At 37.4% G+C, this 1,137,340-nt stretch overlaps 38 protein-coding genes and 1 non-coding gene across 66 annotated transcripts; 21 read left to right on the forward strand and 18 right to left on the reverse strand.

Annotated features, from left to right (window-relative positions):
- Nucleotides 1-18,138: 18,138 nt before the first annotated feature.
- On the reverse strand, nt 18,139-698,527 carry LOC122402895 (semaphorin-2A). Of its 2 annotated transcripts, XM_043406053.1 has the most exons (14): nt 698,432-698,527; nt 626,896-626,956; nt 571,685-571,894; nt 376,910-377,036; nt 109,006-109,093; nt 87,865-87,916; nt 35,667-35,729; nt 35,012-35,119; nt 32,301-32,571; nt 24,271-24,501; nt 23,409-23,822; nt 21,925-22,201; nt 20,971-21,418; nt 18,139-20,167 (listed from the first exon to the last, which is right to left on the reverse strand). In XM_043406053.1, the coding sequence occupies exons 4-14, from the start codon at nt 377,016-377,018 to the stop codon at nt 20,093-20,095; spliced, it is 2,136 nt and encodes a 711-aa protein (XP_043261988.1). In that variant the 5' UTR covers nt 377,019-377,036; nt 571,685-571,894; nt 626,896-626,956; nt 698,432-698,527; the 3' UTR covers nt 18,139-20,092. The 2 variants fall into 2 exon arrangements, with proteins under 2 accessions (XP_043261988.1, XP_043261989.1); XM_043406054.1 differs by lacking the exons at nt 626,896-626,956; nt 698,432-698,527 and adding an exon at nt 592,115-592,406.
- A 72,263-nt stretch (nt 698,528-770,790) lies between these two features.
- LOC122402872 (NAD kinase 2, mitochondrial-like) lies at nt 770,791-774,792 on the forward strand. Its single transcript, XM_043406029.1, has 5 exons — nt 770,791-771,017; nt 771,678-772,106; nt 773,710-773,794; nt 774,162-774,420; nt 774,569-774,792. Exons 1-5 carry the CDS (start codon nt 770,791-770,793, stop codon nt 774,790-774,792), a joined length of 1,224 nt encoding a protein of 407 aa, XP_043261964.1.
- Nucleotides 774,793-777,513: 2,721 nt separating this feature from the next.
- LOC122402873 lies at nt 777,514-781,253 on the forward strand. Its single transcript, XM_043406030.1, has 4 exons — nt 777,514-777,645; nt 778,534-778,853; nt 779,506-779,727; nt 780,722-781,253. Exons 1-4 carry the CDS (start codon nt 777,514-777,516, stop codon nt 781,251-781,253), a joined length of 1,206 nt encoding a protein of 401 aa, XP_043261965.1.
- A 799-nt stretch (nt 781,254-782,052) lies between these two features.
- On the reverse strand, nt 782,053-784,797 carry LOC122402896 (glutamic acid-rich protein-like). Its single transcript, XM_043406055.1, has 3 exons — nt 783,301-784,797; nt 782,954-783,010; nt 782,053-782,395 (listed from the first exon to the last, which is right to left on the reverse strand). The coding sequence occupies exons 1-3, from the start codon at nt 783,518-783,520 to the stop codon at nt 782,154-782,156; spliced, it is 519 nt and encodes a 172-aa protein (XP_043261990.1). The 5' UTR covers nt 783,521-784,797; the 3' UTR covers nt 782,053-782,153.
- Nucleotides 784,798-785,006: 209 nt separating this feature from the next.
- On the reverse strand, nt 785,007-786,468 carry LOC122402916 (sperm surface protein Sp17-like). The gene is made up of 5 exons (XM_043406106.1): nt 786,280-786,468; nt 786,065-786,149; nt 785,868-785,980; nt 785,720-785,777; nt 785,007-785,289 (listed from the first exon to the last, which is right to left on the reverse strand). Exons 1-5 carry the CDS (start codon nt 786,367-786,369, stop codon nt 785,066-785,068), a joined length of 570 nt encoding a protein of 189 aa, XP_043262041.1. The 5' UTR covers nt 786,370-786,468; the 3' UTR covers nt 785,007-785,065.
- Nucleotides 786,469-795,201: 8,733 nt separating this feature from the next.
- Nucleotides 795,202-804,946, reverse strand: LOC122402930 (extensin-like). Of its 5 annotated transcripts, none has more exons than XM_043406130.1 (16): nt 804,720-804,946; nt 804,538-804,660; nt 804,335-804,467; nt 804,007-804,120; nt 803,814-803,935; nt 803,527-803,723; nt 803,297-803,445; nt 803,152-803,217; nt 802,917-803,074; nt 801,858-802,793; nt 801,559-801,780; nt 801,359-801,411; nt 798,563-798,666; nt 797,056-797,100; nt 796,749-796,964; nt 795,202-796,550 (listed from the first exon to the last, which is right to left on the reverse strand). In XM_043406130.1, the coding sequence occupies exons 2-16, from the start codon at nt 804,577-804,579 to the stop codon at nt 796,282-796,284; spliced, it is 2,826 nt and encodes a 941-aa protein (XP_043262065.1). In that variant the 5' UTR covers nt 804,580-804,660; nt 804,720-804,946; the 3' UTR covers nt 795,202-796,281. The 5 variants fall into 5 exon arrangements, with proteins under 5 accessions (XP_043262065.1, XP_043262063.1, XP_043262067.1 ...); XM_043406128.1 differs by having other exon boundaries at nt 801,559-801,786; XM_043406132.1 differs by lacking the exon at nt 803,152-803,217 and having other exon boundaries at nt 801,559-801,786.
- Nucleotides 804,947-805,651: 705 nt separating this feature from the next.
- Nucleotides 805,652-808,258, reverse strand: LOC122402868 (BTB/POZ domain-containing protein 1-like). Its single transcript, XM_043406025.1, is given in 7 exon segments — nt 805,652-806,435; nt 806,505-806,739; nt 806,809-806,972; nt 807,037-807,196; nt 807,260-807,946; nt 808,049-808,222; nt 808,224-808,258. Coding segments are annotated over 7 exon segments (1,617 nt in total). The 3' UTR covers nt 805,652-806,273.
- A 1,235-nt stretch (nt 808,259-809,493) lies between these two features.
- LOC122402886 (prefoldin subunit 2) lies at nt 809,494-810,498 on the forward strand. The gene is made up of 3 exons (XM_043406044.1): nt 809,494-809,714; nt 809,903-810,026; nt 810,085-810,498. The coding sequence occupies exons 1-3, from the start codon at nt 809,569-809,571 to the stop codon at nt 810,268-810,270; spliced, it is 456 nt and encodes a 151-aa protein (XP_043261979.1). The 5' UTR covers nt 809,494-809,568; the 3' UTR covers nt 810,271-810,498.
- Nucleotides 810,499-811,142: 644 nt separating this feature from the next.
- Nucleotides 811,143-813,420, reverse strand: LOC122402858 (polycomb protein EED-like). The gene is made up of 3 exons (XM_043406002.1): nt 813,220-813,420; nt 812,878-813,020; nt 811,143-812,679 (listed from the first exon to the last, which is right to left on the reverse strand). The coding sequence occupies exon 3, from the start codon at nt 812,548-812,550 to the stop codon at nt 811,267-811,269; it is 1,284 nt and encodes a 427-aa protein (XP_043261937.1). The 5' UTR covers nt 812,551-812,679; nt 812,878-813,020; nt 813,220-813,420; the 3' UTR covers nt 811,143-811,266.
- A 1,447-nt stretch (nt 813,421-814,867) lies between these two features.
- Nucleotides 814,868-822,770, reverse strand: LOC122402859 (retinal homeobox protein Rx1-like). Its single transcript, XM_043406003.1, has 4 exons — nt 822,687-822,770; nt 820,205-820,339; nt 816,760-817,061; nt 814,868-815,166 (listed from the first exon to the last, which is right to left on the reverse strand). The coding sequence occupies exons 1-4, from the start codon at nt 822,768-822,770 to the stop codon at nt 814,896-814,898; spliced, it is 792 nt and encodes a 263-aa protein (XP_043261938.1). The 3' UTR covers nt 814,868-814,895.
- A 25,602-nt stretch (nt 822,771-848,372) lies between these two features.
- LOC122402885 (thiamin pyrophosphokinase 1-like) lies at nt 848,373-850,446 on the reverse strand. Of its 3 annotated transcripts, XR_006259558.1 has the most exons (7): nt 850,296-850,446; nt 850,056-850,222; nt 849,467-849,729; nt 849,291-849,395; nt 849,054-849,216; nt 848,633-848,963; nt 848,373-848,495 (listed from the first exon to the last, which is right to left on the reverse strand). XR_006259558.1 is itself a non-coding variant. In XM_043406043.1 (6 exons), the coding sequence occupies exons 2-6, from the start codon at nt 850,198-850,200 to the stop codon at nt 848,800-848,802; spliced, it is 840 nt and encodes a 279-aa protein (XP_043261978.1). In that variant the 5' UTR covers nt 850,201-850,222; nt 850,296-850,446; the 3' UTR covers nt 848,506-848,799. The 3 variants fall into 3 exon arrangements, 1 of the variants encoding a protein (XP_043261978.1); XR_006259559.1 differs by lacking the exon at nt 850,296-850,446 and having other exon boundaries at nt 849,467-849,724; nt 850,056-850,183; XM_043406043.1 differs by lacking the exon at nt 848,373-848,495 and having other exon boundaries at nt 848,506-848,963.
- Nucleotides 850,447-850,806: 360 nt separating this feature from the next.
- Nucleotides 850,807-852,643, forward strand: LOC122402889 (charged multivesicular body protein 7). Its single transcript, XM_043406046.1, has 4 exons — nt 850,807-851,195; nt 851,291-852,062; nt 852,129-852,324; nt 852,398-852,643. Exons 1-4 carry the CDS (start codon nt 850,906-850,908, stop codon nt 852,484-852,486), a joined length of 1,347 nt encoding a protein of 448 aa, XP_043261981.1. The 5' UTR covers nt 850,807-850,905; the 3' UTR covers nt 852,487-852,643.
- LOC122402887 (modular serine protease-like) lies at nt 852,597-856,441 on the reverse strand. Its single transcript, XM_043406045.1, has 8 exons — nt 856,305-856,441; nt 855,629-855,668; nt 855,152-855,535; nt 854,618-855,021; nt 854,327-854,542; nt 853,445-853,743; nt 853,039-853,366; nt 852,597-852,968 (listed from the first exon to the last, which is right to left on the reverse strand). The coding sequence occupies exons 1-8, from the start codon at nt 856,342-856,344 to the stop codon at nt 852,727-852,729; spliced, it is 1,953 nt and encodes a 650-aa protein (XP_043261980.1). The 5' UTR covers nt 856,345-856,441; the 3' UTR covers nt 852,597-852,726.
- Nucleotides 856,442-856,761: 320 nt separating this feature from the next.
- LOC122402890 (tRNA pseudouridine synthase A) lies at nt 856,762-859,211 on the reverse strand. The gene is made up of 7 exons (XM_043406047.1): nt 859,088-859,211; nt 858,833-858,983; nt 858,032-858,415; nt 857,561-857,903; nt 857,230-857,485; nt 857,013-857,158; nt 856,762-856,938 (listed from the first exon to the last, which is right to left on the reverse strand). The coding sequence occupies exons 2-7, from the start codon at nt 858,900-858,902 to the stop codon at nt 856,872-856,874; spliced, it is 1,266 nt and encodes a 421-aa protein (XP_043261982.1). The 5' UTR covers nt 858,903-858,983; nt 859,088-859,211; the 3' UTR covers nt 856,762-856,871.
- Nucleotides 859,212-859,725: 514 nt separating this feature from the next.
- LOC122402928 (ATPase family AAA domain-containing protein 2-like) lies at nt 859,726-868,129 on the forward strand. Its single transcript, XM_043406125.1, has 16 exons — nt 859,726-860,028; nt 861,337-861,565; nt 861,759-862,116; nt 862,186-862,357; nt 862,433-862,514; nt 862,598-862,847; nt 862,911-863,125; nt 863,236-863,528; nt 863,599-863,916; nt 863,983-864,164; nt 864,302-864,488; nt 864,561-865,039; nt 865,122-865,307; nt 865,628-865,663; nt 865,868-866,741; nt 866,868-868,129. Exons 1-16 carry the CDS (start codon nt 860,023-860,025, stop codon nt 866,955-866,957), a joined length of 3,957 nt encoding a protein of 1,318 aa, XP_043262060.1. The 5' UTR covers nt 859,726-860,022; the 3' UTR covers nt 866,958-868,129.
- Nucleotides 868,130-871,809: 3,680 nt separating this feature from the next.
- LOC122402874 (ATPase family AAA domain-containing protein 2-like) lies at nt 871,810-878,426 on the forward strand. Its single transcript, XM_043406032.1, has 10 exons — nt 871,810-871,963; nt 872,672-872,820; nt 873,492-873,761; nt 873,831-874,022; nt 874,699-874,880; nt 875,513-875,699; nt 876,724-876,909; nt 877,193-877,328; nt 877,775-877,876; nt 878,113-878,426. Exons 1-10 carry the CDS (start codon nt 871,810-871,812, stop codon nt 878,424-878,426), a joined length of 1,872 nt encoding a protein of 623 aa, XP_043261967.1.
- A 3,639-nt stretch (nt 878,427-882,065) lies between these two features.
- LOC122402875 lies at nt 882,066-883,787 on the reverse strand. The gene has a single exon (XM_043406033.1). It carries the CDS (start codon nt 883,785-883,787, stop codon nt 882,066-882,068), a length of 1,722 nt encoding a protein of 573 aa, XP_043261968.1.
- A 1,883-nt stretch (nt 883,788-885,670) lies between these two features.
- Nucleotides 885,671-885,743, forward strand: Trnar-acg. The gene has a single exon. It is a non-coding gene; the product is annotated as a tRNA-Arg (tRNA).
- An 843-nt stretch (nt 885,744-886,586) lies between these two features.
- LOC122402891 (collagen alpha-1(IV) chain-like) lies at nt 886,587-900,594 on the forward strand. The gene is made up of 19 exons (XM_043406048.1): nt 886,587-886,723; nt 887,241-887,460; nt 887,554-887,770; nt 890,707-890,877; nt 893,296-893,367; nt 893,439-893,528; nt 894,067-894,174; nt 895,341-895,448; nt 895,872-896,085; nt 897,699-897,914; nt 897,971-898,149; nt 898,222-898,392; nt 898,488-898,685; nt 898,799-899,000; nt 899,216-899,317; nt 899,723-899,824; nt 900,039-900,206; nt 900,265-900,333; nt 900,405-900,594. Exons 1-19 carry the CDS (start codon nt 886,621-886,623, stop codon nt 900,521-900,523), a joined length of 2,829 nt encoding a protein of 942 aa, XP_043261983.1. The 5' UTR covers nt 886,587-886,620; the 3' UTR covers nt 900,524-900,594.
- Nucleotides 900,595-901,757: 1,163 nt separating this feature from the next.
- LOC122402860 (dystrobrevin beta-like) lies at nt 901,758-920,538 on the forward strand. Of its 9 annotated transcripts, XM_043406007.1 has the most exons (19): nt 903,229-903,361; nt 903,434-903,604; nt 903,737-903,821; nt 908,196-908,360; nt 911,328-911,544; nt 912,103-912,185; nt 912,256-912,407; nt 912,853-912,961; nt 913,980-914,146; nt 914,230-914,357; nt 914,431-914,529; nt 914,645-914,726; nt 915,092-915,130; nt 915,218-915,336; nt 915,896-916,061; nt 916,155-916,450; nt 917,987-918,132; nt 919,477-919,536; nt 920,047-920,538. In XM_043406007.1, exons 4-19 carry the CDS (start codon nt 908,201-908,203, stop codon nt 920,307-920,309), a joined length of 2,286 nt encoding a protein of 761 aa, XP_043261942.1. In that variant the 5' UTR covers nt 903,229-903,361; nt 903,434-903,604; nt 903,737-903,821; nt 908,196-908,200; the 3' UTR covers nt 920,310-920,538. The 9 variants fall into 9 exon arrangements, with proteins under 9 accessions (XP_043261941.1, XP_043261939.1, XP_043261943.1 ...); XM_043406006.1 differs by lacking the exons at nt 903,229-903,361; nt 903,434-903,604; nt 903,737-903,821 and adding exons at nt 901,758-901,884; nt 901,974-902,161; XM_043406004.1 differs by lacking the exons at nt 903,229-903,361; nt 903,434-903,604; nt 903,737-903,821 and adding an exon at nt 901,762-902,161.
- Nucleotides 920,539-922,456: 1,918 nt separating this feature from the next.
- LOC122402863 (protein phosphatase 1 regulatory subunit 42-like) lies at nt 922,457-925,245 on the forward strand. Its single transcript, XM_043406017.1, has 8 exons — nt 922,457-922,602; nt 922,661-922,854; nt 922,915-923,055; nt 923,608-923,742; nt 924,292-924,411; nt 924,489-924,628; nt 924,708-924,915; nt 924,988-925,245. Exons 1-8 carry the CDS (start codon nt 922,578-922,580, stop codon nt 925,150-925,152), a joined length of 1,128 nt encoding a protein of 375 aa, XP_043261952.1. The 5' UTR covers nt 922,457-922,577; the 3' UTR covers nt 925,153-925,245.
- A 1,311-nt stretch (nt 925,246-926,556) lies between these two features.
- Nucleotides 926,557-929,826, forward strand: LOC122402861 (serine/threonine-protein phosphatase 2A regulatory subunit B'' subunit gamma-like). 3 transcript variants are annotated; one of them, XM_043406014.1, is made up of 10 exons: nt 926,557-926,753; nt 926,813-927,107; nt 927,186-927,379; nt 927,444-927,994; nt 928,076-928,206; nt 928,279-928,665; nt 928,747-929,072; nt 929,138-929,351; nt 929,426-929,553; nt 929,631-929,826. In XM_043406014.1, exons 4-10 carry the CDS (start codon nt 927,949-927,951, stop codon nt 929,740-929,742), a joined length of 1,344 nt encoding a protein of 447 aa, XP_043261949.1. In that variant the 5' UTR covers nt 926,557-926,753; nt 926,813-927,107; nt 927,186-927,379; nt 927,444-927,948; the 3' UTR covers nt 929,743-929,826. The 3 variants fall into 3 exon arrangements, with proteins under 3 accessions (XP_043261949.1, XP_043261951.1, XP_043261950.1); XM_043406016.1 differs by having other exon boundaries at nt 926,557-926,722; XM_043406015.1 differs by having other exon boundaries at nt 926,557-927,107.
- A 392-nt stretch (nt 929,827-930,218) lies between these two features.
- On the forward strand, nt 930,219-936,767 carry LOC122402866 (anillin-like). The gene is made up of 20 exons (XM_043406023.1): nt 930,219-930,336; nt 930,553-930,664; nt 930,944-931,070; nt 931,146-931,337; nt 931,625-931,797; nt 931,863-932,057; nt 932,314-932,785; nt 932,860-933,137; nt 933,215-933,317; nt 933,384-933,616; nt 933,688-933,795; nt 933,855-934,051; nt 934,124-934,256; nt 934,336-934,588; nt 934,795-934,959; nt 935,199-935,455; nt 935,522-935,692; nt 935,946-936,168; nt 936,244-936,388; nt 936,460-936,767. Exons 2-20 carry the CDS (start codon nt 930,647-930,649, stop codon nt 936,557-936,559), a joined length of 3,543 nt encoding a protein of 1,180 aa, XP_043261958.1. The 5' UTR covers nt 930,219-930,336; nt 930,553-930,646; the 3' UTR covers nt 936,560-936,767.
- Nucleotides 936,768-938,129: 1,362 nt separating this feature from the next.
- On the reverse strand, nt 938,130-940,983 carry LOC122402927 (endocuticle structural glycoprotein SgAbd-5-like). Its single transcript, XM_043406124.1, has 3 exons — nt 940,874-940,983; nt 940,149-940,396; nt 938,130-938,742 (listed from the first exon to the last, which is right to left on the reverse strand). The coding sequence occupies exons 1-3, from the start codon at nt 940,880-940,882 to the stop codon at nt 938,682-938,684; spliced, it is 318 nt and encodes a 105-aa protein (XP_043262059.1). The 5' UTR covers nt 940,883-940,983; the 3' UTR covers nt 938,130-938,681.
- A 17,506-nt stretch (nt 940,984-958,489) lies between these two features.
- Nucleotides 958,490-960,552, forward strand: LOC122402876 (flexible cuticle protein 12-like). Its single transcript, XM_043406034.1, is given in 2 exon segments — nt 958,490-958,574; nt 960,223-960,552. Coding segments are annotated over 2 exon segments (339 nt in total). The 5' UTR covers nt 958,490-958,565.
- Nucleotides 960,553-965,387: 4,835 nt separating this feature from the next.
- Nucleotides 965,388-966,084, forward strand: LOC122402877 (flexible cuticle protein 12-like). The gene is made up of 2 exons (XM_043406035.1): nt 965,388-965,396; nt 965,767-966,084. The coding sequence occupies exons 1-2, from the start codon at nt 965,388-965,390 to the stop codon at nt 966,082-966,084; spliced, it is 327 nt and encodes a 108-aa protein (XP_043261970.1).
- Nucleotides 966,085-968,539: 2,455 nt separating this feature from the next.
- Nucleotides 968,540-971,074, forward strand: LOC122402871 (sodium-dependent phosphate transport protein 1, chloroplastic-like). The gene is made up of 8 exons (XM_043406028.1): nt 968,540-968,984; nt 969,150-969,309; nt 969,378-969,490; nt 969,577-969,708; nt 969,790-969,997; nt 970,066-970,210; nt 970,285-970,399; nt 970,488-971,074. Exons 1-8 carry the CDS (start codon nt 968,793-968,795, stop codon nt 970,641-970,643), a joined length of 1,221 nt encoding a protein of 406 aa, XP_043261963.1. The 5' UTR covers nt 968,540-968,792; the 3' UTR covers nt 970,644-971,074.
- A 4,326-nt stretch (nt 971,075-975,400) lies between these two features.
- Nucleotides 975,401-983,013, forward strand: LOC122402878. Its single transcript, XM_043406036.1, has 7 exons — nt 975,401-975,755; nt 977,101-978,394; nt 978,516-978,646; nt 978,713-978,774; nt 979,030-979,220; nt 979,640-980,092; nt 980,259-983,013. Exons 1-7 carry the CDS (start codon nt 975,401-975,403, stop codon nt 983,011-983,013), a joined length of 5,241 nt encoding a protein of 1,746 aa, XP_043261971.1.
- A 512-nt stretch (nt 983,014-983,525) lies between these two features.
- LOC122402867 (hemocyte protein-glutamine gamma-glutamyltransferase-like) lies at nt 983,526-992,087 on the reverse strand. Its single transcript, XM_043406024.1, has 8 exons — nt 992,037-992,087; nt 987,819-988,303; nt 987,273-987,499; nt 986,025-986,626; nt 985,354-985,451; nt 984,639-984,929; nt 984,401-984,561; nt 983,526-984,321 (listed from the first exon to the last, which is right to left on the reverse strand). The coding sequence occupies exons 2-8, from the start codon at nt 988,291-988,293 to the stop codon at nt 984,034-984,036; spliced, it is 2,142 nt and encodes a 713-aa protein (XP_043261959.1). The 5' UTR covers nt 988,294-988,303; nt 992,037-992,087; the 3' UTR covers nt 983,526-984,033.
- A 10,195-nt stretch (nt 992,088-1,002,282) lies between these two features.
- LOC122402921 (GRAM domain-containing protein 2B-like) lies at nt 1,002,283-1,053,951 on the reverse strand. 4 transcript variants are annotated; one of them, XM_043406115.1, is made up of 9 exons: nt 1,053,599-1,053,951; nt 1,050,209-1,050,473; nt 1,042,444-1,042,629; nt 1,010,834-1,011,007; nt 1,006,431-1,006,584; nt 1,004,965-1,004,982; nt 1,004,422-1,004,933; nt 1,003,370-1,003,640; nt 1,002,283-1,002,681 (listed from the first exon to the last, which is right to left on the reverse strand). In XM_043406115.1, exons 1-9 carry the CDS (start codon nt 1,053,825-1,053,827, stop codon nt 1,002,568-1,002,570), a joined length of 1,923 nt encoding a protein of 640 aa, XP_043262050.1. In that variant the 5' UTR covers nt 1,053,828-1,053,951; the 3' UTR covers nt 1,002,283-1,002,567. The 4 variants fall into 4 exon arrangements, with proteins under 4 accessions (XP_043262050.1, XP_043262049.1, XP_043262051.1 ...); XM_043406114.1 differs by lacking the exon at nt 1,004,965-1,004,982 and having other exon boundaries at nt 1,004,410-1,004,933; XM_043406116.1 differs by lacking the exons at nt 1,004,965-1,004,982; nt 1,053,599-1,053,951 and adding an exon at nt 1,051,386-1,051,601 and having other exon boundaries at nt 1,004,410-1,004,933.
- Nucleotides 1,053,952-1,055,252: 1,301 nt separating this feature from the next.
- LOC122402922 (protein prenyltransferase alpha subunit repeat-containing protein 1) lies at nt 1,055,253-1,058,014 on the reverse strand. Of its 2 annotated transcripts, XM_043406118.1 has the most exons (3): nt 1,057,908-1,058,014; nt 1,057,098-1,057,338; nt 1,055,253-1,056,462 (listed from the first exon to the last, which is right to left on the reverse strand). In XM_043406118.1, exons 2-3 carry the CDS (start codon nt 1,057,172-1,057,174, stop codon nt 1,055,253-1,055,255), a joined length of 1,287 nt encoding a protein of 428 aa, XP_043262053.1. In that variant the 5' UTR covers nt 1,057,175-1,057,338; nt 1,057,908-1,058,014. The 2 variants fall into 2 exon arrangements, with proteins under 2 accessions (XP_043262053.1, XP_043262055.1); XM_043406120.1 differs by lacking the exon at nt 1,057,908-1,058,014 and having other exon boundaries at nt 1,056,977-1,057,101.
- Nucleotides 1,057,843-1,058,716, forward strand: LOC122402924 (tubulin-specific chaperone A). Its single transcript, XM_043406122.1, has 2 exons — nt 1,057,843-1,058,112; nt 1,058,348-1,058,716. Exons 1-2 carry the CDS (start codon nt 1,057,983-1,057,985, stop codon nt 1,058,572-1,058,574), a joined length of 357 nt encoding a protein of 118 aa, XP_043262057.1. The 5' UTR covers nt 1,057,843-1,057,982; the 3' UTR covers nt 1,058,575-1,058,716.
- On the forward strand, nt 1,058,599-1,060,276 carry LOC122402923 (programmed cell death protein 7). The gene is made up of 3 exons (XM_043406121.1): nt 1,058,599-1,059,579; nt 1,059,754-1,059,961; nt 1,060,043-1,060,276. The coding sequence occupies exons 1-3, from the start codon at nt 1,058,745-1,058,747 to the stop codon at nt 1,060,164-1,060,166; spliced, it is 1,167 nt and encodes a 388-aa protein (XP_043262056.1). The 5' UTR covers nt 1,058,599-1,058,744; the 3' UTR covers nt 1,060,167-1,060,276.
- Nucleotides 1,060,277-1,060,462: 186 nt separating this feature from the next.
- LOC122402898 (U3 small nucleolar RNA-associated protein 15 homolog) lies at nt 1,060,463-1,062,541 on the reverse strand. The gene is made up of 5 exons (XM_043406058.1): nt 1,062,367-1,062,541; nt 1,061,591-1,062,173; nt 1,061,295-1,061,515; nt 1,060,787-1,061,222; nt 1,060,463-1,060,698 (listed from the first exon to the last, which is right to left on the reverse strand). Exons 1-5 carry the CDS (start codon nt 1,062,454-1,062,456, stop codon nt 1,060,463-1,060,465), a joined length of 1,566 nt encoding a protein of 521 aa, XP_043261993.1. The 5' UTR covers nt 1,062,457-1,062,541.
- A 93-nt stretch (nt 1,062,542-1,062,634) lies between these two features.
- LOC122402899 (DDB1- and CUL4-associated factor 12) lies at nt 1,062,635-1,067,149 on the forward strand. Of its 2 annotated transcripts, none has more exons than XM_043406060.1 (7): nt 1,062,635-1,062,928; nt 1,063,524-1,063,621; nt 1,063,690-1,064,145; nt 1,064,232-1,064,462; nt 1,064,664-1,064,948; nt 1,065,023-1,065,188; nt 1,065,266-1,067,149. In XM_043406060.1, the coding sequence occupies exons 2-7, from the start codon at nt 1,063,536-1,063,538 to the stop codon at nt 1,065,419-1,065,421; spliced, it is 1,380 nt and encodes a 459-aa protein (XP_043261995.1). In that variant the 5' UTR covers nt 1,062,635-1,062,928; nt 1,063,524-1,063,535; the 3' UTR covers nt 1,065,422-1,067,149. The 2 variants fall into 2 exon arrangements, with proteins under 2 accessions (XP_043261995.1, XP_043261994.1); XM_043406059.1 differs by having other exon boundaries at nt 1,062,637-1,062,928; nt 1,063,065-1,063,621.
- A 1,490-nt stretch (nt 1,067,150-1,068,639) lies between these two features.
- LOC122402901 (tumor necrosis factor alpha-induced protein 8-like protein) lies at nt 1,068,640-1,077,719 on the reverse strand. Of its 2 annotated transcripts, XM_043406063.1 has the most exons (5): nt 1,077,444-1,077,719; nt 1,072,889-1,072,967; nt 1,072,634-1,072,741; nt 1,071,587-1,071,858; nt 1,068,640-1,070,518 (listed from the first exon to the last, which is right to left on the reverse strand). In XM_043406063.1, exons 3-5 carry the CDS (start codon nt 1,072,641-1,072,643, stop codon nt 1,070,165-1,070,167), a joined length of 636 nt encoding a protein of 211 aa, XP_043261998.1. In that variant the 5' UTR covers nt 1,072,644-1,072,741; nt 1,072,889-1,072,967; nt 1,077,444-1,077,719; the 3' UTR covers nt 1,068,640-1,070,164. The 2 variants fall into 2 exon arrangements, with proteins under 2 accessions (XP_043261998.1, XP_043261997.1); XM_043406062.1 differs by lacking the exons at nt 1,072,634-1,072,741; nt 1,077,444-1,077,719 and adding an exon at nt 1,075,351-1,075,377 and having other exon boundaries at nt 1,068,990-1,070,518.
- Nucleotides 1,077,720-1,078,324: 605 nt separating this feature from the next.
- On the reverse strand, nt 1,078,325-1,080,685 carry LOC122402900 (geranylgeranyl transferase type-1 subunit beta). The gene is made up of 3 exons (XM_043406061.1): nt 1,080,005-1,080,685; nt 1,079,544-1,079,904; nt 1,078,325-1,079,464 (listed from the first exon to the last, which is right to left on the reverse strand). Exons 1-3 carry the CDS (start codon nt 1,080,551-1,080,553, stop codon nt 1,079,364-1,079,366), a joined length of 1,011 nt encoding a protein of 336 aa, XP_043261996.1. The 5' UTR covers nt 1,080,554-1,080,685; the 3' UTR covers nt 1,078,325-1,079,363.
- Nucleotides 1,080,686-1,081,372: 687 nt separating this feature from the next.
- On the forward strand, nt 1,081,373-1,091,309 carry LOC122402902 (zinc finger RNA-binding protein). Of its 4 annotated transcripts, none has more exons than XR_006259561.1 (12): nt 1,081,373-1,081,557; nt 1,081,836-1,081,999; nt 1,082,116-1,082,457; nt 1,082,864-1,083,430; nt 1,083,573-1,084,286; nt 1,084,356-1,084,647; nt 1,084,728-1,084,915; nt 1,085,907-1,086,055; nt 1,087,261-1,087,356; nt 1,087,524-1,087,644; nt 1,087,910-1,090,082; nt 1,091,173-1,091,309. XR_006259561.1 is itself a non-coding variant. In XM_043406064.1 (11 exons), the coding sequence occupies exons 1-11, from the start codon at nt 1,081,508-1,081,510 to the stop codon at nt 1,088,191-1,088,193; spliced, it is 2,967 nt and encodes a 988-aa protein (XP_043261999.1). In that variant the 5' UTR covers nt 1,081,373-1,081,507; the 3' UTR covers nt 1,088,194-1,090,282. The 4 variants fall into 4 exon arrangements, 1 of the variants encoding a protein (XP_043261999.1); XR_006259563.1 differs by having other exon boundaries at nt 1,082,975-1,083,430; XR_006259562.1 differs by lacking the exon at nt 1,091,173-1,091,309 and having other exon boundaries at nt 1,087,910-1,089,312; nt 1,089,939-1,090,280.
- Nucleotides 1,091,310-1,091,447: 138 nt separating this feature from the next.
- Nucleotides 1,091,448-1,094,142, forward strand: LOC122402904 (polyubiquitin). 2 transcript variants are annotated; one of them, XM_043406066.1, is made up of 3 exons: nt 1,091,448-1,091,589; nt 1,092,230-1,093,403; nt 1,093,633-1,094,142. In XM_043406066.1, exons 2-3 carry the CDS (start codon nt 1,092,236-1,092,238, stop codon nt 1,093,710-1,093,712), a joined length of 1,248 nt encoding a protein of 415 aa, XP_043262001.1. In that variant the 5' UTR covers nt 1,091,448-1,091,589; nt 1,092,230-1,092,235; the 3' UTR covers nt 1,093,713-1,094,142. The 2 variants fall into 2 exon arrangements, with proteins under 2 accessions (XP_043262001.1, XP_043262000.1); XM_043406065.1 differs by having other exon boundaries at nt 1,092,230-1,094,142.
- The last annotated feature ends 43,198 nt before the right edge of the window (nt 1,094,143-1,137,340 follow it).

Genomic DNA, 1,137,340 nt, shown 5'->3' on the forward strand with positions numbered 1-1,137,340 from the left:
TTTGGTTATCTATTTCGGTGGCGTTGATTAATTTCTGGTGTTCGACGTGTCAAGGTCGTGGACAGAGTTAACATTGCTGGAATCTTCTAAAAAAGTTCCTAAAACTGATCAGTATTAGTTTAACACTTTGACTGTGACGTCAGCCAAATATGGACGACAGAACTATCAACAGTGGGAACTTAAACAATGAATTCTCAAGTCGTAATGTCAAAGAAAATCAATTTTAATAGGTTTGGTACATTTTAATGAGGTTAAAACTGTAACTATTACGACAACTTTTGAGTTGTGTAGTTTATGATTGCCTGAAATCAGAGTTTTGGCCTCGTGAACAATTTTAGGATTTTTGGCGATTCTGTTTAATAAAGCTAGCTTGCTGGTTGCTTTAAAAAAGCATAGTTTATACCCAGAAGATTCATATCGATCGATAGTTCGATTTTCTTTGGATCGAATGAACCAAAAGTCCCTAGATTTCAAATATTTCCGAATGACTCGAACGTGACTCGTAATAAACATTTTCCCGCGAGCCAGGAAGCAAACAAACGAGATAGATTTAACGCAGTTAGTTTATTTAAGAACAACAGCTCGCGATGCTTTCGCTTTAAACTCGATTAACAAGTTCTTGCAAATTGGAAGGGTTGAAACAAAGAACCCGACGACATGGAGAGAGAAAGGTTGGATTAGTAATCTGAGCGAGGAAAGAGAAACAGTGAAGTTAAAGTGAGTTAAGAAGGCTCTGGAACAAGCTATAAAATATAGGACAGACTACGAAGAAGAATCGCCATTGTTTTATAATTTAGTTGTACAAAATCTCGACCAATCATTGAACAGTGAATTTTATTTAAAGATATAGTAGGATTTGATTAAACGAATCTCGATTATCTGTGGTCTCAATTAAGTCTCAACTAAAACACGGCTATTTAGGCTCTTTTTAGGTTATCAACCCTAAATTTAACGATTCTTCATGGTATATCTAGACCTAACCTAACCTAGTCAAATGGCAAATCTTTCTTTTTCTCTTTTAGAAGGGATGGTATTTCTAATTTTTGTGTTATATGTATGAAATGTTGTGTTTTGAGATTTATTAGCAAGATAAAAGCGTCCATTTTAGAAATATTCAATCATTTTAGTCTAAATTTTCATACTTAGTTAGCTTCGTACAGATAATTTAGAAAGTATATTAAAATTTTTTAATTTCCATCAGATGGGAGATAAAATGCCCTTCAAAAGGAATTTTGTTCCAATTTCGTGCCATAGTTAATTCCAGGGGAAGCAATTATTTACGGAAAAATGCTAGTACGCAAACATACTGCATAGAAATTTCATTCCATTTTTAATTAAATAAACAGTTCCATCACACACGTGTAAACAGAAGTTCTTGAAACTTTGGGTGCATAGAGTCACAAAGCAAACTTGAAAATAAACATAGAAGACAGCAAAAATTCTAATAGTTATTATATTCAAAGCATAGAAGACAAAAAACTCTTTAAAATGAGTGGTCGTTTGAGTCATTAGCCTGATTAGTTCCTGAGATATAACGATTTTAGTTTCAAGCGTTTGTTTACGTTTCGTTGTTTACGTCGCGAGGTCAATGACCTTTCCTATTATGGTCTCGACGAGGCACAGAGTAAAATGGACACAAAAATAGTGGAAATTAATAAGTAAACTCTTTATTGAAATTACAATATTTCTAAAACAGAAAGTTGGATCCACAAAAATTAAAAATCATTTTAAAGGGGAAGCTTTATCGTTCAAAAGTGGCTTTAACAGTGCCCCAATTAGGCAGAGAACATGACTGGTTTCTCTGCCTAATTTCTCTGTATTTTGAATACGAGTTGATAGACTTTTGGACTTAAAAAAAAAGTTTAAAATATTTCCAAAATAGAAAGGGGGATCGACGTAAAACAAAAACCAGTTTGAAGGGGAAGCTTTATCGTTTCTAACAGGGGGGTCAATTAGGCAGAAAATACTGGTAATTTCGAAACTGTAAAGTTTGTAAAGTTTAACTATTTTTGATATGCATTGTTAGACTGTTCTGAGACAGTCAAAATTGAAGATTCTCTCCTTTCATATATTTCCTATTTACATCGAAAGTTAACCAAAATTTGATACGAAAGTGGGATTTGGAAGTGAGAAATGGAGAATTTCAAAGAATTTATTTCACACACACTTCTTACAATTTTTGAAAACATTACATGGTGCATTGTAAACAATATAAAGAAGGCATGAAAGCGAAATTATCATTATACATCTGACTGATTCGAAAAAGGGGTACCTAAGTGGTCCCAAATTACCGAAGAATCGTATTTCAGTGATTGTCACATAGTTTAAGTAAAATTTTCAAAGAAAATGGAACATTTGCCTCTCCAGCGCGTTCGACAAAGCACATAAGTAAGGGGAATATCCGCAATATTTTATGGAACAGCCGATCCCGGCCATAAGATTTCGCGATTCTCATCGAGCGGAAACGACACGAGGTGTACATCATACGATAAAGCCGGCTTAAGCGTCGTAGCTTCGAAATATCTCGTAGAATTGATTACCCCTCCCGTATGCACGCGCTCCTGCGGTGAACCGTTTGTCTTACACCGGTCTTGTTACAGGGGGGGCGTTTCTTTTTATTGACGGTACTTACCTAAACGTTGTTGGGAGGGGGGGGATGAACCGCCCGGGGGCTTTTTCTCTGAGTAATAGCCTTTTCGAGCGGTTGGGCTCTCTCTTTACGACTCCGTGGCTCGACTTCGACGATCGTGCGATTCTCTCACGGTGAACGTAGTCCCCGATCGCGAGTTATGTCATCCCAATTTTATCGCGTTTCCCGCGAATTTCTCGTTCCTGTTCATATTTCAACTTTAATGATGTAATTATGTGTGTTTGGTCGGCAGTACAGAAATATGGAACAGCGTTTCTTTGCACGCGGAACACATGTATCATTAAACTGCATTTGAGGATATTAATTCTATACAGAGTGTTCGACAATCCTGGGAAAAATTTTAATGGGGGATTCTAGAGGCCAAAATAATACGAAAATCAAGAATAACAATTTCTCGAACGAGGCTTCGTTAAAAAGTTATTAACGTTTAAAGTTGTGGCTGTCGAACGCCAATTTGTCCACCTACTCGATTTTTTTTCTCGAAAATGGTTAGGATTTCGGGGGTATCTCTGTTCACGAGAAATGATCCTAATTGCCTCCAGAATCGAAAATAATTTTTCCAGAACGATTCGAAGCTTTTCAATTTTCAGGGAAACAGACAGATGATATGGTCAGACATGTTTTCAGTAATGAATTTTTTTCTCGAAAATGCGCAAAATTTCGAAGGTATATCTAATCACCAAAAATGATTCTAATTGCCTCTACAATCGAACATAATTTTTCCAGAATGATTCGAAGCTTTTTAATTTTCAGGGAAACAGATACAATTATAGTCAGACATTGTATTTTCAGTAATGAATTTTTTTCGCGAAAACGGTTAGGATTTCGGGGGTATGTCTATCCACCAAAAATGATTGTAATCGACCCCTGAAATCAGAAATAATTTTTCCAGAACGATTCGAAATTTTTGAATTTTTAATTGTTAATAACTTTTTAACGAAGCCTCATTCGAGAAATTGTTATTCTTGATTTTCGTCTTGTTTTGGCCTCTAGAATCCCCCATTATAATTTTTCCCAGGGTATTTTTCTTTCATCAAAAACACTTTAGACATTAAGTCTTCGAGACATGTTTACTTGATAAATTAGGATACTGTCATTAAGGAATCTAGGTAGCTAGCAAGGAGTGAGCTAGGTAGCTAGATAGCAAGGTAGCTAGCACTAGATAGGCCAGTTAGCAAGGATTCTTTTAAAAAATTCCTTACCGAAAATCTAAATTCTTCGACGACAAAAAAAAATTTCAAATCGTTCTGGAAAAATTATTTTCGGTCGCGGGGGTCAATTACAATCATTTTTGGTGAATACACATACCCCTGAATTCCTACCCACTTTCTAGAAAAAAATTCGAGAAGGTGTGAAATTTCTCGACGGGGGAAAAAATTTCAAATCGTTCTGAAAAAATTATTTTCGGCCGTGGGAGTCGATCACGATCATTTTTGGCGAATAGACATACCCACGAAATCCTGCGCATTTTCGAGAAAAAAATTCGAGTAGGTGGTCAAATTGTCGTTCGACAGCCACAACTTTAAACGTTAATAACTTTTTAACGAAGCCTCATTCGAGAAATTGTTATTCTTGATTCTCGTCTTATTTTGGCCTCTAGAATCCCCCATTACAATTTTTCCTAATTTCTTACTAATCAGAAATAGTTTCTGAAATGACACACTAATACAATAATTAACACCTCGTTAGAACTGTCCTTTGAAGAATTATATGTCACCGATATAGTTTACAAATTCTCCTACATCCAAATTAAACATATTGTGACCCTAAACTTATTCCTCAGCCTTAAATATTTTTAAAGAAAGATCAGACACTATTGACCCAAAAGCTAAAATATGTTCCAACAAATCTAATTTTTTAAAATCTGAATAACTTGAAGACCCTTAATATAAAATTACACTTTATCTATCGTAATTTGAACGAGGAATTTTGGCCATCAAACGTGAAGTATGCACAACGATTACGTAATAATTGCATTTTGAACGAGTTCTGTGTTTCGTTAACTGATTCCTGATGTTTGCCTAATGAGGTGTGATTAAAGCTTTATAACGAACGTGTCCAGTTGATAAATGGAGTTTTTTTTTTTCGGTACTTTCTTGTTTTTCTATTTGAAACGTAAATAATTCCAATTATTTTATCTTCTTGATCGAATTACTCTGTATACACAGTTTCATTTTCATTTCTCTCAACTTAACACGACTTCTCACCAAGGAGTTAAAGAAATTAATTCTCAAGATTACATGTGAAAGAAAATAAAGCTTGAATTTTAACGAGTTTGTGAAAATAAATTCCATGACAAATTCTTGGCTAGTTTACAATTGTCTGAAAACAAAATTTAATTTTCCTTTTAATTTTAATTTTAATTTTAATTTTAGGGGTGTGGTCTTGCAGTCAACGTGTTAAAATAGAAACCAAATCATTGAACGACACTTGGCAAGATATAAATTAATATATTAAATGAAACCAATATGTCCAACAGTTTCTTCAACCAAAAATATTAATTCTAATAATTCTAATAATTTTTCGTCACTTTTATTAATATATTAAATGAAACCAACATGTCCAACAGTTTCTTCAACCAAAAATATTAATACTAATAATTTTAATAATTTTTCGTGACTGTTCGACGAATCTACTTCCATAATCTTCAATGGACACGAAAACTTTGGATTCGATTACGTTTTTACACTCGATCGTTATATTCATCTCGATCAAAGCAGCCCGAAACTCCATTTTGTCGCCGTTATATTTCGATCCAGGGTGTTGAAATAAAAATTTTTTCCGACACAAACGCGTTCGGTAATGCTTCAATTAAATTCAGACGGGCGAAATCATTTATCTTAATGGACCGGCTCGATAAGTTCATCGCTCGGCGCGTCGAAAAATCGAACGCAAACGCAGAGCACCGCGTCATTAAAATTTGATCACGCCGAACGACCGAAACCGGGTCCAATCCACCGTGAATCGCCGTGGATCGTTAATAAAAATCGACAGCGTGCCTCGCTGAATTAATTAAGAGCGGCAATTTTCCGCGCCAGATTATCGCATCAGAGCACTCGATAACTCACGCAAACTTACGCAACAATACTTTCTGCAGAAAATATTGCCCATTCGCTATCACCTCCACGACTCGAAAATGCCGCAAAAACTGCCATAACTTTTCCATCTCCGTTCTGGAGAGCATCGATCCCAAATCATCCCCAAACGTTCGTCAAAGAATAATTCAAATACTAATTTTTTTCTTTTAACTCGGTTGATATTTGCTATTATTTAAAGCAACGATTTTTCACTATTTTTTTGACGCAAGTCTCTGTAGCAAAATTTAAAAATTCTTGTTGCATCTACGTTCACTGTCTGCGGCCCATATATGGGTCACAGCCCCATGCTATTGGTTACGACACTGAAAAATCGAACAGTGAACGCATGTTAAAGATACAAAACTAACACAAGTCCTTTCAAGGAAGTAGAAAATTTTAAAGCTACGAATTTATTTCGATTTTCGATGGGGAATGTACTCTTTCATCCCCCCCCCTGACTCCACTCCCATAAGTAGAAATTAACAATGAAATCCATTTCAGCAGAATATTTCGATTCAGAATTCTTGTTGCATTGCGTTCACTGTCTATGGCCCATATATGGGTCACATCCCCATGCTATTGGATACGCCACTGAAAAATCGGACAGTGAACGCATGTTAAAGATACAAAACAAGTTCTTTCAATGATTGACATACAATTGTCCAACTAGTAATTTTAAAAGGAACACGTTTGTTTGATCAAAATGTTCCACTGTCTATGGCCCGTATACGGGTCACATCCCCATGCTATTGGATACGACTCTGAAAAATCGGACAGTGAACGCATGCCCAAGATCTTTGAGTCGATAGAAAGATAGTTTCTCGAGAGAAAAGTATAATTGACTAGCTAGAAACAGCTTCATGACGCATTTGCAAATAAGTATGACACCACGAGCATCGAATTGACCGATGCTATAGTATAATAGTGACATAAGGAGTGTGATCGCATCACCTTTCCGCTCGTTCTCATCACCGAGTGAGTTCACATTGTTTCCCGCGGACGTTGCATATTTTATCGCCCGGGGAAAGGAACATCAGATGCGTTTTCTCACGACCTTTCCGCCAGGTGGATATCTCTTCGTTCAGAGACACGCGAGACGTTCCAAAGAGCTGGATGATCGATACGTGGTGACGCTACGATCGTGCGTCAAAGGTCTCCACGATGACGTCATGACTGAAATAGCTCTTGACCCGTGGCAACCACGATGACGTGTGGCGACGGTGGATCGCTATGACGTAAGTTCAACAGCGGGGCTAGAGGAGATCCGTCTATAGACTGGACGCATAACTCCCCTAAAGTTAGTGGTTGCACATAATTATTCAAACTCGAGGGATAGCCTGAAGTTCAGGCTGCTCTATCGATCGGGGCAATGGTCGAACAGAACAACGGAGAAGGATGAGACGTGTACGTACACCTATCGAGTGCATTGCTCCGGCTGACTTTCTCTCCCAGCTATAGTTCCCATCTTGTTATCGGGAATCGAATCATATGTGGCTTTTGAGAGCAAATTAATTCGATACGGATGCACAGAGGTGCCAGAAAAGCGTCGACGGGTGCTCTATTTGCACATGCCAGTTCTGAGTTCGCGCGTACATACGTGACCTCGTGGAGTTTTGGAGAGTCGACAGAGACAAACTGACGCGTGCACTCTTTCTCGATTCTGCCCGCAGTAACTTCGGACCGCCTCGTGGGAGTCGAGAGAGAAAGGCTTACATTGCCTTCTCACTCTTGTACAGCTGCAATTCGACCTCGCGTCAACGCGGAATACGATTCTAAGTTTCGACTGCTAAGATATCTTTTACTTTTCGACGTATATAGGTGCACATAAGCAAGGCACTATATGGTAAATAAATTTTGTGGAATTTTTCTTACGGAAATACACGTTTTAAGACCTCCTGATAGAAATTCTTATTTACTATTCCTATGTATCATTTCAGATATCACTTCTGATATATCTGGCCAGGTCTAACCATTGCTACTGGCTACTGCTGGCTTCTCACAGCCTCTGCTGGTCTCTGCCTGCCTCTGTTAGCCCCTGCTGACCACTGCTGTTACTTCTGACGACGTAAAACGATTGCAACTTGCTACTGCTAGCCTCTCCCAGCCTCTGCTAGCCTCTGCTGACCACCACTTATATTTCTGACAACGTATGACGATTACAACTGGATACTGCTAGCTTCTATCAGCCTCTGCTGGCCTCTGATGACCACCCCTTATACTTCTGACAACGTACAACGATTACAACTTGCTACTGCTTGCCTCTGCTGGCCTCTGCTGGCCTCTGCTGACCACTGCTTATATTTCTGACAACGTATAACTATTACTACTGACTTCTGCCAACCTCCATTGGACTCTGCTGACCATTGCTGATCTCTACATGCCTTTACTGGTGGCCAACTCGAGTTTGCAGGTAATTTCATAGAATTGTTTCACCTAGTTATACCCCTTTTCACCTGAAGCACAAGATACGACTAAATGGTACTTTTGAATTTGCTTACAGTCCTCCTCTGGGCCTCTGCTGACTACTGCTGGACCACTCCTGATGCTTCTGACAATGTATGACGATTACTATGGGATACTGGCAACGTCTTTCGGCCTTTACCAGCTTCTGCTGGCCTCCGATGACCACCCCTTATACTTCTGACAACGTACAACGATTACAACTTGCTACTGCTTGCCCCTGCTGGTCTCTGCATGCCTCTGCATCCCTCTGCTGACCCCTGCTGTCCCCTACTGACCCCTACTGACCCCTACTGACCACTGCTGACCACCCCTGATGCTTCCGACAATGTACAACGATTACAACATGTTACTGCGTGCCCCTGCTGGTCCCTACTGTCCCTTGCTGGCCCCTCTGACCCCCCTGGCCCCTACTGACCACTGCTGACCCTTGTTAATAACTTCTACCATGATATATATGTATTAAAGCCTTGTATAATGTAAATCTATGACAATAAATGATATAATTTCAAAGAATTCTATGTCTTCTCGTCATTTTTACCTACCTTTACCCTCTCCAAAGCATTCCCATAGTTATAAGATACCTGCCACCTCTTCCCACATCATGTCCTCCCGATAACAAAGTCTAAAACGATAAAATTAACTTTCAAATTCTCAAGTTCTCTTAAAAATTCTCGCCCGAAAAATTTCTATGTTCCTCGAGAAGATTTCAGCGGGGTCCCGTTTAAATTTTTGAAAGTCCTGAAACAATTCGAAGTCCTGGAAAAGCTGGAAAGTTCTGAAACAGCTGAAAAAGCCTGAAACAGCTAGAAAAAGCCTGAAACGCAGAAAAAGGCCTGAAACAACGAAAAATTCCATTCCTGAAACACCTGGAAAGTCCTGAAACAGCTAGAAAAAGCCTGAACCTCCGAAAAAGGCCTGAAACAGCGAAAAATTCCATTCCTGGAACACCTGGAAAGTCCTGAAACAGCTGGGAAAGCCTGAAACACCGAAAAAGGCCTGAAACAACGAAAAATTCAATTCCTGAAACAGCTGGAAAGTCCTGAAACAACGAAAAAAGGCCTGAAACAGCTGGGAAGTCCCGGAATTTCTTGGAAACGCGGAATTTTTAGCAAAGTTCTGAGTTTCACGTCTTCCGCGGTGTTTCAGGACGTCTTATAACTAAGGCAATGATCTGGAGAGGAAAAGGAAGGTAAAAATGATGAGTACTGATAGAATTCTTTGAAATTATATCATTTATTGCATTATACAAAGTTTTAATACATATATATCAAGGGAGAAGTTATTAACAAGGGTCAGTAGTGGTCAGTAGGGGTCAGCAGGGGTCAGGGGGGCTAGCAAGGGACAGTAGAGACCAGCAGGGGCAAGTAGTAGCAAGTTGTAATCGTTGTACGTTGTTGGAAGCATCAGGGGTGGTCAGCAGTGGTCAGTAGGGGTCAGTAGGGGTCTGTAGGGGTCAGTAGGGGCCAGCAGGGGACAGCAGAGGGATGCAGAGGGATGCAGAGACCAGCAGGGGCAAGCAGTAGCAAGTTGTAATCGTTGTACGTTGTCAGAAGTATAAGGGGTGGTCAGCAGTGGTCAGCAGAGGCCAGCAGTGGCAAGCAGTGGCAAGCAGTGGCAAGCAGAGACCAGCAGGGGACAGCAGAGGGATGCAGAGGGATGCAGAGATCAGCAGGGGCAAGCAATAGCAAGTTGTAATCGTTGTACGTTGTCAGAAGTATAAGGGGTGGTCAGCAGTGGTCAGCAGAGGACAGCATTGGCAAGCAGTGGCAAGCAGAGACCAGCAGGGGACAGCAGAAGGATGCAGAGGCATGCAGAGACCAGTAGGGGCAAGCAGTAGCAAGTTGTAATCGTTGTACGTTGTCAGAAGTATAAGGGGTGGTCAGCAGTGGTCAGCAGAGGCCAGCAGTGGCAAGCAGTGGCAAGCAGAGACCAGCAGGGGACAGCAGAGGGATGCAGAGGGATGCAGAGACCAGCAGAGGCAAGCAGTTGGAAGTTGTAATCGTTGTACGTTGTCAGAAGTATAAGGGGTGGTCAGCAGTGGTCAGCAGAGACCAGCAGTGGCAAGCAGTGGCAAGCAGAGACCAGCAGGGGACAGCAGAGGGATGCAGAGGCAAGCAGAGACCAGCAGGGGGCAGCAGAAGGATGCAGAGGCATGCAGAGGTTAGCAGAGGCCAGCAGAGGGCAGCAGAAGCTAGTAGTAATGGTTATTCGTCGCCAGGAGTAACAGGAGTGGTCAGCAGTGGTCAGCAGTGGTCAGCAGAGGCTAGTAGAGACAGGCAGAGGCCAGCAGAGGGCAGCAGAAGCTAGTAGTAATGGTCATTCATTGCCAGATACATCAGAAATGATATACATATGTACTTGCATGCATAGAAATAATAAAAAAGAATTGCTTTCTTTTCAATAATTAAAATATCACACCAGGGGGTCTCAAAACCCCCCATTTTTCCATAAGAAAAATTTCCAGAAAATTTTTGTTCATTATAAAGTACTTTGCTTATGGCAACGAGAAAATATTTCGATCACTTCTAATCATTTTATTCGAGAGCTTAATTCTTTATTTGATATAGAAATTGAAAATTCCAAAAATGATATGAAAAATACTTACTTGACTTTTGAGTCGATGACATCTAGTAATTCGATGTATTTCGTGGAAAAGAACATTTTTAGGGAATTTAGGTATACGAATGAATAACACATACGAATCCATCGTTTATTAAAGCAAAACTTTATTATAGCAATAGTGAACAATGGATAACTATTAAAGATTTTTAACATGTTTTTTTTTTTGTTGATAAAAATAGCGATTGGATGTTTAGGTTTAGGTGTTAGGTGAATATCTAAAGGGTCTCTTACCGTACGAAGTTGTTCGAACGAAAAACAATTCTCTACAGTCGTGTGTTCAACGATGATAATCGCGCGTACGCATAGATACGTGTCAATTTTTAATCGACGGAGCAAGTGCAGCGTGAATCCTGGGGAAATCATCACCGATTAAATTCTCTGATAATTCTTTACCTGTCGATCGACCGTTCAGATCCAGAGAATCGATATTTTTGGATCAACGATGTCGATAAATTATTGCCATTGGGAATATTGATAAACGTAGCCTTCCAAAACGGAAGCAAATTTAATTAAACTCTATCACTTATAGAAAAATTCACTATTTTAACTAGTCGACTAAAAAACTAAATTCAAAACGTTAACACTTTACCGACCGATAGCCTATTAATCGACTGTTTTACCGGCCAACGCTTACCGACCGATAGCCGATTGATCAACCGCTACCGGTCGGTAAAAGTGTTAAAATCCTAAGTAAAAGTAAAAACTAAAAGTAAAAACGAGAAGTTCGGATTCACGGTGTACTCTCATCCGACCCTAATTTCTATCCTTGATCGCTGCAGTCGAAAGGGACGAGCACAATGCAAACGAGACGCACAAAAGTGAAGGAAACGAAAAAGGGGGGAAGAATACTCCAAAAACGATAACGACGACAACGAGAAATAATATCTGAGATAACGAGAAATTAATTCCGCGTGTAAGAAAGATCTCTCACGCTCCCTTGCTCTCGATTGTCGTCGAAACGATACACTTTACCGACCGATAGCCTATTAATCGACTGTTTTACCGACCAACGTTTACCGGCTGAGAGCCTATCAATCAACTGTTTTACCGGCCAACGCTTACCGACCGATAGCCGATTAATCAACCGCTACCGGTCGGTAAAGTGTTTTAAAGGGGGAAACGACGCGTCAGAAGTAGAAGAAGGCATTGTGAAATTAAAAACGATCAACTGTGAACCGTGTTGCAAATACTTTCGCGAGAAATGGACACAGAGAGGTGTGATAAGAAGCACGTATGTATGTGTAAAGTCGGTAGATCACCCCATCCCCCACCCACGATTACCAAAGGAAATAAAAACCGATTTTGTACAGAAATCTAGAGAACCTAAAGACAGTCGTCGGCTAGTCCTAATGATATATGTTTGAATTAGTCGTTATCGGTTACCTTACACTTCTCCACGCCATCCGTAGTAATAAGTCATCGTAGTTTAAGTGCTTTTATTCAGGGGCTCGCTGTTTTCTCGCCCTTTCCTCTCATTACCTTAATTAAACCGTCGCGAAGACGTCCTTTCCGTACAGCGTACACTAAATCGAGCTATAACCTATTCTCGCTGGCACGATCGTCGCCTACGGGGATGGCGTCCATCTTGGTTTCCATCATGGCGTTCGATTTTCGAGTGCAAATCGACTCTTCTCTGGTTTCTAGCGCCCCGGTTGCAACGATCGTGCCAGCGTAATGTACACAATACTCCGAATAATCTTACAAATAATATATCTAACAACGTTAGGGTCATCTTAGATTGCTTTCCGTGATCACGCCGACTCCGTCATCGAGAGGCTGAGTGTGCATTCGTCGAGGGCGCGGAATCATGCTCGCTGGTAACCCCTGGGGGAGGATTAATTTTCCTTATTTGATTAGTTTCGAAATTATTTGATACTCCTGGTGCCCGCCGTCGACGTTTACACCGTAAGATTCCTGATTCCTGATCGAAGATCATCGTTACCTCAATGTTCCTCCGGTGTCTTTGTCCTTTTTCTTAATAACTTTCTTCAGACGTATGGATAGATAGGCTACTTGCTATTACGTTCATTCCTCATTCCTCATTTCTCATTCTCTCATCGTTGCTCCGCTATTTAACACTTTACCGACCGATAGCCTATTGATCGACTGTTTTACCGACCAACACTTACCGACCGATAGCCTATTAATCGACTGTTTTACCGACCAACGCTTACCGACCGATAGCGTATTAATCAACTTCTTTACCGACCAACGCTTACCGACCGATAGCATATTAATCAACTGTTTTATCGGTCGGTAAAGTGTTAACATACTTATTCCCCTTTCTACACACGCTCATCTCGCGTCCATTGCTTTGGAATATTCCGTGAACGATGGATCGAGATTCTTTCCCCACTGCACAAGAGGAAAGCACGAAAATCAACCTCCGGAGTCGTCGAACGCTCTGTCCTCTTCTTGCAGCTTGAAAATCAAGTCTTAACTTAACTCTTACGACGTAATTGTTATTCAATACTTGTTGAAGCTCATAATAAGTACATATTTGAGGATTAAGTTACCGATTATTGTGTTTAACCTTACGCACCCTACCGGTCTCATATATGTTCTCATTCTTCGTGTATCATTCGTGGTACCAATCACTCGTTCTTTTGCACATGTTCTTTTTTTATTACTATATGACAGTGTGCCTTTATGGGCCGGCGACGCGATAGATACAGAACAGAAAATCGTCGAGCCAGGCGTTCCAAAACCTCTGTACAACAACGAATCGCGTACGCGTCCATTTTGTTGGGTCGGCAAGAGATCTCGGTTTTTGCACCTTTTGTCGATGTTGTGAATTTGTTTCTTTTTAGATTTGGTTGTTGTTATAGTAATTTTGTTTACGGTCAGTTTTAATATGGACTTTTTCAATTTTACAATTTTACTTTTTTATTTTTTTAAAGGCTAGTATATGTGTGAAGATTATGGCAAATTCCGTGTAATTTTGTTTACAATTGTTAGTTTACGGTTTTAATATGAAGAGCAAAAATAAACATTTTCGACACAATTTTACTTTTTTATTTTTTTATAAAGGCAACTATATGTGTGAAGCTTATGGTGTTGATTGTTTAACAGAACACACGTGTCCAGAATTGGTTAAAAAAATTTGTGAAAGATTACCAACGATCTGGTCGGCCTTCTGAAGTTAACGATGACAAAATGGAAGCCATGTGTGAGAGATTGCAAAATAGTTAAATGTATCACATATAACAATTGAAAATCATATGAGACTTGGACTTTTTAACCCCTTGATTGCTAAAGGCGTATATATACGCTTTCAAAAGACTATTAATATATACGAAAAGCGTAAATTTGCGCCCTCTGCATTTTTTTTACATTTAAAATTGGATATTTGAATTTATTTGCATTCATTATTAATTTAAACCGTAAGAATGGTCTCTTTTTTGGTCACCAGTCGCAGCGACACGTGACGGTGGCGCCATCTATGTCGATGGATTCTTCCTAGGAGGCGCCACAGTCAAAAGGCCAAAAGTTAACCTCGAAATCTTATAGAAATCTGACCAATTCAAGACTTCATACAAGAATCTCTACATCTAAATTAACCTCACCAGATTATAATTTGATAAATCACAAATTTTAAGTAAGAATCATTCTAAAAAATGAATTATCATTTTATTTCGAAGTTTACAAAACTTCTTAACACTTTGACCACCACTATGTCGACTGATCTATGACGATGGATTCTTCCTAGGAGGCGCCACAGTCAAAAAGTAAAAAGTTAACCTCGAAATTTTATAGAAATCTGACCAATTCGAGACTTTGTACATGAATCTCTACATCTAAATTAACCTCATCAGATTACAATTTGATAAATCACAAATTTTAAATAAGAATCATAGTAAAATCATTTATTTCGAAATTTACGAAACTTCTTAACACTTTGACCGCCACGTGACCCATATATGGGTCACAGTATTTACCAATAATGATAATAGAAAAATTAATTCTCGAGTTAAGACGTCGAAAGTAAGAAATTTGAACAGAATTTATCAATTTTAACACCAAGATTACGAAAACAAGTGTCGAAACAAATTTTAGGTTATGTAGCTTACAATGAAATCAAAATTCAAAATCAAAATTCTACTTTTCCGGAATATTATTTAATTTAGCAGTGGACGTGTGTTAAATGGTAAAAATTTCAGTAATAATGACCTCAAATCTTGGTCTCGAGTTTTAAGGACCAGAAATTCCACGAGAATTCTAACCATCAAGATGGCGGAAGGATTCACCATTATGATACTAGAAAAATTCTCGAGTTAAGACATCGAAAGAAAGAAATTTGAATAGAATTTGTGAATTTTAACAACAAGATTACGAAAATAAGTGTCGAAACAAATTTTAGGTTATGTAGCTTACAATGAAATCAAAATTCAAAATCAAAATTCTACTTTTCCAGAATATTTTATTTGATTTGACACTGAACGTGGTTAAATGGTAAAAATTTCAGTAATAATGACCTCAAATCTTGGTCTCGAATTATAAGGACCACAAATTCGACGAGAATTCTTCCTAGCAAGATGGCGGAAGGTCATCGAACAAAATGGAAGCTACACGACCGATCAAAGTTCATTTTTAGAATAAATTGAGTTTTATTTCACACTAAAACCCCGAAATTACTTTCTTGCCAACCCAGCAGCTCGATTTAAACGCGACGCGAACGTCCCAACAATAAAAAAACGTTTTATTTACAAATTGAGGGGTCAAAAGCGAGCCAGTCACGCCGACATGGCGTCGTAGATAACTGAAATCCTCTCACACGCACACACACACGCGCACAGAAAGGTGTCATGACCTCCCTACGATCTATATTTTATAAGCTACTCGTATGTATACTAATCGTGGCGAACTGTATCCTCGGGAAACAGCGACCGTTCCTCGGATCGTTTAATACAGCACCGGTAAGCATCCATATCTCCGACAATAGAACCTATCGCGACCGCCAGAATCCTCTCAGCGACGCGTGCTCTACTCTTTTTTTAACAGTAGAAATAAACTAACGCTACTACGCGTGTACCATATACGTTATATAAATGATTAAAACTATCCGTAGGTGAAAAGAAACGAATCGAAAGCAGAGAATAAAGGACGAACGAAAACATGGACGAAACGAAAAGTCGCGGGAGAACGCTATCGTTAATCCCTCTACGATTGAGTCAAGAGAGAATTTTTTATAAAAATACCATACGCTATCAGCGAATCCTATGTACACACAGACGTTCCCGGAACCGGAAGAGAAAATGATTCTAACGGGGAAACGCGTTAGCGCGTTCTCGATGCTGCCGTGGGGACTCCCCGAGATCTCGGAATGTTCTTTTCTTAGAAGAACTTCGTTTCGAACCGATCGTCTGCTGTAGATCGTCGGTTTGATCGACGATCTCCTTCGATCGAGACCTGAAACGATCCAGCAAACGAGGACTACTCTAATTCTAGGCTCAGAGGTACCCATTTGAAAAAGGATATCCGAGTCGAAGAGAGAACGAATTCGCTAGAAAATGGACTTCAGGATTGCAGGCTTTACCGATTCACCTGCGTGTTATCTACAGGGTGGTTAATCTGTATCTAGTTGTGACGTTTCGCGAATTAGAGCTCGATCGCAGCGATACGCGTGGTAACGCCTTCGAAGGAAATCGCGACTTGAGAAGAGCAATTAATGGAACGCAGGTTGGAACGATTCGAATTGAGATTTTCAAATTACATGATTTTCTAAATTGTAATTAGAATCTTGACCCACGTGGTCCTTCGATATGAATTCTCCAAGTGTAATATTATTAAAAATGGCTGTTGTGGTCAGGTCTCTTAATGCACAAAAAAGTTGGAATTAAAAATAAATTGGACATCTTTCTATTTTAATTGTAATTAGAATCTTGACCTATGTGGTCCTTCGATATGAATTCTCCAAGTGTAATATTTTAAAAAATGGCTGTTATGGGCAGGTCTCTTAATGCAGAAAAAAGTTGGAATTAAAAATAAATTGGACATTTTTCGAGGTTGAGTGGCTTCTCGCTAAAGAGAAGTTATCTATGCATATTATTTTTTATATATTTAATTCTTTCTTTGCTTTCAAGTTATTAAACGAGAATGGCAGAAATTTAATTTCAAATAACTCAACAAATATTTGTTGCACGAGAAAATGTTAACAATGTTAAAAATGGCTGTTGTGGTCAGGTCTCTTAATGCAGAAAAAAGTTGGAATTAAAAATAAATTGGACATCTTTCCATTCTAATTGTAATTAGAATCTTGACCTAAGTGTGAATGAATTTTCTAAGTGTGATATTTTTAAAAATGGCTGATGTAGGTCTGGGTTAGGTCTGGGTTAGTGTGATATTTTTAAAAATGGCTGTTGTAGGTCATAGGAGTGCAAAGGGTTAAGATAATTTGGATTATTAACTAATCCAGACCTAACCCAGATCTAACTCAGATCTAACTCAGGCCCTAGATCTGGGTTAGGTCTGGATTAGATCTGAGTTAGATCTGAGTTAGGTCTGGGTTAGGTCTGGATTAGATCTGAGTTAGATCTGGGTTAGGTCTGGATTAGATCTGAGTTAGGTCTGGGTTAGGTCTGGATTAGATATAAGTTAGGTCTGGGTTAGGTCTGGGTTGGGTCTGGGTTAGGTCTGGATTAGATCTGAGTTAGATCTGGGTTAGGTCTGGATTAGATCTGAGTTAGGTCTGGGTTAGGTCTGGATTAGAACCCAGACCTAACCCAAAGTTAACCCAGACCTAACCCAGACCTAACCCAGACCTAACTCAGATCTAATCCAGACCTAACCCAGACCTAACCCAGACCTAACCCAGACCTAACTTATATCTAATCCAGACCTAACCCAGACCTAACTCAGATCTAATCCAGACCTAACCCAGACCTAACTCAGATCTAATCCAGACCTAACCCAGATCTAACTCAGATCTAAACCAGACCTAACCCAGATCTAACTTATATCTAATCCAGACCTAACCCAGATCTAACTCAGATCTAATCCAGACCTAACCCAGATCTAACTTATATCTAATCCAGACCTAACCCAGATCTAACTCAGATCTAATCCAGTCCTAACCCAGACCTAACCCAGATCTAAGTTCTGGGTTAGGTCTGGGTTAGGTCTGGATTAGGACTGAATTAGGTATGGGTTAGGTCTGGGTTAGGTCTGGATTAGATCTGAGTTAGGTCTGGGTTAGGTCTGGATTAGGGCTGAATTAGGTATGGGTTAGGTCTGGATTAGATCTGAGTTAGGTATGGGTTAGGTCTGGGTTAGGTCTAAAAATAAATTGGATGTCTCTTCTCAAACCTTTCAAAGTTAAGTAGCCACTCAAAAAAGAGAAGTTATCTATGCATATTATTTTTTATATATTTAATTCTTTGTTTCAAGTTAATAAACGAAAATGCTAAAAATTTAATTATGTCAACGTATGAAATCAAATAACTCAACAATTATTTGTTGCATAATGGCCATTGTAGACCAAAGTGAGATACACAAAGATGCTCAACAAACGTAATAAATTGAATATATAATAAAAATGGTGACTGATACAGTAAATCACACACTGAAAACACTGAAAATGGCCCTCAAATCTCGATAAAAGAACAAAATACCACAAAACAGATTAATATTGTCATATTACGGTGACTTACCCTGTATAGTAGAAGCAAGACATGCTGTTAGTATCTGTTATCTTCATACAGCTGCACAGCTACAGTTTGGTCCAAGCAAAAAGAACGTAACATTCGCTAAAATTCTCAAGTACCATATTAAAACTAAACACGAAGAAGAAACAGGGAGAATCTCACTCACGACCACGAAATCTACCATATTTGAATCTTCATCTATTAGATACAATCACTGATCCCCCAAAAACACACAGCTACCACCCACAATGCAAAATGGTACCACAGTTTGGTCTCCATAAACCGAGTCTACAAATCGAAGCTAATTCGCGAAGTTCAGCGTATTATGGCACTTCGAAGACGTTCCAACGTAACATCGCGATCCTCTAACCCTAATTGTGAGGAACAGAAGCGTCGATCCGTGTGTCTACGCGTAAAAAGAATAATTGGGTTGAAAACGAACGAAAGGAATCGCGCGAGTCGAGAAGACAAACGGTGGTGCATGAAACTGGCGACGTGATTAAGAAAAAGCTAAGAAAGCCAAAGAGTCGCGAGGAGGTCGCGACCATAGCCGATAATAATCTCATGTGTAACCTGCGTGACGTTCGCGAGAACAGCATTCTCATCCGCCCGGCGAATCAATATTACCATACACACACAGTCTTCCAATTAAGTCGTTCTCCGGGCTCGTTAAAACTACGCTTGAAGCTCGACCGTACATGTATATTTCCCCTCCCACTTTAGTCTTCTTTGCTCCTTGTTGCCTGGGACGCTCGATCGAGCGGCCAACCGAGAACACGTTCGCTCGAGAGTCTCGTCTCGTCGTTCGTATCACAGATCTAAGAAAAGAAAAAACAACAAACGGGAGAATTCATTTCCGGTTTCTAAATGCATCCGCCAGCCCCCTGGAGCGGCGTTTCGAACAAGTCCTTGGAACAGACTCAGCCGTCGATATGCTTATTGTTCGGCGAGTGAAAGAATCAAGTTGGCTAGGGGGATGGAGGGATCTCAGGAACAAGATACCCCACTGTCTCGAATCTCGTCGCTACTTTCATCGAACGCTGACACAGAAGCGCTCGAACACCTCGATAGAGGCAAGGTCGGAGGGTGGAAGAGTTCCCCGCGAATCTTCGAAACTGATCGTTGCGTTTGCCGGACGTTAAATACGGAACTGTGGGTTCGTCGAGTCGTTTTAAGCGCACTTTTCCATCGGACGTGGTCACGAACGCGTCGCGCGTCTATTTACAGGAGTAAAAAGCGCCGGAAACGAGACCAGATCCGCGCGAGTCCTCGACTTTACGCGCACTGTCACGCGGAATAGAAGAATACCGTCGCTAGGTGGCGGCCGTTTCTATGCAATGATTATGTGTGTTGGCCAGGATCGTCGTTTGATTGGTTCCGGCACACGCGAGATCGAATGTTCATTCAAGATTCAACCGATCAAGGACGGTTTGTCGGTTACTGGCGCGGACGTGTTTCGCGTATCGATCTCACTTGGTCGAGAGCCCGTCGAGGTGGATGAAGGCAGTGGTGTAACCGGTCAGAAGGAGAGTGAGGCTCCTACAACTGATCGTGGATGGACCTCGATTCTTCGCCAGGACGCTTCTACGCGGTGTGTCGGGGTCTCGACTCGACGAGGGCTCCAACGATCGGCTCCATCAGACTAAAGGTGTACCGTACACCTCGTTCATATGCAGGTTCTGGTTGCTGTCGTTTTGCCTCGAGGCGCATTGCTAAAACAGAGACAAACGACGGGGATCCTCAAGCAAGACCATAGACTCAATTCCACGTGAACAGAACGTTTCAGGACTTGGACAGTACGTTTTAGACTTGGACAGAACGTTTCAGGACTTGGGTGGCGTCAGGTAGACGTTTGCTTTACGGTTTATGGGGCTACTATGGTCATTCTTGAGCAGAGAATTTTAATAACACGTTGACTGTCGCGTCCATTTTACGTGGTTTCAACATGGTGATGTGTATTTTTACTGTTGGTTGCGTCGACGGTCACCGGTGACCCCCACGACGTTGCAGCTAAGTCGAGTGTCGGTCACCGGTGACCTCCATGGCATTGTATGTAACAAAGTCGAGTGTCGGTCACCGGTGACCTCCAAAGCCTTGTAGCTAAGTCTAGTGACGGTCACCGGTGACCTCCATGGCATTGTATGTAACAAAGTCGAGTGTCGGTCACCGGTGACCCCCAAGGCGTTGTAGCTAAGACGAGTGTAGGTCACCGGTGACCCCCACGACGTAGTAATCAAATTGGAGTGTCGGTCACCGGTGACCCCCACGACGTAGTAATCAAATTGGAGTGTCGGTCACCGGTGACCCCCACGGCCTTGAAGCTCTTAATCGACATGCCGGTCACCGGTGACCCCCAAGGCGTTGCAGCCAAATCGAGTTGCCGGTCACCGGTGACCCCCACGACAGTCAACGTGTCAAACATAAACGAATCATCATGCGATAAATTTTCCTGGAGTAAAGTGTCCGCCATTATCGAATGGTCGCCTATAATAAATAATAATTATTTATAACTCACCGCTTGCTTTCTCTCCCAGCTCTTCATGGCGGACTTGTATTTCTCGAATTCGTGGCACCAGTCCGAGTATATCTTCTGATAGTCGTTCGACTTGGCGGGCGCGGAGCATCTGTGCGCGTCGACGGTGATGTTGTAGGAGCACAGAAGGGAACCACCTAGCCAGCAATCGTACCTCCCAGCATCTTGCTCGTTCACTCCCACGATGACAAGACCCTTCTCGGACGTCTCGATGAACTTGTCCCCTCCGGCTCCGTACTTGTAAGCTATCTGATACCTGCCCTTCTCTTTGCTGTAGTGGTACCACCTGACTTCCTGGTTCGCCAACACCTCGGGCATCTTCACGAAACAGCCCAGATGCACCGACTGGCCCCAAGTGACGACCAGCTTCCGTTTACCCACGCTGCTGTCGCAAACGTCGGCTGTGCTGTTCGATACGTCCTGGAGAAGCCTGGAAAAATGAACAAATACCACCACCAGGGTCTAAATATCCATTAACCACTGGACTACTGGGTTTCTGGAAGAGGGGATGGCTAGACCAAGCAGACCAGGTCATGGAACAACGAGCCTCATGGCCAGATAGCAAAAATACAGCAAAGACTTTGATGAGGATTGTCTCACCTACTAGTGTACTCAGTTTATTTAAATATATCGCAGTTATTAAGAGTGAGAAGTGGTTTATTTTCGGATTCCTGACAACATCCTCTTCCCTCTATATCCTCACACAGTAACGAATACAAATTTCACTATTAACCCCTTCCTGTACAATGATAACTCTTGAGTAGTCATAAGTTCTTGGTGCCTAGCTTTCCAATAAGGAGACTACTCTCATCTTTGAGTCTCATGCATTAAAATTGTGGCTCTGCTATGCTTTGCTATGGCTAGGAACTAGGAGATTTTCATAAAAGGAGAGAAAAGGGAAAGAGGGGGTGCTAAAAATATTATTTGTGTGCTTACCCAGGCTCGTAAGGCTTGCAAGTGTTGGTGTCCTTGTCCCATCCACAATAAGGATCGTGAACACAGCGGAGGCAGTTGTCGTATCTACGAGTGCACATCACTAGATCGATCTGCTTTATTCGATGATCGGACGCGACGTAAAGAGCCTTGTGCTCCTTGGAGATTTCCATCGCTTGGATCGGTTCGCCAGGCGTCACGTCAAACACGTCCAAGAGGATGGACTGGGAATCCCCGTTGTTGTCCGTCCATTGAACGATCTTGTGTACGCGTCCGTCGCCTGTAACACGGAGAAACGTTGCTTTTGCAAACTATCGTTCCAGACAATTCACGTGACAGCGATATAGTCATCGCTGGTCATTTTGTCTACTCGATCATGAACGAATAAAGAAACAATATTCATGTATAAATCGTCTTTTGCACTCTTCAGAGTCTTTATTAATACGAACAAAAGCAATACCAATTACAATTTTGCGATGTGACTTCTAAAAATAAAATATTCTTTTTCCCATCAAAATATATGAATTCCTATAATTTAGATTTTATTTGTATGTATTCTAGAGGCCAAAATAAGACGAAAATCAAGAATACCAATTTGTTGGTTGAGGCTTTGTTAAAAAGTTATTAACGTTCAAAGTTGTGGCTGTCGAACTGCAATTTGTCCACCTACTCGATTTTTTTTCTCGAAAATGGTTAGGAATTCGGGGGTATGTCTATTCACGAAAAATGATTCTAATAGCCCCTAGAATCGAAAATAATTTTTCCAGAATTATTTGAAGCTTTTCAATTTTCAGGGAAACAGACAGATGATATGGTCAGACATGTTTTCAGTAATGAATTTTTTACTCGAAAATGGTTAGGATTTCGGGGGTATGTCTGTTAACAAAAAATGATTCTGATTGACCCCCCAATCTAAACTAATTTTGTCAGAATGATTTGAAAATTTTTAATTTAAAATTTAATGAAAATTGAAAAGCTTCAAATCATTCTGGAAAAATTAGTGTTGATTGGGGGATGAATTACGATCATTTTTTGTTATTAGACATACCCCCAAAATCCTAACCATTTTCGAGAAAAAAATTCGAATAGGTGGACAAATTGCAGTTCGACAGCCACAACTTTGAACGTTAATAACTTTTTAACGAAGCCTTAGTCGAGAAATCAATATTCTTGATTTTCGTCTTATTTTGGCCTCTAGAATCCCCCATTAAAATTTCTAAACCTAAATTCAATTTGTGCTATCATCCGACTGTGAATTATTATGCAAATTCATATTTTAATAACAGAATTAAAGAAATGGGAGCTTTTTGGAGGATTATCTGAACCTCTAAATATAATAATTTATATCTCACTTTAAGTTTTAACTTTGAGAATTATAATTTCCCCATAAATGCTGAACATCCACAGTCCATTTGCAATGAATGAAACTTGAATTGTGGGCTAATATTGTCACTTTAGAAACGTTTTTTAAGGTTATGTGTACTTACTGGAGCCAGCGTAGTAGACCGTGTAGTCCAAGTCGAGGCCAACGAAATCGATGCGCAGTTTATCGACGACCAATCGTGTGAGCATTACGTCCCGCTTGTAGAATACTGGTTTCTCGTTTTCGTGAGATATGGCGGAGTCCATTAGGGGGTGGGACCGAATGAAGTTCAGAACGGTGTCCGGGAAAGTCTCTGTGTCGTTCACGCACTGGCCAGGACGCGGATCAGGAACTTTGTTCGAGAGTGCCGGAAGCCAGGCGCTGCTGCTCGTCGCTTGTTCTTTGAATTTTCCACGGAACGCTTCCTGGATCGCGTCGATGTGGAACGAGCAGATCGCCGAGCCCATTAGCCCGTTTGTCGATGTGGTGAACGTTCCGTAAAAGTGAGTGTCGTCACCTGGCACCTTGTAAATGCTCTCTGGAAAACAACGTAAATTCGATCGTTGTTACTTTAACACATTACCGACCGATAGCCTATTAATCGACTGTTTTACCGGCCAACAACTTACCGACCGATAGCGTATTAATCGACTGTTTTACCGACCAACGCTTACCGACCGATAGCCGATTAATCAACCGCTACCGGTCGGTAAAGTGTTAACATTGCATTATAGGAATACTTGCAACAATATTTGTTAGTGTAATGACACTGATAGTCATATTGATATTCAGTGTCATTATTTAAATTGGAATTATTTTTTTTTTTTGAAAGTCGAAATCTCGTTTGGGGAGTCTATGAATGCCCTGTTGCAATTTATAAAATATGATTTAATATACAGGGTGCCCCAGAATCGACAGTACAATTGAGAAGAGGTATTCTGTATAATTTTAAGCAGAAATTATTAAAGGGATTGAGCGTTGCTTACGTATTTCGTTGAAGTAGAAGGGAAATTCGCCAGGTATAGAGCAGTTCAACCTAGCTTTCAGATAAGTCGACCAATTTTGAGACAGAATGTTCTTGCCGCCGGTGTCCCTTTTGCAAACTCTGGCCACGCGGGAATACACGCTTTTGCCACAGTTTATGTATTCCACCGCGGTCTCGCGGAAGAAGAAGAAAACGTGGATGCCGATGTCGTAAGATCCCACGAAATTCGGCTCTGAAACAGACAAAAAGAAAAATCAGCTTCAAATAATTCTTAAATTTAATAAAGTCTTAATCGTATATATAAATAAAATAGTAACTTTTTAAGTAGCATTTGCTCACAATTGGGTGTACAGTTTGTTTATAAGACATCTGTACCGAATTACACACTTTTTATCTGTATTTTCGTTTTGGGTTAACTCAAAATCTACTAAATCAATAATAGTGAATATATTTCAATGAAATTCTGGGGGGAAGTAGAATTTATGGGCACCTACAATAAAGTATTAAACAACACTTCCGTAGAACGTCAAACAAATTTATTAAAAATGAAAAACTAATATTTAAGAAAAATCGACAGGTGCCTAAATTTTTCGGGGAAAAAAAAAATTCGAATCATACTGAAAAAATTATTTTTGATTGGGGGTGTCAATTACCATCATTTTTGGTGAATAGACATACCCCCGTAATCCTATCCACTTTCGAGAAAAAAATTCGAGTAGGTACTGAAACTTTTAGGTGAAATCAAAAAATTTCAAATCATACTAAAAAAATTAAATTTAGTTGTAGGGATCAATTATAAGCATTTTTGGTGAATAAGCATACCCCCGAAATCCTAACCATTTTCGAGAAAAAAATTCAAAAAGGTGGACAACTTGTCGGCGAAAATAAAAAATTTCAAATCGTTCTAAAAAAATTATTTTTAGCTGCGAGAATCAATACTAATCATTTTTGGTGATTAGACATACCCCCGAAATCCTAACCATTTTCGAGAAAAAAATTCAAGAAGGAGGACAAATTGCAGTTCGACAGCCACAAACTTTGACCGTTAATAACTTTTCAACGAAGCCTCAATCAAAAAATTACTATCCTTTATTTTCGCCTTATTTTGGCCCCTAGAATCTCCCACTATAATTTTTTCCCAAGATTGACCGAACCAGAATATTCAAATTGTTAATAAATTATTGTATCGCCAAATAAGTGTTGTTTTCTTTCTATTTTTCCCATGGGTGTCTGAAGAGCATGTACAAGTAATGATTCTTAAAATGAACGAACCACCATTCGTACAATTCCTCCTCAAAGGGATTAAAACAATATTTCTCTCCGGAAATCCATAAATAGCCGGGTAAGATTTATGGAAATATCAAGTCGCGAGTAAAAATAAAATTAAACTCCGTGTCGTATCCAGGGAAAACAGCAATTTTAATGGGAAACTACGGTAAGATTCCACGCCGAGAGAAATTCCGCGCGAAGATTTCCCGCGTACCGATTTGCTCTTTAAACACAATCAAGCAAATTAAGATGCAAATCCCTCGGCCAAGGCTCCCCGCGGTCTTTTAGCTCGGCTAAAAATCAACACCGTGTCGACGAAAGCATTCCCCTAGCTGACGAAAACAGAGAAAAAGATCGGTTGGGTCCCGGGGGATTCTGTAATTTTGGATTTCCCATCGAAAGAAATAGCGCGGAGCAAACCGGAGAGTTTAATCAGCGAATTTCCCTTGATCGTTATTGCATTTTTTTTCGCGAGGAAATATCATTTGAATATTGTTTCCGGATGGAATAACATTTTCCTCGTCGAGATTTAATCGTATTCGATACACGGCGGAAAATTCGCGGAAAACGTGGATGCAATTACGAAATATAAATCGTGGAAAGTTGATAAAAGTGATCTCTGTAGACTTTGTAGTTTCAACAAATAAACTGTGATAAACATAGAAAAGCGAATGCTTGAAATAGAGAAAAATTATTTTGGAAGTCTGAGCTTTATTGTCGCGTTCAAATTAAATGAATAAATAGAATTCAGATGGGGTTAAAATGGAGGCAGAAGCGGAATTTAACACTTTGATGGCCGCTGTCACGTATACGTGACTTCGAAAGCTGACTTTGGCCATTTTCATCATACTACCGTGTCATCAAACAAAGCAAGGTGACTTTTCAATTCAAACTTCACTTTTTAATGTATTTTAAGTGAAAATAAAGAGGGGGGCGTATTATAATTATAGAAACTGATGAACTCTGAATTCTTCTTTCCACGTGTCAGTTTGATATTCGTTCAACAATTCTTCGTTCACGAAATTCTGAAAATCTGAATAATCTGAACAATTTAAACAAATACAAAAGAGCTTGTTCATGGGAATGATTATTTTACACACGAAAGAATTAACAAGATCCATTTTAATCGTATTTGTTTTCGAATAAAACATTTAATATGGCGGCAGATAAAAATGGACGACCAACGAAATTACAGTAATAGAAATTCAGTGAACGTTCTTGAGATGTTTTGTACTTTGTAGCGAGGAAAGTTTGTCTTCCGTAACATCGACGCTTCGATATGCCAGGAAGCTTTTCGCAACGCCGCGGGGGGGCGCTCGTTAGGAAAACAAAAGTCGAACTCGAAGAAATAACGCGGAAGGGTTACGAGTCGGTAGAACGATCGTCGGAACTCCCGAAAAACTTCCGAGATTCGAAGGATCCCCGGAACAATGGAGAAAAACTATAAAACAGACGTTCCGGGGAACCCCCCCACGCGTTAGGAAAGTAAGTTTCGCGCTCGATGGAAGAGAAACGACTTTTCTAGTTTTCATTTAGCAGCGGCGAAGCGTCGAAGTTCGAACGCATACTTAACGAGCATCCCACTTGACGTTTTTACGATCCGTGATCGTAAAACCGCTTAACGGTTCGCTCGTTATGATCGCCGGGGCATCGATAATTCATGAGTTTCGATGGCTGCGGGAAACCAAAATTTTACCGCGCGATTACTCGTTTCTGGATCGAAGAAATGTCGTTACATTTCTTTTTTGGTACAACTAGCGACAATTATAGTGTATTTAGTTGTATCCATCGAAATTGAAACGATATACAGGGTGTTCCATAACCCCTGAGAAAAATTTTAATGGGAGATAAATTCATAAATTTCAAATCATACTAAAAAAAATATATTTAGTTAGAGGGGTTAATTACAATCATTTTTGGTCATTACACATACCCCTCAAATCCTACCCATTTTCGAGAAAAAAAATCGGATAGGTGCTGAAATTTTTTAGCGAAAAAGAAAAATTTCAAATCATATTAAAAAAATTATGTTCGGTCGTGGGGGTCAATTACAATCATTTTTGGTCATTACACATACCCCTGAAATCCTACCCATTTTCGAGAAAAAAAATCGAGTATGTACTGAAATTTATAGACGAAATTAAAAAATTTCAAATCATACTAAAAAAATTATATTTAGTTGTGGGGGTTAGTTACAATCATTTTTGGTGAACAGAGACATCCCCGAAATACTACGCATTTTCGAGGAAAAAATTCCTTACCGAAAATATAATTTCTGACCAGAAATTCGTCAAAATTTCATGCAAATGTTTAAAATATCATAACTTCTGAACACATTGGAGAATTTTAATGTTTCAGAAGGCAAGCAACGCGTATTTTAGCGAAGAATATGTAGAAATTCCAAGAATATGTTTAAAGTTATTCCTTAACACTGTAAAGTTCGAAGGGCTCAATCTTCAAATGTCCGTAACTTCTACTATAGTGAACGTATCTCAATGAAATTTAGTATGAAACTAGAACTCATGGATACCTACAAAAAAGTACTGAACGAAATTTCCGTAGGACGTCAAGCAAATTTATTAAAAATCAAAAACGAATTTCCAAGGAACATCAACAGGGGGTAGTAGATCGCTGAAATTTTTCGACGAAAAATAAAAATATCAAATCGTTCTAAAAAAATTATTCTCAGTTGCAGGGGTCAATTACAATCATTTTTGGTCATTAGACATATCCACGAAATCCTACCCATTTTCCAGAAAAAAAATTCGAGAAGTCGTGAAATTTTTCGACCGAAAAAAAAAATTTCTAATCGTTCTGGAAAAATTATGTCCGCTTATGGGGGTTAATTACAATCATTTTTGGTCATTACATATACCCCCGAAATCCTACCCACTTTCGAGAAAAAAATTCGAGTAGGTACTGAAATTTATAGACGAAATTAAAAAATTTCAAATCACACTAAAAAAATTATATTTAGTTGCAGGGGTCAATTACAATCACTTTTGGTGAATAGACATACCCCCGAAATCCTATCCACTTTCGAGAAAAAAATTCCTAATCAAAAATGTAATTTATGTTGCCTGAAAATTTCATGCAAATATTTAAAATACCATAACCTCTGAACGGATTGGCCGATTTTAATGTTTCAAGCGGCAAACAACGCGTATTTTGGAGAAGAATATGTAGGAATTCTAATAATACTGAAAAAGTTGTTCCTTGACCCCGTAAAGTTAGAAAAACCCCATAAAAATGGTCCAATTTTCAAACAGCCATAACTCCTACAATAGTGAATATATTTCAATGAAACTTTTTTCCGAAGTAGAGCTCATGGGTACCTACAAAAATGTATTAAACAACTTTTTTATAGGGCGTCAAACAAAATGACTAAAAATGAAAAACGAATTCTTAAGAAAAATCGAGGTGCCTAAATTCGGCGAAAAATAAAAATTTCAAATCGTTCTAAAAAAATTATTTTTAGCTGCGAGAATCAATACTAATCATTTTTGGTGATTAGACATACCCCCGAAATCCTAACCATTTTCGAGAAAAAAAATCGAGAATGTGGACAAATTGCAGTTCGACAGCCACAACTTTGAACGTTAATAACTTTTCAACGAAGCCTCAATCAACAAATTACTATCCTTGATTTTCGCCTTATTTTGGCCCCTAGAATCTATCGTTAAAATTTTTCCAGGAATGATCAAACATCCTGAATATTCAAATTGTTAATAAATTATTTTCTTGGTAAATAAGTGTTGTTTTCTCTTTATTTGCTAAATAATCGAGTTCACGAACTCTATGGGAGCCAACCACGACTTCTGATTGTCGGCGTGACCATGTTTATCGATGCGTCGCGAGAAGAACAACGACGCGATGAGGCGACGCCGACCCGGAAATCGAATTTCGTCCGCGTTTAAAACGCGCCGTCGGTACAGACTGTCGATTTCACATTATGCGGAGGCCCGCAATCTCTTTCACAGTTCACCGATTAAATCGATCGTCCGACGCTCCCGCCGTTGGAAGTTTGATATATCGATGCGCAACGCGGAGGGGGTTGGAAACGTCACGGGGGAGGACAAGAAAAGGAAATGTCTCGATTCCGGGAGAGAGAAACACCGGGCGAACGACGAGTTTTGATTGGGCGGTCGGTCTCGTCGGGGGCGAAACACTGCTCCCAAACGAACTCTCGATTTCGCGCGGAAGAGGAATAATGAAATCACCCTTGGGGCTAGTTTCATAAAGTTTACAAGTCAGCGTGCCCCGGGATAGGAAATTCTATTTTCCGGCGTGTCCCTCGCGTTTAGAGACAACACATTAATAAATACGCCGAATTACTGACTGGTTAATATTCGTCCCCCGAAACTTCCCAAACGACGTCTCCGCGGGATCCGTAAATTGACCCTGTCAATCTTTTTCCGTGGAAAACTGAGAGACAGTCGAGTATAGCGTATACTCAATTAGACTTGTCGCCTAGTCTTCGCTTTTGACGCTATATGTGCCTGGGGACTGAGGAAGAACATGGAGAAACTGTGGCTGAGGGTAGAATCTCGTAAGAATTTCGTGAAAGGACAGAAAAGGAGAGGTTTTAGACGACTGGGGGTATTGGGAAGCCATTTGAGCAACGAACGCAATAGAGGTGGAGCGCTTGTGAGAACGCTAGCCCTCTAGCGGCGAGTATGAGAGGTAATGTTTTAATAAACGGGCTGGGAAATGGTTCTATGGATTAAAATAACTGTGAGTCGAGGAGTTGACTAGATTCCACGCATTCTCCAGGAAAAAGGAGAGACGACGGAGCTTTCAGAACGCTCGGGGAAGGAAACAAATGAGCGAGGAACGCCTGAGCGTCATTTGACAGGCGCAAGGATCCGTGAAAGTGGACGGTCGTCAGTGGGTTATTCAAGCGCTTGTTAAGCTTCATCCACCAGCCGTTTCCCCCCTCCATCTTGCCCCCCCCCCCGTGTGCCTAGTCCTCTCTTCTCGGGATCCTTTATCCCGCAAATCTCATCGATCTTCATTGCACCATACTTTGCTCACTAAAAAAAGAGACAGAGAGTGATAGAGAGGGCAGCACGTGGACCTATTCGTCTCTGGGAGGTCTCTGGGTGCATTTAATCAACGCCCTCTGTTAATAGACAAACTCGATGGGTGCCCTGAAACTTGATGGTAACGTCCCGAGTTGGGAAGCGCAGGCAATGGAGGAGTTGGGACGGAGGAAAGGGTGGAGAGGGCGCCGCCTTCGAATTAAACGACGAAACAAACGGCTAATCATGCATCCAGCGAGTTAGGGGGAAGATACTAAGCAGAGGGTCGACGTACCTCCCTCGGTTTCACTCTTTTCGCTTTCGTGACGTGCAATTAGTTTGTTAGTTTGTTAGTTTCTTAGGTTCTTAGTTTGTTAGTTTGTTAGTTTGTTAGTTAACTAATTGCACGCCAACGCGAAAAACTTCGACTTTCCCGACCCTTTTCCCTTTTCGCCATGGACGGAGCATTTAGTCGGGCGAAATCGTGGCCCCGGTGTTATTTTATTACTCCTCGGTTCTTAGACCACCCTCTCCGAAGCTCGACTACGCGTTGCCCTTCCGAGAACCGCTTTCTATCTTCCCCCCCACACCACGAACAGGCTTCTTTGCGCGGAACGTTCCGCGTTTTCTGTGGAAAACCCCTCCGACACGCTCAATGACGGAACTGTCAGTCCTTTGCCCCCCCCTCGAGCGGGGGGAAAACAGGCTTTATACGCAACTATTTAAGCGAGGTACGTGTTTCTTGCAATGTTCGAGCTCAAAGAGCCTCGCCGTGTAACGAGAAGGCCTTTTCCCCTTCGCTCTTTCGAAATCCCCAGTCGGATTCTAATGAAAATTTCTTTGTCGGGCACACCTTAACGAGAACCTTTCGAAAGCTGACGCAGCTTTTCGCGAATTGATGACGAATCTCCCTTAACATACTATCTGGGAATTACTGTGTTGCTTTTCAGGCTGTCAAACGAGGAACTGAGAAAAGACAACGTGAAAGACAAGTGTTACAAAAACTGATAATTACAGTGCTCCGTGTAATTATAAACTTAACCTTCTAGATTTCCACGAAATTACGAAAATAATTGGACAGAACCATTGTGTGTATTTTCATTTCAAGAAACAGCCAAATATGAGGAAAGAAACTGTGGGCGGAGCTTCATATACTCGCCGCCAGAGGGATCCACGCTCTCACAAGCGCTCGATGAACTCACCTCTAGGTTGCTATATATACATTAATTTTAAGTTATTCAGAGTTTTGATATTGTTCATTTTTCAAGTTCCACGATATTGTAAATTGTTAGTCTCTTTCTCATTATAAAATTTATTGTATAATAAAACGAAATAAAATTTGTTCCAACTATAAACGTTCTTTCTCTCTGTCTCGCCTAATAAATGATGAATAATCGCTAAAAATATTTACCATGCCTATCAGAAATCCCAGACACGATTTTCATCCCTTAATTATCTACATATTTAGTGGCTCAAGTCAACAAAATAACGAATTTTATTTATGTTACTTTTGTACCACAATAAGTGGCATTTTTAACTCTTTTTTCTTGACCCTGAAGAGTCGTATTTGTGTCAATAAATTTTCTATTGCTTTTGCATCCAAGATTTTTCTTGAGGACAATTTGTATCTCGAAATGGGGATAGTTAGTGGTTTCGAATTTAAAGTATTATTGACGATGATTCGAGGATATTGGCTCGAGACTGAGAGGAAGAAATTACTGGATTGGAAGTAGGTACTCACTGTCCAGCCATTTCGAGTCGTACTTGAGCGTCCTCTTGAAACTGAACTCCTTGTGACCGGTAGTTAGATTGTAGAGATCCGTGCGGAAGATCACGGTATCGGCCTTGGTGAATTCGGCATTGGTGCCGGAATAAAGCGCTGGCAGGTTACCAGGATTGCCCTTTTCCACCCAGACCGCCGTAGAATTGTCCGCGGGGTCGTAGGGACACTTTGCTATGCCCTGGCCGACGCCTGGGACGAACTCATGGCGTGGCAAATGAGTCAGGTTGCTCTGGAAAACAGAAAACATGCAACGTTAGTCCAAACTTAGGTGGTTGATACTTTAAACGTTTAACAATGACAATATTTCTATTGCAAAAAGAAAGAAAGAGCTGAAAGAAAGACCCTTGGAAAAGCTACAAATTATCCAAGTTGCATAATTTTGAGGAACGTTCTTTAAAGGCAACTATTTTCACAAAAATAATGCAATTCTTAGATCTCAAGGAACAAGTGTCTGAACCAGTCATGTCATAAACGATTGTGAGACAATAATTCAATTTATATTGTAGCTTGTCAGAGAAATTTACAAAATATACACCCCTGGGAAAGATTTTAATGGGAGATTCTAGAGGCTTCATTAAAAAATTTTAAATCGTTCTGGAAAAATTATTTTTAGTTGCAGGGGTCAATTGCAAGCATTTTTGGTGAATAGACCTACCCCCGAAATCCTACGCATTTTAGAGAAAAAAATTCATTACTGAAAATATGTCTGACTATAATTGTGTTTGTTTCCCTGAAAATTGAAAAGTTTCAAATCATACTAGAAAAATTATATTTAGTTGTAGGGGTCTATTACAAGCATTTTTGGTGAGTAGACCTACCCCCGAAATCCTACGCATTTTAGAGTAAAAAATTCATTACTGAAACTATGTCTGACCATATCACCTGTCTCTTTCCCTGAAAATTGAGAAGTTTCAAATAATTCTGAAAAAAATTATTTTCGGATGCAGAGGTCAATTACAATCATTTTTGGTAATTACACCTATCCCTGAAATCCTACGCAATTTCGAGAAAAAAATTAGAATAAGTAGGCATATTTTTCGGCGAAATTAAAATATTTCAAATCATCGTGGATAAATTGTTCTCGGATGCGGAGGTTAATTGGAATTATTTTTGGTCATTACGTCTACCCCTGAAATCCTACGCAATTTCGAGAAAAAAATTCGAATATGTAGACATATTTTTCGGCGAAATTAAAATATTTCAAATCATTCTAAAAAAAATATTTTCGACTGCGGGAGTCAGTTACAATAACTTTTGGTGAATAGACCTAACCCTGAAATCTTATCCACTTTCGAGAAAAAAATTCGAGAAGATATGAAACTTGGCGAAAACAAAAAAATTCAAATCGTTCTAAAAAAATTATTTTTAGCTGCGAGAATCAATACTAATCATTTTTGGTGAATAGACCCATCCCCGAAATCCTAACCATTTTCGAGAAAAAAATTCGAGAAGGTGGGCAAATTGCCGTTCAACAGCCACAACTTTTGAACGTTAATAACTTTTTAAGGAAGCCTCCATCAACAAATTGATATTCTTGACTTTCGTCTTATTTTGGCCTCTAGAATCTCCCACTAAAATTTTTCCTAGGGTTGGTAATGAATATAATCATTTCATGTAACTAAAAACACTCTTAAAAAAGATAATGATTATTCTATAATTTTTCTTTATTTTAACGATAACAATTGGTATCAAAACTAACACAATAGGTCTTTCTTTCACCTTAAAATACTTTCTTTCGCTGTACAGAAGCTCGAAACGAAAAACACACGTATTAGTTTCCCTTTAATCATGGTTAAAGCTTCATTTTTAATTGTAAATATAGACAAATGCATGTATTATTCCCTTAATATGAAATTACACGTTCATTTAGCCTGTTTCGATTAACCTTTTATAGGAAATTTAGGGCTAGAACATGGCGTCTCTACGCAAAAGCTTCACGCTACTGTTCGAAACTCTATTACACGCACGGGAGTCGTAATCTTCGACAAAGCGAGACCAATATATTCTTTGACTTCATTACACGGGTGCTTGAACGCACGATTCATTTGCCCCGCTGCGTAACTACTACGCGCCATTGCATTCGCGACAGATCCCGCGTGAAAAATTAATGCTTCGACTAAACCGATAAAACACTAAAGGTCGCGTGAAAAAATCGAAATAACTAAATATTTCGAGAAATAAAGGTTGGCGAGTATTCGAAATGCAAAAATAATTATTTCTATTATCAGTTTTGTATAATCTTTTAACGTGTTATAGTGTAAAAAATCATAGTAGAATCAAAAGAAAAAAGAAGGTAAAATTAGAAAGTTGTTAATAGAAATTTGTTATACGAGGCTTTGTTTTCAAAAATATCAATTTTTTTATTTTCTGGACTATATCGAATGTTGTTACGTTTATTTGCACGAAGACTCAGATTGATTGATATAATAAAATGTAAGGTTATAATGCAAATTATGAGTGTTATATTACTACTATATTCGAGGGTCTGTTATGCAACAGAATATTAATTAATTCATTTTAATCACTGTAGCTCTCGTTCGAAACAATGTAGCACCACAAAAAAACTGAAGCAATTGCTTTTCCACTTTTTCCTAAACTTCTCGCGACTCAAGGTTTCCCATTATTTCCCATTATTTTGAAAATGAAGAGCAAATATACGTTATACTTACATAGATCACCCAATCCTTGGGTGCATGAGCGTTGGTGCCGCAGATGTAAAGCCGATTGCCGTCCCTCATTGGCTGGATCACTCTTATGTGATTCCGGCAGTCGAAGTGCTGCGAACAGAATGGAGGAGAATTGAATTCGTAAAACGAAGAATAACAAGAGCAACGAAGGCTCCGCAGTACCGGTACTTTCAAATTAACTCAAATTACTTTGATTTCGCGCAGTGCAAAGTAAATATGCGCGTACCTCGGTTAAGTTTTATTATTTCAAATATTAGAGACAGTTTCGAGCGAACTTTCTTTATTAAATCCACCAAATTTCACTCTTAGCTTGTGTTCTGTTACGAAATTTAATGCACCAGTTGCTTTCGATTCGAAAAAAATCCATTGTAATCGTCGAAAATCGAACTAAAATACTTGCTTTCGTTTTTTAACAGTTTTAATATGCGTAGAAGTTTTTCTATTTTTATTAATGGTTTTCCTCGACTCATTTTCGCGACGTCTCCATTTTAGATTCGCCTCTATGCTTCCGTTTCCAGCGGCGTTAATCAGAACGACGCTCGAATGAAATTAATAAAATAACCTCGATATTAAAATTCCCTCGAGAGAACAAAACATGGGCGATAAATACGATAATGAAATAGAAAAGTTGAATCACCTCCGACTTCCCTTTGGACACGCAATTTGCCACGTTGTTTGGCTCCAGATTAAGGGCGTCTCTCTGCAACAGAAAAGAAACAAGGTTAGATCATCGCGATATCATTTCTTTGAACCTATTCGTTCAGTGTATTCGTGTAAAATTAATTAAATTTATGATATTCACTCTCTTTTCAGAGAATTGATCTTGAAATTTATGATATCATTGACTTTCTTGCTTTTCAGGTATATAATACGAATTTTTGAGTCCTGAAAAAATTTCCCCGCCATCTTAGTTTTGTTGATTTTATTCGTCTTTATAGTGATTCGATTGTATTTAATACAGGGTGTTTGGTAAATGAGGGTACAAGAGAAAAGGGGGTGATTTTACGTGAAAAAATAAGGGTATAATATGGAATAACAATTTTTCTTATTATTATTGCAAATTAAGTTTAAGTTTGTGTTAATAAATAATTCCAAGAGAAAGGGGGTTGATTCTATATGAAAAAATAAGGGTAAAATGTGGAATAACAATTTTTCATTTGAGGCTCTGTTTTCGAGAAAATCGACTCTGAATTTTGAGTATGCATGCACCTAACCATGTCTTCTTATTATTGCAAATTAAGTTTAAGTTTGAGTTAATAAATAATTCCAAGAGAAAGGGGGGGTGATTTTACATGAAAAACAAAGGGTAAAATATAGAATAACAATTTTTCTTATTATTATTGCAAATTAAGTTTACGTTTGAGTTAATAAATAATTCCAAGAGAAAGGGGGATGATTCTATATGAAAAAATAAGGGTAAAATGTGGAGTAACAATTTTTCATTTGAGGCTCTGTTTTCGAGAAAATCGACTCTGAATTTTGAGTATGCATGCACCTAACCATGTCTTCTTATTATTGCAAATTAAGTTTAAGTTTGAGTTAATAAATAATTCCAAGAGAAAGGGGGGTGATTTTACATGAAAAACAAAGGGTAAAATATAGAATAACAATTTTTCTTATTATTATTGCAAATTAAGTTTACGTTTGAGTTAATAAATAATTCCAAGAGAAAGGGGGATGATTCTATATGAAAAAATAAGGGTAAAATGTGGAATAACAATTTTTCATTTGAGGCTCTGTTTTCGAGAAAATCGACTCTGAATTTTGAGTATGCATGCACCTAACCATGTCTTCTTATTATTGCAAATTAAGTTTAAGTTTGAGTTAATAAATAATTCCAAGAGAAAGGGGGGTGATTTTACATGAAAAACAAAGGGTAAAATATAGAATAACAATTTTTCTTATTATTATTGCAAATTAAGTTTACGTTTGAGTTAATAAATAATTCCAAGAGAAAGGGGGATGATTCTATATGAAAAAATAAGGGTAAAATGTGGAGTAACAATTTTTCATTTGAGGCTCTGTTTTCGAGAAAATCGACTCTGAATTTTGAGTATGCATGCACCTAACCATGTCTTCTTATTATTGCAAATTAAGTTTAAGTTTGAGTTAATAAATAATTCCAAGAGAAAGGGGGGTGATTTTACATGAAAAACAAAGGGTAAAATATAGAATAACAATTTTTCTTATTATTATTGCAAATTAAGTTTACGTTTGAGTTAATAAATAATTCCAAGAGAAAGGGGGATGATTCTATATGAAAAAATAAGGGTAAAATGTGGAGTAACAATTTTTCATTTGAGGCTCTGTTTTCGAGAAAATCGACTCTGAATTTTGAGTATGCATGCACCTAACCATGTCTTATTATTATTGCAAATTAAATTAATAAACAATTCCATGACACTGGAAGTGTTCATAAAAATAAACTTCAATCGAGACAATGATCAATAATAATTTCTATTCCATATTTCAGACTTAATTTCCCCATGTAAAATCACCCCCCTTTCGTTTGTTGCACTTAAATCAATTAAACACACTGTATATATTTCCCTACTTTCAAAAAAAAGCAAATTGTTACGACACTTCATCACTTCAGGGTGGATTTAACATACAAGGGGCCCCCATTAAGCAGGGAAAACGGGAGGTCAAATATTCCGTGACATTCGTCCCCGTTGAAACGATTAAAGACGCGCGGCGCGAAAATAGGACGATCATTAAGAACACAAACGTCAAACGAGCCCCCGGGGAACTCAATTACAACGCACACTCGTCGCAATATAGTTTTAAACTTCGTTAGTCCCCCCCCCCCGGGTTCGTTATACGGTGCCTTCCGCGAGAGACGACTACGAATGGCGGAATGGGGGGATGGTCGATAAGAAATTCACTCCTGGAGATGTCACCGTGGAGAAAATGAATCTTTCTCCGTTGGAATGGCCCGTTGAATGACCCAGACGCGAGACGAAACCTGGAAAATTCTATTTCGGGGTACGCGCCATAATTACGAGTTATTCGGGGGAAAGGCGAGAGAAATGGAGATCTTCGACGTTCAACCGTGCTTGGCAGCTGTCCCTGCTCTCTTCTCTCTGCTCTTTCTTCGCGACGACTGCTCGACACGAGCGACCTTAGCGCGAAGAGGTGTCAGGAGTGCATGCTTCACGTTTTGCAAGCAGAAGAGGGCCCCCGGCACTCGTGTCATTGTGCGGATCCGCGACGCCGCGCCAGACGCCCTCGCCTTTCGAAACCTGCTGCGAATGGCGCCCCTCCGGAATAAGGTCAACAGACACAGCTATGGAATAGGAGGCTCGAGGAGGTATCAAGTCGGGCAACGTGTCTTCGCGACGAGCAGGTCTTTGATGTCTTGGGGACATTTTGAAACAGATTTTTAATATCTTGGGTCAATGACTACATGTGTGCAATCCTTCGTATATGGCACGTCAGCCATATTTGGATGACAGGATTTATCACTATGATACTAGAAAAATGAATTCTAGGGTTAAAATGTTGAAATTTTAATGTGGAAATTTTGGAGAGAATTTGTGAATTTTATCAAGATTACAGAAATAAGTGTGGAGACAAGGTTTAGGTTATGTAGCTTAGAATGAAAAGAGGAGGAAAATCAAGAATATCAATTTGTTGATTTAGGCTTCGTTGAAAAGTTATTAAAAAATTTCAAATCATTCACGGAAAAATTATTTTCGATCGCGGGGGTTAATAACAATCATTTTTGGTGATCAGACATACCCCCGAAATCCTAACCATTTTCGCGAAAAAAATTCATTACTGAAAATACAATGTCTGACTGTAATCGTATATGTTCCCCTGAAAATTGAAAAGCTTCGAATCATTCTGGAAAAATTATTCTCGATTGTAGGGGCTATTAGAATCATTTTTCGTGAATAGACATACCCCCGAAATCCTAACGATTTTCGAGAAAAAAATTCGAGTAGCTACTGAAATTTTTAGACGAAATTACAAAATTTCAAAACATAATAAAAAAATTATATTTAATTACAGGGGGTAATAACAAACATTCTTTATTATCAGGCGTACCTTCGAAATCCTACTCAGTATCGAGAAAAAAATTCGAGAAGATACTGAAATTTTCAGTCGAAATTAAAAAATATCAAATCGTACTAGAAAAATTATATTTAATTGTAGGGGCCAATTACAAGTATTTTTGGTGAATAGACATACCCCAGAATTCTTACCCACTTTCGAGAAAAAAATTCGAGAAGATACTGAAATTTTCAGTCGAAATTAAAAAATATCAAATCGTACTAGAAAAATTATATTTAATTGTAGGGGTCAATTACAAGTATTTTTGGTGAATAGACATACCCCCGAAATCCTAACCGTTTTCGCGAAAAAAATTCATTACTGAAAATACAATGTCTGACTATAACTGTATGTTCCACTGAAAATTGAAAAGTTTCAGATCATTCTGGGATTTGATGTTAATAATTGTCCCCGTGGCGTGAAATATCAGTGAAAGATCCGCGTTGTCGCGAGAACCGGAAGTCTGGTGGAGCCTGGGGGATGCCCAAGTACAGTTTCGACGTTCGAGTGTCCCTGTTTGCTGTCTTCCGCATCGCTCGAATAACAAATGTCGCGTGCACGGAGCAAAAACAATTCTTTCGTTAATTTATTAGCCGTAGATCACCGCCAACGGGCGCTGTTTCGGGGTCGTTTTGGGTTTCCTCCCCCCGGCGGGGTCAGGCTGGGACAATTTCGAGGATCAACGCCCGTTTCTGGCCGTGACATCGCTTGGGGAGCGGCACGCGACGTCCGCAGGAGATCGATCGTTAAGGCCAACGCGTTTCGGACGATTGACCGTGCAAACGAACCACTTCCTTTTCCGGATCGCGTCCACGGAACGCTCGGGAGGGGCTCCATCGAGGCGTCGAGACGCGTGGAACCGAAGAAGGGTCCGGCGAACACGCGGTTTCCGTTTTTCTAAATTATGTTAGGACGCTACCGGTACGCCCCAGGGTGCATGTTTGCTCTTCGCGCGTGAACGCGACCTTGTTTCGAGAGATTGCATCCCTCGTGCTTGAAGTTACTGGTGTTTTTCCAAAAATGGAAATATTGAATCTTTTAATTTTTTATTTCTCTCTTTAATATGTAAACAAAGGAAAAACTGGTAAGAATAACACAATGTGAAACTTATTTATTTTTTATTTCTTTTTTTTTAATGGAACCTTTACTAATATACTTGTGAGGCTTTTCTGAATAAAATGACACCAAACAGTGTATAATTTCGATCGAATTTGCGTATTTAACTCTTCGAGTACTGTGCCAGAGTCATTTTTGACTCGTCACTTTTCTCAAGACAAGCACACAGTACTAACGATAAGTCTCCCTATATATATATATCGTAGAGATATAGACAAGCATTCTTGCATTTTGATTAGAAAAATAGTTGCCATTCATCGAGTGTTTAACAATGTTTACCACCTGACGGACAATCTTGTTGCGTTTGATTTTGTAATTGATTTTTCCACGAAAATTATTTACTCGATCCGAGACGATAAAATGAATTGCTCTCTCGGAGCGAATCGAATCGAATCGAATCGAGGCTCGGGGCGGCGGCGAGTGCAAGCATAAAATGGAATTCCTGCGAGGAATTCTATTCTACGGGCTTCCATTGCTAGAAGTTCGCGGATTCCACGAATCCGGGGCAGACTTACGGCGTGGCCGATTTACGCGCTTCGATCCGTACGAACGTTTCAATATTCACTGCAATTGTGATCGTTAAGTGCTTCGTGCACCGCTGGGGAAAAATTTTGGGTTGGGGACAGAATTCGTAGCGCCAGGGCGAAGGAAAATCGACTGGAATTCGATTTATTCACAAAGCAATTACTTTTTTATAAATATACGATTATAAAATGTTTATATCTCAGAAACGGTTGACCTTTCGACCTATGTTTAATGAAGCTTTTTTACACAGAACAATGTACCCTATATACTCGATAAATATTGAATGGTTTTTTATTTGGACACCCTGTATATAGATTTTAATATCAAATTACGAAACTTTTTGACAAATTTGGGGTTCCATTCTTCAAGTTACAGAAATTATGAACATTATATGTTAGCAATTTATGTTAAATTTAATTTCTATAATGATTTGAAAACCCAGATTTTAACAAAACCCTCAAAATAATAGATTTTAATAAAAATATATAGAGTGTTAAGGCTACCCCTGGGAAAAATTTTAATGGAAGATTCTGGAGGCCAAAATAAGACGAAAATGAAGAATACCAATTTGTTAATAGAGGCTTTGTTAAAAAGTTATTAACAATTAAAAATTCAAAAATTTCGAATCGTTCTGGAAAAAATATTTCTGATTTCAGGGGTCGATTACAATCATTTTTGGTGGATAGACATACCCCCGAAATCCTCACCGTTTTCGCGAAAAAAATTCGAGTAGATACTGAAATTTTTAGACGAAAATAAAAAATTTCAAATCATACTAAAAAAATTATATTTAGTTACAGGCATCGATTATAATCATTTTTAGTCAATAGACATACCCTCGAAATCCTTCACACTTTTGAGAAAATAATTCGGGAAAGTATGAAATTTTTCAACAGAAAAAAAAATTTCAGATCGTTCTGAAAAAATTATTGACGGCTGCGGGGGACAATTAGAATCATTTTTGGTGAATAGAGATACCCCCGAAATCCTACCCATTTTCGAGAAAAAAAATCGAGAAGGTGGGCAAATTGGCGTTCGACAGCCACAACTTTGAACGTTAATAACTTTTCAACGAAGCCTCATTCGAGAAATTGTTATTCTTGATTTTCGTCTTATTTTGACCTCCAGAATTCCCCACTAAAATTTTTTCTAGGGTTGTCGAACACTCTGTATAGAATTAATGTCCTCAAATGCAGTTTAATGATTCAAGACAGCTTTTGAAATATTTTTACCAGAAATAAAATAATTATACGTCCCTTGGAATTACATTAATTTCACACGTTTGTCCCATAACAGATCCACTATGTAAATGTGCTTCCGTTTCGAATGAAAATAAATCGTTAGCTAAATTTTTAAGGGTGGATCATAATTCCTAGCCTAAACCATCCGCCAGAGAACCGTTCGATCCCTACGCGACAGCGAATACGCAAACATTCGCAACGTGTGCGTGTACGTCTGGGCGCGAATACGTAATCATCCACAAACACGCGCGCGCGAGGGCCACAGGTGGATGTCCACGCACACGAATACGTAATCACCTGCAAACCCACGGTGTCTAAACAGACCGCGTCCACGATTGTTCGATTACACGCGCGTACACGTCTTGGTCTCGGTTGTTCTCGGTCCTGTCGCCGCCATTTTCACCCGTCGAGCGCTAGTTGGAATCCCAATACATTGTATGAGTTGTAGGATATGTAATTTATTTTCAATGTTAGTTAGATTGCTTGAATGCACAGAATTTGGTCATCTGGCAAGTGTACACCTCTACTATCCGAACAACCATTTTATATTGTAGGATAAGTCATGTAAATTCAATATTAATTGAATTGCTTGGATGTATATAATTTGGTATCATCTGGCAAGTGTACCTCTACTATCTGAACAAATATTTTATATTGTAGGATGAGTCATTTATTTTCAATGTTAGTTAGATTGCTCGAATGCATATAATTTGGTCATCTGACAAGTGTACGCCTCTATTACCTGAACAGACATTTTATATTGTAGGCTGTCATTTGATTTCAATGTTGGTTAGATTACTTGAATGCACAGAATTTGGTCATCTGGCAACCTGGTATCTCTATCACCTAAACAAACATTTTATATTGTAGGATAAGTCATTTATTGTCAATATTAATTGAATTACTTGAATGCATAGAATTTGGTCATCTGACAAGTCCAACTCTACTATCTAAGCAAACATTTTATATTGTAGGATAAGTCATTTATTTTCAATGTTAGTTAGATTGCTTGAATGCACAGAATTTGGTCATCTGGCAAGTGTACACCTCTACTATCTGAACAACCATTTTATATTGTAGGATAAGTCATGTAAATTCAATATTAATTGAATTGCTTGGATGTATATAATTTGGTATCATCTGGCAAGTGTACCTCTACTATCTGAACAAATATTTTATATTGTAGGATAAGTCATTTATTTTCAATGTTAGTTAGATTGCTCGAATGCATATAATTTGGTCATCTGACAAGTGTACGCCTCTATTATCTGAACAGACATTTTATATTGTAGGCTAAGTCATTTGATTTCAATGTTAGTTAGATTACTTGAATGCACAGAATTTGGTCATCTGGCAACCTGGTATCTCTACCACCTAAACAAACATTTTATATTGTAGGATAAGTCATTTATTGTCAATATTAATTGAATTACTTGAATGCATAGAATTTGGTCATCTGACAAGTCCAACTCTACTATCTAAGCAAACATTTTATATTGTAGGATAAGTCATTTATTTTCAATGTTAGTTAGATTGCTTGAATGCACAGAATTTGGTCATCTGGCAAGTGTACACCTCTACTATCTGAACAACCATTTTATATTGTAGGATAAGTCATGTAAATTCAATATTAATTGAATTGCTTGGATGTATATAATTTGGTATCATCTGGCAAGTGTACCTCTACTATCTGAACAAATATTTTATATTGTAGGATGAGTCATTTATTTTCAATGTTAGTTAGATTGCTCGAATGCATATAATTTGGTCATCTGACAAGTGTACACCTCTATTACCTGAACAGACATTTTATATTGTAGGCTAAGTCATTTGATGTCAATGTTGGTTAGATTACTTGAATGCACAGAATTTGGTCATCTGGCAACCTGGTATCTCTATCACCTAAACAAACATTTTATATTGTAGGATAAGTCATTTATTGTCAATATTAATTGAATTACTTGAATGCATAGAATTTGGTCATCTGACAAGTCCAACTCTACTATCTAAGCAAACATTTTATATTGTAGGATAAGTCATTTATTTTCAATGTTAGTTAGATTGCTTGAATGCACAGAATTTGGTCATCTGGTAAGTCTACTACCTCTATCACCTAGTTGACAATAGGAATTGCTGTACATTAAAGCCATTAAACCAGAGCATAGTTAGTTTCAAGGGGATATTGTAATTTGGGGCCCATCCACCTGCTCCTTGGGACAACTACCCTCGTAGAAACCCTCAGGCGGTGGGATTTGTAGCTTTAGGGAGGACTGACCCCCTATGAGGGATGTGGAAAACTCTGATTTGTGAATAGAATCATCCCCCATTTTTAAACACTGTATTTAATCGAAGAATTAACAGAATCGACTGAACTCAGTAACAAGTTACAAGTTACAGATACATGGACCACAAAATATAGCTATAATACAAAGAAACACTTACAAGTCACAAGTTACATCAGTCACAAAGAACACTATACAAGAGTGCAATAGAACACAATTTGAACAGATTAGAAAAACTGAGTGACAAGTTACAAGTTACAAGTTACAAATTACAAGTTACATGGACCACAAAATATAGCTATAATACAAAGGAACACTTACAAGTCACAAGTTACATCAGTCACAAAGAACACTATACAAGAGTGCAATAGAACACAATTTGAACAGATATTAGATTTCAAGAACCCTACAAACTTTGTGTCACCAATATGAAATTTAGTTTAGAACTCATGTGTTTGTAAAAATAGTTATTATAACTATCCCTTTGCAACATAAATTCCCAACACTTGGAACAGTAAATATTCTAACTATTCTTATTTTTTTTTTTTTTTTTTTTATCGACAAGGTAATTGATTTGCTAGATAATTCTTCAAGCTTCTCGAACTGTATATATACGAAGTCGACGCCCTTCGATTATTCCGCTCACGGTGTAACGGGCGAATGTTCCCGCGATCGAAACGAACTAGGTGAGATTCCGGTATCGTTCTTGCCGGGCCTAACGAACTGTTTGCGACGCTCGACCGGCGACAGGGACCCGTAATGTGGGCTGATTTCACCGGTTTGGCTTTGATCGCGCCCGCTGACTCGAATGTTAATCGCATCTCGACGGAGGGAAGAGCCGCGAATGGCTTATAGGAAATAATCATTTGCGTAGCACGGGGTGTCGATGATCGAAATTCTCGGACGTGGATCGCGATCTAAATCCCATTGGACAACGCTTTGAACTACTGTATTATACTATCTTGGGATATTAAACACTAACATCTCTGCGCTTTCATTTATACTGGGCTACGTGCTGGACAATTTATGCCAAATTTCTACCATTCTCCGCCAACGTGACAAATATAGTAATTGATACGAGCTCAACGATACCTTGGAAACCAGTCGAGATATACTCTGTTTTTTGTAGAGAGTTTTGGTGACGAATTTAAAAAAAAAAAATTGTTATTAAAAGGGTTCAGCTTTCGACGTTGTACTTGAGATTTCTGTTGTGTAGATATGAGGTATGATCCTTGAAAGATCCTCTGCCTTGTACATTCAGTATTATTCGAAGTTCCAGATTTATACCATTTATTTAACATGTTTTTACAAATGGCGCGATGAAAGAAAAATACCCTGGGAAAAATTGTAATGGGGGATTCTAGGGGCCAAAATAAGACGAAAATCAAGAATAACAATTTCTCGAATGAGACTTCGTTAAAAAGTTATTAACGTTTAAAGTTGTGGCTGTCGAACGACAATTTGACCACCTTCTCGAATTTTTTTCTCGAAAATGCGTAGGATTTCGAGGGTATGTCTATTCACCAAAAATGATCGTGATTGACTCCCACGACCGAAAATAATTTTTCCAGAACGATTTGAAATATTTTTTTCCGATCGAAGAATTTCAAACTTTTTCGAATTTTTTTCTCAGCTTCCGCCGGAAAAATAAATATTCCTGGGAGTTTATTTCAAGTAAACGGTACAATTGAAGCGTTCCAGATTTTTACCATTTATTTAACGTGTTTTTATAAAATTATATCGATCAGTATTTCGTGAAAAACTAGCAAATGCTTGGAAACTGTCTCTCCATTTCTCTAGAAAATGCAAACTAAAATAAAATCGTAAACAAGAGATTCTAAAAAATGTTTCTAAAGAAAACTAAAATGGTTGAAATACCTATCTTTGTACATATTTCTGGAATCGATTTTAATTTGTCACCATAATGCACAATAAAAGAATGTACCATTTTCTTCCACATAATGATCCTAAAAATTTACTTTCTGACTCGTTTAATCGAAACAAAAAAGGAAAAATGAAGTGGTTATCGTCAGTGGTACATTCTGGAGTATATTTTAGGGACTTAGGCCGACTATTACTCTTAATATTTCCGGTTCTAGCGGTCCTCGCGACTCGCTTAATCTTCAATACTTCGGTTCTAGTCTCGACTGGATCAGTTCCGCGGCGAAACCATCCACAGTGCACTTTCATCAATCCCTATTCACACAAGTTCTCTCCAACCATCGATCTATTTCTCTAAATCCTTCGTTCTAATGTCGAATGTTCTCGCGTCTAATGCACTCGCGTGCTATATACCGCTGACGAGTACAGTATAGTCGGATCGATCTCAATTTGCCCGTTCAAAGCCATTTCTCCGGCGGTGAATCACTCTCGACTCTTTCGACTAGTAATTCTCTTCACTCGAACGACTCAAATGTGACGATTACACCGATTGGGGGTAATTATGAGACTATAATAAACTACAAACGTAATGCAAATTCACCTCGTGAGCTTTTTTCGACGGAAAAAAAATTTCAAATCGTAATAAAAAAATTATTTTTAGCTACGAGGGTTAATTACAATTATTTTTGGTCATTAGACAGATCCACGAAATCCTAGCCACTTTCGAGAAAAAAATTCGAGAAGGTGTGAAATTTTTCGACTGACAAAAAAATTTCAAATCGTAATAAAAAAATTATTTTTAGCTACGAGGGTTAATTACAATTATTTTTGGTCATTAGACAGATCCACGAATTCCTAGCCACTTTCGAGGAAAAAATTCCTAATGAAAAATGTAATTTATGTTGCCTGAAAATTTCATGCAAATCTTTAAAATACCATAACTTCTGAACGGATCGAAGGATTTTAATGTTTGAAGCGGCAAACGACGCGTATTTTGATGGAGAATATGTAGAAATTCCAAAAATATTGGAAAAGTTATTTCTTAACCCCGTAAATTGAGAAAAACCCCATAAAAATGGTCCAATTTTCAAACCGCCATAACTTCTACAATAGTGAACATATTTCAATGAAACTTTTTTCTGAAGTAGAGCTTATGGTTACCTACAAAAAAGTATTAAACAATTTTTCCATAGGGCGTCAAACAAACTTACTAAAAATCGAAAACGAATTCTTAAGAAAAATTGACAGGGTGTAGATGCCTAAATTTTTCGGCGCAAAAAAAAAATTTCAAATCGTACTAAAAAAATTATTACTAGCTAGGGGGGTTAATGACAATCATTTTTGGTCATTAGACATACCACCGAAATCCTACCCATTTTTGCGAAAAAAATTCATTACTGAAAGTATAATGCCTGACTATAGCTGTATCTGTTCCCCTGAATATTGTGAAGCTTCAAATCATTCTGGAAAAATTATTTTCGGTTGTGGGGATCGATTATAATCATTTTTGGTGATTAGATATACCCCCGAAATCTTGCGCATTTTCGAGAAAAAAATTCATTACTGAAACTATGTCTGACCATATTATCTGTCTGTTCCCCTTGAAAATTGAAAAGCGTCAAATAATTCTGGAAAAATTATTTTCGATTCTAGGGGCAATTAGAATCATTTTTGGTGAATAGGCATACCTTCGAGTTCCTACCCACTTTCGAGAAAAAAAATCGAGAAGTTGGCTAAATTGCTGTTCAACAGCCACAACTTTGAACGTTAATAACTTTTTAACAAAGCCTCAATCAACAAATTAGTATTCTTGATTTTCGTCTTATTTTGGTCTCTAGAATCCCCCATTACAATTTTTCTTAGAGTTAAGCGAACACCTTGCATAAAAATCCTCAAAATTACGTATAACGCCCAAAAAAACGCAGATTTATTCAGTCGAATAGTTTAAATCCCCCCTCAATGGTCCCTATAACTGCAAAAAAGAATTTTTACCATAAAATTTACAGTCTATACAGTGTGTGAGAGACCCAAGCAACTTCGAGTTGATTCGACATCTGGGATTACCCGTCCCAAGAGCATGGCGTCTCGCGAGCACCTCAACACCATGGATGTTTTAAACATCGTAGCGAGAATGGTTGCGATTGCCTCGTGTAAATTCTGCTTGGCGTCCCGTTAAAATCATTTAACGATCCCGCCGTGCCCCCTGTACAGCTGCGCTGGCCGTTGATAACGATGTATTACTCGTTAAGCAGCCCGGTGCATTAAGGCCGCGATGTACACACCGGCTCGACGGTAATTAAAAGCGAAGCCATTCCCGGTATCCGCACTTAACCGTAAGCTGGGCGAGGATCTTCTCGTTACACTAATCATTACTATCCGGCGGTGAACGCGAGTTAGAAATAGCCGTGGTGCAACGGGGGGTCGGCGAGAAACGGGCGCTGGAATATCTTTGAAAGGAAGATCGGGTCGAAGACCGCGTGTTCTTCCCCCCTTTTCTTTTTTTATACCGAGTCTGAAGGGTCGGGTGAAATGAAACATGTTAATGGTATTGGCCACGGAGGAAAGGGTGACGTTCGTACTCGGGTCATTGATCAACCAAGGGACATATTTTATAGTTTATTGCATTCTCATTTCGGTCAACGAGCTCACAAAGAATCTTACTCGGGTAAGGAAACTGAGATTCCACGTGGGGGTGATCTTCACTGCGATGGGAATGACGATGCTCTTGATAGAAAGAGGTTTCCACGTTTTTGGGGGGGAAGATTCCTCTTATGAGGAGTTGTGCAACGGGAGAAATGAGTATTGTCAAAGTTCTAGCGAGCAACAGCTGAGGAGTCGATTGGGAAATTATTGTGGAAACCTATTAGGCATTAATATGGTCCAAAGTGGATTATTGTTCAACAGTTCATAGCTTGGGGAAGCCAGGTACACTAAAGATGATGGATCCTAAGAGTAGCCTCTGGAAGAAACAGAATTAGACTAGTGATAGGATCCAAACTAGACTATTGTTCAACAGTTTATAACTTGGGGAAGTTAAGAACACTAGGAGTGATAGATCTGATCCAAAATGGCGCCCTAAGAGTAGCCTCTGGAAGCTAGAGAATGAGCCTAGTGATAGGATCCAAACTAGACTATTATCCGACAGTTCAAAACTCGACGAAGCAAGCAACAACTGAGAAGTCGATTGGGAAATTATCGTAGAAACCTATCAGGCATTAGTACGGTCCAAAGTAGACTATTGTTCAACAGTTCATAGCTTGGGGAAGCCAGGTACACTAAAGATGATGGATCCTAAGAGTAGCCTCTGGAAGAAACAGAATTAGACTAGTGATAGGATCCAAACTAGACTATTGCTCAACAGTTTATAACTTGGGGAAGCTAAGAACACTAGGAATGATAGATCTGATACAAAATGGCGCCCTAAGAGTAGCCTCTGGAAGCTAGAGAATGAGCCTAGTGATAGGATCCAAACTAGACTATTATCCGACAGTTCAAAACTCGACGAAGCAAGCAACAACTGAGGAGTCGATTGGGAAATTATCGTAGAAACCTATTAGGCATTAATATGGTCCAAAGTGGATTATTGTTCAACAGTTCATAGCTTGGGGAAGCCAGGTACACTAAAGATGATGGATCCTAAGAGTAGCCTCTGGAAGAAACAGAATTAGACTAGTGATAGGATCCAAACTAGACTATTGCTCAACAGTTTATAACTTGGGGAAGCTAAGAACACTAGGAATGATAGATCTGATACAAAATGGCGCCCTAAGAGTAGCCTCTGGAAGCTAGAGAATGAGCCTAGTGATAGGATCCAAACTAGACTATTATTCGACAGTTCAAAACTCGACGAAGCAAGCAACAACTGAGAAGTCGATTGGGAAATTATCGTAGAAACCTATCAGGCATTAGTACGGTCCAAAGTAGACTATTGTTCAACAGTTCATAGCTTGGGGAAGCCAGGTACACTAAAGATGATGGATCCTAAGAGTAGCCTCTGGAAGAAACAGAATTAGACTAGTGATAGGATCCAAACTAGACTATTGCTCAACAGTTTATAACTTGGGGAAGCTAAGAACACTAGGAATGATAGATCTGATACAAAATGGCGCCCTAAGAGTAGCCTCTGGAAGCTAGAGAATGAGCCTAGTGATAGGATCCAAACTAGACTATTATTCGACAGTTCAAAACTCGACGAAGCAAGCAACAACTGAGAAGTCGATTGGGAAATTATCGTAGAAACCTATCAGGCATTAGTACGGTCCAAAGTAGACTATTGTTCAACAGTTCATAGCTTGGAGAAGCCAGGTACACTAAAGATGATGGATCCTAAGAGTAGCCTCTGGAAGAAACAGAATTAGACTAGTGATAGGATCCAAACTAGACTATTGCTCAACAGTTTATAACTTGGGGAAGCTAAGAACACTAGGAATGATAGATCTGATCCAAAATGGCGCCTTAAGAGTAGCCTCTGGAAGCTAGAGAATGAGCCTAGTGATAGGATCCAAACTAGACTATTATCCGACAGTTCAAAACTCGACGAAGCAAGCAACAACTGAGAAGTCGATTGTGAAATTATCGTAGAAACCTATCAGGCATTAATATGGTCCAAAGTAGACTATTGTTCAACAGTTAACAGCTTGGGGAAGCCAGGTACACTAAAGATGATGGATCCTAAGAGTAGCCTCTGGAAGAAACAGAATTAGACTAGTGATAGGATCCAAACTAGACTATTGCTCAACAGTTTATAACTTGGGGAAGCTAAGAACACTAGGAATGATAGATCTGATCCAAAATGGCGCCTTAAGAGTAGCCTCTGGAAGCTAGAGAATGAGCCTAGTGATAGGATCCAAACTAGACTATTATCCGACAGTTCAAAACTCGACGAAGCAAGCAACAACTGAGAAGTCGATTGGGAAATTATCGTAGAAACCTATCAGGCATTAATATGGTCCAAAGTAGACTATTGTTCAACAGTTAACAGCTTGGGGAAGCCAGGTACACTAAAGATGATGGATCCTAAGAGTAGCCTCTGGAAGAAACAGAATTAGCCTAGTGATACGATCCAAAGTAGACTATTGCTCAACAGTTTATAACTTGGGGAAGTTAAGAACACTAGGAATGATAGATCTGATCCAAAATGGCGCCTTAAGAGTAGCCTCTGGAAGCTAGAGAATGAGCCTAGTGATAGGATCCAAACTAGACTATTATCCGACAGTTCAAAACTCGACGAAGCAAGCAACAACTGAGAAGTCGATTGGGAAATTATCGTAGAAACCTATCAGGCATTAATACGGTCCAAAGTAGACTATTGTTCAACAGTTCATAGCTTGGAGAAGCCAGGTACACTAAAGATGATGGATCCTAAGAGTAGCCTCTGGAAGAAACAGAATTAGACTAGTGATAGGATCCAAACTAGACTATTGCTCAACAGTTTATAACTTGGGGAAGCTAAGAACACTAGGAATGATAGATCTGATACAAAATGGCGCCCTAAGAGTAGCCTCTGGAAGCTAGAGAATGAGCCTAGTGATAGGATCCAAACTAGACTATTATTCGACAGTTCAAAACTCGACGAAGCAAGCAACAACTGAGAAGTCGATTGGGAAATTATCGTAGAAACCTATCAGGCATTAATACGGTCCAAAGTAGACTATTGTTCAACAGTTCATAGCTTGGAGAAGCCAGGTACACTAAAGATGATGGATCCTAAGAGTAGCCTCTGGAAGAAACAGAATTAGACTAGTGATAGGATCCAAACTAGACTATTGCTCAACAGTTTATAACTTGGGGAAGTTAAGAACACTAGGAATGATAGATCTGATACAAAATGGCGCCCTAAGAGTAGCCTCTGGAAGCTAGAGAATGAGCCTAGTGATAGGATCCAAACTAGACTATTATTCGACAGTTCAAAACTCGACGAAGCAAGCAACAACTGAGAAGTCGATTGGGAAATTATCGTAGAAACCTATCAGGCATTAGTACGGTCCAAAGTAGACTATTGTTCAACAGTTCATAGCTTGGGGAAGCCAGGTACACTAAAGATGATGGATCCTAAGAGTAGCCTCTGGAAGAAACAGAATTAGACTAGTGATAGGATCCAAACTAGACTATTGCTCAACAGTTTATAACTTGGGGAAGCTAAGAACACTAGGAATGATAGATCTGATACAAAATGGCGCCCTAAGAGTAGCCTCTGGAAGCTAGAGAATGAGCCTAGTGATAGGATCCAAACTAGACTATTATTCGACAGTTCAAAACTCGACGAAGCAAGCAACAACTGAGAAGTCGATTGGGAAATTATCGTAGAAACCTATCAGGCATTAATACGGTCCAAAGTAGACTATTGTTCAACAGTTCATAGCTTGGAGAAGCCAGGTACACTAAAGATGATGGATCCTAAGAGTAGCCTCTGGAAGAAACAGAATTAGACTAGTGATAGGATCCAAACTAGACTATTGCTCAACAGTTTATAACTTGGGGAAGTTAAGAACACTAGGAGTGATAGATCTGATCCAAAATGGCGCCCTAAGACTAGCTAGTGGAAGCTAGAGAATCAGCCTAGGAATACGATCCAAACTAGACTATTGTTGAACAGTTCACAACTTGGGGAAGTCAAGAACACTAGGAGTGATAGATCTGATCCAAAATGGCGCCCTAAGAGTAGCTAGTGGAAGCTACAGAATGAGCCCAGTAGGCAGTAGACTGTTCGAATCCAAGGAAACATCACACAAAGAAGGAAATTCCTCAATTTTAACAACATATTTACAAGTAGATGCATGCATTTCATAAGGAAAACATCTAAATCACCAATTCCTTTCTATTTTAGAACAACCAAGCTCAGTAGCCTAGCTCTGATCACATCGTCACCAAACACTGTACGTAGTCACAAGAAAACAGTTCCATGGATCTTAAAAATTCCTAAAATAAATGAATTTTGTTAATTATTATGTAAAACAATTGAATTTTAATAAATGTAATTTTTAACAATTATGCAAGCAACACCTGAACTACCAAAAAATGCACACTAATGCATCCAAAACAGACCAGGAGATGGAATTTGAAAAGAATCTTCCAATAGCCATATTAATCATTATAGCAGAAGCTTACGTCATAGATCTTGAAGCCCTTCATCATACAATGAATGATCGACCGAGTGCTTGTGAGAGAGCGTAGCCCTCTGCTGGCAAACACGGGAAGTGTCGCTAAATTTTTAAAAATTGTGCAAATTTAAATTAAATACCGCGAGAGCAGTTTCTAATCACAAAAATATATATATTTAAGCTACTCATTGTGGATTGGCCAACATGGAACCAATGAATGATCGAGTACTTGTGAGAGAGCGTAGCCCTCTGTTATCAAACACGGGAAGTATCGCTAAATTTTTAAAAATTGTGCAAATTTAAATTAAATATCGCGAGAGCAGTTTCTAATCACAAAAAAATATATATTTAAGCTACTCATTGTGGATTGGCCACTATGGAACTAATGAATGATCGAGTACTTGTGAGAGAGCGTAGCCCTCTGTTATCAAACACGGCAAGTGTCGTTAAATTTTTAAAAATCGTGCAAATTTAAATTAAATATCGCGAGAGCAGTTTCTAATCACAAAAAAATATATATTCAAGCTACTCATTGTTGATTAACCACCATGGAACGATCGTTAAGGTGATCGATAGCGGACGAACGTCTCTATTAATTGTATTTTTAATTAGGTGTGAATTTAATCCACTACTATCACGTTTCTAATAAAAGGAAAGATTCATAATTTGCCCTCCCGTAGGAATGCACATCCACCCAGCATGTAATACCCGACAGTCCATGAATTTCCAGTTTATGGCGTTTTGTTGGTAATAAAGTGGGTGGTCCGAGCCGCGAAGCTTTTCATGGCTCCCGCAGGATTAATTTGCACCCGTAACTGAAGCGAAAAATAATTACGTAAGAAGTGAACGAAGGCGAAGAAGACGAAGATTGAATGAAACGAACGCGAAGGAGCGACGTCACAACGAAACTTCGCGTCGAAATTCGTGCACAAGGGCTTCTGTATCTCCCGTAAAACTGCGATCGTAAAATATTACGAAACTCCACGCTGTTAATTATGTTAGTTCCATTTTTGAGTTATGGTAACGTTGGGATTGTTTTAGGGGGAAATGACTCGCGGTATCTGTGTTCTAATGCTGCGTGTACCACTCGACCTTTTTCTCATTACTACTGCACGGCCACGTAAAAGTTTATAACTCGTAAAATTTTGTGTTTAGTTATGTGAGAATATTAGCAACGCGCTGGTTACACTCTCCTTGGAAATAGAATGTGTAATGACCGCGGTGTATTCCACAAACTTTGCTTTTATTTTGCTGTTTCTCACGATTAAACGAAATTTCATTTCGTTCCACGACTTGATGCTCTTTAAACACTTTCTACGCTCTAAGTCTCCATTTTTCAGAAACTTGTTTACCTTTGTATTGTTACACACTCGTTGAAGGAACACACTATGCATTTATGCATTTCGTAGCTTCAACAACGAAAAAACTAGAGCCACGTGTAAAAAGAATCGACGACACAGTCGATAATTCGATTATTTCAATTTTTTATCGCGATGTTGTTTTTCTAACGAACCTCTCTCTCTCTCGTGTGACTCTCAGTGACTGGTTAACGATCAGGATGGAAACGCGCCTTAATCTCGGCTGGGTTTTTAATTAAAGGCTGTTGTTCTCCAGTCTTTAATTCGCTAAAGAGCAGCGGGGAAGTTCTTGAGCAAGTAGACGGAGATCAAGAGACGCGACAAACTAGACACGATGGGGAAACCGAGGGGGAGGAGAACAGGTGAGAGTTACCAGGACGGTACACAATGTATGTCCAGCTCAAACGTGTAGTTATGTGTTTAGTTTGGACCGTGGAAACGCGATAGTGAAATTAACTTTGTTTCGAAACAACGCAGAAAGCACAGAAACTATCGTCGTCCACGTTTTCCATTTTTAATGCAATTTTATGTGTTTGTGGCGTTCATGAAACATTTCCACGACTGTTGATTAATTCTGATGGGTCAAAATTCGTAAAATAAAGGAATATTAGAAGAATTATTAAATTTCTAAATTAAACTGAGGTTTGAAAATCAGAGATTGTCCCATGCTCGAAGGAATTATACTATTTGAGGTGTCTATCGTGTATATTTGACATTATTTGAAGTGTCTGCTTTGGACATTTCATACTACTCGAGGTGCTTGCTCTGTACATTTGGCACACTATTGAAGGGTCCAGCTTTCGATATAAGGTTCTACTTGAGATTTCTGTTGTGTGTGTACATATGAGGTCTGATCCTTGAAGGATCATCTGCCTTGTACATTCAGTATTATTCGAAGTTCAACATTTATACCATTTATTTAACATGTTTTTATAAATGGCGAAAGGGATGCGCGATGAAAGGAAAATACCCCGGGAAAAATTGTAATGGGGGATTCTAGAGGCCAAAATAAGACGAAAATAAAGAATAACAATTTCTCGAATGAGGCTTCGTTAAAAAGTTATTAACGTTTAAAGTTGTGGCTGTCGAACGACAATTTGACCACCTTCTCGAATTTTTTTCTCGAAAATGCGCAGGATTTCGTGGGTATCTCTGTTCACCAAAAATGATTGCGATTGACTCCCACAGCTAAAAATAATTTTTTTAGAACGATTTGAAATTTTTCGTTTTCGCCGATATAGTTGTCCTTCTCGAATTTTTTTCTCGAAAGTGGGTAGGATTTCGGGGGTGGGTCTATTCACCAAAAATAATTGTAACTGACCCCCGCAGTCGAAAATAATTTTTTCAGAATTATTTGAAACTTTTCAATTTTCAGGGAAAGAGACACAATTATAGTCAGACATATTTTCAGTAATTAATTTTTTTCTCGAAACTGAGTAGGATTTCGAAGGTATGCCTAATAACAAAAAATGATTGTAATTGCCCCCTGTAACTAAATATAATTTTTTTAGTATGATTTGAAATTGTTTAATTTCGTCTAAAAGTTTCAGTACCTACTCGAATTTTTTTCTCGAAACTGAGTAGGATTTCGAAGGTATTCCTAATAATAAAAAATGATCGTAATTGCCCCCTGTAACTAAATATAATTTTTTCAGTATGATTTGAAATTTTTTAATTTCGTCTAAAAAAATTCCCTAACAATGGGGGTTTCCCAATCAAGAATTGCCTAAAACTAGCCTAAAATCAAGGATAGTCCGAGTGTTTCTCTCGTCAGAGCAGGTGCACCGTGCATCCCACGGTTGAATCAGGTTCCAGATCTCACGGGACACGCACAAATGGATGCTCCCGGCAATAATATTGTCACCGGACCGCGGTGCATCATTTTATCCTGTTGCCTACAACGCCATTAACTTTACCGTCATGCCTCCTGGCACGCAAACGCCTCCGTCTTCCATTACCAGGGACGGTACGTCGACTATTAAACAGAAATATCTGCCGTTGGTCTGAGCCCTGAACCCTACCAGAACCCAGTTTCCGTGGATTCGCCGGAGGAAAGCGGAATCAACGGATTGTGGAGGGGGGGGGGGGGAGGCTGAGGGGGATCTCCGAGTCGCGTTTACACGCTCTGTAAGCAGTCTACGGGAAACGTCTAACCGTCTTACAGACGACGAAAGTCGTTGACGCTTGCATTTTGAGATGTTGCACACCCCCCTCCGCCACCCGTGGCCTTGCAACCATATGAAACGTTCCGCCAGACAACATGCAAAGGCGCGTCTCCAGCCTGGAATTGCGCGAGCTGATATTTCGAAGGATGTATTCCGGGGATGAGCCCGGGGGATTTCATTAAGGAACGCGCGTGGATTATTATTTTCCTCTCCTTTTGGAACTTCTTGTCGAAATTCCAAGATTTATTCCAAGGCAGAAGCCATCTGTGAGCTTCACGACGCGGAATCGAACATCTTATGTCCATTTAATGGCGTAAAAGTAACTCGATTTGAATTTAACCCTTTCAATTCCTATGTCGAGTGTGATTCGACGCCAATTTTTATCTCAGGAACTCCTTTGTCGAGTCCAAACCAAAGAGATATCTTGAAAGTTAGAAAATGCAACGACAGTGTAAATAAAACAGATATTTTAACAGGCAAATTTCGAATAAAACACTTAAAGGTGTTGGGAGCTGCTGGTAACAAGATTGAAATATAATTCCGGAGTGAAAAGGGTTAAATGACCGAACTGAAATTGAATTACAGTGAAAGTTGGATGTATGCCCCGGAAATTGAGAGTGGATGGATCGATTCTGATTAGAGAAACGCAGTGGACTGAGAGTAAAAGGGAGAAAGGTCTTTCTTGGCTTGGTAATGGGGATATTTATGCCAGTAGATCAGTTTTGGGCATCCAATGTTCACTGAACACGATACACAATGCAACTGAATTAATACGACGTAGATGAGAATCATCCCTCGATGGTTATTGTTTACTTTTTTTTATGCAAAATGTAGTGGAAGTCATTCGTTGATGTTATACTCTTTCACTAGTTCATTCAAGTTTGGGATTGGACAAATATTTCGAGGGAATTTTAGCGGTGCTGTCTTCAGGTTTTGACTTCTAATTAATTGTATATTATCATGAGAAAGTTGGGTTAGGTCTGGGTTAGGCTGGGTTAGGTCTAGCTTAGGTCTTGGTTAGGTCTGGGTTAGGTCTGGGTTAGGTCTGGGTTAGGTCTGGATTAGATCCGAGTTAGGTATGGGTTAGGTCTGGATTAGATCTGGATTAGGTCTGGGTTAGGTCTGGGTTAGGTCTGGATTAGATCTGAGTTAGGTCTGGGTTAGGTCTGGATTAGATCTGAGTTAGGTCTGGGTTAGGTCTGGGTTAGATCTGAGTTAGGTCTGGGTTAGGTCTGGATTAGATCTGGATTAGGTCTGGGTTAGGTCTGGGTTAGGTCTAGCTTAGGGCTGGGTTAGGTCTGGGTTAGGTCTAGCTTAGGTCTGGGTTAGGTCTGGGTTAGGTCTGGGTTAACTTTTGGTTAGGTCTGGATTAGAACCCAGACCTAATCCAGACCTAACCCAAACCTAATCCAGATCTAATCCAGACCTAACCCAGACCTAACTCAGATCTAACCCAGACCTAACCCAGACCTAACTCAGATCTAATCCAGACCTAACCCAGACCTAACCCAGACCTAACGCAGATCTAATCCAGACCTAACCCAGACCTAACTCAGATCTAATCCAGACCTAACCCAGACCTAACTCAGATCTAATCCAGACCTAACCCAGACCTAACTCTGATCTAATCCAGACCTAACCCAGACCTAACTCAGATCTAATCCAGACCTAACCCAGATCTAGGGTCAAAACGAAGCAATTTAGTGGTACAGAAGCGCCAGTAGAAAATAACACATCTCTCCAACGAGTATCGCGAGTCCTAATTTTTCCGAGATTCTCGAAATCAGGTTCCCCGCTAAACGACACACGGTGGATGTAATCACGGCCAAGCAAATGGAATCCTTTCGACGAGTGAATCGAGGCGAAAAGGCCCTGGCCTGAGAAGGTGGCAACCGGGGCGCAAGAAAGGCGGCCTGATTACGTAGCAATGGCGCAGGGAGCTTTGAAACACCGAAAACATCGTGTCCACGTGTAATCACTGCTCCAAGCAGTGTCCCACTTCGAACGAACTCGATGCTTTATGCTCCTCGTCTCCGGATCAGTCGCGGTTCCCTCCCCCTCCCGTCTCCTCTTCCTCCATTCAAGAGGTTTACAAGCCACTGGTGGGCACACCAGAGGGTGGCTTTAGACTTTCGCCATCCGGGCTTGATTAAGCTCCTGGGCGAGGTGATGATGTCGCGAACTGAACAGCACAGAGGTTGTCATCCGCTCAACTCTCGGCGAACTCGTTTCCCTCCTTCGTTACAGGTTCGTACTCGACGTGCTCGTTGTTTAGGCGGTTTAATCATCAGCGTCCTTGCCCAGGCTGTCTCGAGATTCCTCAGCCAATCTCCCAATCGCCAGGCAAGAAATTGAAAGTCGAATTGAAGGAGATCTCAGGGCGCGTTGATTTTCCATTTATGACAATCGATCCGAAGTGTTCGGGGCTCTTTACTGGCTCTGATTAACAAATCATTCCCCTTCTTTGACACGTTACCAAAGGGCAAAATATTTGCCTGTATAGAGTCTGAATTTTCTAGACAAAATAGCTCAAAACTCTTGGAATAGTTCGCTCTTATTGAAAGTGACTAAAAAGGGGTGGTAATTCAATTCCACTCGCTTAAATGGAAATCGTAGACGTAAAGGTTGTGTTTTGGTAATCCTGATGAATCATTCAACAGGGAAGCAAATTTCCTCACACCCCCCCCCCACGAGAGACACTATTCGATAAAAGTGAAATTGAACTACATTCTCGGACACCATCTCGGTCACCTTGAAATATTAACGAAACCATCGCTTTTTACGAATAACCTTTTGAACGGAAGTAAAAGAAGGCGGTACATCAGTCTATACGGGCGGGCTGGTACAATTTACCGTGCTGAATTATTTAACCACGAAGACTACCGGGCTTCCCAGGGGTATCGACACCCCCTAACCTACGAAATTCGAGGCCCGTAATGGTACCTGGGAGGCGAGGTTAAAAATTCATCGAGCCGAGCCACCGCGGCGCTTTTTATCTCATCAAATAGTAACGCCGCTGCACTGAACCGTTAGAAGATAGAATCGTTTTCTACCCCACGTGTGCTATACGTTAATAATCCTCCACGGGGAACTGTGGCTAACAAAAGAACACTGTCACTTCCTCGAAAAAACTACCCTATTCAATAGAAATTCTCATCATTTCCATGGAATCTACCTTTATAACATTTTACATCAATAATTGGTAGAAATTGTCTCTTCGAGAATTATTTATTTAGTTTTTCTAACATAAATTACTTATTTCCACACTTTAATACACAAATTCAACGTTAATGACTTCGAGTTTCGTGAATATAACGACCTACTCCAATATTTTATCGGTTAACAATGAATTTCACAAAATTGTCTGTAAATAGTTTAATCAGTTCAAATAGTTAACCTCGAAATCTTATAGAAAAGTGAAAAATTCGAGACTTCCTAATCTAAATTAACCTCACCAGATTAGAATTCGATAAACCACAAAGTGAGTAATTTTACCAATTGATTCGACACGGAATTGGATAAAAATAGGATATTTCAATTAACTTGCATTTATTTTTGGTCACTACTCGCGCCATCTATGTGGATGGATTCTTCCCAGGGGGCGCCAACAGTCAAAGCCTCGAAATCTCATAGAAACACCACTTCGAGACTTCGTACACGAATCTCTACATCCACGTTAACCCCACCAGATTAAAATTTGATAAATCACAAATTTTGAATATGAATCATGATAAAAATGCAATTTACACTAACTCTGAACCCTTTCAAATTTCAAGAGACCTGATAGAATCGCTGTGGATGCTCGTTGGGGGCGAAAGAAAGTGAATAGACCCAAGTTAATTCCAGATCTGAGGTAACAATCTAATTTTCGAAGCTTTCGTGCAAAACAGAAGATTCTTCAAGCCCCAAAAACCGAATTTACATACTCGAGTCTCGGAGTTGGGCAACGAGGATACGTATAAAATATCCGCGAGCCGTTCTAACGGCATGAAAAGTGCCTTTCGCTGTCGATCGCCGCCGTAAGTCACTTTTTCTTAATGGAACCCGTCACTCTTCGCGCCCTTCGACGATCCAGCGCCGAAGATAGGGAAAGGAAGCGCCGGGAACAACGGAAAATGGAGAAACAGAGTGGATACGCAGGTTCGCGTGTGTGCATATATACAAGGGGGGGGTAGAAACTGGATAAGGGTGGGTGGAAGGAACGAAAACCCGTGATTCAATCTGCATTCAATATTGATTTCAATCCGATATCGGGGATTCCAATTTTTGTGATTTACTTCTTACTCCGAATGGCGCAAAAACTATCTGGGCGGCGAAAAAGACTGGTCAGACTGGCCGAAAGTCATCCCCAATGCATACTAATGGCGCGACGTCATCCATTGGATCCTGATCCCTGAATTATTTTGAATATTGTCCTATCATGAAGGACCACAATAAAATTGGGCAACGAACATCTACGGATAAAACCTTGTCACGAAATAGTTAAATTAATAGTTTTCACCAAACATTTCTATACTTTCGAGTGATAGGATTCCTTGAATTTTAGTCATCATTTTTTAATTTTACATGAAACTTTAACCGTGAAATTAGTATAATACATCCTAGACAGCGTTGTTTTTAGCGTTGTTTTAGATTAGCTTTTAAATGGTGCAATTATAGATAACTATAGCGATGTTTTCTATAGAATAATCTAATTTCTGTTAGATTTACGATTTGAAAATCTCCAATTTATTCGACGTGATTCTTTAAATTGTTCATATATATTTGCAATGAAAATAACGACACTTCAACGAATTTTAAAGCAAATGGAAACAGAAATGCAATTAATTCGAACGAAAGATACAACGTTAGTCAAATAACTCCATATTCAGATGAAATAACAATGTTGAATCCTGCTCGAAGGATCAATCGTTAGAAAAATTGTACATTTTAGAATTTCGATTCAATTTTGCATAGTAAATCACCTTATTTTTCGATATTTCGTAACTGTAATTGCAATATTCCTTTTCTGTATCAACTGGTCCTATTCACAGACTGAAAGTTTCACGAATGGAGGACTCAGGAGACGAAAGAATCTTCCAAGTTATTCGTATCAATTACAGAGAGTCAATGAGGCAGAAGAGGTCCCTAACGACCAGAGTTCCAGGACATTAGTATAATAAATTATCGACCAGATTTCGCGTATGACGAACTTATTCTTGCAATGCATTTCGATAGATTAAACGTAACTTTGTTTTGTCGATGAACCGTGGATGAATCGCGATGTGAATCATTAACGACGAACGAAATTGAAACAGAACTGCGCAGAAATTATTCGATATTGAGTTTGACTCGAGAAGAGAGCGTTATAAAGAAAATTTACGGAGCTGAAAGGGAATTTTCCTTGGCGCGCTGGGAAATCGAGGAAAGAAATGACGTAAATGTTTTATTCCCGAGCAGTTGACCTTTTTACCATGGATGGGGAATGATTTCTTTTGTTGGAAAGAAAAAGCACTTTTCTGGGAAAAAGCGAGATATTAATCGTAATTATTGAAGCAATCTAGAAAATTCGCGATTTTTTGCAATTGTTAACTAATAAACGATTTTATATTTGTTTCGATACGAAAGTTCGTTTGTTCGAAGTAGGTAAATTCCAAAGAGGACTTGAGAACCTCCAAATCAGTTAATTGCACTTTAATTGAATCTTGAAGAAACTTATTTATTTTTTTATCGATGGAATCTTTACTAATATATTTGTGAGGCTTTTCTGATTAAAATGAGACCAAACGCTGTATAATTTCCATCATTTTTGCGTGTTTAAGCCTCCGAGTACTGTGCCAGAGTCATTTTTGACTCATCATTTTTCTTATAGTACTAAGTCTCGCTATAGTGACAGAGATAATTCTATATATCTGTATTAGTGTACATGATCTTATACTCTATCAAATTGGTACTTTGCAAGTAAAATCAAAACGTCAAATAGAATTAACCTCTTCCCGTGTTATTTACCTCGACAAAATCCGAAATCCAAACTGTAGGCGTCGACGCGCAATAAATAGACCTAGACTGATACTAAACTGCTTCCCAACAGAGATTGTAGGAATCGTGACCGTCTCTTGTGGCCTTCTGATAGCAACTGACACTCAATGACAATCGTGTTTTGCTGTCCTCGCTGAGCCTGGCTCGCGATGTTTACGTTTGCGGTGACTTTCAGCTCGCGAGTTTGCCTTGTAATATTCAAAATATTCGTAATATTCATCACGAGTTTGGCTCGTTGAAGCAAGAGTCTATAATTACAATGGTCAACAATTGAAATTTCAGTGTTGCAGAATCCTGATTTTACAGAATATTGGAATACTGTAGTTTTGAACGTCCATTTCGACCAGTTTGGACTTTCCAGCGTTCGAAATAGCATTATTCAATAGGAAAATAGTTGCAATAGTTTGTAACTTGCCCGGAAAATAAAAAGAAGAATTGAAAAATAAACTCGAGGGATCAAACGATTCCATCTTCTTCCATCTTCTTTCTTTCATCCCTTATTCCGTTCCCAGCGCGGTCCCTGAAATAAATCGAGGCACAACGAACGCGAAGAACGCAGAAACGCGGGGGAAGTTTCGATTTATAACGAAAAGGAGATTATTGCTGGAGTTTCCGGCGATAGCAAAGTCGGGTTGTAAGATCCCACCACCCCCCGAACACGGCTGGAACGAAAAATCAGCGAAATAGGAACTGTAAACAAGTTCGGTGGGGGGGGAAAAAAAGGAACGAAAGCCGTGATAAGGATTCCCGCGGAAAGGCACTGCGAGAATTTTTCATCGCAACTTCCGGGTGGGGGGAGTTTTGTTTGCCTTTTCTCTGTCGCTGTACACGACCCGTTGCTTCCAGCTTCGGCGTGATTATTCCGGGGAAACGGATTTAAAACTGCGTTGAGAATTCGCCATCGTAATCCATTTATTTACTAGTTCGCGTGAACAGTGTGCCCAAATACGCGAAAAGAAAGGAAGAAAAAGGAGGTTCGTGAAAATCTTGTGAAATATTATTTTTGCGTCTTTATCGCGAATGTAATGATAGTTAAATTAACTATCATTAATTTAGTATATGTTTAACGTGTATAAAGATAACATAAAGATAATTCTTCGCTGTTTAATGTGCGCTCGAAGTAGGGTCTGTAGGGTGGTGGAAAGATAAAAAATTTCGATGCTTATTTTACGCTGGCGTAAAGTGTAGAAAAGTATTGTAAGTTTTAATTAATTGCTTCGTCGAGTTTCAGTTTGCTTTAGCTCTCTAGTCTCAATTTTATTACATTGCGTTTTTATTACACGCTTACGGAGTATTGAAATACTGGAAATAAGAGTGAATAGGAAATATGGAGATTAATAATATTGCAAATAATATTGCAAGATTTAGGTATAAAAGGAAATAAAGATATGTTTCTTCCGATAAATCGACAAAGGTTTCAAATTCAGTATAACTCTTTTAATCAACAATCTATAAATGTGCTAGAAATTATTATGATATTTCTTCAATAGAAAATCTTGACTTATTAAGAAAATTATTAGTATTTTGTAATTTTCAAGTGTACGATATCTATTTGTTTATGGTTTGAATTCGACAAAATGGCGAGTCACACTCGACATACAAGTGCAAAGAGTTAAAAGCGTTGGAAGCTTCTGGTAGCAAAAATCAAGCATAATTCAGAGTGCAAAGGGTTAAACTGATGTATGAACACTATCTTAGCTAACTGTAGGATACATCATCTCATCTTGCAACACATTACAACGCTCTGAATCAATGAATCTGTAACAAACCAGTTAAAAGCAAACGACTCTTAATCTCTCAGATTCTCTAATAATAATTCAGAGTGCAAAGGGTTAAACTGACCATGTTGCAATGTATAAACACTATCTTAGCTAACTGTAGGATACATCATCTCATCTTGCAACACATTACAACGCTCTGAATCAATGAATCTGTAACAAACCAGTTAAAAGCAAACGACTCTTAATCTCTCAGATTCTCTAATAATAATTCAGAGTGCAGAGGGTTAAACTGACCATATTGCAATGTATAAACACTTTCTTAGCTAACTGTAGGATACATCATCTCATCTTGCAACACATTACAACGCTCTGAATCAATGAATCTGTAACAAACCAGTTAAAGCAAACGACTCTTAATCTCTCAGATTCTCTAATAATAATTCAGAGTGCAAAGGGTTAAACTGACCATGTTGCAATGTATAAACACTATCTTAGCTAACTGTAGGATACATCATCTCATCTTGCAACACATTACAACGCTCTGAATCAATGAATCTGTAACAAACCAGTTAAAAGCAAACGACTCTTAATCTCTCAGATTCTCTAATAATAATTCAGAGTGCAGAGGGTTAAACTGACCATATTGCAATGTATAAACACTTTCTTAGCTAACTGTAGGATACATCATCTCATCTTGCAACACATTACAACGCTCTGAATCAATGAATCTGTAACAAACCAGTTAAAAGCAAACGACTCTTAATCTCTCAGATTCTCTAATAATAATTCAGAGTGCAGAGGGTTAAACTGACCATATTGCAATGTATAAACACTTTCTTAGCTAACTGTAGGATACATCATCTCATCTTGCAACACATTACAACGCTCTGAATCAATGAATCTGTAACAAACCAGTTAAAAGCAAACGACTCTTAATCTCTCAGATTCTCTAATAATAATTCAGAGTGCAAAGGGTTAAACTGACCATGTTGCAATGTATAAACACTATCTTAGCTAACTGTAGGATACATCATCTCATCTTGCAACACATTACAACGCTCTGAATCAATGAATCTGTAACAAACCAGTTAAAAGCAAACGACTCTTAATCTCTCAGATTCTCTAATAATAATTCAGAGTGCAGAGGTTTAAACTGACCATGTTGCAATGTATAAACACTATCTTAGCTAACTGTAGGATACATCATCTCATCTTGCAACACATTACAACGCTCTGAATCAATGAATCTGTAACAAACCAGTTAAAAGCAAACGACTCTTAATCTCTCAGATTCTCTAATAATAATTCAGAGTGCAGAGGGTTAAACTGACCATGTTGCAATGTATAAACACTATCTTAGCTAACTGTAGGATACATCATCTCATCTTGCAACACATTACAACGCTCTGAATCAATGAATCTGTAACAAACCAGTTAAAAGCAAACGACTCTTAATCTCTCAGATACTCTAATAATAATTCAGAGTGCAGAGGGTTAAACTGACCATACTGCAATGTATAAACACTATCTTAGCTAACTGTAGGATACATCATCTCATCTTGCAACACATTAAAACGCTCTGAATCAATGAATCTGTAACAAACCAGTTAAAAGCAAACGACTCTTAATCTCTCAGATTCTCTAATAATAATTCAGAGTGCAGAGGTTTAAACTGACCATGTTGCAATGTATAAACACTATCTTAGCTAACTGTAGGATACATCATCTCATCTTGCAACACATTACAACGCTCTGAATCAATGAATCAATGATTATAATTTATTCCTGATTCCTGATTCCTGATTCCTGATTCCTGAACGAAAGACGTCGATATTATCAGCAGTTTGGGGCCCAAGATTGTCACCAAAGTTAACAGAAAGCCTGTTCTCGTACGTAACGGCTGCGTTCGCAGAGAAGGAACCACATCAAACTGAAATTTCCGCCCCGTTCTTATCCCGAATTCATCGTTGCAATAAACTCCGGCGTTACAGCTTGTACACGACTAGCCTGCCCACCCCTGGGCGGAGGGATGCTGGTCCAGGGAGGCGAAAGAAGACGAGAGGGTGTGTTAGGGGTAGAAATTCCGAAGGCAAAGCGTTTGGAGCCTCGAAGTTCCACGGAGTGGCGCGAAATGTATATTTAATGCCATCATTCTCGAAAGCAACAGAGACCCCCCATCCCCCCGGTTTATATTTCAGTGCTCGCGGCAGAGAATTGTTCGCCACTTTTTTGAAACGTAAAAAAATTTTGACAGAAGCTTTTAGAATATTTTTTTTTTCTTTTCAATTCGTTACGTATGTAGCTGTGAAACCTCCCTTTTCGAGGGGGATCGTGAAAGCTTTGATTGCAGAAACTTTACTGTGTACAGCTTCTTCAATTTCTTATTTTTTTTTTTTTTGTTTTCTCTGGTGAGAAATATGAAGACGGAGAAGCAGAAGGTTCCAACACGTTCGAGATCTCTTTATTTCACGTGCGGGGGATAACGCTTGGCCCCACATCGTAATAAGGGCACGGGAGAAATAGAGGAACTCGAATGAGGGGTTTTTAATCATCCCCCGTATATTCCCCAGTCGTTTCTCTCTTTGAACGTATTTCTGGGTCACCGCGATACACACGGAAGGGGAAGAGTTATTTCTCCAAACTGCCATTACTTTTCTTAGGAGTGCTCGGGGGAATGCATTAAAACGTAGTGCAGCTTCCACCGATGATTCCTGAAAATTTTAGCTTTTTTGCTGCGCGAAAAATATGTTTTTTTTTATTGTTTGAGTTTTACCATATTAGTACACTTTCACAGAATATATGTAAATAAAAGTGCAATTTTCACTCCCAAAAATATACAATTTTTTGGTTTATTTAATATGTATTTAGAGAATGATTATTAGAGGTTATAAAAGCAAAGTTATCAAGTCTCATATTAATCATTACAAGATTTGCTATTTTTATATAATTTATCCTAATATTATTTAGTGTTCACTTAATTCCAGGTATAACATACTTTTCTTATTAATTCTTTAATTACAGTTTTTAACACTAAGTAATATTAGGATAAATTATATAAAAATAACAAATCTCATGTTTAATCATTTCAAGATTTCCTACTTTTATATCATTTTGATCGTTTTAAAATAATTATTAACAGTTGTGGGGATCCATTATAATCATTTTTGGTGAATAGATATACCCCTGAAATCCTACGCATTTTCGAAAAAAAAATTGGGAAAGCTGGACTTTTCCGACAAAAATAAAAAATTTCGAATCGTTTTAAAATAATTATTTTCAGTTGCGGGGATTCATTATAATCATTTTTGGTGAACAGATATACCCCCGTAATTCTACGCATTTTCGAGATAAAAAATCGAGACGGTGCTGACATTTTTCGAGAAAATTAAAAAATTTCAAATCATTCTGGAAAAATTATTCTCGATTCTAGGGGCGATTAGAATCATTTTTCGTGAATAGACATACCCCGGAAATCCTACGCGTTTTCGAGTAAAAAATTCATTACTGAAAATGTAGTGTCTGACCATATCATTGATATGTTTCCCTGAAATTTCAGGCAAATGTTTGAAATATCATAACTTCTGAACGGATTGGAGAATGTTGATGTTTCAAGCGGCAAACAACGCGTATTTCAGTGAAGAATATGTAGAAATTCCAGAAATATTGGAAAAGTTATTCCTTAACCCTGTAAATTGAGAAAAACCCCATAAAAATGGTCCAATTTTCAAACAACCATAACTCCTACAATAGTGACTATATTTCATTGAAATTTTGGGGGGAACTAGAGTTCGTGGAAACCTACAAAAAAGTACTAAACAAAATTTCAATTATTTCAAAATACAACATTTTAATTATCAATGCGGATATATACACGGTTCAATTCGTGCAAATTCTTGAAAAGCTGAATCTAATCCCTTAAATCTTGCATTTCTACTGTCAAGTGAGGCAATAAAACGATAAAATTACAAATTCCTTAAATTTTAATAACTCTAGGAAATTCTGTGATATTAACACTAAAACTACCCACAATTATAGTGTGTTTAAAAAATAAATTGAGGATTAAAAATAGAAGAAATGTATAATTCAATGGAAATAAGTGTTTATATATTCTCTTACAGAAAATTACGATAAATTTTCAAAAATTCAGTCGAATAAATTTAATAAATAAAGAAATAAATTTAATAAATAAATTTTTTACAAGTTTCATTAGAAATTACGATTGGTTTGGTAGTTCTAGTGTTAAGTAATTTGGAGGATCTCAAGTCCCCATACTAATAATATTAAAAAAAAATAAAAAAACACATCCTAAGCTGTTCTACAATAATAATGAAAGTCCAGTTTGAAAGTTCAAAGAAATATGTATATAAAGCATAAAACCCATAATGTTCAACAATCAAATATCAAATAAATTTCTCTCTGTGGCCATATCGGCTGAACTAACTTGCCTAACTGCAAAATGCAAAGTGCAAAGCGCGTTACGATAAACCGAACGATTCGAAAAAGTCAGCCGTTGAAATAAATCCGTGGTGACTCATTATACTTGCGTTCCGTTGGCACGAAAGTCGCATAAATTCCCCCGGACAAGCCCCCAATACGAATCCAGAGAGCCGACTGGCGGAACGTCTCCCAAGCCGCAGCATCAGCAAACTGAAACCAGGCGATGCGGTATCTCATCCGCGGGCTTTACAGCCGTGTAAATCCCGCGGAAGGTGTTTCTTAATACTTTACCGCCGTCGTGTAAACGTAAAACCGCCTCCGCGGTCAATCTCGCAGCGTTGCAGTCGCTGGAGTTCAGTCTGATGGCTGATGCGGTTGCTCGAAGGCGCAGGTACCATCCGCCATCGCGGATCTTGATCTCGTTTCGAATTGGACGTTGTTTTATTGGGCTCGCCAGGTGTTTTATAGATTCCGATTTTCTCTAGCTCCGCTAAAACCATTTCAATCTCTCTCTCTCTCTCTCTGTGTGTGATTCGACCTTTGCCCTATTCCCTGGAAAAACCTTTCTCCCATCCTTGTACTTCGCTCCGATTCACCGTGATCCAGCATCGACAATCGCTGGCTCCGTTTTCAGATCAACGACTTTTCTTCATCTAGCTTTTATTTATCGTCCATCTGAAATCCTCCCTCATTTGGGTCCCAACTTTCTTGCTGTATCACGGAAAGGTCAATGTTGGATGAAGGGTTGGATCGATGCACGGTAATCGAGTCGGGAATGGGAGATAGAAGGATTTCGAACTTCCAAGCCACGATTCTGGCATAAAATGTTAGCAATTTTTACTATTTTCATCTTGGAAAACAGCAATGGCACCTCACATGACGATTACGATTGAATGCTGAAGAATTACATCTGTCTTTCGTTGCAATGAGATGATGAGAGCAATTGCAAGAGCCATAACAATCGTTGACCACCTGGTTCTGGTCCTCGATGCGTCGCCATTTTTGTTTTTCCAAGGAAGAAGAAGGTTAACACTCCTAACAGAGACTGCAATTATTCCCCCCAACCGCTATTTATCACCATTCTTTGGTCCCTAGTTGCGTCAGTATCAAATCTCCGCTGCAAGGAAGGCTAAGAGCGCAACTAGAAGCAAGACTATTCACGAAATATCGAAGCAGGAACCTATCAATCTCTCTTTCGTTGCAATGAGACGATGAGAGCTATTGCAAGAGCCATAACAATCGTTGACCACCTGGTTCTCGTCCTCGATGCGTCGCCATTTTTGTTTTTCCAAGGAAGAAGAAGGTTAACACTCCTAACAGAGACTGCAATTATTCCTCCCCAACCGCTATTTATCACCGTTCTTTGGTAACTAGTTGCGTTAGTATAAAATCTCCGCTGCAACGAAGGCTAAGAGCGCAACTAGAAGCAAGACTATTCACGAAATATCGAAGCAGGAACCTATCAATCTCTCTTTCGTTGCAAAGAGACGATGAGAGCTATTGCAAGAACCATAACAATCGTTGACCACCTGGTTCTCGTCCTCCATGCGTCGCCATTTTTGTTTTTCCAAGGAAGAAGAAGGTTAACACTCCTAACAGAGACTGCAATTATTCCTCCCCAACCGCTATTTATCACCGTTCTTTGGTAACTAGTTGCGTTAGTATAAAATCTCCGCTGCAAGGAAGGCTAAGAGCGCAACTAAAAGCAAGACTATTTACGAAACATCGAAGCAGGAACCTATCAATCTCTCTTTCGTTGCAATGAGACGATTGAGAGCTATTGCAAGAGCCATAACAATCGTTGACCACCTGGTTCTGGTCCTCGATGCGTCGCCATTTTTGTTTTTCCAAGGAAGAAGAAGGTTAACACTCCTAACAGAGACTGCAATTATTCCCCCCAACTGCTATTTATCACCGTTCTTTGGTAACTAGTTGCGTTAGTATAAAATCTCCGCTGCAACGAAGGCTAAGAGCGCAACTAGAAGCAAGGCTATTCACGAAATATCGAAGCAGGAACCTATCAATCTCTCTTTCATTGCAATGAGACGATTGAGAGCTATTGCAAGAGCCATAACAATCGTTGACCACCTGGTTCTGGTCCTCGATGCGTCGCCATTTTTGTTTTTCCAAGGAAGAAGAAGGTTAACACTCCTAACAGAGACTGCAATTATTCCCCCCAACCGCTATTTATCACCGTTCTTTGGTCCCTAGTTGCGTTAGTATCAAATCTCCGCTGCAACGAAGGCTAAGAGCGCAACTAAAAGCAAGACTATTCACGAAACATCGAAGCAGGAACCTATCAATCTCTCTTTCGTTGCAATGAGACGATTGAGAGCTATTGCAAGAGCCATAACAATCGTTGACCACCTGGTTCTGGTCCTCGATGCGTCGCCATTTTTGTTTTTCCAAGGAAGAAGAAGGTTAACACTCCGGAACAGAGACTGCAATTATTCCCCCCAACCGCTATTTATCACCGTTCTTTGGTAACTAGTTGCGTTAGTATCAAATCTCCGCTGCAACGAAGGCTAAGAGCGCAACTAAAAGCAAGACTATTCACGAAGTATCGAAGCAGGAACCTATCAATCTCTCTTTCGTTGCAATGAGACGATGAGAGGTATTGCAAGAGCCATAACAATCGTTGACCACCTGGTTCTGGTCCTCGATGCGTCGCCATTTTTGTTTTTCCAAGGAAGAAGAAGGTTAACACTCCGGAACAGAGACTGCAATTATTCCCCCCAACCGCTATTTATCACCGTTCTTTGGTAACTAGTTGCGTTAGTATAAAATCTCCGCTGCAACGAAGGCTAAGAGCGCAACTAGAAGCAAGGCTATTCACGAAATATCGAAGCAGGAACCTATCAATCTCTCTTTCGTTGCAATGAGACGATTGAGAGCTATTGCAAGAGCCATAACAATCGTTGACCACCTGGTTCTGGTCCTCGATGCGTCGCCATTTTTGTTTTTCCAAGGAAGAAGAAGGTTAACACTCCTAACAGAGACTGCAATTATTCCTCCCCAACCGCTATTTATCACCGTTCTTTGGTAACTAGTTGCGTTAGTATAAAATCTCCGCTGCAAGGAAGGCTAAGAGCGCAACTAAAAGCAAGACTATTTACGAAACATCGAAGCAGGAACCTATCAATCTCTCTTTCGTTGCAATGAGACGATGAGAGGTATTGCAAGAGCCATAACAATCGTTGACCACCTGGTTCTGGTCCTCGATGCGTCGCCATTTTTGTTTTTCCAAGGAAGAAGAAGGTTAACACTCCGGAACAGAGACTGCAATTATTCCTCCCCAACCGCTATTTATCACCATTCATTGGTCCCTAGTTGCGTCAGTATCAAATCTCCGCTGCAAGGAAGGCTAAGAGCGCAACTAAAAGCAAGACTATTCACGAAGTATCGAAGCAGGAACCTATCAATCTCTCTTTCGTTGCAATGAGACGATGAGAGGTATTGCAAGAGCCATAACAATCGTTGACCACCTGGTTCTGGTCCTCGATGCGTCGCCATTTTTGTTTTTCCAAGGAAGAAGAAGGTTAACACTCCGGAACAGAGACTGCAATTATTCCCCCCCAACCGCTATTTATCACCGTTCTTTGGTAACTAGTTGCGTTAGTATAAAATCTCCGCTGCAAGGAAGGCTAAGAGCGCAACTAAAAGCAAGACTATTCACGAAGTATCGAAGCAGGAACCTATCAATCTCTCTTTCGTTGCAATGAGACGATTGAGAGCTATTGCAAGAGCCATAACAATCGTTGACCACCTGGTTCTGGTCCTCGATGCGTCGCCATTTTTGTTTTTCCAAGGAAGAAGAAGGTTAACACTCCGGAACAGAGACTGCAATTATTCCCCCCAACCGCTATTTATCACCGTTCTTTGGTAACTAGTTGCGTTAGTATAAAATCTCCGCTGCAAGGAAGGCTAAGAGCGCAACTAAAAGCAAGACTATTCACGAAATATCGAAGCAGGAACCTATCAATCTCTCTTTCGTTGCAATGAGACGATGAGAACTATTGCAAGAGCCATAACAATCGTTGACCACCTGGTTCTGGTCCTCGATGCGTCGCCATTTTTGTTTTTCCAAGGAAGAAGAAGGTTAACACTCCGGAACAGAGACTGCAATTATTCCCCCCAACCGCTATTTATCACCGTTCTTTGGTAACTAGTTGCGTTAGTATAAAATCTCCGCTGCAAGGAAGGCTAAGAGCGCAACTAAAAGCAAGACTATTCACGAAATATCGAAGCAGGAACCTATCAATCTCTCTTTCGTTGCAATGAGACGATTGAGAGCTATTGCAAGAGCCATAACAATTGTTGACCACCTGGTTCTGGTCCTCGATGCGTCGCCATTTTTGTTTTTCCAAGGAAGAAGAAGGTTAACACTCCTAACAGAGACTGCAATTATTCCTCCCCAACCGCTATTTATCACCGTTCTTTGGTAACTAGTTGCGTTAGTATAAAATCTCCGCTGCAACGAAGGCTAAGAGCGCAACTAAAAGCAAGACTATTCACGAAATATCGAAGCAGGAACCTATCAATCTCTCTTTCGTTGCAATGAGACGATGAGAGCTATTGCAAGAGCCATAACAATCGTTGACCACCTGGTTCTGGTCCTCGATGCGTCGCCATTTTTGTTTTTCCAAGGAAGAAGAAGGTTAACACTCCGGAACAGAGACTGCAATTATTCCTCCCCAACCGCTATTTATCACCATTCATTGGTCCCTAGTTGCGTCAGTATCAAATCTCCGCTGCAAGGAAGGCTAAGAGCGCAACTAAAAGCAAGACTATTCACGAAATATCGAAGCAGGAACCTATCAATCTCTCTTTCGTTGCAATGAGACGATGAGAGCTATTGCAAGAGCCATAACAATCGTTGACCACCTGGTTCTGGTCCTCGATGCGTCGCCATTTTTGTTTTTCCAAGGAAGAAGAAGGTTAACACTCCGGAACAGAGACTGCAATTATTCCCCCCAACCGCTATTTATCACCGTTCTTTGGTAACTAGTTGCGTTAGTATAAAATCTCCGCTGCAAGGAAGGCTAAGAGCGCAACTAAAAGCAAGACTATTCACGAAATATCGAAGCAGGAACGCTCCGAGCAATCTTCGACTCGCTAATTCGATTTGGAAGTTACGGGATAAAATTCTCGAGGCAAGGATGATTTGGTTCGGGTGTCGAGGCTTCTGCATCATGCAGGAACTTTGTGGACCATCCCCCAAAGTCTATTCGAACCACGTACTATAACTCGCGCGGGGTTCCTCAGGGCTCGAAACTTTTCTACCCCTTATGAAATTGTAACATGGACCCGGATTAGCATTGGGGGCCATTGTCTCCGACCGGGGGGGGGGAGGAGAAATGCACACCGTTGCGTGACGCGTTGCGGGACACTGCGATGCTATCAAATCGATCCGCGAGAAAGATGGATGGAACATGGTTATACAGGGTGTCTCGCTGCTAACCCCGCTACGAAACGTTACTTTTAGTTCTTTTTACATTTAGCACAGGTTTAAAAGCAAATGTGCTGTAAATGGAAGCTTTTTAATTAAAATCTCCGTGTGCAATGAGGTAGTGTCTTTTAAGTCTGTCTGTTTGTGGTCTGTTGAGGATTTGAATTTTTAATTTCTCCTTTCGTGGGTTTATATTTGTCGGTGTCGAGGTTAGGTACTTCGTTTGTCGCGTAATTGTTATTAATTATACGAGAAAATTCCTGAGGAATCGATTGTGTTTGGTCGAAGGGATACACGAGACTTCGAGGTCATCGATATTTCTTTAACACTAGAACTATCGACAATTATAGTGTGTTTATTTGTACCAAGGAAATTGAAACGAAATAAGTATTTATAGAAAATTACGAAACTTGTAAAAATTGTTTGAAGAAATCGATTAAAAAATAAAATTAATTCGAAAATACTTTTGTAGTAGACAGTAGATAATTGAGAATTGAACTTTGACTAAAAATATATCTAGAAAACTCATTCTGAAGAAATCTATAAAGCTTCTGTGTATACTATAATTTCCACAAGGTTGATTTCCATCGTGAATGATAATTGCAAATTGACTGAATATTAAAATTGCTGTAATTTCTCGTTTTCTATCCATCGAACCCGACAACGAAGAAAGGAACCAGAAGCTTTCGAAATTGAAGCGTAGAAGTGCCTTTGAGAGTATCAATTTCCTGTGGACTACTCAGTGCCGGAAGGCCGTGCCTCTTTGCGGTCTGGTCCCAGGCCGCAATCACTATGCATGTATGTAAAACGCGAAATCGCATCAGGCCACGTCGGTGCCCGTCTTCTTAAATGACAAAGAAACGTGGAATATTAAATGGCGTAGAAATGTGTAGAATATTTTTAAATTTGCAATCCACGGCGTCCCTTCTACAATCTCTATTCTTTGTCACGCTAAAAACGCAACAAAATGTAACAAATTTTGGTAAATGTTTGTTTGGAACTTCCAAACATCATTGTTCTTTATTTCTTTCAAATATTAATTTTTTAAGTTATTTAAATTTGAGGAATTTGTAATTTTATCATCTTACTGCCTCATTTGATAATAAGAATGCAAGATTTAGAGGATTAGATTCAGCTTTTCATGAATTTGTGCGAATTGAACCGTTTATATATCCGCATTGATAATTGAAATTTTGTATATTGAAATAATTGAAATTTTGTTTACTACTTTTTTGTAGGTTTCCATGAGCTCTAGTTTCCCCAAAAATTTCAATGAAATATAGTCACTATTGTAGAAGTTATGGCTGTTTGAAATTTGGCCCATTTTTATGGAATTTTTCTCACTTTACGGGGTCAAAGAGCAACTTTTTCAATATTGTTAGAATTTCTACATATTCTTCACTAAAATACGCGTTGATTGCCGCTCGATACATTAAAATCCTCCAATCCGTTCAGAAGTTATGATATTTTAAACATTTCCCTGAAATTTCAGGGAAACAGACAGATGATATGGTCAGACATATTATCAGTAATTAATTTTTTTCTCCTAAATGCGTTGGATTTTGAGGGTATGTCTATCCACCAAAAGTGATTACAATGGGCCCCTGCAATTGAAAATAATTATTTTAAAACGATTTGAAATTTTTTAGTTTTGTCGAGAAATTTCACACCTTCTCGAATTTTTATCTCGAAAATGCGTAGGAATTTCGGGGGTATATCTATCCACCAAAAATGATTATAATGGATCCCCACAACTGAAAATAATTATTTTAAAAATGCATTTGTTTTTTATGTTACTGGCAATGATTATTTTATGAAATTTCATTTGCTTTGATGGCTTGTTACCCTCTATTTAACAAGACTAACGCGATTTCAATTAAGCCGGTTAAATGAGCTGTCGAAATTTGGATGTACAGTCAAAGAGAGCTTATAGGCTTTGTAAATGCGGACTGAGCATATAATACGATCGATAGGAATCTAGGTGTTTCGTGTTTCAACTTGTCAGAGCTATAGTAAGTTAGAGTTACAAAAAAAAAAAAACGAACAATCTATCATCAACGATTGACAGAATGTATCGCGACAGGTCACAAATGGTAGAAGAGTGTATTGTCAAGAGACATTTTCATGTCGATAGAAATTGTAATTTCATAAAACAGAGTTACATCATGCAGTATTGCGAATAATATTTTATTTCTAATTTCAAATTTATATCTATTTGTTTTATCATGTATTTAAGTTCTTTAAATTTTCAAGATATATTCAAGATTCTTGACATTCTCGAATAAGGAGATACTTCGAGGTCTGACCTGGATCTTCGATCAATTTATTCTACCATTATTTATTAACCAAATGATTGCCCTATTTTTTGTACGAAATTGAACTTTCTGCTTCAAATGCTCGCCAATGGCACAAAAATTAACGTTTAAAAAGTCCAAAAAACGCTTCATTTCGGTTTTTACAGTGACCTTTACCCCTCAAAGGGAATCTCGACCGATTTCTCAGTGCAGTATTAACACTTTACGATAGCCGATTTATCAACCGTTACCGGTCGGTAAGCGTTGGCCGGTAAAACAGTTGATTGATAGGCTCTCAGCCGGTAAGCGTTGGTCGGTAAAACAGTTGATTGATATTCTCTCAGCCGGTAAGCGTTGGTCGGTAAAACAGTCGATTAATAGGCTATCGGTCGGTAATGTGTTAAGGTAGCCAAGGTGGATGTTGCGTTTAGTATCGCGTTGGTTAAGAATCACTGGTACTTTCCACAGGTACTTTGCTATGCAAGAAGCAACGCTCGAGTGCTGTCCCTTTCCACGTTGCTATGAAAAGTTCGCGAAAGTTGGCTCGGCCCGTCAGCCGGGCGCAGTTACAATGAAATCCCATCGCGCGGCTGGTGTTGCTACCGCAGAGTTCGATTCCATGGAGAATTAACGGGAATGGGATTTCGATTTTGCTCGTAGCGGCGCGGAAACGTAGCCCCGTAAAACGTTAGCGCGGACTCAGCCAGGCCGCAGAACGGTCCGCCACCCTCTGACAAACCCCCCAGGGGTGTTCCGTGGAAAAGGGGGAGGGGAGCTCTGTTAAGGCGGGATTTCCTGTACGCGTCAGACGCGTGCGACTGCGTTTTCCGTCCGACTGCCACCCGGAACAATGGAAAGTACTACTCTGCTTTCCCACAAAACGATTTTCCTGCCTCGGTGCATTGCCCTAGACAGTGCAAATGCACTCTTAAAATTTAAGAAAGAAATTTAGTAGTAAACTAGAGCTCATAGATACGTACAAAAATGTGTTGGACAAGATTTTTGTACATCGTCAGACAAATTTATTAAAAATCAAAAACTAATTATTAAGAAAAATCGACAGGGGGTAGGTGACTAAATTTGTAACGGAGCCTTAATTAACAAATTTCTTGATTCTCGTCCTATTTTGGTCTGTAGAATCTTGAGAAGTATTTTAGAAACATAAAATAAACCACTCGTTATTTATTTATAAAGACAATTTGAAATATTAAATTAGAAACCAGAGAATTTGTAACTGTTAAACATTCCGATCTCGTACAATATAACGTCCATCACGTTTCAGATAGATATTGTAATAGTAACAGAAATATTTTTGACAATGGTCTGCTAGAAAATGGAAAATTTCTCGCACGAAGATTTTAACACGTTTACTGTCGTGGGGGTCACCGGTGACCGGCACTCAACTCGACTACAGCGCCATGGTGGCCGCTGGTAACTATGGCCAAACCGCGTACGTAAAATGTTAACGTGTTAATATAAATATGAACTACTTTTCGTATTCTAAAAACATGGCGAAAATTCTCATTTCTCATTTCACATTTCTTCAGAAATTATAATATGTGTCCTATACATATACGTTTTATCAATATATAGTGTAATGTACTAGCGAGGTGAGAGCGCTGCAAGCAGAGACGCCAGCGCCACGTAGTTCCACCGTTTCCCGTATCACAGCTCGAAATAAAGCAGTTTTAAGGTTAACCACGTGTTATTTATCATTTCATCGATCTTCTTCATCCCTGACCACCTACTACAAATGGAAAAACTCAAATCTAAACAATACTTACATTTCAATCAATGACATATTGATATCCTTTTGGTACAAAAATTAATTTGAAGTCTCTTGATGAGCTCAGTATACAAAATAATAAACCTCGACACGATTAACGAACAAAATAGAAATCTATCAAATTAAATATGAATATACAGAAGCAATGAAGTTATCGAACAATCTAACAAGCTCGATAGGCGATAATCATTTGAACAGTGACTAACAAAGATGACTAGGAACATTAAAAAAATGATAACCAAATATATTCGAATGTTTCTCAGCCAGAAAAATCCTAAAAATCGCCTCCTTTCGATCAATCTATCCATTAAACATATTCCAACGAACATAACCTCTTTCGCGGGTACACCGCGCCAAATAATATTCTTGACAACGCGGAAGAAACTCGATATGCAAATTTTTCGCGTTGCCTCGATTCACGAACCGTGATAATAATCAAAGAAAAAAAAAAGGCTCGTTGGAAACTGGATCCATTTTGCGCGGAAAGAACGAAACTCGAGCACCCTTCCCCTCGTCCAGCGAACGTGTGTTGTTCTGCGCTTTTAAATTATGTTTCGTCACAATCGTCGCATCTGGCCGTAGTTTCACCCGAGAACAGGGCTGACTGCTCTCTCTCTCTCTCTCTCTTTTCCCTCCGTTTGGGGTGGTTTTCGGTTTCGCGACAGGTGGCACCCGCCAACGATACGCCGTCCGAATAATTGCATTTTCGAATCGTCGTTTCCTCCCCCCCCCCAATGGCGTCGTTTCACCGTTCTTTGTGAGAAAGACCTTTTTTTCCTTCGAAACTTTCCCTCCTCCGGGGAACCCCAGTGGAATTCAATGGCCGATTTCAATGGACCGTGGAAGGCAAAGATACGTGAAAAGCTACTCGTTCGATGCACCCGGGGGGCCCCCGATACTTGGAAAATTGTTTCCCCCTCTCCACTCTCCTTGTGTTCCATTCATTACAGCGTCGACCGGTTTCGAGAACCGGGGCACACGGTTTGGAAATGCCCGCCACGGCCAGTGGTTCACGCGTAACACGCCATTCAATTTATTGCCTGCAATCCACTCGAAATTTAATAACGTCCCGCGCTGCTGCTCGTTATCCCCCCGCTTGTCATCAATAACTGTGGCCTCTTCTTGTTTCGTACACAAATACTTCCCCGAGCGAGCATTGTCCCCTAACTCCGGGCATACTTGCAACAGCTACGCCCTCTGCAATCATTTTTTTCCTCGGCGTTTTTCCATCAACCTGACGAGAATCGTCGATCATTTAGAAAAAGGTCATTCTCGTGTTTCGAAATCGACGAGATTTAATACTGGAATATTTTGGTACGAAACGACTGGAACAAATCAACTACAGAGTCGCACAAAAAACGCGTAAAATGGCGACTAATCGTTCGTGCTCTAGCTGCTGGGAACAATAGCAACGATTGTGGCGTTGAAAAATTGGTTTCCTGGAAACTAGGGAAAAATGTATCTTTCCATTATTAAAAAATTTCAAATCGTTCTAAAAAAAAATATCTTCGGTTGCAGGGGTCAATTACAACAATTTTTGGTGAATAGACCTATCCCCGAAATCCTAACCATTTTCGCGAAAAAAATTCATTACTGAAAATATAATGTCTGACTATAATTGTGTCTCTTTCCCTGAAAATTGATAAGCTTCAAATCATTCTGGAAAAATTATTTTCGGTTGTGGGGATCGATTATAATCATTTTTGGTGATTAGATATACCTTCGAAATCCTACGCATTTTCGAGAAAAAAATTCATTACTGAAACTATGCCTGACCATATCATCTGTCTGTTTCCCTGAAAATTGAAAAGCTTCAAATCATAATAAAAAAATTATTTCTAGCTAGGGGAGTTAATTTCAATCATTTCTGGTGAATAGACATATCCTCAAATTCTTACGCACTTTTGAGAAAAAAATTCGAGAAGGTGTGAAATTTTTCGACGGGAAAAAAAAATTTCAAATCCTACTAAAAAAATTATTTCTAGCTAGGAGGGTTAATTACAATCATTCTTGGTGATTACACATACCCCCGAATTCTTGCCCAATTTCTAGAAAAAAATTCGAGAAGGTGGACAAATTTATCGACAAAATTTAAAAATTTCAAATCGTTCTGGAAAAATTATTTTCAAATGCAGAGGCCAATTGCAATCATTTTTGGTCATGACATCTAACCCTGAAATCTTACGCACTTTCGAGAAAAAAATTCGAATAAGTAGACAAATTTTTCGACGGGAAAAAAAAATTTCAAATCATTCTAAAAAAATGATTTTTAGCTAGGGGGGTTAATTACAATCATTGTTGGTGAATAGACATATCTTCAGATTCTTACGCACTTTCGAGAAAAAAATTCTTTACCGAAATTATGATGTCTGACCATTGATATATTCCCTAAAATTTCAGGCAAATGTTTAAAATATCATAACTTCTGAACGGATTGGAGGATTTTAATGTTTCAAGCGGCAAACAACGCGTATTTTAATGAAGAATACGTAGGAATTGCAAAACTGTTCAGAAATTTGACCCTTAACCCCTTAAAATTACAAAAACCCCCATGAAAGTGGTCCAATTTTCAAACGACCATAACTCCTACAATAGTGAATATATTCCAATGAAATTTAGTAGTAAACTAGAGCTCATAGATATGTTCAAAAAAGTATTAGACAAGACTTTCGTACAGCGTCAAAAAAATTTATTAAAAATCGAAAACTAATTATTAAGAAAAATCGACAGGGGGTAGGTGACTAAATTTGTAACGAAGCCTTAATTAACAAATTAATATTCTCGATTTTCGTCCTATTTTGGTCTGTAGAATCTTGAGAAGTATTTTAGAAACATAAAATAAACCACTCGTCATTTATTCATAAAAACAATTTAACTGTGATCATGAAAGTCTCCAAGTGTGCCATTTCGAGATTAACCAAAGCAACAATACAAAAAAATAATGTTTTTTAAGTTGTATCAATCCCAAATCTCTCTAACTATAGAGTCCCACAAGTATTTCTAACACAATTACCTGAAAATCTATTCCGTTTATCGCTCGAATGGAAACCCATAGAAGGTTCTTAATAAAGCTATTTTTAATAATCGAGTATGAAGGTAGAATGGCCCCTTAAAGCTACAAAAATATAAATGCTGAAAATCAATTCCGTCTATTCCTCGAATGGAACCCCATAGAAGGTTTTCAATAAAGCTATTTTTAATAATCGAAGAGTATAAAGGTAAAATGGCCCCTCAAAAGCTACAAAAATATAAATGCTGGACACTTACTGGAACGAAGTCAGGGACAGAAGACACTTCTTCGAACGATAATACAAATCGAAAGTCAGGCACGTTTGGTCGTTCGAGATAACCCATTATCGAGCCCCGTCCCGATCGCGGACAAAAGGAGCAGCGGAAACGAAGACGGGGCGGAAGAAGTGGCGGAATGAAGGTTAATAGCGATTCCGATCGAGGCGTTTCGAGTAACGGGAGAACGAAGACAAAAGGACGAGCACGCGGGACGGTCCAGAGATCGGATTTCGGTCTTCGTAAAAACCATCGCAGAGGACCGGGAGGAAGTGGCGTTCGTTCGGCCATCTCGAGCCACGCCGCGATCGTTTCGAGAGGGTTAAAAAGCAATTTTCCTTTCCCCGACGGTCCCAACAATCAGACTGTAGTTGACCACCGGCACGCTGACGTCGACGTCGGCTTCGACAAAGCAATTCCAATTCAATCTCAACGAACGAACCCGCCCGTATTTCGGCGAAAACGAACGTTCGACTCTGCTTTGCGCACCTGCGAGCGCGAAAAATTTAACGAGATGCAGTTCTAGGAGACACTACACGTGGAAAGAAGAGGGGAGAGGAGAGGAGAATTTTATTATTAGCGTCGGGTTGATAGAACTACTTTTGGCAGTGCTTCGTGATGGATCGTTAGCGTCCAGATCGATTATTTTGACAATTTTTTATAGTATTATTCGAGAAAAAATTCGAGAAGGTGTGAAACTTTTCAACGGGAAAAAAGAATTTCAAAACGTGCTAAAAAAATTATTTCTAGCTAGGAGGGTCAATTATAATCCTTTTTGGTGAATAGACATACCCCCGAATTCCTGTCCAATTTCTATAAAAAAATTCGAGAAGATGTGAAATTTTTCGACGCAAAAAAAATTTCAAATCGATTTGGAAAAATTATTGTCGGTTGCGGGGGTCAATTACAATAATTTTTGGTTAATAGACAAACCCCCGAAATCCTACCCATTTTCAAGAAAAAAATTCCTAATCAAAAATGTAATTTATGTTGCCTGAAAATTTCATGCGAATCTTTAAAATGTCATAACTTCTGAACCCATTGGAGGATGTTAATGTTTGAAGCGGCAAACAATGCGTATTTTAGCGAAGAATATGTAGAAATTCCAAAACTGTTGCAAAAAATGACCCTTAACCCCTTAAAATTACAAAAACCCCCATGAAAGTGATTCAATTTTCAAACGACCATAACTCCTACAATAGCGAGAATATTTCAATGAAACTTTTTTCTGGAGTATAGTTCATGGATACCTACAAAACAGTACTAGACAACTTTTCTATAGGGCGTCAAACAAAATTACTAAAAATGAAAAACAAATTCTTAAGAAAAATCGTTCTTAAATCTTTCGACGGGAAAAAAATAATTTCAGTTCGTACTAAAAAAATTATTTCTAACTAGAAGGGTTAATTACAATCATTTTTGGTGATTACACAAAGCCTCGAAATCCTACCCATTTTCTAGAAAAAAATTCGAGAAGATGCTGAAATTTTTCGGTGAAAAAAAAATTTCAAATCGTACTAAAAAAATTATTACTAGCTAGGGGGGTTAGTTACAATCATTTTTGGTGAATAGACATATCCCCGAAATCCTATCCATTTCCGGGAAAAAAATTATTTATTGAAAATATAATATAATGGTCCCCCGAAATTTCATGCAAATCTTTAAAATACCATAACTTCCGAACGGATTGAAGGATTTTAATGTTTGAAGCGGCAAACAACGTGTATTTTATTGGAGAATATGTAAAAATTCCAAAAATATTGAAAAAGTTGTTCCTTGTCCCCGTAAATTGAGAAAAACCCCATAAAAATGGCCCAATTTTCAAACGACCATAACTCCTACAATAGCGAGAATATTTCAATGAAACTTTTTTCTGGAGTATAGCTCATGGATACCTACAAAACAGTACTAGACAACTTTTCTATAGGGCGTCAAACAAAATGACTAAAAATGAAATACGAATTCTTAAGAAAAATCGTGCTTAAATCTTTCGACGGAAAAAAAAAATTTCAGATCGTACTAAAAAAATTATTTCTAGCTGGGGGGGTTAATTACAATCATTTTTGGTGATTACACAAAGCGTCGAAATCCTACCCATTTTCTAGAAAAAAATTCGAGAAGATGCTGAAATTTTTCGGTGAAAAAAAAATTTCAAATCGTACTAAAAAAATTATTACTAGCTAGGGGGGTTAGTTACAATCATTTTTGGTGAATAGACATATCCCCGAAATCCTATCCATTTCCGGGAAAAAAATTATTTATTGAAAATATAATATAATGGTCCCCCGAAATTTCATGCAAATCTTTAAAATACCATAACTTCCGAACGGATTGAAGGATTTTAATGTTTGAAGCGGCAAACAACGCGTATTTTATTGGAGAATATGTAAAAATTCCAAAAATATTGAAAAAGTTGTTCCTTGTCCCCGTAAATTGAGAAAAACCCCATAAAAATGGCCCAATTTTCAAACGACCATAACTCCTACAATAGCGAGAATATTTCAATGAAACTTTTTTCTGGAGTATAGCTCATGGATACCTACAAAACAGTACTAGACAACTTTTCTATAGGGCGTCAAACAAAATTACTAAAAATGAAAAACTGAATTCTTAAGAAAAATCGTGCTTAAATCTTTCGATGGAAAAAAAAAATTTCAGATCGTACTAAAAAAATTATTTCTAGCTAGGGGGGTTAGTTACAATCACTTTTGGTGAATAGACATACCCCCGAAATCCTAACCATTTTCGAGGAAAAAAATCGAGTAGGTGGACAAATTGACGTTCGACAGCCACAACTTTTGAATGTTAATAACTTTTCAACGAAGCCTCCATCAACAAATTAGTATTCTTGATTTTCGCCTTATTTTGCCCCCTAGAATCTATCATTAAATTTGTTGATGGAGGCTTCGTTAAAAAGTTATTAACAATTAAATTCCAAAATTTCAAATCGCACTAAAAAAATTATTTCTAGCTAGGAGGGTTAATTACAATCACTTTTGGTGAACAGACATACCCCCGAAATCTTGCTCATTTTGGAGAAAAAAATTCAGTAAGGACGGAACTTTAAATTTGACTATTTTCAAAACGCGTTATTAAACTGTTCTAAGCGAATAAAAACTGAAAATTCTCTCCTCTAATTTTTGCTACATATTCCCCATTTACATGGATAGCTAATTAGAATTTGATACCAAATCTTAGCTTGTTTTTTTATACAAAAGAATACTACGATTATTTGGATTTCTAAAAGTGCATTTGAAAGAGTTCAAATTATGTTCGAAATATTTTTAGAAGTAAAAAGAAAATAAGAAAACAGTTAGTTCTAGTTCTAATATACAATTTTATACCATACAGAACATAGAAAATAGACATTCCAGGGGGCACCCGTACTTTAATATCACATGTAACAGCATCTTCCAAACGAGCAGAATTAAATTGAAGAACCTCGGGAAAAATTCTCCAGAGGAATGTGCTGCACAGTGCAATCTAGTCATTGTTAGCAAAGACAAAATGAAATTGCATCTTCTCCTACACTGACATTTCTCGGTCTCGCAATAATTCCAAAAGAACAGCGTACAACATAAAAAGATTTCTTCAAAAACCCCGAAACCTCATACTTACATAACGCTTACAAAACTATTGAACAGGATGCCGAAATTATGCGAAGCAATAATAAAAGCTCACGGTGGAAATATCGACGAATGTCAAACATAGATATAATTGTGACAATTTTTGTAACAAAATTGAAAAAAAAAAACTGTTCTTAGAGACAATAAAAAATAAATTAAAAAAAATTGATTTTTGATTAATATTTCCTATGTTTTTCTGTTATTTTGAGGGTGGGCAAACACTTATGGTCGATAGTGTATATCCAAGAAAAAAATAGATAAACTTTCTATCTGTTAGAGAATCGATGATGGCCGCTATCGATACGAACATATTGTTTTGTTTTTCTGTTGTTCAGTCCAAATATGTCTCCCATAGAGTACCTCTAAATATACGTTTATATTGAACAGTTATATCGAATGTGTCAGCTCATTACAAAACCCCAACACTATCCAATTTATTCTCACTCTAAAAGTCTGAAAAAAATGGTCGAAAGCAACAAAGACAGGCCCCCGCCATTTTCCCGTGGATCGTGCGGGAATTAAAACGCGTACGTCAAAAATATCAGTGCTCTCTTCTCGTCTCGCGGGTATAAAAACCGCGCTCTTAAAAAACAAAGCTCCGGGGAAACGTAACGTCGCGACGCGAGTCTGTTTTTTACCGTCGTGCATTAAACTCGACGTCGATTGTTCGATACGGTTGCGCGCGGAGACACGGCGTATCCAGCCGGAATTGGAAGAAAAGCCGTGTGTGAAAGAGTGCGTGGAAAAATCGGTCCACGCACCGCGCCGCCGCCGTGTTCCTCTACAATGGATCGCTTAGCAGTGGAGAGTCGTCAGCTGTCGCGATGATGCAGGCGACGTACCGGCCCCCGAAGTGATTGACAGTTTTATGGGGAACGGGCGAAGACCGTTTTTGGATTTACGACCCGGGGCCGCGTTTCATCGTCGAACGAGGGGGGAGGGGTCGAGCGTTACGCGACGTTTGATGCTAATCGAACCGTGATGCTGCGACAGAAGGTGGTTTCCGACCATTTCTATTACGATCTCGTCCCTGTTGGGGCTAGAAATATTCTCAAAGATACTGAAAAATTAACTAGAAACGTCTGTATGTCGCTAGTCTTCTTTCTAAATGAAGATCTGAGGATAAATGATACCTCTTTGAGGGTTATTGTTAATGGGATAGCAATAGGAGATGCACTGTGTAACAATAACTAAGAGAAAAGTTTGTTATAGATGGCGAAATGCATAACGATCTGCAACAGTCGACGAATGTGTGAAATTTTTCCGAGATAATTAAAAAATTTCAAATCGTTCTAAAAAAATTACTGACGGTTGCACGGGTAAATTGCGATCATTTTTGGTGGATAGACATACCCTCGAAATCCTAGCCACTTTCGAGAAAAAAAATCGAGAAGGTGCTGACATTTTTGGACAAAATTAAAAAATTTTAAAATCGTTCTAAAAAAAAATATCTTTGGTTGCAGGAGTCAATTATAATCATTTTTGGTGAATAGACATACCCCCGAAATCCTAACCATTTCCGCGAAAAAAATTCATTACTGATAATATGTCTGACCATATCACCTGTCTGTTTCCCTGAAAATTGAAAAGCTTCAAATCGCTCTAAAAAAATTATTTTTAGCTATGGGGGTTAATTACAATCATTGTTGGTGAATAGAGACACCCCCGATATCCTGCGCATTTGCGAGAAAAAAATTCCTTGCCGAAAATATAATTTCTGACCAGAAATACGTGAAAATTTCATGCAAATGTTTAAAACATCATAACTTCTGAACGCAATGGAAGATTTTAATGTTTCAGAAGGCAAACAACGCGTATTTTAGCGAAGAATATGTAGAAATTCCAAGAATATGTGAAAAGTTATTCCTTAACCACGTGAAGTGAGAAGGGCTCAATCTTCAAATGTCCGTAACTTCTACTATAGCGAACGTATCTCAATGAAATTTAGTATGATACTAGAACTCATGGATACCTACAAAAAAGTACTGAACGAAATTTCCGTAGGACGTCAAGCAAATTTATTAAAAATAAAAAACTAATTTCCAAGGAAAATCAACAAGGGGGTAGGTCGCTGAAAAAATAAAAATTTCCAATCGTTCTGGAAAAATTATTTTTAGCTATGGGGGTTAATTACAATCACTTTTGGTGAATAGGGATATCCACGAAATCCTACCCACTTTCGAGGAAAAAAATCGAGTAGGTGGAGAAATTGTCATTCGACAGCCGCAACTTTGAACGTTAATAACTTTTCAACGAAGCCTCAACCAACAAATTGGTATCCTTGATTTTCGTCTTATTTTGGCCCCTAGAATCTCCCAGTACAATTTTTTCTGGGGGTAGTCGAACACCCTGTATAGTTATTTACTGTTATTAAAGCTTTAAATCATAATAAAAAAATTATTTCTAGCTAAGAGGGTTAATTACAATCATTCTTGATGATTACACGATATTTGAAACGCTGGTCTCGATTAATGCACGGTTTTAAAGACACTCACCTCACAGTTGGAGTGACTGATGTTGCTCAGATTCAGCCTGAACACCTTGTCCCTGGAACAGTAAAAGCACGAGAATGGTTAAAGGTCGCTGGAACAATTCACATCGAACTAAAAGTAAATTTTCACTCCATAAAAGGAGATACATTGCTCTACCATGCCTTATCTGGCCACGATTGTGTAATAGTTGTGTACGAGAACCTGTAACTTTGCTTCTGAGGTAAAAAATTCCTTAAAAAATTTTCAAATTTACTTCTCTTTCAACACTTTGACTGCCGCGTGACCCATATATGGGTCACAGGATTTATCACTAGAAAAATATGATATTAGAAAAATTCATTCTCGAGCTAAGATGTTGAGGGCAATAAATTTGAATAGAATTTGTGAATTTTAACTGAATTACGAAAGTAAATACTGAAACAAAAATTTTAGAATGACCTGAAATCAAAAATTTTAGTTTTCCAGAATATTACACGGTTTTGATTTGCCAGTGAATGTGTTAAAAATGAAACTGCGTTTTTCCAAGCAAATATACGGCAAAATAAGAATCTTCGTGGAGTTTTTTTGCATCCAAACGAGTGCGTTTCGCGAAATTTCAGGGGCGACCATACATTTTCGTGATTCGAACGATGCATTTCCGAACGACTTCTCGCCATAGTGGAGGAATCCAGGACAATCGAACGTCGAATGGGTTCAATTGCACAGCGCTCCCAGGTATCTTTAATTTCCCGCTGCCCCGGTGGATCCCCGTTCGCGCAGATTCCGCGAATTTTTCGAAAGCAATCCACCCCCTCGACGGCTGACCCAGAAACTGGGAAAGCGCCGAGATTTTCCGAGGTCCCTACGTGATACGCGAGGAACGTGCTATTGTTCCTAACCCAGGGTAAAAATGATTAGACAGATCACATCCGGCGCTCGAGCTAATTGGCAAGAACCTCGAGCAACCGATCCTCCTGGACGGATCATCTCCAGTTCTTCGCTAATGATGCCAGAGCACGTTACAGGCAGATTCGAATTCTAATCAGATCCCAGAAATAAAACCACCAAAGAGAATCCTACTTAAATTCCCTATATTTCGAAAGCCACGATCAACAACGCCTCTCAACGCGTTGACACATCAAAATCGTACAATTTTCTACGAGATCAAAACTTAAAATCTACTGCATAACTTAAAATCTGTCTTTTGGTACTTATCTTCGTAGCCACGTTGATAATTCTCTTGACAAATTTATTTAACACTAGAATGCCCCGTGACGGGTTCGCCCTGACATATATATACGCGGTAATGCAATTCTCTCGCGAGAAGCTTCGCCGCCTGGCGGTAACATCGCAGCACTGCTACGGGCGAGGTATCAATTTTCAGTTCAAGCTGTATATCTTTCGTTGTATCGTATCAAAGATTTTGAAAAAAATTGGGGCTATTTTCCTCTACGGCGTACGTGTTTGTGAATTTTTTCAGAATTTTTCACCGCAAAATGGAGTTTTAAAAAATTCGAAAAGTATAAAAATATTTTTTTTCAATAGAAATTATTAAATGACCACGTTTATATTTTTACAGTGTTAGTGTCTCGTTATGATTGTTAATCTGTAATTTTTTCAGATTTTTAGAAGTGGGGGAATTATGTCAGAAAAATCAAAAACTGATATTTACTTGTATTTTTACCTGAATTTTTGTTGCGACCATGCTCGTATTGTTACAATTTTAATTGCTTGTTACTGTTATAAATATACAACTTTTTGAGATTTTTTGTGGAGGTGTATCACATACAAAATAATTATAAATCGTTTTATAAATAATATAAAACTTAAAACCTTAGGAATGTCGAAAAAGACATTAATGAATACTTAATCTTTTATGAGTCATATTCTGAGAAATTCTAATAAAACAGTAGCTGCGATTCTCCTAATTCATACATGTAAAACTATTTTGAGCATGTGTATAATGATCATTCGATGAAGTAAAAATATCAATTACCCGAATATATTACTCCTCTGCGAACGAAAACTTAGGGAATATCGATTTATAATTATTGTTCGTCGAAACGTTTCGTCGAATGGAAAAGAAAAGCGGGAAACGAACGAAACCTCACGCGTAACGCGCGAGTCATGGCGTCCCGTAAATCGAATTCACCCAGTTCCGAAGCGTTTCGCAACATTAGCGCCAACGCGGCGCATAACTTTATTCCAATAACCATTCATCATTGGCCTCTGGATAGAAATACGCAGTCGAACGGAATGCGGGAGGAGCGTGAAAATGGAAAAAGGGGGGACCTTTTCCACCCTTCGCCCTTCGAGCTTTTCTTCCGTGAAAAAGTAAATAGCGACGCCGGAAAAACAAATCCGTACTTTGGAATCCAGTCGAGTTGCTTCTGGAGAACTTTTCCACGGGGCTGAGCAGGTGGGTGGGGGGAGGGGGGGGGGTGGGAGAGACTCATACGTGCGAAAGCTCGACGCCAGGGAAGAAAAAATTTTGTACGAAAGCAATTTGTAGGGGTGATCGATGGTTGCAGGGAGCACGAGCGTGTAAAGTCATCTTGTTTTCCAATTTAAAAAAAACGCCCAGTCAGCTTTCGAATAGCTCATATAGGGAGAGGGGGGGATGATCTTTTTCTACGATTCGAGCAAGATTTGTTTCACTTTCTCCTTTCTCTTTTCTCCTTTCTCCGTCAATTTCTGCTAGCTTTTCATAAGAATTTTGTGTTACAAAGAATTTTTCAACGTCTGCAACTGTTTGGAATTACAAATATTGTTATTTTTGAACAGTTTGGGACGTGTTTTTTATTTCTTTTCAAATATTAATAGTATAGAGGGTTTGAGACCCTTCAATTATTTGATAGCAGAGAATTATTTAGTGGACGAATAGTTCACCCCGGGGGGGATGATCTTTTTCTACGATTCGAGCACACAATTTATATTTGTTTCATTTTCTCTTTTCTCCAACAATTTCTGCTAGCTTTTCATAAGAATTGTGTGTTACAAAGAATTTTTCAAGAGTATATAAATATATATTTAAGCAAATGACAAAGAAGAAATTGATTTTTTTCGACTCGAAAGGACCAAATAGCACTTTCACGTTTTTGAGTGTCGATAAATTGGCAATTTTGTTGTAAATACCGAGTTTTTCGTGTAATTTGATAGTACCTCGAGCGTAAAGTTCAGAAGCCCTTCGAATCAACGAGTGTGAAACGTAATTTACAACTCATATAACGCGGGTCGAATACAATCGATTATCCTTCCCTTAATTATGAATAAAATATACCGCGTTTTCAATCATATTCCAGGGATTATCGAATGGGATCTCGGCGTTTATCACGCATGATCGCACTCGAGGCTCGACGGAATCAATTTTCGATAATTAATCCGTTACCGGGCCGAAAGTTTTTCACTCCGCCAGGCAAAAATGATTAACTTTTTTTCCCAACGCTCCAAAATTTCATAACAAAATTTATACGATTTTTATTTAGTTCTCGCGACCGAATCTGTCTGGGGAAATTGCAAATTGCATCCTCGCCGATTTTTATCAAATTGAAACATCGTTTTATAATTTTTCCCTTTTCGGAAACTGGGGTGATCAATTTTAGTTTTCGAATTTATAACAAAAAGTAGGTCTAAAACGTGCTTTGTAGGATGAGATCTAATCCAGACCTAATCCAGACCTAACCCAGATCTAGGGTATGGGTTAGGTCTGGGTTAGGTCTGAATTAGGTCTGGGTTAGGTCTGGGTTAGGTCTGATTTACGTCTAGGTTAGGACTGGGTTAGGTCTGGGTTAGGTCTGGGTTAGGTCTGGATTAGATCTGAGTTAGATCTGAGTTAGGTCTGGGTTAGGTCTGATTTACGTCTGGGTTAGGTCTGGGTTAGGTCTGGATTAGGTCTGGGTTAGGTCTGGATTAGATCTGAGTTAGATCTGAGTTAGGTCTGGGTTAGGTCTGATTTACGTCTGGGTTAGGTCTGGGTTAGGTCTGGATTAACTTTAGATTAGGTCTGGGTTCTAATCCAGATCTAACCCAGACCTAACCCAGACCTAACTCAGATCTAATCCAGACCTAACCCAGACCTAACTCAGATCTAATCCAGACCTAACCCAGACCTAACCCAGATCTAACCCAGACCTAACCCAGACCTAACTCAGATCTAACCCAGACCTAACCCAGACCTAACTCAGATCTAATCCAGACCTAACCCAGACCTAACCCAGACCTAACCCAGACCTAACTCAGATCTAATCCAGACCTAACCCAGACCTAACTCAGATCTAATCCAGACCTAACCCAGACCTAACCCAGACCTAACTCAGATCTAATCCAGACCTAACCCAAACCTAACCCAAATCTAGGGTCTGGGTTAGGTCTGGATTATATCTAGATTAGGTCTGGGTTAGGTTTGGGTTAGGTCTAGATTAGGTATGGGTTAGGTCTGGATTAGCTCTAGATTAGGTATGGGTTAGGTCTGGGTTAGGTCTGGATTAGATCTAGATTAGGTATGGGTTAGGTCTAGCTTAGGCCTAGCTTAGGTCTAGCTTAGGTCTAACTTAGGTCTGGGTTAGAAAAAGAACAAATAGAAAAAAACAAATTTCGAAAGAGAAATATATGATAATATCCCGATGAAACGATTATCATGAGGTTCATTCCAGCATAACAATACGCGCTTATCGATTTCAAACGCCCACGCTGCATTATGCCGTATCAATTGCTAAAACGGTCAACTTTGGCCATGCGTGAAATCTAATCACATCCGGCGGATTCCGATTGATTCGCTAAATGCGTTTACCGTGTTTCCGGGATCGCGCCACACCGCCCCGTTTAATTATGTAAAATATAATGGTGCCTCGCTTATCGTTATATTTCAACAATGTAAATTTTCTACCGCCAATTTGTGAAGTTCAGTCTCTACCCAGTGTACTGCAAAATAATCATTATTTTGCATTCGAAACCACTGCGTTCGGGTCACGAAGTATTTAGAACACCGAATATTGTGGCCACGGTCGCGAGAAGCAAGTAATTTTTCTATTTCTTTTAGAAATTCACAAAAGAAGAAAGTATTCCATTAAAAATACTCGAATTTAAAGCAACTTCTTGGAACACGAAATAGAAAACAATTTGTGAAAACAAAACAATTCACAGAAATTAAAAGTGTGCATGTGCACACCTATGCGCCATACAAAGTATCATTTTCAAAGTGTTTGACTTTTCCAGGGTTGTGGAAAAACAATTAACCACCAGACTGTGGGAGTTTTATCAAAATTTTTGTTCGAATAATAGAAACAATACCCAAAGCATCGATCGAACTTCCAGGAATTATTTTCCCCGTTAAACTGCAGTTTGTTTGCACAATATTTCAATTTATACTCGGTGGTCGAAACGTCGATAACGTGCATTCAATTTGTAAACGCAGAACAAATTGCAAAAGACTTTTCTGTCGACTTTTCTTAATGGAAATAAAATTTAACTTAGAATTTAAATGGCAAAGGAGATTTAAAACTACTCGAGAGGAACAATGTAAATTTACTAATAATTATGAAGACGTTGTGAAGATTCATAATCAACGTGAAAGGAATTTGCTGCCAAGTGGTGGGGGAATAAACTAATCTACGCGATGCATAGGGTGCATTAACACCGCTCTACACCCACATTCTATACCCACGACGTTCGTGTTTATTACCAAGATCAGCTTAATCGATGCAGTCCTTTTACAGCACTCTGCTATCGGCAGGAGCTGATAGCATGTTTCCGTGACGTATCGCGGTAATTCCGCGCACTTTTCATCCGGGAATTACAAGCACCTCTCCGCCGCTTTCATGAATTCTTATCTCGCGTCGATCGATATGCAGAAACGAACGCCGAACGGAATAGAATCCGTTGGGTTGAAAAGGCGGAGGAAAAACGCACGCGTACAAGGGGGGAAAGTAACGATTCCACGCGGAGGGGTATAGAAAATGGGGTGGAAAAGGTCTCGTGGAAGATATTAGATGGTACCACACGAAAGTGTTGATATTTGAGCAATTAAAAATTGACAGTATATAATCAATATACTTTTCGAACAACGACTATTTAAAATACTATTTTATTTAAGAAATTATTTCGAAAATAAAGATTGCACATTTGAAATAATGTTATTAGCAAACGTGCTGAATCGTGCTGCTATAACGAAAGGATTAAGTTAATGTAATGTGATTCGTGTATCATCGTCCGTGCGTGTAAACGAGCCTCACAACCTCGCGAAATTCGTTGGAATTGTGGTACAGTAAATCCTCCACTTACGCAGTTAATTCGTTCCAAAGCTTTACGTGCAAGTCGAACTGTATGAATGTATTGCAGAGAGATCTAGGATTAAGAAATATGGAATATCGCGAGTAAAAGGCATTTGGACAATGCTGATTAATCTTGGTTCAGTTGGTAGCCTTACGTGGGCCTCTTTAAACGCTTGTATAACCCTTTGATATTAATAAAAAAAGTATTCAAGGCCAAAATTAAAATCCATTTACTATTGAGTCTTTAGTCATTGTTTATTGAATTATATCAGTTGCAAACACGCTCTTATTCCTCTTTCACAAGCATAAGGGAGTTGTATGAAGGTCTACAGAAGACTATGGAAAAGGCTCAAAACCGTAATGAATAAATATAGTTGTTTTATTTATATAAACACTATTTATCATAAATATATATACAGGGTGTTCGACTACCCCTAGAAAAAATTGTATTGGGAGATTCTAGAGGTCGAAATAAGACGAAAATCAAGAATACCAATTTGTTGATTAAGGCTTCGTTAAAAAGTTATTAACGTCCAAAGTTGTGGCTGTCGAACGACAATTTCTCCACCTACTCGATTTTTTTTCTCGAAAATGCGCTGAATTTCGAGGGTATGTCTGTTCACGAAAAATGATTCTAATCGCCCCTAGAATCGAAGATAATTTTTCCAGAATTATTTGAAGCTTTTCAATTTTCAAGGGAAACAAACAAATAATATGGTCAGACATAGTTTCAGTAATGAATTTTTTACTCGAAAATGCGCAGGATTTCGGGGGTATATCTAATCACCAAAAATGATTATAATCACCCCTAGAATCGAACATAATTTTTCCAGAATGATTTGAAGCTTTTCAATTTTCAGGGGATAAACACAATTATAGTCAGACATTACATTTTCAGTAATGAATTTTTTTCTCGAAAATGGTTAGGATTTCGGGGGTATGTCTATTCACCAAAAATGATTACAATTGACTCCTGCGACCAAAGATATTTTTTTTGGAACGATTTTGAAATTTTTTAATTTTGTCGAAAAATGTCAGCACCTTCTCGATTTTTTTTCTGGAAAGTGGCTAGGATTTCGAGGGTATGTCTATTCACCAAAAATGATTGCAATTGACCCCCGCAACTGAAAATAATTTTTTCAGAATGATTTAAAATTTTTTAATTAAGTCAAGAAATTTATATTCTTGATTTCTTATTTTGATATAGAATCCTCCATTAAAATTTGTACCAGAGGTGGTTAAACACCCTATATAAAGCTGTTAACTACTTCTTTTGTATGGTAATTAATTTATCCAGATGTGAACAATATTTTCGTAATAAATTATTGAAATGGCACCATATATCACTGGATATGTAACTTTCTTTAATGACACTTTTAAAACTATCACGTAACCACAGCTAATATTTCATAAATATTGTTAGAATTCTATTATCCTGCAAAAGATCATTAAAATCGAAGCTATACCCTGTTTTTGGAATCTGTCCCTTGTCAATCGATTTTTTTTATTTCTCCAGTTTTTACAAGTAACTCCAGCTTCTTATTTTTACACGTAACTCCCGCGAACAGTTGATTCTTTAATTTCCGTGCCTTTGACGCGCCTCAAAGGTATCGTATATTCTAGATTGCTCGAGCTGCGTGTGACAGCTATCTGAAATATCAAATCGACTGCCTCGATGTGGCTCATTTGATAAAACAGTCGTACGTTGAACGTATGGGGCTTTGAGTCCATTTCTAACGATTCGATCGTGCCCCTTTCTCCCATCAAACAAAAATCAGAACGCTTTGAAGACAACGAGCGCGTGTAGCCATGGAACTCGAGTCGAAGATACGCGAAATTTCTCGCGAGGGGGATCCAGGGGAACGAGATCACGGGAATAGTAAATCAGATAAGATCGACAGGGAAGCAAGAAACGAGACGCTTCTGCTTTTGAAGCCACGTTCGTTTCCTGTAACGAGATGAGCACGCAGTGGGGGGAATGGCGGTATGTAAAAGGCGACTTAAGCTGCATTTCGCCCAACGACGGAGTGTAGTTCGATTTCAGCGTTGCTTGTTTTCTGGCTTCGCTCCAATGGCCCCGTTTTCGTGGTTCCCCCGTCCCCGTCCACCGGCACAAGCCTCCGCAATATCGGATTCCGATAAGAATCCCGCGGAAAAAGGAAAACGATCACGACATTCCTCTTTCGGGCGACGCGAAACGATTAAGCCCTATGATCTTCGAACGAACGGGGTTTAATGACGTGACTCTCGATTTCAGAAGGACGAAAAGGGCGCAATTTAATTAAAGGGTGGGATAAAACGAGTTATTCGCGTGCTCGGGCCAAACCTTCGGCCCTTCGAAGCAAATCGCGCGTGTCCGCGTCGATCGATCGAATTTTTGATACTTCGAGGCGAAATACGCGACCAGAAATTACAACGGAATGCTTTTCTTCACTTTTTTAAAAGTCTCAGTGCCCTTAGGAAACGCGAGAACGTCATTTTTTAACAAAATGTTAGGAAATAAAAATTGTTATTTTCTATTTGTCGTATTTGTCTTTACTTTTTCTATTGTTAACACTAGATTATATATATTTATTAAAATACGATTGTTCTATTAATTAGAATATGTATTCATGCCATTTCATGAATCAAATTCAATGTGAGTTGTTAAAAAGTAATATTTACGTGTTCTGCAATTTTAAATGTGTATTTAAATATTAAATATTATGTAAATATGTAAATCTAGTGTTAAATGAAGCAATTATCCGGGGAAACATTTTTGTACAATCAATTTCATAATATATTTTGTAATAGTTAAATACAAAAAATAAAACAAATTATAGAATTATCTACAAAAATTAAGAGATATATGTGCCTGGTTAAAAATAATATTTTCGTCTGCATTTGAGTGTAATTTAGTGGAGAAATGAAAAGTTACTTCAATTAATATTTCCATAATTTTAAATTTGAGAGTTTTTTGTGCAATGAATTTAATATGTACGTTTACAGTTTATTGCAATTGACTTATTCATTTATATTTAATAGATCTTTGTATGTATTTAGAAAAAATCGATTTTTTTCGCATTCTCGTAAAGAATATAGTTTAGAAAATATATCTAGAATACCTCATATCTGTATTATTACGAAATAATGATTAATTATATTGAAAAGAATGGTTAGTTATCAAAAATTTATTTAGTAATTTGATTTGTCAAATATGTGAGTATATATCTAATAAAACAGTAAAGCGTACTATAAGTGTTGTTGATGAAAGTATAATACTATTCCTAATCCATCAACAAAGCTACAAAAAAGCAGATAAAACCTTCAAATTATCATTTTTGTTCAATAAAGAGACATGTCTTTCAAATTTGCTAAAAGTGTAATAAAAATGTAAAGCATACTATAAGTGTTGTTGAAGAAAGTATAATACTATTCCTAATCCATCAACAATGCTACAAAAAAGCAGACAAAACGTTCAAATTTTGTCATTTTTGTTCAATAAAGAGACATGTCTTTCAAATTTGCTAAAAGTGTAATAAAAATGTAAAGCATACCATAAGTGTTGTTGATGAAAGTATAATACTATTCCTAATCCATCAACAAAGCTACAAAAAAGCAGACAAAACGTTCAAATTTTGTCATTTTTGTTCAATAAAGAGACCTGTCTTTCAAACTTGCTAAAAGTGTAATAAAAATGTAAAGCATACTATAAGTGTTGTTGATGAAAGTATAATACTATTCCTAATCCATCAACAAAGCTACAAAAAAGCAGATAAAACGTTCAAATTTTGTCATTTTTGTTCAATAAAGAGACATGTCTTTCAAATTTGCTAAAAGTGTAATAAAAATGTAAAGCATACCATAAGTGTTGTTGATGAAAGTATAATACTATTCCTAATCCATCAACAAAGCTACAAAAAAGCAGATAAAACGTTTAAATTTTGTCATTTGTGTTCAATAAAGAGACATGTCTTTCAAATTTGCTAAAAGTGTAATAAAAATGTAAAGCATACCATAAGTGTTGTTGATGAAAGTGTAATACTATTCCTAATCCATCAACAAAGCTACAAAAAAGCAGATAAAACGTTTAAATTTTGTCATTTTTGTTCAATAAAGAGACATGTCTTTCAAATTTGCTAAAAGTGTAATAAAAATGTAAAGCATACTATAAGTGTTGTTGAAGAAAGTATAATACTATTCCTAATCCATCAACAATGCTACAAAAAAGCAGACAAAACGTTCAAATTTTGTCATTTTTGTTCAATAAAGAGACATGTCTTTCAAATTTGCTAAAAGTGTAATAAAAATGTAAAGCATACCATAAGTGTTGTTGATGAAAGTATAATACTATTCCTAATCAATCAACAAAGCTACAAAAAAGCAGACAAAACGTTTAAATTTTGTCATTTTTGTTCAATAAAGAGACATGTCTTTCAAACTTGCTAAAAGTGTAATAAAAATGTAAAGCATACTATTAGTGTTGTTGATGAAAGTATAATACTATTCCTAATCCATCAACAAAACTACAAAAAAGCAGATAAAACGTTCAAATTTTGTCATTTTTATTCAATAAAGAGACATGTCTTTCAAATTTGCTAAAAGTGTAATAAAAATGTAAAGCATACTATAAGTGTTGTTGATGAAAGTGTAATACTATTCCTAATCCATCAACAAAGCTACAAAAAAGCAGACAAAACGTTCAAATTTTGTCATTTTTGTTCAATAAAGAGACATGTCTTTCAAATTTGCTAAAAGTGTAATAAAAATGTAAAGCATACCATAAGTGTTGTTGAAGAAAGTATAATACTATTCCTAATCCATCAACAAAGCTACAAAAAAGCAGATAAAACGTTTAAATTTTGTCATTTGTGTTCAATAAAGAGACATGTCTTTCAAATTTGCTAAAAGTGTAATAAAAATGTAAAGCATACTATTAGTGTTGTTGATGAAAGTATAATACTATTCCTAATCCATCAACAAAGCTACAAAAAAGCAGATAAAACGTTCAAATTTTGTCATTTTTGTTCAATAAAGAGACATGTCTTTCAAATTTGCTAAAAGTGTAATAAAAATGTAAAGCATACTATAAGTGTTGTTGATGAAAGTATAATACTATTCCTAATCCATCAACAAAGCTACAAAAAAGCAGATAAAACGTTCAAATTTTGTCATTTTTGTTCAATAAAGAGACATGTCTTTCAAATTTGCTAAAAGTGTAATAAAAATGTAAAGCATACTATTAGTGTTGTTGATGAAAGTATAATACTATTCCTAATCCATCAACAATGCTACAAAAAAGCAGATAAAACGTTCAAATTTTGTCATTTTTGTTCAATAAAGAGACGAGTCTTTCAAATTTGCTAAAAGTGTAATAAAAAGTGCATTAAAAAACATTTAAAAATAATTTGCAGCGACTGTTTAAAACAAAGAAGCATTGTATACTCTTTATTTGACATTAGTTATAAAATAATCTTAGCTACTTTAGTTTTCAAATTGTTAGTATCTTCATGTGTTTCTAAATTTATTGCACTATAAAACAATTGGCATTTTGATGAATCTTTTTTACATGATAAGTTGAAGAGAAAAATGACTAAACTAAGATTGAGAGTCCACTCGAGGGTTAAATATAATTTCTAGACAAAGACGATGGATTTTTTGTATTTATTTTCGCCAGTTCGCGAAACCGTGTCCGAAAAAAAAGATCGAAAAATATCGATTCCGCCGACAAACTTGCTATCTTCCGGGAACACCAATTCCGTTCTATGGTTTTCCACGCGAAATTATCACGGGATCCGCCTTTCCCCGCGTAACGGCCGAGAACAAAGAAAAATAACATCCCTTTGCGCGGTCGAAATATTCGCAAAAACAACGTGCCCGGTTATAATACCGGTGTCGATCGAATGAAAAATAAAAGGGATAAACGTATCCGCGCGGAATAATGGACAAAGGGGCGGCCCGCCGCGATGGAGTCAAAACGATACGTCAAAACAAATTGCTCGATAATACCTCGACCTCTCGCCCTCGAGCACACCCGATAATAAATTCTCGTCCTCGCGTAAGAACCGTCAGGACTTTGGACAAAGTCCGCTCTGCGCGACAAATATCGGCCACTCGCCATGCTTGTTTAGCCATTCCACTTCCACCAACCAGAAACGCGCTGCAATACTAGCTCGGAACAACCCTTAGTGTCATCCCCAACACGCAATCGAGGCGACGACGTCTGAACTTACTAACTTACGCCACTGGACATAGGTACAAGACACTTTCTGTGTTTCTATACTTTGAATATTGAATATAGAAGTTTGTTAGTTAGTTAGTTAGTTAGTTAGTTTGTCAGTTAACCTAGAAGTCAGAGAAAAAGGGTACGAGGTCTACAGATTGAGGGGTATTCTGTAAAACGCGTATTTTTAGGTCCGTTTTACACATGAGTTCTTTGTCATCTGATGTTGTTGATATCTCCGAAATATGTGGAAATTTTTATAAATAAAAATAGTAATAATTGACCACTCTAAATAGACCAGAACATAGTCGAAGAAGAAAAACGTCATCTTACAGTTTTCATGGTTTCTTAATTAAGATGAGTTTTACTACACCGGGTATTAAAAGTGTTGCTTCCCGTGCTCGCCGCCAGAGGGCTCGGCGCTCTCACAAGCGCTCGACTGATTTGACGAGTCGAGTGCTTTGATTCACAATATTTTGTCGACGAATAACAACGAAGTATTGAAACTAAGGCAAGAATCTATCATTCCAGCCACACGTGTCTATTTGTCGATGAACTTTTGGGTATTTGGCGAGTGGTGCAGTGTGTGGGCGGTAGCTTAAGACGCGAAACGTAAAAAGAAGAAAATAGAACGGAAGCAAAACGGTGTGTAATCGACGCACGTTTTAGGTGGTCGTTGATGGTGATAAGTGGTGGGCGATCACGCTTTCATATCCGCACGAATTGCTCGGGTCGCACGGTGTGTGCTAGGTATACGTGTTTCTAACCATATCCCCGTCTCGATTCACACACCCCCTCTCCTCATCTCTCGTCCTTTATGATCCCTTTTTACTCCGGGTATCAACGCCACCGATCGATATCTACTACGTGCGAGCATCGTTCCTCGTTAATTAGAAAGGTGATACCCATTAATTGTAGTTCGAGTATCGCCGGCAACGTTTCGATTCGCGCTACAATTAAGGCATGTTAATTGAACGGTTCCAATTATCAGACTAGAGGTCATTGATGACTTGCTGGGGGGGAAAGAGAACTAGATCTATAGACTCTCCTCTTCGAGAAGTAGCTGAAATCTTTCGAGAACATGTTCGTTTTGCTGTTTTGACTGTTTCATGCTTGGAATCATTATAACACTATTTCTATCGCAATTTTATATATAGGATGTTCGACCACCCATGGGAACAATTTTAATGGGAGATTCTAGTGGCCGAAATAAGACGAGAAACAAGAATACCAATTTGTCATTAACGTGTTATTAACAATAAAATTCAAAAATTTCAAATCCTGCTAAAAAAATTATATTTAGTTACAGGGGTCGATTATAATCATTTTTGGTGAATAGACATACCCTCGAAATTCTTCACACTTTCGAGAAAAAAAATCGTGAAGGTTTATTATAATCGACAAAATTAAAAAATTTCAAATCATTCTGAAAAAATTATGTTTGATTCTAGAGGCCATTAGAATCATTTTTCGTGAACAGACATACCCTCGAATTCCTACCCACTTTCGAGAAAAAAAATCGAGTAGGTGGAGAAATTGCAGTTCGACAGCCACAACTTTGAACGTTAATAACTTTTGAACGAAGCCTCAACCAACAAATTGGTATTCTTGATTTTCGTCTTATTTTGGTCTCTAGAATCTCCCAATACAATTTTTTCTAGGGGTAGTCGAACACCCTTTATAGTTATTTTCCACTGTTTTAAGATAAAACATTTCCACGTTGAATTTCTTTTATAAAAATTATATATGTAATCGATAGAGAAGATAACAATAATAGTGACAATATTTTGTTTATTACAGCTCAGTTTGCGAAGTAAATATCAACCCTTTTTCATCGAATATACAAACCAGTAACAAAGACGTTTCCCGCGTTGCATTTTTTGCTCTGTATTTACACCCTTCCAAGTCACAACATGTAAATCGCGAGCTAACACGGCGTGAAACGTGTTAATAAATATGTATTAAGGGAGCGCGACGAGCGCAAAGATCGAATCGTAAGAAAAATAAATTAGGTAGAAACGACGTTTATAATTTCTCATGCACACTGCCCGGCAACTCCGCAACGCCACAAATTCAACGGTCTGTTTAGCGACTCTGGAATTCAATATCTATCGCTTAACCCCGTAATTACCAATTACATTAGCATAATACTATTTTATTGAAAGCCATCGGGGGATTAAACCTTCATTATCACGATTATTTAGCGAACGGAATTCACGAGCATCGGACAAACTCGATAAATATGAATGGGAATGGACCGTTCTTATAGATGTCAACTGCACAATTCGATAGAGTGCTACTTCGAAGATTAAACATAGCGCTTACGAAACAGTTTCGATAATTATAAAACCACTGTATACACGGTTTTGGCAGTTCAGAATAAAGTTACAAGCAGATATTTCGAGCAAACAAGTGCAGAGCATGATACAACACATATTTATGTCATTGAAACATCATTGTTCCCTGAGAAACGTTAAATTGTGGCATTTTTCCATCTTTTCATTGACCTTTTAAATGTTATTTCAATGTTTCTCTCCATGACTCCGCGATTTATGCTGTTTCTTTCGAAATTGACGAAGGATATGATCAGAGAAATAATTTCTACTGTCACGATAGATATATTAGATGACTGTTGTTGGCCTCCTCGCGCGAGAGGCTCTCTGGTTTGTGTATCCAGTGGCTTTCAGACGCCATTGCCGGGGCCGCGTAGCATTTTGCTGGCATTTACCAAATTAAGAAGGGAGCCTCACAAAAGAAAACAAAAGAAAGACTTGATCTTTCTACTATATTTTCTATTTCTATTTCTATTCTATATTTTTTGGGTACGATACTAGTTACTAATTACAAAAATTAAATGACGATTACCATTTATCGTTCGATTACAGGTATAATCAGGGAATTATAAATTAAAAGAAATTTCTTTTATTGTAATAATTATAAATAGATTGATTAATTTTTTTTAATTCTAATGACGATGTTTCTACCAGACCCTAGATCTGGGTTAGGTCTGGGTTAGGTCTGGATTAGATCTAGATTAGATCTGGCTTAGGTTTGGGTTAGGTCTGGGTTAGATCTGGGTTAGGTCTGGGTTAGGTCTGGATTAGATCTGGCTTAGGTTTGGGTTAGGTCTGGATTAGATCTGGCTTAGGTTTGGGTTAGGTCTGGGTTAGATCTGGGTTAGGTCTGGGTTAGGTCTGGATTAGATCTGGCTTAGGTTTGGGTTAGGTCTGGGTTAGGTCTGGTTTAGATCTGGGTTAGGTCTGGATTAGATCTGCCTTAGGTTTGGGTTAGGTCTGGGTTAGGTCTGGGTTAGGTCTGGGTTAGGTCTGGATTAGATCTGGCTTAGGTTTGGGTTAGGTCTGGTTTAGATCTGGGTTAGATCTGGGTTAGGTCTGGATTAGATCTGGCTTAGGTTTGGTCTGGATTAGAACCCAGACCTAACCCAGACCTAACTCAGATCTAATCCAGACCTAACCCAGATCTAACTCAGATCTAACCCAGACCTAACCCAGATCTAAACCAGACCTAACCCAGACCTAACCCAAACCTAAGCCAGATCTAATCCAGACCTAACCCAGACCTAACCCAGATCTAACCCAGACCTAACCCAAACCTAAGCCAGATCTAATCCAGACCTAACCCAGACCTAACTCAGATCTAATCCAGACCTAACCCAGATCTAACTCAGATCTAACCCAGACCTAACCCAGATCTAATTCAGACCTAACCCAGACCTAACCCAGACCTAACTCAGATCTAATCCAGACCTAACCCAGACCTAACTCAGATCTAGGGTCTGGGTTAGGTCTGGGTGATGTCTGGGTTAGAAAAAAAACAAATTTCGAAAGAGAAATATATGATAATATCCCGATGAAACGATTATCATGAGGTCCGTTCCAGCATAGCAATACGCGCTTATCGACTTCAACTTCTGCTACTTCAAAGATTAACACAGCGCTTACGAAACAGTTTCGATTATTATAAAACCACTGGATACACGGTTTTGGCAGTTCAGAACAAAGTTACAAGCAGATATTTCGAGCAAACAAGTGCAGAGCATGATACAACACATATTTATGTCATTGAAACATCATTGTTCCCTGAGAAACGTTAAATTGTGGCATTTTTCCATCTTCTCATGGAACTTTTAAATACTATTTCAAAGTTTCTCTCCATGACTCCGCGATTTATGCTGTTTCTTTCGAAATTGACAAAGGATATGATCTGAGAAATAATTTCTACTGTCACGATAGATATATTAGATGACTGTTGTTGGCCTCCTCGCGCGAGAGGCTCTCTGGTTTGTGTATCCAGTGGCTTTCAGACGCCATTGCCGGGGCCGCGTAGCATTTTGCTGGCATTTACCAAATTAAGAAGGGAGCCTCACAAAAGAAAACGCTAGTGAATGGCCGGCAGGATAGTAACGAGGACTGGCAGGGGGTGGGAAAGGTTGGAACCGAATCAAGAAATAATACTTCTGTAGTAATGATGCAACGTTCCCCCGTTACAATCTCTATCCACCCTTAAGGAAGCCCCTTTTTGCTCTCTCGACCTCCGTTTCTTCTTCGAAACGATACTCGAGCATTGTGTTAAAAGTGAGTTTTATAGAAGAAAAACCATCGTCCCTCTATCCCATGAATTTCATTCCATCTCGAAATTATTCCTTCGAATTATTCACGAATTAATCGATATCGCATTTAAACAATAAGTGATTCAATTTTTTCTGTGTAAATAAATTTTGCAGAAATTATTTTAATGATTTTTTTTAAGGAAACCAAATATTTTCATCCCTTAAACGATCAGATCAAAGATATATCGTCTTTCAAAGCAGTCAGACTCGGGCATGAACGTTAAGGGGTTAATTGATAACGTTTGTTGCAATAAATGGAAAAAAAATAAAGAAACGACAGAATTATGTCAGCGATGAAGTTTCACACCGCGTGTATTATTAATGAATTTTTTAGAAACCTGATCTAATCTTTGGGAGAACGTTCGTTGAGTCGAGTGCCGGTTCGTTTGAACGTTTTTGTATAAATTGAAGACAGGGTTGGATATTGGTTTTCAACCACTATGCTTTGCTTTTTAGAACGACTGTCTGGCCGTATTCGCGCAGACTCGTCGGGAACGATGCTCGAGTGCGTCTGTACTCCTTTTCGTAATCGGCCCCCTCCGCGGTATTTGCGCGCACTCTTAGCTCGGATACTGAAATATATACCGCGTTTATGTACCGGATCGTTCTCCTCTGTACACGAGGGGATGACCAGGTTTCGTTTGCTAAACGTTTCAATTTGCAGAAAGGTAATTTACTGAAACCTTCGGGGCACGAAGCCGACGGGGACGAGGCAAACGTACGCGAAACAAGTACACGCGAATTAAACCAGCTGAACTTTTACGATTAATCTTTGCCAATGGAAAAAATGTCCACGGTTACAACTAATCGAGACGTGAAATTGCTTTTTTAACACTTTAATGGCCACATGTATCGCACGAAAACCGTTGTTCATCACCGTTAATATTGTAGACCAAAGTGAGATACACGAAATGTGAGAAATATTATGTGAAATGGTAACCGATCACGTAGATTCACGCACACGTGACTTTGGCCAACATCTGCTGGCTCGCGAAGTCACACATACGTGACAGCGGCCGTAAAGTGTTAATCGTTACTACGACAGTTGCGATTTTCATTGGAGCAAGTAAACATTTTGACAATTGTAATTTATTGTATTAAATAAATTTATTTATTGGTAATTGAATATGCATTTAATAGAGTATAGAAAAATAAATCGATGAGAGTTACAAATAGTATGACTTGCAATGAGGCTGAATTTGAGAAAGAAAGTCTAATATAGTCGAGAAAGAATTTGTTATGCATATTTATAGAATCGAAATTTATAGAAGTTGTCACACCTGGGAAAAATTTTAATGGGAGATTCTGGAGACCAAAATAAGTCGAAAATCAAGAACAGCAATTTGTTGATGAAGGCTTCGTTAAAAAGTTATTAGCGTTTAAAGTTGTGGCTGTCGAACTGCAATTTGGCCACCTACTCGAATTTTTTTCTCGAAAATGCGTAGGATTTCGAGGGTATGTCTATTCACCAAAAATGATTGTGATTGACCCCTTCAATCGAAAATAATTTTTTCGGAACGATTTGACAATTTCTTTTTCGTCGTAAAATTTAAGCACATTCTCGAATTTTTTTCTCCAAAATGCGCAAGATTTTGGGGGTATGTCTATTCACCAAAAGTGATTGTAATTGACCCTCGCAGTTGAAAATAATTTTTTCAAAATGATTTGATATATTTTAATTTCGCCGAAAAATTAAGGCACCTACACACTGTCGATTTTTCTAAAAATCAGTTTTTCATTTTTAGTAATTTTGTTTGACGCCCTATGGAAAAGTTGTCTAGTACTTTTTTGTAGGTATCCATGAGCTCTACCCCAGAAAAAAGTTTCATTGAAATATTGTCGCTATTGTAGGAGTTATGGTCGTTTGAAAATTGGGTCATTTTTAGGGGGTTTTTCTCAATTTACGGGGTCAAGGAACAACTTTTTCAATATTGTTTGAATTTTTACATATTCTTCGTCAAAATACGCGTTGTTTGCCGCTTCAAACATTAAAATCCTTCGATCCGTTCAGAAGTTATGACATATTAAAGATTCGCATGAAATTTTCGAGCAACATTTCCGGCCATAAATGACATTTTCGATTAGGAATTTTTTTTCTCAAAACTGCGTAGGATTTCGTGGGTATGTCTATTGACCAAAAATGATTGTAATTGACCCCTGCAACCAAAGATATTTTTTTTAGAACGATTTGAAATTTTTCAATTTTGTCGAAAAAGTTCACACCTTCTCGAATTTTTTTCTAGAAAATTGATAGGATTTCGAGGGTATGTCTATTGACCAAAAATGATTCTAATTGACTCCTGCAACCAAAGATATTTTTTCTAGAATGATTTGAAATTTTTCAATAACCTTTTAACGAAACTCTTTATCGTCTTATTTTCTTATTTAAAAAAATTTTAAATCATTCTGAAAAAATTATTGACGGTTGCGAGGGTCAATTACAATCATTTTTGGTGATTAGACATACCCCCGAAATCCTGCGCATTTTCGATAAAAAAATTCATTACTGAAAATATAATGGCTGACTATAACTGTGTATGTTCCCCTGAAAATTGAAAGCTTCAAATCATTCTGGAAAAATTATTTTCGGTTGTGGGGATCGATTATAATCATTTTTGGTGATTAGATATACCTCCGAAATCGTACGCATTTTTAAAAAAAAATAAATTCATTACTGAAAATATGTCTGACCATATCATCTGTCTGTTTCCCTGAAAATTGAAAAGCTTCAAATCATTCTGGAAAAATTATGTTCGATTGTAGGGGCTATTAGAATCATTTTTCGTGAATAGATATACCCCCGAAATCCTGCGCATTTTCGAGAAAAAAAATCGAGTAGTTGGACAAATTGTCGTTCGACAGCCACAACTTTGAACGTTAATAACTTTTTAACGAAGCCTCAATTAACAAATTTGTATTCTTGATTTTCGTCTTATTTTGGCCTCCAGAATCTCCCATTACAATTTTTCCCAGGCTGAACATCCTGTATAATCATTTTTTTGAATTTCCATTATAGTACTATTTTGCTTTTACTTTTATTGCTATTTCTCATCTAGTTTATATTGCAATCATAAAAAGTATATAAGTATGAGAGTAAATACGACCTTGTTTGGTATCATTTTCACTAGCAAAAGCTCAGCAATGTGATTAAAATAATTTCACATAAAAGTTTCATTTTCATTTATAGTTCTAGGATATTGTGGTGATGATTTCGCGAACAATATCGAAATAAAAATAGAAACCACTAACAAGAGACCACTGTACACATTGTTTTGCACGCAGAATACTAAATTTTTTGCCGCGAAAAATATGTGAAATTGATACGAGCGACAGGACGAGGGTTGCCATAATCCCCAAAAGTTTCACGCATCGTAGAAAACAATCGCGGCCCGGCGTAGCGGCTCGCTATAAGCAAATTATTAAATTTAAATAACAATGGCCGGGAACAATAACCGGGAGAGAACATTTTATTCGCTTCTCGATGGAACGTCGAAAGCTCGCTTCGAAAGGCGGAATATATATTCGAAACGTTTCACGCGCGACCCAGTTGCGCCGTCGAACGGAACGTTACTTTTCATTTCAATCTCGAACGCGGGATAAATAACGACGAAATTGCACGTCGATTCGGCTCACGCACGACGATATAAGGTTTCGAATAAAAACGGGGGGGAAAACGGGGAGGGGAAACGGGGAGAAGAGGGTGGCAATTCAGCGCAATCAGCCCAACGATAATTATCATCGCGAAAGCCCCGGCTCTGTGTCGACGCCCGCTGTAATACAGAGACTGTTTCAAAACATGGATTATCCGATGTTCGATGTCATCGTGAAATTTAATCAATCGGAACACGCTCGTAGAATTTTAATCACGGGAATCGGAAAAATCCGTTCCCCGGCACGTACACGCGTGTGTGAACGCGAGCCTTGTGCGCGTGTGTGCGATCCACGGGCGCTTTGACGACGAGCGGAGCGTAACTTTTATCGAGGAAAGGGAGGATTTTCCATCGCGCGACATTTTATTACGTGAAATAAAAAAGGACGATATAGAAAAAAGAACGGGTGCTTACATGGCGCCGACGTACAGGGCGTCCCTCTTACTGTCCAAGTAGAGCGTCCTGTAGTACAGCATCCCGCAGCTGAACTCCCTCACGTGTTCTGAAAGCAAACGTAAACAAAGAGGTTAAAACGAGGAACAGAGACACACTCGCCAACCATTCATTTCTCGAGGCGTTCTTTCTTTGCTTGACGGATCGTTAGATTTTCATTACGACTTTTATAATAACGCGTCCCGGTGCCTTTTCCCTGGTCTTGTTTCGTTCGGTTGTCGTTTATAGCACGTCGAGTGACGGTAAGCCGGGCAAAGTTAACCAGGAACTTATGTCGTTGCTTCGGAAACTCGTTGAAATTACACGGCACGTAACGCCCGCCATCGATGGCGAGATGTTTTTATTGTGGGACGCGTAAAATTGCGAGGTAGCGAATAAATGGGGAATTGATAGAGATTCGGGAGGAAAACTTGCAACCGCGATATAAGAATTTCTGTTTTCTAACTTTGAGACACACATGTCGCGAATTTCTACTTTAAGAGACCTTTCTACTCTGTGGGGTTTAAAAAATTCAATTTTTTTTGCGTTTTCCTTTAGTATGTAGTCTCGAAAATATATCTACCAAATATTAAATTGAAATTTGAGAAACTAACGAAGTTATAGCCTGCTGAAATGTACAGCGCAGGTGTAAAACGACTGGACGTGGAACTTTCGAGCTGTTTTTCTCGAAATTACATTTTTGTGGTACGAACTATACAATTTCCACAAGAACATTGAAAAGTTCACAAGTTACAGAGCAGAACATTGAAAGGTTACACAAGAACACTTAAGTGTATAGTACGGGCCATGATATAGCGAGGTCGTAAACTAATCTCTTGAGCAGGTAAATTAAGATATTCTGGGTTAGGTCTGGGTTAGGTCTGGGTTAGGTCTGGATTAGATGTGGCTTAGGTTTGGGTTAGGTCTGGCTTAGGTTTGGGTTAGGTCTGGGTTAGATCTGGCTTAGGTTTGGGTTAGGTCTGGATTAGATCTGGGTTAGGTCTGGGTTAGGTCTGGATTAGATCTGAGTTAGGTCTGGGTTAGGTCTGGATTAGATCTGGGTTAGATCTGGGTTAGGTCTGGGTTGGGTCTGGATTAGATCTGAGTTAGGTCTGGGTTAGGTCTGGGTTAGGTCTGGATTAGATCTGGCTTAGGTTTGGGTTAGGTCTGGGTTAGGTCTGGTTTAGATCTGGGTTAGGTCTGGATTAGATCTGGCTTAGGTTTGGTCTGGATTAGAACCCAGACCTAACCCAGACCTAACCCAGATCTAACCCAGATCTAATCCAGACCTAACCCAGACCTAACCCAAACCTAATTCAGATCTAATCCAGACCTAACCCAGACTTAACCCAGATCTAATTCAGATCTAATCCAGACCTAACCCAGACCTAACCCAGATCTAACTCAGATCTAACCCAGACCTAACCCAGACCTAACTCAGATCTAATCCAGACCTAACCCAGACCTAACCCAGATCTAACCCAGATCTAATTCAGACCTAACCCAGACCTAACCCAGATCTAATCCAGACCTAACCCAGACCTAACTCAGATCTAACCCAGACCTAACCCAGACCTAACCCAGATCTAATCCAGACCTAACCCAGACCTAACTCAGATCTAATCCAGACCTAACCCAGACCTAACCCAGATCTAGGGTCTGGGTTAGGTCTGGATTAGATCTGGCTTAGGTTTTGGTTAGATCTAGCTTAGGTCTAGCTTAGGTCTGGGTTTTCTGGTTTAGGTTCTGGAATATTCATTTAGTAATATACTTTACCAAGATCGATCGAAAATAAAAAAATTGCATAACCTTGAATTCGAAAAATACACATCTGCAAACAGTTTTGAATCGACAAACTTGTGAAGACTCGAAACTGGAGTTTGACAACACGTAAATACAACTTTCCTTTCAACCTCCAGGAAAGTTTAAAAATGCATCGTTCACTCGGAAGTATATATGATGTTTCTCGAGAACTTTTGGTTTTCGAGCAGCTCGTTATAAGATGAGAAGTTTATTATTTGCACATACTTTATGTCGAGCGAGTGACACTATAAAATGTCGAGAAAAGTGGCAGAATTTAAGTATCGTAGATCCAGTTTGCAACGACGCGTGGAAGGAACTCGTATTTTCAGGCTACCATTCTCCTTAGAAGAGTAATACATTTCGCGACACTTGATCGTCCCGTTCTCCGGACCATAAATTCCAGGCAGCTTTAATTTACGAGCATCCGCGAACAAGCGTTGCTAAATAAAAGTTTAACCGTGTCACATGTAGAGAACTACTCGCCTCGGATCGTGGACGAAATTCTCTGCAATTTTATATTTCGGTGACTTTCTGAGAGATTTCGTAGATTAAACATCCATGTATGTGATATGATTGGACTTAAAAGCAGTGATAAATGTACTAGAAGATATATTAAACAGAACGTTCTAAGCAAATACCAAATTCTGATTCCTGTATCACCAAAATAATTTATTCTTATTACTAATCGATATAGGTCTGGGTTAGGTCTAGCTTAGGTCTAGCTTAGGTCTGGGTTAGGTCTGGATTAGATCCGAGTTAGGTATGGGTTAGGTTTGGATTAGATCTGGATTAGGTCTGGGTTAGGTCTAGCTTAGGTCTAGCTTAGATCTAGCTTAGGTCTGTGTTAATACATACATGTTTCCTATCACTCACTTCAATTCTCAGACACACTCGCCTAAAACAGTCAATTTTTCTTCCAACCTTCGTCAAAAGTTGAAAGCAAAATTAACAAAAATATCTGTTAACCGCAAACTGTTAGCAAAAACTAAATAAAAGAATATAAATCGTCGAAATAACACTATGGACCGCCCCCGGGGGTGAAAGCTTGGGATAATACGATGCTAAAAAATTGGTCCCCCATCTCTGCTCCTCATAATAAAGAAAAATATCGGAAGGACGCTGAGAGCACACGGCTATTTTTCACAACATTAAGTCAAGTCGGCAATCATTTAAGAGTGCACGTTGCAGAGTTCTCTTTGGGGGGGTTTTGGGAGGTGATGGAAGTCGAAGGGGTGGTTCCTACACCGGGTACAGTTCTCTGTCTCATCCCCCTCTCTACCCCACTCTATCTCGTCGACACTGATCTGCTTAACATATGAAAGAAAGCCGACCCTCCCCTAAATATACTCGTTCTCCACTTTGGACTAACAGAGCGCGAACAATACTATATTTTATACGGTATCAGGAGGGGCTGACGTCGAATGAAAGGGGTTCCTCGCCGTCGTGGCACAGACAGAGTCCCTTTTCTCTTTTTCTCTTTTTTCTCTCTCACTCCCGCGTGTTTACACATCGCGATTCGAGCCAGCTCCATCCACCCCCCCTTTTTTCTGCCCCCCCCCCACGAACCCATGAATGAATGCAAAAACCTGATCTCTCGCTCTGTCTCTCGACCAAGTGACGTATCTACGGCCCCTCTTAATGTTGGGACTTACTACCCCTTTTTATGGGAACCCAGACTCGTTGCTGCCCCCCCCCCTGTGTGAACATAGCGAACTGCAAGTGATATAATCGCGCTATTGTTGCCTCGACTTAATGAGGCGGACACTCGTGGTTGGTAGATTACGCTGAACGATCAGTTTGGATTTTATGAAGAGTGTGGGGAACTCCATTGTAAGGAGAATCTACTTGCCAAGTTGCATCGTATCAAATACGATCTATTTTCAATAATTTATCAATTATATTTTCAATAATAGCGATTTATTTTCCAATAAAAATAGACTCTGCACCAAATGGATACAAAATTCATGCATGGAATGCTTAATCTCAACAATCATAAGATAAAGATTCTTGGAGTTTACAAACCTGACCAGAATCCTATTATCGCAACCTTCGAGGAAGAGAAACTTATTGCTCTGATTGTTCCAAGCTGGTATTAAGGCAAAGAATGATAGTGAAGTACAGTGAGAGAGAAATAGGAAACAGTAAAAAGTGAAACATAGTTATTCGTTGATCCTCAGAACACAGTTCATCGCGACTCATAAATAACGCGGCTGACAGCCCCACAAACTGGGTGGAAATGACTCTGTTCAAACCTGAGCAGGCTTCTGTGAAAAAACCTCGATCGTCGACAATTCCGCGATATACACACGGGGGGAAACACTTTAAGTGATAAAATTACACGCAACACGAACGTTACCATTACTGTTACGCTATCTACGTGAACTTGAGGACAAAAACTCCGGCTAGATCGCCACGGATAGATCCAGGAACACCCTCGATCCTCAGTAGGGGGCGAGATTTATACTCGCGAGCACAGTGGCTCGTTTTTCCAGCTTGTCAGTTAGGCCATGTGTTATTTTTATTTTATTGCCCTAAGAAAATCGTATCGCGTGCATGGAAGATGATGCCCACACTTGCTATTCGTTTGGCCAGTATAACTGTTGGGACTCTGGTTCGTTCGTTGGATAAATCGTTGGATCTTCACGCGTTTTGCAACGATTTAGCTTGAGGGTGCAAGGTGCAGGGGTGCAAGACTATTGAAACGACAATAATTTGAATAAATCGTTAATTTCAATGGACGTTACACTTGCAATCAGTTGACAAAAGAAATGACATGTATTTAAAAGGCAAGTCATAAAATAAAAATTCTGAGAGCATCTTGTAAATAGGGAATCACTATAGTAATGGTACTTATCTTCTGGGTTAGGACTGGGTTAGATCTGGGTTAGGTCTGGATTAGATCTGGCTTAGGTTTGGGTTAGGTCTGGTTTAGATCTGGCTTAGGTTTGGGTTAGGTCTGGGTTAGATCTGGGTTAGATCTGGGTTAGGTCTGGATTAGATCTCGCTTAGGTTTGGGTTAGGTCTGGGTTAGGTCTGGGTTAGATCTGGGTTAGATCTGGGTTAGGTCTGGATTAGATCTGGCTTAGGTTTGGGTTAGGTCTGGGTTAGGTCTGGGATAGATCTGGGTTAGGTCTGGATTAGATCTCGCTTAGGTTTGGGTTAGGTCTGGGTTAGGTCTTGTTTAGATCTGGGTTAGGTCTGGATTAGATCTGGCTTAGGTTTGGTCTGGATTAGAACCCAGACCTAACCCAGACCTAACTGAGATCTAATCCAGACCTAACCCAGACCTAACTCAGATCTAACCCAGACCTAACCCAGACCTAACTCAGATCTAACCCAGACCTAACCCAGACCTAACTGAGATCTAATCCAGACCTAACCCAGACCTAACTCAGATCTAATCCAGACCTAACCCAGACCTAACTCAGATCTAACTCAGATCTAATCCAGACCTAACCCAGATTTAGGGTCTGGGTTAGGTCTGGGTTAGGTCTGGCTTAGGTCTGGGTTAGTACATTTATGTACTATATGTACCAACATATAGTACTTATGAAACAATTTTTGATGTATTTGAAATTCTGTTTCAAAATTTTCGAACGAAACATAACATATCTCGTTCTGTGTTACATTTTGTTTATTTCTATATTTATAGTCTCCACTAGAAATATCACATAGAACTTCCCTAATCTGTATTTCACTAATTGATGACTTAATTTCTCATATTTAATACTCCTGATTCGTTTATATTCAATATTATAAAAATATCTAAAAAACAGTAACTAAAAGAATTTACAAGATTGAAACAGTATATTAGTCAAAACTTCCCACATTTAACATACGAAAATTTAATTTTATAAACCCTGAAAACGACCACTAACGCGAGAGACCCAAGTTTTATTTTAAATTGCTGACTACTATAATGAACACAAATTGTATAGAATAGTTCGAACACAAAGAGTAGAATTTATTAATAGTAAACCATTTTTATTTCACTAAAATTCCATTTGTGGTTCGAGAGCGTGTATTTACTAAACATGTTAATAGAAAAGGTATTTATAAAATTATTTACGCGTCGTCCGTGGAAACATAGGCTGTCGATGTTCTCTCTTTGCGGGTAATACGCGAGCGGCGCTCTGTTTGCGTACTTATCGAGACGATAATGCACTAAACGCGAAATGTAAATCACTAATTGCCAAATATTTGCGAATCGCAAGTACGTTTGCTCGTCAAACCCGCCGCGAACGTTTAGAACGCTTATCGTCCATGCATCTCCTAATAGTGTCTCAATCAATCACGGACTCGAACACGCTCATAACTCACATGACCAATCAAAAAACACTAAATACTACCATGAATTTTCGTGACATGTTCGAGTAAACACAATGATAAATCGTAGGAATTTTATTTTCTTAAAATTAATCAAAAATTGATAACATCAAATATGAGAATAGCAAGAAGCACTGAGAGAGTAAAATTCTAGATAATAATTCTGTATTTGAGTTAACAGCGATTACACAAATTTCTAAATAGAAATATCGTATAAATTGCATCATTTCAAGCAGAATTGTCAAAGATTAACAGCGATTAGAAATTAGTAAATAGAAATAATCGATCGCATCTTTTCTAACAGAATTGTCGAAGATTCAGATTGTATAAAGACGTATCTTTATTTAAATAAAGCGCTATGCAAATTATCCATTAACGACGTAGGTTGATCAAGATCGCGCTAAACATGATTATTTACCGTAAATTGCTTTCGTTGAAAAAGTTTCTTGGGTATCGTGCTTAGATAAGATCGACTCTCGGGGGGTTGTTAAAGCAGCGAGATAGCCCTTAACGACTTCGGGACAGGAAGCTATTTATTTGAATTCGGTGGTGCCCCGCTAGCGAGTTAATTCGTTCAAACAGGATTTTTCAATTAACCGTGCCCAATTGTCACCGTTTCTCTGCATTCTCCATTGCTATCGTTGGCCTTTGCAAGCAATAATACTCGTCAAACTCGATAAAAAAGCCAAGAATTGCAGGAGAAGAGTGCATCATCAAGTTTGCTCGCTAGGATAAAAATAGCGTAGAAATATGAACATTTTATCGTTTCTTTCGACCCAAAAAAGGGGCCCAAAAGGAATTTTTCACCCCCCCTCCCCAAGAAGCCACTGAAGTTGTTGCATTATTCATCAGCCTCTGAAGCAATGAACGACCAATTCTCGAGCTTGTAATTAATTATACACATTTCAACCCTTAACGCTTCGACTTTCATTTCGACTTGCAAGTTTTCAAGTTTCAAATGTTACAATCACGTGTAAATAATAATTTTGAATTAAAAACAGTCTCTATTCTCCTCAGAAGTAATATAATTCTGATTAGAATATTTATGTTAATTATAATTGAATAATGTGAGGAATTTTTTCCAATATTCATTTGGGGGTGCAAATTGGGGTTGTATTCAAAGGTCTGACGACAGAAAACTGTTTCATTTTTTATTATATTACTGCTTTTTGATGAATAAACAAGACATTTATTTTTTACTTCTAAACAATTACCAATAACAACTCAAAAATAAATTTGAAATAGAGATTTCAATTTAAATTTAAAATTGAAACAGAATTTATGTCTGTAGTCGTGTCTATTGAATAAATTTTATTTTGTCTATCAAAAAATAAATTTATTTTTGATTATTTTGATATCTATAAATTAGCTAATATTCAATTTAAATAATAAATGACTGAATTTGCAGGATTATTATATCTCTAAGTAAAAATTCTTCGAGAAATGTTACAAAAATTACTTTAATTAAGTATCAAAGCGAATTATAACCTGTTGTTTATAATTATTTAGTGCAAGTATCATCGTTTGATTGTTTTCAAGCAGAAACTTATTTTTTATTTCAAACATGTATTCTGTAATTTTTATAACTGCATTTGACAATTTAAATTCGATGTTATCGAATAAAATTCACAGCTCAATTCCTCTAAACGAACAAAAAAATTTATGTAACATTTTATTTTTGCTAAAGTGACGATTATATTATCAATATTTTAACGTAAATATCGATAAACAGAGAATGAGAATTACATGGTCCGGTTCATGTTAACATTTTTAATTCATTAATCCGGTTGTCGTGCAGAATATTTCCCCAAGCCTTGTAATTTTACCGAGCATTTTTATTACTTCCCTTCTGTCGGCGACTGTTGTTTCAATAAAAGTGAAAAAGTAATAATTGTTATTTACGCCCCGCGGCCACGTAAAACCAGTTACAATATTCTGCAGAGTCCAATTTCGAACGGGAAAACAAATTTTTCAATTTTAATAACAGCGTTTAACAAAAGCAACTTTCAGCATGCAAGATGGACTGCAATTATTAAAGTTACTCGAACGTGGAAAAAATTGTTTCATTTTAAAATACAGCCAGCTACAATCTCTTCCAAAACTGTCTTTTCAGCTATAAAAAAAACTATTAAAGAAAATATAGAAAGTCCAAAGAAAGGTTTTTAATTATTTAAGTTTAAAGAATTTTACTTCGATCGTTGTTGGTCGAAATTCATCGAACGAGTTTTACTACCAAAACTGTCTTTTCGCCTATAAACTATTAAAATGCTACGAAAGTTTCTCATTTTTAAATTTTAAAAAATTTGACTTCGATCGTTGTTGGTCGAAATTCATCGAACGAGTTTTACTACCAAAACTGTCATTTCGCCTATAAACTATTAACACTTTACCCACCGGTAGCCTATTAATCGACTGTTTTACCGGCCAACGCTTACCGACCGGTAGCCTATTAATCAACTGTTTTATCGGTCGGTAAGCGTTGGCCGGTAAAACAGTCGATTAATAGGCTTATCGGTCGGTAATGTGTTAAAATGCTACGAAAGTTTCTCATTTTCAAATTTTAAAAAATTTCGATCGTTGATTGTCTGGACGAAATTCATTGAACGAGTTTTACTTTTACCTTCGTTAACGAACAAGTGCTCGTTGCATATATTGGATATGACGAAAATCTCACGTACCTGTTGTACACACGTGCTGTGTGAAACACTTTATGAAAAGAGGTCGGTCATTACTCGTTACCGCGGAGAAATTCGAGTACTTTCCGCTCTAATTACGCGACCCTCACCCCCATTACGCCTGTCCACCGTTCGAATGATTTTCCTGGCTTCCTTTGCTCGTCGCTTTACAAACGAATGCGATTAATTCGACCGTAAGCTTCCATCGATCCCCGCAAAATCGACAATTATCCATTGTTGCGTGTAAATTCCTGTGTTTTTTTAGTTGTTTCTCTGATTTTTGCAACTTTACGCGATACAGTACCACGATTTCTGTTTTCTTTACTTAAAATGCAATTTTAAGAGCAAAATTACATTTTTGCCAGATTTGCAATGAAAATTCCATATTTTCTGTTATAACATTTTTCTTTTGTGTCACTAAAATTTTGAAACATGATACAATACACATTTTGTGCCATTAATATTTAAATAAACCTAAGAATCTTCTGCTTTCTTTACAGCTTATAATGCAATATTAAGAAAAAATTATATTTTTCTCGGATTTGCAAAGAAAATTCTTATTTTCTCTGGCCACATTTATGTGTTACTAAAATTTTGAAATACCATCGAGTTTAAAATTATTCGATTAAGCTCGATAAATTTGATCAGAAATAAACATAAGAATTTTCTATATTCTTTGCAGCTTGAAACACAATTCTAAAAAAAAAATATTTTTCCCGGATTTGCAATGAAAATTCCTATTTTCTCTGGCCACATTTTTGTATCCCTAAAATTTTGAAATAGGTTCGACTTTAAAATTAATCAACCAAGCCTCAAAGATCAAATAACAAATAAACAAGACCATTGGATGATTTAAGTGTAGAAATTTTTGTGCTTTTCGAGGATATTTTCCCTTGGAGGGTTAAAGTGGGCCACCTTGGGCGGCCCCGAAAGGATTAAAATAATAACACAGTTGGAAATTGGATACGATCGTAGTGGTACCCTCGTAATCTATGGTGGCCATATGGCGGTGCCGGCTGGAACGAAGCCAGGCGAACGCACCAAAGAAGAAAAAAAAAAGAAAAAAAGAAATGATCGCATACCTAATCTGGCATTGTGCGAGCGGGTTAGGGAGCCCCAACTTTATTCAATCGCGACTGCGCTTCGCTATGGTCTCGCATTTCGAAGGAAGACGAATGGGGTGGAAAGATCGAATGGGGGTTATTCTTCCCGCACGTGTCGCGAAATCCGCTTGCACCCCGATAAGATGACGCTGATAACTGAGGGGGGAGGGGGTGGGGGGAGGGGGGGGGGCTGTCGGGTGGATCACGCGCGATGCATAAAATTGTCTGCCGTCGCGAATATCACTGGATTTATTTTCAATTATGGGATCCCGTGAATTCTCTATTCTTTGGCCAAGTGAACTGCAAGGGTAGGTTAATAATAATATTTATAATCATCGTTTTTTTACTATACCTGTTACCTATAACCTACTACCCTTATAATTTGATATTAACTTAGAAGTTTACAATAAATTACATCTCTGTTATCCCACTATATATCCAATAAAAACTTTCGAAATAAAATGAAAATCTGTTTCAAGAAACTAACCTATACATTCCAAGTATTTTCGAATGATTTTAAGAATTTATATATTAAAATTGAAATGAACGAAAATGAAATCTACAGGTTGCAAATGATAACAAAGGGGGTAAATTTACATCCTCTTTGTCCGCCATTTTTCTCGTCATCCGATCGTCGAAATTCGATTCTGGCGCGCATTCTTCCGCGAATCATAACCTCACATTACGTTCTCGCGATTTCCATTGGTCGATCGCCCGCGGTATTTTTCGCCCTTTTCGTCGGTGGGCTCGATTTCGGATTAATGTGTAACCGTGGTATTAAATTGGTCGGCTCGATATTCGCGATTTTCGCGGTAGCTGTTCATTTCGGGGTTACGCGAGAAAGGACTCACCGGGGGCGTTTATTTATTGTTTTATTATCTGATTTGTTTACACGCCGATGGAAAGTGAAACTGGCCAACTGAGCTTAATCGTCCATTTTCTACTGATTCTCAACTCGCGATCCAGGGAACCAATTTTTATTTCGTGATTTAATAATTCCCTTCTCTTTTATTTTTGTATATTCAATAACAATTAATCAGGATAAAAATTTTAGTATCTTGGTTATCCAAAATTCAGTTTAGAAGAATAAAACCTTAGTACTGAAATTTTTTTAAAAATTCTTGTCAAGGAATGTGGAGAACTTTTCCTTAAAATGATTTCTAACGCCAAAAATTACATAGAAATACAATGTTTCACTTTCGAAGGAGAAACTAACAAAAATAGAATATTTTGGAGCAAACAAAATTAAGGAAAACAGTTTTTAAACTTATCTAACAGTTTTTAAATTGATTACGTAATTATAGTTGGTTTTGTGGCGTTGCTTCCCATGCTCGCCACCAGAGGGCTCACGTTTCTCACAAGCGCTCTTTTCGAATCACCACAGTTTCCATTTCCCCCCCAAAAACATTTATATTACTCTTAATTTGCGACAAATGTCAAACTTTTGAAACACATTTTCTAAACCACCACTTTCAACAATTTTTCGTAAATTAAAAAAAGCTTGTAATTTTGTAATATACATGAATTCTGTCGAAAACAGATTTCTTGATGACCCATCAAAGAATTTTTTACACCAGAAAAATTAATTTTAGCTTCACTACTAAGAATGTTACGCAAGAAAAAATTGGAGATCGATTTTAATCACTTCTTTCGTCCATTAGAGAGATTTAAAGTTATTTTACAGACGAATCTATAATTTTATGAAAATTTGATAGTGTCATTGCACACTGGAGCGATGTTTTCTGATTCCTTTTGTTCTATTGTTTCGAATGGCATAAGGGAAGGTGATTCGCGACATTTTGAATCAACTAAAATCGATCTGTAATACGATAAAAGATAAGACAGAAACTTAGGGGCTTCCCGGCTATCTGGAATCTCTATGGCTCTGAAACACTTCCTTCCACGACGTGTGTCGAGATCGTATCCGGGTGTAAATTATTCCCCAGGTCGATTAAAAGGTGCCGATTGAAAGTCCGCTGAAAGCTTTCGGCGTTACTTCGTTGTAATTAATCCACTTTCGGATCAAATTCCAACGCTAATTTTGTGTAAAATACGCCTGGAATTTCATTACCCCTCCATTAATTACCTTTTAACAAAATTATCGATCCCGTTATTTCGCGAAAGATTCATAATGCGTAATATCTGCCTTTCGCGCGAGAAATAAAATTATACGCGATGAGTAATTTAGAAATTTTCATTTATAAGATATTTATTATCGTAATATCTCTGTTCTTCGTGCATAGAAATAAAGGTATACGCGATGAGTAATTTAGAAATTTTCATCTGTCTACGAAATGCAAATCATTTGGAAGATATTTGTCATCGTAATGAGAATATGTCAAGCTATGCATTATTCTAAACAAATGGAAGCTTAGGTACTTACATAATTACTTCCTCAAACGATAATAGAAATACACTAATTAAATGCATCAAATTAAATGCACCAAACAATATTAAATACTCAATAAAAATAATTTCATAAGTTCTACTAAAATTGAACAGTTTTGTTTATTAATTATAATCGTTTCACCTGGAATAACAAAGAGTAATTAAACGAATACGAAAATGTAGGAATTAGGCTACTTTATTAGGCTATTTTAGAAAAATTATTGACGATTTTGTCAAATTTATGACTACTTTGCAATTGTTGACTGATACAAATATATGAGCCTGTCTGATTACGTTCCAATAATATCGACAAAGTTAAATATTAAATGAAAATAATTTTCTACAATACTAGACATAACTTTTCTTTACAATTTAATCACAGGAAATATAAGATTCACTAAATTTCTATGCATTTGAAAGATCTTTTCGTTTTACACGTATTTTTATGCCATCGATTTACACTTCTAAATATACAAAATGTTCCCTCAGACCTGGGAAAAATTTTAAGGGGGGATTCAGGAGGCCAAAATAAGACGAAAATCAAGAATACCAATTTGTTGATTGAGGCTTCGTTAAAAAGTTATTAACGTTCAAAGTTGTGGCTGTCGAACGACAATTTGTCCACCTACTCGATTTTTTTTCTCGAAAATGCGCAGGATTTCGGGGGTATATCTATTCACGAAAAATGATTCTAATAGCCCCTACAATCGAACATAATTTTTCCAGAATGATTTGAAGCTTTTCAATTTTCAGGGAAACAGACAGATGATATGGTCAGACATATTTTCAGTAATGAATTTTTTTCTCAAAAATGCGTAGGATTTCGGAGGTATATCTAATCACCAAAAATGATTACAATGGATCCCCACAACCGAAAATAATTTTTCCAGAATGATTTGAAGCTCTCAATTTTCAGGGGAACATACACAGTTATAGTCAGACATTATATTTTCAGTAATGAATTTTTTTCTCGAAAATGCACAGGATTTCGGGGGTATGTCTATTCACCAAAAATGATTGTAATTGACCCTCGCAACCGTCAATAATTTTTTCAGAACGATTTGACATTTTTTTAAATAAGAAAATAAGACGATAAAGAGTTTCGTTAAAAGGTTATTAAAAAATTTCAAATCATTCTAGAAAAATTATTTTCGGTTGCAGGAGTCAATTACAATCATTTTTGGTCAATAGACATAACCTCGAAATCCTATCAACTTTCTAGAAAAAAATTCGAGAAGGTGTGAAATTTTTCGACAAAATTAAAAAATTTTAAATCGTTCTAAAAAAAATATCTTTGTTTGCAGGGGTCGATTACAATCATTTTTGGTCAATAGACATACCCACGAAATCCTACGCAGTTTTGAGAAAAAAAATTCCTAATCGAAAATGTCATTTATGGCCGGAAATGTTGCTCGAAAATTTCATGCGAATCTTTAAAATGTCATAACTTCTGAACGGATCGAAGGATTTTAATGTTTGAAGCGGCAAACAACGCGTATTTTGACGATGAATATGTAAAAATTCAAACAATATTGAAAAAGTTGTTCCTTGACCCCGTAAATTGAGAAAAACCCCATAAAAATGGCCCAATTTTCAAACGTCCATAACTCCTACAATAGCGACAATATTTCAATGAAACTTTTTTCTGGAGTAGAGCTCATGGATACCTACAAAAAAGTACTAGACAACTTTTGTATAGGGCATCAAACAAAATTACTAAAAATGAAAAACGAATTCTTAAGAAAAATTGACAAGGGTAGGTGCCTAAATTTTCCGGCGAAATTAAAATATTTCAAATCATTTTGAAAAAATTATTTTCAGCTGCGAGGGTCAATTACAATCACTTTTGGTGAATAGACATACCCCCAAAATCTTGCGCATTTTGGAGAAAAAAATTCGAGAATGTGCTTAAATTTTACGACGAAAAAGAAATTGTCAAATCGTTCCGAAAAAATTATTTTCGATTGAAGGGGTCAATCACAATCATTTTTGGTGAATAGACATACCCTCGAAATCCTACGCATTTTCGAGAAAAAAATTCGAGTAGGTGGCCAAATTGCAGTTCGACAGCCACAACTTTAAACGTTAATAACTTTTTAACGAAGCCTTCATCAACAAATTGCTGTTCTTGATTTTCGACTTATTTTGGTCTCCAGAATCACTCATTAAAATTTTTCCCAGGTGTGACACCTTCTATAAATTTCGATTCTATAAATATGCATAACAAATTCTTTCTCCACTATATTAGACTTTCTTTCTCAAATTCATCCTCATTGCAAGCCATACTATTTGTAACTCTCATCGATTTATTTTTCTGTACTGTATTAAATGCATATTCAATTACCAATAAATAAATTTATTTAATACAATAAATTATCATCGTCAAAATGTTTACTTGCTGCAATAAAAATGGCGACTGTCATAGTAACGATTAACACTTTACGGCCGCTGTCACGTATGTGTGACTTTGAGAGCCTGCAGATGTTGGCCAAAGTCACGTGCACGTGATCTACCATATCCAATTCAACTTAATACGTTTAGTTGAGGTTACATTCATAATTCCTAGCATCTTCGAGTATCTAACATTGGTCTACAATATCAGTGGTGATGAACAACGGTTTTCACGTGATAGCAATCGCCTCAAATTGTCCAGGGAAACGAAACATTGTTGTCGAACGCCTGGAAACTAGAACACCCATCATTTGTCATTGAATTTACTTTCTTCAATATCTAATCTCGAGAATTGTTTCAGCTGATTAGTGAGAAATCATGTCACCCACATATGGCTGACGTGTTAAAGTGTTAAGTTGACACAGGACGACAGAGTCTGTTAACGATCAACCTCAGAAGCGACTAGGTTCCATATAAGCGGATTTAAATGGAACATCGAATCACTTTTTGATCAGTATAGTTCGTGCTCGTGGGAGTGGGGCCTGCTGACGCTTCCAGGAGCTTTTATCCGGTCTGAAATGGCTCTCCTTCGTGTCCGTCAGGAGTTCGCGATCGAGGGTCGTGGCCAGATGTGAATGCGTACACCCTCGGCGATCCTAGTTCACGCCTCTTCACGGAATTGACATGTTTCCAACTCGTCCGCGTTGATTGCAGATCGGGACGAACCTCGACACGACAATACACTCTTCTCGAAAGTCCGACGCCGACGGATATCGCCGTGAACTTTCAAGTGCTCCCGGGGAATCCGTAATTTCGAGGGTGGAAAAGAGCTTAATTCTCATAGAATATTCGTTAATACGGCCATTAGAAAACGTTTGATGCGTTAAAACAACGTGATCGATAGAGGGTACACGCCTATCCTACGAAAATCATCCCCCTTTCGCTCTGTGACTCTTTTCGGGGAACGCTGAGCATCGTTTTGGAATCGAGTATCTCTAAAAGGGGGGCGAAAATTACTTGTTACGAATGTCTGAATCACTAGAAACAGAGGGAGTAGCGAAATTAAAAGAGAAAATATCGATCGTTGACCTAACTGTGCCCCCTATGTTGAGTTCATTCGATTTGTAGAGAATTTCGTCGCATTTGTTGCCAGAATAGTTTCGTGGAAATAAATATGCAGCGATTTCTACTGTTTTAATGATTTCTATCTTATAAACAGAATTGTATCAACAAATATAATATTTCAGAAATTATTTATAATGAAAATTCAAAGCTAAGATCGAAGTTTCTAGGAGAGAAATTAGGGTACACAGGATCGATGTGAAGGATCGAGAGGATCGAGAATTCTGTCAAAACAGATTTTTTTGACGACACATCGAAGAATTTTTTACACTTGAAAAATTAATTTTAGCTTTATTATTAAGAATGTTATATGAAAATTGGGGGTCGATTTTAATCACTTTCTTCTTCCATCAGAGAAATTTAAAGTTATTTTATACAAAAACAGATTTCCAATTGAAGAACAAAACTGTCGAATTTCTCAGTAAAAATGAATCAATTTAATTCATTTCTGGGGATAAATAACATTTCCAACGAAGATCCTCACTCACAAACTTAACACATTACCGACCGATATTAATCGACTTTTTTACCGGCCAACACTTACCGACCGATAGCGTATTAATAAACTGTTTTACCGACCAACGCTTACCGACCGATAGCCGATTAATCAACCGCTATCGGTCGGTAAAGTGTTAATACCAGCAATGGTCGGTAAAACAGATAAATAACCAGCATTATCGCAGCCTGTAACTTAAGTTAACATTATTATTTAACGTAAATGTCAAATGAAACACTTAAAAGCATTGGGGGACCAGCTGTGGTAACAAGATTCGGTCGGTAAAGTGTTAATAACACGCAAAGTAAAATGATCAAAGACGCTAAAAAATTGAACTATATATCTATCTATATAGCTGTATACTATCAGAGAAAAACAAGACGACGTCACGATCTGCTGAGTAGGGCTAAACAAAGGGATCACGAAGTTAAGGGAAAGAATACCGGAAACCACGCCAGATAGGACGAATTTGAACAAAGAAAAGGGAAGAAAAGTGAAAGGTAGGGGACGGAGGGTGGGTGGCGAAGCAGAAGGAGAGAGAGAGGGGGGTGGGCAGAGATGAAATGGGGTGAAGCGTGGCTGGTGCGCGGCGTACCGCCACGTCACTCCCTTCTCATTAATCAACCCCCCCCTTTAACCCCCCCGCGCGTCAGCTAGTCGATACCCCCCCACCCTTTCTGCCCTCACTTTCTCCAACGCTCTTGTTTTTTCGACGCTCGGTTACCCCTGTCGTTATCTCACTCGGACGAATTCGATTATTGGATATTTTAATCAAGGTAATAGGCTTGCAACTTCCGGTACACGCTTCGAGTAATGGGGAAACACTTCTTTCGCGGGTGCATAACGCTACAGTTACTTGGGAACTATCGAAGTTTCATAGAAAACTTGAATCTCTGATGCATCGTGTTTTTCATTAAAATTACTCTCTTTTTTTTTAAGGTTTCACAAACTAATTATAATAACTGTTTTGGGGGGGGGGGTCCAAACATTTTATATTGCAGGACGTGTTATGTATTTTCGATATTAGTTAACACTGGAACTACCAAACCAGTCGAAATAATTCATAATTTCAACAAATTATGGAGTAACAAATTTACTCGACTGAATTTTTGGAAATTTACTGTAAAATCCCTAGAAATTGAAACCAGAAATAAAAATTCTAAAATCCCTAGAAATTGAAACCAGGAATAAAAATTCTAAAATCCCTAGAAATTGAAACCAGGTATAAAAATTCTAAAATCCCTAGAAATTGAAACCAGAGATCAAAATTCTAAAATCCCTAGAAATTGAACCTAGAAATAAAAATTCTAAAATTCTGATGATTGCTCGAAATTTAACAAGTAAAGAAATCGATCAAAGCAATTAAAATTCAGACAATAAGTTCTTTTGGCGAATGGGGGGACTCGAACCCCAAAATCTCGTGGCCAAATCTCCAAATTTCCCAAAACTCCCTTATACTTTCGACTGAATGTTTGTTAATGCTGCTAAGCTAACTGCGTTTCGTTTACCGAGCCTCGACTGTGCCCCATTTCCAACTCCCGTCGAATTTTAATTATATCGAGAACTCGTTAAGCTAATGACGAAGCTGGATATACGTCTTAAATGAAACTCCATCGGCAAATAAGACGTGAAACTTCGCCGATGTGGTATTCGGCTGCAACCACCCGGTTGGCTTTAAACAAGGACATCCTAATCATTTTCAGCGACGAACTATGGGTTCACGACTGCCAATTACACACATATAGTTCTCGAAGGCCTGGAGGCCGAAACGTACAATGGGAATTCGTTCAGCTCGGATTCTGTCAAGTTGGAAAGGGCTTAATTAGTAATGCGATAGTCCCTTTCCAATAATTAGCTGACGTACGCCCCCCAAAACGAGAGCCATTACCAGATACAATGCAACATGCTTCGGAAACGAGGTCACGGATGTACAATTAATGGCAGGTAGCTACAGTCGAGCATATACTTGGTGAATTACGGCGTCAAACGAAACAAGACGATACTTGACCAAATGTTATATCATTTCAAAACGACAGTGTTCAACGTTAGGCGAAATTTAAAACGATGTTTGGCGAATTTATTTCCTCGCCTGCGATTTTGTGTTCCATTTTCAAGCAATATATTTTACCTTGCTTGATTACAAGATTATTACCACACGCAAACCCCATTTTCGAACGCCATTTTACGAGAATTTATTGATGATAATTTATTGGAAAAAGAAATTTATCAAATGGTTCTAAAAAAATTATTTTTAGCTAAGAGGGTTAATTACAATCATTTTTGGTGAATAGACATACCCCCGAATTCCTGCGCGTTTTCGAGAAAAAAATTCGAGAAAAAGTGAAATTTTTCGACCGGGGGGAAAAAATGTCAAATCGTTTTGGAAAAATTATTTTTAGCTAAGAGGGTTAATTGCAATCATTTTTTCTGAATAGACATACCCCCGAATTCCTGCGCGTTTTCGAGAAAAAAATTCGAGAAAAAGTGAAATTTTTCGACCGGGGGGAAAAAATGTCAAATCGTTTTGGAAAAATTATTTTTAGCTAAGAGGGTTAATTGCAATCATTTTTTCTGAATAGACATACCCTCGAAATCCTGCGCGTTTTCGAGTAAAAAATTCAAAACTGGCGGAGCTTTAAATGTTAATAACTTTTTAATAAAGACTCCATCAAGAAATTAATATTCTTGATTTTAATTTTATTTTGGCCTCTAGAATCTCCCATTAAAATTTTTCCCCGGTTGAACAGCCCGTTGTATAGATATCGCGTGATCCCTCGAGCAGTCGAACAATTATTAACGATTACAACAGAAGGAAATTTAATTTTCCAAGAAGCAGAACTCGAAAGAGAAGCATACGATACACGTGGGTGATCGTAAACCGCAGAAACTTGGATACGCGCGAGTCTTCGAGGGAGGCAGTCGAGCCCGATGACCTAAATCACCGCGGTTGATGCATGCGCATCCCGAGGTTGAACAGTTGTGTAACTCAGACAGTTGATCCAAATAATGACGCAAGTTCTGGTATGTTAATCGTATCGCGGTGGGCGCTCACCCTCTTGGAAAACTGAGAAGCATAACGATGAATCGCGTGCACCGCGACGGGGAATTCCAGGCAGCCGGAAATGAGATGCGTGTGAATTTGGATTAAACGCGATCGAGTTTGGATTAGTCGGCGCGGATTTCAGCCGGCGTTGAACAAATTTAGTCCCTGGTCGTATTCGCAGACAACGAACTCGGGTCTGTGCTTGCAATTTCCGGAAATTCATCTCAACGATATACAGGGTGTTCAGACAACCCTGAGAAAAATTTTAATGGGGGATTCTGGAGGCCAAAATAAGACGAAAATCAAGAATACCAATTTGTTGATTGAGGCTTCATTAAAAAGTTATTAACGTTCGAAGTTGTGGCTGTAGAACGACAATTTTTCCACTTTCTCGAATTTTTTTCTCGATAATGGGTAGGATTTCGTGGATATGCGTAATGACAAAAAATGATTGTATTTGACCCATGCAACCAAAAATATTTTTTTTAGAACGATTTGAAAGTTTTTAATTTTGTCGACTTTGTCCACCTATTCGAATTTTTTTCTCCGAAACGCGTAGGAATTCGGGGGTTTGTTTATTCACGAAAAATGATTGTAATTGACTCCTGTAACCGAAAATAATTTTTCTAGAATGATTTGAAATATTTTAATAACCTCCTAATCAAATTTTTTTAATTAACACCCTATATAGAGTATCAGCGTAATTCCACTAAAAATTCTAATCATGCAACGATTGTAAACAGAAGTCAGGAGGCGTCCCCCGTGTTTACAGCGCGATGGATGAACCCATAATTCGAAAAAGAGGATAACCTTGGATAACCAGGTCTTGAAACCCCCGCCCCCCGGCCCCCCTAAACGGCTTAAGATGAAATTGTGATTTTATCGTGACGAAGCCGTACGGCTGGTGTAAAGTGGACGTATTTAAATCCAGTACGGGGGATAATAACGGCGAGGAGTGGCGGAGGAGTATGAAGAGTGGGCAAATCGGATGAGGACCGGAGCTAAATAAAAAAGAGACGGAGGGGATGAAACGAAATTACAAAAAAGTGTTCCGCGACGCAGCAGGGGGATCGTACACAGGGAGAGAGGATGAATAAAGCCTGAAATAAATTGTGTTATCTTTTCGTTCCACGCGTATGCCTTCCGCCCGGGTGTATCTGGCGCAGTTACAGCGGCTCCAGAGGCCTCTCTGCCTACCATCGACTCGCTAATACCTTTCTTGCGTGTGCCGCCGCGAAAGGTGCAGTCATTTTTAGAGTGCACTCGAAATCTTTTCTATGGGGGCATTCTCGTCGCAGACATGCCAATGGTATATATGAAAAGATCCGCTCAGGGGATGCTCCCGCTCTCTTTCTCTCTCTGGCTCGTCCTTAAGGACCCTCTTCTCTCTTATTGACCCTTGGCATCTCCTTTTTTCGTTTTCTATTTTTAAATCCGACGTCTCTTTCTCTCTTCGACCTATTCAACATCCAACGTTCCCTTTTCCTAACGTTTCCTTCGCCGCCAATTTCCGTGCCTCCGTGACCCCGGGGGTTTTCTTTCATCCACGATCCTTCAGCGCAGAAGTACCATTCTTCCATCAGAAGAAGGCACAGCGTGTTTACATCTCCTGGTCCAGTCAACTCACTCATAGATATTGGTCAAAATCGGTGACAGCCAATCAATGTTCTGGGTGTTCGACCATTCCCGGAAAAAATTGTAATGTGAGATTCTAGAGGCCAAAATAAGACGAAAATCAATAATACCAATTTCTCGAATGAGGCTTCGTTAAAAAGTTATTAACGTTGAAAGTTGTGGCTGTTGAACAGCAATTTGTCCACTTTCTCGATTTTTTTACTCGAAAATGCGTAGAAATTCGAAGGTATCTCTATTCACAAAAAATGATCCTAATTGTCCCTAGGATCGAACATAATTTTTCCGGAATTATTTGAAGATTTTCAATTTTCTAGGGAAACAGACAGATTATATGGTCAGACATATGTTCAGTAATGAATTTTTTTCTCGAAAATGCGTAGGATTTCGGGGATATATCTAATCACCAAGAATGATTATAATCGAGCCCCACAGCCGAAAATAATTTTTCCAAAACGGTTTGAAGCTTTTCAATTTTCAGGGGAACAAACACAATTATAGTCAGACATTGTATTTTCAGTAATGAATTTTTTTATCGAAAATGCACAGGATTTCGTGGATATGCGTAATGACCAAAAATGATTGTAATTGACCCCTGCAACCGAAAATAATTTTTCCAAAACGATTCGTAATTTTTTTTTCCGTCGAAAAATTTCGCAAACACTCTCGAATTTTTTTCTCGAAAATGAGTAGGATTTCGAGGGTATGTCTAATGACCAAAAATGATTGTAATTGACCCCCGCAACTGAAAATAATTTTTCCGGAACGATTTGAAATTTTTTAATTTAATTGTTACAAAACAGTCAGTTCTTATAAAATTTGAACAATATACCGAATGTAACAACTTCTACAGGGGTTATAATGGAACTCAAATGGAATAAAAAAAATTCTACTGTATCATTTCGTAGTAACAACTTCTCAAAGCTAGAAATTTGTGTTCATTATACTGATAGTCTGAGATTTTAACTATTTCAACTATTATAAATAATAACTTACGAACACAGATGTACAATTACAGCACTACGTGGTTACATTGAATCCATATTTTATCGACTCGGAAGTTCTTACGACGAAACTTTAACCGCAGTTTTGCTGGTCAAGCCCCCGATTTGGCGAGGCGTGCAAACTCCAACAAATTCCAACAAATTTAAAATTCAATCACGGTCGATATCGTTATCCTCCCAGTAACAGAAACCGTCGAGGACTATAATAGAGTGCTCCGTTTCCCTCCATGCCCTCTAAAACGTTTCAGAGCAGTTTTGGCCTTATCGAGCCATCGCTGAAAGAGACTTCCGGGCGAGAGGGTGGTAAACGAAAGCTGGACGCTGGTCTCTCGAAACTTTTACAAACACAGATCGATAATCAAGACGCTGCTATGTTTCCTTCCGCCGATAGGGGAAGGGATGAAGATCCACAACAGGGACGGAAACGTGGAAACTCGGGGAGGAAGGGTGAAGAGAGGAGAGAGGGCTCACGATCGGATCCCGCAGACCGGCGTTTATCATCGTTGGGGAATCTACTTCGAGGCTGTAATCACCTGCCCCTCCGCCGTTCCTGTTCCTTTCGCTAATAACGAGTTACAACCCTTCCCCGCGATCGAAGCAGGCCAGTGGGTGGGGAGTAATTGCCAACGTAATCACACACGTTGCACAAACCAACGATTCACCCTTTCCTAGGTCCAACGAGGGTCCGTTTTCCAGGATGGACCAAGGGAGCCCCCGTGACTTCTGATCCACCCCCTCATGGAAGCTAGCAACTACCCCAAAACCCCGTCGATGGAGACCATTCGTCACGAGGGCCAAGGATATCAGCGGAGATATTCGCACTTTGCTGCACAGCAATTTTTAATGGTCCCCAGGAATCGTGTGGGGTGTGTTTTTATAAATGTATGCTACGTCGCGCCCGTAAATTCACGACTTTCTCCCTGGCTGGGGCGAAACTCTCGAGCATAAATTACCAGAGCGTTGTGTGTAGCAATGAGAACATTCTAAATACTTGCCTATACCCAAAACCCATAAATCAGTAACTTTGGTATCTATTTTGGTGTAACATTGCTATTGAAGCTCCTGTTACAAAGCGAGCTGGGGAATTTTGGGGGTAAAAGTTCGTAAATCATGGACATTGTTTCTAGTCTGCTCTTTGTTAGCCAAGTTGTGAAAGGAATTCAAGAAAAGGAAGGTTATCAAAAGATTAGCTAGATCCAAAGTGTTTTGAGACTTTCGCGAAGAGGAAAATGAGTGTTTGACACCTGGTAACCAGGGTAACCAGGGCTCTGTGACCTATTAACGCTTGATCAGAAGCTCACGAAAGTCATCTACACCTTGGATGATCCTTCACCAAGGGGTTTAGATTCAGAATTGCTCGAAAGATTGTTATCAAAAGACCAGCTAGATCCAAAGTGTTTTGAGACTTTCGCGAAGAGGAAAATGAGTGTTTGACACCTGGTAACCAGGGTAACCAGGGCTCTGTGACCTATTAACGCTTGATCAGAAGCTCACGAAAGTCATCTACACCTTGGATGATCCTTCACCAAGGGGTTTAGATTCAGAATTGCTCGAAAGATTGTTATCAAAAGACCAGCTAGATCCAAAGTGTTTTGAGACTTTCGCGAAGATGGAAATGAGTGTTTGACACCTGGTAACCAGGGTAACCAGGGCTCTGTGACCTATTAACGCTTGATCAGAAGCTCACGAAAGTCATCTACACCTTGGATGACCCATCACCAAGTGGTTTAGATTCAGAATTGCTCAATGAAGGATACTTAAATGACATCTTTTTAACTTTGAGCACTATTGCAAGGAATGACCTTTTCAGCACTAACTGAGGAGCAAGACTCAGGAGCAACAATGTTCCTTCAAGTTTCGACGCATTGTCTATTGTGTCTTGCTCAAATGATACTCAATGAAGGATACTTAAATGGCATCTTCTTAACTTTGAGTACTATTCCAAGGAATGACCTTTTCAGCACTAACTCAGGAGCAAGACTCAGGCGCAACAATGTTCCTTCACGTTTCGACGTATTGTCTATTGTGTCTTGCTCAAATGATACTCAATGAAGGATACTTAAATGACATCTTCTTAACTTTGAGTACTATTCCAAGGAATGACCTTTTCAGCACTAACTCAGGAGCAAGACTCAGGAGCAACAATGGTCCTCCACGTTTCGACGTATTGTCTACTGAGTCTAGACTACCATAATCCAGAGATCACAAGTGTGTTAATCTAGCTATTGGCTGCTCCACACCAAGGGGTGGTACCAAAGACTTAGGATTAGAATTACTAACTGAGGAGCAGGACTCAGGAGCAACAATGGTCCTCCACGTTTCGACGTATTGTCTACTGAGTCTAGACTACCATAATCCAGAGATCACAAGTGTGTTAATCTAGCTATTGGCTGCTCCACACCAAGGGGTCGTACCAAAGACTTAGGATTAGAATTACTAACTGAGGAGCAGGACTCAGGAGCAACAATGGTCCTCCACGTTTCGACGTATTGTCTACTGAGTCTAGACTACCATAATCCAGAGATCACAAGTGTGTTAATCTAGCTATTGGCTGCTCCACACCAAGGGGTGGTACCAAAGACTTAGGATTAGGATTACTAACTGAGGAGCAGGACTCAGGAGCAACAATGGTCCTCCACGTTTCGACGTATTGTCTACTGAGTCTAGACTACCATAATCCAGAGATCACAAGTGTGTTAATCTAGCTATTGGCTGCTCCACACCAAGGGGTGGTACCAAAGACTTAGGATTAGAATTACTAACTGAGGAGCAGGACTCAGGAGCAACAATGGTCCTCCACGTTTCGACGTATTGTCTACTGAGTCTAGACTACCATAATCCAGAGATCACAAGTGTGTTAATCTAGCTATTGGCTGCTCCACACCAAGGGGTGGTACCAAAGACTTAGGATTAGAATTACTAACTGAGGAGCAGGACTCAGGAGCAACAATGGTCCTCCACGTTTCGACGTATTGTCTATTGAGTCTAGACTACCATAATCCAGAGATCACAAGTGTGTTAATCTAGCTATTGGCTGCTCCACACCAAGGGGTGGTACCAAAGACTTAACATTAGGATTACTAACCTTCTCTTAACATTCTCCATATCACAGAGACAAGGTGCTCAAACGACCCAATCTTGACACCAATACTAGTGTAAGGACACTTTCTTTTGGGTCTTTCTGTGTCTATGGACCTGGTCACGTGTCGACAGCGATGACCTGAATCTGAGTGTCCAAGGAGATGATGTACCAGTGGCTAACGCAATGATCGTCAGTTATCGTCACGCTAGTTGGGGGCAATGCTGCTCCACGCCAAGGGGTGGTACCAAAGACTTAACATTAGGATTACTAACCTTCTCTTAACATTCTCCATATCACAGAGACAGAGTGCTCAAACGACTCAATCTTGACACCAATACTAGTGTAAGGACACTTTCTTTTGGGTCTTTCTGTGTCTATGGACCTGGTCACGTGTCGACAGCGATGACCTGAATCTGAGTGTCCAAGGAGATGATGTACCAGTGGCTAACGCAATGATCGTCAGTTATCGTCACGCTAGTCGGGGGCAATTGTGATATTAAATTACGCGAGTAGTTGCGGCGAGTCCGGGGGAAGTTTGTGAGATCGTGTCGTGAAATTGGCCCCATCGACGGTTAATAGCTTTCGCTGTAAACCGTATCGCGATATGATTGCCTATGGCTGGTGGGAACGCGGCTCGTCCCGGGACGATGTTAACATGCGAACGGACCGGGGCTAACTAACTCGCACACGCGGAAAGGTAATCAAACAGTGGATGATTGTAACCCCCTTATAAAGCGAACGGTGAAAGCGATTCGAGCCGACTGATGAGAACAAGTCGATCGGTTTTGCGGGGAGGCCCTCCGGACAAACATCGTGATTGATAGTGTAATGAAACATTCACGGGGATAATACGCCGTGCAAGGCAGACGTACTCGTCACCTACGCTGCAGTTGACAAAAGCAACGCGTTGTGAAACGCTACCGTGCTGCTTTAGGTTTCCTTTTCCTGTTTTCATGGCGATGGGATATTGCTTTCTGCTTCGAAACGTTTCTTTCGACGACTCAAACTGGGGTTCTGATAACACGCTCAGGTACTCTTTTGAACAGTAAAAACAATTCTTTGAGTTTAATCCTTGGAAAAGGTACTCAGTCTGAAGAATAGGGAACCAAGGTAAACCCAGTTTTGTCATAGAGATGGCTATTAATTAAGTATCTTTTTGTTACTAAGTTTGGTTTGAAGATTCCATGGATTAGAAAATGATTCTAACTTGTAAGCATATTTTCAGAAAATCTTTCTTCTTTACTAAGCTTTACTGAAGAGTTCATTCTCAATGAACAGACTCAAGATGATGGAACGTCGTAATTATTGCTTTAACAATTAAAATAATTAATTTGCCCTTAAATTGCATTGAAATTGATCAATTTTCAATAAATATTCATTCTTTGAAGTCGTCTTCTCTGAGTCGTCTAACCTCCTGAAAGTAACTTTTTAATTCAAATGTAGTTTTCAGAATATAAATAATGATTGATTAAACAATCTTGTAGATGAGATCAGTGATCGTGAGAGAAATCCTACCATTATTTGATCATTTTAATAAATACCTGTGATGAACAACTTTCTGGGGAAATAAACTGTCGATGATTCGTCTGTGTTCAACTCTCGTCACTCACCTAAAACAGAAAGAAACCATGAAATTAGTAACAAAGAACAATTTTAGCCTCAATCGAAACAGAATTAGGGATATTTTTACTGTAGTAGGTGGCCAAGGACGAAGGAGATCGGTAAAATCACAGGAGACACGTAGTTAACCTCAAAACTGCTTTGTTCTGGTCTGTGACACGAGAGACGACTGAACTGCGTGTCGCTGTGCGTCTGCTCGCAGCGCCACCACCTCGATCAACCGAAACTACGCTACCTTTCTCTGGTTAAATATCCGATTCGACTTGAACGTCTGCAAGGAAACGATTTACGATTCTAGATCGATCGAAAAAGAGATGGAACGGAATTGCACACTGTGCTAATGAATGGTACGCGTTGTTACCAGTTTTAATATCTATTTACTATAAATACCTAATGCAGTAGGTGGCCAGGGACGAAGGAGATCGGTGAAGACACAAGCAACACGTGGTTAACCTTAGAACTGTTTATTTCTGACTGCGACGCGGGAGACGAGCGAACTGCGTGGCGCTGGGCGTCCGCTCGCAGCGCCACCATCTTGATTTAACGAAACTACGCCTTGATTCCGCTGCTACGCTAATTATACACTATATTACAATAAGAAATTAGAATAAAAATTGTATTCAGAGGGTTTAATAATGATAACAGTAGCTTTAAACGCGTTTTTCTCGACTATACTTTAACTATATTTTCAAAAAACTGCATCGATATCGCAAGTTCTAATTGATTCAAATTTATAAAAGTCACTTGGAACTTATAATGAATCTTCACGAGTCTGGCGCGTTATTTTACTATTTTTAAATCTCAAAAACGGAAAAAAACGAAGAAAAATTGATACTTTAAGTTTACAACGTTACAAATTTAAAAGAAAATGGAGGCATTCTTTTTAGTTCGAACTATAATTTATAGAACTATATCCTCACTAAATAGAGTCCATTTTAGGCTATATATATATATATCATTATCGAACTCCTGCATTTTTAACTATTTTATACCAAACATGTTCAAAAACTGAATAAAAAAATGTGCAAAAGTCTCAATTTTTTCGTTCAATCTACCAAAAAACACTCTTAATTTTACCTCTTTACCCACTTTATTTAATTGCAATAATGTTTATTTCTACAATAAAGACGTTGAATAAAATAAATTCAAATATGAAATATTTTTGTGTTTCGCTTCCAACGAACTAGTGGACGTTTTACATATTCCATTCTCGTTTCAGAATCAGCAAGGCGGAAACGTGAACGTATCGCAGAACAAACTCTTCGGTCGCTTGTGATAACGAACGCGACCGCGACCGACCATTCATCCGCGAATGTGGAAACATACCGAAATAATCGTAAGTGTAACCAGCGCGTAATTGCTCGAAACTTATATAATCTGGGGAAATTAAACGCGTATAACAATCGCGCCGGTCCATCGACACCGCTAACAATCGACCATCGCATCGGCCACAGTTGCGGTTCGAGTTTGCATTGCAGTTCATCACCAGCCGCGTAACATAACTCCGGGAGTGGAAATTCGAAAGGGAGGATCAGCCGCAGAGATAATTGTGATCCTCTTATAAATTGATTTCGGCCGCAATTCCCGCGCGCGCTGAGAGAAAGATTACCTTCGACGTAGAAAAGACACGAAATAACCCAATTCCGCGCGATTTATATCCGTTGGGATACGTACGTGTGATCGTTAATTGCATCGCAACCACGCGATAATTACACGACAATTAAATAGTTATTATATATATATGTGCGCTTCCAAAGATTTACGATTATGGCTACACCCCGCAATTAGACAGTAATTACCGTTGGGGACCAGTGTTAATTGCTGCGCGATTACATGCAATTGTATCGTTGGATAATCGGATTCTATTGCTCCCAACTCGTTCTCTCTCGTAATTGAAAAACTTTTACATGTGACACGGGGGACTTAAAAATGCGAAATTGTTTCCTGTTGTCCCGAAACAGTGGATTACCAATCACTTTGAAGATTTAGAATGTTACTGGCTATTAAATGATTCGATTTGAAATTAAATGGCGACTCGAGGTCGTTGAGGAACCACCACATCATATTCCATATCATAAACCCTGCGAAAAATTTTAATAGGAGATTCTAGAGGGCCAAATAAGAGGAAAGTAAAGAATATCAATTTCTTGACTGAGGCCTCGTTAAAAAGTTATTAACAATTGAATTAAACAATTTCAAATCGTTCTGGAAAAATTATTTTCGGTTAAGGGGGCCAATTGCAATCATTTTTGGTGAATAGACATACCCTCGAATTCCTACGCGTTTTCGAGAAAAAAATTCATTACTGAAAATACAATGTCTGACTATAATTGTGTTTGTTCCCCTGAAAATTGAAAAGCTTCAAATCATTCTGGAAAAATTATTTTCGATTCTAGGGGCAATTAGAATCATTTTCCGTGAGTAGACATACCCCCGAAATCCTGTGCATTTTCGAGAAAAAAATTCATTACTGAAACTATGTCTGACCATATAATCTGTCCGTTTCCCTGAAAATTGAAAATCTTCAAATAATTCTGGAAAAATTATGTTCGATTCTAGGGGCAATTAGAATCATTTTTGGTGGATAGACATACCCCCGAAATCCTACCCAATTTCGAGTAAAAAAATCGAGTAGGTGGACAAATTGTCGTTCGACAGCCACACACTTTGAACGTTAATAACTTTTCAACGAAGCCTCCATCTGGAAATTGGTATTCTTGATTTTCGTCTTATTTTGGCCTCTAGAATCCTTCAGAATTTATTCAGAGTTCAATTTGCCAAAAATGTCCCAAGGAATTGAACATTGATTATTTTCCAAGTATTAAAGGAATTTTCTTTGTTTTAAAATATTTACTGTGTATTGAAGATCGATTTAATCTTCACAAAAATTGAGAAGCAAGCTAGTGAATGCCCAGAGTTTCATTTAGATTTATTTAGATTTCAATTTTTTCAAAAATGTCCCCGAAATTGAACATTGATTACTTTCCAAGTATTAACACGTTGATTGATTTGACAAATCCCTCAAATTGTCTACAAAAAGGATACTTTTTTTTTGGATAACTGGAAACTAGCATATCCACAATATATCATAGAACTTATTTTTCACAGCCTCGTTAAAATTGAAGTGCCCTATCAAGATTTATTTAACATGTAATCTTGAGAAATAATTTTTCTAGCTGATCGATGAAAATTCATGTCACCCATACATGCTGGTGTAGAAAACCCCATGTCAACCGGTTGTTTACTTTCTTTGCACCTATGTGCATAAAGTGATACACTCTATTGTCCCATAATTGCAGCCTAAATCCTCAGAACGACCATACCATCCGTAAAAATCACAGCGATCGCGTTAAACGAACGTTCTTTTATCACGATCGAGGGAACAAACGCGTGACGATCGAGCTAGCGCATCAGGGGGATCCAGAGGCACGCAGGTAACATAGGTAAACGCGTCTAAACAGATCGTAACCGCGGAAGGGGTAATCAAACATCGGATAATTGTAATCCCCTTATAAAGCGATCGTAGCAGACCGATACTGCGGGTTCAGGATGGACGTCTGGGCGAAACTGAGGAGCCAAAGCCGCAGGCTGGAGGACTTGATTGACGGAAAGGGAGAAGCATGAACAGTCGGCTAATGAAACATCAGTATGCGCACACAATACCGAGGCGGACTGGATCGCTGGTCGCTATTACGGGTGGCGTGTTTACACGTTCCAGACCCGTAGTCCCCGGTTTCCCAGCGAGGGGGAGGGGTTTGCGCGGGTGTGACGAATAGCGACGGGCGTAGCCCGACTCGGACAGGTTGCAGTCGTTTCGTGGGAACGCGAAACGGGCCATCATCGGGATCAACGTGCCCCAGTCATCTAAACGAAATTCCATATTCCTGTTTTAATGCATTCTGGAAATTATATATTCTATTGAGACTTTCTTTTTTATATTCACCTCGAAATATTGAAAATATTTTTTTTGTTTCTCGAAAACGGGCACGACGACCAACGATTCTAACGACGGCATCGTGATCCCTGAATTTTTTGCCACAGGATAGCGTGTCGATTTTTTGCCCTGGGACGATATTTACCGCCGGACCGATCGCTCTTGGCCGTTTTTCGCCATTAACTCGAAAACGAGCACGTCAACGCGTATTTCTGGTTATACGAAACTTGTGCAGTTTTACGTCCTCTACGCGGTGGAATGGTTGTTTTTTTTTCCCTCGAATTTTGAGAATTTTTTTTCTGTTTCTCGGAAACGAGCTCGGTGACCTGTTAATTTAACGACGGCATCGTGATCCCCGAATCAAGAGCCATCCCCTCGAACTGGTTTTCGTGTTGTTCCCCGTATAAAACGTGGAGAACTCTGAATTATATTAGCCTGGCTTCGAGCAACGACCGCGGAAGGGCGTTTCGCAGCCTGGAAATTGGTCTTTTGTCGGCTGGGACTGCAAGTGGTCCCGCCGAAGGAATGCTTTGACTTCGAACGGTACACGATTATAATTCCAGGGAGGAAACTTCGAGTTTTCGATGCATCGGGCCTCTGCGGTCTGTCTGTAATTGGATTCTCGGTGTGTAATAAGACGAGCTATACGCAACGCTCGCCTTGTTTTGACTGTTTCCATTCGTACTATCGAGTACAATGAATCGTATAAGTATATGTACCCCCCCATGTTGCTTACGGGGGAAATTTGTAATTAAGTTTTTGATATCAATGAACACGTATGTGAAGTTTATTTGTACCATAATTGGTTGCACTGTGTGTATGTACACATGGGTTTCGTAGGTTTTGTACCTTTGTTTTCTGTTTGAAATATAGTGTTCGATGGTTTTTGGGTTTGCAACTGTGTATTGATAATTGAGTAGATTCAATATCGTTTCTTGATAAAAACCTGAGAAAAATGGAACACTAGGCATAGCTGTGGAATTAATTTCTTGGAAATGATTGCACTGAGACGGGAGTATATTTGGTCATAGGGTTTTGTGTGTATTTATTAATGAATAATTAAAAATAATGATAAAATACTGTTAATAGATACTGTTAATATGTACTGTTAGGCTCATGCATGGATACCCAGTGTAGTATGAACAGACATAAGGACACGAATAAGGAATTTCTTAAAAATGTCGAAGGCAATTTTTCGTAGAATATTTTCGATCGATATAGGTGTATCAATGATAATTGTAAAACGTGAGGGGGTAGCTACGTAACTTATCATAGGATGTGATCGTGGTAGACTGCCATGTTGCCATAAAATTTGGCGTACGGGCCATTCCACGCGAAATCGATCATTTTTACGGTTCGATGTAGGGATATCGGTGAAATTGAAATATGATGTGCTTCGCGTAAAATTAGGGCGTGGAAATCAAGTTACCGCTCTGCTGGGCGTTTCGAAATTGTTTTTGAAAAATTTGGAACCTCGAATTTTGGTATTTTAATCTACTTGAGTGAAATTGTACAGATTAATAGGACCTAACCCAGACCTAAGCTAGATCTAAGATAGACCTAACCTAGACCTAACCCATACCTAATCTAGATCTGGGTTAGGTCTGGTTTAGATCTGAGTTAGATCTGGGTTAGGTCTGGATTAGATCTGAGTTAGATCTGGGTTAGGTCTGGTTTAGATCTGAGTTAGATCTGGGTTAGGTCTGGGTTAGGTCTGGATTAGTTAATAATCCAAATTATACCTAATCTAGATCAAATCCAGACCTAACCCATACCTAATCTAGATCTAATCCAGACCTAACCCATACCTAATCTAGATCTAATCCAGACCTAACCCAGACCTAACCCATACCTAATCTAGATCTAATCCAGACCTAACCCAGACCTAACCCATACCTAATCTAGATCTAATCCAGACCTAACCCATACCTAATCTAGATCTAATCCAGACCTAACCCAGACTTAACTCAGATCTAATCCAGACCTAACCCAGACCTAACCCAGATCTAATCCAGACCTAACCCAGACCTAACCCAGATCTAATCCAGGCCTAACCCAGACCTAACCGAGACATAACCCAGACCTAACCGAGACATAACCCAGACCTAACCCAGACATAACCCAGACCTAACCCAGACATAACCCAGACCTAACCGAGACATAACCCAGACCTAACCCAGACCTAACCCAGACCATATATCTGGGTTAGGTCTGGATTAGATCTAGATTAGGTATAGGTTAGGTCTGGATTAGATCTAGATTAGGTATGGGTTAGGTCTGGATTAGATCTAGATTAGGTCTGGGTTAGGTCTGGGTTAGGTCTGGATTAGATCTGAGTTAAGTCTGGGTTAGGTCTGGTTTAGGTCTGGGTTAGGTCTGGGTTAGGTCTGGGTTAGGTCTGGATTAGATCTGAGTTAAGTCTGGGTTAGGTCTGGATTAGATCTGGGTTAGGTCTCATTTACACTGTTGTTGTATTTTGTAATTTCCAAGTGTACGATTTGGTTTGGACTCGAAGAAACACAGTATAATCAAAAACTGAAGATGTTACGCAAGTTTAGGTGTTTTCAAATAATTCCCTAAACCTTGGATGTGACAAACTTGCTATACAGACATACACTGTGTTTCCCCGATTACCAGAAGACGATCGTGTTGAACAGAACCGACGTTTCATCCTCTGGTCGCCCATTTCCCCCGTACGAGCTCATCACCGTTGTAGAAATTGGTCGCCCGGAAGTGGTCGGTTCCGGAATTATTATCACCATTATCATATATATTGGCCGTAGCGTAGCTGGCGTAAAGCCGCGCGGTGCTAACGCATTTGATTTAGCGCTAATAAATAACCATTATTGTACGAGCCAGAGTCCCGGAGCCCTCCCCCCCCCCTCCCCCCCACCCCTACACGTATGCCGGGGCGGTTGCCAGGTTCCCGAGGGAGAGAAAATAGAATCGACGACGTAGTTTCCATTATTGCGACCGATAAGGGGTTGGGCGCGCGAGGGGCGGTAAGCGTGTGTCGCGCGTACGTGTGGATAGGGTTGATTGCACCGCCATAATAACCCGCTAGACGAGCACCAGATGGCCCAAGACCACCCCCCGGGAGTTTCGAAACTTGTGGCTCAGTTTTTGCATTCGAAGAAGACACCGTGCCCTTGTCGCGTGACAAACGGCGATTCGAGGACCTCGAAGGAAAAACGCCTGACGCCATGAAACTCTGAACCACCGCTTTCCAAAGTTAGCCCCGCCATTTTGGTGCATATTGTGGCTAGGGAGTTCGTGTTGTTCAAATCACAGGACACAGATTTTGATGTCTGTGTGTTTGATCCAGGGTCGAGGGAGGCTCGTTTGGATATTGAAAATTTGCACGTGATGTGAGGACTATAAAGTAGGTTTGAAGGACCACCCCTTTTGAGGGGGGAAATAACTGGGTTTTGTATGTTTATTTGAACTGAACAGAAGCAATAGACGTGACTGAGTGTATGAGCTAGCGTTTGTTACTAATGATCAAGTGTTGTTCTGAGCTGAAGATGAAGTGCTCTATTTCTGAATGGGAAGTGTTCGAGTACTAATGATGGAGTGTTCCATGTCTAAAGACCAAGTGTTCTATACTAATAGACTAAGTGCTCTATTTCTGAATGCAAAGTGTTCGAGTACTAATGACGGAGTGTTCTATGCCTAAAGACCAAGTGTTTGGATGCTAAGAACCAAGTGTTCAGTGTTAGGTCTGGGTTAAGCGTTGTTTTCTAAGGCGTTGGCCTGTTGCTATCAAGAGTTTTCATGGCAGGGGTGCAACAATGCCAATGTAACTTGGTGCCCAAGGTGGAGGCAACTCTGGGGACTTTTCACCGAGTGTGTTGGTCCCTGGGCCTAGCTAGGAGAACAATGGAGGCCCAGGTATGCGAATCCAAGCACACGTGAGCCATCTGACAGTGCACTAGGCTCGAAAGACCACCCCTTTTTGGGGGGAACTAACGAAACGAATTGGATTTTCTATGTTTATTTAAACTGACCATAAAGAATAGACGTGGCTGAGTCTATGAGATAGTTAGGAACTCGACACGTTTCGCGGTTCCATCGTAGCCGCAAGATGTGACGCTTGATAATCACTGACCGAGAATCTGGCGCTCGAACCGACAGGTAGCCCGTCTCGACCTTGTCAAAACCACGAATAGCCAAGCCCCGGCGGTTTCCTATATACTATTGGCGCGGAGTGTGCGGCTTTCGGGCACATCTGGGGAACCCCAAAGGGCACCGTCGCGACGGAGAATCCGGTATCAACTGCTGATGCGATACAACCGCATCTGTCCTTCCGTTCCGCGGAATGTTTGCGGCGGATACGTTCCGAACGCCGAGAGTTCGGAGCTGCCCTTTGACCCCGTTGTACGATGAGGACCTCCACGAGCCATCTCCATTACGCGTCAAAGCAGCCCGCCACGGTCAGTTCCACGCTACGATGGAGTCCGAGTATTCCACAGCGACGAACCAAGATCGATCCACACTTCGATTTAGTAAGCAATAAGCGTTTAGACATTTTTCTCGAACGCAACAACACTTGCTGCTAAAATTGGCTGGAAGTTACATGTTATTTTTTTGGTAAGCTTGTTAAAATTCACGAATTCTATTCAAATTTATTTCCCTCGACGTCTTAATAACTTGAGAATTCATTTTTCTGGTATAATAACGGTAAACCCTGTGACCCATATATGGGTCACGTGGCGATCAAAGTGTTGAAAAGAATTCTCGTTATTGAAAGAACTATGTTACATGGACTAGGATAAGCGTTTTTGAGTGTTCAGTTTTGGGTCTAAAATACCTACAAATATGGTAATTCATTACTGAACATATGTCTGACCATATCGTCTGTCTGTTTCCTTGAAAATTGAAAAGCTTCAAATCGTTCTGGAAAAATTATTTTCGGTTGCAGGAGTCAATTACAATCATTTTTGGTGGGCACGCACGCCCCCGAATTCCTACGCGTTTTGTAGAAAAAAATTCGAATAGATGGACAAATTTGTCGACAAAATTCAAAAATTTCAAATCGTTCTGGAAAAAATATTTTTGATTTCAGAGGTCAATTACAATCATTTTTGGTGAATAGACATACCCTCGAAATCCTGTGCATTTTCGAGAAAAAAATTCATTACTGAAAATATGATGTCTGACCATACCATTGATTTATTCCCCTGAAATTTCAGGCAAATCTTTAAAATACCATAACCTCTGAACGGATTGGAGGATTTTAATGTTTGAAGCGGCAAACGACGCGTATTTTGACGAAGAATATGTGGGGATTCTAATAATAGTGAAAAAGTTGCTCCTTGACCACGTAAAGTTAGAAAAAACCCCCATAAAAATGGTCCAATTTTCAAACAGCCATAATTCCAACAATAGCGAATATATTTCAATGAAACTTTTTTCTGGGGTAGAGCTCGTGGATATCTATAAAAAAATATTAGACAACTTTTCTGTAGAGCGTCAAACAAAATTACTAAAAATCAAAAACGAATTCATAAGAAACATCGACAGGCGCAAAAAAAAAAAATTTCAAATCGTTCTAAAAAAATTATTTTTATTTGCGAGGGTAAATTGCAATCATTTTTGGTGAATAGACATACCCCCGAAATCCTACCCACTTTCTAGAAAAAAATTCGAGTAGGTGGTCAAATTGCAGTTCGACAGCCACAACTTTAAACGTTAATAACTTTTTAATGAAGACTCAGTCAAGAAATTGATATTCTTGATTTTCGTCTTATTTTGGCCTCCAGAATCCCCCGTTACAATTTTTCCCAGGGTTGTCCGAACACCCTATATATCTAGTAACTTAAATCGTTCCAACACACAGCATCCAGCACAACCAACCTCAAAATTGTTAACAGAAGTCTTGCAAAAGTTCTAGACGCCTGCTAGGGGTCACCAGAAATGATTTAAGAGAATGCATTCGGTCAACGACCATCCTAAACAGTTGTTTTGTTCGTCCACGTGGCAATATCTCTCGATCCTCCGTCCTAACCGAGTTTTCCTCCTTATATTTCAAGGGAGTATATGATTAGTGGCCACTAGGTTCTCTCTGACTTCCTACCATCGCGATAGCCGAGGTCGAACCCCCTCCTGATGGCAGATAATTCAATCCCAGGACCTTCCTGTGGGTCGAGGGACCCCTATGACCGGCAACCCTATAATCCTGGGGTAGTCGTGTCGACGTGTCCCCGTTTCTGCTCCCCCCCGTACCACACATCCTTTGTCTCTCTTTCCCTAGGCCGTCGAACAACCGGCTACAGCCCCCGAACGAGGTTATCGAAGGTAGCCATACAGACTGGAGGCAACAGGACGCGATCAGCCCGGGCAGATTTAGCATCAGATGCAATAACGTGCCAAGGGCTGGCTCGCTAGACGCACAATGCGACCAGGTAATGGCGGATGCCTGTCGACAAGATTGCCCCGCGGGATGCTGGACACTACCTGTCCGGAACACACGCTCGTGGTCCGAAGACGCCCAGAATTCACTGCTGGTTCGAACGATCGCCAGATAATCGACCAAAGATCCACTCATGCTCCAGTTCCGCGAGAAGCAGTGTTTTTACAGAGAATCTAGGGGAATCTATCGAAATTACATGCGAACTGCACCTGGTAGGTCGAAGTTCTTGGACCACCAGGTTCGTTGGAGGGGGGGCAGAGCTAATTTAACTCGAAATAAAATTGGGGATCGTCCAGGTAATGGCGGATGCCTGTCGACAAGATCGCCCCGCGGGATGCTGGACACTACCTGTCCGGAACACACGCTCGTGGTTCGAAGACGCCCAGAATTCACTGCTGGTTCAAACGATCGCCAGATAATCGACCAAAGATCCACTCATGCTCCAGTTCCGCGAGAAGCAGTGTTTTTACAGAGAATCTAGGGGAATCTATCGAAATTACATGCGAACTGCACCTGGTAGGTCGAAGTTCTTGGACCACCAGGTTCGTTGGAGGGGGGGAGAGCTAATTTAACTCGAAATAAAATTGGGGATCGTCCAGGTAATGGCGGATGCCTGTCGACAAGATCGTCCCGCGGGATGCTGGACACTACCTGTCTGGAACACACGCTCGTGGTCCGAAGACGCCCAGAATTCACTGTTGGTTCGAACGATCGCCAGATAATCGACCAAAGATCCACTCATGCTCCAGTTCCGCGAGAAGCAGTGTTTTTACAGAGAATCTAGGGGAATCTATCGAAATTACATGCGAACTGCACCTGGTAGGTCGAAGTTCTTGGACCACCAGGTTCGTTGGAGGGGGGGCAGAGCTAATTTAACTCGAAATAAAATTGGGGATCGTCCAGGTAATGGCGGATGCCTGTCGACAAGATCGCCCCGCGGGATGCTGGACACTACCTGTCCGGAACACACGCTCGTGGTTCGAAGACGCCCAGAATTCACTGCTGGTTCGAACGATCGCCAGATAATCGACCAAAGATCCACTCATGCTCCAGTTCCGCGAGAAGCAGTGTTTTTACAGAGAATCTAGGGGAATTTATCGAAATTACATGCGAACTGCACCTGGTAGGTCGAAGTTCTTGGACCACCAGGTTCGTTGGAGGGGGGGAGAGCTAATTTAACTCGAAATAAAATTGGGGATCGTCCAGGTAATGGCGGATGCCTGTCGACAAGATCGCCCCGCGGGATGCTGGACACTACCTGTCCGGAACACACGCTCGTGGTCCGAAGACGCCCAGAATTCACTGCTGGTTCGAACGATCGCCAGATAATCGACCAAAGATCCACTCATGCTCCAGTTCCGCGAGAAGCAGTGTTTTTACAGAGAATCTAGGGGAATCTATCGAAATTACATGCGAACTGCACCTGGTAGGTCGAAGTTCTTGGACCACCAGGTTCGTTGGAGGGGGGCAGAGCTAATTTAACTCGAAATAAAATTGGGGATCGTCCAGGTGGGCGTCGTCGATATCACCGCGAAGCCGGGAATTTACGAGCGGCGATTTCATTTTAAAAGACGTATTTCACCCCCATGCATCGGGGCATTAAACAAGGAATAAAAGTAAATCTGCTTCGAACGTAACCAGCGTCTCGGTGGCTACCGTTTTTGCGATCTTTTATCGTCCGCCTGCGTCTCTGCCAAACCTTTCGGCGTCCATTTTGGATCGTTGTTGAATTAAACATGAACGATAAGTTCCCCGAAACCGAATTACCGTTGGCGCAGTTCGCGTAACCCCTTTAACCGACGAACATTAAGCAGGATCTTCGCGTTACGACTGAATCAAACATGGCCGACGTTGTTCGAATTAGAATCGGTCTCTTAGAAAGCGTTCGCGTTGTGTGCGTACGATTCGAGCTGAACTGCGGTTCGAATCGATTATCCCGTATCAGCGCGGTCACTGGGAGCTGTCGGTTTCAGACTAGGACCGGATATCCAGTCGGCGGGAATCGCGACTGTCTGATGTGAGTCAAACGCGGTCAAACCCATGGAATTACGAGCCAATACCACGCTTTGCTACGCCGATTCTGGGGAACTACAGGCTGGCCAAGGATACTGTGCAAAACTATTGGGCACTGCATTGGTTGTTATGGTACAAAAGTGTTTTGATTTAAGGAAAATGATTGTTTATGTATTTATTTACTATCTGTCCTAGTATTTTACGTAATGGAAACGAAATAATATAAAATAAATTGATACAGAAAAATGTACTATTTAAGGATTTTATAGCTAAGCAAAAGTGTTGACTTATAATTAGACTGCGGATATTTATGCAATTATGGGAAATTTTAGTCCTCAAAAAGCAACAGAATGCATTTAATATGCAAAAATATAGGAAATACGTAAGATACGAATTATTATATTTAGGGGTTGAGACAGAGCTCTAGATAGTTCTGATTTCTCGCTGATTTCTTTTAAATTATGACTCGCTGGACAACGATTCGCTCAAATCTTCCGAAATCTTCCTTTTCAGATGGCTTAAAAAAGCTGAGAAATCGCTTGGAAAATAGCTAAAAGGAGACTAGGTTGAAAACTAAAAAAATTCTAGCTAAAATAATTCATTCATCCATACATTCACCATATTCCCTAGATTTGGTCCCCCTAGTGTCTTATTTTTATTTCCAAACTTAAAAAAATGACTCCGTGGACAACGATTCACGTTTAAAGAGGGGGTCACCGCTCAAATCTTCCGAAATCTTATTTTTTAGATGGCTTAAAAAAGCTGAAGAAACTCTAAAAAAAGAGCTAAAAAGAGACTACGTTGAAAACCAAAGAAAATCAACCTAAAATAATAAAAACAGAGTTTTTCTCTCTTTTTCCAAGGACTAATCGACCAAGACCCTCGTAACCCCGAAACTTACATTTCAATTTTCCTTTAAAATCTCTCAATTCCATAAAAAACGCCACCAACTAATAGCGCGAACACCCAGTATGAAAAAGAGAAGAGATTGTAGCGTTGTTTCGCTCTCGACTCGGCCGTTTGATGGCCAATCCTCCGGGCACTGGTGCGTGGAAAATAAATTCTAGAACGCAATCGCCGAAACGATAGATCGGTAGAACGACTGAGTGCTGTTAGGGGGGTTGGTCGCCGTCGAAAGAGGGGAAAAGAGTCGAACAGAGTATTGGAGATAGGTTGTGGGGGGTGGAGATATAAAGGTTATTCGCGTCGTTACAGATGTATAGAAAACATTTGGCCCCGGCAAAAGGCTCCACGCTTCCGCGGATAGGATTTGTGGTAGAGGGCGACAGTGTGCGTGCGCTAGGGAAGCCCCCGGAGCTTTGCAAATAATATATTGCGCCGCGAATTGAAATAAAAATCCACCGGTTGCTCGCGGGGCCTCTCAAAAGACACACGACATCCTATATTCCGATTTTCGCGGCGGAAGGGGGGGGGGTGAGAGGGGTGTAAGCCAGACTGCTTCTTTTCTTTATTTTTCTCCCCCTTTCCTTCGTTATCCGTGGTTTCCCGTATCCGGGATACGTGGAAAGTTCGTTGGTACTTCCTGAGACGCGTAAAAAGGCTCTGTGCACGTTAAAAAGTGAACAGAAACGAGATTTGAATTTAATAATTACTGTCATTGATGAAAAATCGAAGACCAAAGACCAACTGTTGGTTTTTTGTTTTGTGTGATAGAAAAAAACACTCGTGAAGTATCGAATTTCTATAATAATTACTTGATAACGCTAGATAGTCCATATTTAGAAATTTAATTTTCAGATTAAAGTGAAATTAGCCTATTTAAAATACGAGGGAGGGGTAGTTAAATGTACTTTAAAATTGATTTAATGCTACTTTTTTCTTTGTGAAATAGGATAAAGTTATCAAAAGGTAGTATAGTATATTTGGAATATCAAAATATCGAGAAAACTATTATCGTTATTTGTCTTGTAACATATAGTAAATATCCAAATAAAAATATAATTTTTTTTAGTTTCTCAGCTTATGTATTTTGTCCTAATCACTTTAAAATGATAATATCGTTGTGTTCCCTTGGAGGATACATTTAAATTCTTTGGAAATCTCTTCGAAGGGGACAGTCGAGTGCAAAAAGGGTTAAAATTGAGGGCACAACGTCTCAATATTAAAATTATATTAAAAAATCACCTCACTGGCATCATAACTTAACCACAATTATTCTAGACCAAAGTGAGATACATGAGAAAGCTAGAAATTATAAATAAAACCTCAACAAAACGTAATAAATTGAATGTACGATGAAATGGTGACTGATAGATCACGCATACGTGACAATGGCCATCAAAGGGTTAAATAGTGAAAATAGTGATCTTTCAACCATTCTACCACCAACTTTCACGTCTCCCTTGCACTTTAGAAAAGAAGAATCTAAGTTACTTCTTTTCGTTTGAGAATTATTAATTTTTGTTACCCAATCAGCACACTGAATGGCGACTGATAGATCACGTACACGTGACAATGGCCATCAAAGGGTTAAATAGTGAAGATAGTGATCTTTCAACCATTCTACCACCAACTTTCACGTCTCCTTTGCACTTTAGAAAAGAAGAATCTAAGTTACTTCTTTTCGTTTGAGAATTATTAATTTTTGTTACCCAATCAGCACACTGAATGGCGACTGATAGATCACGTACACGTGACAATGGCCATCAAAGGGTTAAATAGTGAAAATAGTGATCTTTCAACCATTCTACCGCCAACTTTCACGTCCCCTTTGCACTTTAGAAAAGAAGAATCTAAGTTACTTCTTTTCGTTTGAGAATTATTAATTTTTGTTACCCAATCAGCACACTGAATGGCGACTGATAGATCACGTACACGTGACAATGGCCATCAAAGGGTTAAATAGTGAAGATAGTGATCTTTCAACCATTCTACCACCAACTTTCACGTCCCCTTTGCACTTTAGAAAAGAAGAATCTAAGTTACTTCTTTTCGTTTGAGAATTATTAATTTTTGTTACCCAATCAGCACACTGAATGGCGACTGATAGATCACGTACACGTGACAATGGCCATCAAAGGGTTTAAATAGTGAAAATAGTGATCTTTCAACCATTCTACCACCAACTTTCACGTCTCCTTTGCACTTTAGAAAAGAAGAATCTAAGTTACTTCTTTTCGTTTGAGAATTATTAATTTTTGTTACCCAATCAGCACACTGAATGGCGACTGATAGATCACGTACACGTGACAATGGCCATCAAAGGGTTAAATAGTGAAGATAGTGATCTTTCAACCATTCTACCACCAACTTTCACGTCCCCTTTGCACTTTAGAAAAGAAGAATCTAAGTTACTTCTTTTCGTTTGAGAATTATTAATTTTTGTTACCCAATCAGCACACTGAATGGCGACTGATAGATCACGTACACGTGACAATGGCCATCAAAGGGTTAAATAGTGAAAATAGTGATCTTTCAACCATTCTACCACCAACTTTCACGTCTCCTTTGCACTTTAGAAAAGAAGAATCTAAGTTACTTCTTTTCGTTTGAGAATTATTAATTTTTGTTACCCAATCAGCACACTGAATGGCGACTGATAGATCACGTACACGTGACAATGGCCATCAAAGGGTTAAATAGTGAAGATAGTGATCTTTCAACCATTCTACCACCAACTTTCACGTCTCCCTTGCACTTTAGAAAAGAAGAATCTAAGTTACTTCTTTTCGTTTGAGAATTATTAATTTTTGTTACCCAAGCAGCACACTGAATGGCGACTGATAGATCACGTACACGTGACAATGGCCATCAAAGGGTTAAATAGTGAAGATAGTGATCTTTCAACCATTCTACCACCAACTTTCACGTCCCCTTTGCACTTTAGAAAAGAAGAATCTAAGTTACTTCTTTTCGTTTGAGAATTATTAATTTTTGTTACCCAATCAGCACACTGAATGGCGACTGATAGATCACGTACACGTGACAATGGCCATCAAAGGGTTAAATAGTGAAAATAGTGATCTTTCAACCATTCTACCACCAACTTTCACGTCCCCTTTGCACTTTAGAAAAGAAGAATCTAAGTTACTTCTTTTCGTTTGAGAATTATTAATTTTTGTTACCCAATCAGCACACTGAATGGCGACTGATAGATCACGTACACGTGACAATGGCCATCAAAGGGTTAAATAGTGAAGATAGTGATCTTTCAACCATTCTACCACCAACTTTCACGTCTCCCTTGCACTTTAGAAAAGAAGAATCTAAGTTACTTCTTTTCGTTTGAGAATTATTAATTTTTGTTACCCAATCAGCACCCTCCAAGGGCCACCTTGAACTTGAAGCGTCAATTTGATATTCTTGCGACCATTTTCTGCTATTTCAGGTATTTCCCGGTATTTCTGGTATTTCTGGGCTCCGTTCACCCTAGAATTCTCGCAGAAGGGATCCACAAACTAAAATTCCACGACCGCAATGCATTTTTATGGGAACAGGGCCACAAATTTATTAGGGAGCAGGCACCGTTGCGTCGTTTGTTGCTCTCCCTAATATATCCGCGAGTCAACGTGAAAAAAAAGCGAGGGAAAATGACGGGCGAGAATATCAAAACGCGTATAAATTGTCGGGTCTCATGGCGTCCAGAAGAGTATGATGAATGCGTATACGTGCGCGAACCGAGAAACACACGATCCGTGGTTACGAAAACGGAAACGTAAATCAGTTCTACGTTTTTCTTCCCTTGCATTCTTATCGTTGGACCGTGTCTCTTTTGACGCGAGACCAGTAAATATAACCGCGAATATCCGTTGAATAAATATAGAGGTTTACGGGGAGGGCCAGTGCAGTCGTTTGTTTCGTAGCTTTATGGGATTTATTTCTTATCGCGAAAACACACATGCTCGGAAATAAGGACGGAGGGCACACGGTGGACCATCGAACGAGAAGATATAGTTTCCTTTTCCCTTTTCTCTATATTTTCTCACGTATGTGGCGAAAAACCATCGTTGCTCCGCCATGAAAGCTCAAGGAACATTGCATTTTGTATTTATGAGCCTCGAGTTCTCAAATTTTGACCGATTAAACTGATTAAAATGTAGTCCATTTTGTTTGTTAATTGAAATCTCTCAACGATGAAATTAAACGTGGACAGAGTAAATTGAATCACTCGAGAAACGTAATTAGTATGGAAAATATAAAAAGAACGAACTGAAATGTTCGATATAATATCTAGTAAACAGAACGATTGAAAAGCTTAATTTAAACTTTATGTACAATTGGTAGCTTGTTACAATTATAATTATTATAATTTTCTAATTCTGTTTATCAATTGAAATTTTATGTAAATCTTTAAAATGTCATAACTCCTGAACGGATTGGAGGATTTTAATTTTTCAAAATTCAAACAACGCGAATTTTAGTGGAGAATAGGTAGAAATACTGACAATATTGAAAAAGTTGTTTCTTGATACCGTAAAATGAGGAAAAACCCCATAAAACTGGTCCAATTTTCAAACGGCCATAACTCCTACAATAGTGAATATATTTCAATGAAACTTTTTTCTGAAGCAGATCCCATGGGTATCTACAAAAAAGTATTAAACAACTTTTCCGTAGAACGTCATACAAATTTATTAAAAATGAAAAACAAATTCGTAAGAAAAATTGACAGAGGGTAAATACTAAACTTTTCGGTGAAATTAAAATATTTCGAATCATTTTGGAAAAATTATTTCCGAATACAGGGGTCAATTGCAATAAATTTTTGTCATTAAACAAACCCTCGTATTCCTATCCACTTTCGAGAAAAAAATTCGAGAAGATGTGAAATTTTAAGACGAAAAAAAAATTTGTCAAATCGTTCTAAAAAAATTATTTTCGGTTGCCGGGGTCCATTACAATAATTTTTGGTTATTAAACGGACCCTCGAAATCCTATCCACTTTCGAGAAAAAAATTCGAGAAGATGTGAAATTTTTAGACGAAATTAAAAAATTTCAAATCCTACAAAAAAAATTATAGTTAGTTACAGGGGTCGATTACAAGCATTTTTGGTCATTAAACATACCCTCGAAATCCTACCCACTTTCGAGAAAAAAATTCCTTACCGAAAATATGTCTGACCATACCGCTGATATATTCCCTGAAATTTCATGCAAATCTTTAAAATACCATAACTTCTGAACGGATTGAAGGATTTTAATGTTTGACGCGGCAAACAACGCGTATTTTAGCGAAGAATATGTAGGAATTCTAATAATAGTGAAAAAGTTGCTCCGTGACCCCGTAAAGTTAGACAAAACCCCCATAAAAATGGTCCAATTTTCAAACGCCCATAACTCCTACAATAGGGAATATATTTCAATGAAACTTTTTTCTGCAGTAGAGCTCATGGGTACCTATACAAAAGTATTAGATAACTTTTCTCATAGTTTTTCCAAAAATTCTCTAAATTTTTCGGCGCAAAAAAAAATTTCAAATCGTTCTAGAAAAATTATTTTCAGTAGCGAGGTTCAGTTACAATCATTTTTGGTCATTAGACATACCCTCGAAATCCCACCCACTTTCGAGAAAAAAATTCCTTACCGAAAATATGTCTGACCATACCGCTGATATATTCCCTGAAATTTCATGCAAATCTTTAAAATACCATAACTTCTGAACGGATTGAAGGATTTTAATGTTTGACGCGGCAAACAACGCGTATTTTAGCGAGGAATATGTACAATCTCAACTTAAATGGGACACTTATTTAACAGTTGCTCTAAACACCCCTATAAATTCTTCGATTTTGTTCCCCAGATTGCCCCAAATATTTCGTCTTTAATCATTTCTGCCTCGATACCGTTGCAATACCCTAAAAATTGCGTTAACCAGCGACGCCATAAATACATTCCCGCGTCATTTCTAGAAGTTTTCTAATAACCCTCGCGAATACATCACTTCGAGGGGCTGAACAGGGCCGGAAAAATTTGGCAACTTCCAATATTGTTTCGCATAATTCACGAGAAATCCTTCGAGGGGTCGCGTAGAAATCGGGCACCGGCGACGTATTCCTCCGTAAACGGGGTCCCGCGGTTGGCGAACAAATGGCGTCTTGCTCGAGAGAGAGAGAGGTGCGCGAAATCGTCCCCGCCGCGGCGTAGACGATAATAAATCCCAGAAAACGATTAATTAAGTACAAGCCGAAGCCCTTGCACGTCGCGCCGGTTAAAGTATGCCGTCCCACTTTTCGTAATGCCGGGAATAATTCACGGAAACGGTTTGGGATTTAGCCGGGGGTGGCTTTCCCCCGTGCATCGACGAACGCCCGTAATACCGTATGCGGCTGGCCTGGCCAGGTCGTCTGTCCTTTGCCCAGGCCTCTCCCCCCCTCGACTGCCTCTATTTATTCGCTTTTTAGCCTCCTACGGCCGCTCTGGAACTGACGCTCGCGGGAGACTGCGGCTTGCAACTGCTGCGGATGCAGCTGCAACGTCGCCCCCACCCCTCTCTCGTATATTTCAGGCTGATTCGCGGACGACCGGGAACGCAGCTATTTCCCGGAGTACGAAACACAATGCCCAACGACGTGACCCGGCCTAATATTTCGCTAGGAGAGACTCCGGAAGCTGCTCTCTCGCTTTCCACGTTTATTTCCACCCCCCCCTTCCGATACGCGAAACAGAAAAACGAATTTAGGAGGCTTCGTGAGCGTAATGGATGCTCAGATGTTTTCCAGTGATTCTCAAAATCCCCCGTTTCACCCCTCTGGAAGATCTTTGACCCTTTGCACTCCGAATTCTGTGCTTTTGAGTGTTTCATTTGAAATTTACGTTAAATAATAATGTTAACTTAAGTTACAGGCTGCAATAATGCTGGTTATTTATCTGTTTTACCGACCATTGCTGATATCAACACTTTACCGACCGATAGCGGTCGATTAATCGGCTATCGGTCGGTAAGCGTCGGTAAAACAGTCGATTAATTGGCTATCGGTCGGTAAAGTGTTACCATACAATTAACGCATCAATGTCTCATCTTTTCACACATATTTTAACACTAGAACTACCAACAATTACAGTGTGTTTATTTATACCAAAGAAATTAAAAAGTTTAGTAAATTTTTGACAAGTTTCATTAGAAATTACGAATGTATCATAGTGTTGAGACAATTTTAAATGATCACCAGTGTGGGAACTTGGCCTATCAACGAAAATATTAGCCGATCGCGGTACACCACACGCTTGTCACCCGTAATTCATTTATGAAATTCATTATTCCCCGCGATGCTGCGATATAAACGATACCTGGTCGCAATTGCTTCCTTCCTGGCAATGTACAGCTATCAGCGGATCGAGTATTCGACCGTGTCCCTTGGAAATATCTCTGTACCGTCCCGACGCCAGGGTGTACAAAGCTCGTACGGATAAACAGTAACTTAACCCCTCGTTAAATTCAAATTAGAACGACGTCCGGGGTAAAATGTAACGCCGTGTGGGTGGTACGGTTTCTACGAAGGCAAACCTCTTTTCTCACCGGCAATCCATCAACATCTGGCAGGTTTACATCGCGCGTCAAGATTCCCTGGCCGCGGCGACTGCCAGCGTCGATCAGATAAAACGTAAACCGTCCGCCTCTGAATATGCATGCTCTTTTCGGCTTTTAATATCGTTAACCGATATATCACAAGATTGCCCGGGTTATCTGACCCATACTCGAAATCTCGCCCGTCGAAAGATCATCGATCAACCCGCTAAATCCCGCTAGGCGAGCGACGCCTCCAAATCCGAGCTATAAATCTCATTTTTGGTAATGAAAATACACGGGACCGCTTCCCCGCCACACGTTCTCCGCGTCGCGTTACACAGATCATGCTTTCATCCTCCAACTTAGACCATTTTAGATTCTAGGATTCCAGGATTCCAGGATTCTAGGAATCGTTATATTTGGAAACTTTGAAAAAAAGAAAAAAGTGAGTGTTTTCCACGAAATGAACCACTAATTATTTGCAATACCTAACAGAGGAACGCATAATTATTTATACATACATCTTTTTACTCTTTGGACTCTTTGGAATCTTTGGAATATCTGAGGAGGGGCTGAAAATATCATGAAAATATTTTAACAAAAGTTTTAAAAACTTTACCGACCGATAGCCTATTAATCGACTGTTTTACCGGCCAACGCTTACCGACCGACAGCCTATTAATCAACTGTTTTACCGGCCGACGTTTACCGACCGATAGCCTATTAATCAACTGTTTTATCGGTCGGTAAAGTGTTAAGATTCAGGTTGCACAGCGGCGAGGAAGTGCAACTGTTTTGTACGTGCAACGAGATTTAATAAAACGGCCAGCAACTTTGTGCAAATATTCGGTTATTGCGCACGTGTTGCTCTTACGATCGCCCACAACTTTCGTCGAACCTTCTTTCATTTCGTTCTGCACAGTTTCTTGGGAATTGCGACCCTGGTCTGTGCTTTACGACATTTTTCATTTTCTCGGAACGCTGATGAATTTTTAAACGATCGAACAGGCCGTACAGTTTCAAAAATTGAAATTTGTTGGATTTTTTCTTGATTAGAAAGCCTAGTATATTAAGTAATTCTTATAAATATAAATATATTTCAAGAAATTTGATTAATTTTATTTTATTCATGCAGTTCAAAAAGATCGATTCTACAGGGTGTTCCCAGGATTAAATACTCGAATTTAACACGTGAATAATAAAAGAAACTTTTAACTTCCAAAGTCAGAGGAATAAATTCGAAATAATTTAGTCTTGCCTATCGGCGAAGAAAAATAGTGTTAGAGAATGAAAATTTTCGATAAAACGCGTTAAGTGGAGGCGAAAGATACGTCGAAAGCAAGGGAGATAATACCGAGGGTATGTAAATTGAGGCGACTGTCAGCGCCGCTTAAGCCAATTTCATAATCGCGAGGTACGTAGCATTTTCTCGCAGGTGTAATTATCTCCAGGTATTTTCTTTCACGGTGCCCGGAATTTACATCTCGTCAGGTCCGTCGTGCCACCAACGAGAGAAAAAAAAACACTAACCCCCGGTTCCTCCCTACGTGGATACACGCCAGGCACACATACACTGCGTACCCTAGCTCGCAATCCCATGAGGATAACCCCCGTGGATGCTCCTGCACAACCCCTCGGCCATCTTTATTCTAGGACGGACAGGTCGAGAGGGTAGGCATCGGACCGTGGTAACTGGCAGCTCTAGAGGGAGCCGTTAAACCTCGTCCCTGGCCGGTGTACCACCGTTCTCCTTCTGATATACAACCCTGCAGCTCGACCAGACCGCTCCGCTGATTCCGACACGAAGTTCGCCGCGGCGTAGCGCTTGTTTCCCCCCGTAACAACGAAAACTCCAATGAGAAGTAAAGGTCGCCGCGGGGAAGGGGGGAGAGAACTTTTACCACCTGTCTTCCGGTGAAATACGCCCGGAGAATCTGCTACTTTTCTAGCACGATGCCCTAACCTCGCGCTATCGGGAGGCTGGGACCTGCAAACTTCTCGAACAACGGCCATTACTTTCATTAAACGGCTCATGGTATCGTATCGTTCGAATAAACGGAACTATCTCACCCCTGGAATAACTGAACTCCATTGTTTACATTTCTTTGGGTTGTTCAAAAGGCTTTCTAGCTGAAGACTCTGCCTTGGAAGATTGGGATATTGGGAAACTGGTCGAGCACTTGTGAGAACGCGTAGCCCTCTAGCGGCGAGTACAAGAGCTGACGCCATCAAAACTAGAGACATTTGGCCTAGAGTTCTTTTAAGCTGAGCTTTGGAGGCTATCTTTTAGTCAAGAATGATCTAACTATTGGTCAGACCCAAGAAACACTGTTCTTCGTGCATGATACCCTAACTTCTCGAGTATTGTCAATCAGAATAGCCCTCTGGCGGGGAGCACAAGAGGTGACGCCATCGAAACTAGAGACAATTAGCCTAGAGTTCTTTTAAGTTGAGCTTTGGAGGCTATCTTTTAGTCAAGAATGATCTAACTATTGGTCAGACGCAAGAAACACTGTTCTTCGTCTATGATACCCTAACTTCTCGAGTATTGTCAATCAGAATAGCCCTCTGGCGGCGAGCACAAGAGGTGACGCCATCAAAACTAGAGACATTTGGTCTAGAGTTCTTTTAAGTTGAGCTTTGGAGGCTATCTTTTAGTCAAGAATGATCTAACTATTGGTCAGACGCAAGAAACACTGTTCTTCGTCTATGATAGCCTAACTTCTCGAGTATTGTCAATCAAAATAGCCCTCTGGCGGCGAGCACAAGAGGTGACGCCATCGAAACTAGAGACATTTAGCCTAGAGTTCTTTTAAGTTGAGCTTTGGAGGCTATCTTTTAGTCAAGAATGATCTAACTATTGGTCAGACGCAAGAAACACTGTTCTTCGTCTATGATACCCTAACTTCTCGAGTATTGTCAATCAGAATAGCCCTCTGGCAGCGAGCACAAGAGGTGACGCCATCAAAACTAGAGACATTTAGCCTAGAGTTCTTTTAAGCTGAGCTTTGGAGGCTATCTTTTAGTCAAGAATGATCTAACTATTGGTCAGACGCAAGAAACACTGTTCTTCGTCTATGATAGCCTAACTTCTCGAGTATTGTCAATCAAAATAGCCCTCTGGCGGCGAGCACAAGAGGTGACGCCATCAAAACTAGAGATATTTAGCCTAGAGTTCTTTTAAGTTGAGCTTTGGAGGCTATCTTTTAGTCAAGAATGATCTAACTATTGGTCAGACGCAAGAAACACTGTTCTTCGTCTATGATAGCCTAACTTCTCGAGTATTGTCAATCAAAATAGCCCTCTGGCGGGGAGCACAAGAGGTGACGCCATCAAAACTAGAGACATTTAGCCTAGAGTTCTTTTAAGTTGAGCTTTGGAGGCTATCTTTTAGTCAAGAATGATCTAACTATTGGTCAGACGCAAGAAACACTGTTCTTCGTCTATGATAGCCTAACTTCTCGAGTATTGTCAATCAGAATAGCCCTCTGGCGGCGAGCACAAGAGGTGACGCCATCAAAACTAGAGATATTTAGCCTAGAGTTCTTTTAAGTTGAGCTTTGGAGGCTATCTTTTAGTCAAGAATGATCTAACTATTGGTCAGACCCAAGAAACACTGTTCTTCGTCTATGATACCCTAACTTCTCGAGTATCATCAATCTAAATAACATTTTCGACCAGTTTTTAGTGTTCTGTTCGCTCAAATGGTTCTCAATGTTAAGAATAATCGAAAATCGACCTACATTAATGTCTACAAAATGAACACACACGTGATATCTACTATTCTGAGACAAATGCATCCACCATGTGTGTATGTATGTATGTAAATATATGGACCACGTTGTGAGGAGTGTTTTAGAAGAAAAGTCTACTGTCCTACACAGCAAATGTAGGCTTTCTATGAGAAAAGTGTGCCAATCTAAAATTACCACTCGATGAGCAAGTAATCTCGACGAAGTTCAAATGAAATTGATGAACCTAGCTTGAGCTAATCGTCCGTGGGGCGACCAAAAGCCGTAACAAGTTCTCTAAACCCTAGAAAATTAAGAATGCGCCTTAATTATGATTAAGCCGAGTCTAATCTAGCATCGAAATTCCCAACGAGCCCCTAAAGTTGAGTAATCCGGTGCACCTAGACGAAGCACGGGAGATAAACAGCAATGCATAGGCGAGTGGACAGATAAACGAACGGACAGCTCCCGGAGAGTCTTATCTATCGAGTTGGGGATGATCTCCGGGGGTAGTCTTCTGGATGAAACGGAAGTTCGGTTCTCTTCCTGCCAGGGTCCTCTCTTCCCCCAGCCTTCCACTCGCTGCTAGGAAGAATCAGAGCTTGCTCGCGATATATCAAGCCCAGTTATCACCGGAATGAGATCATTTATTGCATTAAGACGACGCGTAGGCGTCGAAGGCGTCGCGTGAACGGAAAACTGGAGGGGTGGCTCCGGGTATATTGGAACTCGCAGATAAGAAGAGAAAGTCCTCCTTGGCTCCTACGGTTCTTCCTCGTCCTTTTACGTTTCCATGCTCTTCCAGCGCCCTGGAGATCCTCTAACGCCTGCGCCAGCATCGTCATCCTCCCCTTCTCTCGCCTTCTCGCTCCTTCCAGCTTCTTCTTTCGCCTTTCTGTCCCTCTGTTGCGCGACCTTTCTCGTTCCACCCCCTCTTTAAGGTTAATTGCCGGTATTTATCAAACGACGAAATAAATAAGCTGCTTATATTTCTTTGACGCCCGAAGAGTGCTCAGCAGCCGCTTATTTAGAGAGGGCGTTAAGTACATTAGACTTTCGTCGTTTATTAAGGATGAAGAGGCGGGAGGTCGGGGCTATGGGAAGAGGAGGCCGTTTAATCCGCTTGAACACCTCCCGACAGCCGTATGTGAGACCCCTTGGAACACTACACAACGCAGGGTTCGAGTTCTTCTACTTTCGAGGGCTGTATGCTCTGCCACGTGTTACTAAATATCGAACGATTCGAAATCACCTGTTTAAACTGCTCTTGGAGTAGTCAAGTTTCGTTACAATGGCCAAAAAAGTCCTTTGTAAGTCGAATAACGATGTAATGTCTATCTATTCAAAGAGTGATGAGCTAAGAGATAGAGAAGGATGACTCCAGAGTCCTCCAGAGGTGTTGTGCTAGGCTTTAATGAGAATTCTGGCCCAAAAGAACCTTTTCTGAGAAGACTAGAGCCTACACAGGACACCTCGACTCGAATAACGATGTAATGTCTATGTATTCAAAGAGTGATGAGCTGAGAGATAGAGCAGGGTGACTCCAGAGTCCTCCAGAGGTGTTGTGCTAGGCTTTAATGAGAATTCTGGCCCAAAAGAACCTTTTCTGAGAAGACTAGAGCCTACAGGACACCTCGACTCGAATAACGATGTAATGTCTATGTGTTCAAAGAGTGACGCGCTGAGAGATAGAGCAGGGTGACTCCAGAGTCCTCCAGAGGTGTTGTGCTAGGCTTTAATGAGAATTCTGGCCCAAAAGAACCTTTTCTGAGAAGACTAGAGCCTACAGGACACCTCGACTCGAATAACGATGTAATGTCTATGTGTTCAAAGAGTGACGCGCTGAGAGATAGAGCAGGGTGACTCCAGAGTCCTCCAGAGGTGTTGTGCTAGGCTTTAATGAGAATTCTGGCCCAAAAGAACCTTTTCTGAGAAGACTAGAGCCTACAGGACACCTCGACTCGAATAACGATGTAATGTCTATGTGTTCAAAGAGTGATGAGCTGAGAGATAGAGCAGGGTGACTCCAGAGTCCTCCAGAGGTGTTGTGCTAGGCTTTAATGAGAATTCTGGCCCAAAAGAACCTTTTCTGAGAAGACTAGAGCCTACAGGACACCTCGACTCGAATAACGATGTAATGTCTATGTGTTCAAAGAGTGACGCGCTGAGAGATAGAGCAGGGTGACTCCAGAGTCCTCCAGAGGTGTTGTGCTAGGCTTTAATAAGAATTCTGGCCCAAAAGAACCTTTTCTGAGAAGACTAGAGCCTACACAGGACACCTCGACTCGAATAACGATGTAATGTCTATGTATTCAAAGAGTGATGAGCTGAGAGATAGAGCAGGGTGACTCCAGAGTCCTCCAGAGGTGTTGTGCTAGGCTTTAATGAGAATTCTGGCCCAAAAGAACCTTTTCTGAGAAGACTAGAGCCTACAGGACACCTCGACTCGAATAACGATGTAATGTCTATGTGTTCAAAGAGTGACGCGCTGAGAGATAGAGCAGGGTGACTCCAGAGTCCTCCAGAGGTGTTGTGCTAGGCTTTAATAAGAATTCTGGCCCAAAAGAACCTTTTCTGAGAAGACTAGAGCCTACAGGACACCTCGACTCGAATAACGATGTAATGTCTATGTGTTCAAAGAGTGACGCGCTGAGAGATAGAGCAGGGTGACTCCAGAGTCCTCCAGAGGTGTTGTGCTAGGCTTTAATAAGAATTCTGGCCCAGAAGAACCTTTTCTGAGAAGACTAGAGCCTACAGGACACCTCGACTCGAATAACGATGTAATGTCTATGTGTTCAAAGAGTGACGCGCTGAGAGATAGAGCAGGGTGACTCCAGAGTCCTCCAGAGGTGTTGTGCTAGGCTTTAATAAGAATTCTGGCCCAAAAGAACCTTTTCTGAGAAGACTAGAGCCTACAGGACACCTCGACTCGAATAACGATGTAATGTCTATGTGTTCAAAGAGTGACGCGCTGAGAGATAGAGCAGGGTGACTCCAGAGTCCTCCAGAGGTGTTGTGCTAGGCTTTAATAAGAATTCTGGCCCAAAAGAACCTTTTCTGAGAAGACTAGAGCCTGCAGGACACCTGGACCCATCTCCTTCACGATTTGGATAACAATAAAAGAACTAATCATTACGAATTTAATCCTGGGTAGTTCAATTACTCTGAATCAAGAAGTATCAAAGCTAGGTGTTTTTAAACTTTGTATCGCGAAAGGACAGTAAATAAATAAATATTGCCTTAACACTTTACCGACCGGTAGCGGTTGATTAATCGCCTATCGGTCGGTAAGCGTCGGCCGGTAAAACAGTTGATTAATAGGCTATCGGTCGGTAAGCGTTGGCCGGTAAAACAGTCGATTAATAGGCTATCGGTCGGTAAAGTGTTAATTAGCAATAAGATTAGTGATTTTTACCTCTTTTTGCTCAAATTTCTTGTACAAAAAATAACGATTTCATTAAAAAATTGTGCAATTTTATAGTATGAAAGATCATAACGTGTCTTGGGGCCTATTGTAAAGATGGTTTGCGACACAGAGTGACCCGGTGGCCATGTTTCTTCAGGGCGAGTAGCCCGGCAGCTATGTAATTAAAAACCCATTTGAGCGTTCGAGTTCGAGTTCGTACAACTATGGGAACAAAGTATGGTCGAAACCTCTACCTATGAAATCTGACGAAATGCAACGTGTGTTTCACGTGTGTGGTACACAAAGGCGAGGCGAGTGTAACTGGGACTATACGAAGTGTTTAATTGTTCCACGTGTACCGCATTGTTTCGAAATTTGTTATGCCGCGCCAGTTTCGCGAAGTATTTTGATGTGTGCTAATTTCGTTCGAATTTATTTGAGTTGATCGTGCAATGGCGTCGATGAATTTCCCAACGCGAGTGGTTGATTGAATTAGTTCTAAACATTCTTGGAATAGAAGACACGGAATGTGTGTTTTCGATCTGAGTTTTGGTTTTGGAAATAGGCTGGTTTGTTTATTGGTCACGATTGTGAGCGTGAATATCACTCGAATGTGTAGAAAATCGATCCTTTTTCAAAGCTTCGAAATACTTTGATTTTGTCTCTTAGAATGGTAATTAATATTCTAATTTTTATTTTCTTGAAAACACGGATTATTGTCTGTTTGATACTCGTAAATTTATCAATTTATTTGGAGGAATTTTTCTGCTTAATTGTGCACCCTATATTTTTGTTGAATTAAAACCACCACGATTTATATTTCGGACACTAAAAAGTGAACGTGTTACGAGCTGGAAAATTCCAGGATCGAGTCGACAGACCACAGGATCGTGCAGGGAAAAATCTATTTAATGGTTTGAGCCCAACAAGGGTGGGTTAACTGTCACACGAAACCGACTTAACCCTTTCACCGGTTCCCTACAACGACTATGATAATGTATTTAGACGGTAATCTCTTGGAAAAACTCTAATGAAAGATTCCAGAGCCCAAAATAACACGAAAATCAAGAATATCAATTTCTTCACTGAGGCTTCGTTGAAGAGTTATTAAAAAATTAAATTGAAAAATATCAAATCGTCTTGGAAAAATTATTTTCGGTTGCGGGGGTCAATTATAATCATTTTTGGTCATTAGACATACCCTCGAAATCCTATCCATTTTCGAGAAAAAAATTCATTACTGTAAATATGTCCGACTATGGCTGTGTATGTTCCCGTGAAAATTGAAAAGCTTCAAATCATTCTGGAAAAATTATTTTCGGTTGTGGGGATCGATTGCAATCATTTTTGGTGATTAGATATACCTCCGAAATCCTACGCATTTTCGAGAAAAAAATTCATTACTGAAAATATGTCTGACCATACCATTGATATTGTTCCCTGAAATTTCATGTAAATCATTAAAATGTCATAACTTTTGAACGGATTGAAGGATTTTAATGTTTGACGTGGCAAACAACGCGTATTTTAGTGGGGAATATGCAGGAATTCTAATAATAGTGAAAAAGTTGTTCCTTGACCCCGTAAAGTTAGAAAACCCCCATAAAAATGGTCCAATTTTCAAAAGACCATAACTCTTACAATAGTGAACATATTTCAATGAAACTTTTTTCTGAAGTAGAGCTCATGGGTACCTACAAAAAAGTATTAGACAACTTTTCTGTAGAACGTCAGACAAATGTATTAAAAATGAAAAACAAATTTCTAAGAAAAATTGACAGGGGATAGGTGCTGAAATTATTTGATGACATTGAAAAGTTTCAAATCATTCTGGAAAAATTATTTTCAGTTAAGGGGGTCAATTGCAATCAATTTTGGTGAACAGACATAACCCCGAAATCCCACGCATTTTCGAGAAAAAAATTCGAGAAGGTGTGAAATTTTTAGACGGGAAAAAAAATTTCAAATCGTTTTGGAAAAATTATTTTCAGTTGCGGGGGTCGATTACAATCATTTTTGGTCGTTACACATACCCTCGAATTCCTATCCACTTTCGAGAAAAAAATTCGAGTAGGTGGACAAATTGTCGTTCTACAGCCACAACTTTAAACGTTAATAACTTTTTAACGAAGCTTCCATCAACAAATTGGTATTCTTGATTTTTGTCTTATTTTGGCCTCTAGAATCCGTCATTAAAATTTTTCCCAGCCACTACGCTCCAACACATTCAGTAGCTTTCCAAAAATTTAAATTCCCCATAAACGCATAAATATCCCACAGTCTACCTGTGTTATTCGCGTCTGCAAGTCCACAGATCGAACTTTTAACCTGTTATCGCGCGTGGAACGAAGGTTGTCGAGAGGTTCCAGGTTCTCTGGCAGCCCTGTCGCACCCACACGAGTAAGATCCCAAGCATTGTACCCCAGTAAAAGAGCAAGATCCTGCGTCCCGTTCGACCCCGGAGCGAAACGTGGCTCGTAGCAGGCGGCCCGTGAACGAACTGCAATGGTGTAAATCTGAAAGTTGGCTAAACTGTCTACTCTCCCGGGTCGAGCTGGGTTTTGCACCCTCGTCTGCCTTCTTCCTGGGCTCTATTCAGCGCCGTTTGGCCCCGGAGGCGTCACCACGATGTTTCCACGTCCCCTTCCTCGCCGCGTCCCTCGGTGGAACCGACAGAGCTGTACGCAACCGGGCGGCGAAGTAAGAGAAACGACGGAGAAATTGGAACTTTTTATTACCGCTTCGTTTCCAATTTTACACCGGAATCACGTCTGCCACGGGGTAGCGGCCATTCATCGTTCCCTAACGCGATTCGCGGCGACGCTAGGCGTTGTGCATCGATGCCCCGGATGTCGGTCGAGCGAAATAAGCCGGGGGAGTGTCGAGGAAAGATTGCCAGCGATCGGTTTCAGAGACGACGGGGGAACGAACCTTTTCTCAGCAATAATTTTCGCATTTCTGATAAGGAGGGAGTATTTAGACGCTTTGAGTCTCTAGGCGGAGGAGGGTGGTAATGATTGACTTTGAGATCGCGTTTTTGGGGGGCTTCTGTGCTCTTTAAACGCGAAAAACAGCAATTCGGATGTGTTAGTTCGCACGAGATCAATTTATTAACATACGATTTAATTTTAAATCATTTTTCAAACGTATACTATTTAATTTGGGTTGAGTTCGTACAAGGAATGGCCACGAAAAAGAATAGATTTGATTTACGATTACACTTTCGAAACGAAAATTCGTATAGGTGCTGAAATTTTTCAAATCGTTTCTAAAAAATTATTTTTGGTTGTAGGGGTCAATTATAATCATTTTTGGTTATTACACATATCCTCGAAATCCTATCAACTTTCGAGAAAAAAATTCGAGAAGATGTGAAATTTTTCGACAAAATTAAAAAATTTCAAATCGTTCTAAAAAAAATATTTTTGGTTGCAGGGGTCAATTATAATCATTTTTGGTTATTACACATATCCCCGAAATCCTACCTACTTTCGAGGAAAAAATTACTTAGTGAAAATCTGATGTAAGGTCAAGAGAAGCTTCCCTGAAATTTCATGCGAATCTTTAAATTGTCATAACTTCTGAACGGATTGAGGGATTTTAATGTTTAAAAAAGCAAACGACGCGTATTTTGGTGGAGAATATGTAGAAATTTTGACAATATTGAAAAAGTTGTTCTTTGACCCCGTAAAGTTAGAAAAACTCCATAAAAATGGTCAAATTTTCAAATGATCATAATTCCTATAATAGTAAAGGTATCCTATTGAAATTTTTTTCTGAAACAGAGCCCATGAATACCTATAAAAAAGTACTAGACTACTTTTCTATAGAGCGATAAACAAAATTACTAAAAATCGAAAACGAATTTTTAATCAAAATCGATGCTGAAAATTTTCGGTGAAATTGAAAGGTTTCAAATCATTCTGGAAAAATTATTTTCAACTGCGAGGGTCAGTTACAATCATTTTTGGTTATTAGACGTACCCTCGAAATCCTACCCACTTTCTAGAAAAAAATTCGAAAATGTGTGAAATTTTACGACGAAATTAAAAAATTTCAAATCCTACTAAAAAAATTATAGTTAGTTACAGGGGTCAATTACAAGCATTTTTTGTGAATAAACATAACCCCGAAATCCCACGTATTTTCGAGAAAAAAATTGGAGAATGTATGAAATTTTACGACGAAATTAAAAAATTTCAAATCCTACTAAAAAAATTATAGTTAGTTACAGGGGTCAATTACAAGCATTTTTTGTGAATAAACATAACCCCGAAATCCCACGTATTTTCGACAAAAAAAATTGGAGAATGTATGAAATTTTACGACGAAATTAAAAAATTTCAAATCCTACTAAAAAAATTATAGTTAGTTACAGGGGTCAATTACAAGCATTTTTTGTGAATAAACATACCCCTGAAATCCTACTCATTTTCGAGAAAAAAATTCGAGAAGATATGAAATTTTTCGACAAAATTCAAAAATTTCAAATCGTTCTGGAAAAATTATTGTTAGTTGCAATGGTCAATTAGAATCATTTTTGGTGAATACACATATCCCCGAAATCCTACCCATTTTCGCGAAAAAAATTTATTACTGAAAATATGATGTCTGACCATACCATCGATATTGTTCCCTGAAATTTCATGTAAAATCTTTAAAATACCATAACTTCTGAACGGATTGAAGGATTTTAATGTTTCAAAAGGCAGACGACGCGTATTTTGGTGGAGAATATGTAGAAATTCTAAAAATATTGGAAAAGTTGTTCCTTGACCCCGTAAAGTTAGAAAATCCCCATAAAAATGATCGAAAAATTCAAACGGCCATAACTTCTACAATAGTGAACGTATTTCAATGAAACTTTTTTCTGAAGTAGAGCATATGGATATCTACAAAAAAGTACTAGACATCTTTTCTGTAGGGCGTCAATCAAAATTACTAAAAATCAAAAACAAACTCTTAAGAAAAATCCAGTGTGGCTAAATTTTTTGGCGAAAAAAAAATTCAAATCTTTCTCGAAAAATTATTTTCCGTTGAGGGGGATAATTACAATCACTTTTGGTGATTAGACATACCCCAAAAATCCTGCTGATTTACGAGAAAAAAATTCGAAAAGGCGTGAAATTTTTCGACGGAAAAAAAAAATTTCAAATCGATCTGGAAAAATTATTTTCAGTAGCGGGGGTCAATTACTATAATTTTTGGTCATTACTCATACCCCAAAAATCCTTCTCATTTTCGAGAAAAAAATTCAGTTCTGACGGAACTTTAAACTTTAATAACTTCTTAACGAAACCTCCATGAACAAATTGGTATTCTTGACTTTCGTCTTATTTTGGTCTCCAGAATCTGCCATTAATTTTTTTTCTTAAATTTTTGCCATTAAATATCAAACAGACTAACAAAAGAAACAAAAAATGGAAGATACATGCTTTTGAATCCTTATAGTAGGAAACGAGGTCACGAACAATGGATTTAAAGTTGAAATCTCTGTGAATTTTACTTGTTGGCCAGCCACTTTAACCGTCGTACCAATGTCGACACTGGTTATCTCGGTTTTCCTCCTTTTCTTGGTCCAGAGCCCTCAATCCCGCGAATGTTATTTAATCGGAGGTCTGGCGTGATAAACCAGTATACATTACCGCCTACGTGAAACCGAGCCTACATAGTTCCGAATATGTAACCTCTCGAGAATCCAATTTATGTTCTCCAAACACTTCACGACTCGCCAACGGCTTCCGGGAACCAAATCCTCTCGAAAAGTCCGCCCTGAGCGTAGTCGAAATTCTGAAGGACCGGTTAATCCCAAAAATAACGCCTACAATTTGTTCCACAATACTTGTACTCGCTAAAACGAACGATAGTACACGTTTAAAAGTAAAATTAGCGGAAAACATTAAAAAAATTTACGAATTGGAATCCGTCGCCTTGTGAAAAAAGAGCGAAGCTTTTACATATCGTTGAATGACATTTTACAGATTGCGTGCGCAATAACACCGTATTGTTTACTCGACAGAGAAGTAAAGGTTTTGTTTGCTTCGAAAACATAACGTATAAACTTCTGGCGAATCTGCAGTTTTTTAATAGTTCTGTCACAGCGGGCTGATGGGAAATTTGTTTTCGATTCGAGAGTCCATTGTGCTATCAAATACAGTGTGCCAAAAGGTCGGAAAGTGTATGGAAAAAGGGGATCAGAAATGGGGGCAACCTAACTGAGAGAAATGTATCATTCAGGGAACTGAGTAAAATTCGTACATCTGCATTTAACACGGAATCTCTGTCTGCTAACTATAAAAAGAGGAGAAATTTTTCCAATCAGTCTGCACGAAAAGAATGAATCTTTGATACTTATCCAATTTTTGCGTGAGATTCGATAAAAGCTAAACGTTATTCACATTTTCTCTGGTTTAATTAATATCTCGTAATATTAGTCGAACCGGAAATGGCGATTAAATCCGTAAATCGTGTTTTACGCGACGACACTGCGAGAGAACAAGTTTTCTGGTGTTTGCGAACGTGCAAGCCGATTATCAATCGATGTAATATTACAGAAATGACAATAATATTTGCGGACAATCGCGATCCCCATATTTTCTACGGTATTACAGAACGAATATTATCACGAACGACATTATTAAAAACCCGTATATGCGGAATACAATATTCACGGTGGATTCATTATAACGGAGAAGAGATTATGGCGGCTGGAATCGAACTTTTTGTTTGTTCTCGAGCGTTTATTACAATTTTATTCTTTTGTGCGTTGAAAATGATAAATAAAGCAATGAAATAGTAATTATTTTGTACGTGTTGTAAGATTATAGACTGCGGATCTTTATGCAAATTCATATTTTTATTAATAGAAGTAATGAAATCAGGTGGAAAATTCACGACTACGACGATGTCCATGACTGTGAGAAAAAATAGAGGTGGTGGAAAATTCACGACGACGTCCACGACTATGACTACGACGCTAGGCCCTCGTGATCGAAAACAGGGGAAAATACAGAAGTGAAAAAGGAGAAAAGACTAGAGGAGGTGGAAAATTCACGTCCACGTCCACGACTACGACCGCGACGCTAGCCCTCGTGATCGAAAACAGGCGAAAATACACTAGTAAAAAAGGAGAAAAGACTAGAGGAGGTGGAAAATTCACGGACTACGACGATGTCCATGACTGTGAGAAAAAATAGAGGTGGTGGAAAATTCACGACGACGTCCACGACTATGACTACGACGCTAGGCCCTCGTGATCGAAAACAGGGGAAAATACAGAAGTGAAAAAGGAGAAAAGACTAGAGGAGGTGGAAAATTCACGTCCACGTCCACGACTACGACCGCGACGCTAGCCCTCGTGATCGAAATCAGGCGAAAATACACTAGTAAAAAAGGAGAAAAGACTAGAGCAGGTGGAAAATTCACGACTACGACGATGTCCATGACTATGAGAAAAAATAGAGGTGGTGGAAAATTCACGACGACGTCCACGACTATGACTACGACGCTAGCACTCGTGATCGAAAACAGGCGAAAATACACTAGTAAAGAAGGAGAAAAGACTAGAGCAGGTGGAAAATTCACGACTACGACGATGTCCATGACTATGAGAAAAAATAGAGGTGGTGGAAAATTCACGACGACGTCCACGACTATGACTACGACGCTAGCACTCGTGATCGAAAACCGGGGAAAATACAGAAGTGAAAAAGGAGAAAAGACTAGAGGAGGTGGAAAATTCACGGACTACGACGATGTCCATGACTGTGAGAAAAAATAGAGGTGGTGGAAAATTCACGACGACGTCCACGACTATGACTACGACGCTAGCCCTCGTGATCGGAAACAGGGGAAAATACAGAAGTGAAAAAGGAGAAAAACTAGAGTAGGTGGAAAATTCACGACCACGTCCACGACGCTAGCCCTCGCGATCGAAAACAGGGGAAAATACACAAGTGAAAAAGGAAAAAAACTAGAGTAGGTGGAAAATTCACGACCACGTCCACGACTACGACGATGTCCATGACTATGAGACAAAATAGAGGTGGAAAATTCACGACTTTGACGACGTCCACGACTATGACCGCGACGCTAGCCCTCGTGATCGGAAACAGGGGAAAATACAGTAGTGAAAAAGGAAAAAAACTAGAGTAGGTGGAAAATTCACGACCACGTCCACGACGCTAGCCCTCGCGATCGAAAACAGGGGAAAATACACAAGTGAAAAAGGAAAAAAACTAGAGTAGGTGGAAAATTCACGACCACGTCCACGACTACGACGATGTCCATGACTATGAGACAAAATAGAGGTGGAAAATTCACGACTTTGACGACGTCCACGATTATGACCGCGACGCTAGCCCTCGTGATCGGAAACAGGGGAAAATACACAAGTGAAAAAGGAAAAAAACTAGAGTAGGTGGAAAATTCACGACCACGTCCACGACTACGACGATGTCCATGACTATGAGACAAAATAGAGGTGGAAAATTCACGACTTTGACGACGTCCACGACTATGACCGCGACGCTAGCCCTCGTGATCGGAAACAGGGGAAAATACAGAAGTGAAAAAGGAGAAAAACTAGAGTAGGTGGAAAATTCACGACCACGTCCACGACGCTAGCCCTCGCGATCGAAAACAGGGGAAAATACACAAGTGAAAAAGGAAAAAAACTAGAGTAGGTGGAAAATTCACGACCACGTCCACGACTACGACGATGTCCATGACTATGAGACAAAATAGAGGTGGAAAATTCACGACTTTGACGACGTCCACGATTATGACCGCGACGCTAGCCCTCGTGATCGGAAACAGGGGAAAATACAGTAGTGAAAAAAGGAAAAAACTAGAGTAGGTGGAAAATTCACGACCACGTCCACGACGCTAGCCCTCGCGATCGAAAACAGGGGAAAATACACAAGTGAAAAAGGAAAAAAAACTAGAGTAGGTGGAAAATTCACGACCACGTCCACGACTACGACGATGTCCATGACTATGAGACAAAATAGAGGTGGAAAGTTCACGACTTTGACGACGTCCACGACTATGACCGCGACGCTAGCCCTCGTGATCGGAAACAGGGGAAAATACAGAAGTGAAAAAGGAGAAAAACTAGAGTAGGTGGAAAATTCACGACCACGTCCACGACGCTAGCCCTCGCGATCGAAAACAGGGGAAAATACACAAGTGAAAAAGGAAAAAAACTAGAGTAGGTGGAAAATTCACGACCACGTCCACGACTACGACGATGTCCATGACTATGAGACAAAATAGAGGTGGAAAGTTCACGACTTTGACGACGTCCACGACTATGACCGCGACGCTAGCCCTCGTGATCGGAAACAGGGGAAAATACAGTAGTGAAAAGGAAAAAAACTAGAGTAGGTGGAAAATTCACGACCACGTCCACGACGCTAGCCCTCGCGATCGAAAACAGGGGAAAATACACAAGTGAAAAAGGAAAAAAACTAGAGTAGGTGGAAAATTCACGACCACGTCCACGACTACGACGATGTCCATGACTATGAGACAAAATAGAGGTGGAAAATTCACGACTTTGACGACGTCCACGACTATGACCGCGACGCTAGCCCTCGTGATCGGAAACAGGGGAAAATACAGTAGTGAAAAAGGAAAAAAACTAGAGTAGGTGGAAAATTCACGACCACGTCCACGACGCTAGCCCTCGCGATCGAAAACAGGGGAAAATACACAAGTGAAAAAGGAAAAAAACTAGAGTAGGTGGAAAATTCACGACCACGTCCACGACTACGACGATGTCCATGACTATGAGACAAAATAGAGGTGGAAAATTCACGACTTTGACGACGTCCACGACTATGACCGCGACGCTAGCCCTCGTGATCGGAAACAGGGGAAAATACAGAAGTGAAAAAGGAGAAAAACTAGAGTAGGTGGAAAATTCACGACCACGTCCACGACGCTAGCCCTCGCGGTCGAAAACAGGGGAAAATACACAAGTGAAAAAGGAAAAAAACTAGAGTAGGTGGAAAATTCACGACCACGTCCACGACTACGACGATGTCCATGACTATGAGACAAAATAGAGGTGGAAAATTCACGACTTTGACGACGTCCACGACTATGACCGCGACGCTAGCCCTCGTGATCGGAAACAGGGGAAAATACAGTAGTGAAAAAGGAAAAAAACTAGAGTAGGTGGAAAATTCACGACCACGTCCACGACGCTAGCCCTCGCGATCGAAAACAGGGGAAAATACACAAGTGAAAAAGGAAAAAAACTAGAGTAGGTGGAAAATTCACGACCACGTCCACGACTACGACGATGCCCATGACTATGAGAAAAAATAGAGGTGGAAAGTTCACGACTTTGACGACGTCCACGACTATGACCGCGACGCTAGCCCTCGTGATCGGAAACAGGGGAAAATACAGTAGTGAAAAAGGAAAAAAACTAGAGTAGGTGGAAAATTCACGACCACGTCCACGACGCTAGCCCTCGCGATCGAAAACAGGGGAAAATACACAAGTGAAAAAGGAAAAAAACTAGAGTAGGTGGAAAATTCACGACCACGTCCACGACTACGACGATGTCCATGACTATGAGACAAAATAGAGGTGGAAAATTCACGACTTTGACGACGTCCACGACTATGACCGCGACGCTAGCCCTCGTGATCGGAAACAGGGGAAAATACAGTAGTGAAAAAGGAAAAAAACTAGAGTAGGTGGAAAATTCACGACCACGTCCACGACGCTAGCCCTCGCGATCGAAAACAGGGGAAAATACACAAGTGAAAAAGGAAAAAAACTAGAGTAGGTGGAAAATTCACGACCACGTCCACGACTACGACGATGCCCATGACTATGAGACAAAATAGAGGTGGAAAATTCACGACTTTGACGACGTCCACGACTATGACCGCGACGCTAGCCCTCGTGATCGAAAACAGGGGAAAATACAGTAGTGAAAAAGGAAAAAAACTAGAGTAGGTGGAAAATTCACGACCACGTCCACGACTACGACGATGTCCATGACTATGAGAAAAAATAGAGGGTGTGGAAAATTCACGACTACGACGGCGACGCTGGCCCTCGTGATCGAAAACAGGGTAAAATACACAGGAAAAAAAGGAGAAAACTAGAGGGGGTGGAAAATTGAGGAACGCGAAATTTGGCGTTTCGAGCGTATCGGCAGTGTGCGGCTGGTTGCGGCGTTGGAGGTGGCGGAACCGGTACCGGCGGTGGCCTGTTATTTGCATACGTGGGCCGGCGGCGGGGGTGGCGGATGGCAGGCTTTAATGCCCATGCATCATGCATATTCAAACCCCACGGCACGGTACAGCTGTACACGGAAGCGAAATCCCAACGCGCGTCTCCCTTCGCCTCTCCGTCTCGTTCCCTCCACCCTCGCGAGCGCGATCATCGTTCGTTTCCACGTGTTCTCTCTTATTGAAAATCAAAATTCAAGCGCTGGGCGGAGGACCCACGGTGCAGAGACGGTTTCGTCGCGACGTCGAGTCGCCGTGAGGTTCTCTCTCCGTCGATTTTCACGACGACGCTCGTGTTCGTGAATACACACGTACGTACGTGCGGGGAAATATAATTGCTCGATCGTAACCTGGTTCCTGGCCAGTGATGTAAGTGGATCCCGCGGTACCCTCACCTGCGGCTCGGGGTAATTAAACTTCGCAGACGCCGCGGCGCTTTCTGAAAATCGCTATTCCCGGGATCGAAAGGAATCGCTTGTGGCCGGAGGAGTTCGCGAAATACAGTTATTTCATCTCTCAGCTTCATTTTTTCCTTTTTTTCAAGGGGTTACGGGAAGCACTCATTTCTGATTCAGTTCTAATTATCGAAGTCTCCTCTCGGATGGGTCGGGGGCAATTGTGTTCCTGGAGTTTCTGATTGCGCTAGAATAAGAATGACGGTGATAATTATATCGTTTTTAGTGACGAATGAAATGTTCTTTGTCCTTTCTCTTTTATTACGAAGTGTATTTAAAAAAGAATTTCGCCTATCTCCGGTACAGGTACATCTTTGATACTATCAACACTAGATTTGCAGACATTATTGACAGATTACATTGTTTAAAAATTGGAATACGTAACATTCACCCTGAATTATACCGAAACGATAATACTGCGATAATACACCACGATACTGTGCATTTCGCAGTTACGTGCCCCGTTTTTTCGAAAACACTTTTTCACCCTCTATCGTTGCCCGCAGGTATTATATCGTATTTCACAAAATGGAACACGCGACCGCGTAATTTTATTTTTCCGGGCACAGCTCGAGCGTTTACCAAACAACGAGGGGGAGGGAAATTTATTTCAACGCGTACCAATAATAATTTCGCGGCATTCGCGTTATTACCTGCCTTAACCAGAATTTCGCGCTAATAGATCTCCGTTAAACCGACGCCCAAGCTGTATTGTTCGCGGTGTTCGATCGCGTTCAAAACACTCGTTCACGGGCATTACGATATTTCCCGGGATTATCTTTGGCGGCGGTGGAGCGTTTAAGTCGTGGCTGTCGACGACGTTATATTTCCGCGTCCACTTCGAGTTTCGCGTTTATAAATCTGCTATAAATTGGGTTATAAACGGGACCAATATTGCTGGCCGTTCTCACGACCTCGAGGAACTAAACTATTGTTAGAAACGACTAGAGTGGCGGATATCGGTCTGAAAATATTTGGTTTTACGATGCGTGCTTAAACTATTCTAGATATCGTGAGACATTCGTAATACTTTTATATTTAGGATCGGAAAAATGAAGTAAAATATACTGAGAAATGGGGGAAAAATTAGGCAAACTGACATGATTTCGATTGATACGCATCATCTGGTGTATGTATGAGTTCACGTATGAAATACTTTTTTATTTATCGAAGAATATATACTTTGGAATTGCTACTGTTTAGTGAAATTAAAATAAAATTCAAAAATTGTCTTTACAATTGAAATTATAAAATATTTCTATTATAATTCTATTTAAATTTCTAATATCTATTACAGTATAAAGGGAACTCACATCGTATACCATGAATTTTACCAAAATGTTAGCAAACAATTTAAAATTTTCTATCATTAATTGTAGAATTCTATCAACAGTTGTTTTTTACTATTTTTTTCATTGACACCAATTTAAATTTTCTGTAATTTTGTCCACGAGTTCTTCTTTGACTTTAAATGCATTTATCTTCAATATTTGCTTCCTTGTACAATATTATTTATTGCATATTTACTTTAATTTCATAGAAGACTTAGAAAATTTATAGTAAAGTTAAAATGACTGATTGTAAGAAAGGAAATTAATAAAGATGCTTCTAGAAACCCAGACCTAACCCAGACCTAACCCAGATCTAACCCAGACCTAACCCAGACCTAACCCATACCTAATCTAGATCTAATCCAGACCTAACCCAGACCTAACCCATACCTAATCTAGATCTAATCCAGACCTAACCCATACCTAATCTAGACCTAATCCAGACCTAACCCAGACCCTAAATATGGGTTAGGTCTGGGTTAGGTCTGGATTAGATTTGAGTTAGGTCTGGGTTAGGTCTGGGTTAGGTCTGAGTTAGGTCTGGGTTAGGTCTGGGTTAGGTCTGGATTAGATCTGGGTTAGGTCTGGGTTAGGTCTGGATTAGATCTGGGTTAGGTCTGGGTTAGGTCTGGATTAGATCTGGCTTACGTTTGGGTTAGGTCTGGGTTAGGTCTGGTTTAGATCTGGGTTAGGTCTGGGTTAGATCTGAGTTAGGTCTGGGTTAGGTCTGGATTAGATCTGGCTTACGTTTGGGTTAGGTCTGGGTTAGGTCTGGTTTAGATCTGGGTTAGGTCTGGATTAGATCCGAGTTAGGTATGGGTTAGGTCTGGATTAGATCTTATTAACTAATCCAGACCTAACCCAGACCTAACCCAGACCTAACCCAGACCTAAACCAGACCTAACCCAGATCTAATTCAGATCTAAACCAGACCTAACCCAGATCTAATCCAGACCTAACCCAGACCTAACCCAGATCTAATCCAGACCTAACCCAGACCTAACCCATACCTAACCCAGACCTAACCCATACCTAATCTAGATCTAATCCAGACCTAACCCATACCTAATCTAGACCTAATCCAGACCTAACCCATACCTAATCTAGATCTAATCCAGACCTAACCCAGACCTAACCCATACCTAATCTAGATCTAATCTAGACCTGTAACTTTTTGTAATTTTGTCCGCCCTTCTGATATTTACTTCAATTTCATACGAGCTTTATAAAGTTTATAGTAAAATTAAAGTGACTAATTTTATAAAGCATAATAAAGATGCTTGAGAAAATGGTACCTGATCTACAACAAATTAATCGCTATTAAATCAAGAAAGAGCTCTAAGAATTCCAAGAATTCCAAGTCTCGTGTTTAGAGTTTAGAGTTTCCTTAATGATCATATCCTAATTTATCAAGTAAAAAATGTCTCGAAGGCCTAAATCTCAAAACTAGCGAACAAGTCACGTCCGGTATCATAGACTCCCGTGATTCGTGAAGGTTCTTTAAGGATCCTTAATACCGAGTTAAAGGATTAAGAGCAGGACGTCATGGACGACGGTGCCAGTTGGATCGAAGAGGCGAGTCGCCGCGCAATTTACGGTTAATTTCGAGCAAAAGCAAATAATTGGGCCGGGGGGTGGAAAGGGCCACGTAAGAAACTGTGTAATTGCCAACGATCACGCCAACTGGCCTGAGGAATTCGAATCAGGCTGCGGGTATACTCGACGGATGGAGGAACGGTTCGAGAACAGAAAGAGTATTCCGTCTCTTGCTCGTGCAATTATCTCATTTGCCGGGAGGTAATTGAACGGGAAGAAAATGGTGATCGACGCACCGGTACGTGCTTCCTGAAATTAATTGACGATCCTCTATGCCCGCCGATCGAAGCGATAATATAACGCGCTGAGGTATAATTGGACCAGAATACCCAATTATTAACCTTTTGCGGTCCTCTGCAATGTCTGGGGCACAGCATTTTGTTCCATCGAAGTAGTGTGTTTCCTCAGAAAGACTCTAACGCGATAGAAAACACTATGTTTCGGAGCTATGCAAGCTTTTATAATAAATTTATATATTTTATAGAATTTACGCCTCCCCCAAACGAGAGATAAAACCAACGATGATGTAATCTCGTATTTATTGAGAATTTTAATCTGTTTATTTATAGTTTACAAGCTACTAGATGATTCAGTAATATTTTTTCCCCCAAATAAATGTATCATAGTTACTATAAAACTTCATTATGCAATTTTGTTCTTCTCAAATCGAATAAAATGAAGAAACTAGTCAGATTATTTACAATTTATAATATCTTAATATTTATAATAGCTTCGTGCTCTCACAAGCGCTCGATCGACCCCTCAGTTGCTATACTATATGCATTCATCGAACAACTTTCCTATATTTTTAGGAATCTGATTTGATGCAAAATTAAATGAGTCCTCCTTTCTCCGATCACGAGATGATTCACTGTGTTCAGAAATAATATTGTAAACTAACCTCGAAGTAGCATTTACATTGCAATTTTTTACAAAATTTATAAAGATGTAGGAGATTATAGGAGAATATTTTACCAGGACAGAGAAATTTCTGTTTAATTGTGCTCAGCAATAATAAAGAAGGAAAACATTGGTATGCAATTCTCCAATACTCTTAATAAAGATATTTTTGATAACTATCAAATGAAACAAAAGAAAAAACGCGGGTCTAATGGCCTGATTTCTATGATTTTGTGGCGTTGCTTCTCATGCTCGCCGCTAGAGGGCTTCGCGCTCTCACAAGCGCTCGATCGACCCCTCAGTTGCTATACTATATGCATTCATCGAACAACTTTCCAATATTTTTAGGAATCTGATTTGATGCAAAATTAAATGAGTCCTCCTTTCTCCGATCACGAGATGATTCACTGTGTTCAGAAATAATATTGTAAACTAACCTCGAAGTAGCATTTACATTGCAATTTTTTACAAAATTAATAAAGATGTAGGAGATTATAGGAGAATATTTTACCAGGACAGAGAAATTTCTGTTTAATTGTGCTCAGCAATAATAAAGAAGGAAAACATTGGTATGCAATTCTCCAATACTCTTAATAAAGATATTTTTGATAACTATCAAATGAAACAAAAGAAAAAACGCAGGTCTAATGGCCTGATTTCTATGATTTTGTCGCGTTGCTTGTCATGCTCGCCGCTAGAGGGCTTCGCGCTCTCACAAGCGCTCGATCGACCCCTCAGTTGCTACACATTCCTCGAAAACTTCCCAATATCTTTAGGAATCTGATTTGATGCAAAACTTTTGAGCTTGCAAAGGTATCCAGAGTCCTCTTTTCTCTATTTCCTGACTTCCACCAGGTGTCTAATTACCAACACGAATAATTGAAGCATAAAGGGGGCATTGTAGTCACTTTTTTCAGGGGAAAATGGCCTGAAAAGTGAGTTAACTGCCACTGCTTTGGCCTTAACAGCCACTCGCGTATACCGAACAATCGTTTCCCGTACTTTTCCAAAAGACAATCGTCCACCATTGGTCCCCGCTATCGTGCAACAGAAATCGTAGCTCTGCTGGTCGCGTTACATATTCTAATTACACAGCGTGCACGGAGACACAAAGTCTGGCAACGAGGGTCATAAAAACGGCAATTTCAGGCACGCCAGTCCGCCGATTGCAAGAAACAAAAGTACACAGGTACGACCGTGCTCTCCGCACGTAGCTCCGCGATAATCCCGTGGCCCCCGTGTACCGCTCATTGTTCTTCCCGTGCTGATACAACCGGCCATAAGTGGGTACACGTCCGGCGCGTGTACGACCAGCACGTGTGTATAGGATATCAGACGCACGTGTTTACCGAGAGGGCGTTTGTAATTACGTTTCGGTTACACGTACCGGGCGCGCTGATTTTGCGCTGACGCCGGAACAGGCATCAACATAATTCGACGAAACGAATATTGATATCGTGGCTCGTCGGCTACGGACAAATGGCCGAATTCGCGGTGGACGGACGCGAGATAAATTCCGAATTACACCCTCACCCCTCTGTGCTCGCGCGGTTAAACGCGTACGACTAAACACGCGCGATCAACGCATTCCACTCGACGATGGGGGATGCTCGATTATTGTAAAAAAAACTCTGTGAACGAGATTTTGTATCGTAAAATAACTACTATCGATCTGATGAAGAATCGCAGGCTACAAAATCGAGTTGGAAAACTGTTTTTGTAGTTGATAACTGTTGGTTACGTGGACAGTGAATTATGGGTAATTATGAGAAGCTCTGGATCGAAGTCTTAGAATGATAAAAGTATGATTAATTCTTTATTGAACAATGACTAGTTCCAAGTTCTTGATGTTAAATTTTATAATTATGAAGTTACTCAGTTATCATCGAGATTTATACAGGGGGTTCTAGAGGACAAAATAAGACGAAATTTAAGAATATTAATTTGTTGATTGAGGCTTCGATAAAAAGTTATTAAAATTTATTATTAAAATTGAGTAATGAATTTTTTTCTCGAAACTACGCAGGAATTCGAGGGTATGTGTATTGACCAAGAATTATTGTAATTGACCCCTGAAACTAAAAATAATTTTTCCAGATCGATTTGAAAATTTTTTTTTCTGTCGAAAAGTTTCATACCTTCTCGAATTTTTTTCTCAAAAGGGGATAGGATTTCGGAGATATGTGTATTCACCAAAAATAATTGTAATTGACCCTCGCAACCGAAAATAATTTTTTTAGAACGATTTGACAAATTTTTTTTTCGTCGTAAAATTTCACACATTCTCGAATTTTTGTCTCGAAACTGCATTGGAATTTGAGGGTATGTCTATTGACCAAAACTGATTGTAATTAACTCTCCCAGCTGTGAATAATTTTTTTAGAACGATTTGAAAAATTTTTTTTTCGTCGGAAAATTAAGGCACCTACCCCCTGTCGATTTGTCTTAAAAATTAGTTTTTCATTTTTAATAAATTTGTTTGACGCTCTACAGAAAAGTTGTCTAATACTTTTTGGTAGGTACCCATGGGCTTTACTTCAGAAAAAAGTTTCATTGAAATATGTTCACTATTGTAAGAGCTATGATGTTTTGAAAATTGGACCATTTTTATGGGGTTTTTCTAACTTTACGGGGTCAAGGAACAACTTTTTCACTATTATCAGAATTCCTACATATTCTTCGCCAAAATACGCGTTGTTTGCCGCTTCAAACATTAAAATCCTTCAATCCGTTCAGAAGTTATGGTATTTTAAAGATTTACATGAAATTTCAGGGGAATATATCAATGGTATGGTCAGACCTATTTTCGGTAATGAATTTTTTTCTCGAAAGTGAGCAGGATTTCGGGGGTATGTCTATTCACCAAAAATGATTGTAATTGACCCCTGAAAGCAAAAATAATTTTTCCAGGCCGATTTGAAATTTTTTAATTTTGAGATTAAATTTTATTTTTCAGAGAACTATAATACAAATAAGAAATACTGAAAATTGTGTTGTTTTATTGCTAGTAAGGTCTTCAGTATGCAAGCATAATTTTCGTTACTCAACCCTTACTGACCTAATTGTTAAATAAAATCGATACTGCTGAAAAGATTAGATTAATCATAGTTTGCATCGATGTTAAAGGTCAACACAAAGTTAAGAAGGACGTGTGACGTACTAGTGTGGCACAGATGACCCAAATGGGTTAACAAAGGATAAACAATTTCATGCATTTTGTAACTGTGATTATAACATCGAACAATACACATTAAAATGTGCACTAATGTCGTGAAATTGGAAACGACTGTCCAGGAAATTAGAATAATTCCCAAAGGAATAGAACAATACCGAGACTCGTAACTCTGAGAGAAGTTGCGTTTATATCGTAGGAGACAAACTCGCGAATAAACTTCGACCACAGCGAAACTTAGACCAACGAGAGATCACAAAGCACTCGGTGGGTGAAGCAAATTACAGACGTCGCGAGGGTTAAGACGGTGGGAATATTACCCTGATTAAAGACCAACGGATCGATTTAAAAAATAATCGATTCGAGGCAATTATCCGGGTGCTCCCCATCGAGGTCACGTCTCATTTAATGGAACGTAACCCCGTCTAGCATTTCGAAAACAAAGCGTACAAAATATGAGTAACAGGAGAGAGGTAAACGAAGGGGTGATTTAGTATTAGGATTTATTAGGGCCACTCACCCCCCGCGGGGCGCTACGAAGGGCGAGGGTAAGACCTTATGATTTCTCTTGGGGGCCCATACACACGACTTCGACTAATGCACCTGCTATCTGTACTTCTTCAGTTCTTTTCTCCCTCGTGGGTAAAAAAAACTTCGTATATTTATATTTTGGCTGGCTCTGAAATGAACATTTTTTAACAGTAATATACATACATTGAAATATAGTGCCTCGATCGCGTGAAATTGAATAGAATTCTCAGTTCTATACTTCATTTCACATTCGCACTGTTGAACTGTATAAAAGCTAGCTTTCTTCTTTTTGGACGAAATATTCGTTTAAATCTTGAAAGTTAATATGCATTAAAATTCGTAATTTTAATTTCAACGTTCATGAAAAAAGAAATATAGTAAATTGGATCTTTTCTTTCTGCCATTTTCACGGGTAACTAAACTCACTGTTGAAACTCATGCAGTAATTTAATATTCACTCTGATATGTATAGTACACGCAGTGTAACGAATGTAACTTTAATTTTGTCAGATTAAACGAAGATTGAAGAATTTAAATACGTAATAATTACCCAAATTTTACGGAACAGTGGAACACAGAGGGCTTGAAGTTCGTGCTCACCTGAAACAGAAAAAGTGGGTTGGTGGATTAGTAAGAAATTCGTGTCGAACGACGATATAAGATAAGGGTGTTTGTTATCATCTGTGGGAGATCGTAAACAGGCGTGTTTGCTGAAGGCTCTGATCGAAAGTGATACGTGACACGCATATCAGCGAGGAGCAAAGGCTGAATTCACGGACGGGCTTAAATTTCCATTAGTTACACGACAATGGTTACTCCGGGATACATAAATGGGAGGGTTTAATGCGAGATTACCAAAAATATGTAATCCAGCTTATGTGCGCAAATTTTGTAGGGATGGTGTTTTCCACATTCGGGCAAATAAAAAGGAAAATTCTATTTAAATTAGGAAAATGATATTTAAGTTAGGAAAATTCTATTTAAATTAGGAAAATTCTATTTAAGTTAGGAAAATTCTATTTAAATTGGGAAAATTATATTTAAGTTAGGAAAATTCTATTTAAATAAGAAAAATTCTATTTAAATCAGGAAAATTCTATTTAAATTGGGAAAATTCTATTTAAATTAGAAAAATTCTATTTAAATTAGGAAACTTCTATTTAAATTAGAAAAATTCTATTTAAATTAGGAAAATTGTATTTGAATTAGGAAAATTCTATTTAAATTAGAAATATTCAATTTAAATTGGGGAAATTCTATTTAAATCAGGAAAATTCTATTCAAATTAGAAAAATTCTATTTAAATCAGAAAAATTCTATTTAAATTAGGAATGTAGAAAGTTCTCGATATATGGTTACGTGACGCGACGCGTGCTATATGCCCTATGGCGACACTTCCTGTCCCAGTCGAATAAGAACAATGAATAAGTTTAGTTCACGTGTGCGAGATTATCTTGTATTTAGTCTACAACATTATATATTATACTAGAATGTAAGTGATTGATAATAAATATAATATTGATTTACAACAAGGAAAATTCTATTTAAATTAGGAAAATTCTATTTAAATTAGGAAGATTCTATTTAAATTAGGAAAATTCTATTTAAATTAGGAAAATTCTATTTAAATTAGGAAAATTCTATTTAAATTAGGAAAATTCTATTTAAATCAGAAAAATTCTATTTAATTTAGAAAAATTCTATTTAAATAAGAAAAATTCTATTTAAATTAGGAAAATTCTATTTAAATTGGGAAAATTATATTTAAGTTAGGAAAATTCTATTTAAATAAGAAAAATTCTATTTAAATTAGAAAAATTCTATTTAAATCAGAAAAATTCTATTTAAATTAGGAAAATTCTATTTAAATTAGGAAAATTCTATTTAACACTAGATTTACGGGCATTGATCACACGTATATATATTGATACCTTTCATGTTGACGATTACCTTACAATACGATTTTTCTTTTAATTAGAATATGTATTCAAGCCAGTGCATCAATCAAATTCAACATAAGTTGTTAAAAAATAATATTTACGCGTTCTGCAATTTTAAATATGGAATCAGACACCCGGCAAATTGACTGCTCCGGTAAATCTAGTGTTAAATTAGAAAAATTCTATTTAAATTAGGAAAATTCTATTTGAATTAGGAAAATTCTATTTAAATTAGGAAAATTCAATTTAAATTGGGAAAATTATATTTAAGTTAGGAAAATTCTATTTAAATTAGGAAAATTGTATTTGAATTAGGAAAATTCTATTTAAATTGGGAAAATTATATTTAAGTTAGGAAAATTCTATTTAAATTAGGAAAATTCTATTTAAATTAGGAAAATTCTATTTAAATCAGGAAAATTCTATTTAAATTAGAAAAATTCTATTTAAATCAGAAAAATTCTATTTTAATTAGGAAAATTCTATTTAAATTAGGAAAATTCTATTTAACACTAGATTTACGGGCATTGATCACACGTATATATATTGATACCTTTCATGTTGACGATTACCTTACAATACGATTTTTCTTTTAATTAGAATATGTATTCAAGCCAGTGCATCAATCAAATTCAACATATGTTGTTAAAAAATAATATTTACGCGTTCTGCAATTTTAAATATGGAATCAGACACCTGGCAAATTGACTGCTCCCGTAAATCTAGTGTTAAATTAGCAAAATTATATTTAAATTAGGAAAATTCAATTTAAATGAGGAAAATTCTATTTAAATTAGAAAAATTCTATTTAAATCAGGAAAATTCTATTTAAATTAGAAAAATTCTATTTAAATCAGAAAAATTCTATTTAAATTAGGAAAATTCTATTTAAATTAGGAAAATTCTATTTAACACTAGATTTACGGGCATTGATCACACGTATATATATTGATACCTTTCATGTTGACGATTACCTTACAATACGATTTTTCTTTTAATTAGAATATGTATTCAAGCCAGTGCATCAATCAAATTCAACATAAGTTGTTAAAAAATAATATTTACGCGTTCTGCAATTTTAAATATGGAATCAGACACCCGGCAAATTGACTGCTCCGGTAAATCTAGTGTTAAATTAGAAAAATTCTATTTAAATTAGGAAAATTCTATTTAAATTAGGAAAATTCTATTTAAATTAGAAAAATTCTATTTAAATCAGAAAAATTCTATTTAATTTAGAAAAATTCTATTTAAATTAGAAAAATTCTATTTAAATTAGGAAAATTCTATTTAAATTAGGAAAATTCTATTTAACACTAGATTTACGGGCATTGATCACACGTATATATATTGATACCTTTCATGTTGACGATTACCTTACAATACGATTTTTCTTTTAATTAGAATATGTATTCAGGCCAGTGCATCAATCAAATTCAACATATGTTGTTAAAAAATAATATTTACGCGTTCTGCAATTTTAAATATGGAATCAGACACCTGGCAAATTGACTGCTCCCGTAAATCTAGTGTTAAATTAGCAAAATTCTATTTAAATTAGGAAAATTCTATTTAAATGAGGAAAATTCTATTTAAATTAGAAAAATTCTATTTAAATCAGGAAAATTCTATTTAAATTAGAAAAATTCTATTTAAATTAGAAAAATTCTATTTAAATTAGGAAAATTCTATTTAAATTAGGAAAATTCTAAATTTTAGTCCTTGATATGTATATATTTCAAAAAACATACACTGAATAAATTTATTTTTATTCTCAACTATTTTAAAAGTTCAACCTTTATGTTCAATATTTTTATCAACAGATTTAACTAATATTACAGTATTTATTATTATTATTAGTATATTATTTTCAATAATTATAGTTACAATTAGTACTAATTCCATAAAAAAATTATTAATTTATTCTTCGATTATACATACATCAGTGATATTGTTTCAATAGTTTCTGCAAAATTATTTGTTTTATATTTTAGTATATTTAGCAAGATACTCATTTAATTTTTTATTCATTTTATTTCTGAATTTTTCGAAATTTGTGCAGCGATAAAATCCTTTTACATAACAAAATTATTAATTCATTCTTCGATTGTACATACATCAGTGATATTGTTTTAATAGTTTCTGCAAAATTATTTGTTTTATATTTTAGTATATTTAGCAAGATACTCATTTAATTTTTTATTCATTTTATTTCTGAATTTTTCGAAATTTGTGCAGCGATAAAATCCTTTTACATAACAAAATTATTAATTCATTCTTCGATTGTACATACATCAATGATATTGTTTTAATAGTTTCTGCAAAATTATTTATTTTATATTTTGCAAGATACTCATTTAATTTTTTATTTATCTTATTTCTGAATTTTTCGAAAACTTGGCGAAATTTGTAAAAATCCTTTTACGTAATCATTAATTCTTCTTCGAAGTAGAAATTGCCAGCTTATCAAATCGAATGGCGGATTTTAATCGCGCGTTAAAATCCCATTTGCGTCAGCGGCTGTAAATACGCTTGAAGATGGCGAATAACTTTCGACCGAGGAATGTTCGAACAAGGAGTCATTAAATTTAATTAAAAAGAGAAATAGAAGGTGACGCTGGGGGGATGGGGCGTCGCGACGGTTTACGAGGTGGTCGTAGCTTCGAGGTTTCATCGGTGAACGGTGGACTTTTGCGGTGTCGACGACGTTCTCAGAACTCGTCAGTCATACCGTACGTCCGCGATAACCGAGCTGACATTAATTTCGTGTGTACTTTGGCGCACTGCTCGCTTCGAAACTTTACGTCCGGGTGTTATAGTTACTGGCTGTCAGCAAAACAACACGCTTGGCGCGGTCAGTTTCTGATAATCGATCAGGTAAAAGTGGGAATCGGTACGACGAACGTCTCTGGAATCGCTTACTGGCGAACGAAAGCTCGACGAAAGCTCGTTAAACTCCCAATTAACCATACACGAACGCGAAAAACCATGTAGAATGCGCGATCAGGCTCTGTTTATTTATTCATGTAGGCTTGATCCAACGAACGAACGTTTCAGAAAATTGGAGAAAAAAAATTGAGATTTTTCAGGCTCTCTTAACACTTTACCGACCGGTAGCGGTTGATTAATCGGTCGGTAAGCGTTGGTCGGTAAAAAAGTTGATTAATACGCTATCGGTCGGTAAGCGTTGGTCGGTAAAAAAGTCGATTAATAGGCTATCGGTCGGTAATGTGTTAACACTGAAATTTGCACAATTTTGGTACGTAATTAAGCAATTCATAACTGGTTGTTTATCACAGAGCAGGACTGTAGTGTGTGTAAATTTCAGTGTTAGGTGTTCATTTTAGATCATGAATCATGTCTGGAATTCATTTGAAGAATCATTACTGCAGACTTCTAAAATTAACGAAATTACAACTGTTTAATGAATGTAATAATGTTTAATAATGGTTAACGTTATTTTATAGGGAAAGAACACCTTTGAAAGTGTTTTTCTCGAAGCTATGTTTACCAAACCTAACCTATACCTATATCTGTACCTAATATTTCAAGATTTACTTGACTAATTTGCTTAGAATTTTAGATACACATTCAGTATATGTGTGACTATAGCTCGTATCATAATGAACTCAAAATTGATATTTTTAGACCTCTAAAATTAAAAAAAAGAAACGTAAAAATCGATAATCAAATTTTAAAGTGTTACTGTTTCTCTACCTATCGATTTTTTTCTTTTATTTTGCTATTAAACTCATATCAATTATGAATCATTCATGTTGTTTCATTTCAAACAATCAGAATGGCCGATTGTTTAGAATTTGTTTAGAATCCAGAATTTTTTAAACGCGACTGTGTTTGAGAGTATGCAGTGCCACCATTTTTAACTTTCTGTCGCCCAAAAAATTTTAAAATATCACTGAAATATGTGGAAATGAACCTTGTAAATTTGGCTGCAAAAGGTATTATAGTTCACTTGCAAAAAATTCTCCAAGAATCACTAAAAAAATGCATATAACACAAGAAGACTCTTTTAATCTTCAATTTCTACAAATAATCTACTATATGTTAAATTAAAATAAGAATTTTATCGTTATATCAATAATTTTACTGAACTTCACTTAGATATCCAAGAAAAGAAACAAAAAAAGAATTTAAAAACTGTCCCAAATTATAAAAAAAGAATTTTACTTAATAAAAAACCTCAAAGACATTATAATCGAGAAGAAGATGATTCTAAAAATTCGTAAAAGAGTAAATCGAAAATATAGAATACGTTTTCGTGATAATTGAATTTGAAAAATTGTTAGATATGCATGCAATTGAATACGATTTGTCTCGACGTGTCTAATCACTACCTAATCACCGTTTTAGTCGATGAATATTTAAAAATTGTATTTCCTATTTTCTACTTGTTCATTCACGTAGTTTTCGTGATAATTGAATTTGAAAAATTGTTAAATATGCATGCAATTGAATACGATTTGTCTCGACGTGTCTAATCACTACCTAATCACTGTTTTAGTCGATGAATATTTAAAAATTGTATTTCCTATTTTCTACTTGTTCATTCACGTAGTTTTCGTGATAATTGAATTTGAAAAATTGTTAAATATGCATGCAATTGAATACGATTTGTCTCGACGTGTCTAATCACTACCTAATCACTGTTTTAGTCGATGAATATTTAAAAATTGTATTTCCTATTTTCTACTTGTTCATTCACGTAGTTTTCGTGATAATTGAATTTGAAAAATTGTTAAATATGCATGCAATTGAATACGATATGTCTCGACGTGTCTAATCACTACCTAATCACTGTTTTAGTCGATGAATATTTAAAAATTGTATTTCCTATTTTCTACTTGTTCATTCACGTAGTTTTCGTGATAGTTGAATTTGAAAAATTGTTAGATATGCATGCAATTGAATACGATTTGTCTCGACGTGTCTAATCACTACCTAATCACTGTTTTAGTCGATGAATATTTAAGCAATGAAATTATTTTACCTCGACGAAGTCCAAAATCCAAACTATAAGCGTCAACGTGCGATAAACAGACCAGACTGATGCCAAACTGCTTCGAAACAGAGATTATAAGAATCACGATCGACCCTAAGAAACTAACACTCAATGACAAACGTGTTTTGCTGTCCTGGCTGAGCCTCGTGTTGTTTACATTTGGCTCGACTTTATGTTCGCGAGTCTAGTTGCTGATATTCATGTTTGGGCCAGAATCTCGAATCGAAATATTCAAGAAAATAAATTTTAAACGAGCTTCGTAAATTTCAATTTACAAAAGTAACTGAATTTTAATTTATCGAATTGCAATTATGATACAATCATGGTGTCAATATAAGATTTTTATATTTTTATGTTATAAATTTTAGTAAATACAAAGACACTTTAATTGAACGACAATGAGATTACAAAAGTAACTGAATTTTAATTTATCGAATTGCAATTATGATACAATCATGGCGTCAATATAAGATTTTTATAATTTTATGTTATAAATTTTAATAAATACAAAGATACTTTAATTGAACGACAATGAGATTACAAAAGTAACTGAATTTTAATTTATCGAATTGCAATTATGATACAATCATGGTGTCAATATAAGATTTTTATAATTTTATGTTATAAATTTTAATAAATACAAAGACACTTTAATTGACAAAGTTTGAAGTTGTATAGTGAACAATTGAAAGTTCTGGTCTCGTAAACAATTTTACAGTTATTAACAATTGTTCGTAATAAAAGATCCGGTTACTTTTTCAAACCTTTCGCAATTTTTGCAATTTTGAAAATTCTAACAAAAAAAGAACGTCACGCTGAGCGTTTTCGCATAAACTAACTATTCTATTTCGATTTTTTTTGCATTGCACGCTGCACGGCGGATTTACAGTACGCCATTTTCAATTCACCATTGCACCACTGTTATTAACAATAAAAATCTATAAAAAATATTCTTCGTTACGTTATAACGTTGATAAATGATACTTCAAATTTTAAACGAATCTGTGCATTGGATTTTCCAAAAAAAATTCTCGAAAAACAGGCCATTCTTAAAGAGAGAAAGTTCGAACTTACCATCGATTTTTGGACAGGAAAACTTGTATAATTCATGGAGAACAGGCCATAACGTATTGTCCCCCTTTTCGCAAAACTTCAAACGCCCATCGGAAGAATTCGTTAGCGTCCAGAGCGCGTTTGGTCGAGCATGGAGACTGCAAATGGCAGTAAATATCGTTCGGGAAATATTGTACGCAGGAATCGTCCGTGTTTGCCACGATATCGCCAGCACGTGTCACACGCGCATTAACGCTTAAAGACGCGAGTACACGCTGGTGTGCGTAAACGACACAAAGAGAGAAAGTCTTTGGTATATTCCCTGGCAAACAGAATATCGGGCGAGCACGTGCCCGGGCACGCAACAAATAGCCTCGAAAGCACGCATCCCTTGATACGAGCTATGCCTCGAGTGTGTACTCTGCCCCCCCCCCAACCCTCAAAGAGTCACCCTCCGTGTCTCTGCTACGGACCCAAAGTCTGCAAGTAGCTAGTTTCTCCATAAAGAGAACGCTTTATTTAAACTTGTGTCTATGGTTTATCGTTTGCACAGCGTATCGATCCATTTGTCGAAGGAACAGGAACAGGAACAGGAATTCCTGCCCCCGACTGTATCCTCCTTTTCTTTCTGATTCCTATTGGCGGAACGAAGTCGGTAACCAGTAGACGGACGTTGTTCTTTGATTGTAGGTTTGCTTTTCCGCCGCTGATTCGATTTAACGTACACACAAAGGGAATTTTCTCCTGGCTTCTTTTTCTTGCTTTACTTTGGTAATTCTTCGCGTAAGATACAGGGTTGATTTGTCATTTAGAGGACGATCTACAACGACGAAATAAATTGACGGATTTAAGGGAATCGGCTGAAACAGCAGCAAAACGCAAAGCACATATGGTGCCATAGAAAAGGAAGGGTTGATTAAAGGCGTTAATTATTTCAGACACTACCACGATCGTAAATTAAAACCGTGGTACAGTAATAAACGTCTCACAGTGTACATGTACTAATCGCGAGTACGATTTCCCGTATTTCTGTGCCCGGTTATGCGTGGACAGGGCTCGAAACCTGGCTGTTCATGCGTCACCTTTATCTCGGTCGTTGGCCTAATTTTCACGGTTTAAAATAAAGGGGAAAACGGGGGGGGGGAGAAAGAGGGTGGCTTACGTGTACCTGCACAACGTCCACGTGGGCTCTTTTCAGCCTCCACAAAGGCGACTTTTCAGGGAAAAAAACAGTTCCAATATCTGGCACAAAAGAATTTTTTTTTCACCCCCCCCCCCTGGAAATATCGATTCTTGAATATGTATCAGACCCCCCCCGCCGGAGTCGAATGGGAATAAATTGACGGACGCTGTCCGCGGTGGAGGACAATTTTTATGGAACATCGACCCGTAATTTTCCATTTAACGATATATACAGTCGTGTGGTTTCGTGTCAACCATTTTCTAAAAGAAATACGAAGTCATTTCCGTTCTTTTAAAATTGAAATTCAATGATATACCCCAGGGGGATTTTTAGGAAGAAATAGAAATAAATTTGGTGATATTATAATTTTGCAAAATGAGCTTCGGCTCTGAGATTTTGTTAAAACATCGTTTCCTACTTTATCGATAATAAAAAAGCGAAATAAGCCAAAAAAAATCTAATTTTCCTTTTAAATTGACACCAATAGAACACAATTGCATAGAAACCTACAAAATTATTTACAAAGAAGCCTCGAAGTCTCAGCTGTGAAAATATATAATGAAAATACGAAAATAATGAAATTAGAATAAAATTGGCTAAAAATACAATTAGAAAACGAAACTAATTTCTAAACAACCCCCAATACTATCGCCTGTAATTACAGAACTATCTGAATCAGTGAGATTTAAAACATTAATTTTGTAAATTAAAAATAATAAATATTGTTATTTAATTTTCAAAAAAAAATAACAAAGTTTATCTTTAATTACCAAAATTAATAACTATTTTTTGATTTTATATTTTCAACCTGAAATTAACTCACATTAAACACACAGTTTAGAATTTATTATTTTCTGTTTTGGTTTTCCTCGAATATTATGTTTATAAGCAACTGCTTTCATACTGTTGTACTTTTTATATTTTATTTAAATATTAATTTATATCCCCCGGGAAGAACAAGTTACGAATTCGTTAAATTTAGATTTCATTAAAGTCGAGCCGCGCGAAAATTGAATTATAATAATTTAATGATTAATTTCGATTTTCCGTACGCCGCCAGGAAAAGTTATTTTCTCGAACACCGTGCAGAAAAATAAAAAGAAAAACGTCTGGCTTAAATGACGAGCACAAAAGTAACCGGGAGACAAAGTTTTAGAGCGAGGTCTTTCCTCCGCAGTGAAGTTTGCTAGTAAGATAAAGCTTATTGTCGGAAAAATTAGGATTTAGATGCTAGTTTCAGTTTCTCCAAGTTATGTTTTACTTGCGGAACTAATAAAACTGAAGTTATAAGCCCATAATGGAAAAAGTTTCGTCCTAAAACCTGAAATCGTCAATTTCCTCGGGTAAAGGCGAAATATTTTTTTACCCCTAGCCGGGATTCACGAATCACAATATTCCTTTCGTAAGAAACAAGTTTTTCGATATACTTTTCGAGATCCTTCGTAACTTTGATTATCTGCTTTCGAAAGTAATCTAAAATAAATTAGAACGCTATTATTGCTCGGGGAGCGTAAAAAAGCTCGAGAATTCTGACGAAGGAAAATGAAATTTCGCAAATTACCTAATTTCCGGTATTCCATCAGCTTCGAGCTTTTATATAATAGATAACTCGACAACTTTCGATCTCTATTTTGGCGTAAATTTAATTTTGTTTCTGTTATTAATTTGAAAGATATGATATTCTTATTTTAAATCAACGTCTTAATATATTGAGAGCAAAAGAAAAATTTAAAATTGAATGGAAAGAGAATTTCTGTTTAATATTAGCGATTTATCTGGTTTCACGCTCCGTTCGACGTCTTAGGGTCATTCTGACGTTAAAAGGTCACTTTTCAGAGAAGGGATTGCCAAGATCGAGGCGATCGAGAAATCAGCGATAACAAGGGCTCCCTTTGCGAGCGGAGCGTGGGCTGCTATCGACTGCTTTTCGATTTGCCTTTCCGGTTCAGCGGTTACGGAAGGACCATCGTGACTGAAAAAGGCTCAAAGTGACGTTTTTCGACTTTTCCGTGCCTTTGAAGATATCCCCCCGGCGACGTAATTACCAGACTGCTGCTAGTGACTCGACTTCCGAGTGCTTTCGTCTACGAGCAAGGCGACATTTAATTGGGCTCGTATTCATTTGGTCAGTTGGTCGAATCTGGTCGATTAAAGGATAAAAATCTCCTTTCTTTCTCATCAAAACATCTACATAGACACATTCAAGCAACGTTCTGTTGCTCAAATTTATCTGCTTCTTTGCACTTCATTCCATGTTTATGTTAACGTGAATGACCGAAATTGGAGAATGTAAACTTTCACCGGTGAATGTCAACAGATACCAAATACGTCGGTGAAAGATCGAATATTTCATTACATTGTTGTACATTCGGACCCTCTCCGGTGTGTGTCGACAATCACAGATATGCTCTGGTGGAGGACCAAAATAGAAGAGTCAAAAAACAAGCGACTGGCTCTCTCCTGCCAAATCCTTTGTTCTGCTAGGAGTCGATCAGCTTTGTCAGTCTTATGCAAGCTTTGATAACGCGAGCAACGTTTTCTTAATTTTTTTTTCCGATACCCCAATTTATACTAAATGGATACTCCAGTAAATCGTGATCTTTTTCTAACCCAGACCTAACCCAGACTTAATTCAGACTTATTCCAGACCTAACCCCCGATATCAGCGATGAATTGGTCTGGGTTAGGTCTGGTATAAGTCTGAATTAAGTCTGGGTTAGGTCTGGGTTAGGTCTGAATTAAGTCTGGGTTAGGTCTGGGTTAGGTCTGGGTTAGGTCTGAATTAAGTCTGGGTTAGGTCTGGGTTAGGTCTGGGTTAGGTCTGAATTAAGTCTGGGTTAGGTCTGGGTTAGGTCTGGGTTAGGTCTGAATGAAGTCTGGGTTAGGTCTGGGTTAGGTCTGGGTTAGGTCTGAATGAAGTCTGGGTTAGGTCTGGGTTAGGTCTGGGTTAGGTCTGAATTAAGTCTGGGTTAGGTCTGGGTTAGGTCTGAATTAAGTCTGGGTTAGGTCTGGGTTAGGTCTGGAAGAAAAATTAGATTTTCTAATTAGCAAACTCGTCTTTTTAAGAGTAAATTAAGACCTAACCCAGACCTAACACAGACATAATTCAGACTTATTCCAGACCTAACCCAGACCTAACCCAGACCTAAACCAGACCTAAACCAGACCTAACCCAGACTTAATTCAGACCTAACCCAGACCTAACCCAGATTTCATTCAGACCTAACCCAGACCTAACCCAGACCTAACCCAGACCTAACCCAGACTTAATTCAGACCTAACCCAGACCTAACCCAGACCTAACCCAGACTTAATTCAGACCTAACCCAGACCTAACCCAGACCTAACCCAGACCTAACCCAGACCTAACCCAGACTTATTCCAGACCTAACCCAGACCTAACCCAGACCTAATTCAGACCTAACCCAGACCTAACCCAGACCTAACCCAGACCTAACCCAGACTTAATTCAGACCTAACCTAGACCTAACCCAGACTTAATTCAGACTTATTCCAGACCTAACCCATACCAATTCATCGCTGATAACGGGGGTTAGGTCTGAGTTAGATGTGGGTTAGATCTGGGTTAGGTCTGGGTTAGGTCTGGGTTAGATCCTTTCAGAAGGAGATTCGAAAAAGTTACGTCACCCTTGTGACGTTTTATAGCGACTGAATTACGGAGAAGAAAATATAATTCTCCAACATGTTCAACACTCACCATTAGTGCATGGTGAATGTCAACATTTACCGGTGTAAGTCAGTAATAAGGGTGTTTAGCAAATATTTCGGACATACACTAAACGACTATGTGACTGTTGACATTCACCTGTGAAAGTCGACATTCTCCAGATTTCGGTGTTTCACTGTAACATTTACATAAAATACATTTTTTTGTAGTGAAAGCAATAAATAAGATGTTTATGGAGCATATCAAATTCGCTGTATTCAATCAAAATGATTCTTACGTGTTATGTAAACACTATATGTATCTTTTTTTAATTTTATTCAAAACTCTATTAGATAAAATACTGTTTTTGTAATGAAAGCAATAAATAACTCAAGAAGATGTTTATGAAGCATTCTTTTATGTCATGTAAACACTGTATGTATCTTTTTTTAATTTTCGTCTAATTTTCCCCCAAATATAGCACAATGCAATAAATAATAACGTTTCAACGAACCTTCTTTTCCTTCATTTGTGTCATTATTGATCACGAGTTCACATAATCGTCTCTTCAAAGCATTTCTACGAATTGTTTGCAATGACATCGCGAACAATATATCGGGGGGCCCACTGTGAACGCAGAAACGTTTAATTCCGCACAAACCAGCACCGATTATATGTACATTGTTACACGCTATCGATATTCCTAAAGTGGCAAGAACGTTAATTGCTATTACCAACGATATTATGTAAACAATAGCTGTCATTTACAACATTACAACACAACGGACCGTGAAATGCTAAATACGACGTAATTCACGCACGAATTACGGTGCCAATTGTTTAATCAAGCACTTTCGAGCAGTATTTTAATACCCAAACTTTAACTTTGTTCTGTAACTTTGGCCACTCGCGTCGATCATTAACACGGATCAATGGGGCATGGATCGCGTCTTTATGAAACCTTTAATTAAACGTTTCATAAATCACGCAGACCGCGAGAGGGTCGACTCGGGGACAAATTAATAAGATTAATTGGTCGACAGTTTTGGGAAACACTTTCAGCCTTCCTTCTCGCTTATTTCGACGTAGGTTGAAATCGTTCGAGAGAGGGTGAAGGTACATAGCGCAGAATATTAATTTTTAGCCCGGGGCCCTTTGGAAAATATGTTTTCTTTGAAGCTCGAACCTTGGGGACCCTCGAACCTCGGGGATAAGCGTCACTGCCAGGAGATATACCCTCAGATTGATGGATTTGACCGATTTTAACGACCGTAACGACAACTAAGCCGGCCCCCGGTGCTTTGGAACATTATTGGATATTTGCATAGAGAGGAGACCGAGCACTGGACTAATTAAGATCGAGCTTATGCAAAGAACCATAGTGTTTGCTACGTACTCGTCGTATTAAGTTCAAAGGATTCGTCGTACTATGAATTTTCAATAAAATTCGCTAAACGAAAAACACATTACGAAAATTAGTGATTAATCATTTCTTATATGAAATCATCGTATGTAAAGTAACCATTTTTTATAGTGTGAAAAAATAAGAACAAAAGAATAAAATTTTTTCATTTGAAGATTAGTTTTCGAGAAAATCGAGTTTGAAAATCAAATTAAAAACGAAGCTTAAAAAATGTGGAAAGAGAAATGCACGAAGGTGTTGAACGCTTTAAAAAATGCAAAGTAATTAGAAATGAATGAATTGAAAAGGTGTGACGCTATTAACAAATCGATCTTTCTATTTTAAACTTGAATTATGAGACGAAGATCATGGAAATTTGAATTAAAAAACTTCATAAAATCTCCAATTTCACGCATCCTCAATGCTTCCCACTTTCGTCTGCATTGCTATTGAGCTTAACAGAGATAACACAATCGACAATTCAATACTACCTTCCTCGATAATGTTCGTGTCATGAAATCGAGTCAACGATCATTATAGCGAGAGATTACTGTGTTTTTTTTTTAATTCGATGACTGATTCACTAAACATCCTCTTGATTTTATATTGATCGATGTAATCAGAGTTTATATTGATTATACTAGGACCAACTGACCGCTGGAGGTTGTTGATTAGTCCAGCAAGAAATTGAAAAAAAGCTAAATTAATGTTACGATCTGATGTTTTGGGAAGATGTGGTTTTTTTGTGTTGTTTCTTGTACTAGGATTGTTGGAAGGTTGGATAGCCCGGGGGTGTCGTGTCTTGTACAGTTAACCGGCATCGTCTTATCGATCAACGACCCCTATAGCAAACTGGCATCGCTCTGTCACGTTGCTGGCTCCTGAGATAACGTCCGACTATTACGACGGGTGTCATTCTAAGCGTTAAACGAGTGCAGACGATTAGTAATGCGAGACAAATGATCGTCATCCCTGCTTTGGGGTGACTAGATACCAATCTAGGGTAGAAGCTGACCGAACTAACGAATTTCCTTTTTTTTCTCTCAATTCCAACGGAAACTTTAACAGCTCAAAATATAACACAAAATGGAACATTATTCATTCGAGATTAAATCATTCTTTCTTGACAAATAAAAAATACGTTATCTAGAATGTATGGCTGTGTGTCTATTTTCTTAATTTTATCAAAATTCCTGAGTCTTAGAAAATTAATATTTTAAAAAAAAAAAAAAGGGATTCTTCACATAATTATAAAAATTATAAATTAGAAATTTTATTCTAACTTTTTCACATCACAGTGCATTGCATTGCATATAATTAAAAATTTTGATATTCTCAACTTTCTCAAAGAAAATTATGTAAAACTATATATATATATATATATTCTCCTGACAATAATGGATAATTCAGGTTCGAATTTTCTTTAAATTTCGCGAAGATACATACTTTGTTATAACTGAACCTATTTTCTTAATTTTATCAAAATTTCTGAGCCTTCGAAAATTAATTCTTTTTCAAAAAAAAATTGATTCTTCAGGTAATCATTATATGAGCTTGATATAAGGATAATATTAGTGGAATTATATTCTAACTTTTTCACATCACAGTGCATTGCATTGCATATAATTTCAAATTTTGATATTCTCAACTTCCTCAAAGATAATTATGTAAAACTATATATATATATTCTCCTGGCAATAATGGATAATTCAGGGTTCGAATTTTCTTCAAATTTCGCGAAGATACTTTCTTAAAATTGAAACAAAACTGAATTATTCAATTTTATATTGGTCGAAAGCTTTATGGCACGTGGAATGCACAACGCAGCTGTCATTTGACACGTTCAAAATCTTATGGCCCCGTTTTATAGCTAATATTTCCGCAAATTAAGTTGCCCATGCGCCGGAGCGTAAAGAACAACTGAACATAATATTCTCAATTTATCGGGCACTCATTCATGGACCATTTGCAATTTATCGGGGACCGTTTGCAAACATAATTGGTCTTTTCCTCTGGGTAATAGTGATAATATTCCCAGCTCAGAAAATAATCTTTCGCTAAATGTTTGTACTGCAGAAATAGCGAGATATAATACTACAAAATAATAGAGATTATTATTAATACTGGCAGGTATCAATACTGGTATTGGAAAGCTTTGTTTAAATCAACAAATCGAACATTTGAAAACTGTATTTTCACTTGCAAGAAAATAAAGAGGCAACAATATATATAAATATGTATATATAATTGGTGTAATTCATACTATTTAATAGTCTAAATAGCAATTTTTAACCTTTTGTCTATCACGAATAAGTTATAAATAATTTCTTGTTGTTGCATTCCTTCAAGACTCAACTCAAAATTCAAAGTGAATTATATGATAAAAATAAAAAAAAAAAATCATTCATTTTTAGTTAATAATAGATTTGTGAGGTTTCAAAATAAGACCAAACACGATATAGCTTACCAGACGGTACGTTTCATTACCCGTATTTAACATGATTTTCTACTATATTAGTAGTAGGTTAAAAGCAAACTATATCTTGTTTGGTCTCATTTTAATCAGAAAACTATCACAAACACATTGGTAAAGGTTTCGTTCAAAAAGGATGAAAAATAAAAAAGTTTCATTTCTGCATTACGTTCTATTCTATCAGCCATGTTGGAAGCCTGATCACGTTACACTGGGAGGTCCATTTGACGTTGAATTTCACTACTGCGTTAGGGGAAGTGTCCTCTCAGTATTGGGGATGATTTCAGTTATGCAATCGAAGAAAACTTGCAGTTATCCAATCATTATTGTATTAATATAATTCCAAATATCCAAACACCCTTTCTTAACTAATAACAAACGCAAAGGAACTACAAAAAGACGCCCACCGTGATCTATAAGTGACTTCACGTAGTTTCTAACGTTGCCAAAATAATTAGAAATGTTTAGAGACCCAAAGGGCAATAACCGCGACCGAGCATGACGCAAATATCATTTGTTTGTAGTTCTTTGGACTCCCTGGATCCCCCCTTTCGCTATCCTTTTTATTGGTTTTCGAAATCCGCGAAAACTTTTGTCGCTCAATGTACCTTTTTAACAGGGCCGTGCGACAATGCGACGCGCTTGGCCCGATACGTTCCGAACAATCTATTTGCCGAGCATTGTAATCCAAGCGTCATTGTTCATTGCAAACAGTGTTTTTCTGCTCGTGCAAACGAGCACGCTCGAAGGCGAGGCGCAGGGATATCGGGGATTTACAGCGACCATTGCACCCCCCCCCCTCCGTGGCTGAAGTGGACGCAATATTTCCGGTTTGTATTTCCGCCCTGACCTGACACATCACGGATCAACCGCATCTTTCTCTCTCTCTCTCTCTCTGGTGTCGACGTAAAAGGCCGTCAAAGTCAAAACACAATTACGCCGGGAATTGAATAAAGCTTACTTAAACACGCGATACAATTGACCGTTCTAATTCGCGTTATTGGATCGATAATTGCATATCGAGCGCGAAAAATCGTTCCAGGCTGCAATTATTCGTGTTGTCTTGTTACGTGTTACGGATTCTGCATCGATTGATAGAATTTTATAACAACTTACACCGTTTCAAAGTTCGTGGGAAAAATTTCTTCTGTTTAGTATCATTTTTAGTCGATGATCGATCACTGGACGAACCGGACATTTTGTGTGGAGATTTCTGTGCCTTTAAATCAATTTTTGCTTCGGTGAAATCCCTTAATAAATATTGTAGCTTTAATTTAATATATTGAACATATACAGGGTGTTCGGCCACCTCTAGCAAAAATTTTAATGAGCGATAGTAGAGGCCAAAATAAGACGAAAATCAAGAATACCAATTTGTTGATGGAAGCTTCGTTAAAAAGTTATTAACAATTAAATTCAAAAATTTCAAATCGTTCTGGAAAAATTATTATCGGTTTCGGGGGTCAATTACAATCATTTTTTATCATTACACATACCTCCGAAATCGTACGCACTTTCGAGAAAAAAAATAGAGAAGGTGGTGAAATTATTCGAGAAAATTAAAAAATTTGCAAATCGTTGTGGAAAAAATTATTTTCGGTTGTAGGGTTCGATTACAGTCATTTCTGGTGAATAGACATACCCCCGAAATCTTGCGCATTTTCGAGAAAAAAATTCGAGAATGGGTGAAGTTTTTCAACGGGAAAAAAATTTTCAAATTGTTCTAAAAAAATTATTCTCGATTGCGGGGGTTGATTGCAATCAATTTTTGTGAATAGACGTACCCCTGAAATCCTAACCATTTTCGAGAAAAAAATTCGAGAAGGTGGATAAATTGTCGTTCGACAGCCACAACTTTGAACGTTAATAACTTTTTAACGAAGCTTCCATCAACAAATTGGTATTCTTGATTTTCGTCTTATTTTGGCCTCTAGAGTCCGCCATTAAAATTTTTCCCAGGGGTGGCCGAACACCCTGTATATAGAGATTTTTCCAACATTTTTTGGAGGTATTTTTCATGTGAAAATATATTAATTATTTGATGGTATTTTTAATGGAATAAAGAAGCTACTTTTGTTACTATTTCTGTACCCCAAAATATTGTTAATCTTTTTTAATTCAATTATCAAGAATTGAGTCTTCTTTTTTAAATAATATTACCATTTTTATAAGAATCTGAAGTATTACTTTTATTATAACATGGAACCTTTTTAATTTAGTTGTAACATAATAACAATACGTCCTTATCATATTAATGGTAATAAATAACTAATAAATGGTCACAAAACACTTGTATTTTGGCCTAAAACTAATCATAAATAATAGTATTACTCTGTTTAATACGAACTAAAACCAAAGTATATTCTTTTTTTTTAAAAGAACGAATTATTTTGTCTAATTCGTTGGTTCATCGAGATCCCAAAATGAACGTAGAAAATCTTTCCCTTTCTCACACGCAGTTTCCAACCAGCGAGAGTCCATTTTGAGATTCAGCGGCGTGCATTTATCCTTTTTTTATCCGGGCGCGTTGAAAGTCAAAGGTAACGCGATTACACGTCGTCGACGAAAAAAACTAGAAAGAAGTGGAAAAAAATTGCTCTTTTGATCCAGCACTTGACGGGATTACCGAAGGCGGAAAAGATCAAAGACGTAATGGGATTCGTTGTGTAAATTATCCCGCATAAATGTTCTCATTACGCTCAGCATCGGGCAATAATCGTGAGATTTAAATTGCAAAAGTGATACTCGGTGAAATTTAATTTCAAGTTGGACCCCGACGCTTTATGGAGGGCTCGAAGTGTACGGGGGGGGGGAGGGGGGGGGGGGGGGGGGGCCCTCTCGCGCTGAAGAAACGTTCCTTTTCCTTTTTCCGCGTTTAATATAACGGCTCGAAACGCGTTAAACTTTCACGACTTCTTTTTGTTCTTTACGTTATTGCGAACGTTACGCGATTTAATGAGAACTTCGGTGAAATTTTCGTACGATTGGGAACGGTTATGTATATGCACGTATTCGAACTCGTGCTCCACATACGCGGCGTATATTTAGTTCGTTAACATTAGCAGTAGGTTATAGACTCTACTTTACGGTTCGAAGACAGCAACAACTTGGCAGCCACTCAAATTGGCACGTCGTCAAAATTAGATTAATCTACCGTTTATGTATAATTTTGAATTATTCGCTGAAATATTGTCTCGAAAAGTACGGTCAGTATTTTGGAATTTTAGGAATAATTCGTTGATGTAACTTTGGTATTGTAAAAACTGTGGATCATGTATCATTTATATAAAATTTAATAGGATTTGTTTTACGTTATTTTTGCATTGCAATGAATATGAAAACTTATATAAATTTCAGGTTATTACACATTCTAAGTTTGAAGTGTTATTACTGCAAAATAATAGTCATAACTACCCCTACAAAGGATGAAACATATATAACTGTTACACCCTGTATAGTAGAGACATTTTACGTAAGTACATTATATCTTATTAATAAATATATTTTATAACGTAATAAAGTATAAAATCTCGATGATCCAAAGTTACGTTCCAGTAGAATTACGATTAAACCCCATTGAACGTTTAATATTTGTAATCTTGATATTATATTATTATTTATAATAAAGCATTGAATTTTTCTATTAACCTGACAAGTTATCACTGACCTAGGTATGTAATATTGCAATATCTGCAGCGAGTTCACTGGAAACTGGATAACAAAGCCAAGGAAAGTGTTGCATAAGTTTTCTAAAGAAACGGTAAAGCTACATCTAAAAAGTTTTCAAAGCACAACGTTCCAACTTCACAGAGCTCGCATAATCGCCTCTCGGATATATAATTCTATAGTTGCGTCATAGTTTTATCCGGGGAACGATCAGAACTACTAGATTATTCAATTTCTACGTAGATAGCCATGTTCCGAGTGTACTTGGACAATACACATGTTACTAATCATTTTCATAATCCCAGTGGAACTCCATTTTACGTAAAAAGGATTATATTCTTATGGTGGGCTGAATTTAGTTTTGTTTTGCAAATAAAATAGATGTTATACAATATTTCATGAATATGGTGGACGAATAGAAGATAAAATTCTGTAAATACAATAAATATATGCAAAATAAACTGTTTAATACACTCGTAAGGGGAGGAGTAATGTAATAAGTAGACTGCGGATATTTATTAATAAAATTAGTAAAATAAGAGATTCTTAGAGGGTTCTTTCAGCCCCCAAATACAATAATTCTAATCTCACTCGAGTTTTTGTTACATTTTTGCATGTTAAATGCATTCTATGGTTTTTTGACCATCTAAATTTCCCATAAATGCAAAAATATCCGCAGTCTAGTAATAAGTTTGTGTCAGAAATATCATTTCATGGGATACAGACAAGTAGTAGCAATTTCAATCTTTGTTCAATAATTGCAGTGGAATATTTTTTATAAAGAACGTAAAAATTAACAAATTTTGAATATTTACTTACTCTTGAAACTTGTGAACTGTCTGAAACTACTAAATTTTAATAAAATTAATGACCAACGTTGCCCCTAATGACAAATGCTGCTAATTATGTATTTCTATCTGCAAATCTCAAGTAGACTGCGGATTTTTATGCAAATTCGTATATTTCTTAATAAAATTGATAAAATAAGAGCTTCGTAGAGGGTTCTTTCAGCCCCCAAATACAATAATTCGTATCTTACTCGAATTTTTGTTATATTTTTGCATATTAACACTAAACCTACCGACACTTCGTGTATACCTATTCCTACCATGACCGGTCGAATGATTTCTAATCGCCTAATTTTTGCATTATATCGTATAATATGCAGTCGTACGATCAATAGGAATTGCTGAAGCTTCTTTAGGTATGTAGCGTCAAAGTAAATGTGAAAATAAACATAGAAGATAGCATAAATTGTAATAGTTGTTATAGTCATCGGATAGGGGATGAAATGCCCTTTAAAACGAGCGTTTGTACGAGTCGATAGCTTTATTAGTTCCGGAGATATAGCGATTTTAGTTTCAAGTCGACGCGGTGGCTAGTTTCGGAGATAAGACGGTCCCGGAGCCTTTGTTTACATTCATTGTTTATCAATGAACTCGCGCGCGTGAACATAGTAAACAGTGCGTCACGTGACTGTCTCGACTCACGTGCGACAAGGAGGTCCAACGCGACGCGACAGACGAAGACAGCGATAGTCAAATTAAGAAAAATACCCCTTTACATAAATTACGATATCTCGAAAACGGTAAGTCCGATCGTCAAAAACCAAAAACCGTTTTAAAGGGGAGGCCCTGCCGCCTCTAACAATACCTTAATAATTAATATATCCCTAGTAGTTTCGGAACTGCACGCGTCTAAAGTTTTAGTATTTTTAATACGCGTTATTGGACTGTCCTGAGACAATGGAAACTGAATACTGGACTATAATACAGGGTGTTCGGCCCACTCCTGGGACAAATTTTAATGGGAGATTCTAGAGGCCAAAATAAAACGCCCGATCGTTATGGACAAAAGAGACTACATATTTTTCTCAGAAAACAATAAGAAAACAATAAGAATAGAAGTGAATATTGAAAAATTCATTGTACGTATGCTGTATGAAAAATCGCGAAGCTAAATGTGCGCTAAAGTAACATTGTGCGTTAGAAATTCTAAACAAAATTTAAAAAACGGTCGTTTGACCGGTTCGTGGTAGGTTTAGTGCTTTCTATAGTCTTTTGAGGATTAAAATTTCCCATAAATGCATGCATTCTTCTCTTCTATTAATTGTGATATTAATTTTTCTAAAACTCTTCGAGCACTACGTAACTGACTACATATTTAACAAACTAGTGAAACAATCATTCGATATTATTACACTTTAGAAATTAAAATGCATAAATATTGCATTAGATATCGATCTACAAAGAATCAGCGTTTTTCCAGCCCTCATTAGAAAGAAAACCGAGAAAATATTGCAGCTATAGGGGTGTACGTAATCTTCGATAGGTCAGAGTACCGGACTTACGTCGACAGGAACCTGTACGAGGCATCCAGGTACGAAACTGGATTAATAATTCAAGGAAGCCGCGGTTAATACCTACATGACGTCACTTGGAAATCGACCGTATGAAACATGCATTGCTCCTGGGGGGGAGTGACGTCTGTTCGAACTTATGGTAGGCCAGACGCGGCGCATACGGGGGAGCATTCGTTAAACTGTCGCTTGGATCGAAATCACGACCTAAAATAAAACTTTCACGAATGAACGGTTCTCGGAATTCTGCTGGTAACGAATCGCTGAGCGCGGGAATACACCGACCCGATACTCGATGAAATATTCAGACCCGTTACGGGGTTACGCGTCCCCTCGACCCGACCAATCGCGTTTAACTTGATTTCGAGCAATTGAAAATGTTAGCGTCCTGTATCGCGAAACGTAGAAAGATTCGCGAAAGACTGGTTTCATTCTTTCGAATATATTCAGGGTAAGATTGTATTTCAGTAAGTAACAGAGAAAATACTCGAGGTGGGTCTTTCTCGACCTATGGGCTTCCCCAGTTATCTCAAAACTGATGCAACAATTGTTATGTTTCAAACTTACTCGATTAATATTTTATCCAATCTTCAACCATCGAAAGAAGTAGGATCAAATCGAGTAGAATATTTTACGCCCTATATACTGTACAAAGAGCTTGAGGTACCCCAATTTTGGACCCCCAGGTAGCACTATTTACTATAACACAAATGCTTGAAATAAAATAAGTTCGCGAGACAGATCAAGTGATTTTCAAATCTTCATTTAGAAGTCTGAAATCTCCAAAGTTTAATAGAATTGTTACGTCGACGATCGCGATCCAATAATAGAGAATAATGAGAATAAATATGAAACGCCATGAGAATAAATATGAAACGATAACATAACATGTACTATCGAATTTACTTATTTCTGCCTCTCGTGCGAATTAACGAGAACGAAACGCACGTTCGATTAAACGCTAAAACTGTGTACAAGTATAATCGCCCCTAAAATTGGATCCTCAATGGCGTTAAAATAGTCATCGGGCTGTGTATCCCGTGCGAGTTTCGGGTTTATAGCGCATTAAATTGGAAATTATCTCATCAAACTTGAGCCTGAATGTCAACGAAGTCAAAAGTTCCGTGCACCGCGCATTAAATAACATAATATTCGAAACGGGGGGAAAAGACGAGAGGCTAATTAATATGCACTGCTATTATCCAGCCGGTTATGGCTCCGAACGTTCATCTTTGGGTTCGTAGATAAACACTGAAACGCGATTATAACGACTGGAAACGTGGAATTATTGACAACAATAAAAAGTAGCAATTATGAGTTGATGAAAGTGTTTTAAACTGCAATATAATGAACTTTGCTGGAAGATGGAAGATCAAAACCTTTTGGTACTATTTAACAATGTTTTCTTTATATTTTTGATTAAAATTATGTTTATCTTTCACTATGGTGAATGTGTTTTGGAATTATGTTAATTGATACAAAAATACAATTGTGTTTCAAAGTAGAATTAAGTTGCAATATCAAGAATCAGGCTCGTCTGTTTGAGACTTTCGATCCATAGATTTTAAGTAAAAATGATTGTTCGATACAAAAATTTCTATTGGTTAACCTAACCCAGACCTAACTCAGATCTAACCCAGACCTAACCCAGATCTAGGGTCTGGGTTAGGTCTGGATTAGATCTAGATTAGGTCTGAGTTAGGTCTGGGTTAGGTCTGGGTTAGGTCTGGGTTAGGTCTGGATTAGATCTGAGTTAGGTCTGGGTTAGGTCTGGATTAGATCTAGGTTAGGTCTGGGTTAGGTCTGGGTTAGGTCTGGGTTAGGTCTGGGTTAGGTCTGTATTAGATCTGAGTTAGGTCTGGGTTAGGTCTGGATTAGATCTAGGTTAGGTCTGGGTTAGGTCTGGGTTAGGTCTGGATTAGATCTAGGTTAGGTTTGGGTTAGGTCTGGATTAGATCTGAGTTAGGTCTGGGTTAGGTCTGGATTAGATCTGAGTTAGGTCTGGGTTCTAATTCAGACCTAACCCAGACCTAACCCAGACCTAATCTAGATCTAATCCAGACCTAACCCAGACCTAACCTAGATCTAATCCAGACCTAACCCAGACCTAACTCAGATCTAACCCAGACCTAACCCAGACCTAACTCAGATCTAATCCAGACCTAACCCAGACCTAACCTAGATCTAATCCAGACCTAACCCAGACCTAACCCAGATCTAATCCAGACCTAACCCAGACCTAACCCAGATCTAATTCAGATCTAATCCAGACCTAACCCAGACCTAACCCAGACCTAACTCAGACCTAACCCAAATCTAACCTAGACTTTTTCTTTTTATTAGGCATTCAAGAATAATAACCGTAAAAATATATTTTTTTGTTGTATTTTAAATTACTTTATTTTATTTTCTCCTTGTTTAATTATGCGCTTAAAATAATTATATTTCATCAAAATTATAATTTTTTCAGTTCCATAGATGACCCAAATTTACAGTTTTTACAGCTAAATTATTTGTGATTTTTTTCTTTTTGGTTTTGTAATTATTAGATATAAAAACTGGGAAATATATTTTTGTTAAAATGAAGGGGTTCTTGAATTGAATAAAAAGCGTGAAAATCAGCAGCCAATATTTGCAATATTACAATAACATGCTCAAAACAATTAAACGAACATAAATAAATTACATTAGTTTCTGTTTATTACCATAGTTTTTCAGAATACTTTTTGTTGAATTTTTGAATTGCTCTATGTATCGATACATTTCAACAATTCTGAAATATATTATAGCTCATAACTTCGTTTCATTAATTAATATTCCGCGCGTTTGATCGTTTGGTAAAATGATGGATTCAAAATGATCCGTGTAATGCACAATATCACGAGAAGAGAATTCTCGATAAACGATACGTATTTGCATTTATATCGTTAACCCGTTTCTGCTCATTGAATAAATATGCATGTTTACCGATATATTAAGATATTTCCCAACATTTCGCCATTCCTTTGGGGCGTCGAAACATAGAACGAAATATACTTCGTCCGGTACAACGGTTACGATCGATATATTTTTTTTTTGCATTTGAAGCGATCGCAAACAAACCAACACCATAGGATGTATCAATAATGTATAAAGCATAGTTAGAGCAACGCACTGTCCCCCGTGGACCCCCCGACGTCGAACCGGAACACGTCGGCGGCGCCATCGGCTGGACGGCGCGCCATTATTTTCGCATTTAAGCGTATTATAGCGGATTCGATAGCATCGCGATGGTCGAGCTAGCAGAACGTGGATTAAAAAAAAAAAAAAACAGAAAAAAAAATGCCCGCTGACTGCGTGGGCTAACCCGACGAGCATGAATCCGTAATATGCACAATTATTTACGCATTACTCATGCCTTTTTCGCGATCGAGGTTTCTCCGAGAAACGCGGAAACGCTTCTCGAATCGTTCTCGTTCAACGGAACAACTCACTCGATCTGTTTTATAGGCATTATTATTGATTGTATTCTTCTTGGAAATGATTATGTTTCAGCTGAAAATAATTGCATTCGTAGCTTTGCATTTCTATTTGTGAATCGAAGAGAACTTCTCATAGAAATAAATCAAACTTAAATTCAAATTATGTATATTTCACATGTTTCTAAATTTATCTTATTAATTGGTCGATGAACACTACTTAATGTCTTCCACAATTGTTATTCTTCTTATTTATTTTTATTTTTATTAATTATTATTTATTTATTTTTCTTGTTTATTTATATTTATTATTATTTATTTATATTTATTATTTTTCTTAATTTTATTTTCGAAGATACGTTTGAGTCTCGATGTTTTTGTTATTCTGAATATTAAAACCGAGTATTCGACTATTTCTATCATTTACAGAAGCACAAATTTACTCTTGTATTTGAAAAAAATGTGCACCGAGTCGAAAAATTGTTTAAATATTTAAAACAAAAATTCTTCGTTCAGTAACATTTTTTTACCATCCACGTTTGATAAACGATATTTCGATGACTTCCATTTAATTAGTAGCGAATGACTTATATTTAATTAGTAGTATTCGGGGATTTATTCAGCTGTGTTTCCCCAAGGACGATGGCCACGGAATCCAGGAGATAAGGGTGGCGATATTATTTTCGTTTAAAGAGTCAGACTCGCGAGGGGGGGGGTATCTCGTTAAACGAGGGACAGCCAGCCCCTCGTTCCGGGGAAGAATTTCAGACCGGGCACTCGAAACGGCCGACTGTCTGAGACCGAAATTATCGATGCCCGGCGATTATTTGAAACGCATCCCGCGTAATACAAGGGGCACACAATGAACATGAAAATATGAATCCCTCGAACGAAACTTCCCGTAATCCCCCTTTCCCGATTCCGTCACACACCGTTATATTATTTTTACTCTGTGCAACGCACCAAGAACATTGTTTTCTTTTTTTTCTATTTTCATTGTTGGCCGATAGCACGAACACGAACGATAATACCACGCATTGGGTACTACGTTCTCGAAACATCGATGTTAATCTGGAGCGCGCGATAGACTCGGGGGGGGTGAGAGAGATATAGAGAGAAAGGGGGGGGGGCGAAGGCGCGCCTGGTGCGCCGTGGGGGATGAAATTCGCATACCTGCACAAATATTTCGTGCACGTGCGTGGAAAATATCGAACCAACTTTCTCCTCGTCTCCCTACGCGATTGCTGAAATACCCTGAACGCAGCTTTCTCCCCCGATACGGCAAGGAATACATTCTTTCGCTGGATTTATGCCAGTAATTAGAGAAATGCTGTATCCATTTACCTCGGTTTACCCTCGGTTTACCCCCCCCCCGTATTACACAAATTATATTTACGCTATGAGAGGTGGAGATTACGGTCCAAATAAATTGTTAAAAAACACGCTGGTAATTAGGGAAAGAGACAAAATGTGTAAAGTGTCGCTATTACTATATCACGGAGCAAAATCTGCTGTTGAGGTGTTCGATTCAGTTATGATCTTTTCATCGAGTTAAAGGAAAACTATTCTTCTTTATCCTTCTTTATTCTGTTCAGTATAGGAAGGGGGCATATTTATTTTGGACGATAAAAATTACGAGATCGTGTCATTCTCGTTAGCAGATCGAAGGCTAATCGTGTACAGAATTTATTATTATTCATTCATTTCATGTATTTCATCGAGTTAAAAGAATAGTTATTCATCTTTATTCTGTTCAGTATAAAAAGGGGGCATATCTTATAAATAATACATTCTTAACACTTTACCGACCGGTAGCCTATTAATCGACTGTTTTACCGGCCAACGCTTACCGACCGATAGCCTATTAATCAACTGTTTTATCGGTCGGTAAGCGTTGGCCGGTAAAACAGTCGATTAATAGGCTATCGGTCGGTAATGTGTTAAACAGCATTTATTTTGGACGATAAAAATTACGAAATCGTGTCATTCTCGTTAACAGTCCAAAGGCTAATCGTGTACAGAATTTATTATTATTCATTTATTAAATAATAAAGGAAAAAATTCTGGAAACTTGAAATTTCAGTTCCAACGAAAAAATGGACGCGTTGCACTGCATTTCGCACACGAATTTGCACTCGTGCAGTTAGGGGAGCGTTAAAATTGAAAATTTTAGCAGCAAAAAACTGCGGTTCTAAGGTTTTTGAACTAATATCGTGAAAAAATTTTGACACGCTGTTACATCGAACACGCTTCGAACCCCAGCGAAATGAAAAGAGAAAAAGAACGCGAAACGTAGAAAAAAGTCGTTGAGTCGCAAACCAGGTTTGAAATTTTCAAGCTCCTATATTTAGTTCACGGCGTTGCCAACTGACAATTACGTGTTTTTGTGAACGATTTACAACACAAGAACAATTAAAATTGGACTTTTAACGAGCGTTGATTTTATTTTCTTTCTTTGATGTTTGCAATCGCGTAACTAGAAAATCGGGGCTAATTTCCCACTGAAACTTGTATTGTCTTGGATTTAACTTGCGGAAGAACACATAGGAATACACCAAAGAGGTTTCCAACGGTAATCGATGGAACAGTGTCAGTTTAACGGAACCTAAACTAAAGTACATGGTAGTACGTCAAAGGATTAGAACTTTGTCCGTTAGGAAGACGTACTGCGTAGCTATTCCCAACTTTTACGAACTAAAGTGCACGGTACTACATACGTCAACGGTTCCTAATTATTACAAACTAGAGAGATTACGGTGGATAGAACTTTTACAAAGTTTGAATCATTGTTAGAAACTCAAAGGAATTGTCGACGTGTTGAATACTACAATTTAGCAAATAAATTATGGCTCTTCTAGCTTCTCGTGAGAATCGTAGAAGAACAGAACAGAAAAGGAAAGGAAAGGAGCGCTTGTGAGAGCGTTGAGCCCTCTAGCGGTGAGCATAGGAAGCAACGCCATAAAATCAAAACCAAACCAAAGGATTTTCATCGCGTATTAGAACTTTCTTTAACAATTAAGTCTCAAACGTTCACCAAAATGCTAAATAATTTTCATAAATTGATAATTTCAAGTGAAAATAATTTCAATAATTTTCATATCTCGCGTGTTTCTTTACCATTTCGATCTTTCGATTGGATGTGTGTGGAATTAGGGTCGTTAACGTGACAACCTGAGACGCGTTGGAGATAGTCGTCGAGCAGAATCCGCCATAAAAATCCGGCGTTTCGCTAGGAATAAATTGGCCCGTATATCAAAGCAAATTAACGCCGTCGTCCACGCGGACAATTAACGATTTTCTATAGGCCACGAACCCGCAGAGAGAGAGGGAGAGAGAGAGAGAGGAGCGCCGTTCGTTTTGCGGCTATAAATTTCGTCAGCCTCGGCGCCGGGCGTTTTGCACGTTCTACAGCTGCCGCCAATTTTATGTTTCGCCTGTTATGCTGGCTCCGGTTCTGGGCCTACGGTTACCACTTACCTGTTGGCTACCTTATATCTTGATAACGACGTCGGTTGGCTCGATTTCGGCGATATTTCAAGCTTCCCCAGTTGGTCTCCTTTATTATTGAAACACGGTCGCGGAATGGATTATTGGAAGATCGTATATCGCCTCATCAAATCCATCTAAGACTCTCTAATCAGCAGTGTGTTTTACAAGTTAAATTAAGGCTAAAAAAAATACATGAATGCTTTGTTAACCCTTTGCACTCCCATGTCGAGTCTGACTGATATTTAATTGAATTTGTTTGCTATTCTATTTGCTTCAATTACCCTATTTTCTACGTGAATTTCAAATAAAACACTTAGAAGCTTGGGAGCTACTAGCAACAAAATTGAAATATAATTCGGAGTGCAAAGGGTTAAGGAGTTGTAACAAAACTATGAACTGTGAGAAAGATATGATATAGATCTAGGGTCTGGGTTAGGTCTGGGTTAGGTCTGGGTTAGGTCTGGGTTAGGTCTGGATTAGATCTGGGTTAGGTCTGGGTTAGGTCTGGATTAGATCTGGGTTAGGTCTGGGTTAGGTCTGGATTAGGTCTAGAATAGGTATGGGTTAGGTCTGGGTTAGGTCTGGATTAGATCTGGGTTAGGTCTGGGTTAGGTCTGGATTAGATCTGGGTTAGGTCTGGGTTAGGTCTGGATTAGATCTGGGTTAGGTCTGGGTTAGGTCTGGATTAGGTCTAGATTAGATATGGGTTAGGTCTGGGTTAGATCTGGGTTAGGTATGGGTTCTAATCCAGACCTAACCCAGACCTAACTCAGATCTAATCCAGACCTAACCCAGACCTAACCCAGATCTAATCCAGACCTAACCCAGACCTAACTCAGATCTAATCCAGACCTAACCCAGACCTAACCCAGATCTAACTCAGATCTAAACCAGACCTAACCCAGATCTAACTTAGATCTAATCCAGACCTAACCCAGACCTAACCCAGATCTAATCCAGACCTAACCCAGACCTAACCCAGACCTAATCTAGATCTAATCCAGACCTAACCCAGACCTAACCCAGACCCTAGATCTGGGTTAGGTCAGGGTTAGGTCAGGGTTAGGTCTGGATTAGATTTGAGTTAGATCTCGGGACTGGGTTAGGTCTGGGTTAGGTCTGGATTAGATCTAGATTAGGTCTGGGTTAGGTCTGGGTTATGTCTGGATTAGGTCTAGATTAGGTATGGGTTAGGTCTGCATTAGATCTAGATTAGGTCTGGGTTAGGTCTGGGTTAGGTAGAATAGTTTCTTTCTCTACCTATTTTTTCACGTTTCATTTAAAATTGTAAGACATCCTCCCGTTTAAAAAAATACTAATTCAGAGGCTTAAAGTGAACAAACATAAATGGAAAAAGAAACGTCTTAATACGCGTGAATATACACGACGTGAAACGACGCCCGTGCACCCATTGCCAGCAGCGCCATTGTGGTATAAACTGCATTTGCACACGAAGAGATTCAACTGTTCCCCGAGATATCCTGGAAACTGGGTTATGGGACAAGCTCATTTCTGCCCGCATAATTAGACCCGCTACTACCCCAAAATGATCATGAGGCGATTTAGCTAGAAGCGGTATAAGCGGTGGAAGATAGAGAGAGCAGAAGGTGGATGTTTACATTCTATCTCGAGATTAAATCTACGCGTCGATATCTTGAAATACGATTACCCAGAGAAACGTAAATTACACGCCAAACAGAATTTTTACAGAACACGACTTTCGTGGAGATATTAAACATTGTAAAATTTATCTCATCAATAATAATTAAAAAAGCATCGTTTTTATAACTGAAAAAGATGTACATATATGTTTTCTTAATAATCGAAGGATTTCTCAGTCAGATTTGGCTAAAATTTTATTCGAATAATAAGTGACTAATAAAACAAACTCCTAGCGATTTATTCTTGATATCCATTCGATCAAAAAGTGAAATATTTCTTACTGTAACTGAAATTTCTTTTTTTATTTAACGAATAATAAATATATAAATTTAACGAATAATAAATATATAAATTTTGATCTATTCGTTGTGAAATATTTCTTACTGTAACTGAAATTTCTTTTTTTATTTAACAAATAATAAACATATGAATAGATAAACACTTGTTTAAGTTTTATTCTTCATTTGAAAAATTTATTTCAGATAAGAATTTTTCTAAATCCATTAGCTCGAGACTTTTGAACAGTACAGTATATTCACTTACAAATCTGATAGATCGTTTACACATTCAAGCGTGAGCCGCGCGGTTAGGCGAGTGAGAAGCATGCGGCGGGTGAACCCGATCCCGGAAACGCAAACGGAGGATGAAACCGGTATAGAAGTCATGCGTGCAACCATTACCCAGGTCTCGCGCCGCAGTCATTTTGTTGTTCCGCGTTCCGTTCCGTTTGTCTAGCGAATTGTAGACGACGACCCAGAAAACGACGTGTAATATCGACCGTCAAAACGCGAACACGAGCTTGCAGACAATTTTCAGCTTTTAACTGGTTGGCAATATATGGCCTCACACGAATAGTTAAATTATTTATCTCCAATTTAAATTTATTTTTCTCACGATTATATATTACATAATTTAAATTATACCATAATACCTTGCATTATAAATATCAATATTTGTCGCCATTTTTCATCTCTGTTTGAATTAGTTCGTTTTACCGAGAAATATAAAAATACTCGACATCGTGGTAATGAATGTTTATTTATTGCAAACATACGTGTTGCCGTTTTACTTCTTCCGCGAAAGCAAAATGGTCGACGTTGAAATATATTTCTCGGGGCGAATTTAATTTTCCAGCGTACCTAGTTATTGCAGTTAGAAATGAATCCTCTTGAAAAAGAAAAAGTACACAGTGCACGAGATTTGAATTTGCAAACTCGGTCACATATATGAAGCTACTTCGACAAAAGGAACGTGGATAGAAAAGAAAACGTTTTAAACATTTTCCGTGAGGGCGAACTCGATAAAAAAATTTTTGAAATTATTAAGAATTATTGAGAATTAATAGCAAGTATAGGACGAAGATGATTAGACACAATCCAATCTCTAAATGAGCTCGAAAATGTAGTTTAAACTATTCAATAATTGAATTTTCATTTATTACGTATTCTTATCTGTTTAAATTGTTAATATTACAATGTTAAGTTACACGTAATTGCATGTTAGTCATTCTCTGACAATGTTTACATTTATTTCATTAATAACATTGAAAAGAACCAAAAAAGATCGAAAGCACTTTGGAAATGAATATACAGGGTGTTCGGCTACCTCTGGGAAAAATTTTAATGGGGGATTCTAGAGGCCAAAATAAGACGAAAACCAAGAATACCAATTTGTTGATGGAGGCTTCGTTAAAAAGTTATTAACGTTCAAAGTTGTGGCTGTTGAACGACAATTTGTCCACCTACTCGATTTTTTTACTCGAAAATGCGTAAGATTTCGAGGGTATGTCTATTCACCATAAATGATTGTAATCGACCATCGCAACCGAAAATAATTTTTCCAGAACGATTTGAAATTTTTTTTTTCGTCGAAAAATTTAGGCACCTTTCTGAATTTTTTTCTCGAAAATACGTAAGATTTCGAGGGCATGTCTATTCACCATAAATGATTGTAATCGACCTCCGCAACTAAAAATAATTTTTCCAGAATGATTTGAAATTTTTTTTTTTTGCACAAAAATTTAAGCATGTCGATTTTTCTTAAATATTCGTTTTCCATTTTTAATAGATTTGGTTGGCACTGTACAGAAAAGTTGTTCAATACTTTTTTATAGGTATCCATGAGCTCTCTTTCAGAAAAAGATTTCAATCAAATTCATTTACTATTGTAGGAGTTATGGCCGTTTGAATATTGGGCCATTTTTATGTGGTTTTTGTCACTTTACGGGGGTTAAGAAACAACTTTTCGAATATTTTTACAATTTCTACATATTCTTCATCAAAATTTCTCTACAGAAATCCATGCATATTTTATCATTTATAACCCTGTATCGAAACTTATTTTATATTAAATTTATGTGAATTATTTAAATTGTACAAGAAAGTATTTTATAAGTTTAAAATTTATATAATCGACTGAAAATGTCTTTTTCCCCGCCAACAGAGTGATTAACATATAAATTCAAATTATCAACAATTAGTATCGTAATATTAATGCGTCGAAATTAAAATCTGCCATACTTGGAATTCTCAATGCATCGAAATTGTAAAATAATCAAACACACAGTGTGTATAATACGGATAACGAAGGCGTAATTTTAAAATCGAGAGCAGGCGCGGGAATTTCGCGCCGTGTTCGGAAAAATTAAATTACCGTCTGTGTTTGTCTACGTTTCGTTCGATGTCCCGTAAAAACACGACGCCATTCGTACCGTGGATACGTTAATCACGATCATAGATAAATCAGATTGATTCCGGGGGGCTCTTTCCGTGCATTTCACACGGCTTCGATGTGATTTCATTAATTACTCGAACGATTTTCAATTCAGAACGCAATGTCGCGTTAATGAGGTTAAATACTTCGAAAATACCGTGGGCTCGCTGTCCGTCAAGTTTTCACACTGCATTCGCGGGCCGAAAATTGAGCCAAAAACAATCGAACGAAATCCAACAGAAAATATCATTTTTAAATTTTCTATTAGAGTATCTAAAAAAACATTGCACATTGTGCAATATATAATTTTCCAAGCGTATAATATTCAATTTTATTTAAAATTTGTCCCCACACACAGATTGGCCATGAAAAAGAGTACATTTCTCTTACAAATACCTTATAAATATAAAAATCTACTGATTTTAATACATGTAGGGTGGAAAAAATTTTAATGGCGGATTCTACAGACCAAAATAAGACGAAAATGAAGAATAACAATTTGTTGATCGAGGCTTCGTTAAAAAGTTATTAACGTTCAAAGTTTAAGTTTCGCGCCCACGCAGCTGTTCGCAGATCGCCACTCCACAGGTCGAACTTTAAACGTTAATAACTTTTCAACGAAGCGTTAATCAAGAAATTTGTATTCTTGACTTTCGTCTTATTTTGGCCTCCAGAATCTTACATTAAAATTTTTTAAAAGGAAAACAACAATATGTGTAAGTTAGGTCAATTCCACGTGAGATTTCATCGAAACAGGATGTGTTGCTGCATCATAAAATGGAGTTTTTTTAATATAAAAAACTATAGTGGAAGATGCAAATAAAATTAGAAACTAATGATTATTTTATTCATTTCATTCATTTTCTAAAAATGGAATTATATATGGGTTATTACTATAATCTGTGTAACAAAGTATTAACCTACTTATGTGAAGAGCTAGTTTAGACATTTTATTAATTTTGCCGTTTCGTAGACACTTTATAAGAAAGAAAACATAGGGGGCCCCCCAAATTGGAATTTCACGCCACTTTTTCAATAATTCTCCGATGTGGGAACAATTTTGAAGATATCAAAGTTTCAGAAAATGTGTAAAAGAACAATCGATATTTTTTCTGGTTGAAAAATCGTAAAAACCTCTTACCAGCCCCAGTTGGAATGGAGAAGAGATTGCAGATGGAACAATGGTGGGACACTGGGTGCACGTGAAGTCTGGTGAAAAATTGCAACGCGAATCCCGATTTACCGATGCCATTACTCACGGATCGACATCAAAGGGAAATCCGCGAAAGGGTGGGGGTGGCCAAGATTTCTGCGGATAGCCGCTCCCCGCGATACGACTGCGCCGCAAAATTACATAATGCTGAGGGGCGGTGATTGTGCGGATCCATTGGCGCATATATCAGCCATTGTGCATAGCTGCCCTCACCTCAGTTATCTTAATTACATCTGTAATGCGCACCGCAGTGCCGCCAACGCAGGTTCTCCGCTCTCTATGCGTGTTCGTGTGCTTATTTACCAACACGCGTTCATTTTGCCCGCTTGCTTGCGGAACTAGCGCGATTTAGACGTCCTGTACACTCGTGACCGTGAAAACCATGATCACCACCGTCGATCGAAACACTATGAACGAGTGAATCTGATGGGGAACAGGAAACGTGCAGAAATGAGGATAGATCAATTTCAAAAGAACTTTTCTTCTATGAATTTTTTGTATTTTCGTTAAAAAATTCTGGAATCAACCTGTATGCGGCTAATGTGAAACACTATGAACGAGTAAATCTGATGGTAGATAAGGAAAGATCAAAATTTCAATGAGATACCTTTACTATTACAGGGGTTATGGCTGTTTGAATATTGGGACCAGTTTTGTAGGGTTTTTCTAATTTTACGGGGTCAAGGAACAACTTTTCGAATATTTTTGCAATTTCTACATATTCTCAGCTAAAATACGCGCTGTTTGCCTTTTGAAAAATGAAAATCGACCAATCCGTTCGGGAGTTATGATATTTTGAAGATTCGCATGAAATTTCAGGGAAAAATATCAATGGTACGGTCAGGCATTATATTAAGGAATTTTTTTCTCGAAAATGGTTAGGATTTCAAGGGTATGTCTGTTCACCAAAAATGATTGTAATTATCCCCAGCAACCAAAAATAATTTTTCCAAAACGATTTGAAGTTTTTGAATTTTGTCTACCAATTTCACACCTTCTCGAATTTTTTTCTCGAAAGTGGGTAGGATTTCGAGGGTATGTCTAATGACCAAAAATTATTGTAATCCATCCCTGCAACTGAACATAATTTTTTTAGAACGATTTGAAATTTTTTAATTTTGTCGAAAAATTAAGCACTTCGATTTTTCTTAAGAATTAGTTTTTTATTTTTAGCAATTTTGTTTGACGCTCTACAGAAAAGTTGTCTAATACCTTTTTGTAGGTATATATGAGCTCTACTCCAGAAAAAAGTTTCATTGAAATATATTCACTATTGTTGGAATTATGACTGTTTGAAAACTGGACCAGTTTTATGGGGTTTTGTCTCACTTTACGGTGTCAAGGAACAACTTTTTCAATATTGTCAGAATTTCTACATATTCTCCACTAAAATACGCGTTGTTTGCCTTTTGAAAAATGAAAATCGTCCAATCCGTTCAGGAGTTATGATATTTTAAAGATTCGCATGAAATTTCAGGGAAAAATATCAATGGTACGGTCAGACATTATATTAAGGAATTTTTTTCTCGAAAATGGTTAGGATTTCGAGGGTATGTCTAATGACCAAAAATGATTGTAATTGACTCCTGCAATCGAAAATAATTTTTTTAGAAGGATTTAAAATTTTTTACAACTTTTCTTCTTTGGATTTTTTGTCTTTTCGTTAAAAAATTCTAGAATCGATCTGTATATAGCTAATGTATCATAGAGAGATGGCTAGACACCCACCAACTGTACAACACAAGGGCAAGGAGAGTAGATCTTCGAAACATTAATGTACGATTTAATTATAAATAATTTTTCAAACTTATACTATTTAATTTCATTTAAAATTGCTGGTACAAGTAATGGCCACGAATAAGAATAGATTTGCTTTACGAATATCTCGTCAATGTAAAGATATGTTGATTTTAATATACATAAGACTTGATGTACCACCTTATAGTCATATTTGTAATAATAATGTTATTTGATTCGAGCACAAAATGAGGGAATATTGTTTTTAAGATTGATATTTCGACTCTCCTTTTGAGGTCTTATTAGGGTGATTACAGATAGCAGAAAACAATTGTTTTTAAGATTGATATTTCGACTCTTCTTTTAAGTTCTTATTATAGTGATTATAATAGATAGAAGACAACTAAGCTGCTTTTGAAGAAAACGTTATTTGAGGGAGCTCAGCAACGTTACAGATGGAATTAGTGGTTATTGTCTATGTTTAGTCCATCTAAGGAGTGGTTATGAAATTGAGGGATGCTATAATTTAGCAAATGCACTTTCCCTGGTCTTCCCTACGCACGTCTACCGCTCATTTATAATGCCCGCGTAAAGACTGTAATTTACGCGCCTTTCAAGATTCTCAGAAAAATGAACAAAATCGATATAATGGCGTCTGTTGAGGAAGAATTTACACTGTTCAGGTTCCCCTTGTCGTCTTTACTAACTTCAAAGGTACAGAAGTAATAAGGGGGCGTATTGTGCAAAAACTATATTTCTAAATTTACAGAAAGAATGAATGAATTTTTAGTAAGTTACGAAACAATTACAAAATTATGCATTTTCTGTAATTTTAATTCGAAATTAACTTTGACAATCGTTGAACTCTATATATACAAGTTAGCATTTCAAGATTGCAATTGATATGCAAATGAGTGCATAGAAAAATGCAAATATTAAGTTCCACCATGACTCGATTTTAATTCGACGAAGAATTCAGAGAAATTTCATTTTCCACGCAACTTTGAAATAATGATTCTCTGAAAATATGAAGTACGTTGTACCTGGCAGCGATCACTATGCTTCCCACATTGCCAAACGTGCCAGTTGTCTTCCCAACGAACGAAACAGAGTTTCATAAACAAGGGAACAGCCACCGAAACTTATTTTCCATGCCACGTTTCGAGGAACGTCGGCCGGATGCCAAGAAAAGTTAACAAACGATTTTCCGCCGCGACGCGCGTCGATCGACTCGTTTTTTTCGGAACGGTTGAAAACCGCCGCTGATAGTAACGTGAGATAAAAAAAAGGAGAGTGCGTAAAGGGTGGTGCACCTCGCTCGTTACACGCTACACTTGCTCGTTTTTGTCCGAACGTCGTCGCGACTCGTTGGAGGGAGAGTAACGGTGCAAAAAAAAAATAGAAAAAAAAAAAAGGATTTCGATGGCCAAAACAAGTCGTGGCCATAGTTGAATTGGACTCGTCCCCCTTTTTTGCACCCTTTCTCGCGCGGATGCGTGAAATAGGAACGCCGTTCGTGGTGCCCGGTTTTGTTTACGCCCGAAATATCGCTCCTCGTTAACCTGGCCGACCCCCCGTTTCCTTTTTCAGCTTTCTGGTTTATTAAATGAAAAATGAGCGATGAAATTTCACTCGTTTCGAACAAAAGGACTCTCGTCAAACGTTGCAAGGCAGTATAAGGCACTACAAAGCCCCGAATTCGCGACACGCGTGATTCTGCGGCCGACGGTCACCGGTGACCCCCGCGACGCTGAAAACCAACTCGAGCGCCGGTCACCGGTGACCCCCACGGCAGTCAACGTGTCAGCTACCCGAATGATCGATTTTTGAGACTTGAAACAACACATATATCTATAGAAGACTTGTTTAAACGAACTATAGCGAGCTAAAACACTATTGGAGCGCTCGTGGGTTGACCCAAGAGCATTTCTCCAACTTTCTAACCACCAAAAATTGTACTATCATACGTTTGAATTAATTTTTCAAGCGTATAATATTCAATTTTATTTTAATTTGTCCCCACACACAGATTGGCCACGAAAAAGAGTACATTTCTTTTACAAATACCTTATAAATATAAAAATCTACTGATTTTAATATATGTAGGGTGGGAAAAATTTTAATGGGGGATTCTAGAGACCAAAATAAGTCGAAAATGAGGAATAGCAATTTGTTGATCGAGGCTTCGTTAAAAAGTTATTAACGTTCAAAGTTTAAGTTTCGCGCCCACACAGGTGTTCGCAGATCGCCACTCTACAGGTCGAGCTTTAAACTTGTAAAATTATATTTAGTTACAGGGGTCAATTACAATCATTTTTAGTCATTACACATATCCTCGAAATCCTACCCAGTTTTGAGAAAAAAATTCGAGAAGGTGTGAAATTTTCAGACGAAATTAAAAATTTTCAAATCATTCTAAAAAAATTATAGTTAATTACAGGGGTCAATTACAAGCAGTTTTGGTGAATAGGTCTACCCCCGAAATCCGACCCACTTTCGAGAAAAAAATTCGAGAAGGTGTGAAATTTTCAGACGAAATTAAAAAACTTCAAATCATTCTGAAAAAATTATATTTAGTTAAAGGGGTCAATTACAATCATTTTTTATCATTACAAATACCCCCGAAATCCTACGCATTTTCGAGAAAAAAATTCGAGAATGTACTGAACTTTTTAGATGAAATTAAAAAATTTCAAATCATTCTGAAAAAATTATAATTAGTTAAAGGGGTCAATTACAATCATTTTTTATCATTACAAATACCCCCGAAATCCTACGCATTTTCGAGAAAAAAATTCGAGAATGTACTGAACTTTTTAGATGAAATTAAAAAATTTCAAATCATTCTGAAAAAATTATAATTAGTTAAAGGGGTCAATTACAATCATTTTTTATCATTACAAATACCCCCGAAATCCTACGCATTTTCGAGAAAAAAATTCGAGAATGTACTGAACTTTTTAGATGAAATTAAAAAATTTCAAATCATTCTGAAAAAATTATAATTAGTTAAAGGGGTCAATTACAATCATTTTTTATCATTACACATACCCCCGAAATCCTACTCACTTTCTAGAAAAAAATTCGAGAAGGTTTATTATAATCGACAAAATTAAAAAATTTCAAATAATTCTGGAAAAATTATGTTCGATTCTAGGGGCAATTAGAATCATTTTTGGTGAACAGACATACCCCCGAAATCCTACCCACTTTCGAGTAAAAAATTCGAGAAGGTGGACAAATTGTCGTTCAACAGCCACAACTTTGAACGTTAATAACTTCTTAACAAAGCCTCCATCAAGAAATTTGTATTCTTGATTTTCGTCTTATTTTGGCCTCAAGAATCCCCCAGTAAAATTTTTTATAAGGAAAATAGCAATACGTGTAAGTTAGGTCAATTACAAGTGAGATTTCATCGAAACAGAATGTGTTGCTGTATCATAAAATGGAGATCGTAGAAAGCTCGATCATTTGTTATCGATATAATTTCTTGCAGTGGCTGACACAATGCATTCGCTTCTGTAAATGTACGAAACGCACTGTTTAAAACGAATACCTGTAGGCTCTCCGTTAGTATTGTTTTATACGGAGTTCGATTTTCTCTCGCGGCGAAGGGCTTTTTAAATCGATTCCCTTCGATTCGGTAGAAAACAAATTCCCCGCGATAGCCTAATCGCTTCGCGCGCGAATCTTCCGCGCCGAATGAACGAATTGCGCGGAAAAACACGGACCAATCAAGCTCCAATTAAGATCGTTCCGATAGTCAATTTCCGTTACGGTGTAATTTGACAGGGGGGTGAAAAAAAAATGAAAAATAACCGAGTATATTGGAAACTGTTGCCAACTGACATTTCACATTTACGAATCGACGCAATAAACAAAAAGATACAACGAAAAAGCAGATAGAAAGTTTTTCGTTTCTTATTTTACACGATGAAGTCTCTCTGTGCAATTTTTTTTTTTTAAACTTCATCGAGCTTGTAATACATTTGATTTTCGAGAATGTAACACAGATAACAACGGGCACTCGAACAGAGAGCAAAGGCGTGAATTATTTGGCGGTGTATTGCATTCCAATAGCACGGAACAAACGGAAATTACCCGTTCGTTTTTGGGGCGAATAATTCGACCGGCGATATCGGCTCAATTAACCGAGCCGGTCATTGTGGTCGGGAATTAACGATAAAGAGACACCGAAAACACTCGTTCGAGCTATCGAGTGAAAATTGTAACGCGTACGGCGCGTAAAACTGCCGGAATTGCACAAAGACTTTGATTTCAGCCTCTTTGTTGATTTTTCGTCTTATACGCGACACGCTAATGGCCCGTTGAACTAGATTTCACCCCCGAAATCCAAATGATTCCAGTTTGCGCGAAGTGCAGCCGGACCGTGAAATCGGCCGATTTTGTTTCCGAGCGTAAAGTAGGCGAGCGCGTTAATTGCGTCGATGGATTGAATTCTACGCGGCTCATTCGATAATGACGACAATGTCAATGTTGGTTGAAATTTTCGAACGCTTGGAGACCGCTTTGTACGCGCGATTGTCGGGGACGATCGCGCGCAACGCTAAACGAAATTGCATCGGTCGCCGCTATTTTTTCGCTCTCCGCGGGGCGAAATTGCGGAGGAATCAGAAGTACGTCCGCGGAGGCAAATGATATGCAAATAGAGAGAGAGAGAGAGAGGAAGAAAAAAGAGTGTATCGTAACTCTGAATATTTTACGTTTTCGTTATCCCCGTACTCACTTTACACGTTGTCAGGAATGGATCTCCACCGCGCGGGATAACTTACCTGCGGGAAAAAGAGAAAAAGGTATTTTAATTTCTTCCCTGTTTTGGAATGTTCTTGTCTAAAGCATGCTAAACTATTCTGCGGTGAATAGTCGGTACAGGTTAGTGTAATTTCTATTGAAAATGGTAATATTCAGTTTTGGAGGTTGTGTTAATTATGGTTACTTTTAGAGACATCTGTTGTCTTGAGACAAATGTATCTAGTATGTATGTATGTAATTTTTTGACTGAGGCTTCATTGAAAAGTTATTAAAAAATTTCAAATCGTTCTGAAAAAATTATTTTTGGTTAAGGGGCTCCATTACAATTATTTTTGATCATTAGACATACCCTCGAAATCCTAACCATTTTCGAGGAAAAAATTCCTTAACGAAAATATGTCTGACCATACCATTGATATTGTTCCCTGAAATTTCATGAGAATCTTTAAAATGTCATAACTCCTAAACGGATTGGAGGATTTTAATGTTTGAAGCGGCAAACAACGCGTATTTTAGTGGAGAATATGTAGAAATTCTGACAATATTGAAAAAGTTGTTTCTTGACACCGTAAAGTGAGAAAAAACCCCATAAAACTGGTCCAATTTTCAAACAGCCATTATTCCAACAATAGTGAATATATTTCAATGAAACTTTTTTCTGAAGTAGAGCCCATGGGTACCTACAAAAAAGTATTAGACAACTTTTCTGTACAACGTCAAACAAATGTATTAAAAATGAAAAACTAATTTTTAAGAAAAATTGACAGGGGGTAGGTGCCTAAATTCTTCGGTGCAAAAAAAAATTTTATATCGTTCTAGAAAAATTATTTTCATTTGCAGGGGTCCATTACAATAATTTTTGGTCATTAGACATACCTTCGATATCCTACCCACTTTCGAGAAAAAAATTCCTAATCAAAAATGTAATTTATATTGCCCGAAAATTTCATGCAAATCTTTAAAAAACCATAACTTCTGAACGGATCGAAGGATTTTATTGTTTGAAGCGGCAAACAACGCGTAATTTAGTGGAGAATATGTAGAAATTCTGACAATATTGAAAAAGTTGTTTCTTGACACCGTAAAATTAGAAAAAACCCCATAAAACTGGCCCAAACTTCAAACAGCCATAATTCCAACAATAGTGAATATATTTCAATGAAACTTTTTTCTGAAGCAGAGCTCATAGGTACATACAAAAAGGTATTACACAACTTTTCTATAGGGCATCAAACAAAATTGCTAAAAATAAAAAACTAAAATCTAGGAAAAATCGAGGTGCTAAATTTTTCGTAAAAAAAAAAATTTCGAATCGTTCAAAAAAAATTATATTTAGTTACAGGGGTCAATTACAAACATTTTTGGTCATTAGACATACCCTCGAAATCCTATCCACTTTCGAGAAAAAAATTCGAGAAGGTGTGAGTTTTTTCGACAAAATTCAAAAATTTCAAATCATACTAAAAAAATTATAGTTAGTTACAGGGATCAATTACAAGCATTTTTGGTGAATAGGCATACCCTCGAAATCCTACCCAGTTTCGAGAAAAAAATTCGTGAAGGTGTGAAATTTTTAGACGAAATTCAAAAATTTCAAATCATTTTGGAAAAATTATTTTTCGTTGCAGGGGTCCATTACAATAATTTTTGGTCATTAGACATACCCCCAAAATCCTGTCCACTTTCGAGAAAAAAATTCGAGAAGGTGTGAAATTTTTAGGTAAAATTAAAAAATTTCAAATCCTACTAAAAAAATTATATTTAGTTAAGAGGGTTAATTACAATTATTTTTGGTCAATAGACATACCCCTGAAATCCTACCCATTTTCGAGAAAAAAATTCCTAATCAAAAATGTAATTTATATTGCCCGAAAATTTCATGCAAATCTTTAAAAAACCATAACTTCTGAACGGATCGAAGGATTTTAATGTTTGAAGCGGCAAACGACGCGTATTTTAGTGGAGAATATGTAGAAATTTTAACAATATTGAAAAAGTTGTTCCTTGACACCGTAAAATGAGAAAAAACCCCATAAAACTGGTCCAATTTTCAAACGACCATAACTCCTATAATAGCAAAGCTATCTCACTGAAATTTTTTTCTGAAACAGAGCCCCTGGGTACCTACAAAAAAGTATTAGACAACTTTTCTATAGGGCATCAAACAAAATTGCTAAAAAATAAAAAACGAATTTTTAAGAAAAATCGAGTTCATAACGTGGTAATTAGTATCAACGGAATCGCGAGGAATCTCCATTTGCTATTTCGAGGGTGAATTGAAGCTTCACTAAGCACGTTCGATATCGTTTATTCCATTGAAAGTTCCCCCATCAAAGTTGTTCCGTTATGCACATCCGATTATAAAATAATTACGTGGAAAATTTGAAATAATAACGCTCGCGCGGAGTACACACTTTTTTTTTATGCGAACGAGCCAATGAGAATGGTATTCACTGGCAATGCAAGATTCGATCCGCGATAATTGCGGCGAAACAACGTTTTCGAGTCCCGTGATTTTTGGCGATTACCGTTTCGTTCCATCAACGAAGAAAATTGAGGTATTGTGATTAACATTTTATAACGTCGCGTTTGGTTCTTTTTTTAATCTCTGTTCGTTCGTCGGTTCGTTCGTTTCGTCGACCACAATTTCGTTTTTGTTTCACTTTTGTCGTTTCAGCCATTTTTTTTTTTTTTATTCCTTTTCTATCCTGCTCGCCGCGTGTATTTCTCTCCTTGGCGCTGTCATAGAAACAACCTATATAGAGCGATAATTAAAAATTTTGATGGATCGCGTGATAGCAGTAAAAAGTAATTTGAAGATGTAATCGGAATCCTGAATACGGGTCACCGCGGGCATAATCGAAGGGGAAATAGCCGCACGATGACCGTGTATACCGTGTTTATTACGGATAGATAGATTTTATCGTTTGTTTCATTTTAATGGCGTTCCGCCGCGATGGAAATGGAATAATTACGAAAGACCCACGGGCCACTTGGGACACGACGATATGCGCACTCGTATCGTCGACTCCTGCTACGTATAATTAATCATATCTTAAATATAGGTTGTCCCACGCAGGACACGAAAAGGGGGTCCTTCGACGCGCAACGAATACGCTGGCCTGCTTTTCGGTAATTATCCCGCCACATGCCTCGAACAATTCCAGAACCATTGATCCGTTTCTGCTGCACGATCTGACAATAGCAACTCCCGGTAATGACCATGATTTCATTGCCAGAGAATGATTTACAATATTACGATTTTGGTTATCGCGCGAGAACCCTTCACTTGGAAAAGTGTGTTTGGCACTCGTTAGGTGAACTCTCCGGGTCAATTTGGATCCATCGAAACTATTTATTTCAGAGTTGTGAAGTTTTGGTTTTTAATAATAAATCAAATTTGGAAGATAGGTTTCTCGAATTTTTTTCTGGAAAGTGGGTAGGATTTCGAGGGTATGTCTAATGATCAAAAATTATTGTAATCGACTCCTGTAACTAACTATAATTTTTTCAGAACGATTTGATATTTTTTTTTTTAACGAAAAATTTAAGCTCTTCGATTTTTCTTAAAAATTAGTTTTTTATTTTTATCAATTTTGTTTGAAGCCCTATAAAGAAGTTGTCTAATACCTTTTTGTAGGTACCAATGGGCTCTACTTCAGAAAAAAGTTTCATTGAAATATAGTCGCTATTGTTGGAATAATGGCTGTTTGAAAATTGGACCAGTTTTATGGGGTTTTTTCTCACTTTACGGTGTCAAGAAACAACTTTTTCAATATTGTCAGAATTTCTACATATTCTCCACTAAAATACGCGTTGTTTGCCTTTTGAAAAATGAAAATCGTCCAATCCGTTCAGGAGTTATGACATTTTATAGATTCGCATGAAATTTCAGGGAAACATATCAATGGTATGGTCAGACATATTTTCGGAAAGGAATTTTTTTCTCGAAAATGGGTAGGATTTCGAGGATATGTCTAATGATCAAAAATTATTGTAATCGACTCCTGTAACTAACTATAATTTTTTCAGAACGATTTGATATTTTTTTTTTTAACGAAAAATTTAAGCTCTTCGATTTTTCTTAAAAATTAGTTTTTTATTTTTATCAATTTTGTTTGAAGCCCTATAAAGAAGTTGTCTAATACCTTTTTGTAGGTACCAATGGGCTCTACTTCAGAAAAAAGTTTCATTGAAATATAGTCGCTATTGTTGGAATTATGGTTGTTTGAATATTGGGCCAGTTTTATGGGGTTTTTTCTCACTTTACGGTGTCAAGAAACAACTTTTTCAATATTGTCAGAATTTCTACATATTCTCCACTAAAATACGCGTTGTTTGCCTTTTGAAAAATGAAAATCGTCCAATCCGTTCAGGAGTTATGACATTTTATAGATTCGCATGAAATTTCAGGGAAACATATCAATGGTATGGTCAGACATATTTTCGGAAAGGAATTTTTTTCTCGAAAATGGGTAGGATTTCGGGGGTATGTTTAATGACCAAAAATTATTGCAACAGACCCCCACAATCAAAAATAATTTTTTTAGAACGATCTGAAATTTTTAAATTTTTTAGTAACTTTTTAATGAAGCCTCAATTAGGAAATATTCTTGATTTTCGTTTTATTTTTGCCTCTAGAGTATCTTGATGACTTGATGACAATTAGCCCCATGATTCTGAAAGCTTGTCATCAAGATTTTGTAACAAGTCAGACTCATGTATGGCAAGGGGTTGATACATCTTTCGAAGTATTTTGTTGATGACCACGGTAAAGTTAGGCACTCTGGTATCATACACGCGAAATATCGGAGAATCTCGAGCGACATTCTCTTCGATGTATGGTCGTGCGTAGCTAGAAACGTCGGACTTCACCCTTCAGGCCCGATCCTGACAGAATGGGGACGTTTCTACGTGGAATGTAAACTGGTCCCTCGAGGTTTCCGTAGATCGCGTGGCATTCGGCAAGATCCACCTCTGCTACGTTTCAACTGTCCATAAATCGTCTGAATGCTCTAGGTTGGGTCTCCTACGAGGTGTTTCTCACGTTAAACTGTTTTTTCTCCCTCAGAACATGTTATTTGGGCAATTCTGATAGTTCTTTTCCCCTTCGATGTAACAGTCACTGCAACAATGATTCTCCTCCAAAATATCTTCCGTCTCCGATCATAGATCTTCTGTAGACTTCAGAGATCTCGATACATAAATTTAACGAGTAATTTATGGTACTTTGATTCGCGTTATGACCTGGAAGATATTCTGGACTCAAGAGTGTGAAATTTCTATCGAAAAGAATCACATGGGTTTATTTTAATCTCAATACTAGGTGAAGACACGTTTAAATATGAACTTGCAATTGATATTTTTAGAAACAGCTGATAAAGGGGGCTCTCAAGCTTCTCGATAAGAATATTGCAAGGTATAGTGTTGCTAACTGTTACAGGTTCCGCTTCGTTAGCGATGTCATCCCCATCGCTTAATCATATCTCGCTTGTTAACTCTATCGCACTTCCTTTCTCTATTTTTCACTCTACGGGGGCTGTATATCATTCGCTTCCAGTGTTTTTTCATTTTTCAACTGCCTCAGACTATCATGTTCTTGTATCCTTGTTGTTTTTCAATTTTACCGTATTCCAAGATAAATGGCAACGCTTCATTCTTGAAACTTATCCTCCCTCGTGCTATGACTCGATCAATGTATTAATATTAAAAAATTATACGGAAGAATCCTCTCTGGCTGACTATTTACCCTTCTTTGGTCTATTGATTGTCGATTTTTAAGGGTGACCTCCTTGTTAACTGTCCAAACTTTCATACAGAAAGAGTCCCTCCTACGTTAATCACTTTTTAAATACATTTTTGTAAGCCTTGTCGAAGTTTAAATTCCTACGACGAGTCAAAAAATTAATTCAATAATGAATTCAAGTGGTCACATTTATAAACTTCAGTCTTAATTCCATATTTCTGTCCTTAGAACACTGTCTCTGTCTATATTTTGGCTCATATTAACATTTTGGTTCGAAACATTTTAATGGAACATTTTAATGGATTTAATAGATTCTAGATACCAAAATAACACTAAAATCAAGAATACCAATTCGTCGATTGAGGCTTCGTTAAAAAGTTATTAACGTTTAAAGTTGAAGTATCGCGCGCACCCCAGCGTCGTTCTACAGCCACAACTTTGAACGTTAATAACTCTTTAACGAAGCCCCAATCAACAAATTGCTATTCTTCATTTTCGCCTTATTTTGGCCTCCAAAATCTTCTATCAAAATTTTTCTCTGATATTTCAGCTCAGATTAGGTTACATCGCGCAGCCCGCTCCCCGCATAGCAAATTCGTCGGTTGGCTCGAAAGTTTGGGGCACAGACGAGCAAGAAGGACGTAAATTTGAGAGGAAAGCCTCAAAGAATGTAATCGCGTTGTCTCAAAAGTAATCGCGTGGCGCTAACAACCATAACGCCATGTCAGGTTCACCGGGGGGGGGGCGTCTTTGTTCGACGCTGTGTTTGATAACCGGACTGCACGAGGAGAAATTCGCGGCGACGACTTTACAAGGAATTTCTGGGAAGCACTTGGGGGTGTCGTAGATCGCGTGGCATTCACCGTCTGCTTCGAACGGGCTATTCTTCCATCGGCAGTCCTGCGGGCACCTGAATCACTCGAATTCCAAGACCACCGTGGCCCATGGCACTTGTAGGCGCGGGTTTCCACGCTAAGCAACTCCGTGGTATGGCGAGTCTCGTTCTCAAAAGCAGCTCGCCTTTACGAGATGCCTGAAAATTTCTTCGTTGTGTTCGCCAAGCTCTTCGAACGACGATAGAGCAACTTTATCTCCCCAAGATTTGTCGTAGACCGAACAGCGTGTACTCTATTGACCTCATCGACCAGAGCCCCTCGACTCACTGGCATAACTGGCCACCCTAATAGCTCTTGATTGAAATCTCCCTGATTCTTGACCTTCCTGCACCGTGGACATTATTGTTTCGTCATATTTTATCCTCTTCCCTTTTTCTGGGAGGAATATTGCGTCTTCCGCCATTCAAGCAATAACTTTAGCAAAAGAATAATGGAAAAAAATGGTTCTTTTCTCATTTCTGTACATATAGGACACATGTGACTCTCAATTTGATGGAAAAATATTAAACATTAAATACTTCTTACGTATTCGACCGGAAATAGTGCTTTCAATGGTAGATTCTTTTAGTATCTAGTTAATTGAAAAATTAAAAAATATTAAAGAATATTAAAGAATTTTTTAAATCGTGTTTTATGTAATAATGGTACGTCTGTTGAAGGTTAAATTTGTAATATGTTCGTTAAATAAATTTACTAAAAATGTGAAGATTTAGATTGGAAAAAATATAATATAATATAATATACAAAAACAATATAATTGAATATTTATAACAATATTATAGATTACCAGAATACTCACTTAAAATGGCAACAATCATGTTTAATGCATTTATTAAAATTAGGGGATATAAATAGAATTGATATCTTCCTATTAAAAAAAAATTATTTTAATTGACAAGTACTCAAGATTTCTCCTGGAATTATTGCTAATTGAAGAGCAAGCAGTATTGAAATTTATATAATCTTTTAATATTCACTCATTTTAGCAATAAATCACTAAATCACTTTTCGTCAAATTATTACGTTTCAGACTACATACTTAAACTAGTAGAAGTGAAATATTATTTGTTAGTTTATTGAATTTGTTTTAATTTTAATTTTATTGAATTTGTTTTAATTTTAATTTTATTGAATTTGTTTTAATTTTAATTTTATTGTATTTGTTTTAATTTTAATTTTATTGTATTTGTTTTAATTTTAATTTTATTGAATTTGTTTTAATTTTAATTTTATTGTATTTGTTTTAATTTTAATTTTATTGTATTTGTTTTAATTTTAATTTTATTGTATTTGTTTTAATTTAAATTTTATTGAATTTGTTTTAATTTTAATTTTATTGAATTTGTTTTAATTTAAATTTTATTGAATTTGTTTTAATTTTAATTTTAATTTCATTAGAATAACGTAAATAAAATCCAATTGGGAAGAATTTAACAAAAATCCATGCAATCAACATCACGCAATAATAAATAATAATTAAATCACACATATAAAACTCATGAATACCATCAAACACAATTGTTCGATTGATCGAATAGGTAGCTAGTTCGATGAAATTAAACCTGATCGTTTCAGTGATTGGTCATATAACGTAAACGCCCACGTAATGCTTGGAAACGTACCCCTAAAGTTTGTCGTCACGTTAACGCCTCCCCAGAAGGATTTATCACCCCTCCGACGCAACCGTCCACTGTCCAAGCTCGAATCTTTTGTGCCACAGACACAGAGAAATCGACTTCACGGAGATTGCAACCTAGAAACAAGATTTTCCTCGCCTAAATTTACTTGTCGCCTAACTGGTCACCGAATCTTTTCGGTTTTTTCTCTCTGGAAGGCTTGGAAAATTCGCCGTCCGACAAAGAGACCCTCTCCGCGCCGTTGAAATTGAACTTTGTCCACCCTTTCGAGCAACCATCGGAAATTGAACACGCGGACACGCACCGACCGCCAGAAAATTACGGGAACCCCCGGTGCAAGTTTGCTCTCGCCGCCAGCGACCGGAAATGCAATTCTCCCGCGTAGAGTCCGAATTCAGGGCCGATCGAGACGCTTTCGAGAAATCAATAAACGCTTTAAATCGTCGCGATTCTAATCTTAGCTCCCCCCTTCAACGTGTACGTGCATTTTTTCGTTGATTGACTATCAAGATTCATACTTTAAACGTGACAGTATTGCAGTCGAGGTATAGAGAGAGTAACACACAGCTTTTCTACGTTTTCCAACGACAAGAAAACGTCTTTCAGGATGTTTTCTTCAGACCAAAGCGAGAGACCAAAGAAGCGGTTAAATTTTATTAGAATTATTGGAATTGTAGAGCTATTTGTTAGATGATCGAATTAAACAACAATATTTTATATCAGTTTGCGGAAGAAAAGCAAAAGAGCTCTGATAATTTTAACGAAGACCACGTTTTTAGACCCCACGACCAAAACAGAAAAGAAATTTGAAACACATGCAGTCGTTACCTATCAGAGTCTGTGTTTTACTTTCGTTTTAAATGTGAATTCTGATTTCATCGATCGTATGAAATATCCTGGGACACGTGTGAACCGACAGGGGTAGCATTGTGACGTGCCAAAATTGAAATTCGTTACGTACAGCGGGGAAAAATACGGACGAACCAGATTCGACGTTCGGGGGCGGACCGATGTGCCAAGCCGTAGAAACAACTCGTCGAATACCAAAGCAGCCCCGGAATTTTAACGGTTCCACGATGTTAGAACGAATGTGACCGGATTGCATCGGTTTTGTAGCCATGAATCGAAATCACTGATAAAATCGCGAAACCGTGGCGGTAATCGATAAAGTATAAACGGGAACTCGATCAGATCGGGGGTTGGAATTATCTAGAGAGCAGCTAGAATTCCGGTTAACTCGTGTAAGTAACCCCCCGCTAGTTATTTGACTTCATAAACGTGCTCAAAGGATAACCTAGGGTGGTGGGTCGATGATCGGAGCAAATGCTCCCGGGCAAGGGGCTAGAAATGATCGGGTCTCGCGGATATGTACGCCCTCGCAGGCGATCCTGAAGCCTCGAGAGGGCCCTGACGCGCAATCCTCGATACGCGCTTATCGTACAGAGACGGATGCTCCATTATGTCCACATGCTCGACATGCCGGGGCCGCTTCAATTGAATCGTTCGCCAGATTACCCAATGACGCATAATGCTCACCACGCGTGTGCTGCCCTCTACGTCCACGTAGCACACACACTCTCGCGCTCGGTAGCGTCCTCGTTTTGTTCCATTCCGTGCAGTTACTCTCTGCGTACCCTTTCGCCCCGGCCAGCGGCCGTAGGTATGCGGATCCGCGAACTATTGTGACCCTCTGAGCAATTCCAGACACGTAAAAGCAATTCCCGGAATCCTCCTCATTGTTATGCAATCACGGCTGGGGGGCCACCGGCAAACCGAACGGGATCATAATTTTGTCGAGAAGCCGGTAATGCCGCCGGCGGTGACGCGCCAAGTGTCCTGTTTCCTTTGACGTACGTAACGTATGCGACGGCACTTCGCCTCGGTGCGTACGTTATCGCTGGGAATCTCCTATCGCCCACGCACGAAAGGGTCAGCAAAGGGCCGACAACCATCAACCATATTCCGCTCTAATGTTTCTCGTTTCAATTCAAACGGCCGTTGAAATTATAGACTTCTGTCTTGGACGTCTCGACAGAGCCGGTTCCACTCGTAACCCACCCTTACCTTTGGAATTTTACGTTAACCCTTTTAGTGCCTGTGCGAAGAATACGTGGGTGTACAAATAACAATAAAACAACACTTATTTGCCGACGAAATAATTTATTAACAATTTGAATATTCTGGGTGTTCGGTCATTCCTGGGAAAAATTTTAATGGGGGATTCTAGAGGCCAAAATAAGACGAAAATCAAGAATACCGATTTGTTGATGGAGGCTTCGTTGAAAAGTTATTAACGTTCAAAGTTGTGGCTGTCGAACGACAATTTGTCCACCTTCTCGAATTTTTTACTCGAAAGTGGGTAGGAATTCGGGGATATGCGTAATGACCAAAAATTATTGTAATGGACCCCTGCAATCGAAAATAATTTTTCTAGAACGATTTGAAATTTTTTAATTTTTTCGAAAACTTTCACACCTACTCGAATTTTTTTCTCGAAAATGCGTAGGATTTCGGGGGTATGTGTAATGATAAGAAGTGATTGTAATTAATCCCTGTAACTAAATATAATTTTTTTTAGTGTGATTTTAAATATTTGAATTCCATCTAAAAAGTTCAGTACCTACTCGAATTTTTTCCTCGAAAATGCGTAGGATTTCGGGGGTATATGTAATGATAAAAAATGATTGTAATCGACCCCTGTAACTAAGTATAATTTTTTTAGCGTGATTTTGAATATTTTAATTTCGTTTAAAAAGTTCAGTGCCTAATCGGTGAAATGGGTCACGCAGGTTAGGCTGTACCCTGCATGTCGGAACGATTATGGCACCGCTGGCACTGTGGCGTGCTGGCTACATGGATAGAGGAACCGTGGAGGTCGCGTAGGGCAACTTTCCACGAAGCAGGCTGCCAGGTTCACACTCGAGCCACATTGTTTTGCCACGGGAAACTTGCGAGCTATTTAACGCCTTGCTTAAACCGCTCAGTTCTGCCGCAAGAACCCGAACCCCGCGGCATACAGCCCCCCCCCCTTCTAGCCCTCTTTCGACTCTGTTCCCCCCCTCGTCTCTTCCTTCACCCTTTAACCACCGCCATCGTCCAACCGGGGGGGAGGGGGAAACTTTGCGCCAACTTCGCCTACATATTGTTCGCGAGCGCGAAAGGAAACGGCCCGCCACCGAGCTTCCGGTAGCGAGGGAGGACTCGACGCGTGCAACGTTCGAAATTTCAAGGTACAGTTTCCGATGTGCCCTGGGGTATTAAAGGTTCTCACTTCCAGGCGTGCCACAGTCTTTCCTGCGACTTTCTTACCCCCTCACGATCGAAATCTCTGAACGATTTTGGTAATATGGTAGCAATTAGGGCTCTCCTTGCGTTGGATACTGGCTGAATTGATTTTTCAAAAGAGTATGTTACCTTGATGCATAGAAAAGCGTTTTCAGTAGCATATTTTATTATTTATTTATTTAAGCGATAAAAGTCATCGACTAACCGTTGAAAATATTAAAAAAATACTCCAAACAGATTGTAATTTAAATCATAACTGATAATTATTACGTTTAAATAATAAAATCGCTTGAATATATTTTGATTATATTTTGCACATTCGTGTTTATTTTGGCATATTATTTGACACATGTCACTTACATATTTCGACATATTTTATTGACATAAACATCCACAATCAACAAATAACAAACATCAGATTTTCCTCGAATACATTTTAATTCTACAAAGTCTATTCTTCGAACCCTGTCGTATCGTATATCTGTGGGCACAATTCTGAGTATAAAAGTCTGTATCAATTATACGTTTCATTACCGTTGGCATATAGACAGAGCTCCCAGAAATAATTCCCTACGCGAGTGCATTTCAATTTCTATTAATGGTCCCCTATTTCCAGGACGCATCAACTTAATATCCCCGTGTCCCGGGCATTAAATATATCATTGTCACGTGGCGTTCGCCGGCCACGAAATTAAACTTTTCCTTTAGAGGGAAGTGGGGCGCGATAATGACCGTATCCACGCCCAAGAATACGTAATTGCGCCGCGATGACTGTGCCCAGGGGGCACGGCAGCCATCAGCTAACTGCTGCCACTTTTCGTTTAATGCTCGATCGGGAAATTGTTGTGACTCATAGATAAACAAAGTAAAAAAATTCATATTCAGTTATCGAGAAATTCTTTTCGAAATAGCTGCCCCTGAATGATCAATTCTGTTTAATTTGATCTTAGAAGACAACAGTTGGATCTTCTTCGGGCAGTTCATAAAACCATGAAATTTTCAACTTTACAGACAGTCAGAATCAGAATCGGTATCATTCGAATATTTTGTTTAATATGTATATCATCCCTTCGTCTATGCATTAATCAATTAATATAATATGTATAAAACTCTCTAAACTGAAATTACACAAAAGACAGATTAGAAAATTGGTGTGTGTTTTAGGACGATTAAACGATCTCTGGTTTTATTGAACTGTTTAACCTATAAAAATAATTCTTTTTTTTTTTTTTCACATTCTACGCTTCAGTTTCTCCATTGTTAAAAATGAATGATACGTAAGATAATATGAAAAACAAATGCAATGAAGAAGATTAATCATATCTTAAATAATGTAAGTGTTAAGGGGTTAATTATTGATTATGAATAATATAATCAGCGATAGATTTGATGTAGTTTGCTTGGAAGTTGTATATGAATAATTACCACTTATCGTCTTTATCGCGTTCGGAAAACTGGACATTTTCCCAATATTTAATGCTACCTGCACCGAAAACATAAAAGCCGCATAGTATTTATAATCAACCTTGTATATCGGCTCCTCTGTTCTTCGCGCTTTGTCGTAGCCGGACAATGAAACGAGCATAAAGGAAGTTAAAATCGGCGGGAACGCTGCAATTGAAGTGAATGCATAGCGCGTGAGATATGCGCGGCTGCGCAAGGCACAGTTGGAAATATATCGAGAATTGCGTCAAACAATATTGTTATAACGAATTACCCGCCTACCGTTCGTTTTATTACGTACGACCGTTCATCTTTAAAATCGAATTTACTCGTATTTCATCATCGAAAAACAGTGGTATATTTTAATATCATTTAAATCGCTAAATTCCATATTTATAAAATATTGTTGCTTTTGATAAAAAAGAAAACAATGTTAAGAAAAACTGCTACGTATTGATTTGTACATTTCTTCTGTTACACAGGGTGTTCAGCCACCCCTGGGATAAATTTTAATGGGAGATTCTAGAGGCAAAAATAATATCAATTTGTTGATCGAGGATTCGCTAAAAAGTTATTAAAAAATTTCAAATTGTTCTAAAAAAATTATTTTCGATTGGAGGGGTATATTGCAATCATTTTTGGTGAATAGACATACCCTCGAAATCCTAACCATTTTCGAGGAAAAAATTCCTTTCCGAAAATATGTCTGACCATACCATTGATATATTCCCTGAAATTTCATGCGAATCTTTAAAATGTCATAACTCCTGAACGGATTGGAGGATTTTCATTTTTCAAACGGCAAACAACGCGTATTTTAGTGGAGAATATGTGGGAATTCTAACAATATTGAAAAAGTTGTTTCTTGACACCGTAAAATGAAAAAAAAACCCATAAAACTGGTCCAATTTTCAAACAGCCATAATTCCAACAATAGAGAATATATTTCAATGAAACTTTTTTCTGAAGTGGAGCTCATAGGTACCTACAAAAAAGTATTAAACAACTTTTCTGTAGAGCGTCAAACAAATGTATGAAAAATGAAAAACTAATTTCTAAGAAAAATCGACAAGGGAGTAGGTGCCTAAATTCTTCGGTGCAAAAAAAAATTTTAAATCGCTCTAGAAAAATTATTTTCAGTTGCAGGGGTCCGTTACAATAATTTTTGGTCATTAGACATACCTTCGAATTCCTACCCACTTTCGAGAAAAAAATTCGAGAAAGTGTGAAATTTTTCGACGAAATTAAAAAATTTCAAATCCTACTAAAAAAATTATAGTTAGTTACAGGGGTCAGTTACAAGTATTTTTGGTGAATAGACCTACATCCGAATTCATACGCATTTTCGAGAAAAAAATTCAAGAAGCTGTGAAATTTTTGGACGGGGGGAAAAAATGTTAAATCGTTTTGGAAAAATTATTTTCGGTTGCAAGGGTCGATTGCAATAATTTTTGGTCATTAGACATATCCTCGAAATCCTACCCAGTTTCGAGAAAAAAATTCGAGAAATAGCTAAAATTTTTCGACGAAATAAGAAATTTCGAATCGTTTTGAAAAAATTATTTTCGATTGCAAGGGTCGATTGCAATAATTTTTGGTCATTAGACATATCCTCGAAATCCTACCCAGTTTCGAGAAAAAAATTCGAGAAATAGCTAAAATTTTTCGACGAAATAAGAAATTTCGAATCGTTTTGAAAAAATTATTTTCGATTGCAAGGGTCGATTGCAATAATTTTTGGTCATTAGACATATCCTCGAAATCCTACCCAGTTTCGAGAAAAAAATTCGAGAAATAGCTAAAATTTTTCGACGAAATTAACAAATTCCAAATCATTCTGAAAAAATTATTTTTGATTGTGGGGGTTAATTGCAATCAATTTTGGTGAATACACGTACCCCCGAATTCCTATGCATTTTCGAGAAAAAAATTCTTTACTGTGCAGACTTTGAATGTACACAAACTCTATGCCAATGAACTTTATGGAAGAAATATTACACATATAGGAATCTAAAACGAGTGTCCTACATTTTTATCGCGAATTTAATAACTTCCAATCACCAGGAGCGAGAAGAAAGCGTAATTTCAAGCTACGACGAGAACAATTTCATTTTACACAGCTACGGTGTATAAAAGTCTCGTGAAGGAATGTCGTTCGCTAGAAATATTACAGTACACTAAGTTTACAGGGATGCGAGGACGTTGGATTCACGACACTCGCTTCATAATACTTGATCCAACGCCCCCGTGACGGTAAAAGCGAGTAAAGCGTCAGTTCTATCGAGGAAACTTAAAACGAACCCCTCCTCTATCGAAGAAAAGAAAAACACTCGACAACAAGGGGGCACGATGTTCCTCCAGCCAACCAGAAGAAGAATTCAATATCGTGTCCGAACTGGTCGTCGCGGTGAATGAAATTACATTTCCATTGTGTGTCGTACAATTCGCCATGCGAGTCACACGCGACTTCCCTAACCCTGCGGGCTGGTAGCAAGGGGTGCACCGACGTATACATCCCCTATCGCCGCCAGGAGATCCCAGGGAACAGAGAGACGTCGGCGATAAGTCATCCGCCTTCGATATTAGCGAGAGATCCCACGAAGGCGTAACCTTTCGAGACCCATCTCGGTCCCTAACGTCCAGTTTCCTATATTGATATCGACTGACCTGCCTCCGGTCAACACACACGCTCACACGCGATGGGGACACGCGGAACAGGAGAAACGAGAGTGTCAGCCGAGTATTAGCGTCGCTGAGACACCCCCTGGAGAACCATTTATCCGGCATTTGCGAGGGACAACAACGCGAGAAGAACTCCCATTGACTTTTATGGATAGAACGTTCACCAGATATACCATAGACTCTCCCTGGGACACCGTGGATCTGTTTAGGTGTTGACCGACAGGCGTATCCCAAAATTGCGAGCTTCTCTTTGTTTACCCCCGCGACGATTTGCACCTCGTTGCTTACGGGGGCCCTGGGGCCAGTATATCAGACATTTCGAGCTGATTTTCACATTGAGTTCGTGTTCTCAGGAGGACAGATAACACACAGTGAGCCAAACATTTGTAGTTTTCATGTTTGACGATAATTTATGTGTTTTTTGTTTGTTTATAGAGTCGATAGAACCTTTTTTAACACTTTACCGACCGGTAGCCTATTAATCGACTGTTTTACCGGCCAACGCTTACCGACCGATAGCCTATTAATCGACTGTTTTACCGGCCAACGCTTACCGACCGATAGCCTATTAATCAACTGTTTTACCGACCAACGCTTACCGACCGATAAAACAGTTATTAAAAACGATAATAATACAATTGTTCTGCGTTTATGCACCGGTTGACACTGTCCAATAACTTTTGCACTATGCGTGAGAGAGATTCACGGCAGGTTATTGAACGTGCACCAAATAAAGAGCCTTATAACTGATTTATTATAAGAACCAAGGAACAGATCAGACAGACAAAAGAAATGAAGATGCGCCCGACACCGGGTGACGCGTTTGAAGCCCGTGTATCGTTTATTCTAACACTATGTATAGTGTCCCCCAGGTAGATAATCTCATTTACCCCCGTGAACAGTATGCGAGTAAGGGAGAATGATCGATAAATCCTGATAAATCGTTCCCATGTAACTTGTAGTTCTTCGTAAAAAGAAACGTATCAAAGGAGAATTCCGGGAGGAAAACTGGCATGTGCTATCCAGTCAACAAGTCCGCGTGTGTGACGTAGCTCACTCATTGTACCGTAATAAGCTGACGGATTACAACGAGGTTTCCTTGGCACGATACCATGCCAGTTCTCGATCCCATTAATTTCACTTCGCATTAATTCCTACGGGGTAATGGTCTATCCGTGCCTATCGAGATCTCTCCGCGATGGGTGATTAACTTTTGAGATAACGAGCAGAGACGTCTACGCGATGGATGATCGCTGGGGTGATCGATTCCTATTGAGACAAGAATCTCAACGAATTTCACCAACATTCGAGTAGAAAGAGACTTTTACTGATCTCTTCAAAAAAGGAAACGTGGGAAATATTTACTATAATTACATCCGTCTGTAATATCTGGTCACAAATGAGAATATCAATTTTTATTCAAATTAAGGAATTAGTCTAGAAATTAGAAGGTTTTGTGAAACAAGGAAGCATAAGGTTAAGGATTGGGAATCATTGCAATAAATTATTTGTAATCGAGTGGTTAATAAACGAGAGTAGAGGTAACACACTCATAGCAGACAGTCTTAACACTTTACCGACCGGTAGCGGTTGATTAATCGGTCGGTAAGCGTTGGCCGGTAAAACAGTTGATTGATAGGCTCCCAGCCGGTAAGCGTTGGTCGGTAAAACAGTCGATTAATAGGCTATCGGTCGGTAATGTGTTAAATATATAATTGAAAATTGTCAGAATACTGTAAATTTCTCGAAGTGCAATGGATTAAATAAAGAAAATAGGGAATCGTGATTCTGAGATGAGTCCAGTGAATAATGCCTTGAAAATTGTAAGTAATTCGGGCCCCCTAAACTCCCCGGCATGTTTGAAAAGGAGTACCGTGCAGCCAGTAACGACGTGGCGAACAAATTAGAGTACCGGGTTGGCAGAGAGCCTATTACCGGAGACTGAAATCGCACACCGAGGGCGTAATGTGACGTAAATTAATGGTTTCTATATCTCGGTATTAAGGGGGCGTGCTCCATCTTTACGCGTCCGCCGCACACTCTTTCCCCCCCCTGGCCTTTCCGCGAGTATCTACCTTAATTATTGCATCCGTTCGCGGAGAGGTACGTTCCTGTTCCGAGCAAAGCGAGACGAGTTCTTTCCTTTCAGCCTCTCTCCTCTCCTCTCCGCCTTTATCGGGGATCAGAGCCGAACGGATGAAAACGGATTGCCTTTCGTCCGAGTACACTCCCACTTGCTAAAGTTATATTAATGGACCGTAAACGGAGCCTTCTTTGCCGCGTATACACCGACTGTTACTAAAGGGGCCATCTCATCACGAATCTTACACTTTTTCTAGCAATATTTCCATCTTACCAAAAGTCTGGACACGCTTTAATCTTTAACCCCTTAACGTTCATGCCCGAGTCTGACTGCTTTGAAAGACGATATTTCTTTGATCTAATTGTTTAAGGGATGATAATATTTCTTTTCCTTCAAATTATATGTTAGATACAACATTGTAATTAACGAAAATCGTATTTTTAGAAACAAATCCAATAAACAAAACTGATCAGTGTTGGTTAACCCGAAGAATATGATCGTTAAGGGGTTAATGGCATTTAACCTTGCGATATCAAATCCTTTTCTGGGTACCTCAACTATCAGAAGGGTCATTCCTGGTGGGAGTGCAGAAGGCGATAGGTTGCTATAAATTATATTCAATAACTCGTCGAGAGATAACGTATGGCCAACGAAGAAAAAAATACTTCCATTCGGTATCGTCATTCGAATAAAAAGTAGATTATCTCAACTACAAATCCTCCTTTTCTGAACCTAGATCTGGGTTAGGTCTGGATTAGATCTGGGTTAGGTCTGGATTAGATCTGAGTTAGGTCTGGGTTAGGTCTGGATTAGATCTGAGTTAGGTCTGGGTTAGGTCTGGGTTAGATCTGAGTTAGGTCTGGGTTAGGTCTGGATTAGATCTGAGTTAGGTCTGGGTTAGGTCTGGGTTAGATCTGAGTTAGGTCTGGGTTAGGTCTGGGTTAGGTCTGGATTACATCTGAGTTAGGTCTGGGTTAGGTCTGGATTAGATCTGAGTTAGGTCTGGGTTAGGTCTGGGTTAGATCTGAGTTAGGTCTGGGTTAGGTCTGGGTTCTAATCCAGATCTAATCCAGACCTAACCCAGACCTAACTCAGATCTAATCCAGACCTAACCCAGACCTAACTCAGATCTAATCCAGACCTAACCCAGAGCTAACTCAGATCTAATCCAGACCTAACCCAGACCTAACCCAGATCTAATCCAGACCTAACCCAGACCTAACCCAGAGCTAACTCAGATCTAATCCAGACCTAACCCAGACCTAACCCAGACCTAACCTAGACCTAACCCAGATCTAATCCAGACCTAACTCAGACCTAACCCAGAGCTAACTCAGATCTAATCCAGACCTAACCCAGACCTAACCCAGAGCTAACTCAGATCTAATCCAGACCTAACCCAGACCTAACCCAGATCTAATCTAGATCTAATCCAGACCTAACCCAAACCAAACCCAGACCAAACCCAGACCTAACCTAAACAATTGTTCAAGTTTATGTACCCTAAACTGCAAAGAATCCCAAATGCTCGCAAAAGATAGATTCTATTTCTCATTTTAATGTCCTGAATCAGAGCATTTATAAATTTTTTGTTAGTTTTACTTGTAGAAGACACTGTTGAAGCGTCTCAGATAGCATAATGGAGGAAATAACTTTCCGAAAAGGCGAAAGTAAACTTAAAATTGTAATTAAATGTTCCTGTTCGCGTACGATTCCTTGCATCGACTCTTCCCAAAGTTTAACCAGCAACTTTCGAAACATCCCCGTGTAAGTACGCGCACGTGACTCGATTCTGGTATCGGGGCACGTGTAGAAACGAGGGCTGCAAAGTGACACGAAACTGTACAAGCCGTATAACGAACAGGAACCGGTATTTCGTCGTTCTCGCGAGAACCGTCGCGATAACGTTTCTATGATTTCTATTTCCCCTGCCCCCTCTTCGTTGTTCATATAACGTATACATCTACACGCTTTTGCACATAACCGAACACGCTCTATCGTCTCTGGGACTCGTTTACGGGGTGCATCGAGCCTTGGGAGCAATATCTAGCTGAATCGAAGTTTCGTAATCGCGTAACTGCGAGTCCATTGATTCTTTTTTGCATGGCAAGTTTAGGGGTTGAAAAGGACACGAGTTACGAGCAAGGGAGGGTGAACGAGTGTGTCGCGAAGCGTCAAGTTTACGAGTCTTTGATCTGCACGCGTTAAACGATATTAGATGCAATTCAAAGTGCGTTCAAAGGTAATTGACTAACTCGACTTGTTTAATATTTATCACTGGAAAATCGTGTTTCACGAAGTTTTAAATATCGTGAACGATGATAGTGGAGGGAAAATGGAAATTTGGAACCCTCGAATCTCTTTTCGCGAGGCAAAGAACACGAAAACTGATTTTTTATTATCTTTTTGCACAATTTTTATGCTTTAATCCAATTTCAGAAATCTATCGTTTTTTTTGTAGTTTAAGGCGTTAGTTATATGCATGCATCGTTGCATAAAATGAAAAAATTATGTCATTCAACCTTTTTCTCTAATTTCTATAACTAGTTAGCACGACTTATCGAAGTTCTTTCCTTTAGAAATAGTTCTTTCTAATTTTTTACATGAATTTTAATCAATTTTTACAAATTTTTAATTCTCTTATGGCGCTTTCCATGCTAAAACAGGCTACTAACGCGCATCGAATTTACTAAAACTTTAATTACGTGTAGTTTCGAAATTATTAGTATTTCCCCCATGTTTGAGCAATCGTTAGCAGCGGTGAACCTTCCTCTTTGAAATGGCTTTTGGTTTTTGTCGATCCGACTTTCCGTTTCGGAGATATCGTAATTTATGTAAAAGGTAATTTTTAAAAAATTCTCTTATGGAGCTTTCCATGCTAAAACGCGCATTGAATTTACTAAAACTTTAATTACGTGTAGTTTCGAAATTATCAGTATTTCCCCCATGTTTGAGCACTCGTTAGCAGCGGTGAACCTTCCTCTTTGAAATGGCTTTTGGTTTTTGACGATCGGACTTACCGTTTTCGAGATATCGTAATTTATGTAAAGGGGTATTTTTCTTAATTTGACTATCGCTGTCTTCGTCTGACGCGTTGCGTTTGGACCTCCTTGTCGCACGTGAGTCGAGACAGTCACGTGACGCACTGTTTACTATTTTCACGCGCGCGAGTTCATTGATAAACAATGAATGTAAACAAAGGCTCCGGGACCGTCGTATCTCCGAAACTAGCCATCCGATCGACGCGAAACTAAAATCGCCATATCTCCGGAACTAATTGAGCTATCCACTTGTACAAACGCTCATTTTAAAGGGCATTTCATCCCCCATCCGATGACTATAATAACAATTATAATTTATGCTGTCTTCTATGTTTATTTTGTCATTTACTTTGACTCTACATACCCAAAGGCGTTTTATACAACTGGTGTGCGATACAACTGGATTATAAATTATTTATTTAATTGGAAATGAATTTAAATTTGTGTACAGGGTGTTTGCATTATTACTGTGCCATTTTTTCGTGAATAACTGCTTGCTTCGGAATTAATTACGGTATTTAGAGAAAAAGGGAAAAATAATAAACTTCGGGTTTTCGAAAAAATCGAATAAAACTCGATTTAAACATCATTGCAAGTACTAATAATGGAGTAATGGATAGGCTTGAGAGGCAAATCGTATTCAATCGCATGCATAATCGATAAATTTTCGAATATCATCCCAAAAACAGAGAATTATATGAATAATTTTTATTCTTGATATTTTCACGATGAATCCATTCCTCTGACCAATTGTACCACGAATAAGTGTCACTATCTAGGGGGGGGGAGGGGGTAAAAAAGTAATCGAAGGTCGAAAACTAAGGACCACCCTCCTTCACAAACCGCCACTGATCATTATTATTATTTATGTAACGAAAGAGACTATTTGCTGTTTTCCCGCGTTCCCATTTCCCCATTCGGGAATAAGGAATCGCGTCTCCGTGGCCGTCCATAAAAATGCTCTCCGCGAATCCATATTCACGCCTCTTTTCCCCGACGCTCTAGCGAGTCTCTATTGTCATCGCGGCGGTCGGCGTACAAAAGTCAGGATCGATCGACGCCCGAACCCGAACACGAACACGAACACGAACACGTCCACGCACACCGACGAAACGCAGGAGACACAAAAGTGGGACAATATTGGCAAATGAGACGGTACATTTGCCAGGCATTGTCGACAGGCGTCGGGGGCGACCGTCCACGCATTCGGCGCACCGTAATTGCGCGCATTGTTTGACGCGCGTCGGCCGATTCGAATCGAATCGACGGTCATCGTCTTCTTCGTGGTTCGCTGACCAACCCAACCCTACGATCATTCGCGAGAGGAAACGATTCTATGCTGCATCCTCCGCGACGAATGACTCACTCCTGCTAATGGACTGTGAACGACGATTATTATGAGCCAATGTCCCTTCGATCATAGTCTCCACGACTCTCAGAAGCCCTTTTTCTCCGTGTTATGGGCCTTCTCTAGCACGCTGGAGCACGTAGCGATGATTCGACCAGCGGAAAGAGGAACCAAGGAATTAATCTTGCTCGAATTACGATTATTAAGAGCCAATGCCCTTCGATCACAATTTTCGCGACTTTCAAAGGTTCTTTTTCTCCGCGTTAGGTAGCAGTAGTTTTTAAATGATGTGTATTTAAATTTTATATTTACATTTATATTAGAAGTTTAATTTGTGGCACAACTTGATATCATTTAAATCTCTTAAAAGTACAGAACTTTGTATATTCGAAGATCCATCAAGTGTAATAATAATAGTAATAGCTTCGAATAAAACGTTCCAATATAGCAATAGTTTTTAAATGCTGTGTATCGATCAAATGACTGCTTTCTCGACGAATCGATACTTCCGTATGAATGGGGGGGGGGGTATTGATTCTGTTTAATACCTACATATTTGATAGTGCACGATAGGAGATTATAGTTTAGGGGACTGGTGTCGATAATATCGATTTGGTATCACTCTGATCGCGAGATTTCGAATTGGAACGTAGAACGAAAGAGCAACAGGAAAAGCACACCGAAATTCGCTGGATTCCGGGGCGCAGAATGCTCACGAAACAATGGAAACGGGCGTACCTGATGAGTGGAATAGTATCAAATTGGCCATTTCGCCTGTAAAAGTTTTGTTGTCCTGTTTCTAGCTCGACGGGACTGGCCGAGTTTCTACCTGCCCGGAGCAAACGCAGGTAGCCATTGTTCGCCGACTTCAACCCGCTCCTTTTCCCCCGGAATAGCAGCCCGTGATTAACTCGAACCGTTCCTCCGGCCGGCGTGATATAAACGGTGACGATATCGCCCCCGGAGAAATGGAATTCCACGCCCGGTAACCCTTTTCGACGTCATACAGGGGGGTTGATTTACTCGCGTGGTCCGCGGTTATCAGTTTTACCTTATGCCATCGGAGGCCGCATTCGAGAGATTTACACCGGTCAGCCAAGATCCGCGCGGCACACGTCCTTGTCTGCTAGTGCATTCTAGATAACCCGCCACGATTGGTCGAGCTGGTCGCGTGACACCGCGATCTAAATTCCCTAGGACGAAGGTCCGTGGGCAAAAGATCGTGCGCTGATCTATCATAAACTGAAACTATTGGCGTAGAAATAAGTTCTTAAGATTGTTTGGTAAAGTGAATATTTAGAAGAAAGTATAGAAATCGTCAGAATATTCCCCATTGTTTTCTGTGACCTTTCGCCAGTTTTTGGGGTAAATTACCAATTCCCTTGAGATAAAAACTAGGTGGCTTTGAGGCAATGGTCCTCAGGTATCGTCCAGGTGTTTTTGAATGTCTTCGAGAGTTTTGGTATCTGTTAGATGATGCTGTAACGAGAGAAACAGGTGGTAGTTTGAAGGTACCATGTGAGGAGAGTACGCCACATGTGGAAGGAGTGCCCAATCTGGTGAAAAAATCACCTCTTTTGTCCCTGATAGTGTTGCTGTCCAAGATGATGGCCTTTTTCTTTCGATCGCGTCATTAAATTTCAGAAGTCGCTGTCGATAGCTCTGTCTCACCTGGATCAAGCATTTCATAATACAGAATTCCCTTCGTGTCCCCCCATATTGCAGACTAACACCTCTTTTTGCATGAATATCAGGCTTTGATGTTGCTTTGCCCAGGGTCTATCCACGATCTTTTCCATTTAGGATCCATTTTTCATCACCTGTAATGATCTGATACAGGAAATCTTTTATCGAAGCGACTTAGTATCGATGAATTTCGTTTTCTCCGGATAACTGATGCTTTCGAATTTCTGTATTTTTCCAATTTAGTGTGAACGTATAGACACTGCTTTTCGTGTGATGTTAAGGTGGCCTGTTGTTTTTTGGTTTCTGTTGAATCTTGGTCGAAAAGTTGCAACTTTCCATTAAAATTTGGGGGTCAAAAAAATTCTGAGCTCTGTAACTAGGGCCCACCTTAATAAAAATTCACGGATATAACGGGTGAGAGTATAATATCGCTGTCTTCTTGTCATTTCAAACGAATATAATCATCTGAGCAAAACTTAGCACACTTACATTAGTTTGACAGTATTGGAGATCACAATGCTATTATTTTACACTGAAGGAATCATATAATTTCACCAAAAAATATCGAATGAGACTATAGAAGCACCTATATTCGACCCCAAATTCGAAATCGTTATAATTTCAAACCTTCCATTAAAATTTGGGGGAAAAAAAAATTGTGATCTCTGTAACTAGGGCCTACCTTAATAAAAATTCACGGATATAACGGGTGAGAGTATAATATCGCTGTCTTCTTGTCATTTCAAACGAATATAATCATCTGAGCAAAACTTAGCACACTTACATTAGTTTGACAGTATTGGAGATCACAATGCTATTATTTTACACTGAAGGAATCATATAATTTCACCAAAAAATATCGAATGAGACTATAGAAGCACCTATATTCGACCCCAAATTCGAAATCGTTATAATTTCGAACCTTCCATTAAAATTTGGGGGGAAAAAAAATTGTGACCTCTGTAACTAGGGCCCACCTTAATAAAAATTCACGGATATAACGGGTGAGAGTATAATATCGGTATCTTCTTGTCATTTCAAACGAATATAATCATCTGAGCAAAACTTAGCACACTTACATTAGTTTGACAGTATTGGAGATCACAATGCTATTATTTTACACTGAAGGAATCATATAATTTCACCAAAAAATATCGAATGAGACTATAGAAGCACCTATATTCGACCCCAAATTCGAAATCGTTATAATTTCGAACCTTCCATTAAAATTTGGGGGGAAAAAAAATTGTGACCTCTGTAACTAGGGCCCACCTTAATAAAAATTCACGGATATAACGGGTGAGAGTATAATATCGCTGTCTTCTTGTCATTTCAAACGAATATAATCATCTGAGCAAAACTTAGCACACTTACATTAGTTTGACAGTATTGGAGATCACAATGCTATTATTTTACACTGAAGGAATCATATAATTTCACCAAAAAATATCGAATGAGACTATAGAAGCACCTATATTCGACCCCAAATTCGAAATCGTTATAATTTCAAACCTTCCATTAAAATTTGGGGGGGAAAAAATTGTGACCTCTGTAACTAGGGCCCACCTTAATAAAAATTCACGGATATAACGGGTGAGAGTATAATATCGCTGTCTTCTTGTCATTTCAAACGAATATAATCATCTGAGCAAAACATAGCACACTTACATTAGTTTGACAGTATTGGAGATCACAATGCTATTATTTTACACTGAAGGAATCATATAATTTCACCAAAAAATATCGAATGAGACTATAGAAGCACCTATATTCGACCCCAAATTCGAAATCGTTATAATTTCAAACCTTCCATTAAAATTTGGGGGGAAAAAAAAATTGTGATCTCTGTAACTAGGGCCTACCTTAATAAAAATTCACGGATATAACGGGTGAGAGTATAATATCGCTGTCTTCTTGTCATTTCAAACGAATATAATCATCTGAGCAAAACATAGCACACTTACATTAGTTTGACAGTATTGGAGATCACAATGCTATTATTTTACACTGAAGGAATCATATAATTTCACCAAAAAATATCGAATGAGACTATAGAAGCACCTATATTCGACCCCAAATTCGAAATCGTTATAATTTCAAACCTTCCATTAAAATTTGGCGGGGAAAAAAAATTGTGATCTCTGTAACTAGGGCCCACCTTAATAAAAATTCACGGATATAACGGGTGAGAGTATAATATCGCTGTCTTCTTGTCATTTCAAACGAATATAATCATCTGAGCAAAACTTAGCACACTTACATTAGTTTGACAGTATTGGAGATCACAATGCTATTATTTTACACTGAAGGAATCATATAATTTCACCAAAAAATATCGAATGAGACTATAGAAGCACCTATATTCGACCCCAAATTCGAAATCGTTATAATTTCGAACCTTCCATTAAAATTTGGGGGGGAAAAAAATTGTGACCTCTGTAACTAGGGCCCACCTTAATAAAAATTCACGGATATAACGGGTGAGAGTATAATATCGCTGTCTTCTTGTCATTTCAAACGAATATAATCATCTGAGCAAAACTTAGCACACTTACATTAGTTTGACAGTATTGGAGATCACAATGCTATTATTTTACACTGAAGGAATCATATAATTTCACCAAAAAATATCGAATGAGACTATAGAAGCACCTATATTCGACCCCAAATTCGAAATCGTTATAATTTCGAACCTTCCATTAAAATTTGGGGGGAAAAAAAAATTGTGATCTCTGTAACTAGGGCCTACCTTAATATAAATTCACGGATATAACGGGTGAGAGTATAATATCGCTATCTTCTTGTCATTTCAAACGAATATAATCATCTGAGCAAAACTTAGCACACTTACATTAGTTTGACAGTATTGGAGATCACAATGCTATTATTTTACACTGAAGGAATCATATAATTTCACCAAAAAATATCGAATGAGACTATAGAAGCACCTATATTCGACCCCAAATTCGAAATCGTTATAATTTCAAACCTTCCATTAAAATTTGGGGGGGAAAAAAATTGTGACCTCTGTAACTAGGGCCCACCTTAATAAAAATTCACGGATATAACGGGTGAGAGTATAATATCGCTGTCTTCTTGTCATTTCAAACGAATATAATCATCTGAGCAAAACTTAGCACACTTACATTAGTTTGACAGTATTGGAGATCACAATGCTATTATTTTACACTGAAGGAATCATATAATTTCACCAAAAAATATCGAATGAGACTATAGAAGCACCTATATTCGACCCCAAATTCGAAATCGTTATAATTTCAAACCTTCCATTAAAATTTGGGGGGGAAAAAAATTGTGACCTCTGTAACTAGGGCCCACCTTAATAAAAATTCACGGATATAACGGGTGAGAGTATAATATCGCTGTCTTCTTGTCATTTCAAACGAATATAATCATCTGAGCAAAACTTAGCACACTTACATTAGTTTGACAGTATTGGAGATCACAATGCTATTATTTTACACTGAAGGAATCATATAATTTCACCAAAAAATATCGAATGAGACTATAGAAGCACCTATATTCGACCCCAAATTCGAAATCGTTATAATTTCGAACCTTCCATTAAAATTTGGGGGGGAAAAAAATTGTGACCTCTGTAACTAGGGCCCACCTTAATAAAAATTCACGGATATAACGGGTGAGAGTATAATATCGCTATCTTCTTGTCATTTCAAACACTTACATTAGTTTGACAGTATTGGAGATCACAATGCTATTATTTTACACTGAAGGAATCATAATTTCACCAAATAATATTGAATAAGACAAGTACCTATATTCAACTCTAAATCGAAATCGTTATAATTTCTAAACTTCAATGAAAATTTGCCAAAAAAAAATTGTGACCTCTAACTAAGGACTACCCTACTCTAAACTCACGATATAACGGGTGAGTATCGCGAAATCTAGTGAAGCTTCAATGAACATTTGCCAAAAAAAAATTCTGACCTCTGTAACTAAGGACTACCCTAGTCCAAACTCACGATATAACGGGTGAGTATCGCGAAATCTAGTGGAGCTTCACGCCTGTGGTGTGATTCCTGGTTTCAACGCTCCGAAATCTTCGTCCAGTTTAAAATCGTCCAAAACGAGCGACACTCCAGGGGGATCGTCCCGATAATTCCCCACAGCCCCAGGTTTGGTTCTCAGAGAATTTCGCCGCTAACGATAGAAACGGAGCACACACAGTGTCCTACTTTCTGCACAGAATCGGAAGCTCTCTTAGGAGCTGGCGAATGGAATTGCCGGTGTAAGAGGAATTCCGCGATTAGACATTTACAGTCCCCGTCGAAGCTTCGATCGGATATCGATTTGCCAGCCGATCTTTTTACTGCTGACGACGCCCGGAGGCGTGAGCCGAGCTTAAGGGACCCGGCGATCTCTTTGTTCTGCTTCCCATCGCGTGAACGTAGCCGAAGGCGACCAGGGAAAATAAAAGAGTAACGAAGAGGGTCTTCTCCTTGCAGGAGACCTCCCGTAAGCGGTACCAGAGCCGGTCTGACCGGTACTCGACCATCGTTGGGCCACAGCTACAACCGCGATCGTCTTTGGGAATCGTGAATTGTTCTTACGAGTGCATAACGTGCTCGTTAGCTCCGATTTTTTGCGTTACTTCGGCATCGAACACGTTGACTACCTCGTTTACTATTCAGACACAATTTTCTGGACACTGGGTGCATTTACGAAACGAAACTGTATGTGATTATACTATCCAAGGTGTGTATTAACGCTTGAGAGTCTAATTTCAATCACTTTTAATGCAATCTGTAGACTTTGTTACACTTATTCGATATTATGACGTATCGAGCGAATTATCTGGAGCAATATGAAGCATTCATTGTCTTGTTCGATAGTTGTTAATGAATTATATCATTTTATAGCTAGTGTTAACTATTAACTCTTTATTTGAATCGAATTGAAACGATATTATATTCATTTTTGTCTGAATTTTCAATTTAATACATTTTTCCAATAATTAATTCATTGGGCACATAGTCTCTACCATAATGTGTCTAATTAGATTCGATTTTGGTCTAATTTTGACCTGAAAAATCACCCCTTAAAATGATTATTCTTAGTAAATCGAAGATTCTGTATAATTTGATTTGCCTGAAAAGCTCCAAAACGCATCAACATGGGGGACTTAGCGTGCTCATTTCATAAACTCAACGAATGACAAGGATTCTCGACTGGAAGACACAACTTCGTCAATTATGCGACATAAATTCTCCGCATAGTCTGTTCGTGACACGCCGCATTCATTAACGATGAACTTTCTACACACACACTAGGATCGTGAACATTTTATAAATACTAACAGAAGTTATGGCACCTTCGCTGTTAATAAGCGACCCTCATTTACATTTTACTGGCTGACTAGAAGTTCCACGATCACCATAATGAGAAATATGTGTTTCATAAAGCACGCCTACGGATTGAGACATTCGTTTGGAAATTGGTCCTTCGTGGAATAAGCAACTTGTAAGTGGGATAACCAGTCTTCTCACTGTGCTAGATCTTGTCACACATGTGTTATATTGCAAACGTGTTACTTCAAATAAACCGGTTGTTTGCTATCTCGATAATAATCGTGGTTTTTACGCAATCGCGAATTTTGAAGAACGCCATTTAAAATGCAGCTACAAGATTAAATCAACGAATAAACTACTTTGTGAATGGATCGATATGATTTGAAGAACGCCATTTAAAATGAAGCTACAAGATTAAATCAATTTATCAAAAAACTGCTTTGTGAATGGATCGAAATGATAAATCAATGGGTGATAAATATCGTGTTAGGTGCATTAAATATTCTCAGTTTGTTCATCGACTACTTTTAGATGACTTTTTGGCTTTACAAACGAATTCTAAGCACTGTAGAAGCTTTAATTTATATTTCAATTAGAGAATGGATCTTCGTAGATTTTAGGAAGAAAAAAACAATTTTAGAGACTTAAATCTTTGACTTGAAGCTTCTCGAAAAATTACATTCATTTGTCGAAACAAATGCTACGAATTTTCATATATAAAATAGACACTTTTTCTTTTAAATTGTTTCTTTTATTTTGCTAATAAAAATACCAAAAAAATGGACACTTGGAGTCTTCTATGTCCACTTTGATTTGATTGACCTTTTCTTTTAAATCACTTCTTTTATTATACTAATAAAAATGCCAAAAAAATGGACACTTGGAGTCTTCCATGTCCACTTTGATTTGAACTTTTAATTATTCAGAATCTAGCTTGTATTTCGTTATCTTTACATAGTAGTTTCACAGAAATGATGACAATCTTATATAAAGTAAATCACGTTTTGTTTATTCGGGAAGAAAATTTTGCAGGGCCCTTGAAAGACCCCCAGTGTGTAATTCCCAGGGTTAAAGATCCTACTGAACTAAATTATGTGGAAAGTTCTTATCGAATCATAGCCCCGTGATGCAGTTCAAAACCATAAACAGTCCCAAGGTGGGGAACTCTAGCCAGCGTTTAAACAACTGCTAAACTATTAACAAACTTGTATCTTAGAAACGCAGTGATCCCTGACCTATCAAATGCAAATGTGGAAATCGTATAAATTGGAACCAAGAAACTCGGTATAGAATCTTTCTAAATTTATATATATATAGAATGTGTCAAATTTTAGTATAGAAATTATTTAGTGCATAAATAATAGTATAGAATGTCCTAAATTTTAGTATAAAAATAATAGTATAGAATGTGTCGAATTTGTTTGCTTTTTAAAATTTTAAATTGATTTTTAATTTCTGAGCAATGATAACTTTCTAAATTTATATATACATATATATAGAATGTCCTAAATTTTAGTATAGAAATTATTTAGTGTATAAATAATAGTATAGAATGTGTAAAATTTGAAATTGATTTTTAATTTCTGAACAATGATACCTTTCTAAATATATATATGTATAGAATGTCCTAAATTTTAATATAGAAATTATTTAGTATATAAATAATAGTATAGAATGTCCTAAATTTTAGTATAGAATGTCCTAAATTTTAGTATAGAAATAATAGTATGGAATGTGTCAAATTAGTTTGCTTTTTAAAATTAAAAATTGATTTTTAATTTGATAAATCTGATCTACCCCAAAGACTCAAATATTTGTTTCCATAAAGGACAACATTCCAAAAAATTTGATGGTCTAAAATTGAGGTCCACCCTCAAGAGTACACACAAATTTATTTTTTTTATTTTGAAATTCATTTTTGCTTTGGAAATATGAAATATCAAATAGTTCAAATTGGATTTTAAATAGCCTCAAACGTCATTGTTTGTTGTACAGATAAGGAAATGGTGTGGAAGTTGTTGCAAGATAATTTAGGGTACCAGTAGCAAGTGACCGATATCAGAAGCTGCAAACTGTAATGGGAAATATGGAAACATTATCAATTTCGGTCCTTGGAGGGCAACGGTGTTGGCATCGCTGCTAACACAAAGGAACACCAAGTAAAATGCATTAACGAACTTGGTGTGAGTCGACGTTAGTGTACTCAAACGTACCTAACCTAATAATGCTAGCAAGCCAAGCCGGGGAGCACTAAACTTGACTTTGTCGTGGCGATCCTCTCCCACGAAAATCGTATCAAAATGATAAACGATAAGTCCAGATTATAACAAATATTCCATTCAGATTAGTGTATAATTATTATTTTAAACGATTATGGTTGAACTGTTGGAGTCTCAATCGCGGTTTCCAAGCTTTTAAATCGCGCGCGCGTTCTCAAGATGGCGCTGAGCCCCAAAGAGAAGAGTTTTTGCTATAAATATGTTATAAAACTGCAATATTCCATTATTATCTCAAAATTCCATCCAGATTAGTGTATACTTATTATTTTAAACGATTATGGTTGAACTGTTGGAGTCTCAAACGCGGTTTCCTGCTTTTAAATCGCGCGCGCGTTCTCAAGATGGCGCTGAGGCTCAAAGAGAAGAGTTTTTGCTATAAATATGCTATAAAAATGCAATATTCCATTATAATCTCAAAATTCCATCGAAATTAGTGTATACTTATTATTTTAAACGATTATAGTTGAACTGTTGGAGTCTCAAACGCGGTTTCCTGCTTTTAAATCGAGCGCTCACAAAATGGCGCTGAGCGTGCCCCAAAGAGAACAGAGTTTCTGCTTTAAATATGCTATAAAAATGCAATATTCCATTATTATCTCAAAATTCCATCCAGATTAGTGTATACTTATTATATCAAACGATTATGGTTGATCTCTTGGAGTCTCAATCGCGGTTTCCAAGCTTTTAAATCGCGCGCGCGTTCTCAAGATGGCGCTGAGGCTCAAAGAGAAGAGTTTTTGCTATAAATATGCTATAAAAATGCAATATTCCATTATTATCTCAAAATTCCATCCAGATTAGTGTATACTTATTATTTTAAACGATTATGGTTGATGTGTTGGAGTCTCAATCGCGGTTTCCAAGCTTTTAAATCGCGCGCGTGTTATCCCCTGCGTGCTTACAAGATGGCGCTGAGCCACAAAGAGAACAAGAGAGTTTTTGATGCAATTTTATGTTTCAAATGCTATCAAAATGCAATATTCTATTATTATTCCAAAATTCCTGTGCAACAATAAATATTTATACTTATATTAAACTTCTATTGTGAACTGTTTTTAACAACATACCACCTAACCTCTACTGTATATTTCTATTAATCTTAAACGATCTAATATTAAAAAAAAAACAGCATTTCCATTCCTATAAGAAGCAAAACTGAGCAATCAAAACTCAAAATATAAGAAATCTATCAACAAATCATCGACTCCAGAAGTTTCGAAGCAACAGTTGAAGTTTCCATAGTTAAATCCCTCGTAGACACCAATTAACGTCGCTCAGGGACTCGATCAAAGGCAAATTGTCCTCCCAACTCCTCCCTGTATCTTATCCTGGCCTTTTTACAAGATTTCGAACACTGTCAGGGTAGACTCGATGTAAATTCCCATCGACTGACCGTTTGAATATTCAAGCGACCCAGTTAATCGTCCCCGCCCGCTTCCCGACAAAGAAGCTATCATTATCAAAAGCTAACCAGCCGCCGGGTTTTTATCGTGCAGTGTAATCTGAAATCGTTGTTAACTCGATCGGTGGCTATCGATTCCGAGTCCGCGTTTACCATGAAGAGTCATGAATTTCAAATGCACACGTTCCCATCCGTGTAACCGTATCTGAAGCTTCGGGTATCCGTTTCTTTGGTTATCGATCGACATCGTAGCCAAGAAGGCGGACATCAGCGTCGTCAAATGACAGTTACCTGTGTGTACTATCCATCCACTACCTGTTCGATCGAAGATTCCCTGGAAAACCGTCGAACATCACCTGAATAATTAACCATCCGCCGCCGCTGTCCGTGTCTTCTCAACAATTTCTCTTCCTCCAACAACGCGAATTGATAGTCCTCGATAATGCACGAGAGAATCAGCTATCCGGTTGTGACGGTTCTTTTATAATCCGGCTACCAATGGGGAGCACGTCCAAACGCTAACCAAGATGGATGATCCTGCTGGTTTATTTAGCAGACGGGAAGCGATCTCCATCAGATGGACAGGAACGAACAAGGATATGCAAGAGGAGCTTCGTGCAATCGAGAGGACACTCCAGGATGCACTTTTCCAGATGTCCCAGAGGTTTCCATCCTTTCAGAAGATCAACTTGTTTCGGAGGAAAAATACTATCGATGATGATGCAGTGATAGAAGCATTATCACCGTGGATGAGAGTGAATCGTCATTTTCTAGGGGCTAGGTTGAGGATAGTCCTTCACCATTCATGAGAAAATCGATAGCCGTGCCGGATGTTGGGTTTCGAATCTTCAGAAGCTTCTTTTTTAAACGTAAATGGTGTAAACTGGAATTGTGGGAGGAATGGGTATAGATGAAGTCTCGATAGTTTGGTGTTGAAGACGTCATCTATGAAATAAGCCTAGATTCAAGCTTGGAGAGTCGACAAATGATAGAACAGACGTTCTTAGACTCTCAACCCTTTATATGAAGTCACATCTCTAGTGTGACAGAACTATTCATCCCTGAAACTCTAAAGTCATCTTTGTGACCTCTTAGGCACTTGGTAGGGTGATTTTTTGAAATTTCTGGGCACCAAAGTGGAAGAAGAAAGTAACAATTACAGCAATATTGAGGGATAAGCTAGCAATTGCTTCGTACCTGACATGTGATATCAAAACCACCGAAGTCAAACCACTAGTTGACTGAGAACAAAGTAGAGTACAAAGGGTTAACAGCCCCAGACTCGATCCAAAGCTATAATTGCACGAAAAATGGGTTTCACAGGTAAAGTGGCTCGATGTCTCCTGGACCTGTACCTCAAGTTTGACTATTTACCCCGAGTGTGCTGTGTATAATTGTTGAATGAACGCATGGTGGTCGAGCAAAGAAACGAAAGACGAAAGACGAGAGGTGGGCAATTTCGCGACGTAAGAACGCAATTACGGATGAACGTGGAGCAATCGGGGATTGCGGCGTACCCGGTAGCCAGGTCGTGCCAATTTTAAGTGCACGTCTCTTTTCGTCGGGTCGCAGACGCCGGCGCGAGGATTTAATTAAGGCGTTAATTGGAAAATGGCGAGGCTTAATCGGCCCCCGTTTCCTCCCCGTGGAAAGCTACGACGATAACGACCAACTTTCCACCCGCAACTTCTGACCCTTCCCGCGTCTTTCCGGTCTGCTATCTTCGCGACGTTGCGTCTCCTCGGGGAGGATTGGATTAGAACCCAGACCTAACCCAAAGTTAACACAGACCTAACCCATACATAATCTAGATCTAATCCAGACCTAACCCATACCTAATCTAGATCTAATCCAGACCTAACCCAGACCTAACCCATACCTAATCTAGATCTAATCCAGACCTAACCCAGACCTAACCCAAAGTTAACACAGACCTAACCCAGACCTAACCCATACCTAATCTAGATCTAATCCAGACCTAACCCAGACCTAACCCATACCTAATCTAGATCTAATCCAGACCTAACCCAGACCTAACCCAAAGTTAACATAGACCTAACCCAGACCTAACCCATACCTAATCTAGATCTAATCCAGACCTAACCCAGACCTAACCCAAAGTTAACACAGACCTAACCCAGACCTAACCCATACCTAATCTAGATCTAATCCAGACCTAACCCAGACCTAACCCATACCTAATCTAGACCTAACCCAGACCTAACCCAGATCTAATCCAGACCTAACCCAGACCTAACCCAGATCTAGGGTCTGGGTTAGGTCTGGGTTAGGTCTAGATTAGGTATGGGTTAGGTCTGGGTTAGGTCTGGGTTAGGTCTGGGTTAGGTCTGGGTTAGGTCTGGGTTAGGTCTGGGTTAGGTCTGGATTAGATCTAGATTAGGTATGGGTTAGGTCTGAGTTAGGTCTGGGTTAGGTCTGGGTTAGGTCTGGGTTAGGTCTGGATTAGATCTAGATTAGGTATGGGTTAGGTCTGAGTTAGGTCTGGGTTAGGTCTGGGTTAGGTCTGGGTTAGGTCTGGATTAGATCTAGATTAGGTATGGGTTAGGTCTGGGTTAGGTCTGGATTAGATCTAGATTAGGTCTGGGTTAGGTCTGGATTAGATCTACATTAGGTATGGGTTAGGTCTGGGTTAGGTCTGGGTTAGGTCTGGGTTAGGTCTGGGTTAGGTCTGGGTTAGGTCTGGGTTAGGTCTGGATTAGATCTAGATTAGGTATGGGTTAGGTCTGAGTTAGGTCTGGGTTAGGTCTGGGTTAGGTCTGGGTTAGGTCTGGATTAGATCTAGATTAGGTATGGGTTAGGTCTGGGTTAGGTCTGGATTAGATCTAGATTAGGTCTGGGTTAGGTCTGGATTTGATCTACATTAGGTATGGGTTAGGTCTGGGTTCAAAATTTCACTTATTCAGATATATTAGTAACCTTGTTTTGAATAAGAAAATATTTTCAAAAAAATAGAACTACTAAATCTACTATATGAATGCAGAAGATGCAACGTTCAAAGACAGAAATACGTCTCCTCGGGGAGGATTGGTTGCTCGAATACGTTCCCAAATTGGGTTCCGTACGAAGCTCCGGAATAAGACACCCGTGACCTTTGTAAAACGTGGACTGTGAAGCTCGGGAAACTTCTCTTTTTTCGGACGGGGGCGAAAAGTTTGCGAACTTTCGCGTCGCGAAGGAAACACTGTTTGCACGGACATTCGAGTTTTATGCAAATGTGGTAACTTGGGTTGGGAATTTGGGAAATATCGCCTGGACAGGCTTAAGAATTGTTCAAATGGGAAATGTGCAGGAGACAAAAGACACAGTGGACAGTGTATTTACACGTAACAAACGATCTTAACTGTGTACAAAAGGTGAAAGTTCAGGAAAATAGTAAGAGGAAGAGGAAATAACCAAATATCGTAATGATATTAAATAAAATGGGAGTTTTATATGTTAGTCTCTCGAATACATATTTTCTGGTCTAATTGTACAGTATTGTATCTTATTTAAATATAGTCAAAGTTTCAAAGGAATGGAAAATTTTTTAGTATAATGAAAAACTCAATTTCCAAACACTACTATATAACATACTATAAATTATGATGGTACAAAAATAACAAAAAAAAAGAAATGAATAAATATACAATAATTATATGTGATGGCAATGAAGATTAATGAAAATTCTACAAAATATAATGTAGTATTTTATTACTTATGTAGTGTACAAATGATGGTTTATGATGGTACAAAAATAAAAATAAAAGAAAAGAAATGAATAAACATACAATAATTATATGAAATCCCTCAAAAATCCTAAAAAAAAATTGAACTTTGGACTAAACTGCCCCTCAATATATGCAACATGTAGAAATTAAGAAAACATCCCCTTTTTCGTAAAGAAATCCCTCAACAAATACAAAAAAATGAAACTCTGGACTAAACTACCCCTAAAATCGATAACCAGGTAAACTCATTCCACATCTACCATTCAACATCAAATTTCCTATCCACAAAACAGAAAGTTCGAAGGGAGAATCAATTCGATCCCCGCGCATTTTCCCCCGAAAAGCGTCACGTTTCCTGTTCACCGCGACCGAAATTCGGACCACCCCTTTACAACGCCGCCCTCGCGATATTTACAACAGATTGCGTCACCGTCAGAACAAGATATCATATTTCGTACACGTCACGATCAACGAGCAGATTGGATATTCTATTTCTACGCTCGACGACCACCGACGCGGGGGGTGGTGGTCCCTTCTTATCTTTCGATTGATACGGATTTTCCCGGGGAAAAAGCGATACAGTGGGGGTCGCGCGAATAACGCGACTGCCGGATAGCGTCGGTTCGGTGATTGATACACGTGTGTTGAACACGCTTGGGCCGTGATTGATGCTACCAATCGACGTCAATACGCTGTCGAGTTATCTCTCTTCGGCGTCGTGCATCAAACGCTGATCTACTTAGGTGGGCTCTGCTATGCACGCCCGTGACTTCACACCGGGATCGCCAAACCGTGCAGTACGGCCATCGTTTAATTTACCGTGAAAATTCCGTACTTACGAAACTCTGATTGTGATGCATGGCTTCGCGAAGAAACTCGGAATGCGAAAGACGGATGTTCGATCGCAAGTGTTTGCAACGTTGATCGAGTAGCTCGGTGCAACGTTATCAATTTATGCGAACTAATTTCGGTTTTTTAACGAATGCTAGAGAAAAGTGATATCTCGCTTTTAGGCTGTACAGCAGAGTTCATTTTATCTGCAAATAAGTGTCGAACTATCAAATTAATCGCGGAAGGCGAGCGTCGTGATTAGTGTGTTTTTCGTTGATGATTCAAAAACGAAGCCTCATCCGACATTTTTGCGAAGGGAATTGTTGTTCAGAATTGTCTCTGCTACCCCATTTCCGGGACACCCTGTATATGCAAGTAGTGAATAAACTGGAAGTCATTTGAAAACTACGATTTAAGTTTGAGACAATTTTTGGACAATTTTTTAAAATAAACTGGGTTGCAGAGAAGAAAATGAATTATTAAATTTGTTATTAATACTCTGCCTTAAAATCATGGATGCAGTATGGAAAGGATAAAAGAATTATTTCTCTCCAATACTTCTATATCCACGTCTCCTCTTGCGTAAAGACATATTCCTTCAGCCGGAGTTTATTAATATTTTAGCGCAGTGAGCTCGCTCGTGTATGCTTTGACTTTTACTTCGATATCTGAGAAACGAACGATGCAAATTTAATCGAGTTTCTTCTGTCTTATGGGGAAAGGAAACAGTCCTTAAATGACATGTCACGTGTCTCGATAAAATCGATTCTTCGTAATATTCTCTACCTTTGAAATTCTCAGTCTCAAATAATATTTTAGAGTCACGTTGAAAAATGTCTATTCAATTTTCATTTTTTTCTATTCTGTTAACTTTGATGGAAATTACATACGAATATAAAGTGCAATAAAATAATTATGTAAATGATTATTATGCAAATTAAAGATAAAGATCGTCACTGAGTCTGATAATAATTAACATCATTGTTAACAGTTAAGACATTGTTTTGCTTTAGAATCTTGTTTTCTAGAAAATTGTGATAACTATAGAATTATTTTCATTTCTATATTCGATAACTGTCATGTATAGGAATGTTTCATAATGAACACAATAGATTTTACATTTACATTTTTGTAATAAATTGTAATAATTTGTGAAAAATAAAAATATAATTAGAAATTTGACCATTTTGTATTTTATCCTGAAAACAAAATTTTAATAATATATTTACACTTCGTAATACATAATTCCTGATTACCTCCATTTTGTCACACGAAAGATTTTTAATTTTTCAAAGCTGCTTTGGAAGACCTAAATCTATTTGAATCTAATATAGATTATATAGTAAAGACATTGAAAACTATAAAAAATAAAAGTTCCTTGTATTTCTCTAAATTATTTCATTTACCTATTTTTCTTTTTTCTCACCAAAATATATAATTAACAAATATATAGTAAATATATAGTTAGGTCTGGATTAGATCTGGGTTAGGTATGGGTTAGGTCTGGATTAGATCTGGCTTAGATCTGGGTTAGGTCTGGGTTAGGTCTGGGTTAGATCTGAGTTTGGTCTGGGTTAGGTCTGGGTTAGATCTAAGTTAGATCTGGGTTAGGTCTGGATTAGGTCTGGGTTAGGTCTGGGTTAGGTCTGGGTTAGATCTAAGTTAGATCTGGGTTAGGTCTGGATTAGGTCTGGGTTAGGTCTGGGTTAGGTCTGGATTAGGTCTGGGTTAGGTCTGGGTTAGGTCTGGGTTAGGTCTGAGTTTGGTCTGAGTTAGATCTAACCCAGACCTAATCCAGACCTAACCCAGACCAGACTCAGATCTAACCCAGACCTAACCCAGATCTAACTCAGATCTAATCCAGACCTAACCCAGACCTAACTCAGATCTAACCCAGACCTAACCCAGACCTAACTCAGATCTAATCCAGACCTAACCCAGACCTAACTCAGATCTAACCCAGACCTAACCCAGACCTAACCCAGACCTAACTCAGATCTAATCCAGACCTAACCCAGACCTAACTCAGATCTAATCCAGACCTAACCCAGACCTAACTCAGATCTAACTCAGATCTAATCCAGACCTAACCCAGACCTAACTCAGATCTAATCCAGACCTAACCCAGACCTAACCCAGACCCTAGATCTGGGTTAGGTCTGTATTAGATCTAGCTTAGGTCTGGGTTAGGTCTGGGTTCAAAATTTCACTTATTCAGATTTATTAGTAACCTTGTTATAAGAAAATATTTTCAAAAAAATAAAACGACTAAATCTACTATATGAATGCAGAAGATGCAACGTTCAAATACAGAAATACAAGATAACATCATCACCTATAGCCTTCATATCAAAGAAACATATAAAAAATACCCTGATCTACCAAAAAATATAACCAAAAGAAGAAAACCCATCACCAAGTCGTCTCTAATGACCCTAAAATCAATGTTCGTTGAAACTATACCAAGAAAAACAATTTTAAACGCCATAAAAAATTGTTTAATTTCGACCTCCAAATGTCTCTGCTCTCAAGCGATAAAATAATCCCAGAGAATGCGTATTTATGGCAGTTTCGTGACTCGACAGTCGCTCTAACGCGAATAATAACACCGTCAGGTAGCTGTCGGTGTTTCGCAAGAACGATCGTCGCAATCGCCCCCTTAATTACACGTTTCAATTCGTTAATTCTTTCTCACCTTTCCCAATTTACATATCCCCTTTCTTGCTCGCTGCTCGTGAACGATGGCTCTTTCCATCGAACGAACGACGCAACCCGGAAGGAATAAACGAGGCATCGACAAAACACTGCGAAGAAAATCCCCGCTTTTCATCAAAAATAAATTATTCGAAGCCATCAACGGGGGGTGGATCGAACATTTGTGCGGTGTTTTTTTTTTTTTTTTATTTTATATTATTTATTTACGCGTCCCAGTTCCCGCGAACGACTAAAGGCGTCGAACAAAAGCAAAGAAGCTTTTCTGCTCCGTTAAATATATATTCGATGCTTAAACCGACGTATAACCCCCCGCTACGCCCCGTGAAACCGACGGAAAAGCGAATTCTCCGTCGCGGCGAAATTACCCTGAATATCGAAATTAATACGTCTACGTCGAAATGAGAAGAGAGTTACGTTTCTACGTTTCATCCGCCGTTCCGCATAATGAATAAAATTTAAGCGCGTACGTCGATCCTCGCGATGAATATTAACGCTGTAAAGCGACGAGAAAATTCCCAGCGATAACAGCGAATTGAAAGCCACTTCAAAAAATAAATCGCGATTTTGTGCACCGACTACGGGAGAAATAACGTGCCGTTGCATCGGTTGCGTTCTAATGAGATTCATTATCGCGGTTATGGTACCATTCAACTGCTCATAAACCTCCAGGCTTCAAAAACAGACCCATTCCTCATTTTTGCAAGGAAAATTGTTGTTCAGAATCGTCTCAGCTGCATTTCCAGCTCTTACACTATTTAAGGGACACTCTGTATAGCAACTGAGGGTTCGATCGAGCGCTTGTGAGAACGCTAGCCCTCTGGTGGCGAGTTCTTTGTACGAATTAATGATATAAGAGAACGGACGTTTAGCTCTCAATTTTATTTAATAATCAGGATAAAGTGAATACAGATTGTTCAAAATCAAAAAGAAACATTGAGAAAAAACTGAGAAGGCCAAATTCTACGCGTTTGATCCTTCCAATGCGTGTTTATCGTCGATCGAGAGCAGAGACAAAATAGAACACTATCAATTCTGGTATCAAGCGGCGCGATCGGCGATGACTGCAAATATTTAATTACACGCCGAGCCGGAGCCAACGCCTCCGTCAGTTCGGTTGCAAATAACCGGCCATTCATCTCCTCGTTGGCCCGCGTACGCTCGTCCCGTCCCCGTAGATGCGTATAATCGCGTATCGAATATGCGAGTTTGCCCGATACGCAGTTGCCAGACTGAAATCTGATGAATCCCGCGGCCCTCCAATCGAACGAGATCATCCAAACGAACGCTGAACCGATCTAATGACTGGACGCGTTCCATGAAACAAAACGCACCGTAAGGAAGAACGAAAAAGGAATCATTACGATATATGCAACAATTTTGGGTTTGTTTACTATTTGAATGCGTAAAAATTGTATTTAAATAGCTTTAAACACTGAAATATTGAATCAATCGAAGGATCAGTCGAGTGCTTGCGAGAGAGCTGTCCCTCTAGTGGCGAAAACGAGAAGTAACGCTATAGAAATGTACAAAGTGTTCCATTTAAGTCTATCTAGCTGAATATCTCTGAAACTATTGATGATAAGGAATGATACTAAAAATTTTGGGGTTTTATACAACTTGAATGCGTATAAATTGCATTTAAATAGCTCTAAACACTGAAATTCTGGGCCAATCGAAGGATCAGTCGAGTGCTTCCGAGAGAGCTGTCCCTCTAGCGGTGAGAACATGAAGTGACGCTATAGAAATGTACAAAGTGTTCCATTTAAGTCTATCTAGCTGAATATCTCTGAAACTATTGATGATAAGGAATGATGCTAAAAATTTTGGGTTTTTTATACAACTTGAATGCGTATAAATTGCATTTAAATAGCTCTAAACACTGAAATATTGGGTCAATCGAAGGATCAGTCGAGTGCTAGCGAGAGAGCTGTCCCTCTAGCGGTGAGAACATGAAGTGACGCTATAGAAATGTACAAAGTGTTCCATTTAAGTCTATCTAGCTGAATATCTCTGAAACTATTGATGATAAGGAATGATGCTAAAAATTTTGGGTTTTTTATACAACTTGAATGCGTATAAATTGCATTTAAATAGCTCTAAACACTGAAATTCTGGGCCAATCGAAGGATCAGTCGAGTGCTAGCGAGAGAGCTGTCCCTCTAGCGGTGAGAACATGAAGTGACGCTATAGAAATGTACAAAGTGTTCCATTTAAGTCTATCTAGCTGAATATCTCTGAAACTATTGATGGTAATAAATAATGCTAAAAATTTGATGCTTTGAGAAGATATATAATTTGATAAAATTAGGTTTTTCTTGGATAAACACGTAAAAAACGTACGAAATTCGCGAAAATCATCGTTCTTTTTGTTCCAGCTAACGGAGAAGCGTGACTAAAATGATTTTGTTCTTCCAATTTCATGATTTTCGTGATCGTCAACGCGACAGAGGGTGATCGATAACGAAATCGCGACGATTTTGTGGCCGCTGACAACTTCGTATGAAAATACACGTGACAGGAGAACGAAACATGCTATCTGCATTCCTTGAATGGTATGAATATTTATATTTACACCTGGATGCGTTCATTGAAACGCCATAAATATTCAAGTCCCCGGATGCCATCGAATGCGCGAAATCTGTCGAATCCCTGAAAGCGACTGAATGACGGCTGAAATGAATGATCGATACGCGAGTTTAAATTGCTGTATGTCTCATTTACTTAATTACTGCCATAATTTTGCTTTTAAAGTGGTAAAAGCTTCGTTGATGGAATTAGATCAATAGAATTTAAAGATTCATCGCTTTCTTAATCAATTTTTCTATCAATTGAACAATTCAAATCGTCGAATTTCTCTGATAATAATTATTGAAAACAACAAATTGTTCATTTATCAATGTTTCCAAACGAAAGAATTTTGGATTATTTATAAATTAAATAAGTGTTTTGGGGACGATATATTAGTTATATCGAATAAAAACTGTAAAATTAATTTATTTTTTTATCGACAATGTTTTTATCATTCAAGTGTAATGGAATAAAAATGTGAAACAATTAATTATTTGAATAATTTGAAAAGAGTATAGACATTTAATACAAATATCAATAATAAATTAATTATATTAATTTGTTGTTTTTGTATTGAGAAGAAATAATGCAATTTTTGCAGGTCACTATTTCTATGAAATAATGAATTTGAAAATGTTATTAATTAAGTGATCCTAAGCTGATGACAAATTTTGTTTTTATCATTCAGGTGTAATGGAATAAAAATGTGAAACAATTATTTGAATAATTTGAGAAGAGTATAGATGATGAATTAGAGTTAAATATTATAAACAAAATCTGTGTGCTATAGAGAAACTAAAATTCTGCACATTTAATACAAATATCAATAACCAAATAAATTTATCTTAAATTTATCTTATTAATATATAAATAAATAATGCAATTTGACACAAATGACACACTACAATGATCTAAGCGGATGACAAATTTTTTTTTTTTTATTTTAGATTTTTTGTTGATAAATAATTATTATCGAATTTGTGAGATTTTTACATTTAAAATGAAACTAAACACGATATAATTTGGGTCATATTTGCTTAATTAATAAGTGGAAGTTGATGAGTTATTATCACATGATTGGATAAGTAAATTACCCCAAATTAAGTGCCTTTAATTTACAAATATGATAGTAAAAGTTTCATATAGAAATTAAAAAGAGGATTTGTTAAATTAATCGTAAAAACACACTATAATTGCAAAGATTGATCCCGAGATTTTTGTATTTATCTATAGTTCGATCAGAATATAAAATAATATAAAAATTTAGAATAAAATAATATAATAATATAAAAGTTTAGAATAAAATAATATAATAATATAAAAGTTTAGAATAAAATAATATAATAATATAAAAGTTTAGAATAAAATAATATAATAATATAAAAATTTAGAATAAAATAATATAATAATATAAAAATTTAGAATAAAATAATATAATAATACAAAAATTTAGAATAAAATAATATAATAATATAAAAATTTAGAATAAAATAATATAATAATATAAAAATTTAGAATAAAATAATATAATAATATAAAAATTTAGAATAAAATAATATAATAATATAAAAATTTAGAATAAAATAATATAATAATATAGAAATTTTTTAGCGAAATATGAGAAATAGTATCGTGGTGCTTAGTTATTGATATAAGAGTTAAAGGTCGTGAAAGGGGTATTAAAAACATGAAAAATAATCTGTCGAACAACACGGCGGGGCTCTCATGAAGGCAACATTTGCGAGAGATTATGACGAATTGTCGGAATTTCATCGTTGGCTCGCTCGACGAACGATAACTAATAGGTTGTTGCCTGCACGGCCGAACGGAATTGAAATTAATGATTTAATAATGCCAGGCCGATGTAATTATTTATATGAATGCACTTTGATGGAGTGCTTGTCAGCCGGAGCTGAATAATTCGCGATTGAAATGTGGTCGGGCCGCACGGTCGTATAAATTGTCGCGGAATCAACAATATATTCATCGGGCTCTGTGCACCCGTGCTGTTTGCACGATAACGTCAATATGTGCACGCCAGTGAGAACTCCGTGTGTACAGGATTGCGCAGAAAAAAAAACGCGTAGAAGAACAGCTAGAGATTGCGTACAACGAAGGTTGGCAGTAAACTTATATTTACTCCCCGGACTAGTCAAATGAGAAACTTTCTCCGATACTTTGTTCCCGTATTGTTAATTATTGCCCCAACTTTGCTCTGATATTTCTTCCCCCCTTTCTAGCGTTTTTATTCCGTAATTTCTACAACACTTCGCCCCGGGTAACCAGTTCCAAACATTATTCGTTTTAACGGATATACAGTGGGTCAGGAGAGTTTTCCAACGTTAGGAAGCTGGGGATATTTGAAAATATTGTTACGAGTATGGTGAGACAAGATTGGATAACGTACGAAACTGTTATGAAAAGTGTACTTTATATTTGCAGATAAAATTATGGAAAGTTACTTGCGTTGGAACAAACTGTGTACATGTAATGTTGATATAAAAATCGTTATTTATTGTTATTGTAATTACACTATCTGAATGTATTCATTTTGAGAGCACAGGCATGTAATGATAAGAAAACATTACTATTATTTTGAAATATGTGAATATCAGAGTGGTCTGAATAAATTCAAAATAAGACACACTATTTATTATTATTAAAGAAGGAGGTAATAATCAAAATTTTATATTGTTTATATGTGCAAATGCTATATCAGGTGGCCCAATTATTAATAGAATTAATCAATCTCCGAATCCACCAATTAAGAAAGGTATAACCATAAAAGAAATTATAATAAAAGCATCAGCTTTAATTTGATCATTATTAATTCATATTCCTGGAGATCTTAATTCTATACGAATAATTGTTCTTAATGATGAACCAACTATTCCTGTTCATATAGCAAATATAAAATATAATATATTAATATTTTTATGATTTGTTGAATAAAATCATTTAATTAAATTATAGTCTATTAAAACTTGTAATTTATTTATATTTTTAAAATCGAAATTTAATAGTTTATCTATGAACTTAAAATTGTAATTATTATATTTAAATATAATATAACTCTTGGGATTCAGAGTCTCTTCTGGGTTAGGTCTGGGTTATGTCTGGGTTAGGTCTGGATTAGATCTGAGTTAGGTCTGGGTTAGATCTGAGTTAGGTCTGGGTTAGGTCTGGATTAGATCTGCATTAGATCTGGGTTAGGTCTGGGTTAGGTCTGGATTAGATCTGGGTTAGGTCTGGGTTAGGTCTGGATTAGATCTGGGTTAGGTCTGGGTTAGGTCTGGATTAGATCTGGGTTAGGTCTGGGTTAGGTCTGGGTTAGGTCTGGATTAGATCTGGGTTAGGTCTGGGTTAGGTCTGGGTTAGGTCTGGGTTAACTTTGGGTTAGGTCTGGGTTCTAATCCAGACCTAACCCAGACCTAACTCAGACCTAACCCAGACCTAACTCAGATTTAATCCAGACCTAACCCAGACCTAACCCAGATCTAATCCAGACCTAACCCAGACCTAACCCAGATCTAATCCAGACCTAACCCAGACCTAACCCAGACCTAACTCGGATCTAATCCAGACCTAACCCAAACCTAACCCAAACCTAACCCAGACCTAACCCAGACCTAACCCAAACCTAACCCAAACCTAACCCAGACCTAACCCAGATAATGGGGGTTAGGTCTGGGTTAAGTCTGGGTTAGATCTGGATTAGATCTGGGTTAGGTACGCCCAAATCGACAATTTATCATGTACTTGTATGTTATCATGTGTTGGTAATCGAAAAAAAGTGAAAACTGTTATTTCAATACAGAGTCGAACTGGTCATATAAGAAATTTACTCAATTCAATAATAAGAGTCATTTGATTATTTAAAATTTCCCAATCAGTCAAAATGACTGCTTTTGACCAATATAGGTATAACACATATACCGGAAATGAAGGAGGGGGTAACTACAATTATTAATAAACGCATTTATATGTTGTGCAAAATGTCAGAAAATTCTAAGAAATTGTGTCATTATATACATAATTGTTTTTCTAATTGAAATTAAAAAGCAGTCAAAATGACTTCCTTGGGCAATCTAGTGTTAAAGGCAACCTTTTCACGATAAACTCAATTTCAAATACAGAATGAAGAGAGCAATAACTTTCGAGCGTTTCGAATCAATCCTTGCATAGATGGCCGCAAAAGGAATATTCCATAAAAAGAGGGGACAGTAAGCTTCGAATCACACGACGGAATATTCTCAACGATATCGAGATTCGTGCATTTCTCCCAGAACGAAATACTTGTTGACAGCGACAGGTTGACCAACAGACAGGGAGAGACCGCAGTTCCGCAGTAACCTGGATTTGCGAAAAGATTGCACGGGCCAACGACCCGGAAAGAACAAACGGTGTTCGGTGAACTGTGTTCGGTCCACGAATTTCTCCTCCATGGACCCTCTTTTTTTACTTATTCTCTTCCTATCGACTGCATCTCACCCCTCTGGAGCCTATATATCGCTATTTTTCTACTTCCTCGTTGCCTTTTATCCGTCTTTTTTGGCGCTCTGATTTTGCTTCACCTTGGCAGACACTCCTGGACCAATCCTCGATTTTAACAACCGAAAAAAGACTGGAATATAGCTTGTTCAAACTTGTGTGTGCGTGTGTATGTTTTGCCAAGAAGCTAAAGCGTCTTGCTTCGTCAATATTGATGGAGCAACATGAATCTTTGAAATCGTAAACATTTGATAGATGTAATTGATGACTGAAGCTCTTACTCACCAGAAATTGTCACAATTATTGTACAAATAAATATATGAAATTATTGGTTAGATAATTTTCATAATATATTCGTGCATAATTACGAATTCCCTAGGCAATGAATTGGTTATTGCTATTAAATTCATCCTACATGCAGTAAAATTTCGTATATTATTTAAATTTTATTTTTGCTACAAAAGCTTGGCAAAATAATTCTTTAAAAATTGAATTTACAGTGACAGAAGTGGTAAATACTATTTTTTAATAACCTACATTGAAAAAAGAATTGATACAGCTGACTTTAATAAAAATAGATCAATATTGAATCAATATTCCCAAAGAACGAATTGTATTTTGTAATCCACCTATTTTTATTCTGCACTGTTAATATTTTCTGACGCTGACAAATTTAAACAAATTGAAATGTTCAAAATTTCTTATAAAAATTCTGTCAACTTTCAGTCGATCGATAAAAAGAGATTAAATGTTCTAGAGCACGAAAAATTCAGTATCTTACTATACACTCACATTATTTGAAATTAAATTATAAGACAAGAGGTTAAACTACTATATCGAAGTATAGTAATTGTTTGAAATCAAGAACTAGTGGTTGAAATTTGCCAAATATGACCAAGTCAAAGAATTATGAATCAATCGAAACGTAGCTCGTCAAAAAGCCTTGAATAGAGATTTCCAAGATGATTGTCAATAAGGAAGTAATGTTTTCGAGCATGATTCGTCGATATCAGCTTATAGTCGCGAAGCGAAAAGTTGCAAACGTTAGAAATAGAACAGGAAACCGAAGGAGACTGTGGGAATCTCTAGGACAGCGTCGATACAATTATCAGGACTGTACCTCGACGTTCCCAGCAAATACGTACTAATGACGCAATGGTAATGCAAATCTCCCGAGATACGTGTGTACGCACAGAGGCCATTGGAATTTGGTTCGTTAATGCACTAATATGCTCGTTCACGTTAATGTGACTCGATAATCACATCAAGTTATATCGTTAAAGGCGTTTACGCTCTTGATTCAACCCGGAAGACGCTACATTCACCCTACTTCCTTCAGACTTCGAATAAACCGTTTTATTATAAAAAAAACGAAATACTTTCTTCGTTTTCAGAGAGACATTTGCTTTTGAAATCAGTAACGTTGATCAATCCTCATTCTTTAGCCTGTTGCATGGTTATTTTAATGCCTTTACAACTATTTTATTAAAAAAATATTGAGAAATCGTTAACGTCGTTGTGAAGTAACCTTGTAATAGTCTCGGATTAATTAGTGAAATTTAAGTCGCTAAAAAGTAAATATTTAATATTACATAGTATATTCTGCATTTAACATATATCCACTTGGAAAATTAATGATGATGAATAATCAAAATAAAAAGAAATTTAATCGTCCATAGTAAATATTTACAATCAGAATAATTAAAAATTGATAATTTTTTAGAATCTTAAAAACTGTTACGTGCATAAAGATCCTTAGTCTAGTCGTCAGCCATTCAAAAAAAAAAAACACATTTGCTCACGTTCTCTTCGAATCCTGGACAGCCACGTGGTCCTTGTTTACATGATAATCTCAAGTACTCTGTCCCAAAACACACTGCGTTCGCTCCGCAATAGATTCGAAGCATTCCTCAGCCACAACAGCAATCAATAAACATTCACCCTACACATCCACACAGTAGCTAATAACACACTATCGAAATGCATATATCCGTTACAAACTAAACTATCCGAGGTGCGAAATGCACGATCCGCTAAATCGTAAATGATACACCTACGTTTCATAATATTGTGTTCACGATCGAAATGGAAATTAGTGCATCTGATGCGATGAATTTTACGAGCTGAGCAGTGATATTGCACGAATGCACCTGAAGCTCGTAATAGACGCGTTTGTGATAACGGGTGACCAAAAAGCAACGCAGTTCGCGATTCTTGCACGGATGATGGGTACGACCGTGTACATGTGTCCCCAGCCTGAACCTTTTTTTTTTCTCACGCGGAGGGAACGCGGAGACCCGGTTAACCCGGTGCATGGGCATGAATGTCGATGGGTCGAGAATCGCTCGAACAGAATTTATCGAGATTGGCCCCGGGCGTTTGAACAACTCGCCTAACCCGGCGGCAAGCTGGTAAATGCTACCGGGATTTTTTAAATCTCGAAAAGCTCGCCAAGCATACGATCGGGTAGTGCGATAAATATAACCACTCGTGCGTATAACGTATGCGTGGATTGCGATTTTGTATTCGAAGCGCGGCCCGCCCCGGGATCGGCTCTCTTCGCCATTTTCAACGTATTTCGATTGTATTACCTTTTCCGCGCCATTGGCCTCCTCTGTTTGCCGGGGAAAATTCGCGAACGGCCGACACGCTTTCCACGAATCGTGTTCTATTTATGGGAGTCCCTTATTTGCCTACATTTTTACTCCCCCAGGAGCGTTTCCTTTCTGCCTTCGTCTAATCAATTAACCTCGATCGAACAAAATAACAAATCATTAGTTTAAAAAGGGGAAACTGCAAATTTACACGCGAATGTTAAGTATGTGAAAAAGACTCTAAATATGGGTATCAAATTTCTTTTTAAAATCGCGTCTAGACTTGTATTTTTCATATCAAATTGATCGTCAACTTACTTTCCACAGATAGTGATTATTTTTTTTTTTTTAGAAACGTGTCTTCAAATGTAAAAATATATTTCTATAAAATCTTGGAAAATTGTGTTTTATCGTATAATAAGAGTATCTTTAACCCTTTGACTGCTAATGGCGTATATATACGCTTTCACAAGCCTATCAATACATACGAAAAGCGTAAATTTTTTTTACTATAACACCTTTTACTGTTTTACCAATTGGATAAAAATTGGATATTTTAATTTATTTGCATTTATTGTTTTTCTTAAACCGTAAGAATGGTCTCTTAAATCATCGGGTAGTTTTTTGGTCACTAGTCGCAGCGACATGCGACGGCCGCGCCATCTATGTTGATGGATTCTTCCTAGGGCGCGCTGCAGTCAAGGGGTTAAGAGAATATTTATTACCGTGAACTATTTTATATTGTTTTGAGCAACTTCAGCTTCCTTTATTGCCAGTATCTCTAATTTTGATTTAACAAACGTGTTATCATTCCGCGGTGAATTATTTTTGGGGTCGCGGATGAACTTTTCGCGGTGTTCTTTTCTTTTCCTTGGCGACGATCCAAAATATTTACCCGCCCTAAGCTGTTCTCCAGCTTTGAGGCTCGCGATGGGTCGAGCACGACTTCCTTTCTTCGAGGAGCTAGGGGGAAAAAAGAGGAAACAAGGCCAAATCTGAGATTCGTTTGGCAACACGAGTCGGTCCTCTCGTCGAGAAGGAAAATTCTGCCCCTGAGCATATCGGACGAACGAGAGGACAGAAAAAGTATTCCGCTGCTCGATTCAGAGAGCCCACGCGATACCGGTTCCACTCTAATCAGGATTTATTCGCAAATGAGGGCAAACACAATACGGCTACGGTGCTGGAAGACCCGGTTTTCTAGTCGAGGGTGCATTACTACGGATAGAAAAGAAAAAACATTGCGTTGGGCCTCGTGAAACGAATGTACTTACATTAGACATGTGGAAATATCAATTTCTCGAATGATCCTCGTTTCAACCAATCTGTGTCGTGATTAATTATTTATTGCTGTTTTATCGTTGGGAATTTGCACTAACTGATTTCAATGTTATTCAACGAAATTTCATTTGCTCTGTTAGGGTCTATAAATTGTAGATATATTGTAGAATTATTGGCTTGTTCTAATCATTGATTATTTGATGACGAGAAGATGTGTCTAAAATCTATTAGATTAATTTAATATCTATTATATATCTACTATCTATTTAATATCTAATAAAATCTATTAGATTATATTAACAGATTCTGTCTTGGATGCTTTATACTATACTTATGTAATAATTAGACTGTGAATTTATATACAAATTCATATTTTTGTTAATAAAATTAATGGAAGCTTTGTGGAGGGTTGTCTCAATCCCTAAATATAATAATTCATATTCTGTTTTAAATATTGTCTTTTATTTTTGTATATTGAGTGAATTCTGTAGTTTTTTTTTTGAGAATTTAAATTTCGAGAATTAAATTTAACGTTGTTTCTTTGCTCTTTTTTTTTTGCTCCATTTTGCATTGGTACTTTATTGAAAAATTTATCTTCAATTTTTAAAATATTAATAATGATAATACGTTGATATATATGCTGTTATTATTGTAATCTCGAGAATAATATAATATAAATATAATTAACTAATATAATATAATGATAACAGGAGAGAAAAAAATAAGAAAAATTCAGGAACAAAAGCCACAGCAAAAATACATAAAAAATATGAAAATTAACGAGAGAATTATCTATATCTATATTATATAGAAATAATTATATCTTTCTTCTTTATATTACTTTTATATTGTATATATGCTGTTATTATTGCAACCTCGAGAATAATATAATATAAATATAATTAACTAATATAATATAATGATAACAGGAGAGAAAAAAATATCTGTTTCAATAATAAGGAAATTCAGGACCTAAACAACAGAAAAAATACATAAAAAATATGAAAATTAACGAGAGAATTATCTGTATCTATATTATATAGAAATAATTATATTTTTATTCTTTATATTACTTTTATACTGTATATATGCTGTTATTATTGCAAACTTGAGAATAATATAATATAAATATAATTAACTAATATAATATAATGATATCAGGAGAGAAATAAATATCTGTTTCAATAATAAGGAAATTCAGGAACAAAAATACATAAAAAATATGAAAATTAACGAGAGAATTATCTGTATCTATATTATATAGAAATAATTATATCTTTCTGCTTTATATTACTTTTATATTGTATATATGCTGTTATTATTGTAATCTCGAGAATAATATAATATAATTATAATTAACTAATATAATATAATGATAACAGGAAAGAAAAAAATAAGGAAATTCAGGGACAAAAGGAACAGAAAAAATACATAAAAAATATGAAAATTAACGAGAGAATTATCTATATCTATATTATATAGAAATAATTATATTTTTCAATTTGTTATAGCAATTATTAAGGTTTATGAATGTGCTTGTTTGAATATTCATGGTAGATGATATTAAAAATGAAATATTCTTTCCTATATTACACACAATTTGACTAAAAACCTTGAAAATTCGTAAAGAATCATCTATATCTATATTATACAGAAATAATTATATTTTTCTATTTGTTATAGCAATTATTAAGGTTTATGAATGTGCTTGTTTGAATATTCATGGTAAATGATATTAAAAATGAAATATTCTTTCCTATATTATACATAATTTGACTAAAAAGATCGAAAATTAGCAAACTAACCCAATTATTTAAATCACAGAATCTGAAATAATTGCACAGTCCATTTTTACACAATTTTATAATTCATCATTAATTGCAATAACTATTTTCAATCTTATAGAATAATCTTTCACTATATCTTCATATATAAGGTGACTTCTAATCTCTTTATAATCTACATTGTTGATTACTTCGATCTCGAAGCGTAAGCTTAATAATAACGCATTAATTTTGTTATAGTTATCGTTGAGAGTAAATCTTGATCGGAATATCAGCTGAAAATCTACTCTGTAACATTCAGCTTTCAACAAGTTTCACGCTCTTCGGTATTGTTTGAGGAAAGTGCGCGAAACAGTGAAAGAAATGGCGCCTGGTTCTTTCACGGCGTGATTACAACCGGCAAAAAGTGCAAGAAAACCTTGCACCAACTACGAACATCGTACTGGCTAAAAAGAAGTTTTATTCCCGGCGCCATGAAAGAACGATACCGGTCGAACTGCCATAATAACTTTTACAAATTGCAAGTTTAGTCCAGTGTGGGATTTGAAATTGATTTTTTACAGCTTCGAGCGCTGTAGACAACTTGACAAGGTGGAAACCCCCTTTTTTTTTTTATTATTATTATATCTCCAACGCGTGGTGTTCATTAAGCGACATGATTGGATAAGGAAATCACTTGCGTCTTGGGGCTGTAACACTTATTTCGATAACATCGGACCGGAAGACGGGAGCTCGCGTGCCGTTCGCCACTTCGATCGCGCAGTTTGCAAATACGTAGGAGCACGGAACTTTTTGCTAACGAGAGCAGACTGCTATTTCTGCGCTCGTAAAATGTTTCGGGAGTGGTTGCGAATTATGAGGCGAATTACGGGGTTAGCGCGGCCATGCTGATTACCGGGAGTACGATCGTTCCGTAGGAAAGAGTCTAAAAAAAAAAAAAAAAAAAATAGATTGAAAAGGTAGGGGACAGATACCTGTTATTATCGTGCAATTGATACTTGGAACATTTTCGTGGGAATTTTTGGCGAACTGACGATTATATTATACCTAGTGTTCCTAAACTGTGATTAAAGCCCAAACTTTCCCCTGGTCAGTTTGGAAATCTCGTCATAGTCATCTCCTTCGATATATCAGTTGCATCAACGGATCAAAGTCTGCCATCAGGAAACGTAAACTCGAAATACGCCGAGGACTCTTTGGCTGCAGTCGTGTTCCTATATCTATTAGGATGGCTTTTAACTTTTTCGCGATTCGGCCGGTTCGAGAGTCGCCAGGACGTGAATTCTCACGGCGATCGATCACGCTTAGTCCCGATCCCCAGTGAAATGTGATCTGTGAACCGAGCAGAGACTACGTCGGCACGCCGCGAAAGAGGAAAGTCCTGACGAAGGACTCCTCGGGGAATGTTCGTTCGCCTCGACGCGATTATGGGATCCCTTGCATCTTTCCGTTCGTTTCCAATGTTCTACCGTTTGGCCAATTCTCTCTCTCACGATCGAGACACCCGAGTTACCGATTTTCGGGATCGAAAACAAGGATTTACAACGATGTTCACGATTTCTCAATATTTTTTAAAAGAATTTTCCAAAATGCCCACGACAATATTTTCCATAAAAATCTTGAATATTTTAAGCAGACGTCCAACGTAACGGTTTTTAAGATTCTCAAAAATTAGCAATTTTCAATTATTCTCGTTGTAAATATTCACTATGGACGATTAAATTTCTTTTTATTTTGATTATTCATAATCATCGTTCATTTGCCAAGTGAAAACACTTGTTTGTTAAATTAAATGCACGTAACAGTTTTCTCGCAATTTTTAAGATTCCCAAAAATTACTAATTTTCAATTATTGTAAATATTCATGATTATTATTATTCATAATTATTGTAAATATTATTATTCATAATTTTCAAGATTGTAAATATTCTCTATAGACGATTAAATTTCATTTTCGAGTTTTATTTCGATTATTCATAACCATCGTTCATTTTCCAAGTGAAAACACTTGTTTGTTAAATTAAATGCACGTAACAGTTTTCTCGCAATTTTTAAGATTCCCAAAAATTACTAATTTTCAATTATTCTGATTATTAAATTTCTTTTTCGAGTTTTATTTTAATTATTCATAAACATCGTCCAATTTATTTTTCAAGTGGAAACACGTAAAATTAAATGCATATAACAGTTTTTTCGCAAAATACAAAGGCCTACCACAATTCTACGATCTCACAACGTCGCTAAATTAATCGTTTTCAGTGGTCAAGGGCACAGATAAACTGACCTACTCTACGAATTACTGTTCTCAAACAGCTGATTAATACGCTATCGGTCGGTAAGTGTTGGTCGGTAATGAAGCTGATTAATACGCTATCGGTCGGTAAGCGTTGGTCGGTAAAGAAGTCGATTAATAGGCTATCGGTCGGTAATGTGTTAAGAGGGGGAGGCGCGCTAAGGAGAAGCACATGGCCTGCTTCAGGCATTCCTTGATTTCTACGTTTCTAACACTGGTGATGATTTTTGTAACAACGTGAGACGGTTAGGAAATCCAACAGAGAAGAACTAAAATAATATTTCCTTGGGACAATCTCGATGCAACGAAGCTGTTTTTAAAAATTCATCGTTCGTGCAACCCGCGAGACCTTTGAGACTTTTGAGACTATATCAGCCACCCCGATGGCCTTGTAATTTCGCTCCCGATCGACCACCAGATTCGTTCGTGTCGGTTACAAAGCGCTGTAGAGCTCGATCGATGGCCAGTGCCTTCTAGGTGGAAAAGAAACCTGAAAAAACCCCCCGCGAGACGGTATCAAAGAACCCAGTCGTTATCGGGGAGACCCCCGTTAACGAGTTAAGGAAACTTTACCCGGAAAATCAGGAAATTTCCGCGAGAAAGGAGGAAAGGAGGTAGACGTATCGATGGTCACGTTTGCTTACAGTTGTCCAGTGTAATCTATCCCCCATTACGATATCTAATACTGGACCGGTAGCAGCCAACGATATCTCGTTTCCTTTTGCATACAGGACAGCCTATATCGGCCAGCGGGAGCACGAAGGTGTCGATAACGCTGCACCAAATCAGACACGACGAAAAGGACGCTTATACAGGAAAAAGACATCGTCGGGGCGCGAATGACACGGAGAAAGCTCCCATTGGTAGGGTGCGTCTATCAATAAACGTCCAAGATATTTTGGGACGTTCCTCGACGCGTCTTCATCGACTCTATTCGAAGCTACTTCGAGCTCAACTGGTGGATTATGCACGAAGACACGCGTAACAGCGTTTTACTGGTCCAAAATTCATTTATGATTTACTCAAAAGCTATTTAAAGGACCAAGTCTCATGCATGTACGTTGCAAAATTGAATTTTATTAATTTCTAACGCTGGTAATTATTTTCGTAATTTACTTATTGTTAGTTATCTTTTGGGAATACAAAATAAATTTTTCCACAGAAAACTTGTGTCTAAACACTGGCTTATATTTTTACATATTGTATGCATAAAAAATCTCTTTTGTTACGAGAAGCAAAACTTGACAATTCTCTACGCTAGATCAGCCAATAACCCATGATTATTATTGTATTATTATTCATAGTATAGATCATATACAGGGTGTTCGGCCACCCCTGGGAAAAATTTTAATGGCGGATTCTAGAGGCCAAAATAAGACAAAAATCAAGAATACCAATTTGTTGATGGAGGCTTCGTTAAAAAGTTATTAACGTTCAAAGTTGTGGCTGTCGAACGACAATTTGTCCACCTTCTCGAATTTTTTTCTCGAAAGTGGGTAGGAATTTGGGGGTATGTCTATTCACGAAAAATGATTCTAATTGTCTCTAGAATCGAAAATAATTTTTCCAGAATTATTTGCAATTTTTCAATTTTCTCGAATAATTTCACACCTTCTCTATTTTTTTTCTCGAAAGTGGGTAGGATTTCGAGGGCATGTCTATTCACCATAAATGATTGTAATCGACCTCCGCAACTAAAAATAATTTTTCCAGAACGATTTGAAATTTTTTTTTTTTTTTTTGCACAAAAATTTAAGCACTCCCTGTCGATTTTTCTTAAATATTCGTTTTCCATTTTTAATAGATTTGGTTGGCACTGTGCAGAAAAGTTGTTCAATACTTTTTTATAGGTATCCATGAGCTCTCTTACAGAAAAAAATTTCAATCAAATTCATTTACTATTGTAGGAGTTATGGTCGTTTGAATATTGGGCCATTTTTATGGGGGTTTTGTCACTTTACGGGGTTAAGAAACAACATTTCGAATATTTTTACAATTTCTACATATTCTTCATCAAAATACGCGTTGTTTGCCTCCTGAAACATTAAAATCCTCCAATCCGTTCAGAAGTTATTACATTTTAAATGTTCGCATGAGATTTCGGGGATACATTTCTGGGGCCTCGCATTAGACTTTCGCTCAGGAATTTCTTTCTCGAAAACGCGTAGGATTTCGGGGGCATGTGTAATAATAAAAAATGATTGTAATTGACCCCTTTAACTAAATACAATTTTTTCAGAATGATTTGAAAATTTTTAATTTTGTCGAAAAATTTCATACCTTGTCGAATTTTTTTCTGGAAATTGGGTAGGATTTCGAGGATATGTGTAATGATAAAAAATGATTGCAATCGAGTCCTGTAACTAAATATAATTTTTTCAGTGTGATTTTAAATATTCTAATTTCATCTAAAAAGTTCAGTACCTAATCGGATTTTTTTCTCGAAAACGCGTAGGATTTCGGGGGCATGTGTAATAATAAAAAATGATTGTAATTGACCCCTTTAACTAAATATAATTTTTTCAGAATGATTTGAAAATTTTTAATTTTGTCGAAAAATTTCATACCTTGTCGAATTTTTTTCTGGAAATTGGGTAGGATTTCGAGGATATGTGTAATGATAAAAAATGATTGCAATCGAGTCCTGTAACTAAATATAATTTTTTTAGTGTGATTTTAAATATTCTAATTTCATCGAAAATGTTCAGCACCTAATCGGATTTTTTTCTCGAAAACGCGTAGGATTTCGGGGGCATGTGTAATAATAAAAAATGATTGTAATTGACCCCATTAACTAAATATAATTTTTTCAGAATGATTTGAAAATTTTTAATTTTGTCGAAAAATTTCATACCTTCTCGAATTTTTTTCTGGAAATTGGGTAGGATTTCGAGGATATGTGTAATGATAAAAAATGATTGCAATCGAGTCCTGTAACTAAATATAATTTTTTCAGTGTGATTTTAAATATTCTAATTTCATCTAAAAAGTTCAGTACCTAATCGGATTTTTTTCTCGAAAACGCGTAGGATTTCGGGGGCATGTGTAATAATAAAAAATGATTGTAATTGACCCCTTTAACTAAATATAATTTTTTCAGAATGATTTGAAAATTTTTAATTTTGTCGAAAAATTTCATACCTTGTCGAATTTTTTTCTGGAAATTGGGTAGGATTTCGAGGATATGTGTAATGATAAAAAATGATTGCAATCGAGTCCTGTAACTAAATATAATTTTTTTAGTGTGATTTTAAATATTCTAATTTCATCGAAAATGTTCAGCACCTAATCGGATTTTTTTCTCGAAAACGCGTAGGATTTCGGGGGCATGTGTAATAATAAAAAATGATTGTAATTGACCCCATTAACTAAATATAATTTTTTCAGAATGATTTGAAAATTTTTAATTTTGTCGAAAAATTTCATACCTTGTCGAATTTTTTTCTGGAAATTGGGTAGGATTTCGAGGATATGTGTAATGATAAAAAATGATTGCAATCGAGTCCTGTAACTAAATATAATTTTTTCAGTGTGATTTTAAATATTCTAATTTCATCTAAAATGTTCAGTACATAATCGGATTTTTTTCTCGAAAACGCGTAGGATTTCGGGGGCATGTGTAATAATAAAAAATGATTGCAATCGATCTTTGCAACCGAAAATAATTTTTCCAGAACGATATGAAATTTTTGAATTTAATTCTTAATAACTTTTTAACAAAGCCTCTATCGAGAAATTGATATTCTTGATTTTCGTCTTATTTTGGCATCTAGAATCCGCCAATAAAATTTTTACCAGGGATGGCCGAACACCCTGTATAGCAGCCTCGTCTTTGAATGTTTACCGAGCGAGCGATTAATTCTGGTATTCCGTTACAAATGTCTGGAAAATATTTCATTAAGAGGAATTCCTTTCCCCCGCGGAGAATTGTTTAATAGGATTGTTGGGAATCGAGAGAAGAATGCTCGGTGGAGAAAAGTTGTTCCGAAGAAGACTGGTCTTTCTTTCGCCGGTGAATCGCGCTTCCGGCTGACGCAAAGAACAAGCGGAATAGCTAAGAGCCCCGAAACCGTTCGATGGCAAATTCATAAGTTCTTGCCCTCTTCGCCGGCAAAAACGAATCTTCGTTGCGAGGATCGTGATAGAACAGGAAGCAAGAGACACCGTCGAGTTGCACAATGAAGAAAGTCGTTGGGAGGAAGCTTTTTACACAAACGTCTCGTTATTACGCCGCTGGAGGTCTCCGTGCAACTTTGTTCCCCTCGTAATATACAATTATACAATAATTTGAAAGCAAAGGCCTCTGTCCCATCCAGACACATCGTTCTTCCTTTCTTCCGCTTTCTTTCTTCGTGATCCACCGCGCAGTGAAGAACAGCGTTCCGAAGAAACTTCTTCAAAATAAAAAAAAACACATCTTCGTGTTCTTTTATTACCACCGGCCGCGATTCTGCGCCGTTTTCGGTGCTGTTTCCTCGCTCATTGCGCTTCTTAACGGCGGTAATTAGCGATATCGTTTTTGTGCTCGTCTCGCGCTCCCTTTTCTGGGCCGCTTCCTTGTCCAAGGCTTCTCGGAACGTTGTTTCAAACAACGATGAAAATTAATACAGCAGAATCCAATGAAAATCTTTGAATTTGCAACACACATAAAGAAAAGTAATTCTAAATGTACATAGATATGAAATCATAACCTGCCGGATTTCGCAATTGATGCTTCGAGGGTTGCTACAGATTGTCTCGAAATCACAATTCTCCTTTTACACATACAGGGAATATTGGACAAAAGAATTAGCCACGATCGAGGGATTAATACACTGTATTTACCGTTACTGAGAAAACTATCGATCGCGAAGCTTGGCCCCCCCTTCAATTGGCGTTCCATCGACATCTCTCGAAGTGTTCTATGGGGCCCCTAGCGATGCACACGAGCCCCCATTTTGCGCCATAGAAACGCAGATTAAGAGTCTTCGATAAGAGGACGAGGGTTAAACTCGATCCAGTGTACTTTGGGGACTCTGTACATAAATGTTCTCTCGATATGTGATTTTAGAAACTCAATGCTGCTTCTATTTTTGATATTACTCTTTACAAAATGAATTATGCTCTCAATTTCTGTAAAATTTCTTCTGTAGAGGTGGTCATGTGTTTGCAAATACGAGGGTTGTTCGATGAGTCCTTGGAAAAAGGTGGAAAAACGAATTATTTTAGGAAAATTATTCGACATAATCTTCTGGTAGCTCTTTAGCACTTTTCCAAGCGTTTCTCCAATTTTTTTAAGCCATCTGAGGAATTTTTTCAAGTTTGGAAATAAAAAATAGTCACTAGGGGGCCAAATCTAGGGAATATGGTGGATTTTGTAATGATTCGAACTTTAATTCCACGATTTTGACCATAAAAACTTGCAAAAAATTTGCTCGACTAAACTTTTAAAAATTGATCGTAATTTTCTATAAAAGAATACAAAAACACTTATTTCCATTGCATCTATCTTTTCAATTACTTTTGGTACAAATAAACACACTAAAATTGTCGATAGTTCTAGTGTTAAAGTATCGAATTTTAGAAATATTGCAAATAGTCAAATATCGATTTTGACGAGTTTTCCCCAAAATCATTATTTTAGTCGCTTTTTTGTGGAATAAAAAATGCTTCTCACTTGTAATTATTAACTTGGATTCTGACAAAGTTAGCCTTTGAATAGCTAATATTCGAATATTTTTAATAATAAACAATGTTGGAAGAAATATATAACTATTAACTCGAAGAAATAACAGAGTTTGAAAAATGTTTATAATTAAGAATTTCTATCCATGTATTATTAGAAAAATTATAGTTTATTAAATTTAATAATTGTGTAAACTATCCTATTTCGTCGCAAGCAATATAACTATTTTTACACGCTATTTCGAGAACGCGTCCACCGTGTAAAAAAAGAATTTTATATTCGAAAACAATTTTCCAATATAACGTGACTGCTCTACTTTTTTTTTTCTATTTTCGGAGAGCTCGAACTACAATTTTATTAAAAACACTTTTTGCCTGTTTTGTGTCGCGAAGATGGCGCGGCAGATCGTATATTGTATCAATAATCAGTAGATTGCGAATGTTTATGTGTTTAGGGGAAATTTGAATTCTCAAAAAACTACAAAATGCAAAAATATGCAAAAATATAAGAGATACTTAGAGTAAGATACGAATTATTATATTTAGGGGTTGAGATAACCCTCTAGAAAGCTCTGATTTCATTAATTCTAAAGTAAAATACGAATTATTACATTTAGAGGTTGAGATAACCCTCTAGAAAGCTCTGATTTCATTAATTCTAAAGCAAGATACGAATTATTACATTTAGGGGTTGAGATAACCCTCTAGAAAGCTCTGATTTCATTAATTCTAAAGTAAAATACGAATTATTATATTTAGGGGTTGAGATAACCCTCTAGAAAGCTCTGATTTCATTAATTCTAAAGTAAGATACGAATTATTACATTTAGAGGTTGAGATAACCCTCTAGAAAGCTCTGATTTCATTAATTCTAAAGTAAGATACGAATTATTACATTTAGAGGTTGAGATAACCCTCTATAAAGCTCTGATTTCATTAATTCTAAAGTAAGATACGAATTATTACATTTAGAGGTTGAGATAACCCTCTAGAAAGCTCTGATTTCATTAATTCTAAAGTAAGATACGAATTATTACATTTAGAGGTTGAGATAACCCTCTAGAAAGCTCTGATTTCATTAATTCTAAAGTAAGATACGAATTATTACATTTAGAGGTTGAGATAACCCTCTAGAAAGCTCTGATTTCATTAATTCTAAAGTAAGATACGAATTATTACATTTAGAGGTTGAGATAACCCTCTAGAAAGCTCTGATTTCATTAATTCTAAAGTAAGATACGAATTATTATATTTAGAGGTTGAGATAACCCTCTAGAAAGCTCTGATTTCATTAATTCTAAAGTAAGATACGAATTATTACATTTAGAGGTTGAGATAACCCTCTAGAAAGCTCTGATTTCATTAATTCTAAAGTAAGATACGAATTATTATATTTAGAGGTTGAGATAACCCTCTAGAAAGCTCTGATTTCATTAATTCTAAAGCAAGATACGAATTATTACATTTAGAGGTTGAGATAACCCTCTAGAAAGCTCTGATTTCATTAATTCTAAAGTAAGATACGAATTATTACATTTAGAGGTTGAGATAACCCTCTAGAAAGCTCTGATTTCATTAATTCTAAAGTAAAATACGAATTATTACATTTAGAGGTTGAGATAACCCTCTAGAAAGCTCTGATTTCATTAATTCTAAAGCAAGATACGAATTATTACATTTAGGGGTTGAGATAACCCTCTAGAAAGCTCTGATTTCATTAATTCTAAAGTAAAATACGAATTATTATATTTAGGGGTTGAGATAACCCTCTAGAAAGCTCTGATTGCATTAATTCTAAAGTAAGATACGAATTATTACATTTAGAGGTTGAGATAACCCTCTAGAAAGCTCTGATTTCATTAATTCTAAAGTAAGATACGAATTATTACATTTAGAGGTTGAGATAACCCTCTAGAAAGCTCTGATTTCATTAATTCTAAAGTAAGATACGAATTATTATATTTAGGGGTTGAGATAACCCTCTAGAAAGCTCTGATTTCATTAATTCTAAAGTAAGATACGAATTATTACATTTAGAGGTTGAGATAACCCTCTAGAAAGCTCTGATTTCATTAATTCTAAAGTAAGATACGAATTATTACATTTAGAGGTTGAGATAACCCTCTAGAAAGCTCTGATTTCATTAATTCTAAAGTAAAATACGAATTATTACATTTAGAGGTTGAGATAACCCTCTAGAAAGCTCTGATTTCATTAATTCTAAAGTAAGATACGAATTATTACATTTAGAGGTTGAGATAACCCTCTAGAAAGCTCTGATTTCATTAATTCTAAAGTAAGATACGAATTATTACATTTAGAGGTTGAGATAACCCTCTAGAAAGCTCTGATTTCATTAATTCTAAAGTAAGATACGAATTATTACATTTAGAGGTTGAGATAACCCTCTAGAAAGCTCTGATTTCATTAATTCTAAAGTAAGATACGAATTATTACATTTAGAGGTTGAGATAACCCTCTAGAAAGCTCTGATTTCATTAATTCTAAAGTAAGATACGAATTATTATATTTAGAGGTTGAGATAACCCTCTAGAAAGCTCTGATTTCATTAATTCTAAAGTAAGATACGAATTATTACATTTAGAGGTTGAGATAACCCTCTAGAAAGCTCTGATTTCATTAATTCTAAAGTAAGATACGAATTATTATATTTAGAGGTTGAGATAACCCTCTAGAAAGCTCTGATTTCATTAATTCTAAAGCAAGATACGAATTATTACATTTAGAGGTTGAGATAACCCTCTTGAAAGCTCTGATTTCATTAATTCTGTTAATAATATTGTGAATTTAAAGATTCACAGTCTAATAATCAGGTTTCTGTACTTCTATATTTTAATTAAAAAAAAAAAATAGAAAGCTTAAAAAACTACCCTTAAATTCCATTCAATGGTCGCTATAAGTTTTTCTCACACAAATTATTTTCTCAAGATTTGAACCAATTTTCAGCAAATTCATTAGCAAAACTTCGATCGTTCGAAGGTAAGGACCTTGGTGAGCATTTCGATTATCGATATGGGGGTTAATCGATTCTCGACACCATTATCGATAACCAAGAGGCCCCCCTTGGGCGATGGAGGTCGAAAACAACGACCACGACAAACTATTCGCTTTTAACTATGAAAACAAACCAAAATTCGTACGAACGATCGAGCTAAATGATACACCGTTCGATGATTGGCTGTCCATCGATTTGAGAAAGCAGTCCTAGGAAAAGGAAAGAAAATAAAGGGGAAAGGAGGGCCCGAATGGTTGGAGGCAAGGAGTACAAGGGATCGTTAACTGGCGTGTAATCGTTAGCTTTGAGCCGGTTGGGAGATCCAAGGGTGGGTTAAAAAAGAGATTGCAACGGTCTCCTTCGAGCTAGTACAAAGCAACGAGACACACGAGTGTGTATCGATGCACCGGTGAAGAAAAAAATGCAATAAAGCGAACACCAGCCACGACAATGGGGAACGATCGAAAAGGGCGAGAGAATGACCGCAGAGACGATCTTGCACAGAGGACCGCTTTGCTACCTCGGGTTTTGCAAAACTGGACGAAGTTAATCACTTGGGGGGGGGGGATAAAATCATTCACTCTTTCGTCTGTCGCGAATCTGGCCCACTTAGCAAATTTATGTTTTTGTTGCTAGAATTAATGAAATGGGAGCTTTGTAGAAATTGGGGGCTGTTTCAACCCCCCAAAATATAATAACTTGTGTCTTTGAGTATTTCTTATAGTTTTGTGTATCAAGTGTATATTTTGTAGCTTTTTTCTAATGTTGTCTAATGACGAAACAAATTTGTCAAATGATTTATTAAGAAACGAAGGAAAATTTGAGCATTCTATCAGAATATTATACATTTAATTCAAGCACATTACCGACCGATAGCCTATTAATCGACTGTTTTACCGGCCAACGCTTACCGACCGATAAAACAGTTGATTAATAGGCTATCGGTCGGTAAGCGTTGGTCGGTAAAACAGTCGATTAATAGGCGACCGGTCGGTAATGTGTTAATATCGTTTCTTTCGCTGATAATTCGTGGATTTTCTTGCTTGGCACTGAATGACGGAATATCAGTGGGAACCACGGGACGTTAGGATGTCGCGTGTCTACCCCGCAGCGGTGATAATTGGCTGGGATTGATCAGAAAAACGACGCACCGAGTCAGCCCCTCCTTTGACGTGGACATATGGTTTCAGGATTAGGAACAACAGACCGGGTAGCAATTAACGTTATTACTGACGCTCTGGAACGTGCACTGCCCTTTTTCCCCCGTCAGATTCCTTGTGATTACACCGCGTTTATACTTCGATTCTCTGATGATAGACGAGAGTTCCCAGTGTTTCTCAATCTACAGTGAATGACTGCCTTAACTATTTCATTTAAGGGATGATTCTTGTATAACAATGTTAAAATTAAAGTTTAACCTTCTATTGTACTTTAGAAATATGAATAGAGACTCTTAAATTATAAGAAAATATTTTTTTAGTCCATTTTTTACTATCTTTTATAGTCGATGTACAGCGTAGCATCCATCATAAAAATCAGAACGCAATAAATGAAACATTTTCTTAAAACTGGGTGGTTTTCACAATTTTACACAACAAATATAGAAAATTTAAAAAAACTACAGCATTTTGAAGAAAAAATTTGAAGAAAAAACAACTATTATATATATAAAACCATATTTTATTCTGTTTATATCTCTTATCTTGTTGTTGCATTACAAGTTTGTGGAATTGTACCAAAAAGTGTCTAACTTTCGGAATAGTTGTATGTACAATAATATGTTTCATAGAAATATTTATAAAAACAATTAGAGAAGGGTTATTTCTTAGTTTCTTAGTGGTTTTGGTACGATTCCACAACTTGTAATGCAACAACAAGATAGGAAATGCTAATTTTGTTGTAATTGAGATACAAACACAATAAAATATGATATAGTAACTATATCAAATTTTTAAAGCAGATGTTTTTGAGAATTATTCACTTCAATTTTAATGAGCGATAGTAGAGGCCAAAATAAGACAAAAATCAAGAATACCAATTTGTTGACGGAAGCTTCGTTAAAAAGTTATTAACGTTCAAAGTTGTGGCTGTCGAACGACAATTTGTCCACCTTCTCGAATTTTTTTCTCGAAAATGGTTAGGATTTCGGGGGTATGTCTATTCACCAAAATTGATCGCAATTAACCCCCGCAATCGAGAATAATTTTTTTAGAACAATTTGAAAATTTTTTTTCCGTTGAAAAATTTCACCCATTCTCGAATTTTTTTTCTCGAAAATGCGCAAGATTTCGGGGGTATGTCTGTTCACCAAAAATGACTGTAATTGAACCCTACAACCGAAAATAATTTTTCCACAACGATTTGCAATTTTTTAATTTTCTCGAATAATTTCACACCTTCTCTATTTGAATTAAAAAATGGCAAAAGATCGAAGAAATAAATATACACGTGTTTAGATTAAAAGAAGAAAATAAAGCAATATGTTTTGTCATGATTTGAATTAAAAAATGGCAAAAGATCGTAGAATATCTAATAGTTTATGGCGATAATGTTTGGATTTTTAAAGGAACATCTTGAATTGCGACTCGACGCGCGCCGAGTCCATCTAGAAACCATAAATAGTCCCATTTACCAGATCAAAGAACGTTCCCAATGCTCGTAACGCGAAACACGTGGCCGCCGAGTTAACGAAGTTCCGGCAAATTGCTCGTTATTCTTTCGATTAAAGAAACTCGGTTAAAAATATGAGCGAAACACTGCGGGTGGACAGAGGGCACGGAACAGTCGAAAATTGAATGTAAGTTTTAATTTCACGGTGAACGGTTCTCGCGTGACACGTGGTTCTAAAAATTTCCATAAATGCTTTCCATTTTAATCCCGTAATTTTCGTCGAATCGAAATCCCCACTGGCCCGTGTAATGAAATTTTTTACGGTGAATGGTACTTACGGTCACAATTCGAAATATGAAATATGTTATTTTAACACATTACCGACCGATATTAATCGACTTTTTTACCGGCCAACGCTTACCGACCGATAGCGTATTAATAAACTGTTTTACCGACCAACGCTTACCGACCGATAGCCGATTAATCAACCGCTACCGGTCGGTAAAGTGTTAACTCTGAACTCCTATAATTAAAATCTGCTTCGATTTGCAGCGAGAATTTTTATTTTGACGAATCTGCCGGACTCGCGCGTACGATTAATAAATTTCTGGGTTTCTTGGCTTCGTTTATCGGTTCGTTAGAGCGCGACGAACGAACGGGATGAAAATTAGTATGCGTCCCGACGTCATAAACGATAAGTCAAACAGACCCCGCCGCCTCTGATGAGCGGAAATGTCGATATGCATGAACGACCAATGTTGTCCCGTGGCAGAATGCCGCCGCTCGCCGGATGATCGAGCAACGTAATTAAGGATTAATTGGAGTTCTTCGATATGCGATTAGCCCGCGTCTTCTTGATCCCCGACATGCACGTCGACCCCGTGGACGCGTCTGGAAATTTCAACGTCGATCGGTTTTCAAGAACTTTCAGGAACTTCTCGATTATACGCGGCAATTGGGCGTCTGCTATTTAAACGGTCGCGAGAATTCACTATCCGCCATTGAAATTCTGCAATCACACGGACGTCGAGAATTTTCGAATGCGTTTATCTCTAAATCTTGATTTTCATATTACAGCAAATCACGAATGTCTCACACTTATGAAAGCATGGTTATTTCTCTTTTGTATGGAATGTGATGTGTGGTTATTTTTACTGGGCAGTTGGTAGCGTTGAAACGGGGAATATTAAGGGGAATCCCATGGTAAAATGGCTGGTAGTGTGTAATGCCTATGTACGTTCATTGTTAAAATAGAAATAAATGCGTTGAAATAATAATGAGTTGTTTAACATAGGAAACCTCACGAATGTAGGTAAAATTTCCAAAATTTACTAAAAGAAGCTTTTAATGGTAGGGAAAATGAATTCTGATTCATTCATAGCAATAAATCATTCTACGAATCCATTTAATCATAGACAAATAATAATCTATGACCTCGTTAAGCTTTCAATTAAAAATAAAAAAAGTAGTGTTAATTTTTAGCTTTGAATCTTGAACGTAGAAAAGGACAGCGAATGAAACTTGTCTATTTTCTAGTTTTTGTTAATAGGACCTTTACTAACATATTTGTGAGGCTTTTCTGATTAAAACGAGACCAAACACGATAACTTCGATCATATTTACATATTTAAGGACGTTTTGTGCTCTATTAGATATAAATTAAAAATAAAGTGTATCGTGTTTGGTCTCATTTTAATCAGGAAACTCTCACAAATACATCAGTAAAAGTTTCATTTAAAAAAACACAAAAATAAAGAAATTTCATCTTCGCTCTATATATTCGATATTCGAGCCCAGATAAGGTTATACTACTCGATCCACTAAACATTGAGCTTCTTTGGCTTCCCAAGGAGAGTACTATTCATTTACCCAATCGAAAACCAAGAATTACTATATTTCGAGCCATAGAATTCCCTATACTGTGTTTGTACTAATTTTGAGATCTAAAATTTCATCGATGGATGATGTATATTAGGTTAAAAGATTCTAGATCTAAAGAAATGACCAAAAGCAGTTAATCGTCCTCCTCCAATCGATCACCGAAAGAAAAATGGCGTTTCCACGACCTATTTCGGGGGCCAAAGTTTGAATCGTGTCGCCTCTAGGTAAAATCGAAGAGATTGCGGGGAAACGATTCGTCGTATCCGCGGGGGGGGATCAGGCGTGACAATTTTCGTGTACGCGCGACGAAAGGGCTGCCAATAAATAAACGCTGGCTCCGATAAATTAGCCCGCCGTCGTCGAATTGCCTTTCTCACCCGGCCTGGCCTACAGCTTCGAGAGAATTCCGGGGCTCTAACACGCCCTTCTCACTTTCACGCGGGCCCGATTGCACGCAATATTTATAGCACGCGCGTAATCGACCGTCTCTCGCACTAAACCGCCGCTCCGTTGGCCTTATATCGCCACGACCGCTGATTTGTGACAGTCACGATCCTTCCAATCCAGTCTGGACGGGGCAATATTCGACCAGAAACCCTTAAATCAGTGAAACTTCCAAGATATTTCAAGAGCTCTAATTATCTCGAGCCCCACCCACGCTGGCAACCCCTAACCTAGGGGAGTTCGATTGTTTCCTGTCGAGAAACTCCCCCTACCAATGGAAATTTGAACAATTCTCTCATTATCAATGCAAAACGTATCTTTGTTTGCTGAGGAACGGCGTAAACAGTTTGGTATCATCTTTAATATTTTCTATGGAAGATACACTCGAGGCTACTTGCGTTGTGAATCACGCCAGACACGATTCCCTGCTTTGACGCCATGTTGCTCTTCTGTTTGAGAGTCAGGCGAAGAGGAGAATGAAAGAGCAGTGAGGGGGTAACAAATCAATGGCCACATAGCTCACTCCTTGCTAGCTAGCTACCTAGCTCACTCCTTGCTAGCTAGCTACCTAGCTCACTCCTTGCTAGCTAGCTACCTAGCTCACTCCTTGCTAGCTAGCTACCTAGCTCACTCCTTGCTAGCTAGCTACCTAGCTCACTCCTTGCTAGCTAGCTACCTAGCTCACTCCTTGCTAGCTAGCTACCTAGCTCACTCCTTGCTAGCTAGCTACCTAGCTCACTCCTTGCTAGCTAGCTACCTAGCTCACTCCTTGCTAGCTAGCTACCTAGCTCACTCCTTGCTAGCTAGCTACCTAGCTCACTCCTTGCTAGCTAGCTACCTAGCTCACTCCTTGCTAGCTAGCTACCTAGCTCACTCCTTGCTAGCTAGCTACCTAGCTCACTCAATGCTAGCTAGCTACCTAGCTCACTCCTTGCTAGCTAGCTACCTAGCTCACTCCTTGCTAGCTAGCTACCTAGCTCACTCCTTGCTAGCTAGCTACCTAGCTCACTCCTTGCTAGCTAGCTACCTAGCTCACTCCTTGCTAGCTAGCTACCTAGCTCACTCCTTGCTAGCTAGCTACCTAGCTCACTCCTTGCTAGCTAGCTACCTAGCTCACTCCTTGAGTGATTAGTGTCTAATCGTGGTGTCTAATGACGTCTAATTACGATAGACCTGATAGTCCCTGATGTCAAAGTTATTCAATAATTCTATCTCCAGTCTTCAAAAGAATCACCCCTTTAGTAAATTCCATGGGTGTTCATAAATTTCCTAGGTGCCCAAAAGCAAGCAAGAAGCATTTTGGAGTCCCATGGTCCGTCGTTCGAGTGTTAATTGCGAGCGTAAATAAACTATATCAGAGACGCACCCTCCTAGTTAACAAAAATGCCAGTTGCCAAGCGGGGACCGAAAGAACCGCGTTAAACGAACCCTACAACGCGTGTATACACGAAGCTGGAAGAGATCTGGGCGCGGGGGATAAAAGGGTGTATCCTCGTTACAGAAAAAACCCCGGTGCACCCTCGAAAATTCGTCCCCCAAGGGGGGTGTGTTGGCTAGTAATTATGCGTGCGTCGATACGCGCTGTTTACTCACCGAAAATGCGAACGAGTACACGATTCGCTTTGAAACACTGTCCAGAGGGGGTGGGTGGGGGAGGCTTACCTGAAAACAAAAGAAGAAGTTTGTTAGTCAAACAGCATAATTACTAATCGAGTTCGGTGCTGAATAAAGAAGTGAACCTTCCGGGACACGCAAATGTTCTTTTCGCGAGAGTCTCCCTGAAAGCTGGCCGATTTAATTTAGAGCCGAATGGGGGAGGCCCGCGAGTTCGTTAACAGGTGTGCGTGGTGCGTATGCCTGGCGTGCCCACTTTTTCATCAACAGGTTTTATTCAACCCTTCCGCTCTCGCTTTTCTACCATCTTTTGTTTGCGTTCCCTTCGCTCGCCGCGACGGTGAATTGCACTTTGATCTCGCTAATCAATGCACGCGAGTTAAATTGTAAATAAAATTATGGCAAGAAATTGAATTTTCAATATTTTTTTAACACACTGGTAACCAATACTGGACAAATTTCCTTCTTTGTGCTTAAGAGTACTTGAGAGGGCAGTCCCGTGTGTACGTTGCAAGATTTAACAATGTTTATTTTTTTTAACTAATCTTTTGGGAATACTAAATCAATTTTTCAATCATTTTCATTGATTTTTCATGGTTTTATTACACCAAGTGACTTGACTGAGATATCAGGAAGAGAGACAAGGAAAGAAGAAGAGGGGAGTGTTTTGTCTTGGGCCTATTATAATGTTCTTTTCAGTATAGCAATCCTAGCAGGCCTTATTTGAGACGTGGAGATATTGGATAGTTAGTTGAGGAGCATATATATATAGAAATGGAAGAGTTAGTTGAGTGCTTGTGAGAGAGTGGGCCATCTAGCGGCGAGTACGGGAGATATAACGCCATAGAACTAACTCTAACCCCTACTTCGACCTTCTTAGCCTATATTAAACTCTGTGCTCCTTTTCTTTCACTTTTCTCCGCGAACTTAAGAAATATTAAAGAGTTAGTGGAGGGCTTGTGAGAAAGTGAGCCCTCTGGCAATGAATACGGGAGATATAACGCCATAGAACCAACTCTGATCCCTATTTCGACCTTCTTAGCCTATATTAAACTCTGTGCTCCTTTTCTTTCACTTTTCTCGGTGTATTATTAAAGTTACTAGTGATTTTATGGTGACTCCAAGAATTTAAAAAATATTAAAGGAGTTAGTGGAGGGCTTGTGAGAACGTGAGCCATCTGGCGGTGAATAGGGGAGATATAACGCCATAGAACCAACTCTGATCCCTACTTTGATCTTCTTAGCCAATATTAAACTCTGTGCTCCTTTTCTTTCACTTTCTTCCGCGTATTATTAAAGTTACTAGTGATTTTATGGTGACTCCAAGAACTTAAAAAATATTAAAGGAGTTAGTCGAGTGCTTGTGAGAAAGTGAGCCCTCTGGCGGTGAATAGGGAATGTGTCGCGCCATAGAACCAACTCTAAGTGTGATTTACATTGAAAACACATAATAATATATATATTCTGTGCCTATATGGACAATAAAGACGTCTAACAGTAATAGACAATTACTATATCATTATTTGTGCCAATTAAAATAAGATCACAGATCAAAATAAATTGTAAACAACTGTTTCAGGTGATCACGAAGCTCCTTTTCTCCTTTATTATTAAAGTTACTGATGATTTTATGGTGACTCAAAGAACTTAAAAAAATATCAAAGGAGTTAGTCGAGTGCTTGTGAGAAAGTGAGCCCTCTAGCGGCGAGTAGGGGAGATATAACGCCATAGGACCAACTCTACGTGTGATTTACTTTGGAAACACATTCATAAATTATTTTTATATAATAATGTATATGTTCCTACATATATGAACAATAAAGACGTTTAATAGTAATAGACAATTAATGTATAATTATTTGCACCAATTACAATAGGATCACAGATCAAAATAAATTGTTTCTATTTATTGTATTCTATTAATTGTAAATAAACTGTTTCAGGTGATCACGAAGTTGCTACTAATTCTAATCAAACATCAATACCAATATTCCAATATTTCTTGAATGTATAAAGGAACGATAATTCTATTAAATATTAAATATTCTATTAACTGTAAACACCTGTTTCAGGTGATCACGAAGTTGCTACTAATTCTAATCAAACATCTATACGAATATTCCAATATTCCTCGAATGTACGAAGGAAGGATAATCGTCGTAGGCTTGGAAAGAGACTATATTTGATACGTAGAAAGTGAATGCTGGCTGATTATAATACGCTACACAGTTCAGTTATTCGGGAACGTTGGGAACCGCCTGGATTCCGCACGGTTCCCGCGTTCTATCGTCCGTGTACGGGCAATTATCTTCATATAAATTTTAAATCAGATGCGTAACGCTAGGGGGAGGGCCAGCGATGGCGGTTATTAGGAGTAAATTTTCATGGACGCGCATAAATCCTGTAACGAACGGAAGCATTCGCGATAAAACCAAATGGAAACGGCGAATCGATTCCCTTTTCGCCGTGTCCGTGTGCTTTTTTCGTTCCATTTTCACGCTGACACCACCCCCCTCCCCTCCCCCCCCCCTGGACGAAATGTAAAACGTCCCCGCTACGAACGACGTTAAATCACATTCGGTTACAACTGAAAAGCGAAAATTAGCCGATGCACGCAACGCACAACCTTGGCGATGAATTTTAAATACGAACACAATGAAAAATACCCGTCGATCATGCAAATATTCCATTTACTATATATAGTGTAAGAGCAGGTTCGAGAAAACTGGTAAAAATTCGGTTATTTACGTTATTTCTTTGGCAATGTTATTTTGGTCCCTTTTTACAGTCTTCTTTGGGCATAGTTATTAGAAAAAAGAGAATAAAGCAATTTATGGTGGGGAACTCGAAGTCGTACTTTTCTCATTGTTATTTCTACAAATTTATTTATATCATTATTAGGTTATCAAAGAAATAATGTGTCATTTGAAAACCAATTTATGGGGGGAACTCAAAGTCGTACTTTTCTCATAGTTATTTCTACAAATTGATCAAATTTTATTGCTTAATTTCCACGCATATCGTCCCGAAGATTTACAAACATTTCGTAAAAATTCCTTATTAATTTCTGAATATCAATTTGATACCTTAATGGATATGTAAATTACGTAAATGTGCAGTGGAAGAATGGAGGACTACCCTAAAAGTTTCAACGTAAATTGCAAAAATTAATAGCAGAACAGTGATTCGGCTTCGTCTATACTATTTTGATTCCATAAATTTATAAATTTTCTTGATTTCCTTCGCTCGGTGTTGGTTGAAACATTATTTTTCCCTCTCAGATAAATTAAAAAATGCTTCCACATCGAATGCACGGAATTTTTTCAATTTCGATTGAAGAGGTGCTCGGTTGATCGCGCTGCGAACGAGCATAATTCCACGTCATACCGAGAGGGGGTATTAGATGGAACAATCACGGTTGAATCGAGAGATCCTCCTTTCGTTCGTGTCCTCATCGTCGTCGGGCATTAACCGCGTTCGCGAAAAGAAGCCAGCACTTGTTCTGCCATCGACAGCCGCCATTCGTTTTAATTTTCTTTCTTAAGCAAGCGAGGAGAACGCCAGACGAACGATTCCTACGGCCGTGCTTTCGAAGCTTCAATTATGGTATCAATTTGTCGCCAAGTGGTTTTTCAGAATCACCGCCGCGGGGAACATTTTCAACGATCTATTTCTCATGGAGCATTTTTTTACGTCTATTTCCCTCGTTACTTGAAACTAATCTCCACATTTCTGTGTGATAATTACCAAGAAAAGTCTTGTTAATACAACGCAATGTTTTACAGAGGGGGGGGGAAAAACAGACAGAAATATGCACACAATGTGAAGAAAAAAAATTGTCGATAGCTGCAAACAAAAGAGATGAAGAGTAGATGTACCAAAAGCAACGAAAGATAGCACAGATCTCACGGTGAATATGGATCATAATGGAGCTGCGCTTAGTAATTAGGTTAATGCACACGGTACAAAAAAAAAATGTATCGAAATAAACCAAAACTCTCGTAAACGAACTAATTTTATTAAAATCTGTGATCCACTTTTGTCGTTTCTGGAACACGCGTTATTTTCCTGATTAAATAGTGAAGCTATTAGCAAGTACTGTTAGCAAGTGCCTCCTTGAAAGAGTCTACTCCCTCCAAAATGAACACAGATCGATTGAAACATAGCAAGTATCGAAATATTCCCGAGTTTCTTGCACAGCGGTGAAGATCGATTCTCGTGCGTCGAAACTCGCGATGTGTGTCACTGTTTCGACAACGTGGAACTAGTTAACAGGAACGCCACGAGTATAAACATAAACCCTGGTTAGAGCTCGAGCATAAGCTCTGGTTAAGCCACGGGTTAATCGTTTGTTTAGCCACACGCGGTCTATATTTAACGCTTTGCCCTGGCTTGTCGTTCGTACTAAAACAACTTGACATAATCAAAATATCGAGCTACCCCAGGCCCTTGCCCTATATCTGCTTTGCGTCTCGCGTTGGATCGACCAAGACGTAACCTGCCATAACTCGTATTCACGTTTTAATTCAGCTGGAATAATTGGAAGTTTGCTTCAGCTTAGTCTGTTGAAAATCTCTTCTTTTTCTATTAGTGTAGTGTTCTGTTCAGTGTTCCACAAAACTCTGATCTGGGTTTCATTCTTTTTTTAGCTTGTTTATCAATGATTTATCGAGCAAACTCATTTGCAAATGATTTCAAAGTCTTTAAAACTATATTCAGCTTGAACGTTTTTAGAAAATTACAGACTGATCATTCGAAATATCGAACATTAGTATAGTATAAGTGGAATGTTTCTCAATTTCTCTAAATGTAATATTATGAGATTTCATCAAATATATCTTTGTTATTTTTAAAGATACATCAAATGATTTGAGGAGAAAATTAAATGATACAATGGAGATCACACGTAGCAAACAATATTTTTTTTTTTTTTTTTTTGAAGAAATTAAGGCCACCTTCATCTTTTTAAATAGAATCAACCTTCTTCAAACACCTAAAATTCTTTTATATAGTTATAAAATCACAAAAGTCTGAGGTTTCTACTATGATAATTACTATTTTTATTCCTTTGTCGGAGAAATATTAATTCCAAATAGATGGTTCAAGTTGCAACGCCTCAGAAATTCGGGAATTTTTATAATTATCTTGAAAGTGGCCAACCGTCCCCATTATTAACCATTTCCTCTAGCATTGGTTCGTTCATGCATGAAACTCTGATGAACCCCAGCTACTCGACTACAAATATCGAGGGTTAACGTTGCACTATTTTCGTCTACATCGCCGACGGATGCACGGCCAACCTGATAAATACAGACACGAACGACCTAATCGGATACGTCGTTAGCCTGATCTCTCCTTAACGAACTCTACTCGACGCGAAAGAAACCGCCTAACTAGCCGGGGGGAACAGGAAATAAACGTATCAGAACATAGCACAAAACAAACTTCGAAACGCTGCAATTCTTTCGTGTTTGAGACAATTCACAGTCGAAACGATTAAAATCCAACAAACGTGTTATTCGGTGACTTAACACTAAACCTACCGATACTTCGTGTACACCAATTCCTACCATGACCGGTCAAATGATTTCTAATCGCCTAATTTTTGCATTATATCGTATAATATGCAGTCGTACGATCAATAGGAATTGCTGAAACTTCTTTAGGTATGTAGCGTCAAAGTAAATGTGAAAATAAACATAGAAGATAGCATAAATTATAATAGTTGTTACAGTCATCGGATAGAGGATGAAATGCCCTTTAAAACGAGCGTTTGTACGAGTCGATAGCTTTATTAGTTCCGGAGATATAGCGATTTTAGTTTCAAGTCGATGCGGTGGCTGGTTTCGGAGATACGACGGTCCCGGAGCCTTTGTTTACATTCATTGTTTATAAATGAACTCGCGCGCGTGAAAATAGTAAACAGTGCGTCACGTGACTGTCTCGACTCACGTGCGACAAGGAGGTCCAAACGCAACGCGTCAGACGAAGACAGCGATAGTCAAATTAAGAAAAATACCCCTTTACATAAATTACGATATCTCGAAAACGGTAAGTCCGATCGTCAAAAACCAAAAACCGTTTTAAAGGGGAGGCCTTGCCGCTTCTAACGATACCTTAATAATTAATATATCCCTAGTAGTTTCGGAATTGCACGCGTCTAAAGTTTTAGTATTTTTAATACGCGTTATTGGACTGCCCTGAGACAATGGAAACTGAATACTGGACTATAATACACGGTGTTCGGCCCACTCCTGGGACAAATTTTAATGGGAGATTCTAGAGGCCAAAATAAAACGCCCGATTCGTTATGGACAAAAGAGACTACATATTTTTCTCAGAAAACAATAAGAAAACAATAAGAATAGAAGTGAATATTGAAAAATTCATTGTACGTATGCTGTATGAAAAATCGCGGAGCTAAATGTGTGTTACAATAACTTTTACAATACTTTTTGTATGTACCACGTGTCTAAGCATCCAAATTTTATTGTCAGCAACGTAGAATGAATTTTATGGTTACGATTTTTGTTCCTACAATTGCATCCTAGAAAATTGCAAGAAAAACCCGTAACGCGTGTGTGGCTTCTGCAGTTTTCACGCGAGGAGACGAGAAATCATCGATGAAAATGGGGTAAATAGCTTAAAACGTGTCAAAGGGTATCGATAACCGAGCACGTTTGTGAAAATTTGTACGCGTAAACGCGAAATGGCGACCGAGGACGACTCCTCTCGATAAGTAGACCCCGAATATCGTCGCATGAACATTGTTAGATGGCCTGTGAGCCGTCGAGATACATACGAGAACGTATACACGTACTATCGGTTCACTCCAGCACCGTTCGCCGTGCATGCAAGCCCTCCATAAATATCCTGTTAAACGGCCTCGAGTTACTGCCCCAATAATGGTCGAATGCCGGGCGTCTGTATGCTGGTTGATAGTCGCGCTATTATGCGTGTGAACCGAATACCCGGGGCCCATATAAGAAGGATCTCATTGTCGAGTGCTGATAGCGAACCGTTACTTTACGAGAGTCGTTTCGTGACAACGAAAATTGACCATCGCGACGAGCAAGAAACGGGACCTCCCACGCTTAGGAGCCTACCATAATGCAGAATGTATCCGTTTCTTACCGCTACGACGAGATTATCGCGAGTTGACACGAGTATCGAAAGCGTTGCACGTGTGTGACTTAATTAATATGAGGTGTTATGACCATTTCCTGGGAATTATGATTTCAGAGTAGTCTCTAAATCAGAGTTAGCGAATTTATGACCATTTGCTGTCCCCTTTTTGCTTTGTTTGCTCCATTGAGAGACCCCCCATCATTTGATTCTTACATTTCACACTGTAAACACAATGCAACTGAGACATAGGGGCCCAAAAATTGGGAGATATTTATGACCCGTTTTTAGCTAATTCGCGACTTTAAGTTACGTGCGAATTTCTTTCATTTTTATTCGTTATTTAGAAATAAAAATTTTCCCTATTCCAAGCTTCTATTACTTCAAGTACATTAGTATGGAGGGAATAAAGAGAATTTCTTTAATGGAAACGAGCTACATAGCAATTTCCGGGATTTATCTAACATCCACGTCACTCACGCGACTCGATTTCCGTCGAGAAGTTCGGCGAAAGTCGACTCTCGAAGCGAGGGACAACATACATCGCAGGTGTTCCCAAAAGTTGAATTTTCCGCAAACTGCGTCTCGCCCGAAAACCGAAACTCACCCCTATTGCGTGGTTGTGAACAGAATTTCGCGTAAATAGTACATATTTCATCCTGATGAAAAGTCTCTGGCATGCTGGATGGACAATGCACGTGTTTCACCGGTGCTACGATAACCGCAACGATTTGTCTTAGCATTTTGCAGAGTAATCAGAATCGCATTTATCTCAGTCAAATATACAGGGCGTTCGACCATCCCTCAGAACAATTTTAATGGGAGATTTTAGAGATCAATATTAAAAAGTTATTAAAAAATTAAATTACAAAGTTTCAAATTATTCACGGGAAAAAATTATTTTCGGCTGCGGGGGTCTATTGAGATAATTTTTGGTGATTAGACATATTCCAGAAATCCTACGCACTTTCGAGAAAAAAATTCAAGAAAGTATGAAATTTTTCGATGGAAAAACAAAATGTCAAATCGTTTTGGAAAAATTATTTTCGGTTGCAATTGTCGATTACAATCATTTTCGGTCATTACACCTATCCCTGAATTCCTACGCACTTTCGAGAAAAAAATTCGAGAAAGTATGAAATTTTTCGATGGGGGAAAAAAATTCAAATCATTCTGAAAAAATTATTGACGGCTGCGTGGGTCAATTACAATAATTTTTGGTGAATAGACATACCCCCGAAATCTTACCCACTTTCGAGAAAAAAATTCGAGAAAGTATGAAATTTTTCGATGGAAAAACAAAATGTCAAATCGTTTTGGAAAAATTATTTTCGGTTGCAAGAGTCGATTACAATCATTTTCGGTCATTACACCTATCCCTGAATTCCTACGCACTTTCGAGAAAAAAATTCGAGATCGAAAATGTAATTTATGTTGCCCGAAAATTTCATGCAAATCTTTAAAATACCATAACTTCTGAACGGATTGACGGATTTTGACGTTTGAAGCGGCAAACAACGCGTATTTTGGCAACGAATATGCAGGAATTCTAATAATAGTGAAAAAGTTGTTCCTTGACACGGTAAAGTTAGGAAAACCCCATAGAAATGGTCGAATTTTCAAACCATTTTCCAATTTCCATAACACCTACAATAGTGAACATATTTCAATGAAACTTTTTTCCGAAGTAGAGCTCATGGATACCTATAAAAAAGTATTAAACAACTTTTCTGTGGAGCGTCGAACAAATGCATGAAAAATGAAAAACTAATTTCTAAGAAAAATCGTCAGAGACAGGATGCTGAAATTTCTCGGTGAAAAAAAATTTTTCAAATCGTTCTGAAAAAATTATGTTTATCTAGGGGGGTCAATTACAATTATTTTTGGTGAATAGACATACCCCCGAAATCCTGCGCACTTTCGATAAAAAAATTCGAGAATGTATGAAATTTTACGACGAAAAAAAAATTTGTCAAATCGTTTTGAAAAAATTATTTTTACCTCGTGGGGTTAATTACAATTATTTTTGGTGAATAGACATACCCTCGAAATCCTACTCAGTTTCGCGAAAAAAATTCGAGAACATGTGAAATTTTTCGTCAAAATTAAAAAATTTCAAATCGTTCTGGAAAAATTACTATCAGTTGCAGGGGTCGATTACAATCATTTTTTATTATTAGACATACCCTCGAATTCCTGCCCACTTTCAAGAAAAAAATTCGTTTAGGTACTGCAATTTTTAGACGAAATTGAAAAATTTTAAATCATACTAAAAAAATTATATTTAATTGCAGGGGTCCATTGCAATCATTTTTGGTCAATACACATATCCTCGAAATCCTACCAATTTTCGAGAAAAAAATTCTTTACTGAAAATATAATATGGAGCCAGAAAAATTACCCTGAAATTTCATGTGTATGTTTAAAACAACATAACTTCTGAACCGATTGGACGATTTTAATGTTTAAAAATGCAAACAACGCGTATTTTAGTGAGGAATACATAGAAACTCCAAAAATTCCCACCGTAGCCAAAAATTTCGAAGAAACCATTAAAAAACTGCAATCTATAAGGGAATGCTCCTTTGAAATAAAGGAGTTTTGTTAATAAAATGACGTTAAAATTCGCGTAGCTCTCCGTCCATCTCAATTTCGCCAATTTGCAACGCGTATTATTGCCAGCCAAATTATCCTACAATATCATCAACCGAAATTATGATTCTGATATATTATTCTATCACGATAATTGAATAGAGCACTGATAACTGAGTCTATGCCAGACACATCAAAATCTCATAAAAAATATTCTGCATATAATGCAGACGATGAATTTTCTAATGGAGGAGAAATGGACATAGAACGAAGGTGTTTACCAAATGATGATGAAGAAGAAAGAAAACAATTATCTGCTCCTGATGATGCCAGAATTAGTTGTAACTACTGAGTCTATGCCAGAATAGAGCACTGATAGGCAATGAAATTTCTATGAAAAGTACGAACGATGCAGAAACTGCGATGGCCGCGTCACCCGGCGCAGAACGTGTGCCCTGGCCTAACTACCGCAAATAAACCCTGAGCGACGCATCCTTCATGACGACGTTTCGCGCCAACGAGGCCAAGTAAATAAGACATCAAACAATTTAGTCGGTTCGTACTGTTCGGGGTTATAGTAGTCAACAACGACCTCCACGGTCCACCGCAACAAGGTTGACGAGGTTGACGAGGTGAACGGAAGCTGCAGGCTGACCAACCCCACAGAGAAAGAGAATGCAACGAGAGGGGACAAGGGGGGGAGGTTGGAAAATCTGTACAAGGCGGGAAGAGACCCTGCAAGAGGAAGTGAACAACGTCGAGGCTCGGCCCAAAGCCACCGCAGCTCGCCTTGTTTTCCAAGAAGACAACAACTTCATTAGGCCGATCCTCTCCGCCCGTTTCGACTCTATTCCCCGGCTTCATGAATATGCATGTCGACCGACGTCTCGATATGTTTGGCTGCCTTTCGTTCACGAAGATCTTCCCGCGATATCGTCAAACGCGAATACGTGGCTGGCTGCAAAGGAGCTACCTGGAACGCCATTGGAAGATCCTTGGGATCTCTCAGTATCGATGTTGGTTACTGCTAAATTCTTTGATCAATAGGAGAAACACCTACGCGATAACTAGGGAAATTTCATCCTCAGATAGTAATTTTCAGCCACTGTTAGGGACATCCTTGGAATGGAGCAATTGAGGGGCAATCTTATGTAGACGTTGCAAAATTTTTGTTTACTAAATATAACATCTAACAGACCATAATTTATTTATCCTTTGGGAATACAAAATCAATTTTCCAATCATTTTTATTGACTTTTTCTCAAGTTCACTCACGTCTCTTACGAATACATCCATTTTCTTTGACTTTGTTTCGTTGATCCTAGACACAGTCATCAGTAGACCGAGGATGTTTGTGCATTTATGGGAAATTATAATCCTCAGAAAACTACAGAATGCATTTAATATGCAAAAATATAAGAAATATTGACTTTTTCTCAAGTTCACTCACGTTTCTTACGAATACATCCATTTTCTTTGACTTTGTTTCGTTGATCCTAGACACAGTCATCAGTAGACCGAGGATGTTTGTGCATTTATGGGAAATTTTAATCCTCAGAAAACTACAGAATGCATTTAATATGCAAAAATATAAGAAATATTGACTTTTTCTCAAGTTCACTCACGTTTCTTACGAATACATCCATTTTCTTTGACTTTGTTTCGTTGATCCTAGACACAGTCATCAGTAGACCGAGGATGTTTGTGCATTTATGGGAAATTTTAATCCTCAGAAAACTACAGAATGCATTTAGTATGCATAAATATAAGAAATATTGACTTTTTCTCAAGTTCACTCACGTTTCTTACGGATACATCCATTTTCTTTGACTTTGTTTCGTTGATCCTAGACACAGTCATCAGTAGACCGAGGATGTTTGTGCATTTATGGGAAATTATAATCCTCAGAAAACTACAGAATGCATTTAGTATGCATAAATATAAGAAATATTGACTCTTTCTCAAGTTCACTCACGTTTCTTACGAATACATCCATTTTCTTTGACTTTGTTTCGTTGATCCTAGACACAGTCATCAGTAGACCGAGGATGTTTGTGCATTTATGGGAAATTTTAATCCTCAGAAAACTACAGAATGCATTTAATATGCAAAAATATAAGAAATATTGACTCTTTCTCAAGTTCACTCACGTTTCTTACGAATACATCCATTCTCTTTGACTTTGTTTCGTTGATCCTAGACACAGTCATCAGTAGACCGAGGATGTTTGTGCATTTATGGGAAAGTTTAATCCTCAGAAAACTACAGAATGCATTTAATTATGCAAAAAAAAAAAAAAATACTTAAAGATACGAATTATTGTAGGATTTAACGAAAAAGAATTGTATTTGGAAGAAATGTACAAATAATATAACTAAACGAATTTGAAACACAACAAGCACACAATCTTTTTACACAAATCAAAATCTCATTAATTATCCACAGAAATTCAAATCACTCGTTACTCTCTCCCTGGTAACCCCTTCTTTTTTAACAAAACACTCTCAACCCTTTTGCACATAAGTTAACATTACTCCAAACTACAGCGTGACACAAACATTCAACACAATTATCATTATTATATTTAGGGGTTGAGACAGCCCTCTGCGAAGCTTCCGTTTCATTAATTTTATTAATAAAAATATGAATTTGCATGAAAATCTGCAGTATAACACATTTTCGTTCAAACTTGGGAAATCGAATGTTCTCCAGGAAGCGTATAACAAAATGAAAGTCTGTTCGATAGATTTGTACAGAAAAAAAGAAGATGAAACTAGGTTTCCCGTGAAATCTGTAGTTCGACGAGTCCGGAGAAAATTATGTTTCGAAACGTGGGAAACTTTCCCACTTGATCGATAAGTTACAATGCCGTTTCTCGAAGGAATGCGAAATGTACTGGCTCGTTTCCCGGGCCGTGTCCCGCGGGAAACGGTAGTGGAGTTTCCCCCGAATCGTTTTCGAGATCTCGTAGCTAATCGCACGGCGATCCGTTCGCGTCAGGGCTGTCTTCTTCGGTACGATAAGAAACTCCGATAAAGAGCTCCTGGGGCGAGATCTATCAATATCGGGTGACAGGTTTCGATCGACCTACATTCCGCGCGGAGGAAAAACGCGATATAAACGCCAGCTGTTGCCGTCGTGTCCCTTCAGGATGCGTGCACATATTACGCCAACGTCCTGATTTCAAACGAAGGAAAATTCTTAGCCGGAGAGAAATTTCGAATAACCAATAAAAGGTGAACAACCGTTTAAAACGTTACTCGCTGCATATGAAATGTCGAATTTTCCTTATTTTTCTAGAGAAAGGATCCACGCAGAAGCTAGAGATCCAGGAAAAATAAAATTAGTGGAATAGGAAATTAATGGCTTTACTTTTGTTATTATTTAGCTTCGTGAAACTCTTATGGGAGTTATATAGCTTTGCGTGAATATAACAGTTTACAAAAGTGATCAAAAATTACTATAATATAGTAGTATTCTAGTGTGAATTTTAAAAATTATTTTCAGTTGCAGAGGTTGATTACAATCATTTTTGGTCATTACATATGTCCACGAAATCCTACCCATTTTCGAGAAAAAAATTCGAGTAGGTGGTGAAAATCGGCGAAATTAAAAAATTTTAAATCGTTCCAAAAAAATTATTTTTAGTTGCAGGGGTCAATTACAATGATTTTTGGTCATTAGACATATCATCGAATTCCTATCCAGTTTCGAGAAAAAAAATTCGAAGTGTGAAATTTTTCGACAAAATTAAAAAATTTCAAATCGTTCTGGAAAAATTATTTTTAGTTGCGAGGGGCAATTAGAATCATTTTTGGTCATTAGACATACCCTCGAAATCCTACCCATTTTCTAGAAAAAAATTCGAGAAGTAATTTTTCACCTAGATATCAGTCATTTTTTATTTGTCACATAGTGTGTTCAACTTTTATTTCACCGTTCTGGTTAGGTCTGGGTTGGATCGGGGTTAGATCTGGGTTAGGTCTGGGTTTTTTTTTTGTAGAAATAATACTAGTGAAAAATAACTCTTTCCATATCTTACAAAGTATCTTGTAACTCTGTTATCTTAGCAAATTCGATCTCAAAATTTTGGTAGCTTAATCTTTAAGCTTAGTTCTTTAAAAAAAAAAACCATAAAACCAATGTCTTGAAGCTGTTATACGAGAGAATCCTCCCTCATGTGGTGATCCCGTATACAAGAGGGCGTAAATCGAGAACTGGTTGTGTTTGTTGTTTTCCACAAACCGAATTACCATTTTCTATCGTTTGGGTTTGGTCGAGAGCGCAGCTGTTTCGATGACTATTCCGGCGCGTTTCAAAGTTATGCATGCGTGCGTTCTGCGAAACGAGCAAGCACTCAGGCGCGACAGGTCAGCGGCCCAGGTCGACACGAATCGCGTTTTATCGGGTCTGCAACTAGTGCCCTTGCTAGGTGTCCGATTATCCTCCGGACCGGGCACGCTCGTGGGAATAATTCCACGCCCGTGCAGCTGGCATTCTTGGGGGGAGCGAAGTGGTTATTTTGATCGACCGACATTATAAGCCTGGAACCGCTGCCGTTGCTTCCGGAACCGTGAAACGAGCTCTCAAGTATTAAGACGGCGATATTCGTAGACAACGGCCCCATGGTTCGCCGTACCGGAACCACGGTTCAGAGACACGTATGGATTACAGCCCCACCGAACTATAACGAGAATTATAGAGGAATTATTGTGGCCTGGGGATGGGCAAAATTTTACCCCAATAACAGATACCCAAACCAACTAATAGCAATTTGTATAATAACAATTTCATTACTTCTTTTGGAATTGTTTGGAAGAGAAGCTTCTTATAGAGTTTCTAAGTTAAAGATGGTATTATTCTATTGTTATGTGGATAGCTTTTAGCTTTCGATCCATTATAAAGTTATCAAAACCAGGCTACTCTCTATCGCGAGAGTAATGACCTCGTCTAGGCGGGAGCATTTCCGGCCATTCGAGCGGCCCGAAGGTATCGAGAAGGGAAGAATTCCCGTACGTAACAAACCCAATACCTATCTCGTTGTTTGCGACAAAAGCAGATCCCGCAATTGGTGGTATTTAAGAGAAGTAGAACGGAGAAAAAAGGTATTTTTTCCCGCCAGCAGAACTTCCCTCATTGTGCAAACTATTCCAGCTGCGATCGAAACCGGAGCAGCTTTTCATTCGTTATGGACAGCGAGGCGTTCTTTCAGACGTGCAGGCTTCACCGACTAATTATTCATTATCTCGAAATCAAATGCCGAATCGTTTTTTAACGGCGATAGAATGTCAGACACGGGGCGGCCTATTCACGATGAATGCTTTCCTTTCGTTCCTCCAGTTATTATAAAATCCCTCGTTTCATCGGGATCGACGGTGGTTAGGACTGGGTTAGGTCTGGATTAGATCTGAGTTAGCTCTGGGTTAGGTCTGGATTAGCTCTGGGTTAGGTCTGAATTAGGTCTGGGTTAGGTCTGGGTTAGGTCTGGGTTAGGTCTGGGTTAGGTCTAGATTAGGTATGGGTTAGGTCTGGGTTAGGTCTGGATTAGATCTAGATTAGGTATGGGTTAGGTCTTGGTTAGGTCTGGATTAGATCTAGATTAGGTATGGGTTAGGTCTGGGTTAGGTCTGGATTAGATCTATATTAGGTATGGGTTAGGTCTGGGTTAACTTTGGGTTAGGTCTGGGTTCTAATCCAGACCTAACCCAGACCTAACTCACATCTAATCCAGACCTAACCCAGACCTAACTTAGATCTAATCCAGACCTAACCCAGACCTAACCCAGACCTAACTCAGATCTAATCCAGACCTAACCCAGACCTAACTCAGATCTAATCCAGACCTAACCCAGACCTAACTCAGATCTAATCCAGACCTAACCCAGACCTAACTCAGATCTAATCCAGACCTAACCCAGACCTAACTCAGATCTAATCCAGACCTAACCCAGACCTAACTCAGATCTAATCCAGACCTAACCCAGACCTAACTCAGATCTAATCCAGACCTAACCCAGACCTAACTCAGATCTAATCCAGACCTAACCCAGACCTAACTCAGATCTAACTCAGATCTAATCCAGACCTAACCCAGACCTAACCCAGACCTAACCCATACCTAATCTAGACCTAACCCAGACCTAACCCAGACCTAATCCAGATCTAGATTAGGTATGGGTTAGGTCTGGGTTAGGTCTAGATTAGGTATGGGTTAGGTCTGGATTAGATCTAGATTAGGTATGGGTTAGGTCTGGGTTAGGTCTGGATTAGGTATGGGTTAGGTCTGGGTTAGGTCTGGATTAGATCTAGATTAGGTATGGGTTAGGTCTGGGTTAGGTATGGGTTAGGTCTGGGTTAGGTCTGGATTAGATCTAGATTAGGTATGGGTTAGGTCTGGGTTAGGTCTAGATTAGGTATGGGTTAGGTCTGGATTAGATCTAGATTAGGTATGGGTTAGGTCTGGGTTAGGTCTGGATTAGATCTAGATTAGGTATGGGTTAGGTCTGGGTTAGGTATGGGTTAGGTCTGGGTTAGGTCTGGATTAGATCTAGATTAGGTATGGGTTAGGTCTGCGTTAGGTCTGTATTAGATCTATATTATTTATGGGTTAGGTCTGGGTTCTAATCCAGACCTAACCCAGAGCTACACTCCCTCTTACTTTTTAGCAAAATTTGTATATCTAGAACAATAATAAATAGTTTCAGAAGCCTAATAAATGCTCGATTGAATAACAGTGAACCTTTGAAGTTAATAAAAGAAAGATTTATAACTTTTAGAACAGATAATACTCGCCAAATAGCAGCAGAAAAGACCTAATAAGTATTTCGAATTCGAATTCGAGTACTTTACAACCATATTCTACGTGAAAAATGAATTTCTTTGAAGCCTCAAGAGTAGAGGGGCTTCCCAAGCACCGAAAGGGTTGAATTTCTGGGGACGTTTCGGGGCGAGAGGTCGCGTGGAAGTTATCGATCGTTCGTGTCGGTATTAATTTTTGTCGACGCGAGGAATTGGCCGACTCGATAAGGAAACGATGCAAACTGCAGGTCTACGATTAAGAGGGAAATTGTGAACGCGGCGGTTTCAAGTTTTCCCGATGCAATTGCGTTTCGCGAACGTCCCGTTTTCGTTTCGTTGTCGCGAAACGGCGAACGGCGGGGGGGGATAATTAGCTGCCAGGCATAAATTTCGATCATAAGTAACCATGAAGTCGACATTTAATTGTACGGCGCCTTGGTAATCGCGACAAAACGCACCTTGTGTTTCGTTCTTTCGTATTCTCTTCGTTCTCGTCTAAAACTTCAAGCTAAACGCCAAATGTTCAGTTCAATATCATGTTATTTCTTCACAATTTATTTTGTCAAGATTATATGTTTTTTTTTTTTGAAATTTAATTTTCGACAAATCGTCCACGATCTTTTGCTCTTGAAACATTTCGCGGAACTTAGAATTTATAGCGTGGAACGTTCGTTTCGTGCAACATGTGTACACGTTTATTCGCGGTGATAATTAATCTGATTCTATTAATCTGTTAACTACTCCAACGTGCTCGAATTACATGGAAATGCTAATACTCGTGCAAACGGCGCGCTAAATTATCATAAATAAACGAATCCATATTGTTCACACCGAATTGGTAATAATTTATTGCCAACGAATGCACATAAAAATTTCGCGTATTCGGTGTCGTCGAGGTATTAAAATAAATCTTTATCGATCCCTTTCGCGCTAAACCCTCGACAAACGTGTGAATATACTTTCCGCCGAGCAGAGAAGAATCCCCAAAAACCATAATTCTTCTTTTCCACAGTTGTTTACCGGTTGCAGAACGATTTTCGCCCGGACAGTGTTCCAACAGCGAAAAAGAAACTTCCCATCGCATCTGTTTCAGTTTCCGACATTGCTCCTCGTCCCTTACACCGTGGCGAGTAAATAGCGGTTTTAATTAAATTTCAAATCATTCTCGCAGGTGTGCCTCAGATTCCGCAAACGCTCGATAGAGAAATATCTGTCACGTTTCCCGGGGGAATGTGCGCAAAGCAAAGTTTCGTCACGGAAGGGTTGGAAAAATTGTAATAACGGTTCCCAGAGTTTCACGGACACGCGTGTAAATATTTTCTTGAAGGGACGCGAACGTTTCACGAAGATCAGGCTAATCGCAGATAGGATATTTATTGATTTAAAACGTACGTGATATTTATTTTTAAAGTTGCAATAAAATCATTTCAATCGAGTAAAATCGTATTTCATGCGGTTTAATTAACTCATTTTATTATGATTCTTTCATTATTTTTTTTCATTTATTTGTTTAAAGTCACGGAGAATACATTGTTAGAGCTTGTTGTACAATTTAGTCATTTTTTAGGCAATGTAGTAGATTTTGGATCGATGTGTTGCCCTTTAGGGTTGGTTTTATGTTGATTCTTCTTAGCAATAAAACAGGAAATATTTCCTTTACTAACAATCGTTATAACATTAAAAAAAATTAGTAATTTTATAAAAATTTTGAGTCATAAACTTTGGATGGGATTCGACTTGTTAGCAATAAAACAGGAAATATTTCCTTTATTAATAATCGTTATAACTTTTAAAAAAATTAGTAATTTTATAAAAATTTTGGGTCATAAACATTGAATGGTATTCGACTTGTTAACAATAAAACAGGAAATATTTCCTTTACTAACAATCGTTATAACATTAAAAAAAATTAGTAATTTTATAAAAATTTTGAGTCATAAACTTTGGATGGGATTCGACTTGTTAGCAATAAAACAGGAAATATTTCCTTTATTAATAATCGTTATAACTTTTAAAAAAATTAGTAATTTTATAAAAATTTTGGGTCATAAACATTGAATGGTATTCGACTTGTTAACAATAAAACAGGAAATATTTCCTTTACTAACAATCGTTATAACATTAAAAAAAATTAGTAATTTTATAAAAATTTTGAGTCATAAACTTTGGATGGGATTCGACTTGTTAGCAATAAAACAGGAAATATTTCCTTTATTAATAATCGTTATAACTTTTAAAAAAATTAGTAATTTTATAAAAATTTTGGGTCGTAAACTTTGAATGGTATTCGACTTGTTTATGTAACAATTTCACGAAAGAAAGAACATAGAAAATACACAAGAACGGAAACGTTTTTATTTAAAAATACCGATCGACGGCGGTCGCTTTGTTTGAATTGTAAGTTTGTACGAGAGAGGCCGAGAAAAAGTAAAATTCCGATGCAGTTCGCTAGCATGAAAACGAAGGGAGCAATTGCTCGTTAAACTTTCGTCTTGTTCTCGTCGAGGATAACTTCCTTTCAACGTCGGTGATTATCGGAACCCGGGAAAAGAGAATTCCCGGCTCGATTATTTAAAACTGACTGCGATTCTTCCGAAAGAGATCGATTTCTCCGCTTCGAAAGACTTCCAACTTTATATTCACACTGTTTCGTGCTTTTCTCCTTGTCTTTTTCAAACAATTTTCATTACAATTGGTGAAAAACTAGTTTTTAAATGTTTAGTATCGATTTCCCCGCTTCGAAAGACTTCCAACTTAATATTCATGTTACCGTGAATGACCGAAATTGGAGAATGTCAACTTTCACCGGTGAATGTCAACAGATACCAAATACGTCGGTGAAAGATCGAATATTTCATTACATTGTTGTACATTCGGACCCTCTCCGGTGTGTGTCGACAATCACAGATATGCTCTGGTGGAGGTCCAAAACAGAAGAGTCAAAAAACAAGCGACTGGCTCTCTCCTGCCAAATCCTTTGTTCTGCTCGGAGTCAATCAGCTTTGTCAGTCTTATGCAAGCTTTGATAACGCGAGCAACGTTTTCTTAATTTTTTTTCCGATACCCTAATTTATACTAAATGGATACTGCAGTAAATCGTGATCTTTTTCTAACCCAGACCTAACCCAGACCTAACCCAGACCTAACCCAGACCTAATCCAGACCTAACCCAGACTTAATTCAGACTTATTCCAGACCTAACCCAGACCTAACCCAGACCTAACCCAGACCTAACCCAGACCTAACTCAGATCTAATCCAGACCTAACCCAGACCTAACTCAAATCTAATCCAGACCTAACCCAGACCTAACCCAGACCTAACTCAGATCTAACCCAGACCTAACCGAAATCTAATCCAGACCTAACCCAGACCTAACCCAAATCTAGGGTCTGGGTCAGGTCTGGGTTAGGTCTGGATTAGATTTCGGTTAGGTCTGGGTTAGGTCTGGATTAGATTTCGGTTAGGTCTGGGTTAGGTCTCCGTTAGGTCTGGGTTAGGTCTGGGTTAGATCTGGATTAGATCTCGGTTAGGTCTGGGTTAGATTTGGGTTAGGTCTCGGTTAGGTCTGGGTTAGGTCTGGGTTAGGTCTGGGTTAGGTCTGGGTTAGGTCTGGGTTAGATCCTTTCAGAAAGAGAGGCGAAAAAGTTACGTCGCCCTTGTGACGTTTTATAGCGACTGAATTACGGAGAAGAAAATATAAATCTCCAACATGTTCAACACTCACCATTAGTGCATGGTGAATGTCAACATTTACCGGTGTAAGTCAGAAATGAGGGTGTTTAGCAAATATTCCGGTCATACACTAAGCGACTATGTGAATGTTGACATTCACCGGTGAAAGTCGACATTCTCCAGATTTCGGTGTTTCACTGTAACATTCACACTGTTTCGTGCTTTTCTCCTTGTCTTTTCGAAACAATTTTCATTACAACCGATTAATAGGCTACCGGTCGGTAAAGCGTTGATCGGTAAAACAGTCGATTAATAGGCTACCGGTCGGTAAAGTGTTAACACCTTGACGTACCATTTAATATTACAAGCAATTTATAGAGGACAGATTTGTTTTATGGATGTCTGGTGAATGTGAAAATGTGTTTTTATTAATGTGATTTAGTATTAAATGTGATTTTAATATACGAGATTTGATAACGAGTCTAGATGTGGTCCAATAGTAAGTATAAGCGTACCATACTAGTTTTGTTATTGTAAAATGGAGGCAAGGAATTAATTTTTTTATCCACACATGCTAATAAATTTTATTGTTTAATTAAAAATTGATGTAGGATATAAAATTGATAAAATAGAAATATCACAGATGCATATAGAAATACATACTAAGATTCATGAACTGTTGAAAATAATTAAGTTATTGAAAAGTTGAGCCATTTAACAACATATTTCTAGTTTTATCTTAAAATTTGAGGCCATACAGAGTATATTTTAGAGCACATTTACCTTAAAACTGTGATTTTTGAATTGGTTGTCGAAATGTTTAGAAATCTAATAAACATATTTGCCATTTAATTTACAATAATGTGCTCTCAGATGTGCTGGTGATCTAATAATTTTAATTGAATAAATTAACACCTAAAAAGGTAGGAAAATGCAGCAAAACAGCTCTGAATTTTTTTTAAACTAAACTAAAAATTCTAAAAAATTCTTTGTTTAAATAAGCTCGAAAGCAATGGATTGGATTTGAAAGTAATGTGCAAATAATTACAAGTAGTTTTCATGTATCACGTTTAAAGCAGAAGAAAAAAGATGAGAAACGAAATGCGTGGAAAGTTGAAACAAAGTATTCCGGGAATATTAAAACGCACGACGGTGGCGCAGAAATTAGCAAATAAACTTCTCGGGATTAAACCTTCGAGGGTTTTCGACGCAGACTTGCAAAGGGAATCCAAACCGGAGTCGCGAATCGCGTAAGCGTGGCCCAGATCGTCGGAAAGGGTCGTTCAAAGTAGCTGACATTAAAATTCCATTAAATAGACGTATTTAACACTGCGCAGGGCGACCAGAAAGGGAACGGGGCACGTATCGAGGTTGTGTGTGAGAGAGAGATTCTCTGTTGTCGCTTGTAACCGTGTGTGCGTTGACAAAAACGCGAAAATTCACGTTTCAAGCAGTTCGTTTCGCGAGCTTCCGGGCGGAGCGATTCTTTTCGCCCCATTTCGGTAGCACTTTAATCCCGCAGGACCAGTTTCTCTTGTTCGCGTTGCTCCGTGGCCATGGAAAAACTGGGGGAATCGAGTAACAACGGGCTAAAAAGCGTTAAACGCGATCCGTGCACTTGAAATAGCGTGTATGGAGTATCCACTGGAAACCCATTTTTTGGATTACTTAACTCTCGCGCGTTTCACATCCGAAAAATCATCGAGCTCGCTAATCTCGAAACGCGAGTCGTGTTCAATGACGTTGCGTGCAATTTACCGGGGAATGAATGCGTCCCGTAAACACACGGGAGCGTTCCTTCGCGTCTTTTTGCCGCGAAATAGCCCAGAAACGCTATTTAATGCGTAGCTGGGAATATTTAGGGAATCGGGACCAACGATCGCGTGGTTTCGTTGCTGGGAGGGTCGCTGGTGCGAGGAATTCATTATCCGGATGGTCGACTAGCGCAAATTTTGATAACGGTACACGGATAGATGGCTAAATTATTAGTTAGGGAAGAAACTAGTTCCGCAATCTGTATTACATACTTTAGGAATTTTTTTCTGGAAAATGGGAAGGATCTCGATGATATGTCTAATGACGAAAAATTATTGCAATGGATCCCTGCAACTAAAAATAATTTTTTTATAACGGTTTAAAATTTTTTAATTTCGCCGATTTTCACCACCTACTCGAATTTTTTTCTCGAAAATGGGTAGGATTTCGTGGATATATGTAATGACCTAAAATTATTGTAATCGACCCCCGCAACCGCAAATAATTTTTTTTATAACGATTTCAAATTTTTTAATTTCGCCGATTTTCAGCATCTACTCGAATTTTTTTCTCGAAAGTGCGCGGGATTTCGGGGGTATGTCTATTCACCAAAAATAATTGTAATTGATCCCCCTGGGTAAACATAATTTTTTCAGAACGATTTGAAAAATTTTTTTCCCCCGAGAAATTTCAGCATCCTGTCTCTGTCGATTTTTCTTAGAAATTCAGGAGATTAAAATGAGAAAAAGAATTTATAAGAAGAAGAAACTAGTTCCGCAATAGGTAATCTGTATTACTTACTTTATGATTCAACAGTGTACTGTACAAATAAAAGACTAAACAATGTACAATATAAGACTAAAGCGTTATATAACAACAAATCCATAAATGCTTTGTATTAGGAAGTTGTGAGAAAAATATGAGATGTGAAATTCAGGAGATTAAAATGAGAAAAAGAATTTATAAGAAGAAGAAACTAGTTCGCAATAGGTAATCTGTATTATATACTTTAGGAATTTTTTTCTGGAAAATGGGAAGGATCTCGATGATATGTCTAATGACGAAAAATTATTGCAATGGATCCCTGCAACTAAAAATAATTTTTTTAGAACGGTTTAAAATTTTTTAATTTCGCCGATTTTCACCACCTACTCGAATTTTTTTCTCGAAAATGGGTAGGATTTCGTGGATATATGTAATGACCTAAAATTATTGTAATCGACCCCCGCAACCGCAAATAATTTTTTTTATAACGATTTCAAATTTTTTAATTTCGCCGATTTTCAGCATCTACTCGAATTTTTTTCTCGAAAGTGCGCGGGATTTCGGGGGTATGTCTATTCACCAAAAATAATTGTAATTGATCCCCCTGGGTAAACATAATTTTTTCAGAACGATTTGAAAAATTTTTTTCCCCCGAGAAATTTAAGCATCCTGTCTCTGTCGATTTTTCTTAGAAATTCAGGAGATTAAAATGAGAAAAAGAATTTATAAGAAGAAGAAACTAGTTCCGCAATAGGTAATCTGTATTACTTACTTTATGATTCAACAGTGTACTGTTCAAATAAAAGGCTAAACAATGTACAATATAAGACTAAAGCGTTATATAACAACAAATCCATAAATGCTTTGTATTAGGAAGTTGCGACAAAAATATGAGATGTGAAATTCAGGAGATTAAAATGAGAAAAAGAATTTATAAGAAGAAGAAACTAGTTCGCAATAGGTAATCTGTATTACATACTTTAGGAATTTTTTTCTGGAAAATGGGAAGGATCTCGATGATATGTCTAATGACGAAAAATTATTGCAATGGATCCCTGCAACTAAAAATAATTTTTTTATAACGGTTTAAAATTTTTTAATTTCGCCGATTTTCAGCATCTACTCGAATTTTTTTCTCGAAAATGGGTAGGATTTCGTGGATATATGTAATTACCTAAAATGATTGTAATCGACCCCCGCAACCGCAAATAATTTTTTTTATAACGATTTCAAATTTTTTAATTTCGCCGATTTTCAGCATCTACTCGAATTTTTTTCTCGAAAATGGATAGGATTTCGTGGATATATGTAATGACCTAAAATTATTGTAATCGACCCCCGCAACCGCAAATAATTTTTTTTATAACGATTTCAAATTTTTTAATTTCGCCGATTTTCAGCATCTACTCGAATTTTTTTCTCGAAAATGGGTAGGATTTCGTGGATATATGTAATTACCTAAAATTATTGTAATCGACCCCCGCAACCGCAAATAATTTTTTTTATAACGATTTCAAATTTTTTAATTTCGCCGATTTTCACCACCTACTCGAATTTTTTTCTGAAAAATGGGTAGGATTTCGATGATATGTCTAATGACGAAAAATTATTGCAATGGATGCCTGCAACTAAAAATAATTTTTTTAGAACGATTTAAAACCGAAAAATTCGCGCCCTGGTCTCAGTCATATTCTTGCACTTTGCCCTCATTTTTCGCAACTTTCCCCTCACTTCTCGGAAAAATGGCCAATGCATTTTATGTTCATTGGAAGGTATAGAATCGATATGTCAAAGAATTATTCTTTGGTCGCCAAAATTGACCTATTTTTAACATTGTCCTTTGACACACTCGATGCAATGGACCACGTATGTTGGAAACACACATTTAACTTGAAATATCTGTTAAAATTCCATGAGAGTATCACAAAAAAAAACCGAGTAAATCAGATCAGATCACAGGCAGAAACTTCGTTGTTTTCTGTTTTCGTCGAATCGACGCCGCGAAATCGCGGAATCGCGAAAATTAGCGGCGATCCTCGGCGCCCGATATAGCTGGCAATAATTTATGGAACTTAATACACCGTGGCGGATATAAAAGAAGCAGAAGCCAAAAGCTCGATCGAGCGTTGCACGTTTCCTTTTGTTCCCCGTTCGATCCCTTCTCTCTGTTAAACGCGACACACGGTTTCGTCCGGTTTTAGAGCAATACCGTGTGCCATGTGTGCGAGAATTGGACGACGTTTCGCTCTTGGGGAGTACCAGATACCCTCCTCCTCCAGAAATAACCCACCTCGCGCCGGATAGATCGTAACACGCTCCTTTTAATAACTTCTCTGCTATCCCCCGCTCGAAAACGTGCTGGTTTTTTGTCAGTTGCCTCGGCAGGGGAAAGAAATATCGACTGTAAATCGTTCTAGATTTGTTTAACTGGTCGTTTTCTAAGAAAATCGTTCCTCTTTTCGACGAATTCCGCGATTCGAATATGTAATTGCGTTATTCCATAAAAACCGACTAAAATAATGATTTTAGAGAAAAGTTAAACTCCTCAAAATCGATATTTGACAATTTGAAATATTTCTAAAATTCAATACTTTAACACTGGAACTAACCGACATATATAGTGTATTTATCTGTACCAAAGAAATTAAATTAAATTTTTTAGAGTTTAGTCGAATAAATTTTTTACAAGTTTTATTAGGAATTTCGAATACACTTTGCCTGCTTTGTTCTAATATTCTAACATGGCACGTTTAAGTCATAAGTTATTAAGCGCACACGTTGTTCAAAGCGGGCATATTGACCTGTATCGATGCGGATATCCTGTCCACGGATCCAATTTTAGATGCTAACAGAGTCCTGTTAAACCCCCAAGCGATAAATACTGCTAATGTCTAAATCAACCATTCGAGTCGACAGCTTTCCGAGTGCATAATACTGAAAATTATAGTTAGAACAGATACGCAAAGTGAAATATAATTGGAAAAAGTCGGTTTCCATTTCTATTTACAGTCGTGCCTTGTTCGGATCAAATTAAATTCAGAATTGCAACGTGTACATCCGACGTCGGGCACAATACCGGAAATATCCAGCTACGCAACACTTCCTACAGAAAGTGTCCAGATTCCGAAACGAATTTGATTATAATAATAATGGGAACCAATAGGAAACGAATCTTTTAGAAAACGTATTATATTTTAATTTTATCAACACATTAAGTGTATTATTCTCGTTTGATCGTGCTTTTGTTTTTTGAAACTGTTGAGGGGAAGTCTGTTAGCTCGAGAGCCTTTTTCTCTTTTTCTTCTTTCTCGCGTCTATTTCTGAAAGTTTCTGCTCCGAGCAGTGAAATTCTGAGAACGCGACTTACATCGTTCTGGCTTTAATCGGCTCATATAATTTTCTCGATAATAGCCCCCCCGGGTCATAATTCTCCGTGACTCTCGATAAGACCTCGCAGTTTTCACGCTGGAACAAAAATGCCCTCGTCGAAAACTCCATTCCTGAATAATGGACTTCATATGCGCGCGATCTATCATCCCCTCGCCATCCCTAACGGGCGTAAGCCGTTAAACGTAGTCATGAGGATCCGATATTCAACGGGATATGGGTTACTCGTTCAACGCGTGTCACGATCGAAGAAGTCTCACGACACGTACACTCGCGTTTCCTACACTCTGAAACATCGAACACAACCCCGATGCATTTTATACGCCTCACAGATCCTTCGAACTCTTTTACATTCATCCCAACACCTGAAATCGGCAGAAGATTCTTTAAAGTTCGTGATCACATCACCGTGTACTAATTTCTCTCATCTCATGTCTCTTTGAATGCCTTTTGAGACTCGTATTTGCTGTTTTTATTACGATTCTGGCAAACTTCGATTGTTGTTGAATTTTATTTTTTACTTGTGCAAGTAAATAAAAAAAATTCAAAAAAAATATTTATCAAATAGGCCTTGTAAATTTTACTTTAAAATGTACTAATTTTAATAAAGTGTACTAATTTCATGGTAATTTTCCTGGCCACATATTATATTTTCAGTAAAGAATTTTTTTCTCGAAAATGGGTAGAATTTCAAGGATATGTGTATTGACCAAAAATGATTGCAATTAACCCCCTCAACCGAAAATAATTTTTCCAGGGCGATTTGAAATTCGTTAATTTTGTCGAAAAATTTCACACCTCGAATTTTTTTTCTCGAAAGTGGGTAGGAATTCGAGGGTATGTCTAATGACCAAAAATGATTGCAATGGACCCCACCAACCGCAAATAATTTTTCCAGAACGATTTGAAATTTTTTAATTTTGACGAAAAATTTCACATCTTGTCGAATTTTTTTCTCGAAAGTGGGTAGGAATTCGTGGGTATGTCTAATGACCAAAAATGATTGCAATTAACCCCCTCAACCGAAAATAATTTTTCCAGGGCGATTTGAAATTTGTTAATTTTGTCGAAAAATTTCACACCTCGAATTTTTTTTCTCGAAAGTGGGTAGGATTTCGTGGGTATGTCTAATGACCAAAAATAATTGCAATCGACCCTTGCAACTGAAAATAATTTTTTTAGAAAGATTTGAAATTTTTTTTTTGCACCGAAAAATTTAGGCACTTACTCCCTTGTCGATTTTTCTTAGAAATTAGTTTTTCATTTTTCATACATTTGTTCGACGCTCTACAGAAAAGTTGTGCAACACTTTTTTGTAGGTATCTATGTACTCTAATTCCCTCCAAAATTTCAATGAAATATATTCATTATTGTAGGAATTATGGCTGTTTGAAAATTGTACTCTTTTGATGGGGTTTTTCATTTTTAGTAATTTTGTTTCACGCTCTACAGAAAAGTTGTGTAACAGTTTTTTGTAGATATCCACAAACTCTAGATCTCCCCAAAATTTTAATAAAATATATTCATTATTGTAGGAGTTATAGCCATTTGAAATATTCGACCATTTTTATGGGGTTTTTCTCAATTTACGGGGTCAAGGAACAACTTTTTCACTATTTCTAGAATTCCTACATATTCTTCGCGAAAATACGCGTTGTTTGCCGCTTCAAACAATGAAATCCTTCAATCCGTTCAGAAGTTATGGCATTTTAAAGATTCGCATGAAATTTTCGGGCAACATAAATTACATATTCGATTAGGAATTTTTTTCTCGAAAGTGCGTAGGAATTCGATGATATGTCTAATGACCAAAAATTATTGTAATAGACCCCTGCAACCAAAAATAATTTTTCCAGAACGATATGAAATTTTTTAATTTTGTCGAAAAATTTCATATCTTCCCGAATTTTTTTCTAGAAAATGCGCAGGATTTCGGGGGTATGATTATTCACCAAAAATGCTTGTAATTGACACCTGTAACTAACTATAATTTTTTTAGTAGGATTTGAAATTTTTTAATTTTGCCTAAAAATTTCATATCTTCTCCAATTTTTTTCTCGAAACTGGGTAGGATATCGAGGGTATATCTAATGACCAAAAATTATTGTAATTGTCTCCTGCAACCGAAAATAATTCTTCCAAAACGATTTGAAATTTTTCTGATTCGTCGAAAAATTTCATATCTTCTCGAATTTTTTTCTAGAAAATGCGCAGGATTTCGGGGGTATATGTAATGATAAGAAATGATTCTAATTGCCCCCTGAAACCGACAATATTTTTTCCAGAACGATTTGACAGTTTTTAATTTTGTCGAAAAATTTCATATCTTCCCGAATTTTTTTCTAGAAAATGCGCAGGATTTCGGGGGTATGATTATTCACCAAAAATGCTTGTAATTGACACCTGTAACTAACTATAATTTTTTTAGTAGGATTTGAAATATTTTAATTTTGCCTAAAAATTTCATATCTTCTCGAATTTTTTTCTAGAAAATGGGTAGGATTTCGAGGGTATGTCTAATGACCAAAAATGATTGTAATCGACCCCTGCAACCGAAAATAATTTTTCCAGAACGATTTGAACGATCCAAGCGTTATCGCGCGCGCGAACTTTTCGAAATGAATTTTTCTATAAAAGAAGACAGCGAGTTTTGAAGAAAAATACACTTTATCGCGGATACGAAGCTACCAGCGGATGATGTAAAAAAAGCAGAAGACGGGAATGTAAATTTCAGAGTCGGGAGGATGTTCAAAGGGAAAAAGTACAAGTTACGAGCACATGTGCACGGAATATGCCACGTAGCTCGATCCCATTGAAAAATTAATTCCCGTTGAACTGAAATAATGGAACAGAGGGAATGTGAGACTCGCGGTTCCCGACTACCAGAGGCTGAATCACACGGAAAGAGGAACACGAGATGATGTACATCTGGTAACACGTATCGACTGCTCAAATTTTATATGCTATATCACAGTATAACAACTCCAAAGTGTATAATAATGCATGAAAATAGCGGGGGAGACGAGAATGGAACTCGAAATGCAATAACATTTGTATCAAATCGTTTCAGAGCATGTATCGTGGCTCTTAAGATCGCCATTTTGAATATTTATTAGAACTACGAATGTGAAAATGCAAATTTCAGAATTATTACGTTTGCTTCATAGAAAACAAGCAAAAAAAAAGGTTATTTTGTTCATATTACAAGGCTCTACGAGAAAATAAATAACAAAATATATAGTTCCATTTGAAAAGAACATTATTGTCTTTGAAAAGCACAAATAAAATAATTTTTATCTTTACAAATAAATGAAACAGAAAAATTGAAATTTGCACAGTATAATCTAATTGTCATTCTCGAATCAGGACATTTCGAAACGGTGCAGTGCATAAATAACTAAATTCAATTAATAATAAATGTTATCAAACGAACACAATTATTATTACTTCCAAAAATAGAGCACCGAACCAATTAAATCGCGGCGTGGAGCAATTAATACGCGAACTGATCGTTCGAATCATTTATATTCGGTCACCTCAACTTTGAATCATTTATACGGGACTGCCCGTCGGCTGTACAACGTGTACACAATATGTTTGTATAAATAACACGGGGTGAATATAGAATTAATTTATAATAAACCGCTGTATAGCTGCAGGTCAACATTTTAACGTTAACACTTGTAAATTTTTGTTGGCTCGTGAAATTCATCATTACGTTCATAAAGTTCTCGTGTAAGTTTCATATAACGATCTTTTTATAGGAGCAGAATTTAGAAAAAATTTAAATTAGTTTTAAATTAGAATTAGTTAAAAATTCGGTCTTTGTGAAAATTAGGTTTAAGGTTTTTTATATATCGTTAAGGCCGGCGCTAGTGATGCGCGTTCCCGCGACTTCCGGTTAGTTCGATTAATACGGATGTGTAGCATGCAGCATGTAGAAAGATTATTCATATATTTACTTTTGTTCCATTATCATATCATTTTATAGTTTAATAAATGATCCATATATGTATATGTGCGAAGTGGTGTTATAGTGGTAATGAATAACCCTACACAATGTGTAGCTAAGAATTTCCCAAAGATGAAGAAGAAGAACCGCGAAGTCCAGCCTGGAACATTAGCGACACACCGCAGAGAGAGGAAGTATTACTCGACTAATCACTTTGTAACACGTTCGTGGGAGGTAAGGGGAGGGACGAAAGGATAGAAGCAGGTACACTTTCGTTGTTGGCCAAGGCGAGGAGGATCTGGTGGCTGTTTCGTGGGAGTGGGTCGAGGGGCCCTGGAAGGAGGTGAGACGGGCCAACAAACGGTGCCAAGTACCAACTCTTCTTGTTAGGGAACAATTAAGAAATGCAGCGCGCCGTAACGATGAGTCGACGCCGAGTTTTCACGCACGTTCCCCCCGTTTTCTACGAGTTTCCGGCAATTACAACTATTCGTACGGAGATAACGACGGTCTTTTTTATTTTTATTAACTTCATAGGTTCACTGTTATTCAATGAAGCATTTATTAGGCTTCTGAAACTTTATTATTGTTCTGGATATACAAATTTTGCCAAAAAGAAAGAGGGAGGGTCTGGGTTAGGTCTGGATTAGATCTAGATTAGGTCTGGGTTAGGTCTGGGTTCTAATCCCAGTTAAAGTTAACCCAGACCTAACCTATACCTAATCTAGATCTAATCCAGACCTAACCCAGACCTAACCCATACCTAATCTAGATCTAATCCAGACCTAACCCAGACCTAACCCATACCTAATCTAGATCTAATCCAGACCTAACCCAGACCTAACCCATACCTAATCTAGATCTAATCCAGACCTAACCCAGACCTAACCCATACCTAATCTAGATCTAATCCAGACCTAACCCAGACCTAACCCATACCTAATCTAGATCTAATCCAGACCTAACCCAGACCTAACCTAGACCTAACCCAGACCTAACCCAGACCTAACTCAAATCTAATCCAGACCTAACCCAGACCTAACTCAGATCTAATCCAGACCTAACCCAGACCTAACTCAGATCTAACTCAGATCTAATCCAGACCTAACCCAGACCTAACCCAGATCTAGGGTTAGGTCTGGATTAGATCTGAGTTAGGTCTGGGTTAGGTCTGGGTTAGGCCTGGATTAGATCTGAGTTAGGTATGGGTTAGGTCTGGATTAGATCTGAGTTAGGTCTGGGTTAGGTCTGGATTAGATCTGAGTTAGGTCTGGGTTAGGTCTGGATTAGATCTGAATTAGGTCTGGGTTAGGTCTGGATTAGATCTAGCTTAGGTCTGGGTTAGGTCTGGGTTAGGTCTGGATTAGATCTGAGTTAGGTCTGGGTTAGGTCTGGATTAGATCTAGCTTAGGTCTGGGTTAGGTCTGGGTTAGGTCTGGATTAGATCTAGGTTAGGTCTGGGTTAGGTCTGGATTAGATCTAGCTTAGGTCTGGGTTAGGTCTGGGTTAGGTCTGGGTTATACAAGGGTTTAGTCTGGCTATACAAACTCTACGAGTTTCCGGCAATTACAACTATTAGTACGGAGATAACGACGGTCTGGTTATTTCGTAAAAATCGAGAGACGCAAACGTGAGAAATTAAATAGTGTCAACAGATAATCGCTAATGGGGGGGAGATTGGATTCATTACTAAACGAAAGTGTGTATAGACTTTTAAATGTACACGATTTTTCCACGAAGAAGATTGTTCTTTTCTTATTTATCGCGTCCACGTTCTTACCAAGCAAAGTGTATGAAACCTGTGGAGAAATCGGTAGCGTCTGAGGCTCTCGAAAGGTTCATACGACGTTGTTTTCGTCCCGTTGCAATTAGTAAGGTAGAAATGATCGACACCGCTTCACCCTTGAGCACAAGGTGCGATGCCTCTAAAGTTTCGCAGGAAGCCCGTCTCCCAAATGTAGTACACATTTTTTATGAGTATCCAAAGCAGGGATCCGGGGGTCTCTGGCGCGACAACATGCTTCTGGTACACCGGTATCAGATTTGATGGGGCCATGCGGTCGTGTTACGCTGGTACAGGTCGTTACGAGGGGCGATCGTGGCCCCTTTCGTTCCAACCATTACGAGGCATTAACTGGCCCTGTCGACTATTACCCCCGTGGCAACGGTTATAATACTTCTTTTAACCCGACGATACCGCGGTTTCCAGGCGAGGCCAGTTTCCAATTGCCCTTTGTTGCTACGATTTTCGCCACCCTCTACTTCCCATCGTTTCCCAACGATTCTTTACCCCCGTAACACCCTAACCGTCCACCAGCACGAAGGTACGACTCCCGGCCAGGTAAAATTTCAAGCAATCGTTGGTTGCTGTTCCCGAAAACGAAGCAACGACACAAGATCGACCTCGTTCGACGCTCTCGAAACTACGGTCACTGTTGCGTAGCGCGTTTTCATTCATTAACTATTGTTTAAGGAACTTTTAATATGAAACTATTTTTTCTGCAAGAATGGTCAAAGTGATTTATTTCGAAAGGTATTATACTTTTTAAATTAAATGGACGGTGGAAGAAACGCGAAGGAACTAAAGTCTCACTGTCCACTGAAATATCCTGATTATTTCAAACAATGGAAATGTTATTTATAAAAGTAGTATAAATGATATTCTTGCAAGTCGAGGCATAACGAAGAGACTTTGTTTTTTTTAAATGGAATGTCCAATTTTGTATGCTCGATTTCGGACAAATTCACGTATTTTTAGTGTAAAAGTACTAAGGTACGTTTGTTCTAAAACTTAGCATTCCCAATTCTAAATAACTAAATCTAATTATTGAAATTTGAATCAGAAATGACTCTGGCACAGGCTTCGAAGTTTACTAATTACATTTTACTTTCTTATTTATTATTCTAGTGATTATTATCAATGAATTGAGCTCAAGTTGGGCTATGCAAACTGTAAAAATGTCCACTTAAAAACAAAGTGCAATTCTAACCTTTCTATTGCAGTCTTTTTTACAAATATCTTGGAAAATAAAGTAAATCGAAAGCTATATCTACAGGCAAAAGTTATTCAAAATATTATCCCTAACAATATACTTTAAGTAGAAGACTCTATTTCAATAATTACCGAATACTTTTCTTCGAGATTCTAATAATTTCTGACTGTTGTTTACGACTTCTTTAAAGTGCAACAGAGTTCATTCACCTATGAATATGTAATAATTTCATCCTGACTCGATTTTAAGTCATTTCGATTGTACTTTTGCTATTACGAGATACTTCCCTGATCCAACGACGAGTTCTAAATAAGAAATAGCGAATACCAGGCGAAACAAAGAGCAGGAATGGAAATTCTGGACGCACATGCAGGGAAAGACGTACCTGGAATCGGGGTTACGGAGTAATTAACCTACCAGGTCGGCCCTGTTCGTGTTGAAGAAGCAAGACTGGCTTTCAACGACTTCATTCCACCTCGCGTTTCCAAGTAATAATAAACTCGAAAGCCCGTTAAGTTATATCGAGGTCCAATTACGGTGTAATAAAGCAAAATTACATTCCTTCGCGCTCTTGACGTAACTTCATCTTTCGCCAAACCGGGAGTTAATAATCCCTCGCGATAGAAAAACGCGCGGACCGCGATCGTCTATTATTCCCCCGTTCGTCCTTTCAAAATCGTTAAACTACCCTGAACAATCCTAAAGTACAGCGAAAATGAAAGAAAGCGGTTCTGAATTAATTTTCATAATCTTACTTCCACCGCAATCCACTTCAATCATATAAATTTCAAGTTTTGTGTATAAAAGTGTGGAAAATTTAGGGGAAAATACTCGATTTACACGAATATGTTTATCGATTTTTTATTCTAGAGAACTATGCAAGACGTAATCTGATTCTTAGTGATTGAAATTTATTTTATAGAAGAATAAGACAAATTCTATTATATTTTACTGTTCAGGGTGAATTAGTATAAATTAGGAACGAATTTTTCTATTTTCATCCAACAGGCATGATTTGAATGAATGTTAACTGAACCAAGGGGCTTGTGAATGTATAATTAGGTAGATTCACCCTTAAATACAAATTTACATTATATCGATTAGAACTGAAATGTACAATAAAATAAAGCTTGTAATATTAATTGAAGTTAGAACAGTTATCAACAACAAAATACAAGAAATAAAAAAATTTCAGAAATCTTGGAAGAAAATACTTTCAAAAGCTAGTAGTAATGCTATATCAAATGATTGATTTTGTAATATTGAGTGGATAATTGTAACTGTTTACGTACAAAATACATCATCTAATTATAATTTACAAATTTAAATTTGTTTATCGTAAATTTGAAAAGAAGGTATGAGTGAATAATTATTCCCGGGGTCGTGGATGGGGAGAAAGGGTCTTTCGTGGAACTTCTGCCATAAAACACGATTAGTTCGTCGATCATAGTGGGTGCAATTTGAGCCACGAGTCCAGCTGCGTATAACGAGCATGGAATCATCCGCGGTCGAACGCACGCAATTCCTAGATAAACGAGCACGCGATTACTTACGCGGTTTAATACGCGAATCGACGAATCGCTGGTCGGTTGAACCGAAGGGTGGCTTCTCTGTCTGGCGAATACGCGATACCTGACCCTTAGGATCTCGGTGGTAATTGCGTGCGAATTCCGCGACGTCGCCGGGCGACGGCTGGCTTTTTATTGCCGGTTCGTTAGTGTAATTAGGTCCCCGCGACTCACGAAACCCGGGGTCACAAGCTTAACGTAATCACGGGACAGATGTATATGCGAAACGGAAGCACGTCGCCCGCGACGAACAGGAACGCAGGCCGTTCGTTACCTGAAGTTAATTTATACGCGTGCCTGGGCCGCGTGTGCTTCAATTTTTCCGATAAGAGGCCCGGCCAGACTGCTCTATTTTAATTGCTTTCATTTCGTTCGCCGCGATCAGGCTCCTAGAAACACGAAATCATCGAAAATTCCACGGATAAGAGAAGCTTCCACATATGAAATTAATTTGGATAAAAATTGACGTCAAAGACGGTTTTAATCAGCCTCGAATGGAAACATAAATGACACTTTTTATCAATTTTCTTTACATTTTAGATTCTTCTAGACATGTGTAATGTAACTGAAATAAGTGTTGATCAATTATTATGCTCCCACATGGACATTTAGATTCTCACACATGTTTCTGTGCCACACATGTCTCTGATGTCAACAGATCCAGGTTTGTTTTATTTATTTATTTATTTTGATATGTCATTTTTATACAACTTGATTTGAAGTTTATTATGCTCCCAAAATGGATATTTAGATCCTCCAGGTTTGAGGATAATTTCATTGCAAAACACTTCAAATTTAAATGAATTTGAAAATTGTTATTAACTTTTGCTAATTTTCATCGATGCAGCAAAAAAAAAAATTCCTGAAAGTAGCACTATTCTTCCTCTTTTATTACTCTAATTACTCTCTATATATAACATGACGATATTAAAAATTCTAAATCAATTTCGATCTGAATATTCTTTACAATAATTCTTTCTCATAATCGACGTTTTTTTTTTATCATATAAGCGACTATTTTGTATTTGAAACATGTGCAATCCCAACATTACATATTGCAAAATCACAAACTGCCCTCAAAGTGAGAAAATTCACAAAATTTTTGATTCGAGAATGGAGAAATCACGAGTTCCCAAGGTGAGGGTGATAAAAAAAATTTAACATCGCCACAGTGTGTCGGGCATGGCGAACGAGAGCTGACGACCGCAACGAACCTATGGCACATCGAGGCTGAAATTTCAATGGCGTCAGAGGCGATCGAACGAGAGAAAGAGTATCGCGGAGCTGTTGATAGCGGTTGTAACAATTTAGAGGGGGAGGGAACCCCCTGATCCCTGCTAAAAGACTCCAAGCATCCTCCTTCTTCCTAATATCGTCGTTCGAGATAAACTAAGATTCAATTTAGCGCGCGACAGAATTGCACGAACCGATCTGAGATTTCTCTGACCAACTGATATCGAAGAAAAGTGGTTCTTTGGAGGCTCGAAGATTCGAAAACAGGTGCATCGACACTATCATCGAGGAATTTCGATATTAATAGGATCGATGATTCGATTGTAGAGAGATCTATGCAACGATAAACTACAATTCAGTGTTTGTTGGCTAATAATGGTATTTGATCGAATTTTGCACGATATTTTAATCGTTCACTTCCGGATTTCAATGGCGATAGAGACACTCACAAATGAGCACTAATATTTACCAATAATAACACAGAATAATCGTAGCAATTCTACAAAATTCGAAATTTCAAGAATCATAACGCAGAAAGAGGGTTATTAATTAAAAGATAAACTATTAAAAATAGACATATTGTAGGTACGATTCCTTGGTTTATGTCTGCTAAACTATAACGATTTTACCTTTTTCTGGCCCAAAGAGTAGAAATAAATTTTGTAAATTTTACTACAAAAGGTGCTACAATTTATTCACAAAAGAATTCTCTAAATAAGCCTAAAAAAACGTGCTTCACGCAAGACAATACACACGTTATTTGCTATGAGAGTCTACATCTATTCGATAAAAAGAATTACCTCAAATTCGATACGACATATTGCATCGTCGATTAGAGGCTAACCGCTTCAGTCGTTAATACACACCAGGCAATTACTTAGTATTTACTACTCCAGCAATTTCTCCAAATCGCAACCGTTCATCGCATTAAATCACACGCCTAAGCTGCTGCGCGAATCACGTCACCTATAAATCATACGCGAGATCGAATCGGAGTACGTTTTGTGCGGTTTCCCGGGAATCAAGCTCCCTGGAAAATTTTCCAGTCGAGAATTTCATTAACAAAATAATTCACATAAACTAAAATTAATTGCCTCTTATATTTTTTAAAAAACACTTAAAAACACATCGAAAGAATGATGAAAGCGAGAACCTCGTCCGTTTCACGAGAATTTCGTTAAACAATAATTTGGATATAATCTAAAATTAATTACCTCTTATATTTAAAAAAAAAAATCTTAAAAACTCGTCGAAAGAATGATGGCGTGAATCGAAAAATTGAGACGAAAAATCAAGACTCTGTGCCAAGAATTAATGGGTCTGTCTATCCAGTTTTTTGTTTACATTTTTCTAGAGCCTTTTCGAAGTGTTATGGAATTTCGAATTAAACACTATATGGGTGTTTCAGAAAATTCGTAGGCCTAAACAGGTGAATTTAGAGTACACCCGAGCCACGACTCTGGAATGACTCTGAAAAATAAATATTGATTTCGACGAGAGCTTTCAAATAAAAAAATAAATTAGCTGGCTTTTGTTGATTTCGAGGAAATTCGGCGCTGTTGGAGCAAAATTTCATCAAAATTCCATCCTGTCGCGGGGAGAGCCTAGCTCGATACACGGATTTCCCTTTGTAAACCGGTTGTGCAATCTGACGCTTCTTTTTTAAAATGCACGCTCATTACGCGGGAAGTTTAACTAGCTGGACGCGATAACACGCGTTTTCGCCTAAACATCCGAAACACCGCGCGCCACATTATATCCTCATTATCCTTTTTATCGTCGACTGGGAGTACCAGCGTTCACCGCCGCTTCTCCGTGAATCGTTTCCCCGCGTTGAAGCTGCCGGGCACTTTCGCACGTTTACACGCCCGGCTACAAAGTGTTTTCCAGCGGAATAAAGAGAACACAGAGAGCGAGGAGGAGAGGCCACGGAGAGGGGGATAGAAAAGAAAAGGAATGCTCTCTCGAGGGTGACTGTAATCCTGTCGTTGGAATATCCGACAAGCACCCTGCGCGCTGGCTGCCTTCAACCACCCTCCTCCTGCTTCTACGTTGTCGTTGTCGAGCGTTCGCTATTCCGGAGATTTTGTTTCGCGTTTCGTACACCCAACACTGGCCAAGCTTACATCGCGAGCGGATTTCGCTTAAAATAAAGAAAAGATGCAAGCTAATGCAAGCAAAGCTCTCTTTTTGACTCCGGTCGCGTAAGCTGTCTGCATTAGTACGACTTTTGACAAAATCGTGTTTTATTTAACGCGACAGTTTTACCTTGTTAATTAAAACTTATACTGTCAAAACACCACATTTAAATCCAACAGACATTTTCATATTTAGCAACTTTCCACAATATTTCTGCCAATTTGAAAGAATGAAAAAATTTGAAAAAATTTAGGGTTATTCCTCAAAGTCTTTGTAACATTATCCAATAGGTTTTAAAGTCAAATATTGAAACGTTTTCTGAATAAAAATCGAAGTTCGAGCACAAATCACCTTTACTATATTCCATAATAATTTCGACAATATTTCTGCCAATTTAAAACAATGCTACCGTTGAAAAAAATTTGAATAAATTTAGGGTTATTCCTCAAAGTCTTTGTAACATTATCCAATAGGTTTTAAAGTCAAATGTTGAAATGTTTTCTGAATAAAAATCGAAGTTCGAGCAGAAGTCACCGTTTACTAAGTCCAACAGACATTTTCATATTTAGCAACTTTCCACAATATTTCTGTCAATTTGAAAGAATGAAAAAATTTGAAAAAATTTAGGGTTATTCCTCAAAGTCTTTGTAACATTATCCAATAGGTTTTAAAGTCAAATATTGAAACGTTTTCTGAATAAAAATCGAAGTTCGAGCACAAATCACCTTTACTATATTCCATAATAATTTCGACAATATTTCTGCCAATTTAAAAAAATTTTACGTTGAAAAAAATTTGAATAAATTTAGGGTTATTCCTCAAAGTCTTTGTAACATTATCCAATAGGTTTTAAAGTCAAATATTGAAACGTATTCTGAATAAAAATCGAAGTTCGAGCAGAAGTCACCGTTTACTAAGTCCAACAGACATTTTCATATTTAGCAACTTTCCACAATATTTCTGCCAATTTAAAAGAATGAAAAAATTTGAAAAAATTTAGGGTTATTCCTCAAAGTCTTTGTAACATTATCCAATAGGTTTTAAAGCCAAATATTAACAAGTTTTGTGAATAAAAATCGAAGTTCGAGCACAAATCACCTTTACTATATTCCATAATAATTTCGACAATATTTCTGCCAATTTAAAACAATGCTACCGTTGAAAAAAATTTGAATAAATTTAGGGTTATTCCTCAAAGTCTTTGTAACATTATCCAATAGGTTTTAAAGTCAAATGTTGAAACGTTTTCTGAATAAAAATCGAAGTTCGAGCAGAAGTCACCGTTTACTAAGTCCAACAGACATTTTCATATTTAGCAACTTTCCACAATATTTCTGCCAATTTGAAAGAATGAAAAAATTTGAAAAAATTTAGGGTTATTCCTCAAAGTCTTTGTAACATTATCCAATAGGTTTTAAAGTCAAATATTGAAACGTTTTCTGAATAAAAATCGAAGTTCGAGCACAAATCACCTTTACTATATTCCATAATAATTTCGACAATATTTCTGCCAATTTAAAACAATGCTACCGTTGAAAAAAATTTGAATAAATTTAGGGTTATTCCTCAAAGTCTTTGTAACATTATCCAATAGGTTTTAAAGTCAAATGTTGAAATGTTTTCTGAATAAAAATCGAAGTTCGAGCAGAAGTCACCGTTTACTAAGTCCAACAGACATTTTCATATTTAGCAACTTTCCACAATATTTCTGCCAATTTGAAAGAATGAAAAAATTTGAAAAAATTTAGGGTTATTCCTCAAAGTCTTTGTAACATTATCCAATAGGTTTTAAAGTCAAATATTGAAACGTTTTCTGAATAAAAATCGAAGTTCGAGCACAAATCACCTTTACTATATTCCATAATAATTTCGACAATATTTCTGCCAATTTAAAACAATGCTACCGTTGAAAAAAATTTGAATAAATTTAGGGTTATTCCTCAAAGTCTTTGTAACATTATCCAATAGGTTTTAAAGTCAAATGTTGAAATGTTTTCTGAATAAAAATCGAAGTTCGAGCAGAAGTCACCGTTTACTAAGTCCAACAGACATTTTCATATTTAGCAACTTTCCACAATATTTCTGTCAATTTGAAAGAATGAAAAAATTTGAAAAAATTTAGGGTTATTCCTCAAAGTCTTTGTAACATTATCCAATAGGTTTTAAAGTCAAATATTGAAACGTTTTCTGAATAAAAATCGAAGTTCGAGCACAAATCACCTTTACTATATTCCATAATAATTTCGACAATATTTCTGCCAATTTAAAACAATGCTACCGTTGAAAAAAATTTGAATAAATTTAGGGTTATTCCTCAAAGTCTTTGTAACATTATCCAATAGGTTTTAAAGTCAAATGTTGAAATGTTTTCTGAATAAAAATCGAAGTTCGAGCAGAAGTCACCGTTTACTAAGTCCAACAGACATTTTCATATTTAGCAACTTTCCACAATATTTCTGTCAATTTGAAAGAATGAAAAAATTTGAAAAAATTTAGGGTTATTCCTCAAAGTCTTTGTAACATTATCCAATAGGTTTTAAAGTCAAATATTGAAACGTTTTCTGAATAAAAATCGAAGTTCGAGCACAAATCACCTTTACTATATTCCATAATAATTTCGACAATATTTCTGCCAATTTAAAACAATGCTACCGTTGAAAAAAATTTGAATAAATTTAGGGTTATTCCTCAAAGTCTTTGTAACATTATCCAATAGGTTTTAAAGTCAAATGTTGAAATGTTTTCTGAATAAAAATCGAAGTTCGAGCAGAAGTCACCGTTTACTAAGTCCAACAGACATTTTCATATTTAGCAACTTTCCACAATATTTCTGTCAATTTGAAAGAATGAAAAAATTTGAAAAAATTTAGGGTTATTCCTCAAAGTCTTTGTAACATTATCCAATAGGTTTTAAAGTCAAATATTGAAACGTTTTCTGAATAAAAATCGAAGTTCGAGCACAAATCACCTTTACTATATTCCATAATAATTTCGACAATATTTCTGCCAATTTAAAACAATGCTACCGTTGAAAAAAATTTGAATAAATTTAGGGTTATTCCTCAAAGTCTTTGTAACATTATCCAATAGGTTTTAAAGTCAAATGTTGAAATGTTTTCTGAATAAAAATCGAAGTTCGAGCAGAAGTCACCGTTTACTAAGTCCAACAGACATTTTCATATTTAGCAACTTTCCACAATATTTCTGTCAATTTGAAAGAATGAAAAAATTTGAAAAAATTTAGGGTTATTCCTCAAAGTCTTTGTAACATTATCCAATAGGTTTTAAAGTCAAATATTGAAACGTTTTCTGAATAAAAATCGAAGTTCGAGCACAAATCACCTTTACTATATTCCATAATAATTTCGACAATATTTCTGCCAATTTAAAACAATGCTACCGTTGAAAAAAATTTGAATAAATTTAGGGTTATTCCTCAAAGTCTTTGTAACATTATCCAATAGGTTTTAAAGTCAAATATTGAAACGTTTTCTGAATAAAAATCGAAGTTCGAGTAAAAGTCACCGTTTACTAAGTCCAACAGACATTTTCATATTTAGCAACTTTCCACAATATTTCTGCCAATTTGAAAGAATGAAAAAATTTGAAAAAATTTAGGGTTATTCCTCAAAGTCTTTGTAACATTATCCAATAGGTTTTAAAGTCAAATATTAACAAGTTTTCTGAATAAAAATCGAAGTTCGAGCACAAATCACCTTTACTATATTCCATAATAATTTCGACAATATTTCTGCCAATTTAAAAAAATGCTACCGTTGAAAAAAATTTGAATAAATTTAGGGTTATTCCTCAAAGTCTTTGTAACATTATCCAATTTTCATGCATCTTTTTATATCCAGAAACATAAAAGGAACATTTTCATAGTATTTTCGAAAACAATAATGTTCTAAATCATTTTAAATTTCAAGCGTATGGTACTATTTTTAAACCAGCGAATACACGTTTTGCAACGATCTTCTTGTGCACGGTTCATAAATTTCTGTATAATTCATGAGGCTTGTAAATATCCAAGATAGCAATATCCATTTTCTTTTTGAATAACGTAAATTCTTCTATCAGGGATCGTTGAAAATTTCTTTCGAGGAAGAAAGCGCAAGCTTACCGGCGCTACAATTTGTTTCATAGATGTCTAGCTTTATGCGAGTATCATTTGTAATATTTCATGAGCAGCGTAACAATGAAGAAAATGTTATGCAGTCGTGTCTGACAGGTTTGCATTTGTGACTTTACATTTCGAAGCTAAGAATGAATTTCCACGAAAAATACTTCGTTGCAAAATCGCGATAAAAGTACATAAAAACTACATAAAAAAAAAGGGATTCAATTATCAAGTGAAACGCAATATTTTTGTGGTGAAATTATATTTTTGACAATGTTTTTATTGGACCTTGTTTATTATCTGAAATTTGGGTATTATTTTGATATTTCTATCGAACGACTTGGAAATGTTTGTAATTAAATTATATTTGAGAAAATAAGAAAGTGATTCTTGAAATTGGAATAGTTGGCGGATTCTAGAGGCCAAAATAAGACAAAAATCAAGAATACCAATTTGTTGATGGAAGCTTCGTTAAGAAGTTATTAACGTTCAAAGTGTGCGGCTGTCGAACGACAATTTGTCCACCTACTCGATTTTTTTACTCGAAAGTGGATAGGAATTTGGGGGTATGTCTATTCACGAAAAATGATTCTAATTGTCTATAGAATCGAAAATAATTTTTCCAGAATGATTTGCAATTTTTCAATTTTCTCGAATAATTTCACACCTTCTCTATTTTTTTTCTCGAAAGTGGGCAGGATTCCGTGGTTATGTCTAATGACGAAAACTGATTGTAATTGACCCCCGCAACCGAAAATAATTTTTCCACAACCGATCTGCAATTTTTTTTTCTCCGTTGAAAAATTTTATTAAGTTTTTACCAGATTTAATGTTATAGAACACGTTGAACATAATTTGTAAAGAACGTTTCAATCTTTCCAAAATATTCGAATATAGCGAAAAAACACATCTCGATTTTCCCGTTCTTCGTCCACCAAACAGCGCTTTAATTTAATCCGCACTTGCGGCTGCGACTGTACGGCCGCGATACGATCGTAAGCTCGTGGTATCGAATCTCTGGTAACTAACAGAACGGATATTAATTTCGACGAGCTTCTCAAACTGATTCATTGATTCAATTTGCACGCACGTTTCACGTGTAATGTATTCTCCTCGTGTGTGAACATAAGTGTAATGAAATTTACGCGAAATGGTACGCGGCAACTTGCGTCTAATTGGTTCGTTCCATCAAAGACACCATTCCCAACCAAATTGTTTCAAAGGAATTTAAAAATTCTTGCGTAAATATAAAATAAAATTCTTATGAAATAATTTTATATGGCTCAAAAATCCTATTTAATAATAGAGCAAATTCAATTTTTCATACTTGGACGAATGAAATGGAACGTTGGTTCTTTCAGGTATCTCAAAGAATTTTTATTTTATTTTTATTTTTTATACATGGTCACTCAGAAAATAAATATATCGCTGGAAAGAATTTAGAAAATTATATATCTAGAGGATCGTAATGTAAAAAAATATAATCACAGTTTGAAAATTAGTAATATTCATTAATTTCTGTCTCATTCGTTGTACAATATGCATTGCAAACGTGTCTTCTGAACATCGCTCGAAAAAACTTTGCATTTACTTTGAAAATTCCATAACGAAAGCGAACGTTCAAATTAGCGTAATTCTTAGCAGCACACGTAGAAAGGTGAAACAAACAGCCTTGAATAACTTATCGAGCCCCCTCGCGCTTTGTTTGGAAGCAACACGAAAAACGAAAGACGAAAGACCCGTGAAGAAGAAAACGAATGTCCGAAAACAACCACGTCTTCGAGTTCCTTTGAGAGGTCTGAAAACGCTCGTATTCCGATTCCATTTAACGAACCGTGTCGCGAACTTTTCTGTTCCGAAATTTTCCAAACGAAAGCTGACCCCGAGTTCGATAATTGCCCCGTCTTTTCGCTCTCTTTTCGTCCGCCATCGCGCAAGATTTGCCCGGGCCGCTGAATTAACCCGCGTAAATCCTTAATTCGACCGTAAACTCGAGCAGCTCGCCCGGAATACTTTCTTTGCTCTGGCTAGAAATCTACGAATGATGTTTGCGTAAGTAGCCAGGCGGAGAAAGAGAGACAGATCGAGAACAGGTCTAAGACTGAGAGAGAGAGAGAGAGGGGGACTCGACGAGTTTCCTTTTGGTCGCCAAACGCACCTAAAGATTCTCAAGATTAAAAGCTAGCACACTGTCCTTTCTCTCTCGCTTGGGTCCGACCCTCTCGAACACTTGCAGCGAAGACTGACTGGCTAATGAAGGATGATAGGAAGGGACTCGTCCGCCATGCGGTGCCCAAAGCCGCGCATTCCTGCGGTCTCGACCTCCCCCCTCCCCCCCTCCCCCCTCCCCCCTCCCCCCTTTGAATACCGAGACATTGACTTTGCTCGGTGAGTTTCCGAACTTGGACCTTAAACTCCTCGAAGCTCTTGGCCGCGGTCGAATTATCCCCTTTGAAGCCCCCTCCGGAACCTCGAAGATAGCGAAAGAGTTACCGCATTCATCTCAGAAATCATTAGCCAACTTTTCCTGGTTAATTTAGCTCCGCGATCGAGGGCGAGGAAGTCGTTTATTCTATGTATCTGTCGCGTGCCGCTTCGACCACTGTGTTTTTTTTATCTCGAAACGATGCAAGCCCCTCTTGGGAAGTTGTCGAGACCCGCGTTGAAAGGGATAACCGAGGGGAAAAAGCGAGGAGATGGAAGAGAGGGGGCTGAAGAGCGCGAAAGGCGCAACAAAACGGCGTCTCTCAGTACTGGAGCCCGTAGATCGTACAGGAAAGTCCCGTAAGTCTGTTTTTAAGATGGCGACGCCAGTCTGCAGAGATTACCGCGTCGATGGACGGACCAGCGATAAAACTTAATTAATAGTCACTTTATTCTTAACGTTGGTAAACGGGGATTCGGGATAAACAGATTCTTTAACAGAGACTTAACATTGAGATTGTTTTACAGCGATGCGCGTTTAAATTTCATGGATTTTTATACGCGTGATTTTGTATTGCTTCAACTAACACAACATTTCGAGAGTGCAAGTTGATACCAAACAAACCAAACACTTAATTCTTAACGTTGGTAAACGTTAGAAAGATTCTTAAGCACTAGATTGCCCAAGGGAGTCATTTTGACTGCTTTTTAATTTCAATTAGAAAAACAATTATGTATATAATTACAGAATTTCTTAGAATTTTGTTACTTTTTGTACAACATATAAATGCGTTTATTAATAATTGTACTTATAATAAAGACGAAATTCTACGGTTAAATATTGTCATTTAATCGAATCATGCAACCCGTAACCTTATGATTCCAATAATTGCCAACGTAAGGGATAATAAGAAATATTTTCGAGACAGTTTACGTTCCGAGAACGGATATAATCGCTAGTCGAATTATGGGAACTGATTTCGCAACGAAAATCAGCACACAACGAACCCATATCGCGTATCTCGCGTTACAATAACGCACGTGCAATACTCTTCCACGGTATTTACATATCTTCGGTTACGCCAATGCGCAACGTACAGGATGTAATGCCGTACTGCAAACAGAGTTCGCCAGCAGATTAAACCTCTCAACGACGGACCAAGATTCAGTTCCCTTGACCATCGACGAAACAAATCCTTCTCTATTCGCTAGACACAACTAAACAACTACAATAGGGGCGAACGAAACGGAGCAGAATTTTCGTTCCCCAGGACCAAACGGAGCACCCAAGGGGGTCGAGTGAGAAATGGGCGGAAACTCCCGGAGGCCAGCGAAAATTCCCCGTAATTTCAAACGAAACGAAAAAGTGGCTCGCAAATTCGTGTAACAAGGCGGACAACCGCGCAATTAAAATTACGGGGAAAAAGCGAGACAAACTCGTGAAAAAAACGAGGAAAGAAATAACAACGGAAAAACTAAACGAGAGAGGCGTGCGTGGGGGGGGGGAAAAAATGTCTCGTCCGAGGAGTGTTGCACGCGACAGTCGTTTTCGTAAACGCACGGGAAACGGGTGACACGCGGTCTATGGGGTCTATGGTGCACCCTGTCACGAAACACACGCCGACTCGAAACACGCACTTTCACACAGAGAGCTCAGTTGGCTGGCAGAGAGGCAGCCGTGGCTGCTCGACCGACCATTCCACATTCCATTCGACGGTTCTCTCCTCTCCTCTCCCATTCCTCTCTCTCTTCTTCGAACACATAATGAAGTCAGTCCCGGGCGTTCTAAGCCCCGGTAATATCGTGTGGCAGGGCCCTCCCCGAGATAATATTGGTGATGTATGCTAACGGGCTTTTCGGTTACCGGGGCTGCGTCGTTTTTACGTCCACCTAAATGATTTACCGCGAAAAAGAGAGAACGCCCGCGCGAGGGGGTCGGTCAGTATCTCCGCCGCTGTCCCCGCCCCCTTCAACCCCCGACGGCGAGAAAAAAACGCCTTTTAATCCCGCCCCCGGGTGTATACCCGTGGCGAAAAGTGTTTTTTCGCGCGTGCACCGAAAATTCCGACGGTAAACCAGCCCCGGAGACTTCGTTAACCTTTATCCACCGCGCCCAGTGGGTGTCTGCGAGGGGCGGCCGGACGACGTGAAATGTTTGAAAGTTCGCGATTTATACGGCGCGCGGGGCCATATTGTTCCGCGAACGCCATCGTCGTTGGTATTTGGAACGTTGCTATAAGAGAAACTCATAATATTAATTAACGAAAGGGTATTAACGACACATTGCCCGCGAAGATCGCTAAACATAATTATTATCACCGCGAAATTAACGAAGAATGCATTCCTGGGCCGAATTTCGCGAATTTAACACTAGATTTACCGGAAGTCGTAAATTTGACGGATGTCTCGTTCCATATTTAAAATTGCAGACGGCGTAAATATTATTTTTGAACAATTTATGTTGAATTTGATGCAATGGCATGAATACATATTCTAATTGAATGAAAAATTGTATTGCAAGGTATTCGTCAATAAAATCTAGTGTTAAAGAAGCTTTCGATCGTTTATTGTGCTTCGTTTATCTTGTTTGGGGTTTGTTTTCTTTATTGGGTGTTTTGTTTTCTTTATTGGGTGGTTTTTTTTTCTTATATTTTGTCAATTAATTTTGTTTCTTTGACGAATTACAAGTAGGTTGTGTAGCTTTCTGTTGGGTGAGGTTTTCTTTGAGGTTCCAGCTTGCGTTTACGACGAAGAATATTGCATTTTGGGCAGCCAAGGACTAGGTGGTCCGTTGTAATTGTTCCTTTGATAATAAGCATGAGTGGGAGATTTTGGAGTGTCCAATTCTTAATCGGGATTATAGCAGTTTGCTCCTTTCTAGTTAAAGCAGTTGTGTTTTCTGCAACAAAAGCGTTATCTATGTTTTTAATGCGTGATGGAGCTTTCTCCACTCAGATTTGGCATTTTAAATTGTTTCTGATTTCTTTAATTAAATCCTTTTTGGTACAATTTTACAACTATTCATCGATCGACTGTTTAAAAGTTCAGCTTTTCTCGTAGGTGATTTATTCAACAAGTTATGGCGCTCCAAATTAACACTAAAACTATCGAAATGGTCAATATGGCCCATTCGTGAATTCTAATAGAAGTTGGTACAAATTTACTCGAATTTCTTCAAATTTACCAGAATTTTCTACGAGAGAATGAATAAACAGTTATTTCTATTATACTACACATTTTTTCAAATATCTACAATTTTAATTCCTTTCGAAACATGAAAAAGTTACTACAGAAATGTTAGACAATACATTCATCTATATATTGAATACATTGAGCTATTTATAGTTCATTTAAATGAATGAAACTGAGGAAGAAATTAACTGAACAAAAGTTTAACGATACTTGAATTGAAATTTTTGTTTCATAGTTTCTATTTTTATAGAAAAATGCAGCTTTTATTTTATGAATTATTTTCCCAAGCTTCTACCAAATTTGATTAATTAAAATTCATTTCAATTAATGAAACTGAGGAAGAAATTAACTGAACAAAAGTTTCATGATACTTGAATTGAAATTTTTGTTTCATAGTTTCTATTTTTATAGAAAAATACAGTTTTTATTTTATGAATTATTATCTCAAGCTTCTACCAAATTTGATTAATTAAAATTCATTTAAATGAATGAAACTGAGGAAGAAATTAACTGAACAAAAGTTTAACGATACTTGAATTGAAATTTTTGTTTCATAGTTTCTATTTTTATAGAAGAATGCAGTTTTTATTTTATGAATTATTATCTCAAGCTTCTACCAAATTTGATTAATTAAAATTCATTTCAATTAATGAAACTGAGGAAGAAATTAACTGAACAAAAGTTTAACGATACTTGAATTGAAATTTTTGTTTCATAGTTTCTATTTTTATAGAAGAATGCAGTTTTTATTTTGTGAATTATTATCTCGAGCTTCTACCAAATTTGATTAATTAAAATTCATTTAAATGAATGAAACTGAGGAAGAAATTAACTGAACAAAAGTTTAACGATACTTGAATTGAAATTTTTGTTTCATAGTTTCTATTTTTATAGAAAAATACAGTTTTTATTTTATGAATTATTATCTCAAGCTTCTACCAAATTTGATTAATTAAAATTCATTTAAATGAATGAAACTGAGGAAGAAATTAACTGAACAAAAGTTTAACGATACTTGAATTGAAATTTTTGTTTCATAGTTTCTATTTTTATAGAAAAATGCAGCTTTTATTTTATGAATTATTTTCCCAAGCTTCTACCAAATTTGATTAATTAAAATTCATTTGAATGAATGAAACTGAGGAAGAAATTAACTGAGCAAAAGTTTAACGATACTTGAATTGAATTTTTTGTTTCATAGTTTCTATTTTTATAGAAGAATGCAGTTTTTATTTTATGAATTATTTTCTCGAGCTTCAACCAAATTTGATTAATTAAAATTCATTTAAATGAATGAAACTGAGGAAGAAATTAACTGAACAAAAGTTTAACGATACTTGAATTGAAATTTTTGTTTCATAGTTTCTATTTTTATAGAAAAATACAGTTTTTATTTTATGAATTATTATCTCAAGCTTCTACCAAATTTGATTAATTAAAATTCATTTAAATGAATGAAACTGAGGAAGAAATTAACTGAACAAAAGTTTCATGATACTTGAATTGAAATTTTTGTTTCATAGTTTCTATTTTTATAGAAAAATGCAGCTTTTATTTTATGAATTATTTTCTCAAGCTTCTACCAAATTTGATTAATTAAAATTCATTTAAATGAATGAAACTGAGGAAGAAATTAACTGAACAAAAGTTTAACGATACTTGAATTGAAATTTTTGTTTCATAGTTTCTATTTTTATAGAAGAATGCAGTTTTTATTTTATGAATTATTATCTCAAGCTTCTACCAAATTTGATTAATTAAAATTCATTTCAATTAATGAAACTGAGGAAGAAATTAACTGAACAAAAGTTTAACGATACTTGAATTGAAATTTTTGTTTCATAGTTTCTATTTTTATAGAAGAATGCAGTTTTTATTTTGTGAATTATTATCTCGAGCTTCTACCAAATTTGATTAATTAAAATTCATTTAAATGAATGAAACTGAGGAAGAAATTAACTGAACAAAAGTTTAACGATACTTGAATTGAAATTTTTGTTTCATAGTTTCTATTTTTATAGAAAAATGCAGTTTTTATTTTATGAATTATTATCTCGAGCTTCTACCAAATTTGATTAATTAAAATTCATTTGAATGAATGAAACTGAGGAAGAAATTAACTGAATCATTTAATCAAATTAACATTATTTAAACAGTGTTATAAAATAACAAACTAAACACAAGCTCGATTCAACTAGAATTCTCGATATTCAGAAATATTTACCTTTAAATTGCAAAATTAAATTGCAATCATTTGTTAATAAATTAGAATTCGAATCTCCAATTGAATCGCAGATAAACGAGTTAGTTTTAAGAATTTTATTACGACACGTTTTGTCCAGGTTTTGAGGGCTTTGTTTATCTGGTATTTCGTTGAAAATGTCGGAGATTGGAGCGTAGTATTCGAGTAAATTTACGGACAAAGGTAACAAACTGTTTACCTTTGTAATGAATGTCGAAGACGAGTCGGTAAACGGAAGCGAGGCGACGGGTTCTGATATTCTGGGTCAACTGGGGAAAACTGGAGAATTTTCCAAAATTGCAAAGAGCGACAGGTATTGAATTTTATGGACTGTCAGTCGGTGCAATCTATTTTGCAGGATTCTATTTCGAGTATACGAACGCCACTCCAAAATACTCGCACGTGATGTGACCTTTTTCTCGCATCACGTGTGTAACTTGGAATAGTAATTATAAAGATGAACCGTGAATAATTGAACATTACTTTCCAAGCGATATCAATCAAATCTAATTTAAGTTTACAGCAATTAAGAAGATCGCACATTACATTATCGATCATTTCTGATGTATACAACGAGAATAGGATTACAAACATTGAAAAATAAATACAAAGAAACGACGAGGACGTATACTATCGTAGTTGAAAATAATTCACGGAGCCAGGATACGAGATAATAACAGGATATTAATTGTGACAGCGAAAATCAATTTCCTCCCAATCGAGGATATTTATTATTTAATTCGGCAAATCTGCGTTGAAAGGAAACCGAAAACGTTTGCAAGGAAACGTGAAATATTGACTATTCTCTGATAACTCTGTTAACTCTGACTGTATTCTGATGCAGAAAGAGGAATCTGCAACTTCTAATGCAAATACGTCGTTAATAATGAAAACAAAAATATATATATTCTGTTAAAAAGAAATCTTTCTGTGGCAAATAAAATTTATTTTAGAAAAATAGAGATCAAGTTAGTCGGAGAAAAACCTCCGGGGGGAAAAAGAGTAAATTGTCTAAATTTTATCTCTGCATTCGTGTACATATATTCAACATTCTATCTAAGCAGTATGTATAATTCTATTTCTAATAAAAGTGTATCTTCATAACTGTTCCCTAAAATAGTTATCCAATATTCGAAGAAAAATTTACCAATTTCTATATCAGAGTCTTTGATTAAACACAGTTCGTTCTAACATTCTATCGAAGATTCTATTTAGGAGTGAACTATTACTCAGCCTATGTGACACGACCAATTATCCAGAAAACCCTCGTCTATCGGAAACTCGTGAGCTGTAGAAGAGACCTTTGGAACTTATCGAAAACGTTCCCGTTATTTTTCACCTTATCGTTGGTCACATTCGACCAATGGGGGAACATTCCGAGTAAACACATCGTCGCGTACTTCGAACGGATATTTGCTAGCGTTATCTACGTTACACAAAACTCCATTCCCTTCGTGAGGAATTACGAAAACGGACAGACCTTTGTGATGCCTGAGATGCGAGCGTCCGCAGCACGGTTGCTCGAAATAAGCGTGTCCAGGATGCGCTCCAGCGGGCCTGTTGGCCAAGCTGGGTCCCAAGATCTGTCCCAAGACAGCTGCCAGGACAGCTGCCTTCATCAGCAGCATGGCATCTGGTAATCTTTGTCGCTGCATCCTCGAACCACCGTAAACAACACACGGAACCAGCTAAATATTCCACACACAACCGATAGAAACTCGATGGACGCTAATCTCGGAGCATAACGCGGCCCGGAAATCGAACAAGTATAGCGATCAAACGACCAAGGATGTTTTGGAACGGTGGGACTGGCCTTGGCTTAACAGCCAGTTTCTGTCCACTGTGGTTGTTGCCCTTTGCCGTTAGCAACACGCTGACGGACGTTCACCGATGCTACAAGGCTCCGTTTCTCTCTCTTTCGCTTATCCAGGTACCCCACACAACCGACCAGGTAGAAACTCGACCGCGTGCTGTGCTTCCTTTCCTCCCTACTCCTCGACGCTTCGAGGACAAAGGAATTCTTCCTTCGTCTCTCTTTCCTGCGTACCTGGTGTCCTAACAGTGCACCGAAGAGGATCGACCCAAGAACCGGACTGATATCGATAAATACAATTCACTTTGTTTCCCTTTCGGAACGCTAGCTTGTAACAAACGGTATTTCCAGTTTGAAGCGTGCTCGCTGCACCGGGACACAGATCGCTATTCAAGGCTCTTCGCGTCCTTACAAACGTTTAAACATTCAACAATCGACGCGCGGCTTTACGTCACTGACGTACGCGGTGCACTTTCGTTCGCGTCATATTACGTCACTGCTTTACGTAGAAGTACACACCGATCGTTGAACCGACGCGGACGCGTGCAACGGAGATATAATCAGCAATTAAACGCAATGGAACGACGCATCTGTTGCTTGGGCCCACGATACGAGAAATGTTCGTTTATTTTCGTAACGTCGACGATATTCTTCGCGACAGGGTCACAACATGATTTCGTATCACCGGATCAGTCGAAGCTGTGCACGCGTCTCGCGATAAAACGGAGCATCACCGACGACACGAGCTGCGTGAACCTCCCTCTGCGAAGGCCGCGGCACGACTGTACTCTCGTTCCCGAATTGCCGCGTTCAGAGCGGCTCGGCCTTCCTCGGCGGTCCTCGGGCTTCCTCGGCCGGCACTGCTCGTGCTTCGCGACTCTATAATCCGCGCCAGTTCCTTCCAATCCCGAGTCACTCGTCGACCATCGCGTACGAATGCCCGTGAAACCATCACCCCTGATATTTCTCTTAACCCTCGCTGGGGGCCGCTTTTTATGGCTCGTATGAAAAATTTTCGACCACGCAGGACCAATACGGACAACGAACGGCTGCTCCAAGCCGAACCGCGTCGTAGTTCCGCAACAAAGGCTTGAATTATGGACTGCTTTCCCGAATTACCATACAACCCCCCCTGATCCACTGTCTATTAAAGATTTTTTCCCTCCTATCGAGTGTTTAGTTTCTTCCACTGGTATATCCACTTTCCCTGCTTTTTGGGTTTCACTTGTTCATGGCGATATTATAATTTTTTTGATTTGCATTTCTTAAAAAAGGGGAATTGTTCATCTCTAAGGGTTTACGAGATTTAAAACGAGAAGAAGCATATATAGAAGCATTATACCGTGAAATAAGAAAGATATTTATAATATTTTGTTATTGCTATGGGAGTATTCGACCTTGGAACATTAAACAATTTATTCATTTTTTGTTAAATTTGCCTACGCTTCAAAAATATTTCTTGAAGAAATATATCAATGGATTTCGATTATAAAAAAAATTCTTCATATTTTAAGTTATATTAAGCACTTCACATATGACTCAAGACAATATTAATGAAATTTTAATTTAAAATGGCTCTTGATGGGCTAATATAGGGTTCTTTTGTACATTTTTATATTTCATACACTATCTATAATGAAATTTGTATTAACTACCACCAAAATAACATTTCCCTTGTATTATTATCTTCGCAATATCTTGATCGATTTTTTCCAAAATTGAATAGCATCTATATACAGGGTGTTCGGCCACCTCTAGCAAAAATTTTAATGAGCGATAGTAGAGGCCAAAATAAGACGAAAATCAAGAATACCAATTTGTTGATGGAAGCTTCGTTAAAAAGTTATTAACAATTAAATTCAAAAATTTCAAATCGTTCTGGAAAAATTATTTTCGGTTGCGGGGGTCAACTACAATCATTTTTGGTGAGTACACATACCTTCGAAATCCTATCTACTTTCGAGAAAAAAAATCGAGTAGGTGCTGAAATTTTTCGGCGAAAAAAAATTTTTCAAATCGTTCTAAAAAAATTATTTTCGGTTGCGGGGATCAATTACAATCATTTTTTATCATTACACATACCTCCAAAATCGTACGCACTTTCGAGAAAAAAATTCCTTACTGAAAATCCAATTAGGTGCCTTTTTTCAACGGAGAAAAAAAATTGCAAATCGTTGTGGAAAAATTATTTTCGGTTGCGGAGGTCAATTACAATCAGTTTTTGTCATTAGACATACCCACGAAATCCTGCCCACTTTCGAGAAAAAAAATAGAGAAGGTGTGAAATTATTCGAGAAAATTAAAAAATTGCAAATCATTCTGGAAAAATTATTTTCGATTCTAGAGACAATTAGAATCATTTTTCGTGAATAGACATACCCCCAAATTCCTATCCACTTTCGAGAAAAAAATTCGAGAAGGTGGATAAATTGTCGTTCGACAGCCACAACTTTGAACGTTAATAACTTTTTAACGAAGCTTCCAACAACAAATTGGTATTCTTGATTTTCGTCTTATTTTGGCCTCTACTATCGCTCTTTAAAATTTTTGCTAGAGGTGGCCGAACACCCTGTATATAAAAGCCATCTTACTAAATTTCATAATTTTTTAACAAACCACTCCACATATAATTCAAGACAAAATTAATGAAATTTTGTACATTTTTGTATTTTCTTTAACTAATTTTGCAGTATTTTTTTGTGATTACATCCTACTGTGTATACTTTTAATGAAGTAATATGGATTACTGTTATCTGAACTGTGAATGATCGAAATCGGTATACAGGGTGTCCTAGGCATTAATTTTCAAATTTTGTCACTATATTTTATGGCACTAAATATTTTAACAACATTTATAATCAAAGCTTTATTAAAACAGTCATAACATAACAAATGAATAATGTATTCAATGAAATCAAACAGAATAAAAAGGAAATTCGACACAGTTATGAATTCGATCTTTGATCTATCTGTCTGTCGATCACGTATTGTCAAGAACGATAAACATTTTTAAATAGAATGTTATTTAACTCTGAAAGTGACGATATCAGATAGTAACAGCATGTTGTTTATAAGTCCACTTGTATTTCGTATTTCTGTTATAACTATTCAATAAAGCTTCAAATTATCATAGTATTACACCATGAAATAAGACAGATATTTATAATATTTTGTTATTGCTATGGGAGTATTCGACCTTGGAAAATTAAACAATTTATTCATTCTTTGTTAAATTTGTCTACGCTTCAAAAATATTTCTTGAAGAAATATATCAACGAAAAATACGTTTTATTAGTATTGATTATTGTTAAAATTGCCAATGGATGACAGTTGATCGTCTTTTGCTATATTCGACCGCACAAACTGAACAGTCGTACGTTCCAGTCATGATTTCCAGGCTCAAAGGGCATAGGGTCTCATCGAAAGAAACTTTTTCACGAAAGTTGTTGTTTCTCAGACATGGGGGGCCGCGATTTGCACGCGAGAATCGAGTCTGTTCGTGTCGTGTCGCTGATAGTTTATATTTCCTCGCGAACGTTCGAAGTGATTTACGGTTTTTCCAGCAATTTGCTGGTCTTTTCGAGAAAAGCAAAGATCCCAGGCGACGCTTAGAATCCGAGCGAGAGCTGGCCCCTGCAAGAAACGACAAAGGAACCGGGGTTTCTGGTGGGGGAAGGCTCATGCAATTCTAAACTATTTCAATGAAATGGGATAGCGGCCGGTGGATTTGTTGGTCGCGGCAACCGACTGGCTCCTCGTTCGTAGAGAGAAGACCGGGTAGAGAGAGAGTTAAGAAAAGCCACGCTTCTGTAAGGACTTCGTTTGCTCGGTCTCCCTTTGTTCTAAAATTCTTACGACTTCCCTTACGTCTTGCTAGTTCCCCAGTCTTTAGTTCTCCCTTCCTTTCCTAGCGAACAACAAAGGAAGTGGGCTTGCATCAGCATGGTGGTAATGGCGGTACAGCGGCGGGCAGGATGATACAAAATTGTTTCTTCTTTCGCGTCAGGTCGGTGGATACTTTGTAGATAGCGAAGCGATCCGGATATGCGTCGCGCAACTTTCTTTGCCCATCGGCTCAGCCTTGGCTCAGCTAACTTGGAGGAGGTTTTTGCATTAGCATATCGACTTATTCATACAATCCACCTAGGTTCGTGTTCCATGGACGAACCGGGAGTTCTCCTCGGGGCTATACGAAGCGGGACTGCCGTCGATGATGATGCCCGTGCTGATGGCGTGCCACGCTGCGTTTTCAGGGGCTCTAAACTTCGCCTTCGACCCTCCGGGGAATACGTTACGACGTGTTTCGATACATTGATTTCGTTAAACTCGAGTGCTGACTGCCGGGGCGTCCTCGAAACGGCTTCGATTATGCCATAACGCTCTTCACGCGGAATACAGATTCCTCTCCGACCATCCTGGCCCGGGAAAATTTGTCCACGAATAAACCAGTCGCGTTTTATATACTGTGTTACAGGTTTTAATGTACAAATTTTGGCAGGATATTCTATGGTACTAAATAAGAAAACTATGTTTCTAAATATATAGGTAATTTGAAGCTTTATTGAATAGTTACTGATGACAAGTGGACTGATAACCAACATGCTGTTACTATCTGATATCGTCACTTCCAGAGTTAAATAACACTCTATTTCAAAATGTTTATCGTTCTTGACAATACGTGATCGACAGTGATCAAATCTATGGTACTAAATAAGTTTATAAATACTATTTTTATAGTCCTTTGGAAAAAAGAAAGAATTCTGTTCCCGTTAATAAAAAAAATATGTATAGAAAAGTTAATTCCAGAGAAGTTGCATTCGAAATTGCAGTGCAATTGCATCGAAGACACGAGTGCATAACTATCAACAGTGATTTCGGCGATGTAATCGAATGCCTGAAAGCAGCGTTCAAGCACAGGAGCAATGCAGGGGCTCGGAGCACGTACAATACAGCCTGTCATGTTTATGTGAATGACATATCCGAGAGAAACGCATTCTAACTCGAGAACTTCTTAGAACGGTTCGGTTTGAATAAGAAAGAAGGTATTATTATGTTGGCTGGCTGTCTGCCGGCATTCATTGCCGGACAGTGTTTCGTGACGCGGTTGATGGGCGTTTCGTAAATTTCAACATGCTTGCACAAAGTTCCCATAGAGGCTCTGACTTATGGAATGCCGGGGGCTTGAATAGATCTACGTAGAATGCAGAAACATGCGATTGGAAGGGACTGATAAGCTCCAACGGAGTCAAGCCTCCACAAAACGTTTCATATTTAATTTACGGAGCCCTCAATTAACTAAAATAATAAATAGGGCTATTAATTAGTAGTTAAAGACCAATATTGCAATCCTTAGCTATAGAGACCAAAATCTTGAGTAAATTCTGTTATGTTGCACCCCTATAAATTGTGACCTTGGCTGAGACTGATTCCTACCAAATTTTAGATTAATTACATAAAAAAACCCCATGGTGCATTAAACAATTCACCACAATTGGGTTAGGTCTGGATTAAATCTGAGTTAGGTCTGGGTTAGGTCTGGATTAGATCTGAGTTAGATCTGGGTTAGGTCTGAGTTAGATCTGGGTTAGGTCTGGATTAGATCTGAGTTAGATCTGGGTTAGGTCTGGTTTAGATCTGAGTTTGGTCTGGGTTAGGTCTGGTTTAGATCTGAGCTAAATGTGGGTTAGGTCTGGATTAGATCTGAATTAGATCTGGGTTAGGTCTGGATTAGATCTAAGTTAGGTCTGGGTTAGGTCTGGTTTAGGTCTGGGTTAGATCTGGGTTAGGTCTGGTTTAGATCTGAGTTAGATCTGGGTTAGGTCTGGTTTAGATCTGAGTTAAATGTGGGTTAGGTCTGGATTAGATCTGAATTAGATCTGGGTTAGGTCTGGATTAGATCTAAGTTAGGTCTGGGTTAGGTCTGGTTTAGGTCTGGGTTAGATCTGGGTTAGGTCTGGTTTAGATCTGAGTTTGGTCTGAGTTAGATCTAACCCAGACCTAATCCAGACCTAACCCAGACCTAATCCAGACCTAACCCAGACCTAACCCAGACCTAACCCAGATCTAATCCAGACCTAACCCAGACCTAACCCAGATCTAATCCAGACCTAACCCAGACCTAACCCAGATCTAATCCAGACCTAACCCAGACCTAACCCAGATCTAATCCAGACCTAACCCAGACCTAACCCAGATCTAACTCAGATCTAATCCAGACCTAACCCAGACCTAACTCAGATCTAATCCAGACCTAACCCAGACCTAACCCAGACCTAACCCAGATCTAATCCAGACCTAACTCAGATCTAATCCAGACCTAACCCAGACCTAACTCAGATTTAACTCAGATCTAATCCAGACCTAACCCTAGATGGAATCACGAATGTTATTCAGGTTTCGTTTGGCCTCGAAGTAAGATTAAAGATACAAATTTCAAGGGAGCATGACCGAAAAGATAGCCGCGTATTCGTACAATCGCGGTTAAATAAAACATCTGGTTCCCGTTGGAGGGCGTGTTTCCCGTGAAAATATTTTTACGTAATTTCCATACCCTCTTTCCCGCGGTTCCAATTCTTTGAAAACCGCGAGACCATAAAATCCAACGGTATTAAACGATTTCTTTGGGCGACGAGATCAATCGGGGGATGATCAGTCATGCGTCCTCGATGTTACTTCAGGCACAACCTGATCCTTCGTTAGTTCCGCTTCAATAGGGGCGAATGTCTGGCCCGTCGTAAAAAGCGCGAGCGATGAGAAGGCTTTCGCGAGATATTAAATATTCAAGGGCGTCAAATCGAGTCCACATTATCCTCTTATTCCGCGACGGTACTCCGGCGTACCTTGGAAGATCCCACGCCTCCAGGCGCGGAATCGACGAATCAAAAACATTTGTCACCGGGAAGATCAACAAAATCCCACCGACACTCTTCTCCTGTTTCTTTCTCTTTCGGATTATTCTAAAATCCATTTTCGTTGCGATAAAAACCCTCCGTGGCGCTTTAATTTCACTCCTCTTTCCTCTCTCGTGTAACATTTTCCAAACGAAAATGAAAATGATTTACCCGGCCAGAGAACAAACATCGACCAAGACGAGGCCACTTGGAAATTCATACAATTACGCCGACCCAATTTCTTCGCCCTTTTTAATCGCGGGGATGAAATATTAACCGTGTTTTCACGCCACTCTTTCGACGTCCATTGTTAAAGAACAGCTACCAGGGATCATTAGATCGTCATTAGAGGTTCTAATTGCGACAAAGTAACCGTCCCAATTGCTCCTTAACATCGATCCACGCCTTGAAACGTTCGTCCAAGCTCTGCACGCGAGCTCGCGACTGCCAAGTTGATTGCACCCCTAGTTTTTATTATTCCGACCTAATCCCACTCGTCGAAGGAACACTGGATTTATCCTGGAATAATCGAGACTCGTACTTCACACGATTTCCAGTCTCTTTCTTCTCGTTCTTTTATCGAGACCCGCTAAATTATACCTAATATCCACGCGATGTAACCCTCACTTATCTCTCCTCGGGAACATATGGTACACGACAGCATCGGGATCTCATCATCTCGTTCGAACCTGAAGATTCCTCGCCACGGGCTCCGGATAATGTCTCACTTCGCCACGCGAGCTTAAAACCGCTCTTTTATTCGACCAAATCCATTTATCCCCCCTTCGAATTAGAACATCAAAGAGAACGACGCAATTTCCGAAAGGCACACTCGAAAGGATCGTCTCGTTTCGTTTCCCTTGTGATATTTCTTAACACTTTACCGACCGGTAAGCGTTGGTCGGTAAAACAGTTGATTAATACGCTATCGGTCGGTAAGCGTTGGTCGGTAAAAAAAGTCGATTAATAGGCTATCGGTCGGTAATGTGTTAATAGTGAAACTATTCGATCGACGATGTCACAGATTCTTCGTACATAAATCGAAAAATCCTATCTACGACTGTGTTCACAATTAGAACAATTTTTGTGGAAAACTATCAGCGACTGTTAGGGCAAGATACTTCTCACATATGATTCAAAATGATTAGAAACGTAGTAATTCTAAAAAAATCACTAATTTCTGTATTTTATCAGCCACAGTATGTTCGATGAATAACAATCTCAGTTATCGAAAAATCCACACGTGATGAAACAATTATTTAATCCACACGTGACGAAAGAGTTACAAACGTGCTTAAAGTTCAAAATGCCATAATCAGTGCAACTTATTGTCCTCTGATTAATGCGTGCCATCCTCGTGTTTTTCACACACCGATTTGTCTTCGAAGTAATTAGAAGTTCAAGAAGTTCACGAAAGGTCTAGCAAAACGAACAAATGGCACACCTGTTATCATAAGGGTGCAATCACTATACAGGATGTCTCGTCTAACTTAAACGCCCTAAGTATCTTGTTTATCTTTACTCACGAATCACGCATTTACCATACAAATTATACAAAAATATATAACTCGAATGAAACGTGAAAATGCAATGTTTATTATGAAAATAAATTCTATCAATTCTCTAGATGCAATTTCTAAAACTATTGGATAAAAACAAACATATTCGTATCGATATGTTTGTACAGTTTTTTACTGCTGTAATTCGAGTTATCTTTGTCGAGTTATATGAAGTAATCCTGTAATTAATGCCGTGTATTTCTCTGTTCTCAAAGTGAAATAAAACAAGTTACTTTCGATCATCGATCATCGATACATTTCCCTCTGAAATTTTTCGGCGAAAAAAAATTATTTTCGGTTGCGGGGATCAATTGCAATCATTTTTTATCATTAGACATACCCACGAAATCCTGCCCACTTTCGAGAAAAAAAATAGGGAAGGTGTGAAATTATTCGAGAAAATTGAAAAATTGCAAATAATTCTGGAAAAATTATTTTCGATTCTAGAGACAATTAGAATCATTTTTCGTGAATAGACATACCCCCAAATTCCTACCCACTTTCGAGTAAAAAAATCGAGTAGGTGGACAAATTGTCGTTCTACAGCCGCACACTTTGAACGTTAATAACTTTTTAACGAAGCTTCCATCAACAAATTGTTATTCTTGATTTTTGTCTTATTTTCGCCTCTAGAATCCGCCATTAAAATTTTTCCCAGGGGTGGCCGAACACCCTGCATATGCTTCTGCCACTTCTTGCATTTGTACCACCACAACCATGCTATGGCAATGCTTAGGATTAGCACTGCGGATGTGTAAAATCTTTCCTGTTTCACGGTGAAAATATCAGTTTTCTAATGCTGACATGTTTGGAGGCAGGAAAATATTGAAAAATCTCGAATGATCGATTGGTTCCGGGAAATTACTTTCCAATAGAGAGGACCGCTAAACGAATCACGATCAAAGGGAGCCCCGATAGAGTCGCGCGAAATTGTGCCAAGGTTCGCTGGTCGTCATTCGATAACGACAAAAGGATCCAGTATCCAGCGTGGAGAGTCCTCGTGGATCGTATCTTATTACGGCCTACTCCTGGGGACTTGGACAGTTAAGACGTTTGGAGGTGCCAAGGCTCTTCCGGGGGTATGGCCAAGAAACTGGGAGAGATTTCGTCACGTGTTAGGAGAGTCCCCCCAAGGTGGAGAAGGAAGGGAACACCGAGAGGGAAAGGGACGCGGTCTGTACGGGGTGTAATCATCAAAGTGACCCACACCCCGTTAAACGGCTCACGCCTCGATCACAGGCAAGCAAGCCCGAGTGATACCAAGGCTGCCGGCGGTCTAGGGTGTCACGGTGGATTTAATTAATGCAATTTAGCATCCATCCATCATCTCTCGCGTTTTTGCGTTAACGAGGGCCGTCAGTCGTCGGCGGTGTCGGCGTTGTTGGTGCCACCGTCGCCGTTTGGAGAACCACGGGGACACTTTGATGACGAGCAAGCCTCTCGATTATAACGACACCCAGGACCGCCCCCCTCGACCGGCGAAATCGGGGCTTTATGGTCACCAGCCCGTACTAAACTCCGCCATGGAAGGCGAACGTTCAACGGAGTCCCTTTGCGCGACGGCAGCTGCCGATACATCCTCCCTATCGACGCCATAGACGTCCAGGGGATAATAATAACGATATTAGAAAACAGTCGACGCAAGCTTCGCGCAAGAATCTCTCCACAACGCGTCAGTCACGTCCACAAATCGCAAAGGCTTGAAAGAGACGGATCACCCACCCTCTTCGATAAAATGGAGACCGTACGACGATCGGTTCTCATTTTTGTACATTGTTTCGTGAAGCCTCAGAGCGAAAGTTCACCGATGAATTTACACCGGGACGAGTGTCTCGAACGCGAGATCTGATTTATGAACGACTTTGCTCGGGAATATAATCGACGCCCGGGGATGAGAAATCGTTTGACGTCTATTTTTCCCGCTCTCGTAAATGAAACATCGACCTGCCGAGATTGTTTATCGGTGAAAGGTACCAAAACGGAACGAAAACTATTTTTATTATTCTCATTTCGAATACGTCGAGTCCTTAACTTTTCCAAGTCATAAGAATTAGAAATTAGAAATTTCAATCTATCGAAACGTGTTTTGTTGCCTTGTATTTTTCAAAATAATTTAAATCTATTTTACGCGATAAAAAATGCAGATCAATAGCGAAGTGACCATTTCCATCGATTCTAAACGCTGATCGTATTTTTCAATATACAGTAATCCCCCCTATAACACGGTAGATTGGTTCTTACAATTAAAAAATTAAAAACACAAATTTAATTTAATTTTATAAGAACACAATCGACAGAATGTGCAAACTATGAATTTCACAGTACATAAATATAAAACACGTGTTATACGAGGTACACGAAATCGCGTTAGAAGGAGGATTGCTATAAAGTGAAAATTGCATAACAGAGTGTTCGTGTCTATGAGAAAAATACACAGCAGGTTCGATCGCAAGGAACAAACGTACTTTCTCTTTGGGGAACGCCAGTCGGCGAGATGAAACATCAGAATCGTTCAGCGTGATCGCGGTCGTTTTGTAACAACGTCAAGAAGGAATCCGGCCGGCTGCACGGAGCAAAGATCGATTGCATCGAAATTGGGGCGCGCAGCCACGAATCCCCGATCCCGCGACGCGTGTTTGTTCTTTACAGAATCGAAAGAGAGAAATTGGAATCGGGATGGATGGTGTAATCGCGCTGAGGCGGGGACCAGCTCGTTCTCGATAAGGCGAGAGAGAATCTTCCTCGACGCTGAAATGACCGCGATCTCAGCCAACCGCGTTGAGGATAAGTGCTTTCGAGCTCGTGAACAGGATTACCGGATGAGCTGTGGTTACGGGGGGAGGTTTAAAGTAACGCCGACGGTGGACACATATCCGTTAATGTCGCACGTTTCCTCAAATTTTTAGATAATAAAACAAACACACTTTCCCCTAAACGGATTCCTTTTATCGTTCCATTCACCGGCTCCTTTCTACTTCGTACAACGAGTTATAAAATCAAGGGATGAAAATAACAGCAATTAACACGAATTTTTTGGGGGGGGCTAACTTTGAAACCTTTTCTAACAAATGTTTAATGTTTTCGAAAGTGGGTGTAAGGGTCAATTAACTCTCCATAACACGGAATACAATTACATTACTCAGGAATTCGACACTCAGTTATTTTTCGCGAATTTTTGGGGGGCTAACTTTGAAACCTTTTCTAACAAATGTTCAATGTGTTCGAAAGTGCATCTTTTGAACTACTTCTTGTAAAAACTTCATATAAAAATTATTTACTACTACCTATTATTTACAGCTCTTAGCCTGAATTCATTATAATTTTTTTTTAGCTTCAACGATGTAAGGGTTAATTCTGCTAATTCTGATATAAGGGTCAACGCATTGAATGATGCTCTAGATTTAACTCTCCATAACATGGAAAACAATTATAGTGCTTTCCTTTGCCTCCCGAATACTCGATCTAATTACTTATCGGACAAAGTGTTACCGTAGTTTCTGGGTTAGGTCTGGGTTAGATCTGAGTTTGGTGTGAGTTAGATCTAACCCAGACCTAACCCAGATCTAACTCACATCTAATCCAGACCTAACCCAGACCTAACTCAGATCTAATCCAGACCTAACCCAGACCTAACTCAGATCTAATCCAGACCTAACCCAGATCTAACTCAGATCTAATCCAGACCTAACCCAGACCTAACTCAGTTCTATTCTAGACCTAACCCAGACCTAACTCAGATCTAATCCAGACCTAACTCAGATCTAATCCAGACCTAACCCAGACCTAACTCAGATCTAATCCACACCTAACCCAGACCTAACTCAGATCTAATCCAGACCTAACCCAGACCTAACTCAGATCTAATCCAGACCTAACCCAGATCTAACTCAGATCTAATCCAGACCTAACTCAGATCTAATCCAGACCTAACCCAGACCTAACTCAGATCTAATCCACACCTAACCCAGATCTAACTCAGATCTAATCCAGACCTAACCCAGACCTAACTCAGATCTAATCCACACCTAACCCAGATCTAACTCAGATCTAATCCAGACCTAACCCTAATTCTGGGTTAGGTCTGGGTTAGGTCTGGATTAGATCTGAGTTAGATCTGAGTTAGGTCTGGGTTAGGTCTGGATTAGATCTGAGTTAGGTCTGGGTTAGGTCTGGATTAGATCTGAGTTAGGTCTGGGTTAGGTCTGGATTAGATCTGAGTTAGATCTGAGTTAGGTCTGGGTTAGGTCTGGATTAGATCTGAGTTAAGTCTGGGTTAGGTCTGGGTTAGGTCTGGATTAGATCTGAGTTAGGTCTGGGTTAGGTCTGGATTAGATCTGGGTTAGGTCTGGGTTATGTCTGGATCAGATCTGAGTTAGGTCTGGATTAGATCTGAGTCAGATCTGAGTTAGGTCTGGGTTAGGTCTGGATTAGATCTGAGTTAGGTCTGGGTTAGATCTGAGTTAGATCTGGGTTAGGTCTGGTTTAGATCTGAGTTAGATCTGGTTTAGGTCTGGTTTAGATCTGAGTTAGGTCTGGGTTAGGTCTGGATTAGATCTGTGTTAGGTCTCATTTACACTGTTGTTGTATTTTGTAATTTCCAAGTGTATGATTTGGTTTGGACTCGAAAAAATGTCGAATGTGACTCGACGACCAATGCAAATTGGAACTTGGAGATCGGCACTTTATTTTTCAGTGGACCTCGATGGATCAACGATCGCGACTAGGAACATGTTGAGCAACGTTTAGCGGGCAACGTGTACATTTTTCACGGCAATATGCTTACCGTTGGTATAACGATCGCGTCCAATGAATGCTGGTTAATTGGTGGTCGGGGTCTCTAATTATATACCTGATTGTCGATGCGTCCGTCGGCGAACGACCGCCATCTGCATTAACAGTGATTACAGTGATGTCCGTCCGAAACGATCGAGCTGTCCCCCATCGCATATTCCTGCCCTCGATCGCCTGATTATACATTCCGTTTCGGGGGATTCGGCCAGTAGTGCATTTTTCACGAGCAGTTAACCGAAGTAATTAGCCGCCGGACGGCAAGCAACCGGAATAAACGACCTATCCTGTAAAACATTCCGCGGCCTCAACTTGGATCGACGCGAAACCTTTCAACTTTCAACCCTCGAGACGTCAATTACCGTTGTCAAACGATGGAACGAAAAATCTCGTCGCGAGATAATAAACTCCGAAGAATGGAGCGATCCTGATTTCTCATTCGACGCAAAAAGGGAGAACAGTGAGTCCAAACTCAAATTGAATTGAACATACAGGGAGAGGGGATGATTCTACAAGAAGAAACAAATCGAATATTCACTATGGCTCAAATAAATCTCTCCATTTTTAATAACATTTGATGATATAAAGTTATCAAGTGGAATGGTAATGCACACATATCGTTAGGTATTTACTTCTTAAAAAATTATTATAACAGCATCCAGGGAACTCGATTAATCGAAATCCTTATCGACGAGAAATAAAAATGAACGTTCGTGGATATAGTGGTCATTGAAAACCGCGATCCGTTCGTTCTAATGCAGAAACATTAATTCTCAGTAGCGATGGTTCACGCACACACGTGCACACACTCGTAACAATTGCTTTTAATTGCATCGACCGTCCGGTTAATTGTCCAGACAACGGAGCTTGATTGAAGGCGCTACAGTAAAACGAACAGAGTCGGTAATGATTCTCAAACTTTACTTCGCTCTCTGCGCGTCCTTTGTGACATCGTTAAGGACACCGATATTGAATAATTTATGGTGCAATACGCGTGGAAAAAAATGGGTTTTCTTTTGCTTCAATTAACGCTACATCGGGATAGTTTCGTCTCGTAATTTCGTTTAATACGTGTTTGAAAAGGACGGATCGCGTCGTGTGAATATTCAGGACGAAAAATTACCACGAACAGGAAAGTATTTCCGCACGGAATTCTTTCACGGTGGTAATTACTATTTAAATAATTTTCTTTGAGTTCGGAATAATTCAACATTTTGTCGCAATCAGCTTGGACGAGATACTCGATCGGATTCAATTCCGCAACAATAACTCGACATTATACAAATCAAACGAACGTTGGTATTCATGAGCGGCAAGTCAGAGGGTGACGATATAATTGCGTTAGCCGTACGTACCAGACTACACCGAAGTTGTCTCTTACGAATCCCTTCGTTGTTTCGATTCCTGCCGAATAATCAGTCGCGTTATACGCGCTTCCGCTTCGGTAGCTGGCGAAATTGCGTTAAATCCTGGTAAAAACTCAACCGCGCTACCCTTTCTAGCAATACTAAGAATCTTTATTTATCGAGAATATCATATCTCGATTGTTATTTCTTTAAACATCAAACTTTATAAGCGTCAACAACTCGAACAGCTTTTTAAAGATACCTTCATTCGTTGAGATAGTTTGTTGAACTATTTCTGGTGGACAGTAGGTATTGGATGAGGATAAGAAATTTTAACTGAGAGTATTTTGATATGTAACACTTGTCTTTGAACGATTGCTCATTACAACTAGTTACGTAAGACATAATTGAAGATGGTAGATCATACGTACACAGAGATGCTGCGATTAGTATACAGGGTGTTCGACAACCCCTGAGAAAAATTGTAATGTGAGATTCTAGAGGCCAAAATAGGACGAAAATCAAGAATACTAATTTCTTGATGGAGACTTCGTTAAAAAGTTATTAACGTTCAAAGTTGTGGCTGTAGAACGACAATTCGTCCACCTTCTCGAATTTTTTTCTCGAAACTGGATAGAATTTCGTGGATATGTCTAATGACCAAAAATGATTATAATTGACCCCCGAAACCAAAAATAATTTTTCCAGAACGATTTGAATTTTTAAAATTTGTCGAAAAATTTCACACCTTCTCGAATTTTTCTCTCGAAACTAGGTAGGATTTCGAGGGTATGTCTATTCACCAAAAATAATTGTAATTGACCCCACTAGGTAAAAATAATTTTTTCAGAACGATTTGAAAAATTTTTTTTGCGCCGACAAATTTAGGCACCAACCTCCTATCGATTTTTCTTAAGAATTCGTTTTTCATTTTTAATACATTTGTTGGACACTCTATAGAAAAGTTGTTTAATACTTTTTTATAGGTATCCATGAGCTCTACTTCGGAAAAAAGTTTCATTGAAATATGTTCACTATTGTAGGAGTTATGGAAATTGGAAAATGGTTTGAAAATTGGACCATTTTTATGGGGTTTTTCTAACTTTACCGTATCAAGGAACAACTTTTTCACTATTATTAGAATTCCTACATATTCTTCGCTAAAATACGCGTTGTTTGCCGCTTCGAACATTAAAATCCTTCAATCCGTTCAGAAGTTATGGCATTTTGAAGATTCGCATTAAATTTTCGGGCAACATAAATTACATTTTCGATTAGGAATTTTTTTCTCGAAAATGGGTAGGATTTCGTGGATATGTCTAATGACCAAAAATGATTATAATTGACCCCCGAAACCAAAAATAATTTTTCCAGAACGATTTGAAATTTTTAAATTTTGTCGAAAAATTTCACACCCTCTCGAATTTTTCTCTAGAAAATGGGTAGGATTTCGTGGACATGTGTAATGACCAAAAATGATTGTAATCGAACCCTGCAACTGAAAATAATTTTTCTAGAACGATTTGAAATTTTGTAATTTTGACGAAAAATTTCACACCTTCTCGAATTTTTGTCTCGAAACTGAGTAGGATTTCAGAAGTATGTCTATTCACCAAAAATAATTGTAATTGACCCCTGCAACTAAAAATATTTTTTCCAGAATGATTTGAAATTTTTTAATAACTTTTTAAGGAAGCCTCAATCAAGAAATTAATATTCTTTGATTTTCGTTTTATTTTGGCCTATTTTAAAATTTTTTCCACGGTCCAAACACTAATAGGTTATGATAGAGGTACAAGTTCAGCATATCCCTCTGCTGCCAAAACAATAACTGTAAATAAACAGGAATACGTAATGTGTATATTGAATAATTCTAGTCGAAACGACGAAGAACAAATTGGCCAAGTTTTCTGGATCGATTTTCCGCGATTTTATCGTTTCCCCTCGATCAGATATTGACTGATGGCACGTGGGGTTAGGAGGCCAGCTAACTTTCGAATTTCTCTGCGCCGCGATACCCGGTCATTGGCATAACGAGACGAAAAGTTGGCGGAAAGAAAATCAAGCGTCGGGGCAGAGTAAAGAATGAAAAAAGAAAAGAATTCTCGGAAACTTTTTGGTGGTTCGTGATGGAAACCGCCCGGAGACGGTGAAGAATAGCGAGCATCGAACAGAAAGACGGCGAAAAGTTCGAAAATTCGTTGAAGCGACGCCAAGTCCGACATAGTATACAGAGGGCACAAAATGGCGGACAGAGTCACGTTTGTCTTACAGTTCTTGCGGGATTCATCCGCTCCCCAACCCCTCCCCCGTTGCTACCGTTTGTTCTTTTGATTCTTTCCAGTCACTTCACCAGCCACCCCGTAGTCCACCCACGGTTGCCTTCCAAAGTAAGCCGTGGAATCTTTCTGCGAAAAGTTTGGTTATTTAATTTCCTAGCCGCGGCGTGCCAGTGGAATCTCTCTCTGTCTTCCTTCACCTTGTCACTTTCTTCTACTACTCGCGTTAAAAGTACGTCCATTTCCCTCTGGACCGAACGTCGTTTCTCGTCGACCCTCTTATCGGAGCGCTGAAGATGGCTGTCGATTATTTATCGCCCCTGATTAACGGTAGATCTTTCTTCGAACCACTATTTTTCGATTTGACCGTACCATTCTCATATTAGGATGTCTCAGAAAATGTGTATTTTAAAACTTCATGAATTGGCATCGTTCGATTCTCTGTTATCGTTCTCAAAGTGGTTGCGTTACATAAATAGAAGCTAACAGTCTTGAAACTATAAGTTAGGATATGTAGATCTCGTAGATCTTCCAACTTAACCAATCTACCAATAAACTAGACTTTACAATGTGTTTTGGAGGTCCTCTAACACCTGTGATTCTTCGTCTCACTTCTTGAAGACCCCAAAGACAACAAAGCCAGTCATCTTTGGATGGAAACGATGACACAGCTACTCTAAAATATTCCACGAAGAAACGATCGTCGATATCGAAGGGCAACCACCACCATAGAAGGCGATACGCCGTAGAGAAGTAACGCATGGTCGCGCACAGTTTCTCGCGATTACGCGAAAACACGCGTTCCTAGCGATAGTTTTCCCAGTGCCTTCCCCTCGCCACATCGATTCTTTTGAATGCTCGTTATCATGCAAACGGCGTCGCGACGCGATACTGCGAGAGCCTCTTCCGGTAAAAGGGAGCCTCGCGTGAATCTCCGAGCGTCGGGCATCAGGTTGAACAGCTTCTTCTTCGCGACTCCTCCGGATAAGGATCTCCCTCTGCCCACTTTACGAAACTGCTCCATCGTTTCGGGCTTTCCCCATTGAATAGTCGCTATCCAAACGTATCTTGGCGCGCGGGGGTGGACCGTTCCAGCCGGATGTTCGTTGTATACACAACGGCCACCGTGGTTGGCGGCCTCGCCTGCAACTACGTACATCGCCCAGCCGTGGACATACCAGCGCCCGTATAATTCAGTTTTACCCTGAAACGACTCATTTATATGCGTTCGTTTGATTGAATCTTTCCCGCGTTGCTCCGGCTCCCTTTCTCTCCCTTCTGGTTCCAGACTCCCATCCCTTCTTCCCGCTTTTTGTCCCTCCGGGCACCCTCGTCGACACCGACGCGGTTAGCTGTTTCAATTTCCCCTCAGCCGCACAAAACTGAAAGGCGTCATCCGCGTTTTCCACTTCGAGTTCGAACGGCGACGTCTATCCCGCGTGTCACGGATATTATTATAGCCTCCGTGGACGGCCAAGCTGACGGGCGGTTAGGCCATTCGTGTATACCTGCGTCTAGCCGATCGACAACGTTTCCACCCCGGAACTGCCAAGTATTCGACTCCTTCTGTCCTGTTTATCGGTGGCCGTTGCTCGAGGCTAATTCGGCACGGAAGCTTGTGAAACGCGAGCGATCGTCTGCCCGTGGGAGTAATGGCCTCTCCTTACGGCGAAACTCGCCCCGTGGATTGATTCGACCCTGTTAGAAATTTCTTACGTCGGGTTGCGTTTCAAAGTCGTTCCCGTAGTTGTTTCCATAAAGAGGGCATAGTTGAAACGATGTGATAATTTATTGAAAAGATTATTTGTTTCTAAGACCCAAATCGTACCGTAAAAATTGTTACGAAATTTTTTCTGGATAATAACATGTACTAACAATATTACAGATAGAAATCAATTTAGATACGTTAGAAAAATTAGTAAAATACCAAAACGGGTGTCAGAAGTAATATGACAAATGCCTAAATTTTTCGGCGAAATTGTAAAGTTTCAAATCGTTCTGAAAAAATTATTTTTACCTAGGGGAGTCAATTACAATTATTTTTGGTCATTAGACATACCCTTGATATCCTACCCAGTTTCTAGAGAAAAATTCGAGAAGATGTGCAATTTTTCGTCAAAATTCAAAAATTTCAAATCGTTGTGGAAAAATTATTTTTGGTTGTGGGAGTTAATTATAATCATTTTTGGTCATTAGAAATATCCACGAAATCCTACCCATTTTCGAGAAAAAAATTCCTAATCGAAAATGTAATTTATGTTGGCCGAAAATTTAATGTAAATCTTCAAAATGCCATAACTTCTGAACGGATTGAAGGATTTTAATGTTCGAAGCGGCAAACAACGCGTATTTTAGCGAAGAATATGTAGGAATTCTAATAATAGTGAAAAAGTTGTTCCTTGATACGGTAAAGTTAGAAAAACCCCATAAAAATGGTCCAATTTTCAAACCATTTTCCAATTTCCATAACTCCTACAATAGTGAACATATTTCAATGAAACTTTTTTCCGAAGTAGAGCTCATGGATACCTATAAAAAAGTATTAAACAACTTTTCTATAGAGTGTCCAACAAATGTATTAAAAATGAAAAACGAATTCTTAAGAAAAATCGATAGGGGGTTGGTGCCTAAATTTGTCGGCGCAAAAAAAATTTTTCAAATCGTTCTGAAAAAATTATTTTTACCTAGTGGGGTCAATTACAATTATTTTTGGTGAATAGACATACCCTCGAAATCCTACCCAGTTTCGAGAGAAAAATTCGAGAAGGTGTGAAATTTTTCGACAAAATTCAAAAATTTCAAATCGTTCTGGAAAAATTATTTTCGATTGCAGGGGTCAATTAGAATAATTTTTGGTCATTAGAGATTCCCTCGATATCCTACCCAGTTTCGAGAAAAAAATTCGAGAAGGTGTGAAATTTTTCGACAAAATTCAAAAATTTCAAATCGTTCTGGAAAAATTATTTTTACCTAGGGGGGTCAATTACAATTATTTTTGGTGAATAGACATACCCACGAAATCCTACCCATTTTCTAGAGAAAAATTCGAGAAGATGTGAAATTTTTCGACAAAATTCAAAAATTTCAAATCATACTAAAAAAATTATATTTAGTTTCAAGGGTCCATTAGAAGCATTTTTGGTCATTAGACATACCTTCGACATCCTACGCACTTTGGAGAAAAAAAATTCTTTACCAAAAATATAATTTCTGACCAGAAATGTCGCTCCAAAATTTCGTGCGTATCTTTAAAACGTTATAACTTTTGAACGGATCGAAGGATTTTAATGTTTCAAGAGGCAAATGACGCGAATTTTAGTAAAGAATATGTAGAAATCGCAAAAATATTCAAAAAATGGATCCTTGACCCCGAAAAATGAGAAAAACCCCATCAAAAGGGTACAATTTTCAAACCGTCATAACACCTACAATAGTGAATATATTTCATTGAAAATTTGGGGGAAAGTAGAGTTCATGGGTACCTACAAAAAAGTGTTACACAACTTTTCTGTAGAGCGTGAAAGAAAATTACTAAAAATTGAAAACCCCGTAAAAATGGTCCAATTTTCAAACGGCCATAACTCCTATAATAGTGAATATATTTCATTGAAATTTTGGGAGAAAGTAGAGTTCATAGATAGCTACAAAAAAAGTGTTACACAGCTTTTCTGTAGAGTATCAAACAAAATTACTAAAAATAAAAAACTCATTCTTAAGAAAAATCGACAAGTGGTAGGTGCCGGACGAAATTGAAAAGTTTCAAATCACTCTGGAAAAATTATTTTCAGTTGCAGGGGTCAATTGCAATCATTTTTGGTGAATAGACATACCTCTGAAATCCTACGCACTTTCGAGAAAAAAAATATTTTACCGAAAATATACTGTGTTTAGAAAATCGTAACTTCTGTGGAGATTGAAGGTTTGTTTTGATATCGTTGGACTGTATATCATTGGAATAGTGCGTGACCAGGTCCTACAACCTTAGGAGACTCGGAATAGCGATATACGGGTAGAACCTTGGAGGGTGTCGTCAGCAATCAGTAAATACAATAAAGGAGCGTCTGCTTTGAGCCCTGTAGACGCTGATAATTGGACGAGGCTTTCACAATACAGGCTTTAACCGATCCCTTCTTGTTCATTCCCGTGTTGACCGGGTCCGAGGTATCCAGAATAGCTCGAGGTAACGAAGCAATCTAGAAATGCGATTTGGCTTAACGACAAAAGCGATTTCCAATCACCGGGGACAACAGAGACCAAGCAACTTGCATAACCCCACCGGGTACGTTTTAACGAATGAAGAAAACACGCGAGACTGCTAATTCGGCGGGCTTGAAACACGAGTAAATTGATTTCTTTATGCGGTGAATGGGGGACCCTCGAATCGCGTAAATCCGTATAAATCTGATTGGAATGCCCTCTTCTTAAAGGGAAAAATTTACACAATATGCTCGACTTTCATTTCTTTTAAGCTTCGAGTGATTTCTTATCTAGATAAGACGTCGAACACTCAAATTTTATAACGAACAAGAACGAAACAGCGTAAGAGACGAAATGCAGTTAAAATGTTGTTGTTAAATCCCAATCTCGAAACGTGAACTCTTCCTACTTGAATGGAACGATCTTGGTCTTGAATCTGGGTAAAAATATTGCCATAAATTCGAGACAATTATCTAATGCCTTTGTTCCAGTAAGTAGGTACTCCTTTTTAACATGAAAGTTCCTTAACGATAGCTGTTATCGCAGTACGCAACTTTCTTTGGCGTCGACATTCCTCACATATACGAGTTATTCTCGTAATTTAAGATTCGCCTACTACGATCAGAAGCGAATGCACTTTACGGCTGAGCGATAAGAAAGACAACATTGGCAAGAGAATACCACGGTTGTTGGCTCGGTTCGCGAACGCTTGCAAAAACGACGAGGATATGCACTTTGCATTGCCGTACAGTTTGCAGTTACTTTCATGGTGCAACGTGTTTCATCAAATTTGTTCGATTTTCGCCCCAGAAATTGCATTTTCTCTTCCCGTTAACGCGATGGTAATTTTCTCATTCTTAAGTTTAATTTCTTTGTAATGGTAACCTCAATTTCGTCGTTTTCAAAGCTACGTTTGGAATTTAGTTAAAGAGAAGATCATTTTTAATGTGAAACAAGTTGCTTGGAAGTTTTAACTTTCCAATTTAAACTCCACCTTTGAATCGTATTTTGCACGAGGGGCAGGAGTGATTTATATAAAAAATTGTAAAGTGTGAATATATGGACAGTTTAATCAAAATTAGCCATTTAATTATTTTTAAAATTATGGTGGACCCAGACCTAACCCAGACCTAACTCAGATCTAATCCAGACCTAACCCAGATCTAACTCAGATCTAATCCAGACCTAACCCAGATCTAACTCAGATCTAATCCAGACCTAAACCAGACCTAACCCATACCTAATTCAGTCCTAATCCAGACCTAACCCAGACCTAACTCAGATCTAAACCAGACCTAACCTAGATCTAATCCAGACCTAACCCAGACCTAACTCAGATCTAATCCAGACCTAACCCTAATATCCCTGCTTTCACAGAGAATGATACCAGAAAGTGGGACAACTTATAATTCGATACAGAATGGAGTTTAATTCCGTATCGAGAAGGTTATTTTCGTTGGAACAATCTCTAGCAAGTGTCAGAAGGAAATACACGGAGATTCGGGTGTTCTCGAATGATGGATGTCGACGTTTCCTCGAAAGGGTGAAACGTTGGGGGAAAAAGACGGATGCAAAGACGAAGACGAAGCTGCGCCCGACGAGGACGCCGGAAGTCGCGATCACGTGTTCGAAGGGAGGGAGGGGAGGATAGGCGGAGGACCGCGGAGACTCGGAAATGGAACAGAGGGCCGAAAAGAAACGAGATTTCATCGCAAGTTGCGTCATCAGGCGCGGTGCAACGCTTCAGCGAGTCTAGGAAAGTCGGACGAAAGCAATTTTTCACGGACGCCGTCGAGGCGGAAATCTACCGGAAACCGGAAGCGGGATCGGCGAACGCGCGCGAAAGAGAAACAAAGCGTCGACCGGACGCGCGTCTAGTGCTAGAGCGCATGCGCGCGCAAAAACGCTCGGCCTTATCACGGTACGCGACAGAAAGAGATTAACGTCGTTTGATGCATCGCGATGTTTCTCGTTATTCCATATAATTGTGGCCATTTTTCATTTCTGATACGAGTAATATCTGAGCCACCACGCGACACAATAGGCATACGTTGCCTACGGTTTATAATGGAACCACTGCTTTCGAATAACATCGCTGTCAACCGTTAAATCGAGTCTATTTGATCCTAATCTTGCCGGAGGATTTAAACGATCTGCACCGTTTTATTGTTTCGCGTGAGCCCCAGAACCTCGAAATACCGGTTTAATCACGAGCTGGAGCGATTGTACAGTGATGTATATAAATACAGAAACGGAACATTTTTGTTTAAATAAAGTCTGTATAGAGAAGTGTGCAAGGAATTACTGAAAACAGAAGTTAGGAAAGTGAATCGATTTTTTAAAAATTTTGTATATTCGATACAGTATATTGCCCTGTTATACTCATACTGTATTAATAACAAGCATCGATAGAATTTCTTAAAATATTTCTCTTAGCAACAAATCTGTAAGCTCTTTAAAACTGCTCCCGTTGATATGGAAACTAGCAATGATAACAATCCAACAGTTCAAAGAGAATAAATGGAAATGATTGTGAAAGAAGTTCCAAAGACTCGAGTTTCAAACACCACGGATGGTCGACAAAGCGTCAAGCGATTCAGTGTTTATATTTATGCATCCAATGGGACCAAAGTTGGGACTGAAGGCGCTGCTTAAACAAAGCGACCGACTGAAAAACTCGATTGAGAAATATTGAAACAGGGAAATAAACAGTTATAGATTCAAGTGCAGCCGTGTCGAGTAAAATGTTGGACACACAGAGGAAGAAGAGAAAGCGGGAATATCAAAGAGCAAGCAGCCACGGTGCAAAAGCAGCGGAGGCCAAGAGAGAGAGAAACAAGGGGCACAGAAAGCGACGTACGTATTACGTCAAAGGCTACATCGTCGGAAACGGAAGTGAGGTGATGCTTATTCAGTCGGAAGTTGCAACGGAGCTTGCTGGCTTTCACAGAGAGGGGGCGAGCTCTTCTTCGACACAGAGAGGAGTAAAGAGACAGGAAGGAAGAGAGAGAAGGGGATAGCAGAGGACCTATCGGCCGGAAGGCGTAGATACTCTATCTACCGCGACCGCGATAGATAATTCTCTGGAAAACTCGATAAAACCGTTTCCCTTTCGTGTGTCGATCGGTTGGACCACCAAAACCACCTTTACCTATCACACGATCAATTTTAACGAATACTGCTAATTACGATCGGCACACCTGATACAACGATCCGATTCTAAAAGCTGGAAATTATCCTCCGGTTCCTTCGCGCGTCGAAGGCTGCAAGATCCTATCTAGCAATCGTACGTGCACGGATAAGTTGGTTAGGTGAAGTTGGTTGGGTCTGGGTTAGATCTGGATTAGATCTGAGTTAGGTCTGGGTTAGGTCTGGATTAGATCTGAGTTAGGTCTGGGTTAGGTCTGGGTTAGGTCTGGTTTAGATCTGAGTTAGGTCTGGGTTAGGTCTGGATTAGATCTGAGTTAGATCTGGGTTAGGTCTGGATTAGATCTGAGTTAGATCTGGGTTAGGTCTGGATTAGATCTGAGTTAGATCTGGGTTAGGTCTGGGTTAGATCTGAGTTTGGTCTGGGTTAGGTCTGGATTAGGTCTGGGTTAGATCTAACTCAGACCAAACTCAGATCTAATCCAGACCTAACCCATACTTAATTCAGACCTAACCCAGACCTAACCCATACTTAATTCAGACCTAACCCAGACCTAACCCAGACCTAACTCAGATCTAATCCAGACCTAACCCAGACCTAACTCAGATCTAATCCAGACCTAACCCAGACCTAACCCATACTTAATTCAGACCTAACCCAGACCTAACCCAGACCTAACTCAGATCTAACCCAGACCTAACCCAGACCTAACCCATACCTAATTCAGTCCTAATCCAGACCTAACCCAGACTTAACTCAGATCTAATCCAGACCTAACCCTAATATCACTGCTTTCACAGAGAATGATACCAGAAAGTGGAACAAGTTATAATTCGATACCGGGGAAAAGTCGAAAGGTGAATAGGATTTTTAGAAGTTATACAGAATATCTTCAAGCAACATCAAAAATGTCTAAATTCTATTATCCAAGAAAATAATTCTTAAAATACACCAACTATTGTACTCAATTTTAAAAACTATTTTCAGACTTTTCCGTACTTCTTTAGTGACTTTATCTTGTAACACTACAAACGAAATAAAATCATTACCATTCCTGATATTAAATTATGTGAAAATAAGTATGTTATTTTAGAAGCAAAAGCAAATATATTACTCGACGTTGTACCTTAATATATGTAATAAACCGTAGGAGTATTAATTGAGCTTAACCTTTCAAGTAAGGATTTAAATTTGATGTGGGGACTTAAATAACAAAAATTATAACTAAACAATAGTCATAGTATATCATAATAGTCATCTCACGGGCTTGAAAGGTTAGTGAACCATGTTAAGAATACCTCAATTCCATCTTTCTCGCGTCCAATTACTTTTGACAGTTTATTTTGAATACCGAACTTTTAAATATTGAACCAGCAAATATATTCTCGGAACTATCGATTATAATTTATTTTATGAAAGGATGAAATAATTTATCACAACTTTTCAGACGCCCAAAAGGCCAAGCATTATTCTAAAAGATATTTCTATAAAATAACTGTATTTTGAATAAAATAAAATATTCCCCTAAAATTGACTACGTTTCATTATTTTTAAGATGTTTGATTATTTTCGTAACAAGACACTATACTTCTACAGCACTGGATAACATGATTTTTGCTCAACATACTTAAAAACTAAATTATCTCAAATAATGAACTATAGAGGCTTAACATGAAAAAATATAAAATTATAATTTATTAAATTAAAATAACATTTTTTGTACTGGCTCTGGGGTCTCATATAACACGACATTTTCTAGGAAGCTATCTACCGTGTTATAGGAGGGTTACCTGTACAATTGAACGTTTCAGAATGGCGATGGACGAGTGGAAGTGAAGTTAGGCTAAAACCCAGCGGGCAGTATGGACCCTGAAGACCAAACCGCGCGGAAGAGACGCATCAGACGCTGACAAGCTTGCGTGAAACATAGAACGCGCGAACGGCGAAGGAAAACGGAGGTTCGTCGAAGGGGAAGACACACCTAGACTCGTCGTTCCGAACGGTGTGACGATGCATGATTAATATCGAAATACGAATGACTTTATTCATGAGGGACCCGTCGCCTTGTTATGCAGATCGAATTTACGGTTAAATCATATGGTGCTCACCGCGCGATCCTGTTCACGTTAACGCTCTCCCGCGTCAAAATCAGGATAACGAGAACGAAACAAACGCGGAAGCAAGACGGATGCGGTCGCTTTGCGAACGCGCCTTAAACTGACTCCAACGCCTCGCTCGCGTGGCTTCTTTTATCATTATCTACGCTTGTTTCGCGATATGTAAATTCACATCGCTATTTGCGAATCTCTTTTCTGCCTAAAAAAACTATTCTCTAAAGTGGGAGTCTCTAAAATGGAGGATTAAATATCCAGAAGGGGCGCAAGGTTCATTTTTATCGTTCGAGTGTTACTTGTGTAAACAAAATATACAAAATAGAAAATATAATTAATATATATAATATAATTTTTATAACAAAGAAACCATCTTTTTTTGTAGAAAATACAAGCCTCTAATTTGATATAAAATTCTAATAAAGACTAATTATGAATGAATTAAAATAGAAAATATTACAAACATGGAACAATTTTCATGAAACTGTAATATTTCTATAATATTCTTTTATAAGAAACCATCTTTTTTGCATCAAATACTTTGCTAGCCTCTAATTTGATATAAAATTCTAATAAAGACTAATTATGAATCAATTAAAATAGAAAATATTACAAACATGGAACAATTTTCATGAAACTAATATTTCTATAATATTCTTTTATAAGAAACCATCTTTTTTGCATCAAATACTTTGCAAGCCCTTAATTTGACAAAAAATTCTAATAAAGACTAATTATGAATGAATTAAAATAGAAAATATTACAAACATGGAACAATTTTCATGAAACTGTAATATTTCTATAATATTCTTTTATAAGAAACCATCTTTTTTGCATCAAATACTTTGCAAGCCTCTAATTTGACCAAAAATTCTAATAAAGACTAATTATGAATGATTTAAAATAGAAAATATTACAAACATGGAACAATTTTCATGAAACTGTAATATTTCTATAATATTCTATTATAAGAAACCATCTTTTTTGCATCAAATACTTAGCAAGCCCTTAATTTGACAAAAAATTCTAATAAAGACTAATTATGAATGAATTAAAATAGAAAATATTACAAACATGGAACAATTTTCATGAAACTGTAATATTTCTATAATATTCTTTTATAAGAAACCATCTTTTTTGCATCAAATACTTTGCAGGACTCTAATTTGACCAAAAATTCTAATAAAGACTAATTATGAATGAATTAAAATAGAAAATATTACACATGGTGACATTTTCATGTGACTGTAATATTTCTATAATATTATTTTATAAGAAACCATCTTTTTTGCATCAAATACTTTGCAAGCCTCTAATTCGACCAAAAATTCTAATAAAGACTAATTATGAATGAATTAAAATAGAAAATATTACACATGGTCACATTTTCATGAAACTGTAATATTTCTATAATATTCTTTTATAAGAAACCATCTTTTTTGCATCAAATACTTAGCAAGCCCTTAATTTGACAAAAAATTCTAATAAAGACTAATTATGAATGAATTAAAATAGAAAATATTACAAACATGGAACAATTTTCATGAAACTGTAATATTTCTATAATATTCTTTTATAAGAAACCATCTTTTTGCATCAAATACTTTGCAAGCCCTTAATTTGACAAAAAATTCTAATAAAGACTAATTATGAATGAATTAAAATAGAAAATATTACAAACATGGAACAATTTTCATGAAACTGTAATATTTCTATAATATTCTTTTATAAGAAACCATCTTTTTTGCATCAAATACTTTGCTAGCCTCTAATTTGATATAAAATTCTAATAAAGACTAATTATGAATCAATTAAAATAGAAAATATTACAAACATGGAACAATTTTCATGAAACTAATATTTCTATAATATTCTTTTATAAGAAACCATCTTTTTTGCATCAAATACTTTGCAAGCCCTTAATTTGACAAAAAATTCTAATAAAGACTAATTATGAATGAATTAAAATAGAAAATATTACAAACATGGAACAATTTTCATGAAACTGTAATATTTCTATAATATTCTTTTATAAGAAACCATCTTTTTTGCATCAAATACTTTGCAGGACTCTAATTTGACCAATAATTCTAATAAAGACTAATTATGAATGAATTAAAATAGAAAATATTACAAACATGGAACAATTTTCATGAAACTGTAATATTTCTATAATATTCTTTTATAAGAAACCATCTTTTTTGCATCAAATACTTTGCAAGCCCTTAATTTGACAAAAAATTCTAATAAAGACTAATTATGAATGAATTAAAATAGAAAATATTACAAACATGGAACAATTTTCATGAAACTGTAATATTTCTATAATATTATTATATAAGAAACCATCTTTTTTGCATCAAATACTTTGCAGGACTCTAATTTGACCAATAATTCTAATAAAGACTAATTATGAATGAATTAAAATAGAAAATATTACACATGGAACAATTTTCATGAAACTGTAATATTTCTATAATATTCTTTTATAAGAAACCATCTTTTTTGCATCAAATACTTAGCAAGCCCTTAATTTGACAAAAAATTCTAATAAAGACTAATTATGAATGAATTAAAATAGAAAATATTACACATGGAACAATTTTCATGAAACTGTAATATTTCTATAATATTCTTTTATAAGAAACCATCTTTTTTGCATCAAATACTTTGCAAGCCTCTAATTTGACCAAAAATTCTAATAAAGACTAATTATGAATGAATTAAAATAGAAAATATTACAAACATGGAACAATTTTCATGAAACTGTAATATTTCTATAATATTCTTTTATAAGAAACCATCTTTTTTGCATCAAATACTTAGCAAGCCCTTAATTTGACAAAAAATTCTAATAAAGACTAATTATGAATGAATTAAAATAGAAAATATTACAAACATGGAACAATTTTCATGAAACTGTAATATTTCTATAATATTCTTTTATAAGAAACCATCTTTTTTGCATCAAATACTTTGCAAGCCCTTAATTTGACAAAAAATTCTAATAAAGACTAATTATGAATGAATTAAAATAGAAAATATTACAAACATGGAACAATTTTCATGAAACTGTAATATTTCTATAATATTCTTTTATAAGAAACCATCTGTTTTGCATCAAATACTTTGCAGGACTCTAATTTGACCAAAAATTCTAACAAAGACTAATTATGAATGAATTAAATGCAAAGTTTGTCTATGTTTCGAGGACTATAAAGAAATTATTTTGCTTTCGAAGTTTCAATGAAGTTTTTGTGATCGTTGAAACGATTTTCTATCAAGTGTTATTTCCTATCAAAGTGTTATAACCTATCGTATTTGCGGATGGCGTTACGCGTGGACGATTTTAACGACGCGTTACCCATAGCCGGGAGCCCGATTTTCCGCCATTGTAGACGTAATAAATCTCGCGGGGTGTTTCAATACATTAAACAGAAATTTATCATCGTCACTCGAGCGGTGTCGGTGACGCCGTGTAAAGGTACGTCAGGGACAGAAATGATAATGACTTTTCGTTCTATATTTTTCATCTTCGATCGTCGAAGAGAGATTAATGTCGCGCGTGCGCATTGTATCGTCTACCGTGATGAGACGCACCGAAGCGATTTTAATTTTTATTACACGTTCGATAAGATTGATCTGCTCGAGAAAATTCGTCGACGTATCGTCCCGGAGTTGGACGATAAAAAGTATGTTTGGATAATGATAAAGGAGAAACTCACCTTCGTGTAGTTTCTCCAATGTTCCCGCTGAAACGCCGACGAATAGGAAGACGAGCCATAGCAGACCGATCATTCTTCTCAGCCGCGTTCGATTTCTTGACGTATCCATCGTGCTGACACTTAAACACTGCAACAAAAATAGAGTATTTCATGTATTCTGCAAAGGATGTACATATTAATCTTATGCAATTGCAATTTTTTCTTTGATTTAATAATTAAAATCATGTTCCCTATTAAAACGGTTTCGAACATTCATTCGCTCAATATTAATTCAAGACTCCACGAAATATTTTAATTATTTACCAAATTTAATGAATACGTGGTAATTAATTACTACATGTATGTGCACTGTATTAATCAAAATTTTAAATTAAAAGAATATTTACATTGAAATTTTACCAATGAGATATTAAAGCTTGGTCTCTCTTTAATTAAGTCTCGTTTCGATTATTGAACCAACGCAAATAAGAAAAACAGTATTTATTTGTTGTTGGAAACAATCAAAGGCGTTAAAGGCAATAAATGAGTTTTATTATATGAATATTTGGGAGAAAGAGATGCAATAAAATAAGACAATGCACCAAGAATATAAATACACATTTTAATATTAATTGGACTATTATTCTTCGAACACAGTTCATAATTACGAAATGTGTACATTCTTCGAAAGACACTAAGGTAAACAAGTTCGAGTTAAAATTGCTATGAAATCTTAATATAAAAAACCTCCTACATCACGAAGTTAGTTAACGTGGGAATATAAAGACAAAACTTCAGTCTAGACAACAACTCCCTTAGGTATATTATAGCTAGAATGATGTCTGCTAAGTTAGACTCCCGAGACCTCTAAACTAAGACCATTTGTAGTAAATGAAACTAAAAAATCGGGATACTAATGTGTTTACTTGCAAAGTGAGAGAAATTTTTCTGCATAATACTTTTTCATATTTTTCCAGTAATAAACAAGACCAAAAAACAGGATTCAACCTATATGTATGGATGTTACAGTGAAACACCGAAATCTGGAGAATGTCGACTTTCACCGGTGAATGTCAACATTCACATAGTCGGTTAGTGTATGTCCGAAATATTTGCTAAACACCCTTATTTCTGACTTACACCGGTAAATGTTGACATTCACCATGCACTAACGGTGAGTGTTGAACATGTTGGAGATTTATATTTTCTTCTCCGTAATTCAGTCGCTATAAAACGTCACAAGGGTGACGTAACTTTTTCGCCCCTCTTTCTGAAAGGATCTAACCCAGACCTAACCCAGACCTAACCCAGACCTAACCCAGACCTAACCCAGATCTAACTCAGATCTAATCCAGACCTAACCCAGATCTAATTCAGATCTAACCCAGACCTAACCCAAACCTAAGCTAGACCTAACCCAGACCTAACCCAGACCTAACCGAGACATAATCCAGACCTAACCCAGACCTAACCCAGACCCTAGATCTGGGTTAGGTCTGGATTAGATCTGAGTTAGCTCTGGGTTAGGTCTGGATTAGATCTGAGTTAGCTCTGGGTTAGGTCTGGATTAGATCTGAGTTAGGTCTGGGTTAGGTCTGGGTTAGGTCTGGATTAGATCTGAGTTAGGTCTGGGTTAGGTCTGGATTAGATCTGAGTTAGGTCTGGGTTAGGTCTGGATTAGATCTGAGTTAGCTCTGGGTTAGGTCTGGATTAGATCTGAGTTAGGTCTGGGTTAGGTCTGGGTTAGGTCTGGATTAGATCTGAGTTAGGTCTGGGTTAGGTCTGGATTAGATCTGAGTTAGGTCTGGGCTAGGTCTGGATTAGATCTGAGTTAGCTCTGGGTTAGGTCTGGATTAGATCTGAGTTAGGTCTGGGTTAGGTCTGGATTAGATCTGAGTTAGCTCTGGGTTAGGTCTGGATTAGATCTGAGTTAGGTCTGGTTTAGGTCTGGGTTAGGTCTGGATTAGTTAATAATCCAAATTATCTTAACCCTTTGCACTCCTATGTCGAGTGTGATTCGACATCAATTTTGATCTCAGGAGCACTGTAACATATATACAGCCTGTTGGTTCTTTATTAATCTCGCTATAGAACACCTTCCAAAAACAAAGATATTAATCGTAAGAATGGAACAGATTGCTAACGTTGTCTTCGTCGTCATAGTGTCTCAGATTCGAGTGTTTGGAGACTTTTGTGACTGACTGTAGGTGGAACCGCAAGTCGTCCAACACACTGATTGCAATCCACCGGTGAATGTAACGTCTTAGTCAATAATTGGTTACCGGTGAATTACACAAAGGACGAACTCGCCGGTAGGCTGGTTCCTGATGCTTAAGTCGCATTCTCGCAATTGTGCTAACGAGCCTCACATTGCATCGTGAAGAATTAAACGGAATTTGAACACGAGATAATCAAAATTAAAATACCCCAAAAAATAAACAAATATTTCTTTTTAGCATCCCGGTGAAAATTCAGTCAAGTTAATTACAATTAAAATATTTATTTTACATTTAATTCAAACACGTTGATAGAGTTTTAATATTACAGTTTAACCTTCAGTAATAGACTGATGAACGGTTTTTTAAAAAAGACGAATCATTTGTTTTCGTAATAATATTTGTGCAGTGCCCGATACATAGTATTAAACGTGGGGAAACAAGCGACGGTGAATCTCGTTTGACAGTTTCAGACACAGATCCTGCGGACCCTTGGCCGTCTAGAATCGAGATTATAAATATTGATCCTGAGCGTCCTTCAACTTTGAGTGCACTCGAGGAGTCCCTCTTGTCCCGCATTTCTATACCCCGGCCGTCGAGGGGGATTCTTCGTGGCGAAATTGAAATCCGAGAGGTTCCTCTTGCTCGTTCCGGTAGAAAAAGAGTCAAAGTCGCCCGGGCAAATTAAAATTGTGGGGCACAGGCAATGGACAACTGCCCTTTGATGGCCGCGCCAACGGTCACGGATCATCTAGTCTCCGGAAATAAGGGAGAACGATGACGGATAGGGCGACGTTTCGTTATAGCGTTCACAGAAAAGGCCAACGATACTTGTGTGGCCGATTGAAACCGAGGAATGCCCCAATTTTATAAATTGAAACGATGGAAACCAAATTGCCTTTCCCTTTTTTTGGTAATTCCAATCTCTATCTCTATTGAAAGTATATAGAAAAGTAATATACAATTAATTACGTGTAAACAATATGAAGGAAGCCCAAACAATAATAATAAATGTACGAGTATAACAAAAAATTCCATATTGGAATTACCAGCAGTGTAAAAATGAAACATGAACCAATTTTTGTAATACAAAAACAGATATAATTTAGTTTGTGAAAATACTGTCAGAAAGGAGGGAACGTAAGGGTAAAAGGGAGCCAGTAGTGACCTAACTGGAGGGAGCCAGACGTCAGTCGAAGATCAGCCACGGGTGTCAGGCCGTTCGGTCCCTCTATCTCGTCTTGCCGTCTAAATCGGTTTAACCGAGCTCTCGTTAACTTCGTTATCGTTAATGCTCGTTGCAATGTAGCTAAGTGGCTGTTGCTGCCTCGAGCTGCACTGCCCTCGAGCCTCGCATCCTTCGCCAATTACTTTACTACCGTCGAACTCCTTACTCGATTAATTAATTAACGTAAGTTAATTTCAAAAGCAGCGTGTCTTCGATCTGTCCAGTCTGGCCACTGTCCCCCTACCGTCATGGCTCCGATTTTCTTCTAAACTTCCGAAATATACTTTCCGTTACTTTGGCTGAAAGTACTATCCGAAAGATTTTACTTTTTTAAATACTGTCAAATACTGTAAATCTGCAATTAAAAGTCTCCCGTAACTTTGAAAAGGTATATAACTAGCGTAGTAGCGAAAGCTGGCGTAAATCGAGGTGGTGGCGCTGCGAGCAGACGCCAGCGATACGCAGTTTTAAGGTTAACCCACGTGATACTTAATATTTCGCCTACTACAAAGGTTCAAGAACCCTGACGTATTGTTTCTAACATTTCCTTTGATAAATTCTATGCCAACGTAGTTTTTGAAAATTCCAAACACCCCGAGTATATCTTGAGATGCACTTATAAACGACGAGTGCACTTTACATGTGAATTTGTCAGCAGACCCTTCTTATGCGCGCGACGAGGGCGTGTTTTGAAGTTGAGGTAAACGCTACTCGCCTGTAAAGCGAATTTCTGATGAATCAAACCTGATGAACCACCAAAAACGAGCCACATTGTCGCTGGAAGTTCTCACTCGTAATCCCGTGATACTTGTATCGCTGGAAAGCTTAAACTCCCAAAGAGAAAACAACGTATCGTTTGAAAAATAAATAAAAAATAAATTTGAACCAATAATAAGAAAAAAAAAGATCGATATCTTTTTTCTCTTGTTTCTTTTAAAAATCGAACATCTTAAAAATACTGTTTTAAAATATTACATCAAGGTGAAATTTGTAACACCGATGAAGGTATAAAGTTTTTCGTAGAACGTATCCCAGCGATAAGTAATCGATCCTCGAACTTTAAACGCGTCTTTCTCGAAATTGGATTTTTCAAACTGGCGAGCAACTTTCCCCGGAAACTACTTATCCGATTAACATAAAACTTGAACTATACATTCGCAATAGCATTCTTCAGAAGGTACGATTTTATCTTCTAATAACTAAAAAACTAAAAAAAAAAAATTTTGTTATGTAAAATTTACGATGATTTGTTTCTTAAAAATCTCGCTGTTTTTAAAGAAATTAGTATATTTGGTTATTTAATTTAAAAAAATTCTATTCAATTCTAAAGAAATAGGATTTTCAAATGGTAAGTTGCTTTTTTTAAATGGGACCTGGTGTTTTTTATTGCATATTCAAATTGTACGTAATCGTTAGCATAACATTTAAAGTACTACATTTGTTTATGTATTTCCAGTAGTTGAGTTTTATAATTCAGCTGGAAGAGCTGGAAGTTATTTCATTAATTCACGACACTCTGCCAGGAAACGCACAACAGGAAAAACGGTCGTAATCTAGGCACACGTTTTCTGCATTCGACGAGTACGAATAATCCTCCGGTTGGCCCCGGCGCGGCTCTTAGGTGAGAAAGTTTTGATTTACGAGGCTCGTTCGATACCAATGGGCGCTTGCAACGGTACACTGGAAAAGTTTTCCGTGCGACCAAGAACGCTCTATTAGTACCATTCGTTATTTTCTTTCCTCTTACGCGCTCACGTGCAAGAACGACGAAGAAACATCCGCGAACTGGCTCGCAAGAAAGGGCCGAATCCCCCGAAAGGATATCCGTTCGCGGTTCAAGTGACTCGGATGGTTTTTCGTCATGGAAAACTGGTTATTGATACTGCACCAGAAACTCCCTGGAAACTTTCTACCGTTGCTTCCGGCCTCGAAGCTTCCACCGATAAAAACATATTTCGGGGACCGATGTTAACAACCCCCTCGCTCGTATCGTTTGTCATTATTGCCTGAACGATCTTCGAGGCCCTGTGGGAAACTTTCCCCGAGAACTTTCACGCCGTTACAGATCTCGATTCCATCATAGTGTTGTGGCGCTGCTTCGCCGCGGGTAGAGGATCTCGTGAGAATTCCGTAGGAGGGCAGAAAAGGAAAGGAGGGGGCGCGTTTCGTCCGGGCCTGCCAGTGGACTCATCAGTAAGGCTTTCTAGCAGGCCCTGCCTTAGACGACTGGGATATTGGGAAGTCGTTCGAGGAGTGTATATGTTTCACTGTAACATACACATATGTGTTCCACGTGGGTGTCGCGTCGTGGAGATCGTAAAAGGACGGCGGTTGAGTGACTCTTTGAAGTTTTTCAAAGCTACACGATTACGCTCGACATTCCCGGACTTTCATGGGGTGCAAAGTGAAAGCTGCATAAAAAGCAAAGTGGAAAAGCACCTCTATAGAATGGATATTTTGCTATCCCGTACGCGTTGCAAGGTCCATAAAATTGATATTAAAAAGTTCGAATTATTTTTATATGGATACCTTTATTCACGATTAATTTATTTTTTTCTTCATTTATGAGTACAATTCATTTGCTCGATACGATTCGACACTTTTGCTACCCTTAAAATGTATCTAACATATTTAATTTTTCTTCAACCCTTAACGGGTACAATACTGTTACATTAATGGTACTAGGGGCGAAATTTCATCCATATATTATAATTATAGTATTGGAAACTATATTCCCTTTGAAACACAAGTTTATCAGTAAAAATATAAAACACCAGAGAGCATTGTTTTAACATTTTTCACCCGGAATATTAACCTATCTGTCTTTCTCTTAAATGCATTAGTATCTTGAAAATAAAATGAAATATCAATATTCTACCCCAAGCGGCGCGCTGCGTCGCGTCATTATCGTGTCCCTTTATAAGGGTTTCCTTGCTGTAAGACCACCTAAGGAAGGTATAGGATTTCCAGCAAACAAAAACTTCGTTGTAAGGATTGCGAAGAGCATGGTGTCATTAAACGACATCGTCTCTGTGATCGAAAGGGAGGGTCGTCTTTCTTTGGAATCGCGGCGCCGTAGCTTTTCAACTAATGATTCGAGGGTATGGTTGAATCTCGATAAGGGTTCTTCTTTTAATGCGAGCATTGAAATGCAAATCGTCGACAGTGTATGTTTCGATAACCATTCTTTTCAACGTGCGATGATAGAAATTTTAACAAAAGTGTCCTTGAAAATGAAAATCTCGCTCTGGGGGCAGTTTGTTACGAAATCGATGTCGAGTAACTTTTGTCCGCGGTGCTCGAGGGGAATCGATTAGAAGACGCGGCGGCGGAAACGCATCGGTGAGCCCCGCGGTAAGGCTGTTAGCGAAATTTTCACGGCGCGGCTAATACCGTTCGTCGGAGGTGCTCTTACACTGTCAAAGGCCCACGGCATTTTCAGTTTTCAGCCACGCGCGACGACGTGATAATCGAGTGTGCTACGCTTTTAGCTATAATGGGCAGGTGCATGCGCCGCCAGGAGCGTTGCAAAGAGACCGAAGGGAAGGGTGAAGTAGCGCGATGAGCAAAGACAGCAAACTGAACAGAGAATGCACGGGAAAGAGAGAGAGAGATGGGGGAACCACCGGGGGGTTGGTGAACAAGTGCGCGGTAACCGAGTTAGTTACTTGGTAGACTGCGTTCACCGGTTTTGGTGACGGGATTTTATGACGATCCAACGTGGCAAACGCGATTTCAGTTTTGAGCACGTTATCGCCTCCAATCGCCACCCGGGAATTCCCATATCGGGGCAAATCGAAAATTTATTTTTTCACGAGCAAATAACTCGTACAAAACAGTCTTCGTTCCTTCTCCAAAGAATAAATGCTAATAGCCTTTATTTTTGTGCAAAACAATAGCAAAAGGAAGTGGTATTAACACTTTACCGACCGGTAGCGGTTGATTAATCGGCTATCGGTCGGTAAACGTCGATAAAACAGTTGATTAATAGGCTATCGGTCGGTAAAGTGTTAAATTCCACGTAATTAAACAATCGTTAACAGAAACGTAACCACTGCTTTGGAATAGCTAGTCTATTCGTCGAAATGCAGTAAAATCTGATAGATAATACAGATAATAATACAACATAACGTGATTTACGTAGAAAGATACGTTAATCCGTTCAGGGAAAATTGCATCGTTCCGTATATTCATTTACGATTATGCGACATCATGGTCGATATTAAATGTGGCTGTCATGTTGCCGTTAACGATCGCGCTAATCCAGAAAATTAGGAAACACGAGGTCATTTTGGAACAGCAAGAAATCCATATTTAGCAACGGTTTACAATTCATAACGAATATTCTTGATCCGATGGGGCCATCGTGTTAAATGATAGCACGCTGATAAACTGTTAGTTTCAATTACTCAAAGTTACGAAGCCATTTGTTTTGGGAACATCTGTCCCAGCCTTCGCTTTCGAAAATACTAATTCGCGGTTAAACGCCCTCGAAACACCTGCTACGGGATTCGAAATAGACTATCCTGACTATTGAAAACAGCGTGCAAGTTGCAATCGTTAATTTCTACTCCATCATACAGGCAATTACGACTGTTATAAACTATGGTCAGTCGGTTGTTGGGAGTTATTAAACGTATCACGTCATTTCATAGTTTGTTAACCAACTGTTTCCAACCTGGAGGATACCATGTGAAAGAGGAAAAAGCTTGCTTGATAATTTTGCTTCTATCAATATTATATTCCATATTACAATATAAAGATGTAGCAAACAACGATATAGGTGTACTTTTCAATTTATCAAGGAAACAATAATTCTCCAAAAATAATAATGTTTAAGTACACGTTTACAACTTTAATCAACACACTTCTAAAAATATTCTTTTGTTGTAATAATTATTTTTATAAGCTTCATGAGCTTTTATAGAATAGACAACGAGATAAAAAATGACGAAGTACGGATAAATCGTTTGCGCATCCTTTTCGCTGGATCCGCGGAAGAAGTTCGAGAAGATTGCAGCAAGGAAAATAATTGCAGTTCCAATCTTTCTGTTCTCCGGACGATTTCTGCACGGTCGAGGGGAAAGGAGAACGGCTGAGATAGCAGAGAAGCGTTCTTTATTAATGAATAATTAAAGAGTTTAATGCGAAGTATCGTCAGTGACTGATAAAAGGCCGTAAGTGAGTTTCCATCGTTCGAGTGCTTCTTATTACCAGAGAAATGAGCAATAACGTTAACAATACACAAGCAGTTACGCGTAATTGACAATTTTTCATTACGGTCTCGCAAATGGAAAAGAAATATTACAATATACTTTCGTAATCAAATCGTCCGACAGATGGAAACTTACTAATGATTGGAAAATACATTCCAAGAGCGGAATTAAATTTGTAATTAAATGGAGACTCGTATAATTTAGTAATGTTACTACCACAGACGAGGTATCTGCCATACCGACATGAAAATTCGGAGGTGATTTTAGCGACCTCTCGTGGACAGCGGTCAGTCGAGTAACTCGCTCAATTAGTGTCACAGACAGCAGCTAGTGCGTGTCAATGCATACCAGTTAAAAAGTAAGTATTATTCGCGATTCGTTGACTAGGTAAAGTTGTAAATAATTTGCTAAAAACCAGTCTATCCGCGGTATCTATCTCAGGCATATCTCGTATTCGTAATAGAAGCTTCGCGAGACACCGGAGCTCCCCCCACCCCGCCGCCTAATTCGCGAGCATTACCGAACACAGCGGTCGGCCATCATTCGTCCTTTGACGTCAACACGTATCGGCGTTCCGTGACCTAGGTACGTATTTCTAACCTGTTGATCTTTCCACTATTACTACTCGCGTTTTAATTATAATAATCCTTCATGCACCTTAATACATCGTTATTTCGTTTCTGTTACAGCCTCCCATTGGAATTCGAAATCAACAAGACCTGTTGAAACCTGTCAAGACGTGTCGACGTTTCGCGACCAACGAAGTATGTATTTCTAACCTTTTCCTATTTCCTCCTTACAATCAATCATGCTTTAATTACGATTTAATTTCTATATTAGTTCTGTTGCAGTCTCTGATGAAAATTCAACGCCATGGGAAGTTTTATTGCCGCGTAAAGGACGCCTTAGCAGTAAGAACTCTAGTAAGAAGAAAAAAGAAAATCGATAGGCAAAGCACTGGTGTGCTTGTTGTTGTTTCTTATCTCCTGTCCCTTTCTTTTCAGCTCGTTTCTTTCCAGGAAATTTGTTGGCCGCGCGCAATGCGGCCGGTAGAGTCAGTGATCGTGCGTAGCAACATGTTTGTTTCTCGGGGCAAAGTGACCCCGAGTACGTTGTCGTTCACGGTGTTAGGCAAACGCGATAATAGAAGCAGTGTTTCTTACGCGGTATTAAATTACTTCCAGAGCATCGTGGCTCTTTCTGTTTTCTGAATCGCGATAGTAGAATCATTTGTTCGCCGATTTCAATCTTCGGTCGCGGTAATCTAATTTAATACTTTCGAATAGAATTAATTATTTTTTCAATTTGAAATTTAAACTCCTCGTTACCGGAATTAGAGTCAGTGCATCACCGAAGAGGATTATTTCGCGATGCTCCACGAGCAAACAATGTAGGTATAAATTTATACTTTGGAATTTTTAATTAAAAATCTTTACAGTTTTAACAATAGATTCTAATTGTTTTCTTACAGTTTTCTTACAGTTTCTGAACATGGTCCTGGGAACGAGCAGCAGTACTCGGGGAGTATCGGGCGGTGGACCACGAGCGAACAACGTAAGTATAAATTTATACTTTGAAATTTGTTAATTAAAAATCTCTATAATTTTAACAATCGATTCTAATTGTTTTCTTGCATTTTTGTTACAGTCTCTGGACCTGAATCTAACCAGCAGGACAATGCTGACTGATGGATGATTTCGAGGACTTGAAGTCATCACTGGTAAGTCGCATGCTATTTTGTTTCCTCTGGTCCCCAACCATGTTGTAGGATGAAAGATCCGAATCAACACGGGTGACCAGTTGTATACTTAGTATTTTTGACGAGTTAAGTGAATAGTAACATCATCTGTTATATTTTTTAGAGCAGGTTTTAGGGTCTTCTTGCACTCGCGTTTCTTAATATTACAAATGAATATAATACAGTTATATGATTGAATAGAAAATGAATAAATATAATGTGAAAACATTATATTTATCATACGATCGCGTAGAATATCAATGATAATTAATATGACACTGTACAACAATATTTACAGCATTAATATAAATTCATAACTATTGATCGTTTACTTAATTAATACATCGTACGATGTATTTAAAGTGCAAGAAGGCATTTCGCGACAGGTCGATTTTTGAGTCAAAGTAACATGTATTTTATACTAGTTTCATCTTTTAAAAAGTTTACTTTGACGACAGAATCGATCAAGGATAATTGAATATTTTGATTAACAATTTAATGAATTCATTTCAATTTTTAAAGTAAATTCTTTTATCATGAAATCTCAAGTAGAGTCTTTCATTTTAAATAATTCAATTTCAATTATAATAGTTTTATCGAATAGTAGTATTTTTCAATGTTAACGTTTTTTATTATTGATATATTACATATAACAAGTCGAATCATTTGAACTAAAAATTAGATACGAAATACCGTTTAGCTATTAACCAGTTTTTCTAGTCAGGATTTTCAGAGTAATTTTTCCGTGTTCGTTGCCTAAGTTCATGCACATGCCCAGGTGCTATTTGCATGAGCGAAGGCAACGGGGCACGATGAATTTATTTATAACAATTCAACGACATATTGACGACTGACATTGGCTAGTGAATCGTGCGCGACGTACTGTCCACATGTGTGTGTGTGGTTAGGTTGTGGAAGTGCGTCGTTTCAGATGTTTTATGATTGCAATTTACATGCAGAATTTTATAACATTAGATTTTTATCAATAATAATAACAAATTTCAATTTATCATTTATTTGAAAACTGTTGATCTTAATGGATTTAAATCTTAATATTTTTCAATCTTCAATGATACATTTATGTAATAGATTTTATTAAAGACTATATTCCATATATTGAAACGTTCTATACAAACGTTTATCTATATAATATAAGTACGCAAAGATCACTAGCCCTTGTCAGTCTCAGAAACTAGTAAGTGCACAATTAGAGTGTGAATGTTTGCAATATTCGGGTGTCGGAGGAACCCCGGGGAATCCTCTCTAGTTTAGGTCGCGCCCGAATATTATGCGTGAGAACCGTGGAGTGTTTGTTTGCGAGAATGAGTTTTGCAATTTTTTAAATATAGGTTTAGGTAGGTAGGTAACTTCCTTTCTGGTATGTGTGCTAAATCTAAGTAGGTAGGGTCAGGGCAGGACTGTCCACATTAGTAATTCGGGTAGATGCGTTTTCGCGTGGCAGTTCTGTTCCTGTAGTTACGATTTCGAGAGTAGAAATCTTGCTGATTCAAACGGTGTACATGTGCTGTTTGTTTCGGCTTTATTTTCGACTCCTCGAATCGCGCGACTCTTAAAGTCGCTCCCTCGCGCTCGCGGTCGTGATTAGGTCCCTTTCGAAACGTTCGTCCCGCTCGAGATTCACCACGTATGTTCTTGCAACAATTCGTATATTGTTGGAAGACTACGTATTGCACAAAATCTCGAGCCCTGTCTTAAGTAAGTTTCAGGCATCGGCAGGACCGCCGAAGAAAGAAAAGGCTCTCGATGAGCTGAAGAGGCCCTGACAAATTGTTTCAAGAGTGGGCTGCAACAAATGGCTTTGCATCTTCATCTTCGGATGAGAATGGAAAGCCATTCCTGTTACTACTTTGTCACTTAACTCGTCTGTAGTTGTAGTTAGTTTATTTTTCTGGCTGGCTCACGTATGCATGTACTTCGTACACGATTGCACCATACATGCCAGCCATCTCTCCCCATAACTCGCGGTTATGATATACATAGAGTTGCGAACATGCAATAATCGCGTTTGCTTTTAGAGTTGCGAACTCTTATTTTTCGCGTTGACTTTTCAGGGTAGCGTTGCGACTAAACACGATACGCGATTGCTTTTTTGCTTCAGTACTTAAGTACTGAATGTTTGCTTAAAAATAGCGTTGCGAATGATTGATAAACGCGATTGCTCGTAGAGTTGCGAATCACTATTTTTCGCGTTTGCTTTTCAGGGTAGCGTTGCGAATAATCACCATTCGCGGTTGCTTTTATTGTTATGAATCGCGTTTAGAATTTTTATATTATAAATTAGCGTTGCGATCTTGACTTGTCGCGTTTTTTATTAATTAGAGTTGCGATTCAATGCCCAAAACGCTGGCTGCTGCACCAGGATCATCAAAAAGCAAGGTGGTATTCTGCAAAGCCTCGAATGGCTCAATATCATTATTAAAATTAGTGTTGCGTATGCTTGAATTTAGGTGCACGCGATTTAATTGATAAAGGAACCCCGTGTGGTTCATTTTACGAATAACAAGCACCATTCGCGTATAGTTTTTTATTTCATAATTTAGCGTTGCGAAAGAAAGAATGGTCCAATCACGGGTTGTTTGAATTTAACACGAGTGGACGTTTATTCCAACTATCGCAAATACATTTATATATTTGCCAAAGGAAATGCTGCTTGAAAGCACTGTTGTAAATAGACCAATTGTTTTATTCTTCACAACGTGTTAAAATCTGCAATTTATGTGAATGTATTTGAAATACGACTGAGTAATTGGCGTCCTTCAATTTTCACGAGATATGTGCGAAAAGGTGCCCGAGAACGAACGAACTGGAAGAGGTACAAGTGCACGAGGAGTGTAAACGGCTAACAGTAATTGCAAAAACTAAAAAAAAAAGAATGCAGTAAAATCCAGAGTTAATTTAAATTCAGTTTCTGCCGCCTTTGCCACCGTACACATATTTGGTAAATATTGTAGCAATCGCTCGACTGCTCTCTTTTGTTAAAACGTAGTATAGCGCAACATTTACCGCGTATGTTGGATTTACAAACCGATAAATTCATTCAACGCTGAAACGTTACGGGGCACGATAGTCGATTCAGAAGAGGCATACACACTTCCACACACATCCGAATCCTTCGTTTCCATACCGTTCACTTTTATTTTTTTCGATTCTATCGATGATTGGTCGTGTCCCTTCCTCGAAGCTGATTGTGCTGGGAATACAATTTGATTGCTCGGGCGCACGGTCTCAGCCGACGCGGTAATTCTAGCTCGCAGGCTTAATGAAAAAGTATTAGCGACTATTTTTCTTCGAATGGCCGTGCTAATCCCGCGAGCGGCCAAAATTGTGCGTTTACGTTATGAGAGAAAAAGACATAATAGAAGGGACAGTCCATACGATGGGTCGCTTAATATTCACCTGGTCTTTACTCGCGTCTAAATTGGAGAGAATCTTTTTTTAATTTTATCGCGAGCTCTACGCTTCAAACCTTGATTCTATTCAACAGATTATTCATCAAGTGAGTTTTATTTTTACTGTCTAGTTTAAAATCATTCAAATACGTTTGCGATTGGTAAGATTGTTATATTGTAACGAAGGTAGCCTTGCAATAATAAGAACATGGCGAGGATAACTTTGTAATAGATTGTGGAATAAAATTTGTAACAATTTAAAGAATATTATGGTACTTTCAATGATGTTTCACGATTGCTTTAAACACGTCATCATTTAAAAACAAATTTCTCAATTTCTACACGTTGCAAACCCGCGCGATAAGGACAAACTTCATCTCAATAACTCGCTCAAGGGAACGGACAGCGACGTTATTAAAAGTTCGGACGAGTTGGACGAAAGTCGCGAATGAAAATGGCCGCCACCGAGCTCACAATCAGATGTATTCAGAAGCTTGTCATAGTGCGACATCGCTGTTGAAGTGAATTCGAGGTTAGGCTATCCTTTATACAGGGTGTTCGGCCACCTCTAGCAAAAATTTTAATGAGCGATAGTAGAGGCCAAAATAAGACGAAAATCAAGAATACCAATTTGTTGATGGAAGCTTCGTTAAAAAGTTATTAACAATTAAATTCAAAAATTTCAAATCGTTCTGGAAAAATGATTTTCGGTTGCGGGGGTCAACTACAATCATTTTTGGTGAGTACGCATATCCCTGAATTCCCACGCACTTTCGAGAAAAAAAATTCCTAACTCGAAAATGTAATTTATGTTGCCCGAAAATTTCATGCGAATCTTTAAAATGTCATAACTTCTGAACGAATTGAAGGATTTTAATGTTTCAAACGGCAAACAACGCGTATTTTGGTGAAGAATATGTAAAAATTTTAACAATATTGAAAAAGTTGTTCCTTGATCCCGTAAATTGAGAAAACCCCCATAAAACTGGTCCAATTTTCAAACAGCCATAATTCCAACAATAGCGAATATATTTCAATGAAACTTTTTTCTGAAGTGGAGCTCATAGGTACCTACAAAAAAGTATTAAACAACTTTTCTGTAGAGCGTCAAACAAATGTATGAAAAATGAAAAACTAATTTCTAAGAATAATCGACAAGGGAGTGCCTAAATACTTCGGTGCAAAAAAAAATTTAAATCGTTCTAGAAAAATTATTTTCATTTGCAGGGGTCCATTACAATAATTTTTGGTCATTAGACATACCTTCGAAATCCTACCCACTTTCGAGAAAAAAATTCGAGAAGTTGTGAAATTTTTAGACGAAATTAAAAAATTTCAAATCCTACTAAAAAAATTATAGTTAGTTACAGGGGTCAATTACAAGCATTTTTGGTGAATAGACATAACCCCGAATTCCTACTCATTATCGAGAAAAAAATTCGAGAAGGTGGATAAATTGTCGTTCGACAGCCACAACTTTGAACGTTAATAACTTTTTAACGAAGCTTCCATCAACAAATTGGTATTCTTGATTTTCGTCTTATTTTGGTCTCTAGAATCTCCCAATACAATTTTTTCTAGAGGTGGCCGAACACCCTGTATACAAAATGGAAGAGAAGTCTATGGTCTTCCATATGGTGTGAATTAATACAAATATCGCGATTATTCGAGATTTTTAAAGGAAAACACGTTGCTATTGTAAAATATTTTTTTTAAAGAATTTATAGGTACATAGCTGTTTGTTTCTATTCATTTTTTAAAGAATTTATAGGTACATACTTATTTCAAATTGATATTGCTATCATTGAGTGTCGATTTTATCTAAAACAGTAAATTTTTCAAAAGTTTCTTAACAAATAAATTTTCCCCTCAAGCCAGTGAGATATATTATATCAAGATTTCAAAAATTATTTAAGTAATTCCAATAATTTGTATAATCAGTCGTGAATGATTTCTTCGTTGAATGAGAAAATAAAATCCCTTGAAGGATGAGGTCCAGCCCGTTTCTCTTTAAGTCCGTGATATTATTTTTCCCCCCAGACTTCTGCGCATCTCGTTACGAATTCTCGATAATCCGTATCGAGTGAGACGAAGAAAGTGTTTCGAACGAATCGTCTTTCCTCAAAGCGTGCCCCCCCCCCCAGATAATAGAACAACGTAATAAAGGTGTATGTCGAAGCAGAGGGAACTCGTTGTAGCCTACGATGCATTTGCAGCCGACTTCGTTGTCAGACGGTGCATTAACGCGATTAATTTGCACGACTACGGCAAACCTTTGTTTCCGTCTTCGGCTCGATAACTTTGCTCCCGATTTCTTTTCGCTTCCCTTACGGATGCCTTTTTCCAACGGCAGCGATCCACCGCCCCCTCCTGAAGACATTCTCCTTCCCGTCTACTTACTTCTCCCTCCCACGATACCCCCTTCGTCCCTCCTCCTGTTCATTGCAACCCCTTCCATTTTCCGGCTCGTCGCTTCGATTCTGCTTCGTTAGCGGAAGACCCTTCATAGAGGATCGGACGTACTTTAAAAATATTAAAGTGCACGCGCGCTACTCGAACGAGCCTGTCCTTTGTTACATGCCGGTAAGCAGCTCTTCCAGTTTTCCTTTTAACCCTCTGCTCTCTCTCGTACCCACAATTCCAACGAATTTTCCCCGCGATCGTTCTTCGGGGAGACGAAAGAAAATTTTGGTATTGTCGTTGGAGGGCACACGCTCGTAGGCTACTGATTATCGCGGACAATCGAGCACCCGCGGCAGGGCGAATTAGCTTCTTCGACCTCAGCTTTGGGGGAACGCTTTAGCCTCCGTCTGATGGAGGGCTTTCGTTTATCATTCATGGAAGGTCTTCCGACCCGTGTACATATTTGATCGACTCGGGAGTCAAAATTGCCGTCTAATTTCCACCAGTTAGCTAATTGATGTTTAAGCATTCACGCGCGGATTTTTATGCAAACCCCCTCTTGATTATTAACACTCGTGATTGACGTTATCTCAAAGCTTAAATAGTATTAATACTATACTATGCCCTCAGGAAGAGATATAGCATTTTTTTTGTGCTGTTGAATTTCCTAAAAATCATCTCCAGTGACAACATATACAGGGTGTTCGGCCACCCCTGGGAAAAATTTTAACGGCGGATTCTAGAGGCCAAAATAAGACAAAAATCAAGAATAACAATTTGTTGATGGAAGCTTCGTTAAAAAGTTATTAACGTTCAAAGTTGTGGCTGTCGAACGACAATTTATCCACCTTCTCGAATTTTTTTCTCGAAAATGGTTAGGATTTCAGGGGTATGTCTATTCACCAAAATTGATCGCAATTAACCCCCGCAATCGAGAATAATTTTTTTAGAACAATTTGAAAATTTTTTTTCCGATGAAAAATTTGACCCATTCTCGAATTTTTTTCTCGAAAATGCGCAAGATTTCGGGGGCATGTCTATTCACAAAAAATTACTGTAATCGAACCCTACAACCGGAAATAATTTTTCCACAACGATTTGCAATTTTTTAATTTTCTCGAATAATGTCACACCTTCTCGAATTTTTTCCTCGATAATGGTTAGAAATTCGAGGGTATGTCTATTGATCAAAATTGATTACAACTGACTCCTGTAACTAAAAATATTTTTTCCCAGACCCAGTACATTTTTATTTAAAAACCTGTATTTTCTTTTATAAACGAGGGTGATAGAGAAATTCGTATTTGGGGGTGAGAAATTTTACCTGAATCACTTTTAATGTAATTTTTGTTTGAACAATAGGGGAATAGAATCACGCGTCGCGATAGAGGTAAATGACGAATGAAATTATTAAAGGGGAACTCGAAGTCGGTGAAATTTTCAGGGAAATAATTTCCGGTCTGGTCGGCTTCGCGGTTATCTATCATGGCGTGCGTTTATGGGTGAAACACGCGAGCACGGGGGCGCAAAAACTCCCGGAGAAGTACTCCGTCAAATTAAGCCTCCGCTCGGGCGTAAATTGATAGATACTCCCCGATAGTTGCCTCTACATTCATAAACAAGACATTATACCTACGAATATCGCGGGGTAATGCGTTCCATCTATTCCCGGTATCCGCCAGTCGAAAAGAAATTCCCCCGGATGGGATGGAGCGATGAAGTTTGGTAATGCGAAAATAACAAGTCGAGGGATGAATCATGGTCGGATCTGACTGCTGCTGGACACGTGAGGGGTGGCTATCGAAGTAGGCGACTGCCTTCAGTCGATCGCTACCTAATGGACGATGGATATTTTATAAAAGCTACGCTCGACGACGATCGACCATACATAGTCCATAGAGTTACAAAACGATCGTGTTTCCTTTAACCCTTCTAGTATCTTCTGGTATCTAGATATATCGTTGCGTATGCGATGGTGCCTTATTCTTCGCATTGGGAGAAAGCTGTGTCTCAAAAAAAATTTATAAAACATTATAACGGGTCTAGTTTCATTTCAAAAGCATTTAAACAACAAAATAAACAGAGATCTTGAATCGGTATACAGAATGTTCGGTAACCCCTGGGAAAAATTATAATAGAGGATTCTAGAGGCCAAAATAAGAGGAAAATAAAGAATATCAATTTCTTGACTGGGGCCTCGTTAAAAAGTTATTAACGATTAAAAATTCAAAAATTTCAAATCGTTCTGGAAAAAATATTTCTGATTTCAGGGGTCGATTACAATCATTTTTGGTGAATAGACATACCCCCGAATTCCTAACCATTTTCGAGAAAAAAATTCATTACTGAAAATATGTCTGACCATATCATCTGTCTGTTCTCCTTGAAAATTGAAAAGCTTCAAATCATTCTGGAAAAATTATTGTCGATTCTAGGGGCAATTAGAATCATTTTTCGTGAATAGACATACCACCGAAATCCTACCCACTTTCGAGAAAAAAATTCGAGTAGGTACTAGAATTTTTAGACGAAATTAAAAAATTTCAAATCATACTAAAAAAATTATATTTAGTTGTAGGGGTCAATTGTAAGTATTTTTGGTGAATAGACATACCCCTGAAATCTTACCCACTTTCGAGAAAAAAATTCGAGCAGGTACTAGAATTTTTAGACGAAATTAAAAAATTTCAAATCATACTAAAAAAATTATATTTAGTTGTAGGGGTCAATTATAAGTATTTTTGGTGAATAGACATACCCCTGAAATGTTACTCACTTTCGAGAAAAAAATTCGAGCAGGTACTAGAATTTTTAGATGAAATTAAAAAATTTCAAATCATACTAAAAAAATTATATTTAGTTGTAGGGGTCAATTATAAGTATTTTTGGTGAATAGATATACCCCCGAAATCCTAACCATTTTCGAGAAAAAAATTCATTACTGAAAATATGTCTGACCATATCATCTATCTGTTTCCCTGAAAATTGAAAATCTTCCAATCATTCTGGAAAAATTATTGTCGATTCTAGAGACAATTAGAATCATTTTTCGTGAATAGAGATACCTTCGAATTCCTACCCATTTTCGAGTAAAAAAATCGAGTAGGTGGACAAATTGGCGTTCAACAGCCACACACTTTGAACGTTAATAACTTTTCAACGAAGCCTCCATCGACAAATTGGTATTCTTGATTTTCGTCTTATTTTGGCCTCTAGAATCCTTCTAGCAAGGAGAAAATCGCTTTTCACATCAAAGATTATGGATTTTCTATTTACCATGAAGATAGAATTTTTCCCAATCAGTATTCGTTCTTTATTGATTTACAAAATGTTAAATGTTAGTTCTCAGATAATTCATAGTGTCGATTATAACAAATTTAATTTATTAACAATAATAGCTAAAAGACGTAATTTTTAAATACGATACAGAAGGTACAGAGGGTTCCAACAAGGAGAAAATCGCTTTCTGGACTATTTCGAGATTCAAATATCGAACACGATGAATCAAAATCGATCCTAGAATAGTTAGAGACCAGACGTTTCTATAAAAATTTAGCACTAAGCGTCAGAATTTTGAGAAACCATACAATTTTTATCCGACAATGGTCCAAGCAAAATTCATATCCAAGTGCAAAATGATCACGTTTATAAATTCCTAGTCTTCATTTTCGTTCGTGTTCCAAATACAGAGAACTGTCATACGTAAACAAAGCCATGTTTTCACGCAGATTCCAGCAACGTCGAGGTTCGATTCGACCAAGAAATCCTGAGAAATGGCGACACTGCTGTAAATCGACAGATGTTTACGATGTAAATTGCAATTTGCCCGTGATCGCGTAACATTGTCGTTCTCAGGGCATTTCTTGGTCCATATTGCACCCTTCAGGAACCCCCCAGCTTCGAAGAAACTCGTAGCAACGACATATTCACGGGCAACAAACCGGATATAACTCGAGCAATCGACATATCGAAAACACTCGAGCGTCGAACGACAGTTAGGGATACGAGTGGTTGGCAGTTACTCCATATAAATTCACTGCATCATTAACGTGTTATACGAGGCAACGATAAACGTGAAATAAAGCTGGCCGCATAAAGAGATTTATGTGGTTCGCGTATTACGAGGCGCGGATGTGAGGGAAATCGTGTTTTGAAGGAAAAGGGGAGACCATAACGCATAAGTTGACCGGTTCCCTCGAACTTAGACGCGTCACTGATAAGTTCATGGCCCTATCGTGTCATTTAAAATCGAGGGAATCTTTTTATCCTTTAATTATTAATAATACAATTACAACACAGACTATACAGACTGACGAGGAGCTAATTTTGCACTTTCAAGGGGAAGTTTCAAAACGGATGTTTCTTGAATCAAACCAAACTTAAACGTATTGCAGATAGATTTTAGAATATTAACCGTTTTTATAGAAACTAACGTAAAAATATGGAACAGAAATGATTATTTACGAAGTTTCTTTCCATTTATAACTATTCGAGAATCCACTAAATCGATGTTACATATATTCGTAGGAGATTTATGTCGAATATTTGTGCCACGTTTGGTTCGATGTTAATTTACGTGCAAAAGGGTTGAAAGTGTTTTGTTAAAAGAAGAATAAAAAATTTAATTATATCATTTGTACATTTGTTCCAAATACAATTCTCTTTTTTTCAATCCTACATATGGACAAAAGTTCTATTTTCAATTATCGTACCTGCCCCAAGCATTGGAAGAAAAGTTATTTTTTTGACTCGCGAGTGCTTAAAGGCGTCTTAGATTACATCTAAAAACGAATCCTACCCCTCGAATGGTACACGCAGCGTGTATAATGGATCCACAGAAAATTGTCTCTAAGGGGGTTAAAGGTAAAAAACTGCAGCGGGCCCTTTGTAAGCCGGGGATCATCGTTTTCCACGGAGAAATTGAAACGATTAAAAGAGGAAGAACGGGCAAAGTATACAAGACAGTCCTTTTACCTCGAGGAGCTTTGAAACGAAAAGTAAGCCAAACGAGGTCTTCCGAAAGCTTTTTTTTCCCTCCATACATCTCGTTCCCTTGATCCTTCTTTCAAAAACTTTCGCACACGTTGCGCTAATTGCACTGTATCCCTCGTTAAAATTACCTTCCGCTAAATAGACGGGGCACAGAAAAAAAAAAGAGAGGAATACATTTTTAATTAGCCGTAGAGACTCCGTCACGTCGACAGAATAATTCGTTAAGACGCGTCCCATGAATCAGGAACGCTTCCTGCGCCGAAAAGTTCGGGAAAAGACGGAGAACCAGGACAGTTCTAAAATGTAGTTCAAAGACCTTTACGCGAACGGGAACATGGAACAAGAACTTCTTCTTTTCGCGAGTTCTCGTTTTGTCTTCGGGAATACGTTAGTTCTCTCGTTTCGGGCCTCCGAAGTTGCTCGAGTTTCCGTGCACACCCGGTTTAATGTCTGCCCGGAGCTTTTTCCCCAAAAACGATCACTGCACTTGCATGCACGCCGATAAGAACCGTGTTAGACCGTAATGGGCGCGAAATCGCTATGCAAACGCGGCCAAATGCGAGAAATAGAATAACGATCGTGCATAGGGCATTTCGCTATCGCGAGTTAGGTTTATATTTGGAAATAATCACGAAGAAATATTGATTTCCTAGATCTCCATTACGCTGTCGAAAACGATGATTAATTTTGCAATTATTGGATTGACAAATATTGATTAATAAGTATATTATATTATCTATATAAATTTATTAATTTAATATCTATAGCTATTTATAAATATATATCTAGAGTTTGATAAACTGAGTGATTGCGGATTTTGTCAATAGATGGCGTTAGCACAGTCTTTTGTTTTTTCAACGTGTTCAAAGCACCTAATCTATATTGTTTTCTTGTCGTTTGGACTTCCATCTTTGATTTGGTTATTTAGTTTCGTTTTTATCCCAATTTAAAAATGGAAGAAAAAAAGCACCTAAGCTAGTATATTGTTTTCTTGTTGTTTGGACTTCCATCTTTGATTTGGTTATTTAGTTTCGTTTTTATCCCAATTTAATAATGGAAGAACGAGATAAGTATTTCAGACATATTGTATTATTTAAAGCACAAGTTATGTAAATTACGTATGATTGAGTATGATTTTTCCAAAAGAAAAGTAATTTGTCAATATAGATTTCCAGATCCGATAGAATTACAGTTCGTAAAACGTACATATTTGCTATAATAGTAAATTTTAATAGCTTTCATATAGTTTGAGAAATTCCAATCTAACTTGCACGCCAAGTTTGAAATTTCATCTAGCACGCATAGTTTACCGCAGGGATTAGTTACTCGCGATGTAAAAGTGAGCAAATTTGAAGAAGAAAAATAGTACAGTGGATGTAAACTTCGAGCACAGTTTCATACTGCGGAAATTCAATATTTTTTCCTCGACAAAATTATAACACAAATAAGAATGATTCAAACTCGGTAAATAGCTGTGTTTAAAAATTTCTTTTGCATCTTTATTCCAGTTTTGTGTTCAATTTTATACTTAAATGGACTACTTTGTAAAATAATTCAATTTTTATGTCAATTGTACATATTAATTTTATGGTCAACGAAGGTGTCGAAATTAACAAATGTTTTTGTTATAAATGTGTTTGTTCAAAGTTAGGGGTTCACTATAATGAGAAAGTTTTGATTGATATAGTTGTATAAAAGCTTCTTACTTCATATACGTAGTAAGTGTTTTCATCATAAATGTATTTGTACAAAATTATCCTTATTTTATAGTAAATCAGAAAAAAATGAATATTAAAATTCATTTCGTTCGTTCTCCATCTTCTTTCCTCTTGTAAAATAATTGCAAACAGAAAGAATGAATAAATCTAAAGGAGAGGAAACAAACTACTCTAAATTTTCGAAAGAAAAATTTAAAAAATACGTATTTTTATATCATTTTTACACTGAATTCGAGTACTCGTATCTAAAAAATTGTCAGAAAATGTAGGTTTCCAACTTTTCCTTAGCAAAGTACTTTAATTAGTATTTGAATGTTTTCGTCTCTTTCATATTAACAGCTTATAGCTAAGAAAACTTGCAATTTCTCTGTATAAGACACAGTGACAAGCTCATTATAATTATTTGGAATTCCCAAATGTTAGAACGAAAGGTCCTTTTGTCGTTCTGTATTAAAGAAAACTCCCTACGCTGCCCCCCCCCCTTCAAGCACACCCTTGCAACGATGCCCTTGGAAGGGGGTGCGTTGGAGGAAGTTGGTGCTTTTGGTCGACGAGCAGATCAATTTTCTCCAAATTTTTAGCTAGGAATGCTCATAATAAGGCTGTGTACTGACTTGCAAATGTGAGAATCGAAGAAAGAATTGTTTTTTACCATGAAACTCGCCTTGAACACGATTTGAGGGAGTGGTCGATTCCATGCTCAACATTGTCCCTGTTAATCACACGTACCACGACTATATTCGTGTTGGCAATGCATAACATCCTGTCAAACACGAGTATAGCGAATGGGTCAAGGCATAATAGAGAGTTGACTTGTTTGCTAGGCTCCTAGAAACCAAACAAGGCAAGAGCAAGGAGAAGAGGTCTTCATATCACCTTATTCCCTCTAGTGAGGCCTGCTCTGTCTCCATAATCACGAGAGATACACTTTTGTTCCATTCATGGCTACTATTTTGAGCGTACAGTTGCACCAATGCCTCTCAAGTCTTGCTCCATCCTTCATCACGCGATGGAATCATAGTTATGACCACCTCAGCCACTAGACAATACATCTGAGAGCAAGCGTTGCTATCAAGCTACCACCAATCGTCCTACCTAGCCATCAAGTCATCCCTCTGACATCACTTTGCATAGTAGTAGGGTCCCCTTAACCACAAAAGATACACTTTTCTTCTATTCATAGCTATTTTGAGCGTACAGTTGCACCAATGCCTCTCAAGTCTTGCTCTATCCTTCATCACGCGATGGAATCATAGTTATGACCACCTCAGCCAATAGACAATACATCTGAGAGCAAGTATCGCTATTACACTACCACCAATCGTCCTACCTAGCCATCAAGTCATCCCTCTGACATCACTTTGCATAGTAGTAGGGTCCCCATAACCACAAAAGATACACTTTTCTTCTATTCATAGCTATTTTGAGCGTACAGTTGCACCAATGCCTCTCAAGTCTTGCTCTATCCTTCATCACGCGATGGAATCATAGTTATGACCACCTCAGCCACTAGACAATACATCTGAGAGCAAGCGTTGCTATCAAGCTACCACCAATCGTCCTACCTAGCCATCAAGTCATCCCTCTGACATCACTTTGCATAGTAGTAGGGTCCCCATAACCACAAAAGATACACTTTTCTTCTATTCATAGCTATTTTGAGCGTACAGTTGCACCAATGCCTCTCAAGTCTTGCTCTATCCTTCATCATGCGATGGAATCATAGTTATGACCACCTCAGCCACTAGACAATACATCTGAGAGCAAGTGTTGCTATCAAGCTACCACCAATCGTCCTACCTAGCCATCAAGTCATCCCTCTGACATCACTTTGCATAGTAGTAGGGTCCCCATAACCACAAAAGATACACTTTTCTTCTATTCATAGCTATTTTGAGCGTACAGTTGCACCAATGCCTCTCAAGTCTTGCTCCATCCTTCATCACGCGATGGAATCATAGTTATGACCACCTCAGCCACTAGACAATACATCTGAGAGCAAGCGTTGCTATCAAGCTACCACCAATCGTCCTACCTAGCCATCAAGTCATCCCTCTGACATCACTTTGCATAGTAGTAGGGTCCCCATAACCACAAAAGATACACTTTTCTTCTATTCATAGCTATTTTGAGCGTACAGTTGCACCAATGCCTCTCAAGTCTTGCTCTATCCTTCATCATGCGATGGAATCATAGTTATGACCACCTCAGCCACTAGACAATACATCTGAGAGCAAGTGTTGGTATCAAGCTACCACCAATCGTCCTACCTAGCCATCAAGTCATCCCTCTGACATCACTTTGCATAGTAGTAGGGTCCCCATAACCACAAAAGATACACTTTTCTTCTATTCATAGCTATTTTGAGCGTACAGTTGCACCAATGCCTCTCAAGTCTTGCTCTATCCTTCATCACGCGATGGAATCATAGTTATGACCACCTCAGCCACTAGACAATACATCTGAGAGCAAGTGTTGCTATCAAGCTACCACCAATCGTCCTACCTAGCCATCAAGTCATCCCTCTACACTACATCTATCCTAACTTTGAGAGATTTCCATCCTTTTCCCGTTAAATCGACACTCGAAAGGGCCAAGCGAAGTTAAGCACCCTCGACAGCGAGTCCTAGCCTAGCCCTGTAACGAAGATCGCGAGTGCGTTATCGATTCCAGGCGTCGAAAGGTTTCATACTCTTCCAAGTCAGTCATGCGACTATATGGGATTTCCGGGAACGCAATCTCGTCTTATTTCCACGGGCAAAGAGACGCAAGAGACCAAGGGGGTAGATGGGTGTGTACGGTAAGACGGATCGGCGTCGGGGGCGACGGTGAATGCGCGTCGACGTCGGCCCCCGCAGTTACTCGCTCGAGGGGCCAATAAAGCGACCGTTCGCCGTGCAATGCGCGTAATTCAGAATAATTGAAATACGCGCGCGCTGCCCTGATCCCGAAGCTGTTTGGACCCGATCGTTCCGAAGGCAATCCGTCGCGCAAATTCGCTAGAGTCCTCATTTCCGCTTTATTGGCATACAATAAGGGAACGAGAGGACTGGCCCGTCAGCCCGGCCTATATGACCGCTGATCGAGTAATGGATTTCGATTCCATTTCCAACTACGTAATCGCAGCTGCAAACACCATTCCTCCTCGCGGGTGCAGATAATGTGTCACTCTCGTACGGACCGTGATCCCGATTCGCGTAACATGTGTGCTTACGCGAATAAGAGAAGAGCTGGCCCGTACACGTAACGCGATGTTTCATCGTTCCGCGTTCAGGTGTTTGGTAGACTCGTTTCGCTCCTGATGGATATCGTTGCTAACTCATATCGTGATGCATGCACCATCGTTACTCAAATTGCGATCACCGTGTGGGAGTTTTCTAAGCCCTCGCAAGGGAAATCCCCCAGATTTCAGTTTTCGCTAAATTTTGATTGGATATTATAGTACTTCACCTGTTTGGAAATTTTGATGCTCGTTGGAAAACTAATTTGGGTATACATTGCATTTCTTCGTTTATTTTCTTTGCATTTTGGGTCTTTCTTCTTGAAGCTTTTACTATTTACTATTTTATTATCTTAATTATATAGAAATTATTATAGAAAACAATTACCTGTACGAAGAGGGATCTGTAATCGATAAGGTGGCGATCGATTACCTGCTCTACTTTATCGACACAAGTAATATGACCCCGTGTAAAAAAAAGAATATAAAAAATATTCAATCAGTAGTTATGTAGATTAGAAACACCATTATGTACCTAAATATTCTGTTAAAAATGATTCATAAGTATAAAAAATTTAATATCAGATGCGAGATGAAAATTCTGACGAACAAATTTCGACTTCAATGACCGAGGTTAATACGCTGGCATTTGATGAGGGAACTTGGTTCGTGTTTATGAAAAAAAGAAACTTTTTTGCCAATAACTCTGAAACCCGTAGACACACTTAACTATTCCATCAACTTATATGCAACATCGTGCATTAATCTTTTCATTACTTTTTTTACGGTTCAATCGTGGAGAAGTTTTACCCGAGTCTAAGTCGTTTAATACAGTCGTTTCGGGATTAAGAATCCACCGGGCGTAGTGAAAAATCTGTAAAAAGTTACGACGACAAAGGAGATGGCGTTAAAATAATAAATCGACATTAGTCCGCGGCCATTCGTTACGAGTATCATTCCAGTAGGAAAGATTTCCGGTTCCTGACGCTGGCAATTTATGTGTCTCATCCGGGCCGGCGACTTTTCTTAATAACTGCTCTGTTATACAGAACGAACCACATAACTTGTCCACCTTCATTACTTTTATCGTTTACGGAAAGATTACGAGTCTTACTTTCCCACTTATCAGAGAAGAAAGTATTATTGTCGTGAAAAATATGATTTGAAACTCATAGATCATGTTTTAACTATTTAGAACACTTTTGGGCGTGTAATTATTAACACATTACCGACCGATAGCGTATTAATCAACTGTTTTACCGACCAACGCTTACCGACCGATAGCCGATTAATCAACTGTTTTATCGGTCGGTAAAGTGTCAACACAATTGTGTGTAAAATTTCTAAATTTCCTCATTTATTTTTCAACGCTATCCTTTATTAAAAAAATTAAGTATTTTTAATCGAGTCACTTTTTGTTATTCCACATTAATAAACTGGGTTAATTAAACAAAAAATTGGAAAACAAAATTTTTATTACTTTTCGCAAGACTATTCTTTATTAAAAAATTTATGTAATATTTTTAATCGAGTCATTTTTTATTATTCCACATTAATAAACTGGGTTAATTGAACAAAAAGTTGGAAAACAAAATTTTTATTACTTTTCGCAAGGCTATTCTTTATTAAAAAATTTATGTAAAATTTTTAATCGAGTCATTTTTTGTTATTCCACATTAATAAACTGGGTTAATTGAACAAAAAGTTGGAAAATAAAATTTTTGTTATTTTTCGCAAGACTAAATAACGAATTAGTCTTCTATTATTTACGATGATAATTTAAGATTAAACTGAGACATGTCAAGATATTTGCAGCCGAAACGACCTCTTCTTTTCGGTTTCCGGCGGGTATTTATAGCGGTAATTTTCAATTACCGGGTAAACTTTCACGGAGATAGTAATTTCCCTTTTTTGCGGCTCGGATGGCAATCGTGTCGTTACATGCTGCAAGATTTCCGTTCCTTGGTCCTGGAAAAAAAAAAACTCCCGGGACGATCGCGGTGTGCTAATCAGGAAGCAGAAGGGTGGGAAGGTGGAGAGAATTTCTCGCTTAGATACGCTCCTGAAATCCCAACGGGGCGTAAAGTAAGCCAGAGCTGTACGCAAGTTCCCAAGATCTCACCTAGAAATGTTTCTACGACACTGAGCTCGGCGGTTAGTAATTGTAATTAAATTCAGAGTGCTGATTTGGGTTAATTCGCCTTTCGCTTTCATGCGATCACCGTCACTCTTCGTTGCAAAATTATTGGCCTGCACGCTTTTCGCGAATCGGAAAATAATCTCTGTTCGATGGACGAATGTATACAAATTATACAATCTTTCTAAATTGTGTGTTTTGGATTTTTAACACATTACCGACCGATATTAATCGACTGTTTTACCGGCCAACACTTACCGACCGATAGCGTATTAATCAACTGTTTTATCGGCGTTTACCGACCGATAGCCGATTAATCAACCGCTACCGGTCGGTAAAATGTTGTCTAAAATCCTAAAATTGTTCACGAGACTGAAACTTCGATTTTAGGCAATTGTAAACTACACAACTTAAAAGTTGTACCAGTCACTTTTGTAATTTCATTGAAATTTACGAAGCCTATTAAAATTGATTTTCTTTAAAAATTTAGATTTAGAATTCATTATTAAAGTTCTACTGTTAAAAGTTCCTGTGACCCATATATGGGTCACGCGGCAGTCAAAGTGACAAAGAGGCGTGAAGCTAGCAATCTTAATCTACTGTTGCACATATTGCAATATACAGAGTGTTAAATAAGTCTTTGTATAGTTTAACCAGATATTACGGGTTGAAGAACGCGAGTTTGGAAAGTGAGAGACGAGATTTCGTTTTCTCTGGTTTTGAGGGACGTAAATTTCATTGTGTCCAACGATAGGTAGCCTAAACCCATCCAAAACAAACGGCAATCATGATCGCGGTTAATAATTCGATGCCGCAAACCGTGCGTGAGAGAGAAATATAGAGGAAATACCGAGGCAGAGTGCGGTTGCGACGCAAAGCCGCGAGCCCACGGCAAAATCCGACACTGCAACGCTCGAAATATTGCTCGGTCTTCCCGCGCTGACGTGAAAATAAGTTTCGACGAATTAATCGCGTACAGACCCACGGGACCGCGTGTTTTAACGCGCAGCTTGAACACTGTGGTCGCTCGTACGTGGCATATAATAACACCGCACATGAATCATACCGAACGACGTTCCTCATTATTTCCTACACATGTACAGACACGATCCAGATTTAATAATAACAAATAAATACACATTTAACGTCGATTACAGTACATCGAACAGACGATCGATATTATATAATAATTAAATTAAAACGACTTTCATAGATACTCAGTTCGTATCATTTTCTTTTGCATTGTTGAAGAATCAATTTTGAGTTGATTAAATTTGGTTTTTCAATGGTGAATATTAATTTTAGATTTATGGAATTTGTACAGTAGCTTTTTATTATGTTTTAATCGTTCTATCAGTGAATTAGAATAAATACAGATTTAACGTAGATTATAGTTTGCTTTTCTCTCATCGTCCTTTGACTAGATGATCGATATAATATAATAATAAAATTAAACTTTCATAGGTACCCAATTCGTATCATTATCTTTTGCATTGTTGAAGAATAATATTAATGATTAATAATTTAAGAATCTAGAGGCCAAAATAAGACGAAAATCAAGAATACCAATTTGTTAATTGAGGCTTTGTTGAAAAGTTATTAACGTTCAAAGTGTGCGGCTGTAGAACGACAATTTGTCCACCTACTCGATTTTTTTACTCGAAAGTGGGTAGGAATTCGGGGGTATGTGTAATGACCAAAAATGATTGTGATTGACCCCCGCAGCTGAAAATAATTTTTCCAAAACGATTTGAAATTTTTTTTCCCGTCGAAAAATTTCACATCTTCTCGAATTTTTCTCTAGAAACTGGGTAGGATATCGAGGGTGTGTCTATTCACGTAAAATGATTCTAATTGTCCCTACAATCGGAAATAATTTTTCCAGAACGATTTGAAGCTTTTCAATTTTCAAGGGAAACAGACATATTTTCATTTAAAGTTCCACCTGTAAACAGGCAATAAATTTGAACTTTTTAGAAAAAGTAGTTTAAAAATTTCGTTTAATAAAAATTCGTGCCAATACCATTAGGCATACAGGAATATTCGTTGCTGAAATAATGCGTTTATCTCGCAGCTTCGTTGCCTATCTTTTCTTCCTGTAATATTTCGCGAACTACTGAGCGTTCAGTCAATAATCGATAATTCATTTCCACTCTATACCGAGGCGAGTGCCATATTTGGAAATGCATGGAATGCTGCGAAGCTTTCAAGAATTTTTTGATTCCAGGAATGATGATTACGCATATCGAGTTCCAAAGAATAAAATTTCACATTCCCCTATAATACGATGCTTAATTACTTTAATTCCGGCGCCGAGGGAAACGAGATGAAAAATGAGGAGCAAAAGTCTCAGGCATTTTCGAACGAGTTAAACAATTATAAAAATTGGAACACATCGAACGAATTTAACAATGAAAAAATACCTAAAAAGAAGCTTTATTATGAATAAAAATTTCCTTTTATGTATTTCTGTGGAAATATTTATTTTCTTTTAAGCATTCCATGCCTTCATTCGTGATATACTAGCAGAATGATATATAGAGTGTTTCTTTTTAACTCGAATTCTTTGGAATATTTGAGAAGGGACTGAAAATATCAAAAAAATATTGTTAGGTATGATAATATCAATATAATAATTTTCAGTCCCTCTTGAGATGTTCCAAAGACGTCCAGTTAAAAAAAGGACACCCTGTACATATTTCTGACGTTAACTAAAAAATTTTAAAATATTTTTGACTTTGCCTAATATCGTACGCTCATAGAGTGAACATAGGATTTTCTGTTCGATTGTAATTCCATTTTCTAAACGATAAAACAGTTTTCGCGATATTTAAGCATACTTATTCGATCGGGTTTTATCATTAAAGCAATCAACAGCCCCGCTCCGCGTTCAATTTCCCGGAGTTTGGCTCCGTAACAAGAAAGCACCGAGCTCGAGGCGTGTTCCGTAAGTTTCCCGGCGTACTTCCTCGGAGACAAAACCTGCGGGCGGGAACGACAATCTCGAATTTTCATAAAGCGTCCGTGTGTCTGGTGCATTACTCACGATAATCCCGACAGCGGTTCCACGGGCCCCCGGAGCATGAAACCGCAAACCAAAGCCGCGGGACGAAGGCGACGGAAAGGGCGGTTGTCGACCAGTCTCGCGTCGGCTTACTGTACCCCGCAAACTTCCAAGTTTTAATTCAAACTTTTATTTATACGAATCGTGTATTATCGTAAGCTCCAGGTCTTCCACTTCCTAGCTCAACGTACACAAACCCTGGTTTTATTAACACTTCCCCCACCATCTTGATCGCATATCACCCTGGGGACTTTCAAGAAAAGAAGCGCAACATGCAAGGATTCCTTAACCCTCGGCACTCCTGATGAATGTGACTCGACATCAGTTTTTATCTCGGGAACCAAAGAGATATACACTTGAAAGCATTGGGGAGCAGCTGGTAACAAGATTGAAGTCTAATTCGAAGTGCAAAGGGTTAAAGCAGTGCTAAGATGCCTCACTGATGAGCACTACTAGCAGGTCCCTCTGCTCTTCTTTTCTTCAAATTCCCCGCAATCTTGCTCACCATTCCTCTGTCTGCCACGCCACACACTGTTTTACTCAATTAAACGACACTCAGGCTACCTAAATGAGACCAAACTCTAGACACGTCCATATTCAAACGAGAAGAAAGGAATTACCGCTCGACATCAGTTTTTATCTCAGGAACCAAAGAGATATACACTTGAAAGCATTGGGGAGCACCTGGTAACAAGATTGAAGTCTAATTCGGAGTGCAAAGGGTTAAAGCAGAGCTTGCTAAGATGCCTCACTGTTGAGCACCACTAGCAGGTCCCTCTGCTCTTCTTTTCTTCAAATTCCCTGCTATCTTGCTCACCATTCCTCTGTCTGCCACGCCACACACTGTTTTACTCAATTAAACGACACTCAGGCTACCTAAATGAACCCAAACTCTAGACACGTCCATATTCAAACGAGAAGAAAGGAATTACCGCTCGACATCAGTTTTTATCTCGGGAACCAAAGAGATATACACTTGAAAGCATTGGAGAGCAGCTGGTAACAAGATTGAAGTCTAATTCGAAGTGCAAAGGGTTAAAGCAGTGCTAAGATGCCTCACTGATGAGCACTACTAGCAGGTCCCTCTGCTCTTCTTTTCTTCAAATTCCCCGCAATCTTGCTCACCATTCCTCTGTCTGCCACGCCACACACTGTTTTACTCAATTAAACGACACTCAGGCTACCTAAATGAGACCAAACTCTAGACACGTCCATATTCAAACGAGAAGAAAGGAATTACCGCTCGACATCAGTTTTTATCTCGGGAACCAAAGAGATATACACTTGAAAGCATTGGGGAGCAGCTGGTAACAAGATTGAAGTCTAATTCGAAGTGCAAAGGGTTAAAGCAGTGCTAAGATGCCTCACTGATGAGCACTACTAGCAGGTCCCTCTGCTCTTCTTTTCTTCAAATTCCCCGCAATCTTGCTCACCATTCCTCTGTCTGCCACGCCACACACTGTTTTACTCAATTAAACGACACTCAGGCTACCTAAATGAGACCAAACTCTAGACACGTCCATATTCAAACGAGAAGAAAGGAATTACCGCTCGACATCAGTTTTTATCTCGGGAACCAAAGAGATATACACTTGAAAGCATTGGGGAGCAGCTGGTAACAAGATTGAAGTCTAATTCAGAGTGCAAAGGGTTAAAGCAGAGCTTGCTAAGATGCCTCACTGTTGAGCACCACTAGCAGGTCCCTCTGCTCTTCTTTTCTTCAAATTCCCTGCAATCTTGCTCACCATTCCTCTGTCTGCCACGCCACACACTGTTTTACTCAATTAAACGACACTCAGGCTACCTAAATGAGACCAAACTCTAGACACGTCCATATTCAAACGAGAAGAAAGGAATTACCGCTTCGACGGTGTTCCATTATCGTTGACGTCGTCGCGTTAGAAACGCGGCTTAAAAACATTTGATGTGCCTCTTGTCGCCGATAAGAAGCACGTCAAATGCCGGGCAGGAAAATCGGATTTGAGATTCGCTTAGTGCCCGGTGTTCAAAATCATTGAACATAATTAACCGACCAGGGAGGAGCGTCGTTCCCTGAGTGGTACCGGGATTCTATGCTCTGCCGGTCGCTCCGTTGCTCTGTCTGCTTCTCTCAATGGGGTGGCAGAAAGGTTAATGCAGTTAGCGAGCCTCCCTTTCGGTGGCCCTTGGTTTCGCGCGGCAGGACGTTAGCGCTCTTCCCGGGCGAGACAGGCGCTAGGGCCGAGCGTTTTAGTAAAATGGCCTGAAAATGCAATTATCGGCTATAGGTGTACGCTAATGAATTGCCGACGTTATCCGCGCAGACGCCTCCAAACCATCCACCGTCAACGCGATCGAGCTTGAGGAATATGTTATAACATGGATAGTTTTCTAGAAATCGTGTTTTTGCCAAGTTTAGTCGACGCAAGCATGAGCAACACTTAGAGTCTCGTCAAAGGAACAGGATTGCAACCCTAGAGGACTGTCAAATGGCCCACAGGTGCTTGGATTTGCATACCTAGGCCTTGTTCTCATAGCTAGTGGGCTCAAGGACCAACACACGTGGTAGAAAGTCCCTAAAATTGCTAAGCATAGCACCTTCTAACTTGGACATCAGGCTACGTTGGTATTGTTGCGCCTCTAAACCGTCCACCGTCAACGCGATCGAGCTTGAGGAATATGTTATAACATGGACAGTTTTCTAGAAATCGTGTTTTTGTCAAGTTTAGTCGACGCAAGCATGAGCAACAGTTCGAGTCTCGTCAAAGGAACAGGATTGCAACCCGAGAAGACTGTCAAAGGCCCACAGGTGCTTGGATTCGCATACCTGGGCCTTGTTCTCATAGCTAGTGGGCTCAAGGACCATCACACGTGGTAGAAAGTCCCTAAAATTGCTAAACATAGCACCTTCTAACTTGGACATCAAGCTACGTTGATATTGTTGCACCCCCGCCACTGAAACTCTTGGTAGAAGGGGGTGCAAAAGGCCAACGCCTTGGAAAAACAGTAGAATGCTGTCACTTCGTTTCTGACATCCAAACACTTGGGTTTTAGCATAGAACCAAGCATCAGACAGTGCTTTCTAGCCTCCCATAGTCTGTATAACCACGTCACGTGTCTATTTTTGTTAATCATCCTCAGTTCACAGCCTCGGTTCACTAGGAAGTTCGTTTCTTCACCAAAATAGCTCAATTCGCATCAAAGACAGTGAACAAAGTGCTATTCCAGCCTCCCATAGTCTGTATAACCACGTCACGTGTCTATTTTTGTTAATCATCCTCAGTTCACAGCCTCGGTTCACTAGGAAGTTCGTTTCTTCACCAAAATAGCTCAATTCACTTCAAAGACAGTGAACAAAGTGCTATTCCAGCCTCCCATAGTCTGTATAACCACGTCACGTGTTTATTTTTGTTAATCATCCTCAGTTCACAGCCTCGGTTCACTAGGAAGTTCGTTTCTTCACCAAAATAGTTCAATTCGCATCAAAGACAGTGAACAAAGTGCTGTTCCAGCCTGAATTAGCTCGCAACTATCAGCCCAATGTGAATTCTCTTTGACGTTCGGTCCAACCAAACAGTAAAACTCGAACGAGAAATTTAGGGGGTTGGAAAATTGTAGGAGCTTAATCAGCAAAAGTATAAAATCGGGAGAGGGTACTGCGAGCGACGTGCAAGTGGCCAAGATGCTCTGTAGTTTCGGGGGAATTAATTTACGGATTAATAAGGGACTCCGGAAGACCTGAGGCATTTACGTTGATAATTTGGGTAGCATCTGGCTCCAACAACTCCAAGAATTCTGGACCTGCCCCCCTCTCGAGGCCTCTGATACTTTCGGATTAAGAAGACCTCTTCCCGTTTTCTCTTTACTGGTAATCGGACTGTCTGAATTATTTAATCCGCGTTAAGTGTTCGCAATTAGCTCCTCCCTCGCTCCACCGAGTCACGCGTCTCCCTTCAACCGATCAAACGGAATTACAAATTATTCAAAATTATTACGTAATATTTCAAATTAAAATTTACTCTCAAATCACCTGCAAAATTGTGAATTTAACACTTTGACTGCCACGTGTCATCCATATATGGGTGACTAAAATCAAAGTTTTGGTCCTGCAAAGAATTGTATAGTTTTGCCAATGTGTTAATGTATATATCTTGTAAAGTTACGTGGTCTTTCACAATCAGGGGTTGCCAACCGAAGAATGGGAATCCCTAAATAGCAAGAAACCCACCCAGCAGTGTATATCATTACGCGTGACATTGTGTACGTTTCTTCGATGCACAAAAGACTTGCGAAAGAAAGCTCGTGCATAGAATCGTGCTCAATTGGTAGCACTGTTCAGGCACAGCGTTTGTAGAAGGGGACTCTGTTCTTGCAGGATACAATGGACGGAAACTCTTTAAAGTTCGATACGCGATTAACGCTTCCATCCCCCTTTTTGCTACTGCAAACACTCGCCGCGGGGCCAACGAGAGCTTTCATCGCCCCGGGAACGAAGATGCGCGATGAAAACGAGCACTTGGCCCCGACAATGGACAAGTCAGGCCGGAAGTAACAGTGGAGTTAACGAAATCAGGTCAACAATGCCTCCGATTCTTTCGATCCTCAATGACCTGTGGATGGAAGAAGCGAAGAGGAGCAAGGAGGGACGTCGAAACAGAAACTCGAGTCCGACTCTCGTTCCGTGGTTTCTAATGGAACAGATCTCGGTCAACGATGGAGCAAGTTCGCTGAATGCGTGTCCGGTCCTGTCCGCAACTTCCGCCCGTGTAAATGGATAGCTCTGTTTACGTTTCGACATATAATAATCATACATCATACAACGCCTTAACGAACTAACGAGAGAACAAAGGCGGGACGGTAGCCGACCTCGTTTTCCTAGATTTGTTGCTTTAATTCCTCGCAGACATCGCCGCGAGAAGCCTTTGGTGAATAGGATGGCTGGATGAAAAGCCACCAGGGAGATTTGAATCTCGGTCAGGCTGCCATTAAAATGTCCGACGAGAGTTCTTGCGGCCTCGAATCCACTCTATTGCTTCTTGGTAAAAAGTGTACGCGAGATATGCGATTCAAATCAGATTAGAAACGTGGAGGTCACTCGTTCGTGGACAAGTTTTGAGCCTGAAGGTTCTCGTCAAATATATATAGCCGAATAAGGGGGTGAAATGTGCCCTTGAACCAAATGTGACATACGATGGATCCATCGATAGAGCATCAGGAAAAAACGTTCTGTGCCAAATTTTAACCCTCTATCTTGTTTGGAAGGGTAGTTATTGAGAAAATTCGGATCAACGAATTTCTGCCTATTTCCCCTATTTAATCGAGTAGAAAAATTATGAAAAAAATCTGGTGCATTGTGGTTATTGAGATACGTGTTTGAGAATTTTGTCCGATTTTTCGATTCCAAATCCTAGGTGTGAAAAATTGAAAACGCAAAAATACACAGAAAAATACGGATTTCGTATTGAAGCTTTCGAGACACTAGATTTCTATAATTACTGTAAATGCGTATTGTCATCGGTTATCTCCCTGAATTTTTTCCGATTTTTCGATTCCAAATCCTAGGCGTGAAAAATTGAAAACGCAAAAATACACAGAAAAATACGGATTTCGTATTGAAGCCTTCGAGACACTAGATTTCTATAATTACTGTAAATGCGTATTGTCATCGGTTATCTCCCTGAATTTTTTCCGATTTTTCGATTCCAAATCCTAGGCGTGAAAAATTGAAAACGCAAAAATACACAGAAAAATACGGATTTCGTATTGAAGCTTTCGAGACACTAGATTTCTATAATTACTGTAAATGCGTATTGTCATCGGTTATCTCCCTGAATTTTTTCCGATTTTTCGATTCCAAATCCTAGGCGTGAAAAATTGAAAACGCAAAAATACACAGAAAAATACGGATTTCGTATTGAAGCTTTCGAGACACTAGATTTCTATAATTACTGTAAATGCGTATTGTCATCGGTTATCTCCCTGAATTTTTTCCGATTTTTCGATTCCAAATCCTAGGCGTGAAAAATTGAAAACGCAAAAATACACAGAAAAATACGGATTTCGTATTGAAGCTTTCGAGACACTAGATTTCTATAATTACTGTAAATGCGTATTGTCATCGGTTATCTCCCTGAATTTTTTCCGATTTTTCGATTCCAAATCCTAGGCGTGAAAAATTGAAAACGCAAAAATACACAGAAAAATACGGATTTCGTATTGAAGCTTTCGAGACACTAGATTTCTATAATTACTGTAAATGCGTATTGTCATCGGTTATCTCCCTGAATTTTTTCCGATTTTTCGATTCCAAATCCTAGGCGTGAAAAATTGAAAACGCAAAAATACACAGAAAAATACGGATTTCGTATTGAAGCTTTCGAGACACTAGATTTCTATAATTACTGTAAATGCGTATTGTCATCGGTTATCTCCCTGAATTTTTTCCGATTTTTCGATTCCAAATCCTAGGCGTGAAAAATTGAAAACGCAAAAATACACAGAAAAATACGGATTTCGTATTGAAGCTTTCGAGACACTAGATTTCTATAATTACTGTAAATGCGTATTGTCATCGGTTATCTCCCTGAATTTTTTCCGATTTTTCGATTCCAAATCCTAGGCGTGAAAAATTGAAAACGCAAAAATACACAGAAAAATACGGATTTCGTATTGAAGCCTTCGAGACACTAGATTTCTATAATTACTGTAAATGCGTATTGTCATTGGTTATCGTCCTGAATTTTTTCAGATTTTTTGGTAGGGTGCGCCGTAGTAGCAAAAATCGAAAACCGATTTTTTCGACGTTTTTCGCGTGAAAAAGCATCTTATACTTTGAATTTAATTACTAATATACAATTCTAATTACGTTCTCGATGTAACAATCGAGAATTATCATGTACAGTGAAGTAACATACAAATTGCAATGTTCAGTGACAGGAAAATCTACAATTCTAAGTGACTTTTTAATCATTACCAAAGAAGGCTATCATGTTAAGAGAAAACATTGAAATAACTTACATCAGAGATTACTTGAACAACCAGGGGGTTTATATATTCCCGAAGTATTATAAACAGTATCATGAATGTTTCCTCTTTGCCTTCAGTACAACGACTCAACCATTATCACGAACGATTCCTGTTCTACATATACGGTCACGATAAACCAACGCTAATCGCCATGTTGAAATTTCCATATTCGATCTATCTTAAACATCATGCAATAAGTAGGTTCTTTTTTATTTTTCCTTTCCTTAAAATTTAATTATTGGAGGTATTTTGCAACTAATTTTTGGTATGCTTTTTATTAATATTATTTGAATTCTATGTGTATTTTATTAATTTTTTAATTTTACCTCAATAAACATCATGCAATAAGTAGGTTTTTTTTCATTTTTTTTTCCTTCAAATTTAATTATTAGAGCTATTTTACATCTAATTTTTATTATGCTTTTTATTAATATTATTTGAATTTTACGTGTATTTTATTAATTCTTTAATTCTACCTCCTTAAATATCATGCAAAAAGTAGGTTTTTTTTCCATTTTTTTTCCCCCTTAAAATTTAATTATTAGAGCTATTTTCCATCCAATTTTCGTTGTTCTTTTTATTAATATTATTTGAATTCTACGTGTATTATTTCGCGAAAAGGGGATTGCAACATATATGTCCAAAACGTAAATATAAAGTACATAATTTAATTCATTACATATGATTAAGAACTCCATTAATCATTCAAAATTAGAATAATTTTCATACATATTCTACACTTTAATAAAGAAAGGTGCAAAAATAAAATTTTCTAACACTATTAACATCACATATGTGTGACAGCAGTAATCTGTATGAACGTACGAAGTACGGACTGGTAGATTAACGCGACATAATATTTAAAATATATTTCGTTGGTCCATTTAATACACAGCTAAAAAAATATGCACTGCATTAAATACAAGCATTACGTATGCAACGTGTGTTTCGCGGCGAATGGTCCTCCGACTAAATTGGCGACGGCAAACATATTAATTACAATCGATAAATTAAATTCTGTTTGCCTCGTGAGGCGAGCTAGATTACAGGTGAACGCTAGGTGGCAAATATGATTAGCGCCACTGGTTTTTATGCTTTCCGAGTTATCGTGAACCCTCGCTCGATTTACGTCCAAATTCTGTAACCTATACCCACGTCTCTGGTAGCTTCGCCATATCATCTCTCATTTACCCTTATTACCAAAGACGCAACGTGCTATTGGTCCACGGAGCATTTCGCCGTTCCCCTGACTCATAACCGCTCCCACGGAAGACGACGTCCTTAATTAAGCCGGCTCCGAAAGCTTCGTGTGCTCGTACCTAGCTCGAGCTTAGACATCGATGCACGGAGCCCCTTTAATAGTTCTTTCCTCGAGTTTGGTCGTCAAAAATCGTCCGTCGAACCGACGTTCGTACATCGAGCAACACTACGGATAAGACGCGAATTTATTCGATGCTAATAACGTCCGATTTACGGGACAGAAGTTCATCGATAACTTGTACGAATAAATTCTCGCGTATTCGAGGTCCGAACTTTCGACGCGATTAACTTTTTTAATATATGGATATTGCCGGCAGATTTCCTCGAAACTTCGCGAAAGTATCTGCTAAAAAATAATCGCGTTGCACGGGAATTATACATCGTGATAATTAACTGCGTCTCCACGTCGATACGTAACAAGTTTATTATCTCTGCAAATAGGAGAACACGATTTTACGTTTGAATTAGGGATCAATTTTTAATTATCTCTCGTAACACTGTCAAGTGATTTTTGAAATCATTAATTCTACCTTTACAGAAGATAATTTTAAACAAAAGTATTACAGCTAATATATTCCAAATAAACGAAACTTTCCCGACACATTTTAAGACGCAATCGTTCTGAAAAAATTATTTTCGGTTGAGGGGGTCAATTACAATCATTTTTTGTCAATAGACATACCCTTGAATTCCTATCCATTTTCGAGAAAAAAATTCGAAAAGGTGTAAAATTTCTCGACGAAATTAGAAAATTTCGAATCATATTGAAAAAATTATATTTAGTTGCAGGGGACTATTGGAAGTATTTTTGGTCAATAGACATACCCCCGAAATCCTACCCACTTTCTAGAAAAAAATTCGAGAAGGAGTAAAATTTTTCGACGAGATTAGAAAATTTCGAATCATACTAAGAAAATTATATTTAGTTGCAGGGGACTATTACAATCATTTTTTATGATTAAATGTATCCACGAAATCCTACCCATTTTCGAGAAAAAAATTCGAGTAGATGCTGAAAATCGGCGAAATTAAAAAATTTTATATCGTTCTAGAAAAATTATTTTTAGTTGCAGGGGTCCATTACAATAATTTTTGGTCATTAGACATATCATCGAGATCCTACCCAATTTCTAGAAAAAAATTGGAGAATGTGTAAAATTTTTCGACGAGATTAGAAAATTTCAAATCATATTAAAAAAATTATATTTAGCTGCAGGGAACAATTAGAAGCATTTTTGGTGAATATACATACCCCCGTAATCCTACGCATTTTCGAGAAAAAAATTCGAGTAGGTGGTCAAATTGTCGTTCGACAGCCACAACTTTAAACGTTAATAACTTTTTAACGAAGCTTCCATCAACAAATTGGTATTCTTGATTTTCGTCTTATTTTGGCCTCTACTATCGCTCATTAAAATTTTGCTAGAGGTCGCCGAACACCCTGTATAAAGGTCGAAACGTTTCGAATGTGATTTTTAGGGGAAACCACGAGTAGCTAGGACATTGTTTTTTCGCGATTAAATTCAGGGAAGGTGAAACAGCGGGACACAGATTTCCCGGAAGTCACATAGCGGCCTAACGAGGCGCGATTCACGCAACGTTGAATCGCTTAGCAAGGTTTTATATTATAATGGCGGAATAACGGTCGGTCGTATAGTTGCGCGACAACCGGCCGGGGGATTAGAACAGCGTGATATTCCCGCGGAAATCAACAAGCTGTCGGGTACAGGTGGCAATACGAGTGGCTCGTTCATTGTTCCGGGACACGGTGGAAAAATGCGCCGGCAAAAATACGCGGCGAGCAGCGCGACCGTTGCCGAAACAATAGCACGAAAATCCAGCTTGTCCGCGTAATAAACCCAGTTACAATCCCGCGCGAACCCGACGTTTCTCGCCAACGCGACCGCTGGCACACCGAGTGTCGCGCAATCATTTTTATACGAGTCGAAAATACATTTTTTATTTGCTCATAAAAGGACACACGACCGGAGCCCGCGTGTTTCATAATATAGATACAGCAGGGGATTTACGAACTGAAAATTTCAATTGTCTCGCGAAACAAATCCTTGTTGACCTATGACCGATAGAAACTCATGTTTCATTCCGTGACTATTTTTCCCCGGCAACTGTTTCCTAGGGAATTCGAGCCAATATTGGAATAGTTAAAGTTCACTCTTTAAAAAAAACATATATTTGTTGGCGTACTGTAAACAACTGTTATTTGTTAAAATATTATCTACCTTAACAGATGTTTTGATGCACATATACATAACTAAGGTAGCCATTTTCCTAGTTATGAAAACAACAAAATAGAGATCTTGAATCGGTATTTAGAATGTTCGGTGACCCCTAGGGAAAATTATAGTGGAGGATTCTAGAGGTCAAAATAGGACGAAAATCAAGAATACCAATTTGTTGATGGGGCTTCGTTGAAAAGTTATTAACAATTAAACTCAAAAATTTCAAATCGTTCTGAAAAAATTATTTTCGGTTTCAGGGGTTGATTTTAATCATTTTTTGTGAATACACATACCTTCGAAATCCTATCCATTTTCTAGAAAAAAATTCGAGAAGGTGTGAAATTTTTCGACGAAAAAAAAAATTTCAAATCGTATTAGAAAAATTATTTTCGGTTTCAGGGGTTGATTTTAATCATTTTTTGTGAATACACATACCTTCGAAATCCTATCCATTTTCTAGAAAAAAATTCGAGAAGGTGTGAAATTTTTCGACGAAAAAAAAAATTTCAAATCGTATTAGAAAAATTATTTTCGGATTCAGGGGTTGATTTTAATCACTTTTGGTGAATAGACATACCTTCGAAATCCTATCCATTTTCTAGAAAAAAATTCGAGAAGGTGTGAAATTTTTCGACGAAAAAAGAAAATTTCAAATCATTTTGGAAAAATTATTTTCGGTTTCAGGGGTCGATTTCAATCATTTTTGGTGAATACACATACCTTCGAAATCCTACCCATTTTCGAGAAAAAAATTCCTAATCGAAAATGTAATTTATATTGCCCGAAAATTTCATGCGAATCTTCAAAATGCCATAACTTCTGAACGGATTGGAGGATTTTAATGTTCGAAGCGGCAAACAACGCGTATTTTAGGGAAGAATATGTACGAATCGCAAAAATATTCGAAAAGTTGTTCCTTGACCCCGTAAAGTTAGAAAAACCCCATAAAAATGGTCCAATTTTCAAACCATTTTCCAATTTCCATAACTCCTACAATAGTGAATATATTTCAATGAAACTTTTTTCCGAAGTAGAGCTCACGGATACCTATAAAAAAGTATTAAACAACTTTTCTATAGAGTGTCAAACAAATGTATTAAAAATGAAAAACGAATTCTTAAGAAAAATCGACAGGGGGTAGGTGCCTAAATTTTTCGGCGCAAAAAAAATTGTTCAAATCGTTCTGAAAAAATTATTTTTACCTAGTGGGGTCAATTACAATTATTTTTGGTGAATAGACATACCCTCGAAATCTTACCCATTTTCTAGAAAAAAATTCGAGAAGGTGTGAAATTTTTCGACGAAAAAAGAAAATTTCAAATCGTTTCAGAAAAATTATTTTCGGTTGCAGGGGTTGATTTCAATCACTTTTAGTGAACAGACATACCCCCGAATTCCTACCCATTTTCTAAAAAAAAATTCGAGAAGGTGTGAAATTTTTCGACGAAAAAAAAAGATTTCAAATCGTTTTAGAAAAATTATTTTCCGACTATCTAATTTTTCAATAGTTTATTTTCTATCTATAGTATCGAAATCCATAAATGCATTTTTCTTCGTAAAAAAGAAATACAACTTTCCATAATAAGAATCTATTTTTAGTATATTAAACGTTTTAAAAATAACAATTTACACAATTTCTAGAATCTAATGGAAACGCAAACGTGAAATAGTTCAGTTCCTTGGCGATTGACCGAAAGCAAAAGCATTGTTCGATGGAATATATTGTTCCTCCGCGACAGGACCAAAGTATAGCGGTAAATTATTCCCCATCGTATGAAACTCGTTAGGTCCGAATAAAAGAACTTGGAAAATAAAAATAATTACTTTGAAAATGCTTGGCACATCCAGGACACTGTTATTTCGCTGCGAGCGTATCTGCATAAATGCATAATGATTCTATTATTTTATAATTTCCCCGGTTCGGTCCACTGCGCAGCGAGAAACTCAATTTGTAGAATTATATGTAAATTGCGTATGAAGTTATATTGTTCGCGCATTCGCGAGTCAAAGCGCGATTACTTTTAGCTCCGTCATGCCTTGGAGCTTGGAAAATGCTGGACCACAAAATGTTTAACCGCCGAACGATTATATTTGCCTGTTTTTTAATATTCTCCAGCGGACCAAGTCGTTTACCCAAATAACTCGTCGCTCTAAAAACGAAAGAAAAAAGTCAGAGTTGAGTGGGAAAAAATGTTAAAAAAAAATCAAATTTTGTATCACTCAGGAACTTAAAGTAAACTCACCACTGTACACCGCAAATATAATGAGAATGTTATTAAAAAAGTGATTTTAGTATAAAGTGGGAAATTGTTTATTTTAGATGTTCTTAATTTTAAAAAATTGTGTTCCACGCGATAATTATCACATCATAGATTCGTAGTCACACTTTTGGAGAATTCTGACTCCGTTTTGTGAGAATTTGTGGCCAATATTCGCAACTTTGGCGCTCTACACGCTGTCACGCCTCTACTGGCGAACAAGTGAACTACTTTCACACTATGCATCCATATTTGTACCACAGAAAGTCCCTAGACCCGTAGTTCTAGGGAAAAATCGTAATATATGTTCTCTCTTATCTAAAAAATGTGTAAAAATTGTTTCTACGTAGACAAATAAGCGTAAAAGAAGCTTAATACACTTCAACAGTAATTATATATTGGGAAAAATTTGAAACAAAAAAAAAAGGAATATTAAAATTTAATTTCATACTAGTCAAAGAATTTATAATATAATATTATTCGAATATTTCTTGTATTTGTATAATTGAAATAGCAAAAAAAAAAAGCTCCTGGCAGGAATGGTGGTTATTTTTTGACGGAACAATCGAGGCTGAAAATATCGAAAAATCCCGAGCAAACGTGACGCGAAGGTACACAAATAAATCTGCGCACCTTGTCCCATATTTCGCACCTGTGCAAACGGCCATTCTTCCCGTGTCTCCGTTCCAAAGAATCCTGACTATGGAGCAAACACAGACAGCCATTCAACACTTTCTATTATCGTCGACGAATGTGCAGCCGCGGTCAAGTCAGTCATTCGTTCGTTTTCCACACCCTCGAGCTGTCGACTGTCTCCATCTATCTCTCGCGTGCACGCGTCTACGCGCCATTGTACACCGTTCCCTTCCTCCCGTCTTAATTTTCTCCCATTTCGTCGGAGCATTTCAATTTACTCCACTCCGTAACGCTTTTCACCGAATTCGTGCATCTCCGGAGCTGCTCCCGCGGCATTCAAAGAACGCGAAATTCGAATTTCCATTCTTAAATCCAATTCGCGACTCAAACAGGTTACGAACGAAAGTAACAATTTTCGCGAATGCATCCACAATGATACTTCAAAATTCTAGAGTAATGGAACGAACTCGAAAATAATAATGAATTTATTCGAAGTAATAGAATAGTAATTGAATTTATTCAAACATAGAAGAACATGTCTCATTCTTAGTCAAAATTATGTCTAAATAACTATAAATCATCAGTGCACAATACTTTTTCGACGATCAGAGTAATGTTCTCTTTATCGACCATTATTAGGCTAATATTGATTATATAGAAGAGTTCAGTATGAATATTTACGGTTTAAACCTAGTTAGAATAATGAAGACTACTTTCTCAGGCTAATTCACTATTCTAAATTTCCCTAAAATTTGTCGGCGAAAAAAACTTTCAAATCGTTTTGGAAAAATTATTTTCGGTTGAGGGGGTTAATTACAATCATTTCTTGTCAATAGACATACCCTTGAATTCCTATCGATTTTCGAGAAAAAAATTCGAGAAGGAGTAAAATTTTTCGACGAAATTAATAAATTACAAATCATATTAAAAAAATTATATTTAGATGCAGGGGACTATTACAATTATTTTTTATCATTACATATATCAACGAAATCCTACCCATTTTCGAGAAAAAAATTGGAGTAGATGCTGAAAATCGGCGAAATTAAAAAATTTTAAATCGTTCTAGAAAAATTATTTTTAGTTGCAGGGGTCCATTACAATAATTTTTGGTCATTAGACATATCATCGAAATCCTACCCAATTTCTAGAAAAAAATTCGAGAATGTGTAGAATTTTTCGACGAAATTAGAAAATTTCAAATCATGTTAAAAAAATTATATTTAGTTGCAGGGGACAATTAGAAGCATTTTTGGTGAATATACATACCCCCGTAATCCTACGCATTTTCGAGAAAAAAATTCGAGTAGGTGGTCAAATTGTCGTTCGACAGCCACAACTTTAAACGTTAATAACTTTTTAACGAAGCCTCCATCAACAAATTGATATTCTTGATTTTCGTCCTATTTTGATCTCTAGAATCTCCCATTACAATCAGTATGAATATTTACGGTTTAAACCTTGTTAGAATAATGAAGACTGCTTTCTCAGACTAATTAACTATTCTAATCCTAATAATATACAGAAAATTACTATGTTAAATAGTCCAACTTGAGCTAGAAATATAAAAATCCTCCAAAAAAGAAAATCGTTCTCTGAAAATATCTCCAATTCAATGGAAATTCATAAATATCGATACACTTATTTATATTTATCGATAATGTGTTCAGTTTTCTAATCACATTACAATTTCGAAGACATTTCTCAAGCGGGGGTTGAAAAACTGATAGAATTATGTTTTAATCGTTATTTCGACGCTTTTATAACTTTCAATAATTCCTCTCACTTTTACTCAAACGAATTAGTATCATTCCACGCGAAATCAGACACCTTTTGGAGTAAGTTTCCAAATTATGTTCAACTTTGAATTCATTTTAGTCTTCGAATTTCGTATCGTTCTGAAAAAATTATTATCGGTTGCGGGGGTCAATTATAATCATTTTTGGTGAATAGACATACTACCGAATTCCTAACCATTTTCGAGAAAAAAATTCCTTAAGAAAATGTAATGTCTGATCATACATTGACATGTTTCCCTGAAATTTTGTCGGCGAAAAAAACTTTCAAATCGTTCTGAAAAAATTATTTTCGGTTGAGGGGGTTAATTACAATCATTTTTTGTCAATAGACATACCCTTGAATTACTATCCATTTTCGAGAAAAAAATTCGAAAAGGAGTAACATTTTTCGACGAAATTAAAAAATTTCAAATCATACTAAGAAAATTATATTTAGTTGCAGGGGATTATTGGAAGTAGTTTTGGTCAATAGACATACCCCCGAAATCCTACCCACTTTCTAGAAAAAAATTCGAGAAGGAGTAAAATTTTTCGACGAAATGAAAAAATTTCAAATCATACTAAGAAAATTATATTTAGTTGCAGGGGACTATTAGAAGTATTTTTGGTCAATAGACATACCCCCGAAATCCTACCCACTTTCTAGAGAAAAATTCGAGAAGATGTGAAATTTTTCGACAAAATTCAAAAATTTCAAATCGTTCTGGAAAAATTATTTTTACCTAGGGGGGCCAATTACAATTATTTTTGGTGAATAGACATACCTCTGAAATCCTACCCAGTTTCGAGAAAAAAATTCGAGAAGGAGTAAAATTTTTCGACAAAATTCAAAAATTTCAAATCGTTTTGGAAAAATTATTTTCGGTTGAGGGGGTTAATTACAATCATTTCTTGTCAATAGACATACCCTTGAATTCCTATCCATTTTCGAGAAAAAAATTCGAAAATGTGTAAAATTTATCACGCGAAATCAGGCACCTTTTGGAGTAAGTTTTCAAATTCTATTCAACTTTGAATTCATTTTAGTCTTCAACGATATTTAAACGCATTTTGAAGCATTTTCAAAAATTCAGTCGAGTAAATTTGTCATCAGTTTTATTAGAAGTTACGTATTTCGACTGCTTTGGTAGTTCCCAAGTGTCAAGATAAAATATCAAGTTTAATTATCGCTGGAAAATAAAAATCGTATCGGTATTGAATGCTAGTCCGCCATTTTGTCGCGTGGCGTGGACCCTTTCGCTGCGATCGAGTTAGCCAGCGTAGTTGCTGCAGCGCAGATTCCATCGGGATCTTTATCGCCCCTTTTGTCTTTCGTCCCCCCGAGAAGTTGCAGCTCGACGTTACTGCTCTCTTCGTAAATTCCGCGCTAATGGCCGCACGTTTCTGCCTCGCGGAACTATTCGCGAGAACGCGAGACGCGGCCGTGCCTCAACGGAACACAAAAGCTCGATCATTAGAGTTCTAAAATTGTCAAAGTATAAGCTAATAGGATTCCTTAATGCGTTCCACCTAATCCCGTTGCTAGATGAGGCAGCAATCGTAGAAATTAGTTTCACAGCAGTTACTCTCGTTACTCACTACATCTTCAAGGAAGTTCGAACAAACGAACTGCGACGTTTTCTGCAAAAAACAAATCAAATAGTGCTGGTTTTAAGAAGATTTTATTGTACAACGTTTCGACTGCTTTTGCATGAGATAAAGAGTCATTATAAAAATTAAAAAAGTGTCCATTTTAAAAGGTTAAAATGACGATAACTTCTAAATGAGAATATATGAAAAGGGATCAAAAGAATTAATATAAGTACCATAGTAAAATTCGATATTTTGTTCGAAAAAATCACAAAACAAAAAGGTAGCTAGCTTTCTATAAGAATATATATATTTAATTTACAACCAGTGACTAATAATTAATTAAATCGATTTACTCCCTGAAAAATAATAATTTTTTTTTTTCACGAGTATTATAATTTCTACTAAAAAGAAGCTTCGTGTGTTATCTCGAATTTGGCAAGAAACAGTCACTCCCAAGGGATCCATTTTACATCCACCATGTTTAAAACCTTTTGCGCCTGTTTCGAAACACCTAAATCCTCTTGGATCTGTTCCAATCCTCCTCGACCTCTCCAAACTAGCTCCACTCCGCGTAGCCTCCTTTCCAATTCGCGCGAAATTAATAAAACATCGATAAACGCTCGCTTTGGGAAAACTTTGGGTTTTTTTCCCAGCGGAAATCCTTATGGTTTATTAAATGGTCAAAGCCCCGAGAAAAGGAAATTAAATTGCGTAAAGAGCGACAAACGCAACGGAACGTTTAATTGCAATTGTTAAATTCCCTCGACCGTTCTGGCCGCCCTTTAGTTTGCTAGGAATTATCGAGTTCTCCTCCGTTGAACGGTAGTTCGTGATTTAATTCGAAACCATCTATACTCGCTACTTCAATGAAACCGATGCCACTCGATAATAATTGATGACTAGGAGTATCTTGAAGCGGTATCCTTCAATTTACTTGCTTTACGTTGGTTCACTCGAGGCTTTTGAAATTTCTTTCCCCATCCGTAACTTAATTGTTTGGCGGAGATGCTCCGTCCGTTGGATTTCATCCGTTTACGACGTACTTCCGTGCGGAACGAAAAAATTGGTCAAGAAGCAACGTTTACCAACAATGATGTTTAGTCTGGGGGAAACCGATACACCGGGGAAAAGAAAGCTAATCAGACGTTGGAAAACAAACCAATTTAAAAGCTCACGATGCACCTGCTATTATGTGGTGGTCAGTTATGATAAACAGGATGCTCAAAGATCTTCCACGAAATTGAAAAGATGGACAAAAGAACGATATTGAAATTCTTGTTAAGGAGGAAGGTAATGAGTTTTATTTATTTACTCGATTTTATTTAGAGTTATTACGGTCTTCTAAACTTATTGGAGTGGATAAAGAATGTACAGGGTGTGCAACCACCCCTGGGGAAAATTTTAATGGGAAATTCGAGGCGTGAAATTTTCCGGCAGAAAAAAAAAATTTCAAATCATTCTGGAAAAATTATTTCCGGTTGCAGGGGTCAATTATAATCATCTTTGGTGAGTAGACATACCCCCGAAATCGTAACCACTTTCGAGAAAAAAATTCCTTAAGAAAATGTAATGTCTGACCATACATTGATATGTTTCCCTGAAATTTATCGGCGAAAAAAAATGTCGAATCTTTCTGAAAAAATTATTTTCGGTTGAGGGGGCTAATTACAATCATTTTATGTCAATAGACATACCCTTGAATTCCTCTCCATTTTCTAGAAAAAAATTCGAGAAGGTATAACATTTTTCGACGAAATTAAAAAATTTCAAATCATACTAAAAAAATTATATTTAGTTCCAGGGGACAATTAGAAGCATTTTTGGTGAATATACATACCCCCGTAATCCTACGCACTTTTGAAAAAAAAATTCCCTAACGAAAATCCTCGTGTAAATCATTTTCCTCTGAAAACTAGCATTGTATTGCAAAAAAATGCAATAGCCACGGAATATTCATACATAAAAAGTATTTCTACCTTGCGTTTGACTCCCGATAATTCCTGGTTGCTATTTAAAACGTTTCGTTAAGTAGAATTTCGTGTACGGGGTGGTTTATTAAGAACTTCCGATAGGTGAAATGTAAAAATTAGGGGTTGATAGTTTCGCAGCGGGAATCAGGAAATCCATTTACAGAATTTGCACGTCGCATCGTTCCCGATATTCGCGTGACGGAAATGTACGCCACGGGACTGTTTAAGACAATCCGCGCGCGGCGCGAAGTTCATCGCGACTGGCGCTAATTGGCATAATTCAGCGCCGCGGCGCTCGACGTCGATGAATTATCCTGCGTCGGTGCCGACGACAACGACGATGACACTCGTGAGACGGTAATGCTCGAACTTCTGTTTCCGATATAGCGAACGGCCGTCGTCTCGGTTCGATTGTCTGCTACGCTGCTCGTGGTAGTCGACAAGTCGCCGCCAGACTGAATGACATATTTACTCGCCATTCTATGTGCACAGATTCATGCACGAACGAGCTCCGATGCAACCCCATCTGGAATATTGGCGACGGGTTCACGGATGCATGTACCTTTCACCGTTCGAGTACGCTCCTGGAAACTGTACACGCGTACATACAGTGTACACGACTTACGCAGTTAATTTGTTCCGCAGCTTTACGCGCAAATCGAAAACCGCGAACGTTGAATTGTATAAATATAGTCATCCAAACACGTACACAGGGTGTTCCAACCCGGGGAAAAATTTTACTGCGAGATTCTAGGAGCCAAAATAAGACGAAAATCAAGAATAGCAATTTCTTGATCGAGGCTTCGTGAGAAAGTTATTAACATTCAAGGTTGCGGCTGTAGAACGACAATTTGTCCACCTACTCGATTTTTTTACTCGAAACTGGGTAGGATTTCGGGGGTATGTCTGTTCACCAAAAATAATTGTAATTGACCCCCCTAGGTAGAAATAATTTTTTCAGAACGATTTGAAAAATTTTTTTTCGCCGAAAAATTTAGGCACCTACCTTGACGATTTTTCTTAAGAATTCGTTTTCGATTTTTAATAATTTTGTTTAACGCTGTACAGCAAAGTTTTTTAATACTTTTTTATAGGTACACATGGGCTCTACTTCGGGGAAAAATTTCAATGCGATACCTTTACTGTTGTAGGAGTTATGGCCGTTTGAAAATTGGACCATTTTCGTAGGGTTTTTCTAATTTTACGGGGTTAAGGAACAACTTTTCGAGTATTTTTGCAATTTGTACATATTCTTTACTAAAATACGCGTAGTTTGCCTTTTGAAACATTAAAATCGTCCAATCCGTTCAGGAGTTATGACATTTTAAAGATTCGCATGGGAACCATTTCTTGGCCACTCATTATATTTCCGGTAAGGAATTTTTTTCTCGAAAACGCGTAGGATTTCGTGGATATGTGTAATGATAAAAAATGATTGTAATCGACCCCTGCAACCGAAAATAATTTTTTTAGAACGCTTTGAAATTTTTTTTTTCGCCGAAAAATTCACCACATACTCGAATTTTTTTCTCGAAAATGGTTAGGATTTCGGGGGTATGTCTGGTCACCAAAAATAATTGTAATTAACCCCCCTAAGTAAAAATAATTTTTTCACAACGATTCGAAATTTTTTTTCACAAATTTCAGGGAAACATATCAACGTATGGTCAGACATTAGATTTTCTTAAGGAATTTTTTTCTCGAAAATGGTTAGGATTTCAAGGGTATGTCTATTGACAAAAAATGATTGTAATTAACTCTCCCAGCTCTGAATAATTTTTTTAGAACGATTTGATATTAATGAGAAGATACGAGAATCACAGTCGAGGCAATAAGACGCGATTTAATGTAATTAGCACAAATGTGCTAACGTAAGTATTGTATTATACCGGGTATACTCCAGTCACTGCTCTGAGATGTACTTAATTTCGGGACATTCCCATCCGCTGTAACAATACATTCTAAGCTTCGACATCGCTCGTCTAAAACAAAGCAGTTTCAACCATCTCTGGCGATATTAATTTATCAGAAAAGCAGTAGCAATTCGCGATAAGGACCGTCTGCTATTCAACTCGAATCCCTGCCACAACAATTAGCGAATCTAACGCAAATACAATCACGATTGTTTCATGGAATTTACCATTCGCGTTGTTGCATACATACTTGCTCTCTACAACACGAAACGTTTATTTTAATTGGTCAAAAGAAGCGTTACATAAAAACTGCAATCTAACATAATATTTGAAATAATTAATTTGAAAATCTGAGACTCTCTTAGACTTTAAACTTTCGAGATTTTTGGTACCTTTGTGATCCATAGTGATTGTCAAACTCCATGAGTTTTATTAATTTGTAACTGTTTGCATACGTTTTGCAGTTGCATTTGTTTCGTGTTTGTTTTAATTGCCCCAAAATTCGACCTGTAAATTTGTACTACCTTTTTGAATTTCGAAATATTCAGGCAGCACCGTAGGAACAAATATTCGGGCAGGATATTTCGTTGTATAATGTGCAGCGACAATCTCCTACGAATATCTCGATATTTTATCGTCGAGAACGCCGAAAGTAGGCGATCCTGTACGCCGCCAGAGTCTCCCATTTCCGCGTTCGATATGGATAGCTTGCCCTCGGGGATGTGACAACTTCAGCGATGACGTGTTTGCTTTCTTTCGGAGTTTAAGACTTCTCCGTTCGGTGGGAAAACTGGGCCAATAACTTTTGGTGATTGGTAACTTTGAAAATAGAACCGTTGACAGGGAAGAAGTGCAAACAGATGTCGAAGATCGAATGGAAAGCTATTGGGGGGATCTGTCGTTACGACTGATGGAACTCGATCTCGCTTACACGCAGTAGAAATGAATAGTTTATTGAAGAAGTATAAAACAAAGACGTGGAGGACTTTCTCTGCGATCAGGGTTGTCACCAAATGGTCAGCAGACCCATGGTTTTTCGAGAAAAACATATCTATTCTCAAGAAAAGTCAACAGTTGTACTCAGATCCACTGTGTGTGTCTGTTTTAGCGAGAATGCTCATCGACAGGCAAAACCGATAAAAATACAATTTTTCATGCACAATTTAAATCGTGGTGATGAATAATTCATGAAATCGATACTCTGAATAATGAAGAGAGGATTTATACTCTCGAATGCTTCTAAGTCGGATCTGCTACGAGAACTATGAACAATCGAACCATAACGTGGCTCGAGACGAGTATTGTTCTAGTATAGTTACTTTGGGTATTTCAGATTTAAGTATTTAAATCATTTTTCGATGTAAAAGGGGTAATTTCTCAATCAAAATACAAACGTTGGATCTAAAAAAAAGGATCTAACCCAGACCTAACCCAGACCTAACCCAGACCTAACCCAGACCTAACCCAGATCTAATTCAGATCTAACCCAGACCTAACCCAAACCTAAGCTAGACCTAACCCAGACCTAACCCAGACCTAACCGAGACATACTCCAGACCTAACCCAGACCTAACCCAGACCCTAGATCTGGGTTAGGTCTGGGTTAGGTCTGGATTAGATCTGAGTTAGGTCTGGGTTAGGTCTGGGTTAGGTCTGGATTAGATCTGAGTTAGGTCTGGGTTAGGTCTGGATTAGATCTGAGTTAGGTCTGGGTTAGGTCTGGATTAGATCTGAGTTAGGTCTGGGTTAGGTCTGGGTTAGGTCTGGAATAAGTCTGAATTATGTCTGGGTTAGGTCTGGGTTAGGTCTTAATTTACTCTTAAAAAGACGAGTTTGCTAATTAGAAAATCTAATTTTTCTTCCAGACCTTACCCAGACCTAACCCAGACCTAACCCAGACCTAACCCAGACCTAACCCAGACCTAACCCAGACTTAATTCAGACCTAACCCAGACCTAACCCAGACCTATTCCTTATAATTCCTTATAATTTTAGGGAGAAATAACAACTTTTGTACCAATCTACTCGAGAAGTTGTCGCAGTAGAAGTTGTAAAAAGAATGTTACTCCGAATTATTAATTTGCTCCGGCGTAAAAATCGCCCCAGTGGTGGTGCAATTTCTGGGGCGCCCTCTTTATTAATTGAAAATTTAACATCCGCGTCATATAGGAGGCTTCTCGTATTCGAGGCAAATAAGATTACACGCCGTCGGGGGAGGCAATTTAAAATTAAATGTCACGAATTTATGGACTCGTAAACGAGAAGACGGGGATCCCCTCTCGGATTTCTACACCTCGAGGCCGATTCGCTGACATTGGGGCAAAGGAACGAGAAGACCGCGCCTCCGGAGTACGCAAATGCCGAAATTCACTTCGTATGGGGGAGAGAGGGGGGGGGGGGGCATAATAACCGGAATTTCGGAATTAGCACTGCCGTCGCCCGCCACCGTACAATGGAATACATTAAACGGCGCGTTCCGAAAGCTAATAAAGTCTGTTCGCTTGTTACACCTACGGATACGCGTTTAGATCGATACACAATGCTTGTACAATTACCGATTCTTCGATACCTCTCGTCTATTTTACCCTTTCGTAAAAATATTGATCCAAAATTTATAATATAACCCAGATAAACACGGTTTCGTTGCTGGTCGATTGTAAACAAGCTTATGTTACAGTTGAAAACAGAAACTTACTATTTAAAATTTTTAAATGCTTCTATTTTTTAATATAATCCCCAATTTCAATGTATCTCATGCCATTTTAGAAATCTGTTTCTCGATGGATTTCAAAATTTATTTATTGTATCCATCGATGACGAGTAAGAAATTTTTTAAATTTTGGGAACAAATACGAGTCTGACGATGCTAAATCTGACGAACAAGTAGGCAAGCATTTATATTTCTACTCTTAATTAGCTAGAATATTAACCACAAATCGAAAAACTCAAGGGAATATTGATGTCTAGAATGCCATTTTACAGGCCTTTTTTCGTGATTTTTTTTTGTAATGATAGGTACGTTGTTTTGTTCTGAGATTTTGCAGATATATTGATACATCTTGTAAGTATGTACCGTATTTTTTTCACTGAGAAATATTAAAAACTGTGGGAGTTATAGCTTCAGACAGCAATATCCCCTTAATGTCAAATAACAGCAGGCTTTACGAGTATTGTTATCGAATACTGATATTGACATGACAGAATGCTTAAGATTGAGCATAGAACTAACCCCCAGAGTAGCTAGGACTTTGAAACGAATGAAATCCAACTACAAAATGGCCATTGGTGGTAGAAATCCTGTGTTTCTGGGTTGACTGCGTGTCGATTGTGGAAACACCATTAACGCTGACAGATTATCAGTCAACTCTCGTCTACCAGCCTTGGTCCTGTACAATATCACGGGATTGATGGGCCTTAAACCGTTGATGCAGGTTGCAGCACCAACCATAAACAGTAACTTCGTCATGGCACCCTTCCGACCGCGAATCGGCATGGATATAACGCAGCTCAGAATTGCGTTACACGATGATACAAGCCCCCGGTTAGGTGGTCGTGATTTAACGATAACGCGTCAACGGGAAATGTAACAGTGATGTACAAATGGTTCGTAAAAGTTCTTCAAAATCTAATCCATTGAGCTTAGACTCGCCTTTCGTTCGGTTCTGTTCTTCTTAAACACGAAATTTAATCGTGGGGGGTTGTTTTAATACTCAAATCTGAGTTTATTCGTCCCTAGTGGGCCTACAAATCCCACCCACTGAGGGTGGTGGTCAAGGGGCAGGTAGCTAGGCCCAAATTAACATGAAATTTGCATGAAGATCAAGTGACTTAAATAATATTGAAAAATAAACACGCGTCCTAAACAATCTTCCAATAAACCATGTTTGGAATTCCCCCCCTCCCTCTGTTCTTCGTCCACAAGAAGGTATTTCCGATAAAGCTTTCTCATCCTCAGTTTCTAGTTCTCTTCGTCGTTAGCTGGCCCACGTACACGTACACGTGTCGCGGCTAAAAAAGGAAAAGACGGACGAAAGAGACGGGCAGAATCGTCGTTTCTGTAGATAGAAGAGGATGGAGAAGGGAGAAGCAACTGCGAGACGGAGGGTTGGTTCTCGGTGAGAGCAAATCTTTGTCGTAGGAAATCGACCGTCATGGTCGAGAAGGCTTCCGAGGGCAAAGCACGTCGCTACCGGCTGATTCCGGTCGATCGTGTCAAACACTAAGTGCCGGTCTCTCGTGAAAACGATTCAAGGTTATCGTCCTTTCGTGACGAACAGCTCGGCTGAAAGGACCTTTCATTCTTTAAAATGGTCAAAACCATTTTTATCTCTGAATTTTTCTGGTAAGACAAACTCATCATGCAGCTTTTAGTTTTTTTTATAGCTAGCAAGTAAACGAAGAGATCGAAGTGTTTTGAAAAAGTGCGAGAAATGAATTTTTGTTGTCTACTGAGTGTATTGAATATCAAAGAAATATAAGCAGCTAAAATGATTAAAATCAATGATGGATGAAAAGGGAATTTGAGATTTAAAGTTGTGTATGGGATGAGAAGCTCGTTGGTGGCCTGGCCTCCTATGTGTAATCGAAATGGCGGAAGTTTACGCGAGATTTGAGCGCTTTCAGTCGAGTTTCCTCAATTGTTTGTCTTGAATTAACTTAGTGCTTTATAACATCGAGTCAGACTCGTGTTTCATAGGCTAATTTTGATTGAGATGACTGGAATTTTATATTTAGTAAATATAATCAAATTTTACGCTGTTTGTTATTGACCAAAGTCTGATTCTGATATGAGTTTCATTTTCATCGATGTTAACTGTGGTTTATTTGGACCAATTGTATCGAAAATAAAGAGTTTTGGAAAAAGAATTCATCAATATTTATAAAATAAACGAATGTTTGCGGAATAATAAAAAAACTGAATATTCACATCAAAATTTATGCAATGTTGCGTACCGAGAATTTGTTTGAAAAGTGCAAAGAAGAGTTTTGTAATGTTAGTCAAACAATGAGAATTCCAATGAATGAGATTTAGCCTGTTCTTACATTATAAAGTCATAATTTATTGTGTTATTTCTAGCTTTAGATTGTACCTGTCGCTTCGAAGTTTAATCCAGTTTATTTTCAAATGGATCTCAATCTTTCGGATGTTTTCATGTAGAATTTAGCTAATCCCGTCTAAACGAGACAGGGAACAAGCAAAATAACGCTCGGGAGATTAATTTGCTCGATGTAATTAAAATTCGTTGTTGGGAATAGTATTGGAATGAGAAAGCTTCGATAAATGTGTCTACTATGCCAGTTTACGCATAAACTATTCTATTTCGATTTAAAAATAGATTAAACTATTCTATTTCGATCTAAAAACAAATCAAACTATTTGACATTTTGAAACATTTAGTTCTCCAACATAGTAATCTGATCAATTTATATATGTAGAAGATGTTCAGCTTCCAAATTTGGTAAATACGAGTCTATTTTAGGTTCCAAACAAGATTTTCAATTAATAGATATGAGATCGTAGCTATAGGAATAAGATTCACTAACAACTTAACACTAAAGCTACCACGATCCGGTCAAATGACCGTTTTTAAAATTTTGTTTAGAATTTCTAACGCACAATGTTACTTTAGCGTACATTTAACTTCACGATTTTTCATATAGCATACGTACAATGAATTTTTCAATATTCACTTCTATTCTTATTGTTTTCTTATTGTTTTCTGAGAAAAATATGTAGTCTCTTTTGTCTGTAACGAATCGGGCGTTTTATTTTGGCCTCTAGAATCCCCCATTAAAATTTGTCCCAGGAGTGGCCGAACACCGTGTATTATAGTCCAGTATTCAGTTTCCATTGTCTCAGGACAGTCCAATAACGCGTATTAAAAATACTAAAACTTTAGACGCGTGCAGTTCCGAAACTACTAGGGATATATTAATTATTAAGGTATCGTTAGAGGCGGCAAGGCCTCCCCTTTAAAACGGTTTTTGGTTTTTGACGATCGGACTTACCGTTTTCGAGATATCGTAATTTATGTAAAGGGGTATTTTTCTTAATTTGATTATCGCTGTCTTCGTCTGACGCGTCGCGTTGGACCTCCTTGTCGCACGTGAGTCGAGACAGTCACGTGACGCACTGTTTACTATCTTCACGCGCGCGAGTTCATTGATAAACAATGAATGTAAACAAAGGCTTCGGACCGTCGTATCTCCGAAACTAGCCACCGCATCGACTTGAAACTAAAATCGCTATATCTCCGGAACTAATAAAGCTATCGGCTCGTACAAACGCTCGTTTTAAAGGGTATTTCATCCTCTATCCGATGACTATAACAACTATTATAATTTATGCTATCTTCTATGTTTATTTTCACATTTACTTTGACGCTACACACCTAAAGAAGTTTCAACAATTCCTACCGATCGTACGACTGTATATTATACGATATAATGCAAAAATTAGGCGATTAGAAATCATTTGACCGGTCATGGTAGGAATAGGTATACACGAAGTGTCGGTAGGTTTAGTGTTAAGACCCGAGTAACGAATTTAAACTGTAAAGGGGATTTAAATTACTTATTTAAATTAGTGAGAAAAGAAAGAGGAATTGTTAAAGGAATACAAGAATATGCGAAACCTTTTACGCTATCCCGTGTTTACGAGGGGATGCATAACGAGCTATCCTTCTTAATCCTTTCGTAAAGAGGATTCTCTTGTATCCTGGCTCGAAAACAGAGTAATCTTCACGATTTTTTAAAAGTATGCCACGCACTAAGTGAAATAACGCCAGGAAGATTAAAACTGTTCAAGAGTTAAACCTTTTTTCTTTATTAACGTAATTTTCTCCAATAAAATGCAAGTTATAATAGAAACCAAATGATCATAGAAACATAATACATACGCGAAATGGTTAGGATTGTGGTTAACAATAGGATGTAGCGATTAAATAAGAGTGTTAGACATTATCTTCCTTACAATTAGCTGAATAAATACTATATGAAAATTATAAATAAAGTGTAAAGAAATATAGTATATTGTAGGAAATACCAGCTCACTACGAGCAATTCTTCTTAAATTATTTTCTACGTTTAAAACCGCGAAAAAACTATTATTTAGACATTAAGCACGTCGTGAATTTCGAACCTTTGAGTGTAGGAATAAAAATTGTCAAATCTGACGATTCTTTGTCAAAGTTTGCGCCATCGATCGGTCGTTTCGCATGTCCAGTGACTCGAGACGTCAAATATTTGCACCTTTCGAGCTCGTTTCTCTTTTTCTCGGCGTGTTCCACGACTCCCCGGGCGAAAGAGAAAAAGATTACGCGGTCGAGACGCGAGCAAACAAATCGCGTGTGTGTCAGGGACGATGTGCCGCGTCCAACACCCCGGAATTAACGCACCGAGTGCTTTTACAAATCCCGACAAAGAGGGCTGCGGTAACAATAAGCCGCGGGATAAGTGCTTACAAACACCGAAGGGAGCGGCCGAGCTTCCCACACCTCCGTTTTGCCCTCTCTTTCTCAGTTACTCCCTCCGGAACTCTGTTTTCCCTTGCTCGAGCTTTCCTTCTGTTGTCTCTATGCCCTCCACCTGACTCCGTAACGGAAACTCCATACCTTCCCAAGCTGCTTTCTTCCCTTGACCTTTTAACCAGAAGTGCGCACTTCCGCTTGGAATTGCTCGCCATTGTATGCATCACGTGTCGAACTTATAACGATTCAACAGATGTGGTATCATGCATAAATTCGTACACAAGACCGTAAACAAGAGTTTGACGTTCCCAAAAGCCGTGTCAATCTTCACATCAGAAGCTCAGACAGTTCTTGGAAGCCCTTCGTCATACACTAAACAATAACCATCAAAGCTGCATCATTTTTACAGATTCCATGAGCTTAATCAATGGATCAAACACGTAGGCCTTTAAATTTTTTTTAGACTCAGCAGTGCATGTGCAATTAACAATTGCATCATTTCTTTAAATAGAAACGCATATTTTCTTTTACACAGATCGACTCTTCTGTTAATTCTACGTATAAAATGATTGGGGTACCATGGCGATACAATTATTAGATCTCGAGATATTTTCAAAAAATGTATTGGGCATCTGTGTTCCTGACCTGAAATTAAAAAAAAGCACGAATTCGATACGACAACTTGGAAATTTTGAACTTTAAAGTCATTTAGACATCAGGCCCTACAATTCTGCCAAATTTGGTTCAAATCCCAGGTTTAAAAGCGTCGAAAAGAAGCTAGGACTATCTATCATCCCTCTTAATGCGAATACTTGTTCAATGAATTTCTCGATAAGTGACAAACGATCTTATCTGTCCGACTGCATTTCCCGAGCACAGTTCCCCGACTGTATCGCGTTCGTGTTGATGCATCGACCGCCCACGAACACTTAAATGCTCCCATACACGCTATTATCGCGCACAGTAAACAGCGAGCAGGCAATCGACGTGCTGGCATTATGTTCGCGAAAGGATACACGATGTTCTTGGAGCCCCCGGTATCGGCTGGAACGCACTCGCGAGACAATATGTCGGCCTAAAACAAAAGGAGCGGGCGTGTTAGTACGCGAGTGCGGTCTCGACAGATAAGTAGTATCCACCGCAGGAGCATTTAGGGGGGTTGAGGTCGACTGAAAGGAAATTTATGCTTCGCCACGTCGGTACCAACCAGATTTACAGGAGTCATCCACCTACCCCCCGGGTTGTCTACCAGTATATAATGCGATGTTCTCCAATCCCCCCTTTCCCCCCTCGTCTTTTATCGTCCTTCCAGCCGTGGCACCGCGAACTGCGATTCGTATCTCCGATTACACAACTTCGAATCACGCCGGGCACAATGGTTCTGTCAAGTCGACAGAGACTGTGAGAAGGGCACGACAAGTGTTGGTAAATTTCATTATACCGCGGAAATGAGACGACTGCCTCCCTCCTGGCGCCTTAAAAAAAGTCTGGACGGAACAAGTTTTGGTTTCGTTCGTCCCCTATGTACCAGGATGGTCCCTCAACCCTCAGTAAATATCGTTTAGTCCGCACATCAGAGGCAAACATTCCACAATTCGATCGATTCTTTAAGGGAACACATGTGTACCTCATGTGTACGTTGCAAAATCATCTTTGTTAATTTTTTTTTAACTGAATGTTAAATCTAAGGCTGTGATTTATTTGTGCAATTTACTTAACCATCCTTTGGGAATACAAAATAAATTTTTCAATAATTTTTATTGATTTTTCATGGTTTTATTACGCTCAAAGTGAACACGTGTTTAAACACTGGCGCAGGTCAGCTCTCAAGGTTGACTAAATCAAAAAGACTTTTATTCGGTATTTATCTTAAAAAATTGATTTTTTTTAGGTCCGACAGGTGACTGAACTTATCACAATGATACTAGAAAAATGAATTTTCATTTAAAGACGTCGAGGGAAATAAATTTGAATAGAGTTTGTGGTCTAAAGTAAAAGTTTTGCTTTTGTAGAATATTATACGACTTTGATCCGCTGACAGTGGATGCGTTGAGCAATTTAACGAAATATGTTCATCGAATATTCCTAGAAACTATATTTTTTCTATCTTCCGCCCCAGAAACGGCGCCGAGAACGAGTCAAAGCAATAAATTCTGATTAATCTCGGCGTCTGGTTGGCATTCCCTCGTCTCGAAAAATCTTCGTTCGAATCGTTTCTACGTTTTTTTTCTCGCGTCGAGTCACGTCGCGCCGATAATTATGCCCTTAACGACGATCTAACCGTGACGAGAAGCTCTCTCTCTCTCTCCGATTTTCCTCGATTCTCGGCCCCGCGAAGAATTAATTTAGTGCACGTTGGCGGGTTTAAAAAGGCAAGTCTCGCGAAGCAATGCCTGGGCGGAGGTAACGCGAGCAAACTGCGCCAAAGGAGACAGGAATATGCACTCCGAAATGACGCTTTGCGGGCACCGCAGCACTCGCGAACCGCCGCATTATGAATCCCCCCGTATGCATTAAAGGGTAACCTAATTTCGGGGAATTATTACGATGCACCGTTTCAGCCCCGCGTGAACCACTGACGATATTCGTGGTACTACTGCCCGGAGGAAAACTCGGAACTCATCGATCCAAGTTCTATGCAAATATCGCTCGTAAAGAGGATCTATGCCAACTTGAACACGTTTAGAAGCTACTTCTTCGATCTAACTGATTTTTAGATGTGTTTTGATGGTCACGAAACAGTACAGATTTGTCTTATAAACCTCGAAATTTGGAGTTAACCCTTTGCACTCCTATGTCATCAATTTTTATCTCAAGTCAAGTCCCATTCGACATTTTTTCAAGTCCAAACCAAACAGATATCATACACTTGAAAATTACAAAATACAACAATGTAAATAAAACACTTAAAAGCATTGGGAGTCGCTGGTAACAAAATTGGAATATTATTTGGAGTTCAAAGGGTTAACATTTAAAGGTTATATAGCAGAGCACCAGATTTCAAACGAAAAATCAACCATTCTTTTGAGAATCCTTCGAATCACTTTGACATATAGTTATGGACTACATTTTAGTTGAATTCAAAACTGTAAAAAGAGTTCGAATTGCTCCCCTCTCGAATGTAGATGTTTTCCTTTATTTGTGAGACATGTGTTCACAGCAATAAATTCCCCTTTTACTTGCTCGTCCTGGAAATACGACCTACTTCATTCGCAAGAAGAATGTAAAATAGGAATTCATATGCGTGCCTCGTTCGCCAGCACGGTGTCAGCTTGTAGATCTCTCCGGCGCGAATATGCTTAAGAAATTGTTTCTATAAAGTTGGCCTCGTAAGATACGATCAACGACAGGATTGAAACATGTTTCATAAATCTGTGGCGGAGGGAGCTTAAAATATCAATTTATTTGAGACCACAAGCTATCAATAACTTCGATATAAACTTGAGGCGAACAGTCGCCATTTTCTATCATTATAAAATTGTTTCAGATGTTGTTAGACTTTTATTTAATGCATATAGAGATCAAATTCGTTTATAACGAAACAAGAAGCGGAGGAATAAGAATAGTTCCTGTTTGGAGGCATAAATGAAACTAATACTCTTTTAATTAACATTTGAAATAGTTTTCGAAAGGAAAACATTCCATTGCTTTGTATTATCATTCAAACTTACTCTGAACATCTTTAATATTGCAAGTTTGATACCCATAAACCACTGATGTAATCAAAAGTAATAGGTTTTGCATAACTATAGTTGTTCCCTTCGTGTGAATGTCGTTATCTTTTGTCGAGAAATGTAGTCGTTTGATCGAATTTGATTTTCGTTGCTCGTAGCTTCGCAGGATCAACTTATCATCCCACGATGAAAACATTCTTCTCCGATAGACAATTAGGAAGAGTATCCTCATGATTTCGAGCGGAACACTGTAACGATACTCGGAGGCAGACTCGACGGGTGTCATTAATCCCCAGGCCAGCTCGTCCGTCTTAATTAGCACAGCGAATGCCGACACACCGTGCACGGAGGAGATTCAAACGACACGCGAACACCGGTTTTCCGCGCGTTACCTGCAGCTACCACGTGCAGCCACTGCAATTACCACGTTCTCAACAACAAGGGGGAAAAAATAAATGTTTCTTTTCTGTCGAACACACCCGCCATCAGATTAATAACCAGCCTCGTTGTGCCAATAAACTCCTTTCGATGTTACTTCTCTGTAACCATCAAATCCTGGATCGAATTATAACTGTTTCTGAATTTTCGATTTGTAGAACAGTCCTTTCTCGTGACTATTTTTACTCTTCATGGTTGTTATTCTCAGCTAAATCTCGTCAACTTTTCAATGCAATTAGAGTGTGTTTCTCGAAAAGTTCCTTTCTTGATGCAATAAATGCTTCAAAATGGGAAGGTTCATCTTCGTCGTTGATTTCGTTCCAATTCTGATCAACTTTAGAATATAAGATAATGTGAATAATAACTGTGGTGAACAGACCCTAGATCTGGGTTAGGTCTGGGTTAGGTCTGGATTAGATCTGAGTTAGATCTGAGTTAGGTCTGGGTTAGATCTGAGTTAGGTCTGGGTTAGGTCTGGGTTAGGTCTGGATTAGATCTGAATTAGATCTGGGTTAGGTCTGGGTTAGGTCTAGATTAGGTATGGGTTAGGTCTGGGTTAGGTCTGGATTAGATCTAGATTAGGTATGGGTTAGGTCTGGGCTAGGTCTGGGTTAGGTCTGGATTAGGTCTGGGTTAGATCTAACTCAGACCAAACTCAGATCTAAACCAGACCTAACCCAGATCTAACCCAGACCTAAACCAGACCTAACCCAGATCTAATTCAGATCTAATCCAGACCTAACCCAGACCTAACTCAGATCTAATCCAGACCTAACCCAGATCTAATTCAGATCTAATCCAGACCTAACCCAGACCTAACTCAGATCTAATCCAGACCTAACCCAGATCTAATCCAGATCTAATCCAGACCTAACCGAGACCTAACTCAGATCTAATCCAGACCTAACCCAGACCTAACCCAGACCTAACCCAGACCTAAACCAGACCTAACCCAGATCTAATTCAGACCTAAACCAGACCTAACCCAGATCTAATCCAGACCTAACCCAGATCTAACCCAGACCTAATCCAGACCTATTGATAAATTACAGTTTCTCAATAAGCTAAAGTACTACTTGTTAGTCGAATCTTTATGCAGTGATACTTGTTCTAACAAGTTGTTTATTTTATTTCTTTTGCGCCCTAAATTCATAATATTAAAACCTAATATTAAAAATTAATTTTAAGCAAATTTCTTTACACATTAGTTATTCTTTCACAATACAGTAATTTTGACTGCTTTTGGGCAATATAGGTATATACTAAGTTTCAGTCTTTCTATTGTTAAGTGCATTCTGTAGTTTCTTGAGAATTAAAGTTCCCCATAAATGCATAAACATCCGCAGTCTAGTGATTAATGTCGAAAGGATCGGTAAATTTTTTGGCTGATCGAATTTATATATTTATCGCGTGTACGGATAATTTTATCGCGAATCTGCACAGTGGAAAGCCCCTTGAAGCGCGATCGGTGAAGCCCTGCAATGGCGTCGATTCACGCGACCGGAAACCCAGTCGAGCCTTTCAAATTGCACGCGCGTATTATGCTTGTATTTTGATCCTCTCCAAAGAATGCTCTCTCTGTGCACGCTGGTTGTCTCGAAAAGCTGTCGCGCGAACTGGGCCGGGTCAGCAAATTAAAGCGGTATGTAGCGTTCGAACGTAGCCGCGCGTGAAAACGCAGCCCCGGAGCTTCAATCGAACCGCGTTTTCAATTGCGTGCGTTTATTAAACGCGCGTTCAATTAGTTTCATGGACATTGTCGAAGATGGAGATTATTAAATTGTACAAATTTTGTTCGTTCCGCCGAATTCCAAGCGTGTTTGCCGCGTGGTGCATTGTAAAAGCGTTCTTAAATGAGAAATCGAGCCTTCTACGTTAATTAGAATCGCTCGTGAACTGTTTGTGTTTTCTAGTGAAAATTGTGTTTCCATAAACCGTCGTTATATGCCTCTTCATTTAGATATACTGGTTCCATTAGAAATGATACACTGGCTACTAATTTTAGTTAAACTTCTCGATTTAATGTACCACTACGTAAATTAATTGTTTCAATTTCGATACCTTTGCGTTATTTCTTACGTGTCTATACGGTCATTTCCCCTTTACTGATTTAAAATAAATTCATTTTGTAGTATATAATTGATTCTCTGTTGGTCCATTGGTCAGCAACGATTAATAAATCGCTTATCATCACTTGTATTTACGAAACTTTCTTAACCAGACAGAAGTCAATTATATTTAGCTATGATCTATGCATTTTCTATTACTTCTATGATATTCATAGCAAGAGGAAATGTTTCTAAACAGATCCTCGAGGATCCCTGCGCGACACAATACGTGATTTAGGGTGGTCGACGTGTTCAAGGCTAAGAGAACTTCGATCTTTGCGAGACGAGGTAAACGAACCACTTGCAAGTCCCCTCACCAACCTCCCCCTTATTAACCCTCTTTTAACGTATTCTCAAAGCCAGATTAGTCTATTGAACACCTGATCTCACGATTCATGATCTTCGTGCGTTGCTAAACTCTTCCAGTTCTTTTTCCTTGAACTGTTCGAAGAGTTCCACCGGCACGCACGACCCTAGAAAGGTCTGTAATGGTCGAGGGGGTCGACATCCGATACAGAGTAATTTTTATCTGTCGGTCGTTTAATTAAAAGACTGCCCGGGAGCCGCCCCTGGAAGCCAATTCCGAATGATGGATCGATTTCCAAGAAGCGGTGCACTCTGCACGCGAGCCGCCATACGCAGACGTGGCGTGACGACTGTCCGGGAGTCGGGAGTCGCGAGATGGCCGACAATCTGAAAACTATCGCGGAACAGAGCCGCCTCTCGAGGACTTCGATCAAAAATTCCGGACGCCTAACGGTTTTAATGGGGGGAGGGGAGGTTGATAAAAAGCGAACAGCCCCCGGGAAATACGAGTCACGCGACTGTCTGATCGCGGGTTGAGCTATTTCTGTCCGCGTTAGAGAAGCAACGAGAAATCGATGGACAGGGAAAAGAGGAGAAGGAACAAACGTGTTCCCAGAGTTCTTCCCTAGCGTTGCAAAAAACGTGAATTTTTATAATAAAAGGAAAGGGAATTGAAACGAAAAATCAGCGAAGATTACGTTTTCGCGAGTCGACGAACGCCAGTCGCGAAATGAGTAATTAACGGGGCGGCAACGTTCGGCGGAAATGAACTTTATTAGGGAATTTTAGCTGGGACGCGTTTACATTCTTGTTGGCCGGCGTTAAACTTTCATCGGTTGAACTTCCAGGACACGAGTACCGTGATGAATGCACAACACGCCCGAACATTGATTTATCGATTGGCTGCATTACCAACAACTTCGAATTTTCTGGAAAACACGGGAGGAGAAAGTTCAATCAAGCTATTATGACGCATGAAATGTAGATCTAATCCAGACCTAACCCAGATCTAATCCAGACCTAACCCAGACCTAACTCAGATCTAATCCAGACCTAACCCAGACCTAACTCAGATCTAACCCATATCTAATCCAGACCTAACCCAGATCTAACTCAGATCTATTCCAGACCTAACCCAGACCTAACTCAGATCTAATCCAGACCTAACCCAGATCTAACCCAGACCTAATCCAGACCTATTGATAAATTACAGTTTCTCAATAAGCTAAAGTACTACTTGTTAGTCGAATCTTTATGCAGTGATACTTGTTCTAACAAGTTGTTTATTTTATTTCTTTTGCGCCCTAAATTCATAATATTAAAACCTAATATTAAAAATTAATTTTAAGCAAATTTCTTTACACATTAGTTATTCTTTCACAATACAGTAATTTTGACTGCTTTTGGGCAATATAGGTATATACTAAGTTTCAGTCTTTCTAGTGTTAAGTGCATTCTGTAGTTTCTTGAGGGTTAGGTCTGGATTAGATCTGAGTTAGGTCTGGGTTAGGTCTGGATTAGATCTGAGTTAAATCTGGGTTAGGTCTGGGTTAGGTCTGGGTTAGGTCTGGGTTAGGTCTGGGTTAGGTCTGGGTTAGGTCTGGGTTAGGTCTGGGTTAGGTCTGGGTTAGGTCTGGGTTAGGTCTGGGTTAGGTCTGGGTTAGGTCTGGGTTAGGTCTGGGTTAGGTCTGGGTTAGATCTGAGTTTGGTCTGGGTTAGGTCTGGGTTAGATCTAGGTTAGATCTAACTCAGACCAAACTCAGATCTAATCCAGACCTAACCCAGACCTAACCCAAATCTAACTCAGATCTAATCCAGACCTAACCCAGATCTAACTCAGATCTAATCCAGACCTAACTCAGATCTAATCCAGATCTAATCCAGACCTAACCCAGACCTAACCCAGACCTAACCCAAACCTAAGCTAGACCTAAGCTAGACCTAACCCAGACCTAATTAAAATATATCATTAAATTGATATTTAATTGACTTCCTATGGAAGTTTTTATAGAAGTAACAATTAAGAATTGTTACAATTTTGTTTGATATAGCTTTGTTTTTCAGGAAATCATCCTGGGATAAATAGAAGAAAGAAGAATGTATTTCATGTATTTTGTTTCAGATTGCCTAGTTTATGTTTTAATAATTTAGATTTATAGTTAGAATGTAACAGTATGTTTCAGGAAATCTTCGTCGAAGGATCAACAAGGAAGAATACATTTTCCATGTATTTTGTTAGATGATTAGATAGATAGGATGTAAATTAAGACTTACAGTTAGGCAGGAGTTTTGTTCTCTGTATTAATCATTGTATCAAATATGTAAAATACTCATAGACCACTAGAAACACAATAAAACATACTTAGATATTCACAGGACATAAATTTAAGCAAAATAAAAATTTGTTCAATTGATAGGAAGCAGCATGTTTGGAAAAAATAAATTAATTCGCGTCTAAGAGTTAGGTTGAGGAACGTCTGTTGCTGGACCCTCGTCTCGACGAGATTTTGACGAGCACCGGATCGAGCTGCCGGCCGCAGGATCCATCGATCGCGTCAGGACCCCGTTCACGGGAAAACTAATAACGCGTCCAAGATATAACGTAATTATCGCAAAGGTCGGATAAGGGTCTGGTATTCCATAATCGATAACAATCAGAGGCACGGGCAGGACGTAAGGATGGCGTTTAATTTCCGAGGGCGGGCATTGCACATCGACGACGAGAATTAATATAGATGGATATGAGTTATCCGCGAAACTGACGGAGGCCCCCGTGTGTGCCGCTGACATGTATGACTCTCATGATGGGGATCACAAAGTCCTGACAGGACATTCGGCTGTGCAGGACGATAGATATCAAGCCGTTTTAACGTAACTGTCGAGTGGACGCTTTCAGATCTCTGAAACTGACACTGATGGCTTATCCGTCCTCGTCGAACCCCGGCTGATACGCATCGTCGGAGACCCAAACGTGTTCGGAACGAGTCCCGATCGACGTCTAATTTATTTTCAAACCACTTCGTAACCCGTTACGAGATCGAAATTTGCAACTAGTCGCGGAGAAAAGAGATGCTGCGTGAATTTTTTGGGGGGCTTAAACATAGAACTGGGGTCAATTATTCGCGATCATGCACTTGCAGACAAATTATGATTTCTAAACGTCTTGCATCGCTGTTTAATATTAGTCAGTAAAAAACAGCAAAATAGTTGTGACATCTTCGATAATAAACAATTGGAATCATAGTTTAGGTGATAGATGAAATATTGATAGATTAGAATTTCTAATCATTTGCAAATAGAATATTACTAGACAGAAATTGTAGCTTCTGTAGTAGCAACGATGATAGCAATATAATCTGTAACAATTAGAGAATTCGGAATCTTCCTTCTCCTAACATCTTCATACATCTCATTCATTGGTCTTCGTACAAGCTTTGCTCCCCATTCTTCGTGTTCCAGGAACGTTGTACCGTTGTAAGAGGATTCGTTAGCGTGTATATTTACGTACGTACTTGATACACGCAGGCATGAATTGTTATACGGTTCAGAGAATGCAATATTTCTCGAAAGAAAGTTCAGGCAGCTACCGGGTTTAGATACGTACATTTGACATGTCGCGAAAGTTCAAGCTACCCTCTATACTCGCTAAGTGTTTACAAGTAGAAGATACCGTGCGGAGTTTCGACCAAGTTTGAAATTGATATTTTCCAAAGAAACTCGAGATGCTCGAATATCTGTATACAGTAAGCTCGTAATTAGTAACGTTAGAATGCAAAACTTTATTAATGGAGCATCCTATATTCAACGTCAAACACAACCGTTTGCATCGCAAATTCGAACAGCACACACGTTATTTATTTTCTATTTATCAACAAAATAAAGTAGTTTCAAGGCCAAATTTTCTTATGATTGCAATTATACACTTCATACACCTTTAACGAAAACGAAAACATCAAGTGTCCTGTCGAGTTTCAAGTACTAGAATCATTAAAATTACACTGTTCATTTGTTAACTATGTTTTTAATGTAAACATTGTAAATAGTTAATGAAATTTTTATAACACAAGTGACAATCAACGCGGATCGAACCAGCTCGAGTTCCACCTTTCTGATTAGAAAATAGAAACAGAGGAACAGAGACTGTTTTTCTAATTGTTCGTCGATCATTCCGCGGGAACTAAGACGAAGCGTTGATTCTAAGCTCGACTCGGGGCAATCTGCTTCCCGACTTTCAATAAACTTCCCTCCACTGTTAGTATTCATATATGCGACCGACGTGAGTGCGCAGACCTTAGATTGCTTCGCATCTTCGCTGATCCGTTACGAGTACACGGATCGCAATATCGTCAGGGTCAATCTGCGGACCTCCGTCAAACGGAAAGCAAATCAAATTCCCCAGCAAAGCACGCGCGCGCCAATTAGAGTATTTCACCGGGAATCCCGCTTTGATCAACGGTACCGACCACCTGATTAATCTTACCCGTAACCGATCTATGCAACCTCTGATCATTATCAATCGACACCGCCACGGAAAAATTGCAAAAGTTTAGAAGTAGACTGGCGAATCTTCGTGCAAATTCATATTTTTGTTAATAGAAATGAATGAAATTCAAGCTTTCTAGAGGGTTGTCTCAAGATATAGCCCTAGATATAATAATTCGTATCTTAGTTTAAGTATTTCTTATATTTTTGCATATTAACTGAATTCTGTAGCTTTTTGAAAATTAAAATTCACTGTTCGATTCAAAAGAAGAGTGCAAGGCCTTCATGTCATCGATTTAGGTCAAATTTCGCGCGTTCATAGATTTTGTTCTTGTGTTGATTACAGGGGCAAAGACTGGATAGTTTTTTAAATATTTTTTTGGGGATTCTATGCTCGTTACTTCTTGCATTAATTTCTGTTTATATCGGTTATCGATGGTGGTACACTGTACATTGGGGTTCGATTAAAAATAAATCGATAAATTTTCTTTCATTTTCCCTAACTTTGTATTTTTTGTGTCTATTAGACGTAAAAATGCATGATAGATAGTGAATAAATTCTCTACACTTACTGGGAATCTAAGGAAAGTTTTACATCCAAGTATACTAACTTATTGCAAAATTATGAAAACGTTACGTAAAAAGAGAGAAGAAAAGCTCAAGTTTCTGGTCTGTGTTTGGAGGATTTTATTTTGAAATATAAAACAGTGGTCACAAGGGAGTCAATAATTGAGGCAATAATTAATAATGAGAGTTGTGAATTGAGTTTCTAATGGAAATGCCGATAAACTCAGACCTAACCCAGACCTAAGCTAGACCTAAGCTAGCCCTAAGCTAGACCTAAGCTAGACCTAAGCTAGACCTAACCCAGACCTAAGCTAGACCTAACCCAGACCTAACCCAGATCTAGGGTCTGGGTTAGGTCTGGGTTAGGTATGGATTAGGTCTGGGTTAGGTCTGGGTTAGGTCTAGATTAGGTATGGGTTAGGTCTGGGTTAGGTCTAGATTAGGTATGGGTTAGGTCTGGGTTAGGTCTAGCTTAGGTCTAGCTTAGGTCTGGGTTAGGTCTGGGTTAGGTCTGGATTAGATCTGGGTTAGGTCTGGGTTAGGTCTGGATTAGATCTAGATTAGATCTGGGTTAGGTCTGGGTTAGGTCTGGATTAGATCTAGATTAGGTGTGGGTTAGGTCTGGGTTAGGTCTGGATTAGATCTAGATTAGGTATGGGTTAGGTCTGGATTAGATCTAGATTAGGTCTGGGTTAGGTCTGGATTAGAACCCAGACCTAACCCAAAGTTAACCCAGACCTAACCCAGACCTAACCCAAACCTAACCCAGACCTAACCCAGACCTAACCCATACCTAATCTAGATCTAATCCAGACCTAACCCAAACCTAACCCAGACCTAACCCAGACCTAACCCATACCTAATCTAGATCTAATCCAGACCTAACCCAGACCTAACCCATACCTAATCTAGATCTAATCCAGACCTAACCCAGACCTAACCCATACCTAATCTAGACCTAACCCAGACCTAACCCAGACCTAACCAGACCTAACAATTGACCACCATTTCCAGAAAACTTATTGCAATATATTAAATTCGAGCTGAAAATTCTAGAATATAATAAATTCAATAAATTTCGGCACGAAAGAAGTAACTACATCATTTTCTAGTAATTTTTTAAGTTTCCTCAAAATCGAAACTTATTCCCCTAGTCTCCCCTATTTATAGTAAATCAAAAGACTTGCTAATATCTTTAAAATGAAAATCGTAGCTATGTATAGTTCAGATTTAATTGCAATAGGAAGTATTCATTTATAAACTATTTTCATCAGTTAATTATTAGTGCTGTCAATTCAGTGTAGTTATCAGTGCTGTCAATTCAGTGTAGTTATCAGTGCTGTCAATTCAGTGTAGTTATCAGATAATTTTGAATTCGTTAAATTAATTAAACAATCAAATACCATCGCATACAAAATCCACGAGTGATATTATTAATGCCATGACCCGGCTAGTCAAACTGATCAACTTTCATTTATTCATTAGCATAGCGCGATTATCAGTTCTTCTACTAATGTATTTATAGAGGACGATGTTTAGTAATTATCAAAGGTTGCAACTGGCACGAACACGTGCATTATCCTGGTCAGAGTAGGTATCGTGTTACGGTGGTCATTAGGCGCATTGAGTTATGTTGATCAGATAGCAGAGGGAAACGTAATACCATTTATTACTCAACGCGTATCTGATCAAATTTATTTCTACGTTCGATATTTGAAGAATGAACGTTTGGCAAAAAACTAGGGTAACTCTTTATAAATAGAAGAATTAACCAATAAATCAATGGATCACATTTATCTCAATGCAATAAGTACTTTCTTTTAACTGACTGCACAATTGTGTATTTCATTTCTTTTTTAGACAAATAAAAATTTCTACATGTCTTTATTTTAAGCCTCTCATTTTCTTGAAATTTTAAATTCTTCTAATAAATTGTGTTTCAGCATAACACTCATAAAAAATAACGTTTTTTTCATTTAATTGTACCATGTAAGGCACTCGACATATTTGCAAAAACTGCTTGAAAAAGTCGTCGTCCACAAAGGGTTAAGACATTGATTCTTACGATGAAGAAGTTACATTTAAACGTAAAAATGTTTCTAGTATTGTTAAAAGTGATGATAGTAACTGCAATTAATTTGATTTTTATCATCTCGACCACGTCTATGTCAAAGAAACAGTTTAATCTCGCTGGATAAGTTTAGGGGATGTGAAGGACCATAAAAATCATTAAATATTGAAATATTAGTAGGTTCGATGTGAATTCTAATAAATACAATGACTTAGGCCTCGATAGAGTTTCGATTCAGGAAGTGCACGGGGACTGTGGCTGAGAATAAGTTAAGAAAACGCTTGAAACTTCGTCATTGGTAAATTTCTGTTCCCCATCTAGCAGCTAGACGCCCCAGAGAGCCTCGCAAGTAGAATCCCGAACTTTGATGGAAGATAAAATTCAATTCGAAGACGGAATAAACTTAGTTTGGCAACAAGCCACATCAAAACAAATCAACCAACAATAGCAACGCCATAAACAGATTCGTTTTTAACGCCGTGTACAACCTAGCACGTTCACTTGTCACCGTGCTTCTTAAACTATAACTTCATTTAAACGTCGAGTGAAAATAAATTGTCTATTATTTGTTAACACCTGAGAGAAATGGTCTTTGGAGAAGTAACGTACAATTAGTCAGCAAGTCACGTTCAAATTCTTTAGAATAAACAAAGTTTTGTCAGGGTTATAGATTGATTTCAAATAAACGAATTTTCCTACGATTTTCATGTCGCGTTGACAAAAGAAAATGGTTCACGTTGTGTTGAGTACTGGCTAGATTCTTTTTAGTTCTTTTGGGGGTTGTGAGGCCCAATTAACCTTCGTAAAATAGTTTCAAACGTTATTCAAATGTAATATTAAATACACAAATGCAGTACGTTCAATTCATCCACCAACACAGATAATCTAAATGTAGATATGTATTGCTAATGATCCTGTAAAGGGTTACACAGCATCGAATAAAAAAAAAAGAGCTATATTGACACTGTCCATACTTTGAAATTTGTATTCATCTTGCACATATTAAACATAAACATAGAATTGAAATTATAATATGAGTAATAAAAGAAAAACAGTGTTGGAATTGAAAAAGAAGATTTAGAGATAGTTTCTAGTTTAGACGTAGATAATGTTAAAAAGTTCCCAATAGTCGACATTAAAATAATTAAAAATTAGAACTAGAATTAGAATTAGAATTAGGATTAGGATTAGGATTAGAATTAGAATTAGAATTTCGATACAAGATGAGTGATCAAACAATAACCATCCACAAAAAGTGTAAAAATTAGAATTAGAATTAGAATTTCGAAACTAGATGAGTGATCAAACAATAACCATCCACAAAAAGTGTAAAAATTAGAATAAGATTTAGAATTTCGAAACTAGATGAGTGATCAAACAATAACCATCCACAAAAAGTGTAAAAATTAGAATTAGAATTAGAATTTCGAAACTAGATGAGTGATCAAACAATAACCATCCACAAAAAGTGTAAAAATTAGAATTAGAATTAGAATTTCGAAACTAGATGAGTGATCAAACAATAACCATCCACAAAAAGTGTAAAAATTAGAATTAGAATTAGAATTTCGAAACTAGATGAGTGATCAAACAATAACCATCCACAAAAAGTGTAAAAATTAGAATTAGAATTAGAATTTCGAAACTAGATGAGTGATCAAACAATAACCATCCACAAAGAGTGTAAAAGCAGAGAAAAAAAACGACCATTTAGAAGTCACTTTATTAAAAAATACAAAACATAACAAAATTCAAGAATTACAGATTTTCTTTTTACATTACATTTACGATATATAGTGTTGGAATTGAAAAAGAAGATTTAGAGACATTTCCTAGTTTAGACGTAGATAATGTTAAAAAGTTCCCAATAGTCGATATTAAAATAATTAAAAATTAGAATTAGAATTAGAATTAGAATTAGAATTTCGAAACTAGATGAGTGATCAAACAATAACCATCCAAATGACCATTTAGATCAGACGATGCAGAAATGTATATTGCAAAAATAAATATTGACTTTATTAAACAGTAAAAAACATAACAAAATCCAAGAATTACAGATTTTCTTCTTATATCACATTCACGATATGTCTTTCGTACAATAAACATGCATCTTTCAAAACTATTTAATTATACAATTATTCTGGTATTCTAGGATCGATTATCAGAGCGAATTTGTCTCCATTATATCGAATAATTGACTTCTACCCTATTGTTGCATGAGGAAAAGCGTTTCACCTAACAGTGTCAGCTTTCTACCACGTGTATCTCGTCTATCTATAGAAAATTCGAGTTTTTCGAATCGTAAAACACGTCTCGCTCGGGGAAACGTGAACAGGCGCTAATTGGTCCAAGCACCGGAAGTCCTCCGCCGAAACGAGCAATCGACGACTATCGCGGTGGATCTCTGGCACGATTTCCAGCCGGAAACATAAGCAGAGCCTTGGTTGTCCGAAGTTAATATCGCGGCGCCAGAAAAGGCCGAGAAGGCCAGCGGCGGAAAACAGAGGGGTCGAGGGGGATGACAGGGGGGGGGGCAGACGCAGCGGGAGACGCGTTCTAATAGAGACAGAAAGCCAATTTACCCTTCTGGAGCCGAAATACATGTACCGCGGCCGGCTCTAATCTACCGGAGAACCCTTTCAGGTTTTTAGGGGGGGTTGAAGGGCGCGAACATCGTCCCCCCGCGGAAGTCTGCTAGCAGACGACGGTGGCCCCCCCCGATGCTTTCGAAAAGTTTCGCCCTGTAGCCGAAATTAAACGAGGATGCAGCCCCTTCGAGGCTTTAACGACGAGTGAAAGCGGTGTACTCGCGCGGCTGGAATTTTCACGCGGACGGAAAACCCAGAAAACACCACGTTGCACCTCCTTGGTTCGTTACATCCTGTTATTATGCTTATAGAGCCTTTTACAACACGTTATATCCACTTCGATGGTATTAGATTGTTCCACATATGTTCGTGACAAGTTTTGTACTGCAACTTGAAGCAATATTTTAAATATATAGGGTGTAGGCTCCCAAGTATGTTAGTGGAGCCCTTTATTTAGTAAATAAAAGTTCGATACTGTTTACAAATACTTGCATTTATTTACAATTATATACGTATGTGTTAACAGTTTAATTTTCAATGTTCTCAGTTCGATTCTTATGGAGTTCTCAACACTTTACCGACCGATATTAATCGACTGTTTTACCGGCTAACGCTTACCGACTGATAGCCTATTAATCAACTGTTTTATCGGTCGGTAAGCGTTGGTCGGTAAAAAAGTTGATTAATAGGCTATCGGTCGGTAATGTGTTAAGATGTTACACGCGATATCTACTTCGATGGTACTAGATTGTCCCATATATGGTCGTGACAAGTTTTGTACTGCAACTTGAAGCAATATTTTAAATATATAGGGTGTAGGCTCCCAAGTATGTTAGTGGAGCCCTTTATTTAGTAAATAGAAGTTCGATACTGTTTACAAATACTTGCATTTATTTACTAATATGTGCATATGTGTTAACAGTTTAATTTTCAATGTTCTCAGTTCGATTCTTATGGAGTTCTCAACACTTTACCGACCGATATTAATCGACTGTTTTACCGGCTAACGCTTACCGACTGATAGCCTATTAATCAACTGTTTTATCGGTCGGTAAGCGTTGGTCGGTAAAACAGTCGATTAATAGGCTATCGGTCGGTAATGTGTTAAGATGTTACACGCGATATCTACTTCGATGGTACTAGATTGTCCCATATATGGTCGTGACAAGTTTTGTACTGCAACTTGAAGCAATATTTAAAATATATAGGGTGTAGGCTCCCAAGTATGTTAGTGGAGCCCTTTATTTAGTAAATAGAAGTTCGATACTGTTTACAAATACTTGCATTTATTTACAATTATATACGTATGTGTTAACAGTTTAATTTTCAATGTTCTCAGTTCGATTCTTATGGAGTTCTCAACACTTTACCGACCGATATTAATCGACTGTTTTACCGGCTAACGCTTACCGACTGATAGCCTATTAATCAACTGTTTTATCGGTCGGTAAGCGTTGGTCGGTAAAACAGTCGATTAATAGGCTATCGGTCGGTAATGTGTTAAGATGTTACACGCGATATCTACTTCGATGGTATTAGATTGTCCCACATATGTTCGTGTCAAGTTTTGTACTGCAACTTGAAGCAATTTTTTAAATATATAGGGTGTAGGCTCCCAAGTATGTTAGTGGAGCCCTTTATTTAGTAAATAGAAGTTCGATACTATTTACAAATACTTGCATTTATTTACTAATATGTGCATATGTGTTAACAGTTTAATTTTCAATGTTCTCAGTTCGATTCTTATGGAGTTCTCAACACTTTACCGACCGATATTAATCGACTGTTTTACCGGCTAACGCTTACCGACTGATAGCCTATTAATCAACTGTTTTATCGGTCGGTAAGCGTTGGTCGGTAAAACAGTCGATTAATAGGCTATCGGTCGGTAATGTGTTAAGATGTTACACGCGATATCTACTTCGATGGTACTAGATTGTCCCATATATGGTCGTGACAAGTTTTGTACTGCAACTTGAAGCAATATTTTAAATATATAGGGTGTAGGCTCCCAAGTATGTTAGTGGAGCCCTTTATTTAGTAAATAGAAGTTCGATACTATTTACAAATACTTGCATTTATTTACTAATATGTGCATATGTGTTAACAGTTTAATTTTCAATGTTCTCAGTTCGATTCTTATGGAGTTCTCAACACTTTACCGACCGATATTAATCGACTGTTTTACCGGCTAACGCTTACCGACTGATAGCCTATTAATCAACTGTTTTATCGGTCGGTAAGCGTTGGTCGGTAAAAAAGTTGATTAATAGGCTATCGGTCGGTAATGTGTTAAGATGTTACACGCGATATCTACTTCGATGGTACTAGATTGTCCCATATATGGTCGTGACAAGTTTTGTACTGCAACTTGAAGCAATATTTTAAATATATAGGGTGTAGGCTCCCAAGTATGTTAGTGGAGCCCTTTATTTAGTAAATAGAAGTTCGATACTATTTACAAATACTTGCATTTATTTACTAATATGTGCATATGTGTTAACAGTTTAATTTTCAATGTTCTCAGTTCGATTCTTATGGAGTTCTCAACACTTTACCGACCGATATTAATCGACTGTTTTACCGGCTAACGCTTACCGACTGATAGCCTATTAATCAACTGTTTTATCGGTCGGTAAGCGTTGGTCGGTAAAACAGTCGATTAATAGGCTATCGGTCGGTAATGTGTTAAGATGTTACACGCGATATCTACTTCGATGGTATTAGATTGTCCCATATATGGTCGTGACAAGTTTTGTACTGCAACTTGAAGCAATATTTTAAATATATAGGGTGTAGGCTCCCAGTATGTTAGTGGAGCCCTTTATTTAGTAAATAGAAGTTTAATACTTGAATTTAATACACCTGAATTTATTTACAGATATGTGCATATGTTAACACTTTCTATGGTCTCTAACACATCTTGAGCAGTTATAATCAAGTATCAAAACGTCAGGATTCCTCATTTCACGTTTTATCGAACATTCTAATTGATAGCCTGAGTAATAAACTTCGTCCCAATTGCCAATCATCTCCAAGTTAATTTCATTTGTTTGTTTTCATGTTTGAAACAAATCTTCTAAAGATTATAAATATGCACTTGTGTAGTAGATAGGAAGATGTGTCGTTAAAAGATCATTCTAACACTTTCTATGGTCTCTAACACATCTTGAGCAGTTATAATCAAGTATCAAAACGTCAGGATTCCTCATTTCACGTTTTATCGAACATTCTTATCGATATCCTGAGCCTAACTTCGTCCCAATTGCCAAATCACCCCTTTCTCCATCATTTCCGGGGTGTTTAGAGCTTTAAACTAGAAAATCAAGTAGTTTCTAACTAAACAGGAGTCGATGGAGGTTCGAACGCAACGAAAGAGCAATATTCGCGTAATCGTTTCAGGGTCGTAACAAGCGGCGCGAAATGTTTTTTTGGCCCCCCGGAACGCTCTTACCGTTATTACGTCGTTTGATGGCCACAATGCCACCCGGAGAGCATTGGCTCTGTCGAGAAAAAGTGAAAAAGCGACACAGATGAGACTCGGTAAGGGGGCAAGGAACAACTGCATTCGGGTTGAATGGGGAGCATAACGGGGAGTAAGTGCACGGAGAGAACGGGTCCTTTTCGCAGTTTATTCTTCGGTGAAGTCGAACGGAGGACGAAGGGGTGGAGGGGGCGCTGTCGCGAGTACCATCGTCAATAGAGGACCTCGTCGTTACTCGTCGACGAGCATGCTCTCGAAGGGCGAGGCGTGGCATAAAGGCAACGATGAATAATTATCACGAGTGCTTAAAGCAAAACAAACAACTAACCGCTCTCGACTTGACGGCTAAGTGGCGTATTTAACAAACAACCGAATAGGTACAGCCGGGGCACGTGGAAACGACGAGACGCGGGGGACGTCCCCCGTCGCGTGTACCCACCTGATTAAAGACTGTCCGTGGGGAGACGAAATAAAGGAACACTTTGAATTCGTTAGCCACGCATTGTTCGCGATTCGGTTTCAAAACATACACACGATGGAAACTGCTTCACTGTTGGGTGCTGCAACGAGCTATAGATGTTAAAACTTCAACGTTCAAACACGGTGAAGATTATAATAACAAACGATCCCAAAAAAACGATTTTTATAAGCGTCCAAAGAATTCAAGTTCTTTTCGTTAAAAAGTGTTTTCAAGCGTGGTAATCGAAAGGTGCTAACTCGTGCGAATAGAGTGGGTGAGGCAGGGACATTCCAATGAAACTGCACTAATTTCTGAGAGGTCTGTAAAAAGACACGAGGTTGTTGTTCTGTTGGGGAAACAGCACCCTTTCGATTAACCATTTCCAGTCGTTTCTCATCGATTTTGCTGACTTTAATCAGTTACATGCAATATTTGTGATGTCAATTGGTGCATCGTACTCTTGTGGAAGGAATTATGGAACTGGATATAGCAAAATTATAAAGCAAGCTTCTCCATAGATCGATTCACAACTTCTACGAGAGTACAATAAACCCCAAATTCAATAGAAAATTATCACATTCACACCTCTTGAACTAGTAGTCCTTCCATGCAACACACACCTAATCATCGACTGCATCATCATCGAATTCTGTTATAAATCTAATCCTGATAACAGTAAAAAATATTGAATAATTATCTGGCACACTGGAAAGTATCAGAATGTGTGCAAAGCGTAGGCAGACAAACTTTTAAGATTATCAAATTTAAACAAATGTTGTTATTAATGTGCATTATTTTACAGTAGAAAGTGATACCAAGCAATTCTTATTAAAATGTGAAAATAATTCAGAAAGATCTAAAAATTGCTTATCTTTTTGACAAAAGTTCAGAAAACAGATCGACCGCCACGAAAAGGTTAGAAGTCCTAATCCTCCGGTCCACTCTGACCTCGATTTGAAAATACACTTCGTAGCATCGCGAATGTAAATGGCCAAGAATAAAACGTACCTCTCGAACTGCCGACTCGTACAAATAGAAGTTACAGAAAATATCGTAGTTCGATATAACCGGCGAAAATTTCACCGTCTCCATTGAATATAAATCACGCGTTGCCTTTTCCACCCTCTCACCCTCGATTTTTGTATTCTACCCTCGGATATTCCAATTTCTATCGGGGGATGCGCCTCTCCATTTACATCTCGACCTATATGCATGCTTAACCGGTGGCCAACCGGGTCAATAAGGGCTACAAGAACCGATCTTCGACCGTTGTAGGAAAATCGAAAAGAAACGGGTGCAATGCTCCTGATAGGCAAAAGAAAAATTCACCAAATATCGCGAAATTTCACCAACAATAAGGCTAGATCGATAACGATCGTAACATTGTTAATACCTCGAAAATAATCATTCAATATTTATAGGGTGTATAGGATACATTGTACAGAGTAAAAAAGCTTTATTAAACCTAGGTCAAAAGGTCGATCGTTTCTGAAATATTAACATTTTTCTTATAATTCTTCTTTTTACGGAAAATTCTTGAAAATTCCATGTTTCTGTCGCAATTGTTTGATGAGAATGTTGAATTCATTTATGTAATTCTTCCAAGTCGATTAATGATCCTTAGTCCCTATTTTTGCAAATAATACTATAAGTGGATTGCATCTGTATTTAACCCATCAAATATATTTTAATATTTTAAGAGTCTGTTATAAGATGTCTACTGGCTCAGACTGTGATCCCAGCATTTAACATTTTGTTCGTCAATTGAGTCATTATTATTATTATTATTATTATTATTATTATTATTGTTATTATTATTATTATGTACTTTGTAACCAGATCTATGAGCTCGAATTAAGAGCCTAATATTAACTACACTATTCTGGCCACCCTTCGTAAATACGAACATGAGCCTATAAAGAAATACCTGGTTAAAATTGTTCGATGTTTTATTTATTTGCAAAGTTATATAAAAAATTAGTAACTGTCCAATTGATCGACCGAGGGAAAAAGAAGAGATATGGCTGTAAAATTTTAGGATCCCCCGTACACCATATTTCCATTAGGGGTGTCTTTTCCGCGGCAAGCTTTCACCTGTCCCCTCGACACAATTCCTGAAACAGGAATGGAGGGCGACAACGGTGGTTTTTAAACGTAAAGGTATACCTTAACCGTAAGGGCTGGTACCGGGTTTCCACGGGTTTCGAAATGTACGAAGAGGAAAGGAGGAGAGGGTGGAGAGGACAGGGAGAAGATGAGAACGAAGGAATGGGCGAGGAGATAGAAAGGGTCTGGGGGGCATTAAGGGCGCGACCCGACTCCAAACGGTGGCTACTCTTTGACGTCATTTAGATAAAGTACGGAGGCTCTGCTAGGCTCCGGTGCCCGTCATCGAGCCATTCAGCCCAGCTTCGTGAAAGTAATTTGTTTATTAGTTTTAGAGGCCCGTATCTTTCTCGCTGCTATGTCCGGTACACGTTGTTAAGTACACACTATATAACGTTGCACAGGCTACCTCTAAAATAAGCGAATATTGCTTATGCTTTCATTTCATTTTTTATTCAACCTTTGTTTGGGATTTGTGAAAAAAGTTTCCATAAAAATCAACCGATAGGAAAATTAAATAACTGAGAATCAAACGTTTTCATTTCTCTCTTCGAAGTAAAATTCGCCAAGAAGACCATATTGAGACACATGAGCACTTTGTATGTCATATATGGAAATATCTTCTCTGAAATTTGGAGTGTAATGAAAATTCCTCCATCGTCTTAGTGTCGCTGGAATAGCTAATTTTTCCCCATACCTTTTGCATGGTGGTACTCGATATGAAAGGAGGGTTTGCACGTGGACGAAAATGGATGCAATTGCATCGTTTAGCAAACGTCAGTAAATTTCCCTTCGCTAAGCTCCCGTTACTTAATTTCTCAGCGTTCTCATTACGACTCATTAAAATTTCATTCCCGACGAAGCGACATTTGGCCCAGGCCCCGTATATTCGCGCTCGAAACGCGAGAATCCGCCTTTATCCGAAGTTCCCGCGAACTTTTCCAGCTACAAATTAGGCGGTAAATGGCGCGAAACGGGTTGTCGCAGTGTTCCAGGGGATATTGCAGCGATGTATCGCATTACCGTAACGCGAACCAACCGGGGGGTACGCTTGTATCGTTGGCAACGGGCGACGACAACGACGAAGAGGGGGTGGGAACAAGAGGTGACACAGGGTGGTTTGGGAGAAGAAGAAGAAGTCTGAAGAGTAGACGGGAGTCCAGGATCGCAAGAAACTACGCTTGTCGGCCGAGTTTCGTTCGCGCCGCGTTAACGGCTAACTCGAAGCTACGTTAAATTAAACAGAGGGGAGATAAGTTTGGACGTGTCGCTAACTTTCCGCCCCCTTCTCGCGACCTGACCGTCCTCTTCCGGTAATCTTCACTCCCCGCCACTTTTCGGACACTTCGGCAATACGAAGACAGAGACTGCTTGAAAGCTTTCGCGAATGGAAAACTCCGGAACGTGAGACGTTATCGACACACGCGATATTTGGATGATCTAGATAGGCATTAACACTAGAAAGACTGAAACTTAGTATATACTTATATTGCCCAAAAGCAGTCAAAATGACTGCATTGTGAAAGACTAACTAATGTGTAAAGAAATTTTTAATATTATGTTATAATATTATGAATTTAGGGCGCAGAGATAAAATAAACAACTTGTTAGATCAAGTATCACTGCATAAAGATTCGAATAACAAGTACTACTTTAGCTTATTGAGAAACTGCAATTTATCAATAGGTCTGGGTTAGGTCTGGGTTAGGTCTGGATTAGATCTGAGTTAGGTCTGGGTTAGGTCTGGATTAGATCTGAGTTAGGTCTGGGTTAGGTCTGGATTAGATCTGGGTTAGGTCTGGGTTAGGTCTGGGTTAGGTCTGGGTTAGATCTGGGTTAGGTCTGGGTTAGGTCTGGATTAGATCTGGGTTAGGTCTGGGTTAGGTCTGGGTTTAGGTCTGGGTTAGGTCTTGATTAGTTAATAATCCAAATTATCTCTTTGCAACAGTGTAAATGAGACCTAACCCAGACCTAACCCAGACCTAACCCAGATCTAATCCAGACCTAACCCAGATCTAATTCAGATCTAATCCAGACCTAACCCAGAGCTAACTCAGATCTAATCCAGACCTAACCCAGACCTAACCCAGACCTAAACCAGACCTAACCCAGATCTAATTCAGATCTAATCCAGACCTAACCCAGAGCTAACTCAGATCTAACCCAGACCTAACCCAGACCTAACTCAGATCTTACTCAGATCTAATCCAGACCTAACCCAGACCTAACCCAGATCTAGTCTGGGTTAGGTCTGGGTTAGGTCTGGGTTATTTCTCGGTTAGGTCTGGGTTAGGTCTGGATTAGATCTGTGTTAGGTCTGGGTTAGGTCTGGATTAGATCTGGGTTAGGTCTGGGTTAGGTCTGGATTAGATCTGGGTTAGGTCTGGGTTAGGTCTGGGTTAGGTCTCATTTACACTGATGCAAAGGGTTAAGATAATTTGGATTATTAACAAATCCAGACCTAACCCAGACCTAACCCAGACCTAAACCAGACCTAACCCAGACCTAACCCAGACCTAACCCAGACCTAAACCAGACCTAACCCAGATCTAATTCAGATCTAATCCAGACCTAACCCAGACCTAACTCAGATCTAATCCAGACCTAACCCAGACCTAACCCAGATCTAGGGTCTGGGTTAGGTCTGAGTTAAGTGGTCTGAGTCATTTGACCGGTTCGTGGTAGGTTTAGTGTTAAATGTTTCTTTCGCGTGAAAAATAATTACAAAGAATCCTGAATTTTCGGATTAAAATTAATAGATCGTCCTTTCAATGGATCCAATAAATTTCTTAGGCTTTTCTAGTAATTGGAAATACAGTATAATCGAGACTTCCCCGTCGAGACGGATGAAATTAACGTTCGAACCCCGCCTAGATAGGTGCAGGGATCTTCTTTAATCAGACACTTGGTCCTTGATGGCCGGGATTTCACTCTGAATCGACGTTCCCGAGCGCAACGAAGCTCGAAAAGTTCTTTTTCCCATCGGTTCGCGTTCGGGGAGCGCGTTTGAAGCCAGAGGGGCCCCCGCGACGCTTGGTAAAGTAAAGTAAATAATGATTAGGGCGATTTGTATTTTTACGTCGTGCCTGATTTCCGTTGGGTAAATATTGCGAGTTTTCTTAAGACCCTGCTTCCACTTTCCACGACCTCTCGTCGGATCGTTCTGTCTCTCCAGCGACTTTTCACCCTTCGCGATGCAACGACGTTGGAACTTTCCGGTGGATACAGGTCTTAGGACGTTCCAGAGTTTACACACGAGCGTTTAAAATGTTAGTCGAGCGCTACTTCGTCTTACGGTTGTTTAGGAGTCATTTTTCTTTCGCGATACTGGCCCTTCCTCCTCTTTTCAGAAACGAATAAACTTACTCTGATGTCAACTTTATCAAAGATTATAATATTCCAAATATAAATAAATAAATTCGTGGTGTTCGATATTCTAAAATTGACGAGGATAGAATTTGTCAGTTCAGGGGATTTCTCAAATTTTAATACCCTTAAATGGTACCAAAACGTGTGTTTACAATATGTACCAAATGGTATAAAACATGGTTTTACTATGGGTACAACAACAGTTGCAAACACTTGTTAAAACGATCGTTGCATCGCACATCGAGACAATTGCAATTGAATCGTAAAGAACGATCGAACGCATCGTTCGTTTCCCCCCCGGAATGAAACGGTCTGCTAATTTAATTATGCGTCATTACGAACGTATAAATCGGTTATGAAAACCATCGGCGTTGAGCAGCGCGATTCCTCCCCGACAATAAGTTAAATCTCCCGCAAAAGCGTCCGGCCAAAAAGAGGGGGGAAAAAAACTAAATATCGAACGCGTTCGCCGGAGCGATCGGTGCACGATATTCGATAGACACCGCGGATTGGTCGGCATGGATGCACACACCTGTCTTTTTCCTCGTTTTTTTTTTTGTGTGTTTCATCGAACCTTGTTCCGTTCCAGCGATTCTGGTTTACACGTTTGTAGAATCACAGGGCTAAATGACGTACAGACACGGTGTTCCGTCAGTTGTTCAAGTGGAATCGGTTGTAGCTGGCTGAGGAGCCGTGTTTTCCTACTCCATGCGGAAAACCAGTGAAACGCTGGCCCATGATGTGCTCGTGTGCCTTCAGAATGTTATATAATAGTATTTAACGCAAGGCAAATTTTGTCGTTCTTTCGCGAGTTGATATCTCGCGATCTAATTGAAAGCTAAAGAACGTGGAAACATTGGACAAATAGGTTTCGTGCAAGATTTAATGTTTCACTCCTATCGCGTAGCAAGTTAATCTTGACTAGTAGCCTATACTTTATTTGTAACGCGATAGAACTATCGACCACAAAAAAATAATTAACTGAGCGTGTTCTGAATATATTCATTAATTCTGTTTGAGGGTTGCTAAGAAGCCGATGGTTTAGTTTTCAACACTGGAGGACGATTTATAGCGATGGGAGAGTCGAAAGCAGAGAGAAAGGGTATTTCAGAAAGGGTAGAGTCTCTGAATACCACCATGGATGTTCACGATACCAATTAACTTGACAAACTAAGTTTCCAGGAAGAAATAATGCAAACCATTGCCTAGAAACACCAACACCATAACCATTCTCTAGCACAAATCTACCAAATAGGTACTTTCACGTGACCTATCCTTTTATGAATATCTCAAACCCATTGCCCAGTTTATGTTTTAATAATTTAGATTTATATTTAGAATGTAACGGTATGTTTCAGGAAATCTTCGTCGAAGGATCAACAAGGAAGAATATATTTTCCATGTATTTTGTTAGATGATTAGATAGGTAGGATGTAAATTTAGCATACGTACAATGAATTTTTCAATATTCACTTCTATTCTTATTGTTTGTTTTCCGAGAAAAATATGTAGTCTCTTTTGTCCATAACGATCGGGCGTTTTATTTTGGCCTCTAGAATCCCCCATTAAAATTTGTCGCAGGAGTGGCCGAACACCCTGTATTATAGTCCAGTATTCAGTTTCCATTGTCTTAGGACAGTCCAATAACGCGTATTAAAAATACTAAAACTTTAGACGCGCGCAGTTCCGAAACTACTAGGGATATATTAATTATTAAGGTATTGTTAGAAGCTGCAAGGCCTCCCCTTTAAAACGGTTTTTGGTTTTTGACGATCGGACTTACCGTTTTCGAGATATCGTAATTTATGTAAAGGGCTATTTTTCTTAATTTGACTATCTCTGTCTTCGTCTGACGCGTCGCGTTGGACCTCCTTGTCGCACGTGAGTCGAGACAGTCACGTGACGCACTGTTTACTATTTTCACGCGCGCGAGTTCATTTATAAACAATGAATGTAAACAAAGGCTCCGGGACCGTCGTATCTCCGAAACTAGCCATCGCATCGACTTGAAACTAAAATCGCCATATCTCCGGAACTAATAAAGCTATCGACTCGTACAAACGCTCGTTTTAAAGGGCATTTCATCCTCTATCCGATGACTATAACAACTATTATAATTTATGCTATCTTCTATGTTTATTTTCACATTTACTTTGACGCTACACACCTAAAGAAGTTTCAACAATTCCTACGGATCGTACGACTGTATATTATACGATATAATGCAAAAATTAGCCGATTAGAAATCATTTGACCGGTCATGGTAGGAATAGGTATACACGAAGTGTCGGTAGGTTTAAAATAAAAATTTTGATCGCTTAAATTTGATTAGTAGTTTCCCTGAAAGCACCTAGTAGTTCATATAAGCAACAAAGCTTCTACATTCGGTAATTTTCAAATAGACGATCAACACAATTCTCTGATTTTTCTTTTTTGAACTTCTTAGTCACCTATTTCACGTTTTCGTGTAAATTGAAACAAAATTCACTTTCGATAGAGGCGGTTAATGGAACGAACTTTTATTAAAAATATTTCTCTCCAACGAGGGATATTCCTTTTGAGAGTAAAATTCAATTAGGTTCGCAGAGTGCGTTTTCTTTTTCTCTCGCTGGTAATCTCGAGTTCTGATTCGATCTACCACTTAATCTGAGATAATCGGAAAGGGGAGAAAATCTCGTCGGTAGCCGAACTCGGGTTTCGAGGAAGGAAAAGTAGCGAATCGACCAGGAGCATCGAAGAAACCAGGACAAAGGGAAGTTTTTCGTCTTTAGGTTTAATTAGTCAATTTATCAGGTACATTTCATTTATTTTACATGGTGAATACCATCGACAAACTGAGTAGGAGAAAGAAAATGTGTTGACTTCAATTGGACAAAATTTTAACGAGCTAGTAGTACGTATTGTTAAAAATTGGAATATGTTACAACGAAAACGAATAACAAATTGTACGAAACAATCTGGAAACGGTTGTTAGGTGATAAACAGCTAAAGAAAATCTCGCAAAAATATTAATGTGACATTTTATCAAGCATTTTTATATAAGAAATGTCAACTGTTTTATTATTTTATAATGTTATCCAAACAAAGTCAACTTACGTTAATGTTTTGAATACTCAGTTGTAAATTGTTAATGTACAGAGAGAAATTCCTCTGAGAATGAAAAATGAAGAACAAAATGGCTCATTGGCGTCGCGTTCGCCTAACCCTGTTAGCGGCGCCGTGTCATTTCTTCTCGAGCAGCAGAAAGTAGAATTGCGAGTCGAATAGGAAGAACGAAGCAGAAAAAGGAATTTTTGGAAGAAAAAAAAGATGGGGTGAAAGAAATATTCGAGGGTCCCTTAGCCGCGGGCGCGGGAAATTGAATAGTGCCCGCGAGATTGAAAAAGGAAATTCGACGCGTTTCGTAGCTGCTTTGTTGGCCCCGTAGGTCCGAATTTTATTTCATCTGACTTCGTTCGCGATGCCGAGGATCGTTATGGAAACAATGCGAGGAAAGAATTGACCCCGGGGAACCCAATAAACCTTGATAGGATTGACGTATCGGTGCTCTTTCATTCCTACTTCACACAGTCACGTTTCACTTCAGCATGTGTTGGAAGTGGGGCTCAAAATAATGTTAACTCGACGACCACACCTAAGGGGTAGTTTCTTAACTGTACAGAACATTGCAGATTCTTGCTTGAGACTACTACAATTTCTTAAACATATAAACATAGTTTAATTTAACTTAATCTCTGTGTATAGCGTACCTTATATTTCTATAATATGTTAAACGTTTAAAATTTATTCGTTTTCTATAACCTGATGCTAATATCAAACGTTTGTAAGGTATTGTGGTTGCTAATGACACTAATGGGTTGAAAATGGTGTCAAAATTAAATAAAAAAAAAAAGAAAAAAGAAAGAAAAATAACTATTTCGACTGTTAGAATAGTCGATAACTCAGGAAACTGTAATTTTTTTGAGTGTATAAAGCAACATTGACTAGCATCTGATTATGTAATTGATATATTTATAATAACTATACAGAAGAACTGAAATAACTATTTCGACTGTTGGAATAGTCGATAAGTCAGGGATCTGTAATTCTCTTAACAATGTAAAACCAAAACATCGCCTAAAATCTGATTATTTAATTTATATATTTATATAGGGAGCCATTGTCTAGTAAAATGGAGCTCCACGTGCTGAGTCACTGTTTCAATTTTGTATAATATTAAAATTATTAGTAAAATCTCTTTAGTAAAGGCTCTGCCAATAGTCCTTAACATTGACTAACACGCTATATCAGATTTCACTGAATTAATTGGGGATGTTAGATATGATTCTGATTTGCAAATCAGTCGCTAGATCCTTTGAGAATCTAGAAGCATAGATAACCTATTCAAAGGAGAGACTATTAAGTTCTCTTCTCAGGTTAGTTGATTTGTTAGACTCCATGGAGTGTGTTTGGTCCGTTTGAAAATATCTACATCGTCGAAAGCTATTCTGGAAAGGTCGTCTGTCAATGCGATGTGTGCTACTCGATGTACTGGAAGTCAAACAGAAATAAAAATAGACTCGAAAATTGGAGTACCTGTCACGGTTGTGAAAGCAATGCTGCAGTATTATTTTGGAAAAGGTCATAGGAGTATTCATTGGTAATTGGTACACAAGCAATGACCTCTTCAATTATCAGTATTGTAAGAAAAAATAGTCGAGAGCTTCCAAAATTTATTTTGATGACATTCCAACGTGGTCACATAAATTGTTTTTCATTATAAAAATATTAGGGACAAAGTAACAATATATAAACACGGAATAATAAATAAAAATAGACGAGAGCTTCCAAAATTTCTTTTAGAGACATTCCAACGTGGTCACATAAATTGTTTTTCATTATAAAAATATTAGGGACAAAGTAACAATATATAAACACGGAATAATAAATAAAAATAGACGAGAGCTTTGAAAATTTATTTTGATGACATTCCAACGTGATTACATGAATTTTGTTTCATTATAAAAATATTAGGGACAAAGTAACAATATATAAACACAGAATAGTAAATAAAAATAGACGAGAGCTTTCAAAATTTCTTTTGATGACATTCCAACGTGGTTACATGAATTTTGTTTAATTCTAGAAAATATTAGGGACAAAGTAACAATATATAAACACAGAATAGTAAATAAAAATAGACGAGAGCTTCCAAAATTTCTTTTGATGACATTCCAACGTGGTCACATAAATTGTTTTTCATTATAAAAATATTAGGGACAAAGTAACAATATATAAACACGGAATAATAAATAAAAATAGACGAGAGCTTCCAAAATTTCTTTTGATGACATTCCAACGTGGTCACATAAATTGTTTTTCATTATAAAAATATTAGGGACAAAGTAACAATATATAAACACGGAATAATAAATAAAAATAGACGAGAGCTTCCAAAATTTATTTTGATGACATTCCAACGTGGTCACATAAATTGTTTTTCATTATAAAAATATTAGGGACAAAGTAACAATATATAAACACGGAATAATAAATAAAAATAGACGAGAGCTTCCAAAATTTCTTTTAGAGACATTCCAACGTGGTCACATAAATTGTTTTTCATTATAAAAATATTAGGGACAAAGTAACAATATATAAACACAGAATAGTAAATAAAAATAGACGAGAGCTTCCAAAATTTCTTTTGATGACATTCCAACGTGGTCACATAAATTGTTTTTCATTATAAAAATATTAGGGACAAAGTAACAATATATAAACACGGAATAATAAATAAAAATAGACGAGAGCTTTGAAAATTTATTTTGATGACATTCCAACGTGATTACATGAATTTTGTTTCATTATAAAAATATTAGGGACAAAGTAACAATATATAAACACAGAATAGTAAATAAAAATAGACGAGAGCTTTCAAAATTTCTTTTGATGACATTCCAACGTGGTTACATGAATTTTGTTTAATTCTAGAAAATATTAGGGACAAAGTAACAATATATAAACACAGAATAGTAAATAAAAATAGACGAGAGCTTTCAAAATTTCTTTTGATGACATTCCAACGTGGTTACATGAATTTTGTTTAATTCTAGAAAATATTAGGGACAAAGTAACAATATATAAACACAGAATAGTAAATAAAAATAGACGAGAGCTTCCAAAATTTCTTTTGATGACATTCCAACGTGGTCACATAAATTGTTTTTCATTATAAAAATATTAGGGACAAAGTAACAATATATAAACACAGAATAGTAAATAAAAATAGACGAGAGCTTCCAAAATTTCTTTTGATGACATTCCAACGTGGTCACATAAATTGTTTTTCATTATAAAAATATTAGGGACAAAGTAACAATATATAAACACGGAATAATAAATAAAAATAGACGAGAGCTTTGAAAATTTATTTTGATGACATTCCAACGTGATTACATGAATTTTGTTTCATTATAAAAATATTAGGGACAAAGTAACAATATATAAACACAGAATAGTAAATAAAAATAGACGAGAGCTTTCAAAATTTCTTTTGATGACATTCCAACGTGGTCACATAAATTGTTTTTCATTATAAAAATATTAGGGACAAAGTAACAATATATAAACACGGAATAATAAATAAAAATAGACGAGAGCTTTGAAAATTTATTTTGATGACATTCCAACGTGATTACATGAATTTTGTTTCATTATAAAAATATTAGGGACAAAGTAACAATATATAAACACAGAATAGTAAATAAAAATAGACGAGAGCATTCAAAATTTCTTTTGATGACATTCCAACGTGGTTACATGAATTTTGTTTAATTCTAGAAAATATTAGGGACAAAGTAACAATATATAAACACAGAATAGTAAATAAAAATAGACGAGAGCTTCCAAAATTTCTTTTGATGACATTCCAACGTGGTCACATAAATTGTTTTTCATTATAAAAATATTAGGGACAAAGTAACAATATATAAACACGGAATAATAAATAAAAATAGACGAGAGCTTTGAAAATTTATTTTGATGACATTCCAACGTGATTACATGAATTTTGTTTCATTATAAAAATATTAGGGACAAAGTAACAATATATAAACACAGAATAGTAAATAAAAATAGACGAGAGCATTCAAAATTTCTTTTGATGACATTCCAACGTGGTTACATGAATTTTGTTTAATTCTAGAAAATATTAGGGACAAAGTAACAATATATAAACACAGAATAGTAAATAAAAATAGACGAGAGCTTCCAAAATTTCTTTTGATGACATTCCAACGTGGTCACATAAATTGTTTTTCATTATAAAAATATTAGGGACAAAGTAACAATATATAAACACGGAATAATAAATAAAAATAGACGAGAGCTTTGAAAATTTATTTTGATGACATTCCAACGTGATTACATGAATTTTGTTTCATTATAAAAATATTAGGGACAAAGTAACAATATATAAACACAGAATAGTAAATAAAAATAGACGAGAGCTTTCAAAATTTCTTTTGATGACATTCCAACGTGGTTACATGAATTTTGTTTAATTCTAGAAAATATTAGGGACAAAGTAACAATATATAAACACAGAATAGTAAATAAAAATAGACGAGAGCTTCCAAAATTTCTTTTGATGACATTCCAACGTGGTCACATAAATTGTTTTTCATTATAAAAATATTAGGGACAAAGTAACAATATATAAACACAGAATAGTAAATAAAAATAGACGAGAGCATTCAAAATTTCTTTTGATGACATTCCAACGTGGTTACATGAATTTTGTTTAATTCTAGAAAATATTAGGGACAAAGTAACAATATATAAACACAGAATAGTAAATAAAAATAGACGAGAGCTTCCAAAATTTCTTTTGATGACATTCCAACGTGGTCACATAAATTGTTTTTCATTATAAAAATATTAGGGACAAAGTAACAATATATAAACACGGAATAATAAATAAAAATAGACGAGAGCTTTGAAAATTTATTTTGATGACATTCCAACGTGATTACATGAATTTTGTTTCATTATAAAAATATTAGGGACAAAGTAACAATATATAAACACAGAATAGTAAATAAAAATAGACGAGAGCATTCAAAATTTCTTTTGATGACATTCCAACGTGGTTACATGAATTTTGTTTAATTCTAGAAAATATTAGGGACAAAGTAACAATATATAAACACGGAATAATAAATAAAAATAGACGAGAGCTTCCAAAATTTCTTTTGATGACATTCCAACGTGGTCACATAAATTGTTTTTCATTATAAAAATATTAGGGACAAAGTAACAATATATAAACACGGAATAGTAAATAAAAATAGATGAGAGCTTCCAAAATTTCTTTTAGAGACATTCCAACGTGGTCACATAAATTGTTTTTCATTATAAAAATATTAGGGACAAAGTAACAATATATAAACACAGAATAATAAATAATAATACAAACCTCTACAAAATGGGACATGATAATTAATTTTATATTTCAGTTGTTCGTCCAAGGCAGATGGATTAAATTCAACGGCAGCCATTAGTAAACTGCCTCTGAATTTTCCATATTTCTCATTCCATCAACAACTCCTTGTTGCGCCCCAATATCTTGCTCGAAATTCACTTGATTGTTAATTAATTTTATGTATTGTTCGAGAAAGAAATTTTCTTCCAAGTAGATATTGTTACACTAAGTATATCGTGCAAAAAAAAACTGGAGAAAATGACGAATTTCAGCCTAAATAATCGGACGTGTTTCTGTATTTTGAAAATACGGTTTCGTAGTTGGGTTCGAAACTTTTCTCGTATTGTAACATAAAAAATTGTGGAAATGTTTCTTTCTTTCTGAACACGATGTTGCGTAATCCTTAAGTTGACGATTATTGGTTCGTTTGCCATGTTTGATAGGATTGTTGCGTTCAGCCGCAGACAGGTCGGCCGATTATTTCCGGGCCCTTGGAGCTTTATATCCTTTCCCCCCCCCGGGGCAGCAGGATGATAATAGAGAGCTGCCGGATGACGCGCCACTGTTTTTGGCGCGGGAATTATTGCCGGTTCCGCGGCCGCCTGATTTACATTTATTGCGCCGCTTGCGTAATGGTGTCGCTATATCTTCGGTTATTCCAACTAATTATACTTCCATTCCGATGAAATATGAGTCAAGAACTCAAGAATCACTCGCAGTTTATCTCGCGTCCTACGTTCCCGAACAATATCAACAAACCAACACCAACGCGTTATTATTTAGTCGAAAAGGCATCTAGGATTCAATTTTGTTACCAGCAGCTCCCAACAAACAAAAAAATTATATATAATCTTTAGTATTATAATAAAAATTGACTACAGCGATATCTTATAACGAAACACAATGAAATTCTTATGGTACGAAAAAAAGTTATTTAATAATAAGAAAAGTTAATTTTTAGCTTAATAATAAAAATTGATTACAGTGATATTTTAAAATGAAACGGCTCGATCGAGTTAAGTGTTTTATTTGAAATTTACCTGTTGAAATATCTGTTTTATTTGCACTGTTGTTGCACTTGTTGCGTTTTGAAAATCCAGATTTCTTAATAATACACGACAATGGAAATGTGAAAACTCATCTATTTAAAATCGTTTCTTCCGCCCTGTGGAACACAGAAATTTGGTATCGAAAAAATACCTAAATTTCCCAATAATAATTTCTCAATGAAAGGATTATTAAACCTACCGAAAGTGTTAAATTAAAACGATAAAACTCTTCTATTTAAAATCGTTTCTTCTGCCCTGTGGAACACAGAAATTTGGTATCGAAAAAATACCGAAATTTCCATCATTTCTCAATGAAAGATTTCTCAATGATTAATAAACCTATCGAAAGTGTTGGATAATATTTTGTTCCAGAATTTACATATGTAGATTTCGAGCAGAAGGTGCTCACATGTCGCGATTACGGACTTGGAGATAATTTCCGTGGTCGACAGCTAATTACATTTAGGCCAGGGAACGGACGGAAGACTTCTTGGGGCGGGGAGCTACGTAATCAGAACTCCCGAATAATCCTGTTCTCGATAACTGCGTTGCAGTTTCCTTCGGTGGCGGTTGGCCGCGTTTCCGCCGTTCTCGGATCATCCGCTGCCTCAGCAACCCCCTGTCGTTAATTGCCCCCGTTCGTTACGATTACTCGAACGATACATTCCTTTTATTGTTGCTGCGCGACGGTTCGATTCGTTTCTCATCGCGTTGCGTCGATTTGTTCCGCGAATTCCTTGTTTAATACTCGATAAAGGAAGATCTCTGTGGTCGAGTGGCTCGTCTTCAGCCATTGCGAAATGATGTACACTCTGCATTTTCCATGAGAATACTGGGGACGATCGATGGAGGCTTCATCGTGCATAGTTCGGTAATTTCAACCGAAATGAGCAGCGCGTGAGTGGTTGCACGATAATTCGTGGCCAGAGAAAGCACTTGGAACTTACGATTATTTAATTCTCGTACTAAATGCACACAGTTGAGAGGCAATTTGTAAAAGAAGCTTAACACATTACCGACCGATAGCCTATCAATCGACTTTTTTACCGGCCAACGCTTACCGACCGATAAAACAGTTGATTAATAGGCTATCGGTCGGTAAGCGTTGGCCGGTAAAACAGTCGATTAATAGGCTACCGGTCGGTAAAGTGTTAACTTGGTGATCCACAGGTCCTCAAAATGGTACTTTATTTTTAACAATATTATTTACTAAATTGACACAAAAAGAGAATTTTGACCTTTGTACCTAATTATGACTCTGTCTAATTGCATTTGTGTAAACTTATGCTAAATATGAATATAATAAGTTGACAGAATAGCCATTCAGAAAAGCATTGGTCAATTTCAATATAATTTACGATATTTCTCATTAAGAAATGGGATCTCTTGTATCGATTGATTCATGAAAATAGACACTTTGACGTTTCTGCTGATTCTGACTCTGTCTAATTGCAGTTGCGTAAACTTATGCTAAGTATGAATATAATAAGTTGACAGAATAGCCAAAAAAGGTCAATTTCAATATAACTTGCGATATTTCTCATCATCAAATGGGATCTCTTGTTTCCAACCATTGATTGTTTCATGAAAATAGACACTTTGACATTTTTGCTGATTTTCTTTACAATGTTGAGTGACTGTATCCATCAGTTAATGACAATCGAAGGTCCCAAATTTCGACCAATTTGCAAGAAAGTACAGTGATTGATAAAATAGCCAAAACCCAGAGACCACAGAGGCAACCTTCCACAGAGTTCCCTTCGATTGCACTTGGAGGCGTCATAGACGATGGAGTCAATCGGTTGGTGGTCCGTTATCTTCCCTCAGGGTCGCATTTTCGTTTGAAAGGCCCTCAGGAACTATTGCCGCGATTTCCTCCGCAGACGTGTTCGTCTTGGACCGCGAACGGAGGATCATTTGCGTTCCAAGCGGTGACATTCGTTTCTTTTGTCGTCTGGGCGCATTATGAGAGGAACGAGATGACACGGGGGGAAAGAAGGAAGGCCACGGGTGCCAGGGCCCCGAGGTTTGGTCGACTGCTTTATACAGAGCACAATGCAATGGGCGTCGTTATGGCCGAGCAGCGTCGTAAAGACCAGCGGCACTCGCGACACAAAGAGCACTATTTTGCCACCCCCTCACCTCCTCGTGTGCCTATTTTTTCACCCCCCCCCATGCGTTGTATACGACAGTAACAGCCCCTTCTCGCGGAGGAGAAGCTCCTGGAGCATCCCTTTTGCTCTCTTTGCCAACTTGCTTCTCTCATCGTAGGCCTGAATCTTCCTCTTCATCCTCTGTCTCGTGTTCCTAGGTTATCGCTGCTACCATGTGTCCAGGAGAAGAAGGCACAGTGTGTTTACATCCCCCACTCCTGGTGCTGTTCGCTGGACTCACATGCATTGGTCGAAAACGGTGACAACCAATCAATGGACTGCAACAAGAGGATGCAAAGAGGATAACACTGTGACTTCTTCTCGTGGGCACATGGGTACTATTTGCTTTCTACTCTGACCAGAATCCTCCTCGTTTTCGTTTGAAAGAACAAACTCGGTTTGTTTGAACTTGGTCTCATCTTCGTTCGCTCCTCCATTTCGAATCCTTTTTATATACAGTCACTTTGTTTCGGGTTTATGGGCCGTCGGTGAGTCAATTAATGCCACGGTGAAGCAGACTCCACATATTGGACTATTGGGCAAATATTCGAGCATGACAAATATCGAATGCGTGCGTAGGATGCTCGTGCCACGGTTTCCGTATAGTTCGTTGACAATAATCGTCTACGCATCCAAGCACAAGTGTTGAATAAAAACTAGTGGCTATCCACACATTTGACAAGTGTCATCCCTCAATACTTGTAAATTTTGTCCAATTTGCAGTCAAGGTTTTTCAGTTATTTGTCAAAATATCGATAAGATGAACAAAGAGGGTTTCGAGGTCCTCAAATGGCGTTTTCTGATTTAGTAAAAGTATTTTATTAACGCTACATATTAAAAATGCAACGTAAAATTACCATTGTTACTGTTCCCCATCCTTTGAGAATCAGGAGATCATTCTATTAGCGAGTGAGGATCCATTAATAGCACTCTTGTTCTCGCCAGCGTGGGTGAGACGTTCTCCAAGCCAAATACAAGGGAAGGAAGAACCGAAGAGGGTGGAAAACGTAGCCATTGTCGACGTATAAACTTCCTGGCTGGGTGCTTTTATGGGCCTAATATAAAGAAACGATCTCTGTCAACTGGCTGCCAACAGCTAGGCGATGCTTCATGAACTTCTATCGCGACAACATAAAATAATCCCGCTTTTCCACGCTTCCTTCGTTGCTCAGGGATGGAGCGAACGTATGTATTTCACGTAGCAGTCAAATTGCAAACACTTCGCTAGTTTGTATACTCTCTAATAAAAGTAAAATACTCATTATATTATGCTTGACTGTCGAAAATAGAATACACAAGCATTTTGTAACTGGTCAATGAATCTTAATAAATGTAGGATATTGGTAAAGATGCAATTCTTCACCCTACGTGTCGCTGTCTCTCTTACGTTCACTTGTATACAACCTTTAATAGCAACCCTTTATTGTTAAAAGCAAAAACACGCTAAATACTTTTCCCTTTGTCACGTTAAATATTAACACGTTTTAGATGTTCAAAAATAAATGAAATATATCATTATGGCCAGCTGGCTATTACTGTGTAAACACTTTCTTGACTTCAAGATGTTCATTTCTTTTGTATTATTTTTCTAGGGTAAGTTTCTAAGCGAATGTTGTTCTTATATACGATGACATATTACAAAATATATAATACATTACATTAACGTGTTACTTTTTTTGAGTCACTGTAGGTCAGACCTAACCCAGATCTAATTCAGATCTAACCCAGACCTAACCCAGACCTAAGCTAGAGCTAAGCCAGACCTAACCCAGACCTAAGCTAGAGCTAAGCCAGACCTAACCCAGACCTAAGCTAGAGCTAAGCTAGACCTAACCCAGACCTAACCCAGACCCAAGCTAGAGCTAAGCTAGACCTAACCCAGACCTAACCCAGACCTAAGCTAGAGCTAAGCTAGACCTAACCCAGACCTAACCCAGACCTAAGCTAGACCTAACCCAGACCTAACCCAGACCTAAGCTAGAGCTAAGCTAGACCTAACCCAGACCTAAGCTAGAGCTAAGCTAGACCTAACCCAGACCTAAGCTAGACCTAACCCAGACTTAACCCAGACCTAAGCTAGAGCTAAGCTAGAGCTAAGCTAGACCTAACCCAGACCTAAGCTAGAGCTAAGCTAGACCTAACCCAGACCTAACCCAGACGTAAGCTAGACCTAACCCAGACCTAACCCAGACCCAAGCTAGAGCTAAGCTAGACCTAACCCAGACCTAAGCTAGACCTAAGCCAGACCTAACCCAAACCTAAGCTAGAGCTAAGCTAGACCTAACCCAGACCTAACCCAGACCTAAGCTAGACCTAACCCAGACCTAAGCTAGAGCTAAGCTAGACCTAACCCAGACCTAACCGAGACATAATCCAGACCTAACCCAGACCTAACCCAGACCTAACCCAGATCTAGGGTTAGGTCTGGATTAGATCTGAGTTAGATCTGAGTTAGGTCTGGGTTAGGTCTGGATTAGATCTGAGTTAGGTCTGGGTTAGGTCTGGGTTAGGTCTGGATTAGATCTGAGTTAGGTCTGGGTTAGGTCTGGATTAGATCTGAGTTAGTTCTGGGTTAGGTCTGGGTTAGGTCTGGATTAGATCTGAGTTAGGTCTGGGTTAGGTCTGGATTAGATCTGAGTTAGGTCTGGGTTAGGTCTGGATTAGATCTGAGTTAGCTTTGGGTTAGGTCTGGATTAGATCTGAATTAGATCTGGGTTAGGTCTGGTTTAGGTCTGGGTTAGGTCTGGGTTAGGTCTGGATTAGTTAATAATCCAAATTATCTTAACCCTTTGCACTCCTATGTCGAGTGTGATTCGACATCATTTACGATGTAAAAATTACGATTTCCAAGCAAAATAAGTTAAATACAACATGGCGGTTAATAAAATCACGCACATTTTAGAAATCAATTTATTCTTGAAAAGCTAACATGCGTGAATGAAACCAGTTTGAATCAATTTCAAATAACCCAGACCTAACACAGACCTAACACAGATCTAACCCAGACCTAACTTAGACTGACGGATAATGGAATATTTCCATTTCTATTATCCATCGAATCTCGTCTCCTTTGCAGTCATTAATTTGTTTGAAGCTTCCAGGGTACGTGAACTTGGTAAAAAATGAAATTTCTCGGGAAAAGTGACCGCCGCTACACCGCGTTCCAATCAACGTCCCGCCGCGGACGAGACAAGGGAATGTAACGTGTGATATACACACACGAAATACGATATTCAGGCAGTTTCGGCGCGAACCCATTCGACTGCAGGGGGATATCTCGCGTAAGCTGTGTGTCGCGGTGAGATTTCGCGTAACAGCGCGGAAATATAACACCTTCATCGCCCGGTGACGCGGTAATACTTGCAGCGTAACGTTTACCCATATTTCAGGCTCGAGCGCATTGAATGCAGTTACAGGCACGTGAACGTGAGTTTATTCAACGGTGTAAATCTTGGGGAATCCTCCAAGAATATGGGAGTTTCTTCTCCACTCATTTCGAGGGCTACCAGAGACGTTGACACATTTTTCTGCGCAGCGTACACCAAACAGTGTAGTTAAAGAACTTGTCAATATTCAATATTCATCTTGTCGAAAGAAAATTGTCCTTCTCAAAACTCATTACGAAGTCCTGAATCAACACACTTAAAATTGAAAACGAAACTGAGCAATGCAATTAACAAAATACACTTTCATAAAGTGCACTTGAAATAAAAGTTCGACATCTTTCTTCGCTCGAATTGACGATTGCTGCGACTAGAGACACGATCGATGTTTCACTGATCCAATTTCACTGAAACAGAAACTAATAATTTAACTATTTACCGATGGATTCGTCGTTTCGTCGCGAAATTAATTCGACTATCATCACTCTTTCTCGAAAGTGAATCTGAAGCAAAATGAAGATCGTCGCTCACCGAGGAGGAAGGAGACGCAAAAAGTGGGAAGCCTAATCGTAAAAAGAGCCCAAGGACCTCCGTTGCAAGAATCTCCGAAACGAGGCGAAGAAATCAGAAATATATTTCCAGCCCTTGGACAAAGTTTCGCGCGGCGCAATAATGGCGTCGTTTTATCACGATCATCCAGCCGCGATTCTGCATGCGACAAGCAGTCGTTACTTCCCTTCCACCCCTCGTAGCGAAAGCTGCCCCACCGCAGGGCTCGCCCATCCCTTTTGCCCCGACAATCACCGTTTCCCCTTCTTCCGTGGCATCGAGAATCCCTCGGTTCTCTGCTGCCACTTGACACTAGACGGTCTCTTCTGTCTAGTGGGGTGACTGCATCCGCAACGTTCAAAAACCTTGCAACCACCACGTGTGCACGCGTTCGTACGTGTAACGTGCGTTTACATGCAAGTCGTTGCATCCCGGATGCACCCAGACGACGCTTCAGACACCTTTGACCCTGGACGAGCACATTGTACGCTCCACGGTGAATTTTAAAGCAGCTCTTCCACTACAACCTCCTCCAAAAATCGATCATTCCCTTTCATTTTTACGTAGATCCAAGAATTATAAACATTTTCGTGTAATTCTTATACAGTTATACGTAATTATATTTACAGTGTGAACATAGACTACGTAGCATTATTCTACAAATCAAGTCTGAACTTTTTTTAACACTTTACCGACCGATAGCCTATTAATCGACTGTTTTACCGACCAACGCTTACCGACTGATAGCCTATTAATCAACTGTTTTACCGACCAACGCTTACCGACCGATTAATCAACCGCTACCGGTCGGTAAAGTGTTAAGAATGACGACAAGTGTAACTACAATAATCGGCCATAATAATAAAGTGTAAAAGTAATGTTATAAACTCGTCTTTGTTTTAACCAAATTATCTTCTGTGTGGAATAATAAAATTGGAATTCCATTAAAAGTTTTATATATAAATTATTATTTAACTTTCCTTGGTTAAATTCATATGTGAGACTAATGCCTTCTAAAAGAATCCTCTAATGTCAGATTATCCCTGAAACATCGCTCTGTTCGATGGCGTCCAAATTCAATTTGAAGCTTTGTTATGTATTATATTGCTAGTAAGAAGTTAATTTCGATAATAAATATTCCATTTGTTTCCAACTCCTCAACAGATCTTTCATAATTAAATAGAACAAAGCTAGACTAATCTGCAGATCTCTGAGACTTGTCGTAATTTAAGATTCAAGTCCCGGAGCAGCGTTTTCTGAGATTCACCGTGAAACGTTGGCATGCCACAGGTTTTCCTCGCGTATCGAGAGAGGAAATTCGATTTCCATCCATCCAGAATATACTCGGGGCCTTTCATCCGCACTTTCCACAGCGCGCGGAGCTTTGATTTGTCGCCCCGATGCGAATAGCAAGCTCAAAAACATGTTCCTAACTTTGGCGGACCGGGCAGACACACAACTTCTGTCTCAGCGCCGTACGTGACTTGGCTGGCGAGAAATTATTAAACTGTCTCGTAATTGAATCTGACCGGATTTCGACCACGTAGATGCATACTTTGGACTACAGTGAATAGTACAGTGTCGTTACTGTCGCCGCCATTGCTCCTCCTGCACTTAAACTACCCGTACCGTGCAATATTCTCCGCAGAAATTCCAGACGACTCAAAACATTATTCGCCATTTTTATTCAGCGACGAGACAAGTTACTGATACATCGACTGCTGCTTCAATTTTACACAATTTTTACTTAGACATCAGTTCAAGTTTTAATTCAATTCTATTTTTAACATTCATAATAATAGTTACATTATTTAACCATTAGCTACTGGGCCCTAACTAGCTAAAGAATATTAATACTGCTATACTGTAATTTAAAATAAACTATTTTGTATTGATTTTGTATTGAGTAAGTCTTTTTCCAAGAAAAGGATAAAACATCTCACTCGAAACGATGATGTACCATAAACTTTGAGGATAAATATATTTCTATCGTATCTAACCATTAACTGGACTCTATCTAACTAAAGAATATTATAATTAACACTCTACCGACCGACAGCCTATTAATCGACTGTTTTACCGGCCAACGCTTACCGACCGACAGCCTATTAATCAACTGTTTTATCGGTCGACGTTTACCGACCGATTAGCCGATTAATCAACCGCTGCCGGTCGGTAAAGTGTTAATACTGCTATACCGTAATTTAAAATAAACTATTTCGTATTGATTTTGACTGTAAATAATTGCACATTCTAATACTCGAAAAGAGTAAGTCTCACTCGAGTCTTTCTTCCCATGGAAACGATGACCATAGACTTTGAGGATAGATGTATTTATATCGTATCTGACCATTAGCTGCTGGACCCTATCTGACAAAAGGAAACAGAAATAATAGGAAGTTGTCATCGGGGCATGAAACTCGAGCATAAAGGCGGCAGTAGGCGAATATTAGGTTCATCGTTTTCGCGTGGCGAGCAATCGAAACCCCTGGAGCGACGAGGGACAAGAACGCAAGAGGGTTGGCAAAGAAGAAAAGGCGAAAGAGGGAGGGAGAGGGGAAAGTAAAAGGCGACGCTTTTCCATCGATGGAAGATTGAATAATTCAAAAGCGTCTTGCCCAGCGATTTTCAAACGCTCCCACTTTTGCTCGCGGCCGCAATCCCTGGTCTAATTCCGCGTCTCCGAATAAATGCATACTATTAATGGGGGAGGGTGGTGGGGGGGCGCTTTTACGTCTCGAATATCCACCTCTCGCCTTAGCCCGAAGTACGGACCGGGAATAGGGAATTTTCTCGATTTGATCTCGATATTCAAGAACCACGTTCGTCTATGCCGCAGAAAAATCGAAGGTAAGAGCTACGAACACGTTCTCCTATCAACTATGCGTGCACGCTTCGATATTCCACGCTCCGATATTCCGCTGGAAGATTTCGAGCACCTAGAATCGATGTTTTCGGGGATATTACGGGGTTAGGTGTTGCTGAAATTCAAATATGGAACATTCGATTCTTCTTCTTCATCTTCCTTTTTAATATTCCACCGGTTAAAGGTGATTAAGGTACTTTCAGACGAATGTTTAATATATTCGTTGACTCTGTATGTGAAAATAACATCGAAATTTTCTCTAATTTTGATGTAGAAAATAGAAACACTTCGACAGAAGTCAGAATTTGGGGGGAGTAGCGTATACGAATGAGTAAAAGTTTCTTATGTGTCAGCTTCCCTGAAAATCTCGTCAATAGTCCCTTTGCGCTCCGAAAAAGTTTGCGTGGAATGGTTCTGGGAGCTCGATTAGCCGCCATGGGACTTTATGAATCCGCGGGGAATCCCATAGAGAGTTGCAGTCGGTGTCTGTGCCCGCAAAGGGACCGAACGATTATCCGTAGGCGAGCACTTTTTCGCGAAGGGCACGTTCATGATTTTTCCAGTCGCCGTCGGTTCCGCTCGAAGAATTTTGTGATGCAACGCTGCCTACTGAAGGCGGAGGGATGATTAATCACGCCAGTCTGATACATCGCTATCATTTTTCACGCAATAGATCGGGGAGCCTTTGATAGCCCCTTTGGCTATGCACGCGTTAGTCCCCGGATACGTGCACGCTTGCGTTAAGCATTCAGGAAGACGCATAAAGACGCGAAAACTGTGAGAAAACGATCTATGATTCGAACTGGCCATCGAGACGCGCGTTATTCGCATCGTTGAGACATTTTTGCTTATGTTCAATAGCTAACGTGTGCTTGTTGATATTTATGTATTGTCTATTGTGTTAAATTTAAAGAAATACTGTCAAAAACTAAGAATTTTAATATTATAGAATTCTGTCGAAAACTAAGAATTTTAATATTATATAATTCTGTCACTAAGAATTTTAATATTATATTATTCTGTCAAAAACTAAGAATTTTAATATTATAGAATTCTGTCAAAAACTAAGAATTTTAATACTATATAATTCTGTCACTAAGAATTTTAATATTATATAATTCTCTCAAAAACTAAGAATTTTAATATTATATAATTCTGTCAGAAACTAAGAATTTTAATATTATAGAATTCCGTCAAAAACTAAGAATTTTAGTATTATAGAATTCTGTCAAAAACTAAGAATTTTAATACTATATAATTCTGTCAAAAACTAAGAATTTTAATATTATAGAATTCTGTCCAAAACTAAGAATTTTAATATTATAGAATTCTGTCAAAAACTAAGAATTTTAATATTATATAATTCTGTCAGAAACTAAGAATTTTAATATTATATAATTCTCTCAAAAACTAAGAATTTTAATATTATATAATTCTCTCAAAAACTAAGAATTTTAATATTATATAATTCTGTCAGAAACTAAGAATTTTAATATCATATAATTCTCTCAAAAACTAAGAATTTTAATATTATATAATTCTGTCACTAAGAATTTTAATATTATATAATTCTCTCAAAAACTAAGAATTTTAATATTATATAATTCTGTCCAAAACTAAGAATTTTAATATTATAGAATTCTGTCAAAAACTAAGAATTTTAGTATTATTTAATTCTGTCAAACACTAAGAATTTTAATATTATATAATTCTGTCACTAAGAATTTTAATATTATATAATTCTCTCGAAAACTAAGAATTTTAATATTATATAATTCTCTCAAAAACTAAGAATTTTAGTATTATTTAATTCTCTCAAAAACTAAGAATTTTAATATTATAGAATTCTGTCAAAAACTAAGAATTTTAATATTATAGAATTCTCTCAAAAACTAAGAATTTTAATATTATAGAATTCTGTCAAAAACTAAGAATTTTAATATCATATAATTCTGTCAGAAACTAAGAATTTTAATATTATAGAATTCTGTCAAAAACTAAGAATTTTAGTATTATAGAATTCTGTCCAAAACTAAGAATTTTAATATTATAGAATTCTGTCAAAAACTAAGAATTTTAATATTATATAATTCTGTCAAAAACTAAGAATTTTAATATTATATAATTCTGTCAAAAACTAAGAATTTTAATATTATATAATTCTGTCAAAAACTAAGAATTTTAATATTATATAATTCTGTCAGAAACTAAGAATTTTAATATTATATAATTCTCTCAAAAGCTAAGAATTTTAATATTATATAATTCTGTCAAAAACTAAGAATTTTAATATTATAGAATTCTGTCAAAAACTAAGAAAATAGTATTATTTAATTCTGTCAAAAACTAAGAATTTTAGTATTATATAATTCTGTCAAAAACTAAGAATTTTAGTATTATATAATTCTCTCGAAAACTAAGAATTTTAATATTATATAATTCTCTCAAAAACTAAGAATTTTAATATCATATAATTCTCTCAAAAACTAAGAATTTTAATATTATAGAATTCTGTCAAAAACTAAGAATTTTAATATTATAGAATTCTCTCAAAAACTAAGAATTTTAATACTATATAATTCTGTCACTAAGAATTTTAATATTATATAATTCTCTCAAAAACTAAGAATTTTAATATTATATAATTCTGTCAGAAACTAAGAATTTTAATATTATAGAATTCTGTCAAAAACTAAGAATTTTAGTATTATATAATTCTGTCAAAAACTAAGAATTTTAATATTATATAATTCTGTCACTAAGAATTTTAATATTATATAATTCTCTCAAAAACTAAGAATTTTAATATTATATAATTCTGTCAGAAACTAAGAATTTTAATATCATATAATTCTCTCAAAAACTAAGAATTTTAATATTATAGAATTCTGTCAAAAACTAAGAATTTTAATATTATATAATTCTCTCAAAAACTAAGAATTTTAATATTATAGAATTCTGTCAAAAACTAAGAATTTCAGTATTATTTAATTCTGTCAAAAACTAAGAATTTTAATATTATATAATTCTCTCAAAAACTAAGAATTTTAATATTATATAATTCTGTCAGAAACTAAGAATTTTAATATTATATAATTCTCTCAAAAACTAAGAATTTTAGTATTATTTAATTCTCTCAAAAACTAAGAATTTTAATATTATAGAATTCTGTCAAAAACTAAGAATTTTAGTATTATTTAATTCTGTCAAAAACTAAGAATTTTAATATTATATAATTCTGTCACTAAGAATTTTAATATTATATAATTCTCTCAAAAACTAAGAATTTTAATATTATTTAATTCTGTCAGAAACTAAGAATTTTAATATCATATAATTCTCTCAAAAACTAAGAATTTTAATATTATATAATTCTGTCACTAAGAATTTTAATATTATATAATTCTCTCAAAAACTAAGAATTTTAATATTATATAATTCTGTCAGAAACTAAGAATTTTAATATCATATAATTCTCTCAAAAACTAAGAATTTTAATATTATATAATTCTGTCACTAAGAATTTTAATATTATAGAATTCTGTCAAAAACTAAGAATTTTAATATTATATAATTCTCTCAAAAACTAAGAATTTTGATATTATATAATTCTGTCAAAAACTAAGAATTTTAATATTATAGAATTCTCTCAAAAACTAAGAATTTTAATATTATAGAATTCTGTCAAAAACTAAGAATTTTAGTATTATTTAATTCTGTCAAAAACTAAGAATTTTAATATTATATAATTCTGTCACTAAGAATTTTAATATTATATAATTCTCTCAAAAACTAAGAATTTTAATATTATTTAATTCTGTCAGAAACTAAGAATTTTAATATTATATAATTCTGTCACTAAGAATTTTAATATTATATTATTCTGTCAAAAACGAAGAATTATATAATCTGTCAAAAACTAAGAATTTTAATATTATATAATTCTCTCAAAAACTAAGAATTTTGATATTATATAATTCTGTCCAAAACTAAGAATTTTAATATTACATTAGGTCGACCCATATGTTTGAGTCGAGTTTTGCACTACAAGCTTGAAGCAATATTTTAACCCTTTGCACTCCGGAGACTTTTCTTCGACCACCTACTACTAATTCAACGCACATTTTAAGTATTCCTAAAATCCTAAAAATGGACGTTAACTCGTGAACTCTCTGTATTCGCCTAAATCGAAGAAGAAGCATCCCAAGCGAAGAATCGCGCTATTTTGGGCGTTTCAGTATTATCGGGGATGACTTTTCATCAGGTTCTGCAACGATACTCGTGATTTATACCCGCGATGTCGTGTGGGGGGGGGTGGATGGTGAAGCACTTATCGCGGCAGTCACCGTGAAAAATGTTATTGGGACGTCTTTCTCGGCGAGGAAGCGTAATATCGCGTATGCAGTGTGTCGTTCTGTAATTTACACGGCGCGTATATCCTCCTGACGTGTCTGCACGCGAGAATCGATGGGAATCTCGTACCTCGTCGGCTTAGCAGGAAGGGATTGCTTTTTATGAGGTTTCTACAGGTGCGCGTTTCCCGCGAGAAAGGAAAAGTTCAATCCATTTTACAAAAAAAAAGAACTCATACTCAGTTTTCAAGCCTATAAAAATTTTCAACGTCGACTCTTTCCTTTTTTATTGTGAATACCTTTGTTTCTAGTTAGGTTTAGTAGTTTTAGAAACATACGATTTATACAGATATTAGTTCGTTAGGATATTGTTTATCCGTGCATATGTTTGTACATGAGAAATTGAAGAAGTAATTGCTTCTTCTATACTTTCACATTGCATGTATAGAGCTTTAGTAAATATTATAAACTTAGTTGCTATTTGTTAACACCTCGATGAGGGTCCTCTTCACAAGCAGTCGATACTTCATTTTCGTATTAATACTTCTCATTTATTCTTATCAAACCTTTATATGGGTAGAAACATTCTTAAATATTTTATTATTAGATGTTAGGTGTATTTGTACATCGTACGAGTCTGTAATATAAATGGAGAAAACTCATTTTTCGTATAAACACTTTTCCTTTATTCCTATCAAACATTTACATAAATAGAAACATTCTTAAATATTTTTTTATTAGACGTAATTTTCATTTATTCTTATCCAAGCATTTATATGGGTAGAAACGTTCTTAAATGTTTTATTATTAGATGTATATTCGTGCACCAGCGTGTAGTATAAATGGAGAAAACTCATTTTTCGTATTAATACTTTCTTAAATTATTCTTATTACTTTCAGAAATAGGTAATATTTTATTATCGACTATTTCGTGAATCTACCAATTGGCAATTTGCTAATTGCTCAGAGCGTGGAACGTACGGTGCATATGTTCGATAAATATTTCTGTGCTCCCATTGTTTATTGCTTTAACGAGAAGAATCAATTTGGCGATATTATTTCAGGTTTTTATTAATATTCCAAACATACAGGGGAGATACCGGGAATATCAGCCGGCCATATAATGGAGAAATATTCTATTAATTTTTCTATCGACCGAAACAATTCCGTTTCCAATTCGAGCTCGGAAAAGTGGAGTTCCCGCGGCGTTTTTCTCGTTACGAACGCATATTCTCGACGATTAATAATTATTTGAAGAGGGTGGGGGGCGAAAGGTATAAATACAAATCGATTTAATGAATAAACGATATTTGGTCGCGCTGCAATAATGATAAACAATTACGCGAAACATTTATAATGCTTCGGAATTTCGAACGAATTTCATCGAAATCTTCTTATTAACGTTTGTTAAATCCTGTCAACGGAGGGCCGGGTTTCATCGTTAAATGACACGGGACACGTTCAATGGAATCGTCGAACAACAATCGAGCTAGACTGTATATTTGATTAACCGCAACGCATCGCAATTAATGCGCGACGCTCAACTATTAATGAGGTGCTTTTGAGTATCGATACAAATTACGTGAAACAATTTTCCCATCAACGAACTGTCGCTACGCGGGACACGCGAATTCGACGAATGATCAGTTTGACGGGATAATTTGTCTCTTCTGAAGCTCGTTGAAATTTCCGTCGAAACTCTGCACTTCTTCGACGCGATCATAAGCGCGTATGAGCAGCAAAGTACTTGTAATGGAAATAAAAACTCTGTGAAATTTCTTAAGACACGTTTTAGGACACCATGACAATATATATGAATTATTGAAATGCAAGAAATTCTTTTTTGTTGTCTCTATGTGTGACCGTGCATATGTTTATCATTTCAGATGTGACTTTTGATATATTTGGAGACGTATAACCATTTCTACTGGCTTCTGATGGCTGCTGTTGGCCTCTGTTGGCTTCTGATGGCCTCTGCTGACCATTCCTCATACTTCTGACAACGTGTGACGATTACAACTGGATACTGCTAGCTTCTATCAGCCTCTGCTGGCCTCTGCTTATATTTCTGACAACGTGTAACAATTACGACTGACTTCTGCCAACCTCCATTGGACTCTGCTGACCATTGCTGATCTCTACATGCCTTAACTGGTGGCCAACTCGAGTTTGCAGGTAATTTCATAAAATTGTTTCACCTAGTTATACCCCTTCTCACCTGGAGTACAAGATACGACTAAATGGTACTTTTGAATTTGCTTACAGTCCTCCACTGGGCCTCTGCTGACTGCTGCTGACCACTCCTGATACTTCTGACAATGTATAATGATTACTATGGGCTACTGTCAATGTCTCCTGGCCTCTACTAGCTTCTGATGGCCTCTGATGACCATAGCTTATATTTCTGACAACGTGGAACGATTACTACTGACTTCTGCCAACCTCCATTGGACTCTGCTGACCATTCCTCATACTTCTGACAACGTATGACGATTACAACTGGATACTGCTAGCTTCTATCAGCCTCTGCTGGCCTCTGCTTATATTTCTGACAACGTGTAACAATTACGACTGACTTCTGCCAACCTCCATTGGACTCTGCTGACCATTGCTGATCTCTACATGCCTTTACTGGTGGCCAACTCGAGTTTGCAGGTAATTTCATAAAATTGTTTCACCTAGTTATACCCCTTCTCACCTGGAGTACAAGATACGACTAAATGGTACTTTTGAATTTGCTTACAGTCCTCCACTGGGCCTCTGCTGACTGCTGCTGACCACTCCTGATACTTCTGACAATGTATAATGATTACTATGGGCTACTGTCAATGTCTCCTGGCCTCTACTAGCTTCTGATGGCCTCTGATGACCATAGCTTATATTTCTGACAACGTGGAACGATTACTACTGACTTCTGCCAACCTCCATTGGACTCTGCTGACCATTCCTCATACTTCTGACAACGTGTGACGATTACAACTGGATACTGCTAGCTTCTATCAGCCTCTGCTGGCCTCTGCTTATATTTCTGACAACGTGTAACAATTACGACTGACTTCTGCCAACCTCCATTGGACTCTGCTGACCATTGCTGATCTCTACATGCCTTTACTGGTGGCCAACTCGAGTTTGCAGGTAATTTCATAAAATTGTTTCACCTAGTTATACCCCTTCTCACCTGGAGTACAAGATACGACTAAATGGTACTTTTGAATTTGCTTACAGTCCTCCACTGGGCCTCTGCTGACTGCTGATGACCACTCCTGATACTTCTGACAATGTATAATGATTACTATGGGCTACTGTCAATGTCTCCTGGCCTCTACTAGCTTCTGATGGCCTCTGATGACCATAGCTTATATTTCTGACAACATGGAACGATTACTACGGACTTCTGCCAACCTCCACTAGCCTCTGCTGACCATTCCTCATACTTCTGACAACGTATAACGATGACAACTTGCTATTGCCTGCCCCTGCTGGTCTCTACTTGCCTCTGCATCCCTCTGCTGTCCCCTGCTGTCCCCTACTGACCCCTACTGACCACTGCTAATGCTACCAACAACGTACAACGATTACAACTTGCTACTGCTTGCCCCTGCTGGTCTCTGGATGACTCTACATCCCTCTGCGTGCCCCTGCTGGTCCCTACTGTCCCTTGCTGGCCCCTCTGACCCCCCTGGCCCCTGCTGACCACAGCTGACCCTTGTTAATAACTTCTCCCTTGATATACATGTATTAAAACATTGTACAATGTAAATCTATGACAATAAATGATATAATTTCAAAGAATTCTATATCTTCTCGTCATTTTTACCTTCCTTTACCTTCTCCGAAGCATTCCCATAGTTATAAGATACCTGCCACCTCTTCCCACATCATGTCCTCCCGATAACAAAGTCTAAAACGAAAAATTAACTCTCAAATTCTCAAGTTCTCTTAAAAATTCTCACGCGAAAAATTTCTAAGTTCCTCGAGAAGATTTCAGCGGGGTCCCGTTTAAATTTTTGAAAGTCCTGAAACAATTCAAAGCCCTGAAACAGCTGGAAAAGCCTGAAACAGCGAAAAATTCCCCGCAGCTGGAAATTCCTGAAACACCTGGAACTTCCTGGGCCCGCTAGAAAAGCCTGGAACACCGAAAAAGGCCTGAAACAACGAAAAATTCCATTCCTGAAACAGCTGGAAAGCCCTGAAACAACGAAAAAAGCCCTGAAACACCGAAAAAGTCCTGAAACCGCTGGGAAGTCCCGGAATTTCTTGGAAACGCGGAATTTTTAGCAAAGTTCTGAGTTTCACGTCTTCCGCGGTGTTTCAGGACGTCTTATAACTAAGGCAATGAGCTGGAGAGGAAAAGGAAGGTAAAAATGATGAGTACTCATAGAATTTTTTGAAATTATATCATTTATTGCCTTAGATTTACATTGTACAAAGTTTTAATACATATATATCAAGGGAGAAGTTATTGAGAAGGGTCAGCAGTGGTCAGTAGTGGTCAGTAGGGGTCAGGGGGGCCAGCAAGGGACAGTAGAGACCAGCAGGGGCAAGTAGTAGCAAGTTGTAATCGTTGTACGTTGTTGGAAGCATCAGGGGTGGTCAGCAGTGGTCAGTAGGGGTCAGCAGTGGTCAGTAGTGGTCAGTAGGGGTCAGTAGGGGACAGCAGAGGCATGCAGAGACCAGTAGGGGCAAGCAGTAGCATGTTGTAATCGTTGTACGTTGTCAGAAGTATCAGAAGTGGTCAGCAGAAGCTTTGAGACGTTGTCAGTAGCCCATAGTAATCGTTATACGTTGTCAGAAGTATCAGAAGTGGTCATCAGAGGCCAGCAAAAGACTGTAGAAATATCCAAAAGTACATATAACCATACTTCTCACCTTATACTCCACGTAAAAAGGCGTATAACTGGCTGAAACAGTTTTGTGACATTACCTGCTACCTCAAGACACTGTTCTGAAATAAAACACTATGTTTGCACCTGTAGAAATATTCTTCTATATCCTTTTAGAATTTATAATACCTTTGTACTAAAATGGCATGTAGTCATAATAAACTGATACGATTATCTCAAAAGATATCGTGGGGAATCATTATTAATTAAAACCAGTCTTCTCCTTTTTCCTTTTCTGTCCTCCTACGAGATTCTCACGAGCTCCAAGGACACGATGTTTCTTGTTCGCCATTCTGCACCATTTTTACCATTTTTACGCGTCAATATTCGCATTTACGCGCAAACACGCAACGAAATGCGTGTGAATGTACCCCGTCCAACGTTCCTCTGCACAGAGAAGAAAAGGAGAACCGGAAGAGTGAGAACGAAGGAGAAAAGAGTGAAAAGGGAGGCGTGAAACAGAGAACCGTGGAGTGACAAAGGTGCAGAGTATCCCAGAGGGTGAAAGAAGAGAAGGTAGACGCGTTGGACGAATCTCTACTGAATTTGTTTGATATCTCCGCCACGTACCATCGACAAACTTCCGAAAACCAACTCGCTTCTCATCTTCCCACGCGCCGTTTTGTCATCGTAATAAATTTACCCAGATTACTCCGTAGGAAATCCAATAAAAGAAGTAAATGGCGCGTCTCCACGGTTAGAACCCTCCTCCTTGGTAAATTAGAGCCTGGTCCGTGAATGGAGGCTTAAGTGCCATCGAGAGTAAAAATCCCCCACTTAAAAATCGTGATTCGCACATTCGACCCTCGACAAGCAAACTTTGCGATCTCTTCCTTCCTACTGTCACCGGTTCCGCGATATTTAAGCGTAACACACGCTATACAGCATCGTTGCACATGGGAATATCGTCCTCTCAAAAGAATAATTAGTTTCCCAAAGAATTAGTCATTCTCTGACGAGAGGATTCTGCAAGCTCAGTGGATACTCCTTAATTTTTGTAACTGCATTAAGAGTGTGCCTATGGCCTGTGTCTATAGCTCGATTTTAATTGCAATATTTTATGGAGAACGTGGCCTTGAGTTTTGCTCCTTCGAACCAAATACTTCCCTTCATTTTTAAGTGCTCGAATTGAGCGTAATAGCATGTATGCTCTATCTAATGACGAATGATACAACCCAGTACGCGTCACCGAGCAGATAATAACAGCGACAGGAGTGCAGTGACTGACAGATTACACACCGGCGAGCCGCAAATCCCACGAAGATGTAACGAAACTCTCTAGCCCCGCGGTGTGTGTGTGTGTGTAAACCCGGAAACGCCGTCGAGACGTCAGCTATTCGCGTTCTCGTCGTGATGAACGTGGGCGTAGGGAGTAGGGCGCTTCCGTGTCGAGTCAGTAGTCACGAATTAAACGCAATAATTATGGCAATCTCAGGCTGACGGTGGACAAAATCGTTTCGCGGAAAGTCGAAAACCGACGAACGATTAAAAGACAACGATCGTTCGGGGGGATGAAGGGGGGAAGGGAAAGCAACGATAGCGAGCCAGTTGGCCGAGGGAGGGAAATAGATGACAAAACACGCGACGTGCACAAGGAGAAGCGTATCGATTGGGATCCCTGTTGCACGTAGGCGAAATGACGGCGTATTATTCCCCACTTACCCCCAACTGTTACGTTGGTAAAGAATACGGGAACACGACGTGAAATCGCTCGCGTGCCGCATGAATCATCATTCATTTCGTGTTACGCGACCTGACGTACGTGTAGGTGTGTTCCTGTGCCTGTACGACGCCGGGCTGGTGGACGCCGTACTTTTATCTCTGGAATCGGTTTACATGACCGGCATCTGATAAGCCACGGGACCGAACATAGTGGGATACCCCTCATTTACTCCGTTTTTACACCCCCTACATCGTTACACTTCTCTCTGTTTCTCCCTTTCCCGTCTCAAACCTCCAACCCTTCGCTTCGTTGGCCCTCGTCAAGGATACGTCAAGGGGAAGCTACGTAGAGATCGTTATCACCAAACGTTGTCTTCGATATACCCCAGTTTGCCAAATTGTACTTACAATGGCTCAAGAAAGTATTCCAACGCTCACATATGCAAGCTCGAATTACCAAAATAATGTAAATTAAAGTAATTTGCTGAAATAAATAGATGTCGATGGGAAGATGGAAGTCTTAGAATCATTCCACCAAAATTTGGAGAAGATTCACCTGTAGAAATAGCGAATAAAAATGTCGAATTCTCTTGAAACGGAATAAAAACGATAAATTCAATTGTAATTCCAACAGTGTGTCTCGAGCTATTCGAAGCTATTGCAGAGAAACGGAGTTGAAGATTCGATTTTTTAAATACCTATTCTATAATAGAACGTACTATGATCCTCGATACGATAAATTGAAAAGAAGTAATGTAGTTTTTAACATCCAGTGAGATAGTACTGTCAAACCTTCGCGTCACAGATGTGATATTACGAAATTAATAATTCTACATTTCGGAGATCCCGAGTGTCGTATGCTTAATTTAAGATCGTAGTTGTAGATCATTCTAGCGACCTAGTTTCAAACGGAGACACTTGCATGATTGCTGCCGCGAGCCACTCGTGAATAACTTATGCACTCTTATCGATATATTATTAACGAACATCGAGATATCTCGAGACGAGAAGCGACGTCATAGAGAACAGAGAAATATAGACTCTGATTATACAGAGTAATATACAGTAGCCTAATATACAGTCGTACGATCAGTAGGAATTGTTGAAACTTCTTCAGGTATGTAGCGTCAAAGTAAATGTGAAAATAAACATAGAAGATAGCATAAATTATAATAGTTGTTATAGTCATCGGATAGGGGATGAAATGGCCTTTAAAACGAGCGTTTGTACGAGTCGATAGCTTTATTAGTTCCGGAGATATGGCGATTTTAGTTTCAAGTCGATGCGGTGGCTAGTTTCGGAGATACGGCGGTCCGAAGCCTTTGTTTACATTCATTGTTTATAAATGAACTCGCGCGCGTGAAAATAGTAAACAGTGCGTCACGTGACTGTCTCGACTCACGTGCGACAAGGAGGTCCAACGCAACGCGTCAGACGGAGACAGAGATAGTCAAATTAAGAAAAATACCCCTTTACATAAATTACGATATCTCGAAAACGGTAAGTCCGATCGACAAAAACCAAAAACCGTTTTAAAGGGGAGGCCTTGCCGCTTCTAACGATACCTTAATAATTAATATATCCCTGGTAGTTTCGGAACTGCACGCGTCTAAAGTTTTAGTATTTTTAATAAGCGTTATTAGACTGTCCTGAGACAATGGAAACTGAATACTGGACTATAATACAGGGGTGTTCGGCCACTCAAATTTTAATGGGGGATTCTAGAGGCCAAAATAAAACGCCCGATTCGTTATAGACAAAAGAGACTACATATTTTTCTCAGAAAACAATATGAAAACAATAAGAATAGAAGTGAATATTGAAAAATTCATTGTACGTATGCTATATGAAAAATCGCGAAGTTAAATGTGCCCTAAAGTAATATTGTGCGTTAGAAATTCTAAACAAAATTTTAAAAACGGTCGTTTGACCGGTTCGTGGTAGGTTTAGTGTTAAAAAATACAGAAGTTATGAGACTCGTTTTACAAACATATACCATTGTATACCGTCGCGACAAATGAAAAATTAAATGCGAGGGAACGCGCTAACGCACTGAATTATCGCTGCCAAAAGTCACCGCGCGATATTAGCGGAAATATCAAAATGGTTCGGTGGTGCGACACGTGTGCATTAACGTTCGAAAAATAACACATTCAGGTTTCACGGAACGTTCATTAAAACGTCGAAACGACTGCGCGTCACGTTATACCGGAAGTCAATTACGTCGCGACGGGTGGTAATATGTCCGCAAAGCTCTTGGAAAATTTAGCGGACTTTTCGAACGCCGCAACACAGCAACATTCAAGAAGGGAACGTGTATTTCGTTCGAGTTAATACCTGTAATTAAGATGCCATCTGTTAACACCTGACTACGATAATCAATTATGGTCGTTTGTTACACTCTTATCTTTTGTTGGAGAACGCCGGAGCGGTTGAAACGTTAATTCGTTTCGAAATGAAACATTAGCCATTGAATTTCAGCACGCATTCACATAAATTTCCATAACTCGCATAAATATTAGTATGGTCGCGGTTAGTAGATGTTACTACGTATCACGTTGCTTTATGTTTCAAAGATTATGACATATTTAACAATAAAGACCGTGGTGTTAAGTTAAGATTACAAGTCATAGAGTGATAAATAAGGGTGCATAGATTTAGAGTGTACTTTCTAAATTAAATATTTAATGTGCATAACCATTTTCATCGTACTAAAACAACTGGAAAAATACGAATTTATTCAACGGATGTATACAGTTCGATTCTATTTGTTTTATTAATAGTGGTAAATGAATTTCAATTGACTGAAACAGTCTTAAGTTCAATCTCTAATTTAGAAGGCTTTCGAAACGTGAAGCCAACTCAAAAAATAAAGAAAACACAGGACAAAGGGTGCTACTTGAATATGACAGTAGATCAATTACTATAAAACAACTTAAAAATGCATAGCAAGGATTTATTACCAAACGAATTGCAACCAGATTTCAGTTAACGATTGCAGTAAATTGCAAGAACCAATTTTATTTGATTTAACCAAAGATCTGAAGCTTTAAACTTGAAGATTAGTTTGAAATATTGATAGTAAAGTGTACAAGCAAACTGATGAAGAGTAAGAAAAGAAATATGTGTAGTTGCACGTGGAGAAGCGTGCTCTTGTTTCTATTAACAGCGAAGATCAAAAGAGACGCGGATCGTTTGATGTTAATATCGGATAAGGGATCAAAAGGATATGCTCGCGACCCTCCAGCGACGCTTAATTACTATCCGAAATTATTACTGCAACAATTAGGCGCAAATGAGGGGCGTTCTTTAAGTATGTACCCAGCAATACTTTGGAGAAAAAGACCCTTGGATAATTACATCGACCTGAATATTTTCTCCAGAGTCATACACAATCGATAACAATTTGCGCTCAATGTTCACGGAGAATAATAAAGCGTTTTATTATTAAAGTCACTATTTTGCTGATATATTACCAAATGGTGAAAGCTCGAAGCAAAAATTGCAAAATTTCGTCGTTTCTTCTGCAACTTTTTAATAAAAAAGACGTGATGAACTCATAATAACTCCAACCAACATACGAGAGACAAACACGTTCAGATTTTACTCACATTTGGGGACATTTTCAATTTGAGATCTCATTCAACTCGAAATTTAAAAAATAAAGAGTTGTTAATAACTTTCAATCTAAACCAATATTCCTACTGAAAGTATTAATAGTTTTCCAGATAAAAACATTTAGTTTGCGCAACACAGTTTCATTGAAACGAATAAAATTCGTAAAATTGAGTTCCCTATATATTATACCAAATTTAAAAATCGATAAAATGACTAAACCACATTACGTTTCAATTTCCCTGAAATTTCCAGCATCCAGGACAAAATACGGTCGATTTGGCGTGGAATGGCCCTCGAAATATGCACAAGTTATAAGGGAACGAGAAGAGGGGGTGAAGATTCCAAGTAATCGACAAGAAATATAAATCGTTGGCCCTGGTGAAGTAAGTTTCTTTCGCGGCACGTCCCGAAAAAGTTTCCACGAATACCAGAAAAGTGTCCTCTGTTGGATCGTCCAAGGCGCGAGGGTGGTCCGCGTTAAATAATAATTGGCCCGCTGTCAGTCGGCTCACGTGCTAAACTTTATTGGAATTGGATCCGTAATCTCGGCACATTTCCCCAGATGCAGAGTGTGGGTCCTCTGGACCCTGGTTCCTCCTCGTTCTACTCGGATCTTCTTTGCGCGACTCCATTTGATCGACAAACGCACGCCAGCTGGGGGGTTTGGATCCTAATCTGACGGCCTATCTGCCCGTGATACTTTCGGCGAATGAACGGTTACTGTACAAGTGCGGGAGATTCGAGTTGCTCGACTTCGGCTAAACGTCACGTTACCTGTCGCATTAACGTGCCTCTGTTACGAGAATTGCCCGGATATCGATTGTTTAGATTCGGTTTCGCCCCTCTCTGCAACATCTCGCGCCGAATTTAATGCGGTTCCAATGCATTCTGTAGGGTGGGTTGCTTATTTTAGGGTAAAAAAGGTTAAAATAACACTTACACCACGTGTAACTAACAAAAGTAGCAGTAAAATGGAGTGTACTCCTGAAAAACACCCTTTCTCGATCTGATTGCAAGCTTTTGCGAAGCTGAAAGGACTGTTGGTGTCTAGCCATCGAATTTTTATGGAAAAAGGTAGAGTATACACTTACCAGTGAAATAGAACAAAATATTAAAACTGAGAATAGTGGTATTAACACTTTACCGACCGATAGCCTATTAATCGACTGTTTTACCGGCTAACACTTACCGGCTGAGAGCCTATCAATCAACTGTTTTACCGGCCAACGCTTACCGACCGATAGCCGATTTATCAACCGTTACCGGTCGGTAAAGTGTTAAAACATATTATTGCGTTACATGTATCTAAAGTTGACAACAAAATTAAGATTTTCTTTTTCCTTCAAGTATATAAATTTAATACGACCGCAAAGGGGTAAGATAACTTGAAAACTGAATGAACACATATTTGTCAGTATCCTCGAAGAGATAAAGGGTCATCACGGCATGACAATTCTTTCCAATTACGAGCCAAAGGGAACACGAAAGGCAGCGACGTTTAAAACGCGGTTCGTTTTGCTTGTAATCGGGCTTCGTTGGCGTAGTTTCATCATTTTGACGAAGTCGTGCTATGCATTACTCGCGTGGGCTAGCATTGCGTGAAGGAACACGTCCGACAAGTTCGTCGGTTCACTTAATGGGGATTTGCCCGAGTAAATTGCTAGCAGCAATTACCGAATACCGACTCCGGATAATCCCTTCCTAGTGCGCCTTGGGTTGACCCCTCGATACCCGCCTACGCTGCTTGGTTTACAGGGAAAACCACCCTCCTTGATTCCGTCCCTCACGTGTCACGTGCATGCACTCGCATGACGCACGTGTGAGACCCTGCACGCGCTTCTGTTGCCAGAAGAACGCTCTCGACTGGTTCGCGAACCAGAAAGAAGCTATCTGGGAATGTCCTCATCGATTGGCTGTTTAAAATTGTAGAGGATTATGGACGTTTTGCGATACAAGAGGGTGCTAGTTCTATCATGAGCAAGGGAGCTTTCGATTTGAGAAGAAACGAGATACAGCAGACGTTAACGTTCATCAAACTGTTTAAGATCGACGATGTTAAAAGATTCTAGGGTAATTACGAGTGTTCGATGTTGATGCTTCACGAGACAAATGACAAGTGACCTGTCAATAGTGCAGACGTTGTTGTCTGTTTCTGAGACTGCAGAAAAGAGAGGAGAGCATATAAGATCGACGATGTTAAAAGATTCTAGGATAATTACGAGTGTTCGATGTTGATGCTTCATGAGACAAATGACAAGTGACCTGTCAGTAGTGCAGACGTTGTTGTCTGTTTCTGAGACTGCAGAAAAGAGAGGAGAGCATATAAGATCGACGATGTTAAAAGATTCTAGGATAATTACGAGTGTTCGATGTTGATGCTTCACGAGACAAATGACAAGTGACCTGTCAGTAGTGCAGACGTTGTTGTCTGTTTGTAAGACTGCAGAAAAGAGAGGAAAGCATATAAGATCGACGATGGTAAAAGATTCTAGGATAATTACGAGTGTTCGATGTTGATGCTTCATGAGACAAATGACAAGTGACCTGTCAGTAGTGCAGACGTTGTTGTCTGTTTCTGAGACTGCAGAAAAGAGAGGAGAGCATATAAGATCGACGATGTTAAAAGATTCTAGGATAATTACGAGTGTTCGATGTTGAAGCTTCATGAGACAAATGACAAGTGACCTGTCAGTAGTGCAGACGTTGTTGTCTGTTTGTAAGACTGCAGAAAAGAGAGGAAAGCATATAAGATCGACGATGTTAAAAGATTCTAGGATAATTACGAGTGTTCGATGTTGAAGCTTCATGAGACAAATGACAAGTGACCTGTCAGTAGTGCAGACGTTGTTGTCTGTTTCTGAGACTGCAGAAAAGAGAGGAGAGCATATAAGATCGACGATGTTAAAAGATTCTAGGATAATTACGAGTGTTCGATGTTGATGCTTCACGAGACAAATGACAAGTGACCTGTCAGTAGTGCAGACGTTGTTGTCTGTTTCTGAGACTGCAGAAAAGAGAGGAGAGCATATAAGATCGACGATGTTAAAAGATTCTAGGATAATTACGAGTGTTCGATGTTGATGCTTCACGAGACAAATGACAAGTGACCTGTCAGTAGTGCAGACGTTGTTGTCTGTTTCTGAGACTGCAGAAAAGAGAGGAGAGCATATAAGATCGACGATGTTAAAAGATTCTAGGATAATTACGAGTGTTCGATGTTGATGCTTCACGAGACAAATGACAAGTGACCTGTCAGTAGTGCAGACGTTGTTGTCTGTTTCTGAGACTGCAGAAAAGAGAGGAGAGCATATAAGATCGACGATGGTAAAAGATTCTAGGATAATTACGAGTGTTCGATGTTGATGCTTCATGAGACAAATGACAAGTGACCTGTCAGTAGTGCAGACGTTGTTGTCTGTTTCTGAGACTGCAGAAAAGAGAGGAGAGCATATAAGATCGACGATGTTAAAAGATTCTAGGATAATTACGAGTGTTCGATGTTGATGCTTCACGAGACAAATGACAAGTGACCTGTCAGTAGTGCAGACGTTGTTGTCTGTTTCTGAGACTGCAGAAAAGAGAGGAGAGCATATAAGATCGACGATGTTAAAAGATTCTAGGATAATTACGAGTGTTCGATGTTGATGCTTCATGAGACAAATGACAAGTGACCTGTCAGTAGTGCAGACGTTGTTGTCTGTTTCTGAGACTGCAGAAAAGGGAGGAAAGCATATGAGATCGACGATGTTAAAAGATTCTAGGATAATTACGAATGTTCGATGTTGATGCTTCACGAGACAAATGACAAGTGACCTGTCAGTAGTGCAGACGTTGTTGTCTGTTTGTAAGACTGCAGAAAAGAGAGGAAAGCATATAAGATCGACGATGGTAAAAGATTCTAGGATAATTACGAGTGTTCGATGTTGAAGCTTCACGAGACAAATGACAAGTGACCTGTCAGTAGTGCAGACGTTGTTGTCTGTTTCTGAGACTGCAGAAAAGAGAGGAAAGCATATGAGATCGACGATGTTAAATGATTCTAGGATAATTACGAGTGTTCGATGTTGAAGCTTCATGAGACAATTGACAAGTGGCCTGTCAGTAGTGCAGACGTTGTTGTCTGTTTCTGAGACTGCAGAAAAGAGAGGAAAGCATATAAGATCGACGATGTTAATAGATTCTAGGATAATTACGAGTGTTCGATGTTGATGCTTCATGAGACAAATGACAAGTGACCTGTCAGTAGTGCAGACGTTGTTGTCTGTTTCTGAGACTGCAGAAAAGAGAGGAAAGCATATAAGATCGACGATGTTAATAGATTCTAGGATAATTACGAGTGTTCGATGTTGATGCTTCATGAGACAAATGACAAGTGACCTGTCAGTAGTGCAGACGTTGTTGTCTGTTTCTGAGACTGCAGAAAAGAGAGGAGAGCATATAAGATCGACGATGTTAAAAGATTCTAGGATAATTACGAGTGTTCGATGTTGATGCTTCATGAGACAAATGACAAGTGACCTGTCAGTAGTGCAGAAAAGAGAGGAAAGCCTAAGTACTGCATAGTGAAACGTATCATTGCAACTATCATCATCAGAAGAATATAAATAGATATAAATATGGTTCGAAAAGGGTGTTGAAGGGACACAAATTTTTTGAAACACCCAAATTTTGTGAAATAATGCATGGAAAACACTATAACCATAGTGAAATATTTCGTTTCTTCTCAGTTTTATCGAGCTTTTACCAAATAATGTGACTATGTTTTCGAATGAAAATGTCAAGCGTGTAACATGTTCTGCACTCGTGAGCTTTATTGTATTATATTTGTTCACGTAACGAGCACGGTATAAACTATGTGTCATTACTGGTGTAAACGCAGCCAAACTTAAACGCTGGCTATGAAATATGTATTTTGGTTCACGTAACAGAGATGGATACGGCGAACACTGTGGTATTCTGGGTCATTATAAGTTTGTTGCGTCCCCTGCCCCAGTTAGTATCGCAAACAATACAAATTGTAGCTTTGGAAGTAAAAATAAACTCTGCAACTCTCGAAGATTGAAACTAATAAAAAGTTACATAAATTAAAGTTTTCTTTGCTTCTTGGCGTAACTGCTAGTAAAATTTTTAGTAAATTGTTAGTTTCGAACGCTGTTTTGCAATAGTATCCTGAATAATTGAAATTTCTTTAAACATTACTTACTTTATCAGCCACACGCAACACAGTCATTCCTGCTTGGAAGTTGAAACTTACCTGCAACAAACAAAATAAACACAATTAATATATTTTAGTGTTAGAGACATATAGAAATGGTGAAAAATAGAAATTCATTCGCGAGATTAACCTTTTAACACTTTACCGACCGGTAACGGTTGATAAATCGGCTATCGGTCGGTAAGCGTTGGCCGGTAAAACAGTTGATTGATAGGCTCTCAGCCGGTAAGCGTTGGTCGGTAAAACAGTCGATTAATAGGCTATCGGTCGGTAATGTGTTACTGTCTAAAATCCTAAAATTGTTCACGAGACTGAAACTTCGATTTCAGGCAATTGTAAATTACACAACGTCAAAGTTGTTGTAATAGTTACTTTTGTAATCTCATTAAAATTCACGAAGCCTATTAAAATTGATTTTGTTTAAAAATTTAGATTTGAGAATTCATTATTAAAATTCTACTGTTAAAAGTTCCTGTGAGCGGCAGTCAAAGTGTTAGGCATAGGCAAGAATAAAGGCATAAAAAGAGCTATTTGACCACGTACGAATGTACAGAGAAGCGTGTCTGAAAGGTTCGCCGCGTAAAAAGGGAAGACTCGTAAGGGAAAAGATTCGTAGAAAGAAAATGGAATCAAGAAAAGGGAGAGTGACGCGAAGTAGATTGTACCCGACTGGCACGAATCGCTGGAAGAAACAAAATGTATTCCGTGAGCCATTAAACTTTCCTTTCGGAAGGGATCACGCGAGGATAAGAAGAACACGACGGACGACAAAGGGGGGAAGCTTTTGGATGAAATTTGGATAGCTTGATCCATCGACCCGCGCAGTTCACGATGTTCTTGCGTTTGGTATCTCCCCAGGAAACGACGAGAAAGGTACCACGTGGTTCTCGAACGACTAGCAGACATCGTCTGGCTAAACGGGGCTTCCAAGTTTGCTCAAAGCCCACGGAACCGCGATTCTCCGAGTCCGTAATTTGAACGTGGACGACTTTCAATTTTCGCAAAAGCGGTTGGGCGTTATTCTCGGAAGATCGGCCTTGATACCTAATAACGGGGCCCGGTACCAGTGTATTTCCTGGTTGTGCAAAGCCTCCACGGAGAACCTGGTAATAAACGATGCACTGTGCACAGCTTAAACGGAGCTTTATGAAATCCCAGCCATGATTAATAATTTTCTCCGCGCTCAGTCCCTCCCGCCCTCTCTCTGCCGCCACTGTACCTCGTTAGGCACATATCTCTCATCCTTAAACCTCTGCGTTGGCTTATGCATCGAGGTCTCCTTGGTGGTTGGCTACCTTTCTCCTTTCTCCATCCATCTTTGTTCTCTATCTTGTTGCACTTCTCTCGGAGCGCCTTGGATTATTAATTTCTATCCCTGGGCCCCCCGTACTCTTTCTCACCTTTTTCTGCTCCGAGACACAAAACGACAGATCCTCGAAGAGATTTCACCAAATTACTTCAACGAACTGCTGGTGCACGGTATCATTTCGATTTGTTCAGAAATGTATTAAATGTATAACTGTATTAACACTTTACCGACCGGTAGCGGTTGATTAATCGGCTATCGGTCGGTAAGCGTTGGTCGGTAAAAAAGTTGATTAATACGCTATCGGTCGGTAAGTGTTGGCCGGTAAAACAGTCGATTAATGGGCTATCGGTCGGTAATGTGTTAAAATATAGAACTAATTAATTAAATAATTTAGCTGTATTAAAATATTGCAACTATTCTGTGTATATTATGTGTATCACTTGAATTTTGCATATTTCCTGCATCGACTGTTATTTTAACATATTTTTAATTCTACCAGGATTAAGAAAACAAGCTATTATTGCTAATATTAATGCAAAACTAGAGATTTATGCCCATTATATGAAACTATAAGAGCTCGAAGTTCCCAGTAACTTGGGTGCTAGAACGAACTTCATGGTCGTGGTATTATTTCGGTGGATTATTGAGAAAAATTAAGACTAATTAGTTTGATATTAGCGTCGCCAGCAAAAGGACGAAACTTACAGGAAGATATTTGAATTTTCGAAGATTACAGCCTCGGATTATAAGTTTAATTAAATATAAACACGGGTTTCCCGAGCGAAGTAATTATCCCTCCCATGGCGGAGGGAAATCCCGTAATAAATGCCGTAAAGTAGATTTTTTAGTACGAATTAAGAATGTCTATGGCACGCTGTTATCTGTCTTCGAAGTTTCACAGCGCGAATACGGTGAAATAAATCTTTGATAAATCTTTTAACAAGAAAATAATCCTTCAAACTCGCAAGTCCGATTGGCGACATTTTTGCAAGCAGAAATTATGTTAAATAACATTATTAATGTCTAAACATAGCTTCAAACTTTTATGTATAAAATTACCATTATTCTCGCCATCCAAAAATTTTACAATTGAAAATATAAAACGATCTGTTCCTTTGAGACCAGAGACAGTTCGAGGCCTTTATTTTTTAAATAATAATAATCTTTTGGATTGGATAGGGTAGAGATTACGAATAAATATTGAGTTTGGTGAGTAACGTTCGGTAAGAAGATGACAAACGCGACAAAGAACAACTAACATCATTACTACAACCCTTCCGCGCGTAAAACGGGATTATTCTCGTTTGTGAGCCCATTAGGGCGACGTTCCAGAGCCACGACGCATTAAGTGGATGATACGACCGTCGGTTTGCACGCGCACGTCCCGCCCTAATAAATGTAATAACAATATAACAGCCCGTCGACATGTAACTGCGACCAACTACGTCATATTTTCGTAGTTTCATTCCTCTGCACGAGAAACACTGCTTCTTTCGTCTCGAATCGATAATACTGTTTTAAACGTGCATGCATGCTAATGTTTTCTGTGTCAACGCAGGAATATTGAAGCGATCGAATAATTAACCCTGCAATTTACGTTGCGATACCTTCGTCGCTTGTCACTCATGCTTCTCACCTTTGACTTATATTTTGAACATTAGACAGTGTTACACACCACATCAGAAGACACTGCTCATTATTCAGGCTCAAAATACTTGCAATCGTAACAGTGCAACGCTAATTTCCCATACTACGTACTTTGTGGCGGTTTTCTATAGCAAAATTGTGAAGATAAAAAGGAAAAGAAGAACTGAGTGTTTCGATTTGGGTTTGGTAATGGATTTCATCGATAAAGTATCCTAACAGACCACCTAAATATCTCCTCTAATTCAGAGGCTACAAAAATCATTTTTTGTATGCTATTTGGATGATTTGAAACAATGATTGTATTGCAAAAAATATTTTTTTCGAAGCTTACAATGTTGTCGATGTTATTTTGCATATAATTGTATAATTTTTTTTTTTTATGCACATTTTAGAAACGAAGATGTTGAGTGGGAGTCTGTAAATATGGAAGAACACGTCCGCCATTGCTGTGCACCTTTGAAAGAAGATTTTGAGGATAGCAATACTTAAAAAAAATATAAATAACAATATATGTATACTATGCAGAGTAAAATCAACATATTTTTGTTATTGGTTGATCAATTCTGTTACAATTTGTTGTAAATAAATTATTGCAAAAGTTTGAATGCACCCTTTGATTTCAAGAAATTTCCTCTACCAAATGCAAACAAAATACATGTAAGATGTGTCATTCTTTTGCTTGTGTATTAGTCGAGAATTTACGTTCCACCCTTAACAATAACATCCCCTCTGACGCCATTTCAATCCGAATTCCGTTTTCGAACACGTTCCAACCGCGCAGCACGATTTAATCTCGCTGGACATGGTATCCCCCGGCACACCAAAAACTACGTGAACTTCCTCTAAATCCTTCTAACTGCCAGCTACTAATTTCCAACTAGTTCGAACACGCGCGGTACCGCCGCGAAAAAACGGTTGTCGTTCGTATCGAGAGGGTCATCTGCATCTGCGTCTGACTGGCGTAAAAAAAAAATAGAAATGCGATTGCAGCTCCCTCTTTCTCTCTTTCTGTTTCGATCCCGGATGGGTTTCGGTGAAGTTAGCGTTGCGCTGAGGGGTGAATGAATGTCTGCCAATGGCAGACGACACCGGTGGCAGCGGTAGCAGCAACAGCGGTTCCTGCTGATGGATTGTCTCTCCTCCACGCCCCCCTGATTACCCTCGAATCTCCTCTCTCGTTTCCCTTACTCACCGTGTCGCCCCGTTATATGCACGAGTGCAAAAAAAATACAGCGGAGAGAAACCGGGTAAAATTTCCGCCGTGTCGAAAATCCGCGGAACGAGAGATTTCGTGTCGTAAGGTGCGCTCGCTCGATCGCGGAATAGGAGACACGAATCCCGTCGTTCGATCTCTCCAATTTACCTCTCGTTTTTCGGTGGAAGGAATCGAATGAGAGACAGAGAGAGAGCGGAGAGATACTGCTGGATGCTGGAACCCCAGGCGAATCTCGAGAATTGAAACAGAATTCGTCGCCGCGACGATGAAATACGCGGTTCCCTCCTATAAATGGAACCTCGTAACTTTCGCTGGGGGTTTTGGTTTCGTGGCAAGGCAATAAGAGTCGCCAAAACGTTACAAACAATGAAACTCATTAAATTTGATCCTTAGATTCACCCTTTTATATGTATAAACATAAAAATTGCCTGTCGTCGCAAAAAAGGGGCAAAGTAGTATACTAACACTGAATGGAAGAAGCAAATGATGCCCCTAACACGTTGATGCGCGTATTTTTATAATTGATCGCGACGCCGGTCACCGGTGACCCCCACGACGCTGTAGGCGACTCGAGTGCCGGTCACCGGTGACCCCCAAGGCAGTCAACGCGTTAACAACATATTTCAAGCCTGTTTAAATCACAAGTTCACCCTATTAACAATGCCCTGCAATAGTTGCAACAATTTTTTGCAAATATCTCGAAAACTAGGATCGACCAACTCCGAATGGAAGAGAAAGTTATTAAAAATGTTGATTTCTACGACGTGTTAATTGAAAATTGAGACAATTCATCGCCAAATGTTACAAACAATATCTCCTGTTCCTCTAACGCGATAGAAACTAATTAAATTTGATCGTCAGATTCACCCTTTTATATGTATAAACATAAAAATTGCCTGTCGTCGCAAAAAAGGGACAAAGTAGTATACTAACACTGAATGGAAGAAGCAAATGATGCCCCTAACACGTTGATGCGCGTATTTTTATAATTGATCGCGACGCCGGTCACCGGTGACCCCCACGACGCTGTAGGCGACTCGAGTGCCGGTCACCGGTGACCCCCAAGGCAGTCAACGCGTTAACAACATATTTCAAGCCTGTTTAAATCACAAGTTCACCCTATTAACAATGCCCTGCAATAGTTGCAACAGTTTTTTGCAAATATCTCGAAAACTAAGATCGACCAACTCCGAATGGAAGAGAAAGTTATTAAAAATGTTGATTTCTACGACGTGTTAATTGAAAATTGAGACAATTCATCGCCAAATGTTACAAACAATATCTCCTGTTCCTCTAAAGCGATAGAAACTAATTAAATTTGATCGTCAGATTCACCCTTTTATATGTATAAACATAAAAATTGCCTGTCGTCGCAAAAAAGGGACAAAGTAGTATACTAACACTGAATGGAAGAAGCAAATGATGCCCCTAACACGTTGATGCGCGTATTTTTATAATTGATCGCGACGCCGGTCACCGGTGACCCCCACGACGCTGTAGGCGACTCGAGTGCCGGTCACCGGTGACCCCCAAGACAGTCAACGCGTTAACAACATATTTCAAGCCTGTTTAAATCACAAGTTCACCCTATTAACAATGCCCTGCAATAGTTAAAACAGATTTTTGCAAATATCTCGAAAACTAAGATCGACCAACTCCGAATGGAAGAGGAGAAAGTTGTTAAAAATGGTGATTTCTACAACCGAATCAAAATGCAACAATCTTCAGTAACTATTGGTGGATTGCATTCGAAAGGTAAACACGAAAGCTGCAGCATAAATGTAAAAAATAGTATAATTTCAAGTAGACCATCTAATCTTCTTACTGCAAATGGTAAATTCCAACAATTGACGACGACTGTTGCAAGCATTCCACGATTTATGTAATTATTTAACTAACGAAGCCTAGATCACGATGAATCGTCCTTGCTACCTGTCGTTTACCTAATTCTTGAACTGAACAAGCGCATCGATTGTTAAAAATATCAGGAATAATTTCGAAACGGGGGGAAAAAACGAGCAGCGCGGTTTTAAGGGGGTCGATAAATTATCCACAAGCAAATTGGATAGCAGGTAATCTTTTCAACAGTATCAAACGCGGGATCAACTTTTAATTAAAGCCGGGATCAAGGCGGATTTAAGATATTTATTTTATATTTCAACCTGTCGAGCCCTTCCTGTAGCCCAATTTCGACCAAGCCCTGTGTTTCCCCGTTTCTTTCTAACTCCCACACTCGTCTATCTCTCCGTCTCTGTGCACCCTTTCGTGCTTTATCCGCGCGGATTCAGCCCTTTACAACCTGATTCTTCAATCTCGCAGGGCAGTAAAAGCTACAGATTTTACGACACGCTACAAACACAGCCCCTGATTTTACTCCCCCCCACGGTGTGTGCAGTCGCACGCGCGATTACACACACGACGCGTCGCGACGCCTCAAACGAGAACACCGGGAGTTCTTGTCCCAGCAATATTCGACGAGAAAAGTTTCCCACTTCGATCTTACGAGAATGCACGTCCGCGCCACGGATATTTGTCGCTCGTTTCTACGATACCCGTTTCGATTTAGATTTTTTTGTTCGACTTCGATGAAAACGAGGCCAGTGTTGTTAATTTTGCAAAATGGAACCTATGCAAACTGTTGTCATCGGAAATTAACACTTTATATTGGGATATTGGGAAGTTGTTCGAGCGCTTGTGAGAGCGCGGAGCCCTCTGGCGGCGAGCATAGGAAGCAACACCACAGAATACAAGATTTAAAAGACTAGATTAGAGTTTCACGAACTTTGTACAAAATTGAACTGTTCATATATCATTTTCACATTTTTTATTAACACGTTACATCTTTATGTATTCAAATTGTAAATAAGTGCATTGTAAATAATTGCATATAGGTGTTGTTATATATTCTATTTGCTAAATAAATCGACTCCACGAACTTTGTAAGACCCAAAAATAACTTAAAAAAATGAAGCCACTAAACTAAACATTTACTAGTAATTTAGGGAAATTTGCATTGATTCGATGAATGAAACGAGTTTGTCCATTGGTTGATTCAACCTTCCATCTTCAAACTTCCATCTTAAATAAACTTTTATCTCGAATGGAGTAAACTGGTGGACCAAGAAATCCCCAATCCTCGAATTTGGCCAAGAGAAACTCTAAAATTTCTTTATCGAACTCAACAATTTTTCCGATTCTCTGCAGGAGAAATACACACAGAGTATCAAATATTGCGCCGGACGTGATAACCAAGGCTTTCTTCAACAGGTATCCAGGTTCGAATCTCGAGAGCTGGTGGACCAGAAGCAAGGGCGGCAAGGTTCTCTCCGAAGAACGGTTTCCAATCCGACTTGACGCGAAAGGGAAAGAGTTAGGCGAGCGAAGAGAAAAAGGAGTCCTTATATAACGCGACCAGATTGAAGGAACGGAACAGCCGGGACGAACGTAATGGCAGAATAGGGAATACGATTGTCGGGCCAGCGTTCCGGAAGAAAAGTGCTTCGCAAGAATGGGGAGGGGAAGAGAAAAAGGGAAAAAGAGAGAGAGAGGTGAGCTTCCAGGTCGTGAGTCCCGGCAAGACGATCACCACACCGAGAAGAACTGTACCAGGAACGTGTATCGCAGAGGGACTTTGTCCATGATGACGAGGGACAGAAGGTAGAACGAAGCAACCATCCTCTCTGTTCTTTTTTCTCGATTTTTCCTCACGCTTCCTTTCCCCTTTCTTTCCTACGTCGTATCGAGAGGATCGCAAACGAATGGAAAATACATGTAGATGTCTGGACGCGATCTCGTCCCTCCGTCGATCCTTTTTTCGTCGAGCAAACACGTTCCTCTCCGTTTCCCTATTCCCCTCGACCCTCCAGCCGCCGCTGGAGACCCTTTTGTATTCCTGGCACATATCACTTAAGGGTCAGGCACCCTCAAAATAGATCTGTTTCACGAAATAACACGCGTTGCCACGGACACCCTTCAACGGTTCCGCATACCAAATGCGATCCTCTCGTTTGCCCGATCAGAAACCATTGACCAGCGCGGTGTTGCTCCAATAATGCTCTCGCTTTAGAAATATCCGATCAGGAAATCGCTTGCTAGCACAACCTTTTTCCGAAAAGGCAGTTGCTGTGGCGCGAACCGTGCCCAGCCTGTTGAAGCTTTTCCATTAGGCGGGGAATCGGTAGAACGTTTGAGCCATAAAAGTTCCCTTTTCTTACGGTAATTCAGCGCTCCTTTTTGATCACTGCGCGGAATACTGAATTTCGTACGCCTGGTTCACCTTGAGAGCTTTTCGAGAATTGAAACGATTCTTCAGATCTAAATTTCACTCGTTGGAATAGGAAACAACAATTCTACTGAATTTTATACGAAGTTTCATAGAAAAATTAAACCGTAGAAGTATAAATTCTGACTTAATCACTGATTCCTAGGAATCTAGTGTTTAGTAGGTGACTTAGATAAGGGTTGGTTGCATTTTAAATAGTTAGTGAAGAGATCTCGAAGAGATATGCCTTCAAGTATAGAAAGTGTTCGGCTAACCCTGGGGAAAATTGTAATGCGAGATTCTAGAGGCAAAAATAGCACGAAAATCAAGAATACCAATTTGTTGATGGAGGCTTCGTTAAAAAGTTATTAACATTTAAAGTTCCACCCTTACGGAATTTTTTTCTCGAAAATGGGTAGGAATTCGAGGGTATGTCTATTCACCAAAAATGATTGTAATTGACCCCCGCAACCGAAAATAATTTTTCTAAAAATTTCAGTGGAACATGTCAATGAATGGTCAGACATTACATTTTCTTAAGGAATTTTTTTCTCGAAAATGGTTAGGATTTTAAGGGTATGTCTATTGACAAAAAATGATTGTAATTGACCCCCGCAACCGAAAATAATTTTTCTAAAAATTTCAGTGAAACATGTCAATGTATGGTCAGACATTACATTTTCTTAGGGAATTTTTTTTCTCGAAAATGGTTAGGATTTCGAGGGTATGTCTATTCACCAAAAATAATTGTAATTGACCCCCCTAGGTAGAAATAATTTTTTCGGAACGATTTGAAATGTTTTTTCGCCGACAAATTTCAGGGAAACATATCAACGTATGATCAGACATTACATTTTCTTAGGGAATTTTTTTCTCGAAAATGGTTAGGATTTCGAGGGTATGTCTATTCACCAAAAATAATTGTAATTGACCCCCCCTAGGTAGAAATAATTTTTTCAGAACGATTTGAAATTTCAGGGAAGCATATCAATGTATGGTCAGAAATTACATTTTCTTGAGGAATTTTTTTCTCGAAAATGGTTAGGAATTCGGGGGTATCTCTATTCACCAAAAATAATTGTAGTAGACCCCCCTAGGTAAAAATAATTTTTCCAGAACGATTTGAAAAATTTTTTTTGCGCCGAAAAATTTAGGCACCTACCCCCTCTCGATTTTTCTTAAGAATTCGTTTTTCATTTTTAATACATTTGTTTGACACTCTATAGAAAAGTTGTTTAATACTTTTTTATAGGTATCCATGAGCTCTACTTCGGAAAAAAGTTTCATTGAAATATGTTCACTATTGTAGGAGTTATGGAAATTGGAAAATGGTTTGAAAATTGGACCATTTTTATGAGGTTTTTCTAACTTTACGGTGTCAAGGAACAACTTTTTTACTATTATTAAAATTCCTACATATTCTTCGCTAAAATACGCGTTGTTTGCCGCTTCGAACATTAAAATCCTTCAATCCGTTCAGAAGTTATGGCATTTTGAAGATTCGCATGAAATTTTCGGGCAATATAAATTACATTTTCGATTAGGAATTTTTTTCTCGAAAATGGGTAGGATTTCGAGGGTATGTCTATTCACCAAGAATGATTCTAATTAACCCCCGCAACCAAAAATAATTTTTTTATAATGATTTGAAATCTTTTAATTTAATTGTTAATAACTTTTTAAGGATGCCTCCATCAACAAAATGGTATTCTTGATTTTCGTCTTATTTTGGCCTCTAGAATCTTGCATTAAAATTTGAGGTATTATGGCAACGATTTGGGAAAATTTAATTTCGAATAAAGTTTCATATATGAATACTTTAATTAATACTTTAATATTTTAATTAGACGCTATAATTTTGTTAATTTTGGGAATTCTACATCGATAGAAATATTGTCAAGAGACTCTCAGATAATGTGTGAAGGAATATAGTTTGTAACTCGCAAGAAATTAAAGAAATTTGGCGCTAAGAAAACGCCTTTGTTTGTTTAATGACTCAAAGTGTCCGAAGAATTTTTTAGCTATTAAAATCGTTGCACAAAACTTCACCTTGAAGGTGTTACGCGTTAACGAGGATACCTCTGTCTTTTTCCACGATTGTAGGCTAGAACACCCCCTTAAATCGTTGATTCGTCCAATAATCGCTGTAAACATAAGTGGAGGGCGACAGGTCGTTCGTGGGCAGCCACAGTAGACACAGTCGACCGGCAGTCAGCCCAACGAACGAGATTCTAGCGTTAATCCGACGCAAAGTTCGTTGAAAATGGGAAAAAAAGAAGAGGAGCAGACGCTCATGACAAATAAGCTGTGATTTAATTTTCACTCGACCCGGTTACCGGCTGGAGCGGTCGTCGCCTCCGAACCCTGCGGATTAGCCTTAATGTCGCTGCAGGAAGCGGAAAAAAGTAGCGAAAGAGCGCAGGGGAGAACGGGAGAAACGAAAGAAGAGGAACGGAGATCCAAAAAGATAAGTAAAAAGAGCGACAGAAATGGAAACAGAGCGGAAAGAAGAGTAAAAAGACAAGAAGAGGAAAGGAACGGGTTTGGGGGGGGGGGTGGGGCATAGTTATTAATTAATCCCAACCCTCCTCTAAATGCCCGGCACGGCAGCCGCAAAATAAGGCTCCCGGCATAAAGAGCTTTACTTCCTGCGGGCATGAAACAATTATCGCCATCCGCCCTGAGCACAAAGAAGAAGCTGAAGAAGAAGGGATGCCGGGGTGGAAGCAGCGTGATTATACGCGGGGGTCCGGCTTCGCGACGATCAAAGGGATCCCGCCTGGTGTGGTCGCCGCTAATCGTAAGCTTTTACGTAATAGCCGCCCCCACCGCTGGGCGGAAACCGCCGTCGATCGGTCCTACCTAGTTTTTACAGGGGTGACGACCACCGCTGGGCGACAAGATAAATTTCACCACTTTTCTGAAACAATTCTCTCCACATCCGCGGCGGTGATTAAGGATTCTTCAATTACCACGTAAACGATCTGTATTATGTAGCTTTTTCCAATCGATTACGCGAGTCCTCCCCAAACGAGAAATTTCTTTGATTAATGATAACCCCCTCAGTTCTTGTGAAAACTATCGCGGTAATGGGACAATTAACGAAAATTAAAATGTGTCGCCTAGAAATTAATTAAAACAGCCCTTTTTAACTTCTTTTGCAAACTACAGAAAGATACCGAAGATCTGTATTTTTGTTTTGTTTTTATAGAGACTATAAAAATTATATTTGACACGATTTTGAAGCCAGACTTGGAATAGAAGTGAAGATTTAATTTCTTATTGCTTTAGAAGTCTTGTTAATCTGAAATAACCACGTTTTATTGACTGTCATGGTTGACGGTCACCGGTGACCGGCGTTTCAAGCTTTTAAGTTTAACCCCCTCAGTTCTTATAACTATCGCAGTAATGGGACAATTAACGAAAATTAAAATGTGTCGCCTAGAAATTAATTAAAACAGCCCTTTTTAACTTCTTTTGCAAACTACAGAAAGATACCGAAGATCTGTATTTTTGTTTTGTTTTTATAGAGACTATAAAAATTATATTTGACACGATTTTGAAGCCAGACTTGGAATAGAAGTGAAGATTTAATTTCTTATTGCTTTAGAAGTCTTGTTAATCTGAAATAACCACGTTTTATTGACTGTTATAGTGACGGTCACTGGTGACCGGCGTTTCAAGCTTTTAAGTTTAACCCCCTCAGTTCTTATAACTATCGCAGTAATGGGACAATTAACGAAAATTAAAATGTGTCGCCTAGAAATTAATTAAAACAGCCCTTTTTAACTTCTTTTGCAAACTACAGAAAGATACCGAAGATGTGTATTTTTGTTTTGTTTTTATAGAGACTATAAAAATTATATTTGACACGATTTTGAAGCCAGACTTGGAATAGAAGTGAAGATTTAATTTCTTATTGCTTTAGAAGTCTTGTTAATCTGAAATAACCACGTTTTATTGACTTTCATAGTGACGGTCACCGGTGACCGGCGTTTCAAGCTTTTAAGTTTAACCCCCTCAGTTCTTATAACTATCGCAGTAATGGGACAATTAACGAAAATTAAAATGTGTCGCCTAGAAATTAATTAAAACAGCCCTTTTTAACTTCTTTTGCAAACTACAGAAAGATACCGAAGATCTGTATTTTTGTTTTGTTTTTATAGAGACTATAAAAATTATATTTGACACGATTTTGAAGCCAGACTTGGAATAGAAGTGAAGATTTAATTTCTTATTGCTTTAGAAGTCTTGTTAATCTGAAATAACCACGTTTTATTGACTGTTATAGTGACGGTCACCGGTGACCGGCGTTTCAAGCTTTTAAGTTTAACCCCCTCAGTTCTTATAACTATCGCAGTAATGGGACAATTAACGAAAATTAAAATGTGTCGCCTAGAAATTAATTAAAACAGCCCTTTTTAACTTCTTTTGCAAACTACAGAAAGATACCGAAGATCTGTATTTTTGTTTTGTTTTTATAGAGACTATAAAAATTATATTTGACACGATTTTGAAGCCAGACTTGGAATAGAAGTGAAGATTTAATTTCTTATTGCTTTAGAAGTCTTGTTAATCTGAAATAACCACGTTTTATTGACTGTTATAGTGACGGTCACCGGTGACCGGCGTTTCAAGCTTTTAAGTTTAACCCCCTCAGTTCTTATAACTATCGCAGTAATGGGACAATTAACGAAAATTAAAATGTGTCGCCTAGAAATTAATTAAAACAGCCCTTTTTAACTTCTTTTGCAAACTACAAAAAGATACCGAAGATCTGTATTTTTGTTTTGTTTTTATAGAGACTATAAAAATTATATTTAACACGATTTTGAAGCCAGACTTGGAATAGAAGTGAAGATTTAATTTCTTATTGCTTTAGAAGTCTTGTTAATCTGAAATAACCACGTTTTATTAACTGTTATAGTGACGGTCACCGGTGACCGGCGTTTCAAGCTTTTAAGTTTAACCCCCTCAGTTCTTATAACTATCGCAGTAATGGGACAATTAACGAAAATTAAAATGTGTCGCCTAGAAATTAATTAAAACAGCCCTTTTTAACTTCTTTTGCAAACTACAGAAAGATACCGAAGATCTGTATTTTTTTTTTGTTTTTATAGAGACTATAAAAATTATATTTAACACGATTTTGAAGCCAGACTTGGAATAGAAGTGAAGATTTAATTTCTTATTGCTTTAGAAGTCTTGTTAATCTGAAATAACCACGTTTTATTGACTGTCATGGTTGACGGTCACCGGTGACCGGCGTTTCAAGCTTTTAAGTTTAACCCCCTCAGTTCTTATAACTATCGCAGTAATGGGACAATTAACGAAAATTAAAATGTGTCGCCTAGAAATTAATTAAAACAGCCCTTTTTAACTTCTTTTGCAAACTACAGAAAGATACCGAAGATCTGTATTTTTGTTTTGTTTTTATAGAGACTATAAAAATTATATTTGACACGATTTTGAAGCCAGACTTGGAATAGAAGTGAAGATTTAATTTCTTATTGCTTTAGAAGTCTTGTTAATCTGAAATAACCACGTTTTATTGACTGTTATAGTGACGGTCACCGGTGACCGGCGTTTCAAGATTTTAAGTTTGAATAATGAATGAACCCCAACACTTCTAAATTTTTAAATAATATCACTGTCATGAGAATCACTATAAATTGACAAGTAGACACCATTGACTAATCGAATATTTCTCAAAAAAAAAACAAATATAGCAGTTAATGGCACCCAGACGCCATCTCAGAATAAATAATGCATAATCGACGTTCGAAAGCAAAATAAAAAATCAGACTATATTTAAAACGTAAAATAATTATCGTGGAAAAGTAAAATAATTAATAAGTTCTCTTATTATAGAGCGGAGTCTGAAATCATTTCGTATAAAAACGTGTTAAACCAATTCCAACCAGAATTTCAGGAGCAAAATTTAAATTAAAATTCCACTTTCATTCCGGGAAGTTCGGAAGTGGAATTTTAAATAAAAATTTTTATTTCAAATTCCACTTATATGTATGAAGTGGAGTTTTTAAATAAAAATTTCAACTCGTTACGAATAATTGCTTCTGTGAGGGAAATTAATTACAATTTAGCGCTTTTTCTGTAATTGTTTCAACTACTATAGCCCTCATGTGATATTAATTACAATCTTCTTGAATACCCAAACTTATAATTTCAGATTTTATTATTCAACATCGTCAGTTATTATTTATGTTCAAAATATGAGGTCTCACTAGCGTTTCTAATAACTAAAGCAAGTTAAATTATTATAATATTAATGTTAGTACTAAAATAAGAAAACGAATCTTCCAAAATTAGTGTAAAATATTTTTAACGATGGTATTAATCAAACTATAAGTAAATTAATAAAGTAGAATATAATACCAATAAAAAAATAACATATATTCCATAAATGGAAGAATCATTTTTCACCAGAAATTTTCCCAATATGAAACTTAATAATTCTTGTTAAAGAAACAATTTCCAAACATAATTGCACAATTATTAGACACCAAACGATGTTTGAACGCAACACGTTGAACAGAAATGTTCTTATAAATCATAAATGAACCAGTGTTAACAAAAGATAAATTATTTTGAGTTTTCAGACGACTTGTATTCGAAAGATTTGAAATGTGTTCCGTAATAGAGCGTGTTAGGCCATATGTCTTGGCGCCATCTGGACACACAGCGGTGTATTTTTCTCAACTACCCCCGAATCGATTAATCTTCCTTGCCCACGGATAGCGCTGTTAAATGCGAGTTTGAGGGCGCCAGTGTACGGGGTGGAATTGTGAATAGTGACCGACTGCAAGCGATTTTACCGACGTTCCAACCCCCCGTAGTTTCTCAAAGATGTTTAAGTGTACAGATTTATAAAATGTGAAATTTAAAAAATGAAATTTTTATGGCATATTAAAAGCATTTTCTGCGTATCCTATTATTCTTCCATTAAGCTGCAAAGCGTTGTCCTTGTAATTTATGAAATATTATTACTATGAAGCAATATATGTAATTCCATTTTACAGAAAACGAACACTTTATTTTAGCAAAATTAATACGATACGTTAACCGACCACTTGTAGGATAAATTTGATATTAAGGGATGATGTTAAGAGATTCGTTTGATATTTTACAGTTAAATGTGTCTATTTCTATGTTACGAAGTCAGATAACCAGAATTTCGATGTTCGAGGTAAATTCGAAATAGGGGACGCGAAACGTCATATCTTTGAAACCCGAAATAGGATACGTGTCCAACAAATCATCCCTTGAGACAGCTACCCCGGCAATCTGCGACGTGACCCTTTAAAAACGACATTTCCTAGGCACGCTTTAATACGTCCACCTCCCAGTGTACTTTCTGGCTTTAAAATATACGCCTGTTCCCTCGTATTACCCCTGAGAATACTAAATACGGGATAAAAAATAGAATCAAATTCCGTTTCGTTATCGAACCCCTAGAAACCACGTGGATCATGGATTATCGAATATATTTATTAATGTAAATCTAAATATAGTAACGTGTGGTCGAAAGCGAAGCTTCAAATATTTTAAAAAATTGCACACATGAAAAACAGTCAAATATTAATTAAAAAATGTGTTCCACAGTTTTCAATATAAGTCCTCTTTATATCAAATTAATTTCTGTCATCCATATTCAATTTCTGCATTGATAATTTCTTCTACACTCCTTTTCTATATTTCTATGTTTATTTAGAGTAAAAAATCAATGTCTTTCATTTTCAATTTTTTTTTTTTAAATATTTCTGTTTATCGTAGAAAGCTTGAAGCTCGAATGAAATAAATTATGCAACGAATTCTTAAGTTTATATTTATTCCAAGAGAATTCGTCTGGACGTTGATTTTAAAAACTGAATTTCATAATTAATTTCATCGTTGCCGGGGATTTCGTACGAAAACAGTGACAAATCGTTTTCCAATAAGCGTTTCCCTTCGAAAAAACGCGAATAATCGTTGTTTGATTCCTCTGGTACAATTTCAGTTTCAGCTGTCGCGCGAGACCAGGAAAACAATTAAGGCTATTTATATTCGCGAAACGGAAACGATACGGGCAAAGAATGGCGATTGAATCGAGCTCGAACAGGAGATACATCCCCGTATATAGTCAGACATAGTTTACAGCTCGGTAGTGTTAGAGTAACAACGTTAATCAGGCCGAGCAAACACCTGCCGCTGATTGTGCTACGTACATATATAGGAAATACGCGGTGGCATACAAAGCGTCAGGAATCTACGAGGGTGGGGCATCGATCGTTCGAATCCTGGCATTATTCGGCCAAGAGGAAAGAGCTCGCGCAAGACCACCAATCCTAGGCCCTCCTACGATCACCAAATCACATACTCAAACGCTACGAGTTACCTGACAATACCTCCTTTCGTTTCGTTTCAATTTTTAACACTTTGAATCGTTTTAACCCCCACAATAAGTCAACAGATAGTCAAATGCTCGAATCCACCGATCCTAGGCCCTTCTGCGATCACCAAATCACATACTCAAACGCTGTGAGTTACCTGACAATACCACCTTTCGTTTCGTTTCAATTTTTAACACTTTGAATCGCTTTAACCCCCACGATAAGTCAACAGATAGTCAAATGCTCGAATCCACCGATCCTAGGCCCTTCTGCGATCACCAAATCACATACTCAAACGCTACGAGTTACCTGACAATACCTCCTTTCGTTTCGTTTCAATTTTTAACACTTTGAATCGTTTTAACCCCCACAATAAGTCAACAGATAGTCAAATGCTCGAATCCACCGATCCTAGGCCCTTCTGCGATCACCAAATCACATACTCAAACGCTACGAGTTACCTGACAATACCTCCTTTCGTTTCGTTTCAATTTTTAACACTTTGAATCGTTTTAACCCCCACAATAAGTCAACAGATAGTCAAATGGTCGAATCCACCGATCCTAGGCCCTTCTGCGATCACCAAATCACATACTCAAACGCTAAGAGTTACCTGACAATACCTCCTTTCGTTTCGTTTCAATTTTTAACACTTTGAATCGTTTTAACCCCCACAATAAGTCAACAGATAGTCAAATGCTCGAATCCACCAATCCTAGGCCCTTCTGCGATCACCAAATCACATACTCAAACGCTGTGAGTTACCTGACAATACCACCTTTCGTTTCATTTCAATTTTTAACACTTTGAATCGTTTTAACCCCCACAATAAGTCAACAGATAGTCAAATGCTCGAATCCACCGATCCTAGGCCCTTCTGCGATCACCAAATCACATACTCAAACGCTACGAGTTACCTGACAATACCTCCTTTCGTTTCGTTTCAATTTTTAACACTTTGAATCGTTTTAACCCCCACAATAAGTCAACAGATAGTCAAATGCTCGAATCCACCGATCCTAGGCCCTTCTGCGATCACCAAATCACATACTCAAACGCTAAGAGTTACCTGACAATACCTCCTTTCGTTTCGTTTCAATTTTTAACACTTTGAATCGTTTTAACCCCCACAATAAGTCAACAGATAGTCAAATGCTCGAATCCACCAATCCTAGGCCCTTCTGCGATCACCAAATCACATACTCAAACGCTGTGAGTTACCTGACAATACCACCTTTCGTTTCATTTCAATTTTTAACACTTTGAATCGTTTTAACCCCCACAATAAGTCAACAGATAGTCAAATGCTCGAATCCACCGATCCTAGGCCCTTCTGCGATCACAAAATCACATACTCAAACGCTGTGAGTTACCTGACAATACCACCTTTCGTTTCGTTTCAATTTTTAACACTTTGAATCGTTTTAACCCCCACAATAAGTCAACAGATAGTCAAATGCTCGAATCCACCGATCCTAGGCCCTTCTGCGATCACCAAATCACATACTCAAACGCTACGAGTTACCTGACAATACCTCCTTTCGTTTCGTTTCAATTTTTAACACTTTGAATCGTTTTAACCCCCACAATAAGTCAACAGATAGTCAAATGCTCGAATCCACCGATCCTAGGCCCTTCTGCGATCACAAAATCACATACTCAAACGCTGTGAGTTACCTGACAATACCACCTTTCGTTTCGTTTCAATTTTTAACACTTTGAATCGTTTTAACCCCCACAATAAGTCAACAGATAGTCAAATGCTCGAATCCACCAATCCTAGGCCCTTCTGCGATCACCAAATCACATACTCAAACGCTGCGAGTTACCTGACAATACCACCTTTCGTTTCGTTTCAATTTTTAACACTTTGAATCGTTTTAATCCCCACAATAAGTCAACAGATAGTCAAATGCTCGAATCCACCAATCCTAGGCCCTTCTGCGATCACCAAATCACATACTCAAACGCTGCGAGTTACCTGACAATACCACCTTTCGTTTCGTTTCAATTTTTAACACTTTGAATCGTTTTAATCCCCACGATAAGTCAACAGATAGTCAAATGCTCGAATGATACTCGTTTATGCGTTCATTACGATGCATTTTAAGTGTTTTTGCATGAGAAATAGTTGTGATTTGGCTCACAAAGACTGACCATCGCGCCCAGTGGCTCAAAGCTGCGCGTAACACCGAAACTGGGCATCTGCGCACGAGTGACATGCGCGCGCATTGATCACGGGCCTCCAGATCGATGCATCATGGAGGCCAAGTTCACGACCATCTTTTCTGAGTGTTCTAACCCTATCAAGAGTGAAAACTACGAAGTAGGGGTTGGAAATTTGTTTATCTGATATTTATTAAACTACTGAATGCAATAAATAAGTACAAACTCTATGAAATTGTATTTTTTATTAATGAATCCACCTACTCAAACAAACTCTAAAGTTATCTATTTACAAAATATACCAAACAATGAAATTTTTGTAATTTTATTCCACAAATTAACAGTGTAATTATTTTTCTTTAAAAGTTACTTTGAAATTGCATTTTTATGAGAAATATCTATTTTATTATAACAGATAACAAGTACTCAAGAGCAAGAGTCTTGATCTTCATAAAATTCATCAAAATTGATTAATTTATTCCTAGATTTCCTCAAGTTTAATCCGAAACCTTTAATTTAATCCCCACTTAATCATTGAGATGTATTCGAAGAATTCGTGTGTTTGCGCGACTTCGGTAGATTGTAAAGTCTTCCCCAGTAGTATTTACTTTCCCACTAATCCCTCGAAGGTTGTCACTCCTTAAGGGATTCGGGGGGAATCTCTTAAATGCTTTAAACGACTGCAAAAGGCTCAAGAATAAGGAAGTTATCGGCTTAAGGCGAAATGCGAGTTAACGACTACAACCAAAGGACGAATAAAACCGATAAAATTAGACTCCGAACGTTGGAAATGACAAACGACCATGTTATATGCTTCTTTGCGCATTCCAATGGTGATTTTTCGTGGACAAGCTTTATAGGACGCCATTATCGTTACGATGTAGCCATAGAAAACTTTCGAAAGAATTTCCAACCAAATACATTGTAAATTCGTGTGAAAATCGAAACTTTGTTTATTTCTCGCCAAAGTCGAATGAAACAAGCCGAAGGAAGCTTACATCTCCCCCTTCAAATGTAGATTTCTTCATCTTCGGAAGCAATACGCCAGTTATTACGCAATTCTACACAAAAAGCGAGGGCACACAAAGCACTTTCAGTAATTCCGTTGCCTTTGAACGCACGCAAAAGTAAATATTAACAAAAATTTAATTTAAAAAGGACCCCACTGTAGGAGAACAAACTTCATTTTCATGAAAATGAATTTTAAAAATTCATTGCCCACGCAAGCGTTCAAATACTACTTGTAAAAATTTTTTTAAATATCGAGGGTAATATTGTATAATTGGTACCAATTTTGCTATGTTTTAATTGGCATTTAACCGGAAGTGTTAATTGGACACCTCAATCAGGACTCATTTAAAATTTCAACGTGATTTTATTTTTATTTTATTTTACTTTCATTTCAAATATAATTCTCATTGTTTATGAATGAACTGAATACACAATGGTTAATTATTTATATTAAATGAATGTGATTCAGCTTCATTTGCAATTGCAAGTAAGACATATCTATAGACAACATGATTGAAATTAATTTCACAACGAACTTCCTTGGAATTGTAATTAATTTTAATTTCGTCCTTCATGAACGAAATGTACGAATTGTTTGAGTAACGAATAAACTTCTACAATGATTTCTAAACGACAGCAAAGAACGTACACGCGACGAATCTCGAGCATGTTCCTTTTCATGCCGTGTTTGAGCAAAATTGTTTCCGTATCGTCGAATTTTCACCGAACAAGAGCTCCTTGTCAAATAATGCGGTTGTTCCGAGGTTTGAGTTTCAAGAGACTCGCACAACAAGTGAAAAAGAAAGAAAGAGGCGGCCCAGGTACCGTTAAGGGTTTTGGTTGTTTTTCAGTTTCCCCATTTCCATACTGTCTGCAGGAGGCTGTATGGAAATTCGACGCGACGGGAACGCCTTCCGCGTACCAATATTGAGTTCGAACGAATACTGATGGCCGCATGCATTATCCTTCGAGAATAGATAAACGCGATACAAGGAACAACGAGGGGACGCGTGGGAGAGCTCTACTAACGCGAGTGTCTGCATGCGATCTACAATGAATTGAAATTAGCATGGGCTGTTGAAATTCCTGGATGCGCGGCGCCCACGTTATTTCGATCAAACGCATGAAAGAATGATCGCCGAAGGAATAGTTCCAAAGCTATCTCATTGAAATTTTTCCCCCAAACAGAGCCCATTGGTAGCTACGAAAAAGCATTAGACAACTTTTCTGTAGAGCGTCGAACAAATGAAATAGAAATTTTTAAGAAAAATCGACGACGGGGAAGTACCTAAATTTCTCGGCGTAAAAAAAATTTCAAATCGATCTGGAAAAATTATTTTCGGATTCGGGGGATAGGTAGAATAATTTTTGGTGAATAGATGTACCCCCGAAATCCTACTCAGTTTCGAGAAAAAAATTCGAGAAGGTGTGAAATTTTTCGGTGAAATTAAAAAATTTCAAATCGATCTGGAAAAATTATTCTCGATTGCGGGGGTCGATTGCAATAATTTTTGGTCATTACACATATCCACGAAATCCTACTCAATTTCGAGAAAAAAATTCGAGAAGGTGTCATATTTATAGACAAAATTCAAAAATTTCTAATCGTTCTGAAAAAAATACTTTCGTCCGCAGGAGTCAATTGCAATCATTTTTGGTCATGACACATACCCTCGAAATCCTACTCAGTTTCGAGAAAAAAATTCGAGAAGGTGTGAAATTTTTCGACAAAATTCAAAAAGTTCTAATCGTTTTGGAAAAAATATTTTCGCCCGCAGGGGTCCATTAGAATCATTTTTGGTCATGACACATACCCTCGAAATTCTACGCAGTTTCGAGAAAAAAATTCATTACTGAAAATATGTCTGACTATAACTGTGTCTCTTTCCCTGCAAATTGAAAAGCTTCAAATCATTTTGGAAAAATTATTTTCGGTTGTGGGGGTCAATTACCATCATTTTTCGTGAATACACATACCCCCGAAATCTTGCGCATTTTCGAGAAAAAAATTCATTACTGAAAATATGTCTGACCATATCATCTGTCTGTTTCCCTGAAAATTGAAAAGCTTCAAATCATTCTGGAAAAATTATTTTCGATTCTAGAGGCAATTAGGATCATTTTTGGTGAACAGACATACCTTCGAATTCCTACGCACTTTCGAGAAAAAAATTCGAGAAGATGGTCAAATTGGCGTTCAACAGCCACAACTTTAAACGTTAAATAACTTTTTAACGAAGCCTCAATCGAGAAATTTGTATTCTTGATTTTCGTCTTAGTTTGGCCTCCAGAATCTCCCATTAAAATTGTAAATATTAATTTTCGTTGTATACACTATATCTAAAAATATCAAGACATTATATTAGTTATTAGACTAAAATAAATATTCCTCAATTCACACTTATGTCTTTCACAGAGTAATTACAAGCTTTAGAATTAAAATCTAAAATTCTCCAACAATATTTCTCTAAAAAATGCATTTTCAAATACCTGGAAAAGCTACAGAATTCATTCAACAATTACAAAAACCTTTTTTATCCAATATAAATTCCATCCAATGCAGACCTATTGGAAGATAAATTAGTCGAACTCAAAGCCAAAACTTTGCTAGAATTGAAACTGAAAATTTTGGTGTTCCCTTGTGAGCTTATTTTTCTGTAATTGTTTAATTTCGTTTGAAGCAATGCTTGGAATCTAGTAGTACTTTAATACCAATAAAACATTTGATATTACGGTAGCTTCGAAAGCAGTTTTCAATTAGCGTTCTGGCTGTCTATGTTGTTTAATGGGCATTTCCAGTAGCGAGAAACGGCAGTCGACTTACACGCGCAATACACCGGAACAAACTGCAGCCGCGTCGTTAATTAAAATCACAGTTCCACATCCAACGAAAGGGAGTATCGTCGAGGAGGTCATATTCACCAGTTCGTTGTGTATTTCTGTATTTGATGTGTATTTACCAGGCGTTCTTTGTCATTCCGTCGGCCAAGTGGCAACCTTTTACGTTACATATTTCCAACGAGCCAGCAATAAATGTCTGAGCGCTGCAAGACTGCAAGAATGCGGTTGTTTTAATCGATTACAAAGTGTTCCCACAAAAATAAACGGTTATACGCTACTCTTTAAAAAGGAAATTCATCGACACGCTCGTGAAACGCTTATTACGTTTCCTAGGCGAACGAAAAATCACCGAAAACAGAAATTTTGCTCGTTGAATTGCGATCGACGTCCAACCGCTACTATTTACATATGTATGCGCGGTGTCTCTCTCGTTTATGTTTTTATTTTCGTAACAGAAAATCACGGCGAGCTCTAAACAACGAGGGGGATTAATTTCTCATTTGTTCGGGAGGAAAAAAATAACAACGGAAATACGAACTGTCATTTCCATTTATCGCGAATTGTTATGACTCCGCAAAAAAAAAAAAAAAAAACTGAATATCGCTGGCCATTAATCGTAACGCGAGAAACAAACTACCGTTTTTTCGCTGTTGGTCGTTTTTACGCCGAACAAACACAATTTCCGTCGTTGCAACACCTGTGTTAATTCAATTATGTTTCATTTTGTGCGTACAACAAACTGGTAAACACTGGTCAATTAGCTAACTAACTGTTGTTTTTATAAACAAATGTTGTTTTTATGAACAAGAAAAAATAAAAAAAATATCGAAATGGGTTGATTAAATTGTTTTTCGTAAAATATGTCAAATGTGCCACTAATTTAGTGAAATACAATGTGAGAAATGAGCACTGAGTCTCTATTATGAGACCACCCCGGTTATCTGAACTGTCTTGTCCTCCAATGTGTTCAGATAAACGGGATTCTTCTGTATTATGTTTTCGTAATGTATTATTTCTTCTATTCTACATATTTCTATAATTTCAAGGGTTTTCCAATGATTTTGTGACTGTATTTACCATGTAGAATCTCAGTGGGTTCACGAAATTGCAACAACGAGTCGTTAGCAGAGAGATGCTCGTACGTTATCGCGGTAAAAGGACGAAAGCTCGCACAATGTGACCGAGGAATATCTAAAAAGCGGACTGTTGGTCAAAGGGACTTCAGCGGGCGGAAAAGGGTTGGTCTCGAGGACGCTTTCACCGGTCCGACGACGCATTGGCACGCCGACAAAAGTCGAAAAGGTGAGTGGAAGATTCCCTTCGCTCGTTTCGCCCCCCCTCTTTTTCTTGCGACCGGGGGGGGGATTCTTCCGTTGCTCTCTTCCCGGGGATTTCCCTCGCGAAGAATCTCGCTCAACCGAACTGCAATGGAATTTACTCAAGAGCTAAAGAGTGAAACCAGCGAGCGGAGGAGGGTCGAAGGCAAAAACGAGGAACGCGAGGCCAAAGGACAAAGATTGAGAACGGAAGGATTAAGAGGGAAAATAGGCGTTACGATTATGAAACAGAAGAGATATCTAAATGTAAAGATGGCGAGTCCAGAGCGGAGTCGTTAAGTGGAATAATAAGCGTTGGATAACAAAGGAAGATTAATGAGAAACGTAGCAAATGGGCGTGGGCCTTTGGAAGAGCCTATATAAGAGAGAAAGACTTGACGAGACAGTGCGGTTGCACGAAACTGAATGTGTGCTCCCCCCGCAGCGAGACGAGAGCAAACGGAAGGGCGTAAATGTAAATCGGTACGTTTCCATTTCCACCGTCTTCTTAATTAACTTTTTTGTAATTATCATGACAGCGTTTCCCGGGCGAGAATGCCCTGGCAGTTCGTTCGTTCCGGAGGAGTAGAAAAAAAAGGAGGAAAACTGTAGACTCTTCCTTGTTCGAGGCAGCAACTTCCACAAGAGAATTCCCTCAAAGGCGTGCCTCTTCCGGGTTCTCTCTTTCTCTACGCCCCCTCTCTTGCACTTACACGCGCGCGTGCCCTTTACCAGAGGGGGTGTTTAAAAACCGCGTGTACTTTGTACGGAAGAATTGCATTCATTCGGCACTTCTCAAACGCTACCTGACTGCGGATACGCGGTGAAGTGGGAAACGCGACTCTTAATGCAAATTTTCGACAGCGTTTGTTGCCCCGACTTTGAACGGTCCACGCACGACTGCGTGCCCCTTCGTGTTCCTCCAGTTACCAGAACGCCCACTCCACGAACCGGGTAACTTGATTTTATTCGCGAGTGTGCGTAAAACAAACTGGCAATCGAGATCGGGGGGGAAAAATTGCACGGAGGACAAATGTTTCTCGAATTTTCCCGATTTAAACTCACTTTGTCGTTGTTTTTTTGCTTTTACTTTCTTCAAATAATATATTATTTACATTATCAATAGAATTAGAACCCAGACCCACATGTGGTTCACGCCGCATCGATGGAAAAGTCGACTGTGACCCACATGTGGTTCACACCACCCAATGGGTAATTCGATCGTGACCCACATGTGGTTCACGCCGTTCGATGGAAAAGTCGACGGTGACCCACATGTGGTTCACGCCGTTCGATGGAAAAGTCGACGGTGACCCACATGTGGTTCACGCCGTTCGATGGAAAAGTCGACTGTGACCCACATGTGGTTCACGCCGATCGATGGAAAAGTCGACGGTGACCCACATGTGGTTCACACCACCCAATGGGCAATTCGATCGTGACCCACATGTGGTTCACGCCGTTCGATGGAAAAGTCGACGGTGACCCACATGTGGTTCACACCACCCAATGGGCAATTCGATCGTGACCCACATGTGGTTCACGCCGTTCGATGGAAAAGTCGACGGTGACCCACATGTGGTTCACGCCGTTCGATGGAAAAGTCGACGGTGACCCACATGTGGTTCACGCCGTTCGATGGAAAAGTCGACTGTGACCCACATGTGGTTCACGCCGCATCGATGGAAAAGCAGCAAGTTTTGCTTGTATTAAGTAACACAAAGTGAACAGTAATTATCGAAACATCTACCTTGTTATAAATTTTTAATTTTGAAAAAATAAATGCATCTGTAAATGAAGAACAAATAAGGTTATCCATGCATCATTGAATTTTTCACTTTATAGTTGTTTTTTTATTATCAAAATCGAGATAGAAGACAGTGAAAATTTTCTATAGCAATTGACGATATATCTGTTCTTGGCATGCCAAAGTTTAACAACGTCTTCCCTTCGCCGAATTATCGCCACTCAGGTTGACATGAAATTCGGAACAACGTTCCACGCGCGCACACACTTCTCAGTGCTAACACGCAATGTGCATTAGTACGAGAGCATCATGCTCTTGACATGTTCATTTGGGAGTGGTGTGTACGTACGTGTGCCCCCTATAGCGATGGGAATGGTGAATGCATAAACAAGAGGAAATTTAGGGTATTATTTGCACTTCAAAGCAATACACGCGCGGTAATACGTTGCATTTAGCAGGCGGTAATTACAGCCATGATTACGCGAGTCATTACTAACAATTAAAATCTCCTTCGAGCTGTGTCGAATTCATCGATGGCGACGTGTGCATTCCCGTCGAAACGAGAATGTGACGATCGCACGAATATTTGGGATCGTTCTTGCCAGGAACTGTATCGGATGTCGATGATGCGTTCGATTCGTGTCAGTCGGATAACAAAATATTTACTTACGATTGTTCAAGGTCCAATACATTTTCCAATTAAAATCTGCAGAAATACGTGCATATTTCGGGGTGACTTAATCCTACAGGATTCTCCTGGAACGAGGTTCGTTCTCGCCGCTATCGGAACATATTTGTGCTGAAAGTTAATTACGGGAACACTATGGGCGCGAATATTTTGCCACGCTCTCGGCGTAGAAAACGCAGGTAGAAAAGCCATTATCGTCTACTCTGTAGTGCGAATTAATGAACGTGCGCGGCGTCGAGCGCGAAATTCAAAGGTCCCCGCAACAAAATCCAATATGCTGTTAACGCGTCCCTATGTATCCGCTATGTTTTTAACTCGGAAACAATTCACTCTCTGACGTTCAATGACCACCGATACCACACCCGGTATATTACGATCTTATTAATTGGCGGTGCTCATACAGTCACCACAATCAGTTCGAAACAGAGAGAGCAATTCTTTTTTGTGTATTTTTTCAGGAAAGAATAGTTATTTTTATTTTTTTCAAATTAGATCACAAGTATTCAATTTATGGGAATGAGTTGACAGTTTGGAAATGTTCGATAATATTCTATCTTATTTTTATTGCAAAGAAATATTGTAATTTGCATTGAGAAGATCATTTTTCTCTTATGTTTGATAGGACACATGAATTTTGTATTTTTATTTATCGTTACTTCTGTATAAGTTTGCAAAATAACAAAGACAAGTGATAGAATTTAATTCCATAAATAAATAAACAATATAATATAATGTAACTGGAGTAATAATGAATAGGAGTATTAATATCTTGCAATATTAAAAATTTATTGGTCCAACCGGAGTAAAATCACAGGAAAAAAACTATTTCGAATTAAGATTGTTGCTAATTTGGAAAACAATTTTAAATTGAAATTAAATTTGTTTAAAATTGTCACATTCACTTGGCTACTGCACTTCGTATTTCTTAGAGATTTTGTAACGATCAAGATAAATGATAGCCTGATGATAACGAGTCAAGAGAATATGGCGCATGACTAATTACTTCTTCACCCTAGTTATGGTCCTTTCTTTAAGTAGAAATTGCTACATGTGGACGACCACTATCATAATGGGGACGCCATTTCTCTCTGTTTTATTAAACTCTTCCAAAGGTAACACTAACCACTGAAATTTTAAACGAATATTAATTTACTCGAGAATGTAACGTGGCAACATCGTTACAATTAATTTAGTTACGCAAAGAATTCATTAAAATTTCTTGTTTTAAGTGTGGAACATAAAAATTTGATATTTCAAAACGATTTTCACACTCACGTCTTCTTATTCATTGCTCTATATGTAAAATGTTTCGTTATTCGTGATACAAACTGATCAGGAATGATTCCTCATGAAAATATACCAAAATATAGAAATATAGAATGAAAATTTGTTGCATCATGCTTTGTTTTTAAGTTAATTAAAAATAAACGCTCCAAAATAGCACAAATTTGCCATCATTCCACGAGAAACTTCACGAGAGTCTTCTGTTGTATATCTTTATCGATTCACTGATCCCTCTTTTCGATTCTTTCATCAGTTTTTCGTAAAAAGAATTGTCGACTGTTGTCTTAACACTTTACCGACCGGTAGCGGTTGATTAATCGGCTATCGGTCGGTAAGCGTTGGTCGGTAAAAAAGTTGATTAATACGCTATCGGTCGGTAAGTGTTGGTCGGTAAAAAAGTCGATTAATAGGCTATCGGTCGGTAATGTGTTAAACATCATTGATAATATTTTAACATTTTCAGCTTATTTCTGAAATAATACTTGACATGGAAACTTAGTTTTATTAATCTTATCAGCGAGTTTGAAACGTCCATTTACTTTCGTGACCTTTTCTTATATATTCCAACAAAGATTTAACGTAAAATCATTTACAGACAATCCACTGACCTCATGTTTGGTAAATAGCTAAGAAACCTTGATCCACATAGTGGACGATGTTTGTCTTCGATTACAGACAACAAACCACCGTAAGTACGTTTCATCCACTTACGCGATATTTGTCGAATGCTCGTATATTTAACCAATGATCCAAATACCCGTAGCCTGCTTAAGCTTACATGTAATTTAGAGATGTAGCTCCGATTGCATCGCACTAATTTCCAGCAAACAGCAATGGGCTGTATCGTATTCGCGAGCAGCTCGCGTCACTTGTTATCGCCGAGGAAATATTGATGTAGCTCAAGCAATCGTGTTTACACGGCTCCCAACGCGATTGTAACTCAACCGCCCCTCCCCCGAATGTTATCGAGCCTCTTTAATACATTACAACTCGATAATATTGTCACGCTATGAGGTAAATTTCGTGGCATAAACTGGCACGTACTCGTGCTTCGTAGCTTGCTGGCAAAATTCGAAATTCCGTCCACGGCGCGCGATGTTAATTGCGGCAAGAGCAAAATGCCAATCCGTCGATATTATGTTACGCGTCGTTATTCTCGCTGGGACAAGCCGATCTACGTGCATTGTAACCAATCGCGTAACCCCCGTACGCGTCATCCATTAGTCCGCAGACGCGGTCACCTCCATTCGTGAACATTTCCCCATACAACCTCCGACACACCTGTGCAATGCACTTCGACGCTGGTCAATAGGCCCTGGGAACCATAGAGTGCGATTAGCATGATTTTGTCGTTTGTGCAAACGTCAAACGATTCTTTCCTCGTCGACACTCCGACATTCCAGTCGATAGAAGTTATAATTGTGTTGGAAATTCAGCAGTGGATCAAATATTGGTCCTTATTTGTTGAAGTGTTTTAATTAACACCGTATCATTGTGTCTTTTAACACACTGACTGCCACAAATTTTCACTGATGAGATAAAGAAATGATTTCTCAAGATTAAAATCTTGATTGGATCTTAAATTTTAGCCTGAAACGACAAATTGTTTCTAGTTTTCAATTGTCCAAAAAGTGTATCGTTTTCGTAGAGAATTTGAGGCGTCTGACAGTCAACGTGTTAACACTTTACCGACCGGTATTAATCGACTGTTTTACCGATTAACGCCTTACCGACCGATAGCCGATAAGTCAGTTTTTTACCGCTCAACACTTTACCGACCGGTAGCCTATTAATCGACTGTTTTACCGATTAACGCCTTACCGACCGATAGCCGATAAGTCAGTTTTTTACCGCTCAACACTTTACCGACTGGTAGCATGAAAATAAAGAATATCACTAGACTTAATTACCCTGTAATTACAGAAAGAGAACAATATAGTAACCACTGTCGCAAAGTTTCGTTTAAAATTCGAATAAGTACTAGAAGAAGTAGTAATCTAGGGTCAATCGGTCTCACAAATAATCGTTCAAAAATTTGATGTATTATACGAATAATCGAAATCATTTTAAGCAGTTAATCAAGTTTAAAATCAAGAGATTCTCCCGCTCTTTTGTTTATTAAAATGCTCAGAAAGTGATCATATATTTACTCCGATCAATTGTAATATGTACGAGGATAATTTTGCAATTAATTTTACGTAAAATATATGTTTAACATTTGAACATTATCGTTGCAATTTGCCCGCATTATGAGCTCTCCAGACGAATTTTACAGACTCTCATTCACCTCCAGAGGCTTCGCGAAGAATTTAATTCTATCAACACGTTGATCATTTAATTCCGTAACAACGTTGTTTCATTTTGCGTTGGTATTACACCACCGCGATGGAATCCCTGTGATCTACCAGTTCGGGGAAAAATTTTATTCCAACGAATATTATCCCGATGGCGAGGCGCGTCGCGTGCTGTGCAAATAAATTAATCCGACGGCTCAGCAGCGGTACTCATTTGCCAGAATAAAACGAAGATGACCGAAGAAAGCTCAATATGACGCAGATGATAAATGAATTTTTTCTGCCATGGGGAAAAAAAGCGATGGAAAATGTTTTTCTGTAAAAAGCGATTTTAAAGTATCGAAAGCGTTAAATCAAATTGCTTCAGAACTACGAAAAGAAGAATAGGGTTGAGTGACACCAACGAAAGCACAAATATTACATGCAGGGAGAAAAATTAATTTTAAAGAATTTAGTCGGTGAAACAGATTTCTATAAAATGAAAATTATAAAAAGGCTATGTTTACATTCGAAAGAAATGCAGAAAATAAAAATAATAACTTATATAACGAAATTGACTGTTTTATATTGAAGACAGAAATGTCAAATTTTCAGTAAAAATAATTTATGCAATAAAGTATATTAACGTGTTTTATTAATGCATCGAAATAAGTGTAGATTGAACATGTTGGGAATCATTGATCTTGATGATAGATCATTTTAGAGTAATTTAACGATAGTAAAGGATATATGAATTATTGATCATGATTTACACATGCTGAAAGCTGATAAAAAAGACACTGTTACTAAAGAACCAAAAAAACATAATATAACAAAGAAAAATAATATTCTTCTTCAATTTTTTCAAATATCTATCACTAGCAAGTAATTCTGAACCATTTCTAGCGAAATAAAATGATCGAATTCAAAATTGTGTTCCTCGAACAAAACGAAAAGCTTCAAGAAACAAACCTAAGATAAAAAATCTTATTATATTCTCTAGTTTATGGACTTAGACCAATTTCATGCATACGAATGAAACGTTGATCATCCACCTGCATAATAAAAAAATTACACTGGACTTTCCTTCGTTCAGCTTTTATAAAAATGCGTACACCGTATATTACGCAGACTAATTAAAGCGTAAATTGAATTTTTTAAAAATTGTAACTTGTGAAAAGTGACGAAAGGAATTCTTTTGATTGGACTTTCGACGTGGTCCTCCAGTTTGCAATGGGACGACGTTGCACGATGAAATTCATAAACCCAATTTTCCCCACCGCGGAATACTTTCGCCCTCCATCGCCGGAACTTATAATTCTCCGACTAATATAATTCGATGAGAAATGCGCTTGCGTGTGCCGATACGCGTTGCACCGCGTAGGCCTGCACCTTATCAAAACTTTTGCAATTAAACGCTCCGCCCAGACGCTCGTTAGCAATTCCGTGGAAATTTGAATATCGCGCCGAAACCTCCAGCGAGTGGCCCCCGTGTTCTGTGTGACCCGTTTTGCTCGAAATTCCGTCACCTAACATCGATTACACGTCGAAGATCGCTGGGGAATCACCCTGGATGCACAACAAACCCAATACAACCGCATTAACGTTAAACTAATTCGATAGATAGTCGTGAAACTCTCGATTTTCTTATTCTTCGCGCGAGGAAATCGTACCAAAGTTTTAAGACGCTATAAATTTCTCCACGTGATAAATAATCGATGCTCTGCTTGCATATTTATGCTAATTTCAGTACGAATGTTGACTATACACCATGAAACACCGTAGAAACGATTTAATTTTCGTTTGTCAGTGAAACAATCGAAGGAAACTTCCCCCATTGCGTTGATCAAGGGACTGTGCTTGATTATTAGTGCGTAGAATTATTTTTAAGGATCATCTGGGCAGGATAAATCACGATTTACAAGCACCCATTGAATTTAATCACGATCAGAAGATTTGTAAACGATTTACGTTATTTACTCAATTGAACTCAAGTATAGATCATCGTTCATTTATCTATATATAATTTTCAGGTTTATTTGGGGATTTATCTTCAGGATTTCGACTTATACGACCTCATATACAGGGTGTTCGGCCACCCCTGGGAAAAATTTTAATGGCGGATTCTAGAGGCCAAAATAAGACAAAAATCAAGAATACCAATTTGTTGATGGAAGCTTCGTTAAAAAGTTATTAACGTTCAAAGTTGTGGCTGTCGAACGACAATTTATCCACCTTCTCGAATTTTTTTCTCGAAAATGGTTAGGAATTCAGGGGTATGTCTATTCACCAAAATTGATTGCAATTAACCCCCGCAATCGAGAATAATTTTTTTAGAACAATTTGAAAATTTTTTTTCCAATGAAAAATTTCCCCCATTCTCGAATTTTTTTCTCGAAAATGCGCAACATTTCGGGGGTATGTCTATTCACCAAAAATGACTGTAATTGAACCCTACAACCGAAAATAATTTTTCCACAACGATTTGCAATTTTTTAATTTTCTCGAATAATTTCACACCTTCTCTATTTTTTTTCTCGAAAATAGGTAGGATTTCGTGGATATGTGTAATGACCAAAAATGATTGTAATCGACCCCTGCAACCGAAAATATTTTTTTTATAACGATTTGGAAAATTTTCTTTTCGCGGAAAAATTTCATCTATCCGAATTTTTTTCTCGAAAATGGGTAGGATTTCGATGGTATGTCTATTGACCAAAAATGATTGCAACTGACCCCCGCGGTTGAAAATAATTTTTTCGGAATGATTTGAAACTTTTTAATTTCGCCGAAAAATTTAGGCACCTATCCCCTTCGATTTTTCTTAGAAATTTGTTTTTCATTTTTAATACATTTGTTTGACACTCTACAGAAAAGTTGTCTAATACTTTTTTGTAGGTATCTATGAGCTCTACTTTAGAAAAAAGTTTCATTGAAATATGTTCACTATTGTAGGAGTTATGGCCGTTTGAAAATTGGACCATTTTTATGGGGTTTTTCTAACTTTACGGTGTGAAGGAACAACTTTTCGAATATTTTTGCGATTTGTACATATTCTCCACTAAAATACGCGTAGTTTACTTTTTGAAAAATGAAAATCGTCCAATCCGTTCACGAGTTATGACATTAAATAAACATATCAATGGTATGGTCAGACATATTTTCGGTAAGGAATTTTTTCCTCGAAAATGGTTAGTAATTCGAGGGTATGTCTATTGACCAAAAATGATTATAACCGACCCCTGCAACTAAAAATATTTTTTTTAGAACGATTTGAAATTTTTTAATTTTGTCGAAAACTTTCACACCTTCTCGAATTTTTTCCTCGATAATGGTTAGAAATTCGAGGGTATGACTATTGACCAAAATTGATTATAACTGACTCCTGCAACTAAAAATATTTTTTTTAGAACGATTCGAAATTTTTTAATTTAATTGTTAATAACTTTTTAACGAAGCTTCCATCAACAAATTAGTATTCTTGATATTCGTCTTATTTTGGCCTCTACTATCGCTCATTAAAATTTTTGCTAGAGGTGGCCGAACACCCTGTATGTAGCAGACCATTGTAATCGTTTCAATTTTAAATAAAAATTTCAACAAATACTATCACATTACAAAACAAAAATTATGATGCTATTTTTAAAAATTTCCAATGAATTATTTATACCATGTTCCCTTTATATCAAACAATTTTTGTAAAAATATTATACATAAATAAAACGTGAATCTAGAAACTTATTGATTGTTATTAAATATTTCTTATGTAGGATACTGTGTTTTTGACGTGAATCAGGTTAGGCAAATTTTATTCGCGATTAAAGAATAAAATATTTCGATTCATTCGAGACCTAAATTTAGTCTGGCTCATTCGTCTGAATATCAGTTTAAAACATTCATTTATAGATTCTAATTAAACGAAATATAATTAGTTTACGAATAAATCTAAAATTTGCATTAATAGCGAATAAAATTTGTCCAACTCTACCAACGTATTTCATCGAATCTGAAACAAGTAACACGAATTGGAACAATTTTCCGGCGGTCAAAGCCTCCGGTATATCGGTGCCATTTATTTGGAAAGTTTCAATTACGCGGAGAAATGAAAAACAGAACAATACGTTGTAAGCGTTTGATATAATTAAATTCATATCGGCGCGTAATTACGAAGAACAGGGGCGTGCTAAACAGAATAATTTATGCTGGCCCCCTACGCCCCCCGCGAACGAAACACGCTTTTCCACATGCGGTATACAGTAATTTTCGATTATAACCCCGCAACCGGGAACACCCCTCGATGGACGCCAAGGGTGGACAACGTAAACATAATTGTTATTCATAGAATGCATCGAAGATAAATAATTCGTATCGACTGATTACAAATAAATTTCATTTCGCATGTTAAATCTACTGTATCGAATCAATTATATCGTACGTTCGGCGAGATAGGAGCCAGCGATCGGTTTACGGCGATGCATTAACCAAATGAAAATTCAAAGCGCGGCCAGCCGGGATAGAATTTAATTCTTCCCGTTCTTTATCTCGCAACGATACGAATAAACCAGCGTATCGACGGCCCGATGTGGGAAAAACTCGTAAATCACGGGTATAATTGGTAATTCGCGTTTTATTAGCCAAAGTAATTTAACGCTCGACGAATCCTCGGCGAACAACTTCTCCGTTCCACGCTCGAACTAAGATCGAAGAGAAATATTATATTATCGAGCGCGAAAGGCGTGTAATTCTTCAGTGAAAACTGTGAGAAACGGTCTAATAAAGATTTATTTACTGCTGCCCGACAGAAGTAATTTGTATTAAAATATTAACCAAACAAAAATTTTCCCCGAAATAATTCATACCGTTTAATCAGATACGTAACATAATGGATGTTTCATAATTTATAGTAAATGTACAGAATGATGGGTGCGTATTTCTGCTCGTGTTTACATCATCTCATAATTCATGCAATTTATATAACATGAACCTCCATTTACTCGATTTGCTACAATTACATTAAACTGAGAATTTAATTAGATTCTGTATATATTATTGTTAGTGTGAAATGTGGAAAAAATAATAAAAGATACGTAAGTGCATTGGAGACAACACTTTACCGACCGATAGCCTATTAATCGACCTTTTTTACCGACCAACGCTTACCGACCGATAAAACAGTTGATTAATAGGCTACCGGTCGGTAAAGTGTTAATCCAGGTAAATTGCTGTTAGTAAAATGTAATAGAAAAGAGAATCTTGCGATAATTGTATACATTACATAATAATTATTACGTTAACACATGTGAAAATACGAGAAATAATTAATGAGATTGGACACTTACTCGAGGAAAATAATTTCCAATTTTTTGGTGGGTTGGAAGTAATATAAAAATTAGGGTGTTATAGATCATCGAAGTGATATTGACCTGAGCTATCATGCAACGATTATAGAAATGTATTTCTGCTTTTAAATTCAAAATAGTTAAATATAGTTCAGAAGGAGCCCTATTATTATTTATTAATGATGATATTTTTGAAATTTCTAACATTCAAAACAAGTGTAAAATGTAGAAACGTGAAGGTAAAAGGAATGGTAAATAATTAAGCTTTAAGTTGTCGAATTACCGCAGAAATTAATATTCTAAATCTAGTTGGTCATGCAACCGAGAGATTGTTTAAATATTTAATAGATTTTAAACAGAAAACGTGGCTTTTTTTATTAAAATATTTTAAGCAAATTAAATAGTGTGGCGACATCAATGAATTCGATGGAAAAGTATAGATTGCCTTCTGTATTTGCCGCTAGAGGGATCGTTTTTCTCACAAGCGCTCGATCGACTAGCCAACATCCCATGATGTCTCACTTTATCTAGCAAGCACTCCACATATGAAATAGTTGTTCACATACAACGTCAATTACTATTAAAGCCCTATGATTATTTATTAATGATGATATATTTGAAATTTCTAACATTCAAAACAAGTGTAAAATGTAGAAACGTGAAGGTAAAAGGAATGGTAAATAATTAAGCTTTAAGTTGTCGAATTACCGCAGAAATTAATATTCTAAATTTAGTTGGCGATGCAACCGAGAGATTGTTTAAATATTTAATAGATTTTAAACAGAAAACGTGGCTTTATTTGGAAGTTTAATTTTGATGCAATATATCACTCATTTTTATTGAAATATTTTAAGCAAATTGAATAATATGGCGACACCTTTGAATTCGTTGGAAAAAGCCTAGATTGCTTTCTGTATTTGCCGCTAGAGGGATCGTTTTTCTCACAAGCGCTCGATCGACTAGCCAACATCCCATGATATCTCACTTTATCTAGCAAGCACTCCACATATGAAATAGTTGTTCACATACAACGTCAATTACTACTAAAGCCCTATGATTATTTATTAATGATGATATTTTTGAAATTTCTAACATTCAAAGCAAGTGTAAAATGTAGAAACGTGAAACTAAGAAACTAAGTAACTAAGAAACTACGAAACTAAGAAACTAAGAAACTAAGAAACTAAGAAACTAAGAAACTAAGAAACTAAGAAACTAAGAAACTAAGAAACTAAGAAACTAAGAAACTAAGAACTAAGAAACTAAGAAACTAAGAAACTAAGAAACTAAGAAACTAAGAAACTAAGAAACTAAGAAACTAAGAAACTAAGAAACTAAGAAACTACGAAACTAAGAAACTAAGAAACTAAGAAACTAAGAAACTAAGAAACTAAGAAACTAAGAAACTAAGAAACTAAGAAACTAAGAAACTAAGAAACTAAGAAACTAAGAAACTAAGAAACTAAGAAACTAAGAAACTAAGAAACTAAGAAACTAAGAAACTAAGAAACTAAGAAACTAACTTCTGTATTTGCCGCCAGAGGGACTGTTCTTCTCACAAGCGCTCGACCAATTACCTAACATCCCATGATACCTCATTTTATCTAGCAAGCACTCCACATATGACATAGTTGTTCACATACAGAGTCAATTATTATTAAATTTCTCGGTCTATAGCAAGGATTTTGTATAATAGTGTCCAATACAAGTAAAATCTTAAATCTTGAAAGAGGTTTTCTAGTTGATCTGCGAGCATAATACAAGATCAAGAGTCGAACGTGTTCAAGAACAGAGTATTTAGACTCTAAAGAGATCTTGTGAATGTATGAATGCTGAAAAACAAAATGGAAGAGAATCCGAGACGATACAAAGACGAGACCCAGTGAAATTCGACAGGTTATTTGGAAGATTTGAGACACTTCAGCGAGAGACGACTTGAAGGGTGGTTCGCACCGTCGCGACAGTCGCTGAAAAAAGGCCTCGCGAATGCCATGGAAGAAGGAGAGAAGAGTGAAAGATAATAAACGCCCTCTCAGATTTTCATGCCGCGATCCGCTTTCCCTCCCCCTCAGGGGGTGGAAAAAAGGAGAAACGCCTGGGCTATTCTCCCATCTCATTGAAACCGAAGTCGGATCTCACTTATTAAAAGATAATATTCCAGAGACTTAATTCAGAAAAGGAAGTCTGCTGTGGGGTGGTTGTAAAGCACGCACAAAGAATTCGGTAATTAACGTCGCCGCGGCGCAAAGCCCGGGAAACGAGCGGGTTCTTACGACTTGCGGACTTGAGAAAACGAAACGACGTCCGACGATTACCAAAGGCGACAACCGTTGGTGAAAAGGCTGCTAAATATATTGCTTTAACAAGTTAATTAGTTCGCTACAGTCTCTTGATTCTATAATTAAAACAAGCTCCTGAAACCAACCAACTTCATTACACTTTCGTTACAAGAAACCGTCTTTAAAATATTCTAAAAAATTCTTTTTTTATTTACGAGGCTCAAAAAAAATCATTTCGACGCTTCGACCATGTTCTGAATATTAGGTTAAAGGGTCTACAATAATTATTTAATTCAATTTTATTAAAAATTATAAGAAATTAGTATTTTGTTAAAACGTAAATTAGTCAAGAAATTAAAATAGTTAAATCAAATGGAAAATTGTCTAGTTTTTAAAAAAATTTTGAGTTCAAAAAGAGTTCAGGTTCGATGTTGATATCAATTCGAGTACATTTGTTAAAGAGTTTTAAACGGGGGCCTAAAAAACCGTAATTCGACCATGGCCATTACATCTTGAACAAATCAGAAAGCCCTCGTCTCGATGGTATGCATTTGCTCAGCGTCAAACATCCGCTTGAGGTTAATACAGACACTTGGGTACGAGAGTGAGAATTAAATCGAGGAACAAAGGGGTGAAAAAGTTATGGGGAACACGTGAAACTTGTTCCGGCAAGTAGAAGCGGTCGGTGTTTAGCCAGACGTCTGGCATTCATTATTACCGAAGTTTCTTTCACACGCGAGGTCTCCAATCAAATCTCTATTAGTATCATCTCCGCAAGAATCCCCGGGGGGGGGGATCGTTTCTGAAGTCATTTCCGGGTTTCTCGAGGAAAATGCAGGCGCCTGCATTCAACGAAAGTATAAAGAACATTCAAGACGTCGTCGCCAGGAAGAACGAGAAGGAAAAAACTGCTCGATTTTTTCTGACTCGTAGATTTTCGCGTACATCTGGCGGAGTAACGCTGTTAATAGGTTGATGGAATTTTCCAGGATGATTCGAAAGGGTAGATAAAACGCGAGCGACACGAGGAGCGAGGCAGAATGGATGCACGAGGAACAAAAAGCGGTAGGGAGGAACGGAAATTCCTTCGCTTGCAATTTTACCAAGCGATGCAGTTATGTATGCGCACAGAGGCATCCAGCTGCAACACAACAATGAACGTCGGGAGAGGAAAAGTCGTATACCGGAGCCGTTATTTTAAAATAGCCAAAGTATGCGCCGTCGGGCGGACGCATAAAACCGTATCCCCGGGGCTAGTCGGCATTTTTTCGTACTAAAAGCTCCAGCTGGGTATAACTTTCATGCCAATGGATCATTCTTCGTTGCTTTTGTGCGCCGATAATCGATCAGAGGTACGTACAGAGCTGTCCGTGATATGTGTTCGTTATAAAGCAAATATACGGGACAATTCGACAAAGGGTTGGAACATATTCTGATACTCCTGCAAAAAGTATGGAAATAGTGTCACCTAACTCTGTAAATGTTATACGACTTTGTGATGCAACAATGAAATCGACACGACATCCTTGATAAATAATTGCTACTGATATTGTAATAAATTAAATGATGGGAACATTTGTGTAAATCAGTTTTCTTTTAATACACAGGGTGTTCGGCCACCTCTAGCAAAAATTTTAATGAGCGATAGTAGAGGCCAAAATAAGACGAAAATCAAGAATACTAATTTGTTGATGGAAGCTTCGTTAAAAAGTTATTAACAATTAAATTCAAAAACTTCAAATCGTTCTGGAAAAATTATTTTCGGTTGCGGGGGTCAATTACAATCAGTTTTTGTCATTAGACACACCCACGAAATCCTGCCCACTTTCGTGAAAAAAAATAGAGAAGGTGTGAAATTATTCGAGAAAATTGAAAAATTGCAAATCATTCTGGAAAAATTATTTTCGATTCTAGAGACAATTAGAATCATTTTTCGTGAATAGACATACCCCCAAATTCCTAACCATTTTCGAGAAAAAAATTCGAGAAGGTGGATAAATTGTCGTTCGACAGCCACAACTTTGAACGTTAATAACTTTTTAACGAAGCTTCCATCAACAAATTGGTATTCTTGATTTTCGTCTTATTTTGGCCCCAACTATCGCTCATTAAAATTTTTGCTAGAGGTGGCCGAACACCCTGTATATTTTATTTGAAAGGATCAAATGAATGGAACGATATTTTAAACTATGATTTTATAATCATCTCGAGTAACTTCTTAACAATTTTTATTTCTTTGGTATGATTGTTCTCATTCTGTTTTATCGACAACTTTCAATTTTCGAAACATAAAATAATATAGAAAATGATTTTATTTTATAAACAATTATCATCATATAAAATTGAATATACAGGATGTTAATATCCACAAAAGTGCTACCACTGAACAGTTAATTATTGTACTTTTGAAAGTGTTGTTTTTTGTTGAAATTTTAGAAGTTTCAAATATACGACTATAAAAAAAAAATAATACCCATTGAATAGAGCTTGCAGTGGTGATTACAGGAATTCAGTTCAGTTATTTACAGTTGTAATCAGACTGATAGGGAAATCAAGGGAATTTTCATTTTATCGATTTACCAGAAAATGGTGAAAATTCGTTAAAAATTTCAACAGCAATAGTAGTAAATTTCATACTTTAAATTTTATACATTTTCTCCGACCGTGACCTTGAATGACCTTGAATAATTAGTCACTGAATTCCTAATGAAAGGGACTATCATTTTAAGTGTTTCAAAATGGGTGATTTCAATTTTAAAAAAATGAATGTGACCTCGAAATCTCCTCTATTGTAACCTGTCTGTACTGTGTAAGTTTTGTAAATAAAATGTTTTAATATTATTACAAATTTATATTGTATTTTAATTTTATATTTCAAAGAAAATTGAACCGCTGAATTTTGTAAATTACACTAACTATAGTATGTCTAATACTCGCATACAAGTGTAAAAAATATTCTAGCAACACAAAATACAAAAATTTCCATGACATGCAGAATAAACAAAAAAGAAATTTATTGTATATATTGCATTACATGCTTTCTTTTATTATAATACGTAAGAATGAATCATAATTCACAAAATAAAGTTTTAAAGTTCCGATTTATCGCTGTAATAATTTAAATGGAATCTGGCATGATTTAGCCTGAAAACATTTGTCAAAGGATTAAATTATAAGGATAATTCGACAAAACGACAAGTAAAATACACCTTCCATGGCGACCAATGGAATCAGTTATTAATTTCGAGAACACCCGGTCGGCTAGTGTAATAAAAGTGTGTTTAACACATTACCGACCGATAGCCTATTAATCGACTTTTTTACCGACCAACGCTTACCGACCGATCGCGTATTAATCAACCTTTTTACCGACCGATAGCCGATTAATCAACCGCTACCGGTCGGTAAAGTGTTAACGGCGAAGTGAAATCAGAAACTTCGAATAACTCGGCCGAGCTGGAACAGCTGATGGAAAAATTACGAAAATGTATAATTTCGGAGCAATTTCACGGCACGATAATTACAAATGCGTCACGGTACCGGTGCCATCCTTATTATAATGGTCGCGCGGTAAATCGTGCCACGTTCTTGTCGCGTTAACGACCGTGAAAGTTGTTAAAATGCCCTCGCATTTTTCGCGATAATGCAAAATAATTCGTGCACGAGTCTCACTGTTACAAATGATCGAAATCGGTAATTACGCGGTAAATACACGTGTGATGAAGTGTGCTTCGAAGGAAAGAAAAAAAAATAATGTGAAAACGGCAGGAAAAGTACATCGTCCGATGTGTACGGAGAGGAGGAACGAAAAGAGGAACGCGAGAAAAATTCCCCGCACGCGCCGACGCGCGAAGAAAATATTTGCCATGGCGATTGTACTAATAAGTCCAAAGCCTTCATAAAGAGAACCCTGCTTAAATACTTAGCTGCACGTACCTCGTACCGTCCTTCTTTCCACCTCGCCCGGGGAAAAAGTTTAATCATTTCTGCTCACTTAATGAGGATTCACTATCGCGATGCGCGGGAATGTTCAACGAAGCACCCGGTAGAATATTACAGGCTTAAAGCAACACGACAATATTATCATCCTTACTGGCGAAGAAATCCCTCGATGCTACAAAGGAGACATTTTTTAGAAACTGTTCAGTCATTTTTGTCACTTTTTACTTTATAAAAAGTACTCAAACTATATACGTAAAAGATATAGTAATTAAGTTCATATATAAGTTGCTATAAATAATCAGATTCTATCAAATGGATTACAAAATTAAAAATAAGAATTTCATCTGGTCGGGTCGGGTTTTACCCCTGGTAAAAATTTTAATGGCGGATTCTAGAGGCCAAAATAAGACAAAAATGAAGAATACCAATTTGTTGATGGAAGCTTCGTTAAAAAGTTATTAACGTTCAAAGTTGTGGCTGTCGAACGACAATTTATCCACCTTCTCGAATTTTTTTCTCGAAAATGGTTAGGATTTCAGGGGTATGTCTATTCACAAAAATTGATCGCAATTAACCCCCGCAATCGAGAATAATTTTTTTAGAACGATTTGAAAATTTTTTTCCCGTTGAAAAATTTCACCCATTCTCGAATTTTTTTCTCGAAAATGCGCAAGATTTCGGGGGTATGTCTATTCACCAAAAATGACTGTAATCGAACCCTACGACCGAAAATAATTTTTCCACAACGATTTGCAATTTTTTAATTTTCTCGAATAATTTCACACCTTCTCAAACAATCTATGATGAAGTATATTATTAGAGGCAAAAATAAGAGAATAATTGATAATTAAACATGATATTAAATGCGTAAATGATACTTTTCAATTGGATTTAATATCATTATAGGAATTTAATATTTGACAATTTTGCACCTGTAAATGTTTTTTTTATTTTTATGTAGAAAGGATTGAAACACGTGCAAATATTTATTGATGCTTCACTGCTTCAAAGTATATATTTGTATAATTCATCATACATATGTTAATAAATATTCTGAATCAGTGTAAACAAAATACTGTTTTATATTTTGTTATTCCTTGTAGAAACTTCATCATGTTACAAATGTAAAATAATGTTTTTTGTGGAAACATGGAAGTTGAAGGCTAATCAAATGGTTACCATGGAAAATTTGAACAATGGAGAGAAACATTTAACTAATACAGGAGTTAAATAACGCTTTTGCGCCGCCAATGGTCATTAATTTGTACATCGATAATAATTCTGGCGCGAACTGAAAAATTAGATTCGAAACACAATAATTTTCTATTTGTACGGATTGAGCAATATCCTCTCGAATGATAATCAGATTTTCGTGGAAATCGTATTTCGTAGAATTCGTACAATATGGGGAAAATCCATTGGAAACCGTGTTTAGTTAATCCATTTCCTACAAACTCGTCGCCGTTGGTTCATCGACTCACGCGAGCGTGGATGAAAATGATCGAGGCGAACGCGATCGCGTACGAGTCATTGAAATTTCCCAATTTCCGCGCGGAGGGAACGCATCGCTGGGCTTTCGTCGGTCCACGTTTTCTGCTTCACGCTCGTCAAATATAAAATCTACGAATCCATCGGCGAAACATCGTCGAAAGTCTCGAATCTCGGTTATCGACGACAGATTATGCAACCTGGCAAGAGAACGGGTACTCCGGAAACGAGTATCAAAGACATCCGCTCGCTCGTAAAAGATTAACTCGTTAAAGTTTTACGCGCGCCTCTGAAAACGAACAGGCTTCATTGTCTTCGTGAGATTCCAGGCGAGAGGAGGATTCCTTTCCTAGGAACTCGTCTTAAACCGACACCTTATGCAATTTACCATCAGCAAGGGTTTACGCGTTTCCTCGCAAATCGACTTTTGGGCGAGGTAGAGGAGGGAAGAAGGCGACAGAGAACAGAAGGGGGGGGGGAGGAAGACCCCCCTCGCTGGAGCGAGAGGGGGCTGAATAAAGAGAGAAAGAGGGTGGAAAATCGGCAAACAAGGGAAACTGTACTTGGAAAAGTGTCAGCGTGTTGATCTTGACGGGAACGTGTTTCACAAGAGCGTCGAGGCTTAATTGGTGACTTGGGATATCTCGGTGTGGGGCTCCTCACCTTGGAAATATTGTCTCTCAGTTTCTTTCGGTTTGTTTAAATTAACGACACCTTTTAGAGACTATTAAAGGAAGGAAGAACGAATAAGATATACAGGGTGTTCGGTCACCACTAGCAAAAATTTTAATGACCGATAGTAGAGGGCAAAATAAGACGAAAATCAAGAATACCAATTTGTTGATGGAAGCTTCGTTAAAAAGTTATTAACAATTAAATTCAAAAAATTTCAAATCGTTCTGGAAAAATTATTTTCGGTTGCGGGGGTCAATTGCAATCATTTTTTATCATTACACATACCTCCGAAATCGTACGCACTTTCGAGAAAAAAAATAGAGAAGGTGTGAAATTATTCGAGGAAATTAAAAAACTGCAAATCGTTGTGGAAAAATTATTTTCGGTCGTAGGGTTCGATTACAGTCATTTTTGGTGAATAGACATACCCCCGAAATCTTGCGCATTTTCGAGAAAAAAATTCGAGAATGGGTGAAATTTTTCAACGGGAAAAAAATTTTCAAATCGTTCTAAAAAAATTATTCTCGATTGCGGGGGTTAATTGCAATGAATTTTGGTGAATAGACATACCCCTGAAATCCTAACCATTTTCGAGAAAAAAATTCGAGAAGGTGGATAAATTGTCGTTCGACAGCCACAACTTTGAACGTTAATAACTTTTTAACGAAGCTTCCATCAACAAATTGGTATTCTTGATTTTTGTCTTATTTTGGCCTCTACTATCGCTCATTAAAATTTTTGCTAGAGGTGGCCGAACACCCTGTATAAATTGAAAAATGGGGAAAACTATTCTTGATCTGATCGCTAGATTATGAAGAAATACGACATAAATCAACCAGTAGGAGGGAGCAAATTCTGACTTTAAAAGTTGATACAAAAACGTAGCTCAACACGGAGTATTTAAAATAAATTGTCCAACTTTGTGGGAACAGGTAATTTTAGTTTCAAACGATAAGACGAATGAACCAAAATTCCATAAATTTATTTAAAAAACTATAACAGATACCAAATTTATGTACAACTTAATGTCGATTATAATTTCCTTTATTTTGTTAAAAAAAAAAGAATTAATTTTTGGAACTTTCTGCTCATAGTTCCATTGTCTTCTATTCGATTAAACAGATTAATTGCGAGTTTCTTCTTGTTAGAGTTAAGAAATTCAGTGAACGAGATGTGGAATGCATGAATTTGAAACACGACCGTCAAATTTACATAATTTTGTCGTTCTCTTTGTTACAATTTTAATTATTTCGCGTAAAGTGTGAAGCAATCGATGTCGAAAAAGTGACAGTTCTATCAACCGAGAAGTTCATTGAGAGCCAAGCCTTTTTATGCGCGCGTACAATGAAAGTTTTACTGCGTTTAAAAGAGCACAGGGAGGGGGGGTGGCGGGACGTAAAATTCATCGACGCGTTCGCGCGCTCACAATCGGACGAAACGTTGATTTATCGATGCGTTTGTTCGAGGTAACCCTGGTATGAATAAATCGTGGTTGCAGATCGTTCTATAAAGTCAATCGAAATTCTGACTGTTCGAAATATCGCTGAACCGAATCGACAAATCCGGTCCGTTTAGAATTCGAGGCACGGGAGGGGGTGTCGAGAAAAATTAAACCACCGTGTTCCCGTGGATATTCGCGGGGCGAAGATTATTTTTCCAAGCCGATAATAAGAGAGGGCTGAGAAGGGATTCGAGCGGAGGCTGCAGCGAGGCGTGATATTGATACTCCTCCATCTCTCGAAGGGTGACGTCTCCTCCCTTCCTATCACGCTCTCTATCTCTCTTTTTCACTCTCTCTCTGCCCTTTTTCTCCGGAAAACCCCCGGACTCCGGGACTCGTGTCTCATACACACGTTCCTCTCCGCCTTTAAAGCCAGTGGCGCATCAGTGAGCGAGCAGGATTTTTACGATAACAGATTACAGGATTCGGACTGACTGGCGTGTGTGAAAGAGATCCAGAAACCATCATTCCCGAAAGTCAGTGGAGCTCGATCCCTATTTGGGGGACGCCAACCGAGAAATCGATCTCGAAATCGATTCACACCGCTCTGCCTTGACATTGGAATCGTGGAAAGGCCTTGGATGGAACAAAGAGGACCACCACACTGATTTTCAAACCCTGATTGATACATTGGTTGAAACTTCTGATAAAATTACACGTTCATATACAGTTGTTACAGTGAAACACCGAAATCTGGAGAATGTCGACTTTCACCGGTGAATGTCAACATTCACATAGTCGCTTAGTGTATGCCCGAAATATTTGCTAAACACCCTTATTTCTGACTTACACCGGTAAATGTTGACATTCACCATGCACTAATGGTGAGCGTTGAACATGTTGGAGATTTATATTTTCTTCTCCGTAATTCAGTCGCTATAAAACGTCACAAGGGTGACGTAACGTTTCGCCTCTCTTTCTGAAAGGATCTAATCCAGACCTAACCCAGAGCTAACTCAGACCTAACCCAGACCTAACCCAGACCTAACCGAGATCTAATCCAGACCTAACCCAGACCTAACCGAAATCTAATCCAGACCTAACCCAGACCTAACCGAAATCTAATCCAGACCTAACCCAGACCTAACCCAGACCTAACCCAGATCTAATCCAGACCTAACCCAGATCTAACTCAGATCTAATCCAGACCTAACCCAGACCTAACCGAGACATAACCCAGACCTAACCCAGACCTAACCCAGACCCTAGATCTGGGTTAGGTCTGGGTTAGGTCTGGATTAGATCTGAGTTAGATCTGGGTTAGGTCTGGGTTAGGTCTGGATTAGATCCGAGTTAGATCTGGGTTAGGTCTGGGTTAGGTCTGGATTAGATCTGGGTTAGGTCTGGGTTAGGTCTGGGTTAGGTTTGGGTTAGGTCTGGGTTAGGTCTGGATTAGATCTGGATTAGATCTGGGTTAGGTCTGGATTAGATCTGGGTTAGGTCTGGGTTAGGTCTGGAATAAGTCTGAATTAAGTCTGGGTTAGGTCTGGGTTAGAAAAAGATCACGATTTACTGCAGTATCCATTTAGTATAAATTAGGGTATCGGAAAGAAAATTAAGAAAACGTTGCTCGCGTTATCAAAGCTTGCATAAGACTGACAAAGCTGATTGACTCCGAGCAGAACAAAGTATTTGGCGGGAAAGAGCCAGTCGCTTGTTTTTTGACTCTTCTGTTTTGGACCCCCACCAGAGCATATCTGTGATTGTCGACACACACCGGAGAGGGTCCGAATGTACAACAATGTAATGAAATATTCGATCTTTCACCGACGTATTTGGTATCTGTTGACATTCTCCAATTTCGGTCATTCACGGTAACACAGTTACGACGTATAAAAGCTAATTTCAAAACTCTCTGCGTCCAAAACTCGATGTAGAAGAGTAGCAAATACAGTGTTACTTGCAACCAAAGAGTCTAGAATCTACGAAAGTAGCAAAGTCTAACAAAAACCTTTGAATATCTCAAAAACAATAACACATTTGTCTTCAAAGCAGTGTGCCATTAGCTTCAATATTTTAGCATCTACAACTATGTAAAAATCAAAACCATTCCTTGTAAGTTCGTGCAATAATCTGATACTATGACCACGAATCGTGGGAAATACGTTTGAGAGGGAGTTTGTATAAATTGCAATACAAAACAGGGAATTTCCATTAAACAGAGAATTAAACAGAGGATGCACACATCGATGGAAGATCCCCCGAACCGGATAAAGCCAAGGGGTTTTCGATACCAACCAAAATCGAAACGTCTAGGCGCGGTAGAATCCGCGGAAATAATTAACTTTTTCATCATCCGGTGAAACCGATTGCGAAATACGAGACACCGCAACCGCACTCAAATCTCACCGTTTTACCTTTCAACTGCAGGCTGTACGCAGGCAGGGGGAAAAAAAACGAAAGCCAAACAAAGCCTGTTATGGATTTAATTTTGAATCCGGTTGAACGTACACCACAAAACGTTGGACAGTTAAATGAAAGAGACGAGGGGGGAGAGGGGGCCATCAAAGAGAGCGAGAGAGAGAAGTTTCATAATCGCGGCGAGCTTTATCGAGCCTCGAAACTTTGAGGGGTGCTTCTGGATTACAGAAGCCCGATAAAGGGTCGAAGAGACAGATCATCTTCGCCCTCCGTGGAACTCGAATTTTCGGTGAAGTCGTACTCGCGGGTCGTTGAACCACGACAGAAAATTTACAAGGCAAGTGAGCTCTGAAATCTGCAATTTTTTCCCATTTTCTTCTCGAAAGAGTTAAGTTTAATCTCAGAGGACAGTGTATATCATGTATATTGAAATATAGCAACCAGTTTCTGTGTCTATTTTATATTTTAATTAAAAAGAAATGAATCAAATGTTCGAGAAAGAATTCCTGAAGAAAATAAATTAAAAATTTCACCTCCTCTTTATAAAATGAAAACAGAAGCTTAAATTCATCGACAAATTTATATCGTTTACCGCCAAAAAAATCAGACATTTACGTGATTGAATGAAGCTTTTGCGATTAATATTTCTTACTGAAATTTTGACAATATATGAACGAACAATGAAATATGTAACTGACCAGTTATGATAGTAATTCTTTTTCTCTACTATAGCCAATTCGCGTTGGTACTGGAATAGATAAGCGACTGTAAAGTGCAGTAGGGAATGTTATTTACGGTGTAACGCGGGCATTAAAGTTGGGCATAAGGTGGTGGTTTCGCGTTTAATAAGTTAATTTAGAAGCCCGCGTCTCAACAACTTAATTGCACTCGCGTTTGAAGTATAGCCGGGGCACTCTAATCCTAGCCGGAAAAGAAGTCTGTCGACGTATCGTTGCACGCCCCCCCCGCCCCCCCGACCTCCTCGAGACTTCGTCCTCGACGACGACGCCTTTCGCGTGCTAAACTTTCGTCTTCGATCATTTATTTTGCAGCGCCGCGAAAGAGTACCTGGAAAGTTAACAAGGCGAAGCGCTGAAATAAAACATCGGAGAATATTAGCGAGCAATAATGGCGGGGCAGGTAATTTCATTTCCTGGTCTCTGGAACCACGAGTTTACAATCTCTTTTGTCAAATTTCCCATCTACGAAATCATTGTATCTGTTGATTTATTCGTGCAAAGTTGTTCATTAACTTCCCTGGTAGCACAAAATATTGTGTACACATTCATGTAATATTAAAAAGACATTCAATCTTTTTTTAATATTAAAGATATCGTTTTTTAATATTCAAATATATATGCAATATTTATTTTATATTAAGTAAGAAATATTTGTTTAAAATATGCAGGAAATATCTAGTTCATGTTACGCGAGAAATATGTTTTTCTGAATATTAAATGAATCTTTATGCAATATTAGAAATAGAATATTTTTTCCTAATACACAGATAATATTTCTTTCATATTATGAAAGAAATATTTTTTTCTTGTTATAAAATGAATCTTTATGTAATATTTGAAGTAGAATATTTACCTAACCCAGACCTAACCCAGACCTAACCCATACCTAATCTAGATCTAATCCAGACCTAACCCAGACCTAACCCATACCTAATCTAGATCTAATCCAGACCTAACCCAGACCTAACCCATACCTAATCTAGATCTAATCCAGACCTAACCCAGATCTAAGCTAGACTTAAGCTAGACCTAACCCAAACCTAACCCAGACAAGAACATTTCAAATGACGACTAAAGGATAGTGAAATTAGGAGATTTTTTTAAATAAAATTCGAGTATTATTCAAATACTATCCGATTGCTCAGCTATTCTTAACTATTATAAAAAGTTGAGTGCATAAATCGAGAACCATCGATACAAGTTAGAAAACAAAATCATTTATAAATCTTATTGAATAAATTTGATAAAAGGGTTGCTAATAAAGCTAGACCTAACCCGGACCTAACCCAGAAATTGACATATTGACAATTTTGGAACAAAGTTGACCATGTTATACACAAATATTTGGTCTTCTATTGTCCTACTAGGGCGCTGTGCGTCGTATCGAGCAAAATACTCTGTTTGTAACGTCGTATCAACGCATAATGCGTGTATTTCTCTAAATTCGAAAGCACATTTCGCCTCCATCGCCATACGTTACGCTTTGTCACGCTTCTGCGTGTAACAGACGAAAACCGGGGCAAGTCAGAAATATCCGTGACGTGCTGCGATAACTTTCACGCACCCTTCGTTCTTTATAGTCGCGTACGCCGACCGGTGGAAATGCTTTTACATATATCACAGTCTCGAAGTTCGATAAGGGTGGAGGACCCGAAGACACGGGGCTGATTCGACCCGGAACTTTTTCAGACTGCTTCTTGGGAACTTGGTCGATTAACGGGGGAACGTGTACGTGTACGTGTTCTTCGCTAGCCACGAAGAGACGGAGAAGCTTCGAGTTTGAGCTCGCGTAGTCCCGGTGAACATGAAAATTGTAGCCACACAGCACCGACCGCCTTCTTCCAACGCCTTCTCTACCTGCGCCATCCACCTCACGTGCAGACCACGACGTCCTACGGTCTTTGCACGGTGCAGGCAGGGAACCGAGGTTTCCTTTAAATATTCATTCCGCGTAGCGGCTCTGCCCTGCCCACTTTAATGTTCTCCCGTTATCCCAGACACTGTTCTGCTTTTTTGCATATGAGCGGGTACGTTTTTTCTTCTCCTACGGCGCCAGAAGGAGCAGGAAGAAGAATCGCCGGGGAAACCGGGGGGAGGGAGGGAGGGGGGGGGGCAGACTCGAATACCCTCGAGGTACAGATTTAATATTTATTCCTGGGAGAGGACACGCCGCCAGAACGGCCCGCGAAACTTCTGTTCGCCATTATACGCCACGTAGATTCTCTCTCTCTCTCTCGCCGTTTCTTTCTTTATTTAACGGCGTCGTTGCGCTCGTTGTTGCACGCCTTGTTCCGTGGTTTAAGCGCGAACCGTATAGTCCGTTACCGGGGTAACGGTAGAATTTAATAGTAGCGGGAGATTCGTTTGTCGTAATTGCCCTTCCGGCGCGGTAAAAGTCGCTAACTCTCACAAAACGGATTTTGTCCACGGAGCTAGAATTCGATGAATTTCGAGTCGAGCATTGCAAGGATGTCAGGATTTAGATATCTGGGCAGTTTAAACTTAACTATAGAGGCAGGACCACTGTGAAAACCTAAAATAAAGTTTTTTTTTGTTTTTCGATAGATTGGAACAGTAAGAGAATAATTAACAATGTTATTAACCATGTCGTTAAGTGTTCAGAAAAAAATATTCATTCAAAAATAGTGCAAAATGACGACGCTGGAGCCATTCTCAGGAAATCAGGGAATGATGTCCTTTCTGTGGATGCATCGACGCTATGTTAACGTAGTTTCGTTTAAAAATGCATCTAATTGAGTACAAACTCCTTCTAATGATGTTTGATAGTGTATTAGAGGAGTTAGAAATCGAAACATAATTGAGTAGCGCAGGTATAGTACGGGCCAAGATATAGCAAGGTCGTAAAGTCGAGTAGGTGACAAAGTTCAAGATTTGAAGAAACAATATGACTTTCTAGCCCCTCTAATATTAAAAAAAATAGATTTCTGTGAATTTATAACGAATTTTCTGATGTACCCTCAAAATGGCGAAGGTATGTTACCCGATATATCCAGAGATTATCAGTAAAAGAAGCATCGAAGAATCTACGCGTTTGCAACGAGAGGGGTTGGTCTACCTTTTATGATAGTCGAATTCAATTTGTAAGGGATGTATTCTGTACGATACACGAGACCTGCGCGATACCTTCTTTTGCATTCTTAACGTCGATATCCTATCAATACTTTGTTCCTCGAATCGTCCCCTCTGGCTCTCCTTCGTTCGGATGTTTCGAGCCGCGTAACCAGCTCCGTGTTTTTTATTTCCGGACGAATCGATGTTGTCGTGTAGCTACATACGTGTTTGGTCCATGTACTTACCGAAGGGACGTGCATGTTCGTCGTTGCCAAGCACAGAGATGCGCACGTGGGGTTCCCGTAATCGCGACGGGCTCAGGTGCGCCGTGACCGACCCATTGACACGTAGGCGTCGTTAAAGGGAAAAGGCAATCGTGTCTCAAAGGAGCCATTATTTCGACGTCGTGGCGCACCGGTAACACCTTTCATTGCTTCCTCTTTCACCCAAACCGGCGACGCTCGTTTAAACCACCTTCCTCTAATGCCGCGATCAACCGTACGTTGACCGGTGTCGCAGTAAAAGTAACTGCCCCGGTTGTTGTAAAGCTTACCGATTACCTGTAACCCCCGTGAGATCGGAAAAAGGGGGACCGTGTTGCGGTGAATTCGTACCCCGCGATCGCGATAAAAGCTGGATTAAAAGGTCCTCAGAGCCGTTCGAGCGCAGGAAAGACGTTTCGCGACGTAATCGGATAAATTACTTTGAAAACACGACCATTTGATCTTTGTCGTACCTGGAATATTACACAAATTAGTTTCTGCAAATGTAGATATATTATTTAGTAAAAAAGCGCCACGAATATTTAGTCCTCTCATGATCTTTGCATCGACTTGCTAATTCTTCGTATAAATGCAACGAGGGTAGAAAACTAAGCAACCAGAATCGTTTACATTTGTTTCCCCGTCCACGTTTAGCCTAAGTAGTTCCTTTCATCGCTGTTGTGCAACAACGAGGCAACCTTGCGCTAAGTTCACGGATTAATTGGCTTAACCGATGAGCATCGATCCAATTCTTTGCTACCCTCACGTTTTCTGGTAATCGCGGGTTATCGCGCCTCCCCGCCTTTCCCGTTTCCACCCTCGTCGGTATCACGGAACGTGTAATCTTTCACTGGCACCGTATTTCTCCGCATACGTTTCTTTCCTCTCTGTTTCCCGTCTGTCGCGAGTTTTAATTCGATCACGAGACGTCTCGAAAACGTATTCTGAGCGAGTCGAATCGTTTTTGATTATTTAATATACGTCGTTCGTTTCACCAGGCTCTATCGTGTCAGGAAGCATGGTTTTTATACCTATTTTTGCCCTATCGCCTCGATGTTATCGTTGTAGGTAATCACGTGTACGTGTTTGGGGTTTCTTCTTTGGTTAGTTCAAACATTTCTGGTTTAGAAACTTGTTTTTATCGTCTCCCGTGGGAGAGCTAGGTCGATTATAGATATGGGATTATCCAAAGTCCGAGACTATCCAAATATTGTTTGTTACTTCGTTGACTAGAGGTTACCTACTGTTTCAGTCACTACCCCGCGCAGCCAGCTGCGATCAATACAACCCCAAACCTCGGTTCGCGTATTTCCGAACCCAGTTTACCAACCGGTCGACGAAAACGCCCGAAATTCTATCGCGGAATTGCTATTCGAGGAATCCTGAGAACTTTTGCGTTGCACGTTGTTTATAGCAACACATTTTCTGGAAATAGTGACTTCAATATGGACTGTTCGTAACAAGTAGATATTCCTGACCTCTTTTAAATTTATAAGAAAATTGCGATGAAGGCGTGTAATCGCGTTATAGGTTGTTTATGGTTAACCAAAGTTCGTGGATAACAAATTAATTCAATTTCAGGTATTTCAGGAAGTCTTTGAAATGTCGAAACATTTAAACAGACTTGAAGAAACAGTACAGTGTCATGATATTACTCTTTGTTGGCACTTCGTGACAATTAAACGTACATTTTGGTCGGTAATTGAATACTGTTTAGGCTGGAATTATGAAAATGTTCAATTCTTGGGGTTTACAAGTTAATTGAGGAATTTAGTTTTAAAAGTAGCTCATGGATCTAGGACAAATGTTCTAATAGTTATTGAACTAAAATAAATTTTCCAAATCAATGTCTTGAAGTCGCCAATAATATCTAGAGCAGAGAAATTACAATCTCTTTTAGGTAAATTGCTGATATAAAATTGTTCATTATTGGATATATGTATGTAGATAAGAATTATTTCAAAATACATCTCAAGGCCATATAAATTCCATAAAATTAAATGACCCATTGTGAGCATTTATTTTCTTCCAAGCACTCTACTTAATATTAAATATGGAACATTCAATTTCACAAAATTTGGTATTTTATTATCTGAAAATTCCTTTACTTGACCACTATTGCCTCTTAAAATAAATAATAGAGGTTTACTGATATTTATTCTCGAAAAGAAAATTCTAGTAATTGCTAGATAATTTAAATTTAGGTCTAGCTTAGGTCTAGCTTAGGTCTGGGTTAGGTCTGGATTAGATCTGAATTAACTCTGGGTTAGGTCTGGGTTAGGTCTGGATTAGATCTGAGTAAACTCTGGGTTAGGTCTGGATTAGATCTGAGTTAACTCTGGGTTAGGTCTGGATTAGATTTGAGTTAGCTCTAGGTTAGGTCTGGATTAGATCTGAGTTAACTCTGGGTTAGGTCTGGGTTAGGTCTGGATTAGATCTGAGTAAACTCTGGGTTAGGTCTGGGTTAGGTCTGGATTAGATCTGAGTAAACTCTGGGTTAGGTCTGGGTTAGGTCTGGATTAGATCTGAGTAAACTCTGGGTTAGGTCTGGATTAGATCTGAGTAAACTCTGGGTTAGGTCTGGGTTAGGTCTGGATTAGATCTGAGTAAACTCTGGGTTAGGTCTGGGTTAGGTCTGGATTAGATCTGAGTTAGGTCTGGGTTAGGTCTGGAAGAATTATCATATTTAAAATTCAAGATTTAAGAGACTGGATTTACCGATACCAATTGCATCTATTTTGATTAAAACTCATCATACTGTTGGTTACACTAAACTTCAGCTTTTCTTTCCATTAGAATATACATTCCTGTCATTCTATTAATCAAATTTAAAATAAAGTGCTAGTAAATAATATTGATGAGTTCAGTGACTCGAAACATGGAATTTGGAATTGGAATTGTTTAAAATATCTTGAGCTTTTAATTTCCAATCATTTGCTTGGCATATTATGAGAATATTAGTTATTATATGTATAATCTGCCTGTATCGAATTACAATTTACACTGGTTGATATGCATATAATGAACACAACGTGAACGATGACCTCCAATACGATAATATTAAACTCTTTATGTGTCTTTTTATCATCCAACCCGAAAAGAAGGAACGTATTTGTGAATAAATATTTTTTACAGAAAGAACACGTGATCGTGTGAATATTACAACTTTCCCTACACATAATGCAAAAAATCGAAGTTGCCTCGTAAAATATTATAGAAAAAGAATTGGTCATTTGACTGGTGACGAAGCGTTGATAGGTTTAATATATTATTATAACACCGAATTCGTTCCGCGTCCATATTTATGCATATTTCCTTTGACTCCTGGAAAAGGAACTTGCTTTTTATTATCCAATATTTGTGAATAAATATTTCTATTAAAAAGAACACGTGATCGTGTGAGCATTACAACTTTCCCTACACATAATGCAAAAAATCGAAGTTGCCTCGTAAAATATTATAGAAAAAGAATTGGTCATTTGACTGGTGATGTAGCGTTGATAGGTTTAATATATTATTATAACACCGAATTCGTTCCGCGTCCATATTTATGCATATTTCCTTTGACTCCCGGGAACTTGGTGTAATTTAATTAACGGTAGAAGAACGGACGTGCATGTTTGCGAGCGCAATTAAAAGCAGCGCTGACGGGTGCCCTGAAAGCGTTCTCGCCGCGATTCCACCCTAAAATTCGAGTATTCTCGGGTGTCATTTCCAGGTGAAGAAGAACGTTCTGCCCCCTTTGGAATCCATTACCCGCGAGAGCGTTTTAACATTCAGAAAATCCGTTCGGCTCTATTTGCTATCGTCCGATATTGCCTATCATTTCGCGGGAATTAATGAAACGTTATCGTCCCGTAATAATGGTAATGAGCGCGCTTTATATCTCCGCGGAAAAGCTAGACGGCAATTGCACATCGCCGACGCGAAATGGGCACACCGATTACGCTGGCAAAACACACACACACACACACACACACATACGAATCCGCTTTCAGAACGCGTGCACGAGGCAACCGAATGTCGTAACGCCGCGCACGTGCGTCCGTTGCACCGCGGAAAATTGCACATGTAAATCGCGATCTTTTTCCCCCCCTCGCGCAGAACGCTATAGAAGCTCCTCCCCCAGCCCTCTGCCCCCCTTTCAATTGCATGATGCGATCTAGGAACGCGCGGTTACGCGGAAAAGAGTTCGATGATCATACCGAAATTGCAACAACGTCGAAAGCTCCTTTTTTCGCGAGAATCTTGGAAAAACGGAATAAAGAAAAATGCAATCGTAACTTCCACCAAGGTACTTACAAACCAGCAAATTTGGACACATTTTGTTTGAAGCTGGAAAATTATTTCGGACTTTATTATTTCTATTTTTCAAGTCTTCTAAGAAAAGTTCCATTATTTTCTCTTTAGCTCGAATGAAGTATCTTCAAATGATTATTTGGACTTTATTATTTCTATTTTTCAAGTCTTCTAAGAGAGAAGTGCTATTATTTTCTCTTTAGCTCGAATGAAGTATCTTCAAATGATTATTTGGACTTTATTATTTCTATTTTTCAAGTCTTCTAAGAGAGAAGTGCTATTATTTTCTCTTTAGCTCGAATGAAGTATCTTCAAATGATTATTTGGACTTTATTATTTCTATTTTTCAAGTCTTCTAAGAGAGAAGTGCTATTATTTTCTCTTTAGCTCGAATGAAGTATCTTCAAATGATTATTTGGACTTTATTATTTCTATTTTTCAAGTCTTCTAAGAGAGAAGTGCTATTATTTTCTCTTTAGCTCGAATGAAGTATCTTCAAATGATTATTTGGACTTTATTATTTCCATTTTTCAAGTCTTCTAAGAGAGAAGTGCTATTATTTTCTCTTTAGCTCGAATGAAGTATCTTCAAATGATTATTTGGACTTTATTATTTCTATTTTTCAAGTCTTCTAAGAAAAGTTCCATTATTTTCTCTTTAGCTCGAACAAAGTATCTTCTAATGATCGTTTATTTAAATTACTGTATTGAAATAGAGTAATAATTCGATATATAGAGGGAAATTAATTATCTAAGAAGATTTTAACTGTTTTTGCTTCAAACAAAATTGTAAATTTATTAATTTATAACTGCAGTAAATGAAAACAATTTCTTTCTAGGAGCAAATGACAGCAGTATTGTATTTAAAAAAATCTTTCTTTATATTTGTCTTGTTGCTACAATTGTTTCATTTTCAATAGATTTTTCAGGAATTAATCGGTAAAAAAATACCATCTAAAATTTCCTTCTAGAGAACAATTTTAATATTTCACTATTCATATTCATAATGTAGTGAAATATTACAGCCAAGTTTGTAACAAATTATAATAAACTAAAAGACTATAATAGAATTAAAAGACATTTTTTTTTTCTTTAAAAGAGATTGGAATTTAATGAATTTTGGAAAAATCGTTTCAATGGGAAACACTTCGATTTATACGAGAGAAAATAATTCGATATAGAGGGAAATTAATTATGTGAGAAGATTTTAACTGTTTTTGCTTCAAACAAAATTGTAAATTTATTAATTTATAACTGCAGTAAATGAAAACAATTTCTTTCTAGGAGCAAATGACAGCAGTATTGTATTTAAAAAAATCTTTCTTTATATTTGTCTTGTTGCTACAATTGTTTCATTTTCAATAGATTTTTCAGGAATTAATCGGTAAAAAAATACCATCTAAAATTTCCTTCTAGAGAACAATTTTAATATTTCACTATTCATATTCATAATGTAGTGAAATATTACAGCCAAGTTTGTAACAAATTATAATAAACTAAAAGACTATAATAGAATTAAAAGACATTTTTTTTTTCTTTAAAAGAGATTGGAATTTAATGAATTTTGGAAAAATCGTTTCAATGGGAAATACTTCGATTTATACGAGAGAAAATGATTCGATATAGAGGGAAATTAATTATGTGAGAAGATTTTAACTGTTTTTGCTTCAAACAAAATTGTAAATTTATTAATTTATAACTGTAGTAAATGAAAACAATTTCTTTCCAGGAGCAAATGACAATAGTATTGTATTTATAAAAATCTTTCTTTATATTTGTCTTGTTGCTACAATTGTTTCATTTTCAATAGATTTTTCAGGAATTAATCGGTAAAAAAATACCATCTAAAATTTCCTTCTAGAGAACAATTTTAATATTTCACTATTCATATTCATAATGTAGTGAAATATTACAGCCAAGTTTGTAACAAATTATAATAAACTAAAAGACTATAATAGAATTAAAAGACATTTTTTTTTTCTTTAAAAGAGATTGGAATTTAATGAATTTTGGAAAAATCGTTTCAATGGGAAATACTTCGATTTATACGAGAGAAAATGATTCGATATAGAGGGAAATTAATTATGTGAGAAGATTTTAACTGTTTTTGCTTCAAACAAAATTGTAAATTTATTAATTTATAACTGTAGTAAATGAAAACAATTTCTTTCTAGGAGCAAATGACAGTAGTATTGTATTTATAAAAATCTTTCTTTATATTTGTCTTGTTGCTACAATTGTTTCATTTTCAGTAGATTTTTCAGGAATTAATCGATAAAAAAATACCATCTAAAATTTCCTTCTTGAGACAATTTTAATATTTCATAATGTAGTGTAATCTAAGATTCTAAGATCAAAAAATAAGATTCACGATCATTGACGACATATACTATTTTTAATTGCTGCGTGTGATTGTCTATCATAGGTACAATCGTTTTCAAAATTAAACTATTTTCACACCTACTGAGAGCTTTACTCACAGAATTATTCGTCGCCAATTATCGAACAATTTTGGTACGAGATAAAAGTTATTTCTATTAACCAGTACGCTGATAAAGTATTTTACGCATACGGTTTGCTTCCGCCCGCGAGCTTATCCCAGTTCGGTATATTCTATTCGACACTTCGGAGACTATGACGTGCATACTAAAGCGATATCCCAGCCCCCGAAACTGGCGGATCGCTTTCAGTAGTAATAGCGAACGAAGAAAAACGTGGTACATGCGAGACACATAAATATGGTCCCTGTTCGCCGGCATTAGGAGCTTATCGTTATTCCGCACACGTTGGCCGTTCGTCGCAGCCCACAGGCACTAACTACTTGCGTTACGAGTCGACCAAGACCTCCCAGCCCCCCCCAGATAAACAACAGGGGGGGGAACGAGCACCGGCTACGATCGTCGCCATTCCACGAGGCCTACCTCTCAATGGCTATAAGCATTTAATTTGCATAGAAACGCGACTAACTTTGGCTATTAAACGTTCTGCGCCTTGAGGCTCACGCCAGCTTTCAATTACCCCAACCAGCAAATCCTCCAGGCTCGCCCTCTTCCTTCATTGCTGATTCATGAAGGATTGATACTGATTGGACAGTCGAAAATATAGATACGTGCTATTCCCTAGATATCTCGCGATCGTTAACAAGTGATCGACAAATCCGTTACACTGCATAAGATCATCGGTATTACGTTTCAGTGTTGATTAAAAGTTAATTGTAGATTCATTTCTGGGGGGTTTTGGTCTGTTAACACATTACCGACCGATAGCCTATTAATCGACTGTTTTACCGGCCAACGCTTACCGACCGATAAAACAGTTGATTAATAGGCTATCGGTCGGTAAGCGTTGGCCGGTAAAACAGTCGATTAATAGGCTACCGGTCGGTAAAGTGTTAAGGGACGATTTCGTTCTATAGTACTTGTTTTTTGTATTGTAATTGGAGCAAGGTACTTTTACTTCATAAAAATTAGTTTTACATTTCTCAAAGTAGAACAGCAGTTTTTTAGACATTTGTATAGACTTTCATGGGTCGATAAAATATTTATTTGCTATACGTAGCGGTGTCTTAGAGTTTCAGCTGCAACTACATACCTTCGCTATTGTAAATAGCTCTGGCACGATGGCTCTTTTCAGGAACCACTTTCCATCATCCCTTATCACTCGGCGCATCTGTGGCTTCTCATTTGAAACCATGTATGAGCTTCTCTTTCTTGATCTTTCATTTCTTCCCTCTCCTTATTCGTTTCTTCGGTTTCCTAACCTTCATCCCTTTTAATCTCACCAGCTTTTCATGGGTGGAAAACCGTTTCTTCCGTGTTTCTCATTTAGAACAAATTCTCTGTTTCTACATATCGAATTAATACCAACTGAATCGCTATCTTCGTTTTCCTCGATTCCATTTCCATGTTCTCTGTTACATAGTTCTGTTTACTTTAAAAAACCGTGTTTATCATGTGCAAATTATTCGCGACTGATATCGAATTATTTTCTCTCGTATAAATCGAAGTATTTCCCATTGAAACGATTTTTCCAAAATTCATTGAATTCCTATCTCTTTAAAAAAAAAGAAAATGTCTTTTAATTCTATTATAGTCTTTTAGTTCATTGTAATTTGTTACAAACTTAGCTGTAATAAATCTAATGATCTTAGATCTTTCTTAGTTTTTGAGTGTAGAATGATATCAATGTTGAGCCGTTCTCAAAGTACTTTTTCCAAGCAACATTTAAAAGTTTCAAGGTATGTAGCAATATCTTTAAATCTGGGGAGCCGTTAGGTCGCGATTAACGCACGAAGACTCTCAGACACGAGGAACAGACAACGAAGACGACACGAGAGAAAGGCGTAACCCCATCCCGGGCGAAGGGTCTGCTGTTTACACTTAACTTTATTGCTTTCCGGAGAAATGCGTGTGGCTGAGTCAGCTTGGAATTAAAACCCCTTTCGTGAGGCGCGGCTATCAGTTGTCGCTGATCAGCTCGGATGCGGATGAGGAAAGGAACAGGGTTCGAGAAGGGGGCCCACAGACGCGGACCCCCTCAGCAACGGTGAACACAAAACACGAGTTGTTTAAGGATCCAAGGGCTTGATATCGGGTGGCCCTTCGAACACGAACACGAACACGAACACGAACACGAACACGTGCGTACCAGCAATATTCGTAGCGGGGATGACGATAGCAATCTCTGTCGTCAGAATGGTATTCGATCGATATATGCCCCGCCAACATCGACACTGACTAATAAAGAATGTACACCTTGTTGGACCCTTTGCATGGTCGTTCCGTTCGATATTCCGAAATTGACGAAGATAATATGTTTAATTTAATAAAAAACAAAATTTGTCAGTTTGGGGGATTTCTAAGATTTTAAATATACTTCATCAACGATTCATACAAATTTGAAAGGGAGAGATATTGTCTCGAAGCTCGAAAATTAGAATTCTAGCTTGAAATAATTAAAAAACAATCGAGCATTCTCATACGACACCAATCTACCGTGTTATAGGGGGGGGATTACTCTATTATTATCGGATCCACAATTTCGAAACAGGTTTATAAAACACCCCCTCTTTGCTACCCCTGTAATTTCGATCTATGGTTTATCAGACTCAAAAAACTTACATTTTATATTCTGTTGCATTATTTAGTGCACAGGGATCAATGCCACAAATTATTGTCTATATTTCTTATGTTTTTTATTAGATTACTATCTTCATCAATTTCAGAATATTGAACGGTACGAACTTATGGGACGACCTAATAATATCCAACGTATTCTATCGGACCAATATTACTAATAACTTGAAAAATAATATTCTAGCTTTATATGTATTCTGATTTGATTTTGTGCCACTTACTCCACAAAATATTGACATGTTATTACGAATTATCTTTGCAAAGCAAATTGCATCGTGTAATTATAGTGATTAAATGTGCACGTGGAACGGAGTTTGTTTTTAATAAATATTTCAGAAACAGGCAATTACTCCACTTCGTTTTCGTTTATGAAACCTTATTAAGTAATGCTCATTAATCATCTAAATTGCGTAATTTAATTGTTTACCTCGCGCTTTGTTTCACACATATATAACATGAACAGTAACATTGTAAATATTCCTCTATCATTGTGTGCTACGAATAATAGAGATTTGCTCTTTATATAGAATTATTAAACTTGTAATATTCTAAATTTTATGCACTTTTTCTTGGCCCCAAAAATACGATTAAAAGGTTCCCAAACTTTTCGTAAGAATAAAAGTCGAATTCCGCGAAATGCATGGATCTCGGAACCGAAAGAAAAAGGAGAAGAAAGTTGTGTACCGCGAGAATCAAGCTTTACGCGTGCTCTCTCTATGCCTGCATTATTTTACGTACATATTTCCCTTGTGCTAACAATCCGCAGTTTTTCGGGGAAACGTGTGTGCTTGGTATTTGCGCGAGAAAACGACTTTCCCCCAGAGGCGAACTTTTCAAGTATTTCTTTTTAAAAATATTTGCTGTGGAATATTAAATAATTAGAAATAATCAAACTTTGCTTAAAACTCCTTTTACAATAACATTAATCATAAAGTTATTACACAAATAACAGGTATATAAATTCAATTTTTAACATTATTCATAGTAAGCTTTTATACATTAATATGACACTTTGTATATGTTTATATCATAAAGAAATAAGTTTGAATTTAATTTTTAACATTATTCATAGTAATGTTTTTATACATTTTGTATATGTTTATATTATAAAAATATAAGTTTGAATTTATAATTACAAACAGGTTAGTTTTACGTATACATTACTTTATTATTGAATAATTTTACTAATATTTATGAAACGAATGTTGAAACAATGAGAAATAAAACTTGTACTTGCATCTATTTATCTCTTTCAATTTTTCCTTTTCTTTCTCCTAATAAAAAAATTATATTAACATTGCTTTTAGACTATATTATAATATAGTATATATACAGGGTGTTCGGCCACCACTGGTAAAAATTTTAATGGCGGATTCTAGAGGCCAAAATAAGAGAAAAATCAAGAATACCAATTTGTTGATGGAAGCTTCGTTAAAAAGTTATTAACAATTAAATTCAAAGATTTCAAATCGTTCTGGAAAAATTATTTTCGGTTGCGGGGGTCAACTACAATCATTTTTTATCATTACACATACCTCCGAAATCGTACGCACTTTCGAGAAAAAAAATAGAGAAGGTGTGAAATTATTCGAGAAAATTAAAAAATTGCAAATCGTTGTGGACAAAATTATTTTCGGTCGTAGGGTTCGATTACAGTCATTTTTGGTGAATAGACATACCCCCGAAATCTTGCGGATTTTCGAGAAAAAAATTCGAGAATGGGTGAAATTTTTCAACGGAAAAAAAATTTTCAAATTGTTCTAAAAAAATTATTCTCGATTGCGGGGGTTAATTGCGATCAATTTTGGTGAATAGACATACCCCTGAAATCCTAACCATTTTCGAGAAAAAAATTCGAGAAGGTGGATAAATTGTCGTTCGACAGCCACAACTTTGAACGTTAATAACTTTTTAACGAAGCCTCCATCAACAAATTGGTATTCTTGATTTTTCTCTTATTTTGGCCTCTAGAATCCGCCATTAAAATTTTTACCAGGGGTGGCCGAACACCCTGTATAGTCTAAGGAAATAATTTGTGAAAAATGAAAAGAACGCTCCCCAACAATGAAAAGTGATCACGAACCAGTGTGAAAAATCGCCATGATTGGGAATGAACGTGATCACGAATCACAAGTTTAAAGAATTTCTCGAACTTCCTGTCCACCCGTTACATCTATAACGATTTGGTCAATAATTAAATGGAACCGCGTTCGAAGAAAACGTTATTGTAATTAGTGCCGGGCGATTGGAAGTCTAAATCAAATTTCCGACGAATAGCGGCGCCGATAACGATTTCAATTTAGATACGGATCCGTGGAAAATTACGATTTCGAGCCAGTGTCCCGCATCAGATTACGATTTACGATGAAACTGATTCGGAAACAATCGTTTCGGGCAGTGAATGGCGGGAGAAAGTATTTCGCTCGCAGCCGTCGGAACTTCCAACGAAATGCCCGATTTTGTTCGATTGAACGGGCCTCGAACGATCGCGCTGTTTAACCGATCGCCGGTGAAAAGCCTAAATGAGATTCTGCAGGCGTGGCGAAAGGGCGCGCATTTTTTCAGTTTCAGCCGGTTTCGCGTGGCTCACTTCCAGTTTTTGCCTTCGTTTCTCCCCACCTTTTTCTCTCTAGCCTTTTTGCTTCGACCACGCATTTTTGCCAATTTATTTCTTCATTATTGGACGCCAGTTCCCGCGTTCAATGGCTGATCCTCGTTAAAAAGGGGGGGAAAAATCGATGGGGGGAGGAACTTAGACGCGAGCACGGAAATTTCATTTCGCGCGAATTTACGCGACCATCGTGCGCCGCGGCGTGCTGTTAAAGGACCTGAGAAACACATTTTCCGCATTTATGGAGAGTGATATTTATTGAGAACATATTTCACCGAGCTAAGAGAAGAAACTGTGACCGTTCGAGTTAAAAATAAAGCGGGGGGGTTTTATGTGCGCCCCCAGTGTTGCAGGATTAACGGATTACCGATCAATAACATCTAAATTGTCCCCCCCCAACGTTTAATCCGTTTGCGCGGGAATTCATTCCGACCGATAATAATATGTATTGTTTATTTTTCATGTGTACGTACACGTATCTGTGTCGCTGTATTGGGAATTTATTTTCCATATTCATCGTCGACGTTGGCGGGTATTAATTTTGAAACATTTTGATGGAGAATAACTTGTCACGATAATTTATAAAACAACGAGCAAAAAAATTATTTGAAAAATATTTTCAACTAGACGTATTTTTAAAATCGAAATTTAACAAACTTAACGCACAACACCAACGAGCAAAAGTAATCTCGCGATGAACGTAGTTATCGCGAGGAATGGGAGAGACGGTTCAGGAGGAGGCAAGAATAAGCGTAAACAACTGTGACTGAATTACAAAAACCAGGCAGTAAGAAATTATAAAGCCGGCAAAGTCGGAAATGGAGCGAGGAAAGTGTATACTTTTATTCCGCGGTGAATTTACAATTCATGAACAAAAAACGCAATGAACCGCTGTATTACTTTATACGACGAACAAAGTTACCGAATAATTGGTGGAAAAGCTATGCAATCTAAAATAGAATGTTACTAAAACATAATGCATACTATTTCTAAATGGCATCAATATAAAACGTGACTATAATTTGTACAGAATTAAGAAGCTTTTTGGAAAAAGGGTTTGTAAACAGAAAATGATGAATTAAATAAATTGTGACGAAAACCGCTGGGAAAAATTTTGTTGGGGGATTCTAGAGGCCAAAATAAGACGAAAATCAAGAATACCAATTTGTTAATCGAGGCTTTGTTAAAAAGTTATTAACGTTCAAAGTTGTGGCTGTCGAACGACAATTTATCCACCTTCTCGAATTTTTTTCTCGAAAATGGTTAGGATTTCAGGGGTATGTCTATTCACCAAAATTGATGGCAATTGACCCCCCTAGGTAACCATAATTTTTTCAGAACGATTTGGAAAATTTCCTTTTCGCCAAAAAATTTAGGCATTTTACCCCCTGTTGATTTTTCTTAAAAGTTGTTTTTCATTTTTAATAATTCCATTTGAGGCCCTATAGAAAAGTTGTCTAATACTTTTTTGTAGGTGCCCATGAGCTCTACTTCAGAAAAAAGTTTCATTGAAATGTGTTCACTATTGTCGGAGTTATGGCCGTTTGAAAATTGAACTATTATTATGGGGTTTTTCTAACTTTACGGGGTCAAGGAACAACTTTTCGAATATTTTTGCGATTCGTACATATTCTTCACTAAAATACGCGTAGTTTGCTTTTTGAAACATTAAAATCGTCCAATCCGTTCAGAAGTTATGGCATTTTAAAGATTCCCATGAAATTTTCGAGCAACATAAATTACATTTTCGATTAGGAATTTTTTTCTCGAAAATGGGTGGAATTTCGTGGATATGTGTAATGACCAAAATTGATTATAATTGACCGCTGCGACCAAAAATAATTTTTTTATAACGATTTGAAATTTTTTAATTTTGTCGAAAAATTTCACACCTTCTCGAATTTTTTTCCAGAAAGTGGGTAGGATTTCGGGGATAGGCCTATTCACCAAAAGTTATTGTAATTGACCTCTGCAACCGAAAATAATTTTTTTAGAACGATTCGAAAAATTTTTTTTTCGCCGAAAATTTAAGACACCTACACACTGTCGATTTTTCTTATAAATTGTTTTTCATTTTTAGTAATTTCATTTGACGTCCTATAGAAAAGTTGTCTAATACTTTTTTGTAGGCGCCCATGAGCTCTACTTCAGAAAAAAGTTTCATTGAAATATATTCACTATTGTAGGAGTTATGACTTTTTGAATATTGGACCATTTTTATGGGGTTTTTCTAACTTTACGGGGTGAAGAAACAAGTTTTTCACTACTATTAGAATTCCTACATATTCTTCGTCAAAATACGCGTTGTTTGCCGCTTCGAACATTAAAATCCTTCAATCCGTTCAGAAGTTATGGCATTTTAAAGATTCGCATGAAATTTCAGGGAAACATATCAACGTATGATCAGACATCATTGGTAAGGAATTTTTTTCTCGAAAATGGTTAGAAATTCGAGGGTATGTGTAATGACAAAAAATGATTGTAATCGACCCCTGCAACTGAAAATAATTTTTCCAGGACGATTTGAAATTTTTGAATTTCATTGTTAATAACTTTTTAACGAAATTCTTGATTTTCGTCTTATTTTGGCCTCTAATACCCTGTGTATAATCTTGATAGGACAATTTGAGTTTGATCTGACAGTCAACGTGTTAAAATTCAAAAAATCTAAAAAGAAGTTAAGGAAAAGGAACAGTGTAATATGTTTATCAGTGCTAGAATGTGTAAGAGATTATACATATCAGTTCCATGCTATTGATAGAACGTTAGTATGATGTCGGTAAGCTTCTTGCTTTAAATAACAGCTCGAAGGTTACGCAACATTGATACGACTAACTCCGTACAGAAGTCATTGGCACTTGAAACCACAGCGTGACTTGTTGATGTGACCCATTTCTGCTGGTGAACGACCACGAACCCAACTGTGTTTCATGCAAACACACAGACGGTGTATGAAATTTCCTAGAGACGATAGAGGAATAACTGATTCAACAAACGATTTACCACGAAGAATAAAATATCTAATGTCACTTAATTTTATAAAGAATAAACAATAAAATGGCAAAAATGTCTTGTTTAGTTACAAAAAGAATCTTAAAAAACCCCTTAATAAATCATTTCACAAAGAGGATTAAATTGAACTCAACGCCAACATGTGCTCCCATAGACAGTCGCCCGCGAAGAAAAGAAATATGTAAATTGAAACGATAGAAGAATCCCCTCGTCGATTTATAGCCTCCTGGCTGACGCATCAAAGGAATCCTTCGGTTTTTGGGGTCGTATCAATTAAAATTGGTTACGGTACGTTCGAGAAATCTCCCAGCGAGGTCTGTCATCGAGAAGGGGCCATCGATCCGGACGGATCGCTCGTAAAATAAAGATTTGGCCAAGAGGGTGGATCGTGGTTTTTTTCGGAGGGTTAACCCCGTAGTGTATCCACACTAGCTCGCGTACTTCGATACCGAAGGGGCGGATCGGCCGCGCTCGACCTGAATACTGATTCTCGACGGACGCATACATTACCAGCGCGGATAAAAGACATTTGCATTTTGATGGACCGTGCTGAGTGCATTTGACGTTTCATATGCATTCCTTCCGTCGTCCTGGCGCGTGCGCGGCCGCCAAAGTGTGAAAAGAATCACCCCCTGCAGCACGGTTTATCGCACCAGCGCCAAAGGTATTTGTATTTATTCCGAACACCGTCGACGAGGACCCTTTTGAATATCTCCGCGCGAAGTACCGAGCCTCGAGAGTAAATTCGTCGGAGGATCGAAGTAATTTTAAAAATGCACAACTACCTCCAGTAAACCGAGAAACGAAGTTGAGGAAAGATGCACGGAAGTTCGACCGTGTGGAATAAGATTCCGCGGGAACGACTCTTCCTTAACGAAGTTGCAAAGCGTTTCGCGAGAAGGGGAACGGAAGCTGAGGAAATACGAGCAACTTTTACTTAATATAATTAACGGGCTCTCATAAAGCATCCAACGAAGAAATTTCCAAACTTTTCAGGCATTCGTTCCAATCTGAATACGGAAAACCGTAACGAGCATTGTCGGAATTAAAACGCTACTTTTAAAGGGGAATCGAAATTTGTATTTTTTTTTTATCAAACTTGCTTTTGCTCGCAATTTCCTCTGTGTGGATGATGATTAATGCAATTTTAATAGAAATATTCTACAGTATGATCGATTTTGTTATACAGGGTGTTCGGCCACCTCTAGCAAAAATTTTAATGAGCGATAGTAGAGGCCAAAATAAGACGAAAATCAAGAATACCGATTTGTTGATGGAAGCTTCGTTAAAAAGTTATTAACAATTAAATTCAAAAATTTCAAATCGTTCTGGAAAAATTATTTTCGGTTGCGGGAGTCAGTTATAATCAATTTTGGTCAATAGACATACCCTCGAATTTCTAACCATTATCGAGGAAAAAATTCGAGAAGGTGTGAAAGTTTTCGACAAAATTAAAAAATTTCAAATCGTTCTAAAAAAAATATTTTTAGTTGCAGGGGCCGGTTATAATCATTTTTGGTCAATAGACACACCCTCGAATTACTAACCATTTTCGAGGAAAAAATTCCTTACCGAAAATATGTCTGACCATACAATTGATATGTTTATTTAATGTCATAACTCGTGAACGGATTGGACGATTTTCATTTTTCAAAAAGCAAACTACGCGTATTTTAGTGGAGAATATGTACAAATCGCAAAAATATTCGAAAAGTTGTTCCTTCACACCGTAAAGTTAGAAAAACCCCATAAAAATGGTCCAATTTTCAAACGGCCATAACTCCTACAATAGTGAACATATTTCAATGAAACTTTTTTCTAAAGTAGAGCTCATAGATACCTACAAAAAAGTATTAGACAACTTTTCTGTAGAGTGTCAAACAAATGTATTAAAAATGAAAAACAAATTTCTAAGAAAAATCGAAGGGGATAGGTGCCTAAATTTTTCGGCGAAATTAAAAAGTTTCAAATCATTCCGAAAAAATTATTTTCAACCGCGGGGGTCGGTTACAATCATTTTTGGTCAATAGACATACCATCGAAATCCTACCCATTTTCGAGAAAAAAATTCGGATAGATGAAATTTTTTCCGCGAAAAAAAAATTTTCCAAATCGTTATAAAAAAAATATTCTCGGTTGCAGGGGTCGATTACAATCATTTTTGGTCATTACACATATCCACGAAATCCTACCTATTTTCGAGAAAAAAAATAGAGAAGGTGTGAAATTATTCGAGAAAATTAAAAAATTGCAAATCGTTGTGGACAAAATTATTTTCGGTTGTAGGGTTCGATTACAGTCATTTTTGGTGAATAGACATACCCCCGAAATCTTGCGCATTTTCGAGAAAAAAATTCGAGAATGGGTGAAATTTTTCAACGGGAAAAAAATTTTCAAATTGTTCTAAAAAAATTATTCTCGATTGCGGGGGTTAATTGCAATCAATTTTGGTGAATAGACATACCCCTGAAATCCTAACCATTTTCGAGAAAAAAATTCGAGAAGGTGGTTAAATTGTCGTTCGACAGCCACAACTTTGAACGTTAATAACTTTTTAACGAAGCCTCCATCAACAAATTGGTATTCTTGATTTTTGTCTTATTTTGGCCTCTAGAATCCGCCATTAAAATTTTTACCAGGGGTGGCCGAACACCCTGTATATAGTCACTTAAAATCGTACACCGTGATGCTTACTAGATATTTGCTCGAAAAACACTTTTATTATGCATTTACAGGGAAGATATTTTAGTTACAGGTGCATTAATATGTTTTTATTTAATACATAACACGTAATTTAGTTTTTAAATATGTTAAGCAAAAATCATGTTACCCAGTGCTGTAGAATTTTCTTATCGTATTAAAATGAAACTGTGTTATAAGAATCCGTGTTGTAGGAGGGTTACATGTATTCCAGAATAAAATTTCTATTGACCCTGAAAGGATGTGCAATGTTGAACCAAACGTCGAAAGTATTTTTGTATTCTATTTCTAAGTTATTAATATTTCTCATAAGTTTCCAATGCAATAGTTTGGATAGCCTTGAGTTATGGCACGTTTTGGAAATATCTCGTATCGGTTTACAATGCGATTTTGGGCCCCCGTCGCTGTTCATTACGTGGATACTGTTAGCTGCGTTCATATTTTGCCGCTCGTCAACTCTTGCCGCGTATAAACAGAGCCGCTATGTACAAATATCGGAGCGAGGAATGTTTGCCATGAGCATCGGAATATGAACGTTGTCTAGAAATTATTCATGGTCGCCGATATCAAAAGGTTCCTGACGGGCTCGCCGGGAATCAATTCCCAAAAACGTCGATATCGGCTCCGAAACCGTGATAAATACACGACCGCGGTCACAATGGCCCGAAAGACACAGCAAAAATCACCCATCGATGAATATAACATAAAAGAGACAGTCGAATGCACGTGGAAATTTTTCTCTTCGACGTATCGCGATAATTGGCGTTTCAGATTTGCTTAATTTACGGAGTAATCGAAAACAATTAACGGAGAACACGCGTGTTACGATTTACGGTGTATAATGAATCATACGACGAATTGCAAGTCATATCGACTTGTACACGATTTTGCCATACACGTAACAACTTGTGCAACACTACAAAGAAAACACTTTTGAGAAAAAAAATCGAGTAAATACTGCAATTTTTAGACGAAATTGAAAAATTTCAAATCATACTAAAAAAATTATATTTAGTTACAGGGGTCACTTATAATTATTTTTGGTCATTAGACATACCTTCGATATTCTACCCAGTTTTGAGAAAAAAATTCGAGAAGGTGTGAAATTTTTAGACGAAATTACAAAATTTCAAATCATACTAAAAAAATTATATTTAGTTACAGGGGTAAATTACAAGCATTTTTTATTATTAGACGTATTCTTGAAATCCTACCCACTTTCGAGAAAAAAATTCGAGAAGGTGTGAAATTTTTAGACGAAATTGAAAAATTTCAAATCATACTAAAAAAATTATATTTAGTTGCAGAGGTCAATTAGAAGCATTTTTGATTATTAAACATATTCTTGAAATCCTACCCACTTTCGAGAAAAGAAATCGAGAAGTTGTGAAATTTTTAGACGAAATTAAAAAATTTCAAATCATTCTGAAAAAATTATAGCTAGTTACAGGGGTCCATTACAAGCATTTTTGGTCATCAGACATATCTTCGAATTCCTACGCACTTTCGAGAAAAAAAATCGAGAAGATGGACAAATTGCTGTTCGACAGCCACAACTTTGAACGTTAATAACTTTTTAACAAAGCCTCCATCAACAAATTAGTATTCTTCATTTTCGTCTTATTTTGGCCTCTAGAATCTCCTATTAAAATTTTTTAGAGATAGCTGAACACCCTGTATAGATATAAATTGAAAAAAAAAGAAAATATTCGTATGAGAAAAATTCTTGCAAATTCTTGCAACGGTGTTATTATTAAAGGATTTCGATTTAGATGTACCTTTGTAGGCTCGTAAAACAGTCGAAAATGATACGTATTTGATATAATTGCGGTAACTCAGCTTACATTTTTTATTATACAAGTCGTTACGTGCATGGCCACTTTAAGCAACGCTCAAGAGAACTTAAAGTCGACTTACCTTTACAGTTGCACTCTTCGTTATTCGACGAACTTTTCGAAATGCAGTCTTGGTTTTTCGCAGCAACTTTCAGGATTTCCTGACCCCTCTTAAAGACGAAGCGTTAGTTCACTTCATGTCACCGTAATTGCTGTCACAGAACACCCTCGCGCGAACAAAGTTGCATCATCCTAACTCCCGATCGGTGAGCCCTCCTCGAAGTTACCATGTCTGGAAAAAGAAGGCGAACGAGCTGAAGGAAAATCACTGGCGAAGGGACTTAAAACACAAGAGGCTCGTTAGAAATATTGAAAACTGGAATATGTTCGAGAACGAAGCTAGTGGTTGCTATACATTTAACCTGTATTACTTTCACTGGGAACATCAGTCAGATTTCATGACGAGTTGTAGAGAATGCTACTTAATAAATAACCGCTGGCTTACTTTTCTACCTGTGGTAAATAGCTTTTATCGTAAGAATAGCGACTAAAGTGAAGCTAAAGTAATTTTGTACTTGTATTTAGACCATTATTATTCTCGAGGAATTATAGAATGGGAAATAAAATCCTCAGAACCACTTTCCAATAATCGTTGCACTTTATTTTCTATGTTTTGGAAGAGACATACTTTGACTATGAATTTTCCAAGGGAACTGAACTGCAATCGAACGGAAAAACAATATAGCATAGGAAGATATAGCATCTCTATCAGAATAGGAAACCAGTGGAATGAGATTCATTTTTGTACTTGGTTTTTAATCATAAATTATAATGGTAATTATTTAGAACATTTCGAACAACTTTAACCAAAGACAGAATAACCAAATCAAGTAAATAAACTGTTGGAATTCTCAGCTAGTAGTTGGTGAATGCATTGATTATCCGTGTATCGAGATGAAAAGAGTACTTTGCATCTTACGGTGGTCTTTTTACCGTTCAATTTTCCATTAGTTCTCGTGTTCGATAATAACGGATCTGTCGCTGAGAAGCACCGGGCCAAAACGCTTTTAGAACCTCGCGAAGATACCGCAACGATTCCCCAGCACTTCCGGCACGATCCCCGCCCAAAGGCATGCATAATACAGCAAGCCTTTTCGCGCCCGAGCAACGTACACCGAGCATTATCTCCCGTTTACGAGCAAGCAAACCGGCAGAAACTTGAGCCGTGAAACGGGGAAAATGACTCCTTTGACGCGTTGCTGGAAAAACTGGGCCCCCCGACGAGGGGACCAAGGGGGGAGCCCAAAACGGGAACGAGACGAGTTCGTAGGCGAAACTTGCCAACCCGAGGGAATGCTCCGAGAAGCTTTATAACTTCGACAATCTTAAATCGACGGAACTACCCTGCCCGGTGGTCGCAAGGGCTGTTGGGGGAGGAACGAACCAAATGGAACGGGGGTGAAGGGCGAGGGCAAGCGAATAAGTGAAGTTGGGAAGCAGAAATGTGAAAAATAGCTGTGTGTGTGTTGTAAGAATTGATAGGAATAGGGTGGCGTTGGCAATTATGCTTTTGACACTCTCTGTTGCCTCCTTTTTTACATTCCAAAAGTTTGAATCTATAATGAATTCATTCAGACGATTTTAAGTTTAAAAGAAGGTTGAAATCATTGTTGATTTTCGTCTCATTTTGGCCTCCAGAATCTCCCATTAGGATTTGATTTTGGTTAGCTTTAATTTCCACTGTTCCATTACCTTAATTTTTGCATGGAAAATAAGACTTTAGGTATATCATCAGGATCCATTAAACTGTATTTTAATTGACGAGTTCGTCTCTCGAATAAATTAAAATTCCCAATCAAGGTGTCCTTCACTACCCTTTTACTTTTACTTGTGTAAATTGTTTATACAATAACATAAAAATATAAGCAAGCAAAAGAGTACGGAGTTTTTAGAATCTTGATGATTACTTTTCCTTGTATACAGGGGATTAATGAAGCACTACAGCAATAAATACTTAATTAGCACACGCGACATCACATTATTCCTATGAGATAATTATCGTTCCAACTACCTTGGCCTATTATTTATTATTGTATGCTAGAATAAAATTGTGGACGATTAATTGAAAGAGATCTGTGTTAAGATATCAGTTGAAAGAGCCTATAACCGTAATGATATGTGTTCCCTATAAAATAAATGAGAGGAAACGTAATAAATATTCATTTGATAATATGGAAGTGGAATATGGCCCTTTGTTAACGTTAGGAAAATGTGGAGCAATAAAATTACCTCATCCAATATATGAATTTTCTTGTTACTTAATAAACTGTTATATTTCTATTGAAAAAATTAATCTTTGTTAATTCACAGCCATGAATTTTCTAACGAATTTTCTTGTGTACGTTTACAACAGTTAGAGTATCTTTATTATATGCAAACATTGTTTGAAAAATGTTGGAACAGTGGTTTTCAGCTTTCGTAAAATTCACGTCATATTTTAATAAAAAATTGTTTAGTTTTCTGGTACTGTTCTAGGAGAAGAATTATTATTAGACTGCGGATCTTTATGCAAATAAAATTAATAAAATGGGAGCTTTGTAAATGATTGTTTCAACCCCTAAATATAATAATTGGTATCTTACGTGCTTCTTATATTTTTGCATATTAAATTCTGTAGTTTTTCGAGGATTAAAATTCCCCATAAATGCATAAACATCTGCAGTCTAATTATTATAAATTATATTAACATTCATTGGGCCTGTGATGTAATCATGATAGTCGTTTGGGGGACCATTAAATTTCCAACAATCACACATACTTTGCTAGTAGTTTAAATATTATTATAAGTTCCACAATTCAAGAAAAGTTACTTTTCCACGTTCTCTATTTTTTTTAAACCTAAAATCTCGAAACCTATAGAACCATATTCTGGATTTATAAACTAATACCTCAACAAGGTTCTAATATTTATTTGAAATAGTACTAAACGAATTAAAATGAATAAAGACCATTTTAATTTGGTCTGCGACTAAATACAGGTGAATTAATTACATAATGTTGTCTTGTCTCTTCCAAAAAGAGAAAGTTTCCTTTCATTTTTCGAAACGCAAGTCAAGAGGGTGCAGAGCCGTGTCTCTTCGTGGTCTAACGTCGCCATGACTCTCATAACGCCATTAAATGTCCCAAAATAACGAATACATAAACGTCGAGGGGCGGGGGGAACTAACTTTTATCGGGGATGAAATGGTTGCAGAGGTGGTAGGTGGCAAAGGAATCGACAGTCCGCGTAAATTTAATGAAAAATTTGCGACGATCGCGACGTTGTCGTCGATGAGGCGGCAAGCGAACGAGAAAAAAGGAACGTATGGAATTAATGACGGGGTTCCGGGGGGCCTCCCTTGTCTTCGCCGTCTGAATATTCCGTTCCGCCGAAGGCGCAACGTATCGGCGGACAAAGGGAGCTGTCTCAAATAACGTTAAAACAGTGCAAGCAACCGGTGTAGGTAACAATCGGGAGGAGAAAGCGTCGCAGGGGTTCCGACGGCCTGGTCCCGAGGGTGGGGGGATGAGGGGAGGATGGAAATACCTACGCAACCCCCCCAACACACCCGTTCTCGCTTGTCTCGAATCGAAGAGTCGCGTCGGGGGTCGCGATGCGGCCGAGCACCCCTCGTTCCTACCCTCCTTCTCACTCCTCGACGTTCTCTTTCTATCCAACGTAGCTCCAAGCTCGTGCTTCCGCCCCTCGGAAAAAAAAAAAAAAACTCGGCTTGCATTTCAGTAAAGAGCCAACCCATCCGCGTGCATGGACAATGGGACGAGACGCCCTGCTAGACGGCCGACAACGCCCTTTCTTTTCGACACACGCGTGTCTGGGTTCGTGGCAGCGTGTGCATCGTCGACGGGGTATATACAGTGTCCTTTTCTCCCCTCTTGCTCTCTTCTCCAACCCCTCTGCGTTCACTCTTCCAGCGCGTGTCTGACTTCTTTTTTAAGGGAACGAGACGGCGACGATGTCTCGCCCTACGCCGCTTCCTACTCGCGGAAAACAATTTTCTGCGCCGCGTAGGGAGGGGTGGACACGGAGACAGTACAACATCGCCTGTGCAAATCGTACGAGTCGATTTCTAGAGCAACCACGCGAATTATGCTGGCTGTGACGTCGCGACGCGTATCAAATCTATACAACGAACAAACAACGTCCTAAACTGGTCATTTTAGTTTCCAATCTTTCCTAGCAAACTGAACATTACATGTCTCTAGCTTTTATTATCAATGAAACATGATACAAGAATACATTTGTTTACGTATGTACGTTGACTTTGTTTACTATGAAATTTTGTTCCACGATTAATCACTTTGAAAAGCAAGTCGGAGACGAAGAAGTCTACCCTTTCGCGATGTTAACAAACCGGATTTCAATGTAATACAGGGTTTTCCTTTTCTCCGTGGGCGACGAAAATAAAATGAAATGCATTAAGCGTTCGAATGAAAGTCCAGGCACGCGACCATTATTAAAATTATTTTGCCTAACAATGGAAGCGTTACTTTTCTGTTTTCTAAAATTTCAACCCTCTTTCTTCCTGTTGTCGCGCCCGTTCGAATCGGTCGAGTGCATTTACGAAAGTACCCGGCATTCACACCTTCCGCGTACGACGCAGCACATTGGAGACTACGAAACAGGAAGCCTCCTGGATTCTTTTGTTTCCCCATCTAAGCCTTCCTCCCGGCAACGCGGCGCTGCTCGTTAAAAAAACGAAAAGGGTACGCTTTTATTTTCATTCCTCTCCCTTCCTCCGCCGCCATTCCGGAAGTAATACGGTACCGCTTAATAACAATATTATGTCTGGATACATAGCGAGCAAATGTCAACCAGTGGGGGGGGGGTGGAGGGTGGAGCAGGGTGAAGTTTTTCTTTCTTCCTCCGCGAAACAAAAAAATGTTGCTACGCCGCGTGTTACCGCATCCGTCTCACTTTTTCCTTGTGAAATAGTCGAGCTCGTATAGTTTCGAATCGTTTAAGAACATCAAAGGAACGCGAAATAATTAATCACTTCATTAAAATAACGAAGTTGAAAGTGTAAATTTTTATTTCTATTAAAGAAACTTCCGAACGAGTAATACCCTTGCTTGAGAAAATAATTACACGATGTCCGAGCAATCGAGCACCCGTTACATTCGAATTTATTTAAAGAATCTTGATATCTTCCGGAAGAAGAAAGACACGAAACAACATTCCCCCGGGTACTAATTGCCAATTAATCTACCTTCTGTCCGGCCTTCCGTCAAAAGCATCGATCACCTTGCGATGTTCGGGAAAAATTCACGATAAAAGGAGCTCTATGCATGAGCGTGCCTGAATGAGAATACGAAGAACGCGCGGAGGTCGTATAAGTACAGGGGATACCCCCATTCATCGGTTCCTTCTAATAGCAGACCGCTCTGGCTTTACGAGTGGCTTTGAGGATGAGAAAATGCTGACATTGTCCCACGGATAAAACGTAAATGATCACTAGATCTGGCAATTATGACTTCGATAAAGTCAAATGTAACAATAAATTGCGTTTGGATACCTAGGGTACACTGAGTTCACGAAATGCAAGAAAAGGTATCAATAATTATAGTGAAATCGAGAGATTTTTAGTACTTTCCACTGTCGACGAAAACAACTTTGAAACTACTTGGAATGGATGCAATTGACTAAGCTTCACCTTTATAAATCGAAATGTGAGTTCTAGGAAGTAATGAGCATAACTTTGCAACAATTTTTCACCAATATTGTGATCCTATTTGTGTTACAGTGTGAGAGTAGAAGATCGTCAGGTCACTGATTGTTTTAAACCCTAATAATTGGCAGATTTCATCATTTTATTTATGAAAATATATGATTATAAGGTTAGACGCTAAGTAGTTACCAAGATTTCACAACTGAGGTTTGCTAATATCTGAAAATTCCACTGAAATGATCGATACAAGTGGTTTTAGTTGGACTAGCAGAGTTGTTTGGGAATGTGTGATTCGTGTGACGAATTAAGCCAAACCTGAGACCTCCCCATCCAGTGACATGATGAGTAGGACTTTGTCCAATGTCCTGTGATGTAAAAACAAAAGTCCAATAGGGTAGTCAGAACCCCCGAACTATGACGTCCTAGATAGCAGTAATTCTACGAGTAATAGATCCCAATATGTAACAGCAGTACATAAATAAGAGCCCCGTGGAACGTGAAACCTGATCGCCAGTTCTAATTACAGCAGTCAAAGTGGTGAATATGTTTGTCGACATCCGAAATGACAGATAGTTAGTGGAATCCAGTTAACTAATAATAGTGATGGATCGGTTGCCATCTAACTCCGCGATGAGGCAATGTCTAGAATCCCCAGTGACGAAGAGCAGCCAACTAGAACTCACGAAACAATTTCGTAGACTAGATAGTTCACTAGCGATGGGGATCAAGCATCTTCGAAGTACTGAAGTTCGAATCCTGATCAACCCTTCATAAGTACTTGGAGAAACAAGAACGATAGTTTCCAGCAACCTCGAATCTCAACTAAAATGCTAGGAACTTTAGTTCCCCTAAAAACAGTATCTATCTTCGCGAATTTCATGAAATTTGCGTTGAAGTCATGTTTTCTCAGTTGCAGACTATTTTCTGGGCCAACTATCGTCGCTCATGTTCTCGCATTTTGCAGCTTATTCGTAATACTGGTTTTAGTTAATGTGCAAGGTACCTCGTGAGTACGTAGTTAACGAATTATATAAGCCGTAGCGTACTATTAATGAAGCATCATTACGTTAGAATGTTGCAGGTGTTTCATTCAACAATCTAGAGCTGGTATTTACACTGGAAAGTTTGTGTTTTGTTTGGTATGAAAATTTACAGTTTGCGTGGGAACTGCAAAATATCATAATAGCGACATTTGTTACCATTCATTAGAATTCCTAATTGAATGTTCACCTGCCTGTACTTCGTATTAAATTAAAATTATACGAATAATCCCAACAGTTTTCAAACTTCTCAACGAAATGCAACATTTTTCGTTCATCTTGAACCTTGGTATTAACAATTCCGTTCGTCGTGGCCATTGTTCGTTCCCGGGGATATATCACCGGGGATTTGGCGGTCCTCCGTCAGTATATCTTTATAACACCCAAGTTACAACGCCCTTGCCCTCGCCAGTAGTGCCCCTTAACAACAGTTCAATTAGTTCCGACTTAACGGCTTTCAGTTTCAGTGACTCGTGACCGGAATGTTAGACAATTATGCGTTGGGCGGAAACTGCGTCAATTTACACCCCTACGCGATCATATTCTTCTCGAGAACTACTTCATTCTACTTATACAAGAAATTGGCTTTAATTTCATGCATCTTGTGGTTTTCGTTGAGGTTTTTACTGCACAATGTATTATTTTATTATAATTTTTTAATAATTTTATTAAATTATTCTTAATTTCCCTGGGAAAAATTTTAATGGCGGATTCTAGAGGCCAAAATAAGACAAAAATGAAGAATACCAATTTGTTGATGGAAGCTTCGTTAAAAAGTTATTAACGTTCAAAGTTGTGGCTGTCGAACGACAATTTATCCACCTTCTCGAATTTTTTTCTCGAAAATGGTTAGGATTTCAGGGGTATGTCTGTTCACCAAAATTGATCGCAATTAACCCCCGCAATCGAGAATAATTTTTTTAGAACAATTTGAAAATTTTTTTTCCGATGAAAAACTTCACCCATTCTCGAATTTTTTTCTCGAAAATCCGCAAGATTTCGGGGGTATGTCTATTCACCAAAAATGACTGTAATCGGACCCTACAACCGAAAATAATTTTGTCCACAACGATTTGTAATTTTTTAATTTTCTCTATTTTTTTTCTCGAAAGTGCGTACGATTATGGAGACAGACTCGCGTCAGCCTGAGACGGAAAGATCGAAGGTCATAAAATCAACTATCCCGTTGAAGCTGGAGCGACGTGAAGCACTTGTCGAGGACGGGTTAATGTGTTTGCGCTAGCTAGTGCCTATCCGGAAGCGTCTGGGAAAATGAAATACCGTTGCGTACGTAAACGAGCTGTCGGAGCCTCTCGCGAGTAAATAACTAACTTTCTTGGCTCCGTGTAGCGCCTTAAACCGTCGCGAGTAGCTCGTTACGCGTTCGGGTGTCGCGACCCGACCCTTTACACGAATAAGAGAGCTAATGCTTTGATTACGAAGCAACGACTGCGCTGATTAGAATCGCAAGTAACTTATAAATGCCGCCGTGTTATTTGCACAATCAGATTCACAAACAGCGCTAATTACTCGACGGTGGAAGGTGATAAAACGACTAGACTTCCAACCAAATATGCTACGTTGCACGTTCAACACAGGCCACTTGGATAACTCGCCTAAATTTCAAATCAGAACGAAATCTTTAATTATTGGAAATAGAACTAAGCTTTAATATTATTAGAAGGCACTAATGAGGCTAACTATTTTAACTGCAACCATATATTTTTTTATACATAATATGATAGCATTTGCTGAGCAATTAATGTTCGATCAAGGTAAATTGACCGCCAGAATCGACGAAAGAGAATCGTCGATTACAAAGTACGCGGTGGAAATTTCGTACGTCCTTTTGCATGTTGTGAATTTATACGTGAGCTTAAATTCGAGAAAAAAAAACACGTGGACAGAAAGAACAAATAATTCCCTAATTAGAAGTCCTCGTACAACTGGACCAAAAACGAAAAACTCGAATTTGTAGGTAACGAACAGTATATCCGCTGGCTTTACGAATAAACCGTTGCAACGTGTGGGGGAATTAACGCGAAATTAGAATAATGAGCACAAGAAAAGCTAAAAATGGAGAATATAATTTTTATATAAGAGATTTAAGATCCGTTAGCCGTTGAAAAATTAATTAAACTTTATTTAAACAGAAATATTTCTAGAGATGTTAATTAATTCGATGAGAAACGATTCCCCTGTTGCGAAGAGGACCATGGACATTCTTCCTTAAAAGCTACTTCGGTTAGCGCGAGGACGAAACGAATTCTCCGATTCCTTTTTCCCCCTAACTTTTATTTGCGAACAGTCGGGTGTAATCTGTTCTCGACGCTTCAGACCAGAAATCATAACTTTGAAACCTCCCTTAACTCGTCGCCATGGTCCCTATCGTCTACGCCGCGTCTTTTCTCCTTATTTCCGAACGGATTACTCGCCGCTGAAAGTTCCCGTCGAATCAATAAAAGAAATTGCCTGTCGTGTGGCGAACAGATTTGTTAATTTAATGATTCTGCCTCGAGTGACGCCAGACGGTTCCTGGAAAGTTTCGTGCAGCCCCGGTCCCGAGTTACGGCAGTTCGGAACCGATAAGAAGCGACCGACTAAAATTGGATTCATAGTTTACAGACTGCGTTTCCGCGGAGCGTAACTTTTCCATTTAAGCGGGGGGCCTCCTTTTCCTTTCGAGGGCTAATTCCTTTCCAAAAACATCAATCCTTGATAGAGTTCGCGCAAACTGCTTAGAATTAACCTTATGCCAACACAAAAGCCAACGGAAGTGACTGTGAAGTAAATACTGCGTCAAAGCTACCACCGCTTAACGGATTCTGACATCAACAGATTAAATTTGGTTAAGAATACTACTTTCCGTGCTGTACTTCCCTGTTTAAAATATTAATTCCATTTTATACGGTTCTCTCTCGCGTTTTAGTAATTACAATCTCCTTTTACGTGCTATTCATTTGCTTGAGAGGATACGTAAAGATATAAAAACTCAATTTGCTTGTTTTTTTGTGTACAGCGCGGAGAGTATTCCGGGGAAAAATTATTTTTAGATGCGGGGGTTAATTACAATCATTTTTTGTCAATAGACATACCCTCGAAATCCTAACCATTTTCGAGAAAAAAATTAATTACTAATAATGTCTGATCGTACGTTGATATGTTTCCCTGAAATTTCTCGGCGAAAAAAGAAATTGCAAATCGTTCTGGAAAAATTATATTCAGGTGAGGGGGTTGATAACAATCATTTTTGGTCAATAGGCATACCCTCGAAATCCTAACCATTTTCGAGAAAAAAATTCCTTACTAAAAAATGTTATGTCTGATCATACGTTGATATGTTTCCCTGAAATTTTTCGGCGAAAAGATTTTAAATCGTTTTGGAAAAATTATTTTCGGTTGAGGGGGTGAAATACAATCATTCTTTGTTAATAGACATACCCTCGAAATCCTAACCATTTTCGAGAAAAAAATTCCTTACTAAAAAATGTTATGTCTGATCATACGTTGATATGTTTCCCTGAAATTTTTCGGCGAAAAAGATTTTAAATCGTTTTGGAAAAATTATTTTCGGTTGAGGGGGTGAAATACAATCATTTTTGGTGAATAGACATATCCTCGAAATGCTAACCATTTTCGAGAAAAAAATTATAATTACAACAAAGTTTAACCTAAGAAATTCTGATGTAATAATTGAAAAAAGGGGGTTCTTGTTGACTGATCGTGAGTTTAAAGGGTTTCTCTGTGTCTGTATGAGAATGCTCGAGTTAGATAATATCAGGCTCGTGAAAAATCGCATTTGTCTGTCCTGAAATTGTGATTGATCGCGGAATACACTGGATCGGAGAAGATGGGAGAGGTTTCGAAGAAAGTAACGGGATGAATGATGTTGGAAAAGGATCTACCTGCTGGGATCAGTAGATTGAAGCATCACAGACAATTCAAGTTAATAGTGTCGTTGCCTCACAGAGAACTTTACTATGAATAACACTTGAGATTAAGTCTAAACGCGACGCGTTGGTTATTGCAATTTGCATAACAGAATCGTGACTGAACACTATCTTTCCCCTTAATAAGAAGTGATAAACCGACGAGTACGATTTGTTATAAAGATAAGCCTCAACATAGGAATATTATATAGGGCGTAATAAGTAAAATCAACTTCAGAAATGAATTCGTATGTTTTCGTACGAGCCTCTTTCTATTATTCTTGGTGCTGAATTCGTCCCTATGATGGCTTTCATTTATTAGGCCCTGTGTTTGCAGAGTAGAGTAAATATATGTGTTACACCGGGGAAGATAGTCTTTCTGATTTATGGATGACTCCTATGCGAGTATCATACTTTCTATTACTGTTTTAGGTACCAAAGATACCATTAATGTTATGTTTTCTATTAGTGGATTTTATATGTAAGATACAAAAATAAAATTGCAGGTGATTGACACAAAAAAAATGAGATACAAAGTGTGGGATTCTGCAAATACTCTTAAAGTCGACTCAATATCAACCCTTTGCACTTGAAAATGATTCGATCACCTACTACCAACTGGAGCACACTTTCTCACGGAACAGATAGTAAATACTCCAAGCTTTTTTTACTTTAAAATAATAATATTGCGTCTCCTTAGAGGGTACAACCGAGTCAAAAGGGTTAATAAACTAATTTCCAACCAATTCAACCCCATCAATACCACTCTTCTTAGATACTGTCTCAGAACTAGGTATGGATCCACGAAAAGGGTGAGCACACATTTTGAAGAAAAGAAACCCGAACGAGGAAGTAATCAAATGACACATGACAAGATGAAAGAGCTCTGGGCAGAGATAAGGACGCGGATACGATAAGAGGTAGGACGTAGATCGGAGACACGTGAGCCCGGGATTGAACATAGTTAGCTGTATGGCGGCGAGCATAGTGCGAGCGAAAAACGGAGGAAGACGGCGGGCAGGAGACGAGGGCCAAGAGGACGGCTTATGGATTCCCCCCTTTCGAACTTTCGCGTGGTAACTCTTCGTATAAAAGGTTGGCTGGTGTCAGGGACAGTTAGGTCGTCGACGTGACCCGAGAGCTCGCCCGGGACAACCTCCATTTGTACGGGGGGGAATTACAACCCCAGGAAAGGGGAAAAATATTTCTATATTCCAATATCCAAACGCCAGGGATCACAATGTGGAGGACTAGATGTGCTATTACCGCATAAAAATTTGAGAATCGATCGAAACATTTTAAATTACAGTGGGTCACACTAAACACCCCAATATTGATGTTAACATCGAGGTGCTTTTTTTCATGCAGCTGTTTCTCGTTGATCCTTCGAACTTTTGATCTTGGTATCCATGATATACGAACTACCCTGTCTCAAGATTAATCGTGCCCCGTCAATTCCTTCACGGTCTAGCGGAAATGTCGCTCTGGCAATAAGAAAGGATGCCTGTAAGCTGGACCCTACAGCTGTAAGTTGGCCTCTATCCGCGTTCGTAGTCGCGGTATTCCCCGGCGATAGATCTGGCAAACATCTGCTAAGCCGACCACCGACCTAGGACAGGGTTCGAACGCCATATTTTACAGTATCAATCATAGGAAGCAATAAACGGGTCCGCGTAAGAGAGGGGCGTTTAGGTTGCTAAGATACAGAAGCGGTTAATGGCACTGTTACGTCTATGGCCAAGCGCGAGCTGAGGCCACCATGGGGGTTGATAGAAGGGGCGGAAAGGGTGCTCAGGTTGGCGGATGATGTCGTCGCAACGTGCTACCAGCTGTGACTTATGACGTATCACGGCCAACGAACAATCCTTGTGCCCTGTTGGTGGGCATCAAAACTGAGCCGCGCGCGTTCAATAAGCCATGATTTATCGGGGGACAGATTACGCGCGCTTTAAATTCTTTTTGCCGTAATAATGCGACGTGTTCGGCGTCCTACCAAACGTCACGATCAACCTGCCACTTGGATAAACAAGTCTACCAACTCAACAATCTATTTTTTACTGTTAGTGTTAACGCACTGTTCGGATCGTTACAGTCTGCAATACTGTAGAACTGATTATATTGATTATGTTTAGAATACTTTTTTTTTAAATACTTCGAAAACTATGTAACGTAATATAAAACTTAATGGCAATACTCTAATCGAAAATGGAGGATTACGTTGCCTAAATATATCGTTTCGATTTAAGTCGATTTTCAATGTGAGCCACTGTATATGTAATTTAAACAAGAAATAAGACATTTTTCATCTGTTCTGTTATATGATAAATTAATTTTGTTGGACTTTATATGACAATAAGTATACGTATTTTATAGAAATATAAAATGTTTTAACTCATTTAGTTAGGTTCAGGATTATGTAAAATTGAAATAATTAAACTGTTAATACGCAAAAAAAAAAACGATCTATCAGCAGGTCTCATGGAAATGAAAATTGCAAAATGTCTTTTTTATTATTACTGACTACTAAATATTTCCCAATTATGCCATTTACCTAACGAAGAACAAATGGCGGTCGGAGCAATCAACGAGATTTCACTTACTTAAAGCAAACTCGTTACAATGGAAATCACCGCGGTGAATTCGTACAATTTAGTCGCGATACATAGTGATCTAATTTCGCGGCAAACGTGGACACGGTTCGACGATCAAGTAAATAATTCGTTATTGCTGCGCTATTGCGACGAAACGCTGCACATTATTTTGCCCTCATTAATGTAACGAAACTGTTGAAAGGGGTACAATTTTACTACACTTGCGACGAATTTCAATTTCCTCTCAATTTTTATTATAAATTTTATACGCGTTCACCGAAGATACCTTACATTTAAACGCCTAATTTTCTAATTTAAATATATTCCAGTAAATTGGGCCAAATTTGTTCTAAAATAGAAAACAGTTGTAAAATAAAATTTTTGATGATTTAATAACCTCCATTATATTATAATTCTATATATTCTATCATATTCTTTTCAGTTATTAGTTAAAACAAAACGGCACAGATGCATACTACTTTTAAAAAAACAAATGTGACTCCCATGCTCGCCGCCAGAGGGCTAGCGCTCTCACAAGCGCTCGACCGACTTCCCAATATCCCAGTTATAGCTTCTTACCACAAATAAAACTATGCAAGAGTTACAACAACTAAGTATTACACTTTTATATTGTACTTTTGTATTATTTTTGACCATCAACAAACTATACATATGAAATTGCAGACGGGAATTGAATCACGAACAGAGATGAAGGCCATCTTTGTAGCATAAAACGGAATAAAAACGGGCAGAGATGCTGGAATATTATCGGCAGATTAAACCACCGTTCATTTGCACGTCTGCTACTTGAAAAGTAATTACACCGTTGTCATAGACAGACCACTATTGAACCACGGAGGAAACTCAACAGCTGCGAGGGCGAACCTCTTCATTATTTTCCAATACCTGTACGAGCTCAGCTATCTACGAGTATACATAAGTGCTCGTTTTATGTACGAATGTATAAGAAAAGAGAGTTTCTAGAGAAATGATCAAAACATACGAATTCGACCCGAATTTTCTACTAGAATTCAAATCAATGTTTCAAATACAGGGTGTTCGGCCACCTCTAGCAAAAATTTTAACGAGCGATAGTAGAGGCCAAAATAAGACGAAAATCAAGAATACCAATCTGTTGATGGAAGCTTCGTTAAAAAGTTATTAACAATTAAATTCAAAAATCTCAAATCGTTCTGGAAAAATTATTTTCGGTTGCGGGGGTCAATTGCAATCATTTTTTATCATTACACATACCTCCGAAATCGTACGCACTTTCGAGAAAAAAAATAGAGAAGGTGTGAAATTATTCGAGAAAATTAAAAAATTGCAAATCGTTGTGGACAAAATTATTTTCGGTTGTAAGGTTCGATTACAGTCATTTTTGGTGAATGGACATACCCCCGAAATCTTGCGCATTTTCGAGAAAAAAATTCGAGAATGGGTGAAATTTTTCAACGGGAAAAAAATTTTCAAATTGTTCTAAAAAAATTATTCTCGATTGCGGGGGTTAATTGCGATCAATTTTGGTGAATAGACATACCCCTGAAATCCTAACCATTTTCGAGAAAAAAATTCGAGAAGGTGGATAAATTGTCGTTCGACAGCCACAACTTTGAACGTTAATAACTTTTTAACGAAGCTTCCATCAACAAATTGGTATTCTTGATTTTTGTCTTATTTTGGCCTCTAGAATCTCCTATTAAAATTTTTTCTAGGGTTGGCCGAACACCCTGTATACCATTTTTCAATAAAGCTATTATTTACTAGGAAACTTTGATATTGCATTGAAATCTTATTTAATATTGTATTTAGTATCACAAAGATTACGTTAAGCCCAAGATTTGAGAATATGTTTACCTCTGTATGCGATATGTCCGCGAAAATCATAGCTTTTCTACTGTTACCAAACGGCTCATAGCTAATTCTAGCTTTCCTTCGTCTTCCACCGGTATTTGAAACCTTCCCTGCCCGTTTCAACCCCTTGTACGCTTTCCCCGTTGCTGTGTAAACGCTTCAAACATGCACACTTTGAAGTCACTCTCTGGTTAAATAGCCCAACGGCCAAAGCAGCCGCGCGCACACCGCAGTGTTTTGATTCGAAACACTCTCGAACTGTATTTAGAAGAGATTGCGTGCTTGAGCTGTGGAGATTCCCGGCTACCGGATTATTATTAGCACATTTAAATACCATGTATGAGAACCTGAATGCTACGTGTAGCAAGTGGAACCATAAACGTGGACCAATGCCACTAGGGGCGACTCGATTGAACGAAATCCTGCGATTTCGTACGGGAAACCTACCAAAAGCGAAACAACCATGACCGTCCTCGTGGAAACGTGCGAAAGAGACTGAAGATATTAATCTTAGCCAGAGATGTTATGGAATACTCAATCACATGTGCAGACTCATTCAAAACGATCCCAAAACGAAGCTACATAAATTCTCTAGCGAACTTTGAATGCACAGAAAACTACAATTAATAATAATGAAATAACACACTAGGATCTTTAACAATCTCAGCAGAATTTTCAGCATACGTAATAGATTGTTTATTTCACAGAGTCGTCATCCTCTTTGTAAACAATCGAACAAAATTCCATATAAAAGTAATAAAACTGTTACAATTATATATTTAATAAAACTTGACGAAACGAATTTAAAAAAGAGAGAATCTTTTGGTTAAAATTTTATAGGAAAACACTTGGAAAAAGTGTTATTTAAGTTCCTGAAGGCAATGGAGCTTTATTCAAAGACAGAGATTTTAAATTCGAACGAGCTCCCATGATCGTAATTCCCCCAAATGGGAAAGATACATGTGAGAGAAATTACTTGAAGCGGAGATCGTATCGAGCCTTTCAATCTGAATTTTATGGCAGCAGACATTATATTCGCCTTTGCACATAAATCGCAGACGTTTCAAGTGCAGTTTTCGTTCAACGGATCCGTCTGGAGGAATAATCTCCATCCTACACCACACCAGACCACTTGGCCCCATTTTTGTGCATCATTTCCGGAAGAGTTGGTCGAAAATAACCTTCTTCGGACCCTACGATAGCCACAGATACGTTTAATCAATTTCTAACTTTAAAGACTGATTGAAATCGTGGATAACTGAATGGTCTTCAAAAAAAACCATTTAATATTAATATGGTATATAGAATACACTGTCCTGAGTAAAAAAGCTTTAATAAACATAGATCAAAAGGTCAACCGTTTCTGAGACACAAACATTTTTGTTTGCTAGTGCCGTGATTGACTCAGTTGCTTATTTCGAATGGTTTTTTTTCTTTTTTAACGCCCTGTATATTATAAATAATTTAAAAATTGTGTAACTTGTAGTTATCAGAATATAAACGCGGGAAGCAATTAATGTATCGACGTTGGGTAAAATGAGTACAGCCGAAAAGCATATAATGAATTATTACATCGCTTTCTCCGCCCTATCGTACATTTCCAACGAACGAAAATTATTACTCGGCGCGTAAACACCCATAGAAATTGTCGGAATCATTTGCACGGGCCCCTGTATATTTAACCAAACTGAACACACCGGGCATAATAGCATTTCATATCCAATATCGAGATCGCCCGTATAGCGAGCCCGTTAAGAGCATTAAGTACTCAATCGCAAACTTCAAAAGGCTGTTCCGGGCTTGATCAAATTAGTTGTCTCGTTACCGCGAAACACAATTTTCCACGTTAAACTTTCGGTTCGTGCAGTTCGCATGAGCGAAAAAAAAAACGATCATTACTCGGATCATTACTTTACTGGCGGCGTTTAAACGCGAAAACCAATGATCGCCCGTAAATTCCACCGATACGAACCTTCGTTACCTCTGCCTTTTTGTCACGAGCTATAATAGAGGAAGAAATTCGCATTTCAGTTCTAGTAAACATCTGTGTACAGGAAATTTAATCATAATAATATGTTTTCAATAATAGGGAAATTCATGCATTCTGTGGAAACGTGAATATGAAATTAATGGACGAAATATTAATTGTTCTTACTGTATTACTTAAGATTCATATAAACATAATTTATATTTGGATTTGAGAAACGTAGGATACTAAATGTACAAAGAATATTTATGTTTTAATATTATTAATTCTATACATGATTTTTGTTTTTAAACATTTCTAGCTCTGATGACATAGATGCTCCAGTTTAAAAAGTGAAGACTTTATTATGGTTATGATAATTGGTTTTTAATTGCAAAATAATGAGACTTATTTCTCCACTTATATTGAATATATTAATGTGAATTTACAGTAATAAAGAAAGACACGTAAATATTGTTAAGAATATCACAGATTGCACGATGTTAAGTGAAACAATTTGAATTAATATGTTTATAGAATGTTAATAAAAGAAAATTTCTATCAAGCATATTTCTGGCGTCGTTTGACTGAAATATGAATAATTATTCCAAGGTTCCAATAAGCGATGTTGGTCTTTTTTCCATCGACGAAGGCACGTGAAACAATTTAAACTGAGATCGAAGCGAAAGCTTGATTACTAGCGTGACTAACGAGACTTCGTCCTTCGTAGGGAACTGGAATAGCTGTTCGTATCTACCTATCTCTGGAGAATCGATATAGTAAAGGTGCTATCATGGCCCACCGATTCCCGCGCGACTCTTCGACAATGAAAGATCGATTTCACATTTGTAATCGAGGGAGCGCGACATCGCGAACTTGAGAAGAAAAATAAGTCTGAAATAGCAAAGTAGAATCGACAAAAGCCATCGTTAGCTTCGCGTAATCGTCCAAGCGAGAATCCCCGAAGCAAGGAAGGGTCTCGAGGAATATATCAATGCCGATTAATGTGGTTTTCACGTACTCGCAAACAGAATGGAAACACTTCAACATTTTCGAACGAATTCGATTAAACGAAATATCAAGAAATGTTTACGTAAGAAATTGGTAATAACGAAAGTAGAAATTTCGTAATATACGGTAATACTTTCGTTAAAAAACACGAAAATTTGAGCTAATATATCGAGAAGAAAATAGGTGTAATCTCTGGTTGTGAGTACAACTTGTAATGAAGATTCATTAGTCGACGTGAAAGCCTTAATTCGTAAAAACTAATACTAATACTGTTTTGGTAGCACTTCGACCATCAAATACAGGACCTAAACTAAACTACTGTGACCACTGATGTGTTTCTAAAACAAGAGAGAAGCTTTTGGGCTGAGAAACTCACGCGTACACTGTGGATGACCTGACGCGCATGCGTAGTCGTACTTTAACGCAGTAATACCGACAGAATTTTGCAAATACATATCTTGAAATCTAAAACCGAGTTGTATAACATTTGGAAATCATCGAAATCGAATATGAGTCTATTTTCTAGTTCTAACACCTAACCCCCGTTATCAGCGATGAATTGGTCTGGGTTAGGTCTGGATTAGATCCGAGTTAGGTCTGGGTTAGGTCTGGGTTAGGTCTGGATTAGATCTGAGTTAGGTCTGGGTTAGGTCTGGATTAGATCTGAGTTAGGTCTGGGTTAGGTCTGGGTTAGATCTGAGTTAGGTCTGGGTTAGGTCTGGGTTAGGTCTGGATTAGATCTGAGTTAGATCTGAGTTAGGTCTGGGTTAGGTCTGGATTAGATCTGAGTTAGGTCTGGATTAGATCTGAGTTAGGTCTGGGTTAGGTCTGGATTAGATTATTCAGAACAAGGTTACTAATAAATCTGAATAAGTGAAATTTTGAACCCAGACCTAATCTTCGTTTCCCGTAAGCGATTTAGATTGCAAGAACAAAGGCATCGAGAATAATGAGAAAAAAAGGAAACACGACGCGAAAGTAAACCGACCGAGACTAATTTCAGAAAAAGCGAGATGCAAAAGTGTCTCCGTAGGCGCAATGCGACATTCCTGGGCAAACATGACGATTCTAGGCAAAAAGCTTTCGTATGATTTTAGATGTAGGTTAGTTTCAAGCTACCTAGATTCCTCGACTATTACAGGATTCGCGAGTTCAAATGAATCTTGTTTTATTGGTATACAAATTAAATATCTGATACAAATATTGTACTAAACACAGGGCTAGTAAAAATGATGATACTGAGTACTAATCGCTCCAAATCTTTGTTGTAATTTGTACAATTGTTCTACAGTGAAGAAAATTTGGAACAAGCTGAGATGTACTGAGATGAGCTGCTCAAACTACCTGAGAGCAGTTTTATAACTTCCGGTGTTAATGAAGAAGAGCTCATTGCAGATCAATTGGAGGAATCGTCAGACTTGAGGTTGAAGACAATTACGAGCCAAATGAGAAAATTCATACTGATGTCTGTGGCCCTGTAAAGAACGAGAGTATCAACTATAGTAAGGTATACTTCATGAAACATAAATTGGAAGTGTTTAGAAAATTTAAGAAGTTCGAGGCATCGTATCGACGCAAACAGGAACGAAAATTAAAGTCCAGTGCTCGGACAATGGAACGGAGTATACCTGCAGCCAGCTTTTAGGCCTTTTTAGAGGAAAAAGGTATAATCCACGAATGCTCGTCACCATGCATTCATGCGCTCAACGCGAAATTCGTACGCTCATTGAAAGTGCACGTTCTATGACTCGCGCAAAGAACGTGGACCAAAAATTATGAGCAGAAGCAGTAAACACCGCTACCTACTGAACTGGACCATCCTAAAGCCAAGGTAAATCTGAAATTAAACATGGGTTTTATTTTTTAATAATATTAAGTAATGCTCAGTTGCAAAGTTAAAGTCGTATTATTATTAAGTGTACGAACACTTTTCTGACTGATTATTCCGAATAAAAAAGGTTACGAACATTCTCGATTTCTCTCCATTTTGTATCGAAATAAGCGAAATAAGTTCAGTCATGATGTCGAGTGACACAGTCTGCCTATAATGTCTGTATAGTCTGTTGCTACGTTTGGACTACTTTACTTTCCTTCCCTAGTACTAATCGATTTTATCCGATATCTACTAATAACTCGTAAATTTATTATTGGAAATTATAGTTTGATTTTTAATAAAAGACTACGTATTTCGCAGGACACCATTGATATCGATCTTTGCAGATTTCGTAAATGTTTACTTAACACATTACCGACCGATAGCCTATTAATCGACTTTTTTACCGACCGATAGCGTATTAATCAACTGTTTTACCGACCGATAACCGATTAATCAACCGCTACCGGTCGGTAAAGTGTTAACATAAACGTGCAGTTTTACACTGGTAAATTTTCGTACCTTGAGATTGTATCCTGCATCCGCGGCTCCAGCTCCCAGCGGCGTCGCTCAATTATGCAACGTTTGCGAACCACTGACGGCGGTATGATTAATTAATTATGTAACCTAATCGAGGCGGTGTGTTTGCGCGCCAAACGCCCGTCGACACGTTCGTGTTCACGGCATCCACGTATCCCGTGCGCTTTTTCGATGTTTCGATAACCACCTGACATAACCTCGCGTGTTACGTTGCATCAAGAAACTCACACTCGAAACTCCCGCCACGCTCACGCGGTGTTCCACCAGCTGTCACGTAAACATCACACTTCCACACGGCCGACACATTCACGAAAAATCAACCTAACCTCGTGGAAAACGTCGAGCAAACACATTCTACGCGTTTCGTCGCCCAAAACAAGATCCTTTCGAACGGCGGTGAAGATTCGAAGAGTGTCACGAGTCGCTGATCCTCGAGAACGTCACTTTCCCATTGGTACGGTGTAGCTTCATGCTACGTTCGCGACAGAATCCCGATGCTCTGTCTGCACCCACAAGTAACGATAAATCTCAAACAGCCGTAGCAACGAGAATTTCGAAACACCACGGCACTAACTCGACGCACAAGCAAACCGAAGGATAACAACGTCGCGAGGGTTCTCGTGCCGACACTTGGAAACGCGACGTACATGTGACAGTGGGCGAATGTGGAACACTCGTCGCACACGCGGTCACGCGCTTCGATTAATTTCACGTACGATACGGTCGGCGAGAAACAGTCGAACAACGAGAAAGTAACTGTGGAGAGAAAAGGCGCGTAAACCCTCCGCTCGCGAAACGGTCCGGTGACTGAGTCGAGCCGTGGACGAGGGACGAGCGAGGAGGGAAGCAGGCGAGTCTGTAGGAAGGGTGGGGATAACTGGAAAGGGTGACTGAAGATACACCCATGCTTCGCGCATGCGCACCACCTTTGTGTTCCTTTCCCACTTCGTCCGTCAGCCGTTGCTCTCGTTTCCTCGCCTCGCCTCGCTCCCTCCCTCGCCCATGCTCCTCATTTCTCTCTCCTTTATCTTTTTCCCCGTAGACGTACGGGGTTCCTTAGGTTTTCTACGTCCCTTTATTACTGCCCATTATTTCTACGGAATGCTGTTAACCGTAACGCTGCAAAATGATAAATTAATTTGTTCGCGCAGCGGCCGGAGGCGGGAAACTGTATCACGACTATGGGGTGCCCACGTTCCCATAGACGGGGGAAAATGCGGTTCTCAGAAGTTCGGTATTGACAGCCCAAGACTGAAGTATTTTACTTTCTTCCTACGGACCAATCCTTTCTCTGTTTTTTAAGTATTCTTTTCTTAATGAGAAATTCTGGTTTGGAGGTTAGGGGAAATCGACTTTTTCTATTTCATGTATCCTTTAACTCTTTAAGGCATGTTGCATAGAAATTTTATTGCATTTTAAATTAAACAAAATTGGTATGTAAAAACATAAGAGAATAGTAATAGTTTAATTAAATTTGTTGCAATGAACTTGCAAGAATTGATGAACTCATAAATACTCTATTGGTATATTGACCAACTGCTTTACGTAAATGAGACGAAATATAACCTATGTGCATATGCAGCTATTGCAATATTTCGAGGTGAGACTAAAAATGTACCACCATGCATTACGATGCATCAAAAAGGAGGGACACTTTTAATCCTAGTCTGAATCAAAGAGTTAAGGATGCAGAACATCCCAGCAAACGGAATTCTTTCAATTTAAAAAAGTTAGATACATTATTAACTTTTAAAGGAGTGAAAACGAGGTCTACTTACCGAGCAACCTGAATTCATAACCCCATACTGAATCCTTGATCAACATCTTTATTTTCTTCGTGATTTAATGACTTGCAGTTTCTTAATTTGTATCTATCTATGAAATAATATACTAATACATTAAATAATAATGAGAATAGAGAATAGAGATGGCTTGCAAGATCACTAACACTGATTTGTCACAGTGATCACAAAATGACGGTTCGTGATTGAACTCCGTTCACGACCGCGATCCGCCAGATGGCGTTTTGGTAGCTGTTCGAAGAATCACAAATGCGCGAAATTTAAATTGTATTAACCCTTTTAGTGTCTATGCGAAGAACACCGAGCCAATATGACGAGTTTGTTATGGTTAGAGAAAAGGCACATAAAAACCAAACTAAGAATGATATTTAAAAAATTGAAAAAGCAGCATATTACGAAATAAAGAAAGAATAAAGTAATGGCAATTGCATTTCAATAATTATTGCAAATCGTATAAATAACATAATTATAAAATATGGTAAAAAACATAGAAAAAAGTTTCTCTTCTACAAACAATATTTACACATAAGAATAATCATTGTTTGATCACAGTTTTATGTAGGTCACGTAGCATAAAGTATAAGTATTTGATTGTCAATGATTTTTTTAATAAATAATCAATTCAAAATATGACGAGGCTTTGTTAAAGAGTTATTAACGTTTAAAGTGGAGTCCCGTACTGAATTTTTTTCTCGGAAACGCGCAGGATTTTGAGGGTATGTCTATTGACAAAAAATGATTGTAATTGACCCCCGCACGCGAAAATAATTTTTCTAAAAATTTCAGGGAAACATGTCAATGTATGGTCAGACATTACATTTTCTTAGGGAATTTTTTTCTCGAAAATGGTTAGGATTTTAAGGGTATGTCTATTGACAAAAAATGATTGTAATTGACCCCCGCAACCGAAAATAATTTTTCCAAAAATTTCAGGGAAACATGTCAATGTATGGTCAGACATTACGATATATCGTCGTTCGGCACTAAAAGGGTTAATATAGTAATGTAACTTAAGCAATGAAAAGGGCTCCTTGATTGAATATTTGTGATCATAAACAACCGAACGTGTATAGTCTTTATCGCGGGCTGTTAAATTGAGCTTTCTATCAATAAATGCCGTCGATTAAATCCCATTCATTTGCTTTATTCGGAGATATTGATCAGGTTGTGACTCGCTAAATTGCAACGGTACAACCGCGGATACACGTACGCGCAGTTTGTAGCAACAAACGGCTCGTTACCAACATGTCGGAGCCGAGGCTGACAATAGGGCCTCGTCTGACACTAGCTCTCTATGTTCCTGGCGGCTCTTGTCTACTGTATATATGACCGTGATAATCGTAATACAACGGATGAAAGACCGGACGCATAATAGTGACAGGGCTGAGAGCGTTAGTCGTGGTTGACGGAACCGTAGCGCGTGATGTTCGCATCCCGTAATCGATGGGTTGTGACACAATCGCGTTATCACTTTTCGTTCCGTTGGGGCACGCGGAACCAGACCACCGCAAATATAGGAAACGGCCGTGGGCAACGCGCACCAGATTTTATTACATCCACGAATATCACTTTCGAACATAATTCGACATAAATTCGCTTCGTACTTAACACTTTACCGACCGATAGCCTATTAATCGACTGTTTTACCGACCAACGATTACCGACCGATAAAACAGTTGATTAATAGGCTATTGGTCGGTAAAACAGTCGATTAATAGGCTACCGGTCGGTAAAGTGTTAAATATCGATGCCTTTTGATTTCGATATCGCGTCCCAAGAATTCCATTCCATTCCTGACAATCTGCTATTTTTGGGTGTGTATTTTCATTAAAGATACAGTAACGCCACTGTCTACGTGGCAAGTAGTCGAAAAATCATTTATGTTAATGAACCAGCCAGCCTACATTGTACGCATCCTCGCGGTTGTTTCGTGCTGTGCACAGATAATTCAAACGCTAATCTGGCGTACAACGTACAGTGGATCTCGAAATAGCCTTAGTACGAAAAGTTTAAGCCTCAAGTGCTTCGGAAAGTTATTTTTCATTGCAGTATGTTTTCCACGTTTATTGTTGTCCTAAATATTGTCGATACCGATACATAGACGATACACTCCGGTGCATCGAGAAACGAGAGAATAAAAGTCTTTCCAAGCTGGAGACATTTTGGATTGTATTTTCATTCCTCCTGTCTCTGTCTCTCCTTACACTTTTATATCGTGCTGCGATGAAATTTCCTTTCAGAAATGAAACCATTCTGTCGGTCTTTATCCCGTAACGCGACTAGTCTGTGTCATTCCGATGACCACGACGAACACAGAATGGAAAAACGAAGATATGCAACTTTTAATTAAGTCCCGTTCAATTACACTGTACCGTCTGCCTCTATTTCTAATTGCCCCGCGCCCCCCCCCCACCCCCCCCCCCAGAACACCGCAAACGCTTTCCATCGTTATTCAGCGAAATAATGCGGTTAACCCTTCCTTTATGCGATCCGTCTACATGTAATACTGTACAATGTGTTCCTTACGAAAAGGGCAGTTACCAAGTATCATTTATTGCTGGTAATTCCACGAAATTTCGACCGAAAATACCTCCGCGTTGTAAGTAGAATTTATGCGCTCGATTTAATTATCCAAGCTTAGAGCGATTCAATTTTACCGCGATGCTACCAACTTTTATTAGAATTTACGAATGGGTCAATAAGTTCAATAATTCTGGTGTTAAATGCACCGATATGAATATTTCAAAGTTAAGAATAGAAATAAATGTGACGATTGATTTGGATTCGGAGCAACCCCTTTACAAGTGTATTTGTTACCGTGAATGACCGAAATTGGACCCAGACCTAACCCAGACCTAACCCAAACCTAACCCAGACCTAACCCCCGTTATCAGCGATGAATTGGTCTGGGTTAGGTCTGCAATAAGTCTGGGTTAGGTCTGGGTTAGGTCTGGGTTAGGTCTGGATTAGATCTGAGTTAGGTCTGGGTTAGGTCTGGGTTAGGTCTGGATTAGATCTGAGCTAGGTCTGGGTTAGGTCTGGGTTAGGTCTGGATTAGATCTGAGCTAGGTCTGGGTTAGGTCTGGGTTAGGTCTGGATTAGATCTGAGTTAGGTCTGGGTTAGGTCTGGGTTAGATCTGAGTCAGGTTTGGGTTAGGTCTGGATTAGATCTGGATTAGGTCTGCGTTAGGTCTGGGTTAGATCTGGATTAGAACCCAGACCTAACCCAAAGTTAACCCAGACCTAACCCAGACCTAACCCAGACCTAATCCAGACCTAACCCAGACCTAACCCAGATCTAACCCAGACCTAACCCAGACCTAACTCAGATCTAATCCAGACCTAACCCAGACCTAACTCAAATCTAACCCAGACCTAACTCAAATCTAATCCAGACCTAACCCAGACCTAACCCAGACCTAACCCAGACCTAACTCAGATCTAACCCAGACCTAACCCAGACCTAACTCAAATCTAATCCAAACCTAACCCAGACCTAACCCAGACCTAACCGAAATCTAATCCAGACCTAACCCAGACCTAACCCAAATCTAGGGTCTGGGTCAGGTCTGGGTTAGGTCTGGATTAGATTTCGGTTAGGTCTGGGTTAGGTCCGGATTAGATTTCGGTTAGGTCTGGGTTAGGTCTGGATTAGATCTCGGTTAGGTCTGGGTTAGGTCTGGGTTAGATCTGGATTAGATCTCGGTTAGGTCTGGGTTAGATCTGGGTTAGGTCTGGGTTAGGTCTGGGTTAGGTCTGGGTTAGGTCTGGGTTAGGTCTGGGTTAGATCCTTTCAGAAAGAGAGGCGAAAAAGTTACGTCACCCTTGTGACGTTTTATAGCGACTGAATTACGGGGAAGAAAATATAAATCTCCAACATGTTCAACACTCACCATTAGTGCATGGTGAATGTCAACATTTACCGGTGTAAGTCAGAAATAAGGGTGTTTAGGAAATATTTCGGACATACACTAAGCGACTATGTGAATGTTGACATTCTCCAGATTTCGGTGTTTCACTGTAACATATTCATATAGCTGTATCCTTCTCGTAACCGCGAACCTATCTGGATTCTGCACGATTTAATGCCGCTTGTCAGGAGTTTACGACTTCTGCTAGCCGCAACGGACGGATGCCCTTTTTCGTGCTCCCTCGATCTTACCCCGGACGCTGATTAAGTAAATAGCCTACAGGTTCGACCCTCACGCCAACGTATCCGTCACTGTACACGCCGGGTTAGAAGAGGAATGTGATTGCATATGTATTGGCGGAGAGCCCAGTAAACTGATAGCCCCCTCTTCCTTAGGGACATATCTGCGTGGAAAAACATGCGATACCCGGAATGAATGTCGTACCTAAAATACCGATTTCCAAGTTTTCTCGTGCGTCCCTTTTCTCGTGACATATGGACTGAAATGTTCCACGGATGTAGATTGTCTGTTCCACGTTATGTATATGTTTTCCAGTAGTTTCGTGCAATTTCCACAAACAATCCCCCCTGATGTTCCAAGTTGGTCAAATGAAGTGTAAACAATGTTTCCTTCCAAGAAAAAATTGTTAAAACAAACCGCAAGAATGCAGAAAATTCGACCAACGTAATAAATAAATTCCTATTTTTGCTAATTGACGTATCAGTGTATTATAAAATATTCCTGAGAATATTTCGTGTTTTATTGTTCCTTGAAACTTCGATACTTCAGAATATTTGTTCATCAACCAAACCAAACTTTGTGTGTATGCAGAAAAAGTCCCCCTTCTGCCAGTAATTGTTTTAATCCGAAGAGAAGCACAAGGCCAGGGAAACACGATTACCCATCGCGAAGACTGAAAATGTGCCAGGTTTTCGCAGCCAATGAAACTCCGTTTTTCTAACAAAAAAGAGCCACGGGCTAAAGAAAAACTGTTCCCTCGTTTACGATCGTTTCCGACGGTCTGACATCTTTCTTCCTCTCGTCTGTTCTTTGGTCAAGGACCAGCTCCTTCCGAATTTTCTTTCCCCTCGTTCCTGGTTCACCCAGTGTCGGTATTTATATCGAGAAAGAACCGGAGAACATCGAGAAAGCTGCTCCGTGGAGATAGAAAATACTTCGAACGAATATATGAACCATTTTCTTCCACCAATGTGAAACTGGCATATTCTAAATGCCTCAATCGTGGCTTTTTACTCTTTATTTAAGTTGCAAATATTAATTTCTTTTTCCCTATATATTTTTAAACTCAAAAAATTCAATGCATTACGAAGAGGTACGTAAAAGGTGATTTCTTCTAAAAAAAAACTATAAAATTACAGAAAGAAAATAATTTTATAATTATTTATAATTTTGCAAACAATTTATAAGTTCCCTTGTAGATGACAACCGATTAAACGAAAACTGTATCGAATATAGAGTTTTACATTTTATCAGTTTCAAACAAGGAAGTAATTTTTAATAAAATGTAATTAAATTCAGACTGTCCAGAAACTTCACGTACTATAATATGACAGCGACACGTGGACTCTACGAGCACTCTTACGTGCTGCAATATTTTTTCTCATAGCAGCTGTGCAGATAAAAAGGTTCGTAAAAGTGTATAAAATTTCAGCGCATGAAATTTATAATATGTAAATGAAATGGTACCTTCCTATTAATTATGTCCACGTGACTTTCGGTTCCTTTGATCGCGTTAAAAATCGTTTTAAAAGAAAGTAGAAAGAAGACGGTTCTCTCAACGCGTTTAGGTTGCTATCGTCATAGATCATCCTTGGAAGTTACCAAAAAAGTTAAAAAAGTTCGTCGGGAGAGGTTTTCGAAAGTTTCGCGTTGCGTTTTATCCGTGATAAATGCGATAGCACAGTTTACGCGCCTGCAGTCCTCTGTTTAGATACAGAACGATCCAGCGGGCAATAATAGCAGGAAATCGTTTCGCTTTTGTGCGCAAACGAACCACGAACCTCGAATCCAGTTTACACGTTGCCCGGAAACGGATGATGCGGTAGTTTCCGATAGATTTTTTTGGGGGGAATTGGTTTCCAGTTTGGATCGCGGTCGAAATTATTTTTATCGCGGAGCTTGCAATTCACGTGCTTTTTCTTTTCTTTTCGATTTTTTTCCCCCCCCCGTCGCGATAGAATTTCAGCGATACACCGCGGTATCCACTTCTTTATCCGTGAAAATCGTTTTCTCCGTCGTCAGCGGTGGGAGCCATTTCTTTTCCATTATTTTCGCCGGTATTCCACCGGTTAATATTGGAATCTCTCCAAGCATTTCACAATTCAAATGGCATCTTCGGGTCTCGGTGCTTTCTACTTTCCGTCGCCGATATAAACGCCGTTTTGCATATCTCTAATTGAGCTTTCGTTATACGGAGACGGCGGAATGTCTTAATGAATTGGGCATAGCCGCAGCAACACGCAACTATTGAAAAATATACACGGAACGACGAGAACGGGTTGGGATTAATTTTCAATCCGCCTTCTCACTTTACAGGGTGGTTACACAAGTTTAAAACAAAAGAAACGAAAAGGTTTCAATTGCAACGACCAGTATCACCGAGACTTTCGCTTACACAAAGAAAATGTCACGTCGATGCAGAGAAGTGTGTAATTCTGAAATCTTCAGCGATCCAGTTCAATTTTCGTGATGAAAAGTGGCATACAACATATCAGGAGCTATTCTAACGATTAGACTTTCGAGAATTCTTCTGAGTGAAGAATAAGAATATTTCTTTATTATTGCATCTACAGGGTGTTCGGCCAACCCTAGAAAAAATTTTAATAGGAGATTCTAGAGGCCAAAATAAGACAAAAATCAAGAATACCAATTTGTTGATGGAAGCTTCGTTAAAAAGTTATTAACGTTCAAAGTTGTGGCTGTCGAACGACAATTTATCCACCTTCACGAATTTTTTTCTCGAAAATGGTTAGGATTTCAGGGGTATGTCTATTCGCCAAAATTGATCGCAATTAACCCCCGCAATCGAGAATAATTTTTTTAGAACAATTTGAAAATTTTTTTTCCGTTGAAAAATTTCACCCATTCTCGAATTTTTTTCTCGAAAATGCGCAAGATTTCGGGGGTATGTCTATTCACCAAAAATGACTGTAATTGAACCCTACAACCGAAAATAATTTTTCCACAACGATTTGCAATTTTTTAATTTTCTCGAATAATTTCACACCTTCTCTATTTTTTTTCTCGAAAATAGGCAGGATTTCGTGGATATGTGTAATGATAAAAAATGATTGTAATTGACCCCCGCAACCGAAAATATTTTTTTTATAACGATTTGGAAAATTTTCTTTTCGCGGAAAAATTTCATCTATCCGAATTTTTTTCTCGAAAATGGGTAGGATTTCGATGGTATGTCTATTGACCAAAAATGATTGTAACCGACCCCCGCGGTTGAAAATAATTTTTTCGGAATGATCTGAAACTTTTTAATTTCGCCGAAAAATTTAGGCACCTATCCCCTTCGATTTTTCTTAGAAATTTGTTTTTCATTTTTAATACATTTCTTTGACACTCTACAGAAAAGTTGTCTAATACTTTTTTGTAGGTATCTATGAGCTCTATTTTAGAAAAAAGTTTCATTGAAATATGTTCACTATTGTAGGAGTTATGGCCGTTTGAAAATTGGACCATTTTTATGGGGTTTTTCTAACTTTACGGTGTGAAGGAACAACTTTTCGAATATTTTTGCGATTTGTACATGTTCTCCACTAAAATACGCGTAGTTTGCTTTTTGAAAAATGAAAATCGTCCAATCCGTTCACGAGTTATGACATTAAATAAACATATCAATGGTATGGTCAGACATATTTTCGGTAAGGAATTTTTTCCTCGAAAATGGTTAGTAATTCGATGGTATGTCTATTGACCAAAATTGATTATAACCGACCCCTGCAACTAAAAATATTTTTTTTAGAACGATTTGAAATTTTTTAATTTTGTCGAAAACTTTCACACCTTCTCGAATTTTTTCCTCGATAATGGTTAGAAATTCGAGGGTATGTCTATTGACCAAAATTGATTATAACCGACCCCTGCAACTAAAAATATTTTTTTTAGAACGATTTGAAATTTTTTAATTTTGTCGAAAACTTTCACACCTTCTCGAATTTTTTCCTCGATAATGGTTAGAAATTCGAGGGTATGTCTATTGACCAAAATTGATTATAACCGACCCCTGCAACTAAAAATATTTTTTTTAGAACGATTTAAAATTTTTGAATTTAATTGTTAATAACTCTTTAACGAAGCTTCCATCAACAAATTGGTATTCTTGATTTTTGTCTTATTTTGGCCTCTAGAATCCGCCATTAAAATTTTTACCAGGGGTGGCCGAACACCCTGTATACTATCTATACTATCCTGCAATTTAAGTGAACTCTTGAAGCAGTCAAATATAACGACCTCATAACCCTAACAAAAGCGTTTTAAATCACGACTGATATTTTCGTCATCGTTGAAATTCTCGACAATCGACGCGATTTAAAACGTGAGCCTGAGGATTCGATGTCGTTCGTGAATGGTTCATGGAATTTTTCCAGCATGTAAGCAATGAAAATCATGGGAAGGCAAGAAGGCAAGCAAGTTTTACAGTTTTTTTTCCTTGGTACTTCTAAAACCCGATATTGCCCGGGGTGTACTTTTCCCGCGGAAGTTTGACGTTCGTAATACTTGACGTGCACATACATACGTACGTCTGCTTGTCCTTTTAACGAGCTGAAAGTAGCCAAGATACGACGGCATGATATGCTTAGCAACGTATTGTGCCCTGACATTCATTCCGCGGGTTGCATGTAACCATACGTGAACGTGCACTCGACCGTGCACATGGCGAAGGCTCGCGTGGTGGTTCCAGACGTTCTCTTATACATGCTCATGCACATGATCGTGCAGTAGCGGCCGAACTAACAGACCCTGGGCTATCGTAGGGCCACTCGAGACGGCTGTTAGCATGTTGACTTAAGTGCCTACAAGGATTAACAAGCAAGCCACTTTTTGTCCGACTACTTATTCCTTTTTCCACGGTATTCACGGATGAATCTTAATTATGGCCGGCTGGCTTCCCCGTATACTTCCCACCAGCGAATTATTCGATACAGTTTTAGCAGAAACGTTGCAATCACGATCGCCTCTGGTGTCGTAAAATATAACGAACAGTGTATTAAAGAAGTTTCGCGTGAAAAATGCTTCTTTGGGTAAATGGGGAGCCGATAAGCGAACTTCTTAAGCGTTCTCTAGACACCGTACGCAGAAACTTTGCGGACGGAAACGAAATTGATGAGTTCGAACACAAATTGATACTGGAACCAGCAATCTAAATAACGAATAAGAAATGGAAGGATGAAATTCAGCGTTTGGTAGTAACTTTGTCAGATGTAGTTAATCTTATTGATCTATCATACGCTATTTAACGAAGCGTGACTTCCTAAACTAGCGGTGTTGGATACACGTGTATCTGGTTCTATTGTATCCGTAAATTTGGGGGTTAGTAGAGATGGAGGCTAGAAGATCCTGAGAAAAATTACTGAGAGCATCGCGTAAGGTGGCTTTCGTTCGAAAACAGGGAACTACTATCCAGAGATGACTTGTTGACTAGGTATCAACGAAGTAAACAGGACAAGGGCAAGAAGAGATGGTCTTCACGCTGCTTTATTGCTACTAGAGAGGCCCACTCTCTTTTTTTGTTCTATTCGTGGCTTGTATATTGTTTGTCCTATCCTACTCTGTCCCTATACGTTTCGTTCGCGATGGAATTGTGGTTGTGAGCACCTCAGCCAATAACAACAATGCGTGTGAGAGCAGGCTTAAGCCAAGGCCAATCGGCCTAGCCATCAAGTGATCGCTGTGTAGTAGTTGTAGCAGCGTTTTTAGAACACGACACGCGAAAAAATGTGGAAGAGTAGATGGCTCGTCAGGTTATACCGATGTTCCCTCCGAGACTCGTGAAACGTACGGAAAACCTACTTTCCCGGAGCCCCGGGTGTCTACGCGATCTCCAAGGGCCAGTGATAAAAACGAAGACCAAGTCAGCACTCGACAATGGCGTCCTACCTTCCAGCCTTTTTCGACTATGGGTCTCCATAGTTGGGGGGTGGTAAAGACAACTCGTAACCTCCCGTCAATCGTTGTCGATTCGTGAAACGAGGGGTTCAACGTTTCGCCAAATATTCTCCATGTACTCCAAATAACAGAACGTAAACACAGAGAGTGGAAAAAATATAGTAATTATTCGGAATCATGGCCACCTCACTGATTTGGATGATATTCATTAACAATATTCTAAGCAACCTTCCCCTATACATGTTATTACTTGCACATATTATTAAAAATAAATGAAAATCTTACTTTATATATATTACTAAAAAAGGGCCATTTTTATGTATCATGCATTGTTAATTTTGAGACCTGGTATACTATATAGCAGAGTATGCACTTAAGTTTACAACTTATTAATTGAATACTTCAATATAAAACACGCGTAATTTTTGAATGAGCAGACACAGGATTAAAAGAAGCGTATAAAATAATTTTTCGATGATATCGAGTCTGGTGCGCTTGCGCGTGATTGCGTTTTTCCGCTGACATTGGCGTTTATCTAACCCTCCTATCACAATTCGTTTAATCAACGAACAATGGGGCATCGGAAACGAATTGTCATGCAGTCGGAAGCACGTTTGACGCTATCGAAACATTTCAGAACCGGTAGCAGCAACAATCGTGTTCTCAGCGCGAGAGCAAACATAATGGATTAGAGGGGCATTGTTGTAAGGAATTTTGGGGATGAGAGGACCTCGTTCGGCTCTTGTCCAGAGTCCAGGAGAAGTGGACGGGAAGGTAGTTCGGGGATTTTGATTGAGGTCGGAAGTGCGTCGACAGGATGAACCAATATCCATTGTTAGAATTGTGGAACTTCGGTTCTATGGGTTTGCCGATCGCGGGTTACTTTGCGTTTCATCGGCGTACAAGGTGGCCGCGATTGGTCACTCTATTCACGCATTTATTTGCCGAATTGTAACCGGTGGAAAATTACGTTGACGAGAGGAACGCTCGCGCCAGAATTCATCGATCACGAGACGATCAAGCTTCTCGAATAAAACAATGCACTGCGCGCTTGTGTTGGTGTGTAAATACGAAATCTGGTGGAAAATGGGCACGAAATTCCCTCCAGTGATAGAGAAACTCATGGAGAATAATAGACACGATATCTCTAAATCAGAGTCGTCTGAAATAACGCCAAAACTACTTTGTGAATTAACACTAGAAAGACTGAAACTTCGTATATACCTATATTGGCCAAAAGCAGTCAAAATGACTGCATTGTGAAAGACTAACTAATGTGTAAAGAAATTTTTAATATTATGTTATAATATTATGAATTTAGGGCGCAGAAATAAAATAAACAACTTGTTAGAACAAGTATCACTGGATAAAGATTCGAATAACAAGTACTACTTTAGCTTATTGAGAAATTGTAATTTATCAATAGGTCTGGGTTAGGTCTGGGTTAGGTCTGGATTAGATCTGAGTTAGATCTGAGTTAGGTCTGGGTTAGGTCTGGATTAGATCTGAGTTAGGTCTGGGTTAGGTCTGGATTAGATCTGGATTAGATCTGGGTTAGGTCTGGATTAGATCTGGGTTAGGTCTGGGTTAGGTCTGAATTAGAACCCAGACCTAACCCAAAGTTAACCCAGACCTAACCCAGACCTAACCCAAAGTTAACCCAGACCTAACCCAGACCTAACCCATACCTAATCTAGATCTAATCCAGACCTAACCCAGACCTAACCCATACCTAATCTAGACCTAACCCAGACCTAACCCAGACCTAACCCAGATCTAATTCAGATCTAATCCAGACCTAACCCAGAGCTAACTCAGATCTAATCCAGACCTAACCCAGAGCTAACTCAGATCTAATCCAGACCTAACCCAGACCTAACTCAGATCTAACTCAGATCTAATCCAGACCTAACCCAGACCTAACCCAGATCTAGGGTCTGGGTTAGGTCTGGGTTAGGTCTGGGTTATGTCTCGGTTAGGTCTGGGTTAGGTCTGGATTAGATCTGGGTTAGGTCTGGGTTAGGTCTGGGTTAGGTACGCCCAAATCGACAATTTATCATGTACTTGTGAATTGAAATTTACTCAATGCAATAATAAGAGTCATTTGATTATTTAAAATTTCCCAAGCAGTCAAAATGACTGCTTTTGACCAATATAGGTATAACACATATACCGGAAATGAAGGAGGGAGGAGGTAACTACAATTATTAATAAACGCATTTATATGTTGTACAAAAAGTCACAAAATTCTAAGAAATTGTGTCATTATATACATAATTGTTTTTCTAATTGAAATTAAAAAGCAGTCAAAACGACTTCCTTGGGCAATCTAGTGTTAATGGAAGAGATGGATACTCGTTCCTAAGTTTTGTAACTTTAGAAAATAATATCTTCCAGAGGAAACTTTGTTTGTTGGCCTAGCCTGGCTATTCGAATCTAAAGGACTCTGTGTAACCTTTGTTTATTTACAATTTCCACGGCAACTACGCCGCTTGTTTTGCAATCGTTCGAACACCGCGTGTGCCTCGAGCACGCTAAAAGCACAAAATCATCGCACGAAGATACCAAGTATGAAACATCCATAGACTAATGCGTTTCGAACGCACGCTACGCTGATATTCTTGCCAGGCGTGTACGTTTAAGCGTACACCGATAACCCTTAAGATAAATAGGTAATTAATCGAGGTTGCCTTCTATCACGCGAAGTAGCGTTGCACACGCTTAATGCACCGGGTCAAAGCACGTCGATCGACGTTGGCTCGTAACGTATTCACCCTATAAAAAGCAACAGGAGAAGTGTTCCTTGAAACAATATTAACAACACTGCGGAATCTACTCCCCGTCTCTTCGCGCAACCTGTCCTCGCTTTGTTGGCCGGGAGCTTTCAATCCACCCGGCACTCGTGTTTTCTTTGTGTCGAGCGCCCCGAAGGCATCGTAATACCTATCACCGGGATGGAGAAAAAAAGGTAGTACTCCGGGTAAAGCTACGACCGGCCAAAGCACTTCTCTCTGTGTACCCTGTAACGCCGGGGAATGCATTAAACGTGGCCTCGGGATTAAATCGCTTCCACGAGAAAAAGTTCTTACGGCGAGAGGAGGTGCCGTCTCGGGGAGTTTCTCGGATCGTGCCTCATCGGCCACAGTGCCCGGGCTAATCGCATGATCGGATTCAAAGTTCGAGACGAAACGAATGAAATCGAGCGTTAAACTGGCCCCGTAAGTTAGCGCTGTCTCGGCTGAAATTCCCAAATAAATTCAGCCCCGATTTAATTAACTTTGGTCTTGTAAGGCGGCTCCCTTCGCCAGACAAAAAACAAAGGGACCGGAAGACACGAACGAGGCGAAATCCACTAGGTGGACAGTGAATTCGTATTCCTGGCCGAAAAGCACCACTCTTTTCTTATAATAGAACAGGAATCTGACTGACTTACTTGGAAATCTTGTTACTCGAAGTTCCTCGTGAAGGCGATTAAACACTGTGATTTTATTCTACGTAATTAACTCGAAATTAACTCACTATCTGGCCACCACGACGCTCAGCAGCATCTATCGGGCGCGCTTTGTGTTAGAGAAGGATAGCTAGCGCTGCTCACTGCGCGATGCGCGAAAACCGATTCTGGGCATTTGCACATAGTTGATGTGCGCGCGCAGCGATCCATTCGCCGGCCGGTCGAAACCTCGTGCTGGCCAAGAGCGGCCATTTTCCCAGCCCTGCTCTTACCGCTACGTGCAAGTTCGAACAAGTGTGCTCTATACTGTTTGTTCTTTGTTCCGAAGCTCTTTAAAACGGTTCAACGATATCTAATTCTCGTTCTTTTCAATTTGTACGGAGCATATCGGTCCATAAATACGATTATTGCGTGAATATTGCGTGATAGAAGAACGAAATTAGTGGCTGATCAAAGGGCATGTATTGTTCGATGTTGGGGATAGAAAATGTTAAATCGACCGCAAGGTCGTCAAGATTCAACGCTATAAGGGGTAAGCAGACAGATTTCGAGGCACGATAAACAACTATCAAGCGCTTAGCATCAAACTGGTAATTTATTACAAACCGTAATATAATGTTCGTGCGTGGACTTTAAAATAAGAGTAGAACGTCACTCAGTCATTATCGATAATTTAGAAAATGCGAACTAATAATGTGCTTGCTCCGGTGTACACAATTTCGAACAAACTTATATACAGGATGTTCGGCCAATCCTGGTAAAAATTTTAACGACGGATTCTAGAGGCCAAAATAAGACAAAAATCAAGAATACCAATTTGTTGATGGAAGCTTCGTTAAAAAGTTATTAACAATTAAATTCAAAAATTTCAAATCGTTCTAAAAAAAATATTTTTAGTTGCAGGAGTCAGTTATAATCAATTTTGGTCAATAGACATACCCTCGAATTTCTAACCATTATCGAGGAAAAAATTCGAAAAGGTGTGAAAGTTTTCCACAAAATTAAAAAATTTCAAATCGTTCTAAAAAAAATATTTTTAGTTGCAGGGGTCGGTTATAATCATTTTTGGTCAATAGACATACCCTCGAATTACTAACCATTTTCGAGGAAAAAATTCCTTACCGAAAATATGTCTGACCATACCATTGATATGTTTATTTAATGTCATAACTCGTCAACGGATTGGACGATTTTCATTTTTCAAAAAGCAAACTACGCGTATTTTAGTGGAGAATATGTACAAATCGCAAAAATATTCGAAAAGTTGTTCCTTCACACCGTAAAGTTAGAAAAACCCCATAAAAATGGTACAATTTTCAAACGGCCATAACTCCTACAATAGTGAACATATTTCAATGAAACTTTTTTCTAAAGTAGAGCTCATAGATACCTACAAAAAAGTATTAGACAATTTTTCTGTAGAGTGTCAAACAAATGTATTAAAAATGAAAAACAAATTTCTAAGAAAAATCGAAGGGGATAGGTGCCTAAATTTTTCGGCGAAATTAAAAAGTTTCAAATCATTCCGAAAAAAATTATTTTCAACTGCGGGGGTCGGTTACAATCATTTTTGGTCAATAGACATACCATCGAAATCCTACCCATTTTCGAGAAAAAAATTCGGATAGATGAAATTTTTCCGCGAAAAAAAAATTTTCCAAATCGTTATAAAAAAAATATTTTCGGTTGTAGGGGTCGATTACAATCATTTTTGGTCATTACACATATCCACGAAATCCTGCCTATTTTCGAGAAAAAAAATAGAGAAGGTGTGAAATTATTCGAGAAAATTAAAAAATTGCAAATCGTTGTGGAAAAATTATTTTTACCTAGAGGGGTCAATTGCAATTATTTTTGGTGAATAGACATACCCCCGAAATCTTGCGCATTTTCGAGAAAAAAATTGGAGAATGGGTGAAATTTTTCAACGGGAAAAAAATTTTCAAATTGTTCTAAAAAAATTATTCTCGGTTGCGGGGGTTAATTGCGATCAATTTTGGTGAATAGACATACCCCTGAAATCCTAACCATTTTCGAGAAAAAAATTCGTGAAGGTGGATAAATTGTCGTTCGACAGCCACAACTTTGAACGTTAATAACTTTTTAACGAAGCTTCCATCAACAAATTGGTATTCTTGATTTTTGTCTTATTTTGGCCTCTAGAATCCGCCATTAAAATTTTTACCAGGGGTGGCCGAACACCCTGTATACAGGGTCTCCCATAATTCATGGTACAAATTGGTTCGAAACAGGGAATAAATGAAATATTTTATTTAAATAATCCATCGATAATTTTGAAATTTTTCTATCATTGTATCTCCTCAAACAGTGTAATATTTCCAGAACTTTTTTGATACAACGATAAATAGCGGAAATATTTAGGGGTTAGGTTTCTCGTGTAAGATGTTAACAGAGTTGCTTTGAAATTGTAAATTCGATGGGAATTCTAACGTTAAAAATTCTAATGCTTTGTAAATAATGAAGAATGAGCGTTGTGTCGCGATATAATCGAGATTCACGCTCGCGTCTTGATCATTCCGCCCAATGATGCGTAAAACGCAATCAGAGTGGAGATTATCCGAACGAGACTCGGGGCTTCGCACTTACGGTAACCATATCCTATCGATAATCTAACCAATTATTATAGTTCGTGCGGAAGCACGGGTAGGACGACGTACTGAGGCATTATTTCCACTTTATCGAGTACGGCAGTGTCTTCGTTTCGCGGCACTTAACGCGAAATCCATGAGTCGGCGATACTCCGGCACGCTCGTGGAAGATTTACGAACACATGACCGATCCAAGGTATACCGTATTAATCAATTCATACACTTCGTTAGAACAAGTATTGAATTAAACGTAATATCAATTTAGCGAGTTTCTCGAGTGTTCGTCGATTCGCTCTGCCAGTCTAATTCAACGTAATTAAATGCATAGATATTTGCAGCAAGACGTTCCACCTTTAAGTTTCTCTTCGCGATCGATTAAGTCGATTTTATCGTATCGTCGCGATTTAAATAGATCACGAACAAAACGAAACAAGTCTCGATAAACACTAACCGGGATTAAAGCGTACTTATTTTAATTGCCTTCTTTTAATCATTCTCCCCACACTCGGGATATTCCTCTGTTTATTTACGTCGCTTTAAAACTTGCCGGACAAAGAGAGGACGGAGAGTACAGTCATTAAAGGATACGGCAAAAGGGTATGTTTTATAAAAGTAATTAAACAGGGCAGTTTTGTAAACGTAGACAGGCATTTTTGTTTTTTCCCTTTTCTCTTCCTCCGCTGTTCTCGCGTTGCCCCGGTTATTTTATTACGCGACAAGGGAAATTATTCTAATCTTTTAAGGTGGAAGCTTATGGCAGGACGGAAATAATTTCACCGAATCTAATTTTCCCAAAGCATTACGGCGCTGGTCGTGCAATGATCACGTGTTATTTCATCCTCAAACACTCCGCGTTTTTTTTCATCGAGTGTTTGCATGTTTGACAAATGGCGGACATTAGGTACGTCCACGCGGTCGCGCTGTAACCGAGTTATCGGAGATGATTCCACTTCCTGTAGCCTAATTGGCCAAGTCAATTGATTCTGCCATTTTGTCTTGTAACAGTTTCTAATTTGATGATGTATCCAGTCACAATCATATTTTTATTCTATACGTAATTATTTTATTATTGTTTCTTGATTAACAGCTTCAGGCAATGTTAACAATAGATTTAAGAGCATTTGTTGCACTTATATTTATTGATACCTTTCATGGTGACGATTACTTTACAATACGATTTCTCTTTTAATTAAAATTCAATATGAGTCGTTAAAAAATAATATTTACGCGTTCTACAATTTTAAATATGGAATCAGACTGAATCTAGTGTTCAGAAACACATCATTAATGAGACTCACGTATGCATGCAATATTTTTAACGCTTTGATAAGTAAATTTTCTTTGAAAATGCACACAGCTTATATAAAAAAATTTTAAAAATTTGGGACTTTTAATTTTTAAATAAAAATTCATTATTCCATGATATTAACATTGTATCGTTTATTTTCACTATTTTAACTATACCAATACTTGCTATATCTTGTAAAAAAAATGGTAGATTTTCTAATTTTTAATTTTCGAGACTTTGTATTAAAATTGTATTATTTTTTAGTTTTGCTTAACAGTGAATGAATTAACAACGTTATGGGAGGTTTGACTATACTACCAATGGTAACTTGTATTGCATATTTTGCTAGGTCGACAAAGCCGTTCTTCGAAGGAACTAATAATTCAGAGGGAACAAGGAAAGGATGGATCTCGATCAAAGGTTCGTTAGGGTGATTGAAACTACACGTCGATGCAAAGTCCTGAGGATATCGAAACGTATCCTGGACACCTGGGTAGACTTCCGAGGGAGAAAGGGCAACGCATCGGGTGGAAGAACCTTTAAAGTCCGTGGAAACTAACTCGGCTGGGTCGAGGACAACCAGCTGACGCTGAATTCGATTCAATCGTGCTGGATTCGAGCAAGTAACATCATTGCGGAGTTGAAATCGTGTTAACGATCGGGCTCCATGTCCTTGCCGCCGGTAACGACCGGATTGTTAGACCGAATGGAATCGATCGACAGGATCGTCTAATTAAATTGAACCTCTTCGTCCCACCTTTTCTTCGACATCTCGGGGCCCCCTGTCGCCCAGTAATTAAAAGGAACTTCCTATAATTTCTCTCGTTGCCCGTCCACGACCCCCACCTCACCCCCCCTCGCCCGGCGTCATTTTGCAGAGCGCGCGCGACAGTTTCGCTCGCCCTTTTGTTTCACGGGGACCGTTCGATGCGTTTCACGGACAGAAACTCGTAGGGACACGTGTGCCAAGATGTGCGTTCGTGTTGCGTCCACGTAACATGATATATGTTCGTGATAAAGTCTCGGATACGGGGATGTATCGCGTTGCAGTTTCGAGTTTGATGTTTCTGAAAACTTTCGGGCACGAATGCCGAGGGATACTTTTCTTCTTTTTTATATTTAACACCCGTCATTGTCTTTGGCGACTTTTAAAATACAGTAGCAAACGTCACTTATGGTATACGGGGTGTATTAGGAAATATTCCACATTTCTAGACTTTAAGTTATTGAAATTTTTGTTTAGTTGAGACTTCTGATAAAATTGTGCAATATCACCGCAAGTAAATGCTAATAACGAGATAGAAATTAGAAGGTACATTTCAATGAACACATGTTTTAGCCACTGTAGTGTGAGATATTGTAAAATAGAGATTTTTATAGTGATTATACTATTGCTTTTAGTGATACACATTGATTTAAATTAGAAAATGTAGAGAATAGATAGAAATTTTTGTTTAGTTGAGGCTTCTGATAAAATTGGACAATATAATCGCAAATAAATACTAATAACGAGATAGAAATTAGTAAATACATTTCAATGAACACATGTTTTAGCCACTCTAGTGTGAGATATTGCAAAATAGAGATTTTTATAGTGATTATACGGTGTACTATTGCTTTTAGTGATAAACATTGATTTAAATTAGAAAATGTAGAAAATAGGTATGTGATTTTAAAGTCACATTGTATTAAAAAGGGTTAATATGGATATTTGGTACAGTATAATTAAAAACACTCAATTGGTGCAAATATTTTAATGCAAAGTAATAAAAAAATATCGATTTTTAATAATATAGTATATTACAAAACTTTAAATTTTATTTCCAATACTTTCAAAATCTTAATTTTGAATACTAATTAAGAGTGTGAATTTATCACTGAAAATAGAGATGTCAAAGTAAATAATTTGCATGCTCTACTTATTTAAGCTAAAAATAAACGCTTCCGGTAGATGTTTCCGCAATTAATGAGCAAATTGCTACTGTTGCATGGTTTAATTGAATTTCGGACCAAGTTCCGCTTCAAAATTCCGAAACTGCGTCCCTAATGTTTACATTATGGTGAATCTGTTTACGTGGCCTTTCTGGAAATTCAGTTTGCGCCGAAATAATTCGCGATAACGATACCTTTGACGACAATCAAGACATTCGAGGTCCTGTAGGGTAAACAAAGCCTGTTTCTAGAGATCGAGTAATAATATTTTAATAATTCGATTATTCAAAAATCTAATTTCTGTCTCGTTCTTCGTCGTGCCGTTTCAGCGGATCCGATGATACGGATTTGAGTAAATCGATTCGAAATATATGTATAGATGTATACGGTATGGAAGGTTCATAATATAATCGCTATCAGACGAAACGCTATGCTGACTAAGCAGATTTTCCTGCCTGAGCCGCGATCCACAGTTATTTCTCCTTCCAGATATCAGCCAACATCCATTACCCATCGTGCAAATAAATTCTAAATGATCGCGAGATCGAGATGATCGCGTCCACGATATTTCAATTCACGCGTTCTAATTATTCCAACACACATGTACAGACTAAAGTTAAGAAACAAAATTCTGTATATTCATTGTTGGGAATTCTCAATATTTTATATTATTGGACAGTTCATTTATTTCCCATATTACTTGAATCACTTGATTTTTTGACAATAATAATTATTGAGAATTTTAACATTTTATAATATCGAAATTTTGACAATAATAATTACTGGGAATTTTAACATTTTATAATATCAAACACTTCATTTATTTCCCATATTACTTGAATCGCTTAATTTTTTGACAATAATAATTATTAAGAATTTTAACATTTTATAATATCGAACACTTCATTTATTTCCCATATTACTTGAATCACTTAATTTGTTGACAATAATAATTATTGGGAATTTTAACATTTTATAATATCGAACTTTTGACAATAATAATTATTGGGAATTTTAACATTTTCTAATATCGAACACTTCATTTATTTCCCATATTACTCGAATCGCTTAATTTCTTGACAATAATAATTTCTGTACCCTAATTCAATACACCTAATTAATTAGTTTCAGCGTATTTATTTGGGCCCCAATGTAGTTACATTAAATATAAAATGAAAATCGCACAAATTTATGAGCCAATTTAATAATAACGTTTATAAATTTGCAAATTTCGAGAGTTAATTAAAAAAGTAATGTTCCCTTATCCGCGCGATACTCGGTTAAAACGTGAATGGTCGTACACGTTCAATTGCTCAAACACAAAGGAGAGGCTCATCTTTTATTAACTTTTATTTTGCAGCACCGTACTTGTCTTCCTCATTTTCTCGATCCGTCTACGTAGACACAATCGCGCCGGCATAATCACGTGTAATCGCTCACGTGTGAAGTCTGCGAGCGCCACATGCACGCATCGATGCTCCCTACGCGGAATGTCCGATAGATATGCGGACCAGTATCCCGAGATGCTACTCGAAAACGCTATACCACTCGAAGATTATTCATGCGCTGCTAGATCAGTAATCGAGCGTGCACCGTACAGTTGAAATATGAGAGCGTAATGCGCACGAAGAGAAATAGACCCGAGCGATTTAGCACGGCTAACTGTGCATTTAATGGTATTTAATGTTTCGAGGGTTTCGCCTTTCATTTTAGTACGAAAGGGGATAGTTTCGCCATAACACGACAGCTAATTAACTAACGTTAAGCTACTGGATCGCATTTCCATTTAAAAATTTAAAATATTCGATTCCATCAAGACTATTCGTTGAAAAGCAATGTTCCTTGTCTTCATGCTTTTCGAATCAACAAGTTTTAATAACAAGATAAACAAAAATAACGATTGTTCTCGAATTTATTTGAAAAAATCTGGTAAAATAATGGATCTATTATATAATATTTAGAGTCAGTTGCTTCCATCGAAAAAAATACATTTATTTATACTTTATTTATGTAAATATTTACACGTCAAAAATGAGTCAAAAATTTTTTTATTTTTAATAGAAAATTAAACATTAATTTTAATTTAACATTAAATTTGTTTTCATAGAACTTTAATAGAAAATAGTATAAATAACTATAAATACAAATAAATTTGTTAAATATATCACCGTCTCTACGTCGTATTATAATAATTCATAATATTGAATTTGTAATTATTTTCCTACTCAGAAATGGAACGATTTCAATGTATCATTAATATAATAATACCACACTGATGCAAAAAGGTTTATGAAATAGAAATATGTATTAAATAACAATGCAATGTTTGGTTCCAATTTTGTAAATACTTTTGCCCATTATACTTAATTTAATATAATTTAAAAAATACAAACACACATACGTTCTATTTGAATTTTTAATTAAATCTTACTTCTCAGAATTTAATTTAATTTCAAGTATTTTTATAATTAAAGCAATTATCTCCAGCCTTGCAAATTATTTTTCGCGGGAAATTTTATCTCAAACAATAATTCACCGGAGTAACATCTTCCATGATAATGAACAAAATAATCGCAAAAAGTATTAACTTAAATTGTAACACATTTCTAATTCAGAAATCATTTCTTCTAATTTCTTAGATCGATTCGTTGGAAAGTATTTTCCATAAATATCGAATTTCCCCGATACGAACTTTGTTACGAAGAAAATTGAAAGAAAAACCCAGTGCAAGCTGTCGTCAGAATTCTGAGAACCGGTTAAGTGAATTTAAGCTGTTAGGAGCCATTTCTATCTCGTTAAAACTTCCTTCCCCAACTGTTGGAGCGACGATTCGCGTGTGACACGTGTAGGTTGCTCGCGAGCAATAAATTCTTCTCTTTCTTAGCATCGAAAAGTGCTATTCGCCTGGTACTCGTCTGTTTCGTCGTCTAACAGAAAGATTTCTCGTCGAAGCACGAACTAGTGATGATTTTAGACGCGTGTCTCAACGTAGCTCGCTGGTTGCACCTGGATTACACGTGTAACGTGATTAAATTTATTTCCACCTTCGTGGATTCCTCCGGAGTCACGTTTAATCGACTCCCCGAGTATAATCAGCGAAAGCTCGCGTCTTGGCTTGGTAATAATAACTGGGAAATGCAACACCTTTGAGCATAGCCTCGGTAACAGGGCCAATAATAAAGAGACGATAGACGTGTGCCTGACGAGCAAATCTCTTAATGCGTGCACGATGTTAATTAGCGTACCGAGCATCATCTCGTTCTGTTCCTCGTCGTTTCTACAATTCCTAATTCCATTTACTCTGACTCCGTCGCATAACCCACGTCCAATTAGCTCGTCATTTGCGAACGCTGCACGCAGGCGTTGAATGCGAAATGCTCGCGATACCGAAAAGGCCCTGTCGAAAGCCAACTCTCATCGAACCTTTCATCTTCAGATTATCTTTCGATGTACACTACAAGCCTTCCAAGTCTTGGACTTTATTATGTAAACAATCCATTGATTTAGACCAGTTCTTTGAAGCTACTTTGCTGGTGAACTGAGGACTTAAGGACAAATGCAATGTATGTTGAGAGCTACAGCTCTTCCATTGCAATTTGCTTCATCCTTTTCTCTGTTTTCCGTCGACTTAATTTTTCATAATACTTGGGAAGGTTTATTTGTTTCTAGATCATTACGTAATAAGTCCTAACCCAGACCTAACTCAGATCTAATCCAGACCTAACCCAGACCTAACTCAAATCTAATCCAGACCTAACCCAGACCTAACCCAGACCTAACTCAGATCTAATCCAGACCTAACCCAGACCTAACCGAAATCTAATCCAGACCTAACCCAGACCTAACTCAAATCTAATCCAGACCTAACCCAGACCTAACTCAGATCTAATCCAGACCTAACCCAGACCTAACCGAAATCTAATCCAGACCTAACCCAGACCTAACTCAAATCTAATCCAGACCTAACCCAGACCTAACCCAGACCTAACTCAGATCTAATCCAGACCTAACCCAGACCTAACCGAAATCTAATCCAGACCTAACCCAGACCTAACCCAAATCTAGGGTCTGGGTCAGGTCTGGGTTAGGTCTGGATTAGATTTCGGTTAGGTCTGGGTTAGGTCTGGATTAGATTTCGGTTAGGTCTGGGTTAGGTCTGGATTAGATTTCGGTTAGGTCTGGGTTAGGTCTGGATTAGATTTCGGTTAGGTCTGGGTTAGGTCTCGGTTAGGTCTGGGTTAGGTCTGGGTTAGATCTGGGTTAGGTCTGGGTTAGGTCTGGGTTAGATCTGAGTTAGATCTGGGTTAGGTCTGGGTTAGATCCTTTCAGAAAGAGAGGCGAAAAAGTTACGTCACCCTTGTGACGTTTTATAGCGACTGAATTACGGAGAAGAAAATATAAATCTCCAACATGTTCAACACTCACCATTAGTGCATGGTGAATGTCAACATTCACCGGTGAAAGTCGACATTCTCCAGATTTCGGTGTTTCACTGTAACATATCCATCATTTCTGAACATTTTCTGACATGATTGGTGTACGATTTTGGCCATAACTTTCAGTATAATACTGAAAACTCACGCGTTGCAAACATTTAAATTCGTAATTCAGCTCGCGAGGTTACGAATAACAGTGATTTTTGATACCTTCGAGATCAAAGAAATTTCCAACGAAAATTCAGGAAGATACCAACTGAAGAAAGAAACAGAAACCAAACGTTCGAGGCTCCAAAGCAAAACTTCTTTACCATCTATAAACGCAACGAGTAACAGAGAAAGGTGTGCATACTTTGAAAGAGCTATTACGCGGACTGTCGGAGCAAAAAATTCACGAAAAATGTCACAATTTTAGCGTTCTCTGGACCCTTTTAAAGGAAACACGTGCACCTGGACTGGAACTAGCACCGGAACTGGTATCGCGTCGGTATGCAAATCGAAGGAAGGATTTAAGCTACGGATCCCCCGACGTTAATTTCCTTCCGTGAAATATATACTGGGGGTCGAGCGTGGTCGATTAAAACGAAGAGGATGCAAAGAGGCAATTGCTGATGCGAAAAGTGCAACGCGGTGTACGTGCAGGTACTGGTTCGAATCCAACGAGTTCTACGGGGTAGGCTGTCGAAGAACGTTGGGAACGAAGCAAGGAGAGCAACGTGCCGGTGAAAAGCATGGACCACTTAGCAGACTGGCGCTAGGCCAACTGCAATCCCTGCACAGGGCACGCTAAGCTTCCTGCATTTTAAACGCACCAGGACGACTTCCGCCATTAATAGATTATCCCGGTGGAGCGTTCGTCTTAGTCCGACGTCGAGTCCTATTGCTCCTCGTGCGGTTCGAGTATCGAGATTTACTATTCGAGCCTCGAGTTTCACGATTTATGCCAAAGAACCTGGTTGATGCAATAGCGGAAGACGAATGACGAGAATTTGATCTCTTTCGGGCGAAAAGGACGCATAAATTCTCGAAGTATCGTCCTCGCAACGCGTGCTTAGCAAGTATCCGTTAAAAAATGACATAGCGTTTCACCTGTTGCGCTAGGATGGGATCGTCCAGCGTTTTACTTAATCCCGAAGACCTCCGGGGAACACTTTTGTGTTCTGGAACGCGCACCCGTTTAATAATATTCCGCAATCTGCTCGGCGATGCATCATCCGCTTTGTCCTCGCGATCTGATTTGCTGGAGTTGTTCTCAAGGTTAAATCACTATGAGACGATAAGGAATGTTTCGGGGATTTTTTGTGTAATTTAGACACGCTCATATTTGTATGGCTCGATGTCAAAATAATGCGATTCGGAATTGTGTAATCAAAGAACAGGGAAAGTTTTGAATATACAGTTGATGACTGTCGATATAAATGGAAACTTCTCGTACTCTGAATACACAAACATTCGAAAGGAATTGTAAACAGTTATAATAGATAGCTACAAGGCCTTCTGTTTCGAACCACGAAGAAATATTCGTGTTGTTTCAAATGCACAGCCTGTGTCCTCAACCTTCCTACCTTGACCCTCAGAAGCTGTTGCTTTTGATACACACAAATAGATTGCCTCAGAGACTAACTGCGAAGGCGTAGTAGCTCTGTTAGCTAAATTAACTGATTTTTCCCCTAGGGAAACCTCGGTTTCCCCTGCCATGGTGGCAACGAGGAACACCATAGGGAGGCCTACCATAGGGAGAATTGGTCAAGCCAATGAACACAAGTGCACCATCAAAGACCTAGTGTACACTCAAAATTTATTCCCCAATATGCTAGAAATGATGAAACTCTGAGTATTTTACCGCTTCTCATGCAAGCTACCACAAAACCAGCTTGAGTTGCGACGTTTCCAGTAAAATTCGTGCAAATCAGCCAAAATTGTTGACCAAGATGCACAATGGGATCTGATTCGCGAGATTGTGAACAGCCGGTCACGTGCAAGGTTTCATTAGAGATTTAGGCGAGGAATCTCTCCCCGTTGGATAAACTTAAGCCGGCGTATATTACGTGAGAATCAAGTCACACCTGGTCTCGATCGGACCGCTTCAATTGTCGCTCATTTCTTTTCCTTTTTTTCCCCCCCAGTTCGTGAAAGCGACTGATGGGGTGGTTGCTTTATCGCAGCACCCCTTTCCCACCCCTTCGTTTTCCATCTTCCGCTCCTTTTCACCGTTCCTTTGAGTCAACACGGAGCTTGCGCGCAGGGATCTACTCCCTTGCCACCCTTCAATCAGACTCCTCCATATTTATGCGCAGACGGGCACTCCTCGCGGAAAATTTCCTCCCGAGTTCAAAACGGACTACATTATCATAATCTGTTGGAAGGTACGACATTGCCCGAGGACTCGGTGGCTTTAACGTAATTATTAATCAGGATCCAAGGAGATGACGTTGGCGTAGAAAAATTCCCCCGCGAGGTTTTCGGTGTTATTTCGATTATGATAAGCAACCACGTGGCATCTGCGCCAACACATGTGGAAATCACAGATAAAAAAAAAAAAAAAAATATATATATACATTTTGTCTCTTTTTCTTCAGTTAATTTATCAGAGTATTTATCAATTTTTTTTTTTCTTGCTATTCTTTGTTGTACTATTCATATATAAATAAATATAAAATCTAGAATTATTATATGTAACCAGCTCTAAAACTCAGCTCCATCTTTATAATGTGTGTTTTTTATTTGTACGTAACACTAGATTGCCCAAGGAAGTCATTTTGACTGCTTGGGAAATTTTAAATAATCAAATCACTCTTATTATTGAATTGAGTAAATTTCTTATATGACCAGTTCGACTCTGTATTGAAATAACAGTTTTCATTTTTTTTTCGATTACACATGATAACATACAAGTACATGATAAATTGTCGATTTGGGCTTACCTAACCCAGACCTAACCCAGACCTAATTCAGATCTAATCCAGACCTAACCCAGATCTAATCCAGATCTAACCCAGACCTAACTCAGATCTAACTCAGATCTAATCCAGACCTAACCCAGACCTAACCCAGATCTAATCTAGATCTAATCCAGACCTAACCCAGATCTAATCCAGATCTAATCCAGACCTAACTCAGATCTAACTCAGATCTAATCCAGACCTAACCCAGATCTAATCCAGATCTAACCCAGACCTAACTCAGATCTAACTCAGATCTAATCCAGACCTAACCCAGACCTAACTCAGATCTAACTCAGATCTAATCCAGACCTAACCCAAACCTAACTCAGATCTAATCCAGACCTAACCCAGACCTAATTCATTCATGAATTGAATGTAGTTTGTGAAATTTAACGGATGAGTTGTAAATTTTTATCTTGCCACGCGAGTTCAACGTTTTTACTGCATCACACGTTTTCTTTCGTGTTTTATTGCAACGTTCCTTCTGCTTACATTCCACGAAAACTTTTCAGAACGCAATTACGCCTGTGCATCCTGCAGCGTTCCTATAGAGAAACATATTTCACTAAAGTGAAAGACGCCCTTTCCCATTAAAGTTCCAAGATTTTTCGCAACAACCGATAAGTAAAGTTGCGCAATAGTGATTAAATCCCTTAGTTTTAACACGCAAATGGTTTTGAAATTTAAATCGAAAATAGATTTGTCTATTCAATAAAAAAACTCACAAACATAACATAAGATATAAAAAATTAAGCTGCATAGGAATTAATTCTTGAAAGCACGTGATTTACAAGCAGTTTCGTATTTGTTATTTTTCTTTGATATTGGAAAAATATATGTGTTTAGAAATGCAAAATAAAAATATTTTCTTTCGCTTCTAAAAATGGATTTATAATAGTTTAAATGTTTCATATCTTCTGCAATGTTGTACATGGAATATTTTTCATTTTTAAACTATAAAATATTTTATATAGTTTAAAAACATATGATTCTAAATGCATAGTCGAATTAGAAAAAATTGTCTACCAAATCAGAAACGATTTTCGATGGAATCCTTTCAGCTTAAATTTCGAATTTAACTAGTTTAATATTTAACTATTTATTTAACTATTTAAGTAAAATTTAAGTCATCATCATGAGTTGTCTATCAGGAAACACCAAGAATGATACAAAATCGAACCAAAAATTATCCATTATTTAATAGAAACTAGAGGATTAAAAGCAATAGTGGACAATAAACAAAAATGAATTAGATATTAATTTTAGATTTTCGTAAAACAAATATTAGTAGAGTGACAAATTATAAACATTGTACCATCTATCATGCTTTTGTTCCCAAGTTAAACAAATGTGAATATTTTGCAGGTCACCGTACGTTTGGACCAAAGAATTCCCAGCCACATGTGTATGCACCAAGCTTCGCTGTTACAAAATTCATATTATCTAAGCTGCTGACCTACATGTAAGTCTTTATAATTCGTAAAACTATTCGTGTCACGTAGCGTGGCCTATCTGTTCGTAAAACCTGCTAGCGTCATGGAGCATACATGTATAGCGATTCGCATTAATATTCGAAAACTGTCGCGACCTAACCGCGAGGATTTTTTTATCCTCTTGGGCTTGTGAGCCTGAAGATTAACTATCCGTGGACGCGATTAGTTTGACTATCATCCACAAATTTAATGAGAATTTTTAATATTAGTAGTGGAGATTAGTTTGACTATTATCCACAAATTTAATAAAAATTTTTAATATTAATAGTGGAGATTGAATGTATGATGGAACTTTTGTTGTCCAAAATTTTGAATGTTGTAAATTAACTGTGTTCGTTCGAAGATTTTATGAATTTTTCACGAGTTGATCATGATTAATTGACCATTCGAAATTCGTTAATTAAACCAGTAAAAACTGGATATCAATAAATAAATCTAGCGATAATAGAAAAAACTGCTCCTATAGATAAAACATAATGAAAATGAGCTACTACATAATAAGTATCATGTAAAATAATATCAATTGATGAATTTGATAATATAATTCCAGTTAATCCTCCTATGGTAAATAAAAAAATAAATCCTAAAGATCATAAAATTGAAGGATTAATAATTAATTTTGATCCATAATTTGTTGCTGTTCAACTAAAAACTTTAATTCCAGTATGAATAGCAATAATTATAGTTGCAGATGTCTCAGAAGTGACCCTACAAAATTGATTATTGGAGCTCATTAGCCAGGTCGATGCTTCAACGTGTGTGGATAAATATTATTTTAAAAACAACTCTTGAATTTTTAGAACTCTTTAAATTTTAGATTCATGCTTGGAACAATTATGAAATTGCATTTATATCAAAGGTTTCAGTGCATTAAAAATATCGTTTGTGCTCAGTTTGTAGTCCTCGAACGTCTTGATTGTGGAATAATACTGTAATGTGCTTTAGATTGAGACAAAGTGGTCCCCATAACTTCCTGGAACAGTTTGCACCAAGTAGCCCCGGCGATATCTTTCAAACCAGACGCAACGGTGTTACAATTAGTCGTAAAGCAACTGATTTCGAAGGCCTGTCTAGCTCTAGAGTGCAATGGCTGCGAAAAACTTCAATTTTTGTTCTTTCTGTCTCACAGATCCTAGGAACAGATTCACCAGGGATATGACTCTTGCAAGAGAAGACACATGTGTGTAGTTTTGCCATGTGACGTGTTACAAATACCTAGATTCTTGACCTATATTCTCCTACTCCTCTTTCTGCTATTATTAGGGGAATATTGAACTCCAAATAACTAGCTTCTTTTTGCTATACGAGATATAAAAAGAACGGGTACTTGGGAGGCTTACTTAACCCAAGTATGCTAATATTTATGAGGAACTATCTCTGTCTTTCTTTCCAAAGGAATCTATTTTGATCAATTTCACCAGGGACGAGAGACCCTTGCGAGAAAGGAAGCATTGATTGTAGATTTAGCGGCGTTTAGAGTACCTAGGATCATTCTTCTGCCTTTATCCCACCACACCAGGGGGATATTAGTCAAAAAATCAGATATCCAAGGGCTCCTTTTAACAGCAAGTGTGTTGTAAAGAGTCTTCTCTTGGATCCTCCTTTCCTAATAGAGTTGCTATTGTTTTCACAACTCTTAGGGACGAAATCAACCTGGAAGAGACGCCAGAATCGCCTGGAAGACGCCTAGAGATCGAAGAGACGAAAATCAGCATCGAAATCAACCTGGAAGAGACGCCAGAATCGCCTGGAAGAAGCCTAGAGATCGAAGAGGCGAAAATCAGCATCGAAATCAACCTGGAAAAGACGCCAGACGCCTAGAAAAAGCCTAGAGACCGAAGAGACAAAAATCAGCATCGAAATCAGCATCGACCAGGGGGATATTAGTCAAAAAATCAGATATCCAAGGGCTCCTTTTAACAGCAAGTGTGTTGTAAAGAGTCTTCTCTTGGATCCTCCTTTCCTAATAGAGTTGCTATTGTTTTCACAACTCTTAGGGACGAAATCAATGTGGAAGAGACTCCAGAATCGCCTGGAAGAAGCCTAGAGATCGAAGAGACGAAAATCAGCATCGAAATCAACCTGGAAGAGACGCCAGAATCGCCTGGAAGAAGCCTAGAGACCGAAGAGACGAAAATCAGCATCGAAATCAACCTGGAAAAGACACCAGACGCCTAGAAAAAGCCTAGAGACCGAAGAGACAAAAATCAGCATCGAAATCAGCGTCGACCAGGGGGATATTAGTCAAAAAATCAGATATCCAAGGGCTCCTTTTAACAGCAAGTGTGTTGTAAAGAGTCTTCTCTTGGATCCTCCTTTCCTAATAGAGTTGCTATTGTTTTCACAACTCTTAGGGACGAAATCAACCTGGAAGAGACGCCAGAATCGCCTGGAAGACGCCTAGAGATCGAAGAGACGAAAATCAGCATCGAAATCAACCTGGAAGAGACGCCAGAATCGCCTGGAAGAAGCCTAGAGATCGAAGAGGCGAAAATCAGCATCGAAATCAACCTGGAAAAGACGCCAGACGCCTAGAAAAAGCCTAGAGACCGAAGAGACAAAAATCAGCATCGAAATCAGCATCGACCAGGGGGATATTAGTCAAAAAATCAGATATCCAAGGGCTCCTTTTAACAGCAAGTGTGTTGTAAAGAGTCTTCTCTTGGATCCTCCTTTCCTAATAGAGTTGCTATTGTTTTCACAACTCTTAGGGACGAAATCAATGTGGAAGAGACTCCAGAATCGCCTGGAAGAAGCCTAGAGATCGAAGAGACGAAAATCAGCATCGAAATCAACCTGGAAGAGACGCCAGAATCGCCTGGAAGAAGCCTAGAGACCGAAGAGACGAAAATCAGCATCGAAATCAACCTGGAAAAGACACCAGACGCCTAGAAAAAGCCTAGAGACCGAAGAGACAAAAATCAGCATCGAAATCAGCGTCGACCAGGGGGATATTAGTCAAAAAATCAGATATCCAAGGGCTCCTTTTAACAGCAAGTGTGTTGTAAAGAGTCTTCTCTTGGATCCTCCTTTCCTAATAGAGTTGCTATTGTTTTCACAACTCTCAGGGATGAAATCAACCTGGAGGAGACGCCAGAATCGCCTGGAAGAAGCCTAGAGATCGAAGAGACGAAAATCAGCATCGAAATCAACCTGGAAGAGACGCCAGAATCGCCTGGAAGAAGCCTAGAGATCGAAGAGGCGAAAATCAGCATCGAAATCAACCTGGAAAAGACGCCAGACGCCTAGAAAAAGCCTAGAGACCGAAGAGACAAAAATCAGCATCGAAATCAGCATCGACCAGGGGGATATTAGTCAAAAAATCAGATATCCAAGGGCTCCTTTTAACAGCAAGTGTGTTGTAAAGAGACTTCTCTTGGATCCTCCTTTCCTAATAGAGTTGCTATTGTTTTCACAACTCTTAGGGACGAAATCAACCTGGAAGAGACGCCAGAATCGCCTGGAAGAAGCCTAGAGATCGAAGAGACGAAAATCAGCATCGAAATCAACCTGGAAGAGACGCCAGAATCGCCTGGAAGAAGCCTAGAGACCGAAGAGACGAAAATCAGCATCGAAATCAACCTGGAAAAGACACCAGACGCCTAGAAAAAGCCTAGAGACCGAAGAGACAAAAATCAGCATCGAAATCAGCGTCGACCAGGGGGATATTAGTCAAAAAATCAGATATCCAAGGGCTCCTTTTAACAGCAAGTGTGTTGTAAAGAGTCTTCTCTTGGATCCTCCTTTCCTAATAGAGTTGCTATTGTTTTCACAACTCTCAGGGACGAAATCAACCTGGAAGAGACGCCAGAATCGCCTGGAAGAAGCCTAGAGATCGAGAAGACGAAAATCGTCGTCGAAGAGACGCCAGACGCCTAGAATAGATCGTCAATCTAGAAGAATGTCTATCTGGTGAACACTGAGAAGATTACGCCTGTACGCTGTTGTCGAGCTGATAATGCAACGACGTCGTCCAATGCCTCGCTGCACCCAACCCTTTCATTGTTATTATCTTAATACGATGGCGTAAGGTCTATTACCGTCTGACCCGCTCTCAGTTTAACGAGATTAGCATAATACCGCGAAGCCCTTCTCAGAAGTCTGGCCCTCCAAACCCTTTTACACCTCGTCCCCTCGCAATCCCTGGGTGTCTGCCATGCTCGTGTCTGACGAGAACTCCGCTGATGGAGTTGTGCGTCTATTCACCTGCTCGCAGAAGTTACCACGACGCGGATAGACAGATGGATGGGCGGTCGGACTTGGCGCAACGGGGAGAGACAGTCGTGCCGGAAGGCTGCCGCGGAACAGAGGAACGGGGTACCCGACATTAAACACTCGAGCGTTTTTCCCCAGACGCGGAACTGCAGTTAAACTGTACGCGGTATTTAACTGCAGTTCTGAACTGCGGGCTGCTAAGTTTCAACTTTAAGCAACGCTGCCATTTGCGTCGCGTCGCGATTCTTTGCTGAGAATGCAGGGGATCGATACAGGAGTCCCTGTTCATGGGTACTATTATTAAAACAGGGTGAAAAGATGGATTTCTGGGCGATCATTACACGTTTTAGTGTTTTCTTGTATCTCGGATGAAAACTTTTTTTTGTATTTTATTAAGGACGTGTTAGGCTTTAAAATCAGTCATTTTTGTAGTTACATCATAGGGTTCTGCGTTGGCCCTGGCCCGGAATCATGAAGTACAGTTTTTGGGCCCAAAATAATTCTATTTTAGCGAAAATTGAAAATTCAAAGTCACACACTTACCTGGAGTGGCGTTTTCTCGAATATGGCATCTCTGTGAAGAGGATTTTTGTCTTCCATCTACCTAAAAATATGAAAAATGACTCTTATTTATAAATAAATTTTTTTTTTTTTCAAAATTAATTAATATCAAAGTGGAAATAATTTAAAATTTCTTTTTCATTTTTCACTTACAAATAGACTATTCTTTGAAACCCATGCAACCTATAAACAGATAAACAATTCAATAAAAAATATTTCACATCGTAAAACACCAACCTAATCAATTAATTTGTGTCTGATCCTCCACTTCGAGCTTAATTTTTTATATAATTAATATCAAAGTGGAAATAATTTAAAGATTCTTTTTCATTTTTCACTTACAAATAAACATTATTCTTCTGTGATACTTTGAAAATCATACAACCTTCAAAGAAATTATACAATCCAATAAAAAATATTTCTTATCGTAAAACACCAACCCAATCAATTAATTTGTGTTTAATCCTCCATTTTGAGCTTAATTTTTTCTTTATACAATACAATTAGCGAAGCTAGATTTTACCGCGATGAGAAATTTATCACTGTCTGATCGAGCAACATAAACGTTAACTCAGATTGCTTTCAATAATCCAATCGGTTACTAATAATGAATTAAAGCACTAATAGAGCATATTGAAGCCCGCCCCGGGACCACTAGACGCAAATATATTACGATATAGGAAAACAGAAATTCAACCGCAGATAATTAATTGCTGTTGTTACGAGATTGGTTTGTATCCGCTTTGAGTTGATTTTAATTACTATTTGCGCCTGGATGCGACCTAGTACCGGTGTCTACCCTCGTCACGTGTCATTTTAATATCCTCCGATCCGTTTAATCCTTCCGAACCCATTTACGTCCCTACGATCCCCTAATCTTGGCTAATCGAACAATCAGATCCTCTACACTTCCCAAAAAATTGCTGGACAAATTACGCTAACGGAGAAAGTAACAGGGAAATTATGGTTGGCTGTCCCTGTTTTACAATTCGATTCGGTTTTGCGATGATTCCTTTGATTCGATTAGGCTGATGTAACGTGATGTGACGTGTCACGTTTAAAGTGTCCCTTTGGTGACCCATTGTTAGATCATTGCACATGTGCCTCTTACACAATCTCCCTCTATATCCTGTCTTCCTCTCGTTTGGGTCTCGATATCCTGATTAGAGGGCGCGCTGAGCTACTAAAGCGCGGCTAACCTCAATTAATGAAAGTATTCTTTCTTTACATATATATTTTATGCGTTAAGAATTGAGTTTTATGAAGAAAATATCTGGAATAGAAGTAGAATATTTTGTCGAGCTCAAATTTCAATATTACTTAATTTATCAGAGCAATAATATTGCAAACTTATACTTTTTTAAAGTTTCATCGGAGGTTCGTTTCTTGTATCAAAGGGGTGGTCGCGTGTAAATGAAATTATGTAAAATCGGGGTAGAGAAATACGCTATTTTCGCGAGGGCATCCAAGACGAAGGGAGGTAAGAAGGGAGGGGAAATCCCATCAAACTTGTAAGTGCCGAAAGTTAACGCCGGCTGGTCGGTTCGGTTCTCGGTTTTTCTCCATTTGCGCTCGAGCTGCCTCCCATTCTTCGCCTTTTCTCGTTTCAGGCTCGGGGAACAAGTGGAAAAGTTGTGGGCGTAACTCCGTCACGGCGTTGGGAGGGAGGGTGTAGGGGGTTGCTTCTTCCTTCTTTCGCCGGTGGCTCGGAGGAGGAAGGAAGGAAAAGTGCCGCAGGGGAAATAATATGGTCGAAAATCTACCCTACCCCCGCCCTTCCGCGCCCCGTAACGCTCGCGGGAACGAAATAACGGCGAGTTGCTACCGCGGAAAATTCAGAGTCAACGACAGCGTTATTGTTTTTCAAGAGTTTCCGGTATGAGTGGGAACGACGGTGCTCTGAATTCGTTCCGGGAGGATAGGGTCGAGGAGCACGACGCAAAGACGACGCCCTTTTTGCACCGTCGACGTTCGGGGGTAACGCTACAAAGTTACTTTATCGTTCGAAATATCGTTACTCGCGGGGGCTGCAACCCCGTCGCTGGAATATGATGTAACAATATTTAATGACGACACGACTGCCGGGGCGCTTTGTTAAATATTCACGCGGTACTTAAGCGAATTGAAAATTGATACCGGGTCTACGGCGGAGGATTTCGAAACGCAGTTTAAACAACATCGGACGAAATGAAATACGAGCAGCTTGAAACGCGATGCCCGGGTAATTGTTCTCGCGAGGCGAACTAATATTAACCGACGATGGCAAACATGGCTCTGTTCCGCAAAAGTACGCGTCTCGATATTGCGTGTAAGGTATTTAGAATATACTACTCAAAGGTTCACTCTTCTACACGCATGATATATATTTTTTAGTTTTTTTATTTTTGTTAGGGAATAATCTTCCTGTGAGAGTACTAGAAGAGTTTAAAAAGAAGGGGGAATGTCACTTGAAATTGTTTTTGTATTAACCAAGTTTATTGTTTTTAAATAAAGTATTATTTGTGTTAAAGAGATAATTCCGAAATGTAAAATTATTTGAACCACGTGCTGACGCAACAATTTTTACTCCTGAAGGGTAGTCAGAGGGTCAGGGGGTAGTATTTAAGGGCCCACGATATTGCTATTGAGTTTTGAGGGGTCAAATAAATGGGCACTGTACACAACAGTGCTTCTTGCACTCAGATATGCTCAAACGTGGTAGTTTAGAATAATTATTGACTTTTGATCTCCCGTATCTCGGAATCTGTTCAATTTACATCATTAAATCACATCAAAAATTCAGCTAATTTAACCTGGGGGGGCCATTTTCCATAAGATCTCTGCGAGGTCCTTTCGTCGTTGATTTAATATCGTGCCCTGATATAAATACACTTTAAAGAAAGGAGAAACGTAGCATACGTTATAATTTATGAAAAGTATTACAAGTTTTACGTCCAGTGCAACTTATTCGACGTAATGGCACAGTGAACAATATCGGAACGCCATGCAGACGGAATATCGTAACAAACGATAATGCGATTAATGTATTGGCTGCAGTTATTGTAATCCATAGGTCAGTATCCGCTATATAGCAAGAGATAGCCGGGATCAGTCGCACAGTTCAGTTCACCGAATATTATAACTACGGCAATATCATTCGTACCACATATTGCTGCATCAGCGGCTGCTAGAAACCGATTATCAGCGCCGAATTCGTTTTTCTAGTCGAATGAAGCAGCAAATTCCGCCAAGAAAATCCCATTTTATCCGTGATTTTATATTGTAATGATCACGTCAATTGGCATAATATTAGTGACTAAATATTTGGTGCAAAACGTACTTATTAAGCTATGGTTTCTTAGCAAACCCATTTATCCGTGATATCCATCCCATTTTATCCGTGATTTTATATTCTAATGGAAAAATATTTCCCATCATTCATCACGTCAATTGGCATAATTCATATTATTGACTCTAAATGTTTGGTGCAAAACGTACTTATCAAGCTATGATTTTTAAACAAATTCAGTTTAAACACTTCATCAAGACTGTTAAAAAATAGATTTTTTAATGAAAAAAACACTAATCTTATTTCGATAAAACAAAGTCTCGATTTTATATGAAAGAAACATTTATTTCTAGTAACAACGGGTTTCTATACCTCTAGAATTATTCATTTTTGTCATATTAAAAATAAAGTTACGATTAATATTTTAATAACATTCGGGGGGAAAAATTCATTTGGCTTGCAATGATATAACTGCAAAAACACTGACGATATTGCAAAAAACGATTAATAAATGTTTGGAAATAAATTGGAAACATTCTGAATGCTCGATAAAATGATTTCTTCTTTATCGGCTGAAAAATTCTATTTAGTTATATGCGAAATATATAAAACTTTTCAAACTGTTTTTTAGGTAAATGTTGTTAGAGACGATGAGATGTTCATTACTGGGGAAAAATTGTATGTCGTTCCACGAAGAAAATTGAAGGGGCGTGCCCGACCGTAACTCTGAAGGGCTCGCTATAACCGAGCGCGACGTAAAACTCCCCCTCTGCATTCTAATGGTGAAAAAAATCGTTTTGCTTTTCCTAATACATTCCTAGAAAATGGCTTGGAAAGCTACAAATGAGATATCTTGCATATGCATACAGGTATAATAAAAAGTTCGAATGCAAAGATTACTAATCGAAGCATTGCAAGAAGAGAAATACAATGAATGTGTTAACGTAAGAGAAAAATAGAAAGAAAGACATTTCAAATCAATCACTTCTTGCCCTCGATGGCTGGGATTTTGTTTAAAATTGAACGTGATATAAATTATACGATATTAAGGGTAGTTTAAGTCATCATTTTGCTGGTGTTTGAATGTGTATATTTCTACTATATTTAACATTATTTCACTTCACTTACTATATACAGAAGTCAAGCTTTTACATTTACCTGTAAACGTCTAAAATTTGTCTGAGCGTTTCCATTTCATTCATCAGATATCGCCTGGTGCTTTAAGCTACGAGAAGCACACGTACCCTGCCTCTGATTGTACGTCTACCGAATAAACGTGCGCTGTTATTCCTCAAAAGCAGCTATCTCTGGGGTCAAAAAAAAAGCAGACACGGTACACGCACAATTCCGCGAATATTGCCTTCTACGTTCTGTTTGATCGCCGTCGAAAGACTGGTCGCCTCTTCATATATGTCGTGCAGATGGTGGGTCAGGGTAGGTCGAGCGTTCATTCTTTTTTTCCAGCAGTCTGCAAATAACTCGTGCACGTTCACCGAGAGACTCCCCTGGCCTGTCCCCGTGGGAGACCACATCTAATCAGAATGAATGGCCTCGCCTAGTAGCCGGAGCGCATCCCCGCCGACGACTTACGCCACACTCGGCCCACCCCCGCGGGCATTTCACTCGATTTCAGGCCGAGCTCCGGTTGTCATCGGTCTTCATTATAAAACAAACCCCCCTCCCCCTTGGTCTCCAGGGGCTGAATCTCGTTTGACTATCTCTCGTTTTCAACGTTCGACAAAAATCGACCTTAACGCGGATCCCACCGTTTAGGGGTCCGGGGTCAGGCCAATCCTGGCGGGATGACCTCTTCAGCTTCTCCGAGTGCCACCTTGTCGATTATCCACGGCACGTGATACGTCAACCGGGACCGAGACAAACACTTCGCCAGCGGGAGGAAAGAAAGTGGGCCAATGAGCACGCAGTCGCGCGCCGCGGATCGATTTTCACTTTCGTTCACGGAAATTACGGGGCTGTGCGTCTACCTTATTTCCGAAAGGCGTGCAATTCTATTCGGGAGGACTGCACAACGAAGACATTTTCTACTTTGTAAGATAATCACTCTCAAGGGAGGAAATTATTGGAAAAATTGAAATTTCTTCTTTAAAATAAAATTCGCAAAATTGACGAAGTTGATAGATTAGAAGTGATTGCCATTCTTACTGATTTCCATGATTTTTAAATATATACAAAACCATGATACATATATCGAAAATATACAGGGTTAATGCAATTGTTACTAGTCATAACTCCGTTATTATTGCATTTCCGGGAAAAATGCTAAAGCAAAAAGATAAATGGTTCGAGGAGCACTACATCCGTAGGCCTTTAAATTTTTCTTAAATACAGCGGTGCATGTGCAATTAACAATTGCATAATTTCTTTAAATAGAAATGCATATTTTTTTTTACACAGATCGATTCTTCCGTTCATTCTACGTATAAAATGATTAGGGCACCATAGGCAAAAAATTATTGGATCTCGAGATATTTTCAAAAAATGTCTTTATCGAAGAAACGCTTCTCCATTACATTTTAAACATTTCTGATAACGTTTTTTGTTTTATTGTTTGCATAACTGCGTTTAAATTATCCGCAGAATCTATGGGATTTGAATAAATTCTGTCTTTCAAATAATCCCACAGAATAAAGTCAAGGGGACAACGTATTGATGTATTTGTTGCGATAACGTTATTGCAAAACTTATTTTTTATAATGTTTCTGTTATGATAACAATGTCGAAAGGGTGTTTACCTTTACAACATAGTCAATACAATTTGTTTAAAACAAACAAAAATTTATTAACTTAATTTCCCTATATAGCATCTTCTTCAATGAAGACATTTTTCGAAAATATCTCGAGATCTAACAATATTTTGCCTATGGTGCCCCAATCATTTTTTACGTAGAATGAACAGAAGAATCGAACTGTGTAAAAAAAAATATGCATTTCCATTTAAAAAAATTATGCAATTGTTAATTGCACATGCACTGCTGCATTTAAACAAAATTAAAAGGCCTACAGATGTAGTGCCCTTCGAACCATTTATCTTTTTGCTTTAGCATTTTTCCCGGAAATGCAATAATAACGGAGTTATGACTTATAATAATTGTTTGGATGCTTGTATATGTTTATGGAAGGGTTTTTGAACAATTTCTCAATTTCTTTGATATTTCTCGGCATGGAGGGGTGGACAGTCATCGAAATCATTCGATATTAAAGAGTTTGAGTCTACTGGACAGCTCAAGTAACCTTAAGCCAATCGTTTGAGAGAACTTTACGTCAAGCGGCTTTTGTTAGTTCTGAACGGTGCTTGAAATCGAGTATATCCCCCTCTCTTTCTGTCTTTGATAACCGAGGGGGGAAACTCTTCGGGCTTAGCGTTCTTCTCAGTCCTCCTCGAAAGTATTTGTTTCTTCTTCGATCACTTCCTTCTACCTCGTCTTGCGGCGGCGTCTAAGCCGGCCAAGAAAATCCTCAAATCGACTGTCGCTGTCAAAGGAAGGGAATTTTTTTTCTCCGACAGTCTTTATTCACAGAAGTCGCGCGGGAAATGATCCGTTAAATTCGCGGACTAAGGAGAACGCCGGGGAAATTGGATATCGAATGGGGCTCGAAAGATCGTCGACCATTTGCAAATCAATAACGCGATTTCAGATGAATATTCATACGCTTGTAAAACAATCGAAAATTATACACAAGTATTTATTTTAACTGTGGTGACTCAAGCTTAAGGGTTGAAAAAACTACCCTCAAAAATTTGACCCTAAAAGTGCTAATTTGGGTACAGTAAGATTTTGGTAAAAATTGAATGGTTTTTGATATTTGAGAAAATGTTTGAATTATCAAAACAAAGCTGTATAATATTTCCTTGATACTGAAAACTTTATTGTTGGTTGTACACTGTATATCAAATCTTTATTTTATACACAAAACTCTACTAACAAGAAAAATGACCCTTTTTATTTGTTAATTATTGATCACTAAAGTTCAACAAATTCTGACGTATATTTTAAACCTATCGTTCATCTAAGACGCAGAAATTTCTTGAAACAAATTTATTAAACATTATTTGAGTATATTAATTCATATTACAAGACACAGTGGCGTTGACCGAAAACATTAACATTTTAGGGGAAAAAGTGTGTAATTTGCATACCTTCTGTTTCGCCGTTTGAACCGCTATAAAATGACTTCCATAATTATTTACGTTCTAGTTCGCGCTCGTTAACCAGGAGACACTTTCCGCAGAACTGGAACGCGTTCTGGACGAACGACGAATCAAGGCGACAAATTAAGAGTCCGTCGGGACGATTAACCCTGAAAATTTAATCTCGCTGAAAACGAGGGACGATTTAGATTGGCGCAGCGCCCTTAATAGTTCCAGGGAAAGAAGAAACGAACGAGGCACCCCCGTTTCCCAAGCAGCGAAAACGCTCTCTATTTGAATCTCGACGGTTAATTGGGAGAATTACTACGATTCGAAGGAGAAATAATAAGGGGAAAACACATTACCGGGATACTGAATCGCGCAGACAGGCGAGCCGAGCACGGAACACGAAAGGGGGAGAAGAAAAATTCGCTGCGAATCCTCCCGGGTCTGAAGAGAATTTGTATTACTCGAATCAAACGCGCGCGCATTAGGAACGAACAGTAATTAACGTGCTTCTCCTTTTTGCTCACGGTTCTTTCATCTTTTTGCATTTATTATTCGCTTCCTCTTCGACGAGCAAACACGCGTGTTTCACAAAAAGTACGAGTCGAGCCTTTGCGGGGCACTTGTCCCGAAAAATCGAGAATTGCTCTAATTTAATCGGAATATTCGTGTCTCAAAGATGGCGAGCTTCATCGAGATAGCGACTGAGATCTCAAGGAGAACATTTCTGGGTTCCTGGTAGAATTGAGAAAAGTATTCTGCGATACTCGAGAGGAAAATTTTATTTCATCGGATTTCCTATTTCTTATTTGCTCGAATCTGGCTTTGGTCGAGTGCTTCGTTTACTATCAGAAACTCGGAACACGTTTCGATATTGCGAAGAGGGCTGGTTTCTGTTCATATCTGATAAAGTTAAAGAAATATAATCAAGCATTTGCTAATTTGTATCAGTGGTACAAAGCTTCACGGAACAATCAATATCGTGGCATAATATTTGTTGCAATTAATGCACAATAACTATACTATTACTATTATTAGCGGAAAGTAATTACTTTGGGGCGATTTATGGGCATCTCTGAAGCTACGAAGTTGGGTCCAAATCACACAAATAATCGAAAGAATTGTAACATATCGTGAACTCAAATGCGCAGCAAACTATTTTCATTATTAAAACTTTTTTCTGCCTTTTTTTTTTAATCCCGAGGCTTCGTTATTCGCGAAATCTCGTTTAACGTGCCGCTGATTGATGGCTCCGCGTATCCTTTTTATAATTATACATCAGGCAGCGAAGTATGGTTCTTTTATAGCCTTCTTAAAGGCGGACTTCTGGGCATATATATATTTTACACGCCTTAATCAGAACACCAGCCACGCTACGAGGCGTTATTAAAAGATACAGCTGCTTTCATTTTGGCGGGTTCGTCGTAAAAGTTAATTATTAAGCCATCAATAGAGGAACCATGGGGGGGGGGCCATGGTAATCTCAAAAAATCCTCATAAAGTTTGCATTCCCGAGCACCGGGGGGATCTAATTACGTTTCGAAACCGGTTCGAGACTACAGTCCCCCACAGTGTTTTGAAAAATTCATTAACATTATGGCTGGGCATGGTAATTTTAGCAAAGCGTCCCACAGGCCGCGAATAATTTAAGCAATGGAACAGTCCCGACACTCTGAGAATATATTTCGTGCGTTTTGTCACCGTGTGTGCATACATATAGGATTTCCACGTGTTCGTTTAGGCGCGTTTGCGGAGAGAATAGTACTAGGAGTAAGTCAGTGAGGAGAATAGACTTAAATTGTCGTTTCTCTTTCCATAGAGCAACACGTGTATTCTCCTGGAAGTCCTTAAATTTCTCCGTTGTCTTGTATATATTATTATAATATTAATAATTGACACTTCCGTTGTATGATTGCAGGTAAACTGGAGTGTCCAGAACGGCGAATTCCAAGGCCAATCTCGTAGAACCGACGTGACGCCATGGCCGAGCTCTCGCAGTTTCCCGTCCGCCTTAAATCCGGTTTAAAAGTTCCCAGAAGCTCCGGGTGCTAGTCCGCCCGGGTAGAAACTTTCATCATTAAGTAAACGGTGGGTTGGATTTTCATGCTGATTCGCGTTTCTCTCGCGTTTGCGTTCTCTCCCACGGCGTCGTTTAGATATCCTTCATCCAGCGTATCTAGGAAGTCGAGGTACATCGCGTGCACCACGCACATTGATATCTAAACTGGTTACTTCGCTTAGAGGTCAGTGTTACGCTGCAGGTCAGTGTTCTCCAAACCGAAGATTTGCATCATTCAACTGAGGGCATACTGATGACCCAAATTTGGTGCCAAAGGAAACGTTTTACGTGGAAAAATGTGGACAACTTCAATTTCTATTAACACACTAGTAACGAGAATTCTCATGATTTCTTGATTGTTCTCCAAACAACTGTATTTTCTTTGCTTTTCTGATAAAAAAATTCAGGTTAATATATGTATTTTAATCTCATAGTCTCGCTATAAACATTACACGCCCACATACAGCTATTACAATCCTCAGAACAATGAAAGTCAACAATACAAACTTTCATTTTCATAAGTAGATGCCAAAGTAATTAAAAAAAGACCAAATTACATTGATTTGCATCATTCAACTGAGGGAATACTGATGACCCAAATTTGGTAGCAAAGGAAACGTTTTACGTGGAAAAATGTGGACAACTTCAATTTCTATTAACACACTTACTAGTAACCTCAAATTCTCATGATTTCTTGATTGTTCTCCAAACAACTATATTTTCTTTGCTTTTCTGATAAAAAAATTCAGGTTAATATATGTATTTTAATCTCATAGTCTCGCTATAAACATTACACGCCCACATACAGCTATTACAATCCTCAGAACAATGAAAGTCAACAATACAAACTTTCATTTTCATAAGTAGATGCCAAAGTTATTAAAAAAAGGCCAAGCATTGATTTGTAGACCAAATAAAACCAGTCTTGGACTCCGTACCAGCGAAATTTACGCATTAATAAATTTGCAACCCTAATAATTCTTGCAGGTTCGAGGTGGCGCATAAACCACAACTTTCCCTTCCTCCCAGGGAAGTTTCATATTTCTACGATACACGACGATATATTTGGGAAAGTCTACATACGTTGATCGTCGGTTCCTCGGTGGCCAGACTCTTCCTCCCCCCTCCTAGCAAGTGTTCGCGCGCGGCAGATCGTATTTTGTACCGAGATTTAGCGTTTGCCCTCGGCCGTTTTTTAGCGCGTGGCACGCAGACCGACGCGTAATACACACGTACGCGCGGAACGAACAAAAGCGCTTTTTAAAACAAATTTATTGCCGTGCACTGGGGGGTCGCCGCGAACACGACGGTTACCGACCAGCATCCCCCCGCGCTACGACCACCCTGAGCGACCCTCGTCGCCCCATGAATCCCCCCTCTCTCTCTCTCTCGCTCTCTCTTTCTCTCTTGTTGCCGAGTCCCTGTTTCGTGACGCTACCCCAGGCGTAGTCTGGACATTTACGAGTACGTCCCGGTGCATTTTTAAACCCGTTTTGCCCGCGCAACGGAAACATTAACTCCCCGTCGGCTGTCAGCAAACGAGTATAATCCAGACGAGCCGTACATCGCATAATCGGCGCGAGGGCAATTTTTTTTTCGGACGGCGTCATGAGTGAAAGCCGATTCCGCCCCGCGCCGTGCGTTGAAACGTAAATCCGATTTGGTCTACCTTCGTTGAGAGAAATTCGAACGGTTGACGGTGGTTTGACCGGATCTCGATTATTTATATTATCGCGGCGTGCACCGAACAATGATTTTTAATCCAAAAATTGGGGTCCCGGGACCCCCATTACCATTTTCGTGTCACTCGCAACGTTACCAACAGATTCAGAAATGAATTTTAATTTCTTATAGACTTTCGTGGCCCGATCTAACTGCCATACCGACCTGAAAATTCGGAGGTGATTTTAGCGGCCTCTCGTGGATAGCGGTCAGTCGAGTAACTCACTCAATTAGTGTCACAGACAGCAGCTAGTGCGTGTCAATGCATACCAGTTAAAAAGTACGTATTAATCGCGATTCCTTGACTAGCTAAAGTTGTAAATAATTTGCTAAAAATCAGTCTATCCGCGGTTTCTATCGCAGGCATATCTCGTGTTCGTAATAGAAGCTTCGCGAGACATCGGAGCTCCCCCCACCCCGCCGCCTAATTCGCGAGCATTACCGAACACAGCGGTCGGCCATCATTCGTCCTTTGACGTCAACACGTATCGGCGTTCCGTGACCTAGGTACGCATTTCTAACCTGTTGATCTTTCCACTATTACTACTCGCGTTTTAATTATAATAATCCTTCATGCACCTTAATACATCGTTATCTCGTTTCTGTTACAGCCTCCCATTGGAATTCGAAATCAACAAGACCTGTTGAAACCTGTCAAGACGTGTCGACATTTCGCGACCAACGAAGTATGTATTTCTAACCTTTTCCTATTTCCTCCTTACAATCAATCATGCTTTAATTACGATTTAATTTCTATATTAGTTCTGTTGCAGTCTCTGAAGGAAATTCGACGTCATGGGAAGTTTTATTGCCGCGTAAAGGACGCCTTAGCAGTAAGAACTCTAGTAAGAAGAAAAAAGAAAATCGATAGGCAAAGCACCAGGTGTGCTTGTTGTTGTTTCTTATCTCCTGTCCCTTTCTTTTCAGCTCGTTTCTTTCCAGGAAATTTGTTGGCCGCGCGCAATGCGGCCGGTAGAGTCAGTGATTGTGCGTAGCAACATGTTTGTTTCTCGGGGCAAAGTGACCCCGAGCACGTTGTCGTTCACGGTGTTAGGCAAACGCGATAATAGAAGCAGTGTTTCTTACGCGGTATTAAATTACTTCCAGAGCATCGTGGCTCTTTCTGTTTTCTGAATCGCGATAGTAGAATCATTTGTTCGCCGATTTCAATCCTCGGTCGCGGTGATCTAATTTAATACTTTCTAATAAAATTAATTATTTTTTCAATTTGAAATTTAAACTCCTCGTTACCGGAATTAGAGTCGGTGCATCACCGAAGAGGATTATTTGGCGATGCTCCACGAGCAAACAATGTAGGTATAAATTTATACTTTGGAATTTTTAATTAAAAATCTTTACAGTTTTAACAATAGATTCTAATTGTTTTCTTACAGTTTTCTTACAGTTTCTGAACATGATCCTGGGAACGAGCAGCAGTACTCGGGGAGTATCGGGCGGTGGACCACGAGCGAACAACGTAAGTATAAATTTATACTTTGAAATTTGTTAATTAAAAATCTCTATAATTTTAACAATCGATTCTAATTGTTTTCTTGCATTTTTGTTACAGTCTCTGGACCTGAATCTAACCAGCAGGACCATGCTGACTGATGGATGATTTCGAGGACTTGAAGTCATCACTGGTAAGTCGCATGCTATTTTGTTTCCTCTGGTCCCCAACCATGTTGTAGGATGAAAGATCCGAATCAACACGGGTGACCAGTTGTATACTTAGTATTTTTGACGAGTTAAGTGAATAGTAACATCATCTGTTATATTTTTTAGAGCAGGTTTTAGGGTCTTCTTGCACTCGCGTTTCTTAATATTACAAATGAATATAACACAGTTATATGATTGAATAGAAAATGAATAAATATAATGTGAAAACATTATATTTATCATACGATCGCGTAGAATATGAATGATAATTAATATGACACTGTACAACAATATTTACAGCATTAATATAAATTCATAACTATTGATCGTTTACTTAATTAATACATCGTATGATGTATTTAACGTGCAAGAAGGCATTTCGCGACAGGTCGATTTTTGAGTCAAAGTAACATGCATTTTATACTAGTTTCATCTTTTAAAAAGTTTACTTTGACGACAGAATCGATCAAGGATAATTGAATATTTTGATTAACAATTTAATGAATTCATTTCAATTTTTAAAGTAAATTCTTTTATCATGAAATCTCAAGTAGAGTCTTTCATTTTAAATAATTCAATTTCAATTATAATAGTTTTATCGAATAGTAGTATTTTTCAATGTTAACGTATTTTATTATTGATATATTACATAGAACAAGTCGAGTCATTTGAACTAAAAATTAGATACGAAATACCGTTTAGCTATTAACCAGTTTTTCTAGTCAGGATTTTCAGAGTAATTTTTCCGTGTTCGTTGCCTAAGTTCATGCACATGCCCAGGTGCTATTTGCATGAGCGAAGGCAACGGGGCACGATGAATTTATTTATAACAATTCAACGACATATCGACGACTGACATTGGCTAGTGAATCGTGCGCGACGTACTCTCCACATGTGTGTGTGTGGTTAGGTTGTGGAAGTGCGTCGTTTCAGATGTTTTATGATTGCAATTTACATGCAGAATTTTATAACATTAGATTTTTATCAATAATAATAACAAATTTCAATTTATCATTTATTTGAAAACTGTTGATCTTAATGGATTTAAATCTTAATATTTTTCAATCTTCAATGATACATTTATGTAATAGATTTTATTAAAGACTATGTTCCATATATTGAAACGTTCTATACAAACGTTTATCTATATAATATAAGTACGCGAAGATCACTAGCCCTTGTCAGTCTCAGAAACTAGTAAGTGCACAATTAGAGTGTGAATGTTTGCAATATTCGGGTGTCGGAGGAACCCCGGGGAATCCTCTCTAGTTTAGGTCGCGCCCGAATATTATGCGTGAGAACCGTGGAGTGTTTGTTTGCGAGAATGAGTTTTGCAATTTTTTAAATATAGGTTTAGGTAGGTAGGTAACTTCCTTTCTGGTATGTGTGCTAAATCTAAGTAGGTAGGGTCAGGGCAGGACTGTCCACATTAGTAATTCGGGTAGGCGCGTTTTCGCGTGGCAGTTCTGTACCTGTAGTTACGATTTCGAGAGTAGAAATTTTGCTGATTCAAACGGTGTTTGCTGTTTGTTTCGGCTTTATTTTCGACTCCTCGAATCGCGCGACTCTTAAAGTCGTTCTCTCGCGCTCGCGGTCGTGATTAGGTCCCTTTCGAAACGTTCGTCCCGCTCGAGATTCACCACGTATGCTCTTGCAACAATTCGTATATTGTTGGAAGACTACGTATTGCACAAAATCTCGAGCCCTGTTTTAAGTAAGTTTCAGGCATCGGCAGGACCGCCGAAGAAAGAAAAGGCTCTCGATGAGCTGAAGAGGCCCTGACAAACTGTTTCAAGAGTGGGCTGCAACAAATGGCTTTGCATCTTCATCTTCGGATGAGAATGGAAAGCCATTCCTGTTACTACTTTGTCACTTAACTCGTCTGTAGTTGTAGTTAGTTTATTTTTCTGGCTGGCTCACGTATGCATGTACTTCGTACACGATTGCACCATACATGCCAGCCATCTCTCCCCATAACCCGCGGTTATGATGTACATAGAGTTGCGAATATGCAATAATCGCGTTTGCTTTTAGAGTTGCGAACTCTTATTTTTCGCGTTGACTTTTCAGGGTAGCGTTGCGACTAAACACGATACGCGATTGCTTTTTTGCTTCAGTACTTAAGTACTGAATGTTTGCTTAAAAATAGCGTTGCGAATGATTGATAAACGCGATTGCTCGTAGAGTTGCGAGATACTATTTTTCGTGTTTGCTTTTCAGAGTAGTGTTGCGAACGATCACGATTCGCGTTGCTTTTTTACTTTTTTACACATATAATGGACATCAACCGCGTTTGGAATTTTCATGTTATAAATTAGCGTTGCGATCTTGATTAATCGTGCGATTTTTTAATTAGCGTTGCGATATTTTCAATGCCCAAATTCTACCCCAATTGTAGTACTAGTAGTAGTTAGTTTAGTGGCCAGTACATGTGTATGCACATGTACCAATAGCCCCTGATTAAAGTTAGAGTTGCGAATATTATACAATGTTCGCGTTTGCTCTTAGAGTTGCGAACAAATATTTATCGCGTTGATCTGTTAGTGTTGCGACTGAACACGATTCGCGATTGTTTTTATGCAAACCTAGGAACCGGGCGTTTGCTTTAAAAATAGCGTTGCGAATTTTTAGTAAACGCGATTGCTCGTAGAGTTGCGAATCACTATTTTTCGCGTTTGCTTTTCAGGATAGAGTTGCGAATAATTACCATTCGCGATTGCTTTTATTCTTACAAGTCGCGTTTGGAATTTTCTCTATTATAAATTAGCGTTGCGATTGTTGATTTATCGCGTTGTTGTCCCGTAGTGTTGCGATATTTAAAACGTCTAACTTCATCCCCACATGTGCCACTTTATTGTAGTTAATAGTAATTAGAAGTAGTTAGCTTATTTTCTGCGACGCCACGATCCAGCATTTTTGGGCAACGCGATTTGCATTAGCGTTGCGAAACATAAATATATTTCCATTAAAGATAGAGTTGCGAATATATAATAATCGCGTTTGCTTCTAGAGTTGCGAATTCCTATTTTTCGCGTTTCCTTTTCAGGGTAGCGTTGCGAATAATCACCATTCGCGGTTGCTCTTATTGTTAGAAATCGCGTTTGGAATTTTTATATTATAAATTAGCGTTGCGATCATTGACTTGTCGCGTTTTTTATTAATTAGAGTTGCGATTCAATGCCCAAAACGCTGGCTGCTGCACCAGGATCATCAAGGAGCAAGGTGGTATTCCGCAAAGCCTCGAATGGCTCAATATCGTTATTAAAATTAGTGTTGCGTATGATTGAATATGGGTGCACGCGTTTTAATTATTAAAGGAACCCTTTATGGTTCATTTTACGAATAACAAGCACCATTCGCGTATAGTTTTTTATCTTATAATTTAGCGTTGCGAAAAAAAGAATGTATGTATGGTCCACTCACGGGTTGTTTGAATTTAAGACGAGTGGACTAAAATTAACCTTGTTTTAATCGAGGATTACATGCTTTTAATAAGCATAACGTAATCACGAATAAGACACCATATCTTAATAGCTGCATTATTGTTCATAACATTTGAAATCAAAGCGGCTGAGGGAATAAGCGAGTACAGAATTATTAATACCAGACTTAGCCGTAATCTCCAGAATTTGGAGCAGCCCGAGAAAGAGGATTAATGGTAGCCACTGCGTATATATCCAACACTTAGCGTACGGTTAATCTATCATCCCCCATTGAAATCTCGATCGACCATCAGTTCCAAGAAATATCTTGCTTTATACGTTTTTTCGGGCTATCACTACTTAATTTACTTTTCCTGTTTAATCAATCATCCGTTTCACTTTGAGCCATTGTGAGCGAACTTACGTTTCACCTACGCTTTGACTCGAAAAACTCGTCGTGTTTCACGTTACTGAATTCTTATCCTCGCGATACATCTTCCAGACATTTAATAAACGTTTTCACTCCGTTTCCTCGGCCACGAAAGCCCCCCTCTCTCTTCGTGCTTTTAGCAAAACTACGTCACAAGCAGTGCCGTGAAAAATACACTCGTCGTGCTCGTCATCGTGCACGAACGCTCGTTACCCGTACGTCTGGCATCGTCTGGGAGAAGCCGCAAGCACAAATTGCGGAAGCGCTAGACACGCTTGCAGGCTTCAGGCGGACGCTTCGTGCGAGCTCACCTTCCGGTCGACTGGACTCTCGTTTGTACCAGACCAGCAACAGTCTACGAATAAAGGACACGTATACGCCGTCCTCGTGTACACACCGGAATACGTGGATTCTAACTGTCGCTCTAGGCACGAAGGAAAGGGGGGTATTAGACGTACCCCCGCCGTCTCCGCCGCCCCTTTCAGCCGGTTGTCCGTTTAACCACAAACACGAGAATTAGAGCGTGAACGTATCGTCTGTCTTGAGAACCGAAACTTTGATGAACGGAACGTGGAATAAAGCATGAGCAAAAGTTGGCGAACTTCTGGAAAATAAAAACGAACGAGATCTCGACAAGATTTGGTCGAAGTGCCAAACAGACGAGAGAATTCAAGTGGATTAGGATCCCCCGAGATTCAATTCTCTTCCATACAAGTCTTCATTACCTTTAGCAACGAGCATCATCTCGCAAATAAACGTTGATGCGTAACATTCGATGATCCAGCGAACATTTAACTGTGGAGCGAGGTTGAAAAAGGGAAAAAGGATAGAACTTTTTGCGGTAGCAGTAGTTTCTTGCGAGCACGGGAATTTAGAGAGAACGAACGAGCGAATTAGGGCGTGAGTGTGCTGTAAAGCATCGGGGGCGAAAATTTGGAGAGCTCCTGCAGCGGAGGCAAGTAACACCGAAGAGTCGTCCGCGGAAGGGGATTAATGGTGCAATTTCTATAAGGTACGCCATCAAAAGGGTCTGGTAATCGTTGAGTCAGAAAATTCTATCCAACGTTTCTCAAAAGATCGACCAAGAAAAAGTGGCCAGCAATTACACCGAGCCTGAAAGGCGAAACGTTGATCCCAATTCGCGTGAAATAACATTCCATCGATGAAGGGAGTATAACAGGGTGTTCGGCCACCTCTAGCAAAAATTTTAACGAGCGATAGTAGAGGCCAAAATAAGACGAAAATCAAGAATACCAATTTGTTGATGGAAGCTTCGTTAAAAAGTTATTAACAATTAAATTCAAAAATTTCAAATCGTTCTAAAAAAAATATTTTTAGTTGCAGGAGTCAGTTATAATCAATTTTGGTCAATAGACATACCCTCGAATTTCTAACCATTATCGAGGAAAAAATTCGAGAAGGTGTGAAAGTTTTCGACAAAATTAAAAAATTTCAAATCGTTGTAAAAAAAATATTTTTAGTTGCAGGGGTCGGTTATAATCATTTTTGGTCAATAGACACACCCTCGAATTACTAACCATTTTCGAGGAAAAAATTCCTTACCGAAAATATGTCTGACCATACCATTGATATGTTTCCCTGAAATTTCATGCGAATCTTTAAAATGTCATAACTCCTGAACGGATTGGACGATTTTCATTTTTCAAAAAGCAAACTACGCGTATTTTAGTGGAGAATATGTACAAATCGCAAAAATATTCGAAAAGTTGTTCCTTCACACCGTAAAGTTATAAAAACCCCATAAAAATGGTCCAATTTTCAAACGGCCATAACTCCTACAATAGTGAACATATTTCAATGAAACTTTTTTCTAAAGTAGAGCTCATAGATGCCTACAAAAAGGTATTAGACAACTTTTCTGTAGAGTGTCAAACAAATGTATTAAAAATGAAAAACAAATTTCTAAGAAAAATCGAAGGGGATAGGTGCCTAAATTTTTCGGCGAAATTGAAAAGTTTCAAATCATTCCGAAAAAATTATTTTCAACCGCGGGGGTCAGTTACAATCATTTTTGGTCAATAGACATACCATCGAAATCCTACCCATTTTCGAGAAAAAAATTCGGATGGATGAAATTTTTCCGCGAAAAAAAAATTTTCCAAATCGTTATAAAAAAAATATTCTCGGTTGCAGGGGTCCATTACAATCATTTTTGGTCATTACACATATCCACGAAATCCTACCTATTTTCGAGAAAAAAATTCCTAACCGAAAATGTAATAGGTCTGACCGTACGTTGATATGTTTCCCTGAAATTTGTGAAAAATTTTCAAATCGTTGTGGAAAAAATATTTTTAGTTAGAGGAGTCAGTTATAATCAATTTTGGTCAATAGACATACCCTCGAATTTCTAACCATTATCGAGGAAAAAATTCGAGAAGGTGTGAAATTATTCGAGAAAATTAAAAAATTGCAAATCGTTGTGGAAAAATTATTTTCGGCTGTAGGGTTCAATTACAGTAATTTTTGGTGAATAGACATACCCCCGAAATCTTGCGCATTTTCGAGAAAAAAATTCGAGAATGGGTGAAATTTTTCAACGGAAAAAAAATTTTCAAATTGTTCTAAAAAAATTATTCTCGATTGCGGGGGTTAATTGCAATCAATTTCGGTGAATAGACATACCCCTGAAATCCTAACCATTTTCGAGAAAAAAATTCGAGAAGGTGGATAAATTGTCGTTCGACAGCCACAACTTTGAACGTTAATAACTTTTTAACGAAGCTTCCGTCAACAAATTGGTATTCTTGATTTTTGTCTTATTTTGGCCTCTAGAATCCGCCATTAAAATTTTTACCAGGGCTGGCCGAACACCCTGTATAGAGAAATATACATGTCCCCGGATATGACGTTTGCATTTCAATGCGGGGAACATCGTGCTTCTAAGTTTCTCCCGGTATAAAGCAGCATTATGCATGCATATTCTCGCGAAATACTTGTGATCTCCCACGATGCTCTTTTCATTGAAACGGAGAATTGGAGTGCGAACGGAGAATCAAAGAATACGAGCGTAACGAAGGAATGGGTTAAGATGGCGTGGTAATCCAGCTGGACTCGAAGTAACAGAGAACGAAGAAACCTCTCGAGAACTCTGGAATCGTCTAGAAAAATATCCTTTATGGGAGGATACCTTGCGTGGGATTTCAGGACGAGCAGTTCGATTATGACGTTCGATATTGTTTCACGATTGGGGGATACCGGATTGTTCGGTATTACGAAGCTTGTTTTCAAGAATCTTGCAATCAGATGAGTGTCGTTTACTTTGGAATAGAAATGGAATAGAAATACTGTGCTTTCTTACGTGACAAAGTATCTATATGTAGAAATTGTTCTGTGTATGAATAAGACTTCTCATTATGTAGTTTGAGAATTTATTTCGGTGAACTTTATAACTCGAATACTATTAGATTGTAATAGGTATATATTTCTATTCTGTTTTGTATGTCTTTTGCTCCAAATGATGTTCAAATTGGCTCAGAACAGTACGATAAACACGTACCTAATTTGGATAATTTATCTTTCAAATTTTAAATACCATTTTGCAATCGAAACTACTTATAGATCTCGAAGAAAATGAAGAGTACACTGGATCTGTGGAAAAAGACGTACAATGATTCAAAATTCAAGAACATTTGCACACATCCACGAAGAGATATTGCAAGACATCTTGAGCACAAACACCATGACAATTTCAAGATATTTTAATAAAATTGACGAAGTTAAAATGGATCCTTTGAGCTTCAAGACCATTCCAACATCTCTGTATCGATCAATAATAAAGAATAGAAAATTTTCTTTAAGACGAATTGATTCGAAGACAATAATGGCAAATTCTGATCGAAAAGTATACATTTAGTGATACATTTTGATTCCGGGACCTAAAAAGAGAAGAAAGGCTCCATTGTGGTGCTACATACATCTGTCCCTCCATTATCAGGACATTTCTGAACGGAAAGAAATTGGAACGAACAACTGTCGCGTGTTGTTCGGTGCAAAGAATCGGCGAGGGAACGAGTGACAGAACTTCTTGCGCTGAGAAGGACGGAAAAGGGAGTACAAGAGGAGAATAAGGAGAAATCTGTGCAAAAAGAAGAGAGAATCTTCGCTCTATTCATCATGGGGCTGACAACTCGCCCAACTTCTCCATCACTTCGCGTTTATATTAGCTCAGTCGGTTGTTATTTCGTTCGGGGAACTCATTTTCTCTTATTATTTCCTTCGTTCGTTGTTTCTAGCTCGGTGCGCGGGAATGCTTATTGAATCGATTTAGAAAGATGGTTCTAACACTGTTTCTAAGACTGGCTAGTTTCTTTTCTATTCAATTTTGGAGTAGATTCGTTAAAACGAGCAAATTTTATTGGAGTGTGTTATCAATGCTCAAAATAGTGATATATACATTAGAAGACACTATTTTGATTACAAAAAAATTACTTTGTTTCTTTCCTGACGTATTAAAAAGAAATTTAAAATAATAGTGGAATATATCAATTTTTGTGGAGCATGTTTATTAGAGTATATTATCAATGCTAAAAATAGTGATATATACATTAGAAGACACTATTTTAATAATTACAAAAAAATTACTTTGTTTCTTTCCTGACGTATTAAAAAGAAATTTAAAATAATAGTGAAATATATCAATTTTTGTGGAGCATGTTCGTGCAATTAGACAAGCTTAGAATTAGCTAATATCGAATAATAAGCTTTTAGAATCCGTTTTGTATTATCGAATAAATGTCGCGCGAGGGAAATTGAAATATAATAATTAAAGATGCATTAAATTCACTATTGGATAGAAAGAGAAAACTTGATGAGAAATTAATTAAAGATTTGATGATTTATTCAGGACTTTCTACCGTAAAAGTTTAGTTATTAATAGACTGCGGATCTCTATGAAAATTCATATCTTTATTAATGGAAATAATGAATTTGGAGCTTTCTAGGGGGTTGTCTCAAACACTAAATATAATAATTCGTATCTTTAAGTATTTCGAATATTTTTGTGTGTTAAGCGCATTCTGTAGTTTTTTGTAAATTAAAATTTCCTGTAAATGCATAAACATCCGCAGTCTAGTTATTAATTTTCAGAAATTTCCCGATTAATTTCCTGAATTAGAAAGTTATTCCTACAACCAATTATGATATAACCACAGACGAGATATATGAATAGACCTTTCACCTTATGGACTTTCGCGGCCTAATCTGACTGCCATACCGACCTGAAAATTCGGAGGTGATTTTAGCGGCCTCTTCTCTTGGATGGCGGTCAGTTGAGAAACTCACTGAATTAGTGTGATAGGCAGCAGCTAGTTGCATGTAAATGCATACGAGTTGAAAAGTACGAATTATTCGGCATTCCTTGACTAGTTAAAGTTGTAAATAATTTGCTAAAATCAGTCTAACCGCGGTTTTTACCTGAGGCATCCCTCGGGTTCGTAATATCACAGACGAGGTATACGAGTAGACCTTTCACCTAATGTATTTTTTCGGCCCGTTTCTCTGGGGTCCCGGGACCCCATTACCATTTTCGTGTCACTCGCAACGTTATCAACAGATTTAGAAATGAATTTTAATCCCTTTCATAGCCAACTCACATGGATTTACGCAAAACTACAGCTGTTTGCCTATCAATACTAATTCAGTGAATAATTTCTCAACTGACCGCCATCCATGAGAAGAGGACGTTGAAATCACCTCCGAATTTTTCGCTCGGTATGACAATTGTTCGAACTGACGTACAAAAAGACAAAAATTAACGAGATACACTCTTCCAAAATGGAACAAAATGTTAAAAAGATCATGCATCAAATTGTAAGGGAATCCTCGTAAGAAGGCTTTAATCTTCGTAATGGTTTTAATGGGTCGATGATCAACAATGACTAGTTTATGGTCACTGGTGGTCAGTGAGGTGGACATCAAGGTCAGCGGTCCAGTGAAGAGCCAGAAATGGTCAAGAGGTGGGACCCAATCGAAATAGTTTCTTTGTAGACGAGACAGTCTTACCTGTTATCTTCAACTTTGGCTCTGACTGGTCTCCCCACCCTTTCATCACCTTAGTCATATAAGCAGGGTCACTGCGAAGATTTCTTCAGTCGCGTCGCGAATTCGGGAGTGGGCAAATAGCCAAAAGCGAACCGGGGACCGTTGCTGACCACTACTGGCCAGCGCTGACCACAGCTGACCATGGCTGACCAATACTGACCAATGCTGACCAATACTGACCACTACTGACCAGTGCTGATTCGCGTTCCTGCCACTACTGACCACTACTGACCAGTGCCGGACGGTGATGACCAACGGTAAGAACTGTTTAAAAATTCTCTCCCCTCTTCTATTCTATCATTTGATGCCAATTTTGCTTCAATGAACTGATTTTGCCTTGTTTATCTAACCGATGTTGCTATAATATGAATATTTTCTTACTTTACAGCTGGCCCTTATGGTAACTACCCTATGTACTGACAACAAGTAGTAAGTCCACTCCACTTATTTATATTTTATTATTTTTATTTGTTTGTTTGATGTGATTTTGGTTATTATGAATGTTCCTTTTCTATGTTTCTACTTTTACATCGTTTGTCGAATTTATGTGAATGCTTTGATACGTATAGTATTGCAGGATATAATAATGTAGTATTGTTTTCAATCATATACTATATTCGTTTCTACACGATTCCATGAATTTTTATTTTTACCTTCTTGCTCGAATTCTCGTAATATTCTGCGGAGGTACTTCCTTTGATTCTTCCATTTCGTTTGATCGTTTGGTGTTGATTCAATTTGGTGTCTCGATCCAAGTTCCTATCGTTGTTACGAATGGTCGTTTTGAGTTGTATCACATTGCGTCGATGTATATACTGTATTCGTTTCGATGATACCGATCATTAGAAGAATGTTCGGTTTGATACGTAAAACATGGTGTCGATGGATATGCCATATTTGTTTCGATGGCACTGATTAATATAAGATTTCTATTTTTACGTTTAGCCCCTTTAGCTAGGTGATAGATTATTTTTAAGTGTTTATTAAATTTCCTACCATGTCTCACTAATATAAATATTAGTTTTGATTTCAGTTTAAATTTGGATTGATCGCAAGGACACCGAGGGAGAACGCCGCGCCCGCCGAGGGACTTTTAATTCCGAGTTGATTAGTCTTAAGCTTCGTCGCGAGTATTAAAATTAAAGTCGAAGCCTTCTTTATTATACGTGTCTCCGTGTCCTACCAAGCAATTATTCAATAAGTAGATTGTGTCTCTCGCTCGTTCCCTCGTTCCTAGCTTCGGTCACCGCTGTTTCATCGATCGAGACATGTGATCGGCCGTGTAGCTGGCCCGACAGATCTAACCGCCTTCCCTTGGTAGCTCGATCCAGGGAAAATGGTACTCTGCTGGAAGGTGTGGAGTATCCGTATCCTGCGGAAACGCATACCTTCCAGCGGAAGTCGACACTGAAACAGAGGTACTCTCTCTTTGTCAGACAACTTGAGTCGGGTCCTTCGGGCTCCCGGCGGGTTGCGTTGGAGCAATGGAGACCTTAGATTCGGAGTCGCAGCCGTCCGTTATCCTGTAGAGATCTAGTTAGCAAGGGCAGTAGGTTCGATCCTCGGATCCGCTGCACGGTTCAGCTTCGCGTCGCGTCGCGTCGTGTCGCGTCGTGTCGCGTCGCGTGTCCCTCAAATTAACTTCGTCCCTCTTTTTAACCAAATAATTGCTTGGTACATCCAAGGAACTTTGTTTCCTTCTATCGTCCGAATTTTAGTTTCAACTTGACCAGACTTGAGCTTCGACGTTAATTTTAAGTCCCTATCGTACGCGTCTCCCAATATTTCCAAGTAATTATTTAACAAGTAGCTTCTCTCGACTCGTTCTCTGGTTCCTAGCTTCGATCACCGCTGTTTCATCGATCGAAACATGTGATCGGCCGTCCAGTTTGTCCGAAAGATCTAGTCGCCTACCCATGATAGATCGATTGCTAGAAATAGGAATCAATCTACCAAGGGCAGTGTTGATTCGATCCGAAGATCTGCTGCACGGTTCAGCATCGCGTCGCGTCGCGTATCCCATAATTTAGCTTCATCCCTTTTTAAACGAAATAATTACTTGGTAGCTAAGCTTAGCTAAAAGGGAGATCGATGGAACCTTGATTCCATCTATCTCCCTTCGGGTCTCCACTCGCAGCAACCTCCACGTGGTGAGACCTGGGTCATATTATTTAGTATGTAATTAATACAATTATTAATTACATAGGAAATAATATGAGCTAATGGCTGCGTTCTTCTTATAGTTCCACATACCTTGTTCGTCCTGGTGTGCGGTCTAATAACACTGATTTCGAGTCGCAAATACGTTTTTGCCGAGTTAGTTTTTAAATAAATAATATATTACAATTTACAATAAAAAATAGAGGATTTGCGGTGTATTTATCAATGAGATTCTTACGTATTTTAATAATTTTGAAATCTTTAAATAATCTCGATCGATTGGTTATTCCAATGAAATTAATCGATCGATGCTCAATTCTGGACCATACAGCTTTCATTCCGTTAAAAAATAATAAAATTTATGTAATTTTATTTTCCGTCTCACTTCCTCTTGTGTTAATTTCTAAATCTGTTGATAACGTTGCGAGTGATACGAAAATGGTAATGGGGTCCCGGGACCCCAGAAACTCCGGCCGAAAAATTACATTAGGTGAAAGGTCTATTCATATACCTCGTCTGTGATATAACATTTGCTCTGTTTTATCGACATTGTGACATTACCAAAACATGATTAGAACAAGAATCTATCTAAATAATAAAATACAAGAAAAGAAGGATATAAGAACCTCATTTATTAAAAATTAAAGTAAAAATAGAACGACCCCAAAAAGAATAATTTAATACATCCGAATTTCTTTTCAATTCATCCACCGTGCAGCAAGCGAGTGTTTATTTTTCTATTTCGCGTTCGTCTCGATTCCGAGAGGCAGAAGATAGTAAATGTGTTTACCGAGGGGGGGCACAACAAACGTTCCTCTCGCGAAATAAAAGAAAGTAATGAGCGCGTTCTGTGATAACCGAAGAAAGGGGAGACCATCTCGCTTTATGGACGAGGAAAGCCAAAGGGAGAGAAGTTATACAATACTTTTATTGCGTACGATTGAAATAGACCTTTTCCCGTCTTAAATGGAATTAAACCATGCTGTTCTATGTAATAAGGCTTCAGTCCCGTTTGAGACGAGCGGTTATTAAAAATGCAATTTCTTTCTGTTGTTAAATACCGGTTTGCAACCGGTTTTCTATACGCGAATTCTTCGCTTTGTCCGGGCGTCTTCTCCGAGGCGAAGTAGCGGGTCTACGACAGTTTAATTCATTTTACGGTTCTCCGTATATCGTCGTTGCATCGCGGACTCACCGTTCGTGCAAATTATTCCGATTGTTTCAATTAGAACGGTCCCTGTTTGCTCGCGAAACACTCGCCCGCCGACTTAATTGCATTCCTTCCGCGTCTATCATTCCGCTCGTGCTTCGAATTATGAAAAAAACCGGCCGCCTTGAGCGAAGACTCAACCGTGAAGGAGAAAAGAGCAGTCGGGGGAGGGTTGTTTGTACATTCGCCAGCGTTACGCGTTTTATGCGCCCGCGGACCGTACAAATAGGGTGGAATGATGGATATGATAAGCTGGCCAGATAGCGGACGAGGGTTGTTTTCAATACATCAACCCTGGCTAACCTTACGGCGAGATTCGCTCGAGAGAAACCCAGGAAAACGGTCCACGCGACGGAAACCATAGAAGCAAACCCCGGAAATCGTTTTTTTCAACGTGGAGAACGTTCTGAACATAATTCTCGGTTAATTATGAGCAAGCAGAAGAGAAAATTAGCAAAATCTGGGTCGTTAGAGTATATAAATTTCTGATAAAGTATAGCTCTGCGTTGTAAAAGCACAATTTTTCTTTTCTTTGCCTCTTTTACGAACGCTTCGATATTGGAATAATTAGCTACAAATGTGTGTTGGAATTTTATATTGTTAGAGACGTGTTTATTTCTTTGAGGCTCATTTAATGTTGTTTTTATATATTTTAAAAGTTATAATATTTCTTTATAGAATGTATTTAATTGAAATACAATAACACTTTCGCTTATATGGAGGACTTGTGCACAAAGTACATTAGCAAGTCGAGACTGCATGCAATTATATTTTATATTATGTTTACCACTATTACGTTTGTAATATTTGATTTACAAGGTTGATATTCTTTCTCGAAGTTCGATAATTCATATTCCAAATAAAAATGGCTTCTCTAGGTTAATTCGTAGCCCAGAGAAGCCATTTTTTTGTCGCATACTGTGCTTCAAATAGAACGAATGAAACCATGTGTGTTGGAATTTTATGTTGTTAGAGACGTGTTTATTTCTTTGAGGCTCATTTAATGTTGTTTTTATATGGTTTAAAAGTTATAATATTTCTTTATAGATCGTATTTAATTGAAATACAATAACACTTTCGCTTATATGGAGGACTTGTGCACAAAGTACATTAGCAAGTCGAGACTGCATGCAATTATATTTTATATTATGTTTACCACTATTACGTTTGTAATATTTGATTTACAAGGTTGATATTCTTTCTCGAAGTTCGATGATTCATATTCCAAATAAAAATGGCTTCTCTAGGTTAATTCGTAGCCCAGAGAAGCCATTTTTTTGTCGCTTACTGTGCTTCAAATAGAACGAATGAAACCATGTGTGTTGGAATTTTATGTTGTTAGAGACGTGTTTATTTCTTTGAGGCTCATTTAATGTTGTTTTTATATGGTTTAAAAGTTATAATATTTCTTTATAGATCGTATTTAATTGAAATACAATAACACTTTCGCTTATATGGAGGACTTGTGCACAAAGTACATTAGCAAGTCGAGACTGCATGCAATTATATTTTATATTATGTTTACCACTATTACGTTTGTAATATTTGATTTACAAGGTTGATATTCTTTCTCGAAGTTCGATGATTCATATTCCAAATAAAAATGGCTTCTCTAGGTTAATTCGTAGCCCAGAGAAGCCATTTTTTTGTCGCTTACTGTGCTTCAAATAGAACGAATGAAACCATGTGTGTTGGAATTTTATGTTGTTAGAGACGTGTTTATTTCTTTGAGGCTCATTTAATGTTGTTTTTATATATTTTAAAAGTTATAATATTTCTTTATAGATCGTATTTAATTGAAATACAATAACACTTTCGCTTATATGGAGGACTTGTGCACAAAGTACATTAGCAAGTCGAGACTGCATGCAATTATATTTTATATTATGTTTACCACTATTACGTTTGTAATATTTGATTTACAAGGTTGATATTCTTTCTCGAAGTTCGATGATTCATATTCCAAATAAAAATGGCTTCTCTAGGTTAATTCGTAGCCCAGAGAAGCCATTTTTTTGTCGCTTACTGTGCTTCAAATAGAACGAATGAAACCATGTGTGTTGGAATTTTATGTTGTTAGAGACGTGTTTATTTCTTTGAGGCTGATTTAATGTTGTTTTTATATATTTTAAAAGTTATAATATTTCTTTATAGAATGTATTTAATTGAAATACAATAACACTTTCGCTTATATGGAGGACTTGTGCACAAAGTACATTAGCAAGTCGAGACTGCATGCAATTATATTTTATATTATGTTTACCACTATTACGTTTGTAATATTTGATTTACAAGGTTGATATTCTTTCTCGAAGTTCGATGATTCATATTCCAAATAAAAATGGCTTCTCTAGGTTAATTCGTAGCCCAGAGAAGCCATTTTTTGTCGCTTACTGTGCTTCAAATAGAACGAATGAAACCATGTGTGTTGGAATTTTATGTTGTTAGAGACGTGTTTATTTCTTTGAGGCTGATTTAATGTTGTTTTTATATGGTTTAAAAGTTATAATATTTCTTTATAGATCGTATTTAATTGAAATACAATAACACTTTCGCTTATATGGAGGACTTGTGCACAAAGTACATTAGCAAGTCGAGACTGCATGCAATTATATTTTATATCATGTTTAACACTATTACGTTTGCATGTATACAGCTCTTTGATTCTTTCTCGAAGTTCGATAATTGATATTCCAAATAAAAATGGCCGCCATCACAGCAATAGTGTAAAAAAGCCACTTTCTTGTCGCTTACTGTGCGACATCAAATAGATTGAATGAAAGCAAGGAAAAATGAATTTGAATTTTCAAGTCCCATTAATATGAACAATTATTCTCTAACAGATGACAAAATACGGGGTCAGAACTGACCCATTTTTTTCTTGAATAGTTTTGGAATTCTCAGGGAAGCTTCGTATAATGAAGTGACATTCGTTCGCTGGAACGTTTCGCGTAAATGCGATTACTTTTCCGGATTGGGTTACTTAAAGAAGATCGCGCCGGCGAGCAGTGGAGCAGACTGATTAATCAAGGCCCGCTGATTAGAGGCCTTACGGGAAAACCCAAGTTCGCAATTACACGTTCGCGCTCACGTGCTCCACCTTTCTGTTTGATTAACGTTGCACTTCCTTCTTTTTTTCATCTCCGTGGGTGGAAAGCCCCTCCTCGTCGCGCATACGGCCGCGCGCACCGGGAAAATTGAATTTGCGACCGCGAAAGCGCGACGAGGTTTTCTAGCTCGGGGACGCAATATTCGCGCCAATTCACAGAAAGTACACGGAAAAGGAACGTGATGAGAATTCAATAACCCCCCCCCTCTCCATGCCTAGCGAGCACTTCTTTCCCGCACTCCAACGTTGGTGCTTGGCTCTTGCTTTTCTTAAAGAACTTACACGAAAATTGAACGACCATTTTCACCGTGCAAACGATTTCGAAAACGAAATAGGAATTATTTAGGAACGATTTAGGAAAGTGTGTTTCATAGAATATATTTTTAATCGTTGATTGAGATTCTATTTTAACGCAATAACGTTAGAGTTTTACTTTTTTCTCGCAAATCGCGTCGATAAAATCATGATAAATTCTTGATCATTCCAGATTTCATATCAGTTGATATATTTGAGATTAAAAATTGGTAATGGATCAGTAGTCATTGGGAGCTTCAAATTTGAGACGTTTTTTGTTTTTAACTTATTGTTATAGTATTTTAAAATCAATTCTTCCAAATTAATTATAAGCAAACACATTGGTGTCGACAAGTAGTATGAATATAAGTGAAAAAAGTTAGTTGTAGGTGTTTATATGTATACTGTATGATAGCGTGGCGACACTTCTCGTATTCGCCACCAGAGGGCGAGATTTCTCGCAAGTGCTCGCCCGTCTCTTCCGTTTCTACATCTAAACAGGGCAGGGGGTGATTCTATGTATAAAAATAGGTCGAAAATAACAAAATTTGGAGCAGTAAACACTTTTTTAATCGCAAAGAATAGCTTGGATGAGTTAAATTAACAGAAAAAAGGTGTCTAATCATAAAAAACATCAGAAAATCATTGAGAATGTTTCTAAAAATGCTTTATATTCAACTTTATTGAATATTCTTCATGAACTTTGGAAGTTAAACGCCGTATATATTTTTCTATAAAATCACGGTTGTAATTATTCCTATATATAATAGCACTAACTATTTATAAATCACATTTTTTGTTTAATATGGACTTTTCTAGCACGTAATTACGAGGATTTATCGTAATAATCCAGAACGATCTAAAATATTTAAAACAAAGAAAAATGAGTTTGTCGATAAATACGGATTATAATTTTATTTATAATAAATAAAAATACTCGGTTTCGGAGTTCATTTGTAACGTCATTCTGAGAAAAAGAATAGGACGAGAGACTTCGTAGAGCGTTACCAAGAGACTCGATCCCTAACCTATCATTTCGTGGAATAAATTCGAAGATATTCATACTTTCGGAATATCGTACGTCAAGGCACACGCGTTGTTCTCCGTGGATAGAGTCTGGCGTGTAGAACATGTACATAAATTCTGTCAAACGTATGGGTGCCCGTGGTACACCGCGAACGAACAAAGACATCGCGCGGGAATTCCCCGCCATTCTCTCAGCTTTTATTCGGCTGCTCTTTCGCCAGCACGGTTTACACCGAAGATCCATCGTGGCTAGGACAGATACGTCAAGAGGAAAGTCAGAATCTTATTTCCCGGGATGCTCCGTTCTCTAAGAACCATTTCTTCTTGGTCTCATCTTCCACACCTCGATCCCCCGTCCTTCTTCGTCGCCGGACGTGGACCTCCTATCTCGCATCGCTGGCGATGGGAATAGCGTATCAAAACTGTAAGACGCACGAAAGGGGAGCCCAGGGTTGACAGCCCTTGCGGTATGGGATCACGCGGGGGCGGGATACTAGACGTCTCGCGAGAATCCCGTCCTCGAAATACGCAAAGAATCGTTTTTCATCCTTTAACGCCCACTGGAACGGAAAAGGAGGACTAAAACGTGCCCGTTCCAGATCTATTTTGACACGAGCTCCAATGATACGCCTCCAAATTAATAACGATCGAGATCAGCTGTTGAGTAGATATTGGTTTGATCAGGGACACAATTTATTGCATTTTAATGAAGAACTGGAGTTCTGTAGGTTGTTGTATGTATCACAAGTTGATTTTCTCGGGGTGGAGTCAATTTTTAGATCAAAAATTGTAGAATTTTATTGGTCTCGAATTCTGTTTCAATGCAGAAGGCTCTAGGTCTCTAGGAAGAAGTGAGAAATATACTAGAAAGGTGAATCTTCCTAGCAGACTCTGTCTTAAACGATGAGAGCAAAGATTAGTCGAGCGCTTGTGAGAGAGCGATCCCTCTGGTGGCGAGTACGGGAAGTATTCTCGATTTTCGTCCTATTTTGGCCTCTAGAACCTCCCATTAAATTGTTCCCTCTATAAAACAGCTCATACCATGCTTCAGTATTACTTTTCCAATAACAGTAATTGCATTTTACTTTAAATTAAGGTATTTGAAGGTTATCAGATGTTTCACTGTAATTCGTGGATTAGTTCTTGTTCAATATCAGATTTCCTCTGTTTATCAGAGTGCATCGAGCGATACTTGGAAATTAAACGATGCCCCAATCGTTGAGTAAATCATCGAGGCTAATTAATAGATCGAATTTAGGGAATAATGGGGGGACTCGACACGTGACACATTTCACGAAGGCCTCCAGCTGGCAAGATGGTCCTCTGTATCTGATCACGCATTAATCCGGGACTAGCCGCGAGAGCTTGCAATTCGGCGACTTGATTAAACCAATTAATATTACGAGCAAACCGGAATGACGACCGATCCGATATCTGAGGTGCCCGCAAGTTCACCGAACGAGCGTGAATCGGTTGCTCGAATCATATTAATATAAGTGAAAAATAGTTATGAAAACGTAATCGTGAAAATAATATGAAAATAAAATCGAGAATATTAATTTGTTGATCGAGGCTTCGTTAAAAATTTCAAATCGTTCACGGAAAAATTATCTTCGGTCGCGGGGGTCAATTGCAATCATTTTTGGTCATTAGACATATCCTTGAAATCTTACCCAGTTTCGAGAAAAAAATTCGGGAAGGTGTGAATGTTTTCGACAAAATTAAAAAATTTCAAATCGTTCTAAAAAAAATAGTTTTGGTTGCAGGGGTCAGTTATAATCATTTTTGGTCGATAGACATACCCTCGAATTTCTAGCCACTTTCGAGGAAAAAATTCCTTACCGAAAATATGTCTGACCATACCATCGATATGTTTCCCTGAAATTTCATGCGAATCTTTAAAATGTCATAACTCCCGAACGGATTGGACGATTTTCATTTTTCAAAAGGCAAACTACGCGTATTTTAGTGGAGAATATGTACAAATCACAAAAATATTCGAAAAGTTGTTCGTTCACCCCGTAAAGTTAGAAAAACCCCATAAAAATGGCCCAATTTTCAAACGGTCATAACTCCTGCAATAGTGAACATATTTCAATGAAACTTTTTTCTGAAGTAGAGCTCATGGGTACCTACAAAAAGGTATTAGACAACTTTTCTGTAGAGTGTCAAACAAATGTATTAAAAATGAAAAACAAATTTCTAAGAAAAATCGAAGGGGATAGGTGCTGAAATTTTACGGTGAAATTGAAAAGTTTCAAATCATTCCGAAAAAATTATTTTCAACTGCGGGGGTCAGTTACAATCATTTTTGGCCAATAGACATACCATCGAAATCCTTTCCATTTTCGAGAAAAAAATTCGAGTAGATGAAATTTTTCCTCGAAAAAAAAATTTTCCAAATCGTTATAAAAAAAATATTCTCGGTTGCAGGGGTCGATTACAATCATTTTTGGTCATTGCACGTATCCACGAAATTTTAAGTCCATTTATCTATGTGAATTCTCTTTTCCTTGTCCATGCATCGCTGCACTGCGTCTCAATATGTTCCATTCGAACATTTTCTGGTGCAGTGCCCACCTCCGCGTCAAACGCAGTGCCAAAAAGCCTCAAATCGTTTATGATCGATCGACTGCCAGTCAGACGGGAGACAAACTCAGTTTTCAGTCGCTCAAGACGGTCACAAATATTTTTTTTATCCGTTGTCAAGCTTCAAAGCCATTTAAAATTATGAAATTCTAGAAAAAGGAGTTTCTAATTTCGAAGAAACGTTCTTATATAATTTAATCGAGTTACAGAGTATTTAAAGAATTTTCCAGTCGTCATCTTTTTGTTTAATCGATCGTAAATTTGGCATAAATTTTTTCTTAACAAAAAAATTAGATAAATTAGATAAATTAGATAAATCAGATAAATCAGATAAATTAGATAAATCAGATAAATTAGATAAATCAGATAAATCAGATAAATCAGATAAATTAGATAAATTAGATAAATCAGATAAATCAGATAAATTAGATAAATCAGATAAATCAGATAAATTAGATAAATCAGATAAATCAGATAAATCAGATAACTCATATAAATCAGATAAATTAGATAAATTAGATTCAAATAAAAATTTCTCACCAAGTATAACCAACGAATGTTTTTTCAATTTCGTTTTGAGAACGATGGATTAATAAATATCTACGCGTGATTAATTCGATTACAATCGGCAGAGTTCGAACCGCGTAATTAAATTTTCACCGCGGGTTCGGTTGTCGCGTAATTTCGTCAGACGTTTCGTACGTTTAATTATTTATGAGTTCCAAGCCGTCGTATAAATTTCTTTCTCTCGTAACGCGATACAAGATATAATTGCGCACTCGACGTAACAGGCAATTATCGGGGCACAAAGGGCACAATATAGGAAGAACCGTTCTGTTGAGAAATTGCTTAAACTGGGTCGTCGTTCCGTGCAATTAAGTATTGTGGAAATGTGGGCTGCGCAAAAGCAGGAGAAAAGGAGTTGCTCCTTAACGAACAATAATAAATGTATTCGACGAATAACTTATTAATTATTGAAATTTTATTCCAACACTTTTGGGTATTTATGGATATTGTCATTCACGATCTCCAGATTTTACCCAATGTTAAGTGATTAATTAAGATTATTGGGGGCATAATAATTGTTTTATATGTCACTGTAATTGTTTCAAAATTTATGTGATTTTTCAGGAGTTCATTATTTTGTAAACGATTTAAAGAAAAATTGATTTAGAATAATTTACCAATTTGATAATTCAACAAGGTAAATTACTTTATTTTATGCACAAAAGACCAGGATAGAAATTAGTCAAATTTAGACTTGCATTAGTTCATTATTTTTCAAATGCTTTAAAGAAAAATTGATTTCCATTTACCAATTTTGTGAAAATTAATATTAAAATAATTCAGTTGAGATTGAGAGTCCATTTAAAGGTTAATATTTTCCAACAAATCTGGATATCAGAATATTGGTTGTATTTATGTAATTTCATTTTTAAGCAATGGCGTAGCTATGTAGAGCTTATTCAACAAGGTAAATTACTTTATTTTATGCACAAAAGACAAGGATAGAAAAATTATTTTCGGTTGTAGGGTTCAATTACAGTCATTTTTGGTGAATAGACATACCCCCGAAATGTTGCGCATTTTCGAGAAAAAAATTCGAGAATGGGTGAAATTTTTCAACGGAAAAAAAATTTTCAAATTGTTCTAAAAAAATTATTCTCGATTGCGGGGGTTGATTGCAATCAATTTTGGTGGATAGACATACCCCTGAAATCCTAACCATTTTCGAGAAAAAAATTCGAGAAGGTGGATAAATTGTCGTTCGACAGCCACAACTTTGAACGTTAATAACTTTTTAACGAAGCTTCCATCAACAAATTGGTATTCTTGATTTTTGTCTTATTTTGACCTCTAGAATCCGCCATTAAAATTTTTCCAAAGGTGGCCGAACACCCTGTATATTCTAATTAAAAAAAAAATCGTATTTTAAGGTAATCGCCAACATAAAAGGTATCGATAAATATACGTGTGATCAGTTCCCGTAAATCTAGTGTTAAGGGGTTAATAAGTGCCAGCCTTCGTAATTCTATCAGCGAATAACTTGGCCGAATGGGCGAGATTGCTTTTGGGTCGCTGGTAGTCACGCTGCGCGTAAAATAGAAGAGAAGGGAAAGGTTACGGACCCCCAAGCTCGCTAATTTGATGTTGCGTGTTATTAAAGGGCCAGTAAAACTCCGTGCATCTAATAATTACCAGCACGCAGTCTGCGCGAGGTACGGTTTAATCAATATTCGGGCTTTGTTGCGCGTCCGCGAAGGAGCGTGAATGATATTCGTCCCGGGGCCTCCTATCGCGGTCGCGTTGTAAATGAGAATTTCTCGTTCGCCGTGCACAACGAGGCGAAACAAATGGAGAAAACGCGCCGGTGGCCACGGGGGGAGGGTAAAAAACGGACGCACGTGAATTTTTGCAATTCCGATGTCCGCGACGCCAGGCCGTTTTGTCGCCAGAAATGAGCACAAAGCGACCTTTTCACGGTGCCCTGTATTTTTCTCGCGTATCCCCTTTCTCGATCGACCAACCCCCCACTGTTAAGCTCGCCACTTGTTAAATGCTGGTCAATTTACGCAAAAAAACCTCATAATCCTTCGATTCTACTCATTTTAGAGAGCTTAAGTAAGCAACGTTTCAAAATTTGTTCAATAATTACACATTCTTACCCTGTATACTGGATGTAATAGACAAACTACCCCCATAATCATTGGATTCTACTCATTTTAGATAACTCATCCCTCCATTTTGTTTTAGAGATAGGTGAGATGAGATATAGCTAAGAAGAAATTGAGACATTTGTTTTCAAAGTAATGGAACTGCAATTTCCATATATTTTATCTGCAGAATCATTCCATAAAACAATAGAGAAACACGTCTATATTACACTTCTCTTCTTAAAACAAAATTTCTTGAAAAAACACTTTGTAATTATCCTTATTTTATAGAACAACTCGAATCCCAGAATCGAAAATGTTTAAGTCGAGCAAAAGAATCAATATTATTGTTATTATTATTATAATTTGTTGCCTCGTTTCGTAGTAGCTATTGACTACAAGGAACAAAGGATAATGAAATTGTATTATTCCCACAATTTCCATATATCTTCCAGCGATAAACGTCGAACAATCGATGGAACATTCTTTATCCGGGCCAATGAAAGGGAGGGTCGTTCTGTAGGAAAGTCGACAGTTTGATAAGTCTGACGGAAACGGACGTGCTTTAGGGAACCTTAGCACGCAATCATAAGCTCTCGGGTTTTTGAGAGCGGAACTTTTATGAGGTTCGATCGGGCGAGCCCCAATCGCCGCGCCGTTTGATTTAGCGCCGTTCCATTTATGCAGACAGTAAAGCACCCAACGGCCTCGATCGATGAGTCTCGACTTTGTGCAAACGCGATCAGCCCCGTTTGAACCGCTGAATTTGAATAAAAATTGGAACAGATAGAAAAAAATAAATTTCGTTCGATTCGAGGGCATCAAAGAAAAGGCTCGCATTCTTCCTCAGTTGTCTGGAGCTGTGTATCAGCGTGTTAGAAGGGTAGTTTCCTGGTGTCACCGGTCTGTTAGACTGCTAGCAGTGGATTAGGTTAAGGGGTGCAGGAAGATAAATTGTTAGAATATTACGAGACATTTCTCAAAAGGACGCGTGAAAACAACAGACTCTTAAATACACTGTAATGGGCTTCATTTAAGAGCAACAGGGTTTTACGTAATGTAGAAGCAAGGTTTTATTCATGAGCAACATGGTTTTAAGCAATATAGAAGCAAGGGGCTTATGATATATTTATTTAATTAAGATTAAACATTCGTTTGTGTTCTCCAATTCATTTGGGTGGTCCATCGAGTGTTTCGTGGCCCCGAAACACCCGGGAATTAATTACCACGCGAGCCTACGATTATGCAAATGACGAAGCAAATGTAAAAGGGAGGATGAATTTCATTGATGGCGAATAAGCGCCGGGTTTTTAATAATTTGACGATACATCGAGTAATCCTCTTATGTAACGCGCAAATGTTGTGAAATCAGTATATAAAGTATGAAATTTTGTGTCGAAATGGAAATGGAATACGCGGCGCGGAGTGTAACGACCGATGATTCGAAACAATGCTTCGGGGAATCGGTTTTTAATATTCATTGTACAAGGCAGTGCGATACGCTGACGTGATTAAATTATATTCGACGCCAAATAATCAATGTAGCATACGTAACGCGTTTCGGTATTGTGTGGCACAGGTTGGGTTTTATGTCGTACGATAAATGCATAATAACGCGTCTCGTTGGAAGCTCGCTGCACACGTGTTGATTACGAATTTTCCATATACGTAAATATCTGAAAGTTTCCGGAAAAAATCATGATTAAAACACAAGCATCGAGCGCTCAATTTTATAGCAGGAACAAAAAGGTCTGCAAGCTAGATGGGTGACTTCCTCGCGAGGAAATAAGTAACTTATTGTTGCAAGCTGTAACGAAGGAAAGTGTTGTTCAAGGCAAAAAGACTCTAAGACATTGTTAGAAGCTGTAGATTTCGTCAACGAAGACGCTAGGCCAAGCCACGGGCAAGGAAACATCAAGCTAGCTAGCAAGCAAGCAGGGAGCTAGGCATAGAGATAGCAAGCAAGCAGGGAACTAGCTAACAAGCCATCAAGCAAGCATGCAGCTAGGCATAGAGATAGCAAGCAACCTGGGGACTAACCAGTGAGCTACCAAGCAACCAGGAGACTAGTAAGCAACCAGGGAGCTAGCCAGCGAGATAGGAAGCAAGCAGGAGACTAGCAAGCAACCAGAAAACTAGCTAGCGAGATAGCAAGCAACCAAGGAACTAGCCAACGAGCTACCAAGCAAGCATAGAGCTAGCCAGCAAGCCACCAAGCAAGCATAGAGCTAGCCAACTAGCCAGCAAGCCATCAAGCAAGCATAGAGCTAGCCAACTAGCCACCAAGCAAGCATAGAGCTAGCCAACAAGCCACCAAGCAAGCATAGAGCTAGCTAGCAAGCCACTAAGTAAGCATAGAGCTAGTCAACAAGCCACCAAGCAAGCATAGAGCTAGCCAACTAGCCAGCAAGCCACCAAGCAAGCATAGAACTAGCTAGGCAAGCCACCAAGCAAGCCTAGAGCTAGCCAACAAGCCACCAAGCATGCATAGAGCTAGCCAACAAGCCATCAAGCAACCAGGTGACTAGCCAGCGAGCTATCAAGCAACCAGGAGACTAGTAAGCAACCAGGGAGCTAGCCAGCGAGATAGGAAGCAAGCAGGAGACTAGCAAGCAACCAGAAAACTAGCTAGCGAGATAGCAAGCAACCAAGGAACTAGCCAACGAGCTACCAAGCAAGCATAGAGCTAGCCAGCAAGCCACCAAGCAAGCATAGAGCTAGCCAACTAGCCAGCAAGCCATCAAGCCAGCATAGAGCTAGCCAACTAGCCAACAAGCCACCAAGCAAGCATGTAGCTAGCTAGCAAGCCACTAAGCAAGCATAGAGCTAGTCAACAAGCCACCAAGCAAGCATAGAGCTAGTCAACAAGCCACCAAGCAAGCATAGAGCTAGCCAACTAGCCAGCGAGCCACCAAGCAAGCATAGAGCTAGTCAACAAGCCACCAAGCAAGCATAGAGCTAGCCAACTAGCCAGCGAGCCACCAAGCAAGCATAGAACTAGCTAGGCAAGCCACCAAGCAAGCATAGAGCTAGCCAACTAGCCAGCAAGCCATCAAGCAACCATAGAGCTAGCCAAACAAGCCACCAAGCAACCAGGAGACTAGCCAAACAAGCCACCAAGCAACCAGATGACTAGCCAGCTAGCAAGCAGAGGCAAAGCACGCTGTCAGCATGCAAGTTACATCATTCTCACCTTATTATAAAGTCTAGAACTTTTAATCTTGTACATAGACCATTTTTACCAATCGTCTAGGTCTCACAAAAGACACTAAACCGAAGGTGCTCGAAATTAGTCTCCATTTCACCGTGAAAAGTCTAGGTATTGGGATACACTTTCGCGAGACAGGATGCAATAAGCTCGTTTCTCAGGTGGACGAACAGGAAAAAGAGTTGGAGGAGGGAAAGTGGATAAAAGGCGGAGGAATGAAACCAGAAAGGGGTTAGGAAGGCTCATCATTAAATTCAAATATTCCCCAGTGCTCGGTTCACGGAGGTAGGCCGAGCTCGGATGCAGCTGCTCGTTGGGAATTAACTTCGTCCTCTGAAGTGTTATCGAGCGTCGCGTGCACCACGCCATCTCGAAAACCAGAGCTTCCGTTTTTATCCGTAGTGGTGGAAAGTTGCGGGCGACGATGACGGTGGTAGCGACAGTGGTGGTGGACGGCGTCGCCTCAGGGGGTGGTGGGGAAGCTGATATCGGCGGTGAATGCTGGCTGCTGGCGGCGTTGGAATTTTCCTTGCTTCCATCACCGTGGGAAAAAGCAAAGAGCAAAAGCAAACAGGGGCAGTCTACCACCCCTCCCGACCCCGCCGCCGTGGCCCATCTGTCCCCTCGTTCCCTGCAGGGTGTACCCTTCGCCTCTCCTTCCTGTTTTCCCGCCCCCGGGCGCATCGGAATCTGTGCCAATGGATGCTGCCGCGTCTCGCTGGTCTTATTCGCCGGGAACGGGCAGAAAATGTGAAAAATTCCTATTAAGGGATTCCAATAGGGTTCCGCGGCTACCGGGCACATAAAACATAATATTATTTCCGGGAACCGGCGGCGCGAGAATTCAATTTAGTTGCGTGGCATATAATATAATGCTCCTCCCGCGATGCCACCCCCTAGCTCCTTTATATCCTCCTAACCTTAAAATCCCTACCTCCTGGCACTCCAGCCATGGTCTCCGGAACGATCAGAACCAGGAAGAATCGTTTCACCTTTAATCCGGCAAGGATTCAATCGGTCCGCGCGCAAACGCTATCGTTGGCGAGGGCCATTTAATGCCCGATCTTCTCGATTGCATTCCCTCTTCTGCTCTATGCTTCTCCAATTCCACGCCCGTTGGAATTGCCGTGGCCCGGTTCTCTTTTGTGTACTCGAGAATTTCCCCAGTGTCGGCCATCCTGGTCGGAAAGTCTGTTCGCCATGAATTCGCCTCACTGCGGGACTCTGATATACGCCATTTTCACCCGTTGCATACAAGCTACCTTAAAGATTCTGGCATGCCAGAGTTCACGTTTAAATTTTCCTACCAAGTATTCTAACTGTGCCTTTGAACACTGCTAATGGATCCTCAGCAATCTAGAGTCTTAAACCTTGGGGTCAACGGGGGATCTTGTTCAGAGTCCTCCATTCCACGTGAACACGTGAGATTAGGGTACATAAGTACTTGGGTGCTCGATCATATTCCAGTTCACTACGCCATCTTGGAGGCTTTATGCAGACAGTAGAGACTAACTGACTGTATAATAGGAACTCGTGAGTCTATTCATCGCAATATTGTTGTGGCGTCGCCTCCCATGCTCGCCACCAGAGGGGTCGCGCTCTCACAAGCGCTCGACCGATCCCTCCGTTGCTATATATACACTCCTCGAACGACTTCCCAATATCCCAGTCGTCTAAGGCAGGGCCTGCTAGAAAGCCTTACTGATGAGTCAGCGCCACATTGTAAACGAGGTATAAGGTATAACATCATCAAGAATACACGGTTTCTCGTTTGCAAGGACAGCTAGATATCCAAAGGAATATTTGAAAGAGATTGTTTTCTATGTCGTGAATCAAACGAGAGCAAATTGGTACGTTAAAATGAAAGATCAGCGAGGATGGTGCAACAATATGATGAAAAGAAGTACCCTGCAAGATGTTTGAAAGATCCTGGTCTTGATAACCTATCTTCGGGGTTCTCAGATGTTCTCCGGGAATTATTTAGTGGCTTGTAAGCCGCAGGGTCGCTCCGAAGCAAGGTTAATGGTTTCGATTCCCAGCAGTACGTTTTCCCGAGGCCGGGACTTGCCGTTATTTCCATTGGTTCCCCGGGCCTCCGAGATGCGTAAATAATACATAATGCGGTCTTCGTGCAGTTAAGCTGCTTAAGACTTTATACCCACGTCGAAATTTACGTCAAGGCACCAAAAACTGCCGCGTTATTAAAGCCACGACGGATACGCGGCGGCTTTTATTGTCTTTCGGAATTACGACTTCAATGGGATTTCGAACGAACAGAGAGGAAATTGTTTCGCGATCGTGTGGCAACGTGCATGAGAAACCAGCGATGTGTTTACCGAAAGCTACTGGGTTAGGTCTGGATTAGATCTGAGTTAGGTCTGGGTTAGGTCTGGATTAGATCTGGGTTAGGTCTCATTTACACTGTTGCAAAGGGTTAAGATAATTTGGATTATTAACTAATCCAGACCTAAACCAGACCTAACCCAGATCTAATTCAGATCTAATCCAGACCTAACCCAGAGCTAACTCAGATCTAACCCAGACCTAACCCAGACCTAACTCAGATCTAACTCAGATCTAATCCAGACCTAACCCAGACCTAACCCAGACCTAAACCAGACCTAACCCAGATCTAATTCAGATCTAATCCAGACCTAACCCAGAGCTAACTCAGATCTAATCCAGACCTAACCCAGACCTAACTTAGATCTAACTCAGATCTAATCCAGACCTAACCCAGACCTAACCCAGATCTAGGTTAAACGTTACAAGCTTCTCATGGAAGGCCATAATTTGCGACTAGGCGCAGTTCCAGGGGGGATGTAACGATTCCAACAAGTGAAATAAATCAGGATTTAGTCCTCGCGCGGCATACTGTTGGCCAACGCTTTTTCGACTCCCCCCCGCCCTTTCGTGTTTTACAATTACGGTAGTTTTATGAGTTTCAGCCCCGCGCACCCGTTCCCCCTAGACTTCCGCCAACTTGTGATTGCGCAAGTTTCTGGTTTATGAATGCGAACCGCTGGGGCTTATCTTGCTGCGATTCCACGGTTAGGGTGCTCCTTATTTTTCGACTTTCGATTACTTTTTTACGCGCCCTCTTGGTCGTGGGACGCACCTACTTTTTAATTGCAATGAAACCTCACTTGATACAAACTTAGAACCAATTGCAATTCAAGCAAATCAAATTAAAGAGTTAAAAGTCTTATCGTAAACAAGATATTTATCGATCCTAGAAATGCTTGAAAACACTCATGAGAATTAATAATATCGTTTCCAAATCGACCAGATGAGAATTACACAAGAGATCCTTCTGAAGAAGACGCCTCCACCTTATTGTGTCAAATCTCAACAGCCTTTAACCCTCAACGTCTTGACACATATTGCTCTCTTCTAGGGAATATAAAACCTCACGAATCCGGGCAAAACTTCCAAATTCATTAGAAGAAGCTTCTAATAATACCGAGAATGCAATGAATATCTTCTAATTCATCCATAGCAACAAATCACTTTACTAATGACTTTGTTGTCCATGGGATGTTAAGCTTTCAATTAAAAAAAGAAAAAAGAAGTATTACGCGTCGTGACAATATCTTTTTTTTGTGTATGCAATAGCTGATCGTTTCTTCGCGAAATTCGCGTCTCACGTTTTTCTCCTCCCCCTCTTTCGAGGAGGTCTCGGGAACGTGACAAACAGCTTTGTTCAACGAACCGCCGAATCTTTGGAGGTGCAGTCGACAAATTACGGCGGCGTCGATCGCGCGTTCTTTGTTTCACGATGATCCCGACGTCGGCCAGCACTAACGAAGCGGTGGCATAATGAGGTGTGACACGAGAAGGTGGTAGGCAGTCGCTCGAGAGAAGGAGAAAGGGGTGGTGTGTGGAGGGCTGCTTCAGACACCCCAAGCCACGCAGACGTCTGATGGGGTTCGACGGCGGTGCTCGCGGATTTCCATTCTAACGCAACCCCCTCCGACGATGCTCAGCCCCACAACAAGGAAAAACATACCCCCCTGGCGACGTGTACTCGTGTACTCGTGTACTCGTGTGCTCTCGCCTGCAACCGCCACTGCGTAAACAAGATTGTGCATTCGTACACGCGTCAGCAGCGATGGGTCTTCGAATCAAATTAGTCTATCGAATGTCTCCGGCTGACTTTACTCAAATGCAAACTTAACAAGGCTCGACAGACAAGAAAGACATTAGAATTATTAAGATATTATTATAGATTATAGAATTTGTTGAACATGCAAACGCACCCATCTATTGCTTTCCCCCTCTACCTTCCTTGCTTACTTCACTTCGTGCTTCTCTCTTGTCTTGTCGTCCGTGTATAGATGTTACAGTGAAACACCGAAATCTGGAGAATGTCGACTTTCACCGGTGAATGTCAACATTCACCATGCACTAATGGTGAGTGTTGAACATGTTGGAGATTTATATTTTCTAACCCGTAATTCAGTCGCTATAAAACGTCACAAGGGTGACGTAACTTTTTCGCCTCTCTTTCTGAAAGGATCTAACCCAGACCTAACCCAGACCTAACCCAGACCTAACCCAGACCTAACCCAGACCTAACCCAGATCTAACCCAGACCTAACCGAGATCTAATCCAGATCTAACCCAGACCTAACCCAGACCTAACCGAGATCTAATCCAGACCTAACCCAGATCTAATCCAGACCTAACCCAGACCTAACCGAAATCTAATCCGGACCTAACCCAGACCTAACCGAAATCTAATCCAGACCTAACCCAGACCTGACCCAGACCCTAGATTTGGGTTAGGTCTGGGTTAGGTCTGGATTAGATCTGAGTTAGGTCTGGGTTAGGTCTGGGTTAGGTCTGGATTAGATTTGAGTTAGGTCTGGGTTAGGTCTGGATTAGATCTGAGTTAGGTCTGGGTTAGGTCTGAATTAAGTCTGGGTTAGGTCTGGGTTAGGTCTGGGTTAGGTCTGGGTTAGGTCTGGGTTAGAAAAAGATCACGATTTACTGCAGTATCGTGTTCAAACCGCTGTATTCTTTATTGCTAAGTAAATCTTGTTTCGTCTTTAATCGAAACTGGGTATAGAACGTTATTTGAACACGAAGAACCAACAGAATTATTGTATTTTCTTTCGCCGTGTCCACCAAGAAATATTACTGTACATCTTCGGTTTATTTTTACATCTTATTTGCTACAATTTCTGGTAACACCGTGTGTATTTCACAACCCCAGGAACAGTAAATTTCGAATCTAAATTCCTCAGCGACAATCCTGCAGCGAATTACTTGGGAATCGATCAGAAACTTGTACAATTCCCACGCAGTGTGAAAAACGCCGAGAAAGTTTCGCGACATGGTAATTTCCCTAACGCAAAAAATGTCGGAACGCGCTTGGGGAAAGTTTGACCGTAGATCCGAGGCGTCTTGTTTCCATCTGTGCGCATTGGAGGTGCTATTCACACGCGGGGCCGGTTTCTAAACAGCTCGTTCGCACGTAGAAACGACGACACTGGCTTGGCGGCACTTACGATCTCGTAGACGGGGCAGGAAACACATAAGGAAGCCCCGAGGGTCCGACACGACTCGATACGGTACGGCTTTACCGCACTCTGCATCGATACCTTTCGATAACATCAGCCTTCCGCCACCCCCTCGAGTGTTGCTCGCCAGTGCCACTTGTCTCGAGCCCATTGTCGCAAATCTTGCACACCCCTTGTCTGATAAGGACGACTGATACGTGCTCGATGCAATCGTTTACAACCTATAAGTTACTTAACGAAATTTAATCAATGCAGAAGCTTCAGAATTTTTATTCGATGTCGTGGAACTTTAGAAAATACAAAAACATGTGTTGAGTAGGTGTTCGATAAAATGACACGGAGTAGTAGGTGACAAAGTGTGTTATATTGCTTAATGGGAAACGTGACTAGTTGATCGAGCGCTTGTGAGAGCGCCCAGCCCTCTAGCGGCGACGCCACAGTATCAATCAAGTGTTCTTATAAAAACTGTTCTATTTAACACTTTGACTGCCACGTCAGAACTTTTAACAGTGGAACTAAAACAGTGAATTCTCAAGTTGAAATGTTAAAGAAAATCAATTTTAATAAGCTTCGTGAATTTTAACGAGGTTAGAAAAGTAACTGTTACAACTTTTAAGTTGTGCAGTTTACGATTGCCTAAAATCAGAGTTTTGGTCTCGTAAACAATTTTAGGATCTTAGACTAGCAGTCAACGTGTTAAGTAATTTTTGTATAGATGGCGTGGTGGGGGAGATTTCAAGCTAATTTTTTTTAATGGAACTATGTATTTTTTTGTTCGTAATATGATAGAATTTTCTGAAACAAATTCAACGACCTGCTATACTACATTATAGAGGGTGTTCGGCCACCTCTAGCAAAAATTTTAATGAGCGATAGTAGAGGCCAAAATAAGACGAAAATCAAGAATACCAATTTGTTGATGGAAGCTTCGTTAAAAAGTTATTAACAATTAAATTCAAAAATTTCAAATCGTTTTAAAAAAAATATTTTTAGTTGCAGGAGTCAGTTATAATCAATTTTGGTCAATAGACATACCCTCGAATTTCTAACCATTATCGAGGAAAAAATTCGAGAAGGTGTGAAAGTTTTCGACAAAATTAAAAAATTTCAAATCGTTCTAAAAAAAATATTTTTAGTTGCAGGGGTCGGTTATAATCATTTTTGGTCAATAGGCATACCCTCGAATTACTAACCATTTTCGAGGAAAAAATTCCTTACCGAAAATATGTCTGACCATACCATCGATATGTTTCCCTGAAATTTCATGCGAATATTTAAAATGTCATAACTCCTGAACGGATTGGACGATTTTCATTTTTCAAAAAGCAAACTACGCGTATTTTAGTGGAGAATATGTACAAACCGCAAAAATATTCGAAAAGTTGTTCCTTCACCCCGTAAAGTTAGAAAAACCCCCATAAAAATAGTCCAATTTTCAAACGGCCATAACTCCTGCAATAGTGAACATATTTCAATGAAACTTTTTTCTAAAGTAGAGCTCATAGATGCCTACAAAAAAAGTATTAGACAACTTTTCTGTAGAGTGTCAAACAAATGTATTAAAAATGAAAAACAAATTTCTAAGAAAAATCGAAGGGGATAGGTGCCTAAATTTTTCAGCGAAATTAAAAAGTTTCAAATCATTCCGAAAAAATTATTTTCAACTGCGGGGGCCAGTTACAATCATTTTTGGTCAATAGACATACTATCGAAATCCTACCCATTTTCGAGAAAAAAATTCGGATAGATGAAATTTTTCCGCGAAAAAAAAATTTTCCAAATCGTTATAAAAAAAATATTCTCGGTTGCAGGGGTCGATTACAATCATTTTTGGTCATTACACATATCCACGAAATCCTACCTATTTTCGAGAAAAAAATTCGAGAAGGTGGTTAAATTGTCGTTCGACAGCCACAACTTTGAACGTTAATAACTTTTTAACGAAGCTTCCATCAACAAATTGGTATTCTTGATTTTTGTCTTATTTTGGCCTCTAGAATCCGCCATTAAAATTTTTACCAGGGGTGGCCGAACACCCTGTATAGAATATATAGATACAGATGGCGCTGGCTCTGTTCGATCTATACTGCCGTCCTGTGTTTTTTACTGTCTTTACTACCGTTTATACAAAACAATTTAAAGTACTTTTAGGACAAATTACTATATTTGACTGTACCTATACCTATATTGCCTGTTTTTAGTGCAAACTTAAGTGTTACACTGTGCATCCTAGTGACGTGTCGTAATTATTAGAAATTGTATCAGTTAAATGAGACAATTAGGAAATGCTATTTTGTCCTCCCCATCTTCGTCCATTTATCTGGTCCTTTCGACCGAAAATTCAGTGTTTAATTATCAGTACGGCGAAGATCATTGACCGGGTTGCATTAAATTAACGAGCATCGGTTTCCCGGGCGCAAACAGACGCGGTTGAATAATATACGACAGATGTCGATACATTTGATAGATTTAATAGCAGCGAGACGTTGCTTCCGGCGCAGCCATCGAGCCTCGAGATCAAAAGCTATCGGGATTTCGCGGGGGATAAAGCGTCGCGTCGGTTGGAGAAAGGTGCGTTAATTAAAGTGTCTGATTACTAGGCTTCGCCTCTCCACCGGGACGAAATCACCGATCCGGTCTACGCGTCGGTCGATGAATTAAATCACCGATTTATAAATGTCACCTTGGGTGGGGGGGGGATCGAGAAGCAACAATAAAAAAAACGCCGAAGTAGCGAAATCCAGAAGGTCGGAAGTTTTTAATTAACACACCCATGGAAATACAACGGCAAAGCCTCCGGGGCAGGCTCTCGAGCGTGTATACCGTGCTATAAGTAAATTATGAACGCGAATGTACCGGCGAACGTGAATGTTCCTAATTTTCTGCCCGTAATTACGAGAACGAAAGGAAAAATTAACGATGGACGATGCCTGCGCCAAGTTCTTCGTTTCAAAAGGGCGGAAAAATGGTTAAAATTACGTTATAAAGGTCCGCTTACGGTTAATTAGTTCCTTTTTATTAAAGGAGCCACTAATTAAAAATAAAAATATTCATACTTGTTAAATACGTGTACGATATGTTCTGATCGAACTGTTTCACATTAATAAATGTTTAATAGGTATGTACACTTGAATCGATGTTTTGGAGGGTGCACATTATCTAAACAAACTAATACAGAACAATTTCAAAAAGTTAACTGTTGTTAAAAATGTTTACGTTTAATACTGAGCCATGGTTAGTAATATTCTAAGCTAATATTTCAAATTACGGTCGATGTTATGGGGTAATAGTGCGGTGGTGCTTCCCATGCTCGCCGCTAGGGGCGTCGCGCTCTCACAAGCGCTCGATCGGCTTCTCAATTTCCCAGTTTTCTAAGCCAAAGCCTGCTGATTAGCAGACTAGCAGCCACAATAGAAATATTCATTTATTATTGAGATTTTCTGTTGCTTCGAAGTAAGAAAGCAATCCAGAATTTATTCAAAAATATTTCATTTCAAATCATAATATTAGTTTCTTTTTAATTTAACATTCGTAATAGATTGGCCGTAAGTTTTCGTGCGGCGCTCCTCGTTATAGGTTTTCTCGATGTTCAGGCATCGATATTTCTCCCGTTAGAGTTGCCAATTATTTCTGACGATCGTAAAGCTCTCGCTGGTTTGATTTTACGAGATGTCGTCAATTTGACTAGCAGTCGACGGACAATTTCGAACAAACGCAAACTCTTGTCACGGTCAGCTGCCCTCGCGGAACCCGCAATTCGCAAGTCCTTGTTTTGCGCCACGCGGGAAACGTGGTAAACCGAAAGTATTGTATTTCGCAAATTTTCGACCGGTCGGCGATAGCTTTCCACTTTTATTAATCGCGCTCGGCCCTTTTTTTTCGCAATTTCTGCGTCCCCGCCGCAAAAGAGATTGGAAACGAACGTGATATCGTTTTTTGTAATTTGGCCAGTTTCGCAGTGTGATTGAAAAAATCCAGAATTTCCCAGGAACGTAGAACAATTCCCCTTGGCGCGAAAGTATTAAAAAATACAGGAAATACCGATGATACGAAGGCCGCAAGAATCTTTTAAAATGTTGAACAAATTCAGAATTTTCAGGAAAGTATAACAATTTCCCTCAGCGCGAAAGTATTAAAAAATACAGGAAATAGCGATGAAACGAAGGCCGCAAGAATCTTTTAAAATGTTGAAAAAATTCAGAATTTCCAGGAAGGTATAACAATTTCCCTCAGCGCGAAAGTATTAAAAAAATACAGGAAATAGCGATGAAACGAAGGCTATACGAATCTTTTAAAACGTTGAAAACCCCGACACACGGTGTAATGAGATCCGAAATTGAACTTCGGTAGTATCCTTGGTATAAATCTGACGAAATGGACGTCGTATAAATGCAGCTTTAAATATAGGTTGTCGGGCTCGTTCGACTCCTAAATGGAGTTGGCAGATACTCCTGTTCCGTGCCTCTAAATGCTTCCATACGTTCTGCCAGGTCGTTGAAAAACGGGAATTGTCCATTCTCAATTTTGGGCGAAATATTTTTACTTCAAGGCGGGCATCTGTCTTCGTGGTTTGTTATAAAATTCCGTTTTTTCGTCGATTCAATAGACATTAACCCCTTAACGTTCATGCAAAAGTGTCTGACTGCTTTGAAAACAATATTTGTTTAATCCAATGGTTTAAGGGATTGTAATTAACAAAAATCCAATAAGGAAAACTGATCGTTGTTGGTTGGCCCGAAAAATATGAGCTTTGAGGTGTTAAATGTATTCGAAGAGGAATTTAAAATAGCCAACGCAAACTTTAGAGAGCAATATTACCCATCGAAGAGACCCACCAAACTACAGCTCCTGTGTAAACACACTATTGACAACAAACCACACTGTACGAAGGCAGAGAATTCGGCCAGCAAAAACAGGTTTATGGCATCAGGTCAGATACAGGACCCTAACATTCAAGGACCATAATAAAGGATGAAATCTACAGCACAGAATTAATCGTCGCCAGTGACTCAGATGTCGATGCATTGTGAAAGAAAACCAGAAGAAGAAGAAGAATATAAGTCTCTTGGTTGCTTTGAAGGTTTGGCGTTGCCTCCCACGCTCGCCGCCAGAGGGCTCGCGCTCTCACAAGCGCTCGACGATGTCTAAGATATGACTATGGCTAGAAAGCCTCACTGATGAGTCCACTAGCAATCCTTCTACGATTCTCACGAGTTTCTACCCTCAACCAGCAGCACCGCAAAGGTGTTTTGAGTTTGGTCACACTAGAGTTGTCAATTAATCATTGCAACAATAGAAAAAGTTACACCAGAATTCCCTAGAAGTAATCAGCTCCACGAACAGCATCGAATGCTACGAATTGCAGATCCGTGGGAAGAATTCTATAGATTAATATTCTTTTCCCCGAACGAAACATGAATATTCCTTTCAAGAAGTATCATCCAGGAACGCCAGCGGGGCAAATAACGGGAACATTCGAGGTACACGTTTCTCGCCTTTAGAGAATAGAACGCCAGCCGGTACGAACATCAAAATCGGGTTTACAGGGTTTGGCGTGTGTAGGATACATTAGAAGACGACATGAAAAGCCATCCTCGCGTTTTCTCGAGGCGCACTCGTTGTCTCAGGTGCCCGGAGCAACGTCTGCGAACGCAAATCGAAGAACTCCGGGAGAAGGGAAATATTTGCAGCTTCGCTTTCCGAGCTCGATGGTACGGAAGGTCGAGTTTCTTGTTGAACTCTCAATCAGACTAGCGACTAGCCCTGCGAGAACGTTCTCGCGAACTGCTCTGGGACAACGACTTGCGACATTTCTTTGAATTTCTTACCTACTTGCACGATATACGCCTTGAATCCACTCTGCCGCGAGACGACGATTCGAAAGGGAATATTTCGTTTCAACATTTTCATATCTCCTAGCGAGAGAACGTCGAATCGAACGTCTGCGCTCCTCTGTTGCATTCCAAGCGTAACGAAAGTTCTAATAAACTTGAGAATAAGAAGATTCTTGTCGATAGAATTCAATAGAAATTCAAGAATTGGTCTTTCTTTAGCTGTTTCACGGTATCTATTTATTTATTTATTCGTGGGTACTGAGAATCAATTTCTAGAAGCTAATTGTCCTAACAATTGGACAGTTTACACTTTAATGGCCGCACGTATCACGCGAAGATCGTTATCACTGATATTGTAGATCAAAGTGAGATGCATGAAGATGCTAGGAATTATAAATGTAACCTCAACAAACGTAATAAGTTGAATTTATGATGGAAATGGTGACTGATACCAGTCTGGGGATTTAATGGTATATCTAGTGGGTCGTAAATTCCCTAGTGACAGGGGGGGGGTTTGGAAAAAACAAAAAAACAAAAAAATTGTCACACTATGGATTTTATATCCTCTTCGTTTGCAAATACTTCTTCTATCGAATAATTTTACATTGATAAAATTGAATGCAATGGACCGTTTTTCAACAAATAAAAATAACACGATAAATTTGATCCCCGATTATGGTTTGTTGCTATTACATTGACGCCTCAATTGCTTGGCTAGGTACCCAAAATTCAACCAATTCTATCCATGAATTGTACTGATGGATTGCACGTATTTAGAAAGGAATTTTTAAACAATGTACTCAACAGATTAAAAGTTATACTAAAAAAAGTGGAAAACAATGTAAAAAAGAATTTTAAACTTGTCATTTTATATTAGTTTTTGTTCTGTTATTTAATTTTCAATTTGCTCTAATTAAATTTAATATAAGTATCCCCGATTTCATAATATTTTCAAAGTGGACATAATTTTAAGGCTTTCATTTGCATTCTGGTGTTTATCATAATGCTCTGCCAATGAAAGCAGCTGACGCTACGCGGGAGAGTATTATCTAGCACTGTGTTATTACCTAACTCCAAATTAGTACATAATTAGTAGTTACAGGCTGGTGTTATTAAACTGCAATCTACCGAAGTATATTCGCTGATGCCGGACACGCGCTGTTTAAACGCGATCACATAATTACGGATACACAACGGTCGAAATTGAGTCGTTGAATAACGCGGTCACGCAAACAGCTGCTCGCGGATGGAAAATTATGAAATTGAGGACGCCACGACCACTTGGAACTTTTAATCGACCCTAACTTTCCCGCGCTTTAATCCCCTCCTGTATTATCCCATCGTTTCTCTCGTCGAAACATTCGAGAAATTAAATTAAATCAATTTCCTTGATCGAGACATAATATCGGAATAATCAAGAAACTTTCCAGATTTCTCTGTTTTAAATAATTGGCTGGTTAAACAAACCAAGGCTAGCTTTGAAAATGTACTGTGAAAGAATGTACACATGAAGAGAGGTTATGTTTCAATCGGTCGGATGATCGTTCGGGCAACTTCGTGAGTAGTCGTGTGGCGTCGTGTTTTGTCGGGTGCATACAGCGAGCATATTGCATCAGTCTTCTTGTATTGTACCTTTCCCACTCTTACATGCTAAAATACATTCTGTTTCTTATTTTCTCACAAATCTAATTCGTTTCCACCATCCTCGATCGTTCCAAATCCTACATACATATGATATTTGTAGGTTATCAGGGTAGATGTATCAAAAAGTGGGTAAATACAGCTACCATTCGCGATATACGGCTAGTTTAATCGCATCTGAGGAATTTGTACACGGAGAATCGATATTTTCCTTGGCACTGGCGCGTTTATTTACGATGGTTGATCGCGAAAGTTGTTTCGCCCTTCCTCCTCCCACTTTAGTCCTTCTATCTGCCTCTCGTAGCAACTCTTCCGCAGCTATCAGAACGATAGGAGGAGTTTCACGTAAATTTTCGAAGTCTTGGCTGATTTACTGCCCTTTGAAATATAGGTTGCCAGTAGAAAAGATGCTAGTTTCCGGCGCCCCGAGGTCGTAGCATAGTTTACTTTCAACTTCCAGTATCGACTGTTGGAGGCTGCAAGCTCGGTTTTACGAACTCCGAGCAACTTTATGGCCTCGATACGTTTTGTAAAGAGTCCCATTAAGGCCGTATATTGGTGGTTCGCTTAAAATTTTCAAAGCACCTACGAGCTATAGCCATTTTTGTCATTATTGATCCCAATAACCATCATCTTAAGTACAAGTTTCATTTATGTTTTGGAAAAATTATATTGTGCCATTGTCAATAAGCTAAACACAAATTTATTGGTTCGTTTGTACCAAACAAAGCCCCATCTTCCATCTTTTTCGATAGTTTGGACTTATCCTATGATATGTATTAACATTAATGTGTACTGTAAATAGGGAACAAAGATGTATGTTTAGTGTTTAGATTCAGCTCGAAAGTGTCTGATAAAATTGAATTTTAACGTTGGATGGATACGTGTGCGACAGAATTCGATTTTCTCTGGCATGTCTGACCATTATTCGCTATTTCTACTTGAATTTTGATATTTACTATTTCTCGTGTTTTCTGTAACCCACAAACGTAGAAATCTCTTTATTAACATATGTCAGAATTATTGTGGACTTTATTAAACGTCGGTTTAATTGCTTTAGTAGCCGCAAAATGGCGGCAAAAGTCTTCGTAGCTGCAGGTCGTCGTTGTTGATCGCTCGAACAGTTGGCTGGGGTAAGAAAAGCAGTTGATTCTATCCAAGATGCGCCGATGTTTTTCCAAGGGGTTGAATCTCGCGCCCCGGAGGGTGCTGCTGTAGGTGTAAAGGGGAAATCTACGAGGCGTAGACCTGGTTAGGGATTTGTTACGCAAACTTCATCGTGACGCTGGGATAACAAATCACTACACGTTCATTTCCCATTACTACGTACCGATCAAACCCCAAATTCCTCTTTCCTGGAAATCAGATTTCAAACAAAATCTCATGGAAACACGCGATCAACTCATTCGAATTTCTATTTTCTTTTCTATTACAATTTCATGTCCATTCAATTTAGATTTTTCTTTCGTTCCTATTTCTTTTAATCATTTATTTTCGAAATTCAATGGCATATTTTATGTTGTAGTTTCTAATTATTCAAATTATTTTTCTATATTCATTCAAAATACAATGACATATTTTATGTTGTAGTTTCTAATTATTCAAATTATTTTTCTATATCCATTCAAAATACAATGACATATTTTATGTTGTAGTTTCTAATTATTCAAATTATTTTTCTATATCCATTCAATTTAGATTTTTCTTTCGTTCCTATTTCTTCTAATTGTTTTTATATCACAATATTTTATATTGTAGTCGTCGTAAATTTACAGTTTTTTTTTTTTTGTATTATAATACAGAATGGTTTCTGTCTTTAATGAGATCATTTTAATAATTCTCCAGGGAAGTAACAAGAATTCCCAAATTATTTTTCTCTGTAAATCTCGCGTTATTGTGAGGGGGATCTTGGACGTAGAAATAATGACCCAGATCTACCCTCGATCAAAATATAGAGGGGGTTAAGTGCTACACGCAGGTCAGAATCGATTGGTCGGGTCAAGAAGAATTATTTAACTCTTCTCTCGACCTCGTCGCCGCCCTTAACCTAATCAGAAAGGGGAGAGAGAGATATCGCGGAAAAAGGGCAATAAAAGTGAAGAGCCGAGTCCAACCCGGCAGCTGAAGGTGCTGTGGGCTTTTTGGAACTATACTTCGCAACAGAATGCCACCCAGGATAAGATAGATGCACAGCCATTCGGATAAACTCGTATTTCGATTATCGGGGGTGAGGGGTCAGCGTTATTAAGCGTCTTTGTTGAATTTATCTGCGTGGCTGAGGGCAAAGTATTGATTCAACCTGTTCCAACAGGAAACGCACGTATTGAAAAGCTGCGCCTATTTCTGCCCGAGCAATCCTATTTCCATAATCCGACGGGAAGCGACAATATACAAGCGGATGCGTTTCTGGAAACGCGCCCTGAATTCTAGTGTCCTCTTCTAGCCTCTCGAAACTTTCGTAACCAAGTGTAACTATGGAACGATGTTTGCATACCTAAAATGGTATTTAAAAACCCCATAAATGGGATCACTGTCGACAAATCATAATGGCGCGTGAGTTAAGAAAAATGAAGTGTTTCGATTGAAAAATACAAAACTCACCATTAAAGAAACTCACCAAAGGAAAAATATCAGTCTGAAGCTATGTTTAGACAACTGATTTTTTATTGATGCTATAATGAATAATAATAAATATTTAAATCTTTCAAAGAATAATTTCACACTTTACCGACCGATAGCCTATTAATCGACTGTTTTACCGGCCAACACTTACCGACCGATAAAACAGTTGATTAATAGGCTATCGGTCGGTAAGCGTTGGCTGGTAAAACAGTCGATTAATAGGCTACCGGTCGGTAAAGTGTTAATATTGATTTTATCGTCGTGTTAACCCATCTCTGTCTCTGTTTTTCAGAGATCTCTAAACGCGACAGTTGCATTGCAAGCCTCGTTACATCGAGAAACATAAGAACGAGGCATTTACTTGGCCAGTACCATCTTGTACATCTACTTACAATTGAGATATTTGTCTTGCATCTGACGTTGCGTCTTACTTGCCATAGGAAGCTGCTAAAGCACTCGAACGGAAGTTCCTGCCGGGTCTGCGCTGCATGCGACGTATAACGCAACGCCAATAACTCACCCAGTGCGCGTCGACCTTCGAAAAGAGGCACTCTCTCCTTCTAGCTCAGCTGGAGAGTGTCCTCCTCTCTTTTACTACCATTTTCCCCGCCAGGCTCCTTCAGAACAACCCTAGGCGCCGTTAAGTTTGCGACGAGCGAGAAATTACAAGGGAGGTTTGGTTAAATTCCACCTTTTTGCCTCCTCCTCTCTCTCAGCTTGTGTTTCGTGTTTTCCTCAAGACTTTGGTCCCCAACGGGATCTAATTCGCTAATTCGCCTTCAATTCTCGAGATCATGAATCGCTAAATCCACAAGCTGGAAAAGTCGCGACAAACGCCTGGAGAGAGGAAATTTAAGTCGGGGAAGCCATCTTGTCGGATCACGGAAGCCACCTCGCGGCTCGGGCTCGGTTTATCCAGATTTTCAACAAAAATGGAATATGGGAATATCGATGAGACGCTGCTTTGGATATTCTCAGCATAGGGAATAGGAATGGGAATAGTAGAAAATACTAAAATTGTAATTTAAAGCAAGTAAAGAAAAAAAAAACACAAATAGAACGTCTTTGCTTATCAGAAGACCACTTTCGCAAGGAACCAAAGGTTGAATTATTCTCTTATCGAATCGATACATTTGTCCAAGTCACGGAAGAACTCAGAGACCAGCTCTGATAACCTAGAAGAGAAGGCAAAAGAGGTTTTACGATTAATCGGAAAGGAAGTGCTTCTAACCAGTCAAAACTCTTGAAAGCTAGGTTAGCTAGAGTAGATTAGTTACTAAACTTTGTATTAGTCACTATTATTATCGTCTAATTGTAAAACCTGTCACTTCAATAAGAGTCACTGATGAGTACTGATGGTTGCCACAGCCTTCCTTAGTGTTTCCCATTTATTATCGAATCGATACATTTGTCCAAGTCACGGAAGAACTCAGAGACCAGCTCTGATAGCACAGAAGAGAAGGCAAAAGAGGTTTTACGATTAATCGGAAAGGAAGTGCTTCTAACCAGTCAAAACTCTTGAAAGCTAGGTTAACTAGAGTAGATTAGTTACTAAACTTTGTATTAGTCACTATTATTATCGTCTAATTGTAAAATCTGTCACTTCAATAAGAGTCACTGATGAGTACTGATGGTTGCCACAGCCTTCCTTAGTGTTTCCCATTTATTATCGAATCGATACATTTGTCCAAGTCACGGAAGAACTCAGAGACCAGCTCTGATTGCACAGAAGAGAAGGCAAAAGAGGTTTTACGATTAATCGGAAAGGAAGTGCTTCTAACCAGTCAAAACTCTTGAAAGCTAGGTTAGCTAGAGTAGATTAGTTACTAAACTTTGTATTAGTCACTATTATTATCGTCTAATTGTAAAATCTGTCACTTCAATAAGAGTCACTGATGAGTACTGATGGTTGCCACAGCCTTCCTTAGTGTTTCCCATTTATTATCGAATCGATACATTTGTTCAAGTCACGGAAGAACTCAGAGACCAGCTCTGATTGCACAGAAGAGAAGGCAAAAGAGGTTTTACGATTAATCGGAAAGGAAGTGCTTCTAACCAGTCAAAACTCTTGAAAGCTAGGTTAGCTAGAGTAGATTAGTTACTAAACTTTGTATTAGTCACTATTATTATCGTCTAATTGTAAAATCTGTCACTTCAATAAGAGTCACTGATGAGTACTGATGGTTGCCACAGCCTTCCTTAGTGTTTCCCATTTATTATCGAATCGATACATTTGTCCAAGTCACGGAAGAACTCAGAGACCAGCTCTGATAGCACAGAAGAGAAGGCAAAAGAGGTTTTACGATTAATCGGAAAGGAAGTGCTTCTAACCAGTCAAAACTCTTGAAAGCTAGGTTAGCTAGAGTAGATTAGTTACTAAACTTTGTATTAGTCACTATTATTATCGTCTAATTGTAAAATCTGTCACTTCAATAAGAGTCACTGATGAGAACTGATGGTTGCCACAGCCTTCCTTAGTGTTTCCCATTTATTATCGAATCGATACATTTGTCCAAGTCACGGAAGAACTCAGAGACCAGCTCTGATAGCACAGAAGAGAAGGCAAAAGAGGTTTTACGATTAATCGGAAAGGAAGTGCTTCTAACCAGTCAAAACTCTTGAAAGCTAGGTTAGCTAGAGTAGATTAGTTACTAAACTTTGTATTAATCACTATTATTATCGTCTAATTGTAAAACCTGTCACTTCAATAAGAGTCGCTGATGAGTACTGATGGTTGCCACAGCCTTCCTTAGTGTTTCCCATTTATTATCGAATCGATACATTTGTCCAAGTCACGGAAGAACTCAGAGACCAGCTCTGATAGCACAGAAGAGAAGGCAAAAGAGGTTTTACGATTAATCGGAAAGGAAGTGCTTCTAACCAGTCAAAACTCTTGAAAGCTAGGTTAGCTAGAGTAGATTAGTTACTAAACTTTGTATTAATCACTATTATTATCGTCTAATTGTAAAATCTGTCACTTCAATAAGAGTCACTGATGAGTACTGATGGTTGCCACAGCCTTCCTTAATGTTTCCCCATTTTCTTCGCAACATTTTAACAAAAATTCGAAACGCATTTTTCAGAATGCAAAGTTTGCACGCGACTTTAAATGAAAAACTCCTGCTTTTCCGTTTCCCCCAGCCCCGGCAAATCGTTTTAAGTGGAAGGATGCAAGTTCGAGACGGAGAACTGTCCCTTCCTTTTTCGTTTCTGTTTAACGAGGTCAAAGTGGTCTTCATTTTTCTCGTTTCTAAGCCGCAGCCGTCGATTTCTCAGGTAATAACCAGCGTCCCCCCCGCCTTCACAAAGTTTCTTTCGTGAAATGTACGAAAAGAAAATTGTCTCGCGGCTCGGGGATCCGGTAGAAACGCGGCGGAATAACTGGCCGGATAAAAAGGAAACATTGCGAGACTTTGAACGACTAATGTACCGTAAAATATACATTTAACCGTGAGGAAGGTTGGCGGGACGCGTCAGCGTGGCTGCTGTGACGGACTCAGCGTCTTTTCGTGCCGAGTTTGCTGCTCCAGCAGCCCGTGCAAGGAATCGATGCATTTCTCATAGCGATGCGGAACGTTCCTCCGCGGTGAGAAATATACTTCCTTCCCGGCAGAACCGGGGGGAGAACTTTGATCATTGGCATAGTTCGTTCGATTGAAACGGCACGTGAGTACCACTATGGTTAGACACCGCTTCTCTCGGTAATAAGATAAAGCTTCAGTGGTATTTTCTACAGCCTCTGCTGTTTGGTGCAAGACTTTAAACAATCCATTCGTTCCTTTTTCCAGATTTTATTGAAGCTTTAAAAATTGAGAAAATTGCTAAAGTTGCAAGACTGTACTCTCTGTTCTTTAATGCTTATTGGAGTAAACAGAGATTCTAGACGAAATAAGACGAAATGAGACGAAAATCAAGAATATCAATTTGTTGATTGAGGCTTTGTTATGAAGTTATTAAAAAATTTCAAATCATTCTGAAAAAATTATTTTTGTTTGCGGGGGTCAGTTACAATCATTTTTGGTCAATGGACATATCCCTGAAATCCTAACCATTTTCGAGAAAAAAATTCGAGTGACTAAATCTTTCGGTGAAAAAAAATTTTGTCAAATCGATCTGGAAAACATATTTTTGGTTGCAGGGGTCGATTACAATCATTTTTGGTCATTACACATATACTCGAAATCCTACCCATTTTCGAGAAAAAAATTCCTTACCGAAAATATAATCTGGAGGCCTGAAATGGTTCCCCGAAATTACATGCGAATCTTTAAAATGTCATAACTTTTGAACGGATCGACGGATTTTAAAGTTTCAAAATGCAAACAACGCGTATTTTGATGCAGAATATGTAGAAATTCAAAAAATATCCGAAAAGTTGTTCCTTAACCCTGTAAAGTGAGAAAACCCCCATAAAAATGGCCCAATTTTCAAAAAGCCATAACTCCTATAATAGCGAACATATTTCAATGAAACTTTTTTTCTAAGTAGACCTCATGGGTACCTACAAAAAACTATTAGACAACTTTTCTATAGGGCGTCAAATGAAATCACTAAAAATGAAAAACAATTTTTAAGAATCGACAGGGGGTAGGTGCCTTAATTTTTCGGCGAAATTGAAAAGTTTCAAATCATTCCGAAAAAATTATTTTTTGTTGCGGGGGTCAATTACAATCATTTTTGGTCAATAGACCTACCCTCGAAATCCTACGCACTTTCTAGAAAAAAATTCGAGAAGTCGTGAAATTTTTTGACGAAAAATAAAATTTTAAATCGTTATAAAAAAATTATTTTCAGTTGCAGGAGTGTATTAAAATCATTTCTCGTGAATAGACATACCCTCGAATTCCTAACCATTTTCGAGAAAAAAATTCCTTACCGAAAATATAGTATGTCTGACCATACGTTGACATGTTTCCCTGAAAATCGCCAAAAAACTTTCAAATCATTCTGGAAAAATTATTTTCAGTTGCGGGGGTCAATTGCAATTATTTTTGGTGAATAGACACACCCCCGAAATCCCACTCAGTTTCTAGAAAAAAATTCGAGAAGGCCTGAAATTTTTCAACGGGGAAAAAAAAAATTTCAATTCGTTTTAGAAAAATTATTTTCGGCCGTGGGGGTCAATTGCAATCATTCTTGGTCAATAGACATATCCCCGAAATCCTAACCATTTTCGAGTAAAAAATTCCTTACCGAAAATGTCTGACCATATATTAGCATGTTTCACTGAAATTTTTTTACTACATTTAAGATACGCACACTAATTAATTCTACGTGATAATAGCATCATTCTAACGACCTAAAAAGGCACGAAAGTGTTCCACACTTTCGAATTGACCTCGAATCGAAAGGAAAATGTTGCTCAAAGTACTTCCTATCGCGAAAACGAATATGATAATTGATAATCGAGCGTGGTGCGAAACGATGGTGAAAATTCGCAGGAAAATGAACGCCACGAGGCATGTTGCGAGCGTACACAAGCTCTCGCTGGATGTGAACGAAGGATGAGCGGGTGGGTAGAAAAATGATGGAGCGAAAGAAGCGAGAGCTTAATTCTCCTCGGTTCTCGCCCCGGAGCACCGACCTACTTCCTTCGTGGAAAGCATCAAAGATTTTTAAACGTCCTCTATGTATTTCCTCGCACGAGGACGAAGCACAAATTGTTAAGTCGTTGCAAAGTGGAGCACCTTCGTTTCCGTTTTTTTTTTTTTAATCGAGGCGTTACGTTCATCCTACTTCCCCTTACTTTCATTAACAAATTCTAGATTCACAGAACCCAACAGTAGTTTATGTTAAATTTGATTCAAATGGTTATTAATAGACATTTATAGAAAATTTTAATTCTCGAAAATCTACAGAATGCACTTAATATGCAAAAGTATACAAAATTAATTGATGTAAGACACGAATTATTATATTTAGGGGTTCAGACAATACTTTATAAAACTCACATTTCATTATTTCTATTAATAAAAATAGGAATTTGCATACAGATCCTTAGTCTAGTTATTAATATTTAGAGGGTGTTGTTTAAGTAATTTCTGCATTGGAAAATAGAATAATCCCAAAATTTACAACATCTTCGAAACTTTGAATGGTTATTAATATTTAGAGGGTGTTGTTGAAGGAATTTCTGCATTAGAAAATAGAATAATCCCAAAATTTCCAACATCTTCGAAACCTTGAATGGTTATTAATGTTTGAAGAGTGTTATTGAAGTAATTTTTACATTAAAAAATAGAATAATCCCAAAATTTCCAACGACTTCGGAACCTTGAATGGTTATTAATGTTTGAAGAGTGTTATTGAAGTAATTTTTACATTAAAAAATAGAATTTTTTATAATAATATAAAAAATATATAATCCCAAAGTTTCCAACGACTTCGAAACTTTGAATGGTTATTAATATTTAGAGGGTGTTGTTGAAGTAATTTTTGCATTAAAAAATAGAATAATCGCAAAATTTCCAACCCTTTGAGATTTCGAGACCCTGAGAGATTAGATATCTTATTGATAATAAGTCATCGTAAGCATGATCCGATCGATCGAATCTTGTTCAAAGAACCAGAAACCGTATTATTAATCATGGGGAAACTTCTCCGCAGAGAGTCGGATACACATGGGGCTGAATGTTGAGATACCATCGAACAGCTTTAATCATACGCGCCATCAGACAAAGGATTTCATGCAGGGCCCTTTGATCATGAACACTGAGCCCTTAAATCATCATGGGAATAGGTAGCAGGGAAGAACTGTGCAACTCTTGTTACGAATCGTGGTCCCTGTGTAGCTATAATCGATAAAACCAAATTAATGTCATCATAAAAATTAGTATGTGGATCTCCCCATCGATCTTGACCCTTTCAACATGAGTCAAGATCGATTTGAATCATTTCGTGACGTCGAACTCGTGTCACTTCGAACGGTAGTCCAATCCAAACAATTTTAAATGTCTTGACAAATCTTTTTTCTTTTTTTTTTTTAATTTTTATTTAATTTTTACTGTTGCAACGAAACAATTTCTTCGTAGGTTCGAATGGTGGCCCCCACCTCAGTGGGGATCAACCGGCCAATGCGTGGAGCAAAGGCAGTTAAGATGTTATCGTATTTCGCTGCGGCTAACTCGAGGGAATATCCTCGCCTTCGCCGTAACCTTCTCGGTCTGTTTCTCTTCTCGTTTCTCTTGGTCTACGCCGAGAGCACACCACCCACAGCCCACTCGAGCCGGCTGGTCCGATCCTTATCGATTTTGGCCTCGCTACCTCCAATCGCGATGGAGTTTCGCCCTTCCTTTTTACTCTGATTTCCGTTTCTTTCCCGTTGGTCTCTCGAACCGCATTGAATCTTACTAATGGATCGCTGTATCATGCATTAATGTCAGATGCATTGACCCAGTTCCTCAAATCTCCACGCGTTCGTCCCCAATGTTTTATTCCCTGGGGTGGCGAAAAATAGTGCGTCGTTAAATCGATATATCGCGTTTCAATCTTGAAAACAGTGCACGATTTTTCTTATCGTCGGTGTCCAAAGCCATGATGCAAAGAAATAAAGCGAATACTCGAATGTTCGATTACCATATTAACACTAAACCTACCACGAACCGGTCAAACGACCGTTTTCAAAATTTCATTTAGAATTTCTAACGTACAATGTTACTTTAGCGCACATTTAACTTGACGATTTTTCATATAGCAAACGTACAATGAATTTTTCAATATTCACTTCTATTCTTATTGTTTTCTTATTGTTTTCTGAGAAAAATATGTAGTCTCTTTTGTCCATAACGATCGGGCGTTTTATTTTGGTCCTCTAGAATCTCCCATTAAAATTTGTCCCAGGAGTGGCCGAACACCCCTGTATTATAGTCCAGTATTCAGTTTCCATTGTCTCAGGACAGTCTAATAACGCGTATTAAAAATACTAAAACTTTAGACGCGTGCAGTTCCGAAACTACCAGGGATATATTAATTATTAAGGTATTGTTAGAGGCGGCAAGGCCTCCCCTTTAAAACGGTTTTTGGTTTTTGACGATCGGACTTACCGTTTTCGAGATATCGTAATTTATGTAAAGGGGTATTTTTCTTAATTTGACTATCGCTGTCTTCGTCTGACGCGTCGCGTTGGACCTCCTTGTCGCGCGTGAGTCGAGACAGTCACGTGACGTGGAAGCGTAGTGTTTCCAAGTGTTTACTACGCACTGTTTACTATCGTTCACGCGCGCGAGTTCATTGATAAACAATGAACGTAAACAAAGGCTCCGGGACCGTCTTATCTCCGAAACTAGCCACCGCATCGACTTGAAACTAAAATCGCTATATCTCCGGAACTAATAAAGCTATCGACTCGTACAAACGCTCGTTTTAAAGGGCATTTCATCCTCTATCCGATGACTATAACAACTATTATAATTTATGCTATCTTCTATGTTTATTTTCACATTTACTTCGACGCTACATACCTAAAGTAGTTTCAACAATTCCTACCGATCGTACGACTGTATATTATACGATATAATGCAAAAATTATTAGAAATCATTTGACCGGTCATGGTAGGAATAGGTATACACGAAGCGTTGGTAGATTTAGTGTTAATAAGGTGCTTTAATCATTCGTTGATGATTGTTTTTCCTTTTTCAAGATAATCAATGGTAATTATTTCACGCAAATCCCAAAAATCCTACGTAATTAATTTCTACCTTATTTACATCTTCACTGAGACCGTTCACTATTAATAGCTTGTCAAACAAATACTAAGCAATGTAGCGTCTCCAAACTTGAAACTTAAGCTCTGTTAATACCTCTCCGACCATAGTCATCTTCTTAAAACAATAACCCTCATCTATACCTCAGGCCAGGTGCCTGAAACTATTCTATCTCGATGTTCGATTTCATCTCAATTTTCTATAGACTTCATGGTTTAATCTATCATTCTATCCTATTGTTATGTCCTCCTAATCTCCTTAATAATCGAAGAGCAATTGTAACTTTTGATGCCACGAACACAACTTTTTTTTTCAGATTCTTTCGAGTTTCCCTGAGATATTCGCGAATAACTCGAGATTAAAACACAATGATTCAAGGGGCTCAGAATGAAGTCGATCGATGAGACTCGCCATTTAATTTTTTACCAAAGACTTCCCCCGCGTATAATCCCCTAAACGGTTTAACTGCCTACAATCCTCATTTCTCGTCCGAGTCGCGATAGATTTTGTCATAGGAGATAAAACCCTTTAATGGAGGAGTCTGATCAAAAGGGATCGTTCGCTGTCATTCGGGTTGTAAATCCGTGCTCTCAAACGGGAGCCTCGTTTCGCTGCCGAAGAAAATGGATAACGGCGATTTAATCTCCCCGGGCCTGACGAGCTTTATTTTTTTCCTGAAATATGAATGATACCATAATTTTTAGCATAGTCGGTCGAGGTACAGATTATTCGTCTAAGAATGTGGAATTAAAATCTCTGTAAATTGCTTTTCCTATACAAAGATCTCAATATAGTGTCAAATTATTAAATATAAATATTAAGAATATAGTGAATATCCAGTCACTTTGATAAAGCTTAGAAATAAATTCTTTGATCGCAACAAAAATTAATATAGCGATAAAGCAAGGTAAATTGTAGGATTAATTGATTATTTATTGTCTTTTTACTTATTGAATGGCCCTCGTATAACTCTTATATTAATATTAGTATAAATTTCTTTCACTTTCAATAATTTCACAGCTCCAAGGAGCCATTTCACGGTCCCAAGGAAACAAACTCAGGAAACAAAATTAAAAACCAACCCTTTCGCGTTAGAGTCCCGCGGAACTTCGATCATTTATTAACGCAAGATTCCCAGTCAAGATTCATAGCGCGCGAAAGTAAACTCTCAAAGGAAATGCGCAGCGAAGAAGCGTAAAGCTGCTCCGAGCAGAACTGCCTGGAAAAGGGAAAAGGATCAACGCAGTCACGTAACACGTTGCGGCGGAAGCCCGCGCTTCCTGGGGGGGGGGGAAAAAATTGCGAAAGAAGGAACATCGACAACTCATTCCGTACGCACCGCTCCTGTCGGCGCTGTAGTCGTTTCTTCTGAAAGTTTCATGAGCTTCGCGCCGATCGGGGAAGCTTTTTATTTGCACGGAACACTTTTGCATTTTTACGAGCAAGGTTACGTGCGGGGGCCCTTCACCGAGACCTTTGAGCTCTCCATACGTGTTACAACACCCTCAGAACATTCGTGTCAATATTTCCTGATGGGTATTCAAAGTTCAACATTTTCTGGAAATGAAACTTCACGCGAAAGGTCTTGTCTTAAAAGATGAAGAAGCCATGTCGATATTTCAGACATTTCTAAGCAAACTAAACACTTCTAGAAAGTTAATTAGAGAAGGTTAGTAATTGGTATTGTGTTTTCTGTTGATAAATACAGAACCATACGATCATTTTATAGCTTCACAAACTAGTTCTGTAATATGGAAAGCTAAGAAATGACGTGACTAAAATAAAAATTAAATTTTAGAAGAATTGACGTTTTATTTTAAGTTTACTAATGTTCTATGCACGAGAATGGAGAGTTCTGAGAGTTTCTAAGAGTTCTGAGTTATTCTATAGCTATAGCTATACTATACTATAGCTATATTTTGAAATAGGATAGAGTAGATTTTATATGAAATAATTTTATATGCTTCAAAAATCCTATTTAATAATAGAATAATTTTCAAATATCCACTTGAAATTATTAATAATTGAATAGAATTTTTGATTTAATATTGTAAATTGATTGTAGCTATATTTTGAAATAGGATAGAGTAGATTTTATATGAAATAATTTTATATGCTTCAAAAATCCTATTTAATAATAGAATAATTTTCAAATATCCACTTGAAATTATTAATAATTGAATAGAATTTTTGATTTAATATTGTAAATTGATTGTAGCTATATTTTGAAATAGGATAGAGTAGATTTTATATGAAATAATTTTATATGCTTCAAAAATCCTATTTAATAATAGAGTAATTTTCAAATATCCACTTGAAATTATTAATAGTTGAATAGAATTTTTGATTGTATATTGTAAATTGATTATAGCTATATTTTAAAATAGAGTAGAATAAATTTTATATGAAATAATTTTATATGCTTCAAAAATCCTATTTAATAATAGAGCTAATTCAATTGAGTTATTATTGAGTTATTCTTGTAAATTTTATTTTGATTTTAGTAACCTCGTTTCTCAGCCCTCCATATCACAGACCTAAATTATGAAACAACTATAAGAATATTTAATAGCTTCTAAACCAAGTTACAGAGTTCTTTTGTAATAGCGTGGAATTGCGTTAAAAAGTGTTTCAATAAGGAAAACTATATTTCACGTATCTCTTCCGCCAGACGCGAATTAAATTTCAATTTTCCGCGGAATTCGAGTAAGTTCGAAGATAACCGACTTTCCCCCCCGCGGTCTTTCTATTACCAATGTCTATGTTACGAATGGAGATAACGGAATATTTAATAAAGTCTTGAAAACTCTTCGCGGGTCTTATTTAATCTTCAATCTATTCCGTACCGTGTTCGCGGTTTCACTGTATTCCTGGAACTCTTCCAATCTCGCCTGAACATTTTGCTCGCTTTTTCGGCCGCTTCTAACTAACTTTATTTCACGGATTTAGTTCCTCGTCGATCTCGAGCGGGTTCTATTCTTATTCAGAAAATTCTCGTATTCCGCGGGGCCTGGCGACTTTTTTCCACCCCCTCCAAACTCATTCGTGCCTCTAGGAAGAACGACGGAACTTGCGATAAGTCGACCCCCCCCCGTCAGGTGTGACCCGAAAAGAAAGCTTTCAATAGAAACGTCTTCGGTTAAGAACGCAGATTCCAGGACCTCTCGGGGATCGAACTTTTCCCTCCGTGAGAAGACAGAAGCATCCTACAACTTCTCTGAACTCGTTTCCCTTCATGCTGGATACGAGGAAACACTGAAGCTTCCTTCCACGTCGCGTTTATGCATAAACAATCGAAACTAAGCAATTCTTGACGGAATATTCAATTATTTTAGCAACTAGAAACTAGAAAACTCTTGTTTCTTAACCCCTCGATGAATGCTCTGAGTCTAATAGGCCCTAAAGGGTATAGCCGAATAAGAGGGTGAAATGTGAATTGTGCCCTTGAACCAAATGTGACATACGATGGATTCATCGATAGAGCATCAAGAAAAAACGTTCTTTGCCAAATTTTAACCCTCTATCTTGTTTGGAAGGGTAGCTATTGAGAAAATTCGGATTTCTGCCTATTTCCCCTATTTAATCGAGTAGAAAAATTATGAAAAAAATCTGGTGCATTGTGGTTATTGAGATACCTGTTTGAGAATTTTTTCAGATTTTTCGATTCCAAATCCTAGGTGTGAAAAATTGAAAACGCAAAAAAAACACAGAAAAATACGGATTTCGTATTGAAGCTTTCGAGACACTAGATTTCTATAATTACTGTAAATGCGTATTGTCATTGGTAATCTCCCTGAATTTTTTCAGATTTTTTGGTAGGGTGCGCCGTAGTAGGAAAAATGAATAACCGATTTTTTCGACGTTTTTCGCGTGAAAAAGCATCTTAACTTTGAATTTTTGTATTCTCTTTAATAGATAACTATATTGTATGGTTTTAAACATTTCTATGTTGAGCAGAACATTGTATACAAGAAGAAAAGCAAAAATAAGTCACGAAAAAAAAAGTGTTATGCGCGATATATGTATTTGAATTTTTTTTCGAAACTGTGTAGGATTTCGGGGGTATGTCTATTCACCAAAAACAATTGTATTTGGCCCCCTTAGCTAGAAATAATTTTTTCAGATCGATTTGAAATTTTTTTTTCGTCGAAAAATTTAGACACCTACACCCTGGTTGATTTTTCTTAAAAAATTGTTTTTCATTTTTAATAAATTTGTTTCACGGTCTACAGAAAAAATGTCTAATACTTTTTTATAGGCACCGATGAGCTCTACTTTAGAAAAAATTTTCATTGAGATATGTTCACTATTGTAGGAGTTATGGCCGTTTGAAAATTGGACCATTTTTATGGGGTTTTTCTAACTTTGCGGGATTAAGGAACAACTTTTTCACTATTGTTATAATGCCTACATATTCTTCGCCAAAATACGCGTTATTTGCCGCTTCAAACATTAAAATCCTTCGATACGTTCAGAAGTTATGACATTTTAAAGATTCGCATGAAGATTTTCGGTAAAGAATTATTTTCTCGAAAGCGCGTAGGATTTCGGGGATATGTCTGTTCACTTGAAATGCTTGCAATCGATCCTTGTAACTAAATATAATTTTTTTAGTACGATTGGAAATTGTTCAATTTCGTCCAAAAATTTCAGTACCTACTGCAAGAAGATTTTTCAATAAAAAGAATATGAGCGTATATTTTAGGTGATAATATTTTTTAAATATTAATAAACAAATAGTTTTTCACTGTCGTTTAATTAGAAATTGAAAGAAAAACAAAATTAATATAATAAAAAAAATGATGTATGAAACTTGATGAAGATATTAGAACAAATAACAGTGAAAGGAAAGCGACCAAACTTATTTTTTTTTGTTGACTTATCAGGGGAGAAACGTTTGCATAAAAAGTTGAAAAGGTGCAAAGAAGATGAGGATGCGAGGGAGAGTATACATCAATTCGCGAGAAAGGTACATCGATGTATTTTCGAGTGTAAGGTGTTTTCGTTCGGAATAAACTACTTCTTGCGCATGAATCATATATAACTTTGGGGAGCCTCATAGAACTCTAAAAAATTTATGGCTTGCTACGTCACGAACATGTCTCCGACGCGATGTGTTTCGCTTACCCTAACTCTCAGGCAGACGAATCCGATGTATATTTAAGAACTTAGTCTGGTCCTTTCGGTTCACTTGCATTCTGGCTGATTAACTTTTCATTCAATTTCACGTAATATTTATGTTTTTAAACTTTTTTATATCAATTTTTACTCGCGGAAGCTTCAGTTCAAATATTAATTTCATAGTATCACTTTTACATTAGTCTATCTTGACGGTATACAATTATTTTTTTCTGAGTTCATTAATACACTTTTCATTTATACAATTCTTGTTACACAATATATAATCATTGAAGAATAAAATTGGAAATGGTACACAAATTCCATCTTGATCGTTCTTAGAGAAATATTTCATTCAATTCTATTTATTATCTGAGTTTATGTTTCAGGGAAACATCGTGGGACTAACCAAGACACCATGAAGAAAGTATCTTTTCATATTTCTCTATTTTATATGAGTTATGTTTATTGAATATGAGTTTTTGTTTCAGGGAAACATCGTGGGATTGTCGAAGACACCAATAAGAAAATATCTTGTCGTATCTTCGTTTCATATTGGTTATATTTATTGTGTATGAGTGTATGTTTTAGAAAATCATCGTGGGATCGATGAAGACACCAAGAAGAGAATATTTCCTCGTATTTCTTGCGTACTTCGGATCGCGTTAGAATATAAGTAAAAATGTATATAGATTATAAGATAAAAAAGCGTTCTCCAAGCGTTCGATTAAATACTACTGAAACTTGTGCGTTAATTTAAGTGGGGATGATTAATATCAAGGTACATATTAGTATTCTGATATGCAAGGTCCACACGTGCAGTTGCACATTTCTGGTTGGATCTTCCAGTGTCTTATCAGGCACTGTCGTAATAAAAGCATCGGTATAAGGAGGGACGAGTAATAATAAAGTACATATCGGTACTTTGATAATCAGGATTCGTACGTGCAGTTGCACATTCCAATTTCGTTTCTAAAAAAACATGTGATGGACTGTTTCACGTGTATCAACATTCTGTTAGGTTCTCGATCTCTTCGTCAGAGTTCGTACGTGCAGTTGCACGTTCCAATTTCGTTTCTAGAAAACATGTGCATCGTCTCACATGCGTTGACATTTTGTTAGGTTCCTCGTCTCTCGATCGGGCAGTTCTTTCAAGAACTCTCCTTTCGTAGCTCGTTTCCAACTTTTCGATAGCTTCTCCCTCGGATAGGTAGCCGAATTCCTCGCCAAAGGAAGGGTGGTTGGGGCGAGGCTAGGGTGGGTCTCCATTCGCAGCAACCTCCTCGTGGTGAGACCCGGGTCATATTATTTACTATGCGATTAATAGAATTATTAATTACATAGCAAATAATATGGGCTAATGGCTGCGTTTTTCTTATAGTTCCTTCTTTGCCCTGATGTGTGGTCTGATAACCAAATCATATAAATTTTCTCAAGAAATCTGACATTGCTTTAAAATTGATCACAAAGTTGTCTAATTAACACACAAATTTATAATTTCTAAATTAGTAATTTATTTTCGAGCCCGAAAAATTGCTTCTGCACTAATTTGTAAGTTTAGCTCCGGGCGAAAAGGAACCCAATTAATATCGAATCTACCGAAAGTATTCAGTTACGTCGGAATTAATTATGAGTTATACGACGACGCGATATATTATCTTGTCAGTTTAATTAACGAACTGCCATTATTAGTACAGGTTTTGACCGGCGTATAACGAGTGAAAACATATCGAGAATAGCTCAGCAATCGTTATTCGTGGTACGAAATATCAAAAATAGCTTTTTAACCATTTCTCATGAAGACGTTCGCGCGTATCAAATCAGTGTTGCAATTTAAGTTTTTTCGTAGACGAAATTTCGAAGTGTAGATAATTTTCTCGCATAAATTTCATTATATATGGACTGGGAGGTTCTTGGGTCTACACGGCTGTGTCAAGGTAAATGTACTAACGAGACTTGCAAGACCTCTGAGACAGCCCTTGGGAAGGGCCCCGTTCTAATGAATCCATTAACCGGGCGCGACCAATTGCTGTCAGTGAAACGTCATTACCATTAATTGTCAGACCTAACAATTAGCGGCAATACTCGCGGAACGTAAAGGAACATTTATGGATCCATGATCCATACTTGTCAGTCTTTCGATAAGAAACACATTATTTTGGTAGCATAGCAATAACGAAACCTAAATTCAGTGCAATAATGTCAATAAAAACGGTAGTTTGCCTACAAAGCAACGGTGGTGTTCATCGATTTGTCCATTATCCTAATTTCAATTACCCAGCATCCGGGCTGAGGTTAATGGCTACCTGCATGATCCAAAACTATGGAAAATAAAATGGCTCCATAATGAAAATACAAAGCTCGTTGTGGCAGGACTTTATTAGAGTAAAACGCTATTAGGATACAAATTATCAAATTCTGTAGCTTTTGATAATCAAAATTTTTAGAATTCTTTATTACTTTTGTTTTGGACTATTAAAATATAAATTATCAAATTCTGTAGCTTTTGATAATCAAAATTTTTAGAATTCTTGCATTTTATTACTTTTGTTTTGGACTATTAAGATATAAATTATCAAATTTTGTAGGTTTTGATAATCAAAATTTTTAGAATTCTTGCATTTTATTACTTTTGTTTTTGGACTATTAAGATATAAATTATCAAATTCTGTAGCTTTTGATAATCAAAATTTTTAGAATTCTTGCATTTTATTACTTTTGTTTTTGGACTATTAAGATATAAATTATCAAATTTTGTAGGTTTTGATAATCAAAATTTTTAGAATTCTTGCATTTTATTACTTTTGTTTTTGGTTATGAGGATTTTTATTATTTGTTTAATAAAAATCACTAGATTTCAGCCAACGTCTAAACCCCTTTCTAAGCATAAACTTCTCTAAAAAGTTAGCAATAAAAATATAATAAATAGTGAACAATATAAATAAAAATTGACAAGCAAAACATAACTTTTCAAACTAGAGTCAAACGATAAATATATTTGCACGTTTGCTAGAATAAACGAACGCTGAATTAATATTTCGCGTACCTCTGACGTCTCGAACAGCGTCGAGGCACAATGATCCTTGTAATCCTTTCTCGTGATCTAATCTCTGAAGTTTCCGTTGTAGTTTGGTATTACACACAAAGTTTCACACACGTTTCGAAGCATTACTAGATCTCAGTCATCGAGTTTCTCCAGTTATGGATAGAAATACCGCCAAGAATAAATTCTCACGAATTGATACCAATTATTATTCACACTCGGGGGGAAAAAAAATCAATAAATACGGTAGAACTTCGTGACAATCAGCATATTTCGATCTACAGTTTCTACACCGAATAACTTAACTTAATAGTTTGTTATTAATCCTCACTATCAAACATAAGTATTTTTTTTGTTTCGAAAAACCGTAATATACGATATATTGGTGGATATTGAACAAAGTTTAAACTCTTCACCACGTTATCGTGTCACTTTCGATTCACTGGCGATGAAACTAAACGACGAACAATCTCAGAGATTAGCAATCATTCGTGCTGAAATGAAAATCGCTGGCACGTGGAACACACCACACTTACGAACTGTATGGCGATTAAAAATCGATACGAAACCGGTATGTTATAAAATTGTTGACATCCGTCGCGGGGTAAATTTAACGAACGAATCGCGAGAGATGCAAAACACCCGCACGCTGCCCGACGACTGAAAGAGCGAGCGTCTGCTGCACTCCAGGCAAACAGTGCGCATGCGACGTAAACAAACCGTGAAGAGAAACTTCACGTACCGGGTGGGAGTTGCGAATCTCCGTGGATTTAACCATAACGACATAATTCGTGAAACGTAATTAACGTGCACACGCCATCGAACGGTATTAATAACGTAGTTAAATAAACATTGGACATATGATATATATATTTTTATTATACAGAATGTTCGGTGACCCCTAGGAAAAATGTTATTGGGGGATTCTAGAGGCCAAAATAAGACGAAAATGAAGAATACCAATTTGTCGATGGAGGCTTTATTAAAAAGTTATTAACATTTAAAGTTGTGGCTGTAGAACGACAATTTGTCCACCTTCTCGATTTTTTTTCTCGAAAGTGCGTAGGAATTCGAAGGTATGCCTAATCACCAAAAATGATTCTAATTGCCCCTAGAATCGAAAATAATTTTTCCAGAATGATTTGAAATTTTTTAATTTTCGCCTAAAAATTTCACATTCTCGAATTTTTTTCTGGAAAATGGGTGAGATTTCGGGGGTATGTCTATTGACAAAAAATGATTATAATTGACCCCTGTAGCTAAATATAATTTTTTTAGTAGGATTTGAAATTTTTTAATTTCGTCTAAAAATTTCACACATTCTCGATTTTTTTTCTAGAAAATGGGCAAGATTTCGAGGGTATGTCTATTGACCAAAAATGATTCTAATTGCCCCTAGAATCGAAAGTAATTTTTCCAAATCGATTTGAAGCTTTTCAATTTTCAGGGGAACAGATAGATGATATAGTCAGACATAATTTTAGTAATGAATTTTTTTCTCGAAAATGCGCAAGATTTCGGGGGTATACCTAATAATGAAAAATGATTCTAATTGCCCCTAGAATCGAAAATAATTTTTCCAGAATGGTTTGAAGCTTTTCAATTTTCAGGGGAACAAACACAATTATAGTCAGACATATTTTCAGTAATGAATTTTTTTATCGAAAATGCACAGGATTTCGAGGGTATGTCTATTGACAAAAAATGATTGTAATTAATCCCTGCAACTAACAATAATTTTTCCGGAACAATTTGAAATTTTTTAATTTTGTCGAAAAATTTGTCCACCTATTCGAATTTTTTTCTCCAAAACGCGTAAGAATTCGGGGGTGTGTCTATTCACCAAAAATGATTGTAATTGACCCCTGCGACTAACAATATTTTTTCCGGAACGATTTGAAATATTTGAATTTTGTCGAAAAATTTCACCCATTCTCGAATTTTTTTCTCCAAAACGCGTAAGAATTCGGGGGTGCGTCTAATGACCAAAAATGATTCTAATTAACCCCTGCAACTAACAATATTTTTTCTGGAACGATTTGAAATATTTGAGTTTTGTCGAAAAATTTCACCCATTCTCGAATTTTTTTCTCCAAAACGAGTAAGAATTCGGGGGTGCGTCTAATGACCAAAAATGATTCTAATCAACCCCTGCAACTGAGAATAATTTTTCCAGAACTATTTGAAATAATTGAATTTAATTGTTAATAACTTTTTAACGAAGCCTCCAACAACAATGTATATATAATAATATATAAAAAGAATACACTTGCTCATAGCTTCTTTGCTTTGCTTTTATAACTACTATAATTACTACAAAAATTGTCGTATATTTTGCTTTCGAGATCAACTTAGATTTTATTTATCAATTATTACCCATCAAGAATCTTAAAACTCATCCAGTCTGTTCATTTAACGCTTAAATAATAAAATAATATTCTACTAAATCGAATTAAATTCAATTTTCAGGTCCTGTGGGGTTGAAAACGAAAGAAAGGATAAAGAATGTTAAGTATTTTGTAAAATCCTCCCCTCTAGACATTTAGAATTCACATTTTACGCGACACTTAGTTACATGCACATACTTTCGAACGACTGCAACATTGCTGGGATATTTTGCGCGGAAAATTTTCATTATAATATCGTATACCTCGAGAACGAAGAGAATGTCGGGGAAAGGTATTTTTTGTCGATAATGGATGACACTTGGGGGATAAGAATAATTCCATGGACGCGTTAATATGTCTTTGTTATTTATTTATTACGTGCTGTTAGAGTTTCTACGATTATCGTTCGGTCTGCGAACTGAAAAATGCAATTTAGCTGTCTAGCGTGTCCGGTGGTGTTCCGGCACCCCTGCTATCGATTAACGTTAAATGAAACTCTCTTTGTGTACCCATGACCTGGGTTAACTTGTCTGCTGCGATGAGCTTTATCGTGTCAGCTGTAACGCGAGCGTAGCATGTGAAATGAATCATTACAATCGTTACCTCGTTTTCAGTTCGTTCGAATTCACGCGTTCACCTTCCATTTTTAAAAAAATTCCAATTGCTATGCAACATTCCAACGAATACTTTGGTAACTAGCTTGCAAATAAATATTCTGTTATTAAATATATTAATAATTTTTAAATCAACACTGTTTCAATTGCTTTGAAATAAAAATATTGTGACTTAATTCATTGATCGTTAATTAGGCAAAAATTCGTTTTAGTTTTGAATTTTATCGCTGTTCGATATTCTTGGGGACACTGAATTTGAAAAAAGGTTTAAATAACAGAATTTTTGTTTAATTTGTAACTTCACATCCGCGTTGTAATATCAGCGCAGAAATGACAAGCACTTTAATTAAATCCGCTAAACGAACCGCCGCGGGTTTGCAAATGAACGTATGATCATTCGATTTGTTTATTCCATCTCGAATTTACGTAATTAAATATCGATTCGTTAGCCCGAGATTGGTCGCTTAACAAACACACGCTATAAAACTGCCCGGTTCCCAGCGTTGGGGAATTAAATAAATGCCGAAATATTTCTGCCGATGAACACAAAGAGAGAGATCTCTGCTCGTACAAAAGGTAAACACGGAGGAGAATCCTCTGGAAAAATCAACGCTTCGACGTCTATGGTTGCCCAGTTTCACTTGTTTATACTTCGTGACTATTGACGAAGTGCGTTGCTTTCGATCGATAATAAAAAACCAAAGATTTCGTCATGGAATCCAGTAAAAATTTCTTCAGAATATAGATCAGGAATCTTCTTCAAAGAAAGAAAAATTCTTCAGCAGTCAGGAAGAATAGAATCTGTATAGTATAAGTTATAAGATTATTTGCTTTAATATTTATGCCATTTTAAAAAGGAAAAAAGGTAATTTAATGGAGATTCAAATCCTCGACCAAAAGCTTCTCTATTGACTTAACCTAATCTTCTCAATTCTAATAATTCTTTTACTATATATATATATCAAACTTTAAATCAAAATATTCCAAAAACGAAGACACATTTTGAAGAAACTTATTATCGTTTTAAAAGCACTTTCCACGTCTCTAAGGTCCCCTTTGTAATCCAAAAAACACCAGAAAACTGGCATTTTGCAACTGTTCACAGATCCGCCATCTTGAAGACGAACCTTTAAATATTCATAACTTCTAAACGAAGCCTCAATTAAAAAATTACTATTCTTGATTTTCGTCTTATTTTGGCCTCCAGAATCACCCCTTAAATTTTTGATATATATATGTCGAAAATTTGGAAGTCATTGGTGACGAGAATTAACTGAATTAGTGTTAGTTAGATCGTGCCGCGATGTCTTCATTGAATTAGAACTTAGACGGATCCAAGCGGCCTACACGCGCCGGGTTTACGGGCGGTCGAATTAACATGCAAATTCGATGCATTGAATTTCATAGTTTCGACAGCTGTAACAACCGAATAGATTCGTTGTGACGTACCCGAGATCGTCGCCCGTACTCCAGCACCATCTGTTCCCCGATAAGCAAATTGTTTGGTCGGGCCCAGACGCCAAGAAAGGGATTAATCCAATTTAGCTTCAATACCAACGTCGTGTTGCTCTACGTCTTCCAACGAAACCGAGAATCATGCAAGACGTGACTTCCAACTTCGTCGCGATCGCAGGTTTAATGATTTACAAGGATTTACAAGGATCAGATATGAAAAATTGTGATTATGTAAAGGAATATGAAGTATCATGGAGTTTATAAGTATAGATAATGTGTTAACCCTTTGCACTCCTATGTAGAGTGTGATTCGACGTCAATTTTTATCTCAGCAGCTCCCACTCGACATTTTTTCGAGTCCAAACCGAAGAGATTGTTGGATTCCAACACTTAGACACATAGACCGCCATAGAAGTTGTCGAACAAGCGAATAAGAAGTGTAGGAAGCATCATTGGAACGTCTTGGAGCAATCCAGGGTCCAAAAGTGTGTTATTTCTCATTTTGCAGCGGGTTAAAGAAGATCCTCACAATGTTCTGCCCGCTTCCTCCAAAGAAGACACCCATAGATCGCCATAGAAGTTGTCAAACAAGCAAATAAGAAGTGTACGTAGCGTCTTGGAGCAGTCTAGGGTCCAAAAGTGTGTTATCTGTCACTTTGCAGCGGGTTAAAGAAGATCCTCACAATGTTCTGCCTGCTTCCTCCAAAGAAGACACCACAGACCTCCATAGAAGTGTACACGAAGCATCATTGGAACGTCTTCAAGCAATCCAGGTCTCAAAAAAGCGATTCCAAACGCTGTCTACGAGAGTGGAGATAGATACTGCCGGATGACACGCATGAATCATAGTATTTTTCCCCTGGAGTCACATCGCTGAAGTCATTGTACCCTAGATTGCAAACACTAGGACTCATCCGTGTGCTACTTCCCCTCTTGTACAAGCCGATAAACAGGGACAAAACCCCCAAAAAGGGCCTTCTTGCACTCAGTCGAATCTGTAAGCTCGTCGATACTAAACAAGTCTAACGCCACTGACTCGTATTCTTCCTTGGACTCCAACAAAAGCCACCATAGAAGTTGTCGAACAAGCGAATAAGAAGTGTCGTAGCATCATTGGAACGTCCTGGAGCAATCCAGGGTCCAAAAGTGTGTTATTTCTCATTTTGCAGCGGGTTAAAGAAGATCCTCACAATGTTCTGCCCGCTTCCTCCAAAGAAGACACCCATAGATCGCCATAGAAGTTGTCAAACAAGCAAATAAGAAGTGTACATAGCGTCTTGGAGCAGTCTAGGGTCCAAAAGTGTGTTATCTGTCACTTTGCAGCGGGTTAAAGAAGATCCTCACAATGTTCTGCCTGCTTCCTCCAAAGAAGACACCACAGACCTCCATAGAAGTGTACACGAAGCATCATTGGAACGTCTTCAAGCAATCCAGGTCTCAAAAAAGCGATTCCAAACGCTGTCTACGAGAGTGGAGGTGCATACGTATCGTGGTTTGTCGAGTTTTTGTCCGAAAGGTGAGACGAGACGAGGTAAGCTGCTTATGAACGCGGTAGGTAACGTTAAACGGGTTATAGCTCGCGGTGCGAACCCGACTTTCGCGGTGCAGCGAACTCTCCTCACGAGCACGCTCTGGCCCTTAGCATGCAAGCAGGCTAAGGAGGGTGGGCCACGAACCGGTCGTATATTTTCCTAGCGCCTGGGTTTCGTGCCGTTACGTTACCCCGTTCGTGCCCATTCGTGGTTGCGAAGCTGGATAGCCAAGCATGTTCCAGAGAAAATAGCTCCTTGGCTGTCTCTGACCGGACGGAATGCACACAAGCTGCTCTTCTTATCCGAGAGGCGATCTATTCGCGCTTGGCCCACTTTCTTACACGTTCCTCGCTATCTCCACCCCCCCTCCTCCATCTTTGTTTTTGGTCTTTGGCTGAGCTTTTCACTTTTCACCGAAGTTTCTTATTGTCCTGCGCTTCACGCTCGAGGAGAGGCTGTTTTCATTGTCCATGTTTCTATTGCAATTGCTGGGCCACAGACAGCAATATCTAACTCTAGAATTTCTCTTTTATTCAATTATATTCGCGATCTAAACTCTTGGGGAGAAAGGCAAGAGTGAAAGAAAGGCAGTTCATCCTAGGGAGGAACTCTTATCTTTGAGTAATGAACACCATGAGTTTGTAGGACTCTAGACATATACAGTCGTCACTGGAGATGATTTTTGTAACATCTATAGATGATACATACTAGTAGTCAAGTTAAGGAAACAGGGGATGATTTTTTACGAACTCTAGATCAATTAAATCTGTGAATTTTCCTTAATAATACTCTATAAAAGACAATGAAGGGAATAAAGTTGTGTCAAGATTTCGTATTTTGGCAAGTTTAAGCATGGTGTTATTATTATTACTAGTAGATCCAAATCTGCCCCAATCTGATCAATTTTCTCTTATCAATGTGTGTTAACCAATCATTCGAGTGCCAAGAAACAACCTGTAAGGAAGATTCAATCGTGATCTAGTTACTTTCTTTATATTTTTCTAGTGATTTCAAAGTATTCTCTGTTTTTTCAGCATTGGTAAGGAGTACAAAGTTGTACCATGGAAAACACCTTCCTTCGTGTGTAATTCCGTAATTCCGTACTTCCGTGTGTATTATTTCAGAGCGCATCAAAATTCTAACGACCTGTAAATTCTTATCTCGCTCACGGGGGATACCCTCTTATCAGAAACACCATTTGTTCACGCTGGCCCACTTTCCACTCCCGCTTTACCTCCCATCTCTTCATGCACCCTTAAAATATATCTACGTAGTCCTCCACCTAACAAATCCTCAACTTTCTCATATTTCTAATACACTAGCGTTACATATCACATATGTAGGATGTTCATATCACAGAATGTGTTATTCCAATTCATTAAACAAAAATATCACATTAAAAAGCAACCAACGAAATGATAATTTGAATTATTCTTTTTCGATAATCTAGGACTAGATTTCATGACTCCAGGATGAATCCTAGGTATTCTAGGGAATTTTTCGGTACAATCTCATGGCAGGCCAAATGTCTTTACCTCCCATCTCTTGATGCACCCTTAAAATATATCTACGTAGTCCTCCACCTAACAAATCCTCAACTTTCTCATATTTCTAATACACTAGCGTTACATATCACATATGTAGGATGTTCATATCACAAAATGTGTTATTCCAATTCATTAAACAAAAATATCACATTAAAAAGCAACCAACGAAATGATAATTTGAATTATTCTTTTTCGATAATCCAGGACTAGATTTCATGAGTCCAGGATGAATCCTAGGTATTCTAGGGAATTTTTCGGTACAATCTCATGGCAGGCCAAATGTCTTTACCTCCCATCTCTTGATGCACCCTTAAAATATATCTACGTAGTCCTCCACCTAACAAATCCTCAACTTTCTCATATTTCTAATACACTAGCGTTACATATTACATATATAGAATGTTCATATCACAGAATGTGTTATTCCAATTCATTAAACAAAAATATCACATTAAAAAGCAACCAACGAAATGATAATTTGAATTATTCTTTTTCGATAATCCAGGACTAGATTTCATGAGTCCAGGATGAATCCTAGGTATTCTAGGGAATTTTTCGGTACAATCTCATGGCAGGCCAAATGTCTTTACCTCCCATCTCTTGATGCACCCTTAAAATATATCTACGTAGTCCTCCACCTAACAAATCCTCAACTTTCTCATATTTCTAATATACTAGCGTTACATATTACATATGTAGAATGTTCATATCACAGAATGTGTTATTCCAATTCATTAAACAAAAATATCACATTAAAAAGCAACCAACGAAATGATAATTTGAATTATTCTTTTTCGATAATCCAGGACTAGATTTCATGACTCCAGGATGAATCCTAGGTATTCTAGGGAATTTTTCGGTACAATCTCATGGCAGGCCAAATGTCTTTACCTCCCATCTCTTGATGCACCCTTAAAATATATCTACGTAGTCCTCCACCTAACAAATCCTCAACTTTCTCATATTTCTAATATACTAGCGTTACATATTACATATGTAGAATGTTCATATCACAGAATGTGTTATTCCAATTCATTAAACAAAAATATCACATTAAAAAGCAACCAACGAAATGATAATTTGAATTATTCTTTTTCGATAATCCAGGACTAGATTTCATGACTCCAGGATGAATCCTAGGTATTCTAGGGAATTTTTCGGTACAATCCCATGGCAGGCCAAATGTCTTTACCTCCCGTCTCTTGATGCACCCTTAAAATATATCTACGTAGTCCTCCACCTAACAAATCCTCAACTTTCTCATATTTCTAATACACTAGCGTTACATATTACATATATAGAATGTTCATATCACAGAATGTGTTATTCCAATTCATTAAACAAAAATATCACATTAAAAAGCAACCAACGAAATGATAATTTGAATTATTCTTTTTCGATAATCCAGGACTAGATTTCATGACTCCAGGATGAATCCTAGGTATTCTAGGGAATTTTTCGGTACAATCTCATGGCAGGCCAAATGTCTTTACCTCCCATCTCTTGATGCACCCTTAAAATATATCTACGTAGTCCTCCACCTAACAAATCCTCAACTTTCTCATATTTCTAATACACTAGCGTTACATATTACATATATAGAATGTTCATATCACAGAATGTGTTATTCCAATTCATTAAACAAAAATATCACATTAAAAAGCAACCAACGAAATGATAATTTGAATTATTCTTTTTCGATAATCCAGGACTAGATTTCATGACTCCAGGATGAATCCTAGGTATTCTAGGGAATTTTTCGGTACAATCTCATGGCAGGCCAAATGTCTTTACCTCCCGTCTCTTGATGCACCCTTAAAATATATCTACGTAGTCCTCCACCTAACAAATCCTCAACTTTCTCATATTTCTAATATACTAGCGTTCATATCACATATGTAGAATGTTCATATCACAGAATGTGTTATTCCAATTCATTAAACAAAAATATCACATTAAAAAGCAGCCAACGAAATGATAATTTGAATTATTCTTTTTCGATAATCCAGGACTAGATTTCATGACTCCAGGATGAATCCTAGGTATTCTAGGGAATTTTTCGGTACAATCCCATGGCAGGCCAAATGTCTTTACCTCCCATCTCTTGATGCACCCTTAAAATATATCTACGTAGTCCTCCACCTAACAAATCCTCAACTTTCTCATATTTCTAATATACTAGCGTTACATATCACATATGTAGGATGTTCATATCACAGAATGTGTTATTCCAATTCATTGAACAAAAATATCACATTAAAAAGCAACCAACGAAATGATAATTTGAATTATTCTTTTTCGATAATCCAGGACTAGATTTCATGAGTCCAGGATGAATCCTAGGTATTCTAGGGAATTTTTCGGTACAATCTCATGGCAGGCCAAATGTCTTTACCTCCCATCTCTTGATGCACCCTTAAAATATATCTACGTAGTCCTCCACCTAACAAATCCTCAACTTTCTCATATTTCTAATACACTAGCGTTACATATCACATATGTAGGATGTTCATATCACAGAATGTGTTATTCCAATTCATTGAACAAAAATATCACATTAAAAAGCAACCAACGAAATGATAATTTGAATTATTCTTTTTCGATAATCCAGGACTAGATTTCATGAGTCCAGGATGAATCCTAGGTATTCTAGGGAATTTTTCGGTACAATCCCATGGCAGGCCAAGTGTCTCTGACCTCTTTCACACAGTTACGAACTCTTCATCGCCAAAAGGTGTTGTAATATTCATATATGAATGAAACGAATGAAAATGGAACCGTAAAAGGAGCGCTCAAAACCCTACTCTGCGCTCCTTCCGCCATAATGAATTTCAACGGCTCTTGTTGGTGCTTAAAATGGTGGGTAAAATAAAAGGTGCATGTGTGGGCATCAGTGAAGTGTAAATTTAACCAAATATTAGCTCGTGAACATGAAAATTCTTCAGTAATAATTTTTTTAGTAATAATAAATTCTTTTAGTAATTATTTATTCTTATTAACTCGTTTCTTCTTCGATTTTCTCGCGACCCTCGAGCCCGTTGGAAGTAAATTCACTAATAAATATTACAAATGCCTTTATTTATTAATTTATTTATTATATTTGCATAATGAGCAATCCAAATTCGTATAAATATAATTACATTCTATAAAACGCCACACGGTGCTTCGGTAAAGAAAATTCCCAAACGTGAGGTAATTAGGAAAAGTCATCAGACAAACGAATTATATTCCATTTCAGCGTCCTTGCACGCTATCTATTTATACGATTATTTTCGTTCGTCTGCCCCTTCCATTTCCCCGTTTTCCGCCTTCATCTGTAATTCCAGCCCTCTGCAGCATCTCCTGTATTCCTTTTGCGATGCACATAACACCAAATCGGATTTAACGACACAGCGCACGGGGCTAGGCGAAATGTAATTTCCAGGTAAACTAGCAGGAAAGGTCTCCTACAGACACGAGCATGATTTTAATATGTAGTATATAAAGCTCTTCCCGTAAAGCTCCCCCGGAAAACGAACTGGATTAATTTAAAACCACACTCCGAATACATTTATTGCGAAAACTTGTTAAGTAATTTTAGTTCCACCATTGATAACGTAAAATAATTCTAAAATTATTAATTGAACAATATTCGTGGGTATTGGAAGCTTTTTCTTTTAGTAAAACAGTTTATTTATTCGATTATTTTCTCTGAGAAAATTCAGTTTTTGATGGATATAGAATAACTAAATGTTTTTGCAAAGCCATTAAACTTTTCCGTTTTTAGGAATAAAGATGATCAAAGTCGTGTTAGGTTGGAGTCAATTAAAAGTTCTGGGAAGTTTGAACCTTTTCGTGCATACGAACGAAGACTATACAACTATACTATACGTATCGCGACGTGTTAGTGGTGTATATGCATCATAGATTTAGTATCTCGGAAGTTAGGTTTGCAGAGTTTAGTAACAGCGTTGAAACGAAATTTAAAAGCAGGATATCGTAGTAGTGTTGTTAGAAATGGGAATAATGATCGAAAATAAAATGAAATAATTATAGTTTTCTTTGTTGCAATGCTTGGAGGCGAGATTTACAATGTCCTCTTCTCTAGATTCGCCATTTCTTCTTTGTTACGCGCTCTACGCATGCGCGATCTCCCTCTCGCCTCAAGATGGCGCTCATAGATGGCGCTGAACATCGTACATTAGGAGAAAACTAATTGCAAGCATGGAATGTGAATAAAATGAGAGAAATACATAATTAAGTAACCTCCATCGCGATAAAAATAAAGTATAAAAGTTGTATCAACAAATAGATAAAGTATAAAATGGCCAGATTCACTCAGTAATTCAAATTTAGAGATTCACGACAAAATAACACTTGAGAATGTTATACGATCTTTATTTTTTGCTACAATAAATTTATTGTTTACTTTATTATTGTGTTCCCTGGGAATATTTAATAAAAATTGATTTCTATTGCCCCAAAATGGCTAATAATAACTAATAATTCGAAGGAAATTGCGTGAAGGCAGTTTCCTTTTTTTATTTCATCAAAAAAGAATTATAAGTCGTAAAGTTGTTTATTTTAACGAATATTTTATTGTGTACTTGGGAATATTTAATAAAAATTTATATCTATTGCCCCAAAATGGCTAATAATAACTAATAATTCGAAGGAAATTGCGTGAAGGCAGTTTCCTTTTTTTATCTCATCAAAAAAGAATTATAAGTTGTAAAGTTGTTTATTTTAACGAAGTTAGGCAAGTACGTTTCCTCGAAAGCTTCATTTTCAATGTAAAAAAAACCACGGGAACTTTATTGGTTACCCGATAGGTATATTCCGCCTGTCATTGGGGGAAATTCCCATTAATGGGAAATGCAATTACAAATACTGAAAAGACGGATCTTGAAGAAGATACGGATACTCGGTTCGGTATGGAGTAGGTTGAGTGCAGGAGTCGTCAAAGGAGCGATGATACCGGAACGAGGTATCCGACGAATTTAATAATTTTCCCCGTTCCGCTCTCTCAGTCGTCCATTTTTACCCTTTTCGTCCCTTCGTCACGCGTCACCATTCGTTGAGTAAAACGAGCATCGTGTGTCGGCAAGCAAATTGCACTACTCAAGGGGCACAGTCTTGCTCGTGAGACATGTATGTTCATTTGGACCCTGGATGATTTAATCAAATTACATTCCATTTTTCAAGCTTTCGAAATAATAATCACATCCACTTTCGAAAGTATTTGTTTGTGGATTACGTAAATAGGCTGCTAGGTTCCCAACAATGTTAAGAAAAACGTAAAAAGTCAAAGTGGCAGTGCAAATGTTGAGTCTTCTCGAGAAAGAACAGTATTTGCAATCTCATTTTGATTTAAAAGATAATATCATAGTGATAGAGACTAAGATTCCTATTTCAAATGGGACCAACAACGTGGTGAATCATGTGGAAGCCATTTTAGCATGATACTCTTCAGCAAACATGTGCAAATGTTGAGCCTCCTTGAGAAAGAACAGTATTTGCAATCTCAGTTTGGTTTAAAAGATAATATCATAGTGATAGAGACTAAGATTGCTATTTCAAATGGGACCAACAACGTGGTGAATCATGTGGAAGCCATTTTAGCATGATACTCTTCAGCAAACATGTGCAAATGAGCCTCCTTCTCGTGGAAGAACAGTATTTGCAATCTCATTTTGGTTTAAAAGATAGTCATAGTCATAGAGATTGAGATTATCTTTGAGTTTCTCATTTCAAATGGGACCAACAACGTGGTGAATCATGTGGAAGCCATTTTAGCATGATACTCTTCAGCAAACATGTGCAAATGAGCCTCCTTCTCGTGGAAGAACAGTATTTGCAATCTCATTTTGGTTTAAAAGATAGTCATAGTCATAGAGATTGAGATTATCTTTGAGTTTCTCATTTCAAATGGGACCAACAACGTGGTGAATCATGTGGAAGCCATTTTAGCATGATACTCGTCAGCAAACATGTGCAAATGTTGAGTCTTCTCGAGAAAGAACAGTATTTGCAATCTCATTTTGGTTAAAAAGATAGTCATAGTCATAGAGACTGGAGATTATCTTTGAATTTCTCATTTCAAATGAGACCAACAACGTGGTGAATCATGTGGAAGCCATTTTAGCATGATACTCTTCAGCAAACATGTGCAAATGAGCCTCCTTCTCGTGGAAGAACAGTATTTGCAATCTCATTTTGGTTTAAAAGATAGTCATAGTCATAGAGATTGAGATTATCTTTGAGTTTCTCATTTCAAATGGGACCAACAACGTGGTGAATCATGTGGAAGCCATTTTAGCATGATACTCGTCAGCAAACATGTGCAAATGTTGAGTCTTCTCGAGAAAGAACAGTATTTGCAATCTCATTTTGGTTTAAAAGATAATATCATAGTGATAGAGACTAAGATTCCTATTTCAAATGGGACCAACAACTTGTGAATCATGTGGAAGCCATTTATAACATGATACACTTCAGCAAACATATGTATAATAGCATAAGTATAAATACAAATGATACTGTTCTTTCTTGAAACATATTCCAACACATACGAAAGATATTAAATTCCTCAACATATTAAAAACTGATAATTTTGACTTTTCCCAGGGTAGAATACTCTCTTAACATTTTACCGACCGGTAACGGTCGATAAATTGGCTCTCAGCCGGTAAGCGTTGGCCGGTAAAACAGTTGATTGATAGGCTCTCAGCCGGTAAGCTTTGGTCGGTAAAACAGTCGATTAATAGGCTATCGGTCGGTAATGTGTTAACACTTTGACGGCCACTGTCACGTACACGTGACTTTGCAAGCTAGCAGACTTTGATCACTATGACGTGTGTGTGATCCACTGTATCAGCCACCATTTTAACTTTGGTCCACAATATCAGTGGTGATGCAGACATTAAAGCGTTAAGAGATTAATCGAGCAATGCAAATGAATTTTAGCGATTTTTCAAGATGGCCTCTTATGATGGTTGCAATTAGTAAATGTGGGATATCGCAGGGGAACCCCCAAGTGGTGGTAACCGAGACTATCGACGCCAAAAGCTCGTGTGCGTTGGATTTCGAGTCGAAAACAACGTCATACGACATGCCACTCCACGTGTCCGCCACTCGAGGCCTTTAACGTGAAGAGTACAGGTACACTTTGAGCGCATCGGGTAAAGGTAAACGCATAAACACCCGTTCGCCTCTGCTGACACGCTCGCCACGAGAGTTTATGAGGCTAGAGGTCTGCTCGCGCCACTTCCCGGATGTGTCAAGCGCCGCAATCTCATTATCTGCCCTCACGGATATAATAATCAAGCGTTGATTCATTAAAATCGTCCTCAAAAAGTGCCTGGGAATTTCGAGCGTGTACTTACGCAACGAACCACTGGCTAAAGAATTCTTAGGTTAGGTCTGGATTAGATCTGAGTTAGGTATGCGTTAGGTCTGGATTAGATCTGAGTTAGGTATGGGTTAGGTCTGGATTAGATCTGAGTTAGCTCTGGGTTAGGTCTGGATTAGATCTGAGTTAGCTCTGGGTTAGGTCTGGGTTAGGTCTGGATTAGCTCTGGGTTAGGTCTGGATTAGATCTGAGTTGGATCTGGGTTAGGTCTGGATTAGATCTGAGTTAAATCTGAGTTAGCTCTAATCCAGACCTAACCCAGATCTAACCCAGACCTAACCCAGACCTAACCCATACCTAATCTAGATCTAATGCAGACCTAACCCAGACCTACCCCAGACCTAAGCCAGACCTAACCCATACCTAATCTAGATCTAATGCAGACCTAACCCAGACTTAACCCAGACCTAACCCAGATCTAACCCAGATTTAATTATGATATGTAATGTGAAAGATAAACGACATTTCAAACAACACCAATAATAATTATATCATATTGTTCCTTCATTTCATTATTTCGAGATAGAGATACATTTTGCTCCTCTTTTACAACTATATTACGCAAATTTTAAGTTTTGCAAGTGCACTGGTCACTCGATGAGGATCGCCCTGTAGGTTCAGGCGTATCTATGTTTGCATATAAATGCACTCCCCTCCGCGAAGTCGTGTTTGTGGTCGTCTATACCTTCTAACCGAAAGCTCTAAATAAAACCCCGGTGGATATCTGTATGCGGCGGAGAGCATTGGCCACTGTCGTTCGCGCTGATTGCTGTGTCCTGCTCCTGAAGGGGGTGGAATCCGGGGGCTCCCAGGTGGGGTGGCGAGAGGCGGAGGGTTCTCGCGAATGGACCCACTGTTTTCAGGGCGAACGGTTTGTATGTTCCTGCCAGCCGTTTCGGGGTGGCTTGCAAACAAACCGCGGTTCTGTTATTTGATTCTGTCCACCTAGCGCTATTTCGCGACTTTTTCGACCGTAGTTGGCACGCCTGTTCTTCGTCCACTTCGCGAACATCGGTGCTTCAATCGAATTACAAAATCAGCTGATCGTAATTACCAATCGATGACCAATATTCGTTAAAATTTGGCTGGAAGAAGCTCCCCTAGTGGCGGTTACAATAAATAAAATTTATTCGGTATTGAATATGATTTATTTCGATCATATCAGGCTATTTCATAAGAATCTCATTGTATATCATTTCAAGATATTGCTGTAATCAATTTATTATCAATATTTGAGAACTTAATACACAAAGTCCTATAAAATTAGACTCGAAGTAGCTCCCCTAGTGGCGGTTACTCGAAGCTTCCTCTGAATAAATGGAACAATAGAAGAGATACATATGTTGAGTTGAAAAGACAATAAATAAAATCAATTTAATCGTTATTTGCAAATAATTCGATTCAATTCGTTACTTTCCATTTGTTCTTTGAATTATTCGTAAATTTAAACAGATTCGAAATGCATAATAAAATATATTAGCTATTCTTCTTTTGGAAACGTAGTGCAAATGATATTTCTAGTTTTGTTGATTTTACCAACTTCAATTGTATTAAATATAATTTCTATAGTGACCACTCCAAATTCTGAAGACACCAAAAATCCTCTGATTTCATTCCTCTGACTATGCTTTTAATATTTGAAAATTTGATACACAAAGTCCTATAAAATGTTAGGTAAATCCTATATACCTCATCTGTGATAAAAGTGACGAACCAGAGTCTTTTTGTTCGACTGAATTTCTCTGTTTAGAAGTTTCTTGCGAGGGGATATGATTAACTAATTTTCGCCAGAGTCGATTACACCTGAAAGTTTCCTGAAAAAAGCGAAATCAAGTCTTGGACGTGCTTGTGAACGATGCATTCTCTAGTTTTGCGACCCGATAGCGGCGCAAGCAGTCTCTGGGGGAAAGCTGAGTGCAATCTCATCTATCTTCAGACCCGGTATGCGAGTTGCGCCTAGGGCTAATAAGGTGTTATTAATGTCGTCACGCCACAGACATCTAACTGCCTCCTAACTTTGCAAACTATTCTCACCCGACGGGTTAGTCGGCATATTCCCCACTTCATTGATTCCACATGACAACTATGCCCGATTCTCACTATTTTTCGATCGTAGTACTACAAAAGTCTTCTTTTCCTCGAGGATCTTCTTATCATCCCCTTTCTTGCATCTTCTTTCTGTGTATACTGTGTTCTTAGTATGAAGTTATCAATTTTAACTGGTTCTAAATAGTTGAGAGACAGTAGATCAATCAAATGGACCAAGTAAGAGCAAGTAGAAATAGTAAATAATGGTCAAACACGCATAAATCGTCTAAAATCGATTGTAGTATCAGCCATGTTTTCTTTTCCTCGAGGCTCTTCTTACCATCCCCTTTCTTGCCTCATTTGTGGCATCTTCTTTCTGTATATACTGTGTTCTTAGTATGAAGTTATCAATTTTAACTGGTTCTAAATAGTTGAGAGACAGTAGATCAATCAAATGGACCAAGTAAGAGCAAGTAGAAATAACAAATAATGGTCAAACACGTCAGGTAAATCATGATGTATCGATTCTTGTGACCGACCATCACATATGTGTCACAACGACGATTGTCTGTTAGTTTTATGTTAGTATAAACAAATGAAGGCTAGATTATCGACCATTTTTGGACTTCTTTGGACATCTAACTGCCTCCAAACTTTGCAAACTATTCTCACCAGACGGACTCATGTTAGTCGGCATATTCCTGCTTCATATCATTGATTCCACGGGACAACTATGCCCAATTCTCACTATTTTTCGATCGTAGTACTACAAAAGTCGGTCCAATTGTCTCATAAATCGTCTAAAATCGATTGTAGTATCAGCCATGTTTTCTTTTCCTCGAGGCTCTTCTTACCATCCCCTTTCTTGCCTCATTTGTGGCATCTTCTTTCTGTATATACTGTGTTCTTAGTATGATTTTATCAATTTTAACTGGTTCTAAATAGTTGAGAGACAGTAGATCAATCAAATGGACCAAGTAAGAGCAAGTAGAAATAACAAATAATGGTCAAACACGTCAGGTAAATCATGATGTATCGATTCTTGTGACCGACCATCACATATGTGTCACAACGACGATTGTCTGTTAGTTTTATGTTAGTATAAACAAACAAAGGCTAGACTATCGACCATTTTTGGACTTCTTTGGGCATCTAACTGCCTTCTAACTTTGCAAACTATTCTCACCCGACGGGCTCATGTTAGTCGGCATATTCCTGCTTCATATCATTGATTCCACGGGACAACTATGCCCAATTCTCACTATTTTTCGATCGTAGTACTACAAAAGTCGGTCCAATTGTCTCATAAATCGTCTAAAATCGATTGTAGTATCAGCCATGTTTTCTTTTCCTCGAGGCTCTTCTTACCATCCCCTTTCTTGCCTCATTTGTGGCATCTTCTTTCTGTATATACTGTGTTCTTAGTATGAAGTTATCAATTTTAACTGGTTCTAAATAGTTGAGAGACAGTAGATCAATCAAATGGACCAAGTAAGAGCAAGTAGAAATAACAAATAATGGTCAAACACGTCAGGTAAATCATGATGTATCGATTCTTGTGACCGACCATCACATATGTGTCACAACGACGATTGTCTGTTAGTTTTATGTTAGTATAAACAAATGAAGGCTAGATTATCGACCATTTTTGGACTTCTTTGGACATCTAACTGCCTCCAAACTTTGCAAACTATTCTCACCAGACGGACTCATGTTAGTCGGCATATTCCTGCTTCATATCATTGATTCCACGGGACAACTATGCCCAATTCTCACTATTTTTCGATCGTAGTACTACAAAAGTCGGTCCAATTGTCTCATAAATCGTCTAAAATCGATTGTAGTATCAGCCATGTTTTCTTTTCCTCGAGGCTCTTCTTACCATCCCCTTTCTTGCCTCATTTGTGGCATCTTCTTTCTGTATATACTGTGTTCTTAGTATGATTTTATCAATTTTAACTGGTTCTAAATAGTTGAGAGACAGTAGATCAATCAAATGGACCAAGTAAGAGCAAGTAGAAATAACAAATAATGGTCAAACACGTCAGGTAAATCATGATGTATCGATTCTTGTGACCGACCATCACATATGTGTCACAACGACGATTGTCTGTTAGTTTTATGTTAGTATAAACAAATGAAGGTTAGATTATCGACCATTTTTGGACTTCTTTGGACATCTAACTGCCTCCTAACTTTGCAAACTATTCTCACCCGACTTAATCAAAGTATTCGCCATCTCTTGGGCTTGCATTACTTAAAAAGTAACTCGATTAGCTTATATTAGCTCCACGCGCGTAGTTTGAACAACAAAAAGGGGGGCAGATTACACAAATCCCTGCAGCTTTTCCCTTTGACGCAACTACGGGAGTGTCGCGAGGTGCGTTTACAAGCAGGAACGCTTTAAGTAACTCGATAACTGGTTGCACTTGACAGATGAAGAGACTCCATCCCTTAGAAAGGCGAACTTAAGTTCCAAGAATGAGAAACTTTCGAGATGTCACTCGGAGTCGTTCCTCGTTTTCTTCCCTCGAGCTGAACCCCTTTCATGACTCGCGAGCTTCGAAACTTTCGTGCTTAATTGCCAATTTACAGTCGCGCGATATATACTCTTTGCTTGAAACAACTGTTACTGACGATTAATGCAAAGAAGAAGAACGAGAAAGGTATTAAGTTTCATCTTTTAATCGCCATGTTCAAATTTTTAGTTTGCCTTGTTTGGTGACGTTAATGCAAATTGGAGGAATAAATGGTAATTTCCATTTAGAAGAAGGTGACTAATTAAACTAATTAATGTCATTTTTTCTCCGATATCTGAAACCTACTTCTTCTCAAACGCGAAATGCAAGGAAAGCACATCAATCTTGAACGAAGAAGCTTCTGATTGGATTTGGTAGCTTCTTGCACTTGCATATATAAGCTGCGATATTTTGCATACAAGAAATAGACAAATACAAAAGCTTGTACGAACAATACAACAAACATATCAAATACAGTCTATAATAGACTTAATAACTTCCATTTCATCAGACAATATCAGTGCAAGAAGAGGTCCACAGTGGTGTAACACATTGTACCTGAGAGCTTAACACTTTACCGACCGGTAGCGGTTGATTAATCGGCTATCAGTCGGTAAAACAGTTGATTAATACGCTATCGGTCGGTAAGCGTTGGTCGATAAAACAGTTGATTAATACGCTATCGGTCGGTAAGCGTTGGTCGGTAAAAAAGTCGATTAATAGGCTATCGGTCGGTAATGTGTTAATAGATCTCTTTCAGTTTGATATCAGAAACAATCTCTGTTTTCTGAATTCTTGTTGAAAGCTTCTGCAACGAGAAAATGAATGTTTTAGTCAAAAATACCACTGAATTTGATCGATGTCTCTCCTGACATTCTACTTTCATCCTTCGACATCACTGAAAGTTAGGGAAATCAAGCTGAAATCTGAAATTGATGAACTTAGGATCAAAGCTACTAAATCGAAGGATATTTAGTCAAAATTAAATATGAGACCACATTGTACCTGAGAGCTCAACAAATCTCTTTCTGTTTGATATCAGAAAAATCATTGTTTTTTGAATTCTGCAACGAGAAAATGAATGCTTTAGTCAAAAATACCACTGAATTTGATCGATGTCTCTCCTGACATTCTACTTTCATCCTTCGACATCACTGAAAGTTGGAGAAATCAAGCTGAAATCTGAAATTGAAGAACTTAAATCAAAGCTGCTAAATTAAAGAATATTTATTAAAAATTAAACATGCGACTGTACCATAAACTTTGACAAGTGACATGGAATTGAATCCACTAATAATCACCCACTAATTAATTACTAACAATCCACTAATCCACTAATAATTAATAGCTTAAACTACTGTTTACATTTTTCACTATTCACACATCAATTTCAGTACCTAAAATATGGTTAATGGCGACCAAATAGCCACTCTTAAACGTTTAATTTAAAAAACAAACACTTCAACACTTTCACCAGGCACTCCAACACTAAAATGAAACCCTGAAAACGTCGCAGTTGTAGCATTCTGGCTTGACAATTTGTGATGGCCAGGCAAACTCGCCGGACGATATTAATTCGCGAAGAATGCTGCAAGTGCAGGAGAACGTCGGGTGTTTCGCCGGTCAAAAAGTTTTTTAATTAGAAAAGTATCTCGGCCACGCACCATCCTAATTAGAAAGGCTGGAAAATTCAATGCGGGACGACGTGTCAAGTGACCTTAATTAAAGGGTTCGGACACCATGGAGAACTCGTCGCGAACTGGTGCTTCAACCCCAGTCGCTGTTATTGCTGCTCTTTCTTCGATGGGGGACCATAAGTCGTCCAGCAAATTCCTTTTTACGACACCCTGCTCGATTTCCGTTGGATAGGGGAAGGATGCTGGCTGATTCTGCTTCCTTCGGCCCTTTTCGTTCTTCGTAAAAATGCTTCTGGACACTTTTGTTCCCCGGAACGCTGATTTCGTGAGAGAAATCGCCTGCAGCGTCGCTGACAAGTTATCACATATTAGGTAATGGAACCTTATTTCATTTTATTTTAAGAATCGTCGAGATTTAAAATGTAATAAAAGCCTAGTACAATAGGACTTTTAATTCCTCAGGAAAGAAACTAAAAAAAGATGCTCAAACAATTTTTAAGTTATCACATACTAGGTAATGGAACCTTATTTTATTTTATTTTAAGAATCGTCGAGATTTAAAATTATTAAAAGCCTAGTACAATAGAACTTTTAATTCCTTAGAAAAGAAACTGAAAAATGAAGCTCATACAATTTTCAACAGTTACACCAGAACCCCCCTTTAAGTATTTACACGTATTTCTGTGAATAGAAGCTTTTCATGAACGTAGAAGCCATTTTATTATACGAAGAGAAATTTTAAATGTTGCAAAAGTTTCTTGATAGCACAAATATATGTATGCAGCTTCATTTTGTATGTAAGTTGTATGTAATCAGAGGGTTACTTCGATGTAAACAGGGTTCCGCTTCCTCCGTTACGTAATAATGCAGATTATCGTTTTTGTGCCAATTAACGTTACCACTCCGCATTAGTGTAGGGTTTATCGATCGTCGTGCAGTTTAAAGCATCACTCGTGGAGCCCTTGTACGCAGAGATTGCTCCGCGTCTCCTCATTCCGCGTTTCCAATATACATGCAATGTATTACATAGTCTACTTCCGCTGATTAAAGAGAAAACAGGGCGGGAGAGCTTAAAAGCGCTTGGGAAGTATGAGAAACTTGAATTATTTATTGCAACGATCATCGTGGATCACGGTAAATCAGTATTACTAGCCAACAAATCGAAATCGATCTTATTGGGGATCACAACTTTTCACTCGTTGCGTCCATTTCCTTGCAAATCTAAAAATAAAGGGATCAATTGCAGACTCTAACTCTTTATTATTGAAAAATCTTTTATTATCGAGTCATTTTTCAATATTCACTTCTATTCTTATTGTTTGTTTTCCGAGAAAAACATGTAGTCTCTTTTGTCTATAACGATCGGGCGTTTTATTTTGGCCTCTAGAATCTCCCATTAAAATTTGTCCCAGGAGTGGCCGAACACCCCTGTATTATAGTCCAGTATTCAGTTTCCATTGTCTCAGGACAGTCTAATAACGCGTATTAAAAATACTAAAACTTTAGACGCGTGCAGTTCCGAAACTACCAGGGATATATTAATTATTAAGGTATTGTTAGAAGCGGCAAGGCCTCCCCTTTAAAACGGTTTTTGGTTTTTGTCGATCGGACTTACCGTTTTCGAGATATCGTAATTTATGTAAAGGGGTATTTTTCTTAATTTGACTATCGCTGTCTTCGTCTGACGCGTTGCGTTGGACCTCCTTGTCGCGCGTGAGTCGAGACAGTCACGTGACGTGGAAGCGTAGTGTTTCCAAGTGTTTACTACGCACTGTTTACTATCTTCACGCGTGCGAGTTCATTGATAAACAATGAACGTAAACAAAGGCTTCGGACCGTCTTATCTCCGAAACTAGCCACCGCATCGACTTGAAACTAAAATCGCTATATCTCCGGAACTAATAAAGCTATCGACTCGTACAAACGCTCGTTTTAAAGGGCATTTCATCCTCTATCCGATGACTATAACAACTATTATAATTTATGCCATCTTCTATGTTTATTTTCACATTTACTTTGACGCTACATACCTAAAGAAGTTTCAACAATTCCTACCGATCGTACGACTGTATATTATACGATATAATGCAAAAATTAGCCGATTAGAAATCATTTGACCGGTCATGGTAGGAATAGGTATACACGAAGCGTTGGTAGATTTAGTGTTAATAAGGTGCTTCAATCATTCGTTGATGATTGTTTTTCCTTTTTCAAGATAATCAATGCAAATTATTTCACGCAAATCCCAAAAATCCTACGTAATTAATTTCTACCTTATTTACATCTTCACTGAGACCGTTCACTATTAATAGCTTGTCAAACAAATACTAAGCAATGTAGCGTCTTCAAACTTGAAACTTAAGCTCTGTTAATACCTCTCCGGCCATAGTCATCTTCTTAAAACAATAACCCTCATCTATACCTCAGGCCCAGGTGCTTCTGGTGTTCTGGGACCACCATGGTAGCTTGCAGAAGTTCACTGAATGATATATTGCTGACAATTTCGTTCGAATAGAGTTTCACTATACCAACGAAACATAGTGAACCTATGTATATATATCGTCAATTCTCCATGTAAAACGTTTCGAAAGAAACGTCGACGATACCCTGAAGGAAGTATCCTTGAAAGTAATGCAGCAGGGAGTGATATCGGAGCAAGCTACCCGGGTTCGATTTAAAAATACAGCATCGAAGAGTGTTGGCCCAAGCACCGTGGCCAATTAAACAAGAAACAATTGAAGGAAAGTCTTTGCTCGCGAGGCAGAGTCGAGGCCACCTTCATCCATGATTCTGGAATGGACTTCCTGCTATACCATAGAAACCCAGGCCCGTAAAATACATCTCTTCGGAGGCGCTCGACGGTAGAATCCAAACGGCGCATTTGCGCAATGGGACGTGCAACCAGTGCACGAAGAGTGCTCGTATACAGGGTGACTCGAAAAACTGGGACAAGTAGCTCATTTTCAAGCGTGGACTCGACGAAATCGATACGTCGAAAGATTGCATTTGCACTTTAAATGGGGAATTTTTTCAGTGGCCATACAACTGGTCTTCCATTGAAACTTAATGTATTGTATAATTGCAATCAGTTTGTAATATGGTAAATTGCATCAGTTCCTAACGATGGTAATGTGACAAAAGTTATAAGTTGTGTGATAAAAATTAATGTGAGAAGTCACCCAACAAAGACGTTTTTAAATAAAAAAAAAATATATATATATGTATAAGGGATGTAATAATTTGCAACAGTTTCCAACTGAGAGATTAAATTTTATTCAGCATCAATTGTATACATATTTTCGGGGAATCTACAAGTTGTCTTGGTTTGAGAGGTCACCCAGTATACATCGAGGCGATAGGAGTTGCTGGTCGAGTGGCGAGAGCCCCATAGAGAGGTAGAGGTTCCTGTGGTACGCACTGGCCAACTCCATTTATGGGATTGCATGAAAAATTCCGCACGCATATTCCTCGATGTTTCGTTTCCTTTCGCGAGGACCGGCCTTGTTATAGTCAGTCGGCCGTCTCTAAACCGATTGCTAGCACGCACTCAGCCGTACACGTGCGCGGTTCTGCCCATGGAAAGCATCCCCCTCGGGATCGGATACGTGCACCAGCCATTCCGCCTGAAATCGTACAGAGAAACCGAATTTCGATTCCTTATATTCCCCTTTGAAGTCTCCAGCGATCTTTGATCAGTTGGAACGATCCTGATTTCTGTAATATTTCAATCTCCAGAGATGTGTGCTTCTTGCCACGTTTGGCAGAACTCTTAAAAGAGGATTGGTCAGGACACTTGGAAGAAGGAGGGTTGTATTGGCAAAAGGTAGCCTCTGCAGAGGTTGACTCACTCTTTGGTAGCTAGCTAGCTTGATTATTCATTGTTAGCTAGATAGGTAGCTTAATCTTTGCTAGCTAGAGCTAGCTCACTCCTTGTTAACTAGCTAGCTAAGCTCTCTCATTGCTATCTAGCTAGCTAAGTTCAATCCTTCCTATCTAGGTAGCTAGCTCATTGCTCCCTAGCTAGGTAGCTTAATCTTTGCTAGCTAGAGCTAGCTCACTCCTTGTTAACTAGCTAGCTAAGCTCTCTCATTGCTATCTAGCTAGCTAAGTTCAATCCTTCCTATCTAGGTAGCTAGCTCATTGCTCCCTAGCTAAGTAGCTTAATCTTTACTAGCTAGAGCTACCTCACTCAGTGTTAGCTAGCTAGCTAAGCTCACTCCTTGCTATCTAGCTACCTCACCCATTGCTGCCTAGCTAGTTAGCTCAATAATATTTCAATGTCCAGAGATGTGTGCTTCTTAGCAAGTTTGGCCCTCTTGAAGGAGGATTGGCCACAACAATTGGAAAGAGGAGGCTTGTACTGCCAAAAGGTACCCTCTGCAATGGTTAGCTCACTCTTTGGTAGCTAGCTAGCTTGCTCAATCCTTGTTAGCTAGCTAGTTAAGCTCTCTCATTGCTATCTAGCTAGCTCACTCTTTCCTAGCCAGCTAAGGTAGCTCTCTCCTTGCTTCCTAGCTACCTAGCTCACTCCTTTTCTCTTTTATACATGGGGAAATCCTCATGGACACCTCTAGGCCCCAAGTAGAGGTGGCCCCAAGGTAGTGCCGGACTTTTACCAGCTAAAACCCCACGCTGACCATCCTCAGGCACCTGGTGAGGGACCAGGAACTCTAATAAGACATCACAGAGTCCCCCATCTTGCCTGTCGAACCCTCACCACTCTTTGCTAGCTAGAGCTAGCTCACTACTTGTTAACTAGCTAGCTAAGCTCAATCCTTGCTATCTAGGCTACCTCTCTCGTTCCTACCTAGCTAGCTAAGCTCTCTCTTTGCTATCTAGCTACCTCACTCTTCCCTAGCTAGCTAAGGTAGCTCTCTCCTTGCTTGCTAGCTACCTAGCTCACTCCTTTTCTCTTTTATACGCGGGGGAATCCTCATGGACACCTCTAGGCCCCAAGTAGAGGTGGCCCCAAGGTAGTGCCGGACTTTTACCAGCTAAAACCCCACGCTGACCATCCTCAGGCACCTGGTGAGGGACCAGGAACTCTAATAAGACATCACAGAGTCCCCCATCTTGCCTGTCGAACCCTCACCACTCTTTGCTAGCTAGAGCTAGCTCACTACTTGTTAACTAGCTAGCTAAGCTCACTCCTTGCTATCTAGGCTACCTCTCTCATTGCTACCTAGCTAGCTAAGCTCTCTCATTGCTATATTAATAATCCACAAAATATGGTCTTAGAAATTCCTCCCCATGTTAATTTAATCAAAACTCCCAACCATACATTGAATATTTCCAATTGCCAGTGAGCAACGTTATTTTCTGCCCTCTTTTCAACGCTCTTTTCCCTATTTTCCTGCGTTGTCCCTGTTTTGGACTCTCCGCGTTCCATCAAGGTTGGTTTCACAGGTATCCCTTTGGTATATTCAGCCAATTTAGTTGCACAAACAGCCGCAACCATCGTCCGACCAAACACATCATTAAGTGAAATAATGAAACCGGTATTGTTACGAGACGAGCGTAGGAATCGATACACCTTGGGTCGCAACAATCGGAATTACCATATTTTTAATCACTTTTGTATCGCGCATTGTCCGCGCTCCGGCTCTCGATCAGCGTTTTGGAAAATTGAAACGTTACGGAATTAAACGAAGCCAACGGCCCTATTTAATGTAACGCAATAAACCCGGTGCATTATACTCGTTACAATACCGGTAATTTACATTAAAATATCTTCTTAATATATTACATCACGGATTAAAATCTCATCGTTATCCGCTGCTCGATTTATAGCTTACGTTCCATCGATTTATAAATTTATTCGACTTTAAAATTGGAGAATACTTCGAGCTATTTAACACATTGGGTGACACGACTTTTCAGCAAGGAGTTAACAAAATTCTCGAGATTAGATCTCTAGATTCTCTAGATTTAGAGAAAATAAAGCTAGGTAGGACTCTTGAATTTTAACGAGTCTGTGAAAATAAATTCCGTGACAAATTCTTGGTATTCTAAGTTCCAATTGTCTAACAACAGAATGTAATATTCCTTTGAATTTTAATTTTATGTGTTTGGTCTTGGTAGTCATGTTTATTCCCTTTGAAGCGTTGGATAACCAATTAAACGAACGAAATGAATAAGCTGGGATTATTATACGATCGAAGAATAGAAATCTGTTAATTTGTAGCGATCAATGGAATCGGAATGACACTTTCCGTAAACTGCAAACGCGAGCTCTCTGCTCAGAATTTCGTGTATTTGCGTTGCCACCATCTATCAAACGCGAACAAAGCGGCACGTGAATTGTTCGATCCAGGAAATTTTTGGACTATGGCTGCTCTGGACGCAGCTCGTTAGTCTTCCTCTCCCTCTCATACCCCAGCGTATTGTTATTAATGTCATTCGTGTGTTCGTTGTCCCGGAGTCTATGCAAATTACCGCTATGAATCATCGTTATCCAAAAATCAGATAGCCAACTTCAATCCCATCTAATTACAAACTAAATAGCATCGGAGGTGTAGAGATGATCGACGATAGTTGTGTGAAATCAAAGACCCAATCGAGGACACTACTGTCTTCTGCTGGCCTCTGATGACCATCATTTATATTTCTGACAACGTATAACTATTACTACTGCCTTCTGCCAACCTCCACTGGCCTCTGCTGATCATTCCTCATACTTCTGACAACGTGTGACGATTACAACTGGATACTGCTAGCTTCTATCAGCCTCTGATGGCCTCTGCTGACCTCCGCTTATATTTCTGACAACGTATAACAATTACGACTGACTTCTGCCAACCTCCATTGGACTCTGCTGACCATTGCTGATCTCTACATGCCTTTACTGGTGGCCAACTCGAGTTTGCAGGTAAATTTCATAAAATTGTTTTACCTAGTTATACCCCTTCTCACCTGAAGTACAAGATACGACTAAATGGTACTTTTGAATTTGCTTACAGTCCTCCTCTGGCCTCTGCTGACTGCTGATGACCACTCCTGATACTTCTAGCAACGTATGACGATTACTATGGGCTACTGTCAACGTCTCCTAGCCTCTACTAGCTTCTGCTGGCCTCTGATGACCATAGCTTATATTTCTAACAACGTGGAACGATTACTACTGACTTCTGCCAACCTCCATTGGACTCTGCTGACCATTCCTCATACTTCTGACAACGTATGACGATTGCAACTTGCTATTGCTTGCCCCTGCTGGTCTCTGCATGCCTCTGCATCCTTCTGCTGTCCCCTGCTGGTCTCTGCTTGCCACTGCTTGCCACTGCTGACCACTGCTGACCACCCCTTATACTTCTGACAACGTACGACGATTACAACTTGCTACTGCTTGCCCCTACTGGTCTCTGCATGCCTCTGCATCTCTCTGCATGCCTCTGCATCCCTCTGCTGTCACCTACTGATCCCTACTGACCCCTACTGACCACTGCTAACTTCCCCTGATACTTCTGACAACGTACAACGATTACAACTTGCTACTGCTTGCCCCTGCTGGTCTCTGCATCCCTCTGCATCCCTCTGCTGTCCCCTGCTGGCCCCTACTGACCCCTACAGACCCCTACAGACCCCTACTGACCCCTACTGACCCCTACTGACCCCTACTGACCATTGCTGACCACCCCTGATGCTTCCAACAACGTACAACGATTACAACTTGCTACTACTTGCCCCTGCTGGCCTCTACTGTCCCTTGCTAGCCCCCCTGACCCCTGCTGACCCCTACTGACCACTACTGACCCTTGTTAATAACTTCTCCCTTGATATATATGTATTAAAACTTTGTATAATGCAATAAATGATATAATTTCAAAGAATTCTATCAGTACTCATCATTTTTACCTTCCTTTTCCTCTCCAGATCATTGCCTTAGTTATAAGACGTCCTGAAACACCGCGGAAGACGTGAAACTCAGAACTTTGCTAAAAATTCCGCGTTTCCAAGAAATTCCGGGACTTCCCAGCTGTTTCAGGCCTTTTTTCGTTGTTTCAGGACTTTCCAGCTGTTTCGGGAAATGAATTTTTCGTTGTTTCAGGCCTTTTTCGGTGTTTCAGGCTTTTTCTAGCTGTTCCAGGACTTTCCAGGTGTTTCAGGAATGGAATTTTTCGTTGTTTCAGGCCTTTTTCGGAGTTTCAGGCTTATTCTAGCTGTTTCAGGGATTTCCAGGTGTTTCAGGAATGGAATTTTTCGTTGTTTCAGGCATTTTTCGGTGTTTCAGGCTTTTTCTAGCTGTTTCAGGCATTTTTCAGCTGTTTCAGGACTTTCCAGCTTTTCCAGGACTTCGAATTGTTTCAGGACTTTCAAAAATTTAAACGGGACCCCGCTGAAATCTTCTCGAGGAACTTAGAAATTTTTCGGGCGAGAATTTTTAAGAGAACTTGAGAATTTCAAAGTTAATTTTTCGTTTTCGACTTTGTTATCGGGAGGGCATGATGTGGGAAGAGGGGTCAGGTATCTTATAACTATGGGAATGCTTTGGAGAAGGTAAAGGAAGGTAAAAATGACGAGAAGACATAGAATTCTTTGAAATTATATCATTTATTGTCACAGATTTACATTGTACAAAGTTTTAATACATATATAACAAGGGAGAAGTTATTAACAAGGGTCAGCAGTGGTCAGCAGGGGCCAGGGGGTGTCAGAGGGGCCAGCAAGGGACAGTAGGGACCAGCAGGGGCACGCAGTAACATGTTGTAATCGTTGTACGTTGTCGGAAGTATGAGGAATGGTCAGCAGAGTCCAATGGAGGTTGGCAGAAGTCAGTAGTAATCGTTCCACGTTGTCAGAAATATAAGCTGAGGTCAGCAGAGGCCAGCAGAGGCAAGCAGAGACCAGCAGGGGCAAGCAATAGCAAGTTGCAATCGTTATACGTTGTCAGAAGTATAAGGGGTGGTCAGCAGAGGCAGGCAGAGGCAAGCAGAGGCTAGCAGAGGCCAACAGAGGCAGGCAGAAGTCAATAGTAATCGTTGTGCGTTGTCAGTAATATAAATGATGGTCAGCAGAGGCCTCAGAAGCTGATAGAAGCTAGCAGTATGCAGTCGTAATCGTCATACGTTGTCAGAAATACCAGGAAAGGTCAGCATCGGTCAGCAGAGGCGTCTGTTGGCAGAAGTCAGTCGTTTTCAGTCTATGTCCATTATAAAGTATCTTTCGTAAATGTGAATTGTGTTATTTGTAATATCTTAGAAATGATCGAATGCGGAAAATATTTTAAGTTGAAATTTTTAATTTCTATCCTTGGTAAAGGTAGTGTTAGACTTTGTCCTCTTAATCTCTGAGATCTCTTAGGTTTAAACAGTTACACCTAGCTACCTCACCCTGAATATTTCATTTTCGTGTATTAAACTGTTCTACAACTCTCCAATTTGTCTCAGTTAGCACTTAGAAACTGAATCCCTGAAAGTTTCGTCATTAAATCACCCAACCTGTAAACTTTCCTTGACCATACATTCGCAGTGATCTCATTTCACGGGAGGATCGACGAGAAATTGATCCAAGGGCAGAAAATACATTTGCACGGAGAAAACGAACGCGTAGAATTTTTGTCGAGATGAAACGAGCGTGGTACGGGGGGTTATATGTGTCCCCGGATTAAAAGTGTCAGCCTCTGCGTCGCGCAGTATCGGGGATGGGGTTAAAAATGGCGGGCGTAAGGCGGATCAGAAAGAAGTCCATAACTCGAAATATCTAGGAGGGCGTGTAACGGAAATTTAAAGCCACTTCGGAGCCGCGAAGGTGTCGCCGTATATTTTAAATTTTATCGTGGCTGCGACTGAATATATACGCGTCGGATTGACACACGGAAAAATTGTTCCCCGCTTTTGACAGCGAAAAATTCCCCCGAAATATGCTCTTGATTTCGCGAAAGCCTCGAAATTGCAAACCGTGTCTGACTGGAGGACCAAACAGATGTTAACCATACGAACGCAACGCAACATTTAGTAAAAAGGAAAAATGTTGTATAATACTGATACTACTTGGCTGGGAGCAGTATTCCTCAAATTACAGAAGAAAAAGATGTTTCTAGTAGAATGGCCTTAGAATTTTTAAATTCATTCTTAAACTTGAACAATCCTTTTTGTTATTAACAGGCTATTATGGAGATAAAATGTATTACTAATTTACTAGTCGACTCCTTCGATTATCATTCCCCCAGAAAAAACGAAGGAAATAACAGGGAATAAAGAATAATGGTAATCCTTCATTAGGTGAATGCAATTTTGTATGGTCAAGTTATGACGATGATATTCTCACGTATATAGAGCTTCTAACGTAACGCTATTGTTCACGTAAGTGGATAGAAGATCTTGATCCGGTGATCATAACGGGGGGGTGGGGGGGGGGGGGGCAAATAATCTGCTGTGCCCTTCGTTAACCCAGTACGTCGTAACAGGACGCTCCAGGTAATGAGAGCCTAAGTACCGTCATTCGATAGTTCGAACGAACGTCATTTGATATAAGGGTTGATCCCACGCAGCAACGTTTTCAAACTCCACATAATTGTTTCCTGAATTCTTACGAGAGAAAATAAATGGAACGAAAGCTTCCAAAATTGGGAGCAATAAGATTCGAAACTAAAACTGTGCGGACCAAAGATGAAATTGGATGGTGCACGTAACAAATTAGCAAACGACAAAACTGGTTATCGATTTAACGACAAAACCACGCTCATCATGGCGAGATAAGTTGTTCGAAATTAATTACACAGCCCGAGGAGATTTTCGTTGCACTAATGGAGGAAGAGGAAAGGGGATTGGCAGTCTGACGCGACGAGAGCAGTGGGATTCCTTTCTTTCCGACTTCCTTCAAAGGAGGATGCACGACGAGGTCCTTTAACAGGTGATTCTGCCTCTTCGAAGGATTCAATCTCTTTCAACCGCCACGGACCAAGCTAACGCTCATTTCCGTTGGATTCTCTTCTCTGCTTCGTGGGGAACCCTTTGCGCCTCTTTCAGAAACTCTGTTGCCCGCGACTTCTAATTATGTGGGGTTGGACTTGTCGATACAACACAGAAAAGGTGGTGATTCTTGATGAGAAGACGCAGATCTGTTTTTGTAAATGGTCCTTTGTTTTCCAGACAAATTACTTCAAGATCCATTACAATTGTTAATAAACAATAGGAGGAGGGTAGTTTTGTCATTCGATTTGAATTGATACTTTTGGCTTCGTCTTTCACGAGTGTTCACCCTTTTTTTGTACACAAATATTCAAAATTACAATAAATCCAATGAAAGTCTTAAAGAAAGAAGAGTATACACGGTTGTCAAGATCATGCTCTTCATTTGAAATCAAGAAAAGCATTTTATTCAGTAAATAGGGTGTCTTGTTTAAGTGAGAACAGCAGAATATCTCTGAAGGAGTTATTAAAAATATTTTCGTACAAAAATTGTTTGGTAAAAGAGGCTACATCCAAGTAGTATTAATTATTTTCTTGTAGATGAAGTGATGAGAGAGATCCTGAAGATCAATCTAATTTTCTCAAATGGAATAGTATATTCTTTTCATCAGAAAGTAACAGGAAATACTTAGCCAAATTCAAAGAGGTGATACACGAAATTATTCTGAGTTCTACAAAGGTAAATTGTTGACCAACAGCCAACAGTAATTGCAATAGTTCAAGTTGCTGCAATTATGATATTGCAAATGGAGATTGAGGATTATTGAACTGATTTGTCGACCACAAAAGTAACCAACAAAAGAAGCAAACATTTAACGAATGAAAGAAATAGGAAAAGACAACGAATTTTGAAAATCCTTGGTGTCAATCAGCCAACTAGCATCAGCCTCCATTGAGATGTAAGGCCTCCCATTGAATTCATTGCAATTCCCACAATTTTCACTATTCTTGTACGAAACAAATTGTGGATACTCTCAAATGGAATAGTATGTATGCAAAATTGAAGAATAAATTAATAATTCTTTTATGGAAGTAGAAGAAATTAAAATTATAATCTTTTCATCAGAAAGTAACAGGAAATACTTAGACAAATTCAAAGAGGTGATACACGAAATTATTCTGAGTTCTACAAAGGTAAATTCTTGACCAACAGCCAACAGTAATTGCAATAGTTCAAGTTGCTGCAATTATGACATTGTAAATGGAGATTGAGGATTATTGAACTGATTTGTCGACCACAAAAGTAACCAACAAAAGAAGCAAACATTTAACGAATGAAAGAAATAGGAAAAGACAACGAATTTTGAAAATCCTTGGTGTCAATCAGCCAACTAGCATCAGCCTCCATTGAGATGTAAGGCCTCCCATTGAATTCATTGCAATTCCCACAATTTTCACTATTCTTGTACAAAACAAATTGTGGATACTCTCAAATGGAATAGTATGTATGCAAAATTGAAGAATAAATTAATAATTCTTTTATGGAAGTAGAAGAAATTAAAATTATAATCTTTTCATCAGAAAGTAACAGGAAATACTTAGACAAATTCAAAGAGGTGATACACGAAATTATTCTGAGTTCTACAAAGGTAAATTGTTGACCAACAGCCAACAGTAATTGCAATAGTTCAAGTTGCTGCAATTATGATATTGCAAATGGAGATTGAGGATTATTGAACTGATTTGTCGAACACAAAGGTAACCAACAAAAGAAGCAAACATTTAACGAATGAAAGAAATAGGAAAAGACAACGAATTTTGAAAATCCTTGGTGTCAATCAGCCAACTAGCATCAGCCTCCATTGAGATGTAAGGCCTCCCATTGAATTCATTGCAATTCCCACAATTTTCACTATTCTTGTACGAAACAAATTGTGGATACTCTCAAATGGAATAGTATGTATGCAAAATTGAAGAATAAATTAATAATTCTTTTATGGAAGTAGAAGAAATTAAAATTATAATCTTTTCATCAGAAAGTAACAGGAAATACTTAGACAAATTCAAAGAGGTGATACACGAAATTATTCTGAGTTCTACAAAGGTAAATTGTTGACCAACAGCCAACAGTAATTGCAATAGTTCAAGTTGCTGCAATTATGATATTGCAAATGGAGATTGAGGATTATTGAACTGATTTGTCGACCACAAAAGTAACCAACAAAAGAAGCAAACATTTAACGAATGAAAGAAATAGGAAAAGACAACGAATTTTGAAAATCCTTGGTGTCAATCAGTCAACTAGCATCAGCCTCCATTGAATTCATTGCAATTCCCACAATTTTCACTATTCTTGTACGAAACAAATTGTGAATACTCTTAAAAGAGTTGAAAGTATGAAAATATGAATTAGATTCACTCATTTGTATCTCAAAAAGTGAAATATATGTAACATTTGTGTTCACAAGAGATTTTTTAATTATTTCGGTGTCCAGTAAGGTCATTGTAGGTGGCGCTTTTGCAGAAGATAAAGTAGCCATCTTCTACATCTATCAGATTACATTTATCCCCTTAATTAAGACGAGAAAACATTCTTTAATATCCCCAAACTTATTCTATTTTAACAATTTCTATTTTATTGGGAAATATCTATTTTATTGATATAGTTATTCTATCTCGAGGCGCCAAGTATTAGATTTACATTTACCCTCTTGACTAAGACGAAAAGATGGCCACTACATAATTTATTAAATAAATTTTGTCGAATTTCAGCGACTACGATTCATTCTTTAATATTCCCCAAACTGTATCTCCATTTTAACAATTTCTATTCTATTTGGGAGATATCTATTTATTAATATACTTGTTCTATCTCGAGATACGATCGTTTGGATCACCAGAGAAGTTATTAAAATCCCTCACGACGCCTCCACCCCGGGATACTTATCGTATCGCGTATCCCCCATGAAACACTTATTAGTTCCATGACGTCGTTTTTCCAGGCTGTTCTCGTGCGGGGGCGCGTCGACGCGCCGAATTCAAAGATGGCGGGGACTCCTCAGACGGGGCTTAGAGAAAATTTCCGGTTAAGAGAGAGAGAGGAGAGGGCTGGGGTGAAAAAAGAGTTGTTGGCGACCGAAAGAGGAGGTTGGTACCCCTTGATGAGGGTGTGAATAAGTATGTCTCGAGTGGCTCGAGTGGCTGCGCTATCATGAGCGAAAATTAATCTCGCCTCTGTCGCATCCGACGTCTGTGTGTCTTACGATCGTTACAGCGATGATTAGACTCCGGATGTTTATGCATTTTAATCATCAACAAACTACAGAATTCATTTAATACGCAAAAATATAAGAAATACGTAAGATACGAATTATTATACTTAGATTTCATCAATTCTGTTAATAAAAATGTGAATTTGCATAGAGATCCACAGTCTAGCGACGATAAGATCGTTGTGAAAGTAACATAGAATATAGATACAGGAAAAATCATTAAACACTGTTCAAAATGGTCGATGTTGCTTCGAATGTTAATTTCACACGACTTAGAAGTTATTTTTATCAAGAATTCTGTTTCCCTTTGATATAATGCAATTGATTTGCTCTTTGTCGAGTAAAGAATTGTTCTTTGAAAGCTTTGGCCATTTTTCCCTTTTTTTTTATAAGCAAATCTCGTTTATTCGATTACGAGGAAGTTAGGGAACTTGTGGTCCATGAATTCCTCTTCATTTCTCTTCTATTGTGCACTATACTTGTTTCTTTTTTACACTTTATAGTGTAAATATAATAGAATTTACATTGAGAAGCCTGTGGACCTCAAGTTCGCCAGTTCTGAGTTATAATAATCGATCCTCGCATACCTAACACTTTGACTGCCACGTGACCCACATATGGGTGCCAGAATTTACCATTAGAATACCAGAAAAATGAATTCTCAAGCCAAGACGTTGAGAAAAATAAATTTGGATAGAATTTATGAATTTTATCGTCACAAAAATAAGCACCGAATGAAATTTTAGGTTATGTAGCTTCCAATGATCCAAAATCAAAATTCTGGCAGTGAATTCGAGCCATACTCATTATAATTAATTCGAAGGATAATATTAAATATCCAGAAGAACTTAGAAATCAAATTTAAACAAAGCTACCAAAGCTGAGGTTATCGAACCCCAATTTTAATTATTAAGCATCGATTTAATTTCCTTTAAAGGGAAGAAAATGATAAATTTGGGATCAAGGGAACCGTCTATAAAATTAAAAGACGAGAGAAGTAAGTGTTTTACGAAAGATGATGTATTTTGAATGAAGTGTTCTGAAAATGAATTTTGAAGCCTCGTAAGACACGAAATGGCAGCCTTGAATAAGGGGTAATTATTTCTCACTCGATACCGCTGTCAAGCAGTACAAGCCCGTGATCTACAAGCCGGAGGACAGATCCAGGATCCCATTACACGGCGGGCCTCTAATTGTCCTCGCAATTCAAATAGACTGATGTACGTACCCTAAAATAGGAGTACAGGACATGAAATTGATTAACTGGTTGGACAACCTACATCGTGCCACGCTAAAACGCACGTAAAGCTGTGCAACGTGGCTACGTGTCTCGCATTAGTGCTCATCGATATTCCCTTTCACAGTTTCCTCTGCTCTGAATCATCACAAAATTGTCTCTGAGTCGTCGAAAATAAGCATAAGCCTTCCATGCACCTTTCAAAAGACTATAGCTGAAGCGTGAGATACTATAACATTCGAAATTAACACTTTACCGACCGATAAAACAGTTGATTAATCGGCTATCGGTCGGTAAGTGTTGGTCGGTAAAACAGTTGATTAATACGCTATCGGTCGGTAAGCGTTGGTCGGTAAAACAGTCGATTAATATCGGTCGGTAATGTGTTAAAAGGGAAAATCGCCATTTCGACGGGAATAATATTTCTCAACGTGCTTGCATTAATGGAATTTTAATATTTACGCGGAGGAAAATAACTTCGGCGACGGAGCTATCGAGATTCTTCGCAAACTCGTCGATTCAAGGGGCGACATTTTAAGAGGTACGATTCATCGAAGATCAAGGACTTCTCTCGAGAAAATTGTTTGCAATATGAAATTCCATTGCCACCATTTTTTTGTAAAATGCTATCTACTCGTAGAATTATTTATTCTTCGCGTTATGATCGCCATTATCGCGAAATTCCAATTTCCATGCACAATAGTACACGAGCTTTCGACTATCGAATAATCTGATTTAACGGATATCCGTGGAAAAGCATTTCCTAATTCGAGTTTCGATATCTGGATTTCCCCATCATCGTCGTTGAAATGAAATATTCACGAATTTGAGTTTGCCTCGATATCGGAGTTTTCGAGATCGCAAGATGTGTATTCTCGAAAAATCGTCGTAAAGGTGACGCGTAAACGGAGCAGAAAGCTGGTGTCAACATGACTCGAAAGGAAAATCATGGCTCCGTGTTGATTTAGGACCAGTAGGCGACAAAACCCGTGAAAGTAGGGTAAGCCTCACCAGACACGTATTATAAGATCAATATTTCTTATTTCGATAGCCTGAAAATATTTTTCTATGCATCAGAAATTCCTTTAATCTTGATGAAACTTCCGTACACTTATAAAGTAGCCAAAAATAATCAAAACGTATTTTTTTTTAGCTCTGATAACTCGAATTTTAAGGGTGAAACCACCCCTTGAAGTTGGGAAAATTTCAGTGGGCTGCATAATGCACATAGGAAGATGGAAACTTGCACAGATAAACGTGGATAAGCTTGAAACAATTGCGTGGACCCTGTAGAATAGAACAGAGTGCAGATGCGTTGTCGTTTCTAGGATTTTTCCCCTATAAAGCTAGAAACTTGATGAGATAGAAGAGGACTGCTTAGCTATTAGTTCGTACCAAACTAGTTGGACCAATCGTGTGTCACGTGGATAAGCTTGAAACAATTGCGTGGACCCTGTAGAATAGAACAGAGTGCAGATGCGTTGTCGTTTCTACGATTTTTCCCCTATAAAGCTAGAAACTTGATGAGATAGAAGAGGACTACTTAGCTATTAGTTCGTACCAAACTAGTTGGACCAATCGTGTGTCACGTGGATAAGCTTGAAACAATTGCGTGGACCCTGTAGAATAGAACAGAGTGCAGATGCGTTGTCGTTTCTAGGATTTTTTCCCGATAAAGCTAGAAACTTGATGAGATAGAAGAGGACTGCTTAGCTATTAGTTCGTACCAAACTAGTTGGACCAATCGTGTGTCACGTGGATAAGCTTGAAACAATTGCGTGGACCCTGTAGAATAGAACAGAGTGCAGATGCGCTGTCGTTTCTAGGATTTTTTCCCTATAAAGCTAGAAACTTGATGAGACAGAAGAGGACTACTTAGCTATTAGTTCGTACCAAACTAGTTGGACCAATCGTGTGTCACGTGGATAAGCTTGAAACAATTGCGTGGACCCTGTAGAATAGAACAGAGTGCAGATGCGTTGTCGTTTCTACGATTTTTCCCCTATAAAGCTAGAAACTTGATGAGATAGAAGAGGACTACTTAGCTATTAGTTCGTACCAAACTAGTTGGACCAATCGTGTGTCACGTGGATAAGCTTGAAACAATTGCGTGGACCCTGTAGAATAGAACAGAGTGCAGATGCGCTGTCGTTTCTAGGATTTTTCCCCTATAAAGCTAGAAACTTGATGAGACAGAAGAGGACTACTTAGCTATTAGTTCGTACCAAACTAGTTGGACCAATCGTGTGTCACGTGGATAAGCTTGAAACAATTGCGTGGACCCTGTAGAATAGAACAGAGTGCAGATGCGTTGTCGTTTCTAGGATTTTTCCCCTATAAAGCTAGAAACTTGATGAGATAGAAGAGGACTACTTAGCTATTAGTTCGTACCAAACTAGTTGGACCAATCGTGTGTCACGTGGATAAGCTTGAAACAATTGCGTGGACCCTGTAGAATAGAACAGAGTGCAGATGCGCTGTCGTTTCTAGGATTTTTCCCCTATAAAGCTAGAAACTTGATGAGACAGAAGAGGACTGCTTAGCTATTAGTTCGTACCAAACTAGTTGGACCAATCGTGTGTCACGTGGATAAGCTTGAAACAATTGCGTGGACCCTGTACAATAGAACAGAGTGCAGATGCGTTGTCGTTTCTAGGATTTTTTCCCTATAAAGCTAGAAACTTGATGAGATAGAAGAGGACTGCTTAGCTATTAGTTCGTACCAAACTAGTTGGACCAATCGTGTGTCACGTGGATAAGCTTGAAACAATTGCGTGGACCCTGTAGAATAGAACAGAGTGCAGATGCGCTGTCGTTTCTAGGATTTTTCCCCTATAAAGCTAGAAACTTGATGAGACAGAAGAGGACTGCTTAGCTATTAGTTCGTACCAAACTAGTTGGACCAATCGTGTGTCACGTGGATAAGCTTGAAACAATTGCGTGGACCCTGTAGAATAGAACAGAGTGCAGATGCGTTGTCGTTTCTAGGATTTTTTCCCTATAAAGCTAGAAACTTGATGAGATAGAAGAGGACTGCTTAGCTATTAGTTCGTACCAAACTAGTTGGACCAATCGTGTGTCACGTGGATAAGCTTGAAACAATTGCGTGGACCCTGTAGAATAGAACAGAGTGCAGATACGCTGTCGTTTCTACGATTTTTCCCCTATAAAGCTAGAAACTTGATGAGACAGACGAGGACTGCTTAGCTATTAGTTCGTACCAAACTAGTTGGACTAATCGTGTGTCACGTGGATAAGCTTGAAACAATTGCGTGGACCCTGTAGAATAGAACAGAGTGCAGATGCGTTGTCGTTTCTACGATTTTTCCCGTATAAAGCTAGAAACTTGATGAGATAGAAGAGGACTACTTAGCTATTAGTTCGTACCAAACTAGTTGGACCAATCGTGTGTCACGTGGATAAGCTTGAAACAATTGCGTGGACCCTGTAGAATAGAACAGAGTGCAGATGCGTTGTCGTTTCTAGGATTTTTCCCCTATAAAGCTAGAAACTTGATGAGACAGAAGAGGACTACTTAGCTATTAGTTCGTACCAAACTAGTTGGACCAATCGTGTGTCACGTGGATAAGCTTGAAACAATTGCGTGGACCCTGTAGAATAGAACAGAGTGCAGATGCGTTGTCGTTTCTAGGATTTTTTCCCTATAAAGCTAGAAACTTGATGAGATAGAAGAGGACTGCTTAGCTATTAGTTCGTACCAAACTAGTTGGACCAATCGTGTGTCACGTGGATAAGCTTGAAACAATTGCGTGGACCCTGTAGAATAGAACAGAGTGCAGATGCGCTGTCGTTTCTAGGATTGTTCCCTTATAAAGCTAGAAACTTGATGAGATAGAAGAGGACTACTTAGCTATTAGTTCGTACCAAACTAGTTGGACCAATCGTGTGTCACGTGGATAAGCTTGAAACAATTGCGTGGACCCTGTAGAATAGAACAGAGTGCAGATGCGCTGTCGTTTCTAGGATTTTTCCCCTATAAAGCTAGAAACTTGATGAGACAGAAGAGGACTACTTAGCTATTAGTTCGTACCAAACTAGTTGGACCAATCGTGTGTCACGTGGATAAGCTTGAAACAATTGCGTGGACCCTGTAGAATAGAACAGAGTGCAGATGCGTTGTCGTTTCTAGGATTTTTCCCCTATAAAGCTAGAAACTTGATGAGATAGAAGAGGACTACTTAGCTATTAGTTCGTACCAAACTAGTTGGACCAATCGTGTGTCACGTGGATAAGCTTGAAACAATTGCGTGGACCCTGTAGAATAGAACAGAGTGCAGATGCGTTGTCGTTTCTAGGATTTTTCCCCTATAAAGCTAGAAACTTGATGAGACAGAAGAGGACTACTTAGCTATTAGTTCGTACCAAACTAGTTGGACCAATCGTGTGTCACGTGGATAAGCTTGAAACAATTGCGTGGACCCTGTAGAATAGAACAGAGTGCAGATGCGTTGTCGTTTCTACGATTTTTCCCCTATAAAGCTAGAAACTTGATGAGATAGAAGAGGACTACTTAGCTATTAGTTCGTACCAAACTAGTTGGACCAATCGTGTGTCACGTGGATAAGCTTGAAACAATTGCGTGGACCCTGTAGAATAGAACAGAGTGCAGATGCGTTGTCGTTTCTAGGATTTTTCCCGATAAAGCTAGAAACTTGATGAGATAGAAGAGGACTGCTTAGCTATTAGTTCGTACCAAACTAGTTGGACCAATCGTGTGTCACGTGGATAAGCTTGAAACAATTGCGTGGACCCTGTAGAATAGAACAGAGTGCAGATGCGTTGTCGTTTCTAGGATTTTTTCCCTATAAAGCTAGAAACTTGATGAGATAGAAGAGGACTGCTTAGCTATTAGTTCGTACCAAACTAGTTGGACCAATCGTGTGTCACGTGGATAAGCTTGAAACAATTGCGTGGACCCTGTAGAATAGAACAGAGTGCAGATGCGTTGTCGTTTCTAGGATTTTTTCCCTATAAAGCTAGAAACTTGATGAGATAGAAGAGGACTGCTTAGCTATTAGTTCGTACCAAACTAGTTGGACCAATCGTGTGTCACGTGGATAAGCTTGAAACAATTGCGTGGACCCTGTAGAATAGAACAGAGTGCAGATGCGCTGTCGTTTCTAGGATTGTTCCCTTATAAAGCTAGAAACTTGATGAGACAGAAGAGGACTACTTAGCTATTAGTTCGTACCAAACTAGTTGGACCAATCGTGTGTCACGTGGATAAGCTTGAAACAATTGCGTGGACCCTGTAGAATAGAACAGAGTGCAGATGCGCTGTCGTTTCTAGGATTTTTCCCCTATAAAGCTAGAAACTTGATGAGACAGAAGAGGACTACTTAGCTATTAGTTCGTACCAAACTAGTTGGACCAATCGTGTGTCACGTGGATAAGCTTGAAACAATTGCGTGGACCCTGTAGAATAGAACAGAGTGCAGATGCGTTGTCGTTTCTAGGATTTTTCCCCTATAAAGCTAGAAACTTGATGAGATAGAAGAGGACTACTTAGCTATTAGTTCGTACCAAACTAGTTGGACCAATCGTGTGTCACGTGGATAAGCTTGAAACAATTGCGTGGACCCTGTAGAATAGAACAGAGTGCAGATGCGCTGTCGTTTCTAGGATTTTTCCCCTATAAAGCTAGAAACTTGATGAGATAGAAGAGGACTACTTAGCTGTTAGTTCGTACCAAACTAGTTGGACCAATCGTGTGTCACGTGGATAAGCTTGAAACAATTGCGTGGACCCTGTAGAATAGAACAGAGTGCAGATGCGCTGTCGTTTCTAGGATTTTTTCCCTATAAAGCTAGAAACTTGATGAGATAGAAGAGGACTACTTAGCTATTAGTTCGTACCAAACTAGTTGGACTAATCGTGTGTTAGGATTACAGTAAAGATAAGAGCGTTGAATTCCGTAAACGAACATTTCGCGTGGATTAATTAGAAGCTAAGAAGCTTCATTATCGCGGAACAATTGACCCCGTCTGAGACGTCTCGCGCAGATCTGCGATGCATTAAGCAATTTGGTTACACTCGTCCCCGAGGAATCGCGGAACGAGTTCCTGGAGGACCCTCTCTCGGGTAGGAGCGCCGCAAAAGAGGGTCGAGACAGAGCATCCCCCGCTTGCGTAAGTTGGGCAATGAGGAGACTGTCAACATTTTGCTGACAGGTACAAAGGTGGCCCGAGTTACGAGAGAAAAGGATGGCAGGGTGCTCGAGGTTCCCGCGAAGACCTCGAAATCTTTACACCCCTGGTACAAAAGGGAGGTTTGGGGAGGTTTAAACCTGCTGCTGGCATTTAATGGCGTCTGTAAGTTATACCCTGGGTAAGAGAAGGAGGATAACACACGGACGGGTGAGATCGAGAAGTAGAAACGGGTCGAGTGGATGCGAGTTGTAAAGATAGACGACGCTGAGAATAAGGCGAAAGAAAATGGAGAAAAAGGAGGAAAACCTTGAGGGGGCGAGAAGAGGGGATTTGGAATATGGAGGGCGCGAAACTGGAGAGCTGGAAGGACACAGTTGGCGGATCCCACACAAATTACCTAAGAAACCGCTTCTTCAAGTATCAGTTAGGGTTTAGTTCTCAATCTCTCGGCTATATACCCAAGGCCTCCGTCTTCTACCTCGAGAAGGGGGATAAATTTCGTAACCTGTCGTGTTAAATCTTCTGGTCGAACCACGGGAGCCTCGAAAGACTTGCCACGTTCTATCACCGTCTCTTTTCTCTCGTTCCAGGCACAGTCGTGACGCAAACTTTGTCGAAAGCCGCATCTCTCTCATCGAATTACACCGGAAACAGGGTTCCCACTACTGCGCGCTTGCGTTCCTATTCCTTTACAAAGATGGCTGACCATCAAGGTGGACTTTAGTTACTCTGAGGCAAACATTTCTTTCAGAAGTTTGAACATGAGACTTCTTTCATTTGTTCCAGTTTTGGGGGATGATAATTTTGACGAAAAATCATGTCAAAGAAGATGGAACAATAGCAAATTTATCACGTTGTTTAAACAAAAAGGATCTGATGGAATTTGTTCCATTTTTGGGGGAAGATAATTTTTACTAGAAATCAAGTCAAAGAAGATGGAAAAATAGCAAATTTATCACGTTATTTGGTCAACAATGACTTCGTTTATATAAAGAAAATTAAATTTTATTAAAAATACCAAATTTATCACGTTAATCTGACGCAACGACCCTTCCAATTTGTTCCATTTTTGGGGAAGATAATTTTTACAGAAGATCGAGTCAAAGAAGATGGAAAAATAGCAAATTTATCACGTTATTTGGCCAACAAGGATCTGACCCAACGACCCTTCCTTTTTATTTCATTTTTGGGGAGAATAATAATTTTTACAAGAAATCAAGTCGATCGAATAACGAAAAGACGTGCATCGTTTATATAAAAGAATTAAATTTCATTAAAAATAGCAAATTTATCAAGTTATTTGATAAGTAAAAGTAAGTACAATCCAACAAGGATCTGATGCAACGAATTACGTCCATCGAGGAAGCTTCCATTCTAAAATTGATTGTTAATTCTGGTGGAGCGCGTCCAGTAAATCAGAAGTATGTGGAAGTATCGTAAATTTGGTTCCATTTAAAGTTTCGACACAGCGTGTAAAACGTAAGCCGTAGTTCGGGGGAACGAGAACGGGAAAATTCAACGGGCTTCGAGAGCACGTAATAGAACCAATAACTGGCTTGTCGGATCCATCGAGCTAGGGGTCACTTTCGGATCCACCCCCACGGCGATTCCCTGAATTTCTCTTGGCGCTGCCATTTGGTTTTATCGTTCCTCGTGCTTTAAGCTCATCTGGTAAGTGCTGGCGGACTCGCATGGGACGTCAAAAACGTCGATCGAGCCTTTCATTCGGTTCGATCAACGGAACCCCGGTACGACGCAGCCTCGAGTTTACGACAAAAGGACAGAAAAGGATGGGGGGGAGCCGGGAAACCTGACTTCCGGTCCCCGCTTTCAGCACCCCCTCACCCCTCGCCCACGACTACAGCGTCTGCTTTCTCGGATGGTGCACGACGGGGGACTCCTTTTGTTCCCAAATTCCCTGATTTTCGAAACTCGCTGTTTAGCTGGAAACTACTCGGAAACGAATCGCCAAACAATCTTGGGATAGTGGAGTTCTAGTTTTCAGCGCAAACACACTATACGAATCACTTTAAACTCATCACGAAAATTGGAATACTATTAGATAAGGAATAAATATTAGTATGGATTTTTGGCGATATATTTGCTTTCAAACTCTTTTAAAATGCAACTAATTTCGGTTCAAATCGCAGAATTACACGATTATTCAATAGTTAAATGTTAGCTATTAATTAAATGTTAATCGTATATTGTAACGAAAAATGAGAAGATTGGTATGAATTTACAAATGGTTATTCAACAGAGAGACTTTTTATATATTTTAAAAAAGGAAACAGTAGGATGCAAACTTGTAAATATTTATGCAAAATGCAAGGGACAAAATGGCATCAAAAAACGTATGCACCAAAAGTGATCTTCTTGTTTAAGATACAAATTGTTTACCATTTATTTCACTTTCTATAAAATTCTCTGAATAAACAAAACTTCCAAAGAAACCATTAAAAATTAAAGACCATTCAAAATCAAACGACTTTTGACTAGTTTCTAACGAGAAAACAGAGAAATTTATATGAATGGAGACTTATAAAAGTGTCTGAAAGATGGGGAATAAGTTCTAAATTAAAATGGGGAAAGTACATCATCGAATAAAGGTATTTTTTATCATAAAAAGGTTACTTCTGTGAAAGTATGATTCTTAATGGAGGAAAAATAGCACTACCCTTTTATTAAACACTATAATTTAAGTTTGTTTTTGCAAGATAGCGTTGGGAGTAACGTACTAGTAGCGCGCTGCGGTTGTTTGGAGAACTAACTAACTGACAACTAGCGCTCAGCTGGTATTTAACACTAGATTTACGCGGAAATCGTCGATTTTACGGATATCTGGTTCCATATTTAAAATTGCAGAATGCGTAAACAACTTATGTGGAATTTGATTGATGCAATGGCATGAATACATATTTTAATTAAAAGAAAAATCGTATTTTAGGTTAATCATCAAAATGGAAGGTATCAATGCCCGTAAATCTAGTGTTAAAAAGTGAAAAAACTCGTCGAAAATTCCTTGCCAACGAGTCAAACGCTAAATATAAATAAAAAATTTTCCTACCACTCTACAAAACCTATATTTCTGAATTACTTTCTTTAACACGCGTTAATTTGAACGAGAAACGTAAAGAACACTACGCCAGAATAAATCCCCCCCAACGAGGACAATACTGATGATTCTTAAAGCAATTATCCCACCGGGAAAAGTAGACGCAATTACTAAATTATTATTAAGAGCTGTCCAAGAGGAATTCAATTAAAATGTCAACACGATAATTGCGGGTTGCGACGAGCATTTTTCGAGTGTCGGGGGAATCAAGTAAACGTGCCCCTCGAAACTGCGCTCGCGAGCACCGAAAAAGAAAAATAAAATGGAGGCAGCCGGGGCGTCGAAGCTCGCGTTATCGGCGCGAGCATGTGCCAGCAAACACGTTAATCATTCCCGACATGCTCACGCGGTCCTGCAAGAACGGCACGTCGCATTAACGCGTGTAATTAAATGAAGAAAATTTAAATAACACGGCAGTCGCCAGACGCGAATCAAGCTAACCCTCTTACGACGACCAGCATTCATCCCCATTTTTTTTTTTTCATTGGGAACCCTTGACTAGTGGGACCCTTTGAAAGGAGAAGGATGTAATCATTTCGAACTGGTAGAAAAAGGGTAATGCACTTGACGAAAGATATAAGGAGGACGTTCCACAAAGTAATGAAGCAGATATGCAAAACTACTCAGGGATGTCTCGTTTCGGCCTCCAAGATCCCTCCAACTGTTTTCCTCCCCGTTCGACCCTCCCTTTTGTCCTCTTTTTCCAGTTCGTCCATCTTTCCTCCCCGTTCCTTTCTCTTCCGACTCGACCTTTCGTTCCACCGTCCGGCTCGGAATAGAATAAAAGAGGCGTAATGCCCCCGCTATTTGCATATTAAATTTGCCCCTTCATCCGTACGGCTCTATTCAAATGATTATATTCTTCATCGTTCGTTTTGCAAGAGAGCGTTGGCCAAAACCGTCGGGGAAAGTGCGAGTCCGTAATATGCCACTGGAAAAGCTTCCAACGGGAACGTTTCAATCTGCCCCCCCTCCCGACACCTTGGCCCTCTCGCGAAGTAATTCCACGGAAGAGCAAAATTTCACGTCCAATTTGCATTGAAAATTTGCAATAAAGCGGAATCCGGAACCAAGTATCTGATGATCTCTGTCGTTAAGATTTAGTTAGCTGTTATATAATGCTATTATTGAGGCAAAATATGTCGATAAAATTTCTTTTCTGTTTGGGGAAAATAGTCGAATAATCAATTTGTGTCTTCGAATGTTCAAACTTGTTATTAACACATTACCGACCGATAGCCTATTAATCGACTTTTTTACCGGCCAACACTTACCGACCGATAGCGTATTAATCAACTTCTTTACCGACCAACGCTTACCGACCGATAGACGATTAATCAACCGCTACCGGTCGGTAAAGTGTTAGGATCGTTTAAATGGACAATCGCGTGTTTTCCCCAAAAAAACGCAGGTATTGGAGATCCAGAGCGTTGGATCGTATCTGGATCCTCGATCTTGGGCAACAGACGCGGAAAGGGGGACAATGGGAACGAGATGAACGCGTCTTTTGGATAAAATCTGACCGATCCCTGCAGACTTCTGGTTTTCCGGGGAGTCCCAACACATCGATCACGTGCACGCCTAATAGCAGCACGTGTTGGTGATTACGCTCGAGGGACTGTGGCTAGATCGGGTTTAGGTAATTGCCTGAGCATCGAACTCCCACCAGCCCGGTCTCTGATCTCCATCTACCCGTGCCAGCAAACCCCCAACACACGCCAGAATCGTTGCATGTACGAGCATCGATGGTATAACTCTGCTACATACGCGATTGATTGGTTAACATGTCTGGCTGGCCTCCAGCCTGGCCTTGATTATCTATCTCTCTACCCTGTCTGCAGCTTACTCACCTCCAGTCCACTTTCTCTTACCCTTCCTGGGTTCGTGCATACACCCCCTCTACACACGACACGCACCGTATCATTCAAATTGCAGTATTAAACCCCACCGTACCCTCGCTGGGCAACCCTTTCCTAAAAAACTGTCCTCCCACGATGAAAATCGCGCGCTTCATTGTGGCACCGCGTAATTGAACTAGCGACAGAGCACACGAACGCAAAGTCCTACCCCTGTCGTTCTATTCGTGCTAGATTCTTCCTTTTATATTAATTTAGCGAACCACTTCGGTCTCGCGATATACCAGTCGCTTTTGCGTCTATTTTAAATAGAATGGGAACTACGCAACCTTATTCTGGATGTTACGTTCGCTTAATCTGGAATTATACTGAATTTTTTAACACTTTACCGACCGGTAGCGGTCGGTAAGCGTTGGTCGGTAAAAAAGTTGATTAATACGCTATCGGTCGGTAAGCGTTGGCCGGTAAAACAGTCGATTAATAGGGCTATCGGTCGGTAATGTGTCAATACCAGGAATCGAAATAAAATGGAAACTGTGGAAAATGATTTGAAGCTACCAATTCGTAAATCAGTGGACTTTTGAATATTATGGGTTCGGTTAAGAAAAAAAACAATATTTTGACGATATTTTAAAATTTAGCTATTAAAAAAAAGAAACGTTGCTTTAAATGATATTTTTAATGTCATTAATGTCAAGATTTTACGATCCATTTATGCAATCCAAAAACATGCTTTTTGATAGGGTTTCACTTATATTGGAAGCAAATAGTTATACTTTTCGATGTTATGAAGAATAAATTGGTGTCAAATGCCAAGAAATATTCATAATTTGAGACGTCGATCTTTAAGAAGAAATTCCCAATGAATATAACCACAATTATGATATTTTGAATATTGCTAATTTTTAGTAGTTCTCAAGTGATTTAAATTCGACAACCAGGGCTTGTAAACTGCATCAAGTCAAACGATTCGATTGGTGAATTCTTGTGAAATTTTTTGATGACTATGATAAAATTCTGAGGAGCTGCGTGTGCCCAGGTGTATTATGATAGAAAAGTGTTATAGAGGGTAGCTGAAAACGGCAAGCAGTAGCCCCCCTCACGGTGTGTTCCACAAAAGAAAGAGGCGTCCCTTCCAAGACGCGTTATATTTTCGGGCTCGCATAAGGGAAGCATTTTTCCACGCAGTCTGAACACGTCGTTAGGGTGGGCAGGTGTAGGTGTCTATTAAAACACAAGAGTGACATAATACTCGCCACTTAAAAAGGGTTGCCGTGTGACCAGACAGCGCGAAGGGGTGTCTGGTGTCTCAAGCGCTCCACTTTAGGATGTATCATCCCTCGGGGTCTTCCCTTACGCGTTGCGTTAAGACAAATGCCTGCCCCGGAGCACACACATCCATATGCATGATGCATCTGCATGTATCGGACCGTGTGATAGTCAATTGTCTGGAGAATCAGCGTGGAATCGATCAAACGACTTCGATCGGTCAGGAAATCGGGCGAGTATCATTGTTGGTCAGTTTTAAAAGTGTTCAGGATTTTTTTTAACTTGGAAATATCAGTATTGGGGATATTGGGAACGTTACCTCCCATGCTCGCCACCAGAGGGCTCGCGCTCTCACAAGCGCTCGACTGACCACTCGATTTCTATATATACAATCCTCGAACGACTTCCCAATGTTACTAAAGTTTCTATTAATTGTAAATATTAATAATTAATTGAGTATAAGTAGCAAAATTTATCTTTTAATATATGAAAAGATTCCTTGAAAGTTGCAGGGTTTAAAGACACAAATGTAACGCGTGCAAAAAAGAATTTTTCAAGGATACTTGTTATTTATCGTTGTTATAATTGACCAGATAAAATTAGTAATGAGTAAAGATTTTTGTGTGTTTCAGGGGCAAAATTTCGACGAGACCTGTACCCCATAGGATGGAAATTCAACTGGTTTCCGGGACGTTCCCTCTCGAGACGTTTCATTTCGAGGATGAAAAGCATCCAGGGATTATCTTTACAAAATACGCAGGGATTCCGCGTTTCCGCGGAGGCGGCTTGATCCCCCCAGAAACGTGAAATACAATTTTACGTCTCACTTTTTTGAAGAAATATACGCGGTAACCCCTTTAACAGACGAAGATACGTCGACACGGTTGAAGGAAGAAGAAGAACAGGAAGACACGAAGGTGAAAAGTAGGGGGAAAATGTCTGCTCCTTCGTAACCAACCCTGCTGCATAGGTTAATTTACCTCAAAGGGTGTAAATGTACTATACAGGGTGGTTCAGACTATACATACACTTTGATTTAAAAATGTAAAACTCTCAACAATACAAATTTCAAAAAAGTTTTTTATTTGATAAGAAATCGAGACCATTTTGACTTTTTTAAATAGCAATTGCTAGTTTTGGTGGGCACCACAATTTTGCTTCATATATTTGCTAATATTTGGGCTTCTTTTTATATAAAAACAAGTAACACAATACAGACGAAACATTATTACGTTAATTACAAAAATCTCACGTTCATATAATGCATATTTTGGCCCAAAAATTAGGAAAGCTAGAAGATATAGAAATCTATGGAAGATTTGCTATATGGATGACACCCTAATCGCTGGCTTGGTGGGCACCACAAAATGAATACATGTAACGACATCTATGAACTTTGATTCACACTAAAAATCGTCCATCTATAATATTCGGGGATTCCCCTAACTAAAATATCTGTGTTCAACTGTTTTTCACATTTTTTCGCTGAATAAGCATTAGATAACCATTTAGGACACCTCATCTTCATAGGATTTAATGAATATACACATGTAACGACATCTATGAACTTTGATTCACACTAAAAATCGTTCATCTATAATATTCGGGGATTCCCCTAACTATAATATGTGTGTTCAACTGTTTTTCACATTTTTTCGCTGAATAAGCATTAGATAACCATTTAGGACACCTCATCTTCATAGGATTTAATGAATATACACATGTAACGACATCTATGAACTTTGATTCACACTAAAAATCGTCCATTAATACTATTCGGGGATTCCCCTAACTATAATATGTGTGTTCAACTGTTTTTCACATTTTTTCGCTGAATAAGCATTAGATGACCATTTAGGACACCTCATCTTCATAGGATTTAATGAATATATGTAACGACATCTATGAAACTTGACTCACACTAAAAATCGTCCATCTATAATATTCGGGGATTCCCCTAACTACAATATGTGTGTTCAACTGTTTTTCACATTTTTTCGCTGAATAAGCATTAGATGACCATAGTTTTATCACACTATTTCGTTAATTTATCCATTTGGAAAAATAGAATCTCAAAAAAAAGAACAAACAACATCTATAATTTGGAATTATACAAATATGATAAAAACTTGTTCACAAATGGGTCCACATTTGAAATTCTATTTAAACAAACATTTTCGTAATAAAAATCGTTATTTTGATTGTGATAAGTAGAGTTCCTATTTATCAAATTGGTTACTTCGATCATTGAATGATCAATATTCGAGATTCTATAATTCCTTCGAAAAATGCAGTTTATGTTTATTTTCTATAAACTATCCAAGAGTATAATCTGTACTTGAGAGCCAACATTGAATAATAGAATCCCAAAAAAAAATAACAAACTACATCTACAATTTGGAATTATACAAGTATGATAAAAATTCTATAATTCCTGCAAAAAATGCAGTCTACTTTATGTTTATTTTTTATAAACTATCCAAGAGTATAATCTGTACTTGAGAGCCAACATTGAATAATAGAATCCCAAAAAAAAATAACAAACTACATCTTCAATTTGGAATTATACAAGTATGATAAAAATTCTATAATTTCTGCAAAAAATGCAGTCTACTTTATGTTTATTTTTTATAAACTATCCAGAGTATAATCTGTACTTGAGAGACCACAATATTTTTCCGTAACCCTGTTGTAAATATATTCATTAGCCAAAATAACGTTGTCGCGTTTTGTACATTAAGCTTCAACGAACGATACGTGTAACGCGCGTGAATATTAATTAGATACGTATAGGTGGTCATTTCTATGGTAATCCAAGGATTTTTCGAATACGACGTAACGTATTCACATCACGCGTGCATTCGTACCGCGCGATATACGCGAGCCGGGGGGCCCCCGCGATGTTCGCAATATTTGGCAAATATTCATAGAATTCTTCTTTTAACTCGCGGATGGATAGACATTGAAAATATTTGCTGAACGTGCTACGAAAATATGGAATATCCTTCGACCGTGCGACGCGCTTGTTTTCGATGTGCCCCCTGAATATTCCGCAACGCCCGTCCACCGGCAACGAGCGTAAAAATACACCGCGATAACTGACGCCGCCCCGATAACAGTCGCGAATGTTTCCAGACCTCACGTAACCAAACTTTCGGACTTCCTCGATCTGGCAATGACAACTAACCCTGAAAAATTACAAATTTTAACAGCACCAAAGTAAACGCCGTCTACCCCTTCTAAACGACACTGGGGGGCTCTCTAAAAATGTGATTCGATCATTCACGTAAGCTTAAAACAACACACATAAAAAAACCATCATTATTCCCATTTCTTAGATTTTAAATTAGAATTTTTTTGCATATATTCTCTAAGGGCCGAATCAGTCAAAATGTTCGTAATTTCTAATAAAACTTGCAAAATTTTACTCGATTGAAGAATTTTTTGAAAATTTATCGCAATTTTTGGTGAAAGACAGGATATTTAATTGATTTTAGATTAGAATTATCTTTGCATATATTCTCTAAGGGCCGAATCAGTCAAAATGTTCGTAATTTCTAATAAAACTTGCAAAATTTTACTCGATTGAAGAATTTTTTGAAAATTTATCGCAATTTTCTATGAACAATTTTTGGCGAAAAACAGAATATTTAATTGATTTTAGTATGAACTATATTTATATGTGTAAATAATTCTGAGAAAAACAGGATATTTAATTGATTGTAGTATGAGCTATATTTATATGTGTAAATAATTTTGAGAAAAACAAGATATTTATAATTGATTGTAATATAAAATATTATATTTATATGTGTAAATAATTCTGAGAAAAACGAGCTTAAAAGCTTTCCATTTATTTTCAAGGATTAAAAATATACGAAAGATACGAGGAGTTTGAACATTGGATTTTGCATATCTATTTTTTTAAATCATATTCTTCAAGAAAATGTAACAAAAAATTTCGAAAGGTTCTGAGAACTTTAATCGCTGAAACGGGCAAAGACTGTTCAATTTCTGCTATTGTTCTTTGATAAAATGGCGCTCACGATAGTTTGAACCCTTTCAGAGTATGCTACACACATTACCCCATCGTGAAAAGAACTCAAACATGCTCAGCCAGCCAAAGAAGCTTAATTGACCATCCGAACCAGAGTCTCTGTTCTTTCTGTCCTTAATCAATTCATTTAAAAGATTATTGGCCAATTTGGACCGTTCGATAATACTGGTAATGCACTATGATCGTCCAGCCATTCGCTCGAAATAAACGTCATTGGTTCCACGCACTTAGCGAAACCGCCGAATGAATTTCGATGGGAAAAATCGAAATCGGAAACGTTGAACGTTCGGGAAATTCGTTGCACAATAAACGGGGGAAAAATCGGCTTGAGGAAGTCGGAAATAGCTGAGAAATAACGACGAATATCGAAACAGAGAGCCAGCAAAGTGGAAATGTGCGAACACGAAAGGGGTGGAGGGAACGTTAGCGACGAGGACATAGCGAATTTCGTGGACGAAAATGCTTGGAAACACGGGGACCGCAATCTGTTCGACGCGGATCGGAATAATAACGTTCGCGGGATTTGCAAGAGCGGAATCGACATCAGCGTGGTCGCCAAACGAGAGTCGCGGGAGAAGAAAATCGAGGTCGAGCCGAAATACAACGTTTCGTTCAAACGTTGCTACAACAGGTAATTAGATTGCTCCCAAGCACTGTGATTTGCAGATGTTTTTGACATTAACCCTTTGCACACCTGTGTCGAGTGTGACTGGACATCAATTTTTATCTGAGGAGCTCCTTTGTCGAGTCCTGCACGAGTCCTGCACCTTTTTCAAGTCCAAACCATGGGAGATATCCATACACTTGAAAATTAAAAGATACAACAATTTTTGTTGTCAGTCAAAGTTTGTCAGTTATCTAGTTAGTTTCCAGTTAGTTAGTTTGTTTGCAGTTAGTTAGATTGTTTGTCTGTTAGTTAATTAGTTTGTCAGATAGTTAGTTACTTTGTCAGTTAGTTAGTTAGTTTGCAGTTAGTTAGTTAGTTTGTCAGTTAGTTAGTTAGATTTGTCAGTTACCTAGTTAGTTAGATAGTTTGCAGTTAGTTAGTTAGTTTGTCAGTTAGTTAGTTAGTTCGCAGTTGACAACAATGATGTAAATAAAACAGATATTTAATTGAATTTGTTATAATTTCCCCCACTTTTTAGCTAACGTAAATTTTAAATAAGACACTTACAAGGGTTGGAAGCTGCTGGTAACGAAATTCAAATATAACTCGGAGTGCAAAGGGTTACTGTGCGCATGCGCAGAAAGGAATCCCACGAGGGAAGATTCTAGTGCGCATGTCCATCGCTGCTCTAAGGAGCCATTACAGAGCCCCCTGTTTCGCCGCCATTTTCAGGCCCCTCCTGGTGTCTCAACACGTAGATTTACAAAACCCATATAGTATATTATTTGTTAACAATTTATATTGAATTTGACTGAGATGTAACGATATAAATATGTGCCCCAATTAAAAGAAGCCCTGCATTTTAATGTAACCATAGTAGTCAATAAAAAAAACGTGCAATCAACGTTCATGAATCTAATGTTATGCATACACCTCTAATTATGCACCCAATGCACCCTCATTTACGTTTCATGTATTTTAGTATGAACCAATCGTGGGACAAGAAACGAAGGAAGCGTTCGAACCCCAACAGATCGGCCAACAGGTTTCTCGTAGTTTCACCAAAATGTACGACCATTTAAACCACTATTTAACAAATTATTCCACTTTAATACAGAGGAAAGAAAGAAGATGGACCCGAGGAGAGTGCCTCGAGCTTTCGTTGCACTTTCGAGAATTGTTGCGGGAACTGCGAGTCGTACGTCATGGAAATTCCAGAGGACTTCGATGCTTACGAAAATTGGGAGAACGTGAATTTCGAGACCGGAAATTCGTGTTTCGAGGACTGTTGCTGCCCTCGAAAAATGAATTTATACTCATCGAACGTTAGCGTATGTTCCAACGAGAAGCCCTGCGTAACTTATGTGGAAAAAGGAAAATGTTCGCCGGAGGATCCGAAACAGTGCTTGCAACGCGTGCACTTTATAAAGCCGCGTTATTCGTCGTGTTCGTTTTGTTCGAGGAAATGCACACCTTCCAAGGCCAGTTTGTTCGTCGAGATCGGCGAAAGTGTGACCGATGTGTGCAATTTGAGCTCTGGACAAATTTTCCAGCTGCGAGATGAGTCGATGGAGTCGCTGGAAAACGACTCGAATCGAAGAGAATGTTTGGGTGGAAGAGGCAAGAGATCTGACTGGTCGAAAAGTCGGGGTAGTTCGAAGAAACATGGCATGTCTGGGAAATGCAGCGCGAATTGCAAGGCTCGATCGGGGAACGTGGAACGCAGCTTCTCTGATCGAATCGCGTGCTTCGAGGATGACACGATCGAGCATAGATCGTTGCAAGTACCAGGATGCTGCAATCAGAAGGCAAAACACACGAGATCTACTGTGAGCTTTCAGGACAGACGTGATTGCAGGTAGAGCAAATCTTCGTTGTGAAATCGACAGATACTGTTGTAAGATTCTCACTAGACTGCGGATGTTATGCATTTATGGGGAATTTTAATCCTCAACAAACTACAGAATTTAATATGCAAAAATATAAGAAATATTTAAAGTAAGATACGAATTATTATATTTAGGGGTTGAGACAATCTACAAAGCTCCAATTTTATTAATAAAAATGTGAATTTGCATGAAGATTCGCAGTCTAATTATCACTATTCCTGCCAGTTGGATAGGAATCTCGAGAGACGATAAAAACTATCTAATCTTTACCATTATTTGCACTTGGTTTGGGTTAGGTCTGGGTTAGGTCTGGATTAGATCTGAGTTAGCTCTGGGTTAGGTCTGGGTTAGGTCTGGATTAGATTTGAGTTAGCTCTGGGTTAGGTCTGGGTTAGGTCTGGATTAGATCTGAGTTAGCTCTGGGTTAGGTCTGGATTAGATCTGAATTAGCTCTGGGTTAGGTCTGGGTTAGGTCTGGATTAGATCTGAGTTAGTTCTGGGTTAGGTCTGGATTAGATCTGGGTTAGGTCTGGGTTAGGTCTGGATTAGATCTGAGTTAGCTCTGGGTTAGGTCTGGGTTAGGTCTGGATTAGATCTGAGTTAGCTCTGGGTTAGGTCTGGATTAGATCTGAATTAGCTCTGGGTTAGGTCTGGGTTAGGTCTGGATTAGATCTGAGTTAGTTCTGGGTTAGGTCTGGATTAGATCTGGGTTAGGTCTGGGTTAGGTCTGGATTAGATCTGAGTTAGCTCTGGGTTAGGTCTGGATTGGTATGTATTGTACAATTCAAAATCCAGACCTAACCCAGAGCTAACTTAGATCTAATCCAGACCTAACTCAGAGCTAACTCAGACCTAACCCAGACCTAACCCAGACCTAACCCAGACCTAACCCAGACCTAACCCAGACCTAACCCAGACCTAACTCAGATCTAATCCAGACCTAACCCAGATCTAACTCAGATCTAATCCAGACCTAACCCAGACCTAACCCAGAGCTAAATCAGATCTAATCCAGACCTAACCCAGATCTAACTGAGATCTAATCCAGACCTAACCCAAACCTAATCCAGACCTAATCCAGACCTAACCCAGACCTAACCCAGATCCTAGATCTGGGTTAGGTCTAGATTAGATCTGAGTTAGCCCTGGGTTAGGTCTGGATTAGATCTAAGTTAGCTCTGGGTTAGGTCTGGGTCATTATATTTGTTTTATCAACACTATACTACTATTATGTACCAGGAAAAATTAATGAGGATTTATCAAACAAAGCATATAAGCATATAAAACAAAGCAATCATCCCAGTAATACAAAAGACTCGAGTTTTTCTTCCAAAAAATTAAGTAAAAGCTATTTTGAAATTATCATTGTTTTGGAAATGCCTATTAGACACTTCAGCATTGAAAACAACAAATAGTTGCAATAAGGATAATTTAAATTGCAAGAAAAATGTAGTAATGGATATCCTCTATCCATTGGAAGTTTATTCAATATATAAAATTCTTTAAAAATCACTTTGAATTCAACTTTGATAAAAAAACCTCAATAATTGTTTCCAGTATCTAAGTATTTATCAATCTTTGATAGATACTGGGTAAATATAATAACACGATGCAATATTTTGCAGAGCACATACGAAGAGTGAAAGAACAAGTTGCGATCAGCAAAGCGAAACATGTGATCGATCCTTGTGGGAGGATATTCGAAAAGGAAAGCTGTGGTTGCAGGTGCAGGATACGTGCAGGAGCTTAATAAAAGCAGCGACATCTAGCATCGGTCAAATAATGAAGCAAGCCTCTAAAGTAAAGCGCTCAAAGAACGGTACGAAGGATCCTTCGGTGATCGAAACTTATGCAACACTATGCAACGAAACTAGTCATCGATCAGAATGCTTAAATGATACGCGCTGTTGTCAAAATCAAATTTGTTACTCGTTCGACGAAAGCTCGATAATCGCTGAATTACCCGAGTGTCAAAAATGTATGTACCGTACCAGACATTCCATCTTAAATTAAAATAAAAAAATTAACGAAACATTGAAATGCAAAAAAAGTTATATCAAATAAAATCTGTTTAAAATTGAATCAAAGAAACATCTATTCTTTCCGCAGTTACCAGCATATTTGGCACAGTAATGTCAATAAATAGCCAAATTACATTTGAAACTGAATTTTTAGTTTCCAATTTCCTTTAAAGGCGTCGTAACGTTGGAAAAACCGGAAGTTTTCGTTTTCAGATGATCACTGTGATCGAGAACCGACTCCATCAAGGAGTTGTCATTTCGACCCACTTGAAGTTCAAGGAAACGTGTATGTTTCTAACAGAGGACCCATAACGGACCTCCGCCATCTTGAATGCAGCGGAATCCGTGAAAGGGGTGGCAGCGATCGATACGGTAATTCACCAGGCCAAACGAGAAAACAGAATTCAACGACAAACAGACAGTCAGGTGCATCCCATAATCGCAGGAGCAGCTACTCCAAAAATCAGGAAAGAGGAAGACAGTTGGACAGGAAGAAAATTGGAGAAGACGATACTCAACAATCTGAAGGCATAACATACGTGGACGTTCAGGTTCAAGCAAACACGAACACCATGGAGAACGATCCTACCGGTTCCTACATCACGAAGACTATGTCGTACCAAAGAACGATAAGAGCAGTGAAACAGATGGACACATACTCAAAACCTAGTCCAGAGATCCAGAGTCGCAATAGACCAGCCATAGAGGAACCAAAGGCCCCGAAAAAGCCTATTTTACCCAAAAAGTCTGACACGAAGGCCCTTGGGCCACGAAAAACAGCTCCAATAACTTCAACACCCATCAAAGGCAAGGCACCAGAATTTAGTGTAACGAAACTATCTCCGATTAAGCGAGAAATCGTGAAGAAACCCGAGTTACAGTCGAAATTATTACCGGTAACCGATACAGGGATTCAGTGTGACATCATCAAGTCTCATAAAATAATATGTGCAGAGAAAGAGGTCAAAGAAACGTTTGGAGAGGTTGAGGAATCGTGTGTCTGCCCTCAGAAAGGAATAGTTCCTCCAGGAAGTGGGAGTAATGTTGCAACATCTCCTGAAGCTATAGCAACTGAGAGTTCAGTGATTATGGCTACATTGGGTGAAGATGCTAACGCAAAAGAGGGTACAGACATGGTAGATAACGTTGAAGATGCAAGTGTTATCGCTGAGAGAGATACTGAAGCTAGAACATCGGATGACTTTACTGAGGAGAGTGTTAGTCTGAAGCTTGAAGAATCGAAAGCGAATGGGAAAGGTACTGTTGCTAAGAAGCTTGTGTTTGGTAGTGATTCTATGGTGCAAAAGGCTGACAAGACAGACATGGTTGATGATACAGAGGAGGAGGTGAAGGCAAAAGCAGTAGATGCTTCGATCACTGTTGATCCCACTGTGGAGAAGATCAAGACAGACGTGGTTGATGCTACAGGGGAAGAGATGAAGGCAAAAGCAGATGCTTCGAAGGAGATCAAGACAGACTTGGTAGAAGCAACAAATGTGGAGGAAGCCAAGATGGAGGACGTGGATGGAGCTCAGGAAGTTGTTGACTCCACAGAGGAGAAGATGAAGATGATGGATGAGGAATCAGTGGATTCTAGAGCAGACGAGCCCGTGGCAGAGATAACTGATTCGAGAGAGACGGATAAGAGAGATTTGGAGCAGGTGGATTTGTCGAAAGCACCGTTCGAATTCTCGCGGGAGTTCGACGAAAGACGTAACTACGTGAGCGTGGAGATGCAGACGTCTAGCACCGTTCTAACGAAGATCTTATCCGAGTACCAAGTGGGGAATAAAAAGAGACGGGTGCTGATGAGCATAAAATTGCAGACGACTTTCGACGGCGGCGACGAAACGGACAAACATCATGGCGGATCGAGCGGGGGAGAAGTAGCTGGCTAACTTACATCTTGCTTCCGTCGTAACCAATCAGCGGACGAGTACCGATGAATATTCATCCGAAACATGGTTACACCGGAGGCAGGAATGGAAATTAATGGTCAGGCGGAACGGAACGATGAAATTGAATATTCCGTACAGGCCGCGAATGGGACGAGGTGGGCCTCGACGCGTCACGGTGTGCCGCGCAATAATCATGCACGAATAAAACGGGGGAACTCCGGTAAAACGTCGTATTCGAAACCGGGGACACCCAAAGATTGGACGGATGGTGTGTGCCATGATTTTTTATTATTTACGTGTTACAGATAGATTAAATGTACATGAGATACTCGAGAAGAAAATATTTTAGGGGTACCAGGATAGTATTTTTGAAATTTAAATGACCACATATGCATGTCCAATCTGACTTCATTTTGCAGTAATAATGATTAAAGTTATAGTGCTCTTAAGCTAGACTAATAGTCTGAGATTTGCACAATGCTATCAATGTTTATTGTTGTAATAGAACAACAAATTCTTGTCAAATTTTATTTTACTTTCTACACTTACAGTTTAGTTGTTACAAACGTTTATAGGAAGGATTCTCGATAGCCAAAAAAATAACATAGTTCTTTGCAAGCTTGAAATTTGTTGCAAGCATGTGTTAGTCACGAAATACCAAAAAAATATTTGTTGAGGAAAAATTAACAAAATTGATTAAGAATTTTTGATTTAGAAATATTTTCTATTCGAGTAATCTCACAACTACTTAGATACGTGGGTTCTTGAGTGTTCCAACACCTAATGAGTCGGGTATAGTAATAGCTCTACTATACATCGAGTCTCGCGAACTTTGTCCACTTAAATATCGTGATTATTTACACTCTGCCTAATTCTAATGGACTACAACACCTGACTTGGGCAAATTTTATTCGTGAATAATCTATAGAAATTTTAAATTGATTTGTAAACTAACTTTTATGTATGTTTAATTCGTAAATTCATTTATAAATTTTAGATTGATTCGTGAACTAAGTTTTAAGTATGTTTCACTCGTGAATTCATTTATAAATTGTGCTCTATTAACGAATTTTCTAAATCAATATTCTATATTTTATAAATAAATATTCATAGTTTATAAATAAATCCAGCATTTTTCTTCGTTATTCGAAAATAAAATTTGCCCAATTTTAATTATAGAATATTTCAATACTGTTAACTCAGTTCATGGAACTGATTTTGCGTGGAAATTCTCATTGTCTTCGTGACTCCATTTGCAATTAAGTGTTCGTTTTATTTAGTAGGATTCTGTAGTGGACACTGCGGCAGGAAGAAGCTATGACCAACCGAATAAAGTAAGAAGTATTCTACAATTAACTTCGTTCAATTTAAACAATGTTTTCCAAACTTTTCAGAGAGTATTTTTCTTGAGAAGAAAAACAGAAAATTTCGAACATCGAAAAATCGAGCGGAGTTTGGGGCGTCAAATTTCAATCGATGGCAATATTTCTTCTCTGTATTGTACTGCATCGAAAAAATAAAAATACACTGGAAAAATCGTACGTTTATTTATGAGTTTCCCAAAAAAAAACAAGTCATTTATATTTCAGTAAAAATGGGTCAAAAAAATTCAGTGAGAATCAAAACTAACCCTAGCGAGGAAGCTCTATATTTATGATGACCTATGCAAAGCGGATCGCAGCCAATTTGCTAATATTATTTAGTTTTTAATTAATAATTGCATTACCCAACTGAGGAGTGATACGATTATTAATTAAACGCTAAATGACATTACCCAGGTCTCACCGCGAGGAGGTTGCTGCGAATGGAGACCCACCCTAACCAAATCTCAACCACCCTCCATTTTTAAAAGCCTGTAAACGAACTAAAAGACGCTGCATTAATTTTGATACTCATAAACAGGGATCAAAATGATTCTGAAAATAACTGTTTCACCTATTTAACCTGTGGTCCATTTTCTTTTTATTTAAGCAATTATTTGTAATGATTGTGCAATATTTAAATTATGGTTGACACTAAGTTGTGTTTTGTGTTATGTATTGTACCATAAATCCAGACCTAACCCAGAGCTAACTCAGATCTGAGTTAGCTCTGGGTTAGGTCTGGATTAGATCTGAGTTAGTTCTGGGTTAGGTCTGGATTAGATCTGAGTTAGCTCTGGGTTAGGTTTGGATTTTGAATGGTACAATACATAACACAAAACACAACTTAGTGTCAACCATTAAGTATTGTATAATCATAAATAATTGCTTAAATTAGAAATAGATGGACTACAGGTTATGGAATCGAAATAAATCTTTATTCTTCACTCAGAACCAAAACAGTTATTTACATAATCATTTTGATCCCTGCTTATAGGTCTTTGTTGCAGCTTCTGTAATCAAAGAGCGATCGTTTCTGGAATCACATTGCATTTCTGGGAATCCGTAACATCGTACTGTCAGTGGCAGAATATTCGGTGCCACACGGGGAAACGTGTTCTACGGGATTACCCCACGTGTTCCAAGTGATACTTGGCACTCAGGACGTCGCGAGGTTGCGTGTCTTGTACGTCGGCTTCTGGCAAACTTCGGTTCGAACTTCCTCGAAATTTTCGTCTCAATGGACACTGACCATTAAAGCCACTTAAGGTACCAGGATCCTCTCTTAAGCTCGCTCTTGTCCCTGTACATTCTCTTCCGGCCACGAAATATTCTTGAAGCAGTGTACACCGTCGAAATTTCAGCCACGAGCCCCCCGGAAGAGTTCTCAACTTCCCCTCGAAAGCCATCGTTTTACGAGTTTCGCGACATTTTTCGTCCCTTTTCTCATATTTCCGGTTACGTGCTTTGGAGGAACTTTGTCGATACCTGTACAGTTACAATTCCTTCTTTTTTTCTTTCTTCGAAGAAGCTCGTTTTGTTGAAAGAATTATAGTATTCCGGAGGAACAGCACATACTTTAGGAGTGCATCGTGCACAGTTTTCAGCTCACTCGAGGTGGCCGAGGGTTTCCGGTAGCTAGAAGACCCCGGAGGAACTTTACGGCCAACTTCCCAGAAGTTTTCGTCTCGAGAATGACTGACCGCGGAAGCATTTACGGTACCCGGAATGTTCTCTGAAAAGCCCGGTTGTCGCGAAGTATCCAAGTGTTTCATATTTCGTTGAATTTGATTTACCGCTGGAGCTTTGCTGATAAGATCCTTAGATTTGTTCTAGAAACACACGTGTCACGATGAGTATAGATAATCCTCTTTCCTTTAGTTCCATCTTCAGAGATCCATCGAACAATGATTTCAAGTTATTATTGCAAAGTGAGTGATTCATACGAAAATTACGAAGAGATCATGTTTGAGGTAATTTAATTACTGGACCAATTTGAAAAATTCTTAGTTTCTTCTTCTTTAGTTCTTCTTTAGTTCTGAGTTCCATAGACTTGCTAGTAACTTTTATTTTATTCTAGGAAGTCACCGTTGAGGGCTCGAAGAGTCTTTCAAACTCAACAAATTTATTGTTATTGTTGCAATAAAATCTTTTGATAAAATTTCAAATTTCTATACTGTTCTAACAGTTTCTTTTAATTTTCTCAATCGTGTGTGTGTTCGATTTACAAGAAGAGTGCCACTAATTTAGATAAAATTGTAGTTAAAACTTTCCTCGAAGGAAGACTCCCATCAAAACTGTGAGCCACAAAATTGATTCCAGCGTGCATTAAAAGTTTCATTAAACACTCAGTTGTAATTAGGTTGACAGAAACTCGTGTTAAAAAAAAACATTCTCCCTTCCTTTTCCACTTCTCTGAATAGCTGACAAACTTTCAGAGTTTCGTGGATATACAAGGGAGCAGAGTTTTAAAATGTCTTGTGAAGGCTGGTAGCAAGGCAAGACGATAATTGTATTTTCCCTAGAATTTTTATTATGCTCGGTGACACGACAACAGGCTACCGGACAGTAATTACACGTCGTACGCAGATTTTAGCTCGAAACAGATGCTTGAGCCGAGTTTCCGGGTACGTCGGTGGTCGACGAACTTAACAACAAACTTACACGTCCTTTCCTCGTAGTTGCTGACCACTTATGATACTGTGGCAACCTCTGCAGAAATAAATTTGTTTACTCAAATACGAAGAATTGAAATTTATTTTAAAACTCACCAAATTTTTGAATCAAAAATATTTGTAAAATATTATACATCGCTACTGTCATTATAAATGTTATAAAATAAGAGAAATATTCATCAGAGTTGAAGAATTATGTGAATAAACTCAAATAAACTCATGGGGACGAAGAATTCAAATTTATTTATTTAAAACTCACCTAATTTTTGAATGAAGACTATTTGCAAAATATTATACATCGCTACTGTCATTAGGAATGTTATAAAATAAGAGAAATATTCATGAGGGATGAAGAATTATGTAAATAAAATCAAATAAACTCATGGGGACGAAGAATTCAAATTTATTTATTTAAAACTGACCAAATTTTTGAATGAAGACTATTTGCAAAATATTATACATCGCTACTGTCATTAGCAATGTTATAAAATAAGAGAAATATTCATCAGAGTTGAAGAATTATGTGAATAAACTCAAATAAACTCATGGGGACGAAGAATTCAAATTTATTTATTTAAAACTGACCAAATTTTTGAATGAAGACTATTTGCAAAATATTATACATCGCTACTGTCATTAGGAATGTTATAAAATAAGAGAAATATTCATGAGGGATGAGGAATTATGTAAATAAACTCAAATAAACTCATGGGGACGAAGAATTCAAATTTATTTATTTAAAACTGACCAAATTTTTGAATGAAGACTATTTGCAAAATATTATACATCGCTACTGTCATTAGCAATGTTATAAAATAAGAGAAATATTCATGAGGGATGAAGAAATATGTGAATAAACTCAAATAAACTCATGGGGACGAAGAATTCAAATTTATTTATTTAAAACTGACCAAATTTTTGAATGAAGACTATTTGCAAAATATTATACATCGCTACTGTCATTAGGAATGTTATAAAATAAGAGAAATATTCATGAGGGATGAAGAATTATGTGAATAAACTCAAATAAACTCATGGGGACGAAGAATTCAAATTTATTTATTTAAAACTGACCAAATTTTTGAATGAAGACTATTTGCAAAATATTATACATCGCTACTGTCATTAGCAATGTTATAAAATAAGAGAAATATTCATGAGGGATGAAGAAATATGTGAATAAACTCAAATAAACTCATGGGGACGAAGAATTCAAATTTATTTATTTAAAACTGACCAAATTTTTGAATGAAGACTATTTGCAAAATATTATACATCGCTACTGTCATTAGGAATGTTATAAAATAAGAGAAATATTCATGAGGGATGAAGAATTATGTGAATAAACTCAAATAAACTCATGGGGACGAAGAATTCAAATTTATTTATTTAAAACTGACCAAATTTTTGAATGAAGACTATTTGCAAAATATTATACATCGCTACTGTCATTAGCAATGTTATAAAATAAGAGAAATATTCATGAGGGATGAAGAATTATGTGAATAAACTCAAATAAACTCATGGGGACGAAGAATTCAAATTTATTTATTTAAAACTGACCAAATTTTTGAATGAAGACTATTTGCAAAATATTATACATCGCTACTGTCATTAGGAATGTTATAAAATAAGAGAAATATTCATGAGGGATGAAGAATTATGTGAATAAACTCAAATAAACTCATGGGGACGAAGAATTCAAATTTATTTATTTAAAACTGACCAAATTTTTGAATGAAGACTATTTGCAAAATATTATACATCGCTACTGTCATTAGGAATGTTATAAAATAAGAGAAATATTCATGAGGGATGAAGAATTATGTGAATAAACTCAAATAAACTCATGGGGACGAAGAATTCAAATTTATTTATTTAAAACTGACCAAATTTTTGAATGAAGACTATTTGCAAAATATTATACATCGCTACTGTCATTAGGAATGTTATAAAATAAGAGAAATATTCATGAGGGATGAAGAATTATGTGAATAAACTCAAATAAACTCATGGGGACGAAGAATTCAAATTTATTTATTTAAAACTGACCAAATTTTTGAATGAAGACTATTTGCAAAATATTATACATCGCTACTGTCATTAGCAATGTTATAAAATAAGAGAAATATTCATGAGGGATGAAGAAATATGTGAATAAACTCAAATAAACTCATGGGGACGAAGAATTCAAATTTATTTATTTAAAACTGACCAAATTTTTGAATGAAGACTATTTGCAAAATATTATACATCGCTACTGTCATTAGGAATGTTATAAAATAACAGAAATATTCATCAGGGATGAAGAATTATGTGAATAAACTCAAATAAACTCATGGGGACGAAGAATTCAAATTTATTTATTTAAAACTGACCAAATTTTTGAATGAAGACTATTTGCAAAATATTATACATCGCTACTGTCATTAGGAATGTTATAAAATAAGAGAAATATTCATGAGGGATGAAGAATTATGTGAATAAACTCAAATAAACTCATGGGGACGAAGAATTCAAATTTATTTATTTAAAACTGACCAAATTTTTGAATGAAGACTATTTGCAAAATATTATACATCGCTACTGTCATTAGCAATGTTATAAAATAAGAGAAATATTCATGAGGGATGAAGAATTATGTGAATAAACTCAAATAAACTCATGGGGACGAAGAATTCAAATTTATTTATTTAAAACTGACCAAATTTTTGAATGAAGACTATTTGCAAAATATTATACATCGCTACTGTCATTAGGAATGTTATAAAATAAGAGAAATATTCATGAGGGATGAAGAATTATGTGAATAAACTCAAATAAACTCATGGGGACGAAGAATTCAAATTTATTTATTTAAAACTGACCAAATTTTTGAATGAAGACTATTTGCAAAATATTATACATCGCTACTGTCATTAGGAATGTTATAAAATAAGAGAAATATTCATGAGGGATGAAGAATTATGTGAATAAACTCAAATAAACTCATGGGGACGAAGAATTCAAATTTATTTATTTAAAACTGACCAAATTTTTGAATGAAGACTATTTGCAAAATATTATACATCGCTACTGTCATTAGGAATGTTATAAAATAACAGAAATATTCATGAGGGATGAAGAAATATGTGAATAAACTCAAATAAACTCATGGGGACGAAGAATTCAAATTTATTTATTTAAAACTGACCAAATTTTTGAATGAAGACTATTTGCAAAATATTATACATCGCTACTGTCATTAGGAATGTTATAAAATAACAGAAATATTCATCAGGGATGAAGAATTATGTGAATAAACTCAAATAAACTCATGGGGACGAAGAATTCAAATTTATTTATTTAAAACTCACCAAATTTTTGAATGAAGACTATTTGCAAAATATTATACATCGCTACTGTCATTAGGAATGTTATAAAATAAGAGAAATATTCATGAGGGATGAAGAATTATGTGAATAAACTCAAATAAACTCATGGGGACGAAGAATTCAAATTTATTTATTTAAAACTGACCAAATTTTTGAATGAAGACTATTTGCAAAATATTATACATCGCTACTGTCATTAGGAATGTTATAAAATAAGAGAAATATTCATGAGGGATGAAGAATTATGTGAATAAACTCAAATAAACTCATGGGGACGAAGAATTCAAATTTATTTATTTAAAACTGACCAAATTTTTGAATGAAGACTATTTGCAAAATATTATACATCGCTACTCTCATTAGGAATGTTATAAAATAAGAGAAATATTCATGAGGGATGAAGAATTATGTAAATAAACTCAAATAAACTCATGGGGACGAAGAATTCAAATTTATTTATTTAAAACTGACCAAATTTTTGAATGAAGACTATTTGCAAAATATTATACATCGCTACTGTCATTAGGAATGTTATAAAATAAGAGAAATATTCATGAGGGATGAAGAATTATGTGAATAAACTCAAATAAACTCATGGGGACGAAGAATTCAAATTTATTTATTTAAAACTGACCAAATTTTTGAATGAAGACTATTTGCAAAATATTATACATCGCTACTGTCATTAGGAATGTTATAAAATAAGAGAAATATTCATGAGGGATGAAGAATTATGTGAATAAACTCAAATAAACTCATGGGGACGAAGAATTCAAATTTATTTATTTAAAACTGACCAAATTTTTGAATGAAGACTATTTGCAAAATATTATACATCGCTACTGTCATTAGGAATGTTATAAAATAAGAGAAATATTCATGAGGGATGAAGAATTATGTGAATAAACTCAAATAAACTCATGGGGACGAAGAATTCAAATTTATTTATTTAAAACTGACCAAATTTTTGAATGAAGACTATTTGCAAAATATTATACATCGCTACTGTCATTAGGAATGTTATAAAATAACAGAAATATTCATGAGGGATGAAGAATTATGTAAATAAAATCAAATAAACTCATGGGGACGAAGAATTCAAATTTATTTATTTAAAACTGACCAAATTTTTGAATGAAGACTATTTGCAAAATATTATACATCGCTACTGTCATTAGCAATGTTATAAAATAAGAGAAATATTCATCAGAGTTGAAGAATTATGTGAATAAACTCAAATAAACTCATGGGGACGAAGAATTCAAATTTATTTATTTAAAACTGACCAAATTTTTGAATGAAGACTATTTGCAAAATATTATACATCGCTACTGTCATTAGGAATGTTATAAAATAAGAGAAATATTCATGAGGGATGAAGAATTATGTGAATAAACTCAAATAAACTCATGGGGACGAAGAATTCAAATTTATTTATTTAAAACTGACCAAATTTTTGAATGAAGACTATTTGCAAAATATTATACATCGCTACTGTCATTAGGAATGTTATAAAATAACAGAAATATTCATCAGGGATGAAGAATTATGCGAATAAACTCCTGAGAAGTAAAGGATGTCAGATGAAAATTTTTACCATATTCTTTCTACAATTTAAATTTTTTTTATTGCAACCATCTGTTGTTTTCAATGCTGTCTAACAAATAAATATTTAAAAAACAATGATATTTAATTTTTTTGCAAAAAAAAAGTCCTTTTTATCACCGAAATATACAAACTTGTTCAACACAGGAGAAAAATTCAAATTTTCATTAAAGATTGACTGTTTTGTCGAATAATATCATATTGCAAGAAAGTTATATATAATAACAGTATGATATTGATAAAATTAATATGCAATTGATGGAGAAGAAAAATAATATTTTATATTCTGACGAAACACTGATTCAAATCAGACTGAAATTAACACTTTACCGACCGATAGCCTATTAATCGACTGTTTTACCGGCCAACGCTTACCGACCGATAGCCTATTAATCAACTGTTTTATCGGTCGACGTTTACCGACCGATAGCCGATTAATCAACCGCTACCGGTCGGTAAAGTGTTAAGTTAGAGAAGAAAATAAGTATAAAGATAAAACCTACCAAATTAAAGACAAGAAGAATTCTTTTATCAGCAAATGCAATTATTATTTCAGTGTTCTTACGAATTATAATTTAGTGAAAATAAAGCACTATTTTTCAATCTACAAAATTAATAGTTTCCAAACTCTCGAAAAGTCCTTCGAAACGTTTAAATATTCCCATGGATTACTATACCTATCTAATAACAAATGGTAGCAAAATTCTCCATGAAGACACAAAATTGCATCATCTACCAATTATCTGTCACGTTCAATTGGTTCCATAACAACGTATCTCGCCTTATAGTGAATTTTCTACCCTTTCAGTACCAAGAATTGAAACAGTAAGAATAGCTAGCTGGCGTATAGTAAACTGTTTGGTTCCTAGCCACGTGGTAGGCTGTATTCGTGTTTTGAGGATTGCATCCATTGTTGCACCAACAGTTGTTTCGTCTACCGATATTGTAAGTTTTGTTGAAATTTAAGTAATATTGGCTCCATGCATTGTTACGATCCGAGGTATTCCGCTTGTAATTCTCGAGCGGTTCTCCAGCCATCGAGTACCCATAGGCATTATTCCTCCTGGAGAATCGATGGCTGTTGGACGTCCAATAGTCTGTCGAGTCCATTCGTCTGGTCGATTCCTCGATGGAGGATCGAGTGGTACGATTGGCGCAACGACTGCACAAAGTAGACAATTCGTAGGACTCGCAGACAGGTTGACTCATCATCGAATGGCTCATCATTTCGCATTGCACCGTATGATTGGTCACACTAGAGCAAGGAATACAGTCGCCTAATCTAGCAGTTATCTCCTTGCAATCCCTTCGTCTCCTCGGTGTATCGTTCAAGTAAATCGATTGACTAGATATTATCGTCCCCGTTTCGAATTTGTTCGTCGACGTTCTTCTCTCTTTCCTAGTAGACACCATTTTCTGATTCAGAGATTCTATAGTTTCCGTTTCTAGGTCCATTGCATCAACAGCAATATCCTGAGTCTCATAAGCATCTTTCTCTTGGATAGACTTCTCCTCCGTTTCTGAAACTCCTACCGATGTCAGGTCCTCCTCAGTCTCCATTTGCGTACCATCCGAGACCATAAACGATGAGCCTTTGGTTCCGGAAAGCACGGAAGCAGTCTCGATCGAATCGATCTCCTCCTCCGGTATCGTCGACAAGTTCATGGTGTTCGTGCATATCGTTCCCCCGTCAGTTTGCTTCACAGGAGCCACCCTAGGCGAGGCTATCCGCTCGCTGTCGCCCTGCTCCTCCAACGTCATAGCAAGTTCGACTTTTCCATCAGTTTGCGTACCCTGACTTATGATCAAATTCGGACACGAGGGTTCGCAAATCGGTATGTTTCTCGTTTCAATGGTTTTTACCGGCTCGGATTGAAACACCTCGATTTCGGAGCTTTTGTTCACCTCGTCCTCCTTTCTCTCTCGTTGATTCCGTTTCTTCTTGAACCCCATAAACGGAAAGATGCATTTCAAGGATAGACATCGATCGATGAAGCGGAACGATCCCTCTGTGTTCAGACTTTTGCTCCTGGATGTACGAAGAATCACGCATTTACCGTCGTAGCATTCCGGAGTGATCGTTCCTGGTTCTGAATCGTTCGTTTGCAACGAGGAGGGAAGATCTGTGACTGAATAGATCTCTGCAGTCACGTGGACGTTGTCCGTTTCAATGATCGCCTCCGTTCCAATGTCTTTCGTTTGCGATACACTCGATTGATCGTTCCATTTTCCACTTTCATCAGTTGCGTTTGATACTTGCCATGCCTTGTTTTTCGCGTTGTTGTCACCATCTTGTATAATTGAAACACCTTCACGATTTTGCAGACCACGTTCCGTCATTGTGATTGTATTTGATAGGTATATCACAGCAAATTTGATTATTTCTGCATTAAATTTGTTTGCAATAATATCGTTGCGTTTAAGAACAAGATTAAACTGTAAATTTAGTGTTCAGCGTTCTCAGGATCTGCAAATTTGTCACATTTTCTATTCTAACGATGACCATTACTAATTATATCTTTGATAGAGTTTTTAAGTAACCATTGTTCGATGTTCTCAAAATCGAAATTTGCTTCAAATACGATGGTTAATGTTTATTGCGAGATGATTGTCGAAAATAAATGATAATCTTGATGAGCATACATTTCCTTCGACATTTTTAACAATTCTCTCTTAGAATTCTCAAACATTACACTATTAATTTAACTCTCACGCTTGTGAATTTCACGTTAGAAGGTTATGGTAGGATTACGTCGTGTGTGTATAATGAACTTGAATTAATTTATTACCTCATTTGCGTAATGAATGTAGCTGCTTATTACAAGCTCTTCGTCATTATGATCGCGCGGAACATATTCATTAATATTTTTAAAACGTTCCAATTGAGATTGAATTGAATATTTTCCAAATTTACGATCCAAAATGCACAACTATTCGTGTGCATTAATATTGGTGTTTGTTGGCTGTTGCAATACATTGTTTTACGATTTTAGTGACGCAGTTTACGTATAATTCACTGATAAGAAAAGAAAGGTGAAAACTAATACAAAAGTAATGCGTTAGAAATTCAAAGAATCCTTCAGTCTCCTGGAATTTAACCATATTTTCATTCCTATTGCTTGCAATAATTATTAATTAATATCAAGCAATAGAATTTATTCTATTTCACATCTTCGTGTTTCCCAATTTATTATATTTAACTCTTTGGTCTGGATTAGGTCTGGATTAGGTCTGGGTTAGGTCTGGATTAGATCATACCAATCCAGACCTAACCCAGAGCTAACTCAGATCTAATCCAGACCTAACCCAGAACTAACTCAGATCTAATTCAGACCTAACCCAGAGCTAACTCAAATCTAATCCAGACCTAACCCAGACCTAACCCAGAGCTAAATCAGATCTAACCCAGACCTAACCCAGAGCTAACCCAGATCTAATCCAAACCTAACCCATTTTCCTGTAACAGTTAATTCTACATTATTATAAACTTGATAGTAAGTAATAAATAATTTTAAAATTACTACGTTGATTGGAAGATGCTCAAGATTTATTTATTTAACAATACTTGATCATTATAAGCATGCATAATAATTTTTATAGAACTGTTATGGAATCTGTTGAACGTCATGGATGATCATTCGATAGTAACCGAATCACATTTAAATTATACATATATTTCTATTGACATATTATACCAAAGTACAGAGTAACGATACATTCAAGTATAGCAGCTATTTAAATATGTATCGTAATGATATATTGAATATTTACTGTGAAAGCAATAGGAGGCGAACAATCTCTTGATTCAATATTTAATATCAAAACAGTCGTCAAACTAATTTCCCTGTTTAATTAATATTAATCCGTTAGCGAATCTGGTGCACGTTCTCCGTAAACGCATCAATATTTTACCAACACTGAGAATGATCTAACCTAAATCAATACAATTAATTGAAACTTCAGGCTGATTACGAAACTAGTAATTAATTTAAACAATATGTTTTATCGACCACAAAGGGTACTCGGTGTTTCAAAATTGTCTTCGTTGGAATTCTTGAAATTTCGAAATCCCGATCTCAATGAGGATCAAATTTTATCGAAAATGAAAGATCAAGGGATGGATCCCCAAAAAATTGTCACGGAGCATCGATTGCAAATTGCTTGCGAAGAAAATCTAGCGAAGATTCTCAAAAGACTCGATATCAATTTTCGTATTACGAAAAGGTAAGATAATGAAATAAATATTATTTATATACACTGTAATTAGTATAGCAAAAAATCAGATATTCATTAAAATCTCTTTTAACAGTAGATGTCCAGAAGTATTTTAAAATTCAATAGAATATTTAATATACGTATTAAATTTTTAATTAGATAATAAATATTTTATTCAGAATTAAATAGGATACTTCTGGAGTAATATTTTTTATGTAATTAGTATAGAAAAAAATCTCTTTTAACAGTAGATGTCCAGAAGTATTTTAAAATTCAATAGAATATTTAATATTCTTATCAAATTTTTAATTTGATAATAAATATTTTATTCAGAATCAAATAGGATACTTCTGGAGTAAAGTTTTGTATTTTATTGAAAATATGTTATCTTGAGAATGTTTTAGTAATTTTACAGCTGTTTGAAAGATTCACATTATTATTTTTGTTTTCAATAAATTATAATATTTTAATTAGAATATTTTAATGAGATTACAATAAAAATGGGAGATTCGAATAAACATTATTTCTGTTAAAAAACAAAACTCTTTTAACCAATTTTTTTGCAATTGAAAAATTTGAATAAACATATAGTTTTGTTCGTCTTTTTTATTAACAATATTTCATCGAACCAAACGTAATCAATTTAAGAAGAATTTGAGTTTTGAATAGAAAAACAGTAAAAAAATGTGATTCTCAGAACTCACTCCTTCTCAATTGTTATCTTTGGTTTCTGAGTTATTTTTTTAACGTTTACGTTTCGTTGTTTAGGATAATCGATGCAATGAAATACGTGAATTGGGCGGATCTGGTGATCCCCATTGGAGGAGATGGGACATTTCTCCTGGCGTCCAAGCTGATCAAGGACAACACAAAGCCTGTGTTCGGGATCAATCCCAATATCTTCAGCGGCAGTAACATATTTACTCTTCCACCCAAGTATGCAGTGAATATCGGGAGCATATTTGAAAAACTCCATTCAGGAGAATACACGTTATTGATGCGGAGTCGCATACGAACTGTAATGAACGGGGAGGGACTTTACAGCCGACCTTTTCACATACACGAGAAGAGTCGTAGACACGGAGAGAGAAGAATCGAGTGGGTGTACTACAGACAAGTTATCCTTTCTGATCTGAGCTTGTTTTTTCTCCTGCTGGATCAATATGTACATTTTCATTCGTTGCAACTCTCGTTTTCTTCTTTCTTAACACTTTACCGACCGATAACCTATTAACCGACTGTTTTACCGGCCAACGCTTACCGACAGAGAGCCTATTAATCAACTGTTTTATCGGCCTACGCTTACCGACCGATAGCCGATTAATCAACGCGCTACCGGTCGGTAAAGTGTTAACATTTGCAACGATTCGAAAGACGTAGTAACGCGTCCAGTGGGTGTATTACAGACAAGTAATCCTTTCTGATCTGAGCTTGTTTTTTCTCCTGCTGGATCAATATGTACATTTTCATTCGTTGCAACTCTCGTTTTCTTCTTTCTTAACACTTTACCGACCGATAGCCTATTAACCGACTGTTTTACCGGCCAACGCTTACCGACAGAGAGCCTATTAATCAACTGTTTTATCGGCCTACGCTTACCGACCGATAGCCGATTAATCAACGCGCTACCGGTCGGTAAAGTGTTAACATTTGCAACGATTCGAAAGACATAGTAACGCGTCCAGTGGGTGTATTACAGAGAAGTTATCCTTTCTGATCTGAGCTTGTTTTTTCTCCTGCTGGATCAATATGTACATTTTCATTCGTTGCAACTCTCGTTTTCTTCTTTCTTAACACTTTACCGACCGATAGCCTATTAATCGACTGTTTTACCGGCCAACGCTTACCGACAGAGAGCCTATTAATCAACTGTTTTATCGGCCTACGCTTACCGACCGATAGCCGATTAATCAACGCGCTACCGGTCGGTAAAGTGTTAACATTTGCAACGATTCGAAAGACATAGTAACGCGTCCAGTGGGTGTATTACAGAGAAGTTATCCTTTCTGATCTGAGCTTGTTTTTTCTCCTGCTGGATCAATATGTACATTTTCATTCGTTGCAACTCTCGTTTTCTTCTTTCTTAACACTTTACCGACCGATAGCCTATTAACCGACTGTTTTACCGGCCAACGCTTACCGACAGAGAGCCTATTAATCAACTGTTTTATCGGCCTACGCTTACCGACCGATAGCCGATTAATCAACGCGCTACCGGTCGGTAAAGTGTTAACATTTGCAACGATTCGAAAGACATAGTAACGCGTCCAGTGGGTGTATTACAGAGAAGTTATCCTTTCTGATCTGAGCTTGTTTTTTCTCCTGCTGGATCAATATGTACATTTTCATTCGTTGCAACTCTCGTTTTCTTCTTTCTTAACACTTTACCGACCGATAACCTATTAACCGACTGTTTTACCGGCCAACGCTTACCGACAGAGAGCCTATTAATCAACTGTTTTATCGGCCTACGCTTACCGACCGATAGCCGATTAATCAACGCGCTACCGGTCGGTAAAGTGTTAACATTTGCAACGATTCGAAAGACATAGTAACGCGTCCAGTGGGTGTATTACAGAGAAGTTATCCTTTCTGATCTGAGCTTGTTTTTTCTCCTGCTGGGGGGATCAATATGTACATTTTCATTCGTTGCAACTCTCGTTTTCTTCTTAACTCTTGCTTAAAACAATTTCATTTGCAGAACCCTCATACGATCGTCCCAAAGAAAGATGGCTGACGCTCTTCAACCACGCCAAAGAAACTTGCCTTGGCTGGCGCTGAACGAAGTTAAGTTCCTCTTCCAATTAACCCCTTAACGCTCATATTTTTCGGGTCAACCAAGAATGATCAGTGTTCTTTATTGGATTTGTTTCCAAGTTGTATAAAAATGCGGTTTTTGTTAATTGCAACGTTGTGTCCGACGTATAATTTGAAGAAAAACAAATATTGTCATCCCTTAAACAATTAGATCAAAGAAATATCGTCTTTCAAAGCAGTCAGACTCGGGCATGAGCGTTAAGGGGTTAATCTTACTGAAAAAATTAAAAAAATCAATGTTTTTGAATGTTGTGGAATTTGAAATTAACTTCTCTCGCGATTAGTTTTGTTCGTGGAAGTTTAAACGTTCTGAAGTGATCGATACTTTCCATTCAGGTGTTCATGGGAGAATTTTTGGCAGCAAGACCGATAACGTTGGTCATCCAAGTCGAGGATCAAGAGTCACAGATGATCCGATCTTCGGGTATATGCGTGTGCACTGGCTCGGGATCCAGATCCTGGTACAAATCTATGAATCATCGACCTCCTGGTACCCTTAAAAAAATCGTGGAAATAGCTACTGGCAGGAAATTGAACCCAGAAGAGATCAATGATTTATTGTATAAGTACCAGCAAGCTCTTCTGTATCCTCCAGGTAATCAGCTGATTTTGGAGCTCTTTTTTGCCTTCCACAAAAAACTAAAAATTGTTCATTTATCGAAACTGTTGAGAAATATTAATTTCTTCGTGAAACAAAATGGTAGATCGTGTAGAATAATAGTTTCTGTTTCAACACTTTGCAGAAGATTCACGAATGACGTATATGGTACGCGAGATAATTTATAACACACGTTTCGTGAAGTGTTTCCTGGAAAATCAAAAATGCAATAAACTGACTGTGAAATCCTGCGGCTTCGACGCTGGACTCGTTATAGACGGAAGCATTTCGTTGCCTTTTAACGACGGAACAAGTGCCTCTTTTGAAATCAAACCCGAGTACTCTCTTAAGCAAATTGTTGTAACATAATATTCTACCTGCTTCAATTGCTATTTAGTGAAAGGAACCATTCTCTTTGAATTTATTCCAAACACTTCGACCATTAATCATTACGATCCTCTTCGGCAAAAAGATATATTTAATTTAGTAATCTAATAAAAAAAAAAAAAAAAAATTATTTTGAGGATTACATGACAAAAATTCCACAAACTTTTACGGACAATAGTTCTCTAAATAATGGAGTTTCGAGGCCCCCTAAAAATGGGTGAAAAAGATCTACCTGTACTCGTCTGAGACAATGTTTTAGAATCTTTGACACAAAGGATTCTTTTAACGCCGCTAATGAAATTGAAAAAGGAATAAAATGCGTTCTGCAGTTTCTTCCCCTCAACTACCACTTCCGATTTGTGCCTATGAACTCGAACGTTTCGCTGTGCTCTCTTTCTAGCGTCGTCTGGGGGGCCATGGTGTTCGCCGCGCGTATTTTTCTTTGGGCTTTTAATTAGTCCAGTCGTTAATAAAATACAGCTCAGCTCGTCCAGGCCTCCTCTTGCTGGCTTCCACTCCTCTTCCTCCGGTTTCCACCTTCCCCCGGAACACTTTGCTACACTTCAGGAATTTTACCTACGCCCCCCCAACGTGTAAACACGCCAGTGCCAATTTATTTCACCGCGGGGAACGTTTTAAAAGCCCGGAGTCCAGGTACTCTTCCTTTTTCCATCTCCTTCCTTTCTTGTCGCTCTTTTCTTTTCTCGTCCTCTTCTTCGACTCGTTTCCGTTCTCTTTCTATTTTTGAAAGAGCTTCGAGTAGTTACCTTCTTCCCATCCGACACTTTTCTGCTTTGTCTCTCCCTCTCACTATTTCTTCCACGCTCTCTATCCACCCCCATTCGCCATTTACTCTGCTTTTTCTCCTCCTCTCGCGTTCTCCTTCCGTCTTGCGATTTACGAGGTTGCGGAACTGCCGCAGGCTTCGAAACGAAGAAAGCCCGGACCCGGATAAGTGGTCGTTTTGTGTCTACGCTGGCCAAGGGATGGTGTTTCTTGTTCGGTGATTAATGCTGAGTTTTATAGCGCACCGCATTATCGGAGAATATAATATTTATATGCCATGTTGGTTCGCAATAGAGCACCTAGAACCATGAATTTGCTCCTGAGATGTGCAACTTTCGAGTTTGACCTTCGTATAAATAACCGTGCGCGATTATAAAGTGACTGCACGTCTTATTTATGAGAGGGAAGTTTATTATGCAGGGAATTGATTGAGAGGATGCAATGGTGGATATAGAAGCTGAACGATTTAACATCTTGACCGCCACGTGACCCATATATGGGTCACAGGATTTACCATATATATTATATATACATTTGGGTTAGGTCTGGATTAGATCTGAGTTAGGTATGGGTTAGGTCTGGATTAGATCTGAGTTAGGTCTGGGTTAGGTCTGGGTTAGGTCTGGATTAGATCTGAGTTAGGTCTGGGTTAGGTCTGGATTAGATCTGAGTTAGCCCTGGGTTAGGTCTGGGTTAGGTCTGGATTAGATCTGAGTTAGTTCTGGGTTAGGTCTGGATTAGATCTGAGTTAGCCCTGGGTTAGGTCTGGGTTAGGTCTGGATTAGATCTGAGTTAGGTATGGGTTAGGTCTGGATTAGATCTAAGTTAGCTCTGGGTTAGGTCTGGGTTAGATCTGAGTTAGCTCTGGGTTAGGTCTGGGTTAGGTCTGGATTTTGAATGTACAATACATACCAATCCAGACCTAACCCAGACCTAACCCAGATCTAACCCAGACCTAACCCAGAGCTAACTTAGATCTAATCCAGACCTAACCCAGAGCTAACTTAGATCTAATCCAGACCTAACCCAGACCTAACCCAGACCTAACCCAGACCTAACCCAGACTTAATTCAGACCTAACCCAGACCTAACCCAGACCTAACCCAGACTTAATTCAGACCTAACCCAGACCTAACCCAGACCTAACCCAGACCTACCCCAGAGCTAACTCAAATCTAATCCAGACCTAACCCATACCTAACACAGATCTAATCCAGACCTAACCCAGAGCTAACTCAGATCTAATCCAGACCTAACCCAGAGCTAACTCAAATCTAATCCAGACCTAACCCAGAGCTAACTCAGATCTAATCCAGACCTAATCCAGACCTAACCCAGACCCTAGATTTTAGATAGTTTAGAATTTATGAATTTCAAGAAGCTTACGATAATAACTGATGAAACAAATTTTAGATTATGTAGCTTACTATGGTCTGAAATCAACATTTCTCTTTTGCAGAATATTATACGGTTTTTATCTAGCAGTGAACGTGTTAAATCGATCTATTCGAATATCTTCGAAACTGATGGAAACTTTTGGACAATTGAATAGTTTTATAAAAAAAAACGGTATAATTTGATGTAAGTTTTCTCTAAGTGGACATGTAAAGTTTAACTTTCTTTTCTAAAATGGTATCACGTATTTCTAAATATATCAATTCGTGCAACATGTTATTTTTTAGACAAAAGTATTAAATCACTTATGTCTAAGGATCATTACTTTAGAAACTATTAAATTTGCTCATATATGACTGATATCGATAAGATCGATGAACTCGATACTCGAGAATCTTGGCTCACTTCATAGTTCAGTCATCTTTTCATCGTCGTAACTTTGATCAGTTATTCCAAATGACGAATCCAACTTGGTAAAATCGAAGAAATGATCGAGTCGGTTTCATTAAAATTACTTTAGCAATGTCTCAGGTTTGCCCGTCCTCGTCTCATCAGCTCGTCGCAGCCTCCATTGCGTTTCAACGCGCTCGGTGTAAGTTCCCAAAAAATTATGGTCTTTATGGTAACACCGAGGACACGCTGAAACTGGACAAGGTAACTGTTTCTGTCATACAATGAAAGAATTTTGTACAAATTCCTTAAAATAACGACTTCAAAAACGCTCTTACATTTATCAAATCTGAAAATTAATTAATCGACATATTAATAACTAATTAGTTTGATTACTTTCGGTAATTTTTACGAGACTTTTGCTTTATACGTCTAGTATATATGTACAGATTATTATTTGGTATATCGAGAGTGTATGTAAACAAAATTAATAATGTATTCTATAAAAAATTAAACGTAAAACAAAAATGGCGAGTTGTATTAGAGTAAGTTGATTCTAGAAATTATATTAATCTGTAATTCTTTTTTAAAGTGATGAAATGATACGAAGAAATATTACATGATTTAGCTAGGTGAATTTTTCAATTACCATGTTTAAATAAAATAATACATACACTTTCGTATAAACCAATTCCTCTCGTGATTCTGAGCATGAAAGTTACAGTTATGAAGATTTACAGTTATGAAGTTATTTACCATTTATTTCTTGGATACGAATTTTGTCTTTTTATCTTGAAATGACGAGAACACAAAAAACTGAAATCATAAAAAGATACATGGTCAGTAAAGTGTCTATTCTCTCCCTTTCCCAAGTTTCTCACTATTAAAAAGCAATATGGCGCCGTGATTGGCCAGTGTTTTTCGTTAATAATTCAAAAACGAAGCCCCATCCGACATTTTTGCAAAGGAAATTGTTGTTCAGAATCGTCTCAGCTACCCCCCATTTCCGGTTCTTAAACTATTTACGGGACACCCTGTATGCGTATAATAGATCGGTCCAGTTTCTAAAAATGCTCACATAATTTGTAAAATCGATATAAAAAACAAGTTATAACTGGACTATTTATTATTTCTTGCGACATTTGAGATTAGACGGAATGTGTCATGGCGGACGAGTCCTCGAACGACGAGAATTTGTCGTTTGCGACGAAGAAATGCCCAAAATCGAGTCACGAAGAGGCTAAAACAACTTCGTGGAACGACGATTCTATAGAAAATAGTTCGAATTTACTCCAAAAACCAATAATCTGCAGTTGCTGTCGCAAACGCAACGAGCTTGCAAAATCTAATCAATCGATAAACAAGATCAAAGATCAATGTAACGCTGGAGACACAGTCGACGTAATTTCGAGTAAAAAATACGATGGAATCGCGAAGAAAGACGATCTTTCCAAGTCGAAGCAGCTAGAAAAGTAAGATAACTTTCTTTCATTCTCCACGAGACAAATTATTGTTAATAATTAATCATTTTTGTAATTAAGTTTGACTATTCTTTATTTGAAAATATTTAGGTAAAGATTAATGAGTGTTAAACAATGGAATAGCGATTAATAAAAGCTGCTGTTATATGATGTTACTATAATTTTAACACTTTACCGACCGGTAGCGATTGATTAATCGGCTATCGGTCGGTAAGCGTCGGCCGATAAAACAGTTGATTAATAGGCTCTCTGTCGGTAAGCGTTGACCGGTAAAACAGTCGATTAATAGGCTATCGGTCGGTAAAGTGTTAATATTCCGTTTTCAGCCATTACTAAACTCGAAACCTTTGTGTCTCATATTTCTACCCTAATTAATAATCCTCTATATATTTTTAGCTAATCAAAAGATTACATTCTAATCACATTTTTGTTTTTGTCACCTTCAATTAGACAACAAAATTAATAAAATGTAGAAAATTAAATTGTGAAATAACAAATCGACAACAGTAGACTCGTGAAATTGTACTCTGAGAAATTTTAAGCATTTCTTATATCTGATACATGAAATTGATTGTTTAAAAAGAACGAGAAACAGCTGGAAATTCATTTTCGCGACGAAACGTTTAATCTATTTGATTTTCAGTTGTGTGACAAAACTAATGAAAAGTTTCATGACAAAATCGGGAAATTCTAGCCCCCGCCATACTTCAGTTTCCCATTCACGAAGTCCGAAAGAAACTTCGAGCAAATTGGATTCCGTTAATCTTCTTTACGACAGAGCCCATGATCAAGTCGATAACGTTAAAAGCAGCAGCTCGTTCGAGAAACAGAGCAAGTTGAAATTCTACGAATCACAACCACTTCCGTATGAATTATAGCAATAATTTCATTTAGATTGCAATATGGAGGAGCCAAGTAAAGTCGAAAATAGGGATTGGAAACCTGAACATCGAAATTCACGATCGAAAGTAAACTTTTCCAATTCGCAAAAGGACAGTTCATCGACTGCTGTTCATCATAGTTGCGATTTTCGTTGCAAGAAACACTCTACTTTCGATTATTATCGTCCACAAAGTCGCCATCGTTGCTACCATCGCCATAACTGCTGCCATCAGTGTTATGGCAAAGAATACCACAGGTTTGGACAAAAATTCTAGCGATTATTATTGTAGAAAATTTTAACACTTTACCGACCGATAAAACAGTTGATTAATAGGCTATCGGTCGGTAAGCGTTAGCCGGTAAAACAGTCGATTAATAGGCTATCAGTCGGTAAGCGTTGGCCGGTAAAACAGTCGATTAATAGGCTATCAGTCGGTAAGCGTTGGCCGGTAAAACAGTCGATTAATAGGCTATCAGTCGGTAAAGTGATAAATTTTAAATTCCGTGCAAGGTGTTCACTTGAAAAGTTACGATCGAAATATATATTTTGTAAACAATGCATTTTCACGAGAAATGTTTGATATTAAATTTTAAATTCTGTGCAAAGTGTTCATTTGAAAAGTTACAATCGAAATATATATTTTGTATTTCAAGAGAAATGTTTAACATTAAATTGTGTGGATATTGATTGCACGTATTATTAGTAAACCCCGTAATTATTGAATAAGCTATTAATAATTGATAGATCAAAATTCAGGTTTCCTTTTAATTAGGGTATATTCGTATCGTTAGATTAATTACATTCGACATAAATTGCTAACGAATAACTAGACTGCGGATGTTTATGCATTTATGGGAAATTCAGATGGTCAAAAAACTAGAGAATGCATTTAATATGCAAAAATATAAGAAATACTTATTATTATATTTAAGGGTTGAGACAGAGTTAAATTTTCAATTATGTTTTCGTTTATTAGTTGCTCATCGAAGGAGAAACTAAGCCTCACATCAGACACGTGTCTCTGTTCGTCAAATTCTAATAAACAAATGAATTGCTATAACAAAGATGGAGTTGCCTGTTGCCACGATTGTTGTCTGAAAAGTTCAGAAAAGATATCGACCATTCCTGAACAGAACGACGAGGAATACGACGATTCCATGATCACGATTAATCATAAAGATTCATTATGCCTCCTGGTGGAGAAGTACAAGGCCAGTAAAAAGTGCAAACACAAGAAATATCCCGACAAAGCAAAATTCTCGGACAAAAAGGCCAAAGAGTTCGGTGAATCGTTCGACTCAGAAACTAATTATCAAACGGAAGAAAATGTAATCACGAAAGAACGAGAAGAATATTTCAACAGCGATAAATGCATGTATCGAGATAATCGTACGTCACTGGGGAAAGCGTGCAGGGACGACTGCAATCACTTAAAAAATTTGAGATCTCGTCTGGTGAAGACTGGCACTTGTACAATGAAAAATACACCTTGGAGACACTCATTTTAATCAAATTTCTATTCCACGCTACGTTTGTATACTTGTATCGTTTTTAGTTTAATCGTTTGTTCCTTTGACAGAAAATTTGAACTCAATAAAAAAACCACGAAATCAAGAGTGCATTTCTGGAACATATCTTCTTTTAACGTTCTTTAACACATTACCGACCGATAGCCTATTAATCGACTTTTTTACCGGCCAACACTTACCGACCGATAGCGTATTAATCAACTTTTTTACCGACCAACGATTAATCAACCGCTACCGGTCGGTAAAGTGTTAAGGGCAGTTTATATTTACGAAATTTTCATTAAAACTGCTGTAAAGCTTCTGAACGAACGAATTTTCATTTTCTTCACGTATTATTCACGTATATTTATATTTCCTTTGACAGAAAATTTGAACTTAATAAAAAAAACCACGAAATCAAGAGTACAGTTTTGGAACATCATGTGTCTCCTTTTAACGTTCTATAAGGGCAGTTTATATTTACGAAATTTTCATTAAAACTGCTGTAAAGTTTCTAAACGAACGAATTTTCATTTTAAGCTTCATTTTCTTCCTTGCCCAGTTGCTTAAAAAAAAAAGTTTGCAAAGACAAGGACTCACGAGCTGACGCTTTTCAGGATCCTTGTTCTTTTAAAAATATATTACGCGAATAAAGTTGATCAACTTATTTCGTAAATATATAGCTTTAATACAGTTAATAAAGGAGGTCATTTATATCATTTTTCCGCCTCGCCAGGGGTACCAATCTCTTTGGCAACATTTGGCTCAGCTTCTGCCTCCTCGTTTTTATGTTCCTCCTTGGATTTCGCCATTTCTCTTTCCTCCTCCGACTCTGCAACAGTTTCGTTATTATTTATGCAGTGCATGCTACATAAATTTCCCCACCGCCACAAAAAGTCATTAATTCTTTGGTTTTCCTTCACCTTCGGTCTCTTCTTCTAATTCTAGCTCCGTAAAATACTCGGTTTCTGGTTCCGTTTGCAAAAACTCCGTCGCAATTTCGTATTCCGTGCCTTCTTGCTCGTCCACTTCCGCTTCCGCTTCCGTCAACTGTTCTTCCGTGTATTCCATGTCAGACTTCGCTTCAGATTGCAGTGGATGGTGTTCAGAATCTGGACCTTGTTCTATGGTTTCGATCTCCTCTGTGGTCGCCATTTTGTAATCGAATTTAGTGACACTTTTATTTAATATTGGAACGAAAGTTCTGAAAGGTCTGATGGATATTAAGAAATAACTCTTCTCTAATTAATTGTTATGCATAATATAATGGCTTCTTATGTTCAATAAATTTTATCTCTATTTAAAAAATAAAATTAATTGTTCTTTACATAACATGTTAAAAACTGTACATATGATACGTTTCGAACAAAAAATACATTATTCAAAGTAACAGAACAGTATTATAACACGAAAAAAATAATAAAAGAGTACTATTAAAAAATTCACTTACAAAAAATATTCTTGATTAATAAATTAAATTAAATAATCTACAATGTAAATTGTAGGTGATTACACGTTATTCTTTCAGACGTTTAGTGACATAAACATCCATGTAAAAAAAGAAAATAAAATTAATATCTAAACAATTATAAATATACAATATTTGTAAGAATTCAAACTATCATTTTATGAAAGAGAATTCTCGAGTGTTTTGTCGTGATTTGTTAATATATTTTGACGAATTTAGAACGAATGTTTACCTTCGTCTTCATCCTCTTCGTATTCCTCTTCGTCGAGTTTGACAAGTCCCAAATAACCTAATAGAAATTTCTTAATTTATTAGAGTATTTGAATGTTTTAGGGTAATTTAAATTCACGAAGATATCTGTGAGAATAAGTCTATATTCTCAAGAAATGCTTTTAACACATTACCGACCGATAGCCTATTAATCGACTGTTTTACCGGCCAACGCTTACCGACCGATAGCGTATTAATCAACTGTTTTACCGGCCAACGCTTACCGACCGCTACCAGTCGGTAAAGTGTTATTCCCAGATGGATATTTTGGGTGTTCAAAGAGCCCCCATGCATCTTTCCCATGCATACCTTCTTTCGAAATACGCGTTGTCCTTAAGTGTTCTTTAAAAGCTAGCTGAACCTTCGTACTGGCGACCATCAACTCCTCTCGGGTGCCATATTCTTCCGGAATGTTCTCGCGCGACGTCACTCTGTCGAAAACCTTGTGATGCAAATTATCGATAACAGCTTCCACCACCATCGACTTCGTGGACTCCAACTTTTGCACATTGTAGCTGTCTTTTCTCATACGATATTTCTTGTACGCTTTCTTTGTATACAAAATAATAATAATTGAACTTTTTGGACTTTAAAATTGAAAATTATGGATAACAAAGACGATCAAGATGGATCACAAGATTCTCATCTACAATAAACCTTTCAATTTTACGATACACTATACTGTCCCTACTTTCAAATAATAGTGTAGCTTATAAAAAAATTTATTTGCAGTAACTATTGTATAATTTCTAATACCATGAAACAATTAGAAGTTTGTGTTTATCAAAATTCATCACCGAATATATTATTATATCATTTTTTTTTAAAGTCGAATATAATTTGGGTTGTAAAGGGTTAAGTTGACACAGTGATATCACCCTAAATTGAACATTCTCTACTTGAATAATTGTTGCAGCTTCGTTGGCTTTCTCCAATGACAATCCAGAATCCTGATACATCATTTCCATCCAGGCAACAGCTTGCATGGCTTCAGCAGTCTCCAATATACGAGAGTCCTTCTTAAGTTCGTGTTCAGTTTCCGCTGAGAACAATTTTTTTAATTTTCTCAAATCACATAAATCTACGCGTTACAATTAAGATCTTACGAGCGCCTATTTTCTGATTCCTCCTGATGTAGTAACTGCGATAAGCGAACTGTGCGTTGACAAGGATCGATTCAATTCTTCATTGATGACAATTTGCACTGGGAGAATCTTACTTTTACGTGTTTTGCGGCTGTCGAAATCTCCGTTTGCGTCGCTCCAGCTTTCCTCAGGATGTCCAGTGTGTTTGTTACTGCCCTCTGCCATTGGACCCTTCCCTGAGACTCGTTCAGAGCCATCCTCTCGTAGTGGCCGCGAAACGCGGACTAAGTTTGATTTGATACAATTTGAAATAGGTTGGAATCAGAAGTTTTGGGTAGTAGTTCTCTGTTTGGAGTGTGCTATTGGTAATTTAGAATGTCAGAGTTCGCTCCTTGGTAGCTAGCTAGATCACTTATCCCTAGCTAGCTAGCTCACTCCTTCTTAGCTAGCTTGATCACTCTTTCCTAGCTAGCTAGCTCACTTATCCCAAAGATAGCTAGCTCACTCCTTCTTAGCTAGCTTGATCACTCTTTCCTAGCTAGCTAGCTCACTTATCCGTAAGATAGCTAGCTCATTCCTTCCTAGGCTAGCTAGCTCACTTCTTCCTAGATAGTTAAGCTCACTCCTTCTTAGCTAGCTTGATCACTCTTTCCAAGCTAGCTAGCTCACTTATCCCTAAGATAGCTAGCTCACTCCTTCTTAGCTAGCTTGATGACTCTTTCCTAGCTAGCTAGCTCACTTATCCCTAAGATAGCTAGCTCATTCCTCCCTTAGCTAGCTAGCTCACTTATCCCTAGCTAGCTAGCTCACTCCTTCTTAGCTAGCTAGCTCACTCTTCCCTAGCTACTTAGCTCACTTATCCCTAGCTAGCTAGCTTACTTATGCCTAAGATAGCTAGCTCACTCCTTGCTAGCTAGCTCACACCTTCTTAACTAGCTATCTCACACCTTCTTAGCTAGAGCTAGCTCACACCTTCTTAGCTAGCTAGCTCACACCTTTCTATCATTATTTCTAAACAAAATTCTCCCAACTCTCCCTATCATAAATGTCCAAGTGTCCCAATAGATGATCATTTTGACTAATCCCATATAATTTTGTTTCGAAATCCTAACTTGAATCACAGTAGCAGCGCGTTCTGCAGTCTCCCTCGTCGATCCTGTTGCTTCCAGAATATTTCGTATCGATACCACAGCTTCTTCATCACATGTATGCTCTGTGTTCGAAAATGCCCTATATTACTATTTTTTAAATTGAGAAGAACTTAAAGCTAAGTGTTAGTAACACTTTACCGACCGATAGAATATTAATCGACTGTTTTACCGGCCAACGCTTACCGACCGATAGCCTATTAATCAACTGTTTTATCGGTAAAGTGTTAAATATTGATTTCTTAAACATTGTTCCTCCCCTATACTGTTTTGCTCGAAATTTTCCCAAGAAATTGATACGAATTGCAAAAAAAATGGCGGAAGATTGCAAAAATTGAGCAATATTTAACACTTTACCAACCGGTAGCGGTTGATTAATCGGTCGGTAAGCGTTGGTCGGTAAAAAAGTCGATTAATAGGCTATCGGTCGGTAATGTGTTAATACTACTTGTTACCCAACCAAACAGCGTCGTTATCTGTGTAAATTTTTTTTACCCTCGCATGTCTGTGTTGGTCGAATGTCCACCGCGTCCAGGTACTCTCGAAACGCTCTCTGCAACGAAGAAAAAAAGACAGACAGGCGAAATGTCGAACGATACGTGTAAGTATCGATAAGCATCTAACACGCGACAATGCAATTTACTTGAATCCGCGGTGCAGCGACTGCGATCTGCTCCAAACTGAAACCAGTTCGATAAAGAATGCTCAGAATTGCCTGGCTTCCCAGTAAAATGTTATTCACGACTTTGACAGCGACTGAAACAACAATGGAGGTTTCAAAACGATTGGCGAAGAAAAATGTAACATTTCCAACGAGTTTTTATTGATATTTCAATTTACTTTTTGTGTTCTCGCGCGTGATTAGGAGCGTGTCCACGTATTCAGCGACGAAACCGTACAGGTTCTTCGGTTGCAATCGGAGGACCTGTTTTTAATCAATGAATTATTAATTAATATAATTTTGAAGATGTCAAACGACGATTTAATGCAACGAGATGAATTCTAGAAAACACTTAAACTGTAGTGACTGTAATTTCCGTCATATTTCAGTTTACCTCGCGTGAAATGTCGGTGCAGAGTTCTCTTAATCCTTCTGGCACCTTGTATATGTGTTTAGCGCTGTGCTTCTGAAGCATAGCATCCATTGTTCAGGATTTGCCTAACTATGAAACACGTAAAATCGAAATTGAGTCTTCCTCGAAAATAATTTCTATTACCAAAAACGTTTCGAAATCTACGGTCAGTTTAACAGCTGTCGTGCGACGCGAAACACGATTCTCTTTTATTTTGCAAATGGATGTCGCGTCTGCATTCAATTTGCACTTCTAAATAACTAATGAAATTATTCTAATTTGGAAGGAATTAAAATTCATTTCTGAAAATGAAGTAATGGGGTTTCGAGACCCCATAAAAATACATTGGATGAAGGACCTCATCTGTGACAATAATCTAGAATCTTTGAATCAAAACTAACCCAGCGAAGAAGCTCTATATTTACGATGACCTATGCCAAAGCGGATCGCAGCCAATTCGCTAATATCATTCAGTTTTTAATTAATAATAGCATCACCCAGCTGAGAGTGATACGATTATTAATTAAACGCTGAATAACATTACCCAGGTCTCACCACGAGGAGGTTGCTGCGAATGGAGACCCGCCCTAGCCTCGCCCCAACCACCCTTCCTTTGGCGAGGAATTCGACTACCTATCCGAGGGAGAAGCTATCGAAAAGTTGGAAACGAGCTACGAAAGGAGAGTTCTTAAAAGAACTGCCCGATCGAGAGACGAAGAACCTAACAAAATGTCAACGCATGTGAGAAGATACACATGTTTTCTAGAAACGAAATTGGAACGTGCAACTGCACGTACGAACTCTGACGAAGAGATCGAGAACCTAACAGAATGTTGATACACGTGAAACAGTCCATCACATGTTTTTTTAGAAACGAAATTGGAATGTGCAACTGCACGTACGAATCCTGATTATTAAAGTAACGATATGTGCTTTATTATTACTCGCCCCTCCTTATATCGATGCTTTTATTACGACAGTGCCTGATAAGACACTGGAAGATCCAACCAGAAATGTGCAACTGCACGTATGGACCTTGCATATCAGAATACTAATATGTACCTTGATATTAATCATCCCCACTTAAATTAACGCACACGTTTCAGTAGTATTTAATCGAACGCTTGGAGAACGCTTTTTTATCTTATAATCTATATACATTTTTACTTATATTCTAACGCGATCCGAAGTACGCAAGAAATACGAGGAAATATTCTCTTCTTGGTGTCTTCATCCATCCCACGATGTTTTTCTAAAACATACACTCATATACAATAAATATAACCAATATGAAACGAAGATACGACAAGATATTTTCTTCTTGGTGTCTTTGACAATCCCACGATGTTTCCCTGAAACAACAACTCATATTCAATAAATATAACTCATATAAAACAAAGAAATATGAAAAGATACTTTCTCCTTGGTGTCTTGGTTAATCCCACGATGTTTCCCTGAAACATAAATTCAGACAATAAATAGAATTGTATGAAATATTTTTCTACGAACGATCAAGATGGAATCCGTGTACCATTTCCAATTCGATCCTTCAATGATTCTATATTCTGTAACAAGAACTTGTTCAAAGGATTAATAGCTGAAATGAAAAGTGTATTAATGAATAGTTAAATTCGTGTCAGTGTTAAGATAAATAAAAAATAGATTGAAAATTTTATTCAATTGTTCCCGTAGATTTTATTTTTCGTTTCGATTATCAAATAGAAAAATTTTTAAGACGTATACATTGCAATAATTATATTTTACTGTATTCGAAACTAAATTAGGTTCGTAAAAAGCAATAACGAACGAAAATGTCGATTCTACGCGGAAATGAACTCTCAATATGAAATATCGAATTGCAATTTGCATATCCTTTCGATACAAGCATTCTATTTCCCATCGATTAAAACAATAATCGCGAACAAACTTTGATTTATGCAAAGAATTCAGAATATTTATAAAAAAATTCACTATTTATAAATAACAATTGAGATGCAACGGTTATTATATCCCGTAAAAATTATCAACTCTAATAATGATTAATTGGTGATATAGATATATAGATTGGAATCATAAATTCAATCTACAATAACATTAATCATAATATATTTAACGCGTTATAAAGAATAAGACAATTGGTCTATTTACAGCAGTACTTTAAAGCAGTATTTCCTTTGGCAAATATATAAAGAAAAGATATATTTTAGATTAACGTCCACTCGTGTTAAATTCAAACAACCCGTGAGTGGACCATTCTTTCTTTCGCAACGCTAAATTATAAGATAAAAAACAATACGCGAATGGTGCTTATTATTCGTAAAATGAACCTCACAGGGTTCTTTTATTAATTAAATCGCGTGCACCCATATTCAATCATACGCAACACTAATTTTAATAACGATGTTGAGCCATTCGAGGCTTTGCAGATCTCAGCTTGCTTCTTCATGATCCTTGATGCAATGGCCAGCGTTTTGGCCAGCGTTTTGGCCAGCATTTGGGCATTGAATCGCAACTCTACTTAATAAAAAACGCGACAAGTCAAGATCGCAACGCTAATTTATAATATAAAAATTCCAAACGCGATTTCTAACAATAAAAGCAACCGCGAATGGTGATTGTTCGCAACGCTACCCTGAAAAGTAAACGCGAAAAATAGTAATTCGCAACGCTAAGAGCAAACCGATCGGTTAATTCGCAATGCTATTTTTAAATAACGATAAAAGCAATCGCGTATGGAATTCGCAACGCTACCCTGAAAAGGAAACGCGAAAAATAGGAATTCGCAACTCTACGAGCAAACGCGATTATTATATATTCGCAACTCTATCTTTAATGGAAATATATTTATGTTTCGCAACGCTAATGCAAATCGCGTTGCCCAAAAATGCTGGATCGTGGCGTTGCAGAAAATAAGCTAACTACTTCTAATTACTATTAACTACAATAAAGTGGCACATATGGGGATGAAGTTACATGTTTTAAATATCGCAACACTACGGAACAACAACGCGATAAATCAACAATCGCTAATTTATAATAGAAAGAATTCCAAACGCGACTTGTAAGAATAAAAGCAATCGCGAATGGTAATTATTCGCAACTCTACCCTGAAAAGCAAACGCGAAAAATAGTGATTCGCAACTCTACGAGCAATCGCGTTTACTAAAAATTCGCAACGCTATTTTTAAAGCAAACACCCGGTTCCTAGGTTTGCATAAAAACAATCGCGAATCGTGTTCAGTCGCAACACTAACAGATCAACGCGATAAATATTTGTTCGCAACTCTAAGAGCAAACGCGAACATTGTATATTATTCGCAACTCTAACTTTAATCAGGGGCTATTGGTACATGTGCATGCACATGTACTGGCCACTAAACTAACTACTTCTAGTACTACAATTGGGGTAGAATTTGGGCATTGAAAATATCGCAACGCTAATTAAAAAATCGCACGATTAATCAAGATCGCAACGCTAATTTATAATATGAAAATTCCAAACGCGTTTGACGTCCATTATATGTGTAAAAGAGTAAAAAAGCAACGCGAATCGTGATTGTTCGCAACACTACCCTGAAAAGCAAACGCGAAAAATAGTATCTCGCAACTCTACGAGCAATCGCGTTTATCAATCATTCGCAACGTTATTTTTAAGCAAACATTCAGTACCTAAGTACTGAAGCAAAAAAGCAATCGCGTATCGTGTTTAGTCGCAACGCTACCCTGAAAAGTCAACGCGAAAAATAAGAGTTCGCAACTCTAAAAGCAAACGCGATTATTGCATATTCGCAACTCTATGTATATCATAACCGCGGGTTATGGGGAGAGATGGCTGGCATGTATGGTGCAATCATGTACGAAGTACATGCATACGTGAGCCAGCCAGAAAAATAAACTAACTACAACTACAGACGAGTTAAGTGACAAAGTAGAAACAGGAATGGCTTTGCATTCTCATCCGAAGATGAAGATGCAAAGCCATTTGTTGCAGCCAACTCTTGAAACAATTTGTCAAGGCCTCTTCAGCTCATTAAGAGCCTTTTCTTTCTTCGGCGGTCCTGCCGATGTCTGAAACTTATTTAAAACAGGGCTCGAGATTTTGTGCAATACGTAGTCTTCCAACAATATACGAATTGTTGGTCAAGCGTACGTGGTGAATCTCGAGGGGGACGAACGTTTCGAAAGGGACCTAAACACGACCGCGAGCGCGAAAGAGCGACTTTAAGAGTCGCGCGATTCGAGGAGTCGAAAATAAAGCCGAAACAAACAGCACATGTACACCGTTTGAATCAGCAAAATTTCTACTCTCGAAATCGTAACTACAGGTACAGAACTGCCACGCGAAAACGCGCCTACCCGAATTACTAATGTGGACAGTCCTGCCCTGACCCTACCTACTTAGATTAAGCACACACACACCAGAGAAAAAGTTACCTACCTACCTAAACCTATATTTAAAAAATTGCAAAACTCATTCTCGCAAACAAACACTCCACGGTTCTCACGCATAATATTCGGGCGCGACCTAAACTAGAGAGGATTCCCCGGGGTTCCTCCGACACCCGAATATTGCAAACATTCACACTCTAATTGTGGACTTACTGGTTTCTGAGACTGACAATGGCTAGTGATCTTTGCGTACTTATATTATATAGATAAACGTTTGTATAGAACGTTTCAATATATGGAATATAGTCTTTAATAAAATCTATTGCATAAATGTATCATTAAAGATTGAAAAATATTAAGATTTAAATCCATTAAGATCAACAGTTTTCAAATAAATGATAAATTGAAATTTGATATTATTATTGATAAAAATCTAATGTTATAAAATTCTGTATGTAAATTGCAATTCTAAAAACATCTGAAACGACGCACTTCCACAACCTAACCACACACACACATGTGGACAGTACGTCGCGCACGATTCACTAGCCAATGTCAGTCGCCAATATATCGTTGAATTATTATAAATAAAGTCATCGTGCCCCGTTGCCTTCGCTCATGCAAATAGCACCTGGGCATGTGCATGAACTTAGGCAACGAACACGGAAAAATTACTCTGAAAATCCTGACTAGAAAAACTGATTAATAGCTAAACGGTATTTCGTATCTAATTTTTAGTTCAAATGACTCGACTTGTTCTATGTAATATATCAATAATAAAAGACGCTAATATTGAAAAATACTACTATTCAATAAAACTATTATAAATGAAATTGAATTATTTAAAATGAAAGACTCTACTTGAGATTTCATGATAAAAGAATTTACTTTAAAAATTGAAATGAATTCATTAAATTGTAATTCAAAATATTCAACTATTCTTAGTCGATTCTATCGTCAAAGTAAATTTTTTAAAAGATTGAAGCTAGTATAAAATGCATGTTACTTTGACTCAAAAATCGACCTGTCGCGAAATGCCTTCTTGCACTTTAAATACATCGTACGATGTATTGATTAAGTAAACGATCGCAATACAATGTAATAATAATTATCATTCATTTGTAAGACTAAGAAACGCGAGTGCAAGAAGGCCCTAATACCTGCTCTAAACAATATAACAGTTGATGTTACTACTCACGGGTATTTTTCATACCCGCGGTCACTTAACTCGTCAAAAATACTAAGTATACAACTGGTCACCCGTGTTGATTCGGATCTTTCATCCTACAACATGGTTGGGGACCAGAGGAAACAAAATAGCATGCGACTTACCAGTGATGACTTCAAGTCCTCGAAATCATCCATCAGTCATCCATCAGTCAGATCCATGGTCCTGCTGGTTAGATTCAGGTCCAGAGACTGTAACAAAAATGCAAGAAAACAATTAGAATCGATTGTTAAAATTATAGAGATTTTTAATTAACAAATTTCAAAGTATAAATTTATACTTACGTTGTTCGCTCGTGGTCCACCGCCCGATACTCCCCGAGTACTGCTACTGGTTCCCAGGATCATGTTCAGAAACTGTAAGAAAACTGTAAGAAAACAATTAGAATCTATTGTTAAAACTGTAAAGATTTTTAATTAAAAATTCCAAAGTATAAATTTATACCTACATTGTTTACTCGTGGAGCATCGCCAAATAATCCTCTTCGGTGATGCACCGACTCTAATTCCGGTAACGAGGAGTTTAAATTTCAAATTGAAAAAATAATTAATTTGATTGGAAAATATTAAATTAGAATACCGCGACCGAAGATTGAAATCGGCGAACAAATGACTCTACTATCGCGATTCAGAAAACATGAAGAGCCGCGATGCTCTGTAAATAATTTAATACCGCGTAAGAAACACTGCTTCTATTCTCGCGTTTGTCTAACACCGTGAACGATAACGTGCTTGGGGTCACTTTGCCCCGAAAAACAAACTTGATTGCTACGCACAATCACTGACTCTACCGGCCGCATTGCGCTCGGCCAACAAATTTCCTGGAAAGAAAAGACCTGAAAAGAAAGGGACAGGAGACAAGAAATACAACACAAGCACACGTGTGCTTTGCCTATCGATTTTCTTATTCTTTCTTACTAGAGTTTTACAAAGGAAACACTGCTTTACTATGTACTGCTGTATACATAGAAATATTCTCAATCAATGAGAATTTCAACGAGAAAATTGTAATTTATAAATACTATATCACCAAGTTTCATTGTTAGAGTTGTAAGCATGATTATGCAAGAATGTTAGAATAGTAAGTTTTATAAATATTCCGAAATTTGCAAGAATTAAAGTTCGCTAGTTATTTATGCTTGAATATTGCAACTACGCAGTTAGTACGTTTTTTGAAACTTGCATCGAAATATATATGCAAATTGCAATTGCAATAATTCATAAAGAAATGTGAAGAATTAATTAAATAAATAACAGTCCGGAAATATTTAATCGCGATCAGAATACAGTATAATATAAACTATTGCAATGTATCGTTAATATCTACGCCATTTCTAGTTCGATATATATCGAAGTGGATGAAAAGTTTGTTAAGAATTTTGATATTTTATCTTAACAATGACCGATTATAAAATTGGGATCATGCTTGAAACGAATTATTTTTGTTATAATTGTTACCAAAATATACCCTCAAAAATTAGTCGACTTGTCCGCCATCATGGTGTACTATAAGCGCCAATGAAGCTTCCCATGGCGTCGAGTTTCAATCAGAGACTGCAACAGAAATGAAATACAAGTTAAATCATAGTTAAAGAATGATCGATTGTAACGAGGAAGCAGCAAAAGGTTAGAAATACGCACCTCGGTCGCGAAACGCCGATCGTGTTGACGTCGAAGGATAAATGAAGGCCATCCGCTGTGCTCGGTAATGCTCGCGGATTAGGCGGCGGGGTGGGGATCCCCCGATGTCTCGCGAAGCTTGTTTACGCACCCGAGGGGCACCTCAGGTAGAAACCGCGGATAGAAACCGATTTTTTGCAAGTTATTTACAACTTTAACTAGTCAAGGAATCGCGAATAATACGTATGTACTTTTAAACTCGTATTACACGCACAAGCTGCTGCCTGTCACACTAATTGAGTGAGTTTCTCAACTGACCGCTGTCCACGAGAGGTCGCTAAAATCACCTCCGAACTTTCCAGGTCGGTATGGCAGATTTGACCGCGAAAGTTCATTCGGTGGCCGAATCTGACTGCCATACCGACCTGAAAATTCTCATGGATGACGATTCACTGAATTAATATTGATAGAAACATGAATTTTATTTACCTCTTAAACTCCTGTTCACTCGAATCCTGAATTATCCTGAACGCTAGAAGTGGTCTGCCGTATCAATCGTCGTTTTAAAGAATTTCTAACGACTTCCTTCTAGCAGAAAAAAGATAATACAATTTATTTGTACCACGAATTTGTTTGAACGAACGAGTTGCATTTTTAGCGAGTTTCGCGTTTGGTAACATTAATAGCGTCGCGTGAGAAGTTTCTATTCTCATCGAATAACCGGGGAGAAAAAGAAAACGAACGCGTACAAGGAGTCACGGAGTTGCAAGAATGTGACTTTCGAGTTCGCGACGTGTTCGAGCAAAGTTTCGCTCGTTAGCGCGATCTAATGGAAGTTTGAACGCTTGAAAATCAAGGGATGGTGAAACTGCTATCTTTTGAAAGCATCTACGGAGACATAGTCTGTTAAATTTACCTTTTTCTGAACTTTGTAATTTTCGCGAGGAATAAAGGGTGCATAGCAATGGTCGAAGGATCTTGGTATCTATTCGCCATTGTCGCGTATGCTAATCGATTGTACTTTGTTCATTTCTTTAAATTAACTGAGCTGACGGTGTATTTAACAGATACAATAATATAAAATTTGTAATTATTGTTATACCTTTACTGTCCCGTAATTAGCGTAGGAACCGGAAATGGGAGTTTTTCTAGGATTCAAGATGGCCGGCGTAGGGGGCGCCTGGGTGCAGTGATGGATTTCGCGGGAATTTTTCGTCATGCGCACTGGAACGCACGATCACTGCCGTATAAGGAACAAAATTTAAGAAAATTAAAGGAAAGAGACAAAAACTTAAAGCTTAATAGAGATTATTTTCTTAGTATAGCTAGAGAAATACATAGGGGATCTTTAATAGGCTAATTCTTGTGTAATTTGCGAGCATTTAAAGTAGAAAGTTCAATTTTATACAAACATGCACCTCTTTTTGCGGTAGAGATACATCTATGGTAGCTGTGACGTCAGTTTACGCATGCGCAGAAAGGAATCCCACGAATGTGCATCACTTACTCCCACCAATCACGTTGCACTGCAACATGACGTCACTCGTGGCTCGTTTGTGGGCCATTTATCGATGAATTGCGCACACCTGGTGTAAACAGATGAAAAACAATACCAAACGATGATTTCTTACGATTAAATTAATTTATTGAAAAAATTATGTCCCATCGGAAAATATATTTTTATAACTAAACCATAAAAAATGATAACTTAACGCAAGTTAAAAGATTTCGTACACCAGTCGAATAGAACAGAGCCTGTCGCTTGTCCCTGTAACGCTGAAATATCATACTGCATCCAAAATTACTTTATTAAGACGCACGTGAAGACAAAGCGTGATTACTCAATCATGAAATCACAGTTATAGTATAAAAATGTCTGCATAAATTAATGTGCAGAGTGTTCTGCATCTATGTTTTCAAAATTTTACGGGGTAATTCTAGAGACCAAAATCTAGAATAGTAATTTATTAATAACTCTTAAACGGAGCCCCAATTAATAAATTATTATTCTTTCTTAAATTTTTGAGATGCCGAACATCCTATATACAATTATGGTGAATTCTCACGCAAAAGAAATCTCGTAATTTTGATAGCGGATCGTAAGATTTTCAACACTGATTTATTCACGTACGTCGTATGTGTATTATCTATGAATAAATCATACGGTACCGGTGGTGATACGGACAATAAAACAAGACAGACACTGTACGGTGAACTCGCGTAAGACTAATTTCGTTCTACGAATACAAAAAATTATTTCACCTAAGTCCTCGCATTGTGTCTGTGTGCGTGAATACTAGAAGCATTTTTTTTTAGAACTAATTAAAATAACTTCGTTCTAACTATATGCACCCACATCGCACCGTTAGTAGTGGTTCTCCATTGCAAATTGCGATTCGGTATTAAATACATAATTAGATCGACGATTGAGTTTATCCTTTGCTCGTAAAACAATATTTATAAATTCATTGCTATCATACGCTACCTAAAGCCTTACAGACCTTAGCTATAAATTATTTCCAACATATACACATTTTTACAAAACAGCATCTCCCAGCCACACGTTCGCAACGAATAATTAAATTATAATTAACTATCGCAAGGAACAATTCAACGAAGATGACGCGATGCAATGCCGTCCGTTTAACGTTTAGAGACGATTCGATTGAACATCGTTTAATTGGTCGCACTGCATCGGTTATCTTTAAGGTACTAGCGTAAGAACTTTGTTCGCGTGTCACGGTATGTTTAATTCATCCATGGTGGACAGGAAGTCGGTGGCTGATATGTTTGAGAAATTGGCACCTGATAATGCTGCATCGTTTGAGGAGAATGCTGCGGTCGTTGTTGATGGTGTGGCGGTGGCGGTGGCGGTGGATTGCAAATTGATTGCATCAATGGGTGTGAATTATAAGGGGGAGGTTTTGTGGTATACGGTGGCATTTGATTATATTCGACGTTCAACGGATGCTCCAATATTGCATTTTGAACGGGCGAACGATTGCCTTCAACGTGTCCTGAATCACAGAAACAACAGTCAGTTACATTGTACTTAAAAATTAAGCAAGAGTTGAAGACGCAGAGTCACAAATTAATTAGAAATTATCTTTGTACTATCACCACTCTGGGTACATCATTTCAGAGACCTTTTCAAATATTTATTATGCATCATTTAAATTGTATTTAAATGTAAATTCATTGCTCGCTGTAAATACCTCTGGGTCTAATTTGAGGCGGTGGCATATTGGTTGGAGGTAGAACAGGACACACTCCTTGATGCTCTGCGTCTCTTGGCATCGGGGGTGGTCTACCCCATGGAACCCTGACATGATGAATCTGCCATGGTGCTTGTGGCGGAAGCGGCGGAGGTAGAGGCGGACCACCTCCAGAATGAATGTTCACCGAATCTTCTATTTGATTCTGCTCATTTCCTATCGCAGAAACATATTCGCATAACGGAAGTTTCTTTGCGGTTCGCAGGACATAGAAAATACTGTATACTGTAACAAATGTTAAGTATACCTGAACTTATGCCAGCAGACTTTTGGTCCATGCTTCGTTTTTCACCTAAATCATGGAAATTCAAGATATGAAAAGAAACGTATAGAAAGATATGGAAGATGGAATATAAAGTGCATCGGAGAATTAAATATGGCAAATAATGCAGTGAAATATTGTAATGCAATTTATTAACTCAATAAATTTTCTAAAAAATATTAATTTTCAATTTTTGTTAATATTAAAGACAAAGGTACTTTCCTCAAGGATATTTTATATATATTTAGTCAAAAAGCAAATACTAATAATCTTATTTTTGTGCTCAAAGTGTTATTTGAACTTTTCAAATAAAGTTTTAAATAGTTTTACTATTTAATAACAATATTTCACGCCATTGACCATTTCTAACTAACAAAAAATAATGATTACAATCACTATATGCAGCTGAAAACAAATAATAGATATGTTCACTGTATCAATTATGGGAACCACCATTATCATTCTGATCTGGCCCTTTTATTTTACACCGTTTAGCTGCTGGTCCGTGATCTGAAAAACGAAACTCATTATTTAACATTTATTTTCATCTACAAAGTCCACATTTCTAGTTAAAGCTATCAAGATCATAAATGGATTCGCTGTAAAATAAAAATAAACAATAGAATCAATAGTACGGAACTGTTCTGCAATATCTAACGCATTTCTGTAAATTAGCTGCACATAAAAAGAACTAGATTAATAATTTCTAAAGTAAGAATCATTAATATTAACACGGTAATATGCCCTGCTAGTTCAGCTTCGGAAGTCAGATCCGCAGACTAAATGACCTTGATATTTTAATTCGTTAAAGTTAAAATACTCATATTAAAACATATAATACATTTTTAACATAACACGAATAATAATAATTATAGTTAATACAGATAAAAAGTAACGACTGAAATGTAAAATCACTTTTATCGTACAGAGATCTGAAAAACATGTACATTTTAATGAAAACCATATTATGAAAAAGCAGTAAAATTAAGGCACGCAAGTTAAATGTTGTAATTCTATGGCAAACATTTTGTTAATTCTAAATAATAATAAATAAAGTTAAATAGAAAGCTAACTATTCTGTAATATTATAAACCTTGTAGGTATTACTGACGGCCATCTGTAAAATGTTTGAACGAGTACATGATGAAAGCAGATCGCTAAGAGATGTATCGATTAAGAGTAAGAAGAAATTTATACCGTTTAGCAAAAATAAATATTTACAGTAAGTAATATACTACAGGCTAAGAGTATTGAGAAACAATGCTAGATACCCGTCTGAAATGAAAATGCAAATCACTGAATTATAAACGTAAAGATCAATAATAAACATTTTTATGTATTACTAAGTTTATGACATTTACATAGAGAAATGTACTTTATTAATAAATCCAGTGCACATCATTTTATGATTATTATTTATAAGATAACATATTGTATTGAGTTTCAAAAGATATCCAGCACTCTTTCATCTTGAATACTCTTAGTTACAGACCTGGATGTGGAGGTGGCATTAGCAGCTTGTTTCGATCACCATGAGGCAGACCCGCAGCTGTTGATGATGGACCATGCAAGACCTGCTGCTGTCGATCACCTTCTCTGCTTAAACAATTCATTTTCAAATTATTAAATCACAGTTAATTATCATAGATAAACATTTCATAATTTAAGCAAATATCACCTGATGCACGGCCATGGATACTTCTGAAATGTTAAAAATACCTGGTGTAAACCAGGTCATAGTTAATGATACTAAACTTTACGTAAAGTCTACTTATTTCTATTATAACTTAACAGCACAGAATATTATAATATTAGAAGTATATTGTTTTACATGTAATCTGTAAGATAGCAATTATATTTGCAAATAATATCTTTTTTTAACCGAGAACTTATAACTAGTAATAAAAATATGTATTATATACAATCTCCAACGTGACAACAGTACTGATAACACGATAGAACTATAAGCGAATCATTGTTTTTTCTTTTGCTTTATATTTGCAGAAAAGATTTATTTCAAGGAAACCATATAAATACATAGATTCTTCGTTCGACATAATATTCTGTGAAAAAAATTTGTTATATTCACAATCATTTACTTTAAACACTTTTACTACCGGATGTACATTTGTATCGATTTGACGATTTATTACAAGTAAAACAATTCCTTTAAAATAGTTTGATTGTGAATACGTAGAATTCTCACTACTAAATTATAGCTTGGTCACAACAAGTCAACGTTCCTTACTCTATATTATCAGATATTTTTCATTTTTATGTAGAAGAAGCAATCTAAACGTTATTAAATCTTTTAAAATTTGAACGCGTTCTCTTCCTATATATTGACTTTGGTACATCTTGATCAAAGCAAGTTTCTGAAAGAAATTTAATGTATCGCAGTGCATCTGTTCAAGCACATTATAATATAGAATAAAACGACTGCATTTAACTTACAATTTTTATATCTAAATAATTATCTATAAAGCAGCTTTTAAAAATTATGGAAGTCTGCAATGTACATAATGTAGAGGAAGCGGTAGGAATGTGAGATACACCTTTTGTTTTTTTACCTGGAGGCTCTCAAAATTAAAGAATTTTTCTAAATAAATTTAGAGAATTTCTAAATATCGTGTACCTTATGAAATCTTTCAATTTTTCGCTATTTCTAAATCTATGCAAAATTGGACGTCTAGAAAATGGGGTGGTAATATGAGACAGAATTACTTTTGTGGGAAATAAGTTCTGAAACTGCGTTAGAGGGTAGTTTGGATAACATACAAGTACAAAATATGTAAATACAATTATAGTTTATGCAGTTTTACAATATTCGCATATACATGTTTCTGAACCTCCGCAATCACGATGGGCCCATAATTGACCGGACAACATTGAATCCACAGCTCACCCTTAGCGTCTTCAGAAAACTTAGCGTTGCGAAATATGCAGACTGCATCATTCGATCCTGGTCGAAGCTGCACAGGTTAACTAATATCACTGTTTGATAATATCAAATGTCTCATATTTGCTACCATTTCCCGCCTTTACGTTTCTCTCATTCTATTATTAATTAAACGTACAATAACTTAAAAACCCCATTGATACTATGAAACTGCGATTATCATAGAACAACTTACCTTTCTGCTTTTCTTTATAATCACAAAATAAATAACAGAGAATTGCACTTGAACACCTACACGTAAAAACTTTCTGTTGCATCGGAAACAATAAACGTCTGTTAAACAATGGTATAGCGATACATAATAAAAGCTTCTGCTATACGACGTTACTACGATCTTAATATTTCATTTTCCATATAGCTCAAAACCATAGTGTCTCATATTTCTACCCTATTTCATAATCCTACCTTCTCCTCTACTAATAAACCAAATAATTAAAAAAAATATATATACATGTTTCTACAACCGTCAATATTACATGGATTTTTTAAATTAAATTTATCTAAGTATTATATTAATTTCACTGCCAAAGACAGACGTGTGTTATTTTAATAATTTAAATATGTATTTATTAAGTAATTAAAATTCTTTAAACCTGCTTTATTCATGTTAATTCACTTACACAGGCATGTCAAATTCAATTTTGCCCGAGAGCCAATTTTTACCAACTCCAATCATTGCATCATAAACAAACATACGTGGAATTGAAAAGAAACCAATAATTTCCACAGAGATAAGTAAAAGAATACATTTATTTGTAAGAAAGCATAAAATACATTGGCGATAAAGTCTTTTGCATAAATAACATTGTTTCGTTTCTTTTTTTCAATACTTGGCATTGTTTTCAAGACGCTAAATTGTCAGAATTTAGTTTAAAATCTTGAATTGAATTAAATAAACTATATTTGAAAAAAAATAGACATAAATACAAAATATCAATCTTATCTTACTTATCTTTTCATAGAAATCAATAAATTTATTTTACAAAATTCAATAGCCTTGTTCAAACTCATTTACACAATCAGTCGTAAACTAAATTATAAAGCAGTGATCGACATTTTTTAATTTGATCTGTTGGAACTATGTTTACATTGGATAAAAAGTTTTCATAGTCGTGAACCCCAAGTTATGAAATTGTATATATTATACGAGTGACAAAACTACGCATAATAAAAAAATAAAATAAATTAGTCATGAATTAGGCAGCATGCGGCCCGCGGGCCGTGTATTTAACACGCCTGCTCTTACATTGTCGTAAGAATATCGCTTATTAATTATAAATGTGATAACTAAATACAGGATTAGAGTAAAACGTTTATTACTTTACTTACCCTGTTCCATGACGCTGAGCAGGTAGTGGACCACACTGATACGGCGGTGCTTCCTATTATTTGTACAAAAATGTACTCTCAGTACTTTGCAAAATAACTTTCTTTAACCGTTTGAGTACCAGAGGTAATTTCCAAAGGTTATAGGTTATAGTTTGGGACTCAAACGGTTAATTTTTAAGCATTAAAGTTTGAGAGCTCACCGGGTTTGCTTCAACGTCTGAGAACCTTCTCTTTACGCCATGAGATTTCTGTTCCGGTGAATCGGGCTTTTGATCGAACTGTTGAGGCGGTGGCTGAACCGTATAGTGTACTTGTGGAGGTAAATGACCATTTTGATACTGCATGTGCTGAGCATGATACTGTATCTGCGCCTGAACTTGCGGCGGAGGTACATTGTGTAAAGGTATATTTCCTGGTGGGATCTGAACCTGTGAAATCAATAGTTTATTTCACCTTTGTATAAATGTATATTTCGTTGGTCTAAACGTAATGACGTCACCTGCAGTTGACCTTGAGGTTGCAACATTTGTTGTGGTTGTTGCGCTTGATACAACCATGGAGCATTTTGCGAAGGAGGTGCTTGCGTCGGTGGAGGAATGCTGGTAAGAACATTCATAGAATTTGACATTTGAGCAGCCGATGGCGGTGGTACAATTTGCGGAGGTGGGACCGGTTGAGGCTGAAGTCCCTGATCCACCGGTCCTTCCTGTTGATGCTGAACCTCGCCTCCAGGAGGAAGATGATGTTGGGGTGACTGGGCATTAGGGACTAAGAACGTTTGAGTAGACGGAGGAGGTACTTGCAAATGAAATTGAGGAACATGACTGTCGAACTGCGGAGGCAACATGTGTTGAGCCACAGCCTGAGATTGTTCATGATTTTGTTGCAACTGCGGTGGAACGATATGTTCACCGGGTTGCAACACAAACTGCGTCTGCGCTTGCGACACCGGTGCTTGCACTTGCTGATACTGTATCTGGTAAGTCTGTGGTACAGGCGGCGGTGGCTGGTTTGGAGGAAAGTTTGGCGGTGGAAAATGTAGATGCAGCAATGGCGGAGGCGGTTGTTGAGTTATATTAATCGGGGCAGCTGGAGGCGGCTGTTGTAAATTCACGTTCACGGCTTCGATTATTCCTTGCGGCGGTGTAGAAGGCCTTTGTATGTTTGGTTGCGTGTACACGTAAGAAACTGCACCGCTGACAGGCGCGCTACTACTTGTAATAAAGTTCTGCTGAGCTGGACTCTGCGGCGGTGGCTGACTCATGACGTACATTTGAGTAACAGGTTGTGGCGATGACTGTGATCCAGATTGAATCCCTTGAATTTGCAGCGGTTGGCCAGGATGAATTTGATATTGTACTTGACTTACTGTCGACGGAGGACCAATTAATTGCACTTGTCCGACCGGAGGAGGTGGCATGAAAGTTTGTATTTCCTTTGCACACAATACATCATTACATTAAAGAATTTTATTTTACGTAGCTACCGAGTATTTTCTTTTCTTATTCAATCTCATTAATTATCTTAAGAGCATTGATTTTTTATATTCGAATTTTACCTGAGCTTGCGGCGGTGGTACCAATGGCCCAGAATGAGGAGGAATGTGTACTCCAGGCGGAGGAACTGTTATACCAGATCCCGGCGCACCAGCTACCGTAGCAGTGAGAATCGTTGCTGGCAATGTTACTACGCTACTTTGTGGATGTTGTATGATATCTGTTAAATAACAATGGTTTCGAACGGTTAAAGAAAGAAACTCGAATAGCCATGAACTATTAGCGTACGTGCTCTACCTTGATGTTGTATAGTAACAACATTAGGTTGTCCCAAAGTACCAATGTTCATGGTTTGAAATTGTGCTATAAAAAAAATGAAAATAACCGTGGTAAAAATGTATGATCATATTCGATGTTTATTAAGTGAAATTAGAATTCATACTTTGTTGTATTTGCGACTGTTCTATAACTTGCTGTGATTGTACTGGTGGTGGTTGTTGTTGTATGTATAATTGTAATTCAGACTGCATTGTTTGAATCAAATTAATCGCTAACTGTTTTGCATTTTGCAGTGCTTCCGGTTTTGGATGCCTGTACAAACAAAAGATATGTGTTTTGACGTTACGAAAATAAAAAATTATCGTTTAAAAAGGAATACGCCGATGATCTTACTCTATGTATAAATGTAGCGGTTCTGGGGATTCAGCTCCTGAAGCCGGATGAATGAATTGCGACCCTCTACCTCTTAAAGTTACATTTGCACCAGTTTCCCCTCTAATATACAATAAATTAGCTCCACCTGTACCTATAATTCTACCTCGTAAATCAAATCCCTCGGGAGCATTTTCTATCCCGACGCAAATCTTTTCCTATTCAAATTATGTTAATAACAATAAATAAAAGTATAGAATTTATTAAAATACCGCACACCCCTAGTACTATGTAAAAATATCGCTTACCACCGATGTAATTCCAGAATGTAAGCTCATGAGAGGCGGCGGTGCGTTAGTAAACCTACTTGGCCTATTTAAAGAACTCTGATGTTCTGTTTTAATGATCTCATTAATTTTTTGTATGGCCACTGAAAATAGAAAAGGTAGTTCTAAAGAACTTATCGCTAAAATTGCAAAGATTCAAAGGAAAATAACGTACGGTCTACATTGTGTTTCGTATGGCCTTGTATGTATAGGTACAGAGGACGTTCGTTCGGACATCGTAATTTTTCTTGTTCCGTCATGAAACGCCCACGTGTTGAAACAGTAGCCCCTAAGAATATTTACTTACAAAGTAAACGACAATAGGACAAGTATTTAGTATTAGGGGGACCGGAAAGTAATGTCGTCTATCGTTGTCCAAAGTTGTTGGTCTTCTTTTAAGATTTAATTATTTACGAGTAAACGAGTAAATGACAAAGAAATATCTACGCAGGAACGACATTACTTTCCGGGTCTCCCTGATACAAGTAAATGCGATAATATACCTGAATAAGAATTGATTTCATCTTGTATATAACCCTTTGTAAGCAATGTGCGGGCACTAGGTGGTATTTCGTTAATTTCAAACTCTGATGTATAAGTTTCTCCATTTTTAAAAATTGTATTAGAGGCTGTTAACTATTTGTTATGAAAAGTGCATTAATTTGAAGAGTATTTACAACGTCGCTAAATTATTTCGTTAATGTACCTTGTTATTGGAGTCTGAGCCCCTCAATTTTCCTTTAGTCATGTGGATGAAATATGTATAACCTTGTCAAATATTATTTTTTTCATAACGTCAACATATTCATCCGAGTATTCTCTTCTTGCACTAAAAGAAATTAACAAATAACTGTATTGTTTAATAGCTTCCCAGCCATTCGTACATACATCACGTATATTGTACAAATATAGGTTATGATTGGTGGCAATAAATCGCCAATTAAGCACCGATGGCTTTAAAATGTATCGTCATATATACTCGATCTTTTAATAAATACTAAATGTGAACCACGACTTCATATTGAATTAATTAATAATCGAAACACTGTCGATATCGAATTTCCTAGTAATTTAGTCAAAATATTAACCGACACTACTAAATAATCATTCACTATCCTTTTAGTACCATGGCTGTATGAGACGCTGACACTGACAAGCTTGCGCGCATCAGATCAAGCTAAAGCTAATGCAGCCATGTTTTTTTTTACGTATATTAGTAACAAAATGTTACTAATAAAATTTAAAGATATTTTATTACTAACTATTAGTTATTGAATAGTTTTAGTCGTTAAAAATAAACTATCTCTTAATAGAAATTTGTTGTATCATGAAACAATGATAAATAAATTTAGACGATAAAACCAACTTGGCCAAATATATGAACCAACCATTTGACAATAATGTTTCGTAGAACAAATAGTTTATTTAATTTCTTAATATGTAATAATAATACAATTAAAGTACAAACAATAATTGCACACTATAAATCAAAATAGCATGCTGATACACAGATTTTTATTGTGCAAATATAGATGAATTATGTTTAACTAGTTTACAGAGTTATTCGGTACATAGAATAACAGAAAGATTTATTGTATTTGAAATATAACGATATATTGCTTTTTTGTTACTATATGTATATAGTAAGTTGTATAGTTGTTTTAACAAAAATAACAAAAATTATTCACAATGCATAGATATATGTTTTTTTATTCACTTCTTCAGAAAAATATTTTCATAAGCTTCAAAGTTTATTATATTATTATTTTATACAGAGTATTGATGATTTTTAGTATAAAGTTCAACTTTATATTGCATCATTATATTTTACAGAAAAAATGCGTTAAACGAATAGATCTTTTAAAGAACGATAATGAGAGTCTATTAATTTACCACTCATGTAATTGTTTGCGGACATAGAAAAATAAATTGTCTTCGGGTCGTAAATATTAATATTTGTAAACTTGTTCCATGTACAGCTAACTTCTCCAAGTTTGTTCAAAATTATGTTTAAGCCCTTGATTGATTGTTTATCGTGAGGTTTAATAGGAGACAAAATTTTATTTAAATTTGAAGAAATCAACTTCTCTTTAGATTTATTTAATATATCCGATTAATTGAAAAACAAGTGATTTATTTTATCCTTGGTTTTACAACACTGGCACGATTTCAGTCTCTTCTCCCAATAAGGCCCTTTTGTGGTCAATAAATTTCATTCTCAAAAACATCCATCATTTTCCTTATAAACACGAACTTGAAAGAGCAGTTAATATACTTATAGTTCATTTAATGTAAATCACTGAACTTAATAATGATAGAATATATAATTGACAAAGAAAGTGGCATATAAAAACTTTGTGTACAATTAAATTTAATATAATAAATTTTGAAAAACGATGTTGAAGCTGATAAAGGGAATGTCGTTATTATGTACATAAGTTATTAAGTGTAAAATATAAGCTCAGGGATTTGTCCTTTATCGGTGGTGGTTCCATTATAATTTTCAGCTTCAACGCTAAATTCAAACTTAACTTTTCCATTTCCTGTACCACTGTCTGCCATAACCGTTTTTATACCCTTGGTTCCATAATGAGAAAAAGGACCCTGAAATCATTACGACGTAATATTAAACATTAAAAACGTAGTAAACGTTTTAAATATCTTTATACGGACCTTAAATGTTGCCGACGCGGTATAAATCGTTTTTGGTAGAATATCTATTAATTCTGTGAACATTAAGCGATAAGTGTACTTTGAACCGTCGGAGCTAAAACTTGTTGAATTTGTAGCGATCACTTTTCCAGATGCGGTGTGTATCAACTCTATTAATACTTCGTATATTGCTGGATCATGCATACTACCATAAACCCCATACCCGATAAGGAATATACGTCTGTCGACGCTGAATCTAAAAACAAACGAAGAATCAAACACTTTTGCATATAATAATAACAAAATTAATAATAAAAAAATTTACCTTATACGATCACTCGTACCATTATAACCCCATCTACTTTTGGTATCCTGAAATCTGCATACGGTTTGTTCCTTGCCAGTCATACAACAGCGGGGTGTTGTTTGAAACCCAGCCACAGAGACTGGCTTTGGATTTATTATAAAATATGAGAACATTGGGAGGACCTAAAACATATTCTTTTATTACTATAAAGCAACGTATAATAAATAATATAGTTATAGTAGTAACCTCCGAATAATTCAACAGTCCAGATTGTGCTGGACCAGTAGTAAACTCTTCTTTGGACATTAAAGGAAAACGTATTAATGAAAAAGCACTTCCCAAGACTAAACGTTGATTTTTTGGAGTGACTGGTAATTGATGCCTACTGCATTCTGCCTCTGACCATCTATTCGGAATAACAAATATATACATACATAGTGCGCGGGTAATTAATCATATATTTGCATACCTTAGAACTGTTTGGAATATTATAGATTCTCTAACGCGTAGAGTATCTCTTTCTAAAACAATCTTCAACGTATCGATATCGATATCTGTAAATCCATCCGCATTCAATGCTTCCGTAGTAAATCTGTCTATAGTATCCAAGCACATTGCAGCCAATTGAGGTTCGTCGAATAGGCGAGCTTGCGTTAGAAGTAAGAAAGCATTATCACTGGTTAAGTTACTCTTCAAGTAATCCACGCAGTGTTTTTCTAAAGCAGACACGGCGTATTTCTTTGCTGTATATAACGTCATTATCACACTTTCAGGATCTATCTCTATCTTATCTGTATACAAAAAGAGAAGCACTGCCAAAAAAGCTACAGGTTCTACATCAGGTACTTCTATTTCCGAAGAAGTTGTCGCAAGTGTTCCATTGAACATTGCATCGAAAACAACACTTCCAGAAGATAGGACTAGTTTATGAGCCGGTATACGTTGCTTTTGTGCTCCCCTTCCTACGATGAAACTCACATCCGACAATATCTCATTATTGAAAAGAAAGACGATTCTTTCACGTATCGTCGCCTTTGTACCCTGCCAATTGTATGAAACGGTTGCTTGACTATTCGTAGATATATTATCCAAGGCAACATTGTTCTGAGATCTTGTTTCCAAATGCAATGTATTCGCTGCATCCGTCAGAGGCCTACTAAAATATTAAATTTAATATAAATATAATTATTTCAAAGGTATTATTAAAGTTAAAATTATTTAAAGGCTTATTTAAACAGCTATATAATATATAACATACTCATCCCCATTCGAGAACGAAGATTCTCCATTTCTAGCCATAGATGAGGTCGGTTGATCAACAAGATTCATATTTTCCTGGGACTCGTCGCCATCCTCCTGACTTAAGCGTAAATTATGCAGTCTCGACACAGCATTTGGCACATCTATCAAGGAAGCCTCGGAGGACATTTTGAAACGTAATATCTCTCGGTGTACCGCTTCGTCTCATCTAATTAAAGCTATCGTATCAGAAAAAGCGGCACGAACGTTCTCATAAGTTCGCCCGCCTTGTTGCGATCAGCGACATCAAGACTACAACATTTTGATATTACAATTCACCGGTGAAAAGTACGTCGTTGTATAAAAGCATCTCTTCACCTGTTCACTGGCACCTAATTAGAACGTGCTCTGAAATAAATTGCTTCCGTCCGCAAAGACTAAATTGTACGTGGCTATTACGATAGTATATTCACGCACATCGACTCGATCGTTCCAAGATAATCCACAATTCGATTTGATGAGTGAACTTGAAACGAATTTCTTTCGTGATTAAGCCATCCGTAAATTTCTCTCATAATACTAAACAATAAATATGGTCTAGATTTGGTCAAACGATGACGTGTATCTGCGTTAAGGCAAACATAATTGGGAGGGTACGACTTTAAATGCATTTTTCTCTGAACTACAAAACTTACTGTTTTACAAAACGGTGTGCAGCATTACTCCAGTTCTAATTAATCGATTGCTTTGAAAATTTACAGTTATCTTTGCTATTATATTTATTAGGCATTGACGATCCGTTTTTCTCAAAATTGTCAAATAATTCTGAAAAATATTCGTAATAAGAACTCGTTTTTGTGTTAAAATTCGATTTTAAGTTTCAAATATCTGTCGCATTGTTAATTTTTATAGAAATTGAAATGTCTCATCGTCAATGCCTAGGACATTTATCATAGTTAATGGAGTATTTCGGTTTTTGTTGTACACAACAACCATTTTACCAGAATCCTGCACACCAGCTGGGCATCAAAACAAGAAGTGGCTCGGGGAACATGGCGCTGTGCAGGCTTAATTATGAATATTTTTTAAACATTGCCAAGGGTTTTTTTCAACATTTGTTATACCTAAATACGGTGCAAAGTTTCAGGATAATTGAATGCTTACTTTGTCTTCGGTGTTGCTTAAAAAAATGCCTCGTTTTCCATACCGCTAGAGGTACAAGACCCCTTAATGCAGACGAAGTACGATTAGATACGATCCATACGATGACAATGTATAGAACCATAGATAATTGTAGATAGGTATCTACCGGGGTTCAATTGTACCACTGTACAGCAGTGATGGACATTCGTGGGAATTTTTAGATAACTAGGGATCAGAATAGGGGAAACGAACGCTAAGCGGATGTTGCGCTAGGGAAAAGTTATTGCAAACTGAAATGCTCAACTCTTTCGCAGCGCTGATGTAGGAATTCTTCTTGCATCACTGTCCCTGAGTGAATCTCACTTATTTAGAGGAAAGTAATGCAAAGCTCTTAATATGGCTAGCGATAAAAAGTCGGGAAAGTCTTCGAAAAGTTCCAAGTCAAATGCAGAAATTTTCTCCGAATTTCAAATGCTTCGCAATGAGCAAAGAACAATGGCCAACAAATTATCAGAAATGGAGATGGAACTGAACGAACACAAGTATGAATTTTCTAACCTATATTACAATCATTGTATTTTTTGCATCACATTTTGTTTTGTGTCGTAAATAGTCATTAATAAACATAGTTGTAAACTAAATATTTTAGCAAATAATATATTACTACAGATTGATATTTTGTTAAATATCGAGAAGTTTTTGTAGTTAAAATATATATCTAATGTTTTAGGATTGTAATTGACACGCTAAAGAATGTAGATCCAAAAAGAAAGTGCTATAGAATGACAGGAGGTGTTTTATGCGAACGTACTGTGGCAGATGTAATGCCTGCGTTAGTGACAAACAGAGAACAGGTAAGACTTGTAAATACTTATGTAAGTATAAAATGTAAATGTTTTTTATCGTTTCTAGCTAATGAAAGTTATAGATGCTCTAAACGAGCAATTAACAAAGAAAGGAATCGAAATAAACGAGTTCAAGGAAAAGCACAATATTAGAATCAGAGGGCAACAGTATGTACAACAACAAAACGAAGACTCCAAAGAAGCAAAAAGAAGCGCCGTTGTTGTTAATTCGTTGTTTAACAATTATGCATAAAATCAAAATTTCTTTATAATACATTTCACGCTTACATTCAAATAATTCTTTGGCATTTATTTATTAAATCTTCTGGGAGAACGGTTTACTTGAAATGCATAAATATTCAATTCTCTTATAATTGTCTACTTTGCATAAAAAAAAATGGACCTTTAAGCAATTATTTTGGTCTTCTGCAGCCATTATTTCCTATAACATACTTTTACTACAGATTTAATATGGTTAATTTGATGTATCATTGTAAATTGTGAAACAAAAATACATAATTTAATAGTTAAATAACAAAATTGCTGTAAGAAAGAATATATAAATACTTTGCTATCTCATTAATTGATATTTGAAGAATGTTACGCGTTTGTATTTACGAAAACAAATAATTAAATATACATTAGTTTTATTTGCAAGAAAAATATTAAATTAATAGATTTTTGTTATAGATATACCGACATGAAATTAGATTTTTTTAAGTTTAAAGTTTCCATAGTTCTATTCAATATCAATGCTATGTATTCGTATAAAATTATTGTTCATGTAAAACAAAATGAAAAGTGTTTTTTATTTTGCATTAATTCCCTGTCACTAAACGGAAGGAAAACGCGAATAAAGCGTAGATACGAATACTCTGCTTTATTCGTGAGCATAAAAAATAAATTTATTCTTTGAAATAAGTATATATTATCCACATAGTGCAGATATCATTTCTGTTTAATCTTTTGCCTTAGAATTCTTGCAGTTTTTCACGTAAGAACAAATTATACTAGCAATAATATGCGTAAAGATTCAAATTTTCGTTTCTTCATAAATTACATATGAATAGAAATTATTAAATAGAGTATTACTTTAAAAATCTGCAATATTTGGAAGCAGTAAGTATTTAATTTACACAAGATGTGCGTCATATGTTTACATTCGATATAAAAGTAGGATGTTTGTACCAAATGGGTTAATACAGCATATTCTGTAAATAAAGACACCATTTCATGTACTATATAAACACTAATGTTCACGGTTCCATCTCCATACGGTAGCATCATCACAAACACATAATAAAACTGAACCATCCCTACTTAAACTAGTTTGACGTATAGGTACAGTACATCTAGGATGCTGAAGGGAATAACAACGAGCTTGTCCAGGTTCATCGACTTCCAAGTCCCATACATATGTCTTGCCTACTTGATTTCCTAGAGCTATCGTACGTTGCCAAAAATCCATTGAAAATCGTATAAACCATATATCACATTCTTTAAAGTCAAATCTATGTAAAACGGTAGCACTCGTTTCTCCATTTCTAAGTTGAGAATCTTCGAGACGTCCCGGTTTCCAACACACGATACAATTTTCACAAGATTTACTTAAAATGAAATCTCCATACCACTTAACACAGTCAACATAATTACGATGAACGTCCCGCGTAGTAAAGTCTGGAAAATGCTGAAGTATGGAATCGAAAGGTCTTCCATTACGACTAGGATTGCAATGATAAGATTGCTTTATGGCCTCCTGCATATCTTGTTTATCCAATGACCATAACTTCAAAGCATGGTCCATACCGCACGAAATGATACGATCTCCTTTCATATCAAAATCAGCGCTTAAAACTTCATCTCTGTGACCTTCGACTCCACCAAAAATTGCAATACACACATCAGTTTTTATATTCCACAGTCTAAGTGCATGATCTTTCGACGCAGAGAGCAATATATTTGGATCTTTAGGATGAATTTTTAATTCATTTATTGCATGACCGTGTCCGATATAGTGCTTAATGCAAGTCATAGTTACAGGACTAATAATCCTGACAACACCACGCGATCCTGCTACTGCTAGTAAAGGTTTTCCAGAATCGTCGTACGTCCAAATACAAGTATAAAAATTTTCTTCTGGATCAGGATCCGCATAGCATTGGCGTAATCTAATGTTACCTCCTTCTGGACATTCGTAAATGCTCACTCGATTACTTCCTACGGATGCAAATATTAATGGTTCACCTTCTTTTAAATGGTGGTTAAACTGTACTCCGAATAGTGGCTGCCCATGATCTTCCTTCACGCTACAGCAGTATTTGTATAAAGGTTTGTCCGTGCAAGATTTATACTTTGCTGTTTTACTTCTACGTCTGCCTTTTCTTCTGTAACGAGCACTGCGTGTAGGTGTATCGCTACGATGAGTACCAGCCGTTGAATTACTACCAATACTACACTCAGTTTCGTCACTGTCATTTTCGCTATCCTCTTGACTGGAGGTGTATGTTTGACCCTTGTTACTTGTCTTTTTCATTTTTATACGAAACACGCAACTTTAAATGTTTTAAAAATTATATATCTAGAATCCAACAATAAGCATTCTACTTATAATTTTTACTAAGTTCGCTAATTCATTATCTAATTAAATATAAATTTGCAGTTTCTGAAAAGAGAACAAACATTGATTTATAATTATGATATAATTATACTATATAATATAAACTTACATTGACATTTGAAAGCTCCATTGTATAAAAATGGTAAAATACTTGTTTCTTTTTACCTTAAATATTAAATTAATTTTAACTAAATATAATTAATTCTTGTAATTAAAATTCTATAAACTGAATTATGCGCTTACTTTACATATTGTCTCAGTCCTTCGATCGAAGACAAGAACTTTGTTTTTTTAGAGTCTGCATTTATGTTCCATGATACGTCATTCTTTTTCCTTTTTGCTCGAATGCCAACCTTTAGATACCTTGACGAGTAGTTCTGCTGAACCTACAAATAATACTAATTCTCAATATCCTTAATAATATAGTTTAATGTTTCAAACGCAAACATAACCTTATACAAATTTAGTTTACACTATTCTTCTTAAAATAACAGAAACACGTAAGAAAATTTATGAAATATTATAGTACCGTGTGACTTAATTATAGGCAACATTTTTACTTATTGTTAAAATTAAAATACATACACGTGGCGCTGTAAAATGTTACTGGAATAATCACATATGACAATCGACTTCATACTTATTTCACTTAAATTGACAGGTTAGTAACAGTATCACGATTATATAATTTTTTAGATCGGACATTCGGATAATATCCATTTTAACACAATCAATAATAAAAGAATAAAAACTGAAATGTTTTTTCAACTGTATACATACGACAAATTACTCAATGAACCGTAGATGTAACAAAAAACAAGGGATGGCACTTTCATTGAAAAGTGAAAACCTAACTCCGTGAGGTTACACTTTAGTTACAAGCCGGACCGCTAGTGGCGCTACTATTTTACTCCCTAGAAAGTACTATATAAAATGGAATTTTCAATAAATTAAAATTTACAAACATAACTAATAAAAATCATTATACTTTGAAATGGAAATTTAACTTGGATTACATAAAAAAGTATGGGATATTGTTGCATTAAATATAACTTTCTTTTTAATAGTTAATTTCTAATTTATTGAACGTTAAATTATGAATACTTGTAGTTTTGAACTATAATTTATTAAACAATCATTGTGTGTCGTAATTATTAATTTCTTTGAAAACTATCATTGTTTTTATTTTCTTTGATCGTAAATAAATTAAGACGTTCTTGTAGTGTTTTTAATTACACAAAAGAAATATTAATTTCATAGTAGAATATCAAACAAATAATAAGCCTTATTGCTTTATAATTTTTCTTTTAGAAAATAAATAATTATTAAACATTATGAAGGCATTAACTTTTTTTGCAGTTACTATACTTTGCGGTTATAATTATTTAAAACTTTTATTGCTAATGCAATTGATGTTATGTATTAATTTAAAAATTTCATAAATACACGAACGGAAGTAATTGTTTTTAATACATGTAACGTTAATTCGACGAAATGGATCACGTAAAATATTTCCTCTATTTTTAGAATAATATAAAAAACGAATATCAATATTAGTATCTTTTGAAAGTATTTAAAATTGTAAATTAATGAAGTTGCTAAAGTTTTAAAGAGTGATTATAAAATAGTAATAAAAAACGTCGGAACACAGCATAAAAAAGTGAAGAGGATGCTATCTAATAATTACCTAATTGAAGTATTTTCATCATATCATACTATGCACATGTAAAACTGACACAAAAGCATTGTTTTTTTGTAATTCTAACTACAGAAGAAATATTTTTGATGATAAAATAAGTATATCTTATATAATTAATAATGACTCATAATAGTTCATTCATATTCACAAAATTATAAGTAAAACTGTATAAAACTGTTACATATATTGAACAATATAAAAATGAATTTACATATTAATCTAACAATAAGATTATTTGAAAATGAAAAGATCCGTCACTATTAGGACTATATCAAAACTTAACAAGTACTTAATATACGATAAATAATAAATTAGTAAAACAGGTAACAAAAATAATGAAGATAATATAAATGTAAACTAATTACTATAAGATTAAAGTGTTACGCGATACAACACTTGAACTGGTATGTTAAAAGAAAAGATTCAAAGTACACGTTAATTGACTAGATTTGGAAATATCAATGAAACTTTTGTTCGATATACTTTTAAAGGAAAATAAATAAATTTAATAATGTCGAGTGAAAAAAAAAATAATAGGAAATGAAACTGATAAGAGGAATGTTTAATTATTTTTGTTCGTATTAAGTGTCACGTCCAGGGGTTCGTCGATAGTTTGCGAAGGACTGAGTTCTTGTTGAGGCAGTTGATGAAATAAAGTTGAAATCGGTTTGTGCCGAGGTGGACCCTTCACAGTGAGGTCCATCTCAGCTTCTTGAGGTCTATCTTTGACAGTTAGGCTTGTATCTCTTTCTACCGGACTACCACACAATCTTGGCGGGGAGCCGCAACCACATTTCATTCTTTCGGGAGACTTATCACAGGATACCGAATATCTGAAACAGGGAATTCATTTTTTATTATTACGTTTCAAGGCTCATATTTTGTAATTGTTATATTTGTCAAACTTATGGAAAATGATCGGTATGCACATAATAAGTCTCAATTTTTCCCCCCAAGATTTGATTTATATTTAGCTTTCTGTTGTAGAAACAGTGTTTAGTATCCTAATGTTTAATATTGTAACTTATTTTAATAAATAATTTGATTTCTTTGAAGATATGATCAGTTTTAGTCTGGACACATCAAAATTAACATTACAACAAACTAATAAAGATTATAGGGCATCTCGTACATTATATTATCTAAATTAAGTCTAAAAATCGGCATTCATAGCCGATCGATGTTACCTCGCATATTTCTAAAACAGTTTTACTAGCCCACTCTTCGTCAATGACACTTTTTCCATGATAATCAGACTAGTAAATAGTTGTAAATAGTTGCTTCATCTTTCATTATTTGTAAAGTAAAAGTGTTATTGTTCGATGGAAACCACGAGAAGGTGGTGGGTACTTCTTCCATCAGGAGAGGATAAATACAAGGCGGAGAGGATAGCAAGGATGAAATCATTTTTAACTGCGTACTTCACAGGTTGCAGGTAATGTTTTAGTCGAAACCGTCGCAGTGTGTTGAAACAGTTTTACATAAGTTGTTGTCCCGTGACACTATCGTTAAACTATGTAAATCACTAGTGTCACTGATTATTTAAACTGCTGTAAAGCAAGCTTGTTAACAAGCAGATATGTCTGTTCATGTCAAAGGTTAGAATAGATAGAATAGAATAATCGGACTGGCTGCAAATCGAAACTTCTAGAAGCATCTTCGTTATGGATCAATATTTGTCCTTTGATAATCGAAGTTTCTAGAAACTTTCCTCCATGGAACCGATTAATGCCAGAGTTGTAATCTAAACTCAAACTAATATAAACTATGAGACTGATATTTTCTGGTTCAAAATACTCCGCTATAAAGACAAGCATCACATGTAATGATCGCACAGCCGTTTCTTGTGGTTTTGGTATGGAGAAGATGGATAGAAAATACAGCGTATTCAGCCACCATTAGTCATCCTTTGAAGGGGGTGATTCTACAGACGAAAATAAGATGAAAATCAAGAATAACGATGTTCTGGTAGAAGTTTCGTCTTAAAGTTATTAACAACTAAAGATTTCGGATCACAATTTCTAAACAGCTGCGTGAACGAAGTAGATCACTCCGTAATGCGTCCAGTGGCAGCTGATTCACGGTTTTACGATGTTGAAAACGTACTTACCATCGTATTACCGGTTGATTTACCACAGTTAACACTTTACCGACCGATAGTCTATTAATCGACTGTTTTACCGACCGATAGCCTATTAATCAACCGCTACCGGTCGGTAAAGTGTTAAGCTCCGAGAGGTTAGCAGTTGGCAACGATGAAACCTGCTAGGGATTTTTTTTGGTACACGTAAAAGTTTGTCTAATTAGTTCTTGAGTCGTTGATAAAAAATGCCTTACTGCCCACCTCTCAAATTAACTGTTGTATCTCACAGAAAGAACGTCAGTGTATGATACACTAACGTGAATTAACACATCAAATTAATTACCCATGGGGAGGTGGAAGAATCCTGTAATCTCTGCAAACGGATACAGACGGTGTGCCAAGTATTTTGTCACTGTTGACCGATGTCAACGGTGGCCCATTGTTGCTGGCAGCAGTCGATGGTGGTGGTAAGGGTAATGGTGGTGGCGTTCCCGCGTCATGGCGTTCCATGGATGTTGTAGGTGGTGGCCTCAGAAGCAAGGGTGCTGCACTTCCCAACCCTAAACATCGCATTCTCCATGCGTCCTGTAGCAATTGCAGCCGGGCTTGTTTCCGCCATTTTGCGCGTCGATTTTGAAACCAAACCTAAAAGGACAATTAGATCAATTTCTTCAATGCGAGGCACGAATTAGTTCTCTTTCGAATGGTCTGACAAACAATCTTTCCTATCGAAGTTTTAATCAGTATTTTACTGACACGAAATTGCAGCTGCTTAAATTAAAAAAACAAATTGATTTTCGCGAAAAGCGGTCACCGTGATTGGTCAGCGTTTTTTCGTTAATAATTCGAAAACGAAGCCCCGTTCGACATTTTTGTAAAGGAAATTGTTGTTCAGAATTGTCTCAGCTACTTATTTACACCCTGCAGACCGATGAGAAGACGACGAGGCTAAGGAATGGGGGTCGTCGATAAGTCACACCTCATGCACACGCATTCTAGATCGTCGCGAGCTATTAGCCGATACGATCACACATACTAATCGCGTCGCCTGACAAAGACGCTTCGAGACAAAGTGAGATAATCGATAAAATCGATAACGATTAGGTCCAACACCCTCCTTGCGAGTGATGCGAGCGGAAGGTCTATCCGCCATCACAGTATCAGAAGTATGGAAGGTTTAATAAGCAAATTACACTCCACTTATTATTCATAGTGAAAAAACCTTCTGTAAAAATACAGCTTACCAGAACTGTCTGAAATCTGTAACAGGTTGAATCCAGAATTTTCAAATTTATGAAAATATGTTAGCTTTGATAAGAGGATGATTTTATCTGGAATTTTTGGCTTTTCGGCAGCGTAGTCTTCCTCGTGTATAAACGCTGAAACGCAAAATAGAAACATGTTTGTAAAAATTAAACTAGCTCTTATCTTTTCAACGTTTTTTGTAAAGATTAAATTAGTCCTTACCATTTCACCTTTTTTCTATACACATTTTCACTAACTTTTAAAACTCTGGGTTCAATCTGTTATTGGTTCCGGATAGTTCCCGACACGATTCTACTTTTTACTGATAAGTTTACTGATCATGGAGCAGCGAAATGCAATTTGCATCATAAACTTTCCCAGTGGGGGGGCAATTTTCAATATTTTGGAGGCAATTGGAAAATTATATTCCATTCATGCATTATATTATACTTTACCGAACTTTTTCGACTATTATATTGGATATTATATTAAATTTTAATGGGAGATTTAAAATAAGACGAAAATCAAGAATGTCAATTTTAAAAAAATTTTTTAAAAAATTTCAAATCATTCTGAAAAAATTATTTTCGGTTGCAGGGGTCAATTACAATCATTTTTGGTGAATACACGTAACCCGGAAATCCTACCCAGTTTCGAGAAAAAAATTCGAGAAGGTGTGAAATTTTTGGACGAAATTGAAAAATTTCAAATCGTTATAAAAAAAATATTTTTGGTTGCAGGGGTCAATTACAATCATTTTTGGTGAATACACGTAACCCTGAAATCCTACGCATTCTCGAGAAAAAAATTCGAGAAGGTGTGAAATTTTTCGGCAAAATTAAAAAATTTCAAATCGTTATAAAAAAAATATTTTTGGTTGCAGGGGTCAATTACAAGCATTTTTGGTGAATACACGTAACCCTGAAATCCTACGCATTTTCGAGAAAAAAATTCGAGAAGGTGTGAAATTTTGAGACGAAATTGAAAAATTTCAAATCGTTATAAAAAAAATATTTTTGATTACAGGGGTCAATTACAATCATTTTTGGTCATTAGACATACTTTCGAAATCCTAACCAGTTTCGAGAAAAAAATTCGAGAAGGTGTGAAATTTTTAGGCGAAATTAAAAAATTTCAAATCATTCTGGAAAAAATATATTTAGTTGTCGGGCTCAATTGCAATCATTTTTTATCATTAGACCTACCCCCGAAATCCTACCCGTTTTCTAGAAAAAAATTCGAGAAGGTGTGAATTTTTTCAACAAAATTAAAAAATTTCAAATCCTACTAAAAAAATTATAGTTAGTTACAGTGGTCAATTATAATCATTTTTGGTGAATAGACATAACCTCGAAATCCTACCCCCTTTCGAGAAAAAAATTCGAGAAAATGTGAAATTTTTCTGTAAAATTAAAAAATTTCAAATCGTTATAAAAAAAATATTTTTGGTTGCCGAGGTCAATTATAATCATTTTTGGTGAATAAGACATACCCCGTAATCCTACGCACTTCCGAGAAAAAAATTCTTTACCGAAAATCTAATGTGAGGTCAGAAATGGTTCCCTAAAATTTTGCCAAAATTATATTTTTTTATTCAAAATACATTCCTTCTGTATCAATACACCGCTAGGCACGTTCGATTAGTGTCAGCATAGATTTTTTTATATCATTTTGCGGAATCTTTTGTCACCGCGCCTTGGACTTATGTAAAATTGTCATAAAACGTTCCTTTCATGGCCAGTTTGAGTTTTGGAAACAGGAAATAATCACATGGGGATAAGTCCAGTGAATATGGAGGATGTTGGAACACACAGACCTGTTTTTATCACCAAAAATTCACGAACAGCGACGGTCCTGTGCGATGGTGCATTATCGTGGAACAAAAACCAACTTTCGAAATGGTTTATTCACGCAATTAATCAATGAATCATGTAACGAAAAACAGTAGAGATGCAATAGTATAAAATAACAGAGATGCATTAGCAAGTATCGTGAAAATAAATAACTTAATGCATCGTTGCACCAAAGAATTGGTTGCACCAGCATAAACTATAACTATTTATTTAAAGATACATTTAATGGGGGCTTCCTGTTGTTAAATGTTACAAATTCAATTTGTTTATGATAACGTAACGACTATAAACTCAACAAGATTGCTTGAAGGCTTTGCAGCAAGTAAGATGCAACTCCAGATTTAACAAATTCGCTAAAAATAGAAATAAAAACTCTTCGAATCAATCAATATGAAAGTATGTGGTCTTCAATTAGTGTTATGTTTGTTAATGTTTAGCTAAGCTATCATTTTTGTAAACGGTTTTGTTTAGTTCACTCAAAATTGATTAAAATGGAGCTGTATTCTTCCTGCTGCGAGCTTTTCAATTGTTAATTATGATACTTTGCAATTGCAGCAATGAATATTGTTACTGGAACGTTAAATATGAAATAAAATTTATATGAATCGGATTATTTTTAGAATTCTTGTTAGTCTATGAATTTGGATGAAAAGGGATTATAGATAGTTAAACAAAATCATGCATATTAACCTGAACACGAGCCTCTGAGAGTGCAATACGAAGGGCAACTTCTTCCCTGAGAAAAACGTCCGGATAGTGCGTCTTCTGGAAGAGTGATTCCAATTCTTGAAGCTGTTGCGGGGTAAAAGTCGTCCGATTGCGTCTCTGCTCAAACATAATTAACAATAATTAATGATATTTCAATAATAACAGTGTCCCCTTCTAGTCATCTCAAACACTATTCAACGTGGACTTATTATCAGATACATTATGGCAAATTGAAGAAAGTTCTAATGTAATGCTTTGAATGATTTGAAATTTTTTAATAACTTTTTAATGAAGTCAAGAAATTGATATTCTCGATTTTCGTCTTATTTTCGCCTCTAAATAGCTTGGTAACATTGATAACAACAATAACACTAGTACAAATGTGTTTATTAACACTTTTGTGTGTTGTAAATAGTGTAATGGATCGATAGTGTTTTAGATAATAGCAGAGCAACCAAAAGAGGTTCGATAAGTCGGTCATCGACGGAGATTTCGTTCCGATAAACTATGTTCTATGTTTTTTAGTCATGGATTAATAAATTATACTTTTTAAACGTGCAATATTTTCCAAGACACCTTAATAATTCAAACTATATGATAAGAGCCCATAATTGAATCATCAAGTATACTGTCTAAAGCATATTTTATCTTGTTTAAAAGTATCTTTGTGAAATAATTGAATTATTAAATTAATAGTCAATTAATGAGTTAATAGATTTCACTTATAAGCAATTGGGTCATTGAACATTCTTAATAAATATTGTACATTGAATGGACATTACTGTAGATCAGTTTCTATTCACGGAATGTGATTGCAATCTATTCGTTATTGTACTCTAAGAGTTAGGGTAAGGATGCTATTCCAGCATACGCTATAAGGAAAGACTCTTTGTACCAATGCCAACATATTAGATTGAATCATATAATAACTTTCCATTTTTCCTTTTAAAATTTATTTCGGGTCTAAGACGTTCCTATTTATGAGATAATCCCTTCGATAAATGATTATTTATTCCGTCAAGATTTGAATAAAATTACCACTGGAAAAAATAGGGGACGCCATCTTAGGAAACTTTGAAGAAGAAACGACACTTTATGAAACTCGTAGAAACTATGATATTATTATGCTGTAGAGACCTATCGATCATGTGTAGAAAGATGCTTGTTTTTGGTAAAAAATCGACAATTTCTGACGTTGTCTTTTCACTGGAAAAAATAGGGGACGCCATCTTAGGAAACTTTGAAGAAGAATGGACTGAAACGACACTTTATGAAACTCGTAGAAACTCTGATATTATTATTATTATCCTTTATAATTCTGCACTATTATTGACAGGGGTAGCCTAAATTTATAAATAAATGGTAACGGTAACATAATTAGTTCTATTATCGTACCTAATTAATCCATCAAATACTTAAGCTAATATAATAAAAATTGAATATTAGAAAAAACAATTTCTAAATTGTTATCAAAGTGGACATTTATTAAAGGTATGTAGAAGGTAGCAGAGACCTTTTGGGATTAAAAAGAAGATTATAAAACAGTTCAAAGAACTACAAATTAAAAGTAAATGAAAATGGAGTTAGATCTTTTCAACTTGAGAAGATTCTCTATGCTACAATGTGGATAACATTTCTAATCATTCGTGTAGTACTAATATTACAAATTAAACTTGATTTTTCAATATTATAATCCCTCGTGTTACATGTGTCTCTCATTTTAATATATTTCTTTTATTACTAATAGAATCTCTGTGAAAATTTTTCTGATTTCATAAGGAGATCAAGACAAAATGGAGTACGCGTACTATAGAAACTTTAAAGCCGATTTTTTTGATTATTTTCAACTTATATTTACACTAGGATTCATTTCTTTTTTTAGTTGAAACGTTAATCAATGTTTATTTTATATAATCTAGTGTAAATAATGCTAAACGAAGAACAGAATATTTACAGAATATTAAAGAGTATAATAGTTTTATTTTTACGATAATTTGTGGCTTTAAAAACAGTTACAGGCAAATATGTAACAGATTTTGTGTTTAGTAATATTTAATAACACACAATTGTCACTAACAATACTAAAACCATTTTCTATGGACTTTTATTTACTTATTGCATTTGTAAACGTATGTGAAGATTCTTTCTATCGATTGGAGCAATTTGTTTAGAACTGAATTTGTTTCTTAACACTTGAAATAACCCTCAGGGAAGCTCTATTTTTTTTAAATTTAGACTCAAAAGACTGATCTTGAGAATACTTGAAAAATCATTGATTTAGGGTAAAGCTAGCAGGAATTTAAATGGTAAGGGATTGCTCAGGAAGAGGAAATTTTAATACTCATGCGAAAAAGACATTGAAAAACCATTATTATTTGCATCTATAGAGTTTCGTTACTTTTGATGATAATTTGGGTAGGAAACGAATAATAAATAAGGAAAATGATGCGAAAAAGAAACGTACACTGACCTGACGACGTCTTCCAAACATGTACTCGGTGAGCAAATCAGCTTGGGGCCCCAGTGGTGAAAGATACGGGCCTGCCATCTCTTCGAAGACTCAAGAAGCAAAATCGGTTGCCAAAAACTGCCAGGGATCTTTTGTTTCTTTCTCTTTTTTTTTTCCAAGTATCCTCACTGCGAGAGAGTCGCTTTATCGTTCTCGATAGACGACGCCGAGGAAACTGAAGTCTCCTTTCGAGAGTTCACCCTCGATCAAGCCCCGTGTTACATGCCGGAAACGGGGGTTGGGTTTACTTCACGGGATTGGTCCATCCCTTTCGGGGGCGGTACCACTTCCATGGAGATAAGTACACACCCCTCTTGTGGAAAATTCACTAAATCGTACCGCGCAGAATTTTTCCTCAGCAAGAGGGACGGTACTTAATTTTCGGGGGTTTTTCAAGACTTTCCCTCACTTTACACCCACGCGTTACATAAATATCTGAAATTAATTACTACATTAAATTACGTTCTATAATGTTACACAGTTTTCAGTATTTTTTTACAAATCAACCATGCAATCGCGTATTTATTTTAATATTAATAAGTCAACTGTTGCATCACTCTTCAACATTTGTATAAATTTGTATAAATTTGTATAAATTACGTTCTATAACGTTACACAATTTTTGCAAATTTTTCAGTATTTTTTCAATTAACAAATCAACCATGCACTCGCATATTTATTTTAATCTTAAGAGAAAATTGTTCTTTTCCAGATACAAGAAAACGCGCCTCGCGAGAATGGCTTCAGTATCGTCATTTTGCTCTATTTTTTGATCAATTTTTTTTTTAACACTTAACAACATGGTTAGTAACATTCTCGAACACTATTATCTTCTTATTTTTCCATTCATTCAAAAAAAAAATTGCAAAAAAATGCTTTATTTCAGGTTTCTACTTTGGTCTTGCCCCTTAAAGCAGGTCAGACCTAGTTTATGTATATTTTAAACTTTATATTTTTTAATCAATTCCTCATCTGTTATCTCTATGTTTTAAAATTAATTTTACACATGTTTAATGAGTAATTGGAATTGAATTATAATTATGTTGTTATTTGCACGTTGTCCTTCCCTTTAATTTCAATCTGTACTCTACTTTGCTTTGATATTTCTTGATCAAAAAAATTTCCATTGTTTTCATATATTACAATTGCATTCGTACTCTCATATCATAAATAATAGACCATAAATTGTAATACTTAAATACGTAAAATTAAAAAATTCCAAATCGTTGTAAAAAAATTATTTTCAGTTCTGGGGGTAAATTACAATAATTTTTGGTGAATAGGCATACCACCGAAATCCTATCCATTTTCTAGGAAAAAATTCGAGAAGGTGTGAAATTTTTCGTCGAAATTAAAAAATTCCAAATCGTTGTAAAAAAAATATTTTTGGTTACAGGGGTAAATTACAATGATTTTCGGTGAATAGACATACCCCCGAAATCCTATCCATTTTCTAGGAAAAAATTCGAGAAGGTGTGAAATTTTTCGTCGAAATTAAAAAATTCCAAATCGTTATAAAAAAAATATTTTTGGTTACAGGGGTAAATTACAATGATTTTTGGTGAATAGACACACCCCCGAAATCCTATCCATTTTCTAGGAAAAAATTCGGGAAGGTGTGAAATTTTTCGTCAAAATTAAAAAATTCCAAATCGTTATAAAAAAATTATAGTTAGTTACAGGGGTCAATTATAATCATTTTTGATCATTAGACCTACCCCCGAAATCCTACCCGTTTTTAAGAAAAATTTGGAGAAGGTGTGTAATTTTTCGTCAAAATTAAAAAATTCCAAATCGTTGTAAAAAAAATATTTTTGGTTACAGGGGTAAATTACAATGATTTTTGGTGAATAGACATACCCCCAAAATCCTACCCATTTTCTAGAAAAAAATTCAATACTAGCGGAACTTTAAATGTTAATAACTTTTTAACAAAGCCTCCATCAACAAATTGGTATTCTCGACTTTCGTCTTATTTTGGCCCCCAGAATCTCTCGTTAAAATTTTTACTAGGATTGTACACCCTGTGTACGTATTGTCCTTCCACGAGATGAAAGCGTGTTTACTTATTATATTCGTTCAAGATGAAGTCTTATGTTCGTTCATTATAGTATCTTTTGATTTAGAATTTTATATAACAGTACTCCTGGTACACTTATGTGCCCCATTTTGGTCTACAGACGTCGATTGGTACAGAAAGCTAGCCGATATAATTTCATTTATAGCTCATCGAGTTAATTGCAAATTCCAATTGATATAAATTCATGATTCGAAGATAGTTTGCAACGAATGTTTCTCAAGACAATGATGAAATATACATAGATGTATACATAGACACTCTTTCTGATATGTATTAGAACGACACCGAATTAATGAATTAATAAAATTGATATTTGATGGACACTTCAAGAGTTAATATCCAAATATTTACAAAATGTCTGATCCGAGAGTTTCTGGCTGGAGAACTGTTAGCTCTGGGCGACGGGTAACGTTTTTTTACATGAAACGTGGGTCCATCAATGTGTTGATACAATATGCATAAGTGATAAAACGCCCAGCGTCATCCGAGCGTGTAAAAGAAATGGGCGGAATGAGAAAAATGCAGGAATCGATAGAGGCAAAGAGGAAAACAGTGACTGCAAGGGAAAGGTGACGACGAGGAGGGAAGAAAGCGTAAGAAGAAGAATGAGACGTGGAAGAAGAAGCAGAAGAGGGAAAGAAGGAAGAAAAAGTACCGGGGGTGTTTGGTGGTGGGAGACGTAGGCCAGAAAGTGATGCTCGGTATTCGTATAGCGCATCAGACTGAGGCACATACCCCGAAGCCATGTAATTCATTACTAAAGCAATCTCACCCTGCCCTATCTTTGCCCCTCTCCTGAACCCTATCCAGGCCTGCATACCCTCTCCCGACTTCGGCGGGCGGCGCGCGCGCGTTATAATATAAAAAAAAAAAAAAGGAAGAGCCAGCCGGATGAGGAAGGAGAAGGGCCCGAATAGAATAGCGCCCCTGACGACAAAACAAAATGAAACACAAAGCCGTGTTTTCATAATTAAAAAGATTGCATGCACTGAGTACAGTTCTCTCTTGCTCTCGCTTTTTCTCTCGTTGGCGTTCTATGCTTGCCTCCTGTACGGAGCCTTTCTGTTCGCTACGCTGTATTTCTCTTTTTCCCTTTCCATCTGATTTTCTCTGTGATTGTCCGACGAGCCTTTCTTCCTGGACGACGCTTTCTCTCTCTCTCTCTCTCTCTCTCTCTCTTTTCCCACGTCACCCTCCTTCTTTTAACCCACGCTATTTTAATGATCCAGATATAAACGAAGTATTATATTTTCATTTTACTTTTATCACGATTACTTACTTAGAAATTAATAAGGATTTTGATTAAAGTGGGCGCGAAATGTACTCGTGCAGCGAGTTATTTAAAAAAAACAAACATCGTGCAGCTTCATTTTTTGATACATTTTCGTCACAAATAATCTAGAATATGATATAGTAACTTAATATTTTGTAGGACCTCTTTTAGACCTATCAAAATGGCCAGCTATAAACACCCGATATTTTAGAATTTGTTTATGCTCATTGACTTCAACATTTTTGGCCCAATTTTGTCTAAAAATCGCTTAATACCACAATTTTTCCTTACCACTTGCGTGCATTAGGAAAACGCTCTGTTATTTATCTATCCTTTGGAATGTAGAGTCAGTTCACACGAGATGCAGCTTTCTAACGTACATCTGAATCCGCCCCCACGGATTTTTGGTCATTCTAGAGGAATAAAAAAGGAAGAAAATCAAAAATATCAATTTCTTGACTGAGGCTTCGTTAAAAAGTTATTAAAAAATTTCAAATCATTCTAAAAAAATTATTTTCGTTTACGAGGTTCGATTACAATCATTTTTGATCATTAGACCTACCCCCGAAATCCTACTCGTTTTCTAGAAAAAAATTCGAGAAGGTGTGAAATTTTTCAACAAAATTAAAAAATTTCAAATCGTTATAAAAAAATTATAGTTAGTTACAGGGGTCAATTATAATCATTTTTGGTGAATAGACGTAACCTCGAAATCCTACCCATTTTTGAGAAAAAAATTCGAGAAAATGTGAAATTTTTCTGTAAAATTAAAAAATTTCAAATCGTTATAAAAAAATTATATTTAGTTACAGGGGTCGATTATAATCATTTTTGATCATTAGACCTACCCCCGAAATCCTACCCGTTTTCTAGAAAAAAATTCGAGAAGGTATGAAATTTTTCAACAAAATTAAAAAATTTCAAATCGTTATAAAAAAATTATAGTTAGTTACAGGGGTCAATTATAATCATTTTTGGTGAATAGACGTAACCTCGAAATCCTACCCATTTTTGAGAAAAAAATTCGAGAAAATGTGAAATTTTCGGCAAAATTAAAAAATTTCAAATCGTTATAAAAAAATTATTTTCGGTTGCAGGGATCAATTATAATCAATTTTGGTCATTACACATATCCACGAAATTCTACCCATTTTCGAGAAAAAAATTCCTAATCGAAAATGTAACTGTATGTTGCCCGAAAATTTCATGGGAATCTTTAAAATGCCATAACTTCTGAACGGATTGAAGGATTTTAATGTTCGAAGCGGCAAACAACGCGTATTTTGGCGAAGAATATGTAGAAATTCTAATAATAGTGAAAAAGTTGTCCCTTCACCCCGTAAAGTTAGAAAAACCCCATAAAAATGGTCCAATTTTCAAAAAGCCATAACTCCTACAATAGTGAATATATTTCAATGAAACTTTTTTCTGAAGTAGAGCTCATGGGTACCTACAAAAAAGTATTAGACAACTTTTCTATAGGACGTCAAACGAAATTACTAAAAATGAAAAACAATTTTTAAGAAAAATCGACAGTGTGTAGGTGCCTTAATTTTTCGGCGAAAAAAACATTTTTCGAATCGTTCTAAAAAAATTATTTTCAGTTGCAGGGGTGAATTAAAATAATTTTTCGTGAATAGACATACCCCCGAAATCCTATCCATTTTCTAGAAAAAAATTCGAGAAGGTGTGAAATTTTTCGCCAAAATTAAAAAATTTCAAATCGTTATAAAAAAAATATTTTTGGTTGTAGGGGTCAATTATAATCATTTTTGGTGAATACACGTAACCCTGAAATCCTACCCAGTTTCGAGAAAAAAATTCGAGAATGTGTGAAATTTTTCGCCAAAATAAAAAAATTTCAAATCGTTATAAAAAAATTATTTTCAGTTGCAGGGGTGAATTAAAATCATTTTTCGTGAATAGACATACCCCCGAAATCCTAACCATTTTCGAGAAAAAAATTCCTTACCGAAAATATACTATGTCTGACCATACCGTTGACATGTTTCCCTGAAAATCGAAAAATATTTCAAATCGTTCTGAAAAAATTATTTCCGTTTGCAGGGGTCAATTACAATCAATTTTGGTGAATAGATGTACCCCCGAAATCCTACCCACTTAGTAGAAAAAAATTTCGACAATTGTTTTGATTAAAATATATGCGTTTTTTCCTCGTGGAATGCAAAGTAATATTGAAAATTGTAATTTAGAGATTTGACATTTGTAAATACAAGGTGAGATATTAAGTTATATTCGCGTTATTAAAAAGTAAGCTAAACGGGTGACCTCTAGATCCCTTTCTCCCTGTGATTTCATCCTGTCCAATGCCCTTGTCATGCCGATTTCCTAAGCCAGACGATTACTCATCATCCCCCAACTAGTTGTACAACAGAACGACTACACTGACGAGGTTATTTTAATCAACGAAACCGCTTCCTCCCGCTACCGCTTCCACCCCCAACCCCTTACAACAAGGGTGCACATGAAACCATAGCGCTACCAGATCAACAGGACGAGCCAGACAACCGAATGTTATCATTTCAACAACATTTCCATTGTGTTCGTCTACTTCATATTCAGAGTTTATCCGATATTTTTTTTCTTTGTCCAAGTAAGACCAGTTTGGGGATTGCTTCGATATTTTAATTCCTGACACGATACAATAGCTCTCAACTGTCGTTATACTTTTTTTTTTATAGAAATCATTGACTCGTAATGAGAAGTAACAGGCGTTATGAAGAAATAGGTTCTCTGCCTTTAAGTTTATAGTTTTCATATCTTCAAAGAATTATAAGAGGGGATGGTAAATCCTGCACAGGCTCATCCAATCTTTGTCAGTAAAATCACAAAGGTTTTTTTTAACCCGTCCCTCTCGAGCTTTATCTCTCTATATGCTACCAGTACTAGCACCACCACTGCCACCAAATCAGTAGCACCACCACCACGACCACCACCATCACCACCACCATCGCCACTACCACTACCACCACCACCGCCCCTCTGTAAGAGTAAGAAGAGGGCAGTAGAGGGAATCGCTGCACTGGTACTCTATTCATTTATACATTAACGTACAGCCTCCTGCAGATGGGCTGCGCAGGCTCGACTGGAAAGGATGGCAGACTCATGGAGAATCGAATATAATGCAACCCCGGCCCGCCATTTGTATGAAATACATAAATAAACGAAGGCGAGGGACGATTCTTCGTTTTTACGGCAAAAGGAGATTAAAAATCTCCGCTTTTGTCCCTCGGTTAGTCCCCTGCCATCCCGCTGCCCCTTCTCTTCCACTATCATTGCCAAGAAATCCTTTTGTTCCCGTAAATAATACAAAACGCCAATTTCATAATATTATATTCTCTAATTCACTTTCGTTATTGAGCCCATATCGAAGATACCCAAAAGTCTTTCTTTACTTATTAAAATATATCATTAGATCGACGTGCAAGAAGATATTAATCAAATTCAACGTAAATTAATTGATAGAAGAGGTGTAATTGTTGGATTGTGTAAAAGAACATCTAAATTATATAAAGGAAAATATTCTAATTGGCAAAGCTTCTGGACTAAATCGTTCTTTCCATCTTCCTATAACAGCAATTTCTAAATTACATGATTAGTGATTAGTTATCCTATTAACCACATTGATTAGCCCACAAGATTAACGTTAAAAACTGAGAAAGGAGACAAGCATCGATTCTAACCGATAGAAGTAACAATGAGAAGGTAAGAAATGGAGAAGAAGGAAAGTAAAATCGCGGATATAATTGTACTCATAAAGACAATGGCGCCGGTATGATTTCAAAGCTATCTCTCGATGAGAAAAAACGACCCCATTTATACTTGCTGGGCGGAATATAGCGAGGTACTCGAAGCACGCTCAAATGGGATGGAAAACGATACTCTTAAGGGTACAAACTGCCAAATGGATTTTTCGCCACACAGAATCCTCGAGGTCTTCAGCCTCTTACTGTCCAAACAGTGTCGCTTCTAGGATCACGACTCTCCGACATCCAAACGAGCCATTAAACGAACCGTTTTTCACAGTTAGATTTCATTGTAACAGTTTTTCTTTACACAAATTACTGCTTTGAACATTCATCAAAGTACTTTATCGGTATATTTGAAACTTCTCCTTGTAATGGAGGCATTTTTAAAATTGCTTATTTGCTAATGTAAATTCTGGCGATTGAGAAAATCACTGAGTTTTAAAAATCCGCCTAAAGGAAGCCATTTTCATCAAGTACAGTTTTATGACGGAGCAGCTGATAAAAAAAAACTGACGAGGGAAAAAAGACAGGGCTTTTTCTTTGTGAGACGACAATGCCGGCTCGTTTATCGAGTCTCTTTTTAACGTCATCGAGGCGATTCCGAGATGCATCCACGGGAGTGTCAATGCGAAAATCCACGCATGGACACCTCCTATTCTCCGTCCTTCTGTTTCTCTCTCATTTTGCATTAGAAATGCAGAAGAAGAAAAGAAGAATAGGACGAGAAGGACGTGGAGAAGAAAGGACGCGAAGAGGTGCTTCTTTCGTCATCGTTATCATATACTGCGAAGAAAAAACAGTCATTGTTGTACAACAGAAGAGAAAATATACATCGGGGGCTGATTTAACTCTTCTACTTTTCTCTCATTTCAATGTTGGACAATTAAAAATGGTTGGACAATTTCTCTAACTTAAATCACTAAAATCAATTAATAAACAACAGATTTTTAATTTTGTTTGGTTGATAAATCGAGTAATATAACAATATTTCAGTATAAAGGATGAATCTTGTATCGTGACAAACAAATGTTGCATAATTTTAAATAAAAAAGATAAAGCATCATATTTTACGTATGCAAATATTGTTCTATGTATATTATTGAATTAATAGTTATTGAGATATTAAAATAACTTTCTTATTGGATAATGTTTTGACATTAAAAATGAGAAATCAGAAATTGTTTTGTTGCCCTCGATGCATTAATTTTGCCTGCTGTATTTCTCACCCATGAATATGTGCCGATGATTATGAAAGTGGCTTTAGCCGTGTTTTCTTTGTTTCGAAATATTTAGTCTTTTGTGCTCGGATTGATTAAAAAATATTTCGCCATCGTAACAAATAATTCTCTATTACATATTCGTTTTCACGAAAATATGTTTCTCGATATCTTGAACGACTTGAACCATTTTTTAAATTGGTGATATATCCAAAAATTCACCTGTAAACGAAAACGGAATTAAAGGTAGGTAAAATGTTGAAATTAAGATCAAATTTTGTTTTAAAAACGTTGAAGTAATTTTGAAAGGAAGATATAGTGATTACAGAATTGAAAAATAGTTATAGATTTGTTCTTTTTAATTCCATAATGGTCAACTTTGTTCTTAATTTAATTTTCTAAGTTCTAACATAGTAAAATGAATCTAAAATTATAACTTGGACCATTTTCACAATCACTAGACCTTACATGCATGTATTTAGTGTGGATATAAGAAAACTAGGGAGGTGCGAGAGCGTAATGCGTAAACGAAAAGTATAATATGCATAAATGTATATAAATATGGAAAACTGTAAACCTTTAAAGGAGGAAGATATATATAAATATAGAGAGTAAACACGTAAGTATATATCTTTAGTTGTGAAAGATAGGGGAAGAGGAAGAGGAGACAGAAACGTGGAAAGGGGTTGACGTCGAAACGAACATTGTGCGCACGCCATAACGTAGCAATAACAGTGTTCCATTATATGTTGGGTAGACAGGAGGAGGAGGGGGGGGAGGGAGCGAGCGGGAGAGAGGTGGTGGTGGTGGTGGTGAGATTGCAAAACATGCCTAGATTAATGTTTTCTCATTCCACCGACCGCTTGTACAACGGGTACACCTCCATTCCCCTCGCTACTGTGATTCGTTCGCCAACCACTACCCTCCCTAAGCCACGTTTCCACCCCAGAATTACGGTAGCTCTGTCGCGTGACAATGAAAACTACGAATTGCATTGCGTTTCTACCTTTCCATAACTACCCCTCCTCCTCCCACTTTCCTTTTCTTACTCCTCCCACTCTTGTACACCCTTTACCACCGCCTGGGGGCCCCCTCACCACCCCCCTTCTTCATCTTTTCTACTTCCGTTGTCACCACTTTATCAATTAATCACATCATTTCTACTCATTAAGTCGATATTCTGCTGTCTTTAGTTGGAACGAAATCTTAAAAGCTTTATAGATGTCTCGAAAGTGTTTGATTTTATCTACTAGCATAAATGCATCGATTTTTAAAAATTTAATGCATTTGTTTAGTGTTTATTGTACTACTTTACTATGCTAAATGGTACTTAATAATTTAAGTAACGAAAATACTGTTTTGCAAGTGTTTCATGAATATATTAACTGTTAGAAAGACTCATTTTATTATACCATATTGAAAATTGGGTTTTGCATATTGGAAATAATACTTTTTATCTTTTTGTATCATTAATCGAAAGTTTTAATGCTTGAATGTTAGAGAATTGTTGATTATTACAGAATATTTGTCCTACTTTTGTATTTGATCGACATCAGGGGAACGTATAGACCAGTTTAACCCCTTAACGCTCATATTTTTCGGGTTAACCAACAATGATCAGGTTTCTTTATTGGATTTGTTTCTAAAAATACGGTTTTTGTTAATTACAATGTTGTATCTAACGTATAATTTGAAGGAAGCCAAATATTTTCATCCCTTAAACCGTTGGATTAAACAAATATTGTTTTTGAAAGCAGTCAGACTCGAGCATGAACGTTAAGGGGTTAAAAAAGTAGGTATCTTTGAATTGTTGTATTATCTTGCATAGAAATTAAATTTCGATCATAATTTTCTCGTCTTTTCTATTGTTTTCTGAGGCGCGAGAGCGACCATCGTCGCCATTGTAACGACGGAGCGACTATGGTAGAAAAAATGGTGGAACATGACATTGATACATTGATCGCTGTACTCTAAGTACATTGATCACGTATTATCACCTGATCCACAAGGAAAGAACGATTTTTAATCAGATTTCATGGAAGAATCACAAAAAACTGGCGTTATTCTTTGAATTAAATTAGAAATTATAATTTCTCAGTGGAGAAAATATCGTTATCGAGGAAATAAATAAGTTATTACTTTATGATGTACATAATCGTCAAGTTTAGCTCACTGGAAGACTTTTAACGAAATAGTAAGTGATTTTACTTCAGAAACCCGCATAAAGTATACAATTCCATCTGTTTGGTGTATTAATAATCACTGGAGAATACTTTCTATATCTCTTATACTAAAAATGGAGGTACCACGTGTTTCTAAATCTGATTAATTTAGAAAATACACATTGTCATTTATTTGAACTAAAACCCATGTGTATGCATAAGATATACACTACACTTTAATCAATTTTTTATAGCTATATTGGGCTTTATAATTATGATACAATGAGCATGTAATATTGCACCAAATTCAATATATATTATGGTAATGTATAATATATGCAATATACACGCTATAATAGAACGAATAAACGTAAATATTAGGGAAAGAAGCAAGTTATTTTTTCATCGCTGCATACCTCAGCTAGAAAAAATCTATTCATTAGTTCCATCCTTTCCCGGGGCTGGAGTTGAACGAGCGGGAAGTGAAGGAGACTAGTCTGGACTCCGAGAATTCCCTTTTATTCGCATTATTATGGTAATGACACTGAAACGCCGAAAAATGTCAGGCTTTTGTAACAGAAGGATTGTCCGCCTGGTCCATTCATTGATTACGCCCCCCCCCCCCCGGTTCCCTAGACTGAGCTTGTATTCGTTGAGAAACTCTCTAGAGAAAAGTTAGTCGCTATTCGTACCTTCGAACAATGTTTTTGCCAGCTTGAGCTCACCAATGTCAAATAAAGAAAAATATACCCTATTTCTTTTTTTACACACACTCTCCATTATTATCTTATTGGAATTTTTATCCATGAGTACATCAAATTCAATCATATAACTAAAAATCTGTGTTTTCCCCACATTGTTATAGTAACATTCGTGTATATAATCATCTATCGTTACCTATAGGGGTTTCCCCATGCTCTGGGCCTAAATTTTTATGGTCTTCAAGCTTCTAAGACGTTGCAACAGTGGTCGATGTGCAAGATGTGATCTTCTCGATCGTTTTCAGCTTGCACTGCTTCTTTTTCTAGGTTTCTAATATCCTCAAACATGCTTCTATTCACTTGTCGACAAATCTGGAATAATATATAGTAATCAGTTTGTTAGAAGGTGCAAGAACGAACCTAATGCGAAACCAGGGAGCCTCCAGAATGGAGTCACGTACGGACGAACCTGTTGCGGCGCACGGTGCCCGATAAATCCAATGAAAATCTATCGTCGTCCACAATAAACTAACAATGGATGGAGTAATTATCATTTTGTGAGCGACTGATTTGATTTTAACTGTTCATTTACCCCCAGTAATTAATGAAGACTACACCACGGTGTGTTTGGTCGAATGACGAAATTTTATAATGGTTTAATCGATGTGATTTGTGCTAAAATCAAGTGTTCGTTTTTTGGTTGCTGATTAGACAGACTCTGACACCGTTTCTTCCTTTGTGAGCACCCTTTGATCGAACGTCGTAGAACAGAGTTCCTGAAAGTTGTCGTTTTTGGTCGGCTGCAGGTCAACCTTCTCTGAGGTTTCGATTTGGAGGTTCATAGTGAAGCTGTGTGCTTTTTGCCCTGCCATAAACCTCGTTTAAGAATGAGAGGAGGCTGCAGGCTGTTGAACCTGTTGATACGAACATACAACTTTGAACAATAATAAGAAAAACGATTGGAAAAAGTGGAAAAGAATCTTGCTAAGCAGATCCTTCCCCTCAAAAGAAATCAGAGACGTTTGCTACAAATTTATGGGACTCAAACTATGGAAAATCTATCTGAAATCAATCCAAATAGTCCCCTGAACAATTTAATACGTTTCAAGTTGACGATGTTGTCGCGATCAACGAAAAATTCAACATTGATGATGTTATAAATGTTCTTAGAAATTATAAAAACTCCAGTTTCGAACCAGATTAATTAATTTTCAAATTTGATATTGGAAAATATTCATAGACAAGTGGAGGGATGCTCTAATCATTCCGGACAGCCAAAAAATTCAACATTGACGATCTAATAAATGTTCTCAGAGATTATAAAAACTCCAGTTTCGAACCAGATTAGAAATTTTCAAATTTGATATTGGAAAATATTTCTAAACAAGTGGAGGAATGCTCTAATCATTCCAACAGCCAAAAAATCAAAAACAAACTAATAGAAAAGTGGATTCAGAGCGTTTCATTCAACAATAGATCAACTAATTAACATAGAAATTAATCAGATTTTTAGATGGAGAATATAAAACTAAAATACAAAGTTTTATGGAAATATATTTTCCTTTCTAGACAAAAATTCAAGAAATATTTTTGTTTTTTAATAGTTAAAGCGTGAACAAATGGTCCTACAACGCTGTTTTCCTGTAAAAAATTGAATTTTCAACACTTTTCTCGATAACAATACTCTGTTTATAGATTGAAGGGTAAAAATTTTGTACGTAATATATTTTCAAGTGATAAATATTCAATTTTGGCCGAATGTTACAGTCATACATTAATGATTGTTCAAAGTTTAGTTTACGAGTTAGATATTTTTAGTTGAAATGTAGGGAAATGGGAAGCTCTCGAAAGTAGCGATAAAATCTGTTAATTTATACGTTATACACATGTTTATCTATTTACAAGTTTATCTATTTCCAAATGTAACAAAATAACATTCTATATTTGCGTTTTATAGTTCCAATAAAACGCAGAGAAAATTAAAAATAAAATGTTTTTATATTGAAATAATCATCTCAACAAAATTAGGTTGATTACATTTGAAATTAGATTATTTTTTCTTTCCACTACTTCCATTTGTTTAATTTCTAACACATTGATCTAAAGTTCTTAAAAAATAACTGTTGCAATATAAATTCATATTGGATATATATCACACGAATCAATTGTTACGTTTAACGAAATAAAAATGATGAATAAATTCATAATAACATTATTAATAGATATGATATTCGAAGAAACGATAAACATTTTATTTTACTTGAAATGAGTAAAAATATCAACTAATTATGGGAAGAATGGAGCGCAAGAAATACTCGCGGAACCGTGTTTATCGAAACTGAGGAGACATTGAGGAATACTCGGTACAATTATGATTGCTGTAACAAAGAGTGGAACGTCTCGAGAGACGCGAGTAAGCGTGTCGATACGATCGTACAAGCCCGGTAAATGAATTACCGATAATTAGAGGACGGTTTTACGAAAAATGGGGAAATTGGATGTGTGCCTTTCTGAATCTTTGTTAATCAGTTCCATTTTGCAAAGCATCACTGCCGCAGTTCCCTCGACGACTGAATCGAGAATTCCAGGGCCGCCAATACAACTAGAATTTCTTCACATCACGCTATCCCTAACATTCCTTCGTTATTTAAACTATTTCATTAATTAATCTTAAACTTGTTACGTTAGCGTTTGTCTCTAACAATATTCCCTTATTTCCACAAATACAGAAACTATTTTCTTATTTTCTAAAAGATTTTCAATGCAAATACTATCAAAAAAGTAATTATATTGATTTGAACAATTATGTAGTAAACAAGTTAATTATGTAATTGTTCTAAATAATAATAGAGCGGATTTTAAAATTCTGACGAAGTTCCCAATATGAATGAATCAATCTTCTTCTATTTTTAATTCTTTAAAATGAAGGATACTCTAAAAATTCTCTAAACGAAGTATTAATAAACGATAGTATTAATTTATTTCGATAGAACTAAGGTAAAAATATTATAAATATATAATATCACTCCTAAGCATGAAAACCTTCATATAGTACTTTATAAATTCATTTAATAGTAGTAGATTCTCGGATCAAGAGCTTGAATTTTAATACTGATAATAACAAGACATTCGTAATGATATTTGATAAAGAATAAACGTTTAAAGTATATTAGAAACGAATCTACAATGGAGGACTGAAGTTAAACGAATGAAACTTGTCGAATAATTTTAGTTTATCGTGGTATTGCGGCCCTGGAGAGTAGATCTAGCTCGGTCCGCATCCGCAGAAGGGTGGTTTTAATTACCCCTTCCATTACTGCAAAACCAACCCCGTTAGTGGATTCATTTAGTCACATTACCAGACCTCCCTTTGCTCCCCCTACCAATCCCCTCTTTCTCCTTCCCTGGCTCTTTCTGTTTCATTCATTCACTAGCGGTTGGTGCATGTTTCAAACCAATATTCAGTTTCTCTTTTCGTTTTCTTAATACAACTCCCATGTCTTCGTGTGCGTTAAATACTGCACTCTATATCGCGCATTACTTCATCGTCAAATTCATTAACTTCACATTAAACCTCTCATTTTTTCAATATGCATCAAACTTCTACTTAGACCTGCAAGATTTAAGATTTTGATAAATGACGAAGCTTTTAAATTCTGGTCTTAGGATTGTATAATATTTGGGATAAAAGTTTAAAGGTATCTTTAATGCATTTGCTATTTTAAATGCTTCACTTCCTATTCAACTAGTAAGAACTAGTTATGATAATTTCTATGTGTAAATCTCTGCTGTTTCTTATTACAATTTTCAAACTTTGAGGTCATTGATCTATTGTTACTGTTTCTAATGCATTAAAGACATCACCAGGTGAATATAAAAAGAGGTTCAATACTGGTAATTGGCTTGTACCATAGAGAGGATGACTTGTTGACTAGGCACCCCCAAACTATGGTTATACTTATTGCTCTAACGTCAGATTACATAACAGTAGGATCTCCATAACTACGATACATTTCTGTTCTATTCATAGTGTTCTGAGCGTACGGTTACGCCAATGTCCCTAAGTCTTGCCCTATCCTACTAAACGGAGCAAGGGCAAGGAGAGATCTTCGCGCTGCTTTATTGCTCTAACGTCGCATTACATAGCAGTAGGATCTCCATAACTACGATACATTTCTGTTCTATTCATAGTGTTCTGAGCGTACGGTTACGCCAATGTCCCTAAGTCTTGCCCTATCCTACTCCCGTCCCTGTAGGTTTCGTTCGCGCCCTTTGTCACGCGATGAAATTGTAGTTGTGAGCACCTCAGCCAATAATGACAATGCGTGTGAGAGCAGGCGTCGCTATTGCGCTACGGCCAATCAGCGTATCTCGCTATCAAGCCCCCGTAATAGAGTTATGATCACGTGCAAACACACTGTAATTATGTGGTAATCACATGGTAATTCGACAGTTATTACTAGACTGCGGATCTTTACGCAAATTCACATTTTTATTAATAAAATTAATGGAACGGAAGCTTCGCAGAGATAATAATTCGTATCTTACGTATTTCTTATATTTTTGCATATTAAATGCATTCTGTAGTTTTTTGAGGATTAATGAACATCCGCAGTCTAGTTATTACATACTTAACAATTCACGATGATAATTACATCGCAATTAGACGGAAATTATCGTGTGTTTACAATGCCATTACAGTGTGATTACACGTTGTTTTATTGTGATAAATGTAATCAAATTATAGTTTGACCAACTCTGATTCTCAGTAGTACTGTATAGATTCCCATAGCGAAACGTTAGGTGTATATTATAGCAATCGTACTAACAAAATAAATAATACGTTTCCTAGGAGCTGCAAAAATTTAAATACGATCATTAGATTGAATTAAATTTGTTTGAGGCTCTTACGGCTTGTTGGCGACTTCATCGATGAGCAATCTATTCTCTTGTAGTTATAATTAATGATCGTTGGCGACCAGTCGACGAGCAACAAGGATCAAAGCGAGTTTCTGGTGGCCACACGTATTTAGGCATACGTTCACATATTCTCTTGTAACTGGTTGCCGACGGCGACTTCAATCGGCGATCTGTAACAAGTTTTAAGCACTCGAATAAACTGTTAGGAACGTAATGATTATTTTAAGACAGTAGAATGTACTTACAGAATTGTAGTTGGAAAATAAGGGTAAGGCCTCTTCGTTTGTTGTTTATTTTTCTCACTTCAGAACACAACTATCTCACAGAAGGAGGCTATCTTCGAGAATCTTGGGGCCCTACTATCTGGTCCCTTTTGGAAGTCAAATTTGGCTTTAGAGGGGGATGGTCCACACTCGATGGCGTCGAGTTGGTACGTTCCCCCTTTCAGGGGGCCCATCTCTCAGGGGTAGGGTGATTTAGGCGATCGTCAAAGCCTTCAACACCCTGATTTGGGAGCACTAGACTATTATCATATGTTCTCATGCTTGATGAGCTTAGGAGGGTCCTACCTAAGCAACAAGTGGATCAGTTGCACCTAGACTTATAATGCAGAGGGGGGTCGTGTGTGGTGTACTGCAGGGGACAGTTTTGGGGCCCCCTGGAGCCCCCTGCTTGGAGGAACCAAGTTTACCCAGCACTCCAGAGAACTCTCAGGCTGTGAGACCGCCAGAATCGTGTCAAGAATGAAGTGAGAATGATTAGAGTGTTAGAACGAAGCGTCCATTCTTTTGTCGTTCTCTAAGCACCCTTGCAACAGTGCTCTTGGAAGGGGGTCGAGGACTTTTGAGAAAGTTGCTGCTTTTGGTCGACTAGCAGGTCAATTTTCCCCAAATTTGCAGTCAGGGAGGGTCATAGCAGAGCTGTGTGTTGTTTCTCTCTGCTATGAACCTCATCTTGAGCGCAAATCGAGGGCTCATCATGCAATGTAGCGTTGTAGAGCTCCTGTTAGGCCACCGTTGTGACAAATAAACATTTGGAGCCCTACAAACGATAGAACTTCGTATTTATACGCCTGCCGCCAAAGGTTTCCTCGATTATCGAGAAACGTCGGTAATGCAGTCCACTAACTTACCCGCACTGACAAGGGGAGCTTTCGACAGGGGAAATCGCTTTTAAAACGATAGTAGGTACAAGCTATAATGCATATCTACTATCAAAAAACCCTAGGTTTCTTCAAAATGGGCCCTCGTTTTCGAGATACTTTAAAAAGTATTTTGTCAAGGTTAATCTTGGTCCACGGTTTCAAATGATCACATTAAATGTTTTGCAAACTGCTTTTTCATTCAATGTTTTGTTACTCAACGTCATTTTAAACATTGCTTGAATTAAAATAAATATTTTCCATAACGTTTTAGATTTAGATTTAGATGGAAAAACAAATAAGTCTTAGTGCCTGCTAAAAGATAGGTTTCTCTATAAAAAAAACTATAGAAGACTTTGGAAGAAAACTTTGGAAGAAAAGCAGTTAGTAAACAAATTTATTATAATCAGTTTAATCAGTTTATGGTACGTGATTCACCCTATAATATGGAATCATTTAAATGAAACTGTGATAGAGGTATAGATAGCAAAAATAAAAGAGTTAATAGTGATAAGTGGATACGTGAGAAATAGAGGGAACAGAGAGGAGGAAAAGTGCGATAGAAAGTTAAAGAAAATGGGGAAAAAAGAGAAAACAAAGAGGAGGAGAGTAAGATAGAAGAGAAGCTGGTAATAGAGCGGTTTCTTGGAGGGTAAAGGGTGCATACAAAATGCGGTTTCCTCGAGCAGTACCATCTTCGAACTTCTGAAGCCGAAGGCCTTTAGCAGCCCAACCCTTCAGCTAGATTGGATGCGTTTAATTACCCCTGAAATATCGTTAATTACTCGGCCTCCGAGTAAGTTCGGGCCACGGTTAGAAGTTCGAAACACACGAATTTGGTTGTTCATTGCAGGAAACTCGTCCTTTTCTATCCTGGTTTCCCCAGATCTACTGATCCGTCGATCCACTGATCCACCGATCCACCTACCCACGATCTACCGAACGGATTCCTCCTTCCTTTGTCCTCATTATTTCAATGGCTACGCTTTTCATCTTCTTCTCTTCTTCCTCCTGTTCCATCCAATATTCGCCAATTTACTTTATGTATTTCCGCGAAAGGAGTACAGCTGCTTACTGCTGCCGAATGCACTTCTGCTTATTCACTTTTTCTATCAGTTACTACAACCACACTCCTCGAAAACTTTATCTATTGTAATAAGCATAAACTTATATATTCTCTTATCTTGTTGAAACATGCATTTTTCAATTAGTTTCGCTGGTAATATTTCTATCCATTTTTATGAAATGATACATCGAGTTTGTTATTTTGATACTCTGTAACATCTTTTCTCGATCATTGTAATTCGTTTGGAGGTGTATAGTACCAAGCACTTTTCTCGCCCCAAATTTTACACTAATTTTATATCTACCATGTACCAAACGATCAAATAGATTCGCACAAAGGAACCATTCTTAGCAATGTGTAAATGATAACAGATAGCGCGCTCTGAGACGGTGTTTAAATGAACGTTAACGAGACCGTAAATGGAACAACACAATGTAGAGAGGCTTGATTAAAATATTAATTGAGGTGGAAATAATGATTCGTTGCGGCTCGGTGATTACATCGCCCTACTGTACTTCGCATCTTTGACTTTTTAATATAAGCCACTGAATAGATTTTCAATCTGAAAGCGATGTTATTCGCTCATTCGCGATAGATTACATTCGATACAAATATCCCAGCACACGAAAACGTAAGAACACGACGAAACAAGAAAACATTTTACAAGTAAAAAAAATTAATTTTTTGGACGAAATTAAACAATTTCCAATCATACTAAAAAAATTATATTTAGTTACAAGGATCGATTGCAAGCATTTTAAGTGAATAGACATATCCCCGAAATCCTACGCGCTTTCGAGAAAATAATTCTTTACCGAAAATCTAATGTGAGGCGTCATGCGAATCTTTAAAATGTCATAACTTCTGAACGTATCGAAGGATTTTAATGTTTGAAGCGGCAAATAACGCGTATTTTGGTGAAGAATATGTAGGCATTATAACAATAGTGAAAAAGTTGTTCCTTAATCCCGTAAAGTTAGAAAAACCCCATAAAAATGGTCCAATTTTCAAACGGCCATAACTCCTACAATAGTGAACATATTTCAATGAAAATTTTTTCTAAAGTAGAGCTCATCGGTGCCTATAAAAAAGTATTAGACATTTTTTCTGTAGAGCGTGAAATAAATGTATTAAAAATGAAAAACAATTTTTTAAGAAAAATCAACCCAGGGGGTAGGTGTCTAAATTTTTCGACGAAAAAAAAATTTCAAATCGTTCTGAAAAAATTATTTCTAGCTAAGGGGGCCAATTACAATTGTTTTTGGTGAATAGACATACCCCCGAAATCCTACACAGTTTCGAAAAAAAAATTCAAATAAATATATCGCGCATAGCACTTTCTTTTTCGTGACTTATTTTTACTTTTCTTCTTGTATACAATGTTCTGCTCAACATAGAAATGTTTAAAACCATACAATATAGTTATCTATTAAAGAGAATACAAAAATTCAAAGTATAAGATGCTTTTTCACGCGAAAAACGTCGAAAAAATCGGTTTTTCATTTTTCCTACTACGGCGCACCCTACGAAAAAATCTGAAAAAATTCAGGGAGATAACCAATGACAATACGCATTTACAGTAATTATAGAAATCTAGTGTCTCGAAAGCTTCAATACGAAATCCGTATTTTTCTGTGTTTTTTTTGCGTTTTCAATTTTTCACACCTAGGATTTGGAATCGAAAAATCGGAGAAAATTCTCAAACACGTATCTCAATAACCACAATGCACCAGATTTTTTTCATAATTTTTCTACTCGATTAAATAGGGGAAATAGGCAGAAATCCGAATTTTCTCAATAACTACCCTTCCAAACAAGATAGAGGGTTCAAATTTGGCACAGAAAGTTTTTTCTTGATGCTCTATCGATGGATCCATCGTATGTCACATTTGGTTCAAGGGCACATTTCACCCCCTTATTCGCTGAACAAATATTATTACTTGGAAATGAGTCGAAACTCTAAATAAAAATTTTGGTGGGAGATTCTGGGGACCAAAATAAGACGAAAATCAAGAATAACAAATTGTTGATTGAGGCTTCGTTAAAAAGTTATTAACGTTCAAAGTTCCGCTTGTAGAACCCTTTTGAGACTTTTCTTCGATCATCTATTATTAACTGAAGAACAGTTAAATACTAAATTCTCCAAGCAAACATATCTGTTTTTACATTCTCTACTTATGTATTTTGTACTACATAATTACTTTAACATTAGAACTATTGACGATTATAGTGTGTTTATTTGTATCGAAGATATTGTGTTCATTTTCTAGAACAATGCATTGGAAAATTTGTAGAAGACAACTACGTAAATTAGACTAAATATAGGGACTCGTGGAACAAGCAAGCATGGCGCATCAGTTTCTCGATTACGGTTTGAAAGTCCGAAACAACAAAGCACAAAACACTGATGTACTCACGCACCCTGTAAGTCAGCGGAGCATGTGTAGCCTACGCGATTAGTTTTCATGAAAGGTGATTTTAATGGAAGCCCAACTGTTCCCCTGAGTTTTCAACAGACCCCATGTCAATGACTCCCTTCTCAATTGTTTACCCTCCACCACCAACCCCTCTATCTTTCCTACAATAGGTCATAGATTACATGAGGAAATTACCATTCAAATTCTGTTCTCGCTCATTCTTTTATACGACGGATAAAAACAAAAACCCTTGCAATTAATTTCGATCGATTAAAAGTCACTACAAATTCATTTACGATATTAAATTAACGTGGATGACATTTTGTTTACATTTCTGTTTCTATCCTATACATGATAGCTTTTGTTGATAAATGTTATTCTTACATTCTTACTTCGTGGAGTATTTACTACTAATTTGACAATAAGTATAGTAGAGATTGGATGAAGATATCTACCATACGTATTACGATGTATAAAAGGAGTTTATTTATATATAAGTGGAGAGAAATATTTGGATGATTTATTTCTAGCCATCAATTACAATCTCAAATGTATTATTACATACTTAGCATGAAACGAGGCAACAGTTTTAGAAGAAATGATCATTGATAGCTTAACGAATCATATTTCCACAAGGCAGACTGTTTATTTGATTAAAAAAGAGCAATTTGACGCTGTGGATCAAGCTCCTTTGATCAACTGCATCAAACAGTGTCCCATTGCGTCCCCAATATGTCCACTGTGCGTGGATATGCCTGGAAGACCCACAGGGCACCAACTGGGGTGCCCCCTCCATCGAAATCCGCAGGTTGGGCCTGGAGGAGGCACCATAGAAGATGGAGGCCATGTTCTTTCAGAGACTGGGCCCCCATGAGGCCCCTACATTGGCAGGACAGACCAGGTAGGCTGTCCCTCAAGATGACACAGGTACTCGCCAGGTATGGTTGCTTTGGTGAGCACCTGTGTCGAATCAGGAAGGAGGACCCCAACTTCTACTAATTTTTCTCCCTAATTAAATTACTAATCCTATCCTCGTCAGTCCAATTGCAAGTAGAACAAATATGACAAGAAGTTATGGAAGAAACAACACAAATTTTCAGTGATTTACAGTTACCAATTACATTATACTATCAAGCTACATATCATGCATATTTTTGGCCTATCTTAAGGTTTGACTAATCATTAAGAGTATGTTCTACGCGACAATAATTTCAATTAGACCAACGAATGGAAGGGAAAGACGGTGCAGAGGGTAAGAAGGTATAAGGTAAATTCTGGACACTCGTTTTCTAGAAGAACGATTCGCGGAATCCGAGTTTTCTCGACGCAGCTACCGATTCGAGTAACCAGAGACGAAAAGGAACGATGGTGGGAGGCCAGACGTGGCGATCGGTTCGAACAATACCCATTGTCCAGCATATCATTTTCACGATTTTCCATCGGTCGACTTTCAACCGAGGAAGACTTCGTTCGTAGCTACCGATGAATATCGTTCCTCGATTTTCACTACCGCTACGATACCAGCACCTTCTCGTTTCTCTTTGGTAGACCGCTCGAGCGGATGAAACGAACACAATGCCTTTTGTTTCTCATCCTCAACGCTTATCGACGCGGAGATTCGTCATCCTCGAAGAATGAATTTTTTATAAGGTTTTCAATCTTCCTTTTCGTTAACAAAAATGTGGTTTGCTAGAAATACGTGCACGTTACATTTCTTATTGCATAGCGGTATCAACATTTTTGGACAAATGGATCTTTTGTCGATTCTTTCAATTTCCTTCTCCTTTATGAATCTCATAGTGACTATTCTGAAACAGATTGAAACTAAACTCGAGTATAGCAACCCAGTGGTAGATACATGTGTCCATAAATTCAGGGACGACAAGAGTTACTCTTCTTGCCTTCCCTTCATAGTTACAAAAGTATTTATTATTAAATTTATATTACATTTTAAACACTTTTAACTATGCACTTGTATGCAATTGATACAAACGTGGTATAAATACAGTATAAACCGATTTTAAATTCGGGTAAAAGGGGGCCTCAAAAATATACTTTCACATACTTCGCCCCCCTCTTCGCAACTTCTATGTTATATTTTTCTAATAATGTCAAGCTTGTTGAACTTGTTTAAATTCTATATTTCGAAATTTTTGAGCAATTGAGATTCAGATTCAAATATTATTTATTTACGTTTCTTATACTTTGATACACGTTTTATTATATTAATTTAATTATTTAAACAAGTTCAAACTTTTGACATACTTACTAAAATATAGTAGATACGTGGACATTAGTAGGAAAATAGAAACTGAATCTGCAGAGAGCATGCAAGTATACACAATCGAATAAATTAACATTCTTTAGGGGATTGGATAAAAAAGGAACATAAAAGCAAGTGTTAGTAAACACAAGTAAAGGAGATTCTAAGCAAAACAAATTTATATGAATTCAACGTGAATAGTCATCTGTATAGTGCAGTAAATTTTTAAGAATTTGCCTCCATTTTTCAGGGAAGAATGAAAGAAGCAAACCTTAGTAGTTTTCATCCACTATAATTTGTTTAAAGTTGAAAGGATAGTTGAATTATGAGAACGATGGGACAACAGATGTACGGGAAACAGAAAGGTGCAAAAGAGAAAAGATTGAGGAGGGGGGGTAAAGGAAACAGTGAGGCATTCGTTTTCTCCGAAACTCTAGAGTGACGGGTAATCATAATTTCGACAGAGTCGGTAGTATTCAGAGATTGAGATATATAATAAGCCCGAGGCTGCGTTCGTATCACAGAGACAGTCCGATACGAGTGAGTAGGTACATTATACAAACGGAATACCTACCCCAACCTATGCCAACCTACTCGTTCATTGGCATCAAACCAACTACTACTACTACTAGCATTCGTTGCCACCACTACTCGCTCTCTTATTGCGTGACTCTATCCTTGAAAGCCATTTCCACTATCTACTGGGTGATTTTTTAGAATTACTCAATTGTGCGTAACCAATTCCATACAAACACCCTAAACGTAGGCACTAAAGTTATTTCTCCAGTTCCTTCAAGTTTAAAAGATAGAAAACACCTGAATGCTACCTTAAATGTTGCAACAAATAAATTCAATTGACGAATTCAACAATTTCGTAGATAATTAATTCAATAATTCGTGGCTGAACATTCATGAATTAGTGAGTTTATTAATATTTTCTATAAGAAACATTTAATAAACACATTTACCTATGGGCTGTTCAGTTACAGATTATTTAATTAATTTATGTTAAAAAATTCTACTTTTCGGACACAGAATAAATGTACACTAAAGATTGAATAATTAGTATTAAAATGGAATTAATGGTAAATACGAAATTTATAAAAGAACACATACAAGGTAGAATGCCCCCTCAACACTAGAACTACCAACAATTATAGTGTGTTTATTTATACAATATTATTATTATATACAATGCAATGGAAATAAGTATTTGTTCATTCTCTTATAGAAAATTGCGATAAATTTCCAAAAATTCAGTCCAGTTTTTTTACAGATTTTATTAGAAATTACGAATGATTTTGAGTGGTTTGGTAGTTCTAGTGTTGAAAACTGTGAATTTTTTCGTGGCCATTTTTTAATTTATAAGAAAATGACGAATATAGTGTAACGAATATAGTAACGAATAAATTAGAAAAAATAATAGGAGTTGAAAGCAGAGAAATGAACAAATTGACAGAGAAATAATGGCGACGGTTAGTGTCGGTCTGGATAGACCTGTAAAAGGGGGCCATATATTTTCATCGAGCGTGCTGCTAGTTCTATCCAAGGGAGCGGAAACAACAGGGTATATTATGGAATACTATCCGCAATAGGTTCCACAATCTCGGTAGCCATTGTTTCGTGGTACCTACAGATGTGCTCCATTGTCGGTCCATCGGTACTCTTGCTCGAAAAGGAGAAACAGAAGGAAGAAAAGAGAGACGTTTACGAAAGGAACGTATCAATTCTTTGTCGCATCAGTATATCTCTAGGTTTATCTAACGGGTGACGAACCTCGAAATTCATTCTCCTATCGTTGACAAAAATTAGTTTAAATCAACGAAAAATGTATGACGATAGTAAAACCTAAAACAGAAAATGTAATAAATTTTCTTACTAAAAGAAAATGCAAAAAAAAAAAGGCCCCTTAAGACACTGCTTCTATGCTAATTTTTTCTAATTCAAATTACACTCATAGATCAATAATTCATCTATATCTTTTCATTTGATTTACTAGATATACTAAACTTGTATCAATCACAAAAGCACATTTCTTATCTAACAGACTATTTGATAAACTTTATGCAGTTTTATCAGGAATATATGAGCCAGTTATTATGAAAGTGACCTAAGTCATGGAATCAAAAAATCGAGATTTAAACTTTTATCATATTAACTACATTTCATTGTTATGGATGAATTTTTGTCAAGTTACGTAAAAAAGTCATTTTCATTATTATTATTATTATTATTATTTCTGTTTTTCCGTGGTAGCTAATATCAGTATCAATGTGGAGTCTCTAATGCTCGCCACCAGAGGGCTAGCGCTCTCACAAGCGCTCGAGCGACCCCTCGATTACTATACATATACAAAATATCTTAGACTCCCCATTCACCCCTATTAAAATAATAAAAAGTAACTTTTATTGAAAACTAAACAAAATTTAGTAACTAATTCGAGGGAAGACCCTCGGGGGGCACCAATTGAGGGGGGCCAGGTTGTGCCCCCCTCCCAGACAGGACTGAAGAGGAAGGGGAAACGACCACTACATGACCATGTCGGAAAAAAAGGAATTAATGTTTTCCATGATGAAAAATCTAATTAAAATCTATGTTAGAAATAATTCCATCTATCATAAGACTGAAACACTGCATTTTATTTTTCCGACATAAGCGAATTTACAAACTGTAATGTACCCCTCTCAACAATCCAATATGTACAATAATTAAACGCTTCGTCGTCTCGATCCTCCGAACAAACCCAATTCGAACCTGTAAATTGTATTTACTTGCTATATTTTGTTTCCCTCTCAGTTGCATTAAGACTAAGTTCTCTTTTGGGTTTATTTTAATCCTTAAGACATAAACTTTTGACCAAGATATGTAAGTATTACTTGCTCGCTTCTCACCTCTACAGAAAACTGGCAATCAAAATTCAATATCTCCGGAATGATTGGTCGCACATGACTTTTCCACAGATATTTTTATATACTCGTATAGAAACTTTGTGCAAAATTACAGCCAGATTGGGACATGCTTTTCGGAAGTTTATCTAAAAATCCTATTAAAGATAACGTCAATCAGAATTCACTGTCAGCTCTTCACAATTGTCCGCGCTTTCTTTAAGCGGTTTGATACTCATGGTCCATAACACTGGTGAATCTGTATTGACGGTTACTTTGGAACTACCGTAAGTATTCGAAGAACTTACTAAACCCCCAAACTGCATAATCGCATTATCTGAACAAACGAAACATTCTATCGTTATATAATATTATTCAGAGACAATTCTACGATCTTTAACAGATTACATTAAAACAATCAACATACTTAAATTCCATTTTAAACCAGTTGTTGTAATGGAATTAATAGGTGCACCGACCGGGAAAAGTCCACACGGACTAGTATTTTGCACCAAAAGATTAGGAATATTTATACTGTGAGAACCTGGTCTCAAAAGCCACGTTAACGAATTATTTGCAATTTGTATAATCTAACATAAATGGAAAACAAGCAGTGGAATGAAACGTTTTCAAACAACACCAATACTATGTCTAGTACAATTACCTGTACATCTTTGATAAACTGATCGCTCTTATATAGCGTATTAATATTCCCAAGGAGATGATCAAATCGTCCCGAAGTTTTTACAAATACATATATTGCCTTTAACTGCAAATACCAATGTCCCTGTTATTGTACGTAATTTGGACAAAAGAATTTCATGAAACATCCGATATTACCTTCATGTTTGCTTTCTCATCTAATTCTTTTATCTGAATCAAGGCCTTCGTATAATCTGTATGATTTTGATCAGGTGTCTCGACAACCACAGAACCCATGGATTTCATTTGTTCAAGAACTATTGACGAACAACTATCCAAATCGCCGATAATGAAATCTGGCACATATTTCCTACATGTTTCATTCAATAGGTCGATACCATGTTTTTGTAAATAATGTATCCACCTAAGCGTTCCACCATCAACAGTGACCCTGACCTGAGCTTAATGTTAAATCTATCACTAAACAATTTCTGATAAGGTACGTCGAAACATTCCTAGCGAATGGACCGTTTACCGTATTTAGTAAAATATTAGGAGAAATTTCATTCGATACATGTTTAACAAATTAGCACTCGACTTCCTGGCATTTATAATTTACAACATGAACCTTACTTTTTTATTGCACTAGAATCAGAATTTTTGTATCTAAATCCTCTATTTATTAACGTACTTAATTTTATATTCCGATTTTGTTATTGTTATTTGAAAGAAATAGTTTGGGTCCAAAAGAAGTTTGAATCTTTTCTTTAAGATATGAAAAACATACCATTTTCCCAGATATTGAGTAAAATATCACGATTCCATGAAAGAGGGCGATTCAGTATAACTACAGCATATTCATAGTGCGTGGAAGGATTGAATATTTTAATGGGATCCCAAACCGTTTCGTTTGGGTCTGCATCAGGTTCCATAATTGGACTCGCGATGAATTTCCTTGAAACAAAAAATATTCAAAGAATTAGGTTATGAAGCACAGCCCGCGAGCATGCAACTCAAATCTTCCTACCACTGTTAACAAATTTTGAATTTGTTACAATTTCGTACACACATCTTCTAGCAGTTCTAGGTTCTATTTTCTATCACTTCTAACGTCTCAACAATTTTAAATTAAACGTTTTTCACGAATAGAAGACGTTATGTTCACTCTTCAAATTATGAGACAGTAATGGCGATTCGCGGAAATTTTGGACATGCGCACTAGAATTTTCCCTCGTCGGATCTCTTTCTGCGCATGCGTTCTGCCATAGATGTACTTTTGGCGCAAAAAGAGATTCATGGCGGGAATTTCAATATTTTGTACAAAATTGAACTTTCTACTTCAAATGCTCGCCAATCACACAGAAATTAACTTATCAAAAATCCCCTACGTATTTCTCTAGCTATACTTATGCAGATTAAGAGGAAATTTTTTGTTTTTGTCTCTTTCCCTGTAAATTCCTTAAATTTTGTTCCTTACTGGGATTCAACGGTACCCTAAATTCTAGTTACGTGTATACGGCAGTGAAAATTCCCACGAATGTCCATCACTGCTCATCGGTGGTTAAATAATTATATTTTAATAACGTTTAAATACGCAATTTAATTTAAAAATGAAAGTAAATCCATTTACCTGAAAAATGCCTGTGGAAACTGAAAATATGGATAACAATTTGCCATTGCCGCCTGAAAAACTGCCAAAATGTTGGAACGAGGAAGAACGAATGAATGCTTTGTTTTCGCCTTTTCGAAGTAAATCTGTAAATCCGCAAGACTGGATATCTAAATACAAGTTTTGGCACAACATAATTTATGAATGGTTAAAGCATACCATGCAGTGCAGTTTCTCTATTACAGATTTAAATCAAACTTTTAAAAGAAAAGGTTGCTCACCACTTTGTTTGGTATCTGTTGTTGAGGAACTTCTTCGGTAATTAATCAACTCTTGATTAACTTTGTCAACTAGTTCTTGTTTCAATAAATTGTATTTTCTATTAATGATTATGAATTCATCTGATATTGCAGAAATAATGAAATAATTCCGGAATCTGAATTTTTAAAAGAGCCTTGCGGTTCTTGGACAACATGGTCAATCGATACGTTTGTAAAGAGGCCGCTTGTATGGTCATTTTCAAAAGTTAAAAGTTATGTTGTAAACAATGAAGTTAATAAGGAAACTAGATATATACATATACAAATTGTTAGAGAATTAGGAAAAACGATACTTTCCATTTTAGAAGAAAAGAAAGAAAATATTCTCGTGCCTTTTTCTGAAGTAGTAAAAAGTTGTAAATCCAAAGTGAATCAAAATATGTCGGACGATACTGTCATGTTAGTTTTAATATGGTTAAGACGTGAAAAAATGGTGGCCTTTACAAATAGTGTAAACGAAAGTGACTTGTTAATTAAAATTGCTGTACATTCGTCCGATAATATAACAGAAATTGAGGAAGGATTATACAAATTATCAAAACAAGAAAACGAACTTGTAAAAGAAATACAGCTTCTGGAAGAACAGAAAGTCAATATTATCAATCAAACTAAGTCGTACTTAGCCAAAGGATTACGGCAAGTTGCAAAAACACATTTGAGTAAAAAACTGAAATTAGAGAAAACCATTACAAACAGAGTTCAAACTCTTGAGAATATTCAAGCTCTTATACTGAGCATTCAGGATACTTGCACAAACACTGCTGTGCTGTCGTTATATAAAACAGGATCTAATGTGTTAAAGAAATTGAACGAAAGCGGTCTAACAGAAACTAATGTTAAAGATGTTATGGATAGCCTATCGGAGGTGAGTAATATATTAATCTGTTATGAGTTAATGATCTCTGTGAGTTCTATCAATGGTGTATTTTAGGCTTTGGAAGAACAAAATGAAGTGCAACTTATGTTATCAGAGACTTTGAAAAGTAATGACTCGGATGTTGATTTAGAACAAGAACTAGAAGAATTAATGAAACTCGATGATAATGCTTTCCCTGTGATACCAAGTACTAAATTAAGCTCCGATGTCGATGAGCTTGAACAAAGTTTCAAAAATGTACATATTGAAAGTAAGACACTTCTAATATTATTAGTACATTATAACGATTTTTACAATATAACTTATAATATATTATTTTATAGGTACAACTACGCTCAATACCTCTTCATCTAAATCATCGTCACAAAGCATTCGCAATAAACAAAAGCTAACACAGCCGGAATGTGTGTGATTCGTGTACATTGAATTGTCTACAAAAATAGGTTGATATTTTGTAATATTTACAGAATTTTAATAACAGATACATGTATTTTTATACATCTATGTACGTTTTATCTTGCTTTTTAAATTGTTTCGTATATAAAAAGTACTTATAGTAAAATAATATGTATTAGCGTATTGTATATATAAATGCGTTCTTTTGAAATATAATTTAATCACGTAAAATACGTATTATTTTCTATACTCAAAATTAATATGTTGTAGGGCACGAGAAAAATGGTTTTTGTGTTTGCAATCTAAGAATAATATCTTGTAACCATGACATATGACGAGATACTTTTGTGTATAGGGAATACGAAGTTGTGGCACAAGTTGTACTGGCTCCTGATATCGCTACACCAAGACTAACACTAACAATGCCTTTCAAATACCACAAATGTCCTCTTCTAAAAACTAATCCGCCGCCGCTGTCACCATCGCAAACTGACGATCCTATAAATGCTCTCATTTAGATATAAAAAGGTAATCATTAAACATTTAATTATTTCAGTTGTTTACTAACCATTTGTATAACCTGCACAAAACTTATCGATAGTAATGTATCGTTCAGTCTCATAAGCAATGCTCGATGATATGCATTGATTCAAAGGAACATATGGCACCGTAAGTGATTGCAAGACAGCACTGGACGATCCAACCGCAGTTCTACCAAATCCTGCTATTTTCCCGTAAACTCCCGCTTCTAATTCAACTTGATCGAAAATGTCCAAACACACCGGTAGCAACAGATACGAAAATACGAATGGTTCTCTGATTTCTAACACAGCTATATCTCCAGCGTAATTTCCCTCCAGACCCAAGTAGTTGCAAACAATGTATATTTTTTTTACCTGAAATAAAAAATATACATTAGTATCATGGTCATTAATATAATTTTCAAACAATTTAAATAATACAAATATAAGAACCTGCGCCTTCTTTACGATCAACGGATTATGAGCAGGGGAATCGTACTCTCTGAAAATGTTACCCGTTGCTATGTAATATTTTGAAGGATCGTCTAACCTCTTGTTACGTTCAATGTAAACACAATGTGCTGCTGTTATTAAAAGTCTCTCGTGAATAATTGTCGCGCCACAAATAAATTCTTTGCTCGCGTTTGGTGTGTCTGCTCTATAAAGTGTAGCGTGCCATGGAAACTCAGTAATATTAGGCCGAGTCCCATGCACAATAAGAGGCGTAGTGTCTGGAGGAGTAACACCACATTCTAAAAGTACATTTTTAAACTGTTAAATTATTCAGAATCAATTATATATCTCTACATACTGCATCCAATCTCAGACAATAATTTGCAAGAGATAATTCACATTTATTTCTTAAATTAGTAATACTTCGTAGGAATAAGTAATAAATTTGGAAGGAAATGAGAACATAAATGTATTTATTAAGTGATTATAAACATAATTTCAACCAGTAGGTGGCAACAAGTCTATCTATAATACTCTTTTATTATATTTACGCACAATATGTGAATTATCTCAACGTATATATAAGAATGTAATACACATTCTTTGGGAGATCTTTTTGCTAATTTCAAATTACATTTATCGATACAATCGTTGAAATTATTTATATTTTATTGACAAAAGTTCAATATTCTGTAATAATATTTCTACTTTTACTTTCATTATCAATTCCGACAATAAAGTCTGATTTAACTTCTTTTCCTTTATTCCTGTAAATAATAATTTTATCTTCTAATACTTCTATCAATGTGGAATTACTCGTCTGTGGATTAGTTTGCAATGAGAGAGAGGTTCCGTTAACATAAATATGTATTGTTGGCGGACCTGGGATACAACGTATCGGCTCTGGTTCCCATTGACCATTTTCGTTACATCTAATTGGCAAATGTAAGGGAGATGTTATGTCTAATGGACGATAACTATTGCGGCACGATAATTGTGCCCGTGTACGTGGCCGAGCAGAGTCACATGGCACATCTACATCATCATATTTACATTGTGCATTGACCGAAGATGAAAACAAAGATTTGCAACGTATTTCTGAAATACGGAAAATTATTCATAATATTTGTATGCAATTCTATATGTACGTTACGCATTGCAATGTTCACATACCTGTGCAAATCGGAATGTTTAACCATTTACCTCCCACACCGCAAACTACATCAGGGGAGCCTCTGATTTTGTAACCCGGTCTACACGTATAAACTAAATACGCCCCCAGTTGTAATTCGATACCCTGTTCGATATCACAATTTTCTCCCGTAGAACATTGTGATTTATGTAATTTCCAATAACCATTTTCTGGTTGCTGTGGTGCACTACAAAACTGTCTTGTAGGTTTAGGAGTCCAAGGAGGTGTCACAGGTGGTTCGAATCTTTTCGTAGTAGTTTCTGTATCATCCCTACATGTTCTTGGATCTTCATCCGAACCATCTGCACAATTTATCACTCCGTTACATTTCAAGTCATTGTCAATACAGGCACCGTAATGACAACGGAAGAATAACTGCGAGCAACTATAAAAATTTTGAAATAACTGTATATCGTATAAATTCAAATCTATTGTCTATATATTGTAAAAATGTGCTGAAATTAATAATCTAGACAAATTGTTCATAATATAATAAGTTCTCATTTTAAACTTACAGGATTGATCCACATTGAATAAACGTTTCGTCCGAATTATCTGAACAATCGGGAGTACCATCGCATAAACTACTTGCAAATATGCATTGTCCATTATCACAGCCGAATTGATTCGATGAACATGTGGATGTATTATACTGAGTACCTAAACATCTGGACAATGTTTCGTCGCTATTATCGAAGCAGTCTTTCACTCCATTGCAAGGAGAGTCTCCGTCTACACATGCACCGTATGCACATCGAAATGCATATCCAGGACACTTAATCTCAGGTTTGCTGCATTCTATAAAGGTTTCGTCAGATTGATCTTCACAATCTGGTCGCCCATCGCACAACAATTCACTTGCTATACAATTTCCATTTTTACACTTAAATTTGTTCAAACTGTTGATAAAAAACAATACATAATTTCATTCGGTCATTCTCAATTACAAGAAACTTCATTATTGATAAATATTTAAAATTTATTGCACTCACCCACAATTGTTCTTTTGTCCATACCCATATTCTATTACACCTATTAAGAAAATGGAAATGTACTATTTTTTCTGAAATGCTTGCTTCTGCTTTATTTTATTGTATATATATATATTTACATTTTATTACATATTATACTTTTGATTTATATTTGACAAGAAATTGTTTCTAAAGGAACAATGCAATTTTGTTTCATAATTTCTTTCTATTATTATATATGATTGAATCTTAGATTATGGTGTAGAAAGATCTTCCTTTCAAAAGTTCAAGGTCATTATCAAACTGGTTTTGAAGCTGACTACATGCTTTATTTTTACTACCACATTGTACTAAAATTAGAGAAGCTAAATTATAATTTTTATAATTCTGTTTGACTTGAAATTAGACATCTGTAAATAAAAGGATCAAATAAATGAAAAGATGAACAAAATTGTTCATATTTCAACTCATATATTACAGATACTTTTTAAATACATTGTACATAATTCTTGAATCTAATAAACCAGTTTTCCATGTTTATTAGATGCGTAATTTTAAAACTAGAAATTATTAAATCACATGTAAAATTTAGTTTTTAACACCGAGTATATTCTTTAAATTATTTAAAATTACACTTCGAATTTCATTCGATTTAAGAGTCATACAAATTTATAATGCAATATAAATGTTTGCTTACACGTAATCGTTAAAATAATTATATTTATCGTAGATTTCATAGTAACGAATTGAAATGGAAAAAGACACGAGTCACCTATTCGTTCACTACTTTTATTCGTCGATCATCTACAAGCCCTGAGTCAATCTGGATTTACCAAACTCAAACGAACACGGAACAAGTTAGCGTCGCGTCTCTGTGTTAGTGTGTGCATGTGCATGTACGTGTATGCTGTGTATCGCAAGGGGAAAATACGCAGCATATATCATCCGAAGATTACGAATAAAAAAAAATACGTAAATAATATACAACTGATACGCCAAGCTGTTTTGCATATACCAGGAAAACCAAAACGATGTACTTATTACAATTAACGAAGAGACAATGATAACTTAATTTAGTGGTATTTCCAAGGTAAAATATTCTCACAATGAGCAAAATCTAAACGTAGTAAAGATAACGCTTAAACAAGATCTAGCAAATATCGTAATTTAAAAAATATTTAACTATAATTATTGAGAAATGTATTTAATATAGTTTTTGACAAATATGTAAATACAATGTTATTTATAATGAAATACATTTTCATCATGCGACAGGTTCTCTATATGCAAACCTCATTGGTGTCAGAAAACTTGCCAGCCAGTTTAATGTCCTAGATTATATTAATTAAGAAAAACATTTTCTATAAGATATTCCATATATAAATAATTATGGAAGAAAGGATACGTTTTTTCGGTAGTTTCCGTATCGACAATATTTTTTAAAATGTAATCCTTATAAAATTGTTCTACTTCTTCGTCGTATTCTTCCCAATCCAGTGTTTCATGGATTCCGTCTGTTCCATACCTTTCATTATAATATTTATAATGTACCTAAAAAGATAAAATATAAAAATCGTAGTTCGTCAAATGAAAAAGATTTAGTTAAAATTTAAGTAACTTACATGGTGTAAACTCAATCCTAAACCTGGGGCAATAGGAATGTCAATGTTTTCTACCGAAAACGCATCTTTAACAACATCATTTGTAATAATATTTCGTGAAATTCCTACTACCAACGAAACCATTTTTCTAATCTGATGCAACATGAAACTTTGGCCTTTAATTTCGAGCACAGCGAATTCCATGTTATTTGCAACAAATGTTTCGATAAAACGAAAGTACATTATATAACGTCGAGCGCGTGGGTCCAATGGTCTTCTGTAAAAGAATTCACAGAATTTTTCGATTCTTGCTTAATTATATAATAGTATTTTATTGTTTAAAATAACTTACATTTTTGATGTAAAATTATGGAAATTATGTGTACCTTCTAATAACTTTAGAATTTCATTCACTTTACCACGTGTATCTGTAGTCAATCGAAAATCATTATACGGTTTTTCATCTATTATTAAAAGTTGCTCGAGTCGTTTATCTGCGTCAATGTTTTCATCTTCTTTGGTTTGTAAAAAATTTGGATCTTCCGGAGCCAGTGCAAATGTAGGAATAACATATCTATATGTTCTCGCGTCGCATTGATTTTTGCTATTAAAACCTTTCGTTACTCTCCTTATACCAAATACTCTAATTTCGTTTGGAAGATATTTATTTATTTCCTCTTTGTTTGCATGATTTGCTAAAAAATATTGTTGTTAAAATATTTAACGATAATATTTGTTAATTGTGTTGTGTTTCTAATATAGAATAATCTAAAAATCAGTTTATAATTATATCAGATATATTATTGGAAAATATATTACTTACGTAACCTCAGGGAAACAATTTGCCGAACCGCTGACACGCCTCTATCTGTACGGGCAGCTCTTTGAAATTTAATTTCCCTAATATCGTCATATTGTTCTTTTGCAATTAAATTAGATTTCAACAAAGCAACGAATAAATCTTCTTCTATAGTTTTTGTATTAGGATTTCTTTGCATACCAAAATAATTTCTGCCATTATAACCCATCATTATTACAAAATTTTTCCTTTTTACTTTTTCTACCACTTCGTTAGCTGCTTCTGTCTTCTGTACTTTTACTGCAACTTCGTCATCGTCATTGTCTATTTGTCTTTTGTTAATTTTCTGAAGGTTGTTCGCGTCTTCGATAGTATCGACTGAAGCAGACATGCTGCAGTAATAATTATCTGACAATAAATAATTATTTCAATACAGTTGTTAAACAGTTTATAAGTTAAAGAATATTTTAATATTATATTTCTTCTCTCCATCATTTTCACAGTACTGTTATCCAACTTAATCTATTTATGAACGTTTTTTAAGAGACTAAGATGTAACGAATGAAAGAATAGACTTAAAAACTTTCCAACGATTAAATTGTCGAGGGAAAAAAGTGTATAATGAAAGTAGCGACGAGACTTAACGGCTATGAGAGAATTCTATGTTAGAAACACGATAATGCCTTTAAACTCTCAAATATTATATAACAATTAAATACATTTAAGCTTATGTTATTCTACTGCAATATACATCTTTTCATGTGCATTAATTCCATATGCTAATATTTATATTGTTTTGTAAATACATACTAAATCACATCTTACCAAATTTGACACGCAATGAACGAAAAAACGATAAATAGTCTATAACACGATATTTTGGACTATAATACATTTGAGCAAGATATATTGCTAACAATCGATGAAACTATTTGAAAATTTCAGTGTTTCAGACGATTCAGTACGTATCCATAACCTATAAAACGAAACAGATTGTAATATTACAATTATAACAAATGGGAGATAAATAATTTTGTTAGGTAAAATATGTGCTAAATATATAAACCTTAATGATCTTACTAGTTGATAATCTTATAATAATATTAAATGTCTTTTACGAATTATTAAAAGTAACACGACACACTTGTGTATGTAGTTTAAACAGGTTACATGTGTGTACCACGAGCACACACGTGAGAAATTCTATGGTGTAATTACATATTTCGAAAAACTACTAAATTTTCTTAACATTTTCGATGTTAAACTCTGAATTTATTATAAACAATTAAAATAAAAATACTTTTCTATAAATAAGCAAATTTTAAGATCGAAGTATAGTAATTTTTTAATCTGTTGGAAAAAGTAGAACCATCGTGAAAAACATTATTTTACAGTTTATCTATTTAGAATTAATTCTGTTTACTATCGATATATTTATTTACATCAATACTACAAAACGAAGTAATACGATTCCGTTTAAAAACGACAATTACTTAAATCTGCGCTGCAAAAATGAACATAATTCTACAGTCGTAGTTATAATCGTGCATTTCTTGTTGAAAATTGTTCGATTTTTGTTTAACAAATAGTTGGAAGCTACTCAATAATTGTAGTCATCGCTATGATGAACACCCTGTATGTTTCGAGGTGAGCCTGTTGGCTAATGGTTAGGTTAGGTCTATGGATACGTTTACAGCTAATTTCAGTATGAGTTCGCATATGCAGAGACTGTTTCCAATACAAATTTTGTAATCGCTGACAGGAAATAAAGATTTCCTATCGTATCTGCGAACTATTTAGTTTTAATTTGCATTATGCAAGCTTTAATTTCTCATTGTTTAGTGTATAATAATTTTAAGTGATAGTCGATCGTAAAACGACCTTTGTCGAGCCTCAGTGTGCATGCGCTGCGTGAACTCGATCGAGAAAGTGGTGTTCCTTTACCCGAGGCATATGACGGACATTATAAGTTCTGTTTTTAATTTAAATAAAAATTGGCAGCAAGAACTGGCCAGATGAAGGTAATACGCGCAGTAAAATATTAAATATTTTCTACCCCGTAGGTTTAAAATATTAAACGATCGCAGAGGTTAAAATTCGTCTGTTTCAGGAAGACACTAATTGCTTCCATGGTGCTTTGTTTATTATTACTATAGACAGTATCGTTTAATTTCTATTCTTTTGTATTTTATACAATTCCTCATAATTACTTTTTCTTAAAAGGTATTTGGTATTTATTTTTATGCTCTTGCCTTCACAAAAAACTATTCAAGTGGGTGGTGTTTCATTATATAAAAAAGGAAAGAATGAGAAAAAACACCTGTTAATTGTCGAGAAACATTGTCTTTCGTTTCTCACATTGCAGAGTAAATTTATATATTCTTGTTTAAACATTTTTACGAATATATTTGTAACTTTATTGTTCTTATAAATCAGTCTGTTTTTTAATTTTTACATGTAAACATAATGGATGTCTGACGTATATTAACATACAAGGTTATTCATCGAATATGGCACCTAAGTTGTTCTCTTATATCGGAAGATGTAATAAAGGACATAATTTGTATTATTTAAAAAGAGAAATATCTTTCCTATTAGTTATCAGTTTTGCAGTTCTTTTAAGGGGTTATATCACCTTGATGGATCCCAAATGAGTCGCATTTTCACAAGTTTTGTACAGGAAACGTATATATTTAGTCGAAATAATGTACTTATCATCTATGAAGCCTGTCTTAAACTTTTAAAAACAATCTTTTTATTTATAACAGAAAAAATAGAGTTACTCCAAATTATGTATTGGTATTCGTGATAACATAAAAACTGATCAACCGGATTTAACGAAATTTGGGATACATATTCTCAATAATATTCTCTATCGATTGACACGTGTGATTTTTTAAAATTGTAAAAATTGTAGCAGTTTAAAAAACATATATCTTTCGCCGCAACATTTTTTATCAATACCTTGAGAACCAATTACATAAAGAAAACTGCACATAAACTGATAGAGGCTGTCATTGAGAATATGTACATTAAATTTCAGTTAATTTGGTTGAACTGTTTTTGAGTTACCACATACTAGCATATAATGTACAGTTTGGGATAACGCCATTTTCTCTAATATAAATAGACATAGATATTTAAAGAAATATTGTTTCCAAAAGTTCAAGAAATGCTTCTTATATGATGAATAGATAATTTTGATCGAATGTGCACAGTTTCTATAGAAAATTTGTGGAAATACTGCTTATTTGGGTGGTGTAACCCTTAACCACTATTTTATTAGTTGAATATGAAACAATTAATAATTAATAATCGATAAATTTTAGATAATGTCAGATGATGATGCTGCATTGGATTCAATGGATACAGAAGAAGATATTTTTTCTCCAAGAAGTCGGCGTCTTAGCTCTAGTGCCAGGAGGGTTCAAAGTTTACGTACTTTACGATCGCATTCAAACTCTAATTCCCATATATCTATGAATAATTCAAGCGTTCGTCGTAGCACACGAAACAGAATGCAAACATATGATAATCTTAATACTAGTTGGATTTTAGGTGAAGAATACTTTTAAATTACATTCGATACAAAATTATATATTTTATGATACATTTTACTCTTTCATTTTGACCCTTTGGCTAATTTACACTTTGCTACCTTGTGGTAGCTGCAAATGTATAATTATTTTACTATTCTTTTACGAGATATTATTATCATTACATTTTTTTAAGTATTTATAATTTTTTGTAGGAACACAAACATTAAAAGGTTATCCTATGTTTCAACAACATGGTTCTTCGTCCGATAAAGATATGGTGGATGAAGTTCCTGAGAGAAAACGAGATCTCAGAGAGCGTATGCCTCTCAGGTCACGTGAGAATCATCCTCCTAATAAGAATTCGCAAAGGCACATGAGGGAAAGGGCGGAACATGATCGACAAAGTAGTAGAGAACTTAGGGGTAGAGCTGATCGTGATCTTAGAGAAAAATCAGAACAGGAAAAAGATATTAGAGAACTTAAAGATAGGCAAGATCGGGAAAGAACGGACAGAGAACATAAAGATAAAATAGAAACCAGAAGTAAGTCGCACGAAGAGAAGGACGTAAGGTAAATATCTGTGGTTACGAGACTGTGATAACGAGATTAGGTACATGTGTTGGAAACATTTGTTTATAGAACAAGTAAGTCCGATAGTCCAAGCAGACTTAAAGAGGGACCTGTAACAAGACTCGGTGGAAATTTAGTTGAAAAAGATGAGAAGCCTAAAGTGGAACAAGATGAAGTCGACGAAGATAGTTCACAAGAAAGCGAGAAAGCGGAAAATAATGATAATTCTGAAAATGAAGATGTAAAATAATATGAATTCTTAATATAAAACAATTTATTTTTTAATTTACTTGTACTTAATAAATCTGATTTGTAGGGTTACGAAGATATGTATACGCGTATTAAACGAACTAGAAGAACGGCACAGCGGCAATTACCAAGGGGTAAGAAGCTTACAGGTTCGAGGTTTACGTTTAATATACATACATGACTATTTTCGTTGATTAAAATTGCTTATATTATTTATACTCGTGTTTCACAGTGGTGGATAGTGATTTAAGCGAATCTTCGGATTCCCCTGGTCCTAGAAAGTACAGTTTACGTCAAAAGAAGCCGGCTGTAGATAGATTTCAAGCTAACGTAGAACCAGTACGACGATCCATAAAAGCACTTAGAAGTGTTCTTAGCAATTCCATGAGAAGACGTAAACATAGAAGCAAAAGTACAAGTTCTAGCGATTCCAGTGACTCGGAACCCCAACGTTACGATAAGAAGAAAAGCAAGAAAGCAAGGTGAGATTTGAGAAGAAATTCAGGTTGGGTCGGTGTTATTAATTTTTACTAATTTCATGACAGACAATCGACAATGCCCCAAGGTGGACCACCTGATCGTAAAGCAGATATAAACCCAATCACTCTAGATACTAACATTAGATTTAATGATGTTGGTGGTTTAGAGTCACACATTCACTGCCTTAAAGAAATGGTTGTTTTTCCTATGATGTATCCAGACGTTTTTGATCGTTTCCATATTACTCCGCCAAAGGGAGTACTGTTTCATGGTCCACCAGGTATTACTTTGCATATCCACATAACTACATCAAGTATACTTAAAGCAATAGGGTTTATTAATATATAAATATGTGTATATCATTATAATTTCTATTAAATTTTAACCTAGGAACTGGTAAAACATTAATAGCTAGAGCATTGGCGAATGAATGTAGTCAAGGTAGTAGGAAAATGGCGTTCTTCATGCGAAAAGGTGCAGATTGTCTGTCCAAATGGGTTGGAGAATCAGAACGCCAATTGCGATTGTTGTTTGAGCAGGCTCAACAAATGAAACCGTCCATAATATTTTTTGATGAAATAGATGGCCTTGCGCCTGTTAGAAGTACGAAGCAGGATCAGATTCATGCTAGTATCGTGTCTACTCTTTTGGCGCTTATGGATGGCCTAAGTGACAGGGGAGAGGTAAAATATTTTTAATTATAACTGCTCGATGTACAGAACAGGTTGTCATCCTTCGTTCGTTCGACAACAGGTTATAGTTATTGGAGCAACAAATAGGATAGATGCTATTGATCCAGCATTGCGCAGACCTGGTCGTTTCGATCGGGAATTATTGTTTCCCTTGCCTGCTATGAAAGAGAGGCTAGAGATATTGAAAATCCATGTCAGTAAATGGAAAAATCCTCCATCGGATCAATTGTTAGAAGTATTGGCTGAGAAGGCAACCGGTTATTGTGGTTCAGATCTACGAGCTTTGTGCACCGAAGCAGTTTTACAAGGCTTGAGAAGAACGTACCCTCAAATATACATGACCAGCAATAGATTACTTTTAGATCCTGAACGAGTTGCAGTATGTTTTTATATACAAATTTTTATATACATTCTTAACACTCCTATATTATATATATTTCTACAGGTAAAAAAACGAGATTTTATACAAGCTAGTTCTATACTTGTCCCGTCATCGCAAAGAGTATCACCTTGTTCTCGAAGAAAATTACAACCCTTTATAGAACCTCTATTAGGACCTCCGCTAGAAGAGTTACTTAGTTCAGTAAAAGGAATATTTCCTCAAGGAATCAACCCTACAATGGCAAAGTAATAAAGTCTCATAACTATTTATGATGTAATATATAAAATACTATTGTACGAATAATAACCATCGCCCAGCCAGAATTTAGTAATTTTGGCAATCATATTTGACTTTAATGTTAATATCTTAAATGTTCTGTCAGAGTAAAAATTAGCACAGGAATACATCGCCCAAGATTATTAATTTCTGGTGGAAATCTATCTGAAGGTCAAGGGCCACACTTAGCGCAAGCACTATTGTATCATATGGAACATCTACCAGTTCAAACACTAGACGTTAGTACTCTGTTTGCAGAAAGTGGACGATCTCCGGAAGAAACCTGCGTGCAGGTTGGTTATCGATGATAGTAATATTAATTAAATACATTTTCATACATTATTACATTCGTTTCTCTGATGTAGGTATTTAACGAGGCTGCCAGGAACGTACCGTCCATAATTTATATTCGGTCGATAGATCAGTGGTGGCCACTTGTACCTGAAACTGTAAAAGCGGTTTTCTTGTGTCGTATTGCAGCGCTTGCTCCTTCATTGCCTATTTTAATTCTAGCTACGAGCGACACAACATATCAAGACCTCCCTAGCCAACTGCGAAGTCTTTTTAGCGAGCTTCGCGGTGAAGTTTATTTGATGAAAACACCGACAGCGGATCAAAGGTCGAAATTCTTTCGACACATTTTCATGGTCCAGAGCCTGAAGCTACCAAAAATAAAGGATGACAAAGTCGAGGTCTTGGAAGAGCTTCCTTTAGCACCGGATCCCATGCCAATGAAATTAACGGAGGAAGAGAAAAAAGTTATGTATGAGAAACAAGAAGTATCCTTGAGAGAGTTGAGAATTTTCTTGAGGGAGATTTGCGCGAAACTCGCGCGGAATAGACAGTAAGTATTTTCATAGTATCACGTTCTTTCGTGTACTTTGTGAAATGTTAACTGATATCGAGTTAACTAGCCTCTGTTGTAGATTTTTCATGTTTACGAAACCGGTAGACACGGAGGAAGTGCCAGATTACAATATGATAATAAAACAGCCTATGGATTTAGAAACAATGATGACAAAGATCGATATGCATTGTTATCTTTGTGCTAGAGATTTTCTTGACGATATCGATCTGATTTGCAAAAACGCTTTGGAATACAATCCTGATAGGTCAGTACCCTAAATGCATACCGTGTATATCGTTGCTGAAATTTACTAAGAATATATATGTAAATATTAAGCACAGAAGTATTTAGTGCGTTTAACTCCGTTTCCTTTTCAAATTATTTCTAAAAGATAATATTTTGGCAAAAATTAAGTTTCCGGATAGAAACATTATTAGTATTTAAAGGATTTGTACTTTACACGCTATTATTTATATTTATTAGTGTAAGCGTTTTTTTTTTCTATTCTTTATTATATATATATATAAATATAAATAATGGAGCTAAAGTTCATACTGACATTCATGTTGTGTGTTTTCATGTCAGCTTACGTGATAGGCCTTCCCTTGGAATATTGAAGAGGTAGTTCCGACATTCCTGTTTATCCGTTGCTGTTGTTGCTCCGTAGTTAAAAGTGGTCTTCAATTCTTCATATTACAGTAGTTTTACAAATATAAAATAAAAAGTTTACATCATTGAAGGCCACTCGTATTAGTTCATACTGCTTTTCACTAGTGATGTACTTTTTTGCCATTCGTATATATGTTCTATTGTGCTCTTTCGCAGAGATCCAGCGGATAAATTGATAAGGCACCGTGCTTGCTCCCTCCGTGACAATGCGTATGCATTGATAAAAGCAGAGTTAGATTCCGATTTCGAAGACAAATGTCGCGAAATTTCTAAAAGTCGTCGAGTTACCGACACGTGTAACAACGAGGCGGAGAATAAGAATCAGTCAAAAACAGATCATTCCTCGTCCACGACCGAACGAACAGATAAAAAGGATACCGGTAGTCCTAGTCACTCTCTCGTAAACGGGAAGAGATACAATAATTCTAGAAAGCGTCGAATACCAGCTTGGGCCAGAGGCTATGTGAAAAAAGTTCATAAAAAGAAAAAGATTGCGTTCGACGAAACTGTAACTACATTCGATAGCAAGGTTTGCTTGACTACCGAAACTACAAGTATCGATTTAGAAAAATTCCAGGAGTTTGAAACCGAAGCAAACAGTGTTATGAATGGCCATGTATCGTTGTTCGATAACTCGGATTCCGAGAATGATTCGCAAAACGAGAATTCGAAAGAGGCCCAAGTGATTCAGGCCAACAACATCAGCGAACAACATATCGATGAGCATGAAACTATGCAGATATCTTTCACGGAGGAAGATAAGAACATGGAAAACAGTGGATCCAATTCTTCGTCTAGGCGGGAAAGTATAGATGAATTATCGTTTGCTATCGAGAGCGATTCTAGTCTAGTGAAATTCGAAGAAAACGACAAACTAATGGTAGATAAAAGCGAATTAGAGAACGCGTGGCAACATACTGTCAATGTTACGAAAGATTTTCCTGTAGAAGTATTATGCGACATTTATGTACAACTGAGCCGATCTGTAGGAAAATATGCTCAGAGTTACGATAGAAAATCACTGCCAAAGGTAAATATTCCCTTTTGAACTAAATACTGTAACATCTATTCATTTCTGACTCTCTAATTCTATATTAAAATTTAAAGAGCATAGTTTCTCTAATGTTATGTATTCCATGATTTATAATATTCCTAGGACTTGCTCAAGGAAGTGAAAAGGTTCGAAGAGTTCAAGACAACGTACGAGAAAGTTCATCATGTTGCTAACCAAACTGACATGCTATAAGTCATGTTATTATCTTTAGTACTATCATAACAAAACTCTTTTGTATATTTACCCTGAACAAAGATTATCGATTAGTTGAATCACGTGATAACTTGAAATAGTATCTTTTTTTTCTCTTTTTTTTTTTTTTGGCTTTTTACTCAAAGGAAAGAATTCTTATTATTACACGAATACTTATAAAAAAAAAGAAATCAAGATAATGGTATATTTAAACTTCAGTGTTTCTAAGCTCACGGTAAAATGTAACAGTGCATGAAATTTAAGAAACGAAGAAGTATTATATACGAAGTTAAAGGGAATTTGAACATTTTGCTTCGGCTTCTAATTATAAAATTATAAATTATTATAATCACATCGGCTTTCGTTACCTATAATTAATAACTGACGTTAGACCTCTCTTCATACAAAATTGTAATGATAAAATACTTTTGCTTGAAATTTTTTCGTTTATTACGATATTTATAAAAAAATTGACATGGAAAATCAGATATAATGGAATTAGTTCTCGTAAGATTATGAACAATTTGCTTTTCACACGAGTCAATTTTAATGGGGTACTTGTGCAAATTTCTGAATTAATATGTAATACGTTATACCTTCAAAAGGTGTACTATTTCATATCAACAAAACTTTGCAGACACTGGTTATACAAAGATGATGGTAATTTAATATAATATGTACTTAACTATAGTTTTTTACATATGGTATTTTACAGTACATTGTATCAAATTATTTTATTGTACATTCACAACAGTAACACCTTGATAAATCACTATGATGTAAAATACACCTAAAAGATTCTTCATCTGCGCCAGTTATTACTTTGGATTTTTATAGTTCTTTAGAGAAAGATGTTTAAAAGAAATACTTTTAACATAGACATATCTTGATGCATAGGTTCAAACACACATACATAAAAATCACATGTGCCCTGTTTTAAAAAGATTTAGAGAAAACGCCACTTATTAGAAAAGATACAATTTTAATTTGAACAAAATAATTTTATATAATTTTATAACTCTTTATGCATATTGTAAAGCATAGTTTTGTTTACCAATCACGACAAAGCTCATGAAGTCATGTCAATTGATTGATTAGCAAATTGATGAAAGCTTATAAGTTGATTTCATAAAAAAAAAAGGAGATTGTAAATACATTCCAAATCTTATAAGCAATGTTACATATTAGGAACTTTTGGCTTTGTACATAATTTATTTTCAGTAGTAATTTGTTATATTATTTTCTCAGTTTATAGTTTTTATTTCGAACGTAGAAACGAATCGATAGGTATTAAAAATATTCAGAATTAAAAATGATGAATAATTTAGTATATTAGATTAATATATCAAATTTAGAATAACACTTGACACAATGAATTTTTATGAATGGATATAAATGATTATTTAAAATAACGTAAATTAACATTGATAGAAATTTTATATCCATTAATAAAATGAATCATTACAATGTTGTTATGAGGTTATTCGGAATTAGTAATTGTTTATATTAGCGTATTTAATTGATTATAATTGAAACGGATAGGTAAATTTATTTGTAAGTGATTATTTCAGTTTAGTTACGGTAGATAAGGTATAATTGCAATATAGTACGTGCTCTTAAATTTATTTTGACCAAAGTTATAAGCCATATGTGAAAATAATTATAAATAGGTTTTCATTCTACTGTCGATGGAAAAATGGACATAATTGAAAACTTAACTATAAATATGAAATACCTCGGTAAAAAATCTTAAACATATGCAGAGGGAGCTCTATCTGTATATTATTAAATAATTTAATATAAACCTTACATTCTAGATTCGTATACTGGTTGTGATTCATACCGTAACTGTGAAAGGGTAGTTACCAGATAATGTATGCGGGATAAAAAGATTCTTATACGTTCTAGAGTGCAAGTAACAAAGTTCTTCCTATTATATTCGAACAATATACATAGTATCCAAACTACGACTATTTAGCACGGACAGTAAGGATTTGATAACGATCCTTGCAATTCGTCTATGCATTACATAATATGAAAAAAATTCTTAAAAGAATGCTATGTGATTAATAACTAATACGTGTTTTAGGAATATGATATGCCATTGATAGTACGCAAATGTAATACAATATGGTTGAAAAGTGATGTTAATTAGTTTCGCAGTTTATTATTTTCGTGTTGACCAGAATTTTCAAGTATGAAAATTTAATTGATTACCGCTATAGGCTTCTTTTTCTTTTTAATTTATAAATTTACAATTGAAATCATTGCTTAAATCTTTTTATGGTCATTACTTAAAACTTATTAGGAAGATAGAAATGAAAAGACTGAACTTTAGAAACGCTCACTACGTAGTATTTATTTCTCTGTATGTTACACCATGCGTGTAGATTGAATTAACAAATAATTTTCAATATCCTATCACGTGATCTTTAATAATGTAAATTAGTGGTATTTAATAATGTAAATACCAAATTTTGAGATAAAATAATTTTATATATCTAATTTTATGAATACAATACACAACTATTTATGTAACTAATATCATGATATATGTCCAATGTTTCACAGCGATATATCAATTGATTTAAAGTAATAATAACATGTAATTAAAATACGTCGCACAAAATGACTTAGTTTCTTTCATCATAAATTGCTTATAGTATTCATAAAAGATTTGATCGGTAATATCTAACAAATAGTATAATTTCATGTACAAAATTGTTTCAACGCTTAATTGTAAATTGTCGAACAATGTTTCCTGCATACATATTGTTTTATATAAATTTGAAATGAACAGAACAGTTAAAAACTAATGTCCAAAGATCTCTCGAATAACGAAATAAATAAAAATGATTTAGCAACCTTTTAAAATGTTGCTCGATAAATATTCTTTTCCGTTTAGATGTTCGACATTAGAACGATGCAATGAATTTTTTAAAACGAAGTACAATAAAATTGGTAGACTGAATATCTTCTTTTATTCTGGCACGTACCTCTTACAACTACTAAAAATTACGCTAATTTGTGCCGCGTTGTAGTAAAAAGATTACTAGTATGATCTGTTTGTTATAGCGACGATGGAATATAAAACATATTATGCAAGGAACTCTAAATTTAAAAAGTAAGCTGTAATATTGCTTCTAGCTCTTAAATAATTAATAAAAATTTCAGCGATACTAAAAATTGCTTTGAACTTGTGTAATCATCTTATGACTTAAATTAATTTTTACATGTTTTATTTAATTCCAAGATATTCCTTGAACGGATATCGCTGATATTTGCCAAAGAAATTCTGTAATACATCTCGATAATAAAAATTCAAATATTAACCATGATAAATAGGAAATGATACAGAAAAATCGCACGTGCAATTAATAAAAAACGTTAATTGAATTATTGTGATTTTTCTGTTACCATCGATATATTTTACATTCCACTTTATAATAGAAATCTGAGACGTGTAATTACTCCAAGAATAATTTCTGGTGCTATTTTCTGAAGTACTATCATCTCTGTATTACCAAGAATATTGCAAAACGTACTGTGTAATTACATGTAAATTATATTAATTGAGAGGTTCTCATAACCACTGCCGTTTGAACTAACTAATATAATTACTTTGCTAAAGTATTTGGATAACGAAGATTGTAACGTTACTGTCGACAAAGAACACAAAGAGACAGAGCCGAATGAAATTTTTGTGTGATCTTTGGAGCGACAGTAATATTAAGCATAGGGAATGGATGTATAAAACATTCAGAAAAGAAAGCAAAAAAGCATACACTGCCTTATTTATTTTACCATATAGGTGATACATTTTATTGTCATTCATTGTAGCATAATAAATTGAAGTTTCATAATGTAATAACATGTGTAGTGTTTACAATTCCTACTACGTTGGTTTTTTATTGAAAATTATAATTACTGTTAACAAATTGTTTCATTCAAACTATTGAAATATTACAAATTTTATTAGATATATAAAATGTTAAATATTGAATTAAAATGTTATAGAATGCTCGATACTAATACTTGATTAGTTAAATAATGTTGTATAATGTTATTTTATTAATTAATTAAACAGTATCTAGATATTACGAAAAATGTGTAATATTTACTTATGGCGAATGTAATGATGAACAATGTAAATAATTATATTTTTCAATGTGTTACATTATTTCATCCTACATTATTTAACCCTTTGTCATACTAATTACATCGAAACTACAGTTTAACGCTATACTTATAAACTATACATATGTATACAGTGTTGTTAAACAAAATTGAATCGACCTTGATTTTTTGTTGTATAAAAATTGTTTTGCTAATTATACAACGTAAAATCTTACATAAAAAAAAGAACAATTAAAAGATATTAAATATTAGAGAAGTGGAGAACATTAGAATTTGATTAGAAATAAAACTCTTCATAATTAGTGTTTAAGTTTTTAACTTATAACTAGATTTACATTGTAAGGTTCATTTCATACATGTACATATAAAATGCTGTAATGTAATTATTATTTTACAAGAATTTTTACATTGTATGTTGCACGAATGTTGCTCCAAGTCGCAATTGAACGATTCGTATGTTTCGTTAGGATCGAACGGACGAAACGTCAAAAATAATGAAATTTTATTGTGAATCGATTTGAATCAACCAAACACCGTGCAAAAATTCCAGTAAAATTTACAGAAACTCATAATGTACGTGCGCATCGACGTTATTGGTGTTTGAAGTGGAAGGGGGCTGTAAATTTGAAGAACAAGTATTAAAATCGAACGATCTAAATGAGGATACGTTCGTCGGTTATGCGAAATCGAAGTTTGGGCGTCAGCGTCACGAAAGATGTCCGGCGTGAAGGATTTTTCTTGCATCGGAGGTCTGGAAAAGCACATCAGAGTTGTAAAGGAAACGGTTCTGTTCCCGCTTTTGTACGGTGACGTTTATGCGAAATTCAACCTGAAACCACCGAGGGGGTTGCTCTTTTATGGACCTCCTGGTAAACTAAATCGTGGGAATGTTGGTCATGCGTATTTGAATTTTCCCTCGGGGGATCCCCTTTCTGCGCATGCGCTCTGCCATAGATATATTTTTGGCGCAAAAAGAGCTGCATGGCGGGAATTCCCGTTTTGTACAAAATATCAGATCAACGAACGCCATCTTAAAGCAATTATTACAAATTCGATGATCGACAATTTGACAATTTATTCACTGTAAAAGAACTTTGTAGGATATTTCAGGTTTTAACCTCTTCAGGGACGAATTCTATTTTTCTGGTCTATTTATTATTGACAGTAATTATAAATTATTTAAACTTTCCCTCGTGGGATCTCTTTCTGCGCATGCGTTCTGCCATAGATGCATTTTTGGCGCAAAAAGAGCTACATGGCGGGAATTTACAAATTTGAACTTTCTACTTCAAATGCTCGCCAATCACACAAAAATAAACTTATCAAAGATCCTCTACATATTTCTCTAGCTATACTCGTGTAGATTAAATGAGAAAATTGTTTGTTTTCGTCTCTTTCCCTGTAACTTTCTTACTGGGATCCAACGGTACCCTAAATTCTGGTTGAGTGTATACGTCAGTGATCGTGCGCTCCCAGTGCGCATGACCAAAATTCCCGCGAATATCCATCGCTGTTCTACGGTTCGTAATGAAGCACAATCTTGTGGGAACCGCAATTTGACGATCTCTGTTTCGCAGGTACGGGGAAGACGCTTGTAGCCAGCGCTTTGGCCGCAGAATGCAGCAATTCCGAACGTAAGGTTTCCTTCATATCCCGTAAGGGCTCCGATTGCCTCAGTAAATGGGTCGGAGAGAGCGAAAAGAAATTGCAGAAAATCTTTTCTCTGGTTAGTACAACTGCTTTAGAAATCCTACATCATTGTTTCCCAAAATGGAGGGAGATTCAGAACGCTGCACAGTGTGTCTAGCAATGGACAAAAGTCCATACACACTGTGCACTGAATACTGTAAGAGTAGCAATACTGTTTAATTTTAAAAAACCCTTTCAGAGATACTTGTTTTGTGTTTATCGAACGTGTAAGAAGTCGAAATCATTCTAATACATGCGTGGATTAACGTATTAAACGTTTTATGATAGTATGTAAAGGTTTTTGTTAACTCTGATGGTACAATCTACTTTAAATACATTGGTCATGGGAGTATTCATATACTTCTTCAAATTTAACACTTTGAATGATTGTTATTTTTATAAGCAAGGCTTTCTAGGCTGCCTTAGACGATTGGAATATTGGGAAATCGTTCAAAGAGTGTATTATAGCAACAGAGGGGTCTATCGAGCGCTTGTGAGAGCGCGAGCCCTCTGGTGGCGAGCACTGGAGGCTACATTTCTTCACTCCGTAACATTGAAAAGAATAAACAAATAAAGACGTTTAATAGTAACAATAATAACAATAAATTACAATTGTTTCAGTTTGAGTGTTTCTTATCCCTTTTAATACTAAGCGAACTTGTTTATCAGTTTGCAAACTTCCTTCTCACGATTGAATAAACCTTCCAGGCTCAACAATCGAAGCCTTGCATCATCTTCTTCGACGAAGTGGATGGATTAGCACCTGTGAGATCCAGTCGACAGGATTTTGTGCACGCCAGCATCGTCTCCACTCTGTTGGCCTTGATGGACGGCTTGGAGAACAATTCGGAAATCATAGTGATCGGGGCAACGAACAGAGTCGATGCTATAGATCCCGCCTTGAGGAGATCCGGTCGATTCGACAGGGAATTGTATTTTCCTCTGCCGTGTTACAACGCGAGAAAGGAAATACTCTCGGTACCATTGACTGTAAACCGTTGCAGTAATGTGTGATTAATTTTAATTAATATTTCACGTTATTTTTAGGTACACATAAAAAGTTGGAGAAACAAACCGCCGCAGAAGTTTCTGGCTTATCTGGCGTCGAAAACGATCGGATTCTGCGGCAGCGATCTGCAAGCGCTCTGCGCAGAGGCGGTTATGTGCTGCGTTCGACGGAACTATCCGGAAATATATACGTCGAAGACAAAATATCAGATCAACGAACGCCATCTTAAAGTAATTATCACAAATTCGGAGATCGACAATTTACTCGCTGCAAAAGAACTTTGTATTGAATTTTTCTATTTATTATTGACAGTAACTATAAATTATATTCTGTCATAGTAATCGATTTTTAATTGCCCAACTTTTTGAGGGTGATTTTGTTGTAGTAAAAATCATAGATCATAGATTCTCCATTCTCAAGCTAGAGTAATTGCCAATCAGCAAACGCATACGTATTCTACCAATCGGAAGTTGAAGCACGCCCATACGTTTCCGATAACGAGCTTTTTAACGTTAATGTACGCTAATCTGTCGATAACCGTACTCGGAACCAAGGGGCGATAGCCAACGAGAGAGGTAGGTGTGATCGAGCGTTGTTATCTGTCTCTGAATAAATAGCACGTCTCTGATTACAAATGCCAGTGACGGATCTACAAGAACCGGAAGGTAAAAGATGAGGAGGAGTTGATAAAAAGTCGCAAATACATTCGAGGTTCCAAGCATTTAAGAATCCTTGGAAATAATCACAATTTTATGATTAACATTTCTCAAAGAACAAAGGAATTACTTGAAACGATTCAAATTTTTTAGTTTTGAGTTGGAAGGGGGAGATTTGAGCCCCTATAATTCCTCTGTAACATGTTCTTAAATTTCTGTACAATGATTGTTGCAATTACTGCTAAAATAGATCGAGAAACAAGATTTCGTGAGGGCTCAGCAGAATATCGTGCCAGCGTCTCATCGTGTTTCGGTTGTGCCTGTGAAGTCTTTGTCATTTAAGATACAGTCTCTGCTTCAAGATAATTTGTCGCATATACTGGCTCAACTCGAGAGCCTGTGCCCAACAGGAATGTTAATTTGCGACGTCATGTAAGTGTTAGATTATCATCTGATTTAACTGTATCCTACAGATAAAGTCTAAAGTCAGGCGCCGCCTTATTCTCACCATAGAGGGCCCCTCTGACGTCACGCCACATAGTAGTAGGGTCTCCATAACCATAAGAGATTTATTCTATTCATGGCTAGTATTTTCAGCGTACGGTTACGCCAATGTACCTCAGTCTTATCCTACTCTGTCCCTATACGTTTCGTTCGCGATGGAATTGTGGTTGTGAGCGACTCAGCCAATAATAACAATGAATGTGATTGTAGGCGTTGCTATTACGACCAATCAGCGTGCCTAGCCATCAAGTAATCACTGTATAGTACAAAGTATTGGACGAAAGTAGCATTAGTAATATAGTAGACAAAGAAAACAAAATTTTCAATAAAACTCCATATTAAAAATATTGTTTTAAGTCGTTGGGATGATCTAACATTGATCTTAATTCTATATATTATTAGTTTATAAAATACATACAATATCATTACTGTGTAAATTTAGCTACTGATCCTATAATTAGTAAAATTTGATATGCAATCCAAAATCTCATTCTGATAGTATCTTCGAAGAGTACTTTTATGGGACAACACGAAATAATCGTGGGGGAATTATTTTACAGAACGGGGAAGGCAGCGTCCAGATCGACCAGCTGTCCGAGAATTTTATTATGTGGTGACGATGATTCCCATACTCGTCACCTGGGGCCAGCGTTGCTTCACACGTTCGAACACCTACCTTGTCACGTATTGGACGTTACGACTTTGTTCGAGGAAACTGGTAAAGCAGCGGAAGAAGCCATCATTCAAGTAACTGCACGCGATGAGTTGTTACTAATAATATATTACACATATACAGGGTGGTCCCTGGGAAAAATTGTAATGGGAGATTCTAGAGGTCAAAATAGAACGAAAATCAAGAATAACAATTTGTTGATGGAGGCTTCGTTAAAAAGTTATTAACGTTTAAAGTTGTGGCTGTAGAGCGGCAATTTGACCACCTACTCGAATTTTTTTCTAGAAAATGGGTAGGATTTCGGGGGTATGTCTATTGACAAAAAATGTTTGCAACTGCCCCCTGCAACCAAAAATAATTTTTTTATACCGATTTGGAATTTTTTAATTTTGCCGAAAATTTCACTTTCTCGAATTTTTTTCTAGAAAATGCGCAGGATTTCGGGGGTATCTCTATTCACCAAAAATGATTGCAATTGATCCCTGCAACCAAAAATAATTTTTTTATAACGATTTGAAATTTTTTAATTTTGCCGAAAGATGCACCTTCTCGAATTTTTTTCTAGAAAATGGGTAGGATTTTTTGGGTATGTCTATTGACCAAAAATGATTGCAATTGCCCCCTGTAACCGACAATAATTTTTTTATAAGGATTAGGAATTTTTTAATTTTGCCGAAAATTTTACACCTTCTCGAATTTTTTTCTAGAAAATGGGGAAAATTTCGGGGGTATGTCTATTGACCAAAAATGATTGTAATTAACCCCTGCAACCAAAAATAATTTTTTTATAACGATTTGAAATATTTTAATTTTGCCGAAAATTTCACTTTCTCGAATTTTTTTCTAGAAAATGGGTAAAATTTCGGGGTTATGTCTATTGACTAAAAATGATTGTAATGAACCCCCACAGCTATCAATAATTTTTTCAGAATGATTTGAAATTTTTTAATTTAATTTTTTAATAACTTTTTAACGAAGCTTCAATCAAGAAATTGTAGTAGTTCCTAAATTTTATCAATGTACCACTCCTTTAGTTTCATGATGTAATGTATATTAACAATGTTTGTTACTAATGTTATGGATTATTCAACGAATTAGAAAATGAAAATGGCTCGGAGAAGTTTACCATCGTTGCTCTACGTTCCTGATATTTTATCTTGGTGGGAATTAGTGGACGAGGCGGCACGCGTTGTTTTTACATCTCTGATGCAGGGTTTAGACCGTTCGGTATATATGTTAATTCTGGCCACAGCCAATTGTCCACGAGATGATCTACCAACGGATGTAAGAGAAATAATAACTTAATTTATAACACTGAATACATATATTATACTTCCATAAATCAATTTACCATATCAGAGCATGTACAGTTAATTAAATGATTAATAATAGTGTTCTATGATTCCAGAAGACAATTTTGTTAAATTAACAATGCTATTGAATGGAAAGTCATTTTCAAATTTCATATACAAATGGATTAATGTTACGTGAAATTATAAACATTGTTGTTTCACTCAACAGCTTTCATTTCTTTTTTAAATGTTCTTTAACGCTGCTAAATTATTAGGTCGCGTGCTTGTTCGACGATCATCAGGGCGAAGTGTTCGAAGTCATGCCCCCTGAGAAGCAGGAGCGTGAATCATTCTTCAAGCAGCTATTCACTACCACAGAATCTGACATTGAATCGAATCAATCTTCACAAGGTATAGCATTGTCAAATACAATGTGATGGAGTATTCCTCAGTTGTACAGAAATCAAAAATTATTCACACACACACACACACACACACACACACAGACACACACAGAGGAAGTTATTCCCATCGCTGTTTTTTCTTTTTTTTTTTTAGCGTTTTAGGTCACATGCACCTTGTTGATTATTAGTGACCACAATTGGGTCACCTAGTGGTCCCGATCATATTTAGAGCAATTGGTATACTTTAATGTCTTTGTTTGTTCAGAAAAATACAATTTTACATTTGTGATTATGTATTCATATTAGATGTAAATCCAAACAATTTTTAATTGTACATAATCGGATCTTTTAACTTGAAAATATTCCTGAAGTAGTTTGAAGAATATTATAATTAATACAGAGTCCAACATTCTATATATCAGTATCTCAATTTTTGATTTTCAATTAAAATAGTGGACTTCGTTCAAATTGAAACAAGTCCAAAGAAGACCAAAGAAGGAGGCAGGAAGCGAAGATCAACAAGGAAAACAAATTCCGCGGAAAATTCTACAACGCGTGAGTAAATTGCCAATTATTAACAAAATAATTTACAAGGCGATAACAATATTTTAACAATGATAGAAGAGATCTCGTTGTCACGGAGGACCAAACCAGGGACCAAAACGCGCAACAAACTCTGCACCGTGCGATCAGCTCAGTTCAAGACAACTTCAAAGACAAGTAACGTGAACTACAATGCAAATTGCTATGCTCCTGGGGCTTACATGTAACATAACCTAATTGTCCGTCAGAAATCGCTGTTAAAAGGAAAATTAGCGCGTCTGGCGAGGGGCCATCGTCGAAGAAGATGAAGAATACATCCGTGGGAAGCTTGTCCGCGTCCAGCACCGAAAAACTGACCGATCCTCGCACGGAACAGCTGCTTGAGAAGATCATTGAGATCACGGAAGCATGGCCGTGCCACGATTTGGAAACCCTCTACGCTTCCCTCGAATTAACATTGGAAAGAAGCGGGGAAGACACGTGCACAGCGATGGAGGAATGTCTCGAACATTTTCTGGAATTTAGGAGAATCAAAGTGCACGTGAAGAGGGAGGAAAATTGAATTTTTATTTATTATCTCTTGTCTTGGTAAGTAGCATTGCTCTAGTTTGTGTAATTCCATCGCTGCAGGCGACCTCTGTCCGTTCAACCGTTAATCTGTAATTTTCAGTCGTACCGTAAATTAGACTGCTAACAAGTACCTGTTAAAATTTGATTACACGAGATGGAAGCACGTACAAGTACTGTGTTTTGTTAACAATGTATGATATGGTATAGTCTACCATTCTAGTCGTGCTAATTTTCTAATCTTTTCGTGATCGTATATATGTACATGTTGCATTATGTGTTTCGTGAAAGGTGTATACGTGATGACGATTATCATCTACTTCGTTGAACAAAGGAAAGTAGAATAAAATCAGGTACCAAATTTATTCTGTTACCATTTTTAAGCGGTCAATATGGTAAATAAGCTAACAGAGTCCAGAAATAGTTCAAAATAAAAACCTCTAAGGTTGAAGAAATATGTGAAAATACTCTGTCTGATATTTACGACGATATTGACGAGTAATACGATTTAATAAAATTTATATTTCTGTGTCTGCTTAATGAAAAAGTTATGTAGACTGTATTATTTGAATATTTATTAGTGAAATAAGCGACCATAAAAGTATTAAATATACACGTCGAGTGAAGAGTGAATTGCAAGAGACGTTAATGCACGTTAGTGCAATATATATGTATAGGAACTTTCATTGGATGAATATGTGTGAATATCAGGATGAAATTCGACACCGTTCCGAGGTATCGAGTCTTCCTGAACACGACCAAGGCAAATTTAATTATCTCAATTTTTCCATTGAGAATGGAACAACAAAGAAAGCGTTCAAGTTTATGCGGTTTACGGCAGAATTACTTTCTCCGTTGCAATAATGCCCGATACAAAAGAACAATGTAACCTACTTATTCAAAACTGTCTCTCGTCACTTTACCGCGGCCTTTTGTTCTCTAATAAACATTCTACGGCGTTCGATATTTGAGACTACGCCCGCGTGGGTATCAATGTGCATTATTATCCGGTTCGTGACGAGGATGCGAAATGTAATAAGGGTGTGCTCTACCTACCTGTTGTCTTTTACGGCTGAAAGGATACGTATGAAAAATTAATCGAAGGCACACGTACGATTGAAAGCCTTACTGACATACACGATTCTTTAATGGACAGTTATGCGGCCATGCACTCACTGTTCCAAGCCAAAACATTTGTCTAATTAATTTTTACAATTATTAATACACTGAGGATGGATTCCTGATGTCATATAGGATATTAAAAAGAAAGTTTGGAAGTTACAGGATGGATAGAGGAATTCCATTTTCCAGAAGAAGGATGTTGGAATTATCAAGAGTTATCAAAAGCAAAATGGCAACATTTGGTCACTAAAATTACTTTCAACTCTTCTATTTTTCCAATGAAGAATGTTCTATTTTATGAGAAAAGTGCTCAAGAGTATTTAAGCTTCAAACGAAACAGGAGAATTGTTTGCGAAGAAAATTAATAATAGGTAATCTGTAACGCTCAAAATTGAATGTCGTGACGGCCAATAGAGGGCACCCCTTTCTCTCGACGCGTGACATGGTAATTCAGGATCAACTGTAATTGTCTCTTACGCCCCGATGACGGAAGATGGAAAGCAAGATCGAATCTCCTTGAAGAGAGCCACAGAGAGCCACACGCGGTTCTCCAGCGCTTATCAGTTTGTGTCCGGCAGCCGTGCAATGCGTTGCCTCGTCTCGCAGCTTAATTGTGCCTACGATTTCACGCGTGACATACATACAGCCCTACGTGGACTATATGTGTCGGCCGCTTAACTTCCGCTGAGCGAACAGGAACCAATCGGGAACCAGTGTTCTTCCATTCCCCTCGAAGACTTCGGTACGTCACGTTTACCAGTGGAAGAAGCTTCAGAAGACTTTGGTAACGCGTGGACATCGAGCATGCAAAACTTTAACAAAACACACGTAGAGATTTACCTGTGCATACAGATTTTTATGAAAGTTTTAATTCACAGTATTATCGTTGCACTTTGTAGGGGTTTGATTCAAAACACAACATTAATTTAACAAATTGAAAAGGTTTTAATTTTATTTCTAATACGTTGGTTCATCTTAACAATATTCTAGAACTTATAGGAACTACATAATGGACGTAATGTTCTTATTGTTTCCACATTGTTTTAAAAACTTTGGACCTAATCCAATTAAGTCCCGTCGATGTGTTCGAATTTAAATTATATTCATCATTTTTTTCCCCCATTATGTTCAACACCAGAAATGTTCTTATCATCTTACATAGTTATGTTCCTTAATATTTTATTTCAATTACATTGTGCTGTAGTAACATACAGGGTGAAAAATTTTAATGGGGGGGATTCTAGAGACCAAAATAAGACGAAAATCAAGAATAACAATTTGTTGATGGAGGCTTCGTTAAAAAGTTATTAACGTTTAAAGTTGTGGCTGTTGAACGACAATTTGACCACCTTCTCGAATTTTTTTCTAGAAAATGGGTAAAATTTCGGGGGTATGTCTATTCACCAAAAATGATTGCAATTGACCCTCGTAACCAAAAATAATTTTTTTCTAACGATTTGAAATTTTTTAATTTTGCCGAAAAATGCAACTTCTCGAATTTTTTTCTAGAAAGTGGGTAGGATTTCGGGGGTATGTCTATTGACCAAAAATGATTGCAATTGACCCCTGCAACCAAAAATAATTTTTTTATAACGATTTGGAATTTTTTAATTTTGCCGAAAAATGCACTTTCTTGAATTTTTTTCTAGAAAGTGGGTAGGATTTCGAGGGTATGCCTAATCACCAAAAATGATTGTAATTGCCACCTGTAACTAAATATAATTTTTCCCGGACGATTTGAAATTTTTTAATTTAATTATTAATAACTTTTTAACGAAGCCTTCATCAACAAATTGGTATTCTTGATTTTAGTCTTATTGTGACCTCTAGAATTCCCCATTAAAAGGGCTGGCTGAATACCCTGTACGTATAGTCGCGATACCCTTTTTTAAACAGTATGTTACAGGGGTTGGTGAAAGTGATATCGTTCAAGTATTTTACCGGGTAAATTCTAGATCGATCGTTTTAAGTGCACTGTCCGTTTCCTTGGAATGTCATCGCGTATTAAAGTATGATACATCTATGGTACATTACAACTATAAATACACGTATCCACGTATAAAGTAGAATTTAAAATAAAAAACAATATAAAATTAAGAACTTGTATGTTTCGGATGATTCACATAAACAATATGTAAACAAAACGTACATTAATATCAACGTTACTCATTTGCAATAAGTAATAATAACATTCGTACGAGACATACAATCTTGCGTGTGCTTAAGTAGCAATCCATATAAAAAGAAATTAAAAATGTTAATTTTCGATATTACCAAACCGGTGCATAAAACACAAACAATGCACTTGTTTGCAAATACAATAGTTAACATCGACTGTATCTCATTTAGTCCTACAATAACAATATTTCTATCATAGCGTAATTTGTCAGAAACTGTTTTAAACTGTCTGTCTTTCCAACACGGAATTCCGGAAACGCGTCTACCGATGACACAATTCCTCGCAGTTGTGCCAACGTTCCTATAAAACGTCGCTCATCGTTTTCATTACAGTCTATTCGTCGGTGTCATTGACTAGATCTATTACGGTCGGTCTATTACTCCTATTCTTCGTTCTACAGGAATACGGTACAAGAAAACGGCTAACAGGCTCCTGTATCGACTCCCTATTGTTTTTTCCCTCGCTCGTTTCGCTATAGTGTCCAATACCGTGGCATTCCAACACCTCCGTGGGAATATTAATGTTCTTATTATACGCTATTACGTTCTCCTTCGCGTTCTCCGCTATGCACAGTTTCTCATCGCGATTCGACGAACACCTCTCCTCCGTTGCGTTTGTAACAATATTATTCTCGAAATTGGTTTGAACCGCGACTCTGTGCCGTTTGTTCGCCGCCTCGTCCTTCGCGATATCGTTCTTGGTGTCAGATTTCGCAACGACACGTTTCCTTTTCTTCGTCGTGTTGTTATCCTCCTTCTCTAACAATTGGCAGCCCTCCTCTTCCATTCTCGCTATATCTTTCATCGCATCCCGCACCAGCATTTCCTGTTCGAGGCGATTCGGTGACTCATGATTAATTTCTTCGCTCGAGTCGCGTCCTCTAACGATCCGCAATACTTCTTGCACTTCGTCGTCGGAATTCTGTTCGTCGTCGGTAACAGATTTGTTTAATTGCAACGAAATCTCATTTCTTGGCATGATTATTGGAAAGATCAGGGGGGGCATTATCACTTTCACGGTTTTAAATATCTCCAGCAGCTGCGATTGTTTCTCTGGCAAAGCATTTTGTTGCTTCTTGTTAACGTCCATTTTATTCGAGTTAAATGTCGGTTTGCTATTTTTGTAGCAACGCATACTTTTGGTATCTTTTTCGTATACGCACATTATGTCCGAATTTGGTAAAACGTCACGAACAGCGTTGCCCTCCAAGGCCGTGATTGCGCATGATTTAGTCCGCCTGTTCAAGATGGAGGTTCTCTTTTGCGCTGTACTTTCCTCGCATTGGGTCTCCTTGCTTGCTGCATTGTTACCAGTCAAATATCGATTCGTGCTGTTTACTACATGCATAGACGTGGTACAACACTTGCAAGAACTATTATCGAATACAGGGAAATCGATATGAGGAACGACACCAACGTCGACATTTTTCTCGGTGAATTCGTTGTTGGGAAATTCGGAGGTCAGTTCTTTGTGCTGTTCGGTTTGCGTGCCTGTGTCGATGCTGATTGTTCTCAAATACTTGCGCTTCAGGGGCAATCGACACACCTCTTCCTTCCCTATTCTGAGTACCAAAACTGTTGTATCTTGCAACTTTATTACGGGGCTCTTACTAGCGGCGATAGTCGGAAGTTCACAAGGATCGGGGAATATTTTACGCTCTTCGTCTTCGACGTTGAAACACTGAATTTCGTTCGCGGTAATACCGTCCGTTTCGAAATATAAACGGTGTCTCTGAAACAGATGTAAGTTTACGTCCGTTTCGCACTTGAAGCACTTTCCACATATTTTACACGACGCTCCCAGGATAACGACGCTACAGTCACGCAACTTTACCCCGTTGGAAATATTAACTCTTTCGGTTGCATGGCTGTATTCGCACTGAGATCTTTTCATTTGAAGCCCCATGCAAAGTAAGAAATCTTTTTTCCCGTTTATATTCGATATATCGGCATTGTGCGATCGTGGAAAATAATCTTCACCATATTTAGTCGTCCTTAACGTGTATCTGTTTGGTTCCTCAGTACTATGGTACACTCTTTGCATATGTGGCGCCATCTCGTAATGGTCATTGACCCCTGTAAATAAATTTCGGAGACCTATCATCATACTAATATCCGTTACATGATACCGCGTGGAAAATACACAAATCTAACAAAACATTTCAATTAATTACGGTATAAAAATTGTTCTGCATCGAACAAACTATACAAAAGGCGGGTTTTTAAACATACGACGAATTACGTGTTTGACGACAGGTAACTTAATTTTCTATTGTTTCATAGTGTATAAATCCTTCCTCGGTATAATAACAGGATAAGGAACTTGGTTGGAACAAAATTATTATTCTGCAAACTAAAAAATGTGTATTAGTTCGAGTAATTGTTAACCAAAGATGTTAGAGAACTTATAATAAGTTATTTTAGATAATATAGTGTTGAACAAAATCAGAAATACGAATTACTAAAGTCGTAATATTTTATTATGTAACAGAATACACTGACATCATAAATATGATTGTTACATTATTTATTAAGAAACTATACATTGAACTTTCTATAAACAAACATCTTTCAATACAATTTATTACCTTTCAATGTTTATTTCAAATCCTTTGAAAAACAAATAGTTGTTTGGGAAAATTACAATAAAAATAATTGAAATAAAACCTATTTACTTACAATTAAACACGTCGTATGTACACGATTTGTCGCAGTGTATAGATCCCTGGCTCCATGAAATTGAAGGAAGAAAAGTAAATTGTTCATTAAATGATGAAGCCTAATGATGAAGTCATTGTTTGAAACAATGTTGAGTTAGATGACGCAATTCCAACGTTGCCAAACATTCGTATCTACACGAGTCTATCGAGCTAGTTTTCTGCGTGTATTTGCGCTAAAATCAAGCCGAAATAACTGATTAAATTAAGAATGGTACGCAGTGTTATTTTCACCTTTAACTTCATGCGACGTAGTTCTCAAAACTGAGATATAGTAGACCCAACAAAACATGGCAACACTACACGGTCATGTGATCGGCTGAGCCCAAGTCGCTCGACCAATACGAAGCCACGTAGTTTACAACCTAACCAATCCTGACTGATTCTTCGTCCCACGCATCACTCGCTCACTCTACAATGCGAATCCTTATTAGGAATCTTATCTACTCGTGCGAAGAACATAATTCCGTTGGCTTGGTTACAGAAAACGTATTTCAGTAGAATATTTAGTTTCTCAAAGAATGCAAGGAACGTAAGTATGAGAAGAGAAGACATTTTGTTCGTAATTTATGCATAACCAAAGAAATAAAATAATTGACCAAAATTTGGCGGTAAAGAGACGATAATGTGCATTTATTTTAAATCATATTATTTCCCAAATCAGGAAACAATTACACTTTCCAATGACCCTATGACAAGTCGAGGACTGTAATTGCATCAACAAAAGGAACGCCATTGAAATTAATGAATTTACAAGTAAAAAATTTACGTTGCTTTATTGAGAACCACTGAATGTGCGAGACTAAACACGCCTTGCCATAAACACTTGATCAATGTCGCAGCTGTGTGACATTAATGTTAGATTCTTATGGACTGAGAAGAAAGTTCTGTAAAATTTTGGACTTAAAAATGGTATTAATTATTGCATTAAATAATTATTAATTTGTAAACTTATTATAAGAAAATCAGTAGTTGAAACGTACTTGTTTAAATAGAGTTTCTGATTATAAAGTTATTAATACAAAAATATACTTAATGAAACGTAAAAGCGTATATAATTAATTAAGTAATCTCACTAACTATATTTTTGTAACAGTATTATTTTGTTGCTACTTTATAAGTGGCAACAATAATCTTAAAACTTAATCGTTGGATACAAATTAAAAAAAATTGTACTATTATGTTTGTATATGTAATAGAAAATGAAAGTGTCTACCACACCGGTCCTGTGGCGCAACGGATAACGCGTCTGACTACGGATCAGAAGATTCCAGGTTCGAATCCTGGCAGGATCGATTCTTTTTTTTTTTACGCGCGAAACATTGTTTTTTTCCTTGGAAAGGTATAATTCAATTTAAAATAATATTATTTTATTATATTAGACAATTAATAATATATAAAAATATTCATTTTTGTCTAAACTAATCAACTTTTAACTATTATATTAAATACAGGAGAAAAGAAGATATGGATATAATAGTAAAACAATTAAATCAAGGTTTCTAAAAAAAAGAATGAAAAAACTTAACAAGAAATCCAAGTTGTTGCATGATTATTATATTAATTATTATATTAAATACAGGAGAAAAGGAGAGATGGATAGATTTAATAGTAAAACAATTAAATCAAGGTTTCTAAAAAAAAGAATGAAAAAACGTAACAAGAAATCCAAGTTGTTGCATGATTATTATATTAATTATTATATTAAATACAGGAGAAAAGGAGAGATGGATATATTTAATAGTAAAACAATTAAATCAGGCGATCGTTTCCTAAAAAAAGAATGAAAAAACGTAACAAGAAATCCAAGTTGTTGCATGAGTCTTGCGTATCGTTTAACATTGATGACAAAGTGTAATGAACCTTGCTACACATACATACGTATACTCTATCAAATAAGGACATGCAAAGAGCTTATGCGATCTAGAACGAGCATTAACCTCACGTAGCATGTACATGATTTTTAGGGACGTTTAATATCCTGACGTAATACGTATAAAACATTAATGCACTTGATTATATAATATACTGCAAGATTCATTATAAACATTTGAATGTTTTGCCTTGATTGAAATTACTAATTGTTACTAAGGGGGAATGGTATGCAATTTTAACACAGTTTTAGCTTCACAGACATTTTAATAATCAACTAATATTTTATATATTCGCTCAATGCGTGGAAATAAAATTGAATACTGTTTCTACAGGAATAACACAAATCTGCGAATGTACTTCTCAATATGGATATTCGTGCTTGTGCAATTCAGACGTGTTCGTAAGTCCTTTTTTTAATTTTAAATCATATCTTTAATTTCGTTTAGATTTTAGTTAATAATCTTTTTCATTTTTAGCACGATAATTCTAAATATAAGACTCATGTCAGAGAATTTAAGGCAATTTTTTCTTCTAATAATAGAATAATAAAAAATTCAAATTCAAGGTTGATAATCATAAAAACAAACATACAATTGCTGTGCTTGTACGATGTTCAATTTCTACACTCGTGAGAATGAAACCACCAGTATGGTTTAATCATTGAATGACTCAAGCAGAAACCTATTGAGTTGTGTAACAATAGGACATTTCTTCCTAGCTATGTCATCAAGCATTGTCACTTCATAGGCATTTAAATCCATTATACGGGTTTTATCGTACTACTATGCAGTTTACCCGCCCTTTTGTTCACGCAACTCACCTTTTGTTCTTGTTGCGTACATAGAACGATTAAAGATTGATTAAAGATTCACCTAATGGTAATGTTTATAAAAATACAGTGCTATTGACGTTCATAGACCATGTTTCCGGGGACGAAACGATCATAGACTCATCGCGAGGACCATGCGAGGGCTACAGACGCGGCGAGGACGATCTTCAGACGTTCGATTTCATCAGCAAGCTAAAACTCGATCTACTGGAAACGCATTACGCCGGTCTGACGAGAGTCAGAGGTAGCAATCGCATGCAGACTGCCTATAGACTGGAGAAAGACATCGACGTGACTATGCCAATGAAGTATGATTCGATAAACGGTGCTTTCAATCCTCCAAACAAATCCGTTGAAGGGATAGACCGACTACACCATATTCATTTTATGGCCTTTGCTAGGAACATACTTCCGAACGGACTGCCAGAGGAGTTCAGCACAGTGTGCACGTTCAGAGCCAGGAAACTGCCTAAGTACACTTGGCATATTATCAGAATCGTCGACGTGGAAAACCAGCCCCAGTTTTTAATCGCTGTGAACCCGAAAACTCTGACCCTGGACGTGTCCGTGAAGGATGAGAAGGGGGAACTGCAGACCACCTCGTTCTCAGCCGATCGCGTGAGTAGAATTCCATGGAATGTTGCGAGCAGTGTTTGGAAATAACGATAACACTGATTACGGTTCTTGGAACGAGCATCATTGGTGTAGGTTGGTTAATAATAGGTAACCAATTATATTAAACATGAGAGTTACATGAGAGTTACATTCCAAAACACAACTGCAAATATTTTGTTACAACTTCAATTCTACTGGTAGAAAATAAGTAACTACTTTGATCATAAGGATTTAATTTTGTTATGGTATTAATTTAACGTCTGGAAAACTGTTGCATAATTGTTAGTCCTCTCCCTGAATGTGTTGTGGTGGAAATGAGGTTGGGAACCACTGCACATGGGTTTTCCTGTAGCTTTGAATGGCCATGTTCCTTTCTGGGGTTTCCCCGTAACCTTTTTGTAGACCTTGACCTGTGTATTGTATTTTATTACCTAGGTACCTGAAAACTAAATGGTTCAGGGTCGTAGGGAGCAGTTTGTTCGCTCCACCTAATTCTTCTCAAGAAATATGGCATTTAGTAGGTTTAATATAGTGTTCATGATTTTTTATAAATTAGATTTTCTCATTTTATCCACTTTTCCCCCACAGATGGTTCAGTCAGTTTGGGCACTCAAGGATTTTAATGGATAAACAGAAATTTCATTTGATTGGTCGTAACAATAAAGCCATAAAGCCATAAAGTCAGTAAATGAAGCTTCGAACCTTCAGAAAAATTAGAATTTCTCTTTTATAGCCTAGTGCCATCGAGGCCATTTAAACAGCTCATTTTTCATTTCATCCTTGGAATTTCCGAATCCAGGCGTTTTATGAGTTTACGAGGAGCATTGTTAACGCATGCAGAACTTCTGCGACCGATATTCTCTACCTGAGGGTCAGAAGAAAGGCGAGAGTGAAGCGCAGTTGGCCCTAGCTGACTCTTATCTCTGTGAAATGGACACCATGAGTTCGTGGAATCCATGACCAAAACAGGAAAGAAACTCTAGACATATACAATCGCCACAAAAGATAATTTTCGTGACATGATCAAAGTAGTTATTTATAACCTACCAGTTTACCATTGTTCGAATTTAAAAATATTTTTACAGCAATTAATATCGCAAGTTTAGTTATACAGGGTGTCCCGTAAATAGTGTGAAAGCTGGAAATGTAGCTGGGACAATTCTGAGCAATAATTTCCTTTGCAAAAATGTCGGATGGAGCTTCGTTTTTGAATTATTAACAAAAAACCCTGAACAGCTCTGAATGCGCCGTGATTGGTCAGTGTTTTTCGTTAATAATTCAAAAACGAAGCCTCATCTCACATTTTTGCAAAGAAAATTGTTGTTCAGAATCAGTATACCTGTCTTTATTGTAAAAAGAATTCACTAGAAAGATAGTTGACGTAATTGGCGGTCATAATAGCCACACATATCTCTGCGTATAGCAATGGACGTTTGAATCCGTATCCTCAAAGAGATTCGAAACTTTCGAGGCTGGGAGGTTTCGAATCTCTCCGATCATTATTCGAATCCAGACAGTCTCAAGAGGTCTTGACATCTTAAACGTTCTCGAAACATTTAACGAGCTTTAAATGCTTCAGTCTGAATGCTTCGGTACAAACGATGTCGTCGACAGAAAATATTGAATAAAATCTGAGAAACATTACCATATTTACGTTTATATAACAGCAAGTATATTTCCAGTAAACGTGGATAATTATCCAGGGGAGGAATTTTTATTCGAATAATGAACACGACATTTTTAATCACTCGTAATTTCTAATAAAATTTACAACTTTGTATATTTTTTTTTAAATTCTTTCTACAATTTTCATCAATAAAGAAATGAATTTATATCTAAAGCAATGAGACGTCAAAGAAATAGAAAAAGCAAAGATATAAGTAGACCAAATCGTTTCTGTCAATCGTATAATTCAATATTCGATGGTTAATCGCCGCTTGACACGAATTTCTCTGATCGGCTGACCTGATTACGAAGCAATGGAAATACGCTGGTGAACAGCAAAACACGATTAAATCGCCGAAAGTCGATCGCGTCTCCAATCTCGAGCACCGTCGTGTCAGGCCTCGTTTGGACCCAAGCACCTCTTAAAAGTGTCATCGACGATCACGCGATGATTAAAAACGGTCTACGAGACCGCGGACACCCGATGCATACTTGAAAATGACGCGTCGATCCTTTGTCGAACATCGATCGCGTTGGGCGTAGAAATTACAGCATTGTGAGAGGAAATTATTTTTGCAAATATCTCGAAAACAAAGGGCGACCTTCACAACAAATTTGAAGGTCATCGAAATTGGTGAGGAATAGCTAAATTAAATAATTACTTTTATTTCATTTAAATATGTCATCATTTTCTAGGTATCAAACTATTGAAAATAGAGGGTGGAATAAAAAATAATCAGGATGATATAATTTTTAATCAAGCTTTATTAAAATAATTGGAAGGTTCCTCTACACGGTTTGAAAGAAACATACAGAATGAAAAGCTTAGACCCAATTGGTCCTAAACTGTTTCTAAACAAGCCAAAGAAGGGGCACAGCTGCCCCCTCTTGACTAGTTTTTGTCCCATAAAGAAAACTTTCTCTTCTAGAAGAGAAAAACCAACACAAAATTGTGTATAAAATTCTGAATCAATAATGTAATTTTCCAAAAATATACAGGGTGTTTCTTCTAACCCAGACTATGTAATATAATTTTTAATGTGACTACCAGGGCTTTTTTGGCCGACTGTGTGTGTAAGATCGCTTAGATCGATTAGAATAGCATTCCTCGTGACATTTGTAACGCTTCAAAGGAGCTCGCGTGAACCACCGAAAGGGGAATCACCGCGTTGGTCGTCGATGACTGCTATCGCTCGTTCGCGTTACACTTGGCGAACTCCGAAGTTCGTCAAAGCGTGACACACGAAATTTGATAAGACGCTCGATCGAAACAGATGTTCGACAAGAACTGGCACAAAATTAACGTCGGAGCGTTCAAGGATAAATTGGTGGTGTACGTCGACTGCGAGTACGCTGGCGCTCTACTGGCGAAGTCTCGAGGACCGATTAAAGTGGATGGCGAGATCTCGATATCGAAGATGTCCCACAGCAAGCTGACTGTACCGGTAAGTTCCATCATGCGTCTCTTAAACCATATACATTGTCTATTAGAGCCAGCGATAAGACCAGCGTCGCTATTAACAAGGACCTAGGTGCTCATTAATCAATTTTAATTAACGATTTAACTACCCTATGTTCCTTAATCTTTTGTCGTTTACTGTTTTATAGATCTTCTAAATAGAGAGTGAACATCATGCATCAGGTCGCTATACAGGGTGTTCTAGAGGCCAAAATAAGACAAAAATCAAGAATACCAATTTGTTGATGGAGGCTTCGTTAAAAAGCTATTAACAATTAAATTCAAAAATTTCAAATCGTTCTAAAAAAATTATATTTAGTTACGGGAGTCAATTATAATGACTTTTGGTGATTAGACACACCCCTGAAATCCTACGCATTTTCGAGAAAAAAATTCGAGTAGATGTGAAATTTTTCGGCAAATAAAAACATTTCAAATCGTTCTAAAAAAATTATTGTTAGTTAAAGGGGACAATTACAATCATTTTTGGTGAATAGACATACCCTCGAAATCCTATCCATTTTCGAGAAAAAAATTCGAGAACTTGCGAAATTTTTCGATCGGAAAAAATATTTGAAATCGTTTTGGAAAAAATATCTCCGACTGCGGGGGTCAATTACCATCATTTTTGGTCATTACACATACTCCCGAAATCCTACGCAGTTTTGAGAAAAAAATTCGAAGAGATGCTGAAATTTTTTGACGGAAAAAATATTTCAAATCGTTTTGAAAAAATTATTTTCGGTTGCGGGGGTCAATTACAATCATTTTTGGTGAATAGACATACCCACGAAATCCTGCGCATTTTCGAGAAAAAAATTCGAGTAGGTGGTCAAATTGCCGTTCTACAGCCACAACTTTAAACATTAATAACTTTTTAACAAAGCCTCTATCGAGAAATTAATATTCTTGATTTTCGTCTTATTTTGGCCTCTAGAATCCCCCATTAAAATTTTTCCCAGGGTAGCCGAACACCCTGTATAAATTTATTTTGAATATTTCTTCCATAATGTAATCAGAAAATTAATCATAAATTCAATTTAAATTTTCCTGTAATTGTAAACCATATATATACGGTGTTAAATTAGTATGAATGTGTCTGTCGTGTGAACCACAATCATATAAAAATCTGAGTCTATACAATACAATAAATTTGAAGCCATTTGGTCAACTATTATATAAAGAATTTAACTTATTTAAAGTTTTAAGACAGAAGCTATTATAATGGCGTTAATTTGATGAATTGAAAAAAATTCTGTTGTCGACGTATTTTTAAAGACATGTACTTTAAGATTTTATGTACTTTCAGAAAAAAGAAAGCTTGGATTTTGAGAAATTTTGAGAAGAAAACAATCCATGTATGACTGAATGAAAAAATACGAATGGAACTCAATGGATGCAGTTTTCTAACGCAATTGGATGACCGTGTTTAACGAAACGTTTTGATGATAGTTCCCAGAACGTCAATTTCGTCAAACTCGGTGAAGATCGCGATGGAAACAAGTTCGCGAACGCGGATTTCGTAGAAGCTTATGGCACATCCGCGGGGGATGCTCGCGTTCGAGACAAATGTATCCGTCACATGGCGCAATTAAGAACCACTTAATTAATAAACACTTTGTAATGAACGAGGCTAAAGGCATAACTGGGACAAGCTAGATTTAGTGCCACATTCAAAGTCTAAGACCGTACCGCGCCTAGAAAAACGTGTTGACTGTATTATTAGCCCAGTTTCGCGAATAAACGAAGGATAAATTTAGTCATTTAACAGGAATAATGACGTAATAATAAGACACCGACTTTCTTTTGATAAAAAACGTATTTTCTGTTAGATATGGTAATTTGTTTCAATTCTTTCCGGATATTGACTATTCTTTCTCTATTTTCAAATGTAAAGAACATTCAAAATAACGCCAAAAAGTAGCAAGATGTCGTCCAGGGACTTATATCGGTATACAAAATTCCAAAATCAAAGTATATCAGTATTTTAAGTCCCTGTTTGCAACAGTCTTCAAAAGTGTTAGTTTCAACACTCTATTTATATCAAAATAAAATTCATAAGATTCACTTCTATGTAAAACAAAATTTTGACCTATAGGAAAGAGTGTTTAAAAAAAAATAAATGAAAAATACGTAAAAAAGTAGCTTTTTCTGACAAGAGTTCAATTTCAACGATTAAAATTTTTGTATCTTTATTTATTTCTCAAAAATGGAAGGGGGGTGCTACTTGCTAATTTCTGAGCTCATTCTACATATGTATATGGTTTCCCTTACATTTAAAATAGAGTCGAATAATAATTTGAAACGTCCCTCTGTGAAAAAGTCTTTTTCAGAAGAAGATTCTGTTTATAATTTTTGATTGTTGAAATTTCTGATTTCTGTTTACTTTGAAACGTTTCTTTAGATCGATATACAGTGGATGGTGTTAAATTGCGATCCAACGAGACCGGAGAGGGAGACCTGCGAGGAACTTCCGGTAAGGCCATATATTTTACAGAAGTTCGCAATCCATTAAGATCCCTGCGGTTGTAATTAACGCAATTGCAGAAGAGCCTTAGCAACCCTTTATTGCCCCAGAGGCGCCGGGGCTGCGAAACTATCTGTCCGCGGGGGCCCCCTGGAATTAATGGCACGGATGTGAGTCGTCACTTTTCTTTATCGATAAACACTCCCCATCTAATGGAAGAACTTGCACAATAACATTAAATTCTTTCTTAATCTCCACCCAGTGGACTCTGGGTCCATTCAGATCCGTGCAAACTGTTCCTTTTGACGTTATAAACTTTTCTTTTTTGATAAATAACTTTGCAATGAGCTTATCAAATTAACAACATTAAAAATTTAATCAGAAACTTTGTCTTAAAATGTAAAATAGTAAATTTCAGAGTTGGACTAAAATGGGCCCCAAGTCCCCCAAGTGTTTTGCTCCAAAAAGCTTGTTTATTTTCCTATTTTAATTACATCAGCTTGGTAGACAAGTAAGCTTTAGGATAGAATGATTTTTTCACACTAAATTCATCAAAAATTAATACTAATCACACTATGTTAAAATGGAAACACTGATCCCCTATGCTGATTAATACAATAGGCTTTGGTAAGCGTACAAAGGCGACCATCTTTGCTTATTATCAAAACAGAAACATCTGAAGCTCAATAAAAATATTTCTCTCTTCAGGGCTTGGCTGGTCTACCAGGAGTACCTGGACCCCCTGGACCAACTGGAGAGGCTGGATTACCTGGACGACCTGGTTCACCTGGCACTCCAGGTGAAAAAGGAAAAATGGCAAGTGCTTGCAAATGCCTCTCAATTGCATCATACACAAGAATTTACTGATAATTAAGATCTCTAACAACACCATTGCATGTGCAATTAGGGACATACAAACTCTAATATTGGTCTGAAAAGCAATTGGTCCAAACGTGCAAGCTTTCAGGTTTCCATGTAGCTTCGTTGCATGACAGTGTCATTTATCATGAATAAACTGCGGATTTTTATGCAAAATTAATAAAATAAGAGCTTCGTAGAGGGTTCTTTCAACCCCAAAATACAATAATTCTTATCTTACTCGAGTTTTTCTTGTATTTTTGCATATTAATAGTTACTTATATTAATATTGTAATAAACAGCATTCTAACGTTTTTTGACAATCTAAATTTCCCATAAATGCATAAATATCCGCAGTCTAATCATGAGTTTAATTTCTGAGATCATTGATAGAATGTTTAATATGAGAAGTTTGCACCCTATGTATAATACAACCCCATTGTAGCACCATAAGACTTCCAGTTGTTCCCATGATTGAGGGAGGTACTGAAAAGTCAACCGTTCTCATGGAATATCGTAGTTCTAAATGTAGCATTTGCAGTGGGTTTGAAAAGGCGGTTTCTCACCATGGATTTAAAGCGGGGAGCTGACAGCGGACGTGAGTAATAAACCAGCTGCATGGCGAATGTTCCAGTTCGCCAAGACACGCGCGAACGTAGAAAAATTACTTTCTCTTTTTCCTGTGACAAAATGGCGCATATGCTGTTTTTCGCGTGACCCTCAAAAGCCATGGGGAAACCAACAGATGACAGCCGTCAAAGTATTCATTTCCTTTCGTTTATACTTTTCCACCGTTCACTGACACGCTATTTTAAACACGTTTCATTTTTTCTAATAATAGACTGTATTTATTATTAATTATTAATGTTATATAATAAACTTTATCGAGGCAGAAGTCAGTTCCTCAAGTATTCAAAGAGTAATTCCAGTGTAATAGAGAATATTTCTCTATTAAAAGTTTCCTGTATTAAATATAGTGATTATGTAGAAAAATAAATATGTAGGTAGGTATAGTTGAAGTGCAATCAATTTATTTTTATAATTTGTATTTTGTAAGAGATCTTAATAATCTTTCAGCCATGTATTTCCAGACATTCTTGATTTATTATTGTGTTGTTCTTCAGGGCTCGCAGGGACTGACTGGTGCACGTGGTTATCCTGGGATTCCGGGTCCCAAAGGACCCATCGGTTCACCTGGACCTCCCGGATCAAAAGGAGAACGTGGAGAAAGAGTGTGTTAATTACTTTATTGGATACTACGAGCTCTGTTCACAATGTTACAATCTGTAAAAAGAGTCAGTTACGCGGAAGATTCAGATTAAGACTAGACTGCGGATGTTTATGCATTTATGGGAAATTTTAAACCTCAAGAAACTACAGAATTTAAGATTCAAGATTTAATATGCAAAAGTATAAGAAATACTTCAAGTAAGATACGAATTATTATATTTAAGGGTTGAGACAGCCTCTGCAAAGCTTCCGTTTCATTAATTTTATTAATAAAAATATGAATTTGCATAAAGATCCACAGTCTAATTATGACAATTGAAAAATTCAATATTATAATATTATTTTTGTTAACAGACCTCGTATTTCGCCGTATTATTGCCACGGAAACGGAGAAAACATTGCAGTGTTTATTGTGTTGCAAATAGGGGGACATGGGATTTCCTGGCCTGAAAGGAGATCAGGGTCTTCCAGGGCCACGTGGCCATACTGGACTTCCCGGACCACCTGTAAACATTAGCGATTATGGTGATATTCTATCGCGATTTCCAGGCACACCGGGCCCTCGAGGCTACCCAGGCGAGAAGGGTTCAAAGGGCGAGCAAGGCGAACGTGGCGACAAAGGAGGGCAAGGTCGTAAAGGTAGCTCCTCGACGTCCATTTTTAGACCTTTAACCCGTTAAAGATTAACACCGTAAAGATTTGACCGTGTCAAATGTTAAACGTTAGGGTTTAAACACGATTACGTTGATTCATCCGATCAGTAATCCTTGAAGTGCCCCGCGTAAACTAATTTAATCTTGTTAGAAATCGCGTGGAGTTGTGGGTGTCCACGTGAACGGGTGATTCATCGTTAAACGCATTATTCTTCGCAACGCAGGACGCTTGATCTCTGCCCCCTTTAACGAAACAGCGTATAAATCGATTAATCCGATCGTGTGCTTAATTCCTTACAAAAAGTATACTGACAAATCTTAAAACAATTGTTATCTTCGCATAGATCAAGTTTCATCCTGTTAAGTCCCTGTAAATCATTCTCATACCCTTCAAATCTGTTAATGCGTTAATTGCTACGTTGCAAAAGGTCATTGACACTCCAGAAGAAATAATTCCTCCCAATAAAGTGTGTCAACAGCCGTGTGTTTAAAGGTCGAGCACAATCGTTTTAATAGTCTCAGCCATCCAACCAACATATTTCCATTTATTCTATCTTCTCATTCTCCATATTTCTACTACAACTATACAGCTTATAATATATACATAATAATTATATTAATAATACACTGCATGGTCAATGCATTTTCAACAATCTCAGCTTACTTCTTCCAAATAATCCCATATATATCATTATCAATTTATTTAATTTTAACCTCCCTTTCTCTGCAATTATTAACAGATGTTTTACACAATCTTTTATTGATAACTACAAAAATAACTTAATAATAAACCAAACTTGCATAAAACATTCCTTAAATCCATCATTAGGTTTGCTAGAACAGATTTATTTAGCTCTAATTATCACACTTGATAAGATCATCTATCCTCCTATTTAAAACAGTTGAAAACATTACTCTGAAATAATTTATTTTACTTTCCCCTGAATTATTCTTCCCACGAGAATGATAGGATAATTAAAAAACGATTCCTCATCTGAAATATTATGTTTTATATTTCAGATAGTTTTTCTTTGGATCAGCATTCTAACCGGCATAGTATGCTATTGAATATTACTGAAAGCTATGATTCCAATGCTCTGTTGTGTGACACGAAGACGATATATTGTCAGACATATCGACGTCGACCTAAATACAGTCATTCAAAGCGATTGTAAATCAATTTGTTGCAATCTGTTGCAATACCCTTAAACCGATTTTATTATTCGCTGAATGTATGTCGTTCTCGTAATAGAAACTAGCAACAGAGCTTTTAACGTCCAGTTAATTGCTGCCATTACATAAACTACTTTAAATGTTTGATTTTTTAAGTGGAAATAAATTGAGAAACCCTTCTCTTTCAGGAAAATAAGTTTCACTATTTATAGTTGTTTAATAGTATGTGTTCAAAGTAGTTTCATAAACTGACATCTTAATATGAAATATTAAATTATATTGACAGTATCTATTTAGTTAAAATATCAAAGAAATTTATATTTTCACCTAAAAGACAACTTATTAACCTTTTCATAATATTTTTCAATTATTTAGGGCAAGTGTTAACAGTTTTCAGTTTTATTTTAAATGGTACTTATTATTTAGGTGAACAGGGGGACAAAGGTGATCAAGGACAAGATGGATTCCCTGGAGTAGAAGGTAAACCAGGTTTCCCTGGGCTTCCTGGCCTTAAAGGAGTGGCAGGCTTTCCAGGAATACCAGGGCAGCCTGGATTACAAGGTCATCGTGGTGAGACTGGTCCCTCAGGACCACCAGGAATTCAAGGAGCAAAAGGAGAGCCTGGAGAACCCGGTCGTGATGGTCTGTAAAATAATGTTATTGCATAAATCAATAATTAAACGAAACGTCATGTTCAGGTTTACCAGGATCAGTGATTGGTACCGTAGTACCAGGATCACCTGGCCCTGAAGGATCTCCAGGCACACCTGGAGAAGATGGTCATCCAGGGGCGAAAGGAGAACCAGGTCCTGTTGGTGCACCAGGTTTCCCAGGACCAGAAGGCAAACCTGGTGTCCCTGGTCCACTAGGATTGCAAGTAATTCACATCACTCTATCCTCAAATATTCCAGATATATTTCTCTCATTAATTTCATCAATTTCCCGTAAGGGCCCACCTGGTGTGCCCGGAGAACCAGGTTTAACAGGAATACGAGGAGTCGATGGTTTACCTGGAACATCAGGACCACCAGGACTCGATGGAAAGCCTGGTGTGAAAGGTGAACGAGGTCCACCAGGAGAGCAAGGTCAAATCGGACCCCGTGGCTTACCAGGAAATGCCGTGAGATTCATATTCTTACTATGCTCTCAATTATTGTATTAAAATTTAAGGTTAGGAAGTCTGTAGAATGTGTAAGTGGAAATGTCCTTTTTCAGGGTCCTCCAGGTTCACCAGGTGTCACTGGTTTCCCAGGATTGGAAGGAAGACCTGGTCCAGCGGGTGCTCCGGGTCCCCCAGGGCCTCCAGGACCAGCTGGATCAACCGGAGACATGTTAAGTACAAACGAAGTTTTGAGAAGCATCGGCAGTCCAGGAGTCAGTGGACCTAGAGGTTCACCAGGTTCTGCAGGATTGGTAAGTAATCCGTTCAGACATCAAGAAGAGAATCAAGTTCCAAATTATTGCAATCTATGTGACAGTAACAGGCCTGACAACTTCTATTTCATTGCAATGTTACTTAATGTCAGCCAGGTGAGAGAGGACCTCCTGGAGAACGAGGTCCAGAAGGTCAAATCGGGCAACCAGGAATACCAGGGAAGGATGGAGCGCCAGGATTACAAGGGCCACCCGGAATCAGGGGCCAAACAGGAATGCCAGGTCTTCAGGGAATCCCAGGCAGAAGTATCACAGATTCGGAAATTCGGGACATATGCACAAGCGTGCTGCGAGGTGGATATTCGTTCAAAACAATTAACAAAATTAGTAAAATGTTATAGCTGGGAAATCAGTAGCGAACTTAGAAACAATGAGTAAATTAGGAGAAAAAGAAAGTTGTCGTTTTCGGGGTTAGTTACAGAAATAGCACCCTCGAGGTGACTCATTCTGGGCACGATCTTTGCACACAGAGAGATAATTCGTCATTTTATTACCATCTATATATACAGAGCAGATGTCTGAGATGGCGGCAATGATGCAAGGTCCACCTGGTCCACCTGGCAGAGGCCGTCCAGGTCGTACTGGTTCACCTGGTCCACAAGGTCGTCCAGGTACACCCTCTGAAAAAGGGCTACCACCCCCATTTGCCTGCATTTTACCTCGTAACTGTAGAACACGATGCCAGAGATTAGGGAATTGAAACAGAAAGAATCCTGTTATGGGTTTCTGGTATCTTTTAGTGGAGAGCTAATAATATTTGCCAGAAATTCATAACAGACATAAACCATCCATAGCTTTATCGATAGTCATAGCGAATGGCGCAATGGGCATCGCCGTCATCGTTGCTTGAAATTCCACCTTCATCCTTAGTTAGAACCGGCATTTATCAGCGCCGTGATTCACGTACATGCAGATGCGCGTGATCCATTCGATTAACAATCGATCGATCGATCGGGGATTAACATCTCACGTTGCCGTGCGCCGATAAAGACGATGGAATCCTGCATGTGTCACAGAGAGGCTGAAAGAACTAACAGAGGGTCTACGAGGGCCACCCGGGTTGCCGGGACTGGCACGACAGGGCCGTCCCGGTCGAGCCGGAACCCGGGGCATCCCAGGTACCTATCGCTCGCAGGATCCCAACATATTCTTCCTGCTTCTCTTTTATATCAATGTAACAAACGTCACAGTTGCACCGAACTTTTGCATGTTAAAATTTAATTAGTAAAGCAAATTAAAATGTCCAAAACAGAGACAATATAGCATGTCTTGAATATCAAATATAGACTAGAATAGTGTTGCATCAAACGCAATTGCACTGTGATTATTTAGGTGATCCAGGCCATCCAGGTCTGCCGGGAGAACGTGGCTTCGTAGGGTTACCTGGACCACAAGGGCCCACAGGTCCTCAAGGCCCACCTGGTGAACGGGGAGAGAAAGGCGACAGGGGACCGGAAGGTGTTGGCGTCGAAGGACCGATCGGCCCAAGAGGATTGCCTGGTACTAAAAAATTTTTTGTTCAGTCGTTCCGTTTAGAATTGTTATTTATGTTTAATAGGGCCATCCGGCAACGATGGCGTCGGATTGCCTGGAAGGCAAGGAGAACGGGGCGAACCGGGCAGACCAGGTAAAGAGAAAAAAGATGCAAACACGTTTTTAAGATCTGGTACTGGTATTTTTAGTTTCGTTTATCGACAGGTCTTCCTGGAACGGTTGGTCCATCCGGGCCCCAAGGGTTACCGGGATTCTGCGAGTTTTGCAATTACCCGGGCGCCAATTACTTACAGTACACCCGCGGCAACGAGAAAGGACCTTAAAAACGTACTTCCGCTAGCGTGGAGAAGAATTAACGAGCTCACGAACAACGAACATTTATAGAAATCATTTAAATCACTGCCATACCAAGGTAACATCTTGTACCGATAACCTGTATTTAAATAAGACGATTATTTTGCCTTGAAAGAATTACTACACGTATTTAATATGTAGATTAATATATTGCAATCGAGCGAAATGTTTGTACATGTCGTACCGAATAAATATTTTTTAAATAATAACAAAATTTAGTGGCATTTGGTTGGACACGGGGAGCGTAGGGGGGAAATAAAAAAATGATGTCCGAAGTTCACCATTTTCTAATAATTTAAATTTATTTTATTAACACATAAAAAAAATTAATAATAATTAAAAGAATGTTTAATCTTACAGTTCAATCATATTACGTAAGACGTAAGAGCTACACGATTGTTTTTCATACACAACTTTGTTGCATTAATGTTCTTATAATATAAATACATGTCGATTAAGTGACATACACGAATTAATGTAAATTAAAAGTAAACATTTTACTTCGCATCATATTCTGGAACAAATATTCATTCATGATAAACATAAAATAATTTTACTTCAAATAATACATAAAGATTCATTTTATAATGAGAAAAAATATATTTTCCATGATACGAAATAAATATTATCTGTATATCAGGGAAAAATATTCTATTTCTAATATAGAATAAAGATTCATTTAATATTCAGAAAAACATATTTTTCTCGTAACATGAAATAGATATTTCCTGGATATTTAAAAAGAAAATATTTGTTACTTAATATAAAATAAATATTCTATGTATATTTGAATATTAAAAAAAGATTGAATCTCTTTTTAATATTATATGAATGTGTATACAATATTTTGTGCTACTAGGGAATATTCATTCATGATAAACATAAAATATTTCCTAAATATTTAAAAATAAATATTCTACTTCAAATATTACATAAAGATTCATTGTATAATGAAAAAAAATATATTTTCCATGATATGAAATAAATATTGTATGTATATTTGAATATTAAAAAAAGATTGAATCTCTTTTTAATATTATGTGAATGTGTATACAATATTTTGTGCTACTAGGTTTTGCAAACGTGTTTTCCAACCGCCAAAGCTGGCAATCGCGCGCGCAATGGTCCGATTCCTTGTTCTCCCGTTCAAAGAAACGATGGCGCCACCGTTAGCCTCAGTGGCAGTAGAAATCAGTGATGGCCGCGAGGCTCGCGATGTACATTACGTCGTGATTCCGCTCAAGTTTGTTTATCGCGACAGTTCTCGTGGCAAGAACCGATTCCGTGGGTTTCCGGTTCGAAAGTGGCCGAACGCGAACGCGTTCTCGCGGTGAGAAATTCGCCGCGAATGTAACGAATTCGCCGCCACGGTTCGTGAAATCGACGCGGTCGGGTCTTATTGACAGTTCCCGTGTTCAGGTAGCAGTAGCTCGAGTGCCCGTGAGAAGTGTCGTTACCATCGCCACTTCAGCAACTTTTTCAGAGCCGGTTGTCCTAATGACGTCGCGTATGTGATAGAACGATACCAAAGGAGCCTTTGTCGACACGGGGACGGCGACCCCACTTTCTTCTCTTTCTTTCTCTGACGCGCATCGAAAGCGTCCGAGGTATGTACTACACCGGCAAGCCAGGTTAGGTGCACTCTGTGCTCCTCACGAATTCGATACGAACTTTCAAATTTTATCGAACACGATAATCCGGTACACCTACATTACCTGCGTACGTTTAATTCACACGGTGACAGAGTGAATCCTGAATATACGGTAATACCGTTTACCGCCAATGGAAGTTAATCCCAAGGTGTCCCTAAAAAATGATATTCATGACCAACGGAAAGAAGATTTAAAGAACAGAAAATAAACAGAAAAGTAGCTATTATTTAACTGTCTAGGTTTATGCATCGATTGTGAAGGTACGAACTTAAATTTCCTAAGTTCCCTTATTTATTTACCGTTACCGGGTATTATAACGGCAACGATAAGCTCGAACAAATAAGATTAACGTCGTATGTGTCTAATGTAATATAACGGACACTGTCCCGGGCCGAGTGTACGACCTATCTGGCAACGAAAGTGTTTGTTCCCCTAGTTAAACAGTATGACACGCGTTGCATCCTCTACTCGGCATCGGTCCAAAGCATTATACTCGATTGTAGTCGTATATCGTTCGTAAAATACCGCCACGTAATCACTAAATTCTATCTATAATACGACATCGTTTAAAGTTGACCGATACATCCGATTATTGACATTTATCCCTGACGTTGATACCTGTTCAAGGTTCACGTTTCAAAGAATAATTTGAAACGTTAGAAATTTAAAAATAGTCTAATAAATTATTCTCGTTATAATAACTAGCTATACTCGCTATAATAGCATACACTAGTCCTGGATCGCAATGATGGGTAATTTGTTTGATCCTATTCTTCGGATCGTGATTGAAAAATTTCGGTTACGTTGAAACCAAAATTGGCCGCGCCTTTTAGTCGTTCCGTTTCACGGCGTTCCGTACGCACGGAAACTGTCCCACATTCCCAGCCGTTCCTCTGTCTCCTCGGGCGATCTTATGCACCCCACCTGGCCCACTTATTGTATTGATTCAAACTTAGGCATCCACACGTTCCTCATTCCTTCGCAACTTCCTGCTCGACGATATCTATTCCCTCTGTTGTTTCCTGGCTTGATCCTTCCAGCAATTTGTGCGTCACAATCGTTTCGCGGGAGGAAATGTACCGGGGAAAATGACAGACCCGATAAACTCGGGGATTTTCATGCTGGCAGATTTCTTCCGCCCGGTTCATTCACGACGTAACGTTTCGTTCATTATTTATACATTCCTTCCTAATACGTCGCATTTATATTATTTGTTCTCTTTTTTAGCGATGACTAATCGATACAGTTTCAGCAATGAATATTATACGTAGATATTATTCATACGGAATTTTTTCTTTTGTTTGGTTAGAACAGTATGACTTACACAATTAGTCAGCAAACCATGCTTATAAATATTACGATTAGATTGAAATCTATATTAACTAATAATTTTGAAAGGTCAGTATCGTATTAACTTATAACTTATAACTTATAATTAAGAATTAAGTTTTTGTGTTTGTAATAATTTAGAGAAAAGTAAGTTTCTTAAATATCGAAATTAGTGAATAGTCTTTGAAAACCATTTTCTAGGTTACTTCGCGGAAGAATCGAGATAAGATCTTTCGTAAAATAAAATTCGCCAGCGGCGCACGCAAATGTGTACTTACACTCCGCCGTGAGTATCGTAAACTATCGATCAGCCAGTGCAGAAACCTACATAGTTTTTTTCCATCCGTTTATTACAGTCCCTGGTACATTTATCGTGCATTCCACGGCTGCGATTTGTTCTGTGCCGTTGATATTAACCAGATCAGCGAAAAAGCTTTGTAGCTGGCATGAAGTAACATACAAACCTCCACAAAACGAACCTTCAATGAGATTACATAAGTTATCCCGGGAGGATTTGCTTCCTCCAGTTCTCCTAGTCGATTTAACGTTATAACTCTCGCCAAACCAATTTCCCGCTTTAATGCACTTAATATTCAAAAGACATTCAATCTATTAATCCGTTATGAATACCAATTGAACCGTATTGAATTATACTGATTGTGAGTGTTTATAGAGGTCAAAACAAGACGAAAGTTAAGAATATCAATTTCTTCATTGAGGCTTTATTAAACAATTGTTAAAAAATTTCGAATCATTCTGAAAAAATTATTTCTAGTTTCAGGGGTCCATTATAAGCATTTTTGGTCATTAGACATATCTTCGAAATCCTACCCAGTTTCGAGAAAAAAATTCGAGAAGATTTGAAATTTTTCGGCGAAATTAAAAAATTTCAAATCCTACTAAAAAAAATATATTTAGTTGCAGGGGTCAATTACAAGCATTTTTGTTGAATAGACATACCCTCGAAATCTCGCGCATTTGCGAGAAAAAAAATCGAGAAGTTGTGAATTTTTTCGTCAAAATCAAAAATTTCAAATCGTTCTGGAAAAATTATTTTCGGTTGCGGGGATTAATTACAATCATTTTTTATTATTAGTCATACCACCGAATTCCTGCGCATTTTCGAGAAAAAAATTCGAGAAGGTGTGAATTTTTTCGTCAAAATCAAAAATTTCAAATCGTTATAAAAAAATTATTTTCGGTTACGGGGGTTAATTACAATCATTTTTGATTATTAGACATACCTTCGAAATCCTACCTAGTTTCGAGAAAAAAATTCGAGAAGATGTGAAATTTTTAGGCGAAATTAAAAAATTTCAAATCGTTATAAAAAAATTATAGTTAATTACAGGGGGCAATTACAAGCATTTTTGGTGAATAGACATACCCCTGAAATCCTGCCCACTTCCGAGAAAAAAATTCGAGAAGATGTGAAATATTTCCATAGAATTAGAAAATTTCAAATCGTAAGTTACAATAATTTTTTATCATTACACATGTTTTTGAAAAAATTGTAGATGTTCTATTTAAAATTCCTTTATTTCCACAGCGTCTGGTCCCTATTAATACGGATAATGGAGATTCTAGCATTCTTCTTCGCCTATTTTGAGAATTGTTTGCAGAAGAAGTGTAGGATTCATAGAGACATCAAAGAATCTTTAGTCATGCGAGAAGGTTTCATGGTTGTGTGGCACGATAGAGGCGTACTCGTGCATCTACAAACACGTTCGACGGCTGAAATATTTTTCCGCGCGCTACCGCTCCCAACGTTTAATTCCTGCACGGAATAATCGATGTCCTTCGGTTTTTAGAACACTCCGGTGGTATTATTATCGATACGTTACTGTAGCTTGATCCCGTAACCAATCGAGCGGAACGGAGAATCGATGCACGCGTTACGAAAACGCACGAAAAAATTTCCAAGCGAATACCGGTTGCTGGAAGCCAGCGATCGTGCTAGAGAATTATCAAGATTTTTCAATAAATTCCCAGCCATACTTCTCCATACAACAATTCTCTCAATTTCAAAGATTTAAAAAAATACTGTATATGTTGAATTCAACGCTAATTTAATTCTTAAATTTTCTTAAATTTTTTTAAATTATTTTCAGGCTCCGTTTAGCGTAAATAGAAGACCATGTTAAATAGTGTTCGTGATTGTGTTGTGAAAATCTTCTCTTGAAAGAGAATCCCCGAATCTGGAGATGTAAATTGGAGAATTCTCGAATCTCGAATCTGGAAAAACATAATTGCTGGTTGGAAATCTATGGCGCGGAACATTCGACCCGGAAAGCTGTTGTGAAGTTCATTCCGGCGCGTAATTAAAGCTCGAAGTGGCGAACAATGTGAACCGTCGATGCCGATTCACCCTTCGCGGCGGAACCTTCTATTCGCGCCATTTGCGTAACAAGATTTAACCTTCTCGTAGCTCGGTCTTTGCAGGTCATGCGGGATACATTGAACTGTTTAAAGGGTAATATCACCTTAAAGCTTTTTAAACATCATTTTCTTAGAACACAGCGTTTTTAAAATACTTTGATATTAACACATTACCGACCGATAGCGGTTGATTAATCGGCTATCGGTCGGTAAACGTCGACCGATAAAACAGTTGATTAATAGGCTATCGGTCGGTAAGCGTTGGCCGGTAAAACAGTCGATTAATAGGCTATCGGTCGGTAAAGTGTTAATATTAAACCTCGTCGAGCGGACCAACGGGCCCATTTTGACCCATGCAAGCTATTTATATCAAAGTCGTGATATCTTGATTTCTCAATAAATAACAATAGTATCAATACTATGTGGGCTTGTAAAATTAACGAAATTAATAACAAATCTTGCACTGGGAATAATAAATTCAAAATAATATTGCAAACTATATTTATTACGTTTGATTAGATGTGTTTGTTAAAGTTGTAATATTCTTTTCTGCTCGTTCGTGCACAGATATTTTTATTTCTGTATCTTTTCACGAAAGGTATTATTAGATAGATAGATGGAGGGGATTACGGATCGATTTGTCTGTTTAAATATTCTGGGGAAGGTATTACCTTCGAAGCCATGCAATTTTCATGTCTACTGCTATTTAAGACAGCAAGGATAGTAAGGTAGTCGATGATGCGTTAATTAAAACTTGCCACCTCGATATTTTCTTGCAAGATAATTACGTTATGCAATTAGCGCCACGTATTTACGCACTGTTATTCGACCGTTAAACGTCTTCGATTTTCACGTTTAAATATTTAGCGTTGTACAAAGTAAAACTACTATATTTAATGAAGTAACTCGTAACAAAGAAAAAGTAATAAGAAAGTTAAAATATCGTGGTGTTGATCTTTTTTAAAACTTAAAAAACAGTAAACCAACTAAAAACAATATCTGCACTTTCTGTAAATTATTTTATCATTTTTTAAGTCCTTTTGATATTATAATAACAGTTTTTATATTTCAATTCTTTTCAATCATAGTATATGTTACTTTATGTAGAAGTAAATAATACATTTAAATAGCGTATTTACCCTGTAAGAATATATGTATAGGACTGGTTAGTATTATATTGCCTTTGAAACACAATGTTTCCTATTTCGATTGAACCGCGATCGACCACACTGCGATTGGACCATCGCAGCATGTATGTGGTTATTGGACCGCTGAGGTAAATCTATTGTCGAGCGTGTAATAGTTGAATCGTAAACAAACCGCGATTAAAAAGGGCTTCGTTAAAAAGTTATTAACAATTAAATTCAAAAATTCCAAATCGTTCTGGAAAAATTATTTTCTGTTACAGGGGTCGATTACAATCATTTTTGGTTATTAGACATACCCCCGAAATTTTACCCGTTTTCTAGAAAAAAATTCGAGAAGGTGTGAAAATTTTCGGCAAAATTGAAAAGTTTCAAATCGTTCTAAAAAAATTATAGTTAGTTACAGGGGTCGATTACAAGCATTTTTGGTCAATAGACATACCCCCGAAATTTTACCCGTTTTCTAGGAAAAAATTCGAGAAGGTGTAAAATTTTTCAACGAAAAAAAAAATTTCAAATCGTTTTAGAAAAATTATTTTCGGTTGCAGGGGTCAATTGCAATCATTTTTGGTCAATAGACATACCCCCGAAATCCTACCCATTTTCTAGAAAAAAATTCGAGAAGGTGTGAAATTTTTCGACAAAATTAAAAAATTTCAAATCAAACTAAAAAAATTATAGTTAGTTACAGCGGTCAATTACAAGCATTTTTGGTGAATAGACATACCCCCGAAATCCTACCCACTTTCGAGAAAAAAATTCGAGAAGGTGTGAAATTTTCATCAAAATTAAAATATTTCAAATCAAACTAAAAAAATTATAGTTAGTTACAGGGGTCAATTACAAGCATTTTTGGTGAATAGACATACCCCCGAAATCCTACGCAGTGTCGAGAAAAAAATTCGAGAAGATGTGAAATTTTTAGACGAAATTCAAAAATTTTAAATCCTACTAAAAAAATTATAGTTAGTTACAGGGGTCGATTACAATAATTTTTGGTCATTACACATATCCACGAAATCCCACCCATTTTCGAGAAAAAAATTCCTAATCGAAAATTCTGGAAAAATTATTTTCCAATAATTTTTGGTAAGTCGTGTTAGGTTTAGTACTGATCACAGTTTTTTTTCGTATAGATAAAATGGCGGAGGATGGAGCAGGAGGGTCAGGGAACAGCAGCTCCGGTGAGGCGAGTCGGCTGCAGCTTTTGCAAGAGATGCGACAGCAAAATTTCGACAGTATTCGATTTGCATCGTACCGCACCGCTTGCAAGTTGAGATTCATCCAGAAGAAGGTCCACTGTGAGTACATAATAAAAGAAGATTCCACTATAAGATAAGAAACACACTGCTTAAAACAATTTGTGTTCCACCTTTCTCAGTCTTCATATTAAAACTTCTAATAATAGAGAGAAAAAATAAAAACAAAAGAAATACAACAATAGTGGAGTCCTTAATTATCAATTGTACCAAATATCTGATATAATATGTTAAAACGTCGTTTGAGTAGGTGAACTTATTATTTGGAGCAGTGTACTTATAGTTCAATCTCTTATCCTGAAACTTTGAAGCATTATCTACATGTCTATAATCTCGAATCAGCTTGTTTTGTTAAATTACTAATGGAACTAATATTGACTAATAGAATGGGTACAAAACGACCGACTCTTTTCTTTCAAGGTATCTCTTGCTATTTCAATGCGTGTCTAATCAAAGGTAGCAGTAGTTTACCTGAACTTTGGCTACTCTTTTCCACTTTGCCGCCGAATTTTGGGTGTCACATAAGGAAGCTAAGGTGTCGATGACAAAATGCAACGCTAAAATGGGCTAATGTTATCAACAGACCATGAAAGGATCAAAAAGAACAAGCTTTGTTTCGTATAAAAATTCCCCTATCCAATCTAGACGCAATCAATCTTAAATCCATGAGATACAAACGACTCGGGCTTGGAGAATTCGGCACGGATATCTTGAAACTTGTGGAAATCGATTTGGTCGACCTCGTTCCTGGGGCACTCGATAGGCAGGAACCTGAATCCATGATAATGCCAAGATACGCCAAAAGAGGCTAAGGAAATTAAATTTGGAGACTTGGAAATTTCTAATCCCCTTTTGGCGGTCTCATATAAGTCATGAATCCTTTCTATGCAATGATCATTCTTAAATATTAGTTAAATCAAAATTTTTGTGTTGAAAATAGATTCAGAACCGGTTCAGAGTCCTCTGTAGTACCTGTGGGGTCCCATCGCTTCCAGTAATTGCCGCCAGAGGGATCCTTTCTCTCGCAAGCGCTCGACCAACCTTCCTTTCCCATCTCTAATGCAAAAAGGACATTCAACTGATGTGTAGCTGGACTTTTAGGTTTCTCGTAACACTCTTGACTAGAACTTTTGCAGTTCGAAACAATTCTATATTTCCTAACCTTTCTAACTCGTTCTGTATCAAATCCCACAGGTCTGTGTCGTCCTTATCTGATTTGAGGAGTCCACGATAGCCTAGATCGGATTCCACGACTTCAGAATTGTCCGTGTCGAATCGTACATCGAAGACAAGTTCAAATTTGTTCGCATCGAATCCCCCGAGTCCCATGTCATATCGTATTCCACGAGTCCAAGGTTGCATGCATTAAATTCAATAATTGAATTGTCCATATCGAGTCCCAGGAGTCCGAAATTGTTTGCATCTTGTCCCACGGGTTCAGTGTCAGATATGGCGTGTTCCACGGATCTGAAATACTTCTCGTTTGATCTGAATTATCTCCGCCAAATCGCTGCCATCAGTATTGTAACAGATGAGTGGTTCAGATAATACTGTGTTGGTTCTTGTGGGTGGTTCCCCCCTTTCGATTTTAAATGCTTCGAGCGTCTTTCGCTCTGCTTGTTACGATAAAGCGTGCTGTAAAACGCATGATGAAGGAGCTGAGGTGTCGGTAGTTAGCAACCACAGCGATATATACATTGTGCAAATTAAATCTGGTTTGCATAGCCAACGATGCATTCAGAAGCCATTGTTTGCAGCACATTTGTCCGACTCATCCGCCTTTAGAAATGTTTCGAACAAGTATTCGATATATCTATTCTTCCTGGCGCGTTACGCGGTTATGTGTTTCCTAACAATTAACTTTTATGCTTATTCAGCTGTTCGACGTACAAGTTATTGGCACGTTTAAGAACTATCATTCGATCGTCCATTTTTGCTGCATACAAGTTTTAAAAATGAACTGAAAAATTATAATGGGGGATTCTAGAGGCCAAAATAAGACGAAAATCAAGAATACCAATTTGTTGATGGAGGCTTCGTTGAAAAGTTATTAACGTTTAAAGTTGTGGCTGTTGAACGGCAATTTGACCACATTCTCGAATTTTTTTCTCGAAAATGCGCAGGATTTCGGGGGTATGTCTATTCACCAAAAATGATTGTAATTAACCCCCGCAACTGAAAATAATTTTTTTATAACGATTTGAAATTTTTTAATTTTGTCGAAAAATTTCACTTTCTCGAATTTTTTTCTAGAAAATGAGTAAAATTTCGGGGGTATGTCTATTGACTAAAAATGGTCGTAATTGACCCCTGTAACTGAAAATAATTTTTTTATAACGATTTGAAATTTTTAAATTTTGCCGAAAGTTTCACTTTGTCGAATTTTTTTCTAGAAAGTGGGTAGGATTTCGGGGGTATGTCTATTCACCAAAAATTATTGTAATTAACCCCTGTAACTAAATATAATTTTTTTATACCGATTTGAAATTTTTTAATTTAATTGTTAATAACTTTTTAACGAAGCCTCCATCAACAAATTGGTATTCTTGATTTACGTCTTATTTTGGCCTCTAGAATCCCTCATTTCAATTAATATAGTATAAATATTCAATTTATAGGGTAAAAATAGCTTTTCAAAATACCAATTACCTAATTTCAATAGATTATTATTTTTTAACAGCGTATAAATTACAGTGCTTCTATACTTAACTTTATTTTTGGCATGTTCAGCCAAATCTCTTCTACTTCCATTTTTACGCATATTTTTATTATAAAGCGTTACACATTCGTAATTATATTTCTTTTTTTTTCGAAAAACAGTTATCAGGAGCACGTTAATTTTGAATAAAAAATTATTTGCACTAATTTTTATATTTTCCAGAGCATTTGCAGTAGTAATCGTCGTTATCTCGCAATACTTATAAGTCGAGCAATAATTAACTCGCGTTGAACATTCCCTCGAAGCATTCTCATCAGCCATAATCAATGAATTCCACGTTTTCTGCGTAGTGCATAACGTCGACATATGGAATGTAATTGAGGCGTTCCGAGAAAACGGTTTAAACACATTGGAGCCATCGAGCACGCTGGGGGTATCCAGGCTCGAAACTTTACTGTCTTCCTTATTTCATGCCCTTAATAAACGAGTACCCGTTTCGCAACAAGCCAAAGTCGATGCCACAACAGCTCTGCTGATGAATTGGTTGCTTGCTGCATATACTACAGGGTATACACAATCATTTTATGGTAAAAGTACGTCAAAGTGGCTGATAAGTTCCTGAACCAAATACTCTGAAACTAGAAATAAGAAATGGAAGGTAAATCAAAGAATTAAACGATATAAATCAATTCTATTTCATCATAAATAATCCATATTAAAAACTATCATATTTGGTATGAAGAGCGACTTATGGAAAAATGTTTATCCAATTAAAATTATTAAAAGTTTTCAATTTTAAGTTTCGTTTGTCAATTGATAATACATCAAACTATTTTATATCGTCCATATTCTCAGAGACTCAAATAACGCAGATAATTTAAATAATCGAACGACACAATTGACCCAGAAAATAGTTAACTTGAAAGAAAGTTTAAAAACACAGCAATGATTTCTTTGAAAATGAAATTCAGAACTAAACGTTCCAAAAAATCTTCAATTAGGGCAAGCTTGACAAAGTAATAAAAAACTATAACAAACAGAAGTTTTTGAGGTTGATAGAGGACTTGTTGGCCACGATGGTACTCGTCGATCATCGACTGAAATGTGAAAACGAATGTTTCGCAGGGAGAACAATAAAATATCGGTGTTCTCGGTGAAAGTGGCGTTGGCCACGTTGTGCGCTGGGAAATTGATGGACAAATTTCGCTGTAAGTCACTGTTTTCCATTGAGAAGCGTGCGTAGGATTTAGAAATTAATTGGTACCGTTTATCGAGCAGATATATACTCGCAAATATCAGACGGAAATGGGCACATGATACATTGGAGGTTCGCCGAATATTTGAAAGAAGTTCTGGCGTTAACTGCTGCGGTTTACGAGTCGCCGTCTTTCGGATACACGGAAGGCCTTGCCAGTTCAATATTCCCCCAAGTAAGTTCGCTGAACTGAACTTCTGTTTCAAGTATTGGGTGTACAAATGAATAATCCAACTCTTTCAGCCACATTCAATGCTCATTCTAAAAGAAAATAAATTCAATAAGTTCAATGGAAGTAATTGTCATTACTTTCTATAACTGTCAGCCATCTTTCAGCTGATGAATTCCATCTCAGAAAAATTTCACGCTTCTGGACCCTATAAATATTATTTTTCAACATCTTATACAATTAATACATATTCTAATTAAAAGAAAAATAAATAAAAGTATCAATAAACATACGTTGCTAATAAAAAAAAAAAATATCTCCGTAAATCTAGTGTTAAGATAATTTGTGTTGTTCATTTGTACGCCTGATACATACTGGATAACGCGTAGAGCTTGTTCGGGCTTGATGTGAGCCGGGAAAGCGATGAAAATGGTGTCGTACCGTGTTTCAGAACTCGAGAGTCACGGTTAACGATTTTTTGGACACGCTTATGTCTGATCCAGGACCGCACTGTTTAATCTGGCTACCATTGTACCACAGAATGGCTGCTGTTGAGAACGGTGAGTTTCCCACGATTTAAAATTACCGAGAATACAAAATCTCTTTCTCTCTGTATGTGTGTAAAACGTTTCAAATGATTGGAGGATCTCGTGGCTGCGGAATGGACCAAATGTTCGATTCTGGGGAACAATTCCAGGAACAATAACATTCCACAGGACATTTTAATAGTGAAATCATCAGTGAAACCATTGCCAAGATCAATATACCGGAATGGAATTCTTTTTTCCTAATAATACATATCCATGTATAGAAATTAATTGGTATTGCAATCTTTAAATATTACTCAGAATGTTAAACTTTCTCTTTCTTTTATTCTTATTTAATTCATAGTTTATACCTTTGTTTTTTACTGTTCTACTTGTAAATACCACTTTATCCACTCTTATGATACGCATAATTGTTTTATTTACTCATAGTATCGTTTTATAAGTTCCCGAGGAGAACCAAGATGGCGGCTCAAACGTCCAAAGTATCGTTAAAATAGTTTCTTCTCTATTGCTCGTAATACCAATCAATTCACACCTGTGGATATTTATTTATTATTAAAACCAAATAACATTCATATATTCCCTTTTCTCTTTTTTCTATTCTTATTTAATTCATAGTTCATACCTTTGTTTTATTTATTCGTAGTATCGTTTTATAAGTTCCCGAGGAGAACCAAGATGGCGGCTCAAACGTCCAAAGTATCGTTAAAATAGTTTCTTCTCTATTGCTCGTAATACCAATCAATTCACACCTGTGGATATTTATTTATTATTGAACTAATGTGGCCCATCGTTCATACACATATTTTCCTAACAAATCATATAAAATTGGCGCGTAATTCGAATTCAAAAAGGTAACAGCGAACTGTATTCCTCCCTCCACCTCTTTAAGTCTGATTTAAAGTCATTTTTTGGTTAGGATCTTTGCCGTGAGTATCGATTACTTAATTCGAGCAGACTAATTAGAATAATTAGATAATTAGAAAGTGTACAGTGGGTGATTGTGTTGGTCCACGCGTGATCTTTCCAGTGGCTCATCCGGTAATGTGCGACGCGTGCCACAAAGAGAACTTCACCGGGTTCCGATACAGATGTCAGAAATGCCACTCGTATCAGCTCTGCCAAGACTGTTTTTGGCGCGGCAAAGTTTCCGGGACGCATAATAACGATCACGAAACGAGGGAGTACAGTAGTTTTGTACGTATTCTGGAGTTGAGGTTTCAAAGTTGTGCCAATAGACGGGCACGTGTCTAATGGAACATTTCTATTCTCGCAAACAGAAATCGCCCAGCAAGCAAATTGGACATTCGTTGCGGAAAAGCTTCAGATGCGTACCTGAGAAGGGGAAGAATAGTTTACCAAGATTCCCCGAGCAACCTGAGAAAACGTTAGATTTGTCACACATAGTGTGAGTTACACAATACATATTCTTTAACTTTGATCTATAACATTTTAAGTAATTAAATTCGTTGCAATTTCAGCCCACCGTCGCCATTACCGTCTCACAACGGTTTCCCAGATCCAGGATTTATGGCTCCCTTCGATTCTGGATCCATGGACAGCCGTTCTACCTTGAGGAGGTAAACAATCGAACGATCTTATTTGCACATTTATTTTTGTGAAATATCCATATAAAGTCACATTTTATTTATTTTTTTTTTTTATTTTTTTTTTTTTTATTTGGGTATTATACAGTATGGATAGTTCAAGACTGGATGATGAACATAAATTAATAGCACGATACGCACAAAGGTTGGCTCAGGAAGCTAGGACCATGGTAAGATATCAGTTTTACCCTATTCTGCCATGATAACGTAATTCTTTCTACCGCACATTCTTTACTTTCCTCTACACATATGTCTGCATGTACGTGTTTAATATTTCTGTTAAGTACCATGCAAATTCTGTAGTTGCACTGTACTCGCATAAGCAACCATACATAGAGTAAAATTATTTGAGTTGAAGTAATATATTTAGAAAGAAAACTTGAAAAGTATTTAATTTTATTAAGTTAGGATGAATATTTTAATTAATTACGATTTTCACATAATATTTTGTGATAATATTAGAGTAATAAAATTAAATACTGCAACGTATCGTGACATTGCGCCACTAATTATAATTTCGTAACTACGTTGACAGCCTCGTGCCGCATCCAGAATGTCACAAGCTGACCAAGCAGTAAGTATGCAAGTTTCAAGCGAAGTTTAAAGAATGTTAAAATGTTTATACTTTAACGTAAAAGAAAAAACAAATTTTTTGTTTCAGGGTAGGGCGCCGTCTGATGCAAATTTAGCATCCTTAGATGCCTCGAGGGCACAACGTGAACTTATTTCGCAGTTGGAGGCAAAGAACAAGGAAATAATGCGCGAGATTGCAAGGTTAAGGTATACCTGTGTCGTTTGTTTCCTTTATATCAAGCCTAAACCTCGAGATCATCCTGTCGAACCATCCTAGAATCACGCATGTTATGAACATTCTGTTTCGCTTCGTCACCTTGGTTGCATAGCGTGCGTATTACAGTTGAAAACATCACAATGATACTAACAGTTACAATTTTATATCCCCTTACGCAATTACATTCGTATTTTGTACACATAAAATCGAGGAGAACCCAATCCAACTCTAACGCGAAGAATAATTTGCCTGAAACCACTGAATCTCCCACCTCTTAAGAATTCTGTGTTTCTTGAACTTCCTTTTCTTATTTCAAAGAAGAAAAATTAAATACGTTTAATAAGAAACTTTTAATTACAATAAATTAGTTTAGATGTATTCTATCTGATATATTAATACTCACTAGATTCACATACAAACACAACATCAATGATACATTCTTGCTTCAGCTTCTAGTCAGTGAAATGGAATATCCGGTTCAGCGGATATTCCAGTACTTGCTCACCTATGATCTAACGTTTTTTATATGATTATTAAATCCAACTACAGGAGACAGCAAGAAATAGAAGCAGCTGGATTAGAAAATCCTGCATTAATGTCAGAGCTGAGAGCTCTGAGGCAAAGAAAAGACGAGCTTGAAAGTCATTTGGCGTCGTTGCAAGATTCTAGAAAACAATTAATGATACAGCTAGAAAGTTTAATGAAAATGTTAAAGGTAGTATGCGTAATGCAATGTACAACTTTATTCGTAAGGTTTCTTTTGATTTCACGATTGTGATACAATACTGGAAACTGACAATGATTATAGAATCATCAGGCGTCGCCAAGATCGACGCCAAACAGCTCACCGCGGAGTACAAAGTCGCCTCCCTTACCACCTGGTGCTGTTCCCAGCAGTAGATCTGCACCGCCAACCCCAGGTGGTCCACTGTCCACAACACCGCAACAACAACAGCAACAATCGCAAAGCCAACAGCAGATGTCTCAAAGCTACCAGAGTTCCGTTCCAACAACGTCAGTAGCAAATGTACCGAGTAATGCTATGCTTGGAACGATACAAAATCCTATTCCAGATAACTTGTCGTGCGTTGGAGGTGATGTAAGGTAGGCAGGCATATAAAATGTATATGTTAAAAGATAAGTGAACAAATAGTCCAGAAGAATAAAACAAAGCAAACAATCATCGTCTCGACGCGTTGTTAAATGAATTATCTCGGTTAACAGTATACTGATTCCTCGATTTAGCAAAAAATTATATTTAGAGATACATTCAGAATAAAGAAAAACTCTTTCTTTATTTCTATCAATATTTAATTAATAATCTCGTAGAAGTTAATACTGCTGACTTTTACAGGACATAAAATAGAATTTTTTATACATTATTTACATCCATCCATACACTGTGCGCCATATTTGAAATAGTCATTATTACTTAATATTTAATTAAGTAAATTACTACATCATTTAAGTTATAAGAAGGAATCAAATTGAAAATGTAAATAGCTTTACAATCATATCTTCTAATTAACAAAAAAAAATTATATAACACATCCGTTGATTACATTTATTTGTATGCACACGTACTCGAAAGTTGATTTCTTCTGAACAAACAATGCTGAATGTAGTAGATCTGTAAATGCACATTGTATAAAAATTAGCACAAGTAATGATACCTTTAATTGTTGCATGCGAATGTTTACGAGAAGATATTTTTATTCAGCTAGTAACAACAATAAGTTTAGTACAAGTTGAATGTAAGACAATTTTTTATGTTTTAAAACATTCCTACGTAAACGATACTGCGAATTTTAATTTCAGTTCTTTTGTTAGATAAAGTTGATACATTTAATTGCTTTCTGCTACTTTGTGACGCTTTTAGGCTCTATTGGATTTTTATAGTCTTATGTTATTGATTATATTTTTATTTTTCACAGCTGCATTTAATTAGTTTCGTGGAACTGCAAGCATGCGTATTTTTTATAGAATAAAACAGTTTAATGTCAATGCACTTTAAATAGCATGTTGACAAATTTTTATTGTACACTTGAAAAATGTTGTTACACTTTATAGAATTGTACAATTATTGCGCATATGTTCTTTTGTCTTTAATAAATTAAGGTAATGTGTATTATTTATCTCTTATTTTTAATGTTCGTCCATTTACCTACATGTTTTATGTTTATTACTAATATAATGCAAAGTTTGCTATTTTTCTAATAAACATACACGATACGGTAAAAGAAAAGAAGGCAGAAAGAAAGATTTAAACTCGTTCGATACCTTGATTTATTTGTGAAATTCAAAACTTTTAACTAGTCTTACAGGCTAAAATTTGTATCGCAAAGAAAACCTGCACAATGCACCACGGATTGAACTAAATTATTTTCTTATACGACGGAAATTTTATGCGATGATATTCTTGAAGTTACTTCCACTTGACGATGCATGCGATAGAATACTGCTAGCGTAAAATTTGCAAGTATTTCCATATTTTGTAACATCGTTATGATTCATTGTCAAAAATAAAGTATATTTTTAATTATAGATGCTTGAACAGTGAGCGTGGCATGACATAAACTTAATTTAGTTTATTATTTGGAAATTGCTTTGTGCAAAGAAAATAGAGATTTTCGATATCAGGTCTGCGTTCAGGACAAACAGCTTGCCAGGAAGTGGTTCCAGCAGCGCGAATAATAGCTTGGGCCGATCTTTGCGAAACGACTTGTTGGTAGCTGCTGACAGTGTTACTAATGCCATGTCAACACTCGTGAGGGAACTAAATTCAGGTATGTTTAATTACAAGTTACAATAGAATTTGCATCAGAAATGAATGCAAAGTATTTACGTAGTTTACAATGGCACAAGAATCTGTACTTAGTTATTTTATTTAATACAGGTCTACGATAATTACATATTTCGATTAGGTATAAGCGATAGAAATTTTTACCCCTTTAAATAAATAAAGTCAGGCAACTTTGAGAGGTAACGATTGATGTTTCATAAACTTATCAATTTAACATGTATATCATTTTATAAACTACATTGTTCGATGAAGAGATATGTCTGTAAGTAGTTCAAATGATTTCTTTAGATAGCAAACAATTCGTTAAAGAAACGGTTAAGACAATGGAAGAATAATCTGTTTCAAATGAGTGTTCTTTTTATATTTAATTTATCTCATGATATTGTTCATATTAGTGTAAACAGGCATGTTTCACAGTATTTTTATTCTATCATGTCATTAGATTTATATGGCATGTAACAGTACTAGTATTCCCCTTCCTGTTTCTAGTAAAAGAAATGTTGCAAATTTATTATGGATTGGAACATAGATACACAGTAAATTTTGCTGTACATATGTGTTCATATAATAGAATATAAATGAAAGTAAAATTTATGTTTTTAACGTTCTTTCAAAATGTACAAAATTAATACTATATGAGTGAATTATGGGGGATTCACAAGAGAGGTAAAAAAAATAATAATTTTGCTTATATTTAAATCTGGTAGTAATGTTCGTGCAAATATATTAAAATAATTTCATATACCGTACAACCTTTTAAAATACATATATTCTATGTTCTGTACATTGTTTAAAAACAAATTTTTACACATGTAAATATCTAGTTTCCACCCTTCTCTACACATTTGCCTGTTGTAACTCTTACCTTATTTTCTCTCATTTAGCATAGAGTTAGCAAAGTTTAGTCTAGCAATAGCACAGACTACACTACACGCAAAACAGCAAGTGCTTAATTGGCAATTATACGTTAATATCCGAATAAAAATAACAAGGGTTTAGAAATGACTTTGAAATCGACATTAAAGTAAATCAAAATTTAACATTTATTTAAAAATTTGTTACGTAGCAAGAATTATTTATCTTTTGTATTTGCGATATGTGGATTTTGAACATTTTTAATTATGAAATTCCTTATTCTTTGTTACGATATTCTAGATACTCTGATAAATATAATCTATAAATATTTTACTTTAATTTTATCTAAAGTATTTCCTTTGTACTAAAATTTTAACAACAAAATAAGCGTTCCTATACAAATAACACTTTAGACGTGTTGTGGAATGTGTGTGATATGCACCCCCTGTGAATGTGTCCTGGTGGCTTGCAGACTCAGACCAGGAGGATCATTCTCACAACTCTGGCCGAATTAACATCAGAAAGCCGTTAGGTAAGAGTTTGTTGAAATTTTGACCATTATTGTACCTTTTTTTACATCTTCACGAGCATTTACAGAATATTACATCACTTGCTTTTTTTGCATAACTATGATCACTACAACGAATGGGCATTATGATATACATTTTGTTATTTCAGAATGTTAAATATCAATATCAAACTATAAATATAATTATCAGGTACATTTCCATAATAATTGAAACCGCAGTGAAATTTTGTATAGTTCTTCTTAGGAATAGTCGATCAACTGTTGCTTAATTGCTATATATCTGTATTTAAAAATTTGTAGACATAATTTGATTGGTTTCATTGTAAATAAAAGTATCGGTACTACAAATGTACAACACTAGTTGAGTATTTTAATTGAATAGATGTATGTGATAAAATTTTATGAAAGTTAGTATTTTTTTTTTTATTAAAAATAACAAAAATTGAATATTGTTACGAAGCAAATTTGTGTGTAATACATCAGCTTATGATTAAATTATTTTCTTGTCCTTAGACTTCGAGGCTGGTGAAGATGGAGACGATAGCAGCGGTGGCGGGAATTCTTGGCGGGAAGAACTTCAACGTCGCTATCAACAAGAAAATGACTTTTTGGCGGAATTGCGGGCGCGCAATGTTAACATGTCGCAAACACCGTCTGCAACTCCATCCAGTGAACAAGAACAAGAGAGAGGAGAGAGAGAAGAAGCGGACGGAGAAAAAGAAGAGGATAATGAATCCAATTGGACAGAACCAGTGAAGAGATGGGTCAATCGATAAATTTATTAAATAGCATTTATATGTACTTTATAACAGCTTAGAACACTGCTACCAAATGAAACGCTAATAATTTATTGTAGCTCCGTGGGTTACTTATGATGGGCATATATCTGGGTGTTAGTGTGAAGTATAATCGATATGACATTAGATTTTCGACACTATCTAATAATTTCCAAAGAAGTACTTTTTATCAAACGAATCTCGTTAGTCCAGCACGCGAAAGTTATGTAGCATCTTTATATAAATTTTAACAAAATTACGCAATTAGTAATGTTAACACTTTACCGACCGGTAACGGTAAGCATTGGCCGGTAAAACAGTTGATTGGTAGTCTCTCAGCCGGTAAGCGTTGGTCGGTAAAACAGTCGATTAATATCGGTCGGTAATGTGTTAATTGTGGATAATATTCAAAACGCAGACATTTATTTATTTTTTAAATTATTACAACTTTGTTTATATCAATACGTAAAGTTAATGGTTTTGTCAGAATTATATATATACATATATGTATATAAGATAGTCTTTTCTTCATAAAGATAATAATTTTCTATGATTTTCGTTTATTTCTATATCTATAATTAACTGCATTGAATACTATTATTATATTAATATCATGCAATATAACATACATTGTATATGGGCCTAAAGAAACAAAGAAACGGGCATAAAGAACGAAATTTCCTTGCTTGCGTATATTTGAATTATGCGTGTAATTTTGTTACAAAAGTTTAAAAAGACATTAACATAAAACACTAGGTGTTCGATAACGAACAACATTTAGTCTACATTGTCTAGAAAAGAAATTTTGCACAAGTCAAATGTTTGACCAAACTTTGTACAAGGAGGTAAGTAAATGTAATTAAAGAACTTTTTTAAATACATAGTGAATAAACTGTTAACGGAGGCTTAGTTACAGAACCTCGAATTTTTTTGTACATTCATACAACTTATATACATACAATTTTCGATATAAATTTTAAAATCATTCAAAACGTAAATCGGGGCTGACGAACTTCGATAAGTTAATTCGAAGTAGAAAGTTCAATTTTGTACAAAACGTGGGAATTCCCGCCATGCACCTTTTTCGCGCCAAAGATTCATCTATGGGAGAAAGCTAACGCATGCGCATAAAGGAATCTTACGCGGGAAAATTCTACTGCGCATGTATAAAATTCCCGCGAATATCCAGCACTGGTTCAGTATCCAGCAGGCCTTTGTCCTGACTGTGCAGAATAAGCAAAGAGGGGAAGATTCTTTTACACTTACGCGAAGCAGAAAATTAAAAGAAGGAGCCATCAACGTGAGCTACCGGTTCGTCACCCCTGATCTAAATTATGGCATTTTAAAAATATACCATTACATTAAATGCTTAACTGTAGTAAATGAAATATATAAAAGCGTCATAGGAACATTTTTAACGCATCGTTATTTTCTTCAATACTAAAAATCTCGGAGCTAGTGATTCATAAATAAAATTTCTACGTTGATGCAATTAAGTTCTTGTTAATTAGCACTTCCGTTCGTACGAATAGTGTTATACATAACGTTTATATGGATTTCATAATGATTATAAATTCCAAAAAAATTTATAATATTATGAGTACTTATTGCAATCGAATTACAAGTTCCTATCATCGGTATATTATTATTTGTGTATTTAAATAATGTTTATGATCCAATGGCTTTGAGATATTAAATTAAATAATTATAAGTATTACTGTTGATCTACCAAATAAATATTAGCGATGCTTGGGGAAACGTATCGCTTAGGCATTTCAACAGCGCCATCTACTTTTTCTGTTAACTTCCGATAACTTTTAAACGCGGTACAATCGAATGCCTAAGCTTTACGCCGTTTATCACGTTTACATCGCATTTACGACTGTTCGATTCGTAAGGATAGAGAAACCGACGATTTGTTTTATGTACTATACTTAAATTTTAGTTCCTAGATTAATTAAACTCTATTCCAATAAATGATCATTGAATTGTAATTAATATAGAACAACGCAATTTTGTAATATTTACGTAGCATGTAACATTCGAAATGTTCTGTGTATATACTCATATGATTTTCATAATCACTTTTGTCTATATTGACATTTACGAGAATTGTGTAGCAACTACATGATACGAGTATTGAATAAAAAATGAAATCATTAACGTGCAACGTAGAACAATTATGCTACTTTTGCGCATTTCCCTCGATGAGCGTATTAAAATAGAAAAATATGAGACTCGAAACAATTGCAATTAGAAAAATTAATAATGGATGATTTTATAGATAACAGAGGTAATGAATTTCTATTGGAAAACTTTAAATTATTCTCATTAAATAATTTTCTTCGCAGAAACAGAAACTAATAGCAAACACGAGTTATACTTATTCTATTCTACAGTTGCCTCGTTTGAAAATTTATTATTCACCAGGCAAAATATTTCCATTTTGGTTATAATCGGTCAACGCGATATTTTACATTCCTTGGATGCAATTTCGGAATTAACTCACATACAGGAACTATGGATAGTCGAATGTGGTATCAAGGTAATAAATTAAATTTAAAAGTCAGTGAATTACCACAGAATTAATGTTTTATTCGTTTAGGAAATACCGCTCTTCAAGCAAAATTGCCCACTGAAGAAGCTTTATTTGTATTCCAACGAAATATCTTGCATATCGAATCTAGAAGTTTGTTCGTGCTTGACGACTTTATTTTTATCGGGAAACAATATATGCAGCCTCCAGGTATACAATTTAATTTATAAAAATATATTCTCAATGTCTGTCTAAATTATGTGGTATATTATGTAGAAGGTATAATGTGCACGTATGTGATACAATGTCAGGACTAGCTGAAATGCGATTGAAGAGTAAATGAAACCTATGGTATTAAAATACATATTTTATAAGTTTGAAACTCGTCCACGATATAGACAAATGTCGTATCCCCTCTACTTATCCCCATTGTGTATGGTAATGGCGACAGGTAGCTGTGTTTCGCTACAGCTGACCAGAAGCAAAGGAAGCAATAATGGTTGTTCTTTTCTACATTCGCCATCTCCAGTAGGCGTCAACAAAGTATCAAGAATCGTTTCTCGTCGCTTCTATAGAAACACTGTGATCATAACCAATGAATTTTTCGTTCGTGTATCGTATTATACTGCTTGTATGATAGAGACTATTTTCAATTCAGTACGAGTCGAGAATAAACGTGTTCTGATAGTAAATAAGTCGTGACATTGTATCATGTGCACAACAGTTACAACAACGATCTCTAATATATATTTTCTTGTACAGAGTCTTGATAAATTGACTTTATTGGAAGAACTAAATTTGGCTAATAACAGATTGAAAAAAATAGATAAAAGTTCCTTCAAGAAATCAGAGATACGTTATTTAAATTTAGCAGGAAATCATTTGAGCAGCATAAGGGTACGCAATGTTTAGATAAATTATATTTATAGATTATTTACCTTGCATAATAACGTTTGTTTGTATTTACAAGGAGATACAAAATCTATCACAGTTAAAAAAATTGTATTCAGTAGTGTTTATGGACTTGTTGTACGGAGAGTGTCCTTTTGTAACACTCTGCAATTATCGTGTGTATGTTATTCATTACCTTCCCCATATTAAGAAATTAGATCACTATTTTGTATGCGAAAAAGAGAGATATTGGAAAAATCAGTTCTTCAAGTAATAATATTACTGTTTAACAATATTTAAGTAGTCTTCGTACATCTTAAATACATAAATTTTTATTTCTAGAAAGCAAATAACGTATCATAACATAATATTGCACAAACAGTTAAACGAATATCTAAAATTATTGAAAAATAACTATGAAGAATACTTGAAAGTAATGTGTTATTTTAAAAATCAGCTTTACGCAATTAAAGTGACAAAAGTAATCTCTTATAATTAATTTTTATGCATAGCACAAAATTGTTCTCAATTAATTAACTTGTATTTGTAATATAGAAGAACCAGAACTGTTTAAATAATGAAGCAGAGAATGATCTACAAAGTATAATATCAGAAGTAGAATTAAATAAACGGCAATTTTTAGAAAAGAAACAAATGGCAATAACACAATTTAAAGTACTATCGCTTGTTTACTATTTATACATACAAGTACTATTATTAATTGAAATTCATGAGTATTGCTTGTTTATTAGATCTTTCAGCAGCAGTTGATATTTGATATGGATTATTGTGGAAACATAAATTTTGTCGAATACAATGCAACAACTGAGAACATGGTGATCGAACTATGCAAACAATTTTTAGAAGGATCATTGTGTTCCGTCATAAAACAGTATGCACAATATATTTTTAATTGTATCAAGGGAAATATTTAAACAATAAAATTGCTGAAAACCCTTTTTGGTTTATAGAGATCTAGGTATAACCGGTTTAAAAATACATAAAGTAACAGAAGTAAGAAATAAAGAAATTAATTGCTTGAACGTTTGCAAAGAAGAGTTTGAGGAAAGTTTGGAATCAGACGAATGCAATATTATCCTAAAAATTTTAATATCACCCGGGGTGACTGATATTCAAAGTTGGCCTATTAACTTTTTTAAACATGCTCCATTTAATAAAGTATTTATATACTTGTTCAAGGAATATAAGTTTATTATGCAAACAAATACATTAAAATAAATTTTCCTACAGAACAAATTAATGGTAACTAATTGTTTGGCAATAGCAGATGCAGATTGGTTGCATAAAGTGTCCTTAATGATGGAAAATGGGAAATTAAGTTCACTTAATGTTTGTGAAAGGCGACGTGTTTGTATACTTATGCAAACATCTATTTTTGGCTCTACAAACAAGTAATAATAGCACTATTGTTTTTAATATTTGCTATATTTACTATATTTCTGCAGACTAGAGAATGCTAGTGACTATTTACATATGAAACATTCAAATTGCTGGAATAATACAAATGAAATTTGTGAGAAATTTATCCTTGCGCCCACAAGCATTAGAAATCCCATGTTTGTAATAGAGTACGAATACATATTCACCAAGCTCACACCTGTAATAATTTGTATTAACATTAAATTTGTTATTTTATTAGCTTATTTGTAATAAAAATGTTGCAAATCTGTTTATAGGAAGATAAATACAAGAATCTTACTGCTCTACATACATTGAATGACGCTTTATGTGTTTGTTTGTCTACTTCTAATATTACACAATATATCGATGAAAAAGTGGAAATATATAATCTTGGGAAAATATGTATTTCTGGACAAAACATAAATTCTATCGATACAGATTTGGAATTACCCAACTTAAGGGAATTTGATATTTCTTTCAACCGTTTAAAAGAATTTCCGAATTCGAAGTTTATGAAAAATATAAAAATATTAAATATTAGTTGTAACAATATACAATATATGTATATTCAAGAAAGTTTGTTGGCATTGGAAGAACTAGATATATCATGGAATTGTTTAACAAATTGTCTTACAAGTATCAAAACCTTCAAAACTTTCATACCTAATATGTATAAATTAAAAATATGCAACAATCCTTTTAAAGATGTTACCGACCCAGAATTAGAAGAATATTTAATACATATTTATTTACCAAATTTACAATTTATTAACAATTGTGTATCTGTAAATCTTAATTTACCAGAAAATTATTTCCCATGCGCATTTAATATGTGCAAACTGAAGCAACGTAATAAATTAATTTATTTGAACCAGAATATAACGAAAAGTAGCAAAGAGATAGCTTTAATAAAAAAGAACAGTATGGAATATGTAAAATATATTCATATATATCAAGATTTTATTGTAGCATTTAGTATTTCTAAAAAAGCATTAAAAATTCAAGAGCTTTGCGCTACATGCTGCTCATTAATTACATTTCCAATTATAAAACCATTGAAACATCTAACTAAATTAAATCTTGGAAGTAATTTCATTTCAATTTTGGATAATTTTACTCAAGACAATTTTCCCACGTTAAAATATCTGGATTTAACAAATAATTTAATAACAAGTTTGGAACCAATGGGATCGTTTTATACATTACAAGAATTTTACTGTGGGAATAATGATATAAGAACTTTAATTCAAATAGATAATGTTAAGACTTGGCAAACATTACACGTTATAGATCTCTCTAATAATCCAATAATTATGGATGCATTGTATAAAAAATTTATTATATTTCATTTGAATAATATTAAAGTAAGCAATGTCATGTATTTAAAGTTCTTTTAACATCATTGTGCATATATTCCATAAATAATATGATTTTATTAGTATATTTCTGGAGAATATGTACAAAATTCAGAAATTGCCGAAGCAAGGCAAATATTTGGAAATAAATTGGATAAATATGTGTTAAATACACTGTATAGGAAAGATCGATTGATAAACATTACACAGTTGAGTATTACTGATTGTTCCTTGTCAAAGGTATGTTAATTATTACTTTGAGAAGTTTAGGAAACAAATTTAATGAAAATTAATTCCAGGTCGATCTTTCTGCTGAACTTTTACCACAATTAGAGAGTCTAGACTTGAGTAGGAATCAGATAACTTATTTATGGGGTCTCTATTCTTTTCCATACTTGCGTACATTGTGTTTAAGTTACAATCGTCTCGAAACATTAGATGGAAATGGTTTTGAAAAAAGTAACTGTACATTTTCAAAATTGTACACTTTGTTTCTAGATCATAATTGCATTAAATCAATAATGAATCTCAGTAAAAAGCTACCAGTGATCAAACATCTGTTTCTAAATAATAATTATCTTCAAAATATTAATGGTAATATTATTTTATATACAAAGATGATATTGTACGTTTTATACATTACTGGCCTTTAATTTTGTATAAATTATTTAGGGATAAATCATTGTTCCACATTGGAATCTTTATTTTTGGATTACAACGAAATTAGGATGCTAAACAAGGATGATTTTATTGAAAATAATAACCTAAAGGTTCTGTCTTTCGAAAATAATAAAATAAAATCATTGGAATTTATAAAAGTATTGCAAAAGTTACAGAAACTTTATGCTGCCAACAATTGTTTAACAGTAAGTTTAAACAAAAGAAATAAACATTGTAATGAATTGAATAATAAATAATATTATTTTTCAGAATGAACATGAAATACAATATTTATCATTATTGAACAATTTAGAAGAATTAACATTTGAAGGGAATTCTTTGTATACAGAAACAAATAAGAGTGAAATGATTCTTCAAAACTTTGAATTAAAACAACATGAAGAGGAAGAGCTTTAATTAAACAATGTTAAAATTTTTATAATTTAATTTGATTTTAATTTCAATTCTTTTCGTATTAAATATAAGTTTAATGTTTTTATTTGGCTATACAAATGCAAAGGCAATAAAATTATATGAACCACAACATGTCTGTGTTCATGTTGTATAATTGTACATATTTTAATTTCTAAATTAATCAAATTATACGCATAGTCATTTAAAATTTTATTTATTCATTTATACAAAATTTACTCTACACTATGCACTCGTGCTATAGTTTATAGAGAAAAACCAGCTGGAAATAACGTTATAAAGCGTGTTTGTGCTTAACAACATATATCTAACCTTAGTTACAAATCATTCAAAACGAATACAAATGGAGTTAGAGACGATATTTCGGAAATGTGCTGTAGTAAATAAATGTAAACATTATCTTGAACTAATACGTATTTTTTAATAAACTTTAACGCATGTTTTGTACACGAAATGTAATGTTTTCATAGCAGAAGAAAAGTTGGAAAAAAATGAACAAAAAGAGGACCAATACTTTAAAAAAATATACGAACAATGGAAGGGCGCCAAAGCTAAAGATAAGGATTTAACTTACAAAGTGATTCCAAAATTTTATTTCAAGGTAATTTATGCAAATAAAAAATGTATAGAAAATTTTTTAGAATTCTTATTTTATGATATATTTGTTTTTTAGTTACCAAAGGAGGATGAGATTTTACCACAAAAATTACGGGAAGAAACGCGAGCATTGTTTTTACAAAGACGTTCCCGACAATTGTTAGATAATAATGAACTTAAGGCATTATGGGTGTTATTAGATAAACATCATAGTCCACCTTTGTCAGGCGAAGAACAGTTAATAAATTACGAAGATTTTAAAAAAGTAGGTAAATTAGCCGGTACTAAATGCAGTCCGTACTTCACTGCGGTAGTATTCGCTAAATTACAACAAGGCGATCCTCACGGTAGGATCAGTATAATGGCATTATTTAATTATGTTATGAGAAAAGTCTGGCTACATCAAACAAGAATCGGTCTTTCCTTGTACGATGTTACCGGTCAAGGATATCTTAGAGAATCTGTACGTTCCACTGTTTTATTTCAAATTATAAACTAGCGTGATTAATATAAATATGCAATTCATAATTCTTATTTTTTATAGGATTTGGAGAACTATATTTTAGAATTAATACCAACTCTACCACAATTAGAAGGGCTGGAGAAATCTTTTCATTCGTTTTATGTTTGCACAGCAGTGAGAAAGTTTTTATTTTTTCTTGATCCTCTCAGAACCGGGAGAGTTAGGATACAGGATATTTTAGCATGTAGTTTCCTCGACGATCTCTTAGAATTGAGGGACGAAGATTTACCTAAAGACTTGCAAGAAGCAAATTGGTTTTCAGCCCCATCTGCGCTTAAAGTTTACGGACAATATCTTAACCTCGACAGAGATCACAATGGGATGCTCAATAAAGAAGAACTTGCAGGGTAATTTGACCATAATAAATTCATAATCACTTTATAGTTAATTCTACAAAGCTACTTTTCAACAGATATGGCACAGGAACCTTGACCGGAGTATTTCTCGAGAGAGTATTTCAAGAATGCTTGACTTACGAGGGAGAAATGGATTACAAAACATATTTAGACTTTGTCTTAGCGTTAGAAAATCGCCACGAACCACAAAGCTTGCATTATTTATTTAGAATTCTCGATATTAATAATCGTGGCTATCTCGATACTTTTTGCCTTAATTACTTTTTTCGTGTACGTATGCCCATAATAATATTTCGTAATAATATTCTGTAATATATAGCTTTAACATTTAATATTTCGTGCAGGCTATTCAAGAACAAATGACAATGCATGGCCAGGAACCAGTGACCTTCGAAAACGTTAAAGATGAAATATTCGACATGGTAAAACCAGCAGACCCCTGTAAAATTACTTTACAAGACTTACTATCCTGGTAAATAATCGTGTTCCCTTATAAGTTTAAATTTGTCCAAAGAAAAATGAAAGATTTCATTTATTTATATTTTGCAGTGGTCAAGGTGACACAATGGTCAGTATTTTAATAGAATTCCATGGCTTCTGGGCTTATGAGAATCGCGAAGCCATGGCTGCTGATACCGGTGACGAATCCTCCCACGTTTAAAAGATAAACAGGAATTATGACACATTCCTGTTATTGCTCAGTATATCCTCCGATATAGTTGGCAATTTATGAGTATTTTTAAACACGGACAGAATTTTTAATTCTATTAAATAATATATTGATATGTAATTTTCTAATAAAAATATTGTCAAAGTAATAGCAATATGCAAAATTAAATAATAGGGGTATCTCTCAATATTTTTAGAGTTTTTGGTACTTTCGACAGAGATCTAATTCAATATTAGATCGTGTTTCTGAAAATCATATCTTAGCAGATAGAACATCGTTTCATTTACATTCATTGTTAAAAATCATCTGAATCTGAATGAAAGACGATACATCCGCTGGAACATTTCGCCATGCCCGTCGACCAATGAAACGTTTCCATTTCAAATGATCCTATGCAAACGTACGCTGCCCCCCCCTACGGCGACAAGCGTAATGACGTTTTAGCTGAGCACCAGTTGCTCCAATCCCACGAAGAACTTCGGTTGGTCTTAATGCGACGCTTTCTTTCTACGATGTTTGAATCGCGCGAGAATTTTCCGGTGTTTAGCGTTAATTTTGTCGCGTGAAAGTGTCGCCATTAAAACGGCAAGTATCAGTTGTCGCTTACGAGTTCATAGTGCTCGTAAACGATTAACTTATTAACTGAAAAAGATTCAAAAATAAGATCTGTCACTTTCAGTAATTCGCATGCGTTTGATTACTATGGCGCTTGCGTTCAAATTCAACGGTCGAAAACAACTCCCTTTGCGTATGATGTAAAAATGCGTTCTAATAATTTTGACAATTTGTCGATATTTACAGATAAACCACGCAGAATTTAGCGTACGTGACCGTCGATAGTTTAGGAACCGTTTTAGCGTGGGTTTGGATTAGGATATTACCGTTTACCTGCACAATGGACCCTTTCACTCAGGTATGGCCCTTTCGTACAATTACAATGCGTAAATCCAACGGTGGAAAATTACTATCGGTATTCTTTGACATATCGATGATTTTCTTAATAGAAATTATAATAAGAATTCTATATTTTTTATATACGTTATCAATATTTAAATTTGGAGTATTCAATTTTTATGAAACATAACGTACATTTCTAGTATATTTTAAAGCAAGAAATATTTCGTAAATATTATTTTTTTACAATTTTACCAAATTCAGAATAATGAAATTTTTTCTATCAATATTTAATTAGCGGATGTTAGAGCGTGCTAGAGCAAGGAGAGAAAAATTGGACACTCAATTAACAAATGCTGGACATGATGTTAAAAAGAGACGTAGTCCTTTGAAGGATGCGAATGCTATTTTGGCACAGGCTACAGGTAACATTATTATTTTCTCTTCTAACAAATAAATAATGTATATGTATAAATTTATGTCTATTTTCAAATTTAAAGTTACCAAGAGTAAAACTCCAACAAAGTCTCCTGCCAAAGTGTTAATAGAAAACACATCTCCGACAAAACCTCCTAGAAAGTCTATGTCCAAAAGCACAAGTGAAAATGGCGAACAATTAAATAAAGAGAATGGAGAGATTGGGCTTTACAATGTGAGGTCAAAGTTACAAAGGCTTGGCAAACTATATTCTGGTAAGCTATATTCCACAGTACCACCTACACAGATTTGTTCAAACTGGTTTCCTACACTGCTTTACTTTCATACGTGTGCATGATTCTCCCAAGCCTTATGCAAACAGTAAACACTATTTGGCTCTAAGAATTTGCTCTGATGTAATTCCCTCTGCTATTGATTCAATCAATATTATTTTATTAATCAAATATAACGTATTTGAGTCAATTTTTTACCTAGAAAATTAAAACAAATTTGATAGTAAGAATGATCATATAAATACAAAATTTTATATATTTTTTTACAGATGACAGTAGTCATGAGTTAAGTTCACCTATTCATAGAACAGAGGAAAGATTTAATGCAGAAGAGGAGAGCACAGAACAGAAACCATCCAAGAAAGGAGCTAGACTGGATAGACTAGCAGCCCTTGCCTCAACAATTAATAATTGGGAAGATGATCTATCACATCCAACTCTGGTAAATTAATTACGAATATTTTTAAATGTGTTTTAGAAAACTGATTAACGAGGATGTTTTTCCAGATCAAAGTAGTGGACAGCAAGGCAGAGAAGATACAAGCTAAATTGAACGAGCAAGTTAAAAGTGCATCTGAACCACAGCCAAGCACAAGCGGATACAGCAGAGGAAATAGGAATAGCAAAGGCTATAGTCCCAGGAAAGATGAGTCGTGTTTTACAAAGCAACTAAAATGGGATAAGAATGTATTAGAAACATTGGTAAGCACTTTCATTGACATAAATTTCATTTACTCATTGTATATGACTAAAGCTTTCAAAAGTTTTTCTGTGTAGTAATGTGAAAATATTAATGTGGTTTCTGAACTTTGTTTAATCGTACATGCGTTCAATGTGAGGGTATATATTAAGAGTAATTGGGTTTGTTGGACGAAAATAACATTTACAGGAGGCACAAGGCTTTAGTCGTACAAAAAGCAATAGTCGCCTTGTATATGACTATAAGGCTTGTTCTCAGGGAAAAGATGCGGGTTCTACGAGTCCATCGTCTAAACAACTTCAACGCGTCCCAGAAGACACAGTCACACGCGAAGAAAGACACAATAAAACGGTTAAAGACTATTCGAAGAGTGTTAAAACTCCGACTAAGAACTCCGGTACTCCAGAAAAAACATCGAGAAACGCGACACCCAGCACAAGCAATTCCCGTTTGGTACCGAGATTTGGCTACAATGGTTCCCCTAAAAGCCCAGCACAGTCTAGTCCAGGCTCAGTGCTGAGCAAAGCTTCGTTGTTTGAATCCAAACACGCGGAAACGAAGGCAAAAGATCCTGCTCAGATGTCTCTCTCTGAGAGGATGGCACTTTTTGAGAAGAACAAAGGAGAAGCGCCATTACTACCAAAAGCACCACTCACTATGTCTATACCCCCAAAAAAATTGCAAGAGAAAGACAAGGCCAGTTCTACATCAGGCAATACAAACAATGGAGGTATTTTTAATAACATAAATTAATTACGAAAGAAACAGTCATTGCAGTCAATGATAAAAATGATTCTGTTCCAGGAAAAGCCAAGTCTAATATTCCCAGCAACGCTGTTAATGCTCAACGAGAAAAATTTGAACATGGTTTAAGTACACAGGAATTGGAAAACAATATTTTACGTAACACTCATTTGGAAAGACAGCGTGAGTTGGATATGTTGCGATCGCGTTTCAATAGAAACAAAGAAAGGGCGCAAGTTGCCGCTGGTTCCTGTATCAGAACAAGCGAAAGCAGCGAAGGAAAATCAAACTCTCCAAAAAATTCTCCAGTTTGTCCGGTGAAACCAACACCTGCGCCAGTAAGCAAACCTTTATTCCTTATGTTGCACACAAATGTGTATTTTCTTGGTTGAGAAACTCATTACTTTTATAATAGGATTATAGCGTTCCACCACCCCCACCACCTCTTCCACAACAGCATGTTTCGAGCGTTAAAATCATTTCCAGTCAAAGTAAGAATCCGTCAGCTAAAAGACAAGGTATACATTACGTTCTCTATATTTGTTTACGTAAATATAAGATATCTAATTTTTTGTATTTCAAAGTGGTAGTTAGTCCACCGAAGACTCAATTGATACAGAAAGTACCTGACATTAAACGCATTCGAGTCGCTCCGCCTAAGCCCGGGCATCTTTATCCCAATTTGTCTGAGATTGATAATACAACCGAGTCTGAAACAGACACAGAGTACACGGTTGAGAGTACGGAAGGGGAAACTGCTACTCTGGATGAGAAAACTGATACTGAGACAGCAACGGAAGCTGAATACTATGTACAAGTAAGACAACGCTATGAAATATAAATTCTACAAAATAATATAATTGCTATAATTGTATTAACTGACTACAGGATGATGGGACTGAGATCGACAGCGAGGAAGAAGAATGCGAAGTGAACACTAGTCTCGGTAGAAGTATTTTACGCGCAGTGAACGAACAAGCATTCTTAACAAAAAAGGTATATTTATAGATTTTCAATTTGTTAACTTGTTATCGATAATGATAATACAATTGCAGAGGTCGATCGATCCAGATCCGGATAGCACAACTTCCGATATTTCAGTATTGGATGAAATGGACGAATATTTAGACGAGTGTCTCGCGCTGCAAGAAGCACAAGGAAATGGTAATATAGAAGGTCCAACGCCACCCAAATTAAACAAAGGTGGTAAAAGTCCATCGACCGCATCAACGAGCTTTAAATACAGCCAAGGGTAAGATAGAAAGACAATAGTAATGAAAATATAAATGTTACAATCAGAGTAAAAGCATTTTCTTATTTGAAGATCATCGTATCGGTCTCCTGTAAAGAAAGTTTCTCCACCGTCTCCCAGTATGGGTGAAACTTACATCGTAGATGGCGATAGCTATGTTCCATTAATGCACAGCGTCAGCTTTTACAGACGACAGCAGTCTCAAGTGAGTTCAGCGAACAATGCAATCATTACAATACACGTTTATGTTTGAAACTTATTGTTATCGTAGTAATTACTTTCAGACACCTAAAACTCCAGTACGTATAATATCGAGAACGCAAGAGCCTTCGGATACTGTACCCGAGGTGACGCAAATCGATCCTAGGAACGAAGCCACTTTGGTACAAGAGAAATTGAAGCGGTTGTTGGACGAAGTGTGCAAGCAACAAACAATTATCGGTCAAGCTAGTCAAGCTCTGAATTTATGCACTTCAACCGTGGAGTTCAATGATTCGAGGGAACAGGTCGAAGGAGAAAGACTACTACTTGTTGCCAGTAATTTTCATATTTCTTTATAAAAGAGATACTCGTTAAATATAGAGTGTCGTGTTTTAATTTTTTAATGCCAGGTATCTTCGAATTTAGTGAGTTTTAAATAAAGAAAATAAAAGTTTGATGTGAAAGATTTAAAAAGACTCACTGGATTTTGAGATAATGGCGTGGAATGATTAAAATGAAACAATATGAATTCTGCAATATAGCTCATAGGCGACAAGCTGCATTGAATGAAGTTCAGCGATTAAAAATAGAAGGTACGTTGAGACCCGTTACTCCTGGATCACCGGAAGTGCAAGAGAGCGGATCTTTAACAGTCTCTGCTATCACTTTGCCCCTTAGACGAGAGTATTTACGTAATATTGGTACAAGTAAGTATCAATAAATCGAATTTTAACACTTTACCGACCGATAGCCTATTAATCAACTGTTTTATCGGTCGGTAAGCGTTGGTCGGTAAAGAAGTTGATTAATACGCTGTCGGTCGGTAAGCGTTAGCCGGTAAAACAGTCGATTAACAGTCTATCGGTCGGTAACGTGTTAAAATATAGTGGAATCTAGAATAATCTTAGAATATTTCATCTTCTTCAATCTGGTAAATGTATTACAGACACGTGTCTCCATTTTGTTTGCTTGATGCGACATTTGGAGGAAATAGTCGCCACGCCAGTGGTTGTAGCAGAACCTGGCGACTCGTGTCTCCGATTTCCATCGACACTAAAACTGAATGACTTGTACAGTGATTTTAAAATCACTATTGAAATATATTCCCTACAAACGCAAGCTGAAATCTTGCCACACGAGATTAAGTATCACATAAACAATGTCAATGGATGTGGCAATGGTAACAATAATTGTAACAAAAAGGTAATACAAGAAAACTATTAAGGTTTCTTTTTAAACGTTTTTATCGAATGTTTAAATATTTTCCAGATGGTAAATAAAACCCCAAAGAAATTTTTAAAGCAGGATAGTCGATTAATAATGCCAAGTGTACAAAGTCCAGCAGGTCCATCTGCTGTGAGATCTCCAGCTTTCCAATTGTCTGGCTACGTTATTTTTAGTTTAAAAGAAGTACATCGGCAGCAATTCACATTAAATAAGGCAAGTGCAATTAATTTGTTAAACGTATGGATTTTAACAGAAATGTGAGATTCTTTTATTTGTCGGGATTTCCAAAAATATTGGGATTCCCGGAAGAGTTGGGATTCCCGAAAATTCGAAGAACCCACTAACTATGGATATTCATTTTAATGAGTCGATTTATTTCGATTCTTTTGGGAAATTCCATTCCTTTCTCGCCCCAAAATTTTCAGGTTTTAAACAGACACTTCTAATTCTAATTTCTAATGTACAGGTACCATCGCAGTCTCCATTGGAGGGCAGATTACAGATGCACGTGTCATGCGAACTTTCAGTGTCAGTCGAGTACAGTGGGTTCCTGACAATGTTCGAAGATGTCTCTGGGTTCGGTGCTTGGCATCGTAGATGGTGTTTGCTTAAAGGTTCCACGCTATCCTACTGGAAATATCCCGACGACGAACGGAAAAAAACTCCCATTGGAAGCCTAGATTTACAAAGTGATTATATATAATAATTTTCATGCATCATTTTTAGTTATCGCGGTTTAACTTTTGCTATTTTTGCGTTTATAGATGTGTCCACGACAAACGTAGGATTAGTCTCTCGGGACATATGCGCGCGTCCTAATACTTTTTTACTGGAAACAACGAGAAACGCGGAGCCTGGAGACACCGATAGTTTGGTCATGATTAGAAACGGGAACACGACAACAATTAGGTCATTATAACTTCCACCATTTTATGCAAGATTTCAAAATCAATAATTCTTCAAATATTAATCGTTTCTAGGCATCTTTTGTCAGCAGACACGAAGGAAGATAGGCTAAAATGGTGTTCGAAACTTAACAAAACGTTGAGCTTAATTCATGCTTGGGGCAGGGCGTCGTAACCTGAAATTTCACGCGTTATGGCGTATTAAAATATACGCTTGTTCATGGGTACAGTGCGTATATATTTACTCTACGCAATGCATACCTGTACATACTAAATAATGCAGTTAACGTTTAATTTAAGACGGCTTATCTAATATGAAAATGTATATTTTAAATATTATCAATTATAAGAAAAAGATTTTTTTTTAGTACATAAACACTTCAAGGAACATAAAGGAACAAATAATTTTCTGTGTTCCGAGTATCATACTATTTCAATTTGATATTCAGTTCCACTTAGTAGAATATTAGTAAATATAATACTATTATAGAAATAAATATATTTTACTAATTCCGTTACAGTCAAATTATTTAGGAATTGTTAGTTTTTTATAACAATTTTAGAAAATTTAATCTCACAACACGGTAATGGTAAAAGAAATTAAAAGTGTTTATAAATCTATTGAATTATCTTCCCGCTTAGGCGAAGTATAAGCTTATAATGAATTCGATGTTTTTTAAGTACGAAGAATTGAATTATATGATCAAGAAAAAATTATGCATTTTTCGGAATGCATTTTAATTAACGTGGCTACGACATTACATTTGTCTTTTAGCTTTTTTTTAAGCTATACACGGCTCATCATAGTTCTGATCATGCATTTTAATATGTATTGTTAGGCTACATATGGTATCCGTATTGTAAATAACAAAATAGTATTAATACACTAGTAGATACGAGTGTATCTACACACAAGCATTTTTTGTTATTCTACGTATATCTGTATCCATAAAAATTCTGTATTTTGTACTTTTCTATGTTAGAACTTCGTTTCGTAGTAACAAATGTCGAAAATAAAATTTTAATAAACATTTCTTTGTTAAAGTTTTCTTTCCGTATTTGTAATTTAATAAAATTCATGTTACGTTTAATTTTAAATTCTGCGCATCAGCGCTCCAGTGCGCATGACCAGAATTCCCGCGAATTTCCATCATGGCGTCAACTCGCCTGGATTTACGCAAAACTACAGCTGTGTGCCTATCAATACTAATTCAGTGAATAGTTTCTCAACTGTGATCGCCATCCACGAGAAGAGGACGCTAAAATCACCTCCTAATAATCGCTCAAGTATGACAACAATTAACAAAATACACTCTTCCAAAGTGGAACAAAAAACTGCGATCATAGTTTTCTATTCCCAATCGTTTAGGAGGTATAGCCTGCTTCAGTTGCATAGGACACCCTGTATAAATGTTTGTTATGGAAGTTTGAACTCGGTAAATAAGATGTTCTGTTTGTGTATACATTTATTTGCACGACTCGTGTCTTATTATACATACATATAGGTAGGTGTATAAAAAAGAAAATTGCTCATTTTCACGCGAATTCTAAAGCGTGCAAATGAGTGCTTCGTCGTCGCCTCTCTATTAGTTGGATAGTGTTTGGAATTTCTAACGACTCTCGTTCAAAATCTGTAGTTTCTCAGAGCTGATAGCATAAATCATATTTTGCGCATTGGCACACGTTTCACAAATGAAATTGGAATGCATTTTATCGTCATAGATGTCTTAATCTTTTTTTCTTTGTTACTTCATAGTTCCACGCGCACATTTAATTCTTTTAACGTAACTAAAAATGGAAATTGGAAATTTAATCTTCCAGAAGTTCTTTAGTTTAAATATCGTTCGCGTTTGCTCACGGAATAGAACAATCATTCCATTTCACGCGCCATCTTTGTTACGATGCATGGTAACGATTACCAGCGTTTCATCTTAACACTTTACCGACGGTAAGCGTTGGCCGGTAAAACAGTCGATTGATAGGCTCTCAGCCGGTAAGCGTTGGTCGGTAAAACAGTCGATTGATAGGCTATCGGTCGGTAATGTGTTAACGAATAAGAACGAAAAAGATAGCAAATGCGATAAGATGCAAGAATGTGGATATACAAAGACATGGGAGAACAAGGATCGATCGTCTCGAGCCGATACCTTTCTCGATCTCGCGTTTATCGGTCAGTGAATCGCGTGCCACGTTATTTTAAGGTACAGAGTATTGTAATGCACTTATATTTGTGTGTATCGATGGTCGGAAAATCCTAGGTAACGTCGGTAACGCAGAACTTCGGTTCTTAGATTAGTTTATTTGGAAACGAGGTTGATCGTAGGGTGGAATCCATCCTTATCGGCGGTGTAATCGACCCTGTAAACGATCATTCGTATTTAGTATAACTGGTTAAACTTATTTATTATTATGCACTTTATTATTATTTTTACAATCTTGTAGATGTGCGTATACATGTATAGAGTGTTTTTAGAGGCCAAAATGAGTTGAAAATCAAGAATATCATTTTGTTGATCGAGGCTTCGTTAAAAAGTTATTAACAATTAAATTTAAAAATTTCATATCGTTCTAAAAAAATTATATTTAGTTACGGGAGTCAATTACAATGACTTTTGGTGATTAGACATACCCCCGAAATCCTACGCATTTTCGAGAAAAAAATTCGAGAAAATGTGAAATTTTTCGGCAAAATTAAAACATTTCAAATCGTTTTGGAAAAATTATTGTCGGTTGCGGGGGTCAATTACAATCATTTTTTATCATTAGACATACCTTCGAAATCCTACCCAGTTTTGAGAAAAAAATTCGAGAAGATGTGAAATTTTTCGACGACAAAAAAAATTTCAAATCGTTTTGGAAAAATTATTTTCGGTTGCGGGGGTCAATTACAATAATTTTTGGTGAATAGACATACCCCCGAAATCCTAAGCATTTTCGAGAAAAAAATTCGAGAAGATGTGAAATTTTTCGACGACAAAAAAAATTTCAAATCGTTTTAAAAAAATTATTGTCGGTTGCGGGGGTCAATTACAATCATTTTTTATCATTAGACATACCTTCGAATTCCTACCCAGTTTTGAGAAAAAAATTCGAGAAGATGTGAAATTTTTCGACGACAAAAAAAATTTCAAATCGTTTTGGAAAAATTATTTTCGGTTGCGGGGGTCAATTACAATAATTTTTGGTGAATAGACATACCCCCGAAATCCTAAGCATTTTCGAGAAAAAAATTCGAGAAGATGTGAAATTTTTCGACGACAAAAAAAATTTCAAATCGTTCTAAAAAAATTATTGTCGGTTGCGGGGGTCAATTACAATCATTTTTTATCATTAGACATACCTTCGAAATCCTACCCAGTTTTGAGAAAAAAATTCGAGAAGATGTGAAATTTTTCGACGACAAAAAAAATTTCAAATCGTTCTAAAAAAATTATTGTCGGTTGAGGGGGTCAATTACAATCATTTTTGGTGAATAGACACACCCCCAAAATCCTACGCATTTTAGAGAAAAAAATTCGAGAAGATGCCGAAATTAAAAAATTTCAAATCGTTTAAAAAAAATTATTGTCGTTTGAGGGGGTCAATTACAATCATTTTTGGTGAATAGACATACCCCCGAAATCCTACGCATTTTGAAGAAAAAAATTCGAGAGTGAACAAAGTCAAGAGTGGGGGTTTTACAAAATAATTGAAATTTTGATGAAGGAAGCTAATATTTCTATACAAAAATCTTTTAAAATTCTTTCGATAGACTAGTATTTTACCTGTAAGTATGCCCATCTGGCGATGTGAACGTGAAACTACCGGAAACGTCTAGGGCTTCATCGTCGGTACCTTCGTTCTTCAGTTCCGCTGTTTCTTCCCTCTTTTGGCCATCGCTTTGTTCGTAACTAAAATGATATCCACCCACTCCGATGTTGTTCGATTCTTCCTGCTTCACGATCGTGATATCGTTTGGACTACCTTGAGGCGCCGCGAGAACTCCCACTATCGCTGCCACGAAGATTAGGATCTGTGCAAATAAAATGGTATCGTAGTAAAAATCCCAATCTTGCCTACAAGATAATAAAATGGCGCCTCAAACCATAAAAAATAAACGAAAGCTGGCTAACAAAAATATGAAAATAACGCGAATTGGCTAACGAAGGTTCCCCGTTGATCGATTAGTGTTTTAGAGCCGATGTTTAGAACGAAAGTGACTCGACCGGTTCGATGTTGTCGCGAACGACAGGTTGGGTGGCCGTTGGTCGAAATTTCGCGATTAATCATCGGGTGCGTGTAACGTCGTCGCACAAAATGTCACAGTCCTCTTCACTTTCACTGTTACGTAAATAATTTCGGTTGTCAGCGCCCCGAAATCCGCTCCGTCCCTCCCCCGCATACGATTACGCTGAAACGTATAAACCCGCGACGGTGTTACGACCAACAGGTCCGTATCTCCCCCGTTTCGTTACGATTTATCTCGTTTTCACGCGTGACCAAGACCCACCGTCTTCATAGCGAGGACTCTTCGTGCGAACGATTACGATTCCTGACCCTTTCGTCCTTAAACGACGACCAATACGTGATACCAAGAATGCACGGCGCATCTGCCTTTATATACCCGGAAAATCACCAACGTTGCATCCCCACCTGCATTAGGAGGCGGGAGATTCGCGGATGAGTCTCCCCTGGTCTCTGCTATAAGATGCATCCGCGATGTAACCGGTGCAACGCGTCCTCTCCTCGAAACGTGTTTCCATTCTTCGCTTTGGTGCTGTTTGCACAGCGTTTATGGTACTCTGAGACACGATTTTTTCGTTCAGATCAATTCACTTTATTAAAGACTCCTTCCTTTATCGTTGAATTAACTTGTTGGTTAAGTGCAATGCTGTTATTGCTACGCACAGTTTAATAGTTAACACTAGATTTACATTTAAAGCAACTTGGATAAAACAACTGCTCCTTGACATGATTTGTTCTCTTAGATCAGTTCATTTTATTAAAGATACTCTCCTTTGACGTTGGATTTACTTGTCGATTAAGTGCAATGCTCTTATTGCAACGCACAGTTTAATAGTTAACACTAGATTTACAGGCATATTCTGAGTTAGGTCTGGGTTAGATCTGGGTTAGGTCTGGGTTAGATCTGGGTTAGATCTGGGTTAGATTTGAGTTAGATCTGGGTTAGGTCTGGATTAGATTTGAGTTAGATCTGGGTTAGGTCTGGGTTAGGTCTGGATTAGGTCTGGGTTAGGTCTGGATTAGATCTGAGTTAGATGTGGGTTAGGTCTGGGTTAGATCTGAGTTAGGTCTGGGTTAGGTCTGGATTAGATCTGAGTTAGATCTGGGTTAGGTCTGGATTAGATCTGATTTAGCTCTGGGTTAGGTCTGGGTTAGGTCTGGGTTAGATTTGGGTTAGGTCTGGATTAGATTTGAGTTAGATCTGGGTTAGGTCTGGGTTAGGTCTGGATTAGGTCTGGGTTAGGTCTGGGTTAGATCTGAGTTAGATCTGGGTTAGGTCTGGATTAGATCTGAATTAGCTCTGGGTTAGGTCTGGATTAGGTCTCAGTTAGATCTAATCCAGACCTAACCCAGAGCTAACTTAGATCTAATCCAGACCTAACCCAGACCTAACTTAGATCTAATCCAGACCTAACCCAGACCTAACTTAGATCTAATCCAGACCTAATCCAGACCTAACCCAGAGCTAAATCAGATCTAATCCAGACCTAACCCAGATCTAACTCAGATCTAATCCAGACCTAACCCAGACCTAACCCAGAGCTAAATCAGATCTAATCCAGACCTAACCCAGACCTAACCCAGACCTAATCCAGACCTAACCCAGACCTAATCCAGACCTAACCCAGACCTAACCCAGACCCTAGATCTAGATAAACGTGGGACACAACAGAATTTAAATAAACACACATGCTTCATTAAAAGAAACAATTTCCATCCACGTTTGTAAGAGTTACATAAATCTCGAGAACTATCTAAATTGAAAAATCTTGTACGGCAATTAGCAGCACATAACTGAGTGTAAGAAATAGCGATATCGAAAGATCTCTTCTAAGCACCGTATTCGAGTCGGCCAAATAACCGATTGTGAAACGACCAATTAATCAAAGATTACGCTAAAAGCAGTCTTTCCGTTCAGACGTTCGAATTAGAATACCTAATCCCGGGAGATACGCGATTTAACGGAATTTCTAGCGCACAACTTCGGTTTAAATGGCACTCGTGCACTTGTTAACCGTGCCATTCAGATATCAACAATGAAACGTATCTTTCGTCGACAATGCCAAGGACCTTTCCACTCTGTACAGAAGATGATTGTTCCTGTTCTCACAGCATGTGAGTCTAGGCACGTCAAGTTCATCTATCTTTAGATCACAGTCACACGTTTATAGTAAAAAACATTATAGCAAGCATTCAGATTGAGTTGGGAATATTTAAAAAGAAATAACAGCATTTCTAAAACTTGCAATTGCAAATAATGCTCTTATAAACTACAAATGCTTCACGTTATTAGCCATGCAAACATTTATGTTATCAATGGTTTTGAGCCTCCGTTGAGCATCTTCTTCAGTAAAGAGATTTTTTGAAAATAACTCGAGATCCGATAATTTTTCAGCCATGGTACCCCAATCATTTTATACGCAGAATTAACGGAGGAATCGATCTGTGTAAAAAAAAATATGCATTTCTGTTTAAAGAAATTATGCAATTGTTAATTGCACATGCACCGCTGCATCTAAGAAAAATTCAAAGGCCTACAGATGTAGTGCTCTTCGAACCATTTATCTTTCCCCTTTAGCGATTTTTGCGTAAATGCAATAATAATGGAGTTATGACTTGTAACAGTTGCGTGTGGACCGCCCTAACATTGCAGTTAGATAGTTTATTAGTTAGTTAGTCAGTTTGTCAGTTAGTTAGTTTGTCAGTTAGTTAGTTAGTATGTCAGTGAGTTAATTAGTTTGTTAGTTAATTCTTTTCTCCCTCGAAAGCCTACGTGGAAGGAGGAGATGTAGGATGTTGTTGGTTTCGTCAACATCCGTCATCCCTAACATTGCAGTTAGATAGTTTATTAGTTAGTTAGCTAGTTTGTCAGTTAGTTAGTTAGTTAGTTAGTTAGTTAGTTAGTTAGTAAGTTAATTAGTTTGTTAGTTAATTCTTTTCTCCCTCGAAAGCCTACATGGAAGGAGGAGATGTAGGATGTTGTTGGTTTCGTCATCATCCGTCATCCCTAACATTGCAGTTAGATAGTTTATTAGTTAGTTAGCTAGTTTGCAGTTAGTTAGTCAGTTTGTCAGTGAGTTAATTAGTTTGTTAGTTAATTCTTTTCTCCCTGGAAAGCCTACGTGGATGGAGGACTTGTTGTTGGTTTCGTCATCCGGGTAATCGTCCCTCTCAAGGGAGCATCGTGACGCTAAGGCTCGTGGAACGATCGTCCACCTGTCGTACGTGCCGAATGTGAAAGCCAAATCCACGTGAACTCCGGATTCCTACCCCGGTCGTCGGTTTCGTCGCCCCGAGGCGACTTGCACGCGGTTCTAGCGTCCTTGGTAATTGTGACATTTGGTTCTCTCGCGAGGAGCCGAGGAAAGTTGGTGACGTAACTACCGGTGACCTTGCCATTTCAGAAGATGCGCCGCGAAGTGGACGCCGAGGACGTGTCCACGGCTACCGCGTCCCCAGGCGTCTCTTCTCCCGATCACCTTCCCTTCCCTTCACTTTTTTCCGCCATCCTGCGCTCGTGGACCGAAATCCAGTGAGTCTGCGTCCTGTTTCGGGTCTTATTTCGCCTCTAGCGGAGCTAATCGTGTTTCACGTCCCCCAACACCGCGATCTGGGGCCCCTTCTTGGGGTTCGGGAGAGCTTGATGGTTCCTTTGTTCGTTTCGTTACACCAGAATGAGCATTAACGCGTTCAGTGACCAATAAAGATCATGTAAGATGGAAGTTTATTTTAGTACTTTCTATTTTTGAAATAGAGGGGGTTCCCGCGGTTTTTTGTACACGCTTTAGCAGTGTGTTTTACGTGTAAAAATAAGACTAAAGTAGTCTAGAGGCTAAAATAAGACGAAAATTAAGAATAGCAATTTGTTGATGGAGGCTTCCTTAAAAAGATATTAACAATTAAATTCAAAAATTTCTAATCGTTCTAGAAAAATTATTTTCGGCTGCGGGGGTCAATTACAATCATTTTTGGTGATTAGACATACCTTCGAAATCCTACGCATTTTCGAGAAAAAAATTCGAGAAGGTGTGGAATTTTTTGACAAAATTGAAAGATTTCAAATCGTTCTGGAAAAATTATATTTAATTACAGGGGTCAATTACAAGCATTTTTGGTGAATAGACATACCCCTGAATTCCTTCGTATTTTCGAGAAAAAAATTCGAGAAGCTGTGAGATTTTTAGACGAAATTAAAAAATTTCAAATCATACTAAAAAAATTATAATTAGTTACAGGGGTCAATTACAATCATTTTTGGTTATTAGACATACCCTCGAATTCCTATCCACTTTCTAGAAAAAAATTCGAGAAGATGTGAAATTTTTAGACGAAATTGAAATATTCCAAATCGTTCTGGAAAAATTATTTTCGGTTGCAGGGGTCGATTACAATCATTTTTGGTCATTACACATATCCACGAAATCCTACCCATTTTCGAGAAAAAAATTCCTAATCGAAAATATAATTTATGTTGCCCGAAAATTCCATGCGAATCTTTAAAATGCCATAACTTCTGAACCGATTGGAGGATTTTAATTTTCAAAAACGCAAACGACGCGTATTTTAGTGGAGAATATGTACAAATAGCAAAAATATCCGAAAAGTTGTTCCTTAACCCTGTAAAATGAGAAAAACACCGTAAAAATGTTGTAATTTTCAAAAAGCCATAACTCCTACAATAGTGAATATATTTCCATGAAACTTTTTTCCGAAGTAGAGTCCATGGGCACCTACAAAAAAGTATTAGACAACTTTTCTCTAGGACGTCAAATGAAATTACTAAAAATGAAAAACAATTTTTAAGAAAAATCGACAGTGTGTAGGTGCCTTAATTTTTCGGCGAAAAAAAAATTTTTCGAATCGTTCTAAAAAAATTATTTTCGGTTGCAGGGGTCAATTACAATAATTTTTGGTGAATAGACATACCCCCGAAATCCTACCCAGTTTCTAGAAAAAAATTCGAGAATGTTTAAATTTTTCGACAAAATTAAAATTTTTCAAATCGTTTTAAAAAAATTATAATTAGTTACAAGGGTCAATTACAATCATTTTTGGTCATTAGACATACCTTCGAAATCCTACTCAGTTTCGAGAAAAAAATTCGAGAAGATGTGAGATTTTTAGACAAAATTGAAAGGTTTCAAATCCTACTAAAAAAATTATAGTTAGTTACAGGGGTTAATTACAAACATTTTTGGTGAATAGACATACCCTCGAAAACCTTCGTATTTTCGAGAAAAAAATTCGAGAAGATATGAGATTTTTCGACAAAATTAAAATTTTTCAAATCGTTTTAAAAAAATTGTAAGTAGTTGCAGAGGCCAATTATAATCATTTTTGGTCATTAGACATACTTTCGAAATCCTACTCAGTTTCGAGAAAAAAATTCGAGAAAATATGAGATTTTTCGACAAAATTAAAATTTTTCAAATCGTTTTAAAAAAATTATAAGTAGTTGCAGAGGTCAATTATAATCATTTTTGGTCATTAGACATACTTTCGAAATCCTACTCAGTTTCGAGAAAAAAATTCGAGAAGATATGAGATTTTTCGACAAAATTAAAATTTTTCAAATCGTTTTAAAAAAAATATTTTCGGTTGCAGGGGTCGATTGCAATCATTTTTTGTCATTACACATATCCCCGAAATCCTACTCACTTTCGAGAAAAAAATTCCTTAATCATGAATTCATGGGATGACCTAATATTACCTATTTTCGGACTTTCGACAAAAAATTTACTATTTTCAAGTCCTCACTATAACCTTCCAGGCATCGAAAACAGATAAACGCGTTATTTAATCGCGAATTTTAATTTATTCGTCACTCTGGGGGCCATTTAAATCCCAATGTCTTCTAATTAATATTATGCAGCTCCCTTCTCATCGCTTCGAGGCGGCTGATTGGCTAGAAATTTTGCAGGCTGTGTCATCGCGGTTGATTAATGCTCGAAAATGTTTTTTTTCTGTGAAACAAATGTATCCTACTTGATCGCCCTCGGGATAAAAACGGCGTTGATGCATCGTCTTTATTCGTAGATTAACAATTCGCGGTTCTTTAGAAGCCTGCCGACCATGTTTCCATATTCGATGACCGTTAATGTCATTTCGCGAAGATGTCACGGACGTTTAAGGGATTTTGATGCATAATGAGCAGAAACTATTGCAATCGGGGATTCCGTTTAAATGTCAGTGCAAGACGCTTGTACGCATTTCCGTGTCAGCGTAAAGATCGATTGCTCCGTATCGGTCGATCGATTTGGCGAAGATTTATCCAACGATTTATCGTTCGCATACAGAGTGGTTCAGAAATACAGGCAAATACTCGAAAAGTCTCGTCCTCTTTATATTAAAATCATAAATACGAGAACTTTTTCTTTTTTTTTTTACATTTAATTGTGGAATATTTCTTTGTTAAGGATAGTATTATACAACATGACAGGCTCAAGTTACGACTATTCTGGTAGTTTTGCTTAGCAGAGTGTCTGTTGCAAGATGAATAAACACGATGTGCAACGCCTGAGGATCGTTAAAGAGACTATGGCGCCATAGTTTGTCGAACTTTATTTACAGAATAGCAATCATCGTAGTGAAATTTGCGAACACGCGACAGTTGAATTTCCAAGCATTTGCAATACGAATCTAAAAATAAGTACAGTACTATTATAATAGGAAAATAATAGAAACAGTGTCGAAAGTAAAATTAAAAAATTTCAAATCGTTCTGGACAAAAAAAAATATATTTAATTGCAGGAGTTAATTGCAAGCATTTTTGATCGAAAAATATCGTCGAAATGGTACGCGAATGTTACGTGATCAGGTTTTTCGATCGACCGGGGCTCCATTAGCATCTTTTAAATTTGCAAGGTACATAGAAAGACCGAGGACTTAATTTCTGTGCTCGTTGGGCCCGTACGCGGTGACGCGACCGATAATTGCACAGTTAATTTGCGTAACCGCGTGTCGCGGGGAAAAAATCGCGTGAAAATGCAGAAATGTCAACGAGCCACCGGCGTCTTCTGGTGCTATTAGCCAGCGTCGACAATATGTTTCCGCGGCAGATGCGCCATTACATCGCGATAAACTTTGTCTATTCGCCATAACCACGAAGAACGTGTATGTCGAAGCATGTACGCGTTTTCCAACCATTTTTGACCGGTTTTGTCAATTAACTTCGTCGAGTGTCTAGGCAAAATGGGACGGAACAATCGACTTTGGCAAATATGGCGCCCACGACGATCGAAGATACTTGGAAGCATCTGACAAGGTAATTGAAAGTGAATTTTCTTGTTTTATTAAAAGAGATGCATAGTGTTGTTGATTCTAGCTGGACAGAAATTTCAATCTTATCTTGTTTGACAAATCTATTCTATTATCATGTTCCATTCGTTTCTATTCTGTGATTAATTATTATTTTTGTTAATAGAATTAATGAGATGTATTATACAACCCTCTAAATATAATACGGTATCTTACTCTAAGAATATTTCTTATATTTTTGTATATTAAATGCATTCTGTTGTTTTTTGAGAATAATTGCCAATCTTTTTCCATGTTTTTCATTTTATATTCAGGATTCTTGTATTGTGATCGTGATATATCAAGAAGACTATCGTTTTGTTTTACTGATTCGATCAATTTTTGTTTTTTTTGACCTAAATTTTTCGGCGAAAAAAAAAATTTCAAATCGTTCTGGAAAAAATATATTTAGCTACAGGGGTCAATTATAATCATTTTTGGTCAACAGACATACCTTCGAAATCCTACCCAGTTTTGAGAAAAAAATTCGAGAAGGTATGACATTTTTAGACGAAATTGAAAGGTTTCAAATCGATCTAGAAAAATTATAGTTAGTTACAGGGGTCAATTACAATCATTTTTGGTCATTAGACATACCTTCAAAATCCTACTCAGTTGTGAGAAAAAAATTCGAGAAGATGTGCAATTTTTCGACAAAATTGAAAGGTTTCAAATCGATCTAGAAAAATTATAGTTAGTTACAGGGGTCAATTACAATCATTTTTGGTCAATAGACATACCCTCGAATTCCTACCCAGTTGTGAGAAAAAAATTCGAGAAGATGTGCAATTTTTCGACAAAATTGAAAGGTTTCAAATCGATCTAGAAAAATTATAGTTAGTTACAGGGGTCAATTACAATAATTTTTGGTCAATAGACATACCCTCGAATTCCTACCCAGTTTTGAGAAAAAAATTCGAGAAGATGTGAAATTTTTAGACAAAATTGAAAGGTTTCAAATCGATCCAGAAAAATTATAGTTAGTTACAGGGGTCAATTACAATCATTTTTGGTCATTAGACATACTTTCGAAATCCTACCCAGTTTTGAGAAAAAAATTCGAGAAGATGTGAAATTTTTAGACAAAATTGAAAGGTTTCAAATCGATCCAGAAAAATTATAGTTAGTTACAGGGGTCAATTACAATCATTTTTGGTCATTAGACATACTTTCGAAATCCTACCCAGTTTTGAGAAAAAAATTCGAGAAGGTGTGAAATTTTTAGGCGAAATTAAAAAATTTCAAATCATTCTGGAAAAAATATTTTCAGTTACAGGGGTCAATTACAATCATTTCTTGTCATTAGACATACCTTCGAAATCCTACCCAGTTTTGAGAAAAAAATTCGAGAATGTGGGCAAATTGCAGTTCGACAGCCACAACTTTGAACGTTAATAACTTTTTAACGAAGCCTCCATCAACAAATTAGTATTCTTGACTTTCGGCCTATTTTGGCCCCTGGAATCTCCCATTACAATTTTTCCTAGGGGTTGTCGAACCCCCTATATATTCTCCTAAATCGAAGATGTTTTTTATATCATATTTATGTATTAACAAACGATTAGAAATAACAATATAGTAACTGCAAAATATTGTCATTTTCCACCAGGTCCAGAATTGATCAATTTTTACTCTTCTCGTGTTTTCTATCCAATAGAATATCGGTCAACGTACAGATCAAGAATAGATTTTATTTAACCTTCTACGTTCTCCAATCGATTGTTCGTTAACGCGACAGATGGATGCGAAACGAAGAAGACCGCGAGGAATTTTCCGCGGCCGCACAAAAGGAAATGCATCTATCCTCTAATACGTTAACGTACTTAATAACGCGAGTCCTGTCCTTTCTCTTCAAATGATGCAACCCGGCCGATCTTTCTTTTCCGTTGACGCAATTCTCGTAAAATTCTTCGAGCGACTATAAATTCTTACGACGAGCTCCCGGTACTTTGCAAAAAAAAAAAAACGAAGAAAAAAACGGTGACAGTAATGATCCCACGGAGTGTTCGAAATTTATACACTCGTGTTTATTTTTTGGAGATGTGGGCGGTATGACGTTCCACGTAACTGCTATTTACGAGCCAGGTATGCAAAACGGATAGAGACAGAGGAAAGTGATTGCACTTTCTTTTTGAACGGAATCCACCCGCTTCTGGACCCACCAATCCAAGCAGGTTTCATGTCGTTTCATTTATAATGGCAATTCAGCGTAAATAAAACACTTATTTTAGCAGGAAAGTTTCAAATAAAACACTTAAAAGCATTGAAGAGCTGCTGATAACAAAATAGAAATATAATTCGGAGTGCAAAGGGTTAATAAAAATGTGAATTAGCATAAAGATCCGTAGTCCGATGATACAATCCCCAAAAGTACAGAACGAAACGAAGAATCCTGATCCTGATTGGTGGAATCCCTTTTGCAATTTTGATTCTTCAGTGTTTCTTAGCGACAGATCGTTTGAACTTTGCGATCAGAAGTTTCTGCATCCTGTTAGTGTAATTATCTTATCGCAGGGACGTTCTGAGGAGATTCCTGGTGAATTACGAGGATCATCGTCGATGCGTGTGCATTCACGGCGCACAGGTGGTACGACCTCGTCACCTTGTTGCAACGCGGCCATTTTATCGTTTCCACCCCGACGAAATAAATCAATCCACCGCGGTTCGTGTGCAGCGCGAGGAAGGATAATCGAAGGACTGTCGAGAGCAGAAAGTTCACGCGATTCTGTATGCCTCGTCGCAACACCAACGAGCTCATCGAAAGTAAGGATGATTTCATTTCATTATACAAAATGTAAAACACTGTAGCAAATTTAAAAATTCTGAGACACACGGGGGCCAATTCCAATCATTTTTGGTCAATAGATCTACCCTAGAAATCCTAATCATTTTCGAGAAAAAAATTCAAACAGGTCGGCGAAAACAAAAATTCCAAATCGTTATAAAAAAATTATATTTGGTTGCAGGGTTCAATTCCAATCATTTTTGGTCAATAGATCTACCCTAGAAATCCTACTCAGTTTCGAGAAAAAAATTCGAGAAGTTGTGAAATTTTTCGACAAAATTGAAAAGTTTCAAATCGTTCTGGAAAAAATATATTTAGTTAAAGGGGTCAATTACAATCATTTTTTATCATTAGACATACCTTCAAAATCCTACCCAGTTTCGAGAAAAAAATTCGAGAAGTTGTGACATTTTTCGACAAAATTGAAAAGTTTCAAATCGTTCTGAAAAAAATATTTTTGGTTACGGGGGTCAATTACAATTATTTCTTGTCAATAGACATATAGTCGAAATCCTACCCAGTTTCTAGAAAAAAATTCGAGAAGTTGTGACATTTTTCGACAAAATTGAAAAGTTTCAAATCGTTCTGGAAAAAATATTTTTGGTTACGGGGGTCAATTACAATTATTTTTTGTCAATAGACATATAGTCGAAATCCTACCCAGTTTCTAGAAAAAAATTCGAGAAGTTGTGAAATTTTTCGACAAAATTGAAAAGTTTCAAATCGTTCTGGAAAAAATATTTTTGGTTACTGGGGTCAATTACAATTATTTCTTGTCAATAGACATATAGTCGAAATCGTGCCCAGTTTCTAGAAAAAAATTCGAACAGGTAGACAAATTTTTCGGCGAAAAAAAAATTTCAAATCATAATGAAAAAATTATATTTAGTTAAAGGGGTCAATTGCAATCATTTTTGGTCAATAGACCTACCCTCGAAATCCTAATCATTTTCGAGAAAAAAATTCGAGAAGTTGGACAAATTGCAGTTCGACAGCCACAACTTTGAACGTTAATAACTTTTCAACGAAGCCTCAGTCAGCAAATTACTATTCTTGATTTTCGCCTTATTTTGGACCCTAGAATCTAGCATTAAAGTTTTTTCCAGGATTGACCGAACACTCTGAATATTCAAATTGTTAATAAATTATTTTGTTGGGAAATAAGTGTTGTTTCTTCTGAGATCTCGTAAATCAGTTCAACGAAGTTTGCATACCTATAGAAGCTACTCTTCACTTACATCTCAACATTGTTACGTCACAATTATGTGTAACGCGAGAAATTAAAGATAGCAAGCGTGCAGTATTTTATCTATGTACAATACATAGCTTCTCGAGCGAAATAATGGCCATCGTGTTGGAAACATGAACTGTTTGATCGAATCACGAGGCACTCCGGAGCAAGCTTAGGGTCCTGCTAGCTTAGGTGTATCGATTCGCCTGGAAACGATGATTCCATAGCTACCTATAAAAGTCTACACGCTGGTACTTGTGTTTGTAGAGGTTCGTCTGCCTACAGATGGCATTTAACCGATCCGTGCCATCGTGCTCGGAGGTTACATTACGCAAGGAGCGCCTTTAGCCAGCAATGGCGACGGCGACGACGACGAGGACGACGACGACGTTGGGTTCCTCGCGGTCCAGCTTGGGTTCTTGCGAAATTCCACGTCCGCGAGTTCCTCGTTGAAAAGCAGCCGTGTTCGCGTGTTCCTTCGCCAGTAGTTTGTCTCTTTCAATGGGACCGACGATCTAGTCGTTAGGCGATCCCCGTTTAGGCTTATTCGGCTTAATTATTGCTGGTTCAATCAACTAGTGGCTACAGTACTCAACAAAATTATAGGACACTTCTCATATTTGTGTATTTTATGTATGCAAAAGAAAAGAATGCATATCTTATCGAGTTTGGAAATTATTTGCATTGAATAATTCGAAAATTCTGATTCCTTTTTTTATTTTGTGGATTTGTCGAGGACTTACTTATCTGTACATGTAGCAATAACAATATTGATCAAAAATGTTTTAAAGCACTTGTCTGTGTGTCAATATCGATCATTCTGGCCATAGGAATTGCGTTTCAAAGGGTTGAATTTGCACAAGTTCCAAGATCCTAAAGACTATGTTTCTAAGATCCTAGAAGACTTGACTTCTTTGGAATTATAACACAATAATACGATCAGAAATAGTTGTCATGTAAATAACAAGATTGTATAACTTATTTGAGGTTCTTGGAATTCGAATTTGTAATCTACAATCTTGAGAACTCAACGTGCAAGTCTAGAAACTATTCTTAATTTTTGCTGTCCTTCGAATCTACGCTGAACATGGAAAGAACTGAAAAGTTGCTTGGTTTAGGGACGAGAATGAGTTATTCGGTTCACCGGGTGTTGACAAGAACGAAACTTTCATTCCACCGACGACCATTTATCTCGCGTGCCAAGTAGACAGAACAGCGAGCAGGAAGGCGACGCGTTTAGTCGTCATACCTCAATCCTGATACGCATCGCGACAATCAGCTCGTTAAAAAACATATTTACATAAGCGAACGCCTTACATCTGTTGCACGAGCCGACGAGATAGATCGCTGAGATATCAACGACGGATTCGAGTCAGCATCCACACCGAAACCAAACGAACAGTTGACTTTTCAGTACTTTCTTTTTGCGTTAGAAAAATAAATACTACGACTTTCAAATTGGTATTCCATGGCCTGAAAATAAACTACTAATTTCTGAATATGCTCTGACAGATAACAGTGTTAAGTAACCTGTCGATTCCACGATAATAGGTTTCTAAAGATTCGTCTTCACGTAGCAGTAAACTAATTAAATGGTGTTCATGCTCTCCTGATTTAGCATGGATTATCACCTCTTTAAAAGGAAGCTTCATAATTTATGAGGAAGTTAAAACTTCAATAGTGTCCCTCGTTGAAACAGTTTTAATTCAATCTACAAACTTAATAACTCTTAGTTCATATTGTAATAAAAATGTTAATGGAAGGCTAGTACTATATTTTTCGACGATATAGATTTCATTGAAGGTTCAGATCGATATTGCAATTAGTTCTCGCGTAATAAAATCATGATATAAGCGATACGACGCGACGTTCTGGTGACTTCAATGCGTGGTAAGAGCACTATCGTCGGTCGCGAAACTTAATAATTCCTCTCTTGTTTCATATTGTAATAAAAATATTAATGGAAGGCTAGTGCTATGTTTTTCGACGATATAGATTTCATTGAAAGTTCAGATCGATAATGCAACTAGTTTTCGCGTAATAAAATCATGATATAAACGATACAACGCGACGTTCTGGTGACTTCAATGCGTGGTGAGAGCACTATCGTCGGTCGCGAAACTTAATAATTCCTCTCTTGTTTCATATTGTAATAAAAATGTTAATGGAAGGCTAGTGCTATATTTTTCGACGATATAGATTTCATTGAAGGTTCAGATCGATATTGCAATTAGTTCTCGCGTAATAAAATCATGATATAAGCGATACGACGCGACGTTCTGGTGACTTCAATGCGTGGTGAGAGCACTATCGTCGGTCGCGAAACTTAATAATTCCTCTCTTGTTTCATATTGTAATAAAAATATTAATGGAAGGCTAGTGCTATGTTTTTCGACGATATAGATTTCATTGAAAGTTCAGATCGATAATGCAAGTAGTTTTCGCGTAATAAAACCATGATATAAACGATACGACGCGACGTTCTGGTGACTTCAATGCGTGGTAAGAGTACTATCGTCGGTCGCGAAGTGAGAATCTGCCATTCAGCTTGAAGAATCCGCCCAATATGTTAATAAGAAAAGAAACTCATGAATTTCGATTTGCATATTCCGATTTTGATTGTAATTTATCATCTTAGGTAACTTTTCTCTCGTTTCTGCGTGGATACGTCGCTTCAGAAGCAAAATAACTTTCGTCGTGTCTGAGAGAGTGATTAGAGCCATTAGAAGATTATTCAAACAGTTTTTTGTCACCCAGTTAGCAAGGTGCTTACGTGGATGTCTCGATCGCTATTAAAAATCGTCATAATTTACTAGTGATGTACTAGTTCAGTGGCCTGTCAGGCAGTTTATTAGGTAATCGTTCCGTTGTTACGTTAAATCCGTCGAATCGAAACTTTTTGTCCTCCGATCGAGGGGATCCTCCTTCGTGCACAATCGATTATACAATATCGTCTCGCCTCACGATTAACAGTGCAAAAAAGAAAAAGTCACGACCCGTGCATCGGTGCACGAGCCTCTACGAACTCGACCGATTATCTAATGTCGTGGCATCTATATTTACAATGTGCAGGGGAGACCACTCAACGAAACCTGATCAACATAAATTTCACTAAAACTATGCAGCACTGAAATTTACGAGCATCGAAATCGACGCAATTGATTTCAGAGCCAATTTCAGACACTGATTAACCTGTTTCTAAAAATGTAAACAATCTATATTGTATTGATTATCACTTGAATGCTGTTATTGTTGTTATTAATAGCAAAGAGCTACTTTAAATTGATTACAAAGATCTCAACTCATGATTTTGAAAGTATTTTTGTTATTTAGATATTTTTTTAAATTACAGTCGTTTGTTTCTTCACTGATTAAATGGTTTTCCACCGAGCTTTGAGGTGTTTTAAACCCGACATAACGGTTCTGTAATATCGTGACCATAAACTAGAGTCTTTTTCATTCATAACTGCCATTACATCATGCTCTTAAAGGGTATTGGCCAGAATCTTTATCGAACACTATGAAACAGTTATTTTCTGAACCTTCTTGATCTCCTATACCAGCTGAGGGCCATAAAACTACACAAATTACTATAAATTACTATACAAAAGTAGACAAGTTATTCTAAAATCGTCCCAGAACCTTTTCGAATCAAAATTTTAGATTAAATTAGAGACTAAATTAGAGACCTGAAAGCTGCATGGAAACTTCGAGTCTGTAAAGGTTAAATTAATACGAAGGAGTGCTTCTTCGTACATATTGCATAAAACGCAGCAAAGTATGTAACGCGTGTCTGTTTTCGCAGCAAATTGTTCGTTAAATAAAGAAGTCCACGAAGGATGGAAAGATTATCGAGAACGTCGAGTATAAGATGTAACAACGAGACTTCTTATACCTTCGATTACGTGGTTAATCGTTGTGCAGCTTCCGATCAATTACAAGGATGATAAAAAGAAAAATTCAGAGAACAGATCTTCTCGCGAAGAGGAGTCATCATCTTCCCTTTCCATTTCAACGTGGCCGCTCTTCCCGTGAATTATCATAAGTGATCGGGCTTACGTAACGGAGCAGCCACTTTCTTTTTAAAGCTCGTGCACGTATTTTCTTTCTCCTTGCTCGCGTTAGACAACGGGGAACGCTCGGCGGAAGAATGGCGGACGCAGCGAAGGTTGCGTTTACGCAATCCTCCCCGGTTCTTTATTTTTAACCTTTCAGGCTTTGAATATATTTGCAAGATTTAAACGCTACGATACCGCGAACCATGTTTTCGATACACGCTGTGAATTCTGTCCAGGGGCAATCAAATGCCACGGTTTTGCTTTTGAAATTTGAAATTATTGCAAACCAGTCGTCTCACTTGTTTATTCTATGTTATTTCTTTTTATCGAATTTTAGTTTGTCTATTTCAGTTTGTCTAGTTTGAAATTCTGTTTTATATTTTTGACTATTTTTAATTCATAAGAGATAATTACTTTTATTAAAAATAAGAACAAAAAAATAATAATATCTATCTTTCAAATTCTGTTTTATATTTTCGACTATTTTTTAATTAATCCCTTGTCGTAAGAGATAATTATTTTGATTAAAAATAAGAACAAATATAATAATATCTATCTTTCAAATTCTGTTTTATATTTTTGACTATTTTTAATTAATCCCTTGTCGTAAGAGATAATTACTTCTATTAAAAATAATAATATCTATCTTTCAAGGAAACATTGAATTTATAATGATATTAATTTGTTTATTTTTATTTTAGATTTATTATGATATTTATTTGAATTTTGTCAATTTCTGAGGCCTCCAATTTATATCTATAGAAGCTGAATAACTTTGATGTAAAATAGGTATTCGTTAGAGAATATTCATTCTGATATCGAAATTCATCTTTCGGGAAGGCAGATACCTGTTTACGTGACCTCCGGATCTTCCCGCTTCGATCAATTTTGTAAAAAAAAAAAATGGAAACGCTGGAAGGTCCAGGATGTCGTAACGCAGACCAATTTCAATTTGTGGCCTCTTCGATACACTGTGTTGGAGCTTTTAACTGGTTTTATCGATATCCCTATTAAAAGAAGACCCCCATTGCATAACGAAAACCTTCTGTAACATCGACGATCCTTCGTAATATCGACTATCTCGTAAGTTTCTTCGATCAGAAATGGACGGAGTTTAATTTCTTGTCATAAATAACCAATAACATCAACGCTCAGCTATTTATTCGTGACGTTTACTCGACAGTTAAATTCAGATTCATTTTTAAATAGCTTCTACTCTATGATCGATATTTTTTATTTTTATTTGAAATTTTTATCCAGATAAGAATTTATAGTTTTAACAACAGAAATAAACGTTAGGTAATAACTGCTCATCAGAGAACTTATAATGACAACTCTTCGAGGCATTCATTTTTTAAACGATTCAGAACTAATCGGAAACAATTTCAGAATTTGAAATTATAATCACTCGTACTCGTGATGGCAAAAGCAATGCACAGGCAGTAATTCTTATAATTGTAAATTCTAGGATCTCCGGAGAATCTTCGTAGTGGAATTGTTTAAAAAATAAATGTTTCAAGGCCAGTAAACGTTAGTTAAGCATAGAAATTTACATGTTTCTGCACGTGCAATGCAATAGAACTCTAAACTTCGGTAGTATGCATATGTTTCTTATAGAATTATGCACATTTGGCATTAGGGAAAGATTTTTTATACTTGGTACTCTGAGTAGTAGTAAAATATGGTCGCCATTTCATTTTATTAGTAAAATTTTATTGTCAGGATTGATTAATTTAGTTTCTGATAGCACAGATTTACTTATATGTCTATTTGTTTATAGTTGTTTCTATTGTTTGAATAGTGTTTACTGCATTTACATGTGAAAGGCTTGAAATTTATATACAATGTTCAGTATATATATTTCAACTTTAATTTTGTTTCAAATTAATAAAATAAATTCGAAAATGCTATTGTTAAAACACACATATCTCTCTATTAGTTTATTAGTTTATTAATCAAGATCTTACTGTATTCAACATAAGCTACAAAATTCACTAACTCATGCAAAAGAGTTTTAGACTTATTAAAAGACACTAAAGTATACCAATTGCTCCAAATGTGACGAGTTCCACCAGGTAACCCAATTGTGGTCACTAATAACCAACAAGGTGCATGTGACCTAAAACACTCAAAAAAAAAAAGAGTTGAAAGTTAAAAAATTGCTGTTACTTCAATTTTAACGTTTCCAATCGACTTCCGGTTAGAATGACCCACCAGGTGTGTTCTTTGAGGGCTTCCTGATGCTTCCTCTGAAGCATCCAATTGTTCCATCCAATTTTGGTCAGACTCTTTCGGTGAAACGATGCTCTTGGGCTGCTCTTCCTCGAATTCCTGTCTGACATTCACCGCCTCTTCTCCATTGTCGGTCCATCGTCTGGGCCAATGCCTACACGACGATTTCGACACCGTGGCCAAGCACATTTGGGCGAAACGAACTCTGGAGGGGGTAATATTCATATCGAAATCCGGCTATATAATCGCCCCGTGGGGCTATCATCGAATCAGTATCGTGATTTAGCTCAGCTCAGGGTCTAGACCGCCTCATCTCCCCCGAGAAGCAACGATCAATCAACCAAAAACGCCAACGATGAAGCTGGTGCGTGTTCACCGTTGACTAGAAAACACTCGTAACACCGGATACCAAGTGCATTCGCGTCTGATCTAACGAAGACGAAGATCCACGTTGTTCTCCCTCGAAATCGTTGTTACGAGAGAGCAATTAACGCTTTGCTGGGGATCGTTACGTATCATTTAACGATCACACGCTAGAATCCGCTATCATTGTTCTCCAGTTCGTCGTAGATCTTCAGCGTACGGTTAACGGATCTACGTATCATTCTCCTCGTTGAACCAGTGACGTAATCAAGCTGGACTATTACACTACGTGAAAATCGCGATAATTAAAACGGTCAAACGCCATTACACCAGGACTCAATCACGCAACATGTGTGCCTCGCGAATTAACGAGACTCCTTTAACACGCTCACTGCCAGACTTTTCGATTTTTAAACCATTGCAAACTGCGTAACATCAAATTCGACTCGGTGTTTATTTCTGTAAGCTTGCTCGTAGTCCGAACATGAGAATTAATTTTTCTAGTTTCACTGTGGAAGTCAAAGTATTAACGAGGCTCCTAAGTTGACTGTCCATTGATCCCCATGTGGGTCATGCAGTTTTTATTCAGTTATTACTGTTAGCATTAACGATACTTGCTATTATAGTGTACAGAGTAAATATCCTCAGTATCTGAGGGATTTTTTATAAAAAAAAGATGGTAGAATGTTTTACTTTTCTGAGAATTTTATTGTCTCTTTGGAAGTCAAAGTATTAACGAGACTCCTAAGTTGACTGTCCATTGATCCCCATGTGGGTCATGCAGTTTTTATTCAGTTATTACTGTTAGCATTAACGATACTTGCTATTATAGTGTACAGAGTAAATATCCTCAGTATCTGAGGGATTTTTGATAAAAAAAAGATGGTAGAATGTTTTACTTTTCTGAGAATTTTATTGTCTCTTTGGAAGTCAAAGTATTAACGAGACTCCTAAGTTGACTGTCCATTGATCCCCATGTGGGTCATGCAGTTTTTATTCAGTTATTACTGTTAGCATTAACGATACTTGCTATTATAGTGTACAGAGTAAATATCCTCAGTATCTGAAGGATTTTTGATAAAAAAAAGATGGTAGAATGTTTTACTTTTCTGAGAATTTTATTGTCTCTTTGGAAGTCAAAGTATTAACGAGGCTCCTAAGTTGACTGTCCATTGATCCCCATGTGGGTCATGCAGTTTTTATTCAGTTATTACTGTTAGCATTAACGATACTTGCTATTATAGTGTACAGAGTAAATATCCTCAGTATCTGAGGGATTTTTGATAAAAAAAAGATGGTAGAATGTTTTACTTTTCTGAGAATTTTATTGTCTCTTTGGAAGTCAAAGTATTAACGAGACTCCTAAGTTGACTGTCCATTGATCCCCATGTGGGTCATGCAGTTTTTATTCAGTTATTACTGTTAGCATTAACGATACTTGCTATTATAGTGTACAGAGTAAATATCCTCAGTATCTGAAGGATTTTTGATAAAAAAAAGATGGTAGAATGGTTTATTTCTCTGAGAATTTTATTGTTTCTTTGCACGTTCGAGTGGTAATGGCGATTCCATCGAAGATGACGCTGTTTTGTTAGATCTTGGAGCAGTTTCCTGACGCCCAGGTGTTAATCGTTGGCCTTTCTTCGCAGCTCGTTGTTCTCGCCTTTGTCGTCGCTGTCGCGTACGCTGCACCTCAGGGCTTGCCCGACGACGTTGTCCTGGTGAAGGAAACACCTTCTGACAACATCGGTCTGGGCGGTTACAACTTTGGCTACGAACTCTCCAATGGTCAGTCTCACCAGGAAACCGCGGACGTGATCAACCCGGGGACCGAGAACCAGGCGCTTGCTGTACGTGGAACCTTCTCCTGGGTCGACCCTCAGACCAACATCAGATACACTGTTAACTACGTCGCTGATGAGAACGGTTTCCACCCTCAGGGCGATCACATACCTGCCTGAATTGTACCTTTAGATTAAATAAATTTTGATATTAAATACCTGGTTATCGAACAACCCTGTTAACCCCTTTGAATCTTACCATTTTAGAATTTATTGTTACTGTCTTTGAAATATCATGTTACCATTTTGAACACTTGAAGTGGCATCTTGGTACCATTTTTAACCCTTGAAATGGCATCTTGTTACTGTTTTAAATCATTGAATTATCATCTTGTTACCATTTTTAATCCTTGAAATATCATCTTGATAGCATTTTAAAATCCCTGAAAAGTCATCTTGTTACCATTTTAAACCCCTGAAATTATCATCTTGTTACCATTTTAAATCCTTGAATTATCATCTTGTTACCATTTTGAACCCTTGAAATATCATCTTATTATCATTTTGAATACTTGAAGTGGCATCTTGGTACCGTTTTAAACCCTTGAAATGGCATCTTGTTACTGTTTTAAACCCTTGAAATGTCATCTTGTTACCATTTTTAACCCTTTGCACTCCTATGTCGAGTGTGATTCGACATCAATTATTATCTCAGAAGAGATAATGCTGTTTGGTTTGTTAAACCAAACAGATATCATACACTTGAAAATTACAAAGTACAACAACAGTGTAAATAAAACACCTAAAAGCATTGGGAGCCGCTGGTAACAAAATTGGAATATAATTTGGAGTGCAAAGGGTTAAACCCCTGAAATGTCATCTTGTTACCATTTTAAACCCTTGAAATATCATCTTGTTACTGTTTTAAACCCTTCAAATGTCATCTTGTTATCATTTTAAGTCCTTGAAAATATCATCTGGTTACCATTTTTAATCCTTGAAATATCATCTTGTTACTGTTTTAAACCCTTGAAATTTCATCTTGTTACCATTTTTAATCCTTGAAATGTCATCTTGTTACCATTTTAAACCCTTGAATTATCATCTTGTTACTGTTTTAAATCCTTGAAATATTAATTTGTTACCATTTTAAATCCTTGAAATATCAATTTGTTACCATTTTAAATCCTTGAAATATCATCTTGTTACTGTTTTAAACCCTTGAAATTTCATCTTGTTACCATTTTTAATCCTTGAAATGTCATCTTGTTACCATTTTAAACCCTTGAATTATCATCTTGTTACTGTTTTAAATCCTTGAAATATTAATTTGTTACCATTTTAAATCCTTGAAATATCAATTTGTTACCATTTTAAATCCTTGAAATGTCATCTTGTTACCATTTTTAATCCTTGAAATATCATCTTGATAGCATTTTAAAATCCCTGAAATGTCATCTTGTTACCATTTTTAATCCTTGAAATATCACCTTGTTACCATTTTAAATCCTTGAAATATCATCTTGTTACCATTTTTAACCCTTCATTATTGAGTAAAACTTGTGATTCAACTGGAACTTGGAACTAATTTAGACCAAACAGGGCCAAAATTAAATTTCTTTTTAAATAATCCTATATGTGGTAAAAAGAAACTTCAAAAGATTTGAATAAAACTGTATTCGTTTTAGTTTTCATGGAAATAGATAGTTTTAAGTTTTAAGGGAAAAGATTCTGATTCAATTAATACCACAATATTAATGTTACATTTATTAAGGCTTGATTAAACATTTTTAGAAATTGAAAACCATCGATTTACCATTAAATAATTCGTTAAGAATATAGGTACATAAATCATATTATTCGCTTTAAAAAATACCCCTGATAATTGTGGGGGATAAATATGAAACCTGCTATTTTAGAAAATATACAGGTTTTATTGAATTAATTAAGAAAAATTTCAAGTATTTTAAACGATAAACCACAATATAAGTCTACTGTTATCAATTTTGTGGAATTGTTTAAGTAATCGATGTTAATAAAACGATAATTTCAATTAAAAGGAATAGCTTTTGCCTGGAACATTTTTATTATATCTATCATTAGTGAATAAAAGAATAATAACAAAAAGTAGCCTGATTTTGTAGGTTTCGTTTTATCCTCTTACATCGATTTTAATCAGAAAAATTGGAAAAAAGTAGCATTGTTTGTTAGAAACCTTCAATTTTAGAGGTTTTCTGAATTTCTGGGTTAAAGAATTTTCCTTTGTTTAGAGACTGTGGTCCCGATAGTAATATAAAATGTAATTTATTTAGGTTTAATAAACCATACAGCGAAATTACAAAGGTGGTGAAGAAGAGATGTTTCATAAAACTGTTTTCATAGTAATTTACAAGCATGGGAATTCCCCTAGACCGATTAGGCCAGCTTTACTTGGGGGTTCCCCTATGGTCGACCAGTTCTCCGCCATAAAACGCCATCTTGCAACCATAAGCGTTCCACAAAGGCATCTAAGGGAAAAGCAAATCTTTAAATTAAAAAATTGTGTAATAAATTCTCTATTTCGTGTCTTTTTCTATGAAATTATATCGATCAAATATTAAAAAATAAAATAGACTGACACAAAATGGAGTTTAGTAGAAATAATTATTCTTCACAGTTCAGTAACAAAAATACATTATTAAATTATTAAAAAAATAAAATAGACTGACACAAAATGGAGTTTACTAGAAATACTTACAATTAGTCTTCACAGTTCAGTAACAATAATAGATTATCAAATATTAAAAAAATAAAATAGACTGACACAAAATGGAGTTTAGTAGAAATACTTACAATTAGTCTTCACAGTTCAGTAACAATAATAGATTATCAAATATTAAAAAAATAAAATAGACTGACACAAAATGGAGTTTAGTAGAAATACTTACAATTAGTCTTCACAGTTCAGTAACAATAATACATTATTAAATTATTAAAAAAATAAAATAGACTGACACAAAATGGAGTTTACTAGAAATACTCATTCTTCACAGTTCAGTAACAAAAATACATTATTAAATTATTATAAAAATAAAATAGACTGACACAAAATGGAGTTTAGTAGAAATTCTTATTCTTCACAGTTCAGTAAGAAAAATACATTATTAAATTATTAAAAAAATAAAATAGACTGACACAAAATGGAGTTTACTAGAAATACTCATTCTTCACAGTTCAGTAAGAAAAATACATTATAAACTATTAAAAAAATAAAATAGACTGACACAAAATGGAGTTTAGTAGAAATACTTAGTCTTCACAGTTCAGTAACAAAAATACATTATTAAATTATTATAAAAAATAAAATAGACTGACACAAAATGGAGTTTACTAGAAATACATATTCTTCACAGTTCACTAAGAAAAATACATAATCAACTATTAAAAAAATAAAATAGACTAACACAAAATGGAATTTAGTAAGAAATAATTATTCTCCACAGTTTAGTAAGAGAAATATACATATGTATATCAGAGGAATAGTGAACGCAAGACTATGTTGCATAAAGTGTCAACTTTAAACTGTTCCCAATGATGCGGAGAAGATAATTAGGCGGTTGATGAAGCGGTGTCGTAATAATACACGTAAAAGTCGTAAAAGTTCGACCACATAACTGGTTTTCCTTGATTCATCGATACGCGATGTTTGGAAATCGATTATTTTTGCTATGCTTGTCTTCGAACCGATGATTCTTTGAAACATTCATGGCAACAAAGATCTATCAAGAGGATTGTTATAACAGTATCGGCCCAAAGGACTCACTGTTCACGATTAAATGGTACTTATTGTCACTTCGTAAAAAGGACATGAATATGTATCTATAAACATACGGATAACATTTTATTATGCGCATTATTATACAGATTCTACTATTATTAACTATTCTAAAGGTTACATCTGTCATTAATGTCTTTTTTCTTCTTTCGTTGTGGGAGAGAAAAGGTGACAAGGCGAAACAGCGAAGATATAGCTTCGAAAGTATGCTCGTGTCGATATTACAATATTGGAAGAAGAAAGGTTTAAAAATTTACGCTCTCTCGAATTTCTTCCTCTTAAACAATGCTCTCCTATCGATAAACTTTATTATTTATATTATTGACAAGCTTAAAAATATCTATTCTCCATTAATTATGGTTACTTATAAAATATATTCTCATTTTTATATTTGTATATTTATTTAATAATACAAATTTTCATACAAATTAATTCAGCTTCAAATTATAATGTTCCTTTATGTTTTTAATGTCTACTAAAAATTAATTTTTACTGTATATGTGTATAGGAACAATAAAATAATTATAATCTCATTATAAAGATGCAATTTACTTTGTTCATTTATTTTTTATAAAATTGAACTTGAAAATACATGCTTTATAAATAACTATAATATACTATATACTATATGGTTTGTTAAAATCGAATGGATTCTTTCTAAAACCATAATTGTTCATTAGTGGCATTATTAAATATTTCTACTATTATTTATTTATAATTATTTAATTCTTTTTTATCGATTACGGTATTTAATAGTAATTTTAGTGTATTTAATCGTAATCTAATATTCCAAATTAATTTTCGTTGGCCAATTGAAAATTAATCAAAATAAGAATTTCGTATCTGATTGTTTTTTACTATTTAGTAATTTTCTTCTAATATATAATGAAATTTGTAGTTTCGTAATTGAGTATCATTGCATAATACTTAGTTGAACACAGTTTCGTATTGAAATCAAATATAATTTCACGGTTTCATCTTTTCTTATGGGACACATATGAAATCTTATAAAAAATCGAGAACCGAAATTTCGCCAGAGCCGCGCAGTTTTACGATGAAGGTCAAACTGTAAACGATCGTGCCTCTAATATATCGAGGAAAGGTGAAAGGTGAATTTATCGAAATTTGGCAGAAGGAGGATCACTATAAAATTGCAGACGGTCCTGAGGATCCACATCAGTCTTCCAAACCAGACAAGCCACATCTATCTACCATCAAAATGAAAACTGTAGGTATCACAATACTAATCTTACTACAAAGTGAACTAAAAAATATAATTCGAAGCCTATAACATTGTTTATCATTTTGAAGTTGTTGATAAAACACTTAAAAATCGCTCTTTGCTCTCGATATACAATCCATTAATTATTTATTAATTTCTTCCACACTGTTACGCTTCCTCTGTGCAATAGAAACACATAAACTTCCTGTGCATTAATTTAAATAAAATAAAATTACTTTTCTTGTATCATTTGTAATATGAAGATAGTAAAATTTATAAAATAATTAATTTGAACTGTTTTTGTCATTTCGTTTCAAATAAAATGCATCCAAGTTTATTAGTGAACATATAGTGTAACAAATTTTATTTTTTCTAGATCATTGCTTTTGGAACCCTCGTCGCTGTCGCGCTGGCAGTTCCGGTTCCTCCCCCACAAGAGGCAGTGGTGCTTCTCAAGGAAAGTCCTTCCGATAACGTTGGTCTAGGCAATTACAATTATGGTTACGAACTATCAGACGGACAGAGTAAACAGGAAACTGCTGAACTCGTTGCTGGAGGAACGGATGGGCAGTTCCTCAAGGTTCGAGGTAGTTTCTCGTTCGTCGATCCACTTACCAACGTTGCATACACGGTGAATTATCTCGCCGATGAAAATGGTTTCCATCCTGAAGGACAGCATCTTCCCCACGCTTAAACGTATCAAAGGACCCTCGATAGAGATCAACCAGCAGCCGCCATCTTATAACAGTTGATATTTAAATTGGGAGAAAAATTCGAAACAACTGTATATATCACCTATCACTGACACGACAATGTCGGTTCTACTTTTGTACAATAGCTTCATTAATATTAAATCAATAAGATAATTATTAAAAATATCGTTGTTCCTACTTTTTACACATTGTTTATTCAGGGAGAATCAGGAATATCAATTTCTTGATTAAAGCTTCGTTAAACAGTTATTAAAAAATTCTAAATCGGTCCAAAAAAATTATTTTCCGTTGCAGGAGACCATTACAATCATTTTTGGTCATTAGACTTACCCGCGAAATCCTGCGCATTTTTGAAAAAAAAATTCGAGAAGGTGTGAAACTTTTCGACAAAATTAAAAAATTTCAAATCATACTAAAAAAATTATATTTAGTTACAGGGGTCAATTACAAGCATTTTTGGTGAATAGACATATACTCGAATTCCTACTCAGTTTCGAGAAAAAAATTCGAGAAAGTGTGAAATTTTTAGACGAAATTAAAAAATTTCAAATCCTACTAAAAAAATTATAGCTAGTTACAGGGTCAATTACAAGCATTTTTGGTGAATAGACATACCCTCGAAATCCTACCCATTTTCGAGAAAAAAATTCCTAATCGAAAATATAATTTATGTTGCCCGAAAATTCCATGCGAATCTTTAAAATGCCATAACTTCTGAACCGATTGGAGGATTTTAATTTTCAAAAACGCAAACGACGCGTATTTTAGTGGAGAATATGTAGAAATAGCAAAAATATCCGAAAAGTTGTTCCTTGACCCCGTAAAGTGAGAAAAACCCCATTAAAATGCTCCAAATTTTAAAAAGCCATAACTCCTACAATAGTGAATATATTTCAATGAAACTTTTTTCCGAAGTAGAGCCCATGGGCACCTACAAAAAAGTATTAGACAACTTTTCTATAGAATGTCAAATGAAATTATTAAAAATGAAAAACTATTTTTAAGAAAAATCGACAGTGTGTAGGTACCTTAATTTTTCGGCGAAAAAAAAATTTCTCGAATCGTTCTAAAAAAATTATTTTCGGTTGCAGGGGTCAATTACAATAATTTTTGGTGAATAGGTCTACCCCCGAAATCCTACCCACTTTCTAGAAAAAAATTCGAGAAGGTGTGAAACTTTTCAAAAAAATTAAAAATTTTCAAATCAATCTGAAAAAATTATATTTAGTTAAAGGGGTCCATTACAATCATTTTTAGTCATTACACATATCCTCGAATTCCTACTCAGTTTCGAGAAAAAAATTCGAGAATTTGTGAAATTTTTCGACAAAATTGAAAATTTTCAAATCACTTTGGAAAAATTATATTTAGTTACAGGGGTCCATTACGATCATTTTTAGTCATTACACATATCCTCGAATTCCTACTCAGTTTCGAGAAAAAAATTCGAGAACGTATAAAATTTTTCGACGAAATTAAAAATTTTCAAATCATTCTGAAAAAATTATATTTACTTAAAGAAGTTAATTACAATCATTTTTTATCATTAGACATATCCTCGAATTCCTACTCAGTTTCGAGAAAAAAATTCGAGAAGGTATAAAATTTTTCAACAAAATTAAAAATTTTCAAATCACTTTGGAAAAATTATATTTAGTTACAGGGGTCCATTACGATCATTTTTAGTCATTACACATATCCTCGAATTCCTACTCAGTTTCGAGAAAAAAATTCGAGAAGGTATACAATTTTTAGACGAAATTAAAAATTTTCAAATCAATCTGAAAAAATTATAATTAGTTATAGGGGTCAATTACAATCATTTTTGGTCATTATACATACCTTCGAAATCCTACCCAGTTTCGAGAAAAAAATTCGAGAAGGTATGAAACTTTTCGGCAAAATTAAAAAATTTCAAATCCTACTAAAAAAATTATAGTTAGTTACAGGGGTCCATTACAATCATTTTTGGTCATTAGACATACCCGCGAAATCCTGCGCATTTTTGAAAAAAAAATTCAAGTTTATAGCACGTCGTACCTATTCAAAATACAGTACTAAACATATATGTATATATATGTATATATTCGTTCGTGAATATTTCTGTTGATAGTTGTTGTCCTTGTGCAGCTAACTGTCCTAGAGATTAGACGTAGATATCTACATATTACGAGGTATAAATTAAGTTTATCTGCATACACTACACGAAAGTATTCGGACGATTCATTTACAAGTATAAATTGCAAAACATGATATTCGTCTATTATATCATATTCTTCTTTTAAATCTCCATCTACAAGCTTACAGTCGTGAATAATAATTTTAAGGAGTATTTAAAAAACGAAATAAAAACTTATCGAATAAAGTATTGTATAAATATTTTAAATCGTTCGAATGAAGCGCCACCTACAGGTGATTAGAAGAGGCGACATAGGATTCGTGTACTCATAACCATGGTATTTGACATGTCGAGTTCTGTTCCTTTCCTCCGCATAATGTGAATAATCTTTATGACTGTTTTTACTGGATTTGTTTATTTTATTAGCGCTTCAATACGCAGATATTGAACCAACAACCATAATGTTTTCGAGTGACGTAGCACCGTAACGAATTTCTCATCCTACGTGTCAATTGAGGTTAGGACCGAACGGAACGGTCGTGCGATGTGACTGATCGAAGTTATTCGAGCATGCCGAAATTCAGAATGCTTCCGCGTACATCGCGGATCGTAGCACTGTGTTCCGCCGCGAATTTTATTAACGCGGCCGATCGTGTTATAATGCCTATAGCAATTGTCCCGATGACCGACGAATTCAAATGGAATTTGCATTGGCAAGGTTGGATACTCTCCGCTTTTGCCTTTGGTTATTTCACTAGTCAGGTACGATTAACCACTCATACGTTCTCTGATTAATTTACGCTCCTCAGTTTTTGTTATTGTTTTTAACCAATTACACGTTACATCTACCAAAGAACATACATGTTACCTCGTTGCTTCGTGTGGTACCATATGTAACACATTTCTATAACCTTTCTGCTAAATCAGATTATTGGTGCAAGTACAGCAAATAGATTTGGGTGCAAAACAGTGCTAATGTTAGCGGTTTTATTATGGTCTATTAGTACAGTTGTAACTCCAATTCTAGCACAATCAATTCCATTGCTCATCATTTGTAGGGTGATTCTAGGACTCGGAGAAGGTCTAGGTAAATTATTATTCAACGTTCAATTCCGCATCTTTATTCTAGTTGATCTAACACAGTATTTCTTGTAGGTTTGCCAGTTATTTTCCACCTGTTTGCTCATAATGTTCCTGTAGAGGAACGCTCTCGTGCATTTGGGTACCTCGTAGCTGCTGGTTCTGTTGGACAAGTAGTCGCATCTATCGTAAGCCTTATCAATATTTATAATTAAATGTTTATCGATGTGTTACAGTTAATTAATTTCTTTTGAAATGTACAAAATACTTCCAGTTGTGTGCAAATGTATTATGGCAAACAGGTTTTTACTTATTTGGGTCAATTGGTATTCTCTGGACACTTCTGTGGTTAATACTGTATCACGAAACTAATTCTCAGGATGAAATTCCATTATTTGTACCTAAGGTGGTTGTTGTTTTTTTTAAAATTATTAAAAAGTGAACAAAATAAGCCAGAATGACTAATTGACTCTTTTTAATTTTTAAGGTAATGCAAATTAGGAGTTTGCGTTGGACTGAATTCATTTCACACTGGCCTTTATGGGCACTGTACATAGCGCATTTTGCAATGAACTGGAGTAACTATATAATAATGCAATGGTTGCCAACTTACTTAGCAAGAAATCTGTCGGCTAATAAAGAAAGTATTAGTTTGACGGCGCTTCCGTACATTGTAAATTCTCTCGTCGGTATTGGTACGTATTATTTTAATAATATCGAGTAAATAAATTCTATTAAATAATTTATTATTTTTTTGTTGCAGTTGCTGGACACAGTGCTGACAATTTCATACAGAAGAGATGGTCGGTCTTGTCTGTGAGGAGATTGATGACGAACATAGGCCTAGTTGGTCCCGGCGCATTTTTATTAGCATTTTGTGCCGTGGACAATTTACTCGCTGCAGTGATGTTAGCATTGAAATTGTTCTTTCTAGTATTTAAACGTTACGATATATCTCACATTGTCACTTTGTCTGTTGCAGCTTTGTTTCGATATCCATGGGCCTTTGCGCATGCAACTCTGCTGGCCATCTTAGCAATCATGCAGATATAGCACCTAATCACGCGGGCATCACTTTTGCCATTTCTAATACTATCGTAAGATTGAATTCTCCTAACTGTGACCTTAGAAAAACTTAATAAGCTCTCTTTAGTCCTTCTAGGGTTAATAAATGCTATTTTTTAGGCGACTATACCGGGTATTCTGTGTGGACCGCTGACGGCTGAACTGGTGACCGCGTCTCACGGTCGTTGGATGCCAGTTTTCGTGTTGGCAGCAGCAATCAATTTCACGGGGGCCATTATATATCAGAGTCACAGTTCCGCACTTCCAGTATTGTGATATGCTTCGTCGAGAACGAAGCTCGCGAGCGTAAAATTCGGAAAATTTATACGATCAAAAGATGCTGTGAAAATGTACCTTCGAATCCTGTTCATTTATTACATGCAGGACATCAATACGGCACATTTATACATCACACGTCGGTTAATTAAAAACATATCATGATACTGAGTACGTGAGATGCGAGAGATTCTCATAATCTTATCGTTCGGTTCGCAGTCGTAACGTTAGCGCGGATTGCTGTTTATATATAGTGCCATAGCTTTACACACACACACGATGGAATTGGTTAATCATGTTAATTATCGAATGTAAAATACAGCCTAATTAATTATTATTTTTTAAATCTTTTTTAAGGATGAACGGATAGAAGGTGAGATGTTCAGATATGTGTATATAAAGGGTGTCCTTGAAAATTGGCGCCAAACTGTGGCGGCTTATAATACTAATCCAAATAAGCAAATAAGAATCGATGATTATTATTTTGAATTTTTATATGAATTCCTTCAAATGGCTTTGTATTCCGAAAGTAACGATATTTGGATCCATATTTATCATGAATTTTTTTATGTATTTTGATGAGTAATATATGCCTTGAAAGTTTGACATCAACTTTCATCGACATCTTATATGTATAAAAGAAACTGAATTTCTCATTCGTTATTATAGAGAACGAATGTATATTCTGTAAAACATAAGACTGTATATACATATATATATATATAGAGAAATTTAATTGTCACATATTACATTTAAATGTCTTTAAAGCACCGTCACATAGGAAGATATTAATGATTAAAAAAAAAATATGTTTTCTAAAATATGTAAATTATATCTTTAAAAAACTACCCTCGTTATACAAAACTAAAATTTACATTTTCGCTGTATTTAATATTTAAGTTTACATAGGTTTCAGCGACGCGTCTTTTCTTAAATATTCCGATCGAAGCACACGCGATAGTGCATTTCGAGATAGATTAGTGTCCAATGCATGCAATCCCATTTCCAAAAATGGATTTTCCTTTAGAGATGATTCCATTCCCGTTTGAATCGAAGTATCAAAGCATGATGCATTACTATCTCGTGTTAAACGATCATCCTTTTTTGAATATTTAACATTTTCGTTTATGATTTCGTAATTTTTAATTGTTTCCATGCTCTGTAATGGAGAATTGTTTTCGTTATCGTCATTGTCGTTTGCAATGTCGTACATATCGAAAGATTGTATGTTTAATCTTTTCAACATGTCTGCCACATCGTCCGACGATGAAAACAATTCTTTAGGTTTTAAATCCTCATTATTCACGAAATTCTTTTCCGCGTCGCTAATATAGTCCTCCAAATATTGTTCAATATCAGAACTCATCTGTTTCGTCGATTTTAAGGGAGCTTCGTTCAAGTTCCCTTTTTTAAAACTCGATGATAAATTACCACCTGATTTATTCTTGACAGAGAGCAGAGATCTTGTTTCCAATTGTTTTTTAAAACTATTGTTGGAACCGTTCGAAATTTCATCGACAATTTTTTTGCTATTTCCTTTCGGGAAAAGTACGTTCTTAATTTTGTCAACTTTCTCTTCGAACGGAGACTGCGAATCATTCAACGCTTTGGTCGCGACTCGTAGATACTGATTCGATTTAGGATCCAAATACGACTTTTGAATTTTGTCTATTTCCCGCGTCATTTTATCCAACGTGTCGTACAATTGTTTCGATCGAGATCCTGGGACTAAATTTCTGTTCCTTAAAGTTCGCCAATCCGTCTTTGCCTTTTCTAAATCGCGATCGATCTCGCTGATGGGATTTCGTCTTCCTTGAAAATTAAAAATATCATCAATAAACGTGATAAAGAATAATTAGTAAAAATCTCACGTTTTTCAGTACGATCCATCGTCTGTTTTCTTATCATTGGTAAATTGGTGTTTTTATTATAAACAGTTGCATCTTCTTGCTTTTCCAAATTGTTTGGCGCTGAGTCGCAGCGCCATTGCAATTTAGGCAGACCATTGCTAGAATTTTGTTTGATGTTTAGAGACTTATAGGGGGAATCTGGAAACGTGTAACAGTTTAAATGTTTGATAGAATCACGTTCTTTTCGTTTGAGATTTATTTACCTCCTTGACCAATGTTAAACGAGCTTTGTAATCCCGGTTTCACGTTCCTCGTGTCCGATTTGGAGTTTCCGGGTGGATCGAATTCGTACAGGAAACTGTGCGTCGCCGTGACCCTCGTCTGCCTTTTTACTTTCCTGGGCACACTTTCTGTAGACTGTTAGTGTTTCTCGAGGTATTAAAAGCAATTTTAACAGGCTAATAAAAAGTTATTTAAAAGGAAGTCATTTCATAAGCCTTTGCGACTTTTTAAAAACGAAAATCTTACAAAAATCTAACGAACAAGAGGTGCATTCGTGACACAGTTCATGACCCAATTATAATAGTACTTTTAACACTTGAATGGGATGATAATGATTTGTCAATCTGAAATGTGGAAGAACGGAATTGTTTTTGTGAATAATACAAATTTTTTCGTTTGAAATTTAGATATCTACGAATTGTTGACAATTTATAGTAAAATAAAATATTAATATATGATAGTGTTGAGTCGTTCGTAATTACTCGATCAGTGGCGCCACCTGTAAGGTTGAAGATTCGCGTCTTTCATTAATCAAGTCTTTTATCAGGTGTACAAACGAATAATTCAAATTATCTTAAGCAGTTATGTAATAAAGTTTAAAATTAATAGATTTTCCCGCTCTTTTGCGGTCATATAGTGTTGACATGTGTTAAAACAGAAGATAGTTTAGCGAAAGGGCCAACATAACCTTCACAAGTATTCAACACCGGTCCGATATGCACTTCCAAATGGCTTGACGACTTTACCAGGTACAAAAACGTAAAATTTTTCCAAAATAGAATTCATCAGCTGTCTGAAAGATGGCTTAAAGTTATAGAAACTAACAAAATTGGATTATTCATGTGTACACCTAATAAAATAGAAATATCCACGAATCAAACTTTACACGAACTTGCCCTATCCATCGTAATAAAATATTAAAGTTTCTAATAATATTTAGGGTCTATGTAATGGTTTTCTTATAATTTTAACACTTTACCGACCGATAAAACAGTTAATTAATCGGCTATCGGTCGGTAAGCGTTGGCCGGTAAAACAGTTGATTAATAGGCTATCGGTCGGTAAGCGTTGGCCGGTAAAACAGTCGATTAATAGGCTATCGGTCGGTAAAGTGTTAAGATTAAAATGTTTGCTCGATGAAATACGCAATGACTTATGAAACAATATCAGTTTCAATATAACACGTCTAACTTTGTTTAACCTCCATCTTGGTACTCTCCTTTCAACATCCAAATGTAACTCGTTCTTTTCACACTTTGAATGTTGTTTGAACTTGTAACGATTCGCATCCACGATTCGATCGTCGTCAGACGATATTGCAGATTTCGGTGTTTCTTTCTTATTAATTTTAACCAACCGCGGCCTGCGAAGTTCCATAAATCAGTCTTTTCAAAAACTACGCGCATAATTCGTTCTATTTTCAAGCGTACTAACATTATGGATCTCTTTTCACTTTTATTTGCTCGATCAGCATTATGAAAAGAAACGTGAATTAAATTCATCGTAATTATCTTTATCAGTTCGCGTGTCTGACAAAACTGTTCTTACTTGTTATAAATATTCGCTCGAACGTAATCCTCGATTATTTGTTCGGGTTTAACAAAATGCTGAAAAGCGAATACGACTTCTTTTCCTTTCTTCAAGAAAATCGGTCCCTGGCAAACAGGTTTCCTTTTTGTCGAGCTCCAAACAGATTTGCTCCAAATTTTACGATCGCTGAAATACGTTCTTTCATTACGTTTGTTTATCGACATAAATTAATGAAAATCATAAATAAATTTTCTTGTTTTCTTGTCGTTAATACTTCTTGCCAATTTGTAACATCGAGGAAAGATCATTTCAAGTATTCTTCCACATCGAATGTTAATAAAAATTGTCAAGAATTGTAAAACGATCAAGATTTTCAAGATTAGAAGTAATTCGAGACTTCAGCCATTTTGTGGTCTCGAAGTGATTCGAGATTCCACCGCTTGAGGTGTTTGGCGCCCTTTTACGCATGCAAGCGCGCCATTTTGCAGATTCCGTACCTATCACGACGTGACGGCGACGTTATCTCTTTGAATTTATCAATTTTCTGCGAATACTCTTTGCTCTCTGTCCGTTGTTTCGTGGCTTCGACGAAAACCGACAATCCGTTGATACGTTTGATCTCTTCCCGATTATGTACCTTGGACGTTAACGATGCTTCGGGATATAATGGCAGAAATGTCGGTGAACAGTGTAGCTTGTTGCAACTCGGAAAACCTTCGAACGTTCTCGCCAGTTCCGAGAATGATCCTAGAATCCTCGTTCAACTTTCGAAACGAAGTTTTAACCTGCCGTAAAACATGTTTTGATCGAAAATATTGCGCCAGAAACAAAATAAAAGTGATCACGAATTTTCTATCGAGGCCAACGTCCGACGACTAACGAAAGAAAGTGCAAAGTTAGATGTTTCGCGAATGTTTCCTGTGATCGGAACTTGGCCAATCGTGGAGAACATTTGATAGCAGAAACGCGATGGCGACGTTCGAAAATTTGCCTTAACCCTAACAAAATTATGTTCTTCGTACGGAACAGTTCGTAATCTGTTTTTCTTTATTTTGTCACTGGTAGCTTTCGCCATTTTGTAATATTGTCGTGACGATGAATTCCGTGTTGTCAACGTCTCCGTTCGCAAACTTTGAGGATCCGACGCGCAATGGAACTTTACACGCCGAAGCACGTCTCCTTCAACAACTTTCGAAGACAAATGGATGTCTCGCGAGAAACCAGAAGTTTCCGAGAAACGAAGCGTTGCTTCAGAATCTGCAGAATCTTCCTCCGGAAGAGGAGTACGAGATAACTCTTACGGTAACATCGAGCAGCGTATCTCGTCTACAAGGAAAAACTGTGCAATCAGGCACCACCGTCGCTAAAGTGCATTCCAAAACGACATTGAAGAAGAAGGAACCAAAAAACAGTAGGTTTCCACTGATATCCATTTCCCGCCAAAAAGATAGCACTCCTTGAATTTTTTTCTCGAAACTGGGTAGGATTTCCAAGGTATGTCTAATGACCAAAAATGATTGTAATTGACCCCTTTAACTAAATATATTTTTTTCAGAATGATTTGAAAATTTTTAATTTTATCCAAAAATTTCATACTTTCACGAATTTTTTTCTCGAAACTGAGTAGGAATTCGAGAATATGTGTAATGACTAAAAATGATTGTAATAGACCCCTTTAACTAAATATATTTTTTTCAGAATGATTTGAAAATTTTTAATTTTATCCAAAAATTTCATACTTTCACGAATTTTTTTCTCGAAACTGAGCAGGATTTCGAGGATATGTGTAATGACTAAAAATGATTGTAATGGACCCCTTTAACTAAATATATTTTTTTTAGGATGATTTGAAATTTTTTAATTTTGTCTAAAAATTTCGTACCTACTGGAATTTTTTTCTTGAAACTGGATAGGATTTCGAAGGTATGTCTAATGACCAAAAATGATTGAAAATGACCCCTTTAACTAAATATATTTTTTTCAGAATGATTTGAAAATTTTTAATTTTGTCCAAAAATTTCATACTTTCACGAATTTTTTTCTCGAAACTGAGTAGGAATTCGAGAATATGTGTAATGACTAAAAATGATTGTAATGGACCCCTTTAACTAAATATATTTTTTTTAGTATGATTTGAAATTTTTTAATTTTGTCGAAAAATTTCATACCTTCTCAAATTTTTTTCTCGAAACTGGATAAAATTTCGAGGGTATGTCTAATGACTAAAAGTGATTGTAATTCACCCTTGTAACTAAATATATTTTTTTTAGGATGATTTGAAATTTTTTAATTTTGTCGAAAAATTTCACAACTTCTCGAATTTTTTTCTCGAAACCTAGTAGGATTTCGAAGGTATGTCAAATGACCAGAAATGATTGTAATTAACCCCCGTAACCGAAAATAATTTTTCCAAAATGATTTGAAATTTTTTATTTTTGTCGAAAAATCTCAGATTTTCTCGAATTTTTTTCTCGAAAACGCGAAGGATTTCAAGGATGTGTCTATTCACTAAGAATGCTTGTAATTGACCCCTGGAGCTAAATATAATTTTTTTAGTATGATTTGAAAATTTTTAATTTCGTCTAAAAATTTCACACGTTCTCGAATTTTTTAATCGACTAAAATAATTTTTTACACCCATTAAACACTCTAAACTTCTAAAATTAAGGAACTGGTATACTTCCAGGGTGTGCTATCATTTTGTCGCGCACTGTATCAGTGAAATTCGCAATTACATAGTCGCCAAACCAATAAAATGCAATTTAGTCGGTCTCATCGCAAACATTGTTAAACAGGTGCGCATGGCAGTGATTATATCGACTCTCAGAAGCATGCAACATCGTCTCGTGACTTTCCAAGTCGAAAAAACGAAGTTTCCAAAGAAAACTACGACCGCAAAACGGTGGCTCCCAATTCCTTGGATTTCAAGGTCCTCGAAAGGAACTCTCGTTCTTCCAAGAAGCAGGAAACCCAATTGTCTTCAAACAACACACGAAATGCAGAAGACAGAACCATTGGAACTGCTCTCTTCAGTTGTCCGTTCGAGTTAATAGAGATCTATCCCGGAAACAAGGATCAATCTTCAAGTTTCAATAGACGATCCTCCGAAGTGAGTCGAGAAGGAAGCTCGATGAGATCCTTCCCGAAGGAGGACGACGAAACCTCGAAATCCTCGGTCTTGGAGGAAGATATTTATCTCTTCTCCAAGGCGAGATCGAAGAAAACAGAAGAAGTATGCCAAATCGACGAGAATAAAGTAAAATGTACGCGGAGAAACGAGAAAGATTGCGTGGAAAGCTTTTACGAGTCTACTTCCGGTGTCTTGCAAAATGGAGACTCCTCAGGCCAACCGACTCGGGATCGAGGGAAGATCGATCGAAGTTCCAAGCAATTGGAGACCAACAAGAATGTAAATTCTGTAAGATCAGGTTTGAAGAGAAAGGAGGAAGAAAAAATGGCGAACGACGTTTCGAAGAAGACACTGGAGGATCCAAGGACGATCGAGGATGAAAACCAAAGCGTCGTTTCGAGTTCCTCGCGCGAATCAAACGTGTTTAATAGCGACACTCATTATGAGAACTCTGTAAGTTCGAGCGGAAGCGGGATTTCGAAATTGATGATCGACTCTGATCGATCCAGCACTTACGAGCGTTCAGAAAGCGATGTATCATCGATGGAGAATACAGTAATCGATCTGAGAGAAAAGAAATCTAATTCTGAGAGAAAGAACGTAAATACGGACGAAAATAATACGAAGATAATTATCGATAAACGAGAAATTGAGAAAAATGGTATCGTTGATTCGAATAAAATTGGTTCGTGCAACGAGGATAGTCGAATATCGGAAATAACGAAGGATCGAGGCTTTGAAAAGGGATCAAGATTCGCGATGAAAGATTCTGGGGATAGAAATCGACTGAATGTTAACGGCGATGTAAAAATATGTAAACTTTTGATGGAAATACACGAGCATCTGTCCAGCGATTGGCAGAGAATGGAGTGCATCAGGGCGAAGCAAGATGGCGGCGTTTCAGTCGACTCTCTTTGCTCGAAAATGACGCTACAACTTCTAAATAGCACCATCGAGAGGTACAAGAAAGTAATTCATTCTTTTGTGTGCAATTTACGACCTTTTCTTTTGGAAAGTTTGGTTTAAAATGCACTATGGGTCACAAATATTGTTGCAAGGTAAAAAAGCAGTTTTCAACAGGTGCAAGAGTTACATTTACGGTTCAAGCAATAGCCACAAAGCTGAATTAAAGATTACCAAACTGTTTTCGAAACACGTTATTCAGCTAGTGAATGCAGTGAACCAGAATAAATTAATAATCGAAGAACACGGTGGGGATACTTTATTTTTACAAAGATAGTCATATTCTGTAGATTATTAATTTGTTCTAATTACAGAACGCCAGTTAAATAGCATGCAGTCTAAAGAAATTGTCAGAGAACAGGGTGGAAATAAAAAAGTAAGGTTTAGAACGCGACAAGGAATTTAACACTTTACCGACCGATAAAACAGTCGATTAATAGGCTATCGGTCGGTAAACGTCGACCGATAAAACAGTTGATTAATCGGTCGGTAAGCGTTGGCCGGTAAAACAGTCGATTAATAGGCTATCGGTCGGTAAAGTGTTAATATCGTTTAATATAGAATTTAGTATCATTTTTTAATATAATTTGGACGCAAATAATCGCGATTGATTAATTTCTGATGGATTCAGAGGGGAATTTTGAACGAAGATTCGTTTTGGGATCGCTGGACATGTGAAATAAGTTGCGCGATCGGATCCATCTTCAAACTGATCAAATGTGTGATGACTATGAACGAAGAAAAGGAGAATGTTCAAAATCAGCAACAATGTAAATTGAGAAATTGTCGTGGAACGAATGCATCGTCAGCTAACGATAAAAAGTAATTTTTAGAATAAATTTTTTGCTCGTGCAGGGACTAGAATAGATTGTTTAAACAAAGAATGCATATTTGTTGTTGATCAGTGTAATTTGTCATTTATAACGTTGTAATCAGTTTTGTAATCAGTAGACTGCGGATCTTTATGCAAATTCACATTTTTATTAATAGAATTAATGAAACTAATGAATTAATGAAATTAATTAAATAATTCGTATCTTACTTTAAGTATTTCTTATATTTTTGCATATTAAATGCATTCTGTAGTGTTTTGAGGATTAAAATTCCCCATAAATGCATATCCGCAGTCTAGTATTCAGAAATTATATTTTGTAGACACATTGTACAAATATTTAAAAACTACTCCATCAAATGCTTCCATATAAATTTTTCTGGTGCAAATACTAAAAACAAAATTTCAGACAGAAGTGTGGAGTCGTTCGATCCAAAATGGCGGATCTAAATCCTACAAAGAAGAAGAGTTCTATTGAAACACAGATGACTGTCGCTTTCAATTCGAATAATCCGTTGAAGCAATCGAAATCCAAAGCATCCGTGAGACTCGTATCCCCCAGGAATCTTGAGAAAGAGAAATTCATGGAGGCTACGCAAAACAGAGTTGAGAAGAAAGTGAGCGACAATGGCCGCCACACTGAGAAGAAAAGAGTCGCGAAGAAGACGACATTGAGCGCGAATTTCAGTCAATCGAAGCAGATGGCGCCACGACAAAAGCATCGAGTTTCTGGTAATCCACAACCGGTTTGGAGACCTGGTGGATCGGTGAAACTTCCGTCTTCGAGCAGCGCTACAACGTTGACGCAAAAATATCGCCCATTCGCCAAGGAAAAAGGCAATCAACCGGTGGAAAACACGAAGTGAGCCTAATATTGAATAGAAAATTCTAAAGAATTGGGGAATAAACATCTCGACCTCTCTTGTCAGAGTTATTGATATCAGGGATCCCATTTTCATCTGCTTAACACTTTGTCAAATGACCAAGGTCAAGGATCATGTAATCTATTTTTCGAATTTTCCTTTCAGAGAGGCGAAACAGAGTAGAGCTATAAGCGAGTTTAAGAAAAAGGTTTCCCAGGAAACGTATTCCAAGGACGTGTTTCCTACGCTGGAAACTGACGCCTGCAAGATCTCAAGAAAAAGAAGCAACGCGAGCTTGAGGGCTAGTCCACGTCTCAAGCCAAGACCAGGAACTTTGGGAGTTGCAACGCAAGGCTACAGTGAACCTCTGCGGAATTCTGAGTCTGTTTGCTCGAAGAACTCTGAGAAGACATCATCTTGGGAGAAGATAGCTAGACAGAAGACTCAGAAGGAATCTAGGGTTCTTAGAGTATTGGAAGAAATTATAAAATCCACACCGATAGAGAAAAGGGGGAGCAAGAAGATTAAAAACGTAGTTGACTGTTATCGTGTTCAGGTTGAAACGAATTCTCCTCAACTGGAGCAAACGATCAAAGAAGAAACGAAGATTCAGGAAGAAGAACCCACGAGGGACGTAGACTCGAGTCGACCTGAAAATCATCGATCAATGGGGAAGCTTCTAGAGCAACCATTAACATATGATGTTACTCCGTTGTTTACTAATGTTAAAGAAAACACCACAGATGAGGAAGTGAGCGTAAAGATTGAAAATTCTCAACAGAATGCAGATTCGAGCTTCGTCTCTGTGGTCAGTGCAAGCTGCATGGCGGATTTCAGCTCGAGCTCCGATTGCGTAGCCAAAATCGAGTCCTCCAAGTGCTGTCAGACATCCTTGAACTCTGGCTCTTCCTCGTGTACCTCGAATCCGGAACAGAGGGACGAAAGGTCCAGAAAACGTAGCAATCTACGCGTGTCTTTTGTTAATTGCATCGAGGATCGACAACGATGCAATGGAGAAAGCTGTAGGAACTCGATAGTGGTCAGAGAAGAGAAGAATTTATCAGTCGTAGGAGAAGAAATGTCTGAAAATTCAACACTCTTTAAAGAAAAGAAGGATTCATCAATTGTAAAAGTAGAAAATTTAAAAGATTCAATCCGGGAAGAAATATGTAATCCACTTGTTAATGAAGAAATATTGAAGAGTCTATCAACTTCCAAAGAAGAAAAGTCCAGCAATCCATCAATAGTAAAACTAGAAAATATAAAAGATCCAATCTGTAAAGAAGTATGTAAGAATCCACCTGTTGGTGAAGAAATGTTGAAGAGTCTACCAACTTCCAAAGAAGAAAAGTCTGAAGATGTATTAGTTACAAGAAAAGAGAAGTCTAGCAATCCATCAATTGTAAAAGTAGAAAATTTAAAAAATGCAACAATTAGAGAAGAGAAACCCAGAAACCCATTATCTCTAAAAGTAGAGAAGTCAATAACGAATCCTCACACGACGTCATTGACAATGTTGAAAGAGTTTCTTTACAACCAAGGTGTCGATATCGACCTGGTGAACAAAGCTGAACAATGTTTGAAAGATAAACAGAGAATACGCAGACGTTTGAAGCAGATATCTGCTAGCTCTGTCGACGTTTCATCCAGCGTTCATGGTAGCAAAGGCAAATTGAGAAGAGTGGTGGAAAGCAACGAAGACGATGTTAATCATGCAGACAAATTAAGACACGTTGCAACTAGTACAGAGAAGAATAGCAAAGATGCTTTCTCACATACTGGTTTCCAGTGCACAACGAAAAGCTTGCAAACTATACCTGAGGAGAACACTTTTGCATCGACCAAACGACAGAATATAGGAACACAGACGGAAATCGCTACGGTGAAACACGTGGCTAGCGAGTGTCGCGAGAAGATGACCCAAAAAACAGAAAACTTGATGAAAAACACCAGAAACGTCTCTACGATGACTGACTCGTTTCCAATCAGCGATAATTTCACGGAAACTGTACGCGTTTCCTGTGTTTCGAAATCGGTAGCCACCGAACGCGTCGATTTTTCTACGAGCTCAGAGAAATGTAATGATTCGTTAGAAAAATCGACTCGTAAGGATGATCGAGGTTCGCTGAACAAGTGTCGTCACGAGTTGTGTCAGTTGTTGAGTCAGACGCAGCGTGACGAACAAAATGAGTCGTCATCCAGCTCTTTGGATCTGTCTTTCGAGTACTTGGAAGAAATCGAATCGAACAAGCTCGCTGAAGTTATTTCCAGCGAAACAATGGCGGCTCTTCGGGTCGCTGAGATCCAAGCACGCAACGTGTACAGAGCAATTGATATATATAAACGTCATTTGAAGGTCAGGTCGAACGAACTTGAAGATCAGACGGAAGAGACGACTAATAAAGACTTCGAAAGTTGCAAAGAAATATTGGAATGCTTGTACAAGAGCAACGATTTTGATATTGTCGTAACGAGAAGCTACGATCGTTTGGGCAGTGACGAAGATCGCGAGGCATCCGAAGCGTCCATCGATCGTGAGAATAAATCCGAGCGCGTAATTTCTAAATTTGTTTCGACGTCGAACGTTCCATTTGACGAAGATATATTTGGCGAGATCGATTCAGAAATTCCCAGGAAGTCGTCCAGTAGCGTTGTATTAAAGGACACGAGATCTTTAGTAGAATTCTTGGTCCACGAAACGGAAAACGCGACGATCGAGCAGATACGTTGCACCCAGAAAATCTCTAACAGTAAAAACCTGAGGTTTCGCAAGAAAATCTCGAAAACTAACAATGGAAAACTGCGTAATCGGTTTTTACTGTTCTCGAGGGAAAACGTGTTGCCTCTTGTCTATGGTGTCGTGTGCTCCATTGTGTTTTGGTGCTTGCAATTCACGATCACCTGCGACATCGTCGCGTGATCCCTTCCGCCATCTTGTATCCCGTTTGTATCACGTTTGTGTTTGTAAATGTTCCGTTGCATTTGTATGTTGTGTCTGTGGTTCTTTTAAGCGATTAAAAACGACGCTTTTTGCATTCAGTAGGGTCGTTTTTAACACTTTACCGACCGGTAGCGGTCGGTAAGCGTTGGTCGGTAAAGAAGTTGATTAATACGCTATCGGTCGGTAAGTGTTGGCCGGTAAAACAGTCGATTAATAGGCTATCGGTCGGTAATGTGTTAATTAAGTCTTAATAAAAGGTTATTTTTAATATGTAGCTAAATCATAATTAACGTGGTCAAAATTACTACTTTTAGTACATCTTATCTTCTGAAATTATCTACTTCCTTTATCAAAGTATATCAAAATTTAATTCCATAAAATAGTCTCTTCTTTTTACTGTTTTTGGGTCATTGGTCATTATTTAACTCCTCACAAAGTTTAGGTAAACTAAAAATGTTACTAAAATACTCCAGACATAGTTTATTGAAACATTTCATATCATTATAACATTGGATTTGGATCCTTCGCGTACAAACTTCCTCGTATAAAAACATTTAGAAAATCTTGAAGAACAAGAAGAGATTCCACGCTTAAGTCTTGCAAAGGCCATACACATATATATTAATAATCTATAAAAAGTTATCAAATACAATAATAAAAATTAAAGATGACCGACATAATAATAACAATGATGGGGGCTCCTAACATTCTTCACGGACCATTCTCATTCATTTCGCGTGCTAATGTACAAGAGCTCCCAGTTATTTTTAGGTGCAATTCTCTTCGCTTACATAAACTCCGTTCCGAGATGTGATCTCAGCCTTCGTCCAAACACGCATAACGTTCGTAATCCTTATATCTATGCATTCAGACGACTCACAGAAAGATGTTTTTAACCCGGTATTCGTCATCGATCGTAAACGGAATAACTTCCGTAACTGTGAATGGCGGTGACTCGCATTCAATGTCATGAATCATGAATATCACTCATCATGAAGTTCACTCGTCCTCGTCGAGGACGTCGATGGTAGCCGATCCTGTGATGTCTACCAGCTGCTTCGAGGTGAAGGTAGCGATGATCTTCTGTTGTCCAGACTTCTGTGGGACCAGTTGATGCTCCACGTAGACCTCCTCTTCAGGATCAACGTCCCTGAACACCAAGGTTTTGTTCCTGGATAGTCCTGGACCGGCGTAGTTGAACTTACACTCTGTCAGTATCCTCTTCAAGGGATTCTTGAAACTGAGACTGATCGTTGATGGCTTCCCTACCGTAGGATCGCCTTCGATCTAGAGAAATATTTGATCAATTTAATTAATTGTATCTTTAATGTTGTCAGGTCGCTTTAGCTTCAATCGATGATGCTACCTTGACCACGATGCTCGGTTTCAAGACCTGGAAGTCGTCCTCGTCGGCCCAAGTTTGCCTGGTTTCCTTGACCGTGGCAATGCAGTACAGTTTCATGATGCAATACTCCACCAGCTTGTCCAAATAGTCGTCTACAGTGACCGTGAGCCTCAACTGCTCGCCTGAAAGAAGCCAAACGTGACAGACATACTAACGTTCATAAATCACGGCGAATAAGAAGCTTGTAATAGAAATTTACTGGCGTTTGGTTGAAGAACAAAGTTGCCTGATGCTCTCTTCACTAGATTAGCTTTGACTCCTGTGTAGTAGACGCTACCAGCCGATAGTATGGCTTGAATGGTTCGTGGCTTGTCTGATTTGTTCTTTATGTGCACTATCATAGCGAATGGCTGACCAATGTTCACGCGTTCAAGGTCCACGAGGTCGAACTCGACATCCTCTTTTCCTGGCGCAGGCAGAGAGTAGAACCTTTTTGCTACTTCGGTGCTGCGTACTGCTCTGTACAGCGTCAAACGCTCAGCTTCGGTTCCTGAGTGTAAAATCAATGATATTGTTAATAATAAGACAATTTTATTCAGAGTGAATTGCATAACATTGATAGAATGAAGTACTTAACACTTTACCGACCGGTAGCGGTTGATTAATCGGCTATCGGTCGGTAAACGTTGGCCGGTAAAACAGTCGATTAATAGGCTATCGGTCGGTAAAGTGTTAAAAGAGAAGAACCGTTTCAGAAACAAATTCTGCATATGTAAACAAACAAAAAAAGAGTTTGTTTACACATGTGTTTCATCTGACTTTGTTATTGTATTATTCCCCAGCTTTATGTTAGAACAATTCTTCTGAAAAAAGTAGTTGATGTATTGAGATAATTATTTATAAGTAAAATTCAATATTTAATGTTGAACCTAAGTTGGACCATGAGCCATTATAGTGCTAGGTGTTATTTTTACCTTCTTTTGCCTTGTACAATGGCGTTATGTCTTCTCTGTCGCGGTCGCCATTAGGATCGAAGATCCAAGGCGCTTTCGTCAGGATCATTCGACCAATGCTGTTGGCAGAAACGATTGTTTAAATTTTCTTCGAAGGAAATAAATGTTAGTTAAGAAAATGATCCGTAAATCATGAGGCGCCAGTCGTGCAATTATGCAATTTTGACCTTCGAACACGCCTCGAGTTTGCATAAACATTTCGTCGTTGCGTCTGCCAAGATTATGTCGATTTATAATACACGGTGTGCCTCGCGATAGTGTCAAGGCCACGGTTGCAGATGCAACGACGAATTTAGAATGAGCCGATGAATCATGAAGAAATGAAAACACAGGCGGTAGACTGTATTTATTTTGCGATTAACCATCTTCACGATCGCTGTAATTACTTTGTGCAATGATGCAGAAATGCATTTTATTTTTCTTGCAATAGGTATTTACAGGATGGTTTAAAAAATATTGTATATATCTTGTAAAATTACGTTTCAAAAAAGAAAAAAAAATGTAGAATAATCTGCCTTATTTTTAATTGTCAATCTTCAACAGTGACGTGAGATTCGACTGTTTATTTAAAATAAGATAAGATAGAGGAGCCACTTCTTTTAAAATTCTTTTGAATCCTCATCAGTACTCACTGGTACTTGTTACAGTCGATTTTCGAGTAACCAAGATCGCTTTCCGGGTCCTCCTTCCATCTCATAAAGTCAGCGTTCACGGAGGCCACCATGAACGTTACGTCATAGTTGTAGCCAACTGCGCCTTGCCTGATGGCTTCCACGGAAGCTGGTCCACATTGGTAAAAGCCCTCGGAGGGCTCTTGGGGCGTCGAGTCGATCGCCTGCCAGCCACCATAACCTTTGGGTAAGTCTGGTCGAGCCATCCAAACGTCGTTCCAAACGTGATAATTCCATATGGAATCCTCGCCATCGAGATTGTTGGGATCGTAATCTAACTCCTCGTTGTCTATGTCGTAGTAACGATCGACGGAGAGAGAAGCATTTGCATCGTGGGCGGATACTAAATTAGAAACCACCCTGGATGGTATACCAAGAGCACGACACACGGTGGTCACCGTGCCAGCAAACACCCAGCATTGTCCATATTTCACCGATTCGGTGCTTTCCAAAAATTGCTCCAGAATTGGAACGCTTCCGGTCCAAGCAGCTGGCGCAGTGCCATCGTCGTATTCGCCGTCCCAGCGGCCTGTTATCACTCCCTTGTCATCGTTGGAGTTTATCTGAACAGAATCATTAACACATTACCGACCGATAGCCTATTAATCGACTGTTTTACCGGCCAACACTTACCGACCGATAAAACAGTTGATTAATCGGTCGGTAAGCGTTGGCCGGTAAAACAGTCGATTAATAGGCTACCGGTCGGTAAAGTGTTAATTAATTAATTTCTGGGTGAACAAAGAAACAGAACAAAGAATCTGGTAATAACTCTTTACGGCTGTCCGAAAATCAGTAAACTTCCAAGCGCTATATCTTGAAAACTAATGAAAATCGGGTAAATAAATTGCAGGTTAATGAATTCGTATTGAAAAACATTATCGGATGATCCAAAAAAAAATATATAGTTCCATTTAAAAAACGAAACTTCATAATCGTATCTTTGAAATTAATAACATAAATGAAATTTCCGTTTACGCCGGAATGAAGATCCTATTTTATCCTGCAATTTTCATATAAACAATTTTTCCGTATCGTCGATAGTTATTGCAGTATCGCGACTCTCACACTTTAGCTGGGACACCCTGTATGGCGACACTTCCCACAGTCACCGCCAGAGGGCTACGTGCTCTCACAAGTAATCGACCGGTCACCTATTCTTATATAGACTCCTCGATTGATTAGAGAACATAACAGGAATAGACTTACGATTCTTGAGATAGCCCTGCACATTTTCACGGGGTCCCCTCTGGAAACAGCCTTAATACCGGATCTTTCCAGCAGCAATTGACAAGCTGGAAGCACGCAGGCGTCGAATTGACCGAATACCCATTCTCTGCCTCGAGAACTTCCCCATGGGCCCACCCACACCTTCCCCACGTCGTTCAGAACGTACTCGTCCAGGAGTTGTTCGTCCTCCATGTACACGAGATCCTCTAACAACCGAAACAAACAATACAGACTCCATAAAATAAAAGAGGATTGATATAGTTCCTCAGTTAAATCATTATGGTATGTCTTTACATCTATTATACGTATTTTAATTCACATTCGGTTGAGTAAGAAGGATAGAGAAGAGAAATCCGAGCTTTTAAACGTTTACACGTGGTGTTCTCCTGTGGCTAATAGATTCTGACTTTAATAAATTGTGGAACGCAAGGAAATAGAAGCGTGAGTAATTAACCTATCTTCATTTTCGTTAAGATATAAAACTAATGTTCGATTTCCATTAATGAACATTGTATTTGGTCCAACCTTTCATCCAGGGATTGAAGAGCAAGTAGATGTTCTTGTCGTAGTTGTACGTGTTCGGAGCTTTCCTTCTTCCCAAGGTGGTGGTCTCCACGTTCAGTTGCCACATGCCGATGGGACTGTCGATGGGACTTCTGACTTCCACGGACAAATCCATGCCGCTGACGCCGATCATGCGTACACCCCATGCCTCCAGATCGGTTAAGTAAGTGTCCCTGTTGGTGATGGTGTTAACGCCTCTGGTTCCTTTCAGAACGTTTGGATTGGGACCGAAGCTGAACAGCAGCCTGACGATGTCCGTCTCATCTACGTATTCACGATTGAATCTCAAGGCCACGTTGAAGGGCTGACCTCTTCTTAACACAGTCGTCGGTGGATCCAGGTGCACCAGCTCGTAATTGATCGTGTGATGAGCGGTTGCGTTCTCTTTCTCGTAGAGGTACACAGAGTCGACGACCAGTGGTTCTTCAGACGCCATTTTGTCGGTGCTGTTTCAACATAATTCAGATTACATTGTTACGAGCATCTGATGGTTAGAGTCTAGTCACTTATAATTGTACAAATTCTAAGTTAGGTCTTCTAGAGTAGACTATCTTTTACATGTAAAATTTTTACCAATGAGGATAATAATTAAAACGGTTTCTTATTTATTATTAACCTTTTAGATGAACAGGATTCAATGAAATGTTAGTAACATTGATATAGAAAAATAAACGATACTGAAAATAAAATGAAATAAATTGAGACATATTGAAGATTTATGGGCAACTTTCATTCACGACACAGCGTGCAAGCGATGTGTAAATGAGTGGGAGCTAGTTTTTGCTAGTAAATTCTTCGAAATTTTACGCATCGATCATCGGAATGGGACGAGGAACTGGCGAAAGAAAAAGTAGTATTCCGCTACACGGTAACGCGAGTTTTTTTCTTCGAAGACTCGACGCATTCGCCGAACTTGTTGCCATAAACGTGCACCGACAAATAGGTACGCAAGAATCCTCGCCTTGTATAGGAATTTACATTCGAATCGTCTGTTCTATAAGAGTGTTCTAATCGAATTCTAATCGATTTAGTTATTCGTGAACTATGGGACAATTCACGGAATTATTTAAATTTATTTATAAATAATTTTCATTTGTTTTAAATATTAAAATTATTATTTATTATTCTATTTTTTAGGATGAAAGATCGACGATGAGTTAAACCATTTATGTTAGTTTATTTATTGACCCACGCTAAATACCATGGTAAATAGATAACAAATAGCCGAATTTGTAATTATTAATTGTGAAACGTTTCATAAATGTGGAAACTTCGTTTTGAATTGTTTAAATGATTCGTTTATTTAGTGATTATCGACGTGTAATGATTAATAGTCTCTATCAGCGCGTTTCGAAATCGAAGTCTCGAAGTTTCCCGGAACATTTTGTAACTGCTATCTCGAGGATGCAACATGGCGGACCCAGGTTGCACCCAAATACCAGGCGCGTTTTCGATCGCTGGGAATTTACCTTTGACTCATCGAGTCATTGCGTAAATATCCGGGATACATATCCCGGAACGTGACACGACTTGCAACAACCTATTTTCACCCCTGTAATGGAATCCATCCGACATCGACGAATCTCCACAATGATTCATCGATCTCCGATGAAATCTCTTCCGAAAATCGTTATTCAAGTCCGATACTACTGCATGATGTTTCCTCTTACGTTTGACAATTGCAAACCAAAAATTCAACAGAAATTTAATCAGAGAAATTTAAAACTTGATATGGACTTTGATAAATGTGTTGTATTATTCGGTAACTGAAGAATATTTTTATGCAATAACAGCCTTTTCTCAGTTAATAGAAATTCTATAAATACCATAACATTTATACTACTGCATGATGTTTGCTGGAACGTTTGACAATTGCAAACACAACAAAATTCAACAGAAATTTAATCAGAGAAATTTAAAACTTGATATGGACTTTGATAAATGTGTTGTACTATTCGGTAACTGAAGAATATTTTCATGCAATAACAGCCTTTTCTCAGTTAATAGAAATTCTATAAATACCATAACATTTATACTACTGCATGATGTTTGCTGGAACGTTTGACAATTGCAAACACAACAAAATTCAACAGAAATTTAATCAGAGAAATTTAAAACTTGATATGGACTTTGATAAATGTGTTGTACAATTCAATAACTGAAGAATATTTTTATGCAATAACAGCCTTTTCTCAGTTAATAGAAATTCTATAAATACCATAACATTTATACTACTGCATGATGTTTGCTGGAACGTTTGACAATTGCAAACACAACAAAATTCAACAGAAATTTAATCAGAGAAATTTAAAACTTGATATGGACTTTGATAAATGTGTTGTATTATTCGGTAACTGAAGAATATTTTCATGCAATAACAGCCTTTTCTCAGTTAATAGAAATTCTATAAATACCATAACATTTATACTACTGCATGATGTTTGCTGGAACGTTTGACAATTGCAAACACAACAAAATTCAACAGAAATTTAATCAGAGAAATTTAAAAATTGATATGGACTTTGATAAATGTGTTGTACAATTCAATAACTGAAGAATATTTTTATGCAATAACAGCCTTTTCTCAGTTAATAGAAATTCTATAAATACCATAACATTTATACTACTGCATGATGTTTGCTGGAACGTTTGACAATTGCAAACACAACAAAATTCAACAGAAATTTAATCAGAGAAATTTAAAACTTGATATGGACTTTGATAAATGTGTTGTACTATTCGGTAACTGAAGAATATTTTCATGCAATAACAGCCTTTTCTCAGTTAATAGAAATTCTATAAATACCATAACATTTATACTACTGCATGATGTTTGCTGGAACGTTTGACAATTGCAAACCAAAAATTCAACAGAAATTTAATCAGAGAAATTTAAAAATTGATATGGACTTTGATAAATTTTGTACAATTCAGTAACTGAAGAATATTTTTATGCAATAACAGCCTTTTCTCAGTTAATAGAAATTCTATAAATACATGAACAATATAATTGCACAGCTTCCTTGACAAAATGACAATTTGAAGGTAGTTTGAAAATGATTGAAATTAATTCTCGTTCCTCGTTCATTAAGTATCTCGTGAAGAGTTTTATGGTAATGTCCTTCCAAAGGAACCTGTATCTCGATAAGAGTGAAACCGGTCGAGAATCTGTTTTGAATGAATTGCGTAACTGTTAGCATAATTGAACAGGGTTTTTCTTGTCTCCATAATTGTACCTATCGGTTTGATTAATATGTACTTCCTAGTGAGAATGTCTCATTGAAGGAACGAGTAAAACAAACGATGTTAATGCATAAAATTAATGATTCTACTTTTAATTTGATTATGCTATTTGATTATGATTCTTTCGTTCTGAACTGTCTGTAAAATATATAATATGGAGAAGAAGCATTTAACTCTCGACTGATGAGGTTTGGTAAAAGGAAACGTTTCACAGTTATTACTAATATTCGGTACAAGAATAGACAGCATGATCTCACTCTGATATGGTAATTTTAAGTTCCAAATTAAGTGGAATGCACACTCTGTCTGCTCGAATATAGGTAGTGTAATTTGCTATACAATTATGAACTATACAATCAGTGTGAAACAAAGCTAGTAAAGAATAAATTTAATTTATTATCTTTGTTTAATTGTTACAATAAATCAAATACTTTAAAAGAGTCGTTTGAAAATGAACGTATCACTTTGATATTATTGTATCAATTGTTGAGGGAATATTTTAGTCCACTACTTTTGATTTTTGGCATTTTCTTCTAATTTGATTTTTATTATATAGATATGAAGAATATTATGATCGATTGGAGACGAGGACAGTGAGATATTTCACACTTTGTTGAAGCAAAAGAATGTGGAGAGTATACCGTAGAAAAGTCCAAGGTACCAAAATGCAAATAATCCATAAAACAGTCAGAAAAATTGAAATATCTCTCGGGAGAATTTGCTCGAAAAATACCTGAGCACAGGTATGCAAATTAGTGAATATTTAACAAAAGATTTTGTATTATTTTTATGAATTAACAGGAAAACAAAACGTAAGAAAAGTACACCCTTACTGACACGTGTAATGAACATAGTAATGCCACAGAAATAATAAAAAACAAATTATATAGAGTTTATCACACGTTAAGAGGCTGATTGAAAATGAAAGATTTTTACTTCGATTGGATCGATGACGAAGCCGGAACGATTAAGAATGAACTTACACTTTCGTCGCTATACTGACATCCTCAGAGTATTACTGGCTTTTTATACGAGCCTCAGCTTCCTTCGAGCTGACCGCAAAATCCCCACCCGCTATAGTGATCGACAACGCGTTAGGTCTTTAATATCTCCACGCAACTCTTTTAATTGTACCAAAATATTAAAGAAACAGTTTTTAAATCTTGTCAACGCAAATAGATCATTAACACATTGATCTACATTTGATCTACAATTCCTAAACTGCAATGAAATTAATAAGTTTTTAAATCTTGTCATCGCAAATAGATCATTAACACAATTTGATCTACAATTCCTAAACTGCAATAAAATTAATAAGTTTTTAAAATCTTGTTAGTGGAAATAGATCATTAACACAATTTGATTTACATTTGATCTACAATTCCTAAACCTTCAATGGAGTTAATAAATGTTTTAAATTCAAAATAGATAAACGCAATTCGATTTAATAAAACTTAATTTTATTACTATTATTTATACTTGTACTCTCATTGTTGATTATATTGTTTATTGTTTGAGACTCTGGCAGCTATTAGTACCTTCATCTTGAGCTATCAGACTCCATTTTGATAACATTTTCTTTGTACTTGAGTATTTATGAATTTTTAAGACCTACTTCTTTTCTGATCCAATTTGTTATTGTATAACTATTAATACCTGTGCATATATTACGCATAAAACAATTAGGAGAGATTTAGAGTACGCATTGACTGAATCGAGGCGTGAAGGAAATATTTAAGAATTATCTTATCGACTTAACACGCATTGCTAATTAGCTAGATGCATCGTAGCTGGATGTTGCGGTTTTCCACAGAATTGATATCGTATTGTAACGAAGGTTACGAGTACATATGAGAGTATAATAATAAACCATAACTGCAAATGTTTCGAGTCGATAGAATTCAACAATTGCAAGAAGGAAAAGTTTCTTAATTAAGAGGTTATGGAAACGAAAGTAACAAAACATGGTATTCATAACTTTAACCCTCAAATTAACTTCGTCCCTCTTTTTAAACGAAATAATTACTTGGTACAACTGAACTAGAAGATCGAAGGAACATTGCTTCCTCTTATATCTTTCTAGGTTAGTGATCTAGCTCGTAAGAATGTAAAGGGAAGATCGATGGATCTTTGATTCCATCTAACACCCGAGCTAATGGCTGCGAATATAGAATTGTTTCTTGGTACAATAAACGAATTTAGATTTATTGTTTGGCTAGTGTTTGGTTAGGTATTAATGGTAGGCAGGTTATTTTTGTTTGAAGACAAGTTCTTTCAACTCTCTTCGTTGATTGTGCATCTTTTATTGGTTGCATTTTCGTTTGTTTCTTCTTCGACCAACGATCGTTGATCACAGAAGATCTTTATTAACGGAGGGTGGTTAGGAATTAATTAGGATGGGTCTCCATTCGCAGCAACCTCCTCGTGGTGAGACCTGGGTAATGTTATTTAGCGTTTAATTAATAATCGTGTCACTCTCAGCTGGGTAATGCAATTATTAATTAAAAACTAAATAATGTTAGCAAATTGGCTGCGATCCGCGATGCATAGGTCATCATAAATACAGAGCTTCTTTGCTAGGCTAGTTTTGATTCTCATTGAGTCATCAAAGATTCTAAAGTATTGTCACAGACGAGATATACAATTAGATCTTTCATCCAATGGATTTTTCTGACCAATTTATCATTCTCATATTTGCCTTCTAGTTCTTAAACAAATGAAATCCGATCCACGTCTTAGCATACTATTTGGAATCTCGACTGCCCAGACATTTTTACTTTTCGATCTATGTTGGCTCACATAAGTGTACCATAAATGATACACGTTCTAAGACCCCTTGATCATACTTTAATTCTTTATAATTCCTATCTATGAGCGTGCATATGTATACCATTAATACGATTGCCCAGAAATACTTTAAGATTGAAAATTAATAAATTAAAATGAGAGTCCACCCTTCGCCCAGTATATAAGAGGTGTTCTTATTTTTATAATATGAACTTAGGCATCAATTGCTGTAGGAAATAATTAATAATGATTTATCTCGATATGATTTCAGGTAACTAAGCTTCTGCTGGTCTCTACATGTCTCTGCTGGTCTCTGCTGGCCGCCACTGGCATCTGCTGACCTCTGCTGACCATTACTCATACTTCTGACAACGTATAACGATTGCAACTTGATACTGCTTGCCCCTGCTGGTCTCTGCATGCCTCTCCATCTCTCTGCATGCCTCTGCATCCCTCTGCTGTCCCCTACTGATCCCTACTGACCACTGCTAACTTCCCCTGATACTTCTAACAACGTACAACGATCACAACTTGCTACTGCTTGCCCCTACAGGTCTCTGCATGCCTCTGCATCCCTCTGCTGTCCCCTGCTGGTCTCTGCTGGTCTCTGCTTGCCACTGCTGACCATTGTTGACCACCCCTTATACTTCTGACAACGTATAACGATTACTACATGGTCCTGCTTGCCCCTGCTGGTCTCTGCATGCCTCTACATCCCTCTGCTGGCCCCTCCTGACCCCCACTGACCCCTACTGACCACTAGTGACCTTTGTAATAACTTCTCCCATGATATATATGTATTAAACCTTTGTATAATGTAAATCTATTGCAATAAATGATATAATTTCAAAGAATTCTATGTTTCTCATCATTTTTACCTTTCCTTTCCACTCCAAATCATTGCCTTAGTTATAAGACGTCCTGAAACACTTCAGAAGACGTGAAACTCAGAAATTTGCTAAAAATTCCGCGTTTCCAAGAAATTCCAGGAATTTCTAGCTGTTTCAGGAATTTTTCGGTGTTTCAGGCTTTTCCAGCGGTTTCAGGACATTCCAGCTGTTTCAGGCTTTCCAGTTGCCCGAAATTTTTCGTTGTTTCAGGCTTTCCAGCTGTTTCAGGCTTTTCTAGCGGTTCCAGGAATGGAATTTTTCGTTGTTTCAGGCCTTTTTCGGTGTTTCAGGCTTTTCTAGCGGTTTCAGGACTTTACAGCTGTTTCAGGCTTTCCAGCTGCCAGAAATTTTTCGTTGTTTCAGGCTTTCCAGCTGTTTCAGGACTTTGAATTGTTTCAGGACTTTCAAAAATTTAAACGGGACCCCGCTGAAATCTTCTCGAGGAACTTAGAAATTTTTCGGCCGAGAATTTCAAAGTTAATTTTTCGTTTTCGACTTTGTTATCAGGCGGACATGATGTGGGAAGAGGTGGCAGGTATCTTATAACTATGGGAATGCTTTGGAGAGGTAAAGGAAGGTAAAAATGACGAGAAGACATCGAATTCTTTGAAATTATAACATTTATTGCAATAGTTTACATTATACAAAGTTTTAATACATATATATGATGGGAGAAGTTATAAACAAAGGTCAGCAGTGGTCAGCAGGGGCCAGGGGGGTTAGAGGGGCCAGCAAGGGACAGTAGGGACCAGCAGGGGCACGCAGTAGCAAGTTGTAATCGTTGTACGTTGTTAGAAGTATAAGGGGTGGTCAGCAGCGGTCAGCAGAGGCCAGCAGTGGCAAGCAGTGGCAAGCAGACACCAGCAGGGGACAGCAGAGGAATGCAGAGGCATCCAGAGACCTGTAGGGGCAAGCAATAGCAAGTTGTAATCGTTGTACGTTGTTAGAAGTATCAGGAGAAGTTAGCAGTGGTCAATAGGGGTCAGTAGGGATCAGTAGAGGACAGCAGAGGGGTGCAGAGGCATGCAGAGAGATGCAGAGGCATGCAGAGACCAGCAGGGGCAAGCAATAGCAAGTTGCAATCGTTGTACGTTGTCAGAAGTATAAGGGGAAGTTAGCGGTGGTCAGTAGGGGTCAGTAGGGATCAGTAGGGGACAGCAGAGGGATGCAGAGGCATGCAGAGACCAGCAGGGGCAAGCAATAGCAAGGTGCAATTGTTGTACGTTGTCAGAAGTATAAGGGGAAGTTAGCAGTGGTCAGTAGGGGTCAGTAGGGATCAGTAGAGGACAGCAGAGGGATGCGGAGGCATGCAGAGAGATGCAGAGGCATGCAGAGACCAGCAGGGGCAAGCAATAGCAAGTTGCAATCGTTGTACGTTGTCAGAAGTATAAGGGGAAGTTAGCAGTGGTCAGTAGGGGTCAGTAGGGATCAGTAGGAGACAGCAGAGGAATGCAGAGGCATCCAGAGACCAGCAGGGGCAAGCAATAGCAAGTTGCAATCGTTGTACGTTGTCAGAAGTATAAGGGGAAGTTAGCGGTGGTCAGTAGGGGTCACTAGGGATCAGTAGGGGACAGCAGAGGGATGCAGAGGCATGCAGAGAGATGCAGAGGCATGCAGAGACCAGCAGGGGCAAGCAATAGCAAGGTGCAATCGTTGTACGTTGTCAGAAGTATAAGGGGAAGTTAGCAGTGGTCAGTAGGGGTCAGTAGGGATCAGTAGGAGACAGCAGAGGAATGCAGAGGCATGCAGAGACCAGCAGGGGCAAGCAATAGCAAGTTGCAATCGTTGTACGTTGTCAGAAGTATAAGGGGAAGTTAGCGGTGGTCAGTAGGGGTCAGTAGGGATCAGTAGGGGACAGCAGAGGGATGCAGAGGCATGCAGAGACCAGCAGGGGCAAGCAATAGCAAGGTGCAATCGTTGTACGTTGTCAGAAGTATAAGGGGAAGTTAGCAGTGGTCAGTAGGGGTCAGTAGGGATCAGTAGAGGACAGCAGAGGGATGCGGAGGCATGCAGAGAGATGCAGAGGCATGCAGAGACCAGCAGGGGCAAGCAATAGCAAGTTGCAATCGTTGTACGTTGTCAGAAGTATAAGGGGAAGTTAGCAGTGGTCAGTAGGGGTCAGTAGGGATCAGTAGGAGACAGCAGAGGAATGCAGAGGCATGCAGAGACCAGCAGGGGCAAGCAATAGCAAGGTGCAATCGTTGTACGTTGTCAGAAGTATAAGGGGAAGTTAGCAGTGGTCAGTAGGGGTCAGTAGGGATCAGTAGGGGACAGCAGAGGGATGCAGAGGCATGCAGGGGCAAGCAATAGCAAGTTGCAATCGTTATACGTTGTCAGAAGTATAAGGGGAAGTTAGCAGTGGTCAGTAGGGATCAGTAGGGGACAGCAGAGGGATGCAGAGGCATGCAGGGGCAAGCAATAGCAAGTTGCAATCGTTATACGTTGTCAGAAGTATAAGGGGTGGTCAGCAGCTGTTAACAGATGCCAATGGAGTATACAATTAACTAGAATTTAGGGTATCGTTGGATACATCTATGGCAGGAAGCTAATGCATACTCAAAAAGGAATCTCACGAGGGAAGATTCTAGTGTGCATGTCCAAAATTCCCACGAATGTCCATCACTGCTCTAGAGAAATAGGCCGAAGAAATAATGAGAACGCAAATGAAATATTCAATGTGCAAATTTCAAACATGTACAAAATTCATTGATAAAATACATAGAACCATTAGTAATAATATTTGCTATTATGAAAACGTCATTTATAAACGGAAAACAGATTCCTTTTAAATCGCGATGGTCACTCAGGAGTATTCTTTATAGCTTTATAGCTTACAAGTTAAAAGAATTGAATATATAAAAATCTATGAAGTTTCCAACACACGTTTATTAAGACTGATCGTTTCTTCCAATAAATTTCACCGATCTCTTAATCGCTACGTATAGTTTATTTACATCCTGTGCAAGGACACGAACAAAAGAATCGCGTGGTAAAGGGGTGCATTGTTCAATTTTTCATAAATTTATTTGCACTCCGTTTTATCGGACTACAGAAATTACATTGTAAATTATTGGTCTGTCTGTGATTTTCAGGTTTTCACGTTCTCTCCTCTCCAATCCTCACTTCCCTCGTTTCTTGATAACGCTGAAATTGGCCAGGATCCGGTGTACGCGTTTATAAATGCATTCTACAGACGTTTCGTTTCGGTGTAACAAATGTTTGTGGAGCGGACACAATCATCAACAAAGCTGTACATTTTCAAACCTGATGGGGCACATCACATTTAAACGCAAGAAAATTATTTACAGCTAATGCAGATACGCATTTCGTTACTCGATCTACGATGGCACGCTTTAAAAACCTATCAATGCTTCTGTACTTATAATTTGAGCACCTGTAAATATACAGAGTCGACTATTTATATGGGGGGGGGACACCTTAAATATCTCTGGTGTCCATGGATACATGAGAGAATTGTTCAGTAGAGAAAAACTGTTCTAAAAACTGAGAGAAATACTTTTTCTAGCCATTTAACCGTATAATTTTTATATCGATCGATTCTATTACGAGAAGGGGCACGAAAAATCCAAAATAACATTCAACGAAACTTAAAGGGATTCTAACCTTAACAGAGAAAGTAATACTTTTGCCTTTTGAGTTATATAACTCATTCTGGACAGATTAATCCAATCATAAGTTAAGGTTAGAATCCTATCTCTACATTTCCTATTCTCCAGATCAGTTATCTCATAGATCCATAAATCACCGGATAGAAATAAGTGTTATCGTTAAAACGAGCCATCCTTGTATCACTCCTCTGTACCTGGAGCTTTTAATTTGCTTCTAACATTCGATGTAACAAAAACGAAAATAAAACATTAACACAAAGTATACGGTACAATGTTTGCAGCCTAACTTAAAAGTTTCTTAATACAATGAATGGTCTTAGTTACCTAGCAGTTGTATGCGCTTTAAATGCTTAACATTAGACTTTACTGGAAAGTACAAACATGTAAAATGTTCTCTGAAATTTACAACGGATCAAATGTCTCGCAACAAGTAAAATACATTCACTGTTCTCGCAAAAATGTGTGTTAATCTTGCAGATTTCGGAAAAAGAATAACACCGTGGTGTAATGGACCAAGTTTTATAATGCAGAAGCAATAAAAATTTGAATAATTTTTCCATTATCGTAGAATTGATGTACGCAGAATAATCAAATGAATTAAACTTGGCCCATTACACTCGACATTGAGAAATTAATTACAACGATGTAATCGAAGTTGACATCAGATTCCAAAAAGTACAGCTAAAAATTCAATCGTCGTTCCCACGACCAGCTTGCACGCGTTCAACAAGTACAAATCAAGAAACTCTATACATGAGTACGTTCTAGGATAAATGGATCGTAAGTTGAGCATCCATCTAAAGTGTCTAGAAACATTACAGTAAGGCAAATAGTATTCGTACGTAAACGGAAAGGGGAAATCATCGCGCCCTGTATATGGCATATGTTCACTTCCGTTTAAATCCTTTCCGCGAAACAATCTCGCCAACCGAATGATCATCGTCCCTGGCAACGTATTGATTTTTATTTTCAATACGCTTACGAAAGTAAACTCTTTTCGAAACGCAGTTCACCGACGAAACAGACAATTTTCTTAACATTTAAACGAAAAATCCAATGGTTCCAAAATTTGGCACAAAACATTGGCGATTGCGTCTGGATTTAACTGCTTTTTGCTTTTTTAAATGTCGAATGTTCCAGTGACGATTGTCGTTCAGTTTTGCTTCCCTTAATAATATTATTAATAATAATATTCCTGTACCTCACTTTGGTCTACAATTTGCCAATTTATCAATTTCTAAGATACCTGCACACCACTTCCGTTTTAAATTCGCATTATCTCGCTTTGGTTATCCATTGCAATAAGAGCATCGTCTAATTTCGAATCCAAAGTGTTCGATTTAAACGGAAGGTATAAAACAAGGTTCGATGGAAATATGCAGCGAACAAACTGTGATATTTATTATTTCATACGTGAATTTGCGTTTCGTAATTATCGTTTTACAATGCAGCCGATTTTCCTTTCTATGGCACATGCCAGGCACAAGTTTCCCTTCGACTCCAAAATTTCTCTACGCACTAAAAGGCATATTTAATGATAAACTTATAAATCCAATCAACGGCACGTAAAATACATCAAACATTTTAATGCGTGTAAGTGTTCGTATTTCCAAATTGGTAAAATATAAAAAATAAATTACATATTCTACTAAATAATTACCCCGTAAATGTGATCCCTATTCCATACTTTCCGCAATTTACAATTTAGAATACGTTCCGCAACCATCGGCAATCAAAAAGTACGATAGTAATAGGTATTGTTTAAATGATTAGAAATTAGCGTTAACCACCATATACAATCACATATTTAATCATATTAAATGATAAAATGTATCAAGAAACAATATTTAAGTGAATTTCGCTTGATGTACATACACTTTTTGTTATAAATATAGCTAAATAATGTAACAGCACTTCTCTTAGATCCCACATGATCTCGAAAATACGGCCGCGTTTGTATCTTATACAGGGGGTGTTCACCCCTGGGAAAAATTACAATGGAAGATTCTAGAGACCAAAATAAAACAAAAATCAAGAATACTAATTTGTTGATTGAGGCTTCGTTAAAAAGTTATTAACGTTTAAAGTTGTGGCTGTCGAACGGCAATTTCACCACCTACTCGAATTTTTTTCTCGAAAATGCGCAGGATTTCGGGGGTATGTCTGTTCACCAAAAATGATTATACTTGACTCCCGTAACCGAAAATAATTTTTTTAAAACGATTTGAAAAATTTTTTTTTCGCCGAAAAATTTACAACTTCTCGAATTTTTCTCTAGAAAGTGGGTAGAAATTCGGGGGTATATCTATTGACCAAAAATGCTTGCAATGGACCCCTGCAGCCGAATATAATTTTATTAGAACGATTTGAAATTTTTTAATTTTGTCAAAAACTTTCACACCTTCTCGAATTTTTTTCTCGAAAGGGGGTAGGAATTCAAGGGTATGTCTATTGACAAAAAATACATGTAATTGACCCCTGTAACTAATTATAATTTTTTTAATATGATTTGAAATATTTTAATTTTGTCAAAAACTTTCACACCTTCTCGAATTTTTTTCTCGAAAGGGGGTAGGAATTCGAGGGTATGTCTATTCACCAAAAATACTTGTAATTGACCCCTATAATCGAAAATAATTTTTTTAGAATGATTCGTCAATCCACACGCGCCGTTCTACAGGCGGAACTTAAAATATTAATAACTTTTTAACGAAGCTTCGATCAACAAATTGCTATTCTTAATTTTCGTCTTATTTTGGCCTTTGGAATCTTACAATAAATTTTGTTTGGTCCGATCGTGGTAACCATACAGTCTTTCCATTAAAAAACGCGGCCGCGTTTCAACAAAATGCGTCCTCGATCCTACTATCACAGTCAAGTCTCCTGTTTCTCGTATTCCATATGTAATCGCAAATATAATAACGCTTTTGTCCGAACGTGTCTTACGTCTCATAGAAGAACGTATGTGCAGCCGTATCGAAATATATGGTTCAAGCAAAAAATGGAATATTTCACGAAGCAGCTTTTTATTTGCGCCGTTTCCGTCGTCCCGACTCCTCGGAGAAATTAAAGAAACAATTCTTCGTTACGCTTATCGGAACGGACGATGAAAAATTTCGTAGGAACACCTGTGTGTGCGCGAAAAATGCAACTCTTCACCGAAAAAGCGCAGTATTCGATGTTCATAGACGAAAAGTATTTTGTATTCCGCACAAGCTCGTTATTCGTCGTTGCGTCTATCTCTCATCCCAAAAATTTCTTTTTTTTTTTGTTCAGTTGGACACTACGTTGGCGCGACTTCGTCCAGCTGCATCGATTAAAAAGATAGTGCTCCCCAACTAGCATCGAATACACAATAATCAACAAGTAATCGCGGAATATGCATTATTCTATATACATTTACGTATATATATAGAACAATAGCTTTTACATAGCTTTTTTTTTATATTATTTATATTTATATTTATATATATATACCACTCTGTTCAGTACACCCTTATCGTATATGTGGGGCATATATATATACATATACATATATGACTAGTTCAAAAACGAAAATCCCTTCGCTCGCCGTGCGTGCTCGAACATTTATTCTTTTGTATTCATCGAGAATTCATCATCGTCAAAAACAAAATCGTACAATTATTGTTCGCATGCGCGTTTCTCAGCCGCTGTCCGTGTACGTGTGCAATACAAACGATAAGTTTTTTTACACGATATAATTTGTTCTGTCTGCTTACCAAGCATCATCTTAATAAACGCCTGCAAGCGTGACTGAAAGTCGAATCGAGTTACGCATGCTCGATCTAGAAAGATCTTTTACAAGTTTCCTGCTTGTTTTTTTTTTTTCATTTAATTCGTTTTTTTTTGTTTTTTTTTGGAGGGGTGTTTTTTATTTTTTTTATTTTTGGTTTGTTTGCCGTTTTACGAACTGTCTATCGTCAGAACCTTCGAAGTCTAGGTACTAATAATAATAATGCCTATAGAGGACCGTCGAAGCGACACCGTCAATCAGTCGCACCGATCGTGTTCGCGCGCCAAAATACTCGACGCCGACCGACGAAGACAACGACGTATTAATACGAGACGCTTCATACGCTAGCGAGGCGACCGGGGACTCGTATTATTTGGTTGCGTTAAATTATTCAGCTTCGTCGGGGGCTAACTCGGGGCGTCTTCCGGTTCCGCCACGCCGCCGGACACGCTCGAATCCGTTTCACTGCTTTGGCTCATCGTCACCATCTGCTGTGACAACGTCTGCAAACTCTGTCGCACCTGAAACAATTAATTTCACCCAACAGTTCAAATAATTGTGAATTTTTAAACTTTACAATTAGCTCTACGCTCGATTACAGAACAAACGTCGCTGTATTACCAATGCTTCTATAGTTTACTAATTGATAGGAATTTATGAGTTTTGGTCCACATTTCAAAGCATACCGTGCCATATAGGATTCAAACAGAGATTAAGAATTGTTCTTTCAAAAAATTAGTATTTTCATAGGAGTAGTAACAACTGTTAAAATGTTCAATATTTTATACAAATAAACATCAGATTTGTTAGTTTAATATGTATGTACACTACAAGTTATAAGCTTGAGACCACTTTTTTCGTTGTTATTCTTATAATTCTTTATGAAAGTAACGCTTTACAGTCCATGAAATATTTAAAATTTATTGAATAAAGAAACAAGTCAATATTGTCCTGATAAGGAGAGGTAGCACCTGTGGGATCGCCAATTTTATTCAAACTATTCCTGCTAATTTCAGAGCAAGAATACTCATTATTTACAAAGGCATTTAACACTAAATTTTTGAATATACACTGTACAATAACTTAGTTTTCAACAAAGAATTACATGTTTTTAGTTAACTGAAGAATGGATCTTAAACTTACTAATCGTAGTGCGTATAATTTACTTTTTAAGATGAGTACTTCATTTGCCATCAGGTATCAGCGTACCTTCATTATTTGATCAAGATTTGTGTTTAGATAATGCAACAGCCGATCCTGCGTGAAACGTTCCGGCGAAACGAGAGGATGGTTGAGATACGCTGTGTGCAACCTGTCGATGCGAAACATCATCAGTGCCGCCGACACGTAGAGAGCCGCTAAAAGAGCTATCAGAATAGCTATCACTGTGCTAGTTTTCAGTCCGCCCGTGAATAGGGACAACATAACATTCGGTCTGCTGGATGTAGCTGGAAGCAATGGTACCGGCAATGACTCCACTCTGAAACAATCACACAAAGAACAATTAACTCTCGCGTTACAGAACATTGAAACGGTTTACAATGGTAATATTGGGGAATTAAATCATTAAATTATAATAAACGAGATTTTCATTTCTAATTCGCGTTCGTCGAACAAATAAACCGGATCTCCCCAACTCTCAGCGAACTTATTTTTCGATGGTCGTACGTGGCGCCATCTTCAATCTCACCGACTAACTACGAGGAACGCTAAAAAAAAATATTTGTCTAAACTTTGATGATACAAGCCACTCGCACGATCCGTAATAAAACAACAAAAAGATGTGTATTTTTAACTAAAAAATTTCAGGATTAAAATAATCTGAGTGATATTTCAGATACAAATTTCAGACGACGAATAAAATAAAAGTAAAACTTTCAATTAAATAATGAAATTGATTATCTATTATTCGAATTAAATTTTATCAATCACTGCTGTCTAATCTTGTTTACACTCTAAGTATATATTTTTATTAGCTATACAGTACTTCCCTTTGGAATCAGATAAGAGAAAGAAGATTTGTTACATAGAAGAGGGTAGATAGCTTAAATATCTCTACTGCACTAATTCTCAAGATGACGTCCATGATAAATGTGACAATTTTATCCCCACTACTAGAGACTGAAGAGTCGACTAAAATACTGATACCAGTGGAGGAGATAAGCCTTCGCAATAATACTGAGAAACGTTGGAGAATTCTACATCTGTATTACATTATTTTGTATGGTTTTTAAAGAAGATTTATTTACTTTACTGGTGGCGGCAAGCTGGGCCTGGTAATGAGCGAGGGCGTAACACCATCCGTGTCTGTGCAGACGGTCGGGGGCCTGGAATTGAGATCCGTGCCGCTCTCGGACATGCTGGAGTCGTCCTCCTCGGGGTTCACCTCGGAGTCGTCGACCACCAGTGTGTCCGGTACAAGGTGCTTTTGCTCGACCACAAGCGGGAGAATCTTGGGCGACGGTTCTGGCTCCATGGCGGCATCCCAAACCTGTTTCATCAGCTTGAAGGTCGAGTCCCTGGACAGAAGGGAGCAGAATACGTGCCTCTCCTCCTCGGTAGCGATCGCCACCGCATTCGGAATGATTCGCGCGGTCTTCTCTTTGCTGATCTTCAACACCGAGACCGTCGGTATCAGCAGCTTCGTTACGTAGCCAAATACGTTGCTGTAAAAGGCGAAGTAGTTCGGCGTGATGTAGAGGTGCCCTTGGAGCAGGATATCGCCTACCAGCGCACAACTATAGTAGTTCAATACGCGCTCGTCCGCAGCTACCTGGAACCAAGAAACAACAAAGATTACGCACCCGTTCGAACTTGCTTTTCTTATGAGTCACCCAAATCATTTTTACTTTTCCTCTCTCACGAATACAACCGGAAACCAAAAATAACAGCGAAAATTTTTATTCTAATGTATGAAATTTTTCGACGAAATTGGAAAATTTCAAATCATTCTAGAAAAATTATATTTAGTTACAGGGGTCAATTACAATAATTTTTGGTCGATAGACTTAACCCCGAAATCCTACCCAGTTTCTAGAAAAAAATTCGAGAATGTATGATATATTTCGAGAAAATTGAAAAATTTCAAATCGTTCTGGAAAAATTATTTTCTGTTGCAAGGATAGTTTACAATCACTTTTAGTTATTACACATACCCCCGAAATCCTAATCACTTTCGAGAAAAAAATTCGAGAAGGTGTGAAATTTTACGGCAAAATTAAAAAGTTTCAAATCGTACTAAAAAAATTATAATTAGTTACAGGGGTCGATTACAAGTATTTTAGGTGAATAGACACACCATCGAAATCCTACCCACTTTCGAGAAAAAAATTCGGGAAGATGAAATTTTTCGGCGAAAAAAGAATTTTCCAAATCGTTCTAAAAAAATTATAGTCGTTTGAAGGGGTCAATTGCAATTATTTTTGATGATTACACATATCCCCGAATTCTTACGCGTTTTCGAGAAAAAAATTCGAGAAGGTGTGAAATTTTACGGCAAAATTAAAAAGTTTCAAATCATACTAAAAAAATTATAATTAGTTACAGGGGTCGATTACAAGTATTTTTGGTGAATAGACACACCATCGAAATCCTACCCACTATCGAGAAAAAAATTCGGGAAGATGAAATTTTTCGGCGAAAAAAGAATTTTCCAAATCGTTCTAAAAAAATTATGTTCGTTTGAAGGGGTCAATTGCAATTATTTTTGGTGATTACACATATCCCCGAAATCTTACGCATTTTCGAGAAAAAAATTCGAGTAGGTGGTCAAATTGAGTTTCTACAGCCACAACTTTAAATGTTAATAACTTTTTAACGAAGCTTCCATCAACAAATTGGTATTCTTGATTTTTGTCTTAGTTTGGCCTCTACTATCGCTCATTAAAATTTTTGCCCCAATTTCCCACGAAACTTTGCCAACATATTTTGAAAACATTGTTATATAAATATGTTTGTTTCTTCCTAATATTGCATTGAAAATTAGGTAGATTTGCACCACCTATAATTTCCATTAAAACTACATGCATGCAATGCATATTCTCAACAGTGTGATGTCATATTTGATCTCTAGCGCGCCTCCATGTTTGAAACAAAGACTCGAAGAAGAGTTCTGTCTTCGACTCATTTGCATCGGTAATTTAAATATGTCAAGGGCCGCCTACGACGTCCACGCTTAGTTTACAATTATCCATCGATAGCCAGCCTCCTATCGCCGACAATTTCAGATGATTAATCCAATTGGGACTTATTAAAGTGCAAATTATGGTACCTGAGAGAAATGCCTGTGGAATTTCTTCTGTCTCGCGCTGCTGGTAGTCGTTGGCGACGATGTAGACGAAGATCTGCTAACCTTTCCTGGAGTCTGTGCGATACTACCAGCTGCCATTGATGGTGTACTTCTGCTGAGCGGTTTTGAAAGATGACTGAGAACACAAACGACACAAACTATAAAGCAATCGATCGACCAAACAATTTTACACGAAATCAAATATTTTCAACCACAATATTTAATGAAAAATAAAATATTAAGTCTGACAGAGTTATCGTGTATTTAACCCTTTAGAGTTTGGATGATATCTCTCCTGGACGACTTCTCGATCGCAGATCAGCCGTATATCCACCGCGTAGATCTTCATATTACTCATGGATCGCGTCACGCTGACCATCGCTTTATTTTAAATGATTGCATAAAACATATGCACCTCAACGAGTTGCTGCTCCTCTTCCGGATCCTCGGGCTCCATACATCGTTGCTCCATATGTCGTATTCCTGAGCGACCATTTTACGAATTGGATCGAACGCACAGATCTGATAGATCTGACAGATAAAAATCTAAGAGGTCTAAGACTCTGCAAATCTGGTTGGTGTCTGACGTCGTTCATGCATCGACGAAACGAAGCGTTACCTTTTATGGAACTGGCACCAATTCGTCAACAAGCACCCGGGGAAATTATTTCGTTAATTGCGGTACGCGTACGGGCAAGTTGACTTAATGTTAATTAAGGTCGATCGAAGGCGAACGAGGATGCGGCGCGAGTAATTGGATCCGTTGGAAAACATCGCACGAAGTCAACTTCTTTTCATCGAGCGCGGTTCTAGCGGGAACGGAAGGGTTGTCGCGTCGAAAACGCAACAATTCGTCCGCCTCTAAAGGCTCAGAGATGAAAGAAGACCGTTCCTCTTAGGTTGAGAACGTCGGAACAAAAGAGTCACCATCATCGAGACCGGAGAAAATAGTTCCCGCCGCGACGAGAAAGCTTGGAACAACTATTTAGCGTCACTGAGAGAGTTAACTAGCGAGAAACACGTTCGACGATCGGTTTCCACGGTTTGACGGATCTATTCTAGCTTTTTAAACACAGAGCACCCGATGGCAATCGCGATCACGGTTAGACTATCGATCGTTCGGTGGACGAGTAAAGAATCGTGACGAGACCGACGAAGGCGTGATCGCCAATGGTATCGATGAGCTCCCGGGTGTTGATAATACCTGACAGGATATCGTAACTTTCTTCTACAGACGCACGTCGATTAGAGGAATTGCTAGAATAAAAATTCTCTGATAAGAAACGCTGGTCTCTGGACAATCGTCGATATATTGCAGCGAGCAACTGCTGTGTAGCGACTGGGAAGATTAGACGCGTGTTTAGGCATATTGGAACAATTTTAATGGGAGATTCAAGACGAAAATCAAGAATATCAATTTCTTAATTGAGGCTTCCTTAAAAAGTTATTAAAAAATTTCTAATCGTTCTGGAAAAATTATATTCGGTTGCGGGGGTCAATTGCAATCACTTTTGTTGAATAGACCTACCCCCGAAATCCTACCCACTTTCTAAAAAAAAATTCGAGAAAGTGAAATTTTTCGGTGAAATTGAAAAGTTTCAAATCATACTAAAAAAATTATAACTAGTTACAGGGGTAAATTACAAGTATTTTTGGTGAATAAACATACCCCCGAAATCCTAACCACTTTCGAGAAAAAAATTCGAGAAGGTGAACAAATTTGGTGAAATTGAAAAGTTTCAAATCATATTAAAAAAATTATAATTAGTTGCAGGGGTCAATTACAAGTATTTTTGGTGAATAGACCTACCTCCGAAATCCTAACCACTTTCTATAAAAAAATTCGAGAAGGTGAAATTTTTCGGTGAAATTGAAAAGTTACAAATCATATTAAAAAAATTATAATTAGTTACAGGGGTCAATTACAAGTATTTTTGATGAGTAGACCTACCTCCGAAATCCTATCCAGTTTCGAGAAAAAAATTCGAGAAATTGTAAATTTTTCAGCGAAAAAAGAATTTTCCAAATCGTTCTAAAAAAATTATATTCGTTTGAAGGGGTCAATTGCAATTATTTTTGGTGGATATACATACCCCTGAAATCTTGCGCGTTTTCGAGAAAAAAATTCGAGTATGTTGACAAGGATATTATCAAACAGGTGGCAACGAAATGGCGGATATTGCGCAGGTGAAATTCTTATTTTGCGCTCTTTAGTTCTTGTATGAACAGGTGTCATGCTATCTCGCGATATGTTATCGAATGACTAATAGATTTCAGACATTTTATATAAAATTTCCAATTATTCATAACGACATATTAATATCAGATCTGTTAAAATTTGACGAAAATCGATACGAAATTCAGTTGTTTGCTAAATTGCTTAATTGTAATCATCCCGACTGATTTCCAAATGCATTTTATAGGTAGTGTCTAGACGTTTGTGCAATACCTGAAGAATCTTTGCATAGAGAAGGTCAGATGAGTTTATTGATACGGTTTCTTGGCATTTATTCCAACAGTACCGACATAATACCTCAAAATATACTAAACGTAATATTTGTTGCAACGTGCGCAGGTGTTCCGATGCGAATTTTCAAAGAAATTGATATATTTTAAATTTGAAGGATTAAATTTAAGAACATTTATATCTGACGATATCTCTGACGTGGAGGAGCTTTTGAAACTCACATTTTGATGATAAACAATCGATATTTTGATTGAAATAAACAAAAGAAATGTATAAGTAAAATCAAACATAAATTTCAGTCACGCAAAAGAAAATTCATCTATCATATTTCGCCCTCCCTGTCTCTCTTTAAGTAATTATCAATGATTAATCTCTGCAGTAATTAGATATGTTAATATTGTGATTATTTTACAGCTTTGTATTTCGTATCTTATCTTAGAATGAATTCAATTTTTCAGATACCGAATAATCCATAAATAACATCTATAAACAAGGAATTTGAACGGGTGATAATTGCTACTTTTGGCGATAATGCAGACGACAAAAGTGTATTTAAACAACGAAAATCATTTTAGACAGTTTATACACGTATTCGACGCATTCACTGCCATAGTGGTCACCGGTGACCGTCACTTAAAACTTACACTGTTTTTTTTTCGATTAAATCAGGCATATCAAACACATTTTCGTTCCAATGGTCAATCTTCATTTTATTAAAATATTTTAACGCTCATTTTTTAATTATAGCATTCTGTTGCGAGCAAACACGTGTAGGATTGGCAGGAAAGTAATAATTTCTACAGAAATAAGCAAAAGGATACATTTATTTACAGAAAAGCTTACATCGATAGAAAAATTCATCTTAAATAACGTTATTTCATTTTATTCCTTTTCTTTAACATACACCAAATTTAATATAAAATTTTGCATCAGGTCATTTCGCAAATCTGCTCATTTCCGTTTAAATAAAAAAAAAAACGTAAGAAAATATTAATCATCCACAGCGTGACAATCGTGGATAATTTTAAATCGTCGTTAAATTAATTTATCGATGCCTCTTTAATAAAAATCAGAGTATTCAAACAGAAATTTCGTATCAATTTTAATTAATTAAATTTAAGTCGCTAAAGATTTCGATTTTCAACAGATTATCTTAACTTTTTTTATAAAAGCTACCATAAATTTTATTGATACAATGCTCTGCTTTGTTAAATTCGAAAAACAGATAAACTCAAACTTCAAACTTCGAGTTAATAGTTAAACAGATTTGTAAAATGACCTAATATTTTCAAAACTGTACAAATATATCTGATTTTGATTTTCCAAGTTCTATCTTCGTTAATGTGAAAAGCTATTCGCGTAAACATGTATCCCTAAACATAGATAGCGTGTGAAAAAAAAAAGTATTAAAAAGATTTAATTGGTTCTCTTCGTAGATACTGTATCAACCGAACAAATAATAGTGAATTTTAACTAAAAAAAAAAAAATGGTCGAGCGTGTCGCGTGTTTGACATGCCCAAATTAAACGGTAAATATCGATGAAACGCAGCCATTAACGAAATCGTGTTGACGTGAAGCCTGTTGGTCCTGCGAGACCTTCAGGTGGAGCCAAGATTCGTGTTGGATTCGGGGTCCATCAGAGCGAGCAGATAAAGTCTGTTCTGCGGATTATGGCCGTCAAGGTTTATTGGGACAGTGGGAAAAGCAACACCACATATTACGAGTTAGTTTGCTAGCTCAAAATTCAGACTAGGATCGTCAAAATATCGAAAAACTGAGACAGACTCTTTTCTCTTTGGACTTTGCCCAAATTCGTCACTGTCTCGAAACTGGACTATGAAACCCAAGTTGTAGGCTACCCATACACCCTATACTGCACGTCCACGACTAGAGAAAACTAAAAAGAGACCCACTCACCTATCGTTACATCTCAAGGCCGTGTGGCTTGGACTCCTCGGAGGCTGAGAAGTATTAGCAGTGGCCACAGTAAGCTGGGAGCCGCTAATCGACTGCTGGCCAGCTTGTTGCCCACCAGGGACTACTTGAAGAGGCGTGCTGGGCGCCGATCGTGCTCCTATGGACCCCGCAGACCTACAACAAACAGAATCCATCGATCAACGCGCCATTTCTTCAGTAAATCCCTCAACTGGTAGTCAACTGGTCATTACAGTAATTGAGATCGCCATTTCGTTCGAAAGTAGAATCGGTAGCGATTTTTTAGCTAAAACTAAGACACTTAACAACATGGTCAATAATCCTCTTACTTTTTCACCCCCAAAAAATGCTTTATTTCAGGTATTTACAGTGGTTTTACCCCCTTGATAAATATTCAAATTGTCAACAGGTCAATTTTGGTGCGTTTCAATGTGAAAAATTCTTAGAACGTACCTAGCCCTGGTGACCGGGCTCGAAGAGAAGCAAACATCGATCAAGGCTCGCGTTTCGAACTCCATTTTGTTAACTCTTCTCTTACGCTTGTACCGATTAACTCGAAGGCACGTATCTCCGAGAGGCGACTCGCTCAAAGCTCGTAGGTAATCCAGTGTCAAGAATGATTTTCAAACTGCCCAAAAATCAAGTTGAACTTAGATTCGCGTACGTATGCGGAGCAGACGTCGAGCTGCGGACAAATGCAGTGCGATGAACACTGTTTTCGTGACAAAAAGAGAAACCGGAATGTGCAGAGTGGTCTACGTCGAACGACGAAACTTCGTGGGAAGTTTTACGGTGAAGGTGACTTTTCGATAAAACAGTTGCTTTTCTCTCTTGGTGGTTCAGTCGAGAAACCTTTGATTGTTCCTAACTCGAAGGGTTACTCTTGTCCTAGTAAATCCCACGACAGAAAAGAACAATTTGTGTGTCGATGTGGATAAGTGGTTTGAAAAGTTCCTTCGAGATCAGCTGAGGATTAATCGTCGTCCAGCGACGATTGTAAATGAGAGCTCAACGCTTGATCGAACGTCAAAAATGGAGATTAAATAATCCAAACGGGATTTCAGTAGAAACCACGAACGTATCGATGCTTTTTCAATATCACCCTGGCCGAGGAGCGCATCTTCTCTCCGAAAGAGCTCAACGCTAGGCGAGCGATGAAGAAGATACTCATCTCTGACGTAACGAGCTAAGAATTTATTATTCGACGATCACCGTTCGTGACAGCGATCAGGAATCGTTGGATCCTTCGATCGATGAAGCTGAAGTCGAAATCGAAGTAGAATCTGAGGAGCAAACGCGTGTTCCACGGACCAGCCGGGAAATCAGACTGACGATCCAACAGGCGTAGCCACACGGCCTGACCCATCGATGCCCTTTCGATCCTTTGAATAATTAACAAACGCACCGCGACTTTGCGCGATTATTATATCTATACACCCCCCCTGCGAGTGTATAAGGAAACGCGTTTCTCCACGATCGATCTCCGGACTATAGAAAGCAAAGAACGCGTGGTGGAAGGAACAATCCAACCGGAAGTAGGGGTCTAACAACGCTATAAACGTGATTGTACACGTACTACGCCGTGGATCAAGTTACGCAGCGTGTATAGGCCGCTTTTACGTATCTAATGGAAAAGGTACACGTGTACGAGCGTTTATGACGATAAAAAATGATAGATATTTCGTTCACGAGTTATAGTAGTCCCTATTGTTCGCGAAATCATCCTCATCAACACCTGACACTGCATCGACGAAACAAACGTTGCAAGAAGCTAATCATACTTCAAACATGGGAAAACGAAGCTTAAAAATATGAAGAAACATTACGAACTGCTTAAATTCGGGGAAACTAAATTTCGATATCAAAGAAGAGACAATACACCGTCGAAGGAAGCAGACAGGTCATCTTGTTGCATAATAATGCAAGGCCATACACTGCAAGATCAACAAAGAGTGTCATATATGCATCCCAAACGTGGCAACGACAGATTGACATCGGTTTCGATCTCTTCAACGCCACCTTACAGATTTACATTTTAAAACAGCTGAGATGACATCGATAAAAATATCAAATTTATCACTTAAAATCCCCAATGTTCTCCCATTATTATAGAAAGCAATGGAGATTATTTTTAGTGAACAAAAATAATAAAAATTTGATTTCACTTCTAACTATAACTCTTCTAACGCTCAGAATTCTAATATCTATTTAATATCATATTTTTTTAGTTAGAACGTAAATGCAAAAAGTTTTGCAAGACAGCTGCTTGGAAAGTTGACCCTGAATAATGTTAACGTGGTCAAGACACAAGAAATGACAAGTGCGATACTGAATTATTAAACTCGTTTTACACTCTAAAATGTTAGCTAATATCGAGGACATTTCTTCGCAAAAATGCTTCTAAGTTGATGAAATTAGAAACGATCTTCGATCTCAGCCAATTTCTTTATTATAACTGTTTATTAGAATATTTAGTATGATATTGGAACGTGTTGATCAACAACTGAAACTCAGTGACTAAACGACTGTGAATTTTTATTCGAATAAAAATTTTTCTAATCCCTATATTATCTTGCTTTACTTGGTTCATGAAACAGAAAAGGTAATGCATGGTTGCCCTAACGATTCCAATTACTTTCTGCAGCCACGGTTTCTTTTTCCTCCGTTTCGCGGTTCATTGGAGCATTGATATTGCTCTCACATTTATGGTAAATGATGTATATACGTATGTTCAATTGGGGACGATGCGTCAGTATTTCTCCGCCATCTTCTTTATTATTGCTCGCTTTTGGGCGATCGTGCCTTACAATTCACGTCCTCTTTAAACACGGCCTCTTATTGATGCGCAGCACGAGAGGAACGGTCGACCATTTGGACCCGTGCCAGGCAATCCGATTCGGGGTTGCATGTACATATTTTCCGCGAAATGGCCAACCGGTTAATAGAAAGACGCATTCCGCTTCCGTGAGGAGAGCGCGAAATGTCTATCGAAGATTCAAAACGTTCCAGATAGAACACCTTTCGATCCAGACGATTCGAAACTGTTCATCGTTGCTACGTCGATCGTGATTCAATGTTTATTTTAACACTTTACCGACCGATAGCGGTTGATTAATCGCCTATCGGTCGGTAAGCGTTGGTCGGTAAAAAAGTTGATTAATACGCTATCGGTCGGTAAGCGTTGACCGGTAAAAAAGTCGATTAATAGGCTATCGGTCGGTAATGTGTTAAAAGAAAGTAAATTGAATTGTTGGATCAGAAAAAAAACAATTGAAAAGCACGTTGCACCAAGGATAGACTATCCAGCAGTTGTTGTTGCGATAAAACTGATAACTTTGAACTTGATCCAGCCGTGAGTCGTAAATTTCTAATACACTTGAAAGGAATTAATTAAATTCTTCTATTAATCTTGGTATAATTCGTAAGAAAACGCATATACGCAAATGACTATGATCAGTCTTTATCTTATACCACCTGAAGGCCATATGAATGTTGTAAAACTTGTACCATGTCCTTACAATGTCAATAATCCACAACGATATGACGTATACCGTGCATTATTGAAATGCAGCAGGTGTGCATCGTTGCAAACGCGTTTCGAAGGCCGCGAAGCAAAAATACAACAATAAGACACGCGGTTATTATCTGGTACATTATACGAAACATCGACAAATACGTAAATACATAGATAGCGATGCATACATGATAACGTACATGTAGCATAAGAGTTTGCTAATATTTTTGCGTAATTACAAATGCATACAAGGTGTTCAAGAATATAAATTTTTTACCTGAGGCTTCGTTAAAAAGTTATTAAAAAATTAATTTCATATCGTTCTGGAAAAATTATTTTTGGTTGAAGGGGTCAATTACAATCACTTTTGGTGAACAGACGTACCATCGAAATCCTACCGACTTTCGAGAAAAAAATTCGAGAAAGTGAAATTTTTCGGTGAAATTGAAAAGTTTCAAATCATACTAAAAAAATTATAATTAGTTACAGGGGTCAATTACAAGTATTTTTGGTGGATAGACATACCCTCGAAATCCTTTACACTTTCGAGAAAAAAATTCGAGAAAGTGAAATTTTTCGGTGAAATTGGAAAGTGTCAAATCATTCTGGAAAAATTATTTTCAACTGCGGGGGTCAATTACAATCACTTTTGGTGAACAGATATACCATCGAAATCCTACTGACTTTCGAGAAAAAAATTCGAGAAGGTGAAATTTTTCGGTGAAATTGAAAAGTTTCAAATCATTCTGGAAAAATTATAATTAGTTACAAGGGTCAATTACAAGTATTTTTGGTGAATAGACCTACCCCCGAAATCCCACCCACTCTCGAGAAAAAAATTCGAGAAGGTGGAGAAATTGCAGTTCGACAGCCACAACTTTGAACGTTAATAACTTTTCAACGAAGCCTCAATCAACAAATTGGTATTCTTGATTTTCGCCTTATTTTGGACCCTAGAATCTATCATTAAAGTTTTTTCCAGGAATGACCGAACACTGAAAAAAAAAAATTTCAAATTCTTCTAGAAAAATTATTTTCTGTTGCAGGGGTCGATTACAATCATTTTTGGTCAATAGCCATACCCCCGAAATCCTGCGCATTTTCGGAGAAAAATTTATGTTAAAATTACATATTAATCTCTCTGGAAAAACGGAGGCTATAAATGAATATTGTTGATTTCATGCATAATGATGACTCGAATGTGAATTATTTAAGAGAGAACTTGAAATATGCAAGACGCAGGACGCAGAACGCAAAACAGGAGCGTATATCTTCGAGACGATTAAATTTATTCGTGATAAGGTAAAGGAAATAAAAATAAACGAGAAACACGAATATCGGGATTCGGATTTTGAAATTCGACGCTCGAAGACAATCGAATTCAGCCCGATCGCATACATGTGCAATTATGCAAATGTAATTGTATGCATTTCCTCCGTGTTGCTTGCGTTTGCATGTTTTCACTTGCTTTGCCCGTAAACAGATGGACATCCGATTACGCGGTTGCACGATAGCTATTCGTCAGAGTTTGAACGCCCACTTGGTGGATCGTGAATGCAAACAACAAAAGAAAGAGGTATTTTTATTCGCCAAAAATGATTTGAAATTAACCAAATTAACAACTTTTTCACTATTGTTATAATGCCTACATATTCTTCGTCAAAATACGCGTTGTTTGCCGCCTCAAACATTAAAATCCTTCAATCCGTTCAGAAGTTATGGCATTTTAAAGATTCGCATGGAATTTTCGGGCAACATAAATTACATTTTCGATTAGGAATTTTTTTCTCGAAAGTGGGTAGGATTTTGAAGGTATGTCTATTCACCAAAAATGATTGTAATTGACCCTCGCAACTAAAAATAATTTTTTCAGAATGATTTGAAATTTTTCAATTTCACCGAAAAATGTCACCTTCTCGAATTTTTTTTTAGAAAATGGGTGGGATTTCGGGGGTAGGTCTATTCACCAAAAGTTATTGCAATTGACCCCCGCAACCAAATATATTTTTTTTAAAACGATTTGGAAAATTTTTTTTTCGTTGGAAAATGTCATCTATCCGAATTTTTTTCTCGAAAGTCGATAGGATTTCGGTGGTATGTCTATTCACAAAAAATGCTTGCAATGGACCCCTGCAGCCGAATATAATTTTTCCAGAACGATTTGAAATTTTTTAATAACTTTTTAACGAAGAAATATTCTTGATTTTTGTTTTATTTTGGCCTCCAGAATCTCCCATTAAAATTTTTCCCAGGAACACTGTATATTTATTGAAAGAATTCAGAATCAATAGGACATTGCGACGTAGAGTCTTGAATGATTGAAAAGTATATGAAGTTTGCTAAACCAACCAACACGAATTTCCTATAACTTTGTTTTTCTATATATAACATATCCGCCATTATCTTATGTCGACAATTAGTTTTCGTTCTTTCTCGTAACAAAGTATGAAAGAAAACTTTTCGATGGCCGTGTGCCACCAATGGATGTCGCCACAATGAATAGAAAGTGGCCGTGTGAATCATAGGTGATCAGGATATGGTAATTTTATTAGACATATTTGATTATGCATCGATTATAACTATAAACCGGTTTTTCGACGCTCGTGTGTCAGCCCACTAATAAAATTGAGTAAGAAGCGAGTTACATAAAAAATTTCCATATGTTTACGATCACAGATAAATGCAAAACAAGCGTATTAGCATTTATCAATATTTTTCAATCTACTGACACACTGGACTTTGTATATATTGTAATAAGATAATTGCAATTTACACTGCTTTGGAAAGAAAAACTCCTTATAATATTTCTCCTAAATCTGTGCTAATTTCAAAAGCAAAAAACAACGTATTACATTTTCTCGAAGATTTAAAAGTCTTCAGAGCATTAATCTGAAAGTTCTGTAATGAAATTTGAAAAGAAATCTTTATTTAATATTTGAATATATATATATACACATGCAAAATATGTACAAGGATATAATTGGGGGGCTAAATCGTGTATGTACAAATCCGCTGCAAGTTTCAAATTGATTCTTTTCTATATAGTATAATAACAAAATGTCAAAATTAAAGAAAAGACTAAAAAAAATGAAACTCTAGATTAGAGTATCCTCTTAATACCTCTTGTGACCTGTCGTTAATAAAAATTTCGAGAAACTATAATTGTCGAAATTAATGAAACTTAACTTAGGAAAAAAAAGTCCCTAAAATACCCTTTTAAGAGCTCAGAGATCAGTAAACCGAGTTTCAGTAAACAGAATCTCAGCGTAACGTTTCCCACGAATTCGTTTTAAAGATTCAAACGTAATTTATTGCTCCGCCTAATGCATAAACCATGAAACGGGTCACGCAATATCTCCGTGTCAAATCTCGGGTCTCTTTGAATATTTAGAAACAGTAGGATCTTTCCATTCCGAGGGGCAACGAATTTCTGACGAACGCGTTACGTTATCGATACTGATGGAAGTTTGTCACACATCCCGTGCGCGTGTGAGTATGCGCAGAGGAGTGTGCGCGCGCATGAGCGTTGCGTCGCTTTCCAGCGAGATTGTTGTGTGGTCGTCGATGCGTTGTATTCTTCTGTATTGTTCATTATTATTAATATATATATGTATCCAACAATCCTAACAGATACAAGAATCGAAGAATTAATTATCGAAGGGTGGGGGAGTTGGTCTACGGTTGCAGAGGAAAGACGGAAGAGGATGTGGGTCGTTTGCATTCATCTTTCTTTCAACGGCTAAGGTTTTTCACGGTACTTTACACGCTTTTCAGCGACGACGGTTAAACGGGCATAGACGAAGAGGAGTCGTGCTTTCGTCATACGTAATTAACTTTCAAACACGTGCAGGGTTATAGGTGGATGTTCGAATGCACGCGTGAAAGAGAGAAGGTCCACCGAGGTTTTTTGTTTATCGTGAAAAAATCACTTACGCTCGAGATTTTTATGCGTCGTCTCGTCGCTTTACACGGCGGTCTCTGCTGAAAGAATAAAAAACCTGGTGATTTTCATCGCACTCGCGCTGACCGTACATGTACCCATTGGCTGTTTAATTTGCATGCAGAGCTGAATTTATTCCGAGCTGATCCGTCGATCGATTCTGTCGAAACCAGTCGATTATACACGGCGCTCTCGTAATCGAGAAAACAATGCCCAAAGGAATATTATACCAACTCCGAAACGCGACTACAAAGTACGGTGGACCTTATTCATCGATTTTCATTAAAAAAAAAAAATAAAATAGTAATCGAAATAATCGAAATGTTCGCTCTTGTTAATTTATCACTGCGACAATTCAGGCGAGAAAGAAATTATTTACCCAACAGTCTCCTAAGCGAGAACGGAAATTAAATTAAACTGAATTTATCGCGAACGACTATTGCTTTCAAAATACTATCTATCCTTAAGATTATCGGTTTTTTCACGTCGATAAGGACACGATAAATTATCTCGATAAAGATTATAAACTAAAAACGTCAAATGTTGATTGATCTAGATTAATCTTTCGTTTTTTTTTTATTTTTATTGCGACGTACATCGTCGTGGAAGTTTACAAATGATAAAATTGCTTTATCGATAATTAAATTATCATCGTTTATTTGAAATTGTTAAACAGAGTGTCCACAAGTGTATTTAAAATTATTAGTGGTACCACGTGTTTTGTACAATAATTAAACAGCGTTAGGAAACACGTTAATTTTGGTGGACTTTATCTTTGAAAAGATGGAAGCGTTTCCGGATGTTGGAATGGTCAATTACCCGATTTCAACACTTCGATTAAAATCAAATATACGGTACGTGAATTTCCATAATGTTTTATCATTTTGCATATAAAAATTATATAATCGTTGTTTCTCTCCACAAATAGATATATAATAATAATAGATAAGATATAAATCAACAGAATGTTAATAGCACTAATAACGTAGTGTCTCGAGGCATTCGAGATTACGTAAGAGCGATTAAATTAATGAAAAACAATGCTTCCCAAGTGCTTGGAATTGTAATATCGTGCCGATGACGAGAATAAAATCTCAAAGGTCTTCGAGCCCGTCGCGTAGTACTCGTCGAAAGCCAATTTTATTCCAATGAATCATCAATTGAATGAATCAAGCGACAAGTCGCGCGTACTATTGCGGGATCAGTGACATTATCAGGAACTAACATAAGTCATTATCGAGCTGACATTGAACGTTCCGAAAGAAATCGTTTCCGGTCGCTTCATCGTAACGTGGCGTCAAGTATTTCCAATAAAGCGTACAATATCCCGAGAAACAGGTTGTCCCTTAGCTATATTTCTCTACAGATGGATACATGTATCGAACACGTGCCAGTACTCGACCTCTATAAACCGTTCGATATTTCATCTCCAAGTTTTCAACGAGCATCGTTCAACGGGATCACTTCCCGAAACCATCTTCCTTCGACTGTTCTGCGTACCTTCTCGTCTATTTCGTACACTGTCACACGAAAATAAGCCTACTCGTTGATCAGAAACAATAAATCGAGCCATAGGAGCACGCCTCGTTTATATCATCTACAGGAAGTTCGGACAACCCTGGGGAAAATTCTAATGGGAGATTCTAGAGGCCAAAATAAGACGAAAATCAAGAATATCAATTTCTCAATTGAGGCTTCGTTAAAAAGTTATTAACGTTTAAAGTTGTGGCTGTCGAACTGCAATTTGACCACCTACTTGAATTTTTTTCTCGAAAATGCGCAGGATTTCGAGGGTATGTCTGTTCACCAAAAATGATTATACTTGACTCCCGTAACCGAAAATAATTTTTTTAGAACGATTTGAAAAATTTTATTTTTGCCGAAAAATTTACAACTTCTCGAATTTTTTTCTAGAAACTGGGTAGGAATTTGGGGATATGTCTATTGACCAAAAATGCTTGCAATGGGCCCCTGCAGCCGAGTATAATTTTATTAAAACGATTTGAAATTTTTAAATTTTGTCAAAAACTTTCACACCTTCTCGAATTTTTTTCTCGAAAGGGGGTAGAAATTCGAGGGTATGTCTATTGACTAAAAATGCTTGCAATAGACCCCTGCATCCGAATATAATTTTATTAGAACGATTTGAAATTTTTTTATTTTGTCAAAAACTTTCACACTTTCTCGAATTTTTTTCTCGAAACTGAGTAGGATTTCGAAGGTATGACTAATGATAGAAAATGATTGTAATTGACCCCTGCAACCGAAAATAATTTTTTTAGCAAGATTCGAGAAATTTTTTTTTCGCCGAAAAATTTCCAACTTCTCGAATTTTTTTCTAGAAACTGGGTAGGAATTCGGGGGTATGTCTATTGACCAAAAATGCTTGCAATGGACCACTGTAACTAATTATAATTTTTTTAGTATGATTTGAAACTTTTTAATTTTGCCAAAACTTTCACACTTTCTCGAATTTTTTTCTCGAAACTGAGTAGGATTTCGAAGGTATGACTAATGATAGAAAATGATTGTAATTGACCCCTGCAACCGAAAATAATTTTTTTAGAACGATTCGAAAAATTTTTTTTCCGCCGAAAAATTAAGGCACCTACACACTGTCGATTTTTCTTAAAAATAGTTTTTCATTTTTAGTAATTTTATTTGACGTCCTATAGAAAAGTTGTCTAATAGTTTTTTATAGGTACCCATGAGCTCTACTTCAGAAAAAAGTTTCATTGAAATATGTTCACTATTGTAGGAGTTATGGACGTTTGAAAATTGGACCATTTTTATGTGGTTTTTCTAACTTTACGGGGCGAAGGAACAACTTTGTCACTATTATTATAATTCCTACATATTTGTTGTCAAAATACGCGTTGTTTGCCGCTTCGAACATCAAAATCCTTCAATCCGTTCAGAAGTTATGGCATTTTAAAGATTCGCATGGAATTTTCGGGCAACATAAATTACATTTTCGATTAGGAATTTTTTTCTCGGAAATGGGTAGGATTTCGTGGATATGTGTAATGACCAAAAATGATTGTAATCGACCCCTGCGACCGAAAATTATTTTTTTTAGAACGATTTGGAAAATTTTTTTTTCGCGGAAAAATTTCATCTTCCCGAATTTTTTTCTCGAAAATGGGTAGGATTTTGAAAGTATGTCTATTGACCAAAAATGATTGTAATAGACCTCTGTAGCTAAAAATAATTTTTTCAGAACGATTTGAAAAATTTTTTAATAACTTTTTAACGAAGCCTCAGTCAAGAAATTAATTAATTAATATTCTTGATTTTCGTCTTAATTTGGCTTCTAGAATCCCCCATTAAAATTTTCCTTAGGGGTGGCTGAACACTCTGTATATTGACGTAGATTGGTGGGTTTTTTTCTTTTATCTTTTGCAATATCTTTGGTTTTGTAATATGCTGACACGTTTCCTTGATATAAATGACCAAAGTGAACTTATATTTAGAGGTAAATTAAAGAAAAATGCGTGTACACATAATAGACAACGCGTACTAAAACAAAACAATATATGTTACGCGACACCTATCGACATTGAAAGCTATTGTATCGATAACGACGATAATGTCATCGATCATCGATCATCTATCACGATACTTGCACAAGTAAAATATGCAATTTAATAGAAACTAAACAAAATTTGCCAAATTCAGAAGATTCCTCAAATTTCAGCCTGATTAGATGAATATTTTCGTTAATATATGATAAAACCGATCCTTATAAAAAATAAAATACAATATCCAGGCTCATTAGTGGACAAACAATTAAAAATGTCCACGTTTCAATGAAAAGCGTTGAATTAGGTTTTAATAAAAAATTAAACAAGTTTTGTGAAGACGATGGCTTTGTTTCTTTTTAGAACAGAAAAGTAATTAATAAAACAATTAACGTTATATGGAGACTAATGACGGCTTAGATATATGTTAAAAATTGAACTGTCTGATCGAATAAACGTCACGAATACATTACTGGTTGCTCTATCGATTATCTATTATCCGAATACAATTTAGCCCATTGCTACTAATGGTCTACCAGAGGTCGATGCCCTGCCATCGAATAAATATTTTCTGGTGTCGGCGCAGACGACGTTAATATGATTTATTCGCAGTTCAATTATGTATCAAAGGTCAACGAACTCATAAAAACTTACGAGCAACTTATTGACCTATAGAGTTCATTATACTCTCGGAGTTATTTCGTTATTTTCGCATCTTCGTGTCTTGCAAAGTCGCGAACCCGATGTCGCTGTAAAAGTGTTTAAACTTTTGATTGATCAGGCACGTGACCGCTTCGTTAGCCAGTGTTTTGATCAATCAATCCCCGACATCGTCGATTTTGCCAAACATCAGACATCTTTTAAAAGCGTTTGCAACCGGTGTTACGAGCGCGGTCTACGGATAATAGCGATTTTTGGAGCGAATCGCGTAATTCGTATCAAGTCTCCGTTCTAGCTGAAAAGCCGCGTGGAAAGTGCTCGAGATTAGAACAGTCGAGTCACCTAAAAATAGGCTGCGTTCGTCACGATTCATGCCTTGGTTTCGTTAATTGTGTTCTCGTACCTTTTGGCACGTGTTTACTTTTTTATTTAACGCTCCAAAATGTCTCTCGAGCTTTTATCCAAACAATAAAGGAGGAAAAGCAAGAAATAGCATATCAAATCCAAAGGAGGATGGCAAAACCTGATACCACGATCTCTAGAAAAATTAATTTGTAGAAGAAGCAAAAGACTTACGATCGAGAGATCCTTTTTACTCGAAGATCCAAACTCACAAAATTGATCGAGACACGCAGTAATTCGGGCGTTACTAATTTGTGTGGATGAATTGAACGTGCTGCAGTTGTGTATTAATATTATAACACGTCTTCTCCCTCTCGATGCTCGCTCAACAGTGACCAGAGTTTCACACACGTCACTCTTCGTGTCACACTCATCCCTCCATACAAAACATCACTCACTTCGTGTATCATTCTTTCTTGCACTCTGTGACAATCAGTACCATAATTTGATCCGAAAAACGAAAAGAAATCTGTATTCGAAGGATACCAAGAAATCTGTATTATCGAGTGATAAATTTCGCGAGTTGCTGTGGGTTTGATTCGATCGTTTCGGGTTGTTTTCTTTTTTAGAAGCATTTAAAGTACAGAGGAGAGTTCTGGCGAGACTATGTATAGCATGAGATTATCCGTGCAACCTTGCCTGCTCGCTGACCTCCTTACTTAATCAGCCGCAAGGGTTTCGCAACCTTTCTGTGCATGCATTTCTCTCGATCGCCGTGTTTATTTTCCTCCGCTGGCTCGAATCGCGTTACGGTTCCGCAACCGCAGAACTTTTTTTTTCCACCATCTTGGATCGCGAAATACGGTCGATAAGCGATTAATGGGAACATCTGGCAATAAACGCGATATCAATCGCGTGTGACAAAACCCTGTCGCGTTCCCTTTATCCGAACTATCGTCTCATCAAACCGGAAGCGAGCCATGATGGCCACTTTTGCGATATCCGATACTCGTGGCGTACTCGTCCATTCACCGCGATGGTTTCATTAACACGAAACCGCGTTTCCCTCTTTTTTTGCATCGCAATTAACGTGAAATCTTATACGGTTGAAAAAATGACAAAGTTCTGAACGTTAATATTGTTTGTCGCCATGATACTCCGGGCTGCGTTGTTGACACAATTATGAAACGTTGGAAGACAATTTTTAGCGCCCCAGGACCGTATAAAAAGAGTTTGTTTGGTGCCCTGGGGGCAGTTAACGGAGTATGGAACCTTTTGGGGGTAAATGGCACCGTTTTCTGAATGGAAATTCACTTACTTGATATAGTTAGAATATCTTCTCTTAGGAAGAGACTATACAGTAAATAATGCTTTTTAAAACGGTTTGTTTCGAAGATATTTATCTCTAACTCCATAAAGTGAGACCAACCCCATAAAAATGACCCAATTTTGAAACGATTGTAACTTCTTCGATAGGGAATGTACTCCATTGAATTTTAGTGTGATGGTAGAGCTCATGGGTCCTATTCTGCGCGTAAAGTCGGGATTACATACATCGTGAGAACTGGTTCAAGCTTGTGCTTTGATATCACCTCGTTCCGACCGGAGAGATTTCGCTGGAAAGGACCAAATTAGGCCACGCGGACCTAGAGCCTAGAGCGACACGTTACGTAACACAACCCGAAAGAAATCGATTCGTGACATCGCATTCAATTCCGTTGTCGACGTATCTCGTTTATATCATATACATGGTGCTCGGGTCAACCCTGGGAAAAATTCTCATGGGAGATTCTAGAGGCCAAAATAAGACGAAAATCAAGAATATCAATTTCTTAATCGAGGCTTCGTTAAAAAGTTATTAACGTTCAAAGTTGTGGCTGTCGAACTGCAATTTGACCACCTTCTCGAATTTTTTTCTCGAAAATACGCAGCATTTCGGGGGTATGTCTGTTCAACAAAAATGATTATACTAGACTCCCGTAACCGAAAATAATTTTTTTAGAACGATTTGAAAAATTTTTTTTTTACCAAACAATTTACAACTTCTCGAATTTTTTTCTAGAAAGGGGGCAGGATTTCGTAAATATGTCTAATGACCAAAAATGATTGTAATTGACCCCTGTAACTAATTATAATTTTTTTAGTATGATTTGAAACTTTTTAATTTTGCCGAAAAATTGCACACATTCTCGAATTTTTTTCTCGAAAGTGGGTAGGATTTCGTAAATATGTCTAATGACCAAAAATGATTGTAATTGACCCCTGTAACTAATTATAATTTTTTTAGTATGATTTGAAACTTTTTAATTTTGTCAAAAACTTTCACACCTTCTCGAATTTTTTTCTCAAAAGGGGATAGGAATTCGAGGGTATGTCTATTGACCAAAAATACTTGTAATTGACCCTTGTAACTAATTATAATTTTTTTAGTATGATTTGAAACTTTTTAATTTTGTCAAAAACTTTCACACCTTCTCGAATTTTTTTCTCAAAAGGGGATAGGAATTCGAGGGTATGTCTATTCACCAAAAATACTTGTAATTGACCCTTGTAACTAATTATAATTTTTTTAGTATGATTTGAAACTTTTTAATTTTGCCAAAAATTGCACACTTTCTCGAATTTTTTTCTTGAAACTGAGTAGGAATTCGAAGGTACGACTAATGATAAAAAATGATTGTAATTGACCCGTGCAACCGAAAATAATTTTTTTGGAACGATTCGAAAAATTTTTTTTTCACCGAAAAATTAAGGCACCTACACACTGTCGATTTTTCTTAAAAATTGTTTTTCATTTTTAGTAATTCCATTTGACGTCCTATAGAAAAGTTGTCTAATAGTTTTTTGTAGGTGCCCATGGGTTCTACTTCAGAAAAAAGTTTCATTGAAATATGTTCACTATTGTAAGACTTATGGCAGGTGAAGATGGGGCATTGTTTTATTATTCTTCTAATTTTGTTTAGAAATTATGATTACTCGTTCTTGAATTTAGTTGGTTATTGGTACATTTATCGTACGCGTTGAGAGCGAAATTCTAGCACGAATAGAAATTCTATCCAGCCTCTCGCCGTGGGGTTAGAACGAGAGAACGTTTAACCTCGAACGAAATCGAGTCGAAGGCATCGTTAATCAATCGTGTTTTGTAATTCCAGCAATTTTGGTAGCAGTCACGCGCGCTACACCGGTTCGACGATTGGAAAGAGGGAGAAACGATGGAGTTACATCGATGATGGTATAAGCGGTGCTAAATAACAACCGTGCGTGCGGGCACGCTATGAAAACGAATGGGCAGTTGCAGCTGCCGACTTCCACGACCGCGACTCGTTCGCCAGGTCGTCGTTCTACGAGGTTGACTATACGATCGAGTTTAGCGGTACTTCTACCAGAGTCAGCGCCTTATTAAACCACGTGCCTCGCACTGCAACCCGACAGTTTTGGCTCTTTCTTCTCTTTGACAATCCACAGCAACGCCAAGCAAAATATAATTCGATCAATCATTTATAATACAAAAAAAGTAATAAAAAAGGGCTTAAGAAGTAAGACCACTGTAAAAATCTGAAATAAAGCATTTTTTTTTTTTGTGGTTTGAAAAGTAAGAGGATAATAGTATTCAAGAATGTTATTAACCATGTTAAGTGCAGTATTTTTGGATAAATATTTTTTTTTAGCACTTAACAATATGGTTAATAATATTCTTAAGTATTATTATTCTTTTACTTTTCCATCCATTCAAAAACAAAAATTGCAAGAACACGATTTATTTCAGGTTTTTACCAGTGGTTTTAACCCTTAAAAAGGCTCGAAAAATAATTGTTTAAAAATATCATTTTTATAGGTAAATTAAAAGCAATTCAATTCAAATTTTTAGTCCGCCATTAAATTTTCGATCGAAAAAGTAGTTAAATTGATCGAACGTGAAGTTTACAGTTTCGACCTATTGATTTTGCAAATTGTAATTTCACGGCGAATTATCATAATAAGAAAAATAACGAATGGTTATATCATTGAACGAGATAATGAATATTTCAAACATACTTCAGCGCGTGGCCTATGCTAAACATTAAATTATGCTATAGATACAGAGATACCACTATCACTTTTAAATATTAGAACCAGCAATACTGATCATTGTAATAATAATGATTGCGTTATTATTTCTCGTTAACACGTTGATCGCCTTTTTTTTCTTATTTTAAGATTATAATGCTCTGATTGCGGATGTTAGAAATTTGACATGATATGCTACTTTAAAAAATGTTGCTTTCTCTAATTACTGTTACGTATATTTAATTTAGTTTACGTACAATTTCAGTACAATTTAATTTAGTTTAATCTATTTAGGATCAAATTTAATGGGAATATATCTTCAAAATACAAACTGTTAATATAAAAAGAATTTAAAATTTTAAACGCTGTTCAAACGGAATAAAAAAATATTAAACAAACAGTGGAAATGTCTCGTTGAAAAGCGTTGATCTGCAATTTATTTATAATTGTTGGTTGAATTTTTTCATATCTCGTGCATTAATTATTGCAAGAATGATTATCTAGGCGTTGAAATGGGAAAATCCCAGTTTCTTGCATTATTTCCGATATTGAATCGGTTTATTAGCGGAAAATGTTAAACTTGAATGGAACAGATTGTCAATGACATTTCTCTGGGCACTAACAACTTCACAATTACTTGTTAACTATGTACCATAATGTGCCTAATGAGTTGGGAAATTAGAAAAAGTACTGAACAGAATACTGTTTCCTGACTTAAATTCGAATTGTAAGTTTTGTGTTTGAATAAATAATTTAGTATCGTTTATTTTGCATAGAAAATCTTGTATGCAAATTGTATGTAAGATACAATATTCATTAATATTAACAATGTTTAAATAAATAATTTAGTATCTTTTATTTTGCATAGAAAATTGTATGTAAGATACAATATTCATTAATATTAACAAGCTTTGCAATTGCAGAAGAAAGAAGCATATGAGCGAAAAGAATGCTTCTCGTACACTTCACTTGCTATTAAAAACATCTCTAATCTCTAATCTCTAATCGTCTATCGTAGGAAAAATGGAACGAGAGAAACAGACGAATGAGATCGACGGTCGAACATCTCTGGCTGTTAAAATTCATGAACAGAAGATGACAAAGGTCAATTATTAATTGCGTAATTGTATCCAATAGAGCTAAATCATGATGCATATAGTAGCCTCCGCGTACACAATACGTGTACTATAATCAAGCAATTTCTGAACAGGATAGATATTCTGTGGCTTCCTTGAAATCAACTAATTACCCACCTCACATGTGTTAAATGTCATTGAAGATGATGAGTGTCTATATTATGATTTAATCATCCTAAAATAACGCGAATTTTCTACTACTTCTGAGCAAAATCCACCTGTTTCTGCAGAACCGTTTCAGAAACGATTAAAGTTAGTTTCATCGATTGGTAACCTGATAAATGTAAGTTTCGAGTGTCCAGTTGATATCAAGTATGATCGAACAATGTGAAATACGAATATTACCAGAAACCAGAGATGGATAGAATTCTTATACAACATTTGAAACAAAGAATTACTGAAAAGTTTGAGTCGCGTTTTGAAACGATTAAGAGATCCCCCTGGGGGGATTTAATGGCGGATTCTAGAGGCCAAAATAAGACAAAAATGAAGAATACCAATTTGTTGATGGAAGCTTCGTTAAAAAGTTATTAACGTTCAAAGTTGTGGCTGTCGAACGACAATTTATCCACCTTCTCGAATTTTTTTCTCGAAAATGGTTAGGATTTCAGGGGTATGTCTATTCACCAAAATTGATTGCAATTAACCCCCGCAATCGAGAATAATTTTTTTAGAACAATTTGAAAATTTTTTTTCCGTTGAAAAATTTCACCCATTCTCGAATTTTTTTCTCGAAAATGCGCAAGATTTCGGGGGTATGTCTATTCACCAAAAATGACTGTAATCGAACCCTACAACCGAAAATAATTTTTCCACAATGATTTGCAATTTTTTAATTTTCTCCAATAATTTCACACCTTCTCTATTTTTTTTCTCGAAAGTGGGCAGGATTTCGTGGGTATGTCTAATGACAAAAACTGATTGTAATTGACCCCCGCAACAGAAAATAATTTTTCCAGAACGATTTAAAATTTTTGAATTTAATTGTTAATAACTTTTTAACGAAGCTTCCATCAACAAATTGGTATTCTTGATTTTTGTCTTATTTTGGCCTCTAGAATCCGCCTGTATATCTACTTTTTCTTGTACTTATAGGAATGTTAAATGAAACTTTGCGACAGTGGTTACTATATTGTTCTCTTTCTGTTATTGTAGGGTAATTAAATCTAGTGATATTTTTTATTTTCATGACAACCGATTAATAAACTACCGGTCGGTAAAGAGTTAAGGCGTAGCCATTTTGTGGAAATGTCACACACAGGGAATACTTGTACATTTGTCACTCGGTTTTGTTCGTCGCTTGACTATCCGTCCTTCAAACAGAATTTGTCGTATACGTTCCGGAATTAACGTAAAGACAAAAAGCATTGCAAACAAGGGGGATTCGTAAACCGATAAGATGGGCGAAAGATGCGCCCGGCGTCGACCTCTGTATGTTACGATGTAACTTCGGGTGACCTAAATAAAGACAAACGCCAGGCATCGGAACGAAGGACTGGAGAAGAAAAAAACCGCTCGAACTCTATTCAACCGTGCGATAAGCCACGCTTTTCGACCTTCTCTTCGCGTTCCCTTTATCGACACTCTACTTAAACGGGCGACAAAAAAAAAGAAGAAGCTTCTGTTTACCTTTTTATCGACGCGAATTTCGATCCCGAGGTATAAATACTGCGTTCAACGATAATAAATCTCCCCCTCCAGATTACGAAAGCAAACGCGGTAATAAATACGAAATTAAAATCCGTGAATCCGTGAATTCGTCGCCGATAACACTTAATTTGCGATTCGCGTGGGCCGCTGATTATACGTTACTTCCGGTTCACGCACAATTTTCGCTAACCGCGGATAAATGCTTTCCCCAGCTTTTCAATAATATTTATTTTCTTAAATCTGTGTCTAACATTTTTACATTCCTGTAAAATATCACGGAATATTATTTGCTCTACTAGGTATCGATTAGGTGTTTCTTTAACGTAATTTTATTAACTTTCCAGAGCGTATAGATTAATTATAAATATTCTGCACAACCTTAGTGTATAGTCTCTTCAGAACATTCTGTTTAATTATAAAAAAAATATAGTTGGTCAATATCGACGCTTTTATAAGAAATTTTAATCAATTTTATTTAGAAACAGCATCGATGAAAAATGTAACCTCAAAGATCGATATTTCATCTCGATCAAAGAATTTTCTATCAGCGGATAACTCGTTTCTTTCATATACTTTTTAATCTTTGTAAATAACAACGACCTCCCAAGATATGATAAGAGATATATGTATTTGAGATCGCTATTATTGTTTGTTATGTAATCACGTACTTTTCCTTTACGCGACATCGTACCCCCAAGAAAAACAAAAACATTGACTTGCACTCACGGAGCTCGTAAAAAACATTCTACACTATTTTCTGAACAAACACAAACGGATCTTTGTATCCTAACAGAGAGATTTTTGTTCGAGCATCAACGTAAGAACTAGATATTTTGCATATATGCTGCATAAATTGCTAAGTCGACCTATGACCATTCGAAGCATCCACTTATAAAAAGATCTAGCCACGCTTTTTTAAAACAATTCAGGACACTCTGTATACGTATACACGAACACTATAAGTGTTCATACACTCTTGAAGAATAAAACCCACTTGATCAACAAATTTTACTGTTCATTATTTATTGTATCAATATATTACATATTTAAAATTTGCAGTTCAAGTAAACCGGGAAATTTCCTTTAACAATGATTTTAATAATAATAATAATAAACTTTTTATTCCATAAAAAATTGCTTTAATATTTTCGAATATCCATGTAACGTTGCCTCAATTAATTTAACACAAATGGTATGAAAATTAAACAAAACAGACAACATATATTTTCCGTAAACAAAAATTTGTATTTACGAAAGTATGAATGAAAATAGAAATTAATTTTTAAAAACAAAAGTAAAAGAAAATGGCTATTCCGTTACCTCTTTGAGCGACGTAACTTGGAATCCTCCCGCGAATAAAATCCTTGTACGAAGCACAGCATTATAGGTTTTTTCAGAGAAGCGGTGACTTCCCCCATGCACTTTTATTATACGTTGTATTTCCTCCAAGAAACTTCTCGTTATCTTTTCGCCGGCTTTTTTTTCTCGCCAACCGCTAAGGCCCCGAAGAGTGAACTTATCCTTCTCTAGACTTAAGGTTAGTATCCATGGCACGTCATCGAAGGCACTAATTAAGTATTCGTCGTGCGTATTTTGGACAGACGCGATCTTAACGCAGTCTCGTTTTCAGACGTGCGTTGTTCGGCGTCGATAAAGAAAAAAAAAGGAAACATTCGATAATGTATCGATCGGGAACAAAAGAACTTTTTTCGTGGATTCGTTCTTCACGTGTTAGTACGACTGCTTCGACAGCCGCGTGAAAAACGCACAATTCGCGGTGCACCGTTTGCCATTGTCAAGGGTTGCGATACGACCCTTAAGGGTATCGCCATACGGTTGCCAGGCCAACAACCACGATATAAAGAAGAAAACACAGTCCCTCTGTCGTTTACTTGCGATTGGAAGGAGAATACGACACTGGCAGCTTATCGATTTTCCTCGTTTGCCATTCGTTTGCAATATGCATCGATATCGTGCATACAACGAGTTTCCTCTTCGAGGATTTCAGTCGTGTCGAACAAGTAACACAAAATTGGAAGATACGCGACGATAAAATAACTAACGAAGACGGATGATGTCCTTAACTTTTTAGAAGCGATTTCTTTTCCAGGATCGAACGATACCGTTCACCGACAGGCTACTTTCTTCGCTTCTCACTTCATTCTTCCGTAAACAAGAGGAGAAAGATTCCCAGGGAATTGGCGGCAGTTCTGATTTCGCTGGAGCACGTATCCAACGTGGATGGCGAATGACGGTGCCGTTGGATCATAACAATCGTTATCGCACTCGCGCATCACATCTCGTTTCTCGTTTCGAAATGAAGCATCCAGTATGATCGGGAAAGGCTTATCGTGGAGTGGGAAGTGGCGCGCGCGCGCGCGCGTGTCGAAAGAATAAACGTGCAGCGATCGTTCACCGGCGACGATGTATCGCGATCGATCGTAACGATCTTTTTTCGCGTGCTGGAACGACGCACCGACTACGACGATCAAAATGGCGGCGCGAGAACGACGGGTACAGCATGGCTATGCATCGCGCGATCCATGGTTACACGATTCCTAACCTCTAACCGACAACTGTTGTGAACAGAGGACGACAGCACCGCGACGCGAGAGAAGACGACGCGACCGAATCGTGTCTCTGTCCGACACTGCCACCGTCGACCCGTACCGTGCTGGCAGCGCTCGATATGTCCTGCCTTCTCACCTATACTATCTTCGTCCTAACTCCCTCTCTCCTCCGGTCCCTCCCCCTCCCCCCTGCCCCCGTCACCCATCGCGTCGTCTTCGCTTCGCTTCCGTTGCTCGCGAGGGGTTGGGGGCAGATTGCCAGTCGCCTCGAACACGCGCGACCAACAGACACGATGCCAATAACGAGAAACGGAAGGACGCAAAACAAAACAAAAACAACTGACAACCAAATACACATCCTACCAACGATTAACAGAGTTCGCTAAACTTTACGAATAAGAATCTTAGATTTATTCAACTGTAAGAGTCGATAAGTAAGGTCTCCCGTAAAATGTAATGCAATTACTGCGGATGTTTATGCAAATTCATATTTTTGTTAATAGAATTAATGGCACGGAAGTACTTTAAGGATTTCTTATATTTTTGCATATTAAATATAAGTTAATAATATAATAATATAATATAATATACTATAATATAATGTAATGCAATTACTAGACTGCGGATCTTTATGCAAATTCACATTTTTATTAATAGAATCAATGAAAGTACTTTAAGTATTTCTTATATTTTTGCATATTAAATATAAGTTAATAATATAATAATATAATATACTATAATATAATACAATATAATACAATATAATATATATAATAATAATGTAAGTATTCTGTAGTTTTTTGAGGATTAAAATTCCCCAAAAATGCATAAACATCCCGCAGTCTAGTAATTACCATTTAATGCAACACATTTTTTCAAATACACTTCGGGACAAAAAAATGGCCACCGACCCTAATCTCCTATATTTAGATTCAGTCTGAGTTATGGATATCTTAACGTTGCGTCTAATCATCGAACGTGGTAAACGAAAGAAAGAAGGAGAAAGGGGGAGGGGGATTGATAGGGCTATTTTAGATATCCGTTATCGATCAGCGTCGATGGAAAAAAAGAACTATATTTTCACCTTTATCGTAACCGATATTGGATTTTTTATGCCACAATTCATAAATGATTATCAATTTATTACGGGCTTTATGATACTCGAAAGCATGAAAATTACGTATTTAACACTAGATTTACGGAAGCCGTAAATTTGACGGATGTTTCATTCCATATTTAAAATTGCAGAACGCGTAAATATTATTTTTCAACAACTTATGTTGAATTTTATTGATGCAATGGCACGAATACATATTCTAATTAAAAGAAAAATCGTATTGCAAGGTGATCGTCAACGTGAAAGGTATCGATAAATATACGTGTAATCAATGCCCGTAAATCTAGTGTTAATGTTTCTTTGTTTCATTTAAACGACAAGTATTCTGGTGCACTTTTTTTTTTATCGTACAATCAACATCGTGAAGTACTTATATTTTCAAACAATAAGTAATCCTTGCACCACCCGATAATCTCTTTTAATTGCACAGTGACAGTTAAATATAGATCGCAATCGTATAACGGGCGCATACATACGATTTTTATTATTGTGTCCCGATTTCTGTTAAATTATTATCGCGCAGATAAAGGAATTTTATCGGCGCCGAACGATAACGATACGAAACTAGATAAAAGCATCCTATGACACTTGATCTCTCGTACTCTTGCTTGCCCTATCAATTATTAAACATAGATAACGATAAATAAACACCAAGTGGCAAACATTTTCCCACTCTTCGCAACCTTCATCCTCCGAGGAATTTTATTTTCACAGAAAAACAGCAAAATTTTATGCTGCCCCTGGATTATAAACCTAAATCTTCCGATATTTAAGTTAGAAGACACTTTATAGAATATAAACACCAGGACTCACTCGTAAATACAATAAAATCGTTAATGAAACTGTATAGTCACCAAATAAATTACTAATTGTAAGTTATAGATTATTTTCAAATAAAAATGTAACAAAATTCAGTATGCATAAAAAGCTCTTATTTTGAAAAACTTTAATATATTTTAAAGCGTGTTTAAGAAAGAAACGCGTAGAATATCTCAACGAAGCACACTATTCGTCTCAATGAGAAGGAACGAAATTAAAGAAGTTTGAATCGACTTTTGGCCGCGTTTTTTATGCAAATACCTAGAGAAATATGTAATGTGTTTACCTGATGATGCAGAATCGAACGGTTTTCTCCATGGACGGCGTTTGCTGATAGGCAGCTTAATCAGAGAATGATGAAGAAACCCGAAGCTACCCTATGGAATATTCAGCGTGGCGCGTAAGGGAAAAGATGATCTTGCTACTGTTGAAGAAAGTTGCTTAGAGCGTTACGAGGCGACGTTATCTTTCTCAACGGATACTGACCACCGAGATACATACGTGTCACGTAAAAATTATGTTAGCATTCGCGATGCAGTCATTATCTACCGTCGAGGGAGGAAGCGGCGTTTACGTTCGCGTACGGAACATCATAAATCAGCCATTTCATAGAAGCAGATAACTCTCTGGGGTCGATTCGAGGAAAACGAGGGAGAACGAAGTTCGAAACGGAAAGAAAATGAGATAATGTTTCTCAACCGGCCGTTAGGGGTAATCTGATCGAAACATTGTTGTAATAACTCCGTATGAATAGCTCCGTTAATAAACTTATCGTTTAATTAAGGGTGTGGAGCGCGATATTGTCGACAGCATATTTTAAAATACGATCGATTCAATTCACGCGCGTATCGGTTGTTTGCTCACCCTGTATAACCCTGTGTGATTTACGTTTAATTAAATTTATTTTCAAAGTTTCAAAGTTTCTGTCATTTTTATATTTAGAATTACGCACGTATTAAAGTATTATGTTCTTTTTATAGCCACTGATAAGTCTCGATCAGCTCGAATAATGGAGTCTCAAAGTTGCGGCAAAATTGCGGTACTCAAATTCACACTTTTTAAATATATAAAATACGTACAGCGAGACGTAAAGAGCTATTAAAGCTTCTTTTCAGTTTATATCTCATTTTTAAAAAATAAAGTTATTATTTTAGGATATTATTATTATTCATTTATTAACGGGTAATTAAACCCTTTAGTACAACGATGTAATATCTAAGGAACTACAGATGTGGATTTTACATAATCAAACATTATCGCTTAGTGAACGTAACAAGAATAAATTAATTTACAATACGTTGCAAGGATAGTTTTAGACTTTCTAATGATTGTTCAATTAAATATTAGATATTGCATTTTTATTATTTCTTTTTTTGAATGGAATTGGCTAACTTTCTCGTATAAAATGTACTTAATCGAGGCCACAATATCGGCTGCTCGAAATGCTCGGGAACGAAGAAAGTATCGAATTCCGAAGAATAAACTAAATACTTGGAAAATCACTTTGAGCGAAGCGATTGGCCTCGATGCATCTTCAACCAGAATAATTCGATCGATTAACGCATTGGCCACCGGTGGCTGGCACTTGAAACTTCCAACGCGTTTCAAAATCGTTTAGAATGAAAGAAACTAAACTAAACGGAGTTAATGCATAAAACAGTGTACCTACTACCGTTTATGCTGACCAGAATGAATATTCTTGGAAGGCTAATTTCATTAAAAAATTCTCAATTTATATCAATGTACAGTGGACGAAATGTTTATAGGAACACTATGATTTTCAGCAAACTATTCCCTTAAAATCTACCTAAAGTAATTTGTTTACCTTCTTCTAATGACTTATCGAACACGAGCCTCGTAACTTAAATCGTTACAAATTGTAAAGTACCATGAAGACATTAAAAAGAAAAGATTGTCTAACGAGAGTTGGGTGAAAAAGTGTCGCCCGTGTAAGTAATTTATTCACCCAATTGCCGTCCCCATTCTTCCGTCGTCTGGTGCCAGTAAATGATGTCTCATCGCGCGGAAAACGCGTGCAAAAGAGCACGTGTGTGTCCAGACGTATGCACACACGTGTACCATGGAACGTAGATCGCAAAGCCTCGAGGCTGATCCTTGAGCAACGTGTAACGAGACTCTAACCCGAGAATTAAAAGCAAGACGGCCGGGAGCAACCATCGGAAAGGCTTGCAATTAATCCGACAGACACCGCGGAACCCACGGAAGCCTCGTATGACAACCGACATGGATTTGCGTCACGCAGGAATTGGCTTCCTATCATATTTCTATCGATCCGATCGAAGGAACGCGTCCTTAACAGAAAGGGGCGTTCTCAGGCCACTTTTCGCTCAATTATTCTCAGCAAATAAATATTTTATTCTACCAAGTGTTTCACATTTTCATTTTGTCTTCCTAAAAATTTTGAGAATTTTTACTCTGCATCGATGTGTTCGATCCCACTCTTCTGGACCATCTGTTATCGATCTCTATTTTTCTAATTTGATTTTAATTTCATTGGACATGTATTTCTAGTTTCGAACCAAATCGATTCTATTTGAGACTACTAGAACTACTCTGTTTGTATTAATAATACATAAACAAACAATGTCAATGAACTATGCGAGTGGGAGGAAGAAGGGTGGAGTACGCAGAGTATCGATTTTGCGAACGGAACGTTTCCCAGGTAATTTGCTTGTTTCGAGATCGCAGAAAATGATTGATAAGGAAGCAAGCCGAGTCAGCTATTTCTCTGCATTTTAAAATAATTGTTTACACAGACTCTGCGGAGGATAATTGCAAGATCTGCTGGAACGAGACGATCGATATATCGAGCTTGAGTTTCAACTGCGTTTCTAGCCGCACAGAAAATTTCTCTCGCATTCTACGAAGGTTAGTAAACAGTCGCAACATTAAAATAGCTGTACCATGAAAACTAGGTTGAGCGTGACAAACGAAAACAGGAACTTCTGTGTTATATTTTGAATCGAATTCTTTGAAATTCAATAAGAATATTACCATACTAATTACAAGATATTCTGCATGGAAGAAATGATTGATTATGTTTCTATCATAGCAGTTAGCGAGGATTAGTGATGGAATCGATATTCAATCAATACTGAAGCATTTATACCAGATATCGAACGTATCGAAATGTTATATAGATCTTGTAAAAACCTTGACAATTTCTACCGTTGTTTCGTTAATTTTTTTTATGCATACGAGACTAAAAAATGCAGCACAGTAGAGAGATTTATACAGTATCTGAATGTCGAGAATAATTACTAAGGAGAGAGAGATGTGACGATATCAGAAACGACGCGTTGTTTACGATTCAACGGTACCGTGGATCTTATCAAGCTCGTCTATACAGAGCTCTTTTTCTGTCTAGATCTAGTCACAAGTGGTAGCAATGTTGCGTAACGCCGATGTTTGGCAAAGTTATGCACTCGCTGTGAACCCGAGCGCGATAATTATTTTTACAAACATCACTTATCTGTGGCGCTAAAACAATTTGCTCCAAATAGATACTCGACATTTTTTTAACGCGTTTTAGTATGGACAAATTATACAAGTTATATCGACGATTCTCACTTTGATCCAGGTTATTCTCGAAACAAGTAAATAGAAGGAAAATAACGATGATAGAGGACAGTCGATTCAGGCAATCGTTTCGCTATAAATATTTTCTACTCGTAAAAGCTTATTACCTCGGGAATGAGCGCGATATCGAAAGTAGGATGTACCGTCTAAAATTGCAATAACTACAACGCCGGCTAAAAGTGGATCAGAGAGATTAACCTTAATATCAAAAGCTTACATTAAGAAGCCATAGAATGTCATTCTATGCGAGAAGAGGCAACGGATGACTGCCAGAATAGTCAAGATCTTCGTCCCACTTTCCACTGACGATTCTTGTTCTTTAATAAATTGATCAATGTTCTTCGATCACCAAAATAGCACAGAAATACAAAAATATGCAAAAGAAAACTTCTAAACAAAATTGTCAAGATTTCACTGTGATTTTTTTTATCATAAATTATGATTTTCTTCTGTTTTGGAGAATTCTGCAATTCTTTATGTAACAAAAAAGCCACGTGAAAAAATATTGTTATTGATTTACCAGCATTCAGTCATAACAAAAATAAAGAAGTTCCATAGGTAAACAATTTTTTATTTTATTAAAAAAACAAGGGTATCCTTCGAATAACCTTAAAGTCGTTCAACGAATAAAACATAAATATAATAATTTGAAATGGAATAATTTTTACATATTTAATATTTTTCAGCCTCTACGTAGGTCCCTCATAAATTATTATAATAGAATTTATAAAATACAGGGAATTGTACGATCTGAATAAATCTTTTTTATTATTGACTGAACACTAAAGGATAAACGAATTAAGAATTAGATGAAACTAGTGTGTTTTGTAGAAACGAGTCGCGTTTTAGTGAAGTTTGAGAAGCACTGCTGTATGGTGACGCAACGAATATTCGATGTACGTATGTATGAACGTACGCGTTCCATTCCTGCACGCATTCGCGAAGGCAACCACCTCGGTTTGTCGTTTTTCCCCCCTTCTGTCGCGTGCAAGAGGCGCGAGACCACTTGTTCCACCGTACTTTAAGTTTTACACTTGAAGCAGCTGTCGAAACACAATTTTCAAAAGGGTTGAGAATTTTCTACCATCACTCCCACCCCCTCGACGAGACCAAAGTTTCAAATACATTTTAAAAGATTATTAGTTTCATTTGTTCCTATTTTTCGCGGTAATTTTGTATTCGTCCAAAGCAAAATTCTTATCGCGCGATATTTGAATAAATAATATCGAGTAGAAATTTTCCAAATGTGTCCTAAATAGGAGCGGTGATAGATCGATCGCATCGAAAGCGAGGGACCCAGTTATTCCGTTCGAATATCCGGGGCACCCAGATCCATTAATCCCGTCCAGTCCGCGAGGCGTTTTATTCGAATTTTTTCGGATACAAGCACGTACGATGTTAATACATTTATCGAAGGACCGTAAGGGGAATCAATACACGGGAGTAAAAAAGAATTTCCGCGCCGCGTATTTTTAGATCAACAGATGCCGCAGCCTTGAGTGTATAAAAGTTGCTCTAAAAATAAATGACCAATCCCGAAAGCTTATTTACTAATGGGAAATCGGTTCATCGACGTGTAACGGTGTATACCGCGAGTACCGTTCTATGGAACGACGACGAGCGGAATTCCTTTATTTTTCGCGCGAATGCAAACTAACAAAGTTACTTTTATAGTTTCGATACTTACTTTTCGAAAGAAAACTACGACCATAATTTATTAACAATTTGAATATTCAGTGTTCGGTCATTCCTGGAAAAAACTTTAATGATAGATTCTAGGGTCCAAAATAAGGCGAAAATCAAGAATACTAATTTGTTGATTGAGGCTTCGTTGAAAAGTTATTAACGTTCAAAGTTGTGGCTGTCGAACTGCAATTTCTCCACCTTCTCGATTTTTTTTCTCGAAAGGGGGTAGGAATTCGAGGGTATGTCTATTCACCAAAAATACTTGTTACTGACCCCTGTAACTAATTATAATTTTTTTAATATGATTTGAAACTTTTTAATTTTGCCAAAAATTTCACACTTTCTCGAATTTTTTTCTCGAAACTGAGTAGGATTTCGAAGGTATGACTAATAATAAAAAATGATTGTAATCGACCCCTGCAACCGAAAATAATTTTTTTAGGATGATTTGGAAAATTTTTTTTTCGCGGAAAAATTTCATCTTCCCGAATTTTTTTCTCGAAAGTGGGTAGGAAATCGAGGGTATGTCTATTCATAAAAAATACTTGTTACTGACCCCTGTAACTAATTATAATTTTTTTAATATGATTTGAAACTTTTTAATTTCGTCTAAAAATGTCACACCTTCTCGAATTTTTTTCTCGAAACTGGGTAGGATTTCGTAAATATGTCTAATGACCAAAAATGATTGGGATTGACCCCCGTAACCAAAAATATTTTTTCCAGAACGATTTGAAACTTTTCAATTTTGTCGAATAATTTCACAACTTGTCGAATTTTTTTCTCGAAAATGATTAGGATTTCGAAGGTGTGTCTAATGACCAAAAATGATTATAATTGACCCCTGTAACTAAATATAATTTTTTCACTATGATTTGAAATTTTTTTTTTAGCCGAAAAATTTGTCTACCTGTTCGAATTTTTTTCTAGAAACTGGGTAGGATTTCGACTATATGTCTATCGACAAAAAATAATTGTAATTAACCCCCGTTATCAAAAATATTTTTTCCAGAACGATTTGAAACTTTTCAATTTTGTCGAAAAATTTCACAACTTGTCGAATTTTTTTCTCGAAAATGATTAGGATTTCGAAGGTGTGTCTATTGATCAAAAATGATTATAATTGACCCCTGTAGCCAAAAATAATTTTTTCAGAACAGCTGCAAATATTTTGGACAGTGTACTGTTATTAAAAGTTTCTCAATTCGATTGAACTGAGTTGTAATTATTCTCGAGATTGTACGTTCGATAAAGCCGCCATTTTAATCGACGTTTTCATTCAAAATAAATGTGCGTCGTTAGATGCTTGAAACTTCAAACTGCTCGACTAACACACACGATTAATAATTCATCGCGCGGCTAGTAAATTCATTAATCTAACTTTGCACGAACGTATTATCATGAAAGCACCGTTTTCCGGAAGTGAAAACCGCGCGCTTATGGCCAATCATCGACTATTATTAAAATATGCAAAGTCGATGATTTCTGGAAATGCAACATCTAATATTTAATTTCCAATTATTACAAAGGACTATTTTTAATTGAATATTTTCTAGGCATCGTTGTAAAATGTATTTATAACTCAAAAAGAACCACCTTCTTTTAACCTCAAGGTGAGCAGTTATTTCAAGGATACCCTATAGAACATTTGCCACACTCTTTTAATCATGGAACATTTTTTTGTCCAATAATATATTTACAGAACGTTTCTATTCTATTTGGTTTTTAAAATGAAAAACGTAGACTTCACTTCTACTATTTCATAAATAAAGCTTTCTTTTCGACCACAAAAGAAACAAATCACAATATACGTCTGTGTAACGAAGAATTAGTCTAATATTCTCAGAATAATTTTCTCACGATTAGCTAAACCCGACTTATTAATTTTCATTCTCATTCTCAGGGACTTTCAGTACTGTAAATTGCAGGCCTAGTGATCTATCGCCGCTGTCATGCACCTTCGGAGTGACCCTTGTTATTCTCTATCCAATTATTTCCTTTTGTCTATTTTAAGACGTTCTCTTTATCTATCATGCATGAGGCCTAGATCACGTAATCCTTATACACTTTGCTCAAAATAATCGCCAGGATTATCAGCTCGGATTTATGGCTTAATAGATATCCAATAATAGACTGTCTCAAATAAGACTTCAAAGTGCTTATCAAAATTACAACAGAATTTACCATCGAACTGCTTGCTTATTAAATGTACTCTGTTGCCTATGCATTCCTGTAAACATTAATTATATCGTAACTTGAACCGCTTCTGTGCAATGCTTAATCGGTTTAACGCGGCGTGTGTGCTCGTGAGTAATGGATGACCAGTGTGCATTTGGAAAAAGGGTCAATTGAGTGTGAACCGTATAACAGGGAGTCAGACACAAATGATTTGCGAGCTTCACTCGAGCATCGCGAAAAGAACCACCGACTAGGAACATCCGTTAAGCTTTTCACCCCAATTCATCTACACTTTTCTTTTTTTATATTTCAACAGCTCTTACCAAACTGAACTCTTATCAAAATAATATTTATTCGATTTTTCATTGTGACTTGTTGGATTTGGGTGAAAAAGTAGTAGTCCTTCTTTTACTAAATGAAAGTTTATTCTTTGGTTTCGAAGGACGTCTTTACTCTGCTAAAACTGAACAAGAAGTGACGCGACGCTTAGGTCCCCTAAAAAGGAAAACTGGTGTCCACTTAAAATGAAAGAAACCATTGCCTGCATCGTGTTTATTTCCCTTGCCTTCGATGACAAAGACAGACCCAGGCCCCTAGAACCTTCGACTACAGACAATGGACAGTGTTTCTCACTGTTAGATTCAGTTTTGTGAAGGATTATTTATTAATAATCCAACATGTACCAGTTTTCTAAGATAGGAAACAAGCTTTTCTTCATTTACAGTGATTCATTATAGTGTATATGAATTGTAGAAGTGGGTGTAACTGTACGTATGTGAATTAGTAATTATCAGGATTAGGAAGAAACTCACCCATTGATGATGGAAGAGGATTCATCATTGTTAGGTGGTCCCGACACGTGGACCTTAGGCACGCTGCACGCATCCACCTGCCCTTGACCATGACCATGACCCACTTGCTGCTGATGGCCGTGAGTTGCCGAGTATTCATCGCTGTCGCTGCTGTGCGGAGGCTCAGGTCCTACTCCGCCACGAGGTCTGCAAAAAAAATCAAATTTCGTCAATATAAAACCTAATCCTTCCCTCCAAAATGATTTGCCACCTTCAATCTTTTAATCAAACACACAGAAGACATTTGTATGCATCGTTGCACACAGAGAGAGCCATTTGCACCGAGTAAACCGGAAGAAAGTTTTAGAAAGTGTTCACGTAATGAAACATTTGTCAAAATTAAGTTTAAAATCAAATCTACTATATGCAAAATTCATGCAACGAATAAATGTACTACTTTATATATAAATAGCAATTTTTCCAGAAGCCCTTCCATTTTATACGAAGGTTAATCGTGTTTTATCGAATAAAGGAACATAATCGCGAACACGTGAGATTATCTGCGTCAAAATTAAGTTTAAAACCAAATCTTCTATATGCAAAATTCATGCAAATAAATGTACTACTTTAAAATGTATAAATAGCAATTTTGATGAAGAAACTAGTCCTTAATTACGATATTCCGAAAGCTTCAGTGTGGGTGAAAAATGACCCGCCATCGACCTTCCATTTTATACGAAAATTAATCGTGTTTTATCGAATAAAGGAACATAATCGCGAACACGTGAGATTATCTGCGTCGATAATGCTTTAAAACCGTGCGCTCTTAATACAAATCTCCACGAACGTGATTTCCTGCACGATTCGTTATCGATCGATCGTATTTTGTGTACAATATATTTCACGAGGTTTCGAATTATAAAGAAAAGCAGAATAATTTTAATTCGATGGGTCGTGCATAGGTTGCAAGGTTACATTTCTAATTCACTGTCGTCATTGGTGGACTTCGATAGACTGGGAAAAAATCCTACAGATAACTCTAAAGTTCAATAGATTAGGTATTTACTTCGTTTGACACGAGAATTTTATGTGATTATGCACATAAAATTCCAAGTTCTTCTCGTACTATTCCTAGTTTAAAATCAGCAGTATGTTATTTAGTTCTTATTTAGTATTTTTATACTGTTTTTTACATCTTTTGATTTATGTCTTGGAAAGGATCATGCTATACACACGAGAATATATATTGCACATTTATTCATTAAATAATCGTTTGATTAAACAAGGAACAAAATAATTTGTTATTTTGTATAAAACATGTTCTTTTCAATTTTAGTTTATTTAGTGATTAGATACTCCTTTGTCAGTCCAGATGCTGCTCGTTGAAGTATTATATTCTTTCTATACAAGCTGGTATTATAAATTAATATTTAATATAAAGTGCATATTTGGTTCTAAAAATAAAATACCTAAATGCTGCTTTAAAACACTTTTTTTCTCGAAAGGGGGTAGGAATTCGAGGGTATGTCTATTCACCAAAAATACTTGTTACTGACCCCTGTAACTAATTATAATTTTTTTAGTATGATTTGAAACTTTTTAATTTTGCCAAAAATTTCACAACTTCTCGAATTTTTTTCTCGAAACTGAGTAGGATTTCTGGGGTATGTCTATTGACCAAAAATGATTATAATTGACCCCTGTAACTAAATATAATTTTTTCAGTATGATTTGAAATTTTTTTTTTACCCGAAAAATTTGTCTACCCGTTCGTATTTTTTTCTAGAAACTGAGCAGGATTTCGACTATATGTCTATTGACAAAAAATAATTGTAATTGACCCCCGTAACCAAAAATATTTTTTCCAGAAGGATTTGAAACTTTTCAATTTTGTCGAAAAATTTCACAACTTCTCGAATTTTTTTCTCGAAACTGAGTAGGATTTCTAGGGTATGTCTATTGACCAAAAATGATTATAATTGACCCCTGTAACTAAATATAATTTTTTCAGTATGATTTGAAATTTTTTTTTTACCCGAAAAATTTGTCTACCCGTTCGAATTTTTTTCTAGAAACTGAGCAGGATTTCGACTATATGTCTATTGACAAAAAATAATTGTAATTGACCCCCGTAACCAAAAATATTTTTTCCAGAAGGATTTGAAACTTTTCAATTTTGTCGAAAAATTTCACAACTTCTCGAATTTTTTTCTCGAAACTGAGTAGGATTTCTGGGGTATGTCTATTGACCAAAAATGATTATAATTGACCCCTGTAACTAAATATAATTTTTTCAGTATGATTTGAAATTTTTTTTTTACCCGAAAAATTTGTCTACCTGTTCGAATTTTTTTCTAGAAACTGAGCAGGATTTCGACTATATGTCTATTGACAAAAAATAATTGTAATTGACCCCCGTAACCAAAAATATTTTTTCCAGAAGGATTTGAAACTTTTCAATTTTGTCGAAAAATTTCACAACTTCTCGAATTTTTTTCTCGAAACTGAGTAGGATTTCTGGGGTATGTCTATTGACCAAAAATGATTATAATTGACCCCTGTAACTAAATATAATTTTTTCAGTATGATTTGAAATTTTTTTTTTACCCGAAAAATTTGTCTACCTGTTCGTATTTTTTTCTAGAAACTGAGCAGGATTTCGACTATATGTCTATTGACAAAAAATAATTGTAATTGACCCCCGTAACCAAAAATATTTTTTCCAGAACGATTTGAAACTTTTCTGAAACTAAATGCTGCTTTAAAACACCCCTAACGCAAAGAAACCATTTTAACACTTCGACTAGCACGCAAATTATTAAGAAAACTCTATCAAGTCACGCACATGAATCATTAACGATAAGAATAAAATAAGACTCGATGCAGATATCGATTCATTCGCGGAACTGTTATTGCTTCTACTCGTGTCAGGAGTGTGTAAACATAATCAAGTACATACTGAAACATCGATGGGGAAAACAACAAGATTTTCAAGTGTATATTTCATTTTAAAAGTATTAATGCAGTTTTCAAAAATAGAATTTAAAGTATCGAAACAGTGTTATAGGATATAATACGTTCTTGTAAAAGAGTAAAAGATTCTCCTTTAACATTGATACGATTAACATTAAAAAATACTTTTATTTCGTTCTAACATATAAACAAAACATCGTTACTTAGAATTAAGTTAAATCACTGTCGCAACCTTCTGAAATTAAGTTCCAATTGCATTGTTTTTTCGATGCTGGTTGCGTATCTGAAACAATGTCATCCTGCGTCATAGTATCGATCAAGATTTCAGGTATCAAAAGTTGCTCTTCGTTCGCCTCCAATTCCTTTTGGATTTCAAAATACGGAGCTAGACACTCGTGCAATCGTTTTTTAAATTCGACGGAGCGCTCTATAGAGGGATCGTTCGCTGTAAAATGCGTTTCCAGTTTCCTGGCTAATTCTAATCCCTCGTTGAGACTCTTCAACGTGAAATTCTTCTCCTCGTCGAACGTTTCTTCGGAGCTCTCGCAATCGTTGCTCGTAACACTCGATACAGATTCGTCCGCTAGTTGCACCAGTTCTTCCTCGTCCAGTTCTTGATCGTTGTCGATCAATTCGTAAATATCCGAGTCGCTCATGTCATCGAAGCCTTCTCCGCCTAAACGTCGAGCAACATTTATTATACGACCGATCTCCGCGGCTACGGGAATCGAATAACTTTCTCTGTTGACCACTTGGGGCCAGATACGTTTCCAGCAAGCATTCAAAGTCGAAGATTGCAATTCCTCGAGAGACGAGGAGAGAATTTCCACGCAATCAGAGATCGAAAATTCCTCCCACAGCTGTATGGCCGTCATACTCGGATCGTAATCCATTTTGTTCAAAATGAATTCGATTGTCCGTCGTATGTAATACAATTTTAATGTTTTTATGATACCCTGATCCAGGGGCTGGATGATCGAGGCCGTGTTCAACGGCAAAAAGATCACCTTAACGTTCGGATGGCTCAAATCCCTCGGATGACCTGGCGCGTTATCGACGATCAATAAAACCTTGAAACCGATATTTTTTTTGCTGGTGTAAGTCTCGATCTCCGGCACGAAACAGTTGAGAAACCAATCGTGAAACAGGCCGGCCGTGATCCATGCTTTTCTGTTCGTTCGCCAATGAACAGGCAGCTCGAACTTCTCCAGTCCTCTCGTTTCACGGGAATTTAAAGAGCGATTAATTAACATGGGCTTCGTTACGTAATCCCCGGACGCGTTGCTGCACAAAAGCAGCGTTATTCTGTCCTTGGCGGCCTCCGACTCGGAAACGGATCTCTCGTTTTTCGATATGTAAGTACGCTGGGGCATTTTCTTCCAATACAAACCGGTTTCGTTCGCGTTGAACACCTGATCGGCCGTGTACCCACCCTCCTCTATGATTCGAACAAGTTCCTCCGGAAATTTCTGCGCCGCCTCCACGTCCGCCGACGCTCGTTCCCCGTGAATTTTCCGATTGTGCAAGGAAAATCGATTCTTGAACCGCTCGAACCAGCCTTTGCTGGCGCTGAACTCGAATTTAGGCTGTTCGTCGGCCGTGACGCGTTCATGCTCCTTCAAATGCGTGTAAATCTTCAACGCTTTACGTTTTATCGCGTCCTTGTTCACGGGCATGTTCTTCTGATTGCAATCCTCTATCCATATCATCAAACAATTCTCCATCCTCGGCATCAACGTGTCCTTTATGCGAACGACTCTGTTCAAACTCACCGACGATCCGATGGACGCCATTGCTCTGATCTTGTTCTCGTTACGTTTGATCGTTCGAACGGTCGATTCGTTCAAATTCAACCTCTTCGCGATGGCTGGCAATTTCTCCCCGTACTTTAACCGATCCAAAATTCTCATCTTCTCCTCCAGCGATATAAACTTTCTGTTCAACTTGGGTTTCCTTCTCACCTCCGCGGACATGGCTGAGGAGAAAGCTTCTTTCACAAAAAACGAAGGTTTTACTTAATTTAATCGACTTATTTTTTCGCGAAACATGCCTAGAAACAAATGAAACCGCTGGACTACTATAAACGCCCATATAACGCGTTATACGAGACTTGTGGAACTCGTACCAACTAACTTGGTTAGGCTATGAAGAAAGAAAGCACAGAAAAGCCTAATAATGGACCTACATTCGTGTTTATTTATCAAAACCACAATTTTTTACTGCATAATTCAATGATCGCCATCCCGATATTTCGTATATTATATAATTACATTTCTCACATTTATATCAACGAAAACAACGAAAAACATATTTATATAACCTCTATATCGTTGAAGGTTGGCGACCACTGCTCTAACCTATATAAAATTCATGCGACGTATCTCGAGCAGAAATGGGCAAAATTTTATTCGAACTTTATACTATATAAACTTTATTTGTTTAACGAGTAAAAGATTGTACGAAACATTCGTTTGAATAAGAATTCTGCCCACCTCGTATCTCGAGACACGACCGGAAACGTGACAGGGACGATTACTTGGTCGTTGGTGAGATGACAGCGGAGCATAATTGATAAATACACTAAACTCGCGAACAGGCGTAAGACTACGTGACAACGTGTAAGAAATAATGTAAAGGTTACGCGGTTCATAATTCAAACGGCCGACATGAGAACGTGTTTGAAAAAGTCACACCTGCGATGAGTATTGTCGTAGGTAGCAGTCCAGTAGAGGGGCGCCACTGTCCCACGTTACTGCTACACAGTCGCATGCAAGAACCGACTCGGAAATTGGCTCTTCTCTCGCGAACGGAAACTTCAATTATTCTAGATATCCTATATCCTCGTCCCGTTTCTCATTTTGCGCAGCATCGAGGACCTTGGCGGTTGTCTTTCGAAATAACGACCACCCGGCGAAGCTCGATCGGTCAATAAGGTCGCAGCATCGTTCTCGGGGGGGATCAATTAAATTTTCGATCGTCGTTGCTCGAACGGTTCCGTTCCGCTAACGGTCGTCTTCCTCCTGGTGGTCGATAAACGAACGATCGATATACAAATACGGTGCACTTTCAAACGTTCTCTCGTACGTTTACCACGAAGCACCGATTTCTCTCGAATATTTCGTGACACGGGGAGAGGCTTCGATCACCTCTCGCGAAACGTGGCGGAGTCGAGTATAACGTGAACGATGTGCGTATCTCGCAACGTTCAGCGCACCGAAAATACGGCAATGCGGTGCGTGGAAGCGTGCTGCAGTCCGCGCTCATGCAAACTCCTCGCCAGTCGACGACACTTCCGCGGATGTACACCAATGGTACAGCGCCGTTGGATGTACGGCGAACGCACACTCAGCTGTTTCGGCGCGTCTGCGCCAGTCCTGCCAGCTATTGACCGAATACCACGCTCCTCGTGTACAAAGCACCGTGTCTGTAACGCGCGTGCACGGACGTGTCCATGGACACCACACTCGTCGGATCGCATCGCAACACCCGGTATCACGGAGACGACCGACAGAGGGATCACTGTGCCGGTCAGCTGATCGCGAATGTTGTTTCACGGACTAGCCCAATCCCTCCCTCTCTCTCTAGCAACCATAAACCACGCTACGACGGAGGAAACAGAGCGATACACGTGCGCAGTCTCGCGCCGCCTATATGTTTACACTGAACGTTTAATTGCCCTATGGGCTAGAGAAATAAAAATAACTTCCTCGTTAAGGGACTACCGGCACACACAACGACCGGCAGTGACGTAACACCCCGAGCACTGCGCCTCTGATCAACGAAATTTCGCGCCAGGTGCATGCAATGATACAATGATACATTCATCGTCTAATATGCTGTTTCTAATTTCTAATTATTTAGTTCGTTCATTTAATGATCGAGGCAGGGCAAAAGGACGAGGTTTGGTAAATAATGCTGTTTTATAACCTAACTCTACGAACGAGCTACGGAATCTTCCACGATCGAATGAGATTCTCTTGGTAACCTTGAGTCAAGATAAATTCCGAGCGAAAAGTTTATTTATTGTTAGTTTTCACCGTACTCGTATTTTAACACGCGGATTTAAATAGTGCACACTGGACGTTTAATTCGACTGCGTTTACACGTCTTTGTTATGAAATATACGAGTATCCGAAATTTTTTCGGAAGACATGGAAAAATATGCTACGAGTTTCTTTAATGTATTGTTTGATTTAATGAAAGAAATGTTTTTTCCTCTCTACTATTAATGTCTACTAAACAAATATGTCTTGCACGATATAATTTTAAGATTCTGATTTCACTCAATCCGACACTAAATATACCGAACGAACGAACCTAACCTTAATTCCGCTGTTTTCAAGGTACACAAATGTTTACAGAGCTGCACGGGCTTTCGATACGCGCATTATTTCGGTTCGATATACCTTCTACAGCCGTGTGATATGAATTTTATAGAGCGTTTGATACGAACGGAAGTGCATGAATTCGATGCAAATTAGCTCACTGAAATTTAACGGATCTCCAAAATGACGTATGGAAACACAGAACGTCACACTTCTAGCTAACTGGTAAGCTAGCTATCCACGGTAAATTTCTTAGAAGATTTCACTTAACGACGGAGTATTCTCTCGCGTAATATCATCCTGATTAAACACACCTCTCTGTCATGGAAAACTGCAGCGCACCAGCTTCTTCTCGAAATGATGTGCGCAGTGTTACGGATTCAACGGAGAACCATCGATAACGCTGCTCCGGAATAATCGTTATCCTCGCGAGGATATGGTATACGGATCGTCACGAACACGGACGCGACAGATCGGAGAAGACTTACGTGGGCATCGACACGGCCGGGCAGCCGAGTTGCAGGAGGTTCCTGGCGAGGTATTCCGGCGCAGGTGCGTCGATCGCAGGTACGGACCGCCTGCCGGGTCGAACTGCCGTGTCATCGGATTTATCCGCCGACCACGTAACTGGCGATGATGATTTTCTATCGTACGACGATACATGCAATCGATTACGATCGACGTCACTGGCATCGGAAGACCTGGGTATCCTCAAGGAACCGCTACGTCGCAGTTGCGTACCCAATTCGCTATCTGAAATTACAAAAACCCCAATGAAGTCCCCATCGAACAGTTGTAACCAACAATGGCCTCGATACAGATACATTCGATATCAAAGTTTTAGTAACAAACATTGATATTTATCAAAATTTTAGGCTAAGTAGAACCTAGACCTCTGTTATCTGAACTGAGTTCGTGGCTACTATTGAGTAAGCCGAGTAAGTGTATTAAAAAAAATTATTAATAATCTACACGCCTGAAAGAAGTTTTATTGTACTCCTACTTAACGTCTATTCTAAATTGCAGATTGAAAATGTGTTCCGTGGAAAAGAACCACAATCGAAACATTAAAAATACGAAAATATACATTTATAAATAACGCTGTTTTACTTCGCGTAGTCGATAATTTACGACGCAGATGTCTTGAGCGTTTGCTCATTAATTGGAAGTGGTCAACTTATATAACCAAAACGTATAATAAAGGTATCTGTTTTTGCAACAAAATTTTACCAATTATTTCTGTAAAAAAAAAATAATATTTTCGTTTCGTGGTATAGATCGGTATTAAGACGATTTCAGTGTTTCGTCACCTGAGTAATGTCCACGTCTCATCACGATCGGAAGCGCATGTCTTATTCCGCGTTACTATTGTAATAAACGACGAAACAAACAGCTCGAGGCGAGAAGTTACGCGAACGGATGGTCTGTTGAATGAATAGCGACTGATGTTTAAGAAACAGGTGTGGTAATGTTGGGGAAGAAGCGATTCTAGCCTATTCCTGGCGGGTAGTGTTTTAATTCGTTTAAAACCCTCTTGCATCACGTCAACCTTAGTATTAGTATACTATGTCTTCGGTTTCCCGTGAGTTACGTGAAAGTATTAAAGGCATGCTTCTGTAATCAAATCAACGCTTACGATTCTCGCTCGTATCGGATCAGGCTTACCTCGTATCTGATAAATACGCAATGTCATGTTACGGAAAAACGATTTTCTACGGGAAATTTAATCGACGGTCCGCGAAAGATATTTCACGATACGACGTCTCGTTGTACGATAAATTCGATGACCAGTTAAATAAAACGAGTTTAATAATTTTCAGTGTTTCCGTACGAAGTTTGATAAAATGCAAAAAAACGTGGCCAATATTCGTGAGACGACCTCGCTGGCAACTACGTAACAACTGAAAACTCTCGAGCATCTCGCAAGGTGCAAGGGCAGCCACGTTTTTGGCATAAGTCCGCGCATCCCTGCCGGCACTACTGCATTTCTCTGAATATTTGCGACACGTATGTCGCCTCCTCGTGGTTCCCACCTGATTCAGAGCTATTTCCGACATTGCACATGTCCAGGGAGATTCCGTGATGAAATAATACATGGAATTCGTTGGAATGGGAACAAACGATGATCCGAGTCCGCGGCAGAGTCGCATTACGTGTCAGTAAATACTCTATGCGTCTTGCGCAAGTTGCGTCATGCGCCAAAGTTCAGGTAGAATGAAAGGTGAAAGGACCAGAACGAAAGACCCAATTACCAGACGCATAGCGACGATAAGATTTTTAAGCTTCTAAATTTTTCTGGATTAATCCTAATTTATCGTGCAATATTTTAAGCCACCAAATTGATCATCTATCATTTTTACAGCTCTATAATACGTTGAGATGTAAACTCGTAACCTTCTTGGCGAGTATGAACGAGCACGTATGCAGTCACTTAATACTAATTGAGATCAGAATAGCGGACATACGGATAAAAGTAACTTAAACGTACTATCGGTCAAGCTCCAGCGATATCATGGTTGTCGCGAGTATTGTACAGGGGAGTATTTACTAAAACTTCGTAGCTAAAATTATTCGATATAAAATTGAATTTCTGATGAAATTTTAACAAAGTATATAAAAGAAATCAATAATTAGAGCTTTGATAAATTAAATTAAATTAATATCTGTTCCTTGTTATTTAGTTATTTGATAAAAATGATATTCGATGACTGAATATTAAAGAGTTCGTTGCTTTATCATTTTATTGGTAACACTTGTTAAAAGAGAAGATGTTTCGTACTACGTCTCGCCTACGAACGAACGCTAATGTACGAGGTAAACGAATAGTTCCTGTTTGTGGAGTACTATAGCCACATGGATGCCAATCACCGTGAGGTTAAAGTTCGTTCCACAACAATACAGTCTATATCGAGCCAGCACATACTATGTACTTCGTATGTACCCATACATCATCTTTCGAGACATCGTATCTTTATTTTGCTAAGTCTCGATATTTTAATAATTACTAAATACAATATTCAACGTTCATCCTCAATTAAAATGACGAGATTGCTATTAACTGCAACGTGGAACGCCTTACACGAATTACTTTCACGATATCTAAAGCGTTTAGCTCAGAGAATCACGCATGAGGTCATCACGATGGTTTCCTAGATATAATCGTATCTAAAGCTACATAATATTCCGAGTAACTATTTCTGTTTAATTCACCTACGCGAAAAGGCACAGTCCTATGTTGAAGATTTAAGCTTCCGATCAACGTATACGCACCTACTTGTAGCATCACCTATAAATATACACGCGATGCATGTAAATACATCGATATAAAATAATAGTTATTATCTTACTAGCAGTAAGAATGATACGTCTTTACTTTGCTTATTTACTTACTTAGATCCACTATATTTCGATCTATTTGATATTAATTTTATCGCATTTCGATCTATTTAAATATAATTACCAAATTAAAATATACTCGTTGACGTAATACTATAAAAAGTTTGATCGAGGCGCCCAAAGCAATACTTACAGTCGGTAACTAATGCATACATAGTACAAAAAATCTAAAATAAAAATTCACGCTATTATAAGGCTTGTTTGCTATTTTGTTTACCAACAAAATATTAAGTCAATTTAATATACCTGTTATATTTTATAGATAGTTTTGTAAAATTGTATTTTGTCTTTCATTACGTTTTCGTGTAAACGACTTTAATTAATATCATTTTTTAATCGATAAACAATTTAATACCAATAGGATTAACAGTCTGCAATATACAGGGGGTTCATATCAATTTTTTGACTGAGGCTATATATTCTAAATAAGTAAACATTTATAGAAAAATGATGTAACAATAACAGAATAGAATTCGTCTCACCGTTTCTTTGAACAAGCTGCATCTCATCTGCGCACGAATAATCTTCAAAGTTGTCCTCGGTCGCGGGTTCGTTTTCAGACGCCATTAGGCCCACTTCCGGTAACGTAACGGACAAGGGAAAAGTTTGTCCGTCCCCCGCTGCTGCACACCTCGTCAGTGCTACCTCTTGGACGCGTCTTGCATGTGGAATTTCTGAGGATGCCTTATCGATCGTCTCGTTGCACCTCATGGCAGAATCAAACCGATCGACCAATGAAAATAATAGAGAACAGTCACGTGCGAGTTTCGACAATGTATTTAAAAGTAATACCCGTCACATTACCCACTCTTTCGCGATTCCTGTCGCCTCGAGTCGCGTCAGCGTGCACGTTCGCGTTCTTGAAAACTATCGATCGAACGAACGGTCGGTGAATGAAATCTTTTGATTATCGACCGGCCGGAATCGTTCCACGCGAGTCAACAATCCACACAGATACTTTCACCGGAACGTCTCGAACGAATCGAAGAACACAATGTTTGTTGTTGAACTCGTCGCGATTACGTTACAAATATCTCTTGATATTTTGGTCAATGGTCACGGTACATTCCGATAGAAACGGAATTTATGTTAAAAGATACACGAAGTTTCGTTTACGAGGCGAAAAGGTTTTAAATTTATCATTATGCTATTGTCTGCGTTAACATTGATTCCGGGATTTGAAGGGCGTTGGAAGATTAAGTCGCATCAAGGACGAGTTTAAACGTGGAAATGTGAATACATGCGTATCGATATCTTATGCAACAAAAAAATTTACGGCAGGGTTCACTGAACTTTATTAACATGTAACAATGAAACCGAAATAGGAATTGTTTGACGGTCGCACGCGCCTAACGACCGTTCCCGGTAGACTGTGATAGTACAGTCAAAAGTCTAAAAGTTTATTTTTGGTCAGATTGTCGCGCCAAAGGGGGAACAACGTGGCCAATGTTGTATGTATATGTAATTGCGTCAAAAACGATTGGCCTGGGCAATTTGTATGTAAACGCGGTCCGCTCGCAGACCCCAACTGTTCTAAAGGTGACTAAAAACACATGATTACAAAACTAACATTTTTTTTTTTTTTCTTTCATATTTTATCATTGTTCGACTATACATATTTGTCTCGCGATAATACTTCCCTATAGCCTCAAAAGACACTTTTTTCTTTTGTATCACGCAATTGTACTAATTCTCTTTGAACATCGGTCAGCGTTTAGAAAATCAAACGCTAACCGACGACCATTTTCCTCGATTAATTACGCAATATCGCGTTCAAACATTCTTCAAACGATACACGGTAAACTTTTCAAAAATAAGTATCAATACTCGTTCCATTTCAACTACATCGTACATTATATCTTAATTATTAAAACGGGCGCTATTATTTATGCGCAGAGGGGGAGGAGGGGTGGCTTTCGCCGCGCGAATGGGTCCGACGAAAGAGCGCTATCGAGATACAATTCACGGGTAGTATACGATTAGAAATAACATCTGCGTGGAATACAGAGTAAGAGTTATTGCGTAATTTTTGTTTACGGTGGCACTCGATCTATGCCCGGTACGAATATAATTATAGAGCTTGATACGCGCGCATCATCTTTTATTTAAAAGTACAATTTTCAACGACTAATAGGATCACGACCTGATCTCGAATCCGATACTCCGTAGAAACTTGAAGAACCTCTCGACGAGCATCTTTTCGTGCTGATCTCGTTTCGCCGCGAGATCGGCGATCTTCCGTGTACGCGTGCGGAACGCTTCCACGAGCAAATCGTGGCAAAACGTCACGTCGTCGTCCGTCGCCACTAACAACTTTACCTGAACATCTTTCGTTTCGATCGACTTTTCGTCACGGTCGTCCCTGCGGTAGGAATGCTTTACGTACAATGCGATAAAACGCACGAGAAGATACGCGAGGAACCTACGGTGACACCAGAGGGCCTCGTAATCGTTGTACGTGTAAATGGTGCTCTCGTTCACGCGACATTCCTCCGCCCAATAGGAGAAAGCGCAGAAGTACGTTTGCGGTTCCGTTCTCGACGAGGCTGGCCTGAATTCCGTGCGCATCGTTTCGAACAACCTTTGCAACTTGTGCCTGTCACCCGCCGCACTGACGTTTGATTTAACGTACGCGTACAATTCGTCCTTGCATTGCTCCTCGTCCTCCGGACACTTTATCAACGAATCTCTCGGCAGTTCTTTGAACTCGAACATGTATCTCTGCAATAAGAACTGTCGATAGGAAAGCCCGCTGTAATCGGACACGTGTCGTTGACACCAAGCAAGAGAATTCTTCCACTCGCTTTCGAGCGTCGGATAAGTGAATCCTCGCGACTCGCGTAAAGCCATCACGTGACGCCTGTGACTCCACGCGTCGTAGTTATTCCCGTACCTGTCCGCGCAGGTAGCCGCGACGTTCAATTCTGTGCAGAGCGGCGATTCCGTCAGGTCGGGATCGTAACGGCTGTCTTTTCCGTTCAACACGTACGACAGTAACCATCGTCGATAAGCGAACGCCTCGAAACATTTTGGCTTATGGTAAAGCACCAACCGCGAGAAAGCGAACTCCTCTGACGCTTCTAGCTTCTGACTCCTCACTAGCTCCCGTCTCATGTTCCAAAACGTCGTCACTTCTGGATTTAACAAAAGAGCGCCCAGCAACCATCTTGCTATCGTACTGGGCTCCTCTCGTCTGTGTTTGTTCTGGCGTAGTTCAAAAAGCCGACGATGGGCATAACAGTATAGCGGTTGCACGCACCATGACGCCAATCCAAGACTGTCTTCCTGATGATACACCGGTGATTTATTTTCGTTATCCTCCGCGGGAATTATTTCGAAACTTTTCCTGAAATTGCACACAGATACATTTCTTCTAAATCTACACTATCAGTAATTTTAAATAATAATATACAATTCGTTTTAATTGTACCATCAGAAGCTATAATTTTAAGTAAAATAAATAATATAAATTACGTTAGTAAATAAATATATAAATATACGAATTACATAACGTAAAGACTGTATACAAAATGCTATAAAAATGACATTCACTAGGAGACACGAATAACGTTGTTCTTAGTTTCTATTATATTTTTGTATAAAAATTAAATATTAATATTTTATAATGTATTGGTTGTAAAAGCAACTTTAACTTTAGTAATACGCAGAGACGTAAGTACGCTAATCGTAATTATTAAGATTTAATAATCGTGATGGCGCCAGTTTCCTACTGTAGACATTTGATACCAACATTGCTGATACTGTATTTACTATGCAAACCTTTCGCGAAGCGTCATATGTACGCGTGTCTGATTAAAACGTACAGCGACTGTATATTATGAAAAGAAAAGCACACTAACCGTAATGTTGTATTGTCTATGCAACGTATACACCGATGCATCGAATCTAAGAATTTAGTGTCACATTTCACAGATATTTTTAAAGACTCCGCCCTCGTAATGTATCTAAGAAAACACTCACAGTGACGGATTCTTCTTCACCACATTTTCGATGTCGGAAAGGATTTTCTCTGCCGCCGGGAAAATATCGTCTTGCATTGTAATCTTCCCACTACCGTTCGTTACATGTCTCGGGGAATCAAGTGTAAACCAATACACAATTAACCCTTCTGTTTCTCTTGCTGCACCTTTCAATGCAGGCACGATGTAGCGTTTTTCTGCGGAAGTGTTGGGGGATATACTGCGATGCCGTTTGAAGTTTCCTGCAAGTCTCGAACGTTCGAAATCAGATGGCGCGAAATTATTAACACCGAACTGCGTTAACGGAAAACAGATTTTTATGCAAATATTCTTTTAAACGAATCTATGAATATTATATCAACAAATCTCACTGCCATTTAACGAAAAATATTATCGTTCATAATTCTTTACGTAAATATTAATAGATTTGTAACTATGATTCGTACAATTGTTATATTTTCATTTGATGCGTTAAAATAATAATTGTTAATATTATAAATAGATACTGTTTGAAATAAAAAGATATTTCTCTAACAATATGATAAAAAAAATAAATCCCCCGGAAAAATATTTATTACGAAAAAACTTCAAATTGTCCACGTACCTTATATATTACAAATTTTTATCTTTTTTTGATGGAAAATTTGTTTTTTATCTCAATTTCCCGATAACATTAAGTATAAAATGAATGTTCGATGGTCTTTACGAGTATCATAAATATAAAAGCATAGTCTAATGGTGTACGAGTCTCCGGCTATAAATCGGTATAACCTATAATTCGTTTCCCTAAAATTCGTTATACTCATCTTACCTTATAAGGAGAAACTCGTCTAATCAGTGAATACTTCATTTTCTGCTGACGAGGTAAAATATTTCAATCAAAACAATGTCCGACCCCCGCATAAGAATTCTAAAAATTAAAACTGGAGTAGTGAAACGTCTCGCGAAAGAAAAAGTCACGTATGAGAAAGAAGCGGCACAGCAACGTGAAAGGATACAAAAATTGAAGGATCAGGGTGAGAACATTTTGAAAAATGCAATTAGAAGCATGTTGCACTTCTCGTTAATTTGATCCTTTCAATAGCTGTGTTATTTATTTAAACGATTCCGTATATTTTTTTATACCTTTAACTACTACTTTTTTAAGTGTTTCTTCGATCGAAAAATTACTACGTCGCTATAAAAGATTTATAATTATCCAAGTGAACTTCAAAAACCGTACTTTTCATAATAGTTTTAATTATTTTATAGACAAAGATGGTTACGACATAAAGAAACAAGAAGAAGTACTTCAAGAATCTCTCATGATGGTGCCAGATTGTCAACGACGTCTTGTTAAAGCATTCGCAGAGTTAAAGGGTATATTAGAAACGGAACAAGATTTAAAAGAAGTCGAAGACTACATCGAAGCGGAGAAAGTTTTACGAGAAGCAGAAACTCAACTTCCCAGAGAGGGAGAAATTATGGAGATGTGTTAAAAAACAAAGCCTAATAATCCTATTAAGATATTGCCAAAAGTTACAAAAGAACTATATTTTCATCTAACACACTTTGTAAACACATTAAAATAATCATTTAACCTATACAAAAAGCGATAGTTTTAAGGCATTTCATATTTTATGTAATTAAATATTACTTCCACGCTATTATGTTTAACGATCAAAGTTTTTTAGAGGGTTTTTTTAGAGAGGACCCACGTTATAACATGTATCGCACGATGAATCAACCTATCTATAACACAAATTACAATATGAATGTACATCAAAATTATATTTATCCAATCTGTAGTACTTCTGATAATGTTAGCAATAATACACCAATAGTTACGGTAGAAACACGGCAGATCGACGAAAAGAATATTCAAAGTTTTCTTCTAGAAGTTGATCAGTCCAATAACGCAATTATTCAGAAAAACGTATGTAAAAGATCTAAAATTGCAGCTGCCAAAAATGCCATTGCATCTGCACATAAATTAAACGAGAAACTGAAAACAATTTGTGCAGAGCTGAAAGATAATAGAAATTTTACAGACGAGGAATGGCAACAGAAGATGTGCATCTGCAATGCAGCAAAAAATGAAATTGTTACATTATTGAATCCTATTAAAGATTCGAAGTTTTTAAATCAGTTGAAAAAGGATTTAGAAAGACGACGGAAAAAGAGATTACGCGAAAAAATTAAACGAGAGACATGGAAAAATGAAAAATTAATAAAGATAAAACAAAGAGCTAGAATACATGCACAAATTGATTCGTGGATTAGAAAGAAACAAGCTGTAATAGAAAAAGAAAAACAGGAGGAAAATTTACGTAAAGATGCTGACATGGTTCTGTCCGATGTTAGAGGAAAGCGTAGCGATGCAAGGAAATATCTTGGATTGTTACAAGAATTACGAAATCTGCATAATATTAAAGCCAATATTGCCATAGCAAGGGGAGAACATTTATCTTCGGCGGCCGACGAAGCATTTAATAATATCATAGGTATTATTATGATTTCATTTGTAGTAATCATTTCATTTCATTTATTGAAATTTGATTAACATTTCTTTATTTTAAATTTTAATCTGAACACTACTCGACTCGGTTTCTACAAGACTCAACTATCCGTCCAAATATTTAAATAATTAAATTAATAGAAATACTTCTTATGTGTAGCAAAGTTAACAGAACAATGGTCTACTCTTGATTCTGAGTATTCTATAGAAGAACAAGGTTTGAAATTAATGTTAAAGACTGATAATGAAAAGAGAATCGAAAAACAAAAGAAAAGTCTGTTCGATGATTGGGAAAATGTACTATTTGGAAAAAAACTATCAGTGTCTGATCAATACAATACAGACTTGACTACTTTTATTACTATACGGTAAAAATAGTTCTACAATTAAATGATACCCAATTGTTATACGATTTAAGCTTTACGAAAATAAAATAATTTTTTTTTTAGGTCTGCTTGGGATAAGTATATAAGTTCAGATATCGATGCATCAGCTATTCCAATTGGATGGGTAATGCCTGATAAACCATCTTCAGCTGCCTGGCAAAAATGTCTCAAAAAAGACGTTTCATAAAACATACTTCTACATAATTATAAATTCCAGTTTATAAATGCGTAAAATTTGATATACACCCTAATAATTTATATTGTATAAACATAAATAGTATGTAATGTAATTTTAAAAAAGCAAATAACTTGTTTAGTTTACTATATCTTAAACATTTATATTCATCTTTTTTAATCGTTTTATAATTTAAATGATTTTGTAACTAGAAGCATTTCACGTATATTTCATTTTATTAAAATTATATATAAAAAGTATGTACAGATTTTTCTATGAAACTTGACAAATCAATATAAACGTTATGTTTATGCTATACTTAATATTAGATTCTTTTGAGCAGCACTCGAGGGTTCTAAAACCTGAGAATCTTTGACTGGTGTTGGATGTACAGTTTCTGCAGCAGATAGTATCATGTGTAACTTTCCTTGCAATTCTGACAATGCTAATATTAAATTTTCTTCTTCTTCCAATTTCGATGCTAATATCGTAAACATTTTTCGTGGTTCTGCTGCAAGTTCATCCAAATGATCTTCATAGACGTCTGTTAAGAAGTAATAATCAAAAATTAAGTTTCAGTCCCGAACGTCGGCCAATATCTAAGGCATTACTATATAGAGTTTACAACATACCCATTAAAACATTAGCAACATGTAATAATACTCTTCCAAATCGAACACTTCCTATATGCTTGTTCAAAAATTTAAGAATATTTACAAGAGACTTTCCATTTCTACCGCTAAGGGCTTGTTTTAAACCTTGTCTTCTGATAAGTTCCTGCATGAGTGCAACCGTAACGTGCGGTGTTTTATTCACAACATAATTCGCCATTACACAGTCCAATGCTTTGGAGTATTGAAACTTTCTTAAATAGGTATCGTGTTTGGCCATAATTTCTTTCATTTCTTCGTGCACCACCATATCTACGTGCGGTGCGTGCAAATTTTTACCGGAATGTCTATACGATACTTTTTTACGCTGGGGCTTTTCATTTTTAACATCTTCTTCTCGTCTTCTCACAGAAATTAAGCCATCCACCATACCAGCTACAATAGTTTCATCGTTCGACTGAAATTACAAACCTCTTTTCAATGATTCAAAAGTGTTAGTTGATATTAGAAAATACAAATATTGTCTTACACTGATCCCTATGCTTAGAACTGAATTTGGATAATCTAAAGAATGGACAGTTTTGTATGTTCCAGAATCATAAATTTTGACATGTCTATCCAATGAACCGGACAAAATTCTGTGACCATTTGAAGCTATTTTTAGGCAAGTTACAGTTTTATGATGTTGGGTGATCTTTGCAAGCAATCTGCCACCAGCAAGTGCATCCCATACTCTAATTTCAGTTCCACCTTTAAAGATATATAATTATAATCGAATATTTTTATTATTTTAGGTATATTCAAGATCCCATCTTATTTCTGTACCTGCAGATAAAAATATTCCACCGGATGGCAAGAATAACAAACTTTCAACAGGAGCTTCATGGTTTACATTAAGAATTTTTGTGTTTGTTCTTGTATCATACATATATATGTGTTTGTCATAACCTCCAGACAACAGTATGTCTTTGGAGATTGGACTAACTGCACCAGCTCTGATATAATCAGAATGTTCGTTAAAAGATATAGTTTGCTTTTCAGTAGGTATATCCCAAACTATGACAGTTTTGTCGTCAGAGAAAGATGCAATGTGATGATTATCTGCAGTAAAAAGTGTTCTATGCACGGATGCTTTGTGTCCAGAAAACAGCCGTAGAAGGCTTTTTGTGTTAACATCAAAAAGTCTGACGACCGCTTCTTCTCCACCAGCACAAAGTAATTTTCCATCGTTGCGGAAGGAGCCTCCATAAGCAGCTTCCTTAAATCTACTAAGGTTTTTTGTGACTAGCTTTGTAATTGGATTGTACACTTGTACTCTTACTGAACAAGTAACAGCAAAATAATGCGGTTCCACGGGTGAAAAATCTATGTAATCAATCGGTCCGAATTCCTTAACCAAGACCGGAGTCTGTAAAACATTTTCATAAATAATAAAGTAATATTTTTCTGTTATAAATACCATTTAATACGACACAGATCAGTACTGATCCTCGTATCAAATGGTATTTATTAGGTTAAGTGATTCGAGTGCATCATGAATTAATCGATATATTACGATCGCAGAAGATTTGTTATTATTTCATCTGTAACAACTTACTCACAGTATACTTTTTCCAGTATATATTATCAGGAGTTAATTCAGATCCTGATCTTGCAAATACTTTAGTATTTATCTTCTTAAAGGATGCCATTTCTTTAAAAATGTCAGCTGTAATAAAACCTAGTAGAGGGAGTAAACTTCTCTTGTTGACAATTGATGGAAGTTGTTGCCATTGATTTCTGTAATTAATCAAGAATAAATTTATTTTTTTGTGATCATTGAACAAAGAAACTCTCGAAAACTATTTTACGAAGCAGCAAGGCAACATGTTTTTGATGATTCAGTATACTTTGTTACATTTTATATGGTTTTGCTGCTCGTTTCAATATGGCGATGGTTAGTTGCCTAGTGCTTCGAAGGTCTCGTTGCTTATCATGAATTTTCTGGCTTTCCTTTCCATTTCTTTATATAATTCAGAAACGAAGCCTTGATATTCATATGATTATCCGTAAGTGCATACGAGTTATGTAATTATGAGGCTCTGCATCTGATAAACAAAGGATTTCATCTGAAAGTCGTTCCGCTTAGACAGCACGATAGATTTGGCAATTGCCGTCCTTCTAGTAAGTTTTGTTATATTTCACGAATAATCATCAAGATGTAGACGTTCACGCGTATATTTCGGAATTAACGAAACGAGAAAATGTTCCTTTATCTATGAGAATGTACAAAAAAATGTATAGTTTGATTTTATTACAGTCAGAGAGGAATTGCTGCCAAGAAATTTTCTTGTTAGTTGACTGCATACCAGCCACGTTTATAAATATTTCGCCAGACGAGATTGAAATTTCCTTTGATGGTGTTGTTGGATGCTTTAATTTTTCAATGCCGTTCAAACATTTTATCGATCATTATAATGATCGTATTACCGAATGCATATAAATAACATTTTTAAATTAATGAGTTCCTTTTGGAAGTCAAATGAACAAAGCTTAGCTTTTATTATAATGACAGGAACAAATATTTATGTTCCATCTAGATAGAAGAATTCAATTGAACATAATAATTAAGAATATATTTAATAGAATATTCTTAAGACTATATCGTTAAGAATAATCTCAATTATTATACGAACAAGAATAATTTTATTGAATTAGTAACAGAATTTTATATGCAACAACTATTGAACGTTAAGACACCTTAGTTCATAAATTATAGAAATTGGAGATAATGGCAGAAACACAAAGAATGACTGTGTATGGTAGACATCCTCCTTGTGCTAGTGGAACTCGTTTAGAGGAACGTCGTGCTAGAAGGTAAATTATCAAAAATATTAAAATAGTCGTTTATTATAAATTAAACAATTGATAATTTTTTTTTATAGATTGGCCTTAAGATTGGAAAGGAATCGTAAGCCAGATAAGCCAGAAGATTTTGTCTGTTACGAATCAAGCGACGACGAAACGGAAACTGTAAGCGAGGGAAAGCAATTTTTAAGAACTTCTTTCAATTTTGTGGATTATGTACGCGCGAGAGAAACAAACACCAGAGAAGTGCGAAAAATTAATCAAGAATATGGATTTCGACACATATTGACTCATGATTTGTTTAAAGAATATTCTGTTAGTTTAAATACTATGAATAAAGTCTTTTGCTCCCAATGGTTAAGCGATAGGCAAGTAGTATTTGGTACAAAATGCAACAAATTAATGGTTTATGACGTAGCAACACAGAAATTAGACCAAATACCATCTCTGCATGGAAGGCAAATTAATTCTGGAGGTGGTGCTATCCCTGAGCAACAGTGCGGTATACATTCTGTTCAAATTAATCCTTCAAGGTACACAAATTAGGTATCTCGTATAGTTTTGATTCTTATTATTATTTCATTATATCTATATTTATAATGTTTTACACGTATTACAGAACTCTTTTATCAACCGGGGCAAGAAGTAGTAATGAAATAGCAATATACAGGCTACCGACCCTCGATCCGGTTTGCGTAGGGGAAGGTGCCCATAGAGATTGGGTTTTCGACATGTGTTGGCTAGATGACGAGTTCCTAGTTTCTGGATCTAGAGACACTAAAATGGCTTTATGGCGTATAGATAACGATCTTGCCGAGGCACCCGACAAAGCAGATGTCCCTACACACAGGTTACACAGTACAGAATATAATTACAGTAGAACCTTGATACAGTGGATTAATTGAGCAGTGGTGTGGTGTCCATAAAAATATATATTATAAAAAAATATAATCAATTCTAATAGTACCATAAAATTCTGTCCATTAAATTGAGGTTTTATTGCAATGCTAATAACTTGTAAATCTGATGTGTTCCTTCTCTTCCCGATTAGATTGATTCAACCAGTGTGCGTCAAGGAATGCAAATCGGCACAAAAAGTACGGGCCCTTGCTTTTAATCGAACATACAAAGAAATTGCTGCGCTTACTTCGAATAGCTTTATACACATCTGGTCCGCTGAAACATTTAGACAAAAGATATCTAGAAAATTACCGGCTTGTCAAGAGAACGTTTGTCTCGCTGTACAAGATGACGGCGTTTACGCGGTTGGATGCCGATCTTATACTTTACTTTTAGACGCAAGAACTCTGCAACCAATAAAAAAAATACCGTCGCGGTATATATTTTAACCAGATGCCATTTCTATTTGTTCGATCTATAAGCTTACTAAATTCCCATATTTCTCTGCAGGTACAGTGGTTGCGGAATTCGATCAGCCAGTTTTCAAGGTTCTGTTTTAACAATTGGAACAGGTTTAGGAATGTTAATGTTTTACGATGTTAGAGCTCAAAAGTATCTTGAGTCTTCGATTAATTCTAATAGAACTGTTGTACTGAAAGTTTCAAAGGGTTACGTGGTATGTTTGAAATGTTCTCCAACTTGAATGTATAATTTTTTATAAGGGTGTGATACTTATTTGAACGGTGGTATTAGCTTCCAGATGAAGAATATATTGATGGATTCCAAAATTCGAAGTATACACCTGCTATATATACTCATTGCTATGACGGATCAGGAACACGGTTGTTCACAGCAGGTGGACCTCTTCCCGTTAATTTTTATGGTAACTATGCAGGATTATGGCAATAAAATTAATCGTAATCAAGTAAAGAATAGCATCGATTTTTATGTAAGTAATTATAAGTTGTACATTTACATGAACATTAACCGAGATTTTATCTGAAGAGGTATATATGGTGTTGTCGCTATAAAAGCAAAACCCATGCTTGGGGGAATCCTCTCGGAGCCAGCAATGCGATTAATTTAACACGCTGAGGGGTCAATAAATCTTTTATTGTTGATTTTTTATTAGGGAAAATGTTATTATCGTACTTGTCACATTTGTTTAATTAAAATGAGACTAATCAATTATTTAGTAGACAATAATATTTAATAAATTTTAAACGCGAAAAAAGATAATGCATAAAAGAGACGCAGCGTTGAGCTATGCAAATACGACATAATTTTAATCATGCTTACGCATTTATCTTTCTCTTATTAAATAAGTAAATATGATGAAATTTACAAACATTACAAATACGGTGGTAAATAGTTTTATAAAGAAAGAATCGAATTAAAAAAAACAATGAAATTGTACTAATTGTTATGAGCAATAAGGTGGCTTTTAAATTTCTTTTTTTCTCCTTCACTCGTTGTTCTTTTCTACGAACGGGTCTCAAAGGTTTCGTTTTTATCGCGACAATACTTTACACCCAATCGCATACTTCTCTAAAATGTTTTCTTCTTTCTCTTGTATTTTTATACTTCTCACATAATATCGTCTTTTACCTATTAATTTTATTTTGTACAGAATTGACTAACTACTTAGCTTGATGTTTAATCCGCAACTGTGCAAGTCATATGCATCTATTTAAATCCTGAATCTACATAAGAATAAATATTATTCTCTAACAAACTGGCAAAATTTAATATAATTTTGGAATTGTATTAGATAAAAAATATGCAACGTATTATTTAATAGTTTTGGCAAGTGTGGTACTTTTAAAAACATTCGGAAATGTGATGCTATTGATATCGAAAGTTTGATGCAGAGTACCATTCTGTGAGTAAGGCACATTTGGAAGACGCGATTTCAAGCTAAGTACGTAAAAATGTATTATTCTACTTGGACAGTAAATTAAAAAAAAATTTGATATATATATGCAGTTCAAGCGGTTTTATATTTCACGAGTAGATAAAAAAGTAGAAATTAATAATAGGAAAAATTAAGTTTTAAGGTGTATATACCTCGATTGTCTCAAAGTATAAACAAAAGAAATTACAATAATTGTATTCATTCAATCATCATTTCAATCATACGTGCAACCCCAAAGGTAATTTTCATTTTATAGTTTAATTTTACTAAGGATGCATTAGTCTATTTATAAATTAGTATAATAGAAAACAAAATTTTAATTCTATATTTAAACTATGTACTTGGTAAACAATTTTATGATTTTTACATCACCAGCTTATAAAATCTAGGTAATTTTATTAATTGTTTAACATAAAATTGTGCACTAGTACTAGCTATTATATACGAAATTTAACGAACTATTAATTGAGGATCTCTCCTAGAATATAATAAAAATAACTTTTAAAGGGAAAAGTTATTTTACAAATTGTGACCATTAATTTGAATCTTTATATTATCTGCATACAGTGTGGTTTTAAAGTGATTTTTAGATTCTGCGTTGTACATCTACAGCTGTCTAACAGAACTACAAATTTATAGAAGTAATCAACGAATAATACTGCAATGAACATTAAGTTTTATCAAATACAATTTATGAAGTTGAAATTTTAATACTGGCCTTACAATATACAATGAGTATTCGTTACCTAAACTTATTTTAGGCGAACCAATACGTATTAAATGTCTTTTAATCACATCTTTCTGTATTGCATAACGAAATGTCAACACACACGAAACTTTGGTCAATGTATGAACTATAATAATGTGTTTTGAATGTGCACGGCAACTGTTAATATTTTGTTAAATTAATAACTGAGAATATGTACAGTTTATTATTTTTCAAATATTAATTCATTTTGAGAAGCAATCTTTTATTAATATCGTCACACGCTAATTGAATATACCTATTATAAGAATTAGTTCAATGGAACGTATAAAAGTTGCAATGCAGATATTTTAAATTATAGCTGCCCAAAATTTGATCGGAATCATTAATCGTACGTTATACAACTTGTACAATGTTAAAGTATTATGAATGTAAGCTGTGTGCATTTACGATAAGGAACAATGATATACGCGACCTGTGATTGTATAAATGTGTTTGTTGTATGCAATTGAGAAAATTTGTTTCAATAAATGTAATCTTCGATATGCGAGATATTATATCGTAATGACATTAATTGCGTGCGATTATTTTTAAGTTTAATTGATCGAGTTCGTATTTGATTTAGAAAATTAAACGTGCTTGTGTTTTTCATATACTTGGCCGATCAAGTTTAGAATTACGTTTGTCACAATCACTGATCGATGCAGCAACGATGCAAATACAATTTTCAATATTTAGTGTAGGGCATTTCAATTGATCGAGAAAAATCGTTAACATGTAAACCCATACGCAACTGAATTACTAACGTTCTGATGAATATACGATAACAAAATATATTCTGTACGCTTGTATATGAACAGAATATAAATTGTTGGCATATACTCGTTAAGACATTACATAATAAGTAAAAATGTGTGTTGTATCTACAAAATTATAGAATAATAGACTGTATAAATATGTTTGTGATCGTGCATAATGAACGAATACATTGGACGCATTTCAACATTGACTATCGCATGTGGTTTTATTACGAACACTACAAAAACAAAAAAAAAAAAAGAAGAAAAGAAAAAATATTACAAAGTGTCGGTAATTCTGTTTTATAACAATTTTATGCATTTTTGGTATCATATGGAAATACATACACCTTAACAATAACTAATAAATTTAATTCGTTTGAAGTTCATTGTTCTCATACAAACCATCTTAAACAATATCGAGTAACTGTCTGCAGTACACGTTATAATATAATATCTATACTAAACGTCCTAATTTTCATGCAAAGATCGTTTAAACAAGAAAATCTAAGCATCGTATATTTTAACTCAAATAATACAATATGAAAAGTATAAATAAATAATTTTTATACTTAAATATATGTATAAGTTATATAACAATTTTGTACAATTATAATCGCTGCATCACTGTGCCAGGAAAATTCTTTTTCCATATATTATGTTCAACGTAAGAATGTTAGGAAATTCATGACAAATTATTTTAGGATGACTCGAAATATTTGTCCTTATAATTTTTAATATTCTTTTTTTGCTTTTCTTGTGAAATGTATCATGTTATATATATATTGTATTTCCTTTGTACTACGGAAGTATGTATAGTTAAGTTTGTTACACATTAGTCCCTGTGTTTGTGTTCTCATTATATCTATAGCAAAATGTTATTTCAAAAAATATTTATCGTCCATGTTAAAGATAGAGGGAAAATACATAGATTGTTTTTTGAGCATTTTTAGAGTTCAAAATTTACGTTGCGTTTGGATCGTTAGCAAAGTATTTGGTACAATTTATGTAACAGTTGATTTTGGTCAAATATATGCAACATATTCTTAAAATTAATTATTACGTGAAAATAATTTATGTATTTCCGTATTTTTATTTGATATTCCGAAATAATAAATAATCTTATACACTAAATGCTGCTTGGACAGTGAATACAGCTATGCTGGTAACATTGTAATTTTTGTGCGGTGTGTATGTGTGTGTGTGACTGCGCTAAATAATCAATGTACATAAATATACCAAATCAATGATCGAAATTGCATTTATTAATTATTCTGATCGAAGGCGTAGAAAACAAGTAAGGAGTAATGTTAAAAGAAAGGGGGGGGTTATTTCTCTCCTTACAAATAATTTATTAATGGTATATCGATACAACATTTTTTTATCTCATCGAGAATCATCACAAATAATGTGTAAAATGTGTATAATGCATACAAAACATGCGTAAATCGCGATATACTTGTAGTACACGTGATGTATATATTTAAATTTAAATCCAATTATTGAGGTTTAGCCGTGACTGTATTAGATATGTCGTGTTTATAATGTAAGTGTGTCGAAAATGTACCAAAGCGCAATTTAGGTATAAATGGAGGACCCATCTTGCCCTAGAATGCACTCGTCGATATGTTAGAGTATGTAGCTCTTAACGCGTGGAAGATTAAACCTTCAACAAGGATTTGTTTAGAGCAAATATCTCAATTAACGCGATGATAAATCAGCGGCTTTTTTTCACGCATTAATTCTGTTGATATTAACGAGTCGTTTCTAACGCCATCGCTATAAATCCATCGTCGGGCGTAAATAAGCTCATTTTTCTTTTTGGTATAGATTGACAGTTGGTATTCCTAACACGCGAGTACCGTAAATAAATATACATCAATTATACAATATATAGGTATTCTGAAAATAAATAGAGTATTTCACAATTATTGCATAAATCAGTGAGCACTACCGTAGAAATCGATTCATTCTCACGAGATATTTTTTTTTTTATTTCTGAATCGTCTCCTCGTATAAAAAACATATTTTATCGTTATGTTTTTTTTTTTTTTTTTGACAGGCAATCATAAGTAACTGCACCATGATTTCGTTCTTTAAATTATTATCGGGGCAAAAATATCCCCCTTATCTTCCCTTAATTCTAATAACATATTTAGCAAGTCTGTGAGTTTCATCGATGCGTTTCACTGTGATCACGAGAACGAGGTTACGTTAACAAAAGAAACAAAAAATCAAAGATGCCCAACGTCTAAGGCCTTATTGATATCACTAACTAGCATTCCTAGAATAGGTCTGTGCTCAGAGTCTTGTCTGAACACGGAATCCAGAAAGTCGGAATGCGTTAAAAAATCGAACACCTGATCACACCGGTCCTGAGATTTGTCCGTGAGATGCGGTTTTATGAGCGTCTGTATCGCGGTTCTACAACGTTCCAGCGACTTGATCAAATACGCTTTATCAAAACTGAACTCTAATTCGTAAAAGGAAACTACGGACATCGCTACAGCTCTGAGAGCATTCCTTATTTCGATAAGCTTTGCATCGTCGGTGACGTTTAATTGCTGGTTACGTTGTAGAAGTCCTACCTGGAAAAAAAGCATTTATGATAACTGTGATTACAGGGAGGGAAAACAATTAGTCGATTGGATTTAAGGCTCGGTTCAGCGCCGTCTACGAGTGGAGCCCCACCGTGCGTTGCTTTCATCCCCTCCACGCGCCAAATCATCACGTTTGTGTGGTGTACTCACACACAACACAGCATCAAGTTAACATTCCTGTATCATGCTGACAGAGAGAGGCAGTGTCAGGGAGTTTCCTATACCCCGAAGCAAGTGTTGAACAGCACTGCTCGCTCTGGCCTAGTCTTATGCTCTCAGAGATGCGCAGAATTTTATTTAAATAATAGGCGATGAACAAATATTCCTGATTTATTCACAATGTTTGTTAAATCGAACTATTATTATTCAGATAAGAATTTTGCCCATCTCTGGTACGTTGTTCATAGTAAACTCAGTAGCTTCCCCTACTGCATCTCTCGTTCATGCATGCACGAATGCTACTCGTATAAGACACTCGTATAATACGACACGTGGAGGTGGTGAAAGCTGTGCAAGGGGCTTCTCCCATGGACTGCATTGTTCTAATCAATTGAGTTATCCTGACCGTCGACGAATTCCTCCTCTCTAAGCCTACTGTTAGATCAAAATCAATTGGCTGGTCAAGGCTACCGGAGGACTTATCTCCATCAGACCGTTTCACTTACGTTCTGTCTCTATCAATTCACAGATATAGTCGCGTTGATTTTGGAACTAAATGTTGAGTCGCATAGTTTCTAATTTGCTAAACAAAGAACATTAACGTGGCAGTGAACGTATTAAATGTGGTATATTGAAAGTAATAGACCTGTCTGGTGTGATACACGATTGAAGAAGCGTCCTTAAGCAGCTAATTGAGTTTGATCCGAGTATATCAATGTATTTCAAAGTAGGGCACGCGACTTCTGGGGTGAGCGCCTCGCAAATCAAGGGGAGACGCGGCTGAACATTTTCCGTGTACCAAAATATGAATAAAAGCTTAATCTATTTTTATTAATACATTGAAAATGGTCGGTTGTCTTCCGATACATCTGTATCGTGAGTTATCGTGATAGGTACCTTAATGGACAACTTAACGATGTTTTTCAAAACCTTTTCAGGCTGCTTTTTGTCCAAATTCGAATTGGACTTAGCAGCTTTCTCCATGAGCTTATAAAGATTGTCTAAAAGCGAAGTGGTGGCATCGTCTATAAGAAGCGATCTTCCGGCTCCCGTAGACACGACTCTGCCAAGGAGTTTCTTCTGAGCACGCAGACCTAAATCGCGGGCACGACTTCCGGTGCCTCCGGCGGGATAAGATCCACCGTTCAATGTAGTCGCCGACTGCATCACTGAAAAAAAGTTTAACACACTGTACGCATCTGCTTGGGCGAGATATCGGTTAAATAATGGTCCTTCTGTTAGATGGACAGACAGAATCAACAGTATGCAAGAGAGGAACAGGAAAAATACTGTCGCCATCCTCTTTATCTTAGTTTAACCATTCGAGTGGCTCACAGTGAAAATCGTCCACCATTTTTTACTTGTATTTAAACTTTTATAAAAATTACAATACTTAACCACGGTGGACGATTTTTACTGTGAGCTTAGTTTACTTTATCTCTTCTATATTTGATATGTACACTCTTCTGTATCACTTGCATAATTTTTTTGTTTCTACATTATTTAGTAACTCGATCTTCGAACCAAGTCTTTTCAATTTTTAGGGACAAAAGTCTTGACACCTAATCTGGACTGCACGGAAGGATGATATACAATTTCGCCATTGTCTCTTTGTTGGTAGGCGAAGTGTGAATCTCAGCGGCGTCAGGTTGCAGCAAATGTTTCTTCTTCTAATCCTAATCTTTGTTTGAATCAGCGTATCAACGCGAAGGATTGGAAAGGACCGTCGGACCGTGATAGTTAACTGGAATTTCACCAGAGATATTTGCAGAAACGGATCAAATTGCGACGTGGAAAAATTCGAGAATAGAAGAACTCATTATTTAATCTGATTGCTTTCAGATTAACTCTTGCAGTGACTAATACTTATCTCTAATGATTAATGCGAATGTTATCACGATGAAAATAATAATGGCCGTACATGTGTATGCGATCAGGACTTACCATCAAACATTGGTAGACTGCTGTTTCCTCTAGGCGATAACGGGATTGTGAATGAAATAAAGAAGCAGTACTGTTCTGTGAGCACGGTTGAAACTCAGGCAAAAGTAACTAAAATAACCAAGGACAGAAAACAATGAATCGATGTTTGCATAAAATATAAAACGTTGTATCAAAATTAAGCGAGCAACGCAAAATGGCATCAAACAGTTGTTCGCGAGAATGAATTAAAACGTTACGCGGGCAACATTCGTATACCTTGATTACAGTCGGTTACGGCTACAAGATGATAGAGCAGCCAACTTTGTAATTCCATCACTGCCGTGCCCCACGCCACCTGAAAAATAGGTATTACCCTAATGTATTTTCAATTTTACTTAAAATTGTTTTTACAAGAATTTAGTTTCCTTTTGTTTATAAAATTTTTGTTCCAAGCTTTTAATTTGTATCTTTAAAAATATTAAAATCAATTTCTCTGATATAATTAAATGTTTTCTACGTTTAAAATTGCGCCGTTAAGCCCCAGTTATTCTTCGCCAGGACAAGATAAATTACCAACCGCGAAACGGATAAAATTATCATCGCAAGTTCGTAGCGGGCAAAGGATTAAATAGGTTGAAGCATACATGCTCCCTCGCTTGTGTAATTTGTGTCAGTAGCTGAGGTCAGACTCGATCCAGTGGAATTGGGACGTAATGTGCGTTGTGGTTTGTTGTCACGGAGTATAATCGTATATGTATACATCGAGGAGGCATAGCCGGTATGGCAGTTGAATCGATTTGTAAGGAGCGTCAAGGCGAGCTTGGAGACTCTCGTTCTCGTTTGCCAGGAGTAATAGGGGAAAATGGAAACGCGACGGGGCATTGCCAATGGAGTCTCGTGATACAGCCTCCGTGTATTTCGAGAACGTCCTAAACATCGATCGTCGATCGTGTTCGAGCATTTCAAAATTTCCTGCTAAATTCTTCGAGGACTTTGAACATCCGCCACTCGACGATATCCGAGATACTCGAGCACACTCGAGCTATCGAAACGGCTTAATGTATCCCGAATCGCCTGAACGATTTTAAATATAAGACCACTCGAAAGCTATCCAACGATCGAACATGTGCAACAACTTGAAATCACTGCGATCCCAGACATTTTTAATACAGGTTTTTAAAAAGGGAGATTGCATTCCGAGAACCTATAAAATAATAAACACAATAGCGTTTTGTTTCCATGGCAAAACAATGCTTCTAACGGTTCAGTCACTTACTTTCTTATCGCTGTAGTTAATTTCGTGGTGTAAAAGTTCTACATCCTAATTGTACGAAGTGTCCGGTGAATTATGACTGGGAGCGTAGGTATACATATATTCGACTTTCAATGTGTACCATGACTCACGTAGTTACGTGCGCGAGCTTTATCACTCGATACCGTTGTAATTAGAGGTCACCTACATACAGCTAATTTATATACATTACACTTACGCAAGCACAGGCGCAGCATTCTTAAAATTAACTCCCATTTAAAATGGGCTTTGATCGATGTATCGTCCCGTATCGTGCTACCTCGTAAAGTTACATCGAGAAAATGACCGATCGATCGCAAAACTCTCGCTCTCTTCCCTCGGCTGTTTCCTAACTACGATCGATCGAGCCCGCTACACGCGCCAATTAAACGGTCGCTCTGCAGTTCGAGTACCCGTATTAAGCACTTTATTCGCTGCTAGCCTCCGTTGGTTGTGTAACATTTTACTTTTCTTACGCGTTCCGTGAATTCTTTCACCAGTACCAAGCAAACCACACTCGCACACCTCTCTCTCTTTCTCTCTTTCTCTCCCCTTGATTACAGAATTTCCGTAATTGGAATATTTTCTAAAACGCTCCACTTTCTTTTATTTAAATACGTATTTCTGCGGGAATGCTATTCTCCGGTCCTTTTTCTTTCATTCGTATACACATGCATTCAAGGGACAAGACCGCTTTAAAAATCTGAAATAAATAGGATAATATAATATTCAAGAATGTTATTAACCATGCCGTTAAGTGTTAAAAAAAAAATAGTGCAAAATGACGACGCTGGGGCCATTCTCGCGCGATGAATTTCCGGTTTCCGGTGAGAATCATTAAAACAGGTAAAAAGCTTCCGCTCTGATGCTCATATAAGCAAAATTAATTCGTCTTTTTTCTTTCTCTGTAATTCCTAAAGGAAAAAGTTATTTGCGTTGTGTCACGCTATAAGTCATCAGCATGAGTCACGTAGAATGATGTGTATTAATTAAAACTTGTGTAATTTTTCAAACCGTAATGTTCTGTCATAAATTAAAAAATAAAAGTGGACTATTCCTTACGGTAGTAATGTCGAATAAAACATTTCCTACGCAGTGTCCATTGTCATCTGGACATAATTCCATGCCGATAGAGTGAAAAATTGCAAGTTAAAACAGAGAAACAGGTAACAGAGCCCCCAGAGGCCTGGGACTCGTCATTTCTATAATTAGTTATCTGTTTCGTATTATCGCGATATGCTGAAGGACATAACAGACACCCACGTCTCTCGATATATGCAAATATAATTTTTAAAGGACATGTTTGAATAAACAAAAATTTTCTGAATAAATACAATTTATGAAAATAGTGTTTCGTTAAAGTAATCATTTTCTTCGATCGAAATAGCATTAAATTAATGCGTAGAAAATGATTACGATATATTGTTTCTATTCGTTTATTACTAACTCGCGAAACCATTTTACATTTCGAACGAGACCCCTCTCCCTCCGTTCCTCGATTTCCTCAACGTTTTTCTTTTTACTTCTAAAGATGCAGCTGTCACACCGACAGCTGTGGAACTGGCACGGGTCTCCTTGTTAAACTGAGTATCTTGTCTGAGAATATACCTACCACCTGCCCCTCGACCAACGTGTTAGGGTTTCGTGTATATACGCGCGCACATCGTCGCAATAGGCAACGAGCACGTGGTCACACGGACAAAGTTACAAGACGAATTATGTACAGTCCCTCTATAAAGGTCGCACGCTAGCCTGTTAAATACGACTTTTGAGTGGACCCCGTATTCACGGTTGACGTGACCCTCCTTTTCGGATATCGATCCGTGCCGAGACACGCGAGATTCTCCTCCCGAACCAGATCCGAATTTAAACTTATCGCAACCTCGTTGCATTCTGCAATCGTGAATTTTCCTCGATTCTACGGACCTAAAATTTAGAATTAAACTCCGTAACTTACAAATTTTTATCGAATTCATCGTCCAGACCATTTTCATAATTACCGACATATTTGCGGGATGAAAATTAACGAAAGAAAAATACCTAAACTTATCGCAACCTCGTTGCATTCTGCAATCGTGAATTTTCCTCGATTCTACGGACCTAAAATTTAGAATTAAACTCCGTAACTTACAAATTTTTATCGAATTCATCGTCCAGACCATTTTCATAATTACCGACATATTTGCGGGATGAAAATTAACGAAAGAAAAATACCTAAACCAAACGTTTCGAAGTAACGTTAAAGTGATATAGGTTAGTCGCAGTATTTATACGAATCGGTACTTATCTCGTAGTATAAAAGTTTTTAGAAGATCCTCGAAATTATTGTATCTTTTTTAATTAGGTATTCAAGGCCAAAGACACATTCAAGCATCCAGGCGTGGTAAGAATGAGATCTCGCGTTGCATCAACAACCTGTCGCACGAGCCATCGCCATTTATTTGAATCTGAATAACCTAATTACTACGAATATCGTAACACGTTTAATGTTACATTAAATCTTGTGAAATATAATTTAACACGGTTGTCTTTAAAGTAACTGTAACTAACTAGCGGTTAAATGCATATGTGGAAAAGTAAATTGGACACTGGAATGCGAATCGGTTCGTTAAGTAGTTTCTAACTCGCGAGTGGACGTATAAAGGCTGATCCACAGACATGGTAAAAAGTTTCGTAAAAAAAAAAAACCAGAACGTCGCGGTTTTGCTGGTAATTAAGAACACGCGGTGAGCGCGCGCTGACAACGGTCTCATTCATTGCACGGTTGCTCGTTAACATTATCTATTAGAAACCCATACTTCGTAGATCAGTCGAAAAAAACTGTTTACCCGGTGTTGTTGTCCCCCATTTTTTTGTTTTGCCTTCGGATGCGCGATCGACCGCGTCCATGAAAATCATGCACCGTGGAAATTTCACGCTGTACCGATAATCGATTAATTCACGATACCTTGGAAAAGGCTTCGGCCTTTGGTTCTAAATATACACGTACGCCGCACACATTATTTAATCATTTTCTGTTGGTACCTATCAGTTACACATGCAATTAAATTAAGTTACACGCATCCGTTCAGCCATGATCAAGTAACGCAATTAAGCGGGCTTTCTCAGTTTTACGAAACTCGAATTTCCCAGAATTATGCATTTTCCTCTTCGCAAGACTCGCTGTGAATGATACGTTTCAGGTGTTTTGTTAATGTATTTAACTTCCATTTCTAAACCTTTTGCTCTCGAAAGTGTTGTCTCGTGTTGTGTAACTTTTCGCGCGAAATTGCCTTAACGACGACGCAGTACTTGAAATACCTATAGAAATATTTTAAGAAAATGAATAGCAAACACTTACATAAAATGAAATATTAGTAAGATATAATGTTTTGTTGTTTTCTAGTGGATTTAATATTTTTGTGAATCATGGAGAGTGCGGTAACAGATTCATCCATTTATCAAACGGTACTCGAATTTTTGTTAAGCAGTTTTATACCCAACGACGAATAACGAATATCGTTCGTAGCCAATTAATTTAAATTTTAGGCGCGCACTAACCTCTGCTGATGATCTGGGCCGCGAATGCGACCCCAACGCTCGACGATGAAGTTTCTCTTTTCCGACGTCCAGAAAATAGATATTGTTCTATTGTTTTCGTTGCGTTTGTCTCCAGTTTACGCGCATAATAAATTCCACCGATCTAACGAACCTTTGAAACACGTTTTGTCGAACCGAACGTAACTAACACAATTCACAGTGTGCGAAAAAAGACAAGAATCACACCGGCAACGATAGACACGCTCTCCAGACTCTCACAATCTCTTCGACGAACGAACGTCGTCTGTTGTGGTCTGCGAACCCACCCCGGTTACCATGGAATCATCGTTCCGCGAGGTGGGGCGTCTGATGCATCTATGCTCGGGCAACTTCGCAGTGTCAAGGAGAGTTTCCTTCCACGGAGTTCGAGTCATTCCACATCAAGCTACACACCATTCATCATGGTCGTTCATTTTTCTTTTTAACAAGCAGCATGTACATATTAATAGACTTTAAAAATTCATTCCTGTGAAATTTTAATAGCCTATCTTAAACGTTCATCAAGATATGCAATGTTATTACTTTTAAAAATCGAACGAAATGAATCAACGCGCCAATATTTACACTGCACGTCAAGATAACATGTACCATGTATCTCTAATCACTTCAAACTTGAGATAATGTTTTTTTTATAAATATAGATTTGAGACATGCAATGTCACATATTTCCCAAACTTCTACACTTAATTTTTTACAGCCCATTTGCTTATGATGCATATTTGAAAAGAGAGGGAAAAACAGACTAAATAAAAACTTAATGTTTCAAAAATCGCTTTATTGATCGATAGAAATATACGATCGAAACACAGATTAGTTTAAAGAGTTTATTCAAATAAGCCTAATAAAGAAATAATATATATTATATTGTTTATATTAATTACATAAAATATTCGAAATAAGAGTCGTACATAATGCAAATTGTAATGTCATATCCGTTTTATAATTTATAAAAGTTTCCATTTAATAATTAATTAAAAAAAACTTTGAATGTCGTTAATGATTTATTGATTAAATCGCAATAGAAAATGTAATCATTTTGAAATAATCATATTCGATGATCACATTTAGTTTTATTACTTCTATTATTCGTTAGTCATAATAATTAAACAGATTACATTTAGCTCAACACTGATATGTTGTCACTGTTATTGTTTTTTTCTCACATCTGTCTTTTGCTTCATATAACTTTAACAATTACCTTGGTTTAAGATACAAAATGAATAATATGCCCAAAAATTATAATATACATTCTCGTTAACCGGTCAGCGTAGAATAATGGGTACTATTTGTCATAATTATACTTTTAAAAATAATTTTGTTTTACCAAAGGTAATGAAACATATTTTCTTTTGTTTTGTATAAATCGCAATCGTAGCAACAAATAATTGTATTGTTTAAAATGATTAAAAATATTATTTAAAATGATTTCTACTAATGAAAGAAAAGCAAGCAAATAGTGTTTTGGCATTGGAACTATGAAATAGGATTATGTGTTGAGGATTGTTTCAAGATCTTCCACACACAGCTTGACTTTCAAAGTAAATTGAAACATATTATTTAAAATCCTAACATTTACAGACTATTTTGTTGAAGCTTTGAACAAAATGCATAAATTATTAACAAAGTTATCCTATTTTGAATAAATTAGCGTGCGGTTACTCTTGTTCCATAAGGAAATTCTTCCGCAGCTCAGCTAAGCCTGGCGTTTAATTGCTTTCACGCTGATCGGTTAATTGACATTTTTAGAATGATGATTCTCATATCAGCACACAGTCTGTGAGAACTGTACAAACAGTATTGATGATAAAATTCAAAACTGTATTTTTTCCACAATTTGTTGCCTTTACTCTGTGCGCGTTATATGGTATTTAAGTGTTTAATTTATTTCGTAAGAAGGCGTGTGTACGCTCTATCGGAAATATTAAGAGCAGCATGTAGTGTACATAAATCAGTCTCTCCCAAAAGGCTTAAACTGCATAAACCTAAAAGATCAAATATATATGTTATAGATCACGTTTGAAACTTTAAAATTTTACATAAATACTTTCAGTTCTTACATACATAAATATGTATGCAGAGGATCAACTTCGCATTGAACATTTTTCGCAAACCCACCAAACCTGTCACACTGACAGTTAAGAAGGAATGTTCTATTATCTTCACGATCTGAAAATTTGTAAGCATCGAGCATTTGTAGCGTTGCCCCCAGCCAGAAGCTATAACAAGAATCGGATGGTTTTCCAGGTCGTCCATGAAAGCCAAGATCTTGTCTCATAATACACCATTTTGTTAATCTATTTAATTGATCGTTTGTCAGAACATTATGAAGCTCGTTCATGAGGAATAGACTGGCTACGGCACAAAATGTTGATCCCCCATGAGATTCTAAACCAGGTCCTTGACCGATTGCTCCGTCGTACGACTAAAATTATAATCAATATTATGTTACGATAACGGTAAATTAACAAACCTAATTCTTATTAATACTCTGTACATGTAAAATATAAAGAACAAAGCCTTACGATGCTCTTTAATATATAATCAATGGCTTTTGCTTTATCAATGCCTGACCAGTCATTTAAGATCACAGATATACAACAGGCACAATAAAGAAATCTCATATCACTTTCACTTCCAGTTATGATAGCTTTGAACGAACCATCTAAATTTTGACAAGCTTTTACTCCTTCGATAATGGATTTTTTATCTACTCTGGCTAGGTCATCTTCAAGGATTAAGAGGGTAGACAGAGCAACGTATGTCATTGTTAAATGACCACACCGGAATTCAGGAGCATCCTTTGGTATCGTAGTAGATGGTTGGAAACCAGAACGTGGTCCAGCTCCGGTAACTTGAACCCTGTAGATCCATTCTATTGCTTCTAATTTTGTTTGCTTGCTAAGATCATGTAAGCAGTTCAATAGATCTAAACCTGATATAGCAAAGAATGCTATGGTAAGCCTAGAAAAATCATACTCTGACAAATCACTGGGTAATGTTTGTAGAAGTTTTATTAAATATTTGGCATGTTTTCTCTTCAAAAATTCTACCGGTGCGAGGTATCCTGACATTGTACGATAAAAAAAAAATATTACTTCAACTATACATTGATGAGTTAAAGAAGACCGTTGTTGCGTTACAATTCTATTGTACGAAAGGAAAGGAATCCATTATAATTGGTAATAAAGTCTAAAATCCCTAGATGTACGAACTTCCGATATAGATTAGGCACATGGCACATGCATTAGAAAAAGAGAGATCCAACTGGATCCAAAATGGGTGACGAAGTCTTACTTACATCAATGTGTTTAATTAGTTTAATAAAAAATGTTTAGTTACGTGAAAAACAGTTATGTATATTTGTTTTATTTAATAACTGTTTTATAATTCTCACATCTGTCGGTTCTCTTTCTTTCAACTGGGACTTCTGATACATATTTTACCTTTTTAAATGGTCCGGGGGAATCTGATCCAAAATGGATTCCAGTTATCAGTATTTTGTACATTTAGGGATTTTAGTAGACTATGCACTAAGTAGATAGCGCTTTGATTTGAACGATAGAACTAGTTACTACTAGGGGGCGCCGACAAAAAATTGATTGAACGCACGCGTCGCCGGCAAAGTAGCCCTTCCTTGCGCATGCCGGACGTTCGTCGCAACACGCACCAGCCGCGAAAATTTCGGAAACTACATACTGCCCCGGAAACCGGAGATAACAAGAAAAACGCAGTAAGTTAAGTTTCAATTAACCGCATATACCTGTCCGCTTCGTGAATACTTTCTCGCGGTAGTTTCTCTGGCTAGTATGGTAGCGCGTTGATTTGCGCGGAGGTAGTTTGTCGGAGGACGACGCAGGGTTCTCGTGGAAGCGGCCACTGAGGGCGCGGCATTCTTGCAATTGTTGCGCCCGGCTCCAACAGAATAACCAATAGGAGCCGCGGCAGCGCCGCCATTCTATCGAGTTCGTGGCACGCCCTACAACTTCCTCCATTGTCCTTCTTTCCGGGATTCTCTGCGAGGAAGGATGGCTCAGAACAATTATTTTGGGTTTACTCACGGCGGAACGCAATATGGGTACGAAATCGATTGCATACCATAATTATTAAGTAGCTAGTGTTAAGTTTATCGACAAATCGTGACTGTAACTACGTTGGCGGGAGTAATAACTGTTCGTTAAAATCGGTGCACGCGAGAGCCCAGCCGGCTTGGCCGCCATTTCTTGCTGAGAGTTAGAGCGTCCATCGAGCGTCTCTCCCGGGCACGGATCCGATAGAGGTCTTTTTCGTTTTGCCCGTTTCCATTTTACTTTCCGTATCTTGTCCGTAATAAAATCTATTCCTTATTTCGAATAGAGCGACCAGTGCAGCCGCTTATCAAACTGGTCAAGCGGGATATGCAGTAACTCCAGCGGCAACCGCCGCCACGTACACTCAACGTCCCGCTGCCGGCGCGGCTACAGGTTACGAAACTTACCAAGCAGCCGCTGCAGCAGCCGCTACTGGAACCACATACGCTGGTGAGATCACTCTTTACAATTTCTTTTATTTTTCCTTTCAATAGGTATTCGTGTTTTCAACATTGCCAATCAAGTTTGACAAGTTCGTCTAATACCATGTCCGTTTCTCGTTCTAGCTGCTAATCCTGGTACTGTGGCTCAAACGTACGATTACGGTTACGGTCGTGCTGCACCTGCAGCTACTTACGACGCTACCAAAACTTATTATCAGCAACCTGCAGCGGCCGCTGCAACTTACACTACTACAGAAACACACTATCAAGCTGCAAAACCTGCTTATAGTACGACCAGTGCTTACACAGGCACTGCAAGGCAAGCTACTAGTACTGGACAAGCTAAAACGTACCAAGCATCGAGTACGGCTTATCAGCAATCTAATCCTACGCAAAGCGCCACCTATTCCTCTGGATATACAGCACCAGCTACACCAGCCGCAACACCATCGACAGCAACAAATAGTAAGTTTTCATTGCATCGCGTTCAGATGTGGTTATGTGTCCGTGTTTTTCGCCAAAATTCAAAGTCCTTTGTAAATATCCTGCTAACCGTGATCTGGGTTCCAATAATATGAAATTGATCCTCCTGCTATTAAAGTTGTTATACACGAACGAAATATGAAATTCTGGTAATGTTTTAAACCACAACCTGGTTTGGAAGTCTAGTAGAATTGTATATCATTGAGAAGTAAGGAAGTAATCGAATCGAAGAATTTATAGAGATATGAATGTTGCACAGTTTACTTTGCAAATAATTCGATAAAGCTATGAAACACTCGTTTTGATGGATACAAGTTAGTAGAATGGTTCCACGAATACAAAGAATTGACTCCTCCAAAGTTTGAGGTTTCAATTTCATTTCCCTTAGAAACGGCGAGTACAACGTATTCCGGCTACGACGCAGCGCTATATAGCGCTGCGACTATGTATGTAGCCCAACAGAGTGCAAACAGCAATTCAACTAACCAGAAGACTGGAGGTTGGCAGGGCTACGGACGGAAGGGATTTGCCGCTGGAGGGGGAGGGATGAAGGCAATGCGGCCCAAGCAGCCCCCCAAGCCTCAGCAGCTACACTATTGCGATGTGTGTAAGATCAGCTGTGCTGGACCTCAGACGTACCGCGAACATCTCGAAGGCCAGAAGCATAAGAAGAAGGAAGCTTCTTTGAAGGTGCCGCAGCAACCACCAGCGCGTGGAGCAGGCAACAGTCTACGTTGCGAACTTTGTGATGTTACTTGTACTGGAAATGATGCGTATGCTGCTCACATTAGAGGTGCTAAGCATCAGAAAGTTGTGAAGCTCCATACTAAACTAGGAAAACCTATACCGAGCGCAGATCCAACTGTTCTCAACCCAAAGCCAGCAACAGCTGTTAAAACTGCAAGAGCTAACAAAGCTACAGTAACAGCTACTCCTAAAATTAATTTTGTTGCTTGTAAGTATATTTTTATATTCGATTTATTCTTTTTGTACAAGTATACGATTATATAGACACATTTGTTATTATTGTTTGTACAAAATGTAAGAACAGTTTTGTCGTACGTGTATGCAATTAAGTAATGGTACAATATTCGCAGCTGGAAATTTGGGAACTGTAAATCAAAATCAAACTGCAGAACTGAAACCTGAAGAAACTGCAACGGAAGAGACCGTAGAAGAAGCAGCTGTCGATGAGAAAGATATCCAACCAGTTGGCCAAGAATATATAGAGGAGAATAAATCCGAAGACGGAAAGATAATCAGCTTCAACTGCAAACTTTGTGAATGCAGATTTAATGATCCCAATGCCAAAGATATGCATATGAAAGGAAGACGGCATAGATTTGCTTACAAGAAAAAGGTTAATCCCGATTTAGTCGTTGATATGAAACCAAGCTTAAAACAGAGAAAAATGTTGGAGGAGAAACTACGTAGGCAACAGATGCGGGATGAGTATTTACGTCGTAGAGAAGAAATTAATCAATTAGGACCAATGGGTCCGATGGTGGACGAAGAAATGATGTATTGGGAAGAAAGACGGCGTTACGAAGAAGAATGCGAATACTATGAATGGTATCGACGTTATGGACGTGGACCAGGAGCTCCGCCAATGCCGCGTCCTTTCCCTGGACCACCGCCAATGATGATGTTCCCTGGTCCTCAGAGGAGACCGGATTCTTCAGATGACAAACACGTATTAGCTCATCATACAACTATTTATCCTAAGGAACAAGAACTGCTGGCAGTTCAGAAAATTGTTTCAGACACTGAGAAAGCATTGAAGTTCGTATCCGATACTTTAGCAGAAGCTGGTAACTATTTGATTTTATTCTTTTATCGTTTACATTAAGAATGTTGTGAAAATGTTTTTTTAATTATAGGCAAGAAAACTACACCACCTACTAATAATGCTACGCCGACAGTTCCAAGTACACCCGTGCAACAACCAAATGCGGATTCGGCGAAAGCAAAAGAAGAACCTGATAAAAAGAAAAATGCCACACCACAGAAAGAAGATGGTAGCGATGGTAACCTGTTTTCGTTCCAAAAGGAAAAAGAAGACTCAAGAATACTCAGGGGTGTAATGCGCGTTGGTAATTTGGCAAAAGGACTTTTACTATCCGGCGATAACCATGTTTGTCTGGTAGTTCTGTGCGCCGAAAAACCAACACGGTTAGTTGCAACAAGTGTTTCTCAGTATTGTTTCTATAAATATGTTTGTAGGTTAACTTAATTTGTTTCCGTTTTCATAGAACTCTATTGAATAAAGTTGCTGAAATTCTTCCGGCTCAGTTGAAGATCGTAGCTCCCGAGGATACGTACAACGTTGGAAAGCATCCAGAGTCGGCTGCTTTAACGGTTTCAGGAGGGAGCGTGACTGTCAGCGTAACACTCACTAGTCCTCTAATGCGCGAAACGCCTAAACCAGCAGCAGCTGCAGGTGATTAAACCGTTCTATATTTTCATGGTGGCCAAGAAAAGGATAACTATAATCGTTTCAGTAATTTTACAGAAAGCGCCTTTTATTTCCAATGATATTTTCTCGGTTGCGCGGTTTGTGAATTTTGTTTGTTCTTTTCATGGCCCAAATGCTTCTCTGTATATTTTTCAAGCACCAGGAAGACGCAGGTGCAGCCAAGGACTTCAACGGTTGCCAGTGTATATACGCTCTAACATAAAAAAATTCCTTTCCTTTCCAATACAGCTGCAATTTAGTGTGTCCACGATTGACTATGGCTTATACTTTCGGAAAGCACTAAAAAGTCAACGATAAAAAAAAAGAAAAATTGTAAGAGCGTACGTAAACATAAAGTAATGTGAGCCATTTTTTAACGGAAAAGAGAGAGCGTAAACTTGATACGATTAGGCGTCGCTTTAAAATAATTTGTAGCAATAGATTCTATAAGTTCTCGTTTATAAGCTGAGCTGGAGTCTCCAATAAGGAAGAGTATGCTAATATGAACGTGGACACGCTTTTGGTATGAGGAAACAACGCTGAGGCAATTTTAAAACTATGGACTTTTTGATCATGCATTAATAATTTAAAGAAAGAACCCTCTATCATCGAATGCTGTACGCATGTTGTACAATGTGCAGTAGACTCCTTATTCTAACCGACGATTCTCTTGATAGCGATACTTTTGTACGAATTTGAGTAACGCTATCAACGCGATTAAGAAACGTCGGTCGTTCTTTTAAAACTTCGAACGTGAAAAAGGACGTACACGAGTAGGAGTAACTCCACCATTGTCGTGTACTACATTCGATTAGGTTTATTTTTGTTTTGATGAGAATGTTATAGGCTATAGTCCTCATGTTTAATTAATATACTTGAGTTGAAATATAATTATAGAGGGAAAACCCAAATTGGGCATGATCAAACACTCTAAGTGTTGTCTAAGCGTGTTGTGCTTTCTTTGTTGGAATCTCAGATAATGCTGGACAACAGCAACAGGGAGCTGCTCAACCGCAAACTACGCCCGCGGTGCCCGCTGTGACGAAACCAGATCCACCAGATGTACTTCCCAAGGCTAAGTGTTTGGAGGCTTTAGCTGCACTCAGGCATGCCAAGTGGTTTCAGGTTTGAATCAATCAACTCTCAGTTCAAGATTTCAAATTGTCGGTGCCATTTGGCACTTAACGACTGTTTTCTGTTATTTTCTCCTGATACGCGAAATGCGTGCAAGTTGTCCTCTCTCTCTGTCCGCAAAAAAGAGCAGTCTTAGAACTTCCAGCCTTGTGACAATTTTATTTTTATTATCATCTTCTTGTTGATATGATTTTGTCTGAAACATGTATTTGGTCACGTTTGATGTTCCGAAATTCTTACGTCTGCCAATCCAATTTGCCCACTGATTATTGCTTTTTTTACCAAAGATACTGAACACATTTTCTAGAATCATTTCTAGTTTATAATTTCCAACGATTGCTGTATGTGACAACAGTGGCAATGTTTGGTTAATGGCAGTTTTATAAAAACACATGTATGTACATAACTCTGATATAATTTCATAAACAGAAACATTCAACGTGCATTCAGATAGTCTCAGACAAGAAGTTTAAGCATTATGTAAGTATGAATTGTAGCAATTTAAATACTGATGCACACCGAGAGCTTACATTTGCTTTACTTCCAATCATCAACATCCAGAATAATAGGAAACTGTTTGCGGAAAAATCATATTTAAAAGTACGTAATTTCTCTTAAAAGAATGTAGTTTTGTTTATTTTGTTTATAATGCATTTAACTGCTTTATAATGCTTATGATCAAGCTTGTTCATTATTCTGGATTAATCTTAATGCATTGTAGCCTAGACTGAGTCTGTTCTAGGTCTGTCTTAGAAGTTACTAAAGTTAGCGTATTGCTCTCTATAAATATGTACCTTGTTCTTCGATGCTTTCTACACAATGTGCATTGTAAGCACTGTTGACTGTTAAAAGACAGACAAGCACAAACACACAGTGGTGTCATAAGTATATCGGGTGTTTTTCAATTTATAAGTTCAACTGTTATATTTAGCACTTTGTCGAGTGCACATTTTTTCCAATACGTTGTACTTTTTTTTAAATATTATGTTAGGTATTAATTGTTCAGGAAATAATAAACACCCGGTAATTTTGATATGGGCTAATACTTAGGGGTTATAGGCACGAGGCTGGGAGGATAGCTAAAGCCCACACAAAGCAAATTAAAAGTAGTTTAGGGTGTCGCATCTCCAGAAGGCTCAGAGATTTTAACGCGTATATTAAATTATATCTACTGAAGTACTGATCATATTTAACAGGCTAGAGCAACTTCACTGCAGAGCTGTGTTATGGTCATTCGCATAATGCGTGATCTTTGTAACCGTGTACCCACCTGGGGGCCATTGAACCCATGGGTTAGTATACAACAATCTTTTATATTCCAACTTCTATATTTTTATTCAATAATATTATATTAAATATTTAATATCGTAAAGTACATATTTTTTATCGTTACAATAAATTAAATTTATATTATTTACAACAACAAGCGGTTAGAAATAAATAAATATTTAATTACAAGGCATTGGAACTGCTAACTGAGAAAGTGATCAGCACTGCTGGAGGTCCTCTTAGTCCAGGTGAAGCTTTAAGGCGGCTCTTGGAATGTGTGGCTGGAGGAATATTGCTTCCAGGAAGTCCAGGTATTTTTTCCTTCATCGTATATTTAATAATTCAAATTCTATAGATAAAAAGAAACAAAATGATGATACCAGATGACGAGACTGAGCATATTGTGGAGCTTCATTGTTGATTCGAAAATCGAGTATTTCGATTTTCGCGTCTCGATGAAGTATTTCGCAATATCGCGTGGATGATTTGGCGGTCTGATTTTTTTTTATCCTTCCCATTAAATTTATACAATCTGTATAATGGAACACGATAATAAATAATTATTTTTATTTACAGGATTGTCCGATCCGTGTGAAAAGGAACCAGTAGATGCAATAGGTAATATGACGGCTCAACAAAGGGAAGACATAACTGCTTCGGCGCAACATGCTTTGCGATTGGTCGCCTTTCGTCAAATTCATAAAGTTCTGGGTATGGAACAACTTCCACCGCCTAAATATAAAGGCCGATTTACTAGAAAACGTAGACGCGATAACAGTAACGGAGAAGGAACAGACAGTGAGGCTTCGAAGAAAGATAAAAAGGCAGAGGAGATCAAAATGGAGACCGACTCCAAATAGATCTACCAAAATATTCGCTTTATCAATTTACTCATAACTTATATAGTATAAGAAACGAATTTCTCTCGTGTCAATTGCTTGTTCAATGAAAACGTTTCTATACTGGGAAGATGTCAAAGTTTGGAGCGAAATTAAATGACCTATTGCCGCATTATCACGTTGGTTTCGAGTACAGGTATTTCTTTGGACAACTAGTGGCGTCGTTTCAATTCAGAATCCATAATTTTAATGGCGAAGAAAAATTATTGAATCAGGTTTATTATTATATATTTTTATTTCAACTTTGAATGTGTAGCGACATCATCAAAGTATCGTTTTTTCTGCTAGCACTAAGTTCTCAACAATTGAATGACAAAAATGATGTATTTAATTATTACAAGCATCTTAATTTTTAAATAAGTTTTGAATATCTCCGATATAAGAACATATTAATTTCTCAAATCTCGTTTCTTAGGTTCATTTTATGAAACATTTCGATGTTATTTCAGAATCTAGATACTATTCTTTTTAGGGTAAATAAGGACTCTCTGCAATTATATTATTTTATGACAATTTGGAAAAGTTTAAGACCTTTCCCAAACAGGCAATTGGTACGATTAGTTCCAGCACTAGGATTTTGTCAAAGGAAATGATGAATGCGTTAATTTGAATTACTTATTTAGCTATATTTCAAAGTCACCATATATATGATAAAAATTTAATAGAAAGGGTGATAATAAAATGAACATTTATAAGTTTTGAGGTTAAGCGTAGGTTAGTTTGTATTGAGAATTCGTGTGTATGTTGTGTGTGTAGTCGTAAAGAAGTGCAGTATGTTTCACTGCACCAAATAAGTTGTAAGTTCACGTTGCGTGGATTGTTTCACGCAGAAGATTCCAAGAAAGCAGAGTTGCAAGTCGATTATTGAAATAGACGCTTTGCTGTCCAATGAGGGTTAAGTGCACGTGTCAAGAATTCCTGAAAACTTGCTGCAGTTATTTAAAAATCTCAGGCAGTCGAATATCGCTTGAAAAATGTCCTTATTGAAACAAATTTTTCTCTGACACAGTGTATGGATCTTCTGTTGTACACATGCAAATCCTCTTTGAATAAATCGAACATGCATGCGATAAGTATAAGGTTTTTTTTCACTTCCATATTCCTTTGCGTATGTAGTATATTATGACATCATTTAATAATGAATCGGACTAATAAGAATCCTCTTAGTAAGAAGGCCACACACACAATAGCACTCAGATTGTATGATTATGGTTACTAGGTAATTTTTTACATGAACAAACACTTAACATACAAAGAAAGTTAATTTATTTTTGAATCGCACCGAGCAGAACTGAGACTGATACTGTATTAATTTTCTACTAAACATAGAAGATAGTACACAAAATTAATAAAGAAAGATTTAATTTACATTGAGTCACGAAGGTAATTTTATATAACGTTTATTCTGTTTGGTGCAACTAGTCTTTTATGATACGAGTGTTCAATGATTTAACCCCCATCATTTCGATTTTTTATAACATTTGTAATTCATAGGCATAGTTACGGTTATTTTAATCCCTTTTGACTGAACTGGCACATGCTTCAACTCAATATGAACTAGTATTAGCCACCTTTCGTTTCCTGTTTCACAGTATTAATTAAAATATATTTGTATATATAATCTCGAGCTACGTGACATATGTATTTTTAATTTATTATCTTTTCAACCAAATATTAATGTAACATAATGCGTTGTACGTTTGCAGGTGTTTTACAAAGAAAATTCGCAAACTTTCTCTACTCAGTCCTTGTAACCTGCAATAACGAAAGTGTGTAGAGCCTTGAGGAATTTTCATTTCAAATTCTATGTATTATTTGTTCAGTATTACGAATTGAACGGCATAGCGAAGGTAAATTGATAATGATATTTTTGTTTGATAGAAAAAAAGACATTTTATTTTTTATTTTCGAGAGCAATTCTTAATTTAATACGTGTTAGAAAGTTGTTACATGTTTGCTAAACAAAAATCCCGTTTGAAAAAAATAGGTTAATCGAGTAATTATTAAAACTAAACTGTAAATTGAGAAATGTAAAAAATCTAATCTATAAAGTCTGCGAGTTTTCCTTTTCTTTTTCTTTTAGACTAATAAATTGTTGTGGTTATTAATCAATCATGTAATTGTGCAGTTGATTAAAATCAATTACTTCAATGTTATTAATAAAACATTAAACTAAAAAATGTACATAGCTTACCATAAGTAATGTTTTCGAAATTGTCATGTATTTCATATAAAACAATTATTTATCTATATACATAAACAAAATTTGAATCTATTGCTAGCTGTAATTAATTTAATTTTCTTTTCATTTTTTTTTTTTTTTTTTGTTTTTGAGTACTACCAACGAAATGGACTTCACTACGCAGTGAAAAAGATACATTTATTTATAAACATCTGGTAAGTAATTTCCGGGAATTGTTATAGAATGAAATGCTATAAATAAACGAAATATTTCTTTCCAAGCGAAACATTAAATTCTATTACGTTATATAATGCAATACAGTGTAAATACATGTTTGAAATATGTATTTAGGTATACCTATGCACTAATTTAAATTAATGCTGTTAATATTGAATCGTTTTCTAAATACATTTAAGACAAATTTTATGAGTTATGAAACAGTTGAATCAGCCTAGTACATAAAATGCAATGTAGTCATTGTCTTTGGAATTTTATTCTGTATTAAATTAATTTTTTTCTATGATTGTACATAATTTTAATTGTCATGTGCTGTTTATTGTGAATTGGATTGTTTCTAAAACCTATTCGTGCATTGATCGTATAAGCTACATATTTTGCATTTGTTGTTGTACGTGTGCACATAGATACCTAATAATAATAACTTTTACATAAATATAACATGTATATGTGTACATCGAAATTACTGGAACAAATATGAAAAACAATGAATCATCATTTTCTTTTGTTTGGTAATTTAGATTTTTGTGCGCCATCTATTTGAATCAGAATGTGACATTTCAAAGACGAAAGTATACGAATAAAATTTTCCGTTGAATAAGGAATATTATTCTGAAAACGACAATATATTACAATGATTTTAAAAAATGATACGAAGTTAATGTAAAACAAAAAATACATTAGCTCTACGCTTTGTCTGAAAAACCAATCCGGGTGCAGCGACACCAGAAAATTTAATCCAATAAGCAACTGACAGGAAATCTTGTGACTCGTTTGCGCATGATCAGTATATCTTTTGATGGCCCCATAAAAGGAACGTTCAGTTTGTGCTGTGTTCAGTTCTACAAGATTTCTTGCGGAGGTTTTAGTCGACTAAAAAGAGCTGTAACGTATTTTATTGAAAATTTTTGCTACATTACGAGGTATTTCTACGGAAGGTAAGAATAGTTACGTTTATTGTTTAGATTATCCTTTTATTTAAAGGAAATTGCACATTTCATCACAATTCTACATTGTTTCATCATCATATTTGTACATTGTAATTATACGATGCGATATTTGTAGCGTTAACTTCGTTACTAATAAAAAATGCGTACAAAAGAGTATTAAATGAGACATTTACCGTTTAAAGAAGCCTTTTGGCCTTGAGGGCGTCGACCATAGGTTTGGTTTCAAATCAATTTCTACAACAGTTTCGAAAGACTATTTCAATTATAACCGGGGGGCATATAAATATAGTGCTAGAGTTATATGTATTATGGACGAGAACATAATCTTTTTGTCGAATACTTAATATCTTGAACTGAAGGAATCAGCACTTTCATTTGTGGCGTAGTAGCTTGCAATAAAATGGCGGTTATTGATTCGGTCAACTGACGTCATCATGGAGAAGATATCTAGAACATTCCATATTAAAATTTGTCATGTTTAAACGATTCTTATGATTTTTATGATAAACGTATAGAATGTGCATAGCGCGGATCGTCTATAATTGTTTAAATTTCACTTTATATACTTAGTAATTAGCAATATGTAAATTCGATAATTATCATAAGATAGTTTTTATTTTCTTCCCAGATAAACATGCAGATCTTTGTTAAAACATTGACTGGAAAAACAATAACCCTCGAGGTAGAAGCTTCCGACACGATCGAAAATGTAAAAGCAAAAATTCAGGATAAAGAGGGCATTCCTCCAGATCAGCAAAGATTAATTTTTGCTGGGAAACAGCTTGAAGATGGACGTACATTGTCTGATTATAACATTCAGAAGGAATCCACCCTCCATCTTGTACTCAGACTTCGTGGAGGTATGCAAATTTTTGTGAAGACTCTTACAGGAAAGACAATTACTTTGGAAGTCGAGGCATCTGATACTATTGAGAATGTCAAAGCTAAGATTCAGGACAAAGAGGGCATCCCTCCAGATCAGCAAAGATTAATTTTTGCTGGGAAACAGCTTGAAGATGGACGTACATTATCTGATTATAACATTCAGAAGGAATCTACATTGCATCTTGTACTCAGACTTCGTGGAGGAATGCAAATTTTTGTAAAGACCCTAACAGGAAAGACGATTACTTTGGAAGTCGAAGCGTCTGATACTATTGAGAATGTTAAGGCTAAAATTCAGGACAAAGAGGGCATCCCGCCAGATCAGCAAAGATTGATATTTGCTGGAAAGCAGCTTGAAGATGGACGAACATTATCCGACTATAATATTCAGAAGGAATCCACTCTCCATCTTGTACTTCGTCTTCGAGGAGGCATGCAAATTTTTGTAAAGACTCTTACTGGGAAGACGATTACTCTGGAAGTCGAGGCGTCTGATACTATTGAGAATGTTAAGGCTAAAATTCAGGACAAAGAAGGCATCCCGCCAGATCAGCAAAGATTGATTTTTGCAGGAAAGCAGCTTGAAGATGGACGGACGTTATCTGACTATAGTATTCAAAAAGAATCTACATTGCATCTTGTACTTAGACTGCGTGGAGGAATGCAAATTTTTGTAAAGACTCTTACAGGAAAGACAATTACTTTGGAAGTTGAGGCATCTGATACTATTGAGAATGTTAAAGCTAAAATTCAAGATAAAGAGGGCATTCCCCCAGATCAGCAAAGATTAATTTTTGCCGGAAAACAACTAGAAGATGGACGAACATTATCTGATTATAACATTCAGAAGGAATCCACTCTCCATCTTGTACTCAGACTTCGTGGAGGAATGAAAATTATCGCGAAGTGTCTTACAGGTAAGATTACTATTTTGGATGTCGAGGGTACTGACACTATTCGGACTGTTAAAGCTAAAATTCAAGAAAAAGAGGGTATTCTACCACATCAGCAAATATTAGTTTTCTTTGGGAAACGGCTAGAAGATGGACGTACAGTAGCTGACTATAAAATTCAAGAAGAATCTGTGGTGAATGTTGTACTCAGTCTTCATGATTGAATGCATTTTTTTTGTTAAAACTCTTACAGGAAAGACAATTACTCTGGTAGTTGAGGCGTCCGAAAAATTCAAGATAAAGAGGGTATCCCACCAGATCAGCAAATATTAATTTTCGCCGGGAAGCAGCTTGAAGATGGACGTACATTATCCAGAAAGAATCTACCCTCCATCTTGTACTTCGACTTCAAATTGTATTTCAAATTTGTACAGGTAAATCTTTGTATTTGGATCTTAAGGACAATGTTTTTAAGAAGGAAGGCATCCCTCTAGAAGAGTAACGGATGATCTATGCTGATAAACTACTGGAGGATGGTCGCAAACTTTCCGACTACAATATTTATAAGGACTCGACCCTTTTTTTAATTCTCCGCCTAAGTGGTGGTGCTTTATGATTCCTGAATTTGATTTAGTTTTAAAGCATAGACATATATGATAAATGGAAATACATTTTTTTACTTATATTCTTACTAGCGACTGATTATCTAATATTTATGTTAATGGTATACACTGGTAAATAAATGATGCTTTAATGAAATTAATCATTATGTACTTTGTAATTTTTTTATTTGTTATATGTATAATTGTTAGAGTAATTGTTAGATACAGTATAAAGTGTTTTTCTGTCTAAAATTTCGAATGCATTTTATTTGTAGTTTTCTAATGAGTGTTACAATATTATTACAATTGTGCCTTATGGCATTGTAGTTAATATTGAACATTACATTTTGATCATTAGACAGTATTCTAGCATTTGCTACTTAAACGAAACTACGTAAATTTCTATCAAAACTAGTCAATATATTTCAAATGCGATGATTGTAATTTATCGAAGAAACAAGCATGCACTAATTTTTGTTCTATTACTTTACTTCTTTTGACAAACTGGAAAAATTGCAGCTTTAAAATTCGATGTTCGAAATAAGTTATAGTATTCGTTATAGTTAGTATCTTTATCTAAAGTTTCTTGTTTGCGAAAAAGAAGTCTTACGATCAGAAATATGAATGTATCGATACTGTAGTGTTCTCTCATTTCTTTTTAACGTTTAGTCTTACAAATCGATTAAGATTAAACAGAGTTGCACAGTATTTGTATCTTCTTTTTCCAAGTTAAACAAAATTCGTCCGAGTACATGTTATGTTAATCGGATCTTCGATATTTGTCTTACCTAGTGTATAACTTGCGATTAAAATTGTGACTATTTGAACTAGTATAAAAGCGATACCCGAATGCTCGCTGTATTTTATAGAAATTAAACAAGGTGATGCGTAATCGTCAGTGGCAGTGGTGACCTACGGTCAGTCCACAATTATTTATACTTCAGCTGCTCCGATGCATGCATGCAGTAATTCGATTAAAATTTTCACGCGCTGACGAGACGTGAACGAATTTCCGAGCGTTTTAGCGTTGGTCGGTAGTTTAATATCACCGTGGAAATTCTGGGAATTACCGTTAAATTTTCATGTACTTAAAATGTTCGTACTTACATGCTACCGAGTGGACTTTTGTATAATATTGATAGAGTTTTCGAAATGGAACAAGTAAAACGTATGGTATTACAATATAGTAGTAGCTTACAATAGATAGGTAATAGATAAATACGCATTTTCGAAAACAAAAATTCTCATCGAGGTCACCTCAGGTGAATTTTAAAATTGTAATTAATTTGCTAAAAATCAGTCTATCCGCGGTTTCTATCCGAGGCACCTCTCGTGTTCGTAATAGAAGCTTCGGGAGACATCGGAGCGTCCCCACCCCGCCGCCTAATTCCCGAGCGTTGCCGAGCACAGCCGGCGGCCATCATTCCGACTTTGACGTCAAGACGTAGCGGTGCTCCGCGACTGAGGTGCGTATTTCTAACCTATTAATCTTTAATTACAATCTCTTGCAATACTGTTTCGATAATCATCGTTTCTGTACTTTAATGCATCGTTATTTCGTTTCTGTTACAGTCTCCCATTGGAATTCGAAATTAAGAAGACTTGTCGAAACCTGTCGAAACCTGTCAAGACGTGTCGGCGTTTCGCGACCAACGAAGTATGTATTTCTAACCTTTTCCTATTTCCTAATTATAATCAGTCATTGTTTAATTATGATTTTATTTCTATATTATTTCTGTTGCAGTCTCTGATTGAAATTCGACGCCATGGAAAATTTTATTGGCGCGTAAAGGACGCCATAACAGATGGCAGACCAGTCGACAAATTTTGAAGAGAATATTGGTAACATTATTGGTAACGTTTAAACAATTATAACAAAAATTAACATTCATATTAATATTTGTACATTTTTATCGTAGCTTTATTACGTTATTCGTTGTAAGCATGTTCTTAATTTTCTGATCGGTCATTGTTAAGATAAAGTATTAAAATCGGTAACAAACATTTTATCTACTTCGATACATATCGAAGTATACAAAAATGGCGTCGGTAGATATTAACGATACATTGGAATAGTTTATATTAGACTGTATCTTGATCGCGATTGAATATTTCCGACTGTTATTTATTTAATTGATTCTTTAGATTTCTTTACGAATCGTCGTAATTGCAATTTGCATATACATATATTTCGATACAAGTTTCATAAAACGTAGTAACTGCGGAGTTGAAATATGCTATTCAGGCATAAATAACTAGCAAACTTTAATTCTTGCAAATTTCGGAATATTTATAAAAATTACGAGATATTCTAACGTTCGGTAAAGTAAACATGATCATGCTTGCAACTCTAATTATGAAATTTAGTGATATAATATTTATAGATTAAATAATTATTTCCGTAGATAATATTGTGTCGTTGAAATTCTCATTGAATGAGAATATTTCGCCTTCGTGGCATTGATCTTGTACGGGATAAACTATGTATGTATACAGCAGTAAGTACTAAGCAAAGCAGTGTTTTCGTTGTCGAATTCTAGTAAGAAGAAAAACAAAAATCGATAGGCTAAGCGCACAGATGTGCTTGTTGTATTTCTTGTCTCCTGTCCCTTTCTTTTCAGGTCTTTTCTTTCCAGGAAATTTGTTGGCCGCGCGCAATGCGGCCGGTAGAGTCAGTGATCGAGCGTAGCAACAAGTTTGTTTTTCGGGCCAAAGTGACCCCAAGCACGTTATCGTTCCACGGTGTTAGACAAACGCGAGAATAGAAGCAGTGTTTTCTACGCAATATTAAATTACTTACAGAGCATCGTGGCTCTTTCTGTTTTCCGAATCGCGATAGTAGAATCATTTGTTCGCCGATTTAAATCTTCGGTCGCGGTATTCTAATTTAATATTTTCCAATCAAATTAATTATTTTTTCAATTTGAAATTTAAACTCCTCGTTACCGGAATTAGAGTCGGTGCATCACCGAAGAGGATTATTTGGCGATGCTCCACGAGCAAACAATGTAGGTATAAATTTATACTTTGGAATTTTTAATTAAAAATCTTTACAGTTTTAACAATAGATTCTAATTGTTTTCTTACAGTTTTCTTACAGATTCGGAACATGATCCTGGGAACGAGTAGCAGTACTCGGGGAGTATCGGGCGGTGGACCACGACCGAACAACGTAAGTATAAATTTATACTTTGAAATTTATTAATTAAAAATCTCTATAATTTTAACGATAGATTCTAATTGTTTTTTTGCATTTTTGTTACAGTCTCTGGACCTGAATCTTACCAGCAGGACCATGCTGACCGATGGATGACTTCGGGGGCTTCAAGTCTCATCACTGGTAAGTCGCATGCTATTTTGTTTCCTCTGGTCCCCAACCATGTTGTAGGATGAAAGATCCGAATCAACACGGGTGACCAGTTGTATACTTGTTATTTTTGACGAGTTAAGTGTGAATAGTAACATCATCTGTTATATTTTTTAGAGCAGGTTTTAGGGTCTTCTTGCACTCGCGTTTCTTAATATTACAAATGAATATAACACAGTTATATGATTGAATAGAAAATGAATAAATATAATGTGAAAATATTATATTTATCATACGATCGCGTAGAATATGAATGATAATTAATATGACACTGTACAACAATATTTACAGTATTAATATAAATTCATAACTATTGATCGTTTACTTAATTAATACATCGTATGATGTATTTAACGTGCAAGAAGGCATTTCGCGACAGGTCGATTTTTTAGTCAAAGTAACATGTATTTTATACTAGTTTCATCTTTTAAAAAATTTACTTTGACGACAGAATCGATCAAGGATAGTTGAATATTTTTATTAACAATTTATTGTATTCATTTCAATTTTTAAAGTAAATTCTTTTAACATGAAATCTCAAGTAGAGTCATTCATTTTAAATAATTCAATTTCAATTATAATAGTTTCATCGAATAGTAGTAGTTTTCAATATTAACATATTTTATTATTGATATATTACATATAACAAGTCGAGTCATTTGAACTAAAAATTAGATACGAAATACCGTTTAGCTATTAACCAGTTTTTCTAGTCAGGATTTTCAGAGTAATTTTTCCGTGTTCGTTGCCCAAGTTCATGCACATGCCCAGGTGCTATTTGCATGTGCGAAGGCAACGGGGCACGATGAATTTATTTATAACAATTCAACGACATATCGACGACTGACATTGGCTAGTGAATCGTGCGCGACGTACTCTCCACATGTGTGTGTGTGTGTGTGTGTGTGTGTGTGTGGTTAGGTTGTGGAAGTGCGTCGTTTCAGATGTTTTATGATTGCAATTTACATATAGAATTTTATAACGTTAGATTTTTATCAATAATAATATCAAATTTCAATTTATCATTTATTTGAAAACTGTTGATCTTAATGGATTTAAATCTGAATATTTTTCAATCTTCAATGATACATTTATGCAATAGATTTTATTAAAGACTATATTCCATATATTGAAACGTTCTATAGAAACGTTTATCTATATAATATAAGAACGCAAAGATCACTAGCCTTTGTCAGTCCGCCAGAAACTAGTAAGTGCACAATTAGAGTGTGAATGTTTGCAATATTCGGGTGTCGGAGGAACCCCGGGGAATCCTCTCTAGTTTAGGTCGCGCCCGAATATTATGCGTGAGAACCGTGGAGTGTTTGTTTGCGAGAATGAGTTTTGCAATTTTTTAAATATAGGTTTAGGTAGGTAGGTAACTTTTTCTCTGGTGTGTGTGTGCTTAATCTAAGTAAGTAGGTAGGGTCAGGGCAGGACTGTCCACATTAGTAATTCGGGTAGGCGCGTTTTCGCGTGGCAGTTCTGTTCCTGTAGTTACGATTTCGAGAGTAGAAATTTTGCTGATTCAAACGGTGTACATGTGCTGTTTGTTTCGGCTTTATTTTCGACTCCTCGAATCGCGCGACTCTTAAAGTCGCTCTCTCGCGCTCGCGCTCGCGGTCGTGATCAGGTCCCTTTCGAAACGTTCGTCCCCCTCGAGATTCACCACGTACGCTCTTGCAACAATTCGTATATTGTTGTAAGACTACGTATTGCACAAAATCTCGATGCCCTGTTTTAAGTAAGTTTCAGGCATCGGCAGGACCGCCGAAGAAAGAAAAGGCTCTATATGAGCCGAAGAGGCCCTGACAAACTGTTTCAAGAGTGGGCTGCAACAAATGGCTTTTCATTTTCATCCTCGGATGAGAATGGAAAGTCATTCCTGTTACTACTTTATCACTTAACTCGTCTGTAGTTGTAGTTAGTTTATTTTTCTGGCTGGCTCACGTATGCATGTACTTCGTACATGATTGCACCATACATGCCAGCCATCTCTCCCCATAACCCGCGGTTATGATGTACATAGAGTTGCGAATATGCAATAATCGCGTTTGCTTTTAGAGTTGCGAACCTCTTATTTTTCGCGTTGACTTTTCAGGGTAGCGTTGCTACTAAACACGATACGCGATTGCTTTTTTGCTTCAGTACTTAGGTACTGAATATGTTTGCTTAAAAATAGCGTTGCGAATTATTGATAAACGCGATTGCTCGTAGAGTTGCGAGATACTATTTTTCGCGTTTGCTTTTCAGGGTAGTGTTGCGAACAATCACGATTCGCGTTGCTTTTTTACTCTTTTAGACATATAATGGACATCAACCGCGTTTGGAATTTTCATGTTATAAATTAGCGTTGCGATCTTGATTAATCGTGTGATTTTTTAATTAGCGTTGCGATATTTTCAATGCCCAAATTCTACCCCAATTGTAGTACTAGTAGTAGTTAGTTTAGTGGCCAGTACATGTGCATGCACATGTACCAATAGCCCCTGATTAAAGTTAGAGTTGCGAATATTATACAATGTTCGCGTTTGCTCGTAGAGTTGCGAACAAATATTTATCGCGTTGATCTGTTAGAGTTGCGACTGAACACGATTCGCGATTGTTTTTATGCAAACCTAGGAACCGGGCGTTTGCTTTAAAAATAGCGTTGCGAATTTTTAGTAAACGCGATTGCTCGTAGAGTTGTGAATCACTATTTTTCGCGTTTGCTTTTCAGGGTAGAGTTGCGAACAATTACCATTCGCGATTGCTTTTATTCTTACAAGTCGCGTTTGCAATTTGTTCTATTATAAATTAGCGTTGCGATTGTTGATTTATCGCGTTGTTGGCCCGTAGTGTTGCGATATTTAAAACGTCTAACTTCATCCCCACATGAGCCACTCTACAGTAGTTAATAGTAATTAGAAGTAGTTAGTTTATTTTCTGCAACGCCACGATCCAGCATTTTTGGGCAAAACGCGATTTGCATTAGCGTTGCGATACATAAATATATTTCCATTAAAGATAGAGTCGCGAATATAGAATAATCGCGTTTGCTCGTAGAGTTGCGAATTCCTATTTTTCGCGTTTCCTTTTCAGGGTAGCGTTGCGAAGTCCATACGCGATTGCTTTTATCGTTATTTAAGAATAGCATTGCGAATTAACCGATCGGTTTGCTCTTAGCGTTGCGAATTACTATTTTTCGCGTTTACTTTTCAGGGTAGTGTTGCGAATAATCACCATTCGCGGTTGCTTTTAATGTTAGAAATCGCGTTTTGAATTTTTATATTATAAATTAGCGTTGCGATCTTGACTTGTCGCGTTTTTTATTAATTAGAGTTGCGATTCAATGCCCAAATGCTGGCCAAAACGCTGGCCAAAACGCTGGCCATTGCACCAAGGATCAAGAAGAAGCAAGCTGAGATCTGCAAAGCCTCGAATGGCTCAACATCGTTATTAAAATTAGTGTTGCGCATGATTGAATATGGGTGCACGCGATTTAATTAATAAAGGAACCCTGTGTGGTTCATTTTACGAATAAGAAGCACCATTCGCGTATAGTTTTTTATTTTATAATTTAGCGTTGCGAAAGAAAGAATGGTCCACTCACGGGTTGTTTGAATTTAACACGAGTGGACCTTAATTTAAAATATACATATCTTTTCTTTATATATTTGCCAAAGGAAATACTGCTTTGAAAGTACTGCTGTAAATAGACCAATTGTCTTATTCTTTATAACGCGTTAAATATATTATGATTAATTTTATTGTAGATTGAATTTATCATTCCAATCTATGTATATATCTATATCACTAATTATTCATTATTAGAGTTGGTAATTTTTACGGGATATAATAACCGTTGCAACTCAATTGTTATTTATAAATAGTGAACTTTTTATAAATATTCTGAATTCTTTGTATAAATCAAAGTTTGTTCGCGATCATTGTTTTAATCGATGGAAAATAGAATGCTTGTATCAAAAGGATATGCAAATTGCAATTCGATATTTCATATTGAGAGTTCATTTCCGCGTAGAATCGATATTTTCGTTCGTTATTGCTTTTTCTTTACGAACCTAATTTAGTTTTCGATACAGTAAAATATAATTATTGCAATATATACGTCTTGACAAATTTTTTATTTGATAATCGAAACGAAAAATAAAATCTACTTATCTTAACACTGAGACGAATTTCATTTTTCTTTCAATTTCACGTAATATTTATGTTTTTAAACTTTTTAATATGAATTTACATTAGTCTATACGTAGTTATTTTTTTCTGTGTTCATTAATACACTTTCATTTCAGCTGTTAATCGTTCGAACAAGTTCTTGTTACAGAATATATAATTAATGAAGAATCGAATTGGAAATGGTACACGGATTCCATCTTGATCGTTCTTAGAGAAATATTTCATACAATTCAATTTATTGTCTGATTTATGTTTTAGGGAAACATCGTGGGATTAACAAGGACACCAAGAAGAAAATATTTCCTCATATTTCTTTGTTTTATATAAGTTATATTTATTGAATATGAGTTTTTATTTTAGAGAAACGTCGTGGGATTGTCGAAGACACCAAGAAGAAAATATTTCCTCGTATTTCTTCGTTTCCACAGATTGTGTTAAAATATAAGTAAAAATGTATATAGATTATAAGATAAAAAAGCGTTCTCCAGCGTTCGATTAAATACTACTGAAACGTGTGCGTAAATTTAAGTGGGAATGATTAATATTAAGGTACATATTAGTATTCTGATATGCAAGGTCCATACGTGCAGTTGTACATTCCAATTTCGTTTGTAGAAAACATGTGCTGGATTATCTCACATGTATCAACATTTTGTTAGGTTTTCGATCTCTTCGTCAGAGTTCGTACTTACGTGCAGTTGCACGTTCCAATTTCGTTTCTAGAAATCATGTGTATCTTCTCACGTGTGTTGACATTTTGTTAGGTTCTTCATCTTTCGATCGGGCAGTTCTTTTAAGAACGCTCCTTTTCTGGCTCGTTTCTAACTTTTCGATAGCTTCTCCCTTAGATAGGTATTCGAATTCCTCGCCAAAGGAAGGGTGGTTGGGGCGAGGCTAGGGCGGGTCTCCATACGCAGCAACCTCCTCGCGGTGAGACCCGGGTCATATTATTTACTATGTAATTAATAGAATTATTAATTACATCGCAAATCATATGAGCTAATGGCTGCGTTCTTCTCGTAGTTCCATACATTCGTTTTCCGTCTCACTTCCTCTCGTGTTCATTTTTAAATCTGTTGGTAAGGTTGCGAGTGACACGGAAATGGTAATGGGGTCTCGAGACCCCAGAGAAACGGGCCGAAAAAATAGATTAGGTGAAAGGTCTATGTATTCGTATACTTCGTCTGTGCCTGTAATTTCATTTCTTATCATAATAAGCGCTATGATCGTTTTCTATAGTCTGTTGGTAACGTTGCGAGTGACACCGAAATGATAATGACTATTACTTTATAGTTTTAAAGTAACAGTGTTTCCTTTGATATGTATTAATTTCAGTAAAAAGTCGAAATAGGAAAGCATACGGTGTTTGTTCAACATTGTTTATTTTCTCTCTCAGTTTTGAGGTTTTCTTTCTAAGATCAAAGTTTTGGTCTCTCAAAAACAATTTCCCGTTTTTAGTCTGTCAGTCAACGTGTTCAAGCGATGTCTAACGAAATCAATACAGAGAAATTGTAACAGAATGTATTTATGTTTACATTTTTGAAGATGTACGAATCGATGATCCCTAATTCTGTTTTACCGTCACGCGACCCGAGTAACTATAAACGTGGACCGTAATCGCGGGAAAACGTCGTGTCTAATCTTGGTCGATCGTCGGGTAGAGCAGTCCTGGAAAAGATTCGCGATAATCCTTTGAACGGTTCCTTGGTCGCGAGGACACGGTGCCACACGGCGTGTCTCGCGGAGTCGTGTATCGCGCGTTGCCTAATGGTGGAAGGAAACGTTATCCAGAGGCGGGCAATGGACGGGCATTACTGTACGGCGTGCCCTGGTAGGGCCGAGAGAAGTCAGCCTCCGGGATATGGACTCGTACTCAGTCTTCGAACTGGTCTCGTACCGCGCTCTATGCAGTGTGTCACACAGCCCCGCGAAGAGCGGCAGCTTGGTTAACAACACACCGCGTGGTGCTCGAACATCGTTCGTACGTGGACCTCCTTCCTCGATCCGTCGCGTTCGCCAGTGCCGGGTCGCGCACCTCCACGTGTGTTTGTGAGCTTCGTTTCGCTAATCTCGCTGGTATAGATTTTCACCTGCATCGCGTCGGTTCGTTTCGACAAATAGAATCGATCGGTTACGGTCACCAGTGACAACGGGGACGTCGACAGCCAGAGGAATCGGGATTTCATTAAGACGATCGTTTCTGATCGATCCACGGGAAGGGGATGAGACGTACGAAACCCTGAAGGATCGGATGCTGAATAGTCGCGAAGGAAACTCGAGAGTTTTGAGAAAAGATGACGGGCGTTCTGTTGATCGGATCGCTGCTGCTTCAGCTGATAGCGGGTAAGACGGATATTCTTATATTTCCGCAGATTTACGTTCGATTCTTTGGCAGTCCGATATTTTGGCTCGATTATCAACGCCTTGGTCACTGGTGACTCTCGATACACCCTGATATTAGTAATTTAGCAACGAAACGCAGAGCTCGTACAATTTAACGAACGCATGGCTAAGAATATTTTACGTCAGGCTGGAAACGTTGCGTCTAGCAATTTCGAGGATCCCGTTTTCACGCGCTCGGAACGTTTGCCGCTCGTATTTTTGCATAAATACATAATCGGGAAAGGATACGCGATATTTCTTGACGCCGCAGCTGCCGGGAACACTGGCAGCTTTTATTTTTCTGTCAACAACGCCGTGAGCTTTATTACGAAAGAGGGGGCACGCAACGCGATCCCAGTCCCTTTTCTTTTCCATTTTCCCCAGTGTCGCGATGTCTCTTCTGCTCGTGGAAATTCTGCCAAACGGATGGATTCCCAGCAAAGCAAATAATATCGAGTCGGTAATATCACTTCCGCGGTACAAAGTATCGTTTCATATCGGACCGTTTTAATTAACCTTCCAAACAGTATCGTGACCTGTTCGATATTTAAAAGATCTCATGAATTACCTATATACCAGTTATTTTTATAAAACGTATACAGGGTGTTCGGCCACCCCTGGGGGAAATTTTAATGGGAGATTCTAGACGAAAATCAAGAATATCAATTTCTTGATCGAGGCTTCGTTAAAAAGATATTAAAAAATTAAATTCAAAAATTTCAAATCATTCTGGAAAAAATATTTTTAGTTGCGGGAGTCAATTACGATCATTTTTGGTGAATAGACATATCCCCGAAATCCTACGCACTTTCGAGAAAAAAATTCGAGTAGGTACTGAAATTTTCGGCGAAGTTAAAAAATTTCAAATCGTTCTAAAAAAATTATTTTCGTTTGCAGGGGCCGATTACAATCATTTTTTATCATTACACATATCCACGAAATCCTACGCATTTTCGAGAAAACAATTCCTTACCGAAAATATCATTTCTGGTCAGAAATGTCGGTCCAAAATTTCGGGCGTATCTTTAAAACGTCATAACTCCTGAACGGATTGGCCGATTTTAATGTTTAAAAAAGCAAACTACGCGTATTTTAGTGGAGAATATGTACGAATCGTAAAAATATTCGATAAGGTGTTCCTTAACCCCGTAAAGTTAGAAAAACCCCATAAAAATGGTCCAATTTTCAAACGGCCATAACTCCTACAATAGTGAACATATTTCAATGAAACTTTTTTCTAAAGTAGAGCTCATGGGTACCTACAAAAAAGTATTAGACAACTTTTCTCTAGGACGCCGAACAAAATTATTAAAAATGAAAAACGAATATTCAAGAAAAATCGACAGTAGGTGCCTTACTTTTTCGGCGAAAAAAAAATTTGTCAAATCGTTCTAGAAAAATTATTTTCGGTTGCAGGGGTCAATTACAATTATTTTCGGTCATTAGTCATACCCCCAAAATCCTACCCACTTTCTAGAAAAAAATTCGAGAAGATGTGATATTTTTCGGCGAAATTAGAAAGTTTCAAATCATACTAAAAAAATTATAATTAGTTACAGGGGTCAATTACAATTATTTTTGGTCATTAGACATACCCCCAAATTCCTAACCACTTTTTAGAAAAAAATTCGAGAATGTATGAAACTTTACGATGAAAAAAAAATTTGTCAAATCGTTCTGAAAAAATTATTTTTACCTAGAGGGGTCAATTACAATTATTTTGGATCATTAGACATACCCCCAAATTCCTACCCAGTTTTTAGAAAAAAAATTCGAGAATGTACGAAATTTAACGACGAAAAAAAAATTTGTTAAATCGTCCTGGAAAAATTATTTTCGGTTGAAGAGGTTAATTACAATCATTTTTGGTCATTACACATATCCATGAAATCCTACCCATTTTCGAGAAAAAAATTCCTAATCGAAAATGTAATTTATGTTGCCAGAACTCGAATGGATTGCAAAATTATGGTTTTTTTATTTATTTTATGGGGAACTCGTATAACACGTTTATCGAGCGAATAAATTTAAGTCAGAATATAATGCTCTCGTTTGTTTAAACTATAAATACTCGACGGTTTCAAAGAAGCAATTTTACCAATCCGGATATTCGCTGTTTGACTCGAGGCGCTTTCGCCGATTCGTTTCTACATTACGAATTTCATGTTTGCGTCTTAAGTTCGACAAATTTAAAAAAGTTTTCTGTAACTTCCCGGAGAACGTTTCGTTCTTCGGAAGATAATCCACCGGTGGAGGAAGTGGAAATCAACATAAATCTGAGTACAGAGTACGGTGGGATGAGGCAGTTCTTTATTCGAGCTCGTTTAACTTTTGTAGCGTTAACTTTTATACGCGCGAGGCGGTCGGCCATTCTCGCGAAGAAATATAACAACCTTTCTGTCAACCGACTCGGTCGCTTCTCTGTCCATTTCCGACCAAATAATTCCATTAGTCGATAGAAAGATTTCGCGTTGAATAAATTCATCTCGTTTTCAACAAGTGTAACGAATAACATCTGCCATGGATCTCCAAGCGGTCGATATTACCTTCTCGGGGTGGGAATTTGGTTACATTGTAGAGTTTGGCGATGCGAGGATATTCCGCCATCGAACGGTCGATTATCATAATCCATTTTTCTTTTATTTTCGGTTTAAATTCAGCCGTTGTCGGTGATTTAATTGCTCGAAACATTGCATTATACCTACGTTAGAAGTATAAATATTTCGAGCAGGTAGTTCCACCGTGTTTAATTTCTAAAAACGTGAATATTTAACGTCTCCAACCTGATGTAACATACATGTTGAATGCCAAGCTTAATTCTCGCATGAGTCCCACGAGGACACGGGTACCGCACGCCGTTTATTACGTACACACAGTCAGATTAATTAATGAAAGGGATTGACTGCATTCGGTCATGCTGTCTCGTGTGTACCGAATGTCTGAATCGCCATTTCATCTTAATTAAGTCTAATGTAAGGTGTAAGCTCTCGGTTTTCTCGTTTGAAAGCATAAGTGTTTATATTATTCGTTATTTGTTGATATTCATTTTCATCATTATTCATTGTCATCATCACTTACTTTCGTTCTTAACTGTATAAACTCTCTATAAAAGCGTCTTCATATTTGAAACGTTTTTTTAACGATACATAGACATATGTACAAAATTGTATAGATAAAGAATTAGTGACTCAACTCACATCGGTTTTTCATTGGGATTCGCGTGACCGAGTATAGACACATTCCGGAAATGAAAGAGAATGGCGTGCAACGATTTCGTTGATGATTGCCGGCGCCATGCAGCACGCGGCGCTCGTCGATGCGTATAAACGTAGATTAACGGTCAATTTTGCGCAAATTCGGCAGAATCGTTGCGCGGTTCAATTTCTCGCGGCGGACGAATTCTACACGAAGGGCCACACCTAAATGGATTTTTCTGCCCGTTCTCTCTGGGTCGGCTAAAACGTCGAAAAGGCGGGGTCTTGTGCCGGAAACCTCTTTAGCTTCGGTATTGAATGTCCGGGCAATATCTGTACTTGCCAACTTCATTATAAACTCGTGCCACCCTCCAATCTCTTTCCTCGTGTCTTCTCCACGCGCGAGACGCTCTTTCCAGCTGATAATCGATCAGCGTATTTACCGCTAAAATTGTTCATTTTATCAACTGTTATGCAAGGGTTCAATCGGTTCGATTAAAGCTGGTTTGCATCCTATCGCTACGCTTTTCGGGTCTCTGTTTTCGCGACGTTCGGATAACTTAAGGTTGTCTCTAGCGAACTCCTCCTGCGCTTTCGACCCTCGTCCGCTAATAGCAACAAGTTACTTCTGACCCGTCAGCAGGACAGACCCTTGCGACGCCTCTATATTTAGTTCGGTTCGAACCACTAGAACGGCGAGAAAAGACAAAAGAAAGCTGGCGAGCCCGGAGCGCTGGCGAAAGGAGTGCAAAGGGGCATCGTGATATCTCGATGCACAGAAGATTCTGCCAAGCTTCTGGCTCGCAGCTGTTACGGCGTTCGCAGTAAAAACAATGTGCATAGATACGCGATCCGAGCCGAAAGGACCGGGGGCTGGACTTCTCGCGAACGACACGGCCAATAGAGAGATATCCTCCTACGTAGAATTTGCTCGAGCCTTTGTTCCACCCTGGTTGCAATGCAAACTGGCTGCGTATCGATTTCGTACGGGTACGGTGTTTTTCTGAAACACAGTATTCCTCGTAACGACTAGCTTCAAACAGAAGTTTCTACCTCTTAAACGAGGGGAATCGATTCGTTTAGATCAGCCTCGAGGAGGGACGATTTAATTTCAAACGTGTATATTTATATTTTAAAAAGGTTCGCGTCACAATTTGCATCTTTCGAACGTGCTAAACCACGGCTCGATCGATTGCTGAAACCTAATCAGTTACGAACCAGCAAAAATTGAACTCGTAACAAGTTAATAATGTGCTCGGTGTACGCGATCGAAGGTTTCATAATATTGTTGATCATACGTGCCGGCGGTGCCTTACACGGCCACTATATTTACACGATACATCATACCACACCATTGAATTACGGCATCCCCGTGAAATACCATATCGTCGAAGCGTGGCGTGGCGGCCGCCTTTACATATGTAGCAAGGTCCCAAATGGTTTGACCTGTGTATATGTAACACAGCAACCAATATCGTGGTACATTTGTCCACTTTCGATGTAGCAGAGACTCGAGTATCATTTTCATGCCATTTCACCGAATAAAACTCTTTTTTTATCCAGTCAACTTTGAGTTTTTAAACATGAAAAGTCAATAAAAATTATTTTGTATTCCCAAAGGATAGTCGAGTAAATTGCGAAAATAAATTATAGCGTTAGATGTAACATTTGGGTAAAAGAAATTAAATTTTGCAACGTACACACGAGACTGGCCACGTTCATGAGCTTCGATCTGTTTTTGTTTCTCGATCGTGTCGCGTTCGATTCGCGGTTTTCTTTTCCCGTAAACGAGCACCGGGAGTCAATGAAACGCATCGAAAGCACACCAGAAATACCAGATGCACGCGCCGATAAGCATACCGTCTACGAGTCTATGGACCACGGCCCACGGAAACTGCATTCCTGTGCAGCGCGCTACGCTTTACGGCTTTATTGCCCCAGCGATTATCGGGACTGTCCGAGCGAGCGATCCTAATTCGCCGGATTCACACCGATTCCGCAAACGGAATCGGAAATTTCACGTCATCTTTCTTTTTCTTCCTCCTTCCACTCGTGTGTTTTACGTCTCATCGACTGCAAAGTCATTAGCGACGAGCTTCGATCTCGATAGGCTATACTGGGTGGTTCCGTATACTGGTTCATATTGAAAACAAATACTTTTCTGTATTAATTAAACATTCTAAATGAGCATAATAATTTGTTAACAATGTATAACGTTTGCAACCGACTTTGTGCTTACGTTAAAGCGTTCTTTCAACTGGACGTTCGAGAGAAAATTAGCTTCGTTTTTGGTTCGTTACCTACTTCGGAGTTAATTTTATTTAGTCCAATGTTGAAACAACGATACCCCCTGCTACGTAAAGTTTCAATTAATGAGTCACGTACTTACAGACCTCCATGAATATTCAACAGCGATTCAGGCGTATTGGAAATTGACTTTTAGTGTAACGATATTCACGTGTGCGCTGTACTTTAAATATTGTTCGGCATACGGCTGAGGATTTCGACGGAATCGGTGTCTTTTAGCAAATATGATTTCAATGCATAGTAAAAGGGTGAAACTTGTTTAATTATTTACCTAGAAATATCGCGTATCGATTCCCATTGTGCTGATTAATCAAACGTTAGAGTCTCTGTACCGATCACCGGACAACTTTCACGTACGATCGGTTACTTTTCGACGAACGACGCCGGTTGATTGTACATTGTACGCACAGGGAATGGTAAGGCTCGTATCGGGGCGAGTCATGAGTGGCAAAGTGACTTCTTCCTGTCGTGACGAGGCGTCAGTTCTCGAGTATATCGGCATCTCATAACTTCATGGCGATTTAGTTTCCGAAGGAAAATTGTCGGTCACCAACGACCCGTAATCAACCTGACGATCAGTTTCTGCTGCTACGAAGTCGGAACAGGCCACGGATGTAATTTGATTTTGAATAATGAGGGTATAATTTGTTGTCGCGGATTGCGAAAAACCGATCAGTCCGCTGTTGCGAAGTTCGAAAGTTGACGAGGGTTCTTTTTTTTTTTCGTTAATTGGAGACATATCATGCCAGAAGGGACATAATTTTAAGACGCGTGTAATTACATATTCCAAGGTAGACGACGGACTATTTATGAAGTTACAAATCTCCTTTATTCCTGCACCAGTCTTCTCGCTGTAGACCATTTTATTTATTTTTGTTTGAAAACAAAAGCATTGAAATCGTATTTTATCGACCGCTGATCTTATTAGAGTCGATGCTCCAATTATTTCGAACAATGTGTAATTAATAATTAATAATATATTCGGAAGATTGAATTTCAGCTGTGAAACGCAATCCATTTTGACTTAATTGGCGATGTCCTGTGCCCGAAATTCAATATTTAATAATTGACAATCTATTCGCGAATGAACGTACGGATTCTGTCCATTTAAATTCCCATTAAGCGTGTAAAATAGACGTTACGCGTTATGCAAATTAGGTCGCGCGAAATGTCGGACCGCTTGGAAGGGCGGCGTGCCATTTCATAAATACATACGTCGAGATACGTTCCTAATCTCTGACAAACTTTATTTCCGTTTTTCCTCTTTTGCATATAACTCGTCGATACGACGAGCTCGTTGTTTCACGCTGTCGGTGCAGCGATATGCAAATAATACAACCAGCCACCGTGAAATCCGATTGGCGGCGATGTGCGGTGCGATTTTGCGGTCGCTGATAGCTCTCGCACGTAAAGGAAAAGTGGACGTTTGTCGACGGGCACAGGATTACCAAAATTCGTCGATACGACTGACAAATTGATTATTGACCGGCTCCTGGAAATTGTTTAGACGTTATTATGCCCGTTCTACTGTTATTAATATCAAAAATGTGGTTTAAACGACGTTCAAAGATATATAAGAAAGTACTAAAATGAAACGATCGTCTGTTAACGTATCACTCTTCCCTGTTCGATTAAAGTGAAATTGCGGTTGCGTATAAGCTCGGCCCACACGGCAAGGATCACTCCCACGCCATCGTGATTTAGCTGGTTTTCTTTCGCAAGGTGTGTATCGGTAATAGCGAAAATGATTAAAGATCTTTATCGTCTTCGCGAAAACAGGCCGATCCAGGGAAACGCCCTCGTGTCGTGGGAGAAAGTCGAATTCGACCCGGCACGTGGGTTGATTAGCAATCACTGACCTTTTTTTACGTTCGAGCGACGTGCAACGACCGATACCACGATAGTAGGATTAAATGGCTGATAATTAAACAGAACGAAAGGTTACCTGGGGAGAAATTGATGCTGCAAATAGTAGCGGGTACAAATAGAGGGTTAAACGGGTCTAATGGAAAAATATTATTGTTGTTGGAAGAATGTAATTCTTTTTTTTATCCTTTTAAAATTGAATCGTAGTACTTGTTGCTGCAGTTGCAGGGCGACGATCGATGTTGTTACATTGTTACGTTGATACAGCTTGCATTAGAACATGACACGAAGCTCGATACTTCATGAAAGTTTAGATTCGACATTTACTATCGCTGTCGCCCAAACTAGGTACTTGTGTTTAGTTAATGGTGTGTTCTGGTTAGTTGCCAAGGTGGCTGACCCCATTTGTCATCGGGATTCTATGCGCTGACGGTTTAGTGGTGGCGAACTTTAGAGAAGAATGACTGTTCGATACGAGACGGACAGTATAAATACGAGGAATGTTTACAAATATATCAATAGTTACAAAAGAAGATCAGAAGTTAATGAAACGCTAAAAGATCGCTTCGAGTACTTTTGATTCGAACCGAAAGTGTACTCGAGCACTAACTTTTGCCTCTGCAGAGAACGAAAAAGTATTAAAAACGTTAGCGATCGAATCGAGGCCGCTTCAGAGAAGAAGCCAGAGTGACGGAGAGAGTCAGAGACGAGAGACGAAGATCGAATCATTCGATCAATTAAATTCGGCTGACTAATTCAACGCGATCGAGCTTTTAACTCGTCGATTAAACCAACCTTGCCCTTTTTTTTTTTTTTTCTATCTCGTCACACGGCCTCGTGTCTGCGCGTCACTGCTTTGGCACAATGTAGTTCACTTTGGCCCGGTTTCCGGACAGGGGATTAGATTTTTCATTTTCATCCGACAACGGTATCGCTGGCAAATTTCGGAAAATCCGGGCAACTTTGCGGTTCCGAACCACGGACGCGAAAATTACGAATTCGATCGAACATGTTTTTTAAACGATCCGTACGCGTACTTGATTTACATCGTCGTACCTGGGTTAAACATTATTCAGCGACCTTCGAGATGGATTTTAATATTCAGCAGCGTTAAAGCTTTAATCACGATACGGCACATTGAATAACCTTTAATACACACGCCGATGGTGTTATAATTGGATTGCTAGCATTCATCAAGCCTCGAGGAGGAAAGCATTAATATCGAGAGGAAATTCGTAAAATAAATTCTACCTGTTGGAAAATAGAATTTCGCGTGGCTCTTTCAAGAAACGAACGGCTCGAAACTAATTCCACGGGACTTCCTTCGGGTTGATTAAAGGTATATTCTGCGGAACATTTTTGAAATTGAATTACTTAAAAATAATTTTACCAGAACTTTTAAACGACACTACCCACGGATTTAGTACTGTCGGGCTTTGTCGAAATTGACTCGCTTAAAGATAATTTCTTGAAGCAGTCTTGAAGCAGAATTACTCAAAAATAATTCTACATTTGGTTTTATTTAAATTGAATGGAAATGTGGGTTATTTTGTTTATTTTATAACGTTTCTTTTTTGTTTACTTGCTTAGTGTAGTTACCTTGACTTAAACGTGAAAATCGCATTCTGTAAATACTTCCGTTGTTTACCGCGTTTGCGTGTTTAACGCTCGCCCATCGTAATTGAATTAACACTCGGTAGTTAATCCTAGCTGTTCGTTCACATCATGAATTGCGTACCACTCTGCCATGGCTTAGCATGTTAAAGTCCCTGGTGGTTTCTTGGTCAAAGGATTGTCACAGTTAAATTAGCATCATGCTGAATAACGTAATTTACCCTTGTCATTATCGATCGAGGGAAACACTATTCGTGTAAATAGAGTTAAATAATTGCTGCACCGTAATCGCTGTAAATAACAGCGTTAGCCACGTTTAGTAACTGTTATTTCCCGTTTGCACTGAAATTAGAAACGTTTAGTACTAAACTCATAGGTGTTACGTTCCTTGTTTTCGTTTTAAAATTTGTTTTAATATAGAATTTTGTGAGGACCGCGAACTCACGCGTTACGAAACTGCCGGCGACACTATTATTTAACTCTATCGTTTCGATCGACGAGAGCTACAGATCAATCAGTCAATTTGGTGGAAGATCGATGGTGGGCGATAGCAAACGGTGTCGAGGTGGCTCGTAATTCTTCTGCCGGCGTCCGTCGAAGTGGCCGAAATTAAACGGAAGTCGATCGCAAAAAAACAAGGAGGAAAACGAGGTACGCGATGGGCGTGGAAGAGGAGGTCTCGACACGGGATCGTACATTAATTGAATCGGTAATTTGTACGGCGCGCGATTCTGCTTCTTAATTATCTCCGTCCGAGCGATGACGAAGGGTTCGAACGTTATGGTCATTGGACCGTCGATCCGGTACCTGTCATCAGCCGCATTCGATAATCGCCGCCTCTGACAGGGCTATTATCTTCCTTCTTATTTTCCTCGTCGAATATAATCGAGGGCGGATATTAATTACTTTATTCAGGATCGCCCCGGCCTGCATTCGATCAAATTTACGACATCGGGATAACATTGTGATTAACCAGTGATGGGGGAATATCTAACCATTTTATCGCGTCCCTATAAACGGGGATCAAAGTGTATTTAATATCTACACGAGAACATCAAGCCATCTTATTAATACACCGACCAAAAGATAACACACTTTTAAATTAATCAAACACTTAGTTGAAATATTGCTAATATTTGGATCATTATAATTCCAAGAAAAGAAAATTTCTACAATAATCTTCTAAATGTTAGTTTAAAAGGTGAACCTTCTACTTTGCATTCCCAACTTGAAATTCCTTGGAGATTCTTTTAGACTGAGAAAGTTTAGATGGGTAAAGAAGTTTACCAAAATTGTTACCCGTTTAAAACTACCATGAATTTGAAGATTTCCAATGAAACCAAGGTTCAGAAGTTTAATGTTCCCATTGTCCATTGTGTTCTGATTTTTAATGCAATATGCTAATCGAGTATAGTGCGAACGTCTCTTCTTGTTATCATTGCTCGCGGACATTAACGTCAACATTCTCGCTTGTTGCGAGCCTTTTTTGCTCGCCGCCTCCGGCGATGTACTTTACAGAATAAACTGGCCACGACTTAACTCGATGCCATTAAAATTACATTAACAATGATTAACGATAATTAACGCGTCACGATGATTAATACGCCTTTTAATTCGCGTAAATTAACCGCGCCGACGCTGTAATTATCCGCTCAAGCGTCTTCATTATATCAACGTTGTTTTATACCTATTTATTATTTACTGCTTATTCAAACTCTACAACTGTACAAATGTTATTTTATTATATTTGAATACTGTCTAAAGTAACATAGGATTCATTGTTAAAACAAAGGGTATAGTTAAAAATATGATATTTCGTGTGATAAACGTTGAAAGGTCAGCTGTAATTTTTGGAACAGCAGTTTAATCCGGTCTCGAGAGATCATTTAATAAACATTCTTCATAAAACATACCACCGTTCTCATTGTTATTTGAAAAATGTTGAAAGGTCAAGTCTAAAATGAAAATAATTTTTGTAACAGGAATTTAATCTTGTCTCGAGAGATCATTTAATAAACATTCTTCATAAAATATATTTACCAAAATCAGGGCAAAATACAACGTCGAAAAAAATTCTTTTTACACCCGCTGTATGTCGGTATTCGTAATCGAGGAGTAATAGTTCATCTCCGTGGCGAAAAGGCTGGAAGAACATTCAGCCGTTCCGCGTCTGAAACGTCGAGTCCCTTTGGAAACGTAATTCTTCTAACAGCGGTTCCGCAGATGCGTCCTATTCAGCGGCGAATATATTCAACACGTGTCACCATGTGTAAAAATACGCGTGAGAAATCTTTCGCCATAGTTTGCGAAACATTTTACCGCGTGCGTTTCCACACAAATATTGTATATGAAAGGCCCGTTAAAGTCAGCCGCGAGTTACTAATTCGGCAAACGTTTCCCGCGTCTGATGAAAATTAATGCCAGATAATTTGTAAAAAAACCATTTCTTTCGGTTCGCCGCTGTCTGGACGACCATCTTGGAACTCGTTTGTCAAAGCAGCTTCTCGAGTACCAATGTAGAAGGCTTAAACAGGACCAGGCAGTCGATTCGCTCCAAAACAAGGAAATTAATACGAGTTCCGAGTTCTTCTTCCTTGCAATCTTTATTTGCATCTCGTTAAGGAGATACCGCGAAACGCGTATTTCTGGGTCACCTTTGATCATCTTAAAGCAAACAACTGTGCAATCTTTTTGTGGGAATTTTACGTACATGTTGGCTGGTTTTACAATGATCTTGAAAGTAAATTGTTTTGGAAAAATTGCATGACATAGCGCTTGGACTCGCTTTCACGGAAAAAGCATTTGTAACGTAATTTCTTGACAATTAAATTTAAAAACTTTTTCGTCCTGTACAAAGTTTTCAAACATCGGGACAATCAAATTTTTTTTTTTTTACATGTAAAACTACTTCAACGCGATTGTCAGCTAGCTTTCAAATAAAATTTTGTCGTTATCATTGATGGTTGTCGTGCATACACCGTGCAGCAATTTACGATGGTTTCTGGCTATATATCGCAACAGTTTACACTCCCGCGTTAACAAGCTCAGTTATAACAAGTGACGGGACGCTGCAATTTCACCGGGGCTTCATTTTTGTCACATACCGTCTGCGGTTGAAATTCCGCCAAAGGAGAAAACTTTCCACGATTCCACAAGTACCTGTCCCCTTCTGCGAACAAGTGTTTCGCATAAAACTAGAATCGTCGACGCAAACGGTATCAATGCTCGTGGTTAGAGGCGCGCGATGGAATAGGAAATGAAATGGATTTCTCGCGGCTGAAAGTGAGGGGAAAAAAGGAACGAAACGAGACGCGCGAACAGCAATTCGAAGCAACTTTTAAAAAGAGTTCTTTTCAGCGGAAGGATACCGCGTTTGCGTGTAAACATTTTTGCGATATTAAATGCACGACAGTGAACGTGTAATTATTACTGTGCGTAATATTTCACAAGCGGAGTGTATATACGATCAGTTTTTATCAAAATACTATTACCTATTACTTTTGAATAATTCATTAACTTCGTTACCAAACAAACTGTCATACTTCGTTAGAGGTTGTTCGTATAACGGTGAAATTGATGAATGATGGTCCGTACGCGGTGTAAAACTGTAATTACTACGTTGATCTCGATCGAATACCAATCACCAATTGACGCGATAGTAATTATGATTTAACGCGTGGCAGTTTAGTCGAGGTGAAATAGGAAAGATCAGAAGTTGGAACGCAGAACGCAGCGCGGTTCAGTTTGCGTTCGGAGCCTTTATCGTAAATTACATTAAGGTTACGACCCCTACATACAATCGTAACGCTTAATCCTCGAGGTACTGTTCAAGAAGTATGACGCGTTAGAGAAGTTCACATCGGGTTACAACTTTAACGCGGCTACGTTGTGGGCCGTAGACTATTCCTGCGGTGGGATTCTCTTCGTAACGTTAGCAGAAAGTTTTACAAGCGCGAGGGAACTTGGACCGCGTCTTTGAACTTTCAGGGTCTTTTCTGGTTGCACGTACGAGCACCGGTACACGTGTGCGTGTATGGGGGTACGTACTGTACGCGCGAGCACGTCTATATAAAATTCAGAGTTAAGTATAAACGAAAATGTCGGCCGCGGAGCGCGGAGAACGAACGGAATTGCTGAGTGCAGATCCTCGTATGATCTTGTACGGTCCTCGAGCACATTTTTCTTGCGCTTTCGCGGGAAATGTCGTTTTAAAAGGAATCTTGCAGCTGCTATGTTGCCAGCAAGTAACAAGATATCATTTTTTTTATATAACGCGTTATAAATATTCGATATTTCTTTCGTTACGAAATGCTACATTTATCGTGTTTGCTCGTTAAAATCAAACAATACTCTGTTTATAGTTTATTCATGGTCGGATTTGTGGTAAACATTCATGATAAAAACTTGTTTTTTTTTCTCGTTACTCCGCTCGCGTGGATCTCGGTTGAAAAAAAAATCGGAAATGCGTAATTATTTACCCTGGAAACGAAATGCATGTTTTCATGGAAAACGTATGGAAAGGGAGGAGTTGAATTAATAATTTGTTTCGTCGTTAGGAGAGTTTAAAAGTGTATTTTTTATTTCGAATATTTTACATGCTTTTAATATTTCGGTTAAACGTTATACGAACGAGTATATTACATATATTATCAATGTTTCGGTTATCAATTTAAGCGATGAGTATGCGAACTGATAGAATATTAGATCAAAAGACTATCGATGATTTATAACGTCCGTAATTCGGTGTACAAGTTAATATTAATAGGAAAATGTCGACGACTGATTAAATAAAGAGGAGCAAATAAAAATTTTAAGAATAAATGCTTTCATGTTGTTGTTGATCAATTATTATTACATCGGTGCATCGTGTCAAAACCTCGCGATAAACAGTTCGTTATTGAATCGTACACTATTGTTCACCGATGGCCATTGTGTGAGTTTTATCCTTAATTAAAAGTATTTTCCGATCTGCACCTGCCAAGCCCTTTTCCTATTCTTTCTATCGTAGAAATAAAAGAGTCGTCTTGTTAACAAACAGCAAATGAAAGTATTTTATTCGTTTGATTAAAATTTTTTAATTACCGCTCAAAGCAAATGGAGCACCGCGGCTTAAATTCTCTGCTAATTCAGAGTTAGATTATTGCAATGTTAATTTCACAATAGTTTCAATACCAAAATGATTATTTTCCTGAGGCCAAAAATATTTTAACGTTTGATTTATTAAAATGAAATATTTTATATTACGAGAAGAATATTTTTAGAGACCGTCGAATGGTATTTTAAAGAATTTTTCCAACAAATAAAATATTTTATTTTCAAAAGTACATGCATGATAACATAAAATATTTATTTACGGTTTACTAATTAAAATAATATTCCACCCAGCTCTGAAATAATGGTCCATCCTCTGTGCGCTGCTTGGCATCGATCCGTAGCGCTAAATAAAGGCCGGGGGCGTAAAAGTAGTTTTCACTGTAAATATCTCAGAATAAGTAAAAAGATCAGAATTCATGAATCTAATCTAGATGCAATCTACAGTTTACGGTAATAAGCTAGCACAGCGGTTCTCAATCTTTGCCTCAGTTTTCTATCCAGCTATTATACGAGAACATTTTTTTAACGTGTTTACAAAAAAGTTACCCGTTTCGAGAAGAATTCAGATTTAATCTATTTCATTTATCAGATATCAAATTATTAAATTTATTGAGAATCTGCATTCGAGGTACGCACATTTTTACCATTGGGCTCGATTTGTAATTCTGTATTATCTATTAAATATCTAATTTGTAATTTCGATATAACTTGGTTCAATTCGTGTACCGCCTGGGAATATTTTAACCGATTTTAACGTGATTTTGTATAGAAGCAACTCGTTGATAATCGACAGAGGCAAAAATTGTGAATTTGGATCGATTCTAAGCGCTAAACAAAGACCGAGGATGCAGTTGTTGCCGCGGATAACCGTTATAATAAGCGGTGGAACGTAATACTTTGTCGGGTTTTCTAAACCAGTCGATCTTCGTTGCTCTTCTCGTGGGTTCATGTGGGCTGAGTGGTCTTTCGTGGTCACCGTAATACGATAGAACTGTGCCAATGGCTATATCGTTCGACAAAAGTTTATGCGGCTTGGAGAACCTTCGTCACGTTGAATGCCGGAACGAGTCTCTTCGATGTTGACGCTTCAAGCCGCGATCCATGGACTCGTATTACCGAATCGAACGAGAAAAATCGATCAGAGAACTAATCAGGTGTTCCCTCTATCCGAGAAACTAGTTTGAATTCCTCCGTATTCTGGTATCGCGTCCTTTACATACTTTCCGCGATCTCGATTGCTCTTGGAAAATACTCTGTTTCCCATTTCTCTTCGATCATCGTTGTAACGGTGATCGATCTTTTAGAACGGACAATTCGCTTGGAAAATTTCATCCCGATATTTAATTTCACGGGAAATTGGAATTTCACGACCACGCACTTTCCGTGAAACCGTTTTAAGCGGATTCGATTGTTGGCAACGAAATTATTCGACGTTCTTTTTAAGAGCTTTTCATAAACAGCGTACTTGCGCAGCATCGTTTCGCGATCGAAGACGTTTCAATCGCGTATTTGAGTGTTTGCCAACAGGTGTGCCGCGAAAAAGTTTGCCATAAATTAACGGTAAAACTTTCTTGTAAAGTTTCCCTCGCTTGGAAAGCTATCTCAATGAATATTTTCTTCGATAGTTATTCATTAACGAATGAAATTCATTAAAGTTTACGATTCATATCAGTTCTTTTGCGGTAAATTATATCGTCCATTTAAATATTGGGGTCTTCGGATAGGATTTTTATAACATTTCAGCGTTGATGTAATGAAATTTTTCATTTTTCTAAGGACAGGGAGCGAAAGAGTTTTGTTCAGACGGTGGGGGGTGAGAGGAAGTTTTTTTGCTTCGAGTGCCGTTGCTTATTCGATGTTCTTGCGAAACGCGGCGCCAACAGCGACGAATTTATCGGGTGAAAAATTCAGGAGAAAACGGGAGCCCACGGTGGATCAGTTTCACGTTGCCAAATGGGAAACCGTTGTCCGTGTTGTGGAGGATTCAGCCGACCATCAACTACCTGCTATAGCGAGCTCGTGTGCGCCGTAGCGTGTGAATAAATAGCACAGGAAACGGACTGGACTGGCTGCACGCTCTCACTCGATACGACTAATCTTTGAAAGGCGTCGCTTTACAGTTTCATTAAGCGACGCGCGCTGATGGATAATGAAACGGTTCAGCTACCTGCTGGGGGATCTTCTGTAGTTGAAACCCTGATACCGGGGGCGACGGTTTTAAAAGATCCTGAAAATTTAACGGGTAACCGAGTATCGCTCCGCTCTACACTCTCTGTCTCTGTGCAATGAAACTTTCCGCGAATAAAGATACGACGTGTTTTGTATTTATACCCATCGTTGGAAAATTTTGATTAAAAGTTCGTACTAAATGTAAGCGCGATACGAATTAATAGCAAAGACATGTAACACCATTCAATTTCTTTTTAAATCGAAAGAATGGCGAAATTAAGGATTCCAATTAGCGAATAAATTATTGGGTTGCGAGCAAAGTACGTACTGAAATTTGGGTCACATTCTGCCCAGTCTGCATACAAAATATCAGTCACACGTTTTTAAAGGCCACATCACTTTGAATAAAATATTTAATAATTATATTTTCGTTCTTGTAAAATAGTAAGATAGCCTACATTATTTCTGGAGTAATTTTTGTTTCGTTTTAACGGGCTGGATAAAATATATTTTTCATGCATCGGAATTCATTACGCTTCAACAGCGTAAAATATTAAATTGCTTTAAATATTCGGTACCATTTGAAACTTTCAATACCTCTGTTTTGTTTTAAATGACGTTTAAAATTGTACATTTTAATTTCGTTAGAGTGTAGAGCTCTTCAATGCTGCGGGGAACTGAGATTTTGAATGCCGTTCATTTTTTTTATATTTGTCGGCCGCTCTGTGTTTAAATTTGATAAAACAAAAGAATTAATATAAAGAGCGTCCATCGTGCTTAATGAGTAAATATGTCAGTTACTAATATTTGCAGATATATTCTTGTCATATTTGGCGCATTTCACTCGGAATATTAAATAAATTAAAAGAGCGTATCGTAGTAGCGGTAATTGAGTTTGAACAATTTCATAAAATCATAAAGTCCATATAGTCCATTATTAACGTGTTCTTGTTGTACGCTTACTTTAATAATAATGTAATGTATATTGACGCGATAACGTTCTCCTCTGTTATTTCGTATCGCTGGTGGCAGAGTGTGAAAGCGAACTTATACCAAAATGCCATTAAAAAGTTGTCCGGTTTTTGAAAGCGCAGCTGCCGCGATAAAGGACAAATTTTCGTTTCACCATTCGGCAAATCCCTATGGTCATCCTGTCAATACTAAATTGAAGTAGAAACGAGGCGCGAAAACGGAAAAACTAGAACCGGCTAAAACGCGAGTTTGACCAAAATTAGTGAATATAGTCTTCTTCGCTGCTGATAGAGTTTTTTAGTATCTATTACAAACTCATCGAGGCTGTACATTTGATTTATCAACCCCTCTAAGAGCATATAATATTACGTATTTTCTTTTGTATACAAGATTTAATATATCGCATAATTATGGTCGAATGCACCTTAACGAACATGAACCGATAATTAAACTTGATAAATACTGCAGGGGATATGAAAACTTGAATCCAAATTTTCCAGTTTTAATAAACAATATGCTTGTAGAGTTATTCAATTTATTCTTTGAAATTTATTGTCAAAGTATATTATTTTCCTGAATGGAAATCTCGATGTATTTTATTTTTGTTACAAAAGATCGCGCGACTATGTTGAAGTTTTTTCACCCAGTTGTGCAATGAACTTCATCGACGGGGTTCTCGTGGTCTGTTTTTCTTTCGTATAATCATTTGATTGGCGCCTCGATCAACCGTGGTTATGAGCCAATCAAGCTTGACGTTTATGCGTGCAAATGATGCGTGCAGATGCCCAGGCTTCATATTCATCGCGCGCCAAAGATTCCCTCGCCACGATACGAGAGGGAATCTATGAAACAAAGTTATTGGATAGACGTTACGCAATGCACCACACCTCAGAATCACGACAATGTACCGGGTGTTTCCCAATCTATAAATTTAATAAATCAGGTAGATACGAACTTTTCAACGAAGCCTGATCTTCGTCTTATTTTGGCCCCTAGAATCTCCCATTAAAATTTTTCCCAGGGTTGGCTGAACATAATAAACACCGAGCAGAAAGTTCAAGAACGAATTAATCGCGTAATTCGAGGCCTCGACGCGCAGCGGGTCCCAAAACAACAGCTCACCAGCGACCGCGACGAATTTTTAAATTGATCGCGATTAGTTATCGTCCCTGAAATTCAGCGCTCCTAATTAAGCCGTGTAGTCGTGCGCTGAAATGGTTTTATTATTTTGTTTTTTTTTTGTTATTGCCAGCCCTTGGTGCTTTCGCGGTAGCAGCACAACGTTTTGCTCGCTCGTTATCATTTGATTGGCGCCTTAGTTATCGATCTGCACACGTTCTCCATACCCGGGGACGCCTACGCGTGTGCACGTGCGTGCGTATCGCATAAAGCGAGCTGCTCGTTCCGCGACGCAGGTAGAACCGGTCGACGATCACTGCCGATTGTAATGAACTCATTAGCGGGAGGTCGCCCCGGCCTGGGATTTTTTTGTCAGGAACAGAGCCACGCGATGCGAGATACCACCGAGCGAAAACTGGGTTGTCGCAATTCGGTGAAAAAAACTCCTAGCTCGTCTAGCAATCGGTTCATTACGGTTCGCGCGAGATAAAAGTTCTCCGCGCTTAAATCAACGATACATGTTCTTTTTTTTTTTTTGCGCTAGCTGGGGGATTAGTTCGGTAACCTCCTTCGATCGTGGTCTGTTTCTATCGACTTGTCATCATCTCTATAAATAATAACAAAATGACAAAAAGTGAGATTTTTCTTTATCTCGCGGTATCCTTCTTTATTTTACTTTTTCTCGTTACATCTATTCTCGAGCTGTGCCCGAGTCAATTCCTAGAAAAAAAAACGTAAAAAATCGTTACTTTGCACGCGAGAATTGAACTGCTGAATCCGGGCTTGGTTTAATTAAACCGCGCACCGCGGTATTCATAAAGAAGTTTATGTGATATAGGAACTCGATCAGATTTTCCATTTAGATGGACGAACAGTTATTTTTCGAAGCTTACAATAATATGATTACACAATAGCGTGAAGTGCAGGATGATACGTGTTTCGAATATAGTTCGATCTAACGAGTACAGAGACTACGGTCGAAAGAACGCTTAGAAGTATCCTCGAACGAATGTTTTTATTATTTTTCTATCAATATGGAAAGTCTGGTCGTATAATAATTTCGTTCCAGTATGGTCGAAGATTGCTTTATCTTTCGAGAAATGATCGCAATTAAAAATTTCGAGAGAAGAACGAACGGAACTGGACCGCTTCTCTTTCTCTGTCTCGTGGTTGTCGGCTCACATCAGTTACATCTTGGAGTTTTCTGGTGGGAGACGGTCTCTCGGGTCAGCGATAAAAAAGGAGAACGCCGTGTAATAAGGCGGAGGCGTATCTTTCGCAGCTCTCTGCGGGTAATTCCTCAGCGTGTAAAGCTCCCCTTTGCACAGAATGTGTGTTCGTGCGTGGCTCGTAGCAATTCACACTGGTCAATTTACTATTGGGTCATCCTGAAAGCTTACGGTGCTCTTCAATTCTCCATTTCAAAGTACATCATTCCATATTTAAATGATGGATATTATATAAATAAAAGGTGTGTCTGCACTTATTTTTCAAATATTTTATATAGAATCTCTGTGCGAAAAGGCATTTTTGGTATCTTCGCGATTCCTAAATCAGTTTTTCTGAATCCTTGCACGAAACATGCTCGGTGCAAAAGGAGCTTAATGCGAATTTGAGGGCGTGCGGGAACTCAAGCAGTACTATCGCCCATTTCTGCTCCATCCTGCGGCGTCAGGCACTTTGACAACGCGCCGCGTTAGGAAACGGTTAGTCACGCACGTCCATTAAGCCTCCTCGCGATCGAAATCGCAGATTCGACGTGTCCTCCTTAAAGAAAGTCAGCTACCAGCAGTCGTCGAGAGAAAATTTAAAATATGGTTCTTTATTCAGTTTCATTTTAAAAGTTAAAAGTAGCGGGGATAATTAGTGGACTCGTATTATACGTATATGTATCTTGTCCTCCGTTGAATGTTTTTGTTAAAAAAGAAATTGCCATAAATTTCTTTGTCTAGACTGTCTCGACTATAGGGTCGGGTGGAACGAAATTTTCTATACAGACAGTCGAGTCTCGAGTATTGTAAAGGGTTAACGGTCGCATATACGGATCCCGCCCAGTGTCCACCTCGTCATGCTTCTTGAACACAATCGTCGAGGATGTCGCGTCGATGAAAAAAATCCTTTATCGGTGTTCCGGTGGGGTGTACAGGGGATGTGCATGCGAGACGGTATGAATAGAACGTTAACAAGATGTATCGCGCGGATATGCTGTGTCGGTGAAGAGAGTTAGGGCGAGTCGATTTTTTCAATCGGTATCGTGAATATGGATAAATGCGGCTGGGGCCGTTCTCAAAGGTGGGATAGTGTTTGACAAGCGTTTCAAACAGTATTTAAGAGAGCCTGCGAGTTCGAAGTTTCAGTCGGAAAACGTGGCAAGAAGAATAATACCTGCGTTTGTTTACATTTTATCCACGGTGCATTTTTATTCAATGTTTTTTAATAGAAGACATTGTTTTAGCGATCAGAACTCGTAGACGATCGAATATAGATATCGTGAAAAATATATAGAGGGTGTTTCTAGAAAGTGTAATATGCACTTGTTTTTAAATCGAACCGTTCCCTTTTATGCAAATTAATAAAACAATAGCTTCCGTTAGTTTTCGTGTGTAAATCTTAGTGGCGAAGGTCGAATGGTTAAGAAATGATCGCGGAAGCGGTACCACCAACGCCGAGGATCTTCAAGAGCGATAAAGCGAAACGAGTCGATAACAAACACTCCATCGTGCCTCGCTACGCGGTTGCTATAAAAAGTTACGGTAGCTCGTAAAGGAAATTCAAACGACTCGTCGATTTTCCAACCACTTTATAGAAATACCAAAGTCCGATAATTAATCCGAAGAAAATTGTACGCGATAAAAAAGTCGATAGAAACAGTTTCTTTTTTACGAAGAATTAAACCAGTTTTCAAATAACTTCATCCATTATTAACGCGGTAAAAAATACACTGCTTTGTGTTACCTTTAACGCGTAAGAGTACTTAAAGAGTGTACCAATATTACTTTCATTCGCCGTGAGCCAGCGCGAAAGAACAATAGGAGAAGTTTGGTAAACGTGAATCATAACCGCGTGATAAAACTAAGAACAAGACAGAGGAAAGTTGTGCAGCGAATTAAGAGCAAGGTACACAAACATTTTCCACGGTTTCCTTTTAACGTTCCGCGTTCCAAGTTGGGTTCCTCTGTTGATCAACGTAAACGGAGAAACCTTGTTCTCTGGTTCGTTTCAAAAAAAATTCTCACGAGCCACGTGAGTTTATCTCGTCCTCCCTTCCTGTTTTTATCGTCTTTCTGCGCGTTGTGGAAGCCGCGTGAAAGGTTAACACGCCTCTTTGCGGACGGGAGGGCCGCCCGGCACGGAGGCGGAATGGTTTTTCGGAGATTTTGATCTTCGCTGCCTTTCGCGGCACCTTATGCGCGGAATGGACGAAGAAAGCGGCGGGAAGAAAAAAATAGGAAGCCTCTTAACGCCCACCAAGAGCGCCCGTAATTAAATCACGATCGTGCCGAGGCCACGGGGAATCCGGGGTCGAGATCGTAATTCCTTCGGTCTCCTCCGTGAAAAGGTTATCCGCTACTACGGGGCCCCCGGCTTGCAACGTTATTCTTGCGGAAGCCAGGGAACGACACTGGAACACCGCTCTCTCTCCAAGGCTAGCCCTTGATACGGCTACCAAATTGCACCCCCGAAAATCGAGTTAACCCCGCTACGTTTCGGCTTTGTTGCAATGTCTCGTTTACCCCCTCCTCGTAACGCAATCCTTCTTAACCTTTTTAACCCTGATCCTATCGACCTACACTTACATCGCCGAACAAAATTACACCACACTCGACATTTTTCTTAAATAAAAATATTACAGGCCTCGACTAGCAATAATTCATTTAAGAACAATTTTGAAGTAAGATAAAGTTTAGTTGCCTCCACCTTTCGTCCAGTTATAAGATAATTTCAAATTTATTACGGTCTTATCATCGTAGCGATATCATCGGTGATAAATTTTTGTTAACAAAATCCCAGAGTCCGGTAGATTTACTACTCCTAAATAAATAAAACTGTACAAGTACAATATAGGAATGGAATTATATAAAATCAAATTACCTGGATGGTCGTTTTTGTTTCAATGTCGACGAAATGGACGGCATTTCTTTTGATGTTCTTGTCGGTGGACTTGGTCAGGGAACGTTTGAAGTCGTTCTCGTAGAAGAATAAGGGTAACTGATGGTCAAGTCGGCGAAACGGTAGAGCTTACAATTTGCGGTCATTGCCTCAGAATACTCTTAAATGTCAGGTAGGTAACCTCATGAGACGGTTTTCTCTTCCTCGTGGACAAAGAGAAGTTCTTTTTGATTCAGTACTATATCATGTGCGTGTCAGTTCTTGTACTTCCTTACATTAATCTTGCTTTCTTTCGGTTTGCGTAAAATAAAAATAACAGAGATTTAAGAATCTCCGGAGCTCCGTGCAGCGAGCAGATTCATATAATTTTCTACACGTTCCAACTTAACATTGTTATCTCTCTCGGTATTATAAAAGAAATAAGCTTTACTCTAAACAATGAAAATATACGATTTATTAAAAATGTGACATGTATCACGAGATAATGATTTTTTAATCATTATTCCCTAATATATGTTTATGTTTTGCACTTATGAAAAAGGTGAAGTCGTAGCAAAATTACTGTACCATTTAACTATCTCATTTTCTTCCTATCTCTTATCAAATTCGAGATAAAACGCGTCCCAATTGCATGACTCATTCTGTGTACACTTAATTTGAAGATAAACGATACGGAATTAGATGTAATTTAGGAGATCCATTGGGGATACAGTGTTATTACAAAATAGAGAGCTTTCGATGTTGTAATTGGAAAACTGATATAAACAGTAACTTATACGTTACCAATTATAATCTCAATATAAAAGCTACCATTATTACCTCGACCCTGGATATAATATAGTAATGGTACGCAGCTTATGAACTAGATGCAGTCTAAGTTTTATCTAAATCGATCCAGTGGCTCTCGAGGTTATCGTGTATAATATATACATAGAGATTATCCAAACGAACATAATACGATAGTACGCAACGGTTAAAAATTATTTAGGACATAGGATTAGGGACGGATTAAATATTTATTATTTATGTAGTTAAATTATTAATATAGCTAATTTAGAATTTACCAATTTGTGTAAAAATCATTTAATGGTAGCGATAGAACTTTTAAAAGTGTTGGGACTATATCAAAGGTATTTCTTTGGCAATCTTGGTAACGATTAAACTGACTCCGAGTTTGATAATTGTTGGCTTTACCAGTCCAGGATATTAAACTGTAAATCAAGCAGTTTTGAAAGTTTAACGACTGCGAATATGGCAGTTCGAAGAGGAAATAAAACGTGTATGCCTTAATATGATTGAGTTTGCAATTTAGCTGTCGTGAGTAAATCAAAATGTCTGGGTACGTTGAATTTAATAACTCCGGCATGATAGTAACGAACTATAAAGTTTCGAATTACATTTTATTGTCAATTTAACCATTCCTACGGTGAATATTCCCTTGGTAAAACCAACATTATATTGCAACCAAAACAGCAAACTTAGTTTACCCACTGGAATTTTATTTCAATTAATATCAATTAAACAAAATTCTAGGTTAAGGATTTTTATGAATTGCGTACGTTTACGCTGTTAAAAGCATTACGGCAAATATATTTAAAATTATAAATTGCATTTGAAGCCATTTTACATCGTGCATTAAAGCCACAATACTGAATTTGAAACTGTTTATATCAGACTCGACGTCAACGACTTGGCAAACTTTTAATTATTAATTTTCCAGACTGTCGTACGCTAGTGTGGACAAAATAACGGTTGCCTTTCCTGGTAATAACTTCAAACTAAGAGAAATCAATTACAATACTCGTTCCCTAGATCACCGCGTCGTTAATATTCGAGTTCGAGAGAACGCCAGTCAGTGCCAATCGAAATCGAACATACTTCGCCACGCTTCTCCTCAATCTTCCAAAGACTTATCTACGATTCGAGTTACGGACAGGGTCAGGGGTTAATGCAAACCATTAGTCTCGGAAACGAAAGGTCACCGCGACGAAAAAGTGCACTCACGGCACACGGAAAGAAGGAAGGACCACTCTCTCGGCTCGCGAGGAACGAGACTGTTGCTTTTTAAAAAATACACCATGTCCGTGGAATACGTAACACAACATTCGCAGTTTATTCTACTTTCGTTCGGGATGAAAAATATTTATACGATCGTATATTTCTAGATATTTATTTTCCAAATTGGAATCGACATTTTCTTCGTTACATCAGGCTTGCATACATATGTGTAAAATATTCAAAATGGCAGCGGCACCGTCACCGTTTTCCAAATTCACCAGTGCCTTTCTTCCCCGGGAGGAGATTTCGCTGATGCATCCAATCTTCCATGCTCTTCCCAGTGATCCATAGCGAACAGTTTTCTGTATTTGTGACGTAAACCAAGTTCTCGTCATTCGACGTACCGAACTATTACTGCCAGAACCTCCGAGAGGAATTTTATCAAGGGTTATAAAATTTCTTTTGGCCCACTTCCCTTTGCCATTAGTTATTCTGTTTTTATCCGCTGTGATTTTATGTCACGAGCTGCACCATAAAATTGTGAATGCTGGTCTTCATAAATATCAGCAGTTACTTTATCTGGAAGGAAACGAATCTTAATTCGCTCGATTGAAAATAGAGAATACGTTAGATCAGCGATTACCAATCCTTTTCCGATGACTCAAACATTTCGATGGTAGAAATAAAGTTTGTTAACATCAGAAATACTTGACACCATTCCGTACAGTAATTCCGATCACGTACAGTGTCGGACATCAATCTTGACAGCTTTCCGGATCCGCGACAGTCTAAAACAAACGGACAAATTCTATTTCCCCGTGCTCATGCAACTGATTAACGAATCAGGGTTGGTGGCGCGAGGTGGAGAGACAGGAAGCTGGAAACTTGTATAATTAAAGGTAGCACAGTATTTGGGAACGGTGGCTGAATCTCGAAACGAATGAATCGCGCCAGCAGACGTTAATGAGCATCGAGCAAAAACCCCGAAAAAATGAAATTCGCGATATCGCGTTAATAATTAATTAATCGGGACAAAGAATCAAAGTCTGTAGATTTTTGCTTCACAGTTTATTCGACGCCTCTTTTTTCCTGTGTTACAAATTGTCACGTTTCTATGACCTCTTCCCTCTGAGAGGCTGATGTAATTTGGCAACGGACGAAAGACGCCGCCAATAGGTGGCTTTCCCTCTTATCGTAAGGGCCCTTAAGGTTCTTACAAGTGCTGTAAGTAGTTGAAAAATTCTTGAAAAACTCCTGAAGCCCCCACATCGAGGTTCTTCCCATTTCCTTTGTTCGTCGTACTGTTCGATCAATAAAAACAAGCCGTTTGCCAGAAGTATGTCTATAGGGAGGAGTTAATTTTATCATCGATAAACCAGTTTACTAAATATATTTAAGATTAATTTGGATGAAATTCTCGTTCCCTCTAGGCAGGAAGACTTACCTTTGGTTCCGAATGGATGGAAGAGCCGTGTAGGGCCCACGTACTTTGTAATCCCTTTGAAAATTCGCGCGATCAGCCAAGTTCCTCATCAAGACCGTTGTCGGTAGGTTAGGTTAAACGCGGGCACGGAGGATCAAGAAATTCGTCGGCTTTCTTACGGGCAATTCGTGAAACACGATTAACGGGGGAAGTTCGTTTCGTTCGGGCTCGGTGGCGGCGCCGGAGCGTTAATGAACCATAGTTCGCTGATTCGACGATGAGCATTCGGGGGTTAATCGTCCGGGCCGCGAAAGCAATTTTGCCAACTCGACTTGTTTCGCTCGATAAGGTCTCTCGAGGCGATTGTACTTTTCCACGTATATACAGCCACTCTGTGACCTTTTTCCGGGCACAGGCTCGCGTTCTTCTCCTTTCCCTAACAATGCCAACTTTTACAGTCAATCTCGTTCCGTCAGGATGGAAAGTTCGAATTCCGTTCCATCCACGGTTGCTGGTTGTCGGTCCAGTACATTTTTTACAAGTTTTATTACACACAACGAAATTAATTCCATCTTTTGTACGCCTAAAATACACCGTGTTCTATTCGAAACGTTCGAAGCAACGAAAACTTGCCTCGACCGGTATTTTCGTGTTTGAAAAACGCCTTTGATACACCGCAACTTGCACCGTCCGTGGACCAGGCCATAAATTACCAGCTCTATGGCGTACGCTCGAACGCATAACAACTCCCGGTACTCGGAGCTTCTAATGCATCAACGTTAGATGTTGTTTCTCCCACCAGCGGCGAATTACCGTGGCAGCCGCATCGCGAAACGCTTTTCCGGTTCATTATCGCGGAGATCTATTATTATGAAGCGGCGACCGACGGCGTCGGGGCGACCCGTTACGGCCCTCCAGCCGATAACAATCGATTCGCGAGAAATATTAGAATTGATTCGGACGTCGATTTACCTGACAACAATGGCCAGAACGTGCGGTGCTGGTGGCACGGCTCGTTAGCTTTCCTCTTTGCGCGCGGATGCCAATGCACCAGCTGCTCGCCAGAGTTCTAGCATTGTTGCATCCACTTCATAACGAACCTGCAGCCACGACTGTCCTTTTTTTTTTCTCTCTCTCCGCCAACCCGACAACCCGACTCCCCGACTATACACGTTTCCACGGGTACTTAATCAATGGCGCCTGCTATGGTCGACCTGATGCGCCTTTGTGCATGCTCCACGATCCTTTTAATTAATTACCGTTCTAATTCGCGCGCTACGTGACAACCTGCTGTGTTCAAATTGTTTCTAATAACCTCGGAATCGAGGCACCCAGACTTGCGAATGTACTTTTTAAAAAAAACATATTAAATAACGTGATATTGTAATTGTTTCGTCCAACTAAAACGTTTATAAATGAGCGCTGCGTGACCGTTTATTCCTTAAAAGTTAAAAGGATCGTAGCCAAAGCGTTCTAAGTGCAGCTGATAAATCTAGTTTAGAAAGGGGTGCTGAAACGTATTGCTTCGGAAATAAAACGATACCGTATTTATTGGCTTACAGAGGGTCGTGACAAATTGCAAAGGTATAATAAATCTACGCCGCGCTGTTACTTATTATCGTTCGTCGCGCATACCCGCGGATTTACGGAATAAGAAGAAACAAACTACAGAAGGATTTGTACGAAGAAAGAACGTGCATCCTGCGTTTCATCCCGAGTTCTTTTCCCTTGATCTGTTAAGCTTGAATTAGTGTCCTTAATGTTCTCTCGTACGTTTCCATCCGATAATCCAATTCGACCCGCGCATGCTAAATTCTGCCTTTTCAGATATTTCTCAAAAAATATAATCATTAAATTTGATTTATCATACTTATAAATATGAATATTAATTTCAATTATTCGGTAAATAATTTATATATCGTAAGAAAATGAGAAATTTCTTTTCACTCGAGTACAGTAGAATACGGCTTGGACATCGGCCCAAGTAGAAAGAATGATTAATGGTCAGACGCGCCAAGGCAAATCGAATTTAATCGCGCGCGAATCCAACAACTTTTCAAATTCAATCATCTCGAGAACGAAACATTTATAAATATCTGTCATTTTATCCGTCTTATTTATTCTATTATTCTGTTACGCGGTGAATTCGACTTGCACGTCTGTTCGCGTACGCGCGTATCGAGCGCACGTATTGGAATTCGCGCAGAATTCGTCCGCGAAAGTAGCAGCAAATCGGAAACGCGGCACGAACGTATTTGCATACGTTGGAAAATTCAGAAGAAAGTCGAGGAATTTCAAACGTCACCGCGGAACGGTTTAAAGTTTTGAAATTGGAAATCGGAAACGCACACCGTGGCCTGTGCGCTGTATGTAGGTCAGCCAAAGCAAGCGCTTTCATTCGTCACTTGCTCGTATTCGCCACGATTCGTTGCGTCGCGCTTTCGGGCTTACGTGTGGGAAAAAAGTATTTGCAAGCCTTCCGCGTCCGGCTTTGCGATACACGCGTCTCCGAACCCCGATATACTCGAATTGCCTCCATTTAGAATCCCTCGCCAAATACGAACGTAACCGAGATTCTTCGATTTCAAATCTACCTTTTCCATTTTCTTTTTCTTCTTAAAATACAAAGGATATACGTAGATAAATGTTGACGTCTATTATTAGAAGGGTTTTCTCGGTGATCGATGCATCGCCATAGGCTTATCGTAGATATCGCAACGCGAAGTGAACAACCGGAGCATTATGGTAAATGTCCGATGTCAGCGTGTAATTTCGTGATTCGCTGTGTCAGACAACTCGAGGACCATGATAATATCGGCGCCAGCCTCGGTAAATGTTTGAACGCGAGGCAAATATGTGACAGGAAGGAAAATCATAAAACCAGAAAGGAGCGTGGTGAGGGAAGAGCTAAAGAAGAGTGACAGGTCAAAGATCAAAGATCAAAGGAAAGCATACAATGAAAAGTAACTCCTGTGGAAGAGAGGAGCGCAGGAATGAAAAAAGAAGAGTGAAAAGGAAGGAATTGTCCTGATGCATTTATAGATTGACAGTTAATTTCAAAGCTGTTGGAATAGCAAAGGCTTTGGCATAAAAAATAGAGCAGAAATCACGGAGTCCGTGTATTTGTAGTCCTGTTGTATGTACGGAAGAAAGCGAAAGTGGTACGGAAAGTTAGGAATAGCGTTGGCTAAGGAAGAACAACAGCCGTAGCGACGAATAAAAGTAAACGAGTTTAGAAGGAAGTGAGAAAATATGCTCGTCGGATAGTACACGAAACTATAAGCGAGGGAATAGCGCAAAAAAGTAATAAAAGACAGGATGATATAAGCGGTGGAGACCGGAAGAGAGAAAGAAAGGGGAAGCTCGTGGAGGGTACCGTGTGGACATAGCTTTACCTCGTTCTCGCCTTATGCAAACGTATGCACAAGCACTTGAGCCCGTGTTTCGGATGACGAGGTACATACATGCAGGTTTACCGACAACGTGAACGAGGAGAGCAGACGAAATGAACGATGGAGCTTTTAAACCTCAACAGCCGCGTCTGCCCTGATATGGCAGGTTGCATCGGCTGGATCAACCGACGACGAGGAATAATGAATGTTGGATGAGTAGCGTGATTGCTTGTTCTCTACGTACAGGGTGTTTTAAAAAATGTACATCGCCACTTGATGTACTGAATTCGCGTTATGAAACCAATAGGATGTGCTGCGTGCAGTTAAGTGCCACGTAATGTCAAGAGGCTATTCTGCTCTAGAGTTTCATTTTTTTTCTCCAAAGAAGTACAGAGCTTTTAATTTCGACATTTTGCACACATGTTCGTTTACGTTTTACGAATAGTCACAATTTTTTTCAAGCGAAAATATTGAACAAGTAATCAGAGAAATATATTTTGGAATATTATATTTCATGAGGCATTTAAATATTCTTGTATTTTTCATATTCATTACATATTTACATTTTTTACACGCGCTGTGCGCGCCACGAATATTTTCATGCTAATTTTATAGTGACGAATAACCGCGTAATCGCGTAATGCTGCAAAAACCGGAAGGGATGAAGAAAGGAGATCGAATTTCAAGGGGCAAATTGGACGGCCAATCAGTTTTTGATTGGATGGCCGGAGAATATCATAAATAATATATGGAAATTATGAACATCGTGAATACGTCGTTGGTGAGGATTATCATTTTATATTGCAAAACGTTCCGACTATTTCATATGCATATAATTTACCTCGACAAATGAGTTATGATTAGTAACGTGGGGGAAGCAAAGCTGATAAAAGTGGATTAATTTATGAGAACACTAACTCTGGTCTCTCGTTTGAAGGTTTTCAAATACAGAAGCCTTGTAAATAACGTTCGTTCGTAATTTGGAAATTATTAACGTAATGTGGGCTCGCGTAAATATTTAATGTACTCCGATATCGAAAATAATATTTGGTGGTCAATGGAAATGTTATCGATCACTTCGCAAGCAGATTTTTGTATTGAAAATCGTAGTACAATAAAAAAGAACGCTTCATATAAAAACAAATTGAAAATTTGCAACAGAAATTAAATACTAAAATATCGTCTTGACATTTAATGAATTTAATGCGATGCTTGCACCTAATTAAAGAAATCACGTCTCGTAAAAAGTACTAAAATGTATTTAAAATAAAAATGCACGACGTTCGAATCGATTCATATTCATCGACCATGGGATTAAGTTGCATGGAAGGTTATTCAAGGAAGGATGTCGTCGCTCGTGTCGCGAGTGCGACTCATTTTTTCCGCTCCCATAAACGTTGAGCCGTTCATGCGATGTTGTTACCGTAAGTACGACAGGGAGATGCGTCTTTCCAGTAACCTGCTTACAACAGATGCTCGAAATGACGGCTATCAGCAACGATGGAACCTCGAGAGGGTACACGAAGGAAACAACGTTCGTACTAGTTGTATCGGACAACTGTCGGACCGCAAGTCGAAACGATCGTGCTTGTAAACAGGCAACGGGTAAATTTCTCGTGTAAATACACCTTCGACCTACGCCGATAAGGAGCAGAATACTCGATACACCGCACACAAACTGATTTACATACGTTGTTTCGCTCCGTTCGTAGTCACAAAGCGTTTTCTTAAAACTTTCTTCGGGAATTTTTTGCAAATACTTTGCACAGTCAAATTCATATAAAAAGAAAGAAATATCGAATGCTAAAAAGGTCAATCGGGTCGTGTGTTTGACACGCTTCTCCATCGTCTATCTCTTGCAATTAAGGTTTACCGAGTATGTCAATCAGCGATTCCTTTGGCTTGTCATTCGATCGATGCATGACATACGAAAGAATAAAAGTGTGAAAAGTTGTTGTAAAAGTAAGCAAAATGCATCCAAAGAAACGATTAATGATGGTAGAATTTAGTATTGGGAAATTTAGAAACTTTAATCTTTAATCAATATTGAAACGTTCAGTATCGATTAACAATCTACTAACGAGGTCTGATTCGTACCAACGTCTGTTTATAAGATGTAGACAAAAATTTCTGATAAAAAAATAGCGAAATAACGAGGTGTGAGTGGTTGATCGTGAATGAATTCGGTTTCGAGCATCCGTGGAGTTAACGCGCGCGTAATTCTGTACGATCGGGTTTTGTAAGAATGCCACGGACCGTGTAACATGATTTCTATTCTTTGAGAAGGTGTGCTGGCGTTTGTGCACGAGGTACGCTTATTGTTGTTAGATGTGTTTCGCGTTCACGTACAGGGCGGTCTATTCTTCCGCGAGATACGACGATTTGTTAAAGTGAAACCAGAGAAGCGTTTTAGAGCCTATCCCATCCCAGCACCACTTCCTCGAGTGCGACTAAATCGTCAAAGATCGTTTGAACATCTTTCAAGGAGAAGTACCGACGCAGTCTCGGGAAAATGGACTGCGCAAATGGCAAACTTGGAAGAGTTTAGGAACGGGTATCGTAGAAGGGGAGGGTAACAGTTTCAGCATGACGAAACGAGAAACGCGATTTCCTTCGATGGCAAGAGGCGCGATAAAGTTTTAACAGGTTAAGTTTCGAAGAGATAGACGCTATGACAGCTAATGCATTATATTGTGACTGAACGTTGGATCTCTGTTGCTATCTTCATAGAATCGCATTTACGAAAAGATCGTGCTTCTTCGGTAGGCGGAAGTCCTCCGCGAGACAATTTTATGCGAGTTGATAAACTTTCGGTTTAAAATTCCCGGGAATAATTACGTTTACGTTTGATAAAACTGCCGACTAAAACTTCGTGCGTTCCTCTACGTATCCTTCCGTTTTTCCCGGAATTATGAATGTGAAAACTTTCGCCTTCTACAGAAAGGATGTTCGAACGTTGAGTGCACTGATTTCTTACTTAGTCTTCCTTTGGAACCAACTTTACGATACTTGGATAATTGGTGTTTATAATTTAACAAAAATTTCATCCTTTAAACATCAATATAGCGTAGACCATTTGCAGGATGCAGAATTTAATTTCGGTCAAAGTACTGCTAGCAATATCGATTCAGAGTGGCGAAATTTAACATCAAAGGCAGTCGAATCGTACAATTTATTATGATGGAACTACGCATTTGGTATTTATCGAACGCGGAGCAAAGGATGTTTTCCAACATGTTGTCGAGCGATACGTTGCTCATTAACCAGCGAACCTCGAATGTGCGGGCTTTGAACGGTGTTAGAAACTATTCACGAATTGCGGACAGCGTGCATATACGCGTCTTACGAATCGTAGAACATGATCATTGATCCATGAGATACAATATCGATGATTCCTGACAAATAGGCTTAGCAGTGACGAATACATCGATCGTCGAATACAGCAGCGTAATGCGTCTGGACCAGTTCGAGTTCGATTCAGACTATATAGGTCACGTAAGTCCAATCAGAATTGACTTGGAGCACGTGGAATATTGTCAACCAACCAAATTCGGGAATTCCATAATAACAAACCCATACATCCACTATTGGTGATCTATGATCGGACTCGAGGGACATATCACACTGGGGACATCGTATTCCAGGAAATTATAAATGAAAATAGAAACGTTAAAGTTTTCACCATTTAATAATTATACATAAAATTACGTAAACGACGTAAACCGTAAAGGCAAGATCGTTAGTATTTTCCAGACTCTCTCCGATATTTTACGTCAATTATATAGTTTGTACCAAAGTATTCAAACTGCGAGGCGTTTAAGGTTCATTAAATATTTCAAGACCGTTTAAGATGCAGAAACATCAAGATCGTTTAAGATTTACGAAGACCTGTCAAGACGCTCAAGAGCAAGTGTATTTAAATAATGATTAAAAGTTCCCGATTTTCAAAGTTTTGAATCTTTTTCAATTAACATAATCTGGACAAAACGCCAACTAATTTGTTAAACAGGTACATATAAGTTGTCGAATCTTATAGCGTATATTCCTATAATGTAGATCAATAACTCGTTAGAACATAGAAACTTTCACATCCTTGTTCCCGTTATCTTTCAAATACTCGAAGAACCATTAATCAAGTTTAGAGGCAAAACGAATTTCATATTTTTTCTCAAA

The sequence above is a fragment of the Colletes gigas genome, unplaced genomic scaffold (genome assembly GCF_013123115.1).
Source record: "Colletes gigas isolate AHSC1104 unplaced genomic scaffold, ASM1312311v1 Colletes_gigas_Sc00041, whole genome shotgun sequence".
In the NCBI taxonomy this organism is placed as follows: domain Eukaryota; kingdom Metazoa; phylum Arthropoda; class Insecta; order Hymenoptera; family Colletidae; genus Colletes; species Colletes gigas.

Excerpts from the sequence above, each read along its gene's own strand:
- LOC122402895 (XM_043406053.1), bottom strand. The coding sequence starts at position 377,018 with ATGGATACGTCAAGAAATCGAACGCGGCTGAGAAGAATGATCGGTCTG. Across the intron at positions 23,823-24,270 it reads CTTCTACTTCAACGAAATAC|AGAGCATTTACAAGGTGCCA; the intron begins GTAAGCAACGCT and ends GTTGTTTTCCAG. Across the intron at positions 21,419-21,924 it reads TGCAAGCCTTACGAGCCTGG|GCTTCTCCAGGACGTATCGA; the intron begins GTAAGCACACAA and ends TCATTTTTCCAG.
- LOC122402872 (XM_043406029.1), top strand. The coding sequence starts at position 770,791 with ATGTTTTATCGACCACAAAGGGTACTCGGTGTTTCAAAATTGTCTTCG. Across the intron at positions 771,018-771,677 it reads AATTTTCGTATTACGAAAAG|AAAAACAGTAAAAAAATGTG; the intron begins GTAAGATAATGA and ends AGTTTTGAATAG. Across the intron at positions 772,107-773,709 it reads CACGGAGAGAGAAGAATCGA|AACCCTCATACGATCGTCCC; the intron begins GTGGGTGTACTA and ends TTTCATTTGCAG.
- LOC122402873 (XM_043406030.1), top strand. The coding sequence starts at position 777,514 with ATGTCTCAGGTTTGCCCGTCCTCGTCTCATCAGCTCGTCGCAGCCTCC. Across the intron at positions 777,646-778,533 it reads ACACGCTGAAACTGGACAAG|ACGGAATGTGTCATGGCGGA; the intron begins GTAACTGTTTCT and ends ATTTGAGATTAG. Across the intron at positions 779,728-780,721 it reads TACGAATCACAACCACTTCC|TTGCTCATCGAAGGAGAAAC; the intron begins GTATGAATTATA and ends TTCGTTTATTAG.
- LOC122402896 (XM_043406055.1), bottom strand. The coding sequence starts at position 783,520 with ATGAGAAAAGACAGCTACAATGTGCAAAAGTTGGAGTCCACGAAGTCG. Across the intron at positions 783,011-783,300 it reads AACGCGTATTTCGAAAGAAG|GTTATTTGGGACTTGTCAAA; the intron begins GTATGCATGGGA and ends AATTTCTATTAG. Across the intron at positions 782,396-782,953 it reads CGAAGAGGATGAAGACGAAG|AGGAGATCGAAACCATAGAA; the intron begins GTAAACATTCGT and ends TGGCGACCACAG.
- LOC122402916 (XM_043406106.1), bottom strand. The coding sequence starts at position 786,369 with ATGGATGCTATGCTTCAGAAGCACAGCGCTAAACACATATACAAGGTG. Across the intron at positions 786,150-786,279 it reads GCACCGACATTTCACGCGAG|GTCCTCCGATTGCAACCGAA; the intron begins GTAAACTGAAAT and ends GATTAAAAACAG. Across the intron at positions 785,778-785,867 it reads TCGCTGCACCGCGGATTCAA|AGAGCGTTTCGAGAGTACCT; the intron begins GTAAATTGCATT and ends TCTTCGTTGCAG.
- LOC122402930 (XM_043406128.1), bottom strand. The coding sequence starts at position 804,579 with ATGACTAAAGGAAAATTGAGGGGCTCAGACTCCAATAACAAG. Across the intron at positions 804,468-804,537 it reads GCTCAGACTCCAATAACAAG|TTAACAGCCTCTAATACAAT; the intron begins GTACATTAACGA and ends CATAACAAATAG. Across the intron at positions 802,794-802,916 it reads TACCACCGCCGCAAGCTCAG|GAAATACAAACTTTCATGCC; the intron begins GTAAAATTCGAA and ends TTGTGTGCAAAG.
- LOC122402886 (XM_043406044.1), top strand. The coding sequence starts at position 809,569 with ATGGCTAGCGATAAAAAGTCGGGAAAGTCTTCGAAAAGTTCCAAGTCA. Across the intron at positions 809,715-809,902 it reads ATGGAACTGAACGAACACAA|GATTGTAATTGACACGCTAA; the intron begins GTATGAATTTTC and ends CTAATGTTTTAG. Across the intron at positions 810,027-810,084 it reads TAGTGACAAACAGAGAACAG|CTAATGAAAGTTATAGATGC; the intron begins GTAAGACTTGTA and ends TATCGTTTCTAG.
- LOC122402858 (XM_043406002.1), bottom strand. The coding sequence starts at position 812,550 with ATGAAAAAGACAAGTAACAAGGGTCAAACATACACCTCCAGTCAAGAG.
- LOC122402859 (XM_043406003.1), bottom strand. The coding sequence starts at position 822,770 with ATGGCAGGCCCGTATCTTTCACCACTGGGGCCCCAAGCTGATTTGCTC. Across the intron at positions 820,340-822,686 it reads GAAGACGTCGTCAGGTCAGT|AGACGCAATCGGACGACTTT; the intron begins GTACGTTTCTTT and ends ATGTTTGAGCAG. Across the intron at positions 817,062-820,204 it reads TCTCAGAGGCTCGTGTTCAG|GTTTGGTTTCAAAATCGACG; the intron begins GTTAATATGCAT and ends TTGTCCTTTTAG.
- LOC122402885 (XM_043406043.1), bottom strand. The coding sequence starts at position 850,200 with ATGGAACCTGATGCAGACCCAAACGAAACGGTTTGGGATCCCATTAAA. Across the intron at positions 849,730-850,055 it reads ACTCAATATCTGGGAAAATG|CTCAGGTCAGGGTCACTGTT; the intron begins GTATGTTTTTCA and ends TTTAACATTAAG. Across the intron at positions 848,964-849,053 it reads TGGTTTAAAATGGAATTTAA|ATAATGCGATTATGCAGTTT; the intron begins GTATGTTGATTG and ends TCGTTTGTTCAG.
- LOC122402889 (XM_043406046.1), top strand. The coding sequence starts at position 850,906 with ATGCCTGTGGAAACTGAAAATATGGATAACAATTTGCCATTGCCGCCT. Across the intron at positions 851,196-851,290 it reads GTTGTTGAGGAACTTCTTCG|AAATAATGAAATAATTCCGG; the intron begins GTAATTAATCAA and ends CTGATATTGCAG. Across the intron at positions 852,063-852,128 it reads TTATGGATAGCCTATCGGAG|GCTTTGGAAGAACAAAATGA; the intron begins GTGAGTAATATA and ends GGTGTATTTTAG.
- LOC122402887 (XM_043406045.1), bottom strand. The coding sequence starts at position 856,344 with ATGAAATCTACGATAAATATAATTATTTTAACGATTACGT. Across the intron at positions 855,669-856,304 it reads AATTATTTTAACGATTACGT|GTGTAATAGAATATGGGTAT; the intron begins GTAAGCAAACAT and ends TTTTCTTAATAG. Across the intron at positions 855,536-855,628 it reads GGACAAAAGAACAATTGTGG|TTTGAACAAATTTAAGTGTA; the intron begins GTGAGTGCAATA and ends TTTTATCAACAG.
- LOC122402890 (XM_043406047.1), bottom strand. The coding sequence starts at position 858,902 with ATGTATTATAGTCCAAAATATCGTGTTATAGACTATTTATCGTTTTTT. Across the intron at positions 858,416-858,832 it reads TTCATTGCGTGTCAAATTTG|ATAATTATTACTGCAGCATG; the intron begins GTAAGATGTGAT and ends ATTTATTGTCAG. Across the intron at positions 857,159-857,229 it reads TAGGATTGAGTTTACACCAT|GTACATTATAAATATTATAA; the intron begins GTAAGTTACTTA and ends TTATCTTTTTAG.
- LOC122402928 (XM_043406125.1), top strand. Across the intron at positions 861,566-861,758 it reads TAATACTAGTTGGATTTTAG|GAACACAAACATTAAAAGGT; the intron begins GTGAAGAATACT and ends AATTTTTTGTAG. Across the intron at positions 862,358-862,432 it reads ATAATTCTGAAAATGAAGAT|GGTTACGAAGATATGTATAC; the intron begins GTAAAATAATAT and ends TCTGATTTGTAG.
- LOC122402874 (XM_043406032.1), top strand. The coding sequence starts at position 871,810 with ATGTCCGGCGTGAAGGATTTTTCTTGCATCGGAGGTCTGGAAAAGCAC. Across the intron at positions 874,023-874,698 it reads TCAACGAACGCCATCTTAAA|ATCGAGAAACAAGATTTCGT; the intron begins GTAATTATCACA and ends CTGCTAAAATAG. Across the intron at positions 877,329-877,774 it reads ATCGAATCAATCTTCACAAG|TGGACTTCGTTCAAATTGAA; the intron begins GTATAGCATTGT and ends CAATTAAAATAG.
- LOC122402875 (XM_043406033.1), bottom strand. The coding sequence starts at position 883,787 with ATGGCGCCACATATGCAAAGAGTGTACCATAGTACTGAGGAACCAAAC.
- LOC122402891 (XM_043406048.1), top strand. The coding sequence starts at position 886,621 with ATGCGTGGAAATAAAATTGAATACTGTTTCTACAGGAATAACACAAAT. Across the intron at positions 890,878-893,295 it reads ACAGCAAGCTGACTGTACCG|ATCGATATACAGTGGATGGT; the intron begins GTAAGTTCCATC and ends ACGTTTCTTTAG. Across the intron at positions 899,825-900,038 it reads CGGAACCCGGGGCATCCCAG|GTGATCCAGGCCATCCAGGT; the intron begins GTACCTATCGCT and ends GTGATTATTTAG.
- LOC122402860 (XM_043406006.1), top strand. The coding sequence starts at position 908,201 with ATGGCGGAGGATGGAGCAGGAGGGTCAGGGAACAGCAGCTCCGGTGAG. Across the intron at positions 912,186-912,255 it reads ATTGATGGACAAATTTCGCT|ATATATACTCGCAAATATCA; the intron begins GTAAGTCACTGT and ends TTTATCGAGCAG. Across the intron at positions 912,962-913,979 it reads AATGGCTGCTGTTGAGAACG|TGGCTCATCCGGTAATGTGC; the intron begins GTGAGTTTCCCA and ends TGATCTTTCCAG.
- LOC122402863 (XM_043406017.1), top strand. The coding sequence starts at position 922,578 with ATGGATGATTTTATAGATAACAGAG. Across the intron at positions 923,743-924,291 it reads ATCATTTGAGCAGCATAAGG|AAGAACCAGAACTGTTTAAA; the intron begins GTACGCAATGTT and ends TTTGTAATATAG. Across the intron at positions 924,916-924,987 it reads AACATGCTCCATTTAATAAA|AACAAATTAATGGTAACTAA; the intron begins GTATTTATATAC and ends ATTTTCCTACAG.
- LOC122402861 (XM_043406015.1), top strand. The coding sequence starts at position 927,949 with ATGGAGTTAGAGACGATATTTCGGAAATGTGCTGTAGTAAATAAAT. Across the intron at positions 928,666-928,746 it reads AAGGATATCTTAGAGAATCT|GATTTGGAGAACTATATTTT; the intron begins GTACGTTCCACT and ends TATTTTTTATAG. Across the intron at positions 929,352-929,425 it reads GCCTTAATTACTTTTTTCGT|GCTATTCAAGAACAAATGAC; the intron begins GTACGTATGCCC and ends TATTTCGTGCAG.
- LOC122402866 (XM_043406023.1), top strand. Across the intron at positions 933,138-933,214 it reads TGAAACCAACACCTGCGCCA|GATTATAGCGTTCCACCACC; the intron begins GTAAGCAAACCT and ends CTTTTATAATAG. Across the intron at positions 934,257-934,335 it reads ACAGACGACAGCAGTCTCAA|ACACCTAAAACTCCAGTACG; the intron begins GTGAGTTCAGCG and ends AATTACTTTCAG.
- LOC122402927 (XM_043406124.1), bottom strand. Across the intron at positions 938,743-940,148 it reads CCAGATGGGCATACTTACAG|GGTCGATTACACCGCCGATA; the intron begins GTAAAATACTAG and ends GATCGTTTACAG.
- LOC122402871 (XM_043406028.1), top strand. The coding sequence starts at position 968,793 with ATGCCGAAATTCAGAATGCTTCCGCGTACATCGCGGATCGTAGCACTG. Across the intron at positions 968,985-969,149 it reads TTGGTTATTTCACTAGTCAG|ATTATTGGTGCAAGTACAGC; the intron begins GTACGATTAACC and ends CTGCTAAATCAG. Across the intron at positions 969,310-969,377 it reads AGGACTCGGAGAAGGTCTAG|GTTTGCCAGTTATTTTCCAC; the intron begins GTAAATTATTAT and ends TATTTCTTGTAG.
- LOC122402878 (XM_043406036.1), top strand. The coding sequence starts at position 975,401 with ATGAATTCCGTGTTGTCAACGTCTCCGTTCGCAAACTTTGAGGATCCG. Across the intron at positions 975,756-977,100 it reads CATTTCCCGCCAAAAAGATA|GTGCGCATGGCAGTGATTAT; the intron begins GCACTCCTTGAA and ends ATTGTTAAACAG. Across the intron at positions 980,093-980,258 it reads CAACCGGTGGAAAACACGAA|AGAGGCGAAACAGAGTAGAG; the intron begins GTGAGCCTAATA and ends TTTTCCTTTCAG.
- LOC122402867 (XM_043406024.1), bottom strand. The coding sequence starts at position 988,293 with ATGGCGTCTGAAGAACCACTGGTCGTCGACTCTGTGTACCTCTACGAG. Across the intron at positions 987,500-987,818 it reads CTTCAATCCCTGGATGAAAG|AGGATCTCGTGTACATGGAG; the intron begins GTTGGACCAAAT and ends TTCGGTTGTTAG. Across the intron at positions 984,930-985,353 it reads ATTGTACAAGGCAAAAGAAG|GAACCGAAGCTGAGCGTTTG; the intron begins GTAAAAATAACA and ends TTTTACACTCAG.
- LOC122402921 (XM_043406115.1), bottom strand. The coding sequence starts at position 1,053,827 with ATGAGGTGCAACGAGACGATCGATAAGGCATCCTCAGAAATTCCACAT. Across the intron at positions 1,050,474-1,053,598 it reads GCAGCTTGTTCAAAGAAACG|ATAGCGAATTGGGTACGCAA; the intron begins GTGAGACGAATT and ends TTGTAATTTCAG. Across the intron at positions 1,042,630-1,050,208 it reads CCGGCCGTGTCGATGCCCAC|ACCTCGTGGCGGAGTAGGAC; the intron begins GTAAGTCTTCTC and ends TTTTTTTTGCAG.
- LOC122402922 (XM_043406118.1), bottom strand. The coding sequence starts at position 1,057,174 with ATGCAAGACGATATTTTCCCGGCGGCAGAGAAAATCCTTTCCGACATC. Across the intron at positions 1,056,463-1,057,097 it reads GTGAAGAAGAATCCGTCACT|GAAAAGTTTCGAAATAATTC; the intron begins GTGAGTGTTTTC and ends GTGCAATTTCAG.
- LOC122402924 (XM_043406122.1), top strand. The coding sequence starts at position 1,057,983 with ATGTCCGACCCCCGCATAAGAATTCTAAAAATTAAAACTGGAGTAGTG. Across the intron at positions 1,058,113-1,058,347 it reads ACAAAAATTGAAGGATCAGG|ACAAAGATGGTTACGACATA; the intron begins GTGAGAACATTT and ends ATTATTTTATAG.
- LOC122402923 (XM_043406121.1), top strand. The coding sequence starts at position 1,058,745 with ATGTTTAACGATCAAAGTTTTTTAGAGGGTTTTTTTAGAGAGGACCCA. Across the intron at positions 1,059,580-1,059,753 it reads AGCATTTAATAATATCATAG|CAAAGTTAACAGAACAATGG; the intron begins GTATTATTATGA and ends TCTTATGTGTAG. Across the intron at positions 1,059,962-1,060,042 it reads ACTACTTTTATTACTATACG|GTCTGCTTGGGATAAGTATA; the intron begins GTAAAAATAGTT and ends TTTTTTTTTTAG.
- LOC122402898 (XM_043406058.1), bottom strand. The coding sequence starts at position 1,062,456 with ATGGCATCCTTTAAGAAGATAAATACTAAAGTATTTGCAAGATCAGGA. Across the intron at positions 1,061,223-1,061,294 it reads TTCTAAGCATAGGGATCAGT|TCGAACGATGAAACTATTGT; the intron begins GTAAGACAATAT and ends TTGTAATTTCAG. Across the intron at positions 1,060,699-1,060,786 it reads TGTTGCTAATGTTTTAATGG|ACGTCTATGAAGATCATTTG; the intron begins GTATGTTGTAAA and ends ACTTCTTAACAG.
- LOC122402899 (XM_043406060.1), top strand. The coding sequence starts at position 1,063,536 with ATGGCAGAAACACAAAGAATGACTGTGTATGGTAGACATCCTCCTTGT. Across the intron at positions 1,064,146-1,064,231 it reads GTTCAAATTAATCCTTCAAG|AACTCTTTTATCAACCGGGG; the intron begins GTACACAAATTA and ends CACGTATTACAG. Across the intron at positions 1,064,463-1,064,663 it reads GCAGATGTCCCTACACACAG|ATTGATTCAACCAGTGTGCG; the intron begins GTTACACAGTAC and ends CTTCCCGATTAG.
- LOC122402901 (XM_043406062.1), bottom strand. Across the intron at positions 1,071,859-1,072,888 it reads CGTAACCGACTGTAATCAAG|TGATGCAGTCGGCGACTACA; the intron begins GTATACGAATGT and ends ACTTTTTTTCAG. Across the intron at positions 1,070,519-1,071,586 it reads TCGTTAAGTTGTCCATTAAG|GTAGGACTTCTACAACGTAA; the intron begins GTACCTATCACG and ends CTTTTTTTCCAG.
- LOC122402900 (XM_043406061.1), bottom strand. The coding sequence starts at position 1,080,553 with ATGTCAGGATACCTCGCACCGGTAGAATTTTTGAAGAGAAAACATGCC. Across the intron at positions 1,079,905-1,080,004 it reads ATTATATATTAAAGAGCATC|TCGTACGACGGAGCAATCGG; the intron begins GTAAGGCTTTGT and ends TTATAATTTTAG. Across the intron at positions 1,079,465-1,079,543 it reads TCCTCTGCATACATATTTAT|GTTTATGCAGTTTAAGCCTT; the intron begins GTATGTAAGAAC and ends TTGATCTTTTAG.
- LOC122402902 (XM_043406064.1), top strand. The coding sequence starts at position 1,081,508 with ATGGCTCAGAACAATTATTTTGGGTTTACTCACGGCGGAACGCAATAT. Across the intron at positions 1,087,357-1,087,523 it reads GGGGGCCATTGAACCCATGG|GCATTGGAACTGCTAACTGA; the intron begins GTTAGTATACAA and ends TTTAATTACAAG. Across the intron at positions 1,087,645-1,087,909 it reads ATTGCTTCCAGGAAGTCCAG|GATTGTCCGATCCGTGTGAA; the intron begins GTATTTTTTCCT and ends TTTTATTTACAG.
- LOC122402904 (XM_043406065.1), top strand. The coding sequence starts at position 1,092,236 with ATGCAGATCTTTGTTAAAACATTGACTGGAAAAACAATAACCCTCGAG.